General features: G+C 37.6%; 6 protein-coding genes, 1 long non-coding RNA gene and 2 pseudogenes across 22 annotated transcripts; 4 read left to right on the top strand and 5 right to left on the bottom strand.

Annotated features, from left to right (window-relative positions):
* Positions 1–19,656: 19,656 nt before the first annotated feature.
* On the top strand, positions 19,657–39,186 carry LOC117037399 (glycophorin-A-like). 2 transcript variants are annotated; one of them, XM_033133339.1, is made up of 7 exons: positions 19,666–19,870; positions 23,250–23,339; positions 29,717–29,806; positions 31,749–31,778; positions 33,269–33,354; positions 34,709–34,778; positions 38,029–39,183. In XM_033133339.1, exons 1-6 carry the CDS (start codon positions 19,834–19,836, stop codon positions 34,751–34,753), a joined length of 378 nt encoding a protein of 125 aa, XP_032989230.1. In that variant the 5' UTR covers positions 19,666–19,833; the 3' UTR covers positions 34,754–34,778; positions 38,029–39,183. The 2 variants fall into 2 exon arrangements, with proteins under 2 accessions (XP_032989231.1, XP_032989230.1); XM_033133340.1 differs by lacking the exon at positions 31,749–31,778 and having other exon boundaries at positions 19,657–19,870; positions 38,029–39,186.
* A 6,632-nt stretch (positions 39,187–45,818) lies between these two features.
* SMARCA5 (SWI/SNF related, matrix associated, actin dependent regulator of chromatin, subfamily a, member 5) lies at positions 45,819–80,101 on the bottom strand. The gene is made up of 24 exons (XM_033134612.1): positions 79,524–80,101; positions 75,936–76,010; positions 70,682–70,848; positions 68,366–68,466; positions 67,323–67,423; positions 66,372–66,551; positions 65,108–65,263; positions 64,881–65,012; positions 63,414–63,482; positions 61,809–61,918; positions 59,750–59,976; positions 58,011–58,132; positions 57,775–57,927; positions 56,231–56,363; positions 53,095–53,243; positions 52,775–52,894; positions 51,848–51,958; positions 51,407–51,520; positions 51,094–51,216; positions 50,181–50,313; positions 49,468–49,586; positions 48,837–49,049; positions 47,840–47,947; positions 45,819–47,072 (listed from the first exon to the last, which is right to left on the bottom strand). The coding sequence occupies exons 1-24, from the start codon at positions 79,692–79,694 to the stop codon at positions 47,007–47,009; spliced, it is 3,153 nt and encodes a 1,050-aa protein (XP_032990503.1). The 5' UTR covers positions 79,695–80,101; the 3' UTR covers positions 45,819–47,006.
* Positions 80,102–95,978: 15,877 nt separating this feature from the next.
* GAB1 (GRB2 associated binding protein 1) lies at positions 95,979–211,181 on the bottom strand. 7 transcript variants are annotated; one of them, XM_033134080.1, is made up of 12 exons: positions 183,477–183,524; positions 132,342–132,636; positions 120,817–121,042; positions 120,369–120,449; positions 117,080–117,681; positions 115,505–115,590; positions 115,014–115,317; positions 106,520–106,609; positions 104,718–104,811; positions 103,727–103,850; positions 101,543–101,665; positions 95,979–99,325 (listed from the first exon to the last, which is right to left on the bottom strand). In XM_033134080.1, the coding sequence occupies exons 1-12, from the start codon at positions 183,507–183,509 to the stop codon at positions 99,167–99,169; spliced, it is 2,217 nt and encodes a 738-aa protein (XP_032989971.1). In that variant the 5' UTR covers positions 183,510–183,524; the 3' UTR covers positions 95,979–99,166. The 7 variants fall into 7 exon arrangements, with proteins under 7 accessions (XP_032989971.1, XP_032989970.1, XP_032989969.1 ...); XM_033134079.1 differs by lacking the exon at positions 183,477–183,524 and adding an exon at positions 136,459–136,530; XM_033134078.1 differs by lacking the exon at positions 183,477–183,524 and adding an exon at positions 210,293–211,181 and having other exon boundaries at positions 95,980–99,325.
* LOC117037726 (glycine cleavage system H protein, mitochondrial-like) lies at positions 124,703–125,380 on the bottom strand (annotated as a pseudogene).
* Positions 211,182–289,545: 78,364 nt separating the features above from the next.
* On the bottom strand, positions 289,546–316,372 carry USP38 (ubiquitin specific peptidase 38). Its single transcript, XM_033134491.1, has 10 exons — positions 315,104–316,372; positions 313,383–313,518; positions 308,487–308,616; positions 306,674–306,775; positions 303,483–303,641; positions 301,334–301,527; positions 298,687–298,780; positions 296,287–296,393; positions 293,769–295,131; positions 289,546–290,754 (listed from the first exon to the last, which is right to left on the bottom strand). Exons 1-10 carry the CDS (start codon positions 315,783–315,785, stop codon positions 290,593–290,595), a joined length of 3,129 nt encoding a protein of 1,042 aa, XP_032990382.1. The 5' UTR covers positions 315,786–316,372; the 3' UTR covers positions 289,546–290,592.
* Positions 316,373–425,943: 109,571 nt separating this feature from the next.
* On the top strand, positions 425,944–1,039,120 carry INPP4B (inositol polyphosphate-4-phosphatase type II B). 9 transcript variants are annotated; one of them, XM_033135154.1, is made up of 26 exons: positions 425,944–425,968; positions 562,933–562,995; positions 733,073–733,138; positions 750,362–750,572; positions 752,458–752,502; positions 770,535–770,653; positions 772,741–772,857; positions 842,890–842,940; positions 850,082–850,161; positions 874,414–874,525; positions 879,794–879,866; positions 891,034–891,181; positions 911,107–911,237; positions 911,632–911,736; positions 920,513–920,621; positions 938,812–938,989; positions 950,801–951,004; positions 963,650–963,809; positions 979,529–979,701; positions 980,869–980,992; positions 982,029–982,146; positions 986,513–986,653; positions 989,260–989,357; positions 994,175–994,287; positions 997,794–997,948; positions 1,037,515–1,038,912. In XM_033135154.1, exons 4-26 carry the CDS (start codon positions 750,482–750,484, stop codon positions 1,037,687–1,037,689), a joined length of 2,820 nt encoding a protein of 939 aa, XP_032991045.1. In that variant the 5' UTR covers positions 425,944–425,968; positions 562,933–562,995; positions 733,073–733,138; positions 750,362–750,481; the 3' UTR covers positions 1,037,690–1,038,912. The 9 variants fall into 9 exon arrangements, with proteins under 9 accessions (XP_032991045.1, XP_032991043.1, XP_032991044.1 ...); XM_033135152.1 differs by lacking the exon at positions 425,944–425,968 and adding an exon at positions 467,810–468,003; XM_033135153.1 differs by lacking the exon at positions 425,944–425,968 and adding an exon at positions 467,810–468,030.
* On the top strand, positions 931,269–931,572 carry LOC117038289 (28S ribosomal protein S36, mitochondrial-like; annotated as a pseudogene).
* A 41,680-nt stretch (positions 1,039,121–1,080,800) lies between the features above and the next one.
* Positions 1,080,801–1,081,576, top strand: LOC117038413 (OTU domain-containing protein 7B-like). The gene is made up of 2 exons (XM_033135402.1): positions 1,080,801–1,081,047; positions 1,081,356–1,081,576. Exons 1-2 carry the CDS (start codon positions 1,080,801–1,080,803, stop codon positions 1,081,574–1,081,576), a joined length of 468 nt encoding a protein of 155 aa, XP_032991293.1.
* Positions 1,081,577–1,128,452: 46,876 nt separating this feature from the next.
* Positions 1,128,453–1,138,787, bottom strand: LOC117038220 (uncharacterized). Its single transcript, XR_004425645.1, has 6 exons — positions 1,138,669–1,138,787; positions 1,137,787–1,137,896; positions 1,132,400–1,132,523; positions 1,132,091–1,132,212; positions 1,129,114–1,129,166; positions 1,128,453–1,128,840 (listed from the first exon to the last, which is right to left on the bottom strand). It is a non-coding gene; the product is annotated as an uncharacterized LOC117038220 (long non-coding RNA).
* Positions 1,138,788–1,153,433: the final 14,646 nt, after the last annotated feature.

Raw genomic sequence — 1,153,433 nt, 5'->3', positions numbered from 1 at the left:
GCATACATTGGAACATTTTAGTGCTCAAAGGAAGAAATGTGGTAATTGTTACAAATAATACAGTTAACTCTTTGTTAATTATTATAAAATTTTTATTGGGGAAAAAAATGGATGCTTTCTTAAATTTGGCTTTGGATTATTTTGTAGAATCCCCATATCAATTCTGGGTGATCTACTTTTTTGGCTGAAGCTACCAAAAAGAACTAAATGTAGACCAAATATAAGTTTGAATGTATATTATGGATATTTACTGGAATGTAGCATTTTTAATGTAGCTCCTCTAGCTGACTAGTGTATAATAAAATAAAATATATTTTTACATAATGCCATGTCTGGGGCATCTGGATGGCTCAGTTGGTTAGAGCTCGAGCTCTTAACAACAAGGTTGCCAGTTCGATTCCCACATGGGCCAGTGAGCTGAGCCCTCCACAACTAGATTGAAAAAAACATTGACTTGACTTAGAGCTGAGCTGTGCCTTCCACAACTAGGTTGAAAAACAACGACTTGACATGGAGCTGATGGGCCCTGGAAAAACACACTGTTCCCCAATATTCCCATATTTAAAAAAAAATGATGCCGTCTGCAGATCTAAAAACAAATAGGATGTTTCAAGGTCTATGGGCAAAAAGACATTTCTACAGTTTAAGAGGTGCATCTCCTAGGTTCAGGCTGTTTTTACTTAGTCTAATGTAACTATTATATGAAAAGACATTCAAAGAATATATTAAAATAAGAATTCGCATTTTGTTTGGTCCTTGTTATCTCAGGAGTCATTTTTCACTTTCAGTTAAAATTAACACAGAACATTCTTCAGGACAGCCCCTGCATTCCTCACATATTTCCACAAAGGACCCGTGGTTAGAGGCCCCTATCCTCCTGATAGAGTATTTTTGTATTTTATTAATAATATTATTCATAGTCCTAGCTATTTGTTGGGTACAGCGTGAAAACCCTTATATACATTTTCTCATTTGATCCACACACCAAAGCTGCAAAGTATTTGTTATGATCTCCATCTTCTAAATGAAGAAAGTGAAGCTCAGAGTTTGAGCAAGTTGACCACAGGCACAAAGTCAGGGGAAGTAACAGGCGGGTTTAATTGCAAAGCAAGTTCTCTCAGTCTTGACGCCATTTCTTCTCTTGTGGCTCGGTGCCTAGTAATTCCATATCAGATTGACCTAAGACCTTGATTCTTCTAAGATATCTTTTAAGGCTTTGAAAAGTCACTGTGCATTAGGACCCTGATTTATGAAGAAACATCCCCGCAGAGTATTAACTTGGATTTAACGAATTCCAATTGCTTCTTGCTCACAGGAAAGGCTTGTATATATTCTGTGTTCTTGTGACTTACACACTCAGTTTCTATTTTTAGTGCCTCCTCAGGGGCACACAGTATTTCTCCCAGGGCACTAAATTCTGAGGGTCTAACCCTCAAGTGGCATCAGCTTTTGCCAGAATGTACTTATGACAGTCCACGTGATTTAAACTTTTCCCACACACACACACACACACACACACACACACACACACACACACACACACACACGGGAACTTCAGAAATCGCCTCCTTCTCCTCAAAAGTGCGTCTTTAGACCAAAACGATCAGCCTTTTCCAGACCTATTCAATGATGTTTATCTAATTGTAGGTGTCAAAAAATGTGTCTTTCAAAATAAACAACATTTTTAAATGCTTTTCCATTCCTTTAGGTAATTAGGATCACATCCAATATTCAATCAATTCAATCATCCAAAGGGTAGGATGTTAACACTGCCCCTGTTTTCTCCTTTCCTTTCTTTCCCTTGCCCTTCCCACCCCCAACCTATGTATTTTCATACCTACTCTTGGAGCATTTTGGTGTTCAGAAGAAGAAAGATGGTAGCTATTCCAAATAATAAAGTTAGTTCTTTGTTAATTATTATATGATTCTTTTAGGGAGGAAATGATACTCTCTTAAATTTGGCTTTGGATTATCTGGTAGGATTGTCATATCAGGTCTAGGTCATCTATTTTGTTGCCTGAAGTTCCCAAAAAGAACTACATGCATATCAAATACAGATTAAAAATAGCATTAATAATGACTGATATTTAATTTGCAGTTTGTAGTTTACAAAACACTTTGACAAATAGTAAGTCATTTAATCCAACAACAATTTTCTGTGGAAGGAAAAAAACTTGTATTAAACCTTTATTACGAACTAGACATTATGTTAGTGCTTTATATTTAGACTTTCCCTTAATCTTTACAACAGTTCTTCAAGGCATGTATTATCTCCATTTTACCAATGAGGAAATTAAGGTTCAAAGAGGTTAATTATCTTGTCTGGTATGCCTCCGCTTTAAGATTCTAGCTGAGAGTTTTGAGACCCCAAATCTAGTGCCTGCCCTTGTAACTGCTTCTGACATCCCCGTCTACCATGGTGGTTCCCAGTGTCATCACGAAGGATGCTGTCAAAGGCTCGGAGCCTTATCATCTGCCTTATCTCTCATTCCATAGTAACAACGTTCACCTAGGAGAATAAGTAGAGAGAGGCTTCCACATTTTTATCCACATCACTATTACATCTCTAACTTCTCTTCTTTAAAGATTCTTCCCTCACTTCTCAATTGTAGACAAGTGAATAAATTCCTTTCTGGTTTTCCTCCAGATGTTCATGGGAAAGTAAAACCCTGGTGCCGCAATGGGACCTCTTGTCTCCAGGTATATGAAGAGTTTTCATTCCACTCTAAAACATTTCTCCAGCCCTTTGGCAACCCAAGTATACCAAGTTCTTCTGTGCTCACTGTCCAGATTATTCGTCCAAAAACTGTATTGGTTTTGTACTTTGACAGGATCAGACTTACGCAAAAGAGAATTTTGTCCTTCAAGATGACCTGAAAGGTAACGTATACTTTTTTCTACTTTCTGGAATAGGATTGAAATAATAACATGAACTGTCCCTGGGACATTCTGCTAATGACCTGGCATAACATAAATTTGCTGTTTTCTTTCATAGAAGGAAGTTCCACTTGGCAGATTTAGACAAAGGAGGATGACTAGGTAAGTGAGGTATCACAGAAGAGATAAATGGTACCTGGGTGAGCTGAACTTTAAATCTCTCAAAAAACTTTTTCTCTCTTAATACTCTGTAAGACAAGTTTTACAAACAATACATAACTGATTCTATTTTTGTGCCAAATGATAATTTAATATACAAACACATACATACGCATGTATATGTGTACAGTGGTGTCTATGTACTTTATCATTAAACAAAATTCCCTTTATGATAATAATAGTCCCATAAATCCAAAGCCTAATAAGAGTGAAGTAAAATTAACGAGCGTTTAAGATATGGGTCTGAATCACTTTATAAATACAAATGCAAACTCAAATTTTTATCAGACTTTGCAGTACATAGTCTGTGAAATTCCATAAAAGAGCTAACTTTTAGATATAAGGTCTCCAATATTAGAATTCTTGTATAAATATTTCCTTTAGGTTAACAGCTATTTCGTGGTCATTATTTTTAGGACATCATTAACAACAATCTGAAGCTTTGCATTTAACTGAACTTTTCACACGAACCACACAACAGGTTCCCAACAACATGTTTTCCCCTGTATCTTAGGAGACACAGTGGAAAATGTGACTTTTATTTACAACTTAATAAATAACTCAATGATGTGAAGTGTTTTAAGTACAGTGATGTGCTACTTTAAACAAAGTAGTGAAAATATATAACTGACTGTGTCTAGTTGTTTTCACTTCTTTTAAGGTTTAGATTTCCTTTGACTGCCTGTCTAATTTAACTTTAAAAAAAAAACAACACAAAAAACAAAAAAACAAATTATGGAAAGTGGGAATGTTGGATACTTCAAAGCTAACCAAGATCAAAGTCAAACAAAGTCCACTGAGTAAGAAGCAAGCCTGAATGCAAAATGTGTCACGTTCGTAATGGCATGAAGTATGAAGTCTCTTCATTTATGGCTTATACCAAATCCTTGACCTTGGATTTATCAGGTATAGAAGCACTGGGAGTTCCTATTGAAAAGAACAATTTGCTTAGTTTCTCTGGAAGACATATTCAAACACAGACTCATCTACATGACCAGGTAATTCATTTATCTATTGGTAACTGAAACACTGAAAATATGAGTCTTCTCACCAATCGCACCTTTCTTTGTCCACTGTATGAGTATTTAACTCCTGACAAACATACACCTTCTATATGCTGCATCTTGTTTAATTCCAGAAACCTCATCTTTTCATTTGAATGACACCTCCCTGAAACATGAGCACACTGAGAACAGTGAAGTTAGTTATTACGTCTTTCTTCCTTTGCTTGACGAACCTTTTGCAGTGAGACAGTTTCTTGGAATGTCTGCAGGATTCTAGCCTAGTTTTTGAATCTTCCCTGCCTCTCCATAATTTTAATGTCTGGGGATTTGGGCATATGTTGAATTTAAAAAATGCAGAATTATCAACATACTAAAAGGTAGTGTGGTCTGTTTTTCAAAAGATGCGATGGCTGTTCTTGAATGTTCTGCTTCATTGAAGCCCTTCTATACCACACATGTTACCAGTAAAGGCACAACGTTTTTTCCTTGAAATGGTCCATGCTGTTTCACTTGAAACGGTGTGTGCTGCTGCTGGGTGTTCTGTGGTTCTGTCTCAACAACATTGCTCAGAACTCACATTCAGCAGGTATCTGCCAACAGGCCTTTTGGTATCAGAGGAGGAAATAAATCACATTCTCCAGAAACACCCATCCGTTTTGAATAGTCCCATAGATAGATGGCTGTCTGTTGCAGGAAATATTTAATGTTAGAAAAAAATAGTCCAAACAGTTTACTCCCCTTAAGACTGAGCAGCAAGAAGTCTTCCAGTAAATGCTTCAAAACTGCGTAACAGAAGAGGCCAGAAACGTCCCTCTGTGACCAAAAGAAAAAAAGATAGAAAACAATTAATAATCTTTATGACTTTGGTGACCTCTAGTGATCAAAACTGAGAACAAACTCACCAGGTTTTTTTTTTTTTTCTTTTCCTTCTAGAAGAGAGGAATCTTCCAAAGTCAGAAATTATGCATTTGTTTTGGTAATTTTTCTACCCAGTCTTTAAACAAAATAACTGTAGCTAATTTTTCTTATTGGTAAACAGCAATGTATTCTCATGGTAGACTATTTAATAAGCAAAAGGAGGAGAAAAAAATCGTGATTTGAAAATGTATATTCTTTTCGATCTCATTTCCATGCATTCACATACAGGTTCCCAACAAGACACAAAGGTAGGTAATCCTTCACAAAAGGATCATACATGACCTTTGCTTTGCAACTTCTATTTAAAACAGTTAATAGACTGTTAATATACTATTAATATATCAAACTGTTAGCATACTATTTTGTAACTTGTATTTTTTTTTTCTTTTAGGCCTTCATAGCATTTAAAACATTTAATCATTCAGATCTTGCACATTTAAAAAAGTGTATTTCTATTGTAAAATGGCTAGCTTTCTTTTTTTAATTAAATTTATTGAGGTGACAACAGTTAGTAAAATTACATAGGTTTCAAGTGTACAATTCTGTAACACATCATTGTAACTTGTAACTGTTTTACAGTATATGTGAATATCTTTTCATGTCTTTCTACTACATTATTTTTGCTGGCCACTTACTATTTCATTATAGTTTATTTAAACATTTCTCTATTATTGGCTAGTTAGGTTTGTTTTGTTTTTTTAATTTTTTCTGTTACCCTTGGAGCTAAGTCTTTAAGCTCTTCCGGCATTATGGCTTTAAGATAAAGTCTTAGAAATAAAATTTCTGGTTCAAAAAATGTGCAAAACAGAATGGCTGTCAATCCATAGTATCAAATTTCCAGATAATCCTAAGAGAGAAATGGTCACCTAGACGTATTGATTGTGTCATCCAAAGGGAGCATGTGGTGAGCTGGAAACTCTGGCTGAAGAAGGAACCAAGAATAACCAAAAATCAAGAATGATCAAACTATATGAGGTCTGGCAATTAAGTTCACGAACTTGTTGCAACGATGTTGCTAACGCTTTTTTATATCAGAGGGATTATTTATTATACATTTGTACCAACTGGACAAACAGTTAAACAAGTTTACTACTTGGAAGTGCTGAAAAGGCTACATGAAAAAGTTAGACTACCTGAACTTTTCACCAACAATTTATGGCTCTTGCCTCACGACAATGCACCAGCTCACACGGCACTGTCTGTGAGCAAGTTTTTAGCCAGTAAACAAATAACTATATTGGAAACACCTCCCTACTCACCTGATCTGGCCTCCAGTGACTTCTTTCTTTCCCTGAAGATACAGGAAATATTGAAAAGAAGATATTTTGATGACACTCAGGACATCAAAGGTAATACGACGACAGCTCTGATGGCCATTCCAGAAAAAGAGTTCCAAAATTGCTTTGAAGGGTGGACTAGGCACTGGCGTCGGTGCATAGCTTCCCAAGGGGAGGACTTGGAAGGTGACCGTAGTGATATTCAGCAATGAGGTACGTAGCACTTTTTCTAGGATGAGTTCGTGAACTTAATTGTCCCACTTAATATAAGCTGCATAATAGCTCTTGCCCACTAATTCAAGGTTACATCGCTTGAAAAAATGAACTTGTACAGAGTTATCAGGGTCCAAGGAACTGTGCTTTGTAAACACACCTGGGAATAGGGTCCCCACATCAGCAATACCGTTAACCTTCCATGAAGTCTATATTCACTAGCTTGCCGCGGAAGGTTCTATGTGGAGAGTGTTTGCTGAAGACGTAATTTTATTTTCATGGTTTTTGCATTCACAACGGAAATACACAGTTCTTTTTTTTTTTCCCTTCTTTTTATAAGATAAATCATGCCCAGGTAGTTTGCAATATAGGGGTGAGCAGGGAGAAGAGAATTTCTGGACATCTGTTTCCACAATTATCAAAGGAAGGGAAGCACATTCTAAAATGCTTTCTGAGTGTATACAGTAAGTTTCCTGGCTCACTGCTTTCTGAGTTTACTGACAAAGAGATGTACTGTGTTCGTCAACCGCTCTGCATACACCCCCTCTCTCCCAAGAGGATGTGTTAGAATATCATGGAACTGTGTCACTTTTAAAAAACATGTCCATATATCCTTTGTTTCTCAATACAAATACAGAAAGTGAAAAATCAGTCGTCTTCTGGGTTGATTAAAACTGAGGAAGGGTGGAACGAATGGATGGCAGGAGCTAAAAAGATTGAGAGACACTGCCTCAGAGCAGCGTAAGCATGCCAAGTCCTTGCGGATGGAGTATCGTGTGGTGAAGCTGAAACATGTGTTATGAGGACAAGTCACTTGCCCTTGCTCTCAAGCCACAATCTCAAGGTGCAGCTGACCTTCCCGTAGCTCCTAATAGTCACTGTGCCTCTCCCCCAAGATTAGATAACAAAAGTAGAAACATGCCCTCCAGGGAGAGAGGGGCTTTCGAGGCTGGCTCCTCAGCCTTCTTCCAGCACAAAGATTGATGCTTGGATTAGGGGATCCAGGCAGAATCTGTGCATCCTGCCCCTCAGGTGTGGCGTCGACTGGGAATGTGAATTTCGGGCTATTTCTCTCTACTTATGTGTGCTTTCTACTGTATGAGTTAGGATTATATGATTGCAAGCAAAATAAATCAATGCTGGAGAATGGGAGCAAAAAAAGTGATTAAAAAAAATAGGCGAGTGAATGAATGAATGAATGAATGAATGAATGAATGAATGAGTAGCTCAGGGAATCCAGGAAAAAGACATTAAAGGGCAGTCTCTCCAGGGCCTGATTAGAAAGAACCAGCCCAACGCATGTCCTGTGCTTGAGTCCCTCCAGTCAAAGTACCCTGTGGGTCAGATATACACAGGCATCTCTTCAACGCTGCTCACCCAAGGCAAAGACTCTCTACAAAACCAAAGTCATCGTTTTTTACTGAAGGACACATATGATCAAAGTGAGACTTATATTTTATACTTCAATATTCTCGCCAGGTAAGTAATGATGACAATTAGGTGTCTCATGGACAGTCTCATTGTGTCTTTTTAAGGAATAACTTTTAGGTTATTTCTAGGTTCTAATTTTTTACTAGCTATGGTATTTTGCAGAATCATTCTAATCTATAAAATTTATACAGATATGAGTATTACACCACAGAAACCTGGCTTTCTTTCTTAAGACATAGTATTTTCTTGTATATTCTTTTAAACTATATCTCACATCAGTCACAATTTTTGTACTGAAGACAGTGCATGAAAAACATCACAATACGACTCGTTTATTAAATCATACCAGCCAACAGAATGTGAGTCTAGTAACAGCAATTAACTGAGCATTTGAAATTGCCTTCTTCCATGATTTCTTATTCTGAGCCCTTCTGTCCTATAAAGATAGACAGCAGAATTTTCCAGTAATTTCTTCTCCTTCTCCACCCTGTACCTCAGATCCGAGTGGAATGCCCAAATAAAAAGGATGCCGGCCTTCTGTACTGTCACATTCTATGAGGGAAAAAACCAACCCTGGCGATTTGGCTGAACCACACAAATGAGAAACAGATTTGTGCAATATAAGTTTGTTCCAAGCCACAGAAGGCCAGCACTATCCTTTGGCATATTTTTAAGGCTAAAGGGTAATTGAATCCCTTCTCTGCTAGACAGATAGTAAAAAAAAAAAAAAAAAACCCAGCAGGGTTTGTCTGGAAGAGACAGTGCAGTCTCACATCTCACTTATGGGAGTGTTGTTGCAGGACTAAGGGGCATATTGGCTTGAGCTAAACATCCCCACATAATTAGCCATGCACAAAAGGACCTGTTAGTCATTTGAAGCCAAATGATCTGCATTGACTTCAGAGAGTACAGTCACCACACTCTTCACTCCTGTCAGAGACTTGTAAAACTGCCTATCTTGGTCCCTGGCCAGTTCAGCTCAGCCTCAGCCTTTGCTTCATTCTGTTGATGATCCTCTAATTAGACACATCAAGGCCTGTCCTAATTAAGACCCTTTTTGTTACAAGTATCCCGAACCCACTTCAAAATAGTTTCATAGAACGAGAGAATTTAATAGAAGGGCACTGGGCTACCTCATAGACCCCAGGCGTCAGAAAGGGTGGGAACTCAGGCAAGTTCATCGGAGCTCAGGAAATTTTTGCACCCAAGAACTCCATCATTAATAGAGCTTGACTTCTCACTCCCAATTGTCTGTATTTCTCAATAAAATATTCTCCAGAGGGGAATAAGATGGGCTCAAGTTGTATCAGGTATCCATCTATGAGCTAATCAGCCATGGTCAAAATTAATGGTTACATAATATAATATATGCTTACTGTGAGCTCCCTTCTGAAGGGGAGCGAGGTACTTTAAGAAAAGAGGTAAATTCTGGGCACAAGGCATTTCTTCTATAAGACTGCAGCTGGGTGCTACAGGACCTGGAACATATTTGACACAATATGGTCCAGGTACCTCCATGTCTTCAGCTCCCCAGGCTAGGTTTAGAGACTCTCTGGGGCTGATCCATCTAGCCTGCAGACACTACAAACTTTCGCTTGTCTCCTGTCCATCACTACCTCCATTCTCTCTATGTACACGCTCTCGACTGCCACGTCCCTACTTACAGCCCAGATTTTTCTTCTGAGTGCCAAATTCAATCATCCATCTTTCTACTTGACTTCTCCACTCAGGTCTTCCAGACAAATCTAAAATTCAACACATCCAAATGAAACTCACCATCTCCCCTCACAACCCTCCTTTGTCTCCAGAATTCCTATCTCCATAAACAGGACCGCACTTTCCCCAGTCCTGTAAGCTGGAAAGTTTGGACCAATCTTTAGGCTGTCTCTGTCTTACTCAGTTAAACTCAAGACCATTCAATACTAAGTTCCAAGTAGTTGTTGAATCAGGTAAACTAACTCCACAACAGGAACCTTGTCCAACATCTGGTTTCACTCTCACCTCAGTGTCTGCTGGGCCTCTGACTATTGTCTTGTCAGCAGTGTTACCGCCCTACTGTCCGTTCTCTGACCTGTGGACGGTATGGCATGGCACTGCGGCACAGCCTCCAGAGGCTTACCCACTGTCAATGGGAGGAAACTCCAGTTCCTCCCAGTTTGTGAGCTCAGTGACCACAGTCTTTAGCCACGTCTCTTGCCATACTCTCACCTCTCACTCTCTATTCCCTGGCTATAATGAGTCAAGTTCACTCCTCTGAATAATATATACTTGTCTCGGGGACACAGCAGTCCTTATATGAAGCCTCTACCTACTCCTGCATGCAGCTGAGGAACAATATCCTAATTTAAGTACCTATCCCTGCCCTCCAGACAGTGCTGACTTTTCATTAGATGGTCTAACATAGCAGGAGGGGGTATAGTTTACAGAATATAAACCTGGGCCGTGGTGACAGACGTGTTTGGATTCAAATCTTGTCCACCACACACGAGGGGAATGGTACTTACTTAGCAGAATCATGATGAGGATTAATACATTACCCACAAAGAGTAATTAGTGCAATTCCTGGTTAGTATTGATAAGTATTCAATAATTTTTCATGTATATCATGGATTTGTCAGAAGCAAGAATAACAGAGCCAACAGAGTAACAATGTAATAGCGATCCCATGGTATTACAACCTGAAAATAAATGTATTATTTTGAGTTCAGCTGGCTCTCAGGGCCTGTAGAAGCTCACTTATATTTGTTACTATAGCAAGCTACCCAGATTCTATCCTCTAACCCCAAGAGTGCAGCCAAGAAGGGAAAATAGAAGGATTATTGATCTATAATGCCAGAATTTTATTAAAATACCACCAGTTCCTTTGGGTCAGTTTTTAAGAAATTGGAAAACTGTCACTAAAAATGACACTTGACTGCGCATTGATATTTAAAACATGATACAAATTTTGCATATTGGGGAAAAGGGTGGGACTAACATCAAGAAAATCCTGTTATTAGCATCATAATTATGTGCAGATAAGAGGTCTTAGGGACATAATCACTTAGAGGGAATCTTCTCTTTCCCTGGGGGAATTTGCATATCTGTTGGTTTCTTCCATGGCGACATTAATTGGGTGTAAGCAGAAGGGCACTTTAGGAGAAAAAACAACTGTCTGAGCGGTTTTTTTTGTTTTTTTGTTGTTTTTTTCCTTGGTGATTAATCAGGGCTGGCGTGACAAATTAGGAACTGGAGGAGCCCCAACCACGAAGCCCATTTTTCTCCCACAGGACACTTACTGAGTTCTAGAATGGCACAGTAGCCTGGGAAGTTAAATTGGAAAAATGGAATAAAATCCTTCAGAGAGATGGGGACTGCGAAAAACCATGGTGAATCTTCCTCAAGAAATCTCCATTAATGCTGCCTGGATGGGAAGCTAAAAGGCTCAGGTCAATGTGAGACAGGTTAGTTAGCATGTTGCTAGGTAGACAGGGAGGTCCCTGGTGGAATAAACAAAAGGCAGCCATATCCTGAAACTCCAGGTTCTGGAATGGCTCCTTCACTCCAGGACAAACATATAAGAACGCATCTTGGGGCCCACCCGTGGCTCAGGCAGGGTTGGAGCGCTGTGCTCCTAATACCTAGGTCGCCAGTTCAATTCCCACATGGGCCAGTGGGCTTGCCCTCTACAGCTAAGATCGTGAACGATGGCTCTCCGTGAACAACAGCTTTCCTAGGAGCTGGGCCTACTGGCTGGGGGTCAGTGAGCCCAATGCTCATAATACCACCAGCGGGGGCCAGGGAGCTGCGTCCTACATAACTAGACTGAGAAACAAGGCTTGAATCTGAGTGGCGGGGGTCGGGGGGAGAATGCACCTTAAGGTTAGTAAATTATCTCATAAATCCCTTTTGGCCAGACAAACAGAACAAATCTGATACATAGGAATGGGTTCGTTAATCCCTTTAGGATGGACAAACAGAGCAAACCTGAGAGACGAACTCCATCAGAAGGCGCCAGCTCCCTTCCCCAAGCAGACAAGGGAAGATATAAAAGTAAGAGCTTTTGCCTCAGTCAGGGGGCATCCCATTCGGGACCCCCTCCCGCTGGGGAGCTATAACCCTTTGCTTTTAATAAACTATCCTCTTTTACAACTCCTTGCCTCTCCTTGGTCCGTGCTTCCATTCTTCGGTTTCACAAGACATGATCCCGGCACTCACAGAAATATTCCTTCATTAAATGTTCTGCAAAAAAGAAAGAAACACTATTAGGCATGCAAAGGAGGGAAATACAGCAAATATTCACTATTTTCAAAAATAAAAGCTGCTGCTTGTACATCAACGTGAATGCATTTATTATGCCATTCAAATGTAAAATTAAAAATTATGAAAAGGGTAAATTTTATGTTATGCATATTTTACCGTCATCAAAATAAATAAGTAAAATAAAAACTGAACTACAGATATCCAGATATTGGCGTCAGCAGACAAGGTCATTACAATAACTATGATTAGTATGTTCGAGAAAAATGTACATAGATCAAATGAAAATAAGTAGAATTTCAACTGTAAATTGAAGCCTATAAAATGAATCAAATGTTCATTCTGAATGAAAAATGCAGTATCAGAATAAAAAAACTCATGATATAATTTTAACAGAAGACTAGACACAGCAGATGACAGGATTATTAGAGCACATTAGATAGTATACAGACACAGCAGGACAAAGAGATGGAAAAAGACCCATACATGTGAGTAAAGTTTAAAAGTATAATATATGCATAATTAAAATCAGAGGAGAGAAGGGAAATACTTGAAAATATTTGAAAGGATAATGGTTAAGATTTTCCAAAACTGCTAAACATATCAATGCATAAATTTAAGAAGCTCAGATCCCAAAGAAAATTACATGCAGATATATCATAATCAAACTCTTGAAAATCTAAGCCAAAGAGAAAATCTTTAAAACAACCAGAGGACAAAAACACACAAGTACCTTCAGTGAAGGAACAATATATTGGGAAATGACAGGTCTTTTCTTTTTTTTTTTTTTTTTAAGACAGGTCTTTCAATAAAAGTTTCTGAATTAGTCGAATAATCACAGTAATGATACAGGCCAAGCAAGTAGCTGTCGGCCCCCCACCCCCACCACCACTGAAAAACTAAGTTTTCTTTCCTATAGAGATTTTAATTTTAAGTTTCCTTTTCCTTAAAGTTTCCTTTTTCCCAGTTTTTTTTAGCTCCTATGCCCCTGCTTCTTAATTATTTTGTAAATCAGTTCCTTTATTATAAACAATAGATTGTTTTTAACCTGAATCACAGAAATCTCCTACCCATGCTTTAGATAATTACCCTAAAACTTGTGATTTATACTTGTTGATTGTAATCATTGAAGCCTAATGTTCTTTCTAACCTGTTCTGGGCCCTGAACAACTGACGCTACCTGAGTGACCAGATGAATGGCCACAGGCTCCATAAGAGCTGATGGATTTTCCATCATGTGTAGCTTTGAGCTCTGCTCTTTACGAAATTTATTAATTAAAATCTATGTTTCCTCATTCAAGGGCTCTGGGGATACAGATGATACCCCAGCAGGATTAGCAGTCCCAACCAAAGAAGCCTGCACGGTCTTCCAGGCGGATCTCGAGACCCCTTCCTCTCGTCTGAGATCAGATAGGGCCAGAGTTCCGTGAATCCCCCAGTAGGTAGGGACAGCTCTATACCCCGGCCCAGCAGGAAGCAGATACAGAAAAAAAGACCACCTGTCCCTCAACTTCCCATAGAGATTTTATGGGGATCACATCTCTCAAGGGGAAAACAAGACAGGCAGTTAGAGACAGGCTTTGGGTCTCTGCATTCCTGCACGTCCAACACAACCCACAGAATGTGACTGCCAAAAAGACCTCCCCTCTCCGCCTAAAACTTCCCCTTTTCATTGTAATTATCTACCCCTATGAGGAAACAAATGGGTACAAAATACTCAATTAGATTAGACCAGTCACTCACACCTGCGCAGTAAAGGCTACAAAGAATCTTTATATCATACATATGCCCGGAAGTTCATTAATAAGACTGAATTCTGGGAAGGAACATGTACAGTCTAAAGAGATGAGGTAACAGCCTGTTGTCAGGTGTCAATCAAGTGGTCCCACACCCAGAGAGGAACAGCCCATTCTAGAGAAAAAAGGGGATAAAAACTCCAAGTCCTCGCCAGTCAAAGCCCTGGCCCTTGGCCCTTTGGGCCTTTGAGCCCTTTGGGCTCGTGGCCCTTGCCTTTGGTTCTTTAGGCCTATGGGGACAGAGTCCCAGAGAGCAATTTCCAGGCTCTCGGCCTCACGTGGAAAAATGCTGGCTTGGGTAGTAGGTGGCCATCAGCTATGACTAGTTGGCCATCAGCTGTTACCGGTTAGCCATTAGCCACTGATATAACTGCCATGGCTACGTTGGTTGTTGGTTGGCAGAGAACCGTGGATTGCAGCTAGCAGGTGGGTTGGTTGGTTGGCAGAGAGGCGGACAATGGATTGCACATCATGTGGATCCTGCTTCCTGTGTCTCCAACCCAGCCACCAGCAAGAATTGTGGTATGAACCCCCATCCATGGCTCCGATGGTGTTCCTTTTTGGCCTCACCATATACTGCGTTCTTGTGCAGGGAGCAGGACTAGAGTCCCTGCATTACAAGGCCTTTGAGCCTTTGAGCCACGGCCCGCTCCTAACCCTTTGGAGCGTACTTTCTCTTCTAACAATGGCCCTTGAGCCACTGCTTTCTGCTCGGACCTGCTTCTATTTCTTTGAAGTGTGCTTTTTCTAATAAACTGCTCTTTCACTACTTCACTTCTGTATTTCGTTCACTTCTTTGCTCCAGATGTCAAGAATCTGGACACTGCACCGAGGAGGGCCCATCCTCTGGCAGCCAGAGCAGTTAAGATTCCCAGTTTTTCATGAGGCCCGGGTTTGACCCCCGGTCTGGGAATCTAGCTGGGATACCGCCGGATTCAACCCCCGATGTGGAAACCAAGCCTGGACACCATTCTGAGAAGGGCCTGCTCTCCAGTGACAGTAATGTGCAAGAAAAATCTACTTAACCATGAAACACCAACCTGAATGAGTCTCTCAGACTTTATGTTAAGAGGGGGATATCTAAACACAAAATTGTTCATAACATATCATTCAATTTCTGTGAAGTTCAAAAACAGACAAAACTAATCAACAGTGTTAGAAGTCAGAGTAGTGGTTACCTCAGTGAAGGATAGGTATTGACTGGAAAGGAAGAAGACAGAAGTTACTGGGAGTGTTTAAAATGTTCTGTATCTTGACTTGAGGGGTGGTCACACACCCATACGTGTGTGTGTGTGTGTGTGTGTATGTGTATCCTCCATCAAACTGATCCATCAAATTGCCCACTTAAAGTCTGTGTATGTGACATCTCAATAAAAAATAAATGTAAGAAATTATTATATGTCCTTTATCTTTCACTGATATATATTTAAATTGAATTTGCAAACCCAATGCAAAAAGAAACTAGGTAGGGAGTAGACATGAATGTGGCTGATTGTATTATTGTTCTTAGTTATTCACTGCCCTTCCTGTAGTGGTTTATATGTTCTCACGACTTTTGGAAGTATACTTCCTTTCCCCATTGTTGTCAGCTGGACGTGTGATTTGCTCTGGCCAATAGAATATGAGCAAAAATGACATATAGCACATCTGAGCAGAAGTGTTAGAAGCTATTGCCCCTGTAGCCATTTTCCTTTTCCCTCTGCTGCAGGAATAGCATATTCCAAATGGAGCCTGACTTTCAGCCTGGACCCTGGAACCCGTAGCCACCACAGGCAATGCCATTTGAGCAGGAAACGAACCAATGTTGTTGTAAGACACTGAAGTTTAGAGGTTTTATCAGAGTATAATGTACTCTGAGCTGACTGCTGCAAACATCAGCTGGAGGACTTGTTTTACTCAAGAAAGCCTACCTGTGCCAAGGGACAGCCAATCTTCAGATCCAGTGGATTGTCACTAGGTGGGAATGCAAGCTCACTCTTGACAGGTCTTCGTGTTAGGAGGGACCAGATTTTTAATTAAATCCCCTCATGATTTTTAGTTAATATATATTTCCTTTTTAATGTTGGCAGCTAAATCAATGTTTTTTTAAAAAACACTTAGGGCAAAATTATGGTGATCCTGAACATGTGTTTCAGTAAGAATATAAAGATTGGGGAAATGCCTGAAAGGGAAGTGTGTCGTCTGTTGTTTTTTGTTTTTTTCTGTTGCATTTTCAGGGTTCACAGTTTTCCTCCCATTATGCAGATGCGCCACTAGAGGTCACTGTAGAGTTTTGGTTCCACACACCCTGTGTTTAATGCTTCGTCCCACCTCCATCCGTTCTACCCTGAGAACCTCACAGGTTTTGAGTAAATTAAGCCTGAAACATCCCTGGAGGCAGAAATGACAAAACTGAAGCTGTCCTAGTTTGGGTACATCACGAGAAGGAAGGGTTCTTTGGAAAAGACAATAATGCTGGGAAAAAACAGAAGGCAGCAGGAAAAGAGGAAGACCAGGTATGAGATAGATTGACTCCATAAAAGAAGCCACAGACGTGAATCTCCATTTGCTGAGCAGGGCTGTTGTGGACATTATAAATGTCACTCCTCATAGTGTTGCCAAGAGTTAGAGCCAACTCAACGGCACATAACCACCGGAACAGTCAGGCCTGGCAGTGTCAACATGTCTGCCTGAAGGAAGCTCCAAAATACTTGACCCAAGGTCAGTACCTGCTACCCATGTTATTAAGACCTGACTAGTCCTTCCACATGACAAGAGCGAGGCACCCATTCCTTTCCTGTGGCCTATGTTCATGTAGGTGGCTACCTATGTTATCTGGTCACCAACACGGATGACAACTTACTGACTGCCCCTCAGCCTCTGCAGGGTATTCTGCCTGACGCTGAAAGTAGAACAAGAGAGACAGGACTTATAAATACAAGGAAAAGGATCATGCACGACAACAAAAGAACTAGTGTGTGTAAGTGCTGTAAGAGTTCCAAGAACGATTAATGAAGTGATTCTCCAGGAAAACAAGAGGTCACATGAAGAAAAGTGTTCTCAGAGGCCAATGAGCCCAAGCTGAAGAAGAGATGAGCGCTGGATTTTAGGCTAATTTTCCTTTTCTCCTTCCTGCCTTAGCGAGGGACGCCATACTGGGGTATCCTGAGGCTAAGAAATGATATATATATATAGATATATATATAAAGATCAGCCTCCACTCCCCTCCCCAAGACTGCCTAAGAGAAGTTGCTTTCTTCTACATTGAAATATTCATTTGTCATTTATTGACTTGACAACTATCTCTTGTCAACTGTGCCCCAAGCGCTCAGTGATAAATGTGATAGCCACAGGTGGGGTATGTCCACTTAGAACTTATAGTCCAGTGAGGAGACACAAAGCTGATTGCAGTGCCGTGTGACAAGTCTTATAATAAGGGAAGGACAGGGTACAACATGAGTACAGGGCAGGTGCCCCTGACGAAGACTTAGGAAGTCAGAGAAGGCTTCCTGGAGAAAGCGCTGTTTAATTGAGACCCTAAGCAGAATGGAAGTAGGCCATGTTATATGAGAGTAAGCGTGTTTCAGGCAGAGATAACAAAGCCCACAAGGGGAAAAAAGTCAAAAAAGAATCAAATAGGGTTCTATTTTTGTATGTGCAGTTTTGGATCTTGTCGCTTTCCATTTACTTGTTTTATCCTGAGTCACTGTATCATTAACTATTCTTGAAAGTATGATTTTTACAGCTGCCTAAAATAGTCCAGTGGGAGGATAGTGATTAATTTATTTACCCATTTCAAAGGGAAACAGCACTTTTAAGGCTCATGTTAATAATTGCTCTCTCCTTATCAATATAAAATCATGCGAAATCATTCTTTATTAATCATATTAATATGCGCAAAATCTCCTACATTTGGGTATCTGTTGGGAACAATTCTGCAACCCAACGTGATATCCACCCAAAGCAATGACCGGATTTAAGCAATATTGGTTTACAAAATCTTGGTTAAATTTAACTCTAAATTTTGCTGCAATTGTCTTGAATGAATTCTTAGGGCCTTAAGAGGCATTCCAGGAGCCTAAGGCTTTATGAGTCTTGCACCATCCCTCAGAGTCTTCTCCCCCTTGCCCCCCCCCCCGCCCCCATGTCCCTCAGTCTTAATCTCCCTCAAGTCTGTGTCTCTGCTCCCCATCTCCCCTCCATCTCAGGCTCCCCACTCTCAGGGATGTTAGCTAATATTTATCTCCATCTTTCCCCCAGGAAATGATATTTTTGTTTTTCCTTTGTGCCTCAATTTCCTGAAGTTGCAAGCATCACTTCATAAACTTTTCTTTTAAAACATATTTTGGGGTAAAAATTTAAATATGATATGTTTGACAAATTGCTAACTTAGCAAATTGTTTTTTCTGGGTCAAGCAGGAAGGACTTTCACGAACAACTCTTGCAGGAAGTAGCACAATTTAGGTGGAGCATCCAATCACCTTTTGATCTGTTTCACATCTAATTCACGTTGTTTTTTGTTCTTTCTCCCTTTAAAATGGATCTTCCTCAGATTGCCATGGCCCTCATTTTATCCCACTTCACAGCAAGGGTTTTGGTGTGTCTGTTTTTGTTTTTGAGCATTCGTATTTGTTGTCTTGGCATTAATTTAGGTTAATTTAGGTTTGTTCCGTGAGGCATGTTTTAGAGAGAAACAGCTCACCAGTTCTACAGCTGTGTGGGCAGCTGTTCAGTTCGAACTCTAGTTTGACTTAGAGATTTCTTGCGTCCCGTGTATTCTTACATGGCCATATGACTTGTCATGAGTTTGAGAGATGTTTTTCAAACCTCAGAACCCTCAAATAGTCATTACATTTCTCAAATACATTTATTTCACATGTGAAGAAGTCACTTGCAGCTCGCACCCACGAATCTCCACATGAAAAATGAAAGGTTTCTAACTGCGGAACAGCCACTACAGCCTGGCTCGCATCCTGGCCTCAGGCCTTCCTAATCTGATTCTTGTTTGTCCAATTGGGTGGCTCCTGACTGATGCTGTCGTGATGCTCACAGGGATGTCCAAGAGAGGACTCAACCCAGAGCAGCCGTGACCAGGTCTTGTCTCCGCACAAGAAAGAATTCAAGAGCGAGACAGATGCAAGAAAGCACAGGAAGTTTACTGAAATGAAAGTACATACGTAAAAGGGAAGTGTGGGCACACTCAGAGATGGAGTCGCACCCAGCAAGTCCTGACCAAGGCTATTTATACCTCCCAGGGGCAGGTTTGCTAACAAGCCACTGACAAGGCCAGTAGGTGAGATCCTCAGTTTCCTGCTCTCTCCTCCTTATTTGGCTCCTCTGGAACTGTCATGGCGTCAGATGCATGCTGAGAGTCCTAGTAACCAAAATGTGAATGAGATTATAATGGCATTATAATTAGTTAAAGGTCAGGTCTGGTCAAGGCGATAAGTTCTGCTGGATGAAACTAGTTCTTGTTCTTCTCCAGTTTCAGGTGCCGGATACAATCACTTGTTACTTGTGTCCTCAGTGAGGAGCCTCATGTTGTAGTCTGGAAGGGGGTTGTCAATGTCCTAGGCTACCTATGATTGCCCACTCAATTTATGCAAAGTAAATTTAACATAGCAGCCAGTTCCTTGAAGTGAAGATTTTACTTCACACTTTAATCTCAGTTAGGCAGACATCCATATATTTTTATTGACAGGCGTTGTTGAACAACTTTGCATAATTTCAAATGCCACCCAGGCCTATCAACAGATGACGGCCTCCGGAAGGTGGGCCTGAAAGATAACAGTGTGCGGGCTGGGGCTGCCGACTGCCGCTCTCCGTCATCCCTGGTGCTTTTCTTGCACTGACTGTTGTGAACCAGCTCACGATCTCAGGATGTACAGAAATATAATAATTGGATTACTATTGTCAGGTAAGTGGAGTTCGTTTTTAGCCCGATGCTGTTATATTGCCTATGAGATTATAGATTAAAATATAAAGTACCCCACTTTAATTCTGTCTTACTTAAATGAATACATACATCTGATCCCGGTCTGCTACATGGATTTTATTGGGACTCAGCTGACAAGGTGAAGGAAATGGCAGCAGAAAGTCAGTCGTTGTGGCCGGATCACAGTTTTCCAGTATGAGGAGCATGTTTAATTCTAAGCCTAGCTAGAATGAAAAGAATTTTATCAAATAGTATGAGAACTATTTCGGTGTGAATTAATTTGTGGCTTTTTGTGTTTTAATGAGGTTAACTTCTAAATTAAAGAATCGTTAATCAGGGTGATGGTGAATATAAAGTCCTCAGGTTTTAAAAAGTTTTCCAAAAAATTATAATTTCCTCCTTCTCCCGTTGGAAAGGTACAAACCACAAGCATGAACTCTGAAACCATAGGGGACATGTTCATCTCTCTGTGGGTCCATTCCTGAGGTGTGAGGCAGGAAAAAGAAAAAAACAACTCTGTTGGCTTAGGTGTTATGTGGTTTGGGGATCTGAATCTAATTCATTAAAGTAAAGAAATAATGTGGGGGTATTCTTAGGTTGTATTAAATTACCATTATTTTTGGCCTCTTCCTGGTAAATGTCTTCTCAAAATTCAGTGTTTATGTGTTAGAAATACTAGTGCCCAGCGCGTAAATAAGGAGAAGCGGTCCTTTGAAATATTTTTAGCCCATCACACATTGCTCTACCTCAAGTCAGAACAAGTATCAGGTATCTCTTGGGCATTCTGTATAGGACAGGAAAGAGATCCAGCATTTGCTAAAGTACATTTGGGCATAAAACCGTGTAATAAATAGTTAATAGCGCTGGCATGAGAGACAGAGAAAACTGGGTTCAAATCGGTTCCACATCTGAAAACCTGGGGAACAACCAAGTCAAATGACTTACCTCTGTTTGCCTCACCATCTTCATCTATGAGGAGCGTGCTTCAGCCAGTACTTGCCTCACAGTAATTGCATGAGGACTAAACAAAATAATTAATGTAACGTGCTGACTCCGGTGCCCAGCATACAGTAAAGAACTAAATCAGTATTTAGCTATGATAATAATCATAGACTAGGGAACAAACCTGGGTACTGCAATGGTGATTTCTGAATGGCAGAGAAAGGGAAATTACAGGAAAACAGAACACTAACAAAGCTACGCTAAATGTTTTAAAGTAGCGAAGTATGAAGACAGCTTGAAGAAAAGAAAAAAATGAGTGTATGGTGTAATATTTAAATATATTCAAATATTGGTAGAGTTTTACACAGGAGAAGAGGTATTCTTTGTGTTTTCTCAGAGGGCAAAGTGGGATTACTCAATCAAAGTAGACACCTTACCCTTTGGAGGGGGGCATAAATAGATGGAGATACTTTGTGCGTCTTCGAGCTGCCCAAAATTTGGAAAGGATTTCTGGGAAAGAAAGAAATTCTATCTGCTGGAGCAGCGTCTACAACTGGGTTAGGGCCTGAAGTGACACCTCATGGCTAGGTTATTAAGGCTGTATGACGCCGAAGGCTTCCCTGGCCTTTCAGGGCCAGTGCTGTTCTCATCTTTGCATCTTCTGAAGAAACTCTCTTGATGTGACTACTTTATAGGATCATAGAAAGGTATGGGAGCAGGGTTTCCCACCTTTGCTTCTACATGTAAGAGGGGAACCTGGAAAGTGTGAGGAAGGTTAAACATGATTGGCTCTAGCAAAAGAAATGATTGTTTTGCTTTCTCCAGTAATCTTACGGCTAAATAAAGCAGTATTTCCAATGTGACATGTCATCTGCCACATGAAGAGTAAGTTTTTTGTAAACAATTTGATTCCCAGTCATTCACTCATTTGTTCGTTTAGTAATTCTGTCAGGTGCTAAACAGCAAGGCCAGAGCAGAAAGACCAGTGAGCTCCCATGGAGGGTACATGCAGTGTGCGTGGGCGCACGGAGGGAGGGAACGCAGACATTAAACAGAACAAGTAAATTATGAAAATAACCAACAGTGAAAAACAAAACAGAATCAAACCTGGTAAGGTGATAAACATATCGCAGAAGCTGTTTTAGAAAAGGGTGGCAGGAAATTTTTCTCTAGTGACATTTATGCTGAGAACTAAACAATGAGAAGAAGCCGACCTTACAAAATCTGGGGAAAGGGGACTGAAGGTGAATGGAAGAAAGGAACAAAAGCTCTGAGACAGGAGAGAATGTAGTGTGTTCAAGGAATAATGAAAGCTTTTATCTGAAAACAAGATTCCGATGCTAAGAATTGGAGAATCCAGTATTATATCACTTCAACTAGGAAATTATGTCATAAACCAGGACCCTCTAAAGTTTCCTGATTTTACTTTTAAAAATCATGCAAAATTTGCATTCTAGGTCATAATATATTGATTTAATTGGAATATCCAAAGGGACAGGTATTCTCATGCCTGTTTTATTCCTAGAATCTAGCACAACTCTTGATACATAGTAGGATATTGGTTGAATCAGCAATTGAGGAAGAGAGGAATGGAGGGAGGAAGGAAGGGAAGAGAAGGAAAAGAAAAGAATATTGTTTTCATTTGTTCAGGCAAAATGAGAGCTCGGTGTAGGTAGGCCATAATTTCGTTTGCATCTTAACTGCGTAACCCTGCAGGTACACCAGTTTGAAAAGCACGTGCCTAGAATGACCTAACGAAGCAAGGTATTTCCTTCTTCTTCAGTGACCCAAGAAGAGAGCCTCTCTGTCCATTTAATTGTTACAGGAAAGGACTCTGAGTTGAGTTTCAGGGACCACAAGACTGTATATTTCTTAAAAGCATAACTGGTCTTCATTTCTGTATCTCACACATTACTAGGCAGATAGTGGGCAGTCAATACATATTTAATAGTTGCAGAAATGACAAATAACCAGAGTTTTGCTGCCGACTAGTTTAACTGTGCAAAATCAATTAGCCCCTGTGGGCCTCAGTTTCCTTGTGCCTATTAAATAAAGCACAGAATAGACGGTATCTAAAATCCCTTTCATCTCTAAACTTCAATGAGGCCTCAAAGGTCAGCCTGAGATGAGCTTGAGCCTAGTTCTTAAACCTATAAATCTCTTCAGTTGGGTGTGAAATTGGGTTTTTAGAAAGAAATAGACACTCCACTATGAATTCCTTTGAAGAAAGAGTCCTAAGAGAGGGAAATGAGTGGACAACATCTCAACATTAGTTTGTACTGATTCTAAATTGCAAAATTGAATTTGACATCCTTTTGATAAATTTATTTTTACTTTGGTTTCTAGAGGATTGTTGAAAACATCTATGAGCCAATTTGGGAAGCACATTTTAAATAATTTCCCCAACTTGTCCTTATAGGTTATATTTCTACATCATCTGCCGATGACAGCGGTGCTGAGGAAAATGTCGTCACTCCTAAATCAACAAGTAATGCACTAACAGAAACAAGTGAGTAATAGATTTCCAGCCATTATTATCATATCCATATATTTAATAAGTACCTATCTGTGTGGCTTTCTTTGATAAATGAACTAAATTAAAACTAAAGCAAAAATACTGAAAAGAAACGTCCCAGTGTTATCTCTGGGTGTGGGGAGTGTGGGTAATTCTTTTTCCTGCTTTTTAATACTTTCTACATTTTCTGCAAAGAGAATCATAACTTGTAATCAGCAACAGATTAAATATGTTTTACAAGTAAACTGAACAAACACAATCTCTGTTTTCTAAGAAGTCTGTATCATGATAAAGACCTCTTAATTAAGACCTCATGAAGAGGTTTTCAATGTTTAACAAACATTAACAGAGGAAAACCAAGCTACCAGCATTCATTTCATCGGGGTTTATTACTACTTGAACAAACTTGGTTATGAGATATACTGAAAGTGATTTCAGAGATCTGGTAGAGACAAAAGCAACAATTGACAGTGAACGTATGAAATAACCCATCATGAATAATGATTTCATTTTCTGTTTTTTATATGGCTTGTGTCCGTTATGATACCCCAAACCCCCAACAACCTTGCTCCAGTAGCTAAGGGTATCAGAAAAGTGGCCCCATACAGAACCTGAGGACAGTTCATTCACAGAGAGACTTCTCTCACACCGTAGGAGTCAGTCAGCATTTTGGCTCATCCCTGTCTCAGGAAACGAAATGATTCCAAAAACTGTAAGCCCCAAATCATAAAAGATGGTTGTTCTTCTCTCAGTTCCCTAGTACCATACCACACCCCAGTGCAAAGTGCAGGCGAGTTCTGATCCTCACCGCTTCAAGAGCCTGGTCCTCTTTGATGATTTAGATCAGACTCCATTTCAGCAACACGCTTTGAAGGTCCAATGCAAAGAGCCTTTCTCTTCGAAGTGTGAAAATAAGCCTAGAGAGGTGTTCTGAAGTTGAATTAATTAATGAAGTAGAACAAGAGAAACAAACTCACTTGACTCAGGGAAGAGAAACTGAGTTTCCTGGTAGTAAATGGAGAAGCAGTCAAGTTAGAGGTTTTCTGTTGAGGTATGTTTCTTCCAATCCAATTTGAAAACGAGACCTCCTAAGTTACATTAGGCCTTTGTGCTCTTAACCTCCTGTGACCTTCACTTGTTAATATTCCTCGAAAGCGTCCACACAGGTGGTAGTTAGAGATCTTCCACTTTACTTTTGTACCACCTTTGGCCTTAGGTACTGTCGATCCAGTGATACAGAAAACTTATCCAGTGAGAGAGAAAATGAGTTCTTTACTTTGCATAAATCATATGTAAAGAGAGGAGAATGGTGGACTTCTATTGTATCTGTTTAATGGGGTCATGGAGTATATTTTAAGTTTTCACAAATTCATTAAAGAAAAATGAAAAGTTGATGATATTAATACCTCCCATGCTAAGCCCTTTACCTAGATTATTTCATTTCATCCTTACTATAACAATATGGAGTAGGTATTATCCCCATTGCACAAATGAAAAAACAGAGGTTCAGAAAGTTTTAAAAACTTTCATGTCTAAAGTCATACGGTCAGTGAACAGTGAAGCTGGAGACAAACCCAGGAGGCTTGACTGGAGAGCCTTCATCCTCAACCAACACACTGCTTTTCCTCCCCCAAGAGAGGACAGTTTCTTTCCCACTCTGCTCTCCAGAAATCAGCACTGGACATTTTGGTGCAAATCTTCCATATATTTTTCTAGATATGTTTATAAATATATACTTAAGAAATTACTCTATGCAGTATTCTGAAATTTGCTTCCTCCTCAAAGTGCATTTTTTTTCCATATTAGTAAACACACTTGTAAAACATTTTAATGGCTTCATAATATTATATCGAATGCATAAACCATGGTTTTCTTAACCTAGGCTATGCTTTTGAATATGTAGGTTGTTTCTACTTTATATTCTTTCAAACAATGCTATTACAGACATCTTTGTAACTCATCATTCCATGTTAGAGTATGCACATTTTAAAAGTTTTGATGAATATTGCCAAATTTCCTTCCCCCAAAGGTATACCAAGGTATACACCCATCATTAAATTTTGAGAGTATCTGCTTCAGTCCCCTCTTGCCAAATTGTGTGCCAGAAGTCTTTTTATCTTTGCCAATAAAATAAGTGAACGATACAGTGTATTTATGTTTCAATTTTTATTTACTTGATTACTAGTGAAAATTAACCATTTCTCTATGTTATTGTTTTTGTGTTTTTTTTCTTTAATTGTTATTGGGGAATATTGGGGAACAGTGTGTTTTTCTAGGACTCATCAGCTCCAAGTCAAGTCGTTTTACTCAATCTAGTTGTGCAGGGTACAGCTCACTGGTCCATGTGGGACTCGAACCAGTGACCTTAGTGTTATGAGCACCACACTCTAACTCAGGGGTGTCCAAACTTTTTTCAACATTTTTCACCAAGGGCCACATGCGGTAAAATACACAAACAGCTGGGCCACTCACTTGAGGTGAAGTACGTATTGCCTCAGCTGGTTTATTTAAGTAAACTAAATATATTTTTGGAATTTGCTGCGGGCCAATTGACAATGGATTGCGGGCCGCAGTTGGCCCGCGGGCCGCAGTTTGGACACCCCTGCTCTAACTATTGAGCCAACCAGACACCCCCAAGAATAGTAATATTTTGTGACATGTGAATATTACGTGAGATTAAAAATGTCATGTCTGTAAATAATTATTGGAACACAGCAATACTGATTCATTTAGGCTTTGGTTTACCTATTGCTCATGGTTGCTTTTGCACTGTCACAACAGAGTTAAAGAGTTGTAACAGACAGCGACCACATGGCCCACAAAGCCAAAAATATGTCTTCTTTATCCCTTTATAGAAAAAGCTTACCAACTCTTGCACTCAGGGGTCCCATCCTGCTGCTTGAAAACTCATTTGTAGGCTGAGGGTTTCCAAGCTCAGTTCCTGTGGAGGTCCTTAAAGCTGCTCCCAGGTGGCTGTGGACTCGGGGTTCGAGGCTCCAGGGCTGTCACCCTGGCTTCCACCAGAGCCGTTCCACTGTTTCACCACTGGGGAGCTGCTCCTTGGAAAGTGCATAGAGTGAAATCCATTGTGAGGGAGAGAAGGTTTTCGAAGTCAAAAACCACAAGATTGAATATGGCTAATTGTGAATGTTATTATTTTGCAAGCCAATCAGGCTCATATCGAATTGTTTTCTGCAACTGTTCTAGTTCTAGATAAAGGTGACATAAGAACATAGCATTGGACACCTGGCCCACTAACTGCACACATTAACAGGCTGTAGCTTTGTGTTCACAGCTATTGACTGGAGACTTCAAACAAAATATTCAAAACACGAGCTCAAACGTTATCACTCCAGGCACTTAACCCATTAGAAAGTTCAATTGTCCTGAATTTTAATTGGCTACTTTGGCTTAATGAAACCCTTCTAAAAGTGAAAAATGAATGACAATAGACAAGTGGACATCTGGTTATATTATTACAACTTGACTCAGATCGAGTTTGTCAAGTCTTTGGTTCAAAAGCAAAATTGAATATTTCCTTTAAAATATTGCTTCACGGCAATAGCCTTCTCCAAACACCATTTGGAACAGGCAAGATCCCCATTTATAAGTTCATCGCATATTAAACAGGAAGGTTCAGTAGAAAAGGCATTGGATGGGAGTTTTTGTTCCTGTTTTACCATAAATTAGCTGGGGAGACCTTCCACAAATAAATTTATCGATCAGTTTTCACAGTCATCGCAATGCCAAGAAACGGTAACATTTAGAAAATGTAGTTTTCTGACTTGGAAACTATTGAAGGTATTTTGTATGCAGGCTGTCGCCTTGTAAGAGTTTGTTTTTGCAAGATAAGACTTCTATCAGCTGCAAGACAGGAGGGAATCGGAACCAAGCCAGCAGCTGTCTGAGCTCACTATCAATTCGTGACAGGAGTTCTGCTACTGGACGTTATGGCCTAAAGCAAAAAGCCAGGGTATTTTGTCCACAATTGCATTTTACTGTTGTTCTTTCTAAAAACATTCTATGTGAGAAATGTCAACTGTTGGGGAAAGCCGTGTGGTTTCATGGATTGAGCAGAATATTAGGAGGCTGGAGCTCTATTCCCAACTGTATCCCTACTGTGTTCTGAGCTCACAGGTCACCCTGCCTCCTCCTTGGTATGATGGGAGCTGTGGCAGGGGCCCTCTCAGGCTCCCTTCCCCCCACACAGACATCTCAGGCTGGTAGAGTTTTCCTGAGCAACTGAGGACAGGGCAGTGAGGGTAAGAGACAAAAGAGGTGAATGTTCTGGAACAATTCAGATATTATGTAAGTGTAAATTGTGAGATGATACAACTATGCAAATTTGGACTATTTCTGATTTGGAAACTATTTAAGGCATTTTGTACACAGGGTGTATCTTTGTAAGAGTTTGCTTTTGCAAGATGAGACTTCTATCAGCTGCAAGTCAAGAGGGAACAAAAACCAAGCAAATTTGGAATATTTCTGACTTGGGATATTTAATATTGGAATATTCATTCATTCATTCCACCTTCCCAAACCTAAAAGTATGGGATTCAGTTCAGGTCACAAATGTGTACTGTGTACAAAGCACCATAGCAAATGCCATTTTAGTGTCTGGGGACTGAAAAAAATTTTCTAAACTAGGAGCTTGAGGCCTTGCTAAACCTACCCTGCTATTTTATTTTGCACTCATTTGCCACTTGATCATTAAACCCTTGTTAATCTGAAATTTGCCTACCTTTGCCTGTTAGCGGCCCCCCTAACCTCTGCTTGAACTCACACGTCCTCTCCTTTCTCTGTATTTTAGCCCATGCTCTTTCTGTACCTTAATTCTCTTTCCTCCACATTTCCACCTAAAATTCTACCCATCTTTCATGGTTCAGCCAGTGCTTCATTGCAAGTAGGCCTGGGGTAAGGACTTCCAAGTAAGTTTTCCAGAACCTGGGGTGGCTATGGAACTGTGCCGCGCCAAACCCATCTGCTGCTGGGTAGCCAGATGCTGGGCACACCTTCCATAATACCCCACGGTCAATATGCTTCTCTTGGAGACAGAAGAGGCGTTTTCCAGGAATAATCTGGATGTGCTCCTGTTAGAAGAGGTGAAAAGAGTAAGAAAATGACCCTCGTGTCAATATTGCTAAGAGCAGAAAACAGTTTCTCCTGGTGGCCATAGCAAGGGGACATTGAGGGCTAAGAAATTTCAGTAGTGCAATAAATTGGTGTGAAACAGTCATCAAAATGAAGACACCATGATTATTATTCAAATTCTAGACCGTAGGATGTCTGGGAATGTCAAGAATTTTGTCTTTTTTGTGTTCAGTGCATTCCACGTGTTCACCAATTACTAAGTTAACACATCAAAGAAATCTTGCTGACAAGAGCTCAACAAGGCAGAGATCTGGGAGAGGGAATGGCATTGGAAGTCAGCAGAAGGAGGTCTCGCTTTCTGTCCATATTACCAGCTGTGTTAATCTGAGCTAATTATTTAATTTTTATGATACCAAGTATATTACCTGTAAAGTAAGGAGGTTGGATTAGATGTTCCAAGTGACCTTGTGATATAAATGTAAAAGTACATTCTGAATTAAATAGGATGATATTTAAATTGATCTGTAATCTGAAAACAGCGCAAGCAGACTTATTCAAAGCTGATTTAGCTACAGAAAGCTAGGGGCTCAGAGCACAACAGCACAAGAGCAAGTAAAAAAAGAAAAAGCAGGTGAGACTCTTCAGTAATCCAGTCCCTGAGAGCTTCAGACAAACCACGTCTGTTGTTTAATGGTTACAGATTTACTTGGTTGCTTTCTACCTAGTTGACCCAACTCAAGAGTCTATTGTAAAAAGCCCTGTTTATATTAAATCCGCTTCACAGAAATTTTGCAACTTTGCATAACTGAGTATGTCCACAGATGTCTATTAGCTGATTAGGGCCTGAGAAACCTGGGAGACCCAGATAGATGTGTGGGCTGTTGCTGTGAAATACAGCGTTAGAACATTCTTGGTGGTTGTTATGGGTTGTCGGATTTTGGTTTCCTTACCTTGAAATTTGAGAGTAGCTTAAGCACGTGAGGATGTATAAAGAAGAAAGTGTAGGTGAGGAAGCTTAGAATAGATTCACCTTCTATCAGGGTAGGAGAAAATTGAATTTAAGAGTGTCTTTATTTTAATTTTTACTGAGGAAGTAGGTTTATGTCTAGGAGATGGAGTGAAGGAGTAATGAGACAGAGATTATTTCTCCAAGTTATGTAAAATGTTCTGCAAATGCAGCTTCTGGAGATGCCCCTGCGGGAGACGTGGGATGAATTTGTCTTTTGTGATATGCTCTATGGTGGATTCTTGATCCCTGTCTTAACTTCTGGTTTATACAGGTTTGCTTACCACGACGTGGACCTTAGCATCCACTACTGCTGCTATAACGTCACAAGCTAGAGAAACACCCACCCCAGGAAGGAAAACAGGTTTGTCCACATTTTACAATAGTTGCTCTGGAGTTATTGTCATGATGCAACTCCATTTAACGGGACCTGTCTCTGTGAGGAAACTGACTAAGACTGAGAAATGGAAGCTAAGAAGACAGTCCCTACTCCACAGGAGTTCTCACTCTGGAATATCTCACAGAAACAATATTGTGGGTTAAACAAATTAAAGCAATCTAGCAAAGCACATGCAGGGTGAATGTGACCCTGAAATGGTGGGCCAGAAAAAGGCAGCCAAGCGTGCATTGGTGTGGAGGGCCCGGGGTGAACGTGAGTGGGACTCGACTGTCCCAGGCACTGACACTGAGTGAATCTCCCCAACGGGCCTCTGTCCTCTCCATTTGCCAATGTAGCCCATAATACTTACCTCACAGTGTTTCTCTAAAGATGAACTAAGAAGATGTATATAAAATTGCTTAGCTCAAAGCCTGACACATCATAAGTATCTAATAAATGAGAACCATACGGTCAGTTGGGTGCTGAGATAAGGGTGGTCCGGTGGCATTCACTCTCTGGTTATTTCTCTAGGGATGAGCTGACTTAACAAGAGACAGTTGAAAGTAGAAAGAAAGACGGTCCTTTGTAGGTTGGGTGTAAGCAGGATACTCCAGATTTAAAATAAAGCCCCGAAGAAAACTTAGAGTGGCTATGAAATCATTAGCTAATAGAAACATTAAGAAAACGTACTGGGATAAATGGAAGGAATAAATTTTAACAGAAACCAAGGGAGGAAAACTAGGTGATTGTTAGGCTTCTGAAAACTAGGTGATTGTTAGGCTTCTAATTTTCAAAGTGATTTCCATGTGAAGCCAACATGATGGTGTCAAGCCAGAAAGCATTTAAGGGCCAACTACAGACACACAGATTGCTACATGCCATGAATCCTAGAAATGGTGGCTAGCGTGGAGGGGTGCTGTGCTAGGAGTTTTCATGCCTTATCTAATTTGATCCACATAGGAATCCAAAGAGATAGGGATTCTAATCTCCATGTGCCCAAGAGAATACTAAAGCACAGAGATATTAAGCTGAGTAAGTTAAGTAAAGCACAGAGATATTAAGTAACTTGTGTAAGGCCACCCAACTAGGACAAAGCTGAAGCCCCATCTGTTCTATTCCAGAGCTCATACACCAACCACAACAATCACTGTCACAAAGGGAAGCTCAGCTCTAATTAACCTTTATAAACAACTGCTACCGAATGACCATAGGCCTTGACTATGTGATGCAGTATAGTGTAATATCTTATTTGTAGTAATTAAATTCAAGAAAATTGTGTGGTGTCGTAGTAAGACAGCTTCAGGGCAGAAAATGGCATTTGGAGACCACCGACAAAAGAAATGTGAAGTGTGGACTGCTCCGGGGGAGGTTCACTCTGGCAGAGCATTAGGAAACTACTAGAGACTTCAGATAGGAAATTTAGTGGGACAGTTGAGAAAAGCTCCTGTAGGACGCAGTAAGCGTTGGGACTTAGCTGGTGGCTGTAGCATAAATCTGGAAAGTTGATAGCAACACTGCTTCTTTGGGGGTTGGACTGAAGTTCATGTGGGGTGATGGCTGCACGTGTCTCCTTTCCGCTCACCATTTCTACATTGAAAAAAATGTACTGCTTCTTGTAGAAGTCACAGGGGCTTCTTCCAATATTCTCTCGTATCCTTCCCTTCAATTAATGAGATGGTTTGCTAATTTCTGACCCATGTAAATACATTCGTTGGGTGGTTGAAAGTAGGTATCGGGATTACTAGTGTTAATATTGACACATTATCTTATGAATTTGACTAGCTAACTGTTGAAAGTTGAACAATAGCTCCCTAACCACAGTTATGTAAGAAAAAGAAACCCACTATATAATCTAATTCAAAATGGTATTTATTTTTTTAGACATGCCCCATGTATTCTGACCTACTTTGAAATTTTGTCTTTTTAGAACGAATTGTCCACGATTTCTCAGAACCAGGTATGGTAATATTTGACATGAAATGACAATCATTACATTATAAATTATGCCTAAGAAAATAAGTGTAAATTTTAAAAATAAAAGAGTATATGTTAATAACTTCCTTTTCATACAAAATTCATAAAGGCAAACAAAATATGCTTTTTAAAATTAAAATAGGCATTCCTCATTGTCTTAAATGTTTTGGAAATAGCAATACATAACTTGATAATAATATTACTTTTAATTTAGATGTTTTTTAACTTTTTCACCAACCATGGTTCCTTGAAAAGTCTAAGGGCTTATAAAATGATTGAACTTCTCTTACCTGTACTTTAAAGAACGCAAGGAGCTTAACATCTTCTTATTAATTGGCGTCATATCAAGAATAAATATAGACCATTCATGTCTCAATCCTGATTCTTTTCTTGGCCCTACGCTACCACTTAGGGGCAACCTTCCCGACCTGTTATAACCGGAGACTGTAGCTTTCCCCTGTAAATGCTGCTGTAGACCTGGCTTTGTTCATTTATGTGCTTATTCACTGTTCTGCCTCCCTTCTAAGCCTCCCTTCACATTTGGCCTGTGTCCATACTCCACAAGAACAAAAATGGATTGTAGAACTGAATTGCTATCTCATAAATTAAAGCTAAGTGGACAGGAAGGCTGGGCAATACCAGTGGGAGAAAAAGTTACTTTTAGTTTTTATCAATAATGCAACTTTTAAATAGAAATAAGCCAAATAAATAAGCCATTTTACCTTTATGTCCTGTCTTCAGTTCTATTTACTTCATTTAGAAGCACTACAAATATACTATGCCTACGCGAGATAGGCAAATATACCTCTAACTTAAAGTTTGTTTCATTCCCAACACGTGAAAGATTTGAAAAACATTTTTAGTTATTATATTATAGAGTATGCATAAGGATACTGTGGAAGGAACGGAAGCTTAGAATATAGGTGACCTGAATTACAGTTACAATTACTTCTAACTAGTTGTCTTGTCTAGGATAAGTAACTTAAATTCATCAGACTTCTTTTCTTCATTTGTAAACTGTTTATACCAGTTTCATTCTGTTATCCATCCAGTACCCTTTTCTACATCCAGGCATTATTTTCTGTCATCACTTTGAAACTCTGAAAGACTTTGTGGCTTTTCTCATATTGGGGTAACATGTCCACAGAACTGTCATCCAACATTATGTCTGTGAGGGCGTGGAAAGAACACTTGACTTGGAGTTGGAACCCTTGGGTGTTAGTTCTGTCCGTTGTGTCATCGTGGACCAAAAACTTTACTACTCAAAGGTTCAGTTTCTGCATGGTTACTGCAAAATACCTAATATTTGAAAAGATAAAATATACTGAAGTATATTAATATAATACAAGTATATTAATTTCTTTCTATAAAAAGGCAAAGTTATATTACCTTGATTTTAACTGTTATTTATCAATTGATACGTGGTCATTTATTTTACACTTTTGTAATTTTCTGCTCTCTTTTCTCCTAAAGTTATAATAGGCATTATTTTTGGGGTGATGACTGGTGTCATTGGAACTATACTCCTTCTTGCTTACTGTATTCGTCGCCTGACTCAGGTGAGAATTCAGTTTTTAATTTTCCTATAAATACTGGTGTGAACATCACTTGGAGAGTTTATTCCTCTGGGTTCAATTACACTCACAGAGAAACAAAACTGCATGAAACTCCATCTTTTTCAACTGGACACAGGGAAGTTACTGAGAAACGCTAGTAGAATTTTTTTATGTTTTTGCATTTTCTCCATAAAGGAAGCCCCAAATATAGATCTATCCCCACTTTCCAATGAAAGATCCTCCAAAGTTTTCATCTAACTAGATTTAATATATTTTGATGGCTACAGATGACATAGTTAAGTTTGTAATTATAGCATTTAGTTTATTTCAGTATGAAAAATATTTAAAATAACATATGTTTACATATGTTTATAAAACATTTACTTTTTTTCATTCTCGTATTTCCTGAAACAAATTTTTCAAACTTCACCCATGAATTTTCCAGCACGAGTGATTTTTTTATCACTAAATCTAATTTCAAGTCCAAACGAAACCGCATTCCAAAGCACATAACCTTTCCTATAACCATCATTTGTTTCAGACATAACATTTGCACATGTATTTATGATGCTGTACTTGGAACTGTAATCCTAGATCACTAAGTATCCAGTCACAAAAGAACCGTATAGTTGAGTTAGATTGGTAATCGACAATAAATTCTTTTTCCCTTTTCTTTTTTTAACTCTTTAACTTTTACTTCCATTAGGTGACTTATATAATCATCTAAACCTAAATTGATTATCATGACTCTATAAATGAATGTTTTCTAAATAATAGTTTCTTAATAAAAGTAAAGTAATGGAGAGTATTTGCTCTAATATGAGAGATTCTATAAGGACTTAAATATAAGATAACTCTTATATTTAACTCTTGTCTGCAGTGTAAATACTGAGGAGAAAATATCTCCTTTTGTTTTGTGTATATGTGACAAACTAAGTTGTCCTCTCTTGGTCTGAAAAAGTCAACGAAATACTTAGTTGACAAAATTCAGAGAAAATCTACATGGATGTAGAAGAATTGGGTCGTGGTCAGTGTGACTAAGAGATCTTACCTCTTTTTAAAAAATTTCCATTTTAGCTTTTTACTATAGTCGGGAAATATGACAGAGTCCATGTTTGGGGTAATAATTCACCTATGGAAATGACAAATACTATTTAGAAATACAATTTTAGATCAAGTTTTTAAATATCTATGAAGTAATGACTTCTCTCAAAAAAGAACTCTACAAAGTAAATTTTAACCAAAAGAGAACAAACTTTAGTCAAAAAAAAATATTTTTAATCTGAGCCATTTTTCTTTATAGTGTCCTAAGTTTAGAAAATAGTGACACTAATATTTTTCTGGTTTTTATTTATAGAAAACTTCACAACCTCCACTCTCAGATGTCACAGATGGTCCTTGAAGTTCTATAGAAACAGGAAATCCAGGTTGGTGTGAATATTCTTATTGTCTTTTGCTTTTTGGGAAGGGAAACCAATCAATGAGTTACTTCTTTCTGAGTTGGGAGGGGTGTGTCCAATTAAGATACCGTTATATTATATATCATCAGTGCTCTCTAAGATTTTTTTAAAAAATTTTTATGTCTGCAGCATAATGAAATTCTCCTTTTTAAAATATCTTTTAAAAAAAAAGTATGACAAATACTGTAAGTAAGACAAAAACTAAGTTCTGTTGTGTACTTATTTTCCAAACTGCAAAGCTGGGTAAAGGAGACCTTGCAATGGGAATAGTTGAATAGTCCCAGACCTGGAGCCACACCTGGATTTGAATCTACACTCTTAACACTTGGAACCTTGGGCAAGCTACTCAGATGGGGATAATGATAGTTAACATGGAAGTAATTTAATATGGCCATAATGATGGTGTCAACCTCATAGAGTTCCATGAGGATTAAAAATCTACAAATAAAGCATCTGAAACAGTTCTTGGTCATAGTGAGTGAGTGTTCGTGTCTGTGAACTAGTGTCTATACTACAGGCTCCCCTCCCAAATGACCTCCTCCGAACAACTGGCCAGTCACTTGGCCCCTTGTTTTCATTTCCACTCCCAGCTGCTAAGTAAATACACAACATCTTGGAGGACTGTAGGTATATTTTTTTCATCCAGAACAGTATTGACCCATGCAGTATTTTTTAAAAAGAGCATTCATTTCCAGCCTTAAAACGTAGCAGATTTTTACGTTAGAAAACACCCACATATTTGTAGTTCCTTACAGAAAAAAATGTAAACTTGAATGATGCTGGAGCCTCCATACCAGAATCTGAGCAATTCATAAGAGCTGATTAGTGGTTGCTACCTTGAATATTTGTTTAAGTATCTATTCAGTTTCGTTTATCTCATTCATTATGGCCTCTTGTATAACTTTACTAATTGAGTATCTAGTTCCTATTAAACTTTGTCTGAAGCATAAACTCAAGTGACATCTATTTTGGGAGATGTCCACCAAGAACAAGGCCTCTGTGGCTTTAAGCTCCAGCAAAAGAGATCTGACTCCGCCTTCTACAACATCCATGGAAGGTTTCCCCGTAATTATCATAAATGATGACAGAAATGAGGTCCTGTAAGTTTCCAGATTCCAGTTTTTATCCTGGTCGAAGCTTTTATCTTCAAAGGACTTGCTAGGTTTTCTAGATTTGGGGGATCATAAAAAAAATAGAGATTTTTAAAGATCCTCCAAAACGCCATAACCCGTATGCAGGACTTGCCTCATCACATGATCCTGTGGGTCCTTAAGGCTGAAGAATGATTGTTGCATAATTACTTAACCCTAGGAAGTTCAAGGTCTATAGAGTGAATGGCATATACATAATTCTCGGCTAAAAGGATTAATGAAATCCTATCTGCAGATATTTAAAACAACAAAGTTTTGAGTCATGTACCAGATTCACTTCATTTACTAAGGTTACCTTGTTATAGGACTTGCTGCTGGAACAAATAGCTGTAACGTACTTATTTATAGCCTGCATTGTTCCAAAAAAAAACGTTTTGATGTTGTTTTTAAAATGGAGCCATTACCACTCAAAGCCTAATGTTTTGTTACTTAAATTCCTACATATCCTTTTAGCTACTTATTTATTTTGGTGATGATGTTAGTGTTTAGCATTTCCTCTGCTATTTTTTTTTTTTTAAATACAAACTTGAGCCCCTCTGTGGACTAGCCCATAAAGGTTTGGGACAATTTAATCCACCAAAATGCATTAAAATATCCTTGTTAAGTTGAAGTGCAACAAACATTTATCAAATGCTTATTGTGGACTGGGCACCACACTCACATTAAATATACCAGTATGACTCTCTGTCCTTTAGAATCTGAGAGTCTAGTGGGGCAGACAGATAGAATGTGGCCATTGCAGTCAACACGCTAGAAAGTAGCAGAGGTGATAGCATCTGAAGGAGACGGGGCAGGCAGCAAAGGCTTCTGGAGACAGGCTCACCTGGGGCCAGCCTTAAAGGAGAAATAGATGTTCTCAGGGCAAGGCATTTGGTCAGCGTGAGCCAAGGCCTGGAAGAAAACAGCATATGGTGTACCAAGAAATGTACCATTTCCACATTAGCAAGGTTAATGCTCTGGTTTTCTGTTCCTGTCTCAAATATGTGTAAAGACAGTGGAAAGTCAGATGAACCAAATTTTAGGCTCATTTCATTTCCCTGTATTTGCGCAAATGAAGTTTTTAAATGTGTCTTAGTAAATTAGTGCAATGGATTATAAAATCTGATCCCACCTCACAGGAAATGTTAGAAAACAAGTAAGATGATTTAAAAGTGCTTCAGTCCTGTCCTTATAGAATACCACTCTAAAGTAATTTATAAACCAAAAGCAGTAAGAGATTTAGAGTGATCGTGCCACCTCACCAAGAACTAGAGATGTGAGGGGATAAAGGATGAACTGCTTTAACCTCCTTGAACTTGCACATGATTTATGCTTGGTGGGAAACGGTAAGAAGTGAATCTGAGTTGGCTGCCCATGGTAGTGGTCAGGTGCGACTCCACCAGTCCATTTCTCAGGGGATAAAGCTTGGGGTGCACAGTTCCTATGATAACCCAAATAGAAGAAAACTGGGAAAAACTCACTTCGACAAGAGCAAAGGCTCTTCGCATCCCTTTCACGCACTCTCCTGGAGTAACATCAATCCAACTTGCCAACCAAGAAAGATGGAGCATTAGATTTGATGGAGGAGACCCAGTTCTGTGCCCTTCCTCCATATGCGAGAATCAGAGGAGAATTTAGCAGTGAGTTTCCGTACAGACTTTTCCTTTTTTATGCCCAAGGAAAAAGGTTATTCCCAAGAGAGATTACAGACTAGGAAGCTTGCCTTAACCTCAAAACACGCATATGTAATTCAACTCACTTATCATTTCCTGCCTTCCCACTATATTCTGCCCCTACAAAAGTTCTTTGTTAGTTTCTCATGTCTGTAGATACTAAAAGCACAGCAATTATGTTTGTTTCTTATCCAAAGCGTTTAGAATAGATTTTCTAGTAATTCTGTATCTTTACACATAACTCTAATAGAGATAGTCTAAAAGGAAATTCCTTTCATTTCCTCACGATTACATGCAAGGACAACTCTGTAAGAATGTAAAATTCTAAAATGTATTTTATGAATTAATTTCCTGCTGTATTTAAATATAACTATGGCTCATATTATTTATTTTCTCTCTCTAATCCTTCTACAGAAAAGTAATCAATGAGAATCTGCTCACCAAACCAAATTTTGGAAGAACTGAAAGACACAAAACTTCTGTCAAGTGAAAATTAACATGTAAATTGGACACACAAATAAATTGTATACCTTCCTAAATTGTACAATTTCAGGATGAAAATTTCGTCATCAAGTCCAGCGACTCAATGATGGAAAATATCACTACTCATTAATATTTCAAAAAGAAGAACAAATATTTCTTTTTATGCTTGCTTTCGTGTGTTAGCATAATTTTTACAGTTATTTGATTCGGAATTCTGATCCAAAACTTCAGTAGGCATCATCCGCAGTTTTTAAAGACTAACTGATTTTATTCTATTGTATTTTAATGATTGTAAAATGAAAGGCTTGTCACATCATACATGAAATCTAAGTTCTTCTCATCCTAAACTTCTGAGTCTATTTTTATTGTTTGAAATAAATTAAGGGGACACTGAAATCCTATCATTTCCTTCACTGATGAACCAGCAAGATATGGTATTACATTGATAATGATGATATTTTAGTTACACTAATGAAGTTTGTACTTGGAAATGCCGTGCATATACACATACATACACATATGTACATATACACAGAATAGGCATTTAAAATGACACTCACGTTCATCATTTAATGCGTAAATCAATACAAAAAAATTTCCCATTAAAAAGTGAGAAGTTACATATGTATAAATGGCTCATTGAAAATAATCTGTCTTACAGTACAGCATTACCTTCTTCAGGCCACTGGAAGAGTTATTTACGGAAATGGTCAAGAGTAACCTGAGGAAGAAAAACATTAATGACTTTCCCTTCCAAGAGAAACGTAACAACTTTGTAAATGAAACAAGATGTGCAAATTTAACATGCAGGTGAATATTTAATAGGTCACCATTACATTCTTTTTAGAGTTCTCAATTAAATTCTTTAATCCACCCAGTCCCAGCTTCTCTTATTAATAAAGCTTTGGAAATTGGTTTAAATAATCTAAAAGAAATTTCTAGAAATGAGATTAGGCTTTGTGACAATACAAATGTCACTCATTTACAGTGAAACTTAAGAATCAGTATAAAAACAAAGAAGCACCTTCCTGTGATAGTCTATTTCCACATTAATAAAAATCCATATGGCTTCCCATTGCTGTGTGATAATTAAGTGAATAATATTATGTGCATGTTTTGGCCTGGCAACTTATTTCTTAATAAATTAAAAAATGTAAATCTTAACCTACTTGTATATTCAGAGAATGTTCTTATACTACTAAATTGACTATATAAAATAAATAATACAAATGGTATATTTCTGTTGGTATGTATTTTTTAAAGTAGTTTAAACAGTATTATTGGGTTAATTTAATCAAACAAATGATCCAAGCACCAAGGCAATTTTAAATGTACTTTTTTCAATAAAAATAAAATCTTGAACCAAGCGATAATATGAGACTAAATAAACTTGTCTCTAAAATAATTTATAAGTCGAAGACAATAAGAGAGTGATTGTGCGATCTAGACCAGGGTAAGTGAATTAAGAGAATAACTAAAGTAACAGTTGCTCTAACTTCCTTGAACTTTTTCGGTTAATTTCTCTGTAGTTCTATCTATGGACTTTTCACATTTAAATTTAATGTTTGTAGGAAAAATAATGACCTTTATTCTCTTCATATTTCTATAATTAAACTGGCATAAGATTACAGTAAAGAAATCCTACCTATGAAGCCAACATGATCCATGCATGGCTCCTGCTGGATTTCTTAAAATTTGGGACTGGAGGTGTGGATGGGAGTGAAGCTGATTAGACAATTTTATCCTTCAAGCCTGGGTGTTTGCTGGTGTGGAGGTGTGAGCAAAGGGTCTTAGAAACTAGGGAGGAAATGAAGGAAGAATGGGTAGAGGCATTGTGAAGAGAGAATTTGGGGAGCCATGAAAAGGCGTGGTGGAAAGGGTATTTTAGTGAGATTAATGTATAGCAATTGAGTAAGAGCCTTCTGGTTTATTCTAAACATTTATTTTATCAAATGTAGCAAATTTCTCACAAAAAAAACTCCTAAGAGCCAAATGTCATTTAAGCAAAAATCAACAGAAAATTCTACCCAGAATCATGCATAGGTCTGTATCCTTTTTATTACCTAACAGTGACCAGAATAGTAATGGGGTCTACCCAGCTTTTGACACAAGGTAGACCAGGAAGAACCAGTTCCACTGGATACATTTTAAATGACACAGGAGACATAACTAATTTTTGTTTGTACGCTCTGAGTCTTGCTCACTCAATATCACCATTATACTGACAGAACAATTAATGGAGCAGAAAACCTCTTAATGAAAATAGACAAGTCATCCCCAAAGTGCAGAGCAGGCTCTAGGGAGGCACAAACGAACACACTAAGACTGCTGCAGCCTCACACCCCTCTTTCTCGTCCAGCCCTGTGTGAGCCTGGGTGTTTGTCGCAATTGTCAGACTTGACAGTGCCCACAGGCTCGAGGAGACAAAAACAAAACACAAAACATTATGTCAGAGTCACATGTCATGACTTTTACAGTAGGAAGGGCGATGAGATAAAATCAGTTGGAATTCTATTCATTTTTCTGTTTTTGGAAGACCCTTGCGCAGGTCAAAGCCAAGTACAGAGTACAAGGGAGCCTTCTGCATCCTCGGCAGGAGTCATCTCAGTTCTTGCCCAGCAGATTCTCTCATTTCTATGGACCAAAGACTAATGTTTCTGTCGAATCCCCCAAATCCGTACGCCAAGTGGTTACCACTAGTCCTCAGAATTGTCATGGGAGATGAAACCCAGTACTACCTGTGATTTAAAACACAACAGAAGTAGCATCTATGAGTTTGCCTCCATTGGCCATGTGACCTTCTATTTTTATTTATTGGTAAAAGAAAATTTAGGTCAGTATGAATTATACACCAGAGTATCTATAAGTGCTAGACTTTGAAAGTCCCTCATTTCTGCAGGATAAGTAATTAACAAAATAAAACCTTGAGAGAGCGATGCCATAGTCTATATTTCAATGACGAGTACAGTATTTCATAATTTTATTAGGAAATTCTAGGAAAACCCTGTATTTGGCATCTATTGGCTGCTTTGGGTAAAAATCTGGAAAATGTCTCCTTTAAGTCTATGATTTTTTCAATCTTCTGAAAGATTTGCAATCACTAATTACTAGCTTTGCATCGAAAAAACGAAAGCACAGATGCCAAACTCCTGAGCACACTTTGGCACACAACTCTCATCTGATCTGACTTTTGCCTTATGGTCAACATGACATCAGACTTACACACTTTCTTTTAGGTTCAATGATCTATTGTCATGTAATAGTGGTCCCAGTTCAAAATTTAGATGTTTCTCTTGCAACATTGAGAAGGAGTTCTTATGTACAGGAGCAGATGGATGCACTCCCAAATATAACCCAGAACATAAGGAATGTGGCTCTGTCTCATTCACCTTCCCTATTCTACAGGTTCAAAATCTTAGTATGTGATTCTTGTTCTTTCTTAACTATCTGCAGTAGTATACTACCTTAGGGAGAAAGAGGGGATGACAAACAAGTAATAGTATCGCTCCCAGGGGACTTTTCTGTCTGGTCGATGAGATATGTAGAGGCCAATTTCATGAAACTTATTTAATGGTAATTCTTGAAATCAAAGCTTTATGCTTTAGTCGGGAACAAACTAATGGGCCATTCACTTTTTAATAACAGTAAGGTTTAAAAGTTAATACCAGGGCCAGCCCGGTGGCTCAGGCGGTTGGAGCTCCATGCTCCTAACTCTGAAGGCTGCCGGTTCGATTCCCACATGGGCCAGTGGGCTCTCAACTACAAGGTTGCCAGTTCAGTTCCTCGAGTCCCACAAGGTATGGTGGGCAGCGCCCCCTGCAACTAAGATTGAACACAGCACCTTGAGCTGAACTGCCGCTGAGCTCCCGGATGGCTCAGTTGGTTGGAGCATGTCCTCTCAACCACAAGACTCCTGGAAGGGATGGTGGGCTGTGCCCCCTACAACTAGCAACGGCAACTGGATCTGGATCTGAGCTGCGCCCTCCACAACTAAGACTGAAAGGACAACTTGAAGCTGAACGGCACCCTCCACGACTAAGACTGAAAGGACAACAACTTGACTTGGAAAAGAAAAAAAAAAGTCCTGGAAGTACACACTGTTCCCCAATAAAGTCCTGTTCCCCTTCCCTAATAAAAATCTTAAAAAAAAAAAAAAGTTAATACCAAATATCTCATGTCATTCTAGGATAGAGTACAGAACAGGACTCAAAAAAATGTGTCAGTATGAGCCACAAGCCACAAGGAAGCACTCAGTTAGTGAAACAGCCAGGATTTGAGGGCTTCAGCCTGTCCTCTGCTGCCCTCTCTCAAGTGTATGCCCCCAACTCCCATTTTAATAACCCCTAACTTACCCGCCGCACACCACTCACTTCTCGTACTTTGTAAACGTCCTCAAAATAGATTTTCCTCCTAATGTGGCAAGTGGAAGAGAGTGGTATAGCCATACAATTTGTATCAAGAGAGAAAGCAATGTTTGAAAAAGGAGCCTGGAATATCATCAGTCCACACTGCTTTGCTGGGTCCAAACCTTGAAATACACAAGAGCCAATCCTGAATTTGACTCTATCTCAAGATACAGGTGCCGATAAAAACAGGGGCACTAACAGTCAACGTTATCACCCTGAAACCTTTTGAAAAAGCCACCTTCACTCCAGACTTGCTCCCAGGTGGCAAGTCTCATGAGCAAACAGGACTAGAATGGATAGGTATGGATGCTCAAAGTGGCACCACGTCCCTCTTGGGCAGTGCATGTGGTCTCATTCCTGAGCGGCATCACATTACTGACTTCCCTTCTACCCAGAGTTAAGGTCTGTGCCTCAGATGAGAACACTGACCCGCCTGTAAGCAACGTTAACACAGCCAGGCAGTGACTCCGCTATACAGTACCGCACAAGTCTAAACGACCTGCTGAAGTGTGAAGGGCCTTCTCTACCAAGCGGAACTTGACGAAACCTAGAAGCAGATATTGTCATCTGTGCATCAACATGGACACAAGTGTCTGACCTGTTTCCAGATCAGCGGTGTCCTAAAAGTGAGAATATACAGCAGGATAAATGAGCTGAGAATTACTTTCACATGTTTTAATGTTAAAAACTCTTTCCTGTGAAAGAGGTGACACAATCATCCGAAACCATTGTCACCAAGTCTAGTTCTTTAACCATTTATACATCACACCTATAAATGCTACCACAGTAGATCCTTGAATAATGTTTCGTTAGTTGTAATGATGGGATGCCATAGAAACTTAACTCGTTTTTACCAACTAGCCTGTGGTAAAATTGGTTTCGGTATAAACCTCAGAACTTACCAATGACATTCAGTGAGGACTTACTGTATATTAAAACTCACTAGGGAAACCCCTGGCAGACTATCTGCATAACTAAAATTCCAGATGAACACATTTTCTCTGAAATACAATTGATCATCTTCACCTAAACTAAAAAAAGAAAAATCCAAGTTACCCTGAAGTTATGTTAACCTGAAGATACCTGCTAAATAGCCATTTTATTTTATTTGGCAAAATAAGGTTTCCTTTTTTTACTTTGCTTTGGCAAAATGTTTTTAAAACAGTGCTTTTTTACAATTTTGTGTGCATATGAATCACCGTTGAGGATATTATTAAAATATTCTAATTCAGCAGGTCTGGCATGAGGCCTTAAATTCTGCACATAACAAGCTCCCAGGTGAAGGTTTTAGAGCAGATCGTGAAGGCCCAGCGATACAGTGACCTCAATTTTCAAAATACATCAGGCTCGGGGTGACACGTTTTTCAAGTGAAACTTGCAGAGCTGAGTGATGCCTGAGACATACCCAGAGAACAGTGGTTTCAGGAGAGTAAGGTGTACATGGTGAGGACATGAGAATGCTTCTGGCTGTCCAATTTCACCAGTGATCAGTGGCTGCCGTATCTTGAGCAGGTTCTGAACCTAAGCTGCACAAATCTGAATGCAGGGCTTATGAACTAGTTTTGGATATAGATACACTGAAATAGGGTATACCACTGTTATTTTTAAAAGAGCTGCTCCTTCCTTTAAAATGGCAATAGGAATCGGGACAACTGTGTTCTATATCTGAAGCAAGTGCAGTATTTTGCACTTGATTCAACTTCTTCATGCTTTTTCAGCTTGAGACTACCCACTGAATACCCCCACAGAAATACTAACAGGAAATTGGTGTCAAGTGTTAAGGACTGCAGGGCTTCTCAGAAATGTTACTACACCTGAATCTATCACTCTAAGGAGTGCAGTTCTGTCAAAAGAAACAAAAACCAAAAACCCTAAGTATAATTCTGAGAAAAATATTTGAAACCTACCAACAAATTGACAGGCTAATTGGTTCAAGTGTTAAATACTAAAATATCAACCAGTTTATTATTTTTGCTATCATCTATCACACTTAACAAGATACTGAATATCCTGTAAGACCAACATTTAGAGGTCCTTATAAATGCAACTATCCTAAATTAGGACTTTCATTCAGATTTTCTAATTAATACAATTTTAATACATTATAATGAGCATATGTAAGCACTGCTATGAAATTAAGAACACTTTAAGTGTATTATACAAATGTGAAGTGTCCTAAATTAAAAAGTTAGCTGTTGGAAACCTCTCCAAGGTTTTAATGTTAATATTTAAAACAATATTGAAGTTCAAAGAAATGATTTTTTTACCTGGACCTCCTCTCAACAGAATATAATCTTCCTAACAAATATATAAAGCTTCACTCAATTATTACATGAAATATTCTGGGTAACAGACTACTATAACCTGCACCTGGTAAACATACAGCCTCTGCTAGGTCAGCTTCAGACACCATTCTACGATTAAGGCTTCCTCTTCCTCAACTGGAAATTCAGGAAATCAATCAGAAATTCAGTTACAATTTTCAGTCTATCTTCTCCAATGTAATTCCTTTGTAAAAGTTGGTTTGAGTCATTTTTCCTTTCTTTGATTAACAGTGTAATACTTACACTGTTAATCAAAGAAAGGAAAAATGGCTTTATTCTTGACAAACTTGCAGTGATAGCCTAATTGACCTGTAAAACACACGTATCTTATATTGGCAAAACTGCAATGCTACATTTGGATGTTTCTTTCATGCTTTTTTCAAGTGCTTCCCTTTCTTTCTTTTATATTTGTGTCTTGCTGGGCTCTCAAGGGCTGGCATTCTACTTGATTCATTTTGCGTTCTCTACCTCCTCCCAGCCCCCCCACCCCTTACACATCAAGCTGCTCCTCTTCCTCTTGATGATATCACTTTTTGTGACTTCTGCAACGTTTTCTTCAGCCTTACATTTTTCCAATTGTTTCTTCCAAAATGAGGTCACCATTCTTAATGATAGCTACTTTCATAAAAATAGCAACTGCTCCTCAAATTTTGTGTACATTAGACCCACAACTGTTATTTCAATAATCCAAGGTAGTATAGAAATCAAGTCGGGGAAGTACAAAATAAATTCAAATTACTCTACAACTTGCCATAAACACTGATTTGCATGCCACTGATAGCAGTCCCACATTTGATAGCAGCAGTCCCCAAAAATAAGCAGTATTAGTATTACTATAAAAATCAGCATTATAAATAACAACCTCAGTTATGTGTGGGCAGATGAACAGGATAACTTATAGAAAGGGGAAAAGATAATGCCTTAAGGAAAAAGTGAATAAAAATCAAATGAGAAAAGAAAATTAAAGGAATGCAAAGAAAAGACCACTTAAGGATTATAAAAGTTATATTTATTCACGATGCTACATTTATTGCATTCCCTTAGAAAAATGGAGAACTGTTTATGTACCCAATTTCCACATATAAAACTTTATACAAATTATGTGTAGCACACAAAGGCCTCTGGTACAGCTAAAATCCTGACACTACAATTTGGGTAATCCTGCTTCAGGGTCTCCAGTTTATCAAGTCTGTCCATAGAAAATAAAAACTGGAATAACTGTCAGTCTTGCTGCTCACATTTAGAAATTATTTGAAAATATAGTAAAATTTTCAGTTACTCTAAAACTCAAGGTAAACTGCAAGGGGATACATTTTGTTACCAATTTCAATTTAACAGTATAATAAATTCACATCTTATCTTGGCTGGATCTTTTAAAATAACAACAACAAAAACCACCTTAGTTTTGACATTATCTTTCTAAATTGTGGCTGTTTCAGAAGGTAATTTGTCAAAATTTTTTTTACCAAATAATTAAAAAAAATAATATTCCTCTTACAAAACGGTACGTTAACACCTTAAAGAACCAGAAAATACTAAATGTCTTTGGCTATACAACTAAAAGGCCATTCTTCCAACAGAATAGGGCATATTCATCTCAGAACCAACTATAGAAACAGAAAGCATAACAGAAATATGCACAAATTTAAAAATTTTTCTTGCCTTTTCCCCCCATTCTACCGACATATAATAAGGAGAATGCAATTTACATAATCTTTCCAGATGAGACTCAATAGCACTACAAAGATGATACCCAAATTTCTGCAAAGGCAAAGTGAATTAAAACAATTACAGAACTAACTGAAAACTGAAGGGACAAATGTCATTTGCAGTTTTTTTTCTCATTGGCATTTTTAAACCTATGGGTATAGAAATTATAGCTAACAAAAAAAAAATCACACTCTTCACATATGGAACTAGAATAGAAAAATAAATCAAATGAAACATTTATTAATATATGACGCCTATTTTATTTCAAGTGTTAATGATAAAAAAAATTTCAGCACAGCTGTTGCATTTTAAAAAGTGAAACTACATACTATGTTTCTAGCTCAGTAAACAGATGAACCTGATGTCTTTGAATGACATAACAATTGAGCATTGTACAGTACATCTTATGAAGACCCGTAAATTAAAGAACTACTGGTTTAAAGTTAGTGATTATGAAACAAATTTAGATTCATAATTTCAGCTTCTTTTTTCTTCCTCGACCATCAGGTGCTCCATCCATTTTACGTTTCTGTGTCTGTAAACAAACACAAAGATTACTTTTCATCACAGCACTAGCATTAATGTGAAATACAGTGACAGACGCATGATAACACCTTACTTAGTAACTGCTACATTGTAACAGGTATTAAGTTTTCTTACCCAGAACAATCTTATCTACTCATATTACTAAGACAACATTTTAATGCTAATAATGAAATAAACTAATAACTCACAATTAGCAGTAGTAAATCAATACACTAAACAAATGTATAAAACGCCCTCTTACCAAAAGAAAGCAGTAGTATAAGAAGTAATTTGTGAGGTTACACAAATAATAGGTATTATCCAGAAATATTCATTTATTCGTGAATTTATAAATTAACTATTATTAAATAACAAGATGGCTTTTTTATCTTAACATTTTTGCTTTTACATTACCAAGATATCACAAGGACAGTAGATCAAAGCTAGAAGCTAATAGCAAAGTTGTAAAGCCACTGCTTTCCTAATATTTCTTTATATATTCTACAATTATAACTTGTATTCCCCAAGGTAAAGTGTAGGCCCTTGGCATTCACAAGACATACCTTCCCAGATTTTCACCAATCCCCACCATCATATCGTGATTTTTCCCCACACAATGCAATCAAGTGGCACAAAGCTATATTATTTACAAAAACAAAGAACAAAAACGAAAAACAAAAACCCTAGCATATCTATGATAGCCAAGTAATGTTCAAATTCTTAAAAAGATGAACACAATCTATCTAGGAAAATATTTACATATTTGTGACTACTTACTGAAGGCTTTGGTCCTCTTTTCTTTTTTTCTGCCTTCTCCTTTTCTTCTAGTTCCATGTTTTCTCTTTCAATCAAGGTAATCAAGGTGTTACACCTTCTTTGGAGCTCCTGAGTTGAAAACATAAATTTACATGGTGAACTTGTATTTTCCATCTTAAAGTATGTTTTAATAGGGTAATATAAAATCACTTACACATCCCCCAAAATATTTTAAAAAGGAACTGATTTTTATACACAGTCTATGCTACAAGGTTAAAAAATATATTTGTATTTTTATTTCATTATTTAAAACCAAATTATTGCGTATTTTTCACAAATCCTTCTTTCACTTAAGAATTAAAACAGTGAAAATATCTCATAATACTGGGGTGCCACAAAGAAAAAAAAATGTATACAAGTGGACACTTTGGTCAACATTGCTCAAGCAGTAGTTGACCGTAATCAGAAGTGATTGGACACTGATGGTAACCACTTTGAGCATCTCTTGTAATTGCATTAGTCAAATGTGACTTGTATTCATCTTTTGTTATTGGTATATATTGAGTATTGTAATTTTAATAGTTTTCCTTTGTTATAATGTGTATACTTTTTTTTGGCATCCTCTGTATATGCAATACTGCTACTTAGTGTCCGTGCCTGAGAACTGTCATTTACACCCAAACTTTAGAAACATAACAGCATGCATATTTAAGGGTCAAAATCAACCAGAACTAACTTTAGTAAGAGGTGTACATAATCTTTCCCATTAAAAGCATTATCAGTAGAATTATGGTAACCAATGTACACACCACATGTCATCTTTCCCAATTCTGAAAAAAGTCACGAAGTCTACAATGAGTCTACCTCATCTCTCTAGTAATCTAACAGTCTCCAGAAAAGAGGTCACGAAGTCTACAATGAGTCTACCTCATCTCTCTAGTAATCTAACAGTCTCCAGAAAAGAGGTCACTTACTCTGAACTGTTTGCTACATTACACAAAAAGGCCCAAGCACTCACCATTGCAGTTCTGGATTTAAGAAACCAGTCAAATCTGAATTGAGGAGAGTTGCGAATACACTGTCGCAATTCATCATAAACATTTTCTTTGTCAAATCCAAGTTTGTGAAGCATACAGATCAGAAAACGATCCTCTTCTTCAGTGTAGTTTTTTCCTTTGTTAGTACCATATGATATTCTCAGCTGATGAAAAGGTGCTTTGTACCGTCCAATCTATCAAAGTCAGATTTTATATTATATAAAACATAAAGCCTATATTATGTGTATTTCAAACTCAATTTTAATAAAATTATCTAAAATGTTGTATTTCAAATCAGAATTTCTTATCCATAGCATCTCGATTGCATTATATCCCCTTTGTCCTGAAACAACTTTATAATCTTTATTATTCTAAAGGGAATCACAGACTCAGACTTTCTGATACTGTGTAGGAAAGAACTAATCCTAGTGACTCTGACCCAGATATATCAACTGAAATACGAGGGTAAATTCTGTTAATACCTGCGTTTTCTTTGAAGAAGTTTTTAATTTTAAACCATAATTCTTTTCCTTTTTAAAAGTTACTTTAACTTTCACATTCACAGGTAGGAGTTATTTTATTTACTACCATATTTATTAATATGCAAAGTACCTTTGTGTCAAGTGCTTTTTTGATACTAATTCTTCTTTGAATTCTTGCCTCTCCCCTTTCAATCTGAGCCATAATCTTCTCTATGTCCTGGAGCTCATTGCATCTTTCCCAGAACACAGCTGTGAAAGAGTAAAAGTGGGGACAGATGAGATGGGCGGAGGAAAGGAGAGAAATATAAATAACTTATCATAAATGTTCTTATTTTATTTTGCTAAGGATTAAGAAATATTTCCAGTTCTCCCACATCCAATACTAGAAAATAAATAGGTCACTTATAATTTCTTAGTTTCCTTAACTGTAAAAAAATGAGATGAACTGGATGATTTAAATATTTTCTAACTCTTCAGTTTCTGAAATTCTAAGCAGACTCATCAAAGTACAACTATACTAGTCACTTGAAAATTGGCACATAACACTTGAGAAGTTAGAGAGATAAAATAAAAATGAAAGCAGTTATTCAATAACCTATTCTTATTTTCTTGGCTATAGCTACTTAGCTAGGTTAAGAAAATTAAACAATTATGCCATTTTAAAGAAGGGGACATTTTCTAACTCAGTTTTTAAGAAACAGAACAAAACAAGACACTAAGTTGTGACAAAATTAAGTTATCAAAACATAGTAATTCAGAGTAAGAAAACCTGAAATTTCTAACAGCTCTCCAAAAACCTGAGAATGTTCTTATATCTATCTATTAATGTAATGAAAGAATTACCTGAGTATTCAATAACTTCTTCTGGAGTTTTCCCTTCTACTTCTCTTGCTATATTTTCAATATCATCACGACCCCACTTCTCATTAGCTTTGATAAACTGGTTAAAATCTCTCTTATTCCAATTGGTAAATCCCTTCAAATCAACAGAAATAATATTTAATCACAGTACAATGAAGGTGACAGAGATGCTATTACACTTTACCAATGCTTCTATTACAGAAACTAATTTTTGGTTGCTCTTAGTTATCTTTTTAAAATTAAGTTCCTTAATTGAAAATGAAGGACAATTAAGTTCCTTAATTGTACATGAAAAGTGGTAACTTTTCACGTGCATAGTTACCACTTTTCATGTACATAGATGTACACTTTTAGCATTACATCATATGTTGCTTAGCCAATAAACTGAGTGGAAGAGAGTAAGGAAGGCTGCATGAAAAGGTGACACTTTTGCTGAGCTTTGAAGGATTAGTAGGAGTTTGCTAGGAAGAATAAACATAGGTTGAAGAGTGGGAAAATGAAGCTTTAATGGTAGGTCGAGGCCAGATTCTGACAGGTCTTTATTGAATTCTAAAGGATATTAAAAAAGTACCAAGCAGAGATATCTAACTGAGAATCATGACTTAGCAGCAATGTGGAAGATTCATAGGAAGGAAAGGGAACACTTTAGAAAACAGATCAAAAAAGGATACCCACTCAACCAATCAAGGCTGGTGTAAATCTATAATCTTCTCAACTACCTTAAAAAGTAGTGACAATCAAATATAGCATGTAGCCATATAGTTCATGCTTTATCATCTCCAATCATTCCACTTTGAAAGCTAAAACTTGTACTTCTTTGTATACCCAAACACAACCTAAAACAGTACCTTACAAAACAATAGTTAATGAATTTTGTGTTGATTGAAGGCTATACCTGTGTTAGAAGCTTCTCTTTTTCTTCTAACTCTTCATCATTAAGAGGTTCAGCTTCATCAATTTTAAGCTGTTCTTCTTTCTGTGCTTGTGCTGCATTTGGTAGGTCAGGATTTCGAGGTACCTAAAAAAATATTTTTCTATGTCATTAAATCAGTAAATTGTAGAAAATATGTGATGGACTAAATTCTTAGCCAACTAAATGGTATTTCACAAATTTTAATCCAACCATGAAAGAAAACATACCAATATCTTGCATTTATTAAGTTAAAAACAAACCAGACTAGGTATAAACAAAGTGTTATTTCTATTACCTTGTACCCGATAGTTTTTCTGTAATATAGAATTTCTTTTTCCAATAATTCAAATAAACGTGGGGGAAAGAACTGGAAATCCTGAACGTTAGGTTGTTTCGGAGGTCGAGGAGCCTAAAGAAAAATGAAAATAATATTATCCACAAATAAACTATTTTGCTTTAAATCTATCTCTAATCATCTTTATTCCATAAACTGTGATGGCCAATTAGTTCTCTAAGCAACTGAATGAATGCATCTTTCAATAAAAGTGAAATAACAATAAAATTTTAAATGCATATATAAAATTAATTTAGAAAACATTCAACAATTAAAAACTGAATAGTTACACTGTAAAAAAAAATCACAAAATGTAATTCTCAACCTGTTTTTATTGTAAGAATATAAGAAAAACAATTTACATTTACAGTATCTTTCAAAATTTTTGTGCTGTCAACTCACCTTAGGTGCTTTAGGTTCACTGACACGAAGCGCTTCCCTAAAATAGGCATCAACAGCATAGTTGGCTTTTCTTTCTCGTTTAGGCGGTTCAATCCACTCTGTGAATGCAATCTAGCATATGGGAAACAATTCCAATCACCAACTTTTATTTTATATAGTTGCAAATCTTACATGAACGCAATTCGTACTGTTTATGTCATTATGACTGTTTGTAAATGGAAAGATATTCATAAAATCCTGGACTATAAGCTCTACGAGGACAGGGACTACACTTTGTTCAATACTGTAATTACAATTAACACATAGGACAGTGTCTATGAATAGTATATGAATAGACCAAGTTAATAATACTCTTGGGTAAAAAAAAATGCTATAGAATGCATGTTATAACCCAAGTTAGGACAAATATGTAGATATCTATTTACTCTAGAAAAAATCCAGAGGATATACATGTCTAAATGTTAACAAGGCAAATACTAAGGTAGAATTATTTTTTTACACTGGAAGTATTTTCTAATTTCTCTCTATATAAATTTCAAGTACTGCTATGAAGTTAGGAAATTTTTCTTTATTACCAGCCAATTCTGCAGTTAAAAAAAAAAATCCTAATAAGGTTGTGACAATTTTTTTGCCAATAATTTAAATTTTGAATATCTTAAAATTACTATATTTGCCCCACACAAAATACTTCACTATCATATATTTCACAATATTATACTGAATAGGATACAGTAAGCTTCATTACATAAACCTTTACATTTCAGAGCTTACGAACGAAAATTTGGCATCAAATTTAACATAAAAATGAAAATAATTTAGATGTGAATACACAGAAATGACTACTATTGTGACACCAATACACCTAACATTTAAAATACCAAGTTTCAAGTAAAATAAAGCCTCAAGTAACCAAAACCTCGAAATTACCTTTTGTTTTTCTCTATAATCTTCTCCTTCGAAGTTATAAACACTTGACTCTGTATCCATTGTAAAGTTTCTAAGTGAGCTTTCACCCATCTTGGAGAGCTTTTCATTCATCTCTGCAGTCTAGAGAACAAAAGAAACACCTATTAGGTTAAGAATTCAAAAAGTATGAGAACTACAGTCAAAATTGATTTAAGCTTTACAATACACAAAAGCGTCTTTTTATGGAAATCATGCTATCTGTAATTCACATAACAAACACTTCCTTGATTTTGGTTTAAGATATTTTATATACTAAAAACATCATTTAATCTACATCTCACCTTCTTTGCACCTCTTTCCAAAATACCATCAATATCCTCATCAGTAATCTCACTTTCCTTTGAAGCAAAAACATGTGTCGCCCCATGTCTAATCATTTGAAGCATTTCATCTTTGCCAATTTTGTTCAGATTCTGATCCACAAGTCTTCCTGAAAAAAGATTACATTGTATAATGTTAACTGAACAAATTTAATTTTACTAGAAAGTTCGAATTTTAAATGTTAGATGTAATACCATGTCATTTGGCCTCAAACATCAATCATTTGTTTATTTACATCTGATTAATTTTCATTTTTACATAAAATTTAAAGACAAATGGTAAGCTCTGAGATGTTTCTAAACCTTATTACGTATTAGGTAATAAAGTCTGTTGTACACTATCTCAAAAATATATATATATATAGGGTGAATAATATTAATTTCAGATACGTGAAAATCAAAATTAGCAAGATTTAAAAAAAATATTAACAGATGAGAGAGCATGAGAAACACAAGAAGTTTCTGATAAGCAGAAAGATGTTAACACTAATACTCCCAAATCAGCTTTTTCGACTTAGAAAAGTGAAGTAGGAAAAAAAAACATTCATATTGCCAATTTTATGGAAGGACTGAAATATACAACATCAATTTCTGAAACTTCCTAATCTTAAGGACTGAAATTGTTGAAAGCTTAATTTGATCATAGAAAAAGTAATTAAGATCTTCAAGTGGCAGGAATTTCGCCAACTCTGTAATTTGTGTTATCAAAAATAAAAGGCATCAAAACAAAACAAAAAAATATACTGCATAGAATTGTTTTCACCCTCAAAGGCCATTCACATATACTAACATAAAGCTTTAATTTTTGTATTCCAACCAATTTCTAATGAGTTGATAGAGACCTAAGTTGTTTTCTACAACTTCATTAACTACTAATATCATGGTTTTCAAACCCTAATAGAATGCGCAACCAAACTTCTGTGACTTTTAAAATCAAGATATACAGGAGTCGCTCCTTATCCAGGGAGGATACTTTCCAAGACCCTCAGTGGATGCGTGAAACCAGATAGTATCAACCCTATATACACTATGCTTTTTCCATTACATATATACCTATGATAAAGTTTAATTTATAAATAAGGCACAGTAAGAGATTAAGTACAATAACTAATACTAAAACAGAACAATTGTAACAATAAACTGTAATAAAAGTTATGTGAATGTGGTCTCTCTCTGACAATTACGACAGCTATTAAGTGACTTAATGGCTATCATATACAACGTGGATACACTGGACAAAGGGACAGTTCATGTTCCAGGTGAGACAGAGCGCGATGCCACATGATTTCATCATGCTGTGTCATACACAGCATGCAATTTAGAAGTTATAAATTGTTTATTTCTAGAATTTTCCATTAATATTTTCAGACCATGGTTGACCGTGGGTAGCTGAAACCACAGAAAGCAAAAACATGGAAGAGGGGCTACTGTATCCACAGAACATTTTTCTTTGGATTGAAATCTATCTCATTGCTATCAAAATATTCTTAGGTTTATGGAAACTACTTTCCTGTTGGACAGGGAGGGTGCTTTTCAGACATAAAATGCTCCTTTGTGTTGTCACCTTTTTAGTTATGTGTCTCAGTCCACAAGACAGTAACACACAGGTAAGCACCTGAGGCTTGCTGTTTGACTAATACTACAAATGGGATTAACAAAGCAACTAGCACAAAATTTGCCCCAGTAAATACATTACAAAATTAAATAGAAAAACTCAAATGTATTTCTAAGTGACTATAAAGAAATTAATACTTTTGTAATCTTTAAAAAACATTGTATTCTCATTTATAGATGAGAATAACTGAGAACAAGAACCACATGGCAGGTGTTTTGTAAATACACGGATGAACGTGAGGGGAAAAAAACCTAGTCATTACATCACCCATGAGAAACCTCACTGTAAGTCCCCAGGGACTTTCCTAACGGAACACCTCACCCTAATAGTTTATACAGCTCCTGATCCCGTCTGAGTTACCTCCCAGCTGTATGAATGGTGCACAAGTGACTTGCTTCTACCGCTGATGTCAACCTCCGACTGGTATGAGGAATAAAGGAGATAATGGAGGTAAAGCATTTAGCATGCTACTTAGCACGAAGCAAGCACTCAATGTCAAGCTATTATTAACAAAAACCAACTAACAATAAGCATCATTTATTGTCTTCAGGTATTGAGGCATGTGGCTAACACTATGGTTGGCATTACAGGATACCAAAGACATGTAACATGCCCTTACTTATATGGAAACTAGAGATGGCAAAACCAAGACACATACATCAAATAATTAGGGAACAATGTTAACAGTATACTTCTCAGCTCTGTAGACAGAAAGTATATGCTCATGATGAAATATGAGAAGGAAAGAAACCAATATGGTCCTGAAGTTATTGAGGATTTTTTTTTCCATTTTGGCATTTTACATATCCCATCACCAACTTTACTGGAAGCTTCATGAAAACATATATGTCTTCCTTAAAAACTGATCTGGAGTGAGACCCTGAAGTTCCCTTCAACTAATCCAAAATAAAATTCCACTTTCACCTTGTAGTCCTAGTTACATAAATGTTTATTCTATGTCTCCTTCTCACTAACTTATAAACTCATTTAAAGTCAGAACACTTCTTAGTTCCATTCACCACTGTTATCTCAGAACTAAGAACAATGCCTGGCATCTGCTCGGTGTTCAATAAACAGTTGCAGACTAGAAAAAGACTTATAATCTGTTACTTTGAGTTGCCTTTTTGTTTGTTTAGTATCCCTCAGAGTAATCAACAGTGCTTATTTAGCACAAGTAAATCATAATCACCACAGCTCTAATGAATATGTACCACATTAAATGCTAATTATTTAATAGGTAAAAAAACAGGCTCAGATAAGTGTAATAGAATTGCTAAATGGCAGTCAATATTCAAGTGTCAACCTTTCTGAGCCCAAATCCATCCTCTTAACCAAACCAAAGCTCACTAATCTCTGGAATACAAATATTGTTGGCTGCTACCTTGATTAAATAGATGCTTAATAGTAAGAATCTCCTTAAAAATTCAGGAAAAAAACATGCATCAATCCAACTTGATACGTTTTTAAGGTTCTAAGGCTCACCTTGTTGAATGACGATTGAATCCAGTCTGAGTTTCATTTCAGCACGTTCCACTATTCTTTCTTCTACAGTGTTATCAGTTATAAAGCGGAACACTCTGACTGTCTTGGTTTGTCCAATTCTATGTGCTCGGTCCTAGGCAAATTACCATGAAGTTAAAAAGTTACATAAATAACATTTGAATGTGCATACTGAGAAACAAAGCCTAAATATTCTCAAGTACAAAACTTTTAAAAAATATGTAACAAAACAAATACATTATGTTTTAAAACAGATTCATAGTATGTTAATATTTCTTAAATTCTCAAAGTTTCCCAGTTTCAATTAATTGGTTATGTCACAAGGAAAACTTTTAGGAGGCATGGAATACATCATAGCTGCTGAATCTGTGAGAAACTATCACATGAATTTTACTAGATTATACAGAGATAAAATATACATAACATCTCCAGACATGAAAAAATTACAGTTCTTAAATCTGATAAAAGTTTTTTTAAAACAATCTTTTTTCTTAGGTTTAAATTCAAAATGTTTTTCTACTTAAATCTAAATTTCCACTGCTATTAGGGAAAGAAGTAATATAAATAAATGAACTTCACAAACAATATAAAAATCTCAGCCTTTAAATATTACCCAAGTAACTAAATACAAGTAGTCAAATTAACTTGAATTCCATTTTCTGTTTAACTTCTGGTAAGTTCACAAAGCACATTCCTACAAAGCATCCCTACTTCTAATTGATCCATTTTCCCCAGTCACCCTTATAAAGAACACAGAATGAAAGTGACCTATGCCAGAGACTCAACTGTAAGTTCTCGTATTCATCTACACATAATAAATTTTCTCAAAAAAGAATGATCTTCCTGATCTGGTCAAGGTACTTCCACACATGGGCATAAATCTGAATCATCTAATGTGGCAGGTATGTTAGTAGCTCACCATACCATTTAACTTTCCTCCCAGGACACAACTCTACTATCCTTTACCAGTTCCCTCACAGTCAGTTATGCTATACGATCAGTTCTGGCCAATGAATGGAGGCACTTTCAGGTCTAACCCATAAAGAATTTCCTGGGCAATCCTCAGCTCTCTCTCATCCCCCTGCTGTCACCAGAATGCAGAGGATATAGCAGGATTCCAGATCCTAAGATAAGGAAAAGTTGTAAGATGGAAATACAGATGATCCCAGATTTCATGATGGTTTGACTTAAGATTTTTTTTTTCTTTATGATATTGCAAAAGCGATATTCATTCAGTAGAAATGGGCTAAACTATAATATTGGGTAAACGCATTTTTGACTTAACGATATTTTAAACTTATGATGGGGTTACATTTCACGAACGCAACCGCACTGTAAGTCCAAGAGCACCCAGCCATATACTGATTTACACGAAAGATCACCTGCAAAATACCACCACTGAACTATTAGATCAGAGAAAAATAAAATTCTACTGGGTTAAGTCACCGACATTTGTAGACTCTTATTAGCTTGCTCTAACTAAAAAAATCCATAAGCACAGAATATATTTATTTGTTATCTCTTACCATAGCCTGGAGATCTACTTGAGGATTCCAATCTGAATCATATAAAATTACGACATCGGCAGTAGCAAGATTGATACCAAGACCACCAGCACGTGTGCTTAACATGAACACAAACTTCGTGCTGTTTGGTTCATTATATGCATTGATGGACTCCTATAGACATAAAACAAAGCATAAACGTTAGACAATCATTTTATCTGATATATTTTTATCTATCCTCCTTGGATTTTACTCACTTGTCTCTCATCATGGGGTGTCTGCCCATCCAATCTGCAGTACTCATAATTTCTCCACATGCAGTAATCTTCCAAAATGTCCAATACCCTTGTCATCTGACTGAAGATTAGTACTCGTGAACCTGTCGGTGAATATTAACAGCACGTTATCAGAAGGATCAAAAGCAAAACAATTTCTTAAAAAATTTGAGGCTAACCAAAACTAACACTAACCAATTATTCCTTAATTCCAAGTTACCTAGTTGGACACAAGAAAAAACTATACATTATTTATTATCCAACTCAGTCACTCCTGACATTTTCCCCATGATGGCACAAGTATAAGAGTAGGTACTATCTATAGAACACACTAAAGCAAATAGAAAAGGGTGATTTGTATCTGGCCTGGGAGGTCTTGCCATCCCAAAGGCTGAGAGAATCATTATTTTTTTTTATTGCACATACATTTAAAAGTAACCTCCTACTACCACAACTCTTCCATGTGCATGGCCCTACAGATCTCCCAACACATATCCAATACCCCAGTCTTAACCTAGTTCTGAAGACCCACTCCACATTGAAGAACTGTAAATGTGGGCCTCACATCTCCACTGGTTATCCCTGAACTTATCTGACATGATTCAAATTATTCAACTGCCTTCCATTTCTTCAGCCAGCAGCACAATGCCTTCAGCAAAATGAAAACAAAGGGATCATTTAAAAAAAAAATAATTATGAAATTATCTTGTCTTGGAAGCTAGGCTGAGAATTTGCTGCTGTCCCACCTTCCGTAACCCCAAATGCATAAGGATGTTCAATAGTTTCCATTTTCCTTGCAGAATTTATCATAGCTTTCATTATTATCTGAGTATTTCTACCAAGTTCTTCACTCACTCCTCCCTACCAATTAATTGCTTTAATTACTTAGCGTTCAAAGAAAGCATGCTAGAAAACATATTTCTACTAAAAGTTATAAAAAGAAAAAAGAAAACCAATTCACTAACAACTTTTACAATGTTTTTGATAGTCATTATAGAAGATTCATCTACTGGTACAATTATCATTATTAAAATATAGAAATGGAGAAATTGTGAATCTGACTGTATACTTCATATTACAGAATGAATAATTTATGCCTTGATGTCTGGGATTTGCTTCAAAATAATCTGGGAGGAGGCAAGCAGGTACAACATAGCTAACAAGTTTTACCATGAACTTATAGCGGTTGAAGCTGGCTTCATGGTAAGTTTGTTCTAAGTACGTTCATTCATGCATCTTAAGTACACCTGTACACATACGTCACACATACTCATTTTCATATAAAAAATTAGCATGTTGTAAGTAAAACTGCTTTGGATCCATGCACATAACATTTAATTAAATAACTGAAAAACACCACCACGAACACACCACTGTTTATCAAAGGAGCTGGTAACTGTGTGTGGCTGGGAGGAGCATTCTTGGCATTTTCTAAGAAAAAGTTGGTATTTCTGGGAAAGCATATATAAAATGAGAACTCTCCTCCTAAATCCAGGGAGTACGGTTGCCCTAACTACCGGTTACTTTCTAATAAAGACTTAAGGCCTAAAACTGAGAGAGGATGTGGAACTCAGACAGTGGACAGAAGTTAAATATCCCACACTTTATAATTTTAGGAAATGCCAGAGTCATCTTTTCAAAGTGTAGTGTTCCTTGTTTTAACATTAGAATTTTTAACAAGTTTTCATTACTTCTTAATTTGATACCAGTAACACAGATACCTTGTTCCTTTAATTTAGGAAGTAGCTTATCTAACACCACCATTTTGCCACTGTTGGTAACTAGATGCATATCTGTTGTGTAAGGTGGACCAGGTTCAGCTCCATCAAAGAGATATGGATGATTACAGCATTTCCTCAACTGCATCAGGATGTTCAGTAACCTCATTTTGTCCATCTTCCCTGCAGAGTTTAGTATATCTATATCCTTCATTAATATCCTAGTATACCTGTTGAGAAGAAAAATATTTCAAGAGGGTTCAAATGTTTCCTGTCTAGTCCCTGCCACTTTATGCACTCAATCCCCTTCGCCATCTCAATCCAAAAACACCTGTTCAACCCATCAACTCGTAAGGTGTGGTCAGGAATCTACCACAGTAACCTCTTTCTCCTTCTGTTTTTCTTTATTGCCCCCAGATATACAACAGTGTTCTAATGTTATGCTCAAAGTTCATCTCCTAGGGATGAATTAAAACAAAATAGTGTGATATCACATTTTTAATAAATTAAACACAACTTAAAACATAAGTTTTAAACATAATTTAAATTTGCAGTCTTTTCTAAAAGAACAGTGTCACTATTTACTTACCATTCAATGTAGCTAACAGTATAGCATTTGGGTAAGAACACTAACCTGAGGAGGAAGAATTATGAGAGGTAGGGCATGATGATGGGAATAAGATGAATACAATGCGACTTCAATTAAGTAAAAATACATGGGAGAAAGAGGGAGAAATGAGAGTAATGAAGCTACAGCCATAGGCTAGGTTGTAGAAATCTTTGAATGCACACTAAGAATTTCGACACTGCCCTCTAAGAAAGAGCAATCTATCTAAATACCGAAGTCTCAGGACCTTGAATCCTCTGAACAAAATAATATAAATAACCTAAGCGCTCTAGCTTAACAAGTCCAATTATGGGGCACAAAATATTATTCAAGGCAGACCAGATCTTTCCATCGTAATTCTGATACGAAGTTCACCAATATGTTTAACTAAAAAAGATTTGTCTTCCCTTAGCACTGACTCATGTCTTAGTTCTATATTTTAGAGCTATACAAGACGAGCCCAGTATCACTGGTACCCTCTAAAGCCTTTCAAAAGTTTTGAGGACGTTTAGGATGGTCTACCTTCTATGGTGATTCTCTTTCCCAGAAAACACACCCATTTCCTTATCTGACATTCTTTCAGTATGTTTCCCAACATCTCCAGCCCCTTGCAAATACTTATCAATATTAAGTACGAAACTGAATAAACTTGAGATGTGGTATAACCAGAAAAGAGTAGGATGGCTGTTTATTTCCTACCTGTAAACACTACATTCAAATTAATAATATGTGCTACAGTTACAGTATCTTTTTCTGCACCTACTTCACACTATTGATTCGTGCTGAGCTTTCTATGGCTAACGAACGAACAAAAAACTAAGTCAGAGGTTTCTAGCTATTTGGATTTCATATCTCCATTAAAAAAGAAAATAAAAAGACAGAAAAAACTTACAAGGCTTTCAAGATTTTTTTGTCCTATTATATAGTGTGTTTAAAAATAGCTACTATGCATCACCACCGTCATTTCCCTAAAGGACATTTTATCTGCCTAAAATAAAAAAAAAAAACATCAACAAGGAATGGAACAAGAAATTTTAATTAAATTTCAATTTGTGGGGTAAAAGAAAGTATGGAATTTTTCTCTTATCTGTACAAACAGTCTCTCCCTTCATCACAGACTAGCTGTGATCCATGACCCAGTCTTTATGACCTACCAAATAACCCTGTCTCTCGTCTGTGCAACCAAAGCTTCCTTCTAAAAAAGGCTCAAGTAGGCTTTATATTTTATTTGTTTAATTAAATCCCAAATTAAATTTTGGATTCACAAACCTCCCATCCAATTCTATCATTTAACAGTTGCAAAACTGTCATAAATTTGATTGGCAAGCCCTGTATTATACCAGAAAACTCTTCATGCTGAGTTCAATCCAGCAAACAGGGAACCCTGGAGGACACAAATTAGCAAAACAAAATACAAAAAAAAGTTAGTGAAGAATCAACAGTGGTATCACATACCATTCCCTTTGCATTTTGCTGAGACCCACATAGATTTTCACTTCCTTTTTTGGAGGCAAACTCTTTTCAACATCAGCCTTAATTCGACGAAGAAGGAATGGACGCAAAACCTTAACAGAGAAGTAAACAAACAAAAAAAGATGACCTTATCTGTAATACAGTATTTAATTTCAGGCTCTCATAATTATCTATTAAATACATGGAAAATAAATTTATCTGCTTGAGTATCAAGTGATTTTTAGGACTTCTCCCTTCCAAATGCATAATAATTTGTTAGTGAGTTCCTGAAAGGTAATACCAGGTCTCTACTTATTCAATATAATGAGTGTATCTTGCTATACCGTCATAACAGACTAAAAACAATGGTAAATTTTAAAGATGTTTTCAACATTCGCTACCTTTCAGGTTTAACATTAATTACTTGCATGCAGATTGTCTAACAGAAGAAATGGCAAGGTCCACATTAAGGTGTCTTTACAGTTACTGGTTTTAAATTTACCATCCTTTTTTCATAGAAGTAGACCTTTTGTAAAGTATACAAATCATAAGCATGCAGTTCAGTAAGTTTTAATCTGGGAAACATACCCATGTAAGCATTACCTAGATAGAAAGAGCACCCCTGAAATCCTTCTTGCTTTCCAGCCACTCTCCTCCCCGCTTCTGTCCCAAAGGGTAAGCAATATTCTTACTTTCCAGCACTGTAGATCAGTTTTGCCTGTTACTTTTAACTTTATATACAAAGACCCATTTTATACCTGGTTTGTTTTATTCAATATTATGTTTATAGACATATCCATGTTGCATGTAGTAATTCATTTTCACAAAATAAACTGTAAAATATAAAACTAAAGATACCCTATACTATCTTCCTTCGTTCTATTTTTATAAGCTCACAGAAACACTATTATCACAACAAATTAAAAATTGGTGAGAAAAATAATAAGCAAGACTTCTCTAATATCATGGAAGGAAGCTAGCATAACCCTAGCGGACAGACAGCACCAACTGCCAAACATGAGTGACTTCAGCCCCACTGGCCCTCCTCCAGGATTGCCCAGGTAAAATGCAGCTGGATGAATCCAGAAAAAAACAGCAAAAAACCACTCAGCCAACCCATAAATTCTGGAGTTATTAATCTTCATAGGAAGGAACAAATCTATATATATGACACCAAAAATGTACCAATTCTGCTCACAATGTACTATTAACAGCTGATTATACATGGATTTAGGAATGGATGGCATGTTAGCCTTTCACAATGGAACCGGTTAGATTCTTCTACGCAATGTAAATGGAACTAAGCTTTGAAAACTTGTCTATGTTAATCTTTAGGCAACTCTTCTTTCCCCAACTGTACTTCTTTGTAACCCTAAGGGATTACTTGTTCCCATCATTAATTCAGAATTGCATTCTGGCTTCTAACACTAAAACCGCCATACATCATCACTCCCTCCCCGCATTATAAGATCAGTTATGTGGCAGGATTCAAAAACATCTGATTCTAAAGCCCCTATGCTTTTCTTTAAAAGAAAAGTAATCCACAAATTTACTCTCTATCATTATCTGCATTAGAAATATGCTTTAATCCTACTCCAAAATACTTACCATATGAAGTCTCTCAACTAGCTTTTGATCCCCAAGGCAATTGTTTGTATCAAACCAGGAATCAAAGTCCTAGATTAACAAACAAAAAAATATATTGAGATCAGAGATAATATTAACTACAAATGCTCTATTATGCTAGGTAGATAGAACGATGATCTCTAGAATTCTTTAAAATCTGGGACGTGAACCACAAAAGTCATTTAGTTAATCCCCTATTTTGCACACGTGCATTACTGTTAGCAATTAATTTTGTAATTAGATTCAGAATCCTATTACTTCCTAACATTTTTCTCAAAAACGTCAAGATAATTTTCACAGTGATAATAGTTGAAAAGCAAGTTTTAAAGAAGTAACCAGAAAATTAATAAATTAAAATCACTTTACAGTTTGTTCTCTAAGACCATTCCGAGTACTCAAATACAAGGGTTTCCAAAGCAGTGTCAATTTCACTTAAACCTACTAAAGTGAAATTGAGATTACTAGCATTTGGGTAGGATTTAAACAAGGATAGTTTTCCTTGTGCCTTGAGTATATTTATTATATACTATTTTGCTTTGTTAGTATACAATTTTAGACTTCATTCTGTTAGCTAAAACAAAGATTATTGAACAAATCAAAGTGTTAATACAGGAAGAAAAAATCTGAAAAACAAAAACATGAAAATACATAAATGCAGTACTATAACTTTCTGAGACTGATTAAATGTCTTGAGGACACACATTTCTCTCTTCTTATAAAATGATCTTTCTTATACCAAATTAAAATGAACACCTAAGAACTTATTTAAATAAACGTACTAATGTAGAGCTCTTCAAAGACACACACAGACTCTCCCTCTCTCTCTCCCTGCAGGCATGGGAACAAAGGTTCAAAATGAACTCTGGTTCAGCAAAAATCTACAAATTATTAATAAAATAGATTCTTGACATACATGTTATGTTCCTAGATACAATCAACAGTTCAAAGAGCTAACCAACCATTTCTGTCACTGCAAATAATCTATAAAGATTGTTAGACTATACAAAAAAAAAAAAAAGTGGCTAGATTTAATCAAATTTGAAGGCCATCTTTGGGACCTAAAATAGACAATCTGAGGTAAGCAAATTCACTTCGGGAATAATCCCCTGAGCAGCACCCTAAGAGCATAAGCAGTCCACCTAGAGCCACTGAAACGAAGTCAGGCCAACATGATTACCAAACAGGAATGTCAATCTATGACATTACAAAGAGAGGAATCAATAATCAATGATTTACAAAATGAGATTTAAATTATACAGCACAAAAGCAAACTCTCAGGATGCATAAAAATCTTAGTAGGTTACACCAGGCTAACCATGTAAAAGCATGAAAATTTAGTAGCTACCTCAAGCAGTGCTGAAAAGCAGGCCAATTCTATTATAAAAATGTATAGCATTAAACAAAAAACATTATTATTAGTCCACCCAGAGAACAATTAGAAATACTTACATCAGCTGAATTAAAGACATCTGGCAACAAAAAATTAAGAAGTGACCAGAGCTCATGCAAGTTGTTCTGAAGGGGTGTTCCAGTTAATAAGAGTCGATTTGTAGTCTTGAATTCCCTTACTATTTCTGACAACTGAAAAGAACCAAATTCATCATTAGTATAGTCTGCATGTTGACCAAATTTTAAATAAAGGTACAAATAATGTGCACATCTAAATATCAAATTACCTTAGATTTTTCATTTTTGATCCTGTGAGCTTCATCTATAACTAAGTACCTCCAATTAAATTTTTTGAAAACAGACTTCTCTTTAATAAGCATTTCGTAAGATGTTACACATACATCCCATTCTCCTGGTAATAAAACATCTCTGACAAAAGCAGCCTGTGTAGCAAGAGAAAAAAAAAAAAACATCATGCAGAAATAAACTGTACATTAAATTTGTTGGTGACAAGTAATCTAATACATAAAAAGGGTGGGAATGTTAAAAAGGGCTAGTTATCTGTATTATTTGAAACATCTAGAACCAGCTTTCCTACCACTAAAGTAACTTCATTAATCATTTGTCAGAGCCATTCAGTAAAAAATAATTGACAAAATTAATCACTGCAAAATTCAACAAACTAACTCATAAAATGTTTTCCTTTGACTACACTAGGTCCTGAAATCCTTTGGAGACAGGTTTAGGCAAAGGAGAGGGGGCTTCTGATGGAAAGAAGAGAACTGAAGGATAGTTTGCAGTAAGCATTTTCATTCCTTTCATGTTTATGGATATAGAGATATCGCTATTATTATTTTCATTTTTTTGGGTGAGGAAAGTGAAGCAAACAGTGGTTAAAAAATTGGACTCCAAAACATAAAAAGCAATTTGGTAACTTAAAGTATCAATAAAGAGAGAAAAAACAATCTAGAATCACTGATAGCTGAATGAAGGGAAAACAAAATTAAGTACATAATCTTCAATATAGTTTGAATTAATTTTTAAATCTGAGTTTTATATTCTTAATAGTATTTCCATTTCTTCTTCTAAAAGGATGTGTTAATTGATCACATTTTAACTTATTTAGATAGCTATCATACCAAGTTACCAAATTACTATAACAGGCTCAGTCCATCTTTACAAACTGTTTGTGACTATTACTAGTATATACACCAAGCTAAAAAATCAGGCTCCTTAAATTTCCAACCACCTCACACACTTGATTTCTTTTAAAACCAAGAAAATGCTTCTAAAGTGAGAACACAGCCTTTGATTTTATACAACCACTTCCCAAAGCAGGAGAAACAAACTATATTCTTATAGCTCTCCATAGTCTACGACTCCTTTTCTCAGTATGATTCTTAACCACCAAGATAATATCGTATTTCTAAACTACTATTTGTAAAGACCAACTTTATTATTGGACCTCCACTCTTTTATCCATTCTCTAGCTATCCCTTCCTACCAAACTTAAGTTCAAATTCTTTTATACCAAAAATATTAGAAACTTACTCTTTGTTCTTTATCGCCTATCAAACAAACAGATCTAAGTGTTGGTACCCATCTCTTGAATTCACTCATCCAGTTGTGTAATGTAGACTTAGGAACCAAAACCATATGGGGACCAGGAATGTTTCTATAGTGTTTCATGTACCCAAGAAGAGAAATTGTTTGAAGAGTCTTTCCCAGGCCCTGAAAGATTTCAGAATAACCACAAGCAATGAAAAACAAAACCAAAGCAGACTTCCATATTTATACTTCCCCACATATATAGGAACATTTAAAAGAAAAGCTAGGTAATTTTAATAGCTAACAAATGGCAACAACTTACTATGTGTCAAGTTTATGAGTACTGTGTCATTTAATTTTCATAAGTCTATGAAGGAGGTACTATCTTACCATCTCCCCATAAGGCTCAGAAGTTTAAGTGACTTTTCCAAGGTCACTAGCAGAGCTAGAATTGAAATCCCTTTCTCTTGACTTCATACTCTAAGCAAGTAAATGTTTTAGCTCTATATGTAATGGAAACATTTTAAACATTCACTACCTAACTAGCAAGTAGAAAACAAGAGAAAATGCTTTATGAGACAAAACTATATGAACTGCCACCCTGGAAAAAATATTTATTGATGATAAATTAAAGATTCAATGACCCCATCTGTTTCTTACAGAAGTGGGGGGAAATGGTCAAATCATTATGAGTCAACCAAAAGCACGTTTCTCAAAATGTATTTTTTAAACGTATTACTTTCACAGATGATAATTCCTCACAACTGAAATATAGATCCCACTTATACAACTAAAGCATAGCTCCTTATATTAGTTTGACAGAGAATTAGTTTGCTAACAGTTCTAGATTGAAATCAACAAAACTGTTATATTGTCTTAACTTTTATAAATATAATGGTATAAAATATTTTAGAAAACAAAATATGACGTTCTAAGCAACTACCAAACACATACCATTTCATCTGCAAGGATACCATTGATGCCATTCTCATACAAAGAAATGAGCCAATTTAATCCTCGAACCTGATAGTCTCTCAGTTTACCCCATTTTACATCTAAGAAGAAAAACACAATAGATATTTTAAAAGATAATAATATAGGCAGGTAGTACCCTTTATCTGATACTCAAAAGTTTAACTTGGGCCTACATGTGTTTACTCTGACTTGACTTTCTTTACTAGGTTTAAGAATGGGAATTTTGCAAGTGTTAGTTTGCAAGTCACCAGAGATAGTTGATGTGGTCTCAGGTGGAGGAGGAGTGGATGGGTATGGAAATAACCAAGGGCAGGAAACATGGCTCTAGACATCAGAACACCCACCTCAATCCCTCAGTTCCTGTTACCCAAGTACTGGTCCTAGAGACTCTTTGGACTTTCTTTTTTTTTAACATTATCACAAATGTTTCTAACCAGTGTTTTCTCCTTCCATGATGACCCAAATAGAGGTTCTCTGGGGATTTTATTTTCCTAACTAAGGGGAAATAGGAAATAGAGGTTGTTTCTCCTTTACCCTTCAGAAGTTACTTTTCCAATAGCTCCTATAAAGAGACATAATATCTCTTTCAGGGTTTACGATATATTCCCCACCTCCACCCCCGAATTACCAAGTATATACACCACAATCACCTGATTTTTTTTTTTTTTTTAAATATGTACATCTATACCCCATCCCCTTTTGAAAACCACTGCCAGGCTTCAGTAAAGACCAATGGAAGTTTCTGTGCCACCAGACAATGAAGATTATATATAATAAAACTTAAACCTGGTTGTTATTTTTTGGAAAACCATTCATAAACAATGGCATTTTATACCCCTTTGAAATACAGCACCACTACCACTAATATATTATCAAAAAATCTGCAGTTTATTTTACAATCAATACGAAAGATTACTAAAACTTCCCTTTATAAATTACAGCCAAGATAAATCCAATACATTAACCAAAGGGTGTCTCAAAAGGGGATTTTTCTAAAAATCAAGTAAGTATGTACAACATACATGAAGGAGAGTCTTCAAATCGAGTGCAAACATTGGTTGCTTTGGAGCTTTCTGTTAATAATTCTTCATCCTCTTCTTGCTCTGTTCTACGGTGTCTGTAGCTGTCAAGTTTAAAATAAAATCAAGTGGTATGAGTTTTGGCTTTAATTTTAACTACGTGCTACTATTTCAACGTAATAGTCACGTTGGCTGACCAAGACCCTACAATAGTCATTTTTTAACAGGCATCTAAATTAAGACTAAAAAAAGTGAACAGTAGGTATTATTAGTATATTTAAATCTGAAATATTTTACATGGTTTTCTAAAATATGTAATTGTTAGAGTAGTAATACCTTAAGTTAACCAAAACCTGATAAACTTAAATATGGTAATTTATTTTCAGGGAAATACGAAGCCAGAAAAATCTTTCAAAGTCACCTTTTTAAGTTTTTTTGCCAGAAAAAACAGTTCCGAAAGTCACATTTCTAAAATGACAACTTTCACCAAAAGCTGCGGAATATGCATAATAGATACTTAGGAGCTTAAACAATGATTCTTACTTAGCCAGAGTCATTAGAATTACTCAAAGCTTTTTAAATACGCAAGACCAGATTTTGTATCCCAAGAGCGTCAGATACATCCTCCTAAAAACTAATTTTCTGAAGTTATAATATTGCCAGATTTTGTAATCTGGCTCCAGTTAGTAAAACTACTTACTCCCCAATTCGGAAGCATCCAATTTTATATCTTTATACTTTCAACAAACGTTTTCATTTAAATTAAATCACAGCAGATTATGTCACTATTGTGATCTCTAAAACTAATTTCTAGCTTAATTTCTAGCAACGGTAGAGAAGAAATCTATTAACTCAGACTCTTTTTCCGCAATAACACTAATAAGTAGATCAAGTTGAACAATTCATTATTTACTTTATTGCATAGAATCTTAATAGAAATGTTTTTCATGACATCACACTGATTACTGCATTACAATATCCACTACAGTAATTCACTTTTCCAGAGCATGGGACTGATGCCATTTAAATAGCTGCAAATTTAAGTCTGAAACAATATAAATACACCTGAAGTGCAAAGTTCTCTCTTAGGATGCTTTTTAATTATTAAAACAACAGCATTCTGGTTATATGCAATGGATAAGGAGTAAGATATACTGGATGAGTGGAATACTCAAATAAAATTAGGTATTATTGCTTATGTTTTTGATGATAATCCCTTTGCGACAGAGATCATACTTCGCAATTACCTTTAAACAGTGTAGTAAATTTAACATTGTTGATAACAATTTCCTTTTTAGATAACTATTGAGTATTTCGTTACTGATCACATTTCATTCGTCGCATGGCCCTTCCAGGGAGCTGATTGTCCAAAATCTATTAACTATTGTTAATTAAACCCAACTAGCACAAAAATTCTAAAGAAGAATTTATAAACTTAACATGCAAGAGTTATTTTACTTTTAATGAAATAACTTTATGCTTCTAATAAAGATTATCAAAAATAAATTTGGTTAAACTATAAAGTATAAACTATTACTCACTCGCCAACTAATAGCAAGTTCTGTTTCTCATCCCCTTGAACAACGACCTAAGAATGGCACACAACTTGACACTTTAATTTATACTGTGGATGCCAAAAAATGTATACAAGTGGACATGTTGGTCAGCATTGCTCAAGCAATAGTTTGCCATAATCAGAAGTGTCTGGATGGGAACCACTTTGAGCACCTCTTACAATTGCAGAAGTCAAACGTGACTTGTATTCATCTTTTGTCATTGGTATACATTGAGTATTACAGTTTTAATAGTTCTTTTCCTTTCTTAGAATATGTATACATTTTTTTTTGGTTCCCTCTGTATAAATATAACTAAGTATGTGTAACAAAAATTTTAAACAAATTTCTGCATCATAAATCATCCCAGCATGCCACACACCAGCATGGACTTAAGATAAAAGTGATACCCTCAATGCAAGTATGTCATTTGGGAGACTAGAGCATAGAGCAAATCCCAATTCAAACTTGGATTATTCTAATTAATTCTATGTGATGTTAAACAGGCCACTTAACCTCTGCATTTGTTTCCTCTCCAAGGAATGGCATGACATCTGTATTTCCTATTCAATATGGTTGTTGCAATCCACAAACTGTAAGTGCTATAAAAAAAATAAGGTATTACACATATTTTTATTTATTTATACATGTATGGCTACATCCTGCCCAAACCAACTGGGGCCAAATAATGAAATAATTTTATGCTTCTAATAAAGATTATCAAACATTAATTTGGTTCAACTATAAAGTATAAACTATTACTCACTCGCCAACTGATAGCAAGTTCTGTTTCTCATCCTTTTTTATTCGTGGGCGCCCTGGTTTCATCTTCAAAGGTGAGGTTGGAGTCTTCTGAGCAGCAGGCTGAATGAAATGTGCAAACAGCTCTGTCTGCTTTAATAAATACTCAAATCTATTTGCTCGATCAGTTTGCTGCAAAACATTTTAAGACCCATTTTATCAGAATATTAACATTACTTCAGAAATCAAAGTTTCCACATGCCTGCACACAATGAACACAGCAACGTAAAGGAACTACTGACACACGCAACATCTTAGATGAGCTTCAGAAGTATTCTGCTACATAATGTTAGCCAACCACAAAAGACTACATACTGTATGATTCCACGTTATGAAATTCTAACTGTGACAGAAAGCAGAACATAACCATGGTGATGGTTAAATGACTGACTCGTATGTGCCAAGACTCACTGAATTACAAACTTAAAATTGGTGTGCATAAATTGTACTTCAACAGAATTGACTAAAAAATATCAAATACAAAATCAAAAGACATTGTGTAATAAAAATAAATTTATCCAGAAGTGGGGAAAAATCCATTGGCTATTCATCAGCTAGGCTGTGCAAATTTAAAAAAAGTAACAGACTAGGAAAACATCTATTAAAGTTTACGGATTCTTCATTAACCCAATGCCGTTCTTAATATAATTTCTTACTTTCATATCTAACACCTGCCAAGTTCAATGTTCCCTATTATCCCACCAAGAGAATTGAAGAATTTGAACAAAAAAATGTAAGTTCCTTGAAATCAAGTTGTCACAAAAATGAACAATGAAACCTAGAGCCTTTAGGCAACAGACTTTTCAGATACACTAGTAGTTTGGTTTAAAAAAGGAAAAACAATACAAGAGCTCCCTAAACAGAGAAACCACTATTCAATATCTCTGCCGATTAATTTTTAAAATGTCAATTTTAGAATTATAAACATTTTACCCAGCGAAGCAAACACGAGAGGTATCCAAACATCACAATGCTATAAAAGCTATGTATTTTTTTAAAGGAAAACATAATTTTTAAATGTTACACCAATATAAAAACTGAAGACCAATTTGCTATCAGGAAGGCACATGGTGACACTGTTTTGTTAGGTCAAAAACGAGTCATCAGAGCAGCTCAACAAGCACCATTAACAGGCTAAACATAGTTATCCCCAGTAATGTGCTACATACATAGATGACAGCTTCAGTTGTTTGTTTTTGTATATTATAAACTGTTTTAACAAACTGAACTAAAACACGTAAATGTGTACGTATGTGTGTATTTTGCAGTTCTACTTCTTAATTCATATATGGAAGAAAAACCAAGAATACGCAACTAGAAGATGTTACATAGGCTGAAAAAAAGACTTGATTATTGTTAATTATTCGAAATCAAGATAAATACCCTCTGGAAATAAATTCAGATAGCTCAGAGCCTAGACATTTTAAGGTAAAAGCTATTCTACATTATTCAAATCAGTGAACAAGTATTCTTCACTTCTTTCACAATATTATCTTCTTAAATAGCTGTTCAATGTAATGCTTTTGTGTGTCTATCAGAAAAGGCACTTTGTCTCATTATAAAATTTTCATTATAGTCCAATATTAAAAACAGACATAATAGGTAAGTTATGTAAGATGTCAGAAGGTAATAAATGCTCAGAGGTAGAATAAGGCAAAGTAAGGGGAGATGGGAAGTGAGAGTGGCACTGAAATTTTAACCAGGATAACCAAGAAAATTCTAACAGAGGTGATGTTTCAGTAGAGAAAGGAAAGGGGTGGGGTCACCCCCTCTTAGATCTTAGCACACGTCTCTAATGCTCAAAAATCTTTCATGACTCTATAGATGTCTTAAGATGATATTTTTTAAAGAGTGATTGGTGATCCACCAGATAAAAAAATATGCAAGGATCCTTACTATCTTCTTCATGGTCAAGTATGGAATTAACTGCCGTAAGGAATTAAGTATAATTACGTATAAGGGATTCTACACAAGAGGGGCAGTAGATTGGGGGAGGGGGTTATCACTTTGTGAGGGGCATAAATGTGTAACTATTACATTGTTTTATACATCTGAAACTAATAATAATAATAAAAAATAGTGTATGATTTCAAAAATATCTCCTACTACTCATTCTTTCAAGTACTGGTGGGGTTCCAAACTAGTTGCGAAGAACAAAGGAATTCAAAACATGTACAGAATAAGCTTTCAGTAAAACTGTGGCAAAGGTTAAGGGGAAAAACAGGCAAAGACCTTGTTGCTTGAAAGAATGAGATGGTTAAAATAAAAATGACTTGGGGTATTAAAGGAAAAGAGGTGAAGGGAGAAAAACTAACAGATCCTAAAAGCAGAAAAAATAGAATAGTAGATTTATTTCAGGAATCTGAAAAAAATGAATTATAAAACCAAATGAAAGATTAAAATAAATAACCTTGGACAAGCTTCTTTCTCTGAGACAAAAGGAAGCAACAGGACAGCAGAGACCATATATGTTTGGAAATTGAGAGGAAATAGAGTGAAGCTAGACTTGCAATTCTTTGTGGAGGAAGACTGAAATGGAGGGTTGGCAAAAATGGAGGAGAAAGCTTAGAGTTGTAAAGTTTTAGAATGGCTAAGTGGGATTGTTGAGTAATAAATACTGAAAGCCCAAGGGAGTAAAAAACCACAAATTTATTCTGGTGCAATCCACACTAATATTTTGTTTTCTCAAATAGTACTTAGCATCTGGGTTGAAGAATGAGGAGTGATGGATATCCTATCCTACAGTTAGGAACTACTAGCAGATGATATGAGAGCTTGTTAAGGGAAGATCATGCTGTTGAAAAAGGAAATAAAACTAGGAGATTGAAAAACTTGGAAGAAAGGAGAAAAGATCTGTAATAAGGCCACCATGAAGATGAAAAGCACTGTAAAAAAAGAACAACAACCCCGAAAATCCCCAATGTATAATCAGATTTGTGTCATAAATAACACTTCACAAAAATATGGAGAGATTTGGAGAAGGCCAGATCATAAGAAAGAAGGTAAATAAAGAAACCAACAAAATAATCCATGCAATAGAAGAATACTGAAGTAGGGTGATGGGGAGAAGATAAGAGAAATATTTATGAGGTTAAACTTGCAAGACTACTAAAGTTATGAGGTATTGTCATGGACAGCATGAGTATTTATAAGAGGAACTTGAGAAGACACTAAGTAGATGTGTAGGAGATAATAAATTCAGTTTTCAATATTACTAAGAGGTACAAAAGGATGTACATGTCCAATAAGCAAATACAATAGTTGGAGGCATCTGAGCTACAAATGTCTAAGAAGAAATGTTCAGAAAATAATGGTGAGGACAAAGGAATAGTCAAGTAAATAGGACATCATCAAGGAAAAAAAGGGTCCCTCAAGGCAAGCAAAAATTTTTGAGTGGTCAACGATGTCAAACTCAAGTGGGATCAAGGAGAATGAAACTAATATTAAGCCACACTATTGGCAATTAGACTCACTAGCACAGTGTTAATAGAATCTAAATAGTGAAGGGTTAAAGGGATCGATGGAAAAAAAGTAGAACTGGCAAATATATCTTTTTCTTTAAGTCTGACAGCAAATAAAGGAGATGGGGCAGTTACAGATACACGTATATAAAATATACTAGAAATCATGTACAATAAATCATTTAATTTACATATCGTTACTATATATATATTATACATATTATATACGGGGGTGCCAAAAAACTGTATACACATTTTAAGAGACGTTATCTACATACTACTTTTCGAAGTTGGACTAAATTATGGTGGCCATATGTAGTATGACCTTCACTCGAAAGATGGCATTAAATGAATGCTAGCATCACCATGTGACAGGCAGGACAGTCAAAGAAAATGGTGGAAGCACAGTTGTCTTTTGAGGCGCGCAAGACCATTTTGAAGTGGTATCTGAAATTAGACAATATTGTGGAAGTACAACGTCAATGGAAGCATGAGTATGCAACAGAACCTCCAACACGTCTAACAAGTGCATGCACTCATGGTAAGTCTGAGACACACGGTGCTGTGTGTGATGGGCACCAGGGAAGATCCCAGAGGCCTCGCACAGCAACACGTCCTGCTGCTTCTGCTGTGGTGTTGGAACAGTTTACATGCTCCCCACAGAAGTCTACCCAACGATATTCGCCATAATCAGAAGGGTCTGGGCGGCGATGGTAACCACTTTGAGCACCTCTTGTAATTGCAGAAGTCAACTGTGACTTGTATTCATCTTTTGTTATCAGTACATACTGAGTATCACAATTTTAATACCGTTTTTTCCTTTCTTAAAAAGTGTATACATTTTTTGAGCACCTCTGTATGTGTACATAAAATACATATTGTGTATATTTAGGATTTTGAAGCTATTTAATAAGAGATTCAAAAATATTTAATGATTCTGAAGAGAATGTTGAAGACAAGGAAAAAGTAAGTTTCAAAAAAAAAATATCTGTTAAAATCTACTAGGTGCCAAATATTGTTCTGGGTGCTGAACACAGGAAGATTAAGACAGTGTTCCTATCCTTAAGGAACATACTGTGTTGTGGTGTGTAGTGGTGTTATTATTTAACACATATTATTTCAACGTTTTAAGATTTTTTTAACAATTAAATGAGTTTACTCCACATAACGAACTTACAACAGGGCCTGGTACACAGTAAGCATTCACTGTTAGCCACTATTATTACTGACTCTGAATTTAACTTAAAAACACTTTGTAAGTACTGGTTAAGTCTTGGTACAGAAAAGTTTCCTAGAAAATATGAAATGTGAGCTGTGTGTTTAAGGATTCAAGTATAATATCATGTTCTCTTTTGTAAAGCTGCCATGCGTACTGCAAGCATGCTATAGGCAAGGGGAACATATTATTCTCTTTGTAACTAGTGGAGTACATGTTGGACAGATGCAGAATAAACACACCATGAGGAATGAACTCTTCTCTGGTCTTTCACTCTTCTCACTTATGCCAAATCTTAAATAAAGGGAACGTTAATATAATCCACATAATTATATAATATTAGATGACTTATGTGAATTCAGTATTTCCATATTTGCTTTACATACACAAATAACATATAAAAGTTATAGTAGCCCATGTTACACATATTTTAATTAGATATCTGTGCCTCAACTATAAAAATTAAACATAGAAATTTGGTACATTTAATCACCTAATAAACAGTTACCACTATAGACTCTATTCATACACTTAGAACATACCATTTTTTCTTCATAGGTAGGATCTGGTTCTTGGATTTCTTTTTGTTTTCCAGGAGACGCATCATCAAATACTTCCTGGTAGGAGGGAAAAATTGTGGATTGTTCTTCAAAAACAGTCAACACACCATTATTAGACTGATTTTTGCCCAAAACACTTTTTTAAGTATTAGGTAGGTGCAAAAGTAATTGCGATTTCAAAGGTTAAAAATAATTGCAAAAACCGCAATTACTTTTGTACCCACCTAATAATATATTCCTATCCCAAACTTCCTACCTACTTAAAAGGCAATCACCTAATCTGATAGAAAACCTTGATAAAATGAAATAAAATGACAGAACCAATTTAATCCTTATAAATAAATGAACTGCATGGCTGTTGCCAAGATTAAAACAAAGATTATTATCTATGTCATCCTAAAACAAAATTACTTTCAGTAAATGTTTCCTTTTCTAATCAATAAAAATTATGGAATCAAATTAAATAATATAAAATGTGAAGAAAACATGTTCCCTTTTAATCATAAAACTGCAGTATCTACTGTGCTACAACACAAATGTATACCTGGAAAGTAGTATTACTAATCACCCTGAGTTCCATCTTTTGGGATGTTACAAAAAATTTATCACGTAGCCTAAGTTGAACACAGCATGAGTCCTAAATTGTTAATAAATGTGCTATTCTTGCAAATTTATTCATCTGGACATTAAAAATGCCACAAACCGCGCGCTTGCACGCGCGTGCACGCGCGCGCACACACACACCAGCAATAACTTCTACTCTGCAAAGTTCCAATCATCCATTAAAAAAAAAATGTTGGTAAAAGTATAATTTTCATTAATGACATACAAATCTGTGATTGGTAATACATACTATGTAATAAAGCTACCCATGATTAAAATGGTGGGGGGAGGGGCTGGTACAGTACTAGAATTAAAGGGTCAAATTATCTAAATTCAAGTCTAAGTTCATTGCTAAGACTTTTAAGCACCCGTGTAACCTTAAAACTCATCACAAATCTCTGGTATCCACAAGTAAAACAGACAAAGCTACCTACCTGGCCTACTTCACAAAATGTTAGTAGAATACCATGAGAGGTCAAGTACATCTTAAAAAAAACAAAATGTGCTTTCCAAAAGTAGTCATTATTTCTTTCATAGTTAATAAAAAAAGAGAAAGATTTGGACCAGGACTTGAGCTCATACAATTATTGGCATATAGTCAGTCTAGTTTATTGGCATATACTTCTCTACCAGTCTAGTCAGTAGTGAGGGATGAGGATGATGGAAGATAGGCTTCATCACATTACCAAAAAGATCATAGTAATCAACAAAAAGATTGCTCGCTGACCTATCAGTACCAAGCAAAAAGGAAAAATTAACTGAATACATAGGAAAGCTAGCTAATATTTCTGGGAAGGTCAGCTTTGCCAGAAAAAATCATGAATGCATGATTTCATTTATTTTCTGATTTTGGAAAAAACCTACTTTAAATTCTACTTTCAAACAAGAAAATGGCATTAAAATTTTTTTTCCAACTGCGAAACAGATTGCTAGATGTATTACGCATGTATGCGCAAACCTAGTTTTTACCAGTAAACCTCAATGATTTCTGAATTCAGTTAAGAGACAAACAAAAATAACAGACTGAAGGTACATTTATTTTAAAGATCACCCCCCCAATCACACTATGTGAAAAGAAAACACAAAAAAATCAAAACTAAAATTAGTGAAGAGATTGATAAAAGACAAAATTACTGATATTGCTATATTAAGGTAAAAAAACTTATTAGTCATTCTTCAATAAATGAAATTGCTAACCACCTTTTTTCTAAGAATCTGACAGGACAAAATATGTTGGAAAAGAGTCAGTCTTAGAGCCTGACACAGGTTCTACCACAGGTTCTACTTAGCAGCAGCCTCAATTTCATCATCTAGCAAATAAACATACCACTGACTTCATACGGTACTTATCACGTCAATATTCATACTTAAACTTTAATTCAACTTTAATTTAAAAATAGCAAAATATTTAGGTTTTAAATTACTCTGCTTTTGATATTTAAATAAGATCTCTAGGGAGACATTGGTTATTCCAAAATTTTAATGGCAGACCCTTTTGAAAAGCCAGTGAAAACTATGAATGAACATCATTTTGCAAAGAATTGTGTGCATTTAGACACAATTTCAGTGTCACAGGTTTTCAAATCCCCTTAAGCCATGCATAGAGCAGGAATCCAAGTTAAACCTCCCTGGTAATCTAAAAGAACCATATAGAGCCTTAGAGGAAAAAAATAGGCAACGGTAGATAGGAATATTAAACAAATCTCAAACCACTGAAAACTACAGAATATCACATGTCCTAGTCCACTAAAACCTACCTCACCACTAAAAGTTCTTTCAAAAATATTACAACATGTTACTTCACCCTCAATTAGACCTTCGGTGACCAAACAAAACTATTGCGCCAAATACTTCAATGGTAAACTGCACTAACAATTCCTTATTGGGTTAATTCTGCATCAAGGCTCATTTTCAAAGCAGTATTACCTTCATTCTGTCTATCCAAGGATGGAAAAATCCCAGAAATCTTTGGGCTGCGACTATAAAATATCTCAAAACAGATCGAAGGCCAAGAATAAAATTTGGAAGAAGCAAGCAATCACTTTATTCAGACATCACAAAACCTTGGAACACACCCAAGAGACCCACCTGACAGCTCCCCAATCTTTCCACCTCCCCAGTACTGTCACCATCCTCTGGTCAACCCGTCCAGAAGGCAGGCTGGGCGGCGAGCAGTACCGATTTTCAAAGAAAGTCCAAGGCCCCCAAAGAGGAACTGCGTTGGACTGAATGCCAACCAACCAACTGTCCCTGACTTACTAATTCATTCACCCATTCATCCATCCCCCTCCCTCAAAATCAGATGGGGGTCCAAGACAGCTGCTGCAGCCTTGGTCGCCTCCCTCCCAACGGAACAGTGCCTGGGAGGGGCCTCCATTCCCTTCACTGGAGCAGCTGCGCCCAGCTTATCCCCACTGCGCACTCGGCCATCCAGCTCTCGCCATTGTTTTCTGCCAAGAACAGACACCGCCCCCGCAAGGACCAGGATGAGGAAAAGGAGGCCCAAGTCCTAGGATGCGCTGATTTTAAATCCCTTTCCCACCCCGCCCGTCTATCCCTCACTCCTCAGGGGCAGCTCCCTCGCCCGTCCCCGAAGTTTACTAGAAACTAAAACCTTGCTTCAGAGATGGAAGAGGGAATTATGGGAGTCTAGGAGGGAAAAAAACAACGGGTAGGTCGTTCTCGGCCTCAGTAATCAAGAACATCTGTTTAATAAGAGCATTCGAAGATTTGGCAAGATTCGCTAAAAATGTTAAGTGCCAGAAACCCATAGTCAGTTTGGGCAGGTTAAGCACCGGACGCAAGGGAGGAGCATCATTGCAGGTCCAAAGGGCCTGAGGCGGATCTGGGGTAGAGAGGACCCCAAAGTACGAAGTACGGCCCTGCGTCTGATCACTAAAATGCAGACAAGTGAACTAGCTCCTTCTCCCCACTGCACCCTCTCCCTGTGCCCAAAGCCACCCTTACCTCCATCTCCGAGTCAGCGGGACCAGCGCCGACCTTTGAGGGAGCTGCCTGGGCCGCGATGCCCTCGGGGCCGCCTTTGTTGTTGCTGCTTCCACTGCTGGCGGCCGAGACTGCGGGCTTGGAAGGCGCGCTCTCGGGAGGCGGGGGTGGCGGAGGTTCGGCCGCGGACATGATGTTCCGTCTGCGTCACCCGCTGCTGCCGGAGGCCGGGCGCGGCAGGGATCAGGAGGCCTAGGCCGGGGTGGCTACGTCTCAATGAACTGATGGAGGAACGAACCAATGCCTTCTGCGCAGCGGCTCCGGGTCGAGCCTGAACCGGGACCAGCAACCTCCTCGTCTCGTCGTCGTCCTCTTCCGCGGGGATCGGGTTCGACCGGCGCTTACCTCACGGCGGGAATCACGTTGACGAGAGTGGGCGGAGCCACCCGGGTCACTGAGGTCAGGAAAGGCGGGCTGATTAACAGGAGGGCGGAGGGTTGCGGGAAGGGGAAAAGGAAGCGAAGAAAAGACCGAGGCGAAGAAATAGCTTCGCGGTCCCGTCTTCCTCCGGTCAATATCATCTACCTCTCCAGCATCCAGGACAACTGCCTACGCCACCGACTTTCAACCCTCGCGAGATTGATAGTTGGCTAATAGACTGGGTTGCGAATGCGCATGCGCATCCTCTTCTCCTTCCCCTTGCCACGCCCCCTTCGGCCCCTCTCGAGGCCTGTACGAGAGTGGGCGGGGCCTCGACCGAGAGCTCTGAGACAGGTTTGTGCCTCGGCTCAGTGGCTTGACGCGAGCGCACTCTTAACGCGCTTCTATAACGGCTCAGTGTCTGCGGCCGCGGTGTCTTCTTGGCGTGGCCTGGGTTGGTGTCGCTCGCTGAAAACTTGCCCAGGTTTTGCATCACCTACTGAAACTTGGAGGACTGTGCTGGCTTTAACACTTCTAGTACCATGCTTTATTACAGGCGTGACGCCACAGCGTTGGTGACGTTATCGTTATCCCAAGTGATGTCTCAGTTTTTTGTCTAAGGAGGAATGCCCATTAGTTTGATTTATTTTCCTCTTAATTTTCACATTTTAGCCATAACAATTTCTCAATACCTTCTACTTCGATACAAAGAAGATATTTCCTCTGAATTTATATGCTGAAAGTAAACAAATTGTGTGTATTCTACCATGTAAAGTGAGAAACATGAGTAATCAATAAATAAGGAAGCGAGGCCCTGGGTTGTGTCTTTTCCTTAACCACCAAGCAGTAAATGAAAATGTACATTCTCCAGGCAGCTGGTTGGCTCAGTTGGTTAGAGTACAGTGCTCATAACACCCAGGTTGCGGGTTGGATACCCACATGGGCCACTGAGCTGCGCCTTCCACAACTAGATGAAACCAATGACTCCACAATGAGATGGAAAACGAAGGCTTAACTTGGAGCTGATGGGTCCTGGAAAAACACACCGTTCCCCAATATTCCCCAAGAAAAAAGAAAAAAAAAAGTGCAGTCTCCTTAAGTGTGAAGAGATAATCAGTACTAATTATTTGCACAGTCTGAGGCTCTCTGAAACCCAGCTTTCTGTATCCAACTGCTATAGAATTTAAGTCCATTGTATGCAATTTGATTACAGATGTGCATATTACAGTAAATCATCTGCCCTACACAGGTATTTATTCATCTTTGTATCCCCTTGTCCAGTATTTTATCAGTGTTTATTAAAAAATGGGACACATTTTTGAGACTTAAGGTTTAAGCTAACTGGTTGTTTAACTAGAATTTCAAACAGAAGGGATCTCCTTTTGAATATATAGCTTACAAATTTTTAAAATAATCTAATGATAATTCTTTAATTGAGGTGTGGATAAATGTCTTCCAGCCCACTAGAAATGCTATTTCTGAGATTATAAGGAATATGAAAAGATAAATACAGTGGTATCTCAGTTTTTTAACGTAATCCATTCCAGAAGACCGTTTGAGTTCTGAAATGTTGGGAATCAGCTGACAGGTAGGCCTCAGGATCTTGCACTCAATGGAAGCTGCATGACATGTTCAACTTCCGAGGCATGGTGGTAATTCAAAGCATTTTCTTCCGGGTTGACGGCGTTCGTAAACCGAAATGTTCGTCCACGGAGACGTTCAAAAACCGAGGAACTACTGTACCTGCAATCACGTTCATAATAGTTTTCACATTGTAATTGCAAAAATCTAATAACAGTCTGAATCCAACATTGAAAATATGATTTTAAAACTATTGCACACCGGAGTGGCCAGATGTTTCAGTTGGTTAGAGTGTGAGCTCTCAACAATAAGGTTGCTGGTTCAATTCCTGCATGGGATGGTGGGCTGCATCCCCTACAACTAAAGACTGAAAACAGCAACTGGACTTGGAACTGAGCTGCACCCTCCTCAACTATACTGAAGGACAATGACTTGACTTGGAGCTGATGGGCCCTGAAAAAACACACTGTTCCTCAATATTCCCCAATAAAAATAATTAAAATACCCCCAAAACTATTGTACACCCACAAAATGAACAATTATTAATGTAGAAGAATGTTCATTATATAATGTTTACTGAAAGAAGTTTAATAGTTCAAAAATATAGATGAAAATTTGGGAGGATATTCATAAAAAGTATTGAAAGTGATTGTTACTGATGTGTGATTTTTGCTTGTTTATATATTTTTTTCTAAGATAAATTTGTGTATCATGTTGAGAAAATTTATTTTTAATATTAAAAAATGTACTTTCACCAAAAAAAGATGGTGTGGAAAGGGTGGAAGGGTAAAAAGGTAGTGTCTAGGGTGGTATCTGATGTATAGACATTCAATAAATAGTTGTTGAATAAATATTTAATATTCACATTGTTAAGTAGAAAGACTATAACACTTATTTGATATTCAGAATGTTTCTTCACTCTTTATAGTGGTAGGTGCTGGTTTAGAATCCCTAAAATTATACTGAAGTATATAAATGGAAGTTTCTTAAATATGACAGGTATTTAAGGAAAGCAATAAATAGCAAGAAAAGCAATAAATAAAATTGTCTCCAAAATGGCAATTGTCTTTTAACGTGTGTATTTACACCATAGGTTTCTCATATGAAAGCTGTATAGGAATCTTAATGGGGAAAATTATACAGGAGACATACTTAGAACAAAGGAGGAAGCGGAGACAGTATGTTGGAATCCACTAATCTAACTAACATCAAGAACAGAGAAATAAATTTTGAGGATGATCTAGAAGCAGGAAGTGGAAAGAAGAGCTACAGAAAAGACCAGACACCTGGAAACTGAGCTACAGGGACATTAGCTGAGTTAGGCAGATGTAGTACTTACAGGGTGGTCAAATCACAACGGCCTATTTTTCTTCAACGACTAATAGGCTAAAACTAACAGGTAGTTCTGGAATTGATAGCATAATATAGGATTAATGTGGTAAGAGAGTAGGCTGGGGAGTTGGGCGAGCCTACGTTCCAGTGCAGGCTCCAGAATTTAGTAGCTGTATGAAGTCAGGTAAGTTATATAACTGATTTGAAATCATCTCATCTTTTTGTTATTACAGGCATACCTTGGAGATGCTGTGGGTTCAGTTCCAGATGACCACAATAAAGCAAATACCACAATCAAGTGAGTCAGATTGGTTTCCCAGTGCCTGTAAAAGTTAAGTTTTTTTACACTATACTGTAGTCTATTAAGTGTGCAATAAGTAGCACACTTTTTTATGTCTAAAAAAATAATGTACAGAACTTAAATTTTTTTATTGCTAAAAAATGCTAACCATCATCTGAGCCTTTAGCAAGTCAGAAATTTTTGCTGGTGGAAGGTCTTTACCTCAATGTTGATGGCTGCTGACTGATCAGAGAGTGGTGGTTGCTGAAGGTTTGTGTGGTTCTGGCAATTTCTCAAAATAAAAGAACAATGAAGTTTGCCTTATCAATTGACTCTTCCTTTCATGAACAATTTCTCTGTAGTATGTGATGCTGTCTGATAGCATTTTACCCAATTTTGAACTTCTCTCATAATTGGAGTCAATCCTCTAAAATCCTGCTGCTGCTTTGTCAACTAAGTGTATGTAATATTCACCATCACAAATATAACAATGAAAAAGTTTGAGATATTGTGAGAATTACCAAAATGTGACACACAGGCATGATGTAAGTAAATGCTGTTGGGAAAATGGCACCAATAGGCTTGCTTGACACTCAATTTGTAAAAAATGCAGTATCTGTAAAGTGTGATAAAGTGAATTGCAATAAAACAAGGTATACCTGTATATTATCCCAACTTTATATAATATTCTTACAATGATGTCATAAGAATTACATGAGATTGTGCACGTAGGGTGTTTAATACGGTGCCTGACATAGACTGAGCTCTTGGTTCAAGTGTTAGATATTCTTATCCTGAAAAATCATAAGCCTAAGTAAAAGTCAGAGTCTAGTTGGAGGAAAGGGAACCTAGTGGTTTTTTAATAAGGAGAAGGGTAAGGGGAATAGTGTCAAGAAAACACTAGAAGGAATTAGTGCTATAAGTATGTTCCCAGAAATAGAATGCTAATGTGAAACCATGTTAGTGTTTTATCTCAAATACACAAATATATATTGTTTATACCTAAAATTCCTACTTAGTGTACTAGAACAGCGTGTGCTATACTGAATAGAGTGGGGCAAAGAGATATTGCTGGAGGACAAAAGATGCTAAAGAGCCAGGACTATCTCAGCATTTTGGCCTTGAATGGTAACAGAAAGAAGTTAAGTTAATCGAGGACAAAGTAGGAATGCTGGGCCTTTCTTCCTGCATACTTATTTTATTTTGCAAAAGCCTAAGAATATAAAGTCTAGTTACTATATTGCAACAATAAAACAGTATTGAGTTTGAATCTAAGAATGAGAATTTCCAACACTAGATGCCCGTGATCACATCTTCTAGGTATATTTTTCAGGATCCTCCTACATAGTTATTTGCCATACAAGGGGATTTCAATTAAAGAAAAACATTATGCTCTTATAAATAAATAAGGTTTAAATATATTCCCCTAATAATTGATCACCAGCTCACATCAGTGGGTGAGTTTGCATCTGTTGCGTGTATATATACATGTATTTATATAGTCAATTAAAGTTGCCTTTTCCTTATTTTTTACAACTTAAAAGTTCAAGTTCTCTGTGCATTTCCTTTCTGCTTTTGAAAACTATTTTCTTCTTTTTTTGAATTGATTCTAGGTTAAGTACTCCTAGGAACCCAAATATTATGAACCAAAGTTAAATATTAACTACTACCACCCCTGAAATATTTTCAAAGGAATTAATGTTCGCCAAAGCTATGGCTAAGAAATTTTGTGGTGCCTTTGCTCAAATGATTGAAATTAAGAAGGTAGAAAAGATATACCTCAAACATTATTTAAAAGAAAGCAAGAGTGGTTATATCATTATCACATAAAGTAGACTTCAGAGCAAAGAAAATTACAAAGAGAACCATTATATAATGATGAAAGAGTCATTCCACCAAGAAAATATAATTCAAAATGTGTATGCAACAAACAACAGAGCTACGAAATATATGAAGCAAAAACTGACAGACTGAAATGAGAAATAACAAATCCACAATTATAGGTGAAAACTACAGCCTCTCAGTAATTGACAGAACAACTAGGCAGAAAATCAGCAAGGATATAGAGGAACTCCCCACCACCACCACCAACCAAGAGATCCTGATTGGCGTTTATAGAACACTGCACAAAGCCATAAAAGGGTATACATACTTTTCAAGAATCCACCAAAAATATACCAATACAGACCATAAAACAAACCTCAACAAATTTAAAAGAATTGAAATTGTACAGTGGGTCTGTCCTTCAGCTACAGTGGAATCGAACTAGAAATTAATAGCCAAAAGTTGCAAAGAATGTCTCCAAATTAAATGACAAACTTCTAAATAATCCATGAGTCAAAGAGGAGGTTTCAAGACAAAAGTACATTGACCTCAATGAAAGTACAGTATATCAAAATGTATGCAGCATAGCTAAAGCAGTGCTGAGAGTGCTTACACTAAGTGCTTACATTTATAAAGGGGTGGGGGAAGAGTCTCCAATCTAAGCGTCCATCTCAGAAACCTAGAAAAAGAACAAAATAAACCCAAAGTAACCAAAAGGAAGGAAATATTAAAGGTAAGAGCAGAGATCAATGAAATTGAAAACAGAAAAACATAGAAAAAGATAAAATGAAACAGAACTGGCTCTTTGAAAAGGTAAAATTGACAGACTTCTGGGAAAACTGACAAAGAAAGAAAGAAAAGACACAAATCATCAATATTATGAATAAAACAAGACCTATCACTACAGACCCTGAAAACATCAAAAGGATAAGGGGCTACTATAAACAAAACTTTGACAAATGAAATAGACCGTTTCCTTGAAAAATACAAGCTAACATAACTCAGACGACATGAAATAATTTGAATAGCACTATTAACTACTTAGGAAATTAAATTAATACCTTAAAAACTCCCAGTGGAGAAGAGGATAAGATGGTGAGCCACGGGGGAGTGAGAGGGAGTCACCACTGAACGAGAAGGGGAGGGCCAGGCGTCACCAGATTACAGCGACAAGAGAGGTGGTGTCTGAAGCTCCCAAATTGCTAGAGTTTGGGAAGGAAGAAGAACTTGTAGGAGAGGAAGGTCACTCCCTTCCTGCTACTAGGGCCTGGGATAGGACAGGAAATAATTCCTCTTGAAAGAGTTGAGGAAGTGGTGTCTTCAGAGGAAGCCACATTCCATCAAGGCACATTGGGCATAAAGTCAAGATACAGTTTTTCAGAGAACCAGAGCAAAGGTTTGGGAAAGGAAAAGGGGTGGAAGACTGGCAGCTAATTGGATGATCATTTTGGGTTTGAAGAAATGAAGATGATAGATGGCAGGACTTCAGGTAAAGGTTGGGGTGACTGTGGATGTGAGATGCCCTTAGTGCAGCGGCTGCCAATGTGGTTGGAGTGATGTTGGCAACGGGCAAAGTGAAGTCCTGAGGACACTTCCTTTCTCCTATTGTAAGCCTTGGGGTTATCATTTCAGCTCAGAAGGCTTCCAACTGTGCATTTGTAAAAGGAATACAACTGAATGTTTGTAGCAGTGTTATTCATAATAACCAGAGTGGAAATGATCTAAATGTCCATCACCTGGCAAATTAAAATGTGGTGCATTCCTACAATGGAATATTATTCAACTATAAAAAGGAACGAAATGCTGATAAATGTTTACAACACGGGTGAACCTTGTACACATTAAGCTAAATAAAGAAGAAAGTCACAAAAGACCACACCGCATATTGTATGATTCCATTTATATTAAATGTCTAGCGAAGGGAAATCTATAGAGACAGAAGTAGACTAGAGGTTGCCTAGGGCTGGGAGTAGGGTGGGGGAAATGGGTGCAGAGTTTTTTTGGGGGATGATGAAAATATTCTAAAATACATTGTGATGATGGTTGCACACCACGGAATATACTAAAAATCACTGAGCTGTACACTTTAAGTGGGTAAATTGTATGGTATATGAAAAAATATATCAAGGGAAAAGAAAGACAATAACTCCTGTTTTAATCAAACAAAATATGGATGTAAGAATTCTTTGGAGACCAAAAAGCACCAAACATGTATGAGATCACTAACACAAGTATGGGGACACCTTGTTTGAGGACTTTAAGAAAAGGGCTAATATTTTGGGGCTAGTCATAATTGAGTAATTGAAGGTGTGGTGACAGACTACATGACTTCAAGGAACTTTTACACTCGTAATTCCGTGAAAGAATACTCATAATTTTATTCCACTTTTTGTGAGGACTTGCCTTGCAGATTCTGTTTATACACAAGAGGGCGCTGTCCACCAAATAAACTTGTTCATAGGTGCTGGAAATATGCAAATATAATCTCAGGAAAAAAGTATCCTCAAAAACAACTGAAATTTACAAGTACCACTAATATGTATATAAATTAATATATATGAATTTGCTTATGAATGCACAATATCTGGAAGGACAAACATGGACGTGTATGAGAGGGATACTTTTTGTTGTATAATATTTTATGCTTTTTATGTTTTGATCTATGTGATTGCGTTGTTTATTCAAAATATTATATTGAAAAAATACCTTGTAACGAAAATTATTTTGTGTTATTTAGACTAATATATAAATTTGATTAAAAGGATGTGGAGAATATATGTAAAATATAAAGAGATTATTTTTAAATGTTTTTTAAAATGATCATTCATTCATACTATTAGCTTTAAAAAAAAAAACGTTCTGATGAACTCAAGGTTTTTCTCATTATTTATTTTTACCATTCTAAGTAAGTTCCCTCTCTTACTCTCTCCTTCCTTCCCTCCCTCTGCTCTTTCCTTCCTTCCTTTTTTCTTTCTTCTAGGTAAAGATCATTTAAATATTTCAGCATGCATCTATTATATTTGATGAAAGATATTCAACTACATTGCCATAATAATGTTATTACACTTGAGAAATTAAGAATGATAATTCTTTAATGTAATTTATTATCTAGTCCATTTAAAAATTTCTATTTGTGCCTAAAATGTCTGATGTAACTCTTTTCCCCCATCAAAGTTTGCACATAGTATTGTGGTTATGTCTCTAGTCTCTTTTGTTCTAGAGCACATCCTCATTTTTTTTTTTTTTTTTTTTAATGATTGATTCTTTGTAGAGACCAGGCAAATGGTCTTATATGGAATGTTTTGTATTTTCTCTGATTGCTTCCTAGTGCTACCATTTAAATTGTTCCTCTGTCCTCTGGAAGTTAGATTCAGGTTCAAAATTTTTGACAATAGTTTATTTTTAACATTTTTATTGTGAAGCAAAACATATAGCCGTGCACAAGACCAAAATATGCAGCACAATGAATTATTACAAAAGAAACAAGGCTATATAAATACTATTCAGGCCAGCACTCCAGAAATCCCCCATATGCCCCTTCACATCTGTCTACCCCTCCCTCTCCATCCTACATGATCACTATTCTTCTTTTCATAGAAATTGATTTCTTTCTTTATAGTTTTACCACTTAAACATGCATTAAATGCTATAATTTTGTTTTCTTTGTTTTTGAACTTTATGAGTAAAACCATATATTAAGCATTCTTTTGTGTCTTGCTTCTTTTATTTAACATTGCATTTGTGAGATGATTTGTGAGCAGGTCACTTAGCTGTAGTTCATCATTTACATAGATTAATTGTAAGAATATAACATAATTTATCTTTCCCATTGTAAGAGGCATCTGGGTTATTTGGCACGTTTGGTTTTTATGAATAATGCTACCATGAACATTCTTGCGTATGTCTCTTTGTACACATGAGCATGCCTGTCAGTGGGACCTATCTTAGGAATATAAACATGGAGCCATAGAGTATGCATATGTGCACCTTCCATAAAGACATGACAGTCTTTCAAAGTAGTTGTTTGAACTCCCACTAGCACTGTATGAGAATAACTGTTGCTACACATCCTTGCCAACAAACATATGGTATTGGCAGTCTTTTTAATTTTAATCATTCTGGTGGATTTTCCCTAATATGATATTGTGGTTTTAATTTGCATTTCCTCATTACTAGGAAATTCGTTTTTGTGAAAACTACATTCATTTCAATCTTCATTTCTATCTTCCTCCTCCTCTTTCGGATTCCTGAATTTTTCTAATTGATCTGTAGGAGTTCTAAATATATTTAGGTTATAAAGCCTTTGTCAATTATATGGGTTGCAGATATAACCCACCGTGTTATTTTGCCTTTGACTCTTAGTAGTGTCTATTGATGAACAGATATTCCTAATCTTGATGTAATTCTATCTATCAATCATTTCTTTTTTGACGAATTCCTGTTTTGAATTGTCCTAAGAAATCTTTTTACTCCAATCATGATAAAATTCTCCTAGATTAACTTTGTTATTGTTTTGCCTTTCACAATGTCTACAGGTTACTGGGAATTGGTATTTGTTTATGATGTGAATTAGAAGTCAATGTTCTTTATATATGTGGTGGTTTGTCCACCACAATTTATTAAAAAATATTACTTTACCACTGCTTTGCAAAGCTACCTTGTCATAAATCAAGTGCGCATATGCGTGTTGTTCTGTTTTTGTTCTTTCTTGAGTTCCATTGGTGTATTTTTCATTCCTTGTACCAAATATTACACTGCATTAATTGCTATATCTTTATAATAAATCACTTTTGTATAGTACATGTTCCATCCTTGTTTTTCTCAAGCGTGTTTGGTTATTCTTGGTCCTTTGCACTTCTACATCTATTTAAGAATCAACTTTTAGCGTGCATTAAAAACAAATGAAAATCTCCTGAGATTTTAAATAACGTTGCATTGAATTTAACAATTACTTTGGGGAAAACGCGGTATCTTTACTGCTTTACTCAGTCCAGGCACATTGTATATTCCTCCCTTCATTTTTGTTTTATTTATTGTTTCTTAACAATATTTTACAGCAGAGGTTTTGTACATCTTATCTTAAATATATTCCTAAATATTTAATATTTTTGATGCTATCTCAATTTCCATCTTTTAAAAACATTTCATATTCAAATTGTTGTGGGTACATAAATCTACAATTAATTTTTGCATATTGACTGTCTCTAGCAATCTTTAACCTGTAAATTTGTTTGGATTTTCTATGCACATAATCATATCTGTGAGTAATTACAGTTTTATTATGTGCAAATATTATACTTCTCACTGGCTGGGTCCCTCAGTACAATAATGAAGTGGTAATCCTGGACATACTAGTTTTGTTTTAGGTTTCAAAGAGAAAGTTGCCATATTTCACCACTAAGTGTCAGGTTTGCTGATAGATTTTTGAAATAGATATTCTTTTTTTTTGTGACAAATCTCACTTTTTACTTCATATTGTTGAGTTTTGTTTTTTGAATCATGCAAAGATGTTGACATTTATCACCAATATTCTGCATCAGTTGAGATGATCATGCAATTTTTTTTCTTCTTTTTTATTGATTCGGCGTATTACCTTGCATTCCTACTTGTGTAAGATTGGCATTATGTATTTCTTAAGTGTTTGCTAGAATTCCTTGATTTTATCTGAGCTGTTTTCTTTGTGAAAAGGTGTTTAATTATAAAATTCATTTTATTTGATATTAGAACTATTCAAATTGTTTTCAGTTGTCTTTTTCTACCAATTTGTTCATTTTATGTAATTTTCAAATTTATTGGCCTGTTGTCCATACCTTTTTTTTTATAATTTTAATCTCTGTAATATCTGTAGTAATTCCTGCCATGTTAATCCTGTTAGTTACATGCAAACATAGGATTATACTATATTTAGTTGTATAGCCTGAATTTTCACATGCTTTTAAAAAAGCTTGACATCACATATTCTTTTATTGCAACACTTACAACTGTTTCATGTAGTGAAACCTAATTTTTCAAATAAAATCTTACAATTATCTTCCAGTGTGGAAAAAGTGGAGGTTCCCTAATTAAAGTAAGCTGAAAGGGGTTTGGATCTCCCAAATACTTGGCTTCCCTTTTGTTTCAGAGGTCTCTCCTGTTGGAGAACCGCACTTGAAGATTATTGTTCTATATTATAAATGGCTACATACACATGTACGTAAAATTTAAGCACCCTCCATTGTTGGATACGCTTCTAGCTCCTTGGTGATAAATTTTTGTACATATCTTTGATTAATGCTTTAGGATTAATTCCTTGAAATACAATTGCTGTGTTAAAGGTTAAGTAGTATCAAGACTTCAAGATTATATTGATCAAGTGCTGTTAAAAACGTCGTACCAATGTAAGCTCCCAGTGGTAGCCTGATAGTGTTCTACTCCCCACACCAGTATCAGCGTTGGATATTATCACTGAGTATTTTTAAATACTTGACGGAATATTATGCAGCTTTTAAAGATGACAATTCAGATCCTTAACACCTGGGAGAATATTTGACAGAGGTCAGTGCGAAAAACAGAATACAACTGCATATTCAGTCAACATAGGGAAGTAACACAGTTTGTGGGCATTTTTCTTCTTTCTCCCCAAATTTTCTTTAATTACAGTTTTATGAGAGTAAGAAAATAAAATATTCCAGAATGCAGAAGGGTTGGCCTGTGTCAATTTTTATCAGACTTAAGCCACTCCAATAATTTTAAACACAAAGGAATTTAATATAAAAATTATGAGTTTTACAATCTCTGATGGGTGTGAAGGGCCTTTAGAAATGATTCTCAGAACACTGCCACAGACTGCCAGACACAGGAACAATCAGGAATCTGGGTTCAGGAAAGACACCAATGACTGAAGCCAGGATCACGGGCTCATAGCACCATGAGGGTGCAGAATATATAGCACCTCATGTCTTAACACTCAACTCTGCCTTTGGGATAGCTGGCCTGTAGGACGCTCCCTGTGAGCCTTCCCGGTCATTCATAGCCTCATAATTCTGCTTCCACAATGAATCAGGAGTGGACCGTATGACCGCTAGAGTACAGTAGTGATGCCAGTGTGTGGCACTGAAGCTTCTGGCTGGTCTCTGGGATCACGAGCTTTGGGGGAAGCCGGCCACCATGCCAGGAGCATATTCAAGCAGCTCTGTGAAGTAACCCACATGAAGAGGCACACAGGGCTCCTGCCCATTTGCCTGCCACAGGCTAAATTGCAGTGGAAACAGATCCTGCAGCCCCTAAGATGAGTAGTATCAGCTGATTTGACTGTCATTTCATTAGAATTCTGGGCCAGAGCTGCCCTGCCAAGACACTCCTACATTTCCAACCATGGAAACTATGAGTATACATGACTTCTTTTTCTCTAAGCCGTTACATTTTGGTTTGTTATATAGTATTAGACAGTATTTATAACTGTCTACCCAATATACAGCTCTCCGTATTCTGCCTCTTTTCTCCTGTTTTGTACTTTTCCATACAACTAATAGCAAACTAATAAATAATTCATGTTATTTTTCCTTTTTCTTTCTTGCCAATCCTCCAAAGTCCAGCTCAGTCTCCACCGCTATGAAGCTTTCCTTAACTACAATACTTTGACACTCTTTCCTTCAGTACCTCATCACTGGTACCTCAGAAGTAATTATTTACTGTCCCATATTGTTTGTTATTATTTCACATACTAATTTGTAAAGATGTAGGTTTCTTCATTGTTTCCCACAGCACCTAGGATATTGTCACACATGTAGCAGCTACTCTAGTCAAATGAGTTAATTTTAAATAGACCATCATCCACTAGAATAAAACCCTGAGAAAACAGTACTCACTTCTTAGTCTGAATTCCAGAATTATTGCTTTGTTTCAGGATTGGAATAAACAACCTCCAGACTCATTGTTTTTACAAAGTTGATTAAAAAATACTTTCAGAGGTACCGTGTTTACCCGAAAATAAGACCTAGCCAGACAATCAGCTCTAATGCATCTTTTGGAGCAAAAATTAATATAAGACTCGGTCTTATTTTCTATAAGACTGGGTCTTTATAATAATATAATACTATACTATAATACTGGGTCTTCTATTAATTTTTGCTCCAAACGATGCATTAGAGCTGATTGTCTGGCTAGGTCTTATTTTCTGGGAAACACGGTATACAAGATATGTGTTTTACACACCAAGGGGAAATTTAAAGCAGGGATAATTAGATAACAACCCCAGGGACAGCTGATGAAATTCTGTTCTTAATAGGATATTGTCCCCACCTAGCAAGAATACAATAATCTTTCTGTTCCTCTTTAGCATATCGTTTCCTCCATCGGAGAGGCCAATTTAATGGTTCCTGAAAGACAAAAAAGTTATGGCCACCAGAAGTGGAAACACGTTTCATTATTTGTATATGGCTTCAGAGATTCATCAACACTTTTAGGAGAGAAAAAATTTTTGGCGTAGAGACTGCCAATGTATTTCAAATTAAACCTCAAAACCATTGCTTCGTATATGTGTAAGAGGCACTCAGATTAATGAATACCTGTATCAGTCAGGGTTCTCCAGAGAAATAGACCAATAGGATTGATTCATCCTATTATATCCATCCATCCATCCATTGGTGAGATTTACTTTAAAGAACTGGCTCCCACAATTGTGGGGGCTGGCAAATTTGAAATTTGTAGGGCAGGCCAGCAGGCTGGAAATTCAGGCAGGATTCTACATTACATTCTTGAGGCAGAGTTCTTTCTTCTGTGAGAAACCTCAGTTTTTGCTCTTAAGGCCTTCAACCTTGATTGGAAGATGCCTGTCCACATTACAGGGTGATCTGCCTCACTTAAAGTCAACTAATAATTGTAAATGTTAGTCACATCTACAGAATACCGTCACCGTAGCATGTAGACCAGTGTCTGAACACACACACGGGTACTGTCACACAGGCATGACGGCCTAGCCAAGTTGACACCTCATCCATCACAATACCATCTTTGAGGAGGTAGGCTATTTTGAGGGATTGGACTTTATTTCTTTTCTGTACCACTATACATCCCACACATTGAGTATTCAAAATATTTTGGGTATCATTTAGGACAAAATCAGAGCAACATTATGCTGAGAGTTAATCACCAACATAACCACTAGTAACAGTAATAAAATCCTGTCTAATGAAGTATAGAAACACATCTTAGAAACTTCATTCTATAGGTGTTCATTTCTTTTATTAAGGAAATAATTTTCTGTAACCTTAAAACGGAATCTAAGGAACGTTACCCATCAGAAAAATTACTATAGTAAGACGCCTCCCATCACTGACTCAGCTTTTAAATATGCAAAAACACATTCACAAAATTGCCAAGTTATTCTCCATAAAACGTTCAAAGCTATAATTCAAAAAGTGTTTCTCTATCAGAGAAAGAAGATTCTTTTCCCAAAGAAGTTATGTGTGTCTAAAAGATTCATTATTTACAAGGTGACAGAAAGACAGATGATTTCAAAGATAACTTCCCCCTCCCCAAACTTCTCAAATATGATTTAATGCGAGTCAGAGCTTCAAAGCACTGGGCTGAGTAGGCCAAAGGACTGACTGAGAGTAATTCTTGGGTTTTATGAAGTGCTGGAGACGTTTGAAAACTCTCATGAAGTGAAAAAGCCCAGCCACCTACCATTTTCCAAGTCATGTTTTATGTATAAAACTTATTTTCTGATGGTAAAGCTTGCACGCAGACCCTTATTTATTGGCCTTTTACTCAACAAAGGCTGGTAGCACTGACTAGATGGAGGAAAAACAAGGGCATATGGGTGTGGCAACAGTTTCAGGAGCTTTTCCTATTTAGTTAGAGTGTGACTACTGTATTTTAGCATGATTTAGTGAGATCTTTGCTGCAGAAAATAAGTGACCCTATAGGACTGGAAAGTATAGTTAATGGCAGAGTTGGATTTTTGATTTAGAAAGACTCTAAGACAGGGTTGAAAATATATATGTCCTATATGATTCACAATTTCAGTATCCAAATTGACTAGTTAGGTCTTGAAACCAAATTGTTTGAAAAGTTTATTTGGTAACAGAAAATATCTATATTTGGATCTTTACAAAAGATGTGCAAGAGGGGAGAAATAAAATTTACACGTAAGATTTTCCTGTTAAAATTTGGGATGATTATCAACTATTGATTTAGGTTACAAGAACTCATGTAAAGCCATGTGTTTTTATGTAAAGGAAGCAGAAGCTAAATAGTTTGTTGAAATTCATAACAGATACTATATTAAACCTAAAGAAAGATAAGTCTATGGAAGAAAAGACAAACTCAATTATTTCAAGCTGCACTATATATTTAGTCAGACTAAAATCAATTATTTCCACAACCTGACAATTGATTTTTCATTACATCAAGTCCATGATGTCTATAATATTCATTTATACCATGGCTTTTCATCTCAGTTTTCAGTATTTTAAGTTTTATACAGATTTACACATACCAGACGTTTTGAACAATCACTCTTATCCTGGGATATGTCTTTCTCTTCTTTCTCTGTGTATCCACTTGATTTGGTCAGATGTACAATCCCTGTCACGGACCTGCTGCTTATCTGTCAACGGAGGAGAAGGCCTAGCAGAATGACCCAAAGAGAGTAACATGAAGAATGGGCCTGTTTCATTGTTTCTAAAATTCTAAAGACTTTGTACTGATTCAAAATACTAATATCGATACTTTTAATGGTCCAAATAAAGAGGCACTCTTAGTGTTTGGGGACGTTTTCACAAAATATAAAAAATACAGATTTCACTAAAGGGGTAAAGTAGACAACTTCCCACTAGTAGAAAAAGAAACACACTGGGGTTCAATTCCAGTTTAAATTAATTTATGAAGATTGTGACCCTCATTAATTAAAGAGTACAGAAGAAATTATTACTTAAGACCTTGATGTATAAGTATAGCAGTTTCCTATATCAAATTAAATTTAGTCTATGATCAAATATAATGATATATATATATATACACACACACTCATAGTACCTTTATCGAATTCTCTAGAACACTCACAGTAGCTTATGTAGTACTGATAGAAATAAAGATGGAAATGTACAAACTAGAGTGCAGATAAAACTATCATTTATAGCTTACTAAGTGATACCCTCTGTGGGTTAAATAGCTTATATTATTCAAGTTTGAATTTTGATTTTTGAAAACAGAACTGTGCTTTGGTATTCAAACCTTCATAAAATTTTAATTTTTCAAAATAAGGACTAAAAGGTAGAGAACATCAAACAAGTGGGAGAAAAAGACTTCTGATGTATAACATAACTGTTACATCGATAACCAGTGGTTTTCAACCCAGGCCTGGCCAAAACTCAGCTTCTTGGACGTCATTAGGGGTATTAAAAGGGTTTGATTCAAATTTTGTTATAAGTACATATTTAAAAAAACTTAATAAAAATGCACATTCTAATTTGTTACATGCCTTGGTTTTACCATACTGGAGACTGCTTATGTATTAACTTCCACAACCAGGATAAGTTATTTTTGTATAAACCTTGGAATACAACTTTGGCTATCTCTAATTAGTAAAAAGCTCCTGAGATGTGTGTTTAAAATCTGTTATTGTTTGCACTTACTTATGTTTGTGTGAATCAAAATTTTCTTAATAATATACAAATGAAACAAGGTATAAAAATAAATTGGCTGCTGAAGTTTTTCACCAACTATCAACAACCCCAATTTTATATTTGTGTTATTCAGAGATCTTATTCTTAGTAATGGACTAAAATAAATAAATATAAATGTGAACTGAAAATAGATTTATACTGATAAAATGAACTTTTCAGGCTTTATGTATTGGAGTTACACAAAATTTTATTTAAAAAAGATCCTAGTGCTAAAAAATGTTTGGAAAATACTGGTCTATAAGAAACTGTCTTTTATTTTAATTTGTTAATACAACATTAAAGGTGATTTCATTGTGTGAAACAAGCTACTTAGTATTAGGTTGGTGCAAAAGTAATTGCAGTTTTTGCCTTTATTTTTAACCTTTTAAACCACAATTACTTTTGCACCTAATGCATTTCAATTCTCAAATTACTTTGTACAACGGGAACATTTCTACAAATTACAGTGCTGCGGAACTTAAAAAAATGGTGAGTAACTTGTAGTAAAGAAGAAATTACACTTAAAGTTTCACTCTTCTGATAGTCAGCTTTAAACAAGATTTCCATTTTTGAATTAATAAAACATTCAGTGTTGTGTTCTAAATCTCAAAATATGTTCATCCTCCACATAACACAATTTAGTATTGTCACACATCAACTGTGTTGTGTGTTTTAAATGTTTAGGCACAGTTCAATGATTTTAGATTTTATTTTGTGGTTTCATTATAAAACAGCTTGCGCACGCCAAACTCAAACAATCTTTTTTATTTAAAAATTCACCTCAAAATTCACGTCTGGGTTTTAGTTTTTGTTTAAAAAGAAGCAAACATTTAAAAGCATCAACTGTTACTAATCTACAATTCGTCTTGTTATGAACATTTTTAGTTTGTGGACTGGGGAAATATACCCATTACATTGATTAGGCACAGTACTGTAGGCAGGAGGCCAGAAATCGGCACATCTGTGTAACTCAGGCAACAGAGGTCTGAATAGAAGGAGTTATGCCTCAGCTATGGGCATTCCTATCTCTATGCCCCCCTCCAAAAACTGTTAGTAGGTCTCAATTCAATACATAGAAGATTGCATGTCACTTAGTTAAAAACAAACAAACAAACAAACAAACTATATCTGTTTTCTAAATTACGTAGCAAAGCCAAGACAGATCAGTATAATTGTAGCCTCAGTATAATTTGTCGTCTTGATATCCGTGTCACAGGACCATGTTATAAGTGAAGCAGAATGATACGATTCCTCTGGTGGTTTCAGAAATTTGGTTGGAAGAGGCCCGTGACTATAACATTTCACATTATATCGAGGCTCCAATATTTCTTGAATTGGGGCAGTGAGTATAAATCACAGTACAAAATCCTTAATTCTTTTACTGGAAAAGCCAACAGGTGCTACACGTGAGAATCCCTTATATAACATCTATGTGTTTTTTAAAAAAATGCAGATATAAAATGTTAATTGCATAGGGATTTAAATATAAGGCCAAGAAGAATATTAAGTAAAGTCTAAAAAAATCATAGAAAGGGCACTATGGCGTCAAAGGACAGAATTGTTCTCAGAGCAATAAATCTGAGTTACAGTCTAATGAAAAATCACAGTATGTTGCTGTAACTAACAGTGAATGTCAACTGTGTCATTAATTCCACATTGGAAACCAAATATTAGGACTAGCAAGAACACAACTAAAGCTCAGTCTAAACCTGATCAGTGTATTAGCACATCAGTGCCTGGTACGTACCTGATTAGTTATATAAACTACGTTTTACAAATAATGTAAAGTGTAATACATGTTAACAAGTCTGAGAGCACATCATCACCTCATGCCATCTGTGATTTGCAGGCTTACTTGATAGTATAATTATTCAGTCTTTCCAAGGTGCAAGATCCTACCCTGCAGAATCTTTACTCAATGAACCAAGAACACTGTAATTAACAAAATACAATAAAGTTCCACCACTGAGAACTCACTGTGCACGAGTCAGAGAACTATGTCCTAATACCTAGAATATTATCCTTAGCATCCTGGAAGGCAATGAATGATTGATTCCAACTGTACTCTGTGGTTTTAAACGATTACCACCTGAAGTTTCACATCGAAAGGTAAATTGTGAATCTACTTTTCATCTTAACATCAGACTGCAGTTTAAAGAGTAATTTCCAAATCTAAAAGTAGCTTAGTTAACTTAGTATTGTTATAGAGAGTAGTGTGAGGAGAAACAAGAACTCCCAAAGGAATTGTGTTAAGGTACATTTGGGAATACCCCAATGTTTTAAATGAAAAAGTGCATAAATACAGTAATACTACAAGTGTGTTAACTACAGAACAAATGTTTCTCTGGGAGCTAAACAACAGCATTTCCCCACATTATTTACACGTTATGAATTGTTCAGATACCACAAAGCACCGTTGACAGTCTAAACTGCTTGACTATGTCTGAAAGGTCCTTTGACTTCAACTCTACTCAGTTAAGGATCTACCCTAGAGTAGAAGTGTCAAGTCATCTTCAGTCAAACAGGACTTATCTTTACAATTCAGTTCTCTTTTGTTCAGACACAGCAGAGCGTTATTTTCATTTCACACTCTTGGTTGGTGTTTCGGATTCTGTGGACTGTCTCCCATCTGTCCAGGCTTCTCGGGTACTCTTTAGAGCCAGGGTCTTCTGTTGGTCAACCACAACATAATCCACTCTCTCATCTGCTACACTGCTTCCTGAGCCACTGCTCTTTTGCTGAAAAAAAGCAAATAAAAAAACCGCCCATAAAGTTCCACATATAAAGGAATGCTTCTGAGTGAAATTCAGTCTTAAAACACAGACACATTCGCACTATGAATAACTCTTGAAATTCGTTTGGGTCACAAAAAAATAACATTACCTCAATTTAACAATGTCGTCTCCTAACTGCACACTGTTTTTTCTTAAATGTAAAATTATTATATATCAGAGTTCAAACTAATGCTCCCCATCACAGAGGAAATTATTACAAAGTAGTGAGAGCGGACACCTGGTTCATTTTAAGATACACAACTTGCTTCTCCCTTTAGCCTTTAGCTTAAATTAAGCTTAATCTTTTCAAGTCCTGAGAACACATATCAGTGCTTACTTTCAGAGTTAAGAAATGTTTCTTGAAAAGTACTATTTCAATAATGGCAAGTCACAAAGGCTGACGGCCCCTCTTACTCCTGAACTACCACTAGATACTATCTAACTTAAAACAAATATAATTATTAATGCATTGCTGGGCTCACTAAAAAGTAGGGGAAATCCCCAAGGAAAGGGAAACAGAGGGAACAGAGAGCTGCTAAATGGTCAAGGCAGTGCTGTGTTTAACGTGAATGTCAATCTCAGCAATGCACTCAGGAGGCCCTGGTGGGAGGACATGCTGAACCCGACCCTGTCCTGTTATGCTAGGGGCCCCAGAAGGGAACTGAGGTGGTTCTCGGGTGGTAGCACCACCTGCTTTCTAGCAGAAGCAAATGCAAATGCTGCCTGAAGAAAATTTAGGTCTGCAAGATTCCCATAGATAGCCTCAGCAAAATGAATTCTCAATAAAAGTGCATAAACCACACAAGAAAGCAAGCCATCAAGAGTGTGAGTTAGCAAAACAATAAGCCCAGATTCAGACCTCTAAGGACTTCAGATATTGAAATCATTACATAAACTGTATAAAATATATATGCAAAAATATATGTATATGTTTAAAGGAATCAAAAAATAAAACTAAAAGGAACAAAATAAGGAATAAGAAGCTATTCAAATCAGCTAAGCATATTTGAAAACACAAACAAAAAAACCCCAGGCAGAAATTCATTTTAGAAATAAAAAATAATGAAATTAAAAATTATACAAATGGGTTAAACAGAAGAGTTGAGAATTAGTGAATTTGGTGATAAAGCTGAAGAAATTATCCAAATAAGCACAAAGAGACAGTTAAGAGAAAACATGAAAGAGTGGTAAGAGGTACGAAAAATAGAATGAGAAATTCTAACTAATGTTTAATCAGAAACCTCAAAGGAGAGAATAAAAAGAATAGTGGAAAAGTAATATTTAGAGAGATAATGACACTTTTCCAAAATTGATAAAAAATTCGAATCCAGAAATAAAAATAGTACAACTTCCACCAAGCAAGATAAAAAAAAGGAAATCTATAGATATCTAGACACATTGTAGTAAACCTGCAGAATACCAAAGATACAGAAAAGATGATACCACCAGCCAGACAGAAAAGCCAGATTACCTACAAAGGAATTGTAATTAGATTGACAGCATACTTTTCAACAGGAACAATGGAAGCCAGATAGCGAGTAGTATCATCTTATCAATCAAGAATTATGAACTCAAACTCTTCTTTCAAGAATGATGGTAAAATAAAGACATGTCAGTTAAACAAAATTCCAAGAATTTACCACTAACATACCTCCACCAAGGAACTTCTAAAGGATATATTTCGGGAGGAAGAAAAATGCTTAGAGAAAGGTCTAAGATACAAGGAGGAATAATAAAAAAAAATTGGCAATCATGCAGGGAAGTGTAAATAAATATTGTCTATATAATAAGAATACTACTGCTAATAATGTCTAATTTGTGGATTTAACTAGAGGAAAGAAACTAAAATTTTGGACAAAAATAGCACAAAAGACAGAAGGGGAGTAATTTGAGCTAACATTGGAAAGACAGTAAAGATGATAATCAACTTTAGAATTTGTTAAGTAAGCATTGCAATGTAACCACTAAAACAGCACAAACTATATGACTTTGAAAGTATTAGAAAGGAAAAAAAATTAATTTCTTGGTCTCCATAACTTTGTTACTTGTGATTTATGAAATAGCATCAGGCAACAGACTTTAATGAACGTAAACAGACTAATAAAATTCCCCCAAAAGAGATATGATTTTTCAGGGTTAAAATGTGATCTAATGGTATTTATTGAATGAAGTTTCACTTACCTTACGTGGTGGTGTGGATTTCCCAGAATCTAAATCTAGATCGAGGTATTCCACTTGTTTGTCTCCTTTGGGCTTGATCATAGGGCTGCTTCCTCCATCAAGACTGTTACTGCCAAAAAGATTCTGAAAGTATAATACAACAAAATCAACTGCCAAATTATTCACGAGACATATTGCTTATCTCACTTGCCATCTACTAAAGCCTAAATATTTATTGAAAGAGGACATAGCTTGAAGAAATGTCTGCTCAGAAAATTAAATAACCTTTTAGGATTAGGAGAAAATAAGTAATGTTTAAAAAATTGATTAAAACTGCGTTTAGAGCAATCTAAAAGTAGTTTCAAACGTCAAACTAAGTTCAAACTAAGTTCAGAAGTTCAAACTAAGACTGGGACATCAAGCTCCAGTTAGTTGCGATAGCTCAACTTGAACATTATTAAAATGGTATCTGTACTCAATGACATTTTTTAACTACAAGATCCTTATACTCGATGCTTTTAAATTAAATTTTCAAAAAAACTTTTATATTTTACTTAAAGACTCTCCCACTGAAATTAGTTGAGAGTAAGTATGCTAACCAAAGGCCATGAATGACGACTCGATTGACAAATCTATTTTGTTTCAAACATCTGGAATTTTTACCACTTAATTTCCTGTCTTCCCTTCTGTCCTAATAGGAATTGTACAATAGAAGGACTACTCTCTAAAAAAAGGGTAAAGGAAAAAGGAAGAAAGTGAACAGCAATTTTTGTTCAGGTTAAATGGAGTAAGCTGTGATTCAGGGAAAAGACAATTGCTAGAAAAACAGAGTTTATTTATTCCCTCATATGTAAGCAGGGCTGCTGATAGCCCGGTTTTTTGTGAATTAGAAAAAAGGTGCTCCTCCCTCTGGGGTGACACAGCTCTGTGCCAGGGCCCACCTGCTGGTGAGCGGGACATGGTCTGGATTACAAGTACTCACAAATGCAGGATGTGTGCAGTCTACTATACATACATACCACATACTGTATGCAATATGTTTATGCAGTAAACAAACTGCATGACTGAATGTGATGGGCTTATTTATAGGAACAGATTTTTAAACTCAATGTATCAACTACTGCTAATAAAACATTAAAAACTATTGACAATAACATGTGGGGCACAAAAAACGTAAGCAAGTTTTGGTGTTTAATTAATACAAATAGCCATTCCCCTGCTGCCTTTTTTTCTAATTCATGGAAAGACTGATTTTTTTTCTCTGAATGACTCCAAATTTCATTCTCACATAAAAAATCAAGCAGGAGTACATGTATGTGAAAATTTTTTGTATTCAAATGTGACCAATGCAAGAACCCATACCCAGAATTTCCCTAACTGGAAACACCTAGAATTGTTCAAAGTATTGCAAGGCTATTAAAGGAATCCATGAGTTCATATGATATATACATTTCATCTCAATAAGTTGTTCCTAAAGAGAATTTCTCAGAATTGCTAGTTAAACCATTTTCTGTCTAATTATTGCTAGAACTGGAAATTTTTCGTCTTTAAGTACTGGTAAAATTTTTGTCCCTACATGGAAGTCTATTTGTTTTTTATCTAATTGCCACTGGGAACAGCCTGTCTCACTGTTCTAGCCTTTCACCCAGTACTTTCCCAAAACAGTTTAGAAAAACCGTAAGATTCTAGGAGTTATTATGAGTGTTCTGCAAATTAAAAAATAAAATGAAATAAAATAAAAGCAACAGCAGTGACTTTTCTAAAATTCTTTAAAAATCATGTAAAATTATCGAACATATTTTTTGTTGCTGTTATATAACAACATTTGTCTTGCGTAATGGACCATCATTCGCATTTCCAGGAGTCGCATTAAGGTTCACTTTATGAATGCTTGACTTCGGATCTTTGTATAAATGAACAGGAAGTGTTCAGTATAAGGTATTTTCTTGGATTGTTTCAAAAATCAAGTATCTCTTAAAAGAAATAAAACTGGAAAATTTTATCACGTGTAACTAATTTATACCTACTTTATAGATATTGATATTACACTTTGACCCTTTATTAGACTTGTAGACTTTAAGATGCTATTTTTACAAAGCACTTAAAAAAGTTTTCTTTTATCTTTTTCCCTTAAGTATATAAAGAAAGATGTAAAAGTAAATTTTATAGACTGGAAGAGAGAGGAAAGATAAAGACTTTACATACTGAGTCTTCACTGGACAGGTTTGGGTTCATGGGGACATAATTCTCTTCACTGTCGTGAGAGTCACTGCTTGATGTTGTGCTGTGCACAGAGTCCGGTCGGGGTGACATGGGGAACCTAGAGGAGCTAATGACAGAAATAATCGTTCCAAACATAAACCTTGACAAATTCTTCTAAATTCACTTCCAAAATAAAAATGAGAGTTTACATTCTTTCAGGAATAGTCACATAAGTTTACAATCACTTATTATACATATTTACTCTAATACAATTTATTGTACACATTCAAATGCACAACCAATATTTATAGCTATATTGCAAAAGTATATTTTAGGGCATCAAATTGCCTGTATAGAACAAGAAAACAGTATTGCTAGTGATTTGAGGGTTAAGTAGAAAGTCACAGATAGATATAAAAAGAAAGATTTAAGAATTCTTATTAAAAAATTAGCTGTATCTATACATGAAGCATATTCCACATGAAGCATATTATACATGAAGCATAGTATACATATTCCACACAGGTTTGTAACTTCATATATTCATTTCCCTATCACATTTAAATAAATCTTGATTAAATAAGTACCATGTTTTCCAGATCAGTTCTTAGAAATTTCTAGCCTCATGAGCCCTTTACACTTTAAAAAATTATTAGGAACCCCAAGGAACTTTTGTTTACATGGGTTTATCTATTGATATTTGCCATATTATGAATAGTAGAAAAAAATTTTAAACATAGGAGCACACAAATATATTGTATTATCTGTCTCAATGTATCATCAAATATCATGTAGACTCTGAAAAACTCCAGTGTACATTCATGAGAGAAGAAGAGTGGAAAAAGCAAATGGCATTAGTATCTTCATGAAAATAGTTTTGACTTCATGGAACCCCCAACATTGGGGCTCCCCACACCATCCTTTGGGAACCACTGTGATAAATATTTTCCATTATAAAGAACAATCAAGCCACATAGTTTAAACAAAGACTTACTCTCGAGCAAAACTCCTAGTGATGGGAGATCTAACTGGGGCTTGTAGTTCTTCCCATTCTGGTAAAGGTTTTATTTCTAAAGGTGCTGGTTTGGCTGAAATAAAAGAGAGAAAAACAGATTTTAGCATACAGAAATTTGGAAAGCAAAACAAGGTCCTTTCTCCATATCTCTATTGATTAGTTATAGCCCGAGTATACCTAAGACCAGCTCGTTTCACAGAGGAAACGAGGTTCATGGATGTGATGTGATTTGCCCAAGGTTACACAGCTAAAAAATTAGTGGTAGAAGCTAAATCAGATGCTTCATGATTGCTGACTCAAAGTCTTAAAGCTCTATTACAATATGTTGCTTGCTAATTTAAGTAAATATTTTATGAATATAAACTAAGTGAGAATAAAAAAGAGTGATGTGACCCGATTCCTTTACAGTTACTTGATATAGATACTCTTTATTATTTCCTTATTTCATTTTTTACTAATTTTATCTTCAAATACGCAGGTTTAATCTTCTATGTAAAAAATGTTCTGATTCTTTAATATTGAAATATCAGTTATATAACTATACATATAAAATAATATAAAGTATTAAATACAAACTTTACTAAAACCAAAAACCAAAACAAGAATTAATGGTTAAGTCTTCTAAATTAATTCATGCCTAGTCTGGAAACAAATAAAACAAAGCATTAATTATATCTTTCGACTCAAACTCAGATGTGAGAAAAGGCCAGAATTAAACAATTGCCTCAAAGTTTTAGCCTAATTTAACCAACAATATCCTTTTCCAAATTAAATTAAAATAAATACTAATAAGAATATTAGCATTTATTTATAGGTGGTCTTTGCTTATTTACCTCCTTATTGCGGGAGACAACTACTATGCTAGTACATACCACAGAGCTCTCAGCCCTTTTCTTAACTGAAACATTTTTTCAGAAATTAATAAAAATGAGCAAAGAACTAACTATTCTTCAATATTAATTATATTTTAGGAGACTATTTACACATATAGGTGAATGTTTTAGTTACATTTCATTCTGCCACTCTAAAATTACTTTTTCATTTTTCCAGGTTTCCTTCTTCTAGTCTTTGTCCATCGTGTGTACTTTTAATGAATTATGTTGCAATTACCATTGAACTATACAACAGGTGGTCATTTTAAAGGACTATGCAGATTCACTGGGGCTTATTAACGCAGTATTTTTGTCAACTCAAATACAAAACACTCAATGTGAGTTTCTGAAGATTACAGTTCAAGTTAAAGTAATTTTGCTCATCTATACACTTAAAATGGGCATGTACAGAATACTGTGCTTACGGGTAGGATTTCTTTAACTCTTATGTTTCCCTGTTTTGAAACACAACGGCTAATAGCAGTTTAGCTGTCAAATTCTAAGTCATGGCATAAAATAATTAATCTATGGAAATGAGTCCGCATTTCCCCACGACATAACACATACCTTATACTATATAAAAGTAGGAGACAACTGGAATTCACAAGCAGCTTACAAGCTTAAAGAAAACAATGCATTGATGTCTAAAGAGTTAAAGGAATAATGCAGAAGAACACCACATATCACATATCAAATACCACATATCAAATATTTAACATGCTGTTGTTAATGGTATAGCAAGTAGACTTATTGTGGAGTATGGGAAGCATTCACTTTAGAAATAACATGCTGGGAAGCTTTTTTTTTACAATAGTAGTAGTACTTAAGGCTCTTCTTTATTTAAAAAAAAAAAGCATCACAAAATAAATTCCCAAAGTCCCATCCAGCATGCGATGCTAAAGTACATACCCTTTCTTCTTGTAGCAAAGTCACCTATGGTTTGTGAATCAGTTCGCTCTAAACCATGGGGTTTGGGTCTTAAAATTTTAGGACTTTGACCTAATTGGTAAAAAGAAGACTTTCTTAATATAATGTTATTTTTTAATGGAATAATGGATTCTGTAAAATAAAAGAAAAAAAAAAAAGGCAACAGAACCCTGAGCAGAAATGTTACATCTCAAAAGCATAAACAGTTTCTTTGTGGAAACTATTTGAATCTTGCTACATATCATACATGCTCAGTACATTGGAAAGGAGGAAGCTGCATGCAACGTATAATAAGCAAAGTGTTATAAAAAACGGTAGGGTATTAGTGGGATAACCGGCCTTGTTAGTTCTTATCTTTATTTGGAGGATGGAGGAAAAACACGTGCCATGTTAGTTGTTCTTCTAACATGCCTTAGAAAACTGGGTCAAATAAAAAATTTTTTAATCCCTCATTCAGATCTCAAGTACATCTTTTCTTTGAAGTCTGGTGTCTCATAAGAAAGTACCAAGGCGCACCTCCTTCCTTAATATTACTTTCTTAATTTGGTGGAGGTATTTTAACAACCTTAATCTGACTATTCCTTCACTTTCTGACCAAAACACTTCTAGAGAAGAAGGTGGACGCTACAGTGTTCACTCATCCAAGAGCAAAACCAAGACCAACATTTGTTTCCCCTGGATACTCAGGGCTGTCCGGTGACATCATTTTGCAAGGATGAGATGTCTAGATTTTGGAACTACTGATTGCCTAGCTTCCATGTAAATACTGAAAAGCATAAATTCATTTGTCATCATTGTCTTCTCATTTAATCTCTGGCACATACAAATACTGCTGAAAAACCTTACGAAAAATACCGGGTGAACACCCAGAAGTTGGCCTCAGACTTTTTCCTACAGGAAGCCAGCGTACCAACATCATTTGAATTAAGGAATTTCAGCTACTCTATTCTCAGTGGCACCAAATTTTCTTTGTTCTTGCATTTACAAAACTGAGCTGACATCTAGTATTAGATGGCAAAATAAGAATCTGCTGATATCTAGCACTTTATCTCTTGGAATCTAAGTTTCTTAAAATGGGATTATCTCGATTATAAAACATGAAAATTCTCGAATTAATTTTCCAAGTTAGGCAATTAGTACACTGAGTTAATTCAGAAACGAGGAAGGCCTACTTACACACATGAGTGCTAAAATTTGGGGCCATGACCAAACCCTGCATATTGACCTACACGGGGGTCAGTCACCCTGAAGGGCACTCTTCTAAAACAAAGGAGGATGTCAGCTTTTTAAAACTCCCTCAGATAGTGTACTTCCCTTCAAAAAAAGAAGAGGCACAGGGTAGTAAGCTTTACCATAGAAAAGTACATTTATTTTAGAGATGAAAGCACCTCACTGACCAAATCCATCTTTTCATTTTATGAGTGAAATATCCCTGGAGAACGAAAGAAGTGAAGTGACTTGCTCAGGTAATAACATTAATCAGAGACGAAATTAAGGCTTCCTCTAACATTCTACTTGCTGGCGCCATGGGGGATTCTCTACCCCACTGTGCTGTACCTCTCTATCCGTCTGGTAAATTGAGCATCTTAGGAAATCAGTGTTGAGAGTTCAGTTTTGAACTCCTCAGTTTAAGATCTTACATCTACCTTAATGAGTGATGTAATGTTTCATAATTAAAAATTGCTTTTAGAACTACTTTTGGTTTGTTGATGCTGATTCAGTCTGCCCTCTGTCCTCTTCCTTTTCTAAAAGACCCACTTTCATTAGCTCTCAGCTTCTGCCTGCTTTTTCACTGTAGTTACCTACCAGTGGTCACTCTACATTTCTCAACTTTTCATCCTTGGTATCGTTTCTATATTTATGGTTAAATAACCAAGGTCATGTGACTGCTAAACCTACCTCGTTATAATCTAGTTCCATACTTCAGTTGTCTGACAGGTTACTTCCAATTGTCCTTCTAGCCCTGGACCCTGAACTCATCATCCACCTCTCCCCCCAACCAATGTCATCTCTCAAGTACTTTCAAGGATACTCCTTGGTTTTCTTAATAGAAGAATACGGTATCGAGTGAGATTTTTTAAAGAACATTATAAAATTTACATGTATTTTTCTACTCCATCCAAAACCTAAGGTTGATTTTAGGATAAAAGTCGGAATGAGGAGATGTTGCACTGAATTGTACTGAGTCACTTAGGCATTTTGTTATCTTTATTTTTTCATATCCTTCCAAACTCAATTCAACATTTATGTTCTAGACAGAAATAAAAATCACACCCAAATGATAGCTGAATATTGCAGAAGAGGTGAGAAAGAAAAAAAAAGAAGTCCAAGGTGTAAGTAGCTCGTCTTAGCCTTATCTTCTCTACTGACTGTAGGCAAACACTTGAATGTTTTTCAGATTGTTGAGGAAAAGTGTGAAAATAAAGAGTAAGAAATAAGAATACTAGCGTAAGGGCCAAAATGAACCAACTCTAGAGATACACAAATTCTCATATTCTGAGAGCAAACAGAAGAACTCATTTGAGCCTCAATTTTTAAATCCAAGGAAGTTACAACTTGGCTTTAGCTAGACTAGTTTTCAACAAAGAAAGCAACTTTTTCTTTTTTTCACTTAGCAAACAACACTGAGCCCTGGTGAAATTCCTACCATGCTTTTACCTTTATGGGTTAAAACTATCTCACACAGGACTGTCAGTCTCTGGATCATGTGATCTGTTCTCTAATTTGGAGTACAGTTTGGTACATCTTAATCTCTGGTTCAGATCTTTCCCCAGAGATCCTGATCTACACATCTACAAAACCACCCACATGGGTGTTCTACAGGCGTTCGTTCACACTACATGTTCAAAACGGAATTTATCCTCTTTGACTCACCACAAATCTGCTTTGTTTCCTATATTACAAGTTCCCATAGCAGATCTCTTAGGAGTCATTCTGGATTGCACTTTCTCTCTAATCTCCCTATATCAATTTTACTTTATATTTATAATGACAACATAGTAGCTTGTTTTCATTTGCTCAAGATAATAAAAAAATCTGCAAGTCTCAATGGTCCTTCCTTCTTTCATTAATGTACACTCACCTGGTTTTTCTGGAAGTGATAAACTCACATCGCAGTGGCTAAAGGATCTCCACCCACGCTCCAAGTGCCCTCAAAAGTCCTAAAATCACTGTAAGTCCCCCCATCGAGGGAGTAACTGAGAGCCAGGGAAAGAACTGCGGTCATGCCTAAACCAAGGCTTCAAGAACCCAGGATTTGGAAAACAGGGCAAAGCGCTCTCTGAGGAAAGTGCTGATTTTGTAACATTTTACATTTAAAAATACAATTGTTTTCTACCACATCTTTACATCTTAGAATGAGCTTTTTAGGGGCCAACCTGATTCTATTAATTGCCTGCATAAAAACCATTTAAGGGTGTTCTCAAAATAAAGCCCAGACTCATTAGTGTGGATCATAACGCCCTCAGGGTCAGGTACCTGCAAGGCCCTTGGCACTGGTTCCTCCATTCAGACTTCCCTGCCTCCTTCCCCGTCTCATTCTCTCCCTTCCACCCACGACTCTCAGACGCCCCTTCGCCCCTCTTTCTAAAGGATCTGGGGATATTGTTTATTCTGACTAGAAGATCCTCTGCCATCTTCCCCTTCTCTACCATCATTTAATTGCTATTCACCCACTCAGACTTTCCGCAGGGGAGCTTAGCTAACAGTGCCAAGAGCTCACCTCAACCACAGCCCCTCCCAGGTTAATTATGATAATAATGTGTTTACTTTTCTACCTCCTCCACTAAACGGTGGTGTAGCCACCTTTTCTTCCTTGCGTTTGGAGACCCAAGACCTACCAGAGAGTGTATGCTGTAATTGGTAGGACTGAAATCTGTGCTGATGAACTGCGGTTCTCTTAAAGCTGGTGGTGTTTAATCTGATCAATGGCATAATTTTTTGTTTGTCCTTTAAGAAGAAAAAAAGAGCAACTAAATGTTGTTTCAAAAGTTGGTCATCCCAAATATGGTCAAGGCAGTCACACGAGGTTATTTCCAATAAGCAGATGCAATCTGTTGTTTGAAAAGTCCATATACTATGAAGTATTTTAATAGGTACTGTCTACACACATTCAACTCAAAGTAGAAAACTTATTTTTCATATACGGGTTTAACTTAGCCTAAATTATTTAGTCTTATGATGTTTTACAGATTATGCTACTATTTCCACTAGGCATCTCAGAATTCAAGAAGGAAGGAAAATAATTCACAACATTATTATCCTCTGCTAATTTCAAAAACTCATCAAGGTAGCATACTGAAAAACTTTCACACTTGTTTTAATGGTCTCACTGTATAAATCATATTGGAAGGTCAAGATTATTTAGGAAAAAAAAAACTCGCATGCAAAGGTTATGCTGTAAAAATGCATTCCGTACTGACTTGCTTTAAACTGTTAACACCAAACCAAAAATCTGATTTGAGGTTCAAACTTTAATATTCATTTATTAAAATCTAATTATATTTCCTGGTATCAATCATCCATCTTCCAAACATTATAGTATAAAAGCCATTTTAAGAAAACATGTTCACTTTTAATCACATTCAAAAACTTTAGAAGATCTCTGAAAAATGTTTAGAACAAATATATCCCTGTGCCCAAAAAAGACCCACCGAAGGAAGCGCCTCCCGACTCGTCTTCTGGATGCTTCCTACACCGAAATAAAGACACAGAACTGAAGATACTTTCAACAAACTAATGTACAAAATACCAGAAGAAACCTCGCTCTGCTTTTTAAAAATCAATACAATAACTAAGGGTCAGAACTGCTGCAGAAATCTGTGAATGGATAAAGCCAAACAAAACAAAATGGAAAGACAGCATTTGAGGCTCAAACAGCTACTACATCACGTTAGAAGGAGACTGGATGGGGGTAGGGGGCCCTAGATAAGTCTGGTGGTTAAAGATGGTAGATTTATGTAGTGACTGACGTTAAGAGAAGGTACGATATGTGTCTTATAGAAATATGCCAAACTTTACAAAATTGCTTTTCCATTACAATATGAAAGCTTCAGTGAAAGCAAATCAAAACATAACTTGTACTGTATTTCTAATGACTCATCTGCTTTCCGAATATTTAATACAACACATGTATATTATGTTTTTCTGTCCTATTAATAATATACATAAAACTTGGTTCAAAACAAATACTATCATGACAGAAATAGTACGCATGAAAACATAGCTACCGCAAGCTGGGTGATGGGAAAAGGATACGTGAAAACACATTAAATGTAAGTGTTTAGAATATCTATGTATTTCTGCAGCTTCAATTACTCATAAGTATTCAAAAAACTCATCTACTAACTACAACAGCTGACATCTATAATTGGGGGTATGAACAAGACTAGAATGTCACTCATTTGTTGTAGACCCTTCCAAAGAAGACACTCCAGAAACTGGCTATATTGGATGCTGAACTAGTTACACTGGGCTCTGAAACTAATCAAGCCATATTTGATAGAATTAGGTTTGCTTATAATAAAGTTTAGTTAATAAGAGATACCAGAATATTAGACTGAGTCATGTATCTGATGTCACAAAATTAGAAATTTAAAAGACTCATCTGATGATACGCATAATGAGAGAATTTCATGACCAAATAAGACACTTGTTTTACAGTTTAAGTTTTTAAGGATAAAAACTCTGATCTAAGATTTAAATTTGGGTTTTAAAATGTGTTTTTCTTGAATGGTTATAACTTTCTAAAGTGGTTGACGAAGTTTGTCTTGCCATATTAAATATTCTTTCATGCCTTCTCTCTTATATCATATTTATTAAAAAAGTAAACTAGTACAAAGAAAAGCAAAAACCTTTTTTTCTTATTACTATGATTTTAGTAAACTCTTTACTGTTTTGCTAAACTCATTCTCCTTGATTTTGCCAAAAACTATGTGGGTATTTTATTTATTCTGGGTGCTTTCTCCGTTCATTTTGTATCTAAGAAAAGATACCAAACAAATAATCCAGACAATGACTCAGGACTCTCTCTCAACAGTTCAGTTAATTTTTAAAAGACTGAATATAATCTCCAGAAGCCAAGAAACTCTGTTGTTCTGTTTCATTGTAAAGTCACTTTCAGGTGGTTAGAGAACTAGGGCTATTAATCTCTCATCTACTAGAATATATAGACCTTCACTACACACAGGGAGGCATGATTATATATAATACATATGATATATAATGTATATATCATATATAGTGTATGTCATATTATTATGATATACACATATCATCATATGGGGTCAGACCTAGATGGCACCAGAAGCGTATCATCATGATCTTCAAACTTTTATAACATAAATAGGGAATCTTTTCTGAGTCTGCTTTCTACATAGAATCATTAACTGAAAAATACTGGGGATTTTCAAACAGCCTGAGAGGAGGAAGGAATGGGGAGGAGAGCAGAGCAGCTGGGACTCGGAGCCTGTACGCTTACCCAAAATACACGACCTCCATGTTTATGGGAGACCTCAAGATATAAAACTGCTACATGTAGGGTTAAAAACTGGAGATCTGATGCTAAGTGCACTAATTACAGGGAAATAAAAAAAGAACCAATTTAGCATTAAAATGAATATTTCAATATTTCAAAGGCTTCATGACACTTGCATCTTAATCCTTCAGCAATGCGTGAACTCAGTTATAAATCTATCCATGCCCAAACATACGTTCGCATATTGTATGTAAAGAAGAAAATGACTAATAATGTCTAAATAGATTTAAAGACTAATGAGGACAAAGAGTAACAGACGGAAAAGGTACCAAATGAAAAGCTGGTGATGCTCACAGCCTTTCTGGGATGACCATCCTGATTATGGCCCTGCTGCTGGGGCCGTCTGGTGGCCGGGGATGTCACACATGACTCTCTTTCCAGTTGTTGCACCAAAGGTGGGCACTTGACCCAACAGCAGCCAATCTATGGGCTGGCCAACGATCTATCATGTGGCCTGGTGTGAAAAGACCAATGAGACCAATCAAATTCTCTCTGAGCAACTGAAGTGAGTAAAGAGTGAACAAGGCAATTAATTAACAGATGTGGAGGCTGCACGGGCACGTCAAAGGAGCCACGTAAAAAAGGCCACAGAGGGTCCTGTAGGCCAAAGCTCTGGGAAAGTGGAAGCCATGTGAAGGAGACGATGCAGAGTAGAAGGAAACAAAAAGAATGTGAGAGAGAACAAAGCAGACACAGACTTCCTAGAGGACAGACATGCCGAAAGCAGGACAAAATGACAGTTCCCTAGGAGTGCTTCAGTTCCCAATCGCTTTCTCGTATCCTTACTTAAAAGCAAAATGAAACAAAACTCATTTTCTTAAGATACTCTGAGTGAATCTGTCACTGTTTCCCACAACTGGAACTTAATTAGAATTAATATTAATGATCTAAGCTCAGGTTAATGAGAAATATACACAAACATTACATGCTCTTAAAAAGCTACATACCGCACATGAGACTTTTTCAAACGCACATGAGACTTTTTCAAACGTGCTGAGTACCCTAGAAATTGTGCGACTCATCACATAGCTGATATATTAACTTATTTGGTTGTCAAGATTAAATCACACTGACAGCATGCTGCAAGACACTGGGTTTTAACCACTCAAACCCAGATTTTGTAAAACTTGCATACATATGATCAATTTGGCTGAGAAATTTCTTTTACACCGAGTTCTTAACAAATCATGCCACCTTAGAATTTAACATTACTTATGCAGGCCAGTATGAAAGAACAGACAAGAAGCATTTATTTACACCCCAGCAAAGGAAGAATAATTTTAAAGAATTTGTTACATGGACAGAATTGAAAAATTATACAAGCAACCTCACTGTTCTTAAAGAATTATGTCAGGTGCAGTAAATATCTCAAATCTGCCTCGGTAGTACACACTCTGGAGAAGAGGTTACAACATAGCAGCCAAAGACCATATTTAGGTTGTAGAAGTGTTTGGTTTGGTCTGCAATGTTTGTTTTTTAAAATAATTAAATTAGCTGATGGAACTTAAAAATCAAAAGACAATACCCATAAAACCTGAAATTTCTGGCATTTCTTGGTACATCAGAAGCTTTGCCTGTCGGGTTCACAGTATTTTCACAAATCAGCCCTGGCAGGGAGCAGGTAGTTAGCCCATCTAGACAGGGCAACGGCATTCCCGTTTCTCCTCATTCTCTTCTGTTCTGTGCCAATCCCTGTGAGTATTTTAGTTTGTAACCTCTGCTCTAGAGATAGGAGACTTAAAACTCTCAGCTGGGCATCAACACACGATATAGTAATTATTAATTTATCAACAGCAATACCACTTAAACAAGTTAACTAACACAATATGAAATACTTCAGAAATCTAAAACAGTCCCCATTCTGTTTTGGATTTCATGACAGTTGAAAGGCAGGTCCAAAGTGGAGACCCTGACCCTCTTCCTGTGCTGGGCTCTCCTTACCTTTTCTGTCCGGCTTGAGGTTCCTGTCCACGGGGGGTGGTTCACAGTCTGCAACAGGAACTGGTCTTCTGGGAGGGGTTTTGGGGCTGGACCTGAAGCCCATATGAGCAGGAGGAGGAACTTGCATTCCAAATGAAGAGAAATCAAATGTCCCTGGAGTCATCGGCACATAATTGGCTTCCTGAATTGGTTCCGTAAAACTGCTGGAATGTTTTCGAGGCGGAGAGTTGGGATTCATTGGGACGTAATTTTCATCCAGTTCTTCACTTGATACACTTCCTACTGTCAATACATTTTTGATTTTCTAAAACACACATACATTTCTTTTAATAAACAAAAACTACTGTCAAACAGGAAAACATAATTGTAAGTCACACCTATTCATATGGATCTGAGGGGGCTTTTATTTCATGATCTCATTTAGTCTCAGGGAACTAAGTGTGAGATTTTGACAATGAAATACACTCAATGCCAAGGTCAATTATACTTACAAAGTGGTTATGGAAGCCTTCAAGTGAACTAGATCTATCACTTGGAAATGTTCGTGGAATATCATAGCAGTCTTGAGAACTAGCATCTAAAATAAAGAACAAACTATCAACATTTCTTCCCATCTTTGCCATTTCTCAGGGTAATCAGGAAGGACCTATTCTCTCTGCCTCTCTTTAAACACACACACATGCAGTTACGTACGCACACACAGATTTTAAAAAGGATGCTCACAGAATAATATCCTGAACTGGCACATTACACCACTAGAAAATGCAGATACTCGCTCCTAGACTAACCAGTATCAATATATGATTACGACAATGAATGAATGTCTAAGCCTGAGATGAGACAGGGTATCTGAAAATGGAGGAAAGATATACGTCTATTTTCTTGTTTTTTGCACCACCTTGGGCCACCTTGGGCCTAACTTATAATTCACTAACTCATTACCAGATTATATAAACACTGCAAGAAAGGAGTTACAAATTGATATTGAATGGCTAATTAATTAATGCTATCAGGATATCCATAATGCACTAAGTCTTTATGTTCTTTAAGACAGCTGGAAAATCCTACCACAATACACAGAAAAGCTAGGGTATGTGCATTTTACACTTTGGTTTTCTATTTTTAGGACTTTCAGAATCTCAGAGTATAACCCAGACGCAATTTTTCTCCTCTCAAGGTCTGTAACTTTTGTCAGGCTCTAGGAGATGGTGTAGGAATAAGTGAAGTGGCTAGGAACAAGGGGAGAGAAGATACAGAGCTTTAAAAGTAAATAACACCAAACAAACCAAAAGAATGGCTTGATTGGAAGTGACTGTCACCCGTTAGACACAACATACAAGTTGTTTATCTAGGAAGGAAGGAAATGGAGCCCAATAGATGTGACAAAGAAGCTGCCATAATGGCACACAAATACAGGAAAGGGTATGACTCGGAGAGGCTTTGTGGCTGGCCCCTTTCCTGCTTCTCTGACCCATCAGAGTCTACCCACCCAGGATACATAGAAAATGGGAGAGAGGGGTGCACACCTCCTGAGGCAGCACAGGATTACTAAGGCCATATCGTGTTTCCCAGAAAATAAGACCTAGCTGGACCATCAGCTCTAATGTGTCTTTGGAGCAAAAATTAATATAAGGCCCGGTCTTATTTTACTATAAGACCGGGTCTTCAACATAACATAACACAACACAACACAACACAACATAACACCAGGTCTTACATAAGACCGGGACTTATATTAATTTTTGCTCCAAAAGACGCTTTAGAGCTGATGGTCCGGCTAGGTGTTATTTTTGGGGAAACACGGTACTTCCTCAGGGATGAAAACCTCCAATTCTTTCTCCCTTCCAGCAGAACACGCATATAGGCACACAGATATCGCATGCACAAACACCCTGCCAGGAATCTACTGAGACTATGACATCTTTGCTACATGAGTGGGTAACTGCAGGGCTGAAGAAACAAAGGACAATCATTTAACATCATCCTCTGCTTAAAAGAACAAATATTCAGAAAGAGAGATTTTCTATCATGAACCTCTAATAGAGTAGAAGCCAACTAGAGCTGACCTTTCCGCAGTTTGTTTAAATCCACAGTGGAAATGGTATTGCTGCGTGACGGCGGCATTCCTGCGGTGGGGATACAGTAACTGCTGTCAGTGTCTGAGGCCGTGCGTGTGATGTTACATGTTTCCACAGGAGATCGGTCATGAGGCGGGTGTGGTTTCGGTGGCCGTGGTGGCGGAATATCTGGAATAGTGTCTAGCTTTGATGTCTGTCCCAAGGTTCCTTCTGGAAATGTTCGTGGAATCTGGTAAGTATTACCAGGTGCTGGAGGAATGTCATAACTAACAGATACATGCCTCATCTGAGTCTCTACACTCGATGTCCCAGACGGGGTATTAAAAACATAGAGTTCTCCATCTGCTTCGGTGCTTGATGGAGACGCCTTTGGTAAAACATCGTGGGAATAACTCCTGGGTAGGTTGTAAAGGCTGGAGTCGACAGAAACAGACGCAGCACGAGACGGTGGAGAGTCATACATCATTTGCTGCTGGAAGAAGCCATTTACTCCGTGTTTGCTCTGGGAGGAAGCAGGATTTTTATGAGAAGGGACATTATCATTGCAGTCTGTGTCCGAAGAGGTGGATTTTGTAGAATCCGCATGTGTTCTAAATAAAAATTGTTAATGACAGAAAATAAAAATAGTGAAGACATAAAACTACATTTTAATACACGTATCTATAGTTTAGCAATAAAAATCCATCGTTTTTTCACGAGATTTTTTTTTTTTTTGTGATCCATAAGATTTAAAGCACCAACATTCCTCATTTTTATGATTATACGCCAGACAAGAAAACCGCCACCACAAAACCACCAAAAGCACTCTCCATAATTCCTGTCCTGGACCTACCCACACCCCCAACTCCACCTATTAAATCCACACATAAAACCACAAGCCCTGAAGTACTGGAATTAGAAAGGAACAAAACTTGGAGAAAGGTAAATGATTAAGGCATAGAAGAAACAAGGAAAAGCATTTCCTCTGAAGAGCATGCAAAAACTTCGTGCCAATATGGTTTATCAAGGTGATACACTGTTCTTTAGCTTATCTGGGACAGATTTGTTTTCCGGTAAAACTAAAAGTCTAATGATTACCTGGTATTGAATAAATTCAATGTGATCTACGAGGAAGTGACAACTTGAAAGGTTTTGTGTATCTTCCTTTCTATTATTTTTCTTTAACAAGCATTTAGCCAATATGGTAAAGAGAATCAAAATACAAGCCAGAGAGTTAGCCAATTCTAAACAATACTTAACCTTGAGGAATCTCATTAGAGTATATTTTATGCTTTGGGTACACTCTGTAGTTGGTGGTATCACAAAATTTGGGTGCAAGCCAAAAGGAAGCTAACACTAACAAGCACCCTCACACTTCCTTAATGTTAAACAAGACGCCTTAAATACCTCTTTGTCCAAAGTCCTATAGGAACTTAATAATGAAAAAAATAACTTGTGATAGTTTTTTTAAGGGCTTAACTTCGCTGATTTCTTAGTAACAGCCACAGTACATTGAATTTATTCATTGGAACTCTCCCTCTCTAGAATCAGAGAGCCTATATAGCGATATCCCGATTTTCCTTCTGCAAAAAGGAAAATCGTTGACTGGCTCCTTCACTCTCATTCTCACTGATCCTTTCCCTCAAGGTACTGTTATGCAAATTACTAAAGATAGTCGACTTTTCTCTTACCAACTAGGTGTAATTCAAATCCTACTCTTCCCCCCAGTGGAGCAATTTCCAACACATCTACACATATTCTAAAATGTTCACGCCATTTAATTCAAACATGTAAGTTATAGGATACTAGAAATACAATGAGGAAAAAACTCTCTGCTCTTGACTAGCTTACATTTTAGTGGACAATGAATAAAAATATCAATGTATTTCTGATTAGGTGATAAAACAAATATGGAGGCACAACCCCAATGCTATTAAAATCCACAGAGGCATTTAATCCAGCCTGGGAGTTTGGGGGAATGTTTCCTAGAGAAGCACATGGTGGAGCCTGGGCTTGCAGAATGAACAAGAGAGTGCAAGGCAAATCTCGTTTCTTGCCTCCATCTAGAAACACTTAATGCTTGCATGTTTTGACTTCTTCACAAACTTTACCTGTAAACTCAGAAGGTAACTGTATCTGAGGGGGCTATAACTTATGTAATTAGTTTGTACCTCTGTAGCACCTAGCAAAATAGTGGGCACATCATAAATATTTGTTATTTGTCACTTTTGCAAAAAAATAGATACAAAATATATCTAAGCATAATTTCTACTACAACACGAAAATTGTGATACTAGTGAGGTCCATGAAAGACACTATATAAAAAGAAAATGTGCTGAAAACTGTCACTGAGCTGTTGGCTTTTAAAAAGTTGATACTAAAAAATAATTGTGAATCTCCATAAAATAAAATCTCAGTTAGTAGCATAGGTAACAATGTTGCGAGTGTATAATTTTAAATACTCACAGCAAACAAGCAAAATCAAGTTAGAATTTGGTATTATTAACTAGTGTTGATTTACAAAAATTTTTTTTGCTCCTACAGGTAAAATCCCATTATAACAAATACATAGAGATTTATCTTTGGAATGTTTGTGAGCTCTTTCTATTATCTCTGGGAATGGTTCTCAGAAACTAATCTGTGGATCTTAACAAATTCTATATAAATTTTTTTAACAAGTGCTTTGTATGTTCCTAGTGCAGTAACAGCCACTTTCTAGATGAAAATATATTTCTGTTATAAAAATAATATTTAATAGCTAATAACCCTGTTTGAAAAATATCTTTCATATCTATTTATGCAATTCACCCCCACACATTTATACAGCAAGTCAAGATAATAAATATGCCAAGTATCACTAGTTGTCACAGCTGTGACAGGCAGAGACAGGCCTTCAGATAAGTTTCTGATTTCAATTCTCACCATTACCTCAAACCTTCCAATTACTCAGTATCAAATTAAAACATCTTACAGCTTAGAAGAAGAGAGGGGTCTTCGAGCAGGGATGGAGATGACAGTAAAACCAAGGATTTGGGAAAGGCTTTCTGATACCTCTGGTCAAGCACTGAAATCCACATACTTCTTTCTACTTAAAAATTTATAAAGTCAAGGCTTGGTATAAACTCTGCTTAATTGGTAGATGTGAAAATTCGAAAGTTTCATAGCTTTGAGCAATATATTTGATTTCATCAAATTTCACTAAAGCCCAATTTGTATTTTCCATAGAATTTGCTATATTGGGATTTCACCTGTATGATTAATTTCTCACACAGATCCAAAGCAACCACAACACACTCACTGCAATGGAATCGTTTTGCTTTCAAAATCTTCTAGTAGTAGGTATTCCTCTCCTTCTTCAGAAACAAAAGATGACCCTTGGCTGGTTTACAATCACATAAGAAATGGAGCAAGATCACCATTTATAAATCAGTGAAATCTGTTAAGCAAGTAATACTGTGAGTCTGTAACAAAGACTATGCAACAGGACAGAGGTTTCCAAAAGAGCCTTTTAGTACAAATGTTCTTTGCCAAAGACGCTAGAGAATGTGTTTCTTCAATCAAATCTCCTGAATATCAGAAATCAGGAGTGGAGAAATATAAAGCTGAAATATAAGCCTATATAGCTGATTTCTTTTAAGCCTTCAAATGCAGATTTAAAAAGTTTCAAGGTAAGATTTCTAAATGTACACACATACACACACACGCACACGCACACGCACACGCACACATGCGCATATGTGGTTTACCTGGTAGGTTCAGGCTTCTTGCTTTGACAGTTGATTAGCAAGAGGTAGTCTTGAGGATCCTCCTGGATGCCAAGAGTTTCCAGATGTGGTGGAAGGTTAATTAGCTGGTATGGAGGAGGTGGAGCCACAGAGGACGACTCCACCTGGGTGGATGGTGGTACTGTATTTACAGCTAACGGTAAATCTGCTGGTGCTTGTAAGGAGTTGCCAGGGGGCTTCACAGGATCTGCAACACCAAAGTACAACGATCATTCTCTGTCCTATTTTAAGAATTTTTTCTTAAACAAAGCGGGTTTGGAAATTTGGAAATAAGTTGTTTAAACACAGGAAAACAGGATAAATCATGACCATGGCAGTTAAAACAAATACAACCTAAATGGCAACATTTGTACAGGAAATAATTAGTTCTTGTCAGACAGATCTGAAGAGTAGGGCCCTTTCTTCCAGAGGCTTTAAAAACGCCATGGTTAACCTTGCCTTGAACAGTCTTCAGTTTTGAGGTTCCTGGGAAGGAAGTTGTTCTACAAATCTTAGCACAAGAGGCAGATTTTTTTCCATGATAATACAGTACCTTCTAAGCCAAGCCAACCTTCCCAGGAGACCCATGTTCTTACGTAGCCCTACAGGCCGTGATGCTAATAACCAGGGTCAGCTCTTCACCCCATCTTTAGTCTGCTGTTCATTCTTTCTACTCCTCAGCAGACTAGGGTACAATATTTCTAATTCCAGGATTCAAATTCAGGGAAAGAGCGTTACTTTAAGACATCACCTCTTCCCCCAGCTCATAGTCTAGTTTCATTTACCATTAATTAGATTTCTGGAGTATTTTCATGCAAAAGGGGTCAGCAAGTAAAGTAGTTTATTAAGCATTGAACTATGTTCTGAGAAGACATGAAAATAGCTAAAATGTATAGAATGAAGTAATTTGAAATGAGTTGAAAACCTTAAAATGAAATCCCACTGTAATTATTGACACAACCAAGTCATTTTTTTTTTTTTTTAAGATTTTATTGGGGAAGGGAACAGGTCTCTATTGGGGAACAGTGTGCACTTCCAGGACTTCTTTCCAAGTCAAGTTGTTGTCCCTTCACTCCCAGCCGTGGAGGGCGCAGCCCAGCTCCAGGTCCAGTTGCCACTGCTAGTTGCAGGGGGCGCAGCCCACCATCCCTTGCGGGAGTCGAACCTGCAACCTTGTGGTTGAGAGGACGCGCTCCAACCAACTGAGCCATCCAGGAGGCAGCTCAGCTCAAGGTGCCGTGTTCAATCTTAGTTGCAGGGGGCAGAGCCCACCATCCCTTGCGGGACTCGAGGAATTGAACTGGCAACCTTGTGATTGAGAGCCCACTGGCCCATGTGGAATCGAACCGGCAGCCTTCGGAGTTAGGAGCACAGAGCTCTAACCGTCTGAGCCACCGGGCCGGCCCCCCCCAAGTACATTTTTAACGAAAGAAAAATTCTGTCAGTCTGGTTAGGAACACAAGGTTATAAACCCAGAAAAGGGTAAATTCTCATATATGAATAAACAAATTTGTTTATTGTCCATTTATATTAGAACATATTAATTCTATTATAACATATTCATTTTCTATTCATTATATTAATATGTTTTACCAAGTAAAACAAAATGCAGGACATTTGGCCTATTAATTCACCAGGAAATACGGTCAGCTCTGTCTCCTCTAGATACTATAGAATAAGTCAGCATGCTTTTGATCATATATTTATGCATTCAACTTCAATATTCATCTATGTACCAGAGCAAACTTTACGTAGCTCATGTTATAACGTTTTCCTAGACACAGAAACTCATATCCTAACTGTAAAGCTTGAATGGCACATAGTATGGGTAAACATAACAGTTTATCTTTAATTGTGGATCTCTAAAACGAACAAAAAGGATCGGAACGATGCTTCAAAGTGCCTTACATATGGTAGAGCTCAAAAGTGTTTCATTCACTCAGCAGAAACTCACTTAGTACTCTACCTACTCAAGTTGAGATTAAAGCAAGGGGCACTCCCAAATCCCCAAGACCCATTCACCGGCTTGTGCAGTTTGAAATTTTCTCCTCAAGAAATTTGTGAGCCCTAACAGATGTTAATTAAGTTTGAAAACTTTCGGTTGGGGAATTTGGCCTGAGTAAACAGAAGCTGAGCTAATTTCTAACATTTATCTTGGTTATGCTGCATGCAATGTCAAGTCTTCATACAGGCTCATCTAACAAAATCTAACACTTTATGCCAGGAGTTAATTAATTCTTTCTTATTTACGAAAAGCAAGAATAGAAAATGGTTGGAATACAAAAATAAAATTTTGGACATTTATACAACATAATGACATAATTTCAGTGGGAACCCATAAATACTTCATCATGTCTAATAGACGTTGATTATCAATAGCGTATATAACAAACCCTATAAAAAGTTTTACTGTTTTGATTCAGTTGCAAATATAGAGATTTATTTAAGGGGATTTAAAATGCCACAGATTCATCAGTGACTCAGAGTAAATCCTAAATGATTTGTTCAACTTAAGAGAACTATGAAAACTATTTACCATTAAAGAAGAGCTTAAGAAAAATATATACAACACTGAGAAGAAATAAAAAGAGTAGAGGGGTTAGAACACAGTTACTCTATCCTATAGGCCCTATTCATAAGCATATTTTACATACTTCTCCTTTCCTCTACCATAGAGGCATGGTAAAATTGTATAATATAATCCAGTTCAATTTTCAGTTCTGACCAAAACAAAATGAAACTAAACACTGGAAACACACTGGTATATAAAATAGCATAAATTCTAGTTTTCCACTGTAACTCCTAGAATAACTTTTGCAGTTGGATATTTTTATAGGTACTCTTTTCCTTTTAATATTTTTTTTCTAAATTTGATGGCTATACACTAAGTGAACTGAGTGATTCATCTTACGTGGGGGAAAAAAGTCACCCAGCCAGGCAATCACATTTGTCTGACTTTGTTTTATTAACACAATGGGACAATCTCATTTTAAACCTTCCATTTATTCCACCTGTGAATGACGGGAAGTTTTTACCCTCCTTATGGCTGCAAGATTGAATCAGTTTTCTGAAAATAGGACCGGAATTAAAAGGCTCCTTTTTTTATTTTTCTTAAATATCTTGTTCACAATAGGGGAAGACTTACATATATAGTTGATCCTTGAACAACACAGGTTTGAACTGCAGGGGTCCACTTATACGTGGATTATTTTCAATAAATATAGTCGGCCCTCTGTATCCCTGAGTTTTGCATCGGGGATTAAAATAAACACATCGGAAAACAGTATTTTCTTTCTTTGTTTCAATGAAGAAATTGAATGTTTTATTATGAAACTTTGTCCTCCTGAAAGGTTGTTGCTTCTTCACTGTATAAAAATAGCACCAGCAAATGCAATATATTGAAAAATTAAGATAATATTGTTCATCATCTGACACTGTTAATAACTAACAAAAACTTTTCTCCACTGCCAGTTACTTCCAACGGAAAGATCATTAAGTATTTTGACCCAAATCCAGAGATGGGTGCATGCAAGTTATAATATTATATAGGCTGAAGGTAATCACATTATTTGTTGAATTACATAATTTTTAAAACTAGATTTTACCATAGATAATTTCAGGAATTCTGAATACTATAACTGTAGCCTGGCCTAAAAAAATCATAGGGTGTAATAAAGAAGATACATATTGTGTTTATCTGCAATTATTAGAAAGTTAAGGAGTGTTTTCTTTCAGAAGCATTGTTGTAGTTTCTTGTCCCATTGGTGTTACTAAAGGTTGCTATTTTAAATCTCCTGTCCATCACTAACTGAAGACAACGATGCTAGATTAAGTCATTCCACACCGCTGGATGCAGCCAGTTCCATTCTCACTCCTCAATAGATCTTATGTACGTCTAGGCTTCTTCACTCATCAGCTCCTCTAGCTCTGAGGGGTTGGTTCCTCACTGTCATCTTGAGTAGCCAAACAAGATTTGTTGACAAGTCCTGGGTTTTCTGCGAGAGCCTCATTAATTTCAGTTAGTTCTCCTGATAGAAGAGAAGAGAGTTCTAGCAGCTTTAACACTTTCCAAAGCACCGAACTCATCTTGTTTGTTCCATTTTGTATCAACTTCCGGCAAACTACAGTAAACATCTCCCAAAGCTTCCTGTGCAAAATTGCTGATCCCTCTGTTCCAATACCATTTTCTGTTGTTATCCATTCATGTTTCTCTGTGAACTTACACACCGAGCGCAGATGGGGGTGTGTGCGCAGCGTGGGGACGGCGCCCACCGCCACGGCCCAGGGCTGCAGCAGGCAGGGCCTGATGGGAGCCCAGGCTGCAGGCTGCCGCTCTCACACTCCGTGCCCCTCCAAGAGCCATGTTCGCAGGAGTCGGAAAACAGTCTTTTCCATCTGTGGTTGGGAATCCGTGGATGCAAAGGGTCGACTGCATGCATTTTTCTACACCGTTTTAAATGAGGGACTTTTACATAAGGTCCTGGAACCAATCCTCTGCAGGTACCAAGGGACTACTGAGTTTTGAGGAGTGAAAAATTATACTAGAATTTTCGACTGCGCAGGGGTCGGCATCTCTAACAGCCCCCCACCCCACCCGTGTTGTTCAAGGGTCAATTGTACTTCTAGGAAGCAAGAACCAGAGACAAACTTCCATTATGTTCACTAGCAAGCTCATGAAAGAAAAGACCTTTAAACATCCATGAAAAGCAAGCCCAGTCATTCCAAACATGATGTACAAAGGTCTTTAAAAGAAAAGAGACGTTGCTCTATCACTTTGGCTTAGATAATGCAGTATTTTCAAAGTTTTAGTCTTCGGGATTATTTAACTCATGTTAATTTGACTATATGCTCAGCTTGCATATTTTAACACAAGCATTGTATTTGTGTCTCAATATTCTCTAACATAAAATTTCTGGCCAAAGTTAGGCAACTGGTCTGGGAACAAACAAACAAAACAAAACACTTCTGTCCCACCATATAAAGACATGTGATTTGTCCCTATTCCCCACTACAAATAATTGAGGGGTCCGTGTTTGTTGCTTTCTGCCTCACCTGGGTTTCTAACTTACTGTTCTTTCTAAGTAATGCTGGTACCAAGTTTCTGAGAATGGAAACATCAGTTTAGGGGTTGCTTATGTAAAATTATTTCCTGTCTCTTAATTCAGAAGGCAAAACGAGTATAATTAGCACTCACTGAAGGGCTAATACGCTGCTGGAGAAACTCCTAATGGAATGTTCCTCAGAAAACTACTAAATACTGCTAAAGAAAGCCTTAACCAGCTTCCAGTGGAGGGAAGTGGATCATGATGTGAGGAGAACCACAAATGAGAAATTGGTCCACATGATCCCTAGTTTAATGCCGTTTGATCCTACTTGGAACCATATTGCCCTCGAGTTAGCGTCCCTCACAGAAGTTGGGGTGTGCAGATAATGCCTTTAAGCATTGAAAATAATATATATTTTTTCTATCCAAGTGGCGTAAGAACTTAAGTCCAGGGAAGCGACTGTATTCGTTCTTATTGGTAAAGTAGGATGTTTCAAAGCTCAGGTGATAGGTCCTCCGATGTTGTAGCTACTAACAGACTGTATCTGAGCCTGTGGTGATAACACTGCGGTGTGTGTTGCTCCTGAGTCAGGAGACCAGATGGGATCCTAGTCTCTGAGATGGGCTACATTTGCTGGTGAGAATATTCTTTTGGTTTCTATTAGAAAAGTTTTACCTTTATGTTCACAATTAAAGGTAAATAGGTCAAGGTTACTCTGTTTTTATTGATTATGAATTTACCTGTTGTGTTATAGAATTTCTTTTTCTGTAAAGAGAAGCATTTTTTTTTTAAGAGAAGCATTTTGAATACATCTGTCTAATTAACTTAGCAAATAAGAATCCACAAAGAGGGTGCGTTATCATTAATGCTATAATAACCATCTTCTCACTTCTGACCACACCATTGTTTATGAAAGAACATTTCATAAAGGTAAATCTAACAAATGGATACAAACGAGAAACAGCAGTAGTTGCAATTTTCAGTGAAGCAACCTACAGTTGTCTTCAACTTATTTAATCAGGTATTGAAGACCTTTAATTATAGCCCAATCTATTTATTTAATGTGTTTTGAAGGAGAAAAAATTTTAAATCGTATTTGTCATGCCTATGTCTTTAAGAGATTGTGAAAACTTTCTTGAAGACTTTGAAAATAAATCCTTAGGAAGAGCTGACAAGTGCCTTAGTTCTTATCCAGAGGTGTCATGGCATCAGTATCACTTACGGGGCATTTTAGAAATCTAGGTGCCTGGGGCCCCACCTTAGGAGACTCAATAAATCAAGATCTCAGGGGCAGTAGTTTGAGAATGTATAATAAAACAAAACAAATCAAACTCTCGGGTTTGAATTGGTCCTCAGGAAAATGCAAATTAAAATCATGATGATGAGACACCACTACCTAGAGACAGCACTCCCTAGAATGGTGAAAATTAATGACCAACAGTACCAAATGTTGGTGAGACGGTAGAGTAGTTGGAAATCTCATAGACTGCTGGGAGGAGTGCAGCTAGTATAACAACTTTGGAAAACTTAAGCTACTAAATCTAAGAAAGCTAGATACACACGCACACATACACACACCCAAAAGAACTAAGTATTCACGTCCATCAAAAGGCACATACAAGGATGTTCAAACAGCTTTACTAGTAGTAACTAAAAACATTTGAAAACAACCTAATTGCCAATCAACATTCAAATGGATCAGTAATTTGTGATATATTCACACAATGGAATGTTACACAGGATGAAAAACTTAGGTTACACGCTACATAGATGAATCCTACAAACTTAATATTGGGAGAAAGAAGCCTGACTCAATAGTTGCATTTATTTGAAGTTCAAGTATAGACAGAACTACTATAGTGATAGAAGCATAATAATGGTTACATTTGGGCTTTTTTCTTCTGGGTTTTTACTGGGAAGAAGCATGAGAAAACCTTCTAGACTAGAAAGGTTCCATTTCTTGATCTGAGTGGTGGATACACAGATTTCTATTTCTGTGTATAGATGGAAGGACATATAAAACTATACATAAGATCTGTGCCTTTCACAGTAGTAGGTTATACCTGAATTGAAACAAATAAAAAATAAAAAGATATTTAAAAGTTCCCTAATTAAGAAGCACTGCTTTGCAGGAAAAGGTGCATAGGTATATTCTTACACCTTAGTTTACCTCCCTTTTTCTAAAGGGAAGAAAAATCAGAGAATCACACTATTTTTTTTTTTTTTAAGCTGCTATTATCTGGGCATTTTGAGAAAAGCAATTCAACTGATAAGAGGCAACTTTCTAATCTTGCATCCTGAAATTAGGTCAGGAGCCTCTGCTCCAAGTTAGTCAGCGGCATCCAACCCTTAGGCTGTGCTTCCCGGCACTTGTTTAGCAGATTTAACAGCTTCCAAGTTGATGTAGAAACAAAAATAAATCTGCACATTTCCAAGAAAAACAAAAGAAATTAGTTTCTACCCTTGACTCTACTAAATAAAAGCATTCATAGGAACCACACACAGGTCAATGAGCTAGAATTGAAAAACAGATTCAGCCTGCCAGCATTCTGAGTATTCAGTAATAGCAGTAGTCACCTGGGGCAGCGGAAATAACATGGTAACGATATTTTGAGAGGTTCCTGGAATCATAACATGGGTCAGATTTTTCCCCTTTCCTTTTGTTTTCAGGAGAAAGTTAGTTATTCTCATAGGGATTTGAGATACTAGTTATTTTCTCAGACTGTAATACCTAAGCATAGTCTGTTTCTTCCCACGTCTAGCCTGAAACGAGTCTAATGAAATATCATTTCGTGTTATTAGTTTTAAACCAAGAGTGGGAGCAAATTCAGCTCTCTGAAATGGGGAGAGCGCAGGGCCCAGGGGACAGATCCAGGTAAAAACAAAAACACCCATTTAGTGATTGGCGGTAAGATCTATTTGGAAGCAAAAGACTATAAAGCAGGTAGTAAAGTCAATGAAAGAACAAAGGCATTTTTATATTTACCTTTTTGTATTAAACTGTATGAATGTGATCACAAAGGATAATAGCAGTTCTAGGTGGTTTAGAATTTAATAGAAATCTTTAAATGGATTTATTATAAAAAGGCATTTAGCAAAGTCAGCTACTACAAATAAATAAGGAAATAGAGTGGTTGGCTTTAAAGTCTTTTTACAGTTTTGTTTCTATGCATCAAAAACCAAAATTATAGAGTGAAACAAAGTATTTTTGTGGTTCCTTCATACTCCACAACAAGGATTGCTCAACTTTTACTGATTTATTTGAAGAAACTCAAGTCTGCAACATAGCAAAGTAAGACATTTCTAACTGGTGGCTATTGGGCGATGGCCAGGATGAACTTGTAAAAAAATCTAAACTGTAGAATATTAAAAAATAAACGCACTTGCATTTAGATATAGCTCATGAACCAAACACAGAAAGCATTGGTAAACTGAAGTCCTTAGGGGCTTGTTTTAGTGAACAAATAAAAGTCTGTGATTAGCTTAGCTGTTCTTGGAAACTGACTTAGGTTATATATATCAAATTTGATTAACCATACTATCAATTTTCTTACAACCTCTCCGTTCATGGATATTGTGAAGATAAAAAGCTCTTAAATTGAGAGTTTCACTCAAGGCAAATATACTTCTGTTTTATAAGGATTTGGGGGTTTTGCCACTGAGAACGTCACTGTAGCTTTCAAGTTTCGGAACTTCCCCCTCTTCCTATACTAGTAAGTTTATAAAGTGAAAAAAATAGGTATTGTGATGAATTCTGACTACTAATATCAAAGAAAATGATCTGCTAAGTACAAAAATAAAGTTCTCAGGACATCATCAATTATAGTCACAGAGCCTTTGAAAACTGCCTTGGTTTTTTCCTGCCGCTCTTAAGACTAAACCAACTGCCATCTATGCTTATTTCCTTTTTCTCTAGCAGAACACTTATCAACTGGTCTATAATTCTAATTATTTGCCTGTCTACTACTAGACTAACTATGAGCTCTAAAGAGGGTAAGAACTGCATTTATACACTCCCATAGTAGCATACTTTAATTAATATATAGTATATAAATTAAACATATAAAGTATAATTTTACATATATGTAATAAATATATATATACATATATGTATATATATATCTATTACATGCATATATATATTTATCAATGATATATATATATATATATATATCACTCCTGCACTCATCAACAACTGTAATGAATTATTTTGGGTACGAATCCTCTCCCATTAGATGCTCCATTCCATTTATGTAATGTATGCCACTTGTCTCCTTAACTAGTCACCTAATATATATTGGTTAAGTAAATGCCCAAAGCCTAGTAGAATGCTGGCAAACTCACCTAATCTGGTAAATTATTGAATTAACTTTCTAAAGCAGACAAAACTTTTCTTTTTCGCAGAGCTGACTGGGTATTCATCAAGCTCCCAGATGATAACAATCATTCTAAGGTGGACAAATGGACCAGACTCGGTACCTGAAAACTTGCAAAGCTAATCTGGGGTACTTGAGCATTAGAAATTCTCAAGTTTACTCACCCTTGAATGGGATTCCAAAAATTAGAAAGTCACATTTTTTTGACTGCAGAGTGTTCCTCCTCTAAGAGGGCATCTCATTTCTTTTGTTAAATATTTAGGAGAATTATAAAAAAAAACAACAAAGAGAGGCAGAAGAACACCTACTTAGTCCTTCCGATCAGTTGAATCTATACAGGCAACCAATGGGGAGAGATGTCTGCCTTTATGTCCCCAAAGCAAATTCTAAATCGAAAAGGTAGCAGGCAAAAGAACAACATCAACAAAAATATTATACAAAGGCTTAACTTATTTTAACTGAAAATCCATCACATAACAAAACTAATGTGGTGTCTAAATCCAATAATTATCATTACTGAGTAGTTATTAAGTAACCATTAACTAGAAAGCTATCTCATTTGTGACTTTAACTTTCAAATCCTCCGCTGCACTCAAATCTAGACTGTATGTGCAAACAAGAAAAGAAAGGAGTTTAACTGGAGTTAGAAATAATACTCCATACCTACTTAAAATGTGGACACATTTAGTAACTTCACAAAAACAACTGAAGCCTTCATTCCCCACATGAAACAATTTCTTGAGGCTTTTAATCATAGAGCTCTGTTAAAGAGCTCTAGTTCGTTAGGCGCCTCCTGTCTAACCTGGATGCCTCCTTCCCTCTCTCAGTGCTGCTGGCATTCTGGATTCCTCACCAAGGGATTTTCCCCAGCCCAAGAATCCAATCCCAGCCCTGGAAGTACCTTCCCCTGGGCTGTTGACCGCCCAGAGAGGAAGCACCATGCTGACCTGAGCTAATTAGAGATGATTACTGTTTCACTTCAATCCAAAACTTGATGTTGATGGTTAATACAATTTTCCCACTCCTTGCTGAATCTCCAGCACTTCTAAATATAGATATTTGGAAATGCAGACTTGCAAATGTGAGTACAACCATGAAGACAATAAGGTCAAAGACCTTATTCCTGATTCTTGGCTCTCCAAACCTAAACTCGTACTGGAGTCCCCTACATAAGTTCTTCGTGTTTGCTTACAAAGGAAGAGAGTAGAGAAGCGGACAGGGGAGAACTGTCCCTGTCAGCACAGCTATGTAAAAGCACCTGGAGAGGAACTCCACCTGTAAAATTCTTCCTGAGAGCCAGAATCACTCAGCTCTTCCCAGGATAGAAACCCCAAATCTTGGATCCTCAAGCAACTCTTCCCTTGCTTTTATCACTCATAGCCCTCTATTCCAGTCAAGCAGAATTCTATTCCACCTCAACTTGGCACCTAAGCCTGAAGAGTTCTGCATTCCTCGTAGAAATACTTCCTTCAAAAGTCCACAATTTACCATCTGTCTTCCTCTGAGAAGCTTTCTTTACTATGTCTTATTCAAACCGTGAGCCCCCCTCTTCCTCCATGCTCTTTTTAGGACCTCTGTATTTAATAAGTGCATTTGTTTGCTTACTTTTTCAGGCTTTGTGACCGAATCCCATTTGTTTTTCATAGGTATTGATAATCACTGTGGCTGTTTCATAACTTCATAATCCAACATATTTTTAAAAATAACACCTAAAGAACTAAGTTGAGCCACATGAAAATGCTGTTTTTAATAGGTCAAAAATAGTAAAATAGTGTTATAAGGGTCAACTTAATATTTACATAGGAACTCAAGAAATGCTCTTAAGCAGAATGTCTTATTGTCACCTTCTTCTTTAGGACGTTTATTTAGACACTGCCCCACAATGGTTAAGTTTCTTTCCCTAAAACCTTAAAAAGTTTCTCCTCAAACTGATTAAAGGGTATAGTTGGTTTCTTCAAATGTTGTCACAGGTATGAAAAATCCAAAATATAGCACTGTGTAACCAGACTAACAAAGCCTTTTACATAATAGTTCTGAAAGTGTAGTAATAAAGGAGAAACGTTGAATAACAAAATCTTGAACTTACCTTCTTCTGTAGGATTAAACCCACAGATGTCACAAATACAACGAACCCACTTATTCATCTCTTCCTCACTGTCTGCTACCAAGTAGAAAATTCGGTCAATGGTGTTGATATCAAAAATGTAGCTGTTTTCAAACTCTTTTTTGTTAAATGTCAATCCAGCATCAACTTGCTGACATAAATTTAAATCAATAATACGGATAGGCTTCTTGGCATGATCATTTTTGTAATATTCCAAGACATCTGGATCCCCAGTTAAACGACCACTGCGTAGCACAAACCATCTCCTCTTCCATGCCTAGAAACAAACAAAAATATTCATCTAGTATTCATCTGAGAAATTTTTCAAGAAGATGCACATTTATCAAATCAATTTTACAAATGCATTATCTAGAGTCGCATGTAATATTTTGTTTCCAAAGATTTATCTACCACTCCAGCAAAGTTTACTGATGCCCCAATTCACTTAATAATGTGGGTATATGTACATATTTATTATTTTCTATATATTGATTGATATTGAAGATATTGCACTGATATGAAATATCAAGTTAACAAAAGAAGGGAGATTTAGTTTTTTACCAACTATAAAAAAGCAGTGGTTTCAACAAATGGTGCTAGGAAAAGTAGATATCTCCATACAGCATAATGAAGCTAGATTCTTGCCTTACATCATACGTCACACAAAAATTAACTCAAAATAGATCAAAGACCTAAATGCAGGAGTTAACATTATAAAACTTAGGAGAAAACATAAAGACAAGCTTCATGACATTATATTCTGCAATGATTTCTTGGATATGACAAGAGCGCAGGAAACAAAAGAAAAAATAGGTAAGCTGAATTATGTCAAAATTTATAACTTTTATACATTGAAGGAATTGATCAACAGAGTGAAAAACCAACTCACAGAATGGGGGGGACATATTTGCAAATCATATATCTTACAAGAAATTAATGTCCAGAATACATAATCCTATAAGTCAACAACAACAAAAATAAACCACCCAATTAAAAAATGGGCAAAGGACCTGAATAGACTCTCCAAAGAAGATATACAATTGGCCAATAAGCACACGAAAAGATGTTCAATATCAACTATCATGAGAGAAACGCAAATCAAAACCACAATGATGAGATAGCACTTCATACACATTAGAATGGTTATTATGAAAAAAGCAGAAAATAGCAAGTGTTGGCCAGGATATGGAGAAATTGGAACCTTTGTACATTGCTGGTAGAAATATAAAATGGTGTAACTGCTGTGGAAAATGGTATGGCAGTTCTTCAAAAAAATTCCAGTTGTGGGTATATATCCGAAAGAATTGAAAGCAAAGTCTCAAAAGGGTATTTGTACACCCATATTCATAGAAGCATTATTCACAACAGTCAAAAGGTGGAAGCAATCTATCCATTGATGAACGCAGTGATAAGCAAAATGTGGTGTATACATATCATGGAATATTATTCAGCCTTAAAAGGGAAGAAAATTCTAACACATGCTACAACGTGGATGAATCTTGAGATGTTATGCTAAGTGAAATAAGCCAGTCACAAAAAGACAAAAACTGTATGATTCCACTTATATGAGGGACCTTTAGTAATCAAATTCATAAAGACAGAAAGCCAGGGTTCGGGGAGGGAGGAATAGAGAGTTAGTGTTCAACGGGTACAGTTTCAGTTTGGGAAGATGAGAAAGTTCTGGAGATGGATGGTGGTGATGGTTGCACAACAATGTGAGCTACATAATGCCACTGAACTGCACACATAAAAATGGTTAAACTGGCAAACTTTGTTATGTATATCTTATCACAATTTTCTTTAAAAAAAGCAATGTTTTTTCATGTCTTTATACTATGCCATAAAGAATAAACATAAAGGTGCTTCTTCAAAAGGTTCCTTCATATTTTAAGTTATAGGGTTTCTTTCTCTCTCTCTCTCTCTCTCTCTCTCTCTCTCTCTCTCTCTTTCTCTCTCTCTCTTTTTGGTGTGGGGGCAAAGAGTAGGGAGGGTAAAAATGGTATAGGAGCTTTCCTGGTTTCTCACCTGGAAAGTAAGCAAAGAAATGGACTCACTGTATCTTTCTTTTGGCTAGAACGCTGTTCAGACTACATGGATATGAGCTATATAATTGAGTATAGGATATAACTTTTTTTTCAGTCTTTCTCCTTCTCTTCCCAATGAACATATATTAGCAATCTGGACATACACTCATCATGTACTCCCCTCCGTAACAGTATCCTCCCTAAAATCTACATTGATCAAATAATAGAAGCAGAACCAAATGACTGAAACAGTCGACTTCAGCAGTCTTTAAACCTAACACCTACCCCCAGAAACAAAATTACGCCTCACTTCTCTTCAACGGTCTTCCTCAGCTGGCAGTTGGCTAGATCACAAAGAGGCCTGTTTTAGGAAACCTCAACCACCTACTAAGAGACATTCTCTACTCCAGACTGAACATGCGAATATGACGGCCCAAAGAAGAGACTCTAGGAAGTGGAAGAACCGAGAAACATGATAATTTGTGAACCCCAATGAAATCAAACATTCTTAATGGCTACTGTATAACTATGCTCATGTGGAGATCATGACGGAGCACCAGTCACAACACCTCCATCCTTTATTTCTGGAAAAGCATGACCAGACAAAGTGTGTCTCTTCTAGTGATAACATAGGGTAATGACAGCCATGTTATGCTTATGGCATTTTCAGAAATTGCATTCATGATAGTAAATAAGTTGAGCGCTCACTCTACATTCAGTCTAGTTAGACAAAGAACGCTCACAAAGTTGGTACCATCACGTAGACCAGTTTCTACAATATTACTTCTATTTCTTCATTAACACCTGTATCAGTCTACTTCTAAAAATCTGTTCAATTATAATCACCAAAAGCAATGCTAGTATGACACAAGAGGGTCTCTATATGTTTTATGTTTTACAAAATTTGGCATATATATAACACAAAAGGCATCAACTGAAAAAAACAAAAAACAAAAAAGAAAACTGCTTCATTTTATCCTGAAAAACCCATGTGGCCAGAGAGAAAAGAGGATTAACTAAAAGCCACATATACTTCTCAATAGATGTTTGGTCTGAGTCTTCATCTTCACTAAATTTTACAATAAATTCTGACATGAATCAATTTGAGTTGTAGTTCATAGAAGGAGGTGCTAGTAAGACATGACAATGGTCTGAGGCAAAGACAGAGGACATGAAAAATAAGGGGCCTGAATGGTCCATGAACCAGCTCATTTGGTGTTTAGTAACTTGGACTATTGTATCAAAACCTGAAGTAACTTGGGTGATAGCTTTAGGTTGAACATTATAATAGATTCTTTAAATTGTACCCATGCAATAAAAGTTGTATACATGAAGAAGTAAATTAATGAGTTTCCCAGTCAATAAGTTATTGATTATATTGTAAATACCATGCTAGGTGCATGTAGGAAGGCATCTCAAGGAGTTTACTAATTATGAAGAAAATACCTACCATAAAAGAAAATATATGAGACTATAGCAACCTTGGCAAAATATCTGCAGAACTATTGCTAAGTGGACAGGCATTCCTTCATGGAAACATGTATGCAATCCTTTAACAAGAAGATTAGCAGAAAAGTCTCAAAGGTCTAAAAATATTACATAGTTCTTTAACATCATCAAGATTTTAATTTAATTTCCAATCTGACTGCAGGTCAAAAGAAAAAATAAATGATTGGTGTTCAGAAGGAGACGGCAGTGTGGAGTTCTATAGATGCTTTAGATAATCCTGAAGTCACAGTGTTCAATTCACATGAATTTAGCACTGGTTTCTGGATTATAACAATCCATTCACTTAACATGTAAGACATCTGTTTACTTCAAAATAAATGAATATCATCTCGTAGTAAAATTACGCCTTCATGGATACCTCCCTACCGAGCAGTAAGCTTAAAAAAGAGAGAAGTAAACAGAAAAGATAATATAGTATTATGTCATTTATCCAGGGCCATCAAGAGCCGTATTTTTTAGGCAGTGGATTCTCGAGATAGTGGAGGGTCTGTCTTTCAAAACAGACATGACTTTTTAAAACTTCAAAGTCCCACATGGAAATCTTTCCAAAATGCCTGACTACATACCTGTGTTGAACATATTTCATTCACTCCCCAGTGACTCAGACTAGGTATTGAAGGCATCGGCTTCCACGCTGCACTTCAGTGAAGCTCTCTGAGTGTTGGACTGTTTGGGTCTGGCCCCCGCTCAAGAGTGTCACACTGCTGTGCTTGCATAGTTCCTCTATGATCGTTTCATCAGCGCTCACTTCTCCCTCCTAATAATATGGTGTATAGGATGCCAAACAGTTTCCTGCCTCAGGGACTTTGCACGTGCTATTTCCTCAGTCCAGTATGTTCCTTCCCCCAGGGCTGACCAGGCTGACTTGGACCTTCAGGCCCTCCCTTCCCTAACCACCCTCAACCCAACCACCCCCGGTGTAAAGCAGGACATAGTTTTAGGGATTCTATGACTTACCTGTGTCGTGATTTCTGTTATTGTACAACTCAATTTTTCTTTGTATTTATGTATTTAGTATCTAACTCCCTCAGCAGATAAAGTCCAAGGAAACAGTGGCCATGTCTACTTTATTTGCCATTACATACTCAATGAATAGCACAGTGTCTGGTACCTAGAAATATGTGTACAATAAACAAATTCCCCTATGACTATAAAGTTGTACATTTTTCGAGAATATTAGATTAGCTACAGGGGCCACACTGAAGAGGAAGGCATGCTTTCAAAACTTCTTCTACTTGAGAAAAAGAGCTCCGATATTGAACATATACATAATCAAATAAACACTACTAGGACAGCTTTACCAAAGCACCTGCACAAAGCTTGGGAAAAAGACGAAAAAAGAATGTAATGTGTCCTTTTGCTACAGCTTATTGTGTCACTCTGCCTTCTGGTTAACTGTGGCTCCCCCATCCATTTCATCGCTCCCCTGTTGAAATGATATTGTTAAAATTTAAAAGGCCCTTGGAAACTAAAATAAATAGCCAAGAAATGAGTAGCAATGAATTGAGGTGCCCCAGATAGACTGGGCTCGTGATTACAGAGGCTGGATAGACATTATATAACAGACGAACGAACCCTTTACAGCAGGAAATTACAGCATTAAAACACAGAATTTAGCCAAGCAGCACCTGCCACTTATTTAGTTATTTTTAACATGGTCCAAATGTGAATGTTTGTGTCAGTCACAAAATGAGTCACTCTCATTGAATCTGGCACAGATTAAACTGGAAAACAAAAGCAATTACATAAACTACACACTTTAATAAGGCAGATACAAAGGTTCTCTGGATTATGGTACAAAGCACAATTTAGCCACAGAATAAAGCTTGATGCTTGACAAGAGAACTGACATCAGCACCCTTGCTAATCACAGCACAAAAGCTTCTCTATGTTTTGTCAGAGCACAAAATGGGCTCACATCAATCAGTCTTTGTTATCTGAAAATATCTGGGATTCTTCAAGTTTGCCCTATTTTTATCCTTGCTGCCTTGGTAGCCCCAAAGAAAGCTGTACATTGCCTCACTGATCCTGCAGAGCAGTCAGAGACAAAAAAAAAAAAAAAAAAAAAAGACAAGCTTTCTTAGAAACCTTCTAAACCAAGCACTCAAAGCAATTTTCAACAAAATTCATGTGAAAATCATTTTAACTACTGAACTCCCATTACTAGCATGTCTGCTTGAGAGGAGCGCTGCGAAAATTTGTGTATTTGTGCTGTTGTCATTTCTTATAACGTAATGGCCACTGTAATTGTAAGTTTAATAAATGATGCAGAAATAAGACTTCATCAGCAGGTCTGCATTTTGAACTACGGTAGCTAAAAGCACTATAGTCTGATACCAGTGTCTCATTTCAGGGTTTCAAGATTAACTTTAGCTACTACATTAACATCAAAACAGAACTGTATACATGAGTAGTCCATGGATTCCACTGGAAATATATTTAGATCAGACGGCCAAACTCAATATCCATAAGGCTTGGAGTATCTGCACTGCCCTTTACCAAGCCCTACGTTCAGCTCCCTGCCTGCAGGATAAAGCCCAAACTCTCTGGCAGGGCTCACGGGGCCCTCCAAGCCTCCCTATCTCTCTGCCTCCCTTCTTGTCTCTGCCTTCCAGCCACCTTAGAAATGCCTGCAGTGCCCCTAATACTTTGCTTCTGTCCTACCTCTGGCCTTGACACATGCTGGCCCTTGGCACATCGTCCACCTCGTGGGTTCGGCTCCCACCTCTTTGGGGAACCATCCCTGAGTGGGACCCTCTAAGCTCTCCCTCCCTTTCTGGCTCATTCCTAGTTATCTAGTGTTTGACATCCCTTCAAGTCTGTTCCTTAAAGACTGGAGTCATCTTTTCACTGTTTATTTTTCTTTCCCCATTGTCTAGTCCCAAGGAGGTGCTCAATGTTTGCTGAACATGCCAGCCAAAGAGACAAGGATAAAAATATGGACGTTCCCGCACTATCTATGCTTCATGGGGATACTGACATGAACGCAACCTGCCCAGACTATTTGCAATTTGGCTGACAAGAACTGTCAGGCAAGGTAGCAGAGTATAAACCACAAATTAAGAACAAAAATAATAATAAACCTGTACAGCTATGAAGGCTATTTTTAAACTTCATTTTAAAGGAAATGTTCTTTTAAATAGTCTCTGTATTTAAGCAAATTGCATACATTAAACTGAAGACACACTTGCCACATTGAAGGAAGGTCTTATCACACACTCTTCCAGAATATGGGTATGTTCGTATGTATGCGTACGTATTGGCCAGAAAGTATGGATGGAGTCCCATCCTCCCTATCTAGATCTTCCCTAGTAGGAAGGAAATTTTCAATCTGGATTAGCCCCAAACCATTACTTGCAATAATATTAACAAATGCACAAAATATGCCTTATTTGACTAAATGTCAAATGGGCTCAGTTATAAAGAAAAACGTGGTAACTGCTGCACACTTGTCTCTGAGTTCTGGTAACTGACAGACCACATGTCTGGAGTAATGCTTGCCAAGATTTCACAATCCCTTCCCTGCACCTTTACTGGAAGAGCTAATTGAGGGAATAGCCAAGGTATGGTTGGGCAAAAGAGAAGAGGTGGCCCAGTGATTCTCAACTCTAGTTGGACATAACAAATGTCTGGAGAACTTTTTTGAAAAACAGAAACCTGGGGCCTCAACTGAGATCCATTATATTATTCTGGAGGTTTAGCCCTGGCCCAGACACATGTAGTTTTAAATGCTCAACAGGTGATTCTACTGTGCCACCAAGACTAAGAACCACCATCCAATCAACAGAAGAATTAAGTGGCTCCTTAAAACAGAATTAAAAAAACAAAACAAAAGAGGTCCTTTCCAGCGTATGTCTAATTCCTTATCTTCTCATGCCTCCTGCTCTTTCCAATATCCCTTCTTGTTTTTGTTCACAGTATTTATCCCACTGGAGTTCAACTCCTTTCTACTATTGGAAACCTCATCCATTCTTCAAGATTCTGTCCAAACCTTCCCCTTTCCTCACCACACCTTCCCTCTGGACTCTTGGCAACCCATCAGTTATTGCCCTGACATGTCTCTTGCATTGCTATGGGACAGTTGGAACCATCTGTTATTTTACCACGCACATCTCCAAATGTTCCAAATGCTTATGAATTGTTTTCCCAGCAAGACATCAAGTTCCTTGAAAGCCGAGACCATTCCTTAAAATCGTTTTGTATCTGTGACAGCACTTCAAACATTGTGAAGCCCTCAAAGCCTGGATGGGATGCTTTTCAAGTTTTCTGTTCATCAGAATGATCCTGGAGAGCCAGTGGGTTTGAATGAAAGGATCTCAGGGACAGAAAAGAGACGCCTAAAGTTGTTATTGGGGTAAAGTTCAAAGTCCTTACACAGGATGGCATACGAGTTTCTTCAAAACCACACTTACCCGCCTCCCCTCTCCAATCTCTCCCCTCCACAGACGACTGCAGTGACCACCCACATGGTTCCCTCCCTATTCTAGGGCTTCACATTCTGTTGTTTTGGTTTTAGTCTAATATACCGTCTCTCTCACCCAATTAGCTCCTACTCCCTCCTATAAGACCCTGTCAAGATCTCTTCTCTGACGTTTTCCTCAACATCTGTCCCCCACCCCGAGTCAGGACGTCTACCTGCTCCTGCTCCTCTGAGGTGTCAGCACACAGGTCCCTAGGTAGCCACGCAACAAGCCTATTCTCTTATAAACTTCAGAAAGAACTCTGACGACTACTGCACCAAGGTCTCTCTAGTGGCTGAACTTTAAAGTTGACCTTTATCTGATAACCTGAAGAAGAAGAACACTTTCTACATTTTTGAGCCAACAGCCCCTCCATCATGAACATCACCCCTGTAATTTGACTAACCCTATATTATCCTAGGGAATTGGGAAAGAAAGCACAGTGGAACTTTCTTATTTTGAAATCTCTTAAAAGGTATTTTACAACTGATATTTAAGGAAAGAGGATCATTACAGTGAGTTCCTCAGAATTCAAAACTTATGTATAATCTCAGAAATTTGTAAAATGTTAGGATTGAATATATGTGTTTCACAAGATGAAAATGCTAGTTTTAGTAAGGTAGGTTTTAATCTAAATTTCATCAGCAGCGTGAGATTAAATTTAAATAAATTACAAGGCATCTATACAATAGTAAGTCGATGTAAAACCTTTAAAAAGCAAAATTGATCTATATATGAAAAATGCCCACAATTGTTAAATGAAAAAAAGCAAACTGCAGAATTGTACGTATGATATATGATTCCACTTGTCTGAAATGATTGTGTTTTTGTACACACACAATACACACAAACTATGTTTAGAGAAACATGTCTGGAAGGAGATATACTGGAAGTGTTAAAGGTGGTAATTCCAGGAATAGGACTAGGAGGGTCTGACAAGTTTCATATTTTTATTTCATATACTTTTTTATAGTCTGAATTTTCCAAGGAGCTTCTATGTATTATTCTTGTAATTTAAAAAAAATTACTTGTTTAAAAAGCTTACTTGTTTAAAAAGCTTATGTCTAAAAATGCTCTTTAAAAAGTCTTTTAATATTTTTAAATCTAGGAATGATGTACCCCCCAAAATTTTATGTATGTATGGAAATGCATATTCTTCTTCTTATTCTGCAACTAATGAATGAATTTAACCTTTTAAAAAAATATATAGAATTCCAGGATACATCTGGAAGGAGTCTTAGTCAGGAAATAGTTTAGACAAATAAAGTATAACTACTTTGTTTTAAAGACTGGAATTCTGGGGTTAAAGAAAAAAAAGGAAAGTTGGGAGCACTTAAAATAGAAGAAAAATTTTTCTTCTTCTTCCCATAAAGTCCAGTGGTTATAATACTCACACTATTTTAATTTTCTTTACAAACCATGTCAGTAAACAGTAATATACTTAGATATTTAAATATCTAAAATAAGCACTTTGGAAAATTACCTATCAAAAATATTAAATTTCCATAATAATCCTACCAGGGCAAATAATATAAAGAAAAACAAATTACCATGAAGTAGGGACAAAAGAAAACACTTTGCTTTAAAATACTTGAGTTGTTTTCCAGGAAGCACCATCTTTTCTCATAGAGCAAAATAAGGAAAAAACAGGCTTGGTGGAAGTTTCCACTCCGCTGGCTCTATCATTATGATCATCTGTTCCAAACACACACAAGCCTAAAATTTCCTGTTTTCAAACCATTGTCACCATTTTCTAGCCTAGTGCTATCTGTGCTAACTTTAGCTGAGTAATATAAACAAACGAATACACCAAAAATAATGCAAAACAAAGCCTAGATGTAGGCTAACATCTGATCCACAAACCTTTTAAATAGTTTACATACATGGCCTGGACAAAAACAAATTAGCTGCACTTGAAACAATTTCATAATAGCAAAACTAATCAAAAAAAAAAAAAGAAGCAGTCAAATTTAATTTAGAAATACTATAGTAGCTGTGGGGAAAAAAAATTCTGGGAATGTTAAACGATTACTTAATAGTGCATATATAATTTATTAGGTTGGTGCAAAAGCAATTGCGGTTTTTGTTATTATGTTTAAACTTTTAAACTGCACTTACTTTTGCACCAACCTATCACTTGTTGAAATCATTGCTAAACTGATGCCCATCTCAAAGCCCTGCCTAAGTCCGACAGAAAACAAATAAATAAAAAAAGCCACAACGAATGCTCCTTAGTATTTAACATACACAAAGTACATAGTTCTTGCACCTTTTTCTGGTCGACTGCTTTGAGAATTTGGTAAATGCAACAAAACCTTTTCTTAGAAAAAGGCACATAAATAATATTGTACGTAGTTTCAGGGGTTCATAGGACTCCTGTGGCACACCTTAGAACACTTGACATAGGACTACATTTTAATACTTCTTACTGCACAGTAAAGTTTAGTTTGAGACCTTAGACCCCCAACCAGGGAAATTTCATTACCCAAGTTTCACAGGAAAGTAGGTTACCTCGGAGCATTAACTCTTACTACAGCACTGTGGAGCAGGTCAAGTATATTTTTACTTGTAAATATTTATAAATACCAGTTCACATCTCATCAAAATTCCCAGTCGTCAGGGCTGTGGGGACACAGTCTAACTCTGGGGTTTCAGGCTTCCTTTCCCTGACCAGGAGGCTGCAGGGAGGCAGGAGCCTGGTTTACAGTGTCCTGTGACTGGGGATGGAGACCTAGGGTGATGTACAGCTGAACCTGTACTGGGAAGGAAGCCCACCTGCCTTGGGTTTCGTCTAATAGCACCCTTTCTTTACTACCATGTGCAATAAGAGTCTGTGAACTCACATCAGTTTGTGGTCAGAAGAAAACGGGGTCAGGGAGTCCACTCCATCTTTTGGAATCGGCTTTGGCTTGCCTCTGGCCCAGGCGAAAGGTCACTGGAGTCACATGCAATCTGGCCAGTTAGAGATTTAGAATGGGAGTTGCAGCTAGTGATAGAGCAAGTAAGTACCTGGCCCTGCCTTCTGCATCTCTGTCTCCCTAAGAAGCTGTGGAGGCAGAGGTAGCATAAATATCCAGGCAGACTCCGCCAATCTAGATGAAAACAGCACAAGTTGCAGGTAAGGGCTGTGAGCTTCATCATGAACTCCAAACGAGCCCAGAGTCACTGAGCCCAGCCATTAATTCCATTTCTAGGAATCTCACCTAAGGAAATGCAAAATGCAGTTAAATATGTAGGTGTCAAAATACTCAACTCGGTGTTGTTTATGTTAGTAAATATTTGGTGCAGTCTAAACATTCAACAGTAGGTAGGGTGACCCCCCATTCCAATTTTCCCAGGACTGTCCTGGTTTTAGCACTGGAAGTTCCGCCTCCTGGGAAACCCGTCAGTCCCCAGCAAACCAGGATGCTGGGTGACAGAGCAGGGGACTGAGTAAACACATTATGATACATCTCCATAGGGGAGTCTTATACAGTCATTAAAACGACACTCCTCTCTCCCCTCCAGCCCCACGGTTTGCAAAAGTTCCAAAATACTGAGAGATCTCGGCAAAGAACTAATCTTTTCCATCTGGAGTAAGTGGAATGTGGCAGGGAGGGACTCCAGTCACACCCTGCTCCCTACCCTTTCTGGCTCCCCTTCACCTGTGGGTATCCACAGCATTTGCGCAAACCTCCATCAGAGTCCTCTGCTCTTGTATGACGGTCAACCCCTCGTACAATTGCTTTCCTCCCCCAAGACCCTGTCTTATCATCCCTCTTTCAGTGCTTAGCCTAGCGCAGAGCAAGGACCTGGTGGCTTGGAAAGCACGTGTGTCACCTGAACAGATGAACACATGAGTGCCTGTTGGTGACCCTGTGACGCTGTCTCTATTCTTCACTAACTTAGTCTTCCCATGAGCAGATGACATGCCAAACCAACACTGGGCCTTCTATTGCTGTGTGAGGTCTGCCATAAAACATTGCAAACCTTCACCTCCACACGGCTCAGTCAACAAAAAGGGAAACTGAATCAAGGGACAAGTCAATATGAAACCAGGCCAATCTGCTAATATCAGGAACCTACAGCTTCAGACCTACAGTGCCTCCAGCATTATGAGAATGACTCCATAGTTTAGTTATAAAACATTATTGATGTTTATAATGTTATAAGACATCAATTTACATATACGTAGTTACATATTCTATATAACCAGATTCTGACACAGATATACAGAGGGGGCCAAAAAAATGTATACACATTTTAAGAAACGAAAAAAACTGTATTAATATATACCGATAACAAAAGAGAAATATTAGATAGGTGCAAAAGTCATTGCCGTTTAAAAGGTTAAAAATAATTGCAAAAACCGCAATGACTTTTGCACCAACCTAACACAAGCCAGATTTGACTTCTTCAATTACAAGAGGTGCTCAAAATGGTTACCATCAGCGTCCAGACACTTCTGATGATGTGACGGTGATGACACGAACTACTGCTTGAGCAACATTGTATCCATTGTATCCATTTTTTTGTCACCCGGGTATATATTCAAATAAATATTTTATATATATATGTAATATAATATATATGTATATATATAATATAATATATATATGTGTATATATATATTTTTTCACATTGGTTTGTGTGTGTGTGTGTGTGTGTGTGTAAAATGATATTCCAGGCTCTGAGGCTAGAACGTGATGTGTTTAGAAAGAATAAGGGCAAAATGCCATGTGCTATGAAGTATGGTATTAAGGTATATGTTTAATTGAAGAAGAAGATGTGAGATCTTGACTTAAATATTTTTGTTTAAGTGCTAGGAAATTGATATCACCTCTCAAATTAAAGTCACAAAATTTTCCAGCACAGCTGCAAATTCTCGTAGCAGCTTTAGAGCAGTGGTGTCCAACGGGGCTTTCTGCAATGATGGAAACGGCTGTGCTAGGCATCGCAGTAGCCACGAGCTACCTGTGGCTACAGAGAACTTGAAAAGTGGCTGGAATTGATTTTCTAATTTATTTAATTTAATTTAGTCACATGTGGCTAGAGCTATCATATGGACAATGCGGTTTTAAAGGCCATTTCTGCGACTTGAGGGAGGAGCAATACCAATCACTAAAGAACGGCAGCTCCAAACGGTAATAAAATATAAAATAAAATTAATGTTTAAATAGTGTAGTACTACTACTATAAGCTGTTGTACTTTACTACTATAAGCCTGAGATGCTAACAATTGTGTGGACCTGATTTTATTGGGTTTCACGAATTTACTTTGCCCACAAATGCATGTCACTTATATTGCTGTGATTATTATATTTTGGAAAACAAAATGCTTGCTGACAGAGATTACAAAAATTATAACACTAGTAATCTGGAATTTTTAAAATAAAAATTTATCTTTCATGTAAGCAATAAATTTCTAAACTATACTTTTTCAGCTACCCAATCTAAAATAATTCTAGGGTAGAGCTAGTGTTTTGAGTTTGCAGCAAAACATACAAAGGCATTTTCATTTTCTCCTCTGAATTTCTTCTTGAACATTCACCATTTACAATAAAGTGAAACACTGATACATTGAGATTTGGATCACAGTTCAAAAACAACACATACACAATAAAAACTAAAGGAAAAGTACTTAAGAGTTACAAAAACAAATTTCAAATTTCCATAATTAAATTTATATGCAATAAGCCAAAATAATGCTTAGTATGATTTTCTTCTGAACATAAGACTCAGTCTAAAGCTTTCAGAACAAAAGATACATGGCAATGAAAGGTTTCCTTAGAAAGACATACTTGCAAAGAGATAAATTATGCATTCTGCTGTCATTGAGTATAAAACACATTAAGTTCAAGATGCAAGGAAGAATAACCTCATCCAAAGAGAACTGAGTACAAAGTTGAACTCGATACAAAAATGACTCCACAGATAATTCAATCACGAAGATCTTTGATAAGAATGTGGAAGACTCAGCCCAAAGGCTGCTGCGGTCCTCCCCCGCCCCCTCCATGACTGAGGGGAGTGCCACCCTTTAGTAAACATGATTCTTTGGGGGAAAATGCTTTTTCATTCATGTAACATACAGATAATAACTTCATCCTACAAGAAAAGCTGTTGGCCATTTACCTCTTTTTGTTTTCAACACATCCAGTGCTGTTTTGCCCATTCTATGGTGTGCTGGTCCTAAAATGAGGCCAGCTTTCTTTTTCCTGTCAGCTTTCCATCTCCCTCTACACCTCCCAAGCCTTATAACCTTTGACCAACAGGAAGTAGCTACAATGGACTGAAAATAACAGCGACTGTAAGGATTTGTGCATGCATGATTTAATGCTTGAGGACTAGGAGAGAAGGGTTGGGGGAAAGAGAAGATGACTAGCTAGCTATCACTGCCAGAGGAGTAACAGTGCCATTTGGCAGGACCCAACTCATCTTGAACTCCAAGCAAAACTGTTGCCCACATTACACAGTTCATAAAAGCTAAACGAGAAATATGTACAGTATATGTAATGATATACAGACACAACACATGCAGTTGACACAACGTAACATACACTTATCTGCGTTAAACATGTCAGAAACTCTGTGAGACAATCAGTCATTCACAAAGTGCTGGCATCTGAGGTAACAGACAACAACTGACTGTCTGACTTGCCAACTTGGAAGTTCACTAAAGTCTGTAAAAGCTAAAAATAATCATGCAAACATGTTTACAGCATTTTAAAAATACAGGATCCACACTGTCTTCTAAATATAAACCTTGAGTTGGGAGTACAGGGATTGGCTTTGGGTTTTCAGAGACGTCATCAAGACATCCCACACTTCACCACAGAAATTCACATTTTCAGTATTTTACTTTAAATGCACAATTGGTGGCATTTAACTAGAGTGAAGAAGGGATGGATTTGGAATGGGGAAGGCAGGCAAAAAAGGAAAAGATGGTACTTCTTCCCCCGTTTAATAAGAGGGCTTTCAGAATACCACAACCCCCCAGCTCTGTGGTGGGACAGGGCCTTCTTGAAATTCTGAAAGGGGATATCCTGCCTCTGTTTTCCACTCCACATGTCTACTCCCCAATGCAGCAGTCCCTTTCCCCTTCCTCATTCCTAATTCTGTAGATGCTGTCACAATAGATAAATGTGGACAGGAAGTCAAGTGGAATACGTACATATATGCAAAGTCCGCACATCCCAACTGCTACACGAGTGTATGCATTTTGAAGACAACAATTCTAATTCTTATCCTGTTCCTGACAAGTGAGATCATTCTAAATCAAACACAGGGAAAATTTTCCAACTAAAATCCATAATGCTCACATCAATTAGGACTGCCTGGGGCGGTTGTACTAAGACTATTAAGGATTCAAGGAGTATTTTATTAATTTTGAAAAAATGTCTATTTGGTTGCTATAAGTTATGTAAAATAATCTGTTATGTTAATTTTTGCATGGGATTGGTTTCCATTTTCTCCTCTGCCTTTAATTCTAAGAAATCTTAAAAATTTAGCAACATATTAAAAACATAAGAGAAAGAAAAACCTGCAGCAACAGACTTAGCCCTACACTTGTATGTTATAAACATCAAACGTCTGTGCCTCTTAATTTAAAATACTGTGGTGGAATCTATATTTCTGGAAGTTATCCAATATCCAAGTGAAGTACTTTCCAGAATAAAATCATGTAAGTCGTATGAGCATTTTCTTTACAAATTTATTTTTAATAAACTACTAAGAACAACAAATTCAACTGAAAACTTAAGGAAAAATTATTTATAATGCCACCACCACCAGAAACTATAGTTTTCCATATTTTCATCTAATTTTTATTCATATATATACAATTTTTTAAGTTGTTAATTTTTCAAATAAAGATGAATATACCTTTGGTTTTATGACTCACACTTTTAACTTCCTGAGGTTTCAAGTTCTCAGGTTTAAAATTTTAATTCATTAATATTTCACTTTGTGACTCTTTCCAGGTCTCGCTCACTGTGCTAGAATTACACAAATAAAGGTGAAGTCCTCATTTTTATGCTTTCTGAAACCTAATTAAGAAAATACACTGGTGATTTTAAAACCATAAAACATTTATTTACCATGGGCTTTCTTACTTAGCACAGCATCCCAGATACATTCTAGCAATTAAAATATTTAATTAGCTCAAAGCATGTCCTGTTAGGCCTCGCCCAATTTGGTACAGTATGCAGTTGATGCTCTAAGCAAATAATGACTGAAACAAATACAGTAGTCCTCCCTTATCCATGGTTTTGTTTGCCGTGGTTTCAGTTACCTGTAGTCAACTACGGTCTGAAAAATATTAAATGGAAAATTCCAGAAGCAAACAATTCATAAGTTTTAAATTGCCTGCCTTTCCGAGTAGTGTGATGAAATCTAGCACTATCCCACTCCATCCCACCTGGGACGTGAATCATCCCTTTGTACAGAGTCTCCACACTGAATACACTCCCGCCTGTTAGTCACTGACGAGTAGTAGCTGTCTTGGTTATCAGATGGACTGCCATGGTATAGCAGTGATTAGTGTTCAAATAACCCCTATTTTACTTAATAATGTACCCTTAACGCAAAAGTATTAATGCTGGCAATTCAGATATGCCGAAGAGAAGCCATAAAGTGCTTCCTTTAAGTGAAAAGGTATGTATGTATAGGAAAAAAAAAAGTATATATAGGGTTCGCTTCTGTCTATGTCTGTACATATGTATATAGTATACACGTATATGGTTCAGACATCTACTGGGGATCTTGGAACATATCCTCTAAGGATATGGGAGAACTACTTGTGTGTATAACCCTCTCAACAGAAATGCTATCACTTGTTTACCAATAATTGCAATCTTACACTGTATAGATGACTTATTAAATCAAATAAAGAATTTATTCCAGAAAAACAAATCTTTTGATGTTTTAACTTACATTAGGCATTGTAACCTGAAGACATTCTTAGAATAAATATTTCTACTTCTTGGGCATTTAAGTATTTATACTTTAAAAATTAAAAGATTAGGCAATCTATTTATAGATTATCCGCTGAACAAAGGACAGTTTGTTCCAAAATTAGAGGGAAAGTTGATAAGAAACAAAGCATCTCTAGTTAAAATTTGAGTATGCTTTAAAAAATAAATAAAAACAAAAACACTACTCTGTATTTTGTTGAATAATTTACCATGAAAAGACAAAACAATGAGATTTTCATTTAGAGATTAATAAGATTATATAACCCTAGGTTGGCAATTAGATCCCTAGGTTGGCAATTAGGTGACTTTTTGGTAGTTAGATCCAATTCTTGGTGGAGCAAAGGTAAAGGAACAATTAAAAAACACATCTTTAGAGACTTCCGGTCAAGATGGAGAAGTACTTAAAAGCTGTACTCGCCTCCTCCCATGATGACATCAAAATTACAACTAAATTAGAGAACCACTGCCATTGAGAACTACCTGAAGGCTAGCTGAACATAACTCTTATAACTAAAGATATAACGAAGAAACCACGTGGAGACTAACAGGAGGGACAGAAACATAAAACAGGCAGGTTCCACACCCATATATGGCGGTTAAGAATAAGGAGGGACATTGTGGCTGCAAAGGTCCCCACTGAGGAGTGAGGACTCCCAGCCCCATACCTGACTCCCCAGGCCAGAGTACCAATGCCGCGCAGAGGAGCCCCCATGGCTTCTGGTTGTGAAATCCAGCAGGGATTCCATCTGGGTGAAAAGAAGGGCTGCTGGAGTCCCAGGTGCTCCTCTTAAAGGGCCCGTGCGTGGACTGACTCACTGACGTGCTGAAGGACACACTCACTCTGAGCTCTAGTGCTGGGCAACAGCTTGAAAAGTGCGAGGGAGGTAAGGTAGAGGAACCTAACTGTCTTATCTGGCTGCAGATATGGGGGAGGAACCGAACTGTCTTATCTGGCTTCAGGACAAGCAGTTCTCTCTGCCATTTTGTTCCTTTGTTGAGCCCTGCCCCCAGAGCCCGAAGGCACAGGCGGGTGCCAAATCTGAGTCTCAATCAAACTCGCTCCAACCTGGTGATTCCCTGAGAACCTGCCCCGCCCAACTCATGTATAGGCCCTAACTTCTTTCAGCAGCTGTTACTCAACAAGACGCTGGCCTCCGCCCACTGTCAACTTCCCTAAAATCTCTGAAATGTCCACAAATTGCAAACAAACAGCGGCTGGCCTCAGTGTGCCCTGTACCTCCTGCTAAGCGGCCCCGAACCTGCAACTAGTGGTAGCTGCCTCGGTTCGCAGCATAGCCTTTCCCACGTGACTCAAAGCCCAGCACAGGCAGCTACCAACCACAGATCACTTTGTAGCTCCTACCAGGTGGCAGCTACCCTGGGCCTGCACCAGAACCCCTTGCAAGAGGCCCCAGAAGCAACATACCTGATGATCGGCTTCACACCACACCAGAGCAGCACCCAATTAGCTCCACAAATGACATACACAAAAGGTGGACTTAGCAGGCACCAGAGCCCCACTATAGTGAATCCCATTCTATGGGGCCAGCCCACAAACAATAGCTCGTCCACTGTAGTCACAGCCAGTCCTCACAGCCAGTCAGAGCAGGGGTCAATTCCACCCTCTGATGTGCCAACAGCAATCAAGGCTCAACTGGAGGGCGCACACAACACACATAAGGAACACCCCTGGAGCATCCAGCCAGGTGACCAGGGAGACTGCACCACTGGGCCTCTAATATATAAGGCCCATCTGCCAAGACTGAGTGATGTAACAGATCTATCTAATAGGTAGAAACAAACACTGGAAGGCAGCCAAAAAAAAAAGAAAAAGAAAAAGAAGGAAGGAGGGAGGGAGGGAGGGAGGGAAGGGGAGGGAGAGAGAGAGAGAGAGAGAGAGAGAGAGAGAGAGAGAGAGAGAGAGAGAGAGAGAGAAAGAGAGGAAAGAGAGGAAAGAGAGGAAAGAGAGGAAGGAAGGAAGGAAGGAAGGAAGGAAGGAAGGAAGGAAGGAAGGAAGGAAAGAAAGAAAGAAAGAAAGAAAGAAAGAAAGAAAGAAAGAAAGAAAGAAAGAAAGAAAGAAAGATGCTCCAAATGAAAGAACAGGACAAAAACCCAGAAAAAGAACTAAACAAAATGGAGACAAGCAATCTACCAGATACGGAGTTCAAAACACTGGTTATAAGGATGCTTATTAAAGTCAGGGGTAAAATAGATGAACTTAGTGAGAATGTCAACAGAGTTAGGAAACATAAAAATGGAGATAGAAAACATACAAAAGAACCAGTCAGAAATGAAGATTACAGTAACTGAAATGAAGACTATGTTAGATGCAAACAACAGATTATATGAAGTAGAGGATCAAATCAGCAATTTGGAGGACAAGAAAGTGGAAAACACCCAAGCAGAACAGCGAAAAGGAAAAACAGCCCCCCAAAATGAAGATAGTTTAAGAGGACTCTGGGACAACATCAAACATACCAACATTTGCATTATAGGGGTACCAGAGGGAAAAGAGACAGAGCAAGGGATTGAGAATCTATTTGAAGAAATAATGACTGAAAACTTTCCCAAAGTGGTGAAGGAAATAGACATACAAGCCCAGGAAGTGCAGAGTCCCAAACAAGATGAACCCAAAGGGGCTCACACCAAGACACATTATAATTAGAATGTCAAATATTAAACACAGAGAATCTTAGAAGCAGCAAGAGAAATGCAATTCGTTATCTACCAGGGAGCTCCCATAAGGCTGTCAGTTGATTTCTCAACAGAAACTTTGTAGGCCAGAAGGGAATGGCACAAAATATTCAAAGTAATGAAAATCAAAGATCTATAACTAAGATTACTCTACCCAGCAAGTCTATCATTTAGAATTGAAGGAAAGATAAAGAGCTTCCCAGACAAGAAAAAATTAAAGGAGTTTATTACCCCCAAACTTAGTATTACAAAAAATGTTAAAGGGAGAATGAGAGGAGGAGGGGGATGAAAAAGGAAGAATAAAGAAGTAGAAGAAGAAAAGTATTAATAAAAAAATGGCAATGATTACTTTAAATGTAAATGGATTAAATGCTTCATATAAAAGACATAGGGTGGCTAAATGCATAAGAAAACAAGACTCAAGTGTCCATTGACAGACGACTGGATAAAGAAGATATGGTATACATATACAATGGAACATTACTCAACCATAAAAAAAAGAATGAAATTTTACCATTTGCAACAACATGGGATGGACCTAGAGGGTCTTATGCTAAGTGAAATCAGTCAAAGACAAATACCATGTGATTTCACTTATATGTGTAATCTAAAAAACAAAATAAACAAAACAGAAAGAAACTCATAGGCCCAAAGAACAAACTGATGGTTGCCAGGTGGAAGGGGGGTTGGGGAGCTGGGTGAAAAGGGTGAAGGAATTAAGAAGTACACATTGGCAGTTATAAAATAGTCACCAGGATGTGAAGTACATCATAGGGAGGGGCTAATTTTCTCACTTCCTATTGAAGTCCCCACACCAACATACGGCATTCTAATCTTTATGAGCAGTTTGAAAAGAATAATCAGAAATAAAAATTATCCAGCATTGTAGCCATCAAGAACCCCTTCTGGTTCCTCTCAGCCTAGTCCTCTCACTAAATGACTTAGAGGACACCATAAATAAGCATTTGTTTATACTCATTGTCTAGGCTCTTTCTTTTCACTGTTCTATTCTCAAAACTTACCATACACAATCCCTGATAAAAAGTAGGGACCCAGTAAGTGGTGACTGAATAAGTGAATGAATGAATGAATGAATGAATGAGAGTCTTTGATGCACAGTGTTAGGTAAATCTTATAGGAATCAACATTACAGTCACCCATAAACAACTATTAAGTGTTCAATATTAAGTGGTTTGATGGTGGAAACATTTCAGAAAAGCCAAAGAAATATTATGACAATGAATTAATTGAAAAAATAACCATTAAATCTGTATAACTATGTTTACCCTTAAAATGTAGAAACAAGCATACTAAAAACCACTTTAGATTCTATTATGTGGAATACAACTAAACAGAAAAGCTTTCCCCGAAGGTATGTAGAAGGAGCAGCAAACATAGGGCATAAAGTTACAGTGAACGCAATTGGTTTCTTTTCTTCTCCATTTTTTTGTCTGCCCCCTAGTGGAGTCCTTATGAGTGAAGAAAATATAAAAAAGGCAGGCACTATAAATATCAGGAAAAACAAAAACAGAACAGAGCGTAACAAAACACAAAGCACAAAGAGCTTACTTTGGACTCCTACAAATCAGTCACTCAAGAAAAGAAGAGTTAATTCATGAATTCCTACTAAAAGCTTTTGTCCCACAGACAAAACTTTTGTATCAACTGAGGTAGGTTCACCATTCCCCTGCGCACCTTTGGACTTTTGATCATAGCCTTTTAAGGAAGTCTGCATCTCTAGATTGCATCTCGGTAGCATATGGCTTTCTCAATATTTAAGAAGACAAATAATTTACTGACTACTAGTTTCTAAGTTGACATGATATGGCCACTTTAGTTTTGGTTTTCAGGTGTTTTAGGCATGAAGAGCAAAAAAAAAAAAAAATCATTTCCATAAAGAACATTCTGGAAATATATAGATTCATTTCCGAGTCAAGGAACAGGTAAAGTGAAACGGAGACAGTGGTTCAGTCATGGCAGGCGTGTCTGAGTGACTCCTCTCAGAAAGCATGCTTATCTCCATGGGGATCTTTCTGTCGAGAAAGGGGTGTGGGTTTTGTCTATGATCTCATCAGCAACAGCCGACTCTCCTCTAAATCGGCTGCCCATTTTATACTAGCATTTTGCACCAACATGTACAGTTCTTTAAATATGAAGATGACAGACACTGCTACTGACTTACGTAAACAACCAATCACGTGACACCTCCTCCCCTTGTGACTGGTGACACACATTTGCAAGGCTGTCAGCCAGGATTATACAAACTACACTCACTGAACAAAACATTAGAAAATGATCCCTTAAGAGGAAATACAAGTATTGGATGCAGTGTCTGGGCTTCAGCAATCCAGTGGTTCCATTTCTTAACTTCTAGCACAAAGATAATGCCTAATAAATCATTATTATAAACAAAATGATTTCTAGAGAGGCGACTGTAGACTGTCTCCCATGTTTAAGTACTTGAACAGATAAAACTCCTCTTGTATCGGCAGGAATTCTGCCTCCCAGAGCTGTATAAAAGTCACATGAGAGAACTCATACAAAAAACATTGAGATGAATAAAGGGACTAAGATAAACAGAGTTTACTTAATTGCTATTTTTAACATCTTTTGTAGAAGCGCGGTAGTATGATCATTCTGGCAGGTTCTGAAAGCAGTTAGCTTCCAGTGATTTATGACTACATCTTACATGTGTGCGGTATCTGCTTAAAACACCCTTACCAGCTTTTTCATGGAGGAAACAGAACAGCCCAAATGGAGATGAAGTGTACAAAGGTTTATTTTAATAAGCAAATGCTCAGGACATAGGAACACAGGACTTCACATTTTCTGTTCTCAGACCATTGTGAACGCTATGAAAAGTGGGAGGGATGAGGAGACAGTTGATATCCATCTTCCTCTGTACCTTTATCTTTTCCCTTTGGACAAAACTGTCAGCCACAGAAAGTATCAAGGAAGACAGAATAAAACTATGCTCATACTATTTCCCCTAATTCCTCTGTCCTTGCTCAGACCTCGACTAGAAAAGCAAGGAAAGGCAAATTTCAACCAAGGACTTCAAAAGATTTATTCCAATCATCAAGGTTCACATGTCAGGAAGGAGGAAAGTGGGGGAAATTTCCCCCTCTCTATACTTAGACACGAATCCCTGGGTTAATTTTTATATCATCTGTGGTACTGCCAAACTATTTATAGAGGGTAAAGCAGCTCAAATAATTGACTTTCTTAAACTTGACTATATTTAGATAATGATATCACTAAGTTTTAAATACACTAATATCATAATTCTTAAAGCATGCTTATATATCCAATTTAATGTTTTGGAGTCTGTTCAAATTATTCATCAAATTGAGTGACAAAGGAACAAAACAATGAAGAGGCAGCTGTTGCATTTGTGTATCTGATTTGGAACATGTAGTGTATTTATAGTTAAATAGAGCAAAGTAGGCTACTCAAAGAATTGTTTCCACTCCCAAATACCAATATTTTAAAAATTAGTGTCATGTCATTTGTAAAGACTTAAGTTTATACAAGCAACATTAACTTTTTGGTGTGCCATGAAATTAAACTTAGAGTATTAATCACAATTTGTAATCACATTTATGTTTTTTGGTTTGTTTGTTTTTCTGGTTTGTTTATAGCATTTTCTCTCCAAGTAGTGCAGACTATAAACATTTTCAGGACGGAGATTCTTTCTGAGTCACGCCTATCACCAAACACCTAGCACATTAGGTGAAATAATAGTTGCCAAATAAAAATAAGTATATTACAAAGCTCTATTAAATTAACACCTGCAGGAGGTGTGGATTGTACAGAAAAGCTTATAGGCAACACAGTAATCCCACCCCGGGCATCTTCACCCCAGTTCTACTCTAGAGAGAAGCATGTCCTGGTTTTGGCTCATCTTGGTGGTTACCCTCTGCTGGTTATTCTTGGTTTACTCCCCCACCCCATCTCTTTTCCCCACCCCTCCCACTGTCTGTCTTTTCCTGTGTTTAGGGAGAGGTGAATGTATTCCCTCCCTTCTGGCTTTAGCTTAACTCCAGGTTTCCAGCCGTGGTTGCGATTTCCTGACCACAGCGCCCCTGGTGGTCACTCCTCCATTGTTCCAGGGCTCACTGGTCTTTCTTGCTTACAGTTTTTTAAACTCACATTTACAATGTCTTCCTCTGTCCCTCCAGCCTAAGGGTGGAAGGACCCTCATCTAAAACCAGCCCACAGCACCATAAGTAGTCCCTTCATTAAAAGTCTGTATTTCTTATCAGGACACTAAAAGAGACGCCTCGTCCTTTCACATTCTATGCTCATCACTTTTACACATTAACTACTGATGTCCAGCCTTAATACTCGCCTCATTCCCCCCGCTGCCTCCTCCCTCCTTCCTCCAGTGTAATGATACCCTCGATTCCAGTCCTTCAACCACAGAGACTTCAAGCCACATATTTAAGCCACTGTTTTAGTTCATCAGTCACAGCCTGTAATTGTTTTGGAAACAGTCAGTTCTCATCTCCCTCCATTTCCCCTCAAGCCCTTCCTCGGCCTAATTTTCATCTGCTGTGCATATATTTTACATTGTGAAGGCTTGTAACATTTTCATTCTGTTCTGAAACCACCTCAATTCTGTTTTTTTGTGTTTTTCCCCCAACTCTAAAGGTTGAGTGGAAGAGCTTAAAAAAAATAAAGGGCATTTATACTATCCTGACCATGACTGTGCTGTTTCCTGCTGTCCCAAGTAAGGGCTGGATTACATTCGCTTCTCTACTTGTCTCGTGTCAATACCCCCAGGTCCCACAACGGAGAATGCTCCTAGGGTCGAGGTCTAAGGGATTCCGTTTTCCACCTTGCCAATTACCTGGATCACATCTTCAACTTTTCCCAAGCCTCCCATTATAATTCCCATTTTGTCAGTCACCTCCCTTTGACTAGGTGCACTCTGCAGGAACCCTCCCCTGCTTCGCCCTTGGCCTTCACCAGGAATGAGTGCTGACGGGTTTGTCTCTGGCTTTCAATCATTCACCTTCCACACTGCTTTCTCAGGGCAGGTCCCACCAACCCCTGTAAGCCATGCCTTCCTCTGTCTTAGCTTACTTCTCATTTTGTTACATCTGCATCCTAAAAAAGAGTACACGGAAGGTATGCTTTAAAGGAGGTGGCATAGCATAGTGGTTAATAATGTTTTATAATTCACTTCTATTTGAGAGAATAGTTTAAAAAAATTAGTATTTATTATACTATTCTCTTAAAATAAAGGGAACAATACTTTAAAAACCCTCTCAAACACTTTTGGGGGGTCGAGAGTTGCAAGTAAAGGACTTAACTGTCTGAGTCACGTGCATCTAACAATCTTGTTGTTCACTATTTATGTTACGGCAATATTAATCCATGAAAATATGGATTTCACGTTCAATTTCCCTTTTATGTACTCAACAATAGTTTTATTAAACAGAATTCATCCATTAAAATATTGTTCTCAGCATAAAGATACCTAAGATGATACCCACTGGCAACCTATATGCATCTGGGAAGGATATTTCTGTGGAAATAACGAGTAGCTATATTTAACTTATTCATCCACCTACTCCTCCAAAAGTATTTATTGAACACCTACATCTGCCACTGTTCTAGCTGCTGGCGGAATAGTAAGTAGTTCAAGAAACAAAAATTTGCCAACCTCAGTGAATGTAAACTCTAGTGGAGTCAAGAAGCAGGACTGATTTTAGAACTCTGTAATTGCTATGAAGAAAAACTTGAGTTGATCTGAAAGTCCGAACCTTACAGAAACCATCCGAAGGATGTGGGGAATTGTAACACTCTCATAAAATGTATTTTAGTCCACGAAGCCACCGCTATTCTCAATACAGTCCCACTGGGCAGTGACAGTTATCAAGCTCTTAGGATCAGACTGAGGGAGCAGCAGGCCTGAAAGGTCTGCAGACTTGTCCTCACAAAAGGTCTCCATCAGCTCAGAACAAGAGGTAGGCAGTCAGCGGGCGCCTTCCCGGGCCATCGCCAAGTGAGGCCACTACTTCAGGCCCCAGACATCATCAAATGCCAATCCCGGGACGCTCATCTCTCTAGTCCAATACCGTGTTACCCCTAAAATAAGACGTAACCGGAAAATAAGCCCGAGCATGCTTTTTCAGGATGACATCCCCTGAACATAAACCCTAATGCGTCTTTTGGAGCAATACTTAACACAAGACCCGGTCTTATTTTCGGGGAAACACAGTATCCATAAACGGAACAAACAACTCGGTAAAAAAGAAGAAAAAAGAGAGAATAATTATACTTCATTATTTCATTAAGTTTTTTCTCTCTCTTTTTAAACGTTTTCTGCATTTTGTAAAACAGCTAAGTTTATTCTTCCCCTATTTAAATGAGCCAACTGCAGCAAATAAAGAAGCATTAAAGAAGATGAAGAAAGGTATTTAAGAATCCAACAAATGTTTTATAATGGTAACGATGAGGATTAAGGCAGGTGGCTAAAGGTAATAAAATTACTTGGCCCCAAACTTAAAGATACAAACTACGATGATTTTGTACATGTACTATGTGACAGGTTTTCTGAAGAAACACACCTTACATACAGAGTGTGTTCAATAAACGTTACTTAACTTGATGCTGGAAATTTCTGTAGCAGAAAATAAGCAAACAAAAGGAGACACACTTTCTTTCAAATGGGAGCAATTATTCTGTGCCCAATGGACACAGAATAACTGAGGCAGGCTCCCAAGGGACGGAGGGAAGGATGTTAACACTGGACATCCTGAAGAATCCGCCAGCCTCCCTTTTGATCTAAAGCTTTCTCCTGTTCTGCTGACTACCTTTCTTATTCTTGATTCCTCTTCTTTCTCTATTATCTTTTTTCCCTACCTCTCATTTCCACTTTATTTCTTTTTACACGGTATTATAAAGTACACCCAAGAATTTGGGTTTGCTTCTTTTCAGTGTCACATTTAATGTTCTTTTCTTAATTTAAAAGGTACATATCTTTATCATTTCCTTTTATGCTTTTAAGCATTTTTTTTTACATTTGAGTATGGGTCTGTCTTGACTTTTCTTTTTTTCAATAAAGCAGGCACTATTAAAAAGAAAATGTGCCTTCCTTCTTGATGTGGAATACGGAAAATGGTCGTGGATAATTTGGACATTCACCAGTTGAAAGCCAGGACTAGTTCAGATTTTCTCTAAAATTTTTTAACAACAACAACAATAATTGTTAAATAATGATAATAATAATGGTACTCACTAAGTACCAGGCATTGTTCTAAGCACTTTATACATTAACATAGTTCTCACCACAACCCTATGAGGTAGGCACTGCAATAATTTGTATTTATAGATGAGAATTTGGGTCAGAGATTAAGCAACTTGCCCAAGGTCAGACTAGAAGTGGTAAAGACAGCATTTGAACCAACGCAATCTGGCACCAAAGCTCAGTGCCCTTAACCACTTAACTGTCTATGACAGGGGGTGGCAAACTTTTCTGTAAAGGACCAGGTAAGAAATATTTTAGGACTTAAGGACTACACATGGTCTCGTTTCATAGTCTTTTTCTTTCTTTCTTTTCCTCTCTCTGTCTCTCTCTCTGTCTCTCTGTCTCTCTGTCTCTCTGTCTCTCTCTCTCTCTCTCTCTCTCTCTCTCTCTAACAGTCTTCTACACATGTAAAGAACCTTCTCAGACATAATCAGCCCCACAGGCTATGAGCCAGTCCACTATTTTTCACTTAGATAAACTGAGAAAGCAAAAGTGAAAGATCCACATGGGTGGGTTTATAATCCAGAGTCCATGAATGGCCAAGAGCTCTCAATTGTGGGTTGCCATGAACACAGTGAAGGTAAAGAAAATGCAAACATCAAACTAAAGAATTGTAGGTGGTTTATGGACACACAGTGGGACATATAACTTATAGACAGAAACCAGGAGCAATGATCACAAATGGGAATTAATAAAAAACAAAAATCTAAGTGAGTTTCAACAACCCAGTATTTCACAAGTGGAAAACTCTGGATATTCATACACCTTCCTTACTTCTTAGAATTACTATTGTAATCTGCTCACTAACGTCTAAAAACAGTACCTGCATAGTAAAGAAATGCTTTATTTTTCATCTGCCCTCATAAATTAGAATTCGTTTTGCGTTATCAAAATATCCATTATCTTCAACATCAGACACCGAAGAAGAGTAGCTAATTAGTACGTCGCTCAAGATTCCTGCTGAATTTGGAAATCGTAAGAATATGAACTTCATCTGCCTGTGTTCTTCCGGGTCCTCTGGCAATATTCTACTCACACAAATATTAACATGTCATAACCACTTACCACCTGAATTTTTGAAATAAGCTTTTGTTATTCTATATATTTTACCACAACTTAATTTTCTTTTAAAAATCAAAAGCTCTATTTCAACAATGCCGCAAATCATTTCGATAAACCCAATCAGAAAGTAGGAAGTGAAGCCCTTTCTTTTGGCTTTTGACTCCTCAAAGTCAAAAGCTCAATCTACAAATCCCACCTCTTAGACAATTTATTCCTTAGAAGTAAACATTTCAGCAAAATCTGGTTTAGAGTATATATTGTTAATTATGTTGGCTCTTTTGTTGGCGGAAAAATAGAAATCTAGAAACAGACTTACTTCTACTTTCTTTCCTATCAACTTTGGACCATCTGTTTAAAATAACTAGAGCTATTTTCAGCAGTTAGGCAATTGGTTACATATAAAAACAAAAACAGATGCCTGCTCTTTTAGATCACTCCGTTATCAAATATATGAGCATGACTTGCGCACAAAGAGTCCAGTGTATGTTACTCGCCAAGCCTGAAACTGTAGATTCTTAAAAACACTATGGAGCAACTCAGGACATCATTTCATTCCTTCTTATTATTTCTTAGCAATTGCTAAATACACAAGAATAAAATAACGTGAGGAGGAAATTTTTTTACAAGCAGTTAAAAATATTTCCTGTAACACTAGATTTTTACCCCCAACTTGGATGCCCTTAAGAATTTGTGCATTTCTTCTGTTGAGAAAAGTTGCTTACCTAGTTAATTTTTACCTGAAGTACTTCTAAATGCAGAAAAGTCCTGTAGTTAGCCTTTGTTGTTTTTCTTTGCCAACAGTGACAAGTCAGAGATAATCTCAATGAATACTTAAATACTTTTCTCCTTTACATAGTACAAAGTATATCCTTTAAAGAGGAAAATCAAGGTGAATGTTTTCCCTGTGAAATTCCCCTCTTCTCTGTTCTCTTTTTGGTGCTGGGAAACTACCTTTCTCCTATAGGAAAAGTTTCTTTAGAAGCCAGTGTACTTTGTCCTTGCCAGGTCAGAGAGGGGTTAAGTTTAATTTACAGAGCACACCTTCCTTGTTGGTGGTAGGCTAAGAGGAAGGAAGACCATAGCTAATCCAGCGGTTCACTCCTTTTATCACATCCCTCTCCACCCCCCACAGCTCTTTATCTGCCCTTTCTGTTCTGTCTCAAGGCTCACCTGGATTTGCAGTTCAACACTTAAAGGACTACTCCCCCCCACACACAAAAAAACCTCCTAACATATTATGGGAGATACAAATTGTGCTGCAGCAGCTCTTTAATTCCTCTTCCCCTAGGACAATATTTAAACCTTTACTTGAAATATTATCTGTTAATAAATAATTTGATAAATATTATCTTTTGGTAAAATTAATGAAGCACTGTGCTGTGGACCCTTAGTTGCTCACTGAAGTCTGTTCTTCCATTCTTCCACAGTGAATGCACTGTGACTGGGTACATGGCCATCAAACTAGAAATCACACTTCCTAGCCTCCAGATGCAGCCAAGTGACATAGTGACAGTGAGTGGCAGGGATGGGTACCTTTTCTGGATTTAGGCCTAAAGACCCTCCCCTCAAGCTGGGACACAGAAGTGCCCATGACCTTGCTTTGCACGTAGACGGACTTTGCCATGTAGGGAAGGTAGAAAAACAAGGTAGAAGGAACCTGGGTCCCTGAAGTTCTGCAAGGAACATGACTGCCTTGCAAGCCTGGCATGCTCGCCGTGCTATATGAGCAATTAATAAAGTTGTATCTCCTATAATTCGCTGAATCTTGGGGTCTCTTTGTTGCAGCAGCTTTACCTTTATTGTAGGCTTTATCATAATTCGTACAAGCACTATATGTAGCACTGTTCTGAGTGCTTTACATTGAATTACCTCATTAATGAGCTTCTGAGGAAAATACTGTTATTATTCCCATTTTTCAGATGAAGAAAATGGGGCTTGGAGGGTCGAGTGATTTTCCCCGGGACAGTGCAATGATCAACAGCATATCTGGATGATGCAAAGTTCAAACGCCTAACTACTAAAGTACAGGATTTCTTAAAAGGAAACCTATTAATCACCTGGCAACTGTGCCATCTCACCCTTATTCAGATTTTTCTTGTGTGTCATCTCCTATGTATCTAGAGCAGAAATACTATGAGTTCAAAAGTAAGGGATATAAATTATACTTGGCTTGTCCAGAAGCAACCATAATCTACCGTTTGTTGAAGATCTAAAATTGTATAAAGCCCCCAAACTTCAACAGAATCAGACAGCAGACCAAGCTGAAGCAGCCTTCTGGTTGAAACTTCTCACTTCCTTTCTAAAATCCTATTATGTCACACACAAAGCCTAGGTCTGTATGTCAACCGAGTGCTGTAAGACACAGGATTAATCCAAAACCAACTCATTTTGGCTGAGTTTCATATTATGTTTATGAAAGGGCGGATGAAACACTTACATAACCTTGGGGTTTTCCTTTCAGTAACACGAGGCCACACACCTTTACTCCTCCCCAACTTTTAGAAGTCAAACCAGGAGAGTTGCCAGGATATATGTACTAGAGGGGTTTGGCTAAGTGAAGGGAGGAAGGGGATTGAAAAGGTGAGCTTTTTAAAATTTTTACATTTGATCCCTTAAAAAACTCATTTTGCTTAAGAATCCACTCACTCTTCCAGAAAGCTCTTATAATGAAGTGCCAGAGTCCATTGATTTGTTCACTCAACAAATACATATTGAACACTTACTGGCTGTTGAGTACTGTTGCAGACACAGAGAACAGTAAGTACAACTAGAGTTAGGAGATGGGACTAAAGCAGTAACTTCCACATAACAGCCATGGTTTTTTAATCCTAACTGCAGCTCGGGTAAAATTTCCAGAATAAATTGTCTCATTCTTTAACAATTGCAAAATACGTAGACCGTAAAAAAAGAAAACCCTTCCCTTTCTGTCCTTACCTGTCGGACAACCCTCTGTCAAAGGGGGGTGGGGGTTAGAAACACTGTTTGTGTCTATGCGTTCAGCATCACCTGTGCAGTCACAGGTGAAGCCTTACCACTGTCTCCACAGAGCGTCTCCCGTTCCAATCCTTTCAGAAGGGCTGACTGTACATTTAAAATTCATATGCATCCATCTGCTTCCCTACATCATCGCCAACCGCACTAGGTAGTAATTAACAGGAGATGAGCAAACAACATGAATTCTTTGCCAGCATAAGCAGGTATTTCATTATTTAGCTCGGTCTCCTCATTCCGTGCTTGGTTAAAAGACAGAGGAAGAAAAAAGGAGTTGGCACTCCATAGGGCAAATCATTTCTATAAAAAGAAAAGCTCTTCTTACATTTGATTACCAACTGTGGGAAGAGGAAGCTGTGAAAATACCACCCGTGAGTATTACGTGAGTGATTTTAGGTGGCTCTTCTAGGTAGTCGGGTATGTCTCCGGCAGCAGCGTTTAGAAAATGCTTCAGTCCTTCGCTGGGAGTGGACGACGTGGCTTTTCTGCGGTGGCCCATCGCCTGCACTTGGGGTTCTGCCCACATGCCCCTCCTTATGCCTCACTAAAGTGCTATCTGCTTCTGGCTCAGCCTGGGCTTTTCAAGGAACTGTTCAAAACTTCCAAATGTGACTACATTCAAATACTGCTTCAGGTCGTAATAAAACACTTTTCAAATGTAGCATTCTGTCACTAAAAACTAGTAAACATTGCTCTGGGTTAAGACCTTAAGTGGCACTCATTTTCAACGCAATTATTAGAGCTCTGTGTTCATGTGCAAACGATGAAAGTGAAGACTGCGCAGCTCAGGCAGATCTCCACCCGGCCTCAGAGACCTTACAGTCTCTGCATGACTAGAAGTATACACAGAATAACTCTAACAACACAGAAAGCAGCAAGTTCCACAAACGGATAAACACAGCCCTATAAGCAGTCAAGGAGGGAGAGCTTACCCTGGGGTTGGGAGAAGGGACCCAGCTGGAAAAGGAAGTATTACAGAACGTGGGCGGTACCAAAAGGAAATCAGCACCCCATGTGCCCAGCTGTGAAGGTGCCACCCTGTGCCAGCTGCCATCCTCGGTCTCCAAAGCCTTTCCACAGAGTAAGGCTAAGGAGGCAACAGTGGCAAATGCATGGAGATGACAAAGTGCCGAGGGGACATGAGGGGTTTCTGTAAGGCAGGAGCCCAGCGTGTGTGTCAGACTGTGAAGGAAACAGGATAGGACATCACGATTAGGGCCAAGAGGGCTAGACCTGGAATGGCAAACCAAGGATCTGGGCCTTTCTGGAGTACATAATAGGGACCCACAGGAAGTCCTTTAGAGGGGAGTAACGTAAGGGCCACACCTACAGGAGGTTATCCTAGAAGGTCTGGGAGACCAGCGGGAGGGCAGTGGGCAAAGAGCCTCTGACCACAGTTGTAGCAGTGGGGCTGCAGCAAGTGTCAAAGCAAGACAGAGGAGCGGGCGGCAGAGAGAGGGGAAGTACTTATGTTATGATGCTCCACTTTAAAGGTGGAAGCTCACTTCAGTAAGCAACCTTCTGTACCCTCACCCTTCACCCCCACCAGGCTCCTCAAATCTTTCCTTCAACACTGCTTCTCCAACAGTCACATGCATACCAACTCACTCTCCCATGGGTCATTAGTCTTCCTAAGAACTCCTAACTCTGCATTTCCAAGGCAGTGACTCACCTGCTTACCAAATCCCTTACTGTAGCAGAGACTACCAGTTGCTCCCTTAATATTCATTTCCCCTTTTTCTATGGTAGAGGTCAGCAAACTTCTGTAAAGGGCTGGGGAGTAACTACTTTAGGCTTCGCAGGCAATATGGTCTCTGTCACAACTACTCAACTCTTCCACTGTAACGTGAAAGCAGCCACAGACAATTCATCAACGAAGGGGTGTGGCTGTGTTCCAATACAATTTTATTTACAATGACAGGTAGCCGGCTGATTGGTGCTCAGATCATTGTTTGCCAACTCCTGTTCTAGAGTAACAGAAGCTTTTACAGGTGTCTAGTCGACTAAAGATGACGTTTTCCAGCCTCCCATACAGCTCATTGCGGTCATGTGACGCTGTTCTGGCCAAGAGGATGTGAGTGAAAATGACCTGTAGAAGTTCTAGATCACCCCCCTCCTCTTGGCTGAAAAGACACTGTGGTGAGTCATCTTTGACTGTGAACACGGGGCAACACCCTCAGGATGTCAGAGAAACAAAATGGAAGGAATTTATCTATTGAGATCCCAATACTAGTTCTGGGCCAGTAATGCTCCATCTGGAATTTTGTTAGAAAGAGAAACGAAAAGCCCCCCAACTTTTAACTTAGGTCAGTACATTTGGGGGCACCTTTTTATAATAAAGCTCTGCATTTTCAAGTGTAGCTCAGTGCCCAAGGCTGGATTCAGAAGGGGAAAGACTTTGTCACAGGGCTATCGAATGATCGACGAGCAGTCACAAACCCACAGTGGTCAGATGACAATGCACGAATCTATCATCATCACGGGAACGGATATCTAGTGAAAGCTTACTCTGTGTCATGTACTTATAAAATACAACCTCTTCCTTACCTTGAAAGCAATTATCGTCACAATCATTTTCTACCAATGAGGTTCAGAGAGATTAATATGCCCAAAGCCATACTGCTCCTAAGTAGCTGCACAAATATATAAACTCAGGGACACATGACACTCAAGCACATTCTTTCCCCCCAATCAACTCCCTCGAGTCAAGGACAAGCCACAGGAGCCAATTCTACGGTGATATTTAGAGATGGCTCTGTGACTCCAGGTTTCAATTTTCAAACTGAAAAGCACCACTAAGATCCACTGATTGATGGCTCCATTTGGTTTAATTACTACTCCCCTCTAAAAGCCAAGTAAACCAAACGACACAAGGTTACATGACTTGCCCAGATTCCTTTGAAAGGCTTTAAGAATGCCAGAATGTGGATTTCATGAGACAGCCACAGGGGCTGCCAACTGGGCCCCAGCTTTGCCACCACCGCCTCCTCCACGGCCCATTACAAGTTTACAGCCTGGACACCTGCTACCCCAGGCTGAACAGAGCCTGCAAAGCAGTTTCAAAATACTCCAGCAGAGGGGAAGGGCCTCTTTTCTCTCCAGGAAAGGCTGAGCAAGGCCACCGACATCTGCCATTGACCCGAGGCTGTCAGGTGTAGCATCCGTCTCTGCTGGGGGCGTTGGCACCTACCATGGGGACCATCTGGCTCCATTTCCCTGACTGCCTGGCCTCTCCTGTCCTGTTCAGCCTGGAGGCCAAGGAAAGTCAAGTTCACCCTGAAATTACGGCACAGTCAATGGCACCCACGGAATGGTAGATGAACCCAAAATTCACTTGTGAAAAATTTAACCTACTTCAGATTTAAAGGAAAGAGCTACTTCAAAAATAGTGTGATTTTTTTTTTAATAGCGTAAGTCGATCTTTGAAAACTTCACTTGTATAATCAGCTATGAATACCTAATTAAAAATTATATATTATATTTAGTTGTTTCTATACCACAGATTATAGTGTATTTAAAAAATGTTTTGGGAAGGACAGGTGGCTCAGTTGTTTTAGAGTGTGAGCTCTAGGCAACAGGGTTGCCAGTTCGATTCCCACATGGGCCAGCGAGCTGCACCCTCCTCAACTAGAATGAAGACAACGAGTTGCCGCTGAGCTCCCAGGCGCCCGGATGGCTCAGTTGGTTGGAGCACCTCCTCTCAACCACAAGGTTGCCGGTTCAACTCCCACAACGGATGGTGGGATGCGCCTCCTGCAACTAAGATTGAACAACCGCAAATGGAGTTGGAGCTGAGCTGCGACCTCCACAGCTAAAATTGAAAGGACAACAACTTGACTTGGAGTTGACGGGTCCTGAGAAAAACACACTGTTCCCCCAATAAAGTCCTGGAAATACACACTGCTCCCCAAATAAAACAAATGTTTTGTTACAGAAATGTAGCAAAGAATAAATAAGTCTATCTTGAGTGGAGCACAAAATTAACCTGTTCTCAATTACTTTTTAAAACCAATTATTTTTAAATTTAAGAAGGAAGACCTCACCACCAAAATGAATATCTCTAAAGACTTCCAGAGCCAAACTATAATGGATGCTGAACTACGCAGACATTTAAAATCCTATTTTCAAAGAATGTTTTGAGATATGGAAGATGTTCTCACACATATTGTTATGTTAAAAAAAAGCAGGTTTCAAAAAAGGCTTATAGACATTCTTACTATTAAAAAAATGACTATGTATCTATATAAATATGCACCGAGAATTAGTCTGGAAGTAAATACCTCAACATTTTAACAGCAGTTTTCATCCGAGTGGTAAAGTTACAGGTGATTTTTATTTTCCTCTCAGCATTTTCAAAATCTTCTATAAAAGTACATATTTTTAAGGGAACTAGACTGTATAAAGAACATCATGACACTAAAGGCACCTTTTACTGTGTTCTGCAAGAGGATGCAGAATGTGGTTTGGGGAATAGTGCAAGCCATTTTACATCCAAATCACGTACACAAATCTCAGAAACTCACACATTAAATGGCACAGCAAGTCTCAGTGCTCTGACAGGGCACATTTCAGAACGATCAGAGATGTCCCACAGCCTACGGAGAAACGGAGCCACTGGGGGCAGGGTTCAGGCTCATTACAACACACAGCTATTAGCTACGTTTTATCTTTACTAAATTGACATTAAAAACGGAGCGGGGCGTGTGTGGAGCACTCAGACATCTGTGACATATCATTATGATATCATTATGGAAGAATATTTCCAGGAATCCTAATTCACAATTACTGCTTTCAAATTGAGAAAAGAGAAAAAACCCCAAAAATCCTGTTAAATTAAAAAGGAAATGCGTTCACGTCACAATTTAGCAGTAGCTCAAATCAACTAGAAATCAGTTTCTATTTCACAACAGGAGTTACTAAAACTACAGAAAATTCTCACAATTAGGGAATAAAGGTCAGAATAAAGTCTAAAACCAGAGCAAGTATCTCCTACCCCCAGTCCCAAGGCACAATAGAGTCCAAGGCTATGTATTTATTTGCAGATATTGAAAAAAAAGTCATAATGGCTCAAGCTAAGAAATTTTTGCCCCAAGTTTCACACTAATGGTCACATGAACCTCCAAGTGCTATTTCTCAGACAAACAGCCTCTTCTTTTAGAAAGTCAACAGATTATCGAAAACGCCTAAACTAATCAAGCTCCTTTACTTTTTAAATGATGGAACTGAACCTCTTAACAGAAGAAAACAGGACTTTGAAAGAAACATTTCAGGAAAAGGTGAAGGTAGGGAGTTTCAGGAAAATGTCTGATAAAATTCCATTGCTTTTCCAAAACAACAAAAACTAGTTTCCCAAGCCCCAAAGACAAAAGCAGAGCTGAAAACAAAAGTGTGTTCTCCAATTACACTATTCCTAAGGGAAACACACTTTCACTTGCTATTTTTCACCAAATATTTTCTCTACAGGGTTATTTTATTTAGAGACAAAAAGACAACATAGACTGAATAATGTATGTGTGTGTGTCTGTGAATGTGTGAGTGTGAGTGTGTGTGTGTGTGTGTGTGCGTGCACACACATCCTACAGAAATATATAGCTTTATGGAGAAAATGTACCTGCCCTAAATAAATATTTAACTGAAGAGAACATTTTCAATAATGAAACAACAATGGAGAAAGACACGTAACAAAACAGCATTAGTCTAACTAAAGAGCAAGTTCAAAGAGATGAAGATAGTATGGTAAGAGAACAAAACATCACTATGATAATAAATAAGACTCTGATCTCTGAGCATGAACGTGAAGAGGACGGCACACACACCTTTCACGCAGGCTGCCTACAAGGACAGCTTCCCCGTACCTCTGACTTCCATCCTCCTGCTCATGACCAGTCTAGGAAAGTAATATGTGACCACAGAAACGCCTGCCTGGCCTGTGCCCAACTCGGTGACTTCAACTGCTCCACATTAATAACAAAAGCTGCACAGAGGGGACATGCGGGGAGAGAGGAAGAAATGAAAGACGGGTGCAGACTTCTAAGAGCAAAATCTATCTCCTGGTAAAGCAGCTCACCAAGCACGGTCAGAAACAGCAGCCTCCTCAATGGAAAGTATCAGTTCTCTTTATAGAGCCTTCCATGCCATGCTTTTCAAGTTTGCATGAAACTTGAACGACGAAGAAAAGGTTTTCATTGTGACAGACTGTAGTAAACACAGAGACTTCTGTGCCAGGGGCTGTTCTGAGCACTTTACGCAAACTGACACAGGGGCTCTCCAACGATCCAATGAGGTAAGTGCTATCAGCCTCAGTTTACAGATCAGGAAACTGAGGCACGAACAGATATAAGACTTTTCGAAAATGACGTAACTAGTCGTGTTGAACACAGGCCGTCTGGATCTGGAGGCCAAGGGCTTCATCATGACACCGGGCTACCCCCCACGGAGGCCTCGCTAGTGCAGACAGCCCTGTGTGCCTAACCTTTGGGGACGACATGGTCACTGCCACTCCCAGGGCTACCACTTTGTTGCTGCTTTCTGGCTGTTCCCTGGATTGGAGGGGAAGGGCAGGAAGCTACCTTTCATTGCGTGCTTGCTTTCTGTCAGCCCCTTCAAAAAAGAGCAATGCTCTCATCCATCATGTGGTATCAGCATTATTATTATTATTATTAGTCCCAATTTACAGATGAAAAACTGAGATTCTGATGGGTGAAGTACCTTGCTGAATACTAGTGAGAGGCAGTGCTGGCATTTGAATCTCCGTCTGTTTGTACAGAGTCTGTGTTCCTGCCTTTACACAAAGCATCCTACCTCCCAGTCACAGGTTCATGCCCTAAGTGTGCGACTCATCCAACAGCCAGAGATGATCTCCCATATTTGAGCTAATTGTTTTACAAATGAATGGAACAAACATGGAGAGTGAGGGAAGAAAGGTCAGTGAAATTCTCATACAACAGCAAAACACAAACAAACAAAACAAAACCCACAGAAATTCCCACTTAGGTAACAGAAAGCGCATTTGGGGGGCACAAGCTCAGCACTGCTGCAGAGAACCATGAGGTATAAATATAACCAACTGTGTATTTCTGATGCACATAAACTAAGCCTCTGCAAACCATGTTACATTTTACATGTCCTACAGGGACTCACTCTGGAAAAGAATTCTGTGGTCAAATCCCTTTGTAAAGTCAAAAGCTCTTTTACAATAATCATCCTCTAATTTACTTTTAAGTCTTTGAATATCCAAAAGCAGGTATATACTATTTTACAAACCTAATGAGGTGTATAATAATCCAAGTTATCTTACACAGATTTGGGATCTAGTTCTGCCTTAAAATTGAAAAAAAATGGACCGTTACGCATTTCCAGACTCTTCTTTATGAGCCTGTGATTCAATAAATTGCTAAGTTGTCTATCACAGCAGCAAAGAAATTATTTAGTGTTTACATCTTGGCTAAGAATTTCTTGAAATAAAAATGATAACAGGGATCAAATGCCTGACGATTAAAATGAAAAAGTATCATGAAATGTGACTCACAAAATGTACAGATACAGGTCTTAAGAATTCAATGTCCTCATTTTATGGCTAAGAAAACTAAGGCCAAAGAACTGAATGATCTTTTCTTAGTCTTAACTAGAACGAGTGGAAGAAACAACTAGAACCCAGTGCACTAATATCCAGTCCAGTGGGTGCGTCACGGTCCAGAACTGGCTCCCTGGAATGATGTAAGATAATACAGCACCGTAAGTTCCAAAAGAGCAGGAACTGTGTCCTATGCTTGTTTCCACAGCTCCTACAAATTGCCTTTCTTAATCAATATTACTAACTCCCCCCCTGTTGGGAGGAGGGAATCAGAGGTGGTGAGGCAGGCTACCTCCTACTTCTTTTCTGGTCTTTAGTGGCTTGTTAGGCAGATCCTAGAATCTCAGCACAGAGCTGTGCAACATCAGGGCAACCTTTACACAGAGAAAGAGGGGGTGGCAAGACCCAGATGTCCTGTCATAAGGATCTGCTATGACAGGACTCAGGATTGGATGGCACGAGACCCTTGCAGATCAGCCCACCTCTCCAGGTTAAGATTCCTCTGCTACAAAATGAATACTTTGCACTTCCTGATCTCTAAGGGCCCTTCCAATATTAAATGTTATTCTGTTTAGTCCTTAAATGTATAACTTTGACACCAAATACAATATTTTAGTAAGCCTCTTTCTATCTGCCTCTTTGTTTGGTGGGTTACTGTCAATCTTACATGTACACAAGTAGTCCCCACCCCCACCTGCCACAAAGAATGAGGCAGGGAGTTGGAAAGCTCTCCTCTGTGATGGCCCCCGAGTCCTCATTTCCTTTCCTAACACTACTTCTATCGGAAAAGCTCCTTGGGTTTTGGGGGATTAGGCCCATCACACTTCTAGTTTTGTTCCTGGATCAGGGCCCAAGGCTAGTCCTGTCACATCAAAAACACTGTTGCAAGGCTGTGCTTCCCCCAGACAGGTCCCCCCAGACAGGCTGCCTCTGTTTGGTGTCTGGTAAGACCTTGCGCAGAAGGGGGCTCCTAGTAGGAGCTCGTCAACTGCAGGGTCTGCCGGGAGCATGGAGCTGGTCTGAGGCCAGAGGCACAGGTCAGAGACAGGCCACGGCCACAGGGAGGCCGGCCTGCAGTGAGCCCTGATGTGCAACCTAAAACTTGAGAAGGTGGTTAAGAAAGAAATACTGAGATAAGGAAAGAACAGGAGAGATTTGGAGACAAGAAAAATGAGAGCGTGAGAGCGGGAGAGAGGGAGAGAGGGAGAAGGAGGGAGGGAGGGAGGGAGAGAGAAAGGGAGATTACTTTGGAAATTCCAACAAACTGTCTCAATAAAGCAAATGTTACTATCTTCCAACTCAGTTAGGATAACATTTATTGTATCTATGAGCTAAGTGGGACCTTATTAATTATTGTTAAGCATAAAGAGTTTTGCTACTAATGCATGTTTGTCAAGAAAAAGAAAAGCCAGGTCATAGGATTTTCATTACTAAGGGAAGAATCAGAACTTACACTGTGTATCTGTATAGAACTTTAGATTACAAATCCCCTTCACATGCACTTTCTGCTCTGATCCTCATGACAACTTCATGACATGTGAAGAAACTGAGGCTTGAGAGGTTGAGATAATTGGCCAAGACACTCAAACTGCTAAGCAGCACATCATCAGGCCCACCTGGGTTCTTCCACCCCCCCCAACCAAGTCTCTACAACAACTTTCCCTCGAAACCCACCTTTTAAGACAAATAAAATTGTTTATTTGTTTTTAACCAATTGTTCAATTTTACTTAATATCTAGCATTGAAACAGGTTACAGGCTGAATGTCATTAGTGTTTTGATAAGCTACATATCATTGTCCCTTGTACTGCAAAGCAGGTTAGCATACGATATGTTAAGTAAGTTTGAGGGCTGGCTTGCCTGGAAACTTACACATATGCTACACTATTGTTTCTATGGGGAGCTCGGTTCCAAGTTCCAATCAACTGACTTAAAAGAGATCTTTTGAAACACATGAACATGGCCTAAAAATAATCACTACTGCAAACTGAAGGAATTTCTTGGATTTCACTTTTCTTTCTCATTTCATTTAAATATATACAGACACACACAGAGCCTGTTTTCACTGAGCTGCACGTATGGTATGAAAAGCTAAGCATTTCAGTATAACAGAAGAAATTTCACAAAACTCCCACATATTATGATTGTGGATTACATAAAGAAGTGGGAAAGTCCCCTTCTGCCCCTAAACTGTGCCAAGACATCTGACATGCTCACATCTGCCAAGATTCTACAGTTACTCAAGTCAGAATCCACTCTTTAGAGAAATCAGCATAATATTGTAATGATTCAAAAAGCTCAGAAAGGATGTCTTGCCAGAATAATTAACTTCTTGAGGTTCTCCAAAAGAATTGTTCTGAGAAAAACATCTCGCAGCCAAGGGATTTCAAATACTTTTAAAAGCAGGATGGCAGGTTTTCAGTTATGAATTTTCAACACATCATCAACATACATGGTTGAAAGTTTTTTCATTAAGGATCGAGGTGCCAGGTTTAAGAAGATTAAAATTTAAAAAATTCCAGCTGATGTATAAAAGCTCAGTCGGAGCATGCTTGGGACCACTGTGGCTATTAAAGCACAGAGGTGACCAGAACATTAGGACAAATTCAATTCAGTTCTCCTAATGCTTTTTGACTCATTACAAATAGATTTGTCCACAATTTTTCAGGAACATTCCTGTTGTGTAAGTTCAGAGGTGACTGTATTATGCTTAAACCAAACCAAACCAAACGACAGGAAGGAATAATCAGATGGAATCTCAGTAAGACACTCCCCACCTACAGCTCTGACAGAGAAGCCTGCCAGTCGGATTTTACTCTACCTCGAAGAGCAGGTATTGTGTGGACCTGGTGGCTCAGTATCCTGCCATTTTCTCTTGTGTCCTCGCTCAGGACAGTCCTTCCAGCAGAATCTTGAGAAAGACAGACTAAAACAAAAGGATCAAAACAAAAGGCAGCTTACATGCATGAGCAGCCCTGAATTGCCTCATTTCAATCCCAAAGCGTCTCAGTCTGCGGATCCTCTATAATTTATGTAGTACAACAAGAACCTGTTTAAAGCTGTTTGTCATCAAAAGGTACAAAGTGTGAGAAACCAAATTCTCTTCGTTATTGAGATGAGTCTTAAAATAACCACAAGCAGCTAATATTTAATTTAGTGCTCTTACCTCTCTGTGAGAATTCTTACTAGTAAGATACAAAATGTCCTTATAAAACATAACCTACAGTAGAGATATCTCATCAAGTAGGCCATTATCTTGATGATCTAGATATAAAAAGCAAGTCATTTTTTGAAAAAGGCAAACTATTTGTACTTTAAATACTCTTCTTCTTTTTCTTCTTTTTTTTTTTTAGATACAAGACTTAAAAAGGTCTATCTAATAGGAAGCCTATACAGCTCCACAGGGGTGTGCCAGAAATCCAGCCATATTCTAATGAGTTTGCACTATTTTTTTAAATCTGAAAAACAGTCAGTATACGTGTTAAATTCTTGTTTTAGTGGTGCTTGCCTTTAGTTTTTCTGTGACAGGAATTCTTAGCCCCTCCTTCTCTATTTCCATAAACTTGTGTTTTCTTATTTTGAGTTGCCTGAAAGTGGACAGAGTTTTATGATCTGTAAACAAACTTAAAACAAAGAAACCTACAGTCCAAAATCAGTATTACCTCAAGTACATGTATTTTTTTTCTTTTTTATATCCACTAATTGCCCTGGGTCATAGTTTCTTCTGGTACAAAATGGTGGTGTGTGTTGGAGTGGGCGTGGGGTGGGGAGCACCAAGAGAAACAACATGCTACATGATTTCTAACTTTCCTTCTAACTCCAAATGCCTATCATTTGCTGGTTTCTTTGGTCTGCATTTATCCCAGACTTGAAGGCTGTGAAGCAGTGGTTCTCAAGGGGTAAGAGGTGGGGAGTGCTGTTGTGCCCCCAAACCTTCAGCAATGTCTGGATACATTTCTGGTTGTCACAGCTGGGGGTGGAGTGTGCTCCTGGCATCTAATGGGTGGAAACCAAGGAAGCTGCTAACTAAACATCCTTCGACGCACCGGCAGCCCTGGAACTAGGCTCACCCAGGCCAGCACTGTCAACAATGCGGAGGTTGAGATGTCCCACTGTAGAGGAACAAACTTGGGAAACGCAATGACTTGTCATCTTCCGAAAATTGTGAAGGCCATTTCCTAAGTATTGACTACCTTTCATTTTCCTAGACAGGCAGCTCAGGGGCTTCAACTCCTAAAAGGGAAGCAGAAAGCAATAGGGCTTCTCCATAGCTCCCTTTCTTCCCCTTTCTCCCTCTTCCTCTCCTCCACACCTCCTGAATGATCAATCAGATGGGATACAAGATGAATAAGCCATGGCCCCTGCCTTCCAGGTGCTACCATCTAGTGAAGGAGACAGAAAAAGTGACAAAATGGTCAGGGCTTGGATACTACAAGATGCACTGCATCTGGCAAAAGCCCACAAGTTCTTGAAAAGACCCATTAGGTATCAAAACTTCATTTAATCAGCAGACAGTACGAAGAAGACTTCATTGGCAAGTTTTTACATAGATCAATTCTGCTAGAAAAGTTCACTTACATTAGGAAAATGTTTTCAATCTACCAAAATGATGAGAGTTGTTCTTCAGCCATCGATATCATCTCTATCCTTCTGAGGGAATGTGTAATCAAATGTCCCTCCAAGAAGACTAACAGTATTCCAAGGATCATTGGGTTTTCTGGTCTTACAAGTGATTCTGGATTCTTTTGTGCAGAGAAAGATGAGTAAAGAAGGACCAGAGGTCCAGGCAATGACTGCATAGTGGGCACCACCTGCTTTCTAGGATATTCTGGGGTGTATCCAAGGGAACCGTATAATTTTGCTTCCAAACCAAGACACTTTCGAGAGTGAGTTATACCAGAATAATAATAAAAAGCAGGGCAGGTGTTTGCTGAAGCCGTGGGTGCTATAACAGCACTTCTGAAACAATGTCAGGTGGACAATGATACATGAACCTTGGAATAGCCACAGGTACTAGGCATACGTAGACTTCTATACGTATAACTGAAAAATCAGTTATCGTCAAAAGGAAAGAAATCTGATACTCAGTATAAAATCAACACAGAACATATCCAAGCAAATGACAAATCTGGAAGGCCTGAACATACTCTGTTTATGAACCTAAAGGATAAGATTGTCACAACAGTGAGCACCAGACGGAATTTAGTCTTTTCTCTGCGGCACATGAAAAGCAAGGGAAACTGTTAAACAGCTTCTGGTCTTTAAGCTTCGCCAATGTACTGATCCTCCTAATATACAGCTCCTCCAACTGGCACGAGCACATTTCTGGAACCTGCAGTCAATGCAAACCCTCAGTTAAAAGTCATTTGACTTTATAGGTCTGGCATGTTCAACCACATTCTGCTGCATGGACAGTTCTGGATGAGACAAGAGACGGCTTCAGGAACTCTCCCCTTTCAAGTTCTACTACCAGAAAAGTATATGGCTTCACGGGCATTTGAGGGGAGCCAAGATGTTATGCATTTAATCTAGAGAATCTTAGAAAACGGGATACCAAACTCTTTGGAAAACAAAAACATTCCCAGGAAGAATGAGGTCAGTGCTCTTTTTTCTAACCCATAAATAAAGAGGTCTCTAAAGAAAACACTGTACTCTTACAGGGAGCTCGCAAATGAAAAAGCAAACTAAAAACACAGACTAATACTTTGGGTACACAGGGAAGGCGGAATGTGAGAGTCCCGCTGCCTGCAGGCGCATCTGGAGGCGAGAGAGCCAGAAGACCTCAGGTACAGCCGGCAGCCGCAACCAAGGCCGCCCTGCCATTCTCTCTCTTTTAAGCTTATGAGAAGCAAGCTAAAAGTCCTGGGGAAGATGATACGACCTTCACAAAAGTCAAAGAGCCAAGTTATTCAACTTCTACTTTACCTCAGTGTTCCAGATTTGATCAAGAGACTTAAAATTAGAAATGGTAGCTCATCCAGAAAAGAGCGAATAAAGGCCATTTTTAAATTTTAGTCTCACCTCATGCTCAGGAACCAAGGGAGTGACTACTGGCTTCTCTACACATGAAGGTAGAGGTTCCAGAAAAAGATGAAGAGGGTCCAGAAAAAGGGTAAACCATAGACAGGTAAGCTTGTATAGATTCAAACACAATTCTACCTTGGGTTTTCAAGTCCATAGATTAGAAAACCATGGGGGTAGGAGGGAACAGCAATGGCTTATTGTATTTCCTGTCATGTCAATTATCCTAATACGGTTTTTGATAAGCCTGGTATCAGAAAGAAATGCCATAAACAGAATATATCTTTATTTCTCAAATATGACGTAGTTAAGGTATTTCCACTTTTTTTGAAATGCCATCCCAAAAGAGTATTAATTATTGCACGGCTGTAACCTGAAGGAAAGGTCTGGTGTCATTATTCTTTTTTAATTGAACAATTACATTAACCACATAGATGAGGTTCGAGAATATGCTTATTAATTTTGACACAAAGAAAGACAATATTCAAGAGAATCTTAATGTAGAATACTGCAGGGACAGCAGTGAGATGACATTTTAATAGAGATAGATATTGAGTCTCATATTCAAGTGTAAACATAAATTGTACAAACAGAAATGCTGCGGACCTGGCTTACCAGTATTCTGAGAGTCAGAAGTAACACAGCTGTTTAAAAAAAAAAAAAAAAAAGGAAATCCAATCCTCAGCTGCATTATTAAAATAACCAGATCAAGGAAAGAAACAGTCTACTAGGCATTACAAGTTGAAACCACATTTAGAGAACCGAGTTAAACTCTGAGAGCAGCATTTTAAGAGGAAATTAATAATGTGAGAAAGACCAGGATGATTAGGAGTAGATATCATACCTTGTGATAAACTGTTGACAAAACTGGGAAGGTTTGGCCTAAAAAACACTCTGTGGGGATATGATGGCTTTCTTCAACCATTTCAAAGCCTACACTGGGGTCATCCCCTGGACAAGTTTCCATTTGTCAATGTCCTTCTAGAATGTAGATGCAATACTCCAGATCCAGCCGGACAATAAGAAAGCAGAGGGAACATAGCCTCCCTAGTGCTGGGCATTCTACTTCCACAGCCTAAGATGGAATTAGGCTTTTTGGCAACTGCCTTATACAGATGACTCATAATGAATTTAGACTCAACTTAAACCATAGGTTTCTCTTCTGAAGATGGTTAACAGCTGATAGTGTCAGCAGTTATCAGCCCGGCACATCACATTACATATTTGTTTGCTCAGTGTCTGTCTCTACCCACTAGAATAGAAGCTTCATTAAACCAGGAGTTTTGCCTTGTTCACAGATGAATATCCAGTACCTAGAAGAAGTCCTGGTCCATAGTATACATTCAATAAATACATGTTGAGTAAACGAATGACCATTAAGTAACAACAAAAAGGCTTCATGGAGAAAAGAAAATAAAGGGCAAGAGTGTAGTCTCGTTCTGTGTGGCTCCGAAAGAAAGAACTGGCAGCCACTACAAGTTACTGCCAGTAGGCAGATTTCAATACATGAAAACCTTCCTAATAATTAGAGCTGATCAATAACAGAACCTGCTTCTTCAAGTAAGATTTTGTTCTCTATAACTGAAAATATGAAATTAGATGTTGGATAAATAGGAAATCCGCATTTTCTGGGTACTTGAACAAGGTGACCTCAAGTATTTTTGAGACTCAGTGATTCTCCTTAGAAACGAGTTCCATAGTATCCGTGGGAATGATCGGGGGGTCCCATTCAATACAGGAATCTCTTTTACCACGTCTGTGCTGGACAGTTTCCATTGACCCCCTCCAGATCCACTTTCTTCCTAGCTCTAGCCCCCTCTGAGCTGGCAGAGGCTGACTGTTAAGGACTGCGTCAAACTCTTGTGCTTTGGTTTTTGCCTGGGTTTGGCCCAATGGGGGTAACAGGGAAAGGAGATTGACGTCAGGGACTGATTTCCTGGTTGCATCCCTATGGGATCTCAATAGACGGCAACGTCCTTGGAATGAAGACCTCAGCTTCTGCAAAGCAGCCATTTCTACACAGCCATCTCTCTTGGCGTTTAGTAACGTTCCCATCTCTTTCCTCTTCAGGTATAGGTACTAGTCTGCGCCCGCCCCTCTTACTTGCCCCTATATGCTAGCTATACTCTGTATTTTGGTAAACAGTCTTATTACATGTTCCTCAAATTATCCAGCTTGAGTATTGCCATCTGTTCCCCATCGGAACCCTGACCAATGCACCATCTAAGTGGGCACTCATCCAGTTTCTGTTTGAATGTTTCCAGGGACACACTAGGAGGGAGCACACTAGGTTTTGGAGAGCTCTGTGGCACAGCTCTAATTGTCAGACGTGTCTCCTTTATATTTGGCCAACTCTATAATTCTTATTCATTAGTTTTAGTGCAATTATGATTAACACTAGGCCTTTCACTTATTTGAAGCCAGTTTTCAAAACCAGCCATGCCAGGGGAAGACATGTAGGCTAAATAGTTTACAGTTAGTCTTCTGTCTCAGCACCCTGTCTTAAGCAGCTTGATTTCCTGTATATTCCGTAAGAGCAGTTTCCCGGTTTAGCAAGCAATTTGGCTTCACATCCAATCATTCCTTCAGAAACAGGAAGCAATGTGAAGTTATCATGCAACAATATCAGATTTTGGACACCAATGGCAGTTATCAGGAAATCGTGTCTATATTATGTTCTTTCTCCAGATAGGAGTTTGGAAAGAGCAACTACCATCAAAGTTCTCTTTTTCATCTTTTATTATTGAGGCTGATCTTTCGTGGAAATTACTAGAGCAACAGGATATTTTTGCCCCGCATTGATTTTTATCTTATAAAGAATGTATCAAGTGGGAAAATACTGTCTTTTCTCATTGCCGACAGAGTGGTATAAAATGAATGAAAATATTTGGTAATGGTGGTATTTCTTTATATGGCCTAGCAGCATGGAAAGCATTAAGCAAACAAGAGATCGTGTGCGAAAAGTACATATAAAACCAGATGAATTTAGACAAAGGACAATAAAGAGAACTTTATAAATTTTTACCTAAAGAGAAAGAACTGCACAAAATGTGAAGAAAACTTCCATAGGAATCTACTGCTAAGAACTTACTAAGATTAAAATGTTTTTAATTATATATTTATAGAAATTTGGCATATCTGTAACTTAGAGAGGTGGGAATGGAGAATATCAAAATGAAAGCCACAAAACTTTTACAATTCCTAATGCAACAAGTTTTTAAACTGTTTAAGCATCCAAGTCTTAGACAATCACGTGACGGAGTAGCATCACCTACCCCAAAAACAGCACAGTCCTGTTTTGGGGACAAGTCTTATGAGAAAAACAGCAACTAAGAGAACCGCAAGTCTCTGGTGCTGACCTCTTCCAACCCCGGGCTGCTGTCCTGTCCCTTCTCTGATCTTTGACCACATAAAGTAATTAGCACTAGTATATAATAAATTCTTTGCTATGCTAGCAGAACTCCTGTATACTTTTTCCCCCAAAAAAAATAGGACTTACCAATAACATCTTTCTTTCTTTTCAAAGCCCTGCAGATGTGGCTGAAAACACTAGCCCAGGATCAGAGCACACACTGCACCCAAGAGAAGCACTTAGAGAATGGCCCATCATCAGAACTTAAAGAACCTCAAGTGAATTTGCAATTCTACCTCTGACTTAGAGCTGGCTAACTACACCTGAAGCTGAATAATAATGAATGTCAACTATAATTTAATATATAGATATATATATATAGTGACTATATATATATATATATAGTCACTATATATATAGTCACAATATATATATAGTGACTATATATATATATAGTCACAGGATGTGGAGTACAGCATAAGGAATAGAGTCAGTGGAACTGTAACAGCTATATACGATGTCCGAGGGGTAGCAGATTGGGGGAGGGGGTTATCACTCTGTGAGGGGTATAAAAGTCTAGTACATTGTTTTGTACACCTGAAACTAATTTTTTTTTAAAAAAAGCAGTTTATCAAAGGAAAAAAAGCCCTTGCTCTGAAAGAACTTATTACATTCTGTTTTATCAAGGCTTCAATGGTAACTGGAATTTATTCTTCTGGAAGGGAAAAGAAAAAAAGCAAACATTTACTGACATATCCAAATATGACGCATACAATATAAAGGTGAAAAGCAACTGCTCTGGGGATCTTACAGAGAGACACTCTCCAGACACTTTTCCTCATTTGACTAACATATGTTCTCACTCTCTTTCTTTTAAACTTGGGGCTTCTAAGTATATTTATAAATAAATACTATAGAATTTCCTTTCTAGAAACATTGAAAATTTCCCCAGTCCTGCTACTGGATACTGGGTCCAATTCAACAAATATTGATTGAGTTTCAACTACGTGCCAGACACCAACCACATCACTGCACTGATAACAAGAAGACAAGTTTTTCCAAAAATGTAGTTATCTTCCTTAATTCCTGACAGTTTTTTGGCATCCCCATGACATAAGAATTACAGCCTTAGTCTTAATAACACCCAGGTGATCTCCAATGATCTCACTCATTACTTTAAAAACTATTTATTGATTTTCAGTTATTTGCAAGGCTAGTTCTGATAGCAACAGAAATACCCATCTCGTGCATTCAAATCTGAAATGAGAAATAAGTATATAATTAACCAAAAGCACAAGTTGAAACTGTGGTAAAGACAAACCATGAGAATTTGAAGGAAGAGGCATGACTTATTACTCAAGGATTCAAGGGAAAGAATTCATAAAGGAAGTTGCATGTGAGATAGTCCACAAACAAGGAAATAGTGAAGGCCCAACCATGAAAGCTGTGGGACGGGGACAGAGGTAAGAGTAAGAAGCCTGGGAAAATTACAGAGGGTCTTGAAGATCATAAAATTTTCAATTCAGAAATAAATTTCCTCCATTTTGGATAAATACAAATTGTGATATATCCATACAAAGGAATATTACTTGACAATAACAAGGAATGAAGTTCTAATATAAGCCACAACATGGATGAACTTTAAAAACGTTATGCCAAGGGAAAGAAGCCGACACAAAAAGCTACATATTAATGTTCCATTATATGAAATATCCAAAATAGGTAAATCCATATAGACAGAAAGATTAGTGACTGCCTAAGGCTGGTGGGGGGATGTGCTCGGGGGTATGAGGTGTGACTGCTAAGACATATGGGGTTTCTTCTGGGGAGTGATAACAACGTTCTGGAATTAGAGAGTAGTGATAAATGTACAACTCTGTGAATATACTGAAAAAACCCACTGACTTGTACAGTATAAAAGGGTGTACTTTATAGTATGTGATTTATATCTCAAAAAAGCTATTATAAAAATAAAATTAATACATTTTAATATTTATGTTTATGTAGAATTTGAATACCTAGCCTAGTGTCCTATACATATTTTTTACTTAGACATACGTATTAACTGTGCACAGAGAATACCACATATGTACAGAACAGAGGACATAACAGCAGGCTGAAATGTTTTTAATAGTTCAAGATGCATGGCCTTAGAACTTTCCTAGAAGAAATGAATCTGCTATCTTCTTAACCCCCCCCAAAATCAGGTTCACTTTAGAAATTAAAAATAAATGATAAATAAGCACAAGTTATATGAAGCTCAATATTTGAACACAAAGAAAAATGGTTAGTATAAGCAATTCGTTAGTGTCCTTTATATGGCATTAAGTTTAATTTTCAAGTGGCCTTTTTTTTTTTGGAAATCTGGGGCTGCATTCCATTGTATGTTTTCCAAAACCATATAAAAAAGTAGTCACACATTTTCAGATACCGGCTTTTGTTTTGTGTTGGTGATTCATTTATCTGTTCTTAATTATACAAAGTGGGCCTAACATTAGTATTTAATTTATTCTGTCTTCCTCCAAGAAACAGTCAAAGTCGTTAGAAAGCTAACAGTGTCCTCTTTCGGTTCCTATTTACCATAAATTTCTGATTTTGTACTTTGCTATACACAATGAACTTAGAAAAAAACTCAAGCATAAGCACAACTTGGCTCACTACAAGCAAAAATACAGCTTAATTAAATGTTCATTTTCAGAGTGAAAGCAAATGAAAGTGAAGAGGTAATACAACTGTACATAAAATGGTCAAAAGCTTACATTCTGCCCCACGTGCACACACTTAAAGCACAAAGAGAAGGAAACACTTGCCTCACAATGTGAAGCACTGTGCAATGTGAGGTATCCTTAGCTTCTAAATCTAAACATTTACGTTCTTCGTCATAAATGAAATTTGTATGTATTATGTACCCGTTATCAAAAAAAAGCATTTCCCTCATTTTAAATTTAACTCATTACTTTGCAATAATGTGGTTTTCTCCTAAAATGGAAACTTCAGTTAAAAACAGTCTCAATAAACTTGCAAAAGTGCCTCTACTTTTAATTTGTATAAGGTGAAACAATAATAAGCATTGACTAAACCAAGTTAATGAGTCCAGTTTGTTTTAATAATTCAAGATTCTTGCCAACTCTAAATCATGAGCCCTTTTTGCCAGCAGAAAACTGTGAGGTGTACCAGCATGAGTTATCATTCTGTATTAAACAAAACAGCAAAAAATACTTACAGGATCACAGAAGCAAATTACCAAATAATTCATGAATTGTTCTTTCACTACAACTGAACTACTCCTCAAATGTGGGTCTTCAATTTCCCATAATTACAGGGAATAGATTCCACCTAAAGAGTGATTATTACATTAAAAGAAACTGCTAAAATGATGAATAAGAAACCAACAAAGCAAAAGAATATGCAGTTTATTAGTAGTTACTGTATGGAAGAAAATTGGACTCTAAATTGTATCTACAAATTCAAGTTTAAGTACTAATTCAGAGATTATCTTGTTACCCCGATCACTAAATGAAATTTTAGAAGCTAGATATAATACCTACTTCTGTCCAAGTCCTGGGTGGTAAGAGTCATTAATTCACTTGCCAGAAACCATTAATATATTACTTGAATTAGACTAATAAAAATAAGAGATCCATCAATAAATAAATTTGTGGTTCAAAACAGATTTGAACTTAACTACCAGGTAACTTTTCCAAGTTTCAGGACAGAATAAGATTATTTCCACACAACCCAAGCCACAAGTCAGAAAGTTCCAGAAACTTTTTTTTATTTTATTTCAGGGAATTCTAAACGTATTTCATAAACGTCTGTAGAATTTTTTACATAAACATCCAGATTTCCCACATTCCAGCTCCCATAAACTACGTTCTGTTCATCAAATATTTAGTCAGACACATGGATAAATGATTTGAGGAAAGAAGCATACCTCACTGAAATGTTTTTACTTATCTGAAGAAATATTGTGCATGTGTGTATGTGTATGTGTGGCAGTGGGGCAGTAACACAAAAAGTTGGAAAAAGCAGTGAAAAACTGGAAAATTACAGAAACGCATTCAGAAAAACAAACAAAAATATTTGTTAATCCAACTCCCATATATATTATCTTTGCGGAACACTTTTACTGTCAAAGTAAAGCCCCTATCATTATATTTTTATGTGAATTACATGCTGTGTCTGGCTTCATTCTTTTTATGATAAAAAGCTAGAAGAAAAATAAATCGTTTGTTCCTGGGTTTTGCATTCTTAATAATAAAGACAGAAACCAAATTTAGAATTACTTAAAAGCTGTAAAGGTGGGGTTGTTACTATTAATTGTTACCCATGATGAATATAAATATGCTTCCTCCATTATTATCTAAAAATACATCTCAGAACCACATATGACAAGGAAAATGGGTGAATGCATAGAGAAATTCAGAACCACAGAAGTACAGAATTTCAGAGCTGGAAGTGACCTTGTGTGCTATGAGTCCAATTCCTATGTAGCTAGAAACCTGACTGTGAGCTTACCAAGACAGAGACCCTATTTTATTCATGTGTGAATCCTTCGTACAAAGCCCAGCACGTGCCAGGTACTCTATAAATACATTTGAAATATACTATCATGTTTGTTGGATGAACAAAATTAATTTTAATGTAACAGTTTATCATCTCAAAAGGAAAGACTTCTAGCTCTGCTCCTTCTACAAAGAAATGGCTTACTGTTCATTTATATATTAGTAATGAATAAAAGCCTGAATGGAAGATCATGTAATGGCAGTCCCTAAATAATATAAAGGTTGTAATCCAAAATTTTGTACGTAAGTAGATTCATGTGAACTCAAAATCCGTTTTCCCATAGAAACAATGTTGTACATAATGGTTCACTTCTCTGGCCAGCCCACAAAAACTTAAGTACGCATATAGAGTTCCAACAGACTAACCACCATGCAGAAAATTACGCCACGGGGTGATGTGTCTAGCACCTATTGTGGGAACTATCTTCTTGCTGCTAAAAGGGGGGCAGTCTCCTTCAAAGTTAGAGACTGAGGGGGATGACTAAGAAATCAGACTAGGGTAAAGGTGTCAAGAATGACATAGAACGAACGGCTCACTCGCCTGACTCACTTTCCATGCTTCACTCATTCACCAAGCAAGAATATTTTGAGGTCCTCTACACATGAGGCCCTCTACGCCGAGCATTGAAAGCACAGCAGAGACCAAAATCAATACGGTTTTCCTCCTCTGGAGCTCATAGTCCAACAGAAAAGGTAGAAATTGAAGGGTTAAAAAGGAGAATAGGGTTGCGGGTGAGAGGGAAGGGGTGAGGAGAGGTTTGATGAGCAGAAAAGGAAAAGAATATTAGAAATATGAGGCATCGTTTCCCCCTCGGGCTTCCTCCATCTGCATTGGAGTGAGGAGATAAGTGGAAGAAAGAAAAAACTAAAAAGCAGATGCAGGGGGAGCTTTTACTTCATCTCCCCTACTTCCACTCCTTGTTACAGACCCCAGTGCCCACTAGTGTAGCACAGAGATGACTGGCGTTGATGTGGGCTGCGGAGAGTGGACCAGCAAACACTGGGGCTGCAGCAGTGATGAGAAAGGACCGAGAGCAGGGAGATCCCATCATCCCAGAACAGAGGAGAAAATTATGCTGTGATCAGGACTAGACAAGACAAGGCTAAATCTAAGCCAGGAAAAGGCCGTCCTGTTCAGGGCCCATCCAGGACAGACTGCTCTGTACATACAACCTTGTAGATATTAAAAACTATTCCAACACCTCTCCAGTTTTCCCCATAAAATAATCCATTCACAGATACTTTTGCTTCTATGCCTCTGTACTTTAAAGAGGAATTAAACTGTAAATCGCTAAAAGTTAATCACTCATCCTTTCTGAAGTTTAACCAGAAGGAGGCTTTACGGTGATATTAGGCTCTTTGATTTGCAAAAAAACAAACCAATAGTATAAGCGGTAGGAAGATTTCACAAGGCCACCTCGGTAAGTGCGAAGGAAAGCGGCAGACTGGCTTCTGTGTGGGCAGACAAAAACAACAGCCTGAGTGGGAATCCACCTCAGTCATTCTTGAGGAACGATGGTGTCTAAATCAACAAACGTGACTCTAGAATGGGAGGTGGGAAATACTCTAGTCCATCTAGATTGTTCACAATATGGGTGTGGCCCCAAAGATGACCCAAACTGAAGCATCATTAAAGAAAGTAATTAAAAATTTAAACAGAAAATTGTATGTCTCCACTGAGTATATAAACTTAAAATACAGGGCAGTGCTTCTACCACTGTCCTTCATGGCAGATTTACACAGAAGGGTAAGATTCAGAGAATATTATTTCAAATTACAAAAGGGCTGCCATAGCATCTTCCTCGGCCAATCCACTCCAGTGGCCATTTTCCACCTCATCTAGTTTTTCCCAAAGCACTTGGCTCCCAACTACACCCTCTGTCTCACACTATGGGCTTTGGTTCCCTACACAGGTCCCTACTCTGGATCTCCTCCTCCCAAGTAAAAACCACTGTCTTTTGCTGGTTCCTCTCCTTCTGCTCCATCCCCAAAACTAGTATTCCGTAAGGTCTCACCATCTCTTCTCTTACTCTACAAACTCCTCCTGGAAGACTGCACAGATGCCCGAAGCACTCAGGGACACAGTCTCACGATTCCTGAACTTGTAACTCTAGCCCCAGTCATTCTCCTGAGGAGTGTCTCCAACTCATGATCAAAGTCATGGCTGATTAAGGGAAATGATGCAGAAGCACCCACAACATTTTCTGGTTTAAACCACAGAGGTCATCTGTGCTCTTTTCCAAAATCTCCGTGAGGAGGACACCTGGCACAATAGAAAGAACAGAGGTTTTGAAACAGACACAAATGGGTCTGCATCTCAGCCACTCCATATGCCAGCTGTGTAATTGTGGGAAGGTGCTCTGAGCATCAATTTCTTTACTGGTAAAAATGAGGGCAATAATGTCTACTTTTCAAGGCTGCTGTGTGGATTAGAGGTTAAAAAAATAAAAACAAACAGACAAACGAAACAGAAAAAACCCACCACACCCAGAACGTAACAGCTGTTCAATAAACAGTGCTTACTGTTTCTTACATCTGTGGAGGTTGCTGTTATGAGAACACTGAGGAATTACGGGTTTTGTTGTAACATTTTTCCTCATACCTATTATTAGCAGACATTGTTTTAAGTACTGTTGTAGGAAGGTAGCTGTGGTCCTTATGTTTTCGTCCTTCCACCTCTACCTCCAACATGCCACGGAGAGTAGGCTCATGATTCTTTTCAGTTGTCCAGCATCCAAAGTCCCCTTCCTATGTTTTATAGTAAGCCTAATACTACAAAAGCCGAAAATTCCAGATCATTGTTTTCATGATTAGTTACACTGCTCCATGATTAGTTGAACTGATGGGTCCAAGATTTTCAATCTTGAGCAGTTATAAGACACAAGAACTATACAGACACCTGGGTCAGTGGTTGGCAGGGGATGCAGGCTCCAGAGGCAGCAGTGGGAGTGTTCAGTGTCACTGGTGCTAGGAGCGTGACATGCAGGGCCCATGGTCACGGCCCATGAGGCAGTTGACATGTTCCTGGGACCAGTTCATGGCTCTAGTTCCAAGCTAGGTTCTCGGCTTTCCCAGAAAGACTGTGAGCTACCCAATATCCTTAATAAAACTCCTTTTCTGATGAAATTAGCCAGAGGTTTCTATAGCTTACAATTGAGAACCCAGACTGGTATACCAAGTCTGGTAACATTTTATTACTTTTGGTCAAAGGCCACTGTAAGATTTACAGAGCAAACAAATACAGTGAGATCCTCCCAGTAAGTCAGGGAATCAGAGTGAGCTGCCCAACAAGACATTATAACATTTCTGAAATTATTTCTTAACAAGAATGATAGGATGAATACATCACCATGCTGTTTTAATAGTAGTATTTAAAATGATTTATTTTTTTTCCCATCAGACTGAGAGATGCAGAACACTGGCTATCCTCTAAAAAACATTGTTACTTTCTTGCATGCTCCAAGGTATCCTATTGCTCAAGAAATCCAATTGCTCCCTTCAAAAGACTTGAATTTTTATCTCGTTGCTTAATTATTCCTAAAAAACTGTGTTGCCATTCCATTAAGCTGGCTTTTGTCAGTAGTATCACCTTACGTTAGTCTGATAGAGAAATCTTAAAAATATGCATCCTTGGGGAAAAGACCAGGTAGGAACTGAAAAATGTAATTTTTTTTAAACCAGAAATAAGCACCCATACTTCCCTCAACTAAAATTAGTATTTCTCTTACAATAATCTAACTTCATTCATCTTAGATAATGCATTTGATTTCCCCTAGTCATTACAACTAAATTGTATAGAAGTTTGTATTAAATTTTCCTTTTGGCTTGTTATCATTAACTTTTATCACTATACTTAAAAAAATATTTTCAGTAAGACCCAAACTACTGCAGAAATTACATGAAAAACAAAACTTTGGCACATGAAAAAATCCTTACTAACAGTAAGCAGCAGGATTCTGAAAAAAATCAACTCACAAGAACACTTTTTTTTTTAGTATGATGGCAATGGTTTGGGAAAAAGGAACTTACAGGAAAAAGAGTTTGTGTTGCCAGCTATTCATTCACTTAAAAAAAATTTTTTTTTGCTATTTTTGCAATATCCAAGTAGAATTCCTTGTCCTAAACCAAATTTCATTTTCCATTTTGTCCTCTAAAGCTATCACAATCTTCTGGTTATAAACTCCAATAGTTAACCACTTGAAAAGATGATAATTCTATGGATGTAGGTTTTTAACTTTCAGTTCAAAACTAAAAAGTTAGAATAGAAATATGTATTTTTTGATTTCAAACAATGAAAGCAAACGTGAAACAGCTAAGAAGTTTAAGAAAATCAGAATCAAAAGAATGTGAACTGTTTGAAAATTGTCCCAACTCTGAATTGTGATTTTTAAAAAAATGTATGTGATATATGGGGTTATTCTCTCCCTCGTTATTTCAGACTAGGATACAGAGTGGTGAATCTATTTACACAAATGAAGCTTCTGTCTATAAGCCAGGATTCATATGAAGTTAGATCATTTGCACAAGGTCATATAGTTTTATGCAACAGTCATAAAAGCCATTTCCTCTTCTACTCTCTAAAATCATTATTAACCTGAGATACTGAAAAAAAAAAAAAATCAAGCAGGCTGCAACCTGCCTGACCTACAGAAATGAGAACCTCTTTTACAATATTTTGAATTAAGAGTGATTCATGGGGGTAAAGTAGGTTGCTGTTAAACTGAAATCCCCAGTCTTTTTGCTCAAAGAGAAGCCCTGAGGATTGGAGCAGGTGAGAGTAAGAGACTGCAGAGCATACCATGGCAGTAGGAGGTCATCACCATCATTCTAGGTTTAACAAACAGCCTTTGGCACGGAGAGCCCTACAAATCTCACAGAGGCTCTGTAAGGTGGGAGACAGGCATTCCTGGAAAGACTTCCTCCTCCACATCAGACCCCAATTTCCAGCGTGGAGCCTGAGGAAATGTGAAGATGAGAAGGACATACTCAACACTGAAGGGGGCCCATAGCCCTACAGAGAGGTTAGCACACGCTAAAGTTAAACAGGTAAGGACAGAGGATGCTTTAGGAAACCCAATAACCCTACAACTGGGCAGGAGTTAAGAGCCATGTGTCTGCTTAACCAGTAGTGTGCAGCAAACAGAGATGATCAGCACAAAGCACATGGAAACACTCTCTTGTTATACACTGAGGTCGGAGGGGAACAGGACTCATTTAGTTACCTTGGTCCTTCACTGTTTTCATATTGAGCACACATAGATGAAAATGGTTCTACTGGTTTTGTTTGTTGGTTTCTGCCTGTGTACAAAACTCATCAACGGACAGTTGACATCTGCTTTCAATATCAGATATTTTGAGTATCCGACATGGCATGCATGCTAGATATCATCTGGATAAAGGAGTGGTCTTCTGGCCAGGCATTACTTTGGTTTCATGTTTATTTCCTGTTACTCAGAAAAAAACGGAAATGGCCCCAAAGCAGGCCGACCCTGGGGCACCTGACAGCTGGGGCCTTCTGCTACACCACTCCTCAAGTACTGTTTAACTTCTAATGCCATTTAAAATGTTATCACACATTTACTTAACTCTGCAGTTTATAACAAACCTACCAGACAGGACAAGCCAGTCTGCATTGTATAATATGTAAATAAGCCGGGGAGCCAGGGAGTGAGCTAATAGGACAAACTGGAACAATGGTTAAATGAATTAAACCTCCCTATACCTGAAGGCAGTCTCTTCATTCATTTTTCTCTCCTCAGAGTTTTGTTAAGTAAAATATGGAGCAATACCAATAATAAAGTTTACTACCCTGTTTCCCTGAAAATAAGACCGAACTGGAAAATAAGCCCTCGCATGATTTTTCAGGATGACATTCCCTGCACATAAGCCCTAATGCATCTTTTGGAGCAAAAAATAATATAAGACCCGGTCTTATTTTGGGAGAAACACGTATATGTATTTTCATAAATATCAACTAGTAAGCCACTACAATTAATTAAAGGGACACAAAACTCAATATTTATATTTCATTTAGTTTTCAAAATCTGGCATACCTACTAAATAATTCATATTCAGACCTACAAATATTAACGCATTGTAAAGAATATCAGTAATTAGTATCTTCTTCCCACACAATGCTATCAGCTGAAATGTGGGCCTAGTGACAGAATTCAAGTTTCATTAGTGTTGTTGTATGACTTGAATAAATTGTTTTAGTTTCATGCATGTACTTGTTTGAGAAACAGATTTTATATTTACCACCCTCAGAGATAGTGACGAGGTACTAAATAGGGAAACTGGGAAACAATCCATAAATATTCTTATAATACGATAAGCTGACACAAGAGAAACTCCACAAATACAATATTTAACATTTTATAATAAAAACTGAAAATGCTAAAATGGTAATCAGAGGTATTCATTAACCCCATATTGCTTCATGAATCGCATGACTACAATCACCTATAAATTTTTCTTGCATATAGGCTGTTAGGAATCAACTGGGGGGAAAAGTTAGGAAGAATCAGTTGTAGTTATCTAATTAGTTAAGAGTAGATGGTGATTGAGTAAACATAAGAATCACACACAGCGCTGACAAAATTACAACTTAATCAGTGAAGTTCAATAAAAGCTAGCTGAAATTTAATAACTTCTGTCTAGAAATTTAAAAGCTATTTTATATTTATAAACACATGTGATTGGCATATAAAATATAAATACATATGCTGACTGCAATACCTGTTAAAAATTTAGGGCTTGGTTTAAGACCTGAGTTCTTTCTTAGGTTCTCATTTTTTAAAGTTATTTTTTAAAACAGATATGATCAAATTTGTTTTTTCCTGTTTTTACTACTCCACATTGGTGCTTTTAAAGTCAGTCTTAAGAAGCACCTTTGAAGAGATAGAGACAAAAACAAAGCTCCAATGGGGGGAAAAAACAAAATCCTTTTGGTGATCCTATTACATGCACATTTAACGTATCATTTCAAAATCTGTGATGGGAGGAGCGAGTGTCAGTATCATCAGGCTGTATCTTTCCATCCCAAAGAGTAAGCACGAGGCAGGGTGGCAAACAGGCCTAAACTACGGAAACTACTAAATGGAGGCACGAACCCTGGGCTTCCACAGATTCTAGATTCAAATGCCACCTAATGACATTGTCATCCCTGCAATAGGAAAACAGAAAAAAAAAAAAATCAAGGTGGTTTCTAAAAAGCTCCCCGGTGATTCTGATAGTCCCATGACTTGCCCCCAAAATGAGAACTAGAGAACCAAGCATATGCCATGCCTCATCTTCTCACCCTTAAAACCTGATACAGGGGTTCTCAAAATATGTGAGAACCCCTGGGTTCAACTAGTTTATGCCCTGGACTACTTTTAGAGCCCAAAGTTGTGGTATCAGCCAGACCGGTGTCAATGCAAAGTCAAAAGAGTATTTCTGACAGACACGGATACAGGCCACGAAACTAAAACCTCACAAAGACTATTTCTTCTGCTCTTCAGAGTTGAGCCAAGCTGGCTTTAGGATCTGAGCGTCCACTGGGTAGGTAGGAGTTGACTCTACAGGCACCCTAATTTATCCTGTCTGGCCAGTTCCAACCATTTGTGTCACACCATAAGCCTGCAGAAGAGGTTCCCCAGCTAGGCTCACAGAAAGAGCTTCAGGTCTAATTCTGCAAAGACAAAAAAACAGGCTGAGTGGGAACTCACACTCATCAGGGGCGATTACCAAAATTATTTTTGAGATAAGTCCTATGGTAAATGTTCTAAAAAAATACAAAAACGTGGTGAAAAGATAAAATCCGAAATTTCTGCGGAATTAAAAAGAAAAAGTTCTGCTGGGAGAGGACGAAAAATATCAATAGGATCTTCTAAAAAGTGCTCCCTCCAAGAAGGAAATGTAAGCATTTCACAGGCTCAGATCTCTCCACTCCTCTCAGAAATTCCCAGTGCTCACTGGCAGGCCTCCAAATTGCCTAGCTTGGTTGGCAAATATTCAAATACAGTTATTCAAAATATGTTAATGAAGCTAACACGGTGCTCCCATCACGTAACCCACCCTGTCTTTCTTTGTGGGAACTGAACCTGTGCAGGTTAAAACAGGCGTGCCAAACACTTGCTAAGTGAGATTACTGACTGTTGGCTCAATGACTGCCAATTTAAAGTAAGCACTGAAGAAGAATGGCTTTGCTCAAAAGTAGGCTGTCTTAAAAATTAATGTTTTGATGTTTCAGTCACTCCTGCCCCCATATCCCTCTATCGCTATAAAAACATTAGCATTGGTGATTTACATTTTTTTAAGTGACCATATTCAAAGTACCTTAAAGATTCCAAGATAGTTTACAAGTATACTTTTTAAAATCCCCAGTGAAACATTTTTCAGTCTACAAATGAAGAAATGGAAGCAGTGGTTACACACTGTGTAGATAATGGCAATAGAATCAAAAGCAGAACGCGGTTATTTTATTAGTTAATATACCTATTCAACAATATTTCTTTAGCCCAATATCAGGTATTTCTTTTGTTTACACAAAGAAATCACAAAGCAGCTGGTTACTCATCTGTGGTCTGTACGTATTCTAAAGATCTCCGTATTTTCCCCACAAAATCAGACTATCTGATTAAAATTAGCCTTCCTCTTTCTCCCTGCCTCCCAAAAAAGCATGAACTTGTTTCTTCCTCCACACAGACATTCCACACATAGTCTGCATCTTAAAACTTAGGCCATGCAGTGTCATTTTCAGCGGAACAGAAAGTGCTGGTTCCAAAAAAATCTCAACATCTCCTACTTCCTAAATTAGTCCCCAGAACACCAGCCCTTATGAAGGAAATCAAAATTAAAGGGAGGTTGGAAGGGAGGTATAAATGGGATTATATACTTACTCAGGGTGACTCATTCTCATACGCTCAAGATTAAACTGAGCACTGATCTAGGATCAGGAAAGAATTTTTCCTCAGGGGCAGAAAGGGGTGTGGGGTTTGCAAATGTGCACTAAAGTAGGATCTTCTGTGTGGATCAGGTAAGCAAATCCCACATAATTAACTTCCTACTATAGGGAAGGAGCAAATACAGGTGAGGTGCACGCCTTCCCAAGAGGTGTTGGTAAATTTTATGTTATGTGTTTTTTTACCCACAATTAAAAATTTTAAAAAGAGAGAGACTGGGATGAACTTACCATATTGTCATTGCTTTGAGGAGCAGCTAAAATGCTGTTACAATGTCAAAGTGTTTGAATTTTAGAAACTATACCAACTGAAGGAGGTGGAGGTGGCAGCCCGGGAATGACACCAGGCTGGGCGTCAGGAAGCTTGTGTTCGTTCATGTCTACCTCTGCCTGCTGAAACCAACTGGACCTGGACGTGGGGTATTTCCCAGGCCTCAATTTCCTAGGGCCTCATTTTTCTCATTCAGAATAGGAACAAGAATAAAAGTTCTTCTCCTTTAATTACTTTAAGAAAAATTGGTCTTTATCTTCCTTGAGTCATTTTCTTCTCCTTAAGTGTTTCAATAAAAATCTCAAAGTTATGAAAACTTATTCTGGTTTGGAAATATATGGTTTAGAAACACAACAGATTCTACCTGAAAACAGACATGACTGTTTTCAAGGCTAAAACTTTATTTGAAAGATTAAAGATATTTCAATATCCATGTTCCAAGTTCTCTTAGTAAGAACATGGGTTTCTTAACATACAACTATTTCTACAGCTTGGGAATCAAAACCAAAATTGCTGAAAAATTTAGTGTGCATAAAACCTACCATAAAAAAGTATCTTTTTGTTGTTTAAGAATCACTGAAATAAGTAGGAAGATATTAAGCATTTAAATATTCCGAGTATTAAAAATTACAACTTAAAACATAGAAATAATCAAAGTACCAACATACCATGAATTTTAAGTCAATCAATGTATATTTCATACTCAAATATAAGTAAATATAAAATTCTAGGGCTAAATATATACATTAACTTGAATGATAAATCTTATATAATTATTAAAGAAACATTTCACTTTAGTGACTTAGCAAAAGGCAATAAATCTGCTTAACTAATATTATATAACTTATTTTCTGTATGTTAGACCAAAATCAGAATAGGTTACATTAAAACACTCCCACTGAAAATTGATAAACTATATATTCTTTTGTGCTGCACTTGGATGCCTACTTAATGTTATGGTTCTCCCCAAGAGCATTTAATACTTGTTTTCAGCCAATTTAATAAAAATGCATGGGAAACACCTACCACCATGTTAAACACCATATGGATTAGAATAAATTATGGGGGAAAAAAATCTGAAAAAATAATTAGAACCATTAAGAGAGTCAGGAAAGGTTTACCAAGTGTATGGTTTAAAAACATAAGAAAGCAAAGGAGTAAGGTCACCTGAAATGAAGAGAGCAAGTTGTGAGCCCAGCCTTCATTCTTTGTGCAGATAGGAGTCCCAGGAATCTAGCCTTTCTTAGTTGCCAGAGTAAGTGGTAGAAGTTGGTTCTGGGTCCCCACCGCCATCCAGCAACAGCCCTTCTATTATTCAATTCAAGAGCGAAGTGATCTACTAACCAAACGTACTTGGACTGTCAGTGCAATGAGAGGGTGTGGTAGAGACTTCATATAATCACAATAATGATACTCAACACTTACAGAGCAGATATGAAGGTTCTATAAGATCTTGTGGGCAGATGGGCATAGTATTAAGAGAATGAATTATTCCTGAGTAAACATACGGAGTTGAAGGAAGACAGCATGGAGGATGGTGAAAAGGAGGGGAAGGAGGAAAGATTAGCAAGCTAGTGGCGAAGTTCTACAGTATAATCTGGGTTCTGTATATTAAAACCATGGAAAAATGAACCCTTTGCCACAGAGATGGTTAGAGTAGAGGAAATGGAAACATGAACACTTGGATGAAGAGAGAGAGCAGCGTAAAGAACAATTTAACACTAATGATAGCAATTTTTAAAAGTAACTCCCCAAATTCCTCTTACTTTAGGAGAGGGAGTGTCAAGATCTTTCAGTAAGGTAATTGAATAGAATCATAAAGTTCCCCTAAGAAAATACTATGTCAAAAAATTATAGCTTTCTAGAAACACAGTAAGTTCAGTAGGTAGTTGGAAGTAAAATCTTGTACTTCAGTCCTTTGCTAGGATTAAACTACCATTCCCACCTGGTCCCCCTCTTTACCAATTTTCTAAAATAGAGTCTGTCTTACCTGTCTCTCTCTTTTGCTCTCTTTCTCTAAAATGGATTTTAAAATCAAGGTTTGCATTAAAAGAGATGGATTAGAATACATATATTAAGACACACACACACACACACACACACACACACACACACACACACACACAGGTGTGTGGGACAAGAGAACTTCTTTAGTCAACAACTCTGGTGCTCTTTCACAAATCAAAAACATCTCAACTAACCAAAAATTAGGGCAAACCAGACACGTATTATAAAGACAGTGGGAAAGAATGTTTGAAATCAGAACTAGTCCAGGAAATCTGGGCTCTATTTCAACAACATGCTTTCACATTCAATAACCAGAATAACCAGAACTTCTGGTGAAGAGCTAATCCTCTTCCATTTTTCCTGTTCCATCTTTAAGTCATTCATAAACTCTTGATTCAGGAACACACACTCTTTTTTAAATCAATACCTACATAATACTTCCCTTGATTTAATAACGTCTTTTGAGCTTTTTGGCAATGGTTAGGACTTTCTCATAGACTAACCTTTCTAAAAATTCCCTTTCACTTTTGTTATCCTCTAAATATGTCTTGAGGGGACAGTTTGATCTAAATCACTGCTAGAAACCACCAGGCATCGATCTTTTTAAGCATCGTGGCATATTTCTCTTATCTCACAGAAGACAGGCTAAACTACTTTCTGAGTTTTGGTTCTTGCCTTTCTATCCCACTCTTTGTAGGTATTTACTTCCATTGGATTTTCTTCCTTCTCTCTTTTTTCCTCCACACCCAACTTAGGATCTCTCTAAGTTTAATTTAAGGGCCACCTACATCAGAATTAGCAGGGGTTTGGGTTAGAAAATACAGTTTTCTGGACCTCTACCTAGATTTACTAAAAATATCAGAAGGTGAGTAAGGCTCAAGGATCTTCATCTTATGTACAGCATAGGAAATATAGCCAATAGTATTGTAATAACTTTGCAGAGTGACATATGATTACTAGCTGTATCGTGGTGATCACAAAAGGTATATAAATGTTGCGTATGATGTACACCTGAAACTCATATAATATTGCATGTCAACTATCCTCAATTTTTAAAAAGTGAATGGAAAGAACTGGTAAAAAACAACAACACAAAAACCCTTCATTTTAGAAGTTATCCAGGTGATTGTTATATTGAAGTTTAAACTGAAATTTGAGGACCCACCACCCCAAACCCTTGATTCTTCCCAAACCAAAGGATACAGGGACTCTACCAAGCTATAAATAAGTACCATCAGAGCCTCTGAGAAGACAGAGTATGGTGGTGGTTCTCTCTTCACTTTCCTTTTAAAACACAGATGGAAGAGGCAAGAAAGCAAGGAGAGTGGAACCTGAAATGAATCTGAGACATCAGCATAAATGCAGACCCGTCAGCCTTGCTCTGTGGCTACTGTAAATTACAGGAGCCAGACCTACAAGAGGAGTGATTACACGTCATTTATAAAAAGCAAACAAGCTGGGCGGCTCCTGAACAATGAATGGTGATATTCAAGCCACGAGATAATAAAAACCATGAAGAAATGACTCTGCACCACCCCCCCCCCACCCAGGCAACAACTGGTTGTACTCTAGCTACAATTAGTAAGAGCAAAGTGAGCATTTGGATAATGGCTTAAATGACAACAGACCGTTTGAGAGAGACTGTCTATCACATAAACCCTTGTGAAGTGTTACACAGCACCAACCTCTGGTGTTCAAAAGCTCAGCCATCTCCATGACTGCTTATTTCAACCTTATTGAAGTCAAAAAAAAATAAATGTTTGGTTCCAGTGCTATATGAATTATGGCTTTTAATGGAAACATAGGGAAATAAACTACGTAAATAACGCAGATGTAAGAACCAAGCTTTATGAAGGATCTCTCTGCATGAGGGTTCTACAGCTTCACCACTATCGATATTTTGGCCCGACAGTTCTTTGTTGGAGGGGCCGTCCTGTGCACCGTAGGATGTTCAGTAGCATCCCTGACGTCTGCCTACTAATAGTGAGTAGCACCCCTAGTGTGACAATCAAAAATGTCTCCACACATTGCCCAATGTCCCCTGGGGGGGCAAAATCACCTCCCTTCTCCCACTAAAACCCACTGCTCTACACAGAAACATCATGAAGAAATATCCATATTAGTGAAGCAGCTCATAGAATATATTTTCAACATCATAAAAATCTCTTCTATGACATATACCTTTTAAGTATAGCATCCTATTTTTCTATAAATTTTTCCATTACCAGGGACTGAAACACAAAATCTTAACATTGTTTTGGTAAGCTAGCCAAGGCATTACCAAAGTAAGAAGGAACAAAATAATTAAGTGGGCTCCTCACCTTTCCTGGTCACAGGCTATCAGTTGAAGTCAACTTTATCTCCAAAGTATTTACGTCCATTTCACAGAGCAACGTACCCATCTGGCACAGGTGGCACAGAGCTAGGGCCCATGAGACTTTTAGGAGCCCATGAAAAGTGTCCTAATATTAATTTCTTTTAAAATTAGAATTAAAAAAATGAATACAGACAGTCTCCAATTTCAGAGGGTCCAACATATGATGTTTTGACTTTATTACGGTGCAAAAGCAATCCACATTCGGTAGAAACCGTACTTTGAATTTTGATCATTTCCCGGGCTAGCAATAAGCGGTACGATGTTCACTCGTGATGCTGGACAGCGGCAGTAAGCGCAGCTCCCAGCCAGCCAGGCCATCAGCCAGGTAAACACCCCAGACTGTAGTGGGCTGCGTTGCCAGTGTTTTTTGGGTATTGTGTTCTGAGCACGTTTCAGGTAGGCTAGGCTACGCTACGATGTCCAGTAGGTTAGGTATATTAAACGTATTTTTGACTTAACGATATTTTCAAATTATGGATTTACTGGCACGGAATCTCATCCTAAATCCCCATCCTATAATAATGAATATATACTAATAAAACCAGTTTGGAATATGTTCATCTTTATACTGACGCAGTTGCAAAATATCATTTTCATCCCTCTTTTGTAGGGAGGGGGTGCTCATGAAGGCAAAGTACCTGAGGTCCACAAAAGTGGCCCCGCGATCTAAAGGGGAGAGAAACAGCAATTAAAGTGGGCAAGAATACTCAGGGGTGGCACGGCAGGTGTCGAAGGAGGACACAACAGATGCTGTCGGCCCACTGTGTCTACATGTGTGAGTGACGGTGGCGGTGGGAGCTCAGGGGAGGCTTCTAGGGAGCAGAGAAGCAGCAGAAGTTAGCCTGGTTGTGCAAGCAGAGAAGGAAGGGCCACGAATTCCTGGAGGAGGAAAGAGCACACGCAAAGGCCAGAGTGAGAGGTCACAGGGCCGATCTGGGACATGCAAGTTCAGTGCAGCTGAAGTGAAGAGCATGAGTGAAAGGCAGCGACAGACGTGGCCACGGGTGGCAATGTACACAGGTGCACATCACAGAGCCTTCCCTGCAAGCCATTAGAGCGTTGGGCATTCCCAAGAGCAAGGGAATGCTGCAGAACAATGTCAAACCAGGCAACAACGGCATTATCAGATTTGTGTTTCAGAAAGGCCCCTCTGGCTGCCTTGATAAGGACAGTTTGTAGGGGCCAAGAATGGAAGGAGGGAGACAAACTGACTATTGCAACAATCCCGAAGAAAGGGAAAGGTAGCTTAGGCAACAGAAGGGTCAATAAGTGAAGAGATATTTGGGAGCTAAAACTGACAGGATTTGGTCACTGAATGCAGAGAACGGGGGAGGGACAACAAACAAAACTTAAGCCACGGGACAAGGGATGGCGGTGCGATTGACCGTGAGGGACCAGGTTTAGGGAGAGGGTGGTAAGACCTACTGTTGGCATGCTGAATTGCTCTTGAGTATATAAGCAATTAGGGATCGAAGCAGTTAAGACACACAGATGTGGAGTGAGAAACGGATCGAGATAAGTCTTTGAATCACCAACACATAATTCCGGGGCATTTAAGATCCATAGACGGTCTTTAAAGGTGAGAAAACATGCTAGATTATAATAACATTCGTGTGCTAGTTTGTAAGGATTCCGTGGAAACTGAGTGCCCAGAGCTTTTATCAAATGTTCAAAGGAGTCCATGAACTCACAATAGATGAAGAAGCACTAACTATGAGATGGGAAGACACCGTCCAGGGCTAGCACTAGAACCCATAGAACTTCAGCCCTTACGGAAACCAGAGCCTGGTATCAGGAAGGCACAGAAAGAACATATTTTGAGAGGAGGGGTTGGTCATTTCCATCAATGCAGTCAGGCGTTCCATGAAAAATAATAACTAAAAAGTTCAAATCTACTTCTACTAGATTTGGCAATCAGGAGGTCACGGGGGACCTTGGAGTTTACATACATGTGGTGGAAAAAGATCCAGGCTGTATTCTGTTACGAAATGAGTGGCAGGTGACGAAGAGGGGACAGCCACGTGTACAAAACCCACTCAAGAATCTGGCTGGGAAACGGAGCAACAGAAAGAGTCTCACTCCAGCCCGATCTTTGAAAAGTAAAGCCACCTAGTAAGGTCCTGGTGAAATCTCTCTCACCACCTTCATTCAGCCTTCAGAGTCCCTGACTCTACCTCCCTCTGCTGAATTCTTCTAGAGCCTTGTCTTACACATTACTGATCACGATATAGTTGGCAGTACTGAGTGCATCCTATGTCCCTACTAGCATTAAACTGCTAAATGGTGGAGACAGTGCCTTTTTGGCCCTCTTCTGAACTCTTCGCAGTGCGTTGTTCACAGAGGGCATTCCCGTAGTGACCGAAGGATCTGACCTGAGAGGTGAGAGATGTGGCCCGGCCAGAACAGCTGGATAACTTGTATGACCTTGGACAAATCAATTAGTCTCCCAGAGGCTAATTTTTATTCCCTGTAAAACCAAGAGGTTGGACTCTTGACTAGGGGAGGAGGAGATATGTGTAACCGGAAAAGATATTCAATATAGCTGGTTTGGTAAAGCAAATCATAGAAAGTAAAACTGGATTACAAGTCAAAGGACATTCAAACAACACCTAAGAGACAAATGGGTTAAAAAAGACTGAGAAACATTGGATTAGATGATTTATAATTTTAGGTTTAAAATTCTACAATTATTTTGTCATGCTGTTCAAGAGATTGTGCAAGGTACCACACTGTATATTTTCGATATAGAAAACAAATGCCGTCTTTGTCCTCTGGAAATTAATATCCTATAACAAACACCAAAAGAGAAATGAAGCCATAATTTTCTTTGTAAACAGATCATGTGTATACACCTTCTACTGTGTATACTGCGAGTCATTATAAAAATCATCTAGAAAAATATATTAAATATAAAAACATATTAGACTTGCTTTTCCTATTTAGACTATTTGCTTAAATGAAGAGATAGGAAAAAAGAACACTATTCAATAGCACAGGTTTAATTTTGTGCCCCTTTCTTTGGAAATAAATGACGCATACACCCAGTGAAGGTTACTCAGAAAGCTTCGATTTATATGTAACAGCATCACTAGAAACTAATCACCTCCCCAGATATTTTGCCTTCTTACTAGTTCAGTATTTCCTTTTAACTTTTCTTCACACTTCAAACATTTAAACCTGAAATTGTCAGGGAGCACTTGTAAAATCCAACACTCCTACACAGCTTTAGGGTCAACTGTAACTTTTGCCAGAGGGAAGGAGGTTCAAATAATACCTCCCTAACTGAAATGAGGTGATCGTTCCTCATCAAGCTCTATGTAACACCACTGGAATTCAAAACACAGGAGGCAGCCTTTTACCAAGTGTTTCTCTTCCCAGAGTCAAAGATTAAAGTGCTTCTCTCCTGCTAATCAAATGGTCATCCCTCCAAGCAGAAGCACTTTCATCTTGGCTCCCAGGACTCCGGCCAAGGCACTGATGGGAACGTGTGATGGACTGGAGCTCAGAAAGCACACCAGGTACTTAATTCTTTAATCAGCTAGTCATCTTAGGGAGGAGTTCTGCGAGTCAGAAAGTGGCCTAACCACATTTTCCAACACAGTAGTAACTGAAAACTGCATTTCAGGAGAGAAAAACAATCTACATGCTGGGTGGAACATTATTATTCTCAGTCTCAATGACCATATTCCAGAGATATAAATAACTCCCCCTTTTTAGAGGAAAGGTGAAAGAATGTGTGTGTGAAGATTCTGACACAACTACTTTGTGGTATTGGTGGCTAGGCTTATGTTACAGAGGAAGAAGTGGAAACAAAGGGGAAAAGAGCAGGAGGGTAGGGATCCATGGACAAAGAGTGCTTTTACCTTTCTCCCACTGAAAAAAAGCTAGCAAATAAAATGTTATAGCAATTGGCTAACTGATGTATTAAATAAATAATACAACTGACAACAAAAATAGATTGCGTTCTTAACCTTTTCCTGATGTCCTGCATTTGCTTTTCACGAAAGTAAGTCTCTTAACTAAATTTATATTCACCTGCTCATTTCATGCATTAATATAATAGCTAAGTAGCTCTAGGCAATAATGACAAATATTCAAGGCAACCAAGCAACATGAAAGTATTTACAAAGCCTTGGTGTTAACGGACATTTTTTCCCCTCTTTAGACCAGATGATATCCTCCTGTCACTTTTCTCTTGAAATGTAAAACGGAATTTTGATGTTTTCTTTTTCCATGTATGATATTGTTAAAGAAGAATGTATAAAATTGTTTTCAAAAACTTTTAAACTACATGAGTCAAAACAAAGGAAAAGAAGTTAAAAAGGGAAAAGAAAAACAATGACAAGGATAGTTAAAGCAAAGTTTAGTATTTTTCTTCCTTAAAAAAAAAAATGACCTAAGATTTTTTTTACATCTAAAAGAAATTTTTGGACTCTTGATATATTGTTTTTAATTCATGGAACAATGTAGACATGTTGTTTTCCTTTTAGGACATTGTTTTTTTTGAACACATAGGGAATTACCTAGGCCAAGTATGAATTCAAAGTAAAAAGCTGGGAGAGAAAAACATACACCACCATAAGAAAAACTCATGGTAAATTTGGCATTCTTTCCAGCATATAAAAATAAAACCTAGTTTAAAAATATGATAAAAATGTCTGCAACATACACGAAGGAAAGAACAATTACATGGTAGAAAAAAATTAAGATAACTCACATTTCCCCTTCTAGAAGCTCTTTTCTTTGCAACTTAGGTCTTCATGTGAAGTTTGCATATAGTAGCTCTGCTAAAAACAACCACATGGAAAATTTTTGTTCCAGATAATACTGCAGAACGGGGCTTGGCAGCAACAAGTTGTAATCAGAATTCTTCAAGAGCTAATGTAACAGAGATAACGACCTAACATGCATTTCAGTGCACAGTCTTTACTGAAGACTTTTTATAAAGCAGGCTGTGAGAAGGTCAAAAGTTACTAGGCTCTACTTCATATGCATTCAGCAATGAGAGTTTTTCTCTCCGGTTAGGGAGAATTTTGGTCCTATGAATAAAAGAATTGCTTAAAATATAAAAGATTCTTTTTTTCCAGGTAAGGCATTCTTGTATTATTTAAGGTGCTCACACATACAAGCCTGGAATGGCCAAAAAGCCTTCCAATTCCTAAAATGCCTTTTCCCAGTAATTACACAAGCCTGTATTCCATCTACAATTCATTAAGGCTCCTCCAGCCATCGAGCTGGCACCTGAAGGGGCTACTTATTCAATGGATGTGGAAATCCACGGTACAACAAGCCACCTTCCCCCAGGAGTAATCTAAAGAGAATGCTAATTTTATTTGTGCTTGTAGCCCAAGAGGGACGGAAAAACGGACCTGGACGTGGTAAGTTTCCTTTATTTAGTCCACAGGCTGATTATGTAAAAGGAGTCACAGAAATGCTGTGACTTCAGTCCAAGTTCAAATGGCAAATTCAGACTGAGCTCTAACTTCGTGAAAATTAGCCACCATGTAAATGCAAGGAATGTGAAATGAGAGAAACCCCTCCATCAACAGTCAGAAGGGGTTTAATGTGATCCAATGGTGTTATTCTCCTTCCTCCAGCACTAGCTGGCACTCACACAGCTGGGCTAAGATGGCTTCCAAAGTCCAAAATAAGAGGCTAGCCCAAGGCAGCGCTGGCCCTCCTGCTGGAACTCAGAAGCAAGTGAATCAAAGACTCTTTTATTCTCCCTCCCACCAGAACATGCTCCCTCTCTGTTGTAAACTACATGCTTGCCAGAATGAATTATTTAGCTCAAAACAGACATAAAGAAATCTTAAATAACACATGTCCCTTGGAATTTTAATAAGTTCAGGTGACCAAACAAGTTGCTTTGTTTGTTTCTAGTCTGATACATAAAACTCACTTGTAGCCAGGACCTCATCAGGAACATTATTGAGTCATGGCAGAAAGAGAAACTTCTGCAACCAGAAGTACAGCTACATCCAAACTCCATGCATGAAACTGACGTGTTTGGAAGCTGTTCTTTTCACTGGGCTATCTAAACTCAACACAAAGTCTTCGTTCTTCTGTGAAAAATCAGACTTCCCTTATGATATTGCTAGTTCTGCCAGCAGTTCCTCCATTCTTTCAAGGCCTGAGCCTGAAATTCATTTCTGACCTCTTCCCTGGCAGCCCCCTTCCCCCTCCCCTCTCAGTCTGAACTCTTAAGCAATTACTGTCTGCATCATTCATTGGGTGATTAATCATACAGGGCTTTATGATATGTCTTGTAAAACTATTTAGATGTCTGTGCATTTACAGTTTGTCTTCACAATTAGATTAGAAACTCCTTAAGGACAGGGAGTGGGCCTTTCCCTCCATCCTGTTCCACATATGACACATTACACAAGCTCCAGAAATAGCAGTCTGTTTATTTATTCAGTCAACAGGGATTTCTTGAACTTCTGCTCGGAGCCTGGCACTGACTGGGTGCTGAAGGCACGGCACCCAGCACAGAAACTCCACAGCCTGTGCTCAGTGAGCTTGCATTCTGCTAGGCTAAACACCAGAAGATCCCCAAAGAACTCTGCTTCAGTAGTTCCTAATAGAGTCACTCAACTATTTAAGATGAACAATAAATTAAGATTTACTTCCCCAAAAGGAGGCCTACTGAGAAGCTCCCCAGTCTGCCTCCTCCCCCCAAGGAAATGTCTGAGAAGAGGAATGTAAAACTGCAAGAGTTGAGAATGTAGATCTATGGCCCACCCCATCCCCATTTTCTAGATAAGAAACCTGAGGATCAGACTTGGTAAAAAGATCAGGTGGGTAGGTCACCTGGGTAGTGGCCAAGTCAAGTCAAATCCTGGGTCCTGACACTCAGTCCGAGGTTCCTAACACAATTTACCCAAAACCATTCCAAAATAAAGTAATAATCTACCTGCTACGATGTTCCTTCTCCTATGTTAGTCCCTATATGAAAATTAGGAGTGCTGGTACTTGAATGTTTTGAATCTACCACATCTTAAAATTCCTTAATCTGCAAATTATCAGGACCTTATCTAACTTTTTTCATGTTGATTCCAAAATATGGAATTTTACTTAGTCTTCAAAAGTGCTTTGTCATTATATTTCTTTCATATTTTTAAAGCAGACATAATGACAAAACACATTGAAATAGCCAAGTCAGCTGTCAACCAGATTATCCAAGTATGACTCTTGCCATATTATATTTTGTTGAAAGATGATCTTTTAAAAAAATTTAAAAACAAATTTTTAAAACAGAACTCCAAAATTACCCTCCAAACTGAGATATCTTCCTAATGGTAATTTTTAATCTCCAAAGACAACAAGCAGATTTAGGAATTCGGCAAGTTTTACATGGAGAGTTTTATACCCATCATTAAGTTCAGGCACGACGAAAGTATTAGCTATCATTAACTATCATAAAGGTTTAATGTAATTGGCAGTTGATGATCTTTGTTAATAGAAGCAATGTTCCTGCCTCACTGGAAAAGGTGAAAAGAAAACATTAGGAATTTGAATGGGATGTTTACTAATATGAGGATTACAAGAAAATATGAGGATTACAAGGAAAAAATATGTTTTTCAACAGGATAATTATGCTACTTGAGTCACTGTAAGCAGTAGCTTCAGAATCCATCGATTGCTTCTGCAAAGGGAAGAGCTTCCAGACATCTCAGGGCCCTTTGTTGTAGTGACACTGTTGAGCAGAGACATAATGCTCAGCACAGATCCCCACGCTGTCCTTGAACCAAGGAGATGCTGCTACTCTGGCTGCCCGTGCCCCTCTCCATGTAAGACGTCAGGTGCTCACGCAGAGGAAGAGGCTATTTCTGTTTATAGGCCCATTTCCAGAACTGGGGGTGTGTTCTGAAAGTCCAGACAAGAACCATGCTCTTAACTGACAGCTGATGAGCAGATCCCAAGCTGGGTGCAGATTACACACCCGAGAACTGGCTGAGGTCTTGCTCCCAGGCCGGCTGGCAGCTAACAGACCACCTTGCTTTGGCCTCAGAAGCAGGTTCTCCTGCTGAGATTGCACACCTGCCCAATGCTGACAGCTGGGCCATGGAGGAGCCCAAACTTGGTGTCCACGCTTGAGGCAGGCCAGAGGGGAAGTTCCTCCTGCAGAGACGTGGTGACAGCCTGCTGGCTTGAATCAATCCTTTGTTTTCAGACTTGCGTTTTATCTCAGCTAAAATTTCAAGTCCTGATGAAAAATCCACCACTATTTCCAATGGCTAGCTTGTCTTTAAATAATGCTTTAAAAACCTGAGCACAACTGTTGTGTGCACACTACCAAGAGTTTACTTGTTTCCTGTATCCTTACTGGTGGTGATCTGTATATCATTCCACTCAGATCCTCAAAAGTGAAAAAGCAGCTGTTTGAGATACAACACAGGATAAAACCAGCAACACCGTAGGAGCAAAATGCAAAGAAAGCATGAAAGTGTTCACCTCCATTTTAGGTAAACTTTAAAAAATTCAGAGGAGGAAACACATAAAAGAAGTGGTAGATGACGCATAAAAGAAGGGTAAAGGGGATCAAATATATGGTGATGGAAGGAGAACTGACTCTGGGTGGTGAACACACAATGGGATTTATAGATGAGGTATACAGAATTGTACACCTGAAATCTATGTTACTTTACTAACAATTGTCACCCCAATAAACTTTAATTAAAAAAAAAGTACTTTCTTACCCTTTTGCAAGTAAATATAGAAAAAGTGAAGAAGAGACATAAAGCCTAGGGAATCCGCTAACCATTGCCGTCTTTCTCTCACTTTCTTTTATGCCACTTTCACTCTATTTAGGAAATTCAAGGAAAGCTTCCATATCAGATGAACACACTAGTATGCAAAAACAACACTGCCTGAGTAGACTATCAAACAGTAAATATAAAATGGAGTTGTAAATGGAACACACTGGGGCCATAACTTGAGATGACTTTAAAGATAAAACTAAAACATTTTTTTTGTCACTTAAAAGCCCTTATGGATCATCTTAATGAATGTTTGGACTACCCTATAAATACTGTAAACAGCAAGACAACTGTCAAAGTCCCATGGACCAAATGTTTCCCAACAGAATCAATGCTCAAATTCTCTGAAGTCTCAATTAACAATTATAGTACCATGAATCCAAGTATCTTTTCACAGCAAATCCATTCATTAAAAACCATTATCAAGCAACATTTTGCCTGTTGGGTGGCTAACAATGTTTCCTTCTATCCAGAAAATCAAGATTTTACATGAAAAGAAACTCAAGCACAGGAAATGCATAAATTCATTGACTATATCTTTGAGGGTTGAAATTGGCTTAGCAAAAGCAACCTAAACTGTATACCAAAGCCACAAGATCAATAATCTGGGAATTTCGAAATCTTCTGGGCAACCAACTTGACAGCGAAACTATACGATCAGCCTCATTTTAACTTGTAATCCCCCAGTCGCCTTCTTGGACCCCTCAATCCTGAGAGCCACGCTGCCCACTATCTTCCTGGGCTATCCCCATGCACTTCATTAATGTGTAAAGAAAACACGAATACTTGGCTGGGCAAGAAAAACTCAGCCTCCCTCCAGCTGTTAGGCAGATTCTTCTCCCTGTTGAAAACACAACTTAGGGAGACTAATGTCTCTCTCAAGTATTATATTTTCCGACTACACTAAGCTTATTCCTCAAAACAACTATTAAAAAACAAACATAAAACCACAGCATTCAGCGTGGGCACACAATCAGAAACCACTTTACATTGTACTTGTCTCATCTTCTTGAAGACTCAGAAAGCTGCCTGAAGGGTCTCATGTGTCATTAGCAGTGCACGTCTGATCCGCACCTGACCTTCTCCTTGTATTCTGAATATTCATAGACTCCTAGAAAGTTATAATCTAAGAGGACCTTTAGAGATGATCTAGTCTGAGCTCCACTTGAAATGAACTGGATGAGACTCGTTAACCTCTTACAGCCCAGTCAGTCAGGCAGATATGGGTTCAAATCCTGCCTCTGGCACATTCTGGTAATGCAGACTGTTTTCTTATCTGAAAAACAGAGATAATACCTACCTCATAAAACTTTGGGATGATTAAATGAAATAATATTTTTTTTTAATTTAGACTTTCCTTTTTTCTTTTGTCCCTTTTAAGATAATTTTTTGGCCGATTTTCTTTCTGGTTTATATTACATTAAATTGCAAGTCCAAGAGATGGGGCTTTTCTCCTACTGTATTTCCTAATCTTATGATTCGTAGCCCAGTACACAGCATCTTTTGAGAGAACCATAGACCAACTATGTGAAAGAATACATTAAACCTCTATCGCCACTACCTATTTCGGCAAATGTATTGTACTTTAGTTCCCCGAAGAACCCAACCATTTAGGTTTACATCTTTCCCAAACTGTGCCTTCTCAAAACAAATACCTCTTTCTAACTCCCTGCTCTCTCTTCTTACACACATACATCCTTCTGTTTAAAACTAAGAGCTGAAAAAAACCACTGCCTCTCCCAAATGTTTGAAATAAAATTAGCATTTTTACCAGGATAGTAATGCAAACTGTGATAGGTGGAGAGACAGGATTTGGAAGGATTCAAAACTTCTGGCAAACTTTCTTAGGATGTGTGGCATCAAGTCCTTAAATGAGAATTGTTATAACAATTATGGCAGAAAGTAAACCAGAAATTCACTGGTCAATTCTCAGTGAAGCTAAATACTGCACTTCACTCCATTCTTTGGCAAACAGTGACTAACAGGATTAACCCCAGTCTAATATTGGGTTAAATATCCTTCAACAAGAAACAGGTTCCATTAGCGGTGTCGGTCCCTTGGTAGTCAATTTATATTTAATATATATTTAATATATATTTATATATTAAATTTTGCTTTTGAAACACATTTGACTAAAAAAAATTTGCTCCATATGCCAGGGCAATAGTGTCATTTCTTTCCTTAGCAGGGGGGCAGCAACAAAAGGACCCACGGGGGAAAACAGGATAAAATCCCAGTCCCCGGAAGAGGACACAGATTTCCACCAAAGTAAGGTTGGTTCTTTCAAGGAATGTTTTCCATAACACCTAAAACGGTTTAACACATAATCGTCATCTTGTACCACTTACACAAATACCATTTAAGCAACTCTGGTGGCCTGGAAAAGGACCACAGAAATCCTTCCTGGCCTCAGCTGTCCCCTCCTGCGGGGCTTGACAGCGTGTCCAAGGCACCCAAACACCAGCCACCAGGCTCCCCCCAGCGCCCTCCTCTCGCAGCAAGCTGCTAAGGCTCTAGGGCCAAACTCCAATGTTGCTGGATTCAAAACCGCGAAAATGTGAACCCTGCAAAGCAAACGGTAGAGCGCGTAATAACTTCTCATTCTTCTTCTTTTCGCGGATTGGAGATGCTTGCGTCTAACTCTAAACCAACTATCCAGGTCCACAGCCCGCTTCTCGCAATCTACCTCCAGGGGAAGGCAAGAGGGTGTACGGACCAAAGAGAGGGCTGGTGAGTTCTACATTCTCAGCGAATTTCCTAGTGCGAGAAATGTAGTACACAGCAGCCCCATAATGATTAGATGCAGATATAAAGGAAGGAGAATGCTCTTCTCCCCACCGCTGCTAAAAGGAATAATAAAAACATGCAGCGGGCGTTTAGCTGGAAATGCCGGGCCCTCCTCTGGGCTGAAGAGGCCCGCAAAGCAGGCGTCTGGAGTCTGAAGAAAGTTGCCCGTCAAAGTGGAGGCCAGAACATGAGTGTACAGACTCGGTCCCAAAGGGGCCGAGGGGAAAGAGATGGGGTCCAACCAGCCCCGCGCGCGGCCAGCTGCAGCTGCCAGAGAGAGGTGTGGGCACCGAGGCCCGTGGAGCACCCGCCGAAACTGTACTTACATAACGCTTCAACTTTTTCTCCGGGGGGGACTTGCGAAGCCATCCCGAGCAGACCACTTCGCCGCCGCTCATGGTGCGCGCCTCTCGGGCTCCGGCCCGGGCAGCAGAGGGGCGGGCGGGCGCGATCCCGATACAGTCGACGCCTGCCGGTAGCGCAGACGCTGGGACCTCGCTCTCCGGTCGCGCAGCTCGGGCCGACGGAGCGGGCGGGCTACTAGGAGTGCCGGCTCTCCGCGTCCGAGGCTCTCTCTCGCAGATCCGCGAACTTGAACAGAAACGGGCTGCGCCGCGGAGGCCGACACCTCGGAGCAGGGGCAGTCCCCGGACCGAGGGCGCCCCGGCCTCCCTTCACGGCGTCCGCCTTCCAGCCAGGCGCCCCGTCCCGCGGCCTCCTCAGCAGCGATCGGGATCCGTGGGACTCTGCCCCGGCCCGGAGCAGGAGCCTCGGTCCCCTGCGCTCCGCCCCCTAGGGACAGGACCTCCCCAGAGTGCTTTCCGAAAGACACTATGCTGCACGCGCACACACACACTCACACACACAATGCCCCGCGCAGCGTCCACTCCAGCTTGCCCGCTCTCGGTTTCGGTGCGCCCGGGACAATCCTCCCCTTCGCCCTCGTCGGAGGATGGCGGGTCACTGCCCCGCACGCCCGGGAAGCGGGGAGGAAAGGGAAAACTGCGAGGGTCCGGTGGGCAGTGGGCGCAGGGTAGGTCCTGAGTCGGCCGCCAAGCGCTGGGCAGCGCAGGGCGGCAGGCGCTAGGGACCCAGCAGGTTTCGCCGGAGGGTGGGTTCACGCTCGCGGCCGCCGAAGAGGGCGGGGAGCGGGGAGGAACCAGGCGCTCGGCTTCTCGGCTCTGGGGATGGATCCCACTGTCCCGTCCCCTTGCGCTCCTTCGGCGCCGCCTCCCCCACCCGGGGCCAGCGGCAGATTCTGAGCCGCCCGGCCCACGGCCCCGATCCCTCCCGCTCCCGACTCCCTCTTCCTCCCTTTTCTCCTCCCCTTCCCACGTTGGGGCCGGCTCCGGTTTCTGCCCAGACTTTCTCTGAAACTCCGCCCGAGGGCTTCCAGCCAAAACAACAAGGGCCAGGGGGGAGGGGAAAAAAGGAGGAGGGAGCGAGAGAGGGAGGGAACGGGAGTCCGAGAGGCACCCTGGGATCTGTAGTTCTGGAAGCTGGAGCGGGGTCCTCCGCCTCCCAGTGGCGGTGGCGGCCGGAGCCCCCAGCCCGCTCTGTGCTGGGGACGGGAGGAGTAGCCTCGGCAAGGCCATCGCTGTTGAGACTTGGGCGCGGGGAGAGTGAGGAACGTTCGAGTGTTTACCATCTTGGCTCACCCGGGTGTCAGTTCGGAGTTTGTACTACTGCATGAGATCTGGAGTTCGGGAAGTTTTCTCTATTTGACAGCCTGCAAAGTAAAAGAGCCGGTAGGGCGACCGCAGAGCCTTGGGGAGGCAGCGACCCCGCCGATTCCTGCCTGGGAAACCGAAGGGCCGAGGGCGGAGGGCGCGTGGGAGCGCGCCATAGATACCTGCCTGAAGGGGAGGACAGAAGGACCCACCCGGGCTAGCGTGGTCTGGTCCCCCGAGCAGCCCTGCCAGAGTGGTGGGATCTCTTAGAGGGGCCAAAGGATTCGATTGAGTCAATCTCTGGGACACTGTAAAGCCTCACACTCCCTCCATTTGTTGCCAGTTTTTTCCACTTGACTTTGTATTTGTTTAAAGTCTCCCTTTGGGATGTTGGACGAGAAAAGGGCAAGTTACTGGATGTCCTAGTTCTATTTGCCTACTTGTGTGTGTTTTACAATTATGATACCTGGTCCTGAGATTAACATGATCCTGTAATAGAAATATCTTTTCCAACTTATTTATGAAAAACTAAGCCCCAACACAAATTTTAGAAGGTAACATAAATAATCAGATAAAAATACTAAAATATTAGGAGATAAGTGAACATTTCTGGAAACAACCTCAGGCGTTTTCTTATTTACACACGTTCATATTCAGGACTTCCTCTGAGTTTGAAAATGTAAAATTATAGTAGGAAATTAAGTGCTGGGGTGGCGATATACACAAGTTCCTACACTCATGGAGGTGACACTCCCGTGGTGGCATAGGAGAGTAAAAAAGTGAAAGGTCTATGGAGTACAGATTGTGATAAATGTTGTGCCGTGAGGGAAATAAACCCGATAAGGTGAAAGAACAATGGGATGGAACTAGGTTAGATAGGATAAGAGATAAGTATTCCTTGAGGAGGCATTTAGCCCGATATTTGAAAGACGTTGTAAAGAGAGAACTAGACTCGTTTTGTGGAAGAATAAAAGGCATAACCGTAAGGAGGACTGAGAGAGAAAGAACAAGCAAGATGTTTGTTGTAAGGGTTTTTTAAGAACACAAGTGAGTAATTTTTATGGCAGCTAATGAACCAAAATAATTTCTTTTTACGTACCGTGTTTCCCGGAAAATAAGACCTAGCTGGACAATCAGCTCTAATGTATCTTTTGGAGCAAAAATTAATATAAGATCTGGTCTTATTTTACTATAAGACTGGGTCTGCTAGGTCTTATTTTCAGGGAAATGGTATGTGAACACAAATTTTGCCACAGGCCAAAATAAATCATCGAATTTGTTTTCACTTCTCCCATAGGCAGTGTGTCTACACCAAGTCAAAAGCATTTATAATTAACTTTGGTAAGACGGGTCCACCCTTGCTTAGTTAACTGTTGGCTTTTATTTACCACTGTCTCCACTCCTGTTCTAAAGTTGTTTTGAAAGAAAAATCGTAATGTATCTTGTACTATTTAGCTTTTGGAAGCTCCAATAATTAAATATATATATATATATATATATATATATATATATATTTCAAAGAAGGGATTCAGTTATCTCATTTCTATATAAGAAATCTTTAAATATTTTTCCATATCATTGACTCTGATTTAGATGAGAATTTCTAGAGACCAAATAAGGGTTGAGGAGAGGTTGACAATAGATACGTCTCCATGTATGTATTTTAGACAAGACAGTTGCATTATTTTACATCATATGCCATTTTTCGATTATCTGTTACCTTTTATATCTAAAAGATATGCTGGAAAAAGCTATTATACATAAGTATTTTAAATTTCATTCCTACAACAAACATTTATGGAATATCCTAGTATGTATAAGTCCCTGAGGACCACAGATACGATAGGGAGGAAAGCCAGACATGTTCCCGTAGTCCTCTATCCTGGAAAAAAAAGGTTTTAAGATAATTAACCCCATAACTTCTATAATACAATTAATAAATGTTATGAAAGAAAAAAAAATAGAGTGTGTTATTTGGGTGTATAACCGGGTCTACCCTCCATGGAAGGAGAGTGAGCAGGTTAGGAAAGACTTCCTTTGGAAAAGACTTTAAACTGAGGTTCTCAGGATGAGTACAAGTTGGCCTGGCCACGTTGTGGAGAAGAGTGTTCTAGACAAAAGAGAAACTACTAGGTTACAAGTCAGGCTGGAGGGAGCTCCTGAGTACCTAAAAGACAGCAGCAGTGGGGCGAGTGAGAGGGGACACTGGGTGAGAGGGTGAGGTTCCAGAGGCAGGCAAGGGAAGGATTGTGCAGACCCCTGGAGATCTCAGAGTTTGGACTTTTCCTTAGAGCAAATGACCACGTCATTTCCTGTGACCTTCAAATCACCTCCAACAATTGCCTCTATGGGCTTTATTATTCACCTCCAGCATCCCACTTTAACCAGATATCTTCAACTTGATCTTTCAAGTTTTTCCAATATAATCTTTCTTCTCAACAGCTTTTGCAGCCTGTTGATACCTCTGCTTTCTCATGATCCATCAGACCTCTCCTTTCTTCACCCCTTATCCAGTTTAAATTTTATGGTCCATATTTTTAATAACATACACCAAACTCACAAAACCCCAACTCTGAATGAACCCCAGTCTGCTTTCTCCTGCATCAAGTGATGCTGGAGCAAGTTACGCATGAGTGACACCACTAAAAAATTCACATTTAATGACCTCCAATAGCTCCTCAGCTATCAGCACAGGCAGATCTTGGTCTTCTGGGACCTGAAGCTTATACGGTTTGGGAAGTTCTTTTAAAGGAAAAGAATATACAATTACAAATATAAAATTAGGATGAAAGTGTATTTAGAATGAGAAAATAAATAACAAATGATTGGAGCCTAGGACTACAGATGCATTTCTTTTGAGATCTCTGTGATGATTTACCAGAATCCTCCCATGGATATGTTTCCTGAGTGCATCCTGGCTTCCCCTCCCAAGCAGCACACTGCACCTTTCCCATCAGCTCCCTATTCTCCTGGGGGCCTGTGCAATGAGTGGCTCCGAGCTGAAGATTCATTAGCTTCATGGATGTCTCTGCTAGTCAGCAATCCTACTTCATTTATTTGGACAGTACACTCACTAGTCTACCCTCTGAAATAACTTTTCTTTTTAAATAACAGCTTTATTGAGGTATAATTCATAGGCCATAAAATTCACATTTTTTCAAGTGTACAATTCAATGGTTTTTAGTATGTTCATAAAATTCTTCAACCACACCACTAATTTCAGAATATTTCATTGCCCCAAATAAAAACTCCATTCTCATTCCCCCTTCCCTCTCAGCCCCTGAGAACCACTAATCTTTCTGCTTCTATGGATTTGCCTCTTTTGAACATTTCACATAAGTGGCAACATACAATTTGTGACATTTTGTGACTAGCTTCTTTCAGTTAGCATAAGTTTTAAAGGTTTGTGCAGGTTGTAGCATGTATCAGTACTTCATTTTCTATTGTTAAACAATATTCGATTGTATGGATACAACACATTTTATTTACCCATTTATCAGTTGATGGGCATTTGGCTTGTTTCTAATTTTTGGCTATAATGAATAATGCTTACAATAACTCTTAAACTTTCTTCAGATTTCTCAAATTTTCAAACCCTCTACTTTTCCCATCAACTGACTATCTTTCTTATAGCTTCCCCAGAAAACCAAAGTGCTCAAATGGAAACTCCTTTGACTTCTAGCCATCAAACATCAAACATGCAAACCTACATACTATCTTCACTCCTCTTACTCTTCCGCTTCCTATGGCAAATAAGGACATTGCTTTTCGCCTGTGAAAGGCCAATCTCTCCACTTATACTTTGAATTTCATCCCATTGCACTGTCTCAAGAACCTCACCCTGTAAATGATCTTTTTATATCTAAATACTCCATTCTCAATGTAATTCTTTCCATCACTATGTGCATGTGTGTGTTCAAATAAAACTTTATTTACAAAAACAAGTGGCAAGACAGATTTGGCCAAGGGCCATAGTTTGCCAATTTTTGCTTTATACCACCATGATATGATTGGGTGTGCATACACACAGACTCATACATACACACACACAAACACATGTTTTTTAAAATGGAAGTGTACTATAATGCCCTTTAAAGTAGCTATTGTGAGAGAGAATCTTATGTGAAGTTGCTGATAACATGTAGTTGCAGATTATTTAACTCTTCCCTAATATTAGCATTATCCTGCATAAACAATTGAAAAATTAAAATGAAAGTTGGTTCCACTGTATTTGACAAAATTATTGTAGGCAATAATAGATTACAGTTCTCTAAAACTGAGTTAAATTATACATTTTCAACATACATTTCTTCTGTCAAAGTATCATTTTAAACATACCTCTTTTCTGTTAAAACAAAACAATGTGAAAAAACGTCTACATCTTATATTCCTTTTTAGCTACCAGCTTTTCTCTCTTCTTTCACAGCCAGATTTCTATTAAGTGTTGCTATAGTTTCTGTTCCTAGTTCTCATCTTCCTTCACTCCTCAGACTGCTTCTTTCTGGCTATCATCCCAATTTCTCTTATACTTGAAAAGGTCACTCTGACCCCCACATCACTAAATCAAACAATAATTTTCAGTCTTTATATTTCTCAGTCACTCCTTCCTAAAACTCTCAGTACCCTTGATCTTAGAGATATTGCAGTTTTGAACCTTCCTGTTTCCTTGCTCCATCTTAGATTTCTTTGCAGGCTCTTCTTTTACTGGCCCTTGGCATTCTGAAATCTAGCCCGCCTCTCTTCTCATTCTCTACTTTTTCATGTATGGTGGTATCTGTGTGTTTATCTGTACCTAGACATTTCACAAATTTCCATCCCCAGTTCAGTTCTCTCTTCTGAACAACCAACCTGTAAATCCAACTGTCTTCGGGATATGGCACTTGGCTCCACAGAATTAACAAGATCAGAATCATGATCTTCTCCCCAGCTCTCAGATCAGAACTCTGGAGATTCCCATTCAAGTGGACCCCTTGAGTCTTCAGCTGAATACTGATCAGCAGATGCAGGTAAAGAAATCACTTGACATTAAGGAAAGAGCCACTGAAAAGGATTACAGGGAAAACTCACCAGGAGGTGGCACGGGGTAGAAATAGTTCCTATTCTCCCAGCCGGAGTGAAAAACATAATTCACAGGGCACTGTAGAGTACCCTGAAGGATACCCTCAATCGTGGGGCAAAACTAGCCCTAGACTAACCGCTGCTGTGGTCCTTCCTAAGAAGTCTTAACAGCAAGATCCCCCAGGATCAAACTGTTTCCAAGTAATTTAATCATGTCCCAAACAAGAGCTCACATATATTTGTAGGAAAACAAAAATATCCAACACCTAACAAGATAAAATGTATAATATTTGACATCCAACAAGAAATTTTAAAAAGCAAGTAAGTATGGCACAAAATGAGGAGATAAATCAATTGAAGCCAACCTGGAAATGACATTAAAATTAGTTAACAAAAACAGAACAGTTGTTATAACTATACCCCATGTTCAAGAAGCTAGAGGAATGACTTAACATATAAAGCAGAGACATGGAAGATATTACAAAGGCCTAAATAAAACTTCTCGAGAAGAAAATACAGTGACTAACATGAAAAATATACTGCATGCAATTAACAGCAAATTAGATGTTGCAAAAGAATAGATAGTGAGTTTGAACATACAGCAACATGAAACAGAGATAACAAAAGATTGAAAATAATGAACAAAGCATCAGTGAAATGTGATTACTTCTAGTGACCTAATATTCACGTAATCGCAGTCTCCAGGAGGGGCACAGAAAACTATTTGAAGATACAATGGCCAAAAATTATCCACATTTGTTGCAACTGTAAACCCATAGATTCAAGACACAACATTGCTGGGAGAAATTAAAGACCAAATAAGATGCACTGAGTTTATGAATCACAAGACAATATAATTAAGTTGTCAGTTTTCCCCCAGTTCGATCTATAAATTCAACACAATCCCAATCAGTACTCAGGAAACTTTTTTTTTCCAAAAAAAAAAAAAATTAGCTAATTCTAAAGTTCATATGGAAATACATGCAAAAACCTAGACTAGCTAAAACAACTGAAAAAGAAGATAGTTAGAGAACTTATATACTACCTGACTTCAAGACATATAAAGCCACAATAATAAAGACGGTGTAGTATTGGCATCAAGATAGACAAATGGATTAATGGAACAGAATGGAGAGTCCAGAAATAGACTCAAACACGTACGGTCAATTGATTTTTTGACAAAGGTGTATAGGCAATTCAAAGAAGAAAGGATAATCTTTTCAAAAATTCATGCCGAAACAGTTGGATATCAAAACGCAAAAAACAAAAACAACAAACAACTTGCACACCCTGCAGCATGTGCTCTAATGCACTCACAATACATCATCGACCTAAATGTAAAACCTGATAGAAATAAAACTTCTGGAAGAAAACAGGAGAAAATCTGTGTGACTTTGACATAGGTAAAGATCTCTTAAATATAATACCTAAAGTATGACCCATGAAAGAAAAAAATGACAAATTGGACTTCATCAAAATTAGGAATCTCTGCTCTTAAACACTGTTGAAGGAATGAAAAGACAAGCCACAGACTGGGAGAAAATATTTGCAAATCAAATATTTGATAAAGGACACATATCCAGATACTACAAAGAACTATCAGAACTCAATAAAAAGAAAACAAACAACCTAACTAAATCATGAGCAGAATTGTACAAACAAACAAAAAAGACACACAGATAACAAATAAGCGTATCTAAAGATCTGTGCAAAATCATTAATCATTAGGGAAATGCAAATTAAAGTCAATGAGATACCATTGTACACCTATGGTAATGTCTAAAATTAAAAAGACTGATCATGCAAAATGTTAGTGAAAGATTGAGCAACTGAAACTCATACATTGTTTGTGAGAGTGTAAAATGGAAGGCATTTTAACAGTTTCTTATGACATAAACATACACACAACATATGACGCTGACATTCCACTCCTAAATATCTATCCAAAATAAATGAAAGCATGTGTCCATTCAAAGACGTGTGCACAGATGTTCTTATCAGCTATATTTTAAATAGCCCTAAGTTGGAAACAACTCAAATGCCCATCAACAGGTTAATGGATAAACAAAGTGTAGCAGATCCATACTATACTATGGGATACCACTCAGAAATAAAAAGGAATGAGCTAGGAAAGATACATGTAAGATGTGGATGAATCTTAAAATAACTATGCTGAGTGAAAGAAGGTAGGCAAAAATAAGGACATGCAGTATGATACTATTTATATAAAATTCTAGAAATTACAAAACAATCTATAAGACAGAAAGTGTATCACTGTTTGGTTGGGGTTGGGGAGATGGATATGTTCACACTCTTGATTGTGGAGATGGTTTCATGGTGTGCACATATGCCAAAATTTATCAAATTGTGCACTTTAAATATGTGCACTTTATTGCATATCAATTATACCTCAATAAAGTGCTTTAAAAAAAATCAACAAGATAGCCAACCCAATAGAAAAAAAGGCACCAAAGATTTACATCTAGGTAAATCTATCCTGTGGAAAACAGGAGAATGGTTACCTTTGATGTGTCGGGGGGAAGAGAGATTGCCTCTACGAGGCCGGTAATATTGATTTCTTGATCTGGGTGTTAGTTACATGGATGGGTTTACTTTTGAAAATTCATCTAGCTGAACACTTATGATTTGTGCATATTTCTGTATGTTATACTTCAATTTTTAAAAACATTTAAAAAAAGCAGTATAAAAACAATTATATATACATCTGTCATTGTGGTGCAGAATTTTGCGACATGTGTTACAGCTCTGTTTTCAGAATAAAGTCTCTGCCACTTTTATTCTGGGAGATGAATCCTCTCACTGTGCTTTTCCAGGTGGTAAAAAAATTTTCTCAGAAGTTTCTCAGAAAGCTGTTTATTATTTTTATAAGTGAGGGATGTGCCTATTTTAGCTTCAAAGAAATCAGCAACCTCTTCCAGACAGGAAATTGCTGGGGAAATGAAATTAGATTGTTCAGAATGTTAATGCAGTTAGATTCCAGTGGGGTGGTGCCTTGGTGTGCTAGCCAATTTGTCTATTCAGCTCATGTGCTTCTCTGAGAACTGCCTCCTCTCCAAGCCCACCAGTCATGGTTGCACTCTTCAATGATGATGTGTCTGGTGACAGCTGATGGCACCATTTGACAAATGGGAAACCAATTCATAAGCTGTACCAAACAAATCAGATTCCCTCATGAAAAATGTGGATTTGAGACAGAAAGTCTAAGTGGTTAGTGATGGACCTTGGAGCTCGGAGCTCTTGCAGCTCTCCAGTAAGGAGAAATGAGATGTCAGCTGAGGGAAAGATGAATGTTCATGAAATACCAGAAAGGCAGAGACACAATCCTGGTTTCAGGGTCTCAAAGGGCCATCCTGGAGTTCTTGCCCTTGGAATCCATGAGATCCCATGTCTTAAATTAAAACTTCCTTTTTTATTTAATGTAACCTGAGTGGTTTCTACTCCTTGCATCCCAATCCTTCCTATTTAAGAAATTTGGCAAGTAATAAATCTAAGTGGGTAGAAATCTGGGTTATGGTAGCAGAAGGGAAGAGTCCTACCAGGTAGAATCTCAGATTTACAATGAAACTTTGAAGCTGTCCAAGCCAAACTTCTCCCCCATTTCAGAAAGTCCTTCTATGAGAGAGCCACTCCGTCTTGCTTGACCACTTCAAGTTTTTTCCCCTCCCTCTTTCCTTTTCTTTCTCCCTTCTTCCAACAGATATCTATTACTTGTCCACTATTAGCCAGGCACTGTTCTAGGTGCTTAGGATTAGGTAAACCAGACCAAAAATTATAAACAAAGACAAAATCCTCTGCCTTCACGGAGCTTGCATTTAAGTAAGGAGAAACAGATGGTTAAAAAAGAAAAAAAAAAACACAAAGAGTACAAATAATTTACGTAGTATGTTAGAAGGTGATAAGTCCTGTGAGAAAAGAGAGTAGAGTAAGGGGCATGGAAAGTAACAGTGGTACTGGGGTGGGGAAATGCAATTTACAACAGGGTGGGCCTCACTGAGAACATACCATCTGCAGAGACTTAAGGAGGTGACGGAATTGAAGGAGCGGAGGAATCAGACTGAGCTGGAGGGACAGGTGTAGGAAATGAGGTGGGAGGCAAGAGGGACCAGGCCCAACGGAGCCTTATAAATAAAGGCAAGGACTGTGGCTATTTCTCAGTAAGGTAGGGAGCCATTGCGAAGTCCTGGGCAGAGAGACATACTGTGACTTATGCTTTAACACAAATGGCTTCTGTTTTGAGGATAGATTATAAAAGGGAAGGATAGATTCAGGGATGCTGTGATTATTCCCAAGGCAACCACCACCATCCAGTCAAAAATCTGTGTTCTTGTCAATTTCATCCACTATTCTAAACTCAATCTGAAGCGTTTGAAAATGTAATTACTTTTTTAAAAAAATGCTTTATCTGATTATAAAACTAACCATATGTATTCGTGGTAGGATAATTGGGAAACACATAAAAAAGTAAGAATCATTGATTATACTAGCTCCAAAGAGAACGACATTTTCAATTTTATATAGCATTCTGATCTTTTTACTATGCATACATTTACATATTTTAATCTCCTTCTCTAACAATTCTTCAGCTATCCAAAGGCAGATATTCATATGTACTCCCCTAACTATTTCATTTTCTAGGTCAGGGTTTCTTATTTGGGAATCTATGGATACATTCCAAGGTCCTAGGAATCTCTTGAAAGCATAAACAAAATGCATCTTAAAAGCATAAACAAAATGTGTTTTTATGTAAAGGAAAGCATAAGTTTCTCCAACTTTCCAAAGGCGCCTGTGTCATCAAAGAAAGTTAAGAAACTGATAGAAAACTTTTTGGGTATTTGCCTGTCACAGAATGATTCATTCATCATTCCCATCTCAATTTTTAAGAGTGGGTTTCTAGTAGCCATACTTGTCTAATGTAGTCCATCCACTTGGTCACAACTGACAGGAACAGGGGAAGGGACTCAACCCGTACTACATCAAGCAGAATTCCTTCTATGGGGACTTGGAGCTGGGATCAAGAGAAAGCCAGTTTCTGGCAAGTGGACTAGGGATTGGAGAAAGCTGTCTCACATGGAGAAAGAATAATGAAGTAGAGGGAGGAGCAGAGAGCCAACCTTGCCAGCTTTTCCCAGTGACATTCCATTTCCTGGCTCCAGCCCTTCCTAAAGCTAGGCTGTGTTCCTCCCCTTGGATTCTAAGGCACTCCTGTTTCCAGGGGTGATATTCAAAATATTTAAAGCCGGTACTCTATGGGAACCAGTGAATCAGAGCAGATGCCAGAGACAAACAAGTAGTTTAGCCATAGCTATGCATCTCATCTGAATGGCGCCCTGTCTGTATCACTAGGATTCATGGCCCCCTCTTTGCCTAAACCAGCTGAGTTTTCTATTGAACCAAAAGAGTTTTAACTGATACAGAGCCACTGTTCTGGCTAAACAGTTGTCCAAACGACTCCCTGTGCAACGGAGAGCCAAGACCTCTCCGTCCTGGTGGGCTTGTCTGTGATTGTTCGTGACCCTCTTATAGAATGGCAGTCACAACTGAATAGTCAGCTGTTGTCTGACCCGTTGAAGGTGAGTCTACTGAAATTATTGCCCTGCGTGGTCCTGTTAATGCAGCCCACAAGAGGATTAGCTCTTAGAGCAGCTAAGTCACATCACACTGAACTTTGATCTACAAAAACACCCCAGTCTTTTCGCACAAAATACTCAAGCCATTCTTCCCATCACCTATATTTATGAGATGGTATTTGGAACCCAAACTCAGGGCTGTGAAATCTCTTTCTGTTACTTTTGAATCAAACTTCCAACCTCTCAAGAGCTTTTAAAAGTCTCCATCATATTAACCATCTCTCCTAGCTTTGTGTCATCCACAAATGTCAAAACTTGACTCTGTCATACTCTAGCATGATTAGGCTTGTCTGAAACCTAGTCTGGGGGCATATTCAGTCAGTGACTGGAGTCTCAATTGGATATCGTGTGTTGCCCAATATTTAGAAGGCCGGACTGTGGTCAGACAGCTGAGTTGGCAACAGGTATTCCTGTGGCGCAATGAGATGGGTTTGGGGAGGTGTGAGGAAGCTGCAGCCAGGGCCAACCTGAACTGCAAACCAAGTGGAATAATGGATGTTAGAGACAATTGCAGATATAAATTTCAATAACCCAGGAGGGAAGGATGGGGAACCCGTGATACCGATAGAGGGCTCAGCCCAGAACTGTTCTTGTCTTTGTGAGTGATCGACCTTCGGTGCCTCATTGGCCTTACTGACCTGGTCACCGGGAGCCTTCCTTTACGTTGTTTGATAGAAACACTGATCAGGATAGCATCAAAGACAAAGCCACTGAAGACGTGGATATTGCTAGGCCTCGAAATCTACAAAGAGCTGAGGCTAGGAAGCATGAGAGAAAAGGAGGTGCTGACTCTAAATAGGAATGAGAATCCAAGGTTCAAGTCTGAGAAATGTACACAGGAGAGAGACCCTGACAGCGTTTTGCTGCCGTGGGGAGGCTTGCGAGTGCCAGCTCTTTCACGTCAGACTTTCAACAGCCGCCCACCCTCAAAGTCCTGATTTAAAAAGTAAGGTTTCCTGAACCCAGTGTCTCACTGTGTTCATTATAAAAGTTATTTTGCACAAATTATAGCTAATGGTTTAGTCACGTGTTTCATTGTAGGTTTTCTTTGCATGAAATGTTAAGTCCAGAGATTTAAGTCCTCATTAAAAAACATTGATGTATTTATCTGGAAATAGTTACATCTTTGAATTCCTGAATAAGTGATTAATTATTTTCAGATTGGTAGTTGCATGACAAAAAGTTGAAACTGGCCACAGGCAAAGAATAAGACAAAAACCATAGTTATTATCTTATTATAATTGTGAGCTATTTGGGGTCAATAAAAAGGAAATTAACATGTTCAAAATATGTACACTACTTGTGATTTTCAAAAATGGCATTGTTTTCCAGTCCTGCTTTTATTATTCTATTATTTCCAAAGATTTTTCATGCAATTATTAAACAAATATATGCTATTTTTTGTGGAGTATAAAACTATTATAACCTGTTCATACTTTCTCAGGATTTCTTTTTAAAATTTTTTCTAAGGTCATTTAGACCTAAGGACTAATGTATGCCAAAAAAAGATCCTTCTTTTTCTCCTTTTATTTTATCCCTGCACTTAGATACCTAAATAAAAATTTTCAGTAAATTGATGGAAATTCACACATTATCAAGAGGAGAGAAAGACAGAGAACATTCAGTAAAGACACTTGGTCTACTTCCTCTGATGCCTGGGACAGAAGTAGCATCTCCAAGGCCTACTTGAGATGGCCATTACTGCAAAGAACTTCATGGCCTACGATCTGTTATTAAAATTTATAACAAAGACCTTGATCTGGACAGAAATTGGAAGAGCCTATGGGAGGAGCTCTGCCAGTCTCCGTCCTCATCAGAGCTCTACAGGAAGCATTCTATGTTAACAGTTTGGCTCTATGGTTGTTACAGCTCCTCCCCTTGACTTCTTCTTCCCCTCTGTAAAGTACTTCCTCCATCTTTGTCTGGTTCAGTTCATGCACGTGGCTTGCCATCTCTGCACATAACAGATTGCAGTCCTCTCCTTTTCCTGAATAAAAATCCTTTCTGGTGATGGAATGCCTAGTTGACTTTTGTTTTATGGTTGACACCATAATGAAGGCACAATCATGATGAAGTGAGATGTGATCCCCAGAAACCCATTCACCAGCCTTGGTTCATAGAGCAAACAATGGGCCTTCTCAGTGCTAGCATATCCTTTTTCTTCATAGTGGAATGAAGTAGATTTTTTTTCCTGAGTTCCCATATTCTTTGTGTAGTAACTTAAGAGTTCAGGGCATTACCAGGTGGGCTTAGAGGAATATATTTTTCTTGCAGACTCCAGTCTGAGAAGTAGAATTTCCTTCTAGGGAACATGATTTATTCAGTTGCCCATTCACCTTTCTTATAAAAGACACCACTGTGTGAGGAGATACTAAAAGGAAATTTTGTGAAATCTCCGCCATCAAGAAACATAGTCTAGGAGGGTTCATCTCCAGGTTGTCTAAGTTCTCGATTGTGTAAGTAGTGCCAAGATGTTGGGAAAAGGTCCATCTGTCCCTTGAACCGTTTGTCCACGAGGCATCTACTGTTCTAGTTGTATTACATGGGAAAAAATATTACATGGAAAATCCCAAAACTAAATAATTCATACGTTTTAAATTGCATGCCGTTCTGAGTAGCATGAGGAAATCTCACGAAGTCCGCTCCTCACGCATAGATTACCACTAAGATGTCCTTCATTCCTAAAGGGTCTGCCTGGACACTTTAGATCCTGCAACACGAAGAATGGAAAGATGGCCAGAAATGTGTGTGTGGGGACGGGGGTGGGTGAATGGTGAATCTGACAGTTTCTTATATGGGTAACGGGATGGAAGATAAGATGCCATTTACTAAAACAGGGAATAATTTAAATCATGCTAGATTAAACTAAGTTATTCACTACAGGATTTTATGCATTGAGAGTATCAAAGAAGTAGATACACTGCACACTATTTTCTAAGGCAGATGACCATTAAACCATCTTCTTGTTTTCTCAAGAGAATGAATAATGGCATAAGGCATTGTCACTGTGTCGTTATCATCATCAACAACATCAACTAAAATGGTGCCTGAGACAAGACCTACCAGAAAATAAAAGAGAGGCGGCTGCACAAAACTGATAGAGAAAAGATTCCAGGGTCTTCGCCAAGTTAGTTGATCGTCTGGTTCTTTCTGGTTCATTCATTCTCATTTTTGCATCACCAGGGACAGCTGAAGAGGATGGAAGCTGGCCCATGGCAGCAGGTAAGAGCTGAGGCTACAGACTAAGACAGAACTTGGCTCCAGTCTTGGCTCTACCATTTCCTAACTGAATGACCCTGGGTAAGTTACCTAACTTCTCTGATCCTTAGTTTATTCATCTGTACCATAAATTAAGAATATCTACCTTACCACTGTTAGGATAGATTTATATAAAGTATATAAAGCATCCTTAAAATAGGCACTTTGTAAATGTTCCTTCCTTTTCCTGACTTCCTTCAGGAGGAGAGGGACTAATTCAAAGCCTCACACTGAGTGAGCACTACAGCCAGTTCTCAGACCAAGGTTTCCTTGTCCAGGCTTTATTTTTCAATATCTGCCTTACAAGCATTAAAAAAAGCACCAACTCATAATGGGAAGTGATATTGAGACTTGTTCAAGTTTTATTCTCTAAAATGACGAGAACCCCTGCCAAATCAGGCTCTTCATTTCGTCCTGGTGCTCTCCCTCTTCTGTCTCTAGAAATAACCTGTGTTGTTAGACCAAAGAGTTCCTGGCTGGTCTCCTAGGTACAGCACTCTTTTTGGCCTTTTAGGGTGACCCTTCTTTCTGTTTGAACCTCAGATGCCCAAGTCTTTTACAGCTCCAAGCTTATGTGAAGATTAAGTGAGAAATGAATAAAGGCTCTTGTTCCAGAGAACGGAGCTGCCTGTCAAAATCCATTTCCCTCGTCTTCCTCAGGAAGAGAACTCCACAGCAATGCCCCCCCCACCGCCCGCGGTTTTGCTTTCAGGGTTTCGGTTACCTGCAGTTAACCATGGTCCAAAAATATTACATGGAAAATTCCAAAACTAAATAATTCATACGTTTTAAATTGCATGCCGTTCTGAGTAGCATGAGGAAATCTCGCGAAGTCCGCTGCTCACGCTGGTGCATGACTCGAGCGTCTCCCTGCTGTGGATGCTCCGGACCTTAGTGAGTTAGCAGCCGGCTTGGAGTTTCATGGTATCGCAGTGCTTGTGTTTAAGGCACCCTTATTTTACTTAATAATGGCCCCAAAGCACAAAAACAGTGGTGCTACCAATTCGGATATGCCAGAGAAGCTATAAAGTGCTTGCTTTAAGTGAAAAGGTGAGTACAGTACAATAAGATATTTTGAGAGACTACATTCACATTACTTTTATTACAGGATATGGTTATAATTGTTCTAGTTCACTATTAGTTATTGTTGTTAACCTCCTACTATGCCTAATTTATAAAATAAACTTTATCATAGGGTATGTATGCATAGGAAAAATACATAGTATATATAATATATATAGGATTCAGGACTATCCACAGTTTGAGGCATCCACGGGGGGTCTTGGAACGTATCCCCCTTGAATAAGGGGGGACTGCTGTAATTTTATCTGGAAAAGCAAAGCGCGTAGCTAAGAAACTACCTTTTCCATTATGTTCTGGCTAATGACATGTAGACAGAAATTAGTAGTTGAGACTCTGGGAAGGCTTCTTAAAGGAGAAAGACAGGTGTCTGTGATGTAGATGTAATGGTGGAAGCTCCATCTTGTATTAGGAAGTGACTGAGGAAGGAAGCAACACGAAAAGGAGGCCTGAGCAAAGAAGAGTAAGGATCTTGGGACATTCATGACTGTGAGTCATAATACTTGTCCTGACTGCCCATTGCTCCTTTGAAAGAGAGGGAGAGAGAGAGAATATTCTGCTTTGTTTAAAACCTATTATTTCAAGTCTTTGTTATCAGCAACCATAGTTCCTGCTAACAGCTGGTAGCCCCCATACCCTTTCCCACCGTTACCCACCCCAACCACTTGACCTAGAGAGCTGATGTGTGTGTTTTTTAATTTACCATCTTAAACTTTTTTTTTTTTTTGTAGATTTTATTGGGGAAGGGGAACAGGATTTTATTGGGGAACAGTGTGTATTTTTCCAGGATTTTTTCCAAGTTGTCCTTTCGATCTTAGTTGTGGAGGGTGCCGTTCAGATTCAAGTTGTCCTTTCAGTTAGTTGTGGAGGGCGCAGCTCAGCTCCAGGTCCAGTTGCCCTTGCTAGTTGCAGGGGGCACAGCTCACCATCCCTTGCGGGAGTCGAACAGGCAACCTTGTGGTTGAAAGGACTCGCTCCAACCAACTGAGCCGTCCGGAAGCTCAGCGGCAGCTCAGCTCAAGGTGCCGTGTTCACTCTTAGTTGCAGGGGGTGCTGCCCACCATCCCTTGCAGGAAATCGAACCGGAACCTTGTAGTTGAGAGCCCACTAGCCCTGCGGGGAATTGAACCGGCAGCCTTCGGAGTTAGGAGCACCAACCGCCTGAGCCACCAGGCCGGCCCTGAGAGCTGACGTTTTCATACGGGTAATAGATAATCTATGGAAGGATTAGGAAGGCCTCTGTTAAGCACTTGACATATACCAACTCATGTAATTCTTATAATCATCCCATGAGTTAAGCATTATTATTTTCATTTTATAGATGAAGAAACCGAGGCTATGGAGCTTGTCCAAGGTTATAGAGCCAATGAGCGGTGATTCAAACCCAGTTCTGTTTGCCTCGAAAGCTCATGCTGTTGATCTCATACCAGGGTATGCTAGCTGTAATTATCCTGATTTGATCTTTATCAGTAATCAAGATCGTAACAAGGTTCACCTTGTCTCAATACACTTTAGAGAAGGAAAAACCCCCACCTTTTTAGAAGAGAGGACCTGAGTATATCAGTGTGTTTGACAATTACATTTCATATTACAAATTAATTGGGCCCCTTGGCTTCGCCATTTGGTTTCAAAATTATGCCTACCTGATCATGCTGAGTATTAATTGTAGGGAAAGCTGAGGACCAGCCGCGGGATCTGTGGTTGGCAAGCCAATGCACCATGTATTAGAGGTCCCGAGTTAAAGAAAAGGCCCCAGCCTTACCTCTCTTTCCACCTGTAACTGTAACACCCAGATCTTCTTGCTGCTCTTTTGTGGTGAGAACGGACAAAGGCCTAAGGGTGCAAATCTAAGCAGTAACCGGAATCCCAGCATTAAGCATTATGACAGTAAAATGAAATGGAGAAGTTTTCTTTTCTAGAACCAGGAGTGTTTGAGACAGCATGTGGGTCTGGTTAGGGGCCCAGCCTGCACCTCCCAGGAAGCTTTGTGTAGTGAGAGGTGTCCCTGAAGGTGGAGTGTGGGGGAGCGGCCGCGGAAAGGCAGAGGCTGTGTTGGGACATTGTGCAGTCCCTGCTCTGGGGAACCCTAAACGGTCAGCTCAGGACAGGCCTGATGTGAGCAGGTTCATCGGTGTTCCCTGGGCTGGGGCAGAGCTTTGAGCGTAGGCCTGTGGAGCAAGCATAATCATTTCCTAGGGCTGCTTTAACAAAATACCACAAACTAGACGGCTTAGAACAACAGACGTATGTTGTCTCACAGTTATAGAGCCCGGAGTTGGCAATTAAGGTGTTTCTAGGGAAGGCTCTCTCCTAGCTTCTGGTCGCCTTCAGTGTTCTTTATCTTTAAACGGTTGCCTTCTCCTCAGTTCTCTCCACTTCATCTTTTCTCTGGGTGTGTCTTTCACTGTTACCAAACTTCCCCTTTTTAGGACACGAGTCACATGGATTAGGGCCCATCCTTACAACTTCATCTTAACTTGACTACATCTGCAAAGACCCTTTATCCAAATAAGATTTGAGGTTCTGGGGCTTAGAACTTGAACATATCTTTCTTGGGAGATGTAATTCAACCCATAACAGGATGAAACCCAGATTACTGAAACACATACAAGAGGCTCAAAGGCCAGACATTCTTGGGAAAATGTTAGTATGCCCTGAACTCCTACAATCTGTCACTCTGATAGTTCAAAGCAAGTTTACCTCAATCTCCAAGGGTGAGGGAGGCTGTCCCATGAGATCTGGGCTGCAGAAGAACAGGAAGAGCCAAGGACACTGCTTCCCGGAAAGGAACACCCTCTTTAATGGAGCTGTAAGAATCCTCACAGTGTGGGGTGTATTCACTGTCTCCAGGAAGCCCATCTTACAATACAATTTACAAGTATTTTTAATGTTGATGTTAAGATGCCTTTCCAGCTGTCCAGGAAACATTAACCTAAAATATAATCTTGCATCGCGTTACAACAACATCATTAAAGTACAGAGTGGAGAAGGGGGATATAGTTGATGTCTTTGTACTCAAACAAATAGAAGGGAATCTTGAAAAAAGATTGGAAAATAAATTTTTTTTTTTTTTTTTTTTTTAGTGCTATCTAATGTAAAGGGTGGTGATTCTAGATCAACAGTCTCCAGGAATTATCCCCAATGGAAATAGGTTTTTTTTCAGCTGCCCAGTGTCCCTACGTGTACTGTCTTCAGTGACTCACAGATGAGCTGCTGATCTCGCCCCACATGGCTCAGTTCTGGTCACTTCCCAAAACAATTCTGACTCGAAGCAGGAATCATTCTAATAGCCCCAGGCTCTGTAAAACCAGTGAGACATTGCTATGTAGCTCACCTGCAGGTTTATCGCAAATACAATATCCAAGCTTCAGCGCTGTGCTACAAGTCTGTGCTGACCACCAAATGTCCCGATTTGGAGTTCGCTCATCAATGGGGCTCTCACCCCAAGTATGGGGCTGTTGCCTTCAAATTTTTGAATTTACATACACACACACACACACACACACACACACACACACACGTGCACACACACACACAACCTTTCTCACTCCCTGGTTCATAAGTCCATTTGAAAGAATCATGCATCTATTTTCGCTTTCATTTTGAATTCCTATCCAAGTCATTCATTTAATCCTCTGGTCCTGCAGTGAGTCCTGGGAACAGGCCTTGTCCTGGCTGTTTCATTTTTCCCAGTGGCCATGGACATGCAAGTTCCATGTGCCTATGATCTTGTGCCTAGATTTTAGGGCACTTAGCTTAGATTCCCTACTGCTATGCTAGCCCATCTTTTGGGTTCCCTGTTAATTTTTCTGGGACCCTCCCCTGACCTCAGAACAGACAGTGTCATATTTGTTCATTTATTACCTTGTTTTGGCGAGTTGGTTCAGCTCAGGCGTCAGCAAACTTCTCCATAAAGGGCTACATAGTAAAGGTTTAGGCTTGGCAGGTCTGATGGTCTCTTGTATTTATTCAACTCTGCTTTGGTCATACACAAGCAACCAGAGGCAATGTGTAAACCAAAGGGCATGACTGTGTACCAATAAATCTTTATAAAATAGGTAGCAGGCTGGATTTGGGCCAAGGGGCACCGTTGGCTAATCCATGGTCTAGTCTATAACTTGTGTCTTTATTCCTTCATCTTCTACTCTCTTACTCCCATCTCCTCCACCTTCATCTGCTTCCCTTATTTTGCTGAGAGTAAAGTATCATGCCTCAATGTCAAATCTTAAGATAGGGCACAACTATCACTGGTTATACCAGTAAAAATTAGTCTGTATACCCGAGTAACAAGTCTTAAGTTTCACTGCCCGCAGAAGCTTCTTAGAGGAGGCAAATAGATAGGCTCCCAGATGGTTAATACTTTAACTAGTTGCCATTTAGGTCATTTGTGCTGTTCCTGCCCTAGTAACCAGGACCCTGCCTTGACTCTCTGATACAATCTGGGTGGTGATAGTCACCATTAGTTGCCTTATAGCCAACACTATTCATTCCTTATTCTTTGTATAAGAACCTTGACATTTTTGTTCAGCTATGACAGCACTGTGCTCAGGGCTGATATATCCCTCCCAAGTGTCGGAATGAATTTTTTGCCTGGAATTTATATTAGATTATGTCTTGGGCAATGGTATCTGGGGAAAGTCTCCTTGGGGCTTCTAGAAAAATTTTTTCTCCATGATAATAAAGAGAGACATGAGGAGAAACCCATGTCCCTCTCTTCCTATTCTTGATTGTCATTGCATGAGAACAATATTCTTGTAGTTGTTGTACCCATCTTTTAACCATGAGGAGAGACATGATCGAGATTTTAATGTTGGAAGAAGATAAAAAGTCAAAATCGGTTTGATTATGGGGTGCTGCTCCATCTTCTCTGAGGAGGAGCAGAGGGTACAGGCCATATTAACCTTTTAAAACTCTGCAAGATTCCAAATTCTGAAACACGTCTAGCCTCAGAGGTTTTGAATAATGGATCCTGGAACTGATGTATAATTTGTATTCTTCCTGGGGTACTAAAATCCTGTTCCTCTGGTGAAGAGTGTCCCCATGCTCCAGGAAAGCCTGTGTTCCATATGCTAACAAAGCAGCAGCCTTTCTGTATCCAGCACCTCCCTAGTGTCTTCACCTCACTGAATTCAAGTCCACAAATGAAAAGAAATTACTGGCTACTACCTGGGAGAATTCATTGGTAGCTTCTCCCTTGGCACAACTGGCTGAAAGCCTTTATGAGAAAACTCTGTACAAGGGCACAACTAACTGAAAGGCTCCTTCCTTCTTCAGGATACTGAGCTGGAAAGCAGCGAAGCAGTTGGACTCAGATCGCTGCCACCCGCCCGACCCTATGTGCAAATCAGCCTGAAATATGCAGTGATAATCCATGACTTATTCTCACTGAAGCTTCTCATTTCAACAAACTTCCCCATTTTATCATAAAAATTACTAGATGTGCTTGGCTGATAAAATCTGTTTTAATAAGGCCAATGTACTTTGGGTAGCCTACAACAAACCTCTATGGGTAGTAAATTGCATCTTGGAAATGCAGGCTTTTTGGAAATGTGTCTGCATCAGGACTCTGGGGGATTTAAATGCAGAGGGATTTGCAAGGTTTGCATTTTTCATTCATTAAGGCTGTGTTGCTGCCAAACTTCTCTTCCTGTTAGTCATCCAGGGAGGAGGGCTCAACACAGAGGGCTGGTCATAAATTATTGTGCGGCTCAAAGCAGCCCAAATGTAATACCAAGGGGGCCATCGATCTTGGCCCAGGTTTTGTGAACGATTTCTGAGAAATCCAAATGTATTGAAAAATCACATGTTTACAGAGGAATGAAAGACTCAAGACTATCCTTAACGTCAGCAGGCCAAAAAGTAAGCTTGTCCTTTATCTAAACCAGTGTGAGAAACCCAGAATTAGTGACTGGCTAGTCTATTTTTGTGGCATTCCATAGAAAAATCATTACAATTAAATGATTCTTTCGTCTCGATTTGTGCTTCTTAAGCCCCTCCCCCTTAAAAAAAGTCCCTTTGAGGACATGAATTAAGCACTGGACCTACTGACCAGAAATTGCTCACAAATATACACACAATTGTATATGCAATTTCAGGAGGTTCATGGGTCCTCTGAAGCTCATTCAGGATTGAGAATCCCTGCTCTTGATACTAGAAGCTCCTTGGTGATAATGATTATGTCTGATGATAATGCCTAAACATCTAATCTGCATAACATCCCTCTTGGTGGTGCTTAATACTCCATTACACATCAGACATTCTAGTTAGTGTTTCTTGATGTAAACTTACAGAAAAATTAATAAAAAAGAGTTAACTCCTCTCTAGCTCCAGAATTGCCCTGAACCAAATTTCCATTAGGCAAAATTGAAAATGCAATTGCTGCTGGAAATTGCTGGCTAGCTGTCTAACTTCTGCTTCATGTAAATTTTTAAAGGTCCTCCTTTTTGCTTACATCTTCCCAGAGCTCCAGGGTAACATGTCCTTGCAGGCATCACAGAGCAATTCCAGGAAGCACGCTTCACATTTTACCAAGTGGACCTGAATCCTCACTCCACACTGGTAATACTGTCATTGTGGAGTCCTTGCTGTGCTAAGGACATGTGGTATCTATATAGCACCTGGCAAGTTCAATGCTGTCTTCGTTATTCACTTGAGGAAACAAAGGCTGGGAAAGCCAAAGAAATCGGCTCAAAACCAGGAAACGCACGAATTGCAGTCACAATTTGAACCCAGTCTTTTTTGACGTCAAGACCCTGCACTTACCCTCCTCCTTTGGACTTGCAAATTTGCCGAAGAAAGTCAGGTTAGAGTCATGGCCAGGGAAGAGATCTATTACCCTTCCTCCTCCCCCAGGAAAAAATTCCCAGGAGATGTGTGTGAGGAGCTTCAAAGCATTAACACCTCCGCATACTAGTCAGTGTTGCCACTGCTGTGTGACGGGATGTGCCTGGGATGGCACGTCCGTGAACAGCCTTTATTACTGGAGAAGAGTTGAAGATAAATTGTTGAGGATTATGTAGGGGAGCCCCAGAAAAAACTGTTAAACAGGTAGACACTGTCTGGGGTCCCCTCAGTTCTCTTTCATCCTTCTAGCACTTGGGTATCATCACTCTTTTCATAGGTGAAAGTGCACCGATGTGGGGAGTTGGGTGTCTTCTCACTGACCTGTAGATAACCGGCAGCTGTTTGCTGTATAGGCTTTCGTTGCTAGGTAACAAACGTGGGGACACGTGGGAACAGGGAGTCACAGAGTACGAGTGGAAAGTTCAGAGCCTGATACAGGTGTGTGTTCAGGAAGGGAAGGTGGGGCTGCACGTGTGCAGCAAAGGCTCATGTGCAAGCTAGCTAAAAATAAACCTGTTTCTCTTTTCTCAGCTCTGATTCCACTAGAAGGTGCCCCTGGGGACACCTGGTTGGAGAAGGACTCACCCTCTAGTCTGAGAGTGTTAGTCATATCATCTACGTCGCCCAGCTCTGCTCCCGGAGCCTCTACTTGACCTCTTCCCTAGGAAAACCAAGAGGTTGAAGGCGATAACAAACTCTGGACTAGTTAGTGAAGAAGCTGAAGAAGAAGCAGGTACTATTCAGTTTTATACTTCCAGGCTATATCTTGCATAATGGAAATCCATTACCCTGGAGTTTATGCCTTAACAAAGGGGGACGAGAAGAGAGTTACCTGGCTGGAGCCAAGGTTGGCAGAGTGCACAGGATGGAGGGGAAGGAAGAGGAGGGAGGCTGTGTTGGCACACACTACACAGAAATGTCCAGGATAGAAGCATGGGAGCCAAGGACAAGCCTCTCCTTAACCTCATGTCACCCCTGGACAGGGGCCAAAGGCTCCTGGAGACGATGTACTCTGCCCCAAATGGATTTCTTCTTCTCGTCACTAGTCCATGCCATTCGGGAGCACTGTCCCTTTATAGAGAAGGCTGGGCCCCTGACCCCTGGTGGGCAGTGGTGTTGTGGGGAAAAAAGGCCTGATCATCAGAACACGGGTGAAACTGCACAGTGAGGAAATCCACCCTTGCTGTAACTCCAACTACTGAGTTACTTAGAATTAAAATGCACCAGGAGTAATCAGGCAACATTAAAAAAACTTATCACGGAGAATCTTTCCTGATTGCTACCTAAACCAACTGTTTGAATGGGGTTAAAAAATTAGGTCTATACCATTGCTTGGAAAGGACTAAAAAACCACAGGCTATTAGTCTGTTGGATGTAAAAAAAGTCCCTGGATGTAAAAAAAGTCACAAGCTAGAATTTTTTGGACTAACATAAAGCATTAATATAGACCTTGACCTGCTAGGCCACCAAGCAAGTCAGAACGGGAGATGAACAAACAATTCTGGTTTTCCAGAAGTGGGTCTCCTATTACTTCTTTTTCTGAATGGTGAGCACGGGCCTATGCCAACTCTTCTCCCTCCAGATGAGTATTCTCGTCTCTGGGCTGGATCCCAACCACCTGAAGGAAAAATGCAAGAACAATAAACTGAATTCCATGTTCAAAGCAAGGCAGGGCAAGAGTCCTAGACGATGGAGTTTTAAAAGTAGCCTTTCCTTTTGCCAAGGGATAAACAGGGGAATACTAGGATTATTTATCTTCTTTACCAGTTCTATGGTTTTCTTCTCACTTCCATTAAAACGCATGTTAACTGAATATTCCTGTGCTCAAGACATTGTGCCAAGCATCACTGAAAGTAAGTACAAGGATGGACAAGCCCTGTCTTGTGGGGGTTCTAGTAGAGCGAATATGACAAGTCTTAAACACAAGTAACTGTAATCCAAGGCCCTTTTAGTAAATACTCAGTGCTGAAGAAGCTCAAAGAGGGAGTAACAATCTGCAATAATCTGCTCTTCTGACATCTAACACAAGCTAACCCCACAGCAGCTGCCTTAAGGGCCAGTGTTACATTGAATATAGATTAAGTGATAAAGAGCAGATGGCAGGCTTTTCTACAGTCTTACCTACGTTTCCTCTTCCCACTACATATTTATATTTCCCCTTCTATTTTCAACTATTATAGGAAGCAAGCTTGGCCTTCCACACCAGTAAAGGAGTCTAGCCATTCTGCTTCAGAAAATATAGCATTGGATTTTTAACTACATGAGCCATGTTTCCTTAATAATAAGTAAATGACAACTTTATGTAACTTATGCTTTGGAAGTAAATATCAAGTTTAACATTTCAGTTTCTCAAAATTGATGTGGCAGTGGCTGTATATGCTCTGATGCCAAGTGAGACAGGACTTACCAGCTATTCAACAATCCCAAGCAAGTAGCATGTCCGAACAAAGAATATTGTGACTACTTTACATAAAAATGTTTAAAGTTTTATGATATATAGTATTTAATGAAATATTTTTTTGGGGAGTGGGGAAACTACACCATTCAGTTCTGGAATTTGGGGAAGTCCCATGGCTGCCTTGACTCCAGTGGGTTTTCTTGGCATTATTCCATTCCTAGGTAGAAGATTGTTCATGGAAAGATGAAATCTCTATTTGGAGGAAAGGCTCACCAGGTCAAAACCTGGTAATGTTCTATCAGACTTTGGCAAGCTTCCACATGGGGGATGCCTGTGTAAACAGTCCCCTTGGTTCTCAGGGAATGCGAGTGCAAAGTAATCGAGTCAGGAAGGAATACAGCCAGAAACACCCGAGCTCACAAGTCTCCCCACAGGGCATATGAAATTCATTGAAAGATCTCAAATACAGGTGTCTCTAAAGAGTTGAACCCATTTGTCCTTCAGCTGGTACAAATTATTTTACTCAGATACACTTGACTCTCCTTTCACAAGTTGGGCCCAGATATATGAAGCATGGGAAGCTTTGGTAAGAGGTTGATGGTGGGAAAGGAAAGGTTCATTTTTAAGCAAGGGATGTTTGCCTCCGTGCTATTATTTGATGGGTTTCTTCTTCTACAGAGCAGTAGACACTAGTACAATTACATTGTCTTTATGACATTAAATGAGAGACCTCATCAGGGTTCTGGAAAACATTAGCTGGAGGAGACTCTGATAGGATTAAAGCGGATCCTGGATGGTAGAAGAGGGAGATTGGGAGGTGAGAAGGTTGTAAACACAACCTACTCACCTACTTCGAAATGTTGCCCAAAGACCTGGTGGTGGGAATCCCTCCTTAACGTTGATAAAAACCTGCAAACAACTTGTTTCCCACTCAATGTCTGAATGGCTTAAAGTAAATATTGTAGAGCTGTTTTGCATTGTTCCCCTTTCTGTAGTTAATTAGAAGGATCTGGTACACAGGATGGTTACTTTGGAGTGAAACAGGCTCTGGTCCTTATCCTAGTTTTGTCACTAATGTGTTGTGTGATGCCGGGTGTCTTAGTTAATCTCCCTGAGCACCCCTTTTGCTCCCATGTATGATAGAAGAGGCAATAATTTCTCTCTTTCAGAGTTAATGTGAGAGCTAAATAAAATAATACACGTTAAAAAAAAAAAAAAGCTCAGCAGGATAATTTCAGTAAATACTACACTTCTTTCCCATAATGCTTCAATCCTCTTTGGAATTCTGGAAGGGCAGTCTCCCAGTGGAGAGCAGGCAGGCATTGGGGTTATTCTTGATAGGGTCCTCCAGGTCTCCTCAGCTGCAGCCCACACCTCCAGGGCCCTGGAGCTGACTCATTCTCTTAGGGGACCTGGAAGCAGTAGAAGAAATGGTCTTTGGTTCACTGCCAACTAGAGCAGAGCCTTTCCAGAGCTGTCCCAAGCCCAAGGCGTGTCCCTGGAACTGGACCAGCTCGGAATGGAAGAGGCCTCGCTTCACTGTGCTTACTTGGCTTGCGCTGGAGTTTCCAACAAGCCCTGCCAGGGTCTTGTCAGATGTGAGATGCTATTCCCTTTCTCCTCAAAGCTGTTTATGTTAATTAATCCAGGCATTTTGGAGCAGGAATTCTTCATGTAGGGGATATTTCCCACAAACAGTCCAGCCTGTAACATATCTTCCAAGCTAAAAATATTTTGTGTGTCCTAACTCCTAAAATTTTATAAATGACCATTCAAGCTGGAAGCAGTGATGATTTATTTGTACATGTTCCTTAATTGAATGTCATTTGAGGTGAAAAAAAAAATCAATAGTTATCCCAGCAGCCACTTAATATGTTATAGAATTATCTCCGGCCTCTCTAATCTGCATAGTTAAGAGCACTTTCAGAAACCATAGGTCTAAAGAGAAAAAATAATTGGGGAGTTACCATGTGTTGATGTGTTGATTCATTTTAGTGTGTGTTTCTCTGCGATGGTCGAATAAAATTTCTGAAAGGAAATTTTTAGTAGATGTTTCAATTCCTTTATTTTATGGTAAACATCTTTGCAAAATGTAGTTCATCTGATATAGCCTGAGACTGTAAACCTTGTTAGTGGCACACCTAAGCTTAATCGGGCTACCCCACAAAAAGAAAGATCAATTATTGGGTCATGGTGATAAGAAGCGGAATTTCTGGGAGAGGAGCGGGGTTAACATTTTTTCCAACTCTTTTGGGAGGTGAGGGGGACTTATTTTGCTCTTCAGATTATTCTATTAATTTCTTCTTTTTTTTCCTCAAAGAGACGTAGGACTGAGGTAGCCTGTCAATTGGAAGGGCCCCTTGGGTGGAAGGGCTCTGAGAAAGGGGGGCATTAGCTAGCTGTTCTTGCCCTGGTGTGGGAGTGCACTTTCCTTGAATTTGTCTTGTCTCCTCTTGCTTTTGAAGATGTAGTACCCTGGTCACACAGTCTGAATGTGTGTCTGTAATAGTGATTCTCAAAACATGGTCCCCAGACCGGCTGTATCAGCATCACCAGAGAACTTGGATGCAAATTCTCAGGTCCCACCTCAGAAATGCAAGATTCTCAGGCTCCCACCCCAGAAATGCAAATTTGCAGGCTCCCACCCCAGATCTACTGAATCAGAACCTCTGTGGGTGGAGCCCAGTAATCAATCCACGTTGAAAACAATCCCTCAAGGTTTTGCTAGTGCAAGTTTAAGTTGTAGAATCATTGGCCTTTGAAAATTCAGCTTACTTCTAAGCTAAGGCTTAATTAAGCTAGCGGGGCTGTGCCTACCCAGCTCAACAGAGGAGAGATTTGGGGTAACAAAGTATGTGGACATGGGATGACTCTGTATGTGCCCTTTTGGTACCTGCAGCAACAGTGTCTGGCAAGGAATCAGGATTTTGACTCAATTTGCTTTGTGAAGACACAATTTAGATGCTCGGCCAGTCTTCCAAATATATCTTCTGTGCTAGCAGTTGAATACTCTGCGCCCTTATTGGTTTAACCATTGGTTTGTTAAAAGATCTTTTATAAGCCATTCTCCATGCATTATGTGGGATAATATATCTAGCCAGATATATGTCTAGCCAGAGCAAACATAGGTCCAACAGTTGGGATGATATTTGTGGTAAGGCCATTTTCTACTTCTCCTGGGTTTCAGTGCCCTCAAGTTGCCACCGATATACTGAGAGCTCTTTTGGCTGAGTATCTCTCAGGGCTTTTTTCCCAGGTTAATTGGTTATTATACTATCCAACCTAGTTTGCTCTTAAAATTAACTAGTTCTAGTCAGCTGACCGCAAGTTCGAGACTTAAGTCAGTGCAGTGGTGAAGGTTCCTAGCATTGGACCCATTCAGATTTCTTGGTCTTGTGACTTTCTACCACCTAATGTTTATGAGGAATTGAGAGGTCATCATATGAAGAGTTGTTCAGCCTACTTCTAGGCTAAGCCTTAAGCTGTATATATAAACAGCTCTTTGTTACAGATGTTATGCAGTAGGAAGAATATAGGCTTATAAGCAAGAAAGTTCTAGATTTGAATCCAGGTTCTAGCACTCACTAGGCCAGTGGTCTTGAGCAAGTTGCTTAGCTTTAGTTTGGTCAACTTTATATAGGGATAATATTTTCTGCTTTCTAAATTAGCGTGAACATAATGCTTAATGGTAATTTTTATTGTTGGTATTAATAAAGTGATCGATCTAAGCTTTTTGAAGCTGGAAAGTCTTTTCTGTTTGACTTGGAATGAATCATATATCTTGATGTTGTTTTCCTCCTTTGCTTTTAGTTTTGCAATGCCATGTTTTGGTACTAATATTAATATTACTCTTCAGTTAATGAGTGCGTACATTAAGACGGCCTGAAAGTTACTGAATATATGGAAAAGGCCAGAATAAAAAGGAACATTCACCGTGCGTAGCTGACAAGGTGTAAGGCTGGATAATTGAGCCAAAGGTTTAACTGTTTTTAATCATGCTTTTAAAGAGAAGGAGTGTTTCCCCTCATTTCACTCTGCTGTTTGTTTTATTGGGAGCGGAGTGTCTTACCAAAGGTAAGTGAGGTTAAAATGCTCAGTGCTGGCACCTCCCAGCTGTCAGGCCTGGGGCAAGTTGCTCAACCTCTGATACTTACTTTCATCATCTATAAAAATAGACTAATACCTAGTTTTCAGCAGTGATGTAAGGTTAGAGGTTCCAGGTAACCCCAGTTATCTGCCCTAATGGAGGAGAGCAATAGATGATCCAAAGAGAATGAATTTCTGTTTGGCTTTGGAGGCCTCATATGATTTCTTTTTTACGCACAGATTTACCTCCCTAATTCTTTGCTTAGGTCAAGATGAAAATTCCCTTATATTGTGGGAATTACTCCCTTGTATTGTGAGAATACACCTCTGTGGCAGGAGTTTTCCAAAGAGATGGGCAAGCCATTTTCAGATAATTGAGCGTTGGCTGTCAAACGTTGGTCAGTTCAAAGGTCACCAGCTACCGGAAATACTGTCAGTGCTGCTCTCGGTACCAGCTGGCGTTCCCTTTGTGTACCTGATGGAGGGTGAGCAGAGTGATGCAAAGCAAGCAAGTGGGAAGTGTGTCTTGTCTGCGTTCAGGGAACAAGTGCGGCCCAGGTAGGGCCAGAGAGGACCCCCTTCCGTTGAAGGTGGTCAGTTTTCATAAAACAACATGAACGACTACTCCAGGGACACCTTGGGAAAGTACAAAGGTCATTGCACCTCAATTTTATAATCTGAAAAATAGGATTATTTTGTAGGTTAAAGAAAATATACTAAGGGACATTCCACAAAGTAAGTAATAAACAAAGTATAGCTATGATTATACCCTAACATTAGAAATTGTATATTTGTCTGAAAGTTTAACAAAGTTATACTCTTCACCATTACCCTTTGAGGTGCTATTGTTCTCTTTTTGTAGACAAAGGAATGGAGGCTCAGAGAAGTAGCATGCACATCTAGAGATCGAAAGAACAGTGATTCAGCCCAGACTTTTTAACCCTAAACTTAGGGCTCCCTTTACTCCATGCCAGCTTTCCTCTCATGATGAAAACTTAATTCTTTGTGATGTCATGGGACCAAAAATTGTGAATGCCGGAAACACACACTTTGCCCATTCCTCTTTAAAGCACTGATTACCTTCCTCCTCACTGCATATGAGTAATTCCTTATGCATATGCATATATAATAGTTTTTCTGTTAGCCTATGCAAAAAGATAAAAGAAAGAAACAATCGAGGCTGATCCTGACTCTGGGCATTCTTATATTGGCCGTAGCATCCGTACAGGACCTTGGAGCCAGTGGGTACTCAGCATGTCCATTAAATAAGTATAGAGCTGAGTGGTACAGGTTTATAGCCAGCTTTGTGTAATAGTTACACCAGCCTGCCATCCTACTTCTCTTTTGTGTCTCCCAGAGTTCAGGTTTTAAAAATAATGTTTTACACCTGTCTCTATTCTCAAAATGCTTGAGGTGGTTCATTGCTGAATTTTATCTGTGCCTAACTTTGCTGACTCACTTGGAGAGATCAACAAGTTCATCTACTGATGTGAACAAAAAAGAGGGAGGGGACAGGCATTTTCTAATTTATCAAGAGACAAGCACTGACATATAGGAAAAATTTGTATGCAAATGAAATGTTCCATTTAAATAAATCAATTAACAAAAGTACATGTTGCAATCATTTCCAAGCAATGCTCTGAAAAAGAATTAATTAAAAGACTTACTAGATCACGAAATCTTAAAGCATTCATTTGCTTGGCTAAATCATCCTGTGGCCTTCTAATCCCACCCCCTTCTGCCCGTGAACAGCTCTACTCTTAGTAGCTTTAAGCTATGAATGATTCTGCACGTACAGTTAGTTATAGGGTTGCTTCGGGTCCATTTCAGCTTTGAGAGAGGAGTTAGTCTCAGGATCTACTTAGTGACTCCCAGGAGAGTAACGCCAATCAGACATATTCAACCCAGCCAAAATTATACTGACAACTAAGATTTAGTGGATCTATTTTCAGAAACAACGAAGCCGAGGAATAAATTAGGAACTCAGGGATGCCGATGAGTTTCCACTGAGGTAGGGAGCAGTGGCAGTAAGAGTCACGTGCTTGGGACTCAGGAGCCATCATTTTTTTTTTTAAATTTTTATTGGGGAATATTGGGGAACAGTGTGTTTTTCCAGGGCCCATCAACTCCAAGTCAAAGCGTTGTCCTTCAATCTAGTTGTGGAGGGCGCAGCTCAGCTCCAAGTCCAGTCACAGGGAGCGCAGCCCACCATACCATGTGGGAATCGAACTGGCAACCTTGTTAAGAGCTTGCATCCTAACCAACTGAGCCATCCGGCCACCCCACTGGCAGCTCGTTGTCTTCAATCTAGTTGTGGAGGGCACAGCTAACTGGCCCATGTGGGAATCGAACCAGGGACCCTGTTGTTCAGAACTCGTGCGCTAACCAACTGAGCCATCCGGCCGCCCCAGAGCTATGATTTTCTTCTTCTAGTTTAGTGAGTGCTTTTCAGCTGGGCACTATTGTGTAAGTTTATTGACTGCTCTGTGCCTTGGTTTTAGAACAGTGGTTCTCAGCCGGGGGCCATGGTGTCTGCTAAAGGACATATGGCAATATCTGGAGACATTTTTGGTTGTCACAACCCAGGGAAGGGAAGGTGGTGCTACTGGCATCTAGTCAGTAGAGGTCAGGGATGCTGCTAAACATCTATGTTGCACAGGACAGCCCCACAACAAAAAATCATCCAGCTCAAGAAGTCAGTAGTGTCCTGATTTAGAGAAACAATGGTAATATCCTGAACCTACCCCCCCGATGGAATGTGAGACAATTTTACTTCTGTCGACTACTTCAGGATCCTTGGATAAAAATTGCTGTATAAGTCTTTTTTTTTTTTTTTTTTTTTTAAATCATGTTGCTACAAGTTCCCAGGCCTTAGTGAAGCTTGTTGACAGGGTCTGACTCAGCTCCTTCCCATATTTTAAAGGGTTACCTTTGTTCTCATTGGGGTTTGTCTTTTTTTTTTTTTTTAAATGACTGTCTTCCTTCCTAAAGGACTTTACATTTTAAAGGTTTGGTCCTGCACCACCTAGTTCTCTAAGTCATTTCTGGCACAATTATCAAGATTCTTAAAGAGATCCTTTCAAACTGGTCTCGCTTCTAGACTAAAGGATACGTATTTTCCTGAGGTCAAGGGACCAGGTGAGCCCTTAACAATGATCCCATTGCTGGGTGACTTGACAGCTCACCCACGAGTGAAAAAGAGTTAAGTTAATAAGAGCAAACAGTTTTTCACTGGCTTTCCTCCTCCTTTTGCTCCCGGAAAATTCTCTTCAGCGGCCCCTGGGGAGTCACACAGAGAATGACAAAGGGAAAAAACAACTTCCAAAGTCGACACAAGGATTGTATTTATTTTTTCTGGAACCATCTAGGAAAAGAGAAAACAACCACACAGACAAGACAATTTTACGCCAAGCCTGCTTCTGATTTAAGTCATTTCCCTTCTGCTCACCTGTCAAAATTCAACTGCATCATATCTGGTCTGAAAACCAGATTGGTACATGAGGCATTTTTGGAAGTACTTTGACTTTGGCAGACTCTAGAAAATATCAAATGTGTCAGAAAATGGGAGGCCAGGGGAACGGAGAAATGGAGTTTATTTTCATGGAAAGTTGGTTGTGTACTTAGGTTGCTGGGAATATTTTCCCTATGAAAAGATGAGTTAAACTAAGGCCAAAGATTAGGGGAGGGCAGAAGTTAAAACACTGAAGATTAGGCAAAGAAATAAAATTCTACTTAACAAAACAGATTTTGGCATAGAAACCTCTACCTCATTATCCAAGGAAGAGTATTCTACCAGCCCTGTGAAGGAATATTTCATATTCATTCAATGAATGACTCTAGGGGATGGCAAGAGTCATAAACAACATTGTGAGCTGCAGGGCACCACTGGAAAGCACTGAAGGAAGATCCAGGGAGACTGCTGTGAGAGTCGGAAGCAAGAGTCAGAGAAACAGGTTACCCACAGTTGTTGTGAACTGCTCTATTGCTCTCAGTCTTTGCTTTGAGGTCCCTGGGATAGACATTTCTCAGTTTTCTTCCTTCCATTGTTTGAAGGGCATTCTGGGAATACAGTTGGCTCATGGTGATGACATTAGCATTATGAATGATGCTTGGGGACGAGACCTAGGGTGCTGAGAACTGCCTGTTGGATTCCCAGAACATTTTGCACAGTGATGTCTGGGATGCCAGGTCAGCAGAATGACTGTCAGAGGAAATGCAGGCAGCAGAAATCCATTGGAAACAGACGTTTAAAGCTAGAGATTTAAACAGAGAATTTTGCAATAGCTTCTTCATTTTGTTTGCATTGTGGTGTGGTGGTGTTTACCTTGCCATGGTTTTGTTATTCTTTGTCCATAGAATTACATAGCTTGAAAAAATATTCTTTTGCTGCAACTTAAGTGTGATCTCTCTTGGCTTCATATGATTTCTATAATCAGTCATGGGTTTGGCAGAAATTCAAGGCTGATCAAGAAATCAGCAGTCACATCGACATGCTTGTTTAGATTTTTCTCTTCCATTTAGACTAATTTAGGTAAAGAACAAAGTAGTTTGATCTGATTGGTATAACGTTGATAGGAATGAGATTTCCCTTGCAGGCTGGGGGTAAAAGCAGGGAGATGTAGCTTTTGTAGGAGAAGAGCAAATAGGAATATTGGTTATATCTATAGTGAGGAAGGAAAGGTTGCTACCTGTGGGATTTTTAAAAAATTTGCTACTACCAAATTAGAATGCAAGATGGTAAAGAGCAGGGCTTGGCAAACATTATCTTCAGGGGCTTAATAGTAAATATTTTAGGCTGTAGACTATATGGTCTCTGAAGCAACTACTCAACTTTGCCATTGTAGTGTGAATGCAGCACAGAAAATAAGAAAATGAATGGGTGTGGTTGTGTTCCAATAAAACTTTGTTTATGGACACTGAAATTTGAATTTCACGTAATTTTCATGTGCCACAAATCGCATTCTTCTTTGGATTTTTTCCAGCCATTTAAAGATGTGAAAAACCATTCTTAGTTTGCAGACCATGAGGTGTGGCACAGCAGAGTTGTTGCATGGTCAGTAATCTTGTTTAGAGGAAAAGCAGTGTGATTTTAGAATTACACTCAGGTGAACTATCTAGCCTCACGTGTGACTAACACACTGCTCAATTCGGCTGGGGGGAAATCACTTTCCTAACTTTCAGTTTCCTCTATGGGAAATGGGGGTTGTCAAGTCTCCCATTCATGGTTAGTATGAGTATTAAAAGAGGTACCATAAGTAAAATGTCTAATCCTCCATCTTCTCTCCCTTAACAAATGGTAACAAGATGATTAAAAAAATTATTTTTAACAACATGTACCAACTTTTAGAGTCACCCACACTTGCAATATGAACGTATCATTGTGCGTTTGTTCAAAAGGTAACCTAAGATCAAATTTTTTCGAGTTGGTCACTTTAGTTTTATTCCACAAGGATTTTCTCCAACCAAATGCTTTTCTGTAGTCCCTGCAGGGGTTTCCAAATCCAGATGTAATATATGTAAACCATGAACTATATATCCTTTCCCACACAAAGAGATAATGTAACAGTCAAAGCATCGTTTTCCGGGACCTTCTTACATCGCTCTAGGGAGAGGCTTGTCAGGTTCACATAGCAATTTAAACCTGGACATTGCTGTGCTCCTGGTTTGACCTTCACAACAGACTTGGCAGGACAAGAGTCTTTGGTTTCACTTTTAGGTCCTTATGTCTGTGACAGAGCAGGAGATAACCATAAGAATATTACTTACATGTCTTTGGTGAGATGATGTAAATGAGAACTTGGAAGAAACTTTATTCAGAATAAGTCTTCACATCTATTCCTCAAGGTACAAACATTTCTCCAATCCCATACTTTGTGAAAATAGCTTCCCAAGAGAGCTTCCAGCTGCAAAATCAACATTCAGCTGAACCCAGACACTTAATTAGACTTTCTGTTAGAAAGAAATATCTTTTTCTCCATCCCTTATTCTGACAGTACCAAATCAAATTTTGAAGAACAGTATAATCTATGGGGTCAGGACTAGGGTGAGGCAAGTGAGACACTCGCCTTGGGTAAGAAATTTAAGGGGTGCCAAAAACCTCACTAATCAAGATAAATGATATTTTAATGCAGTATTTTTTTAAAAATTAAAATTCATAATGAGCAAAATTTCAAAATTTTGAATAAAGACAGGACCAGTAACAGTGCTGGCCAAGCCCTATTGGAGCTAAAGGCAAAAGGGACAATCAGTAATACTGATCTTGAAGTGGCACAGATAGACTCTGTTTCTAGATCTTATTTAGACTCTTTCATAACTATTTCTCCCTCAGAGGCTGTGCCTAAAATTATTACTGTAATTAAAAACATTGACTTCAAAACTGAGTGGGTTGTTTTGCGGCTTTCCTCTCTTTACTCTTTTCACATTCTATTCTTTGACTATTCTTTTCTCCTTTTTAATCTGTTATCACTCACTGTTTTTTTTTCTTCCTACTTTCTTTCTGCACATCAGCTTTGACCCATTTCCTCAGATTTTGAAAGGAAAATGGTCAAAGAGCTCTTTCATTTATAGTAATGGGGTGGTTTCCTATAAGTCAATACTAATTCTAAGGCTAAGATGCCTTTCACTGATAGTGTCTTGTGTCCTCTTGGCTTGAGGTCGACATGGTGACCTCGTTAACAATTCTCACGATTCCCTGGAGGATGGAAGTCTCCAATCTGGGGAACATTGCACTACATGAAAGCTGATAAACCACTGTACGGCCTAGGGATTTCCCTTTCTTCTACCAGTGGCAATCTTGGAGTAAGTGTGCATGAATGTAGTGGGCTACTCCTGACAGTTTCCAGCACATTCTTTAGAGAGGAGGGTTTGAAAACCAAATATTTGAAGTAAGTACCATTGGGATGTGTGGAACCATTAATGTGGCAGCATCTGGCATTTATAATCTGAACAAAAGCTCCCTCCCTCTTTCTTAATCTTTATCCCAGATGGGAGCATGGCTCAGTACCAAAAACGTTTTCAGTTTTTCTTCCCAGGGAAAGCTAAGCCAGAAGCACTAAATGCCACAGGGAAGTGACCATGGGAATAGGGTCAGAGCTTTCATATGTTCCATGCAGTAGCCAGAGCACCATGGGGATGTAACCTTTGAGGAACAACTTAATAGGCAAACAATTACATTAAATCCAGCCCTTTGGTTCTATAGCAGAAAATCGAGCAGAATCATGATTTGGGGGTAGTTTTACTGTTATCCAGTGTGTAAAAATGTATTTACTCCCCTGATGTCCAACAGTATATGCATATTATAATTCCCTTAGTCCAGAAGTTTAAGCTCTCAAACAGTCAAACAAACATGTCACATGTTTAATCACATATTGTCCAAACACACACCAAGTGCTTTTTATGGTTGGTTTGAAGTTTTGATTCTGGTTTTCTGTATTTATTTTTCTTTCAAGAAACAATGTGAACATCCTGTGCTAGGATAGGGTGGGAGTTGGGGGAGGTGGCTCTTTCCAGATGATGGGAGAAACCAAATTTAGTTCCTTTACACTTGGAAAGCTTCCTGCGTTAAGTAGAATTAAAGATGAGCTTGAGCAAAACCATGAAAAAGGGAGTTCTCTGAGGACTTGTGGGGCAGCCTTTTTCTGCCAGATGAGAACTAGTGGCTTTCTGAGTTAAACCCAAGGGAAAGTGTAGAGCAGTGTTCTCAAACCTTCACGTGCATCAGAATTACTTGGAGGGCTTATTAAAACACGCATCACAGGGCCCTACCTTCAGATTCCGCAGGTCTGCGTGAAGTTTAAGTACTTGCAGTTTTAATGTGATCACAGATGCTGCTGCTGGTGATGGTCCACTAGTATTGAGCAAAAGTTTGAGCAAAAACTTTTGAGCAAAAGTTTCTGAGAACTACTAGTATTGAGCAAAATTTCCTTATCTTGACTGGATTATAGACTTCCTTTGGGAATCCTCAGAAAGTTGTTAAAGCCCACCCCCCCCCACCTGTCCCCACCCCCACTCCCAGGAAAACTGCACAAACGAAAACGTGAAATTTTGCATCTAGTTTCAGGATTCCAGTGAACCATATTAAGGACACCACTTTAGTACTGCTCGGTTTGAGATGGCCCACTCCATACCCAACTGCACAATTCTTCAGTTAGGGACTTCATTCAATCATCCCATCAAACCTTGTGAGATGATCTGTGATGCTGTCTTCAGGGATTGCTTCATTAAGGCACCTGGATTTTATTAACATTCTTGAAGATGGAAAAGGTTTTGCAGGAAAAGAAATCATTTTTTTTTTTTAAAGCCAAATATTTAAAACTCTTGGAAATGATTTTTTCCCCCCAGATGAACAGTTATCTGTCAAATTTTTCCTCCTTGGACTACTTTTAAAATCCTCTCTGATTTTAGTCTTCTGTGGTTTTACTATGAAATATCTGGTTATAGTTTCTTTTGATTTATCCTGCTTGGATTTGTAAGATTTCTTGAATCTGTAAGTGCTGTATTTTAAGAAATTTTTAACTGTTCTGTCATCATGTATTTTCTCTGCCAAATTTTCTCTCTCATCTCTTTTGGGAACTCTAATTAGATTTATGTTACTCCTTACTCTGTTCTTTTAATTTCTCTTTCATAATTATCCTTTGTTTCTGTATGATAACTCCTGAATAATTTTTCTAATCTATTCCTGTTTGCTAATTTTCTTCTTGATTTGTGTATACGTTAAAATCTATTCATTTTGTTTTTTAAAAAGGTTATATTTTTACTTTGTAGAAGGCCTATTTGATTCATTTTCAAATATGTTTGCTCCTTTTTAAAGATTCTTTTTCCATGCAAACATTTTCATAGTTGTCTTACATTTCTTTGTATTCAAAGGAAGTAGACAGCCTATAGTTCGATCTTGCCTCTTATTCAGTCTCTCAATCTCTGACATTTATTTGTGTTATTTAGAATATTTATATTTAATGTAATTATTGATGTGATTAAAGTAAAATCTACCATCCTGCTAGTTGTTTTTTCCATCTGATCTTTGTTCCTTTTCCTTCTCATTTATCATCTTCTTTTGGATTGAGTCACATAATTCTGATTTCATTTTATGATTACTATTTGCTTTATTAGTTGCATTCTTTTTAAATTTTTTAAGGGTTACTCTGGGGTTTACAATATTCACAATTATCACAGTTTACCTTCAACTGATATTATCTTACTTCCTATATAGTAAGAATCTTATGATGCTATATTTCAAATTCTTTCCTCCCATGTTTTGTACTATTTTGGTCATGTGTTTTACTTCTATAAAAACCCACAACACATTGTTATCATCTCAACTTTAGATAGCTGATTTTTAAAAAAGAGTTTACAAATAAGATCAAATGTCTCTTTATATTTACATTTTAATTTTTTTTGTACTTGTGATTGATTTGTGTAGGTGCAAAAAATTAGCACCTCAAAATGTTCTTTAACATTTCTAGTAGTTCAGGTCTGCTGGCAATGAATTCTCTCAGCTTTTGTTTGTCTGAAAGGAGTCTCTGTTTTTCTTTCATTTTTGAAACATATATTCACTGGGTATATAATCCTGGGTTGACATATTTTTTTTTTTTAGTGCTTTAAAGATATCCTCTGCATTGTGTAGTTTCTGATGAGAAGTCTGCTGTATCTTCTTATCTTTGTTCCTCTATATATAAAGTTTTCTTTTCCTCTTCTTGCCTTCAATGTTTTCATGTTATATTTGGTTTTCTGCAGCTTGCCTATGATGTGCTTTGTGTGTGTGTGTGTGGTGTTGGTATTTATCCTGTTTGGGATTCTCTGAGGTTGGCCATCATCGTCATCATCATCATCATCGCTCTTATTTCTTTCTTCAGAGACTCCAGTTACATATATGTTAGACTGATATTGTCCCACAGGTCTTGGATGCTCTGTTATAGTTTTTCACTCTTTTTTTGTGTGTGTATTTTGTTTCAGTTTGTATAATTTCTACTGACCTACTTTCATTTTTGCTGGATCTTTCTTCAGTTATGTTCATTCTGCTAATAAGCCAATCAAAAGATTTCTTCATATCTATTTTACAATTTTTAGCACTTTCATTGGACTCTTTTGAATGTTTTCTAATTCTCTGCAGAAATGTCCCCATATGTTCATCCACCTTTTCCACTATATCCTTTAACATATTAATTCTTGTTGTCTTGAAATCCCTGATTGATAGTTCCAACATCTGGGTCATCTCTGAGTCTGCTTCTATTGGTTCCTTAATCTCTTAAAAATGAGTGGTTTTTCTCTTGCCTTTCTGTGTGACTTGAATATTTGATTGAATATCAAATATTGTGTGTTGAAGAACAGTGGTCACTGAGACAAATAGTCTTTATGCCTGGAAATTGGCATGCTGCTTCTTTTGTCAGACTATTAGTGTGGTGTATTGAGTCAATCTAGTCATAGGTTGAACTAGATTTGGGTTTTGTTGTTGTTGTTACCTTCAGCATACCACAAGACTTAAATTCATTCATCAGTGGCTTGCAATAGCCTTGTGCTTAGTGTGTAACCTGGTAGTGTTCCTGTTCTATCCATAGATTTCAGTAGTCCCTTTACATTTGCACCAAAGAGGTAGTCTCTTTCTTTTCAGTGGTAGACTATTATTGATTGTTACCCATTATAGGCTCCTGGTGATTGTGATGAGGACAAAAGTGGTTGTCAGTTTTCCTGGTCTAGCCTTAGTCTTAGGCTCACCTATGACCCTGGAACTTGGAAGATGGAGGTTTCTCATATTTCTGCCCATATTCCCTCATGGTAACTAAACTCTGTATTGTTTTTATGATGGTCTTACCTCTTCTCTAGTGGCAGCAGACCTCTAATTTAGATCAGTAAAAAAATCTGAGCCCAAGAGGTATTTCTGTGCTTTCCCCAGGAAGAGAAGGTTTTTATTTCTGCCTTTCCTTTAAGCAGTGAATCTTTGCACAAGGGATTGCTGTCTTTATCCAAGTGACACAAAGCCTTTCTTCATATGAAAGAAGGGTCTAGGGAAGCAGGGAGTGTTTCTTGTTTCTTCCTCCATCATCAGTCAATTACCGTTGCATACCTGTTCCATCAATAGGGACATTCTAGAGTCTTCTGCCCTATGCTTAGTCTTTCCTGTGAAGACCTAATGGAAGACTGCTGAAAGTAACTTGCAAGTGAGTACAGATTCTCTTTGTGTTGGAGGCTCACAGTTATTCTAAACTGATACACTGACCTGTATTCAGCCTTTAAAAATTTGTTAAGTAATCTTAGCTGATTTCTTCTTATCCACCTTTATGGCTGTCCTCTTTTCTACTCATGCCCTCTCAAAGGCAAAACTGTCCTGCTTCTCTTTGGAATTCAGTTTGCTTTGTTGCCTTGTGACCTCACCTCTCTGATGAGTTCAAGAAAAGTTATTGTGTTGATTATCCAGTTTTTTCTTGTTGTTAGAATGGGAACAACCTCCTCTAGCAGTTTTTTACTGCTAAGCACAAGCAGAACACCCTCACATTTCTTTAAACATATTAAACATAGTCATTTTATAATTTGTGTATGATAATATATGAGTCAAGTTTCAAAAAACAAATGTAAGTCCCTTGCTGGGAAATATCACACCCACACAAACACACGTACAGATTGATTACAGGGAATTGGCTCATGCAATTTGAGTTGCTGATTAAGCACTGTCTGTTAGGCTGCTGTCTTTGCTTCTGAATCTGGAGCTTTAAGTCTACAGGGCAGGAAGATCATAAGCAGACTGGAACTTACTAGCATGAGCTGGACTCCCGCGAGGGTGCACTGAAACACATATCCATTCTTGCTTCTGTCATTGGTGTATTTTACAGAAGCTGGGGTCCTTTGTCACAGAACTATATACATGTACTTTGCCCAGGAATCAGAAAAGATAAAGGATGAAGGGGTAGGTAGAACAATTGTAGGCCCAACCGATGCTTCACATCAAAGTGTGTCAGCAAAGCAGCATCATGTGTGCACTACAAAATGGCTGCTGCTTCCCTCCTGCCTTCAAAATCTCAAGGACCTCCTTTGTAGTCTACCCACTGAGAAAGATTCAAGGAAGGGAATTCTGGGAAAATCTCTTCAGCCTAGCCAAGTTGACAGATTATAAAGCCACCGGAGACAACTCCACAATCTGAATTTATTATAGGACTATTTTTAAAACCATATTGTTCCATTAGCTCTCTTTCTTGGTAACTTTTTCCTTATGTATTTTATTTTTGACTGTGGGCTGTTCATTTTTTCATTTTTTAACTTTTTAGAATTTTGTTTGTGGGAATTCTTGGAAGCTTAGTTCGAAGTTGGATTTTCACAGAGTGTGTTTTTATTTGCATCTTCCAGAAACCTGGCATATTATCAGTAAGGGATTACACTACACTGAATTCTTGGCTTGAGATTTTTATACTACACATGTTATGTGATTTCAGGTGCAAACCCACAGTGAGGACCAAACTGTGCATCCAAATTCTTAGCATCATTTTTTTCCCTTCTTTTTTGAGAGCCACTTTTGAGAGAATTGATTTATCAGGCAATTCTTTGGAGTTGAGTACGTATTTACTTCTAGTTTAGTTTTAAACTAAGACTATAGCTCTCTAGGTCCCAGAGTCATGTTGGGGAGGGGAGGAAATATGTTTTGTTAGCTTTGTTAGATTGTTTGTCCTTGGCTTTTATTGCAGTCCCCCATTCTGGTATTAACAGAAAGAAAAGTCTTGAAGGAAATATTTTTTAAAGCATGATTGTGAGTAAAAATATAATATATCTTAGTTATACGGATCTCAGGAAATGAATAACTTGATACAATCTTCTTCCTGAATATTTAACTGTTAACTTAGAATTTAAAAATTAAATTTTGAGCTGTTTTAAGTAAAAATATTTCTACAGTATTTCCCTGTAATCTTTAATAGAGAATACCAAGAATAATTTAACTTTTTTTGCTTACTTCAAATAATCTTTGTGAGTATTCTTGGACTTCCAATTATAACAGTAATCCTACAAAACAGGTATTATTAAGATTACTCATTTTTAAAAACCACAAAACACTAAAATGAATTTCTGAGAGCACCAGGGAGTAAGACATGATGAAAATATTCCCAGATGATAATGTTGATTATGCGTGAGATTCACAATTATTACATTTTAGAAGATCTGTTCTCTCACTGGTATCTTTTGAGAGTATTCAGTCTTGACTTTAGTGACCCCTGAAATGAAATGCTAACTAACATCTTGTATTTATGGAGTGCTTACTATTTGCCAGCATAATTTAAATGCTTTCATCCTCACAAAAACTTTATGTGGTTGGTGTTATTTTTACTTTCATTTTATAGTTAGGAAACTGAGGTACAAGAAAGGGAGGTAACTTCCCCAAGGCCACACAGTTAATATGTAAAACAGTTGAAATATGAGCCCAAGCAGTTTGGCTGCAGAGCATATGCCTACAACCCCACACTATGCTGCCTCTTACAGTGCTGTTGAACACGGCGGTGGAGAGAACTCCTTGTCCTTTCTGGAGGCAGAGTCCTTGTATTAGTTTCATTTCATCCCCTTTCTATTTGGAAAGGTTTCAATTCTACAGAAAATTTGCAAGATGAGGATAATGAACAACTTATATATTCATCGTCTAGATTTACTAATTTTTAATCTTTTGCTTCTTTATTTCTCTGTCTTTGAGCCATTTGCAGATGTCATAAATCATTCATCCCTTAGTAGATACAGATGATATCTCCTAAGAACAAAGATATTCCCTTATCTGATATATGGCCCATTATCACATTTCTGTAATTATCTGAATGGTAGCCTTTATAGCTTTATTTTTTAAACCAAGAATCCAATACAAAATAACTAATTACACTTACTTGTTACACTTCTTTAGTCCCTAATATAGAGCAGTTCCCTATCCCTTTTTTCTTTCATGACATTGACTTTTTTTTTTTTTTTTCAGTCCAGGCCAGTTAGTTTTGCAGATTGTCCCTTAATTTGAGTTTGTTGGATTGCTTCTTCATGATTAGATGCAGGTAAAATATTTTTGAAAGGAGTACATTTTTGAAAGGTGATGTGGTTCCTTGTTGGTGAATCACATCCTGGGCTCACAATTTCAGTTTGTCCCATTACTGGTAATGTTGAATTTGATCATTTGTTTAAGGTATTTTTTGCTAGAGTTCTCTATAACAAACACACCTTTTCTCTTTCAAATTAATAATTAATATTGGGATAATACCTTATGACTGTGTAAATATTTTTCTCAAATAATTTATCCATTAGGTGTGGCACCCATTTTTGGTTCTTCCTGAATTGGTTATTACAGTAGTGATTGTAAAAATGGGGATTTTCTACTTTTATTGTAACTTTGCATTTATTAGTTGGCATTTTTTTCTGTAAAGAGTAACTCCTCCTCCAGTGGGACTTCCTAAAATAAATTTTATCAGTGTCAATATCAACTTCATGGATGATTTTCCTTCAATGTGTAATATCCATCCCAGTCAGTATTCATTCTAGTGAATGCGCTGTCTAGAATATTGCCAGTTATTGCCCCTTTATGCTGACCCCTACAGTTTTTTGATATGCCTTCATTTGTTTTAAGCACTATCTTACTTTCTGTACTTCCTTGCTTTTCTACAACAAGATGTCCCAGGCTCATGAAGCCTATTTAGGATCTTCTATCTCTGTTCGTTACACACTGCCCATTCATAGGTTCAGATCTCTCCTAATTTCTTCCCTGATCTTCTCTTACTTTTTCTAGTTTTCCTTGATCCTCTCATTTACTTCAGTGATTGTGCTGACGACATAGTGGTCTTTTATACGTATGAGTTTTGACAATTAAGTTCACAAACTTGTTGCAATGATGTTGCTAACCTTTTTTTGACATCAGATGGATTATTCATATGAATTTGTACCAACTGGACAAACAGTTAACCAAGTTTACTATTTGGAAGTGCAGAAAAGGCTGTGTGAAAAAGTTAGACGACCTAAACTTTTCGTCAACAATTTATGGTTCTTGCATCATGACAATGTACCAGCTCACATGACACTGTCTGTGAGGGAATTTTTAGCCAGTAAACAAATAACTGTATTGGAATACCCTCTCTACTCACCTGATCTGGCCCCCAATGACTTCTTTCTTTACCCAAAGAGAAAGGAAATATTGAAAGGAAGACATTTTGATGACATTCAGTACATCAAGGATGATAAAACGACAGCTCTGATGGCCATTCCAGAAAAAGAATTCCAAAATTGCTTTGAAGGGTGGACTACATGCTGGCATCGGTGCATAGCTTCCCAAGGGGAGTACTTCGAAGGTGACCGTAGTGATATTCAGCAAAGAGGTATGTAGCACTTTTTGTAGGGTGAGTTCGCGAACTTAATTGTCTGATCTCTTATTGCAGGCAATCAAAATACATCATTTATGCCATTAAAGCTTGGTCCAAGCTGTACTCTGAAATAGCCTCCTAACTTGTGCCCTGCTTCTAACTTTCCTCCTATAGTCCATTCTTCTGAAAGCAGCCAATCTTTTAAAAACATAAATAAAATATTACTTTTCTGCTTAAAATCCTCCAGTGGCATCCCACTGCGCATAGAATAAAACCAAAACTTCTTCTTATGACTATGAAGCACTTCTCTAATCATACCTCCTATCACTTTCTTTCTTGCTCCCACACTGTAGTCTTTGTGTATCAACACACTAAGCATATTTTTACCTCCGAGATCTTGCTCTTGGATTTTCTCTCTTTGGGATGTTTGTCCTTGGATCTTTGCATGAGGGCATCCTCTCATCACTGCAGGTCTTAGCTTGAAGGCCTTTGGTATTCACATCCAAATAAGCCCACTCACTCTCTATAATACCTTTCTATCTTAGTTTTATTTATTGCATTGTCATCAGTCTTCCCCACCACCACTAGAACATAGACTCCATAAGAGTAGAAGCCTTATCTGTCTTATTTACTGCCATCTCCTTATCCCCTTGAATAGAACTCATCATAGATGGTAAGCATTTGTTGAATGAATCAATAGTGAGTGAAGGAATAAATCATATACAGCACATCAGAATATCAGGTGTGACAGGTGTGACATGTATAGATTGAGGGAGTTTGGGGGGTTTCATTTGTTTTGCTAGATGCTTAGGTACTCTCACGATTATTGTTTTATTATTATTTGTGTGTGTGTGAGAATAAGTCAGAGTTACTTCCAGATTCAAATTCATTTTGAAAACCTTAGGATACTGGAAGGCTGACTTTCAATAGCTAAAGTTTTACTGTTTTTGTAGACGAAATTAATTACATGTATGGGGAGTCTGGCTGTGTGGATCTGTAAACAAGATGAGCGCGCACTCTGAAAGCACCTGGTGGGAGCTTATTCTAATGTCAGGCCATTGGTTTCGAAAGAGATGTCGAATGGAAGAGATAGTAATAGAAGGAGGCCTTGCCTTGTGGGGCTCATGACTCAAAGGCTACTCTCTCTACTTAAGAGACCAGTTTTGAAGAGAGGAACGTGTTACTTAATGATACTACTCATACCTCTGTAAAGTTCAGATATTAAACCAGAATATGTTTTAGTTATAATTACGTCTTGAAACAGGCTCATAGCAGAGTGTTCTCCAAAAATAACACAATAAGAGACCCAAGAAAAATATTCTATGAGTTATTCATGTATAACTTAATTCAAATAATATTAAAGAGAATTAAGAGCACTGCATTTTTTCAGATAAAAAATACATATGATAAAGCCTAGTATCCATATGATGGTGCATACATACGACAGCTAAAGAAATGGGATTCAGTCACTTTTTCTGCCTTTGTCTACATATTTGGTCATTTCCTGTCATGCGGACAAATATCTGAGTTTTTAAGTTTGCTTTGGATGTTTAGCCTTCCTCTAGAGTTTTGTTTGGCAAATCATTTTTCTTCTTAGCCCTCCAGGTTCTTAGCTAAAGATAAGTCTAGAGATAATGCTGAAAACTTTTATTTGCTTCTTCAAACTGCAATGATGGTTAAGTAGAAGAAGCTAATTAAAATTTTTCTGAATTAAAAAAAATAGCTGCTAGGCAAAATGTCATCACTAAACAGTATGACTATTTCTGATTCTTTTCCCATTACTGAAATAATTAAGAATGAACTAGTTACCTAAAAATAAAAAAAATTAAAAAACAATAAAATAATTGTCACATAAAGCTAGCAAAGGCAAAATATAACATATGTGTATATATACATGTGTATCTACATATATATACACACATGTGTATTTATATATCTCTATATCTATATGTATATATGTGTATATATATATATATATATATATATATATATATATATATATATATATATAAAACAAATCTTTGATTCCTGGGTTTATGACAAAACGCTGTTAATTTGGTGATAAATTGCTCATGGGTATTATTGTGAGAGCCATCTTCCTACTCTATTTCCCTGAGTAAGTGTGTGAAAAGCCAAAACGGTTGACTCAGCTAGGACTGGATGCAACCATTACCTCATCATATTCTCTAATAAAAGGGCATTTAAAATAGTCTGGACAAGTTAATACTTTTGGCCTAAGTACTAATGAGCTAGATCATCCTCTGCTTATACCACTCCCTTGGTGTTAAGCTAGACATTTATAGTAGTTGTCAGAAATCGCAATGTGCTACCTCTGTGATGACAGCCCTAGTGGCCCACCCTTTGTTGAGGCCTGAGCCGTGGGTGTCTTTCTAGCAGTGAAGAGGGTTTCTCTTAAGTTTCTCACATTCTTAAGTCAACTCCCTTGGGGATAAATGCATATGTGTGTGTGAGACATAGCCAGTGACCAAGAAGAAATTTTTTTCCCTTGTAAGCCTAACTGGCTTAATGTTGAGTACACAGAAATGGGAATTTAAGTAAATAAACTTAGAGACCTAAATCAATGTGGATTTCTTTCTACTCGGAGAATCTAACATGATGAAATACAATTGTCAACACAAGATCTGCAGCTTCACTGCTTTATTCCCTTCCTCCAGCTTTCTATTAAAAAAATTTTCAATCCCACAGAAAAGTTGAAACAATAGGACAGTGAACACCTTGCATACCCTCTTTCTAGATTAAAAAATTCTCACTTCCTGAAAATTAAGGACATTCTTCTAACATATCATTATCATGCCTAAGGCAATTAACAGTCACTCCATATTATAATTTAATATGTAGTTCATATTCAGATTTCCGCAGTTGCCACCAAAAACACCCAAAATGTCTTTTATAGCTGTTTTTAAAAACTAGGATCCAACAAGTTTTATGAATTGAAATTGGTGGTTAATTTTCTGTCTTTTAAAATCTAGAACAGTAGCCTTCCCCAGTCCTTTTTCACTCCTAACATCTATTTTTATAGTGGTCAAAAAACGTATCTTGCTGGCAAAAAGATCTATAGTACCCCTGTTATTTTTAAAAGAAATTTATATTTACTCAAGTATATATTTACTATAGCCTTTTAAATCCTGGTATTTATCTTTGTTTATATTGTCATTTTATATAAAAATAGCTTTATAATAGCTCCCATTGTTTTACGCTTGTGTGTTCTTTCACTAGATAGATTCTGAATTCTGTATAGGGAGTTGGTTTTTGGTATCTTTTTATAGAGAAACTATTTTATGACTCAGTTTTAAAACCTTATTTTTCAGGCATTCTCATACATGGTTGCTGGTAGTATATAATAAAGTTATCTTTTTGGAGGACAATTTTGGAAGTATCAAAATTTAAAATACATATACTGTTTGATTAAGAATTCTTTTTTAAAAAAATTAAAGTTTATTGAGGTGACAATTGTTAGTATGATTAACAATTCTGTACTTAGGAATTTTTCTAACAGAAATATTTGTATAAATGAATAGCGATATATGTAAAAAAGATAGTAATTAAAACATTATGTGTAATAGTTCCACATTATCAACAATATAAAGGTACATTCACAGGTGGTGATTAAATTTTGGTAAATCCACAAAATGAAAAACTCCGCAGTTGAGTAAAATGAGGTAGCTCTCAAAATACCCATGAGAAAAGCTATTCATGAAATATTAAGTACGTATTGCCTAATCCTGTGTTGTTTACAATGTTTTACATATGCATGCATATTTTATATTTTAATGGATGCATAGATATACTTTTTTAGGCATTATATACATTTGTATATGAATAGGAAAATGTTTTGAATGTGAAAGTTATAGTAAAACTAATTGTGTGTGCTTAAGAGTTTTCTCAACTTAAGAAACTTAAAATTTGGTTTTTTTAGCTGTGGATTTTGATAGATGAAGAAAAGAGGATTCTTCCCTTTTTACTTTGTAAACTTCTTTATGTGTTATATTTCACAATAAGAACATATTGATTTTATAACTAAAAAAAACCTAAGATTTTAAACCTTTATCATAAATAAATTATGTCATATATCAAAATTGTTTCCAGAGAATTTAGAGATAAATGTTAAAGTCCAATATTTTAAACAAAGTAGAAATAAGTATCTATCAATTTTAAGGAAAAAATAAAGAAGATACTTTTACAAATTTTATACTTCCATATGTAAACCAATAGCCACCCAAATGAAAAACTCTGTGCTTATTTAAATGTAATTTTCAATGTTAGGTTAAGAAGTTTTACTAAGGCAAATTAAGCAATAGTTAGCTTTTAAAAGAGTTTCAAAAACAAGATGAAAAAGTTCTGGTGACCTGTTGCATCATAAGAACATCTTTGCTTATGTTTTAAACAGTCAGAAAGAAGGAAAGGAGGTTCCTGGCAGACTGTTCTCCAACTAGAACGTTGTAAAACAGAAAAGGTTTAGAAGAGGGCCACTGTCAGAAGAGGGCCACTGTTGACCCACAAGGGAGGAAAATCCAGAAAGAAATGTCCAGAATGCAGATTACTGTACTGCCAAGTGGACTCTTCCTTTTTCTGCCTGGTTAAGAGCAGAAGCCTCAGGGAAGACAGGAACAGAGCAGCCATTAGTAAAGGGACCTCTGGTAGACCAGGAACCTTCTCAGGCCCACCAACCTGCACCACTGGGTAAAGGATGGAGGCCGTGGTATGGAGGAAAACACAGTGGCTTTGGGCACCAACGTGATATGAAAAGCCCTGGGTGGGCCTACCATGGAAAGAAGACTCAGGATCAGTGAGGGAGAAACCAAGCCTGTAGAGAGTGATTACATTTCAGCCAAGTAGTCATTGTTATCAGAGAAGGAAAACTGAGAAAAGCACTTAGTTGCTCATATTTCTTTAACAGTTGTGCTAATTTTGCTTTTGATATAAACCGCATTTACCAGAAATACCAGTTAATCTTTATGCATAGATTTCTCCCCGCCAAAACAGGTAGTTGTCTCAGGTTCATTGCTTCCATTCTGTTGTCCTCACTCCACTCTTGAACCTATCCAGTGAGTTTTTATTTCTATTATTGTATTTTTTTTTCAGTTCTATAATTTTTATTTGGTTCTTTTTTTAATAACTTCTGTTTCTTGGCGGAGATTTCCTATTTTTTGTTTGTTTCAAGAGAATTTGTTATTGAAGCATGTTTTTATGGTGTCTGCTTTAAAATTCTTGTCAGATAATTCCCACCTTTGTTTTGGTGTTGGCAATGGTTGATAGTTTTTTCTTATTCACATTGTGATTTTCTCAGTTCTTGGGATGGTGGTGATTTTCAATTGTATCCTGGAATTTTGTCAAATATGTTCAGGTACTCTGGGTTCCATTGAAATATTTTATGTTAGCATGCATTCACCCTGCTTAGGTTTAGCCTGCAGGTTTGGCCGACTTTTGTGGGCTGTGGTTCCAATGGCCGTTTAATTCCTAAAACCTTTGCAGTGCTATTTTAGTTGGCTTGGTTTATCAGTCCACAGGGATTCCCATGCTCCCTGCTGGTGCTGGCTGAGGGGATGAAAGGGTAATCCCCAGGCCTGGATGCTGGGTGACTTGGTGAGGAGGGGTGTCATAAGATGTCCCTGTCAGTACGCCCTGGCTGCTTCAGAGTTTCTGGGCAAAGGACAGTGTTGGGCCCATGGACATAAAGAAGCCTCTTGGACCTGGCTACTTGCTGTAGTCATGTCTCTCCTGTCACTTCTGCCCACCAGCCTCAGTTTCTTGTGACAGAAAAGGGGAGTCTCAGGCCCTGCAGGGAGGGAAACTCTCTCCCCTAGTTCAGGGCTCCCAATTCTCAGTTGATCCCTTCCTGATATTGTCAGAGGGAACTCCTGTTCAATATGGGGGAGGAATGAGCCTAGGCACGCTGCCTTCCATTGCGAGGTCAGCAGTTGGAAACCATGTCTGGACGGCTTCCTTCTGTTGGGTGGGTGGGGGATGGAAGATGTCCTGTGCTGTTCCTCTCTTCCGGGGTCCCAAACCCACTTGCCTTCTTCTTTTCAGAGTTCTGCATTGGTTCTCCCGTGCCATTTCCAGAGTGTATAATTGAGCAGGAAAAAAGTGACTCTATGCCAACTTGTCCAGACTGGAAGTCTGTGTGTGTACTTTATGTCTTCTAATGTCTTCCTTCAAAATGTTGGGCTGGGATGTAGAGAAACAAAACTGTTTGATGCAGCAGGGTTATATTAGTTAAAGCAAGGGAAGAGTTACTTCTTATTGGCTTAGAATTTGTAAGTTACTTCTTGTAAGTTTATTTCCTGCAAATTGCTCTTCATTTGCCTCAAAACATTCTTTTTCCCAAACAACCTTTCTTGCCCTTGCACAGATTTGTGTATTCCTTCATCTCACAATACATTGGAAGATCACAGGATGGGCTGAGCAATGAGAATTAGCTTTTCTATCTTGTCCCACTTCACCTTTACCTGCACTTATCCAAGTGGCAGGCAAAGTTTCTAGGAAGCAACGGTAACCTCAGTACTTATCAGATTCAACAATCCCCAAACTCTAAAGTAATTACAGAGCTCATCATTGTAAAACAACATACATATAATAGGTCATCAATAATTATCCATTGAATGAATGAGTCATAATTTCAATTTACATTTTTTTTCTTACTATTTCTGAATCCTCCTTTTTCTCAAGTTTAGATAATCATTGAATCATAATTCAATTGACTGTATGTTGCAACTAGGTTGTGTCCTTTGGCTGTGTGTTTCCACAGTTTACTTTCCTTCGTGCAAAAACATCTAGCAGTCTAGTTTACTGACCTTCTCGTGCATGATGAGGCTCACGTACATATTAGCATAACCCAACAATTGGCTTTAGGAATATACAGGAAGATATTCAGTAAAGGAAAAAAAACCTCAAAGCTGCGGAGTTGGAGGAGGTAGAACTCCCTTTCCACCTTAAGGCCTCAGGATGCCTTCAGGGACCCTTTTCAATTGAGTGCATATACGGTCTCGGGTGAGGCTCACATGTTTCTTATCAAAAACTCAAAGACTAGCAACTGACATCTGAACTTATGCAGCTTTCCAAGAATTCATATTCAACTTCAAATGGAATGCTACCAAACAAACCCACTACGCTTCCTTTTACCTGGGGAACAGTGTCCTTGAAGTATTCATAATGCGGACATGAAATCAAAATGAACCCTCACTCAACACCTCACCTCCTAACATAGGATGCAGAGCATGTTGTTATGATTGCTTATTCAATTGTAACTCTTATCCGTTTTAGACTTTAAGCAAGGGGTGAAGAGAACTGTACTAATTTGAGAACTGTGCTAATTTTGCTTTCCATTTTCTCTGTAGTAGCTAACACAGTGCCAGACATAGAGTAGGAGTTATTATTTTATAATTAACTATTCCAGACACTGGTGAGGATGAGGAGGAGTAAAAAATGTGAAAGAACTGGTTGTTTCCCCAAGAACTTACAACTTTGGGGAGGAAGATTAATGGGGGCATAACTAAGAGTAGTGTAAGTCAGTAAAATAAATGCTAGGGAGAGATTAAAATGATGAGCCCCAGTAGTCCACAGCACAGGGAAAGTTAGTTGCTAATTTGTGGAATCAAGGAAGGCTTTACAAAGGAAGTGGTTTTCAACTGCCTCTGGAAATAATGCATCTAGTTTATGATAGATTCCTTCTCTAGAGTTCATCCTTCCTTTTCTGACTACCATTCTTTTTCCTGAAAGGAGAAATTTTTACAAAGTCTTCCTGTTACTAAAGGTCTGCTTCCTGCAGAAAGTTCTTAATAACAGCCGATGATTTAAAAACAAACACCTCTATGTGATAATAATGGATGGATCCAGATCTGGGTGCTTAAGTCTGGAAGGAAAATATTAACCAAATTTTCAACCCCAGTACTATTTCAGGGCCTATGGGAATCACTCTGTTTTGGTTTAAGCAATTTGTTTTTGGCTCATAAGTAATCTCAGATGGTAGCAGCATTTCTAATGAGATCTTAGTCCTGCTGATTGTAATTCATTTAAGTGTGTGAACATTTTTTTCTTAAGTGGATTCATAGTGTTTCTGAATTCTCTGATGACCAAGAGAAATTATATAGACTTCAGTAATTGGATTTTCCAACTGAAGGGCTATTAACTCTGTCAAGAAGAGAGAATACATAACAAATCCATTTGAACTCTGTTATTGTCTTATAAAAGAACTGAACATTTTCATAAAATATTTTGCTAAAATACGACCAAATTTTTGAGGGCCATTTCACTGATTTTCACTGGGAACCTGGTTAAAAAGATGATAAAGATACAAATCATATTACTTTTTTAAAAATGAGGTTTTTTTCCAGCACAGAAAGGTTAAGTGACTTGCTATTTATTGCACAGCAGACCAGGAACAGAATCATTAACTGTGCTTGTTTTGTGGCTATAAGAGATTTAAAAAACCTTTGCCCCTAATAACAGAGTTTTCACTAACCACTCAGAAAATGAAGGGGTGGGGATGAAGAAGTTAAAATGAATGTCCTGAAAAAGGCAAGAAAAGGTGGGGAAGATGAAGGCTGACTGCGGGAAGCAGGATTTCTTGAGGCAATCTCTCAGGCCACACACACCAATGACTCATGCCACCAAAATGGGCCAAAATATAACATCAGAAGAGGCTGTGACCCTCGGGTGAGAGGTGACCAAGAAAGAGCTGTGGCATAGCTGACTACATGAGGGATGGTTGACTGAATTAAACATTTCCAGGCTTTTCCTCCTCCACCTGAATTAGCTCATGTCCCATTATCTTCAACAAAGCTTGTTAAGGTCAATGCATGTATTTTCTACTGTACCTTATGATTAGCTCTCATCTACTCCTAGTAGGACTACTTATTCCAGCTTCTCTGCAAATAAACTGTAGTCTCTTCAGGGGCAAGGACCAAAGCTCATACATTGCATCTCCACAGGATCGGGCACAATTCCTTCTATAAGTTAGGAAGTCAGTAAACACCTTTCGATGGCATTTCATTTAACTTAGCTGCCAGGCATGTCCATTGTGTTTATCTCTGGCTCAAGAGAATTCCCATTTTTTTGAGGACGGATAACTCTCCTGTTTCCCACCTGTGACTCATCAGAGGAGGCACCAGAAGCCCTGCCTTCACTTTGAGGCTCTCCCTGATAGGCCAAATGGAGCCAATAAGATTTTTTCTCGTCGGCCTTTGGAGTGTGATCTAAGGGGAAAAAAAGACATTGTGTTTCTTGCTAATGGACACCCATTAATAGGAGAAAGAAAGGTCCACAAAGTCCCTGGTTTCCACATGTGGCACACGCTCTGGCCATCTTCCATACAAGCATAGCTTCCATTCTTATCCCCTCTCAAACACCACGGTTTCCCTATAGTGTCAACTGAGGATTCCTTGATCTCATGGAAAATGGGCCCAACTTCTAGTCCAGGGATGGTCATAAACCTATAACCCAGTTCTATCTAATGAGACATAATAGGAAGTCTGCTGAGGCTCTTCTGAGGAATATTTATTGTTCCTTGAGAAAAAGAGAAAGGATGATAAGTTCCTCTCTGCCATAGCTTTTCTCTTGCTTCCTGCCTTTGAATGGAGTGCCTGGTGAAGGCAGCCATCTTGTAACCAGGAGGCAACCAAGCCCAAGAATGGCTGTCACACTGAAGCTGGTGAGATGACAGGATGGAGAGAGTCTGGCTCCTTGATGGCATTGCTCAGTGGCAGAACTACCCTCGAATATCTGAAATGTCATTTTGCCAGATTATTAAATCTCTTTGTTTCTAAAGTTACTCTTAGTCAGATTTTTGGTTATTTGCAATAAAATACACCTGGAAGGATAGACCATATGACCCAGATCTTCCTTATATTCTATTAGATTTGCTATTTTACTTCCTATAGATTCTTTTCCTCCTTGGGTAATGACAGTAAATCTCTATTTTGTGCAGCCAAAGAAACATTAACTTATTAGATTATATAGGCGTATTAATTTATTATATAGGCTTTTCACAAAATATTTGTGTTATTCTATTGTATTCTCTTTATATCACAGGAGGAAGTCAGGAAAACATTCATCCAAATGCAAAGAGTAAATGATACTTCCTGACTTCCTTGAGTGTTTTCCTCTGCAATTTGACTTAACTCTGGATGAAAGCAACAAAAAGCTTATAAACTGCTGTTGCTGTTACACTCTCTGATTTGAGAAAGAATTGCAAAAGGGAAATGAGAGAATTTGAGCATAACTTATTAAAGATAGGCGCTTTTGCTAGTAATTAAAGAAATATAATTCAGTTACCATTTTATGTCACCTGAGGTGACAGAGAGTTTAGATACAAATATGTAGCAAAGAGCATTTCATATCAGCATATTTCCTTTTTTAAAGGGATAAGATAACATTCAGTAGAAGATACAAAGACATTCATGTCCTTTGGGCAAGTAACCCTACACTAGAGAATTGTCCTAAGAAAATATTTTGACAGATGTAGGACAGATGTTTCTATCTGTAATAATAATAATAAAAAAAAAAACTGAAAAAGAAAATCATTAACTATTCAACAGTAAGAGAATAGTAGAGTTAATTATAGTATATCAACAAAAGGGACAATAATACAACCATTAAATATAATAATTATGTCAGCAAGGTAAGAATGCAGAAAACATTTGTGATATGGTTTTTCTAAGCACAATACATAATGATATGTAAACTAAGATTACAATGATAGATAGATCTGGAAGGTATATGAAAAACTTAAAATTTTTGTGTGTGTGTGTGTGTTATTTGAATGTTTTATTGTTCATGCCCAAGCATCGTGTCTTGCCAAGATCATCACCTGTACAGAGAAAGAAAAGTTTTCCCTCTCTCCAAACATCATGTGGACTTAAGAATTGGCTTGTTTTATGTTCTTATGTTGAATAATGTCAATAATGGAAAACTCCTGAAGGGTATAGAGCTGAGAACTGACAGGACCACCATCACAAGGGACACAATTATTCAAAACAAAGCTCTTCAAGGCCTTAGCAGGTTGATGAGATAGGAGCTGACGTGGTATCAGAATGGCCTCATTATTTCTAATCCATGATTTCTCCCTGTTGTCTACCGGGAGGCTATTTATCTCTTATCCTTGGAAAGGTTTCTGAGCCTAAAAAGGCTTCTTCTAGGTCTTCTGAAGTTCACTCATGTGGCTGAGGTTGAGTTCAAGGACATACTATGTATGTTGCCAGGAAGAGATCTCAATGAATAAAAGTAGCTCCTCCTACTAGAATTGATAGTTATTTTCTCGAAAAGAATATAATTGGTACAATAGCAACATCTAGAAAATGCTTTCATTTGTCCTTTCAGATGAGAAAATAGAGAAATATGATGAATGCGTGCTGGGAGTGAGTAAACCCCTAGGTGAAGCAAACACTAAATTCTACTTCCATATTTGTTAATGACTTTGAACAGAAAACACTAATTAACAATGGTCGTGCTCAGTGGCCAGAATGGATCCATGTTCAGAAGGAACCATGCCTTCAGCAGAGATGAATATCCCCCTGGAGAGAAAGCTCTGCATTGTGAGTAAGAATCTAGTATCCCAGCCACAAGAAGTGCAAATTGCCTTTGGGGGCTGTGAGAAATAGCAGTTGTCTATACTTTTGAGGTGTAGTGGTTCTTAACCACATGAGTAACACCTTCATGAGGCATTTGGAAATGTGGGGGAGAATCTGTGATGTCAGAATGACTAAGAGATATTATTCAATTTAGAGAACAAGAGCTAGGCATACTAATCTCCTATTATGTTGTGCACTGTTCTGAACAGTGAAGAATCATCCTCCATTAAATTCCAACCATGCTTCTGTAGGAAAATACTAGAAAATCAATGCTGGGCATGATCATGAAAGTATCATCAAGAATGGCAGGAGTAGGGGGATTACAGAAGAAAAACACTTCTCTGAATACTGGGTTTTGTTCTGATGGTAGTGATTCAGCATTTCAGGAATACATCTAGTATGTTAGAAAAGGCTTTTATTGGATACCCTTATACAAAACTGTCCCACGAAAATCCAGCTACTTTGGAATCCTCCAGTTAGATGCATTCTGAAAGTGGTGACATTATTTTAGAGAGGAGCATACAAAAATCAGGTTTCAAAAACATACCTGTATTTTTTTATCCACCTTTATAATTTTTCTAGGCTTTGTATTATAATTTCATCTAGGCTTCTGGGATGGTAAATCTGATGATAGAGAGTACCAATCAGTTAAAGAGGTATAGAAATAATACTTTCCATTTACATTTTTCATTTCGAGGCTAATTCTTACTCAAAACAATCCAATAGTTTTTTGTGTACACATACACACACACACACACACACACAGTGTACATCTATTCCAACTTGGGGATAGTTAGGTTTATGCTAATATGTTTATCCATGCAGCATGATAGACTCTTATTAGTACCACGCTCTAACCCACTGAGCTAACCAGCCAAGCTGACACTTTTAATTAAAACCATTGCATGATGAACTTATTGAGCATAGAAAGTTTGTATAACACATATTTCATTATCTGTTAGTTTCATGCAAAGCTATTTATGTAATCACAGAACTGCAATTATGTTTACTCAACCTGACTATAAACTTTAAATTTTAATCTCCCTTTTCCCTAGGATTTATAGAAGATTAATACGAGGGAAGGATTAGTCTATTGATGATCCTTCTGTAATTGCATTCTACACCATATAATAGGGAAAAGCTTAAGATGAAGCACATCACCCATCAGGCTGAGGGCAAGTGAACACATTAGAAAGAGAAATATTATCAACTTATTTTCAGTCGTTTCTATATACTATTAATGTATGTGAAAGTTTTTGCAACCCTAATTCCAGCCTTCTTCATCTTAGAGATTTGATTTCCCTTAAAGAAAAATTAAAATCCCCTCCATCTTCCTTTCCTGTCTTGTAAAAAGCATCCTAGTGCTTTGGCCGGTTCTCAGTGTATTTTTATTCTCCAAGTATTTTATCTTTACCCGTCCTGAATAATGGAACCCAGTGTAGAAGTAACTTTAAAACCTTAATACACTTCCTCACCCCTTCCCGGTTCCCCTTGCACAGCTTCTGCCATGTTGCTTTTGGCTAAGTCTCCTGTGCTAAGTCTACTGGAGAGAAGGGGTGTGGATCTTGACTGGCCGTGGCTCATCTTCCTAGGTGGCTTTTTGGAGCCTGAACTTCCACTGCACTTATAGGAGAAAAACTCTCTGGAGGCTGGAGGGGAAAAGATAAAAGAGTGTTTTTCTTAGTTTACAGATCAAAATAGGAACCTGATACTTGGCCATTTTCAGCACTCAGTGTTTTTCAGCACTCCCTAACCCAAGGAAACAGATCAGAAGTGGGAGGGCAGGGCGCTTCTCTCCGTTTGGGAGGCTGTGATCGCATTCCCAGAGGCGTTCTTTTCTGAGAGAACATTGCTCACAGCCTGGGTGGCCTGGGAAGCTGTCTCCTGGAGGGATGGCACTGAGAGTAAGGGAGCGGCCGAGCCAGAGGGCAGGTGAGCGGTCTGAACTTACTCTTCCTTACCCTGCCCAAGGGGGCCGCCATGGGGAGCTCAAGTTGGGAGGGCTAATAGAAACAATGTCTTTGTTCTGTGTTGTTTTAAACCAGAGGGATATGATTACAGTATTCCACTCTTTATTTTCTCTTCAGCCTGACCTCTAGCGTAGGCCATTTTTTTCCCAACAGATATCACTAACCTAAAGAGGGTTTGTAATGAAAGTCTCCTGAGTGGATATGAGAAAACACGCCAGGTAGTCAGGAGAGACACATTTCCCCTTTCTGTTAAATTCTAGTAGAGGCTTATCACATGCTATTTCTGTTGACTTGAATGTCCAGTGCTTTCTTGTCTGTTCCGAGGACTGACACTAACATTTCAACCCTCCTTTGCAAAAACATTTCCTGAGAGCTTCCACCCTTGACTCCCCAGGTTGTTATGCCCTCCCAGTAAATCAAATTACACACGCTGCTGGAAATAAAGCTTTGTTAAAGCATCATTCTCTAAGCAGTCCTAGGCAAGCTGCTGACCAGGTTTTGTTCCTTCTGGGGCAACTGAAATAGTCTATAGAATCTGCCCAGTCCATGCAGTTTTCTGTGGTGGTGCCTACAGGGATTCTTGAACCTGAGATTGTTTTAGGAAGACAGTAACAACAACAACAGCAAAAACAAAACAAAACAAACAAAAAAACTACAAAGGGAGAATGACAACATCTAACGATTAGTGCAAACCCTTTATGTTTGATCATAGACTTAAATTTTTTTTTTTATTAATTTATTTTTAATTTATTGGGGTGACAATTGTTAGTAAAATTACATAGATTTCAGGTGTGCAATTCTGTATCACGTCATCCATAAATCACACTGTGTGTTCACCACCCAGAGTCAGCTCCCCTTCCATCACCATACATTAGACTTAAATTTTTGTGCTGTATTTCCTGTTGGGATCTTGGCAACATTCCAACTTACCTCTATCACCCCTTATTGTAGTGTCTGGAAGCCTGGAAACTACATTTTCCAAAATGCTTTGTCATCAGATTTATAGTTTAGGTCCCATGAATGGGAGACATTCCTTGAGATTTAGAATAGAATGGAAGGAAAAAGAAAAAGAGAAAACATTATTGACTCAGCAGCTATGCACAAGCATGTAAGCTTTGGAAAAGTATAGACGTGAGGCTATGCCAGAAGTCTCTAGGTATTCTTCCGGAAATCACCTATTTTAGTGCTGCAGGAAGCTGAGTCCATTGGCAGAGGTGAACTTCTGGTTTCCTGAATGCTCTGAGGAGCTTCCCTGACATTTAGTCTCCTCATCCTTACAGTGGTTTTGTATATGGGTTCTGATTCTTTGTATTAAATTCCTTCCTGCTTGAAATACCTAGAGTGTTTTCTGTTTTCTTGACCAATCTCTGGCTGACACAATCTATATAACCAAGTAGAAGAGATATTAAGGGCTAAAGGGGAGATTTTGACATGAGCTTTTAGTTACTACTCATCAACACTCAGATGATTAAAACAAGAGTCATTTTTTTTTTCATGCTATCCAAACTGCTGATCCTCTCTTGTGTGTTCCACTCATGTTTTGTCTTATACGTGTATTGTGACTTGCTTTTCATATAAGAGCTCTTATCCTTATATATTACAATGGTTTGCACACAGTATGTCCATGATACTTATTTGATATGACTTCACTTATATGTGGGATATAAAAGTGAAAGCAACAAATGAACAAGACAACCAAAGAAACAAAAACTCATAGACACAGACAACAGTTTAATGGTTACCAGAGAGTAAGCAAGGAATGGGGGTGGTAGAAGAGGGAAAAGGGGGTCAAATATGTGGAAATGGAAGGAGAACTGACTCTGAGTGGTGAACACACAATGCAATATATAGATGATATATTATAGAAATATACACTTGAAACCTATATAATTTTACTAACCAATGTCACCCCAATAAATTTAAATAAAACTATAAAAATGAACTATGCTTATGCCCTTGCTTTAAAATCATTTTAGATGTAATATTTGGTAGCTAAATATCAAACAAACCCACTATTACACTTCCAAAACATTTTATAAAAACACCTGATGTTTATGTATACCAAGGAATGGTTCATCCTTCAATATGAATAATGTTGAATCATTGCCTATTCATTTATGTGTATAATCATTCATTCAGTAAATATTTATTGGTCACCTACTATGTGTCAGAAATTGTTAAGTAGTTGGGACACATCAGGGAACAAAGTAGGCAGAAATCCCCACCCTATGCACCTCACTGCTTTGATTTGATCTTGAAACCTAAGATTGTCTGTTCTTTCTTCCTTTGTGTGAAGTGCCTCACTGTGACTAAGACAGTTGTTTTTGGTGGGATAATAGGTGCCTTGACTGCAGATCCAAATGGAAAACTGATCCCTTATATTAGGAAGAAGCATAGAGGTCAAGGCCCTGTCTGTGAACCTCATCTTCCTGGAATCCTTATATATAGGGACGACGCTCTCTGTCTTTCTTGCTACTTGATGTCATATGTCTATATGGATAAAATTTCTTCCTGTGTGAAAATCCAAACTCCCTCGTCTTGATTAGTAACAGTAGAGGTTAGGTACATTTTCTCCCCAAGCCTTGACAAGTTGTTGTTCTGCCGGGATGGATAACAGTTAGTAGCACTCTCATTTGAGTTTTCTCTTGCCTATGGTTTATAATATTGTTCTTATTGTATTGTTTATATTTAGATATAAAATAGTCTGGAGTGTTTTCTTATTCTGTACATTGTTTTTAGCCTATTGCCATGATGAAGAAGTCTTCACTATCTTTGCTCATATGCCTGCTCTGAGTGATTTCTGGGGTGAGACTGACTCATTGCTTATGACTAAGTTTGGTAGGTTTCCTTTGAAAAGGATAACTCTACAGTTCATCCTAATCCCTAATCATTCTGAAATACTAAGTAATATAATTGTGGGTAAATGACAGAAATGTATTGACTTCATCTATATGTTTTGTCCTTCTTAGTGAATTTAATATAGGGGGAGAAAAATGTATCAAGTGTCATCAAGGGTAATTTTATTTCTAGTCATGAATAAAGGAGACTGAAGCAGTCACTGACCTCTTGGTGGTCCCAGAGAGTGGCCATAAGGAAACCAGGGACCATTAAAGGTTTTAGTTGATGAATCGTCTCAGGCACCTTTGCCTTTATTTCCTTATTCAGACTATGCTTCCTGCCTTACATGGAAGGGGTGATACTCTGACCAACACTGCTAAAGGCAGAGCTGGGAGTGGATGTGGTTAGATCTGCTGATCTGGCCAGAAGAGCAATAGGATCCAGGCAATAGCACTGCCTATTTCCAGCCCAAAAGACGTTTGGGCAGCTGGGATTTGGCTCTGTTCAAAAGAACCTGTGATTCAAGTCATAACATAGGCCAAGTCAAATTGAATTTTAAAAATTTAAGCCAATCAGTACAGCATGAATTATTTTTTCAGAAGAATGGCAAACATACTCTTCTAGATTCTTATTCTCTATGTCCCAACAGGAAGATAGAAAACAGCAAATTAGGCCAAATGACTTTTACAGTGTGTATTCTGTTGGCTGATTGCATATAGAAGCAGACTGAGTGAAACAAAAGAAAACCCTAAAATTATAGAGGGAGTGGGCAGAGAAAAAAGAAACGCAGTGGGAAAGGCTTTTGAGTCAGTTATAAAAAAATACAAGGAAAGGAAATACTAGAGGCCTACTTTTAAATAATGCCTATGAATTGTCTTAAATCAACAAAAAATTAGGAAATTAAAAACCAATTTTAATATATTTTCCATCCAAGTCTATTTAAATGTTTAAAAAAACAACAAACCAAGACCAAACCTCATAGGACAACATACCAATAGAAAAATTAATTTTACTGTATGTCAAATAATAATAATAATAATAATAAACAAGTTTTTAAAACCTTGGGGGGAAAATGGTGTACCACGCCTGAAGAAGAGCTGGGAAGAAACAGAAAGATCAGGCTTAATGATTCTTCTCTATTTTGTAGTGTATTTCCACTTTAATCCAGTCTATTAACATTCTGCATGTTATTTATTTAAATAGAGGAAGGTATGTAAATACACTAAATATAGGAAGGCATAGCTGGAGATATTCCAGCTTTGAAAATGTGGTACAGTGCCCCTGGCCAGCACATTCCAATTCTGTTGGCTAACCAAGGAGCGGTACTGCAAAGAAATCCTAAGCAAACATTTTTTTCAGTTAATGGGCGCAATTACTGAAATTTCACACACTACTTCAATCTTGCTGTGCAGTTCAATTTCCCTTCCACATTCAATATCCAACCTTTTAAAAGGCACATTTATAGACCAAAATTTATTTTAGCAAGTTTTGAACAGTGCTACCAAATGGGTGGAAACATGCTTTGGCCTGATTCAGGCTGTCCATTTCTCCTCTTTTCCATTTCTTTTTCTCCAGAAGTTCCCTGTTCTGGTTTAGGGAATGGGTTGAGGGCAGGAGGGCAGGATCTGGAGGCAGGAATCTGGGAGGGGGGTTCATACATATTATCTGGAGTATCTTTTCTTTGGATGAACTCTCAGGGAGCAGCCACAACTTTTTACAAACCAGTTCACATATCTTTAACATCTTATTCTCCCCTTTATTTCTACTAAGATTATTTCCACCAAACTTATTCTTACCAAGAAAGATTTGAGATGATAATTAAAACCATATACAGTGAATGGGACAACAACATTAGGAAGTAAATTTAAAAGCCAAGTACAGGCAAAGAAAATATGATGGACCGTGAATTATATTCAGATCTTTATAGTAACCAAAACAAGACAAAAAAAGAAATATACGCATGTGTTTATTGAGTGAGTTCTTGCAATGTGCCCCGCTCTGCATTTGAACAAAGAAAAACACTCATATTGATGTATAACAATGCCCAGTTATAGCATCTTTGGTGTCTTTACCCTGGAGAAAATTTAGTGGTAATTAGCTTTATTATGGCTGTAGTTAACTGTGGTATTCAAAATATGCCTTAAGCAACAGTCATGTCGAGGGAGTTATAGACTATTTGTAAACATATCTAGGGACATGAAAAGGTGCTGTAATCCAGGAGTCTGGCTCCAGGCCAAAATGGGATCTTTCAAGCCTGACCATAGGCAATTATAAAGCTTTATCTGGCAGACCTTTTGAGGGAAAGCTGCCCTTCTACACTGGTGCACCGTCTGGAGGGAGTTACAGTCAAAGACTCAGCCCCACACAGGCTGGCCATGCTCTTACACATCCCTACATTCCTAGGCCAAATGCCTCCATTCAGAGGCCTCCCGATCAAGGGCCTTCAAGATACTTCTGCACTCCGACTCAATGTTCAGTACCTTTCTACTCCTTGCACCCCGCCCCCCGCCTCATGGCTTCCTCAGCAGTGAGACAATCCCCCAGTCTGTACCCACACATCTGACGCTTGCCTAAAAGCTGATCTGGGGAGGAGGGAATGGAATACTAACGCAGCCAGTGCTTCTTCCTCTTCTGCCTCTTGACTATCGTGGTAGGTGAATAAAGGCTTAGTTGTTATTTTCCGTTTGGCTTGCCTTGATGGACTACCTCAATACCTGAGAGCTCAGCCTTCTCCAGTTCAGCTCTTGATGGTAATTAGATAGTAAACTTTGGGATAGAGACACAATTTGCAGTACTTACTCAGGGTTGAATGGATAGTTACCCATAACAATCCGGCAGCTCCCCTGAATTCCAGAGTCCCCCCACTCATTGTGGGGAACTGAAAAGCACCATGGTTTTATGGATAGGACAGAGAACAAAATGTAGGAAGTCTTGGGTTCCAATATATCTTGCTGTGTAGTTTAGGCATAAAACCTCACACACATTTTCTCAGTTTCAATTTTCTCAGCTTTCCAATGAGGAACTTCGAACGACTGGATGTCTAAGATGCCTCTTACTCGAGTTTTATAAAGAGAGTGCTCGCCTGAGTCATCACCTCTTCATTCCTGGATATAGGTCAAAATATCTATCACTCACCTTTACTGGGCTGTGGGCATGGTGGAGAGGAGGTTGGGGCAGAGGGCAGGGTCCTCAGTGCCTTCAGGAACAACTGCCCGGTCCTCGATCATCTAATGGGGGGAGCTCTAGGACTTAGATAAGCGTTTGAGTTTTCTCTGAAAGCAAGAGTAATTTGGCCTGAGAATTTTACCACTATATACGTACACTTTTTCCAGAGCAGACAACTTCATGCTTTAGTCTTAGGGCATCATCAGGTTAGTGTCTAGACACTTGGTAAATGATACTTTCTCTATTTATGACCATAGTGGAATACCTATTCTAGTATTTACTAGATGGGTAGATTTCGAACAAATATGGATGTTACGGACGGATTTGTCCTTCCAAAACTCATGTTGAAGCCCTAATTTATGATTATATTTGGAAATGCGGTCTTTAGGGTGAAACGAGATCATAAAAGTGGGGCCTCAATTCCATAGGACTTGTATCCTTCTAAGAGGAGGAAGATCTCACTAGAGATCTTTCTCTCTTCCCCGTGCACAGAGGAAAGGCCATGTGAGGACACAGTGAGAAAGCGGCCATGTACAAGCCAGGAAGAGCAGTCTCACCAGAAATCAACTCTGCTGACACCTTGATCTTGGACTTCTAGCGTTCAGAACTGTGAGAAAATAAATGTCTGCCATTTAAGCCACCCAGTCTGTGGTATTTTGTTATGGAAGCCCAAGCAGACTAATCGTCTGTATAAAACTCATTGTCGAAATACGAAGCAAACAAAAAATGTGTCATGATATTGAGTGATTGATAGAATGTAAGGAAAGAATACCCATTTGACCCTGACATTGGAAAAGGTTCCTTGAAGCAGTACAGGTTTATTGATATAGGATTATGTTTCACTTTCTGTGAATCTAATTACTCTGTTTGTTCTGCTGAGAATAGCATTTCCTTAATCTATTGTAAGTATTCATAATTGTTTTTCAGTTTTCATAATTCAACCAGTTTAGAACATTTAATTATAATAATTGCATGTATGTAAATCTACATGAAATAAGATTATTGTAAACTTTAGTAGTCTAAAAGTTGAAAGTAGAGCCGATAAGCTTGAAGATGGTATAGAAGGAGAGTTGGAGCAAAAAGTCTTTATTTTCTAACTTGGAGAGTTAAGAAATAACTATCTGAGGTAAATGGATTAGGAAATAAAAGATTCAATTCTTTAAAGTTACAAAGATTACCTGTAGTAGAGCTAAAAATCAAATATGTTAAGTTCTTGGAGGAAAAGGAGCTAGTTAGTGAACTAGATCCTGCATTATTTACAATGATCAAAAAGCTACTTCAAAAGCTGACACATCAAGCCATAGAAATGTAAGTATATTGTTTTTAACTAAAATCCCAAACAGTCATAAGTAGATGGAATTAGAGTACCAAGCAATAGAGCCCCTCTTTGCCATCCAGTTTCTGAACAAATTGGGGAATAACACAAGGAGTAAGGTTGATGGCAAATTTAATTCAATTTTATTATTAATTTAGACTAAGTTGGAGTACATGGCTTACTGTGAGAGCTAAAAGGCTTGTTTAATGCACTCTAGGAAGAGGAAATTTGTCCATGAAGTTATAAAAATGCTGGACTGGGGCAGCCCTTCCCATATTGCTGAAAGAATCCACACCTGGGAAAGCTGCAGAAAAATGCCTTCCCCCTAAGACTCTAGTTCCCAGGAGCAAGAAAGTAAAAAGAAAGGAATCAAGGCCAGCTCGATACCATGTCATTTCTCCTGAGTATCTTCCACCCATATCATGTCTAACATGGAAGCCCCACGTCAATCTACTTCTGTAGAGTGGTTATTTTGTTCACTAAAACATGGACTTGAGATGTCATCTCAGCCACCCTCTCCTGTTTTTTTGGATGTTCAATAGCCTTGTTTTCTTTCATGTGAATCAATTTTTACAAGTGAGAATTCAGGGTGAATGGACCTTCAGGCCCTTTGAACAGACGGAAGTAGGCTCCTTCCAACAATACTTGTCTGACCATTGCCTGTCACTGTTCCTTCCATTTACTTCTCTCACTCTATTGCACTAAGGATATATATTTCTCTAACCTTCAGAACTAAACATCCTTTCTTCCTCCATTTGCCAGGTGATCAAGAACTTGGCATTTCCTTGTTGATCTGGGCGATAGTTACACAGGAAATCTTTGTATGTGAAAATTTATTGTGCTGTATCCTTAAGATGAGCGCACTTTATTCAATTTACAATGTTCAATATGTGTGTTATATGCCAGTTAGAAAAACCCTAGCTTTTAATTTCTTGACAGTTTCTGTCCCTGCCCAAAACTGGCACAAGAATGATGTGACCCACTAGACTTTAATTATGGCAACACTTTGAAGGTCGGTCTTTCTGAACTCTCCAAAATCTGCCAGTGTTTCTCAGTCTTCTAAATATTTCTTCTCCTCATGACTTACTGAATCTTTTCATTCAGAATTGAATTTCTTCTTCAATAGATCTTTTTGACAGAGACACAAAATGTACAAGCCATTACAAAATATTGTTACATTTTGCTGCGTTAAAAAAGAACAACTTCTGCTTGACAAAAACACAGGAGTAAAGTAAAAATATGGATGAAAAGATTAAAATGGGAAAAAATACTCACAACTCAAATCACAATCAGAGGATTTCATGTCCGTAATATAGAGTTCTGACCAGTTTATAAAGGACTCAATATAAAAACGAACAAAGGATCTGAACAAAAATTTCCATAATATATAAAACCCTATACACATGAACAGATGCATACTTACAATAGAATACTAGAAATAAAAAATGAGAAAGTTCTTTTTGTCTTAATGTGGAAAAAAACCCTGAGTTACTGTTGAGTGAAAAAACCAATGAGTAGTACAATGTGCAGGGTATGCTAATACTTGTGTAGAAAAGGAATAAATGTATGAATGAATGAGGGGGCAGGACCAGATAGGCCTAGCATATGTGTTTAGGGGACCAGAGAGGTCAAGGTTAATAGGGAGAGACTCTGAAGTACTCATAGCTTGTTTTGTGTAGCCTCCTCTCCCATCCCAACCCTTCTCTTGCCTTTTACCTTCTTGTTTCCTTCCTTAACCCCGCCTCTTCAAACACAATCGTATTTCAGTGTCAGTGAATTGTTTTACAACTCTTCCCAGTTGTCAAGTAAATTTTAAAGAAAGACCCATAGGATGTAGATATATACCATCTTTTCCATAGTTTCATGGTCCATAATCTTTGAGACATTGTGGTGCATTTGGTACCTGTTGGGCAGCGGTGACTAGCAATGTTTGAAATGAGAATGCTTTATGACTTATGTTCTCAGGAACGACGAAGTGCTGGAAATTAGGATTTTATTTTGTGAGATTTTCTCCTTGATGCCTGCCTGAAAGTCCATTTATTTTATCAAAATAATAAGGTTCTCAAGGAAAATAAAGAACTCCTTCAACCTTCTGCCAAGAGAGAAAGGAGAAAACATGAGGTCCTTGAAGAGATGGCAGAGTACAGCATGCCCTCCACACAGAGTGAAGTGAAGATGACGCAGGAGAACAGGAAAGAGTAGGAGAAAAGAGAGGAAGTAAAAGCCTCCCAAAAACAGAGAAAGGAGAAAGCGGAGCAATGGAGGGCATATATAAGAAGGAATGACAAAAGTCAAAGGAACTGCCAGTACATCTGGTCTTTGTGCTAAGGCAGTAGAGCCCCGAACCCTAAGCAATGCATAAAAACAACCACAGTTAGCACTTCCAAAGGGGGTAGCCGGCAAACAACTTAGTGCCCATCCGCGAGGACGAGTCTAATGAACCATGTCTATCCACTCAACCGGATGATTCTCCCTCCATAAGGGAGGGAGGACTAGCTGTTTGTGCTACTATAGAGCGATCTCCAGGTTTACTTTTTAAAAAGTAAGATGGATAAAATCCTGTATAGTGTGCTACCATTTATTAGATATAAATATAAATAAAAAAATATGTGGGTATACAGAGGGTGCCAAAAAAATGTATACACATTTTATGAAAGGAAAAACTACTAAAATCGTATTACTTAATATATATCGATAACAACACATGAATACAAGTCATGTGTATACATTTTTTGGCACCCCCCGGTGTGTGTGTGTGTGTGTGTGTGTGTGTGTATAAATATATGTATATATATATTTATATAGGTATATATATTTATATATGTATATATAAATATATATACATATATTTATATATATATGTGTGTGTGTATATATTTTTTTAACTATAAAATTAAACACAATGTTTACTAATGGGGGAGGGTGTGAGATGGGGAAAGAGATAGAGGCTGATTTTCTTTAAATATACTTTGTTTTGTAGTTTTGATTTTTGAAACCATGTATATATTTTACACATTTATAAAATAAAAATTAAAAAGACAATTCCTAAAAATCAAAAGTAAGAAAAAGACAAATGAATCTAACTTGATATCAAGTTAGAGGTGTAATCATAGAGTAAGCAGCTAAAGTGACTTTAAAACAGTAATTTGATTGTAATCTCTTGAGGGATATTCTCTATTGGAAACTGTAGAACAAAGAAAGTGGTTTGTTCAACAATGACAACACATTTGCAAGGAAAATAAAAGAGGGAGAGATGGCGAGGGAAACCCATAAACTTAAAAAGTCTCGGAGGTATATCTAAATCAATTGCAATGTATGGAATTTATTTGGATTCTGATTCAAACAAAAACATTCTAAGACAAAACTTTCTAAGACAATTAGGGAAATCAGGATATTGACTGGAAATTTCCTGATGTTAAGAAACTATTGTAAATTTTAGGTGTGAACATTTTTTATGGTTACATTTTATTTTAAAAATAATTCTTAGGACTTACTGTTACACATGGAAATATTTAAAGACAAAATGCCTGGGATTGCTTCAAAATAATCCCAGGGGCAGGAAAAGTGGATGATAGGTACATGGAGGTTCATGATCCATTTTATCTTTTTGAATCTTTGAAATTTTCCCATCTAAAAAGTAAGTTATATACAGGCCAGCAGGTGAGATAAAATTCTCTTTGAATGGTACATGAGCAAGTTATATGAGTAAGGTCTTCGCACAATTGAGTTCTAACCCAATTTAGACTTGGGTATCTGTGTTCTCTCCCAAGAGATTCAAATCGGTAGAGATAGTGTACTCTTTCAGGCCACAAGAGAATGATAAAGCCTTTGAGGAGATCAGAATTCAGAGGTTCAGAATCCACTTCCATTTGCACCTAGTATTAAGTACGTATGCCAAGACACTGGGCTAAAGGTGAAGAAGGCATTCCTTCAGAGGGAATTCAATCTAGTTGCAGACAGCCATGCTCACAAATACACAGAATTAGCAGTTGACTGGCCCTTGTACTCAACCCTTTAATGAAGGTTGTGTTAAATATACTTTTTTCTGGAACATGTAATGGCAAAAAAAAAAATCACATTAATCAATTTATTTAAAGCATGTACATTTAAAACAAACTTTCCACTTAGAAATGGTTTTTCAGAGGAGAATGTTTACAAATAACTCAGTACCTTAATGACTAATGTTTAAAGTTATTTGACAGCCATTAAAACAACTCCTCTACTTGTTACAGATTTTCCTAGTGATGAGGAAACCAACTCACTCTTCCATGTGCCTGATTATTGGATCAATCGATGATTTGGGATCCTTAATTTTTCCATTTTTCTGTTGCCTACTTCTGGGTCACTTAATTTTTAAATTAAAATCCCTCTTAAAGACGAATGGGAGGGAGCAGGAAATGAAGGCTAGAGCAACGCTCAAGTATACTCAAGTTAGTCACGTGGCTCCTTCTTAGCAGCTCGGTTGAATCTCTATGGAGAGTAAGTCACTGACTAATGTGAGCCTTTGAGGTTGTCACTGAAGTCTTGCCAACTGTAATCATACATGTTTTTTATGAAGATCCTCTTCACAAAAAAACAATACTACTCTTTGTTTTCCCTCAACACCAAGCCTACAGTGGACTAGGCGTTGTAAATTGACATTGGCTTGCCCAGCAAATGAAGATATGGATTGTTTAATTTAAGGCACTTACTCTGAGTCAGTGGTAGATTTGGGGAGATAACTTATTTGCCAGATAGCAGCCAATCTGTCCTTTTACCTCTTGTATGTAACACAAACTTAGCCCTTTATAAGTGTCTAACTATGATGAATAGTGGAAGACTCAATCATTGTTCCAGACAATCACTGACCCATTTATATTGGCAGCCAGTGTCCTTGCTGAAGACACACAACAGAACATTCTGGGCAATCACTTCCCAAAGCAAGACTCTTAGGTTAGCTTGGAATGTTTTCTCTGTTACCATTTTGTTGGGATTTAGGGAAAGGCAGTGAAGATTGAGGAGCAAGTTTTGTATTATTATCATTATTATTTTATTTTAGTTTTGTGTTCATCCTAGCCAAGGGTGAGGAAAGTAGCAAACTTATCTCTAACCCTTGGCTAATTTGACTATGCAATTGCCTCTGCTATTACGGGAAGCCACGAGGGTGAAAATTATCCAAGGCAAGAAATTATTCAGCAGACATACAGAGTGTACCATCAATTACAACAGCAAATTACTTTTCCATGTTTTTTAACCTAGTTTTCAGTATTTTCCTCATTAACTCTGGACCATGTCTAAGAACAAACTGCTCCAGAAAGAATCAAACTAAGGTCAAGCCTACCCTTCCCACCTGCAAATGACAACGTTCTCTGGAAAGAGAACCCGTCAAAAACACAGCTTGAATAGTATTTATAAACATGTGCTTTGGACTCAGCCAAGTACAGATCGTGGAGCAACTGAATGGCTGCAGTACTCTCTACTGGAACGTGTGATTTTGGTATCAGGATCACATACCACAAGGCAGATTTCCTGCAAAACATTGACCTCTGTTATTGTCTGTTTAAAGACACTAGGGTCAGTGCTAGGAAGTGGAGGACACAGTATAACCCAAAACCCAAGAACTGAACTTAAAAAGAAGACAAGATATTCTACTAGGGCAGGTAAACATTATGAGGGTTTATTTATTTCTTTATTTTTTTGATAGCCATGGACAGACTGGTTAATAAGTGGTCGATAGCATTAAAATGAGTCTATTGCTCTGTTGCCTTGATAATGCAGAAGTCATTACTATTATTCAGAAGTTCCTCTTTCAGAAGTCGTATATGGTCCATTCTCTAAATAGAATTGAGCCTGAAATTTCCAGGAAGATGAGTACCCAGGATTTTGTTTTCTTAAACATTTGCACTTATTTCATAATTAGAGAATAGGTATGTATTATCTGGGTAACCAGGATGGGAAGGAGGCATGAAATTACAAACGTATTTTACCTCCACAGTGGTTCATCACCATTGTTTAGAGTTGTCTTGTTCATTATGGCAGCCATGAGCCACATGAGGCCAGTGACCACTTAAAATCTGGCTAGGGCACCTGGGGAACTGACCTTTTAATTTAATTTAAAATTAAAAAATACTCAATTTAGATATATGCAAACAATTCATTTTTATCCTCCCCTGCAATTTTCTGCAACTCTCTTAGTTTAAGTGCTTTCTTGCCTCTGGTCTTACACTCTGCCAGGCCATTCTCTAAAGAACTGCCAGTTTTATAATGAACTTTTAAAACTGTTTTTGAAGTATAATAGACATACAGAACAGTAAAAAATTATAAGTATACACTTTGGTATGTTACCATTAAGTGAACACAACTGGTAAATGAACAACCAGGTAAAAAGTAGAACATTAATTAATCACACTGCAGAAGTCCCCCATTTAAGATCCTTTCTGATCACTTCCCCCTTTTCTCCAAAGGTAACATCCTTACTTCTCACATCCACAAAGTGCCTCTTTTATATAAATGGAATCATGAGCATGCATTTCTTGTGTCTGCTTTGTTTTCCTCAATATTATGCTTGTGGAATTCATCCATATTGTGATGCATATCTGGAGTTTATTTATTTTCCTTGCTGTGTAGGAATTTAGTATATGAATAAAGCACAATTTATTTATCTATTCATCTCTTCATAGACACTTTGGTTATTTCAAGTTTTAGGCTATTATGAATAATACTTTGAACATGATAAAGTGTTTTGTGCACACATTTTTGTAGGATCCATTCCTAGCAATGAGTTGCTGGGTGATAGAGTATGAAAATGTCTGGTGTTAGAAGACACTTTGCCAGTTTTGAAAAGTAGTTTTATCAATCCACACTCCTGTAAGTATTGTATGAGTTTATGTCGTCTACCTTCATCAATATTTGGTATTGTCAATCTTTTAAAGCTTATTCATTTTATGAGCATTTAATGGTGTACCATTATGGTTTTATTTACATTTCTTGATTAATGAAGTGTAGCATCTTTTTGTATGTTTATTAGAAATTTGTGCCTGTTCTTTTCCCCATTTTTCTATGGATTGTCTTTTTTATTGACTTGCAGCGGTTCTTTATGTATTCATTTATGAGTTTCAAATATCTTCCACTGGCTGTCGTTTTCATTCTGAATGGTGTCTTTGATGAACAGTTTTCCATTTTATGTTACCATTTTTTCCTTGATGACAAAGGCTTTTTTGGTCCTATTTAAGAAAACTTTCCATATTCCTAGGTTTGAAGATATACTCCAGGGTAATCTTTTTGAGGTGTTATTTTGCTTTTTAGATTTACAATTGACCTGAAGTGCATTTTTGTATGTAGTGTGAGGTTAAGGGCTAAGTTTCTTTCATTTTACATGATTATTCAATTGCTCGACTATAATTTCTTGAAAAGATCATTCTTTCCTCACTGTCATAAAGTGCCTCCTTTGTTTAGGGTGACCAACTCATCCTAATTTTCCTGGAATTCTCCTGGTTGTAGCTCACAAAGTTCTGTCTCCTGGGAACAGCTTCAGTCTCAGGCAAATCAGGATGGATGGTCATCTTATTTTTGTCATAAATCATGTGTGCATGTAAGTATGGGTCTATTTCTGGATTCTCTTGAACAGAAAAAATAAACCCACTCTGTCTTAATTATTTTATCTTTATAATGTGGCTTGTTATCCTGTAAGGAAAGTCATTCTATCTTGTTCTTCATTTCAGTCTTGACTATTTTTAGAATTTTTCCACTTTCATTTTAGAATCAGCATCTCTATTAATACAAATAAGAATTTCAAGATTAGGGGAAGGCATTGGTTCTATAGGTCAGTTGGAAGAAAATAAGATATTTATAATATTGAGCTTTCTAAGCCATGATTTAGGTTTTCAATTTCCTTAAATAATGTTTTGTAGTATTCTGTGTGGAGGTCTTGTACACCTATTGTTAGGTTTCTAAAAAACTGATTTTTCATATTATTGTATATGATATTATTAAATTTTATATTCTAATTCTTGCTTCTGGTGTATAGATATATACTTGAATTTGTACATTGGCTTTATATTCAGAGAACTTGCTAAACTCGACTCTACAAGTTCATGTGTAAGTTAAACATTTTTATGTTACTTTGGATTTTCTACATAAACAGGTGGCTGGCTCATAAGCTGTAGTTTGCCAAACCCTGCTGTAGTCCGTATTTATACTTCTTTTCCTGGGAGTCTCTGGTCTGTCTGCACAGTGTGCTGGATGCATGGTGGATGCAGCAGGAGGTCCAAATTGCTGCCCATGGGCACAGTGTGTCTTGAGCTTCCCAAAGGCGTCCCTCCTTTCCTGGATTTTCTGTAAATTGAGTCAAGGATGCCAAGTCCATTTCCAGCACTCCATTTCTTTGTGTAGATCCAAGTTTCCATCTGGCATCATTTTTCTTTGGCCTGGAGAATTTTCTTTAACATTTCATGTAGTACAAGTACTCAAGAAAAAAATTCTCTCAGCTTTTGTCTAAAAATGCCTATTTCATCTTCATTTTGAATGACATTTTCTGTTATAATACAGTGAATATTCATTTACTAGGTTGACAGATTACTTTTCATGCACTTTTTAGATGTTATTCCATTGCCTTCTAGCTTGCATATTTTCTAATAAGACTGCTTTCTTGTTTCTCCATATTGGAGGTCAATCACAAACTTTTTGTGTAAAGCACTCTAGTAAATATTTTTGGCTTTGCAGGCCATATAGTCTCTGTCATAATTACTCAACTGCCATTGCAGTGACAATAGCCATAGGCAATAGGTAAACAAATAGGGTGGCAGTGTTTCAATAAATATTTAAAAAAAAAAAAAAAAAAAAGGATATGGCTTGAGGGCTGTATGTAGTTTGCTGACCTCTGTTCTACATGAATGTGTTCTTTTTTTCTGGTTGCTTTTAAGTTCCTCTTTATCACTGTTTTTGACTAATTTATGATGTGCCTTGGTGTGGTTTCCTTTATGTTTATTCTGCTGGGGGGTTTGTTGAGTTTCTTGGATTTACCATTTCTTTATTTATTGCGTTCATGTTTATCTTTACATTTTTTAAGATGCTAGCTTGTCAATTCCTCCCATTCCATAATTTCTGAATCTGTTTCTATTGGTTGGATTTTCTCCGGAGTATGAGTTATATTTTCCTCCTTTGAATGCCTAATCATTTTTGATCAGATGCTGGATATATCATGAGTTTCTTAAATGCTGAGTTTATTGTATTCCTTTAATGTTGGACTTTATTCTGCATGTGGTTAAATTACTTACAAATGAGTTTGGTCCTTTCAAGGCCTGCTTTTAATCTTTGTTAGGTGTAAAGGATTAGCCTTTACTCTAGGGCTAATTTAGCTTCACTATTAAGCAACGGCCTTTTCAAGAAGCGTAAGACACAACCCAGGATAAAAGGGGAGACCAATCAGTTTGGGAGGTTAGTATAAAACTTTTGAGCATAGTGAAAGGTAAGCAAGAATTAGTCAATTGAAAGCAGAGTGGAAAAAGTGGGGTCAAGGGAATGCTACACTGAGACTTGCATGTGTAAAAGCCTAGAGATGGTAAGTGCATGTTTGAATAAGAACTATGCAAGGTCCAATATGACTGCGAGAGTACAGAAAGGGAAGAATGGAAGAGAGAAACTAGTAAAGTAAGCAGATATTAAACAAGCATAGCCAATAAATTTGCTAAGACTATGTTTCTCAACCATTTAGAACAATACCTATAAATTTCAACTAAGCAGAATTAAAATTTTTTTTTTTTAGGAATTATGTTTGGAGTGCAAAGTATAAGTGAAACAGATTGTAGAAATTTTGTTTCATAAAATTTATTGCAAGCCTTTATTAATATGTAATTTGTGTCTCTTGTCACATTTTTATCCTACTTGTTACTGTCCCTCCATTAAAGCACTGACTTTGGAATTCCGAAGATGTGTGTTAAAATATCAATTCTGATTTTTAAAAATCTCAATTCCTGATTTTTTAGCTGCATGATTTTGAGTTGAGTTCCTTAATCTGAGTCTTTCTTTTCTTTATCCATAAATGAATAAGAGGGCAAAGATTAAGAATCCACTTACAGGATTGAAATAAGTTAAAAAGACATATAAATATCTACCAGTGTCCAGCTCATGGTAGACATTCAACACGTTCGTCTCCTTGGATAAGAGCCCTAGGAAAAATACCTCTCCTAGCTTCGAAGTTCTCAACCTAGGCTGCACATTAAAATCACATGAGAAACTTTCAAAAATATTGATGCCTAGTACCCACATAATTTAATTGGTCTGGGGTAGGGCCTGAGTACGGTATCATTTTTTAAAAGCCTTCGAAGTGATTTTAACATGAATGCAAGGCCTAAAACCTCTTATCTAGCCAAGGAAGGCAAATCTTTTCATTCCTCTGAAATCAAGGTCTCTGTGTCTCTGTGTCTAGCACAGAAAACATGAAAACATAAGCTCTATTAAGAGAAAAACAACTGCAGGCCATAACTGACACGAATGAGAGCTGGCAACACACTTGGCTGACTTTTTAGATTCTATTTTTAATGTTAAATCCACACTGGTTATGTAACATTGGAGCTAAAGGTTTTACATAACAAATCTCTTTTCATTTGTAAAAGCCAGATTGTTAATTTTATAAAAATCTTTACTTCATTTCTTTAAAAGTTATTTGTATAGCAAAATTTATTTTTATACAGGAAAGAAAGATGTAGTTTCTTTACAAGCTAACTTGTTTTAAAGCACTGTTTACTCTAAGTCGTTTTTTTAAATTCCCCACTTATTTTGAGGTTCATTCACTTCCAGAGGACTCTGTAAGAAAATTCACTTAGTAAAACAAAATAATGCTACCACTATGATGGTATATGGCAATTTAGTAAATGCTTTTAAATATATATGGAACAGCTTATATTTTGAACTTCTTTTTTACACTTCATTGGGATAATTTTTTAAATTCAAATTTCCTTGCTATTGCACTTTAACCTCTTAGTTACAGGATCATGTTATCCAATGTTTAGCCTTACTCTTCTAGATAATGTTACTGAGTTATTAATAAGTTAACATTTCCTACTAAGTTTTCATAAAATGTGAATGACTTATTCTTCTCTACTTCAGGAATATTTAGTTTTAGAAATCTAAACTCTTTAGGAAAAAAACAGGATGAAAGGATATACAAAGTACCGGATTCTTATGAGAAAAGATACCGTATGTAAATGTACAATATTATTTACTCTGAAATATTCATTTAAAAATCTCTCTGTATAGAGTATATTATATGAAGTACACAATTACAGGAAAAGATATACTAAGGATTAAGAACTGGGAAAAAATACACATCAAAATGGTGATTTCCATTAAGCTCTGCGTAATGGACAGACTATACCAATTATGTTTTCCTTAAACTCTGCAGGGCACACAAGCATTCAACCCAGTCTTATAAGAGGATAGGAAAAGGTTTCTAAAAATAGCATATGAAAAGACAACAACTTTTGCAAATAACATCATAAAAAGGACTCAATGAGATAGAGCATTGGATTTGAGCTCAAGACTTACTTTTGAAATATTTTTCTTTCTAAATGAGAGTTAAAAATATAATAGGCTTTTTGAACCTGTCACAAAGTCCCTCAATTCCTCTAGACATTATGAGGGATCTTTAGTTCTACATCCAAAGAATTCTTCTAGAATCTTATGGTATTGAGATGAAAGTCAGGGATCTCTAGCCCAGTGCTGCCCTGTTTCTGATTGTTCAGCTGGAGGAGAGGTGGTGGGAAGATACATGGAGAATGAGCTGGATTCTTTTCTCCAATGTGAGCTAGGGAAAAAGATAAACCCCAAATCACCAAAGAACATTCTTTCCTTAAAATGTTTTCAAAATAAATGAGACCAATCTTCAGAACAGTGTACAGCCATGGATAAGTTAAAACCTTTAGGAAGGGGGACAATCGGGATAACTGTTGAATGCTGTATGATGAGTCATGAGTCAGAGTTGCACAGGAACCAGCTTTGTGAATGGGTTACAAAGGCTTGCATGACTGACCACCTCACATTTATTGTCTTCTTTGCATATCTCTCTGAAGAAAAAAATCTACTTTTATCAATGTGTCAATACAGATCTTTGAAAAGAACAGACTTAGATTTCCAGTTTTTCATCCGTCAGTAGTGAGGCCTGATGTGCTCTTTTTAGCTGCAAGGAGCCGCTTCATTTAAACTGATTACCTTGGACTGAACTAAAGAGAAATACCAATAGTAATCTAGTCAGCCTCCAGAGTCAGACCTTACAACATTTGCAAGAGGCAGAGGAAAGTACAAAGGTTAGGAGTATGGGAGATAGAAAAGACCTAACATAACAAATAAAACTGCGAGGAAGTAACAGGAATGCTAATCACTGAGGAATAAAATCATCAGAGCAGTCCTAAGTATTAGCTTATTAAAAAAGTTCACTTGGATGGGTTTTTGAATGAAGCTTCTGATTTTTCTGGTTCCACGTCTTCCATAGGTATACTTTAAATTCAACAATTAATTAATGTTACTATATTTTTAATCTTAAAAAGAAATCTTTGGTATTGGAATAAAGTAATCTTAATACTCTCAGTATTATTATATAACTAGAATTTCACCTTTTTGTTATTTTGAAAATTTGATACATATTACCTTAACATATAAAATCCTTGAATGACTTGATATTCATAGATAAAACTGTGTGTAGGTCTAATTGTCTTTATGGAATTTTCTAGAAGTAGCTGAGCCCACTATCAATTCACCAAGTACAGAATGACTACCAATTTCAGAAAACGCTAAGACTGATATAATCTGATTATAAATCATTACCTGACCTGTGGATAACTGAGTACATTAGGTAGCTCAGAAATTCACCACTAGAATAAGTGGAAATCCACAGGAAAGAAAGTATGATAAAAATCCTTCTGGTTCATTTATTTATAGAGAAGAGAAATCTTGATTAATTCTGCAAAGAATAGCCAGTTTTTAACTAATCCAGTTTTCCTAATCTTGGTGAGTGAAAACAGGTTAAAAGTGGGAAGTAGTGGAATGAAGATGAGAAGTATTGTTTTCAACCACTGCCATTAAAAGCTTGGGAAAAAGATAAACCCCAAATCACCAAAGAACATTCTTTCCTTAAAATGTTTTCAAAATAAATGAGACCAATCTTCAGAACAATGTACAGCCATGGATAAGTTAAAACCTTTAGGAAGGGGGACAACTGGGATAACTCTTGAGTGCTGTATAATCAAGACCCAGGAGAAATGACTTGTTTCAGTTTTCTGGCAAAGAAAATGTGGGATGGTAGTGTCTGACATTTCAACATTTTATCTGAAGCTATGAAATGGTATAAAATGTATCACTCAAATGAAAAAACAACAACAAACAAACGCAAATGTACAACTCTAAAAATATGTGATCAATGTTTAATATTCTGAGGATTAAGTAACAAAATCAATAAAGATTTTCTACTTGACTAGGTTCATTTACTCTGAATTCTCTAAGAGTTAAAAATGAACTATCACATCTATTGATTTAGAACCATCATATTTTACTTCAGGAAAATCTAATACCTTTCAAAAAGTTATAATTTTAATGTTAGCACAAAAAATTACTTCCTAACATTTCATTTTAAAAAAGCTTTTCCGCAGCCAAAGAATCCTATTTTTTAGTTACAGTACTGCAAGGCACATACAGAACTCACCTCCTTCAAAACACAGAAGATAGACTCCCTGAAATAGAATTTTAAAATCCTTAAGCAATTAGAAATACTACAAAGTTAGCAATTTTTAGGTAAAAATGTTGCTCCTACAGGATCATGCACCTTTCTTAAAATCAATTCAACACATTTATGTATAAATAATCCTTTTTAAAACATTTGTACTTGAAATGCAGATACAGTGATGCTGAAGACAGCACTAAACCTGAAAAGTACTACACTTGATAAAGTCTATGTTATTGCCTTCATTAGAGACTGTATCATCTCCAGTATTTTCAAAGACTCAAATTTAATAATGGGGTAACTACACAGGAAATAAAGGATTTTGTTTTTTTAAAAACAATATTCCCTTCACCTCTAACATCAATTCTTCTACAAAGGATGCTAAATGAGTATTTTTTGTTCAGTAAAACTGAGAATAGAATCATTTAAATGCCTCTACTAAATTTAATGCAGCTTAATTAGGGACCAGGTACATATTTTCCTCTGAAAATTTTTGGTCAAGCATGTCTAACCATAAAAGCAAATGGAATTTTAAGAGGTAGATTTTTTTTTCCCATGATGCATTTTGTTAATAAATGTATTGTCAAGAAAATAAAAACAAGCACTGAGTGTGTTTTCTTAAAGTATAAGGGTCTAATGAAAAGAAAAAATACTTGTGACAGTCGGACATTTTAACAGTCATAGCATTGGATGTTTTGTGACCAGTGCATTACTCTCTCTGGATTAAAATACGAGTCTGCCAACTGTATTAAATCCTCCACCCCCGCCGCCACCAGTTGGTCCACAGCTTCCTGGTGGATCATTGTCATCAAATCCATTTGGCCGAAATGAACAGGAGGCAGATGCAGCTTGTAGCGCCCGGGCTCGAGCATTCAACTCTTGTTCCTACAATTCAAAATAATTTTTATGAAATTAAAATCCTAAATACAATGGATAGATATATCACCTATATAAATATTTTAAAACTGCCTTAGTCCTTAATAAGCATCCTTCAAATCTCAGTAACTTTAAAAATACTGACAACACTAATCCTTTCCAAATCTTACTAAAGTGTGTATCACTGATGGAGCAAACAACCGTTGCTTCCCTGAAAATAAGACCTAGCCAGATAATCAGCTCTAATGCATCTTTTGGAGCAAAAATTCATATAAGACCTGGTATTATATTATATTATACCCAGTATTATGTTATATTACATTATGTTATACCCAGTCTTATAGTAAAATAAGACCAGGTCTTATATGAATTTTTGCTCCAAATGACGCATTAGAGCTGATTGTCCGGCTAGGTCTTATTTTCGGGGAAACAGGGAAAATAGAGAACAAAATCTTGGTGTAACTCTATAGAATGATGGATCCTAAGGCTGTTCTGTTTCATTACTTCAATTTACAGAAGAAAACAGAAGCCTCTCAATCCCAAAATTTCTCCACAGAAACATTATAGTTCTTATAACACTCGTCAACATACGTTAAGAATGGATTTCTTTTCTAATATAAAGGATGCAGAATTCAAAGGTTATAATGGATTATCTACTCTCTATCAACAGGCTATTTTGGAAGTGGGTGATTATAGTAAAATGAATAAATAATGAAAGAAGGCTGATTTTTCTACTCTTTCTTTAGAATAATTCTCAGGGAATAAAACATCTCAAAAACACTGCTAAGGAAAATGGAGCCTATTTTCTTACTGTATCACCTAAAACTTTACCAAATTATTAAAAACTTTATTAGGAACCGTATTCATCTATGTGCCAAACATATATTAGGTGCTCAGTAAATGTTAATGATCTCTGATTAGAACACTATTAGGCACTGAGCCACGAAAGGAGAAAAAGTGAATAAACAATGGCAAATTCATTTGGCAAGGTATAAAGTGGATTCTAAAAACTGGCACAAAGTCCTTGGAAGAATATGTAAACTATTCTGGCATGCGCCCACTTTTCAGGAAAGGGAGTATAACTTTCCAATGAGGTTCATGTCAACAAGGTCTAAAAGCCACTGTTGGGAGCATAATACTTGTTCGGCATAATCATCCTGAGGAACTTTCAAAATACCTGTTAACATTAATAACAAAAACTGTACTATTGCCGAATTTTAAATTAAAACCCCAGTTACTCTGCTCCATCTGGCAAAGTAATATTATTATATAAGTTCTAGCTAGATTTTTTAAGTTAGAAATTAAATACTTAACTAGAATTAGTGATCAGACTGTAAAGTATAAAAATGTCACATCACTTTATTGTACACCTGAAACGAATAACCAATATAAGATTGTATACCAACTATACTTAAAAAATAAATTTAAAAAATTAGGTAACTTTTAAATGAAATTTTAATTTAGCAGTATCTTTTTTGCTTTAAACAACTTGCCAAGCTGAGACTTAAGATGGAATTTAGAACAACTGCACAACACTGAAAAACAAATAAAGGACATTAACACTTTTCCTTTATAGTGACATTAAAACAATAAAAAGAATGGTTCATCATACTCAAATACTATATTATCGGGATATAATGGGGTAAATGGCAAGACAGACTAAATCATTTAAAGCTAGGCTGCAATACAATTATTCGTTACGGCTTTTAGCATTCTAGTCACAGAAATCAGAGTAGTTTCTCTTCTTTTCAAAACCCATGTCTCTCCTTTGAAAACTATTTCACCCAATCACTGATATATAAATAACCTGCATATTTCTAAAAATCAAGATTGCACTTGGCCTTATTTTCTATATTTTATATTACAGAGTTTCTATATCAACCAAACCTTCTTAACCTCACTCCACTTCTTTAAAGAACTGTGATGCTTAGTATCTCGTGCTTATCTGATATTTAGCTTTATCTGATATGGTTCTATTCTCTGGGTCATAAGACTTCTGACTACATATGAGAATCCTTGGTAGTGAGTGAATCAGTTCTAACAAATATTCTGAGTTTCTATTTTTTTTCTGTAAAATGTAGTGTTTTTGTGTCATTTTAGAACATTGCTATACTTCTATAAAAATGTATCAGTTTATTTTATAATACAGTAAATTTGAAACCTTTTGAAAAAACTTCCCTCTGAAAATCAGTACTACAGTGACCCATTTTTTCCTCTTTTCTATATCTTTTAGGAGTTGTGACTGAAAGACAAAATTTTTAGAAACTTACTTAAACTCATAAAATCACTTGGACTACCCAATTTATACACCGACAATTTCACCTATAATTTACTGTTGGTCCTTTATGCTAATAGCAAGTTGGCAGGTTTCCAAGAAAAATATTTTGAGCAAGGTCTTTATTAACTTTAAAGTAATAAAAACACTAACTCCTTGCAACAAGTATATTTATAATTCAGCTTACCTTTATTCCATGACTTTTATTTACTAATTGTTCTATTATGTCTTTGGTTTTATTGCTCAGATCCTTAAAGAATACAAATATCCTTTCTTTACATATTCTACCTTTTAGTGTCCTTTTATCTTATCTACCTGAATGTCAACAAACAGCCCTTAAAATATTTATACAAGGGTTTAGAAGGAATAAACACCAAGCTCAGCAGTTGTTTCCCCTGGTAGGTAAGACTAAAGGGAAGAGGGAAAACACATTTTATTAAATTTCCTGTATTTCTATATGTAGTGATTTTATAATAATTACATCTTTTGTAATAAAAACCAAGTAAGGTCTTCTATACTGCATCTAACTTTGACTTTTCATGATTAATTCATAACATTAGAAAGTAAGACAATTTAGTTATATAGATTGAACCCATTTCATATAAACCCAGACTCCAATTTCAGAATTACCACTCTGTAAATTCTGTGAAAATGTAGAAGTTGGATTTCATTTCACTGAAATGGGTGCTCATTTCACCACCTGTTTAAATATTTTCCACAAATGATGATTCTTCTATTTCCAACTTACCTGTAAATATAGTTTATTGTCTTTTGTTATAGCATCCATAAGTTCTTTCTGTAGAGGTGGGTCTCCATTTACCCAGAGTCCACTGCTTGACTTGTTACCACTTAGACCATTAGTGCTGTTCTGTTTTTTATACAAAAGCACATAAGCTGTGTCCTTTGGAAACCTACTCGTAATTTTTTGGACTGACTGAAATGAAGTAAATGTCACTCTGCTGTCATTAAATAAAAACCATTCTTTTGACATTTCCTTATTTTCCAAATCCTGTTCAATAATGGCACTGGGACTATCTCTTGCTAGTACATGACTCTGGGAGGAAGCTAATGCCAAGGTTTCAGACTGGTGGCACATCTGGTACGAGGAGTCTGTACCGGTAATGTTTCTGGCATAAGAGTAGTAATGCCCACTTTCAGAGGATATACCAGAGTGAACGACAACAGAACTTAATAGATAGGGCACCAGTTTTGGGCAGCAAGCTTCTTCAGTTCCAGAAGACTTTAATTTTTTAGCTAGGTTTTCACTAATATCAGTGAAGTCAACATCTATAGGCCAACTTTCTGACAACGAAGAGAAAGAAGTAGTTCTTTTAACTGGCAACTCCAAAACCAGTGGCAGTGACACATTGTCTAAAATTTTTCTTCTCACATGATACTTCTGATCATATGAAAATCTCAGGAGAGTAAGAATAAGGTATTCAGGTTCCTCTGTGATTTGCATAGTTTTCTCGGCATTCTGCAGAGAGGCACAGTTTTCACAATAATACTGGTTGTCACCAGTAAGAATCTCTGGAGCCAAAAAATAATTTAGTAAGTCAGTTACTGAAGGGGTGGTTTCACCTCCTGGTTTCTGAGGTACATCTTTATTAACAAAAATCTTGCTAGATTCATTAGGGACAGAAGTGTTTTCAGTACAGCAAAACTCATCAGGACCACTGCCTACCATTCTGTCATTCACAGCTGAGTCACAGATGAAGGCAGCTGTTGCTGAATTATAAACGCCTAGTTCTTCTGAAGGACCAGGTACACTGGCTTGCATTACACCATCATCCTGTGTGTTGGGTGATGATGTTGGATCTTGAAAGGGCAAGTTTTCCATAGAAGAGGAAGGACAAAAGGCAAGTGAAAGATCTGTAAAGGCTTCCACTTTCTGTGAGGTACTCCTGCAGTTCAAACAACATATGTGAGTTCGTAGCTTTCCTCCAAACATTTTTTCTATTAAAGTCTTCTCACCATCACTTGTGTAAGGTGTCTCTGTTAGTATAGCTGCCTTACTGGCTACTTCCTGTAAAGAAGTTTCAACGCACCCCAGACTTTCAGAAGGCCTGTGAGAGGACTGAACTTTCAAGATCTTTTCTTCTTCATGGAGCCTGTGGGAGAGTATATCATTATATAGCTATTTCACTTCAGTTTAAATGTCATTTCTATTTAAAAATATTGGTGGCTTATATAAATAATGCTTAATTTAAAAAAATCAAGTTTTCCCCCTTTTAATCAAGAGGAATATGGAACACTTTGAGAATGCAGATTAGAACAGAAGTTACGGGTTATTACTACCTATGTTCTATTACATTTTCTTCACACTATTTTATAGCATTTATTATGATATAGTTACATAGCTCTTATATATCTTCGTCTGTCTGGCATCTTATGGAAAGCCTGGCACAAAGAAAACACTTAACATATCCTTAGTTGAACGGGGCGGAGGTTGCACACGTTGAGCTCAATTGACTTTACCAGTCACTCATGTAACAGGAGGGAGGCAAACACAGGGAGATGAAAGAAGAGAATAGGTTTTATTAACTAAGTGCTAAGGAGACAATAAAATATACCGAATTCACCCAAGTATGAACTGGTCTACAGGAGCAGCTATTACATTTTTTGGTCTCAGGACCCCTTTATATTCTTAAAAATAATTGAAGCACTCAAGAGCTTTCATTTATGTGATTATATCTATCAAATATTTGCCACATTTTAAAACTGATACTGAAAGTAATAAAATATTTAAAAACAATAATAAACCCATTACTTGTTAATATAAATAACTTTTCAAATGAAAAATAGTTATATTTTCAAAAGCCAAAAAAATTTAGTGAGAAGAATGGCATTGCTTTGCATTTTGCAAATATTTCAAGTATTGGCTTAACAGAAGAAGACAGCTGGATGTTCATATCTGCTCTGCATTCAATCTAATATGATATATTGTTTTGGATGAAGTATATAAAGAAAATCTGGCCTCAACCACACATACACATATATGCGGCTGGAAAAGAAAGACCCCTGAAAGTGTTTTGGTAACCCCTAGGGGTCCTTGTACCACACATTGAGAACAGCTGGCCTCAAGTAAGACAAAAAAAAAAAAAAAAAGAAACCAAATTAAAAACAAAAGAACACTTAAAAAATAAACGCAAGGTATTTTAAAGACAAACACTTGAAATACGTTTTTAAAGCTAAACAAAATTATGTGGAAATAATCTGTTATGAAAGAACACAATTCAAATTGTAACTTTAGAAATACTTTTTACCTGTCTAGCAGAAACCTGAGGTATTCAGAACAGTCTTGCTGTGATCTGGGGGTAAACCATGGAGGTCTGGAAGCCTCGAAGAATATCCGAGGTGCATATGCTTCTCTCTTTTGGTATCAGTAGAGAAAATACAAGGAAATGATTCTCACACAATGAACTAAATAACTGAATCTGAATGTATAATGTTTAATAAAGATTACTTAAAATTACATTGCACTTAACCTTTACTACAAAGTGTCAAACATGGGGGCAGATAAAATTAGTTAGAAATAGATTTGGATAACCTTCAGTCATAACTTTTCATTCTGCAAATGACAATTAAGATCTAGAGAAACTATGTGACTCGCCCAAGGTCATACAGCTAAATACAGAGGGGATTACATCAGAACCCAGGTCTCTCTAACTCTTACTATAATGCTCCTGGTATTATCCCTCTGTGACAGTAATGTGTTTGAATCCACAATTTTTGAAACCAAATCTGAAAAAGACATGTTAATGAATCTACACTTTAGATAAAATAATAAGAGACTACATTACAGGGCCATACGTACATAGCATAACTACGTTAGGTGAACATTTCCTTGAAGGAGGACACATGTCGTAAATGTACAGAAAGGTGAGCACAATTGTTAGGGACCTTGCTAATTTTATTTTTAGTACAGAGGCAGCTTAGTGATGTGGTTGCTCATGGACTTGGGAGCAAAGTACGTTCAAATCCTAATTTTGCAATGATGAAAAATGAACTGAAAAGGCATCTGAAAAGGTGTGATTATAACCTGAAAATTTTCAATTCTCCTGACATTTTGAATATTTGTGGTATATAATAGAGTTCTTAGTTAAGGGAAATGTTAGCAAAATAGGGGTGTTCATAGCATTTCGAAGGAAAGAAGTTTCGTGTACTGGTCAAGCATGGGTACCGGAGTCATTTGGTTCTTATCCCAATCTTGCTACTTGTTTGCATGACCCTGAAAGCAGGTAACATGAGCCTAGTTTCTTCATCTGTAAGATGAGGACATTACCTTACTACCTCATAGATTGGGTCTGAGGAGTAAGAAGATAATACATGTAAACCACTTAGCACAGGAGCTAGACAAACTTACCTGCTCAATAAATGTTACCTTTATTAACTGTAAGAAAAACAAGCCTTTCAATTATAGAGGGAAATCTTCCTACCTAAAACAATCCTCGTTGGCCTGCTACCAGACAGTGTCTCAACTGTGACAGAACTTCAGTTAGGTTCTCTTGTTAATTCTTTTCTTGGAAGCATGGAAACCTCCTAAAGTTTTTTCTCCAATAGCTCTGATTTAGTAAGTTAATATAACATATATAATGTATTTTTACATATATATATGTTATGTATATAACACATATGTTATATATATATATATTTTATACAGTAAATATAGACTAGTGATAAGCCACGTGCAGAAGTCAAACTAGGAAAAAATGTTTGGGAGTTGGAGGGAGATTTCATCTCCCTGGGTCCTAAGATGTTACATTTAATTTGTGAATGTGTTTTCCGCAGGTAGAGAATAATAAAATTATCTCTTTGAGTTTATTAAGCCATCACTATCATCTCATATGTATATTAAGCCATCACTACTCATAAGCCATCACTGTCATATCCTGTCTCGATTCTTCCATTTAAGAAGTTACACTTGAGGTATTTCTCTGCTTGTAGATAGGAACATGACATTCCTGTCATCTCAATCCTACCAATTCTGAGTCTACTCTTCTGGCTCTGACTACATACTCCTCTAGACCTCTCTGACTAAGACAATCAGAATAAAACCAGAAAATAATATTACATTATTATGAATGATACATATTATTCATATGTATTGCTCAAAAGTTGAACTCTAAGTTCCTTGAACATAGGAATCCTCTTTGAATGCTGATCCGACTGCATATTATGTCTGTCAATATATGTCTGTTGAATAAATATTTACTATGTGTTACTTTTTTGCCATTAGCATAAATTCATTTCCTTGGATTAATTTATGGACATAAAAGATGATCAAAAATTTTTAAGCTGTAGAATTTAATTACTGTGAAAAATCTATCAATTAGTATCTATAAAACATTAAAAATATGAAGGAGCTTATTTATTGGATAGAAAAATCAGATGTTGTCTAGAATTAGAACATGGGGTCAGCATAACATTCATCTACCTGAATAGAAAGGAGGAGGAAGAAATAAAAACTTAGGGTATATTCTGATTTTAGACAGTATCTCTTTAGCATTTCTAAGTGGATTTATTATGTTGGGTGAGATATATATTATCTCATCGGTTAAAAAGGTCTACCAAGTTTGATATAATGTGAAGTTTAAAGAATATTATCGCACTAACATGCATGTTATGTATATTAACATATACATAGCACACACACTCACACTCACCTGTGTGTGAGCCAAAAAGGCAAAAAGATGCTGTAATTTTTTCATTAATGAATTGCACCCATTTAGATTTAAAGATAACACTCGTCTCCTGAAACTAAAAGAGAATATAGTGATTATTTTATACTTGTGTACACACACATGCATTTTTAAAAAGCTCCAAAGAAGTTAGTTCCAGCATTTCTTATCTTCGAAGTAAAACTTCACTTACCCGGTGGCCCTTTACCTAGCAGCAAAGTTACTACTCACAATGTAGTGACGGAGGAAGGGGGGATGCCGCTAAGTACTATGTGTCCTGGCCATACATACCGTCAGATGTCAGCACTACTTTCTGGCTTAGCATGTAGAACTAGATTAAGCTATTCACTGATAACGTAAATAAGCAATTTTTAAATTCTTTCAAATCTGTGTGAAGTAAAAAAATACCATTATCAAAACATACTGTAAAGTTAGAGTGATTTAAAGATTGTGGTGTGAGTACAGGATGAAAAAAAGATAACTATTTAAAAAATAGTATAGGAACAATTGAGTATCCATTTAGAAAAAGATGGAGTTAGATAAAATTTTACATCATCACAAATGCCACTTGGAATAATGAGCTACATGTAAAACACAAAACTACAGATATAGTTAAAAAAAAAAGGGGGGGGAATTTAGAGGGGGAAGGTTTCCTAAAATTCAGACACTATAAATGAAAAATAGCAGATCTGACTATATAAAATTAAAAAGACTGCAAATGAAACACTCTACAAATTTGAACTGCACTGACTAGAAGGGAATATCATCCAGAGTATATATAAATCATCCCGAGTATATATAAATCAACATGAAAAAGAAAAAAAACAGCACAGAAAGTTGCACAAAGGAAAAAATAAGTTATTCAGAAAAGAAAGACAAATGAACAAAGAATGGACAGGAAAAACTCTGTAATGGTCAGCAATAAGCAAATTAAAACAAAAAGACATTTCCCTGCATAGTGGAAAAAGTTTTTAAGACTGATTGTACCAAGTACTGCTGAAGGTATAGGGTCATAGGTGAATCATGTATTAATTAGTATGTAAGTGCAAACGTTATAGCCTTTCTGGGGAGCATACGGCATGTTCTCTCTGTCTGCATCCCGGCAGAGCGGTGCGAATTATGAGCAAACAACCTAATATTCACCAGTCGGAGGATGGCTAAATAAATTGCGGTACACTCATTTAGTCAGTTCTGGCACTGCCCTAACATGCGGATATTTCCAAAATACGTCATTAAAAGATAAAAACAAAAGCAAGTGGCTGGAAAATAATATATAAATAAGACTCTCTGTAAATATTTTTTTAGAAAACAACACATTTGTTTTTATAGTAGATAAAATTTATAATTACAGAAAAGGTCTGGAACAATGCAAACAAAACTTCAATTTTCTTTGGTAATGGGAATGTCTGTGTGTTTTTTTTAATTAAAAAAATTTTTTATGTCTGATTTTTATATTACATACTTCTAGATTTTTTTAAACCATGAAGAATTCACATATTACCAAAGAAATAAAATATGTTGTCTGCCTGTTCTGAGATAGTATTGTTGGCCACTGTACAGTAAGATGTGCTCTTTGAATTGCTGTTGTCAGTTGTAACTGCTTTGGGTCTCTGTTTTCTCTCTCATCAGTTAGACAGCTGGACTAGGTGACCTCTGGTGGTGAGACATGGATTCTTTCAGGTTTATGCCTAGTATCACTTGTGTGTAAGAATACACATTTTCTTAAAAACACAAACAAAAAAATCCCAAATACAAAACAATCAAAAAACAAAAGAAAACACTAAACCAAACAAAAAACACCTTAGAGTTGATAGTATATTTTGAGGCCAGGAAATAAAACAGAGCAACTCTTCATCTTTTCATTTACGATTCCTCTGGGTAGGCATAAAAACTTACAAAGACTTGGAACTCAGTTGTAAACATCCTTGGTCAAGTTCTGTGAATACTCTATTGGTATTGAAGACAAAAATTCAACTACACTTTTGCCTTTAAGAAAAGTTTATCATTTTTTTTACTGTTACAGGTGGCATTCATATAGTTAACTTCCTTTAATTTCCTATTCCCTTGGCTGCAAGAAGAACGACCTTGAAAGTAAATCTGTAATAATGCAAAGGAACACGTCTGTTTACACATATGCTCAATTGACTTGGGGTGGGAAGTAGAGCTTAAACTTCTTTACCAGCAAGAAAGAAGTTATTGATCTGATAAACAGCAAAATATCTGCAAGTAGAAAAAAACTAAACAGGTCCCCTCAAAAGATATACAGGCTAAAAAAAATACACTGTCTTATAGGATAATAACAAATTAGTACTTGAGGACACTTCAACTCTTTGGCATATGCTCAATCAATCCCTCTTGTTAAACTTATATCAAGTTAGGGTTAATATAAAAGATTCTAAGTACAACACATAATATAAATATAAAGTAGAATTTATGTAAGTTAACATTTTATTAGTTCCTGAGCACTAAAAGCAATTTCATTTCTGAATAAGGTAATAACATGAAAATATTCATATTTTCTGCAATTTATAATAATGTGAAGACAGTCCCACCATCTTACAATTCATCAGACTGCATCAATTTCTACAGTTAAAATGGAAAATAAAAAAGGGGGGTTCAAATTTAAACTTACTCTGTGGCCATAAACAATGCTTGTATAACACTGTTCATATAACATGTATTTCCTAGATTAATAAGACCAGTTTTCCCAGTTTCAGATTTTCCAGAAAGTCTAGACAAGCAAGATGCCAAAGAATTGGACTGAGAAGTCCAGGCACTTTGATTGAGAATCAATTTAATCTTCTCTTCACTGGGCTTAGGAAAATCCTGTAGATCATAAAGAAGAAAAATCGTTAAAAAATATAAACAATTTTTGTTACTAAATTAACATCATAAAGAAAATCCTTCCACTGACATTTAACCATTTAACCTTTTTCCCCCTCCCACTTAGTTTTGAAATCATTGAGTACTTGACCAGTCATCAAAAAAATCAAATTACACTATATGCAAAAATAATTGTCTCCTAAAACAAATAAGTATCTCCTAAAGATAGAGTTTATCAAGTTGAGGAGTACTTGTGAACCAGGAATTCAAGTCACATTTGAACTATTTATGCTTCCTATTTGCCAGCAAAATGTTTTAAAAATAAAACTCTGAGATCAGAGTATACCCTAGTGCTTGAATAGCACTTATTCAAAGGAAGTAGAATGAGGATTTAAATATGCACACACAATTTAATAAGCTAAACAAACAATTTGCTTTTAAATTTTGTGATGAAAATAAGAAATATCTTTTCATTCACTAAAATATCTTTTCATTCAGTATTAACCTATAGAAATAAAAGCTCAAAGTAATCAGGAAATGAAAAATGAAAGCATCTAAGCACAGAGACCTCTGACTTTGAAAAATAAAACTCAATTTCATGTTTAACCATATTGAAAATTATTACAAGATATAGATGCCTCTGAGCCGCTTTGTGACATACGAGATAAAAATTTAAGTGTGATTTCAAGCATGAGTAGAGCACTGGAGAATAAGGAAAGTTGGTAAAATCATTAAGGCTTTTTCGACTGTTATTGCCATCTGGTACTTGTACTTTAGAATACAAACATTTTCTGAATGAATTTTAATCTGATTTTGGTGTTGTTGACAGCTATTGGGTTAAGAGGGAGACCCTTGCTTCTTCTGAGCCTATTTTAGTTATTAGAATTTTCAATGTGGAAAATACTGAAGAATGACAATCAATGAACAACAGTACCAACTTTCATCTATGGACACAGTGACAGTATAGAGATTAACATTACTATCAAATCCATGACAAAAAGCTTCTTTACATAAGACATTTACTTCTGAAGTGTCCAAGTGTCATCATAGTGGTATGCTGACCAGTGCTGTGTTCTGGCCTCAATCCAAATCAGCTTGATTTAGCTAACTATGTAGCAAGAAGAAAATGTTTTGTATTCATTTCCAAAGAAGTTAAGATAATGAGACCTTATATTGTATTTCAGACCTCAAAAAGAAATACTGTTAATAGAACTGGTTTCTAATAACTTCTGATGAAGTCCGGTTGAGGCAAGTTCTCCAATTCTTTTGCTACATGCTGATTATGCAGGAAGTTTACGAAGGGAAGTGTACTTATTGTGACCCATTCAGGGAAGTATGCTTATTGTGACCCATTCTTCAAGAAAAACAGAATCAGTGCTTTTTAGATCCAACATGTATACAAAGTTGAAAAACAGGTAAATTCACAAATAATTCAAGTAAAGAGTTTATGAAATATGGGTATTTCATAAAAGAGTTTGTGAAATATGGGCATTCATGAAAAGTCCATAGGAAAAATGGAACAAAAAACAGGAAAGAAACCAAAGTCAAATATTTTATTAAATTGCTTTTTCTTGGTTCTAAGATGCATCTTATGTATTTTGTACTTTTGATACTGGGATGCAACTCCGATGTTTGTAGTCACTTAATGTACCATTCCTTTTTTTTTTTTTTTTTTTTTTTACCAAAGTTCCCCATAAGCTGTTGTAAATTTAAAGATATGCCTTGTAATTGATGGCACTGTAGAACTAAAGCAATATGGTTATTAACTTAGATTAGTTACAGCAAATAAGAGATTACCCCCTAAATATTAATGAATTCTGATTTTAAATGCATTTTTCAAACAAAAAGCATATTACCACAAAGCAGTAAACTGAATAGCTAGTTATAGGAATGTTTCACAATGATCTATCACATCGTGGGCTGAAGTACCACAAACACTGGTGTAACTATCATCATACCTTTATTGCTTCCAGAATAGGTTCATAAAGATCCGGAAATCCAGAATAATGATACATCATACAGTGTATCAGTTCTGTTAATTGCACTAAGAAGGTTGTACTGGAAGGCAGACCATTGCTTTTGAAAGAGTGAACCAAATGAACTACATGAGGAACAATCTGAAGAGAAAAAAAGATAAACATTCCTCAATTTATGCAAACTGGCAACAAATTCTCTAGCCCACAAACGGAATGTAATTATTTATTACACAATCAGCAAATACTTTATGCTCAGTCACAGACATTTTCTAAAAAAAATATGAAGTTAAAAATTTATAGAATATTAAGGTAAATCTAGTTTTCAAAGTCACATATGATTGCAATTCCATGTAAGACCCCTATTTTCATCCTTATACTCCATCTAAAACATAAATAAGACTTAGTCACTGCTGCCATTCTCAAAAACGCCTTAAGTTGAAAAATGTTAGGGCTGTTGTATGTACCAGATTGTTTAATAGGAACACACTTTAAAAAGATAAACCTAGAATTAGCTTAAGAGCTCCATCTAGTGTGAATTTTAAATCTTTCACTTGAAAGAATATGGTCTTATGGTCAAACAGCAATAACAGTAATTACAGTAATCTCCTAATCAACTCCCTTTCCTTCCCCCTAAAAAGAACCACCTATTCTTACATTAACTCCGCTATTCCCATTCTGCTGTCTGGCTTACACTGATGCTTGAGGTATTAAATCACATTTTAGCTTTTGCACTACCTTCTTTGATCTGACCTCCATCAAAAAGAGCATTACTGACCATGAAACTACCAGTTCCTAATGAGTTCACTTTGTGGCTATCACTTCTTCATTTCTACGTACGTCTCAATTATAATTTTACTGCATATCTATTCGATATTCTCTTGTTGAAATAGTCAGATACCTAAATTTCTTTTGTTTCCTCAGAGGTGAAGGGGGAGAGAGAGATGAAAGAGACAAAGAGGAAAGAATTTTAAAAATGATTATTTACTTTATTATACAATTCTGTATCTTCCCAAAGCTTTCCTAGTGTAGATTTGGTCTTTGCAATCAGGTAATATAGTTGTCTATTATTACATCCTATGTGGTCAATATTATCACTGACACAGAGACCAAGTTCTTCACGGGACTATAGATATACATCTAAGTAAGCATTTATACTTCTACATCCTTGAAAGTTGACTTTTTTTTTTTTTGGAATGAGCAAATCTGAATATTTGTAGATATACCCATTAAACTTAAGTTACTACTTGAGAAAATGTATATAACTTATTTAATTAGAAGCTTTTATACTTTTACTTCTGTTTAAATACTTTTCCACTTATATGATAGAAAGCACATGAAAAGCAACTTGGTCCATAATAACACACTGTAACATTAATTTTGGTTTGCTCAAAAATGCTTTTAAATGTATAATATAATGAACAATGATGCTTGTGATTCCAGATTATTGCTCATACTTAGTAACTCCTAACCCGAGTTCTTTGCTGAGTTATTTAGTTATAGGTGATTTAACTGCCACATGACCCACTACTAGATGCCCAAGTTAATTTTCGTTGAGTAGCAGGTCAGGCTATACACAGTATGCAGACAGTAATTAGGTCTTTGTTTTTAGGCTCTACTAGGCCAGACCACCATTTTCAATTTCAGATTTAACTGTTTCTTAAGTGAATGATTTAATATTTACTTATTTCAATAAGCCAAATAATTCAAAGTCAATTATTTGTTATCTCAACTACTTTTTTTCAGGAAAAAAGTAATAAAAGTAAGATATCTTCCATCTTTCAAAAAATTGTGAGCAAAGAAATAGGTTGAGAGAATAGTGTAAGTGACTAATTGGAGATTAAGGAATGTGCTCCATGCTAACAGTCATAAACCTTAGAACGGATGACTAAATGATGTTAGAGAATCTCCTTCCTAGAAATTCTGAAAATAAACCTTTTCTCAAATGGCATACACATGACTATGCCTGAAGACAGGGACATATAATTGATGTTTTTTTTTCCCTTGGAAGATTTTGCTAGTACACCTGCTGTATTAGCTCAAGTTTGAGTTTTGTTTGTGTAACATACAGACATAGGGTTACTTACTACATTACTTACTACAAAGCCTGCAAATGTTTCTTCAGTGGAAATGAGGCACGGAGCAGTCTATGTGAGTATGTAGTTCTCCGAGGCTAGTTATATAGCTAAACAATCAACAGCTGGAATTCTGCACTTCTTTATCAGTCTCTTTTGAATGTGTTTGTGGCGAGTCAGTATTCCTAAGATTTTTACATTGTGGGTGCACTGATGATGAATTTCTAGTCCTGTAAAACTAAGCATCAGATCCTGGAGGAAGGGAATAACCAGGTAAAGCACTGTTTTCCTGTGACGCCTGAGACAAATGGACAGGTTCCCCAAATAAATTTTTTCATTTCTCACCGGCAATAATTAATAACTGATAATCAAATTACTGAAATCCAATCAAATCAGATCAAAACCAGTGATGTAGCTGGTTAAAAGTGTTAGGATTCTGGGGGTGGCTTGTTGGCTCAGTTGGTTAGAGCGCAGTGCTCATAACACCAAGGTTGCTGGTTTGATTCCCACATAGGCCAGTGAGCTGCGCCCTCCACAACTAGATTGTACAACAACAACTTGACTTGCAGCTGATGGCTCTGGAAAAATACACTGTTCCCCAATAAAATAAAATAAAATAAAAATTTAAAAAGGGGGGGGTTAAGATTCTGGATATATTTTAAAGGTGGAGTCAATAGAATTTGAAGGATATGGATTGAGAGAGAATGAAAATTCCTAATTCTGGGGCTGATGTTTTCGTGCTTTCGGAATTCTAAAGTATTCAGTAGTTTCAACCATTTTTTTCCTTCTATACTGTTCATATGTGCAACAGATAATCATCAGTGACACTGACATGTGACATCTCTCATGTAGAATAGTAATTTTCAATTGCTGATTGTGGTTACAAGTGCAGCAGTTTGGTGAGACCCAAAACATCCTGAAAATATATTCTTTGGAGAGAAATCCACAATCTCGTATTTCTAAGAAATCACAAAATTACGTGGAAATAGTTAGATTTAGTACTAACCTACAATCTTTCCACTATATACAAATGTGACTCAATATTAAACTAAAATTTTAAGACAAGGTTTTTCAATGTAGAAAGCTGGTGTCATAACTTACCAAATGGAACGCCTCTGGGGAGTGCTGAAAGCTAAGCAGCATGTGGGAAAGAACTGCAAGAGCACCAGGTCTCACAAGAGGAAACCAAAGTCGATTAAAAACCTTCCAAAGAGACAAGACATCCATCTTAAGATTTGTAAGGAAGCCTTTGACCCAGTCAGTGGTTATTTTCTTAGAGCCCCAAATTTTTATGTGAATACATGTATGCCCCTCTTCCTGGAAAGTTCTACCATAACATATGTCATGAAACTTTGGGAGAAGGAGACAGTTGGGAGATAACATGACAGAGATTGAGGGAATATAATGGCCTAATCAACTCTTAAATACCACTGATCAAATACAAATCTGTCAAATCATGTTTATACAGTGATAGCTCTCGGGTCCATTATTCATTCAGTTCATTCACCAAATATTTATTGAGCACCTACTAATGCTCAGCACTGTTTTAGGACTGGTGATACATGAGTGTATCAAAGAAAAATCTCTGATCTTACAAGGCTTACCTTCTAGAGGGTGGGTAGAGACAATAAAAAGTACCATGGAGATAAGAGCTTTGAAAGTTGGGTGATGAACAGGACTGCTGAGTGACAAAGGGGTCTGCTATTTTATTATATAAGGTATTTAAAAAACGTCTCAGGAAAAAGGTGACATCTGCCTATGAAAAACTGAAGGGAATGTGAGTAAGCCTGGCAGATACCTTGGAGAAGAGCAGAATAGCAGGACAAAGCTAGCACTGCAAAGCCCTGAGGCCTTGAGCCTGGAGTACTAGAGATGTAGCAAGGAGGGCAGTGTAAAGCAGAAACTGAGGCAACGACCCTGGGAGATTGGATGAGGGAAGCAGCCTGGGCCAGATCATGCAGGACCTTGTATGAGACCTGGAGGGGACCAATGGCAGGAGCAGGGAGGCTGCTGAAATCATTACAGCAAGGGGTGACGGTGACTTTGGACCAGGGTAGTAGTGATGTGGCTGGTTAACAGTGGTAGCATTCTGCACACATTTTAAAGGGGGAATCAACAGGATTTGTAGGATGCAAGCTGAGAAAGACTGAAAAGAGACAAAAATAGCTTCAAGGTTTTTGGCCTGAACAAGGGGCAGTAAGGAGCAGCTGTCTGAGATAGGGAAGACCTGGTCTGGGAGGGAAAAATCAGGGGTTAGACAGTGGAGAAGTTGAATTTGAGATCCAAGTTCAGACAGTTGGATACATGAATATGGAGTTCATGGGAGAATAATGGACTAGACATATAAATAAAGCTGGCAGTCATTAACTTAGATGTTATTTAAAGCCATGGGACACATGCGTGATTATGGCCAGAGAAGAAAGTGGACCAAACACGAAGCTCTACGGCACTTTGAAGTTAGAAAGAGCCACTACAGGAGCCTGAGGTGCCAGTGAACTAGCAGAGTATAATGTTCTGGAAACTAAGTGAGGAAAATGTTTCAAGAGGGAGTGATCAACTGGTCAAATAAGAGGAGGCTTGAAAAATAACTCCTGGGTTTAGCAACATTGGAAAGCACTGGTGCCAAAGGCAGTTTTGTTGAATAATCCTAATAAAAGTTTGATTAGTTGGATTCAAGAGATAATGGGAAAAATATGTTTTCATATTAGATTTTTGAAAATAGCAAAATTATTTTAGTTACCCATACTTAAATAGCATTTTGAATTTCTAAAACCTTCTCAAAATTATTATTTAAAACAAAACCAAACAAGAACATCTTCAAAATTACATGCTTTAAAGGGGACAACCCAAAGATAAAAATAAGATAGATTATATAAGTCCATGCATTCTAATATTTTTATGTACTCCCACTTACCAGTTCTATTTTCAGTAAAGTAACATCTATCAAAATAGTAAACTTTTGCACAGCTGCCAGTCCTTTCAAGAGTGCAATCACCCATGTATCCACATGCTGAGCCAAAGGCCAGGACAGCCAGTCAATCATTCTGAAAATTGAAGAAAAACAAAGCTATCAGTATTGAAAATATTGTCAACACTGTTTCGCTAGGAATAACAAGTTGCAGTAGATAAACACTCACTTCGGGACTCAATATTTACTGTGCTTGCTTGTGAAAAGCACCGATCAAGAGGTACAAATGAGTATAATGGGTGCTCGTATGCCAGAAGTTTCCCATTTGCATTGTAAGCTGAGTTTCTTGTATGACACATTTCCATAAAAATAACTTCTGACAAACTATCATTTTGCATAGTTTTAAATTTATTCTATATAGTGATATCAAGAATTCATTAGACAAATTTACTCTAAGAAGAGCAGTTCAAATATAACTACCTGAATTAAGACATACGGATATAAATCAAAATTTTTCCTCTGGTGGTTACAGTATAAATATGAAATGCACTGTTAAAAAAGACTGTATCTTGAATTGTAAAACAGGTTTTCTTCATCCCTTTTCAAAAGTCTACTAAACAAGGACAACAAAAGGAAACTTTAAATAGATAACAGGGCACTGAATGTGTAACTATCCTAAATGGCCTCATTTTGCATTAATGATTGTTTTTCTTCTTGAGTAACAACCCAGTTTAATGGGAATAAAGACAAAGTAATATGGGGTCTGATGGAGACTGTCCCTGATGTTAGATATCAACCACAGGAAGACTGGTACGACTCTTAGAAAGCAATTGGCCCAAAGGTTCATATCATTTGATCCAGTAATCCAATTTGGGGGATTACATAATAAGAAAATAGTAGTGAAAAAACAGGTTTTTGAAGTCAGAGTGATGTGGTTTAAAATTTTCAATTCACCATTTATTAACTGGGCGACCCTAAATACTTATGTAAATTATTTAACCTCTTTATGTCTCAGTTTCTTCATTTGTAGATTACAGAAAAACATGCTTATTTTACAGGGCTGATATGAAGAGTAAATGAGTTAATATATGACATTGGAAACACTCATTGTGAATGTCTCTTCCACCAAATATTAATATATGTGGCAATAAATAAATAAATACCGATTATACAAAATATAAAATATAAATACTAAGTACGTTAACTCATGACCAAAAGAGCTACTCATATATTAAAAAGACTGACTTATAAATTGATATGGTTATTTTCACAACAGCTATGTTATATCTACAGTAACAATGGAGTATTATCTTTATTAAGGTTTTTGCTCATAAGATTTTTATGTTCCATTAGAAATTAAGATGGGCCTCAAAGTCCAAATGCATGTTAACTACAAGTTATCTATATGTTCCCTCTGTTTCCTACACACATCGTATTTCACTTCTTGTTTTTCTGGCCATCTTCTTCCAACAATAATGGTCTTAAGTCATTAAAGCAGTCACTGACAGCTGTTCTACATCTTCCAACTGTAGTTAGACTGAAGTTCATAAAACTCTGTGGCCACGCTACATACATGGAGTAGAAAGCAGAGACACATGCAACTGTGTACATAGAGCATATTCAGTGTAGCACGGTTTATGATATGGAAAAAATACAAATGCTCTAAATGTCCATCGATAAGGAAATGGCTAAAAATACTATGGAACATCTAGAGTTTTACAGAATGAGAAAGATCTACATGAATCTACCATGGGGCTCTAGCATGGAAAGAGCTGAGATATTGTTGAATTACAAAAGAAAAAATACCAAGAATACCAGTAAGTCTTTTTAAAAGAAAAAGCTGTTTTTGTTTAAAAGAAAATCATGTGAGTATACAGTATATATATTTTTTAGTATAAATACACACACACACACACACACACACACACACACACACACACAAAAGGTGGAGTTTAGAGGAGGAATTGTGTGAGCACATGTCCTTGGCTCTGTGGTCTCTGTGCCATGGGGAGGGGCACTGACAGAGTGGGAACAGACGGAGCTCCGTGGAACACAGGGCCTACGGCCAGAGCTCCCTGTAGCTCAGGTCTAAGGGGAGTCCTGGTAAAGGGTGAGAGTGGGCAGACTGGAAAATTCTACTTGGCCATGTCCCTTCATTATCCCTAATCACTCAAACAGACTTGTCCTCTATTCTCCCCATTTCTAGCATCCCATTTCAAAATCTTATAAACCATTGCTTTCTATAGCTAAAAAGACCCTCCTCCCCCCAAAAATGCAACTTATAAAACTGAACATTAAAATTGGAAATATTATGAAAAGCCACAAAATAGATTAATCCTAATTTGTGGAGAATAAAACCAGTTTTCACTTTTAGAAGGCAGCCTAAGGGCTAGCTCCAGCCTTCAGTTTTATGTATTGTTCCAAATTGGGAAAATTTCATATAAAAAACTGAATTTCAGTATTTACCTTATCGCATGTGTACCCAACCTCCTGATTACCCTAAAGAAACTTCAATCAGAAGTAGCACAAATTAGAAGCCACAAATATTGGCGTGTCTATTATGTAACAGGTACTGTGTTAGGTGCTGGTACTGGGTTAAGTGCTGAAAATATAATAGTAAGATATGGTTTCTGCCCTTAAATTAGTAAGACAAGTTAGAAAATTTATCAATGGTCACGCAATTAATAAGTAACAGTACTGGTATCTGAACTCAGCTCTGCTGGCGTGTGATACAATGTTTTTGGCTACATTTTAATTATATTCCAGCTCTGCGTCAGTTTGATTGAACTTGCATATGTCCAGATCCTCTCAGGCACAGGCACTGCAGGCCGAGTTATTTTTATGGTTAACTACAGTAATCTTATCCACCAGGTATTGGTTACTATTTGACTCTGAGGACACTTAACCCTGATATACCGATTTAATTTCTTAATATTTAAAGAATTTAAAGAACATTTAACTGCAGCTGTAATTTATGTACTTTGAAGTCTTGTTTCCTCCATTAGACCATGCGCTTGAGAGCAGTGATCTTGCTTTTTGTTGTTGTTGTTGTTTAATCTTTAACCTTTGGATTCCCAGTACTTAGCATAGTGTGTGGTACTGAGAAGGGGCTCAAATTTATTGAAACCATTTTTTTCTATAGCTAAAAAAATACATGCAACTTGAAGACGTTAACGTTAAAATTGGCAACATTATGAAAGACCACAAAATTGATATAATCTTAATTTGTGGAGAATGAAATCAATTTTCACTTTTAGATGGCAGCTTCAGGGCTAGATCCAGCCTTCAGTTTTATTTGTTCCAATGTTTTAAAAATTGGGAAATTTCACATAAAAAAACTGAATTTCAGGTTTCTTTTGAAAAATCAGATCAGTAACACGGAACTCAAATTTCCTTGCAGCAACAAGACAGCTGGAATTGAAGATCAGCTTTCTTTTTTAGAAGGTGCTTGTATGCCTCATTCCCTATTATTTCAAGTGCACCTGGCCTATTTCATACTTTAATGTTACTTATCTGGTCCTAGTATGGCATTTGCATTTACATTTCTTTGGATTAGAGAAAATGAACAGTAAAACATAATAAGTGTGGGGAAGTATAAGGTAGGAGTATGGTAAAAATAAACATTGCTATCCTTTTCAGTTACATTTGTAATATAATAAGAATAATTACTCCAGGTAGATTATGGGTTAAATATGATCATGAAGCTAAACTGGAAATGAAATATTAAAACTGGATCACAATTTTTCTCATAGACATGAATAGGTAAAAATTAATTTCCAAATATATTATAAAAACAACTACAAAAAAATTCTAATTGGATACCATGGTTGTTTTGAAAAGACTGAAAAATTAAGACCAGCAGTGCTAAATGCCAAGAAGTAGAACTTGCACTTGATTTAGTAAGTGGTAGAAATCACTGTAGTTTCTTGATCAGAAGGGAAAAATGAGTAGGTCAGGATGACTGAGAGAAGAGAGTGAAGTCACTCCCGGCCAAAAGACCAACTGGAAGACTCTGGTGGTCTTAAGGCATGTAATGAAAATGTTAGCTATTAATACTTAGGCAATGGACCAACTGATTTCTAATTTCACTTTCACTTCTAAAATCTGTAATTCTCTGAATCTCATTCTATTTTATGCATAGGACAACATAATTTATGATATAGTCATCTCAAAAAGAAAAATTTTAGTGCTGTTACAATCACACTGACATAAGAGTTGCTGCTAAACAAGGACATAGGAGTCTCATTATAGAGAGATGGGGGCGATAAGAGCGTTTCTTGAAAGCACTTGAATACTGAGGACTTTACATAAGGACTTGGAAATCAACCACATATGAGTATAAATGAGAATTGATCAAGTGCTAAGAATAAAGGGAAAAGGAAATAAAAACAGATACTATGAAGAAGACCCTAACAGCATGGTGCCACAGGAATAGCTATTGTTGAATAATGAGAAAGAAAGAATAATAAGGAAGAAAAAGACATTTCAAACAGACAAATGCAAACTATTACCCAGAGATCCTGAATGAAAGTAAATTAGCTAGGAAAAAAAAAAGATCCCAGAGGGAAGAAATACGTTGCAAGAAACAATAATGAGCAAAGAAGTTAGAAAAATATATTGACAATCCAACCAACTCCTGACTGTATAATGAGAGTATATGCGTGTATGTTTCTGGAATAAAAAAAAAACAAACTCCTGAATTGAAAATGGATTTGTGAATTACTGGGATGCCTGTCAAGCATACAGTAAGATAAACAATTAATTTGGAGAATCTTTCTCTGTTTGATTCCATGATTTCAGTTTTGAATACTTCTCTTCAGTCTTTCATTATTGACAAAATGCAACAAACTATTTCCGCCTCCCAAATCTACAGTTACCATCTAGATTGTCATGAAGAAGTACCTGCAAAGAGCTTGGGTCATACTTGCATCTTTTACATTTGGATCCGTAGTAAGGCTCCTGATGAGAACTGTAATCATCTGAAGCGGAATGTGCTGCACAAGGCTTGCCAATGCTACAGAAGGTTCAAAGGACGCATCTATTTTTTTTAATTAAAAAGAAAAAGGAATATGGCAAGAAGGTTCAAGTGAAGTATTGAGAGAACAATTAACCAAAAAAAAAAAAAATGTAATTGTAGCAAAGGTGTTAATCAGGAAGCTGTTGTTACGCTCCACCTCTGGGTAGAGTCTAACATAAAAGGGATGTTAAATTATAGAAGTTAGAGATTAAGAGTGAGTAGCAATGATTACTCATTCTATAGACAGAACTATTCCAATACAAAAACTATTGTTCACTATTGCCATATTTAGTCACGTTACTTTATTTTCTTGCATCCTTTAACATTAACATTGTGCTAAAAATATTCATTTGTAAAGTAGTCAGAAAAGAAATGCAAGGTATCATTTAAATTCCCACTTTAGACCCTCCAAATTAACTTACAAGTATTAATTACAGTAGTCGTTACATTGCTCTAAGGAAGATTTTTAAAAATTTATTAAAAACGTAGAAATTAAAGTGAATTTTGGAGAGAGACTTCACTTAAACTATATAAAAATTAAGCAAATCTAAGGTGAGCACCTTTATGGCTACAGCTGAAAAATCTTTGGGGAAATCTAACAGTTCTAGCAACACAGGCAATACAAGAATTACAATTAAAAAAATAAATCAACCCAGATACTGCAAATAAACAGTTGGTAATTCTTTCATAAATGTATTTACATTTAATTCATCCGAACGCATGGAGCTTATTAAAACTGTACTCTTATTTCTGGTTCTCAAGATTAAGGAGGACAGACACCTCCTTCACAAGTTCAATTTCCAACAACAGCCAGGGAGAATGGTTGTACCAAGTACAGAGGAAGTGAACAGTTTTGGATCTATTGTTTCACAATGTACAGAGCTGGAAGCTCCATGTCAGAACAAGGAATGTAAAGGCACAGGTAAAATTCCGGGGTGACAAAGCATTTTTTTGCCAAGTATCACTTGACCCCTCACTGCTTTGTAAGGATGCAGTTGGTGGGTTGTATCCCTAACAGAAAAACAGCTATTTAAGTCCTTATACATATTCCTTCCCTTCCCTCATTCTATCTGTGTCCTTCTCACAAACACTACTGTACACAGAAAATGTCAATATTCAAAAACTACATAGTTAACTAGCATAATCCAGTAATAAAAATGCAAAGTCCATGAATAAAAAAAAATGGGAAAATTAGAAAACAGGGTAAAAATTCATTACAACAAAATGATAGGGTCACAGTACAATAATAATATGGTAAATCTTATTACGCTACCATTAGTCACTAATAAATAGAAGCTTTATGTAGTAGCTGTCATCCTCAAAGCATTCCATAAGTGGAGCAGAGGCTGGGTGATTAACTTGTTTAGTGCCAAAAGTCTTAGACCTTGACGTTCCCAACCTTTAAAATAAAAACACGGTCTGTTTTTCAAGGTACAAAGTGACAGCCTAAATAGGGTAGTGGATGGGAATAAAATTTTGGATGCGGGTACTAAGATTTGCTTTCCATTAACAATATTTTCAGGGTAGGGAGGCAAACATGGTGTGTGTATGGGAGAGACATACTGAATTTCCAAGAGAGATTTTCTTGGAATATAAGGACCCTTACCTGTGGAAGAAATGCTTGCAAAAACTTCTTGCAGGGAAGGCAGCAGTGTGGAGGGCTCCACCTTCCAGATGTTTTGCAGCAAGTTACTCACTTTTGTCACCTGAGAGACATATTCTCGCAGCTCTTTCTCCTGAGTGGACACGCACTGGAAGTGGCCTATCGTTCGAACCAGCTGTTGACAGAAGGTGATCGACAATTTCCCCTTAGGGATGCATTGCACGAAGTCGGTCAGAAGGTCGCTCAGTCGGGCACACAGCTGCGGCTCCGGCCTCTCACACACCATCCGTAGCACCTCCACCTGCAGCAGGCTGAAGAGTTCCAGCACCGACGGGCAGCTCATGATCAGCTTCAGGCCGTTGTGAATGTAGTCCAGGATGGCTACGTCCTTCCTGTCCAGTGAATGGTAGCCTTGCTGAAGGAGGCCCAACACGAACGTCTTGCTGAAGAAGGACTCGAACTCGGGCCTGTGGTATCGTGCGTAGGCCTCCAGCACTTGGTGCCCCACTTGTCGCTGAAAGGGGTCCTGGCCCTCCAGGATGAGCCGGGTGGTCAGGTCAAACATGGCCTCGCACTGCGCCTCGTCTAGCCAATGCTCCGCCGATTCCACCACTTTCCGCACAATCAGCCGCTTTAGCGGCAGCGGGTGCGAAGAACTCACCAGGCCCTCCAGGATCTTGTCCATGGTCGCCACGCTGCAACGCCAGGGGATAGGGAGCGGGCGGCGACAGCCCCGAGTTGGGGCAGGAGAGCCCCGGGGCGGAGGTGAACTTGGAGCGCAGCAGCAGCGGGACCGACCACCGCCACGGCCGCCTCAACAGCCACATTTATCGGGCAGGGGGGTCCATCCAAGTCCGGGCAGCAGACGGTAAGCTTGGGGCGCGTAAGAACCGGCACCGCCCGCAGCAGGCCTAATGAGCCAGAGGCCCGCACTTGGCCGCCGCGCCGGGCCCGCGGTCCTTCTCAGCATCAGCACGGAGGGGCCAGCAGGACGCCCCCCCGCCGGCGGCAGCGGGCGCTCAGGGCCCGGGACTGCGAGCCTGTAGGTGGAGGAAGCGCGCCTCCGCGTCCCGGGGCAGGTGTGGGCGTCAGGGCTCCAGCAGATCGTGAGATGAAACGGGCCCTGGGCTGAGTCTGGAGCCGCTGTCACCCAGGGTGCCGGATCAGCCGGGGAGAAGGGGATATGAACACCCTTGACCCGGATCCAGAAGGTTCCGCAAACAGGAAGTGAAGGGCGTAGAAAAGGCCCGCCCGTCCGCCCGTCCGCCCCTCAACACGCCTTTCCTCCCTCTCCTCCCTCTGTCCTGCGCCCCAACTCTCCGGCTTCCTGGGGCTGGGCTCGGTTTCCTGCCCCCCCCACGCCCCTTTGCTGCTGCGCAGGCGCGGCCGCCTCTGGCGGAGTCCAAGGCGACGCTCGCGTCATGGGGGATCGTGTGTCTAGTCACAGGCGACTTGCCGAGAGGAGCGGCTTGAAGCGTGCTTTAAGGAAGTGGCCTCGACTCTAGGATTCCCACCCGCCGTTCTCTGTAGGGTCTGTCTGGGTCAGGTTACTCGTGAAATCCAGAGAAAGGGCTATTTATGTAAAATGTTGTGAAGGCGAAAGTTTTGGAAACCCTAGCACTTGGGGAGAAAGTAAGGAAGAAGCCCTCAAAACTGGCATTGAGGAGAACTTCAGGGTCTTGGCTTATTCATCAAGAAACGAGCTACGGTTCTTAGGGTGTCTTTGTCCTCCATTGCGGTTAATACAGTAAGGACTATGTTGGCTGCGGCTGCATACATTTAGTGATGGCTCAGTCTCAGTAGAGATTTGTTTCATCAAGCCTCTAGCAAATACCTTTTTTAGTGAGCTTTTGTGGTATATGGAAAGTTTATAAGCTGTCCAAAAAATGGGGGGAGAGTTACTGGAAAATGACAGGTGAGCAAATGAAAGTCGGATATCGATAGATAGATAGATATAGATATGTATGTATGTGTGTGTGTGTGTGTCATATTAAAGAGTATTTTGAAAATAGGAAATAGAAAACTAGGTGAAAATTTCAGTGTTTAATATATATGTAAGCTGACATTGAAGATAGTTTACAATAAAGAAGAACAGATGTAGTCATCATACTTGTACTCTTTCAAGTTAAATTCCAAAGATTCACAATAAGAATTTCGGTTTTAACCAGAGGCCTTTATATTGCCTAATTATAACCCTGTACAGGCTTGGCTAGTAATAGTTGTGAAATCAGACATTAATGGCCTGTAATACAGACAAAACTTTAAAGAAATGGTTTCTTTGAAAAGTCCAATATAAAAATGAACAAAACTGTAAGTTGTTTACTTTGCTTAATAGTGTTGTTTTTTTTTAATCACTTTACAAAATGAGTACACCGATATACTTAACACATCAATTAGGGTAATCTTGAAAAGAATGGCAAGCTAGACCAGATAGGAGCTAGGTAAAGGAAACTTGAGACTGAGTTTGTAGGAAGAGATTGAAAATAAAAGAAATGAGGTACCGGTAGTTGGTGGATCTAAACGACAGCCATGTTAGATCATAGGAATAGCTTCGGAACTTTTCAAATAGATGGAAAGTAAAACTACAGAGAAAAGTTTGACTTTATTGGGAACGGTGCCACATTGGAAGAAAGAAATAACATAGAAAGTAAAGCATTAAGAGGAATGAGTATGTGGAAGCGATTTGGAATTAGCTTTTGTGGAGGATTTGATAGGGCGCCAATTGAGAATGAATGAAGATTGGAGAACAACAGTAGTGAAGTGATTACTCCAAAGCAAACAGGAAAAAGATATTGGTTGGTCAAAAACTTGACAAATTACTTTGAATCATCAATAACGTTTCCCCCTTTCTACTAATATGATGTCTTCAGAAATTGAATGTTATAAAATATATCTGAGGACACATAGTGCAATTTGTTTTCAGTCTATATAATGGTCTATATAATAACATGATTTCATACTATCAGACTTCCAAAAGCACCATGACTCAGAACTTTTAAAGTAGTTCTTGAGTGATAAATGCATGAAATAAAATATTTAGTCAGTGTTTATGCCAAAATATTCAAAGCAGGTTTCCTTCTTTGCCATCAGTTAAAAAAAATGTACATACTCTGTTCTGTTGTGGTTATAAGATTTCAATTGGAAGTGGTCAACTTTAAATTATTTTACATAGTAAAAATATATGTATAACAGTACCATGTTTGTGTTCAATATTTTAAACTATTTCCAGAAGTCTGTGGAAAGGTTTTATTGTAGTATGCCTTGCCATTAATCACTGGATTAGTAGGTACTATTGCTGCAGGCTTTAAGATTTTTGTGTAAAGATTTATTCTAAGGCCCCAGTTGGTAATTAAATGGTTTTGTAAATATCATAGACCTGGGAATCAGAGTTAAGTGATGGGGTTGAAAGAGAAGAAGTTCAGGATATGGAATTATTGTTTATTAAACACCCTCTAGTTGCCTAAAATTCAATACATTATACTTTATCCTTAGTTCTCAAAGTAGACTTTTGGAGATAGATGTTAATGGCTTTATTTTATAGATAAGGTAATGAAGCCATGAGAGGTTAAATAAATAGCTATTAGGTGAAAATTGTGCGTGTGTGTGTAGTTATGATGAGTAAAGAGAAAAGGCATTTCTAAAGGCAATGGTTAGAGATGGCCAACTGCAACAGTTCTACTAGGTTAACTTTCCCGTAGATATTTATGTTACCCTGTAGCATCCAAAGCAAATTTACTGTGTAGATTAGAAAGAGCTGTGGCTAATAAACTATCATGTAAAGTATTTAGAAATAACCCCTTACTATAAAATACGTAATTTATGTTCATGTACTTTTTTTAATTGTAAGAAAAAAACTGGAAAGAAATATACCAACCACTTTGATACAGTAGGTTAATATTTTTTATGACTTATAAGGTGCACCAAGCTAATCTCACTATCCTATTTTAAATCATCAAGCGTTTCCCATTTTTTTTAGAATAAAATTCAAGTGCCTACCATTGACAACAAGGCCTTACCTGAAGCAGCTCTTGAGTCTTTTCCTACCATGTTCCTCTTTACTGTGTGAGCCACACGGCCTTCTTATGGTTCTTCCTCAGGTCAAACTCAAGTTTTTGGGCTTTTGTACTTACTGAAACTTTATTCGCTGGCTTCTGTAATTTAAGTCTCTACTTAGAAGTCATCTCCTCATGGAGTCAGTTCTAGATTATCTACCACTTTATTTTGTTACTCTTGTTTGTTTCTTTTTTTAAATTAAAGTAGAGTTGACATACAGTATTATATTAGCTTCAGATGTACAATGTAGTGATTCAGCATTTATATACCTTATGAAGTTATTACCATGATAAGTCTACTCTAGTGACCATCTGTCACTGTACAAAGTTCTTACGATATTATTGACTATATTCCCTGTGCTATACATTACATCTCTGTGACTTATTTCATAACTGGAAATTTGTACCTCTTAATCCCCTTACCTATCCCTCACCCCCTGTTTATTTTTTTAATAATACTTTACCATCATGTGAAATTAACTTGCTATTTATTTAATTGCTTGTAGTCCTTTTCTGTCCTCTAGAATCCATGCTCCATGAGATCAGGAAACTCTAATTGTCTTAGCAACCTCCGTATCTAGTAGTTAGAACAGTACCTGGCACAAAGTAAACAATCCAACAATATAACAAATGAATGAACATTTTATTTGTTTTAATGAAATGAAATACATGTTTAAAAAATTCCAAGAAATCTACAGAATAACTTCTAGAACTAATTCAGCAAGGTCTCAGGATACAGGATACTAGACAAAAATTAATTGTACTTTTATATACTAGCAGTAAACATATGGAGAGCAAAATAAAAAATATAATACCATTCACAATCACTCAAAAACAAAATGACTTAAGCATAAGTCTAACAAAAGGTACGGGACTCATATACTGAAATCAACAAAACACTGATAGAATAAATCAAAGAAGAACTAAATAAAGATACATATTGTAATGGATTGGAGGACAATATAGTAAAGATGTTATCCTCCAATTAGTAAAGATGTTATCTTCCAATTAATGTACAAATTTAACAAAATCCTAGTAAGATATTTATTTTTGGAGATACAAGATTATTCTAAAATTAATATGATGGTAGAGAAACAATTTGGAAAAGAAGAATTAAGTAGGAGGAACCACTCTACCCAAATTCTTATTATATACTACAATAATCAAGAGAGTGTGTTATTGGCAGAGGGATAGACACATAGATCAATGAAACAGATTAGAGTACCCAGAAATAAAAGCACAGAAATGCTCAACTGAATTTTGACAAAGGTGCAAAAGCTATTCAATAGAGAAAGAATAGTCTTTTCAATAAATGATGATGGAACAATTGGCTATCCATAGGCAAAAAACAAACCTTGACCTCAACCTCACACCTTATACAAAAATTGACTCAAAATGGATCATAAATTTAAATGTAAAACATGAAACCATAACTCTTTTAGAAGAAAACAGGAAAAAATGTTTGTAACCCAGGGCTTGGTATGAGTACTTAAGCCACCAAAAGCAAATAAATTGGACTTCATCAAAATTAAAACTTTTCCTTAGTGAAAGAATCTGTTAAGGGTGAATGAAAAACAAGTTACAGACTGGGAGAAACTATTTGTAAACCAGATCTCTGACAAAATACTTGTGTCTAGAATAAAGAACTCTCAAAACAACAGTAAAAGACTTGTATATCAACGGACACCATCAAGAGAGTGAAAGACAATGTACAGAATGGGAGAAAATTTTTACAAAGCCTGTATCTGATAAGTGATTACTATCCAGAATATAAAAAAACTACAGCTCAACAATAACAAAACAACCCAATTCAAGAATGGGTAAAGGACTTGAATAGATATTTCTCCAAAGAAGATACATGGATATATAAATGGCTAATAAGCACATCAAAATATGCTTAACTGTATTAACCATTAGGAAGATGCAAATCAAAACCACAATGAGATACCACTTCATATATATTAGGATGACTATTATATTTTTTCTAAAGGTGAAAAATAACAAGTGTTGGTGAGGCTGTGGAGAAATTATGCATTGCTGATGGGAATGCAAATGGCACAGCTGATGGGAAACAATTTGGTAGTTCCTCAAAAAGTTAACCATAGAATTACCATATGATCCAATCCAGCAATTCTAGGTATATACTGCAAAGAATTGAAAGCAGGGACTCAAATAAATACTTGTACACAAATGTGCATAGCAGCATTATTCACAATATCCAAAAGGTGGAAACCACTCAAATGTTCATCAACAGATGAATAGATAAACAAAATACAGGAGATACAATTTTATACATGTATAAAAAAAATTGTTCAGCCGTAAAAAGGAATGAAATACATGCTACAACATGGATGGACGTTGAAAACTATGCAAAGTGAAATAAGCCAGACACAAAAGGACAAATATTTTATGATTCGACTTATATGAGGTCAAGTTCATACAAGCAGGAAGTTGAATAGAGGTTACCAGAGACTTCGGAAAGCAGGAAATGGGGAGTTATTGTTTAATAGAGTTTCTCTTTGGGAGGATAGAACATTTTGGATATGGAGAGTGGTAGTGATTGAACAGCATTATGAATGTACTTCATGTCATTGAACTGTACACTTAAACAAGGTTAAAATGGTGTTATATGTATATTTTATCAATAATTTTTTATAGAAAATCAATAAAAACCAATATGTATAAAATGAGTAAAAGACATGAAGATATAGTTCACTGAAGAGGATATACACGTGACAAATAAGCTCAGGAGATGATGTTCAACATCACTAACCACTAGCAAATAGAAATCGAGACCGCCAGATATCATTACACACCTATTAGAACAGCTAAAATAAAAAATAGTGACAAACCAATGCTGGCAAGGATGCAGAGAAACTGGATCGCATACATTGCTGGTAGGAATGCAAAATGGTTCAGTTACTCTGGGAAATTATTTGGCAGTTTCTTAAAAATTAAATGTGCATTATTTTATGGTTGAACAATTGAACTAGGTTTCTATTCCAGAGAAATGAGAATTTATGTTCATACAAAAATGTACACCAATGTTCATAGCAGCTTTATTTGTGATAGCCAATAACAAGAGTCAACCAAAATGTTTATCAATAGGTAAATGACTAAACAATCTAGTACATCCATGCCAACTAATACTACTCGAAATAAAAAGGAACAAACTCTTGATAGACATGACAAGTTGGATGGATCTCAAAAACATGTAAAGCAGAAAAAGCCAATCTCAAAGATCACATAATGTGGGATTCCACTTATATAACATGCTCAAAATAAGAAAATTTTAGAAATGAGGAACATATTAGTGGTTGCCAAGGGTTTGGGAAGGTAGGGGGAAAGAGAATGATGGCTATGACTAGAAAGGGATAGCATGAGGGTGATCTTTGTGATGGAATAGTTTTGTATGGTTATCAGTTGGGTTCTCAAGAGAAATAGAACAAATAGAAACAGAACCATGTGAGCTTTTTTATAAGGATTTGGCTCACACAGTTATGGAGGCTGAGAAGTACCAGGATGTGCAGTTAGCAAGCTGGAGTCCCAAGAGAGTTATAGTATAGTTCTCATCCAAGCATGGATTCTCTCTTACTGTCTTTTTGTTCTATTCAGTCCTTTAATGGGTTGGATGAGGCCCACCCACATTGGGTAGGGCAGTCTGCTTTCCGCAGTCTACTTAGTCAAATGCTAATCTCATACAGAAACATTCTTATAGACACTCCAGAAAATAATATTCAAGCAAATATCTGACCTTAAATATTATGACTCGGTGACCCAGTCAAGGTGACATAAAATTAACCATTACATGTCCACCCCTTGTCAACTTGGCACCTATACATATCTCCTTAAACCATATTTAGTATCCAAATAAAGGCAATAACGATCATAATTCCACCTAACTATCCTGCATACAACCAGAAACACTAACCTCTTCCCCAAAAAAGGAGGTAAAGCCTTTGTGTGATGTTTACTCTTCTTCTTGATATCCTATAACTTAAATACTATGATGTAAAATTTACTTAAATACATGTTATGTTACATGGTAAGGGAAAAAGAGAGGAAAGAACACAAAAGTATTTGATATATATACATATATATACACACACATAAATATATTTAATATACCTATATACTAAGCAAATATTTTTGTTATGTAAACTAAGCAAATATATTACACATATAAACATAACAAAAGGAAGAAATATTTCATTACAGTCTTCATTTTTGTAACTGGTCATGTGGTTATAGACGGTATTTATAACAACCCTTTGCCACTATTCTGTATTCCCTTTGCCTTCAACAAGCATCCCAACTGGTTGTGGTTCTCTGCCTTGCAGAATGACGCAGACCTTCATTCATGAAGAACTTGGACCATTAGTAGTCCTGCCTAGACTGGATTGTTGTAGATTTACATTGACATTAATCACAGGGCGTGGTAATACTAAGAGATGCCCTAAAGGATCTCTTGTAATCCAGACAGTACATTCCTTACCTCCATTTGGAGTAGCAGTCCAGTTTCCCCTTGATAGGATCAGTCACCCCAGCCAGCACGGTGACGCCCTTTGTTGCTTGTTGATTCATAGGTATGAGTTCAAAGTGGCCTAGTGGCATTCTTAACTCCCAGTTCAATGGAATCCTTGTGTTTCCTGACGGAAGCATTCCTTCCTTTGCAACTAAGACTTCTAAGCCAGCAGAATATAAGGTCACGGGAATAGGGAACAAAAATTTTGCTAACAGGTCACTAGGGGTAGTAGTGAGTGATGTCACTCCCATTTCTACTCCTTGGTGTCTGGACCTGTGAAACGTGGCTGTGAGAGAAACAGCACCATATATCAGATGCTGATTGAGAGCATACGGAGTTCTGGAGAACTTTGCTCCAAGACCATCTGTAAACCAGGCTAGAGTCTTCTCTCCCTCAGTCAACTGATTGTAGGCCAACTCCCCATGAAGCCATCGGTGCAGGCTGGGAGGTTGAAGGCAGTGTGGCAGGAGTGAGGATCGTGGGCATTTGAGCCACTTCTATAGGCAACTTACTTGTGCCTTCAGGGCCCTCTTAGGCCAATCACATACTCGTATAAACCATTTCCATTTGATGATGGAGTGATGCTGTGCACACCACATTTTAGGCCTGGTGGATCAGATCACATCCAGTTAAGCAACTGGGTAAGCAACTCAGGTCACATGGTATCTTGGTGGCTCATGGTTATGTATTCAGTCTCTACTAAGGTCCAAGAGATATTTTACACAAGGAGAAAAGTATCTCTGCCTGTGAGTGTCTTACCAAAGAGTCTAGAGTAGTGGACACCTTTTGCTCACCGGGTCCACTGTCATCATCAATGTAATGGACCAGTGTGCTATCTTGTGGAAGAAAACATGATCAAGACACCCGAGAATAAAATAATGTCCAAGTTAGGGCTGGAGACATATAGTCCCTTGATGTAGGAGAGTGAAGGTGTCTTACTGGCCTTGCTAGCTGGAAACAAACTGCTTCTGGTGGTCTTTACTAATAGGTATCAAGAAAGAAAGCATTTGCCGGACCAATAGCTGCATGCTCGGTACCAGAGGATGTGTTAATTTGCTCAGGGAATGAAACCGCATCTGGTAGAGCCACTACCAGATCGGATGGCTCTCCGATGGTGGAGCCATCGGAGTCTCCACCTAGTTAAGCTTATGATAATGTACCGTCATTCTCCAACCTTCATCTCTCTTCTGTACAGGTTAAATAGTTGAGTTGAATGGGGATGTAGTGGGCATCACCTCTTCTGCATCTTTCAAGTCCTGAATTATGCCGCTCATCTCTGCAATCCTCCTGGGAATACGGCATTTCTTTTTGTTTACTATTTTCCATGATTGAGGTGGTTTTAATGGATTCCACTTGGTCTTTCCCACTTTAATAGCCCACACTTCACATGTCAGGGAACCAATGTTGGGATTCTGCTAGTTGATGAGTAAATCTGTTCTGATATAACTACAGAATAGGTTAGGGGACACACTTTGGCCGACTGAGAGACAGAGTTGAGCTACAATTCCATTGATCATTTGGCCTCCATAATCTGACTGGTGGATCGCAAGATGTTTTGGATCTCCTGGAATTAGTGTCAGTTCTGATCAGTATTCAGTAGTCCGTGGGGGCACTGATAATTTTTCTGCCCAGTGCATAGTCACCCTGGCAGAAGATTGTAGGTCACTTTGGCGGAGGCTGGGAGACCGATGAACAGTATAAGTTTTGGGCAGTATACTGGGATCCTTCCTCAAGAGTACCCAGCCTCCTCCATTCAAGGAGTTCTGAGTCTATAAACTGGGTCAAGCCTGGGAGTTGAGTGAGGGGCTATGACTCTCTCTTTTTTATGATGAGCATTAGATTTGGTTCATTTAACCTAGAACTTTTCTGCTTATATAGATCAAGTACTTATTTAGTAGGCTTCCTATGTATTTCACTCCTAGGAACAACATGATCAACTAGCCAACTCCATAGATTTCTGCAAGTCAGACTATTTTGATTGCTGCTTTGACGGATGTCAATTATGGTAACAACACCGACCTTGCCTTCGCAGCAGAGGACTGCCTCTTGATCCCTTATATCCCAAGATCCAATTACTCCCTTTGCATTTAGGTTTTCAAGTTCAGTGACTTCAGTCCCTGCCGAAAGTTCTGGCCTATAGAGAAGAACAATCACTGAGTTCTTCAAAGATGTTGGGGCTCCCCTCACAGATTGATTTCTCACACTATTGTGAAAATTATGTTTTCTGGACCCTCCTAATGTGGGTATAAATGACAAATCCTCTCTAACAATTCAGTCTCTGTAAGCCTTTAAATCCCTTCCTCTAAATTAAACCAAGACAGGTCTAGCATTTCTAATTTGCTCCCTGTGGGTTGATGGGTATTATTAAGTGCAGATAGGAAAAGAGAAATAGCTCTAAGCTGAGCACGTCAACATTAAGATATTTGGAAGACTAGAAGGAAAGAAGAAAAGAGGCTGTGAAGAAGCTATTAGTGTAGAAAGAAGAAAACCAAGAAAGTATGGAATCCTGGAAGCCACATGAAGAAAACACTTAGCTGTATCATCTATGACTAAGTTGTCTAATCAGATGAGGATTGAGAACTGACTACTTGATTAAACAGCATAAAGCTAAGCAGTTAGATAGAATGATGAATATTGAATCCTGATAGACTCAAAAGAAAATGGGAAATAAATTGGTGATAGTAAGTATAAACAACTCCTTCAAGGAGATTTGCTAATGAAAAGGGAAAAAAATTGGGGTCGTAGCTATAAAGCAAAGCAAGACCAAGCAAAACTTTTGGTTTAAGAGAAAAAGCATGTTTGTTGGCTAATGGAAAAAAAAGTCTAAGAAAGGGGGGAAATTATTGATTCTGGAGAGAGAAAGAAGAACTGTTGAGACAATGCCATTGAGTAGATAGAAAAAGATCAAGTACAGAAATGGAGGGATTTCCTTTTGCTGAGTTCACTCAGTAATGGGAGACAACAGCTGCAGATAGCTGGGTGAGTGTGGTTGTGAGAGTCTGCAGACATTCTCATCTGATTGCTTCTTTTTATCAGTAAAATAGAAAGCAAGGTCGTCACTTGAGAGGGAGACTAAAAGAACAGCTGGAGATTTCAGGAGAGAGGTGGAGCTATATAATAGTTGTTTATGAAAATGGAAATACAGTGTGATTCCTAGGCAGCATTAAAGGACCATTTGAAGTTAGAGATCATGAATGTAATTGAGAACAATTTGTTTATTTATTTGTTTCCTGCAGTCATATTTACATAAATATTTACATGCACTGGTGCAAGCAGAATAGGCAAGAGAGTTGGACATAACCAAGTTTGTGGTTGAGCCAAGTACAAGGAGACAAAAGAAGGGCAAGAGTTGAGTGTATGTAAAGGAGTGATTATAATTGACCATACAATTTAGATAAGGATAAAATTTAAGATAGTAGAGGTGAGAGACAAAAGATTTTAGAATCAATGAATTGCAGGTTCTGGTGGGGTCAGAGGGTTGGAATTTTCCAGTTTCCCCATAGAGGTAGTGAGCTATAGAGGTGATGGTGGTCAGAAAGTGAAATGCGTCAAATTGAGATGACTGAGAGGCAATAGTTATTGCGAGTCGTAGGGCCATGTGAGTAAGTAGCTGGAGCAGGGTGGAAGATAAATCGTGGAGGAGAGGAGGTCAAGGCACGAAGTGACAATGTATTAGATGAGTCAACTGAGAATTACGACAGGGATAGGGATAGGGTTTAGTCCCGGGAGTTAGGGACTAAAATATCTGAGGAATGGGGGTGCAGTGGTATGGAGACTGGCCTGGGGATCCTTTTGGCACTGCAGCAGGAAAAAAGGGGGTAATTCTATAGTTTGATGTCATAAAATATAAATGGGCATGTTTATGGAGGAGAGAGTAAGATGGTTTGGAAGGAGCAAAATGGAGCGAGAATGTCATCTTCTCCATCTGTGGCCTGGTAGTCGTAGAATTTGGGCTACTACTCAGGCAAATGTGAGGGCTGCAGGGTTGATCAGGTTTTAAAGCAAGAAGTGAAGGGAATGTTCAGAGAAGGCAATTGTGCTGATGATTGAGTCTCAGAGGGCACATCGGAAAGATTCCAGGTGTTGAAGAGGCTGTGAAAAGGGTCAGAAAAGGGGATGTTCAGAGCTTTATGGGAATTAGACTCCCGAAGATGAGAGTTGACTGGATTTTTGTGCCAACTAAAATCAACAGGCATAAAGGGCATCGTGTGATTAATCTTGATGAAAACCTTTGATAAAAGCTTTCAGAATTGAAGCTATAATGAAACAAATGTGCATCCTCAGTGCCTATTCAAGGACAAGCTTGGGTTTTCAGATTAGTCATGAGTGAAATGCCTGTTGGCAAAATGTCTGCCTTGTAAAGGGCACAGAGTGGTATATGAATTTATGAAGGAATCTGAAAATGCTGAAGATAATTCCAGTTTATTATTCATTACCTTTAATTTACATCATACAGCAACTATTGTTGCTAAGTCAAAGACTTTCGTTATCGTAAGAGGGACCTTTCTCTAAAGTTCGGTAGTAAGTTTCTGCCCTCTTGCCAGAGAGGAGTTTAGATAGCAGTAGCATCTTGTTGATTTATAGACACTTTACCTATTATTACATTCAAATAAAATTGGAAACTTGAAATTTAAAACATCCCAAAGATAAAAGGAGTTGTAACTGGCTAACATGAATTCAAAATAAAAAAATGGCGGAGAACTCCCAACCTAAATAATGGACATAAATAGGCACATAAAAAACTTGAATGGTTTCTCCCTATGTTGCGCCAAATCACTGGCGCATGCTGCAGGAAAGAACAGTGGGTGGGAAGATTAGTATTGGACAACCCACTTATCCTCTCCCTAAGTCTAGATCTGTGTGTCTCCTCTTCACTCACTTATAACAGGAACTCAGAACTATCACTGCTCCTTCTGAATATAGAGAGGTGAAAAATTTTCTGGTTGGGGACAACCAAGACTTTGGCAGGCTTGGAGAGAGGGGGCATGTAGCCACAAGATGGAGTAAGTAGGAATGAGGTGTACAGCAGGAAAGCAGGTGGCTGTGGCATGGTTGCAGTTTTACTTGTTATATGATTGGGGTGTTTGTACAGTCTGAAAATTCATGTTTGTTAAGATTGCAGAGAGCGTTGGAATGCATAATGATGCAATATTTGTGTACAGGTTTTAGAGACTTAGGTGGAAGGCAGGAAAGAGAACTTGATCATTTCTAGAAATTATCCTGTTAATTTTGGAATGTTTTTACAGAAATAAAATAATGACTTGTGTTGCGACAAACCTCTCTATTTATTTAGATAAGGTCTTTAATGTTGTTTAGATAAGGTCTTTAAATATATATATATATGTAAATTGTTGTAGGTCTTCCCTCTCGTGGTCCCTTTTCTCAAGTCTCACTAGCTCATTCTTTCAGATCTCAAATAAAATGTCCCATCTTCAGGGGAAGTCTTACCTAACTTCACAAAATAGGTCAAACATTTTGTAAAACATCCTCACAGTATCGTGTCTTTCTTCTAGCACTTATCACAATTATAATGATTTTTTTTCTGTAATTTTTGCATGTCTTTCTTCTACCCTAGGAGGTAAGTTCTGTAAGGACAGGGATCATGTTTGTCTTCCTTCCTGCTCCTTCCCCAGCACCCAGCACAGTATCTTCCAGTACTCAGCACTCAATAATTATTAAATAATGAATTTTGATTTTAGTAAAAATCCTTTTGGGAGATATGCTTGTTTGGCATATATCAATATTTTAAAAGAGATTTGACAAGAAATAAGTTCTTTAGTGGAATTATAAATCTTTAGCAATTATACATGTTAGCTTCCTTTACTGTAACTGGAATATATATATATATAATATACATATATATTATATATATAATATACATATATATATGTGTGTTTATACACACACACACACACACACACACACACACACATATATACATATAGAGAGAGAGCTGATGAAGAATTTTCTTAAGATGATGTGGATATTACCGATGTGTCGGTCATTAAATATTTCAAATAATATTTTATTGCCTTATTTCTAAGGCTTTGTACATACTCCTTCTCAAGCGTGTATCGATGGGATTTTATTTCTTAGAACAAGCTGTGATAGTCTGTTATAGGCTTCAACGTAGTAGAAAGTATTTGTAGTTTAGGAAGATGGTGCTTGAGTCGGCTTTAGTTATAAAGTACTCTCATGAAAAGAGCAAGCCACAATGTTTATTTGAATGTCCGTTCTAGCTCTAAAAAGTAGACAGTAGTGGTGGTAAATAAAGAAGCAAAGTATTAGGAACAAAGCAGGCCAAGTTACCTTTCTGTTTTTTAGTATCGCGTATACCTTTTTACTTTTAGCTGCAGATTAATGAAGAAGAAATATTACTGTTTTTCAAAACAGACCAAACTGATTGCCTCTACTCCCTCTTTCATGTTGTGACCTTAGGTAAGTTACATATGCATACTTGGACCTCAGCTTCCTCATCTGCAAAATGAGGAACATCCCTTATTTTCAGGGATGTTTGTGTGGTTTAAATAACCTAGTGTACACCAAGTATCTGACATATAATGGCACACAGGAAATATCTTTCCTCTCTTTTATCATTCAGTGGTTGGGGGGAAGGGAGGGTTGAATAGGTAGAGCATAGGGGATTTTTATGGCAGTGAAACTATTCTGTGTGATACTGTTCTGTATGAAACTATTCTGTATGATAATGATGGACACATACTGCATTTGTTATACCTGTAGAATAAACAATACAAAAAGTAACCTCTAATGTTAAACTATGGACTTTATAATGCATCAGTATTGGTTCATCAATTGCAACAAATGTACCACACAAATACAAGTTGTTAACAATAGGGAAAAATTGGGGGAGAGGGAGTATGAAAAAACTTTCTGGGGAATTTTTGTGTAGCCTAAAACGGCTCAAAAAACCCTATTAAGAAAAACCAAACACATTATGAAAGATGTTGTTTACCTCATTCATCTATCCTTGGCCCTGAAACCTTTATTATAGCACCATGGAGGGTCTGTTGATTCTGCGACTTAATTTTACCACGCTCGCGGACGAGTAAGTTCACCTGTTATTGTTTCATTGACGCATGAGCTTCGAGTGTGCTTGCATCAGTTCTGTTGGCCCTCAGTCACGTGTGGGCACACACAGGGCCTAATTGGGAGCCTGCACACGCAGTCCATGTATTATAAAACAGGAACACTGAACTTGGGAATCCACCGTTTTTATAGCAAGCAGTAAGGAAGCCTGCTCTTTGTGTGCGTTGGGTGCATTACCCTATCTCTCAAAATTATTCCCTGCAAACACGGCTTTCAGAAATGGCCTGGGCAAAGGGTAGTGGTCAGGGCTTTGCATTCTTGGCTCACCTTGCAAGAATGTTCAGGATGCTAACTGCTCACGGCAGATTGAGTCTCTGAATAGGTCCTTTCAGTGCTGGTATGTCTTTCTAACAATACTTAGGGCAAGACATTCTTCACATCAGGCTTTCTACAAAGCAAATATGTATTTTCATGCACAGTTGGCTACAAAATTAAATATCAATTCTTTACAAATGGGATACTGCTGTGAATTTCCATTTCCTCCTTAATAAGTATTCTTCTCTATTTTGGTCCAATCTAGATTTATTTTCTTCCAAATCCACCTAACCTTCTTTTGGATGGTTCCGTGCAAATCTGGAATGGTGGCATTTTTTTGTATTGAAGACCTTATTACTATTTGCAGAAATTTCTTTTATCTTTTTCTTAATTAAAGTTCATTGGGGTGACAATTATTAGCAAAGTTACATAGGTTTCAGGTGTACAATTCTGTAATACATCATCTATATATCACATTGTGTGTTCACCACCCAGAGCCAGTTCTCCTTCCGTCACCATATATTTGATCCCTTTTACCCTCATCTACCACCCCTTTTCTCCCTTACCCTCTGGTAACCATTAAACTATTGTCTGTGTCTATGAGTTTTTGTTTCTTCATTTCTTTGTCTTGTTCCTTTGTTGTTTTCAGTTTTTTTTTTAAATTAAAGTTTATTGGGGTGACAATTGTTAGTAAAGTTACATAGATTTCAGGTGTACGGAATTGCAGAAATTTCTTTACCTGTGTATCTGCAGTTCCTAGAGCTTACTTCAAATACTGTCTTTTTCTCATATGATTGCTGTGAACCTTGTTTTCTTTGCCATGCCGTGTTTTCTGCGATGACAAAGGCTATGATCTACTCCCTTTGACTGGAAAACTTGCTTTCGGTTTAATATTCATACTAAAAACAGAACCACAATGGGCAGAAACATGGCCTCCTTAATCCTTCATGGGTGACATTATTAGATAATCTTCCACTTACCTGCATCAGTACCAGGGACATTGTTATTTAATAATTTATTCTCAGTATTGTGTAGGTTGTGAAAATGCATGGAAATAGGATTTGATATCCAATCTACAGATACTTTATAAAAATGAATGTCCTTACTAAATAAAATGGGATAAAACTAAATTGAGTGTCCATAGTTTATAACTATCATTTATATAATAAAGGCTGTGGAATGCTTATATAATTTCAAATCAAATCAATGCTCTTTTGTCCTCCAAAATAATATTTTAGTCATATATGTTGATTTAATTATTGCTATTAGCAAAGTTGATAGAATTGACTTATATCTCTTCCTTTTCTTTGCTTATTCCTATTGTTTATTAGAAAGCAATGAGGACATACAATAGCTTGCATTATCTGTGAGCACAGAGAGAAATTAAGAAACTCACCAAACCTCATGGTAATTTTTCTAAAACTCCAGTTTTATTTTGCTGATTCAGAATTGACCAGGTATGTCCCTTTTGGGGGGTTATGCCCAGTGGAATATCAAAGGGTCATTACATTTTAAGAAGTGGAGTAAATTTTTACTTCTCTATTTTTACTTCTCCTATCATAAGTAACTCCCTGGATAGAAGTTACATATATCCAGAAACTGCATTAACATTTTAAGGCCATTTTTGTGCTAGCTAATACATTATACTTTCATCATACTAAAATAGCATCTGGATGGACATCCCAATGGGCTTTCAGAGGCAGAGCAGTATAGCAAGGCAGTGTTATTTAGAATTAGAAACACGAGCTCAGCTGGGGAGTTAGACTACCTGGGATTACGACCCAGTGCCACAATTTACAAGCTATTTGACCTTGGGAAAATTAATCTCTAGGCTTCAGGCTTCTCATATGATGGTAACAAACATAGAATATGGGGGTTTGGGGATGATTAAATGAGATAACCCAGGGAAAACACTTAGCTTAAGTGCCTGTCACCTAATATTCATTCTATAAATGAGAACTCTTATAATGTTTTGGGATTACAATAATATAATATATTAATAATAGTGATACTTAATGAGTGCTTGCGATGAACTTGGCACTGCATTTTCACAAGCATTGATTTGTTTAATTCTCACCACAATCCTCTGAGGTGGTGATCTTAACACAGAGGACAGTATTCTCAAGTCAGACCCACAACAATCACAAATCTTACCCTGCATCAAGCTTTACTAGTATTCATTATAGGTAATCGTGGCCCAGGGTTAGCAGGGAGAGCTCTGAGACCACCATCACAGATCTCCAAGTCCTTTCTTGCTGCATCAAGATTCACTCTGGCACAGATTAATGTATGACGTTTCTAAATAAGTAATGCAAGTTGCAATATTACTTACACAAAAGGGAGCTTTTTCAGTAATGACACATTTCTATTTTATACTCAGACAGTTACTACTTTACACGGCATTTTCCAGTACCATGGTCCATAAAGCCTTAGGTTCAAGATTTGACTACTCTAAGCAATCAAAACAGACCATGTATATCCCGCTAAAGTCTTTCCATAGATAGGGCCTGTATTACTCTGCTAGGACTGTCTTGACAAGACACCACAAACTAGGAGGCTTAAACAACATAAATTTATTTTCTCAGTTCTTGAGGCTGGAAGTCCCAAGATTAAGTGCAGTCAAGGTTGGTTTCTGATGAGGTCATTCCTTCTGTCTTGCAGATGCAGTCTTCTTCCTGTGTCCTCACATGGCCTTTCCTTTGTGCCTATGCAGAGAAATAGAGCAATTTTGCTTGTATCTCTTCTTCTTCTTATAAGGACAATAGTCCCATCAGATTTAGATCCCACCCTGATGACTTCACTTAACTTTTATATCCTCCTTATGGGCCGCATTTCAAAACATAGTCACATGGGGGGTTAGGTCTTCAACATATGAATTTTAGGGGGACCCAGTTCAGTCCATAACGAGGACTCTTTCAATAGCATCATTTGGTGAAAGGATGATTTGGCATAATTAACTTTGTTCCAAGTTTCCCAGGAGGTTTGCCATTGTCATTTTCATAAGGAGATTTAACTAGGTCAACTTCCTTCTTTCCTGGGGGGCCTCCCTTTAGTAAAAGGAGTGAATGGATTGCAGGAATACTGCTCGCTAGTTTCTTTCCAGTCAGGCATAGTATTATTCCTATTTTAAGGTTGAAGAAATTGAGGCACAGAGATGTTAAGTTGTTAGTGTATAAAGTCAACCAGCTAGTAAATGATGAAGCCTGCATCAAAAAGATTATGGTTTACTGACTCCCCTTCTACTTGAGGCACTAAATTGGGTAAATATCCTCCAACAAATTCAGATTTAATTTCTTAATAACTTAAAATTTGAAAGAAGATATTCCAGTCAATATATAAAATATACAAATACATAGCAATTGAAAGAGAATATTGTTCAAACCTGGTTTTCTAGTTTTCCATTTATGGGAATGGCATCACCATGTAGTTATATAAAACGGAAGTCTTGGACTTGCCTGAGAACACTTTACTTTTCTTCAGCCCCATATCCAACACCTGATAACAAATTCTGTTGTTCCTACCTCCTAAAGAACTCTGTAAGTAATTTCCTTCACTCCACTTTCACTTTCTCCCAACCCCTCGTCTAGGTACTGTCTTCTATTAAAATGATACATTTTCAGGTAAGAAAACAACCTATACCAGCATAATCTTAAAATATGGTCTCCATACCACTTGCAAAGTGATCTTTAAAATTCAAATCTGATCATGTCATTCCTCTCTTAAAATAAGAGCAGAAGTCTGTATTCTGGTCTGTGAGACACAGCATGGTCCAGCTCTAGGTCATGCTGTTACCCCCTCCGCCCCCCCATATTCTCTGTACTCCAGCCACAGTGTCTATTTTGCAAACTCTTGTAATTTGGTGCCTCCTCCTTCCAAATAGTTTTTGCATATGCTGTTCCCTTAGTTTCCTCTCCCTTTTGCTTAGTGGTTTTTAAAATTTATCCTTCTGATCTCAGTTCAGTTATATTTTCTCCTCAATGAAGCCTTCTCTCACCGGTCTGACAAGGCCCAATTCCCCAGTCCCACAGCATGAACGCTAGGTAATTTCACTGAGAAACAGTTAATTTAGAATCAATTCCATAAATGACCACTTGACTAAAAATAAATTTGGTGAAAGTCAATTTGCTGAAGACTAGTTCAGCACTCTGATCTAGGATAGTTCTTTGCAGCTATCTTTCTGGAAGGAGCAGAGACAAGTATAGGCGTAGTCAAAGAGAGTAAACTGCATTTAAGAGGAAGCCCACCATTTACTTACATCGGAGAACTGGGACATTGGGCATCAGGGAAGGGTTTGGCATCTGAAACATGAAAACATAAAATTGACATTCAGCCCAAACAGACGGTCAAATTTGGGGTTAAAGAACTGTCATGAAAGGATTATATCACAACTTCCGTGAAATGAAGACTTCAGAAAATCCTCAATAACTCAGTGAATTGGTCATTTGGTGAAATGATGATTTGGCAGACTACCCTTCGTCAAATTGATTTTCTAGAAATTGGCTTTTGGCAAACTAGCTTTCAGTGAATTGTCTGTTAGGGAATTCAGAGAATCAGTCATTGGGAAAATTGACTTTTGGCAAATTGGCTTTGTGCAAATTGATTTTTGGCAAACTGGCCTTCTTACAGCATCATGTATCTCACCTTGTAGCATTTTTCATAGTTAATGTTTTCCATTTGTTTTATGATTATTGGATTTGTGGTGCGCTCCCCCACTGCTCAGAAGCTTCACCAGAGGAGAGGCAGTATCTATTTTTATTCGCCATTATATTCTCAGCTCCCAGCGTAGTGTCTGGCACATAGTGAGTACGCAATAAATAGTATATGTAGAATGTATGAAAAAAATAACACTTTGCTACAGAGAAAAATGGAATAAAAATGGATTTTGGGCACCAGTCAGTGGGGCTAATTACCATATATCTAGAGGAGCTGATATCTGAAGCTGTTGCTTTTAGATAAGTACCTATATGAATGCTGTATATATGAGGTCTAACAATTAAGTTCGCGAACTCATCCTAGAAAAAAATGCTACATACCTCATATCGATACGGTCACCTTTGAAGTACTCCCCTTGGGAAGCTATGCACCAACGCCAGTGCCTAGTCCACCCTTCAAAGCAATTTTGGAACTGTTTTTCTGGAATGGCCATCACAGCTGTCATCGTATTACCCTTGATGTCCTGAATGTCATCAAAATGTTTCCCTTTCAATATCTCCTTTCTCTTTGGGTAAAGAAAGAAGTCATTGGGGCCAGATCAGGTGAGTAGGGAGGCTTATTTGTTTACTGACTAAAAGCTCCCTCACAGACAGTGCCGTGTGAGCTGGTGCATTGTTGTGATGCAAGAGCCATGAATTGTTGGCAAAAAGTTCAGATCGTCTAACTTTTTCACGCAGCCTTTTCAGCATTTCCAAATAGTAAACTTGTTTAACTGTTAGTCCAGTTGGTACAAATTCATAATGAATAATTCCTCTGATAGCAAAAATGTTTAGCAACATCGGTGCAACAAGTTCGCGAACTTAATTGTCAGACCTCATATGTGAGATGGTACCATTTTAACTTAGTAATAATAGCTAAACTTTATGTATCACTAACGTTATGCCAAACTTTACAGTTATTCACTCATTTACTCCTTGCACCAATCCTATGGGCTACATTACTTCTGTTACCCCCATTTTATAGATGAGGAAACTGAGAGGCACAGAAAGCATAAGGAACTTGTCCAAGGTCACACACTTGCCTGAATGCAGGTAGTCTGGTGCCAGCATTAGCCAGTATATTGCCGCTCTCTTGATTCAAGAAAACTGAAATTTTGGTCAAAATCAGATGATGGGGAATGAGTGGTTTATAACTTCTAATACCTCTTACAGTAGGCATGGGAGAATAAATAGGTTAAGAAGGAAAGAGTGTTCCGGGTATGGATACTAATGTGACTGAAGAATGCAATTTTGAAAAGATTACGGAGGATAATGTATGATGATGATCGCAATGATGTCTGGACACGATGGGAAAAGGGGATTTTTAAGGTTCTTTGTATCTCCATCAGCCTCCTGAATAGCTGCTCCAAAACATACAGCATAAATAAAAACACGGTGCTTGCTTTGCCAGCACAGCTTCAACACAAAATCCCTCTATTTACATTGGAACTAAAACCGTGTCCTTACTGTGCAGTTCAGTTTTAAGACAATTTTTCTAATGTCTCATTCTTACCAGATTGTTGCTCCAAGTTCCTTCTATGTAGAAATTCTGGAGCTGATTCAAGTTCTCATAGGGTCACCTGGGTGGGAATGAAAGCAACAGAGGTGATAAATGGATCAATGGTAACTATGGAGAGAAGGGAGTGAGACTAAATAGTTCATGGAAACTTGTTAGCATTATTAAAATAGTAACACGAAGCATTACCTTGCTGTGCAGAAAGATAGAGATCCAAAAGAGAGGAAGAGAACTTCCTGCTTTAAGGTAAGCCTTTTTATTTATCATTTGGTGAGTAGGGGAGTACATCTATATGTACTACATCTAATTTTCACAACAAATCTGCAAATGAAGCATTATTCTTCCTACTTTACAGATAATGAGACAGGTAGAGGGTCAGGTAATTTTCCCAAGGTGAGATACGTAGTAAGTGATCCAGGGATTCTAACCAAGATCTTCCTTACTTCAAAACCCACGTAATTTCCACTACACCACACTGCCCTTGTACGATATTGTAAGGTAGGGACAATAATGATGGTGCTGAAAATTGGATGTTTGTTCTCAAGCACACACTGTGCAGAATGTGAAGGAAAGCAACGTTTCTGCTAAGACATGAATGTCAGTGAAGGATACAAAGGAAAGAGTTAGAGGCCCATGGTGAGTAGAGCCTGTTTAACTCAAGGGAGTAATATGTTACCTTAGCCATTTTCAGGACAGCAGTATATCAGCAGCACAGTCATCTTTGGTTTGAAAATAGGACTGACTGAGAGGCTGTTCCTGAGAACATGCCTTTGAATTTACCTCCAGAGATTGGGCATACACTTGAAAGAGACTCACTTTGTACATCAAATGAAAGATGAAACCACTGCTTCTTATAAAAATTCTTTTCTCAGTAAGATGAAAATGGTTGATTGTTGCTAAAGACTTTATGAAGAATGTTAATAGCTATAGACCCAAACTGGAAGGTTCAAAATGATTCCTGCAATGTTTCATAAAGTTTCATCAGCAGTTTTAATTGGCCTTGTAGGGAATTGTTAATTTCATCAAAATCTATAGAGGCAACAGGAATGGATTCATGTATATCTCTTTCAACACATTCTGCTTGCTATTTTTCTCTTGTTACCACCTAAGGGGACTGCTGCTGTTAGGATAAAAAGTTAAATATATTGTTAGTCATATTCACTGTTAAAATTTACTTTGCATTAAATACAAGCTTTTCTCCCTGTATGTACGAAAAGCCTGACTACCACAAAAAATAAACATATATACATCTTAAGATCTGTGCACTTTTTGTTGTAGACACAGTTGGAGGAGATATAAATTTGGGCCCCAAATACTTAGAAAGAATCCTTGCTGTGCATTGTTTACTAACAAATTTTTTTTTTGAAATAAAACTTTTGTATTTTGGATGGAGGCAGCATTTGAAAACTGCCTTTCTTTTTAGAATTGTCTCTAGCCTTTAGCCACTAAAATAAATAAATAAATAAATAAAATAAAATAAAATTCACTGAACTAGTTCTTTTCCTAACTCTCCAGATGCATGCACACACAATGACATAAATTTGTGACCAGGATTTGTTGTCTGATGATACAGAACTGTGCCTTTTAACATATTTTTTGGTAGAATAGCAGTAAAAGCTGTACATTTCCTTTTGTCTCTGTATGAATAATGCTGCCTCATTAATGTGGTTTCATCTGTGAAGGAACTAGTCTGGATCTTCATATCAATCTTTTATAACTTTTTAATAACATAGCTCAAGGTGGGATTATATGACAGAGGAAATTACTTCCAAAGAAAGCAGTAATGAAGACATTAGTTACTGCATAAGGTTTGCTATGCTGCAGAAGCTTTTCAAAGCAGAGCTGATTCAACATAAAAAATGACGTGTTCTGAATATTTCTTTCCTCTGGCTCTTTTGAGTTGATAAGCAAAAGAATAACATTACCTTGTTTGCTTAAAGAGTGAACAATTCTAATTTTGTGTGTGTGTTTGACTAAAAATGTGGAACTAATAGATCAATAATAATAGATAAATAATAGAGAAAATGCTGTTTCATGCATTTTTTTTTTAAGGACATGGTGTAAAGGTTGATTAATTTTTTACTAGTTATTTGCACATTTTCAGGTTCTTTTGCTTTGCTAAATTAAGCAATACCTTTCTTGGGAAGTATTTTTCCAGTTTGAGTGATACAAATAGGGGGAGGTTGATTCAATCAAGACAAGATAAAATGTTACTGGCAGTATGCAATCAGAGATAGGCTAGCATCTAATAGGTCAGTATTTATGGATACAAATGATATTAGCCTGCTCCAGCCTATCAGATTAAGAGGAATTCTCTCAACTCCTGCTGTAAGGTTTCTCCCACTTTAGAATAGGGACACAAGATTCAATGGCTAATTTTGTTCTTTAACAAGTTTTCCATACTCATCAAATGACAACTATTTTACCCATGATTTAACATGGCCCAGATTTTTTATGGCTGAATTCTTAGGTTAAAACAATGAATTTCAACTAAATCTTTTCATGCTGCATCCCTTTCAGCCCCAAATTTCTTTGGTTTGTTGACAATTCATAGTTTTTAAAACGCTTATAAAAATTCAGCTTTTGGGGACAGAGTCCCAGAGAGCAGTTTCCAGGCTCTCGGCCTCATTTAGAATGGTGCTGGCTCGGGTACTAGATGGCCCTCAGCTGTGACTAGTGGCCGTCAGCTGTAACCAGTTAGCCATTAGCCACTGATCTAACTGCCGTGGCTGCGCTGGTGAGTCGAGTTGAGAGTCCAGTCGGTCGGTTGGGAGGCAGAGAAGCAGACGGCAGGTTGCCGGTCGTGTGACTCCAGCCTCCAGTGAGACTATAGAGGTATGACTCCCCTACCTATGGCTCCGTGGGTGTTCCTTTTTGGCCTCACCATATCCTGTGTTCTTATGTAGGGAGCGGGAGCTGAGACCCCGCAGGCCGCCCCACACGACAAATGGCGGAGCGAACAGGGTCTCCTGCATGACACAGCTCTAGCTAGCTCTTCTTCCAAGTGGACTTCCCTTGGTTTTGAAGATAGTTGTACACGTTCATCTCCATTATATTTTGGCCAATCAACAAAACAATCAGGAACTACAGTCTTGTAATATGATGACCTCAACCACTTGCTTTGGTTAGGCTAAGCTTAACGGGTACAAATAGAATTTACCATGGAGGAAATTTGCCAGTAGTTTGCAAATGTGATTTGTGTCTGAAAGTTGGTTTCAAGCCTCTGTCTTTGCCACTAACCTGCTACTAATTCTCAGGTAAATCCAATTTGGGAAGGCCTTTCCCCTCCATATGTGATTAACTAAGAGGCTATGAACCGTTCACTTCCTAGTTCACTGCATTTCTATTTTATGCAAATGTGTTTTAGATCAGATTCGTGGGCAGGGGTATGGAGATGGGCTGAGAAGGGACAAAATGAGGCGTAAGGAGACCAGCTGGGATGCTACTGCTGTCCAGTTAGGACATTAGCCAAGAAAGGACAGACGCTTGAACTAATACAGTGTCCATAGAGATGAGGTTCATGAAATGATTGGCATTTATTGAATACTTCCTATGTCCTAGCCACAGTGCTGTGTAACTGTATATGGATTGTTTCATTTAATACCATGTTACTGTGAAGAAGGTTCCATCCTCATTTTACCAATGAGAAAAATAAACTCTAGAACCTATGATTTGACTCCAGAGCCTGGACACACAATCACCATACAGACAGAAATATCTAAGATGTGGAATTTAGTAACTGACTAGAAGCAGGGAGGGTAAGATGGGGAGCTCAGATGTGACTCTTAGGGTTCCGGTTTGGGCTCTGGTGAATGCTAGTGCTTGTCTCGGGGTTAGGGAATACAGACTGAGGAACGTGTTTGGAGGATTAGAAAGTAATATGTTTACTTTCTGGACACTTGAATTTGAGACGCCTTTGAGATAGAGAAGTCAAGTTGGTTATGTGGAACTGGAGCTCTGGTAGGAACCTGGGCCAGAGTGCTTGGCTTGAGGCCTGGCATGGAATAACTGTCAATGAATATTTGTTGGATGAAATGACAGATAGATGTGTGTGTGTGTGTGTGTGTGTGAGAGAGAGAGAGAGAGAGAGAGAGAGAGAGAGAGAGAGAGAGAGAGAGAGAGAGAGAGAGAAGAGAAAGGGAGGGGAGGAGAAGGGAAGGGAAAGGAGAGGAGAGGAGAGGTAATTATAAGAGTAAGTTGGCCCCGGGGGCTATAGGAGGGAATAAAATTGCCCAAGGACAGTGTGTCAGATGGAAAGAGAACTCAGGAGAACAACTCTGGGGCTCATCAGTACTTAAGAGTCGGATAGAAGAGGAACTTGAAAAGATGACAGAGAAGGACAAAATCTTCAAGAGAATGACATCACAGAAGCCAAGAAGATTGAGAATTTCAAGAAAGATATCGTTACCAATACTAAATGCCATAAAAAGAGGCTTTATAAAATACTGATGACAGATAACAGTGTATGGCACTTACCATAGGTCAGGCAATGCTTTAAGTAGTTTATATGTATTAGCTCTTCAAGTCAAATCTGTTATTATCATGCTTATGGATAAGAAAACAGAGCGATGAAATAACTTACCTAAGGTAAAAATGGCAGAGCCAATACTGTGAACCCTGCAAAGATGATGTTCTTAAACCACTGTGCTATTCTTGCTCACGAAAGCAGGGGCCGACATGTACCTGCTGGATACAACAGTTAGGAGGTCATTTATGACTCAGAAAGTGCAGTTTCAGTGGGTGGGTATGTAAGCTGAAGCAGAATTTTTAAGGATTGTCAAAGGGCAAAATTAATGTTTGATTTATTTGCAGTTGTTTAAATGCTGAATGAAGTCTTCATCTTCAGCCAAATTCTTCATCGTAGACTGTTCACCTTATTCACAACATTTTCCCAATTAAATTGATGACTTATGTACTATAGGCATTCTCTAGTGTTTCACACTTAAATGACTAGCTTATCAAGAATATTAATAGAATCTGAATCTAGGAAATGTGGTATTCACCCAGATCATCAGTATGCAATTATCATTTGTTGACTGCCATTCCCCATAAATACATTTCCATGATTTTGTAGAGTTTTACAGCTCTTGTATTCTTTTGCTGCCGATAACTTTTCACATGTTGTGAATTTTTCCTACACTTTATTATTGTCAATAAATAATAGAACAGTAATAAAGGAAAATAGGCTAGCGGAATGAATAGCAAAGTAGAAATATGCTACTAAGAGGTGTTTTAGTGAACAACTTTTCCAGTTTCACTTTGAACATGATTAAATTTCAAGAAAAGACATTCATATTAGACACTTGAAAAAATTCTTTGACTACTAGAATTTTGTTTTTGATATTCAAGAGAAACTGAATGTCTTCTTTGATGCTATGTAGGAGCTACACACACAATTTCTTCATACTATCAGTGTGCTCTTGAGTGAGATATTTAATCTGTTTTCCTTATTTGTAAAATGGGATAAAAATACTTAACTCTGCCATTGTAGCAGAAAAGAAGCCTAATGCAATAAGTTACCCCCTACACATGGCTTTTTCCAATACAGCTTTACAAAAACAGAAGCCTAGATGGATTTGACCCAAATGCTGTAGTTTGCCAATGCCTGCCCTAGGGGGAACTGGCTGGCTGAGAAGCTTCCATCCCTCTTTCCACCTTGTTAGTTGAAGGAGATAATTTGATTTATTTGGGATAATCTGGTAATTCTGTTTAGTCTGATGGTTCTTGCTTAGTGGATGGGAGAATAGGGAACTAGGATGCACCCTGAGCTAAGTTACCTTAGGCTCTTATTCTCTTTCCTTTCCTTCTATTCCTGACTATGTGATAGAATTGAAAGAGACTAGGCAGTGTTTTCCTCTGTACAAAGAGGAGCTTGCAACTCTCTGCAAGGCCTTTTCTTATGCCTTGGCTGTTACCCGCTGCATAATGGTATATGTGACTGGAGCCCCCTGGAGTTGTACCACCTGGCAGCTCTGGCAAGTGGCTTTAGAATCTACTCTATGATTCTGCTTCTCTCCATGAGTGGCTCTTAAGACCAGACTCAGTGTGTTAGGAGGGTGCCCACTTAGGTCTCAAGTCCAATCCATGTTCTGAAATCCAGCTGTTAATAGAAAGACCTGAACTTTAAAGTGATTGGGCATTTGTCTAGCTTGAATAAAATGGATTCTATGGATACAAGTTCTTCATAAGAGTACTTTATAAGTTAGAACACAGAGAGGTGAGTTTAAGTTCTCTGAACTTCCAAAATTAAGAATCAGGTATTCAAATTATATTTCAAAACCAAAAAAAAAAAAAAAAACCAAAAAAAAATTAGATTTTTTACTGTCTCTCTCCAGAATAACACATGTCTGTCAAACTTTTCTCACTCCAGCTAACCTGAGAAATATGACACTCTAAAGTGATTCCGATTGGCAGTGAGGCAGAGTTGTGGAAGGATGGAATATATTGATAATTACTGCTTGAGAAGAGTGTGGCAGACTCTTTTATGATCCCCTCCATTTTTCGTCTTCTGTTAGAGTGGTTGAAAATCTTAAAGATTCGTTCTTTAGACTCGCTTGAAGGTTGGATGAGCCATGTGACACAGATACGGTAAATGAAATAGAAGTGTGTCTTTTCCCTTTGGTTTCTGGATGAGATGGTTCCTAGCAGGTGCCTGGAGGTGCAGCAGCTATCTTACATGTATGGACAAGAAAACTCCCTGTGGAGGCTGCTGGCACAGGCGATGGAAAGAGTCTGTTCGCTTGATGACATTACTGGGCCTTTTGACTGCCTACCCCTCAGACTTCTTGTTTCATGAGATAAACATATTTATCTCATGGTTCCTATGGTTCGAACAACTGTGAGTCCAGCTTTTGGTGTTTTTGGAGATGAACATAATCCTAACTGACACCAAAAGAAGCTCAGCTTGTTAGATGGAAATTGTTATTATTAAATGATGTTAGGAGAGCATGCCCTAGGTAATGAAAGGGACAAAAAGCATTGGTTTGTAATTTAATACTTTGAATGAATAAATTTTAAGTTATTTATAATGCTAACCCTTTATTTCTTTAACTACAAGAAGTCGTACTGGGGCTTTCAGAACTTTATAATGGTAGTTGTTTCCAAACTAGAGAAAATTTAACATCTTTTCATCCACAATGTCCATCAAATACCTAGTATATATTAGGTATGACCAATAAGTGCATGCTGAATGAATAATTGAAAATGCCATTGAAGGAATAAATGAATGTGAAAGATATTTCCTGGAGGAAGTTTCATATGTGACCACATCAAGAATATATGAAAATGCAAATCAGGAAAGGTGTAGAGTTTCTTACACCCATTTTCGTTGATGTCAATAACTCTGAGAGATGTAAAACCTAAATCAAAATTTTTAATGTTGCAGAAAGATATGATCATGCCTAATATGAGAGTGGGAAGGATGATTTTTTTAAAATCTGGGAGTATGTGAACAAAATAAACAAATGGAAACATAACTTTTGATTTTGTTATGAAAGTTGAAATTAATTTCTAAAATGTTCATATGGTGTTTGTGCCAGATTATAATCTGGAACTGAAAGGGAAAGATAATGTAACAGAATATTAGGAAGCACAATGACATTTTAGAACATAAATTGATGAGTGTGGAGTATTTTGGACTCTCTATTTTATAAATTTGTGAGGCGTCTGAGTTGTATCTGTTATTATAATGCTAGAATAGTAAGTATAGTGTTTTCCCAAGTTCTGTGAGTTGTACTAGTGAATTACAGAACCTCAGGGGGACATGACAACCCTTGGATTTGCAACCATTTTGTCAGAAGTGTGGGTGTTCTGGAGACCCCCTGAACTTGCAGCTGGCATCTGAAGTGAGGGCAGTCTTGTGGATGACAGCTGTTATGTGGGACCTGATCTAAGTCCAGGTGGTTAGGGCCAGGATTGAATTGAAGTACACCCAGTTTGGGTTGAAATGGTATATTGTCTATAAGAAATGACTGGTGTTTGCAGCTCCGTAGCTTTCTCAGGTTGTGTCCTAGCTGCCATTAGGTTGACTTTCTTAGGAAACACATTCCTTGATGGAGATTAGTGTACAGGAGATTTATTGGGCAGTGGTCTTGGGATCAGCACTTATTTAAGGAAGGGAAGGGAGTAAGATTGGGCAAGGAGATTATTCAAGCAGTGACGCTGTCTCAACGGAAGCCTCCACTCTCCCTGAAGAGTATTCTAAAGGTAGGATGACTCCTCAAAGCTTCCCAGAGTTGCAGTAAGAAGACTGGGCCTTTAAACCATTGTTGTCAGTCATTATAAGTAGGCCATCCCAGAAGGGGGGATGCCTATGAATGAGGAGGTTCTCTGTAGGTGAAGTGATCCTAGAAGGGTGCTGATAGCTGAGAACTTGCAATCAGTAGCTCTCCCAGAGGCTGGGATAATGAATTCTTCATCCCTGAAGGGGAATCTGAGTGGTGAAACAGAACCCACAGCAGTACTCCTTGTGATGCTCAGATCTACTTCTTCCTAAAAATTTTGGAAGTAGCTCCACCAAGATTCTGGTGGGTAAAATTTCAGAGAAAGTGAAGATTACTCGGATGAACTATAACTCCTACTACTGTAGCTGGTCTTCAGTTGAGTCTCATTCTCTACCTCTGTTATTATCCATATTGTATTGTCCTCACCCTCAGCTGGAACTTGTGGTCTAGTTGGCTTACTTGGTGCCATGGCTCAAATCCTCATCCCTGAGATGTTTGAGCCCCTGATCAACAGAGTTAATGCATTTGTCTACCTACCATCAAAATTGGGGAAAGAGTACAACAACATGCCCAAATGTATCAAGTGTCAAACATATTATTCCTTGCCCCTATTATATAACAGCAGTCCTACTTCTCCTTGATAACTATCCCTGCAAGATGGTAATTTCTTGCCTGCTGATCTCTTAATACAAATTGCCTGAAATACCCAATGGCCATGTCTTGTAGTTCAGTGAGACTCTTGCTGTAAACTCTAGTGTAAACATTCTCCGAATTGTAAATAGGACCTCTCCACAGAGCCTGGAATTGAAGGTATGGAATGTATATATTCCCTACTGGGTCACTGGGAGTATGAGAATCAGGAACCCCTTGGTCTCCAGTCAAAAATATTCTTACTACTGGGGAACGTGGAACTGTATAAAATTTGTTGATTTGAAGAATACACTGCATTCTGGAGCCTCATGTTCAAAAATTATCACATTCAAACATGCTTCAGTTGTGCCTTCAACAGGCTATTCCATTGCTTTATGAGGACAGTAAATTTAGGATGGTATGGTACGTGTGATATGACCAGTGGACCCCTTGGTCCTTATGTAAATATAGGTAAGTATATACCTGTACGTACACCATCTTTGCTGTAAACTGGGTCCTTCAGTATGATGAGATGTTATATGTGATCCTACACTGATGGATCACTCCATGAATCCTCTGAGAAAGTAAGCACGAAAGGTAGAAAAGGCAAACCAATACCCATCACTTGACTTTTCTCTCATTAAAATGAATTGCTGTCCCTTCCTGGGTAAAAGTGATTCATTGCAGCTAATTTGCCACCAACATGTGGCTGGTTGGTCTCTTCAAGGAATGATACCATATGAAGGACTTTGTTGGTCTTTGTTGTTGGCAGGTTGCATATTAAGTAGTGATAGTTAAATAAGCCTTGGTAAGTGGGAGCGTATGATACTGCACTCATGCATTGCCTCTATCCCTGACACCAAATGTACTGTATTCATGTGCCCATTGCACCAGTACTGGGATGGTAGATGATAGAAAATGGTTGACATTACCTGACTGAATAATTTTGTTTACCTGGTTGTTAATGACCCTTGTATGGTGGTTGTTTTCTGGTGGGAATTAACATGTAGAACAAAGATTTTCACATTTCATGTCCACTCTTATATGTATGTCCATTGACATATCTCTACTTTGTCTTTCTCTATTCCTGGTACCAATATTTGCAGGTTGGGTTTTCCAGGAAGTAGAATCCTAGATGGAATTAGTGAGTGGGTGGTTTATTAGGAAGGCTTGTGAGATTAATGGTTGTCTAGGCATGAGGATGGAAGAAAGTAGGCTGGGGCAGAAGGAAATGCTGAGTTGCTGTAATGAAGTCTGACTGGAGGCCTCAACTGACCATATGGAGAGTTGTGAAAATGCAATGAGTTGGGGAGAAAGGCCCGGGCTTTTATACACACACACTTATTGGATACAGGACTCTAAGACAGAGACAGGACTTTGGCCAAGGTGGCTTTCTTTAGGTATAGCAATCCCAAAAGGGCGATGCATCCTAGGGTGACTAAAAATTGGATAATAAATCCTGCCTTTCCGAGGGAGAATTGGGGGCACAATGCAGTGCCCATCACTGTAGAAAGTTGGAGGCCTGTTTTCAATTTGAACAAGATAGCACCTCACTTCAAATTACAAATTTCTGTATCAGTTATTTATTGCTGCAAAACAAAGCACCCCCAAACTTAGAGACTTAATACAACAACCCATTTACTTACTCATGATTTTGCAATTTGACTAGGTTCAGCTGGGTGGTTCTTCTGCTGGTCTTTCTTGGGGTCACTGGTATGGCTGCTCCACTGGGAATATGTCTGGCTCTTAACTTGGGCTGTTGACTGGGGGCTTTTAAAAAATTGCAGGTCTTCTTTTGTAGGATAATTTGAGTTTCTTATACAGTTACTGCACACATTCAAGAGAGTTAGAATAGAGCTCTAAAGTTTGAGTTCAATGCTTCGAAGTCACTAGCATTACCTTGCCACATTCTATTGTTCAAAGCAAGTCCCAGGCCTGCCCTGATGCAAGGGTTTGGAAAACAAACTCCACTTCATGATAAATTGTAAAAGATTTTGTGGTCAAATTAAATCTTTGAATTTTAAAATAGTCTTAGCTCCCTTTGGATATTGTCCCCAGGCAATGTTTCTCATATTCATCCATTCCTCCATTCTCTTCTTTATTCATGTATTCAATATAAATATAGTACATATTTATGGGACATCTAATATGTATCAGGCATTGCGATGAGCATTGGAGATTCAAAAATCTATACTTTGGAAACTGATAAATTTATAATGTTCTTTTAAAGTTGTAAAATTCTGAGAGCTTTATTATGTGTTTTGCTCTTGAGTTTTGTGAAAAGCTCATAACTTATGGTTCAGTTGCACTCCTCAGTTGCAAACAAAAGTTATAAAAGCTGAATGAAATGTCAAGATGAACAATGCCTTTCTGTGAATGAATTTTCCTAACTTCATTTGCAGAATAGTTTGGTTTCAGACCACATAAATTAATAAAGAACAAGCAAGGATTTATTTTTCTGAAAAACAAAACAAAAACAAAAGATGGGGCTTTTTGTTTGTTTTGTTTTAAAGGATAAATTTTGTTTGGTATTGTTTTGTTTTTTAAGTGATTCAGAGAGGCCCCTTGGGTATCCAGGCATCTGTAAATGCTATATAACCATCCCTGATGGACCATAAATAGAAGTTATCTCTCTGGATGGGGAATTCTGACAAAGTCATTTCAGGTAGAGCGCTAGACATCCATGGTACAGGAATGAATAAGAGACCCTCTTTGTCATCAAATAGACCACATCCAGTAGGCAAGGTAGACATTTAAACAAATATAGTGCAGTGTGATTCATGCTGGGAACATAGAGGAAGTAATGAATGATTTTGGGGAAGTGGTAGCAGGGAAGCCCTCACTGAGAAACTGAAGTGTGAACTAATCCTGAAGATTGACTAGGAATTCACCATTTAAAAAAAACCCAAAAAACAAAAACAAATTATGAAGATAACATTTTCACTCTAAGAAATACCCTTAGGACCTAGGAATAAGGGCAACATCAAGAAAAGGTCACTTGGGGGCCGGCCATTTAGCTCAGTGGTTACAGCGTGGTGCTCATAACACCAAGGTCACCGGTTTGATTCCCGCATGGACCAGTGAGAAACAAAGACTTGACTTGGAGCTGAGCTGCGCCCCCCACAACTAGATTGAAAACAATGACGTGACATGGAGCTGATGGGTCCTGGAAAAACACTGTTCCCCAATATTCTCCAATAAAAATTAGAAAAAAAAAAAAGGAAAGAAAAGGTCACTAAGATACGATTGAAATGTGCAGCCAAGGAGACTTAGTGGTAAGCTGCTTATGACCTAATTAACTGTTTTTGTAGTTTAAAATTCTACCGCAAACAGAATGAGGAAACAAATAGCTATGTGCTAACATAATATGCTATGCAATCAGGAGTTATAATACTTCAGAAAAAGAAAAGAGTAGTGTGGTATGGAAGGTTCTGAAAGTCTTGACAAGAAATGAAGCTTGAAACTCAGCCTTGAAGATGAGGAAGAGTTGGGTAAATGGGGAAAGAGGTAGGAGGTTGATCACAGTAGTGCCAGGAATGAAGGGACGGTGGATAGACTCAGATACCTTGGAGCCCAAACAGGATAAAGACTGAAAGGAGACCAAGCAGCAGGAGCTCATTGGTGATCTTCCAAGAAGAGGTTTAGGTCCGGGGATAGGTTCTCAGGATAAGTGTATTTTCACAGCATTAGGGAATGAATGGGAAAAGAATACAGTAAGCAAATATATGAAGAGATACAGTGTGTCCTGCCTTTGATGCCTTAGATTTTTAGTAGGGAGGCAGTGGTTTTAAGTCCTAGATTAAGGAATTATTTATGGCTGAAGAATTAAAGAAAACATAGCCCCCCCCCCCCCGCAAGTAGTATTTTATAAATTGAAATGAGACTTCATGGTATTCCAATGCCTTTCAGAAGCCAATAGAGAGTTTGGCAGGGAATTTGAGCTATTTGGAGGGACTGGTGTATCTTTATCAGTGACTTTCAAAGTTTTCTGACTACTATAGTCAGTAAAAAATAGATTTTGTATTGTGAGTAACACATACATATTCACAAACACACACATTACAGAAACAGAAGTGTCAAAAACAGTACTACTTTCCATTTTAATAATAGAGGATCATGGCTTCTGTTATGCCAAGCCCTTCAGCTTTGGACTCTATCGATTTGAGCTCTGGCTGTCCAAGATTGGTTTTTGACCGTGGAAAGGATTACATATTTTAAAAATATTTACATTTACTATATTTTAAAAATATTTTAAATATTTCTAAAACTTTTCTTGTTTATTTTACTTGCACTTTTAAAAATTTCTCAATCTAATATTTTTATGTAAAATAGAATAACCATCTTTTAGAGGATTTGATTTATAGTCATTTTATCCAGCTCACTAGATTAAACTTGCTTGAACGATAAATCTCATTTACAAATTTAATTACATTTTTTGAAACATTTTAAATCACATTTAATAAATTCTATATATTTGATTTTTCCTTTAAGTACTTCAAATGCCTGACTCGACATGCTATTACTTTCTTAAGCCACACTCCCTGGATTACTTAACGCTTGTAAATGCAATAAATTAAACTTAGAAATAGAGCAAATCTCAGGTTCTAAAAATGTTCATGATGAGAAGGGATCACTCCCAAACTTAGTCTGGAGCAAAGTAGTCCACTAAGCTTTCTGGAAAGTAGAGAACATTTTTGGTTAAACGTTCAAACAATTTTACTGATAGATTTGAAATCCTCTTCTGGGACACCCATCCTGATTATGAATCTTGGAAGCCCCCTAACAACTTTTAACCAGTCTTGCAAGGAATTTAATTATCTTTAATCAGGTATTCTTCTATATCTGGTCTCACAATAATTATGGAAGTGTAATCCATAATCTTGTTTTGTTTTTAAATCCTATAACATATCACTAACCAGACACAAATCTTTGAATTAGTTCTTTTAGAAAGCTCTCTCTCTTATAGAAAGTTTGAAATAAAATTTAAAAGAAAAGAATTTGTAACATGCTTATGCTAAATAATAATTTTTAAAAAAGAGGCAACGTCATGACTCTTCTACAAATATAAAATGAACATGTGTCAGACATTTTATTTAATTAATAAAGAAGCCAGTAATATGTAAAACATAAATGAGTGGCGATACAGAATTCTGAAATAAATTTGCTAATAAATGCAAACAGATTCTTCCTTGGAATGGGGGTGATGGTGGCAGTGAAATCAATTGTACTTCTGTGGGAGAAAATTCATCTCTATGGGAAAGAATAATTTACATGCTTTCGTTTTTTTTTTTTTAATTGGCAGAGTTGTATAATAGCTCAGTTAGAGATAAGGAAAAGGGTAGACTCCCATACAATCAGATAACCCGGAGTCATGCACTAGACAATGCCAAGTGTTCTGCTGAAAAGACACTCATTACCTTCTTTTGCCCATTTCAATATCTTTCACTATTTTTCCGCACAATTCCCCCACATGACGATCACAATAATCTCAAAGATTCTTCTTAATCTCTCACAGGCATGTACAAAGGGCTGGTCTCGTTGGGTTTATCCTAATTTTTTACAGAGGTGCAGCAGAGTGTTAATATATGCCTCCTTGGGTTGGCTTTGCAAATCTAGAGTCACACCTCATATGTCCAGAGGATGGAACATTATCACAAGACACTATTCCAAACAAATAACTACAATAAAAATTCCTACATCATTTTATTCCATTCTGTGTAGTTCTTGTTCCACCAGGTCTTAAAGTTAGAAATCTGCTTTCATGAAGTCTTCTGCTTCGTGAAAAAAAGTCCTGGAAATCAATCCACTGGTAGTTTTATAAACAATGTCAGCTCAGAAACCTGTACCCAAAAGTCAATCATTTGAAGTGTTAACAGTTTAATGTACCTGCTAGAGTTTGTTTCTGTGAGGCTCTGAGACACTCCTTTGTCAAAGACAGCCTGCAGCTTTGTTCTTTGAGTTTTCCCCGTTAACTAAAGCCAACGCAAAGCACTGAAAATCATGCTAATAGGACACAGAAGTCGAGCACATTGAAAATATTAAGAGTACAACTTCTTTATTTTCTCAGAATTTTAGAAATGTTAGATTTATGTAAATCTAACATTTAAAGAGCTATGATTGTGAGTGGCTATAGATAAGTGTGTGTGTGTGTGTGTGTGTGTGTGTGTGTATGTGGAGGGAGAGATAGAGAGGGAGGGAGAGAGAGAGAGAGAGAGAGAGAGAGAGAGAGAGAGAGAGAGAGAGAGAGAGAGAGAAACTGTTTACCAATAGGGAACTTATATAGGAAGCTATTCAAAAAAATATTATACTTGCTATACTCTGAGAATGGGTGATTTAGATGGGAGCCAGATACACTTAGGTTTCTGTGGGTTCTATAGGTTAAATAAAATCTGTAATACTTTCTCATAGAATGGCAGACTGGAAATTAATATTTAACCCAAGTTCTAATGATACATGATTTCTTTACAAAAGAGTTATTCCTGGAAATGGAGATATACCAGTTTCGTTCTGAGTTTTGGGGACACTTCACTATGGTATAATAACTTAAGTTTATTCTTTTGTATAGTAGCACTTAACTATCCTACTGTAATTATCTCTGTACAAAAGTCTCTTTCTTCTTTAGATTTATCTGAATTCAGAGCAAGAAACTTGTTTTTTCTTACATTTTCTATCACTGCATCCCCAGCAGTCAGCATAACACGAGGCACCCCAGTAAGTGCTCAAAAGTTATTTGTTGAATAAATGACACCATTTAAATCTATGGTTAACACATATGTTTTACTTTAAAAGTAGCAATATTATAAAAGGCCACAAGATGGGATCATTACACTGTGAAAGTTGGTGAAACATTCCTGAATCATGAAATTAACATTTTTTCCTGCAAAAATGAGGACGATTTCATATGTTTCTGAATGTTAAAAAGGAATTAAGTTGCTTTTAGTGACAAATCCTGGCAACATTGAGTCACTTCTTTATTCATCTAAAGAATTGTATTTAAAAAAATGGCACAGTGTTATTTAATTATTCCCTCTTGTGGCTCGAAAAATGCATCAAGGTTTTATTTTTATCACTCTTCCCATATATTTCTTACTATAAAATTGAAATACATGTCTTGCTATTTATGGAATAATAAATTATATTTCTTCTTAGACTATAAAATGGTATCTGTCACTTTTTTTTTCATTCAAAAGATTAATCTTATGAAGTTGAATAGCCCTTTTTTTAAAAAAAAACCAATGCTTCTTGAAAGTTAACTCTATGCCAGGCCAGTCTACGTTGCTATCTCACTTGGTACTTATTGACCAGATGAGGAAACCAAACCAAGGCTCTGAGAGTCTGAGGCTTGCCAAAGTCACCTAGCTGATAACTAGAGCAACGGTTTAGTGGGAGGATAGATACAACCCAAATCAAACAACCCAAAAGCAAAAACAAAGAAGCAAGAGAATATGAGCCAGTGATAAAACATGGTGATGCGGTAAAGAGTGACTGAGGTCCGACTTTAGATCGAATGGCCTCTCTGAGGAGGTGACATTGAAGCTAATCAGGAATGATAAGAAAGCCAGGTTTGTGAAGTTTTGGGAAAGAGTTTTCCAAGTAGGAAGAACAGCTGGTACAAAGGCCCAAGGTGGAGCAGTTTATTAGAAGCAGTTATTAGAAGACCGAAGCTGTGTGGCACTTATAGAGTCACCCAGTAACACTACCTACCGTGTCTGTGACACAGTTGACATTAGACATTACTATCCCCGCTTCCCTTGGAGATAAGTGGACACTGGTGTGTGTCTGTATAATGATAACCACAGGGTCGTTACTCATTTTAAGTGTCTGGCACGTACTACCAGGCAGGAGGAAGAGCTGTGCTTTAGCTAACCAGGGTCAGGATTGTATTCTATCATGATGGCTCCAAGCTCCACAGGACTTCCTGGCACCTGCTGAAGCCATGACGAGATTGGAATGAACGCTCTTCATCTAGTCAATATGTATATATCATGTACGTACTGCCAGGCATTGAATATAAAGCATTGAACACAACAGTCCTTGCCCTCAAGGAACTTACGTTTTCATGACATCACGGTCAGGGGTTACAGAATGGCTCATGTGATTTACATGGTTTACTTCCATTCCTTTAGTCCCCCCACAATTGGACTAAATTTAGAACTCTCACTTATTGGGTATTCAAATAAAGGAGGAAGTGGCACCAATTGTCAGGATTTCTATTCTCCTACCACAGCCCCACTTGGGTTCTTTTAATAGTGGGAATTCTCCTGGGGATGGTGTGGTCCCAATTATTCCTGCCTACAAAGATCCAGAGCATTCCTGACACTAGAAACCTGACAGGTGCAAAGGCTTAACTTCTATAGTCCTGGTCTGTAACACAGGTGTTTGCAATGCTCCTTCACCCCCTACCAAGCTTCTGTCCATCAGGTCAGGGGCCTTTCTTCATGGTTTCTGTCCCCTTACGTCTGTTATAGGAGAAGCAGAAACTTATCACTCAGGGACTGAAAACTACCACCCAGTGGGAGTCTCATTATATATAGGCTCAAGTTCCTTTTCTGAAAATATTCCGTAATTTGAGGCTAGCTGGAAGGAAAAGTCAAGAGAAAAAAACACACACGACATTGTACATTCATACGCTGACTGATCTTTTGACACAAGGGACTGCATCACTTGAGAACATGGTGTAATTTATGCCTTCACCTCTCACTAATTCATAGGAAAATCCTCTAAATAGAACTTGAAAAACACTCCCCCCCCCAAGCACAGCTCCTTTAGAATTTTTCTGTCATTGGAAGCAAATTATATTAACAGACTATGTATGTGTAGGGACTACTGTTTAGCTTCATACCGCCTTATATTAGGTTTCATACCACCTTTTATTAGGTTTTCTTACTGCAATAGCACATTACCACAATCTTAGTGGTGTAAAACGACACATGTTTATTATCTTACAATTCTGGAGGCCGGAAGTCTGACAATGGGTCTCTTTGGGCTAAAGTCAAGGTGTCGTTGGCAGGTTCGGGTCCTTTCTAGAGGTTCTGGAGGAGAATGTTTCCTTGCCTTTTCTAGCTTCTAGAAACCACCAGCACTGCCTAGCTCCTGATCCCCTTTCTTCGTCGTCAAAGCCAACAACTTCACATATCTCTTACTTTTCCTCCATCATCATTCTCCTCTCTAACCACAGCTGGAAAAAGGTTCTCTGCTTCTAAGTGCTAATGTAGTGACATTGGGCCCGCCTGTATAAGCCAGGAAATCTCCCCATCTCAAATTCATACCCATAACCACATTGTCAAAGCCCCTTTTACCATGTAACTTAATGTATTCATAGGTTCCAAGGATGAAGATGTAGGCATCTTTGGGGCCATTATTTTGCTTGCCATATACCCTTTTCTTAAAAAATAGGATGCACTGAGAAATGTATACATGTAACTCCTGTAAATTCCCTGTATAGAAATCCTGCTGTTTTCAGTAAAAACTCTTCTCCTTTTCCCTCCCCTCCCCTCTCCTCCAGTTTTCTTCTCTGGGGGATACATAAGGAAAGAAAGTGAGATGAGCACTGTGCTTTTGTCTACTCAGCTTCTTTTCTCCTTGTATGATAATAAAAACATCCCATTCTTAGCCGTTTGTGGGGAAAGTGAGGCCTCTTTTTCCCCACTCTAATTCTGATATTCTGTTATAGGGTTATCAATCCTAATACGCCTCTACCTCCTTGCCTCAGGGCTGGGCCCATTACCCAGCCCCCTGTCTAATTAGATGGTCATTTTTACATGTACGTTGTGATTGACTATTTAACCCAAGCTGGGCCCATCAGAATACTTATCTGGTATTTTTTTTCTAAGTGGCTCCATGGGAGGAAGATTTGTCTTTCTTTCTTTGTTGCAAGAAAGCTGAAAGTATATGATTCAGAGTTGCTGGTTCTATCTCTCTCACCACTTTGAGAAACTGAGAGACTGATGAGAGGCAAAAAGAGATGACCCAGGTGAGTTACTCTTTGATTTTATTGCTTGAGGTCTTGTTTTCTCTTTGAGTCTATAAGTTATCCAAGTTTGTTTCCAATAAATCTCTCTTTTGCTTAATTTAGTTTATATTGAGGTTTGTTTCTTGTAGTTAAAAGAGTCCCAATTAATATAGAGGCTGTTTTTCCTCTCCTAATGCTTATGTCCCCTACCTTTATTATGTAGCCTGTTAGTCCATTGGGTTTAAAAGCCAGAGATGTAAGGTCAGGGATATTTCACATGGGAAAAAAAATAATCAGAAGAGATTCTGAAATGAGTCCATTTAGTATTGCTTATGTTAATTCTTAGATTACACTCTCTGAAAAAATTCACTCTGCTTCACACTCTATCTTAGATTATGCAACTCAGCTAATTAGAGAGGATTATGTACAGATGCCAGTAATAGGAAAAGCTTGAAATCGCAATACTTTGTTTCTACGATCAAGTTTCCACAATTAAATTAAACTCCTTAAAATGAAATCTCCCTTCTTATTTTTCTTCTGGAACTTATATTTTTCCAACAAAACCTTCAAAGGCAAGTTATTCTAAACCCAGATCTCTCATGCCTTCCATTTTCCCAAAGTTCAGTAAGTTGCAGAAGAACATTTTCACTGCAACACCATACCTGGAAACTTCTGATCCAAATACAAGAAGTGCCAATTTTGCTTTATAATTTGGATGTTCTCAACCACATAGTTCTGAGACTCAGAAGGAGTTGTCTTTTTGTGCATGTTGCTACCACACAGGCTGAGGCCCAGAATGTATTTCCCAGTGCACTGCAAAGTACAGTTCCAGAAGGGAATGGGCGAGTAGTCAAATGTCCAGCCGGTGTATGAGGCCAAGCTATTCACTTTATGTTAACTCACAGACACCTGCTACCTGGAGGCGATGAACTACATTTTCTGAAGAGGATACTTCTGTGTCCTGTTTAAGTATGGAAACAATTCCTCGTCTCTAGCCAGTGGAGACCACCGTCACAAAACAAGTTTAGCTTGTTGCTCAGAAGGATGCAGTAGCACTTTTATCAGCTGCTAAACGGGATTTGTCTCAGTTTTCCTGGATACGAGTCACATTTCATGCAGTGAATCAGATCCAGAACTGCTTAGGCCCTCTGGTTAGTGGGGATAGTACATCTCAGCTTAGGTGTTTTAATTAATTTATTTACTCAGTTGTTCATCATGTACTTGTTGAGCATAAGCTAGGTACTTGATATTATATAACGGTGAACAAAACAGACCTGACACCAGCTCTCACTGAGCTTGTTGTCTAGTGGGAGACATAGACACCAAATAAGTAACAGAATTATACTTAAAAAAGTGCTATAAAGAAAATAGGGCACATTGCTATGAGAGAATAATGGGAGGGACATACTTTAGGTTGGGTAGTTAGGAAGATTTCTAGAAGGATACCTCTAGAAAGGTATTAAATGATATTAAATGTATCTAGAAGGATACATTTAATCTGAGATCAGAATATGATGGATACAGAGGAACTAGTTCGGGTGACACCATCAGGCAGAGGATCCAAGCAGTAGGAGGAACTTCCAGTGTTAAGTCTCATTTTTCTACCAGTTTGAATACTTTTGTTCAGATCCCCCCAATTTAGATTTGTTTTACCGCCCCTGCCCCATATACTCTTAGAACTGGCAAAGCTGAACTTTTGCTAATGAAGCTGTCTATGTGTCCTGAGTTTCAAACTGCTTTAAAAAAAAAAATCTCAACCTAAGCTTTTTTCTTCCTCAGTTAAAGGAGACTCTGTCCTCTCTGGGTTTTCCTTCAATTGCACTATTGCCTCTCAAACCAGAGCCCATAGTCTTCCTTCCTTGGGAAGGTAGAGAAGTATCTAATTTATCATTATCATGTATGATTTAATACTTCTGTGACAACTGCTCAGATTCTGAGCATGTGTCAAAGTCTTATGTCAAACTTGCCATAGGGAGAAGGCACCTGATGAAGCCAACCCAAAGATTTCCTCTTGGTAGAGACATCTTTTGGGGGAAATAAATGATTAAGTAATCAAATTAATTTTAAAAAGCATGTCTACTTAAAGATCATTAGGCTTATTGCAACATGGCTGTAAGCTGAATGACGTTACTCTAATTTCTCAGGAGTTGGAATCTCGTTATTATCTATCTGAAAATTGCTCCAGCATTTTATCACGCATACTAGATAATTCCCAGAAGGTGCTGCGAATTACATCAGACCCAGAGTTCTGCCCCACATCAAGGATGGGGCACTTTTCTTTTCAGTTCTTTTTCTTAAACTGATAATTTCTTTTTGAAAGAACCATCTTGGTCAAGAAAAAGGTTTGTCTCATTGCATTTTTATCCTTGTAATAATTGAGTTTGTTGCTTAGTCACTTTTTACATTTTTACAAATGGAAGAAATTAAATATACGTTTAACTTGCACCATCATCACCATGATAATATTTGTTAATACTCCATTAAACCATCTTTTTAGTTAGTATTTCTGAAATCGGGATATGTCTTACAACTGAACACACACATACACACCCCCCCAATAAAGCCATTGTTGAAATGAGGGTGTGACATTATAAAATTCATATGACATTATACAAATTAGCACATGTAGCTTTAGATTGTTAGTTTCCTGAGAGCAGGTTTCTTTCTTTCTTTCTTTCTTTCTTTCTTTCTTTCTTTCTTTCTTTCTTTCTTTCTTTCTTTCTTTCTTTCTTTCTCTCTCTCTCTCTCTCTCTCTCTCTCTCTCTCTCTCTCTCTCTCTCTCTTTCTCTCTCTCTGTGTCTTTCTCTCTCCCCCCCCTTCCCACCCTCCCCCCCTTCTCTTTCTTTTTTTCTTTCTTTTTCCTTCATCTGTTTAAACCCTTTAATGTGTCGTAAACATCAGAAAGGTGGGTAGTACAGTCTGGTCCCATTTTGTGAGAAGCAAAGAGCTTACTGTTCATTGATTCTAGTGAGAAAGTCGGGGGAGAGAAGTTTTACCTGCCTTGGTGGGGAGAAGCAGGGTGACTGTGCAGTCAGATCCAGGTGGTACCCCTTTCCTCAAATTGGTGATTTTCTGGTTGCTTGGGAGCTTCTTCTCATTATGGAGTCTTCCCCATCCTTGTCTTGGGTAGTTAATAATTCGATTCAATCTTTTTTTGGGTGAGGCTGCCTGAGTGTTGCTTTTAATCTATGAATGTGCAGGGAGGGAAATTGCCCTCATTAGTCCAGCCTTGTGGTAAAAATAATAAAAATCAAGTTTTACCCTGCCTCGGTTCTTAGTCGTGCTTTTAGCCACTACCGCTATTCTCCTTATCTCTTTTATCCTACTTGAACTATATTACAACAGGTCCCGTTTAGCACAGACAGGGTCATTGAAGGAAGGCAATGCAGGCTGGTTGAAAGCCCTGCAGTGCCCCACATTGTACACCCCACAGAACTCTGTGTGGTACTTGGCACATACTGAGTCCAGGCTCCATTTTGCCGATGGTGGGACCCTGTGGCAGTGCTGGCTGCCGACAGACAAGGTCTCTCAGCAGTGCCTCTACGTCAGGGACCATTCCTCAGCCTCACAGCTCTAGAAATGGGAACTTCGCAGTATCCACAGGTCATCAGCTGCTCTATTGCTGCCTCAGCTGACTAAACCCTCACGATCTTGATAGATACACCAGAAGGCCATCTTTTTAACTTATGATGGGGTGTACGTGTTTGTAGCAACTGGGATGCTCACTGTGCTTTCTCAGGCCACCTTCCTTCCTGGCACCGAGGAATCTGAAAAACCGATCTCTTAATCAGAGTGTAGCTTGTGTACCTGGAATCAGAAGAAATCAGTATGTACTCAGGGGGAGTATTTTATCTGGGCTTTAGGAAATAAAAGCAAAATACCACTAGCCCACAACACAGAACATTTCTTTACTGATTGCAATTGACCCAGGTAATTAGTGTCAATGAGAGAATTGGAAGTTAGCTTTACAACTCTGAGAAAAATCATTTACGTGACAAGTTTTATTAGTGATTGAAATCTGGATATCCAAGACTTTACCAGGAGCCCAAAGCAAAAGAATTATCTGATAGTAATAGACTCTGACATAGCCTGCCTGGGCCTCAGATTTAAAACATGAAAAAACACTTATTCAAAGAAGTCAGTCATGAATAGAAATAAAATGTGACAAGACACTGCCGTTAAATATTGGAAATGTGAATTTTAAAACATGTTATGACTGAAAAAATATGACAGAAATAAAACTTATTAAAAAAACAAAAATAGGGATGATTGCAAATGAAGCTGTTCCAATTTTTTTAAAAAACACCTGCTTAAACAAGCAGGAATATCACAGTGTCTGTAATTACTGTCTCTGAATTTCCTGTGGAGTCTATATTGCAAAAGCTTGGAAGTCTTTTACTCCAGTTTGCAGAGAGATGAGGGGGGAAAAAGTAAATAGATTTTATTAAAACAGAAAAATTTTAAATGTGAAAATAAGAGACCTGAGTTGCACAAACATCCATGTTCATTAACGTACAGAAAATGTGCCATAGAAGTTAGTTCTATCTGACTAGATCAACAATTAATCTGTTTTGTTTTTTTTTTTGGTCTGAGCATGCAATCATCATTGAGTTTAATAAATGACAGACAGTTGGATGAGCTGTATGGATGAAAACAGAGGGAGGAAAAGTAAACCAAGGACCTTAAGGGGAAAAAAAATAAAAATAGGCATCATAATCTTGGGAAAGAGGAATTATATATTCATTAAGAAATTTGGACTGCTATTATATTGGATCTTTTAGATATTAGGGATATTGATGAAACCTTTAGTTATCTTTGGTTCTTTGTCTATAAAAATGAGAATAAGCATCGTGTTTTTTTCAGTGGATACTGGAATGTACGTAAATGCAGGATTTATGGACAAAGATCTAAATGCTTTAGAAAGTAGCTTAGAAGAATATGGTATAAGTACATTTTTCCCCCCAAATAGAATGAACTCCTTGGACATATTTATTTCATTAATTATAGTACTCCTAGCACTTTTACTAGTGTCCATTGTATTTTTTAAATAAATTGACTTTATCGAGATATAATATGCACATAATAAAATGTGTCCATTTAAAGTACAGTCCGTTGTGTTTCGATAAATGTGGGTACTCACCACCGCTGCAGTCAAGACATGGGACATTTCCATCACCCCCCAAGCTACTTCCTGCCCTTTTGCAGTTATCAACACCAGTATTGCCAAGGTTTTAAATTTTAGTCACTCTAATGGAGATGTGGTGGTATCTTATTGTGGTTCTAATTTGCATTTTACTGATAATTAATAATATTGAACAATTTTTCAAGTGATTCTTTGCCATTCAGATATTTTCTTTGGTGAAGTGGTAGTTAACATATTTATGGTGGGTTGTTTGCTTTCTTCTTATTCAGTTGTGTGATTTCTGTATATATTCTGGATGCAAGTCTTTTATTAGATAAATGTTTTGTAAATATTTTCCCCAATTTGTGGTTTGCCTTTCTATTTTCCTCACAGTATCTTTTGAAGAGCAAAAGTTTTAAATTTCAATGAAGTTTAATTTGTCAATTATTTTCTTTTCTGATTTGTTTATTTTTTGGAACTATCTAAGAAATCTTTGCCAACTGCAAGGTCGTAGTGATTTACTCCCATGTTTTCTTCTAGAAGTTTTATATTTTTTGCTATTACTGTTAAGTTTGTGAAGCATTTTTCAGTTAATATTTGTGTGGTGTGAGGCAAGGGATGAGGCTGATTTTTGTCCATAAATATGGATAGTTAATAGTTCTAGCACTATTGATTTAAAAGAGTGTTTTATACCCCTTGAATTAGATTTAGATGGCTGTAAGAAATCACTTGACTACATATGTTTGTGTGTTTCTGGATTCTTTTCTCTTTTGATAATGTATCTGGTTAGTTTTCTGCTAGTACCACCTGCTTATTATAGCTTTACATTATGGCCTAAAATCAGATTGTGTAAGCCCTCCAAATTTGTCCTTTTTTCCCCCAAAATTGTTTTGGCTTTCTAGGTTTTTACTGTATGATATAAAGTTTAGAATCAGCTCATCAAAAATGTCGCCTGAGATGATTTGTATGGTAATACACAGAATCTATAGATAATTTTGTACAAAATTGACATCTTAATAATACTGAGCCTTCTGATCCATAAATATGGAGTCTTTCTCCATTTGTTATAATATTCTTTAATTTCTCTCAGCAATGTTTTATAGTTTCCTGTATAGAGCTGTGTTTCCCCGAAAATAAGACCTGGCCAGACAATCAGCTCTAATGCATCTTTTGGAGCAAAAATTAATATAAGACTCGGTCTTATTTTACTATAATATAAGACCGGGTCTTATATAATATAATATAATGTAATATAATATAATACCTGGTCTTATATGAATTTTTGCTCCAAAAGATGTATTAGAGCTGATTGTCTGGCTCGGTCTTATTTTCAGGAAAACATGGAAGTCTTGCATGTATTTTTCAAATTTATATCTTAAGTATTTTATGTTTTTGGATGTTACTGTGAATTGAATTGTTCTTAAATTTTATTTCCTAATTGTTTGTTCCCAGCATATGGAAATTAAATTAAGTTTTCATAGTGATTGGTTATTCTTCTACCTGGTTAAATATACTTAGTACGTAGTTCTAACAGTTTTCTTTTAGATTCCTTGGAATTTTCTATACAGACCACCAGGTCACCTATAGATAAAGACAGTTTTACTGTTTCTTTTTGTCATTATCCCTGTAGTTATTTATTTTCATCTTATTGTACTATGTAGGACCTCTAGTACAATGCTGGAGGATGTGATAGTGCAAATTCTTTTATTTATTTATTTATTTATTATTTAATTTTTTATTATAGTTATATTGAGATATAATTGACATGTAGCACTAAATAAGTTTAAGATATACAGAATAATGACTTCACTTACATGTATTGTGATGTGATTACCACAATAAGTTCACATCCATCATCTCATAGATTAAAGAAAAAATGTTTTTTTCCTTTAGCTCTACCTCTTAGCAACTTTCAAATAGACAATACAGCAGTGTTAACTATAGTCATTATGTTGTGGATAGTGCACATTCTTGATTTATCCCCAAATTAGAGGGAAAGCATTCAGTTGTTACTGTTAAGTGTCCTTTTAGTTACACATTTTTCACTGATGTCCGTCACCAAATTGAGGAAGTTTCCTTTAATTCTTAATTTGTTGAGCGCTCTTATCACAAATGGGTAGTGATTTTTTTGTCAAATGTTTTTTCTGCATCTATGGAGAGGATTATATGGCTTTTCTCTTTTATTATGTTAATGTGGAGAAGTACATGAATTGATTTACAAATATTAAATCGATCTTGTATTCCTAGAATAAAACCCACATCTTCATGGTGTATTACCATTTTTCTCTATTGCCGGATTCTTTTTGTTAATATTTTAAATGAAATTTTACATCTACGGTATATTCATGAGAAATATTGGTCTATAATTTTCTTCTGATACATTCGCTTTTGGTATGTAGATAATACTGCCCTCAGAGTATTATGTGAGTTGGGAAGTGTGTTGGGGATCCCTAAGACCACCTTCAGGTTTGATACTTCACTAGGACTCACAGGAAAAGGACACAGAAAACTATTGTATATTATACTCTTGATTACAGTTTATTATAGTGAATGGATACAGATTAAAATCAACAAAGGAAAGGTATGTGGATTGAAGCCCAGGAGAAACTAAGCTCAATTTTTCAGCTATGCTCTCCTAGTGGAGTTACATGGTATATTTAATTCTCCCAGCAATGATGTCCGCATATGTCACCAGCCAGGAAAGCCCAGCTAAGCATTGGTGTTCAGCATTTTTATTGGGGTCAAGCGCATAAGCACGCAGTGACCAGAAGCTGAAAGAAGCAAGGAGGGGATTTTCCCCTAGAGCCTCTGGAGAGGATACAGCCCTGCTGACACCTTGATTTCAGACTTCTTGCCTGGGAGATAAAAATGTGAGATAATTCATTTCTGTTGTTTTAAGCTACAACATTCGTAGCAGTTTGTTTCAGCAGTTTCAGGAAACTAAAACGTTTTATGGTCTGTAGTATCTGTAATGGTATTGAAATTGATAATTTGTGTCCTCTACTTTTTTTCCCCTGAACATTTTGGGTAGAAGTTTATCAGTTTTCTTGATCTTTAGGTTATATTGGTTTATCTCTTGCTTGTCTAATTTATATTTTATTTATGAGTATTACTGCTCTTATCTTTGTTATTTTATTGCTTATGCTTAATTTGAGTTTAATTTTCTCTTTTTTTCGTAGCTTCTTAAGGTGGAATCTTAAATCATTGAGTTTGCTCTCTCTCTTTTTAAAATATCGGTATTTAAATTTGTAAATTTCCCTCTAAGTACTGCTTTAGAACCATCCCACAACTTTTGATATGTTATATTCTTATCATTCAGTTAAAATATATTTTCTAACTTCTCTTGGTACCAATGGGTTCTTTAGAAGTTTTCTGGAAACTGAAGACCAACCTTAGACAAAAAAGCCACAACTTTGATCTTTATTCTTCAAAGTAATATCTCCATTGGTTTCTGTGGGCTTTTAGTGTTCAGTATCTATGGTTGTTTTAAAAACATTCTGTCTAGTTTTTATAATTATTATATATATGAGGGTTTGCTCAACTACTTCATGCCGTGAAGACAATAAAGGAAGGCCACTTATTGGACATCTTAGCCACTGGATTTTCGTTGCCTCTTTTCATGCCTTTTGCCCCTTTATTTCATTATAAGCTCTTGGAATGTGGAGATGATGTCATATTCCATGTTGCACCCTCAACACCTAGAACAATACATGGCCCCAAGCAGGCCCTCGATAAACACATATTTGTTAACTAACTGAATAAAATTCTAGCAATGTATCTCACCTGACATCTTCAGAAGCATGCAGGATCATTATGCTACATATGCCCAGAAGGATGCACAATTATCAGAATTACGTCAAGGAATTTCAAATATGCAAACAACATGTAAATGAGGAGTCTCTTAGAGATGAAGACACAGTTCAGTGGGAAGGGAAGTGTGGTGATAGTGCAGGGGGAGACTGAAGAGATTAGCAGCCGAATATGATAAACGCATCCAGGTGGACAGGTCATTGGGAGACTCCTCATAAACAAATTCTAGGAGGACTAAATGTGGGTTCACCGTGAATATAAGAACAGTAAAGTGATTTTTGTTTCTCTGGGAATGGAAACAGAGGCTAGCAATGACTATTTAAAAAAGCAAATAAGCAACACCTCTGCATTCATGGTTGTCAAAGAGAAACTTACATGTATTAAAATATTCATGCTATTTTCACTACTATAAAACTGACAAACCTTATCACTTGTTCTGGTTTTGAAATAGCAATTAAAGCAAGAGCAAAGTAATTTTATTTATTTTTGGACATATGCTAAGGATACTTTTATCCTTAGTCCAAGACTAGTTGAAAAACTTATTATTTGGTATGGGGATGGTATGAAATAAAGAGAAAACTGAAAATTTCTATTTGTTCAGCTAAACATTAAGAATCGGCAAAAATAAATAACGTATGTACTATAGTTACAGCTTAGGGAAATTTAAGAAGAAGAAAAAATATCTAGGGAAAAGAAAGGAAGACATTCCACACACACAAAAAAAAAAAAAAAGAAAAGGAAGAGGAATGCTTGCGGGGGTGCAAACTTCTATCCTGAATGCTTGACAGAGAACATTACTGGGAAATCTGGCTGGATGGGGACGGAGGGGATGCAGAATGTCCCCTGTCCAGAAGGGCTGAAGCTACCCTGTACCGGCTCTTTGTTCTTAGGAACCAGGGCTTATGTTGCCAGATCTTCAGTTTCTTTTTAAGTTGCATCTGAAATATAGAATATTGTCTTCCATATTTTTAAATGATGACATCTATTTCAGATCTTTATGAAACTTAGAGAGATTCATACACAATACATCTTTGGGGTTGAATCCTTTAAGGGAAAGAGAGAATGATAGAGAAATGCATTGGAATTTTAAGGTCAAAGGGGGAAACTAAGTGATCAGTAAAGGTCTTTATCTCTTGCTCACCCTGTCTAGTGTCCCTCTCAAACCACCCACTCTAAGCCCGATGGAATCAGCTTTTCCCATGATCTTTGCTCCTCAAATCCTCTCTAGCTCCTACGTCTGTCTCCCTGTCCCCGCCCTCTCTATGCTTGTGGGTGAAAATGTACACCAGGGCTTTTAAGTGGTCACACCGACTCCATAGGTAGCAGCCACAAATTCTGCTGATGCTTTTGGACATTCTTCAAAAGTTCCACACAATTCTTTTTTGATCTGCCTAATTTCAGGCTTGTACCTGACCTGGCATCCTTCTCGAATTTCCCTGCTCTCTTTAGCTGAGCCAGCTTTCTAGTCTTTGAAAGATTCATTTCTCTCCTCTTCTCTCTCTCCCTTTCTTTCTCTTCCCAATTTTCCTTCCCTCCCACTTCCTTTCCTGCCATCCTTCCTTTAAATAATTCTCAAGTAACTGTTTTAAACGGAAAAATCTGCTCCCACAGTTCTTTATCCTTTATCTGGGTGTGGACACACACACACACACACACACACACACACACACACACAGCATTTTAAAATTTGACGTACGTTTATCTTGGGTTTTCAATGGAGTGTTCATGAATGCTTTGTAGGTTCCTGTGGGTTACTGAATTTTTAAATGCTATTATTCAATTTCTCCCTAACTAATCTCTATAGATTTTTTTTCAGATTCTTTTTCTAAAATTAAATAACTAGGATAGATTTTTGTTTCATTTTGCTTTCTCTCTCCCACTGGTATGTTTGATTTAATTGGTTTCATCACAAATGTTTATGTAGGGCCCACACTGCAAAGCACTATGCAAGGGGATAGGGACCCAAACAAAATATGGCATGGCTCTTGTTCTCAAGTTGCTCATATGATGAGGTGCGATCAAAAATTATGGTGAATGTTTAAATAAAAAAAAAAATTTTTCCATTTGATCACAAAATACGGGGAATGCTGCTGCCAAGTGTCATCTAACAGAAAGGCAAGGATCTTCAATACAGGAAGTGGCGCATCGAACCTTAGTAACAGTGTGTGAGAAGTTTCAACTTGTTCGGTGCAGTCAGTCAGATGTGACCTACGGCTGAGAGAAGGTGTATTTTAAAGTGTGCCATAAATCATCCTCCATCATGACAATGCTCTGTGTCACACCTGTATCGCCTCTGGTATATGGCAATTTCTGTCAAATAAAAGCGTTACAGTGTGTCCTCATCCACCTTATTCACTGGATTTGACACCATGCGACTTTTGGCTCTTCCCCAAAGTCAAAATGATTCAGGACATCGAGGCAGCCATGAAAGCGCAACTAAAGACACTCATGAAAGAGGACTTCCAGAACTGCTTCAGAAAGTGGCAAAAAAGATGGGATAAGTGTGTTCGACATGAGGGGGATTAATGGCAATGTGTCTTTCATGATAATAATTTTTTTTATTAAACATTCACCACATTGTTTGATTACACCTCATAATCAAGATGGAGAGAGAAGATACTACATGAAAAGGTAAACAACGATACAAGGTCATATATGCTAGGTGACAGAAAAGTAATATAAATGGATACCATAAGAATTCAGTGATCATAACTATTACGGCCTGGGATAATCGGAGAAAGAAGGGTAGAAGAAAACAGTCATAGAGTGTTTATTATGATTTAGCATTATCCACGTGCCATTTTTCATTATTTATTTCAAGAAACTGTTGAGGTTTACATTCCCTCTTTTTCATAATGATGCCCACTCAGGGTGGTCAAAGTGACATCCCCAAGAACACAGAGCTGGTAAATTGCAGATCCAGGATTTGAAATGAATAGTTAAGAAATGTTTGGAAAGTAAAGAGTCTAGGAGAAGTGGAGGGTTCTCCTGGGGTATAATGGAGAGAAAAGTTTTCATGATAAAAACCCTGTTGGGCGATACTTTGAATTCCAGCTTTTTAGTGTCCACTTAGTGCACGCTAGAAGACTGTTTTAATTCAATTAAATACTATGTGTTACTTTAGAAGGATAACATGTGTACTAAAATATTCTTATTTTAAACAGGAATTTGGAAAACACTTTCAATGTATCTTTTGCCTAGAAATTCCTGGTCTATACATCTATTCTATAGAAATACTGGCATAAGTGGGCCAAGATGTATCTAGAAGGTGTTTATTATAGCATTGCTTTTAATAGTAAAAAAAAAAAAAAATGGAATTAACCAATGTGGCAGAGACTGGCTACATGCTCATTAAGCTTTCATTCACTTCCTGGGCACAAACTCAACAAATTTTCTAGCCTTATTGGTGGGTTATATGACTTGTTTTTGCCAGTAGAACATGAGTAGGAGAAATAAATCACTTCTAGTCCGAGGCAGTGAAGAATGGTGTGTCTTTCCACTTTCTGTCTCTTCCTCTTATGTGCTGAGTGACCTTGAAGAAGGAACGGGTAGAGTTCTCTTTCCTTTGAGAGTAGCAGAGAAACCTTTTCCCAATTAAATAAAAAGATTCATAAATGGTGTAAAGAAGTCCACATGGTAGTAATTTTCCACTCTGCTTTGGGAAGAGAGGTAGCAAGTAATGAGGATGCACTAAGGTCAGAAGGAGCACCAAATAAAGACACCTGAAGGCAAACTGAGGTTGTCTCTTTAATTAGCTTGAATTAGTTCAAAGGCATCGTTTTTGGCTTTGTTTCCATGGGTCTATAATAGCCCCCACATTATGGCTAGATATGCCCAACTATTAAGTTGGCCTCTCTGAGGTCACATGGGAAAACAGTTGACATGATATTGAATGCTTTGAAAGTTGTGGGAGATCTATGGATGGTCAGAATACTAGCATTATGTGATCTCTGGAATTTCCATTCAGCTTACAAACCCACCAGGTCTTGCAGAATTTCACCCTCTGAATGCGCAACTAAAATTCAAGAGAACTTATATGCAGATATATGTATTTCCTACTTTGCATAGCTCCTTCCCCTCTGGCCCTTAGTTTAGCAAATTTCTACTGTCTTTGCAACCCCAATTCCAATATTTATATTCTATACCTACTGAGAGTGATTTAGCCTCTAATTCTCTGTGAGGCAGTTTAAAGCCTGCCCACCACAAAAGCCAGGGTGAGAGTTGAACTTGCCTTACGTGTTTCCGTTCTCTCTAAGATCATGGTCCCATGCTTTATTTTGTTCAGTGCTTGACAACTTATATTTCACATATTTGTTCTGTTTTTTGTTATTTACTGTAGGAGGGTAAATCTGATAGCTATGACACCATTTTGGCTGAACTTCCAGAGAACAACTGGAAGCAAACCATTATTTTTCCTTGTGCAATCATCATTTGTGAATCTAACACAAGGAACTTTTGCATCTTGTTACTCGCATGGAGATGAATCTAAAACCTGGGAGAGGTCAAGGCCAAAAGAAATGACCCCAAAATGCTGGATCAAGCTCACCTTAAAGAATGCCCTCTCCATGGTTTTTTAGTTGTGTGAAGGTATAAACGTCTTCATTTTTAAACTAAATCTGAATTACATTTCTATTATTTGCAGGCAAGTTGTTTTAACTGATATAAGCCCACACATGTATTTTTTAAATTAAAATTTAAATCATGTTATAACACACTGTGAAAGAATATTATTTCTGTACTGACTTTTATTGTCAAACGTTATATTAAAGAAATGCTTTATTAGCAGGCGCTAAATACAATGGAGATTTTTCATAAAATCACCTGTTTTACTAATTAATCCCTCAGTACTTTTAACGTTCCACGAATATTTCTTTAATACTGTGAAGCATTAGGGATACAATGGTGAAAAACCAAAAGAATGCATGAACTTGTGTAAGCACTTATATATATGTATGCCTAGAGGAAGGTCTAAAAAGAGTGATAGGAAATGTCAAAAGGAGTTAATATGGGTTGTAGGATTATAGATTACTTTCACTTTCTTTTATGATTTTTCTCTAAAGATTGACTTTATAAAAACACTGATACTTGTAATACAATAGTATGTATCTGGCACTGCCATAAATAACTTGTATGTTAATTTTTTCTCTTAATTTTTACAACAAAAGATAGTAATTATATTATCCTCGTTTTACTTATGAGGAAATTAAAGATTTGATTTTAAGTAAGTTGTCCAAGACTAAGCAGTTAATAAGCAATGGAGGATATATTACATTTATAATTAGAAAATAACAAGAAAGTTAATTCTCCTTAAGAAAAATAATGATGTTGAAATGTATTTAATGACATGGAAAGATGTCTATAATATGTTAAGTGACAAAAAAAAAAACAGTTACAATACAACTGTCTCAGAAAATCCTCATACTATCCATTATAGTCTGGGGAGATTATATTTGTCCTGGGAAGGGTCCAGACGGTTTGCATATTTGAAAGAGAAAGTCTCTTCAGCAGGTGGTTGAGAAGCAGTTTAGGTAAATGTAACCCAAATATCTGACTCATATCTAATATGGCCTTGGGTACAAAATAGATGAATAAATCTCTAATTGAGCTCTGTCTCTTAGTGTCCTGAAACCTCTATCCCATTGTTTGGAAAAGATTTTATTTTGGCAAGAACCGTGTTATCTCAGTTTTACTCATATGTATTTATAATTATGTATTATTTCTTCTGTAATAAGAAAATGTAGTATTTTAGAATTTTAGGATTGTAGTGTGTCTAGATATTATCTAGTTCAAACTCCTTTTTTCCTTTTTTAGGTGAGTACATTGAGGTCTACTGAGGGTAAATGTCTCTGTTGGAATTGAAGAATAGTACTGATTTAGTAGTACTTTGCTAAAGAGTTTTGCTTGCATACTCTCTAAAAATTTATTTATTACATTGTACTTTTTGCTTCCTGATTGGACAGTTTCTTCAGATTATTTTAATAAAGGAGGAATTGGAATAATTCTCAAGTGAGTGAGAAATCTTTAGGTCCTATAAAGCATTTTCTTCTTCTGAAAAGAAAAAAAAAAACAAACTCTAAGGTGATTTCACTGTCAGATATTTATCATGGGTATTTTGTATCATTTTCTTCTTGTCACTGAAAAACATTGCTGCTGTCATCTCTAGCTCATCCAGAGACACACCCTGTGGCTTTTCCCTTCTCAGAGACTGCAGTGAAGTACTCTTTCTATTCCCTTTCGTGAATGAGCTCTTCCCAGATAAGGGCTGTTTCCTTTAAAAGGGAATTTATCTGAGTGGTTTACAAACTCTTAAGAGCTTTGCAGATGATGGCTCCTGAAGGTCAAGTACTCTTCGTAAAAATGGCTTTTCACTGACTGAGATCTTCATTAATTTTTTTCCTTTTTGCCTTCGATTCCTGTTGGCATCTTCATCACGCCAGGTAGCAGAGGGGACATACACAGGGTCATGATTCACAAATTCACTTGTAGCCTTTTTTCTTCAAGATTTTTCTAAATTTAAAAAGTCTTTGTTTCAATATTCAATTTTTCACCTTTTCTGGCTGTATTATTTAGGATTTCTTGCAGGAAACAAAAAACCTGGCCAAGAGTTGCTTAAAATATAGGTTTATTTTAGTCATATAACAAGAAAACCATAGGCAATTGTCTATATAGGTTCAATTATTCAGGGATGTCATCAAATACAGTGGTACCTCGGTTTTCGAACGTAATCTATGAATTCTCAAATGTTCAAAAACAGCTGGCAGCTAGACCTCAGGATCTTGCACTCAGTCGAAGCCATGTGACATGTTCGACTTCTGAGTCGTGTTTGAAAAACGAAGCATTTACTTCTGAATTTATGGCATTCATAAACCAAAATGTTCGTCAATGGAGACGTTCGAAAACCGAGGTACCAGTGTACTGTGACTCTTCTTATATTTTCACTTCACCAATATTAATCGGTTGGCTTTTTTCTCATGCTTGCAGGAAAATTGCTGAATTAATTCTGTTAAAAACTGAGTGAAGTTTTGGATTTATTCTTCCTTTAAGAAAACAACGAACAACCAGTAAAGTGGTCGGTAGATTTCAGAGAAGCCTGTTTAAAAGAGTGTTTGAGGGACTGAACAGATTGGTGATTCCGTCCATCCTTTCATACCTCGTTTCAATCTAAGCCCAACCTTTGGGTCTTAGAGCCCTGCCTGAAAATAGGATGCTAACCTCTGGAATATCGATGTCCACTGAAAGATTAGAAACAGAAGTTTGGATCTGAATCAAGTCACCAAATGGGGCATTTTGGGTCCAGATTGGGTAATCATGGTAGTAAATATGTCTTACAAAATCCTATAACACAGATGTTATCTGGACCCCTCCCCCCCCTTTAGAGATCTGGCTGAACATGTCCTGAACCCCCAGTTTTATAGCATTAGAGAATTTTCCTCTGATTTCTGTGGATTCCTGTGACTTCTTTTTTTTTAAGTTTAGGCTGTACGTGATTTCTAAGTGGTACACAAATGTAATGATTTAATGTATGTATATATTGTCAGATTATTACCACAATCAAGTTAATTAACACATACGTCACCTCACATAGTTACCGTTTTTTTATGGTGATGAAAACTCTTAAATTTCAGAAGTATACAGTACAGTATTACTAACTGTAGTCACCATGCTGTGCGTTCGATTTCTAGAACTTAAATTCATCCTATAACTGAAAGTTTGTACCCTTTGACCAACATTCTTTAGGCCTCTCTCTGCTTCTTTGCTCTTGAGTTCATGCTTGCTTCTCTTTTTTCTTTTAAACATAAAATTTAAAGATGAAGCCAAATTTTTCTCAGTTCTTCAGACAACTCCAATTTAATGTCATATGACTTCGATATCTTTGCCAAAGGTTTTAGGGACCCTAGAGCCAAGGATGCAGCCTTCTAACGTCTTGCTCGCCTCATGTTTAATATTCCTTTTACAAGTCCTTATCTCAGCGCGGAAATGAGTTCAGTCTCCTATTTCAGCTGCTCTCGTGGGGAACGGCCTCATCAGTCCAGACCTTTTCCCAGCTTCCCCCAAATTTAGGGGAATAAAGCTTTCTGTAAATGGATAAGTCCTTCTTATCAGAGATCTTTCAGTTGATTTTGACAGAAGCCAAACTCAACGTCACTAGAAAAAAATGGGAATTTATTGACTTAGAACACTGTAGACATTGCAGTGTAACATTGATCTAGTTGGAGTTAGATCCAAGAACCTCGTGATCTTATCAAGACTAGGTTTTGCTCTTATTTGTTCTTACTTTTTCTATTATTATTGCCTCATTTACATGTAGGCTCCGTTTTGGTTTGTTAGTTTTTATTTGTTTTGTATGGTTTTATTTTTAAAATTTTGTTTCTCTAGGTTATTTTTATTGTATTTTGAAAGCATTAATGTGTGACATTTGTGAATTTTACAAAGTTGGCCTTTTGCCACAGATTCTTTGGCTCTTAGATCTGCTGCTGACCAACTGTGTGACCTGGCAAGTCTCTTATCCTGTTAAATGTTAAGTCTGTGAAGTGGGAATAGTGTTACTTGCCTTAGGAGATTTTTATGAGATTAAATGAGTTGATTTGTATCTTGTTATTTTTATTGTGGTAAAATGTACCTAACAAAATTTACCATTTTAACCATTTTTAATTGTGCAATTCATTGGCATTAAGTACATTTACCATGTTGTACAACCATCACCATTATTACTTTCCAGAACTTTTTAATCATCCCAAACAAAACCGTGGACCCATTAAACAACCCTGGTTTGTCCCCCCAACCCTGGTAACCTCTAATATACTTACTTTCTCTACACAGGTTCTTGTTTTATAATGCCCTGCCTCTTGCTACAGTGCCAGACTTATGTTCTTTAAGTTCAGTGACTTTAGCAGACAGAAAGTTTCTTCTACATCGCAATGATTTTTGCAAAAGTCCCAGGTTTGATTGCAGTTGGATCAAGTTGTGTTACATGCCCGTTCTTGAACCAATCTTTGTGACCACTGGGTTGGTCAGAACTATGACATGTGCACATTTTTGGTGGTGGAGCCATTCCTACCGTTTCATCTAAACTATAGGGACTGAAGATGGTGGACTATAGTTTCCAAAGAAGAATCAAGAAGCTGTTGGAGGTGAGCTGGGGTGGAGGAAGCAGAACCACGGTTGCTGAGCAGATAGACTGCAAGGCAGTGTCTGGTCTGCACACACATGTCCGTATAGTTCCAGTAATCTCTAATCTGTGGTCTTCCAAAAGGAAGTAGAATGCTTTGTATTTGTTTTTCTCCTCATGGTGAATTGATCTGCTAAATATAATAATTTGTCGCATACAATTAAAAACACAACTTTAATTTTGATTGGAAATTTTTGTGGTTGGGAGAAGATACCATATAAAAGTTCACTATGTCAAATTTTTAGAAAAAAGAAAAAAATTACTCCATTAAATAAATCCATAATTCTATTTTGTGGAAGAGAAAAGGAAGAATTAGGAAATCAAGGAGGACAGGGAGAAACACATAACAGGAAACACTGATAGAGATTGGACAGTTCTTTTATTAGGGAGAGATAGATACAGATTGGTTGAAGTAAACTAATCTTATCAAGTGTTAGATTTTACTTGAGCTTCTGAGCTAGGTATTTCAACTATTTTCCGCCTGAAATTTTTAGATTAGGATCAGTAAATATGGGCATTTAAGTTGCTGTTTCCTCCTTTCTCAATCTGTGGCAGACATTGTTAATCTAGCTTGGCATTCTGTTCCTCTGAGCCTGCATGTGGCCTTAGAATGTTCTGAAGAAGTTGCTCTAGGCAGCTACCACCAGATAAACAGAGTGCACATGCAGAATGAAATCTTTTTGCTAATCTGGTCTTAGAAGGCCATTCTGACTGAGATAGACAGGACTGTGGCCTGGGAAACACTGGCAGTACCCAGTGCGTTAATAGTATTTTGAGAAAAGTGGACTTGAGTTGCATGCAGCCCATAAGCGGGTGATTCTTCTTTCATGAGATATGAGCTTGTGACATGGACCCTGAGCTACTGTGGATCAGCTAGACTATTTCATTCCAGGATGAAGTTAGGAGGCCGATGGGATAGTCAGCATTTCTTGACCTTTCTTATTACAACTGAATAGCATTCAACTGCCTGATTCTGGAAACAGTACAGTGGTTATTGGTATTTCCTGACTATGAACTAAATGAACACTGTTAAAACTGATTAATTTGAAATCAGAAGAATGAGGATGTTACCCAAATTTCTATTTTATTTTGTAAAGAGATTGATTAAACTTTGTAAAAAGAGTTATCGTTTGGAATTACAAAAGCAGCTGTAAAAGTAAGAGGCTGAATGTATTTTTAATCAATATTTATTTAGTTGAGGAACAGATAAAAAGGATGACCAAAGAAAACAAGAATTACTTAAATGATAAAAAAAAATGAAACTACAAAATTACTTGAAGTACATAAGGAGTCTTTGTTTTATTATCTTACTATTCTTACTTAAGTTTTAATTTCAGGCAAAATCTTTTGTCTCAAGATTTTCACCTTGGGTCATGAGTACTCTATTTCATCTAAATTACACTTATTAAATAATATATCAAAGACATTCATCTGATTCTTCACTTACATAAAAATCTATTTACTTTAGAGAAATTATCATGGAAAATAGAATATGCCAGTGTTCTATTAAAGGTATATGATAAGCAGCAGATAGTATAAGAAACGGTCATCACATTTTGCTTAGTATCTCAAAGAATATTTTTTAAAAGCCAAAAAATTATTTTCTCTAAATACTTAATGGTTTTTCCATTTCTCAGTTGAATCTGAAATTAAAATTGTCAAATAGCTTTCAGGATTATAGCCTCTGTCATTTTCAATGGTAAAAATACTAAGTATGTGACAAAACACAAAAATAGCTTAATGTTTACACCAGTGCTCAAAGAATAAGCTCACACTAAATAATGAAGCTGGAAGGAGAAATCATCTCCCTGCAGCCTACTTTTTATAACTGAGTGTGTGTATAAAAACTCCTATTCAGAAATCAAAGATGACTTATAACATTAGAAAACTGGATCTTATAATTGTCCCTATTTTGTGTATGTACTTGATTCTTTTTTTTTTTTTCTGTAGGTAGGTTCTTTGAACATCGTTATATTGTTTGTTTGATGTTCATGGAAGTCTCCCATAGCCAGTGTCTGGAGAAAGCTCATTCTCACACTGCCTTTAGCTGGGGCTAATCCATCCACACACCATGGACAAATATACAACAAAAGTCCTTGAACTCTGCTCCTTTTCTATATTCTGGTTGTTCCGTTCATCTGATTCCTGAAATTTTGGCTTCACGTTCTGTTTTTTTTTGCACTTAACCTCGGACATGAGATATAATTTTCTTCTTTGTGTGTTTCTCAGCACTGTGCTTGGACATTTGTTTAAATTATTATTTTTTAAGTTAGTCTTGGGTCTCTTAACTTCCAATCGTATGGAAGCCCAGAAGATCCAACTGAGTTACCAATAGGCTTAGCTTTTATCCGGATGGGCCTCAATAAACCCCAGCAGGGTGTAAGCAAAGAGATTGTAGTTCCAAGTTCTGATGGTTCATCACCCTCATTCCCTAAGCACAAGCTTGATGGAAAGATGAATGAGGCTTTCCCAGATACCTGAGGACACAAGTTTCAGAATAATCACTAAGACATATGTTCCAGATGCCATTGTCAGATAGATAACCAATATTGCCACATGTTGTAATTCCCTTGGAATATGAGATTATACAAATATTGTAATTTGGGAACCCCTTGCTTAGAAAGGACTAAGAAGATGGAGCAATCTGCAACATTAACCAACAATGGAGAATAAGTTAGGCATGGCCAGAATGAGACTAAAATGTTTTTAAAGGATTGGTGATAAATGTAGAGGACAGACGAAGAACAAAGAATTTTGAGCCAAAGCTCAAGAATCAAGAGCACTGAGCACAGGCATGGAATAGTCTGTGATATTCTAGAAGCTAGGCTGGCAACATGAATTGTAGTTTATGGAGCTGAGAACAATCATCCAAGCAAGGTCTTGGGGAGAAATTGAAATAACAGTCAGGCAACTTGTGCAACCGAATCTTAAATACAGAGAGGAGGGATTCTAATAAGGTAGAACAGGACAACTATTTGGGAAATGAGATGGGAATGAAAGGATTTAATGTGCTGGATGGGTCTTTGATATTGCTGTAGCATATTGGTGGCTACTGAATATGAATTTATACACCAAAATGTTATAAATACACAAAAGAGCAAATTACCTGCAACCGACACTTGCTGTACAACTAAAGAGAGAGTTATAAAATTTCTTAAATACTTGTATATATGTAAATAAACACCTAAAAACACTTCACCTTGTTTTGTAGCATGCACTTCTTTGTAGAAAGTTGGGTGGATACAGTGGAGGTCATGAAGAAAAGTGGATGGGATTCAGGAGCCAGATGGGAGATGCAACAGATAAAATTATCCTCAGAAAAATGAAGTCCCATACTGAACAGAAAAAGACCAAAAACAGGCTTGTAGTCTGGTATGTAAGAGCATTGGCTCTTGGAAAATTGAAAGACAAAGGCTTTTAAGTGTGCTGGATATGAGATAACAGTTTTTGGAAGATACCATGTCTGGGTTAGAAAGGAGAAGACGAAGCTCGGGGTCGGGGGGAACCTCTTGGAGATCGGATGGTCAAGAGAAAGCAGGAAAAAAGAGTAGGAAATTAAAGATACTGAACAAATGAAAAGGAATCTCAAAGTCAGAAGACAAACCAACTTTTCTTCCTCCCTCAAAAAGGGCCTTTGATTAAAGATATTGAACATCACAATATCATCAGAAGTGGGGCATTCATGAACAAGTAACCTAGTTTGTCAACGAAAATCATCTTTCCTGTCTGTTCATACTGTTATTGTTGACTAAAGGGAAAGATTACTAAAACATAAACAGGAAATAGCAGGTAGCTATTATAACAAGAAAAGATAAAATGAAAACAAAATAGTTTAGCTGATGAAAATCTCTACCTACAAATAACCACAAAGCAGAAGAAAACTGTAACCCAACACCTCAAACTTATTGAATATCCTTAAATAAGTATTTTCAGATATTAAAAAAATTCTCAAATTAGAAATTTCAAAAATCAGAATAGAAATGGGCAAAAACAAGCCTCAAGCCTCGAGAAAACAGGAAGGTGTGACAGGGGTAAAATTTACCCAACACAGGAAAGACATTGAAGAAAAAGAAAAGAATCATCTTAGAAATGAAGACTAAACAAATTACTCAAGAGTGAATAAATTCAGCTGAAAATTAAGCAAGAGTGAATGAAGAAAGGCACATAAACAGGCAAGAGAACAAGTACAAAATAAAAAAGGAAAAGAATCAGGAAGAAAAAGGAGATAAAAGATAGACAACGACAATCATTATCTATCTATCTGTTTATGTATTGATCGATCGATTGATAGATAATGCAGGAATCCAGAGAACACTGACTCAAACACTTCCTAAAGAATCTTCTAGAGTAGGAGTTGGAAAATTTTTCTGTAAGGGGCCAGATAGTGAAATTTGTGGGGTTTTGTGGGCCACATACAGCCTTCATCTCCTTCTCTTTTTCTTACTGCTCTTCCTCTACCTACTTTTTTCCTCCTTTTCTTTTTAATGTAAGTATACCTCTATCTCTTTATCTCTTTATCTATCTCTATATCTATCTCTATACCTATGAGTATATAAACTTTATTTTTTTTTTGATTACAAACCTTTAAAAATGTAAAAGCCATTCTGGGAGCGAAGGAGGGATCTTCAGTAGAAAGATTTTCCTATTTTCCCATTTCCAGTCCTTAAATTTGTTGGTGAAATTAATCCAACCTGTATAATTTCTGATAGTAGGAAAAAAAAAGACATTGCAGTGCCTGTCCTTATTCATTAAAATTAGCTTTTGTTTTCTTTTAAGACATTTTGGAATATATCCAAGATCTCTTTCCTTTCTTTTTTTAACTAAGGGATCGTAACCAAATATTCTAAACTTGATACATCTGAACACTATTTTGCATTGAGCAGGAGAGTGTCTCTCTTCCTAATTTTTTTAAGCACACAAAGTTTTATGGAAGGAGAATTGAAATATAATGACTATTAGCCTCAACTGTCATTCTGATGGCAAACGATTGGTAATTGTAAAATCTGGCTCTCAGTTTTGTGCTGCGCAAACTGAGTCACTTTTGCCACGAATGTCTTGATTTTACAGATGATAGTGTTTCTATCTTCCTTAGAGGTTGTCACTAAAGTTAATGAATAATGCCAGCAAAATCCTCGATGAAACTCAGAAGCTAGCATTCTATAGAAATCAAAATTTTATTTATTATAAAATTGCTCATTGTTTATCTTCATACTCAAATTAAGTGATAGTAATATAATAATATATAATGTTTTAGAATTTAAAATACATCCCTGTGATATATCCTTCAATCAATGTGTGTGTGTGTGTGTATATTTATAGCAATTTCTTCCTTTCTGGAAACACAAAATACTACATGCTTACTGTGTATATTTTCTGTACCAGCCCTAGACTCAGCCATTTCTCTACAGAGACCTGATTCCCTTTTTTGAAGAATAGTATTAGAAACTAAGATCTGGCACCAGGCATGCTCATTGGTACTGAGGTGATATCGATTCTTGGCCCTCTCAGCTGACAAAGCAAGAGAATATATGGGTGTATACTAACCTGTGTATATACACACACCTCTACAAATATCTACAGATTTATAGACATATAAATACCTAGAAATAGAAATATTCCTGTGTAACCGTCTGTGCCATGTTAAGCTACACATGAGTTCATACTGATGTCTCCAACCCTGATTGTTTACCATGTGGATCCTTCTAACCTCCTCCCCTTGCTTATTTGTAACCTGGTGCTTTAACAGCGAGGAATCTGGCTTCCACCATCTGCCATCTGTTTACTTAATCACTTTAGTATACATGTGTAGTAATATTGGAATGATTCATCTGGGTTCTGTGGCAAACAGCATTATCAGCTAGAGCACAGTGCTTCTGTATAGTTTATGTTGCCTTTGTTGTACAGCCTCCAGAGTTACTTAGGTCAACACCTTTGTCACCCCCATCCCTTAAGTGAGGTCATTCCATACATTTGTAATACAGTTAGATTGTTTTGTCACATTCTTTGTTCCATTATGAGATTCTCCTAACCTTCTAAATGATTTTTTAAAGATTTGCACATATTAAGGTTCACTGTGTTGTACATTTTTATGGGATTGACAAATACATAATATCATGTATTCACCACTATAATATCATATGGAATAGTTTCAATGCCCTAAAAAATCTCCTGTATTTCACCTGTTTAACACATCTCTTTTGTCCCCAAACACTTGGCAACCACTGATATATATATTTTTTATCTGTATAGTTTTACCTTTTCCAAAATGTCATACAGTTTTCCATTATTTATTCTTTTCACCTTTACAATCCATCCTGTCTTTGGTAGCTCAGTAGCTCATTTATTTAGTTAAAATTTATCGGGGTGACAATGGTTAGTAAAATTATATAGGTTTCAAGTGTACAATTCTGTAATACATCATCTCTATATCACATTGTGTGTTCACCACCCAGAGTCAGTTCTCCTTCCATCACCATATATTTGATCCCTTTTACCCTCATCTACCACCCCCATACCCCCTTGCCCTCTGGTAACCACTAAACTATTGTCCATGAGTTTTGTCCATGAGTTTTTGTTTCTTTATTTGTTTGTCTTGTTCCTTTGTTGCTTTCAGTTTTATATCCCACATGTCAGTGGAATCATATGGTTCTCGACTTTTTCTGTCTGACTTATTTTGCCTAGCATAATAATCTCAAGATCTAACCTGTCTTATCTCTAATTTCACTGAGTCCATGTTTTCTTATATTTCATTGAAATAAAAAAAAACCCACACAGAAACAATATAAACATTTATTTCTTGGATAGATATCATTTAGAGATAGACAGCTGTATGTATTTTTAAGGTAAGAGCGAAAGTCTATCTTATATATTATAGAGGGTTTTATTTTAAAGGTCCCCTTTTACCACTTTCTTTCTGAGTTTTCAAACTTGAATGAGGTATTAATTCTCTGGGCCTGGTATTTGTAAAGTAATGTAATAGTTTCTTACCCTTTGTGTTTATATATTATTCACACCTTTATTGCTAGAATTCCCCTATCAGCTCTTAATCTGACAACCAACTTCATGAGTATAACCTCCAGCACATTTCTGGGGCGTAGCAGACGTTCATTTAGGATGGTTTTGTTAGAGTGAGAAATTTCTTCTGCTCTCAGTTTTTCTTTTTATTTTTCTTAAAGTGTGATGAAGTAAATTTATTTTTGTAATTTTTTTCCAAAATATATTTTGAAATTTGGATAATTTGTTATAGATATATGACCAGATGGTATACAACCAGTATAACCTCTAGAGGTTATGCTTCATTCTGATCGAAGTGACCTTAATTTACCATCAAAAAGCAAGCACCACCACCTATCCTCTACTAAATATTGAGCACTAGAAGTTGTTGCTTCCTGAATGGAAGAGAAATAAAGGTGAGGATGGAAAATCTGCAGTAGTAAGTAGTTAACTGGTAAGTTATCCAATTCATTTCTGTAAAACTTAATAGCTGTATGAGAGGTCTTGTCAATGGTTATTTTATAACCTACATAAACTATAATTAGGGGTATACAATTCATCAATAATTGATTTTTGCATGTTTCTATTGCTCTTTACAACTCTCATCACTTTTTTCTTTTTCTTTTTATGGGAAGATAAGGAAGTATGTATCAATTTCAGTTAGTCAGCATTATCATGACCTAAATGTTTCAATATTTCACCTCAATTTTGTTTTAAGCCTCTTTATGCTTTGGGGAGAATAGTTCTTTTGATCTAAACAAAAAATGAATAGATGTGAACTTGAAGCTCAAAATCATGCAGAACTGTCATTGGCATTCCCCATGGTGCTTAATTGCCTGTGGAAAGACTTGTTTTGTCTGAAAATCATCCGAATGTTCATGAAAATTCATAGAAGTCAATATTGCATCTCACTCTGGGTATTGGAGACTGTTTCTTAGGCCACCCAGAAGTACATAACGTGTAGAAATGGTCACTTAGAGTGACTTCAAACAAATTTCTAAGGCGTTGTGAAAAATAGAAGCTTGTGAAAAATACACACGTTTCTAGTAGCTTAATGATAATGCATATTCATTCTCTACCTCAAACTTTAAAATGCTTTTTGCACAAAAGCTCTCAAGGTATAACCTCTCACAGGATTTGCAGAAGATTTCCAGGAACTGAGAGGGTATATTCTCCCTGGCTTTGGAAGTCACATACAGGCATACCTCATTTTATTGCACTTCACTTTATTGTGCTTTGCAGATCATTGCGTTTTTTACAAATTAAAGGTTTGTGGCAACCCTACATTGAACAAGTCTGTTGGAGCCATTTTTCCAAGGCTCAGATAGTGGTTAGCATTTTTAAGCAATAAAGTATTTTTAAATTAAGGTACGTACATTGTTTTTTTAGACCTAATGTTACGGTCACTTAATAGACTATAGTATAGTGTAAACATATCTTTTATATGCGCTGGGAAATCAAAAAATTCATATGACTTGCCTCATTGCAATCTTTACTTCATTCTAGTGGTGTGGAACCAAACCCACGATGTGTCCGAGGTGTGCCTGAATTCATATTCTTCATCTAATCAGATTAATCCACTTAGCATTTTTCAGATGTGAATTCTTCTGTATTTAGGCCCTGTACTAACAGAGTGTAGAGCTGGCTTTTATTCTAGAAGGAAGTAGCAGGTGTTTCCTCCTTGGTCTGGTACTAGTTCTCCCCTCCTCACCTTGCTCTTTCACATTCTCACAGGTTCTGGTTCTCAATATGATGACTTGTTTTAATCTTTGGCAACTGCATTCTCTCTAATCTTTGACTGTGTGTATAGTTTTGATCTCTAGCTTCCAAATTGGTTATCAGTTACTAACATTTTCCAGTTCCTGACCTCTAACTTTTCTCCAAGTTGTACCTTCGGTTATCTGAATTTGGTCACATTCTTAATTCTGTGGTTTCAACTGCTGAAAGTTTTGGAATAACAAAACCATGGGTAAATTCATATTTAATGTGTATTAGTGTTTAGGTGTGTGTATGTGATTGTACTTCAATTTAACAAAATGTAGATATTATAAAACTCCCTAAATTGTGTCCAAATAATAACTACCATTTAAATTAAAAAAAAAATACAGGAGTACTTTTCCGCCATGCTCTCCTCTCTGTCACTTCCAAAAACTCAGTAAATTCTTTAAAGGTATCTATATTACAGAAATAGAAGATTCTGCATTTCCTGCTGCCTGAGTGGTCACAGGATCTAACTCAAGACCACACAGGTATGCATCTCCTTCTTTAAGTTGGAGATTATTAAAGAATATTTTATCTTTGTTATATTATACTTCCACTGCCTGAAAAGTAATAAAACTACCAAATTACAAGTATCATTAGGTAGAGGGAGAGAGGGTAAGAAAGAAGCAGATTGGAAGGTATTATATTTGTGTTGGGGAAACTGATGTATTGAAGAAATTACATTCTCACCTGGATAAGCCTATTTCCCCCTTTGAAATAAGGGGGTTAGGTCAGTTTAGATGGTCTCCAGGGACTAATGACAGTTCTTTTTTTAGACAACTTACTAATATTTTCTATCATCATAAAATTTTTCACCCCCATAAAATATATATGAGGACAAGATAATTTTATATATTTCCTTTTTGGAATGTTGATAATATATTCTAGTGAGCAAATGAGTAATGACGGTGCAGGTAGAGGACATTTAATAATGGGTGAATATTGTACTATAATTATGTAACGTGATAAATATTGTTATATTGGTAATTATATTACAATATATAAATATATCAAAGAAACACGTACACTTTAAACTTATACAATGTTTCACATCTAGTTTATTCAATTAAAAAAGAAAGAAAAAGAAGAAAAATTGGTGACCTTTATCTTGTACAGTCAATGTTTATTACAAATGTATAAGGGGAGAAGCCAGAGTAGAGAGACTTAACATCGGGAAAAGGATAGTGACTGTTATGAAATGTAACTATCATTGTGAGTTTAATTTAAATACATATATATGATCATTTTTAAACTGTTCTTCTGTATTTTGCTTTAAGTAAAATTCAAAATCTTCCTCTCTTTGTATATGTTTAAAAACTTCTAATTGGTGTAGAAATGTTGTTCTTCCTGGTCTCATGTTTGGACCTCCTTGGTGTTGTATTTTGATAAGTTAGTTACTTTCTGTTCGATCAACTTTGAGTTATTTACATCACAAAATTACCATTTTTGCTTTAGGATGTTTTTCATTTTGTTCTTGCTTAGTTTGTCCTTTTATTTTTCAGTACTCCTTCTTTTCTCAGTTACTGTGATTTTCTTCATTTCAATTGATTTATCAGTGATCTCCCAACTTTATTTCTGTCATTCACTATTAATGTAGCACAAGAGATGAACCTTGTATTTTATATACATGCTCTCATATACGTGGTTGTTAAATACCAATAAGACGAATAACTGCTTGGGGTAGGGCTTTCTACCTTAGAATACGACATTTTCATAGTACTCGTGATACCTGATTAGCTATGACAGTCCTTAACTAATGGAGGTAAAAGCCTTTCATGGAAGATTGCTAGTATGACAGGGTCACAAAGTACCCACCTCATGCCATAGTGATAAGAATGCCACATTGAATATTTACTTATTATAGAGAAGAAGTGATGTACCTTTTAATCCTTTAAGATGATGTGTCAGTATGCACTGATAGGCATAGGAAAATACATTTATAATCTCATATATTTCCTTACCAAATAATAAGGTAATAGAAAAAAAAATCATTATAGCTCAAAACCCTAGGGGCAGCTAGTAAGAGAAACATAATGTTCGATTTACAGAAAGCCTCCAAGCTTCCTTCTGTGTACAGTAAAATTTTTTTACAGAGCAAACTAAATCAATAAGGAGAAGGAAACATAACATGAGATAGAACATATATACTTAAAATTCTAAAGATAGAAAAAGACTATAGAGACGTCATCAAAATGGAAGCATGAGGTGAGCCTCTGTAAAGCTCCCCTAGAATTTACAACTAATTGAACAACAATAACTCCACAAAGGACTCCCTGCACAGCAGACAGGCAAGACGAAGAGGCCCACTACTGAATTCACCGAAAGGTGGGCGAATCGCGCGAGCGGGGGAGGAGGGAAGGGAGAAGTGCGGAGACGGAGCCACGCGGGCGGGCGCAGGCTCGCTGCATCCCGGTGCTCCAAGCTCGCAGCATCCCGGAACCACCGCAGCTGTGGGAGGGGGAAGAACTCGGACTGCTAGGGCTCCGCTTATGGCCCACGGGCTGAGGGGACAGCATATAACACAGCTGGACCCAACGCTCACGGCAGAGACCTCGGAGCAAAGACTGGGGGAAGAAGGCTGAAAACAGTGGTTTGGGCCCTCATTGCCGAGCAGAGAACGGAAGCCTTAGGCACTGAGACTAGCCGCCACCTCCCTACCCTCCCAGAGCTCGCCCCGCCCCCACCTGCCCGGTTCTAGAAGCGGAACAGTAGCGGTGTCAGATCAAAAGAACAGAGTGTTTGCTGTTCTGAGAACTGTGGACCGCAGATACAGATTCGTGGCCCAACTAGTTCCAGCAGAGGGGAGGGAGCTGTGGAAGCAGGACCGGCTGTGGTGGTGGTCGCTGCCATTGCTCTGGGCCACCTCTCCCAACTCACCCCGCCCCTGGCCCCACCTATCTGGGCAGATCCCTGCAGGAGTAAACAGAACTGCTGAAACATACAGGCTCTGAATCTGGTGCAGGAAGAGCTTTGGAACTTCAAGAGCTCTCCCCATACCCACACGGACACTGTGCCCTGTGACCAAGACGAACTGTTAACAGAGGAGAAGCCCATCTCCCAGGGAATCCTCCCATTGTGTGAGAAGCTGGAATAGTACAGAGAAAACATAGCACTACAGGGTGAGAGAGAAAAAAAGGCTGCAGTCAGGGAGAAAATAAAACATTCTACCAACAAGTACTGGAAACAAAAGAAAGAACTCTTCCTATCAACCTGTTGCAGAAGGCACTCCTATAGATGTCTAGGAAGAGAAATAATAAATCAGTAATTGCCATGAATAACCAAGGCAACAAGACAGCTCAGAAAGAAAGTGAAAAGTCTCCAGAAAAGGAACTTAAAGATATGGAAATATGTGACTTAAATGACAGAGAATTCAAGATTGCAGCTACGAAAAAACTCAACGAGATGCAAGAAAACACAGAAAGGCAGTTTAATGAACTCAGAAACACAATCAAAGAACAACATGAGCATTTTACGAAAGAGATTGAAATTTTAAAAAAGAACCAAATAGAATTTCTGGATATTAAGAACTCAATAGAAGAAATTAAGAATGAAATAGCCAGCTTAGGTAGTAGAGTTGACCAGATGGAGGAAAGAATCAGTGACATCAAAGATAGAAACCTGGAAATGACACGGATGGAAGAAGAAAGAGACTTGAGACTTAAAAGAAATGAAAGAACTCTACAAGAACTTTCTGACTCCATCAGATAGATCAATATAAGAATAATGGGCATACCAGAAGGAGAAGAAAGAGAGATGGGAATAGAGAATATATTCAAACAAATCGTCGATGAGAACTTCCCAAACTTGTGGACAGAACTGGATCCTTGAATCCAAGAAGCAAATAGAACACCTAATTACCTCAGTCCCAACAAGCCTTTTCCAAGGCACATTGTATTAAAGCTGTCTAAAATCAACGACAAAGAAAGAATCCTCAAGGCAGCCAGGGAAAAGAAGACGGTAACCTACAAAGGAAAGCCCATTAGATTATCATCAGATTTTTCAGCAGAAACTCTACAAGCCAGGAGGGAGTGGAACCAAATATTCAAACATTGAAAGAGAGAAATTATGAGCCAAGAATAATATATCCAGCAAAGATATCCTTTAGATATGAAGGAGGAATAAAGACCTTTCCAGACATACAGAAGCTGAGGGAATTTTCTAATACACCACCTGTACTACAAGAAATACAAAAGGAGGCTATTCGGCCACTATCAACAGGGGCAATTTGTGGCAACCAAAACCTAAAAAGGGGGAAAGTAAAGGCCTGAACCAGAATATGGGAATGGAGAAAGTAAGCATGCTGAAGAAAATGGACTACTCTAAATATCAAACTTTGTTTTACATAAACTTAAGGGTAACCACTCAAAAAAAATCCATAACTGAAATATGTACTGTAATAAAAGAAGAAACAGAGGGAAACATCATAGAATACCACCACACAGAAATAATAGACAACAACAAAAAGGCAAAGAAACAATGGAGACAAAGCCTTACCAGAAAACTAAAGATAGAATGACAGGAAATCCTCACATATCAATAATCACCCTAAATGTAAATGGACTGAACTCACCAATAAAAAGTCACAGAGTCAGCAGATTGGATCAAAAAACTAAAGCCAACCATATGCTGTCTCCAAGAGACACATCTCAGCTACAAGGACAAGTATAGACTTAAAGTGAAAGGGTAGAAATTGACACTCCAAGCAAATGGTATCCAGAGAAAACCAGGTGTAGTCATACTGATATCAGATGAAACAGACTTTAGGGTAAAAAAGGTAACAAGAGACAAAGATGGACATTTCATAATGGTAAAGGGGACTATACAACAAGAAGACATAACAGTCATCAATATTTATGCCCCCAATCAGGGAGCACCAAAATATACCAAGCAACTACTAACAGAACTAAAGGGAGAAATTGACCAAAACATACTAGGGGACTTAAATACATCATTGACAGCTATGGATAGATCATCCAAACAGAAAATAAATAACGAAATAGCAGCCCTAAATGACACATTAGATGAAATGGACATAATTGACATATATAGAGCACTTCATCCTAAAACATCAGACTAGACTATACATTTTTTTCTAGTGTACACGGAACATTCTCAAGGATAGACCATATATTGGGACACAAAATCAGCCTCAGCAAATTTAAGAAGATTGAAATCATACCAAGCATATTCTCTGATCACAAGGCTTTGAAATTGGATATCAAATTGGATATGAAATTGGATAACTGCAAAAAGAAAGCAGGAAACACCACAAATACTTGGAGATTAAACAACATACTTTTAAAGAACGACTGGGTCAAAGAAGAAATCAGAGGAGAAATCAAAAGACACATAGAAACAAATGACAATGAAAATACATTCTACCAAACTTTTTGGGATGCAGCGAAAGCAGTTTTAAGAGGGAAATTTATATCATTACAGGCCTATCTCAAGAAACAAGAAAAATCCCAAATAAATAACCTCATGTTACACCTTAAAGAACTAGAAAAAGAAGAACAAATGAAACCCAAAGTCAGCAGAAGAAAGGAAATAACAAAAATCAGAGCAGAACTAAATGAAATAGAGAACAAAAAGACAATAGAAAAAATTAATGTGACAAAGAGCTGGTTCTTTGAAAAGATTAACAAAATTGACAAACCCTTGGCTAGACTCACTAAGATAAAAAGAGAGAAGACACTAATTAACAAAATCAGAAATGAAAAAGGGGAAGTTATCACGGACACCACAGAAATACAAAGTTATCATCCAAGAATACTATGAAGGACTATATGCCACCAAATTCAATAACCGAGAAGAAATGGACAAGTTTTTAGAAACATATAGCCTTCCTAGGCTGAACCATGAAGAACTGGAAAATCTAAACCGACCGATCACCAGTAATGAAATTGAACCAGTCATCCAAAACCTTCCCAAGAGCAAAAGTCCGGGACCAGATGGCTTCACTAGTGAATTCTACCAAACCTTCACAGAGGATCTAATACCAATCCTGCTCAAACTCTTCCAAAAAACTGAAGAAGAGTCAATACTCCCTAACTCATTTTATGAGGCCAACATTACCCTGATACCAAAACCTGGTAAGGACAACACAAAAAAAGAAAACTACAGACCAACATCTCTGATGAATACAGATGCAAAAATCCTAAAAAAAAATTCTAGCAAATAGAATACAACAATGCATTAAAAAGATTATTCATCACGACCAAGTGGGGTTCATCCCCGGGGCACAAGGATGGTTCAACATCTGCAAATCCATCAATGTGATACATCACATAAACAAAATAAAGGACAAAAATAATATGATTATATCAATTGATGCAGAAAAAGCATTTGACAAGATACAACATCCATTTATGAATAAAACACTTAATAAATAGGTATAGAAGGAAAATACCTTAACATAATAAAGGCCATATATGACAAGCCCTCAGCTAATCTCATAATTAATGGTGAAAAACTGAAGCCCTTTGCTCTATGTTCAGGAACACGACAGGACTGTCCCCTATCACCTCTGCTTTTCAACATAGTGTTGGAAGTCCTTGCCAGAGCAATCATACAAGAGAAAGAAATAAAAGGCATCCACATTGGGAATGAAGAAGTTAAATTATCACTCTTTGCAGATGACACAATGCTATATATAGAAAACCCTAAAGACTCCACCAAAAAGCTTTTAGAAACAATCAACGAATACAGTAAAGTTGCTGGCTGCAAAATCAACGTACAAGAGTCCATTGCATTCCTATATACTAACAATGAAATCTCAGAAAAAGAAATACAAAAAACAATTCCTTTTGCAATTGCAGCAAAAAGAATAAAATACCCAGGAATAAACTTAACCAAGGATGTGAAGTACCTGTATGCTGAAAACTATAAGGCATTTTTGAAAGAAATTGAAGAAGACACAAAGAAATGGAAAGACATTCCATGCTCATGGATTGGAAGAATCAACATAGTTAAAATGGCCATATTACCCAAAGCATTTAATGCAATCCCCATCAAAATCCCAATAGCATTTTTTAAAGAAGTAGAACAAAAAATCATCAGATTTGTTTGGAACCACAAAAGACCCCGAATAGCCAAAGCGATCTTAAGAAAAAAGAACAATACTGGAGGTATCACACTCCCTGACTTTACCTTCTACTACAGGGCTACAATAATCAAAACAGCATGGTATTGGCAGAAAAACAGACACATAGACCAATGGAATAGAATTGAGAACCCAGAAATAAAACCACATAAATATGGACAGATAATTTTTGACAAAGAAGCTAAAAACATACAATGGAGGAAAGACAGCCTCTTCAATAAATGGTGCTGGGAGAATTGGATAGCCACGTGCAAAAGAATGAAACTGGGCTGCTATCTGTCACCATGTACCAAAATTAATTCAAAATGGATCAAAGACTTAAGCATAAGACCTGACACAATAAACTGCATAGAAGAAAACATAGGTACTAAACTTATGGATCTTGGGTTCAAAGAGCATTTTATGAATTTGACTCCAAAGGCAATGGAAGTAAAAGCTAAAATAAACGAATGGGACTATATGAAACTTAAAAGCTTCTGCACAGCAAAAGAAACCATCGACAAAATAAAGAGGCAACAAACTGAATGGGAGAAGGTTTTTGCAAACAGTGCTTCCGATAAGGGGCTAATATCCAAAATATACAAGGAACTCATGAGACTCAACAACAACAAAAAAAACAATTGAAAAATGGACAGAGGACCTGAAGAGACATGTCTCCAAAAAGGACATACAAATGGCAAATAGACATATGAAAAAATGCTCAACATTACTAATCATCAGAGAAATGCAAATAAAAACCACAATGAGATATCACTTCATCCCAGTCAGAATGGCTATCATCAACAAGACAAATAGTAACAAGTGTTGGAGAGGCTGTGGAGAAAAAGGAACCCGCATACACTGTTGGTGGGAATGCAGACTGGTGCAGCCATTATGGAAGGCAGTGTGGAGGTTCCTCAAAAAATTACGAATAGAATTACCATATGACCCAGCAATCCCTCTCCTGGGTATCTACCCAAAAAATCTGAAAACATTTATACATAAAGACACGTGTGCTCCAATGTTCATTGAAGCTTTGTTTACGGTGGCCAAGACATGGAAACAACCAAAATGTCCTTCGATAGATGAATGGATAAAGAATTGTGGTATATATACACAATGGAATACTATTCGGTGTTAAGAAAAGATGATATAGGAACATTTGTGACAACATGGATGGATCTTGAGAATATAATGGTAAGTGAAATAAGTCAGACAGAAAAAGCAGAAAACCATATGATTTCACTGATATGTGGTATATAAACCAAAAACAAAAAAGAACAAGACAAACAAATGAGAAACAAAAACTCATAGACACAGACAATAGTTTAGTGGTTACCAGAGGGTAAGGGGGGTGGGGGTGGGAGATGAGGGTAAGGGGGATAAAATATATGGTGATGGAAGGAGAACTGACTCTAGGTGGTGAACACACAATGGGATTTATAGATGATGTAATACAGAATTGTACACCTGAAGTCTATGTAATTTTACTAACAATTGTTACCCCAATAAACTTTGAAAACAACAGCAACAACAAAAAACAAAGACTATAGCAAGAAAGAAAAAAGAAATTCTAAAGATATTCTTCAACATACAACAGGGTGGACAAAACCAAAAAGATCTAAATTTGCATTACTCTCCATAATTTGTTTGGAAAAAATTAATTCAATTTTCAGTGCCAGAATTGACTTAAGGTATTTATACATGGCTGCAGTCACAATATTCTCCTGAGAGAGCAAATAAAGTCACAAAATAAAGCCACTACTTGTAAACATACAGCAAAGCTGTCGCCAAGCACTTTGGCTGTGATCTTTACCTTTTGTAAGCAGCTGAAGCCCTGTGATTTTACATCCAAGATTTAGAAAAATGTTTTGGAGTTCTTCCTACTGTGTGGACTTTCTGGATTCTTTCCTATTATCTTTGCCCAGAAACCCCTATAGAGTTTGTTACTGTGCCCTTGGGCAGGTGGAGCATGGAAGCCATTAAATGAAGGTGTAATCCTTGCTTTGTAATGGAGGCTGGTCCAGCAATCAGATTATGTCTGAAAGATCACCACATTAGCATACTAACTAATGATTTTTTTGTTCTGTTCCCAACATAATAGTTTTAAATTTAATATATTCAACTCGTAGTCTCATTAGGGGCTGTGAGTATACCACTGCAGAGCATAAATTAAACTCTGGTTTAATCATAACATACTGTAATACACGGAGTAAGAGGTTGGCATGTTAAGTGGCTTCAAGGAGCAAGAAGAGAGATGCATTGAACTCTTAATTCTATTAATTTGCGAAGTGTTTTTCTTTTGGTAAAGTTTTGAACTAATGCATTAATTTCCTAAATTCTAAGTGAACTCTGTTTAGCAATGCAGAGTTACAGCAAGTTTAATTTAACATGCGATTCATAGCCTGCATTTTTAATCCCTTGTTAAAATTAGTGTTTAAACAGAATGCTTACCAAGTTCCTGTAGACCTTGTTTTCATAAAATTTCCAAGTTCTCATAGTTTTCTAGCATGAAAACTTGGCAGGGATTCTGCAAAGGTCCACAGTCCCATCTAAAGAAAACAGCTCAGACTCTGCTGACAGGGAGCCCTGGGCAGCCTGCCTTTGTAGCAGCTCTCTGTTCTTCCTCCATTCCCACCTGGGCTTTTTCCACGTGGCGTTTAGAACCAAAATGGTTGGAACTGATGGACATCTAACCCAAAGGCAGTTAAACAATAGGCTGGCAGATGACTAGAAGATGGTTCCTTGTGGAAAGCTTGGCCCATGCAAAGTCTACCTACCCTGTTTCCCTGAAAATAAGACCTAGCCGGACAATCAGCTCTAATGCGTCTTTTGGAGCAAAAATTAATATAAGATCCAGTATTGTATTATATTATGTTATATTATGTTTTGTTATGTTATGTTATATTATGTTATATTATGTTATGTTATGTTATGTTATATTATGTTATATTATGTTATATTATGTTATATTATGTTATATTATGTTATATTATGTTATATTATATTATAGACCCAAGTCTTATAGTAAAATAAGACCTGGTCTTATATTACGTAAGACCTGATCTTATATTACATAAGACTGGTCTTATATTAATTTTTGCTCCAAAAGACTCATTAGAGCTGATTGTCCGGCTAGGTCTTATATTCGGGGAAACATGGTAAGTCAATTATTTGTGGGTCACGTCAGTTAGGAAGTTCAGAGGCAGAAGAGGGAGCCAAAGCTAAATGGCTATGGGCACAATGGAGCCAAAGTCACAGTAAACAGAAGCCATGAGAAGGAAACAAAGATATACGGAGGGTGAAGAGGTTGGCTGGTAGCAGGATGAGAAAGAGGTATTGAGGGAGGAGCTGTTGCATTACTGATGGGGCACCGGGGTGAGAGCCATATTCCTGCGGCCACTTCCCAACAGCCTTATATTTTGAGCCACCTTCCAGGTCCAGGCTCAAAGAGGCCAGCTCTCCAGTCCTGCTCTTCCTGAGGCCCGACTAGCTGGTTTGTCTTTTCCTGGGTGTCCCCAAGGTTGGCCATGGGCACAGTTCTTCTTTCTTATGTTACTTGTATGGCCTCCTTCACCACCTTGGAGTACAATGGAGTTCATATTTATTTTATTTTTCAAATTAATACTGGTTTGAGCATTCATGTGCCCAAGTTGCTAGAAAGTCCAATACCTTATTCATGAGGTTTTCAGCTCTTCCATCAAATTAAACATCATTCATAAGCTTTGGGGGCTTACTTAGTCAAGGGATAGTCAGACTTCCAACCTCTCATGAAGAAGGAGGCGGTCTTTTTCTTCTGATGACTTTGTTTCTGTCACTGCCACGTGCTGTTGCGAAAAAGGGAAGGTTTGCAATTTCCTATGTTGTTCAAATCGTTGTAATGACACTACTGCAGATGTCCTAGTAGCTTTTCCGTAGAGGGAGAGGACGTTCTAGAGGTCGCCCCCCCATAGTGTTAAGCCTATCTCTGCTCACACTGGTATTGTGACCAATAACACGGGGTGAGGGCACATGCCAAGAGGCGGCAGACGTACTTCTAGGGGATGATCTTACTCCCTCAGTGGGATGGTGGTAAAGGTGCTCCAGACTTGGGCTGCCAAGTTCAACTCTTTGGTTTACACTCACATTACATTCAAAACAGGGACAACTTTCAGGGAGCTAGCTCAGCGAGAGAGTCAAGTCACAGCTGCCTGCTCTACTGTATGTAATTAGCTCTCCCACCATGAACATTTGGTCCTGGCGCTGATCCCGCTCCCCAGTCCACATGCTTTCGCCCTAATGGTGAAGTTCCCCCGTGGAACTATTGCTAGTCATGCTAGTCATTCTCATTGGTGAGAATGGCTATATTGTTTTATTATAAAGTTTTTAATAACAATCATCTCAAAAGAGATGAGGTCAAGGTCTCAATATCTATGTCCCCAGGGGGTTCTTTAATCTTCAACTCTTATGCAGTTTTGCCCACACTTCTTCCATAGAACACAGCTCTCCACACCAGCGTATATTAATTGGTGGCTTTCATCTGGTCACACAAATGTAATACTGCACCCTTCTCCCAAGGCTTGGGGTACCCACTTGCTTTGCATATACATTACTAAGAAATCCACTCAATAAACAAGATATGCTCCAAGTTTATGTGTTTATTAAAAAGGAAGTACATGCCCTGGATTCAAAATTCAAGATGCTCAAAAAGGTTTATTTTGAAAAACAAATCTCTTTCTTATCCTGTCCTCTGATCAACTAGTTCTTCTTTCCAGAGATATGTATATTCTTTAATGATACTGTATACATGTATAAACATGTACATAAACACATACTACGATCATATATATATACATATGTATATATGTAGTTCTGTATTTTGCTTTGTTCATTTCATAAGATCATTTCCTTAATAGTATATATAAAAAATTGTCTTAACTATTTTTAAAGGTGACATATATTCTATCATATGCATGGAGTATAATCTATTTAGTCATACGTGTATTAATAAACATTTAAGTTATGGCCAATCTTCTGCTAGTGTAAACAATGTTGTAATATGTATACTTACATTATTTAGCACATGTGTAACATATATATAGGAAAAATTTCCAGATACGTAATAGGTGCATTGAACCATGATTTCCAGCAGCGATAAGTTGGCAGGCAGGCCAACATAGTGGGCAGGACTCAGAGCTCTGGGGATGCTTTTTTGAGCAAAGGTTTGAACTTAGACACTGAGGCTGAGACAGTCTCAAAGAGTAATAGCTCTGAGGCAGGGACAATATTTGTGGGTAAAATAGATGAAGGTTGGATTTGGCAAATATTAATCAAACATATTTAGAGTAGAGACAACAGCACTTCAAACACTTATGCACTTTTAATTTTTAAGGCCTCTTTCCATCATGTATTTCTGATTCATGTATTCAATAAATATTCATATGTATAAAATTTATGTACATTACTTTATTAACATCATGAAGTTTAAAGAATTAGATGCAATTGTCCTTGACATTTGACACTTACAAGTTCACACGAGAATTGATGAATCAAGGAAATATGTATGTGGAAAACCAAGCACATATTTGCAAGAGTAGGTATCAGCTAGATCATTACAAATAGTATTTATAAAGGTGTAGAAGTCAGTGAGCTTTTAAAAGTGCAAAGTAGATTAAAGAGAAAATATTACTCTTTTTACAAAAACCATTTGTCATTGTCAAAAATGTAGGAAACAGATAAGGAAAAAAGAAGGGGAGAAACATAACAGCACACTGGAGAGATCCATTTTGAGCATGTAGTTTTTCTTTCCCTCTTTCGCAGACTCAAACTATACATTATACATACTGTTCGATAACCTTTTTTCCACTTAACAGTAGAAGGGGGACATCTTTTCATGTCATTGCATATTCACCTAAAATATTTGTGGTGTTTCATTGTAGAGATATACTGTGCTTATTTAGCCAATTCCATATTGTTGAAATTTTGGGTGGTTTCTAAATGTTCAAGGTGATAAACAATGGTGCTAAATTATGTGTGTCTCTATGTTGTTAGGATACATTGAATAATTGGAATTGATTAATCAAGAGTCCTTTTAAGGGCTTTAGTATGTATGTATGTATGTATGTATGTATATATTTATTTAATCAATCTCTATGTAGAAATATTACTCCAATTTATACTCCCACCATGGCCTTGCTAACACTAAATATCATTATTTGTAAGCATCTATGTTAATTTGATGTCCAAAAATAGTGAGTCACTTTAATTTGAATTTTCTAAATTGCTGGTGAAATTAAACATCTTTTCATAAATACCTTTGCCTTGAATATTGCCCCTTCTAGGGGCATCTTTTTGAGGGAAACAGTTTTTGAGTTAAATGTTAGATAAAAAAAGGTAATTGTTTTGTGATCACTAAGCAAATTAAGAATTGTTTATTAGATTAGTATTTTAAAGCCTATTTTGATTTGCAGTTTTTAATCACATCCACTTTTCTTCATTGGCTAATCTCTACATATGGCAACATAATGAAAATACAAGAATGCCAAGAAGAAACATAGTTCCAGAAAATTGCAGCCAGAATTATATTTACAGGACATTGGTGACAAAAATATAACAGCTTGGGTTTCAAATATCAATCATGTTTACATCCCCTCCCCCAACACCATCTCATAAAGATGGATATAGCACATAGTACAATTCTGATCATTGATGTAGTCCCACTTGTTGATTTTTGCTTGTGTTGCTTATGCTTTTGATATTATATCCAAATATAATATTGCCAAGACCGATGCCAATTAGAGCTTTTCCCCTACGTTTTATTTTATGAGTTTTATGGTTTCAAGTCTTAAATTTAAGTCTTTGATATATTTTGAGTTAATTTTTGTGAGTGGTATAAGATAGGAGTCCAAATTCATTCCTTTGCATATGAATATCCACTTTTTCTCCAGTGCCATATATTGAAAAGACAATTGTTAGACCCTCTTGATGAATGAATGACTCCTTTGGTCATGTTTATTTTAGAATAACAATTGTACATCCAATCAAAATGTAAATATTCCATACTCACATATTGTTTACCCAATTATAGACATGCAGTAATGAAAGTAGGACATATGGGTTTGAAGTTCAGAGGAGAGGTCTTGGTAAAGAAGATATATTTGGCAGTTATGCACGTATAGATGATTTTTCAAATCATTAGACTGGATTTGAGCACCTTTGAAAGATTGTAGATATAAAAGGGAAGAGGTCTGAAGACTGAATCCTGGTCACTACAATATTTATAGGCTAGAGTAGAGGAGGAAAAAAATGAAAGAGATTACCAGTGAAGTAAGACAACCAAGACAAAATGGCATCCTGGAAGCCTTGTGAAGAAAATGTTTTAAAGGGGGAGTGATCAGTTGGTAAAACCTAATGATACGTAAGGTAAAGACTAATAATTTATCATTGCATATAACAGTGTTGTGGCAATTGGTGACCTGACATAAACAGTTTCTATTAAGTGGTGTAGGCAAAAGCCTGTGTGAAGTAGATGAAAGAGAGAATGAAGTTCAGGACATAAAATTAAGTTTCTGAACAGTCTGGAATAGAGAAATGAGGCAATAACTAAAGAAGAGTATGTAAATAAGGCAGGTTTTTCTTTTTTTTACAGACATTATAATATGTTTGTATGCTAATGGTAATAATCTAGGAGAGAGGAAGAATGATAATGGAAAAGAGGAAGGATAAATATTAGAGTGACGTCTTTGCATAGGTATGAAGTGGTCAAACTGAGAGACAAGAAGAGGAAGGATTAGACTTCAAGAAGAGCATGGGCTGTGCATTTCTAGCATGAAGAAGAGAGGCTGATATAAAAGCAGATATGATAATGGGAGTTTGAGACATTTTTCTTGTGATCTCATCTGTCTTCAGAGAAATAGGGAACGAGATCATCAGCTGAGGGGACATGATGTTGGAGACTTGAGGATAGAGAAGGCATGGACTAATTATCTGAGTGGGAGAGTGAATAGGAAAGGAAGTCAGAATGATTGCTGGGCAAGGGACCTCCTGAGGTTAGGGATTATGGAGTATACGGAAGAAGGGGGATCATGGCTTTTGTGTTTTTCTTCATCTCCATTCATTCATCCAGGTGCAAGGGTGGGAAGTTGGGCTTAATGACCACTGGGATTTAGCCAGGTGAGTAGAATGGAAGGAGAAAGGAGTGATTATAATTATAAACTATGTTATTTAATTTGTGTCGGCAGGGAAGTGAGGATATGATAGAGATGAGGGACAATTGAAAGGCTATTGGGATCAATGGATTGTAAGCAAAGCATTGATGGAATAGCTTCTTGAGGGTGGGAGAATAAAATATTGGAGGTTTTGGTTGAAGAGTTTATGAAAGGAACGCAGCTCTAAGTGCAAGTGTGTTTCATCTAATCCACTTTGAATTCTGTGTCCTGATCATTTATATACATAACCCAGTCTGGGCACTCAGTTGCCTCATGTTCAAATTCTTTTTATTGTCTTCTCTGTTCTCTAAACTATCCTGCTCACAGCAGTGAAAAGTATTTTTCTGAAGAGTCATTTTGATTTTGCTTCTCCAATCCTTAGAAGACTATGATGATTTCAGTCCATTTTCAAATCAGGTTTTTATAACTTCTTACTATGGCCCTTTCTACTTCATTACATATTTTTTTTCACTTTGTACATATAAACATAGCATATTTCCCAGGCGTTCTCTAAATAAAAAAGGAATAGTTTTCTCCCTTTATCTCCTACCAGTTTCATTGTTTCAAGAAAAGGGAGAAGCTTAGGTCTAAAGTTTTTCTTTTGCTGTTCTACGGCTCTTTGTAGTGTCTTTTCATTACCTCTCTAGAGTCTTTGCACCACAATCTGAGACATTGATCTCCAAATTTTGATTTAGTTCCTCCTGTGATATCAGATAGGCTCAATGCATAGAGAGTCAGGTTGTTTTTTATCCAAACATGTCGTAAAGATTCAGCAGTCTTTAAACGAGTGGGCCTTTCTCCTTTCTGCTCCCTCTGGCAGTTCAGGCACGTGTGATTCCTTCTGATGTGTTTCTTATCAAGGAGTTTCAGGTGGGACCCTAACACTTTGCTTTCATCCCTGTACATTGCTCCAGGCTCAGTGTTCTAATTGGGTGTCTTTCCTTTTAAAGGGACGTGTATTATGGCCTTAGGCTATTGTTTTTTCTCTACCAGTTGATTATTCTGAGTGATTAGTTCTCATTCTCATTTGACTGACCTCTATTGTAGAACCTTGGGACTAATAGTGCTTGTGTAATTTTTAATATAATGAATCTTAACATGTGTTTTGCTTATGTCTATTTCCCTTCATTTTTTTCTGGGCTTTCAGGTAAGATACACTCTGTTTATAATGACAATTTAAGAAATATTTTCGTGCTGTTTCTGAAGAGGCTTAACGAAGCTAAGTTCTGGTAGAAAATGGTTCTTTTGATTTTTGAGTGATCCTCATGAAGCCTAATATAGGAAGCATCCATTGGTCACAGGGCATAACTTCCTTTCTTCTTTTTGGTAGGTAAGTTTCCTAGGGCTGCGACAACAAACACTGCGAAGTAGATGGCTCAAACAACAGAAATGTATTCCCTAAATTCTGGAGGCCAGAAGTACAAAATCAGTATGTGGACGGGGCTCCCACCCCTGTAGAGGAAGATCCTTTCCTGTGTCTTCCAGTTTCTGAGAGCCCAGGCATTCCTCGGCTTGTGGTAACATGACTTCGTTATCTGCCTCTGTCCTCATGTCTTCCTTCCATGTATATGTCTGTGTCCAAATTTCTCTCTTCTGATAAGGACACCGGTCACATTGGATCAGGGTGGACTCTAATCCAGTGTGACCCATGTTAACTAAACTTACCTGCAAAGATCTCAACAAGGTCAAATACTGAAGTTCTGAGTAGATACCAATTTTTAGGGACTGTCACTCCACCCAGTACAGTGGATATAGGAAAGAGATCTATCAAAATTGCATTGTAATCATTCTATAGGAAGGTGAATGTTTCAGAATGGTGCTGTGTCATTTGGTACCCCTCCCACCACTACCACCATTTAATCCTTTTATACATAGAGTTGATATAAAAGAGTGGAAATGACTAGGAGTGACTCATTTCAGTGATTCAAGATCCTTTTCCCTAAAAAATTTCTCTAAATATTATAAAAATGAATACTTTGAGAAGAAATGTGGATTTGATAAAATATTAAAGTGGAAACATTAAGAAAGAATGCCCTTTACTAGATAAATGCCATTTACCTGTGAAAGAAAAAATAAACCGTGGCCATCCCTTCAGATCTTTAATTTTATCCATTTCACTTTCCCTCAGTAGAAGCCTTAACCTATTACTTTACTAAAAAGCCAGCTTAAAGGAGCTCTCTTGTGATGCAGAGTTGCCTTCCATATCTTCCTTTCCTCATCCCCCCTCCTTTCTCTCATTTTCTCTATGAGGAAAGTGCATCTCTATTCCTGGCAGAGGCTGATCTTTCCACCTGTGCTCTTGATTTAACATCTTTTTCTTCCTCTGAAATTGTGTTCCTTCAATTTTTCTTTTTGCTTTGTAAATTTAATCTTTACCAACTCTTTCCCATATGTTGATAAACACATTTAGGACCCCATCTTCCGAAAAACTCCATTTTCTTGACTTTGCCATTAAAATCATTACTGTTTTTCTCAGATCTCAACTCTTTTTGTTCTCTAAACAGCATGACCATCCTCTCTTTGACTTTTCTTTCCCCCCATCTTTCATTTATTCTTACCTCATTAGTATTTCCCCATCTCCTTCAGTGGCTCCTGTTTCTCCTACTGTGTATTAAAATGAAGGTATTTCCCAAGGTTCTCACCTGAAAACTTTCTCTTTTCTTTGATTATTTCATCAACTCTCACATCATCAACCTATACATAAATATAGATATAGAAATCTATCTATCTATCTGTCTATCTATCTATCTATCTATCTATCTATCTATCTATCTATCTATCTATCTAACTATCATCTATCATCTATGAGCCTACAGTGTGCTATACAGTGCTAGGTGCTTTTCTTGCTTTGAAAAAGTACTATTTTATTTAATCCTCAAGTAAAGTCTATGGGTTGGATATTATTCCTATTTTTTCAGAGAAGAAAACAGGCTAAGAAATATTAAGCCAATTTGGCAACATCACATAATAAGTCATGTTGCTGCGAAAGCAAAGGCTCTCTGCATGGACTTCATCAACACCTTGCTAAGTTCAATGCACTTCGTTACCTCCTATTTTTGTTCATAACAACATCTCAGTCTTTATTTTGTGATTTCAGTGCTTAGGTTCTAAACTTTAGGGTTATCCTCCCACTTTCTTATTCATGGGACTCTTCACACAGTCACGTAATTACTTGCCAAATTCTTTTCTAGTCTCAGTTCTGCCATGTGTTGTCTTATCTCTGGCAACCAAAATGTTCTCATTGCTCCCTTTTGCATTTGCACTGTACACTCCTACATGGTGATTAGCTGTCCCGAAGCCCAGTTGGAGGGTGTCATTCACTTCTCATAGTTCTTCAGAATTTCTGTTTCCTATTGAATTAGGTACACACTAGAGGGGATACATAAAAAAATTAGAGTTCATGCTAAGGATAAATTGAGAAAGTATACATAAAGCATTTAGCACAATGTTTGCATAGAGAGAGCGCTCAATACATACTTTATAATTATAATAATTCAGTGTTATTCACAATGTGGTAAACTTCCCGTTCCAGCTTACATATTGAACCCTGCCCTCTATTCTAACAGGATGCATGAACACATATGCACTGTCCTGCTGTAGTGCTTTTATTCATACTGTTTTCCTTTCCCGTCATTGTGTACTTGTATCTCTGCTTTTGAAATCCTTTCAATTGCAGGTTTTTCTCAAAGGCCATCGTCATGAAGATTTTTCCTGCTTCAAGATTTATTGGTATATGTTGATAGAATTTCTTACTATAACCCTGTGGCACCGTGTTTATAACTCTCAGATAAAAACAATGTAGACTACATGGTAATGTAATTGTCTGGGTACTTAGCTCATCTTTTCTGGATTATAAAGTCTCTGAGGGCAGAACTTGCATCTAATTAATTCAGCATCTTAATAGAGCCTAACATAGTAACTTGCACTATACTTGCACTCAATATACACTTGAATTTAATTTCTATTATCTTTCTCTAAATTTATTAAGATAAAAGTCGGCTACAGCAAAAAGACCCCAAATTGCTATGTTCTAATAAGACAGAAGTTAATACAGAGGCATGGGGTCTGAGAAAGGTAGGGCCCTCTACTTCCTGCACAAGTTGACCTGGAGACCCAGGTTCCTCTGTCTTTTTCTTCAGCCATTTTCCTGGTTGCACCTTCATCTGCATGGAAGAAGCTCCCTTCACTGCTTCATGTTCTCAGCACAGCTTGTTAGGAGAGGAAGAGGGAGCAGAAGGCAAGTAATTTTCTTGTAAGGAAGCACCACATAAGTTACACAACAGATGCCATTCACATTATAGTGATGAGAATGTAGTCATAAGGCCACGCTGAGCTGCAAGGGCGGGGGGACGAGGACATACAGTCTCCAGGCAAGTGGGTAGTCATAGCCCCCTATACTCAAGACATTTCTATTTCTGAAAAATAGACTTGGAGAATGAAAGATAGGGCACAATTAGTAGCCTTTGCCACACCTCCTCATGAGATAATTTGCTACGTCATATTTTGTTTTTACTTTCCGTATCTCCTTATAACAAGATCCACTGAGAGATAGAATCTTTGTGAATAACTGATTGCTTTGGAGAGCTGAGTATGTATTAAGGCACTGAAATGTTTATTTGGCTTTTTTGAACAGAAATATTTCAAAATTATTGTATCTTCAATTATTGAGCCTATTTAAATCATTTCTTGGATGCTTGGGGTCATCTTAATAAACATTAACTATTTTACTGAGCTGAAATAGATGTCCTGGGACATCATGGTTCAAGTTCCTCTTTATAAACTCTCACTACAATGTTGTGATGTAATAGAGTGATAACCTTGGATACTCACTAGAGTTTTATTGCCATACTCAATGTCCCCAGTTCTTATGTCTATTTTTAGACAATAACCCCACTACCTCCCCTTACATTTGCACTTGCTGATATCAGTGCAAATGCCTACAGAAGCTCTTATTCCTCTTCTTTCTTGCCATTTATAATAATTTATTGACAAAGAAATAAAAAGAAAAACAAAACTATGTGCCTGGCACAGTTCTAGATGTTTTACATATTTTAATTAATTTCATTGTATAACAACTCTACACAAAATATTATTTTTGTCCTCTTAAGGTGATTCAACAGATCACTGAGTTTAAGTAACTTGCCCAAGGTCACAGAGCTAGTAAATAGCATAGCCAGGATTCAACTCAGACAGTCTAACTCCGTCGTCTGTTCTCTTAGTAATTACACTGTACTGCCTTCAGGCTTCTTTGAATTCTATTCAAACAAAGAATAAATAGATTCTGAAAGAGAGAGAGGCACTCTTATATAAATAGCATTTTTGGTCTTCAGAGCATTCTCTCCTCGCTCTGTTACATGCAGATTGAATCAAAAGATAGACAAGTTCCACATAGGTGAGGTAATATGGCAGCTTTAAGTTGGGCAGTTATGTCAGAAAGCAGTGAGGGAGCTTATTCCACACCATGCAAAGTAGGTCAGTTCTAAAGCAGGGGTTCAGAGGTGAAATCAAGTGTTTCTTCTCTTCTACATTTGACGTCACTGTAATTAGAAGCCCACTTATTCTCTTTTTCACAGTGGCCAAACTATTGAATGGTTCTTGATTTGGAATACATGTGAGACAGCTCTTCTACATATTGACAGTTCATGTTACCAGGATGTCAGAGGGAAAGTGTCAAAGGAAGAAAGAAAAAGTCTAGAGAATGTCACCTATGTTTTTCTTTGGTGCTAAATATAGCACATACAATCATGCTTATAAACGTGACATTTTTACGTGATTGATTTTTTTTTAAAAAAAGATTATTTCTTGGTCAAGGACAATGGTATCTACCTTATGTGGAAAGTCGGTACTTTGGAAGAAAATATGTATTTGAAAAATGCAATGTAAATTATCTGGGCATTGTTTTTAGCTTAATGTGAAACTGTGGCAGAGAGTGTCCTAAAGTGAGAAGATCTGAGCTAGGAACAATGCCAATCACCAAGAAAAGAAGTAAAGTGAAAAAATGTTTTATAAATGCTGATGGTCCAGGTGGCACGATCTGAGATTGTTATAACCTCCACAAGATTGATATTTTCAAATGACTTTGAGGCTTTGCTGATTTATTTCGATGACTAACACCAGGTTTTGGAGTGTTTCTTGGGTATTTACTCATTTTTGTGTTTCAAAAACAACCCAGAGCCTTTTTTTTTTTTTTATAGCAGAGGTGGCTATCACTGATTGAAAAGTAAGAGGTCTTTTCTCTTAGCTATTGCTGTGGATGGTATTGTAAGACAGCAGCATAGTTCAGAGGTCCACAATTTGGTTTATTACAAAACAAGCATGATAATAGGATTTTTCTATAAAAATCACATACTTCTAGCATTTTGCTCTCCTGTACCTCATTAGCCTGTCAAAATGAGTAGTTTCATTCATTTTTTATATAACAACACATATAATTACAAATTCTAAAACTTGGACTGAAGCATAAAAAGGAAGTCAAAACGACTATGAAGGGTGTAGTGACCTAGTGATAAGAAATTTTTTACTTCTAGAACCTGATATTGGCAGCTATAAATATTTCTACTTCAAACTACTAGACATTCCTAGCTGCTTCTTCAGCTCCTTTCTCACTCAGCTATGAGAACAAAGTATACCTTGATGAACACACAGCCCCTGGGGGGAGGAGAATGGTGCAGTGTAGTGAAGATAATTGTTGGCCGACCGCCAAAGTATCTCTTACCTTACACAGATTTCCTTAAATTCAAGCATTCTGGGCCAGTTCCTATTTTCAAGGCTGTGCTAGCTTCGATTTCTTGAGTTCCTATTAGAATTCCAAGCTGAATTAGCCTCATCTCTTTGAATTTGGAATAAAACAATGTCTTGTACATCTTGAGCACTTGATTTTGTCATTTTGGTTAGATCTTTTGGATAGGATCATTTGTCCATTTGATCTGATCATCTGTATCAAATTCCCTGGCAGAGACTGTGGTCATGCGTCAGCTGTCAGATTCCTTCATGGCAAGGCTAAGTACTTTCACTAGAACGTGTGACTGTGACTGTAAACCCGGATCTGGCCTGATTCTGTGTTCTCTGGCTTTTGTGTCCATGAGTTTTGTATCATTTTTTTTTACCCCCATGTAAACCTAGATTCTAAATTCCATTGCTTCACTGCATTGCAAGAATGAAAATATCCACTCATGCCAACCTTTTATTGAATTTCCTAGAAATGATTGAAGATTTGTAAGTCATAGGGGTGAGTGTATAGTCGTGGACCTGTTTGCCTCATTTTCTCTCTCTTTCTGTGCCTCACTCTTTTCCTCTTATTTTGCCTTGACATTTTTCAAACTTGCTCTCTTTATTATGTAGGGTATTCCCTCCAAGTTTTCAATGGTTGATATGTAGGCCCTGAGGGGCTTAATTTTTACTCTCAGGATGTCTTATAATATTGTTCCACCAAGAAGAGCTCTCTTCCTTAGAAGAATTATAGTGTCAACAGTCAGCTCTTACAAACTTATCCTATTATGGGTAATATAATAGCCCAGTAATTTTATTAATTGCTTTCTTCCTTACCTCTTTTCCCCTTTCTTTCTTCCCATTTTTCTTTTATTATTCCTTTCTTCTCTTCCTCCTTTCCTGTCTTCTTTCCTTTTTTCCTTCCTGTCTTGTACACTTGATACTCTTCTAGGCACTGGAATAAGGAGCATGAATAATATATATTCTTACTTTCAAGAAGCATTAGTGTAGAAAAGGGAGACATCCCAAAATATCTACAATGTGGGAGACAGAGAGGAAGAGGGAACAGCTAAAGGTCATTTCATAGTTCCTAACTTGGAGGATTGCTTTGATAGAAATGCCATTAATAGAAAATAGTAGAAAAGGAGAAGGTTTTAGGCAGAAATAATAGGTTTCATTTTCCACATGGTAAAGTTTTATGCACCTGCAAGACACCTGTAAAGAGAAAATTTCAGTTTGGAGCTTTGGGAAGAGATTAAAGTTGGAATATAATTTTAAGAATCACTAGTATGTGTGGATGAGATTACTCAGGAAGGAGAAAGAGAATAAAAAGAAAAAGGAGACTGTTATTTTCAATAACATCCACCTTTTGCAGGTAGTCAGAAGCAGAGCCACTAAAAGTAAATGCAAAAGTAAATAGTAAAAGTAAAAAATTATGTGGAGACCAACCTAGTCCATTTCCAAACTCCTGCCTTCCTTTTATGACATTGAAACCATGGAGATCATGGATACAAAAAGAGTGCTTAGCAAGGTAGGATAAGGAAAGAAAGTAGTTCTTTAGGAAAGAGAAGAGATTCTTCATAAAGGAGGGAGTAACTGAAAGTGTGCAATGTCTCACAAACATTAAGTTGACTGAAGACTGAAAAGGGACCATTGAGTGAGTCTTCTATCTTCCTTAACCTATTGTAGATTGTTCCATCTTGTTCTTTTTCAATGATGATGGAGAACAGAAGGTAACCATCTTTCTCACTTTTCTTGCCTACTATATTTTTTCACTGTTTTCCATTAAATTCCATTCTTTTATGGATTATTTTGTGAGCCTTCTTAGCAATACAGTCTAGCTTTTTATTTCTCTAAAGTCCTTATCGAACCTTTATCTTGATAGAGTCCCACTAATTGAATTGAGCTAATGTAATGCTTCATTTGACCTCACTGTGCTTTTATTAATTCATTCTTATATCACACTTGTTTATTTAGAGCATACTGAATTCCTGGATCACATTCCATTTCTGGTGCCCTGTGATCTCTGGTTTGCTTTTGTTTACAGTTCTGCACAGGCCAAAGTTAGTAGATCTTACTATATCATCATAGCAGATGGTTTCAAAGGATATGGTTACAGGAAACATGTGTATTTTGCTTTGTTTTGTTCTTTTGGCTTTAGGTAGAGGGATAGAGTCTGAGTGAACGTGATGGAAAAAGCAAGACGAAGACAACTATTATTTTTTAAGTTAAATTTTTTGAGGTAAGATTGGCTTAATAACATTATATAATTTTCAGGTGTACAACATTGTAATTCAATATCTGTATACTCTATTGCTTGCTCACCCCCCAAAGTCAAGTATCCTTCTGTTACCATGTATTTAACCCTTTTTACCTACTTCTCCCTGCCCCCACCCATTTCCCCTTCCAATAACCACCATTCTGTTGTCTGTATCTATGAGTTTCAAAGACAATTATTGAAAAAAAATTTTTTTTTTTGATTAACTGAATTCACACTGAAAGTTTCGACAAGCATGGCCAATGATCAGTGGAATCTTTTAAAATCGATGGTAATAAAAAGGCTTTCCAGTCTTGCAAGGGCACAACCAATTGAACAGATTAGATTAGATTAGCTCAACAATAGCAGAAAGTTGTCTTAAGTGATAAATTTCTTTGGATTTGACATCTCACAAAAAAGTGATTTTATTCTGTTATTTTCTATAAAACATGTGATTGGTTTTATTATCATTCTACATTATTTTATTACTTTTATAGGATGCTTGCAATAAATTTCAGTGCATTTTCTACAGGGAGAACAAAAACATAAATTGCAGTGGGCTGAAATAATTCTTTTATCTAAACATTCATGTATATGAGTTTATGTAAAACTTTGATCAATGAGTCTAAAGATTTATTTATATTTCATTCTTTTTTTGGGTAAAGTATATTTCTGTTCTTGTCTAAGTTGCCAAGATGCCAGGATACCTATGACCTAAACTCCAGTCCAACCCTAAAATAAGTCATCAGAGATAGACCAGAAGCTGCTGAGCTTCCTGGCCACAGCCTTCAATGGCCATAAGGTATTTCTTCATGCTCATTCATCCGCAGAAGATGCAACTGATTGCAAGAGTCTTTAGTCCAGAGGGGTTTATCCTATCATGTGAAGTAGGGGTGAAGATGCTGAGTTTTAAAACATTTTATTATGATATTTTTCAAACATACAGTAAAGTTTAAAGGACTTTACAGTGAAAAAACACACTATATATAACCACAACCCAAATTCTATTATATTGTGGTATATGTGCTTTGTCACATATTTATATATCCCTTTATCCATCCTTTAATCCATTTTATCTTTTTGATGCATTTCAAAGTAAATTACAGATTACTTCTCCCTAAATATTTCAGCATGCATATCATTAACTAGAATTTAGTGTTGGATTACTGTTTTTCTTTTGATATAAAATTTGCATGCAATGAAGTGCAAAAACATTACCCGCACATTCTGTGAGTGTTGACCAATGAATACATTTGTTTAAATCAAACCAATTTCAAGATGCAGAACATCACCACCACTCCAAAAAACTTCCTCACAAGCTTCCCTAGTAGAAACCCTACCTCTATCCCCAGAGGAAAATAGTCTTTTGATTTCTTCCACAACAGATTTGTTCTTCCTATTCTAGAATGTCATACAAATGAGGTAGTGAAATATGTAGTCTTTTGTTTGTGGCTTTTTAGAATTTTTCACTTAACATACTTCTTTTGAGATCCATCCAAGTTGTTGCATGTATCAGAAGTTCAATCCTTTTTGTTGCAGAGTAGTATTTCATTATATAGATATACCAAAGATTGTTTATTCATTTTCTTGATGGACCCTGGACTTTTCTAGTTTGGGGTCATTATGCATAAGAATGCCATGAATATTGTACAAGTGCTTTTCATGAACGTGTTTTCATTTATCTTAGGTAATTATCTCAAAGTGGAATTGCTAGGTCATGGGATATGAGGAGTTTTAGTTTTATAAGAAACTGTCAAACCTCTTTCCAATGTGTTTGTGTTATTTTACATTGCTGTCAACAATGTATGAGAGTTCCAGTTGCTCCACATCTTTGGCAACACATAGTTTTGTTAGTGTTTTTAATTTTTACCATTATGGTGGGCGTGAGAACTGTAGGACTCAGGAGCAAATCCTCCTCCCAGTGCCCTCCCCACCACCTTTGTTTTGCCTCAGGAAGCTCTTACAGTCCTTATTGACTGATTGCTAAGAGCATCCAATCTCGAGAGGTTTGCTAACTTAGATCTTTGATCCAGAGGGTCTCTGTTTTATCAGCTTCTTGACTTTGCATACTTCTTCCATTTTTCTTTAGCCCATTACCAGATTATATAGGAACTAATTCAATCTGCTCCCAAACTCTTGCCTCCTTTTTATGACCATGAAAACATGGACACTGTAATTACCAGCTAGCTAATCTAGACATACAAGCAGGGAATGGGTGGGGAAGAACTGCTGCCTTTTCTATGAGAGTTTTATGCAAGACAAAATATTTCTACATTAACCTTAAAATGTGCCAGGTCACTTAAGAGAAAATACAGAGGGTATTGTTGGAATATTGTGTACTCCTGGTAGTTTCACCTGCATGTTCTATTTCTGTATGCTCCCTTGAAACAGTAGGAAGACCTCCTTTTCAAAACACTTTAATTTCGGTTTTCTCAAAAGACTAGAAGGGCGTGAGTTTGCGTGTTGAGGGGTGGTAATACTTTAGTTCTGAGGCATACTTTAGTTCACCCTTTTGCAGGCAGCTATTTTTTTTTTGCCCCTTAGCTCATCCAGGTGTAAAGAATGGTCAGTTTGCTTATACATCACAGGATATTTGGTTGTGTTCACCAAACATTTCTCCAAGAAGTCTTGATTTTTGAAGAATTCTCTCATATAGAAACTTTAAGAAATCTGACATCCGCCCCACGTAATGCTCTGGGTCTTTGGCTATGTACGTTATCTCTTAAGTTACCTGCTTTTTCAGTTTATACTCTGAGACTTTGTTTAACCTGTGGTTTACTATTCTTATTGTTTGTATTGATTTTGGTGTTTTACAGTTACCTGTGGCCATTGGTTGTAGTGTCATAAGATACTAAGATGTCTTCATTTTTTCTTTGTTGGGTCTTTTTCCTTGCCTGCTCTCTGGGTTTTCCTTAAATTTGGATCATGATGTTCATGGAAGAAAGAAGATTCAAGTTCTGCAACTCTCTATAATGTACAGGCTTGTACCGCATATCAACGTTTCAGTTAAAGATGGACCACTTATACGATGCTGGTCCCACAAAATTATAATGGAGCTGAATAATTCCTATCACGTAACGATACTGTAGCCATCATGACATCATAGTTCAACATACGACTCTCAGTTGGGAATAAACTGAAGGGGAGCAAGAGTGTAAGTGGGTAGATCATTTGAGTAGGAGTAGAACTTCTTTATGGCTGGAAAGCATAAGAGTTTTGGGTGTAGTACAAGTGGAAGCTACAGTTGAAAAAAGGACCCAGAATTTCTTTGTGGAGAGACTATAATATGTTTGTGTCTGCCTTGGTTGTTGGTGAGAGTTTGCTTACTTTATAAACTTTTTGTTGGTTTATGGTACGTAAATCTCCAATTGTGAATTTATCTTTACTCCTTAAAATTCTATTCTTTGAAGTTCTGTCTGTACTTGAAAAGTATTTTTTTTCTTCAGTTATATCTGGTATCTTATCTTAGTGAATATTTACGCAAGTGTCTCTGAAGAAATATTGTAACTGCTCAAGGACAAAAGCTTCCCAAAAAACAAATAATAATGAACCTGGAAAGGTATTATGTTAGTGGCTCCTCCAGGAGTAATAGACTAGACAATCTCAGGAGAGAAATATTTAGAAGAGCATGAGTCAATAGACATTAACTAAATGTTTAAAATAGTAAATATTTTATGTCTAAGACAAATTGGATTTTAAAAGTCATCAAACTATGGGATTGAAGGGCATAATAAGAGTTCATTATTTTCTATGAGAGTATGAGAAGAATATAAAAATTTCAGGAAAAATGAAATAGAAAGATTACTCATCAGAGTTAGCTATTCCTGAATTGTAGTATATGAATAATTGAGATGATCAAACCAATAGGAATGAAAGCTTAAAGTAATTATATAGGTATTAATTTAGTTGCCCACAAGTTTAGGAGTTCAAAAATATGATTTTATTTTTATACAACAGAATTTAATTTCTGTTTCGTCCCATTTTGCCTACTGACACAAGTTTAACCATTGTCACATAAGTCAGTTCAAGAATTTCTCAGTCCATGCAGAATCTCCTCCTTTCCATTCTCCCTGAGCGTGCATATGTCTTCTGAGAGGCTTTCTTCAGTGCCCAGCAATAGAAGAGCTGGGCATCAATTCCTCAGCCATTGATTGATTATCCTGTTGACATCTGTTTCCACCTTCCAGTGGCTGATCCTCTGTTGTTGATATCCATTCTTACACTAAAGCTAAAGTTTGATTTTTTTGTACTTTGTATGTTTTGTAATTCCTCTTCTCCTACTTTCTTAATGTAAAGAATGTCTTGGACTATGGTAGCATATGCTAAGATGGCTGGCATCACATCTTTACCTGTACGTCCACGCTCCTTTCTCATTATGTATTTGTCTGTTTCACCTTCTTCCTCTTGCATGTAGACTGGCCCAGCTGACTTGCTTCACTAATAGAATGAGATGATATTAATGTTCTGAAACTTTCAAAGCTAGGCCATAGGAAGTCTTGAGCTTCTGCCTGGACCTCCTAGACTGCTCACGTCGGGAACACTGCTTCTACATGACGTCCAACTACTCGGAGACTGCCAATCTGGAAAAGGCAAATGTGAGCATTTTGCTGAACACTTTTAGCTGAGCGCAGGCAGCCTTCCAGCCATCCCAGTCAAGGCATTAGACATGTAAGTAAAGCTGTCTTGGACCATTTAGTGAGCCCATTCACAAGCTGTCACCACCAGGTGACATTTATCGACACCACATGGAGCATAAGAAATGCTCAGCTGAGACTGCCCGAATTTCTGACCTACATAATCACGAGAGGTAATAAATTACATGTTTTAAGCCACTAAAATTTAGAGTAGTTTGTTATGCAGCAAAAGATAGCCACAACAGGAGTGGAGCAATGAATTCTTCTCGTATCTCAAATTTTTATCCCACTACCTATCAATATAATCAAGTTGATAATATAGCATTGATTTCACGTTATTTTGAGCATTGTGACCTATTGTCAGGGAAACAGCCTTTTCCCCAGAGAACAGGGCTGCTCCATGACTCTACTTATCGCTGTTGCTTTCATGTGTCATCACCTGCAAACTTTCTTCTGTTAACTGTTTTACATAGTACTTTCACTACCTCTTTTTTCTATTTCTTTGGGCTCTGAAAATTTCCAAGTCATAAATCATCAGCATAGATCAAGTAACCCTAAAACTGTGCTTCTGATGTTGGACTCTATTCTGTTCCATTGTTCTGTTTGTCCATCCTGGTGTCCAAATCACGCAACCCCTTCAGTCCTCTTTCGCTATGTGTCTTCCTCATTGGTCCTTTTATTTTTATTTTCTTTGTCAATTTTTATTAAACACGAGCATACCTAGAGAGAAGCACATCAAACTTGTGTGCTCTATGAATATTCACAAAATAAACACCTATGTAATTTCCACCAAGATCAAGAAATAGAACATTTAGTAGTACCCAGAAGCCCTCCTCTTGCCAGGCCTTCACTCATTACCCCAAAGTAACCAGCATTTTGACGTTTATAATCATAGATTAGTTGTGACTGTTTTGAACTTTTTATAAATGGATTCATACAGTATTATCCTTTTGTTTGGATGCTTTCATTCAACTTTTTGTTTGTGATGTTTGTCTATGATGTATATGTAGCATTTGTGTATTCATTGTAGTTGTGGTATAGATTCCCACTCTATGGATATATCACAATTTATTCATCCATTCAATTATTAACCATTTGAAATGTCTATAGGTTTTGACTAAGTAGAGTCAAATATTAATATTCAAGGATATGAATATTCTAGTACCCATGTACACATTTTTGTTTGGCTTATACCCTGAAGTGGAATTAAAGAATCATGGAATATGTTTATGTTATGCTTTGGTAGATACTTCCAAGCCAATTTCAGAAGTAATTGTGCTAATGTATGCATTTACTAGCAGCATATGAGAGTTCCAGCTGTAACACATGCGGATCACGATTTGGTTTAGGTTTTTTGTTTGTTTGTTTAAACTGTTAGCTATTCTGGTAGATGTGTAGTGCCTTTTTATTATGGTATTAATATTCATTATCATGAAAGAATGATGATATTAAACATGTATTCATATGTTTGTAGCCATTTGATATCCTTTCTGTGAAGTGCCTGTTTAAATTTTTTTTCCATTAAAAAATTGAGTTGTCTATATGTTTCTTACTGATTTATAGGAGTATTATGGAATTGAGTCCTTTCTTTGAAAACATGGTTGCAAATATATTCTCACGCTTTATAGCTTGCCTTTTTGCTCTCTTACTGGTGATTTTGGTGAATACACTAGAGCTCTTAATTATAATGAAGTCTGATGTGTCAATCTCTTCCTTTATAGTTAGTGCCTTTCTGCACCCTTTTAAAGAAATATTTGCCCACCTCACAGTCATTGTATTAGTTTTCTATTGCTGCTGAACAAATTACAATAACCTTGGCAGCTTAAATAACATGATTTCATAGTGTCTATGGGTCAGAAGTCTGAGCGTGGCTTTACTTGGTCCTCTGATTAGGGTCTCAGAAGGTTGAAATCAAGGTATTGATTGACTGGGCTGTTATCTTTTGGAGACTCAACTGGGAAGAATCACTTCTAAGAATATTCAGGTTTTTGGCAGAATTAGTTTCTCTGTATCTGTCTGACTGAGGACCTGGGATTTTTGCTGGCTGGTGGCTGGTGGCTACCCTCTGGTTGGAGAGGCCGCTCGTAGTTCCTGGAGGCTGCCTGCAGTTCGTCATGTGGGCTCCTTCAACAGGGTGTCTTACTTAGTCAGGCCTACAAGGAGAGTCCCTTTTAATGGCTTTCACTTGATTAGTTCAAATCCATATTGAATGATCTCTCTTTTGATAATACAGCTGACCCTTGAACAACGTGGGAGTTAGGGACAGCCACCCCATGCAGTCAAAAATCTTCACATAACTTTTGACTCCCCCAAAACTTAACTAGAGCAGATTGTTGGTATCTGTGGGGGTTTGGTTCCAGCACCCCCCCCATGGATACCAAAATTCGAGGGTGCTCAACTCCTATATACAGAACGGCATGGAACAGCCAGCCCTCTGCATCTGTGGATTCCCAACCACAGATGGAAAATACTCTTCAATCTGCTCTTGGTTGAATTCTCAGAGGCGAAACCCAGGGATTTGGAAGGCTGATGATATTTATTGAAAACAACCCACCTATAAGTGGACTGGCGCAGTTCACACCCCTGTTGTTCAAGGGTCAACTGTACCTCTAGATCAACTAACTAGACACTTAAGTTGTTACATTTGAAATCCTTTCACCTTTGTCATAGTTTGTTGGTTAGAAGCAAATCACAGGCCCCATCCAACTCAGAGGGGATGTGAGCACTAAGATCAGAAATCATGAGCCACCCTAAGGTCTGTCCCACAATCTGGAAGACGTTTTTAGTGTTAACTTCTAGAATTTTCACTATTTTACATTGCACATTTACTCTCATAATTTACTTGGAATTGATTTTTATGTGAGGTAGAGGTTAAGATTCATTTTTATTTTATGTGAATTAACAAATGACCCAGTACAATTTATTTGGCATACATCAAATGAATGTATGTGTTTGTTTATTTTTCTGGATTCTGGTTTCTGTTAATTGACCTATTTATCTCTAGCGTGTCAAAATCACACTTTTTATTACTTAAGTTTATAATACATCCTGGTATCTGGGAAGAATAAATCCTCCAAATTTGTTCTTTAAGTTTGTCTTAGCTATTCTTTGTTTTTTGTGTTCCTATGTAAATCATAGAATCAGCTTGTCAGTTTCTACAAAAATCTCTAGTGGGATTTTTAGTGATAGTTCATTAAATTTTTAGATCAGTCTGAAGGGAATTGGTAACTTTAAAAATTGAGCGTTTTCAATTCATGGAAGTGCCGTCTTCTTTTCCTTCTCCTCCTCTTCCTCTTCCTCCTCCTCTTCCTCCTCCTCTTCCTCCTCCTCTTCCTCCTTTTTCCTTTCTCTCTCTCTCTCTCTCTCTCTCTCTCTCTCTCTCTGTCTTCGAAAATTTATCTCAGTACTATTTTATAGATTTCTGTGTAGAAGTGTTGCATATCATTCATTAGGTTTGTTTTGCTAGGAAGTGAACCAGTAGTTTTCTATGTAGCTGAAACATTTTTTTAAAAAATTAATCTTTAACTTGGAGATTAATAACCAGGAGGCAGGATTAAGAAGACATAGCATTTCTAAATTCCTCAGTCAGAGATTTAAAACATATTTTCATTCATAAAAATTGTGAATTAAAAAAAAATTGTGAATGCTCAGAAAATTAGAGATTTCAGTATTCAAATATATGGACAAACTTAATTCCAAAACCAAATTTAATAGCTATTACACTGATAACAAGAGAATTGACCTGTTTAGAAGTCTATACCAGGGGTTGGTAAACTTAGGAGTATTTTTTAAAGAGCCAGATAGTAAATATTTTAGGCTTTGTTGGTTGTAAAGGAAATTTTGTAGCAAGTGCTCTATTCTGCTTTCGTGGCATGAAAAAAAATTGGACAATATTTAAATACATGGGATGCAATCAGCATTCCAATAAAATTTTACTGACAAATCAGATGGTGGCTGGATTTGGTCCAACGGCTATAGTTTGCTGGCCTTTTGTTTTAGGGCACAGCTTAGAAATGATTGCAATTTCTATGTAGTCCATTTAATTATGAGTATGGAATGGTTAAATGGTGAGCCTCTGCATCATTGCAACAAGGAAGGATGTTTAATGTTATTTAAAAAGTATAAAAACATCTACATCTCTACCCAAAGGGATAATTTGGATCCAGACTCATAGTGTTTGCAGGCTGTTCTAAAGGAGAAAGAAATCCCAGCAAGAACAGACTATTTCTTGACCATATTGCATTAAGGATTTTTACTAATTTTTTTTCGATGAAGTGGGGAAGGAAAACAAGATCTCTAATGTATATGCATATTCATATGTAAATATATATGTATATTTGTTCTTGCATTAATATACAATAGAAATTCTCTTACATATCACATACACTTTTGTTTGCATAAATGCTTTGAGAGCTAATTCTTCTCTTCTTTTTGAATATAACTCCATAATGCACTTATTATATTTGACTTATTTGGGAACGTAGACACTATTAATCAGTACAAATAATTTGAATTACGGGAATCTTGCTACACATTCTTTTGAGTGCAGTGTTTTAGGATAATTACATCTCGAAGATACAAAGTTCTGAACTCAAAAGCTATTGATTTGAAGCTTTTAAACATAAGAAGGACAACTTTGTCAATCATTTAAAACTTTGCATATGTTTTAATTACAAATAATGCAAGAGGATTAATAGGGATGGGGAAAGTACTAAGCCCAGATACAGCTGTGGTAAATAGAATATGAATTCAAATATCTGGAGGATGAATAGAGATAGGCTATTATTTTCCAGAATATTATTTTCTGCTGCCATTTTAGTCTAAGGAAACACACAGCGCAGTCTACCTGTGGTCTAGAATTATTTGGTTAGCTATGGAATCTGGAAGAACTTGTAATTTCTATTTTTGGAACTAATTATTTTAAATTTAGTAACTTACTTGACGAATTGATAAACATTTTGCACACCATGAGCCGTTAATAGCTATCGTGGGACAAAGGACTTGTGATCAAGTCAGTGTGGGGTATCTTGGTCACCAGCTCCCTCTGTTAGTGATTCACCCCGTACATGAACGTATGTGCAGGCCTTCAAGAAGTCTGGAAGTTAAGACATCTGTTCATGCTTAGCCTAGATTTCTTCCAGACTTTTCGGATGATGAAGCAGGTTTGTTTCCCTTTTAGAACATTTGTATTCTGAAGTGCTAGTGTTCTAAGAGAAAAAGTTTGGGAAACAACTATTTTAACCTATAATTTATTTTCCCATTGTGTTTGAGAGCCGCTTCTTGTTTCTGACATGTTAAATCAAGATAGTTGTATTTACTTCTATCATTTTGTGTAGACCTCTAGAGCTGGCTAACTTGAGGAAAACTTAGGGAAAGGAATTTATTCTTCTTAGTATCTTGGTTCTTGTTTAGTTCAAGATATGAGAGGCAAGTTAAATTTTGTACTTTTATCAACAGTTTTAAAGAGTGTGTTGACAGAGAAATTTATCAATCCAGCAAATACATTGATTATTAATAGCTTAGCCATTAACTGTATAGTACTTTTCATTTTTATCATTTTAAAATTTATATAAATATTCTATGAAAATATGCTCATTATTAAAAAAATGAATAATTCAGGAATTTTTAGAATAAAAAAATAAAAATTTACCCCTCACTAAAGATCATCTTTGTTAATAGTTTGCATTCTTTGGGGGCCTTTAAAAAATGTATTTCAAAATATTTACTTTTTGGCTGTGGAGTTTTCTTACATATGTATAAAGACCTCTCTTGATTTTAAATAATCATGTCCTGTGATTTTAAATAAAATAATCATATACTTTATCCTTAAACAGGGTGACCAGAAGTTCTGAAAGCCTAAGCAAATAGCCATAATAAGTGGTTTATAGATTTTGTGTTACAATAAATGTGTTCACTGGCATTCGTGATAGGTTCAGTGCACTGTCCCTCATTAGTGCCCCGTAGTTCAATGCACTACAAAGTTGCAACAAATGTGACACATTGACATGGAATTTCCACAAGTCCCTTTCTATCCATCTGTGATACATTGATTTATGTCTCTGATTTTCACTAGATAAATCTGTGCCTTTAGTACATCTCAGATGATTTCATCAGAGGTTCAATTTGTAAATATATTTACATTACGTTATAAATATATATTTACTATATTATATAAATCTTTATTTAATATTTATATTTAATATAGTAAATGTTAATATATTAAATATAAATAGAATGACCAGCTTTATGACCAGCCTGTACTTCTGTAGAAAAACTTTTTTTTTTAATGTTTATCTATTTAATCCATCTAGATTTGAATTTTGTATATGGTGTGAAGGTAGAATCCGTATTTTCTTTTTCAACTGGATCATCAGTTATTCCAATATTATTTATGGAACAATCCATATGGGATCTATGTATGCCCATCTTAAGGTAGAAAATAAAGATTTTTGAGTCATAGACAAAGAGATGAAAGTTGAAATGTGAAGGCGGGTGATATATTGGGGGAAGAGAGTAGATACAGGGAAGGAGAAAGCATGTGCTCCTATAGAGGGAGAGAGGAAGAAAAGCAGTTACCCAGGAGGTAGGTAGAATGGTGTCATGGAAGTTATGGATTAAGAAAGTTTCAAGATGAGAGGGCAGTTGTAATCAGTGGGGAAGCAAGAGTCAATGGTGAAATGGGAAAAGAGAATATTTGATACATGCAGTGCATTGAATTCTGTGGTACAATTGTGGCTTTTGGATTCCTTTAGATTTTCTACAATTTATTCCATTGTTTCCATCCATCCATATGGATAATTATGAGTTAACTCTAGGCATTGTCTGTTTCTGGGTAGTAAAGGGAAATTTTCTAAACACATTTTCAAAATGTCATTTCATTAAAATTTTATTTCTATGGTATATTTGAAAAATATTTTCTATAAAAACCCAGTTAACAGACAATGATGTAATGTATATAAAAGAGCTTTTGATCTAAACAAACCATAGAAATAAAAGATGTGGTTTGTGTATGTGACATGTGGTAGCTATTTTTCATTCATTTGAAAAAATAGGGAGGAAACTTGGCCAGGACTCTTAGCGTCACCACGTTGGTCAGCTCCCACAATAGTACTATACAAGATATTTTAAGCTTGCTAATTCTTTGTTTTTATAAACTAGTCATTTCTATGGCCTATTTGTGGCTCACTTTCCCCCGTTTTCATCTTCAATAAGAGGTTGAGAGAGGTGATGAATTTGTCCTGGTTTAGTTCGGACATACTGTTTGATCAGCCTGTAGCCCTGCCGTAAGGGTGATAATCACTATATAAATACATAGCCACACAGCGTCACCCTGGCCTTTCCCAGCTGCCCTGGAAAGCAGCCAGTCTGCCAATGACGAAGCTGTGTGCATGCAGCTCTCTGCTCGGCTGAGCACTGGCTGAGGACGGATGGCAGCAGGACCCAGCGCAGCTGCTCTGTAACAAGACACGCGAAGAAACCTTCATCAGGCATTCACTGAGGAGCCCATCAGAAGTGTTGATGTGACAGCCAGGAGCTGCCTTCGGTGATGAATGAGGGGTATTGTCTGTGGGCAGACATGGCACATGGCAGTGTGACAGAGGCGGCTCATTTTTGATTCCAGGTATTGAGCAGCCTGTGAAGCTAAGAAGATCAGCAAACAGTGACAGGCCCTCCCTCCACTGGTGCCTGCAGGCAGAGGCAGGGCTTGACCGGCTAAGCTCTCTGTTTGGAGCAGCTTGCAGTTTTTTTCAAAAGCCATAGCCATAACTATGGAAAGTAATATTGCCATCATCATTATGATCATATATGAAGGAAGATGCACATCCATAAATCATACTAATGAATGCCAGCTAATGGCAACGCACTGAGTGCTGTGTTCCATAAAAGTCTTGCTCTATCTGCTTATCCTGATTTATTTTCTTCACAGCCTCTCTTTGCCAGATATTTTATTATATTTATTTATTTTGTTATAGATTGTTTCCTTCCTAGGCTCTACTAAACAGAGGGTACAGGGGGTAGGATGTTTCAATGGTCTTGTTTCCTGCTGTATCCCCAGTGTTAAGAACCGTGCCTGCACAGAATAAACCCTCAATATGTGTGTTTGTTGAAAGAAAAATGTAAAAATCCAGTCTGGTGTATTTCTAGCGATTTCCTCTAATATTAGAGAGATTCCAAACATCAATTTAGAATAAGAAATGTTCTCATTAATTGGACAGTACTTTTCTTCAAAGCAATTTCTCAATAGCTGAGTTTTACAGTATTCAACATATATAATATATATAATGCCCCATTTCTGATGGATTTATCAGTTAGCATTAACGATTTAGCCAGTCAACTAATTGTTTTGTGTGTGTGTGCTGCCAAAGAAAGGTTTTGACTAAATTTCCCTCCTCTGCTTTCCTTCCCTCCCATCTTGCCCTGGAGAGGATGTTGTCCCAGCACAAAATCTTACCTGCTACTCACTATCAATCTATTGATAACAGAAATCAAATGGTCTATTTCCTTTCATAGATTGGGTGTGTATGTTTGTAAAGGGAAGTGGAAAAAATACGAATTTTCCTAGGTAGAGAAAGCAAAATGTTTGTAATTACTTTAGGTGGACGTGGTTTGGGCTCTTGGCTTGGAGGTATTCGAGCAGCAAGAGGATAAAATCTATAAGGGCCATCAAAGCTGGCAGCTATTCCTAAACCAGCCTAGGCATCAGCATCATCTGGGGACATTGATAAACAAGCAAACAACCATTCCAAAAAGTCCCTGAGAACAAAGAACAGGCCACAAGACTCCATTCTGGAGGTCTAGCAGTGGAAACACTGGACTCCATATTGAAAACCAAACAGCTCCCCATGTGATTCTTATGTTCATAAAGTATTAGGAACCACATAACGCTGGGATTCAAATTTCAGATAGAAAGTTGGACCAGATCAGCCTTTCTCAGATATCACGCGAGAGTACCTGTAACTATTTAGTCAGGGCTTTTCCTACTGGGAATTCTAATTCATTTTTGCTGGGGTGAGGCCCAATAATCTTTTTCCACTTTTTATTTTATTTTTTTTTTAACTTCATAAGATTCCAGGCGATTCTTGTTTTTGGGTGTGTTTGGGAAACATCAATCTAGAAGACCTTGAGATCTGGTCCAGTCCTTAGATTTTATGGTTATTCAAATAATTTAATTCTCTACTTTGTGTGTAAATGCAGTCTTTAAATGATTTTGTTTTTATTTCATTTTATTTTTTGGTATTAGAAGTCATATAACTAAAATCATAGACAGTGGTTTATTATTCGGCAGTTTATGCCTGGCTTAAAAACACATGGACAAATAAAGAGGCCTCATTTCATGCAACTCTCACTGTGGAATGCCATGCCCTGTGGATCACTGGCCCCAGGAACACTTCTCATTTGTTGTGAGCACACTCTCTGGTCCAACAGCCTGTGGAGTACAAAGGTTAAATGCACCAGCTAGAAAAAGGATGACGGTAACAAAGCTTAAATAACAAAACAGCGTGCTGTGTGAAAATCCATCTTCAAACCCTGTAAAACTACCAGTGCCAGTTCCTCATTATATATTTTTAGCTGCACCATGATCATACAACTTGAACTATCCTACAAGTTGAAAACCAAATAGCCAGGACTTAGAGCAGTCTTTCCCAGAGATGGTTCTGCTTTTCAATTTTCTTTTTATTTATTTTGACTATATATTTCAAGTGGATTAAATAGAGAATTTTAATCAAGAAAACAGCTTTCAGAGCCGTGTTTGCTTCTCAGATGTTGTACTCTATGGTCTAGTAAGTACTTTAATGAGTTGTAATGCTGCAAGATGTTTCTAGTTCCTTTTACATCCTTGACTCTGTCAGCATATATTTCTGTCAGACTTTCAAAATGACTTCTATTTCCCAAAATGGATAATTTTTAACAAGGAGCTTAGTGAAAGATTTTATTCCTATTCTACTTTTGTAAGGTACCTAATTTAAAGTATAAGCTATTCTTAACCCCAAGTAGGATTGAACTAATTTTTTTTCCCTAGCCATCTTACATAGCTATTCACACTGCAGAAGTCTTTGGATAATTATTTTATCTTAACAGACAATAATTACAGAAATATGGAATTTTATGATTTGAAAGAACATTCAAGAGAGCTTATTATAACTATCTTGTTATAATATTCTCCATTTTAGGGCATGAGGAATGAGACTCCAAAGGACTAAAGCCATTCAATTCAAGGAAAGCCAATGCTGGGCATTCAGAAGCCAGATTCTAAGTGTTTTCCAACCCATATATTGACTTCAAGTACCCTCACCTTCACAAGTCCCGTTGGTTCTAAATTATTTTTTTAAGCTATTCGAAAAGATCATTATAGGTTATTTTTAAAACAAGGTATTTCCGCTGATATGCAATGTGCAAATATATTTTCAGGGACACACATGGTGATAACATCCATCATAATACACATGCGCATGTAGTCATAAGATGTTTCTCCAGACTCAGACTCAGAAATGATTTCTTCAAGCAAAGTGTAGCTTTTGTGTTCCCTCTTTTTCTTCTTTCCTCCTCTTCTATCCAACCTTTCTATCTCAGTTCAAGCATCACTTCCTTAGAGAACCTTTCTCTGAATGCCCAGATCAGGTCAGGAACAATTGTTATAAGCTCTTTCAGCACCTTTTAACCCTCCATCACAGCACTTCTAACAACTCTAATGTTGTATTTCTTTGTGTGATTACTCAGTTAATGTCGGCCTCTCCCCCACTCTAGACTGACTCTTGCCATGTGAGGACGGGGGTGCCTTCTGTTGCTAACAATTGTCCCCCAGGGCCTGGCTCAGTGTCTGGAACACAGTACATTCGTAGGAAGCATTTGTGGAAGGAATGAAGAAATGAGTGAAATATCCCTTATCCTCAAATGCGTCTCTATTTGAAGTGATTGTTTTATTTCCTTCCTCCCTTCCAGTATCACTTTTATGAAAATTAGTTTTAACTTGTGGTTTCTGCTCCTGACGGTCCAATCCGCTGCTTATAGAATGTGCTCACACAGTCGGCTTTATTGCAAGCACTTCCACCTGGCCCATGTTTGGGGCTCTCTCTAGGGGGTGTTCCAGGACAGGCTCATCTGCAGGCACACCAAAGCCATCTTCCTGATGTCCTGGAGCTAAAGACAAGGAGGGAGGAGACCTTCCTTGAGAGCAGGAGTGAGAAGCTCCACAAGACTCCTAGCAGAGCTTCAGCCAGTGATTATAGCTGCTCAGGATGGACCCTCAATGTTTATCCCTGTCTGGAGTGGCAGTGCTCAACACCTAAAGACAAGAGCTTCTAAGGTTCTTCCTAGGAAAGGAAAATATCCACCATTTTTGTCTTGGTCATAGGGAGGTGGCCATTTTCTAAGAGAGTGTGGGAAACTCTGTGGGGACTATTGAGATCAGTCACAGTGACCCTCAAGCTGATCCAAGTGGATGAGTCCCTGGAAAGGGGATGAAGAAGCCACCATGAACTAGGTGATTGAGGAAGGGATGAGGAAGGGCTAGCTGTGCCTACACCACTTAAATGAGGGTTGGCAGAGGATGCCATTCTATACATCCTGGTTTCAATCCAAGGGCCAGAGGAAGGTCAGTGAAGAGAGTCCCCAGAGAAGCAGGGGCTGAGAGACTTCTGCCTGCCCAGATCCATATGCATACTCCCTGGAATGCCAGGAATAAATGCCACCCATACTCTTCCGTGCCTGTGAAATACCATCTTTTGTTCTTCTGCCTTGAGTGCACATGTGCTTTGGATAAAAGACTAGGTCGCTACATTCTAGGAAAAGATTACTGGAGAAGGACAGCCATCTTTGCAAGGGATTTTACTGAGAAGGTGAAGCATGGACTGGATGGCAAGTATAACTCTTCCTTATTCTGGGACTGTGAAAGGTGGTCCTGGATTCCACAGCCTAGAGACATAAGGTGCTCCTGCCACGTAGAGACATGGAGAAATTTTGATATCCTGAAAACAAGGTGGCCTTGTGTTCCTCAGGGGGAGCTACATCAGGGGAAGTTAAGTTATACATTTAGCTCTGTGTTGGACTCTCAGTGATCTCCACGCTGTCTGGGAAGCCTTGTGAAGGCTTGCAGCCTGATCTGAACTGTGCTGTGGAGAAGGAACAGAAGTTCTCCTCTCTTGACCGAGTGTCCCAGGGGGTGGGTAGCCCTGCCCGTCCCCAGGGTGGTGGTGGCGCCCTCCAGCACACACATAAGAGGCCCTATCGTAGTTCAGTCACTTCCCACTATGTGAGTTGCCCAATGACCTTAAGCACAGCCTAGCACAGGGCAACAGAGCTGGTCTCATAGCCACCCGCATGGGCATGGCAGGCAGGCACACAACCCTTCCACTCTGTCTTTTCAGCACCGTAAAGAGCCTTCTTATTCATCCTGTGTCCTTGTCTTTGTTTTTCTCAGCCATTTCTTTCCCTAACGGCACCATTTTCTCTTGGTGTTCCCTATAAAACTCTGAATACTTTTCCTCAGTTTGTTTTATGGACTTTCTGCCTCCCTCCTCTTCCTGTCTTTCCAATGTTGGTGTCTCCGGTTCTATCCTGTATTTGTCTACACTATCTCTGGGGCCTCTCAATCAGGCCTATGGCTTCAGCTACCACCAGGATGCCCACAAATCCCAGTTTTCTCTTTTATCCTGCTCTGGGGTTTATTGAGATTTCACTAAAAAAGGTGTATGAGATGTGGTCTTTTCCCTGAAAGATATTTAACGTTAGCTCCCATGAATTGTGTATTTTAATAGGAAACAAATATTGTCCATAGATCTGTTTATTCAAACTATTTTGATTTTTATTTGAATTTAGAATATCATAATAAACATTTTATAGTTTATTTAAATCATAATTATGTTAGATATTTAATGTGTACATTTTTTATTGGTAATAAAAATCGTAATACTGAAGTAAGGATTAAAAGCCACTTAGGGGAATATGGAAATATTAATTAATAACACCTTAGTACTTATATGTATTTATAGAATTATTCTTTGAAATTACCTTGTCTCAAAAATTAAAGCATAAAATGAATTTATAGATATTCAGTTTTTAAAGCACTTTTATACATAGAAAAACTTGGCCATTTGTATTGGCACAAACTTAGCTTTTCAGGGAAACAAATGTTTCTTCAGTAGCCATCCATAAGAAGAGTTATCAGTAGAAAATGGAGAACTGCACCTTCCTTAGTCTCTACATACATGGGTTTTTGTTTTTTCTTTCTTTTTTAGTATAAACTGAGTTAATGCCCCTCAGAATTTTCTGTCAATAGTTAGTCCCTCTGAAGGTAGATCTCAGGAAAAGCGACTTGAATTACTTAGATAATCCAGGAATATTTTTCATTTCCATATAAAATATTTAGAGCATCCAAGTTTGGGCTTCACTTTTTCTCAAAGGTTATGACCTTAAATTGTTTTATCTTTATTGTTTCAGTTACCTACAGATGATCTGTGCATAGCACACAAGTCAAGGACCAGGCCAGGACTCGGCATCACCACCTGCTGAAACTGTAAAATGATCTGTACTGAAACATTCCAGTCACAGTCTATGGTGTCTCTACAAGTTATAATAAATAAAGCACACTAACTGTCGTGCAGATATGCAAAATAGCACTGTTCTGGTTCCTCAGAATCCATGAGGCAAGTCTGTTTTAGCTCCAGGTGCCCACTTGATCACCACGATGGCCTTGAAAACAAACTGTAGTGGCCAGAGCCATCTGGGCAGCACTGCAGAGACCTGCATGGAGTCCACTGAAAGGGAGGAGCTCGAGCAAATCCCCAGGCCGCCCCTGAACTTCAGGATCAAGTTACATCTATCTGCACCTCTGGATTTGTTTATGAGTCATCCCCATGGGGATATGTGGCTGGCTCAGCTGTTTGGGGCAGCTGTGTACTCAGTGTACTCAACTGTAACCAAAGAAGTCTCAGAGCGCATGCCTTTTTAATTCTGAAAAGACCCAGACCCGACAATTAATATAGATGGAATTTAATTGGTTCATTTACTCAAAGAAGCGATGTCCTCATTGGCTGGCAGTGCTGCTGGCACAGCAAGGTTAGGAAAAAGGTAGAGGAAGAAGAGGGTAGAAAGAAGCAGCCTTCTCGATGAGGAAGGGAAAACTTCATAGACAGGAGCTAAGATGACACAAAGTGAAGAGAAGAAACATTTCCGGAGCAGAATGTGAAGTGGATATGAGGTGGGTGAATTAAGCCAGACTGCTCGGTTTCAAATCCCAGCTCTCATGACCTTGGGGAAGTTATTTACCCCCACTTGCCTCAATTTCCTCATCTGTAAAATGGTAATCATAATGGTCTTCACTGAGGAGGGTTTTGGTGAGATTATATGAGTTAATAAGGTGGAGCATTTAGAACATCAGGAAGCACATAGTAAAGTTGCTCAGTAAGTTTGAGACTTTGTTAGTCCTAGTGATAAATGTTCTTACACAGTGCCTGAATACATCACGGCCTCACCTTGAACACCAGCCACACTGCACACAAGCCATGGCCTGCAGAGTGTGCAGACCTGCAACAGTCCTTGAGTGCATCTCTGTATTTGAAGAATCGCCAGACTGAAAGCAGATCACCTTCAAGAGATCATGAAGGTATTAGAGGCCTTAGTGCCAGGCTACATAAATCCTGCACAGTTCGAAAATATTTTAGGGCATTTTTGTGGGAAATGCACAGACACACACACACACACACACACACACACACACACACACACTAACATTAGCTCTTACTGCGTGACACACATTCTGTCAAGCCCTTTACATGTAGAATTTCACTTAGAACAATCCTGGTCGGCAAGCCCAGTTATTATCTTCAATTTGAACATGAAGAATCTAAGGTTTGGGTGAATTAAGGTCACTCAGGATCAAACAGCTGGTAAGTGGTATAGCCAGAGTTTGGACCCAAATCCGCCTGGCTCCAAAACCAATGCCCTTAGCCACTGTGCCAGAGAGAGTACAGGACAGCCAGTGGTCAAAGAGAGAGGCCGGCAGCCAAGCACTGCCCGTCATGGTCTGAGGAGGTGACCACATTTTCTGTAGCATGTAAGCTGAAAATTATTAACCCATGCTCTTTATGTCACAGGGTTGAAATTGAACAGTCACAAATAAGACTGTGCAAACAATGGAACTTTGTTTCCTGTATCTGAGCCCAACCTCTCTCCAGCCCTCATTCCTGTTCATGGTGGGTAATGGCAGACATCTTGCCTCTGCCAACTGAAGTCCCACCCAGTGTCTTCTACTTTACAACAGCCTCTTTTGGGTGAATATTCATTTAATTTAAAGTTCAAACTCCCTGTAAAAAGCTGCTTCCATCCTGTCAAAAGTATTTTTTCCCCTTTGCTTCCCGAAGTCATAAGTTTGGGTATCCTCAGGGCGGTGAGGCAGCAGACTGACCCCTCTGCTGCAGGTCTCTGGCTGGGGCACCTAGGTTGGCCTCATTACTCCTCCCTCGCTGACTGAGCCTCTTCACTTGTCCCCCATGGTGGCTGACCCTCTGGGTCAGCATGGCCAGGGATGCTGTTTACCGTGGGCATCTGCTCTAGGGGGACTTATTCTTTAAAAAAGGGACCACTCTCTCCTCCCCCTGCAACAAGCATGCCAGTTAGCATCCTCAGTGACTTTCCCTCTTCCTCAGGGTGTGGAAACTACTGCATCCACTTCTCACCACTTAGAACTACGGGGGCTCTGCTGGCACTTCCCTCAATCATTACTACGCTTTGGCACCATGTTGGGAGCTGCACTGTGTAGATACAGGTTTCTTTGAGAGTCTTGGACAGCAGGGAATGCAGAGATGCCTCCTGCTCTGAGAGGTCCTACAAAGAGCCTGCATATTTCAGGCACTCCCCCCAACCTTCACCCCCCCGCTTTACCTACCACATTTCCCTGAAAATAAGACCTAACTGGAAAATAAGCTCTAGCATGATTTTTCAGGATGTTCGTAATATAAGCCCTACCTCAAAAATAAGCCCCAGTTAAGATCATCAGCCAGATGGACACGTTTAGTATGTCCGTTGCAACACATGATGGGTATATTGAATTATAAAATAATAATATCAATATAATTAAATATAAATAAATAATATTGACTTTAATACTTAAAATAAATTATAATATAAATTATAATTAAGTATTTCTAGATACCCAACCGGGCGCCTTTGGACAAGAGGTAAATGCCTATGTAAACAGATGAATTCGAGACTTATTGCCGAATGACCAATTGGAGTACAGACACAACGCACGAATAACGTGTGCACTTAATAACGAATGGACGTGGTTGTGTCTAATATGAACCTTCATAATTCAATACGTCGTGTGTTGTAATGGACATGCTTAATGTACACGTGTGGAATAAAGAAATGTTTTCTGAATTTTGGTGCCTGCAATTTTTTGTTACTTTTGTGTGGACCATCATTCTTAACTGTCATCATTTTTGTTGCCACTCCTGTCTCGTAAGTCTTCAATTAACACTTAATTTAATGGTAGGTTTAAAGGGAATAATATTTTGACCCCCACACAAGATTAGTGCATAAAGAAAGAGCTACTCCATCGAGTACAAGAAAGGAATTGTGGAGGACTCCTGGGGCAAGAATCTTATGGCTTTCTGCAATGAGAAGAAGTTGGATCTCCGAATGGTCCGAAAATGGCGAGCAGAGTATGATAACCTCAGTGAACAGGTGGATGAGGAAAATGCTAAGAAGCGTAAGTGTGGATCAGATTGGCAACCATTATTTCCTGAGCTGGCAGACATCATCTGTGAATGGCTTGCTAACAGGAGAGCAAAGGTTTTGGTTGTGCGCCGGGCTGATACTCAAGCATTTGCCCTTGCAATGGCACCACAGTTAGAAATATCCTCAGAAGAATTCAAAGCATCCCAACACTGGCTGGATGGCTTCCTTCAGCGATATGAACTGTCTCTAAGATCAGCAACACTGTTCAAGCTGGAAGATACTGAAGTTTTTAAATGTGCACTTTCATTCAAGTCCTTTGTTGATGGCATCGACTTTTCTGAATACCAACTCTCCAACATGATTGCTGTGGATGAAACTGCAGTGCTTATGGGCCAAGGATCTCAAACGACAATTGATCAGAGGGGTGCCTCGTCAATCTACATTTCTTCCACTGGCTATGGAAGTGCACGTGTTACCTGTGTTTTGGCAACTTGGATGGAAACAAAGCCCCTCTAATTATCACTAAGGGTAAGAAAGATAAGGTTGAACGCACGCGTTTCAGACATTTATGTTCTTGAAACCAAAAAAGCCTGGTGCACACAAGCTGTTATAAAGAAGTGGGTCAATTTAATGCTGTCACTTGTTTTGTGAGGTGGCCAAAGAGGTCTGCTAGTCTGGGATTCAGCCAGCACTCACCGTGTGCGCTAAAGACATGAAGAACTTCCTTGCAGAGAGAAGAATAGATCAAATAATGATTCCCACAGGAATGACTGCCTATCTCCAGACTCTTGATATTGCAATAAACAAGCCATTCAAGGACCATTTGCACATGGAAATCAATGACTACACTGAAAACAGAATGGAGAGAAATCAGCATGGAAACTTTATGAAGCCTAGCCTGCAAGAGGTTGTGACTTGGGTGAAGAATTCATGGGATAAAATCACTGACAGCTGTGTTGCCAAAGCACTATGAACAGGCTACATGGACAAGAAGTTCTCATTTTTGCTGGACATGAGAGATTAGGGCCCATTGTTCTACAGGAAATGGAGTCGCAAGAAATTCAAGCCAGAATTCGGAGTTTGGAGAGTTATCACGATGTTCCAGAAGAAGATGACATGGCTGTATTTGAATAAATGTAGATTTTTGTACATAAATGTAGATTGTTGTACATGAAAAAATAAGATATCCCCTGAAAATAAGCGTTAATGTGTGTTTTGGAGCAAAAATTAATATAAAACCGTCTTATTTTCGGGGAAATATGGTAAGGACTTGTCTGCAGGGATGAATTTTGTCCTAGTGGTAGGGGGAAGACAGGAAACCCCTTTGGAATTATTGATCCTGCATTACTCTCTCTTTCTCTCTTCTCTTTACTCAAAAATAGACTTAGTTATTGGGTGGGAGTTTTCCTTAGTACATATGTTGATTTCTCTGCTTGATTATTTACTATGTAGAAAATCCTCTAAATTTCATTTCTTGATATTTAAAAAGAAGCTTTTAGAAATTACAATGTGTGTGTGCTCCTGCTCAGGGAAACCAGGCTTTCAGGGCTATTTTCTTACTCTGAATTTAACGAATCTGATTTAATACTCAAATCTGAGCAATTCCTTTTTTTCTAGGTATTACAGGCTCTTCCCTTAAAGCAATCAATGCCTGAGAGAGCCATAGGGAATTAAAAATGCATGGTTATATTATTTTCAAAATATTATAGTCATTGCATATATATCTAGGTTAATATTGCTTTTTTGAGTAGATTTCCCTTTTGTGATCCTCAACTTTCATGAAATTTTTATTTAACTGTTCTAGTGCAATTTGAGTTGTGGTTTGGACAAGAGCATTAAATGGGGAACAACAATATTCTCTACCCCAGCACAGGATAGCGGTGGCATTGGAATTTAAAACAAAAAAAAAAAAAAAAGAGAGAGAGAAGGTGACTCCAGGGAGAAGAGAGGTGGGACCTGATGTCTAGCTGCCCATCCTTATGTGAGTAGCCTTCTTCCAATCCTTGTGTTGGAGGCGTGGGGATTAATTTTGATAATAAATGAGGTTATTCATTTCCAGAAAAATTTAGTGTTTGGCAATGTTTTTCCTATTTTTCTGACTTCCGATGCTATTTTTGGTTCTACCTGTGTGTTACGCTGTCTGTGAAGTGCAAAATATACACTATTATACAGAATATTGTTATAGAAGAGATTTCATATAGAGCTTAATCCATCATGTGGACATTCTGTAGGATTTTAAATCTTATTATGTTGTTAAAGATGGCATTTCATTGTGGTTTATACCTGGCATTCTGTTGGAAGTCAAACATTAACGAGAGCTTGGAGAAAACTGTGGCCTGTTATGTTTGCAGAAGTGTGTTTTGCTGATGATGAAAGGAAATTTGGAGACCTTTGTGTCAACTGTCTCCAAAATGCTAGCATCTATTTTTGTAATGTTTAATAATACTCTTCCTTTACCCATATCCTCACTTCCCTCGTTCCCATTTGCCACAGCTCCTGACCTAGTCCGGAGGGAGTTTTATTTTCTCTGTTACACTTGACTCAACCTGTGACTTTCAACACTGTCCACATCACCTCCATTTTTCTAAGGAAATGAGAAAGGGCACAAGGAAAGTACAGGGCAAGCGGTGCTGACTCTCTGGAGATGACCTGTACGCTGCAGATATCATTTCTGCTCCTATCTCATCGGTCAGCGTGTCACTAGCCACACATCCGTTCAAGAAGGCTGGGAATGTAGCTACCCTCTGGGTGGTCACGTGCCAGGCAGAAATGTTGTAGATGTTATTACTAAGAGGAAGAAAGAGAGATATACTGGGTGATAATTTGTTGTTACTGCCTCAAATAAGGTATTGAAGGTAGACATCCCACAGACAATAATTATAAGGACACATGGAAGTATGAGGTGATGGCCCTGGACTCATAAATCCTGTATGCTTGGGGGAGTTAGTTTTGGGATGAATTTGTAAGTTAGTTCATGGATTCATTTGGTGTAGGATTTTGATGTGAATATTTGATAACCTGAAGTACATTTATTGATCAGCAAGCAATTATACAGTAAGTGTTGTTTGTTGTTGTTGTTGTTATCGAAGCTCATTGAAGCACACATAATTCATTTTTCTTAATATGTGATCTTGTCTAGTCATCATTTATTTTAGTGAGCTTATCTCTTATTTCGGTCAGCCTTTTCAATTAAGATCTGCACTGATGAAAGGACACAAAGTCCAGAAGTATGATTGGTATTAGACAAGTGTATTTTACTTCATGCCACATGGGTAATATTGTTAAGCTCTGAAAAGAACTTTATTATGTCCTTATAATAGGTCTCAAGGTCTCATATTTTGCCTTTAATCAAATAGTGGGGCAATGTATTTACTCCTATTCATGCAAATGCTGTTGGTAATTCACAATAATTTGATAAGAGTTTGAAATGAAGGCAATATTAAAAGTACAGCGTGCACCACGATAAAAAGTGCAATGGTGGTTTTGACATTATCATTTCTGGCTGATGTTAGGAATGGAGCCAAAGGAGATGAATTCTGACACTTGAAATATTATAAGAATGATGCATTGAATCTACTTGACATTATCATCTGATGATGCGGATCTTCCTTAATTTTAATTCTGGAGGGTAAGATAAAAGGTTAGTCTTTTCAGAAGATTAAAAACATATTTTAAATCTTATTTCTCTAGGCTGAGTAGAGTGAAGACTTGAGAAATTATGTGGAAAAGTCAGCAGTATTTTAAGATGACTTTGCCATGTACATACTGCTACCTTATTTACTTTTCATGTGGTATCATGAGGATATTACTGTTTCCATTTCACAGAGGAGTGAAATGATATGATTATAAGTTACAATATTTAAATTAATATTTTCTTTAGTACTCTTAGGCTTCAATAAACTAACTCTATATTTTCTGCTCTTGTGGCTTAGCAACTTGGCATTAGGCAATAGTTCAGAAGCAATTATATGATAAAGTACAATAGAAACAATAAAAACCCAATAATAACAAATGCAAGTAATAAGCACACAAATGCTAACAAGATGTTAGTTGAGCTAAATTACAGCCTGTTAACTAGATATTAATTATGGTGACTAATCAGTGTAATCTGTATAGTGTTTATGCACACTTAGTGGTGTAGTGATTGGTAAGAACTTAAAACAATTGCCTTGGAATTTATAGGTAATATTGCATTTAATCTCTGTGAAATGTATACAAATGCAAATGATTTTTCCTCTGAAATCACCATATCAACTGTAGATCATTTGGTAAGCCATAGGGGCATTTTGAAAACCACAGTTGAGAAACCTTGGATTGGAAGAGTGGTTTCCATACTTTTAAAACCATATTCCTTTTGCAGTAAAATCTTGACTATAAATGTTTATCTATTAATGATACATTATATACATTCACTTCTCTTCCAGAATTTTATGTGCACTTAAAGCCTACACAAAAGTACAAAATAGAAAAGACAAAGTAAATTATTATCTTTTTAAATAACTACATTAATGACATAAAACATATTTTTTAATATTGATACCTAGGTTACTATTTAAGTGTGCTTTGTATTGTTAAATATACTTTCTTATTTTTGAAAACCATGATCAATATTTTGTGATACAATGATTAAAAAGGATTGGTCTAATTTCAGTTTATTTTGATACTTGCTTTTAATGGATTGTTCTAACTTTATAGAAATGATTCTGCACAAAGATATACAGATCTCAAAAGAGGAAGTGCATCTTTGGCCGTATTTAAAAATTTTGATAAAAAATTTTCAGGTCTACTGGCCAATTACACCAGTGTTGTATAAAAAAAACCCTGCTTTCTTGATGTTTGTTTATGCTTTCTATATTAATATTGCATTTAATCTATGGTTTCTGTGTAAGAGTCTTTTCAAGGCACTTATTTTGTGAAGGTTAGCTTTGTTAGCATGATATAATCTGTGAATTCACCTAATAGTCACTCATGAATTGCAGTACATGGTGGTATGTCCGATACATGGAAAGTATGAGTGAAAGTACCATGGACATTCCGACTCCTCCTAGGAGGTCATGTGATTCGGAATCAGTGTTAAGCCACATGTTAACTATCAGTGAAGCTTAGTTCCTTTTTCTTCTTAAATTAAATAAATAAAAGTGATTCTAATGTTTTCTTCCCATGCTATTATGTATCATTTTGCACACCTCCTGGAATGTCTACATTCTGATTTTGGAGGCCCTTCTTTTATCTATACTGCTGCATTCTGGGAATCATTTAGACCTGGGAAGTAGCTGTCCTTAGTAGCCAACCCATAAGCAGATTGTAGGAGAGAAAGGTGATTGTCATTTGCCAATCTCCCCTTCTTTTATTAATAGAACTTAGCATGATTTTTATCTGGGCATGTGGTCCATGAGCTAAAAACTGCGTTTTTCCACCCGTCTTGCCACAAGGTATGGGCCTCGTCAGTATGGTCTGGCCAGTGGGGTGTGAGTGGAAGTGATGTTTGCAACTTCCAGGTAATGGACTTAGAAAGGAGGCTTTTTTGCACTCCACCTCTTCTTTCTTCTTCGTGCCGAGTTGTAAACAGCAACACCAGAGCATCCAAACTTCAGCCTCTGATAGAATTTTCCTTGTTGAAAATGGTAGAGCCATCTTTTCATGGACTGTTATGTAAAAGGGAATCAAATTTCTATTTTATTTGAGTCATTGTATTTTGTGTTTTCTTGTTAGAGCAGGTTGGCCTGTTTAACCTAATGTAGCTCCACATTTGTTTGGATGACAGAAGCATTTCTAAGGGACATTTGCTGGTAGCTTCCTCACTAGCACCCAGAACCAAATGCAGGTAGATTCTGACTCACCTGTTGTATCTTGGACCATAGATGATAGAAGCAGAGCAAAAGGGAAGAATATGTTTAGATGATTTCAAAGATAGTAATAGCTACTACCATTTACCATGCACTTAGCTGGTAAGAACTTTCGATATGTTCTCTTATTTTTAGTCTTCAAACAATATTATGAATTTGGAATTATTATCCCTACTTTACAGATAAAATATGTTTTTCCGGAGAGTTTGAAGGCTACACAATTACTAAGAGATAAAATCTAAGAATCCAAGATCTCTGGTCTCATTCCATTTTGACTGTCATTTTAGGTGTAATTTATTTGTTTGTTTGTTTGTTTATTTAGAATTGAATTATTTATGATGTGAGTTTTCCAATCCATAAACATGCTATGTCTCTCCATTTGTTTATGTCTCCAATAATGCTTTATAGTTTACTATGTAAAGATCTTATACATATTTTTTTAGATTTATTTCTAGGAATATTATTATTTTTTTTTTAATTTATTTTTTTCCTTTTTAAAATCTTTATTAAATTTATTGATGTGACATTAATTAGTTAAATTATATAGGTTTCAAGTGTACATTTCTATAATACATCATCTATATATCACATTGTGTGTTCACCACCCAGAGTCAGTTCTTCTCTCATCACCATATATTTGACCCTTTTTACCCTCTTCTACTTCTCCCTTCCCCCTAGAAACCACAGTTTCATGGTTTCTAGATCTATTTAAAAAATAAACAAAGCCAAAGCTTTGTGGGTGGAGAACACTAAAGCTTTGCCAATTTTTTTAACAATGGAGATGTCTGACTTTTTTTTTTTAAATACTGAAGCTATGGTTGTGACTCTACCCTATAAAGAAACAGAAAGTCAGAACAGTTTGGCACATTCAGGTCACTTATTCCATCAAGATGCATCATGCTTGACCTGAATACTTGGTCAACACGATCTACCGTTGAGATCATCATCACAAATAAGTAGGTCGGGAGGAGAAACACAAAAGGAAACTAATTTATGTCAAATGCATCAGTTGTCACGGGGAAGGATAACTAAAAGGACATATGAGATTCTCCATAGTATAATTACTTAAGCTTAAATAAAAGTAAAGGAGATGGTACAGCAGGAGAAAAATAAAAAAGCACAAATATCAGAGAGAACAAGACTTGCTGGAATAGCTCCCAGGTTCCTTTCTTAGTCACTCACGATGGGCCTTGTGTTTGGATTATGAGTGACCGATATATATGCATGCTGTCTTGATTTCAGGGAAACCAGAGTCCTGTGTGAGGAGGTGTCTTTTATTCCCCTCTGGCCATGTAGCTCAAACCAGGCTATATGACAAGGCTCAGTGATAGACACCAAGAGAACACACAGAAACCAGGTACAAGTCATCCATCTGTACGTTTTCTATAAAGGATGCTGATAAGCTGGCACAGGTTGTCCCCGGCCTTTCTTGGACTATAGCTGAGGACAACATTCATCACTAGTGAGTACATTTCATTCAGATTTGGCCAAGGGTCAGCACATGACTCCAAGCATGTCTGGAAATAAACATAGGGTTGCAACAGATCGGCTGAAAGTAACCCTGTTCTTACACTTTCCACTCCCCTGACTCTTGGTCAAGCTTTCGTAATTACAAATAGGTCATCATCATTCTTTATGTTTTTCAATGATATTTATAGAACCAAATAAACAGAAATTTTACCACCAAACTATTATACTAATCATTTGCAGCATTCAGTGAAGTGTAGGTATTGCTTTAAAGAAACATTTCAGCTTCTCAAATATTCCAGCAGAAAATTGTTCGTAATCACATACAAGCTGACAACTCCTTTTATTTTGTCTTCACTACCTAAAAAGGACCATTAGAAGAGTAGTAGACCATGCTGAGTGGAGCAGCAGAGAGAAGGTCCAGGTTAGGAATGTGCATTGTGTCATGGAGTCTGAAAGAGGCAATAGGAGAAAAATCAAGATTTGTTTAGCACAGAGGAGATAAAGGAGAAGATGGGGGAGGAACTCAACCACAGGACCATAGGTCAGGAGCTCTCACTCCCGGGACCATTGCAGAGCAAGGCAAGAGCTCAGGAATAGCAGGCAATACATCAGATTCACTAACTCCAATTCAGTTACAAGAAGGGCTTGGTGCCTATAGCTCACCTAGGACACCAGAGAATCCATTAGTTCATTCATTTACTTGTTCATCCATTTTTACTCGTTCAATACATATTTACTGAGCACCTACTATGTGCCAAAAGTTAGGTGCAGAATACTCAGGGCTGAACAAGACTGACAAAATCCCTGTTCTCAAAATACATACTTGTAGTCTAATGAGAGACTAAGGAAAGCTTCCTTTGATTTTAGGCTGGTTATCTACTAATACAGAGAAGCTTTCATTCTTGCCAAATAAGAATAACATTGGTTCTTGAGTCTAGGGGAGGAAGACACCGAAGGTAAGGGCTTACCATCCTTCGATTGGGCTTTGGAGACATGTGCCAGCTGAAAATCAAGCAGATCATTTCACTGCCTATATCCTCAGAATGGATGGCTAAGAAATTACATAATTTTTATTGAAAATCTAAATTCTGGTAGAAAATGCAGGCTCCCAAAACTCATTGTCGTGATAGAATTGTGACTTGATGTAATTAGTTATTTCAACATTCCACCTGACTTTGTTATTATAGATCTAAACTAAAATGAAATTGAGACTGAGGAAATGTATACGATTTTATTCCATTAATGGCTGGTTTTCAAAGTAGATGTTTAACAAAGGCTCTGCTCAAGCATTGCAGATCTGTTATAATAGTCAAACCTTAATATCGTCTTTCTGCCTCATCACTCAATATGATAAGTACTTACTGTATTCAAGCTCTATGGGTTAAAAGATTCAAACGTAAAGATAAATATCTTCTCTCAACTACAGGAATATAGCTTTCATGTTATCTCACTTTCTGGAGCTTTCACAAGCTGACTTATTTATTTCATTTTACCTTATTTTATATGCTGAAATAGTGAGCACCAATTCCTGCAGTTACACTTGGTAACAGTAAAATCAGAAAATTCACTAGCCAATCAAACTGCTTGTTGCTCAGTGGTGAGGGAAAGAGCCTTTATTTCCATTTCATTAAAACGTTGACTGCTACTTTACTCTCTTAAAGAAATAAAATAAATTCTCATGGAATTAGCTGGCAGTTTTTAAGGCTCTTATGCAAATTGGTAGCAGAGTTTAAGCGGTTATAAAAGAAGCTGACAACTATGGAAAATATGAAAAACTCGAGTGCTTTGACTTATATACATATATGTGGCCACAATTAAAGGTCAAACGTGAACCAATGGCTTTGTTAGCAAACAGTGAGGTTTCTGAAGAATGTGCAAGAGAGCAGAATGAAACCAGTATCTTTGAAAATATAATTTAAGTGAAAGAAAGGTAAAAGAAATATTGGGGTCTTAGAAAATATAGTGGAACAACAATAGATAATTTTTTAAGAATCAGAATATAAAGGGTAAAAAACTGAAGACACCAAGAGAGGGACAGTGTACCGATGACAACTTGGGTAGTTGTTGTTTTCCTTTGGTAAACACAGTGGCTCTCACCACCACGTTCAAATCTGTAATAAGAGCTCCTTGTCATAAGAAAGTCATCCTGGATTTGTATGTGATTTATGTGCCATTTGTCTGTTTTTTGACGAATGACATTATCTATACTTCAGAAACATAGATCTTATTTTCAAAAGCTCTTCTTACACAGAATTTTGAAAAAGAATGGTATATTTTCAGGAAAAAAAGCACACACAAATCACAGCTTTGCTGACTCTAGAATTCTGGGCTTATTTTTTATTTGTTTCAATTATAGGATCTAATTAAACAATAATCTCTGTGCATTTCATTGTAAGAAAGATTATGTAGCAGATGCCAAGGTTAATTATTGAACAACTGAGTCTACCAATGAACGGGGAAGTTTGTAATTAGATTCTTATAAAGAAAAAAAGTGTGAAATGCACTTTTTGGATGTGTAAAGCCTTATCAGAAATGCATATGGCTACAAATAAGCAACGGGGAATAGAACGCTCTATGAGTACGTCCAGTATCATTAGCTGGGCTTGTCATGCAGCGGGTGGTTCACAGGAATATGAATTGGACTGAGGGCTGGATTGAGGTCTGTGTTTAGGTGTGGACTCTCATTCCTGGGAGACTAGTATCCAGACAGTGAACAAGAACCTGCAATATAAATCACAGCTTTATTGTAGAGAACAGGAAGAAGTCTGGCTTTAGAATCAAGTGAAACTGGCTTAGTTGTATAACTTTAGATGTCCTGTACAAATATTCTGGACCTTGGTTTCTATAAAATGGAAAAGTTGGATTCAGTTATCTTAAATTTTGTTTCTTAACTCTCAATTCTGCAACTTGTTTTTAAATTCTACGCTTGATACCCTTCCTGGTCAACTCCATTTTATTATGAAAGCAAAATCAGGATTAACTTTGGGCCACTGGAGCAAAGATGGATTTGTTAATCATGGGTACCAGGACAACTGTGTAGCTATCTGGAAAAAGATGTAGTTTAATCTATATGTCCCACTAGGAAAAACTCCAAATGGATGGGAGATCTAAGTGTAAAAAAATGAAACCATGTAAGTACCAAAAGGAACATGGGTAACTTTCTCCATTTTCTAGGAAAGGCTTTCTAACTATGCCTCAAAATCTAGTGCAATAGAAAAAAGACTGATACATTTGATTACATAAAAAATAGATAACTTTGGCATGGCCAAAACCACCATTAACTTAAAATACATAATAGATTGGGAGATAACAAAACATATTTAGAAAAACAACTAATATTTCTAAATATGTAAATAACTTTTAAAAAATTGAAACACTTCAAATTTACTAGGATGCCAGTAATCAAAAAGAGAGATAATAACAAGTATTGGTGAGGTTGTGGAGAAACTGGAATCCTCCTCCATTGCTGGTGTGAATATAAAATGTTGTAGTGTTTTGGAAAATAGTTTGGCAGTTCTTCAAAACGTTCAAGGTAGAGTTAGCATATGACTCAGCAATTCCAGTCTTAGTTATATATCCAAGAGAATTGAAAACATGTCCACCCCAAAACTTGTACACTAATGCTCACAGCAAGATTATTCATAATAGCCAGAGTGGAAACAGCTTAAATATTCACTCACTGATAAATGTATAAACAAAATCTGATATATCCAAATAATGGAATGTTACTCTGATACATGTCACAACATGGATGAACCTCAAAAACTTCATGCTGTGTGAAGTAAGACAAACACAAAGGCCACATATTGTATGATTACATTTGTTACATGTCCACAATAGGCAAATCCATAGAGATAAAAGTAAGCCAGTGGTTGCCAGGAGCCAGGAATACTGGGCAATGGGGAATGACTACTAATGTATAGGATTTCTTTTTGGAAGTCATAAAAATTTGGAATTATATATCTATCTGGAATTAGATGTTATGATTGTTGCACAATTTTGTAAATATACTAAAACCCACTGAAGTGGACACTAAAAAGGTGAATTTTATGTGAATTATATCTTAATTTTTGAAATAAAGAGTAACTTTCCAAAAACCAGATTACAAAATCTGCAAATGATGTGAAGAGACAATTCATTTAAAAAGGTGTATTTTTAAAAGGCCATGAACAATAAGTTTATCCAAGGTAATAATCTATTTATATTTATCTTTTTTTTTTTAAATCCTTTTTGGTTCCTTATGTGTTTCCTAGAAAAACAGCTATTATATTCAGGTTTTCGTACTGTGATATATTCTGAAATATCGGTGTTATTTTTCCCCTTGACTGAGGGTTATTGAAGACTTTGTTACTCAGAGTTAGTCCTTCAATGAGTAGCACTGCGCTATTCTGGAGTCAGGATAGTGATGCGGACTCTCCGACCCCACTCCCCATCTCCCTAACCCAGATCTTCATTTTAACACGCAGTCTGCAGGCGTGCTTTCTCTCTGTGGTTCAGTACATGTGCAGTTCTAGGAATTTCCTTGGGCATTTGAGAAGAGAGTGTGAACTTCTCAAATACTGTTGAGTAATTTATTAGAGCTATCTTATTTATTGATATTTAGATTCTTCATATTTTTACTTTTTGTGTCTCCTTGATTTCTCATGGTATGGGAAAGTTAAAATCCATCTACATTGTTTATATTTTCCTTGTATTTCCTATAGTGTTTCCTTTTTTGGTTTTGGTGCCTGTGTGTGTGTGTGTGTGCCCACACACAGAGGGTGCCAAAAATGTGTACGCATTTTAAGAAAGGAAAAACTGTATTAAAATTGTAATATTCAATATATACTGACAACAAAAGATGAATACAAATCATGTTTGACTTCGACAATTACAAGAGGTGCTCAAAGTGGTTAGAATCATATATATATATATATATATGTGTGTGTGTGTGTGTGTGTGTATATATAATCATATATATATGTGTATATATATATGATGCACAAATTCATGACAGTTCATTTTGTATTGTACCTTTTATATTACAAACTGCCTACCATGCCTTGTTTAACGCTATGTAATTCCATGAATTCACTGTCCCTATCCAGGCCTTTTTCATTGGCTTCTCCATCCATTACTGGTTTGGTTGGATTTTATCATCAAGTAGTATTTTCAGAAATAGCTCATGGGTGCTGTATTCCTCAAATTCTTTATATTTGAAATTGTTTGCCTTTATAAAGTTCTTCGTGTTATACACTATTTCTATGGCAACTTTGTTAAACACTTGCCTATGTTCTGGAACTGACGTTGCTATGAATAATTTTAAGGCCAGCCTAATTGTCTCCCTTAAAAGTAAATTGACTATTTTGCTTTTATGCCTTCACGTTTGCCATAGAAGAGTGTCTTCTGCCCTGGAATCTCTCATTTTGCATTTGCTCCAGATTTTCCATATTTTAAAAAGCAAGTATTTTATATGTAGTTGCATTATAATAAATGCAACTTGATAAATCTTGATAAATCTTCACTCTGTACCTCCAGCCTCCACCCTGAAACCTGCTAGTTCTGTATGTACAGTGAGCAGAGTTTAACAGGCGGTGAAATCTGAAAGTTGACCAGCAATGACCTGTCTCTTTTATCTTAACCTTTTCCAGACACAACCCAATAACACCTCTCTTTCAAGTTCATTATGCAGAGCATGTGCTGTTGGAGCACATGCAAACGTGAAGAGTTGGAATAACCAAGTCCACTGGGTGTCAGGTGGTGGTGGGTGAAATGCTCTTTGCTGCTGCCTCTGCTGGCCACTTGGTGTGCCTGTCAGCTGTGCTGGGGCCTATGCCACTGCCTTTGAGGCACACACAGCAGCTTCAGGGAGAGACCTTCCTGTGCTAGTAGCTCCGAGCAAGGGCACAGGCTCTGCTGGATGTCTAGAGATCACCGACTGCATCAAGTGGGAACTCAGAGAAGCCTAAGTGTCCCAGCTCTTTCACATCCTGATATGGCATTTCCTCTCTTTCAGCAGACCTGGGTCAGCAGCTACATTCCTGATTGTCAGCTTTTTTCTCTCTTCCATCCTACTGCACCTGCTTCCTGCAAAGGTGGCCTGTCTCTCTGGCCCCTTGCTTCTCTGTGCCTCTTCTGCCGCTCTGGGCTGTGGAATTGGGTACAGGGATGCTCACCTAGTCTTCCCATATTTCCAGCTCCCTACAGGGGTCATTGGCTAGCGTCTTCTTGGTTTGCCCCTTTTGGAGAGCTCCTTGGGTGCCTGAGATCTTCACTCTCAAAATCCTTTCCTGACTTGGTCTTAGATTTGGTGGCCATTTTAAATAGATGCTCGGTTGAGGCTGTGGTGTTTTCTAGTATTACCAAATATATGTTTTTCTTTCTGTTTTTAATCTCTGTTGTTTTCTATGGGTTTTAGTGAGTAGAATGGTTTTAGCTCTGTCTTGGCCCCCCAGTTGGCCTTTTGGTGGCTGACTGTTGCTCCTGTACAATCACTAGTCTAGCCTACCACCTTATTTTCCTCTGGATTCATTTTTTTTCTCTCTCTGTCTCTTTATTTCTGTCTGTAAGATATATAAAAGCAGACATATACACTCATTCTAGTCTGAGATCAGAGTAGAAAATAAGATTCTTATTTAGTATGAGGTAATTAATAAATAAGTTAGCAATGAAGAACTCTGTGATTTGGTCATGAAACAATAAGAGGAAATAAATAGCACGCAAAAATTTTTGCTGAGATTGACTTAAGTAATGCTTTTTGAACTCTATCAGCTGAAGTAGGCTTTTTCCCTTTCTTTAAATCTCTGTTCCAGCTGATTACCTTGCAACTCTGATGTTGCCTAAATAAGGAACAGATTCTGGAAGTCTATATAAATGGACTCGCAGTATCCTTTAAAGGACAATGAACTAGGATTTCTCAAGGTATTTCTAAAAGAGAATAAATCGATTTCCATTCAATTGCTCTGATACTGCCATTCAGAAACTGTAAGTAAAAAAGAAGATATCCTGGATTTTTGCTGATTAGTTGTCTTTTTTCCTTTCAATTTTTAAAATTAGTTTCAGGTGAACAAGCAACGTAATAGATATTTATACACCTCACCAAGTGATAACCCCCTCCCAAGCTACTACCCCTCTGACATCTTATATAGCTGTTCCAATACCATTGACTATTTTCCTTATGCTATACTCCACATCCCGAGACTATATATATAAAATTATAGTTGACATTTAATATTATTCTATCTCAGCTTCAGGTGTACAGCGCATTGGTCAGGCATCTACACAGTCCAAGAAGTGACACCCCTGATAAGTCCAGTGCCCACCTGGCATCCTACATAATCTTTACAAATTGTTGATTAGATTCCCCACACTGTATTTCAAATCCCCATGACTATATTGTGTCTACTAATTTGCACTTTCTAATCCCTTCACCTTCTCTCCCATCCTTTCCCTCCCCTCTAGCAACCAACATTTTTTTCTGTATCTCTGAGTCTGTTTCTGTTTTGCTTGCTCATTTATCCTGTTCTTTAGATTCCACATATAAGTAAGATCATATGGTATTTGTCTTTCTCAGCATTAGCGTAATAATCTCAAGGTCCATCCACGTTGTTGCAAATGTTAAGATTTCTTTCTTTTGATTAGTTGTCTTTTGATTTCTGTTTTGGATGTGAGATAAAATTTAGAAAAGTACTTTAAATACCAAAATCATAGGATGCTTTTCGTGGGAAAATGGGGACACACCCCATTTCACCCAAATCATTTGGAGGACTATGGAGCGTCAGAAGGACTTTGTGTTTAGGAAGTCCGGTGTGAAATAGGAAGAAGCTATAGGGTTTTGAGGAGTGGCACGGTCTGACCTAACAAGGTCACTATGGTTGCTGTGTGGAAAAAAATAGTGAGTGCAAAAACTGGGAGAGCAGTAGGCTGCTGCTGAAATCCTGCAGGTACAAACGATGCTGGCTGGGGCCAAGGTGGTGGCAGGAGGCGTGGTAAGAAGCACTAAAATTAGCAATATATGGAGGGTGCCAAAAAAATGTGTACACATTTTAAGAAAGCCAAAAAAAAAAAACTGTATTAAAATTGTAATACTCAATAGATACCGATAACAAGATGAATACAAGTCATGTGTATACATTTTTTTGGCACCCTCGGTATTTTGAAGGTAAGATTTGCTGATGGACAAGACGTGAACAAAAGGAATGAGCTTGTGGTTTCAAAGCGCTGCACTGGGGAATAATAATGTCTAGGCTTATAAATGTCTCCTACCATTTTTTTTTCCTCTGAAGTCCTACTCCTCGATGATATTTTTGCTCCTAAAGTGATTCTATATGATCTGTTGAAAGAATGGAAGCATTCTGGACGTGAATATTTTCCTGCTTACAGCTGTGTGGCCTTCACTCGAGAGCTCACCTGTATACTTCTCCGTGTGGGCCACAGACTGGCAGCCTCAGTGTCAGCTGGGAGCTTGTTAGAAATAGAATTCCAGACCCCACTCCAGACATACTGGATGAGAATCTGCATTTTAACAAGATCCCATGTGATTTGTAAGCACATTAAAATTTGAGAAGCTCTGTTCTACAACCCTTACTCAGGGTGCCAGAAAGAGCTGATATGCCGCCCTGTTCACATGACTGAGAGTTATGGCCTAAGAGTGCAGCCACCTTACAGTTGGTTCTGGTCGGCTTTGTTCATCATGGTTGATTTATTACTGAAGAAAAGAATGTGCTTCAAATTGATTCGATGTTAGCAAGAATATGTTTAGTATTGGGGGATTTAGAAATGCTTTGTTCAGGAAGTGAAGGGGTTTGCCAGTTAATTTAACGTGTGTTAATTGATATTATTATTTCTTTGTCACTGAACATGAAAAGCATAGCTGAGAGAATGGATGTGGGAAATGATGGGAGTAACAGGTGGCTTTTGCCAGATGGTTTTATGACATGTAAAGTCGAGCTGTTTCCTTTGTTAATGAGCTGATCTTAATATTATAGAGGACTTGGTACAGGGCTGTGCTACTTGAGAAAGACCAGACAGCTGGGCTTCATGTGTGTCCCTACAGTGGGCAGTGATCTATATCTTAGATAAAGACCTTAAACACGTTTTTAAAAAGGACTCACAAAGTGTATTCCCTGCTATAACCATCTTTCTTGTGAACAATGGGGAGTGAGGCTTCATATGTGCAGTGATTCAGGGCAGAGCAGGGGCACGCCACAGCTGGTTCACACATGACTGAGGAACCTGAGGGAAACCACTAAAATCTAGCCCAGGACTGACTGGTGCTGCTTAAAAGTTTCTATTTCAGGAACCATCAGATGACAAATTTTACGGAAAGTCCTATTTTATTACCTGCCTTGAAGCTCCACGCAGAAGGAAATCTCCCATCATCCCTCATAATGAGTAATACTGTTCAGCATTGTAAATGTTAGTGCAGGGTTGTATGAGGAATTTCCTTTCCACGTGAAAAATAGCCAAGAAATTTCCCACAACTTCAGGATGCTTTGTGTTAATGGAGCTGGTGCAGGATACTGATATGATTGTGTATAAATGTGGTCGATAGGTTTTTGTTTTTGTTTTTGTTTTTTCTTTTTTAAGGAGGGCACAGCTCATAGTGTCCCATGCAGGGATCGAACCGCCAACCTTGTTGTTGCACCAAGCTCCAACCAATTGAGCTAACTGGCTACCCCTTGATAGGTTTGTAAAAGCAGACTCTGCCCAGAAATCATCAGGCCAGATTTGATTCTAGAAATTCCTATCTTGTTCTTAGTAGCTGTATATTTCTGGCCTGCTGAGATTGCTACGTTCATTTGGTTTTTCTGACACATAAAAAAGTCATTAACGATTTATTGGATAGTATATTCATAAATAAGTGGTAAACATTTGATATTATTGATCACATGAAGAAACACATGCCGATTTTTATTATAATTGTGTTCCCTTCTTAGCATATTTCCTTAAAAAATGTTTCAAACATAAAAGAAACACATTTACCAAGAGATACTGCTGCATCTTTTCAGCAGTCATAACAGTTTGCAAAGCTATGTTAACTTGTTTTGATGGATTAATTGGTACTTATGACAAAGATTTCTTGCATAGTTGATTATTTTGTAATGTTATCTTCAACAACATGTGGAAAACATCTTAATGCTATGAGAAAGATCAGGAATGAACAACAGCAAAGTAACTGAAATGGGATATTTCTGCCCTAACATTTCATATTCACGTGTTTACCAGAAATGTTTCTACACTCTTTTCTCAATGATGTGGTACTAGTATATATGACTTTTTAAAAATAAAATCAAATGTTTCATGCTCACATATGAGGTCTGACAATTAAGTTCGTGAACTTGTTGTAGCAATGTTGCTAACCTTTTTTGATATCAGAGGGATTATTCATTATGAATTTGTACCAACTGGACAAACAGTTAACCAAATTTATTATTTGGAAGTGTTGAAAAGGCTGTGTGAAAACGTTAGATGACCTGAACTTTTTGCCAACAATTCATGGCTCTTGTATCACGACAATGCACCAGCTCACATGGCCCTGTCTGTGAGGGAGTTTTCAGCCAGCAAACAAATAACTCTATTGGAACACCCTCCCTACTCACCTGATCTGGCCCCCAATGACTTCTTTCTTTACCCAAAGAGAAAGGAAATATTGAAAGGAAGACATTTTGATGACATTCAGGACATCAAGGGTAGTACAATGACAGCTCTGATGGCCATTCCAGAAAAAGAGTTCCAAAATTGCTAGGGTAGACTAGTGGCTGGTGTCGGTACATAGTTTCTCAAGGGGAGTACTTCGAAGGTGAGCGTAGTGATATTCAGCAATGAGGTATGTAGCACTTTTTCTAGGATGAGTTCTCGAACCTCATTGTCAGATCTTGTAATCCATGTTAAAAAAATTGCAGGCAAATGTTCATAGCATCATTATTTATAATAGCCAAAAAGTGGAAACAGCGCAAATGTCTTTCAAGTGGTGAATAAAGAAAATGTGGTATATTCATATGATGGAATACTATTTAGCAATAAAAAGAAATGAAATACTGATACATGATACAACATGGATAAATCTCATAAACATTATGCTAAGTGAAAGAAATCATACTTCCAAATATGTGATTGTATTTATATAAAATAATCCAGCAAGAAGAAATATATGAAGATACAAAGTAGATTACTGGCTGCTTGGGTGATGAGATGTGGGGTGGAGACAGGAATTAACAGCTAAATTGTCATGAGGGATATTATTGGTGTGATGAAAATATTCTCAAATTGGATTATAACGATGGTTGCACAATGCAATAAATTTACTAAAATCATTATACAATTAAAGTGGGTGAATTTTATAGTAAGTAAATCATACCTCCATAAATGTATTGAAAAAGATATGTGAACGATTAAAACAAGTAAAATCTAGATGTGTATGTCATCTTAATATCCACTTGGATTTATCATTGTTAGAACTTTTATGTGATCTTGATGGTCCCCAACTCCTGATGGTCCCCAGCCTCCATCAGAACACATTTCTACTCACCAACAAACTAGCTCATTCGTTTCAGGATACAGCTGTGGGCTCAGGGCAGATTATACCCTTGTCAGCTAGAAGCTGAATAGAACCTTCCTAAAACATAGCTAATTACCATGTTCCAAATGAACTGTAACCCTCTCCTAATTTTCTCACACTCATATTTCAGATATCAGGTCAAACCATACCTCCTCAAGGATTTCTACCTTCTGGAATAGGCCTGCCTTCAGTTTCATAAGCCACTTCTTTTGTTTCACTGACCTCCTGTTGTCTAGATCTTTGCTTTGTTCTGGCCAGTGACGCCATTTGCTACGTTACTTTTAGCATAGTAATTCTCTGATAGAGTCTGATTAAGAATTGATTAAATACTAATAATATGGGAACTTGCTGAAAATGTAAATTTCTATGTCTTACCTATAAGACTCCGAATGGGTGGCTTAATAATAAGTGATTTTGAAAAACTCCAATGATGGGTCTGTGTATGAGGTATGATCAAAACATTCGGTGAATGTTTAAATAAAAAAAACAATTATTGCAGTAAAAGACATATTGCCATTAATCCCCCTCAAATTACTCCCCTCACTTTGAACTTACTTATCCCATCGTCCTCTTTCACGAGTGTCTATTGTTGCGCTGTCATGGCTGCCTCCATGTCCTGAATCATTTTGACTTTGGGGAAGAGCCAGGAGTCTCACGGTGCCAGATCCAGTGAATAAGGGGGATGAGGAAACATCATAATGTTTTTACTTGACAGAAGTTGCCGTACCAGAAGTGATGTGTGACATGGAGTGTTGTCATGATGGAAGATGAAGTAAAGACACTTCCAAAAGAAGTCTTTCAGAACTGTTTCAGAAAGTGGCAAAAATGGTGGGATAAGTGTGTTCAAAGCTAGGGGGAGTATTTTGAGGGGGATTAATGACAATGTGTCTTTTAGTGTAATAAAGTTTTTTTATTTAAACATTCCCTGTATTTATCGATCACAGCTCATGTGTAGTATGTAGACCACATAGTGTTTTCGATACACAGAAATACACTGCTGAAGATGGAATCCATCAGAGTATTTTTTAACATACTTTATGGAGGCATATTTGACCAATCATGTAATTCACCTATTTAGAGCATACAACCCAGTGATTTTTTTAAATTAAATTTACCAAGTTGCACCCATCAACATCCATCAGTTTTAGAACATTTCCATCATCCTGATAATATCTCTCATGTCCATTTACTGCCAGTGTTTATGTGCTGCTTAATCTCCATTTCCATCCCACACACTGTGCCCTAGGTAACCACTAATCTACTTTCTATTTCTATAGATTTGACTTTTCTGAACATTACAAAATGGAATTATACAATATGTGGTCTCTTTGGTCTGGCTTCCCTCACTTATTAGAATATTTGACAGTTGGTTGTTTAAGAGCTGAATGTCAATTATAAGTGAATGAAGACCCAGAATAGCCATGCCATGCCATGTATCAGTGGCTCGTTTCTTTTTATTGCTAAATGGCACTCTACGGAATGGGTAAGTATTATATTTTATCTATCCATTTGTCAGTTGATATTCATGTGCACTTATGTATATATGCAAATATGTATCTATATCTATAGATATATAGATATAGATAGATATATCTTTTTCTTTTTTCTTGGGTAGATACCTAAGAGTGGAATTGCTGGGCCTTACAGTACATTTTTATTTAACATTATTAGAAACTGCCAAAATGTTTTCAATTTGGCTATGCACCATTGTACGTTCCCCACACAGTGTAGGAGGCGTGTGGGGAATGTAACATTCTAGCCAACACCTGTTATTGTCTGTTTTTTTGATTATAATTTTTCTAGTGGGTATAATATGGTACCTCATTGTGGTTTTAATTTGCATTTTCCTACTGATTAATAACATGAAACATTTTCTCATGGGCTCATCAGCCATTTATATATAATTTTTGGTGAAATGCCTGTTCAAATCTTTTGTCCATGTTTTGATTGGGTTGTATGTTTTGTGGTTGAATTGTAAGGGTTCTTTGTGTATTCTGGATGCACATTATTTCTCACATATGTGTTTTGCAAATGTTTTCTTTCTGTCTGTGGCTTGTTTTTTCATTTTGTTGACGGTGTATGTTGAAGTGCAAAAATTTGGAATTTTGAGAAAGTCTAATTTATTAAATCTTTTATGGATCATAATATTCTGTGACACATTTTGTGTTAAGTTTTGTGTATGAAGTGAAATCAGGTACTAAGCTCTTTTTTTTTTCCATGTGGATTTCCACTTGTCCATGACTCATTTGTTAAAAACACAAATGACTTTTCTCTCTGTAAAAAATGTTTCTGTCCTTATGCCAATCTGACACTGTCTTGATAACTGCAGTTTAATATTACGTTTTGAAATTTGGAAGTCAAAATCTTCCCACTTTACTCTTCTTTTCAAAATTATGTCTTCCAATTCCATATACATTTTAGGAACATCTTATCAATATTTGCCAGTTTCAAAAAAAGACGTACAGAAATTATGATAGGTATTGTGTTGAATCTATAGATCCATTTGTGGAGAATTGCCATCTAAACATTCCTGAGTGTTCCCATATGTGCACAGGGCATGTCTTTCTAATCATTTAGAAATTAATTTTCCTGAACAATGTTTGTAATTTTTAGTTTACAATTCTTCCACTACTGTTTAAAAATTTATTCCTATGTATTATATATATTTTAAATCTCACCCAAGTATTTGGGGTCTATCATGATCAGAGATCGTTTTAAAACTGCAAACCCAGATATCTACAGTGATTATGCCTGATAATGTAATAATAAGTGTACTTTTATATTAACTTTTGTCTATATTTCCCAGCTTTTCCAGAAGGTTCATGAATCTGCTTTTAAGTTGGTGATGGCCCTGAACATAATAAAATCACCAATATAAAAAAAGAAAAAAATGAAAAAGAAAACCTTAATAATAATTAATGCTATTATATATTAGATTCTTACCATGTACCAGGAATTTTTACATGTATCACCTCATTTAAACTTCTCAATGACTTCATGAATTAAGTCTATTATCACGCCCATTTTATTGATATGGAAACTGAGTCACAAACAGTTAAGGTACTGACATAAAGTCTCAATGCACGTAGATGACAGTAGTAATTTGAACTAGCTCTAGATACCATGCTCTTGACCTCTTGATTTTGGAATAAATTCCATCAAAATATTAATAGTAAATATCTCTGGATAGGTTATTATAGATATTTTTATAAAAAGTGCTTTTATGAGTTTTCTAAATGAGTGTTTATACTTTTATAATTAGAAAAAAAAATGTTTGAAAGTACCACAAAATAATTCAGTGTGGACTGTACTACACGGGATACTTTTGTTCACCTAATAGTTCATCCCGAAATTCACTGTCACCAGTGGTGACCCAATGAGTAAAAACATTTTATCTTTCTTCTTCTAGGAAATACCTATTCTATTACTGTAACCAAAGTTTCACACAGACCTAATATTACTTTATCAAAACCACAGGTTGTTCTAGTGGTAATTTCAGTTCTGTAAAAAGAAAAAGTACACATTCACATGTTTAGATGAAAAGAATATAAATAAGGAGTATAAAAGCAATTCAGATATTTGTAAGTAATTTTCTTCTTGCAAAAGACATACAACTTATTTTTCTTTCATTCATATACCATTAAATGAAGTCCTCTGTAACCTTTAAATTGACATTTTCACTCAGGTTTCTTCTGTTTCTGTGTCTTGTTAGTGGTGAACAGGCTTTTTTCCCCTTTTATCCTTGAACAGGCTTTTTAATGTCCCAAAGTCACAAGGTTGTTAGAAAAGCCTTATATCCTATAATTAAAAATTGCCATCCTTTTAGTTGTTTTGCTCAGCAAGGCACAGGGCACGGTATCTTTTAGAGACATTGCTTCTGAGATGGGAATAAAAGATTTTGACCTTTTATTGCAGCATTCATGAGTCAGAAGAATTTCATTTATTTTAGGTAAAGAGCAAATGGAGCATTGCCTATTTTCAGTAATTCAAGAACTACTGGAGTCACCTACAACTTGCCAGTCAATAGTCTTTTATAACGTTTTCCATTTAGAAAGCTATTGTGCTTGTCTTTAAAACATCAGTGGCTTTTAGTGAGCAATTTGAATGCACAACACACACACACACACACACACACACACACACACACACACACACACACCTACACACCTACATGACGACAGCACAGGCACTGGTGAACTAGTCATAAAGAACAGGACCCTCAGGTGTGAAAATCTTCCTCCTCCTCCAATGGAAAGTACATAGTCTTCAAAACTGAGCAGTCATTCAAAAATTGACTCTAAATGTACAATACTTAGAGCTTTGGGGATTCATCTAATTCAATGTTTAAATGTGAAAAAAAATGGCTTAAGGTCTATTTGATATTAAATCAACTCTGTAAGCACAATGATACCAGCTGACCCACCTTGCTCATATATAAAATTAAGTGAATGGATAATCTCTGCATTTTTATTTTAAAAGGAAAAATGAATAGGATTATAATTGAAAATTGATAAGAAAAGATTTTGTTACTTCCATCTCAGTCTCTAAGTCACATTTTAAAGCCTTATGTAAGTGCTTAGACAGCTAAGTCGCTTCTCTGGTTTGTTTAGACCACATGGGATTATAGACCACTAAAAATTACGTAAATTCACGAGGTGTTTGAATTATCTTGAGTTTGTACAATCCAAGAAGTTGCAAATCTTGTAGTGGCAAGTGTAGTCCCTAGGATTCACCGCTGCCGCTCTAAACAATCGATATAAATCGCTGCATAATTAGCCCAGCTGCAATAATCCATCGATCACGAAGACAAGCTGCAGAGAACGGAAGCCATCGACTGTGCCTGCTGTGGCATGCTTTGTTAACTGTGTGTAGACCCGGATGTAAATATTGGGGTCTGCCACGTTGTTTGCTTCTTCATCGAAAGAGTGTGGCAACAATTAAAAAGGGAATTCAGAAAAAAATAGAAATGTCTGTTTTTAAAGGTTTGAAAGTACATGGGGCAGGTTTGGGAGTCAAGCTTGTGAGGGGCCCAAATTTTCTATTACTGCGGGTCAGAAAGAGTCAGTTCACACCTCTCCTCATTAGGACCCCCTTAAAAGAAAAAAATAATAATTTAGGGATGGTGGCGATAGTGGGGGAGGCAATGTGTTGATTTTAAAAACAGCATGGAAAGAGAAATTCTGAGTGATATTAATAACTTGCGAAAATTAATGTAATTTCAGAAGGCCAACCTGGGAGCAATCCAAAATTTATTTTTAGAATCAGATGTGTCAGATACATTTACACAAAACCAATTTCCTAACTCATCAAAGATAGAAACCTTGGAACTATATGCCGGATACCTAATCTCCAAAATGTATATAAGGGTTGTTTTAGAACAAAACGTCTATTTATTGGTGGAACGAGTTAACAAGGCTACAAAAATCTCAACTAAAAATAAAACAGAACTCCATCCCCATACTCTAGTCAACCAGATGTAAAATGTGTACAAGATCAGGAATAAAATGCTGTAATAGAGGAGTTATTAGGAAGATTCAACACAGGTGGACAAAGCTACCATTATCTATGAGCTGCTTTTACATTCTGCTGTGACCAGTATAGAAAGGTCATGGGGTAGTGAGGGAAATGTGATCCTTATGTGATTCACTGATAGAAAAAAAAAAAAAATCTTTTTGAATTCTAATTATGTGCAGATAGAAGCTACATAATTTATTTTGTACTAGATTCTTCAGAAAAATGTTAAGTTCAAACATAAAGCCTCCAGAGTCAAGGAGTTTGAAAGAAAAGCGATGAGCTAATTAGAGTAAATCTGGTTAACAGAGTATGACTGATTGGATAATTAACATTCTCTTGAGAATGAGAGGAAATATTTGAATCAGAAAAGTTATACTGTCTTATGTGTGTACCTGAGTTAGAAGGAAGACTCGCGATATTTAGTTCCTACACGTGAGCTTGATTAATTATTAGTAAGTTTGTAAGAGATGATACGGATCTCTGAGAATTTGGAATAGAAGTCTATTTAGATTGATGCCATTAAATTTTTTTTATCAATATACATTGATATTTGATGCAACGTGTCCAAGTACACTGCATTGGTGTTGGATATGTTGGCAGAGTTGTAGAGCCTTCTGTGGAGTAGGCGCTACAAAGAAGACAGCAGCCGTGGTAGGAAAAGGTCAACCTAATAAGCAAAAAAACAGCATGTAAAGAGCATGACAAGGTAACAATACTCCAGGAAAGTAGTTCATAGTGAGGAGGAGTTTTAATACCAAATAATGGGGGGTGTGATATTTGTCTAAGAGATGGAGATGGACAGTCTAGGCACACAGTGGTGGCAGGACAGGTAGGTCGGCATCCGGAAGTCCTGTCAGCAGGTAGCAGAGTTCCATTACAGGAAGACACGTGGAGGAGGACTGGGATGGATATTGCAGACTGGCTTGCTTAAAATTCAATCCCACCTCTTTCTGGTGTGGCTTCCTATACTGCAGAGGCTGGCTGGTGACCTAAAATCTCCTTTTCACACATTTCTGGACGTGACTTTTGTTCTATCAACTAGATGCCTTTACATAAGAACTGACATGAGTGGAGGGAAACATGGCACGAGGCTCTGATTTTTGCTGGTGCAGATTAAAGTGGAAGTGCTTTGATCTAGCAGCTGTCATCATGACTTCTTGATTCATCAGGCAGCTTCCTGACTTATGGCAACGGCAACAGCAGTTGTGCATCGTGACTTAAGGTTTTTTGTTTTTTTCTGGAAAATCAGGCTAACATCTCTTCAGTTTATAAACAATTTTAGGAGTCATTTACTATCCCATAATCATCGCCTAGGGCTGTTTAGAGTAAGGAGGTTGTCACTGACAAGGTTTTGGTGGCTCCCATGATGTGGGTCATCGTGGGAAGAATCAGGAATGCAAGGACTGTTGTGGGGATGTGGGGTGGAGTTTTTTCTGCCCGCTCCAGGGAACTTAAAGGACCCATGATAGAGTGAGATTTACAGTGTCCTGCTTAAGGTATGGTCAGAGAATCAGGGAACGTCCGTGACTGCCTGCAGGACTTCTGTCTCGTAGTCGTTGAACTGACCAAGTCAAAGCATAGAACCCAGGGCCTGATCCTTCAAGGTTCTGAACTGCAGCGCAGTGTGGGTGTGTGGACTTCACGTCTCTTCTGTGGACACTCGGGCATGTATAGGAAAGAATGAGACCAGGGAAACAGAAATAGGGAATTTGGTAGATTCCTCTGTCTCTCAGTGCCTCAAAAGCCCAAATTCCACCAATCATTCCTTGAAAGCAGAAGCAAGCTTGTTTTCCTGTTTTGTGCGGCTGTTCCTTTCTTGCCAGAAGGCTCTGTGATGACTTCGCCTGAGGGAGGTAAGTCAGCAGGAGATGCCTCCCGCCACAGGCCCCACACCCCAGTGTTGTCTTCAGAGCCGTAACTAGAATCAATTCCCAGCATGCCGGGCGGTGGCAAACACAGAGTCGAAGCTGGAGGGAAAAGGCTTACGCAACAAAAAGAATCACACAATTTTGCTCATTTGTGATGGCAAAAACTTGCAGGATGTGTGGGAATGGACTCCCAGGGTTTCAGATTAAGAAGAGAGTAGTATAATTTTGGATCAGGTTGATTATTTTGCATTGGGTGCATTTGCCAGAGATCCTGGGTTCAATATGCTCACTTGAGCATATTGACTCTTGGATAGAAACGTGGGTATGGTGGTAGCCAATATTTAAATCCCTGCCTCTTTCACTAATAAGCTATTTTGATTGGGGGTATTGTATGACATTGAGATAGATGCAAGTCAAAATTTGACTTTTAATTTTGTTCCTCATATTTCAAGAAAAAAAATCCATCTATAGGTAATATAAAAATAGCTATGTTCCAAGGTAATTTCAAAGAAAGAAACATTCAGAGATTGCTGAAAACCATGTAATTGTGTAATTGAGCAAGCAGAGATGACTTTTCTTCTTTATTCATTTTAAGAACAATTTAAATTGCTTTGTGCATAATAAAAATTTAGCCTTTCATCAATACTTGAATAAATAAACTGTGGCCTCCCTGGAATATAGATTATCAAGGGACAGCCAGGCGGTGGTGGTTTACTATTTCATATGGTATGCCTTCTCTTTTGGAGCTAATAAAAGCCACAACTGCATGCTTTATTATAACAAGCAGAACAAAAACGGGGCAGTGTTTTCCTTGTTTTAGAAAGACAAAGCTCAACAATGAATAACATATTAGGAATTTGACCTGAATAGTAAGAGATTTGACTTTCTTGTTGCTATGTTGGCTTAACCTCATCGGTAAGTGTGGTCTGTAGTAGTGACAAATACTTGGACCTCTTTCTTTGATTTCATGACCTTTAGCAGAAACGTATTTCACTGGATGTGTGTGTGTTTTTACCAGATGCTGTTCTCTTACATATCTGAACTGCATTTGTTTCATTAAGGACTTTTATTAGCCCGGTGCCCAATATCTCTTTCAAGCTAAACCCCCCAGCTCCCTCTCGGTTCCCTGCTCTCAGAAACAGTGCTAGGCTGCCCTTCATACTCTGTAGAGAAGCATAATCCCCTGGTCTAAGGCTCGCCTACCCATGCACGAGATAACTTGCTGCAAGAGGCTGTCTTAATGGGAGAGAGATTCATTGCCTCCATCAATCTCATGCTCTGCTTTGCAATTTGGACTGAGGACCATGGCGAGGAGAAAGGGAACCTCCAGAAAGAAGTACAGACAATGAAACTTGCTGAGAAGTGTTAATGATCAGAGGGAAGGATTCAGAAGAGAGCCAAACTGTGGTTCTCAATGGCATTGTCCCCCAAGTTTCCTTCATCCCTCCACTCATAGGTGTCCAGGATAAGGTGAGTAGGACCCCAGGAGCAGCAATGCCAGCGACTTCTCTGCAGAAGAAATGAGAGCTACAGAGAGAGGGGACCCAGTAGATAAGCCAACACAGAGATTTCTAGATTTCTAGTACTTCATGTCTGCCCAGTGTGTCTCCCTCTGGTTGTAACTATCCACCAAATGTGTGTGGTGTCTCCAGCCTTCAGGGATGACACTTTCCTGTGATAAACAATTAAAAATTGTTGGAGCTGGCATCACTTTTGATTTTTGGAAGACTAGTACTTTTTTTTTTTTTTTAATCCAAATAATGCTTATGTGTTGTACCAGTTTGTTCCGATTTAGAGAGTGCTCTCAATCAATCATCTTCTGGTTCCAACTCTAGGCAGGTTTCTCCAAACTGTTGCTGCCCTCCTGACCACCTGGGTGGGAACAGAGTCCCCAGGGCTCAGCTACGAGCCTGATATTGCATTTAACGGCACTTCAGAAATAAATGGTGGGCACAGAAAGGAATGGCAATGAGGAAGAACAAGCAAAGAACAAGCAAAGAACAAGGTAGAATGTCCATGCCCTTCTATGAAGGTAGCTAGGAGTGGGGGACAGGGGCACAATGGGGGTAGAGAAGGGACGGTACCTGGTCTGCAAACATGATGCAGGGAGCATTTTGCATCCTTAAAAGAGACTTGTCTTTGACATAGGCTCCCTGACTGGAGTTGAGTTGCCCTAGATCTTTTGAGGTTTAAGCCGAGCCAGACCCAGTTTCTCTCTCATTCACCTCTCTGAACCCCCAAGTCAAAACCTGCTTCAAGGAAACAATCGCCTTCAGAGACGTCTAGAGGGTCTAGACAGAAGACAACCTTTCCATTATTATGTGGCGGTGTTTGCTCATCACTATTTTGAACATCTCGTTGTAAAAACCATTCTTTTTGGCTTTACCACTGCAAAAACCCACCAAAGTATGTATCTCTCCCCCCCCAAATTAAACACACTCTGATCACATGGTTCAAGTTAATCCTACATTTGGAGAACTTGATAAAAATGTTCACAGTTTTAAAATAGTGGTGTTCACCTGTTCCCTCTCCCACTCAGCTGAGCCCCCTGTCTGTCAATGTTGTTTTCTGAAAAAACACTTGAGTCTGCTCTCAGAGCTCTTTTGCTTACAAAACTAGAAAAGGCTAACTTAGGGAGGTTTTTGTTTTCATATTACAGAAAGCATAAAACAAATCATTCGTTTTCATTATAACTTTTGTGAAACTGAATTTCAGTCCTAGAAAATGTTACTTCATTTTAGACCAAATAAAATGGTTGTCTTTTCACATTGATAAATTTCCTCAGCCTTTTCCTAAGGTTTCAAATGATCCTATTTGCCCATAAGTGTTCTGTTTCAAAGGAAGAACATTTTTGAGCTATCTATAACGATTTCTCAGCTTTTACCTTGGAGAACATTGCAATGTGTTCTGTGTGAGAAGCTTACATTCTGTTTACAAAGAAAAATATCTGTAACTTTATATTTTTCTGGATATGTTGAAGAAATCAATACACTAGTGTATATTTAAAAAAAGTTACTCTGGAACTTCAAAAGTCTTCAAAAAAGTTAATGATCACACACACAAACACACATGCATGCTTGCACATACTCATTCATCTATTTGTGTAACATGGGATATTTTGGAAATAACCTAGATGAATTTTCTCCCTGTGGTAACTGAAAATCTTTCTCTGTATCTTCTCTGGCATTATTGCTCCAAGAAAGGGAAGCACAATTGCCACCAGAGAAAGAACAAGATATGATATAGGAGCTTTGGTAGGGAAGTAGAAAACGGAGGGGAGAAAGGGCAGGAAATGAGTAAAGGGCAAGAATATGGATGTGATTTTTTTTCCTTCCCCCTTAGAGGTTTTTCTTCAAGGGAGAGAGAGTAGATACAGAAGATGCCTCAGGACAGAGTCAACCCCCATCCAAGCAGAAGGTCCAAAAGAGGTAAAAGAGGACCCCAGGAACAGACTGATAGATTTTTCAGCAAGTGTGGTGAGAGGTTCACATTGGACATAATTTCATTTAAAAATGAATAAGTGCAAAATCCCCTAGGCTCCAAGTTCTCAGAGTTTTCTGGAACCTTTGCATCTGTTACATAAAGCTAAATAAAATATGGTTTCTATTCTCAAGAGGAGCTTGGACTCAGTGAGATATACAAATGGGTAAACAAATCCAATGCAGAAGGTGATGCAACTGAGCCAACTTCACAGTGCCAGGGAAGCGTGGAAAGGGATTAAATGGATTGTCTGCTCAGCGTAGGTGATGTTGGAATCAGACCCTGAAGGATGAGTAGACTTCACCTGTCCCTGTACTGAAATGCCTCCCCGTGGAATTCATGCCAATTATGTCCCCTGAAATCCCTCACATATCAAACACCACTTCCTTCATGAAGGTTTTTCTGACCCTTCCCACTAGGTTTGATTTCTCCTTGTCTTCTAATTTTCATGGCTCTTTTGCTTAATATCTCTCCTTGTTTTGTACCTGTTCATACACTTGCCATCTTCCCTCAACTAAATTATGTGCTTATCCCTGTGTCGCCATGTCCCTATACCTTGTATGTTCCAGACACTCAATAAGTACAACGTGAAAGTAAACTGCGTACTAAATAAGTACATTTAGGAAAAATCAACTCTAAACCTACTAAACGATGTGCTCGCTGAAGACAAAGTTTATGCCTTCTTCACCTTTTTATTCCCAGATTTTAGCACAACTCCTGGCAAACAGTAGGTACTCAGTGAATACTTGTTAGAATTGACTAGGAAAGAGTTGTGAAGATAAACTGGGAGTTAGAGGAAGTGGGTCTGTGAGCGTTTCCATTCCAAACTCCCTGGAAAAATTTCCTGTCAGATGGCACAGACCTTAGCCAGATTCTTCAGAGCTGTGTTAGTTTTCATAGGTGCTGACCAATATCTCTGTGACAGATGTTTGGAGTCATAGGTAGTGGTGAAATAGGTAGCCTAGAACACATAAATCAGAAAGTTTCATGAAAGAAACTGATTTTGCCTCTTCCATGCCCATCTTCAGCCTTAACAAGGGGGATATTGAATAGCTAAGTTGTGCAAGATGGAGGTCTGTGCATGTCGTGTTCTTACAGGGAGGGTCTCAGAGGATTCTCACAGCCACTCTGTCAGGTAGGTACCATTATCCCCATTTTACAAGTCAGAAAATAGACTCAGACATATTAAGGCACTTGTCAAAGGTCACAGAGCTGGTGAAGGGAAGGGCCATGATTGGTGCCCTAATCTGCCTGATTCCAAAGCACAAATCTTGTTTTAGTGAACAGATGAAGTCTTGATAGAGAGGGGTCTCCAGAGATACAGGTTCAACTGGGAGACAGAGTCAGGCCCAATTCTTCTGACTTCCTCTGGTGATGAGAATTGACCTATTGCGCCTAAATCAAATCACCAGGTGATGGTAGAGCTTGATCATACCACAGAAAAAGAGACCCAGGAGGGTAAGTTGACAGGGGGATTAGATGTAGAGGAAGTTTTGAAACTAGGGTGAGAAGGATATATTTGTGTGTTTAAGTGTGGAATGCAAGACAGAGACATTGATGAACAAAATATAACAAAATATTCAGAGACAGCGGGCATCCCTCTGGAAAGACATGGTTGCTCCAATCAGTGCTACTGATGACCACAGACATTTTCCACAAATGTGCCTGATACATAAGTTTCTCCTTCATTTTATGCCATTTAGTGATATAATCAGGTAATAAAAAAGTTTTTGGTTGCAAATGGGGACAGGAAGAAAAACAACTCTGATGTTTTCGCTTTTGATGATTTCTGTTAAAAAAAGCTTTCTATTACTTGAAGGGAAGCAGCATAATACTGTCACCTTCAAGCCCTCTATTCCTTGAAAATAGCTCTCTTTACCCAGTGATTGTCTATAATTTTTCCATTTATGATTCTATTTTTCTGGCATTTACTAAACATCATGTGAGCTATTGTGTTGTAACTTATAGATACTACGCTCTTGAAGAAAATAGAATTTCAAATAATACATTAGCAGAAAATTATATACATTAGTAGGCATTTTTTAGTTAAAAAGATTCTTCACACAACCATATATAAAAGTATCAGATCCCCTAAGGCAAATATTCCGAATCTGGATTCATAGATAGTATTCCGGGGATCTATGTATGTCTTGAAAATGCATTAAAAATGTGAAGTGTAATATATAATATATATCTATTTCAGATTTTTATTAAAAATATAGCTAACATATACAATATTATGTTAGTTTCAGGGGTACACCATAGTTATTCAATATTTACATACCTAAAGAAGGATCACTGTAAGTCCAGCAACCATCTGACACTGTACCATGCTATCACAATATTATTGACTATATTCCCCATGCTATACATTATATCCCTGTGACTTATTTGCTTTATACTTGGAAATTTGGACCTCCCCTTCACCTTTTCCCCCTTTTTAAAATTTTCAATTACAGTTGACATTCAATATTTAATATTAATTTCAGGTGTATAGCATAGTTGTTAGAAATTTATATAATTTAAGAAGTGATTCCCCTGACTCACTTAGTACACACCTGGCACTATACAGTTATGTATAATGATACAGTTATGTCTGTATCATTGACTATATTCCCTACACTTTACTTTACATCCCCATGACTTTTTTTGTAACTACCAGTTTGTGCTTCTTAATCCCTTCACCTTTTTCACTCTGCCCCCCAACCCCCCCATCTACCACCTCAACAAATCTAGCGTCCGACACCATACATAGTTATTACAACATTATTGACTATATTCCTTATGCTATACCCTACATCCCCATGACTACTTTGTAACAACCAATTTGTACTTCTTTGTCCCTTCCCGTTTCACCCACCTGCTCAAACCCCCTCCGATCTGGCAACCATCAAAATGCTCTCTGTATCCATGAATGTGTTTCTGTATTGTTTGTTTATTTTGTTCTTTAGATTCCACATATAAGTGAAATCACATTGCATCTGTCTTTCTCTGTCTGACATACTCCACTCAGGCACAATACCCTCCAGGTCCATCCATGCTGCCACCGCAGATGGCAAGAACCCATTCCCTTCCCTGGCCCAGCAATATTCCATTGTATATATGTGCCCCCCTCCTGTTTATCCCTTCTTCCATCGACAGACATCCAGGCTGCCTCCCACATCTTGGCCGTTGTAAGCAAAGCTGCAATGAACATTCGGATGCACACATCCCCTCAAAGTAGCATTTTGGGTTTCTTCAGGTAACTACCCAGAAGTGGGTTTACTGGCTCCTTCTTTGTCTCTTGTTATACGCATAGCTTTTGTTTTAAAGTCTATCTTGTCTGTTACCAGTATTGCTAAGCCAGCTTTTTTCCCATTTCCATTTTCATGAAATAATTTTTTCCATGTCTTTATTTTCAGTCTGTGTGTGTCTTTCAATATGAAGCGAGTCTCTTGTAGGCAGCATATGTAAGGATCTTGTTTTCTTATCCATTCAGTCACCCTATGGTTTTGATTGGAGTATTTAATCCATTTACATTGAAAGTAATTGTTGATAGATATGTAGTTATTTCCATTTTATTATTCATATTTTTTACCCCCCACCCCCCCGCCACCCGCCGCCATCTTAAAGAAGTCCCTTTGATATTCCTTGTAAGACTGGTTTGGTGGTGATGAACTTCTTTAGCTTTCTCCTTTAGCTTTCTTTCTGGGAAGCTCTTTATCTGTCCTTTGATTTTAAATGATAGCCTTGCTGGGTAGTCTTGGTTGTATGTCCTTGCTCCTCATCACTTTGAATATTTCTTGCCAATCCCTTCTGACCTGCAAAGTTTCTGTTGAGAAATCAGCTGACAGTCTTAGGGGAGCCCCCTTATAAGTTACTAGTTGTCTTTCTCTTGCTGCTTTTAGAATTCTCTCTTTTTAACCTTTGCCATTTTAATTATAAAGTGTCTTGGTGTGGGCCTGTTTGGGTTTATCTTGTTTGGGACTCTCTGCGCTTCCTGGGCTTATATGTCTGTTTCCTTCACCAGGTGAGGAAAGTTTCCAGTCATTATTTCTTCAAATAGGTTCTCGATCTCTTGCTTTCTGTTTTCTCCTTTTGGTACCCTTATGAAGAGAATGTTGTTACACTTGATACTGTCCCAGAGGTCTCTTAAAATATCCTAATTGTTAAAAGTCAGCAGGGGATGGCTGGTTAGCTCAGTTGATTAGAGTGTGGTGCTGATAACACCAAGGTTACCGGTTCAATCCCCGCATTGCGCCCTCCTTAAAAAGGGGGGAAGAAAAAAGGCAGCAGAGTCTCTAAATTTCAGGTACAAAAAGTGAAACATACTTTTTGTATAATAAAGTTAACTTATAAGTGCCCATTTGTACTCAGCAGCAGAAAACTTAGTTTCTTAGTCCTATCCAGTAATCGAAGCCAAGCCTATCCTGGTTTAAAACCTCTCTTCGCCTTCACCCTCACCTCTGGGGTAGCTTTTTGGTCCAGGTGAGACTTACGAAGCATCACGACATTGGGGACATGTCTGGATGTTGCTGACCTCTCATTTTCTAGAAAGGTGACTTGACCTCTGTTATCTGTGTGTGTGAAGCATCACGTTGCTCTAATGCACAGCCACTGACTGTTCTGAAGTTGGCCTAATGCCTGGTAGGTACAGTGCCTGCCACATCTCTGCATAATGGTCCACAGGCCACCCCGTTCCTTCGTCTTTCATCAGCTTGCCCTCTCAGGTAACTTCTTTCATGTCCCCCGGCTCTCTTTCCTGACTCATTTCCAGGCCCCCTGCAGCTCACAGGGACCCTTTCCTCACCACTTAGACACCACAGGAAAGCCCAGGGGCTGGACAGGCCATCGTCTTCAGCCCCTTAGGATCTATATAAGGCATGCTACCATTTGTATTTCCACTTCACACCCTCGTGTTCTGGGTACTTTTAGTAAGCCTGAGTTTTTCAAAATACTCCATTGGGAAAACTGGATACAAATTTCTTTATGCTGGGGTCCTCTGAACATAAGTGGGGAATCTATATCCCACTTCCAACCCAGACTCTTTCTGGAGTTTCATGCAGTGCATATATGTCAGGGGCTGAGTTGTGTCCCCCAAATTTATATGATGAAGTCCCCAACCCCAGTACTTCAGAATGTGACTGTATTTGGAGGTAGGGTCTCTAAAGGGGTGATTAGGTTAAAATGAGGCTGTTAAGGGGGACCCCAACCCAATCTAACTGCTATTCTTATAAGAAGGGGAAATTTAGACACCAGCGGTGTGTGTACACAAGAGGAAAGGCCATGTGAGGACACAGAGAAAGGGGGTCATCTCCAGGCGAAGGAGAGGGGCCTCAGGAGAAGCCAATCCTGCCAGCACCCTGAGCTTGGACTTCCAATCTCTAGAACTGTGAGGAATAAATTTCTGTTGTTTATGCCATCCAGTCTGTGGTACTTCGTTACGGTAGTCTTGGCAAATAAACACAACATCTTTCTCCCATCCTTCTAAGAGCTCTGCCTTCTTTTTCTACCTACTGCTCATTTCATTCAGGGCAGCTGTGGGTGGGAGGGGAAGTCGCTCCCCAGGTTCACATATGCTCCAGCATCTCTGTCCCCAACCAATTTTTTGGCTTTAACCTACTTGGCATTTTGAATCTTTTGTTCAAGAATCTGTAGTCTTTTGTTTCACTTGTTCAAATGGGAGTGATTGGAGGAAGATGAAAGAAACATGATGTTTGAAGTTCCAGATCTCAAGTAAATATGTCACATAATGTCCCACCCTACGTGTGGGTGCATCTGTTCCTATTTTTTTTCTGGGGAGAGTCTGTAGCTTTCTTCCAATTCTCATAGGGGTTTATGACCACAGAAATGTTAAGATTTACCACCCTATTATTTTTGAAACATGATTCATTCTCAAACACATAATTTATATATACCTTAGAAATGTAACTATTATGTAAATGAGAACAGAATGTTTATCTTCAATACATGTAAATGGTATCACACTCATTTCCTTCATTAAAAAAAAAATCTTAGTTAATTTGCCATGAAAAAAGAAGCTAAAGCAAACTGTCTGTGAAATACAGTTTGATGTGCATGAGTCCTTCCTCATGCGCATCCAGTCCCATGTCGAGAGATCATAAAGTCACGTTGATACTTCTGCTGGGACAAGCCATCTTACAGCACCATCCACAAGGGGCATTCTGCCTCACCCAGCATTTAAACATGCACACGCATCACACACACACACACACACACACACACACACACACACACACATCATCGCTCCTTCTGTTTCTCCGCCCTGCCTCCTTCTGCCTTTGGTGCTAATGTTCACAGAACAAGGATAAGAGATCATAGTGGTCGAGAGCGACCTATAACGCCCCACATTCTGGGAATTTTAAATCTTTCCCTCCTGTTCCAGTCTACCGCCACTGTCCACCTGGTTACCAGAGTAGCTGCTACGGCTTGACCTTCACCCCCAGGCCATTGTGTTTGATTAAGCATTTGAAAGCTCATGGTACTTTTTAGAATTTGGAACGGGCCCATAGGTTATGAAGTTCAAGTAACGATGCAATTTAGTGCACACCCGAGAAGCAGAGGAAGTTTGTATGGGAGCCGGGGTTGGGGGCGGGGAGAGAAGGATGCAGCAGCTCCTGTAATAGGGAAAAGGGAGAGAGCAAGTCCCAGTGGCATGTCCCTGTTTCCAGTTGTCACTGATGCCCAACTGCTTTCCTGTTCTTAGGTTCTAGGAACAGCCAGCTACTTGACAATAGTTCCCCCCTTTAGTTACGTTGGGTGAAATTTGCATTTCTAAGAACATGCCCCATTAATTTAGAAACACACATACACACACGTGCATATGCAAGAGATGATCTTAATGTATCATTGTCAAAGCTTAACTCTTCCAATGTCAGGGTTTTAAAAACTGGAATGAAAACAATGACTTGATCTACAAAGGTATCATTAATATAAATGTGGTGAAAAAAAAAAAGCCTATGTCATGCGTGATGCTGTATTTTAGAAGAGATGGTTAATAGTGAAGGATCACGAAAGTGAAGAGTCCTCCTTTTGCCATACCAGTCTCACCTGAAATAAAAGTCTCCGGGAACAATGAATTTATACAATGAAAAAGTAGGAGCTACTTCACTAAAAAGGAGGGTGGGACGCCAGCCCTCTGGATCCTGGCTTGATTTTATCGCTTCAGACAGCAAGGTAACTAGTGGGAATCACCTTTGACCTTTGGTCCTGCAAAGATATTTCAAAAGGAAATGAAAAGTATTTTGTCCTTCACTGGCAAATGGAGTTATGTTTTGGTGGCACAAGTGGCTAAGCGTTCAGGGTTTATAAAAATGGATGCTGAATGAGTTTAATAAACCATAGAAGCATGTGAATCCTCTAGGCTTATTCAAGGAAAACTCTGTCAAATAACTGAAAATGGTAAATGCCAGGCTGATTGGTGGATTTTCAAAATGCTAATGTTACGGTAAACGCATTTGATCCCCCCCACCCCTTCTGCTCCCCATCCTGCCTCCCTCCCCAGAATTTAAACTTCCTAGATGATGTATACAGGTACATCACATTTTCCTCAGCAGCCCAGTAAAAGGTCTTGGTCAGCATGATGTCTGGATTTTCATTTTAAGAGGGTTTTCTGGGTATTTCACTTTGAGTGTTCATTTCCATAAAGACAGCTGTATCTATTTTACAACTTCTATTTTTTAGAAGACATGGTTTAGTATTTCCAGCACTGTCGCAATCTTCACACACACACACACGCGCGCACACACACACACACAGCTCCATTTAAAGTTAGAGGACAGATATGTCTTTTCAATTTAGTGGCAAAAGTCTGGCACTCTGATGTTCTATTACTCTTTCAATCTTACTGTACTTTAAGAAAAGGCTGAAACTGTTGTCCAATGAGAAAGTTGCATCATCTTGTCAGTAGATCTCTACAAACAGGACTTATCCATTGCTTCAAGTCCCAAGTACGACACGGGTGTTTTTTCCAAAACGGGTGTGTCAGCATTGCCCCATGGAGGAGAAATCTGTCAAATGGGTTCCTCAAGTGGGATCCCATCCCCACAGCCCTTCATGGACTCTTGGCCACTCACCCTCCTTCTCACGATCCAGCTCTCCTGTGATGGTGGCTGAGCGTAGCAGAAAAAGCTTGAAGAGAAGGAAAGGGAAGGGCTTCAGGGAGTAAGAGATAAAATGGGACAAGCACAGTTTTTGGCCCATAGTGTTTGTTAATTCATTCTATAAACATTGATTGCAACTACAGCAGGTTAGGCATTATTTCAATCTCTGAGGAAGACTGATGGAAAAACAAAACACCAAAGTCTGTGTTGATAAAGCTTATAACCTAGTGGCAGTTAAATGTTTGTGGAGTGAATGGATGTCTAGATACAGGAAGTGACAACAGGGGTGACAGCTGGGGGCAGCTACAGCTTTCCACTTTGTGTAACTGTAAATACTGACTTAACCCAAATCAAAGTCATCATCCTAATGTTGGGATTCCAGTCTCTCTGCCGTCAAATGTAACCCGTGTGTACTAGCAAATCCACTCTATTTTATTTAAAATCTGAATTTCAAGCACCCTTGGGGAGAGAAAAGACTGAGGGCGCCTGTGTGGCCGGACTGGCGCTCAGCATTACCAGCACAACCATTACCTTTAAGCAGCTCAGTTAAAGCCTCTCCAAGAGAACCGCCAGGTGGCACCTGTAAGGCGCAGATGGGGAGAGTCATTTGCCCCACACCCCACAGCCAGGAATAAGCAGGCTGCGAGCCTTCCCCGTGGGCATGGTGGCGAGGAAGTGGCGGAGTTTTAGCCTGCGTTCAGACTGTGTGATTACGTACCCCGTTTTCCTGATACTCCAAACACGCAGAGCGCAGATATGTCCTTACACACTCGGGCTGCTAAAGGCACACACGCTTGTTGAGAGTAGCTCGGCCTCAGTCATCAGCCGCGACGTGGGGGCTGGTGGTGGGTGGCCGTGTGCTGCTTTGAGCCGGTGCCCAGGTTTACCCCGCGAGACCTCAACCCGGACCACTGCGGAGGGGAGTGGCAAGAGAGACGGGACCCAAGGTGGTGGCAGGCAACAGTCTGGGAAACGGGGGACACTGCCTCCTATTCCCACCCGCTCCCGGGTCTGGGCCGACGCTGCCAGTGGTGGCCTCCAGAGAATTAACGAACCCTGTGGTTTCTCTGGTCCCGGCTTCACCGTGGCGGCCCCGGGTCACCCCTCACCACCGCTCCGCAGCAGTGCTCCCACAGCCCAGGCTGGGCGACCGCCCCCGCTCGCCGAGGGGCTCAGAAGACGTTTGGGGCAGGGGGTGTGAGCTCACGGAGCAAGCGTGTTTTGGTCATTTCAGGCTGGGCTGCTGGGGCATCAACTCCATTCCATCAGTAGCGGGGAGCGAGCTGCGCCAGTTGCGCGACTGTCGCCGCCGCCGCTGCCTCTATTCGGCCGCTGGTGACATTGGGAGGAGACCGCTTGAAACGTGCAGAGGAGGAGGAAGAGTGCAGGGAGGGTGGGGGTGGGGGGAGAAAGTAGCAATTGTGCTAGGGGGCGTGTGAGCAGCGGGAGAGGCAGCCGCGCTGGTGACAACTTCGCTGGGCGCGCGCGGCAGGGCGGGCGAGCCGGGCGCCAGCGGGAAGCGCGGCGGGAGCCGAGCGGAGCCGCGGCCGCTGCCCCGCGCCGCCAACGCAGCCGCTCGCCGCCTCGGGGTGCGCAGCCCCCGGCGCCCAGGCTCTGGTCTATAAATAGCTCGTCCCGGCTCTGCTCGGCGCTCACAAGCTCCACGCGAACGCCGGAAAGTCAGGCTCAAAGTGTCTGCTGCTGCCGCCGCTGCCCGCCATCCACCTCCGGGAGAGGTAATTACCCGCCCGGGCTTTCTGCAGGTGGGTGGGGTGGGTGACAGTGGGTGGTTTGCTAGGCGTCGGAGCGGGGCTGCGAGCGCGGGGGTCCGTCCTGGCGGGGGCAGCCTGTGTGTTTTGGCTTAAGTTTCCCGGTCTTGTAGCCCAGATAGCCCCTCCAGCCCTGTGCCTAAGGGGTGGGTGCGCTGTGTCTCCTTGGGGGCTGGGAACCTCTGCAGCCCCACGTACCCTCTCGCCCAGAGCCCCCCTCGGCCCGGCCAGCGCGGCCGGTCACCCTCTCCCACTCCCACTGTCTGGGCCCGGCTAACTCTGAGCTCCGGCCTCACTGACCTTCCAAGGCTGCGCCCACCTGTGTGGCTTCTTCGGAGCAGCGGCGTTGGCCCTGGGGCTCGCTCGCACCCCTATCCCGGCTGCAAAACTGCCGCCGCCCTCCGCCCGCGCACCCCCTCCCCCACCCCGCCTCGGAGGTGGGGGGTCGGAAGTCGTCGTTAAGGCTAGGAGTGGGGGTGAGTGGGAATGAGGGTGACCCTGGGGTCTCAGTTGCCCCAAGTCCTGGCTTTTACTAAAGCGCCCCTCTCCGTGACCACCTCCACCTCATTCCTGTAAAGAAGCCCCACACGTCTCCTCTTAGCCACCAAAGCGTCTCCTGTCCTACCTCCAAGAGGTCCCTCACTAAGGGGTTAGAAAGCGAGGGCCTCTGACTAGGGGTAGATCGCTGTTTGGCGTCTGAAAACTGCTCTGCCAGCTCGCCCGCACCTCTGGCAGGGAGGGCCCAGGCCCGAGGAGATCTAGGAGCCAGGGGCTGGTGCCTGCGCGGACTTTCCGGCTGGTAGCTCAAAAGAAGGAGGATGCTGGAGCCACACAGCTGTATTTGCCCCTCCCCACTCCTCTGACATCGCCTCCCTTTCTGTCCTCCTCGGACAAGGTTGAGAGGGATCTACAGTTTCTGTTTGGGGACAAGAGGTTTCGAAGGGTGAGGGTGTGCATATTGATTAGGTTGTTTCTGCTGCTGCTGCTGCTGCTGCAAAAACTTACTGGAAAAACCCGGGAGGGTTTTCTATTACTCTTCGTTTAATGATGCAGACTCGCTCCTTTGCCTCTGGTTTTTCTTCCCGGGAGCAGCTTTCCTCCCTCTTTTTGAGATGTTATTTGAGGTCATTACATTTTAAGACTCCAGGTGTTACATTTTGCATGTCTCCTTTCTCCCAGTATGATGGAACTTGTTTAGAAATGTGTGGCTCTAGAAAATAAGTAAAAGCCTAGAAGACAGAGAATAATTTTATCTTCTTCCCTTCAAAATGGGCACTAGACAACCCTTTTATAAGTGTACAACTACATTTCAAAGACCTTGCTTGTAACAGGAATTTTCTTAATGGGTTCTGGACCAGAAATGGTGGTGATCTGACTTAATGCTAAAACAGCATATAAGATGCAAGGAATCACCAACAGGGCAGCTGGCTGACGGTGTGCAAGAAGTTGAGTAGCAAGAGGAATTGGCAAGTGGGCATTGTCTCACTTAGTAGACAAAGAAATGCATTATCTTGTGTTCCTTTGCCATATACTCCAGTAAAGTACTGATATGAAATGAGAGTACATGTGATAAGTACACGGGCCTTAAAAATTAAACCACTTGGATTTGTAGTAATACAAAATGCTGCTGCAATGCAATGCCTTTTCAGCGTATTTCTTTAAAATGTGATTTAGAGGATTGTCCTTGAAAGGTTATGAAATGTGCATGTAAGAGAGTCTAGATGTCCAGTGTCATTAGAAAACGTGGTGATTTAAGAACTGCACTTGTTTTAGAAGAACATGCTCTTTGATTAGGCAAATCAATATTTATATTTGTGACAAACTAATGACCAGTTAGAATGTACATATTTATAACTGCGTCTTGCTTGTGATCCTTTGATAAAGTATAAGAAAAACCAGATAGACCAAGTTTAGTCTTGTTCCTCCAGCTGTTTAAAGAAGCACACAAAGTCATAGGCAGAAAATACTTTGAAACTGTTGGGTTTGAACTTCATTTTGGGGATGCAAATTGACTGAATAACTTCATTTCTCATAAGACTTCTGTCAAAATACTCATAACATAGACTCATCTATTAAATTTGATTATACAATAATGCTATTATATTTCAGTTGAGTGAAATGGAAAATCATTAAGATTATGGAAAAGCCAGATATTTGTTCTAAATCGGACAAATTGAAAGTAATTCATTTCTTTTCTGAGACCTGGGAATTTCTTCTAGTACAAGTAACATCAATGTCCACATGGGTAAGAGAGTTAACTTTCACTACTTTAAGGCAAAACCCAAGAGGGCGATTCTCTAAAAGACAGAGAAAAACAGTGCAAACTGATTTCATATCTCTTAGCAACCAAATGGATGTCAGTTTCCAGGTAAGTACCTGACATCTGAGAATACAAAGTTAAAAAAAATACAAAATCATAATTAGTCAGTGAAATGCTTGCTGAATATCTATTACGTTTTCTTATTTCACAGTACATAATCTCTAGTCAGTATTAATATCAGGTATATAAATATCATAATTTTTGTAATCTGTATGAAATAAATTCTTGTCTTTCATAACCATGGGGATTTTAATAGATAGAAACATGCTGTTTTAAACAAGCTCAAGTTAAATGTTAATGTTCAGTTGAAAGCTGTGTCTGTCCCTTCAGTATGTTGTACCTTAAGTTTTCAATGACTTGTCTTTCTGAAACCCCGGGGATTTTGCTTTATAGGCCATTTTGTTACTACTTTTTTATGTTGAATTAGAAATCCTTGATTATAAAGCTCCTTAGGATATACTCATAAGCACACATGCTTTCATATTCAGGCCTAAGAAATAAGGTTATTAGACAAATAATTTCCATTTAAACATTTATTTTAAAATGAATCCAATGATGTGATTGCATTTTTGTGTGTCAGATGCACACAGCCTTTGTTTTTCAAAACTTTAAATGCAGTACGGACCTAGAAAACACATTAAGATATGTGAGACTATTTTAAGGAATCTTCAGAGTCTCAGGCACGATTGTCATTTGAATCAACACTTGTTTGTTCACTTGTGTTATATATTTTTACTACCTTGCAGATTAATGGGAGCATTTTAAAAATGCTTATGAAATTTTATTATAACTCTCTCTCTATATAAAATATAACATAATATGATATGATATAATATAATGTAATGTAATATGTATATGGTGCCAAAGAAATATATACACATTTTAAGAAAGAAAAACTATATTAAAATTGTAATACTCAATATATACTGATCACAAAAGATGAATACAAGTTAATTTGACTTCTGCAATTACAAGAGGTGTTCAAAGTGGTTACCATCAGCGTCCAGACACTTGTGATTATGGTGAGCTACTGCTTGAGCAACGTTGACCAAAGTGTCCACTTATATACATTTTTTGGCACCCCTGGTAGATATATAACTACAGTGGGATTTTTTTTTTCTTATATATAGTGGAGTTGTAGCCACTCTCTTATTTCCTAGAAGTATCTTGTTATAGTTGGTATACCATAAGGCCAATTAAATATCTAGGAGTTGCAACTGTAGACTTTTTTATAATTGACTTTGTAATTTTACCAAACGTCCAGCTATCCTGAGAGATGTAATCCCAACATAGGGTGAAGAGTTGGATTTCAATATAATATGTGTTTCTAAATCATATTTTCCAAACTGAGTGTCTTCAATTGCAACATTGTGAGTAAATTCTGTCTTCTGCATTGGGTAGCCATACCAACTTAGTGTCCTAATTGTGTGAAGGAGGCCTCAAAATAGCCCTTAGCAGAACTAAGTGAAATAGATTTGTCAGTAGTCATTTGGTTAAGCTGATTAAAGGAAATCTTGAGAAGTTTTCCAGATCATGTGGCTTTGGTTTGTGATTCCTTTGGGAATTATCTTAATTAATGAATCTAAGAGGATGGAGGCAACACTTCCCTTAAAGGAGAAACAAACCCTACCTCCCTTCCTTTCATCCATTTGTCTATCATCTGTCTATTTTTACCTGCCCTTCTAATTATCCAAATGAAGCAATGCAACAGGCCTAATGTTGAAATTACTGAACAATGTCCTGCCTTTTCCACAGAAAATATGTTTTTAATATCGTTTACTTATAAATTTTAAGTACTTTAAAAGGAGAACCTGAAATTTTTGTTTCTCAACAAAAGAATGTGATTTTTAAAAAGTTATGCAATAGTGGTTTAAAGAGAATCCTTTTAGTACTTTTTACTGAAAAACCTAATGAACAGAAATAATGTCTTTCACCTCTCACCTTAGTTCTTAAAATAGGTAGTTACAGTGCATCAAGTAGACCAAGCTGGGAACTTCCATTGTAGAAGACAATGAAGCAGATAAAATATACTCCCCGACAAGAGCAAAGTCATCTACAGCAATCCTTTCCTTAATCTACTCTTTTACATGGTTCTCATTTCATTATCATGGGGATTTACTTTTCTCAAAGCCTAAAGATCAGAGATGAGCTGTAGCGATTAGCACAACCAAAACACAAAAAATTATTCACTGCTGGGTAAATAAACTAAAAACCAGTGGCATCTTAAATTGAAATTATAAGCTGTAGATGAGGGGACAGTACAGCTAAATTCTTAAGAAAGCTTGAAATTATCGTTAGTGATTATTTAATATCCTATTTAACATCTTCATGTGCCAAACTTGGTGGAAAACCACACATTGCACGATAGCATCAGCATACATCACATTCATCATAGAATATGTGACATACTTGATGCCCAGTATTAAAAAAAACACCATTTAAAAAATTTCATTTATTTCTAATAGTTTTTTTTTTTATCTTGAAGCAATTATCAATAAATATAATTCAGGCCTGTCTTTCTGAATGAATTTGCTTTAAAATAGAGCATTTCTACTTTCCGGAAGACGTGCATTGTGCCTTTGGAACTAAAGAGGCATTGAGCACTAGATGGCAGTGTGCAATGCTTAGTAGCCCTGGGTCATTTTAATTGCAATAGATTTATTATTAAAACTTTTATTTTAAACCCAATTTATTTATATCATGAATGAGTTAATGAAATTAAAATCAACGGGCAGCTAAATCCTTAGCAGTATTTAGAAGATCTATTGTTTGTAATACTTGAAAGATTTGATTGTAATATTTAACATATTCTGCTTTAGAGCAGGGTCTGCTTATGTGAGGAATTGTTAGGAATTAATTGAATTAAATGTGCCAAAATTCTGCTTATGACTAGGGAAGAGAAAGCAAAAGGGAAAATTAAGTGAATGTGGTAGAAAAAAAATATGGCCATTCTAAAAATAGACATTGTATTTACCATTTGCATTTAAAGCCTAATCCTGTCATCACACAGGCTAAAACAATTCTTTCTCGGACTTGAAGCCTGTAATTGTTCATTTTTCTTGATCTATTACCCTTGAGACAATGTGGGGGAAAAAAGAAAGTGCAGACTGTCTCACTGACACTTCAGCAGATCCCTTAATGTCCTCTGTAATAGTTATGGCTTGGCCACCACAGTGACCAAATTGGATTAGCCACGTAGCACTATAATTTACTGATAATTGTGACAGCGGAAATTTGTCTAAACCATTTTTTCTTGGTTAATCTGGAATCCCTGTCTTCGGCTGAATGATTAAATTATGGGTCATGGGAGAGTTAATCAATGTATTCCATCATCTGTGCATGGGAACAGGACCTCTGCATTGTCTACCCACCTGATTGGAATCTCTTCAAGATCAATATGGCAGGCGTTTCCACTGTGTTCACTAAGTGTGGCTGCTGTGGGAGGGGAGCCAAATGAAAAGTTAATGAACATAAATTGGCGTAATTCAGAAACACACTGCTTTTAACAAAGAACTTTTTACTATGTAACATTTCAAACATAATAATAAAAAAATAGTATAGTACGATGAACTCCCACGTACCCATCAGCCAGTTTCAGTAATTGTCAAATCATGGCCATTTTTGTTTCATCCACAATCCCACTCACTTTCCCTTCTCTGGAGTTTTTGGAAGCACATTCTAGAAATTATACCAAAGGAAATATATTTATGAAGCAGTTATTTACAAAAATAGGGTAATGACTACAGTAAAAACACTAAATATTTAAAAAATCAGAAATCCTAGCATTAGGTAAATTAAGCACTTGAATTTGTTCCTGGAAAATATGGCAGACTTGATATAATTAAGGAATGCATTTCCGTTTAAGTTCTATGACGCGTATGTCCTGTTTCTTAATCATCAGAAGTATGCAGCTGTGCCTTTTGAACATGTTAGGTAGTTAGTACCTACTTGATAAACCAATGACTACATTAAATTTCTTAGATTAAAAAAGAAACTCTCATTTGTTAACTGTCTTGCATACCTTATCACCACAGTTCTCTTATATAACCTTTTCCTTCTACAGAGATACACATAGAGACAGCAGACCCTTTGCAGGAAAGAATTTAGTTGGCATGAATCCAAGATTTCACCATCTGTCTTAAAGGTACATGACATGTAGTAATCTGAAATTTTACTGAGGTGTAAACTTAAATCTCACAGTCCTGGAAACTGGCCTTTCAGTTCGTGAGGCCAGCCAGTGGCCAGCAGTCATACTTCCAGGTGATTTTAAGCTCTAGATGACATGACATTTCACTTCCTAGGGCTAATTATCCCTGGTGAATGTGTTTGAGAATTTGGGAATCTGAGAAATTGTTTGGTTCTCCCCTTTGAGAATGTCATGGATCTCCTAAAGTAGACCTTATAGATTTTGTGTAGAGTTGAAATTGTGAATGAGTAATAGTTTTTCAGATTTCAAAAATTTGACAGTAACTACTACGTATAAATCTTTGTGACAGTGTGTCTAAGAGTAAATATAATTCCACTATAGAGAAAATAAGTAATTTGTATCTGAAGGGTTTATGCCGTCCTATATTTTTATATGTATAAATTATATAGGGAGCAAAACCCATGTATAATTTTCTTAATATTAGACACACAGTTTTTTGACTTTCTTGAAATTTACCATAATGTTTTCTTCCCTAGGCTGTGTTTTAAAGACTGCCTCCCAATTTATTCATGTTATTCATATTCTCATTTCCCATTTTATATTTTGGGTGGGAGTGAAGACTGGTACATACTCAGAATAGTGTAATGAGAAATAATCAAGCCAGTTGGCTTCTAGTTGATTTCTTTCATTCTGACTTATTTTTTCCTAATTATAAATGTAATAAATCTTCATTGAAGAAAATTTGGCAAGTGGAGAAAAGCCTAAAGAGGAATAAAAAAATCACCCAAATACAAGATTGTTAGTATTTTATCATATTTCTTTCTAGGATTTCTTGTGAGTCTTTTTTAAAAGTTAAGATTGTGTGTGTGTGTGTGTGTGTGTGTGTGTGTGTGTGTGTGTGAAATGAGAGTTCTCATTTTTTTTTCACTTTCAATTCAGTTGTTCAATTAAGTGTAGATGCTGATTGAGCCCCTACTATGTGTCAAGTACAATGCTAACCTTTGTTCTGGGTTACAGCAATGAATACAAAAGAAAATCACTTTTTCCATGTATGGAAACATTTCTCTAACTTTTTGTTTTTATTGCTCTCTGGTAGTCAAGCATGTGGGTCATTGTCATTTGTTTAGCCATCCTCTCAACTGACACTTTTACATTATTGGCATTTTTTTTTCCTGTTATCATACTGTGATAAATATTTTCTGTATGACCCCATTTTCTGTTATTCCTTGCCTATATTTTCCACTGTTGGTTTTTTTTTTTTTTTTTTTTGCAGCAATTCCTAGAATTAGTGTACTGAATAAAGGGTATGACCTTTTAAAAAACGCCTTATCCATACGGCCAGATTTCTTTCCAGAAAGACTGCACCTATTTTCATTCTCCCTGGAAGTACATAAATCCTATCTCTATCCTCATCAGAATTGAGAGATATTATTTTTTAAGAATGTTTGTTAATTGGAAAGGTGAAGATGATCGTAACGACAGCAGTAACGACAGTAACATCATTATCAATCACGACAACAGTACTTATTGATCGCCTCTTATAGGCCATTCATCATGCAAATCTTTATATTATCTCATTTAATCTTTACAACAGCTGGAAGAGGAGGACGATATTATCATCCATTTTAAAAGTTAGAAAACATTTTTTGAGAGGGTGAGTTACTTCCCCAAGGTAACACAACTGATAAATTACAGAATTGGGTCTTGGACCAAGATTGATTTTTTACTTTAAAGTCTTAGGCTTTAAAGTACTACATTCTTCTACTGTTGTTTGATTAGGTGAGGCTGAACATTTTTGAAATGCTTATTTTCATTTGTGCTTCATTTTTAAATATTCATTCCTGTTTAGCCTGTTTGTGTATATTGGGGCTTTGGTTTTCCCCCCATCGATTTTAGTGTATTCGGGATACAGTCCCTTTTGCCATTTATGTTATATATTGATTCCTTTCTTATCTTTTTTTCACATATGAAAGTTGACAATGTGTGTGTAGGTAAGTTGAATGTCATATTTCTTTCATTACTCTTTTTGCTTAAGCAATGCTTTCTCATTCACAGAAAAGACTAAAATTTACCTAAATTATTCTTCCTTGAAAGCAATTTACATCTAATTCTTTAATGATTTCCCCCGCTCCGTAGTCTGTCTGTCGTTGTTTTGGTGTATGGTGTGAGATAAATGAAATAGATTTTTTCCGAAAAATAGTTAAGCATTTTCCAGCAGAAGTTTTTGAATCATCCATCCATTTGTCACTTATTTGTGATTCTATCACATCATATATCTTATTCTAGAAGTAAACTGTCTCTCTCTCTCTCTCTCTCTCTCTGTCTCTCTCTCTACTCTCCCTCTCCCTCCCTCCCTCCAGCCACCCCACCCCGTCCCCATAGGGTAAGTTTCTGGTTCTGGTATACTTACTTTATTCTGTGTTCTTTCATTAATATCACAGGTTTCAATGTTGTTATTTGCTTAATCTCTGAGAGGATTGATAATGTTGATTTTTCTCTGTGTTTGTGGGTAACTTTTAAGATACTCTCACTGATATTTCTTCCAGACTCATTTTAGAATAATTTGGTAAAGCTACCACAAATATTTTTCATTGAGTATGTAAAGAACTTTGAGGCGAATTGGCAAATTTACTAGATTTACTCTTATCCAGGAACCTGGTGTGTCTCTCAGTAAGGTTTGATTTGGGGAATTTTTCATGCTATCTCTAAGGACCTATGTAGGACATCAGTCATTTTGTGTAAATATTTCCCCTTTTTCGTGATTCACTCTTGAAGCTGACCAAAAAATTATATAGCATGCCCTATGCACATGGGCCCACGTTAGCTTTGCTCATTCATGTCGATGGTTTGGCCTAATGACATCCGTTATCTATGAGAGGGAGGGGCCCGTGAGGCCCGAAAGCTTCTCTTCTCATTGCTGGCTCTCAACATATATTTGTATTAAATCATTTCCTTTACATTCAGTAAGAAGATACATTCAGTATAAATATTTAAAACATCAGTATGAACAATAGTTCAACTTCAACAGCTCACTAATGAGATGTCATAAAATTATCCAAATACACATATATGTGTTACTTTGTATATGAACAAAATACAAAGAAGCAAACATTGCTCAGCTTGATACTTAGTTTCCAATTGTCAACTCCGATGAAATTACCTCTAAGATCATGGATTTCGGCCTTTTATAATGGAGTGGCAGGGCTGGGTAACGAGCCTGATGCTATACCTTATTTGGGTCTATATTCCAGTTACAGAGATTTTTAAAGTGAAAATCCAGAAATATTTTCATACACAATTTGTGTCTTTTTTAAATGCTACACAGCGATATATTCTCTCTCTCTTCCATTGACCTTGGTATATAAAAAAGTTTGCTTATTGAAATCACACAGCAGAAAAAGCTTTCTTTTTTTTTATTGTTAGTTTCAGGTGTACAAAGCAATGTAATAGTTAGACATTTACACCCCTCACAAAGTGATAACCCCCCCAGTCTACTACCCCTTTGACATCATATATAGCTGTTACAATTCCATTGACTATATTCTCTATGCTGTACTTTATATCTCATAACCATATATAATTATAATTGGCATTCAATACTATTCTACTTCAGCCTCAGGTGTATAGCACAGTGGTCAGGCATCTACACAGTCCATGAAGTGGTCCCCCTGATAAATCCAGTGCCCATTTGGCACCTTACATAATCTTTACAACATTATTGATTGTATTCCCATACTATATTTCATATCCCTGTGACTATATTGTGACTACTAATTTGTACTTTCTAATCCCTTTACCTTTTCCCTCACCCCCAATCCCCTCCCATCTAGCAACCATTTTTTTTCTCTGTATCTCTGAGTCTGTTCCTGTTTTGTTTGCTCGTTTATTCTGTTTACATTCTACATATAAGTGAGATCATATGGTCTTTTTCTTTTGCAGCCTGACTTATTTCACTTAGTATAATATTCTCTAGGAAAAAAAAAGAACGAAAGCTTTGCTTTTAATAACATGAGTCCTCCATGTTTTCTAGAAGCTGAGACTTGCTTATTTAAAGCTAGTGAACCCTCCCTCTGCTGGTGCCCTGTCTCAGGAAGCTGCAAACGCTCAAGTAGGAGAAGTATTGTGTGGGAGGGTCTTCAGGCCTAGTCACCTGTATCTCCAATTCCACTTATATTATTTTCAAGGGCAACTCTTCTGTGTAGTACATGTTAGTCATCTATGAGTTATAGGTATTGTGGTGTGATAAGAACCACGTTCATCTCCCTGTCTGCGACAGTCAGGGCTTCCCCATGGATGGGACAGCTGTCAGATTCTACCAACATTCACTTTCCATTTCATCTGCTAGATAACTGAGCTCAACAATGCATGAAAATAAGTGAAATGCTTCTAATTTGCTTCTGTTAAGAGTTTCTAATTTTCATGCTTAGGTTTATATATTTCTCTTCAGTTGAATGCTTGAAGCCACAATGCACTAGCAGTGATGAAAATTCTCTCGAAGCCTTGAGAATTTTTCTCCTACTTGTTGAAATTTCCCTGTCAAAATCTCTTGGGTGATATGATGCTGAGAAAGAGCATGAGAGAGAGAAAAATATAGACTAGTGTAGACAGTGCACAGCAAGGAAATTGCACCGGGATTATAAATCACACATTTAATTTGGCGTTCTAACTCATATACACTTATATTTCTATGTTTTCTGATTCTAGCACATAAACATTAATTACAATAAAAAATGATAAAAATTCACTGAAAAAGTCTTAGTTTGAGAAGGCGTTCTTCAAAGACCTCTAGTTTAATTTTTTTCCATGCTCTGTTTTAGGATGACCAATGTCTTGATTTGCTCAGGACAGGGTAGTTTCAGTGCTAAAACCAGGAAAGACTTGGTTGATCACCTTGTGTCCAAAAACACGTTTGAAAAGCATAGGGAGAGTAATAGGTAAAAGTTTTCAGATAATCTATTGTACTCAGTAGAAAAAAGAGACAGTTTTTGGTTATGAAAGTGTTACGTGAACATCCTACAAATAATAATAACCTCAGAGATGTTACAAAATATGGAATCAGGTCCTTTGCTGCCAGAAACTGGATACTTTTTGTTTATGTACTTATTTATTTATAATTTATACCTTGCATACTTCTAAAAATGATTTGAGATAGCTTACAGTAAAACATACCTATAAAGTACTGTGTCTATAGCAATTCAATAATAATGTAAAAGATATGTTCTGGAGCTTGACTCAAAGTAGTATGTCTTAAAAATTAAATTTGTTGATATGAATACTACCCAGTGCAAGACTGAAGGTCTTCTAGGTAGAAAAATATATTGGGATATTTAAAATCACTACCTAAATCCCATCATTTTGGATAAAAATGTAGAAATTATTTGAGCAATTGTTTGATGTTACAAGGTTCCCATCAGACAGTCTGGGCGAGCTATTGAAGTGGGATACGACATAGAGACGCTCTGGCCCATCCAAACATGAATGGCAGCTTTCTTTCACTAGCATATTTTTGATTCTGGGTCCACAAAGTCTATCTTTAGATACAATTGTATTGCTGTGAAAAGACTGTTCCAATTTTTTTTTTTTTTAACAACTACTGTAAACCTTTGTTCTTTCAATTCTAGACTATTGTGGTTTGGAGAAAGTTATTGTAATTGACCAGAGACTGTTTTCTCATCTATTAACTAGAGATAGTAATAATTAGCTCAGATTTGTAGTGAAAATTAGGTGTGGTTGTATATAAAAAATGACTTATGCAATAAAAATAGAGTATTAAGATTATGGACAGCCATTAATATTATGGTTCTGTTTTATCCTATACTCGGAATACTCACTTAGGACTCCGTTACAGTTTTAAATTATAACCAAGAAAACTAGGTAGATTCATCTTGGATGGGGGTGGGTGGCCAAAGTATATTTAATAGAGAGATGTATACTGATTATAATTTACCCAAGTTAGTTAAAATTTTGAATTACAAATGCAATCAGTTGACTTCCTGGGTAACAAATGAAATTGCTACATTTCGTATAATATCCACCTAAAGTTTCTAGAAGAGGTGACAAAAACATAAGTATGTTTTAAAAACTAAATTTAAACTGCCTTAGGGCAAGAAAACACATTAAAAAAAATATTGAGTTTAACTGTCTTTAGACAGGGTATGTCTATTCAGAAGGTCACAGCGTATCCTCCCTCCCACCTGACCTTCTTCACTTATATTACTTACCTGGTCCTTGCAAACATTTGAGCTTATATCTTGTAAACTAGCAAAACTCAGCACATTACATATTTCTCAAACTATCCTTCATGTATATTATCACACAAAACAAGGCTCTAGTAAAAGGCGAGCAACACATACTTCAATGCTATGTTTTCTGGCAATGTTTTTGTTTGAATATACTCTATAGCTTCTTAGGGTTTCAACCTTGAGTTAAAACATGATGGTAAACTTGGCATTTTGTGTGTGAAATATAAGAACCTAATATAGAATCTCATCCAAATATGTAGTCATTTCCTAATGCCAGATGGAAGAGGGCCAAGGGGTTATCTGGGAGCAAAGCTAAGAAATGTTTTAGGAAACAATTCAAGTCCACTCTGATGAATTTTAGGCCATAGCCTCCTTATCTGTAACCTGGTTCATTAACACCCATCTTTCAAAGATGTTATGACGAGGAAATACAATAAGGGACGTAAAGTATATGGTGTCAGACCATAATAATTCTTCAGTGACTAGTAACTCAACCTATTTTGTTGTTACGGTTAATACTTTTTATTATGCTATGAATGAATGGAATTGAGATAATCATAGTATTTTCTAAACTTTAACAGTAGAATTTTAAATGATATCTCAGTTTATAAAGTATATATAAAGACAATATGAGTATAAGTGCATTTTGTAAATCCACATTTAAAAAATATACTTAGTGATAAGGTCAGTCAATGAAAACAAGGAGGTTCCTTTTGTTCTGAACACAAATATGTAAAGTTTGGGCTAATAAATATTAGCCCAATTATATCACCTGTATCATACAATTTACTTCTTGTTTTATTTGGTTTCTTCATTTTTTTAATTTGGTGTCTTTATTTGATTTTGCTTTATTTGGCGCTTTTATTTTGTGTCTTCATTTGGTTTACAGGGTTTGCTCCTCTAGATTGCAAATTTCTCAAGGATGGGGAGCGTGTCCAAATCATCTTTTGGACCCAGTGTCCAGCAGAACGCATGCGTGTGGTAGGCCTAAAAATGTTTCCTTTTCGCCTGAGTAAAATCAGTGTTTCTTAAGGTCAGTTGGTCTGTAAAGGCATTAGAGCTTGGAAAGGACAGAAAATGATATAATAAAATAATTAATGAAGATCTAGAAGAACTTTTATCTATTAGTTAAGCTCATGGTAAACCAGGGAAGAGTCTGGTCTTTGAAAAGTTCGCGTGCGTTCGTGCGTGCATGCACGTATCTGCGTACTCTTTCGTGCACGTGGGTTTACGAGGATTCATATGGGACAGAGTGAAGGAAATAGGGTGGGTAAAGAACATTTGTGGAGGGCCTGCCATGTGTCAGGCACTTGCTAAGCTCATTGCCTTGGATATGGCCTACCCTTCTTGAGAATTTTTGCAGCATTGGAGCCTGGTAATATACGCCCGTTGAAATGTTTAACACCCTTTGACAGGTTGACTATGGAAAATAATTAAAAACTATCTATAGAACTGTGGGGTCGACTTCTGTCTTCTTGAGGCTGACTAATTTGCTGTGTTCATTCTCACCCGTCTTATCCATGAGAACTAGCAATAAAAGATTGAAGTAAATGGATGAAAACTGTATACTCATGGGAACTCACCCACTCTATTCTGATGAACATAACAGTAGCTCCGTAGCATTTATTGAACACAATAAACACTTTACTCCCATCAACTTTTACTCCTCACAATTGAATGAGGTATGCCCTGATGTTACCCCATTTTACAGGGGAAGAAATTGAGGAAAAGAGAGGAGATGTAATGTGCTCTAGTTGCATATTTAGGAAGTGGCAGATCCAGGATTCAGAGCAAATTCCTTAATTAAGCACCCACCACTCAGGACCTACGCTTACAATCTGACTGAATATCAGCAGCTGAAGTAAGAGGAAGCTTTATATTCTTGCCAGTTCCATGTTGAGGGTTTTTCATTTGAGCTTCAATTGATGGGAAAGGAAAAGATTGCTCCCTTGTGCGTGGTTTGTAGCCGTGGTCCCAGGGGCCAGATGTGCTGTCTCCCTGTTGTGGTCCGGAAGGGGGTAGGTGATTATTCCAATCCAGGAGGGAGGCTGGATAAAAACAATGTAGGTATCTGTAGGGTCCTTTCCTTTGCCATTTGTTTCTTCAAGTTGGGAAAACTGATTATTGAGCTCTGGTTGGATCAATGGGTTGAAAAAGTATATCCTGAAAAAAAAATGTGTGTATGTAACATCTGGAGACCCTGTGATAATTATGAGCATCAAGTTGCTGAGCAACTGGAAACCTTTAATCGTGCACTTTGAACATTCTAGCCAAATTTTTTATGGCCTGAAAACATCATAGGTGGAAGGAAACATCTGCTGTGCTTTTCATGAGAGCTGTGGAGTCTGATACGCTTTGTTTACATGGTCATTTTACATGCATTGGGCACACTTAACATTTTTACCTGTCACTAAATGCTCTACTTAGTACTTTCCACATGAGTATATGAAATAAATGTTAACCTCTGTAAAATCCCCGGGTTAAAGCTGTCTATAGAAGTTGGAAGCTAAATGTAGAAAAACCACTGTACAGGCTGGATTGTTTTTCCCTCCTGCTGTCGTCGAAGATAAATCGTGGGCACAAAATGTATTTTGTCTTTAGGAAAGATTTGTTTACACCGTATGGTGCCAATGATGCTAAGGTTTATTTGTGCCATGGCTACAGATACTGTGGGACTTTATCCACTCTGTTAAGACCAATATATTTGCGGAAAGTGAACACACCTTGGGTGACAACTCTTCATTAAGATAAGCATGCATTAAATCTCATTCTAGAAAGAGTCCTCTGTCTCTTAGTGGAAGGCAGTGTTGCAATCTAGCATTGCGTGAGCATTGCAGATTTGTTTGCTGGTCTCTGTGGGGAGGTTCAGTTGCAGATCACCCAACACAGAGGCTTAATCTTGGGAAGAGGGAAAATGCTTTTTGGAAAACACTAGAGGAATTGGTGTATTCAGCCTGATCATAATTCAATGAAAGCACAGGGGGATCTGTATGAACCATGTTCTTTAAATTAATGGGCAGTGAGAAGTCTTTCTTCACCCTGGTGAATCCTTGTAGAAGACATTTGCAGAGAAATTACTGGAGCTGCTCCCCTATGGGGAGATTCATGTTTTAATATGCAAAAGCAGACGACTCACAATTCCTTTGCTCAGGCACTCCGCTGCACAGTCTTACTGCTTTGTGTTCCCCTTATAGCTTGTCTTCCTGAAAACTTTTGTGGGTCTTGAGATTATCATCCTAAGCGAAATAAGGCTGACAGAAAAAGTAGAGAACCATATAATTTCACTCATATGTGGTATATAATACTGAAAGCAACAAATGAACAACACAAACAAACAAAAATTCATAGGCACAGATAATATTTTAGTGGTTACCAGAGGGTAAGGGGGAGAGGGAGTAGTAGAAGAAGGAAAAGGGGGCCCAATATATGGTGATGGAAGGAGAACTGGCTCTGGGTGGTGAACCCACAATGCAATATATAGAAGATGTATTATAGAACTGTACTTGTGCACTTGAAATCTATATAATTTTACTAACCAATGTCACAACCATGAATTTAATAATAAAATATGAAAAACAAAACAACGTTTGTGGAATGAAATACAGCCACTAATACCAAGGACTCTGCTACATGGAACCACCAAGCAATTTGTGACCTAGATCCGGTAGAATAAATATCTTTGTGAAGGTATGGAGATTTTCCTGCTCATCTATTTGAGTTTACTGCTTGATTTACTGGCATCAGAGTTAGGCACTGGGAGATGGTGAAGGTGGAGGTCGTATCCTTAGACCCTCTTACCTCTAATTTCCAGTGAAAGTAGAGGCTGACGAAAGCATTACCTTTAATGACACGCCACCAGTATATGGCACTCGTGCGTCTTATCGTCATCCTCTCTTCTTTCCTGCGTGGCCTCCTGAAATCTCAGGGATCGCTACGTGGCCATCCTTCCTTATTTCCTGTATCTCCACTTCTCCTCTGCCTCCTTCCAACGAGCAGTGAACATACTCAAGATTTTCACATGTTAAAAAGAATAAACCATCCTCTCTACTGCATGTTCCACTCCAGCTACCTTCATTTCTCTTCCATGCGAGAGCCAATCTCTTGGAAGAGATTTGCATTTCCTATGCTATCTTGTTGTAGCCTGCACTCTACCCCCACAGCTCCCATGAAACTGCTTCTGCCAAGGTCACTAAGATTCTTTGTGGTATGTTACACAGCCAGTTCTCTGTCTTACTTGACTGCTTGGCAATATCAGATCGTGTTAACTATTTTGTTAAAAAATTCTCTGTTTTTCTTGATACTGAATTCTTTTCTTAAATTTAACTTCTGAATATAAAATATCTTGGATAAAAAATATATATATAATGGTTGTATATTACAAGAAAAAAATCATCAAACATGCTTTCGCCCCTCTCTTTGATTGGGATTACGCTGAACCTTTAGATTAATTTGGGTAGATTTGATCCCTTACAATGTTGATTATAATCTTTGTATCCATGAACAATGTATTTCTGTCTTATTAACTTTCAGTACAGTTTAAACATTTGTTCTACAAAGGTCCTCTGCATCCTGTGTTAATTTTATTCTTTGGCACCTCATTTTTATTGTAGTAATTTAAAATAGTATCTATTTTAAAATTACATTTTCTTACTATTTGTTAATATCATATAGAAATATTATTGATTTTAGTATATTGATCTTATAATCCACCACTTTACTAAATTCTCTTATTCTGGCATTTTCTTTCTTTCATTTTTTTTTTTACCTTTGCTGTTTTCTAAGTGTATGTATTATGAGAGTTTTTTGTTAGTAAACACTCTTGGTTCTATTTATCTTAAACTGCCTTTGTTTTGGGCTCCTATTGAATAATACTGTTATACAATTCCAAGTTGACAGCTTTTCTCTCAGCATTTTGAAGATATTGTTCCACAGTTTTCTGGCTTCTACTGTTACTATTGAGAATTTAGCTGTCAGTCTAATAGCCATTTCTTTGTAGTGATTTGTCTTTTCTTTCTCATTGAGATAAAGGGGAGCCACAAGGAAGAGTGCGGAAATTCAGGAATAATAGCAACAGTACTGCCAGAGAGGGAGAGGTTACTGGAAACTGGAAGGGATGGCTGTGTAGAGCGGGAGCAGTGAGTGACCTTCTGTCAAGGGACACATCTGCCCTGGGGACCTCACAGAGAAGGAGCCCAGGTTAGAGACACTTGGACTCACTCTCCTCCTCCCCTCTCTTTTCTCATGCCTGGGCTTCTCCTTGTGCAAACCCAATCAGAAGTCAGGGGCCATGATATGATTGATATGATGATAGACGGCAGACATAAATAGAGGGTGGAGAGCATGGTGCAAAAGGGTGGAAAGAGTAGATCTGGAGGGTTCGACATCATATATTTAGCCCATTCTACCTAATTTTCTTTTCAATTTTATTTTGATCATTCTTAGCCTTTTCTCAAACTTATATCCCCTCTTTTACTTCATTGGGCATCTCATGCATAGAGATTTATATTGTACCCGTTAGGTCTGCTATCTTAAGTCTAGAGGTTTTAACTTTTTGGTGTTTCTGCTGACTCTTGCCATGATGGCTTGTTTTCTTGAGTTTATGTTCATTTGTTAATGTGAGCACGTTTTTGGCTAAAATTAATCTGTGCAATTCTGAGTTGAGGATCCTTTTCTCCAAAGAGGATTTGCAGTTATTTCGGCAACATACCATGGACCTCCACATCCTTCTGTGTATGAGCAGTGTCATTTAAACCTAAGACTCCTGTGAAAGAATAACTATATATACAGGTTTTCAGAAAAGGCTTTCATTGTTTTCCCAGCTCAGAGCTATGATAGAGGCAGGCGGATTTCCTCATCTGTTCCCTTTGTTGATGGAAGTTGTACAGCCTCACCATTTATAAATAGTACTGACCTTCAGTGGGGGACAGGGTCACCCTCCCCTCAGGACACAGGCCCAAAGCCTTCACACCTATTCTCTTATACTGGAACTCCTCAAGGTCTAGTGTCCTAGTTTTAACGTTTGTCCTGCCCTGTCTTGATTTATTGTTCATTTTAATTTGCCATTGAGGGATTTCCTTTAATTTCTTGTGGACTCAGCATTGTATGTGTTATTGCAACTTATTGGCAATCTAGGACATTGGTGTGAAAGCAGATCATCAGTTCTTCTGTGTTTTACTCTTGTCTTGCGCTGTCATCCTTCTCAGTGTCATTCCCTGCCTGTCCTTTAAATTTGAAGTACTTCAGAGTTCTGTCTACTTCCCTTTTCCTGTATCACCTTATACTTACAAATCAATCATTACATTAATTCACCACCTGTTGTAATCTCCATGTGGACAGGGATTGGGTTGATGTTTTCCACCAATATCTCCCTAAGGTTTAGCACACGGTAAGTGTCCAGTTCGTATTTGTTGAGTGAATGGAAGAACTGTTAATGTGTCTCAATAGAGAATGGTTAGTTGTTGTATTGTAGGTGGGGGGATGGAACAGTGATGGTACCTTGATGGATAAATACTTTGTTTACTTCACTTCTCTTCAGGAAATATGTCTGTGCCTTTGGATTTGTCGCCACTTCATGCTACAGGCAGTGTTAAATATTTTTTTTTACCCTTCCCTTAAGAATATATATACCGTGTTTCCCCGAAAATAAGACCTAGCTGGACCATCAGCTCTAATGCATCTTTTGGAGCAAAAATTAATATAAGACCCAGTCTTATTTTACTCTAATGTAAGACCAGGTCTTATATAATATAATAAAATATAATATAAGACTGGGTCTTATGTAATATAATGTAATATAATACCGGGTCTTATATTAATTTTTTGCTCCAAAAGACACATTAGAGCTGATTGTCTGGCTAGGTCTTATTTTCGGGGAAGCACGGTATATATACCTGTAATGCATGTGAACATGTAGAATTCTAAACAGCTTCAGTTGGTAATGGGGTTTTTCTGTCTGCTGAGGGGGATGTTATTGCATCTCTCCTGGTGAATAGTAACAAATTATTATTGGCATTTTTTCCAGTTAATATGAGGACCTTCTAGTTCGCGTGTGACTTTATTAAATTTGATGGTTGGGCTGGAAGACTTAGCTTCAAGTGGAACAGGTAAAATGAAATTAACTGCTACTAATATTCAGAGCATGCAACACCTGAGTACATATGGGAAAGCACTTTCAGTGCATAGGGGTGGAAGACTAGCGTGAAATCGGTCTTTATTAATATTGCACAGGTCTTATGCCAACAACATGGGACTGGCTCATGTCTGTAAGGTTCTTTTCTCAAAGAAGAGCATGGAGAACGAGCTACTGCTGTGTAGAGGAAAGCCAGAGACTGACTCTCAAAATAAAGAACTCCTGGCTTTTCCAAACAACAGGTGACTGACCTTGAAAGCAGGTGGCTACTAGGAGCGGTAAGGCAAGGCCAGATTTGTGATCTTCAGTAAGCCTTGAAAACAATGATGGGGGAGATGACTTCAGGAATAATAGATACTGCAGAATGTCACCAGTAGGCCTATGGACAAAGAAACGCTGCTGCACATTTCAGTAGCTACAAAGCAAAGCGATTTCTACCACAGTGACAAGCTTCCAAGAACTTTTAAAGATGAAAATGGGCTTTGTGCTTTATCTTGGCTATTTTGGAGAGCTTGCTGGGTTATTCATTTTCCTGATACGTCAGAAGCTGGCGAGCTGAGGTAGTGAAGACCATACTGGAGAGAGATCTTGTCAAAGTGAATAGGGACACGGGCCTCACGGTCTGAGTTTCCCCAGAGAAACAGTGGTTGAAAAGAACGGTATTAAGATGCAAACAAAATATCAGAGAGGCAGAGCCTGTGCAGGGGGAGAGAGAGTGTGCAGTTTTAAGAGACGCGTGGGAAAAATTTTCAGTTTGTTTGTGTGTTTGAGGTTAAGGAGACAATTCAGCTTTAGGAGAAAGAAAAAGGGGATAGGGCAGTGCCTACTAGGACCGGAAATTTGGGGACAGCAGGCAAAATCTCCAAGAGCAAACCTAAACGACAGCAGCTACTCAGGTAAAATGCTGGAATGAATCCTACTAATTCTTCTGTGGCATTGTCTTGAAATATAGGAATATTGAAAATGAAGGACTTGTTCCATGAAATTTAAGGGATATGAACCTCTTCGCCCCCATAGCCAAATCCATGTATGGAACTTGAACTAAACCAACTAAAGCTTAGGGGAAGGTATCTTCAAATTTTGGCTGTTAGACCTGAAGAAGAAAGATACGGTAGTTGTTGCTCATGTGTATTTCACAGATTAATTTGTTAACTTTCAAACTAGTTGCATTGAAATTACATTTAAGGTGGTCAATGGAAAATAGGTGACGGCATTAAATTGACAAGAAGTTAAGTGTCTAGAACAGGGTATATAAACAACGAAACTTATGAAACGGGGGCTTTTATTTTCCACATCTGTAAAAATAAGAGATTGGACAAAAGGTCACTGAGCTCCCTTCTAGCTTGAGCATGATATGATTCTGAGAATCTACAGTTTGTATTTTTTCCCCCTATTTTTCTTTGCTGTGCTCTACACTATAGCCAAACAAGACTACTTGATTTTTGCCAAATGCGCTCGCTGCTTGTTCAAATTCTCACCTTTAAGAGTACACTTCTTTCCCAATTTTGTCTCTCAAAATTCTACCCATGCTTCAAGGTCTAATCCAGGTTAAATGCCACAAAGCTGTCCACAAGTTCCCTAGCTGAAAGCGACCTCCAGGTGCTGTGCACCAAAACGCATGTGGTTACATACTGTCCACAGGCTTCTCTGTGTGATGCGCGTTTACACGCCCATTCTTAACTCTACATTCCTAACTCTAGATTGTGAACTTCCTGCAGTCACGGTTTGGATTGACAGATTCCCAGGAATGTGTAGCACCGTGCTTTGCACATGACAGGTGCTTTCTCTTTATACATTGAATTGAAAGTTAAGTAAAGAAAATAATTTGCTGGTAGAGTAAAGCCAGCCAGATAAAGGGACAGTAAAATCTTAAATTTCTGTAATACATTGATTGAGTGAAAATAAGCAAATTTTATAAGCTAGAGTCTAAAACAAGTGAATGGGAACATTTTTGACATCTCAATTAGCAGAAGTTAGATTATCAGCACTCACACTAAAGTCATTCTAGTAACCACATCCCCTCTTGAAAAAGTACTAAGGCTTCTAGAAGTACACAAAAAAAAAAAAAAAGAAAGAAAAAAAAAGAAAAAAGAAAATCTATTCTGTTCACAAAAGGCAAATAATGCGCCCTTTAAAATATGTCAAAAGGAGCATGGTTACTAGAAAAGTCTGACATATACTTTATTTAGCTCATCAAAGAGATTAGCATACAAATCCAAGGTTATAGTTATTATACAGAATTGCCATTGTTTCCCCCTCCAGTATATTTCCCAGCTTTAAGTTCTCTGCTGCTAAAATGGAAATGACTTTAAAGAAGTCCTCAGTATTTTGTCAGGAAGTGTATCTCTAAACCCAAAGACAAAGATTTCCATTTTGAACAATTGCTAATTTATATCATTAACATGAAGGTGTATTTTTTTGTGGGTTTTTTTTTGAAAGGATACTCTTTATTTTAAAAATTCATTTATATAAAGTGGAATAATATTAAGGTAATCAAACTATCTTTTTGAGAGGGAGTCATTGAGACCCTGTATCTGAATAAAGGACAGGGGAAAATAAATAAGTGTGATGCTGCTATGACAGCTCACAACCAAAGAAATTCACTCTTCTGATATTGTGGAGGGAAGAAAGCTTTTGAATTGTGCCATAGGAGGTGGTAATTCATACCAGAAAAGCCATAGCTTTTGGAGTTTGAGTTATGTCCAATTTTAAATTTCAAAGGAATCACTGATTTGTGTTCAAGATGGGTATTCTTAGACTCTTCTAAGAATGTTAAAGCCAGGAGGGTTTAGAGGAAAGAAGGCGTGGTTTAGGAAAAGAGCCTAGAGGACTGACTGCTCCTACATAGTACAGCCTTTGCCTTCTCGTTGGATAGACTTCAGGATAGGGGAACAGCTTGTATCCTAGCGCCCTGTCAGCCCAACTGGAACAACCAGCAGCCCATCCAGTCTTGGTGAATTAGTGTTGAAAGTGAAGGTCATTTGAGAGAGAAGATATTTAGTGATTTAATTGATCTATTAACAACAATAAAGCACTTTAATGAAAAATATACGTCATTTAAAATGATAATGATAGAAGTTCAGACTATGTTTTTATAAAGCCTACATATTAAAATTGTGTCATTCTGTTTACTCCAGTGATTGTTTGGGGAGTAAATAGATATTGTCACATTCTTGTGGAGTTTCACCTCTTAATTAATTTTTATTTATTCATGTTAGAAGAAACCCTACACTTTGGGGAGAGAGATAAATGCTGTGAAAGAGAAACAAAGGGGCAGTAGCATCCCTATATTGTGCTACCACAGAAAGTTTCCTCCCTCTCATTAATTACTTGGGAAAAAACATTTTGAGAAGACATTAGCAGCTCTTGAGTGAGAGAATGCTTGGAAACTTTGTAGTGAAAATGTGGTTGTTGTTTGTTCTGTTGACCAAACACTTCTGGCTCTCTGCCTTCTGAGCTGTCACGAGATGGCACAGACTGCTCCTTTGTGTTTGGATGGACAGTTGACAAGTTCTGAGCAGTGACTTGGGAGTCAACATGGCATCTGTGTCACTTCTTTACCTGAGCATTTAACTGCCAGTGTGGCACCCTTCCGAGCTCTCTTTTCTCCCTTTGCTATGCTCACTGACATCCTTTCAGATGGCGGCTGTTCCATCAACCCAAATCCAGTATTGGGAGACGGGGAGCTGGCTGCCAAACCAATCCGTGATGACGGTGTGAGGGAATGAGAAAGAAACCTTTGTAAGAGCAAAGGAAGATTTAGGGGTTGTCTGCGTATTTTGACTGGTACAGAAGGCATTCTAAACTGTAGGACCAAGTTAGGAGACTGTAACCGAAGAAAACATAGGATGTCCAACTGCACTGGTGTGTATTACCGAGGGGACCCGAGTCAGCTTTAGCACGTCCCGGAAGGCAGCATAACCTAACAGCTTGGGGCTGCCACGTCCTCTAGACAAACAGTCTAGGCCCTGTTTCCCCGTCTCTGAAATGGGAGTGATCACCTAGTACTTAACCTCCTGGAGTTGTGGTGGTGATTAAATGAGACAATGCACTTAAAGTGCCTCACATACTGTCACGCAGTGAACATGCAGTGAGCTTTAGTTTTTATTGTTTTTCATTATTACAGTTAGGAATCTTGAATTCTTCTGGCAAACCTTGCAGCCAGTTGAGGAGTCACTTTTACAATGTCTCTAATAGGTTGTTACCCTGCTTTGACTTGGAGTCTCCAGTGACAGGGCATTCACGACCTTCTGGGACAGGCAGAGCTTCTTCCATCTGTGGAAACAAAGGCTTTGTCCCTATTGGTAGCTCCCACCTATCCGTTCTCCTTCTTTATGAGCACCAGCAACAAAACCTAATCTTCCGTGCACAGAGCAGTACCAGTTCCTTCAGCCAGTCTTTAGGTGATGACACTCGTAGATGCCTGCACTTCTTCATGTGTCAGTGACCCATGGATACGGTGTGTCGAGACCGAAACAAACACAGGACTGTGTGCAAAACAGTCCAGCTGGCATTTAGTGGTTGCTCACTGCCCGCCAGGCTGTGTCCTCGCCAGAATTCTATGAGGCAAGTTTTATTATCTCCATTTTGTATTTAAGAAACTGAGAAAAGTGAAAAATGTATCATTCTGCCTGTTTATTAATAAGATCATTGGATATATAGGAAGATATTTGTATATATAGTTATAACTTGAAATTTACAGAGTAATCTGTAAAGTAAAAAAATATGTTAAATAAGATATAGAGTTGAGGGCAATTTGAAAAAATATGATAATAACAATATATTAATCAGATAAACTAATTGTATAATGCGGGAAATGTGTGTTTTTATCAGCCTTATTAGTAACTTTTTGGATTACTCTAAGCAACAAAGAAAGAACATTATCCTCCAAAAAAATCTATAGCCACCTTGTGGTGTCCTTTTAATTAAGGCAGTATGTATTTTTAACATAATGTGTGAAAATAGAAAACTGACTGAATTATAAATCTCACTGTTCCATGAGAAAATAGCATATAAATCAAATAAATAAATCTACTCAAGAGAATTTAGGTTTGAGAGAATGTAATAAATACTGTATCTTCACTGAAGTTTTTTTATGATGTTATTACTGAAAAACGTGAACTAAAAATAAAAAGGCCATTGACCAACTTCTCAAGAGGCATTATATTTCCTAAGAGAAATAACTGACCAGACGGGAGCATATTGTGAAGATAATTCACACAGTTTGCTAATAAAATGCAGGAGACAGATTATATTCTTAACCGACTATAACCAATATAAAGTTGTAATAGAAACCACGAGGTAGAGTCCTCTTAAAATCCAGCAAATACACAAGCCCAACTTCATAAAACAACAAATTTAAATTAAAAAAGGGACTCGAGTTGGCTAAATAAATTCTTTAGGCTCCAGAGTCAACTTTTCTACATTAAAACATTAGAAACAAATACTGAAAACTGAACCTACCAACTATACATACAGAAAAGGAACAAAAGACAAAGGTTAGTTATAGTATATTGCGACATTCTTTTGAATTGAGCGTTCTCCTCCCTAATACTGTCTTAGCAGGGATGGGCAATGAACTTGTCAACTGAAATAGGAAACGTTCTTCCTCTGCGTTCAATATTTTCCTAGCTCTGTGAACTTCGAATCCGTTACATTCAAGTGGCCTTAAACTGAGGTAGGATTTATTCCAATTTAATCGAATTGGAGCCATCCTAACTTGGGGGTTTAAGTCAATAGCCAAACCTGGACGTACACTGTTTCATGTTGGCTTTTCAGAAGCAGAGTCTGAGATGGGTTCAGGTGCCGTCAGTTGTGGTGGGGATACTCTTCGGAAGAGGCTATCAGGGAAGACGTGATGCAGGCTAGGGAAGGCAGAAGTGAGCAAGGATGTGGTTTTAGGTAAATTGTAGTCTTGGCTAGAAGTGGAGTAAATTCCAGCCTTGGCTCGATGTACATTCACTGCGAGGGTTAAAGGAAGGGACTGTGGAAGTATAAACCATACCTTGTCCCCCAAGGATGTCAGTCAGTCATAGGCTGGGGGCTGTGTGTCCACACGCACGTGTGTGTATGTACACATGTGTACCTGTGGGGTATGCATGAAGGAGCTAAGGGGCCTGTGGTGAGTACAGGCAATTCTGAACAGGGCATCAACACAGCCTCTACCAATGTACCTTCGAGCTTTGCTTTCACCAACTTGAAGGCCTTCAGAATTACCGTTTTTAAATATCTTGCTGGAGGGAGGAGGAATGCAGATGGAATTTGTAGCCTAAAAATTAGACTGGTGTTTTACCCAGATTGGAAGATAGCTGTTGATTTAGATGAAGAGGGTAAACGTCTTCGTTTAGGATTCCGCTTTCATAATTCCCTAAGAATCTCTTTGAATTTTCTCGTTGCCATTCTAAGACCTCCCACTTTGTGTGCTTTGTTTCTTTCCCTGTTGCTTGGAGAGTGACTCAAATGCTAACCAGACCCTGTGTTCAGCTGTCAGTGGGGTACAAGCCTTTACAAGTTGGTTTGAAAGAAATGAATCAAACATCTCAGCACATTTTCCCCAGGCCATGTGATAAGATGTAGGAGAGCCCTGGATTCAGCCCCTGTGGCCTCTTAAAGTTTGAAAATGAAGTTGTTTATTGTTGAATCTGCTTTCTTTCATCACTATGTACTCCTTCCTCAATTCTTGATCGTTCTTCTCCTCCAAAACACTTGAATCCAGGAAGGCTGGGCACACGAATGTCTGACTCACTCCTTTCTTCTAGAGTAAACACAGCAAGGTGATCCCAGGGCACAGCGCCAGGCTGAGAGTCATCATACCTCATGGAAACTCATGGTGAGCCTGCGACAGCCAGGTGCTGCTCTGGGTGCCGGTATGTGGCACTGAGCCCAGCTGGCCAAGTCCCTTTTCTCATGGCAGTCACTGGCGGGTAGACCGAAACCTCACGAGCAAGTATAATAGTGTATCAGCAGGAGCGATACACATGGAGAGAAATAAAATAGGATGAGGCGTTCAGGAACGTTGGGTGGTCGATATTTTAGACAAGTGTGTGAGAGGGGTCTCTCTGATAGAGGAACAATTGAGCAGTGACCACTAGAGCCATGGAGCAGGGGGAGAGAAGAGAGCTTGTGGGGACAGAGCCCCAGAGGGCAGTTTTCAGACTCTCGGCCTCACGTGGAAAGGTGCTGGCTCGGGTAGTAGATGGCCATCAGCTGTGGCTAGTTGGCCGTCAGCTGTAACCATTGAGCCGTTGGCCACTAGTATAACTGCTGTGGCTGCGCTGGGGAGGAGAGTCGAGTCGGTCGGTTGGCAGAAAACCGGACAGCAGGTTGCACGTCGTGCGAATCCAGCCTCCAGTGAGACTATAGTGGTGTGACTCCCTGACCTATGGCTCCGTGGGTGTTCCTTTTTGGCCTCACCATATCGTGCATTCTTATGTGGGGAGCAGGACCAGAGACCCCGCAGGCCGCCCTGCATGACAGAGCTGGTGTCAGGCAGGCACTGCTGAGTGTGGCGAGGCATGCCTCCATGGGGGCCAGCCTGATTCCCAGGAGTTTACTTAAGACACAGTCCTTTTACTGTTAATGTTACACTGATTTTTTAATGTTTTTATACATTTTTAATATATTTTTATATTGCCAATGCCATTTTTACAATAAAGACTGAAACATACAACTGACATTCAAAATTTTGGTTCCTACAGAAATTGTAAGTCTACTGAACTATAGATATAATTGGAGACGCATTGTGGGGACAGAGCCAGGAGTGCAGTTTCCAGGCTCTCGGCCTCACGTGGAAAGGTGCTGGCTCAGGTAGTAAATGGCCATCAACTGTGATCAGATGGCCATCAGCTGTGGCTAGTTGGCTGTCAGCTGTAACCAGTGAGCCACTGGCCACTAATTAAGTGCTGTGGCTATGCTAGCAGCAAAATGGGGCCTACCAAGAAGATGGTGGCTGAGCTAGCAAGAGCAGATTGCAGCTGGCATGGCAGATTGCAGCTAGCAAGTGAGGTGGGTAGGCAGAGAGAAGTGGACGGCAGGTTGCGGGTGGTGTGGCTCCTGCTTCCTGTGTCTCCAACCCAGCCGCCAGCGAGAATATGGTAGTATCACTCCCCTATTTATGGCTCCATGGGTGTTCCTTTTTGGCCTCACCATGTCCTGCGTTCTTATGCGGGGAGCAGGACTAGAGACCCCAGAAGAGACCCCGCCTGTCACCCTGCATGACATGCACACACACACACATTTATGTATATTTCAATTGCCTTCTTTTTTTCATGGAAAAACCAAGCCTACGCACACCCTCTGATAAGAAAAAGGCACGGAAATTGTACTTTGATACAAATGACAACAGTGGAATCAAAAGTTGGTCTCATGTTGTTTGTGGGAAAACAGGCTTTACTCAGTGAAGTGATAGTCTGGAAATTTGGCTGATAGCAGAGAGGAAATGAAATGCTGGCAAGGAAATGGACGGTGGACTTGGGGGTTCCATGTAGTTCAGGGTGCTTCTCTCACATTTTTCCATAAAAAGCCAGGAGGAGCTCGTTTCTAACCATCTTTTCATTCTTTAACATCACTGAAGTTCTGTTTTCTTACTATTTTTGACTCCTGTTGCTTTCTTGTCATTTAAGCCCTCTCTCTCACTATTTTTTTTTCCTTTCTCCCCCTTTCCTTCTCCCTTCTTAGAAAGCTGGCTGTTTATTTTTCTAATTCTAGTGAAAGGAAACCAAAAAACCACCCAGAGAAGTTTATCTGAGAAGTTCTAATTTCCTGGAGTCTTTTGTTGTTATTTTGGTTTCCTTTGTATGTCAATATATAGCAGTCATAAAGTAGGTTTAGAGGTTTTTGTGTTTTTACTTCAACTACATCCGGAATATAGAAGAGACCCAAGAAATGTTAATGTTATTTAAAATGGATTTACTTCTACTTCAAGGCTGATTTCCTGGCTGATGTGCTACGAGGGATGGAGCTTAATCCCTGGCTCCATGCCTTATGTGGTTGGCATGCTAAACGTTTAATGAGTTAGTCACCAGCCACCCTTCCAAGGGCCTGCTGTGGCCCAGGCGTTAATAGTTGGCCTGTCACCTCCCTGAACATGCCCCTTGGAACGGAGATGAATGGGAGGCATGAAAAATGTAAAAGGGCTGGGGAAAGTCTGAAGCAGCTGTTCAAAGATTAAAGCATTTCATCTGTCGTTTGACTTTGAAAAGACTGAATATTCAAGAGGAAAGCAGGGGAACGAAGGGGCTTGTAGTAGGCAGCTCGCGTGTGTTTTGGAAACCTAGCAGGTCTGTGACCGATAATTTCATTTCATGCATCTTCAGTTTTATGTTGCTTGTTAGCCATGGCTGGAGACCTCCCTCTGACACTTGAATCCTACAATCAGAAGGATCAGCCACCTTGCTGAATGAATGAGTGTAATGCAAGGTATAGCAACAGGCCCATAAGCAACCGAGAAAATAATTAAATCCCGTTTCTTCCCTGATTCCCCATCTCAGTTGTTTGTACTTTATAATTTTACATTTAGAACAACCGTTTTGATATGGAAAGCCTGGTGTGTATTTTCAAGGGTTCTATTTAAACTGAATCCATTCTTACAGAAATCCTTGTTTGTATGTATAGCTGACTCACCCCCTGGATTAGTTTCCTAGGGCTGCTGTAACAAAGTACCACAAACTTGGAGATATAGAAGAACAGAAATTGATTCTCTCACAGTTCTGGAGGCCAGAAGTTTGAAATCAAGGTTTTGGGCAAGGAATTCTAAGACCACCAGCTCTCTCTAAAGTCTCTAGAGGAGGGGCCTCCTTTGCCTCCCTCCTTACTTCTGGTAATGCTGGTAGTCTTGGCATTCCTTGACTTATAGATGCATCACTACCTCCATTATCACTTGACATGTGTGTCTCTGTTTTCTCTTTTTATAAGGACAGCAGTCATGGATTAGGGCCCACCTAATCCAGTATGACCTCATCTTAAGGTCACTGATTAAATCTGCAAAGACCCTATTTCCAACTAAGTTTCACATTGAGAAGTCCAGGTCGACATGAATTTTCAGGGATATACTATTGAACTCAATACATCCCCCTCCCACTAGATTGTAGACTTTTTTGAAAGACACGACTATGCCTTATTTGTTTATACACATCTATAGTGGCACTCGGGACACAGTAGATGCTTAATAAATGGTTGTTAAATAAAATGAAGGTTTTACTTTGAACATTCAAATGTACTATAAGGAAAAAATAACCAGAGATGCAAATGGTATCTAAGAACCTTTCTCTATATATAATACACACATATGTATGCATGTATCTTTTTATATATGATTTTCTAAAGATGTTAGGCACCATGGGGTATTGTTACTATTTGTCTTTTCAAGATAGAACGTAGTTTAAGTCTGAAGGAAATGACTAAGTAGACTGTTTTTTCTCCCCCTAGCTCTTAGCTTTTCGTGTGATGGCATATTTGACATACAAGTATGGAAAGTATAAACAGACACTCAATTAAATGTTTAAAGAGTATCATTGCCATGTTCTTGATGAAATAATTTCTTACAAAATAAAGATTGGGAACTTGGAGTTAAATCTGCTTTAATCTATGCTGAGAATTATCTCTTTCTCTGCAAATTACCCTAAGAATGGAGAGTGGCAACATATTCCTTCAATAAGGTACCTTTGGTTAAAGACTCAATCATGGGTACAAAGATGGAGGTATTTCCCGAAGAGGGCTTACCCAGAGGGGAAGCAGAAGACATGCTCTGGCCTGGAGTGGTCCTGATCACTTTTCTGACATCAGTCTGTTGCCACGGAATCAAAGATGGTGACACAAATTTAGCATTATGACTTCTCAATGGAAAGTAGAACTTTCCTCCTTTACACGGGAGGTGGACAAGATCGACTGTGAAGGGAAAAAAGCATTGTGTTTGGAAAGCCAGCAATTTACAAAAGTGAAGAGAAAATTAGTACCTACCTATGGAAGAAAAATGGGGTATTCTGCTGTAGATTTTCACCTATGCTTTATAGCGGGACATCTAAATTATATCTGCAAACAATACACCTAATTTGTAATAATACAATACATAGAGAATGAAGATAATGCATATAAATATATAAATATATATACAATTAAGTTAATGTTTTGTCCAGTTTACTTACCTAATTTGTCTTCATAAGGTTAAGAATCTAATGACAACTAAATGCCTGCACAAAAATGTCAGATTTGTTTTTCTCACGACAGCTTACATTTAATAGAATGAGTAGCGTGAAAGGTAATTGTTTTCTTAAACTGCAAATTATGAGTGGCACAATAGATTTATATTTGCATAGCTTTTGTTAAACGTTCTATTTTAGAACAATTTTGGATTTACAGAAAAATTACAAGGTAACACAGAATTCCCATGGACCCCATACCCAGTTTCCCTTATTAATATCTTATTATTGTACATTTGCTAAGATTAATGAACCAATCTTGATTCATTATTATTAACTAAGTCCATACTTGATTTAGATTTCGTTCGTTTTTATCTACTGTTCTTTTTCTGTTCCAAGATCCCCTCCAGGAGTACGTTTTAGTTGTAATGTCTCCTGAGGCTCCTCTTGGCTGTGACAGTTTTCTCAGACTTGTTTTTGATGACCTTGACAGCTTTCAGGAACAGTAGTTGGGTATATTGTAAGATACTGTTCTGTTGGAATTTGATCTTTTCTCATGATTTGACCAGGTTTATGGGATCTTGGGAGGAAGACCACAGAAGTAAAATGCCATTTCATGTCATCGTCTCAGGAGTACATTCTATCTACATATGTTATCGCTGTTGAGGTTAATCTTGATCACTTGGTGAGGTAGCGTTTGTCAGATTTCTCCACTGTACTTTCTCCACTTGTACAGATTTCTCCACTGTTACTCCTGCTTCTATACTATACTCCTGGGAATGGAGTGACTGTGCACAGCACACAAGTAAGGAGTCCCTGGGGGGCGGGGTTATGCTCCATCTCCTTGAGGGTGGAATCCTTCTACACAAGAGAAGGGTCTCTTCTCTATGTACTGATCTATTCAATTATTAATTTATATCAGTGTGAATTTATGGATATTCATTTATGCTTTGGATTTTAATCCTCTACTACTTTAAGAATGTTATTGCTGAAATGGTTCCAGCTTTGGCCACTGAGAACTCTCTCAGTTGATTCCTGTTTACTGTGTACAGTTTTTACGTTGGACAAATTGAGTTTTACTAGTCCATGACATCTTTTTCCCTCTTCATACAATAACCATATAAAATAATTGTGGAGAAGAGGACAGATTATTTGGTCATAGTAGTGCCATGTTTCCCCAAAAATAAGACCTAGCCAGACCATCAGCTCTAATGTGTCTTTTGGAGCAAAACTTAATATAAGATCTGGTCTTACTTTAATATAATATATAACTATATTATATTATAATTATATTGTAATTACAATGTAATATAATACCGGGTCTTATAATATAAGGCCAGGTTTTATATTAATTTTTCCTCCAAAAGATGCATTAAAGCTGATGGTCCGGCTAGGTCTTATTTTCGGGGAAACACGGTTAGTAGGTTGCTTGACCAGAGAGCATAATATATTTTATATCTTTGTTTTCATTTTTGTCTTAGCATTTTGTTAATTTATACTGTCTCAGGAAAAATAGACTTATGTTTTGCAGTTTGTTAATATATGTTTGCCAGTTCACGTTCTAAGTAGTTTATTTTTTAAATCTTGGGTGTTGGGAAAAAACTGGGGACGTGGGTGGTGAAGGAGCCCCATTTCCCCAGCACAATTCCCTTGTCTCCCACTGACATTTTACTTTTGCTTGAAGATATTGTACTTAAAATACAATCATTTCTGTAGAGAAAGAAGATGTGTGGTTCTTACTTATTCCACTTACCTGCTTTCTTACCATTCCTCCCCTTTTGCTTTTTGCACAATGATGGGGAAGCAGTCTACAAGGCAAGGATTATGTCCCATTCTCCTGCCACTGCACAAGGACAGCGCCTGTTCGGTCTGTAGCTGAAAGCGCTTTCCAATCTCGTTACACCTGGGGAAAGGTTCAGATTTTGTTTTGGTGATTTTTTTCCTCCTCTCAGGGACGACACTAAATTGGGAGCGGTTGGATGGTTTGGAGTGGAGTGGTTTTAGGTTTTATAGACAAATTGGCATCATGATTTTTAAAGTAGTTGCTACTGTGTTTTATTTGGTACTACAATTTCAGTTCAGAATATAAATGCTGCCCAAAGACACAAAATACAGCATAATAAAAGGAAGTGAGAGATATGAGATGGAGGCCCTCAGTCACTTTGTGGTTTTATACTATATAGGACACCAATATATTGTAAATTATTGATTTAATATTCATTTATTTTGTTGTTGGCACTATGAGCTTTTTTTAATTAAAGTTTATTGGGGGTAACAATTGTTAGTAAAGTTACATAGATTTCAGGTGTATAATTCTATATTACATCATCTATAAATCCCATTGTGTGTTGGCACTATGATCTTTTAAAATGAAACTTTATTAGGTTGACTTTATAATCTGTTAACTAGAAAACATTGCCAACTTCTTTTACATGTTATTGTTTATTTCTTTATCTTTTTCTTGCCAGTGACAAGGCATAGAGCAAAGCTCCACTGAAGAACACAAAACACCATTGCACAGCTTAGGAGGTGAAAAGAAGACGTGAAGAAATAGATACTAGAGAAACACTGTGTTATACTTAACTGCATTAACCCAACCGAAGTAAACTCTGGGCTCTATTCATCCAGAGATTTTTTTAGCTCTATGTGATGATGTATGTGGAGAGGTTTTTCCTAAAAGACCCATTGGCATTTCTTTATCGTTTATCATATGAATGGCGAGGAATGACAGAACAGGTTGCTATCAAAATGTTCAGAAAAAGATGTTAATTTCCGTTCTGGAATGACATAATGTTTATGAAAGGTTTATAAGTTTGCAAGGTAGTATTATTTTTTCTTATTATTGTCTTGGGATATGAATAGTGCACATATTAATTCTCTTTGCTAGGCTTAAGTGGCACCAGAGTGGAGTGGAAGAAACTCCTTCTACAGTGAGACTGTTTTTAAGTTTCACTTTCCACAATTTTAGGAGTTAGATCACAATTTGAGGAGAAACTGGGTCCGGGCATATAGCATTAGATACTTGAATGTGCCTTATAAATTTGACGTTGGTCATAGTAAAATCTTTTATTTTTTGGCATCTAAAGCATAGATGAAAGTCCTCCATCTGTGACTCGTGGGATGTTCCAGAAGGGTGTTCTAATAATTATAAAGGATTGTCATGCTTTTATAGATGCAGCCTGTCAAATCCATATAGCTGAAGAAGTTGGAAATAGTCTATGGATTCTAGAACCATTTTTGGCCCAAAGTATTTCATTAAAATCATGTGTTCTGATGTCTCTTTTAAACCTTATTTTGTTATAAATAATATATATACCAGTGAGGTAATATAATTGTTTCTATTTTTCCTCCGTGGTAGGTTATTGTTTAGACCCTTTAAGCATCCATGCTGGTTGCTTCTCAAAATGAACAAATATGTACATTCATTACCACACATTAGGCAAGAAGACCAACGTGTTTGCAAGGATGAGACTGAATAGAATTTAGTGGAATTAATAAAACATCTGCATTTGCTTAAAAAGCATACTATCATTTTCTAACTTTAAAGGGGGAAGAAAAGAGGAACAACAGCAAAGTTGATGTTAAAGGAGCAGTCATGGCCTATAGAGCACGACCATGAGGGAAGCAGTACTTCCGGGGCAATGTGGGGCAGGCACCATCCTGAAAGCCCAAATCCTTTAGCCACTGCCAAGGCTAAAATGCCACAGGTGCATGGCCACGGGCTTGCTGTCAGGTATATCGTTTCCTGAAGAGCCTGCTGTCGTCACCGTGTTGCCCCGAAAATAAGACCGGGTCTTACATTAATTTTTGCTCCAAAAGACCCATTAGGGCTTATGTTCAGGGGATGTCATCCTGAGAAATCATGCTAGGGCTTATTTTCTGGTTAGGTCTTATTTTCTGGGAAACACAGTGGTAGAGATTTTAATTTTTATCAAGAAGCTCTCTTTTTTTCATTAGATTTTAAGTTGTTTGAGAGCAGGGACAGAGTTCATCTTCATACCCTCCACAGAATTCCCATGGTGTCTTACACAGTAGGTTCTCAAGAATATTTTTGTGAAATTAAATTGTTGATATTGGGTTGAAGGGGGATTGGGAAATGAAAACCGCTGGTTGAGTATGTATTTATTCAATGATTTAATCATTCATTGGATAATATTTTGAGGCCTGTTATGTGGCAGCACCATGTTTCTCTTTGGGGAGATATTGATAAAGGTAGACATAGGCCCTCATCTTCATGCAGTGGGAGTGATGAGAGTAAAAGGAAATCAAACCAGATGATCAGATGAATTGATACATGAATCAATGCACAAGAAAAGTTAGAAAAAAATTATTTTGTAACTTAATTGACACGTATTATAAGAAAGCTTACCAAGTGTTTGAAGCTATACTTAAAGTCCTTTGAATTTATCAAATAGTCCAACAATTTCTGAATCATTGGTTGAGTTTTAAATAGTGTCAGTGTGATCTTTTGTTTGAGGAGGTGGTTAATAGCTACGACGCCCCTTTCGCAGTCATGACGTGGTGAATGACATCACCCTTTCCCAAGGAGCCTCTCCTCAGGCCTCCTGTCATCAGCGCTGACTGTGTAGTAGGAGGGCAGCTGGCACCGAAGTCTTTGGCTCAGGGCAGGATACACATGTGGACCAAGGACACTCGGGATTGGCCCTCTGTCAGCACCTGCACAGTGTTGCCTGGCCTGTCACCCACACCCTGCCCGTCATCCACACCCTACCCACCCTGCCTGTGTTGTACTGCTCTGAGGCAGTGACAGCCATTGCCCCTCTCTCCGCTGCCATTTTCATCTACCTAGTACACCAAGGGTCATCTACCTAGTTCACTCTTGGTGTCCTGGGTAGATGTGCAGGCAAAGGTAGGGGCCACATACTCACCAGCGCTGCACCCCGCCCCATTCCCAGGCTCTGCTGCCCCTGCGCCCCACAGCAATCTAGGGGAACTCCAGACAAGGCCGTAAGTGTAGATTTCAACAGTTGGATTCAAAGTAGATTAGCATTTTAACAACCAGTGCAGAAATATGGCAGCGTTGTCTAGCGCCATTTAATTTCTTTAATTTTTAAATTGCTGGGAGAGAGCCTTCTGTCTGGACATGTAAAATTAGTAAAATCCGGAAGAAATACTGTTCACTAATGTATGTATTTTTGTTGAATATCAATTTGTATGCAAGGCATTTTTTTTTTTCTTTTTGTGCCAAGACGATTAGGGGTCAGATATACATATAGGATACACATGATAACAAAATTTGGTCTTAGAAAATTTCCATAATAATCACAATGTGGGGTTAATAACAGCCTTCCATACGTAGTGTGAGTGTAAAGTTTACGAGCTTGTCGACTATATGCTGAGATGACAATAAAAGTGTCAAGGAGAGTCCTGTGTGCTCTATAGGAATGCAGGAAATATTAGTTGAGCTGAGTCTGTGAAACCACAGTACTGAAAATGTGATTGTATATGTTAGCTGGTGCCCCATAACTGAAATGTTAATCTCAGTCGATTACTGCTTACATTGATGGCAGTGAAGTATTTATATTCTGTATCAATGAATAAATAGTTCTGATAGATCAAGATATAGTTCACGATTACAAATAAAAGAAGCTAGTAAATAGGAACACGACTTTATATGTGGATACATAGTGAACAAATGTGGAATATGTTATTTTATAATTTAATGATAAATGACAGCATTATTAATACATGTTTTGATGATAAATTATTTTTTTTAAATTTGTGGTAAAATATGCATAACACCATTTACCATTTTAACCATTTTTAAATGTGGCATTAAGTACTTTCACATTGTTGTGCAACTTGATGAGAAATTCTGATTAAGACCAAAGTCATGTAATAGCCTGTAGGTATTTATTTATTTATTTTTAAACATGCGAGAACCAAATCTTTTTTTAAGAGTTGCTTACTGCTATTTAACCGAGTCTTGTTGACCCAAGAATATCAATCATAAGGGGGATACGGGAGGGAAGAAAATGGATAACTTGGTGCAACCTTCATTAGTTTGAAATATTTACAAATATTCTAGGATATTTATACATTTTTTTCTTTGCATTTTTTCTTTTCTTTGGGTCATTACTTTCTTAACGACAACAGAATATTATTAATAGTTTCTAAATGGAAATTCAATCCATGAGTCCATCCACAGTAATCTGTATTTACCCCAAACAGGCACTGCTTGGTATCTAGTACTTTAGAGATACATAGAGCTGGCTAAGAAATGTATTAATGGATCAAACATTTGCCCTGAATATAATGTTGAAGGTGTCAGAGACTAATGGAGTTCTGGAGTGCTTCTTGGAACAGCTGGATTTTTAGAAGACCTTGATTTTTTCAAAGAGTGGAATGACTACTAGGTATTCAGGCAATATTCAAAGTCATGATAAAAATTTAGTACCGCTATTAAGTCCTATTAAACATCTTTTCTTACATTACACGAATGGAAGGAAATTAAATGTGAAGGAATATGATTATGTTTTGAAATCTTAAAAGTTTTACGTCTTTTTCTTAAAATGCAATTGTTGACCATTTTCCTTTTTATGCTTTTTTTTTTAACATTAAAATTTCTTCAACATGCACTGGATTCCAGAACACATTTCAGTGATAAAAAAATCTATTTACTGATAGGATTAAACTTTCTTTAGTAATAAGATTTTAATCTAGGACAACTGGTGAAATCACTTCACATGCAAATGTTTCTGAAAAATAAAAAAACAAAATTCCTTGTGTCCTCTTCACTAACCAGTCTGAATCTTTGGTTCTTAATTTTCGAATACTGTATTATAATATTAACAAATTTATGAATATTTAGGGTAACAATATTGATTTTCATACTGCAATTTTCTGGCTTTTCAAAATTTTCACTATTTTAAATAGTTGTATAAATAAATATTGTGACAACATCAAAAAATAAAGCATTCTGAAAAAAATATTTCTTATGTAGCAATTTCTGTTAGTGTTCTGAACATGAATTAGTTGGATAAACATAGAGAATAGGGGGATTTATCTTTGCATTGTCAAAGGCTGTTTCCAAGTAAAACATCTCTAAGTTCTAGCTTCTATGGCATTACTATCTCCTAATGTATTCCATTTATATTCTTATTAATTATGCATATTCATCTAAAGTGGAATAGTCTTGTTGCACTGAAAAAAAATGGGTACAGTTGGGATTAGGTTATATTTCTAATTAAAGGCTATATATTGTTTTCCTTCTGACTGCATGATTCTGTGAGTCTTCAATTCCCTGAGAGACTTTATGTCATTTTCTTTTACATATCTTTATTTAACTTACAATTGGAGAAGCCTTGTGAATTTTCTGCATTTTTACTTTCCATTTAAAAACCTTCAAGCAAGAGTCCTAGAAAGTTTCACCTGCTATGAAACCCTATTTGGTAATTCTTTTCAACATTGGTTATTTGGTAAAATAAAACAAGGTAAAGAAAAACTACTCCACCCTGAAGGAAGAATCTGGTTGGTAGGTGGATGGCTCGTTTTTCTGTTTTTTGTTTTGGGGTGTGTGTGTGAGTGTGTGTATGTGTGTATGTGTGTGTCTCACGAGGGTTAGCAACAGGACTCCTTTCCTGGGTAAATTGGAGGACCCCAGTGAAGTCTTTTCTTTTAAGTCATAATGAGAGATAATGAAACTTGGCAACATAAGTATTTATACTTATAAAGTTGAAAAATCAAAACACCATCTCTGGTTCCTATAGAATCCAAACATAGTCAAATGAATTTTGAATAACATGTAAGATGAATCTTGGTTTTCGCATAATTTTAGTATAAATGTTAACATATTTAGATAAAATAAATGTTGTTCCAAAATTCTATAGCAGCCCAAGGTATATTCTTTTTACTGAAGAATGGTATTCGAAACTGAGATATGGGTGCTAGGTGTGTTTGTTTCACGTAGGCCCTCTCTGTTGACATAGCAAATAAATGTATGCATACTAACCCGTGTACACACATTTCCATACATAAGTGCTTTTATCTATATTAAGCTAAACATAATTTCTTATCAATGACTCCAACTCTAATCCATTGCACTGTGAATGATTCTAGCCTCTTCCTCTTGCTTGTCTGTAAATTCCCACTCTAACAGTGAGAAACCTGGCTCCCATCGTCTGCCACCATCAACTTAATTATTGAGTTCTGGTATGTGTGTACATTGTCAGAACTGTTAACTTGTCCCCTTATGAGAAATAACTACCAGTTAGAGTACAGTGTTTATGTGCACTTCCTTTTGCTTTAGTCTTACAGATGCCACTCATTTTCAGAGTCATTGGGTCAGCATCATTCCTCCACATTCAGTGAATGTTTCATACGTTTCTAATACATTTTTATTCTTTTGTCACAGTGCGTGTTACTTCCTTGGATCTTTCTTGATCTCAAAAATAATTTATTTAAAAATTTTGTGTACGTCTTTGTGCTATATGTTATATAGGTTTTGAGAAAGGTATGTCATAAATCCACTGTCATAGTATTATGCAGAATAGTTTAATCACCCTAAAAATCCTATGTACTTCATCTCTTTATCCCTCGCTGTCCCCTTCTGGACCCCTGACAACTACTGATTTATATTTCATTTTTATTTCTAAATTTAATTTTATTTTTGTGCTCATGTTCCAGTAATTATTGCTGAATAATAAACTACTCCATAACAGAGGCTTAGGGAAAAAAAGTCATATTACTTTGCTTGTGAACTGGGCTTGCGTTGACGGGGCTTGGCCAGGTGAACTTGCCGCAACCACTGATATTTTTAAAAAGTATTTTACTGGGGAATATTGGGGAACAGTGCACTTCTCCAGGGCGCATCAGCTCCAAGTCCGGTCGCCGTTTTCAATCTTAGTTGCAGGGGGCACAGCGATGATGCGGGAATTGAACCGGCAACCTTGTTGTTGAGAGCTCGCGCTCTAACCAGCTGAGCCATCCGGCCGCCCTTATTTTATTTTATTTTGTTTTATTTTTGCCTTTTGCAGAATATCGCATAATTAGAATTATATAGTATGTTACCTTTTCAGGCTGGATTGTTTTATTTAGCAGGATGCACTTACGGTGTTTCTAGCAATTTATGACTCCAGCAGTTTTTGCTCCAGGTAAGCTGTTTTTTATTTGATTCTCTGTATTTGCCTGTCTTTACAGATTGTGGGGTAGTGGTTTGCCCTGAGACCTCAATTCTGATTGGTCTGAGAATAGTTATTGATTTTTAGTTTGTTAAGCTTTTTTTCTTGCTATAAGCATAGAAATCATGGCTTCTAAGCTCTTTTGATACAGAAACTGAAACCGCAAATTTTTGTCATTTTTTTAGCCTTAAAATCTTGGAATCTCTTCTTCTTAGAAAGCAACCTATCTTTTATTCTTTATAGTCCAATGATGTGCCTTTACCAGCTCTCAACCATTCTTCTATTTCTCTCACCCCACTCTACACTATTTGCCGCTCAGACCCTAGTACTTTAGGCGCTGAGCCCACCTCAGTAACTGGTAAGAAAGAGATGGAGAGACAGCAGGTAACGTGCAACATGAAGCATTAGTACACTCTCTATTTCTACCGCCTATTTTCTGTCATTTTAATGTTTCTCAGAATATACAGAGAGGTCTGTATTTCTGTTTATCACAATCTCAGTGTAGCAAAATGTGGGGTTAAAAAAAATTCATCTTCGACAACAGATGCCTGAAAATGAAACTGGGAACTAAAAACTGAGAAGAGGAGGAAGGAAGCCAAGTCAGAAAAAATTGTCTATGCATGGTGCTTGAGTCCGCCCTCCAACGCAAATATTACTAATGTGGAAGATACCCAACTTAATTTAAAATAACATTGCTTTAAAAAAGGTTAACAAGACAAAAAGAAGGAATGCGTCATTCCAGCTGACTAGCAAGTAAAGGATGACCTTTTTGTAGTAATTCTTTAAAGAAAAATAATTCTTATTATTAATGCTTATTTTCTCATGGAAAATCCACTTTCATGAGGTTTTCTTTTATTTTACTGTTATAGTCCATATTTAGGATTGTAATGCCAATGGTACACACCTGAAATGAAGACTAACATCCTAATTTACAGAGATTCATTCTCATTGACTCTATGGATTATTTTCTCCCTTGCAAAATCTTCTATCCAATATGATTTTTCATCTTTGATTTTCTTTACACTTCTCAAATTTCATTAAATCATAGATGAGAAATGCTCATCGGAGCCAACCCCAACCGTCCACTTCATATTTGCATCTTATCTATGCCAGTGTGTGGCCGGGGCGTTTCTGGTGGCATGAAAAGCACCATTCCGCATGGAACAATGCTGCCTATTAGGAGGTTCCTTCATAGGAGGACTGAGAGGTGTTGCCTGCTGTTTCGATCCATACAGAGTGAGGGTTTGTTCACAGCAGGACAACCAGTGGGGAGGGGCTGAGCCCTGCCTATAGCAATAGGATCAGCAGTAGGAAGATGACTCATCAAAGGAGAACTCCCGAGGGGCAGGCAGCATGGACTTCTCCTCCTCCTCCTCTTCCTCCTCCTCCTCCTTCGTGATTTGGAGGGAGAAGTGCCCACCTAGTTGTCCCTGTAGAATCAATCTAAATGAACAACTTCACCCCACTCCTGCTTTCCTAACAACCGCTCTTACACCAGTACACAACCCACCACTGTCTTGTTGAAAATCTACCAAGTTTTAAGACTGTCTCGTATGCAGATAAAGAACCACAGCAATGATACCCTACATATTTTAAAAGCACTTTTTAGCTCACAAATTCAGTGAGTATTATGAGATTGATTTCTCTAAAGCCTCTAAGGTCTTGAGATAAATGAGCTTAGAGGCACTCTCTATAGTCTCATTAATTTTATATTCGCAACCAAAAAAGAAACCATCACATCGCTTCTGACACCTTTATGAGAAGTACATTAAGATCAGGTTCAGTCTAGACAGAATCGAATTTTGGGTTAAATTGAAAATTGTTTTTCTAGAATTTATTAATGCCTAATTCCTTAGTGCTAAATATATATGTCCTCAGCATGTATCAAGTCAAACATAACAACTTTGCTTTTCTGTCCTATTCCCCTCACCACTTTGGATTTTGAATATGTCCGTATTGATTCTTTCCTCTGAAAATTCCTTTGAATCCACCCCCTCTGTCTGTTCCCTCTGATATTTGACCTTAGCTGAAACTCTGATTACCACTCTTTTGGAGTTTTGTTGAAGGTCAGAGACGAGAAACCCTACTGGATTTTATCGTATGTGAGATGCCAGTACTTAGCTTCATGGGATTGACTTTAATAAACTGTGAAAATAATGTTCACTTTAAAGAAAAGATCTAATTCTCTCTCTGAATTGAACCTGAGCTTATTTAAGCTGTCATTGAGGTGCCAGAAGTTACCCTATTCTTTCATTTTCTGCTGTGAATATAAAAGTACTGAGATTTATTTAATGAATATGAGCTCATTTCTCTAAGGGGCACTGTGAGTTGTGGACACCTCTCCTCAGACCTGCTGCAGGCTTAGTTTCTGGCTCAACTCCCCCATGTCTAGTCTCTTCTTTTGTTTTACTCCCTTTTGGGCTGTCTGCACTGGGACCCGATGTCACCACATGGTTTTAATGATGTTCTAGCTTTCTTTCTATCCTTCCTGCTTTCCTTCTTTTGTATGTTCATTTTTATCTCATTGTAGTCAAAGTCTTTTGTGTTCTTTAAAAGCTGAGTATAGCCTCCTGATCTCTTAGATGGACCATGGACCAACCTCTCATGGTTTCAGCCACTACTTTTTATTCTATGAACATGAAATATAGGTAAAAAGGGAGGGATGACACACCCATATTGACCTCATGTGCCCTATTGGTACAAAAATTAATAATAATAATAGCTGGGAATCATAGATTCATAGGAAGAATAGAAAGAAAAAAATTCTGATAGGATAGTAAACATATCACTAATGCATCATTGTCTTTTTTCAAAACCTTCTTTGATCTGCACTATTGATGGTTTTTAATGTTATAGATTCCTGTGGACTCCAAATTGTGTGGCATTTGTATTCCAAAAGTTTGTTTTGAAAATGAATTGCTTGGGACTTCATATAATGAAAACACTGTTACCAATGTTTAGGGTGCTAGGTTAGCCCACAAAATACCATCCAATCCATTATAATGAATTTAAGTTATAATTTTAATAATTACAATTCTTATAACTGGCATTTAAAAAATTGTTTCAAAAAAAAATCTGAATTTCATCCTAAGATGTGAGGGACATTTTTGGCTGTGATTCTGTTAGTGACTGAGTTGGGTTGGGCAGTTTCAGTGGCCACTTGAAAATCAAGGGCATATTAACTCTACTTATGCATTTGGAAAGTTACCTTTCCTGTTTGCATAAAATAAGTTGGTGATTCAGATTTACTCTGTAGCTGCATTGGTCCTTACCCTCAGAGGGGTGGACAAGTATAAATTCTCTGAATTTAGACCTTCAGTGGTCGTCTTCTTTATATGAACAGATGTTTCATCCGATATTAAAAGCCATATATTGCCTGAAGGAAAATTTACATGATGGAGAGGTTATGGAGTTGTGATTTGTAAAAAGCTGTAGACTCAGAAAATAATTATATTGAAAACAAACATATCCCTGTTCATCCCTAGAAGGTCAACCATATGGAAATCTTTTCTAAAATAATGGTTCTGAACAAAGTAATGGTGATGAGTTGTATACTTGCCTTGTCAGAATAACCAGAGTCTTTTCCAATTTACCTACCTGCTTGGATTCTTATAGCTCCTCCTTCCAACACTTATCCAGCGGAGACTTTCCATTGTGGCATCTCTGGTATTGGGCGGAGTGCGCCATGTTGCTCAGGAATACTGGCTGAGAGGTAGCTCTCTAACTAGTGGCTTTTAAGAGTAGGGTAATAAGATGCCAGATATGTTGAAAAATCTTGAGCTATTTCTGAATCTGTGCTGTAAATCTTTATGCAACTTGCCAATTTTTTAAAAAAAACCAATAAAGCAGGAAGAAGGATCTGAAAACAAGTAACAAGTCTCAAAAAAATCATCACCTTTTGGTTTTACCTGTGATCAGTGTGTCTCCGGACAACTAAAGTTACTGTGTTATCTGTGTTTGGAGAAAAAGAAGAATAAGAAAGGATGTGTGTGTGTTTGAGGCTGATGGTTTAATAGTAAGCAGACCAAAAGGCGGATAAAAAAGTGAACATTTCTTGAACACCTAAACCAGCCCAGGAACTGCCACATACATACGTTTCACACTGTTGGGTGCTGCCAGTTACTGCGCGCCTTTTTCTGTGGATGAGTACACTGAGACCCAGTTTAAATCACTTGCTCAAGGCCAGCTTCATGAGCAGTTGCGCAGGGCCCTGATCTTAGAAGGGCCCCACGTTTGGTTTAATGCTCTGCTGTCACCATCCTGAAATTCTTAAAAACATTTTGAACAGGGGGCTTCACTTTTTCATTTTGCACTGGGTCTAAAAAATTACATAGGCAGTCTTTCTGGTAGGCTGTGCCAGCGTCTTCCATGGAGGTCCCTAAAGACATCCATTGGAAACTCCTCAGCCTTGTAAGGCAGACAAGAGAAGGAGGGGTAGCTTCAGGGGCCTGGACAGCAAGAGCTTTGTGTTCTGGAATCAGGCTATTGGGCATGGTGGTCATACCTCCCTCCAAAGAAGAATCGTTGCCTCGGATGATAGGATAAGTGGTTTCTGGGTGTCAGTGTGGCTTGGTGCTTTATATTAATTTCCTGCTGCTGTGTAACAAATTACTACAAGCTTAGTGACTTAAGTTAACACATAATTATTTGCGCACAGTTTCTGTGGGTGAGAGTCTGGGCATGACTTAGGTGGGTCCTCTGCTCAGTGTCGCCAAAGTGCAATTAAGGTGTTGGCCAGGATGCGTTCCTATCTGGACCTCAGGGTCCTCATCCAAGCTCACATGCTTGTTGGCAGAATTCAGTTGTCTCAAATTGTAGGACTGAGGCCCTAGAGACTAGACTAGAATCGACTAGGCCTCCCAGCGGCCACCCGCTGTTCTTTGACATGTGGCTCTGTCTATAGGCAGTGCACACATGACTGCTTTTGCAAGGCTAATGGGAGAGTCTGTGTGGCTGACTGACTGACTAACTGACGGTCTCTGCCCAGTCTGCTGTAATGTAATCATGAGCGTGACTTCTATTACCTCTGCCTATTCTATTGATTAGAAGCAAGTCACAGGGGAGGAGTTTACACAAAGAACTTAACACTAGGAGCTGAGGAATACTGGGAGTCTTCTGAGGATCTGTCCACTACGTATGAAATTCCACAGTTGTAGAAATTCCACTTTGTCTAGGTGGGCCTCTCCATTCACATGGATTGCTAAGACCACCAGACTTTGGACATATATCTATGAGATATAAGAAAAGCAATGTAGATATTTATACTTGTATAATATCTATACTTGTATTTTGTATACTTTTTTTTCATAGCTTTTTGTGACGTCAAGAATAAGTCAGATTAAAAGCAACTTTAACTGAGTTTTGGTCAGTATTCGTGATCATCCTCAAACCCAAGCTGACTCTGTGCCTGCCCAAACTCGCTATTAACGGGCAGGTCTGGGTTTGTGTGGCTCTGAATTTCATGCCCTTCATTGGGATATATTCAGACCTTCTGGGGTCTGAAATTTATACATTTTGAGGGGCCCATTTTGAGTAAGAGAATACAAAATAATTTACAAGATTAGATGCAAATTGAGTATTTAGAATGAGAGAATAATCACAACAAATTACTCAAATCTTGGAGATTTAGGTCTTCTTTTTTCCTGAGATCTCTAAGTACTTTGCCAGAAATGCTTACATAGAAACACACTCTAATTGCAGCCTGCTTTCCTCCCATTAATCTAGAATATTCTGTAGCTCCTGGCAACTTCCAAAACCCAAGGGAGGCAGTGCAAGTGATGGTCCTTGAAGTTTCATTAGCTTCCCAGGAAATGTGCCTCTGCTTCTCACTGTAGTCTTGCTTCTCAACAAGTGGTTCTTGGATCAACAGCCTCACCACATCTGGGAGCTTGTTAAAATGCAGCATCTCAGGCCCCATCCATACCTTCTGAAGAAAATCCTGCATTTTAGCAAGATACTGGGTAATTTACGTGCACATTAGTGTTTGAGAAGCACCACAATCTACCACATACTGAGCAGCACTGCTTCCTCTTGGGGTTCCACCCAACCTGTTTTGCTTGGCTAGAGCAAGTGGGTAATAACCCTTAGCCCGCAGTTGGTAACAGTCCTGACAAGAAATAGTAAGAACGCTCGTCAAACTGCTTTAAATTAATACAAGTCACCAGGGTCGGACAAATTATATCCTTGGGGTGCAGAAAAAAATTTATAGCTGTGATTAGAGAAGCACTGCCAGTAATCTCTGAAGAATCACAGGGAGCCAGAGAGGTGCCATTCTTTTCAAAGAAACAAAAAGATAAATTCTGAAAATTACCAGTTAGTGAATCTGACAGCAATTTCCTACAAGATTCTGGAAGGAATTGTTAAACAGGTAACTTGTCAGCTCTTAGAAATAAAGTGATGATTACTAGGAATCATACCAAATTAACTTCATTTGTTTTTTTCTTGTGTTTCTCGATGGGGAGGCCCAGGCAAAGCTATAGGGATGATGGTTTTGATTTTCGATAGGTATTTACAAATCTTCTAATAATATTCTTATAGATCATATGCAGAAATGTGGTGCTGATAATACGCACAGCCAAATGAATTCATTGTTGGTTGATCGATTATCTTCTCTAAGTTGAATCACAAATAGTATGAGGAAAGGAACTGATGATAGTGGGTCCCCATATCAATCAGGATTCGGTTACAGAAGTGGAACCCCTAGGGTTGATATGAAATAAGGCATTGGTTACAGGGATTTGACCTTATGTAATTGTGGGAACTGGTTGAAATGTTAATGGAAGGCTGCTGCTTTTGCTGGGCCTGAAGTCAGTATGGCAGAAAGTCGGGAAGAAAAGATGGATGTGAAGAGGGCATGGCAAAGACAAACTGGAACGTGTGAGGAGGATGGTTTGGATCTTGCTTTAGCCTTTGAGTTTCCAGTTCCGATGATGCAGGTATCTGGCAGGAGAAGCTGGGGCCCAAACATGCACGTGACCCAGGAGTTGGAGAAGCTGAGGGAGTATGTCCCTGGCAGAGCTGCTGCATGCCAGTGAGGTCAGCCAGCAGATTCACAACTGATCTGTAGGAGATTCAAGAACGCATGGCCCAGTGTCAACCTTCCAAGTTTAAATATGGCTGCTCTTCATGATTACTTTCCAGTCTCACCTAGATTTCTCTTGTGGCCAAGCTAGCTCAGAACCATGAGGGAAAGGAATTCTGGGAAAAGTAGTTCCTTCTTAGTTGAGTTGACACAGTTCAAAGCTAATATAGCCACAAAGCTCTCTTTTTAGTCTTGTTCTGTTGATTGTTTTTAACAATGCAGAGCTGTGAATGACAACACATGCTGGATGGCAGGATTCAAAGGAAAATCTCAATAAACTGATTTCTCATCCTTCAAATATCATGTTAAATGTGAGTGACCCTTCTTGACAATGCTCCGTGACCTAGCATCTCAGCCTCCCATATCCGTATAGATTCAGAGACCTTGCTCTATTTTTCCATGGTGCTTATTAGGATTCGTTGTATGTTGTTATTGGTTTATTTATGTTTTGTCATCTCCACCAGAATGCATGCTCCATGAGAGCAAGGGCATTGCCTGTTTTGTTCAATGCTCAGTCCCCAGCACCTAGACTAGAATGGCACATACAAAGTACTCAATAGATATTTGTTGAATGAATCTATAGTGAAATTTAATAATAAATGTAGCATCATATGTTGAGGAATAAAACCTAGCTGCATAAGAAGAGAATGGAAGATATCTAAATTAAAAATAATTCATGAGAGGAAACAAGCTTGGGGCTTTTGTTGATAGCAAGCACAAATTTCCAGTCAAATTGGAAAATGAATACATGTTTTATTTATAAAGAAACAAACAAGGAAATATTCACACTGTACTCTATATGGAGGGGCAAGAGGTACCATAGTTCTAAAAGACAAAGAGCCATCACATCAACAGGCTGAAGAAAAAGTGTAGGATCATATCAATTGATGTAAAAAAATGCATTTGACAAAATCCAATACTCATTTATGATAAAAAAAACTCTCACCAAACTGTGAATAGAGGGGAACCTCCTCAACTTGATAAAGAACAGCTACAAAAAACCTACAATTAATGTCATTCATAATGGTGAGAAACTGGATTATTTCCTCCTAAGATTTGGAACAAGGTAAGGATGTCTACTCTTACCACTCCTATTCAACCATCTACCAGAAGACTAACTACTGGAGTAAGACAGTGAAAGGAAATGACAGGTATACAGATTATTTGCAGATGGCATGATTGTGTATGTACAAATCCCAAAGAATTGACAAAAGTCCCAGAAGAAATAACCAAGTACCAAGTATAGCAATTTACCAGCATACACGGTTAATATATGGTAGTCAGTTTTTTTCCTTACATTCCAGCAATTAACAATTTGAATTTGAAATTTTTTAAAAAGCACAACAGATTTACACCAGCACCAAAAATTAAAGTACTTAGATACACATCTAGCAAAATATGTACAGGGTCTATATGTCGATAACCACAACACTCTGATGAAATGCATCAAAGAACGTCTAAAGGAATGCGTTGGTGGATTGGAATACTCAATATTTTTAAGGTGTCACCTCTTTCCTATTTGATCTATACATTCACTGGAATCCCAACAAAAATCCCAGTTATCTATTTTTAGATACTAGCTGATTAAATAGCGGACAGAGACAAATATTCCACACAAATTAATTCCAAATAATGTATGTTGGTACTCTACCCTCAAGGAGATGCAATGTAACTACCCACTCTTTAAATATGGGCTCTGCATAGTGACATTGTTCCAAAGAATACAGTATGGAAGGAAAGAGGAGTGAGGGGAGAGTAACTTCACAGAGACAAGCACTACCTCCCCAGGTGATGATCAAGGTCAGCATCAACAGAGATGTCACGTTCACCGTCCACACTTGTATTACGATGTGTTGAAAATGTCTCTTTACCTCTGTGCTCTCCCTCCCTAAGCTTATAACCCCAGTCTAATCATGAGAAAAACATCAGACAATCCTGACCAAAGGACATTCTACAAAACACTTGACCAGTATTCCTCAAAAGTATCAAGGTCATTAAAAACAAGGAAAGCCTGAGAAACTGTCACAGTCAAGAGGAACTTAATGTAATGTTATATCTATTTAGATAGGGTCCTGGACATTAGGTGAAAACTAAGGAAATCTGAATAAAGTATGGACTTTAGTTATATATATTGTATATAATGTATCAATGTACATATAATAATACATATGTGTGTGTATATATATATATATAAAATGTATCAGTGTAGGCTCATTTATTGTGACAAATGTCCCATATTAATGTAAGATAACGGGAAACTGGGTATGCGTACCATATGGAAATTCTCCTGTCTTAGCAATTTTTCAGTAAGTCTAAATTACTTAAGATAAAGAATTTATTTTAAAAAGACAAACAGAAAGAGCAGAACACAAAATCAATGAGTGACTCTGGCAACCAGGTTATAGATGGAATGATTAATTAAAAAAAACAGAGAGTATTTATGAGGTACTTAGACTTGAGTAAATGTTTATGAAGTAGTTACAATTGGAGTACTTATAATTTTTGCCTTCACATATTTCAGATGTTGAATGTAAAGGCGTCATGCTCAGGGTATTTTCCACTGACTGAACTAAAACAAATTAATCCAGGTTACATGGCAGCAGATTTCAATTCAGATTGGAAGAAGAATTTTGATGTTTATTAGAGCCATACAGATAGGACTAGTCTGCGTTTGGAGGGAGGCAGAGCACTTCCTTACTGACGTTCAAGCCAAGGCTGCAGGAATGTCACCATGAAGAACAGTTGGATGGGAATGAGCCCGAAGGTGTCTTCATCTCAGATGCAGTGGTTGCGTGCATCTTATTCAACTCCACTGCCGTTCCATTGGGGCAGGTGGCTGCAGGCAGGCCTCAGAAACTAGCTATTTTCTTACGATGTCCAGATGGCAAGTTTTTGTCTGAGCGTCTTGAAATGACACACTCCAGATAGGAAGGGAGAAATAATTGTTGAGCACTGTGAGGGGTTTAAGAAAAGCCTCTGAGATTATATTTATGCACATGCACGCTTCTTTTCTCTTAAAAAGAAAACAAAGTTAAGGAAAACGGAATGACGATGTGGAACAAAACCCCACAGAGGTTTCCTACTGGATATTACCACCTCAGTTTTAAATACTGTCTGGTCTAATGATGCTTGAGGCCAAAACTCCAGTGGATAGGATTGACTTTTGGAGAGTAGGCATCCATGACTGTTAGCCATAGGACCAGATGTCTCTTATCCTCTGGAAATCCACATCAATTTCATTTTCTGGGGAAACAGCACCAGCAGAAATTTTGGTCACTGCCATTCTGCTACTACTGGCAAAAGAATATTGTTTGGCTTACGAGTTTCCATGCTTATACATTTCCTTTTCATGTATCTCTATTTTGCGATTCATGCTCTAAACGTTACGGAACTTCAGGAATACTGAAATGAATACGAAATGGAGGTATCTTCTATTACGTCTGTTGTCTAGCAAGTGTATATCCATCAAAGCTCAGGCAAATTTTAGCTGTTCCAGTAAGAGAGAGTTTAGTCAGTCGATCACAGATCAAGAAATATCTCAGTACATTTAATATAGCAAGAGTAACAACTACATGTGTACATTTGTGTGCATGCATGTGTGTAGCTCATGTAATTTTTAATCATAAAAAATGTGTATTCAGTTAGTTCGGCCACCTCGTACTTACCATGTACTTATGAGTAGAAAATCTGTCGTTTGTAGGCTCCATATTCCTCGGCAATAGTTTGCATGCAATAGTAAATGTAAATAAGGTAATTTTTCAGTTGGGTGATCAGGAGATCCTGACCTTTGAACTTTATGTTTACTGCCATACCACATTAGTGTTCTAATTTTTTGCTGATCTTAATTATAGTCAAATTAATGCTATGGTGCATGACAAAGTGCAAGAGACAGCACAAGCCTGATTTTTATTGACGATTTGTAGGCATAACAGCCTAGTCTCTCTGGCCCGTCTCTTTCTTGTCTCCAGTTTAGGAGGAGGCTCTTCATTTTTACTCTCTAGCATCCATTTCTTTCTTTCTTTTTTTTAAATTAAAGTTTATTGGGGTGACAATTGTTAGTAAAGTTACATAGATTTCAGGTGTACAATTCTGTATTACATCATCTATAAATCCCCTTGTGTGTTCATCACCCAGAGTCAGTTCTCCTTCCATCACCATATATTTTATCCCCCTTACCTTAATCTCCCACACCCCACCCCCCTTACCCTCTGGTAACCACTAAATTATTGTCTGTGTCTATGAGTTTTTTTTCCTCATTTGTTTGTCTTGTTCTTTTGTTGTTTTTGGTTTATATACCACATATCAATAATAAGTCTAGCATCCATTTCTAAGGGTATCCATTTTCTGCATTCAGATCCTGAGAGCAATTGTACTGCTGGGCTAGGTCTCTAAGGCATCAGATTTCATGGTATCAGTTTGCTCTCCTACTTCATCCACACTCTTCTCTGACCCCCTAGGATAGCCACTGTCCTTATTTGTGTACATGTCGGTCTCTTTCTGTAGACTTTATGCTCCTTTCCTGTTTGGGACTATGTTGTTTATCTGTTCACTCCTTCCTGCTCCACGATGTATTTTGTATTCGCTTTTACACCTCCTGCTATTGCTCACACTGGACCTTCAGCCCTTTCCCTCTTCATCCACTACTAAGATCAACACGTTATTTAAGGGTCCCCGGAAATGTCATAGCTTCTGAGAAACAGACCGTTTAGTTGGAATTAATCACAGCGTTCACTGTATTCCTACTCCACTTTGCTTTGGTCTCTTTTATAGCTATTTCCTTCGGCTCTGCATTTTACTTATTTATGTCTTATGCCCTCCCCAGAGACCTACACATGCACACACTCTGCTGTAAGCTCCTTAAAGACAGCCATCCTGTTTATCCCAACAAAAGGACTAGTTAGTACCTGCTTCACACGTTGCAGGTGCTGCCTAAATGTGAGCTGAATAACGCATTTCAGGGTCTTGTTATAGATTCAGAACCACCTATTCTCTGATGGCTCCCATTTCTGTACCCAGCTTGGACCTCCCCTTACCTCTCTTATACTCCTATATCCAGGTATCTCCTTATCTCCAGTTGGTTTTCTAATTAAAATCTCAAATTTAGCATCGCCAGAAAAGTCTTGTTTCTTTTTTTTCTCCCCTCACTATTTCAGTAAAAGTGAGTACCATTTATAGTGCTGCTCAGGCCACACCTGAAAGTAAGCCTTGATTTCCCTTTTCTTCATATTCCATATCAAGTTCATTAATAGATCTTGTCTGTTCATTACCAAAATACATCCTGAATCTTATTCATTTTCCCCATCTTCATATCCATAGCTCTGATCCAAGCCATCATCATATCTCCCCTGGGTTGGTACCATCATCATTTTACCTGAACTACAGCCACCGCCCCCTAATCAGTCTTCTGGCCTCCATTATTACTCCCTAAAATCAGTACTCCACACAGTTGCCAGAGGAAACTCTGTATGACCCACATCACAGCATAGCAGTCCCACTTTAAAGCTCCCCTATGGCCTCTGCTTACAATTAAATGTAAATTTCTGACCACATCATCCAAAGGCCCACATATGCGTAATCTGACCCGAGTAACCTATGACGTTCCTTCTTTCCCCTTCCCCTTTATTCACTGTGCTCCAGTGACATTGGCCCCCTTCCTGTCCCCAAAACATGGCAAGCTACTTTGTTCCTAGCTAGGAATTTTGTTCTTGCTGTAGTTCCAGCTTAGAGCTTCCCGGGACCAACTCCTTCCCCTAGTCCTGAAAGAAGGATCACCTTGGCAGATGAGCACCCTCCGTCATCCTCTTCCATGATTTCATCTTCTTTCTAGCCTTTATAGGTGCAAGGTGCATTTGTTCTCCCACTTCCCAGCTAGAATGTGATCTCTAGCATCTAAAATCACACCTGCCTTAATAGGTGTTTATGGGCTGACTGGCTGATAGACTAAATGCCATCTCATTGGCAGCCCCTCTTGCTTCTCTAGGTAGTTGGTTCCTTTTTCTGGGGTTGAGGATTTTTGCCCTGTCTTGTAGCTTCTATGCACCTCACAGCTGTTTCTTGTTTCCCGGTGAGCCCCTTAGAAGTAGACACCATGCTTATGTCCCCACCGCTTCTCGGAGGACTTGGCATACAGGAATACTGAATAGATGAGCATGTGTTTTCCCTGTAATTCTGTACTCTTTCTTCCCTCCTTTTTTCCCTAATGGAATTGCTTGTTAGTTATAGGAAACTTAAATTCCTATTAGAGTCTTTTAAAATTGAGATTGGGGAATTGATGAGGCCTATAATTGGTAAAAGAAACTGACCTAAGGTACTTGCCTAATGAAAGAATGTGGTAAGAGGGCAGTGGGAATAGTTTCACTTAATAGAGGAGATGAAGATTTGATGTTCATGGTACCAGTTTATTAGGCAGGAAAACCAATGCTATTAATTCACTGAAAAAATGATCTGTCAGAAAAGTTCATCTGCTCTACAGGCTAAGAAACCGGCGTAGGCCTTCTCGCAAATTACAGCCCTTTTACTTAGGTTAAGATGATTAAATAAAGATTCATCTTTATTATAAAATTTTAGTTTATATAACTTAATATTCTAAACTGATTGCTGGTATTGGACCTTGTTTGCTAGCTTCACTCCCAAGCAACAAGGTCCCTTAGAAAATTCTCATGATCAAGAAACAGTCTGATTTTATAAAAACAAACAAGCAAACAAACAAACAACAAGCACCCAAGCTGCTATCAGAATTGTGCAAGCGTGACTCAGTCTGTTTTCTAGGTTTCCACTCTAGTTTTCTTACACCACACACTGTACCAGATTTTGAAGTTGAGCACAAATTGCTAAAATAATGAAGTTGGCCTTTAATTATTTTCCACTACCTATGAACCCCTCCGCAACCCAAGTCCACTTTCCCTCCAGACAGGGACTGGGTTCCTTGATGATCCCAAAGAAAAATTAGTCTCTTTCCATCCTGTCTTCCCCATCTGTGCTTCAAATGATCCCATTTCTCTATCCCCACATCAAAGCTCCCATTCCCTCAGTGCCTTGTTTCCAACTAGATTAATGAAGACAAACAGATTTATCATGAGTAATAACACCTCAACGTGTGGATCCAAAGGTATTTGCTCTTTTAAAAATAATTCCTGGAATTGAACAATATATTAAGAGTAATAACTCATCAGTAGTGGAATTTCAGACACAACATTAATCCACATTATATCCCATCATGTACCTAATGTCTATTCTAATGATGATCTAGTAATTCTTGGAGTTAAAGATGGTTGTATATAGCTTCTAGTTTACTAAAAAATCACAGCTTTGCTTATTAAGGTGTAGTTTCAGTCTGGGGCCCAGAATAGTATTTCAGAGTGCCTCACAGATCATCATGGGGACCTCTCTGTGCCTTTCTCACTTCAGCTGGTCCCTCTGGCCGACTTTACCATGGAAACAAGCATGAGCTTGGCAGATCCCTCAGAGTCAACATATCCAATATGAACTCATTATTTTCTTCCTTTCTCTGAGATGTAGTCTCTTCTCTATTTCCTGTCTTGGTTGAAAACATTACTAAGCAATCAATTACTTATGCCAGAACCTGGAGGTCATCTTAGAAACATTATTCTTCCTCAACTTCCATATTTATCCAGTCACTGAAACTTATCTATCTCTTATCCTCACTGCCACTCTTCTAGATTAGTTTTGGCCTTCATCATATTTACCTCAGATAAATCACAGGCAATAGCCTGTGATTTATCTGATTCTTTCGATATCCAGTGGTGTTCTCCGCCAATCCATCTTCTATATTTCTAACAAGTTCCTAAAACATGAATTCTTCCATCATTCCCCATTGCTTGTGGAATGAATTCATAACTAAGGCAAATGCATTATCCTTCATGATAGTGCTTTGCCTCTTCATGATACAACTTTGTTTCCTGACATTCACCCATGGAATTCTATGTTCCAGCCAGCCCCTTGAGCCCCTTGCTACTCTTTAAGAGCTCCATGTTTTCTTGCCCCTGTGACATGCTTTTGTATATGCTGCTGTCACTACTGAACTGTTTCCCCAACCTGAGGCTATTCCTATTTACCTGTCAGGGTTTTGTGCAGATACAACATCTTCTATGAGACCTTTCTGATCGCTGTGATCTCTAGGCAGAGTGTGTTTCTCCCTACTTTATGTAGCAATTAGACCTAAGGTATGGCTTTATCATGAAATTTGCTGCTTTGGTTGGCAAATGCTTGAGTCTTTGCTGTCTCTAGTAGACTGTGACAAGATTGAGAGTAGAGTCTGTGTTATTTGTTTGTTATTATTACTTTTGTATCACCTGGTACAATGTGCTTGGCACCTGGTAGACACTCAATAAATATGAAAAGAATAATAATCACAGCTAATATGAATTGATCCCTTATCACATGCCAGGTTGGTTCTAACCATTTTCACTTGAATTACTTTATTAAATACCCACAATAATGATTTGAAGTAAAATATATAGCTAATGCTTTCAGTGCCTTGTGCCACTGCCCTTTAATTCAACTCTGATCTCAGTCATCTCTGTGGACGATAGTTTTGTGCAAGCTCAGACTCATGCTGAGTGTCTCACCTCAAACACACTGTGTCAACCTGTTTTCTGTCTCAGGCCTTCTACAAAGCTGTAGGAAGTTACTAGAATCTGTCTGTAAGCCTGGCACAAAAGTGAAGCTTTAACATTCTCAGAGCAACCCTCAACCGAAGATGCACAAGAGGTGGTGGGTTGATGCTTCCACCTGTCTCGCTTTGAATCTACAGTTCTAAGAGGTATTCTGTACTCTCAGTGGTCCCAGATGAATCAGGCTGTCATTGCTTGTAGAAGCACTTTCGATAATTTATACCTATATAGCTCTGTCACACTCGTATCAGTCCTTGTTCTTTCTGGAGGCATCTTCCAAGTGAACTATATACACAACAAGATCCCATCAGATTCTGTTTTGTGGAAACCCAAATTAAGACAAGTACTACTATTATCTCTATTGTATCAGAAACAGAAGCACAGGAGCTCTAACTATGTCCCCTAAGTTCTTACAGCTGGAAAGTAAGGGACACTGGGTTTGAACTCAGTTTGGCTGCAGAGCCCATTTTCTTGACTGCCACTCCATACTGAATAAATACTATAACAGATGTAGGGGTCTCAAATTGCATGATATAAGCTACCTACCCTAATTGTATTTAAAACTTGTATTTGCCAGATTACAATCCATATTTCTCTCCTAGGTTTAGAATACAAAGGTATATTGCTTCTTTGAATTTTTTCCCCTCCAAATAAATTCTCAATTTTAATTTCCAAAGTGTTTATTCCAGAGGAGGAAGAGTTTAGAAGAGTGACGGGGAGGTGTAAGGGGTTGTAACTTCCATTCTTAAAAGCTCTAACTTAAGATTTCACAGTGGAGGCACCTGAGTTGTGTCAGTGTGGGAAGAAGAATGAGCATTTAGGTCATGATCTGGGAGACCAGTGTCATCTGAACCACTAACTGGCCCATGTCTTTGGGTAACTCTCTTCCCCAACTTAGGTCTCGGTTTCCTAATGTGTAGAATAAAGAGTTAATTGTACATGTGTAGAATGTAGAGACTAAATCTAATGTGTAGATAAAGAGAAAGTAGATATTCTTACTTTCTTTTAGAGTCATTGAATCACTTAAGAATCTGCTGAAATCTATGTATATCAAACCCACTGTCTCTTCCCGACCCCAAATGCACATGCACAAATGATTTCCTGTGTAATTTTAGGGGCTGGTGTCATCTGTGGACCTTCTAGGTTTAAGAACCCATGAACTTGATCTCTAAATTCCATTCCAACTCTAGCTTTCTGTGGCCTTAGGAAAGGAAGCACTCACTGAATTCATTCTGCTTAAGATTTTCCTATGAGAACAGAATTTATGCCTTTTGCTAACTACTGACTCACCATAAATGAATTATTTAATAACAGACAGGTGACTTTTAAATAGACATTAGTGAAAAGAAACATGTATATTTTACTTGAATCTTACTCTGTTATTATCCTATGTTTGAATATCTTTTTAAACCATGTCAGTGGATTATGTAAATGACTGACTGATACTATACCCTATAAATGTTTGCTGCACAATATAAATAAGATGAAAAGTATTAAGGACATGGGTTAATTAAATGGATAGGTATTACCAGATATTCCTATTACTGATTCCAGTGTCTATAATTAGGATGTTTATGCAGATGTTAGACTACTCTGTACTTTTCTACAGGAGGCTATATTGATTTAATGTCTCCGTTTTTTTGTTTTGTTTTTAGAGAAAAATGTTTTATTAAGTGAGAATGTAATGGGCTGGAAAAAACTGACAGACCAACTTCAATGAACTAATATATTTATTGAAAAGCATACAGTCCCTTGTTAGCTGGAAAATAATGGTAGCTTTGATTGACACCATATTTGTACTGTATTATCATAAAGCCAGTACCTTTTGCTGACAGTTTTCAGTACACTTTTTATGAGTTGAAATCCTAGCTTATAAAAGAGAGATAATGATGATCAAAAAAACAATGCTCAATCTTAATCTAGGTTACATACATAAAAGAAAGATGTTTGCATACTATGCTATTGTACTGGTTTAGTTAATGTTTCTCTTGGGAATTATAGGAATTATGGTGACATTAGTAATTAAAATCCGGTACAGTTTTCTAAATCTAATCAAAACTAATTTGATTTTGTTAATTTTGTTTTGAATCACACTGGCACTCACGTACTTGATTGGAAGAAGGTGAGGATATCCATCTACACCAACCAAAAGGATCACCTGCCATCGTTCTACTGATGCTCTTTCTCTAAATACAACCAAAGTGATGGGTCAGGTCTGACTTTCTGTGCTGTATTTGGAGAGAGTGTTTTGGTGCAGTCTAGTCACTCAGTGTGCCTTAGGACTCAGGACATATTAGGTGACTGTTGTATTTCACAGCATTACAGATGCAGCCCTACAGCCTGCTCCCTCCTATAGCATCTTGGCTCATGAGCACCTTATAGATTTCGCTTGTCTTGCTTGGCCCTCTGGCCGATGGTTAGTCATTTCAACCACACTGTCATCACCTTGCTAATCTCTAATGTTGGATCACCCCCTGATCAGCTTCCTTCACTACCCAGCAACCAAGCTCTGCTGTAGAATGTCATGACAATTTTTCGACTGAGGTCTGTGTAGTATCATGCTCTCTCCTCTCTGCTATGTCCTCAATGTGGCTTAATCGTCTGTTTATCTCTTACAGACTTTCTAGAATAATACTGCAAGTCATTGCATCGAGTCTTTTTCACTATTTTCAAATACTTGATTAGTCAACCACCCCCAGAGTAGATGATTTACTCTATTGAGAACGCATACTTCCCTTGCTTTAATGAGTTCGTGGTCCCCTATGACCTTTCTACCAAGTCTAACTTCTTAGCTTCATGTTCAAGATCCTCCGTGCATGGGCCCCAGCCTCCATGCTCCTGGGTGTGTATCTGAAGGTCTCCAGTTTCTTAAGTTTCCTGAGAAACTCTTGTTCTCGGGTAGATTCTCATTATCATTGATGGCAAGAGGCAGAAGCCTGTAGGAATAGAGAGGATGGGTATGACTCTGGGTTTTGCATACAAAAAAAAAAAAAAACCCTGAGAGATCTAGGGTGTCTCTTAAGAACCTTTCTTGAAGAATAATGGCTCTCTGGATTCCATTATGATCTTAGGAGAACAGCTGGTTCCTCTGTGTTGTTGTCAACATAAGATGGTTATGTTTACAAGGTGGGATCCCAGTATTATGAGAGCCCCAACTACGTTATTATTTTTTTGTTTGAAAGTAACTATAACATCAACAGCTTCTTTGATGTCAGCCCAGTATGGTGCTGTGCCAGCTATTTTCTGACAGTTACCTTGAATTTTTCATCACTATATAAAGCAAGAAATGACCTTTGAGGATTTCAGTATCTGTTTGATGTATGTGTTCATTCATTCACCTTTTCAACAACCATTTTAAAAGGGTCAAGAAATAAACATAATGGTTTTAGTCAGAAAGGAGCTTTTATTGTTGTTTTTGGTTTGTTTGTAAGTTTTGACTTACAAAGTACAGATTAAATGCAGTTTCTATTTTGGATGTAAATTATGTATACATATATTTTTATTGCATACACATAAGTAATTTTGTGTGACACATTCAAAAGGGAGAGAAAATATCTTGAGAAATGTAATAAAACTTTTTTAAGGACAAATTTATGCTCTCATAAATTAAGTAATAAAATTAGCATTTTTGTCATAACTTTTTGAACTTGAAATAAAACATCTTAAAACTGAATAAGCTCAAAGAATATCAAGTAGGAGATTAGAGCTTTTAGGAAGCTGTCAATGAATGTGTTTAATCATTAATTTCCTACATAATTTTCTGTTTTCTTCTTGTAAGAGCTGGAATCTTGAATATTTACATTGCTTTCTTGCTGATTTTTTTTTCCCATTTAAAATGCCCCTTTACTAAGCTAAGCAAAATTTGTTATTGTCTTGGGAAAATTTCCTAGCTGCAGAGAGGTATAAGCATAACAATTGAACCTTAGTTAAAATTGGTCTGGCATCACTTTTACTCTGGTGGTATAGCTATTACACTGATTTGTGGTTACTGGTTTCTTATTTCATGGTATTTTTTATTCTTCCTTTAGAAAAGCAACAGGTCCAAGTTGAATAATGTATGTTTTTTGAGTTCTTTCTTAAGATACGACATTATATTGTATTGTAATTCTTAAGCTCAGTTTCCCTTCTCAATCGTGTGGATTTCTGTGGTCCATCTGTGTTTGTAAGGGAAATACCTTGATGTTTTATAATGTATTCTGGTGTTTGTTTCTTGGTATTACATCTTGCTGTTTGGGATTAAATCCAAGGAAGGGGGGAATTAATGTATATTGAGGTCTATTTTTCTTGAAGCTATCATTTTTACTTCATAAGTGAAATGTGTTAAAGAGTTTTAAAAAATTATGAAAGGCTTCCATGAGTGCTGACAAGTTCATTTATTTGGAAAAAGACTTATAATATATTTAATTATAAGCTTTTAACCAAAATTCCCAGTATTTACTTAAAGTTCAAGTAAGAATATAGTTACAAGCAGGTAGAAATTTATGCTTAGCGAATTTGAATGACTTTTCCAAGAGGATGAAGCTAGAGTCTAAGGTATTCTCACTCTGACATTCTTTCCTCTAGCTCACTCCTCTTCAAGTGTATGGTGCTCCACCCCCACCCCCATCCTGCGTATACATTGCATTCTACTGGAATCATTAAAGATAACATCTTGTTTTCCTTATCTCTTAGAACCAAAAATATGGTACAGTGGATTAGCTCTAGGCAAACCAAGCAAGGAAAATCATGGAAAAATTTGGGCTGGCTTACTGCAAAGTGCTTCTGTAGAATTGCTTTGCTATTGGCAGTGTGCCATGAGCCAGCTTTAACCAGAGAAGGGTTAGCTCAGGGCAGCTATTTTTAACTCTTGAGGAAACTCACCTCACAGGATTATGGTATCTCTCAGAGTTAAAATCTCCCTGAGATTATAAATCATTAGATGGTCAACCTTCCCAAGATTCTTCTTCTAAACTTTAACAAACTCTGTGTGTGCGTGCGTGCGTGTGTGTGTGTGTGTGTGTGTGTGTGTAGAAGTTAGTTGGAGAACTGACTTAAGTGTGGTCATGGATTTCTATTGCGTGGTTCTAAGATCAATCAGAGTGTTTCTAGGAGCCCCTCAGGCTCTAGAGTGCTTCCAGAATGCCAGGGGAATGCACAATGAGGGTCAGAGTAGTAACACAGAAATACAGAGTGCATCAGAGCAGATAAAGGAAAATAAGGGTGGGCGTGCATGTGTGCACTTGGCGTATGGTTACGGACAAATCTTTCTATATGAGACAATTAACGGCATTACCCCTAAGCCATGGGCTCAAGTTATGTTACACATTTTTGTTTTAAATTCAGTTGTGTCAGGATTTCATGTTGAATCTAGAAGATCAGAAATGGTCATTGTTGGTTAGCAAGCTGAATTTGGCCACATTTACACAGTTGGCCTTGTGTTCTCAAAGATTTTAAAGTGGCTTATGCTCCACCCTTGGCTAAGACTGTTACCATGTCTTAACTGTCCCTACGTGTGACTAATTCATATTCGAATGGACAACAAGTCAGAGCTACCCCAATGTTCAGTTGTAAGAGAGAGTCCACTTAATAGATGACAAAATAGGCTGTGCATCTTTCTACTTCTGTCAATGTGTGAGAAACAGAAAATAACAAATATCACACGTGTTTGATCAGCTTGACAATGACTTTCAAGTGAATTTTCCTAACAGAATAGCCTTCAAAAATCACTCACAACAGTGATTATAGTGAGATCCACTGTGGGCATATACTTTTTTTTTAAATTTATTGGGGTGACAATTGTTAGTAAAATTACATAGATTTCAGTGTATAATTCTGTATTACATCATCTATAAATCCCATTGTGTGTTCACCACCCAGAGTCAGTTCTCCTTCCATCACCATATATTTTATCCCCCTTACCCTCATCTCCCACCCCCACCCCCCTTACCCTCTGGTAACCACTAAACTATTGTCTGTGTCTATGAGTTTTTGTTTCTCATTTGTTTGTCTTGTTCTTTTGTTGTTTTTGGTTTATATACCACATATCAGTGAAATCGTATGGTTCTCTGCTTTTTCTGTCTGATTTATTTCGCTTAGCATCATACTCTCAAGATCCATCCATGTTGTCACAAATGTTCCTATAGCATCTTTTCTTACCGCTGAATAGTATTCCATTGTGTATATATACCACAACTTCTTTATCCATTCATCTATCGAAGGACATTTTGGTTGTTTCCATGTCTTGGCCATCGTAAAACAAAGCAATATACAGATTTAATGGAATCCCCATCAAAATCCCAATGGTATTTTTTAAAGAAATAGAACAAAAAAATCATCAGATTTGTTTGGACCAAAAAATCCCGAATAGCCAAAGCAATCTTAAGAAAAAAGAACAATTCTGGAGGTATCACACTCCCTGACTTTACCTTGTACTACAGGGCTACAATAATCAAAACAGCATGGTATAGACAGAAAAACACACACATAGACCAATGGAATAGAATTAAGAACCCAGAAATAAAACCACATAAATATGGACAGATAATTTTTGACAAAGAAGCTAAAAACATACAATGGAGGAAAGACAGCCTCTTCAATAAATGGTGCTGGGAGAATTGGATAGCCACGTGCAAAAGAATGAAACTGGACTGCTATTTGTCACCATGTACCAAAATTAATTCAAAATGGATCAAAGACTTAAGCATAAGACCTGACACAATAAACTGCATAGAAGAAAGCATAGGTACTAAACTTATGGACTTTGGGTTCAAAGAGCATTTTATGAATTTGACTCCAAAGGCAATGGAAATAAAAGCTAAAATAAACAAATGGGACTATATGAAACTTAAAAACTTCTGCACAGCAAAAGAAACCATCGACAAAATAAAGAGGCAACCAACTGAATGGGAGAAGATTTTTGCAAACAGTGCCTCCGATAAGGGACTAATATCCAAAATATACAAGGAACTCATGCAACTCAACAACAAAAAAAACAAACAACCCAACTGAAAAATGGGCAGAGGACCTGAAGAGACATTTCTCCAAAGAGGACATACAAATGGCAAATAGACATATGAAAAAATGCTCAACATCACTAATCATCACAGAAATGCAAAAAAAACCACAATGAGATATCACCTCACCCCAGTCAGAATGGCTAGCATCAAGACAAATAGTAACAAGTGTTGGAGAGGCTGTGGAGAAAAAGGAACCCTCATATACTGTTGGTGGGAATGCAGACTGGTGCAGCCGTTATGGAAGGCAGTGTGGAGGATCCTCAAAAAATTATGAATAGAAATTACCATATGACCCAGCGATCCCTCTCCTGGGTATCTACCAAAAAAATCTGAAAATATTTATACATAAAGACACGTGTGCTCCAATGTTCAGAGCATATTCTTTTAAATGCAAAATTAATTGAAAAAAGGTGACCCCGTCACCTGAGTATATTTTTATGAAAGCTAAAATGGGTACATTTCTCAATCTTGACCACATGCTATTGTGATTTTTTTTGTGTGTGTGTAGACAGGCTTTATGGGAATGATTTTAAATAAATTGTATGATATTATACATTTTCTCTGTTTTCAAAGTGGGAAATCAGTATGCAAAACTATCAAAAGTGATCCATGGACAAAACTTCAACCATTTTTCCAACTTGTGGCAGGACTGAGGACTCCTGCTACCATGGCCAGGAGATAAAATGGGGAATGTTGCAGAATACAATAAAAAATGTCTGTGAAGACTTGGATGTTTTTTAGCCAATGGCAAAAAAAATTACTTCTTTTTATGACAGTGCATTCATTTCATGAAAAATTATGTTAAGTAAATACTCTGCTCTTGGAAAGAAACTAGATGCTGTGTCCCAGCTTAGAAGGAACTTCCAGTCCGTGTGTGTATGTGAACGCCTGTGTGCACGTGCACATACTGCAAGATGGGGGCAGTACAAATGCATAAGAAGTGACAAGATGTGCTTTCTGCTATATAAGGGGTCTGCACAGGGTGCTAAGGCTAGTGTTCGTTTTGGGGGGACATTCAACCCAGCTTTGGGGAGGATGTTCAGGGAAGAATTCAAGAAGGAATAATGTCACCTGAACCCTAAAGAATGAGTGCAGTTTACGCAGAGGAGAGGAATTGGAAGTGGAAAGGGGTGATGGGCAGTGGTGGTCCTCGATGTGGTTACACCATTGCTTGGCTGGAGGCAAAGGGAGTGCACATGGTGATCAGGGGACGTTTTCCCTCATAAAAACTTATTTTCAGTGGTTGTTCTACCAAATTTATGACAAGAACAGTTGGAATAATTAAAATAGGATTCTCCTTTAGGTTTTACAATTAACAGTTCTAATATACGAGCTTCTTTATAGTGTGACTATCCCATTTTTTTGAGTCAATCGTTGAAAAAACTTCCAGCATAATTTATTGCTCCTTAAGAGTACCTTTGCTCTTCAGCATAATGGATTTCCTCTCTGGAACTGGCTGTGAAAGCTTTTTATAAATGTTGACATTAACTTCAAGTACACTGCTGGTCATTCACGTAAATTGCCACTTTATATAAAACAATAACCTTTCATTTTATATGTGTATCGATGGTGTGAGTGTGTGTGTGTGTGTGTGTATGTGTGTGTATGTGTGTGTGTGTATAGATACACCATGTTTCCCCCAAAATAAGACCTAACCGGAAAATAAGCTCTAGCATGGTTTTTCAGGAATGTCGCCCCCTGTATATAAGCCCTAATGTGTCTTTTGGAGCAAAAATTAATATAAGACCTGGTCTTATTTTTGGGGAAACACAGTATACATATACATATATATACATATATACATATACACACACACACACACACACACACACACACACACACACATATATATATATAGAGAGAGAGAGAGCTGAATTTTTCTACCAAGTTCTCTGATTTCACATTTTTATCCATGTATCTCTTTTGTGAGTTGAAAGACATTGTCTTTTCCACGTGTGACATGCAGAGAGGCTGTTGAAGTGATTTATTGCTGTTTCTTAATATGATGGCATAAGAACAGCATTTTTCAGATTTATTTGTTCGGGGAATGTATTCTCAACTCTACAGTACTATGTACTTAATTAGAAAGGTAGGTTTCTGGATATTTGTGAACTTTGGCAGTTGAATATTTAGTGACTGCCCTGACAGATCTCAGTTTCAAATACTTGAATTTGGCTTTAATTATTTAAGGTAGAATATCATTCAAAAATATGACAACAAATAGATTTTCTGGTTTTCTTTTCCCAGAGAAGAAAACAGAAGTCTTTTCCTAAAAATTTTTGCCTGCTTTTTTTTTTCTTCCACTTGGAAAGTTGAATGAAAAGTCCACATATTCTTTTCTTTTTTCTAGTTGTATAAGTTTGTAGCAGAATCACTTTATGATATGGTTAAATAATAATAATAATATAATAAAGCAGCTCTACAGAAGATGTAGGCTCAGGTTCTGATAGAGATAGAAATTACTTTGGTGATCCTGGGCAAATCACTTAAATTCTTTGTGGCTTAAGTTTTTTCATTCATTTATGAATGAAAGAATTCATTTATGAATGAAAAAAATACCTTTCGATATTTAATCGAAAGGTGTTGACTATATACCGTGTGCATGGTGGTACATTCCATTTTGGAGGTGAGTCGGTGGGGAGTTTTAGAAATTAGAAGAAATTTGACACATACAAAAATAGTTATAATGCAAATCATATACACACATAACATAACACACACAAAATGCAAAGCAGAAAATGTTAATACTTCCAGGAGAGCTGGTATAGAATGCAGTGGGGCTTCTCAGGATGGAAAACTTACTTTGGCTTGAGGAAGAGGGAATATTTGAGGGAGGGAATATTTGAACTGGTCTTTGAGTAAAATTTGAGTTTCAAGGGGTAAGGAGAATAGAAGAAATGGTATTGGAAGGAACAACTTTAACATGAGGCTTATTGTAGTCAGGAGACCTTGGGCTCAGAAGGAAGCAAGTAGTTCAATTTAATTGGATCATAAGTTGAATTCAGGGTAATAATGAAAGAAAGATAGATTGGTGAAAGATCATAGAAGTTCTTGAATACGAAACAGAGTGAGTTTGTTTTGTAGACCTTGAGGAGACATTGGGGATTGTCATTAAACAAAAATGAGGGTGTTGTCAAGATTTGGTTTTAAGTTTCATCTCTTCTACTTACTATTTAAATGCTTCAGGAAAGTTAGAGAGCTTCTCAGAAAATTGGTTTCTTCAACTTTAAAATAAAACTAACAATGTGATCTTTCTGGGTTGCTGTAAGAATTAGAGATAAAGTGTCTGAAGTGTCTGACATGTAGTAGTTGTTCACTAAGTGTTAACAATTGTTATTGGTAGAATGAAGGACCGTTAACTGGCAAGTTCCAAGATTGCTTTTTGTGCTGTTTCTGTGACTTTAATGTAACATATTTGCTCAGAGTATTAGAGTCATAGGTACCCTCGAAGGTGTTCTAGTCCACTCCTAATTGAGGGCAGGTGTCCCCATTGCAGCCTTCCTGATTGTGTTCTAGAATGTCAGTTATCTGGCTTCTTGGGGGAACTTGCATTTATGAGAAAATTGCTATGTTTTCAAAGCAGTCCTTTCCTTTGTTGAACCCTGTAATGGCATGAAAAGTTTTCTTTATATTGATCTAAAAATCTGTCATCTTCTAACTTCACAAATTACTCCTCTAATCCATTATATCAGAACTTTCAAACAGTAGTACCTCCTTCACATGTCAAATCTTAACCATCTAACAGGCGTCTATAGTTTCCTTTTATGGATTCTTTCTGAGTTCTTTCATTTCTAGACCAAATATCCTTGGGTCTTTCATCTACTCATCATATGACATAATTACAAGACTCCTCACCCTCTTGGTTGGCTTTCTATGTATGCATTCCAACTTTTAAATGTCTTTTGAACCTGTGGTTCCCAGAAGTAACTAAAGTCGCACCAATGACACCAATCGGAGACAAGTTCAGCAGATCTTGCTTGATCTCGAGTTTTGACCAGTTCATCGGCTGTAGCCTGTGGAATTTTACAAAATGCACAAAGTCAGGTCTAACTCCAAAGTATTATGCTTCACTGGCTCTGGAGTTGAGCCCAGATGTTTGCATTCTTAAAGGGACATAGATGATTCTGATATCTTGTTGGGGCTGAAAATCACCTATCTAGACACTATACTCAATTAATGAAGGAAAATATCATAAGGTGTATGGTGGCCACAAAACACTGTTTGTAGGGGCGGCCAGATAGCTCAGTTGGTTAGAACGTGAGCTCTGAGCAACAGAGTTGCCAGTTCAATTCCCACATAGGATGGTGGGCTCCTTCCCCAGGATGGTGGGCTCCTCCCCCTGCAACTAAGACAGAAAATGGTGACTGGACTTGGAGCTGAGCTGCGCCCTCCACAACTAGATTGAAGGGCAACGACTTGGAGCTGATGGGCCCTGGAGAAACACACTGTTCCCCAATATTTCCCAATAAAACAAACAAACAACACTATTTATATGTGCCAAATTTAGGAACAATTAAAACCACTAGGGCTTCCTTTTAGCTCTTTCCTAAATTTATACACTTGCATTTTCTAGGACCTAGGTCTAAGATTTTACATTTATTCCTATTACATTTCATCTTGGCTATTTCTGGCCCTCACTCTGTTTGGTAGAATCCCATATTGTTTTCAGTTTCATGTGTCTTATTTAGATAACCTTTAAGGATTCATGTGTTTAGGGTACGCATTCCGGATAAATGTAACGAAGCTTCAGGTTCAGGGCTGTCCTTTATATTTATCACTACTCTTCTCTGGTGAGTGTTATATATTGCTTTCACTTTTTCATACTTGACATATTTGTTATTTTGCCTAATGCTTTGAGTCACCTTACCTTTCTGAGTTAAAATAACACATGCCTGTAGAATTGGAAGTGGAGAGAGACTAGGTCTTAGAATGCTATAAAATAAGGACAGAGCATCCCCACCTAGCACTAAAGCAATGGACATCTTTTAGCCCTTTGCAAGCATCTCATAAAATACAATAATGCTGTAGCTTAGTTAGGCTGATTTTGGCTGCAAGTATCAAGAACCCCAACTCAAAATGTCTTAAATAATGAGGGGATTCGTTATCTTACATAGCAAAGACTCTAGACGTAGGACAGTCCTAAAGTTACTTAATTCAACAATTTTCTAATGTCACAATCCTACTTTACATTCATCTTTCTGCTCTGCCATCCTCAGCATCTCCTTGCAGGCTAACGTTCTTCAAGGTCCCAAGATGGGTGCTGCAGTTTTGTGACAACACGCAGACATGACAATATCCAAGAGCAGATGAAGAGCCCTCTTCTTCTTCATCTCTCCTTAGAATCCTCTGCTTAGATGTCCTTTCCTGCTTCCTTTACCTGAGCTGTGTCACCTGTCCCAGCATAGACCAGTCACTGGTGAAGGGAACAAGACAAATTATGATTCACCCCTGATCTAGTTTTGGGATTCGATCAAGAAGTGGGGCCACCTCCCCTGAAGCTGATGGAAGGTTTGATACCTGGTAAAAATTGGGGTTTAATGAGCAAGACCTGAACAAAAGTGGGATTCTGTCAGTGAGGAAAAAGGTGGGTGTGGGGAAATAACTTCTGGGTGGGCGACTACCAGTGTTCGTTATACGACGAAAGCTCAATAACGTTTTCTTTCTTCAGAGGTAGATTTTGTTATTATGCCACTGAAAGTGTTATCAAAATTGCGAGATGCTGGCAGTGGCTGGTTGCTGAAGATCAAGCAACCATCTTACAGGAAAAAGGCAACAGGATAAACTATTCTGCTGACCACAGGGTGACATTTATTTTCTCTCTAAAGTAAATTAATTAAAGCCTAACTTTTAAACATAATTTCTGTGTGGCTGCAGATTACTTTTCTGGTTGTGTTTGTTGGCCCTGTGTACAAATGCTCCATCCTTGCTGAGAAGAAAGGAACTTCAGCTCTTAGAAGCAACAGCTCCTTTATTTTTAATCTTTTCCCATCTGTCTGACAGTCTTACAACTCTTTTAAAAGGAGTTAAATTATAGCTTTTCAATTGGGAAGTGATGAGAAAAAAGGACTAATTGAGATCACTGACCGAGGAGTAAGTATCTGGGAGAGAAATTTTCGAAGAGCTGGATAATTAAACACAAATTAAAAATTTGCTTGAAAAAGTTCATAAAAAGTCACTGTAGTATTATTTCTAGTTGCTCCCAGGGAAGTCTAGTTAGGAGACTGAGAGAAATGGGTATAGACATAGAACAGAGTCTGAAGAATTCATGCACTGTGAATTACTCAATGCTCTGTTAGAAAGAAAACTCGAGGTAAATGAAAGTCTGTGGCTATTACTTGATTTCAATGCTAATGTGCAGAAAAGACTAACAGATTTATGAGAACATATAGAGTAGAAATGTGTGTCATCCACAGAAGAAAATTAAGTCAGTAACAGGAACAAGAGTTGCCATTTACTGTGACCTGTGTATGTGTCAAGAATGTCCCTGCATTATTTCATTTAATCCTTCCAGCCCGTTGAGGCAGTTGCAATATGAGGCAGGTGTAATCATGAAGAATTATGTAGTTTTTAACTTGTAATGTGCCATGCAAATATAAGGTACTTTTTTAGTCCATGTTTTTCTGCATGCATGTCAGGCTTTGGTTGGGCATACTGGCTCATCTCCGTTCTAAGGTGAATGGTTAGCAGTATGAGAATTATTAAGCAATTTTACCTGATACCTACTCTCAGAGCCTCATTGTATTTTGGAAATTCAGTAAAGCACGAAAGAGTTACAAAATCAAATTCACCAGCGATTCACCTTGAGACTGAATTCTTTCATATTGCAGATGTACATATATTTTTAGGTTGGCAAAATGTATGTATATGTATATCTTCAATATGTAGTCAAAAACCCCCTCTGGATATGTATATCTATATGTGCGCTGTGTAGTAGAAACCCCCTCCTGGATTACTTCAATAACTTTGAAGTTTAAAAAAAAATTCTTTTGGTTTTGGTAAAAGATACGTCTTGCTGCTTAGCATAGATTTGCATTTAAAAAATACTGCCCCAATAATTTTTAAGCTTGGATATGGCATAACTGTGGAAAAAAATACAACCTGATGATAAATATTGGTGTGGACAAGAACGGGATGTAGAAAGAGAGAAAAAGCAAGTTTGTACCTGAAAGTACACTCGGCTTATTCACATACAAAAGCTCTGTTTGGGTTCCAAGCAATTATTTTCACTGCTTGTCAGCAGTCAGGGTCACCATTGTTTCAACCCAAATAAAGAAGCTCATTAGTAAAAGATGTCCTAGAGAACAGCATGATTCATTTACTTGAGAAATCGAAGGCAAAAGAAACCCCTAGCTAATAATACTTTGGAGTTATTTTTGAGAAGGGAAGAGTTGCAGGGAAATTATTAGAAGTATAAAGGGGAATTCTGAATGAAAAATTCACACTCTTCTTCATTCCACATCAGCTAGTTTGGAAATGAGCCCAATTTCCACATATGCCATTAAATATGACCTTACTTGGAATCGTACCGTTGCTGTTCTTATTTTTGTTGTTGAAGGTGCAAATCAGTCACCAAGGTAATACCTTGTAGTGTTTTCTTAGGAATGAGTAAAATCTGGACTGGACATTTGTGAATAAAAGGAATAAAGGAAAGGAAGGAGAATTATACTTGGGATTTCAGGCAGGAGGTAACAAGCCATCTTCAGAGTTTTTCAGTTAACATGACACATAATAAGCACCTTAGATTGTTTTGGTAGCAGTTTGCACAAACAGAAAACTATTCTGAGAAAGTTCTTACATGTTTTCTTTGTCTTAGAGGGCTGACATAAAACTGGTCTCTTTAATTTTTATGGGAGGGGGGGCAATTTATTGAAAAATGTTTCATTTCCTCTTGGAGAAGAATATTCTACTATAGATGAGCTTTCAACAGTAACATTAACCCTGAAAACAAATTTGTGAGAGATGTGAGGTTTCCTCTCTTTGGAGAGACATAAACTCCCAAGTGTCCCTAGATGACAGCCAACCTCAAATATAGTCAAAAAGGGATAGAGAGAGATGGGAATCAATATGCAAATTTGCTTTGAGAGGGTCTCCTGGGCTGACCTGGTCTTTGTCACACCAGCTGGAGTGCTTGATGTCAGGATGATAATTAGTGGATTGACAAATCAATTTAGGATTCGCTCTGACGTGGGTGCCAAAGCCTATGGGATACGTCATCCAACGGCCTCAAGCCAGCTACCAAGTAACCTTGGCTATGTTTAAATATTTTATGACAGCGAGAATGATGAAGCCATAACTGCATCATGCTGGTGGCCCCCCAATGTACATTTAAAAGTTGAACCTCGAAAAACGTAAGGATTTGAAATAAAAATTGACGTCACTGTTTTCAAGCAAGATATAAACAGCTGATGTGAGGCCAAACCTGACAGTTGTAAGCACGGTTGCTGTGATGTTTTGGAACCATTACATCTCAGTAAAACGTTTATTCTAAAACGTCCTGACTTAGACATTCCTAGGTCTGTCAGAGTTAAGGCTGGGTCATCAGTCCTGAGGGTTAGAGCTGTCCTCCACATAGAGCTATGTCCTCCAGGGAAGAACGTGGCGGGAATTATTTAGTCTTCTGAACTTCTAAGATCTGTAGAACTTAGCTCAGTGCCTGGCTGGAAGGAGATACTCAGAAAGCGCTTCCTGAGTCACTGGATTCTGGGAACTTATCTATTCATACATGTGGTTCCTTCCTCTTTTATATTGAAAAAAAGGGAAATTTGCTTTTATTCAAAGACTTCTCAGGATGTGCAGGTGCATGTGGCCAATAAAGAAGACACACCTGGTCCTCCTTTGTTGGGGACTGTATAGGTGGTAGAGTCTCAGCTGCCAGGCCGTGGGTAACTGATAACGTAAAATATGATGTTATCTGAAGGATTACAGAGGATCTGTGAGACTCCTGTGCAACTCTTGCTGCCAGACAGCTGCATTCTGTGACTCTTCCAAGGGCAAGAAAAGGGCTCATTAAGTCCAGAATTTTCCCAGCTAGTTGCTTAGAATCAAACAGTAAAACTGCAGAAGGGCAAAGCCTCCTTCTCCTCCAGCAACCAGCAGGGTGTTCACTTCTGACACATGAAAGACGGATAGTTCCCAGCCTCAGGGACAGGGCCTTGGGCAGAAATTCTGCCTGTGATTCTTGAATCTAGGCAAGTTACAGCTGGAAAAGACCTAGAGAGAGGGGAACTGAGGAAAATGTGTGGGCGTTGGACTCTCTGAACATGAGATTTAGCGCTGATCTTTAGGAGAAGATGACCAGGACAGCCTCCTCCTGGATTAGAATGTCATTTCCCAGGCCGACGTCCCCCTGGCTACAGAGCAACTTGGGCTTCCTAAACCTCTGCTCTCCACATGGAGCAATTTAGTTTTCTTTTTCAGCCATATAGGATGTGATTCTCTGATCTTTATCGTACGTGGCCCATTTCCATTCTACAGCTCTGAAAAGTGTCTATTTCTTTAAGTATGTCTTAGAAGAAACCTCAGCTTTGATGTCTAAGGCTTGCAGTACTTGTGTTTTCCTCTTATATATCATGAGGCAGGCTCCCAGCTAGGAAGGAAGAAGAATCCCACATCCTAAAACATTAGGTTGTTGAAAATGGGATTTTCTTTTTTTTTTTTTTTTTTTTGGTAAAGCAGAGGTGTCTTAGTTTGAGATGCTATAACAAAGATTGGTAGCTTATACACAGTGGAAATTTCTATCACACAGCTCTGGAGGCTGGAAGTCTGAGATTGCGGTGCCAGCACGGTTGGGTTCTGGCGAGGGCCGTCGTCCCAGTTGGAGACTGGCACCTTGTTGTATCTTCACATGGCAGACAGAAAGTGAGCTACGTAGCTCTCTGGCTCCTTTTTATAAAGTGCTAATCCCATTCATGAGAATTCCACTACCATGATCTAATCACCTTCCAAAGGCCCTACATCCAGATGCCGTCACATGGGGGTTAGATTTCAACATGGGAATTTTGGAGGGACACAAGCATTCAGTCCATAACAGGATACGATATGCCCTGTGGAGAATGAAGTAAATAACTCCTGAAGTACATGGAAACAAGGAAAATAGATGTGCAGAGTGAATCAGCATCTAGATCAGGCATGAGGCAACCTGAGTTTCCAACTAACTCTCTTTTGGACAGTGCGCCTAACCCTCTAGATCTAGGGGACAATTTCGTAGCAGGTTATCTGTTTGAGGTGATATGTTTCAGTGATATTGTTTAATGATTTGAAAAACTCAGAGTCAAATACGGAATGAGTGATGAGACTAATAATACCTATCACCCTTAATCGCTCATCACTGGTTCGTACATTCCAGCTGACTTCCAGAGAGTTCTCTTTCTTCCCAGCTGGAAGCCATGGGCTTAAAAGAGAAACTGACTAGAAGGGCAGGAGGGAGAATCACAGACTCAGGGAATTGGAAGTGTCTTGGGGAGGCCTTTGAGGAATGTGCCTCGAATTTATAAAGTACTTATAGTATTATTGCATCTTGAAGATTTTCATGGAATAGGGGTGAAAGAGAGAGAGGGGACGGAAAGTGTGTGTTGGGAGATGCTTTATTGCTTCCAGGGGAAATATATCTTGGTTTCATATTTAAGCCTGTTTTGTCTTGCACTGTCCACAGATTTATTGCCGAGTTCAGCTTTTCAGCATCTTCCTCTGTTGCGCCCTCTCTGTTCTTGAGGGTCATTCTCGTTATTGGGCTTAGTTTTTGACTCTGTTAGCCCCCATTACGTTGGCATTTTTGAAACACAAGAACAACAACAAAACACTTACTGTGTTTCCCCGAAAATAAGACCTAGCCAGACAATCAGCTCTAATGCGTCTTTTGGAGCAAAATTTAATATAAGCAAAAATAAAATAAGGTCTTATTTTACTATAATATAAGATAGGATATAATATATTACAATATGATATAATGTAATATAATATAATACCGGGTCTTATATTAATTTTTGCTCCAAAAGGCGCATTAGAGCTGATTGTCCGGCGGGGTCTTAGTTTCAGGGAAACATAGTATATCTTTGCCCTTTTATTTACTTATAATATTCCTGTGTCTCACTTTTAGCACTGATGAATGAAACTACCCCACAAAGTTCTGATTATATAGCATATACTGGCCCTTTCTGGTTATATTCCTTTTCGATATTTCTCAACATTGTGTTATTTTAACAGTTGTACTCCATACATGGCATGTCTATAGAGTCTGTAGGTCTTTCTGCAATATTTATACTTAGTTCTTTTGCATACTCTATTAATTCCTAACTCCTCTATTTTAAAAAAAAAGACAAAACACCCAAATTTTCCTCATTAAGTTCTCTCCTCTGATACTTTGCATTCTTTCTTTCTGTTTCTAGACTCTCCCACATGTTTCACATGAAATGATCTAAAGGACAGATGATCTAAAGGATGTATAAGTCAGAACCCTTCCCTTCCCTCTCCAGAAACTTCCGAAGCTTTCCATGACTTATAAAGATTCTGTTTAAATTCCTTAACTTGGCATCCATGCTCATCGTCTGACCTAATCGTTACTCCTCATTCACTAGTTCCCCTAAAGGAACCCAGCAGTCTGCTCAGACCCATCTCCCCAGGGCGCCTCATGAACGGGTGCCTCAGCCTGTCCCGTGTCTCTTACCACCTGCTCTCAGACCTCTTCCCATTGCTTCCCAGGGAAGTGAAGCCCAGCTACGTTTTGGCATAGCTTGTGTACCCTCCTTGGGGAAACCTCCTCTGGCTGCCCTCCTGGGCTTCATCCTACCCTGTCACCTAGTGTGTGAGACCCCTGCCTCCCTAGCTCTGCATCTGCCCTAGCGAACCATGCCCATTTGGTAAATGTCATAAATTGGGGCAGAGTAGGATTTTTGTCGTTTCCCCCCCCCCCTTTTCCTATTGAACTGTATCCTTTTTTTTTTTAATAGGAATCTTATTTTGTTTTTGTCAAGATCATTTTAAAATGAGTTTCAGTTTCCTTAGTGGTACAATCATGAGTGACTTTTTTCTCTACATACTTTTGTATTTTCCAAATATTCTTTACTAAAAAATATTGCAGTTAATATTTGTAATAGTAACAACAAGTCCTTAGTTATTTGCCAACAACCATATAGAGTAGGTACTACCCTCATTATACATGTCAGGTAATTAATTTTAACCTTACCCAAGTCTGTCTGACTCCAAAGCCAAAACTCTTAACCATGATTCTCCTTTTAATTATCGGCCGGGGGGGGGGCGGGGGCAAGATTTAATTATTATTTTTTTAGATTTTTGAAAGCATTAATAATACCTTACATATATAAATTAAAAGATTATGTATTTGCCATTCCTTTATTCAGGGTTCATGGCGGATTGTATTTTAGCCACATATGTATATTGCTGCAACTAGTAGACCATGTGTGACGAAAGTGATATTCTGTGGCTGCTTTAGCTGGGTCATAAGGCCTGGCTGTGTCTCTCTCTCTCTCTCTCTCTCTCTCTCTCTCTCTCTCTCTCTCTCTCTCTCTCTCCCTCCGCCTCTCCCTCTATCTCTCTCCCTGTCTCCTCGCCCTCCCTCCCCCCTTGGAACCCAGTCACAATGAATAAACACTAGTAATGAAGAGGGAGATGATTCAATCTAGGAATAAAGCAGAGTAGACAAGATTTTAAGAAAAAAGTAAATTGTAGAATTTCGTATAAAGAAAATACATTTATTTTGAGAAAACAAAGGGAAAGAAAGTTTTTAAGAAGCAGGAATGAGGAAAATTTGGAGAAAGGAAGATGGGGGTACTTTGTAAGACATGTTTATTTAGGCAGCATACAAATACACTTTGGTTGCAACACGTCACAGACGATAAGCATGAGAATTAATGGTGGGTATAAGAGCTAAGGAGAAAGATGAATTATTCCTGACACTTGTCATTTAAAAAAATGATATATTCCATCAATTTGATAAATGATAACATTCTTAATCATTCCCTTCTTTGGGCAGTGGATTATTTCTGAATACTTTTAATTATGGTGGTGGTGTACACATAATTTACAAGCTGGGAGGTAATTTCTGTTTTGTATTTTTCAGTTTTTATAGTATTGTTTATCTGCTTTGTCATTTATCTGGAGAAGTTTGGCCATCGATCACTTACAAATTCCTAAATATTTTGAAAATTAACTTTTTCCACATATGTATTGGCATTCTATTATAGTTTTATATTCATTTTACTACAGTTTATGCAATTTTAAAATGTATTTAATTAATCTCTCTCGTGTCTAATGACTTTCCTTCATATCTTTAATAGTCAAAAGTTTTTATCTCATTAAGATGGGAAGAAAAACTGTCTTTTACATTAAAATTATTTCAAATTATTGATCTCTTTGTAATGTAGAGCCATGAAGTTGTGAATTATAGATTTATATAATTCTTTTCCACACTGACATCTTCATTAGTAGTTAATAACATATAGCAATTCTTTCATCCATTTTTGTGTTACTGTAATTTGGCATTTCTTAAAATCTTATAATAATTTGATTCCTTTTTTTGACTATCTTTTCTATTCTATTGTTTTTCTGTGCTAATTTCTATGTGGTTTCAGGAATTTTCACTTTATAACATAGGTTAACATCTCATAAGGTAAGAGCATCAGGGTGTTACTACTATTCTTATATAATTTAATCTTGCTTCTTCTTCCAAATGAATTATATCACCACTTTGTAGTACTGTCATTGTGGGATTGTCTGAAGTCTGCTGTTAAATACTTGCTTAGGGATCAATCTACATTTTACTTAATAATTCTAACCAGGGAAAGTACAAGTCTTTACATTTATTTCTCTCTTCCTATATTTTTTGGTTATGATTATTTCATGTGTTTCAATAACTCTTTTGTGTTATAGTTGGGATTAACACCATACGCTGAATATATTGGGGTTGTAAGTGGAATAATTCTCTTATTGTATATTTCTAGCTGTGTGTCACTACTGTATGGTAATGGCAGCTGCCATGTATTGTGTTTAATTTAGGTTAATAGGTAGGCCCATTATCCCCATTTTATAGATGAAGCCACTAAAACTCAGAGATTAAGGAAGTTACTCAAGGCTAGGTGAATGGTCAACAATACATCCCATATTCAAGTCCATACTTGTCTGCCTCCAAAGTTAAATTTTTGACACTGTCTCTCTTAGAAGTACTGTTGGTAGTTCTGATGTAGCTTATATAGTACAACTTTTCTGAACTCAGTTATAATTAGAGGGTAATATTCAGGTTTTCTATGTGTAAAATTTATGAATTCAAATTTCTCCTGTTTTTTTTTTTATCACAAACTCCTTTTATAATTGAATATGTCACTCACATTTCTTGTAATGTGTTAAGTGGACGTGGTGGTGAAGAAAGCTACTTTCTATTGTTCTTTCTCTTTAAAAACATTTTATTTTGAAATAATTTCAAATTTATAGAAAAGTTGACCAAAAAAGTAAAAAAACACGCCTACCACTATTCTCCTGTACTTAGATTATTTTTTTAAACATTTCATTTTTAATTCAGTTTTTAAAACATTTTGTTTCATTTGCTTTATTATTACACACACACTTTTGTGCACATGTGTGTACATGCACATGTTTTATTGAGATACGTTGCATATATCACGGCCCTTAACTTCATAATGCTTCAATGGGTATTTACGAAGAATAAGAATATTCTGTTATATATTTATAGTGCAATTATCAAATTCAGGAAATTTAGTATTGAAATTTTTCTTTAATCTCAATCCTTATTTCAGTTCCATTAACAGTCCCAATAAAGTTCTTTAAAGAATTTTTCCCCCTCCTCAAACAAGAGCCAGTTCAGAATCACATTCTAGGTTTAATTTTCTTGTCTTCTCAACCTCTTCCTGTCTTCTCATTCTTCACTTCTGGGTCATCCTTTTATCATTAATATTTGTAGTGTATGCAGAGAGCTTAATATGACGTCAAGAAGAAATCAATATTAAACCACAAGGTCAAAGGATTTTTTTAAAGATGATACACAAGTCAAATTCTGTTTTAGAGTCTTTCCTTAATTGTTTGGATATCTTTATGATTGATCTTAATTCCTTTTTATTATGATTAGAACAATTTTCTAAAAAGAACATAATATTTAGTCAGTTTGGGTAAATATTTCACATATACTTGAGAAGAATATGTTTTTTGTTGGATAGAGGGTCCTATCATTTTTATCATTTATATGTAATTAAATATATATTATATACTTCTATCATTTATGTTCAAATATTTGGCATATTTATTAATTTTTGTTTCCTTGTTATATTAAACAGTCAAATAAATTCTTAAAATACGTTAAGTATACTAAAATCTCCTATTAAGATGGTGTGATAGGAAATATTTCATTTTGTCCTTGTAATTCTATCAATTTCTGTTTTATATAGCAATGCTAACATAATTTTAGAATTGTTCATTGTTATATTTTCAGGTGAATTGAATGTTTTATTATTAGGTAGAGACTTCTTTATCCCCAATTTTTTTTCTTTTTGACATAAAATGCATTTTGTCTCTTATCAGGTAGCAATATGGCTATTCCATTTTCTTTTACTTCATTTAACAGCTTTTACTCTTTTGATCCATTCTTTTATATCTAGTATCCCATTGTAAGTTTGTAACTTTTAAAGACCATATTGTTAGATTCATTTGGTTATTTTTATCCAGTTGGACACTTGTTTTTTAATTGAGACAGTCTATTTTTTATGTATTGCTTTTCCTAATATATTTGAATCCTAATTGCTTTTATTTTGTGCTTCCAATTTGCTTTTTTTTCCTCTTCTATTTATTTTTCTCCTCTTTGTTTGCCTTCTTTCTCTGTGAGAAAGTTCCTGATTATGAATTCCAATTCTTTAACAGAGGGAAGGATACTATTCAATTTTTTATTTCTCCTTGACTCAGTTTTGGTAAGTTGAGTTGCTCAGGGAATATGTCATTTTCATCTAAGTTATTGAATTAATTGGCATATAGTTCATAATATTTACTTTTTTCCTTTAATGCTTATAGGATCTCTAGCAATATCTATTATTTCATTACTAATGTTCTTAATTTGTTTTTCCCCTCCTTTTCTCCTGACTAGTTTCCTAGGGTTTTATCAATTTCATTAAACTTTTGAAGAACCGACTTGTGGTTTTTAAATTTTTAATTTGTCTGTTTAATGTTTTCTTTGTTTCTGTTCTGATTTTTAATATTTGTTTCCTTTTTCTTTGAGTTTAATTTGCTCTCCCTTTTTCAGGTTGGTAAGTCAAAAACTTAGATCTTATTTTCTAATATAGGCATTTAAAGCTATAAATCTCTTTCTAATCACTGCTTTAGTTATGTCCCATAAATATTATATTATATTCCTATTGTCATACAGTTTGAAATGTTCTTATGTTTCTTACATTTTATTAGATACATACATTTTAAATATTGTTATGTTTTAGCAATCTTATTATGAAATATCTATTTTTATCTCTTGGAATATATTTTGTCTTGAAGTCTACTTAGACTCGTATTAATATAACCACACCAGCTCTCTTATGCTTCCTGTTTACGTTGTATAAATTTTTTCATCCTTTTACTTTCAACTTGTTTCTTTAAATTTAAATTGAATCTTTTGTTGCATATAGTTGGATCTGGCTTTTTAATTCCGTCTTGTAAAATCTATATAATTGGAGTTTAGTTCAAGGGTTGGCAAACATTTTTCTGTTAAGGGCCAGATAGTAAACATTTTAGGCTTTGAGAGTCGTCTGGTCTCTGTCACAAGTACTGAACTCTACCATTGTTGCACAAAAGCAGCCGCAGACAATAAATGTTTACAAAATAAATGGGCAAGATTTGTTTTGTAAGTCATAGTTTCTCAACCCCTTGTTTAATCTGTTTGCTCTTCTTACTTTATTTAATTATATAATTAAATAATTTACTATATTTAATTATGTAATTATTGACATTGTGTTTAAGTCTGTCTTCGTTTTATTTGTTTTTCATTATTCTCTTTTTTGTTTGTTTTTTGTTGCTCCTTTCCTGACTATTGAGGGCTACTTGAATATTAATATTCTGTTTTATTTCATTTCTTGACTTCTTTACTCTTTCTTTTTAATTTACGTAGAGTTTACTGTAGCATTAATATTATCCTATCCTTAATACTTAAAGTCTATTTTGAATCAATATTATTATTATTCTATTTAACACCTGATCCTTCATAGTTCCACATTATTACTTCACATTTTATGCTTCCCACTCCCACTTTCCATTTCCAAAGTGTTATAGCCATTCAACAATAGGAGTCCATTAACTTACTTTTATTGTGTTGTTCACACATCCTCTATTTGTTCATATACTATAAACACTACCTTACAATTTTCATTGCTTTAAAAAAAACAGTTTTTAAAGAAATAAGGAGGAAAATATAATGTCTTATATTCTACACTATTTATTTTTCTCAGAGTTTGTCTGCCATTTCATGTGATATGGTTTCCCTTCTAGTAAAACATTTCTTATAGTAGATGTTTGCTCCAAATAATTTTCACTTTTGTTTATAATAAAATGCCTTCATTTTACCTTATTTTTGAAGCATATTTTTACTAAATATAAAGTTCTTGAATAATATATTTTTTTCTTTTAGCATGTTAAAGTTGATGTTCCATTCTTATCTGGACTACATTGTTCAGATAAGAAGTCAGCAGTTATTTTTGTCATTGTTTCCTGTAGTAATGTGCCTTTTTCTCTGACTGCTCTATCTTTTGTTTTCAGCAGTTTGACTATAATGTACTTTGGTGTATTTTTCTTTAATTTTATCTTTTGAGGGGTTTCCTCAAATTCTTGTCTATAAGTTTATTTTTTTCGTATCAAATTGAACATATTTTTAGCCATTATTTCTTTAAATGCTCTCATGTCCTATTCTCTTTTCTTTCTGAGACTCCTAGTATACATATACTTTATTATTTGATATTGCCATACAGATCTCTAGAACTCTATTCATTTTTCTTCAAACATTTTGTCTCTCTGTTCTCACACTGCATAATTTCTATTGATTTCTTTTCAATTTCACTGACTATTTTATCATCTCCAACTAGCTATAAGCCCATCCAGTGAATTTTAAATTTTATTTATTATTCTTTTCAGTTTTAGAATTTCATTTGCGTTTTTAAATAGCTTTCATTTCTCTTTGGATATTCACTATAAGTTTTCTCATTAAGATCATATTTTCTTTTAATTCACTGAACACATTTTCTTGGATCTTTCAATATATATGTGTGTGTATATATATATAATATATATGTTGTATATATATTATCTATAATATATAATATATTAAACACACACACACACACACATAATTAGTCATAATTGCCAAAATATGGAAGCAACACAAATGTCCTTCAGTAGGTGAATGCATTAAGAATAAAGTGGTGGTACATTCAGACAAGAGAACATTATCGATAAAATAGCTGCTTTAAAGTCATTATCTGCTAAATGCAAGACCTGTGTCATCTCTGGATCAGTTTATTTTGATGCATTTTCTTTACTATGTGTCACGTTTCCCCACTTTCTTTGTATACCTAGTGATTAATGTATACTGACATTGTAAAAAAAGTTACAATATTAGGACGTGTTAATGAGCTATCTCCATTCTGGCTGGCATGGACTCCAATGTCCACTGTCACTACTTGACCTCTGATGTGTCTAATATCTCTGTTTCATTCTCAACTAGTAGCAGTGACTCTTTAAAATGGCTCCTATATCCTTGCCCTGCATGTGTATAGCTCAGTTCTTGCCTGACAACTTATAGGGAACAATACTCAGATAGTTGAGACCTGCCTTCTGCACAGCCCCTGCCTTTCTGACTCCTAGCCTTGCATATTCCATCTACTAAACTTCCTTGAACCCTAATCTCTGCCTTCTAAGTGCAGCAGGACCATGTGCTTTCCTTGGATCCCAGCTTGCTTTACTGAGGAAAATTGTTTCTAAGGAGAGAGTTGGGGAAGTTATGGAACTTTCCCTTTACTCATAAAGTGCAGTTTTGTGCTGCATGTTGTATAATGCCCCAAAATATTTGCGCTATATATTTTGCCCAACTTTATGGTTGTTTACCATAAAGTGAGTAGACTAATCCAGACCCAGTTACTCCATTGTAGCCAGAAACAGAAGTTTTTCAAGCCTTCTTTCGATTGAAGTTTTCTATTTTTTCATCCCTTCTTTGCTGGTTTGAAGTTCATATATCTGATTTCGATTTCTTAGAAATTGACCTTAAAATCTTTGCTTGCATACTTAAAGTCTAAATTTAACCTTTATTATCTTCTCCTCAACAATGCAAGATATTACAATTTAAATTCAATCACCTTCCTGCTTTTTCTGTAAAATGACTTAGTTCAACCTGATTTTGTTGAACTAAGCTCACTGAATTGAGCATTTTTATTAATATTATTTTAAATACAGTTATTGTTGATTTAAGTTTACCCACATGGTCACTGATTACTCTCCCTACCCCCACTCTCCCATCCCCAGTTTCTCTTGGGTCTCAGATTTCCCTTCTGGGATGGTTTTCTTTCTGCCCAAAATTCTTTCTTTAATTTTTAATTTTTAAATTATTTATTTATTTACTTACTTACTTACTTTTGGTGTGGGTTGGTGATGAATTCTGTTTTGATACATCTGACTAGATATTTTACTTCTGTCTCAAATTATAATTTGGGAATAGGGATCTTAACAGACAGTTACTTTTCTCAGTGCTTAGAATGTATTATTCAACAGTCTTCTGGCATCCGTTGTTGTTTTGAGAATCTGCTGCTGATCTATTTGTCATTTACTTATTGGTAACTGTACTTCCTAGAGTCAAACCCAAGATGGAGATTCTCAGCTTTCTTTGTTGAAATCAGGAAAAGAAAATTAGGAAAGCAGTATAGGATAGCAAAAGCAACTAGTCAAAGATGTGGATTTAGTGGAAGATCAGCCTGATTCCACAAGAAGCTCTGCGTCCTGAGGGTACCACAGAAGAGTCCCATGCCGATGCAAGGGGACTGGCTGTTGGTATCCTTTTATAAGTCATTCTTTGGCAGTGGGCTGCCTACAGAAGGGATATGGGAATTCAGAGACATTTCCAATAAGCTGAAGACGATTATCAAGAGAAGAGTAGGTATGGGTGCTCTGGTAAAGAGGATATGGCAGCGTGTCAAAAGTAGTCAACTTAAGTAGTCAACCATTTATTTCTGGATACTTTTAAGACCTCTTTATCTTTGATATTCCATAGTTTTACTATTGTCTCCAGGCGTAAATTTCTTTTTGTTTATTCTGCTTGGAAAATACTGAGTTCCTGGATCTCAAGTGTTAATTCTTGAAAACATTTAGCCAATTGCTTCTTCCAGGTCACATAATTTAAGGAAGATTAAATCTCCTTAATTTTTTTGCCCTAGCTGAGTCACTTGCTTCATCTGAGGCCTGGCCCTGGTCTCTCCTCCATTCTTTCTTGTTTCTCCTTCAGGAAATCTGGTCACATGTTAGAACTTTCGATTCTATCATCCATCTTACTTATGTTTCATCACCTTTTCTTTCTTTGTTGTATTTTTCCTGTATTTCAAGTGTATCGTTCAGTTTATTAACTCTTTCTGAAGTTGTACTTAATTTTCTATTCAGTACATCTACTGAAATTGTAATTTTATTTATTTTTTTTTCTAGAAGTTACCTTTGATCTTTTAAAATTCCAATTGGTTTTTAAATCCTATTGTTCCTTATGTTGTTTTAGTTCCCTCTTTTGTGTGGTTAGAGATTTTTAGCATATTTATTTTATGTTGTGTGTGACAGTTACAAAGTCTGAAGTCCTTGGCAGTCTAATTCTGCTTTTTTGCTTCTTTGCACTCTCCTTTAGGCAGGCCGGTTTTCTTGTACATTGTGTAGTTTTGGATTGTGAGCTCATCTGTGGCTTTTTGAACATTCTAGGGATACTGAGAGGTCTGAGATGAGGTTATATTACTTTGGAGTGGTTTTAATTGGCTTCAAGTTAAATTCTTTGCTTGAAGTTTTTCAGGATTTATAATCAGTGTATAAAATGAAAAGACATGAGGAAAAAACTATGGTTTATGAATTTTTAGAAGATAGATTTTCTCTATTCCTAGCAAAAGATATCACATACAATTTTTCCATTGTTACTTCCCCTTGGTAGAAGGCATTGTTAAAAAACTGCACATCTTTTGGACTTTTGGATGTTCGTATTTGCAACTACCCATCTTTCTCAAACCTAAATTCTCATCCACTGTTTCCTGGCAAGCTATTAAAATTCAAGACTTCAAGATCTTAATATTAGTAAACTTCACCTAGTATTAGTAAATGTTCAACAATGCATTTAAATTTTTTAAAATTAAATTTATTGGGGTGACAATGGTTAGTAAAGCTACATAGATTTCAGGTGTACAATTCTGTAATACATCATCTATATATCACATTGTGCGTTCACCACCCAGAGTCAGTTCTCTTTCTATCACCGTATATTTGATCTCCTTTACCCTCTTCTACCACCCCCTCTCCCCGCTTACCCTCTAATAACCACTAAACTGTTGTCTGTGTCTGTGAGTTTTGTTTCTTTGTTTGTTTGTCTTGTTCCTTTGTTGCTTTCAGTTTTATATCTCACAGATGAGTGAAGTCATATGTTTCTTGACCTTTTCTGCCTGACTTATTTCGCTTAGCGTAATAATCCCAATATCCATCCATGTTGTCACAATGGCAGTATTTCATCTGTTCTGATGGCAGCGTAGTATTCCACCGTGTATATATACAACATCTTCTTTATTCAATCATCTATCGAAGGACACTTTGGTTATTTCCATGTCTTGGCCACTGTAAATAATGCTGCAATGAACATCGGAGTACATATATCTTTATGGATAAATGTTTTCAGATATTTTGGGGGGTAGATACCCAGTAGGGGGATTGCTGGGTCATAGGTAATTGTATTCTTAATTTTTTGAGGAATCTCCACACTGCCTTCCATAGAGGCTGCGCCAATCTACATTGCCACCAATAGTGTATGAGGGTTCCTTTTTCTCTATAGCTTCTCCAACAATGCATTTTAAAGTATGTCTGTTGTGTTTTATTAAGCATTTCTAGATATATTGAAGCAGAGAACTATTTAAACTTACTAGTGTCTATATTATCAAAAGCAGAAATTCCCTGACTGAATGTTTTTGTCCCCATTTTGTCATACTTTGATAGTGAACTCATTCAACTATAATTCCATTTTCTTAGATTGTTTATATTTCTTGCATTTAGATATTATGTGTTTTTCTGTGCATGTATAGCTCTAGCATTACAAAAACATTTTTTTGCTATGTTAGTTTTGTGGTTTATATCCGCCACCAAAATTGTTGGTTCCTAGAATGGGGATGGAAAGTAAGAGTTAATTTACTTAAAAAAGCATTTTAAGTTAGTTAGTTTCCAGGTATTTGGATTAAGTTTTACACTTGCAAAATGCATTTAGGCATAGAAGGTGCCTACTAATAAAACATGGCTATCTGACTAATCAAATTATGTTTTCTCATTCTATAGGGTAGAGTAAGTATAAGATAGAATAGAAAGTCTATAAAGGGAACAAAACTTCTCTCCTTCGTGGGCTTAGCCAAAAAAGTCGTGAAAGCGGGCAGTTCTTTATGTCTCTTTTAAATACTATTTTTAAAGATTACAAGCAATTACACACACACACACACACTCACACACACACACACACGGTGCCAAAAAAAATGTATGCACATTTTAAGAAAGGTAGATGAGGGTAAACGGGAGCAAATATATGGTGATGGAAGGAGAACTGACTCTGGGTGGTGAACACACAATGTGATATATAGATGATGTAAATGATGTATTACAAAATTGTACACTTGAAACCTATGTATTTTATTATCCATTGTCACCCCAATAAACTTTAATTAAAAAAACTATTACAATTGTAATATTCAATAGATACCAATAGCAAAAGATGAAAACAAGTCATGTGTATACATTTTTTGCACATTACTATAGCTCATACATATATGTTATATATGTTATATATGTATGAGTTATCACATATATGAGTTATCACATGTTATCAAAGTAATTAGTGAACAAGCAGTCCATAAAATGTTCCATATCATTTTTCAAATATAATGTGTTAGTTCAATGACATTATGAATATTAAAAAATAAAAAAACTACTTTTTCTTTCATCACTTTTAATCTGATAAACTAATATCTTACTTAAGCCTCCTGCATTGATATTAAAATTTCTCTATTAATTGGTGTATTTTCTGGATTGCTAATATCTGTCTTTTTCTCTGTTATTGTTAGTGGTATTTTTATTTCATTTTTAGTGGTGGTGGTGTGTACCAGTATATCCTATTGGCAAATGTTTTGACATTTCAGCTCAATTTACTTAAGTGCACATTTCTAAAAGGATGTTCATTTTACATAATCACAATATTGTTATCACACCTATCACAGAATTAATTCCCTTTTACTATCTAATACCCAGACCATACTCAAATATTCTTTATTTTCCTATTGGCAAAATTTTAAAGAATGATCTTCCTTGCTCAAGTAAATCAGTCTTCTTTCCCTGTTAATATGTTGTAAATCTATTCAGGAGCCAATGCAAAGAGTTAAGGTGGACAATAAATTGGATACAATTTTTTTCGAGATCTGAGTATTGGTGCTTCATTAAAATGGTAAAAAGCACTTACCAGCACAGAATTTTCTCTTATATTTTAAGATTGATTTTCTTTTATATTTACTTACTGTTTTTGAAGCTTATTTTGATGGTTTTCAATATGGATATTTGTCTTTGAGGATTTTATTAGTTATTGTTTGGTTTTGGTCGTTGTTGATAGTGGTTGTTTTAGCCAGAAGCAAAACCCAGTATTACTACTAAGATATCTTACTGGAACCTTTTCAGGTCAACTAATATAAAAAGCCGGAACACCCTGGGGCAACTTATAAGTGAATACCTGGAAACTAAGAAACCTGCGAAGAATTCACAAAGGAGTTGAGATCAGCACTGGGCTATAATATAGCATAAAGTCTCCCAGGATTTTGAGAAAACAGTAGCTACTCGATTATTGATCTTTTAACTTAGGAACACTCAGACATTTACAAGGCTACACACCAGAGCTAAAGCATGTCGGCTCTGCCTTTTTCCAATTGATGGCATTTGTAGTTGCTTGTGGAGGATACAGCACTTGCAAACAAATAGCTTTTCAGATAGGGAAGCTTTTGTTTTGAGTCCTCAATACTTAATTTAGTAAAATTTACTAACACTGCAGGCCATGAAGCTGATAGAGATAGTGAAACACTCAATAATAATTTTAACAGACTAAAACAGTTAGTGGTAAAATTGATAAGAATATCTTTCATGGCACCTACGGAAATAAATTAGCTGAAGCTAGGATTAAGAAAGGCTTTAGAGGAATATATCATTAAAACAGGTTTCTTAAACTTTAATATGCCTACAGATCACCTGAGGTTCTTGTTCAAATGAAGACTGACTCTTGTTGGTCTAGGGTGGTGCCTGGAACTCCGTCTTTCTAACGAGCTCCCAGGTAATGGCCATGCTGCTGGTTTATGGACCAGCCTTTGAGAATAAAGGGTCTCGACTCTGACTTTGGCAACAGCATGAGATAGAAGGTGAGAAAATATACAATAAACCGTATGAAAATCAATTCAGAAAACAGTGCTGGATGAGTATGTGTGCTTAAATATAAATGGCATGATGTATGTAAATTGTTTTAAACTCTTAGGAGCTAGTTCCTGCTCTGAATTCAAAGTGTAGTGTGTTTACAATTCTAATGAATACATGAAAAATGTAGAAAATAGCAAAGACATAACACAGAATAGAATTTTTAAATAAAACATACATTTAAAGTAAAATGGGAGACTTTGCAGTAAGAATTAAGGGATATATTTAAATTATAAGATGTAAGGATAGAATATGTGCTACAGTAACAGGTGCTTACATGGAAATAGCAGAGGCACATTAGCTCTGGAGTCAAGGGAACGGGATTGGTGACAGTTACCTGCTTTCTAATCCTGCCTTTACTTACTGGCTCTGTGGCTCAGGTAACTTTGGTAACCAAACTGTGTGCTTCAGTTTCCTCATCTATAAAATGGGATAATAGTGTACCCAGCTGTTAAGGTTGTTATGAGTATTTATAAGATAGCAGCTCAGAACAATGTCTGGTTTATATTTGGCAATACTAGATACTTATTTTTATTATTACAATAATAACAATAAAGTACTTCTAAAATGATTCAGATTACGAGATTTAAAAAATAATTTCAGAAAGTAGAAATTTCCTTGAGTCCATTTTATTGCTAAATTACCTATGGAAAAATATTTTGATTATCTGAATAAACAACAGAGACTGAAAACTTATGATTAAGTGAATAAAGTTATCAGTGAAATTAGAGTTTATCATTTAGAGAAGAATGTTTTTGTCAATTAAATAAAAGGTCTGATTAGTAAAAATAAAAGGGTAGGAAATAATGATTCTAGTATTCAGTTTTTTGTATGCTTTAAACATGGGATATGGCTTTTTTGTTGTTATTTTATATCTGCCTTTCCTCTGTCTTAGATTAAGCATACATTTCAAAATGCCTGAGCCTTCATTTTTACCTTCGTGATTTGTCATTATTGATGCTTAATCTAGGTATAATTATAATTTAGAGAAGAAAAGTTTTTTTCTATTTTATTGCTTGCAGACAGAGATAAATAGGTGTTTATTGTATTGCTTTTTTCTATCTGTATTTTCTTTCCAAAGTTTAAATGCAGACATTTGTAAAAACCTACAATTCTAAACCTTTGTTTTGTTTGTGTTTTTCCTTTCTGAAATAATTGCTTCATAAAATAATAAACGGGGAAAATTAGAAAAGAATTCAATTGGGGGTAATTTTAGTATTTGCAAAAGGAAATAATTTCAAAGGTCAGGTACGTTGCGTAACATCTGATTCTAAGTGTTTTCTGGCTAATGTAGCCTAAATCTTAAAAATTTGTCAAATATATGTACTGTGAAACATACAAATATGCTTTAAAATGGAATATACATGCATTTTATGCTAGATTTCCTTTTATTAAACAAAGCCAACATGAATAAGTAATCTGAGGAGAAATATTATATGTTGTAAATATGGAAAGTGGCTGTGTCCGAGGGAAAACACTAATGTTCTGTCTCCAGGTGTTGTTTTGAATTATCACTGAACCTGTAGATGTGTGGACGAGCATCTGCTGATTAAAACCTCCTCTTTTATTTCTTCTTGATTATCTTTAAAACTAGGGATCATCTTTAAAAATATCTCTGTATCTGTTTTTGAAGTGGTACAGACAGAGGGGTGGGCATTGCTCTAAACTATTAGAGTATAACATGCATATGGAAAAGTAAGCAAATCTGAAGTGTACAGCTTGATAATATTTTGCAAAGTGAAGATCCAAGACCCAGATCAAGAAATAATATTAGTAACTCAAAAGCTCCCCTTTATGTACTCTCCCCTGTCACTTATACCCAGCAAGGGGTCTCTTCCCGCCCCATATTTTTAGATACATGCTGCCATGTAGTGTGTAACTTTTCTGCATATGAGTTCTTACCCTAAACATTGTTTGTGATACTCATCCATGTTGTTTATGTAGCTCTGGTTGGTTCATTCTCATTAATGTATGGCATTTCATTGATTGACTAGATCTTAATTTGTTAATCAGTTCTACTGTTAATGGATATCTGGGCTGTTTCTAGTTTGTCCCTACTGTGAAGAGTGCTGCAAAGAATCTTCTTGCACATACCTTCTGGCAACCATTGTATGCCTTTATAGTGGTTATAAACCTAGGAATGGAATTTGCACAGCTATAATCTACCTTTAGTAGATACTACCGAACTGTTTTCTAAAATTACACCAATTTCCCCCATTTGTCATCCTCAAGCAGGATATGACGGTATCCTTTGCTCTTTATCCCTTTCTTTTTTAAAAAAATTTATTGGGGTGACAATTGTTAGTAAAATTACATAGATTTCAGGTGTACAATTCTGTATCACATCATCCATAAATCCCATTGTGTGCTCACCACCTAGAGTCAGTTCTCCTTCCATCACCATTTTTTGATCCCCCTTACCCTCATCTCCCACCCCCCACCCTCTTTATCCCTTTCAACTCTTGATATTATCTGTTTTTGTTTTAGCCACATTTGTATGCATGTAGTGGTATCTTATTGTGATTTTAATTTGCATTTCCAAAGGACTAATGAAGTTGAGGACACTTTAATGTTTGTTGAAAATTGGAATGCCCTCTGTGAAATTTCTATTTATGTCTTTTGACCATTTTTCTATTGAGCTGTGTGCCTTGTTCTTATTGATTTGTAGGTGTTTATTTGAATATTCTGAATAAGAGTCATTATATGATATACGTATTGCAAGTTTCTTCTTATACTCTGTGGCTTTTCATTCTCTGCTTGACGTCTGTTGATGAACAGAAATTCTTAATTTAAATGTAGACAAACTTATCATTTTTCCCTTTGTGGTTACCTTTTCTACTTCTATGCTGTTTAAGGAATTATTTCCTACCCCAAAGGGAAGATATTCTCTTCTAAAAACTTTAATGTTTTCCACCACCCACATTTAGATATATAACCCTCTGAAACAGATTTTTGTATGTGTTGGAGTTAAGACTCACTTTTTATCTCAAATGCACGTATAATTCATTCAGTATTATGTAGTGGAGAGATTGCTCTTTCCCCACTCCTCTATACCATCAAACTTGCCATCATTTACTTGTATAATTAGTTGTCCTAATTTGTGTGCGTTTGTGTCTGGACTCTCTGTTTCATTCCATGTATCTTTTTGTTTTTGTACTGCTCTGTGTTAATTACAAAAGCATTCTAATAAATTCGATATCTGATAATTGAAGACTTCCGGCTCTCTTCTCTTTTAATATCACCTTGGCTAATCTTGGCCCTTTGCATTTCTGTATAAATGTTAGCTGTTAACTTAAAATTAAAAAGCAAACTGTTGGGATTTTCATTGTGATTACACTGAATACATGAGATCAATTTGAGAATTGACATCTTTATAATATTGAGTCTTCCAATCTATGAGCATGTATATATCTCTTTCCATTTATTTGTCTGCTTTGTTTTCTCTAAAGAGTGTTTTGTAGGTTTTGGTGTAGCGGTCATGAACATCTCATGAACATCTTTTGTTAGATTTATTGCAGAGTGTTTGATATTTTTAATTATATTTTTAATTTATAATTTCTATTTTTTAATTTGTTGTTATATAGTTGCACAATTGATTTTTGTACGACCCTAAATTCAGTACCCTTGCTAAATTTACTAATTAAATAAAGCTAATGGTTTTTCTGTAAAATCATTATTTATTATTTTAATTTTAAATGTATTTCATTATTTATTGAAATAAATGAATTTAAAATTATTGTCTCTTATTTTATTTAAAAATAAAATTGGAGTTTTTACTTTTAAATATTAAATAGCATTAATAAATATTTATAATATAAAGGAAAGCTGGACTCTAGATGAGAATGTAGGACAGTGTGTTAGCATTTTAGTAAGTGCTAGAAAAATTGGAATTATTACTTCTCTATGCTCACTTGCATAATAGTCTTAAGTAAATGAGTCTGCCACTCTGGTCTTTAGTTTTCACATCTATAAAATGATGATATTGGACTAGATAAATTTTAGTTCCTTGGAATTGGGGTGAATGACTCAGATACCTTTTGGGTAAGTTGTTGTGCTTTTGGATTCTTTTTTCCTTTCTTCTGCTCTTCCCCTTTGGCTTTGCAAATATGGGGACAGTGGGCCTCCTGTGATATCATTTTGGGGGAGAGTAATAGGTGGTATCATGTCCACTTGACCCTCTTCTGTTTCCTGCTCAGGACACTTGGGAACTTCTGTCTCCCATGGACACTACACACTGGCTCTGGGAGTAAGTGGATTCTAAGTTCATGTCTTTGGACACTTCCCTCTGTCCCTAATGCCCCCTAACTGCTCCTATGTCATGTTAAATAGTGAATCCCGGTTTTCTCAGAGAATCTTGAGTTCTCTCCAGTCTATGCCCTGAAAGTAGTCGGCTAGCCCTGATACTCCTATTCCCATGTTCACATGGGGATTTAATTAGAGAAGGGAAATGAGGACTTCCTGTTTGACCTCTTCCCCCTGTCTTTCTTTTTATCCATACAACTCTTACGCCTGTGGTCGTTTTAATCTTTTTCATCATAAACTATGTTTTCTCCACTCTTGGAATCACAACACTCCATGACCTCATTCTCTAGGTCTGTCTTCTAATAGTATGTTAACGGAAGCTAAGATTGTGTTTTTAAAAAGCCTTTTCTCTCTAAGGAAAGCCCAATATTCAAGACCATTGTCTTGCTATGGATCCACAATTCTTGCTGGATGTCAAACTCTAGACTTCTCCTTTCTTATTTATCTTGTAACAACCCTAATGCACCTTGAGGCAAGTGCTACCCCTGGCAGAAAGGCAAGGTCAAACACAGAAATGCAAAAGCATTGCATGTAGATATAGTTCCAACTTTTTGTGTCCTTGTTATATGACGGCTTGTCACTTCTCTCCTATTCCTTTGTCTTCTGACTCTTTTCTACCTGACATATTAGTTTGTTCAAATGTTCTTTAAATTTTATGTGGTAAAAGGACATGTTATGCAATTCCTATCATAGGTAAGACATTTATGCCACATAAGTTAGCTCTGTCTTGTCTTCGTTAATAGACATTTAATACATGGCAAGGGGGTGTGTACTTATTTGGAACCATTCTCTGTGCTCAACATTGAATTGAATTAAGTACTGAAGGGGATAGGTGAGAGGCACAAAATACAGTAACTCTCCTGGAGGAACTTAAAATATAGTTAGGGAGACATAACAGCATAAGACAACCCAAGCAGGCAATATAAATTATTGGCATTAACTATAATTGCTATACAAGGTCAGAGAATGATAAATCAACAGAGTCCAAAGTACCTGGGGATCAGTTTGTAGAGAAGTTGGCATTAAACCTTTGATGGGGTGGTAAATTTGGAAGGTGCTGAAAAGTAAGAGTTGAACCACAGCCAAGGGGAAGCGACATGGAGAATGGAACTGGGAGAGAACAACAAGGGAGCCATTAGGCACTCTGCCTGACTCAACAGGAGAAATTATATTGAAGAACGATGTAAAATTCATGGAATGCTCAGGAAACTTAAAAAAAATATTAGTGGATCCAGTAGAAACAGTGTGCATTTTCTTTAAGCTGTTTCCTCAGGGGTCTCTTAAAGCTCAAATTGTAAAAACTAATATCACAGGATGTAAAATTGGGAAATTTTGACCTCTTAAGGCAGTAAACTATCAGGTATCAAAGAGATTTACGAAATAGACCACCTTGTCGAAATTCCTCAGTAGGAACATGAGCTTTTAGATAACGTTTACATTCCTACTGCAAAAGAGGTGGACTATCTGGTGATTAAAGGCAGATTTCTTTGGGGTGAACGGAGGGTCCACTAGGAATGTCCACAAAGCAGTTGGTCGTGGGGTGTGTCCCTGTGTCCCCTCTCATTGCTAGAAAGTCGTGCTTCAGGGAGACTCGATGAGAATGTGATCTGTGTCCTTGAAGTTTTGGGGTGATCATAGAAACACTGGGCTGGTTTCTGACTAAAGGCCAAGATATGAGCCAGGGAGCAATCTGTGATGGGCCAAATAGGAGATGGTGTATTGGGGAAACTCAGTGGAAGCTGCCAGCCACTCTGAGGCAAAATAAAGGCAGCCACTGCGTGGGAACGGGTGGCTGCTTACTCATCTTCCTGGAATGCTGGTCAATCTTTTTCCCTCATCTGCCCAAAGACCTAAAATGACTCTTTATTTCCTTTGTTATCACAGAATCAGATTATTAAATAGGCAAATTAGATAACGTCCAGTATGAAACGTGGCTGACTACGGCAGTGATTTTCAATGAGGTAGCAAGATTTTTTTTTTTTAAAGGAGAATGATGATAAAAAGGAATAAAAATTATGTTGTAACTATATTAGCTGGCATTCATTAGTTCTATGTCCTTTATATGTATTTATCTCCTTTATTTATCCCTTCGGCTCTGTGGAGTAAAAAGAATTATTGTTCTGATATTACAGATAAAAAAATGAAGGCTTACAGAGTTTAATTTACTTGCCCAAGTTTACACAGCAAGTAAGATATTGTGGTGATTGCATTTATATGACTATTCTTATAATGAATGTTATAGCCAATTACTCAGTGTTGCTTTTAACTGTTAACAGTTCTTCAAATAGTTTTCTTAAGGGGTGAATTTAAAATTCTTACCTATCTATGTGACAGTCCGTTCTGGAAAGCTATTGCTCAGACTTGAATTTTTTATCCTCCAATCTGAACATTAAGATAATGATGCAATAAAATATTTTATGGGACACTCCTCAAGATTGTTATATGCGAAGGGAGGGAATAAGATATATTTTCATAAATTTTGACTTCTACAAAGTACTCTCCTCCTTGTTGCACATGGAAAAGCTCTAAAATTGAATCTCAAGAGGAGGGTAATTTGCAATTATTTACAGAGTCATCTCACAATATCTCATTTTATCACTTTTGTGGAAAGACAGAATAGAAAACCCCCCGAACTTTCATGAATACTTTAAAACCCACACTCACTGGGGGAGGGAGGAAAGTAAGTTTAGATAATTGCAAATTCCGTTTCTGTCACTTGTATTCCAAGTAAATGTTCTGTCTCAACGTGGCTTACATCGTATCCTTTCAAGATGATGGAAGCTAATCCTTTTCCTTGCTCGAGCGCTAGTCTTGTTCCCATATGAGCAAAGAGAGAAAAGCAAAGAAAACGGCTGAGTGTCGCCACAGTTACCCGTATTCTCAGCTGCAGGGCAGAAAGGACCTTTGGGGAAGTTATTTGGCATTTAAGCAAGTGATTCCCAAGGCAGCTGCTGAATATTTTGTTAAATGATTTTCTTCTCTGACCTTTCTTACTAATGAATCTTCTTTAAGAAGTCCTTAAAGAGTAAAAAGAAAGGTTGTTTTTATTAATCTTTTTTCTCTTTGCCCACAGAACCCAAAGAAATGGTGTTACCTGGCACGAGATCTGCTCTCTTTTATGAAAAATCAGACCAAGGTAATACTTATTTTGAAGCGATATATTTTTAGTCTCTTCAACTCTGATACATTAAGCTAGTTGGCTTTTCTTGATTGCTGGTTTTAGCTATTGAAGAACCCATCAACAAAATAAATCATTATCTGAAAAATAGAGGCAATGGTTTATGATGATCACCATATTTATGAAGTGAACAGTAACATTTAAAATATATTTTAGCTTATCAAAACATTGTGGATAATGGTTAATTTTCTGACACTACTCTTTCATTTATGTTAATATGTGAATAGGATTTTGACTAGAAGATTCTATTCTCTTTGTTTGGAAAATAACTCCAATAAGTGTACCATAGTTACAATGATAGACAGACAATAAGAGAATTAGATTCCTGTAAGGGTAGAATGGCAAGATATTTCTTTTTATTTAAGCATTAGTCAGAGGTTTTTCATATTTTTTGGTATGCAAAGATTTCACTGCAAATTCCTCTAAAGCTTCATTGAGTTTTATGAAGATACCCTCATACAAAACATATGTTTTCTTTGGAAAGATTGAATTATATCATACAGTTGTTGAATAACATGCCTGATTATGCTTAACAGTTGCATATTTAGTTGCTAAATTTCCAAATTGCTATGTGATTTATTTACATATGTTGGCTTAAGAATGCAAATCTTCTAATGATATATACATGTAAACAAAGTGTGAATAAGATAGAGATATACAGTGTGTATATTTTATGAATAAAGCTACTATCTAAAAGAGTTTTTTCGGAAAAGTTTCTGCAAGGTTAGAACTGTGATGGGAACTGGACCCATCTATTCAATAGTATCTGTTTATATAGCTATCAAGATATGATGTCACTGTATGTATATGCATAATCGATTTATTGAAATGTAGATTAGACTGCATACTAACTAGAACTGATTGGGTTTTACTTTTGACAAATTGTTGAATTCCTAAAAAACGAGTGCTGAAACAAAGGGGGCATTTAAATTTAATGGACACCAGCAGAAAACTTTTCTCTGAATTTGAATTTACAGTTGAACAAAAGTAAATTGTTAGGTTGAATTACAAATTGGGGTTTTCTGCTTATTTCTGGATTTCCGTTGACTCTTCAAAGGAGGTGTAAACCTCTTAAGGAAGCACCTTCTCTTCTTAAAGGGGATTTGGAATTGTAGGTCCTCAAGTCAGGTTTTCAATATCCTAACATGTTAGCGGGAACTAGAAAATATTTTTAAATGGTTAATTACATCAATGGAGGACTGCCTTTTGCATAGAACTATCAACTGTGACTCCCTAAAGAGAGACATTATAATAAGAACTAGTACCTAGACAATATGTGGAAGAGGTTGAAGCTGAGCTATGTGCCATAGGCATGGGAAATAAGGGGTAGAAAAGTCACTGTTGAAAGGAGAATTGATGGAAGATGTCACTGGAAAGAGAGAGAAACACACCGAAGAAGATCAAACCAATGAGGAGGGTCAAGGATCCATGCCCTTTAGAATAACAGGATAAAGAATAACGGGAGCACAGACTATCCAGAATGCATTCATGTGAAATTGTATTTTTCAGAGGTATGTACATACTAATATGTTCAATTTTATTAGGTTTATTGTTTAAGATGTGGATAAACTTACTTCGAACTGATGTAGGAAAAGGAGAGTTGAGGTGGAAGGAGGGAAATTTCCATTAACATGGTAGAATTTCCAGCCTGTGTACCAGAGTACAAACTTTGTTTCCTCCCAACATGAGAACAAAGGAACAGTTCTGTATCTTGCTAGAATCCAAGTGCTTTTGCTTTGTTCTGATAAAACTCCCAAAGAGATGATGTGCCAGGGTGTGTGCGTTTGTGTGGGTGATGGGACTGGGGTGTGTGTAGGAGTGACGTAGGATGGGGAAAATGGTGTTTATGACATCATCTCTCTAGACTGGTCCTTCGGATTCTGTGCAATACCGTAGGGGTGTGTGCAATCTGATAAACAGTTCCTGTGAAATAAGATAAAGAGTTCTAATACACGGATGCTCTGTCTCTATCCCAGATGCTATATGTACATTTAAATTTCAATGTTGAAGTAGTAGATTTTCAAGACATACTAGAGAAGGTGCTATTTTTAGACAAATGGGACTGTTCAGCTTTTCTCAATTGCACATGATGACTAACCTCATTTTATGTAGGATTAACTCCAGCAGTGGAGCTCAGAGAGCAATCTATTGGATTAACAGGTACTTCTGTGTGTGCAGATACCTGAAAGTTCTACATCTGCCTCTTTTAAAAGGGGCATTTAAATAGCTCTTTGTGTAGTGTTTTATTATGTGAAGTTATGTCTATTAGTCACAATATTCTTAATTCTGTCATCCAAAGAGAGAGGCAACTTTAACCAATCAGGTCAAAATATCCTTCTATAAACGTGTAAGATTATGCAGAAAAATAGCGACTGTTAATTCGGTTACATTTTTATATAGGTTTATATATCCTGGAAATAGATTGAACTTCAATTAAGAAAATGTCATGTCTGTAATTTATTTTTATTATGTAGGAATATTAAGTTTTATTCAAACAGATATCCAACTTTTTATGTAGGGAATTATAATGCCATATTAAGGATTCAGCAATTTTTTGATGTACTGTAGGTTGAAATCTAGGCTTAGTATAAACACAGTTTTGAGAATTGAAAATAAATTGTCATAAAGCTAGTGTATAGTATTTTTTTGTTAAAGACCAGTAAGAAATAGGTTATAAATATATTGTTTAGAGGTTTGTTTCATTGAGTTTTGTTACTACTGATTGTAGAAAATGTTGTGGATGTAATAGTTGTTGAGATTTAAAAGGATGAAAGTCTTCTGATATTTTAAGAGCTTACTACAAATTATATTTTATATTATTTGTTACATACCTACTATAACATAACAATGGAAAGTAAAGCATTGAAACTTGTAGGTTGATTAGTAAGTTTATGGCCATGAATTTAAATGAGAGTTAGAAATACTGCTACAGCTCATGATAAAAGGTGTGACGTAATTGTCACATGGTCTGTATTAGAGTCCATATATGATATATGCAATGCTTTACAGAAATATGGCTATAATGTCAGGTAAAACATGTTCCCAAAGAGAGCTAAAACTGAAAGAGAATAAATCGTTGAACATTTTTATGGAGCTGTGGTTAAAAAGTAATTTTTAAACAGGAATTTACCCGAGAAAGAGTTATTATGATAATTTTTATGAATTTGCCCTTTCGGTTTTTATGATTTTTGTTATTTGCAAAAGTTCTTGGTATTTTTACTCTTCTCAGTATTAGATTCTGTGGGATACTTCTTCTTTTTTCAAACTTACAGAGAAACCTCCAAAACTATAAGCCATAATATCGTCTGCAGTCAGCTTCTGCTAATATTCAAGTTCTTCCATCAGTTGCCCACCTATGTTTCTTACCTTATTTGTTTCTCTCCCGCTCCATTATTTACCCTAAACATTCCATCTTTCCTTATGCTGAAAACTCCATGCTGAATGCCCAATCTTCTTTCTCCCTTCTTCCAAAGTCTGCATAACCTTAAACCTTCTCTTCACAGAGCCTTCTAAATTCCTCCGTATTCTACTGTTTCTCTCCCTTAACCCATATTTGCTCAGTATCTAGATATTGCCACACTGTCTGTCATGGATTGGCTATGCAGTAGTTCTCATGTGTGCATGTATGTATGTTATATTTTATTATGTATGTATATATATTTATTATATATAAAGGTATACATGCAGACATAGGATTTCCTTTCCTTCAATATGACTGTAAAGAATATCCTTGTCATCCACTTTTACTCTCATTTGTGAGTAAAATAGACAAATTTAAATGGATGAGCTCCTTCCATCTCCAGGATTTCTATTGAAGGAATATTTAAAAGGCTAAAAGATTCCTTTGTACTATGAGAGTTTAACTATGTTTTGTATTAATTAGGTCCACCTTGAGAACCTAATTTCCCTTTATCATATCTCTTCAATGAGAATAAAATCTAAACTCAAATATACTAATTTATACAGCAAATAATTTTCAACGATTGAAACACACTCCCTTTGCCAAAGGGAGATTGCCTAATTCTATCACCCATTGGCTTTGTGCCACTTTGTACATGTCATTGGAGAAAAATCTAACCTGAGCTACTCAACAAAGTCACTTTTGCCTAAGAGCAAAACACTGCCTTATGAGGACACTGCCTATTGCATAACTTAACCTTAGAAGCAACAGTGAAAATGTTATATTGCACTTTGCCACCTTATTCTTTTGTTGATTCATTCATCAATTTAGTATTTACCTAGTATATTCACAGGTGCCCAAGCTGGAGTGGAATTACATGCAGAATTGGAGAGTCTCTGTTATTGTACACACACACACACACACACACACACACACACACACCTTACACACACACGCGCGTGTGTGCACGCACACACACCATACATACAGACATACATACATACATACATACACACATACAGAGGCTACAAAATAAATCCTTTTACATGCTTGTAAACTTATCTCCATGCTTCTTATCATTTGTCACGCCAGAGAACGTCTTCGTGTTCTTCTGTACATCATCATGCATGTGATGGTTAGAAATCATTAAAACAGTCCCTGATAGCTATCATACTTTTGAGTTTTCCATAATTGTCGAATATCATGCCTAGGAAAGTTGTGGCCATTTTGAATGTGCATATAGGTTTGTGGATATGCAGAATTAACATATTCCCAGTTCTCCAGAAAAGTCTTTTAGGCTAAGACCCTAAAACTACCTACATACTAGGTGTGGATGCTGGGGAAAGGCTACAGTTATTTGGGAAGTTGAGATGAAATTAGGACTCTTGGAGTTGGGGCAGGGCCTTTGGGAATTGGGGCTCCCAGGGAACTGGCAACTCCCAGTAGAGGAGTAAGGACGTGGAGAGAATTGGTTCCTTTAAGACTTTAGCAGATTATTTAGTTTTCATTTCTTCAGTTTTGCAGTATTAGCATTACTTTGGAAGGGATGCAAGTCACTGGAGGCCGAGTGGTGAGGGCAGAGGCAAATAATTTGTAACATTAGATGGCCAGTAGACTTTCCAAATGCATATATGCATACGTGTGTTTGTTCCTTCTCTCTTTAGATGTATTTTTAATGCATTTGGCATTTAAAAAATATGCCACTAGATGTCAGTAGCAACCTCCTAGGGTTTCTGTGGCCTTAATTTGTAAAAACAATAAAAAAAGGATACTTTATTAGAACACCTTATCTAAAAATAATAAATACTTATTTTGAAAGTATAAGAAGTATTTTTGAGATATAAGGAGGAGGATTACAAACATCTTAAAATATTTGGAAATTATTTTTTAAACCGGGATTTCTGTTCACATATAATAAGTTGCTTTTACTTCCAGTATTCTGTCTACCAATGGCATGAAGAACTATGTGTGAGACCGAGAAATTTGTCACAAATTGTATCTGACACCAGAGCTCGAAACTTCCGTTTCAGTACTTTATGATTCATTTATGCCACCACTGCATGAGTATTTATGCTTGGGGTTTGTTTCATTCTGTTTTTGTAAAAGGAGCATTTTTGGTGCTACAGCCCATCAGAAGATTGTGTGGGATTAATTTTTCAGCATTTGCATCTGTGCACTGTTTACTTAGAAATGTCTAAACTTTCCTGGATCTGTGCTCTGTTGTCTCAAGATACTCAGAACATTTTGATAGATGCCAAAAAGTATTATGGGTGTTTGCTCACAGGTTGACAAAGAAAATAATCTAGGAATAGGAAAAAAAAATTCCCTGAATTATAGTACATATAATTGTTTAGTCCTTAAAACATCAGGTAAAAGTATCTCAATTTTTTCCCCCAGAAATTAATAAGAAAATTGTAGTATTGGCCAATGTTCAATAGGGACTAGTAATATTATGGAACTAGTAATATTATTTTATAAATAATACACTGATCTGGTCAAATCAGATTTACATTAGCAGGAAGATTCAGACTTGTATGTTAGATTTTAGTCATCAGCTAGAATTCAGTAGTAGGTGATTGGGTATGAATTGACCAAATACCATACAGATTTTTAAATGATTATTACAAAGGTAGAGTTGGTCCTATTTGTCTTCCATGGAAAAATTCTGCTTTCAATGCATTTAAAAAATATCTCTGGAAAACAGAATATAAAAACTTTTTTTTTTCTGAAACCAGTTCAAAGAAAATGCTAATGTTATATAACCTTATAACTATTAAGATTCTTAAAAATTGTTTTTGTTGCTGCAGTGGAGTGGGGGCTAACTCAACTAGTACATGAGCTCACGCAATATTTCCCTTCACACCGAAGTTGTTATATTTGAGAATTATTGGTTTCCCTTCTGAAAATTATCAAGTTTCTATTTTGTGCCTTTCTATTTTAAAACTACCAGTAAAAAGGACTTTTCAACATTTTCCCCCGGGCTGCGGTTGTTCTTTAGTTGTGTTTGTAGGTGGTGAGGCAAACATGTGAAGTCATGCTGCCGTTACATGACCCATGGAATCCCCTCATGTGGAGCAGGTGCAGCGAGTCAGGGCCGCTCATAAATGGAAGGACGTTATCAGCCAGATGTTCAGTTAGGGTACCCCCACATTGAAGCTGGTGTGGGATCCTACAGCTTGCTTGATCTCAGACAGTCCATCCTGTGCTTCTGGTACTTAACCCCTAGGAGGGGTCTGGGCTGGAATGTGACCGGAGCATCCGTCTTCAGTCTGTCACTGTTCTGTATCATTTACAAATAGTTAAATGACACAGATGTTCGTAAAGTATTTTGAATTAGAGATGCCAATTTTAAGCAAACTGTTAGAGCTCCACATTGAGAAACTAACTCCCACTTCCATATGCTCCAGTGCATGTCTCTTCAACATATTTGTCTATGGGTTGACATGGATTTAGTTAAAATAGAGAGAGGGTCAGGTTACCTTTGGGCTGTTCCAGAAATTCCGACACCCCAGCCTCACATGTAAAGACCGCTTTTCCGCTGCTGCAGCCCAAGGCTTCCCAAACTCATTTTCAACCTGATCCCTCATCCGGAAGCTACTTTGTAGCCCATACAACCTGGTTGACCCCCCCACCCTCATTTTTGATTTATTTGTTTCTACCTTGATGACTTTGAGGGTACTATTACTTTTATCTTTCCTCCTCAACTTCTTACTCTTCTTTCGAAGACGGCAGAATGTAGTAGGGACACTTCCTGGGAGCCGGACGGTCTGAATTCAAATTCCTGACTGATGATGGTTTATTAGCTTATTGCTGCCTGATCTAATGTAAGCTATTTAACCTATGGGGTCTCATATTGGTTTCTTCTACACAATTGTGCGAGAAAAATACTTACATTATTAAGTTAATATTAACAGGATATTAATATTAACTGACAATAGTTACTGGAACATAGTCTTACTATATCAACTCCTATTAATTCTGTCAAGTCAGTCTCAAAATTCACTTCCATAAAATTGAACCTCAGACTTATCCTTCATAGAGTCTTTATTAATCTCCTCGGTGTGTGTTTGTAGCTCTCCCTGCAACCCCACTTTTCTATGTGGTTACATCTCAACCTCTTGGTATATTATTTTCCTCGTCAATAAAATAGGATGATAATATTTGCCATGGAAAATTAGAAAATAAGAGTGATAACAGGATTGGTGAATGATTACCATTTATCCTGCTTTTGTTATGTGTGAGGAACTGAACTAGAAGCTTCACTTACAGTGAGTTATCACTTTATACCATACACGTGTTTGGCGGGTGATGGACAGGGAGGCAACACTCCCACATTGAGACCTATTGAGGACTCGGAGCTGGCAGAACATCCAAGTACAAAATCCAACAGAATGGAAATACAGAGTTGGGTTCAAACGAGAAGTTATAATCTGAGATGGACTTTGTAAACTCTCATAGAATTTGAAGTTGAATAAGTGGATGAATGACGTATCTGAGCAAGAGTACAAACAGAGGAGAGTGGCCATGAGAGACAACCCCACCACACACACACAGACACACACACACACACACACACAAGTGTGAGGCTCAGAGACATGTATGTCTCCAGTTTTTGTAAAGGTAAAGTATAATAATGTTTTCTTGGAGCTAATGCATTTATCCTGTTAAAGTCCAAAGTCTAAAATAGGATCAGTCATAAAATTATTATGTCTGAAAAATAGTAGGACAGATAAAATGACTCATGTCCTGATTTTTTTGACCTAATATAAATGTCATTAACAACAGCAATTATTTATGTAACAAAAATGTTACTGTCCATTTTGCAAGGAAGAAGTTTGGTATTTGATCTAATTGGTGATATGAAAGCTAGGTATAGATCAGATATTAGATATTTATACAGGATATGTGAAGGGCTTTGGAGATTGTCTCTTTTTACTGCACTGAAAATACATAAGTTGCTTCCCATTATGAAAATATGCTTACTTTTTCTTATGAATTTATTAAAATTGCTAAAAATTTAATAGATCAGTATTCTGTCTTTATTAGACTCACGAAACTTGTGGTAGGTATCTCATTTTTAATTTTGTTTGTTTATGGAGTTTAGTTTGGGAAACTTTTTTTCTTTAGGAAGCTACTCACATTCTGTGTGGTATTGACAAGTAATGGATAAAAATAACAGCGAATATTTATTGATTACTTATGCGATGCCAGGCATTATTCTAAACACAGTACTAAGAATTAGAGCCCATTGTCATCTCTGTTTCAATTTTGTCATAATAATAGTGTGCAACAGACACCCAAAGAGAAACACTCAATTGGCACAAATTTGCAGACTGTGTGGATGGTTCACATGGGCCTTAGCTGGGTTTGCTCACGTATCTGCAGTCAGCTGTAGGTTGGTGCTGCTGCTCTTCGCTAAACCCTCTCATGTGTCTGTGACTCTGGCTGGGACAAATGGGCTGACTTGGCTTTACTTTACACGTTCTCTCTTTCCCAACAGTCCAAACTGAGCTTGTTCTCATGGTGGTATCCAAGTTCCGAGAGGAAAAAGAACAGAAATGCTGAAGGGTTCTTGAGTCCTAGGCTTAGAACTGGTGTAAAGCCACTTCTACTACATGCTGTTGGCCAAAGCAAATCTCAGGGCTAGCCTGGAATCACAGGATCAGAGAGTAGGCTCCACCACTGCGTGGAAGGAGCTGCAAAATCACGTTGCAATTGGTTGGCTATAGGATAGGGGAGAATTGGAGTCATGTTTGCAGTCCATTGACCAGAATCTCCATTCCATTCGTGACAAAACGGAAATGCAGAGAGTAAAGGACTTCCCACTAGGGTGGACTCGCCAACTTTACCTGCACTCAGTGGGGCTTCACTTCTCAGGACCTACATCCTTTTCTAGCCCCTGGACACGTGGACAATGGTTTATTTTCTTGGCTACATTAGTTTCCTTTCTTCAATCTTGCTTGACTGTTGTAACAATTCATTTCACAGAAGTTATCCTACTAACAAAAGATATCCCGGTGGAAATACATTGGGGCCCTGTTCTTCCAGCAGACAGTTCTCACGAGCACACAGAGCTTTGTTGACTTGAAAGTGAACTCTGGCTGTGGATTGGATATTACTCCCTGAAAAAAGAAAGAGAATAACTTCAGGGCATAAGGGCCTTTTTTCTCCCTGGGTATAAGTTTCCTTGAAAGCTTGTTTATCGATTTTCCTTGTAACAACTGAGCTTGCAAGAGATAAAGAAAAGAAAAAAAAAAAAAAGAAAAAAAAAACTAAAACAAAACACAAATGGAAGCAAGGAAATAATATCAGTGATCAAGTTTATTCATCGGTTTTATCTCATGTGTAGTCAATTACACAGGGCTGTGCACTAAAAAGCACCATATGCCCCATTCCAGTTTTTATTATGGAGTTCATAGAATTTAGTTGATGAAAAGAGAAAGCAAACACTTGAACTTTCAAGCAAGGGTCCATTCCCATTAAAAGTGATTGTGCCCAAATTAATGTCATTGTGTGAGGAGAGTATGGAAAGTGGGGTGAAATGAAGAAAATGTGCCTCCTCCTTGGGATAAAAGCTGGTACAATTAAAATGGTACTGATTTTGATCTTGAATCAGTCTGTCACATCGCCCCAAATAACCTTCGTTAACATTGTTCCCATAGGAAGTCATCTCTCTAAATGTCTGACCCAGGTGATGGCACTTTCAAAAAGTCCTAGAATCAGGTAATTTTGGAAAATGCTGAATTTTATATCCTTCTTCTGTAGTTTTATGATGCACATTAGAACATTAGCCTCTGAAAATCCTGCTGTAAAGAAATCTGTTTAACTTTGTTTAACCCAGCATTTCCTAAAATTAGTGGGCCATAAAACCTTTTATACTTCAGTATATATTTTTATGTAATACTCATTGCACCTAGTAGTACTAGTTTTCAGTGAAGCATACGTTGTGAAATGCTGCTTTAGAATAAAACTTGGAATCCCAAGAGGGCTTGTTTTACAACACAACATTTACCTGGTTAGAGTCATACTTTAGCCTTTAGTTTCCAGACATAGAGGTTCATTTTCCTAAACGAGCAGAAACCTAAGACTCTGACGGCATGGGAGAGGCCATGCCGTGGAGTGTTTCCTGAAGAGGTCTGTTTTCAGGAGGATTCCTAGGAAGTCGGAGGATGGCCAGCCATCTCCAGCAAGGTCTTTCCCTGGACTTGATTCTGTCAGAGCTGTGTTTCTAGGAAGGTTGATTGTAGAAGGCATCAAAAGGGACATGATTAGCTGAAGAAAATTTTAATGGCTCCTGTGACTTCCAGATAGTGTTCAATCACTTCCTTCCCTTTCAAAAATATTAGTTATTTCTCCAAAGAGTAGATTACTCTCACTGTTTCTGCTTCCTCACCCACCTTTCACTTTTTGACTTACGATAATCTTTCATTCACTCTCTCATGCTAGTAAAACTCCTTTATCTCAGATGACCAGCTAGTTTCTATTTGCTGAATGCAGTGAACTCTTCCTGGGTGAACTGATTTGATTCTGTGATTTTGGACTGTACCTAAATGCTTTTGAGTTCCACATTTGTATCTGCAGCCCAGGACATAATTCTGAGCTTCCAAATTGTGTTCCCACAGGAACCTTGAACTTACATCCAAAATGGATTTGATAAGCTTGTATGCTAAACCTCTTCCTTCTACAGATTATTGCAAGCACCATCATTCACTGTCACCCAAGCCAGAAACCTGGGAGTCATCCTTCTTTCCTGTTTTTGCTCTTAGCTCCCTCACAATCAATCATATGTCTCAAGATAGCTCCTCTGTTCCATAATCCCCATCTCTCTTCATTCCATCTCTTTTTTGTCTCCCTGTGGAGGGAAAAAAGTACCTGTTTGTTATTAAGGGGAAAATCTTAATGGATTAGTTAGTGTTTTTACAGGAGCAAATATCTTTTAAAATGCTATAGTAGTGCATAAAAAAATAAGGTTGTGATCTGGTTATAATGCTTGGAGAAAATAATGTATTAATATGTTTTTCTCCTTTTATTACACAATTATGGACTACTGAAAAGAAAATAAAGGAAACTGAACCATCTTGACCACGCTTTTGGCCAACAAAAGTGATTGTGTGTATGTTGAAGTAGATATAAAAAAGGAAGGAGCCAAAAGCAGCAACCCTCAGACATTGGTATCATCTGTTCAAGGAGGCAGTATTCCAGTATCTGCATCTTAGACAGTTGGCCAGCAGGACCCCTGCTAACATAGGATTAAGACCTGGCTGTGAGTTTCAGACAGTTTCCTGTACCTATCTCTTATTACTTGCTTAATAGCTAAAAGCCGCCTTTAAAATCACATTACATACGTGAACTGCATAGAATAGTGTGGGAGTTACATAGCCACGTGTACTCAGGCTTACCATCATCATAAAACTATGTGATTGATGATAGTCATTCATTCTTTGAATAACATTGCTGGCCTCCTAGTATGGACCACCCATTTTGGAGGCTGGGCATATAGTAGTCTGAACATGAGAAATCCTTGTCCTTCTGGATCTTATGTCCCAGTAAGAGGACATAGATAGTAAACAAAATGCATACTTGTATAGTATTTTAGACAAGGGCTAGGGTGAAAAATAAAGCGGGAAAGGGAGACAGGGCATCTTGCAGTGGCAGTACAATTTTGTGATTAAAGAGAGAGGCCTGGAGGTCCTCTCTAAGAAGATGTTATTTGAATAAAGACACGAAGGAGATCACAGGGCCAGTGAGTGGTTCTGTTCAAAGGAATGAGGTGATCTGACTTTCCCTTTATCAGGGTCACCCTGGCCACCCTTTGAGAAGAGACAGAAGGGGAGACCAGTCACTAGGCTGTTGCAATAATTCAGGCAAGAGATGGTAGCAAATGGGGCCGGGGAGGTAGTATTGGAGGTGATAAGTGGCAGAGATAAAGTTCAGTCTTAATTTATGTGGCATGTCTGAGGCCCATGCTCTATTTTGCAGAAATGCCAGGATTTCAGGGGAAGACTGAGGAAGAGGAACCAGAGATCAAAACCTAGAGAGAAACACCAGGGAGATGGCAGGAGAATCATTAGAAAGTGATGTCACAGAAACCAAAGGCAAAGCAAGTTTTAAGAAGGAGGTGTGATCAATGTTTAGCACTACAGAGAATTCAACTATTAATGTATCTGAAGGGAGGTACGTCAAATCCGACAAATAAAAGGCCATTGGTGACATTTTCCAGAGCAATTTTAGTGGGTTTGCTGAAGCAGAAACATCAGATAGAGATTGGGAAGTGTAAAGGCAGACACAGAGAATCTAGATTACTCATTTGTGAAGCTTGATAAACACAGGCCAGTGTTGTGTGTGTGTGTGTGTGTGTGTGTGTGTGTGTGTGTGGGTACACATGAGGTCTGACAATTAAGTTTGCAAACTTGTTGCAACGATGCTGCTAACCTGTTTTGATATCAGAGGGATTATATATTATGGATTTGTACCAACTGGACAAACAGTTAATCAAGTTTACTAGTTGGAAGTGCTGAAAAGGCTGCATGATAAAGTTGGTAAAGTTTTCACCAACAATTCATGGCTCTTGCATCATGACAATGCACCAGCTCACACGGCACTGTCTGTGAGGGATTTTTTAGCCAGTAAACAAATAACTGTATTGGAACACCCTCCCTACTCACCTGATCTGGCCCCCAGTGACTTCTTTCTCTATCTGAAGATAAAGGAAATATTAAAAGGAAGATATTTTGATGATGTTCAGGACATCAAGGGTAATACGATGACAGCTCTGATAGGCCATTTCAGAAAAAGAGTTCCAAAATTGCTTCGAAGAGTGGGCTAGGCACTGGCATTGGTGCATAGCTTCCCAAGGGGAGTACTTTGAAGGTGACTGTAGTGATATTCAGCAATGAGGCATGTAGCGCTTTTTCTAGGATCAGTTCGCGAACTTAATTGTCAGACCTTGTATATCCACAACCCACAGAAAGAAATACATTTTATCCTGTGATCCACAACACACACACACACACACACACACACACACACACACACACACCAGTATCTATCATTTTTCGTGACATAATTACTACTTTTTATATATGCCACACCCTCTATTTTCTAGTCTCTTCCATAGAACTTCCTTTAAAAAACGTTTGCCACAACCCACGAAGTTGATTTTATAACCCACTCTAGGGTCTTGACTCATGATTTGGAAAGCATGGTCACGGGCAGCAATCAAGGTAAAAGATTTCCCCTCACAACCCCTGCCCACAATCCCTGAATGCCATCAGTCTCCTATCTTGGCACTTGGGTTGAAACTTTCAGAAACATAATCTCTCCCTTAATATGGAGTTTTTACCCTTCCATCTGTAGTCACAAACAGTAAATCAATAGAATGGCTAATCCAAACTGATTTAAATATCGTTAAGACTCAGTGTGCAGTAAAGACATTGGCTGTGCTCACAGATAAGTGTTTCTTGCCAACTAAACAATATAGGCTCGATTCCCACTTTGATTTTGTTCTGTCTCTCTGACATGAGAGCTAGAGACCCATGATCCATGGCAGAGTGGGTGAACTGTGCCGAGGAACTTGGACGTCACCTGGGATTTAGGAAGAACCATTCTTGAGCAGTACCTTGAATATACGAGGCTAGTAAGTACTTGTCAAATAAGCAAATGGCATTAAGTAAAATATATTTTGGAAAGTCAGAACACTTAGAGTAGGTCAGTAAAAATGATTTATGCCTGTTCTGTAAATCCATCCTAATATAAGAGTAAAGCTTATAGGACACTGAAAATTATGCTTTATTTTAAAGGAAATTTAAAGGAGAGGACAGTAGGCAGTAGGTCCCCTGCCTTCCAGAAATGGGAACGTTACTAAGTTGAACGGAAGGATGAAGTTGAAGGTCTTAGAGAGAAGAGGATAATTAAGGTAGGAATGCATTAGGGGAAATGGTTGGAGGATTCCCTTTCAAGAGGAGGAAGGTTTGCTCTCCTTTGATGTTGGAGGTTCCGCTATGGTTAAGTTTGTAGACTGAGAGGAGGAAGTTGAAGAGGTTCTTTACTCATGTATGTGGGTTTTCTTTATGAATTAGGAAGCAAGATCTTCTACTGAGAGTGCAAGGGCGTATGTTAGGAGGGTGTTTGAGGACAGCATTGAAGTCTGGGGTTGCCACGGGGTAGAAGGAGTTGACCAAGGTAAGGACATCGACGGGCGTGATGGATTAGTACTTAACCTTTGCGCAGTCTCAAATTCTGTTTCTTTCTCGTTGGCTTAAGCCAAGGTTATGAATTGATCACACACAACAGCTGGATCGGGCCCACAGATTTGTTTTGTTTGTTTTCCATTATTTTAATAAGCCAGATTTAAAACATAAGTAGCTTCACATGCACATTTTAGATTTCCAGGTTGAACAATAAAGCAGCCCAAAGATCTGGGAGTAATTCGCTGCTGCTGGATAATGTCTGTCCCTTTAGAAAAGGCCTGCATTCTTCTTTCAGCCCAGCCCCCATCGGTCCGCAATACGCACTTACCCATGAGCCTCACTTATGATGCTTCTCTGGTCGCTGTGGAATCCCCACTTTAAACCTCAGCCTATGGGATTTGTCTTTGAAATAAGTAGTAAAGGTAGGCTTACTTACTTAGCCTCAGCCTAGGGTGTATGCAGCTCAGTGAATTAATGGGTTTTAAGCTCTGCTCACCAGCTCTGATGACTGAGCTCTGGCTATTGATTCATGTCAGTAACACATAGGAGACAGATTTGTAAACAACCGCATACTCCTGACCAGACTAGATGATGAGCAGGGCACCCCTTTCCTGGGTGGAAGCCCATTTAATAGCCTAAAGTATTTATTCATTTACTAATACAGTCTTTCAGAATTGTTGTTAAGTACCTACCCCGAGTCAAGGAGTATGCTAGTTTCTGGATTTACAAAGGCAAACAAAATATATATGGCTACATATGTTCCCTTCCTCATAGAGCTTAAAACCCAGATGGGGAGACAGACCATTTCGCAATTACAGCAGTGCCCTGCTCTGGGTATCCAAGGTGCTGTGGGTATTCATTGCCAGGCGAAGAGGAGTGGGCAGGGATGTTCAAAGGAGGGGAATTACATTTGCAAAGTTTGGAGATGTGAAAGCATGAGATTGGGGGTGTGAGGGCGGAGGCTGAAGGAAATTACCTGTGACTATAACATAGAGGGCAGAATAAAGGTTGAGAGGTGAGACAGAGAGTACCAGAGGCCAGGTCATGAACAAGCTGGGAAACCGTCTTAAGGGATTCAGATTTTGGGCCACGTGCAACAGGAGCTACCATATGTTTTTTCTTTGAGAAGTGACTTCATTAGATTTCTAGTTAGGAAGATCTCTCAGATTGCATTGTGGAGAATACACAGCAAGGAGTAAGCCAGGCAGCCTGGAAACACTTGTAGTACATACTGAGTAGCTAACTATTTGCCAACACCGTGACAAAATCTTGGGCATTATCTCTCTCGATTCTTACAATAATTCTGTGAGGCTGGCCATTATAATTGCTCCCGTTGTAAAGATGAAGAAATAAAAGCCTAGAGAGATTAAGTGCATTGTTGAAAGTAGCGCAATAAATAAGTTGCAAAGTTAGGATTCAATCCCTGCCAAGAAAATTTAGGCTACATCACCTCCAAGTGCAGCTACCCAGGTGTGATATATTGTCTAGGGCAGGGCAACGGGCTGAAGAGAAGCAGACTGCTGTTGGAAGTGAGGAGAATATGATTGACTTGTTTTTGTGTGTGGGTGCAGAGGGGGTGTTTGGTGAGGGTTAAAAGGAGACAAGGATAATATCTAAGCTTTTGACTACATCAATTAAGTTAATGAGGAGCCAGTTTGTGGGAGATGATGATAAATTCATTTGAATATGTTAGATTTAAGGTGCTGTGGGCGCACCTGTAGGAGCTTTCCAGCACAGGAGCGAGACTTGGATTAGCAAGAGAAAACTCATCGTCCTAAACACCAAAGTAGCCACCAAATTCAGGGGAATGTGGGATACTGCCCAGGAACTATATGTAGATGGGGAATATGAGATGACCTAGGAGAGGCAGGAATAGGACTCGTCTCAGGAACCGTCAGAGGAAGAAAGAACAGTAAAGGACATTGAGAGCAAGAATCGGAGAGAAACCCAGGAGAGGATGGTGACTTTGAAGAAGTAAATGATGGACAGGAATAGTAATGATTTCCGAAATGCTAAATAATATAAGAACAACAACAACAAAAAATAGATTTAGTGATTAGTCAAGTCACAAAGTGACAGTGACGAAGACACTTTTTTGGGGAAAGTAGGGAGAGAAGCCAGATTACTATGGATTGAAGAACAACTGGGGCGTGAATCGTATATAGAGCATGGGCATTTATTTATTTAAAGAGGTTTGTGAGTGGAAGGAATGAGGGCAGTGACTGTGAGGAATAGAGATTTGAAAGAGAGAGGTGTTCTTGCTTGTTAAAAAAAAACAATCATCAGCATGTTTACCTGCTGATAGAACCAAGTAAATAGAAAAGGAGGAGGTAGCTGATGCAGGAAAGGGTATTGAAGCCATTGAACTATTTAGCAAGGAGGAAGGGCTAATGCCCAGGGAACTGATGGAGAATGACTTTTACATTTACTTCTCCCATAGCAATTGTCTTAGTCTGCTTGGGCTGTTGTGACAAAAATGCCACAGACTTAAACAACAACAATTTCCTTCTCTCAGTTCTGGAGGCTGGGAAGTCCAAGATCATTGTGCCACTGATTTGGTTTCTGGTAGGAGCCCTCTTCCTGGCATGTGGATGGCGGCCTTCTACTCCTTACATGGAAGAGAGAGAGAAAGGGACAGAGAGAGAGAGAGAGAAAGAGAGAGAGAGAGAGAGAGAGAGAGAGAGAGGACACTCTGGTGTCTCTTCTCATAAGGGCACTAATTCCATTTTGAGGGCTCTACCTTCATGACCTCGTTACCTCCCAGAGACCCCACCTCCTGATACCAGGGGGATTAAGGTTTTAACATATGAATTTTGGGGGACACAAACATTCAGTCCATGCAGTATTACGAGGAAAGAGTATAAGTATGTAGCAGTCTATACATGTGTGCGTTTTGTGGCAAGAAGTTAGGCTTCCATTGTTCTGTGACGTCATGGAGGTCACAAATGCCTTGGTTACACGGGATTTAAATAAAGTTGATGTCCCCAGGGATAGTTTTACCAAACTGTCTGTAATTCATGTATCATTGTGCTCACCATCATATAACTAAATGCAATTCTTTTTTCTTTTAACCACAACATTCTTATGGCAGAGATGTCTTCCCCTGATTTATTGGCATGTGGATGGTGGCCTTCTACTCCTTACATGGGGGAGAGAGAGACAGAGAGAGAGCCGTCTCAAACTATGTTCACTATGCATCACCCACCCCCATAGTTATCCCCTCCCCCATCTTGCCAGTCCCTTCTGTCGCTACTTTAAGTTTGCTTCTGTGTGTTCTGGAATGGCCCCCTGTGGTCCGTCCATTCTGGCCTCCTTATCTTGCTGTCCCGTTGCATCCTGGGCTGCTGATGAATGAGGACTTGTGTCCTCTGCATTGTGAAGCACAGCTCCCTCTGTTAGTTAATCCTTCTGATGCACCCTCATTGGCTGTGGGCAGGGGCACTACCCTCCCTTTGTTCCAAGCACTGTTGTTGCTGGTTGACTGCTAGATTTCAGATTCACCACCTCCTTCTACACCCTAAAGAAAATGTTCTCATATTGGGCTGCTCTGAATGGTCGAACTGCAGAAATTGGCCACTCTTCTGCATTGCTACTTTGGTGCTGCTGGACTAAAGCAGAGACTGTGTTTGTCCATTCATTTGTAGCTAAGGGTATCTCCCTTTCACCGCTAGAACTTCTGCAGTTTCCTGGTGTTTGGCACCAATGCCTTCTGTCCTCAAAGAGAGGAGCCACTTACTACTTCAGGACTAATTCTGAGCAATACTGACGATTGCAACATTTCTTTCTTTCAGGGATAATGGGACATGTTGTAGGGAATTAAACTGCCCCAGAGAATACACGCTATATATCTAATATTCCCATGCACACCAACCCCTGTGCACCAAACCCGGTACTAGTTTGTTTAATGCAACTCACTGGACTCCTGGCTGCATTTGGGAGCATGTTTTACTTTTTTTTCTCCTGAAGCTCTTGTTCTCCCTAACCTTCTTAACAAGCTGTTTAATCCTGTCATCTTTGCCCCTCATGATGTCCCCTTAACAGTAAATCTGGCTACCATAGTATTGTGGCCTGATTATTGAATGTAACTAACTGTAAAATTCATTGTTGTTATTGTGAGGTGTTTACTCATCTTTTTAAAAAGGGAAAACCGTTTATTAATTTAAAACCTGAGATTTCAAATACAGATTTGTTGTGTGTGAGAGTGACTTTGTTTGGAAGGACCAGTGTCGCAGGGATTCATGAAACATTGTGGGTTTAAACGCATTATCTCAGGATATCTCAGAAGCTGATAGAGTCCCTTCTGTCACCACTTGTTGGCAGTTGAGGACATAAAGCCTATCCATGTATGTGAATTAGAGAATGGGAAAGCCTTTGAAAGGCTCACAAAGAAATCAGGAGAGAGAACAATAGGTACTGTATCAAGCTTTTTCACAAGTTCTACCTTTTAATCATTATATATTATTATCTGCCTTTTGCAGGTAAGGGGGTCCATGCTGAAAGAGTTAAATAACTTTTCCAAACTAATACTGCTAACACGTTTCTGAACAAACCTTAAGCCCACATCGTTATGATTCCAAAGCAAGTGCCCTAGAGAAAGATATTAGTTTTTCTCCAGTATGTCTAGATATAAACACTTCTCTAGAAAAAGACCTTCTTCAGCGTCATGGAACTTTATATGGAGCCCACATCAAGATCAGTAATTGTGTGGAACCAAATTAGGGAAAAAAATTATTTAAAATATCAATCTTTATCCAAAAAGTCTTATATTTTATCAATCCAAAGTAAATCCAAACATCATGTTTTTAAGTAATCATCTATTGAAAAAAAAGGTCTATTTTTATATAGTTTGGAATAAGTAACTTAGCTTTCTGGATTAAGACAAAGATTGATATAAAGAAAAAAAGATCGTTTTAAAGATGGCACCATCCATAAGAATTCTGTGAGGCACATACCTGAAATAAATTCTACCAGTGCCAGTTTGAAGTCTCTCATGTCTAATGGTAATAATTTGAATTTAAAGGGTACTTCTATTAAGAAACTAAAGCTTTTCCTGTCTGACTTATTTCACTTAGCCTAACAATCTCAAGATCCATCCATGTTGTTGCAAATGGCAGTTATTTCATCTTTTCTCATGGCCGAGTAGTATTCCATTGTGTATATATACCACATCTTCTTTATCCAGTCATCTATGGAAGGACACGGAAAAAGTTGAGAACCATATGACTTCACTCATCTGTGGGATATAAAACTGAAAGCAACAAAGGAACAAGACAAACTAATAAAGAAACAACAATTCATAGACACAGACAAGAGTTTAGTGGTTACCAGAGGGTAAGGGGAGAGAGGGGATGGTAGATGAGGGCAAAGGGGGTCACATATACGTTGATGGAAGGAGAATTGACTCTGGGTGGTGAGCATACAATGTCATGTATAGATGATGTATTACAGAATTGTGCGCTTGAAACCTATGTAATTTTACTAACCATTGTTACCCCAATAAATTTAATTAAAAAAATAAAATAACCTAGAGCTTAAAAAGGCTGAAGCTATGAAAACAGAGAAAAGATGACAGGGGATGTGTAAAGTTACAAGTTAGGGAAATCAAGAACAGGCCGGGCTGCTCACAGGTCTCTCAAACTCTGAACTGAACCATGACTTAGGTGGGCTTTCAGTGTGAGTAGAAGCCTCTTTCCAATTACCTGATTTGGTGTAGTTCATTTTATGCTGAATTCTCATAAGCTCTAACTATTCCTTGTGTTTACTCATGTTTGAAAATCTCGACCTACCCAGGTGTTGATTACGACATTTGGAAAGATCTATCTTTCACAGTGCCAGACTTTCAGGCTCGCCATCGGTGACTCTGTTCTCTGCACATCAGATGGAGGTACCAGCCCCTGACATTTGGGAGCTTTGAATATATGCAATAATTCCTGAAAGCATCTGATGGAGAAATGGTAGCTTTCCAGCTGCTGTTTATAACAGGATCCACAATTTCACATATATCGATATGTTTGGTGAACTTGAAGGCAGATCTCTTTTCCTTTCCTTGGAACCTCACCATTTTCCTGGTTATTTAATGCATTTTGTTACCATTTGTCATTCTGGGGGTATTTCTGATGACAGCTTCAGCTTAATTGCACCTGTTGGGGTATGGCTGACCTTGATGTGATTAGATCTGTGTGGTGTTCCTTCAAGGATGGCCTGGAGGTGACCTTTGTGATTGTCTTGGCCATACCATACCCCTTTAGGGCACCCCCTTCTGTGCAGACACTGGGTGTGAGGGCGTGTCCACTAACCACTATGGCAATGAATGGGTGTGATTTCCTCTTCCCTTGTCTTACAGCCATCAGGGAAAAGGGGTAATCGTGACATAGCTTGACTATCATCTGCACATTTCTCACACTTTCATGCAGAAGCTGTACTAACAATAGCACGCAGAGCAGATTGTTCTAGCTCTGTGACTTTTTCTGAGTTTCCGGCTGTCTTCTTGGGGCTCCCTTATTCCCACCGGTTCTCCAAGACTGGCTCTCTAGCTTCTTATCAGCCCTGAAATCTTCCCAATAAATTCTTTTATGGTTTAAGGGTGCCAGAGCTAATCTGTGTTCTCAGCCTGTAATTCTGATATATGATCTTAACATTTTCTGAGATAAAAAATGTTTAACTCACCTGAGTTTCAATATTTTGTATTTTATGTGCAATAAAAATTAAGTATTCTTTGCCCAGATGGTTTTTATATTGAAATTTGTCATGAAAATATGAATTCAAGACATTTGACTGATGCTTAAACACAAATCCAGACATTTCAGAGAAAGGTCATGTGACTTCATTCTAAGAAAACATTATAAACTGAGGTAGGTAAAAACATCTGCTGCCACAACTAAAGATATTAGTTCCATGGGAATGACCTAGGGCAAAAATAAAGGATTAGTAAATTAGACAAATATGCAATGTCTAGTTTTTTTCTTAATGGGAATATTCTTAATTTTTTAAAATAAATAAGGCAGGGGTTAATAGAATTTGGAACAGGTATTTAGAAGAAAAGAAAGTCTCTATCCTACAGTGGGAAGGGATACAGAAATAAAGTGCTATAGGAATCTGGCTGACTGGTCCCACCTTTGAAGATGATTCCCTGCGGGTTGAGTTGAGGGAATACCGGATACACCACAGAGAAGAATTATTAAAATCATATTCAACTCAGTATTGTGTTTTTATGGGAAATCTCTCCATCTAGTGCATTTTTTAAGTTAAAAATGGCAGCTCATAATTAAATGTCTTCATTTTAAACGATAGATTTCATTTAAAATAATAAAAGGTTTATACAAATACACATGACTGAAGCCAGATTCCTCATTTATTGAGCTTAATCTCCCACCCTCTGCCCCACCCTTTGTGGCTTTAGAAGTTACTACTTGGCATCTCCATGACCGTGGACTAAAGACAACCTCAGACCCTTGCATCCTATCTTAACAAGAGAGGCAAATCACTATTCCATTGCTGGAAAGTTTGCTGATAGTTTAGCTTTAGATCATGGCTACCTGATAATTGGTTATGCAACACGGATGTCATTGGTGATATGACAACAGAAGTTTTAATAGAATAACGAGAGCAAAAGTTTGATTGGAACAGTTTCAAGGAAGGATGGGAAAGCTAATTTAAGGATCAAGAGTACAGGCAAATCTGTTAAGATACTTTACTGTAGGGAGGGGGAGAAAGAGGGTGGTTGCTGAATAAAGTATTTTTTGTTTTGTTTTCTTAAGGTAGGATGGGTAACAACATGTTTTTATACTGATGAAAAGACCCAGTTGAGAGGGAATAACTGTGTAGAAAAGAAAAGGAAGAAATGCTAAAGTGATGTCCTTGAGTAGTCAAGAGGGGTTGAGATCTAGTATGCAGTAGAAGTGTTGATTTTAGTCAACCTAATAGAGTTCACTCTAATGATGAGGAAAAATGCAGAATATAGAGGCACAGATGAAGTTGATGGTGGATATGATGTGGGAGCTTGCATACCTTCTAATTGCTTATATTTTCTTATTGAAATATGAAGCAGGTGCATCAGAGAAGCACGCTGATGGAGGAGGTTTCAGACCTTTAATAGGAACAATGGTATTTAATAATCTATGAGGCATGTGGAAGAATGAACGGACCAGGGATGTGTATAGTATGGTTGCCAGGCTGTGGTAAGAGCCCACTGAGCTTAGAGATCATGGAAATTAGCTGACACCAGTCATCATAGTTGTGGGGTTTTTTTTCAGACACATTCAACTGCACAGGAAGAATTAGGGAGTGTGTGGGGAGATTTTTTTTTTTTTTACCAAGTGTGTGGATTTCCCAAGGGAGATACTGAAGTGCAAGGACATGAAGGTAGTTTGGGGTGTAAAACAAGAGGCTGAATGTAAGAACCATCCATGACACTTCAGCTGGGTAACAATGGAAATGAGGACATGAGGAGACAGGTGGTATAATGGATTGTAGATATCAGGGACCAAGCTGAGATGGAGAGAACTGAACTGCACAGCCAGATGTCAGACCAGCTAATTAAGACAATAAGCCAAAATAAAAACGAGCAGTCAAGACTTTCATCACTTACTGTGATAGTATAATCCAGAAGCTAACCCAGAGAAAGCAGTGACAGTCCCTGAACCATTTTTTTCCTATGGAGCAGTGCCTGCTGAGAGTCCAGTGGGTCCGCATGGATGTGAGGACTTGCTTTACTGCTGAGGGAGCCCTGTACAAAAGGTTCCTGCAGTTTCCCTGATGATTAGTGATGTTTACCTCTATAATGCTATGGCAAACAAGGGACTGCTGGTATCTCCCCGACATACTGATTTCATTTCCTTCAGCTACATACCTAGGAGTGGGCTTGCTAGAGCATATGGTAGTTCTATTTGAAATCTTTTGAGGGACTGCCATACTGTTTTCCACAATGACTACCAATTTGCATTCCCACCAACAGTGTATAAGGTTCTTTTTTCTCCATATCCTGGCCAACATTTGTTATCTCTCCTTTATTTTTTTTTATAATAGCATTCCTAAGGTGTGAGGTGATAGCTCATTGTGGTTTTGATTTGCATTTCCCTGATGATTAGCAATGTTGAGAACCTTTTCATGTACCCGTTGACCATTTGTATGTCTTCTTTGGAAAACGTCAATTTCAGGTCCTTTGCCCATTTTTAAATTGCATTATTTGCTATTTTGCTATTGAGTTGTATGAGTTCTTTATACATTTTGGATATTAACCCTCTACTAGATAATATAGTTTGCTAATATTTTCACCCATTCTGTAGGTTAGCCTGCTAGTGTTTTATGAACAGACCAGAATTTTAACAGAATAGAAATTTTCAACTAGCACTGCCCTCTTTGTAAATGAAGCAGGTGTCACATTCTGAGAACCTAGTCTTAAATTACATAGCCCTTAATTTTGTTCAATGTTCAGTACTCTGGGAATTTGAAATTCCTAAATAGAATCTTTATAAGTTTATTTGGTAAGGATGTTTTGTTGTTAATATTATTATTTATATATGAATGCAGGAGAAAAAAGGGATTTAAGGAAGTCAGTGCCTAGAACGTTATTGTAATGTCTTCCCTACGTAAGAACAACAAGTTCCCCTACGTAATAACTTTCACCCGTGCTCAGTGATCTGAGATTTATACTTAGTTGCAGTTTGGGGATCTGAATAAGTTTAACTCATGATCCTGGGAAATTCTGCTGGCTGAATTTCCTTCTATTCCTTGCACATCTCTCACCTTTGTCTTCTGTTTTTCTCATAGGTTCCCAGTATATGCTCTGGTCACAAAAAGTAATGAAAAGCATTTAATCATATAGAAAGCACATTTACATTTAATCATATAGTAAAGCTCACTAAGATTATGTTGTCCAAACCTTTTTCAGCTGAGACTGACAATTTTATATAATTGGATAGGATTTTTAAGAGAAGATGAACAGAACATTACCATGTGATTAAAACCTACTGCCAGAAACAGTAAACTTGGCTTCCATATGTTGTGAGCGTCTTGTTTTGATTTATATGCTAATATAAACAGAAATAATATAATAGTTCACTTTTACAGTTGATACCAGATTCTTCCTTTTTTATTAATGGCAACTCCATAAATTTAGGCAGCTGATCCAGGAGTGAGGTAGATGGCAGCGGTGTGGGTTAAGGAAAGCTTAAGAATATCAGAGGACGGGGTGATATTAGGGTTACTTGCCCTATGTTTAGGGACAGGTATCTTTTCATGGGAAGTCTATTATTCAGATATCTCCTTTCCCTGGAAATTATGAAGCGCTGTACAACAAATAATTTCACAATATAACTTAGGCGGCTTACCACTGACATCAACATATATAAGATGTGATTCCAAGAAGGTTTTTTTTAATTCATTATTGGTATAATAAACTATAATTGATATACTTTTAAACTAAAAGAAAGTAAAAGCTTGCCAACGTCCGTATTGCGTTTGACTCCCTCTGACTTACCACGTTAAGAATAAATGCACACAATGGAGTGTGCTGGGCTGCACACTGAGGTTTTATCGACTTCCTTGCTGGAGGAAAGTACTTTTATAAAAACAAGTAAAACATGCAAAGGAAAGTAATATAATAAGTAATTTAACAAAAAAAGAGTAGAACTGTAAGCCTCCTTCTACTTAGTCATCCTTGGTGTTATCCAATTTACCTCCTCACTAGGCCTCTCAGCTGTCTGGCTGGCAACAAGGTTGGGGAATTGGGAAGCGTGGAAGTGGATGGCTGTGTAGTGCCTAGTCTTGGAACATTCAGAGATGTTCAGAGAGCTATGTAAGTAGTAGCTGATGGGAAGGCAGGAATACAGGGGTTGAGCGGGCACTGCAGACGCCAGTGTAAGCTGGATTAACTGGGTTTAAACAGCTAAATGAGTGACAACGTTGGGGAAACACTGATGGTGTAGTTTGTGCAGCAGGCAGATGTTAGGACAAGGTGGGGATAGGGAGTATTTGTGCCACAAAATTAAGCACTGGGTCAGTTATTGCCTTGCACTGATAATGTGTGTACAGTGTGTCCTCGAATAATGTCGTTTTGTTCAACGTCTTCTTGTTATGTTGATGAGATGCTGTGGGAACGTAACTCTTATTTATATTAATTTGCCTATGTAAAATTGCTTTCATTATATGTCATTTTGCTTGAAGTCGCAGAACCTATTGACAACCAATTGTTAAGTGGTCCTGTAAATTGTGTCCCCTTGGCTAGATTTTATGCTTTTTGAGGGTGGCAGCCACGTTTTATGTCTCCTCAAGCTCCCGGGCACAGTTATGGAATGAGGCTGGTTGTTGCATGAGGCTCTCTTGTGAAGTTTTCTTGTGACTTTCCAATCTCTTCAGGTCTGCAGTAAGAGCTAGGAGGCCCAGGGACTCTCTCTGTCTTATTAGCAAACAAGAGAACATAGCACAGGGCAGAGAGGAAATGACTGATTTTAAGATCAGAATGAACTTCAGTTTATCCATTAAGCCAGTGTCACCATCCGACTTCCTGGACCCTAAACACTGTCTTTCTAGACCCCTAATATCTTTGTAACCTTCTCATCCTCTGAGGGCTCCTTTGACACTCAACATTTTCTGACTTGACCTGGGGCGTCTGTCTAATTCTCACAGCCCCAGCCTGCTCTCCTGGAACTCGACCTCTGGCCTGATGAAAAGTATCTAGGTTTTGGTTGTTTTTGGCCCATCCTATCCCTTGCAATCCAATGTCCTGATAAGAAACATTGCCTTCGTTTGAGTGAATGACATGTATATGACCACGCAAGACCTATGCCTGACAGTTAAGATTTGGTTACAATTGGCCCTATGGATGGATATCTTAGGGTTCTGCTGGAAAGACTACTGCTGCTGTCTGAGTGAGCATTATATAACTGATTTAAATTCTATTGCACAGTTTATTAAATCTTATGTGTTGGACAGGTTCCTGCCTTTGAGGCATGCTGCTAACAACACTATACAACATCTTATTTTTCCTTCAACTAGTTATTTTCAATCATAGACTGGTGCTCACTATTTTAAAAATACACTAGTAATTTACAGATAATTGCATGAGGAAAGTGACGGCCGCATTATACTTGATTCTCGGCTTAAAAAATACATTCAGCTCTTTGGCATGGGAAAGAAGGTTTTCAGCATCATTAAAACTCATTTCAATGTATTAATTTTTTTAAAATTTATTTTTAGGGAAACAAAATAGCTCTTCAGTTGAGCAGAATCATTTGTTTTGGGCTTTCTGGCTAACAGAACACATGCTTCAACTTTGGCAGGGCTGTTTGAGAATTAGCTCCATGTTTGGACTCTTCTGTTTCCTGGTTCACTGTAGGACCTCCATTTCAGAACTTCATATCTTTGTGCAATCCCGAAATACGGTCAGTGATTTTGATGTCTTCATAATGGAGATTATTCTCTCCAGTAATGTTTTGTACAATTTGTGGATGATCTTCTTATTTTTACCCCACCGGCATAGGTGTTGACACTCAAAAATAGTAGATGATTAAGGTGTTCTAGGCACAATAAATTGCATTGCAATTTCTGCAAATTACTCCTCCCCTTCCAACTTACAAAGATCGTTCTGTTATGACTGGACCAATGGTGAAGGGTAGTTTTTAATTAATAAGTTGGTTGCTTCTTAGGTTTTTGCTCCTAGTAGAGAAAAAGATTTCCATAAGGGACTGTAACTGACATCCCTGTACATATAATAAAAGCAAATGTATTTTCAAGAATGTTAAGTAATTTAATCAGAAAACATTTTGGTAAATTTAAGCTGAGGACATTTTTAGGTTCGCTGTAAATTTTGTTGGCAAATAGAAGGAAGTGAATTATGAAATGGTGGGAGGGATACTTACTGCCTATTAATACCATGTAGTTTTTGCCTTTAATATTTATCTCTCTTCTAGTATTTTTTTATTTGTTTGTTACTAGTAATGTCTTTAAAGTAATGATATTGCAGGTGAGAAGCTGGCCTGATTTGTTCTATATGTGGCTTCTGAATAGAAGTCTTTAATGGGACAGAGAAATCATTTCACATGGCCCATAAGCTTTCTTTTCTATATGAAGACTCAGTGTTAATCTGTTTTGCAAACACTGGGTAGTTCTTCATTGATTTTACGTCTCAAGGTTATCTAATCCATCCCCTTCATTTCAGAAGACATAATGACACCCCCAAAATTGAAGGGTCTGCTTGATTCTGGTGAGTGACAGAGTCATAAATAGAACTCAGGCCTTCTGGTTCTCCCCTACATTTTTTAATGTGGAGCTTCCACATAGCTCCTGGGGAGGAGGCATGAACAAAGGGGTCTTAGTAATCCAAGGTCAATAGCTTAGGGACTTTGTAGTTGAGAAGTATCCACCTGTTTTCTGGGTAATTAGCCTGAGGAAGGATAGAGAAGAGAGAACACACGAAGATGACTCAGGAGTCATAAGATAAGTTCAGACTATCTGTGTCATTTAACTAGAATGCTGAGATGGTGCTGTTTTTAAATCTGGGTTGTCGATGGCTAAGTAGGTACAATCTTATTAATGATTTTGAGACACAGGGTATCTGTCCTGACATTTTACTCAATGGTCTTCCTACCCCTGCCTGATTCTAATAAATGTATATCATGATTCAACCTTAAAAGGTACAACCTGAATAATTACAGCATTAATCAGGGGACATTTTTCTAGTAGCATCTGGGTTCCAAATATGGACTTTGTGACATATGTTGTATTATGTGGATCCTAAGAAACTAAAATTAACAACAAAAAAGGCTGCCCTTGTGGACATTTTGGGCTCACTGCTTATTTTTTTTTTTCTTTCTTCCAAAATGCTTAAAAATCACATTCAGGTCTTGGTGTCAGAAGGCTATCATTCCCCTCTGAGTTTTTTCAGTGGAGTTTTAGAGTTTGTCAGAAAAGGTGATGACGGTTATAGCTAAAGATAGTGTTAAGATGAGAAGGAAACAGACCAGTTGGAGGGCTGAGGTGTGCTTAGAGCTTCATAGTCTCATGGTGATGGACTTAAATAGATGGTTCCCACTGAGTTCTTAGTTCTGTCAAGTCCTGCAGGTCAGGTGGTCATTCCAGACTGGATCGTATACTTCATGATAACTGAGGATTACATTCAGAACTTGAAACAGCAGGGTAAAAAAGAGACCCGTTGCTGGCCATAAACAGCTTTTGGATATGCTTTTCTAAAAATAGATTCCAGCAAAAAGGTCCTGGACCCGTGGCTCCTGGTGTCTGGCGGTGGGTCAGGAGAGAGGTGCTGGGGGCCTCTAGTTTCTAACCTCTTGCTGTGCTTTACAGAGAGGTCAATATCTCTATTCACTGGAATAGAAAAGTCAGTATTGGGAGCCATTTTAAAAGTCTAAATTGGCTTTTCTAATGAAGTTGAAGGCACCAGGGGAGGCTCTCTTGGAGGAACGGGAGGCGGCCATTTACAATTCCTTTTCTGGTCTTTTTTGCCAATTCTCCAGCAGTTCCCTGCAGGAGAGCCAGTTTCCTTTCAAGATTGTTTCAATGTTAAATCGACACTACATCAAGGGCACAGTAAGCCCCCAACCTTGTCTTTTTAAGTGAAGACAATTTTGAAGGTAGCCGGGTCTCCTGTGGGGATCTGATGCAGAAGTGGGGAGATTGCAGATAAAACCACTGACGGAGTTGGGGATTAGCAGGTCAAAGTTAATAGGTGTTCATATTTAATTAAATATATGTCTTTCTCTCCTTGTATGTCTTTCCCTCACTGCATCTTCTTGTCTTATGTGTTTTACCTGGTGAATATTTTTCTTTAGTTTAAAAGAACAAAAATTACCTTTAAGCATTTGTCTCGTGTTGTATTTAGGCCACGACACCACTCATTATCCTTTATCTACCTGCATGACACCTTGCTGGCTCAAGCTCTTAGACAGTGCCTTTGTGCTTTGCAACACACCTGAGTCAGATATTAATGGATCAATAAAAGATGACCTACTGTGTCTTAAAAGGATATTAAGAACCAGATGGTGTTGATGGTGACGAGATCTCTTATCAGCAAAATATAGCTAAGCATGTCACTCACTTTCTTAATAAAACACCAAAGCAATATATAGGATAGTGCATCATGGAAAAGATTATTAAATATATAAATGTCAATTCATTTTGTTATGCAGATGGTGACTGCCATCTATCTATCTATCTATCTATCTATCTATCTATCTATCTTCTATCTATCATCTATCTATCTTTATAGCTATCTGTTTTACAAGATAAAAATTTGTTTGACTTTTAAAATTGCATGACACCAAAACTGAGTATTTACTTGTGAACTTAGCTCTATAGCAAAGGAGGAAGATGAATATTATTTTCCAAAGAATTAGTCAGCTGTGTATGAACACATGCATTTATGTAATGCAGAGTTTGTTTATTCACAAATGTTCATCTGTAACAACTGTGAGGCTTTTTCATGCTTTAATGTGAACTGTACTGTGGCCCATTCTATATCATCAGCTTGGGCTATTTCTTTAAGAAGGATACAGATCTGGAGAATTAACACCACTGAGTAGAGAAATGTCACCAGCTCTTCAAACATTCTGTGGCCTTTTTGTTCCCAAATGACCTTGAAACAAAGAGTCTGTGTAACTCTGTTGAAAGAATCATTATCCTTTTGGTTTAAACCTAACCAAATAGATTATTATGAACAGCTTGGCCTGCTTATTGAAAGCACCCTGAACATATTTTTTTTTTTTTTTTGAGTAAGAGATTGTAATTTCAGAAAATTTCATTTTTTTCACAAATATTTATTGTCTGCCAGTGTGCTGGGACCTTCATTGGGTCCTGGGTTCTAGTTCTCTTTCTAAGGAGTCATATTGAACACACATGTATGTGACATAATTGCTGTGAGCGATTCCTTTGTATTAGTGTATACACACACTACAGCAGTGACACGAAAGTGGACCATTGGCTGACGGAGATGGCTCAGGACATGTACAGAAGTGAGGGAACTCTTGGAGGAGGAATATTTTCCAGATAAAAATGTGATGGGAAGGCATTCTAGAAAAAAAATTAATAATAACGTGTAGAGTTGTGGAGGCAAGAAATAGCTCAGCGAATTTAGGGTAGTCCTGCAGTGTTTCCTGTCAGAATCTTGCTTTCATTTTAGTATTCATAAAGAAAACAAATTGGATTTTCTGCAGCAGATGTGAGATATGTAAGACAAGGAAATGGGCTTCAGTTAGCTACTAAAGCGGATGACTTAGTATTGATCACACGGTTCGTTCTGGTGATAGAATGAATCAGGAAAATGTTCTGAAGACAAAATTTTCTAAAATATTGTGCTACAAGATAAGCAAAAATGATGATCTGGAAGCTACGGGTGTCGGTAGGAGAAAGCTGAGCACAGCTTTGGTGTCTGTGGACTGTAGCGCATGAGAGAATGAGGAAGGCAGATGGTGCCGTCAGGCAAGAGTTGTGTTTCTTTGAGGCAAAAAAGCACAAAATGAAGTTTAGTCAAGTCTGTCACAGTGGGCTAGGCGTTCCACAGGGCAGGGTAGAAAGGACTTGGGTGGAGAGGGAAACCGATAAGGACGAGAGAGGGACAAGGCAGGCATTGGGTGGGGACAAGGACGTTGTCATACTGGCAGCAGAGGTGTTGCCTGAGCATGACAGGATGAGAGTGTGGGACCTGGGGTGTACATGTGGTGGTTGCGAGTCCCACAACATCCCACTGTGTTTGGAGTGTCTCAGCAAATATCATCCATAGCGTTCCTAGTCACCAACTGTGTCTTCTATTCCTGGCTATTTAAATGTGGCCGTCACCAGGCCCTGGTGTTCTCCAGGCCTCCCACTAGCTTGCTATTTCTGCCTGTCATCTCCCTGCCTGGCCTCACCACTCAGACCTGGACTAGCCCAAGGCTTTTGTTTTTCCTTCAAGGGTTTTCCTGAGGAAGGATGATTGCATAAGAGAAGAATTGGCAAACTCACTGTCCCTGTATCCCTTTTTACTTTGAATCCTGGAAAAATTAAAGCCGAATTTGTTTCCCAGCTCCAGGAACTCTGGAAGACCTTATGCTGTGTATTTCTGTGTACAAATCCCAATCAGAGCTTTACTGGATTTTCAGTCATTATTTTCTCTCTCAGTTTTTTTTTTTTCATTGACTAATTTTGTGCTCTGGGATTGTAGCTATTTTAGAAAGACCTTTGAAGCCCTTGTGAAATGAATTGAAAAATAATAGTAAAAATAATCAAATACTTTCTCATCTCATACATCCTTTGATATAATTCCAGTTCTTCTCTGCCTTGGAGCATATTCTTGATTTCTTGTCAGTGGATCAATTTCACATGTTCTTCTAGCTGATGTTCTTTCTTAGTAACTCTCAGAACTCATAGCTTCCAATAATAGTAATAATAATAATAATAATAATAATAATAATAATAATAATAATAATGGCTTCCATCTTACTAGTGTCGAAACTTTGTTTATTCCCAGTTTTCTCAAGAATCCTGACATTTCTCCCCCCTTCCTCCAAAAATCATCACTATTTCCTGCAAACAGGAAAGAAAACCTTTCCATACAACTTTTTTTTTCTTCGCTAAATGACTTCATTCTTAATAACAAGTCTTGGTCATTATCCCTCTCTCCTATAGAATGGATATTTTCTGCTCTTTGATTTTTCTTGGGTTGGATGGTTTGCTTTCTAATTTCTAGAGAGTGGAGATAAACGGACACATAATCTCTCTGTTGGAGTTATTTTCTCCTAACAAAGATTTATTCTTTCCAAATTTTAAATCACATATGGAACCCAGGAATAAATGAAGATTTTCGTTTATAATTGAAGTTGTTGTTGGATCATGTAACACAATCTTTGAAACACATTTTATACTACGGCAAAGTTCAGAATGGCTGATAAGAATTGTCAAAGATGAGCAATATTTTGAGGATCACTGATCCTCCCTTTGCATGAAAATGGTGTGGTGAGGTTGTTGCCCTGTGTTTTATTGCTACTTTGACCTCTTCCGTCCTCCAGCCTTTATTATGAATCCTGACCATTGAATGTCAGGGCAGAAGGGCCATCTAGACTCTTGGGTCTGGTTCTCAACTTGGACTTTATTTCTTAGCTTTGATTCAAGATACAACTACATATTGCTTATTCAAATTGGTCACCAAAGTTATTAGAATCAGACTTCTACCTACACAGGGTTTACCTACAGTTGGTGACTGTCATTTCCTCCCTAAGCTTGTCTTAACTTTCACTCTCTGTTAATTAAGAACTGGAATAGTAGCTTACATTATTTAAGCATTTAAACTGTAGCATTCTGGAGAATTTAATAAATCCTTATAGGCAATCTAGGGAGTAAAAACCATAGTCTTAGTGTCTTGAAATCATTTCCAGTCTCAATTCCAACCTGATTCTACTTTAGAAAATATGATCAACAGCCTAGGGGTTCACTTGTATCCAATGCTGAAAATAAGCCTCCTAAGATTTGTAAACCTGTGCTATGTAGTAAACTTCAGTAATCTAGTTTTTCAAGTCAAATATCTATCTGTGGCTCATATATTCTACGCAGCTAATCTTTTGTTATTGTACAGCACTGGATAATTTTTATAGTCTTTCCTATTTAACTCAGTTGTCTTAATAAGTATTTTTAAATGCTATAAATTTGCATGTAGAAACCTATTTGATTTTAGAGAAAGTATAGTTGGTGTGGAAATTTAAACATGACTAGTTTGGTAGGGAAACTCTTGACGATTTGTATTTTCAGAAATGATTGCAGATAGTAGAGTTTCAGCATAATGACAGTACACCATATCAAAAACCATACTATGAAATTTTCACCATGGAAATCACTAAAATATTTATTGTTTAGAAAACATTTTTTTCCAAACTTGAACAGTCTTTGAAATATCACTCACTAAAAATGTCTCCCCAATGAAGGATTATTCTCGAGTGCAATTGTTTTTTTTTTTTCTTCTTCTTCTTCTTCTTCTTCTTCTTCTTCTTCTTCTTCTTCTTCTTCTTCTTCTTCTTCTTCTTCTTCTTCTTCCTCCTCCTCCTCCTCCTCCTCCTCCTCCTCCTCCTCCTCCTCCTCCTCCTCCTCCTCCTCCTCCTCCTCCTTCTTCTTCTTCTTCTTCTTCTTTTCTTCTTCTTCTTCTTCTTCTTCTTCTTCTCTGAAGCCAGGGAGGATCTATAAAATGGTAAATATTCAGATGTTCTTTTTGTAAAGTACTATATATTTCTCTGTCTCAGGCAAGTAGAGGAGTGTGTTGGCAGAAGTCAGCTTCTGCTCATTAAGTAATATTGCTATGGCTCGTAAGATTTGGAAGCACCGTATCTGAAGCTGCAGCATTCTTTAGATAAATCACTGACTGTTATGCCTTTCAGAATTATGGAAGACACACTTAAGTTTGAATCAGAAAATAATGTCAGAGAAAATAAATATCCACTTTTTTGGCAGCAGTTTAAAATAAATTTTAGAAGTGTTCAAAGTCACACATATGTTCATTGATTTATTCCCTTTTATTAATATATAATCAGTGTGCGATGTTCAAACTGACATTTGGGGTTTGGATTATCACTCTGGCTAATTTTTTTTAGTCTTATGCCAATTTAGTCCAATTATAATTTTGCCAAATGATTAGTAATGTAGACGTGTCTTTTGTTTCGAAGGAATCATGTGACCAAGATATATATAATGAAGTATATTTCAAGCCAAACTGGTTGTTGCTGAATATCACGACTATACGTTTTCAAAAATAATGTCTCTGAACACTTAGGAAAATGCAATGAAATGATAAAGACATATACAAAGTCATAATTAAATGATAAGCTTTTTTATTTTTAAGATATCAAACTCCCTTTCTACCACTCTTCTGAATTCTGAGGCCTGTCTCAGTTTTGTGGCTGTTGAACTATGGGATGTACTGGTAGTTGAGCTTTTCTGCCTAAATAGGAGTGAGGGTAGAGAGGAAGACGTTTTTAGGTGGACTTCACATTGTTTTAACTTAGACTGATCTCCAGTCTGAGAATATGGCCATACTGATAGCTTGGCAAACAACCAACCACATGCTCTTGGACAAGTTATAGGAAACTTTTGGTCTTAATATTTTCAGTCTTCACAAAGGGATCACAGGTGCAATCCTTTTGGTAGAGTCATTCATAAAGGTCCAGCTCACCTTCTAAGAATGTTCCATTTTGTATTGTTTCCCAAAACCCACCTGAAATCTTGGCAAACCTCTCTGCTGGGCAGCCATGTTGGCTGTCAGCAACACCCCCGCTTGCAAGCATGCTAACCACAAAGATCCCAAAGAAAGCTTTATAAAGCCTACAATCTGAAGGGGTTTTGCAAGGGTAAAATCCAAGTTATGCCTTTTCAGAATTATTTGTGGTCATTTTACCTCCATATATACGACATGCTGTAGGCTCCCCAAATCACGGCTGGTCCTGTAACACACTGTACTCCTTTTGCCTCTTTGTGTTTGCCTACAATGCCCATAGCCTGTTGCTGTCTGGTAAATGTATACTTAGTTTTCCTGACTTGATTTAAACATCAGTTACTCTGTGAAGCCTTCCCAAATTTTCCTCCCTTTCCTCAGCACAGATTGGCTTTGGGCCACCTTTTTTCAATCACGCTATACTTACACCTGTTGTATACTTAATAGATTGTTTTAAGATTTGCTAGTTTGCTTATATGTGTTATTTATATATCCTCAGGTCTTCCCAACCTGGAGAGTAAAACATAGGGTCACAATAACTTGACAAAAAGGCATGTGGCTGGCTTATTTCCCCAAAGTTGGTATTCATGGGATTGTTTTGTATGAATCTGTTATAATTCTCTTAGTTTCCAAGTGGTAGGTAGCATTTTTCTCTTTTATACAGTGTTCCACTGATGTCCCTTGGAAGTCACCAGAGCCCAATATACGTTGCTTTATCTTTTCTCCTGCACCTGGAGGCTGGTCTGGTGTTCCGTTTAGATCACCATGCTCATTCTGTGCACCAGTGTCCTTCAAAAGCCTCCCTGATGGGGAGAGTCCTTTCATTTCCTCTGGTCCTGTGGCCTGTCCCACAGTCACCAAGAAGTCCTGTTTTGTGCTCTCAGTGCTTTATGGAGTTCTGATAAAATAATTCTTCTTATACCCCTCTTCCTCTACTATAGACACACAAGCAAAACACACTGAGAAAAGATGTCCCTTTTTACCAGCGCTGTGGCATTTAAGCATAGGGGGCTATTTGTGTATGTAATATGCATGTACTCTATTAAAAGTGACTTAGGAGTTCAAGAGCAGTATTGCTAGAGAACCCAAATATGAATAAGAAAAAACTTAAATGAATTAACCTTGACTTACCTAGAAAAATTCTGTCTCAAGTTTTAAGAGATAAACTCTTTGGAGAGGCTTTCCATTTATCACATATGTATGTGTACATATATACATAATATATAATCATTGAAATACCGATATTTCAGAATACGCTATTTGTTGCCATTCGAAAAAGCTAAAATACTCTTGTTTTTGGCTTTTTTCCCCCAACCCTACTGATCGATACCTTATAGGTATCAACGTTATGTTCTATGAAGTATTTTTATAACGTCGAACTTCAAAAACAGAACTCACATAACTCAGTTCCTTTTGATGATGAAATGTCAGATATCAGTCTCTCGTCAGTCTTTTAGAATCTTATGGTCAGAGTCTCTGGGAGGAAGATCTTTTTAACTTCATTCACCAATACTCTGTGAGGATATTTTGTAGTCCTCAATAGGGAAAGAGACTCGTTGTTTAGAAATTGGCTGTTATAATCACCAAGAAAGCAAATCAAGAGTTTTGTAAACTGGTAAAATATGAATGTAAAAGTAAAGAGAATTGGTCTTTTTATAAATTAACCAAATTAATTAAAATTATTTTGAATCTTTTGAAAAGTTCATAATGGCTGCCAAAACTAGTGTGGGAAGACAATTTCAATAGATAAAGAAAAATTTTTTTAAAACCTAGATTTATTCCGTATCACATAATTTTACAAGTATCTTTAAATTCTCGTTTTTGTGTTGGGGATCCTGAAGACCATCCTTAGGTTCAACGGTTCTCTAAAAGGGCTCACAGAACTCAGAAAAACTGTTATACTCATAGTTACAGTTTATTGAAAAGGAGACCGATTCAAATTAGTAAAGGTGAAAGGTACATAAGGCAGTGTCCAGGAGAGACCAGGTATGAGTTTCAGTTTTCCTCTCATAGTAGAGTCGTGTGGACAGCACTTAATTCTCCCAGCAATTATATGTGACACATATAAAGTAGTACCAACCAGGGAAGCTCACTTCCACCTTCTGTCCAGGGTTTCTTTTAGGGGTCATTCCCGTAGGGCTGGAGGGACCATGTGGCTGACCATAACTACTCAGTCTCCAGCTCTCGCAAATGTCAAACTGATATGGTGATCCAGGGCCCCAGGTGATAAACACAACAAAACCCCAAACAAGCATTCACCATATGACATTGTTAGCATAAACTATTTCCTATGGCCCAAGCCCCCAGGTATACAAACACAGTCTTATCAGGCAAGGTATTCTAAGGGTTTAGAGATTATTCCTCGGGAGCTAGTCAAGAACTAGCTCTTTCTTGGAATGTGCAGGTTTCTTTGACCACCTTGAGTCTGTTCAGTAAACTCTGTATTGCAAACTTGTCTTTGGAGACACCCAAGCTGAAATGAGGCACTATAGTTGCATTTTATTTAACAAAGACAGTCTCGTTCGCCAATCAGAGTAGCTGTACTCGGAGAGAAGGCCTTGTTTGAACTTCAGGAGATTGGCAAATATGTGTCTGTAGTTTTAGTTAAGGTAAATCTTTAAAGCAGCATATAATATTGTTTTTATTCCTCCCTTAAATTGGCTTTTTAATTTCCTAACTGCCTATCCCAATCTCATCTGCTAAAGCCACTTTTTATGAGCTTAAAAGCATCTTCAAATTTTCATACCCATGAAATGGTGCACAACCTAAGGACAGCATGAAAAAAAAAAAAAGTAGCCAAGCTATTCTCAGCAATTACAAATACAAATGCTGCAGAAATACATATCAGCACCTGGTGCTTTTGATCACAGATGTGGTTCCAGGTTTCAATATCAAACAAAAGATAAGTGAAGTAGGTAGACATGTAAGGAAACAAATAATAGCGTTTTAAGGTGGGGATGTAGAGAGTCCTCTTTTTGTCTTACCTTGTGCTTCAAAGCATGCTGCAATGCAACTGACCTGTCCCCACTCCACTCCCACGCTGACCCTGATGCAGAAGGAGGGTCTGGCTGCATCTAGCAACTCAGTGGGATCAGGTATTGTCATTGCTGCACATGTTTTGCTTTACCCAGCAGCATGGCAGCTGTGCCCTAAAGAACCTCTCTCCTGCACATAGGAAGGGGCGTTGCCAGCTTTCTTAAAACAGGAGGAAAGCATCAGCATGGCTTCCGGAAAGAGGTTCAACAATGCAATGTCTGTTAGAATTACAGTATTGGCAAAATGTTAGATATGGGTCCACGGCCTACAGGGGAACCGAAGACTGTCAGTGAGTGAGTTATCACTATTTTTGCAGAAGTTGCCCGTGTTTCAGTAAATCAGATATAGAGCAGTACTAACGAATTAGGAAGAAATTATGCATCTGGATTGCGCTTGTGCTGAACTTCAAGACATCCAGACCTCCAAAGCTCAGGATTCAAGCTCATAGAAAAGTTATTCTTATGCGTAATTTACAAATTTATGATTAATTACCTGGTGTTTTCATTAGAGACCTTTGCAAATATGTTCAGAAATGATGATAAAAATATAAAATTAACATTTTAAAATGCTAAATTGGATTCAAAGTAATTTTAAGAGAAATGGAAGGACAAACAGAAAAAATATGAATAGTCACTGCTTTTCATCCCCAAGACAAGTGCTCTTCGTGATTAATGAGTTATTGATTCAGTGCTGAGGAACCTGAGCTTATTTTGAAACTTCTGAGTTAGATTAGGCGACAGCTGGAGTTTAACCTCCCTTTGCTGATGATGAACCTAGGAGTTTGGAGCAGCTCTCGGAAATACAGGTTATTGGCATTTTCTTCACAAAGATGTCTGTGCATACAATTTAATTGATCTAACAACTATTTATTGCCATTTCTGTGCATGGCAAATGCTAGGTGCTTTTGGGAGGAAAAAATCAATATTGTATTGGATAAATATATACAAAATAATGGTGTGTATGAAGGTAGCTTTCATACTGCAGCAAGGCAATGCATTTTGTTCCAAAACAAATATCAAATATTTAAAATGTTCACAAAATTATGAGGCTATCTTTTATGCATGTCTGATTATTTCCTCTCCAATTAATAATTACCATAACATAAAATTATCATCAACTTGTTTTTCCTTATTTTTCATTCATTGCATGAAAACAGTATTTTAGTCTGCATTGACATATTTCTATATGTTAAGAAATTATTCCATCTTCCAAATCTTGTTTTTTGTCTGCATAACTAAAGTGATGATGCTAGTTGTTTATTTAGTCTGAATAAAATTGTGACAGAGTAAATGAAAGTAATTTGTGTACATTTGTACATTAAGATAATTAAAAATACTGAACTTGTCATACTGATTCGACCTTCTTTCCTAGTGTAAAATTAGTATTCATTTTCTTAAGCTGCATTATTTATCCTGGTTAATAACTTTATATTATTCAATAAAGTAAGTCACTGAATTTGTCCTATCAATCATTTCACAGTTTGATTTTCATCTATCATTGAATCCTGGTTAGTTAGATGAGGAAGTTATTCCACAACAGTGATATGTATGAGAGTGTCAGTGTAACAACCCGATAATCTAGGTGCCCAAATTCTTCCTATAAGGCTTGTTCTGCAAATCATCTCAGTCGTTTCCTTATATGAAAGTGACACTGTTTTAGGTAGGATTATTATGGAGTTAGTGATGCTATTTTAATGAAAAATAGAATATTGTAATTATATTATCAGTGACATAATGACTCTTAAGGATTGTTATTTTTGCTACATATTGTAGGAATATTACTCCCTTTCCATTTTTAATTTTTTATTGACATTAATGTCAGTCTTCAAAAAAGGATATGATGACACTTCAGATTTAAGATGTCATTTTTTTACAACCTTGTTCAAGGTTAAATTAGGTAGATATTGTTTTATGAATGAGGGAGAAAGAGAGAGAGAAAGAGAGAGGGAGAGAGAGAGAGATTTTGCTAAGTAATTACGTTAAATATTCTCTCGGGGAAAAAAGTGTCAAAAAACTAGAGAAGTTGTGGAAATTGATAGAGTAAATTAACTTCTTGTAAAATCATTTTCCACATCATTAAAACATTTGTTTTCAAATGTCAGAAACAGATGAAATCATTTTACTACGGATATTGCTTCAAAGATGAGGCTAAAACTCACAGAGCACTAGAACAATGGAGGATACAAAATCTTCTGAAGGTGTGCACTCAGATTAAATTGCACACTGAGCAGAAGAAAATGACTGCACTTGATCTTAGCCAAAAGGCCGAGAAGCGATAGAAGAAAATGACTGAACTTTTGAGTTGTTTCTGCATGGATTTGGGATAATTATACATGATGAAATATTGTAAAGGATAGACAGTGATATCTGCCAATCATATTTATTAAGATCGAAAGCACATGGAGCATTAAAATGACATACAATGCTATTTGTTATGTTGAATTTTAAGACATTTTAAATCAGATTTAAAAAAAGACATTAGAACAAATCGTCTGTCTTTGCCTTCTGCTATAAATCTTTCCATTATTGTTTTTCTCTTTTCATTAACAACCTTCATTTCTTTGGCATTTGCAGACATCCACCTTCTTGAAAATCTCACTCTCTCTCTCTCTCTCTCATCTCTATCTCTCTCTCTCTCCCTCCCTCTTTCTTTCCCTCCCTGCTTTCTCTCCCCCTGCCTTCTATTATCCACATGTTTGCTTTTGTGCCAAAATTAATGATACTTTTAAATTTGTTCTTTTTAGTTTAAGCTTTAGACATCTGACCTTTCTTGCCTATTTAATCTCTTTTTCCTTCAGCTGTACCCCATAGTCAAGGGCAGATAATTAATTAGCAACCATAGCAGAGGAGAAAAGAGTTGCACTAGCCTGAAATTCCTTTTATCTCACTATTGAATTGCATTTAGAATTTCCAAAGGTCTGGTTTGCTTCTGTGGGCTCTTTGATGTTGGTTAAGACATGGCATCCCCAGGTTAAGTGGAATCTTGCTCTGAAGAGGATGTTTCCCTTATTTACATGATAATAAGGATATAATGCCTGTGTTGGGAAAGGATATTGACTTCAGATCCATGGCTTATTAAAAGACTGTAAAGAGTTTAGAAAAAATGATGCAAACATAAATATGTGTTCTAGACTGTTTAAAGAACCATGTAATTACACTTAATATGTGTATATACTAAGCACAATTTCAGGAAAGTGGGATATATGAAAGCAACCTGATACAGTGTAATTTCATGCATTGTGTATAGACTTGAATGAAAACTCAATCAACCCAACAGCCTTTCCATATAAATGTGTATTTGAGACTGGATAAGATTATTCCCCTTGGCTCCTGAGAAGGGATGTTCAAGAGAAAATTACCAAAGAGTAAATGACACTTGGATTTTCTGACTCTCATGAATGACTGCGAAGAGCGTCTGGCTAACCTTTGGATTGTAGGTATATCCTGGTAGTATGACACACCTGGTAGTATGACAGCCACTGGAGCACTCGGGTAGACCATGAGTGAGAAGAGAATCATGGCACCTTGGTCAGCTCTAGTTCGCCTGCTAGTTCAAACACCTCTCCCGAGTCCTAAGCCTAAAACCCAAATGAGATGCCGGGGAAATGGAAAGAGGAAGACGGTTGAGCAGATATTGGCAGCCCAATTCTAGCACTGTGTGTGGTGAACTGGCACATCACTAGTAAAAATAATTAGTACAAAAGGTACTTTTCTTTCTAGTGACTTCAATTCCTAAATAGCTTGCTGGTAACATGTTTAAATAAAGAGGCTTGAATGATGTACTTGTTGGAAACTGATTCTTGTCAAGCACGAGTCTTTGATTCTATGATTTTCCATCTTTTTATTTCTCATGGTTATATAGGGATGGATAGTCTGCTATAAAAAAAAGACTCAGGTTGTTTAGCAATAGGTACTTTACAAGAGGAGCTAAATACATTTCTAATTTGGAAACACACCTAAAATAAATGATCATGTGAGCTGAAGTGCTTCCCTTGGGGATATGTGATAGGTGAGAGGGGCAATAGGATTTGGCAGGGAATAGGTAATTTTGGAATGCATTGTAGCTAAGAAATATTTTGATTTACTTTCCTGTTGCTTTCTTGGCTGGGGTATCTGGCACAAAGTGAGGAAATCAAATTAATAGGAATATGTGAAGTTTTAATATTTTATGTTAAAATGCCATTTTAAAATTAGTCTGAAAATAATCAAGTCTAGTTTGAATTCACCCACTAAGACCTGTAATTAGATTTATGCAGTGTGATGTTTTAGCTCCAAACCAGAGCTCAAAGTGAATGAAGAGTAAGGCTCCCTGAAACCAGACAGCTTGTCCAGTGCTGAAAAGAAAGTGGAAGAGACACAAGACAAGCTACATCTTCACTAAGAGTCGGCATCCATTTCTTTTTTTAAATTATTTTATCAGGGTGATATTAGTTAATAACATTGTATAAGTTTCAAGTGTACGTTCTAAAATATATCACCTATATATTGCATTGTATGCTCCCACCCAAAGTTTAGTCTCCCTCTGTCACTGTCACAAAATATTTGACCCCCTTTACCCTCTTCATCCTCCCCCGCCTGCCATCTAGTTCTAAATCCAATTGGTCGAGTCTCTAATGTCTAGATAAGCCTATAGTGTATCTATTTTTTTAAATGTATTTTTACGGGGAATACTGTCGAAGGGTTTACAGCTCTTATTTACCACTTAACTGACTAAGGAGAATGTTCTTTTGGTGCATTGAGGGTGATCATTAGTATTTTCTGGATAAGAATTGAATCCTATGTAGATAGCCTGAAGGGTTCTTTCATAGAATAGGTTTTCTGCTAGAGGAGGGCTTGTCCACTCTTCATCTTCTTGAACTCTTCTCAAACCTGTGTATGGGGTTGAGCACTGATGATGCCAGAGAAGAGACTGACTATGCTTAAACACATGCCAACTACACATGACCCCTCTAATGGTAGTTATTTTATTCATCCTTCTCAACCTTTCTATGACAGCTATTTGGGTATACCTGCATTACTACCTTGAAGTAAAATTTAGAAATAATACAACTTACCTATATACATAATTTAAAAAATCAATCAATCTAATGCCATAATGGGAGAAATAAAAAGAAAAATAAGTTATTATAAAATCATGTCTCACAATAGGTAAATACTCAGGTCAGATTTTACCAGAGGACAAAAGGTAGCTCCGCAGTTTCTAATGCCATTCCCTTTCCAAGAAACTGTTAGAGGGCAGGGCTGATCCTTTTAGGATCTCTGCTTTAAAGAAAGTATTTTAAGTGTCTTGTCAAGCCTTTGGATTCCAGATAGATGCTTTTCTGACTTGCTAAAGCAGCAGGACTCTATCTCCTTAAGAAATCAAATGCAGAGGTATAATATATAAGCAGTACATACTGCAGATAAAAGCTCTTCCCACTTCTGTCCACCACAGTGGTTGTCTCTGAAGCACCACAGGTCAGTGAGTCTGGATATCTGATCGTGTCAGTGACACCTTGAGAGCTAAAAATAAGTTGAAGTAGATGAAAGGAAATCTGTTTGGAAATGACTTCTTCCTTAAACTTCCCCCCCCCCTTTTTTTTTTTTTAATTAGAACAATAGACCAATTCCCTCAGCCTGACTGTTGAAAGGGATTTTTCAGGATTAGAGCAATTAAATGAATATCTCTTGGGAAGATGTCTCAGGGATGGTTTATATTAGGTTGGTGCAAAAGTAATTGTGGTTTTCACAATTGTTTTTAACCTTTTAAACCACAATTACTTTTGCACCAACCTAATACAATTTGTCATTGCACAGCTAAAGGAAATAACAAATGTTTGAGTGGATGAGGTATTCGCTCTAACATTGTTTCAAGTGGAAACTATGGATTAAAATTTTTTCTCATGAATGGATATGCGACATGTACGATTTTCCTTTCATGGCCCCTTTTTTGTATCTTCTTATGTTAGTGTCAGATCTCTTATACTTAGTCTTCTTTTTTGGAGTAGTACATCATAGAATCAATATCTTTTAGAGTTCAAAGAAACTTAAAGAACACCTATTGCAACATCTAAAATTTGAAAATATGGAAATAGAGCCTAGAGATGTAAAGTGATTTGCGCACGGTCAAACACAAAATCAGTTGTCTACTGAGAAACACATACAACCGCAGAGTCAATACCATCTAAAAAAATCTTCTTCCAAGAGGAACTTAAATCTTTGTGTCCATTTTGAAAATTATCAGATACTTAGAACGAAATATTTCTTCTAGCAAAACAAGATTGGGTTTACTAACCGGCAGGAACCAGAGTGTTGTCGGACTAGAGGAGGTCTGATAGGGGTCAGCCCCTGGGTGACTCACTTCCTATTATATTCCCAATATTATAGGGAAGTCTTGCCGGGTTAATTCAGGAGCCCGTCACTATAGTCTTCTATGAAATATATTACAATGGTCTGCCTTCATACCTATATTTCTCCTGAAAAGGTAAATTCACATTGTCACCATTAACTGATCTCAACGTGACAAGAGTCTTTCCTTCTACACACCACACCTTTAACAGACTGTTCGTTCCTGAATTCTATTGCTCTGAACAATGATCTCTATCTAATTACCTACTCTGAGACTTCCTTGTTGGATAGAAGGGCCTGTGGGCTCTTGTTAGTCATTCTTTTTGCTCTTGCTCCACAGATAGCTTGTTCCTAAATCCACATACCAAGTGGATTGGCCATATGCCTGCTCCTAAAATGGAATTGCATTTAATTCCTCAGTAATCCCTTGGAAATACTGTCTCAGGAGACACAGGCTTAAAGAAGTTAAGTGACTCATTTTTGTTCACGCAGTTGGTAAGCAACTGAGACAGGACTGTAACCCAGTAACCTGACTCCAGAACATACTCCTAAACCTCTAATGTCCAGGTGGAGGCCATAGTCAAACAGCCCTATAGGGGACATTATAGTTACTGGGCTTGGTGATCTGCATTTTGTGGAACTAGATTCTGTCAGCATCACGATCAGTACCTGTCCTCCAAAATGTGGACATCCAGGTCCTAGCCACGTGGATCAGGACTCTTAGGAAACAAACTGGAAGACAGTTCAAGAAACAACAAAAAGCAAAACACAAAGACTGGACAAGCATAGCAGAGACCGAGAAAAAGGGCTATCGTCAGGCAGGCACACAGGTTCGGAAAACTATCTTTTGTGATACCATTTAGGCCACAAGTCTCACTGATGACACCATTTGGCTGTGGTTCTTGAGCCCATTATGCTGTCATTATGATCTGAGTTGCTCTGGAATTTAGACTTTCAAGTGCCAGACTGAAATGATTGGTCCAGGTTCAGGAAGATATGTGTTGACAAACATGCCAGATTCAGTGATTTCCTTTATTTATAAAATCAATCCACACTTTAAAATGTGGGAGGACATTCTGTGTGTGTATTTATAGCAACTGAACCCCAGCAGCCATTAAAATCTGACAGAATAGCACAAAAGTAGCCTCAGGCCGTGTGATCATCCATTCATATAAAGTGGCCCGTTTATCAAGCATATGAATATTAAGGGTTATTAGTCCTCATGAAGGGATTTTAGCAAATTGAAAGGTTGATAGATAGCACTTGTCTTTACCCTTTTGTGCCCAAGGCTGATGATATCATTGGATATTAATAAATTTTGGGTGTTCAGCAGCAAGGAAAGTAAGTGCACATGTGTACTTGTACACACACACACAGTCAATCTCATGTTAACATTTTTTATTTCCAAGAGCTGAATCTTGGATCAAGCTGAATCAATCTCAAAAATGTAGAAAAAGAAATTCATGTGATTGATGTTAAAAATATTAACATCATGTTAAAAATATAATCTTTCTCTGTGTTTCTAGATTCTGAGCAATGACACTAATGAATTCGTTTTAAAGAAACAGAAGAAAAGCTTAATTTTTATTACCTTTTTATTATTTCCCTCTTCCAGTCTTATGTCTTTGGATACTACTTAAAATGACCAGTTTCAATAACTGATGCATTTTTTTTATATTTTAAAGTTTTTTTTCTGATTATAAAAACAATACAATTGTATATAAATATGAAGGTATACTATGAATGTTTTAAATTAATTATTTAAAATGAATCACCTAGGGAAGTTACTATGAATGTTTTCTTTATTTCTTCCAGTTTTTTCACTTAGTGCATTTGCCATAATGATGTGTTTTATATATAATATAGTCATATATAACTTTGTTATATATGCATTTAACATATTAATTTAGTGTAATATATCATGTCTGTTGCATATTTTATTAATTGAGCTTGTAATATACACACTGGTGTCTTATTTTTCTTATTTAATATTGTATCATAAGATATTCATTAATATAATGAAATATTGAGTGAAAACCTGATTTTAATGGCTGTATAATACTGTTAAATGTTTCTTAACTCATTTAATTTTTCTGTGTGTGTGTGAAAGTGATGATTTTATCTCTGATTACTTTTTGTTTTAATTTAAACTTCTAAATTCTTCCTCATCTTTTTATTTTTAAACTTTAAAAAAATGATTTTGTTTAGGTGTGTCTCTTGTAAATAGGTTTCTAAAATTTTCATAAACCTAATCTGAGATTATGTAGGCATTTTTCTTTTATTATAGAAGTAAAGGTGTGTTTCTTGCTGAATAATTAGGGACTATTGGTTAGTTATATATAAATCAGTAATTTCATCCCATTAACTGTTAATATTTTAATGTATATGTTTTAATTTTTCATATATGCACACACATATATTTATTAAGCAAAATAAATATTCCGAAGATGTGGGAATTTTTATAGAGTTCTTTATCAATTAATATAATATTCTAAAATTTTCACATCATTTCATATAGTTTACAGAAATATTTTTCATGGCAGATAGTATCCCACTGTATCATATTTTAAAAATCAGTTCCTTTGACCATTTACATTATTTTCATTTTTTTGCATTAACAAACAAAACTAGAATAACCTTGTAGCTAAGTCTTTGACACATCAATTATTATTTCTTTAGAATGCAATTCTAGAAGCAAAATTTGTGAGCCAAAAGTATATGAAATGGAGGGATTTTGGTTCAAAAAATAAGATTTAATTTTTTTACTTCAAATACCTTGGTTTTTTACTTCAGTTATCTTCAGTTTTCCTTCCTTTTTTGTATATATTTTTGCTCTTAACCTTCTATTTTTTGTTTTCTCTTAGTGAATTGAAATGCTTATATCCCATTTCTATTAGTATTTTCCTTTACAGTAATTCTTAAAACTTATTTTTTCTAGTTCTAAACATCAAGTGTGAAACTAATTATTATTAATTTAATGTTATTTCTTGTCTTTGTTCATGTTTCTTTATGAAAGAGGATTAAGTTGATTTGGGCAATGTGAAATGTCAAAAACTGTCTGATTTCCCACCTTGGACCTTTGCAGTTTGTATATGTTATGGCACCAGTTATGATGGTTACAATGTGGTCCAGGCCCAGAAAGAATCTTTGCCAGGATTGGGTAAACTTTGGTTGATATTAGACACAAAGCTGAAAAGGGACATAGCTGACACGGTCTCAGTGGGCAGAGAGATCCAGGAGCCAAGCCAGTCAAGCAAATAGCTTGGTGCAGAAGTAGGGAGACCTGGGTAAGACTAAGCAGCAGGATGCACCTCAGGCACAGTGGAATTCAGTAGATCAGTCTCAAATTAGGCTCCAAGAGCCTTGATGAAAATATTTTTATAGGGCATGGCTTAGCCTGCTATCATCAAAGTCCTGGCATGGATGGTAGTGGATAGTGAAAGTCAGGATGCTGAGTTAATGTCTGCAGGCAGGGCCTTCTCATGCCTTCCTATTCAGGCCAAACTGGAAGCTGCTAATGGAGCCAGGTGATCTCTCAGGTAGACAGTGAGAGTCATCAGACCAGAGAGTGAGGTACCCAACATTCCTCCTATTCATAATTACCTCCACGAACACATATAACTAAGCCATTTCTCTGATACATCTTAGTCCTTGTTCATGTTTTTGGAATATCTGGAACTATTTTCTCAAGGTAATTAATTCACTTAAGCAAACTTTTTAAAAAATACATCTTTCTTCACTTTCTTCTCATATTCCATACTTTTTAATTTTATCAGAGTGAAAATTTTCATTGACTGAATGGTTTCTATTTTTTTAAAATAACTTTATCTAAAAATCTAAAAATCTGGGGACAGTTGCTATAGAAATTCTTAGAAGCAGATCAAAGCAATCAAAATAGTATTTTAACTTGTAAACAAATACAAATCTCAAATCTGTTAGTTTTTGTTTGTGGAATAATAGTCTGTTTTAAAATATTAACTATAATCTTTTCAGCAAATTGGATAGATCTTTTTAAAATACACAATTAAGTGGCTATGTTTTAAAATAACCTCACTCACTGTCCTGAAAAAAAATCTAAATATTCTTATTTTCTTAAAAATATATTCTTAGCATTAAAATGCCAACTTAGTTCATTCTTAAATATATTACCCATTAATTCTCACTCTCATTTTATTTCTAGACTTCTATTTCTTACATTAAAATGTATGATTCCAAATATCCTTGAACTTGCAAATCTAATCAGAAAGATAAATGAAATTAATGTAATTTCATTATCCTTTTTATCCACAGAGCTGTTCTGATTAATTTATTAGCAATGATATTTCTTTACCTTTTTAAATACTTAACGGTTTTTAAATTGCTGTCACATCTTTTATCTGACTTGATATTTTAACAAAAAAAGTAAGATAGATACCATGTCAAGGAAGATAAACTTGAGATAGAATATATTGTTCAACTACTTCTAGACTAGAAAAACACCAATTGTCCTTTGTACCCATGTCACATTCCCACTCCCATCTATGTTTTTAATCTTTTTCAATTTCTCAGTTACTAAAATCAATGTCTCCTTCATTTTGGTAATTTATCTCAACTAGAGGCCCCAATATATTCTAATAACTTTTCAATTCTTACTAAAAAAGTGACTGCTAATACTTATTACATGTTCTAGAGTAGTGAAATGCCTTTCACCTTTTACAACTTTTCAATGTTGAGACTAACCTATCTCTTTTAAGATTGTAATTATTTATGAGATTTCTATAGCAGGAATTAAGAAAAATTATATATCTATATTTTTATTTTACTTAATTTTAGAATTTGAAGTTGTAGAGTTGCTCTAGCTGCTCCAATTAACAAACACCATTAATTTTTTTTTTTCTCATGTCTCTAAGAGTCCAGTATGGATATTCCTGATTAGTAGGGCAGTTTTCTTTCATGGGGTTGTTCATGGAACTCAGACTCTTTCCACTTTTTGATTCCACCATCCGTTGAGTTTGGTACCTCAGGTCCACCTGCTTCTTAAAAGCTTCAGGATGGAGGTGACATAATCCCTTCTTCTCGCATTCCTTTGGTGGGAAGTCGTCACATGGGCAAACTTGAAATGTATCTCTGATTATGCAGTTGCCACCCAGCATAAACACCATGATATAAAATAGAGAGGGCCAATTTTTGGTGGACAGTTAGCCATAAATGCCACAGAAGATTAAAACTATGAATACCTCAAAGATCACATGTGATCCTATTTATTAACGAGGCAATAATGAGGGGGCTTTAGGATTGATCAGAGATTTAGAATTCTGTTCACCTCAATCCCCATCTGATCATCAAGAAGACTTGAGTTCAAGGCAGCACTTCCTGTGTCCCATATGCATCTACTAATAGCTTCAGTTGGACTGCCTCCTGCTTTGAGGGAAAAACTTCTGTCATCTGTTAATTCAGATGGAGAAGATTTAGACCCACTAATCAGTAGCTGGTGCATTACTGGTGTATGGAGTTAAAAGATTCCTGTTTTAAATAACCATCCTTAAGATCTGACAGAACATGAAAGAGCTAGTTGTGTTTTTAAAGGATTTTTTAATCCGAAAATAATTCATAAATGAAGAAGCCCCCATGGTTTAACTATCACAAAAGTTGTAATATTGCAAGTGGAAAGACTCTCAAGCATTACCTGGTATTGTGATTGTAACCCATTTTTCAAATTCTACCACACCTTGTGGATACCTGTTTTAAGGACTGAATATCAGGAATCCATACAGTGTCTGATTAAATTCTTCATGGTGTACTTACGCTCATTTCCTCATGTGGTAATGTCTCACTGAAAAGACACAATTGTTGGTTATGACATTCGGCATATTGGATTTAATTTTATCATTACCCATATGTTTTTATTCTTTTATGGATAATTTTTAAATCTTCTCCAGGATTATTAGTTAATTTTGCCCTCCATCTTCAGTGTTGAATCTACCTGTATTTTGCATTTCAGAATTAATCAGATGTGCTGTCTATGATGTCACTGTCAATATTTACGGACTAATATTAGCTTTCCAATTGACAGTAAGTCTTGCATTTATAAACCAAGAAAAACACAGGAAGCTAGCAAAAGGACAAGTGAGCATAGCAATAGATCAGCCTTTTGGGAAGGTCCCCATGCCCTTCATGTGGACTTTCAAAAAAATAATATACGTAAATGAGGAAAACCAAATTAAATTAAGTTTATAACTACAGATTCAAAGTTTTATACTCGTATAATTAACTGTGCTACTCATTAACTTTACAGAATCCTTTTAAGTCTTTTTACTTAACTATAGCCTCACGCTAGCTAATTGTGGAAAATGTAAGGCAAAATACTTTTTTTAAAAGAAATATGATTTCATTCAGGTGACTTAAAGCACTTAACATATAGGGTAGACAAAATTAGCTGCACTTGTCAGATAATTTTCATACTAGATATTAAAAATGAGCATGTAGAAAATCCCATTGCTTAGACGTGGGCCAAGCCTGAGAGTGCAGTTCATTGAAATCATGGGGTGTTCCATAACTAAATGGGAGTTCACTGAGGACAGAAATTGTTAATCTACTACTCCTTGTAAATGAAGTTTAGAAAATAAAATGACAGGAACTGTACGGCTATGGAGATAATGGAGCTCACCTACTGAGCTGGACCACCAGGCAAGATGAGGTTCATAAATATCATTTTAACCAGGAAAATTGATGCCACGTAGCAATGATGAATTGATTCAAAGGAAGGAAGGAAGGTTTTTTTTTTTTTTTTTTTTTTTTTAATTGGTGTTGTTTTGTAATGAGCATTAATGCCTGAAACCATGCTGAGATGCAGTGGATTAGAAGATAGAAAACCTGAATTCTAGACCACCGTTGCAACGTTTTATCCTACACACAGTTGCTGTGAGAATTGAACCAGACAGCCGATCTGAAAGTGACCGATGCGGCACTAAATTCAGGAACTCTTTCAATTATGTTATCTCAATTTGGAAGTTATGAGGGTGATATTCTCTGATGGTAGCACTGGGATTGATTTGCTGTGAATTGTGCTTCGTTGGATATTTGTATCACTGTGCTTTGAACATGGTTTTGAGGACAGGGTCTCTTCCTTACTCACTATTTTATCCAGTTGGTGATTGACCACAGTTCTTGTAAGATGCCCTCAAACACATGTTTATTTACTTTAATTGCTCAATCGAATTTCATATGAAAACGAAACCGTAGCTCTGACTATGTCTTCTCCTTTGTAATATTAGGTAGGAAAGGTTATTCAGGGAAAGAGGGGAGTCTGACTTTGAAAATAAGAACTTTAGAAAATTCAGAAGGATGTGCAATAGGAAACAAGGAAAATTTAATCAAGCTAATACTTTGACATTCCCTTGAAATGGTACGATTCTATAATAGTTTTGAATTTGTGCATCCCCTTAAATTTTTTTCATCTTCACTGTATTTGCAAGGAACTGTGTGGAGCAGAGAGCTAAGAAAACAGTGCCCTTTCTGGTCTCCATCCACTAACTTATTTTATGTATTTTGCTTCTAATCTGAGCCAATTCAGTTTCATAGCCTTGCAGTAAAGGTAAGTGTTCCAGTTTAGCAGTGCGGTCATTAGGCAAACTAATTGAGAAAACACCTTTTTGTAGAGGGGATGATATAGAGAAGTAGTGAGTTCCTTTATAAGAAATGGGCTCTATCTTGTTTCAAATTTTGAGACATTTGTAAGTTCAGAGTTGAACTTAACTTGGATGAGAGAGAGAAGAGGGAGAGAGAGAAAATTTTCATGCACAATCAACAGATATTTATTTAGGATTTACTGATCAACAAATCACTTGCTACAAATGATAGAAAACAATATAACAATGAAGAACAAGATGAACATTTATCAGGACCTGCTTTGGGCAAGGCTCTTAGGTTAATGCTGTTATTCACTCTCTCATTTGATGCTCACATCAGTCCAGCATGGGAGATATTATCACCTCCACAACCCAAGAGGAAACTGAAGCTTGGTGAAGTAACTTGCTTAAGGTGACTTTGGTGATAAGGGGAAGAGAGAGGATTAGAATTCAGAACTATTCTCTTCAGTCCTTGCTTTTTCAATTCCACTGTGCTGGAAGGGATTTACTGACATCATGCACAGTTATCAGCAGGATTTCACTTGAGCTACACACACCAGAGGCCAGAAAAGAGATAAACCATCTCTGATGGCAGCTTCTTTTTCTCTACACACAATTGGGCAGGCTTTAGACAGAATTGTGATGTAAATGAATATTGTCTCGTATCCTATCATGGTTGACCTTTCCACTTCTTTTCTTGGCATCTCTTCCTTCAGATCCTCTGTCTGTCTTCCCTGTACCAATAAAAACAGGAAAGTGTTTTTATATGTATAGAATTTCAGTTCCTGCATTCATTGCATTTTGTTCCTAAACTGTTTTTATTTGAAGAAATAATACATGCACATAGCCAAAATGTGTATCAAGTTCAACAACAAAAACAGCAGGCTTCTGCCCATCCCTCCTGGCTCCTGAATCCTACTTCTGAGAGGAAAATACCTTTAACCATTTCTTGTTCTCTCTTTTTTTTCTTAATAACAGACCCACATAACTACATCTTTATTTACACATTTAATTTTAAGCGTTTTCTATTAATTGCTCTCTCCAGAGAAGTTGAGGATTTAGTTCTCAAATCTTTACCTACACAATCCCTTCTTCCTATCCACCAATAAAAGTGATAATCGCAATCTTTGGTGAAATCAACATGCTGTGTTTACAGTTCTCCATGTTGCTCACAGCTGAGCCGCCTAGTGTACTACAATTTCATTTCTTCTAAATCTTTCCATTTTCCTTAGAGTTAATGTTTGCAGTGTTAATTAGGACAGGTTTCACTGCTGAAGAAAAGACCAAAGTGGCACTGGGTTGAAAGACAGACTATATTTTTGGCTTATGCAACAGTCTGAGCAAGCAGTCCAGAGCTAATATGGCAGGTTGGTGGCAGGGACACAGACTCCTTTTATCTTATTGTTTTACCAGCCTTAACACCTGGCTTCCACTTCATGGTCTAAAAATGGTTTTCTACCTTGACTGTCACGTCTGCTTTTCTAAAAGTGGGAGAGGGAGGAGAGCACAGAGAGAGCACAGAAGTTGCAAAATCACATCCCATTGGCCAAAATTTAGACTCATGGTCACACGTGTAACTGTAAGGAAGGGTGAGAAATATAGTTTTACTATGATAGCTGCATAGTCAGCTAAATTTGGGTGTTTTATACTAAAGGAAGAAGGGATATTTGGAAATGAATAACTATCTCAACTGCCTTGATTCCCATTCAGTTTTTTTTTCCTGAGTTGTGTTTCTACTACTATATATAAATTGTCCATCCCAAGATCACCTCTACATCCTGTTTGACAGACGAATCCAATGATCTCTTTTCAGTCAAAAACAGTACAAGAAAACTACAGACCAGTATCTCTCATGAATATGGATGTAAAATCCTTGACAAAGTATTAGTAAATTAAATCCAACAATATATAAAAAGAATTATACACTATGGCCAAGCAGATGGATTCTAGGTATGCAAGCCTGGTTAAACATTAAAAAATCAGTTAATGTAATCAATCACATCTACAAGCTAAACAGGAAAAAAAAACTGTCATCATACTAATAGATGTAAAAAATCATTTGACAAATGCAGTTTCCATCATGACAGAAACTCTCAGCAAATTAGGAATAGAGGGGAACTTCTTCAACTTGATAAAGAACGTCTATAAAAAACCCGATAGCTAACATCATACTTAATGTAAAGAAAATAGAAGCTCTATACCACTATGATCAGGAACAAGGCAAGGATGGCTTTTTAACGTTGTGTAGGAACTTTTAGTTAATCTAATAAGACAAGAAAAGGATCTAAATGGTATACAGATTGAGGAAGAAGAAATAAAACTGTCTTTCTTCACAGAAGACATGATCACCTATGTAGAAAATACTAAAGAACCAGAAAAAAAAAATACTCCTGGCATGGTGGCAGGATACAAAATCAATCACTTTCCTATATACCAGCAATGAACAAGTGTAATTTGAAATTAAAAACATACATTACCAATCAAACAATGAAATTCTTAGGTATAGATGTCACACAATATGTACAAGCTCTCTATGTGGAAAACTACAAAACTTTGAGGAAAGAAGTTAAACAACTAAATAAATGGAGAGATATTTTATGTTCATGGATAGAAAGACTCAATATTGTCAAGATGTTAGTTCCTCTGAACTTGACCTATAGATTTAAGGCAATTGCAATTAAAACTCCAGCAACATATTTTGTGGAAAAACTGATTCTAAATTTATATGAATCGTGATGGATATTAACTAGACGTTGTGGTGACCATTTTGCAATATATACAAAAATTGAATCATTATATTGTACACCTGAAACTAATATAAAGTTATATGTCAGTTACATCTGAATAAAAAAATAAAGCTTATATAGAGAGGCAAAAGACCTAAATGATCCTAGAATTACCAACTTAATATTGAAGGAGAGGAACCAAGTAGAGAACTGACACTACGTTACTTCAAGAGTTACTAGAAAGCCACAGCAATCAAAGCAGTGTCATACAGGCAAAAGAAAAAATAGTTAGCTCAGTGGAACAGAATAGAGAAAAATAAATAGAGATAAATAAATATACCCACATAAGTATATGGTAAATCTTTAACAAAGGAGCTAAGACAATACAATGTAGCAAAGGTAGTCTTTTCAACAAATTGTACCAGAATGACTGGACACTCACATGCAAGGAAACAATCTAGGCACTGAGTTAATTTTGATCCATTAACTCAAAATGGATCATAGACCTAAATGTAGAACACAAAACTATGAAACTCCTAAAAGACAACATAGGAGAAAACTTAGATGGCCTTGGGTATAGCAATGACTGTTTAGAGACAACACTAAAGGTGTGATCCATCAAAAAATGATTGATAAGCTGCACTTCATCAAATTTAAAACTTCTGTGCTGTGAAAGACAATGTCAAGAAAATGAGAAGACAAGTCACAGACTGGGAGAAAATATTTGCAAAAGACAAATCTCATAAATGACTATTATGCAAAATATACAAAGAACTCTTAAAACTCAGTAATAAGAAAACAAACAGCCTGATTAAAAAATGGGTCCAAGACCTGAACAGACACCTCCCCAAAGAAGATATGCAGATGGAAAATAAACTGAAAAGATGCACCAGACATATGTCATCAGGAAAGTGCAAACTAAAGCATTAATGAGATAACACAATACACCTATTAGAATGATAACAATTCAGAACACTGACCACACCAAATGTTGGTGAGGATGTGGAGCAACAGGAACTTTCATACATTGTTGGTAGAAATGCAAAATGCTACAGCCATTTTGGAAAACAGTTTGTCAGTTTCTCACACAACTGTATATGTACTTACTGTATGCTCTAGCAATTGTGCCCCGTGGAATTTATCCAACATTCATGGAAAACTTATGTCTACACAAATACCTGCACATGCATGTTTACAACAGCTTCATTCACAATTGCTAAAATATGGAGGCAACCAAGACGTCCTTTAGGAGGTGATTGGATAAACTCTGGTACATTCAGACAATGGAATATTATTCGCTAATAAGAAGAGATCTATCAAGTCACAAAAAGACATGGGAGAACCTTAAATGCATATTACTAAGTGGAAGAAGTCAATCTGAAAAGACTACATACTGGATGTTTATAACTATATGACACACAAATAAAGGTAAAACTATGGAGGCAGAGAAAGGATCGGTTGTTGCCAGAGCTTAAGTGGGGAGGGGTGATGGTTAGGCAGAGCACAGGAGATTCTGAGGGCAGTGCCACTGTTATGTGTGATAAGAGAATGGTACATACTTGGCATTTTATATACGTCAAAACCAAGGGAGTCTACAACACCAAGAGTGACCCTAATGTAAACTGTGGACTCTGGGTGCTACTGGTGTGCCAATGTAGGTTTATTTCCCGTCAGGAACTCTGATGAGAGATACTGATAGTGAGGAAGGTTGCGTGTGGGAGGATGGGTGGGGTGGGGGAAGGTATTAACCCGTCTGCCATTACACAGAAGTAGAAGCCTTGGTCGTTTATTTACTTCACCATTAGAAAACTGAACACTGTCTCTTCCCCAAAAAAGAGCATAAAATATCACTAATGCTTTTTAAATTTAAAAATAAAGTTCCTAAATTTTTTCAACATTTAATTTGGCAAAAAAGTAAAAGATACAAAATAAACTCATTGGTTTAATTGTAAGTAACAAAAATATAATTTTAATTAGCTTGGTTATGAAAGTGTTGGCTTATTAAATCAAATTATTGAAAGGGGTACGCTAGAGCTTCCTTCAGGAATGACTAGTAAAGTGCAACACACTGTGAGAATGATACTGCCATTGGCACTTGTGTCTCTCCTGTTCTTTAAGCGTTGACTTGACCCTACTGCAGACAAGCTTTATCATCGTGGCAGGGACCACAACTCGTGATAATGTTGAGTTTGCATCCTTAAATCTTGCCCCCAAAAGGGGAAAGGGGGATCTTCCTCTCCACCTTTCTTTCCTCCCACCAATATCTAATAAGAAGAATCCTAGGAAATGCCTAGAAAATTCTGGTTTAGGTCCTATGCCAGTCTTTGGATCATTATAGTCAGTTTCTAAAGCTTGGCTTAGATCCTGTGCCAGTCCTTAGAGCCATCACTGTGGTCAGTTTCTCTAGAAGAGGTTATTCTGATTGGCCACAGCAGTTGTTTGTTAGTCATGGGATTGAGGTCTGCGTATGGGAGAGAAGGACAACTGGACAGAGGAAAACAATTACTCCTGTATTGTTCCACATAAAACCTTTCTGAAAGAAGTCGAATCCTGCTTCTAACATCATATTTTACTATCGTTTAGATCATATCTTTATTTTTGTCACAGTCGACTTTTTCACTCTTTCCTCCAAATGTGCCATGTCTATTCATGACTCCATGTTGCCATGTTTGCCTAGAAATACCTTGTTACACAACTTGTCATTGCCTAAACATTTTTAAAGACACAGCTGAAGGATAACCTCTGCATGTTCTCATGTTCTCTCTCACAAACCCCCTCACTCACTCAAACACACACACACACACACACACACGCGCGCGCGCGCACATGCCCACACATTCACCCACTCTGGAGTTTCCTTCAACTCATCTCTGAATAAATAATCTCTCCTTCCTGAAGCAGCCCCACCCTCTGCATTCCTCCTGTTGAAACCAATCTTGTTATGTATATTCTGTTGCACCATGCTCTGATCAACTCCACTTCAGTTGCCATTTCTTTCTTATACTTATATACTATTACACTGTCACATCAGAAACAACCCATAAACATTTGTTCAATGAGTAATTGAAATTCAATGTCCTCCAAGGTTAAGAGCTCACCCCAATAATCATTCAATACTGATTGATTGTCTATGTTCCCAGGAAGCAGATCTAATAGATGCCTAAGAATCTCCTCCCTTTCTGGCGGACTAGGGGTGAGAGAAGAACCACTGGGCGTGCTCTGTAGCCATTAATGACCTTTGTTTACTTCCTTAGCTCTGGAAGACAACAGGGTACTACTCTCATCTGTGTAGTAGTATGTTCTGTTTGCTGGTCTATCAATTACAGGAAAATGGCTTAGATCGTGCTTCCATAAAAAGGGGTATGTGTGAAAAGAGAGATGAATAAATGCCATGTGAGAAAGGTAGATTTCCTTTTGCCTCTTATGGACATACTGTGACTGTGCAGTAATGGATTATTTCTTAGGAAGGAATTGTCGTGTAGTCTCTCTGATGTTCCATTTGCACTCCTCCAAAGCCTGTCTTTCCTGCTCTGCAGCCGAGGCACTTATTTGTGTTGATCATTTTTAGGGAACTCCTTGGGAAGAATCCACCTGTTGTAGAGAATGAATATATTTTCTCTGCAAAGAAATGAAACATTAGGAACTCCAAAATATAGTGGGTCTCTAGCTTATGAAATGCCCGTCATTAAGATGAATCAGGAAAACAAACAAAAATAGTGCTATAGGAACTGACACATTCAAAAAACACATCTTGAGAGAGGCGCCATTGGCTGAAGTGCACTGACATTCCACGGAGGTTCCAAGGAGAAGAGTGTCATTTAAGTGATGCTGTACTGTCCCCGTGAAGGGCTCTTGTACGGGGGTGCTGTATATTAAAACTTTGGCAGCATACATAGCCACTTGCAAAAGTTGCCTAAGCAGAATCCTTTAAAAATACCTTAGCTGTGTGGGGCTTTCATTTGGAAGAAACACGCATCAAGGAAACATAGCTTTATGAGTGATTTTGGATGGAAATATGTACCACAGAATGGAAGACATATTTATCTTATAACATCAAATAATATTTGAGGAAATTTCATTAAGTGTTAAAAACAATTAACTTTATTCTGCCATATTGGGAAGATAGTTATGGTTTTCAAATGAAAAAAGACAGTGTGGGTGTATTGGGTGTTTTTTTATTGTTGTGTAACAAGTTTTTCCAAACTCAGTGACTTAAAAAAAAAATGTTACTTTATTCGTTCCAGTTCTGTAGGCTGGAAGTCTGGGCATGGTGTAACTACGTTCTCTGTTCACGGTCTCACAAGACTGAAATCAAAGTGTGAGCTGAGCTGAATTTCTACCTAGAGCTCAGAGTCTTCTTCCAAGCTCACAAGGTTGTTGGCAGAATCCAGTTAGTTGAGGTTGTAGAGCTGTGATTCCTGCTTTCTTCCTGGCTGTCGGCTGGGGGATGTTCTCAGCTCTTTGGGACTGCTCTCAGTCCTTGCCACATGACTTTCTCCATCTTCAAAGCCAGCACTGGAGACTCTCACATCAATTCTCTGACTTTAGGAAGGATCCTATCCCTTTAAAGGATTTACCTGATAAGGACACTTTTCAATAATTCAAAGCCAACTGATTGTTAACTTAATCATGGGGATGATAGTCCATCATATTCACAGTTCTAGCCACATTCAAAAGGAGGGAACTATATAAGGCATGTGTACCAGGGGTGGGGGTATTGGAGGCCGTCTGTGAATTCTGCCACCACAGTGGATCTCTGTTTTATGAGGGTGACTCTGATGAGGTATAAAGGATAGATTAGAAAGGTATGAATATATAGCCTGTAAGTGTCACCTTGTGTACCAACTCCAGTCACACGGTGGGGCTTTCTAGGGCATGGTGCTGAGGACTCACCAAGATGGGAACATCCTCATGACTGAGCAAAGAAGAGGGGAGAGGCAGTGAGTGTACAGTGCAAGTACCTCCCTTGACTTTTAGGGGGTATCCCGGTCATCCTGGAAATAGACAATGTCAGCCTGAAGCAGAGCAGGTACAGTAGGAGTGTAGACTACGCAGAAGATATTCACACCATGAGGCTGTGAGAGACCTCAGACAAGGAAATCACAGGGAGAAATGAAGATGGTTCTGGAACATCGTATTCAGGCAACTTCCACAGGTTGCCTTAGGAAGTCAAAAGTGTTCAAGAGTCTAGGGCATGAGGATATATTTAGGAAACCATAGAGGAGTCTCATAGGTCAAAGCATCCCTTTTGGCAGAAATTAATTTCCATGGGCTTAATACAAAATGTTTTAATGAAATGAAGGGTTTTGAGGTGTTGCCCATATCTCATAGTAGCCTGTGTTTCTACAGAGGCATGACCTGCTGTGCCAGTCTTGTTCTCTGGCATCACCATTGCTCTTCATGGATGTTTCCCTTCTCTGTGCCCTTACCTATCTTCTCTTGGTCCAGGGAGTTTTCCCAATCAGTTCCTTTCTCCTTCTCCATTCAGGCAGTCTCTTGTTCTCTCTTCTCAAAGTAAAGCAATTCATTTGCCAGGACTGAAGTGCAGACACATCCATTATTTTCTCCATTTCATGTCCCATCTCTTTCTCTACCCCCCGTTTCCTATTGTTCGAACCATGGTGAACAGGTATGACATGTATATATACATGGCGATGCTTGAGAGTAGTTGGGCATCTGGGTCCAGAGGTGAAGGGGCTGGGGACCGTTTTATTTTAAAAATGGAAGCCTTCACTTTTGATTAACATCAGCATTTAAAAGAAATCTCTGACTTTAATGCATTGGTAAGGGAAAATGCAATGAAAAGTCTCACAGTGTTAGCGAAAGGGTTTTATTTACATCATTAACGTTTGTAGCCCTTTCCCACTTTGAGCTTCTGGGAGTCCAGTGAGATTAGTTTGCAATAAAAATAAAAAGCTGCAGTTACAGCAGCAACTATTAATTAAGCATCTACTCTGTGCCAAGTCGTTTATACAGGAGGCGATAATGGTGAAGTTGTTTCAGCAAAGGGGCTCTGGAAGCAGAATGTTTGGGTCCAAATCTCAGTTTTCAGCTTACTAACTGTAAGAGCGTCAGTAACTTGCTTGACCTTCTGTGCCTCAGTTTTCCTATCTATAAGATGTGGATAATAGCCCTTGTCCCTAGACTTTTTCTGCAGACAGGTGAATTATACTATTCAAAGCACTTTTAATAGTATCTTGTGCATGACCAACACAACATAAATGTCAACTGTTATTATTTATATGCATCATAGTATTTAACCCACACAATTATCCAGCAAGGTAGGGGAGATTTTTCTATTGATCTGTGAGAAAATTGAGACTCAGAGATGTTAAAAAAATCAAACAAACAAGCAAACAAACAAACTTATCAAATATCTCAGAGTGAGAAAGAGCGAAGTTTCAGTTTGAATCCCATTGAGTGATTCTGGCAACCATATCCTTTCCACTCGACCATGATCTTCTGGATTTATCCTCTATGTTTGCCTTAAATACAGATGATTGACATAAATGTATTTCTTTTTCTCCTGAAGTATTGTTATGGACTATATATAATTGACACCCATTTACTGCAGTGTCTAATGCACAGGGACTCCATAAATGGTGGGTAGTTGTAATTATTTTCTCTTTCATCATGAGCTATTTATTTAGGTCTAATCTAAATGGATATAATTTTCCAAATTTTTAATAGATCCACATAGCCTATCTCTCCACTGGTTAGTTTTTTGCACACACAAAAAGTTCTCTCTCTCTCTCTCTCTCTCTCTCTCTCTCTCTCTCTCTCTCTCCATCTCTCTCTCTCTCACGCTCCCTCTCTCTCTCTCCAGATTTGGAGAAGGATTTACACTTCATTCTTATTTCCTTATTTTACATTTATATTTAATAAGAGAGAAATTGCATATGGCAAAATAGTATACCACCAAATACAACAAAATCAATGAATAATAGACAAAGGAGTTAAAATGTCCTGCATTTTATTCTTGGTTCTATTGGAAATAAATAAGAAATTGTACTATGAAAAATTCAGATACACTAGAGAAAAAAAAGTCATCTCCTTCAATAACACTGAAGGTATTTTGTAAATGTTCTTTTTGTGGTGTACAGTTCCATAAATTTTAACATATGCATTGACTTGTGTAAATACCTGTATACTCAGGATATAGAGCAATTCCATCATCCCACAAAGCTCCCTCAAAGGTTATATTTCAAATGAGTCTTTGGGGGGAAAAAAAAGGAAATAAAAAGGTTAAACTTAGAGATAGACAAACAAATGAAGAAAAAATGAAGAAAAAAAAAGATTAAACACGTGAACAAAATCTGAAGACCTGAATTCTTCTCCGGACTTTGCTGTTAATTATCTGTGTAATTTTGTGGACCTCCTTAACTTTTTTAAGCCCCCGTTTCTTCATCTTTAAAATAAGTTAGGCTAAATGAATCCTGCTATCCTTACTGGTTTCAAATTCTAGAATTAGGATTCTGTGTTACCAAAGTGAACCCAAAAATTTCAGAAAGAATCCTTACTTTATTTGCTAAATAAATACTGGGGATGCCAAAAAAATGTATCCACATTTTAAGAGATGTTAACGCTTTGGTTAGCATTCCTCAAGCAGTAGCTCACCATAATCAGAAGTGTCTGGACACTGATGGGAACCACTTTGAGCACTTGTTGTAATTGCAGAAGTCAAACGTGACTTGTATTCATCTTTTGTTGTCAGTGTATGTTTGAGTATTACAATTTTAATACAGTTTTCCTTTCTTAAAATGTGTATACTTTTTTTGGCACCCTCTGTATATTTCCTCCATTCCTTTCTATGACTTTTCCTGAGACATAGCCTTTAATCTCACGTTTATCTATTTCTTAATTTACCCATTGGAAAGATTACTACAGCACATAAAGTATATAAGATCACATTTTCTTTAATTCCCTCTAAAATGTATGATTTGAATTGTGGGTCCATCATTGTAATGACATTTTGCCGTATGACATTTGCCATATGATACTTCGGTTGATAAATTATAGCCCATCTTGAACAAAAGAAGATGAAACCTGAGGCATGACAGGTGACATCAGAAATGCCAACTTTCGAGCTGTTCTCTCTACTGTATTTCGTGGAAGTTGTGTTAATTTGATCTACCTTGGCAAGGCAAGGTGCAGGCAAATAAGAGTTCTCCACCCCGGGTTTTCTGTAGGATTGATGTGGGGCTGACCCTTAACAGATGCTTTAATGAGGGCCGTTTCCCCTTTCATCTGTGTTGTTTCCTCTGACCTCCAGGAGACACTGTGCTTGGAAAGTAGACACTCAGAGCCTGGACTAGTGCCAGTGTTTTGTTTATTGCTTCACAGGCTAAACTTTATGAGATTAGTGCCAGCGCCTTCCCTCATTATGTCACTAGAACTCATTTCCCCTGATGGCCATTTAGCATCCCCTTTGGGTGTGAAGATCTGGCTGGAAGGCGGCTCCCTGCTGTGGACTGGCCCTTGATGCTGGGCCTGTCTTGCTGCAGGGAGGGGAGAGCACACTCTGGTCAGTGAGCAGTGGTCCACGTCTGCAGGCATCCTCCGCTCCCCACAGCTGCCATCACGGAGAGGTGTGACCCCTCGGGAAGGTGAGGCAGATACTGTAAACGTGTGCAAGCTGGAGTGAATGCATATAGCTATGTTCATGTCTCCACAGCCAGGAAATGGTGGGATCTACCTGTTTTTAGTGTCAGTTTGTTAGTAGAAAAATGGCTGTAGGTATAGAGCCTTCTGGTAGGCTAGAAGCTCCTGGTACTGAGTATGAGAGGAATGGATGATTATGAGTTGGGAGTGTCAGGGCCCTCGCCTTGAGCATGCTTAGGCCAATTGAGGGTCTGTGTTGACCATCACTACCGAGTTTAAGCATGAGCTTCTCGTAACCAAGAATCTTTCAATAGCGTGGCGGATGCGGTAGGAGACTGACTATTTAATACAACAAACCTTTGGTATTTGTGGATTCAGCTTTGGAGGCTTCAAGCACTTGCAGTCAACCCTAAAGATCATATGATTGTTTTAAAGTAATATGAGGTATGGATTTGAATAATTCGTACTGTGAGACTGATGCGTGAGAGTAAGACATTCACTGATGAGTGAATCTAGCCAATCATTAATATCTAGTGATACTTTTTTCCAAAGTTGCTGATCACATATTCTGAACTTTTAAGGTCTCCAGAAATAAAGCAATTTTCCCAGTGCCACATGATTAGTTAAAAATATAGCTGCAAACACACATCTTCCAATTCCTGGGAAATATTCTTTCCAATTATTATTATTTTTTTATTTACCCAGAGATGTCATCTGCAAGTATAAGAAGCATTTACTTTTAAAATAAATGGCATTTTATCCTGAATATTGTTTACTTGTTCCCTGTAATTTTAGTACATGCATAATCTTAACAGTATTGATTACGAGTATACTAGAATTACTCTGTCTAATAATTGTAGTCATTAGCTACATGTGGCTGTGCAAATTAACTGAAATGAGAAGTTCAGTTTCTCACATTCACGAGCCATACTTCAAATGCTCAATAGCCAAATATGGCTAGTAGTTACTCTATCTGACAGTGAAAATTATATAGCATTTCCATCACTATGGAACATTCTACCGGACAATGCTGTGCTAGAAGGCTATCATATTCAGTACTTATTGATGAACTATGGTTCCATTCTTATTTCAGCTAGTGCATGGGGTTGGCAGAAACAGTGAACAAACTAGCAATATCAAAAGGGCTTAGAAAATAAGTTGGCTCTCCAAGAAACATTTTTCCTATTCAAGAGAGAAATGAGTGTCTGTGAAATGAGGATAATAAGTACAACTGAGCGGATAAATGGTTTTCAGGAAGTCATGAGCACAGTGGGTGTTTACAGATGGTACCCTAGATAAACTTTTTGTGGGGAAACATTTTGGATCGTAGTTTTCATCAGTGATAAAGCATTTTGGGGGCAGTGTTCATTTCAGGTGCCCATCAGTGAAGTTTTAAACCCTAAAGTTTTAAACACTTTGAATTGATATGAAGTACCCATAGAAGAATAGGAGAAATAGTTGGGTTCTATCTTTTAGGATAAAAGCATACATTTAACTTACTCACACACAATCATATACTCATAGGCCTTTGTTCTGATCGAGTTGAAACATTAAGATTCATTTTTATGACTTTTACATGGAAATATTATGCATTGGACAGGACCTGGATATTGAATTAAATTAGCCTCTCACCAATTATTCGGCAGCCTCGAGGATCTCTGACCCTTCCATAGACAGCTTCACAGCCTTACTGTTCATTACATTAAGACACTACTGGGAAGTTGTTGGGATCTTTGAGGAGGGGGTCTACTTGGAGAAAAACAATAAAGGAAAGAAATGGAGAGTAAATAAGAATTCAAAGACAGGAAGTCTTGGTACAGAGTGAGGGGAGAAAAGACATTTCACAAAGCAATATTTGAACTTCCTTTGAAGCATAAATGGGATTTTGAGAGGGGGAAAGAAAGGTAGGCTCTCCTGAGTCAATGATGATCCATCCTGAAGATGAGAATGTGCCCACATTTGGGCAAGGGTGACAGCTGGGAACAGGCCGTGAGAAGGCCTGGCAGGAACAGGAAGTGCATGTTTGAAGTTGGTGATAGCATTGGCTAGTGAAGTGGGATTTAACAAGGAGACAAAGGAGCTTCAAATCAGGGGTGTTGGCTACGGATGCTGTTGTCCAAGGTGGCTTCTGTTGGTTCTTGGTGGGAGAAGGCTGCTACCCAACTGGTCTTTAAGACAGCCAGGCCTAGAGGGTGTTGTTCGAGGACGATAGGACAGATGGAGAGCATCAGTCAGATCAGAGGGTATTGCTGTGACCTAGGAGGTGCACCGATATTTACTGAGAGCCTACTGTCTGCCAGGCATTGTTCTATGCACTGGGGGTACGACTGAGACAAGCTAAAGCCTGAGTGCGAGAGCAATGGGTGGAAGATTACAGGGATTAGGAAAGGAGACAGTAGTTAGAAGAGGCTTATTAATCCCTCATATTCCAGAATATTGGCATCAAAAAAGAGAGATTTTTTTAAGACCATTTATATTATCGTGCATGTTTGTAATTCCCATTTTCTCCAGACTCATTATAATGTTGAAGGTGCCATATTTCCACGGAGGTAAGAGAGGAGTAACCACTTTTATTGGCTTTTGCCTTGTGCTAGGAGATCAGTGAGGGGAGGTCCTGGTAATTCTGGTAGAAAACCACAAAAGGAAATATCTGCGTTTATTTTTAGGAAATCTAATGGGCAGGTGTTGTAGTTAACTGGACACTAATGGCAGGTGTAGCAGCCACTGCAGCTGTATATAATTAGAAGGTAACAGACCCTCAATGATTTATTCATTCATCCAACAAAACAAAACAACCCCCGCCCCCCAACTTCTTAAATGCTTCCCTTGTGCCCTGAGGACACAGTGGTAAATAGATATGGGAAGTATTTGGTGGAGTGTGTTTGGGGGGCGTAGAACCAAGTCTGATCTGATGCCCCCCGCTTCCCCCCACCCCCTGCATGTTCTATGGTGTCCTTGTCTGTAGAGGGTACTGCTGCCATATGCATTCTAGAGCAGCATCAACCATCTAGGTTTTCAAACACATTATCAAACGACCGAGGGCAATAGTGGACGGATCTTTTCTTCCTTCCATTCCTAGCAAGGTAGATGGCTTGAACCCTCCTGATTCTGAAAGCTAATATGTTCTTTTTTTAAAAAAGTAAAGTATATCTTCTCTATAAATTTGTGTATCTTCTCTATAATTATTCTATAGAACAAATTTAATGTCATGTACAGAAATAAAAAGGAAAGTAAATATGTACACAGAGTGTGTGGACAGAGCCCCAAAAAGCAGTTTCCAGGCTCTTGGCCTCAAATAGAAAGGTGCTGGCTCAGGTAGTAAATGGCCATCGACTGTGATCAAATGGCCATCAGCTGTGGCTAGTTGGCCGTCAGCTGTAACCAGTGAGCCACTGGCCACTAATATAACTGCTGTGGCTACGCTAGCAAAAAATGGGGGAGCTAGCAGGAAGATGGTGGCTGAGCCTGCAAGTGGCGCAGTGAGGGTTGAGAATTCTGTTGCTCCTGGTTCCTGTGTCTCCAACCCAGCCGCCAGTGAGAGTATAGAGATATGATTCCCCTACTTATGGCTCCGTGGGTGTTCCTTTTTGGCCTCACCATGTCCTGCGTTCTTATGTGGGGAGTGGGACCAGAGACCCTGCCTGACACCCCACATGACACATGGCGTAGTCGGCAGGATACCCCGCAGACCCCGCAGGCCTCCTTGCACGACAAATGGCGCAGCGAGCAGGGTCCCCCGCATGACACAGAGGCTTAATACATTATAGTTTTAAGCTTGTTTTATACATAGACATCTGAAAAAACAACTTTAGTGTTTTCTGAGTTTTTATTTTGGATCAGATTGACAGACCAGAATCCAACGCACATTCTCCAGAGATCAAGGGATTTGAATGCTGGCCCAATGTTGGTGTCAAGATTGGGGTCAGCCATCAATTCAAAAACATGTGAAGCTACATCACACACATATAAACACATACATAACAATTTATAAATGCTGTGTATGAACCAAGTAGAGAGTACTCAGTGTGTAGTAGTAAGCTACCACTATAACCTTTAGTAGAGTTTATTTATGTTCATATAGGATCAATTTTGTAGTCAGTTTTGTATTTAAATAAAATACTTACCTGCTTTCTATATTATTTCCACAACATCCAACAAAAACTGAATGATAAGGTGAAATTTGTATAGCATTAAAATTTGTGTTTTTTCCCTTTTTTAAAAAAAAAAAATATTGAAGGGTCTGGGGACATACTCATGCTAAAATGCTGAGTAAAAAAATCAAGTTATTATATTTTCTTTATTACGTTATATATGTAAAAGTGAAAAGAATATAAAAAAAGTGTTAATAATCTTGTTACTATAATATTTTGTAGCTTTATTTATATTTTAGATGTATTTATTTGTTTATATTTTTAGATTTTGCAGTTCTCTCTACTGGGTATACAATCTCATAATAAGAAAAAAGCAAAACTAGAATTTAAAAATATTTTTTATCACTTTTATATGTGTTTTAAAGAATTTCCCTCTGATTTTCACTTAAAAGAGTTATATATATGCCACAGATAGTTGAAATTGTCATTTTCAGTACTCCTCATTTTATAATTTGATCTGGGTTCAGAGTAAATTGATTTCAGTACTCTTTTCTCTAGTGAAACAGAAACATTGCCAGCAGCTTCCTCATGGAATTTTAGCACTTTCAAGGCCAGAAAGAATGTTGCATGTGAAAAGACTGAAAAATTCCTTTAGGCAAATAGTCTTATGATCCAAAATATTTGAAAACATGTATTTGAACAGCTGTGTTTTAATCTGACATTTTAAAATTGTTTAGGTCTTTTTGATGAAGGAAAGTTGTCTTGGTCTTTTTTTTTTATTAGACCAGTAGTTATTTCCAGAACAAGTTTACTGTGGCGTTAGGGGCAGTTGTTTATCAAACTGTAGATTCTTTCTCTTTTATTATTTTTTAAATCTTTATTAAATTTATTGGGGTAACATTGGTTAGTAAAATTATATAGGTTTCAAGTGTATAATTCTATTATATCATCAATATATTGCACTGTGTGTTCACCACCCAGAGTCCTCCTTCCATCATTATATATTTGACCCCCTTCTTCTTCTTCTACCACTTACCCTCCCTTCTTACGCTCTGGTAACCATTAAACTGTTCTCTGTGTTTATGTGTTTTTGTTTGTTTGTTGCTTTCAGTTTTATATCCCACATATGACTGAAGTCATATTGTTCTCAACTTTTTCTGTCTTATTTCGCTAGCATGACAATCTCAAGATTCATCCACGTTGTCTCAAATGGCTGTATTTCATCTTTTCTTATGGAATATTGCTTGGCCATAGGAAAAGATGTGGATTCTTGTTTATAAAAGGGAGTTAGCTCTCAGCTTGGTGGTACTTTAGTTACCGTTGCCTGTTACAACTCTTGGTGTTCCAGAAAAAGTCACAGTAACCTTAGAGAGAGAGAGTAGATATTTTGCCAAGGTGAATACAGATTGTTAATGAGTTACCACTGATTCTTAAATAACACTTATCATGTTATTGATTCAATTTCTCCAAAGGATAGATGCCTACAGATAAAGGGATTTTTATGGCAGCCAGTCTGCTTTTAAAACCTCCTGACAGTTACCTTCTAGAATATAATCCTATCTCAGAGGGGATTTTCTAGGGTAAAGGAGACTTCTGAGTGGTTCAAAGAGTCATTCAAGTGAAAAATTATCTAGGTCTAAGTCATCTGAATCTGCGCATTTATTTCAATTATCATTTCATCTGAAAAGCTTATAAATTTTATTGTGAAATGTTTAAGAACTGACATTATCCTCATCTAAGACCTAGCTCCAGTAAATGGTGGCACCATCGATTTACAAAGTTTTCCATATGTGGAATCATGGAATCTGCATATTGGAACGGCCCTGTCAAGAAATCAGACCCCTCTTAATTTGGACATTAAAGTAGATACAAGTAAACAGGAAGTGCCACAAGTCCTGGTATTAGATAGTCCTTGAATTGGAGGCCTGACCTTCTCACTTACTGTTTGGGGAAACAGGAGCAAGGAAGTGATTCTCTCTCCAGTGGCACCTACACGGTGAGGTTATAAGGGTTGAATGACATGATATAATTCCTCCCACTCAATACTTGGCCCATCATAATAGGAGATTTTTGTGAATGAACAGTGGCCCTGGAGCGCAGGCAGGAAAAGATGTGGCTTATTTAAGGATAACTGAGATGACATTAATTGGGGAGGCCAGACAAAAAGCAGGAAATAATGCGCTTTAACTTGCACAGTTGTGAAGACTGTAGGGGCAGGAATGTGAGTGATCCCTGACTTGGTACAAACTAAGCCCCCACTTCATTGGTTTCCACTTTATACCAGAATGCTGATGGGGGCAAGCTTCCTGCTTTAGCTGGTATCAGAGACGCCAATGTACAAAGGTTGTGGTGTTTTAAAGCACACACAATATTTAAAACTTGGTGCCTTGGAGGAATCCCAAATAGCTTTATTGTAGTTTGTAGTTATTAAACTACACATGTCTACAAACTATGGAGGGGAAATATTTATTTTAAGTATTTGTTATAGTTACCCTCTATTGTATAACATACCAACCCAAAATGTCCTGGCTTAAAACAATATGTGACACATTATTTCTCACAATCTGTGGGCTCCTGGATAGTATTCTGCTGGTCTTTGCGGGACTCAGTCAGGGGTAGGTCAGAGATGGCTGGCCTCTGCCGGGGTGGATTTGCCTGGCTCCTGAAGCTTTGACTCTGAGCTTCTTCACATGAAGGTGGTTGGTCTCAGGGCACAGTTCCAAGAGGGCAAAAGGGCAGCTGAGGCTGAGGCCTCAGACAGCACATAACATCACTTCCTCCATATGTTATTGATCAAGGCAAGTGAGCAGACCACTCCAAACTCAAGAGAGGGGAAAAGGAAAAATAAACTCTACCTCTTAATGGAGTAAATGGAAGAATGACATGGCCAACAAACATGAGAGTAATTGTGGTGGCCATTAAAAAAAAAAAGAAGAAGAAAGTAAAGTGTACTTCAGCATTTCATAGGGAGAAATAAGGTAGATTTACAAGGAAAGTAATGCTAGGTGATCAATATAGAACCAAAATAGGAAAGTACAGAGCTTCCTCAAATGGCTGTCTAGTCACTAGTACATTGTCAAGTTGATTGTTTTCCATAATTGGGATGATTATATGTCCATGTTTGTTTAGGACAGTGTTTTTTTAGTTTATTTACTTTTATTTTTATGTCTGCTGGCACAGAGTAAAAATAAAAATAGCTCTCCCTCTCCCTTGCAACATATCCAACTTTGGTTAATATGTTTAACCAAACATATTGTTTGTTTTATATTCACATTAAATGTAGTTCAACTGTACATTTTGTACTTTGAGATTCCATCATGCTACGATAAAAATCACTTTGACTAACCTCTGAACTTTCTGCATAGTGGACACTTTGGAGGGGGGACATATCCGGAGAAGGGAAATTAGAAAAAGCTCTCCATGTCAGAGACTTCTCTTACTGACATACTGGTTTATAGCTGTGGAAACTGTTAGCAGGAAGGTGCCTGTTGAGTGAGACTTTTTGTTAGAGCTGCCCAAGGACTGACTTCATCTGAGTGCAAGAATCAGAAAGAAATAGGCAGAGAGGAGATACCACCAAGAGAGCAAAGACTCAATATTTATCTCCTTACCACCAGAAATCAGATAACGTGCCAAATCTTACATATTCTAACTTCAAATAGTCATTTCAACTAATTGTTGCAAAACTATGTCTAAATAGGCATTTCACTTAAAGGAAAATATAAATGAAGCAAAATAATGATAACAGCAAAAACATGGGAAAGTCATCATAGCTAAACGTCAAAGAAATAAAAATAAAGCCATCTTGACATAATATTGTATGTTATTGGTGCTCCCCCTTTTTGCCTGTCAAAATTATAATATCTAAATGTCTGAAATAACGTATGTAATTGATCAATGAGAGGCAAAAATCAAGTGCCCTAATTCTGAAACCAGACTCTGGAAGAAATACGTCTGAAACAAGTGTAGAATATGGGTTAGAAGGGACAGAGTGGCACGTCTTGTCGTTATTTTAGGCATAAAGAACAGAAGCAAAGAAAAGAGCTGAGGCAACAGCTGGGGTTGGGGGATGAAGGGAAGCTTTAAACTGACCAAGAGAGTAAAGTTTTAATTTTGATTGGAATAGAATTGTTTAATATCTAATAATGTAATTGTTAATACATGGAAACAACCAGAAAAGGCTATGAGACCTTTCTGAGATATTATTCATGGGAAGAAAGTGTTATCTGAAAGAGTGGATTTGAAAGCTACTATATGACACAAATAATATTTCTTGACTTCTCTCTATAAATCCAGCTAATTCAATAAACTTGTTAAGTTAAATATTTCCTGGATAAATGAATGCATCCACACACAAACAGGCATTTCAACTGTTTGAGCTGTGTCACATGCTGTGTGTATATCCCACCCACTTTACAATCATCACTAGCATTTGTTTTACATTCATGTGTTTGCTCAGGGCTCTATGTCTGGAAACTGGAAAACCTTTGCAGAGGTTTTGTATGAGGTGAGGGGTAGTAACAGATGGTTGGAAGGAAGGAGAAGGCATCTCTTCTCTCTTTAGTTCCCAGGACTGGGCGATACCCTGTGGAAGGAGAGGGAAGTTTCCAAATAAAGACTCTCTTCGGGAGAATGAGATTCTAGGAGAGAGGTGAGGCTTTCTAGCTCTTGGGGCTGTTCAGGGCCCAGGGGTAACATGCATCACAGATTGGGGAAAAGGACCATGTTTCCAGGCTCTGCAAGGAATCAAACAATCAAACATTGCTTCCGCAAGTTGAGAACTAGCAGCTTTACAAGCATGCGTAGACAGCTGACTTGGCACAGAACCAAGGTGTTCTCACAACCGCCCAGTCTGCAATGGTGGTGGTTAGGTTCCCTTCCCTGAGTAGGATTTTGGCCGAAGGAGTGCTAAATGGAGTAGGAGAGGAGAGGGAGAATGACTGCAGTTGACAAGTCCCTTTTCTTGACTCTCAGAAGGGATTAAGAAGTATAAATTGGTACAGTAGTTACAAAATAGTCATGGGGATGTAAAGTACAGCATAAGGAGTATAGTCAGTGATATGATAATATCTACAACGTCTGACAATTAAGTTTGTGAACTCATCCTAGAAAAAGTGCTGCATACCTCATTGCTGAATATCACTAGGGTCACCTTCCAAGTACTCCCCTTGGGAAGCCATGCACCGATGCCAGTGCCTAGTTTACCCTTCAAAGCAATTTTGGAACTCTTTTTTTGGAATGGCCATCGGAGCTGTCGTCGTATTACCCTTGATGTCCTGAATGTCATCAAAATGTCTTCCTTTCAATATTGCTTTATCTTTGGGTAAGTAAAGAAGTCATTGGGGGCCAGATCAGGTGAGTGGGGGAGGTGTTCCAATACAGTTATTTGTTTACTGGCTAAAAACATCTTGTGCATTGTCTTGATGCAAGAGCCATGAATTGTTGGAGAAAAGTTCAGGTCATCTAACTTTTTCATGCAGCCTGTTCAGCACTTCCAAATAGTAAACTTGGTTAACTGTTTGTCCAGTTGGTACAAATTCATAATGAATAATCCCTCTGATATAAAAAAAAATTAGCAAAATCGTTGCAACAAGTTCGCAAATGTAATTGTCAGAACTTGTATGTATGATGTCAGGTAGGAGTAGAATTATTGGGGGAATGACTTCATAAAGTATATAAATGTCTAACCACTATACTATACAACTAGTATAAAATAATATTGAAAATCAACTGTAATTGAAAAATTAAAAAAATGAAATAATTGATAGCATTTTTGACAGGGCCTGATTTCTTCCTCAGGGAAATAGGGTCTCAGAATCATTGTAATTTGGGCCTAGAAGTAAATATAACCTTATTCAGAGTAAAAAGTCAGCATGGCTAACTAGAGATACACATATACTTAATTTGATCCTTAGAGGTAAGAGTTACCAATATTATTCTTATATCCATTTTTCAGGTGAGAAAATGATGAGTTCAGAGTAGGACACACAGATAATAAACTAGTAAAAGTGTGACTCAATCTTAGTAATTTATTTTCTGCATCATGTATGTATAACCCAATATAAATGGCAATTCATCTCTTATCAGGAGAAATTGTACATCAACTGAACATCAATAGCAAAATGTGCAGTAAACAACCACTAAGTTCTTAGTGTCTTATGACATGATCATGCAGGCTGTACATATCATTCATTTTGGTTTTATAGGAAAGTTACGGGACAAGTTGATTTTTCCCTGATTTTCACTTAGCAATCACAGATCAACAGGGGTAAAGGATGCTGGGTAGGGAAGCTGTGCCATTCCTCCCACAGGTGAGCTGGCCCATGCCCATTTTATAAAGAGTCTTATTTCACACTCACCATACTTGCTATGAAAAAAGCTTCTTCCAAAAGAACACCTTTTCTCTTTGGCAGATCATCTTCTTGGCTTTTCTCTACAAATCGAGCTAATTCAGTAAGCTTGTTAAGTTAAATATTTCCTGGATAAATGAATGCATCCACACATAAACAGTCATTTACTGCTATTAATAGCTAGCAAATTGATTGTGCTGCTATTAATAACTAGCACTATCCCTTTTATGAGTCATTTAATTCTTTCTGGAACATCTCTAGTACCAGGTGACATAAGTTTCAATTTGCATCTTTTCTGCCCAGCTTCTCCCACACATACTGCAAAAATATTATTTATGCATAAAGTTTCATACACTTCTGGCTACCTGGGTTTCTTTCCACCCACTTGAACAGACACAGGTAAAGCAAATGAAAGTTCACGTGCTCCTTTTCCTTCTCATATATTTTTTTGTGGCTGTCCCTGGACAGCTTTAATAAAGGGAGGGTACAAATCCGAGGTCCAGTCTTGGGTCTTTCCCAGTGAATTTATAATTTTGTGACATCTGTTTTGCACAACGTGTAGCCATCCGTGAGTATATTCAGTTTCTTAGCCATTGGAAGATTCTGTTTTCAGGAGACGAGGGAGGTGGGTGGAGAAGGTATTCGAGACCACCAGGGCCTCTACAGCAAGAACAAACTGGCAGCGGCAGCTTAACGTGTTGGGGAAAAGAAGCGGCATGTACTGCACGTACGTGCCAAATTGCTGGATAATACAGTGGTTGCTGGCTCCCACAATGCACAGCGGTGGCATATCTTTCTATATTTTTGAAGTAGGCTTTTTCCTTGGCATAAGTAATATCCTTTCATTTTCACACAATTGCAAGAGGCGGTGAGGTTTTCTCATGCCAGCCATTACCTGTAGTAATTTCTGAGTAGCATTCACTGCACTGCCAAGCTCAACCCTTGTAGATTCAAGACCAGCTGGTGCAGGAGTTACCGTATATTGCCGTGTATAATGCGCACCCACATTTTTGGCCCAAACTTTCAGGGGAAAAAATCTTTTGTTTCAATTTTTTAATTCAAATTTTTATTTGTTTACATTTAGGTACTTTCTTTTGTATTATAAATGAATTTTAGCATTTATTTTTTAACATATTATGGTACAAAAAATTTATGAAACAAATAATTGCAAAACATAAGAACACAGACACAGGTGCAAGAAATTTTATGTACCAGTAACAAATTTACAATATTTATGCATCATAGAAGGGCAAGAACTCCTTGTTGTTGCACGTTCGTTGTTGTAAGTTCAACAAAACCGATTATCGTATTCTGGGGTATTATTGTGCATATGGATATTGTTATTGATTTTCTAGAGTTATACTTTTAACTCATAAGCATAAATAAAATAATTAAAAACATTTTTATAGATACAGAATTAGTACTATCCATGTATAATGCACATCCTTATTTTTCTCTCACACATTCGGGCAAAAAAGTGCACTTTATACACAGCAAAATACAGGTACATTGTTGCAGGACTCTGGGATAGTCAGACAAAGAACAATATGCCTACACCGATGCCCAATTTAGAATAATTATAATGGTCTCTTTTCCCATCAGGTAAGCTGCAGGAAGATGAATTATTGGAAATAATTGTGGAAAGAACAACTATTTTCTTGTAACCCAAAATTGTGGAGAATTGTTTTCTGCTGACCTCAGTTGTTTGAAAGATAGCATATTGATCAATAACTTGTTAATCTTACAGGAAATTGGTTAATCAGTTTGTTTGCTTGCCCTTGATTTCCAATAGGACTTGGAAAGCTGGATCTGAGAGGTAAGTGCTCTGTAGAACTACTTGAGGGCTTCTCTTTTGTAGTACAAAACTTGGAGAAAAAGACCCTAAAGCTCTTTGAGGAACAAAAATATGTCCTTATTTTTGTCCTTCCAGATTTCCTATTCTTTTTCCAAAGAGTAAACAAAAGTATATTTTTCTAAACCTGATAGATTTTTCTCAGCTCTCTTTTCTTTGGTCTCGTTCTTTATATCCCAAATAATTACAAGACATGCCACTATCTGCCCTTTCAAGCCCATATTCTACACTTATTCCAGACATATTTTTTCCAGAAATCTCATCGTGGTGAAGTGAAAGAAAAGAGTCCTGAACTCCTCTTTGATCTAAGAATGAATCCTATACATATTGCACAATTAGGAAATATCCTGAAGCTGGGCCAGATGCCATATAATAACATAAAATCCCATATAATAACGAATGTATCAGGCTGCTAAATTATGAAACAGCACCTTCTAATCTGCCTCAGAAGTTGAAATTGTGTGAAAGTTGGATTAAATGATTTTGACCCAATTTATGTAATGTATCTCTCTCTATGGTTTAACTTTATCCCATAAAATGGAATAGATTCTGCCTTTTCTAAACACACCAAAATATTTCAGCCATTTTTGGAGGGTGGGGGGAAACAAAAGGGAGAAAATTGAGTATTCAATACATGTTTTTGTCTTTTAATATTTTAACACAAAAATGGACTACCCAAGCACATTCTTTGTAACTTGCACTGGGATATTTTATCTTGGGAGAATTAACATCTGTATTTTAACCACAGCTATCACATGAAGTCTTTAAGTCTCAGTTTTCCCAAATTAACTACATCTCTAAATTAGAGGTCCTTAATAAAGAAAAAGAAAAACAAAAACAAAACCCAGTAACTATTAGAAGTATCTTCAGATACACGTTTAATACAGGAAGTAACATAAAGAGAGAAAGTAGCATGTTGGGCTTATTTCATGTGAAGATAGCTAATATTTGTGAACACAGACTATGTGCCGGACACTGTTTTACATTGTTTAACTCATGTAGTCTTTGCAGTGACCTGCACATGCTACCACCCCTTGCTGCTTTTGAAGTTGGCAAGTTGAAAGTTAACACAGCCAGTAAGTGGCAGAAAGGGGCCCCACGCATCTCATCTACACCCACACTCTTTGCTTTCTTGACCACAGTGCTTGTATGTGTGTGAGCTACTAGACAGCATAAGCAAGAGCTGGATTCTTCATTCTTGTCCCCCTTGCTTTCTGTATTCTCCTTAGGGCTTACACACCCTAAAGTCTGTCTTGCTTTGAGGGTTTTGTATAATATTTGCTAGTGCCTGGTGGGAACCACTCTTCCCTCGCCCTTTATGTGGTTGGCTTGTTCTTATCCTTACGGCCTCACATAGGTGTCTCCACCTCTGAGAGGCCATCCTTCTCCTCCCAACATAAAGTAGGTTTCTCCTCCCCATCCCACCAGCCTCCACATCTCACCAGCATTCCATTTGCCGCCCCTTCCTAGCATTCATCACTTTTCCCGCTCACATGACAAATGTGACACGTGCTTATCTGCTTGCTTATAATTATCATTGGCTTTCTCCTGTCCTACATCCCCCAGTGTTTCCCACTCAAATATTGGCTCCACGAATGCAGAGACCCCTGTAGCTTTGTTTCAGGGACTCAATAAGCTGTGCTGGGTGAATTAAGGCAGATGTTCAATACGATACCTAACACATTGGATTTAGCAAAATTACCGTTGCTTGTGTACGTTTGTCTTTTTGGTAGGGATAGATCAAAAAACTAAGGCAGGTTTACTTTGCAGTTACAGGAGTCTGCAGTCACAAATTCCCTGGGAACTTAAGAGGAACATGTTTCTTTCTGAGAGTTAAAGTTTCACATAAAAACTTAATAGATCACAGTCAAGATGGGTAAATCACTTTAAAGAGGTTATAGGCGAGTGAGATCTGATGGTAAGCTGATTGCTGTTGCAACATCTCTAAAAGACAGTGTGTGCATAGAGGAAAGACTATGTGAGGAGGCTGGGAGAAGGCGACCAAGGTCAAAGGCTACAAGAGAAACCAGACCTGCCAATCCTTTGGGATTGGCCTTCTAGCCTCCAGAACTGTGGAAAAATAAGCTTCTGTTGTTTAACTTCCCCAGTCTGTGATATTTTGTTAAATAGCCTTAGCAAACGAATGCACCATCTAAGAATCAGGGGAAAGTTGGACATCCAATGATGGAGATAAGATAGTCATAAAGGCAAACCTTTGCTGTTTAAGTATCACTCAAGGAAGAAGAGCCCCCAGATGGTAGGTATTCTCATCTCGTTGGTAAGACTTTCTGTGATAGAGATGAGACAGATGGATTCATCAGTCTGTCTTGGTCTGATGCCATCATGTATTCGATTCTTGTATCATTCACAAAGCAAACATTATTCTGTGGTATAGCAAACAGACTTTTAAGGTGGCCCTCGCGATTCTCAACCACTGGCATTCATACCCTTGTGAAATCTCCTACCCTACAGTTTGGATGGGACCTGTCTTGCTTCTAACCAATGGAACATGGCAGAGGTGACTGGATATACACAATTACATGTATATAACATGCTATGTAACATTATGTGTTTATTTTACATAAGATTGCATCCATCTTGTCTGCTAGCTTTGAGAAAGTAGGCAGCCATGTTGGAGAACCCCATATGACTAGAAATGCAGGTGAAGGTAGGAGCGAAGAGCAGCCCCTAGCCAACTGCCAATAAGGCAGTAAAGCCCCTACCCTCAACTGAAGTGCTTAATTTCAGAAAAAACAACCCGAGTGAGCTTGGAAGGGGATCCTTCCCTAATTGAGCCTCAGAAGAGACCACAGCGTGGGCCAACACGTTGGTTGCAGCCTTGTGACACCCTCAACAGAGGACCCAAATGAGATGTGCCTGGATTCCTGGCCCATAGGAACTGTGAAATAATAAATGAGTGTTTTTAAAAATCAACTAAGTTAGTGGTAGTGTTGTTAGACAGTAGTAAATAACTAACATACTTCATTCCCAGACAGGTTCCTCTATAGGAAAAGAATTCACTGGTTAAACCAATGATAAGGATTTTCGTCCATATGATAATGATTTCTCATTATAAGTAAATACATGAGCATTCTAACTGTTATTTAGCATGCATAGATGTTTATTTACTGGAAAAAAATTGGGTTAGTCATGTTTTCATTATTCTTCCAGTTCATGTATCCACTATAGTTCTCATTGCAGATTAATTGATTGTCATTTTGGTTTACACCAGTCTCATAAGCTTAGAGATTACAGGTCAGCTCCTAAGTGGTAGATCTAACCTTCATGAAATAACAGAACATGGTTTCATCCAGACAACAAATACTACTTTGAGGGTCTTTTTTTGGAGACCTCCACTGCCTTCTAAATGGACCTCCTTTCTGTACCACCAACTACCAAGAGCCTTTTCATATTGTTATTTCCCTATTTATATTTACATGTTCAGCATCTTTAAATCAAAATGCTTGTATATTCCTGATGTTCCAACCTGCAGGAGGAAAACAAAACAAACAAAACACAAGTCTTTATCGGAATATTAATATTAGCTATCCTTGACTGTAATTTTGGTAATTAAACTAAAATGACCCAAAGCAGGACAATTAGGTGAGCCAGTTATTCCTGTAATGAGGTAAACTAGTTATTGTTTAATTTCAGTGGATTGTGTAGTTTATAGATAAAATAATTCATATGATCACTTTGTAAAGTTACTGCTTAGACCCTCAAAATCTAGCATGACTTTCTAGTTAATGATAAACAGCACTAAGAAATATCCATAATAGTTTCCCTATGTACTTTTTATTTTCAGTGACAAATTGAAATAGTGTAAGAAAATAGAAAAACTAAGTATTAAATGAGATTTTTATTATTGGGTTTTACTATTACTTGACCAAGTGTTACTGAATATGTGCTATTGAATTCCTGAAGTATTTGTTGAATATCTGTAATGTATAAGGCACTGTGTTATGTACTGTGGGATGTACTAGATAAGTGACAGGTGGCCCCTAGTTCCAATGAAGAGAAATAAAAAGGGACACGATTCTTATTATGCCACATATAATGCTCCTCTAGAGGTATTCTGAATGACTCTTAGTTTTTCATAGTGCCACACATTCTCTTATGTCATCTGTGTCTTTGCATTCCTCCCCCCCACTCCCGCCTACCAACATTTCCTTGGCTGGCTTCTGTCCATTCATCAAAACTAGCTCAGGTGAGAGTAAATGGGATCAAATATATGGTGATGGAAGGAGAACTGACTCTGGATGGTGAACACACAATGTGATACATAGATGGTGTATTACAGAATTGTACACCTGAAACCCATGTAACTTTACTAATCATTGTCACCCCAATAAACTTTTAAAAAATAAATAAAAAGAGAAAAACAACAACAGCAACAAAAACTAGCTCAGGTGGTGCTTTTTCTGGGATGTCTTCCCTGACCGTTCTTTTGTCTAAGGCTGGATTAGGTATCCCATTTATGCCCTTTATCTTCAAGGGATGGCAAACCCTTGCCATACCACTCAGTATGCTCCATTGCAGTTTCCCCTTTCTTCCCGCTCCTTGTTACTGCACTGGAATCCTCTATTCGAAACAGCAGTGTCTGATAAAGGTTAACTAACGGCTGTTCACCCTCTCGCACACTTATGTGAAGGTATGTCTAGTATATATTGTGTACACACACGTGTGCATGAATAGAGGTAAAGGTGGCAGACAATTTACAAATAATAAAATATGCCATGCTCTATTAAATTCTGTACAGTCACTGATTTACAAATTAAAGATGTTATGTTTGAATTAGTCTCTGTATTTAATAATTCTAGATTTGGATTTGATATTTCTGTTGTAGCAGGTGTGGAGGGAGATGGTGCTATTTTGCAGTGCAAACCCTTGAGTGTGATTCCAAACTACATAAGTGGTGCTTTTGGCTTAAAAGTCACACCGGAGTCAGAGAAGAAAATGGAGATGTTAGAGATTAGATAGATGGGCCCTCAAAGTAGTTTTTGTGCCTTTCTTTCCCTAGGTGACATGATTTATACATTCCTTTTAAAGCTTTGGTATTTCTGCTTTATCTGTAATTATTATCCTCGTCACTGATACTTTTTCTCATAGTATATCTCTTGATATATTATTTTCATTTGGTATTCCTTGTGCAAATGAGGAAGTTAAAGGCAAATCAGGTAAAACAATGGGTCATAATGTAGAAGCCATATCTGAGATCTTACCCAACAGATTGCACAATGCCAAGGTGAAAGAAAAATTTTTATTAAAAAATCCCTTTGTTTTAAATGTAAGGACAGCTTATCTTTGGGCTTAGTAGATGGCATTTCCAAAAGACTAAACACTTTTATTTCTGCCCTTTATTATTCTGGGTAAATTTTCCACTAGAATGTACTAGTTCTAATAAGTCAGGGAGGTTTTTTGCCTGCTTTGTTCTCTGCTGTATCCCAGCACCAAGTAAATGCCTGCTGCATATTAGAAGCTCAAACAAGATTTGTTAACTAAACAAATTAGCCCCAGCTGGATACTGAGTGGAACTGGAGCTGTGTGACATGTGGACCATTAGGAAATCGTATCACTGGTATCCAGGCTAGCTGAAAAGCGTTTGAGCTCCCACCCCATAACTTCGTGGATTTATAACAGCTGTGCGAGGGCAGTCAGGGATTCAATTCCTTAAATGTAATCTGGGTGCACATAATATGTAATTTTGCACACAGCACCTGGAATCATTGGAGCATCCAGGCAGCTGATACACACAGGAGTAACCGCAAGGACAGGGTGTAGTGGTAGAGCAATTGTCATAAGCTTCATTTTTACGAGACGGCATCCAATATGTCGTGTGTCCTAGCTCTGTTTTCATGCCATCTTTTCCAGGAAGCTCTACACTGCAACAGGCATGAGTTTGAGGCAGATGATAGTTGCTGGTAATAGGAATATATATGGAGTGTTTCCGCTCTGCCATCTCTGTCCTAAGCACTTTATACTCATTATCTCATTTAATATTGACCAAGCTTCTGTGAATTAGCTATTCCAATCATTCCAGCTTATTGATGAGGAAATAGGGATTGAAAGGTGTTTATATTGTTATGTTTATGTTGTTCTGTTTTACTGTAGGACGTTTAAATTCATAATACAGCAGTAAGAGAAATGTATTAGAAAGGCAGTGAGGGGTGGTGGAGAAAGTAGATGGTTGGTAGGAAACGTTAATTCACTTAATTAATCTTGGTCACCCCACAACCCCCGCTGGGCCTCAGTTGTCTCATCTGTTACATTAGTGAAGGTCTTCGAAATCCTCTGCAGTGTTTTTTAAAAAGTTGCTGTAATTCTTGTTTTGATTTGTTCTTTGAGTGAACCCACCTATTGCTTCTGTTCAGTGGAAATTCTTCTTGTTTTGTCTTTTCTCCTTTTCTTTCTATATTTTTTTCTCTTTTGTTTGGTGTCTCACCATGATTCTGCTATTTTACGGGTCAAATGGGATTTGGGGTTGAACTGAAAGCCAAAATAACAAGGCTAACACTTCCTAAGGGAAGTCATAGTTCACAGTAAATTTATCTTCTTTTGACCCTTATCAGAGTTGAAAGTTATTTCAGCCAAATTAAGGATTAACAAACAAGGCTTTTGTTGGATAGCTTGAGGCTCTCATTGCTAGCCGGATGCCATTGGCCGAAACTGTTCTGGTTTCACTAAATCTACATTTCTACGTAGCTTTTCATTCACTCATTTATTCATTCATTCATCCAGCTACATATCATTTAATGAATGCTGCCTATCTGGAGCCAATGACATAGTGGGTCACAGTGAGTGTCACTTTCCTTATGTCCAGGCAGCTATGCAACTGGAGGCAGGGGACTGCTCTATAAATTAACGAACAAAAAAGTTACCAGCGTGTTGTACTAAGTGCTATGTGAGAAGCGTGTGATAGGTGTTATGAGGATATGAGAAAGCTTGCTAAATTCCAACTAAAAGAGGGAAGGCCTTAGGAGGAGAGGATATTTAAGTTGTATTCTGACAGTTTTGAAAAGTGCTGTGTTGATAAATTGGTGATTTTCTGTGTCCAGTGACAGCATAACAGACGGTGACATGAGAACATGACATCTCAGGGATACTCTAATTCTCTGTGCTTTCAGTACCTTTCTTCAGCCAGGGTGAGAGTCACTGTCAGAACAGCATTTAATGCCAGGAGGGCTTGTTCAGAATGTCCATGTAGAGAGACAGAAAAGAATTGCACAGGATTTTGAAGTAGGAGAGAACATGCTGGGCTGTTGCAATGTGGGAAAGCTTGGAGGAGGGGTGGGATTTGAACTAGACTGTAAGCAGAGATTCCTGGTCAAATACTCGGAGAATAAGGAGGCCTAAGTGTCTTCCACGTTGGGAGATATAGACTACAAGGGAGGGAACCAGCTCTCCAAATGAAGTTGGGCGAGAGTGAGAAGACTAGCTTTGCTGGAGTAGAAAGGTTAGCTGTAAACATCTAGTTATAATGTTGAAGTGGTTGGGTTCAGATTTTGTAATATCATCAGTGTCATATTAAGGTATTTGGCATTAATGAAAGTAGCTGTCTAAGAGCTAAATGGTTTAGTTTAGAATTTTAGCTGCGACGCTTTTCAGTTATGTTGTCTCAGTCATGTCTCCTAATTTCTCTAAACTTTATAAGATGTAGATAATACCAGTTTCCCTTTCCATTTGTTTAAAATAATCAACTAAAAGAATATATATATATATATAAATATTATATATATATATAAATTTATATATAAATTGCAGTATTCTAGTCAAATAAATAGGTACATGTATAGCCAAGAACTTATAAGTAGAGCAACATAAGAAAATTGGAGAATGTAAATAGTGGAATTCAAGAGAGATTTGATAATGAGTAGGTTAAAGTAATTAAAAAAAAATAGGTGGTGATGGTAGTGGTCCACTAGGAATGCCTGCCTGTATCAGTTGTGGCCATTTTCAAGCTAAACTTGGTCAACCTGTGATGTAGCACAAGGCGTCTATAATGGTGCAATGACACCCCCACCGCACACGCACATCTTTTTCACCAACCTAGTATGGCCCAAGACAAAGGTGAGGGGTGGAGGTTTTTAAAAATGGAAACTGAGAGTGAGACGGTAACAGATATTCTTTTTAGTGCGGTAAGGTTTAGAAACAGGCTGATGGAGATAAGCCTCCTCGAGCCAGGTGTATGATTGGTTTTTAGAATTTTCATGCTCAGGCCCGAGTACCAGGATGGCTTGCCTCAGGAACAATGTGCTCCATGTCCTCCTATACTATCTTAAGGAACAAAAAATGGCTTTCCACCCATGCCAGAGGTAAGCCATAAATGGACGGGAGGCCTTGGGTGTGGAACAGAGGGAAGGGCTTGTTAAAAGGACAAAAGAACTGGGTAGCACAGGATTCAGGCAAGAACATACAAGAGGAATGCTTTCCGTCCATAAAGGTGGTGGCCTTGTGGTGTGTCCTGAGAGCTCAGGCCGTGCTGAAAGCGCTCAGAATACACCAGACAGACTGAAGAAGCCATTTTTGAATTCTCATCCCCTTGATGGCTGTCTGTGGTTGGCTTATACCACTTTCCCCTGATATAAGAATTAATTAGTCTTCAGGTTTCCACGTATGTGCTTGGCTGGCCATCCCACAGAGCCATCTCCCCACTTCTAGTCACTAGCACATAAATATGTAGTTCTCCACTGTGGGTTGCAAGAGGATACAGAGAGCAGCAGAAGGGGCAAGTGATCCAGCAAATGATCCATCGCTCTCTGTGGGTTAGCTTTATTTACCTTCATTTCTGTGATAAGGACCTTGGCTCTGAGGTTGGTATTTCTATTTCCTTTCTTCCTGCAGGAACCAGAGTATTTGGGCTTTAAGAATGGTGATAGGTGGAGACAGTGGTTGGTGGAGGAGGGCCACGTCTTGTGCAACCCCCTCAAACCAATCTGCCCTCCCTCCCACTGTAGTTCTTTAAAATACAGTTGACCCTTGAACAACACAAGCTTCAACTGTGTGGGTCCACTTAAACATGGATTTATTTCAATAAACATTGTAAATGTATTTTCTCTTACGATTTTCTTAATGACATTTTCTTTTCTCTAGCTTACTGTATTGTATAATACATATAACATATAAAATATGTGTTAATTGACTGTTTATGTTATAGGTAAGGCTTCCTGACAACAATAGGGGTGGTCAAAAGTTATACATGGATTTTTGACTGTGAGGGGTGTCAGCACCCCTAACCACTGTATTGTTTCAAGAGTCAACTGTACATATAAGTATATACAGGTATATAAATGTGTATTACATATAATATAAATGTATAATATATAATACAAACATGTAATATATCATATTATATAATGTATAATATAATATATATAATTATATAAAATTATGTAAATGTGTATATATGTATACATATATATTTGCATTTATTGAGTACCTGTTTAATGCTTGCCAGTCGTTCATTGAATATTTACTAAGTCCCAACCATGGCACTCACAATGTAAGCATTAGTCTCTCACATTTTACAATAGAGAAAAGAGAGGTGCAGGTGCAGGGAGTATAAGAATCTCATCTTAGATCAAAGAGTTAACGTGAGAAGGAGTTGAACATTCTCATCCAGATAAAAAAATTCATACTAAAAAAACCTTAAGTCACTAAATTCCTGCTTATTTCTCTGAATCCATTCTAATACCACAAGCAAAGGAGCAGAGACAGTCCTTTTGTGTAAATTTCTCACTGCCTTGTGCTTTTGCTGGAGTATGGTGTAGTTATGAGAAGCAACGTTGTATTTTGATGTCTTTCCAACTTCCCACCAACTCCTCATCTAGCGAAATGACCGAGTGGCCCACCGCACCAGCATAGTTTCTCCCTTGTTACTGGAGAACAGGTCAGGGGTGGAGATACCTCAGAGCTCGTCTGCTAGGTCCATCTTGCTCTCAGGCCTTCCCTGGGGCATATACGTGCCAGTGCCCATCACCTCTTAGGCGATGAGGCAGCATCATTCCCTTGCAACTCCAGCTGTCGAGCAGAATTTCATAGTTTTATGTGCCAGTGACACAGAGCTTTTTAGATCTAATTGAATACAACAACAACAACAGGGCAGTGTGACAGGCAATCTTCAGAGACAGAAAGGGCTTTGGAAAGAGAAGATAAAATTAATGGGATCTATTACTGACAATCCAAGAAAACTAAATCTTTAGCGTTCACTGACTGTGAAGCAGTAATATATAACTGAAGAATGTAGAAAACAGCTAAATATTTTCAAATTTATTTTAACAGCTTGGTATAAACCAGAAAAGCAATTCATTCATTCACTCACTCATTTATTCAATTAGTTAATATGTGCTGCATGCTTTCTATATATCAGGCACTATTAAGCACTATTAATCAGCATAGCCTTTAAAAATTCCACTTGGCTAAAGTATAGGTCCACGTGTTCTTTAACTAACTGGTATTCTTTTTACTTTTGGAGTAATCTGATTTGAATTAGCTCTTTGCCATCCTTTTGCCCAAACCCTCAAAGTATCATTTTATTTAATTCCATGGCTGTTAATAAAACTTTTCCACTTGTCAGGCTAATGTTTTCAGTTTCTAGAAAAGTGTGAAATAATACTTCTTTGATTTTTTTTTTTTGCAAGGAGATAATTATGCTACTTATGTAAGAATTTATAAAGACTTAGCACATGTGATAAGAATGGAGTTTTGTTATTAAATAAAACTCACAAAAAATTCTTATGCATTTTCTGGTTACACAAATAGTTATTGGACTACTTTAAATATAAATGTTAGTGTATGTGAAAAATGGTTAGCTATCTACTTTAACATAACCAAATCAAACATTGCTCAGGTTACCCAGGTGGTGGGGTGAGAACTCAAGGTGTAGGGTTAAAATGAAAAATGAGAGGGAGGAAGAGAAGGAAAAAGAAAGTGAGGCAGATGGGAGTTGGGTGGATTTGAAGCTTTTCTGAATGCATAAATGTTTCCAGCTGGGGGTGCCAGGCCCCCTCCACCTCCTGCCCCACTTCGTACTCTTCCGTTTCTGGAAGACAGCAAAGGACTGGCTGAGGACTCCTAGAAATCTTTGGATAAGTGGGGCAGGGCTGGTGAACAGAAATATTTTATTTAATGGGAGCCAGGTAGAAAAACAGGAGGGTGATTACAAGGAGCAACTTTAGCATAAGAGAGAGCTGATGAGGAACTGGGCTTTACAGATTGGAAGAGGGTGTGTCTTTCTTCAGGGGTGGGGGTGTGTACAATGAGATAAGAAAAATGAGGCCTGAAATGGAAGGAGAAGGAAATACAATTCATAAACAATTCGGTTGTGTGTGCTGCATATATGCTGCAGGTGGTGAAATCTATGATTAACAAGAGTTCATCTGAGGTCTGTAAAAGCGTTTATTTATATGCAGAAATGTTGGAATGACATACTGTTTAAAAGGTGCTAGTACGTTTCTTTTCTTTTTTTAAATAGAATTTAAAATGGCTTAATTGTAGATTATCTTCTGGGTGTCAGTTCAGAATCAATGCACAGCCTGCCTTCAGGGAGCTTATAGTCAATTGTACGGTACTCAGTCTTCTCCCCACTCAAATTAGCTCAAAATTGTTTTTATCAAACTGTAAGTTTGTATTTTATCCCTCCCCTAAATTATGACACCTTGATAAATGTTAGTGCTATAACTTCATAATGAAAAAATGCAGTAAAATATTACTTAATTAATTTTCATAATGTGTTGAAAAATTTCAGTGGATAAAGAAGCAAATATAATGAGGGCTCTAACTTAATTTTCAAATGAGTATTCAGGGATTTAAAAAAAGAAGAGGAGAAGAAAAAGTGCTGGGCTCCTGGGACGTGGTTGTTTAACAAAGGAACACATTAATGTCATTGAAAATTGCTTCATTACTTGGTGTGAAACAAAATACATAAAGAAGCAATTTTGGTTTCTTTCTGTTCTTTCACAGCACTGAAAATCAATGTGACTTCTGTAGTAGTATACATTCTTTATGGGAGACACAAACTAATTTTTTCTGAGTTTTATTGATTTCCTACATTTTCCTACTTTTTTGGGGGGAGGGTTGGGAGGGTCTTATTGAATCTTATAACTAGCTACTCACCCAAAACAATAAATTATAGTTTGGAGGGGTAGGGAAGAAAAATAATGTTTTTATTTTCTTATTTATGTATTTCTTATATGAGAGGTGGCATTCATTTTATATATATATATATATATACACATTATGTATATAAATATATATATACACACATATACATATATATGTGTGTATATAAAATATACACACATATATATGTATAAAACGGGGGAGCCAAAAATGTGTACACATGACTTACATTCATCTTTTGTTATCGGTATACGAGTATATTGAGTATTACAATTTTAATATAGTTTTGTCCTTTCTTAAAATATGTTTACTTTTTTTGGCACCCGTGTGTGTATGTGTGTGTGTGTGTGTTTATTTATTTATTTTGGTGGTTGGATCACTACTCATCAGTGGTGAGATGAAAGCATCTTTCATCTTTTATGTCGACCTATATTTTCTAGGAAAGCTTTTCAAGAGAGAAAACACATATTCCATGAACTACAGAATACCAGAATGTGAATTTGGTTCTTAGTGCTAACTTGGAAATTAATCTTAGAATATCACCTTTGGTTTTTAAGTATTCCCTATATTTTAGAGAACTTTTTATGACTCTAACAGAGCAAGGAAGTAGTCAACAGCACAATGAAGTCGTTAAGAGTAGAGATCTAGCTACTGATGGACGGACTGAGTTTCAGTCCTGGCGCTTTTGCTGGGTTTCTCCCATCTGTAAAATGGGCATGATAACAGTGCTCACCTTTTAAAGTTGATTGTTATGCATGCTGACTGACTTAATGTTTATTAGTCACTTAGAACAGATTTGGCACACAGCACAACGCTGTTGTTAATAAACAAAGTAAGTAGATCACTCCTTGATAAGTTGGAAATGTATTACAGCATCCAGAGGATTACGTAGAAAGCAATAAAAATCCATGCCTATTTGCAGTGCTGGGTATTTTTGCATGTTCCTATGCTGTAAATTTTTGTGTATTTTTCCCTAATAATGTGATCTATTGGTAGCTTTTAGATGCTGATATTATCCCAGAAACTTCTGTTTCTACTTTTTTCTCTTTGAGTTTGCTACATATTATACAACCAGAATATGGCAGATGGTTTACAATGCCACATGAGAAGGACTTTTTTTCCAATTATGTTTTCATCAGGCAAGCGGCCCTGCTGTGATGGGAATAAATGGTTATGACATTGCTATGAAATTGATATTGTCTGTTCTAGAAGGCTATAGAATTGAAGAAACACTGGCCAGAATTATCCTTCACCTTTTCTAAATATAAAGGTCAAAATTGAGATAAATAAAGGAAGAGTAGGTAGTTTTCCCTTTTCTTCTTGCCATCCAGTTGCTATCTAGAATTTACAAAGCAGAGGGACAGAATTTGTATGTGTGTGCAGCCCCTTGCAATGGAAAAAATACTCTTTCTCATTCATGCCCAAATACAGACTAAAAATGTGGATGGCATATTTAAATAATTCCTTAATTTGCTATCTCATGCTCTTAAAATTATTTTTAGGTAAATATCACAACAATTTAGTTTATTTTTAAGTTCTAGTCTCAGTAAAACAGTTACATTTGAAAAGGTCAAGATTATTGACCTATAAGTATTAATAATCCTTTTGCAATTACCATAATAATTTGTTCCATGTGCCTATAAAATGTTTCTCAGAGTTACTGGATTATCACCTACTGAGAAATTCAAAAATATCTATTTGATATTTTTTCCAACTGAGAGGCACTTTTGCTTCCATCCTGAGTAGTGCTGAATTGTGTATTGAAGTGTGTCCTATGAAATATCATCATCTTCAGTAGCTGTTAAGTGTATCCTATGATTATCTAACGCGATTATCAATGCATTCCTTCTGCTCTTAATATATCAATGATGAGAAAGAGACCATTGTTCTTTGAGAGTTTTTTTGAGAGTCACTTTTGAGTATTTTTGGAAAAATGCATTAAGTGCCCGATTTTCATTGGGACACTGGGGAGTTTACATGATATTGAGGAGAGAGAGAGGGGACATAATGGAAGCAATGAAGTCCCATGTCCAAGCCCTTTCTTTATTTCTTCATCTAGTTATTGCTTCCACATTTCTAAGTCCCCTGTTTATATGAGGGGAAAACTGGAAGAGTTCCCATTAGCAAGCCGATTCCTGGATGATTCAAGCATTCAGGTAGTGCTGGGGCGGACTTTGGACCTTGGTGAGTCACCAGAAGTGAGGAAGTCCAGATCACACCAAGTAAGGTTGGGCTGGGAACCAACTTGAAAATGAAAAGGAGGACTTGAGAAAAACAACTGTCTTGGTAAGATCAGACTGCTCTTTCTCCCTATGATTTATAATTCTATCCAACAGCAGACAGAAGAGGAGAAAAGGAAAGGGAAAAGAATAATCAAAACCAAACTAAAATCCAAGGCACTGAATGCAGAGGAGGAAGGTTCGGTCCTGAGCTTGTAGGTTCTCCCATTTTAGCTCCGGAACTGTAATCTTTTAATTGAAGCTTTGCTCATTTCCTAAGCATTTAACTGTTACTGACAAATTTCATGGAGTGTCTATTTTGAAAACACGGTAGTTTTAGGCAAGCAATGTCTTAAGTAAATTTGTGTTTAATTGCAAGAAGGTAGAGTATGATTTGAGACTACCCGAATTAGAAATGTTTTTTTATTCCTTTTCAGGAGTGTAAACAAATAAACGGCCATAATGGAAAAAAAAAATTTTTGTTCTTTAGAGTATGTAATGAACTATGTAGAGGAGGATTTCAAAATGTGATTACTTTGGCTGTGGTAATTTAAGACAAGCACTGTGTTTCTGTAAGGGATGTGCTTTTTTTCTGCACTTTTCCCAATGTGTATTTCACTGTTATTACAGGTATCAGAAACAAGACACATATGTAATGAAAATACATTGACTTATTTCAGCACATACTCATTCAACCTTAATGTAGTAGGTAAAATGAAGAGGTTTTTCTCATTCATTCTATGCTTTCTGCAGAGAAGATGAGCACGCTGTTTCTTTTAGCCTCATTTTCTCCCTCTAACGGAAGGCTAGAGGGGTCACCTCTCCCTACCAGGAGTGAACTACTGGAAGAATGACTACGTATAGGTAGTTATAGGTAGTGATCAGTGTCTTCTGCCCAGCCCTCATTTCCTCATTTCCAGGCAAGGTACACCCTAGACCCCAGTGGGCTGAGTGATGTTTCTTGCCCATCCTTAGAGCCGAACTCAGTTATGTTGCTGTTTGTGGATTCAAATGTATTCAAAGGATGATACTCTTCTTCAGGGTAGTTATTCAGATTGCAACACTTTATATAAGGAATGGGGCCCTAAAACTCGAACTCCTGTCTGCCCTTGAAATAGGCTGAGTAGACCTAGGGCGAATTAAACGACTTACACCAGCGTCCTTCCTTGTAACCTGTATGTAAATAAGGAATGTACAGGATCAGATACCTGATCTGTAAAATGATGGCACTGGAGTGAGTGATCTCTGAGGCCGACTAGGCTCTGGGAACCAGTCAGAGGACGGTTGAAAGCCCCAGGAGGCGGTCCACATGGTCCTTACTTCTCTACAAAGCCCAATGGAACTCACCGATAAAAAAAGAATGTCACTTACTCTTTTACATTATTTTATGAGTTACTTATAACTTTGCATATAAGTCTGATTGCACGCTTAGAAACTGACAGTTGCAGAAGTTTGCAGTTCTTTTTAATCCCTTAGAGAATCTCAATATACGCAGAACTTCATGTAGCGCGTAGAAATTTCTGAACTTAGAAGATTTGGGTTTCAGTACTGGTTCTGCCCTTTCCTGGCGCTGCAGCTCTGCACAAGTTACATGTTCTCTTCAAACTCAGTTTCTTAATGGAAAATGCAATCGTTCCTATGAGTTTCATTCCTTTACCAATAGCAGACTGACTGTTCCTGCTGCCACTTCAGTCTGATAAATAAGGACCATCCTTTCACTCCTTTTCCAGTTTCTTCACCTTCAATGAGTGGAAAATTTCATTTTGATTCTTCATCATATTATTTCTAGGCTAACTCTCCTCTCTTCCATTTCTATGGCCATTACCCTAGTTGAGATTATTATGACAGTGTGCCTGAAATAATGTAACAGATCCCTAATAAGCATGGATGCCTTCTGCAGCTTTCATTTTTACCCCCTTCATATTGTATCTCATCCTCGCTGCCAGTTTAATCTTCTTGAGGCCCGGCTCTCATCCAATAATTTTTCTTCTTAAAAGTCTTTAAATGGATCTCTCTGTGAACTGAATAAAGACCAACCTGAAAGTGCATCTAACACATGGCGTACCCTAGTGTGTCTGTCACTAGGTCAGCGAGGCTCTGGCAATCAATGCATTTTCTCTGATGTTTCCTCATATTTAAATTCAGGTTTTGCATTTTTGGCAAAGATACCAGAAAGTGAGGTTGTGACCTTCTCAATACATCATATGCGAAGGCATTTGATGTTGATTTATTCCCTTACTGAAAATGGTTAACTTTGACCACTTGGTGAAGGTGATGAATGCTGGATTTCTGCACTGCAAAGTTACTGTATTTCTTTGTGTACAATAAGGCTCTTATGGAGGAAAAAAACAGAGTATTGAAGCATCTTGTTATTTATCACAACTTTACCACTAATTTTAGCATCCATGGATGAGTTCTACCTGAAACAATACTGTGGTAGTTGCCAAATGATGGGTTTTTTCTCTTTTTAATTTTTTAATCATTCCTTAATCTGCAGATACTAGTTGGAAATTTGTGGTAAAGGAAAGTTTACTCTATTTATTTATTCATCCATTCATTTGTTCATTCATTGTTTATATTAGTATGGACAAATGAATTCTTGTTTTATTCTATGGGTTACAATCTATCACAATCATTCTTTATTTTGTTATTCGGTTTTCCCAGATTTGGCCTTTGGACTCCCCTTCAAGTTGGCTTCTATATCTTTTTAGAATATGCACCCCCCTTTTTAAGCCCTTCCATATTTTCTGGCACCACAAGATATTTCAGATTCATCTTGTACTTTCCTTGCCCCAGTCCTGCAACCATTTCTTCAAGGACTCAGTTGTCTTTTATCAGAACATGGTATTTAGAAACCAAGATTTGGGCAGTAGGTTGGTTCATTGGTGCTGGGGTATCACAATCCCTGACTAGTACTCCTGAAAATTGTCAAAGTCATGTAAAACAAAAAAAGATGAAGACCTGCTCCATATTACAGGAGACTAACTAGGTACACTCGATGCAAAGTGTGGTTTTTGGCTTGGATGCTGGACCAAAAAGAACATTAATGGGACAGTTAGAGAAATCTGAGCAAATTCTGTTGGTTAAATAGTATTGTATGTTGCATTATAATTTTATATATTTATCTTCCTGTCATGGTCAAGTCAAAATAACATGACCATCTGCATTATAATTGATTTTGAAAAAAGAATTCACATCTCTGCACCTGAAGAAACTGATCTGAGCTAGGGGCCAGATGCTTCAGAAAAGAAATGAAAATGTACTCAGTGCTCTACTTTTACCACTTAGGAATTTTGAAATGAATTATTCCGTACTCTCAAAATTACCTAATTAATCTCCTTCTGATGAAAATTTACAGTGTTTATATTTTTCCATGACAATATGTAGGCTCTATTAAACATATTTGTACATACATTTTCAAACATTTGAAAATCTCTTTGGGGTATGTTTCTTGAAGTGAAGTTGGTTAAATAATTTATGGTACAGCCACAAGCAGTATGAAATCATTTAAAAAATTATGACATAGATCAGCATTTGGCAAACTGCAGCCTGTGGGCCAGATCACGAATGCCCATTCATTGACATGTTGTCTGAGGCTGCTTGCACACTGCAGTGCCTAGACAGAGCTGAGTGGTTGCAACAGGGACCCGATGGCTCACAAAGCCTAAAATATTTACTATCTGGCCAGTTACAGAAAAAAGTTTTCCAGTCCTGGTATAGATTATTAACATACAGGATGACAGTATTTTTGAGTTTAAGAGACACGTTTTATTACATGTACTATAATATATATGGGTATATATAATTCAAAGATGCTATTTATTTTAAATGATATATGGACAGAGAAGCTCTGCAAGATTGTTCACCAAAGTGCTTAAGTAGATACATATTTTTTATAATTTTATTCATAATTTTATGCACCGCTTACATTTTCTTAAAAGGTTGTATAAATTCTGTTTTCATATTTTTACCTCAAGCTAAGTACTCAAACCAGTCTATTCTGCCTTCTGCACTCCAAACTCTAGTGGAAAGAGACTGGCAATAATCACAGGAGACATTGAGAGACATGTTTTAATTTTTTTTTTAATTAAATTTATTGGGGTGACAATGGTTAGTAAAATTACATAGGTTTCAAGTGTACAATTCTATAATATGTCATCTATACATTACATTATGTGCTCAACACACAGACTCAGTTCTCTTTCACTCACCGTATATTTGATCCCCTTTACCCTTATCTACCATCCCCCTTCCCCCGTCACCTTCTAGTAACCACTAAACAGTCGTCTGTGTCTATGAGTTTTTGTTTTTCTATTTGTTTGTCTTGTTCCTTTGTTGCTTTCAGTTTTATATTCCACATATGAGTGAAGTGATATGATTCTCAACTTTTTCTGTCTGACTTATTTCGTTTAGCATAATAATCTCAAGATCCACCTATGTTGTTGCAAATAGCAGTATTTCATCTGTTCTGATGGCAGGATAGTATTCTATTGTGTATATATACCACATCTTCTTTATCCAATCATCTATGGAAAGACACTAGTTGTTTCCATGCCTTGGCCACTGTAAATAAAGCTACAATAAACATTGGAGTACATATCTTTATGGATAAATATTTTCAGATTTGTTTTGTATATACCCAGGAAAGGGATTGCTGGGTCATATGTAATTCTATTCTTAATTTTTTGAGGAACCTCCACACACTGCCTTCCATAGTGGCTGCAACAATCTGCATTCCTACCAACAGTGTATGAGGGTTCCTTTTTCTCCACAGTTTGACTTGTTGATAACGGCCATTCTAAAGGTGTGAGGTGATATCTCATTGTGTTTTTGATTTGCATTTCCCTAATAGCTAGTGAAGTTGAACATTTTTTCATATATCTATTAGCTGTTTGTATGTCCTCTTGGGAGAAGTTTTTGTTCATGTCCTCTGCCTGTTTTTTAATGATTGTTTGTCTTTTTGTTGTTGAGTTGTATGAGTTCCTTATATATTTTGGATATTAGCTCCTTATCAGAGGTGTTGTTTGCAAATATCTTCTCACATTCAGTTGGTTGTCTCTTTATTTTGTTGATGGTTTCTTTTGCTGTGCAGAAGCTTTTTAGTTTGATATCATCCCATTCATTTATTTTAGCTTTTACTTCCCTTGCCTTTGAGCAATTCATAAAATTCATAAAATCCTCTTTGAACCCAAGGTCCCTAAGTTTAATACCTATGCTTTCTTTTATGCAGTTTAGTTTTTCAGGTCTTATGTTTAGGTCTTTGATCCATTTTGAGTTAATGTTGGTACATGGTGACAGATAGCAGTCTAGTTGTATTTGTTTGCAAGTGGCTTGTCAATTCTCCCAGCATTATTTATAGAAGAGACTTTCTTTTCTCTATTGTCTGTTTTTGGCTGCTTTGTCAAAAATTTTCTGTCCATATTTATGTGGGTTTATTTCTGGGTTTTCAATTCTATTCCATTGGTCTGTGTGTCTGTTTTTCTGCCAATAGGGTGACCGTATATCACAGTTGGTCTGAACAGTGCTGGTTTATGTCTATTGGGATATAATGTCACTATAGCCATGTTTTTCTCTTAACTCTATGGCAGTTCTTCTCAGCTTCCTAAGCTGCTATTCATCTTTTAGATATCCTTTAAGTGTTGCTGTACCTCTGGGTTCTGTCATTGGCCTTGCCCTTCTCTGTTCACTCTCCTGGGAAATCTCCCCAACTCCCCATGGTTTAGTTTACACCAGTATACTGATGACTCCTAAATCGGTACCTCTAACTTCCAAACCCAGTGCTTTCTGGACACTTTTAAAGTATCTAAAAATCTAACATCATCTGAGGGCCATCCTTGACACTTCCCCTTCCACCCCCTCCATCCTTCTAATCATCAAAACTCCATGGCAATTTAACCTCTAAATTATTTCACACATTGGTCCCTATCCTTGTGTGAAATAATTTAGACTCCAATTAACTATAAACTATAGACTCCAAACTATAGACTATAGACTCCAAGTATGAGAATGGACATGCTGCCAGTAAGAAAACATATCATTCTCATGCCCTTGAATTTTACCTTTCATTTTCAGCTTTACTGCCTTAGAAAAATTGACAGTATCCAGGTTTCATGTAGCACGGTCCTAATTCAGATTCTCTCGTTCTTGCCTCTTTTCCTGGGTGCATTCAATTTACCTACCAGACCGCAACTAGAAAAAGTCAGCCTTGAATGCCAACCTGAAACTAATACAGAGATTGCCCGAGTCACCCTCTTATTATAATCACTTCAGGAGATCTCACCTTGCCTAGTGATGTTTTTCAAAGTGTGGTCCGTGAACAATCTGCACAGACCCTTTTGGCTTACATATGAAACATGTAACATTTAAAAATTTGAAGCCCCAAGTCCGGTCTCCATTACAGAATTCCTGGATTAGAATTTACGGATAGAGCTCTAGAAATTTCTGTCCTTACCACCACTGGATTGTTTTTATGTGCCCTAATGTCTGAGAACTATGGTCCTAGGTCTCTATTGATATACATACCCTGTTCCGAGGAATTTATGAGAACATCTGAAGTCTTCCATGGTCTGGTTCTTACTGACTTCTCTAGTCTCATTTCTGGCCGTTTCCTGACTAAAACTTTACATCCTGCTCCTATAATATAAATTCCTGCAACTTCCTGCTTATACCTTGCTGTCTCACTTCTATTTACCTTTACCATTTTCTCTGCCTGAAATACCTCTCCCACTCATAAATCTATTTCAAGTTCTCAGAATACTCAGGTATCTGCCTCTGCAAGCCTTCCTGGCATCCCCAGGATGGATGGTGCACTAGAAGGCTCTGTCTCCCCAGGGTACTACAACTGAGCTTTGTCAGCGTGCCTGGCACATAGTTACCAGTCAAGAAAGGTTTGACAAATTGAGTTAATAATAGACATATGAAGCTTTTTAGAATATATGAACTCCATCCATTATCTTGCTGCACAACAAATCGCCACAAAACTTTGTGGCTGAAAATAACAACTTCTTATTTAGCTCATAATTCTGTGGGTTGGCAATTTGGTCTGGGATGAGCCAGACAGTTCTTCTGCTGATACAACAGGGGTTCCTCATGGGTCTGTGGTCAGCTGCTGGTTGGGTAGGTGGTTCTGCTTCTGGGATTGGTGGATTGTTGGCTGGGGCATTGGCAATAGCTATGCAGTGACTCCCTCATTATGCAGAAGGCTAGACCCACCAGGCTAGGGGTTTGTTCAAATGGAGGTGATAGATTCTGAGAGAAAGAGAGACGGAGAAAGGGGTGGGAGGAAAGCTTGAAAGTTCTTTTGAGGCTTATTCTCAGAGCTGGCACAGTATCATTTCTGCGCCTTTTTATTAGCCAAAGCAAGTTACAGCACTATCTCTAATTTGAGGATGAGCAAATAGACTCCAGTTTTTTATCAGAGGCACTACAGAGTATTATGGCCATTTTTGCAATCTACTCTCTGGGTCTAATGTATATGAATTCATAATTGTCATTTGTAATGTAACTATAAACTGGATTCTGATTTTTTTTAAATCACTATCACTGCTCTTGCCTTATGAATAGCGTTATTTCATTTTATCTTCAAACCATCCCATTGCCAAATGTTGCTGTTTCTTTTCCAGCTCTGTCACCTAACTCCTCTTCAATGAGCCGATTCTGGAGTACCCTTTGCATGTATTCATGAGCAGTATAAATAAACATGCACCATTTAGTTAATGACTTGGAGTTGGTTACATCGTAAAACAAAGCGAACATTCCTGGGCACGGCAAACTATAGACTCCAAGTATGAGAATGGACATGTTGCCAGTAAGAAAACATATCGTTCTCATGCCCTTGAATTTTACCTTTCATTTTCAGCTTTACTGCCTTAGAAAAATTGACAGTATCCAGGTTTCATTCTGTCATGTTAGTTGACCTATTTTCCATTTTGAAAGCAATATTCATCTTCCTGCCTACTTGAACAGCTCTTCACTGCGAAAAAACAGCTTTCTTTAAAGGCCATAGCTGTCTAAGGTCAAGGCCCTTGGCCTCTAGACTGGTGAGGTGAGTCATGCTTTGACTTCGTGCTCTGCCCTGACCCCTAGCGTTCATTATTAGAGTCTGCACCTTCCTGTCCTGATTGCCATGGTTAGTCTGGGAACTTGAACCTCATTGTGCTTTAATTTCATTTTCTCACCAGACCTTAGAAGGAAATATAGCGATATCTAATATTTGCAAATAACATGAAAAGAGAGAATGACTGGGAAATTATTACGTAGGCTTTTGAGTTTTCTATCCCAGGACTGTCTTTTTTTGGGGGGAGGGGTTAGGTAGGGGGCTTATTGGCTTTCTAATTTCCCTCCTTAGGGATTCTCAATTAAACTCTCAGCAAGTTTTCTTTAAGACAAAGATGGATTTTATGCAAACACTTGGGAACTGGACAATTTGTTTATAAACAGCTGCAGAATTTCTTCCTTATCTTCGAGGGCACCTTGGTCACCAGTGTTTCTCTGCTTCCGGTCTCGTTGAAGTTTAGCATCCAAGCCTGTCATTAACTGAGGGAAAAATGTCCTAGAATTTGCTCTGTGACCTGGGATATGGGATATAAGTGTGTGTTACAAAACTTAATGCATAAAGCGGCTACTTTTGATACAGTCTGGCTCATGGAGAGATGGGATTTAGCTGCTTGTAATGAGAATTTGATGTGACTGGAAATTGAACAGAAGCATCTTTTTATTGAAGGTGCTGAGCCTTATAACAATCATTCAGTGGCAGAAGTGATTGTTTTTCGCATTACTTTTCAACTGTAAAACCTTTCAGAGCCTCATAAGAAAATCTCTGTCCTTGTTCAAGCAACACAAAACTTGGTAACTTTTTCTTTACATCCATATAAAGCAAAATAATGTAGTAATATCTCCCTACGCCCCGCTTTAAAGACCTGTCTCAGATTTTCTCTGTGTTAAGGGTCTTCTTTTCCTCTTTCTAGCTCAGAACTGTCCTCTGATTAAATCTCATTTTCTCTCTTTTTTTGCCCCATGGGAGAGTCTCAAGGAAAAAAAAAGAAGAGAAAGAAAAGAATCTAGACATGATGCTGGAAACTTGAAATGTACATAGAAACTTTTTTGTTTAAAGATGTTTTTTTAAACTTTAGTTAGAATCTTTCTTACAATGTGTGTAAACATTTCAGTCTACAGATCTTTAGAAGTACCAAAAAACCTCAAATCAGATATTTGAATTAAAATTAGGAGGAAAACATTCTATTTCTTGCTCGATTTATAAATCACCTTTAGAAACTTGAGCAAGTCATAGAATCTTTTTCCCTTCAGTTTTTCCATTTCGAATAGATATATGAAATGTATTATCTATTCAAGTGAAATAATTTTGTGAATTGATTTTTACTTCAAAAAGTATTTTCATCTCGTCTTTTTTAAGCAGTAGTATATTTTATTCTTCCCCAACAGAGAGTATATCTGATAATATATCTAGGAAAGTCAGTGAGTAGAGAATTTTTTTTTTTAATTAAAGTTTATTGGGGTGACAATTGTTAGTAAAATTACATAGGTTTCAAGTGTACAATTCTGTATTACATCAGCTATATATTCACATTGTGTGTTCACCACCCAGAGTCAGTTCTCCTTCCATCACCATATATTTGATCCCCCTTACCCTCATCTCCCACCCCCGCCCCCCTTACCCTCTGGTAACCACTAAACTATTGTCTGTGTCTATGAGTTTTTGTTTCTTTATTTGCATGTCTTGTTCCTTTGCTGTTTTCAGTTTTATATACAACATATCAGTGAAATCATATGGTTCTCGACTTTTTCTGTCTGACTTAATTTTTATTTTTTGGTCTTCCAGCAGATCAGATAAAAAAAATATTTTAGTTCTAATATGTTGCAAATTTGTGAGTTATGTTATTAGTGAGTTTAGCTCTAACATATACATTCTGTTAAATTTAAGTATGGTCTTGTTAAATATTTTTTCTCAGGGATTTATAATGCTGGTTTAGCAACTATTTCCTGCAGAAACACAACAATAAAAGGGTTACTTCAGTTTTGACCAACATGACAGTAAAGGTTTTATCAACCTGTGTGAGACTGATTTTTTTCTTTTTTCTTTTTTTAAATCAATACTCGCATTTATGAGCTTTCAGGATTAAGAAGTATCTTAAATTCCACAGACAGGGCTGGTTTGTGCTTTGTGGCTGTACACCCTCACGGCTGCAGAAAGAGAGGACCAGGTCAAATTCATCTCTCTCCCGGGGGCCTAGGTGTGCACAAAAGAGGCCTGTGGCTGTGGCAGAGGAGGCTTGCAGAAATGCCTTACAAATGGTTGGCTTCTGGTGTTGAGGATTAGATCTTGCCAAAACATGTCACTTCTGTGGTCGTCTCAGTAGAGGAAACATTGCTTGATAAACCCCATTTTGTGAAACGAGAGGAGAAATATTTGTTTCTTCATATTTCCTGCTGCTTATCGGATGGGATGTCGTGAGATGTGATGAGGCCCTAGAGTCCAGTCTTTGCCCACCTCTCACATGGCTCCAGGCGAATCGGATGGACAGATTTACAGCCACCCTAATCCTACTGTACAGTTTTAAAGCGTATAGAAGCCATGTCCATGGGTTCAATGTAAATACATAACTCAAAACTTTTTCAACAGATAAGGAAGAAGAACAAGCAATAATAGAGGTTAATTCAACAGATTTCTTTTCTCATTATTTTTTGCCTACTGTTGGCAAAATGTTCACTTTAGACACTGAGAATTTAAACTGTTTTAATGCCAAGTCTAGGTAAACTGTGCCATGGTTAATACATGTATTGAATTATCCTGGTTTCATCTGTTAAAGGCTATCATTACAAGTTGAAGTATGTGTAGAAGTGCAGGTGACACTCTAGAGTTAAATCATAATATTGTTAACTGGGGTATATGATTTTACTATTTGCAAGCTAGCTGTCATTAAAACACTAAAAGTTGCTTTTAACAAGACATGTTTGCTATTTTATACTTTTGAATACATATATGATTACCCATAGAAAAATGAGAGGTAAATGTTCCATTTTAAATTTCGGTTCGTTAAAAAAAAGGTACACATTAAAAACCAACATGAAAAAAAAACTGTTCAAGCCACAAAATTAAAACAAATAAAAAAACAAGAGTGAAATAAAAATATAGCAGCATAATCATTTTCTGATACCTTAGGTTTTTTTTCAGCTTTTAGCACATGCACTATCATTTCCTTTTTATCAAACTTAAACTACTTTGTTTATTGTCAACTAAAAATAAGAAGTATCACAACTGCCAGAGCATTAGCCCTTTTGCTAGTGCAACAATGGCAAGAATTTTAGGATTTCAGCTGCTTCCGCTGGAATCACTGTGCCTCCACGCTACTAGCATTCCCAGCCTGCAGTTCCCCTATCCTTTGGCCCACACGGAGAAGTGGGGCTCTCAACCTCCTTGCAGGTGGACAGAACCCTGCATGCACCTCTATTTGATGGGCTGTGAGAGGAAGTGATATGTGTTACTTCCAGGCTGAGGCTGTGAAAACCCCCCTGTGATCCATCGGTCTCTCTTCACTTGCCAGGCACTCAAGAAAGAGATTTGTTCCTGATGAAGAAGCTTCGAGAAGTTCAGACACCTTTAGTCTAGTTCCTACGTAGAGCGAATTCTTCCCCACCTCCTGACACCCACTGAATATATTCCAAGATGGAAAAATAAATCTTTTTCATGTTAATCCACTGAGATTTCCAAGTAAATTTGTTAACAGCAGCAAAACCTAGCCTACTCTGAATAATTCCTATGGATTGTACGATTCCCTTACCTTTAAGCTTCATATTTAGGTGTATTAGGAATGATTGTTTCTAAAAAAAAAAAAAGCCCTAGTTCCTTCTTAACTTTTAACTTTCATTTCTCTTCTTTCCTTATTTTCTGCTGCCAAAATCAAGTTGTGGCCAGTGTCTCCTTTGGGCCAGGATGATGACATTTGGAAGAGTGAGGATGTAAGGAAGGGTACAGCACAAATCAATGCTGTGAACCCAGAGGGCAGAGAAGAGTCAGTCTGGATATCAAGGCACAACAGACCTTGATAAAATGGGTAACAAGTGACCTGGGTACACAGGCTGGGCACGGCACTTGGGGTCGAGTTTGAGAAGAAGGCTCAGATAGAGCAGTGCTGCCTCGATTCGCGCCTTGGGCTTTTCCAGAGGTTTGAGATGCCAGCTGGGGAATAGAATTCAGAAGGAGAGACTGAGGCCTGCGTTTTAGGATTGAAAAGAGTGGTTGCCTTGGTTGGTACCAGGGCTGTTAGGGCAAGAGCCTGCCAAGGAAGAAGAGCCTTGGATGCAGAGGAACTAGTGGGAGGTCAGACCTAGCCCAAAGCAACCATGCTTCAAACACAGAGTTTAAAAACAGGACTGACTTTGTCACTGAAATGCTTGTTTGGGGGTCCGTGTCGCTCTGGGGGAGGACCAGAACCTGGAAGGGGAAGCAGAGGACTGAGCTCGCAGAGGAAGCCAGAAGCTCTGCAAGGACAGATGTTAGAGACCGTTGTCCGGGGCAGCCCTGCCATTTCCGATGGACCTATTTTTGGGATCTCAATTCCATTTTATATTTTATATGGAATATAAGCGATCTCAACTCCATCTTCTGTTTCATCACAGATAGTCCCTGTTACTTACGACCTCTCTCATTTATTCTACTACCTACTGCATGCCGATCATGACGCCCCATGATTTGGGGGTGTATGTTTACCCTGACCACATCTTCGGCAGGGTGTGTGATGTAGGGTAGAATGAACAGGAAGGAGGACGCCTGGAGCTCATGTGTCTGCAGTCCCGAGTCTACAACCGGATTCTGCCACTGACAGCTGCCTGTGTGACCGCCAGCAGGTCATGTAATTTATCGGGCTCGGTTTCCTCCTGGGTGGAGGCCGTGTGTCTGTGTGTTTGTGGGAGGTGGGGGCTGGCGGACTCCATGAACTTCACGGCCTTTGTATCTCTTCAGTTCTCTGAAGTAATTCTCTGCGGTAAGTCTGACTTTCACAGAAGGTGCATTTCTGGGAACTAAAAGAGTGTTACATACTCTTCCTCTTCGCCTCTCACCCATGTTTATCTTAACGTTTGACCATCAGTTCAGGTTCAACTTTGATCCATTCTTTATTTTCTCCTCTCCGCAACCCTTTCCCCCAATTTCCTGTCGGTAGCCTAACCTTGGCAAATGGCCAGCCTTCCAGCAACCCTCTCCAGACAGCCTCTTTGAAAGTGTCTCTGAGGCTGAGCAGCTGTGTGAAAACCTGACTTTGGGTATGATGTCAGGGGCCGGCTGCTGGCCCCAGTGGTCACAGCAGGGCAGTTTTGAGGAGCAGCTTTGTGATGTGTCAGTGTTGAGGCATCAGAAAAAGACACGAAAGAGCTCCTGTCAGACCCTTGTCTTTTATTCTCTTGTCTGAATATATGGGGAGATAGTGCAGGTTTCCCAGGTCTCCACTTATGTGACCAAACTGCCGGGGATACTTTCCCCTGCCATCTGCGCACCTCTTTAGGCCCCATCCTTCTTGCTAGAACAGCCAAGTTCATCTTTCTGACTCAAAGTGGAAATACAACTGTCTTAAGTGATAAAAAACATTTTCCCCAGATAACACATCAGCAGGAAATCTCCACATGCATATCCTGCCCGCTTGTCAAAGTTAACTTACCCCAGACTGAGCTCTTCCTGTGACCTGAGATGCCTCTCCTTCCCAAGTGACCCGTTCCGGGCAGTGGCACCAGCTTTCCTTCCAGCCTCCAAGGCTTAGCTTCATCCTTAGTACTTCTTTCCTCTTTATCCCTTATACCTAGTCAGACATGAAGTTCTTTCACCTTTTCCCCAAACTGTCTCTAGTATTTAGCCCTTTATATTTAGCCCTTTTATTCTATTTCAGTTACCATAACCTTCGTCCACATCCTCGTTTCAAAACCAATAGCGATTTCTCCACTTATATATATATTAAACTCCTGTCTGGGGTCAGGGACCCTAGCAATGACCTGCCTTAGTGAGGCAGGGGTGCCGTATATGGTGCTGTCCACCCCTCCCCAACCCCCGCCCGGCACCCTCAGTTGCTGGCAAGGAGAACAGAGCTTTTCTGGGTCAGAGACATGTCTTGGTCTTGCTGGTGTGGGCCATGGAGGCTCTTGGGGTTCCTGTCCATTGAGTCACCATGACCCCGTGTGGCATCATGGACAGAGCCTGCCTGTGGCTCACTGAGGTCCTGGGTCCTGATTGCAGCTGTGATCTTAGCTTGTAAGACAATGAAACGCCGAGCCTGTGTCTTTACCTACCAATTAAGAGGTTTAAATTCATGCCATCTCCACAGTCCTGCCTCTGTGTTCCCTTAGGTCTCTCCTCTCTCGATGAATAGGAAAAACATAAATCTATGTACTTTCTGCTAGTAGGCAGAAGCATGGAAATGCTTTTTAACCTGTTTTTTTCAACCAGCCTTAGGGTCCTCACCCGATTAAAGTTGGCTCTGGAGACTATAAACCAATGGTAAAACGCGCATTTACAATTATTTGGTGTTTAATAAATACATGCTATCGGCTGCCTTGTAACTAAGTCAGGCGGATTCCCCCTCCTTATCTTTCAGCCTTGCCCCTTTTCTCCACCGACAGCTGCTGTCTTTATAAATATGCTTACCGGCTCTCCCCCGGGCTGCTGAACTAGCATTCTAAATAAGATATCTCGGCCATATTTTGTCAACCTCAGATTCGTCCTTCACAGTGTGTCAGAATCCTGTAAAAGTCCCCATGACTACCCCCTGATGGCCTGAGGAACTCCAGCGGGCTCCACTTCCCACCCTCTCTCCCAGCAGGCATCTTTTAGATGACTTGATATGGTTGGGAGCCATTCTAATATTTGGACTCTTCCTGGCTTTTACTTGTAATCTTCTCCAATTGGAAGTGTTGCATTCTCCTCAGCTCCATGTGGTTCTGCCTGGAGGACAGCCTTTCAGACCCTGGTCTAACTGGTCCCCCACACCCGCTCCAGGTCTTTGGGACCCCAATGTGAGTACAGTTGACATCAGGAGCGTGTATAGGAACTCTTAGGCAAAGAGGTTGGGGCAGAGCTTTCCAGGCTGAGGGAAGGGCACCTGCTCAGGCTCCCTGGCAGGAGAGAATATGGTATATTTAAAGCATCATTTTTCAAACCCCTTTTGACTGTGATATTTGTTTATAAATAGGTTTTTCATCACAATGCCGTACACATGTAATTGAAAACAAAAAGTTATGACAAATAGCACTCTGACGTGTTTCTCTTCTCCCATTTTATTGAAATAAAATGCTGATCTCGACTAACTAAATTGTTTTCACACTTCACTAAAATCCATTATTGGGGTTGAAAGTACAAAAATGCTGGTTTACAGTCCAGACTCGGTGGAGCCCAGGGTGTGAGGGATAGTTTGATGCAAGATGAAGCTGGAAAGAAAAGCAAAACAAATCTGGTAGTGCCTTGTCTGCTGGATAAGCTTGTCCATTGATAGCCTAAAAGTCATAGAAAGTGTTTAAGTTGGGGGTCCTTGGGGAGTGTGACATGAAAAGATTTGTATAATATTCTTACTACCAACTGATTTGAGGGAGTCAAGAGTGGGTGTGGGAGACCAGTTAGAGATATTTTTACTATTCCAGGTGAGAAATGATAGTGATTGGACTAGAGGTGGTAGAGAAAATGAGAAATAAACACTGTAAAGCTAATGAGTGGAGAAAAGTTGTAGGGCTTGCTGATAGTGAGTCTGGAGTGGAAGGGAGCAGAGGAGGTGAAGGATGACACGGGGTGGCTAGCCCGTGGGAGTAGGCTGACAGTGCACCCATTCTGAGTGCACTGAGAAGCAAAGACTCAAATAAAATTATGTGGAGGGTTCATCTTGGTGTAGGCTTCTCCAGAGGCAGACCCTAAGACAGGTTTAAAGACAGGTGGTGTATTTGGGAGTTGATCCCAGGAAACACTGACGGGGAAGTGAGCAAGTGGGACAGAGAAGGGAACGTAGGCCATAAAAGGTGCATTTTCGAGGGCTGACTGCTGTGCAGTACAGGAGCTTACACCTGCTGGGGAACTCCAGAAGGCAGTATGGAGCATGTGCCTCAGCGTTACCCCACCGGAAGGTACTTGTGCCCAGCTCCTCTTCTGTCAGTCACTCGTTGGCTAGTGGGCATCTATTCCCAGCACTTCCTGCTTACCATGTAGGTAAGCTTACCATGTAGGCAGAGAGGACAGACTCCAGGCCAGGGAATACCTGCAGACAAGAAATACAAGTACTAGAGGTTGGAAGTTAGGGGTATGAACTAAAGTAGGAAAGCCAAGGGGATATGGAGAGGGCACAGACAGCAGCTTCTGCTACAAGGTATGTGGAGAGGGCAGGGGGTGGCAGCAGTCTTGTAACTAGCTGTAGGTCTGCTGCATTTGATCTAGCTTTCAGACACACCAATAGAGATGTCAACGTGGATATTTGAGCCTGGACTTCAGCAGAGAGTGGAGACCTGGAGTCATCTGACTAGAGTTGATATTGAAAGAAGGGATTGATATTGTCTATTGGAAAAAACTGCAGAGTGGGCAAACATGGGAGACTCTGCCTCAGCCCTGAGGAATTCCAGTGTTTAAATGTCAGATAAGCAAGAAGGATACTGAAAAGAAAACTGAGAGGGATTTTGAAAAATAGAACAGAAACCAGGAGAGTCTATGCCCTGAACACTAGGGGAAGATAATACTCAGAGAAGGAAGGCGAGGTCTGCAGCCTCTACTGTTGCTTAGAGGACCGAAAGTGTGCGTTGCATCTTGCATTATGGCTGTGATTGGTCTCCAAAAACTATTTGGGTGGAGCCACAGAGATAGAAGATGGAGAGAGCATAGTGGTTATGAGTATGGACTGTAGAGCAGGACTACCTGTGTTCAAACACCTGTCCTGCTAACTAGTAGCTGTGTGACCTTGGGCAAGTAACTCCCCCTCTCTGAGTCTTCATTTCCTCATCTCTAGAGATAACAATTGTCCCTACTTCCTAGAATTAGTACAATATTAAGAATTCAGTGATAAAATATTTAAAACAGTGCCTGACAGATGATAAACATTAAACAAGAAGTAGCAATGGTTAGTTCTAGTCTTTATATTCTGTTTATTTCTCTGAGAGTCAGTGTGGCCTCTTCTCTGAATTCTCTCTAGTCCTAGAAGACCCCTCATTTTTGGTAATACGTGAGGACTACCAAAGGCTCAAAAGCCGGTCTAATCTCCACCTACTGTTGGAATCCAGTTTCTCTGAACCCTGCTCTGATAGTTGGTGCAGGGTTCCAGTAAGTACCTTCTTTTTTCTCCCCCAGAGACTCCTACTAGCAAGGCATTCTATCTCTGATGAAGTTAACTGATTTAGTAAGTGCCAGCCTCCTCTATTGTTCGTTATTTCTTGAGGGAAGTTAGCCTTAGCTGCTCCCTGGTGTGGAGCAACAGCCCTACACTCATGTCAGAGCTGGTTGAAATGCAGAGTCCCAGGTTCTACCCTCTACCTACTAGTCAGACTCTACATTTTAACAAAATTTTGGGGTGGTTCACATACCCATCAGAACTTAAGCAGCATGCATGTTCTTTAGAGCCCATTGTACAAGCTTGTTTTTTTGCCACAGACATTCAACCCCCAATAGCTTCCTTACTTACATTCTGCAAGAGTGATTTCAGGTCCTTTCCACAAGTTCCCTTTGACTTTGTGGTAGAAATCCCGTGACCTAATTGGTTCATCTGTGTCAATTGCTCCTCCCCTGGAAATAGGCACCCCACAGTGTTATCATCTGCTCCTGGTTTAGAACCAGGGCAAGGATTTAAATAAGGGACGCAAACTGTCTATTACATCAGAATTCAAATGAACCTGAGCGGGAGTTAAAATAAAACCCCAGCCTCAGCTAGGGCGTCCCTTCCTTCAAAAATAGATAAAATTGGCTCACATCACTATTCTGCCCTAGGAAAGTCTTGTGCCCTTTGGCCGTGCATTTGGTTGAAGTTTACTACCTGAAATTGACCTTCTCTTGGCCACATGTCACTCTGAGCTTCTGCTTCACCTGAGCTGGTTTAGTTTGCAGATCAGCACGCCAGTCCTTGCATGCTACGCTTCTACTTTGTGCCAACACCTATACAGATCTTAACACTTGTCTTCCTTTTCAGAAAAGCACCGAAACAGAAACACTCACATGACACCTTTGTATGTGGGACACATTATAACAGGTTTGACAGGATAGAAAGGACTTACATCACTTATGTGCCAATAATTGAATGGTAGACTATTAGCCAATCCATGCTGTAAAATGCCCCTTGGTCATTTTTACAGCTTGGGATCCAGCTTTCTGCCTTGTCTTTCCATCCTCTCCTCTTTCCTCCCTCTCACTTCTGTGCAATCTCAGTAAGGAAAACACAAAAGGAAAAAGCCCCACTAATTTTTTCCATTTTGTAAGGCACTATAATTTAGTATTTAGGCTCTCTTTGTAGCACAGACTCTGTTGAAGTTTTGAAAAGGCTACTTGCCCGGCCATGGAACTGAAAATGGAGTAAACAGCCCCAGAAACACACAGCTGAGCAGGGGGATGGGGACTTAGCCAAGGAAATTGACTGGGCAGCCAGAAAGCAACAAATGTCCACTTGTGGGGTGAGTAGCCTCCGCTTTCCTTTGTGTTTCCTAGTCTGCATTCCCTGATTGGAACACTTGCCAGTTTATGTTGTCACTTACCAATTGTTATGAAGTACTGAATAAATGCCAAGCATATACTCAGTGATTTCTACACATTGACATCTTTCAAACTCATAACACCATTGGCAAAATAAGTGTTGTTATCACTTTACACTTGAAGAGACCGGGATTATGGAATTTAAGTGTTTTCGCCATAGTGACAGAGCCAGGTAAGTACCGTGTAATTTATTTACATCTCTGTCTCTTCACCTAGACTGTGGGCTTTTGTGAAAACAAGAACCACATTGTCTTAACATGTGGCTTTGATGCTTGATCCTCTGGTATATTGTAGAGCCCCAATAATTGCATTGAATGAACACTTCAAAGCACAGCGGATGAGAGGAAAACCTAGTTTCTTGGCAGTGAAATAAAAGATTCATATATATGTGTATACTTTTTTTTTTTTCATGATAGAAGTGAGAGATCAAGAGGCAGGGAAGAAAAAACTTGAAAAGAACTGTTCTGGGTAAGTTCCCTTATCTCAGAGAATTTTAACTCTCCTACCTCAAAGGCATTGAAAAAAAAAAAAGAGGTATGGCTGCCCTCTTAAGCCACACCTCTACCAAGATTACTAACATCCTGGTTTGCTCATTTGGAGTTCACAGATCTTAATTATGTCCCACAGAGCACGAGTCATCCTGTCTGCTCCTACAGAGAATACTAATCTGTCTTCCAGACTATGCAGCAAAGCAAATCTTCCGTCTGCCATGGCAGAAAAGAGTGAGGGAGAAAGCACAGCAGATTCTCCTCTGGCCGCAGTGGAGGGAAGGGTTTCCTCTCTGAGCTAAGAAGAGCCTGGCCTATAACCCCTGCTTGGAGCACGGGCTGTATTATTGGATCGTTTTAATCAGAGGCAATAGCCTTGTCATTGTGTTACCCTGGACGTCATTTACCCCCTTGGGAGCCTCGATCACGTCATTTGAGAGAAGAGGGCAATTCTTTCAGAAAGGGAGAATTCCCCACGCTGCGAGGACAGGGGCATATACAGCTCTTTTCCTCTCTTCCTGCTGCATTGGGTCATTGCCTTATCTGTTTATTGACATGGAAACCAGTGGTGACACCTCACCTACCTGGAATTTAATTGTTCTGAAACCTCAGCAGCTCTGGGACAAAGCCAGAAAAAACTGTTACCGGGAGACAAACAAACAAGACTTCTGAAGCAGCCCAGGCCCCAGGCTTTATAACCAGTGTCTAGTATCCCTGGTTAAGTCCAGCAGGTTACCCGCTCAGATCTCTGTAACCCCTACATCTAACCATACAGGGGATGAGTTCTTTTCTAACCCACTTTCAAATTAAGATTGCTTGACGGGCTATGAAAAGAAGCAGGCACCCTGTCTCCCTCCCAAAATACATATTTTGTATGTATTTTCAAAATATAATCACCCTGGAAGGGGGATAAAAGAAGGCATCTTTGTCATGGGAATGCACATAAACTACCTCCCACGGCTTGCTTCTTTTTGTGCCTCCTCCTTGGCTTTTTTGGTTCCTGATCCCTCTCCGCACTTTGGCTCTGTATCTTCCCCTCCAACATTTGTAGGCTGTTGGAAAACGGGTTCTTGGTATTCGTTGCAGGAAAGAATTCAAAGACACACCAAGTAAGCCAAGCAAGCAGTAGATTTGTTAGAGAAGAATAGTATGCTTTTGAAATGGTGACAGTAGGCAGGCTCGGAGAAGAGCAGCTGCCCCAAAGGGAAGTGGGGTTTCGGAATTTATTACACTTAAAATGAAAGGGTGGAATATGTAGGACAAAAGGGTGGCATTATAGGCGTTCTTAGGCGGGTCTGTCGGGAGGGGCCATCTTTGTCCTTATTTGGCTCTCTTGGAACTGTCATGGTGACACTAGGTGGAGATTTTTCCTGGCTGCCATGCTAATAGAATTCTAATCCATTATAATCAACTAAAGTTCATCTTAAGGGGCAAGATGGCATCCTGATTCTCTCCCCGGCTGCCGAAATCCAGTACTCGCCGGATTGTAGTAGGCTTTTTTCTTAACTGCTGGCTTACCTTCTGCTTCCTTTTATACCCTGTCCCCCGTGACCCTATTCTTCCTGCTTGTGGTATCAGTTAGATCTGTTAATTGAGATCCAAGTTTAGTTTATTCTCTAAATTTTAGTTCGCTCTCCTACATTTTACCTGGCACTCCCCAGAACCTGACTTCTAGCCATCGCCTTCTGGTGAGCTTGGGCCCTCTCACGGGGCCAGAATGACACACTTCATCATCAGATGCATTGAAAACATGCATTGTGGGGTGGGGGAGTTTGAATCACCAGCAACAGTGAGGAGGATGAGCAAAGAATACAACAAAGAGGAGAGAGAAGAATTATTTAAAAAAAAAAAGTAAAAGGCAGAAGATCTAATGAAAAGCATAGACTGTGATGTGCAATGTGAGGTAATTGAAAGGACTCTGAATAAGGTATTGGGAGACCTGGGGTAGGTCACTTTTTATGTCCCCTTAATTAAATCACCTGACTCTTCTCTTGGCATTACTTTCTTCATCTGTAATTGAGAAAGGTGGACAAGTCCTTATGTCCTGTTTAATTCTGTCATTCTGTAGTTCTAAGGGCAATACAGAGAATACATTTCTGAGGGCTTCACAGACATAATTTAATTATAACACAATATAATAATTAATATTTACAATGATGGGTCATCACAGAAAATTACATTATGCCCAATGTACTTTTAAGGGAGGTCTCATAAAGTTTAATACATTTTAGAATGATTTTCTGTCGGAATGTTAAATGAAAAAAGCATATACTGTATTTTGAAGTTAGAAAGATAACCCCTCTGTTATGTGGAAAATATGCAATCTAGAATGACTAAAATTTCAAGGATTCTGTAGAGTGAAGCATTAGTATATCTATAAAGCATTTGATCAAAATAGCTACTTCATACTAAAGTGTTTGCCAATACCATAAAAATATTCCAAGTTAAACAATTTAGATGGATTGTTATGGAGGCAGTTAGGTTTCCTTCCCCATTAATATGCATTTTAAATTGTAATATGTTCACCTCACGTCATATTGTTTTTCCTCTATAAGACAGCACCATCCATCCGAGTTAGCCTCTTCTACTGATTTATATATTGATCTTATCAATTATATTCCAGAAAGTAGACTTTTTCTTTGATGACAGTTTTTGGTTCTGCTTGGATATTTATATTCTTTGGAATGTTTTGGCTATTGTTTTATTACTGATAGAAAAGCTTAAAATGCTCAGATCACTGCTTACAGTTTCCACTCATTTGCCATCAAGCTCATGACTTTCTCAGTTTTCATCCTTGCTGGAAACATTGCTCTGTAGTGACAGGTACTTGGCGACTTGGCTCTCCATCATTTAAACATTGCAAGGAGATATCTTCACAGCCATTGGAGAGGACTTTGAGAGATGTGTTTACCGTCCAAAGCTGTTCCTTTGGGCCTCTCTCCAATTCAACATTGACCAGTGTCAGATCCTGTCCCGTTCCACCCCCACCCCAAATGTGATTTATGTTGATAACTATCCTTAGCTTACATCTCTCTCTAAGAACACTGAAGGAGGATTTTAGCCTTTTTGTCAATCTGGAAACATTCAGGCTCTCAAATAGTGTTGGTTAATGCATGAATTGGGCTGTTGTTACCTAAATATTGCAGAACCAATGATTTCTTACGGGGTCTCGTAAAACTTTTGTCTCAAGAAAAGACCAAATATAACATATCGTATTCTAAACTGGTCCCCAAATCTGTCTTCCGCAGATAAGGAAATATAACAAACTTCAAAGTAAGGAGTCATTATTTCAACGTGAATAATTAGAGATGGTGCTTTCCTTTCAGGAAAGGCAAAAGCAGTCTTTTCTGTCGTCCACAGTTTCAGACTGGCCCAGCACACTGTCACTTCAGCCAATTGACTTAACCTTTATGCTCTTTAATTTTCCTGAGATATAAAATGGGGTGTAAACTCGGTGACATCCGATGGCCCAGTTGGCTCTTTTGCTCTCTTATTTGCCAGTGATCCACAAGGTGAAGGTCATTTTTCTTTTGCCAAATGTTGCTAATTGGGTTGCAGAAAATGAGTGCACAGTGCTGGAGCCACTTGTAAGTAGTTAATGTTTAACTAGTTGCCCAGGCAATCTTGCAAGGCTCTGGAGGTTCAGAAGCTGAAGAAGGGTCTTCCTATACATCTGAGAGAGCCCCAGAGCTTGGTGGGAGGGTTAGAGCATACTCACTATTTTCTCAGATGGTTTTTATTAAAAAGGTTCTGGCTAGTATTCTCAGAGTTCTGAGACTCCAGAAATACTATTTGCAAAATATTGATTTGGGGGTAAGCTCTTGATTTTGCAGGAAGTAACTGCTCAGCTTTTTGATGTAGTATTTTAATATTATTCACAAAGTCTTAAAATGCTTCTATAAACTGGAAAATCAAAGGTATTGGCAATTCAGCATCCCATTGAACTGCTTCTTCTGTGTCCTCAAGGGAGTATGTTGTCCAAGGTGCATTGCTGCTGAGTGGTGTGGCCTTTTTTTGTTTGTTTTGTCTTTTTGAATTAACAAAGGATATAAAAACTTTAAATCATTGTTTGGGAATGCCTATATTTCTAATTAACAATAATAGCTTACAAATTGTTACTGAACAGCTTTTAACAACGTCCACTTTCACTATCTATTTTGACTCTTCAGATATCTCTGTAGTAACATAACAATACAGTCCTCCTAACTCACTAATGGCATATTATCTGATGATATCTGTCCCTGTGTCACCTGAGACCCCTAGGCTTCTCAGTTTGGGACATATACTGTATTTTGACGTGTATGATGCGCTCCGGCATATAATGCGCCCCTACGTTTTTGGTCCAAATTTTCATGGAAAAACATCGTTCGTTTTAATTTTTAATTCAAATTTTTATATGTTTGCATTTAGGTGCTTGTTTTTTGTATTATCAAGGAATTTTAGCATTTATTTTTTTAACATAGTATGGCACAAGAAATTTTATGTAACAAATAATTGCAAAATACAAGAACAGAAACAAGGTACAAGAAATTTTATGTACCAGTAACAAATTTACGATATTTACCCATCATAGAAGGCCAAGAACTCTTCCTCATTGCAAGTTCGTTGTAGTAAGTTCAACAAAACCGATTATCGTATTCCAGGGTATTATTTTGCATACGGATATCATTATTGATTTCTAGAGTTACACTTTGAACTCATAAGCATAAATAAAATAATTAAAAACATTTATATAGACATGGAATTAGTACTCCCCCATGTGTAATGCACATCCTTATTTTTCCCTCACAAATTTGGGCAAAAATGTGACAAAATACGGTACTTTGGTCAAGAGGACTCATTGGTGGTATTTTACACTATCAAATAATCATTAGCTATAATGAAGAAAACTGATTCTGAAAGATGAATATCTTGGTCATTTTTTTCTGAAATTTACATCCCAAATTATTTGAACTACAAGCCATTAATGTATCTGTGTTTGATCTAATATCTCCTGATCTTTGCTCAGGCAAGATAAAATAGTCTGTGAAAATGGATGTCATTGAGGGTAAAGGAGGCTTTCTGAGAGTTAAAGAATGTATAGTGGTTGTCTGCATAGGAGCTTGTCTTTCAGGCAAGGGGTTCTGCAGTACACTCCCAGGGTCTTCTTTGCCTCTGTTTCTCTGGTTATCATAGAGATTGGTTAAGGGTCTCATCTCTGATCCTTCTCTGTCACTTAGTATTTACTCAGTGACACTGAGTGAGTTACTCAGTTACCTTTGTGTGTCAGTTTCCTTCTCTTTACAGTGAGAGTAATAGAATTACCTGCCTCCTAGGACTGATGAGAGTGTCATACATGTTCCCACTGTCAAGCTCTCAGGATAGTGTTTGGCCCAAAATAAGTGCTTCACACATATTAGCCATTATCATTATCATTATCATTATTATCATTAAGTATAAAACCACTGCACTGCAACTACATTGAATCTTTACCTCACTGTGTCTAGAATTAGTATACGTGCTGTCTCCTTGATATGTTAGATTCTAATATAGCAGTACCCATAACACTTTGGATATTAATACAGACACATTCTGGGTTTTTTTTTCTATACACACCTATAATCTGGGTCCCGGAGATTCAAACTACAGATTTGTATAAATAATATATGTAACTGAAAAAATACAAATCCCGGCATGCAACCGTAAAATCCATTTGATTCTGTTTTCCAGTGTCCATGTAAAATCTATTCAGTAGGAGAAGTTTTTCCTGTATTATTGGATGGAAACTTCAACAAGTTCATTACTCTTGAGTAACAGAAAGTCCTAAGGTCACTTTATACACAAAATACAGTCTCGATTCAGAAAACAGGCTGTCTAGTCCAGTATATTAGTCGACACTCAGTCTTCCTTCGGTCCCCTCCTCCAGCTGAGGCACAGTTTCAGGGACCACCCACCTGCAGGAATCAAGTCTGATCGGCCACTTCTGTCTTCACAGTGGTCTTTCCCTCCCTCATTCCCTCTCTGGAGCTGTTGCTTCCAACCCTACCGGAGTCAAAGCACGGTGGGAGGGAGGAATATAAGGGCATAAAAATCATTCTTGAATGATAATTTCATAATCTGTTTTGTTCTTTCTCATCCTAGGAGGGGTGTTTAAAAAATATATATATATATATATTTTTTTTTTTCTTTTTCTCCCATGTATGCTTCCAGAGGTTCTTTGGAAGGTCTCCTCTGATGGCAATCTGTGTGACTTGGGAAAAAGGCTTGTAAGCTGTTCCATTCAACTGTGGCAATCGACTCCACCTGTGGTTTTGTGGGGGGCCCTTCCACGTGACCTCTTTCCATTGTCTTTCCTAAGTCTGTTTCCCCTCGAGAAGTCAAAGCACCTCTAGGCCAGCTTGATGTCCCATGGGTTCCCACGTCTGATCTACAGAAAACACAGATTTGTTCTGGTGAACTTTGAGAGCTAGGTTGACTCCAACACATTAGCAATGCTCTGGTTATGCTGCCAGATCAGTTAGTCATTCCATCTCTCACTCTGTAGACTTTAGAGGAAGAAATCAGCCCTCAGTGCACTGTGTTCACATACACACACACACACAGGCACACACACACTCCCTGCAGTAGTCACACATACACTTTCTGAGTAGGCTCCTCACTAGCTTTCAGTGACGGGGTACAAGTTTCTCAAGACAAGTTCGCTCAGACTTTTCTTCACAACGTCCCACTACTGCCTTGTTTTAGACTGTCAAGCTGAGAAGGCGCTACATTAGCCGTGCTGCGGGCTCCTGGTGGACATGCCCACACTTTACTTTGATGCCTATTATCTTTAGCATCTTGGCATCTCATTTGCAACATCAGACTTAAAATCCTTTTATATGGAACAGATCGGACTTTTTCATATAATTTAAAAATATTTCGGAAACGTTTTGATAATTTTATACAACATATAATCTGTCAAGATTTCAAGTTAAAAATAACTAGGGTCCCCTAAAAGCTTATGCAATTTAAACTTTGTGGAGGAAAAAAAATGCACTGCAATAAAGGAGAACAAACAATACTGAGCATCATAGAGAGGGCTTTTTTTTTTTTCCTTAATGCTGACTCTACAATTGAATTCTAAGATTAAGAACAAAAAGAACACTTATGTTACGATGAAGTAAAATGACCTTTTAGCTACATCGTTTCAAGTTTCACTAATGGATTTAGCTCCATCAGAAAGAAAAGTTCCATTTCATTTTCTGCCTATCATCCACAAATCTAACAGATTATAATGCTAAAGGGGAATTAATTGTGTGACAGTGGAAATGAGTTTGCATAAAATTCATTTACTTGAAAATAGAATCACTCATATGTACCAAATTTGCAGTTAGCTAAGAAGTGGTACAGTAACAATGGAGTTAAACCATCGAACAAAGTGCGCCACTAAACTTAATTGAAAACAGCATTTATGTAGCGAATGAAAATGTGAACAACAGTAATGTAAGGTTTTCTGTTGAGATTAATACATTTAAATGTAAGAATATTATACTTTAATTTGTAAGTGTAAACAAGATGCATTTTGAATTATGCCCATGCATAAAACTTTGAGAAACGGGCTTCCACTTTCTATTAATGAGATTTTTAGACCCAAGAAGTATGATGTTTCTGGAGGGTTTTTTCCCCCCATGATAATGAGAAAGATACTGTTTTGAGCATGTAAATATGCATTTTTTTCTTTTCTCTGAACATCTGCTACCTTTTTTTATTACACAATCAAACCTAATTGATGCTCATTTTGAACAAGGAAGATTTACAGTGTTTACACTGTGTAAAAGACGAATTTATTCAGTGAGTTTTCATTGGTGTACATAGCATCTTAGTTCAGAGTTATGTATTAGAAGAAAACAATCTAAGTATTATTGATCTGAAGAAAACGGCTTTATTGGTTTACAGTATTCCTAATTGGAGAGGGAAATGAGCTTCATATGAAATTGGTTATTCAAAAAACCAAGTATCATAGAGCTGTGGCCCTGGAAGCCAAGATTAATTTGCAACCCAAGAAGGGAAAATCATTTCATAAAATTTAATTCTTTAATATTTGACCCCATAGTCCTGAATTAAGTTCAGATACCATCCTAAGCAATTGCTTCATGTGTATTAATTAAGTAACGGTAAGAAAACATATTTAAGGATTAGCAGAAATTTAAATATTGTATCAGAGATGAGATTCCAAATCACCTGCTAGTTTTTCTTGTTAGACAGTTTCCGTAAATGAAAAATGACACAACTTATTCACTTTCTGATAAAGAACACTCTCTTTTCCTATGATGGGGAAGAAAGATTTTGATTGTTCTTTCAGTCAAGGCCTAATCAGGAGATGGGAACCACACTTTAACTTGGAGAAAGTTTATATAAAGAAGTGTCAACTAAAACAGAAGATTAGAGTAACTAATATAGAACTAGCAGCTGTACGGAGCAGTCACTTTCTCTAGGCCTGAGGTATAGCACTCAAGGAGGGCTTCCTCCCTCTTGCCTCCAAGCCTGAAATCCAGAACTTGTTGGAACAGGCAAAGCCCTGGTCACAGGGTGGCAGAGAGGTTGCTGTGGTGCCACTCTGGCAGAGCTTCCTGGAAATGTGCCTTCTGGAGCTTGGGGGAAATTCACATTCTGTTTCCAGGGTGATAAATCCCCAGAGGCACTCTGCCCCCAAACCACCTGAGAGGTATGCCAGAGAAAGCTACTAGGTGGTGAGTGCTGTTGGCTGTCGTGTTCTCTGGTGCTGGACACTGGAGAAGCCACATGCACTGCAGAAACTAGAGGCTGGGGACACATAGTTGAGTGACTGCAAAGCCTGTCGTGCTACAGGAGCCAGCTGGGCAAGCACACAGGAACCAGGAGGAAACCCTTTTCTCCAGCAGTGTCCCTGCAGGGCTCTCTACTCACTAAACGTCTTCCCCACTGACAAAGCAAAAAACAACAAAAAAGATATATGTAAAGAGCTCACCTCCATTTTCCTAGAGCAGGCATTATTCAAGGGTGGATTTGGGGCTGTGAGGCAGTATGTTGATAGCTGGCACAGATAAAATTAAAAGAAAAAAGTGCCTGTAGTCTTATGGTCCTGAGTTAGACCGGCTCTGCTGGTCTATAAGGGTGTGTGTCTTCTCTGGCCTCCAGCCTACAAACCTGTACTCAATTCAAAGTAAATTGGGGGAGTTAGCCAGGTTTGATAGCCAACCAGAACCCCCGTAGACAATCGGGACTACCTAACATCCTCATTTGGGGAGATATTTCTTTGTTCTTTCTCAACAACTTTCTGGGCTTAAATCTGACGTATAGTTATGTGATGATTCCTCTGTACTTCAGTTTCCTTCTTCAGCAATGGCAGTGACATTGATACCCATCTCATTGTTTTCACTGTTCTAAGGATTGCATGAACTAATTAATTCAAGCTAAGGTTGTCACCATGGAATTTGCCATGTGCTCTGTAAATATTAGCTATTAATATAAATATTAGTTATTAATATTAGTAAGCATTGTTGTCGCTCTTGGCCTAAACATATGCTGGCCTTACGAAGTTTCTAGAGCTTTATAGACTGTGGACTGTTAGCATCACTACCATGTCTTATTGCCTAGTCTAGTGGTAAATCATCCTTCTTCATTTAAACAAAATATTAGAGAAATGGAAAAGAAAAAGAACACTCCTTAATGGAAAAATAATGACTTTGTGCTAGAACACCCATCTTCCAAATTGGGCTCCTTCAATTATTATTGTTATTATAGCTGTATGATTGATTGATCTTTGTCAAATTACTTAACCTCAATTTTTTCCTCCACAAAGTGAATTCCTATATGTAAAATGAAATATATAAATAAATTATACATAATGTAAATAAATTATGTGTAATTTATATATATAATATAATAATGTAATATATTAAATATATATATATGAACTGGGGGTTCCAAAAAAAATGTGTCACATTTTAAGAGATGTTATCTTAAAATGTGTGTACAGTTTTTTGGCCCCTTCTGTATATTTACACACGCACAAAGGAGGAACATGCTTTGTGTGTGTATTTGTGTATATACACGCTCATAAATCTTATGGTGCTTTAAACAAAATGGTGTATATAAAGTATTAAACATAACTCCCAGCAAAACAAAGATATTCAACACAATTTACTTAACTTTGGTATAAAGTAAAACTTCCTGTAGCCAGGCAGATTGCCTCAGGCTTTTCCTGGACGGCAGAGTTTTCTGTGCCCAGGTTGCTGTTGAACTCTAGGGAAAGGCAGTGGGAAAGGCAGACAAAAGAGCAGCAGCCCTAGTTTGGAGAATAGAAAGTCGAGAAGCAGGATTTCTGGGCTTTTTAACTCCAGTTCAGAATCTTCCCCGCTGTGCTGCTGTAGCCACTGAGAGATTTTGTTCTTCTCGGTACCACCTGTGCAAGGCTCTACTGGGAACTTTCGCTGAGTCAGAAACAAAACATGTTACTCCTTTTCTCACAAATTTGACCCCACTCTTTGGAAATTACATAGGTTGAGCTCAGTAAATGAAAGGAGTGTTCTTTTTCTTTTTCATGGTCTCCACTTTTATCTCTGCCTGAGACAAAAAGGTGATGTATTCACATAGTGGGGTTTTTTTGTTTGTTTGTTTTTATCCTGAACTGATAAAATGGTGTCATGGAGTTCTTTCATTTCATCCCACTTATATTAAAATAATAACTGAAGCTTGTCTGGTAATAGGGGGATTCTGTGAAACAGTTTTTCTTCCTAAAATAAGGGGTTTGAAATTAAGAAGGACAGAGGACAAGGAACCCAAAGTTGAAATGTTGAAAGGAAAATGTGATAAAAATGTTAACAATTCTATTGATGGTTGCAATTTTATATTGCATGTGCCAGGTTACAAGTTACTTGTTATATATTAAAGAAAATGCCTGGGTATATTGTAGAAAAGGTTGAAACCCACCTAGATGTGCTCTGATGCTAAGCTTATCCAGAATTCTGTTCTTAGCTAGTAAATGGATATAAGTGCAAGGGACCAATTGAAAGTAAGGGGCAGAGAGAGCTCTCCTTGCTGTCAAGTGGAGGGTCTAAGTTTTATAGGTCACAAAATTTAGGGGTACAAACTGTGACTTTATCTTTCTATACTAATCTATTTCGAGCCCCTTGAATCTGTTCCGCCTTATGGAAGTAAACATTATCACTGTCAGTTCTGCATGAACTCTTATTTTAATTTGAACTCAATCAGTTCAGAGTCACTCCCTTTTCCCCCACTCTCGGTGACACTTAAGTCCTGAAGGGCTTCTATCACATTCTAGAATAAAGAGTGGGGGAAAAGGGGACTTGCTCCTCATATAGCCTTTGACCTGACCATGAACAAAATCCTTGGGCTCCAGGTTCTAAACTTATTTATAGCATCTCCTGATTATTTTTCTGCCAGGTGAGGGCCATATGGCCAGTGTCACTTTCTGCTTTAGCATCAGTTGTCATGGTCCAACCCCCCCTTTGGGGTTCATAATCTCTCTCTCTCTCTCTTTCTCTTTCTCTCTCCATCCTTCCTTATCTCCCTCCCTCCTCTTCTTTCCTTCAGTCTCTCCTTCCCTCCCTCTCTCCGTCCCTCTTCCCTAAGATCTACATAATTCATGGTGCACAGAAATATTTGGATATTCTCCCACACCATTTTTTGCTGCAGGAAGCTTTTGGGTTTAGGCAACTGCAGACAACTTTGTTCCTGATATTCCTCAGAATCTCCTCCACCTTGTAATGCCTATGCCAGTGTAAGGTGGGTGTCCTCATGTACCTATTACCCCCAAGGATGCCAGGTAAGATGCTGGGTACTGATCTCCTCTATTTTCAGTTTCCCCAGTATATCTGGACTTAACGATTGAACAGGGTCAAGAACTTAAGAACAAAAACAAAAACAAACAACAACAACAAAAACCAACTTTCTCTTATTTATTTTCCCAACTCTTTGTTTTTTAATCCTTGGGGCAGTAATTTTCTTAAAAACATAAATTCAAGCATTTTATGGCGTTTCCTTTGGTTGTATCATGGCAACTCCTTTTTGAGGCAAGATAAGTCTCTAAGCCAACCTATTAAATATAATTCCTATATCCCTCTCGCTCTTAATCATTCTCCTTGATCACAAATTCTAATTTTTTAGCATTCCTCTAAAACCTGCTGTACTGAAGCAAATCAAATACTCCAGATCTAGTAGGGGAGAATCAAATGAGACTAATAGCCCATGATTTGAAGAATACATGTTTATTAATATAGCCTAATGCTGCATTAATATAAGCAGCTGCCTCAAATATTGGCTCGTTAAAATTTTGGAGAACTTACATCTATACATTTCCCTTATAAATTGCTTCCCTACTCATACATATGCTATTGAATATTAGAACCAATGCATGGATCCGAATATTAATTGTTAAATAACCCACCGTAATACCTTTTAAAACCTTTGGAATATGTAGCTCAGTCCTTTAATTCATTTTCTGTTTCACGTAACTTGATGTTTTCTGTCAATATAAGAGACTTATTATCTATGTTTGTGTTCAAATCATTTAAATAGGCCCAGGCCAGATGTTGCATAACTTGAACTATAGACAGAATCAGGTATTGTTGAGTGAGACATTTTAATTCAGTCTAACTATTAAGAATAAGCTGTATTAGCAAGAGCTATTATCAAGAGAGATAATAAAGTGAGAAAAATGCTAACTTTTTTGTTCATTGTTTATATTAAAATAATGTTAATCTTGTCTAACAGCGGTTCTCAACTGAGGATGATTCTGCACTCCTACCCCATTACCCCCTGGGGACATTTAGCAAAGTCTGCAGGTGTTTGGGATTGCCACAACTTGTGGAGGGTATAACTGGCATCGAGTGGGTAGAGGCTAGTCACACTGCTAAATATTCTTTAATGCACAGGACAGTGCCCACAACCAAAAACTATCCAGCCCAAAATACCAATAGTGCCAACATATCACTAGGTTTTCTGTTGAGAAAACCTGTTGTCTAAGAATATCTACATTACTCTTATGTTCATTAGTTTTAAAGAAGTGTTTCCCCCTAAGTGGACAGATTATGGTTTTAGTCTTTCCTTCAACTCCAATGACAAGAGAACCCTAATGCTAAAAGCTCATTATTTCCCCCAAAGTTTTCTAATTCAAAAGGTACTATTCATTGCTCTGAGAAGTAAGAATTTCAAGATAATCTGCTTTATTTAGACTCAAATAACATATTAGCATTTTAAAATATGAGGCATCTAGTAGATAATTTTTTTTTTTTTGCATTTTTCTCTATGAAGAAAACAAGCTTATGGATGGTGAGAACTCTGTTCCACAGAGTCATTCAGGATTCCTGCCATCTTCAGTCTCGAATGCATTCATCGTCAACCCATGGCCTTCAAGGTCATTTCAGAAATAAACAGAGGAGGCTCACAAGTACATAACCACCTTTGCCCACAGATCACTGCATCTTACATCCCATTGACCAAAACTTGTTATAAGGCTGATAAAAGAGAACCAGGAAAGGTCACCCCTGTCTGAGCACTATTTCCCTTCAACAACTCCATGCTATAAAAAGAAAGAATAAATCTTGGATAGTCAGTTAGTCATTTCCACTATAATGAAGAAAAGGATTTTTTGTTGTTGCTGTTGTTTTTGTAGCAGAGCTCTGGCTCGGAAGAGAATTATACTTACTTGAAAGAAAAAAAATGGAAAAGCTATTTGAGGCAAAGAGTAAGATATCAGGAAAATGCTAATAAAAACAAACAAACAGAAACACCTTAAAAGTTCTAAGGATGCCCTTTCTGCTACTGATTATTGAGATGAATCTGCTTACTCAAGTTGGGGGTAGAAGCTAGCTCCGCCAAATTATTCTGAATGAGAAAGAAGAGAGAAAAACCGAAATTCCTAGATCTTTAGGTATGACTGTAGGAAGCCTTTGGAAATTAGAAAAATCTAAGAGGAATACCCAAAGAGTGGGCTGTGAGAGAGAGACAGAGAGAGAGAGAGAGAGAGAGAGAGAGAGAGAGAGAGAGAGAGAGAGAGATTATCTGTTTTAGAATTTGAAGTAATGTTTAGCTCTGTGTTTGGCGCGAGATAAAAGTAGAGTTGATACAGGACAAAAGCAAGGGAAGAGAGGCATTAACATGAGGGTTACACTCTGTAAACATTTCAGTATCATCAAAAATGCTTGCGTAGTATTTACACTGTTTTTCCTATATAATGGCTTTTTTTTTTTTTAATTAGGATTCGGTGCAAGAAACAGAAACAGATCTAGGTACTTTAGGCAAAAATGGATTAAATCAAAGGTTTAAGTACTTACAAAATCTTCAACAAGCCGGAGGAGTGGCAGTCAGGATGCCACCACATGACTTTGGGCATCAAAGCTTTTACACCCCCCCCAAGAGGTTAGGAACTGCTGTTGCCAAAGCCACAGCCTGCCCATACACACTGAGCAAGTGGAAAACATGGAGTCCAGCTGCTGCTGACACCTACATCTGTTGGAGCCCATCTGTGCCTCTCAGTGTCACCATGTCCCTTGCACTTCCTAGACCTCAGAAGGAGGCATCACCTTGGCAGTAACTAAACTGCATCCACAACTTCACAGCAAGGGAATTGAGAAAGTTTCGTGTTTGCCCTGTATGTTCGGCAATTCTGACAAGGAGCAGAACAGAAGGGATGGATGTGATTCCATCATCTATCATAGACATTTCATCTTCATAATCCATGCTTTTCCCCCCCTGAAATTGCGCATTTTATGAAAAGCTTAGTAAATTTTTTTTCTACTACCTATTATGTTAGTAGTTCTAAAAGTCATCTAAAACGTACTCATTCATTTTGTCATAAATATATAGCCCACCTCTCCCTGTCAGTTACCTTTTCCCCAAAGAATGCTTTAATCAGATATCCTAAACAGAAGCACAAAATATAAAACAGATTCAAAAGGGAAATTTTAACACCGGAGCTGGGGAATGAAGTGGGAGTTGATTTAATCTGGCCTGTCTCCTATTCACCGGGCTGTCACAGGCAACCTTACAGGGCAAGCCAGGAAAGAAACTTGGAGACTCACTGGTCTATATAAAATAATATAAGTTTTGTTCTCACGTCAGCAAGACCCTGTTTCAGAGATGATAAATTAAAGCAAGGGGAAGGAGGCAGCAGTAATTTAAATTGTGTTCTTCACCAGGCTACTGATCAAATATTTTGACTGAACTGGCTGGTCAGTTCCATCACTCAATGCAGATGAGCTCAGCTACTGTGCCTTCTATTGAACCGGTCACCTACATATTAGAATTAACCTCATTGATAGACTGGTTGACTTAATACAGATAAATCTTTAAAAAGCAGCATCATTCTGCCTGGTAAAATGCTTCATTCAAATAATATACTTTCACACATGTTCTGCTTCAGTAGATACGTTTTTTTGTTGTTGTTATTGTTATATTGTCATGTAGATATGCAAAATAAGTGTTGTCTGGCTGTTTTATAACTTCCCCAGACATTCAGGTAGCTGGGTGACAAGTATAGCAAACATCTAGCAGGTGGTGTGAGCAGCCTGACGTGGTTCTTGTGTTCTCAACCTGGAGATCATCCAAACTTGCTGGTTTGAGAATGAAGGAACAGTTGTGGTCCACATCTGCTATCTTAGAGCTGTGATTAATAAATGAATGTCTACGTGTGTGTGTGTGTGTGTGTGTGTGTGTGAGATGGGATAGTTGTAACATTTTGTGAGTGTGTGTGTGTGCAAAAAGAGGCCTGAACAGGGCCAGGATCAAGTTCATATAATTTCTAACCTCAGCGCTTTGTCTCTCAGTCTCCCCCCGCCTTTTTTTAACTGATACTCTTTTTATGTTCATTGGTAGAAGAATGTGTGGTTCATCATAAAAAGGTTTTTCTGAAGGAAGTTGAAGGAAGTCTTATTTCAATAGGGAAATTATTTTGCTAAAACGATTCTGGGGAAAGTACTGTTTTTACTTCCCTTAACCTCCAGGCCTATGCCTGCAATATGGACATGTAAATAGACACTCATCTTGGACATATTATAATTTCAAAGTGGCTTGTTCACCAAGGTGGAATTTATATGCTTCTCAATGTTTATAACAAGAGAACCCTTCAAATTCTTTAGGGTTATACTTAATGTGAGTCATATTTTCTTCAGCTGGCATAGTCATTCAAGGTTTCTTTTTATGAGGTCACAAAGAATTATGATACCCTGTGTAATTAAGATATTCAGGCAAAATAAATGTGAGTTTGCTTGAAAGATTATAGCTCAAGTATTTAACTTCATGGTTATGTAAATTCCTGTTATATCTGTGTTTGATATGTATGTAGACTCTCATGCATCCAATCCTGATGAGTTTACTAGAACACTGGAACATAATTAGAATGTCGACGTTATTTTTATAAATTTCTGCCCTATCACAGAATTTGCAAGAAATTATTTTCAATGTATTACCATTTTAACACACACTAGATTGTGGGCTGCCCTTCTTGCCATGTGGAGCTAACCAACTTAGCAGTTGGTGTTGAATATGTTCGTGTGCAATAACTAATGCTTACACAGAAGGAGTATGGGAAGCCACTTACATTAGGATTTAGGTAGATGATTGGCAGTCAAAACTAAGTGGTGCTTTTTGGTGCCTCTTCTATAAATGTCATTCGTGATGATCATTTTCCAGAATCTTCAAGTTTAGATAAAGGTGTTGTTGTTGTTTTTAAAGTTACAACAAGTTTTCAAGAAAGTATAGGAAATGATCTTTTCTTTTCGATGAGAACTTAGACATCTTGAACTCTAGCTTATTTCAGTGTTCCGTTGTGTTTCCTTTGTAACTAAGATCTGAAAAATGCAGATAAATTTTGGAATAATTATTAAATATTTCTAGGCTTCGTGTGGTTAGGTGGTTTTCATTACTTCTCTGTCTCTGTCTCTATAGGTGTGCGTGTGGGGGTGCGCATAACCTCTTCTCTCTGAAACTGCTTATGCTTCTGTTTTGTTCATTTAGGCAACATCTTAGACATATGTACTTAGCCTCCATCTAAGGTATATACCTTCATATCCCTTTAAGAACCTTATCCACACACTCTCCCACCCTACCTAGGTTCTATTTCTCCGACTCTTCATTTCCTAGGAATCTAGAAATCTACACCTATTTATCACAGCTTTCAGTTTGAATATACACCACTGTGCTTAGTTTAAAAGTTTTCCCTTACTACCTATAAGTCACATTTATTGTCCTGTTAATTAAGCATAATTACCATAATCATCCCCTATTTACTGGGACTTGTGACTAGTAAACCCCTGGAAAATTACTTGGGATTGTTTGGGATGGTTTCAGAGAGAGAGTGGGAAGCAGAAGTGGAATGTCACTTTAAGAGAGGACCACATTTCTATAGGCAGACGGCAGCTGTGTGGGAAAACAGGCTGTTTCATTTCCTCTCCTCTCTCTGGAGTTCAGCATAACCAAGTTCAAGGAGCGATAGAGGAATTCCAATGTAGTTTTTTAAAGATTAATTTCAGTGTTGAGGAAGTGGCTCATGGCCTTTACCTTAAATCTTACATTAAAGCAGGGTGCTTGGTTTTAAAAAGAATGTATCTTTAGCTAGCTGATGACATTTACAACCTGGTAGTATTCACCAAGCCTCCAAAATTAATCACTTAAAAAAACACATTATACTTTCTAGATGGTGAATTTTTTTACCTCCAACTTTATCTGTAAAATGTATCTTATAGATGTTACTTATTGACTACTATGATCTATAAGAGTACACACTATAAATAGAAACATCAGATTCAATTCTAAGTTACATTTGGGTACCAGAATTTGTTTTTTGACATCAACAGAAGATTCAAGGGAAGATGCAAGTTTTGTGTAAAATGTCAAGTGTGGCTAGACCTTATCCTGGGTACTTGGGCCAACACAGAAAACACATTAGATAAAACTGAACCTATTGATTTCAAATACATTAAATAGCAGTAATACCCGGCCATTTACTTTTTGTGGCAGCACACAGTTTTTAGATCATAATGACATGTAGAGCACAAGTGAGATAAAAAGTTAACCTTTAGAAATTTCATGGAAGAGCAATGACATGTCAAAGTATTAGAAAAAAACAAAAACAGGTTTTAAAAATATTTTCACTAAGAGTAATTATATATTATTTATTACATTGCGTTAAGTTCTGTCTTTATGCTCAACACTGTGTTCTGGAAATATAGAGATTCTTGCAGTCTAGCAGGATAGACAGGTATATAAATAATTACCAAAACAATCATACATATACTTAATCTTTCCAGGGAGTGGTCAGGGTGGGCTCGTAGAAGGAGGTGAACTGCGTCTTCAAATAGGTATAAGAATGTTTCAGACAAATGGGGCAACTCTGAGGAAAGAAAGAGAATATTTGGAAAATCGTAGATGAGAAAGAACATGAGGTGCCCTGGAAAGTGCCCTCTGATCAGCTGAAATGCAGACTTTTACAGACAGTAATTGGAGACGACCAAGGCCTGGTATGCCGTGTCACCTGCTGCCTCGGTGAGGTTTTATAAGCAGTGGATCAGTTCCCCCACCCCCGTGTCATTTCATCACTCAAGTGATTTTACTTGGTTAGCTGCTGTTTTTGTTTCTGTCTGTCTTTATCATGTTTCCCCAAATCAGGTGAACTCATGAATCATAACACACATGCAAATGAAAAGAAGTATATCAAGCACTTCTTTCTAAAAATGCAATTCGGAGCGTGTTTCAAGTTCCCACAAAGTGAGAACTCACTTATATAGGAGCAGAGTTTTAGATGTGAGAGGTCTATGCATTTGCGAGATAAGGAAAGTGAAGTCTAAAATAGTTCAAGTGACCTGCCCAATTAACTTGACAGATCCTTGCCAGAGGCATAGAAATTAATTAATTAATTAATTAATTAATTAATTAATTTAAAAAAAAGAAAAAAGAAAAAAAGAAGTGCCAGCTTCCCCCAGTTATTTCACCTGCTTAGAGTCAAGCCCGTTGATAATAAAAGGAAAGTTCCCAGCTTTCAGGTTCGGCCACAACCCCTTCCCCTCATGCTCCGTGTTGTCTAGATTCACTTAGTTCTGATAGGAGCTGTTTGGTGAAGTGTAGAAAGAGGCAACTTCAGCTCGAGAGATGCCAGGGCACACTACTCTGTGTGCAGCTGCCACTTCTTTCGATTTGAGGAAACATTTTTTCCACTTAGACGGAAATAAAATCCTCAGTTGTAGAAAGGCAGAAAATGATGATGAGATAGTCTTTTGTTGATTTTCAGGTGGGTAATTATCAGTTGAATTAATGGTCATTTATCTTTTCCCTGCGTAGAAATAGTTCAGTTCCAGATTTTAGAAGTTAAAGCAGAAATGCTTTCTGAAGTAGAAAATGGAGAGGAGGGGGCAGCTAATTATCGAGGCACACACAGAAACGAGATTTAGCAAATCAGCTCGCGTTGTTTATAGAAATATTAAATTTGAGACTTTGTTAGATTTCATGAATCAAGTAGTGAATGTTTATTTTAATTCTTATACCGATAGTTGGGAAATTTAGTTTTAATGCAATTGATCTGTCAGTAATTTTACTTGCCCTTGCAAAAACAGGACGATTATAGCATAACTATATAGTGATGAGACCTTTTGGTTCTGCAGATCCTTGCTCTGTGGGGAGGGGTACAGTCAGAGAAGCGCCAGAGAAAACTCCCAACAAAGTCAGGCCCTAAAACAGGGGCCATCCTCACCCAAGTATAACACCAGTACTGGAGTGGGGATATGGTACATGATGAAGACATAAGGAGTTTGAGAAAACAACGGGACAAACCGTTGAAAATGTTCTAGATGAAATCGGAAATATCAGCCTGGAAATCTGGGGTGAATATGGAAATTCAGGAATCTTAGTTTAGAGTTGATAATGGGCCATAAATTAAATGAGATTTCCATGGGAAAAAAGAGTGTGGAATAGGAAAAAAAGGATGATTGAGAATTGAACTTGGGAAATACACACACACATGTAATTTATTGATTTAGATAATAATAATAATAACTTTGAAAATTATTATTACCATAATAATTATAATTTATGGAGCCACTACTATATGCCAGGCAATTTATATGGATTAACACGTTATCCTCATAATCCCTTGAAGTAAGTGATATTTTTAGCTCTATGGTACAGATGACAGAACGGCTATAGCTCAGTTACTTTTCTTGTATTTCTTCTTAACAAATCAAGAATAGTGGCTATGGCAAAGCACACTGCTCACTTTTGCTTCACTGCCACATAGCTATTCTCTTTTATGTACAGGTCCTCCCAAGAAAAGTCTAGAGATTTACCATGGGCACAGAAATAGGTAATAGATTGCCTGAAGTACCTGAAATCCCTGCTTGGAGCTTTGTTTTTGTTGAAATGACATAACAATTGTTGACATTATCTGGAAGTAAGAAAAACACATTTGCCCCACTCTGTGTAGGTGGATGAACTAAACTCTCCCTTAGTTTCTCTCTATCTCTGAGTTCTTATTTAACTCAAAGGACATCATCAGACAGCAGATAAAATTTGCATTTCTAGGAGCTTGGGGACTTTTGTTGAATCATCAACTGACTCATGATGTCCCTGATATTTGGCATTGCTAAACAAATTGTGCATGAATATAGTCATTTGTACAATCCCTCAAGATGATATATACTCCTTTTGATAATGTATGAAAACTGATATTTTAGATATTTTAATATGAACATTAGGTTAGAAAACATGAGAGGATGAACCCTTACTTCCCCAGGGAATGTATTTTAAGAACAAATGGTACTGTTTTGATAGCAAATAAATTGTGCTGTAGCTGTGAAAAAGAGTACAACAAATGCTACACTCGATCAATAAAATGCATCATAGTATAAAATTTAAAATTATTTTTGATAACTTGTGTATGGAAACATATATCCTTCAGGATGGGCTAGGTTATGCTAGAGAAACGAACAACTTCAACTTTTAAAAGCTTAAAAGAGCAAAGCCGTGTATTTCTCACTCAAGATGCACGTCCACAGTGGGTTGACTGCGGCTCGAATCCACATCTTTACAATGAGAGGCCCAGGATGAAGGAATCTGTACCATCTGCAGCAATGCCAGTGCAGTGGCATTGGGAAAGGAGCCTTGCAAATGTACACTAGCTGTTATAGCTTCTACCCCAAGTGATACCCATAACTTCTAACATTTCATTGGCCGAAGCCAGTTCATGGCCATCCCATCCTAATTAAATGCAAAGCTACTCTGCGCACAGAAAGGAAAACAAAAAGGAAATATTTGGCGACTGGCCCTGTGACTACCGCACTAGCCTGTTTCTCTGTGTGTTCAAAAAGGCAAATGGGGGATTTGAATGTTCATCAGTTGTCTTCACAGCTTTTAAAAGTGGAAGGACAATATTCCTTCCACTTCTTATGAACACATTATTTCCTTTGGTCAGGCATTTACTAATGGAGTCATGGTGAAATTTGCTCCCGGAAGTCAAACTGTTTTTCTAGGTCTGGTCTTTTAAAAAGTGTAATATGGGAATAGGGGTGAGTGGTTGAAAATGGATTTATGCCTTCTTAAAAATGTCAACAACAATTCTTATAATATTCATAGGGAGTTGTTGGGTCAACTTGGACTTTAAAGCTCAACGTTATTTTCATTATTTGATTTTTTTTCAGAACTACTTTTGGACATTTTAGACTCCAGGGCAACGTTGGTTTCTACCTGTTAAAAATCAAGACAAATGGTTGAGAGCTTATTGTTTTGAATCTTGAATCCAGATAAAGATGAGATGAAGAGCCACTGTACTGTCCCCCTAGAATCCTGCACAAATCTGTCCTATACTCTTTTGTAAGCGGGCTGTCTAAGGAGAGCCTGGGGTGGAGCAGTGAGAACATTTGTGTCATATAGTACATGTTCATGCCACTGAAACTGAGCTCATCCCCATTGTGAGTTCGATGATATATTTACAATACATTTTGAACATTGATCTCCAAAAATTACAAAGGGGAATGGCACAATGACTTTCTAGATCTGTAATTTGGTGCATCATAGCACTGAGATGATTTTCTGATCTCACATATTTCTTGAGGCTCTGTTTTTGACATGTGTTTCATTTGTAAGTGCGTTAATTAGTGGCATCTGAATCTCTTTCTTAGCATTTATGTGTGTGTGTGTGTGTGTGTGTATATATATATATATATATATATATAAAACTAATACCATATGATTTACAATTACTAACATATAGCAAAACAAAATTGTAAGGTGTTTTGAAAGCCCACAAGGCAGCAGGTCAACAGATGAATGACCTCTGAGTAAAATCGAAAGATCTGAGTTTCCCAAGCCTCTTTTCCTCCAATTATCCATTGCATAATTACAGTGGATTATTTAAATTTCTAGTTGTTCAAGTATATCTTACTCAAATATTTTGACATATTCTACTTTCACTCTTATTCTTCTGTGTTATTCAATGTTTCCTAGATTTTGTCTTGTGAAGAATTTATATATGCATTTACTATCCACCAAATACTTACCGAGTGACTCTCTTATTCTGGGGCAGGTTGGTGAGCTTCCACTAAATGGGCCTTTCCCTCTTGAGGCTTGCCTTCTGGTGAGGGAGACAGCCCTTCATCAAATAATTGCAGTTCAAAGTTGCTACCTTCGTAAGTGCTATGAGCTAGAAGACCTTGGGGGTGATCAGATCATATAACGGGGCGATCTGACTTCATTGGGGTGGAGTGGGATGGTCAGGGAAATGTTCCCTGGTAAGGTAAAGCGCACTGGCTAGAGACCTGAGATTGAAGATGAACTGAGAAAGGATGGGATAGAAGAGGGTTCTGCCAGGGGGTCCAGAGCTAGTCTTGGAAAAGGCAGAGCCAAGAGCAGTAAGGGCATGAGGGTCCTTGTGCTGCAGAGGATGGAGAGGCTGAGCACAGTCATGTACAGGTCCTCAGGAGTTCTGCACTTTCCTGAGAACCATTCCGAAGCCTTTGAAAGTTCTTCAGCCAAGGGAAGATAGTATGCAATTGAAGTTTTGAAGAAGATTATTCTGAGTGCTCTGCAGAGAAAGGATGGGAGCTAAGCAAGACTGACACACAGAGATCAGGTGTGAGATGTTACTTCTAGGCTACAGAAGACTCGAGCTTGGATCAGGATGGAGGTTGTAGTGAGCACGGGTGGATATATCTCGACAATAACCAGAAAATAAAAGTAACATGGCGATACATTGAAAATAGAAATTGGTGTCGATAACAAGATTATCTTTTCTTTGAGGGAAACTTTGTCAATTTTATTTTTAAAAATCTACAAAAATCCTACAACTAACGTCATACTCAATAGTGAGAGACAATGTTTTCCCCCTAAGATCTGGAACAAGGGCATAACAAGATTTTCTGATGTCTGTTCTCAGTGTAGCCTGACTCAGGATGTAATGTCTGGCTATGAAAACAACAGTAAAGTAAAACAAAAATGGTATTTATTTCAAATGTTCTCATGTGTTAAACAGTGGGTGAATAATGTATATGTGTATTAGTTCTATTCAGCTCAATCAATGCTTTAGTATTTTGAAAAGGCACTGAGAACTGGCCTTTGTAGATGGCACTAGCAAATTCTGGCTCCTTTGTGGATAAACAGTCCACCTCTGCCTAATATCTTGGTTTATTTGGTTTATCTTGCCCTTAGCCTGAGATGGGGGAATTGACAGCAAATGTGACCTCCATACAGGCTTGTTAAAAAAAAATCTGCTGAAGATAAATTTTATTCTGTTCAGAGAAGGACAGTGCCATTTTACTCAGGTGTGGATTAGATAATAGTAAATCATGTTGTAATAACGTCGAAAGCTACATCATCAGCTTGGACTCATAAAAGAGAAATTACTTGTCCTAGACTACAGATGTGACAAGCAGCTACATGTGGCAGATTGGCCTCGTGCCATTTCAGGTTTTTGATGCTAAATAAGCATGTTTTGCTTATATAAGATTCATCATCCTTTTGAGTGATATTCAAGGACTTCCCTAAGTCACAGAATTAATTTTCCAGGAAAACCTATTCATCCTCATGCAAAAAATATTTCAACTGGGAAGGCTGGGTGGAGACTTCTTCCTGATGGCTGTTTCCTTCTTTCCCTCCATAAAGTGATAATGAAAGATGCATTTTATTGGTCTACTTTACATGTTCATACATATGATGTACAAATTACAAATCAAAAGGAAAAACACAATAAGAAACACACCAGAATTATTTTGTATTTATAAATAATAGGAGTGCCATGTTTCATGTCTCAGGAGATTGCTTTTGCTTTATTAAACGTGGATTCCCAGATGTTACAAGGCAGGCAGCACCAGTGTAAAATGCAGGTGGTGCTCCCATATGCACCCTGCTCCAGAGCATGTCATGGTAGACTTACTGATCTCAGAGGTCTATACTATTGGTCCTTGTTTCCATGGAGGAGCTGATCCTGGAATTGCAGCTGGAATTGACCCGTTATGGCCAAAATTAATACACTGCTCAGGTCTCTGGCAGGTGATTATAATGAGATCTCTCATTATTTCTCCATCTCCGTTTCTACCAAAAGAATCAATAAAACTCCCCCTAAAACACAATGGAGAAATCTGAAGATAGGTAAACGTTTTCTGTGGCTGGTTACTGCTTATCTCTTTTTTTATACTTATGCCTCTTGGAGTTAAGATGAAATTGGTTTTTGAAATGGAAATGCTCTTCAATAGTACAGATAAGAGTGTGTTCTTCGCAGGCTTCTATGTTTTGGGGACCAGGGAAGGGACATTAGATATACATATACTGTTGCTGTTTTATATTTAATGGCTAGTGCTTCCTACTATTAAAAACTGGGTTCTAGGCTATTCCTACCTTCATTTATTATTTATAAACCTCTGTAAAAGTACATAGCATTTAATGTTCGATGAAATTGTGCCAGACAAATTGCTTTCCCTGTGGAGCCTCCGAGCTGAAAGCAGGAGGAGAACAGTGCAGGAGGGAGGTTGTGGGAAGGATGGAGGGTGATTAAGGGTTGCAAACTTGGCATTGCTTTGCAGAGTAGATGGGCTGCAGGGAGAACTGGAAAGCTGAGAAATGACTCTGAAATTAGGAAGCCATTCAGTAAAATAAAACCAATAACCGGAAGCAAGTAAAGACTTCAGAAAAGGAGAATTTCAGTCCTTTAAATGAGACATCTACGTCTTTAGCTCTGACCTGTCCTCGTACACCTTGTTCACCTGATTTCTCATCATCACCTCGTAACTCATCATGTTCCAAACCAGTAGGCAGCAAACTTGAACATGCATCATAATTACGTTGGGGTGGTGGGTGTAGGCATTGTTGAAACAGATTACTGAGCCAGTGGCCAGTCAGAGTGTCTGAATCAGGAGGTCCTGATTTTGCGTATCAAACAATTCTACTTCTAATCATATACTTTAGAATCTCTCTTCAACAGACATACAAGGATGTATGTACAAGGTTGTTCCGCACAACATTGTTTGTAACAGAAATACACTGGGAACAAGCCCCATGTCCTTAATAGGTTATCGGATAATTAATTTTTGTGGTCTATTTATACAAAGAACACAATTCCTCCATTAAAACAGATGAACTAAATCTATATGCATTATCATGGATCTAGCTCATAAACATGATGATGGACAAAATTAGTAAATCACAATGTGTACAAAAATGATACTATTTTTGTAAATGTAAAACCCACAAATCCTACATATTACCCGTGGATACAAACATAGAGTCAAAGTAAATATATGAACAGAAAGAATATATACCAATCTTAGGATGATAGTAACAGCTGGGGAAGAAGAGAAGAAAAGGGGATGGGGGTCTGGGGGTGGCCTTAATTGTATAAGTAATCTTCTATTATTATTTAGATTAAAAAAATCTGAACCAAGTATGGAAAAATGCTAATACTTGTTAAAATAATGAGTCAAATACTTGTGTTAGTTTTCTCTTCATTTATTAAATTTTAATGATCAAAAAAAGAACTAAATTTTAAGGCTTCCCCGGTTAAAGAAATTTAGAATATTCTGGATTAATTGAAGTACAGCCATTTTCTTTGCTGAAAAACTTTTCAGTCATTAATATGTTACTGGACATTGTGAATTGCCAAGAGGATAATGTCTTAAGAACTATTTCCCAAATTTATTTGACCACGGAAGACTTTTTTTTTTTAATAAAACATCTATTAATATCTCATGGATCTTTTGGGAAATGCTGCTATACATCAGAGCACTTAATTCTCCCTAATCGTTTCATATAATTTAACTTGATTTCTCTGGTTATATTTTCTATCTCCTTGATGTCAGGAACTAAGTCTCGCTCCTTTTAGCTAGTTATATAGTAGATGTGCAAGTATCACTTTGAGTTTTCTGAGAAATTCGTGTGCAGATTATACTCAATGTAGGTTTTAAGGGGTGGAAGTAGTAAATGTGGTCCTTGCAAACAATGTTATATGTAAGTAAAAAACAAAAGTCAACAACACAAAGATCAACATAAGGAAAACAGTAGTTTTCAAACAAATGGATTACATTGATGTCAAAACATCGCCAGAACTAATTGCTAAACTCTTCTTCATTTGTTCATTTATCTCATTCAATAGATAGTATGAGGTACCTAATGATAAATAATAGCTTTATAATATATCAGAAGTGGATACAATCCAATGCATAAAATTCTCAGAATTAAATCATTGATGATTTCTCAGAGTTAAAATAACCCTTTTAAAATTATCCTAAGCATAAATCCATTCACAATTTTATTGAAAGTATTAATCATTTAAAGATCTAGGTATATCTTAAATTCCTTGGTTCACAAGAGTATAATTGTGATACAACAATACATAAAGTTAATTTAAAACATTTGTCGACTTACACTTTATGTATTTTTCCATTGCCCCACACATAAGGCTCTCTCAGTCAACTTAATAAACAGAAGTGAATGTTCCTTGTTTTCACACTTTGATAATTTATAAATGTATTAAATACAGGTATTAAGTGGAAATATGAAATAAAATTTTAGAATTAGGTATGCAAGTTCTAGAACCAAGAGTTAATGAGTTAGCCTTTGATCATTTGACTTTTTCAGAAAAGCAATTCTCATTCCATAACCATTACCCTTCATTCCATTTTTTTTATTTCGTAAGATTCTGCTGCTATTTGTTTAAAGGTAAAACATTTGAACATTCTTTTTTAATGTTTTAATTTTTCTCTTAATTCTTACAGCTCTAAAAAAAAGTGTTTTATAGACTTGCATAAAAGAAGATTCTTGTCCTTTGAAGAAGCTAAGTTTGTATAGAATAAATTCTCATTTGAAGTACAATTCAATACTTTTAATATTTAGGTAAATTTAGAATCCTGAGTTTTCTAAGAGAAATTCACATCAACATTAAGAATGTAATCTGTGTTTCAAGACCTCTTAGTATGTTGGAATCACATGCTGAAAACAGTTTTTAAGTGGTTTTACTAAAAAATTCTACAGGTGTCTAGATGTATTTGGAAATGTGACTTTTCATCTCTCTCATTATTTTAGTCTTAGAAATATTGTGATATAAAACAGCAAATGTATTCTTTTTTAATTAAAGTTTATTGGGGTGACAATTGTTAGTAAAATTACATAGGCTTCAGGTGTACAATTGTGTAATACACCATCACATTGTGTGGTCACCACCCAGGGGGAGGGAGGTGTTAGATGAGGGTTAAAGGGATCAGATATATGGTGATGGTAATAAATGTATTTTTCTCTAATTTTATTACATTTTAATATTGATCTGAAATGTTAATGAAAATTGATTTTATACAGAATAGCAGACAGGAGGGGAAGAATGATGTATTTATCTGCTTTGGGTTCTTCTGGTATTGTTAGTATTTTAACACTCTGTATAATGTTATCATGTAACGTTACAATGAATAATTGTTGAATAATTGTTTGAAATTTTACTGCAGCTGAAGAAACTCATACTTGGTTTAAATGTACTATCAGACCTCTGCAGTTTTTCAGCCAGATACCCCTCTTAATCGTCTAACTTACTTGTTTCAGTATCAATGAGATAATATGACTCAATTCCCGCAGTTAGCAGAAATTAATGGCAGGAGAGTAACTCACTACTTATAACTGTCTGGGTAATAAAATGCTGTTACCAGTGTTCCATTTATGCTACCACAAGACAATAGAATAATCTACTTTGTTGCAAATAAATTAGGGTTATATACATTATGAAAATCAAACGTAGTATTTATTTTTGTAAATAATTTCTTGGATGAAGACATTTTTCAGATAAGTCTTCATTGTTTGTACTATGAACTATGCAGCTATGCACATGGATGTCTTAGAGCATTAATTCTGTAGTATTGTGTCATTATCAAAGTGTGTGTGACCTCCTGTTCCTCCTAGACATTTTGCTCTACTCCTGTATAGAGGGCTTCCTTGGAATATGGGTGTGTGTGTGTGTGTGTGTGTGTGTGTGTGTGTGTGTGTGTGTGTTAGGGTCAGGGAAAGGATATACATACAAGATAAACCTTGTATAGAGTAGAAAATCAGCAAGAAGAGTATTTTAGTTACCTATTGCTATGTAGGTAAACTTTGTGAAGTATGCCAGCAAACAGTTATTATCTCATATAGTTTCTGTGGATCCAGAATTTAGGAGTAGCATACAGTGATTGTGGCTTGGGATCTCTCATGAGATTACAGTCAAGATGTCAGCTGGAGTTACATTCATCTTAAGGCTTGACTGGGAGGTGAAGATGTGCTTCAGAGATGGCTTACTCATGGACTGGCAGTTGGTGCTGGCTCTCGGTAGGAGGCCTCAGTTCCTCATCATGTGGGCTATTCCACTGATGTACTTGAGCGTCCTCTTCACATTGCACCTGGTTTCTCCCGGAGTGAGTCATACAAGAACAAGGCTGACGCTAAATGACTTTTACGAACTGATGTTAGAACACATGCCCTGCCATTTATGAAATATCTTTTTGGATACACAGTTTATGCCTAATCAATGTGGGAGAGACCTATGTGAATGTGTGACTACCAGAAGGCAGTGGTCACTGGAGGAGACCATTAGAAGCTGGCTACTCTAGGCGAGGAGTAAAATAAATAGCGTATAATTGGAAAGAAACACTGTATCTTGGCTTTGTCTTGGTACAGTGAGGATCTCAATCACTTAAATTAATTTCTGACTGATTTCTGCAAGGTAAAATAGCACGAGGTTTTTTGATATCACTGTTTTGTACATATAAATCACTTTTGTTCATGCCGATGATTCTAAAAGATAGTTGTGATTTTAGAGTGTGGGATCTCAGTTGTTACACACCAACCTGGCAGCAGAGCTAGAATTTGAGAAGTAAGATCCAGGATTCCTGTCTTTTAACCTTTGGTCATGGACATTGCTTCCTTCTAGTCCAGAAGTACCCCCAAGAGATTCCCCAAATAATTATTGCTCTCATCAGTCAATGTATTATGCATCATCTCCAGCCATTGTTCTATGAAACTATAACTTAGAGGTATGTCAATTGGTTGTATTTATCCCACTGGTCAAAGATGAACAAGTGGGTCCTAAAGCAAATTAAGCCTGAGACATCACTGGTGGCACAAATGACAAAACTGAAGCTGCCACGGCTGTTGAGGGCAGGACATTGTGGACATCACTCATATATATAGTCACCAGAAGTCAGAGCTGACTCTGTGGCACATGATACACACATCCCACTGGTAATTTTACATGCTCAATAAGTTTTAAGACCTTTGTGACACAGTCAGATGATGAAACAATGAGGTCTGTAAGCAAAGACAGTAATTTACCTCCACACACATTTAACTTTGCAAACATCAAGTCATGGTAAAAGGAAATGTGTCTTTCTAATCAAGCCCACTGAATTGGGGCTATAAGGCCAGACTTTCAACATGAGAACCAGGAGTGAAGCAGAAAGAGTCATCAGCACTATTAAGGTAGATTAGAGAAGAGGAGTGGGTGGGTAACCATGTTTTTTGGGATTCCAGCGCAGGGTATATTCTTACATCCTTTTCAGTGAAAACGACCTCCATTCTCATCACAGGGTGGGCTGGTAAAGTAAATGCCAAGATCAACTTGAGATGTTTTGAAGAAGAGATGTGAAGGCAGTTCTGATGCTCACTGTCTTTGAGATATGCTCATAAGAACGCATTGTTTCTGATGAATGGCTAATTGGATTGAAGGGAAAACAAGGATACACCTGGTGTCTTTCTATACCATGGGATGACATTTCCTGGAGATATTTTAATACCTGGATCCAGGAAGCCAACTGTCTAGTATTATCAGATGCAGAACATCAGATATTTTTGTATTTAATTAGGCCAAGTGTCTGATTTATGATATGTACTTGAGTCAAGACTTCAGTAAGGTCATTCACCCAGGGTGGATCAGTCTGGCAGTGCCCGGATGCTGGACACTCATGCTTAACAGACCCTTGTGTGACTATTATTAGAATAAAGATGTTGTTCTATTTGTAGACCTCAATTCCTGGCTTCTTACGAAAACTAAAAAGGAAAAATACTTTTCATTTTTCACATAGGCTTTTAGTAGCAGTCACGGAGCTCTTTTTGGACAGTTGTTGAATTTATTTCCTGGGCCTGTTGTGAAGAGGCTGGAGAGTGGGAATAGAGAGGGTTATGCTGTTTTTGTTGTTGTTGTTGTCCAGTCCTAAGTCATTACACTAGGTACAGAAAAGCATTCTCTGCTCAGATTCTTGGAATGGTGATTTGAGGAAAGTGTCATAAAGGGACTATTTACAAAGATATAGGCAGGGTTTAGGGAAAATAACAAATACAGTTCAGTGCCCCAGCAATTGTAACAATAGAGAGCTATTGTTATCTCTGGGTTCCTAGGGGCAGAGGAAGGGAAAGGCAGAGAATCTAGAGTGAAGTGAGTCATTTGACAGGAGCTAACCAATAGAGGCCTGTCTGAGGGAACCAGGAAAACAAATACCCTGACCTTACTCTCCCTTTGACCGCGAATCTCCAGCTAATGCCAAACCCAACTGGAAGCCCATTGGATGCTATCCATATAGGCCAGAGGCCAGCACACAGAGCAAGGTAGAAAAGTGTGGGGTGTGGATTAGAAGGGGCAAAAGAAAGATATCAAGCACACAGGCACACTTATAATTGGCAGAAGTCGGATAAAAATATGTAGGCTTTTTCCTAACTTCATCATAACTAAAAGCTAAAACATTGTATGGTGATCGCTGGAGCCTGATTGCCTCGGTTAGAATCTTAGCTTCAACCCTGACCTTGGGCAGGCGACTTACTCTCTCTGGGCATCGTCGGTCAAAGAAGATGATAATCATGGTGCTGAGCCCATAAGGTTGTTGTGAAGAATGAAGGAACTGATGGATGCACATAAAACACTGAGACCGGCTCCTGGCACGTGGTCAGCATTATACATCTTAGCTCTTATAATTTATCTGAGAGCGGTACAGTATCCTGCAGTTCTGTTGCTCTTTTTTAGGGCAAAGAATGTACACTGAGTTAAGTTGGATTCCGATTGTTATTATTTTTTTCAATATTCCTTTAGTGTTTCGCTGTAACAGGCATTAAATATCCAGGGTGCAATAATTGAGTTGAGATTCTTAGGGCTCTCAGTTCCAACCAAAGAAGGCAGGACCTATTTCCCCGGATACCCTCATCACAATCAGGAAGTGCTGGGAGTTTCTTGACTGCAGATGATGGGTGTCTGAGTTCACCCTGTGTGAATTAAATTTGTGATGGAAAAGTTTACTCCACTGATCCTGCTTTCTCCACTGCATGCATCCCTTTAGGAATTCCTTTCGGAAGCATTTTAAATGTGCTTATTGCACAGAATGGTAGAAACAAAACTGAACCTTTGACTTGGAACAGTGCCTTCTCTTGAGATTTAGTATCTAATTAAGCAATTTCCCAATGAAACAAGCTTTTAAATTTTCACAGGAACCAAGAAACAGCAGTGATAATACTACAAACTAGCATTTGTAAATCACACTGCAGTTTACAAAGGGCCACAGTTACCGGCTCTGGTTTTTAAATTTTTGTTTTAGCCATGAAACCCTTTGAACATCATGTTCTTAGGTACATGTAGGTCACATGAGAATGGACTTTCTGGCTGAAGCCCACCTGGTCAGCCCTGCTCTGACATAACTATGGCGGAAGGGTTCTTTCTGAGGAAGACAATGTGAAAGTTACTTTGTTGCTTTCTGAATTCCCTCCCTTCCTTCGGTGAGGACTCAGTCACCCGCCTCCTTTTGGCATTCTATTCCAAATGCAGAGTGCTGGGCCACAAGCCAGCCTCCTCTGAAAATATCTGTGTGAGTGTGGAGGAAGTCACCTAATAAGGACTTTTAGAACGGAAGGAAACACAGGAAAACCGAGAAGACCCTTTGCATCGCTTTTCCATGCCCCACCAAGATTGTGTTTGAAATTTGATGTGATGTCTGCCACGAATGGTTAGTGGAGTTTGGGATTTTAGGTACCTCATTTTCCACAGTAAATAATTCATCCAAGTGAAAATTGGTAGACGGCCCTTCTTAGTCAGCAGGCTACGTGCAGTCTTCTAAGCAATAGAGTTTCAAGAGGACATTCACAGAGCAATATAGCATCACTAAATTAAGTCTTACTTCTACTAAGATCTTTACACATGCAATATTTGAAATAATCTCAAGGGGTGTGTGTTTGTGTGTGTGCATGTATGCATTATACATCTTCGCTATCTCTGTCTCTCTTTCTACCTACCTATTCACTAAAGGCTTGTGTGTGTCAGGCTCTAAGCTGAATTCTCTCTACCTTTTCTTTTAAAACTCACAGTATTGTTATTGTGATAAGGAAGTTGTGGCTGGCCTAAGTAGCTTAGGTCAGGTGTTACCATTAGAATCTGTCCGTCGCTCATGCTCTTAACTGCAATACTGAATCACTTGTATAAGCCTGAAACATTTCACTCCTTAAATTGACAAGAACAGTAACAGCAATACAAATTTGAAATATCAAGAATCAGGGTAAATTTATGGTAAAAATAAAGGACAGCACAAATTTTAATCAGATTAAATTATAAATGTTCACTGTGTCTTTGGTTAGAAGTTTAAGGAGGCATTTGGTCATATCAGTTCTCTTGTGATTGTTGAGTGATGTAACAAAGGAATTGGTCTCTAAGTGGCTTCCCAGGAAAGGATAAATGAAGATTGAGAGCTGACTCAAAAGAAAGCATGTGAGGACGGGCAAGGAATGGACCTTTTTATGGCTTGTTTACTCTTTGTATCTTCATGAAGAACTATTCCAGGTAATTAAGGATTTCCAGGAAGGTGGCATTATTCTACTCTTCTTACATTTGCATCTGCCTTAACAGTTTCACCTGACTGAGTCCTGCTTATTCCAAACTCAGATCAAACACTGTCTATTTGGAGAGGGATCTTCCTGAGCACCTCCCCTCTCTAATCGGTCTGCTCCCCAGAGTCAGAATCTCACCACTATTACAACAAGATTCACTATCTGAAATTCTCTTTTCGATTTGTTTATTTTTCAGTCTCTGTTTTTCCCCACTCAAATTTGAATTCCACAGAGAAGGAATCTTGTCTTTGTTCCCTCTGTGTCCTCAGAACTAGGAGACAGTGTGTCAATATTTGCTCATTAAATTAATATTCTGAAGCTCTTGGAAGTGCCCTGTAATATTAAGAATTTCAGCCATATACCATTTCAAGTGAGGTTTAAAGAGAGTTCTTAATGAGATTTAAAAATTCTTAAAATATAATGTGAAGAAATTTTAAAAGCTTCATTCAGAATTTTAAATTCGGTATGACTTTAACTGTAAAAGCTTGATAGAGAAAGGCTTGTAAAGATGTCAAATGTTAAATATGCTTCCTGTGGTGGTGGGTTAGGGAATAATTTTTTTCTTGTACTTATATAACAGTATAATGAGCACAAATTACTTTGATAAGGAACATGTAAAATAATTGAGAACTGAAAAAATTCTAAGTAGATCAACAATAATTTTTCAATGCCATAGTTTTTGCTTTCAGAAATATTTTTAAATTATATATTAGAGATTCTGCCTAGAGAGTTGTGACAACAACATTGATGGTGATGATGATGAAAATGAGAGACAGTAAAACAGCAAGGAAGGAACAGAAAACTTGGGGGAAGTGGAGTTACAAGAATTGCTGACTTTCTTTTTTTTTGCATAAACCTGTACAAGCTCTATTACCAATGTTTGGATCATCAGTCTTTTCTTGATCTTTTAGAAGATGGGGTATAGGGACTCAATAGACTATCAATGAAGATGATCTGAAAATGTTGTGCTATATCGACAAATGACAATTCATTTAGAACTTGACATATTACTGATGTTTAATGATATCTTGGCTTTATGGTGGGTGAATAACAGGAGTCAGTTTCTTTGACCTGATTTACATGTCAACCAGCTCGGCTGTAGACAGTGAGGGCAGGAGCTGTGTCTTTTCAGATACCTTATATCCCCAGAGCCAGGTGTGGCGCCATGCTCCTAAAAGGTGCTCACCTATTTTTTAAATAAGTTAATATATTTGTCATGGTATTTTTTAAACAAGATTTAATATATGGTTATTTCTTGTTATGTTATGATACTCTTATGCTAAATGCCATATGACTATTCTGCTTTTGAGGAAAAATGTTGCCTAACCAACTGACGGAATTTTCTGTTTTACTGAGAGTCACTTGAAAGGGTTGGTAATATTTAGCTTCATATTTTAGAGTCTTATAAATAGCTATGTCAAATCAAACTGCATGTGGGGACAGATTCCCAGAGAGCAGTTTCCAGGCTCTCAGCCTAACATGGAAAGGTGCTGCCTCGGGTAGTAGATGGCCATCATCTGTAACTAGTTGACCATCAGCTGTAACAAGTTAGCCTTTGGCCACTGATATGACTGCCGTGGCTGAGCTAGCAGGAGGGGATTGCAGTTAGCAAGGGGTTGGTTGGCAGAGAGGCGGGTGGCGGATTGCAGCTAGCAAATGGGGTTAGCAAGCGTGGATGGCAGATTGCTCATAGTGTGGATCCTACTTCCTGTGTCTCTCCTGGCCACCCGCGAGACTGGGGTGCAGGAAGACCGCTCGTTGGGGTACTGGAGGATGTCTGCTTCCTGTGTCTCCAACCCAGCCGCCATTGAGAATATAGTGGTGTGACTCCCCTATCTATGGCTCCGTTGGTGTTCCTTTTTGGCCTGACCATATCCTGCGTTCTGGTGTGGGGAGCAGGACCAGAGTCCTTGCATGACACTGCATAAACTGAAATATTCGTGTACATGTAGGAATGATCTCAGTGTTTTGCTGGAGTATTGTCAGAAAAAGTACAAACATTTACAAACCTATTTCAGTAGTGGCTTTAAACCTCATTCTCAATGTTATTTGAGAGGCTGGAGAGGTAATTCTTATTCTCTAACCAATTATATTTTCAATTATGGAAACATATCCAAATATTCCTTTTAACTCTATGCTATCATGGCAATTGTTATGAAACCTTTCATTTCTTTAAAGCATTGATTCTCAACTTGGGCTGCTTATTGAAATCTCCTGGGAGGCATTAGAAAATGCTGAGGCCTGTTTCCCAGCCTAGATAGTCTGATCTAATTGATCTGGGGGCCGTCTGGGCACCCTAGAATTTAAAAGTTCCAGAGGTGATTCTAAGGTGCAAGCAACGCAGAGAACCCCGGATTAAACTGTTAAGAACTTACCTCCTTATACGATGACATTGCTTTCCAAACAAACATGCTGACTTTTGTTAGCTCAGGATCTATAACTGGTACTAACTGACTTAAAGAAAACATCTTTCCAAACAATATCTGTAGAAGATTTCTAGCTGAGAATAAGTTTTCTGTTTCAGAAGGAATGTCCACCAGCTCATTTGCCTTTACGTTAGGGTTATTGTAAAGGGTAATGCTGCAGCTTTGCCTCCCTTCATAATTCTTTTTTCTTTAATTCTTAGCCTCGTGTTCTGATCTGTACCTCATTCGGGTTACACTTAATGTTTCCCTTTTTCAAAAGTACATTAAAGAGGACGAACACTGGGAAGATTTTATTCTTTGACTCAAAATTTTAGGATAAAATTGAAAAATGAGAAAGTTACAGTAGGAATAGCATATCGAACTCACCAAAATATACTCTCTGGAACTCGTAAAGAGGAAAGAAATTAGAAAATTTTAATACAACTCTGTTTTAAATAGAATAGAAAATGAAGCGAGATATTATTCTTCATTTCCCAGGATCTCACACGTGCAAGTCATGTTCAATTTGGAGCTGACAAGTCTAGCTGAAGAAAAAAATTTGTTTTGAAAATTGTGGGGAAAGATAGCCATTGTTTTTGAACTTTGTTTCCTTTAGTTTGGTGGATTAAAAACACTCTGTATATTGATTTTGTAGTGAATTATTGAGTGGAGATTTAAGGGATTTCATGTTTTTTACTTCTCATATACTAATGCAATTTTCAATTTAAAATATAACTCTTGACAGATAATCTTTAGCGTATTGCCAAGAAGGCATGAGACAAATACACATTATAGAAACTCTAAATGTGGGCCAAGTAAAAATAAGACAGTATCTAAGGTCTATTACTCAGTGTGTAGTTGAGAACGCACCAGAGCCTAACATTACAAAACAAGCCAAGTTCATTTACTCGTATAGAGAACTACATAGAACCCTTTTAAATCAATTTGCCCTGATACGGGCTTTCTAGCTGTGTGCAAAAGGGTAAGAGGAAAGGTGTTTAATTTTTTTATTGTGTGCTTGCCAAATAAAATGAGATCAATGTGTGAATTAAACCTATGCTTGTTCTTTATTATTGCTACAATAACCGCTTTTTGAGTAAGTGAAAAGGAAATCTGGTGACCTGTTTCAGTTACCTCACCAGCTACTGAGAGAGTATCTGAAAATTTAGTAGTTTTTCTAAAGGGGCTGTGGGCTAACTGAAGAGCCACTCTTGTCAGTGTGATAGATGGTGGCAATCTATACTGGATTAATCATAGTTATTATTGTGTACACAAATTCACTGAGATGAGCCTCCAAAGGAGATATTGCAGAGTGGCAGCTCATTAGCCTATACAGACTAATTAAACATCTAATTAGATTCTTACTAGGAAATACCTTTATGTGACTGTGAGTCCGAAGTGACTCAGTGAGCCCACAAATTGAATTATCTGGATCTTAAATTCTCATAAAAGTAATGATATTTGAAGAGTTCGCTCGGTCTCAAAATATTAAATGATAAACTTAGGGCTTAATTAGGTGTCGTTTATTTCCTCATTTATTAATTAAGTAGTCAATTCTGGGATCCCCATTTTCCTTTCTTATTGCTGGTTTAAAATGCTCATCACCTACTGAGAGCTTACTGTAAGTCAGACACCAGAGTAAGCAGAGAACATGCATCATCCTGGTGAATCCTTACCGTGGCACCAAGGGGCAGGGGCTGTTATTCTTCTTTTATACCGATGAGAAAACGGAGCCTGAGAACTAAGTAACTGGTCCCTGTTGCCACAGTTAGGAAGTGGTAGAACCGGCACAGCGTCAGCAAGCGAACCATGTTCTATAGCAATGAAAAATATGGACTCATTTGGTGTTAAAGTCATAATTCAGTATTCTAGAAATGCTGTTGCTTCTACTCGTTTTTCCCAATGATGTGCTCTCTGAGAGCTAGTTATAGTTATTTTTCAGTTGCCTCGTCTTGTTGTTTTAGGAACTATAATCTAACTTATTCTGGCCCAGGCTCTTTGACATAACCTAATTTCCTTGGCCAGACTGAGACATAGGGCAGAGTGCTCTTAGGATCCTAATTGTTTATAGCAGGGTTTCCCAATCATGCATTAATAACATTTGCACTGCATTATCCTTTGTTTAGGTGTTTCCCTGTGCATAATAAATGTTGAGCAGCACCCTGACCTCTACTCATTAGATACCAAAAGCAAACTTCCCCTTTTCTTCCTCCCTAATTGCAACAACCAAGAATGTCTCTAGACTACCAGATGTCCCCTGCCGTGCAAAATTTTCCTTGGTCGAGAACTGCTGCTTTATAGGGTCAAGAAATTTTATTGAATATTTTACTAACCATAACTATTACCACCACTATGTTATGCTTGAAGTGCTATACCATGGTTGTCAAAGAAAAGGCGACTGGACAAAGTTAAACAGGCAAGGCAGACTTTAGTGAGGACTGTTGCAATGGGGGAGAGATTGAACTCACCTTGACTGAATCAAAAGGCAGAAGAGTTTCTAAGCACTCTGGTGAGCTAGTGGAAAAGTCCTAGAAGGCGTTACTAGGGAGGTTGATCCATGTGCAATGGATTTAGGCCATCCGTTTGCTAATTGATGCTTTTAGAAGTTAGGCTCCTACCTTCCCACAGAGACTGGGAGATACGGGCGCTGTCTTTCTTAATGGTTATGTGTCCAAAGGATGGCATGCCTGGGTTGTAAACGTGGGCGGAGACTGGGGGAAGATTTATATTTTAAAGAAGTAGAGAATGAATTTGCAGCTGCAAGAATTTACAATTGCAATTGCTTCTTAAAAAACCTACTCAGTTCTCCAGTCTCTCTGTAATCTTCCGACCTCAAGAGTAGGAAGATTCACCCTCGTGATGTACTTTCTCTACCCCATAGTACCCAGGAGAAACAAGAGTTCATTAAGTCATTCTTATCAGGAGTATGTAGGTTTGTAAGTTCCAAGTTTGTCTGCAAAGTACAGTTGATGGTGTTGTGCCCTTGGGCTTCAACAAGTTCTTCACAATCTTGCCAAGCCCTGGTCTTGAGGGAGGAAAGCTCATGCATCTTCTTCCATGCTTGGCCTCCCTAGTTTCTAGAGAGCTAGCTATTGATTTGACTCAGAACTGACAGAAATCTTAGAACTTATTATGAGGGAAAGGATGCTCCTGAGTTTGGTTTGCTCTGTTTCCAGAATCCAATCTGCTTCCCAAAGAGGATAACATGTTCTAAGTCTACAGAGTTTGGGACTCCTGGGACCAGGCCAGGGATTTGGGCTTCAGACTCTTATAAGTGACCTCAGTGAAAGTCACATTATGGAGCAATCGGGTTTTGGTCAGAAGTAAAGGTAGGGAGTGTATAGATTACTCATTCAAAATATGGTAAGATTTAAATAATTTCTTAACAGCCGCAGGTGTGATCTGTTTTTATTGGTTACAGGGAAGAATGCCTGGAGGACTCTTGAATTGGTAAGTGGTACATTTCAGTTATAGTGACCCTTGTGGGGTGATGGATAAAACATTCTCAGGATAACTAATTCCATGACATGGCTCAACAGTCATGTATTCAGTTTCCTGGTAACAGCAATTCAAATTCCTATGCATTATATCTTAGGCAAAAGATAGCTAAAAGCCAAATTATCTCATAACCCGAGTAATATAATGAAATATTAGTTGGCCTCCATGAGTCTGTCCAACATAGCAGACTATTGGTTATATATATGTTTAGATCAATACAGTTAAAGCTTATTCTAAATTTTATTTTGTATTAATTTAAATCATCGTGTTTCCTGATTAAACTACCTTTTAATCAGGTGTCATATGCTTAAAATAACTCTTTCTCAAGTATTTGGTTCTTGTGATTTTTTCATGGTTGAGGTCTCTATTGAATGTTTCTCTCTCTCAGAATGCTGGGTTGTCTGTTTCTTGATAAGTAAATAACCAGAGCTTTTCTGAGTGGTATTAAACCTCAGTTACAGCCCCCTAGAAAGGTTGAATGTTTTTTATGGAACAGATATTTTTATTTATCCTTGAAGATCCAAGGCAGATCATGGGAATAAAGGAACAGCTTTTGCATTATCCAACTACAAAGATGCTGATAACCAGTCTTTACAGGGAGAGACGTCTTTCCAAATTACTTTTCAAAGTGCTCTGTAGGCTTTGGAAAATTGCTTCCCTGTCTTAAAATCTGAGACTAGATATTTACAAAGACACACAAGTTTGCCTTTGGGTCAGTCTGTCTGTATTTGTCAATTCTAACTCACAGTTTTATGTTCTAGTATTCCAATAATACATTGTAAAGATTATCTTCTAATCTAAACCAGATCATTTCAAGTTAACTCCTCCTTAAATAGGACTTTTTAAACAGGTAGATTCTTTGTAATGACAGTTGGCTTTCTCACAAAATCACAGTCATCTTCAATTTTTAAGGTAGCTATAAGTCTCTCAGTTTATTTCTGTGTCACATTACTTTGTGGGAAGTGATTTTTACCCATTAGAAGAATGATGTGATTGGTAAAGGCTGGTTGATCTGAGTTGAGGTCTTATGTTGCTTCGCTTGACATTTTTGGACACCGACTTTTTCCCCTGATGAAATCACCCAAGAAAGGTCAATATAAAGATACAAAAAAACGTTGTAAGATAGAAATAAGCTGGTTATGTCATGATTTCAAGTACTTTTAAAGGCTCATAAAATAATATATTATTTGACTGTAATTTTGTCTTTTCATTTGTAAACATTTTTCTTATTTTCTGTGCCAAATAAGGGTCAGATCATGTAACTACAAGTAGTTATCTACTTAAGCTTATTTTGAAGTGTTTTTTTTTTTTCTTTTCATTTTCTCTACATGTTTCAGGTGTGTAGTGGGTGGCACATAGAGATAAAGCTTGGCATCCTTCTATTCGGCAACACACCAAAAAATGCTATAGGCTTCAATGCAGTGACTGAGGCCAGTGATAACACACTGGCAGGGGAAGATGAAGTCTACGACTACTGAAAAATATTATTGTTTCAGGGTAATGCTGAAAAAGTCAATGACATTGAAAGCAAACCAAAAATTTAGATACGGTTTTGCTTCTGTAAGTGCTGTTTGTGGATATAATTATTTACAGCTTTGATCTTTGGTTTATTTATCCTGTGTTTAGCCAGTAAAGCATTTCCTTAAAATATAGTTTAGGTGAGGCAGAGATTAAACACTATGACACCTTTTGTGGATTTAAAAGCCTCTTTGGAAGTCTTGGAGCTTATGACTCTCCTCTGTATTAATTTGAGGTTTTCCTCATTAACAGCTGTCACCTTGATTCTCTATTGTACTTTTTTGAAATTATCCAGAAAACTGTTACAAAAACATATTAGGCTGGAAATTGGTTTTACTAAATGTCAAGATAAACATAATTTGGGTATATTGTATTGCTTGTTGGTTTGGCGTCAGTTATATAGTTAGGCTAGGAAAGCTGGGATAAAAAATTGTTTATTCATCATCTGGTATCATTTACAACTAGAGTAACGGATGTGACATGGCTAATAAAATATCAGTTAAAAAGACCTGTTTTAGATGTGCATGCTAGAGAAACACGGTGGACGTAAACATTCATATATGATATTTTATGGAAGGCGAAACAACAAAAAAGAAAGAAACAAACAAAATGTCTCACCTTATTAATTATAGGTTTTACTCCAACTATATACCTATAAACTTTTTTTTTCTTTTTAAATACAGACATCCCTTGTTCTTCTTTTTTGTTTTTTTTTTTTTTTGTTTTGGGATTTGTTTTGTTTGTTTGTTTATTTTGCTATTTACCAGTTTATACTTCTGTCTCCCTAAAGAATAGCAGTGAATCTACATAATTCCAATCCATGTTTTAAATGTCAGTCTTAAAATTGTATTTCACATCATTATATTGAATAGTGTCAGGGAAATCTGTTGATAAGGAATTCATTGTAGTGATAAAGTTAAGGCTTAATTATTTACTCTAATGGACTGAAGTAGATGTGTGAATAATTCAAAGTATGATCCACCTAAACATATTTACACATTATGTTTGGTCAATCATGCTTTGCAAATAATGACCATAGAGTAAGGGGCACATCCTAGGTCTAAACAAAACCAAAGTAAATCTTTCCTAACAAAGAACAAACAAACAAACAAACAACAAAAACCAAGCCTGGTGGGATCGAGCAGGTCCTATTTATCTGCCTGTGAAAACTGAACTCAATATTATTTAAAGTAAAACACCATACCCAGGACTCCTTTCAATGTACGATTTATAATGTCTAGCATAAAACAAGACAATATAAAAATTACTGTTCATGTGCAGAAGGAAGGAAATGTGTTCCAAAACCAAAAGAAAAAATAGGCAGCAGAAACAAAAACCTAGATGACTAAGATGTTGAAAATAAAATACTAAAATCAGCTCTTATAACAGGTTATTTATAGTAACTATTTAAAATAGTTGTCATAAATATGTTCAAGAGTTTAAAGCAACTGTGAAAAATGAGTGAACAGGTAGAGATTCTCAGCAGAGAAATGGAAGCTATTAAAAAACTCATTGAAATTCCAGAATTGAAAAGTACAAAATCTGAACTTTAAGTACATTACTGGGTGTAATTAAAAGTGGGATGAAACTGCAGAAGAAAGGGTGAGTGAACATGATCAGATCAACAGAAATTGCCCAATTTGAAGAACAAAGGAAAAAATTATTTTAAATAAACACAGTCTCAGTTACATTGTAAGTAATGTCAAAAGGTCTAGTATGTAAAATAGAGTTCCAGAAACATAGGAAGAATGGATGGGGCAATAAAATGTCTAAATAAGTAATGGCCAAAAACTTACCAATTTTTTAAAAAATAACACAAGTAACCTACAACATCTAGAAACTCAAAAGACCACAAGTGGGGTGGATACAAAAGAAATCACTCTTAGTCATATCATAGTAAAGTGCTGAAAAACAAAGATAAAGCAAAAACATTGAGAGCATCCAGAGAATAAGTGCATATTACATAGAGGAAAACCATGATACAAATTATGGATGATTTTTTTTGTCAGACATAATGGCAGCTAGAAAACAACAAAACACTACCTTAAAGGTTTTAAAAAGGAAACAAAAACTCAAATCCAATGAATATATGCAACAAAACTGACGTTGAAATAACATTTTCAATTTAAGAGAATTCTTTGCAGAATTGTATTACAAGTTAAAGTAGGTCCTGACAGCAAAAGGAAAGTGATACCAGACAAGGACTTGTATCGACAGGAAAGAATGAAGAGCACTAGAATTTACAAATATAAATATATTGTAAATATGAAAGCCTATATTTAGTATGGAGTAGCAATATTTATACCAGACAAAATAAACTTTAAAATAAAGGCTATAACAAAGACGAAGAGGGACCCAGTAATCCCACTTCTGGGTATGTATCGAAGAAACCCGGAACACTACTTCGAGGGGATATGTGCATCCATATGTTCATTGCAGCATTGTTTTCAGTAGCCGAGATATGGAGGCAGCCTGGGTGTCAATGAATGAATGAATAAAGAAGAAGTGGTACATATACACCGTGGACTATTAATTACTCAGTCATACAAAAGAATGAAATCCTGCCATCTAGAACAACATGGATGGACCTAGAGGGTATTGTGCTTGCTAAGTCAGACAAAGGCAAATGCCATATGATTTCATTTATATGTTGAATCTAAAAGAACAAATTAAATGAATAAACAAAACAGAAACAAGCTTATAGATACAGAGAACATTTTGATGGTTGCCAGATGTTGGAATGGGTGAAAAAGATGAGGGGATTAAGAAGTACAAATTGGTAGTTACAAATAGTCATGGAGATGTAAAGTATAGCATAAGGAATATAGTCAATAATATTGTAATAACTGTGTATGGGGTCAGATGGATAGTAGATTTATTGGGGTGATCACTTTGTAAATTATACAAATGTCTAGTCATTATGTTACACACCTGAAACTAATATAATATTGTATGTCAAGTGTAATTGAAAAAAAAAACCTATATATACATATGTATATGTTTATATATATATATATTATATATATATAACATATATGTATATAAAACTGTCTTTATTCATGGAAGATATATGTATGTAGGAAATCTTGCCAAATCTAAAATGCAACTACTAGAAATAAGTGAATATAGAACAGTCATAGGACACAAGGCCAATTTTACACAAATCTATTTCTATATACATGCAGAAACAATTAGAAAATTCATTTTAGATATATTATTTATAAAAACATCCCCCAAATATATAATACTCCCAGAGGTTTAATAAAATACATGCAAGACTTCTACAATGAAAATTATAAAATTTTGCTTTGAGAATTTAAAGATCGTTAATCCATATTTATGGCTTCAGTAACTTAATTTTATTAAGATGTGAGTTCTCCCAAAATTGATCTATACATTTAATGCAATCCAAATCAAAACCCCAGCAGACTTTATTTAAGGGTGGTCGTAGAAATTGACAAGCTAATACTAAAATTATATGGAAATGCACAGAAGTTACTGTAATGCTATTCTAATTCAGACAGTGTGGTGTAGTGGCATAAGTAAAGACCAATAGGTCAATGGATGAAAATAGTGTCCAGAAATAGACCTACATTTAATGGTCAATTGATTTTTGATGTAGGCACCAAGGGCAATCGTTGAGGAAATTATTTGCCATAAATGTTGCTTGGATTGGATAAATCTGTGTAACAAAATGAATACCAGCTCTTACTCTCATTAGATGAACTATATTCCAAATTGCAAGTGCTAAAATATACACCTGCTAAACGCAAACAGAGTAGACTGTTCTCTTGAACTTGTGCAGGAAATGATGTCTAATATAGAGTGAAAAAAAGTACAAACCATAAAAAGAAAAAAATGATAATTGGCCTTTATAAATATGTAAAACTTCTCTCTGAAAGACACCATTAGCAAAATGAAATGGCAAACCACAGATAGGAAGGAAAAATTCCTAACAAAATGTATTCCAGCAAAAATATATTTGACAAAAGATTGTATCCACAATATAAACACTGCTATCACACAATAAGAGAAAGATTAACTTCGCAATTAAGAATGGGAAAAAGATTGGAATAGTCTCAAATGAACATGTAACAAATGATAAACACATGGAAAGTGCTTAAAATTGTCATCAAGAAAAGAAATTAAAGCCACAATTGTCACTACATCTGGACTAAATATCTAATACTAATGAGATTAACACCACCACCAAATGTTGGTAAGAACGTGGAGCAACTGGAATTCTCATACTTGGCTGTGGAGAATATGAAACAGTATTTTTTCTGTGTGGTCATATAGCGAACCAGTATCCTTCCTCTGGTGGCTTTGCACTCCTTGGTGTCTTCCTCATTCAGCTAGTGGGGAGGGAAGGAGAGCACATGGACGATAGTGAAGGAAGGTATTATAGTCTAAGTCTGGAGTAAGTGCACAAGGCATTTATCTGCGTGCTGTCAACCAGATCTCAGTCATATGGCCGAACCTACCGTGTTTCCCCGAAAATAAGACCTAGCCCGGACAATCAGCTCTAATGCGTCTTTTGAAGCAAAAATTAATATAAGACCTGGTCTTAATTTACTATAATATAAGACTGGGTCTAATATAATATAATATGACATGATATAATATACTGGGTATGATATAATATAATATAATATAACATAATACTTATATTAATTTTTACTCCAAAAGACACATTAGAGCTCATTGACTAGGTCTTATTTTTGGGGAAACACGGTAATTGCACAGAAGAATTGGGATTTCTGTGTAGTCTAGGTACGTGCATAAGAGCAAAGAGCAAAGGGTTTGGTGAACGTGTGGCCTTTTTCACACTGCTGTTAAGTTGTGGATGGATATGGGAGGCAATTGGTATAAGGAGAATCTGGGAGTTTAATGTTTAGTTCTAGTAGTAAAAGCTTGTTACTTTGGACAAGAAATTTATAATTAAGTGAAGAGCATGGGTTTAGAATTAGACTGATTTATTCAAATCCCAATTTCTTAACCTAGCTGAGCTCCTAATTAAACCATTTCATGCAGTGGGCATTATAAAATAAGCAGCTGTTGATACATTTACTGGTTCTTAGAGACTGAGTTTTTACTTTTGTAAAATAGAAATCATAATACCCACTCTTGTACACTCTACCATTGTCCTGAAGATCAAATGAGATAGTGTCTCTGAAGTATGTTATGAAATATAAATTATTTTCCTTCTTAGCTGGCAAAGGAGTATTGATCTCTATGATGTTTACATAAAACATAAAACAGCGTTCCTTTCTGAATGAGTGTCACTATTTACTGTGTTTTTTTGGGTTCTTTGTTTTTTTGTGGTTTTTTTTTGTCGCTCAGAGATAGACTATCAATCTAAAACTTAAATACAGAAGTTTTTTTTTCTTTTTTTTTTAATGAGAAAATTTCCACTCCAGTGAGGTGTTCGTAAAAACACTTAAGTGAAGATTGAGACTGCGCCTCCATTCTGATTGCTTTGTTCTCGTCTCTCAGGTTTTTGGCCTAAGATCAAAGTCTCCTCTATCAAAGTAACTTTATATCTCCCTTAGTGTCAAGTTAAAAAATGTATCTGTGCATGCCTTCCCTGAAAGCTATTTCCATTCCCCAGAAAGAAGCGACTAATCTCCTAAAATCCCACACAGAGCAAGGATTCTCTGATGAGTAGTCAGTACTCTAATGCCCCAAACGACAAATTTAGGTTCTGATAATGTCAGTTCCCCTTGATTGCAGAGATATTTTAAAAATAGAAATCGTTATTAATCAAAAATTAAATACAAGATTCCTAACTGCAATTATTTTCATAATATCTGAACAAAGAGACCCTTCCTTTTTTCCTGAGTAATTCCTTAATTTACAGATGTTTTCTTTCAGAAACTTAGGCATCAGCTGTTGTTTAAACAGCTTTTTTTTTTTCCTAAATATTCTGGAACTTAATTGACGATATACTCATACCCTTCTAATTCTAGTGTTTGATTGCCATTGGATGACTTCAGGTACGGTTATTGGAAGTTGTGGTTTTCAACCCTAAATATAGGCCACATTCAAGGTTTCCTTTAATGACAGTTTATGGATTAGTTTTCAATAAATTTGACAGATTCTGGTCAGATACATGTATACTTCCAGAATGTATTTCTAATTGGTGTTAATAAAATATTGATGACCTTGTTTCCTTAAGGCATACTCCTTTGCCCTAATGAATTAAAATTTGTTGAACAAATCTTTATTAAATGTGTAATTATATTGATTTTTAAGCTGCTCGTTTTTATGTTGATGCTATTCCTCCACGTCTGTTTTCAAGCTAGCCAAGTTTTCTATTTTAATCTGATTGTATATGGCAGCCTTCGTACTTCATTCACCTGATGGTTTTAGGTGCTGTTTCCTGGATCTCCTTAAGTTTTAAATACTCATCTGAAGTTACAGTGATAAGAACTATACATGATGTTCCAGGGCAGGAAACATTTTCTGATATTTTTTTTCGTAACCCTCTCATGATGTACCACCTATTTTTTTTTTAAGTTCTTATCAACTGTTCCATCACTAAGATCCATGCTCCGAAGCAGCAGACTAAAGATTTTCAGACCCCATCCCTACCCTTCCTAATTAGTTTAGAGGCATGGATTCTTTGGGTAGGTCACCTTTTCAGTACCACATTTTCCTTTAAAGCCCAACTAGCAATAATTTTAACTCTTCCCTCTCTACAATGGCAAGAAATCTAGGTCTCTCCCCAAGAATTTCTGAGAATCTCTGCTGAGTGTTCTTGAATTCCACAGATCTATTCTGGCTGCTGCTTACCAGCTGTCTTCCCACGGCCTGTAATCGTACAGCTGCACCAATCCTGTCTTAGCTCCTGGCTTTCCAGTTTGACTCAAAATACACACACCACCTCTACATTATTAGTCCACAAAACACAAGATTTCAAGTTTACAAACTTGATTAAGGCCTTGGGAAACTGTGATGCAAAAGTGAAAACCTAGAAGTATCAGCTATCACCGTTTCTTAGGCACCGTAGTAATATCCACTCACAGAGAGTTCCCTTTGGCCTTTGCTCTATGAACCTAAAGAATGCCATGAGATGAGAAGGAGGTATTCTGGCAGTGCGGTAAAGGAAAAAAGAAAAAAAAAACACTGGCTCACAAAGCTGTTCTTATTCTGACTCTATCACATTTTCGCAAGTGCTCAGCAGTGTCTGGACATAATGACACTCAACAAATGGAAACTGTTTTTGCGGACTGAGCACCATGATTATGTACTTTGAATTATCAAGATAACTCTGTGGTCAAACCCTTGACATCGATCTGTGGAATGGAAGCAGAAGCATGGCATGAATTCAGGCATTATTATTGGTTTCTATCATTATGACCATTATTAGTTTTGTATTCCTGGAGACTATTGCATTCCTCCAGATAAGAGTTGTCCTTTCACAGGACCCTTATTTCTGGACACAATGTATAAAAGAAGCCGAAAATTAAATTTCCATCATAATCTCTGCTCATACTAAAGATAATCTTTTATGTCATTAAATAAAATATTGCATTTTTCATTTATTGAGCATATCATCCTTGTGCCAGTGATCATTCCAAGGGCTGGAAATAAAATGATCAAAAGATTCACATAATCTCTTCCTTTATGAAGATATACAGTTTACAATCTAATGGGAATTGTACACCATTCATGAATGAATAGCACAGATTAAGATATGAGGTGTCACAAAGGAGAAGTAATAATAGATGCTATGAAAGTAAATAATGCGGAATTGGACCAACTCAAGGAGGTCAGGAAAGGCTTTGATCTCAGTACAGGGCACTTTCCCACGATTTGCTCCTCTGGCTTATGTCTGCCTTAATACAAGCTAGTATAATACCTACGTAGCTTGTATATATGCCTAAAAGAATCATTCACATTGTCTCTCTCAGAACTCCCTCTCTTAGAACTCTCTCAGAACAGTTCACCCCAAAGACAAATCCTACCTTTTACTTTTGAAGCCATTAAGTGATCAGAAATATTGAGTGTGGAAGTTCTGAGGAAGGGGAGGGCCCTGGTCAATAAATTATTCTTCTTTCCCCTCCATGCTTTGGAAGGAATTGATTGGCAGGCACAGAAATGGACAAATGGAGCTCTAAATAACAGCTTTATTACTGCTAAAAGCTTGATTGGATGCTATGATATACTCGATGCCAGACAGAACTTCCACTTTTCACTATGGCATTAAGTTTAGCCACCCAATCAGGTAGATCTGGACAAATGCAGGGTACCTGCAAGGGACAGAGCCCACTATTACAGGCTTACCACAAGGTAGGAAGCAGAAAAGACGGCACAGTTTCTTCTCATTTAAAATGGAGTGAGAAGCTCAAGTGAGTGAGGACGGAGGAGAAAGATTCTATTAGAAATCAGAGTCCTGAGGGATGGAAGCCCCCCCACCCATGTTCTTTTTGTACCCTTAACACATTTAGCTTTAGCAATGAGTCCCACAGTTCCCCAGAGTTAGTCTGGCTACTAGACATTGTTGGGTCCCAGGAAATCCTGCTCCTTACTTACAACGCTAAGTAGGACCCTACTCCTTTGTGTATCTGGTGGGAAGCTTAATTTTTACTTTTAAAGCTGCATTCTCCAATACAGTATCCATTAGCTACATATGACTATTTAAGTTCAAATGAACTATTATTAAATTAATAAAACTCAGTTCCTTAATAACACTAGGCACCCTTCAAGTGCTCATAGCCACATGTGTCTAGTGGATACCCCAGGACAGAAGAGAGGGGAATGAATTTGCATCATCATAAAACCAGCTATTGGACATTACTCTAGAGGGTATTGAAATGGATTAGGATGAACCTTGCAGTACCCTGAACCAAAAATCCACTCAGATTTTGGTTTTTCATCCCCAATTACACCTAGTCACATGTCCAATATGTTTCATCAGAAGTTATGCAATTATAACATGTGACAATTATAAGATGCTCCAACAATAATACATCAATAAATTATTTTTAATGTTATAAAACCACTAACAAAGGAGAAATTGTATATAAAGACAAACCAAAGAAATTAAACTTCCAAATTTCCCTTCCCTGGATATCTGACTCTGTTCGATCTCAGCTAGGGGGCGGTCCACTCAGAAGCTTGGGTAGAGTTGGGTTCCTTCGCGGTTGTAATAGTCTGTCTAATGAGGATTGTATGCTCTGCCTGACAAGTTTTTTTCTGGTCTCCTCTTTCACATTTTTCAGGCTTTAAGTGCCTTTCATCTCTTTAGGGACAGTGGAAATATTTTCTTCTTCCTCATGTTTTCTAAAAGAGAATGGTCTGCTTTTAGTGATAAAAAAAAGGAAACCTGCTGTTTCCTCACACTTTGGAAGAAGGCTCAGGAGAAGATTAAATCCTTTAAATGCTTCTTACATTGGCCCCTTTTGTTCTCTACTTCATGTAGCTCAGGTACGATTTGCTGCTACCTGAGTATCTTTCTTTTTTTATTTTAGTTCAGGCATTTGACTCTCAAACATACTCTCTGACTTTTTTTTTATTATTATTATTAGAGGGGCTTCTATAGTGAGAAATATAAAATCATCCATTTCTGGATATGCCAAAAGCATCTAACAGTCATAGGAATTTTACTTATCTTCACCTCCCTGAATGGGATAATATTATCTCAGAGATATTTTGTCATCTGGTTCAACAACTCTAACCCAGGCCTGGAGCTGTACCATTATCCTCCTTGGATTTTCTTTAGTACATTCCTCTGTATTGTTCCTTCTTTTGGAGTCGTAGTTCACACATGTCTTGACATGTTCCTTCAGGGCAGTGCTGTGCTGCCAAACTGGCTCTGTAGAAAACAAACAAAACAAAACAAAACAAAGTTCTGAGTTGTCGTGTTTGCCCATTTTCTGGGTATAAATACTTCCACCATGGCTCATTTCATTTTACTAATGGGATGTCACTGGGTGCAGATTTTGGGGAGAGGCGAGTCTCCTGGACTGGATCAGCTGCTACAGCACAGCAGTGATCAGAGCACTCCCTGTCATTTGCCATTATTGAGCCACACTGAGACGGACCTACCGTAATAGCATTCTGAGTTTTTGACACCAATCTTTGTGTCTTGATTGCTCAAATATAACCCTAGTTTCAGAAATCCCTTTCTAGAGCCTTCTAGATTTTCAAGTTGTGGTCTCCCTATTGCACACATTATGAACTCTGCAAAACCATCTGTTTCAGTAGCGTCCTAGATCTCATCTTCCTGAAAAGCCATTCTGGTCTGTTCTTAGCTCTTGATCTTCTTTTTGTTTTGGCTTCAATGTTTTTGGGCCTTAATCAGCCTTTCTAATGTAGAAACATCTAAAGCAAGGATGATTATGAGATAGTAGTTTTAGGCACAGGCCTTGAATATAGTAAATCCTCAAATATGCTAACTTTTATGGTTGGATTTTTGTGTAATTATTTTATTCTGCACTTCTTCCATTTTAGGGGACAATATGTAGTGTCTCCTAAAATCTTTCCTTTCAAAGAAAGCAGCCCGTCAGCCCATCAGATTTAGTCTTTTTTATTTCAGGACCCTAAATCCTAAGTGTTCTCTTTGGAGGACCATAACCATCAGTTCAGCCAGTCTCCAGTTGCCTCCTTTCCTTTGATAAATTGAAAAAAAATGTGTTTTTATTTGTTTGGACATTCCTTGAAAGATAATCTTACAAGTGTTTTTGGGGAAAACATTTTATTTTTAGATAGCACTTGATCTATAGGCTATTTTGAAGGTTTCCCTGTCATCTTCACTTTGCCTGTCTTTCCATATTTTGAAAGATGATTTTTAACAGGTGACAGATTATGGCATTTGACTGGTACTATTTACTGCTTGTGCACGAAATTACTCAAAAGAGCAAGATTTCAAAGCTGTATTATCTCAAAGTGATAGAGCTGGTTGAACTTTAAACGGGTAAAAATAGGTACTTTTCCCGTACGATAATATCATTGTATCCCATTATGTAGCCATGACTGGATTTGATCCACAGCATGCATTTTTCCTGGGCTGATAGTACGGGATTTGGTAAGCAATTGCTAGAATTCTTGTAGGCTGTTGACTTTCTCTATTTTAATTTAAAATGGTTTCTCAACTAATATCCACATATTGCTGCCATATGTCTTCTTCTCTAATATTTAACTATTTCTTTTGTTTCCTCACTCTCATGAGGCTACTAAAGGTAATATTATTGCGACGGTTATGATTATGGCTCACTCGCAGTCATTTCTTTTACTACTTCCTATGCACTAAACCACACGAAATGGAATGGATGTGCCCTTCTTGAGCTGCTTTAACTACTTGTTCTAAGAAATGGATCCCAGTTCTCTCTGAACTTTCCAGTGCTATATCATAGGCCTACGTCTGGGTAATTAAAACCACTGAGCTCATTGTGTTTTTGTCTGAGAAGAGGTTTTACCTCAGATTCAGCAGAATTAGTCTTCTGTTTTCCCCAAAGCTAATGAAATCAAATCATCAGGAGCTTTTTAGAAATGTAGAATACCCCGATTATACTGACTGAGATTCTTTGAGTCTCCAAGGAATTCTGGTATGCAAAATGTTTAAAAACACTAATGTGTAAATCTGTTTACATTTTCAATCACTCAATAACATTTTAATCTCTTAATATATAAAATGAGATATGATAGTGTCAAGAATCAAAAAGCAGATTCACGTGACAACATAACAGTAAATAATCATACAACAAGCCACCAAAACATAAATAATGTGGGAATTCCAAGGGGGAACAATATTCTTCATGGTGTATATATGAGAAGGCTTTAGGGTTGGTAGAGTTCCAGCGGTAGCAACCTGATGAAAGGTGTCTCCAGACAGAGGAAATTTGCAGAGGCCACAAAACGAGTCAGTTTGGAAATGGCTGAGACAAATCCATGTAGAGAACTAGTATAGAAGATTGGAAAGAGGCAGCCATAAAATATTCTGAATGTCAGCCTGAGGAGTATTTTTTATCTTTTATTATATGTCTATGAAAATCACACCCCTACAAACTCTCCTTTTTAATATGAATTTTGCCCTGAAAGTATTTCTGATACTCGCATCCAGAACTACATTTTTTTCTGGACCCCGGTTGTCTATCTTCCCCAAAATGCTTATAGCTTATAATTAACACATTCTTCTGATTATCTTTTTGTCTTCATATATTTCTGATGCCAGTTTTACCAAAGCTTTTATTACCAAATCATCTATTTTACCTACTTTATTATTTAGGCATCTAGCATTGGCATAGACAAATGTATGCAACCTGCCTTGGACTAATTGAGCCTCACAAAATCTCTAACTGTAGGCGACTGTGATGGAGTTGGCCAACTGTCCATCAGAGATCCTGGCTCCTGAATAACTTCATAAAACAGAACTCCTCAGCCAAAAATTGTGTCAGTGGGTTAATAACTTAAACAAGTGACTGCAACTTCATGCTTAGCATAAAGCGTAGTATTACCATAACTTATACAAGAACCTAGTATTTTTTGAGCAAGTGAATCATGAGAAAGGACATTCAGTTAATATAGACGCAGATATCATCTTCATTTATGTCCATATAACTATACTGTATTTTTTTAGGTGAGGGAAACTTATCTGTGATCATGTAGCATATAGATCTGTTGGTTTCCAAGAGCAGAAAAAAGGCAGATCTATTGGCGATCGGAAGGATAACTACTGATAGTGTACTTTTAATTTCAATCCCACTTAATACTTCTCTTGTTCACTGGTTAAAGGAAACTCTTGAATACAAATTAAATGACATTGCTCAATCGTTTTATTTTAATTTTACTTCTTCATATAGTGGTTGACTTAGGGATGTAATTCTTTATTAGAAATCAAGTCATCAAATATTGAATCTATATTAAAGAGATAGAGTGCTCTGGATTTTAGAGGTTACATAGGATTTAGTAGCAGAACTGGGACTTAGAATACGTAGAATCCATATTCCCAGATTGCCAATTTTGTAAAGTTTTCACTATTCCATGTTGGCGAGCTGCTTCAAGGAAAGCACAGAAGTAGAAGCGCTTTCCTTTCCAAAACACTAATGCCTACATTTTGTACTGGATTCCAAATTTCTTTTAAAACTATGGCCCAGTGCAATTTTGTTTTCCTCTGATGGGAGTCAAAGAAAAGATGAGTTTGTGATCTGAAGAGAAAGAAGAGACAGTGCCTTTGATTTAGCAATTGACATCTCTGCTTTGGAGCAACAGGTTATCCTGGGAGATGATAGACTGAAGCAGAATCAAAGTAACAATTGTGTGGAGTTGATATAAAGGCCGTTTGAATTGGGCTGCTGTGCAATGATTCCAAGGCACTGATATTGGGTGTCTAAAATGGGAGCATAAAGAATACTCAGATGTTGGAGATGCATTCAGGGAACAAATATTGTTTCAGAAACAGCTATTTTGACTTAGCATAAAAGAAGAGCTTTCTAGCAGTCAAAGCTATCAAGAGATAGACTGTCTGATTTTTCTGCCCGAGACAGTGAACTACTGAGTTCTGTATCACGGACCAAAACAACTTGGTAAGGGTATGAGGTAGATGTGATTCAATGACATGTTTTCCTCTATGATCTTTGCAGTCCCCTTCTAGCTTGAAATTGTGAGATATGAGGTCTGATCAAACAATACGGTGAATGTTTAAATTAAAAAAATACAGTAAAAGACACATTGCCATTAATTCCCACCAAAATACTCCCCCTCACTTCGAACACACTTATCCCATCATTCTCACCACTTTCTGAAGCAGCTCTGGAAGTCCTCTTTCATGAGTCTTTAGTTGCATTGTTGTGGCTGCCTCAATGACCTGAATCGATTCAAAACGTTTACCTTTCATGGTCATTTGACTTTGGGGACGAGCCAGAAGTCACTTGGTACCAGAGTCGGTGAATAAGATAGATGAGGACACACCATAATGTTTTTATTTGACAGAAATTGACGTACCGGAAGCAATGTGTGACACAGAGCCTTTCCGTTGTGATCACAAAATACAGTGAATGCTGCTGCTGAGTGTCATCCAATGGAAAGGCAGGGATCTTCAATATGGGAAGCGGTGCATCAAACCTTAGTCACAGTGTTTGACAAGTTTCAACTTGTTTTGTGCAGTCAGTCGGGTGTGAGCTATGGTTGAGAGAAGGTGTGTTTTAAAGTGTGCCATAAATCATCCTCCATCATGACAACACTCCATGTCACACATTGCTTCTGGTATGGCCATTTCTATCAAATAAAAACATTATTGTGTGTCGTCATCCACCTTATTCACTGGATCTGGCACTGTGCAACTTCTGGTTCTTCCCCAAAGTCAAAATAACCATGAAAGGTAGATGTTTTGAATTGATTCAGGACATCGAGGCAGCCATGACAGCACAACTAAAAACACTCATCAAAGAGAACTTCCAGAACTGCTTCAGAAAGGGGCAAGAGCGATAGGATAAGTGTGTTTGAAGTGTGTGTGTGTGGGGGGGTATTTTTAAGGGAATTAATGGCAATGTTTCTTTTACTGTAATAAATTTTTTAAAATTTAAACATTCACCATATTGTTTGATCACACCTCATACATATATTGGTGTGTGTGTGTGTGTTTGATGGAGAAAGGGGCTGATGAAGGCAAAAATCCATAGGATCCATTAAAGTCTTAATGAACAGAGGCTCAGGCTTGGAGGCTGCCTGCTCAGAAGCTAAGCTTAACCAAATATGAGCCCTGCTCTAGGACAAACCCCCAGCTACTGCCGCTGGCACAGCCTCCACAGCCCACATTGCTGACAAGGGCCTGAAGATATTCTGCCTCGAATGTGTCTGATGTCAGCTTTCAGAATGGATTGTCAGATGGATTCTGTGAAGCATGTGTTTCTGAATTGAAGTCTTGTACAACAGAATCCTACTAGCAAATCCTAGGTCACGTGGTTTCACCCTAGCATTCTCACCATATGTCCCGTTAGGGATAATTTAGACTCTTAACATGTAATGAAGACTGAGAAGTAGATTTTTAGCATCCATCCTGGTGATGTGTAAAATTGTCAGGTAGAATATTTCCCAAACATAGGGGAGACGTTCCAAAGGTTTTGAGCAGCAAAAAATCTACTGCCCGTGCATTGATATATTAGCACCGATACTGTCTGGTATGCATAGGTTTTGTTTTTGTTTAACAGTTCACATGTAAGCTACGATTCCTGAATACTTATTATATCATAGGTTCCGTTAACACTATTTGAATTATCTAACTTGATTTTTAATTAAAAATAGCATTTTGAGATAGGTGATATTGTTACTGTACTTTTTTATTTTATAATTGAGGAAACTGAGGTTTAAGGAGGCTAAGTAACTTGTTCATGGAGATATAAAATATTAGTGAAGATGGGATTTTATGCTGAGTCTTCCGTGCTTTTACTATACCTGTTATATATGAGATATACAACTTTAAATCCTACTTTATACATTTAACATTTCAGGATAAGCCTTTTCAAATCTGAACTTTAAACTCTTCTTTTTAACGGTGACACAATTATATAACAATATCTTCAAATATTCCTCTATTGTATTTAAGCTGTTTCTACATGTTTCCTATTTTAAGTCCTATTTTAGTAATTCTTTGTGCATAGAAATTTTTCTGTATTTAGTATTATTCCCCTAGGATAGCATCTCAGAATTAGCATTACTAGATCAAGGGTATGAAAACATATTTTTTGAGAAGCCAGCACCACACTTTTATTTACTCTGATGATGAAGAAGTAAGCTCCTTAATTCATCTATACATCGAACACGTTTATTGCATTTCTCCTACATACTAGGTTTGGTATCGGTAATGCCATGATGAATGTTTGACAGTCATTTGCCTAAAGGATACTATGGCTTAGTGGGTGTTAAAATAGGGTATGCCTGCAATGTGCATTTTGTGTGAATTATATATGGGGAGAATGCTTCCCAGGTTTTCTGCGACAGGGTAGGAATACTTTTAGAGCTCTTAGGGGTTATAGGAAAGCGACACTCAAAGCATTATCAAAATGGCATCAAGCACGGACCTTTTTTCTTGTTTGTCAATCTGTTAGATGAAATATTGTTGATCATTGTTTTAGTGGTTATTTCCTTGAGTACTAATGAGCTTGAACATTTTTAACTTGTGTTCATTCATGAGTTGTTTCTTCATTGTGAAGTATCCTTTGATATTTTGGTACTTAATATTTATATAATATAGATTTTAATGTACTGCACATGTTGCAAATAATTTCATATCTCTTTTGTTTAAATTTTATTTTTAACTGAGAGAAGTTTTTATTTTCTCTTTTTATAGCCCAATCGGCCAGGCCTTTTCTTCCTAATCTTTCAGAACTTACAAGCTTCAGAAGTATACTTGACCTCTCCGAAAACCAGAAATAATCAATTATATTTTTCTTCATTTTTTGTTGTATTTTATTTATATTTAATTCTGTAGTACATCTGGAATTTATACCTATGACTTATGGGCCATATTTGATTTTACTCCAAAAAGCTAGGCAATTATCTCAACATTATTTATCAAACAATTCCTTTCATTCCAGTTAATTTGTGGTACTCATTGTATCATACACTGAATTTAAGTTCCCTTTTTATACGTATCCATAAAGGCCTATGCCCATTTGTATCAATTTATATCAGAATTAAAAGAGCTATTAATTTTTTTCCCATCACACTTTCTGAGGGCAGGAATTGTGTTATCCCTTTAATAACTAGCATAGTATTTAGCATACGACAGGCGTTAAATACTTGTTGAGTGAATGCGTAAAGTGGGATGTTTCTGAGATACCTATATTTCCCACTGATCTGTACATCAGTTTCTAAGTCAGTTCTTCACTGTTAAATGTCGTGTCACGACAATACGCGTGTATTTTAACATCAGATAGAGAAAAACCTCTTGCTAATACACATTCAGAATTTTCTTTGTGATTCTCGATTCATTCTTCAAATGCAGTTTAGAAAGTCTTAACAGGCTTTAAAATTACTTACATTAGAATTTTGTTTGGGATTATGCTGAAAATATAAATTAGTCTGGGAAGAAATGATTTTTATATTGTAAATATTTTCTCAATCATGTATGTGTTATAGTTTCTTATTTCTCTTTATAGCTTTTTATAATTTTCTATACAGAGTTACTCATAAGTAGTTTATTGATTTTGTTATTACATCTGTAGTTGTTCGGGTTGTTATTGAGGCTATTGAGAGTTACATTCATTTATTTTGAAAATTGTACTTCCTCTTTATTTATATTATATAGTAAAGATATTGTTATAAATTTACTTTGCACCCTGAGCCTTTTCTTGAATTATTTTATTAATTCTAATAGAATTTTTAATAGGTTTTTAATTGACGTGAAGTTCATGTTGAGAATACTCTGACTATCAGCTATAAATTCACTTTGCCTTTACAGTAAGGGATGGGAATTAGGGAACAAAAATATTTTTAAAACCTGCTTTTGGAGATAGGATTGGATTTTCACATCTATTTTAGAGACAGTTGATTGTACTAGATTCTAATAACTATATGTATGTTATCTGTGATGGAGGCTTTAACTGCTGAATCTTTTAGAGGACAGATGGGTTAGTTTTTCAGAATCCATGAGGACCTCCATACCACAGAATTTCCTGACACGCATAGCATGCTCTCTCCCTGACCTTTTCTAAACACCACCCCACTCAGCTCCTGCCTTTGATGTAATACCTCCAAACCGCTCACTGATGGGAGCTCTTGACCTGAAATCACCTAGGCTGTCGGGGATCAACAGTAAGGAATCTCAAGCCCAGCTTTCTTACATGGGCAACATGGGAAAGGTAAACAGCCAGCTTTGACTTTAGCAATATCTTCATCAGACCAGGACTCTGGGGTAGAAGGAGAGACAGAATGTGAGTGATGGGGCCCCAGTCAGGGTCCCAAAGGGAATGGGTATAGGACCCAAAGAAAGAAGGCATCAATCTCTATAGCGTAAGTTATGTTCAGTAGAGCCTATACCAATTTTTTAATATTCCATATTTTAACCCTAATCAATAATGTTCAATTCAATTTAATGTTTAGAAGTTGTTTGAGATGGAATTTTGTATTTTCTATTTAAAGAAAACATTTATATCCTAAATAAGGCAAACATTCCAGTTGATCATTTATTGTGAAAGAAATGGTAATGATACGAGTTAAATAAGATTTTTTGTTTGCATGAACTCTGGAATATTTATTTAAGGTGACCATGCACTTTGGTGGGTTTGGGTCAATATTGGTTCTTTCTATATGTTGGGAGCTGACAAAACAATGGAGACAAAACAAGTGTGAAAGACTCAGGCTCGCATAATACAGCTGATCCTTCTGCGTTATAAACTTTTGTTCTTTGGACTTGCACAATTATCCAGTTTACATTCAACATATTTCATTACCACTGTGTGAAGTATTCTTCCTCCACATGATTTAGATGTATTTTTGAAAGTTATTTCAAGGACTTGTTTGAACACAATGGACCATATAAGACTACACTGATCTCTGTACATCCACACTGAAAGGTAGATTTAATTACCTTTGCAGATATAATGACACTTCAGAATATCAAAGAGATGTGCAGTCTGTTTGGGTGATGAGAACAAAACACTGTCGTCCATTGTATGTACAACAGAGTACAATCCTTGGTTCACGGTGGATTAAAAAAATCATAAGAGAATGAATTACGGTTTTGTTCAAGTGTTAGAATAAAGCTACTACCTCACACACCTAATGACAATGACTAATTAGACCAAAATATTTTTTGCAAAGTCTACCTGAATAAAAGCTTGTCATAGCAAACATGACTTCTATATGTAACTAGTATATTCTTTTTCTCTTTTGTGTTTAGAAATCAATAAATGGTTTGTATTTTCTTTAGTAGCTCCGAGTGATTAGTTTCATGCTTTCTCCTATTATGAAACTATTTTTTCTAACACTTATCTTAAAAGTAACTCTGGATTTATCAGACTCAAAAATTAGAAATCTTAAGAAAAATCATGGTACAGTGTTTTATTTCCCCCAAATCAAATAAGACCTTGTGTGATTTAAAGGTGACTCTGGAGTTTTCATCCTCCTAGATAAAAAAATCACATAGAATGGGGAGAGATATATGAGAATGTGGATGAGAAAAACCTTATGTCACATTTGCACTGGAGGAAAGTTTGTTTTGAATAAAGTACAGTATTTAAAGAGCCAGTTTAATTCAATAAGTGTTGTTCTCTTTTTGACAGATAAAATGAAATCTTGGTAATTGATAGTAAATCTATAGTTTGAAAATTATCATTCTGATTATAAAATAGGAAAAATAACCAGATGGCATTTTTTGATACATTTATTGAATAACATATATTAAGATATTTTGATAAACCACATAGCATATTGGTAAAATGCCCAAACTCTAGAACCAGATTTAAATGGATTCAAATTTAAATGCTAACACTCAAACTAGCCAAGGGACTTTGAGTTACCTTACCTTTCTTTGCTGATTTCTGTCTATAAAACATGGATAATAATAGTACTTCCCTCATAGGGTGGTTGTGTTGGGATCCCTAAGATCACCCTCAGGCTCGATGATTTTCTAGAAAGGCTACCAAGACTCAGAAAAGCTATTATGCTTACAGTCACAGTTTACTATAGTGAAAGGATATAGATGAAAATCAGCAAAAGGAAATGGCTCACGAGGCAAGTCCAGCTGCCAACATCTAGGTGTCCCAGTGGAGTCACATGGGGATGTGCTTAATTCTCCCAGCAGCAATGTCTGACAACGTGTGTGAAGTGTGTTCAGCCAGCGAAGCTCGGCCGAGCTTAGTTAGGTCTCTAGTTTTATTGGGGGTCAGTCATGCAGTTTCATTAGGACTCAATCACATAAGAATGCAGCACCAGATGGCTGACCTCAGCTATTCAGACTTCAGATTCCTCTGCTCCCCGAGAAAAATTGGTGTTCACCATAACCGTATCTGTTCATGTGGAAAGGCCTCAGGCCTAGGCAAACTCTACCTGGCAGACTATTCCAGAGGTTATCTTCTAGGAGCAGGCCCAGGCCAGTCCTGAAGACAGACCTTTCTTTGGAACGTGCAGGGTTTGCCTGACTCAGGCCTGCTGAGCTAACCCTTGCCTGCTCAGTAGTTACGAGGAATAAATGAAGTGAATCCATGTCGCTTAGAATAGTACCTGGCTCATGTAAGCAAATTAATAAGGGTCAGCTATAGTTCCTTCTGGTGGAGCTCTGTGAGCTAATGAAGCAGACGGGTTTGGAATACAAAGGAGAAATAGCTATGTTCTGTGCATTTTACGATGATGACATAAGTCCTGAAGTTTGAAATAAGGGGCATTACAAGCATATTAAACCTTTTTGCCAGGAGTGCTTTAGTCAGAGAAGTTCCCAGTGAAACACTAAATGCTAACATTTTGTCCTTTTTTTCTTTACAGAGCTCTGAAATCTGCAAAGCAAAAATCAAAGAGGAGAGCTGTTTGAGGAATACAACAAGAAAGCAGGTACAAGAGTGATTCTCAGTAATTAACACATAAATTCATTTAAATCAATGATTAATTCAAACTTATGGCCCCTGTTGTTAAAAAATATTTTACAAAATACCAGTTTGTTGTCTGAGAATATGTGTGACTGCATGCTATCATGGCTGACCATATCCGAAAGAGGAATTGATTTCTATATCTACATTAAATCAATTTTGAGAGTTTCAGTTAGGCCAGGTCTATCATAAATGTGAAGAATTAACTAAGTAATTAGTATTTTTTATTATTAAATCAACACACATTTATTAAAGGCCTATTATATGGCAAACAGTCAGCTATGAGGTATTTGGTGATTTTACAGAATTGAACAAAGCTGGCATAATCCATTCCTGTCCTCATGGTGCTCAGAGTCCAGTGGAGATGACACAAAATAAATAAGCAAGTATCAATATATGAATAAAAGCTATGATAAATGTTATGGAGAGAAATAGCAGAGTGCTTTGGGAGAACATTTTGAGAAGCAAGGGAGGAAATCTACTGTGGACGGACTAAACAGAGGGTATTTCTCTGGAAGATGACAGTTGAACTAAGAGCTGAACTGTGAGGAAGAGAGGCCCAGAGAGCAGTGAGTAAAGAAAATGACTGATGAAAGGGTAAGGTGTCTGTAGCAAAGCCACAGACGTCTACACGTGTGACATAAGATGAAGCTGGATTGAAAATAGGATGACAATGAATATGGAAACTGGTCCAGTCCCATGGGGCCACAATGGCCATGGTAAGGTGGTCTTAGGACCAGCTTTGCCTGGCACTCTCTGTCCTTGGCATTTCTGTGCAATGTCATATGGTCTTCTCTCCTGGTACCCTGGATATATACCATGTTTCCCCGAAAATAAGATCTAGCCAGACCATCAGCTCTAATGCGTCTTTTGGAGCAAAAATTAACATAAGGCCCAGTCTTATTTTAATATAAGACCAGGTATAATATAATATAATATAATATAATATAATATAATATAATATAATGTAATGTAATACTGGGCCTTATAGTAATTTTTGCTCCAAAAGACGCATTAGAGCTGATGGTCCGGCTAGGTCTTATTTTCGGAGAAAAACCGTAATAGATGCTTTCAAATCTATCACCCAACCCCACCCTCCACACCGGCTTTATAACTGTGCAAAGAAGTTCTCACTATGTTCATTCCTGTGACTACTACTTCCATGATATGTTCTGCAGAAAATGGTTTGGGGGTCAAGAAAGTTTGAAAATGTCTGAATACTGTAACATTCTCAGGAGCTTTAAATTCACATTAACATGTTACAGGTTTCAGGAATTCTATAGTAAATACATATATGTGTATATGTCTACATATGTGTGTATGTATGAACCATAAGTTAACTTGGTATTTCCCAGAGCTATTTCCAGGTTAACGGGAAATATTTCAAAAATTTCTTTCTTGGAAGTGTGCATTTTAAGAGGTTCCACATATTCCTGAGGCAGGCTTTCCTTTAGGTAACTTCGCTTAGTTTATAGCTCTGCACATTGAATTATAATAGGTAATTTTTTTGGAATCTCTAGATTTTAAATGCAGTTCAATCCAGAAAAAACAACCTGTTTGTGTCAATAGTTTCACTTTTTCAGGCAGAGATTTTTCTTGACCTGAATTATATGGTTAATTGCTTCAAATTCTGATGAAACTTTACATGTGAAAATATGACCTTCAGTACCAATAAAGAGCACTGGAGTAAGAGCTTACTAAGTAATTTTCAATATCAATATTAGTAATTTTTTTTAAATCAAAGGGAAACCACAAAAAATACTGTTAACATCTCAGCTGCTCTGAATCATTCCTTTCCACTGAAAATGCTTATTCTCCTTAATTTGTAAAAGTCCTGTAATTGAAAAAAAGTCTTAAAGTGAGAAAAATGACTTGGGGTAATATCTACTTTAGCACCTAAAGACTGATTTAATTTTATATAAAATTTGGAGTTTTGTATTTGCAGCAGTAAATGTTTCAAGAACCCAAAGTATCAGAATTAGCCTATGCTTATTTCAGAAGAGAGGTTCTCAGCATCTGTGATGGAAGAAAGGCCATTGACATTTTAAGATCAATTCAGTGTCTTTCAATTCAGTTAGCGATTATTAAGAAAAAGAAAAACATCACAAAAAATTCCCTAGGATGTGAAACAAAAAGCCTTGTTTCATCCCCAGAAAGACAAGAGACAGCTGTCCCTAAATTACTACCCTTGCCATTTGCTTTCTACTAGAGCTGTGTCTTAAATTTGGAATCTAATTAGAAATCTTAATTGAAAATGGCTGAAAAAAAACCAGGAGAACCAGGAAAATACATCAACATGGAAACATAGAAGGAAGATGAAAAATAGAAATGGTAATATTCCAGTCAGATTGAATAATCACTTATCTTAAAATGAGTTGGCCTCTGGGGAACATGTTATCCTGCATGAAATTTAACTTGACTGTTTCCTCTTCCAGGAGAAATTTTCTCAACCAAATGAGAAGTCTTTTCATCTCTATACATTGTAATTTTCAGGGTTTAGCTTTAGATTTTGCTTAGTGTAGAAACAATGGTTTTAAGATTTTGAGACCTGGGTTAAGTCCCGCAACCCCCATCACTTGTCCCCTGTCTAACCCAGAGCAAACTTTCTAACTATTCTCAATCTCAATTTACCCATCTCTAAAATAGAATTTCTAAATCCTATTTTGCATTGCTGTTTCTTATTTGCGTCTTGACTTACACACTAAGTTCTAGAAAGGAAGGAAGGGAGAGAAGAAAGTAAAAAGGAAGCAAAGCTAATTTTGAGACTATATATCATACTATCTAGCACAAAATATCGCAAATTCTAAACATTCAGAAAGTGCTTATTGATTCTGTACCCTGGAGGCAAAAACTCAAAGATAGATTCATTCATCCTTTTACTCAAGCTCTTTTTTTCTTGTAGACATTTTGGACTCTACTCTGCAGGTTGTAAATTGCACTTAAAGGCATAATAGTGACATGGTATTTCGGAATCACCGTACTTTCCATGCTGTTAGGCATGATCGTTACTCAGTTAACACTTTTTTGACTGAGTGAAACTGTGAACTAGTAGCGCCAAGAAGTTGGATAACCCAAATTGTTCTATTTCCCGGTTTACAAACACCCTATCCAACATCCAAAGCAGGCATGGTTATGCCTCCTGTGAATGATCTCATTCAGTGATCACGCACCCACTTCCTGCTACTTCTCTTTGCGCTCTGCTCCCATCGGGTTAGTTAATTTCCTGTTATTAATATTTATGCCTATTCCACATTGTGGCTTTCTGTCTTTGCTTGCATTGCCTCTATTTTCAGTATTTGCCCTGTTGTTTTTCATTCTTTCTTTTTTCCCCTCTCTCCTCTTCTCCCTTCCTTTTATCTATCCCCACATTTTTGATGTACAAATCTCCTCATGCCCAATCCAATATCCTGTCTTCCATGAAGCAGTCTCATGTATCTCCTGAGATTATCTTACCCCCATTGACTTTTGCTGCTGTTGTTGTTTCAGCCACTGTCCCTATTCCCATCTGTGGAAAGTGACGCTGAGCCAGAGCCAGTGAAAGGTCAGCCACATATGTCAATGGCTCTTTCCTTCTAACCTCTACTCCATCCATCCTGTTGCCTTTTACCAAAAATCTCACCAAGGGAGTGAACATCTGATGGTTTGCTACTTGCTCCCACACTGGTGTCTGGGTTACTGGTGCGATGAATTTAGGCCATGAGCAGCAGGCTGCTGTTACATTAGTTGCCTGAACCCATTGGCCTTCTGAATGCATCCTGAGTTTTGGCTGCCATGTCCCCTGAAGTCAGGAGCTTGGCTCTGAACCAATAATCTAGGTGCCCTGGTTCTCAGCACACCTGCCTGCATCCCTTTCTCTGCGGCCTTACCTTACTTTGGGTACCCTCCCTGATTTGTGATGTGGGTGCACTCATGATCCTGGGAACTATTCCTTCACAGAAGTTCATTCGACTGCTTCTGTGTCCCCAACGCCAAGCTCAAAGGAGGCCTTATTTATTGATGCCCATTTGGATCAAACTCGAGTTTATCAATTAAATCTTAGTAATTTGGACTCCTTTGTAAATAAATATTTATTTCTCAACTTATTCTTCCTACTCCTTCGTGGAACAGATTTCTTTTTGCTTCCTTTTATGTCTCTGTATTCTTGATTGATTCACACTAGTTATTATCAAAGCATTCCAATGATACCTCTCTTGGGCCTTTTTCCCTGTGTCTAGCCATGTCTAATAATAGCAAATGTTATTAAAAGTAATAATGCGAGTAATATTTATTGACAACTTGCTATAACTTCTAGTATCTTTTCTGTTTTATACTCATTGTTTAAAATTATACAGTAAAATTCATACTTTTTGGATGTGCAGTTTTAAAATTTTTGACAATTGTCAAGTCATATATTGACTTTGCAATCAAGATTCAGTACACATATATCACCCCAAAATCTTCCTCTCTTCTACTCCTTTACGTTCAGCCTCTCTTGCCTAACTCCAACCATTAGAAACCACTAGTCAGTTTTCTGTTTCTATAATTTGCCCTTCACAGAATACCATGTAAATTGAATCATACAGTATGTAGCCCTTTGAGTTTCACTTCTTTTACTTACCATAATGTGCTTCAGATTCACCATTATGTTCTGAAAACACACATATAATTTTAATTCTTTTAAATTTGTCAGTTTTATGGCCCATGTCAAAAGAATGGGGCTGCCTTCAGATCAAAACCATGAGAAAAATCAGAGGGGAAAATGAAAAATGCACCCTCATGTTATTTAAAATTTCTCCACGTTTTATCTCCTTCTCACAATTTTCCTGCTTTTGTTCATTTTTCAACATCGTCCAGCAGCTTGCCTTTTGAGTTTACTTCTAATTGATGGAGATATAGGTTTAGTTGCCTTGGTGCATCTCTGCTAGAAATGGAACACATAAAACCTTTTCGTACATTAATTTATTTCTCTCCACGATTAACTAGATAGGTATTAGCATATTCTCCGTTTCTGATGAGGAAACTAAGGCATAGTATAGTTAAATGAATTGCTCAAGTTTCCAGAGTAAGAGGCAGAGGCTAGGTAGTGAAGATTCATAATAAGTCTCATAACCACATTGCTGTATCACCTCTCTCATGATAAATTACTGTAATAGTAAGTGCATGTGAAAGGGACTTAGATATTCATACTAGACTAACAGAGTTAGATTATAAAAGAAAGACCCCCAAACAACAACAAGAAATGTCAAACAAAGACACATTTATTAACTTGCCAGACAAGGGAACAAAAACTGATGAAGAAATTCTCAAAGTAGTTCACTAAAGGAAACAGAACCTGGTAGTGTTATGTGCTAAAATGTATGTATTGGGGGGAAAGAGGGTGGCAAGGGGGGAGGCAGGAGAGAGAGAAAGGTGTGGAGTGGGTGTTAACATTCACTGTGCTGTTTAAGGATTGAAAACTAGTATTCTGACAATGACAGTATAAAAGGAAACTTTTTCATTTACAACAGTGTATTCCATATAGTAGATACTCAGTTCTGTGTCACATGAATGAATGATTATGCTATTTCCTTTTCTTGTGTCTCCATCCATGTGGGATCAAAGCAATCCTAAAAGTTGGAGAGCTTCAGCCTGAGATGGAGAAGATAGGCAAGAAAGTCCACACATGTGGTTTTATTCAGTATTCAGGCATAAATCAATGGCATTCTTTTCACATAAAACCTGAGCTTGAATCTCATACTGTCTCAGTGGCAATCCTTCATATACTCCAGATGATCACAAAAGATCAACCCACATTATAGTGGAGATTTGTTAAATCCAAGCTTTTCTTTAGTTCCATGAGAGGCAGCCGAGAAATGCGAGATGGATTTGCAGATGGAACAAAGGCTTGGAACTTCGCTGCTCAGCCTCATTCTTTTTGTAGACATTCTGCCCAATTCAAATTTATCAAATGAATTTTCTTTCTTTCTTTTTTTCATTACACATTGTTTGCTCTGACTTACATTGTAATGTGATTTTATTGAGTAAACATTTTAAGGTAGAATGTGTGATTGTGTGCATATTGGAGTGGAAGGAAACTGCTTGTAGTGAAAGAATTAAAATTCATTATCTGTATGCAGTAGGCAGTATGAATGAGAAAACTCAGTTACGCCATATTATGTTCTTTATAGATAACCTCAGGCACTCAGTGAACTTCTCTGGAAAGCTAAAGTGAAATAATAATCACATCTATACATTTATTCTTGCCTGTCATAATGAAAAGCAGGCGATAAAATTTTAATTAAATTCATTATCTGTCTTACTTTGAAATTTCAAATTTCAGAAGAAAATGAGCAATTAATCATCAGAAACTATAGATAATTTAGTTAATACTAATTTGAACCTGAAATGTATCATCATAAGGAATTCAATCAGCTCTGTGAATTAATAGCTTCTGATGTCTGTATTAGAAATGCCCTAAGGATATAATCAAAGCTTCAGTTTTAGTTTTGCTTGAGCACATGGTATTTAACGGGCCTTGGATATATGTGTGTGACAGTATTCATAAGGATTTTGAGACGTTTGACGTTACTGAGGCAGCATTTCCTCAGTCTTTAGTACATGTGAAAAAAAAAAATCACCCTTCAGCCAAATTAATATTCTCTCTATACATCTCTGTTTCCTGAGATAGGCTTGAAAATGGGCTGCTAGGTGGCATTATATTTGGAATATGCAATTGTTAAATAAAAGTATCGGGGGGGGGGGAAAAAGCAAAAATCCGGTGATCTTAAGTGTGGACAGTAAACTCCTGCCCTTTATTTCATTTTTCAGATGACAGACAAGGCCATTAAAAAATACCCAAGCACCTACTGCAGTGCTATCTAACCCTTTGTACTGTTTTTTTTTTTTTTTTTTTAAAAAAAACAACCCTTTGCTGTGTGAGAGCAACTTTTCTTTTTTAAAGTAGATTTGGGGCTCAAGACCAGATTTTTTGTTAAGTATGCAAAACCCAATGTATCACATGAAGTATTTATAGAAGAAAAAAGTTTCCATGAGATTTCAGTCTTTTCCGGAACATCCAATTTTCGTTATCCTTTACATGACATGTGAAAAACAATGATAGTATCACACTCTGGAGAGAAGGATAAAAAGTTCACCTCAGAACACAAGATCTTCTTTCCAATCCCAGTGTGGCTATTAGCCAGCTGGGTACATGAGGCTCTTCTGTCCCATTTCTGGGCCTCAGTGTTCTCATCTCTTAAACGGGATGACACCTAGTTCATTTAAGTCTCTTCAATTCTATATTATTTTAAAATATTTTTATCCCAGTAGTATAAAGAGTGATGATAGTCAAACATATGTAACCAACCCGTTGCAGAGAGATGATCGAGATTAAATGAAGCATGTTTCACATCCTCACAATATCCCGTAATTCTTCAGGTTGCTTTCCTCTTTATGACTAACAGAACAATTCCTAACACATCGGATGGCTGACTAGCTATATTCCCAGTGTGGGTCCAAGTGTTCACCCTGACAACATCAGGTCACTGTGGGAGACTATGTAAATTCTGGCTCCGACTGATGTGCTGCTGAGGCAAAGCCCTCTGAGTTCTCAGGATGAAGGGGGACTTGTCACAGGGATCAGCAGAGCCTTGCTTTTTGACCTTGTATACAGTGGAGACCAGCATTGTTCTCATCCTAATTTGAAATAGCTGGGCAACAGACTGACCTCTGATTTATAATGAACCTCTGCTTGCTGAATGGCGGTCTCTGCATTGGTGCTTTGTGTTCTGTCCTTTTGAACATCAAGATTTTGCTAGTTTCAATGATCATCTAATACTAATTGTGATTTGAGATTATTTCTTTACTGGGTTGTGATCTCCAAAAGGGAGCCCTGGGTTTCAAAGAAGCAAAGGAAGAAAATCTTTCTCCTCCGTTAAGTAACCAGAATGCTGGATCTGGAGAATTGCATGTGTTCAATGGTCAGGTTCTATTTTCAAACGTCAATGATTTAGAATTTTCATTCTGAATTTTTTTTTCAATGCTGGCGTGTCTACTGAATATATATTCACACCAGGACCAAGTAAAAGAACCAGAGATGAGTATGTCTCAATCAGACAGGGTTTTACAAATAGAATTATAAAAATATGTATCATCACCTGGTTTTCTCTTTCCTGGGGATTTTGACCCCAAGGCATTAAATGCTATTTTGATAAGCTATAGGTTTTCCAGAGATTTTTATTTTTAAAAAAGAAAATGATGTAAATAAAAGCATAAATGTCTCTTAGACCTCCCTTCTTTATCTCGACACATTGCCCTAGTTTCTTTCTTAAGGGAAAATAGAAGCTTGTAAATCTTTGTATGGTAAAATTAAAAGATACGGTAAGTAGAATAGACATAAGCCTCTGAAATCAGACACTCAAATTCACATCTTTGTTTCTGCAATTACTACATAGGTCCTAGAATACATTATTACATCTTAAATTTGTTATAAAGATTAATGCATATATAGTGATGACACAGAGCATGGCACATACTATGAATTCAGAAAAGGCACATAGATAGAAAACTTGGCTAAAATGAATTTTAGAAGCAGTGGTAAAGATACGCTGTTTCCCGGAAAATAAGACCTAGCCAGACAATCAGCTCTATTGCATCTTTTGGAGCAAAAATTAATATAAGATCCAGTATTATATGATATGATATATATGATATGATGTGATGTAAGACCCGGTCTTATTTTACTATATTAATTTTTGCTCCAAAAGATGCATTAGAGCTGATTGTCTAGCTAGGTCTTATTTTCAGGGAAACACGGTAGAACTTTGTGAACACTGTGGGAGGATATTAGTAGAGCCTCCTTTGATTCAGGATTTGCACGGATGAAAGGGAAGTGTATCATTCTGGTCAGTTATATTTTATTGGATTGCTTCTCTTCTCTACCCTATCTCCTCCTCCCTTTTTCATTGTGGCACAATTCTTTGAACCTCTATGGGCCCTAAAACCTATAGTCTAGACATTTTCATTGCTCGACTCTAGACGGTCTTCCATGGATGGCATTAAGACAGTAGTACTTATTGTGAGCTGTCATATAAGTGTCCTCGCCAACCTCCAACACTTTTCACAGTGTGGCATGCCATGACCTGGCTGTGTTCAGCCCCAGAGACACCTTGGTCTGACCCTGCCAAGAGCCGTGTGGACTGCCAAGAGTCAGGGAGCAGAGCTGAGGCTGGAGAGAGCAAAGATGAAGGAAAATAAGGCTGGGAATAGAATCGAGGCTGGGTTAAGACAGATCACTAGGAAGAGTCCATCACAAAGAGGTCAAGTCATAGGTGAGTGTGAGGATAGGTAGGGCCCGGGGCAGGTAACCAAGATTAGGAGATCCTGGGAGGAAGGGAAGCACTGGAGGTAGGACATGAGCCAATGGCTGAAGGGACTGAAGTCCAGGCCAGGACTTATCATAGCACCTGGCTTAAGTGGCACGGGCCTTTAGCCCATATTGACTTTCTGTCTGCTGAGACTCCCTATTCACCTCTCCCAGTTTAGAGCCTGGAATGTGCACGGTCTTCTGTGCCATAAGGTGGTGCTTCTCAAGCTTAAATGGGCAGAGGAATCACCTAGGCTACACTGCAGATTCTAACTTAGCAGACTGGGTCTGGCTCAAGGGACTGCATTTCTAACAAGCTTGCAGATTATGCAGGCACGGCTGGTCCAGAGACCACCACATTTTAAGTGTCAAAGCCCTAAAAGACTGCTGCTCTTTGATCTTGCTACATCCACGGGTCTTCTGTCCTGTCTCATGTCAGTGCTGCTTCCTCAGGGGAAAGATGAGAAGAACATCGCTGGCTCGTTCAATACTGAGCCCTAGCAGCTGGACTTTTTGATCAAACTGGAGCCCTGACAACTCTCATCTTTTTTCTTCTGTGACAAAGGAGGTCTTCATTGAATTTAATATTGGCAGCAAAACCATCCTGAAGGCCTGGAGAATTCAATTGTCTCTGACACAATTGGTTTTCCTGGGCAGACACGTTGCCCCTGAATGCTAATCCATTGCTCTGATGGAAGTTCTTCTCTTCCTGGTCAGGGGCCTCGTGAGAAGGCAGGAGGGCCTTGACCTTAAAAAGTGCCTGATTGTTGTTTCAAGTAAAATATCACATTTGCCAATGTACGCCATTTTTCTCAAAGGGAACCTTTTTCTGAAATCCTTTTTTTTTTTTTTTAATTTTGCTATTTTGAATGGTATAAAATAAGAATAAACCTGTTACTGAGAGTAGGAGCCTATCGTGCTTCCCGCAAAATAAGACCGGGTATTATATTAATTTTTTGCTCCAAAAGACGCGTTAGGGCTTATGTTTAGGGGATGTCATCCTGAAAACTCATGCTAGGGCTTATTTTCCAGTTAGGTCTTACTTATTTTGGGGGAAACACGGTAGTTGCAAAACTTTGAATATAATTATCAAACACAGTAGTTGCAAAACTTTGAATATAATGATGGTAGGCTTTGAAGTACCCTGAGGGACAAAGAGCAGAGAAGGCAGAGGTAAACCCCCATCGGGATCATATTCCTGGTTTGAGCTCTTCTTGGCATTATGTAGCATTCAACTAATTCTCAGAAGCCCTGCCCATCCACACACCATCTTCTACGTTTCAGGTGTGTAGGAGGTTTTCGAGTCATTGGGCATCGTGACTTACATCTGGTTTATCAGAATGTCTTGGCTTCAGACATCTTGGGACCTTGATGTGCATTGAGCAAGGTTAGTGTCTAGTGACTGAAAGGCTACACCATCAACATAACACCGACTGGCTGTCTGTTTCTTTTAGAGGTGGATGGGCGATAATAACTGATTCAGCACTTCCTGTCAAAGCTCTATTTGGAAACCTAAACAAAAGCCATAGGTACATAGCGTTGTCACGCCTCCCACACTCCCTGCCTGGACCTCAGCCTACAGGGGCCAGGAAACATCCTTAACCAGAGGTTCACTTAGACCCCACGACAGCCCAGCCTGTGATGCATCACTTCCCTGTCATCCTGGCTGACCACCTAAACCACAAGCTCCTCCTCTCATTTATCCTTGCCCACCATGTCATCCCATTTTGCTCTGGGCTTACTTGGCCGTGACTCAATCTCACCTTGATCTTCTCACTTTTAAAATATTATAGAATGTCCATGGGGTGACAAAAAAGTTTCACCTTCTATCTCTTAAGAAATGTTTCCTTTGTTTCCTTATCTTAGCAGAAACCTTGTTTTCTGATTTTCTTGCTGCCCACTCTAGTATAGATTGGCCCCGTATCGCAGAGCCTGGAGACAGGGTTGCAGTTTTCCTCGTGCCACAAGGGGCCACCTAAACTGTCATGACCTCGTTTAAGATTGCAGATGTCTGGCTCTAGCATATCACTACCCCAATTTATCATGCTCCTTGGCCAAACTCCTGCTCCCTTCAGACTTTTCTAGCAGGCACTTCGTCTGCAGGTATCCAGGTCCTGCCTGCTACGTATCCTGTTGGAAGGTTTCAATTTCCACAGGACTAAGCCATCATCTAACATCCTTGATGCACAGCTTCTTTGTCTTACTGGCTCTAGTGACCCTTAATACCACTCCATTTCACCACCCATTCACCCCAGTTCCTGGACTTCTCATTACAATCCTTCCCTTACCTCCCAATATGCTCTCTCTTTCCCCTTAATGACTGTCCAATCCAGCCTAGAAGCTGTTACGTCACATTTGTAGTATTACATTCTCGGCTTCACTCTTCTGTCACTGCATCAGCAGATGAAACCCCAACTAAACTGTCAGCTAAACTATCCTCCACCAAGCTGCTGAGCACTGCTGGAGAGAACCACACAGCTCGCCAGACTGAGAGTCCACAAATCGGTGGTCTCCAGGTCCAGCCGTACCCACACAACTGCTGCTGCTTGTTCTGTCATCCAGTGCTCTTCAATGTCAGCTCAAAACTCCATCCTTTGTCTAAAAGCTCCTGTCGTCTTCTTCCCTGTTTCCTCTCAACTCATGCCTTTGCTTCTTTCTAGTTCATTAAATTCACAATGAATATTTAGGGCATAGGTATAAAGAGAAATATAGTAACTATTTTGTACCTATTACGCAGTTTAATAAATCACTTTCCCAATACAGTTGAAGATCCCTGTGTCCCCCTCCCTGATCACATCTCCCCAAACTCTCCTCCCTGACATTATAACGGCTCTGATTTTAATGTTTATCATGCATTTCTCTGTGATTGTATCTCTTGTGTATGTACCCCTATGTAATACAAAATTAGAGTGTTACTTTACATGTTTTCAAATTTTCTAATATTGCCATCCTATCTTTCCCTCTCTTTCTGTCCCTCTGCCCATCCTCACTCTTTCTCCTTTTTTCTCTATACTTGGTTTGTGAAGTTAATCAATATTGATATGTGAAATGAAGATCCACTATATAGAATGAATAGACAAAAATATATTTAACTACTTTCTTATTGATGGACATTTAGCTGTTTTCAATATTTTCTTATTAGAAGTTGATTTGCTATGAACATTCTTATGTCTTTTGGTATGCATTGCAAGAATTTCTCTAGAATATAGCTTAGAAGTAGAATTGCTTTTCAACGTTACTAAACATTACCAAATTATTTTCCATTATGGTTAGAACATCACCAGTGCATAGAAGTTTATATTGCTCTAAATTCTCATCAATATTTGAGGTTTTGAGACTTGAAATGTTTACTTATTGGTGGTTATACACGTTCATTTCATTTGGTTTTAATTTTCATTTCCATGATAACTAGTGAAGTTGAGAATCTCTGAATATACACACACATATTTAAATCAGAATGAAATCACTATACTACAATGCTTATACTGGGAAATAAGGTCTCAGATCAAGAAATGTTTCTTGGCAATTTGTGTTTGATATTTTTGAATTACCTGTATACATATTTTGATAGTTTTTTCCATTGGGCTTTTTTTGCTAACATTTTTAATATATTCTGGAAACTAAGTCTTCATCAGTTATGTTTATTACACACATTATTTCCTTTTTCTACTTCTTTTAGGTTTAATTCGGTCTTTCTTTAGTTATAAGGTAAAAGTTTAGATCACTGATGTAAGAACTTATTTCTGAATATAAGCATTGTAGTGTAGTGATTTTATTCTGATTCAAGTATGTGTGTGTGTGTGTATCCTATAAATAACCTCCATATCACAAGAGTATATATATATGTATAAATATATAAAATCATTCTGAATGGTGTTTAATTTTCAAATATTTAACGATTTTGCAGTTGTTTAATTTCATTGTGGTCAGAAAATATACTTGTTTTTATTTCAATTCTTTTAAATTTGTTAAGGTTTGTTTTAGAGCTAGGATATAATGTTAGTAAATGTTCCATGTGTATTTTGACAAAAGTTCAGTATTCTGTTGTTGTTGGATGAATTGTGTTATAAATGTCAATTAGGTCAAGTAGTTGGTAGCGTTGTTCAGTCTTCTACATCCTCAGTGATTTTCTGTCTACTCGTTTTAGCCATTACTGAGAGCAAATGTTGATGTCTCCAGATAGAGCATTGCAGATTTGTCTGTTTCTCCTTTCAGTTCTTTAAGTTTTTGCTTCATGTATTATGAAGCTCTGTTATAGGTGCTTTCACATTTAGGATTTTGGTGAATTAACCGTTTTACTATCACATAATATCCTTCTGATATTCTTTGATGTGAAATATATTTTGTCTGATATTAATATAGCCACTTCAGTTTTCTTTTGATTTATATTTACATCATATATATTTTCCATCCTTTTACTTTTAACCTATCTATGTCATTATATTTAAATATAACTATGGTGCAGATAGTCAGGTCTTGTTTTTTCAATCCAAGCTGATAATATCTGTTTTTTACTTGGTGCATATGTGTGTGTGTGTGCCTGCATGTAGACTGGTAGCATTTAATATAATTATTGATGTGGTTGGATAAAAAACATTTTGCTAGCTTTCTATTTATTTCATGTGTTTTTGTTTTTTCCCCTGCTTTTATTATTTACATATTTTGTTACTTCATTTTATCTCCACTATTGACTTATTATTTATAGTTTTTTAAAATTATTAGTGCTTATGCTAGGAATTACTATATACATTTAATTAATCACAGTCTACCTTCCAATACTTTAGTGATATAACTCTATACTATACTTTTGGTGTAAGCACTACACAACAGTAACTCTCATTCCTCCTTCCCTTCCTTTTTACTATTGATGTTACATATTATTCTTTTATGTATGCTATAAGCATACAATACATCACTACTATTTGTGCTCTAGACTAGTCGTTTGTATACTGTGGCCTGTAGAACAAATCTTAAATACCAATTAGTTTTACAAAAAAAGTATTATTGTAACTTGGCCATGCCTTTTTGTTTATATATTGTCAATAGTACTTTCCTACTCCAGCAGCAGAACTCAGTGTTTGTAGCAAAGCTGGATAGCCCAAAAAGCCTACAATAATTACTGTCTGCCCTTAACAGAAAAAAAGTGTGCCAATCACAGCCTTTTATAGTCACTATAAGCAAGAAAAGATGAAATTAACATTTACTTTCCCTTATGCCATTTAGATTGGTCTTCGTTTCTTTCGTAGATCCAAGTATCTGTCTGTTAGGTAACGCTTGAAGAACTTCCTTTAATATTTTTTACGGTTGCAGGTCTGCTGATAATGAGTTTGCTATTTTTTATTTGTCTGGATAAAGGTCTTTATTTCTCTTATTTTTCACAAGTTATTTTTTACTTTGTATGGAAATCCTGAGTGGACAGTTTTTCTTCTTTCAGAAATGTAAAGATGTCACTCAGAAATAACACGATTAAAACTAAACTCATCATCCTTGACTACAGTTCCTCTTTCTTTAGTCTCTGAATACACGTAGTTCATTGGTCCATAATTTACCATGTTTCACCTGAATTCCTATTTTTCTCAATTTTAATATCACATGTATTGCCATCACCAAGGCCAGGTAATTCTATGTAATAATTTCCTTTGGAATCCAGATTCTCTTCTCTAGTCATCTGCTTTTATTTTGGTTTCAACCCTCATTTTTATTTTATCTCCCTAGAATATTAAAATAACCTCCAAAGAATTTGTAGCCTTATCAAGTGGCCACCTTGCACTACATTCTCTATGTTGACACCAGTAAACTTTCTAAAAATCTAATATGATCATGTCAGTCTCCTTCTTAAAGTATATGTAATGTGGCTTCTTTATGCTCTAAAAATTAACTTTAGTCTCTCTAGCTGTCTGTTTTAAATATGTTGTGGGTATGCAAAAACCTCAGTCTATTCCTGTGCATGGTTTTCAAACCAAAAAAATTCCCATAGAGACACAGAAAAGGAAGTATTGTACCTAACTTTAACCGCAGGGAAATGTTGTATTTACCAACTAGAAATGCAGTAGTATTCTAGAAATTTACTAATAATGCAACTGATTCTTTCTGAGGTGTGTGCCTTGGTAGCAAGTATCAAATCTGAAAATTGTCTTCAAATGCAACAAAAGTAGAGTGAAAATGAGTAGAATTATAAAAGGTTGTCATATGATCCTTGTTTTGTATATGTGGCTCTATTCTCTCCAAAAGTGGTTATTTCTGTCAGTGAACAAGTTTTGAATGGATTACAGTATGCTTAAAATGCATTGTGAATGAGTCCTTTTGCTTTAGTCCTCTCCATTCACCTCCAAATCACACAAGTGCATGCACACCCACACATAGAGTTGGCATTTATTATATTAATTATTCATCATTAGTGTGCAGAGTTTTGATTTTGTTAGGATTCATTCATATTGCCTTATTTAGGTCTCCTTTTCAGTTTTTAAGGTGACTGATCAGGATTAGGGGTTGAGTTTTTGGTCAAGAAATATAGTGAGGTTAACCAAATCCTGTATCCAAGTCCTACGTCTGTGGCAGTCTTCCACAGATAGTACCCCACTAATGCTAGTGCATTTGTCATAGATTCTTGAAAGAATGTGATGCAATGAATATGTCTGTTTTTATCAGAAAAAACTTCCAAATTTAAGTAGTCAAAAAAGGAATTAGAAAGCATTATCTTAATTCAAAATACAATTTTTGAAATGACAGATATTGTCTAATATATGATGCAATGGCCCTTTACCCCAGTAAGTATTCCTGGTTGTATCCTTAGAAGCCAATTTTGTTTGCATTTATTGGCAAATTTATTATACTATTTTCTAAAGATTCAAGATGCTTTCTATTTAATTTTTGCCTGATGATCTTTAAAAGCTAGAGCTGAATTATAAATGAAACTGCTTTGTTAAGAACAACAAAGAGTAAGGCTGTAGATTTGTGAAGTTGGAGACCAAATCAGTATTCCAAACCCAAACTCTATTGCTGCTATCTCATTAAACAGCATTGGGTAGACATTTAAAGATTTTTATACATTTTAATTCAGCTGATCACTTGATTTAAAACTACATTGATTTTTTTCCCCCTAATTCATTCTTGGGCATGTACATCGCGCTAAATATCAAAATGAATTTTGAAACTATTTAAGGCTGTCTGTATAACAGGGTATTACATTTTTGGAGAGCCTTCCTTTCTCCATGTTAATTTTCATCATTTTGCTGTTGCTTTCATTCCCCCTTGAGCTTTTAAGAATTATTATTCATTCTTTTCACCATCTACCCCAATCGTTAAACAATTAAACCTTCCTCAGGCAGAGCAGCAAGAGATTCTGCGGATAATGATGAGGTTGGAAACTCCCCTGCACAACCTGTTGGTTCATCTTGGAAGGAGAATGTCATGCCAAGTTATCTTTCTATGCTCATGAATAATGTCCTAACAAGGGTGGATGGAGAGATGAGTGTAAAGGAAGGAATGATGGTAATAGTCATCTTGGCAAAGCATGCTAATGCCTTGACGAGATGCTATCTGCTCTCGCTGCTAAATGAGGTGCATATGTTAGCAGCCCCTATAGCTATGTGCTATTTTACAGAATCAACTAGAAGAGACAGTATATATATTTCAGGACTTAGAAGGCCCTCATAGGACCATAAAATTACTGTGGAGAGAATATCCATTTAATCCTGAGTTTGTGATACATTAACTGCATGGATTGGTCCTGAAAGTAGAAGTGGGTTAGGTAGGCGGCAAGTTCATATGAAGGTACCTAGAGTCTCTACCCACCTTTAATTCGGAGCTTTATACTGAACTGTGAAGTAACCGAGGTTTTTCGTTGTTGATGTTTCCTAAATGCAGAATTTCAGAGTGAGATATCTGGTCTTCAGAGTGGAGACACATCTATTTAAAACCAGGAATCATTGGCAGTGACGTTTGGGCACGAAAACTTGGAAGATTGAACCACTGTGAAAGTTGATCATGGAAATCAAAGAGGAAGGCACATCAGAAGAAGGCCAGCACTTCCTTCCCACACCCCAGACACATGACACTGGGGATTTCCAGTTGACAAGTAAGTACGGCGTGCCTCTCCTGGAACTTGGACAATGTAGACTGGGTTAACTAAACCCACACATGCGTGTGTATTCACAGAAATGTGCATTCTAACAAATGGCATGAGATTAACTAAATGTTTCTCCTTTGCACTACTTATTTTGGTGTTGTGAGTCTATGATGTTGTGATCTTTTCTCTTGGGTGAAATAGATGATAGTCCATGAAACCATTAAATATATCTAATGGTAGAATCTGAGTTCTTGAATGTGTATTAAGATACTAACAAATACTTTTTAAGTATGCTTTCTATTTAGCATTTGTATAATCTCCTGCGGAGGTATTTTTTAGAACATAGACATTTTCTCTTTAAAACTTAAGACATTTAAATGGAAAGCATTAGGGCAAAATGGCTGCACTGCCTGCCTAGACTGTCACTGCCATACCTGAGAGCACTAGCTACATAAATAGAGCAAGCTTGGAGATTTGGCCAAGATTTACATTTGAATGGTACAATTGGGTTTTGTGCTACTCACATAATTAAAATCATTGGAAGAATTGTATGTTTTCTCTCGTGTTTAAAATTCTAGAGTTTGGGTTTTATTGTTTAGTATGAATTGTGTCATTTTCTTTTTTTTTTCCAGAAGATTCCTGTTGCCCAATTATTAACACTGGCAAACATATGCCTGACCTCTTATTTAATTTACATTATAAAAATAATCTTTAGAAAATGGTATTTGTTGGATGAGTGTTTTGAGAAATTTGGTCGTCAGTACTTACAGCAGAGTTAATTGTTAATAACCTTTAAAAAAATCCACACAATTTAAAATGCTCAAAGACCTACGTAGTGACTGTTATTCTAATCTCTTCTGGAAAGTCTAAAATTGTTAACCATAGCATTGTTAAATATCAGCAGGAGAAAAAAATAAATGGTTACTATACAAAAACTGTGAACTCCGTAAATAAAAGAACAGGTGATTTTTATACAAAGAGGTCGTTCTAACAATATATTAGTGACCAGATGCTAGTAAATTTAAATGGTACCTGATGAATGCACCAATAAAACTAAACAAGGAAAGGATTTGTATAATATTCTTACATGTATTGCCAGCTGGTTTACTTTTCCGTAAGTTTAGTTTTGCTTCTTTGGCCACCCATGAGAGGTAACAAATGGCATCCGGGTCCCCATACACACTCTTGCTTAGGAAGCCCCTGCACTGTATGTGGTCTTCAGGCATCTACCACATTATCACTTACCACAGCCTGCTCTTTTTACCTTTTAACCTTTAAATGTTCCCATCTCCTTACCTTTGCTCAGACTCACTTTCCTTTCCACTTCATCTTAAATCATTTAGATATGTTATTAAATTTAAACAAAAATCTCAAAACAAAAGAAATAGAAACATTTAATAGAACGTTGAGCTATCTTTAAGTTGGCAGTATAACCACCAGCATAATGTCCTTTATACCCTAACTAGAGATATCCTTTAATTAATAATTTACTATTTATAGCAGGTTGGAGTGGTTTGAAAGCAAAATCCATTTAGGAGTGTACTCTACTGAGGTCACCCTTTTTAAAAGTTCCACCTCTGTCTACATGCATCCAAAAGAAACAGACACAGTTGAAAAATGTTTGTATTTGACATGACTTAACAATATTTCTGAGATTCTTTATGGCGAAGGAGCTAAATAGATCAATCAAATCTTTAGTCATCTCTAGTTCTGCTGTAAATATTATGTCCTACCCTGAGAACCCCACTGCTTATAAGTCTGATTAACTGAGTTTATTCATTCTGCTAAATAATGTATTAATACATTCTGGGCAAGGGGAAGCATAATATTCATTGATGAATTTTTGATAATGGGTTAAATATCTTTCATCTGAATTCTTACCTATCATTTATAGGTATTCAGAAGACTCCAAATGAACCACAGTTGGAATTCATCCTTGGTAAGAAATTCCATCTTACTTATATGGATAAATATAATAATATTTTGTATATAAAGATTACAAGTTGTGTGTACACTACTTGTATCATTATATAGCTTACTAACTTTTATGGATATTGTTCTAGAAAACAATTTCATTCTATAAGGTAAGTGTTATTTTCCCAAATTTGTAAGTCAGGGAGTAGGTCAGTGCACCAGCCAAAGACCTAAAGTTCAGTGGTGACAGTGTCATGCCTCTCAACCTGGTCTGCTGACCACAAATCCAGTGTCCAGCACTCATCTCACACAATGACTGGATGTTGTTGCTAATCAACAGTTTTGGAAATCCATGTGCCTAATTATTCACTCCTGGGGCTGAAGATTGACCTCACGTGGAGTTTTTTTTTGTTGTTGTTGTTTGTTTGTTTATTTTCCTTTATGGCACTTACAAGGTCCATGCCCCTTTTAGTTTCACTCACTTAAAAATATCTTCTTATTCTTCCATCTTGGAGATGGAAGTATGCTTTCATTTTGAGACATAATTTAGTAAGAAAATAATTAAATATTAAATATATATATATATTATTTTTTGTTTTCTATTTCTAGTAGACTTTACTTTTAGAGCAGTTTTAGGTTCACTGAAAAAAGTGAGTAGAAGAACGCCTAGAGATTTCCTATCTACCTTCTACACCTACAAACATATCCTCCCTTATTTTCAACATCCCTTGCGAGAGTGGTACATTTGTTACAATTGATCAACCTACACTGACACATCATTATCACCCAAAATCCATAGGATTCTCTCTTTGTATTACGCATTCTATGTGCTTGGACAATGTATACTGACATGTATCTATCATTATCGTATCACACAGAGTATTTTCACTGCCCTAAATATCTTTTGTGCCCCATCTATTCATCCCTCTCCCCTAACCCCTGGCAACGAGTGATCTTTTTACTGTCTCCATAATTTTGCCTTTTCCAGAATGTCAGATGTCAGATAGGTAGAATCATAAAGTATGTAGCCTTTTACGATTGGCCTCTTTCACTTTGTTATATGCATTTAAGTTTCCTCTCTATATTTTCATGGCTTGATAGCTCATTTCTTTTTTGCACTGAATAATATTTCATTATCTGGATGTGCCATAGTTTATTTATCCATTTTCCCATTGAAGGACATCTTGGTTTCTTCCAAGTTTTGACAATTTTGAATAAAGCTCCTATAAACATCTGTGTGCAAGTTTTTGTGTAGACATAAGTTTTCAACACATTGGGTAAATACCAAGGAGCACAATTGCTGGATCATAGGCAAAGAGTATATTTAGTTTTGTAAGAAATTACCAAACTGTCATCCAAAGCAGCTGTACCATTTTGCATTCCTACCAGCAATGTATGAGGGTTCCTGTTGCTCCATAGCCTCACTAGTTTTCAGTGTTGTCAGTGTTTCTGATTTGGGTATAATTTTTTCTTAATATTTCATTTTTGTTGCAAATATAGCTAAAAGGTGCTATAAATTAAGGATTCCAGATTTTTCATTTTCCCAGATATTGGGAAACAGGCAGAAATGTCAAAACTCAAGAAAATTCTATGGTAACACCTGAAGTTATACTTTTTTTTTTCTTTTCTAGAAGATTCTCAGATATAGAAAGAACTTGTTTTCAGAAAAGGGAGCTGAGGAGCAAAAGAGGCCTAGCACCTCTTGACTCACTGACTCCAAGGCTTTCCACTTGACCCTTCATCTAGCCATCTTTCATTTTTAAGGGGAAAACAAAAACTCTTTTATTTATTTATTTTTTACCTTTTTGACAGAACTTCTGAAAAATGAAAGTTTGTTTGAGTGGTTTGTGTATTTCAAAATACAGATAAAGTCTTCCTATTTGCATCCTGAACAACAGGGGGTATCTGAAGGAGGCAGAAGCAATAGAGTAGAGGATGTTAGGCAAACATGGTGGCCAACTGTCAAAAGACAGACTGTCTGGGCTAAACACCTGTCTTCTATTTCAATTAAAGTGATCAGTCTTGGTTAAAGATCTGACTGTACTATTTGTTTTGAAAGCCCAGTCAAGTTCAGTAATAATGCTGTCATCACTTATATTTCTGGCTTTGAATCATAGATATAAGAGATGAGCAGCTGCAAGAATTGATTCATAATAATAGTCCTCCCATTAAAAAACAAAACAAAGAACAAACAAAAAAACTTCAAATATCTTTTTTCGTATTCATTCAAAAAATGCACTAGAATTCTTAATAATAGATAACTTTATGTTATCAAAGGGCAAGAAATCCCTGACAATTAAACAAAAGAAAGTTATTTAGAGTCTTCAGGGGATTGAGTTGTTGACCTCCTTGTTAGTACTTTAAGATCCTCAACTGTATTATTTCTTGAAAAAAAAATTTTTTTGAATTACTCTTCAAGGACACTATTGGTTTTACTGTATATTTTTTATTTTTGTTACTTTTTTTCTTTCAGTTTTTAATCCCACAAATTCTTCAACATTCCACCTGTTATGTAGTTAACTTCATTTCATAATGAATAATGAGAGAATAATAATTTCTTAAGTATTTTTATCGTTGCTAAAGAATGTGCATATTTAATTAATTAGAAAAAAAGCAAAACCTCTTAACACAAAAATAAAAAAATTAGCAAAAAATAGAATAAATAAGGTAGGGTGCTTTTTCCATTTAATTTTCCAACTAAATTTTTAATATTTAATTCTTGAGTCTTTGCCACAGTATTCAAATAAACTGAGAATTTCAATGGCTTTTCTTTTTACATTGGGAAAACAGCCTCACTAATTTTGCTGGGTGTCATATTGCTTTGAATAAGCTCTTTTCCATCAAGGAATTTGTTTCTGCCTTGTCTGTATGCCACTATAAAATCACCATATTTTGCTGAAGTTCCCCTGCTACATCTTTATTCAAGCAAATGGGGAAAGAGAGTCATTTGAGCAAACTAATTAGCTAAAAATATCTCGCTAGCAAAAGATAGGCATGTACTAGAAAAATGAGTATCTCATGTCCATTGTCAACTATATTTCCAATGGTTGACTGCATTTAAATTATATAATTTCTCCCTTAACAACTGCAACTCTGCTTCCACATTTCTTTCATTGTTTCATATGAGTGTATTGAAACTCTTTTTATTTTGACAAAGAGAAATAATCAAAACCCTCAGAGAATGCTTATTTTGTTTACAGCTTAATAAAATTGTTTTCATTTCAACAAAGCTGGCATTTAAGAAAAGGGATTGTTTCTTAAAAATCTGGGTGCATTTCTTTCTTGAAACCATTATTGAAAATGAATAGAGAAGACTAATATTGACAGTGATACAAAATAAATTTCTATGAATATTTCTTAAGTTCATCCCCCTGAATATGCTTATAATGTTTATTGTCGTGTACCTTCATTTACTATGTCCAGAGTCAGTAAAATGCTTTTAAGGATATATTTTCATATTTTTATAATGACGCCACATGCATCATAGATTCAAAACAAGAAGCACTAATGTTATATGTACTATCCCAGAGTTCAATGATTAAAATTCAGTTTTATCACACTGTGTCATGGCACAATGACAGGATGTCCTTAGGTTACTACAAATATTAGAGGGGCTTTAAATAGGAGAGGTTATCCTCTTTGGTTGTTAAGGCTTTGTCTAGGAGAGTGCTGATTCTAAATACTTTATTCTTCTCTGGGATCACATATTAGATTATGTGTTTTGAGTTTGGATTTTGTAGATAGAGCTTCTTTATTTCTAATAGCCTGGTTAGAAGAAAAGAAGTCATGTAAATCATGTGCCCAGTTTTCTGTGTTCAGAATTTGAGAATGTATGTAAAACTGTGCCCAAATTGCTGAGCTGCACAAACAGTCTCATCTATTTATAGACACAGCCTTTATAGCTTTCTAGGGCCTTCATTAACCTGCATGTCAGGTCCATTTAGACTTTATGAATTGCTATAAATCAGCCATTGTTTTATGTGTCTCTCTGAAAGAACAAAGTCTTAGGAGGCCAAACTAACCAATTCTCCCGTTCACACTTCTACCCTTCTGCCGGCCTGTGTTCTATAAAGGATGATAAAGTTCCGACTTGTGTAGAACTCCAGTGGGAGAATGGAAGATTTTAGTATATCTTCTTGAGTATTTTTACCCTCTAATGGTATGCAAGGCCAGGTACAGGGAATATCAAGAACAGAGGTATATTTTTATACTTCATCTATTGATAAAAATATTCTTCATATGAGCTGCCAGATCATCTTTAAGCAATAAGAGAAGCAACAGCTAAGAATTAGACAAGGCCTGTGCTGACCCTGTCTTGATGCCTCATTATAAATTTGTTGCCGTGCTCTGGATTCTTACAGTATACATTTCACTGAACAGTAATTTGAGGCGGGGGGGTCTTCTAAAGACAAGATGTTGTACAAAGTACTGGGAGAGCAGTAATAGGTACCATTTTCTTTTTCTTTTAACATCTTCTACATACTTACCTCTTTACAAATAGAAAGCTATGTTTTCCTCACCACAACTCTACAGGATAGTCACATTAAAAATAACTAACATTTATTGAGAGGTTATTTGTTCTAAATAATTTACATAAATTAATTACTTTAATTTTCACTATGAGATAATTGCTCTATCATCCTTGTTTGATAGGAAAAGCAACTTAGACATGAATTGATAAAGTAATGAGCCCAAAATTTGAACCAGGGAGTCCAAGTACGGAGCATGCTTGCCCATATTATATTTACTCAAGGTATGACAAATCTAAGATTCCCGATGGTTAACTTGCCAAAAGTCTGATGGAAGTTGAATGGCAGTCAGGATCCAAGTTGAGTTGTGATTGATTCTGAAGCTCCTGCTTGTAACCATCAGGCTGAACCCCTTCCTTATTGATTCCCTCTTCCCCAGCATTTCCAGGAGGTGGTGGAGACAAATAGCTCGAAAGCCAGGCAGATTGTGATCAGGGCAAAATAAAGGCATAAGCCAAGAACTATGGAAGTACTGAGCAAGCAGTGATTAAATATAACGGTGGCGTCAGAAACAACATCTCAGAGGAAGTAGCATTTGGATCAGGTCGGAAAGGATGAGCAGGATTTCAGTCGGATTAGGAGGTGTACAAGAGACAATTCAGGCCCCCAAAAAGAAAATACTGTTTTCTACCTGCAGTTGATTGAATCTGCAGATGTGAAAACTGCTGATATGGAGGACCAACTACTTTTGAGGAGACATTTTTTAGAACCATTTATTAACAGCACAACAAAAATAATAGTCAACTAATAGAAATGGATTTGCATTTCAGGCTCAGATTTCAGTCTATAATCGGAGTAGGAAGGCAATATAGCTAGCCAGCTAAAGACGGGAGTGGGAAGCTTACTGCTATGTAGCATTTGAATCCCGTCTTTGTTTCTACCCAGACACGTGGCCTTAGAAAAATTATACAATGTCTCCAAATCTCTGTTTTCTTATCTATAAAATGGGAAGGGCATCAGTATCTACCTTATAAGGTTCTTGTTAAGATTAAATGAGTTAATATACATAAGGCACTTAAACTAGTATCTGACATACGCTTAATGATTGGTTAACCTTCATCATTTTGAATATAACCTTGGGTGAATCACTTCATCACACTCAGGGAGTACTTCCTTGAGCAGGGGTTCTCGACACTGTATTTTTGTTCATAATAATTGCATTCACTTATTGAACTCCTCTGACGGCCAGGTATTAGGCTGTACCCATTTCACTTTTTATCTCTGCTCCTACAACAGACTTCCCACTATTCATATTTCACAGAGCAATTCAGTCACTTGCCCAAGGGCATAAGGCTAGGAAGTAGAGAAATATAGATTTTTAACTCCAAAGACCATGTCCTTTGTGGTTGGTTATTAAAAGTACAGGAATGGAAAAGGGAAGACAACAAAAAGTTATCTAAGACCAGCATAATGTTTTTGTACTGCTGAAATAAATAGAAATTTAATTGAAAGATGAGAAAATGAACGAATTAGAGCTTCTTAATAGGTCTGTCATGTGGATAGTGGTTTCTGGGCACTCACAATGTAATGTGTGCTGCTGTTGGAAGGTAGTCTATCCTTATTGTCACTGGTCTAAATTTTAGCTTGGCACTCTTTGAAGAGGTTGAGATACCTGACATCAGCTAATAAATGAGATGTATATAAGATCTCAAACTTCTCTTCCTCCCACTTCCTTTTTGTCATGACGGTATCATTTTGTCATGACGGTATCATTTAACTGAATTTTGCTGCGGTAAATTATATCTATTCTTCTTGTCACATTTTTTTCTGAATAATATATCATAGGAACTTTTCATTAAAGTAGGTCAGTGACCAGGTTTAACTTCATAGACTAAATTGATTGTTCCACATAGGTTTAGGAAATTATTTGTTTTTTGAGTTTTGGGTTTTTTTTAACGTTCACTTTCTAACTTCTTAATTTGTGTCTTTTATCTATAATCAACATGCCCCATCCAGTTTCCTTCTCTTTCTGTGTGATTCACCTAATTACTTTCTTCCCTCCGTTGTCTAATTACTGAGAACGGCTGGTCACTGGATCTACCTTTCTAGCATCTGTTGCTATGGGTGGGTAACTGAGGAGTCGGGACTACCTAGGGGCTTTGTTCGTTAGGTGGCTTTGCCTGTGTAAAGTCAAAAGCCACCAAGGTTATGATGCTGCTGTCTGTGTCAGCCAGCCTTCTTTTTGAGCAGATGGCATCTGAATGTATCCTAGGCTACCTGGAAACCATGCCATGGGCAAGAGAAGAGACCTAGGAGGAGCACAGGATTTAAAAAAAAAAAAAAAAAAGAAAAGAAAAGAAAAAAAAAGTCCCTTGTCATGTCCATCGTCCACAACAGTCTTTTCCAAAATGCTTTTTTACTTGGGTTTTGACCTTTTGTAGCTGGCAAAGGTGGTGCTCTCCCTATGTCACAACAGAAGAAACCGACTCTCAGAGGGGTTAAGTGACTTGCCTGTGGTCATGTGTCTGGTACTAGAAAGCCCAAAGCTTTTCAAGTCCTCTGCCCCTCACTCCTGCATCACCTCTGCTTTACTCAAGACAGAGATTGCTCTCGGCTATTACTTTTAGTGGTTAGGTGGCAGAAGTAAGTCGGAGCAAAAAGGCATTCCCAGGTCAAAACTTGTCCAAATTCAGAACTATCCCAGTACTCATGAAGCTTAAATACCCTCTCGCTCTAAGCAATTTCAAAGTCTGTGGCTTTAAATAACGTTTATGAGCCTGTTTCCAAAATTTGTAACTCTTGCCCTCCTGTTTCCATGGAGCTCCCTACTCCCATTTTCAACTGGCTAATAGATATCTCCAGTTGCTCATCTCGGAGGTATTTCAAACTGATGGTAGTTAAACCTGATTTTTTTATTCCCATTCCTGCCCCTCAAAGCATTGTGTTTCCTCTTGATGCCCAGCTCCGTAAAATACATTGCCATTCACTCAGTTATGCAGATCCCCAAACTATGATTTTCTTGACTCATCTTTTCTCCAAACCTCACATCAAATCCATCAAGTCCTATCACTTCTATGTTGTAAAAAGTATTCTGAATTTGACCACTTGTCTCCATTGCCACTGCTGTCATTCAATTCTAAATTGCTCTCAGCTCTCACCCAGGCCAGTTAGGGATGTCCTCCTGGGTCTCCTTGCCTCGGCTCTTGCTCCAGCATAGTCCCCTCCTGACAGAAGAGCCACAACGGTCTCTTAAAAATATAACTGCGATTTCTTCACTTCCCTCGTTAAAATCCTCCAATGGCTTCCATTCACTCAGAATAAAATCAAAATGCCTCATCATATTCCACAAAGACTTTGCTCAGGCTATTATCCCTTACCTGTGTGCTAAACGGCTAGCTCACTCTCCATCGACTTCCTTGGTCATCTTTTTGCTTCTCAAACAGGCCAGAGGTTTGAGTCTTTGCATTTGTTGCCCGCCCCCACCCGCCACCCCATGCTGGCTCCTTGGTATGTTTTAGCTCACAGCTCAAAGTCACCTCATCAGAGAAGATTTTTCTGATTCATGCATGCTCCCCCCAAACCTCTTAATTTAATCACCCTGTTTAAAATTCTCACTAAACTATTTTTTTAAACTTCATGTCCCATTAGACCACTAGACTATATAAGATCCATAAAATAGGAAGTTTGTCATCTCATTCACTGCTATGAAACTGTCACCTAGAATCACGTTGGGCATATTAGACAGTCAGTAAATATCCATGAATTGAACATATGCATGGGTGCCATTGCTTTTTCCCTCTCACATTTCTTCATAAAATAAATTTATATATTTATCTATTCCTTTGCAATGTTCTGTAATTATTACTAATACGTTGTTTGTAAAAAGCAATTCATTTAAAAATTTCCAATGAATACAATTATTTAACCATCGATATTTTGTTGTTAGTAAATTCTATTAGGAAAGATAGAGCCTTACTGCCCTTGAGGTTCTTCTAGAAGGAACTGAGAGGAAGCATTCGTCATAGGCTGAACTGAACAAATGAGTTCTGTAACTAGACTGTATAGCTGACGATTGCTTACCTGTGTCGAATTTTATGCCCCAAATTCTTCACAAAGGAACTTCAAGATTTCTACATTATGACAGCATCAGAAAGCAAGCCATTTTCTTACAGAGGTGATCTTAAGAACATGCATATACAGATAGCAAGAATTATAGCAGGTAACTAAAACAGTAGGCATGGGCTGGGGTCCAGAGATTTGAGCTCACGTTTCAGCCTCCACCACGTATCCCTGAGAGAAGGCAATAGTACAAGGGCATGGGCTGTACTGTTCCCAGTCAGGACTGAAACCTATCACCCTGATCCTTTGGTTGTTTACACAGAGCAAGGAAGAAGTGCAACAGAGACCTTCAAATAGAAGACGTCTCATATTCTTACCTCACCTAGTCGACCACGTGTCCTGGGAGAGCTGAGAAGGTGGTTCTTCTTTAATTGAATGTGGGTAGTGTAAACCACTCCTTTGCCCTGACACTACTTCCTGTATAGCTAGGGCTGTGAAGCAGTTCTCCACCTAGCAGGCACTTTGCTGAGCTTTAGGTTTAAACTGCTCTTTTTGGAAACCCCAGCTGTTCTGAAACATATGCTCTTTGTTCTCTTCAAACTCTGGTTTCTCCTAGAACCACTTTCAACTCGTCTGATCTACATTGTTTCAACGTAGTGTTAAACTTGTGGCTTTTGCTCTGAATAATTAGACCCTCTCTGCCCTCCAGCTAGCCCATATCTGTTTTCCCACCTACAGACTCACTCATCCTCCTCCTCTTGTTTCATGTCTCCTGGGTCACTAGTCATTTCTAGCTTTAGCTTATCGGTACCAACTTTGTTTTATTTCCTGTGAGTCAACCATCTTATGATGGAAGAAATGACACCCTTAAAGCCCTACACTAAACATGAAAATTGAGATTTTCTTTTGTCTACGGGAGAATCAGACATATGACGACTCAAGAGACTCAAGAAAAATGGGAGTTATCTCTTTCAAGCTCTTCAAAACTTGTCCTCCCCCAAACATGTTCTAGATGGAGACAATAAAATGAGATGCTAATTATCCCCCCAAACCATCTATTACTCCCATTCTTCCCTTTCCCCACTGTTTCCTACTCTATCTATGGCTTTGATTTAATACTTTCAATTGACTTCTAAAATACTTGGCATCAGCCGGGCAGTAATTTCATTTAAAAAAATGCTATTAATGCCACAGTTAATTACTAAGCTCAATACATTTATAGGGAAAAATGTTTCTGAAATTAAAAAGAAAAACAACCTTAATTTAAGCACCACCTTCTAAAATGCAAGTGTTTAGGTGCAATGTATACAACACAATTCTTTTAAAACATTTTGGTTGGGGAAAACATGTCTAAAAAATGCCTCAGTCAGGGTTTGGTGAAACCCAGACCATGAGTCAATGTGTTGTACATGAAATCATCTGGATTGAAACTGCTTTCTAGATTGTTTGCTACTTCGCCCTGACAAATGGACCTCAGATTCCCTCGGAAGACTGTCAACCCCTGAAGGCAAGCTTCCAGATCCCTATTTCCTTTACTCTTCCTCAAACTTCCAAATACCTCCTAGACAACATCTTGTGTCCTCAGTTGGAGTTCAACAACTCTGGGCGCGCTTCTCTTAGCCACCCACCTTTGGTGACTCAGGCCCTGACTTTCCTGCTGCCCCTCCTGTAATTGCCCCCATCAGCCACAATGGCCTCATTTTTAGGTTCCGAAGTAAATCAAGGAATCAGCCCCATCCCACTAACCCACACGCACTGCTGGATCCACTGATGGGCTCTATGCTTGTCCTGAATGGGGATACTGTTGCCTCTCATGTCAAACTGGTAGTTCTGGAAAAAATGTCGTCATCTTGGCTTCTGGGCAGGTAATAGCCTTCAGGTTGTTCCTGTGTTTCTTCCTCCTCCTTCTGCGATCCTGGTTCTGACACTACAGATTTCCATTAACTGACTCACGATATTTCTTTCAGTATTCAGAAAGACCTGCTCCCATTATTGGAATGACATTTTCATTCTTTCTTAAGCAGCACATATGTTCCTGCTGAAAAGAACAGCCGAGTGCTGCGAGCACTTGTTATTTGTGAAGTGGAACGTGGCTTTGGAGGCTGCACACAGAGAGCCAAGTCTGCATGCAGTGTTAGGAGATGCTGCCAGGCCAGTTTGGGGTGTACGGCATCTAGTGTGGGATATCAAACCAGAAGAGACACAAGCACAGATTTGATTTTAATTCAGTGGCTTGAGGATGAATTCTCAGCTGCGTAGACAATATTCATGAAAATAAGACAAATTAGAATTTTCTGAGGCTTGACATGAGAGAAACAGAGGGAATGGGACATGCTGGAGAATGGGAGTCTTCTCGTACTGACAATAGTGATTTAAACCAAATTTGTTCTTTTCATATGTAAATATGCTGTCTTCTGTACAGCTGGCATCTCGGGAACAGGGATAATCAAAGAGCATTTCCCAGAGCGCCATTGTTCCAGGCAGAGGTGCCGCCTTTCTCTCTCTCTAGATTCTTCAACGATACTTAAATTGACAAACGGTACTGAGTGGGTAGTTTATTTTCATACATATAATGTTCCCAACTAAAGAAGTGAATGTAATCTTCTGAGCCACTTCTTTTTTCTTGTAAAAGGCCAGCATATTTTTATTTAACATATACAGATACCTATAAAATATGGCGGCATGTTTTTATATTGTTCTGTTATTTGGGGGAAAAAGTGACACATTTTCTTTCAGAACCTATTTCCCAACAATCTGAATCTAGCTTTTTATATCAAAGACATCAGTTTAATTTATACGTGAATCCATTGTAATGAAATTTAGGAGCAGTAGTGCTCAGCTCTCAGTGTAGCAAGAATTCTGAGGCAATATTGCTGTAACAAAATCTCTTAAATTTCCTCTGGCAAATTATTACCTATATTCCTCAATAACTCTGTCATCTGCTTCCTCCCTATGGTATTAGTCTCATCCTTTCCTGAAATTTTATTTGAATTCTATTATCAGAGTGTTGAGAGTCTTAAAATTCTTGTTACAAAGCTAAATCACCGCTGATCATGCAGAAGACCAGAGGGAGCGGAATGGTGTTATTGATGAAATCTTCACTCAGGCTGCCAAATACTGAGCTATTGGTAAAAGATAAATACATGAAAAATAGTCTTCATCATTGAACCATATGTTGTGACCTACAAATTTAACTGATTAGTTTTAAACATGGGGATAGAACTAATGGAGCCATGAGGCAGCAATAGATACATGGTAGCTCTGGACGTGAGCTCACACGAGGGTAAATAGAATTCCACCTGGCACGTGGCAAGTACGCAGTACACCGTGCTTCCTGCTCCCACCCCCATCTTCTTGGCCAGCTTCATGTATAATCCTAAATGAGAACAACCTAAACATCTGTACGAAATTAGCATTTTATTGTTGTAGTATATAGGACCAAAAAAATCTAGCATCATTTTAGTATGTCTAAGGAATTCTTTCATTTAGGATGGCTTTATTTATTTGTTTGTTTATTTCGTGTGTGTGTGTGTGTGTGTGTGTGTGTGTGTGTGTGTGTGTGTTGATTCCTTGGGTTGATTTCTTATCTTTCAGTGTTAACCACTGAATTACTTTTTATCCCCTGACTTTCTGGAAACTTAAAATGAATGCTGTTTGTTCAAGTTATGTGGATATACGTATTCTCCTTGAAAGACCCTAATTTTGAATTTGGAACATTAATATTTCGAACTCAGTGACTTAAAAAAAAAAAAACAGAAGAAAAATTAACAAAGAAAAAAATAACAATTCCAAGGTTTTTAATCATGTTTTCCACAGCAATCTTTTTCATTTTCCCAAAAAAGAAAGCATCGCTTATGTTGGCAGCTATGCATCGTTCACGTATTCTTTAGAGGAATGTGTGTTAATAAAAATCTCCCACATAACAATTAAAGGGAAAATAACACATTTTTATTTTATTTATATAAAGACTTTAAAAATGGTTACTTAACCGAAGGGAGAAGCTGTGGTTTGTTAAGAGGGTTGTATTCCTGACCCATAGTCCAAAGTCTCATGAATATACAAATGATGACTCCAACAACCTCACCTTTCAGAGTGATGAGAGAATCATGTGAGGATGTTTGAGACAGCAGAGAAGAGAACACAAAAGAACGATACCAAGTGAGAAAAATTACAGAAAATAGGCTTGATCCATTGAAAATAAGCTAAAATGAACAGGGGCAAGGTGTGACACTAGAGTCAATCAGAGACACTTTTTTTCAATTCAGCAAACATTTATTGAGTACTTCCTCTTTACTAATGCAAGGGTTAGACTAGTGAATAAGAGAAAGGCCCCACCTGCAAGGGGTGACAATCTGGTAAAATAAAAAAAGAATCGTCCCAAAGAGCCAAACTGAATGCTGCTAGCTCTTTAGGTATTTGGGGAACATAGATCCTAAAACGTATTTTTTTTTTTTTGAGGCCGGTAAAGAAGGTATTTTGGGGGCATACCTAACTAGCAGTTGTCATGTGCTAAGTGACAGCTAGAAACTAATTTTAATATTAGGTTAATAGGTTTAAAAGAAAACCATGGAATGTATATCCTGGCCAACAATTTAAATCTACATAATAGACATCAATCGCAGACATCACTCTTCTCAAGGTCCCTCAGCTATTCTCACTTCCAGAATATTCTTGGTCATCTTCTTCTCCACTCTGCCATACTGTTGGGCCCCCTCATTCTCCTCCTGAGGCCCACTCATTCGAAACTCTCATAATAATGATCATTAACTCAAGTGAAGAGCTGTTAGAAACCATTAAAGATTCCACAGAGAATACAGAATGAACATCAAAGGACATATATTTAATGGCCATAAATCAGCTCAGCATGATATGCAGTCACATGTTTCTAACAAATAGCCTTAAGAAAATATTCAAAAGTCAATAACATTCCGAACGATTTATGAAATTCTCGTGTGGAGGTTAGTATGAGGTGGGCACAGTGTGTTTTCTGTCCTTTCGTAACACGCAGTTCTCATGGAATGCAGTGCCCTGGGGATGGGACAGTGTTGTCTGAATCCGCTCAGGACTCTGAAGGCCCTAGTCTTCACAAGACTGCTGTCCTAAAATTCCTGATAAAAAGCAAGAATAAAGAACAAAAAGGCAGAAGGAACTAAAAATAGGAAAGTGTTGTATAATGGCAAAGTTAGTAGAGAGGAAGGGGCTATTAGGCTTCTTAAGTGCTACATACACCTTTTAATGTATGATGTAAATTGATTTAATCTAGATGTAATCCTTGGTATAGAATAGTAACTGTAAAACTACATAATGAAGTCCAGTAATTTACTGGGCTGGACGTATAACCCAAATTAACATATCAGTTGATTAGTGGCATCTAATTTTCTGAAGTATAGGGAGCAGGATATGTATGTGACATTTCTGAGAAACCTGACCAAACATTTAGAATTTGAAAAGTAAATACAGCGCTGTTCTGGGTTGCAAGAGTCTTACCCATCGCTTTAGGGAAGTGGCTGAATGAAACAAAAATTGACCTTTTATAAAAACTGTATTTTGGGGTAGACAGAACATTAACTCAACAAGAACCCACGAGACTCCTGCCCCTTAACTTCTGGACTCTCAAATATTAGACTGGCAGGAACAAAGGATGATCTGCGCTCTCTTCCGAAGGATCCAAGTAGTATTTTTAAGCATCGAGACCAGAGGTTGGCAATTTCCAGTTCTTTGGCCTGGAATGTAGTTGCAGGTGTACTTTCTGTGGCTCTTCTAGCTTCTCCCTACACACTGACTGTGATTTCAAGCTTTGAACAAATCCTCACATCAAGCCAGTGGGCTTTCATTCCTTCAGGCAATGGATTTGAATAGAGGGCCCCTCTTTTGAGGCAGCCTACGCTTTCCCATGTGCTCAGTGCCTAGCCTGCCCCCAGCCTCCCCTGAGATGTGGAAGCTCCATTTATTTTAATCATTGCTCTTCTACTGAGGGTTCGCTTCTAGGAGAGTGAGAGTCCCTGGGCTCCCATACAAATCTGAGTTAGAGACACCCGTGGGCATCTCACTCATAACCACTAACAACAGAAAGCGAACCCTCGCATTTCTAATTACCATAGCAAAGTTAACAGGAAAAAGAGACACTCCTAGCTCTCACTTTTTCTAAAGAAAAGTTTCAAATTGTAGGGCTTTTTATTTATTTATTATTATTACTGTTCTACATTGTTATTTTTCCTCTTCTCAGTATATTAAACAAAATTTAAAAAAAAAAAAACTGAACTGTCAATTTAGTGGACACAAGCACATTTGAATCCCAACCTATCAATATCTTGTATACTTAAACTCTTCTGGGCTCTGAGAATACTTTTAAATAGTTCAGTCCAAAACAAAGCCAGTAAAAAGGCAGACATAAAAGTAAAAATCTACTAATGAATGAATGATTGCCAAGAGGCATTAATTTATTACTACCCATATGAGTCAAGAATTCTTAAATAAACAAAACAAAACAGCAGAAGCAAAACCCCAAAGCATTCTTTCAGTCTTATGAGTTGAGGAAGGCCACGCAGGCCACTCTGAGAGCAGAGCTTTGTTTGGTGAATGGGCAGTGGTGAACAGAGTTTTCAGTCTTCTTTATTGTCTACTGAGTAATTCCTATGTTAGACTTTACAGTGACCAGACGAGTAATTACCCCATGAAGCACTGCAATCGCTCATCATTTATCACCCCTCCAGTGGGGCAGTTTCAGTACGTGTAGCTCAGTGGTGTGTATGGGTTTCACTTTATGAAATGCAATGACTCATGTACTGGGTTTGGTGTTTACAAAGAAATATGAGACCTGGTTGACAGCTTTTAAGGAGCCGTCTGAATATGACTGAGTCAATTTAAAAAAATCGTACAGATTAACACAACAATAAATGTTGGTAAATGTTGGTATTCATATTGGTAAATATTAGTATCATGATATTAGTAAATTTCATTTTGCATAGCAAACAAAATGCATTCATAAAAAGGGTATAATTTCTTCCTCACCTCCATCCTGAGAAATAGGTAGAGAGACGAGGAAACTGAGTGTCTTAGGGTTTGTGACTTAATGTCACATAATTAGGAAAGGCAACCTGGGAGTACAGCTCAGGGATCCTGACTGACTGGGGGCCTTTGCATGACATCTTGCTGCATAAGCTTTGGGGAACAGCAAATTCTCTGGGCTGTTGAGAAGAAAAGAGGTACATGCAGCCAAGGTATGACTTCAGGTGTTATTGTTTCCTATGCCTGTTTTTAGATACAGAACATAAATAAATACAGTGTCATTGTTACTGTTTTTACTTCATCAGTATTGGGGGATCTGCAAATTGGTTTGGACAGGACATTTCAATGTAATGGAGCTTTTCTCTGTTTTTATCAGGAGTGAGGCTGAGAATTTCTCTGGTAAAATGGAGAACAGATGCTCACTTCTGGGAAATAACCACAGCCCACAATGGAACCTGATAAGAAATCAGAAAAGAAGTAACTTTTTTCGAGCAAATGTATCATAAGCTTGTAAGGTAGCGATGAGGCTGGAAGCAGAAAGTGGTCAAGATGCATGTGTTTGAAATAAATTGATTCCAGCTTTAAAAATCTAAGGACAGATACCTGTGACTATCGGAGGACAGAGAGAGCTATATGTACACTGTGAGCACAAAGCCAAGAGAAGGATAAAATGACACTCATAAGGCAAGTAGAGGAAATGATCAAGACAACCACCAAAGAACAGTAATGTCTACATCTAACTTTTTTTTTCCTTCCTGTGCTATGTTGACATTATTGAAACCCCACATGAGAATTTTATAAAACTGTCGATTTCTCGGGTTGAGAAGAGTCTTGGTACTGGGTCTTCCAAAGAGAAGTGTCAGAGATTTGGGGTGCCAGGACAGAGATTTGGGGTACCAGGAAAAGAAATGGAGCTCAGGGTGTGTGATGTAAGCAAACTACCAGAGAGTGCTCGTCGTGTAAATGTTAGTACTTAATATTTCTAAGCTAATAGTTCTTCATATGTAAAACTGAAATGATTCAAAGCACAGTTTTGAGAAATAAAGAGATAAATAGCACAATGCCTCAAAAATAGTGAAGGCTAAATAAACTGTAGCTGTTATTTTTTCCACACATGCTTTCCTAAGCTAGAGCATGTGGTTTAAATAAAGAAAACTTAGGACAGGATACCCTCCAGGAGTAAAAGGATCTCAAAGTCTGGCAAGAAGGAGTTAAGTTAAATCATTTGCCCTGCATTGCTTAGCCGGTATAACTTGAGGAAAACCAGGCCTGTTTTGTTCCTGTTTTTTCCTGTATCCCATCCTGCTTCTATAAAATGAGATGACCTGTAAGCGACTGAAAGGTGATAATTACATTTATGATTTTCTTTGCTTTCAAGTTTCAGATTTAAGTCGTGGCTCCTCTGTCCCAGTAGTTCAAATGCACCTGTCCTTCCTTCCTTTTCTGCACTGGCTGCTCAGAGGCATGGGGTAGGGACGTGCAGAGCCCAGCACACGGTCACTTTGAATCTAGGACCAGGGCTGCTTCTCAGTCCCCCACCGCAGCTCCAGCCTCACCACCTGAGCCTAATTTGAGCCCCCTCTGGTGAGGACCCTTGTCATCATACTTAAGGATCCAACTGTAGGTAGCAAAATTACTATTTCAACCCCAGGGTGGAAACACAGTGAGAAGTTGGACTTGCTGCAAAGGAACATATATATATATATATATATATATATATATATATATGTTGTTCTTTGTTTGTTTGTTTGTTTGTTTTTTCTTTCCCAAATCGTGGCAATGATATGTGGGAGGAGAAAATATTCAAGTAAATATGGTATGGTGATGAGATTCTGTAATATGAGCCTGGTGTCTCAAGGGAAAGTTCTTACTTTTGTGGCCCCTGGGCAAGAATTTAACCCATCCGTATTCCACATTTCTCTCTCCCAGACTTGGCTGGAATCCCAGACAGAGGTCGTTTTTAACCCCTCCTCTGCCGCCTCTGCCTTTCTCGGTAGCTTGTGAGCTGCTGTGGTAGGGAGGTCCTCTCTCTTTCAGTATGTGTCCCTGTGTGTGACTGTAGGAGGCCAGCTCTAGTGAATAGCTAGGTAAGGAGCAAGTATGCATTGGAATGCTTGAACTAATCCAGCCAGTGTCAATGTGAAACAGCGTGGTTTCCGGACTTGCCCCGACTCAGTTTACTTAGTGTGATTTAAAGCCCAGGGCTTAATGACTCTTTAAAGCCACTGAAGTCCCTGAACTGTGTGTGCCAAGTCACACATTAGATCTGGGATCCCAGGACAGTCGAGACTTGCAAGAGCTGCAAATGTGGTCAGTGGAAATGAACTCTCAATTCAGCTCTTTAGCACGTGACTTCCTATTTCTGTAAGGTACTTCCAAGGGACTTCCTCTGTAAAATCAGCCCCAGTCTCCGGAGATTTCATTCAGCGTGATAGCTCAGCTTACTTCCAGCCCGGGACCGAAGTTTTCCCTGAGATATGGTATCAATTTCTTTTCTTTCTCTTTGCTCTGCCATTGCCAGCGTGCAAGGATCTGGTGGCTCCTGTCCGAGATAGGAAGCTGAATACTCTGGTGCAGATCTCAGTAATCCACCCCGCCGAGCAGGGGCTGACAAGATACTCCAGCACGGAAATTGTGGAGGTGAGCATGCTGTGTGTCTGCATGTCTGTTTCTCTGTCTCTCTCTCTCTCTGTCTCTCTCTCTCTCTCTCTCTCTCTCTCTCTCTCTGTCTCTCTCTTTCTCTCAATTTGAGCAAGCAGCTGAAATAAGTTAGCTCATGGCCTGTGGCTATGCTGTGTTACTGTCCTCTGTCATTTGGGAAAGCATACCTGATGGATTATTAAATATGCATTGGTAATTTCCCAGAATAAACAAATGGGGGAAGAACTTGCCTTTTTCATAAAAGACCTTATTTTTCTTTAGTAAATACAAAGGAAAATTCCCATTTTGAATCTTTGAATAGAGTACCAAATACAGAAAAAAATATATATACAAATTTTAAATGAAACAGAATGAATATTGCTTTGGGGGAGAAAAAGAAAGTCATAACATACCCAGCGAAATTTTAAACGTGGTCCATGTGTTTGTCCTTTTCATTTGCTCCTGTATTCTTCAGCCTGTCTGTGGAAACTGTATTCTCAGTCGTGGGTGTCTGTCTTTTATCAAAGAAAGTTAGGTGATTAATTGGAGAAACTGTGATGTTTCAAGGCCAAAGGTGCAAACATTACTCTTCAGATGAGAGATTTCCTAGTTACACTTATTGTTACTAATATAACGTTCAGTATATGTTGAGAGGAAACTTGTTATTCTGTTGGATCAGATTCAAAAGAGGAAATGTTCCCCTTTTGATTATTTTGTTCTTATCACACATATTTCACAACCTTAGGTGATGGGAGATACTTATTTGAACATCCGGGACTAATGAAAGTACACTCTAAATAAACTCCCTGGGTTGTGCCTGCTTTTCTTAGACTTGTGAGCCCTGTTTTGAATGATGAGATTCTCTGTAACAACCTACCCCAGACCCTGCGGGCTCAGTGCTGCCCTGGGTCTTGATGCAGTTGATGGAAGAAATGATTCAGACTGAACTCCACTCATTTCTCTAATGGGAGTGACCCAGATCTTGCACACATCCCTGAGTCTGCCCTATGGAAAATCTGGGTTCCAATGTTGGTATAATTTGTAGTTCAGGCTGTAGTTGAACAAACAAAAATTGTCTTATTCATATCAAGAAAACTTGACTGAAATTGTAAAATGGTTCCTTTATATGAAAAAAAATTTTTTTCAGGTATTATTCCAACTTAATTCTTTTAAAAATATTGCCAAAACGTAAAAGAAATGACACATTTTGACACGCTTCAAATTTTATATTTGAACATATACAGTTGTTTTTGGCTGTCTTATTCACTTCCTGTTCCAAAGTGTAATACAGTGATGAACAAACAGTAGTATTTGCTGAATAAATGAATAACTTGAGCTTTCAGAAATTTCCACAGACAACTGGTTTACAGAGCTCTAGCAAAAATTTTAATTCTGTTCAGCAATATAGGTATTTAAATATAGATATAAAATTAAATGTTGGCTGTCAACTCTCTGAAAATGAATTCTGAGACATTGAAATATACTGTGTCCTGTATTCTGAGCTAGTAATCTCATAGCCCCAAATCTATCATATTTAGTTTATTTTATTAGCTTTCTAATTGATCTGAGAAAAAACACAGCTAAACATCTAAACAGCTAAACAAATGGGCACTATCAGAGCATGGCTTTCAATTGAATCATTACAGAAAGGAAACAAATGGACAGCATACGCTTACCAAATGGTTCTTTATGAGAAAATTGCTTCATTTTAATTTGATCAGTCAATAATTTTAGTTTATATGCATAAATTAAAGGTTATGTTTATTAAATGTATTCTAAATCGACTGACAACTGACCCTAAAGAAGGCTTCTACATATAATGAAAATAGTTTTTCAAGACTATTTAGCAGCTCTGACAATGATGCAGAGCCATTTACTATCAATAGCTATATCAGACTTGTGGGCCCTGGGCCATGTTGGTTTCTACGAGCATCATTTGGTAACTCAGATCTTTCTTCTAATAGAAGTATTTCCTAGAAAAAACAAACAGACCCAGACACACTTTCTGCTTTCTCACATGTCACTGCACGCTGCCCGCTGCATTTGCTGCCTTATTGAATCAAAGTTTTCTGCTTGTGCTATTGCAGGGAACAAGGGACCCACTGTTTTTGACCGGCGTCACGTTCCCATCTGAGTACCCCATCTATGAGGAGACCAAAATAAAACTCACAGTCTACGATGTCAAGGATAAGTCTCATGACACCGTAAGTCCTTGTACTTCTTCTTTCCTTTGGGAAAAGGAGTTATGCTTTTCCCAACCAGTGGGTTTTAGGTGACACTGGCATTTTTCCAAGAGGGTATTCATATTGTGTTTATGCTTGTCTTATGTTTATAGTTTGCTAGGATTTTTTTTTCTTTTTTCCCTCAAATTCATTTGGCTTAGTGCCAAATTGGCAACTGGGTAGGAGCAACAGCTCCCAGAACAGATCTTTTTCTTTTTCTGGAAGGCTAGCCTGATCTCTTGGCATGTATTTTTGTTGTTGTTGTTTTCAGAAGTTACTGAAGGAATACTAATACTGTAGGTAGAAAGCAAATGGAAGAGATTAAATGATGGTTCAAAACTTTCTAGATATTGCAATTACTCTAAAATCCAGGACTGACACTGTGCTCTAATTTCACAATTTGTTCCTTTACGTACTAACTAGACAGGAATCCCCTCTATTTTTCCTGAAGTTGTCTCCTGGCACCAAAGCAAACAGAGGAGGTAACTGGAAGCACTAGGCAAAAGCTTTAGTTGGCCTCTTTCAATGAAAGTCATGTCAAGTTCCAGTGGTCTTTTGTCCTGAATTCTTCAGTCTTCCTACCTGATCTGACTTTTCCTCCACTTGAACCAGACCTCCTGGTTAGACAATTAAGTACGCAGGCAATATCTCTCACAGCCATTCTTAACATTTCTGGAGTAGAGAGAACGCTATAGGATAGGCATCGAGAAAGGGAAGATTTAAAAGGAGCCCTCTCCTTTAACGTTCTCCCTTTAGCATGCATTTTTGTGTTTTCAAGGCAGGGGAGCTATGGGAGTCTTGGTGGTCAGCAGTGAAGGACAAACCAGGAGACACGTTAAAGGCAGGTCGGCCAGTATGTCTCAAGAGAATTCAGGATGAAGTTCTGGGATGCCACTGCACCTGGAGAACCCCACAGTGCCTCGTCTAGGGAAAACTGAACTTGAAACCATGCTTCACGGAGGCATTTCAGTTTTGCTCATGCCACTTTCCTTTCCATTCTTTACCACAAAATATATAACATAGATGGATGGTGGGGGTATTTCATAGAGAAAAAAATATATTGTATTGAAGAGATTTCCACTCATCATGGTCCCAGAAAAGCTAATTTCTTTAGAATTGCAGAAGAAATGCCCAGTGAAATGCAGAGCACACATGTGGAATGGTAATATTTAGGGTGTTCTGGCAGGTTGGCAAAGAAGGCAGACTGTTGGTTCCTGTTATGTTTACTGGCTTTGTGACCCTGGGAGAGTTAATGCTCAGTGCCTCTGTTTCTTCATTTATAATATTTACCTCGTTGGGATTGTTGTGAGGATTCAATAAGTTAATATGTGTAAAATATTTAGAAGACTGTTAGAGATTAATTAATACGTATAAGTTGCTGCATGTTTTTATGGTTATTGTTTTGGCTGGTGCCTCACAGTCCTGCCTAAGTAGTAAAATTCAAATAAGGGATTATTAACTAAAGTGTTTTTCTTTCTTGACTTTTTTTTTTTTCCTTGCGTGGTACGAAATTTGTTATTTCTGACTTCTTCAAAGAAAAGGAGAAGTAAAATGAAAAACTATTTTACAACAAAAAATTGGGGTTAAAACTGGGCACTGAGAAGTATTTGCTTGGGAGTTTGGTTTCTGCCTTTCCATTTCCCTTGATTTTTGAGGTACCATGTGGAAAAGACGTGGAGTGTGAACTGGAGATCTGGACCAGGTTTGATAGACTGCACACAAGGCCTCAAAGCCTGGCTTTTTATTATTTATTTATTTATTTATTTATTTATTTATTTATTTATTTATTTATTTATTTTTGCCTTCTGCCAGAAGAGAGAGAGAAATGACAGAAAACAGGAGAAATCAAAAAGTCGGGGAGGAGGGAGAGATGGTTCAAATGGATGGTGGGAGTTGCTGATACAACCGTGGAGAGGCGTAATAAGCAGAGAAACAATCAGAATGACAGTGAAGCAAAGCCGTGACTACCGGGTCTCATGTTCTTCCAAGTTCATGATCAAACGCAAATCCTCCCTCCAAACCCAAGGCGTAGACAGGACAGAGACTACGGGAGAGGCAGTTATAGAAACATTGTGCCACCGCACTGAAAATGTTGCCCCTAAACTCTTGGGTTTGTTAAGTCCTTAGAAATATTAGCATTAGAAATATTACCCACCAAAGGTGTTTCTATATTCCTCTCAATTTCCCTCATTTGAAATGTGTATGTATGTTAATGCTTTAGGGATAAATAATTAGCTTATTCATTAATTATGCTCTTCATTGGCTTCTATTTCTGGAGACTATTTAGGGTCTGTTAAAGACTTTCTTCCTTCATCAGAGGTGTTATTAAATAAAAGTGTTGGATGAACTGGAATCCCTGCTGTGAAATAAGACTTGTGAAATTTGAACATAACTTAAGAAATGCCACCAGCTTTCATTCACCAAGTGCTGTTAATTAAGGAATAACCTCTTCCTAAAAATACCTAACAATTAGCTCTGGTGATGGAAGTGTACATAGAAACACAGTTTATTAATATGCTAATAGTCCCCATGGACAAAAGTCTTTTTCTTGGCACTTTTTCTCTCATTTCTTAAGTTTTTTCTTTGGGGTCAGGGGTGGTGGTGAAGGGGGAGGCAGGAGGTAGTTTTAAAATACAGTTTATAATTATGAACACTTAATATTTTAAGATCCTAATATTTTTAAGGCTTAAGAAATGAGACTGTGAACATTTATGTGATTTAGAAAATTAGTTGTAATATTTGATCCTATTAACCATTGATCATCTTAGGCTGACACAGGATAATTAGCTCTTTCTTGATTACTGGCTGAATAGGAGTTAGTTGACTGTCAGATGACTAAGTTGTTTGTTTTTTCCTATTGAGTTTATCATTACTTGAGGTTAACCAGTCAAATGAATCTGTTACATTTCCATTTCGTGTTCGTTTATGTACATATTAGATATTTTTAAAGAGAAATGATAACTTTTCATCTGTGCCCTTGATGCAGCTATTTTCTAACTAGTTGTTGTTCTTGTATTCCTCTGAACAACTGGACCTAAGATTGATTCTTACTTAGTAACGTTAGCAGAAATGCAATTAATCATTATAACAAATGCGGACTCTAACTGTTGATTCAGAATGACTGCTGTTTCCTCCTACTCCGTCCTTCATCCTTCCCATTCATTGCAGTGGGTCTGCCTCTCTGACAGATGGGGAGGTGGGGTATGAGAGGGAGAGGATCATTATGAGAAGTAGAGTGATGTTTTTGTTATTTTCCTCACCGTGAGGAAATTATTTTCTGAGAATGGGCCACTCTAATATCCAGCTGTTTGATGGGGGCCTTCAAAGCTTCAGATTGAAGCCCAATGTTAGGGTTCGAGAGCCCAGTTCTAAGTGAAGTTGGTATCTTCTGGATATATATTGGTTGTGTGCTCCACTTAAAAACTCCTGGAAACTGAAACAGCATGGATAGAACTGTTTTTAGCATATCATTTACACTGTTCAGCCCTAGGGAAACGACCTGAGTCTTATAAGTTACAGAAAAAACTCAGAGGAAGGAGAAATTTATGAAGGAAAAGAACATCATCAAACGTTGTCTTTCTTTCCCACGCAACTGGCGTTTTGGAAAGTACTGAACAAGTGCTCTTGCAACACCCAGCTTGGGAAAACCATCGATCTGCAAACATGATTAGGTCACAAAATCGTTTTGCCTGAGGTAGAAATTTGAATTTCTAATGTATTTTGCGGGAGTGCACATTGCTCGATTTCATTTGCTCTTGGAGTAAATCTATCCCCGACTTGTCAGGTGTTCAGCTTGTAGGGCAGAGTACCATGTCCAGTAGACACTGGACATTTCTCAGGTGAGGATACATGTTCTAGGACATTTTTTTACTACTAGTTACTAGCAATCCTCCCATTTGTACCTTTCAGAAAAAGTGACCTTATGAAGATTGGATGTAAATTTATTGCGCTGTGTGTGCTATTTGCCCAGGGCAGTTTAGTTCTAGAATAATTTCCTACAGAGATGTGGCCAGTTCAGTTTTTATGTTTTTCTATGGAAAAGAAAATGACTTCCATTTAGTATACTTTGACGTCTTGGAAGTTGAAGTCTAACTATACCTGTTGAGGTACAGATTCTGTGAGCTGGCCTTCCTCTCTGTCTAGAAGATAGGGTGCAGTGGGTAAGGAAAAAAACACGAGATCACTAAGTACACACACACTGTGTTTCATATGTTATGTGTAGTTTCTTTTTTAAGCTTCATAAAACTTCTCTGAGGGAGGAACTGTGATGCCCATTTTAAAGATGAATAAATTGGGATTCTGAAAACGTAAATAGGCCAAGTCAAAGGTCCTTTATTTTTTCCAGGCTACGCTATGATACATACATGATTTAAAGGATTTTCCTTATTTTCACTCCCATAATATGATCTTTTTACTTCAACTAATAGTTTAAAAGCATTCTTCATTTGGAACTTAAAAATTATTCATTGAGAAAAATGTCGGTATTCAAATATAGGAAAAAACTCATATCTAAAACTTTAAGCACTTAAATTAACCATGTATAACTAATTGCAAATGTCTGACTAAATTTTATAATGAAGTGGCCAACTGCTAGCTATTCATGAAGAAACAGCTGTTGTCTCCTGTTATGAAATGGTTAAGTTTATGGTTCACACTTTTGTTGTCGTCCCCTGGACTCTTTTTTCCCTGTTTTTTTTTTTGTTTGTTTGTTTTCCTTTTGTGTTATACATGTCCTCTCAGCCTTTGCGTACCCTCGGTCTCGGCCTTCTGAAATGCTCCTGTCTCTGGTGACAGAGTTTGCAAGGGGAGTCTCTGATTTCATTTAGAAGTAGTACAGAGTTCCAGAACGTCACCACCCTTTGTGAATAACTTCACTTTCTTTGTACCTGTTGATAAATGGTATATATTTACAACAAACATATTTATATTTTGATGATGTGTAATTTACATGCAATAACACAAACTGATCTTAAGTGTTCAATCCCAAGAGTTGACAATTGCCTAAGACCACTTAAACTCTCCAAAGGCAAGATACAGAACATTGCCACCATTCCAGGAAATTTCCTTGTACCCCCTGCTAGTCAAGGGCTACCCCACACACCTGGAGGCAACCACTTTCTCATATATACCAACATAGATTTGTTTTGTTTGTTGAAACGTACATGAATGGAATCATATAATATGTGCTCTCTTGTATCTGGTATCTTTTACTTAACAATGTTTTTGGCATTCATTTTGTTGCTGAGTGACTCAATAGTTAACTCTTTTTTTTTAATTTTTGAATGGTATTCCCTTATAGTGATATTCGTTTTCTCATTAATGGATATTTCATGGCTCCCAACTTTTGACAACAATGAATAAAGTTTCTGTGAACAGTTGAGTACAACTATTTGCATGGATATTTGGTTTTATTTTAGGGGGTAAGCGCTGAGGAGTTATTAGTTCATAGGGCAGATGCATAAAAAGTTAAGCAGATGCTTAACTTTTCTAGAAACTGTCAAATTGTGCTTCAAAGTTTTTGTGTGACTTTATTCTCCTTCTCTTAGTTCTGTATGAGAGTTCCAGTCACTCTAACAGCAATGATATTGACAATCTTTTTCATTTAGCATTCTAGTGGGTATGACGTGGTATCTCATTGTGGTCTTAATTTGCATTTTCCTGATGATTAGTTGTTGAGCACCTTTCCCGGTGCTTATTGATCATTTGCCTATCTTTTTTTTTTTTCCTAATGTAGTGTCTGTTCAAGTCTTTTGCCTATTTTAAAAAAATGGTTTTCTTTTTGTTGATTTCTAAGATTCTTCATACATGTGGATATGAGCGCTCTTGTTGAATATACTTATTATGTTTGTTAGCCCTCAGCTTGCCTTATAATTCCCTTAATGATGTATTTTATTGATTAGAAATTTTTAATTCTGATTAAGTCCAGTTTATCAATTTTTCATTCATAGTTAATGCTTTTTGTGCCCTAACAAATCTTCCTACCTCAGGCCATTAGAATATTCTTCATTGTTTTCCTTCAAAAAACTTTGTAATTCTAACCTTTACATTTAGGTCTAAGATCCATTTCAAATTAATTGTTGTGATAGAAGTAAGATAGGCATCAAAGTTATTTTTCCCTATGTAGATACCTAGTTATTACAGCTCCATTTGTTAAAAATACTTTTTTTCTCCACTGAATTAGTTGGTCCCTTGATTATAAAATCAATTGTCTACTGATACTTGTGGGTCTATTTCTAGATGCTCTGTTCTGTCCCATTGATTTGTTTGTTTAGTTTTGTGACAACAACATGATTATTGTAGCTTTATAGTAAGTCCTGAAATCACGTAATTGAAATCCTTTGTCTTTGCCAGCTCTTTCTTTTTATTGAGGTTTCTGTTTTTATTTTGTCTATTCTAGAGCCTTTATCTTCACACATAAATTTTAGAACAGCTTGCCGATTTCTTCAAAAAGTCTGTTGGGATTTTGATTGCAGTTGTTTTGAATCTATAGATCAATTTGGAGAGAATGAACATCTTAACAATATTGAGTCTATTGATCTATAAATATGGTAGTTATATGATTCCACTTATTTAGATCTTTAAATTTTATCAGCAAAGCATTTGTGTTCAGATCATTTGTGTGTGGTCATAATAGACTTATTTCTAGGTTTGTTTTATTTTTTTATGCTAACATGCACAGTATTTTAAAAAATACAGCTTTCAACTCTTGTTTGCTAATAGGTAGAAATGCATTTGTTTTGTATATTGATTGTGTATCCTGCAGTCTTAAATTCACATCTTAGTTCTAAAGGAATTTTTGGTTTTTAGATTCCATAGGGTTTTGTAAATACACAATCATGTTATCTGTGAGTAATGAAAGATTTATGCTTCCCTTTCCAGCCATTGTGCATTTTATTTTTCCTTATTGAACTGGCTCGGTGTACTAGAACTTCAGTTTAATACTGATGGAAGTGGGAACGGTGGAAATCCTGGTTTTGTTCCCAAACTTAGGGGAAAAGTGTATAATATTTCACCATTTACTATCATCTTAACTATAGGTTTTTCAAAAGGCCTTGTATCAGATTGAGGAATTACTCTCTATCCCTAATTTACTGTGAGTTTTTACTGTGAAGGGTGTTCAATTTAGTCAAGTGATTTTTTTGGTATGTATTGAGATGCTTAAATGTTTTTCTTATTTATTTTGTTAATGTAGTGAATTCGTTAATTCATTTTTGTATGTTAAACCAACCTTAGATTCCTAGAGCAGTTTTTTTTCAATTTGCAGCTCTCCCCCTTCTGTCTCCCAAGCTTCAGCCTACTGCATGAGCAAATCAACCCCTCCTCCTCTGCCAGCGGCATTGGAGAAAGCCTTGTGCAGCTGAGTGGTGCATCTCAGCCCTGCTGCACATCAAAGATCCCTTGTTCATGATGCAAAGTCCTGTGGGAATGGGTGAAACTCATGCTGTGGTTGGGGCTACTCAGGATCTGGACCTCTAGTGCCAGGTCACATGTGCTCATTAAAGGGTCATTACAAGTCCGCTGGTTTCGGGGGAGGACCCTGGTCTTCCTGCTGCGCAGCCAGGAAAACCAGCCATGGGTGTTTCTTCCTCTAGGAAGGGTCTGTCACTCCCTGGACTTCATTTCATTTTGGTTTATTGACACCCTCAATTTTCTGGTGGGTTTAACAAAAGCTGTGATTTGGTATTGTATCTGACTTCTTCTCAGTGTTACAGTAGGGGTGACACCCCTTTGTAATATTTTGCATCTTAACCAGAAGCCGAAGTGCTACATATTTAAATTCTTCCCTTTAGCATTTATGCTACTCCCTATATATTTGCATTTCCATCTCTGTCTTTATTTCTCCTTGTCTGTCGTTTGCTTATCCAGTGCATTACACTCTATGCTGCTCTTTACATTGTTTATCCTTTTCTCATATTCCTGTCCTCCCTTTGTGCTCCTGCCATTGGCACAGTGCTTGTTCTGTATCACCTGTTCAGGGCTTTTGTTAATTTTTTGTTTTTGTTTTTGTTTGGGCTCCATGGAAGAAGAAAGGGGAGTCATCAATATCTCCTGACTTCCCACAAGAAAATAATGCTGTTTACATGAGAAAGACTGGCTCTTTGACAGTGAAATACAAAAATGAATTTACTCATGAAGCTAAATATGTTTCCTACAAAACTCTTTGGCCATAGCAGAGCAGCTGCTAGACTCTGAGGCAGCTGCATTCTTAATTCATTGAGATCAGCCGAACTGTGGTTTCAATATAGTCACCCTTCACTGTCTACAAATGTGTAAGCTATAGAAACATTGTTTAATCCAGCTTAAAGAAAAAAATAATACCTGATTTAATTTGCTTTTTCCCCATGAAAATGGAAATGACTAGGTAAGGCCATTTCCCATTCAAACCTGGGAAACTTTATTAATTGTTATTCACAAACATTAGAAAAGCCTAAGCCACTTTGTGTTTCCTAACAGAAAGCCAGACTCTTCTTCCTCAGCCCTACCTCCATGGAACATTCAAGAATGGCTTTTAATTTTTTACTCTCGTAAGTTTTTGAGCAGTGAGCACTTTTATTTTGAAGCATCATGAGATATTATTGAGAAGACTGAGTGGTTGGGATTGTTGCAGGATGATTCTAGTTTGAGCCTTTTGGCCACAGATTAGAATTTAGTCATGTCTACGTAAATCTAGTTTGATGGATGTCTGCTGAGAAATTTTAGGACACTCTCTGATCCCTTACTATAAGGGAGCAGAAATTTAGGCAGTTAAGTTTAACACAGGAACACGGCCTAGGTAGGGAGCAGTTACTCCTTCAGGCGCCCTTTGTGGCTATAATATTAGAAATCTCTGTGAATCATTGGTACCTGAACAATATACTCTGACCATAATGATGAAAAAATCGAAATAAACTACATTAGAGCCAGATAAATTCAATACTAAAAATCTTTTGAATGTTTTTTTTTTAAAAAAGCTATAACCAAATTTCAATGAAAAACATAGGTACAGAAATTATAAATGAAATAGTATTCAAGAGAAAGTACCTATGTGGAAGAAGGAAAATATGCTCTGCCCAAGTAGAGTTCATTTCAGGAAAGCAAGAATGGCTCAATATCAGTACATTTATCAACATAATCCATTTTATTAATGGAGAAAACTCATTTGATTATGTCATTGGATGCCAGAGAGACATTTAATAAATCTAGCTGCCACATGTACTATAAAATAGATAATATTATAGGAACAAAATAAAAGTCTAATAAGATAATATAAATGTTCTAAACAATGAAATTATAAAATCATTTCAACTAGACACCAAATTAACCACTAACATTATTATTCAGCATTTTCTCAGAGGCTATAGAAAATACAATGAAAAAACTATATTGTATAAAATTTGGAAGGCAAGAAACAAAACAATTTATCTATTGATGTGATTAAAATATATAGAAAGCCTAAGAGACTTTAGTAAATAAAGACCAAATATGATAATTTGGTAAGTTGGTTGGTTACAAGATAAATATATTTAAAAATCAATGGCTTCTATTTTTTATTATAGCGTAAATTACATAGAAAAGTATAAAATCTTATTGAAAAATATAAAATAAGACCTTTACAGATGGGAAAACATACTTGTGTTGGAAGAAAAGTCTATTATAAAATAGAAATTGTCCCAAATTCAATTTATAAATTTAATATAATTCCAAATAAAATATCAAAAGTATTTGTTTTTTATGAAGAGGGATGTTGGGGATTGGATAAAATGATTTTAAAGTTTATTTTAAAAAATCGGCATCTGAGAATAGCCCAGGACCTTTTTAAAAATAATGAGTAAGACTTGCAGGCATCAAAACAGCATAAAGCCAACTACAGCAAGATCTGTGTGGTTTGTTCATAAGAATGGACAGATAGAAAAGTGTGGCAGAATATCACATCCTGAAGCAAATTCCAGGATATGATAATTAGCTCTATGGCTTAGATGGTTTTACCTCAGCGGGTAAAGAATGGGCTACTTATATATAAAAAAGTGCTGGTTAAATGACTATCCATCTGAAAGAAAATAATATTACAGTCTTATCATTGTCCATATATAAAAATGTATGTCTCAGATGGATGAATTAAATGCATAGAATAAATTACATTAAAGCGCCTGTAAGATCATCGAGGAAGCTGTAAAATCTAGAGGCAGAGGGCAGGGAAAGTTTTCTTAAGAAAACTGAAGAAAAGGCTGGCATTTGACTATATGGAAATCTATGCATTTTACATGAGAAAATATGGTATAAACAAGAAAGGAAAAGTAGATACAGAAAGTTATATGCAAGTCAGTGATTGTGGATTAATTTCTATAATATTTAAAGAATTCTTCCAAGTTGAGAAGAAAGTCAAAAAGTTGAGCAGAGTAGCTGGAGTATTTGAATCGAAGTATTTGAACCATAGTATTGATTGAATGCAGGAGGGCTGTCAGTAGGCCCGGAAGGGAGGGAACTGCTAGGAGCAAGTGACAGCCTGGAGGAATGCCAGTGGGTGTGGGGCAGGGGCTTCAGTGAGGGACCTACTGTCACGGGTCGTCTGTAGGGAATGAGGGCAGCAGATAAAAACATCACCGAGCTGTTCAGAGCAGCAGAAGAAGAAAACGTCAGCCATGTGCAATATTTGGTGAAGCCCCTGGGAACTCCTTGAAATAACCAGGGTGGACACATGCGGGACTCTAGGATCTCTTATCACAAATGGGAGCATCTTCTTGTGCTGGTACAATCAGTAAACTGGGTAATGAATTCATGCTTCAAGGTAGACCTTGGAGCATTTATCTTTTTACCTCCTAACACCAGTGAAATGATGTAAGAACTGAGATTTGTGAGTCTAACTTGGAACCTACCTGTATTGAGAGTTATTTCTGCTTTAACTTACTTCCATTGAGTCTGGGATATTTACCTCATTCTTGCTATTTTTAAGTATTCCGCAATTTTTGACCATTTGTCCAGTGGCTTAGTCCTTTGGCACCTGGCTGGCCAGCTTTGTCTCGTTTCTTCAGCAGCTTTGTTGGCCCAGCAGGTGGAAGCTTAGTAAACACTGTCTGACGGGGTGATCCCTGAAACAGACCGACGTGGGCAGTGAGGACACGTGCCTTGCGTTGGCTTCCCATTCCTGCTTGGTTTTGCAAAGCTGAAATGTGATGTGTTGCCAAAACATGTCTTCTGTGTAGAAAGGAGCAGAAACTAGTGATTTAAAAGGTTAGTCTGCTTCAGCTAGGAATAGCTTTTAATTACCATAAGTTTATATACTCTGCACAGAAAGAACAAAAGGAAATTCTCAGAAACATAGGCTTTTCTTAGAGTCATTTGAATGAATGGTAATTACAACTAGGTTCGGGTTGGTATTTAAATTCATGTGAGAATTATTTTTAAACTTAACTGAGAAAAGTTGTGTATACCAAGGAAGAGGTGATGTCATAGTCTGAAGAATGTTAAGGGACATCTGTTTCCACATCACAGAGATTTTCTTTTCATGTTGCTCTGAGCCAGGTTACTTAAGTTTCATGGCATTAAGTCAAGCTGCTTTAAGATGTGCTCATTGAGGGTGGAGCTAAATGCTGCGGTGGCAGCTGTTCCTCACATCATGTCCTAAGGAATTCAGTGCGTGAATTCAAAAGATATTGGTCTTTCACACAAACTTGGGTAATAGTTTTTAGTTATGATAGAGAAAGCAGTTTTTGATAAGCACTATAGAGATTCGTTTAATCAGCCAAGGGGCCCATAGTGATATTTAAAACTTTTAAAGAATATACTACTAGTTTTTAAACTTCTCTTTTGTTTTCTGTTTTGTTGTGGGGTTTTTTTTTGTTGTTTTTGAAAAGGGCACTGATAGTCATAATCAGTGTTTTTGGAATGTGTGAGAGCAGTTCCCCAAGAAAATATTAATTGTATAGGGGTTAAATATAAACAAGAGTTCGTCCACCTCAAACCCCAGCCTACCCCAGCCCACTCAGGGGACTTGACGCATATGTCATAGCTCTGCATCAGCTTTCCATTCCTGAATTTAAGATGAGGCATAACGAAGCTCGGAGCAACCAAATCATGTATTCACACATACATAAATACACAGTTTTAAATATGAAGATGTACACTGAGTGATATTCACAAACTTGTCTATATGTGTACATTTGGGAAGGCTTTAAACTTTAAATTCCAGGATCCAGTTCATTTGTTGCCCCCCAAAAGCCAAAAATATCCTTAGGGCCATGTTAATCTTCGGAGAAATTTTCTTCTCTCTGAAAAGAGAACCTTTTCTGTTCGTGTAGGCTTAAAGGCAGAAACACGTTTTTCAGAATCTGTTTTCTTGCCTTCCGTATTCTGCTTGCCCCAGCACACACGTGGAATAAATAGCTGCTTGCCCTTGGTTTTAGTTTCTTTGACTTTGAACTTGCCACCTGAACATGTATCTGAGAAAAGATAATACTGAACGGGAGGCGAATGATTGCCATAGACCATATGAGGCATTTGAAATCCCCACCAGTGATGTTAGACCATGGTTTCTGAATGCCACTGTGGGAAAATCAGGTATGTAAAGTGCTGGAAATAACTGTAGCAAGGACGTTTTCAAACTTGGGATCAAGGATACAACTCTGTGTCCCCTCAAGAATTCCTTCTTAAGTGTGAAGCTGCATTGAGGGCAAAGAACGTACAGTTTAGAGCCAGAAGCTCTAATCTCAGATCTGCGACTTACTTGTGCAACTTTGGATAAGTTATATTTTTTGGGTCTCAATTTCCCCAGCTCTCAATGGAGACCATACTATCTGCTCTGTCTACTACTGGAAGAAGGAAAATAGGCTAACACCTATACACGTGTTTTGGAAACTAAAAATGCCATAGAAATACAGGTATCATCATCATTTACTGTAGATATTAGTCTTGGATTCAGGACATTCTTCCCTGAGTGATACTTGTATATTTCCCAGAGAAGGAATAGTGGTTTCATGATATCAGACTTCTCAAGGTTGGCCATATATCTCATCTATGTTTTTGTCAGGTGATTTGTGGCTGGGTGCAGAGCCTGTGTTGGTATACCAGAGATGTTTCCCTTTGCAACATGTGAACAGTCATGAATAAGGACCTGTCTTCTCTGTTTTTGTTTGTTTTGTATTTCATTAATCTGATACTCTGCATTCTGATCTTCCAGCATTCATTTCCTGAGTGAGTATTTCTTTCCAGAAGGGGAGAAAAACTGAAAAAGATGATGACTGCAAATCCTGCCCACATTTTCCTTTGTAAAGTCATTTTGATACCTGATTCTCATTTTCTTCCTTGGGTTACAAACAACAGTCTGTCGATGGCCCTGTCTTCTGAAGCCACACAGGAAAAAGAATAAGAGAGGAAAAGAGCCCTCTTTCTTCAGATTCCTTTTCAGATCATACTAATACCTGACAGACTGACCAGCGAATCACCCTGTCTCTCCTTTTCGCTCTTCCAATTTTGAGTCATCGTCCAGTTTGATTTTTAAGACATCATTTAAAATGCCCAAAATGAAAGGCTTTTATAGGATTCTTTGCACTTGGTTATGGCAGAACCTTAAAGTGGTGAATGAAGAATTCTTTTCTACCTTCCTTACAATTGTACGTCACTTTATTTCTTTATTTGTTTCAGGTGTATAGCATAGTGGTTAGACAGTTATATAATTTATACAACGATCCCTAATTAGTCTGGTATCCCCCTGGCACTATACATAGTTGTTGCAACATTATTGACTATATTTTCTATGTTGTACCTCTGTTGTATTAGAAAGCTGGAAAGTTTATTTAAATAATTTGCTCAAGTTCATATTGAAACATTGACCAGAATCTAGGTCTGCTGCTGATGAATCCACTGGACTGTAGGAAGTTTCTCAGGAACAGTATGAATGTCTCTAACTTTATTAATAAGTTTACTTTTATCATGACTTTCAATCAGTCCACTAAAGAGGATAACCACACTTGTAAATGTGGTCAAGAACTTCCTCTTTAAGTTGACCTTCAGTAATGGAAAGAGAGGGCGTTCACTTTTTGGAGGCTCTGTGGCTATCTAGAGTAACTGCCTTAAACAATGCACCTTGCCTATGGGATCAGTGTATCTGCGTGTAGGTGTTAAAACGCCTTGGTGGCCTTTGTATTGTTCATTTTAATTTGGATGAGCCTCCCTGAGCTTGCTGTATAATAGCTATGATAATTATATGTTAGCATTTTTTGGTACCTGTCTCAGGTTAGCTGAGTTACAGCATTTGAGAGACTTCAGTGTTGATGAACTGACATCCAGGAGGAGCGAAGCCATGTTGTCAAGTCATCATAAGATCCTATCCCTGAATGCTGATAATGATAATGTCGAGATAAAAATAGTCAAGTGAGGAGAAGGTATATATATATATATATATATATATATATATACACACACACACACACACACATACTATTTTCTCTAATGGAGTTCTTAGAGATTATTTCCTATACCATGTTTAATCACAACACAATTTATTAATTCTCTTAAATATTTTATACTTATTCTGTAAAATATTGCATGTATTAAGAAAGCATAACGAGATGACAAATATACGGTCTTCTTTATATCACTTTGATTTTTGTTATGATAAATTTGACATGCAGATAGGCTACCCATGTGGAAAAATCTAAGCAGCCATTCGGAAATAAGTGCATGGAATTTGGGGCAAGTGACAGGACTTACGTTGCCTAGAAACCTGTGTCTAACAGTAGCTTGAATAATTATTTCTTATTTTCTCTCACTCAGCAGAGGGGAAAGGAGTAGTATCATCTAATTCTGTCCTTTGTACTCAGGAAAGTAAACTCTTCCTGGACACTTTTTTGCATCTCATTGACTACAATTGTATCACATGGTCACCAATAATAGCAAGGGAAGCTGATAAATCAAGTATGTTTTTTCTTCCAAACTTTCTGTATTGGAATGTGTAAAAAGGAAGCAAGTTGGAAATGACTTTTGAATTGGACCAGTAATCACAATATTTGGAATAAAGATTTGAAAACATCCTTACAGGAGCTATCTTTCAAAATGAGAGACTCAGGAAAGAAAAATTGGAGAAAATTACCAAAGTCAAATCTTGGGAAGTACTTGACATATGGGGAATGAGAGCTAATCAGGTTTCAGTAAAATGATAAAGAGCAACTTCACACCCGTTAAGATGGCTTCTGTGAAGACAACAGAAAATAACAAATGTTATTGTTTCTTCATGACGAGGATGTGAGGAAATTATGACCCTTGTGTACTGCTGGTAGAAATGCAAAATGGTACAATTGCTATTGAAAACAGTATGGAGGTTCCTCAAGAAATTAAAAATAAAATCATGATATGACCCAGCAATCTCAATTCTGAGCATCCATCCAAAAAGTTGAAATCAGAATCTCAAAGAGATATCAGGATCCATGTTCAAAGCAACACTATTCAAAAATAACCAAGAGGTGAAAGCAACACAAAAGTCTATCAGTGGATGAGCAGATAAACAAAATGTGGTGTGTACATGTGACAGAATATTATTCAGCCTTAAAAAGGGAGGAAATGCTGTCACATGCTACAACTGGATGAACCTCGAGGGCATTATGCTACGTGAAACAAGCCAGTCATACAAAAAGACAAATACTGCATGATCTCACATAATGAGTTATCTAAAATATTCAAATTCATAGAAACAGAAACTGGAACAGTGGTTACCAGGGGCTGGAGAGAGTGGGAAAAGGGAAGTTGTTGTTTCATGGGTATCGAGTTTCAGTTTTGCAACATGAAAAAGTTGTGGAGATCTGTTTCACAACAATATGAATATGCTTAACACTACTGAACTGTACACTTCAAGTGGTTAAGAAGTTAAATTTCATGTTGCATTACCACAATTAAACAATAAAAAGAAGCTACCTCAGCTTTTTGTTTTGCTAGGTTTGGGCTGGAGCCCACAAAGTTGAACTTCTAACAAGTTCCCAGGTGATGCTCCTACGGCTTGGCCATTCATCATACTTTGGGAATCACTGCTCTAACGTGAGACATATCACTCGAGACCATAACGCTCTGTTTACACGTCTAGCTCTCCTTCAGACTGAACTCCTGGAACAGGGACCTTCTTGTTTATCTTTATGTCCCCAGGTTCTAACCCACTCTTTGTGTTGAATAAATTAAAAAGAAGTGGGGAGATAAAAAGCACTAAGGAAAAATAAATAACAGGGAACCAGATAATGCAGTGTCCTAGAAACCAAATTAGAGGAGAGTTTGAAGATAGAGAGAGAAGTAGTGCTGCCAAGACCCAGAGAGATATCAGGGAAGATAAGAAAAGATTACTGGATTTCATGGCTACGAGGTCACTAGCCTTTCAAAAAATAAGTGCTTACAGAAAGCTAGAATCCAAGGAGTTAAGGAGTACATGAATGCTGAGATACTGGGTAGCAAAAAGAAGGAAGAGTGTGGGTGAATATACAGAGAGGTGTTTCAGTTTAGGGTAAGTTTGAACATGTTTGTAGGGAAGATCTAGGCCACCAGAGTCCCCAGAAACTCTGGCGTAGTGGGTGGTATAGGTTCCAGAACAGAGAGCTGGAGAATTCTTGGTAACTGGTCTTGCCTTTTCTAGAAATTCCTGATTTATTACTTTTTTAACTATAAAATTTCTTCTGCAACAATACTTATGTTACAGTCTCTTCCATGGATCAGTTTACCAAATGAGAAATCAAATCTTGGCTTGAACCTCTCTGACTTGGGTAGCAAGTGGAATCGATAATTATTTTTATGTGTTTGGAGCTTGTGATGGGAAAGAAATTCTGTTATGTGAAGCTCACCAGGAATATGACTTCCTTAAAGAACATGAGTGTTGTCTAATCATTTCTTAATATTTATTACTATATCAATAAAATATTATTTTAGCTAGTTTGACAAGACCCAGGAATCCAAGATAAAATAAAAAACAAATAAATTAATAAGATAAAAGGAAATCATGTGGAAGAATGAGAGCAAGAATATATATGAAATTATATTCAGTTATGGCTTATGCTTTCCTCATACCATCTCAAAAATAATGCAAGACGGAAAGCACTGCAACCCCCCGCCCTTTTTTTTGAGGGGGAGAAAGGGGTCTTCTCTATTCTACATCTTCCAAAATACTTACTCAAATGATTTTTACTAAGAAATCCAGATTATTCAAAAAAGTTATAAGGAAAAATATTAGAATGAAAAACACATCTTTGTTTAGAACAATAGTCTCTGAAATTATGGTTAAGATTGTGAGCTGTGGCCATCAGAACCAGGGTTTTTTTCCAGGTTCCAACACTTACTAATTCTGTAAGCGTGGGCTGATGACTTAATCTTTCTGGGCCTCAGTTCATTCAGCCGTAAAATAGTGATAAAAAAGAAAATATTACATACGGCGGTTTTAAGGATGAAATTAGGTGATTGTTGTAAATCTTCTAGTATAAGCCTGATGGATAACAGCTGCTCAGTGATGCTAGCTGCAATGGATGCTGGTCTTACTATTACTGTGACGATGATAATATTTATATTTTTATACCATAATGAACTTCAGAAAAGTTTTGTTTTATTTTTTGTTTTAATAATGACTGCAGAAAGACTCCCAACTGGCAATATGATAAAAGATGGTGTTTCCTAAATGACTCTTTACCTTACATATTTATGTTTAAATATGTTTTATTTATATTTTGAATATGATAACCATCAGCATCCTTATCATAATAACAGCAATTCCTTAATAGCACTACTCTCCATCACACACTATTTGCTAGGCTTTACACATTTGCTCATTTAGTCTTCACAAAAGACTAAGAGATAGATGCTATCAGTACCACCTCCATTTTCCAGATGAGAAAACTGAGGCACAGGGAGGTAAAAACCCTCAAGTGGAAGTGCTTAGGTACGAACCAGGCGTCTATGAGTCTGTGCTCTTCTTAATCAGTACATTTTAAATGATCATAAATAACACATTGCCTATTATACTTTACCACAAGGGTGCTTTTACTTTGTATATTTTAGGCCGCAAAAGGAGCAATTCTAACAATTTCACTAAGATACATTTTTCTCTAAGTATTTGAGATTTATGATCTTGGGTTTTCAGACCCTTCAAAGGTCAAATGTTGTTACTGTATTCATCTTTTCAAACACTTTCTGCTTTATGAAAGGGCACCAATTTATTCAATATAGATGCAAAAATGAAATTTATGACACATACAGGTCTTGGCTCTTCAATCAGAGCTCTTTCCACTATGCTGCATAACACAGAGTCCGATTTTCAAAATAGTAATTGTTAGAGCCGGCAGCTATTTGAGACTGATCCCTGTGTTGGCAAAGAAAAGAAATGATTCAGTTTAAAACCGTCTATATTTCAAGTCCAGAAGAGAAGTGCACTGCATGCCCTTGTATGTATTTATTTATTTGTAGGCAGATACAGAGGATAAGTCCTTGGTTCAGGGCCCAGACTGAAGTAAAATCTACCTACGCCGTCATGTGAGACATTATTTGTGGTGACATCAAGGAAGCAGGAGTCAGTGTAGTAAAGATACTTGGGTATTCACTTCCAGTACCCAAAGACTGTGCTAATACTCCTTCTGGGAGAGGAAACACTCTTGCTGATGATAGAAATGGAAAGCATGTCATCAACCTTATTTTTTGTCCTGATGAATGTATCAGGTGGTTCAGTCAGAGGCACATATTCTTACCAACTGTCAGAAGTCAGACTGGAAACAAAATAAAGACATGGGATGGGAAATCTGCCCACCACAGAAATACCTTCCAAACCTCTCTACACTTTTTCATTGCAGAACCAAGTCTAGGTGATGTTTCCTGCCTTCATTATATTATTTAAACTTTCCTTTTTCTTAATGCATGGTATCATATTATGTAGATATTAGACTTGGGGAATCTATTTGGTCTGAACTACTTTTACCGGGGTGTTTTACTTTTAAGAACATCTAAATGAATTTCTAACTCTAGACAAAATCCATGGAGACTCATTGTGTAGTGGTTAGTGTGCTTCATAAGAGTGGGTGATTTGTCAAAGCATGCTGCTGGACATTGACCCAAGCTGATAATTGACTATAATGAAAGCACTTTTTTTTTTTTTTTACTATCTGGAACATGGACATCGGGGATGAACAGATTTGGGTTTGAATATTGGCTGTAAGAGACCTTGAGCATTTAACCCTGTATATCAAGTTTTCTCATTTGTAAAGGGAGATATAAATGACAGCATGAATATAAACTCCAATATTGTCTGAGTAATCAGGATGTCTGTTACTAGTAGCGCATCAACATGTTCTACCATAAGTGTCCTACATGCGCCTAAGCCAGGCCAAGGAGACATTATGTGATTCACCAGGATTTTGTTTTTCCTGGAAACATTGGAGGAAGAAGGCCTCCTTCTTAGGATATAAGGTGAGGTTCTCAGCAGTTTTTCTAGCTCTTGGGGAGAATCAGAATGTGGACAACGAGGGGTAAAAATCAGAACCCCAAGAGTTCATCTGTTATTTTAGCAGCAGGTGTAGGTGCTCCCTGAACAAAAGTAACTCTGCGATATTGTAGGTGAGCTGACAAACTCTGACATCCCCACTTGTTCTTCCTCTTTTTCTTTTTTCCTTCTTTCCTTCCTTCATTCCTTCCTTTGGAATCTTCCTCCTCCATTTCCTTCTCCTCCTTTCTCACCTATGTAGAAAAGTCCATACTCCTTAGCTTGGCATGTAAGTCTCTTTTTGACATGACCAAGACTTATTATCTCAGCAAATGTCACCTTTCAATCCCTATACTCAGCTGGAGTCCTATAATTTCCTCAATGAGCTTCCCCCCTACCCCTTGGCTTATCAGACATCTGACATGTCTCTGTTCCTCTGCAGTTACTCTTTTCCCTTTCACCAATTCTCTTCCTACACTTATCTTCCCATTGTGTCCTATGCGTCTCCTTTGGGAAGCATTCCGTGATGTTCTTTTCCATTAATTTAGGTCATCATTTTCTCTGATCCCACAAGAGTTTGTACAAACATACATTCCAGCAATTACTTAAATAGTTTGAATAGTTTAAATAGTCTACATGTCTTCCTAACTAGATTGTATGAGGTGTGATAAAAAAAATAGGGTGAATGTTTAAATTAAAAAAAAAAATTGTTACAGTAAAAGACACATTAATCCTCTTCAAAATATTCTCCCTTGCTTCGAACATGCTTATCCCATTGTTTTTGCCACTTTTTGAAGCAATTCTGGAAGTCCTCTTTTGTGAGTGTCTTTAGTTGTGCTGTCATGGCTGCTTTGATGTGCTGAATCATTTTGACTTTGGGGAAGAGCCAGAAGTCACATGGTGCCAGATCCGGTGAATAGGATGGATGAAGACACACCATAATGTTTTTATGTGACAGAAATGGCCATACCAGAAATGATGTGTGACATGGAGCATTGTCCTGAAGGAGGATGATTTATGGCACAGTTTAAAACACACCTTCCCTCAACCATAGCTGACATCCAATTAACTGCACCGAACAAGTTGTAACTTGTCACACACAGTTACTAAGGTTCGATGCACCACTTCCCATATTGAAGATGCCTGCCTTTCCACTGGTTGGCACCTGGCAGCAGCATTCACTGTATTTTCTGATCATAACAGGAAGGGCTCCCCAAAGTCAAAATAACCATGAAAGGAAAATGTTATGAATTAACTCAGGACCTCGAGGTAGCCACGATAGCGCAACTAAAGACACTCACGAAATAGGACTTACAGAACTGCTTCAGAAAGTGGCAAGAATGAAGGGATAAGTGTGTTCAAAGCAATGGGGAATATTCTGAGGGGGATTAATGGCAATGTGTATTTTACTGTAATAATTTTTTTTTAAGTTGAACATTCACTGTATATTTTGATCATACCTATGCTTTTGAATTATAGGTAGTATCTTTTCCCACTCTGTAGCCTTAATTTCTCTTAGATTATGTGGTTTTGGAATGAACAAATAAATGAATATGCACGACTTTGTTTTGGTAAATGGTTACATGCTATATAGGCATCAGTTATACAGAACATGAAAGAAAAAGGCATTAATTATTAATATTTCATGACTGGAGGAATAGGGATGTCATTATCTAAAGTGTTAGATATTAGGAAAGAAAGAAATTTGGGGGATTTGAAGACATTGAATTTAAGTCGATAATGATACTGTTGAAAATACTAGAATTTAACTCAGTGTTTGGAATTAGAGATACAGAGGAGAATCATCACTTGATATCAAATAATTTGTTATTATAATTATGACTTTACAATGTTAGTTGGAAGATGTATGAGAAACGAATCAGCTGTTTTAATTCCAGAAACAAGGGCAGTTGTCTTTGTTTTAATGGGGCATTTTTTATTTGTACTTGACTTTGGTTTTGGAGAGCTTGTGTGGTTGCAAAGGCAGCATGGCTAAGTAGAAGGGTTACTTCAGACAGTGGTGATCTTTTCTATGTTTGGGTATTTTGATAGAGGGACAGGAGATATACTGGGTGGGTGTTAGGCTTCTCCTTTATTCATTTGACAGGACTAACATACAGTATTTCAATCTCTCTGTTTCCCATTGCTCTGGTTTACTGTCATTAACCCAAGATTAAATCCACAAGGGATACCCCGCCCCTGCCGGGAGAACACACTGGGATGTAGCCAAATGCATAAACTGTATACAATTGCATTACAAGAGTAAATCTCTAATCCTATTGTACTGACAGAGCCATGAACCTGGCACAAGTTCTCAAACTTTCAGTCGAGCATCTCTAGTGTGACTAAGTGACGTTTGTTATTTATGCATTCATAGGGGAGTGTAGAGCATAAGATTGAGAACACAAACCCTGGTGACAAGCAGATCTGAGTTTGCATTCTGGCACTGCTACTTACTAACCATGTGACCTTTAGCAAGGTCATTAACATCACTAAAGCTTCAGTTTCTTCTTCTGTGACATGGAGACAGGAGTAGAATCCTCCTCATAGGTTAGGTGTATTCAATTAGTCCTACTGAGCCCATAGCAGAGTTTCTGGCATACAGGCTTCCACCCATGTAATTGTTTTTGTTACTGCTAATCAACATTTCACAATTTCTGTACATAAAGGATGAGTTAGAGAAATAGGGGAAGTTCCAGGAAGTTGTGTGCTAAAGAAAATGCACTCTTTCATCTTTAACGTACTTGAATTAGGTAGGAAAAGGCATGTAGTTATTAACTATCTAAGAGCTATTGAGCTCTGAGTTATAGATGGAGATGGAAATAACTACTGGGAGAAAAGGATGTAATGAAGTCAAATTAGACGTCCCCTAATAACTGCATATGTGCATATTGTATATACGTATAGATAAACTATTCTGAAATGTTAATCAATAAACAGATATAGGATATTCATCCTAGAGAATCAAGTTAGAAGCATTCCAAATGTAGATACTTCTGTTTTATGACCTGAAACATCATGTCACCTCTTCGGTTCTGGTGATACAAGAAGAAATTAATAGCATTTATTGAAGCCAAAACCAGGGACCTTGGCAAAAGCATGGTTCAAACAGAATTTCCGCACAGGTATTCAGAAGAAAAGGCTGCTTGAGTAAGGTTATTTGTTGTTCAATCTGTATTCCCTGAGAGAAAACATAAATATATGAATCCTTGTGTTAACAAGTATATTGCTGGTTTAATTAACGAGTATAGTGCTGGTTTAAGGATTGTTCCAAAGTTTTTGTTTGTTGGTTTGTTTAGTTTAATTCACATTTGCTGCATCCATACCCTGTATCTCTCTGAATTAGGAACTCAAGGTAGTTACCCACCACTACTTTTCAGATAACATGGTTTTAAATGACAGCCGCCTACGGCACTGGGAGGCTGCAATGGTTGAGGACAGTATTTATGTGACAAATCCACAAAAGAGATCTTTTTTATTTCCAACCTTCTAAATGGTCCCTGTGAACATTCTTTTTGTTTCTACATGTGTTTCTATAGTATCTATTGCCAGTGCAAATTGTTGGCTTATTCATAGCGCTTTATGAAATTGTGCCGAACTGATTAGTAGGCCTTGTTAGGTATGAAGACCTCCATCCAACATAACTGTCCAGTTAATATTTGAATTTCGTGTTTCTAGAATGGTTTCTGTTTGGATTGAATCACCTAAAAGATAGACATTTGTCTTATTTTCATATACCCAGATTACAATTAAGAGCTAATAATTGTAACCAATACTAAGGTATCAGAGTAATTCTTTTTCTGCCTCTTTTGTTATATTCTGCGGCATATACGCATTATCCCCAGAGAATCAAGCCTCATGAAATAAATTGATGCAGTGAAGCAGCCAGCATGACAGGATCGTCACAAGAATCCTGGGGGGATCGCTTTTGTTCCTTGTTTCTGTGAGATAGAGATGCATTTAGTTTACTCAGAGGGGAGCCCTGTATTTAGCCTTTATTATCACGGCTCATTCATGAGAGGAACCACCGTCTTGCTCATTCCCCATTAGCAAAAGCCTTCACAACTTTCCCTTTACAATTAAAAATGCAAACCCTCTCTTGAATGGAGTCATGAGAAACGAGAAGAGCAAGAAGCTGAGTAGTGAAGGGAACTATGGATATCAGCTCCCGGAATTCAGTGATATCACAAAAGCCAAGAGTTATTGAGAAAGATCTGTTCGTGGGCAAGTGTTAATAATCAAGAAATTCTTCCAGGTCTTCAACTAAACAGCTCTTAACATTTCATCCTCTCCACCAACTCTTCCTGGAACAGCGCTATGGGATGTACATGTTGGAAGTGAATCCCTCCGTGCCTCAAAGGTGCAGCTCTCAAGAGTCACTCTCATTTGCCTAATCCTAGGTACACTTCACCATCACTTGTCCTTAACAAAAATATTTCATTTAATCAGAATTATACACTACATTTTCTAGCTCTCTAAATTTCCTTCTATGTTTCCGGAATTGACCACAAGTATGTAAAATGATTTGACAGTTAAATGTGACAACATGCCTGTTGTATCAAAGAAGTTTAGATCTATGTATCCTGTTCCAAGCAGCAGAAAAAGGAAGCTTATGTTGTCGGGCGTTTATTTTTTAATTTATGATTTGTGATGTGGACTTTCAGTGTCGGGATGTCAGATATTTGGAGGACTGCAGTGTTTGAAATCTCTCAGTTTTCCATATTGTACCTCATTTCATTGTCAAAGCAGCTTTTTGAAACCTCAAACTGTCGACTAAGAATGGTCTCGTTTACTATGTGTTAAATTCCATGTTGACAAATAAGCTGGTTCCTTGGTTTGTCCCGCCTCTGCCTTCCCCACCCCACAGCCATTCTTCTCCCCCCTCCTCTTTCCTGCATTGGCCTGTTTTCAGGTTTCCACAGTGTCTAGCCAGTTTGAGGTCCTGCCAGAGATCAGAGCACGGGAGGAGAGAGAAATCTGACATTTGCAGCCCCCATTCCCACTTGTCACACTTGCTTAGGTCCTGGAATTGCTTGTTTTCTCTCTTGCCACAGTTCCCCTTGAGCCCTGCAGCCACTACTTCTGGCTCCATCTCTTAGCAGGTCCCCAGTAAATGTGGACCCTTATCCCTTCCCACTAGTGCCAGGGAGGAGCAGAGGCTGTAGCTACATACCCGGATGCTTCCGGGGGCCCTTCTGGTGTCTCTTGAACCTCCTACACCTCTGTAAGTGGTCCATTTCTTTAATCCTCTTCAGGTAAGTCATTCTGAGGGTGCCATCTGTTTCTTATTAGGCCCTGACTGATACAGCAAATACGACTTGCTTTAGTCAGGAAGAATATGGTTCATTACCTAGCATTTTGCTGTTGGTGATCCCTTCGAATTTTAGGACATTTATATCTGTTCCACTCTTTTCTCCTCCTTGACTATGTCTCATTTGTCTTTGCGTTTCTCTGTCTACATCAACCCTCGCCAACATTATGTCCCTCACAGGATGCATTAAGAAAATCTTTGTTCAGTTGTGAATTGAATTCACACAAAATCATCTTATTTGTATTGCATCAGACACCATAAAAATGCTGAGCTGCACATAGGTTGAGGGGCAGTTTTCCTACATAACTTGAAAACAGTCATTTATATAATCATGTTGCATTTTATTTCTCCTTTTTCATGTGATTGACCTAATTGCCATGCAGAAACGTAATGAGCCTTTTACATTAAAAAATAGCTGTCTCTAATAATATTTTATTAGAGCCAGTTATTCTTTAATATTTTATGGCAAAATTATGGTTGTTGTTTTATAATGTGGGAAAACACTTTTTAAAATGATGATTGAATTAAGGTGATTATAGAATCAATTTCTATAATCAGGATGCAAGTTCAAATGGAGGTGACCCTGAGTAAGTGGGAAAATAATTGATTATTTTGACCAGTATTAGTAATTTGGAGAAGAAAACCACTGTAAAAAATTAATATTTTTTAAAAATTGCATGCTTTGTGGTTTTATGCCTCAGTGAATCTTGCCTCCTTTTGCAAGGCAACTGCAATATAATGAGCTGTTGTGTGAAATGAGTAATGTTGTGAATACTCATCACATTTAATTGATGTAGCCACATGTCTGAAATAAATGTTCCTTGTAGTGTAAACCTTTTTAGATTCTTCGCTGTGCACCGCTCATGTCTGACTGTAAAAGTAGGAATCGGAAAACTGCAGGTTCTGCTAAGAGAGTGGGTTGTGCAGGTTCCCTTCTTTGTACTTCCCCTTCCGCCTGTTACTTAAGGAGTGTTTTTATTCTAGTAAATCATCTCTGTAGAGAAGCATAAAGAATGTTCTTCTTTCATTGCTAAAGCCTCCATGGTCTCAGTTGAGTTTTGCGTCTGCGTGTGTCGAGTTTATTGAGAAGGCTGAGCTCAGTGGAGAACGAACATGAAATGGTTTTGTTTCTCACCAGTCTTTGGTCCCCTATTTTGTTATGTCACATTCCTCTGCCCAGATGGGTAGCAGATCCCTAAGGACATCCCGGGCGAATACCACAGCTCTCGAGTCATTTCCCATTCCTCGGATTCCGGCCAGTAGAGAATCCTAATCTCATTTCTTTTACAAAACTTCCCCTTCCAACATCAGGGACAGGGTAGGGTGTTCTAATCATCCTGGGGTCCTAGTCTAATCTCTTACCACGTCTTCAACTGGGAGCCCAGAGGATTGGTTGGCCGGCCTTTGGACATTTTTTCTCCCTTTTCCTTCTGTGCTGAGATAAGAAGAAAAAGGCAAAAGAACAGTTGTCTCTTCCCTGACTGGACCTGCTGGAATTTCCTTTTGGTTGATTACTGCTGCTCCCCAGGCTATGGCAGCGCGGGCGCTCTCGTGGGTGCATGGCATGCATGAATTCATCAGAGGGTTCCCTGCTACACAATCTCCTGGACCTGATCCTCGCCAGGTATCCTGCAGCCTCTTGCCACTTGAGGCCCCTCTCCCGGCTAGCAGTTCTTTGAATGGGGTGCTGGTAAGGTGGTTCCAGTCCAGCTGTCTTTCAAGATGCTCACTTGATGATGGCAACCAAATACTGGAAGTACAAGCTGCAAAACTGTCATCGCCTCCCTCTGCCTTCTGTTGTTTGTCAGTTCCCTTTACTTAGATAGATGCAGGGAAGATGAGGAATATTCTGCCCTAAGGGAAACCCGTGGGGCACTGGAATCCCAATTTCTGTTAAGGGTTCTCTCGCATCCCTTTATTTAGCTTGTTTCACAGGGGGAGATTTTACTTCCCATTAGGCCAAGAATCTTTGGCTCTCAATGACTTCTTTCCTCTCTCTTTTCCCATTATTTTTAATAGACAGGTTAGAGAAGCCAAGAGACTAATGTTTGGGGGTACTAGGGCTATTTCAGCTACCTTAGGAAGCTCTGAAGATGAGGAACCCTTATTGTTTGCAGTTCTCTTTAGAATATGGGGCACTTACATTCTTTCCATTCTTTGCATTAATCATCAATTTGGAACAACAGAAAAAGTGTCATTTAAGATCCTGGTACCAGTCCTTCCATATTTCAGGTGAGCAGAAGCACAAGACAGGGATATTGGGAAGAAGAACAGTGACATAACAGAACGATATCCCTGCTTTGGAATCTCCCTAACCTCACACTCCCCCATGCCCTTCCACTCAGGGGATTCTGTTACCCAGATCCGTAGACAGAGGCCGGGAGGGAAACAGCCACTGGGATTCCAGTCTGATTGCTGCAGAGCTCAGCAGTTCACTGTGATTTCACCCTTCCCTCCCTCAGATAATCCATCTTGGAGAATGCAGATGAACCCACCTGCCCCTACTTATCTTTCAGTGCTGCTGGAAGACAAATGAGATAATATCTGAAAAGCCTTTGGAAGAAATGTGATGTATAAATCTAGGGCGGCATTATATATGAGACACGACCTTAATCATTCTTCCACCCTCTACAAGACAACATGTCGTCGTGCTTTTCTGAATGTAATAGGAAGAACCCCAGACTCAATACGTTTTGAAATCCTGGTTCTGCTTCGCTTTGAGCACTAACGGACTCTATTTCTTTAGGCAAGTTATGTCATCTCTTTACATTTACCTCCATATCTATAAAATCTGCAGCAGAATAATGATATTATTTATCCCTCAGAGGCACTGTGAGGGTCAAATACACAAGAGTAGTCTCTGAGACATATAATGCATTTTGAAATGTATGAGTGTCTGTGTATGAATATATACATATAAAATAATATAGCTCCATGTAATTATATATAATATACCCTTAGATCTTTCCATATATACACATGCATGTCATATCAATTCCTTCTATGTATGTTAATTACATGAAAAAATTAGAGGAGCAACCATTGAAGTTTCTTAAATTGTTACATACACATGAAGTAGACAATTCACTGCAAAATATTTTTGTAATGATTTGAAAATTGTCACGAATGCACGTGTGTGCGTGTCTTTATGTGTATAATGTCAGACTCTCACAGGTAACTGAAATTGATCCTAAAGCTATACTTTCTTCATTTTTCTTCTTTTACCTGTTAAATGTAAATTTAACTCAGATGTTAAATGTCTGATCATCTGTGTTCTTATCCTTATAACTGATTTCTTTCTTCTCTGTCTTTTCTGATTCCCAATTTGGACATGTATGATTTTTGTGTTAGCTCCTCCAACCTCTCACATAACCCCAATTCCCACTGAAGATTTTGATAGAATTGGCGCAGGGCACTGTATCCTGTTTCCTGCATCTCTCTCTTTTCCACCTCTAGGGTGTGTTTCCTTCAATCAGCCTTATTCAAGCACAGTTTCTCTTATTCCTAAGACCAAACTGGGTCCTCACCAGATGCTGCCTCAAGTAAAGTGTTATACGAAGCAGACAAATAGGAATGGCATGTTTGCTTTGCATCTTTTGTTTGATCGTTTGTGTGTTGGTTTTTTGGTGGGCTAATCTTTGTTCCTCTTATCAACCTGCACTTTTTGGAAGTGCCTTTGAGCTGCTTTTGTTCCCATCCACTCACCCTCATCTCCTATCTTTATTGAAATAATACTCAACTTTGGGGTCAACTTAGTCTCCGAGGATACCTTCCCAACACTCTAGTCTTTAGGGATTTCTCTCACCCCGGAAATCCCATAGCATCCGTTCCATGTTTATATTCCCTGCTACCCTCTATGGGTATCTGTATGCATGTTTTTCTTTTGCACTAGTCTGTGCATGTCTTACGGGCATGTTGTGTTTACTGTTATAGTTCCCACATCACCAAGCACGATACTTTAAACAAAATAAAATGAGACAAATGTCTGTTGACATAATGGATTTATAGTACAGTTTATAATGTAGATAAATACTTGCAAATGAAATTTATTATTTTATTAATTCTCTTGTCCACTAATATTTATCTTGTCCACTGATATTTGCTTATTGCTGTGAAAGGGGACAGTATACAGCTGTAAATCCATTACTCTCACAGAACTTGCAGAGGAGTCAAAGAGACACAAACCAACCAACACATTCATAATATAATTCCAAATTGCAGCCAGTGCTCTGAAGAAATGGGGTTTTGAGACAGAAATTAACAGGAGAGAATTTAATTTTATAAAGGGTAATTAGGGAAAGCGTCTTTGAGTAGGTGATAGTCAGTTGGACGCTTGAAGAAAGTCCGTCAGCATATACATCCACTTACATCTTATTGACTGAAATCTGGTGACCAACTCTACAAGGAAAACTGGGGAAATTGCCAATCCTAACAAAATTGGGGTTCTGGTAGTAAGAAAGAAGTGGCAAATTGACAAATGTTGGATAAATAGCAATGCCTCTCCCACCTACTAACACTATTCATGACCTTTGTTAGAGATTAGTCTGGTGGTATAGGTAGGGTCAGCTTATGTGGGGTCTTGAAGATATTTTAATTTAATTTTATCTGACAGAATCATTTAATTTTATCTGACTTAGGAAACCACTGAATATCTTTAAGTAGCAAAGAGGCATACTCCTATTTGTATTTTTAAATGATCACTCTGACTACTCTGTAGATATGGAATAAAGTGGTTGGGGTAAGTAAGTAGAACAGATGATGGTTGCTGGACCAGCATACTGGCAGTGGAATGGATAGAAGTGGTTGGATTTTACATGTACTCAGGAGTAAAAAACATCAACTAGACTTGGTATGCAAAAGGATAAAGTCATTGTAATTGAGGTAAACAGAAAGCATCAAGGATGATACCCAAAGAATATACACAAAAATTAGCATATGAACAAAAACTATATAAAATAACAATTACATAGATGTGTATATATAACTATTTACCCCTGGTGCAAACTTAGCTCCTACAAGGAAAGTACTGATACAGATTTTGAATCACTTTGGTAGATTTTTTCAAACTGTTTCCATAGCCATTGATTCTACTTTTTCCACCTAACATTTTACAAATGATAATCACTTTTTTGTGAATTAACATAATTAAAAGACATTCCATCATTGTAGTTACCACAATCATCATCTTCAACTATTAGTTAAAATTATAGTTTTCTTCCCCGCAGTAGATAAATCTCTGACCAGGACCCTGTGGGATTTGCTGAATTAACATAGACATTATCCCATCCCCGAAATGACCTAAATTCTTCACAGCCTATGGAGGGAATTTCTCATTAATTATTCTCGATATATCAGTAACTACACTTGGCTTTGTAATATGAAGTAGTCATTTGAAAATAAAAATGCTTGAGATATATTTTCAGGATATCTTTCTGTCAATTTCCTGGATCTCAAATATGTTTGCTTCTGCAGTGATGACTTTGAAACACCTTGACGTCTTTCTATCCAGCACAAAAGAGCAGATGGTTTCAGATGACCAGCTGCTTCTCAGGGACAAGACAAAGCACTGAATATTGTTAAAAATCACAAATGAGCAAATTTTATAATTTGACAATGTTTTTATATCTGCATATTGGCTGTTCGTTCACCCTTCTAGACAGTGACTTTTGAAATTATCTTAATTACTGGTATGTGTGTAATATGTTTATATTAACATTAGGGTCAGAATTCATATACATGTTACCAGAATCCTGACCGAAGGGTCTATGATAGGGGCCATTTTATGGTTAAAATTACCTCAAATAACATTTCCTTTAGTATTTCTTTAAGAGTTCCTCTTATATATGAAATTTAACTCAAAAGGAAACATATTGTGATATTCTAGTATAATGTTTTAAAGATTTGAAGCTCTTTTTACAATAAATACTGAGTAATAATTGTGATCACAAGTCCCATTTTTTTAAATGGGCACAAAAGCCAAACCTAGAGAAAATGGGCTTAAAAGTTCAGCATGACCAAATAAACTTTGACATGACAAAGAATGTCCTGCCCAAAAGAGTTATTTTAACTCTATAACAAGTTATTAAAGTGGGTTATAAGATACCAAGACCTAGAGATCCTTGAAAAAATTGAATCAGAATAACACAAAGAATTAAACTACAGTAGATACAATCAAGGTATAATTTTAAAATTAATATCTCTCACCATTATTTATTGATAATGGTGGCAAAAAAGGAGAGAGTGGTACTTAATATATTTTGGGAAACATGCATAATCTGTTATCTGGTAAAAGGTTTAATACTTTGGTATTTTTACCGCTCTATTTTTCCTTTGCTATAATCTATGTGAATAAAGGAATTTGGGCAGGAAGATGGGAAGAAATCTAGATGACAAACTTGCAAGAATACCTGAATGAAAGGATGACTGGGAAATGTAAACTGGTAATAGTAATAATTTTAAAACATCTTTTTCAAATACATAAATTGTAGACATTTGTAATTACTTATCTAGTTAATCATCATCACAACATGAAGGCAGGAACTATTTTTACAAATGAAGGAACCAAGGTGTGGTTAGATTAAGTGTGTGGCCCCAGGTTGCATATGCTGTTGCTAGTGAAGCTAGGGTTTACCCGAGCAGTCTGGTTCCAGCACCTGTTCTCTGCACCAGTGTTCCACAAAGGTAAGAAAGAGTTCTGTGGCTGGAATCTCAAAGGGCTTTTTCTAGCACAATGGATGATATGAGACATGCACGTGGTGTGGCGTGACAAACACCACAATAGCTACTGTGCGAAGCCCTTCAGAAGGCTACTGAGACATCCCCCCCCCCCCCCCAACCCATAGGAGCCTTTTCGGAAGGATCTGAACTGATTTTTCCAATTCCAGCCTGTCCGACCACTGCAGTAAATAGGTCAGAATGGCCACTCAGACATGGGTGTTATGTGGAAAGACAACATTCATTGCTTGGATTGATTGCTCCAAAGAATAGGGGCTTCCAAGTGGCGCTGGAGTAGAGCCACCACTTCCCACCACTGTTCAGCAGAGACAGAGCAATTCGCTTCTACGTGTATACAGCTTCCCAGGCCAGCCACTAAAACATTTGGGGCCTGGGGAAATGCATTAGTCACAAGCGCTTCCTGTGATTCTCAGAATCGGGGGAGTTTGGGAGATACTAATCAACATGATTCTCAGCCTGAGCTGCATGTTGAAGTCATCTGGGATATTTAAAAAGCACTGCTGCGATCTTACTGCTGGATATTCTAGTCTAATTGATTTGGGGTACCGCCTGGGCATAGCCATATTTTTTAAAGTTCCCCAGTAGATTCTAATGTGCAGCCAAATTTGAGAATCCCGGCTCCAGAACAGAACTAACCTAGCCAGTGTTACCTGCATTTCGTCGTGCTGCAAATTGGGAAATGCTTTCATTCTGTTGAGATTCGATTCTGCTTAGCCCTTGGGGTGTCTGGGTGTGCTTGGAAAGGCAGAAGTGACTTGTTTCCTTTGATTATCTATGAGTAACCTTTTCTCTTTACTCCAATGCACCTTATAAATATTATCATCTTGGAGGTCTGTAACGATGTAAAACAGAAAGGCATGCATCGCCCTAGAATAGGGCATCTGGATTTTTTAAAAATCTCTCTAGACAGTTGTAATGTTCAGGCAAAGTTGCCACCCAGTCTCCTAAAATTTCTTCACAACACTTTTTTTTGTATTAGTATAAAATTGCAAGAGATCTAAGTGCTCGTTAATATGGCGTAAAATGAATAAATTATATATTCATACATTTAGAGCTGTTAAAATGAATGAACTCTTTATATAGAGTACAAAAAATAAGACATTTTAAAATAATAAGCTATGGATGCATACAGGTTTATTGAAGATGTGAAACAGGCACGGGAACAATAAAAACTAAATTCAGGACAGTTACTGTTTTTTAGAATTAGAGGAAAAGGATGGGATCGAGAAAGGACCCACAAAAGGCTTACTATATTTCTTTATATGTTTCTTTAAAAGTAGAACTAAAGAGATTATGACAAAATATTATGATTAGATTAATGGTAGGCATATGGATATTTGTTACATTATGTTTTGTTATTCTCTGTAGTTGTTCATCTGTTTGAAATTAATTACAAATTAGTAAGCGGTCAGGAAATGAGAATTATTATAGACCAAGGTACAAAATCATAAAATGCTAATGCAAAATGCACAGATCATCTCATTCAGTGCCCAAAAAGTTCATGAATATGGGGGCCTTCCTAGTGGTAGGTGAGGTCTTCTCCTCGTTATCCAGAGATCACATTGTTTTTGAGGTTTGTCCGAAGAGAATGAGGAGGCTGGGGTGCCGCCTGCCCCCTCAGGAGAGGCAATGCATTGCCATGGAACTCTAGTAGCTCCACAGCCACCTTCATCCTGCCAGCTCCCCATCCCCTGGTCTTTGTTTCCTGTCCAGGCCCCAGAGTACTTCCACCCCACTGCCGTTGTCCATCCACCCCTCCCAGTTTGGCTTCCCTTGTCGCCTTTCTCGGCCAGAACCGCAGAACGAGAATTTTTAGAAATGGACTCAGCAAAAACCTAGATCCCCTCACCTCCTTCACGCGATTCATCCTGGATAATTTCCATTGGCCAATTACTTTCACCTTCCAAGAGGACTGCGTTTGGCTGGAGAAATCTGCAACATCCTGCAGACTAGATCCTCCCACAAAGTTGTGTGTCTTATCTCAGATGCTGTCTTCCTGCTGTTCGCATTTTGCCTCCTTCCTTGTTGTGGTCCCAGGGCACCGATCAGGGTGAAGCCCCAGACTCTCCAGGTGCTCCATCAAAGTAGAGCATCATTCTCTAGGAGCTAGAGTCTTGATACCTGAAAATAGTGAGGCTATCCATGTTTTCCTCACATTTTCTCCTACTCGTATCCAACATTTACGTAAGGTTTATATTTCTTACTTACTTGACTCCTTTCTCTGAGGAAAGTGCACCACACAGGTCCTTACCAATGTAGACTGTGCTCTTGACTTTTCCCCCCACGGTTCTGGCCAGGGCTCTCATGTAGTTCATTGCAGGGGATTTCTAACCTCTCTCCTAACCACTCATCTCCTCTGTGATCAACCATGTTCATTGCTGCCAGGAGAATCTCCCTAAAAATATCACTCTGGTTATTTCATGTCACTAGCTCCTCGTTACCTTCTAAAGCAAGGTCAGTTCTGTCTAATCAGGCTCTGAGCTACATTTATACTCTTGTTTCTTATGAACTTTCTCTTTTTAGATCCTACATTCTCACAAACCTGGATCAATTTTTGTTGGCTGAGTACTCACTGGTCTTCCCTCTCCCTTCTATCTGGGATGCCTTCCTCTACATCTGTCCTGGAAAAATCTTACCCTCCATGTAAAGGTAGAGGGCAAATATCACCCCTTTGTACACTTTTTAGATCCCCTAATTTAATATCTTCCTCCTTTGAACTTGGATTGTAATTTGTACCTCCTTTCCAGCACTTTCTCATTTTATACATCGTAAATTAATTGCTCGACTAGTCATATTTTTTGTCCCTTTACCAATCTTAAAAATTCTGGAAGGATAAAATGACATAGTTCTCATTTTTGCAGCCCTGTAGCATCTATCAGAATATGTGGCCTTAAAAAATATGTGGCATTTTATTGAATAATAGTATTCATTTCCACTGAGATTAAGAAAGAATTCAGTAGGGGGAGGAGTGATCAAGACTATCCTTATGTAAAAAAGAGGTGTTTCCCTCCCTGAAATTAATTGGCCTATCTAAGGATCAAAACTCTGACTTCATTAGCTCCATGTTCTGATAAGCTGAATTGCTTCACAAAGTTTTCATAATTAGACACTACCAGCCTCGGATGCCTTAGTCTTGCCAGAAAGCGGTAACTTTTGGTTTCCTTTGTGTTCTTATATGATGATTCTCTGTGCAAAAGAGTACATGCAAGGAATGAAGCTACCATGGGAGTTAGTGGATCCAACTTTTTTTTTTTTTTAAAGGAATTGCTTTCCTCAGCTGAGAAGGTCATGACGTTTTATAGTAGTTAAGAATATGCACTTAGCACATAAACTGACCAAATCTAATTTAGTTCCTGTGAAACATGCCTGTGCCTACTTCTGTTCCCGTTATTATGGTTATGGGTTTAGTGAGTGCCAGTTATGATATAGACATTGTACAGAAACATAGCGTAGGTGAGATTTCTATTTGTTAGGATTGAAAATCATGAATTATCTGAAAGCATAAATCAGTGACCTCGAGTGGCAGACACCTTTGTCCATAAGGATATATTCTGTTGAAAACAAAAGAAATCCGACTTGCCTCTCATTTAACCTGCTGACTTCTCTCTTTTGTCTGGGTATGGTAGATTATTTATGCCCACAGACGCTTGGCAACAACTCCTGTGAAGGAGTGAAGTCTTCTTCCCTGCCATTTGGATTGGGCCAGTCCTTGGACTTACTTTGACCTGCAGAAAGCAGCAGAAGTGACATAACAGAAGACTTCTGAGCCTCTGTTTCTAGAGACCTTATAACTTCTACTTTGTCCTCTTGGCATACTTCCAGCTTCGTGTTAAAAGCCCAGATGAAAGACTGCATGGCGAGAGAGTCCTAGATGTCAGAGCTGCTCCAGCCATCCTGGCTGAAGCCCCACGCCTGGGAGTGAGGCCGTTTTTGAGCATCTGGCCCCAGCCAAGCCAGAAGCTGACTGCGCCCCCAGAGTAGGCTCAGATGAAATGAGCAGAACTGCCCAGTTAACTCACAGGATTATGAAGAATAATACATTATTACTGTTTTAAGCCACTAAATATCCAGATTTCGTTATGCAGTAATAGACCGCCACTACCCTTAGGCTTCTCTTAGTTGGGTATATTTCACTTGATTATCTAAATTCTGAAAGGTGCACAAGCAGAATTTCCCACTTGCCTAATAGCATCTAAGTTAAACCCAAAATGAAAATTATTCCAATAAAGTCTCGGTCCTCTTTGAGTTAGTTTTCTAATGTGTAAAGTGAGGCTATTGGATAGAATGCATTTAAGATTTTTCTTTGGTCTATCTGTCTTCCATAATGCCAGTTCAATTTGATACTTGGGTTCTCTGGAAAAACAGGAATTCGTGATTCTAATTTTTATTGCCTTTGTCCTCTACCTGAACTGTTCTGGCCACCTTATTCCTTGAGTGTCCAGATAGATAAAATACACAAAATAAAAATGGGTGAGAGCCACTTGTTCCTCTTACATTTATGGGTTGTGCTCGTCCAAACCTGTTCTGAATTGCCACATAGTGAAAGGGGGAAAAGTTGCTGGCACAGTCAGGAAGATGATGTATGCAAAGTGTCTGTGCATGCCACTGAAGTTTTCGGGGTAAGAGTCAGCGTGCACATTTGCTGAGCCCATGTCCCAGGACTCGCAGACGCTTGCCACACACGTTCCCCAATATGCTGGATTAAAGGCAGATTGCAACTTTGCTGTTGAGGTTCGTCTGTGTAGGTTGGTTATGGCTGCTGTGTTCCAAGTGTCTGTAGCCAACTGGTCATGTGCATTTGACTTGAGTTCTTATGTGTTTTGCTGGATGTTTTGGGTTTTGCTGCACGACCTTGAGTGGCATTATGTCAATGAAATCACCCAGTGGGGAAATTACTTAGACTGCCAAGAGTTGTTGAACAAAATTTCACTTAGCATTGGAAAGAAACTGATGGAGATAAAATGCATAGAATTTTGGAGCCAGAAAACACTTTAAAAACCATTTATGTTTCTAAACTCACAGAGCAAGATATGCCCAAAGTCACAAAACTAGTTAATGGTATTCTGTGCAGTTTAAAAATAAGCACTGTATACTATTCCTGAATACTATTAGAAATCAGAGAAAGATGTAGGGTGCTGTGATATTATGGCCAGTGCATCAGGAATGCCAGATATTCTTTGCACAGTATTTGCTCTGAAGAACATGGGCATGGATGGCTGAACAAAGGCACCAATCAGAAAATCTTGGGTACATTTAAAAATGCGTATGTGTGTGTGTGTGCGCATGTGTGTGTGTTTGCGTATGTGTATACATATATACACACGCACACACATATATATCCATATATGTATATAGCTATAGACATAGTTAAATATATATATAGTTAAATACAGATATTGATATAGATATAGATATAAATACATGTAGATATACAGAGAGAGGAGTTTGCCAGGACAGTGATTCAGCCAGCCAGCCATATGGAAGGAATAGAGAACATGAAGAGAAACGAAATCACTTATGCTGATTTTTAAACCCTTTGAATGCTCCAGCCATACAAAACGTGGTCCAGTCAACGTCCTGGAATCTGCCCACCAGATCATTCATTCCCTCTTAGGGGAACAGGGATTTCCTCACAGACTTTAGGAATATTAAGGCGAACAGCCTGGAGTTCCCCCTACTGGCTGATATTTATACACACAACAGAAAAACCACTGCCCTACGAGGATCGTAGTGTTTTCAACATCTTGACAATTCCCTAACGAATATATTAGCATGATTTCTATGCAGTACCTTTACAAATTTTCACAGAATGGAAAGAGAATATTCAGAGTTGTATCTCCTTAGTTAAAAGCTGAAGACATAAATAGTGCCTCTTTTATGATGGATGTGTTACCACAGGATATAAGTATTGTTCAGGATATATGTGTTGTTTAAATAAACAATACATTTAGTGACTTTTCACCTTTTAACTTATATCCTGTGGTAACACATTTGGGTTCTGTGATCCAAAGTCACAGATGACCTCCAAAATCAAGTGCATAGGGGTTTAATTTTCTGAATTGTGAGTTGGGATGACACCAGCCTATATTTCTAAGTTACTCTATTCATAACTGGATAGTCCACTTGTCATCAGCTAAAGCTTCCATGGATAATTTGACACGTTGCTGTTGTAGAATATTGCCTCTAACAGCAGGCTATATTCAGCAACAAAGAGAGAGAATTCAAATGATGTCATTTAACATTGTTCTCAATGGCAAATCTGGATAATGTTGTGGCTATAAAAGTGGGGGTTGCTCTTTCGTAGGTGTTTAATTAATAGACAATGATTATTAGAGGTGGGAGGGTTTCTTTTATTTGTTTTCTGGTTTCTTACTTTGTTCTCTGTTAGTGATTTACTTTAAGCCTCCAAAAGGGAATTGAAGTTGGATCCAGTTAAATTAGTAGGTGAATTTGTTTAATTCCTGGTGAGACATCGGATATAGTTTGGGAATATTGTCTAGTGTAGAAAAATAATCTCTCTCTCTCTCTCTATATATATATATATATATACACACACACACACACACACACACACACACACATATCTTAAGAGTAAACTTGTTCCTTCTGTGTCATACAGGATATGTATAATATGTTTATATAGCATAGGTACTACATATGTGACTGGCCCTTTAGTCTGTTTTTCCTGTGTTTCAGTCCTGAGGATCTAGAAAGAAGAAATGAGGGGAGAAGAATAAGAGTTGATGTATTTGCTTTTGTAGTTTCTGTTTTCACTTTTTTGTTGTAGTCTTCATGCTGCCAGTTGTGGATGAAGGCCATTGGGGAAGTATTTGCAGCTTTCTTCAACTTGATTAGGCTTTGCTGCCAGGTCCTCCAGTTGTACTGTAAAGGAATTCCTGTGATTTACAGGAACACAAAGCAGCCTTTAGAAACACATTCACTGAGCAGACAGGAGGAAAAAACATACTACTTTGCCAACAAGAGTAAGGAAGCCCATGTCTGGAAAATCTTTCTGAACACCCCATCCGGAAATACTCATTACTTTCATTTTAAACAGCAGCTCCCAAGATCTGTTTTCATATTTATAGAATATCGGGCAGCAAGCAAATATACTGAGAGCTACGTTTTATTTGATATTTTCCTTTTGCTTTTTAAATTCCACTTTAAAACTGTGCAGGAAATAATGAGCCCATGAGTATGGTTTTGACATTCTCCAGTGGGCTCAAATTTAATAGACCATGACTATTTATTATACTACAGGAATAAGAATATGTCTTAACCCAAACCCTTAAAACTATTAGGATGGATTGAAATTAAAGCACTTTTACGTAAAAATTAAGCTTTGTACAAAAATCTGACTTTAAACAGCCATGCTTATCGGGGCTGCCTTATATATATGTTTCTTGAAGGGTGTTTGATTGCACATGTAGAATATCTATGAGAAGTGCTTCATTCAGGTTAAACATGGAAGCGCTTTCCAAGAAAGAATGCTAGGATTGGGCTTTGAAGACTGAGTTCAAGTCCCCGGATTTCCTTTTCCAGGGTTAGAATATCACTTTGTGAGCATTCGTGAAATGGGGACAGTGATGCTTGCCCCAACTGTCCCTTAATAGTTATTAACTCTATCAGGGCCCAGTGAGGAGACAGAAACCATCTCAGTTATTTGACCTTGGATATTGAATATAAGTAATTAAGTAGGCATAACGGTTTTAACCAAGTAAAATTATCACAAAGATGGCAACTATAAAACATGGCTATCACCTCTAGAGCTGGAGGAACAAAGGGAAGAGTTTGGAATTAAGAAAATTTAGCACCTTGGAGGAAAGGACCAGTCAAGCTCCAATTTAGCTCTCTGTTGATGGGCTTGGACCAAAAGTCCCGTAGTCCTGAGACCCACTCTGCAGAAGGAACACAAGCAGGCTAGTGCCTGTGTCTCTGAGAGGGGTGCAACAGGGCTGCATGTGTTGGAACTATTGCAAACTGGTTTGGGCTTGTGCTACAGAGAGAAACAGCTGCTCCTGGAGTAAAGAACTATAGCAAAGGTGACGATCTTAGGAACAGCAAGAAGACTGGCAGTTAGCCCCCAGGAAGGGATGTGTTTCTTCTTCCTCTTCCAGCCTTTTCAGTCTTTATCTGGCAGCCCTGTTAGTAGAGCCTAACATAGAGCCAGCTGGGAAAGCAGAAGTGTGGTTTCGAGAGTCTCACCCCCAGTATCACAAGGCAGAGTGTAGACAATGGATCTGGAGCTGTGAGCTAATCATTGGCACCATTATATGTAAAACTGCTTTGAAAATTGAGATGCAAGTATGATTATGAGTATGATTTTGCAATGTAAAGGTAGAATTTTATAATCATTAACATTTTTCCTCTAGTAAATCTTGAAAAATAATAGTGGCTTAGATATTCTTAAATGACTTCCGTATGGTCGTGTGTCTTACCAATACGTAGCAGGATACTTAATATTTACACCATATGAGGTCCTCTTATGGTTGAGACTCAAAGGCTTGTGAGTAATATGTTTATTCTGCTATAATAAGGAATGAGAACATGGACGCCGACTGAGGTACATCTAGGATAAGTGGGGTGAGAATTTGAGTTATCTTAGAATTGGTGACGTGTAAGAGAAACTAACTTACGTTTTAGGGTTTCGTTTCTTTTGCTAAGAAAAACACTTGGAAGAATAGTAACCAAGAAAGGTGATGTTGAATGTTACGCATCATGTGCTCTGGTTTGCATTTAAATTATCTTAGACAAATGGCAGTTGAAACATGGACACCAATCGTGGACTAGAGAATGTGACCACAATGATTCCACTTTTATTATTTTGCTTAATTAAATAAAACAAGGGAGTACTGTATGTTCTTGATGTGACACATCCCTGAACGCTCTGAGAAAGGGTACTAGAGTGGGCTGTTCTTAACAGTGAAAAGCAACATCCAACCCAAGTTCTTCAGCCTCACATCTCATGGTAATTTGCTTTCTATGGCTTATTGTTTCTAAGAGCATAAGAAGTGGCTTTGATTGCCGTGATCATCTTCTGCGTCCTAGAGCAGATTATTTTTAGAGTGCACTGAGTAGCTTAAAACAAAACAAAAATTATTTCTGTCTTACATTGAAGAGAATAAACAGATACTCTGGTCAGATTGTGATGATGATAGCTTTGCTTTTACAACTCCTTTGACAATATTGATTTCAGAAAGATCTGGAATTATCTGAGTGTAAAATTCTCAGTTTGACTATTTTTAACTATAGAAAAATAAAGAAGTGATGTGTGATTCCTTGAATCTTGGTAGGAGGGGTGGGAGAGGGGATCAAATGATGGGATTTTAATAGAGGACAATTCTTGATATTATATGCAGATAGAGTGGTTACTATTTTTTTCTTTTACCCCCCTCACAAAATTTTGTACTTCAAAGAGTATTGTGTTGATATAGAATATATCTTTATAAAATATTTTATTTTCATAAATTTTTGATGTTGAAAAAAAGCCTGTATTTTGTATTTTCAAAGAAATATATATTCTTACACCTCTGCCAGAAAATGGAAAAGCTGATCCGTGAAATTTTCCTTGTGTCTAAATCACTCTCTGGTTTTAAGCTATTTGCTAAGGGAGTAGTTTGACTTTCATTCTCTTAGAGGACCATTTAGTGCTAAGCTACTATAAGAAAGTAGATCTTTCTTCCCAAGATTCTAACTTACAGAGAGCCCAACAGACAATGCAAAATATAGCTTCCCTTTTATGTCATCTTTCTTTTTTAACCCTCATGTAGAAAGTGATTTACAGATGTCTCTTTTATCTCTTGTATATTTGTTGCTTTTATTTTCTGAGGGGAAATCAAAAGAGGTATGTTGAGAACGGACTATCTTCTGTGACGTCAGAGTTTATGTCTAATTCAGGGTGTGTTCCTGAAAATGGACCCAAGTTAATTTATTTTTACTCGGATTGTAAATAAAAGGCTATCGCCATAGCGGCCTTGGCTACTAGACAGAGTATGCAGCAATAGCTAATAAAGAGCCAAATATGGTAGGCATTTGGAAGAGAAAGAGGAATCTTTCTTTCCAAAGGAGTGTGAAAACACAAGGAAAATAGCATCTGCTCTGTGGTCCTCCCTGGTGCTGGCAAGGCTGAGCTGTAAACACCAGCTTCCCAGAGCTGCCGCCTCCAGCTCCCTGCACTGAGCTGGCTGTGAAGTGCAGGAAATCACTCTTCCCTCCAGCAGAACCGCTCTTGGGAGTAGGTGCTCACTGAAGTGGACACGGGGGATTCTTACTCAGATAAGACTTTGCTGTGCTAATCTTCTGTGGCTGTAGACGAAGGATTCTGACTTCAAATTGTTCGCTAGGGATATTTCAGTCATGGCCCTGGGTTGAGCCCATTCTAGTTTGCAGCCCTGGAGCTATGTTACTTTAGATTAGTGTATGACCAGGCTCATATCGAGGAAAATGTTCTTTCACTTCCCTTTATCCCTTTTTTGCACTTGTCAATTGTGAGGATGGACAGAAGAGAATAGAAAGGGCTTCCCACATGCTAGTGATTGCCAGCGTCTCCTTAATCATCTATGTTGAGGAAAAATTAGGAGGCGGGGTAGCTGGCTGGTCCTGAGACTCCAGAATTCACCTGATTTGGGTTCATAATTGGCTGGCTAATGATTCTTCCTCTAAGGTAAAATATCCCAGAAATAAAAGATTTTCCTTAACCAAGACCAAACACTGAAGTGACTGGATGCTGGATGCCTTAACTTCATTAAAAAGTCAATCTATTTCTTATTCTCTGCCAAGAGATTTAATATTGGAGCAATTCACTTAGGAGCTAGTGGAAACAAAGGCTCTTCCTTGGGGTGACCTCTCTTCGGTAGCAGGGTTGGGACAGGTCTCTTTACACTGTCCCCTCCTCAGATTAATTCCCTGGCCCCACCTCCATGGTATCGCATAAGCAAAGGCTTCAAGATGGAAGAGTATTATTCACACGATGGCGCTCATATTTTATTTTTGTTATTGATGTGTATTTTGTCAAAACGTGTGGATGTATGCAGTCACCTAATGCAGCTATGATTTTGTCTTATATAGCAGAGATTTTAGATTATCATGTTTAGATATTTCTGACAATTACAGTTCCCTGACTTCTCCTCTCTTTCCCTCCGGTTATCATGACATTGTTGTGACATAGGGTGGCAATATTTAACCTTGAGGGTTGAGGAGCTGTGACCCTCTCTACTCTTTATGGGAGATTGTCCCCCTTTTCTGAAGCATCTCTGCTGTCATACATGCACCTAAATCTAGAAAACAAATACTCACCTAGTGGACTCTTTCCCTATCTCGTAGATACTTTCCTATATCATTTTCAGTCTTCTATATTATGGTATCAGAAAGACCTTAGGAGAAAAGTTCACACGGAAAGTATTTGCTCTGCTGTTTTAATTAATGGATTATTTATAATAATGTTTTTATTAAATGTTAATATTTTTATTGGGATTTTCCCAATTTGAAAATTAAAGGAACATAGTAACATAATAGCTAATTCAGCTACAGGTGACTACATTAACTTTATTGTGGATTTTTTGAGCCCTGAGGCAGGTGCTCACAGCAATATTGATTTGGCTTACTCCATCCTTCACTTGGTGTCGGCCGTGGTGCAACACTTCAAGTGTCTCCTAATGACAAGAGTCCCTCAGAGCACTAGACAAATAATAATCAGATAATTGGAATGTATGCAGCACTTTCAATTGAAACACTAATGCCTACCAGTGCTGACTCTTTAAGACTCTATGTTATCCCTATTAAGCAGTTAGGTGAAGAATTTTGGTCCTAGTGGCTGACACACAGTAGACATTTATTGAATATATTTTCAAGTTGAAATTAAAGTGATATCAATCTTTTGTCGAAGCCCTCATTTGGTTAATTTGGCGACTTTATTATTTACCATATGAGCATACAAGGGAATGACATTAAATGTGATGAAATCAAATATCCTAACTCAGTCTTTCACATTTTAAAGACATGGTGGCCTACCTAGGCATTTCAAGAGTACACGTTTGTTACCAGGTTGCTTCAGCGTTCTTCTAAGGGAGGAACAGACTCTACCTACACAAAGTGAAATGAAAAATTAAAACAGTTGTAGAATTTAATTAAGCCTGGTGTCTTTACCTGTTGCGTCTGGGTCAGTCGTGAAACTAAACCCGGTCAATGCTGTGGTAAGCACGACCAGGCCCTACCTTTTATGTCCCTTCAAGAGGGGAAACCTCCATTTGGGGAACTTGCTCTGCCTGTCATTATTTATTTTATGCTACTGCTACTCAGTGTTGCACCTTTATATAAAAATGTTAAAAGATTCCAATTTAAACCCACTATTTCAATTATTTATATAGTATAGGCTCGAATTACTTAATATTTGTCTTCATTTGGTCTTTTTTTGCTGAGTTGCTAGAGCCATGATTCCATTTAGGAAAATTTATTTTGCTAAACAGCTCCCAAGCCCTCTCTTTTAGTTTATTTTTAAAATATTTGTTATTCCTCTTCTGTCCTTGGCTTTAATTTACACTTTTTGATTACTATCATTCATCCAGATAATCGCTCTTACCTCCTTTTTGTTTATCAGGGTGCTAGTTTGGTTTATGAAAGAGACTTTCATCCTTTTCCACATCATCAATATGTCACTTTTTTCTAGTCTCATTTTGGCTTCTTCTATTCATGTTATTTAATGTTTGAGGATATTTGCCTTTCGGATTCCTTCTATAAGCCTTCTTGTTCCCAAAGTCTCCTTAAATTATGGAACGATAGAGAGCAAGAGTCAAAAAAGGAGAAAAGTGAAATAGAATAAAGCTAATGACCAGTTTATTTTAGTGCCCTAATGCTTGGATTTAATTAGGAAGTCCACAGGGCAGGTCTCTGTTTTCTTCCTCTTGGAAAGGAACAAGAGTGTGGTATTTATGTTTTAGTTCATAAATCCCTAGGCTTCAGAGACTGTGTCTATTTAAATTAAGTGCCCAGCTCAGCACCCTGTAAGATGATAATGTTGTCTGATAAATTAGAGCTGTTTCTACTGTCGTTTGTTTCTTTCTACAATTCCATTTCTTTGTTGTTGTGACTACAAATGCATGACTTAATGAGTTGCAACTGTATGTTTGCCTCAGCAAACTGAGGTGGACAGTGGAGATGAAAAACAGCTTGCCCTAATTGCCATAATCAAGTGGCAGGAAGATAAGATCTAGAGGCCATTTACCCAAAGATTCACTCCCTAGGCTAGGTATACACTGAAGAAGGTGAAGTATTAGCAATTATAGGGAAAATGGACAATTGTAAGCCCTAAATTTAGTAAGCATACGCTTTCTATTTTATTTGGTTTTTCTGCTTCTTTTGATCATCGTTAGACTAAATCAAATATGGATTACTGTGACTCTGTTTTCTTATGAAGACCACTGAGATTTATTGGAACTGGGCTATTCAAGTGTGACTTGAGTTAAATGAATTATTTACCTCTGCTAAGATTCTACACTTTCTAATTAATGTGGCTGTCATTCATGTTTTGATGTCCCATCAAGTCTGTGTTTGCATGCATGTGCATTATTTCTAGTCCAAAAGGCCATGTGCATTGAATAATGTAACTTTATCCCTTTATTCATACCTGGCCTTCGTCACACCTCTATGAATGTATGGTATACATTTTTCTCTAGATGTTTTTGTCACTATTTTTCAAAGTTTTTTTTTTTTTTTTTTTTTTTTAAAACAATGTTTTCCCCCACTCTGGCTTTTTCTTAAATTAGGAAATAGTTAGCAGATAGTGAATACAGATCCTTCTCATCAAGAAATGCCTTCTTTTTCTAGAGATTTGTCACCTTTAGTGTGTCTTGTAATAGAACCTAATTAGTTATGAGTACGTCTGTGGCTATATAATGTCTCTTTTTCTACTAAAGAATAATATTATGACTCTGCAATGCATAGATGCCTCCATAAAGAATTTATTATTGTGCATATTTCCCCAAATATAAGTGATTTAGGTGCACTTTGGTGGTATTAAGTTGTGAATTTAAGACTGCATAGAAATAAGCAGAACCAAGCAAACTTAGCTTAGAATAATTTAAGGAGAGCTTATAAAGCACTTTTATACAAATCAAGTGAGGTGATAGACACCAAGAGAACAATGTTTTATTTTAAAGTATTCCACCTAGAGAAAATAGTGTCGTGTACTAACTGAATGACTCAAAAATTATAAAAATGTGGAAATTAAGGATTATTGTACATCTTTATGTTTTAAAGAAAAACTATCAACATCTTAAGTGATGTGAGTATTTGTCATCTTGTCCAAGAAAGTTATGTCCTTGTTTCTTGGATGACGGATGAATGTATTGCTGGGAAAAGAGTTGATTTTCTCGCTCTATCTGATACCATTTTCCATTCAAGTAAATATACACCTTGTAGAATCCATTGATTCTGAACTCTATGATTGTGCTGAGCTCCTTGGAAATGGGCATGAAGGAAACAGGAAAACTTGCCACATTTACTTTCCCATTATGGTACCATCCTTTTTGCTAAATCTTGCAGTTTGGGGACAGGCCTAAAACACTTCATATAAAAAAATACAGTATATAAAAATTTATATATATATATATATATATATATATATATATATATCTGTATATGGCGATTATTAGAAAGATAAGGTATGTTCAATATTAAAAACAGCTAAATGATGACATCTTGAAAGCACAGGAAATCTCCTTGTTAATAAATGTTATTAAGTTGCAGCTTATTACTTAGGAAAAGTGATACTCGATGAGCTATCGATGGGCCAGAAATATAATATTAATGTTTATAGTAATTTTATGTTAAATTTGTGTAGTGCTTTGCTGTTTTCAATGTGTTTTCACATGTATTATGCTTTCTGAGCCCCTGAACAAAGGAAAAGGGTAAAGGAAATGGTTCCTCTCTTTTCCTACAGAGAAACAAAGGGTCATAGAGATGAAGTGGTTTCACCAAATTTACAGTTAATCAGTGGCTGAGCTATCATTAATAACTAACTATCTGATCTTGAGGAGGAGATAAATAAATCAGAATAGGGTAAACAAAAGTAGGCATAAATGATATTTGGAGTGGTTTGGAGATATTAGTCATTATTCTATCTGATTAGCTAGGAATTCTGATTATGAACTCATATTAAAAAACCAAAAAAAACAAACAAACCAAAAAAAAAAAAGAAGGCAGAACTCTAATTTCCCAGTTTAGTGAAAGGCCAATTTATATTAGTTTGATTTATTATAAACTTACAGGTGTTGTTCAAGCCTTCACAATTACAGGGATTTACGTGAACTCAGAAGCAAAGGATATTCTTACATACATTAAATAAATGTCCTATATCTGTCTATCCCTTCATCTCTAGAATATCAATATCTCTGTCACTACAAAATATGAAATATAACTCCTTTCGAATGGGCTATGTAGTCTACTCAGTTCTTGAGATCCTTGGTTAATTGACCTGTTAGGATATCAAGTTCGGCGGTTCCTGTTTGAGTGGTTGTATTATTGGAAAACATCTTGTTTGCTCTATAGGAATAAACTGAGACCACAGAATTGTTTCACACCAGCTACTATGCTATTCATATTCAGATTTCTTCTAATTTAGATATTTGAACTGACAGGATAGAAATGAAATCCTTCATCTTCTCACTGATGATTTTTCTTCTAATAAAAATGAGGAGTAGATTAAATTTTATACTTTTAAGTTAACGACGTTGATTTGTACTCGACACTCTTAAAGTACTAGTGATTCTTTGCTTTGCGTTTCTCCACTAATAAAAGGTTTTCTATCCAAAATTTTTTATGATACCATTCACTTATCGAAATCGTTTATAGGACCTTGGGAATGAGGCCACTATCTATTTTAGCTTTAAAAGCATCCCCACAAGTAATAACCTATTCAGTGTTGGTACTTGCTTTTTATTGGTAATTAAAATGATCTGAAATCAGAATGAGAATAATAAATAAAGCTCGGTTTCAGGAATCAAGACAGTAGTAAGCAAAATAGGTCAGCCTGCTATTAAGGAACATGACTGCTTTCTCGGCAAAATTTCTTTATACAAAATGCATGAAGTCTGTTTTGAAATTGTTGTATATTATAAAAATATTCATATTCTTATAAACATTTTAATTGAACTCCTTGTGCAAATATGCAACAATTTTAATATTCGGGCAGAAGAGGCAATTGTGTTTCTGGTGCGGTTCAAGCTATTATAAAATTCCCCACCTTAAAACAGATTCCCTGATCTTCAACATAACACACCTGCTAACAGAAACTGAGTAACTGAGAGCGGAGTGTGGAAAGAAGGTGGGGAGGGCTGGAAAGAAAAGGGGAGGGCGCTCAAGACCAATTTCTTCCATTTCTCAATTTTGCTTGGTACTGTTCCAAAAATCAGATGTAATAAAACTAAATTTGTCAAGTTCTTGGTTAACTAGTACTCTATTTGATTGCATTTTCACTGTTAACATGAGTCGAACTCCCTCTTCCTAAGGCCTTATCTTATATCCACTCTTCTGAGATTTACCTTTCTAGTATACTACCATGTTACTACCAATCATTGAGAACTTTCTGTGAGCACGGGATGTGTGCATTGTAAACAGTGTTGCATTTATCATTTGCAAGAACTCTGGGGGGTTCTATGGTTTCTAGTTTCCATGTCAGGAATCTGAGGAGTAGAGAAATGTATAACAAATCATCACACATTTACCGTGTTTCACTAAAAATAAGACCAGGTCTTATATTAATTTTTGCTCCAAAAGCTGCGTTAGGGCTTCTGTTCAGGGGATGTCATCCTGAAAAATCATGCTAGGACTTATTTTCCAGTTAGGTCTTATTTTTGGAGAAACACGGTAGCACCTTACCACAATACATAATTCTCTGGGTCAGTACTTGGGCTTCGCTGAGTCCTTTGAAATTTAGGTCGCCATCTCACCTGGAGGCTCAAGTAGGGCAGAATCTGTTTCCCTGTTTATTCTAGTTCCTGGCAAAACTCAAATCCTTGAGGCTGTATGCCTGTGGGCCTTCGATTTTTGCCAGCTCTCAACTTGAGGCTGCCACATGTCCTGGAGGCTGCCAGCAGATTCTTGCCCTGTAGGCTTCCCCAATGTGACCTTTACTTCATCATCAAGTATACAAGGAGGTTCCCTGGCTCCTGTCTGCCCAAAAAGTCTTATGTGCATAATATGATCACAGGCTGGCATCTTGTCACCTTCGCCATGTAGTATAGCAATCACAAGAATAGCATTCTATTGCCTGTGTCATATTCTAGATTAGAAGCAAGTCACAGGTCTTGTCCATACTCAAGGCAAGAGGCAGACACAGGTCAGGAACAGGAGGTGGGGGAAACAGGGAGCATGAGGTCCATGCTGAGGTCTGTCTGCACATAAAGTAGGTTCACCAAGCTCACACAGCTCCTAGGACTCACAGCTGGATTTACTGACTTCAATGCTGATGTGTTAACTACTGTGTTTTTCGTCTACATGGGATACAAATGAAATGAAATACAATTATGTAAGAGTACTGTCTGCATGTACTTTGGTAATGTTCTTCAAGTACAACTAAGCGACGCAATTTCATTTGGGGGCTTTCTTAATCCCAATTTACCCCTTCGAATAAAATACGTGTATGTGTTTTCACATCTGTTTAGAAAAATAGTAAGTGTTGAATTAGGCACCAAGTCACATTGCCATAAAAAGACTTTCTTTTGCTTTCAAAAAGGTAATGGGTGGGGTCAGGGGGCAGAGGAAAGCAATCAAATTAGTATATTTATACTAGTAAGCTCAGTGAAACCTGTGTAGTAGTTTTCTGTTTAAAAGTATACCTTAATTTTTATTGTAAGGGTCTCTGGTAAAATAATGGCAAGCACACCATGAATTACGCTAAGTTTCTGAGAATGATTTCAGTTGGCGAAGTCCTTTCTTCGCCTCTAAGACTGGAGGTGAAAACACCGAACATCAACAGTTCTCTTTTTCTCCAGATGGTATTTAAATGCCTAGTAGAAAAAGCTCCTCCATGATTTGATGCCTCCTTTCGGGGCCTTCAGATCACTTCCTGATTCGTCATAGCATTGATGGCTAACGAGGGGAAGCAGAAAGCCAGAGGCTCCTTGGAAATGGCCGTTAAAGAGAAGGACCCTGCATGGGGTCATGTTTTTAAGGAAGGAAGATCCTCACTCAGAGAGGAGACAGGGGCTGGCTCTGGTATGCACTGTTGCTCCTTGTAAGTTGGGGAGCAAGAGATCCTCAAACTAAGTCTTCCTGTCTTTTTCCTATAGAAATTAGGCTGCCTTCCCTGTAGGTGAACAGGTGGGGTGAGGTCCCCTCTGCATTTTCTCCATCAGATATATCTTATGTAGTTCCAGGTAGTAATTTCAGTTAATAAAATCTCTCCTTTTGATGTGCTTTTTGTGGTAATAAACATACCCTAGTTTGGAGGGATATTCATTTCTCTAGTATACCAATAATAAGGCTTTTCCTTAAGAAGACAGTCTTGGAGCCGAGAAATAAATATATATCTTTGTAGCATCCTGAGGTATTTATTTATGTAGCTAATTATACTTTGTTTCTTTTTTCCAGTTTAGTAATTGCTTTTTAGCTTTGCATGAACTACAAATAAAAAGAGAAAAATTGTTATTTAATATTATATCAAAGCATGGGAAAATAAGAGATCTACACAATGGGGGATAGATAAATAAGTATCAACTGAACGGCCTTTTTTTCTTTAGGGAAAGAGAAATAAAAACAGCAAGGGAAAAACTGAATGACATTCAGAGCCAGGATTCATGGGGTCGCTTGAAACATAATTCACTTTCCTGCACTCTGACGTCCGCTTTCAGTTTCAAAATGTGGTAGTGAAAATGAATAAGTCAAGCCAGAGGGTGCAAAGTATTGTTGTGTGAGGGAAGTGCTTTTCACCAACCCGCAGAATGCCATCCAGCTGGCACATCGTGATTGGGGTCTACAACTTAGCCCTGGTAAAAGGAACCCATCCTTCCAAGGGGAAGGATAATTTTGTTCTTCATTGTTTATTATGTTCCCAGGGCCCAGCATAATTTTTGTGCTCCCTGGTTATTCTTTTAGCTCCATAGAAAAGAGTACTTGTGCTTCTGTGTGCTTTATATATGAGTCCAGAAAAACAGCCATTACAGGAATCTACCTTAATGTTTTGTTTTGCTTCTCTTTTTGCGCACAAACATGGTTATTAAGCCTGTATCAGTCACAGTCCCAATAGGAAACAGATGGCACTCGCAAATTAGGATAATTCCAGGAGGGTTTATTTACAAAGGGACTATTTGCAAAGTAGAACCACAAAGGGTAACTGCAATAACCTGGTTTAATAATGGTAGAGCTATTATCACTGTTGGCCTGAAAGAGAGAATAGGGGAAAGTTTCCAGAAAACAGACTTGAGTAGAAAAGACCAGTTTGGTGAAGAGAGATGCCTCGCCAGAAGCTGCCTGGCAGGAAGAGAACCAAGGGCATGTCTGTCCGCACCTCCCTCTCTCCTCTGGGCCCTGCAACCTGCTGCTAGGGCCCCTGCTGTCAGAACCCAGGTGAAAGCCAGAGGACAAGAAAGCCCCTGGATGTGGTCCATGGAGCTCCGCCTCCAGGAGCAGCAGGCAAGGTGGAAAAGGGTGGGGTGGGGTGTGGCATCTGGAGGAGTAAGTAGGATTTGGTGTATTTGGCACAAATTCCAAGTATGGAAATTAGAATGTTCGAAATGCAAGTTTTTTATGGCTTGTGATAATCAGAATAAATTAATAGCATATATTTAGCACTCGTAAAGGCCTTGAGAGCCTTACTTTGTTGAATTTGAAAGGCAGGAAAAACAAACAAACAAACAAAACCAAATTTACTTATTACCTAATTGGGCCTATATTAGGGCAAATGAGCGGATTTCTACATCCAAGATATGCGATTTTCTTTCTAAGTTGCCTTTGATTATAAACTACCAGGACAGTTGGATGGCCAGTTGTAGCCATCTTAATGTGACACTTAACCATGTGGCACTTAATCAATTGTTTTGTTTTTTCATTTATTTTTCTTAGTGAATTATTTGTTAGACATAGGTCAGTATCTAGGTGTTAGGTTTCTATGGAAGGAAAGGTTTCAGACACATATGGAGAGTCTTGCAAGCATTTGCAAAATAACACATAGGCAATTTTAAGATGATATAGTTGAAAGCAGGAATGTAAATGCCGATGGATGACTTCTAGAATGCAAAATTGGGGATGCTATTGGATACAGTCTTGAGATGCACTCTTTTAAAAAGTGCATGATTAGATACACCTTTTCCCTCACCTTGTCATATGCTTTCAACTATGGACATTAAGAGAGTCAGGTGACAAAGACACCATAAAAAGAGTAAAAAGACAAGTTAAAAAGTGGCGGAAGATATTTGCAATATATCTAAATTACAAAGGACTAACATTCATTGTATATATAAGATGTATATAGCACCCATACAAATAAACAAAAATAAGATAAATAACTATAGAATAAAAGGACAGACTATTTAAACCAACACTTCACCAAAAACATAATTCAAGTGACCAATAAACTTGAGAGTCGACCTCATTAGTACTCAGGGAAATGTTAATTAAAACTAGGATGAGATACACTTACATCCCAACAGTTAACAAAAGTTAAAAAGTCAAATAATTTCAAGTATCGATAAATATGTGTGATTGTGATATGGTTGGAGGTAAATAATATAACCATTTTGAGAAACAATTTTGCATTCTAATCCAGTTGGAAACATGATGTCTAATTCTTCTCCTGGGTAATTACCCTAGAAAGCAATTTGCATGTGTGCTTCAGAATGCATGTGCAAGAATTTCAGAGCAGCAGTTCATTCTAGTTCATTCCAGCCTGTGCATGGAAATAGTCCAACTAGCCATCACAAGTAATAGGGATAAATAAATTGCGGTATAGTCGGGCAATAAATTACTATCTGGCAATGAAAATAATTAAACCTTAGCTATATGCAAAAACTTGGATAAATCTCAGAAAAATATTGAGTAAACAAAGCATGACAAAGGAATACATACAATATTTCTGTATTTTATGTTGAGTTAAAGGTAGGCAAAGAGAAACCCCACAGTCTTTTGTTTTGGGGTGCATTCTGTGGTGGTAATACTCAAAAGAAAGGAAATCATTACAAAAAGATAATGGTTATCCCTGGTGGAGAAGGCTGAGGTCATATGGGGGAAAGAACACAAAAAGGAGGATTTCTAGGTTGCTGGCTAAGTTTCACTTCTTCCACAGATGGTGGTTATACTGGTGTTAATTTGTACTTACTAAACTGTACCCATATGATTATGCAGTTTTCTTTCTGATAAAAGCAGATTAACCACTTTTAAAAGTCAATTGACTCTCATTTCTTCATGTTCTGCCATTTTATGATTGATTCTGCATGTCTCCCAATGGTGTTGAAAGCGACTATTTTTAAATTTCAGATTGCATTTTAGTGGTTGAGAATTTAAACATGAATACCATAATAGGAAATGTGAATATACAATAAATATCCGTTAGATTTGCACCCATATTTCTTTCCTTCTGGCATATGGAAAGCGAAGACATCTGTAAGGCATACATGGGAAGCTTGGGGTTGGGAGGAAGAAAAGCAATGCTGTTGTCAATGGCCAAATTCTAAAGGGTAAGACAGCTGAGGGGGTATGCGGAGAAGTTAACACAATGTAGTTTGGACTAGAAAAATGACAAGACTGGAGCTGAAGCTAGGGATGAGAATCATTCCGGACCGCAAGCAAGCGTTAGAACCCAGTTCATGAGAGTTGTTTTTTGTTGTTGTTGAAAGGTTTAATCTGAGTTACTATTAATAAAGAAAATGGGAGCAGTGAAGAAGCTTTCATGGAAATGGACACATGCCTTTCTTTTTATAACTCCTCCAGCTTCTTTGGGACATTTGGATCTTTACAGAGACTTTTCCATTGTTTTTTTTTTTTTTTCCCCCTGTATTTTTCCCAGGAAGTAGCAGACAGAACTTGAGTTGTAAGCATTATTCTTGGGAGATCTTAGGTGGCCAAAATTCTAGAGGAATTTCAGGGGAGCGTTTGCCACAAGTGTGGTTGCTTCCTAAACAATATATACATTTAGTATTTAAGGGCAGTTCACCTACTGCCTAAATGTGGTATGTATTAAAAAACAAACAAACAAAAATAAGCCAAACAAAAACAGGTGAATTTAGTACCTATAATAATGACAAGATCATGCAGTGAAGTTAGCTGTTGAATTATATGGCATTTAGGTACAAATCCTCCTTCCTTTTTTCATATGAGAACCCTATTTGATGTAACATCATAAAACATTATCTTTATATATTTGTACTAGATGTACTAAATGTGCTATTATTTCCTGGTCTTCCTGATTTTTACAACACAGAATTTGAAAAAATAAAGGATAGAAAGGAAAGATTTGGTCCGTTAGCAAACTCGTGTTCATTTTGAAAGAATGCATCCTTTGCATCGGACCTCTCAAACTTTCATGTATTTAGGCACCAGCTGAGGATTTTGTGAAATGCAGATTAGAATTCAGCAATCTAGGGCAGGACCTAAGATTCTGCATTTCTAACAAGTTCCCAAGAGATCCCAATGCTGCTGTCTAAGGACCTGACTTTGAGGAGACAGAGGACGGAATGCAAACCTGTGGTCCCAGCTAATTCAGACAGACCCACGTGCCCTCCTCACCCCTGGGCACGATGTGCCCGAAGTGTGTTCTTCCCTGTGCTCTGTCTCTTGTTTCAAGGTTTTCTTGTGGGTGCCTGTCTGTGGTCTTGTATGTTTTTAAAGGAAAAATGAAACATCGAGTCTAGGCCTAATTCTGCTTTGAGCTAATTGTGAGTGAGACCAGGGAGAGGTTGGTCACAAGATGCCCATGGACAGCTATAAGAGGAAGAAGTGCCGGGGGCCTCACACATAGCATGATGACCGTAATTCACAGCACAGTATTGTGTGCTTGAATGACGCTGTGAGAGTAGATGTTACCTGCTCTCACCACACTCCAAAAGGTAGCTACTGTACGAGTGGATGTGTTAGTGATATTGATTGTGGTAACCATTTCACATGGTATACATACACGTATATCATCACACTGTACACCTTAAATATATGCAAATCTTGTTTTGATCTTTTTAATTAAACCTCAGTGAAACTGGAAAAACATAGAATATTTATTTTACAATTTTTTTAAGGTGTTAGATTAAATCAGTTCTAATGTCTCTGCTAGCCATAATACTCCTCAGCTCATAAATGGTAGAACATTCTGACATGGGTTTTCATGATGCTGAAGGTGGTCCTGTCTTTCTTTCTTTTTTTTTTTTCACTTTTTTATGATATGTGTTTTTTCTTTTTCTCCCCCTTCAAAAAGTTTACCTATATGTTTCCCAAAGTCATTGATAAATATTTCTTTTTTGCTTTAAGAATAGCATTTAACACTTTTCCATTGCTCTTTTAATGAATATTGATGTGTCTATGAAGCCTAGTAATTTATTATTAGAAAACCTACACCAAACATCTAGCTATGTCTACTCCTCTTATGTTTTATTTGAAGGAAAGGGGAAAAAAAAGCCAAGAACAAAGTCTCATTATAGTGTCATAATTTTCTTTTTTTTAAGTATAAAATTGTTTGAAGTCCCTGAAATGTGATACTATAAGCATAAACTATCATATTACATAAGTTTGGAACAAGCTGTGAGATAAAACTTGTACAAGACAGCTATTCTAAAAATTAGCTTTTCTTAATCAGGCAAAATTATCGGCATGGTTAATTCCCTTTGAAGATTTTTGTTTGCTTAATTTGGAACATTTTTTCAAAATTCCTTAATAGACAGCTTCCTAAGAATTTAGAATCCAATCTAGAAGTCTTGGTTGTAAATAAGTTTATTTATGGACCAGGGGATATACTGACAACCTCGGATTTTTTCCAGCTTTATGGTACATTCCGTGAAAATACGTCTCTAAACATTGATGCATTACATGGTTGGTTGCCTGTAAAGACTGCAATCGAAGGCTCTGAAGATAGAGAAAACTTTGAAGCATCCCACACTAGCTGCCAGGGCACTTAAACCTGACCCTAGAGCTCAGATATGTCATGAGACCGATTCTGGTGACCCAGATTGTTTGTGTGCTTCTGCATCTTTCCCATGGCCAAAGTTTCCATTGGTTTGAAAAGAATTTCTCAGCGGTTACCGGGAATCCGATTGAATAGATAGTGCTGGACAGATACCTGAATTCCACTGCATTTAAAATTAATTAAAAGCATCGATTTTTGAGAGATGGTCTTATCCCCCGAGATGTGAGACTAAAGATGGTTTTATTTTCAAATTACCGTTGGGAATAGAGTTATGTTATATTAAGTCCTTGCTGAAGCAGTTGCCTGAGCTAGCCACAGCCAGGCTCACAATACATGGGGTCCCAGGAGGCCTGGATCCCAAGCCCCTCTACTGTGTGACTTCTCCACGTGACCCAGTGGTGACATGCTGGAGTCGCCTCTACCAGCCCTGGAGAGCTGATCTGACACATGTCTTCCCACCTCCACAGTGGGCAGTCTCCAGTCTGTAGGTTTAAAGGAGCTGGGGTGGGAGTATTTACACCACATAAATTGTCCCACACTGCAGTCATACCTCCCCCTGACATGACCTCTCTGTGCTTAAACATTCATCTGCACACCACTGTCCTTAAAGGTAGAATCCCATCAACATGATGAGATTAAAGCCCCTGAATTTCCTTACTGGTAGCTCATCCAGTCTGTGCAAGAATGAGCACCTTTATTGGAGAGCAGTTGAAAGTTTCTTCCTGACAGCATCAAAGAAAAATTCAGTGTCAATGGAAACGGTGAAAATATAGCATTTCATAAGAAGAGCTTATGAAAATGCCCCTTGTTTCTCTTATCCCTGTGCGTGGACTCTGCTCAGTGCTCATGGTTTTAAATAGTTTCCTTGCAAACGTCTGAACCCATTAGCTCCAATTTTACCTGCATGTTTAGGACTGAGACAGCAAGAACACCAAGTCTGAACTCTTAAGTACAAAACATGCATCATAAATGACAGAGATAGTCCCACTATTAAGAATTTTAAAAGGACCTGAATTCTGCCAACAACCTAAGTAAGTTTGGAAGTGTATTCTTCCCCAGAACCTCTATTAAGGACCACAGCTTTGTCAACACTTTGAATTTAACCCAACAAGACCCACATCAGAATTCTAACTTACACAATTGTGAGATAATAAATGGGTAGTGTTTTAAGTCAAACAAAAAAAAAAAAAAGAATTTTAAGTGTGAAGGTTCTAGGTTTCAGATGGTTTCTTCAGACAGGAAAGTTCTTAGACATCCGAGAAGATATAATTTAAAAGTTTCAAATGGTTTGAGGGACTGGGAATATTTTGGCATTTGTTGAATGGTTATAGTTTGAAGGAATTGAATCACTTTACTGAATACTTAAGTGTGTGTACGTGCACACGTGTGTGTCTGCGTGTGTGTGTGTGTGCGCACTTAGTTCTGACTGACCGTTTACTTTGTAAAACAGACAGAAAAGACTTTGATTAGAAAATAAAAGAGCCATCTCCCAGGCAGCTACTGCTCCAATGCAGATGTAGAATGTTCCACAACCTTGACTTAAAGAACCCAGACGTGGATTTCCAAGGTGGATTTTATTCAGGCCCAATGATGTGCAAAATTGTGCCCATGTGGAAAGATGCTTTTCAGAAATCCTGCTAATAGGTCTCTTGTGCTAGAAAGAGGGAATTTGGTTGAAAATTTAAAGGTGCTCTTCTTTCCTTTTATATTCTTTAATGCGTGCATCATTATTTGCTATTCATGGGTTTTCAAATCATTGCTTGCTGATATGGCTCCAATGAAAACATGTAACAATGAAGGTATTTTCTAAATACTACTGTCACAGGTACCTGACAGGAGTGCTGAATCCATCTATAAACAGTCTTATTCATAGGGCTTTCTCTAGTAATTATAATTCTGTTATCATCACTCAGTTTGTTTATACATTTTTTTTTCAGGCAGTTGAGGTCCCTCATGCTTTAAGGTACCACGCTTCTTCTGAATATTCTTGTGTTTCAAAAGCTGTGCTATTTTTTAATTTCTGGAATGTAAATAGGATACAAATAATATAGCATTTCTTATTTATCACTAAATGGACGTAATAATTATTCATCCACACATATTATTGTGACGAATGGAGCATTATTATCCTATTACATAGATTAATGTAATTATACGTATAGGAAATTTATGGACTAACTTTATTTCTCTGTCACTATCGAAGTGCTTCCTATAAATATTCGGGAACAAATTAAATGACTCAAGGCTATCCAACAATTATCTCTATCAAACCTAAATACCTAGCTTGATCTTAAATCTAGAAAAAGTAGAGCGTAATGATAATAAAACTCTAATTTGCAAATGTCTCCTCATTGTTCATCCTTTCCACTCTTGACCTTCTGCAGTCTGTTCTTCACATAGAATCAGAGTACTATTTTTAAAGCATGAAAACGATCGTATCACTTCTTGGTCCGTAACCCTGCTAGAGCTTTCCATTATAATTAGAATATAGGTCCTATATTACTAGAATCCTGCATGTCTTTGACTCTACCTCCCACTTCTGCCTCTTGAAGTCAACCACTTTTATCAGCCCACTCTGGCCTCAGGGCTTTAGCGCTTGATGTTGTCTTGGCCTGGAATACAATTCCCTCTTATTTTTTCCTGGGCTGTCTCTTTTTCTTGATGAACATCTTATTCAAAGTCACCTGCTCCGAGAAACCCACTCTCGCCACTATAGGTAGAGTGCACCCATCCAGTTAACACTTTATGCCATTACCCTATTTTGCTTCCATGTTGATATTTACCATCTCTTCCTGATGCTAGAATGGAAGTCCGTGAAGTGATTATTCCTTGTTCACTACTGTATCCCTCACACTTATAATGACAAAAGATCAACATATGCAAAGGCATGAAGGGACATAACAGCAAGGCAAGTTTAGGGAACCACAGTGATTCAGAGTGGCTGGATGAGTGGGTGCATACAGTAAACATTTCATCCATCTCTGAAAGAGACTATGCAATGAAAATCTTAAAAATGGGAAGACTGACCTAGAAAATATGAAAGATAAATACCAAGTGTTGAGAATCACCCAAAGCGGTGTTTTTTAAATTTTTGGTCTCAGGACTCTTCTACATTCTTAAAAATCATCAAGAATCCTAAACAGCTTTTGTCTGTGTGGGTTTTAATAACTATGGTGTTTACCACATTAGAAATTAAAACTCAGAAAATTTTAAAATATTTGTTATAAAGTAGCAAATAATAAATCCATTACATGTCAACAGAAATAACACGTTTTAAAAATTATTGCTTTTTAGAAAACTAAAAATAATATACTGAGAGAGTGGCATTGTTTTACATTTTTGCAGATCGCTTTACTGTCCACTTCATAGGAGAAACCTGCATTGTCATGTCAGCTTCTGTATACAAAATGATGAAATCACATTTGCTGTAGACTCTGGAGAACTCCACTGTGCACTTGTGAAAGAATAAAAGTGATAAAGGAAAACACCATCTTAAAATTATTATGAAAGTAGTTTTGACCTTGCAGTTACTCTGACTGAACCACACGAGAAAACTGTTCATCTATGGTTTTAATAAGCTATAAGTTACAGGCATTTTGTGTCCCAGGTGCTACTCATGTGTTACAGGATTCAGTATTGTCATTACTGTCCTGGTAAGAGTTCAGTCCTGGAATTGAATTGAACACCTTTGGTCTTTTAGGACAACACTGAGTGAGCCCTGCAGTAGACCCTGGCCACTTCATAACAGTGTTCCTTTGAGAAGGGTCATCCCTTATTCCTGTTTGAGATGGCACGATCACATTTCCTTCTTCTGCAGGGGAACTGGCTACTTGGCCTCAGTGCCCCCCCCCCCATTGTCTTGGTGGAGTGGAACGTACTATTATTTCAGCCCAAGCTGCAGGCAACACAACACAGGGGTTGAGAGAGTTGGTTATAGAATAAAGCAGATTCAAGCTGAACCATTAGCTGCTGTACTGAGTCACATAACCTGGGGAGAAAGTTACTTAGTTTGTCTTCTTGCAGGTTGAAAGTAACTTAAAGTTTGAGCCTCAGTTTCTTCTTAAGGTGGTTTTGAAAATTCAATGGGAAGCGAAAGCAGTGAGACAAAATTCTGAGTGATTCTAAACAGGTCAATTAAAGGAACATAAACCAGTAGGGCCCTGGCATCAGGCAATTTTTAAAGCATCTCCAGGTGATTCTAATGTGCAGCCAATATTGAAACCCATTGATCACATTATTAGAAACTTTGGTAGGATTCCATAGGGAAAGAAACGAGTATGATAATAGAATAGAGCTTCTGTGGTTGTCCCATTTTTGCCTGGAGACATATTAGGTGTGATCATAAAATATGGTGAATGTTTAAATTAAAAAAAATTATTATGTAAAAGACACATTGCCATTAATACCCCTTAAAATACTCCCCCTTGCTTTGAACACACTTATCCCTTCGTTCTTGCCGCTTTCTGAAGCAGTTCTGGAAGTCCTCTTTTGTGAGTGTCTTTAGATATGCTGTCATGGCTGCCTCCATGTCCTGAGTAGATTCAAAACGTTTACCTTTCATGGTCATTTTGACTTTGGGGAAGAGCCAGAAGTCACATGATGCCAGACCCGGTGAATAAGGTGGATAAGGACACACCATAATGTTTTTATTTGACAGAAATTGCTGTACCACAAGCAATGTGTGACACAGAGCATTGTGATGATGGAGGAAGAGGTAAAGACACTCACAAAAGAGGTCTTCCAGGACTGCTTCAGAAAGTGGCAAGAATGATGGGATAAGAGTGTTCGAAGCAAGGAGGAGTATTTTGAGGGAGATCGATGGCAATGTGTCTTTTACTGTAATAAATTGTTTTTTTTTATTTAAACATTCACCATATTGTTTGAATACACCTTTTACATAATACTTCATTGGATAGATACATGGAAAGGCATAGCCCTCTATGCCTGTATACACCATTTTCCCCGCCAATTTATCAAAAAATATACATTGTGGATTGATTATATAAGTCAGTTGATCTTTACCCAGAGCTTGGTGATCTTCTTTTGACTGGGGTTACAAAAGCCTGGGTTGTCAGTGATTTAAAATACTTCATAATTTCACAATGATTTTGTTTTGTTTTAAAGCTACCTAGAAATCATTCAGCTTTATAGTGTTGGGACTAATGACTTTCAGGAAATGACAGATTAAGAGACGTGTGCATGTTGATATTACTGTTCTCTGTCTAATAGCTTGTTCATTAACTCATGACTGTGGTCTTAATTGTTAATACAGAAGGATGGTGTTTTTGAGTCTAGCAATGTGATCAAGGGTGTCTGTTTCTATTCCCTGAGGCTAATAGATTGTTGGTTTTTGAAACTCTCATTAAGCAGCCCTAAGGAAGAGATTAAAGTCACCATCATTGTGGGCTCAGAAGGGGCACACTGCCCGGGACAGGGCACAGACTTAAAAAGTCGCCCAGTTAATGTCAGATCTGCAGCTTGCTATTGAAGTGATGCTGGACAAATAACTCCAGTTTTCTGCAACTGAGTTTTCTCATCTGTAAAATGGGTAGAGCAATAACAACACAATTCAGAACTATAGGAATTAGATAAAATAATACAAGTGAAAAAATCAGTACACATGCCTCTGAAATAATTAACCCATCCATAGATCAAGGAAGTAGAGGTATTTCCTTTGACGCCATTATCCTTAGTTACCAATTATAAGCTTTATATTATTTCTGTCTGGAGTACTACATACTTAATCCAGGTCAGGTATTAGGATCAAAGGATCAGCCCCAATGACTTTATTTCTACTTTTCTGAGTGATGGCACAATTATGATTGTATATCAGAGGAGAGGGAGGGAGATGGAAGCAGTAATGGAGGTTTGAGGTTTGACCTGACAAAAAACTTTTAACACAGGTACGGTATTTGATTTGAGCCCTGCATATACTTCATATGTTAATAATTTCCTCATGCGGGGCTTTGGAAGTCAGCAGGAATGGAATTCTTAACTTATAATTTGTTTAGCAAATTATCAGCTGATGTCTTTAGTGTCTATAAAACACATTTTAACATTGTTCTTTTGCAGTGCAAAGAGCTCCTTTCTTCTCTATTTCCAATTTTTAAAACACCTAAACATCTCCTAACACTTAGAAAAAAGTCTACGGTCTTAAATTATACAGCTTTTCCAAAGTTTGTCCTTTTTGCTTTAGGTAAGTACCCAGGACAGGCTTTGGCCCACAAACGCAGTGGGGAAACTTGAGGGGTCTGAACAACACTACCTTCCCCACCTCGTGTCGCATCTGGGAAGATGCAGGAGTCAAGAGTTTGAAAGGCAGAGGGTTTACCCTCGGAACAGCAATAGAGACCTCGTTGACTTCCATGAAAAACAGACTTTGGTGTCAGCACCTTTTATTTTCAGCAGAGCCTGTTCCTTTCAGAGACACTCTGACAATGGAAGGGAATGTCTAAAGATATTTTTGCTGTGCAGTAATTTTTCACCTGCCTGTAATGATCTCTGTAATAGTTGCAAAGGGAAATAGAATAAAATGTGCCTAATGGCAGGGATCCTTAGAGTTATGCGACTCTGGGGCCACATTTGCAGTCACCATTAACCTAAAGAACCACATGACTCCTGTATGATTGGTAGAATCGAGTATAATGATGCATTCGTGTAGTGAAATTAGAAGTGTTAAAGAGCCACTAATTAAACATAAAGGGACCCGTGTGACTCAAGGGCTGTGCTGTGAACCTCACTGCCTTAGAGAAATAGAAAACCTCTAAGTTTAGATGCATTCAAACTTAAATGAGGGCTTCTATTTGTCTTTCTGTTATCTCTTTTTGGCTTGGAAGGCTATAGAATGTTCTTCTGTGCATAATTTTGCATAATGTTTTGACATATGAGAGATAATCATATTTACCTAGTAAAGACCAAAACAGTATGTCGTACTCAATAGTACTGGATTAGTTTTTGATAGAGCCCAGGCTTCAGAGTGTTCTGCTTTTACTGAGAACTACTTGTAGTTCATATGTTTGTAACTGGTTTATCGAAGACTTCATTGACAGACTAACAGACAGTTTTCCCTCTCTCCAATCATATTTAGCCACATTCCGATAAACATTATGTTTCATCTCATAACCACATTTGGAAGATTCCTGAACTTTCCAATAACTTCCATATATTACAAGGTTCAGTTTGGGTAGAATGTGGTAGTTGGGGCAATCAGTGCACCCTCGGACGACACCCAGTAACAAGTTAGACATGTTTAAACAATCACGTTTGAAAACATCATCAAGCCGTGAAAATCATAATGATGAGATAAAGTAAACTTCCAGAGAAAGGAAGCCCTTTGGGAGTCGAGTGAACAGGAGCCTGTGATTTTTTCCTCTTCGGGCATTTGCTCGTTTTGAGAGTGGGCTGCAATACAGGCCTTCGCCTGGACTCAGGGCTGTTGCTACTCAGAGAAAGAGAATCAGAAAAGCTTTCAAGCAGTTTTGTTGAATGAAGTGAGAAATGGAGACTTCAGGGGCCTCAAGTCAATGGCCATTTTTTTTTTTCTCAGAAGAGACTTGCTGAATTCTGAGCTTTGCAGGATGCTAAAGAACCAGGGCAAAGGCTTATAACACTGGAATCTCCCACTGTTTCACAGTGCTTAGGAAACCAGGGAGAGGGATGGAGAAAACAAGCAAGAGGCAAAACCCTAGGAAGGGCTGCTGAATCGACACTGGGGATGAAAAGCCATTGTTCACCTGAGGGCATTTACAGATTCTCCCTTTAGCAGAAGTCTGGGTATCAAGGCTCTGCTAAACCCAAGGTGGCAGCTGGCAGACAGAGAGCCCAGCAAGATTTTGGTTTTCATATGTAGCTAAAATGACAGGTTTGGAGACTAAAGGGGACTCCAATTCAGCTGGTCTGCCTATAAAGACATTTGCCAGATTTTGCAGCTGTGTGGGGAACAGTGCAAAATGCTCTGAGACATCTGAAAGTCTCGGGCATCCTTTCTGGGTTGAGGAGGAAAGGACAGTTGGGCTCTCAGTTGGAAGTCCCAGGGGTCACACACTACCACACTGACAGCCTGCCTGTCTCAGTCTGCTAGGGCTGCTGTAGCAAAGGGCCACAGACTGGGTGGTCTAAGTAACAGGAATTTATTTTCTCACGGGTCTGGAGTCTGGAAGTCCAAGATCAAAGTATTGGCAGGAATGAGTTCTTTGGAGGCCCCTTTCTTTCACTTTCAAATGGCCAACCTCTCACTGACTCTTCACCTGGTCATCCCTTTGTGTTTGCTCCCCTGTGTCTCTTCCTCTTTTTATCAGGACACTAGTGCTATTATTGCTTTAGGGTCCCGCTCTAATAGCCTCATTTTAATGTAATCACCCTGTCTATCTCCAAATGCAGTCCCATTCTGAGGTACTAGTAGCAGTTAGGCTTCAGCATGTAAATTTGGAATTGGGTGAGTGGGGAGGTGGAGAGGTTGGGGAGGTGGAGATTTAGCCCTCAACACTGAGTCTCACCAAATTTCTAGACCAGCTCTGACCCAAATCAATCTCTCACTTGACAACTGGAGCAATCCCCCCATTTGCATAAAGGAAATGGCAACTCTGAAAATATTATCTGGTGCTTTATAGATACCTCACATTGAAAAAAAACTTGCTAAATACTTTCATAATCAGAAGAATAAATCCCATTCCTTATCTCCATCCTGTTTATATGCAATTGACTCTACTATTCTCACCTGTGACCTATTTCACTCATAAGTACTGTTCAAGGTCAAACCTTGGCAAACTTGAACCTGCACAGGAATTATTTGGGAACCTTGTTAAAATGAAGACTCTTATTTAGTCAGTCTGGAGTGAGCCTGAGATTTGCCTTTCTAGAACAAGCTTCTAGGGGATAGTCCTCACACCATCCTCCTGACCAGCTGCAGACGAGTAGGTGACGAGTATGCACACTGATGTTTAAGAAACATCACCCAATAATGTCTAAGACTTCTTCCAGCTCTGAGATTCTGTTAACCGTATTTTTTGTTTTGTTTTGTTATTTGTTTTGTTTTAAAAAGAACAAAACATTTTGGCTATCTCTCAATACAAGGCATCCTAGAAAATACAATGCTGACTGAGCAGCTTCCTTCCAGAAAATCCACACTGTAAAGGGGACCAAACATTTCTATCCCAGTCAGGTTTTCATATGTTTGAATAGTCAGTTCTGTGTTTCATTCCAAGTTAATATGATGATATTATATATTCTAATTTGAGATACACAGAGAATTAGAGTAACATTTTAATTAGGAAAAAAAAAAGGGAGGATGAATTTCAATGACACATTGATTGTCAAAGACCTTACCGGAGGTGACACTCGTTGAAGGAGGGGATCTGGGCTCTCTCCGTGTCCCGGGGGTGCTCCTCCACTATTGCCAGCACCGACCCCTCTGCCTTCCAGCTGAGTGTCCAGGGGAAGGTTGCTCCTTCCTCACTGACAGTTGAGGAGATGCCTTTGCACAAGGCCCAGGCACGGACATCCTGGTGGGCAGAGTCACCTTCTCTGGATCTGGACAGCCACTGATGTCCTGGCCTTTGAGGTTATGCTAGCACCTCATTTTTAGTTACTCACCTGTGAAAAACGCAGCACTTCTCTCCCTGCTCCCACCCTCAGGGGTATGTGCTCATGGTTTGTAAGTAGGTTGACTAGTTGAAGGAGTTCTCCATGGATTTGAGGATCGGACTGCTAGCTTCAGTGGTGGCAGTGGTACCCCAAGCGGCCTTTTGCTGGGGAACAATTCAAGTGTATGAACCAGTCTGTAGGGATTCGTTGAAGCAGTGAGTATAACTCGCTATACGAGTATGCTACCTGGTTTCCTTTCATTTTTGTTTTTGTTTTCTTTCAAAGTAAATTAAGTATTTAGAATTTTGAACTCATGAAGTTGACAGAGAAGGAAATTAATTTGTTTTATGTGAACCTGAAGAACTATTCAAGATAGAATATATCATCTTCTACACAGTCACTCTTGTGAATTGATCCGTCTTGCTTTATTTGATATCATAAAAGTCTAGACGAAAGGAAGTTATAAGAACTTTAAATGTGTAGTCAGACAGACATTCTTATGTTCCAGAAAAGGACAGGGAGTGGTATGGTGAAGCAAAACAGGGAGAAGAACTGCTAGTAAGACCAAAAAAGGGAAAATGAATTCCCGAGGAAGGCCAGTAATCCTCAGGAGGCATGACGTTGCCAATGAACTGGAATATTCCAAACGCCACAGTGACAGCCATTGCTTCATCCCTTCCTCATCAAGAGGTCTCATCTAAATCTGTCCAGGGCTTTGTGTGTGATATTCCTCCGTCCTTCTTTATGTCCCTGTCTCTCGTCTTCCTCCCTTCTTTCCTCTGTCTTCTGTTCTCTCTTCCTTTCTCCTTTCTTTTCCTCCCTTCCTTTCTCATTTCCTCTCTTCCTCCTTCTCTTTCTTTCTCTCTCACTTTCTTCCATCCTTCCTGTCTCTGTCAGGTGTTGTTCTAAGTCATGAAAAGGTTTAATGCAACAACCTGTGGGGTCTAGTATTAACCCCATGTTAAAGATAACTGCCATCAAGGCAAAAGGCAACTGGCATAAAGAGGTTAAATAATTCTCCCAACGTAACAGCAGAGTTGGGGTCATTGAAAGGGCTCTAGTCATGTCGCTCGTCTACCCAAATGCACTCCATGATTTCTTCTTGCCTATAAATTGCATAAAACTCCAAGTCCATAACGTGATAGATGGCTCTCCACAGCAAACTGTCCCAACCTCTCCCCTCAAATATGTTTACCTCTTGCCACTTCCCTGAATGTCCCCATGTTATAGTGTCATCACAATACTCTGTCGCAAACACAAATGGACTTTTATAACTCTATGATGCATGCCTGTTATATAAACAACTTGCTTGCTTTGTTATATCCTTCCTTGCCTAAAGCTCCTACTCATCCTTCAGAACCCATACCACTTTTTCTGTGAAGCCTCTTCCGACACTCAGTAGTAACTGAATTAGTCACTACTCACTCTGAATGCCCATAGAAAAATGCTTACATTTCCGTTATAGCATTTATCACATTGTACTGGATTGTTCATACGTTTGTCCAACCCACTGGACTCTGAAGTCCCAAACAGAAGGAATGGGACCTTATTCACTTGCAAACCCAGTGCTTGCCACCACGTTTGTGTTCACTATGAGGGATATATATTACATAAGAGACGCATCATTGATGTATAACCTGTATACCATAATATCAGTAGTGTTGACCTTAAATATAAAAGTTGTAGAAGTATACATATATACTAATTTAAAAAAATGTTTCAAATGAAAATCTTACTTTATAAAATTTAAAATTGGTTTCCAGAAGTTTTGTCTTTTAATTCCTCTAAATCAGGAGCTCTGCTAGTGATTTGAAAATGCCTCGATTTAGGAAAATATGACATGTGAACTTTCCAAAAATACTTCTATCATGTAACATAAAGCACATTTTCTCTCTCTCTCTCTTCTTCACACACACATACACATGTTGGATATAGCAAACTTGTATGTGATTATCTTTAGATTTTGCTCATAGTATATAATTTTGGGTGAAGAATCTTTATTTTCTTTGTAGTTTATTCATGTTTATAAGGAATAGTGTTCCGCTGATAAAATACAATATAAATTTAGGGGGTTAATGACCATGTTGCAGTAGTTACCAGTATTAATTCTAATTTTGTCAAACATTATGTTACAATTTATACTTACACACACACACACACACACACACTTTATATGGTATCCTATATGTGTTTACACACCAATTTCTGACTTTTCACTTTATTTCTATATTCAAGCATATCCCTTTGGATAATATTATTTGAATGTGAAATGTTTTCTTAAAATGATGTATAAATACACATATATGTATGTGTTGCATGTGTGTGAATATTTATTCACTGTATATATAGGCCATATATATATATATATGTATGTGTGTGTGTGTGTGTGTATATATATATATATATACAGCTACATAGATGTACATGCACACTATGTAGTCCATATATATGTGTGTGTGTGTGTGTGTGTGTGTGTGTGTGTATACACACACACACATATTATGTATACCGGGGTGCCAAAAATATATACACATGACTTGTATACATCTTTTGTTATCAGGATATATTGAGTATTACAATTTTAATACAGTTTTTTCCTTTCTTAATATGTGCATACATTTTTTGGCACCCTCTGTGTGTGTGTGTATATATATATATATATATATAAAGAGAGAGAGAGAGAGAAATACACACACACACACACACACACGATATGGTCCATTACATCCCACTATTAATATATACTTTCCTTTGAGGCCAGCTAATGATTTCCAGATAATGAGACTGGATGATACCGCTGAATATTCTGCACTCAAGAACATTGATGCAGCTACCAAACTGCAAATGCTCTGTCTGAGCCAGTGAGCGCTGTGTCATGAAATCCTGAGTTGAATGAGTTCTGCAAATTGTGTTGTTTACTCTGCTGCATCTCTCTCGTCATTTATTTTGTGCTCTGGTGAACAATTTTGTGCCATAATTACTGAGAAATTGTGCAAGTGATAGTGCTAGATCTGTTATAAAGAAAGAAAGAGTGTTAAGCTGGAAGTTAAAATGCACTGTTTTACTAGGGCTTGAGGGTTTTTTTTCGAGGAAATGTTAATGATTAGCTGGATATTAGGAGCTGGTTCACATCTTTCGACATTTATGAGGGTTCTTTTAAGCCTCCCTTCAACCTGAGAGAATTGACCTGGTGGGGTCAGGTATGTCAGGATTTAAAGGATTTGAAGCAAAATGTGATTGGCAGTGCTGCACCTCCAAAGGGGTTTTGTTAAACTGACCCTTACAATGTCTGTCCATGTGTGTTTCTGGATCCCTTTCTCTCATCCATCCCCCAAGGCTTTTGCTCTCCAGTTAAACAGAATGTGCTTGTATATTGATCTGTATTCACTTAATTTGTTTATCTCATCCTTACTTCAAATTAAGATGTACTAGATTTCGGCTCTATGTTTTTCTTGCTTTTACTAGCTTTTTCTTAAGTGAGAAAGATAATCGTGATTTCATTTGAAACATTTTTTTTTCCTGAAATAGATGTGGACAAAAAAATGGGGCTATACCTGACAGCTCAGGGGAGGTCTCCATGGTGGGCCTTACAAGCCCAGAGACCGACTAACCACACAGCGTGGTGTGACCATAAAAAGTCGTAACTAAAAGTAGGTCATGGTGCGTAGTCCCTTCCTAAGCCTGTAACTTCCTTGACAAAGGTCAGTCTTTAACTTTGAAGTTTTCTATTGTCTTTGTGCATCTAAGGTAACATACCTTTGAAATGTCAGAGTAATTTTCTTTTCTAGTCCCATCGAAGGTAGAACGACCAGCACCAGAGCACGAGACCACAGTGTTATCTTGTTGCCCACATGCCATTTCTGTGCTGTAAATGTTAACTGTCCCGTACCCACCAGTGTAAAAGAAGTATGTGTCTCTCCGGTTTGCTTTTTATCCAGTCCCAGAGATTTCTCCACTTTGCTATCTCCCTCCCTCTTAATCTACCACCAATGGATTTCATGCAACCCTCCTTACGTCTCCTCCTTTGATTCTAATGTATAAAATAAGTTGCAAAACTGCCATTCTCTGGAGCATTTTCTCAATCCATTGAGCTTTTGCTTCCTGGCAATTGTCATCAGTTTGGCTCAAACTCGTGTAAGATTTTTCTTAGGCTGGATGTTCTTACGTCAGCAGAGAGAACTATAGGCGCATTACAATCAACATCTGGGGGTGGGAGAAAACATCAAAAGCTTGCAGAGGTCCCCAGGTAATTCAGTGCAGCCAGGATTGAGGTGCACTGCTCCGTAGGTCTACATCTACTTTTTATCTCAGGTGCTGATATTTCACTTGGAACGCTTTTCAAACATACGAAAAGCCTCCTCAGATGACTGATTATTTTACACTGTTTCCCGCTCCCCAACCTGAGAATTCATTGTCAAGTGAATCTAGATAATGGTATCTGAAAATTTGGCCGAGAATTCTCAAGGGGGAGGAATAACTTATGAGGACAGTGAGTTTGGGGGCGCATTCAGAGAATAAATGATTGTTGGGCATACGTGGAATAACTTCCTCTACACCAATTCTGCCCTTACTCTTGAATGTTGAAGGAGGGTGGCTTCTTGAGGAAATGAAAGGTGATTCCACCTGAAGGCTAGATAGCGCTGTATTTGACAGGTGGTGACAGAGTGAGGATCCAGGCAGTTCTGTGTACTTAGGAAAATCAGGAAGTGTAGGAACCACAGCTTTCTTGCCCTGCAGTGACTGCTGCACGCAGATGCTTCAGTAATGATTAACCAGAGTTTGCCTTGACACCAGATGAAGCAAAATAAAAGCCAGCACCTGTGTGGAGCTTCAGCACTGGTTTCTACTCCAGAGTCCACAGAAAATGTTTCTTTTTCTCCCTAGGTTCGAACCAGTGTCCTACCTGAACATAAGGATCCTCTGCCAGAGATTGGGGTAAGTGTTTCTTATATTTCCAAAAGGCACACACATCTCTTCTAAGTTAATCATTTCCTGGATAGCTGACACATGACGTTAAGTTAACAGGGTGTAACGATGTGAGGAGGCGCTGTCACGTATTTGCTGAATTGTACGGAATTCATTTCTTGTCTCCAGAAAATCATCCTCAAATGAATCCTTGTTTCATTCAGCTGGTCAGAGAGGAGTCTAGAAATTGTCCTGCAGGTAGCTGAGATGCGATTCAGTGCCAGCGTTCCTGGACCAACAGGAGGCTAGGGAAATTGCACATCTGAGCTCTACCTCCTTGGGAAGGAGGCGGAGAACCAAGTAGCCGTAGAACTGGATATGTTTCTGTTTCCTGCGGCTTAAACATGTCAAAACAGTGAGGCAGGTCAAAACAGAAGCTGCCACCTACGTGCAGTCCAGTGTCGGAAAACCCTGCTGAGGTTTGCCTGCAGCATTTGAATCATTGCATCTTCAGCTTGTAGAACTTGGAAGAGCAAGGTGGTCATAGGTGACTTTTGCATAGGTGATGAGGCTACAGTAGGCAGTGGCTGCTCCTGCAAAGACAGCCCAGCCGGCTGAGAGGGATCTGTGCCTTCAGAGAAGGAGAAAAGTCCAGAAACAAGTTGGATCTAAGAGGCCCTGGGGCTGAGCCAACTGAAGGCCTGTTTGAAATTTCCTGAAATCCCACAGGCAGTTGACAGCCTTCTCCAGGCTGAGTGTGGAGTGCTGTATTAGGTACCCTTCCTTACCTCATTGGTACCCACCACCATCCGAACCTGCCAATGGCACCCTTCAAAAATATGCACCAACATTTAAGTTGAGTTGGCGGAGAAGAATGTCAGCCATCTCTGCATCTGATAGTGTAGAAGGACAACATCACTTGGTGCTCTCTCATGTCTAGCGCACGCTTCTGGTTTCTTCCTAGGGAAGGTCAAATACCTCTCTTTGACTCACGTGAATCTCCATGCTTTGTTTTCTGCCTTCCCTTTAACCTCTTGTGTTACCTCCAGTCTCTCACTGCTACCTCCAATCTCTATGCCCAGACTACGTGGGCTTCGTTTAGTTTCTCCAGAGAGACTAGCAAGTTGCTCCCAGCCCCAGGCTTTCATCGCCCAGGCCACAGGACCCTCTCCCTGCCTGGGCCACTGCTCCCTGCTACCCCGCTCCCTACCCAGAGCTCAGGTCCAACACCTTTTGCCTGTGACCATCCCAGGCACCTTCTGCCAAACCAGGCCCTCCATGGCATGCTCTCATGATACTCTTTACACTGCCTTCAGAAAATGGAAGACCTTTTGAAATTTGTAACTATTGATAAGTTACTACATTATTTATAAGGAATTCCATTTAATATTTGAGGTTCAAGAAAGATGAGGTGGTTTAATTTTTTTCTTCTCTAACTGCTTGCACCCCTCCCCCAGTTGCTCTATGTTAATTAAATCCCCCTTGTCCGAAGATTTAATGACGTGACATCTTGACCTACTTGTGTAAAATGCCCCCCGCCTTTTCTTTTCTTTTCTCTTCTCATTCAGGTGCTTGGAATATATCTTATTCATTTTAAAACTTGAATTTCTTCTCTAATTTTACATTTTTTCTTCCATCCTCTTCTCCCGCCACTTTTTAATGCAGGCTGGACCTCTCTGTGCCCCTAGCGATTTGTGGTGGAGGCGGAGCACAGTTTGATTGTCATGTCCTACCCTTTCCTCCCCCTACTGTTCAGTGCTGTGGTGAGGAGAAAGGAGAGGGTAGAGGTTCCTTCTGTGCTTGCCCAGTGAGGGTGAGGTTCCCTTTCTGCTGGCTTTGATGCTTCTCAGGCTAACACTGCCCACCAGAATCCTCTGTGTGGGAGATGCGGAAATGCTGGCTCTCCTGGGAGCACAAATATAAGCATGATGTCCTTTTTCAGTATGAATAGTTCATATATCCACGTTCCCTTCCTATGGGGTAGGAAAACCATAATTGTTCGTTTTGACAGTAAAAAAAAAGGACCCGGGCTGTGAAAAAGGTCCTGTCCTGTAGGTTATGTGAGGGACACGCTGTGTATCAGCCTCATACTGGCAATTTCCACTCTTTCAAGACCTTTGAAAACTTACACCACAAGTCCTGTATACAGTTTTATAAGACGAGGTCAAAATATTATTAATATAATGGTTTACCCTCTAAAACAGAAATATAATGTATGCCATGAAGGTGTGCCACATATATAATTTTAAATTTTCTAGTAGTCTAGGCTTTTAAAAAAGTAAAAAGAACAGGTGAGATGAATTAAATTTCATTTAACCCAGTACGATATGCATGATACAGTCATTTCAGAATGTAACCAATGCAATTATTAGTAACTAATAAATAATGACTCCCACTCCTTTTTTTCATACCACATCTTATAAATTTGATGTGTACTTAGGATGTGTAAGAGAGTGCTTCTCAATTTAGAGTAGGCACAAGCTCTAGGACTCCAGCGTGTCTTCCCACTGGGCAGCACAGCTCTGGACAGTACTTGGGGAAACTTAGGAGGTCCATGAAAATTGCAGTATAAAGGAAGCCTGTACTTTGAATGAAGACTTTGTGCGATGAACGTACGTGATCGGGGATTTGCTCAGCTCATGGCAGTGTGTCTGTGGTTATATGCCCTGGCTCCTTATGTAGTGCTGCTCGAGCAGGGGACCACTGACAACCTGCTACTGGGAGGTGTACAACCCCGGTGAACCTTCTGGATATCTGTGACTTGCCTCAGAGTTCCTGCAAGGGCTGGGAAGATAAACTGTTTATGTGTACACTCCCCGTAGCGAGCAGCCAGGGATTGAGACAGGTGCCTTATTTTTTCCACCCTGCTTGATATCACTCTCCAGCCACGTGAGTGATTGAAATCGTGCATCAGGCAATTTAATGATCATCTGCTTTGGGTGCTTGGACCGGAATGATAATTATGAGTGTTGCACTGTCATGAGCAGGTAAGAAAGAGGGACAGAGCCACATGTTGTGCAGGCAGAGAACCTGTAGAAGTAAAGGGAATTGCCAGCTGTCCTGGAAATGAGGCACAGCGTGATGGGGATGAAAGAATGCTGGACCAAATGGCAAGAAACCTGGATTTGAACTTGACCTCTGCATACTGTAGTAACTAGTTCTGTGACCAGGTGTGAACCAGTTAATCCCTTTGGGACCCAGTTTCTTCATCTACAGACTGGCAGTGCCTTAACAAGCCTTAACACTCTGGGAGTCCAGGTAGACATTTCTTGGGCCCTGATAAACATTCCACATGTTCTGATAAAAACTTAAGGTATAAGGACTTATAGGTAACGTGCTCAACAATAACTTCCTAGGTATAACCTCTGTATCTTTTTTGTTACTTTTTACCTAGAATTTCTTCTAATTTATATTTTTCCTGAATCTAATTTTTTAAATAAGGAAATATATATATATATATATATATATATATATATATATATATATACACACACACACACACACACAGAGAAAGAAATTTTGTGTGTGTGTGTGTGTTTTATTATAGGAGTTTCTCATAGGTTATATTTTTAAATACTCTGCCTTTTCTAAAAATTATTTAAGGTAGACTTATAATACTTTTAAGTCACCTGACTTCTGGGTGTATTACATTAATCACTGTGCAAACTAATATTCATGGAATACTTCCTGTTTTCCCAGCGATGTGCTAAGTGCCTTTCCTGCATAATTTTGACTGTAATAACAATAACTACTGCAACTTTTTCATATAGACTCCAAAGCCTAGCGTTGTGGAGAAACTTGTCCAAGACCACAGATTTGTAAGAGAGAAGACAGAGAAACAAGCCTGGCAGTGCCCATCAATGTAGAGCCATCCTGGGAGCTGGGAGGAGGGATTTAATTGCCCAGATTCCTTTTTTAAAATAGAATAACTCATTTAGGATTACACTTGAGACCTCTGAGCTCCACCTCTAGTGAGACTTTATATGTTTTGTTTGTCTTTCTTATTTTCCCCTGATCTTGGAGCTCTCAGTTTAAAATCTTTCAGATGAGAATTTTAGAAACAGCAACAAAGGAGAGATGGAAAATATTTTTCCTTGAGTTGTATTTGAAATAACAAAAACATTTTTTAAACAATTCTCTTAAATTCTATAATTATGATTACAGTTAGAGCAAAGATGAAATCGCTTAATATTACATTATTCTTTCACATTCTCTGGAACAGAGTTCTTCATTTTACATTCTTGTGTGCTCTTTTCCCTCCATGGGAATTCAGGTTTTAGAAATCGATAAGATTGTTTCCCTCTGATTCATTCTTTTACAGGAATCCAGTGAATATTCATGTAAATGAATGATATGTTTCCAACTTTAGGGGTGTGAAGCGTCCTACTTTTGTTTATATTGAGGTGAAGCAAATACATAAATACCTGCTAGATAGTAAATATATAGGTGATTTCATTGTTAGTGTCATAGTGTGAAACAATTATACATTGTCTTGAAATCTGGGCATTTTATTAATGCATTTTATACAACATGTAGTCCCCATGTCCAGTAATTTTTAGAATAAGTGCAATAATATTGATACCTAAATAATACCTCCTCTGGTTTGTCTGGCTTGATGCATTTTCCTAATGTAATGCTATCATGCCATTTCCCAAATTGATTTTTAACCTGCTGTATGATTTCTGTAAGCTCCCCTATTATCCTTTGAGATTAAGCACGTGGCTGACAGTTGTGATGGAAAAGATTGACTCATGGGCAGTGTTCTTGGCACATGGCAAGGACTCATGGTGTGGCCGTCGGGGCAGCATGCTCTGGGCGTGGCTTAAGGAGGGACAAGCCATGATGCTGCTTCCCCAGGAGCTCCGGGCTGGTGGACACGAGAAATATTCAATGGCTTATAGTCACAAATGCTACTTGCAGCTGTGACTTATGGTGTGTCTGTAGCCCATGTCTGCAAATAGCTACTCCACCTGTCTCTCCAGTCTGGGGCATTTGCTGCTGCTTTTCTTGCTGAATATGCCACAATAACATTCGTGACGTGTATATTAATTCTAAAACCATTCATGCCTTCCAAACCTCCAAAGGAAAAGAAAAACGATTGTGAAATTTTGAGGCCTCATGAAACTTCTGATCAGTTAAGAGTTTTCTTTGAATGAGGATAATGAGGGGTGTGAATGTACATTGAAAACCCTGATTATCAGTGGAAGAGGAAGTGAGAGAGACATCTCCGTAAAATACAAAATGCGACAATGAAATTCACTACAACAGTATACAATCTGCACGCTAAAAATTGTTTTGATTTACTGTATTTCAGTGAATTACAGCAGTTTATAAATATCTGGGGAAAGAGCATTTTTCCTATATCTAATACAATAACTTACTTGAAGCTTGTGCCTGCCATTTATTCACTCATTCATTCATCGTCAGGAAATATTTATCATATGCCTATGGCACGCTAGGCAGTGGGGATTTATCAGAAAACAAAATAAAGGTCATTGTGGAGCTTCAGATCTCAATTGTTTTTTTTTGGGGGGGGTACAAAATAAGTGTGTGTGTGTGTGTGTGTGTGTGTGTGTGTGTGTGTGTGTTGGTGATATGTGCCAACAGAGAAAAATCCAACATGACAAGGAATTATGAATAGCAGAGTGTATATGTGGGGAAAGGGTATTCTTTTATATAAATATGTTCTAGTAGATATCTCTGAGGTCACATCAATGCTTTTGTTCAGGTGAATCTCTCCTAGGCTCGCTCTCTGCCCCATGCTGAAAAGTCACCCTAAATTTCTGCAAGTTTTATTCACACAGCTCTTGGACTTTCTTTTCTGCCTTGATTTACTTTCATTTCATCACTCATTGACCTATCATCAGAGCTTGTTTCCAGAAATCCTCTATTTTCACCTAATGTTCTTCACCTAATAATTTAGTTTCCTATTCTTCTGGCTTTGATGAGTAGTGTCTAAATAGCTCTTTGAGTTTCAAGTTAATGAATTGGGTTTAACATTTCCAACATAGAGATATCTCCAACTTTAGAACTGAGTTGCATTTCAAAGGTTTGCCTTTAAGCCTTTGGGGACAGTTCTTCTAAGTTAGAACTTTGAAAAGAGAGAGGAATATTCTGACCAGAAGCCTTTCTTTCTGATTCTTAACAATTGCTCTGTGTAGATGCAGCCTTTTATGTGTAGGATAAGTACAAACTTTCCTCTGAAAAGACCCAATTGGCCTTCAGTCTCTCATTCTCGTACAGCCTGGCAACACACCTATGAAGAAAGAATGTTCTGGAAAACGTAGTGCTGACTTCTTGTAGCTTATTACAGTGTGTTAGGCAGCAATGGTATCGGTAATAATATGGGTTTGGTATTTCCATGTTTACTTCTTGATCTTGGGGAAATCCTATTTATGGTATTCCCATAATATTGTGACTTTAAAATCAGAAGTAGCCAGGAATATTAAAAAGAGATGAAAGTTTCTTATCCTAGAAAAGAAAAACCAATTTAAAGTTTGATTCTTTATATTATGAGTCAAAAGGTATAGATAGCAAATATTCATAGATAGGCAATACCCAGTATGATAGGTTAAAAACACAATTTTAGAAAATGTAACTGAATAAGTACCATCCTTTCTTGTGTGTCAAAATGAAATTGTCCCATGCTAGTATAGAAATAACAAAGGAAACAAATGCTTTTAAACAGTGCTGTGATGGGGGAGAAATACAGCATTTCTATTTATAACTTGCACAGAGCCCCACATAAAAATAGCTCAAACCAGCAGATTTGCTCATATCTGGAACACAAAGTTGTTGCTGCCAGTGACTTGAGAAATTCTAATAACGACAACGGCATTGGTAAATATTGAAAGTGTGTCATCTTTCTTGTACCCCAGCTTTCCTATGAGGAGAAAATAGTTAGTGGGAAAGTACTGCCTTCGGTATTATACATTTTGATCTTTTCCAGGCCATTTGTCTGTTTTTTAATGAAAAGGATGCATTTGCACCCCCGACTTCACTACCATGAGGTAGATACATTAGTGAGGATTCTATCTGTCAGTGCAATATTTGTCAGGCTGATAGATTTAACATTTCATACTTCTAAAGGCTAATTTTGTGTGATTGGTGTGACAGCCAAAATATTAGGAACCTCGAAGTTAATGAAAACCATTTCTTCTCTCGTTTGCAGCGAAGCTTCCTGGGCTATGCCAGTTTTAAAGTGGGGGAACTACTGAAGTCAAAGGAGCAACCGCTAGCTCTGAGCCTGAGGTGGGTCTGTCTGCAGCAATGCTGTTAAAGTTAATTGCCCGAGGTATTTACTAAAGGCTGGTTGGGTGTGAAAGTCACAATTCTTGTAGATGTTTAGATGTCAACTCTCAAATGCCTTACATTCTCCATTGCAACAAGTTACTCGTATACTCACATAGCAATGATTCAAGTTCACATTTAAGTTCATGTTTCAGATTGTCAAAGTTTACCAGCCCTTGTAGGAACAAAAATAGGACATTTTCATTGAGGCGATGACATTCTTTGAAAGTAAGAAAGTAAATAGAAATGATGAGTGTATGATTAAATAATGTTTGTTGCTTAACAGAATGGTACTTTTTAAATCAAGTGCATTTCTAGGATTGAAATATGTTGTTTGGAGGCAACATTGCTGGTCTGTGATACTAGAGGATAAGTTGATTATTCTCTTTTTTAAAGCTTATTTTGTTGCTATACAATTAAATATAAAATGTAAGTTAAAATAGACTTCATATTGAAACAAACAATAGATAAGCTCTAATTTTGAGTATGTATACAATTTGTTTTGATATGGAAGATGAGACAACAATCTTTAGGAAGTTGTATAGTGTTTTAATACTAATAAGAGTATTACACAGAATAAATATTTCTTTTTTAACTTGATTATAAATTTGAAACAATAGTATGTTGTTTTCTAACTGTATAATAAATTTTATAGTTATGTAAACATGGAAAAATACTACCTGGAAATATTTGTATAGTATTAATGAATATAAAAATGGTATAGAACCTTATTTGCAATCCTAAGATGTTCTTCTTTTGATGAAACAGAAAGGTGACTCTCAGAGAAGAGACAATATCTTAAGCTTGGTTGCCATCTGACCCAGCCCCCAAGGATCTACTTGTAACCAACAATTTATTTTACTAAAGATCCTGTGCCTTATGCTGTAATCTGTAGTGTTGCCTGTCATCCTTTCTGATTTGTCTGATCCTTACAATTTTACCTTTCAACTTGAGATAGTACAAAATAATTTTAAGTAATCTATATTCATGTAGCAAAGTAAGTGTGGGTAGGTTCTAATGAGGCCACAGTCTTCTCTCTCGCTTCCTTTGGGCTACGTCTCTTAACCATCTCTTATTTTGTTGTTGTAGTTTCCTTGGGAATACATTTAAATATCTTCATAGTTCTGTAATGTTATTCCCCACAAAATTTCGTTGCAGCTGTTTTCAGTTTTAAGTGTGTAAGGGTGAGCTAAAAAGTCTAGCTTTCAATGTCACTGAGATCCTAGAAAATACCGATTACGAACCTAGCATGGTGGATAGATCTGAGCCAAGTGAGGCTGGATTCATATGAGATGACAAACATCGAGCTAACTTAGAACTACTAGCCGGCCGTGTGTTTTCTAGATGAGATGCATAGCACTTTATTTCTCCTTGTGCTCACTCACAAGCCGCAGTATTGTTTTTATCATAACTGTCATGAACAGCAGCACACTACACAACATTTAGACACTGCCTTTGAAACAGAAATCAGGGGCCCAGAAATTCTTAGTGAAATAAAAATTAGTGAACTCATACAATGTCTTAGAGGGAGAATAGGAAGATAAGGGTCAAACTTAGAGGACGGCTGTTGGAAGAAAATAGGCAGATAATAAAGGATATCAAGACAAATTTCCACTTTTGATTTTAATACCCCTGATTCCTACTCATTTGATTTTGATTGTGTTTAAGAAAAACAAATTTAACAACAAAGAATTGCATTTGCTACAAAAAATAATTTTAAAAACCGTTTTTGAAATGGCTAGGTTATTATTTTTTTCCCTTTTGTGGTTTGCCAAATTTGTGGATTTCTCTCCCTATGAAGCAGACACTAAGAGAGACTTATCATAGCCTTTGATTTCTGGTGCTTCTTGTTTTTTACTTCTGATATAATTTATCTTCCTCTACTGACTTCGTAGTCTGAGGTACTGAGTCGGAAGAACATTAGGTCAGGAATAAGAAGCGTTTCTTTGGTTATTTGTCTTGTTTAGTTTTGTTTTAAATATTCCTTTGCACTGATAATATCTGATTTTTATTCCTTTTACAATCCAGTCATTTTTAAAGCAGTAGAATTCTCTGAGTGTTATGTTTTGTAATATACAGATGTATGAGAGAGGCCATTAAAGAAAGAAACATTAGACTTCTGTGTAAATTTTTTCCTACTTTATGTAATTTATATGTGTACATATTCATGCATATACACATATATCATAGATTGTGTTACTGGATATGTGTGTGTTTGTTCATCTATATGATTTTAAGACTATTTTGCTTTCTCACAAAACATGAATACTTATTTTCTATTGTCAAATATTTGTGTTTGGAGAAGGAAAGATTCAAATTATGAGGTCTTTAACTTTTTATTTTTTTGGTGTTTTATCAGTTTAACCTCCTTAAACACACACACACACACACACACACACACACACACACACACTTCAATTTTTTGTTTCTAAAACTAAAAGAATAGCATAAAAACCCACATAGTTTTAAACTTAATCTCCCAGAGGCATGGTCTTATGTAACTTGAGAGCTGGAAGTGTAATGATAAGGAAAGGCTCCTTAAGCTGTGTCATAGTTTTCTCCACAAGAGTGTTCAGAGTGATAAAGAGATGAAATTGTCACTAGCATCTCCCATGTTGGGGGCCCAGGCATGTTCTGTAGGCCACAGGGCAATGGATCAGAATAAGTTTGTTCCTAGAAACCTGTGAAGAAGTCTGAACCCCTACAGTAGCCTGAAACCAACCTTGGCCATAGACTGATGATAGAGCTCTAAATAATAGTATTTTTCTATTCAAATGAAATTAAACTTGCCTACAGTTTTAATTTCCTACCACTAGTCTTTTCCTGCACACACAAAAAAAGGTTATGCAAGTCTTCTTACTTTAAACAGCAGACATATTCTTTAAATTGTATGTATGATTAAACACCTCGGTGACAACACCTTTTCTTATCAATAGCTACTTGAACTTCAGAGATGACTTAAAAAATCACATCCACGCATCTTAATAGTCATGTATATTTTGAGTACATTTCATTCTCTTTTAAAAGCCTTTCAGTTAGCTTTTTTAGGTACCAGGAAGTAGGATTGCAGCGGAAAATTCTGATGGTTTCACAACACTAATTCTTATGTTATGTCTAAAACATTTTCTATTCTAAATAAGGGCAGTAGATGTTGACTGGTGGCCAACAGCCCCTCTTTGAGAGAGAATAGAATATTCATGATTAACTATAAAACGGAATAGTATTATACTTTATGGAACGCACCAATGGAAAAGTTAGGGAATGTGCATGGCATATAATAAGCTAACTTAATTGATGCTTTTGCATAGGAATAATTAAAAATACACATCATAAACCCTGAAAGCAATGCATAAGAACACTGTGTTTTTTACTTTGGGAGTGAACAAGCAGGAAAATACTCAAGTCCATAGCAAATGCATGCTCATGATGGATCCAGACACACATATAAGGGGAGACCCTCTCATCCTGGAGTGTTTCCTTCCCTGTGCTTTTGGTGTGATTCAAGTGAAGATGACAGGAAGCTCTCTAGCATACTTCCTCTGACACAGACTCACACCTCAGACATATAGGAAGAGGTAACTAACACTATTTGAGCTTTATGATGGGTAAGCATTTCAACTGTCCTGTCATATTGATCTTCTAATAACCTTGCCTGGAAGCGGATGCTATTCTTATTTTACAAATATGTAAATTGAGGAAGAGCAGTTGGACTTCCTAAGGTCACACAGCTGGGACAAGATGGAAAAATGGAGACTGGGAGAGAAGGGGGTCTTGATATCCAGGATTTCCTAGAGAATATATATTTTGTTTAGACTCTTAGAATTAAATAATTTGAGAGACCAGAAAAGACCTTGGCTCTTTAGCTTCGGCCTGGACCCCTGTAGTGGCAGGGACTCAAACTCAGGGGGACATTCATTTTTCCATTTTCAAGCAGGTCACTCTTAGGAAAGTATTCCCTGTTTTATCCCAAGTTTTATCATCTTGCCTTGGTCCCAGGGGTCCCTCGTGGAGTTGCATAGAATATGTCTCATTCCGTTTCTCTGTGGTCACATTTGAAAGCAGCTACTTTGTCCAACTATAAGTCTTCTATCCCCTTCCCCTTCCCACAGGAAGGAATGTAAGGTAATAGAAAGAACACCAGACTTTTCATACCAGACTTGGGTTCAAGTCCTAGCTCTGTCATGAACTATGTCACTCCATTAACATCTGTTAATGGAAGTAGTACTAACCTCCCTCCCAGGGTGATTCTGGGCAATTAATAAATGTAGTGACATTCCATGCACTCCTTTGCATTAGAGAAAAATGTTCTAATAAATATTGTTTTCCTTCTCCTTAGTTTTCTTGCTTAGTTTATTGAGGTTCTATCTTAAAATGTGACATCCACATTTCTCCAAATTGGTTAATGGCAGAGAAGTTGATTTAACCTTTGATCTGGACATACCATTTCTATTTTCTGAGGAATGGATACTCACCTGAAACCTACACTTTGGCTTTAATCATTCTAACATCAGATTTTACTTTGTACCGTGTGCAGGTACCAACAAGAGCACATGGAGAGCAGTTTGGTTGAAACAGGCAGCATCCCAGTAGAGTTGGGGGGGGGAAAAATTGTTTTGACTTAAAAACTTTAGCAATATAGCATTGAAATCAGGACAGAAATTCATAAATGCAACACAAAGTGTCAGTTGCTTTTAGAGTTTACTGACGCATTTTACTGCTGAATATATCAACAACTGTCTACAGAAGTAAATTCAAGTAACGTCTCTCAGGGTTGGACGGTGAGAATGAAGGGAGACATCAAGCACAGAAGTAGGGGCATTTGCTGCTGAAACAGATTTTATGTCCTTTTCTGTAACTGTGTTCATGTCCTTTAGGGACACAATTGCCTAAAATTGTCAAAAGGCTCTAACATGAGCCATTTTGTCACAACTGTTCAAGTTACATCAATTTATTATAAAATCAGAGAATGTAAAGTATATAGACATTATCGGACTAAGACAGTAGAAAAATAGACACTGCAGGTTATTTAGAGACATAGCTGAGCCCAAATCCTGGCTCTCCTGTTGCTTAGTAGGATGGCTGATGGCTCTGAGACCATTTTCTTACCTGTGAAATGTGGACACCAGCGGTGCCCACCTCACTGGGCTGTTCTGGTGCCCACATGAGTTATTGATGTGAAATGTTTAAAACAGTGTCCAACACGTAGTAAGTGCTCAGTAAGCGCTAGCTGTACTTTTGTCTTCTTTTATTGACTTCTTTTTAGCCTTAAGGGTGTGTGTGTGTGTGTGTGTGTGTGTGTGTGTGTGTGTGTGTGTTTTCAGGTGAGGACTATACACATAGTACACAACCTATCTGAAATGGTATCTGATGCAAAACAGGGGCTTATCATATTCATTATCTGTTATCAAAATTATTATCATCAGTATTATTTTCCATTTCATTCAACTAGACTGTCATTTATAATATAAATGGCTCTGCAGTTATATAGTCTGCATTTTTCTTTATGTTCCTGATCCATTTTTATGAGGCTGTAGGTATGACCATGGAAACCAATTAACACTGTCTTAGCTTGCATTATTCAAAAGATGTAGCCTTTGTCAGATTGCAAAGTAGAATTTTCAGTCACTGAAGGGACAGCTCTACCTAGAGTCCACTTCAATAGCTCCTCCCTTTGTATAGAAAAGCCTGAAATCTTTCCTCTTTTAAAATGCAAATCATGCAGAGTTAATAGCTGTACACAAAGGCCTACCTACCTAAGAAGCTTGAGAGCTCATTTAGCTTTGAAGATAATTTTCAGGAGTGATTAGGCCTGCAAGGAATTATATTTGACCTGAAAATTTTGTATTGGATTTGGTCATATTTACCAAAATCACTTTCATCATTATCACCCTGTGTTTCTGCTACTCTGGACACATTTATGTCAGCTTTTTCTAAAACAATATTTTTTGAAACACTGGTATCCCTTCAGTTATTATGTATATGTTCTCTGAATGAAGAAATTTATGACCAAATAAGTTTGAAAATGCTCTGTAAAAGAAGTGAAGTGGGTTTCCTTACTGTAAGACTTCTCAGAACCTTCATTAGCCTTCAAGGGACTCTCAGAGGACAGTTGTCGCCTACAGCTTTTCCCAAATTAATTTGAACACAAGAAGCTTTCTTCATGGAACACCTATTCACAGCTTAGCAGGCACTGTGTCCCAAGAATCACAGCTGCATAGTTTCAGAAAGCACTGATTTAAAACAAGAACAACTTGTTTTCCAGGGAAATACTTGAGCGACTGTGTGTATCTATCCACTTTTTCCCCCCCGTCAGCATATTTTTTAACATGCCCATCTGTAGGCAGGCATGTGGTCTTCATCCAAATGAACACTGGCTCCTACAAACACACCTTCCTCACCCCCACGTCATGCCCACTCCACCTGCGTCTCCCAGGCCCATCACAGGTCCACAGGCAGGTAGCGATTTACACTCAGGCCAGGTCCTGTACAGACACCAATTTGTGAAATTGCTACAAAATGCATGGGAAAGGAGTGATAAAATACATGCTGTATTTTTGACCTTCATTGACAGACCTTTTTCAAGCTTGCAGAAGTGGACACGCACTAATTTTCACAATGAGCTAGTATCATAACTACCCCCAACTTAAATTAGGTCAACCCTCTGAAGACTCTGCCTTTTGGTGCGTTTCCTTTTTTGGTTAAACTAAGAACCATCGTTTTCAACTCATCTTTTCCAAAATTCTTACCTGATTATGCTCTTTTCCTATTTCATACTTTATATTCCTCTCAATGAACATGGACAAACTCCAGCACCTTGGCTGACACACACAAGACAGCAAGTCTGCTTTGCAGCCTCATCTATAGCCACACACATTACTCTGGACACGAATCACCACTTCTTCCTCCATTTGTAGCGACTTCTGTGCGCTGTACACTTTCTAAAAGTGGAGTCAGAGCCCTGGGTTTCTCTAGAAACCCTCTCTCCAGGGTATTTGAGCTCACTTTCAACTTCGGCCAGCAGGACAGCACCACAGTGTCTGTATATGTAGATGATGCAACTTAGATTCTTCCCCAAACTGTCTTCCAAAGATTTGTCCTCCATGTGTAGTATCCCTTCCCCGAAGAATAAGTATATCCAGAAGACCCTGGTATTCTCCCAGTTTACTTTCACCCAAAACGGAGAGGCAGCCATCTCCAGGTGTATCAGTGAAAAGGTCTGGTCGCCATACCCCACCACAGCTTACCATTAGCTCCTCAATCTCCTAAGACAAAAGGACCACGTTTCTATCATCAGGCTTTCCAGTGGGGGCCCAAAGAAGCAGGGCAGAGCCCATCATTCCTGCACCAGCTAACAGAGGCTAATCATCCCTAGAAGGTCACCATTTTTCAACTGTGTTTCCAGTGAGGTTTGACTTTGCTTTTCCATTTACACATTGTCACTTCTACTTAATAAATGAGTGAGTTGTGTTGGAGGTATCATGCCTGAGAAAAAATAGAGAGTTACCTTCTACTTGACGATGTGTTTCCTCTGATAGCAGGCTCTAGCCTAGGATTTTCTACCCTAACCCGTTAAGTGAAATTCACTGATGTCTCTTGTTCTGTGGCATAGCATGACTATGTTATAGTAACAGTGTGGTTGAAAGAGATTGTTTGCAATAAGACTTCAGTAAGATAAAGAATTAAGTCAGGAAAAAGATGAAGAATACTATTTTATGTAGGAAAGATACAGAAACAAAATACACAAAAAGTCATGTTATAAACTATTTTATGAAGGCAGAAGGGAAAGATGGGATCAAAGATAAGATGAGAAGAGATAAGAAAGACGAGAATAGGCAAGTTTATTTTGCCTTATTTAATTTCATTTTGCACTAATATAAGCGAAGTGTTTATCCCTAGGCTGTGCTGCAATGGAGGGTGGTGGCTTCTAGCAATGGGCCCCGCCTGTATTCTGGGTGATCCATTGGGTCTGTTGATCAATGTACTGAAGCTTATTAGAATTCAATAGAAACTATTAGGTAATTAAGGATTCTTCTTTATAACACTGTGTGGCACGGATGAGTTTGTTATATTATGGGACAATTTTGCCGTCTTACGTAGAATGTTTTTAAAATGCACTGAAATAATTGAAGGCAGGCTTAATTGGACCTGACCTAAGTGCTGCTGGGGCCAAAGTACATTATTACGATATCAAGTGAAATCACCAAATACGCTTGTAAATACATGCTGAATGTTACTGCCTTCTGATGTCTGTATATGTAAACTGGAAAGTAAACAAATGCATTCTTTTAAAACTTAATATAAAAATTGATTGATAAAATCAAACTGAAGGTGCCATAATAAATGGTCTAATCCTCATCCATCCATTGAAAACTTGAGCAGATAAACTTAATTTATTTTTATCTTCTCCAACATTGATGCATTCTCTCTAATTCAAAGCAGGATTAAAAGTTTCAATCCTCAACTTTGAAATGGTATGTACTGGGGATTATTTTTCTCTTATCTAGAATCAAATTGAAGGTTTTCCAAGGATTTACACAGTAACTAGAACAGACATTTTCTAAAGATTCTTGGATTTGCTTGTTTGTTGGGCAAACTGCCAACTAACTCTAAATTTCTCAGCTATTGACTCTTATTTCTAGTGCTAACAGAAATGAATTCTTTCTGTGACCAAGTGACAGAGCCTTTAAAGCACTTTAAGGATAAGCCTGTGAATGTAACATCGGAGGAAACTGGTTTCATTACTGTCACCAGGAGTTAATTACTTAAATTTCCCCATCTGTCTACTAATGAAAACAATACCACTGAGATGAGCTTAAAGTATGGGTTCAAAAACCAGATTTTAAGTAAAGGTTCCCTTTATTCTTGAATGGTAACAAAAAGTTTACTACCTACTCTTTTTTTTTTTTTAATGCCACCTCTTCTTCCCTCAACCCCCCACTAGTCCTTGAAAGAAGTACTATTTGAGTGATGTTATCTTTCCTGCCAAGTTCATTTGAAAAGTATATTGAGATAATAAAAGACATACGAAGGCTCCAGCGAGGGGAAAATGGTGAAAATACATATAACTGGGTTCATAATATGTGTTGGGAAATCATATTTTTTTCCTCAGAGATTGTTTTTATAAATTCTTTGAATTCAAAAATGCTAGCCTTGGACATAAAATGAAGCAGCATAATTTTCTTTGAGTTTTAGAGCTAAGATGAATAAATAACAGGGATATATATAGATATTTCCTGGAGAGTGTTATTCCTTTTTTACACCCTACAGGTTCATTCCTCAATGAAATCTTTACAAGCGTTCTACCTAATGCCTTCCCTACAGAGAGACGCAGTCAGAGAGGCAGGGTAATGAATTTCCAAGTGATAATGAGAGTTTCCTTCTGGAACTAATTTTAAGAATAGATTCCTGGGCAACTCTGAAGCTAGAGGAGAGGCTCAGGATGGAGAACAAGTAAAATTTTACACCTGCACATGGTTATTCCCTCTGGGAAAGAGTTTCTCCTTCTATTTTGAATCATGCATATTAATAATCAGTGCATAAAGCTCATTCATGAAGTTTCAGTGCAGGCTGTAGGATGGCCGTGTAGATTACCTGCTACGTTAGCTGGGACTGGAAACCAAGTCACATCACTCCTAAGAACTGTGGTCCAAATTCTACATTAACTAGACATATGATTCCAGGAAGTGGATTGTTTTGTACTTCAATTTTGGTCAATAAGTTTATTATCCTTATCTGAAAAATCTTCATAGAATGGTGATGGTTTCATTCAGCTCCCAACAGCCTGCTCCAAAGCTCTGAGGAAACTTGCTTTCTGAGCTACCTGATCTTCTGAGCAAGAGACATTTGGGCTCCTGGATGGGAGCTGGTCACCAGAAAGACCAAGGCATGTTTAGAACCTTGGAACTTCCAGCTGTACACTCTATCTTCCGTGAAGGGGAGAGGGGCTGGAAATTCAGTGAATGATCGATTGATCATGTCTATGTGATGAACCCTCCGTAAAAATCTCAGAAGTGTGGGTTTCAGACAGCTTCTGGTTGGGGCACACATTCATGTAGTGGGAGGGCCACTATACCATCTCTACAGGACAGAAGCTCTTGCACTGAGGACCCTTCCAGAGCTCACCTTGTATATCTTTTCACCTAGGTGTCCATCTGTATCCCTTATGATACCCTTTGTAATGTAATAAACTGGTGAACATGAGTGCTTCCCTGAGTTCTGTAGCTGTTCTAGCAAATGATCAAATCCAAGAAGAGGGTCATGGGAATCTCTGATTTGTGGCAAAGTCAGACAGAAGTTGGATAGCCTTACTACTTATTGACCAGGCAGTCAATCAGTCCACCAATCATACAGTAAATTACCACTATTTCATCTTTTGGTTTTCAGAAGTAAGTTTTTTTTTTAAATTAGATGGACCTTGTGATTATTACTGTTCTTGGACAAATCCCAGCACTGCTGATGACTCGTGAGGTGGCCTTGAGCCTTTCACCTAACCTCTCTGGGCCTCAGTTTCTACACGATGAATTGGACGAATTAAGGTTACTTTCTGCTTAAGCATTCTCCAATTTTATTCAATCCTAATACTGAGGTCAGAGGAGTTAATCTTAGAATAAAAGAAAAGATAGCTGCATCCAAGTTTATTTTAAAGCTAGTAAAACTTTTATTTGGAACACAAACTTCAGCTTAGTTCTCAAAAATTTACAGAACGATAAAATTTACAAGAGTGACAGCAATCACTCTTGAACTGAATATTTTAATCCTGTGACTTTTAATTTTTACTGTTTCTACTTCCTGTGAGACCCTCAGCCTGCCGAATACCAAAATCCATTATTTTTCCTATATGGATTCTTTGTTAGAGATGTGATAAAGATCATTTAATTACTAATAGATATGCTCTCTTATAATCAGAAATTTTAAAACAGTGCTTCAAGGGGAGATACTTGGATAAAAAATATGGCTTTCTCATGCACTTTGTGTTGAAAAACTGGTGCAGGACATTTGACTTATTCCTGTTGATATTCAGATTCTATTTAGCATGAATAAAAGCAGTATACTATTTCCATGTAGCAGAGTGTCTTGAATTTCTCTTTAATTGCTTTTCTTCCTTTTAACAAAAATTTCTGTAGGAATCTTTATTGTTCTATCTAGACTGCTTTAGCTGTGAATCAGTCACATTTGACCTCTAAAATAATTACTGGGTGCTTTAGTAATGCAGTGTCACGACTGTGTAGCCAAACGAGTTAAAATCAGAAAATGGAAAATTTTAGGTTTCATAGTATTTTCAAATCTGTACTTCCTGTCTGCCCGTGCGTACATTGCTTAGCTGAACTGAGTTTCCTTATTGTGGCAATAACCAGTACTCATTCTTGGGTGATTGGTCACCACGCAGAAATACTTCATCTACATGGCTGCCCATCATTTTCCTTGTTTGTCCACTCCCTACTCTGGCCCTAGTGCCTTCTGCTCCCCAGACTCTCTCCTGATAGCCGAGGTCCCTCCTCAGACCCATCCCCTATCCTCAATCATTTCCCTTTATTTAACTGGAATCTGGCTGTCTCTCCTGCAGCCCTGCCAAGTGGCTGCCTGTTCTACCTGCTGTACAATCAGCAGCCTCTCAAAACTCCCTGGATTAGGCTCATAGCTTCAGACATTCCATTGTATTTCCGCATTATTGTGTTGACCAAAAGATGTCACCTTCTATCATTTTATGAGGATTTTAACTTGCAATTCATTGTGTTTCTCTTCAGCACTACTTTGTGATTCCATAGCCACATAGATGATCTTTGCACTTCATTGGCCTTTCAGGCTTTTCTCTAACTTACTTTGCAACCCACTCCCGTGGTCACTCCCTAGATTATGCCATTAATGCCACCTCTCCAGAGTCTTAATTTTAAGTATTCTATTTTCTTATTTCCATCTCCTATCTTTCCATGTTCCTTATTGTTGCTCCTTGATTATACCACGTCCTCAATCCTAAAATCATGTCTTTACCCTTCACAGCCCTCTGCCCCATATCTACTCTTTGCTTCTTATCCAGTTGAGGTTGCATGGTCCCTCACTGGGAAATCATAAAACAATCTCCTTGCATACATCCTCAACTCCCGTGTCCCTCTTTTTTACTATAATCCCTGAGCAAAGACGGGTGGATAGAAGGATGGATAAATAGATAAAATACAAATAAAAGCTACAACTACAAAAACTGTGGTTAAATCCATCGTTTTGTCCATCTGCTTCATATTTGTATCCTTGCAGCTGCGTGGGCTAGGATAACCTGATTTCCATGCTTATAGGTTTCATTAGGGTTCATGACCCCTAACTTCATGGGTACCCTCACTAACACTCTATTGTCAAACTAGATTTCCCTGGTCCATTTGCCCTCCCACTCTCCTGGACCATTATTTGGTTCCCAGAACTTCCAAAATATCTCCCCTCTTCCTCATTCTCAGCTGATTTATCTAGTTTCTGTTTCACTGAGAAGAGGAATTTGATCATTTCCCATGCCTTATTTACCACCCTACCAGCATCTTGTCTGCCTTCCTTCCTGTTATTATAGATGAATTCTGCTTCATGTGTAAAGTCAATCCCTCTCCTCATCTTTTGGATTCCATCTTTTCTCACCTGTCCAAGACATTACTCCAGCAATTATCCCCCTTTACTCCTGTGTCATAAAGTATTTCCTCATCACCAGATCATGTCTATTAGCACAAAAAGTGCCGCCAAATCTCCCAAATCTCCTTCTACCTTCTGCTCCTTTTCTCTGCTCTTCCTGATAGAAGAACCATTTTAGGAGCTGTCTCCACTTTACTTCTTATGATTGTCTTTTGAACCCGTTCTCATCAGGTTTCCTCCCTGTCATGTCGCCTGAATAGCTCTTGTCATGATCAGGAGTGAATGGCCTCCATGTTGTTAAATCCAATGGACAATTCTCGATGCTCCTCTTCCTTGGCTTCTCAGCACAGTGGATCCCTCCCTCCTTAAAACACATTCTTCACTGGGTAGCTGATGAAACAGACTAACACTATCTTTGTACAATGGAGAAGGAAATTTTCCTTCTGGCCTTGAAAAAGCACACTGCCATTTTGTGAACTGCCTATGGAGAGGGCCACATGGTGAGAACCTGAGGGTGGCTTCTAAGAGCTGAGTGACATCCCAGCTGATAACTAACAAAGAAGAGGGTGACCTCAGTCCTACAGCCATGAGGAAATACATTCTACCAACAATTTCAACGATCTAGGAAATAAGGGGATTCTTTCCTGGAGCCTATATATGAGAATACAGCTCGCCTATATCTCAATTTCACACTTGCGAGACCCTGAGTAGAGGAACCAGCCCAGACATTTGATCTATAGAAACTGTGAGAAAATAAATGGTATAATTTTAAGTCACTGAATTTATGGTCACTTGTTATGCAGCAATATAAAGCTAATGCATACATCTCTGACTTAGTCATCTAGTACTCTCTTTCCCACCTACCCAGCTTTAGCCACATTGGTATCTTTCTCTTGAATATAAGGACCATGTTTCCCTACAAGGCCTTTGGACAATCTGCTTCAGCTGTCAGAAAAGATCACCTCCCCCCAAAAAAGATGTATAGTTCACTTCCTTATCTTCTTTATGTTATTATTCAAATAGTCTCTTATCAGAGAGGTCTTTCAAAACCACTGGATATAAAGTAGCAACGCCAAAGCAGCACTCACCCACACTCTTACCCTGCTTAATTTTTCTGCATGGCATTTACCATGTTCTGATGTATCATTTATTTGTCTCTAGAATTCCAGCTCCATGAATGTACGCATTTTTGCGCTCTCTGTTGTATTCTTGTGTATGGAATAGTGCTTGACAACATAGTAGGTGCTTACTAAATGTTTATTATTGAATTAATGTATTAAATAAAGTTATTTTGATTTTATTTTTGTGTTTCTATGGAAGATTATGATTTGAAAACTCCTTTTTTGGTTAAAAATGTTGTCATATTAAAGGAAAATAAAGAAAAACATATTTTGAAAACCACAAGGTTTTCTAACTGAATAACAAATCCAAATGTAATTAGGCATAAAAATATAGGCACTGAGAATTGCTCAGTTTAATAGTGCATGCCTCATTGTGCAATTTAAAGCATAGTGACTTTCTTACTATACCGGTTTGAAATACATCATGCTCTAAAATTATGTTCATACACTGTATAACTTTGACCTTTTAATGCTAGCTTTTTAAACAAAACCTCTGCACTATTTCCTATTATTAAAAATCTGACATAAACTCAAAAACATAAAGCTCTGATAAAAATATACGTAATTCAAAATTTAAATATTAAATATTGACCCATCACTGGTATTTAATGCTAATTATTTAATAGTTGAATCTTTTAAATCTCCATGCCTGTTATTTAAACATCTAAGAGCATGTTGATTGGTTTCGTGACATTTGCAAACTATTCGCATAAAGAGTTTCTGCTGTAGTATCATGTCCCTATTTAGTAAGAAACAAAGTTTTGCTGAACTGTCTACTAAGATTGTTTGCACCTGGTCTTAAAAGGCTTTTTTTTTCTTTTTGCTTTTAAAAAAATGTCTGCATTGAGCCAGACAAATCTATGTATGAACTCTTATAATTTCTTTCTTTCTACTATTCACTTTCTCTCTGAAGGGGTTCTGCTTTGTGTGTATAATGCTCTTTTCCTCTTACTCTTTTTAATTCTCTTACTCAAAATAAAAATTCAAGCGAATAAATATAATAAAATAAATTAACCCAATAAAAAGCCTTAACAGCAAATTTCTCTTTGTATGTCTAAACGTGAGTGATCTAGGAGTAGGTGGTCAGTGGGTTTATCTCATGAACAGGTGTCATTGGCTTATGAAATTCATCACACCTGCTGCATGAGCACTTTCTTCTCTAATCTCTGATGAAATGCTCCCCATTGTTCAGGTGGAACATTTTTCTCTCATAAATGGCATTTCTATGTTGACAGGTGTTTTGAAAGCGTAGGGCATGGAATAAATTGACATTGTCTTTGCTATTGCAAATAAATGTTGCCAGAAATTAGAAGATTTGATTCACATGGAAGAAGATACCCTTTTAATAATTTGATTTCTGTATTCCCAGACTAAATGGCTGTTTTTGTTTGCTGTTAATTCATTATCAGGGAAAATGCCTGTGTCCTTTTTCATTTGCTCTGTTTTGTAAATTAACATAAGTAAAATGGAATTTTTTATTGTAGCACATGCTTATGAATTTTAATACATGTATAGATTCTTAAACCCACCACCATAATTAGGATACAGAACTGTCTCATCACTACAAAGAAATGCTCCTCTGCTACCCCTTTGATTCATGCCTCCTCCACCCATGCCAACCCCTGGCAACCAACATCTGTTCTCCATCACCATAGCTTTTTCTCTTTTGAGAAAGTCAGATGAAGTGAATCATACAGTATATATTCTTTTGAGACCGGCTTCGTTCACGCAGTCTAATGCCCTTGAAATTCACCCATGTTGTGGTGTATATCAACAGTTTTCTTACATTGCTGAGTAGTATTCCACGGCCTGGATGTACCACCATTTTTTAACCATTCACGTTATATGATGTTTCGATTGTTTCCAGTTTGCAGTGATTATGAATGTTGCTGCTAAAATACTCATTGTACATTTTTATGAGACCACACGTTTTCATTTCTCTACGGTAAATACCTAGGATGGGAATCTCTGGGTCATATGAGATGTGTGTTCTAAAAGAAACCACGGTTCGGTTTTCCCCACCAGCAGCGACCAAGTTTCAGTGACTCTATGTTGTCATCAGCCATTCTAAGGTATGTTGTGGCATCTCACAGTGCTTTCAATTTTCATTTCCCTAATGACCAGTGATGTTGAACAGTTTTCCATGGGCTATTTGCTATCTGTATATCCTCTTCTGAGACATGTCTGTTCAACTTTGTTTGTCCATTTATTAATCACAGTGTGATTAATAAATCATCTTCTTGCTTTTGAGTTTTAAAGACTCTTTTTATATGTTGGGTGCAAGTTCTTTGTCAGATACATGATTTGCAAACATTGTCTTCTAGTCAGTAGCTGGTTTTCATTCATGTGGAGGTATCTTTGACAGAGCAAATATCAATTTTGATGAAGTTCAACTTACCATTATTTGTTCAGTTCATGCTTTTGGTGTCATATTTAAGAACACTTTGACCAGGCGCAGTTCATGTAGACTTTCCACCTCTATCTTCTCTTTAAAGTTTTATACTTTGATGTTTTACATTCAGGTCTTTGAACCAACTTTTGTTTCAGTTGTGAAGTTTAAGCAAAGTTTCAGTCTTTTCCCTAATGGATGTTTAATTGTTTCAATACAATTTATTGAAAGAACTAATCTTTTTCCATTAAACTGACTGTAACTTTGTGAAAAGACAATCGGTCATATTGCCTCTCTCTTCTGTCTCAATCAATATATCTTTCATTTCACCAATACCACGTACTTTTGATTACTGTAGATTTATAGTAAGCCTTAAAATCAGTAGATACAATTCCTCTATTTTTGTTCTTCTCAAAATGGTTTTGGCTATTCTATTTCCTTTGCCATTCCTTCCAACTTTTTGAATCATCTTGTCAATATCTACAAAAATAATCTTGTTGGTATTTGGATTAATATTGCGTTAAGTCTATAGATCAATTTGGGAAGAATTGACACCTTTATAAAGTTGAGTCTTCTAATATAGGAAGGTCTCCATTTGTTTAGACCTTTATTGATTTCTTCCATCAGCATTTATAGTTTTCAGGATATAGATCTTGTAGTTTTTCTTAGATTTACACCTAATAAGTGTATTTGTTTGGGACCTAATAAATTATGTATAATTTCAGTTTCCAGTTATTCAATACTAGATATTTGTGTGTTGATCTTGTGTCCTATGAAACCTTGTAGTTTCAATATCACTTCTGTTTTCAAAACTTTTATAGTGTTGTTCAGACCTGTCCCTCACGTTTGTCACCCAGGTGCAGTCTGGGACCTGGGGAGTAGTCTAGTCTGTAGATTATTTCCCAAAGTCTCTGATATGCTGTTTAGATCCACACATTCACAGCTTGGGGTGAGCCAAGGAGTTCATGAACACCATTAAGAAGTCCGTTTCCTGAGCTCCTTCCTCTCCACACGCTCTCAGCACATTCAATTTCCTGTGGCTTCCCTTTTTGATCCTCCATCTGGAAAGCTGGGATTTTATTTTTCCCTCTGTTGTGCAGCTGCACCCTCTTCTGGGGTCAAGAGGCAGGAGAACAGAGAAAAAATAAGGACATTCAGTCCACATCCTTGGGAACACAGCTCAGAGAGGAAATTCCTCCTTCATAGTTTTAGGCTCGTGCAGGCCCTTGTTTCTACCCACCCTCCACCCCACCCTCCATCCCCCCGAGATTACTTGGGGCCTAGGGCATGTGAGACTGGAGAAAAAAAAATGGACTTCTTCATTCTTCTTAATGTTAGAAGACCTCTTTCCTCGTCTTTGAGCCAGAACTAAAGGACTTCTCCTGGAGCTGTCTGTCTATCCCGGTCCCAACTCTGGGCTTGGGGCTGTGCTCAGCAGATCAGGAGGGGAAATGGTAAACTCACTGCTCTTTCAGTGCTATTTAAGTAAAATTCTGATTTTCTTCCTCAATGTGCCCAGTGCTAATTACTTTGAGTCCTCAAACAGCAGCTGTGAGCGTTCTGTCAAGATTTTATAGCTGCCTTCAGCGGGCAGGGCAGGGTGAAGTGTGTTACCTGTTACCTGCAACATCTTACCTGCCGATGGACTCGTCATGGTGTCCTGTTCACCTTAATATGATTTTGGTCACCTCTGAATCCTGACAAAAACATTTACAAGATGCCAATCTCGTTTTCTCTCCTTGCCGAGTGGATATTTCTTACATTCACGGAGATGGTAATTTTACATTTAACTCTGAAACAAGAAGTTTCCAAATATAACTTACTATGTATGTATTTTTAATAGAGTCACCATGAATGGAAAGATTGGCTTTAGCTAATTTTATTGGGGGAATTACTCCTATTTGGATAGTACTGTATTTAGCACTTAAAAGAAATCTATCCACAAGCCAGTTAGTGGAAAATGGATAGTCAACATATATCTATGACGTGCCCTTGAAACTTTGTGGCCCAGACTATCGAACTGTAGTACTCATTACCACACACTAAAGCAGTTTTATATTTAAACTTAAGGTATTTTCTTTTTGGTCACATAAATCTTGTGAGATAAGTACAATAGTTAACAATCTTCACATTTTATAGCTGGGGAACTTTTATAGAGGCTGAGTTGTCTGCTCATGGTCACATAGCTGTTTACTATAAAGAGCTAACACCATAAACCAAGAACTTTATTAAAGTCCACTGCATTTTCCACTAAAGCATACTCCATTATTTAATGGTCTGTGATGATACGGATCAGTTTGAACCAAAGATACCGAGCTGTCCATAACTCACGACAAGTCCTGATAGAAAGCCTCAAAAGACAGGCTCTACTTCAGACTCTCTGAGTAGACATTCGGCAACATCTAAGGACTTTTAACATAGGAAAGCAAATAAAATAATGACAACAGGGCTTTACGAAGAAAACCTGATGTGGATGGAATGGAAGAGAAAGATACTGGAAAATGGGAAGTCGATTTTTCAAGTGCCACATAACAGGTGATGAAACTAATTGGGATGTTGTCATGGAGAAGAACACATGTTAAATTAAAAATGACAAAGGAAGAATCAGTAGGATGTGGAGACTTACTGGAAGGTAGGGGCAAGGCAAAAGTAGAGCTGGAATATGCTCTTCTGTGGTTTTGACCTTTGGAAAATGGCATGATGTTGATGTGAGTGAGCTGGTTTGCGGAAAGCAAAACTTAGGATTCAAGCTGATAGAATGTGAATTGCTGATTTCAGGACAAAAGGAAATGGGATTTCTACATCAGGAAATCAGGACAGAGCAGGGCATATAGAACTGTGACAGATTCTCAGAGAAGAGGTAGTTGAATCCCATAATAATGGATAGAATTTCTGAAGGCCAGCGTATAATAAGAAAAGAGGAGAAAATCAAGGCCTGAGCCTTAGACTGTGTAAGTTCTAACATTAAAAACTACTGAAAAGTTTTATTCAAGTTCTAGCTTGAAAGTATTACACGGCTTCTTACATTTATGTTTAGTCATACATGCTTAAATAGAACTCTCACTCTTATGAGCCCTGTGTAACTCTAGCATTGCCAGGTAAATGTATTCACCAGAAAGACCATCCGGGCGCACTCACTCACTGACTCTGTGTTTACTTATGGCCTTGGTTTTCCTGTCCAGGTGAGGTTTTTGTTTCCCTGTAAACCTGTCTAGACAGTTTAAATGCGAGGCATATCTCACAGCTGAAGATTCCTGATGGCAACAGACATGCTTTATATTCACAGAGACCGACAGTGCTAATGATGGATTTCCCTGGATGTTTACAGTCATTTGTTGGTTTGTATGTCTGTGGCATTTCCAAAGTAGAGGAGTTATTTACATGTTTAACATTTCTAGTGGTGATTTTATTGTTTTTTTTTCCCTTTTCTTTGACTAAGAATGGTACAGTAGGTGGTGATGAAGTTTAGAGGAAGAGTGTCATTAAATTGTCCTTTGTTGGAAGACTGCCTTATGACCCCTTTCCTTCAGTCTTCTAGAAATGTTTGTATGTTTCAACATGTAAGATTGAATATTTCATTAGGAAGCAGCAGGGGACTTATTTTAAAGGCAGATTTTAAACAATTTTAATCACAAATGTGTGATACATGCTGAAAACCTAAATGAGAAGGGAGCATCGATTTGTGTTGCTGAAATTTTATTCTTCTTTGTCTTCTATCTTGTTGGCATGGTTAAATATTTAAGTGTATCTGCTGAAGGAAATAGGAACTTGATGTTGGCATTGAAATACTAAAGCGGCTATGAACTATCCATCTTTTACTTCTCTTACGGCTGTCTGCATTAACTGGTGGTAATGACCTGGCAATAGACTGTTTGAAATGGCTTTGTTGTTTTATTCTTCATATAGAGATAGTTTTTTATTACTACAACCTGTTCTTATTGCCATATAAATTTTTAGAAAAGTGTTTCTTGGTTCAGTCAAATTTGTATCCTTATAAAAATACCAAGGTACGTTGCCATAATGCCAGTAAAATATATATGTATACATTGGATATACTAAGAAAAACTAGCTCTTTTATTGGACTATACGTTTTAAGTTTCTTCCCACGTCGAGCATGCACTTTGTTTGTTTGGTTTAGTTTTGGGGAAGGTTACACAGGAAGGTGGGGAGTGAGGACAAGAGGCTAGAATGTGTCTGAGATTTTTCCCAAGGATGTAGCTGCCTCTGATGGCCTATGGTACCTCTGATGGAATTCCAGCCTATGATACCATCATCTGATGGAATCATAGGGGTGAGTAGAGGATACTGTTGCTGTAGGAGCTGTGAAAGACTGACCCTTTGTTTTGCAGTAAACGAGACTGAAATCCAGAGAACTGAAGTCCTTGGTCACACAGCTAACGAGCAGCTGACCTGGAAGTGATATTTGGATTTCTTGATTCCAGAACTCTCTTCAAAATATCTTATACAGATGTAATGAATTTTCATTACATAAAATTCAGTAGAATTTGGGTGATGAATAATGGCTAAGCTATTATTACTAGCCTCCCTAACCTGTTGGGTTGAAAGCACTGTTAAGCATTTAAGAATGATTTTTTTTTTTTTCCCTAAATTGCTATGAAGTGATCTTTGAAACAGCCTTTGGGGCCATGGAATAAATATTTCAATCATGACTATCCTGATTGGAGAGAAGTGTCAATTATCCATTCTCTGTGTGTGGTAAATTGATACAAAATAAATGAGAAACTGCTCTACAGTTTAAGTACCAGTTCATTGACAGGGTGAAGCACGCTTCTGGGTGTCTTGGGTTCAAGTCTTTAGTTTATAACCTGGATTCCCCATTCTGTCTCCCACAAATCTAAGATGAAGAGGCATGCTTTAGGGGGTTCAGAGTGTCCTTTCCAAAATGGTTTATGGGGGAAAAAAGTGATCCTAGAATCCCTCTAGTGTCACTAGATTAACCAAATTCTGCTTTGATTCTGCTCCGGGACTAACTGGAAGCTTATAGGAGATAAAAAGAAGTAGAAATCCAAATGGCATAAAAATTATTGAAAAAGTAGCCAGATACTTCTTTTTTTTAAATTTATTGGGGTGACAATTGTTAGTAAAATTACATAGATTTCAGGTGTACAAATCTGTATTACGTCATCTATAAATCCCATTGTGTGTTCACCACCCAGAGTCAGTTCTCCTTCCATCACCATATATTTGGCCAGATACTTTTTAAAAAGGGGATAGATAGAACTATGGTTCAGAAGCTTACCCCTACAGTGCATTGGTCAGTCATCTACTTTGGCACTTTTGAAATGATCGCTGTCAATGTAATTATTTCTACACTTGTGTTCTTTGCATTATTTGGAATGTAAGCTTTGTAACATCATCTGTGATTACTAAGGATTTGTATGTCTAATGAGCACTTAATCATTGTTGAAATACGTATGCCATGAGGTCCTATAATCCTGTTCTATAATCTTTGATGCCTATTTTAGTGAAATATTTCTGGAGAGACTCAAATTAAATATAATATAGTGCATTAAGGACAACAGCAATTCTGTTGCTGCTGCTGCTATTGCTACTGCTACTAGGATGAAGAAGAGGGAGAGCAGGAAGAAGCACTTATCTTCTAGAAGGCATTGTGCCAAGCACTTTGCATAAATCATGGCACTTAATGTAATCCTTACAACAAAGTTATTGTCATCTCCATTTTACGAAGGAAGTTTCACGTGACTAAGTTCCTTGCCCAAGGTCATGCACCTGGCAGATAGCTCAAACTCCTGTGTTCATACTTCTAACCATTATGGCATATATTAGTTTATCACTCAGTCCTGGGAGAGGCTGTGGAATGCCTATCTTCTGTTTCAGATCACTTGCTTTATTTGGTGTAGTTCAAGGAAAAAATTAAGACTGTTGTAGGTAGGCTTTGCATTAAGCTAGCTCAGTTTGCTTAAGCACAATTTTTTACACAATTCTTATAAGAAGAAACAGGTATCTTCAATTGTTATCAATGATGGGGGAAAAGAAGTCTACAAATCTCTTAGAAAAAATTATGAGTAGTGCCAAGGAGGGTTCTTATTGGGAAAGTCTTTATTTAACTATCAGGTACTGAAGAATTGTACAGAGGTATGTCACATCATAACTTATGACAAGTTATTATGTCATTTTCAACTGGTAAATGGTACGATGAATTATCTGAAACCATCCCAGAATTGGAGCTAATACAGTTTTTCACAAAATCACAGATCATACTGTCATCCATATACATATCTTCTTTGTGATGAATGATTAAGTTTTCTATATTAATTTCAGATAATTGAGTCACTAGTATGATTTATACTGATTTAAAAATTGCCAAGAAGCATTTTGTTTTATATTTTAGTAAGAAATCTTAATATGCTATTTAATAAGTAAATCACTTTTTATGTATATAATCTTATTACATTATGACATTAGCTATGTATATCAATTTTCTGTTTCAGTTTTCTTAAAAGCATAATTCATGATCTGGTAATATAATTGTTACTTAACTTATTCATTATTTTAACTAGCATTTTGATAAACGACTCATATTAATTTTCCCATTCTTTTTTCTGACACCTCTAATAAAAAACAGTGACATTTAGAAGGCATTCGTTGAAAGGAAGACAGTTTTGGTATTCAGTTAAAATTAAAAACAAATTTCAGAAAAGAACATAGCTAAATAAAGAAAACTAAGTGTCATGTGACTATTATTAGTCAATTAGATTTAGACAGAAGTTACAGCAACACATCATAACTATGGGTGACTTTGCTACCTATTTTCAAAAGAAGGCTCAGGGAAAAATATTATGTGTGACAGTGTTTGTTGGCATCATTTATTCTGTGTATTTTGTTGTCAAGAGGAAGAACTTAGAGAATCTCAAAGGGTGGTGGTTGTTAATTTTATTCTTAGCTTTCATTATTATTGTCCACCATAAAATTTATATGCTAAAGGCAATAATGATGATAAAAATCTTAATAATAAAATTATCATCATGGGTTGTACTAAGTGAACCCTATGATTAATTTCTTCTCTTCATGTACCTTAACTTTCTCAAGTTTGCTGGGAGAGAATCTTCTTGACCTAGTCTCTTAGAAAGAAAAATGATGTTAGGGAAAAGGTACAAAATCAGAATTTGTAGCCAATGACCCAATCATAGAGGAACATAGGGATGTTTATACTCTTTTTCTGTTTTACTCTGCTGTAGTTTCTGTAATAGAGGTGCACAATATCCCATGCAATTGGCTTAGAGGGGCCATGGTCTATGCTGTTGTAGAAATGTGGAGGTTGCAGACAGGGCACTGATCCACAATATCTGAGGCCACTCAGAATAGCCACGAGGAGCTTTCACCTTCATGAAGTCGTTTTTGACAGTTCGTGCACTTATGTTGCAAATGCATGGCTAATTTTCTTTTGAAATTAAAAACGACACCAACATGAATATGTTTTGATGTGTTTAAAGCAGATTTGTTTAATTAAAACCAATGAAATAAACAGCAGTGTGAGTGGTTTTCAGAAACAAACATGTTTGGACATACAGTAGTCCACCTGTATCTGTGAGAGATACTTTTCAAGAACCCGAATGGATGCCTGAGACTTCCGATAGTACCGAAACCTATGTACATACTATACTATGTTTTTTCCTATACATATATACCTATCATAAGACTAAATAATAAATCAGGCACAGTAAGAGATTAACAACACTAATAATAAAATAGGACAGTTATAACAATATACTGTAGTAAAAGTCATGTGAGTGTGGCCTGTCTCCCTCTTTCTCTTTCAAAATATCTTACTGTATTTTACATACAGCATAGATTTGCTGGACAAAGGGATGATTCAAGTTCCAGGCACGATGGAGCAGGACTGGGTGAGATTTCATTACGCCACTCAGAACGGCGCACATTTTTAAAACTTAAGAGTTGTTTGTTTCTGGGATTTCCCATTTAATATTTTTGGACTGCAGTTGCTCGCGGGTAACTGAAACCACAGAATGCGAAACCGCGGGTGATGGGAGGACTGCTGTAATTTAAGGAGAGGGAAGATTCTTACCTTTGCGTTTCATTTATTTTTGGTTGCAGAACTTCAGATGGTGGCAAGGTTGTTGGCACCATAGAGGTCAGTGTCGTGAAGATGGGGGAGATTGAGGATGGAGAAGCCGACCACATCACGACAGATGTACAGGCACAAAAGGTAGGGGCTCAGCCAGCTCGTCACACAAATTAAATTAGAAATGATCAGTTTTGACAGATGCCCGAATCACCAACACCTCTGTAGGGTATGACATCTCATTATTCACGAGCCAAATGAGAAATCAGCTCTGGATTTTGAGTATCATAGTGTTTCATCCTCTGAACCAGAGGACCTATTTGCGTGGAACTCCGCAAAGCCATGTGCCATTCAGAAACACATTCCTCTCCACTGTTGGCTCCTGCGTTGACTTTGCCTCTTCTCAGCTGGAACAAAAGTGTTGATCACTGTTGCATTCTGCCATAATTAACCCTATGTGAGATGCACAGAAGATTCTGGGAGGGCTATTGCCAAAAGTAATCACTCTCCTACTCTCAGAGCTGTCTTTGGAAAAAGATGCAGTTTGAATTTAGATTTCATTTTTATGTGAAGGAGGGTGGATTTAATAACGTTTTGCCTTATGAAACTGCAGAGAGAGAAGCAGGAACTAGTATACAGCAGAGAGCTCTGGAACAAGGGCAAAGTCACTTGGAGGCAAAGCAGCTTTCCTCGTGCCCAGGATAAAGGCCTCCATGCATATCAATATGTGTCCAGGAGTGATACTTTCTTTCCACTTTCTTTTCTCCAGGAAAGAGAAACTTGATATAAGTATTAGCCTAAATGCCTGTCTTAGGAAACCAATTGCCTATTTTATTGAGGCACAAAGGACAGACATAAAATGGCTAACAGTTTTTTTTGTTTTGTTCTGTTTTGTTTTCAGGAAAATGAGTTTGTATGTACACTATAATTCCTGCCTTTTCAGAAATGAACATTTTTTTTTTTTAATGATAAGGCCTACTGTGACTTATTTTCTGGCTTAGTGTCTCTTCTCTGGGAACATTTGAATTTTTGGTAGTAAGGAAATGTCTGCATGGAAGATGTTTACGTAACACTTAAGAAATCATTAACTTTACAAAATATGTCTAACATTGCTTTTCAAAAATACGTTGTCCTTTCCCAGCATAGGCTAAGATCTTACCTGAATCCTCAAGGCTTGTTCCTCTCCGAGCCCTTCCTTTCCCTGAGAACATATCCCAGATCATGAAAATATTCCGAGAAGGCCCAGAGTTTGAGTCCGGTTGTTTGCAAATATTGGTGCCGTGGTAAAGACGTGCAGCAAATCCTCTTAGGATTTGCATAATCAAGACCCTTGTCTTGGGGCTTCATTCAGTCCTTGTGTCCTTTGGAGTTTGATATTATACCCATCTTAGTCACCACCGTGTGGATGCTTGTGTCAAAAATAAGGGAAGAATAAGAGGCTAAGTGGGGACTGAGTGGGAATAGGCAGATCGTCGTGCCTGAATCTGTGGCAGTGTACCCGGAGACCAGGAGCAGAAACACTTCCCAATTCTAAGTAGGGCTACTTTCCCGGCCTCTGAAGCTATTAGTTGGTGCAAAAGTAATTGCGGTTTAAAAGGTTAAAAATAATTGCACCAACCTAATATGACTGGCCACCTCCCTATTCTCCTCAGAGCTCGTCCACCCCGGACTCTTTCACTGTGTTGCTATTATGAGGTAGTGCAAAATGAGTCACACTCTTTTCATAAATGGAGAACTCGATACGCAGGAATATGCCCCACCCAAGTCATACTTTATGTTTCTGACTTAGTAATGTGAACTTAAAAAAAGACTTAACTGAGCTGTCCTAGAAATAGGAGGTGGCAGTGTCAGCGCAAACTCTGTACGAGTCACAAGTATGTTGGCATTACCTTCGTCCTGTCTGAATTCTTCTTAGTGAACCTTGACCTTTTGCAAAGTTTTTTATAAAGTTGCTATAAACTCTGATGGCAGTCCCTAGGAATATGCATGATTGAAGGAAGAACACATGGTAGGTCCACTATGCATGATATTTAGAAGAGTTACCTGGAAATAACTTTATCTCAGTGTTTTCCAAAGTGTGGTCAGAATCACCCAGAGTGTTTGTTAGAAACTCAAATACAAGGAACCTTTTGCATATCTGCTAAATCAAAATCCCTGTGAAGTACATTAACACAGTTTATTACTAATGGCGATTTAAGTCCTGAAGTTAGTGAATGACTGGACCATATGAGAAGACAAAGTCACTGAAATAGAGGTTATCCCTAAAATCACATCCCTCTCACTGGTTTGCATGAATGCGGGAGAAAGAAATGGAACTACTCTTAGCACCATAGTCATGTGGGTTAATGACGTACGAGTATTTATGTGGATTTCATCCACCGATATGTACTGTATTAGAGACTTTGCTTATGTGGCTTACATCTATAGAAACTGATCATATCAGATTCAAACAAGAAATATTTAAAACAGAAGAGTACACAGGCACACGTACCATTAGCTGTTACATGATTATGCCCTGTGGTCTCTAGAAAATTCCACTATAGGCTTGTAAGAGAGAGAGAGGCAAACAGATGTTTCAGTATTACTATGAAAATAATTTTGTCTTCGCCCCCTGCTAGAGACTACAGACGATGCAAAGACAAAAGTTATCAGGGACTTCCAGGAGACTCCAGACCCAACTTAGAAAACCATGATTTAAGGAATACAATAACAGATGTGAAAGAGCTTTGCCAAGAAGTGTTTGTCTTGGATGAATTCATACTGAGCTTTATGATCATTGTTCTTACAATTTGTCCAATTTTCTAGCCCAATGCATGGAAAATTGATATATTAGTTGATATTCAAAATCATTAAGCTAGCTTCAAGAATTTTACATATCTTATGTTTCTTCTCCTTGGCCACAATTTCCATCACATGACATTTTTTAAAGTATTCATTAAAATCGATAGGCAGAGGGTGCTCCGTGTGGCATAAAAAGTGTGTGATGTTTGTTATTCCTGCTCAGAATCACAAATGGGAAGTCATTACGCTGAGAGCACCCACCATGTAAGTGTGTAACGCGGCAGCTATCCTTCATAGTGATAGCCGTGAACAGTATATGTAGCTTAAGTCTCCTTAAGTACAGAGTCCACGTGTCTTTTAATCTTTGCATTCTCCATAGCATCTAGCAAGTATAAAAATGATTCTAGGGTCAATTGTAAATAAATAAATTAAATAAGCCAACAAAATAAGAAATGTGCTTCTTTGCTAGATAAAGACAGAAGGTACACTTAGGAAACAATTGAAAAAAAGAATTACCAAACACAAATATGAAAATATCAAGTAATTTAGTAAATATTTAAATATGTATTGGGTGTTTTCTGTTGGTTTCATGCATTTAAATCAGGAGAGAATTTTGAATAGTAAACCTTTAAAGACAATACAAACATTGCAAAATAAGAATGTTAAAATTGTCCTAAGTACCTGTGTGGACATTCCCAGTGTGGATGGGAATTACGACAGTTTGAAAGTTCTATTTCTGTATCTATTTGTTAAATGATAAAGGTCTTCTTTTAGGAAACAGGAAGTTGTCTTTAATGACACAGAGGCAGGGTGGCCTCCATGTAGGGAAGCAGTTTCTTAGGATAATAGCCGGATCCCTATGAATAACGGACGTCTTCACTGAAAAGGTTTAATCTAAACCATTCCTATAAGTGATATTGTAGATGGAAAGGAGGATGGGCCATAGCTATATACCTAGTTATTAGGTGGAAGGATATCAGGGGCAAATCAGGAAAGGATTTGAAGGCCAGTCTGAGAACACAGGATTTGATTGGGCAGCAAATAACCATTATCCATTCTAGAACAGAACATGGATGTGATGAATGTAATGTTTACAAAAGACTATTTGATCAGCCCATATCGGCTGACAGGAGTAGAGGTAATACTGGAAATAGGAGAAATAAAGAATTTTAAGTATGGCCAAGCATCCCTGCACATTGCTCTGGTGATTTAGGAAGGGCGTTTCTAAAATAGCTGTGGATTAAAAGAAGGGATCCCCTCTGACTTCCAGTTGGTCAGGACAAAGATTTAGAGAACATCAAAGTTTAAGAGCTGTTTGCAGTTATTCATTCTTTCATTCTACTAGGACCTCAAATATAAGCCCTGAAAAAGTTATAAAGCACATTTTTCCCCATCAAAAAAGATTCAGAGTAATGTGATGAATGTGATGATAGAGGAATAAGTAGAGGACCGTAAGAATACAGACCGTAATATTCTCAAAGGGGGCCAGCGCCTGGAGGAGTCGGGGTGGAGGGAGACAGACAGAGAGTGCAGTTCTGATGCACTCGCCTAGGGAGGGTGGTCTGGGCCCTGGTGCCTCCTGAGCAGAGCCATCCATGCTGCTCAAGGATAGCTGTTTCTCTCAGACTCATCACCAAAAGAACTTTCTGGGACTTTGTTTGTTTTGTTTTTATGTGTGTTTATTAGTTTATGTCTGATATAGTTCCTCTAAAAAATTCACTCTCCTTCCCCAGCCTTCCTCCTTCCTCTCCCCCTCCCCCCATTTCTTCAAATGAGAAAGGAACTCATTTGAAGAAACAATCACTGGCTGTGTGAAAATAGGTCTCTTGTCAACCTCCTGGGGCCAGAAGAGGTTTGCTTCCTCTGTTAGTTACAGTTTCATGGGAAGCTGAAGGAGAGTCCCACGCGTAGTGACAGATTATCCGGGATATGGTCTCCCACTCGTGGTTCACTTACTTAGAACCTGACGATGTGCTCTTCTGTGTTTCTTCTGTCTTTCTGGCTGGAGAAGGGTCAGTTCTGTAAAGGCTCATGAACGTGTGATCTCTGGATCAGCATCTTTATACATTGCCCTCATACTTTATGAGCAAGTGTTTGCATTGTTTTTCTGGAGACAAACTCTCCTTTTTTCTTATGTAATTAGATGCTACAGTATAATTTTTTTATTTACAGTTGCCTTTACTTAAAAATAATTTTATTTGTATTGATTCAGAATAATTTCTAGAAAATAATTTGCTTTTTATTGATTGAAAATCATCCCAGCTGTCAGAAATATAAAACTCTTCATTCAGCTTGTCAGATGGGATTTGCTGTGCTAGGAACATATCTCTCTAGCATGTGGGAACAATTCCTTCCCACTTTTCATTTTCTTTCCTACGTAGTCTTTAATTAGAACTGAAATGCAGTCTATAATTATATAATACAATCGTATTATACATAAATATAAGTAAATAATCACAAGTTAAACAAGCTTCCTAGTAAAGATAAAGCTGCAAATAGTTGTACAAAAATGTCTTGCTCAAAATTTTTTGAAATCATGTGCGTTGCCTCCTATTTTGTAAACAAAATAAAAGAATTTTCATATTTTGATTTCTTTCAAATATGTTTTCTTTTCCTTTTGTGCTTTCCTAGTGTGCACTGGTATGTGAATGTACAGCCTCAGAAAGTGTGAGCGGAAAAGACAACTTACCTTTTTTGAATGCAGGTATGTACCTCAGTTCTAGAAACTTACATGCGACACATTTTGATTTCCTCCAAACTCAAACACTGGATCTCAACAGCATTCTCACAGAATCATGTGTGAACACTTAATAACTGGTAATGATGAGGAGCCAATAAAGTGGGGGTAGATTTGACAATTCCATGAGAAAGATAAGTAAATTCTTTGGCTGTATGGCAAAACAAATTCCTGTTAGCTGTTGGATTTTATATGATTTGAAACAAGACCCACTGGAAGACCGAGTAAGTATTAGACATGTGAAACTTTTATTTAGTTTGACTTTCTAATTATAGAACTCAAAATAAAGTTGTTAAAACAGTCGAGTTATGAGTCCAGTAGGAAAAATTCGCATATATATTTGTACATTTCTGGATCAGTATGTATATACTGTGTTACTTATAGTAATATATTTGCATTTCAACAAGGCATTAAACAGTGTGTTAGATGATGACCTTGTGAATAAAATTGGGATATATGGTACAGTTAAAAATGTGTGATAATATGTATATATAAATTATGGAGCTAACATTTGAATAATGTAAATTATGGTCCCAATAATAATATTGTGAATGATAACTGTTATAGTGACAGGTGACATGCTTAATGCCTTACATCCCTTGTCTTACCTTGCTTTCTGAGATCTGATGAGTGCTGTGAAGGCACTGTCATTACCCCTGGGTGACAGATGAAGCAATTGGTCAAGGTCATCCACCTAGCACGTAACAGGTTCAGAATTTAAATCCAGTTTTTATCTCGAGGCCTTTGCTTTTAATTACTAAGCTGTGCTATTCCTAAAAAGCCATTAATTAATAAGCTAATGTACCAACAGAAGAAGCTTTAAAATTTTTTTTAGCCCTGCCACGTTGTGCATTTAAACAAAGAACTAGATAGCATAATAATCAGCTTAATGAATGATACCAAATTTTAAAGGCTTACTAACACATAACCCCTCAACTATTAACCATTTTTTCCTGAAGGAAGCCACTGATAATAGGAAAAGGGAATTGAAAACGGAAGGCAGCTCTTTGTGTTAATACCTACAGGAACGGAAAATAAAATTGAACAACACAACAAAACATTAGCTATACTTGTGTAGAATGAGGGATTATACCAATGAAGAGCAGCTTCTTCTCAACTTATGACCAAATAATAATGTTTTTAAAAACATTTATTAAGGACGTAATATTGGAAAAATGTGCATTAAACAGTGAAGGGTCGACCTAGACAGTTGGACCAGCCACGTACCATAAAAGGACTTGATAAGGTATCAGTGTGGTTAAAATATCTACGGTATCCTCTAAGTGTCCTCCTCACATTTATTTTTCCACGTGAAAGTTGACCAAACCTTTAGTCATTTATTTTAATACATCTAAATAATCTATTTAATTTACTAAATGTCAGTTTTGAGAAATAATTTTGAGTGTAGGAGATGTTAAATTCATTTTAAAATGCAGTTTGAATGAATCAGATTATCACCAAAATCACTTATGAGATAATTTTGTAATGATTCACTCATATGAACCTTGTAATTTTTTATGTACACAAAAAGAAGTACCATTTTTAAAATTCTGATTGGCTTAATATAAATTTCAAAGACAAAGAGAGAAATGGCTCTGTAAGTATGAGAATATATTACCTAAGGAAGCAGAGACAGAGGGAATATAGTGAAAAATAAATCTGCAGCTCCTAACACTTGTGCCATAAAACCTGTAACACATGAGTCTTGGAAGTGTACCAACTCTTCCAGCTTACTAGGGTACTATTCTTAATGGGTAAATTGGAATATGACGAAAACAACTGACATGGAATTGTACTCTGCAATTAAAATAGACTTACGTAGTGTGGTGAGAGATGATTGCTTACTGCTTTCCTCCTTTCATGGAGGTGCCAGTTGTTTTGGCGGTGATACTCCACTTAGCTCCAATGACACTTTTCCACTCTCCTTAGTCTGGGCACCAAGGAGGGGCACTCGGAACCTAGGATATTTGCCACAAATATATCTTTGAATCTTCTTCTATTCGGGAAAGAAAAGACTAAGTAACAGTCAAATGTTATAAAAGCTAGACTTAAAAAAAAAGTGCAGCTAAAGTACTACTTACGAAATGTTTCTGTTCAAAACATAAAAGTGTATTGTGTAGACAGAGAATACGTATGACATTGGCTTATGTGTACCTTTTTCTTTTGTTCTATTTATTTATCTGTCTAAACTCAGCAACTTCGGAATTAATCCATTATATTCCCAGGTGGCTTTTTTTTTAATCTGTAGGCAAAAGAAGCTATTGACATTCTTCCCAAGTCTTTGAATTAATGTATTATATGGAACTTGCCAGCCTCAAGTGAGTTATGAAGTACTTATTGAGTGAGTGTAAGAGAATGCCATATCTCATAGCAGCTCTTCCCTATTCTATTTATATCTCTAGAGGTTTAATTTATAATTCAGGAAATTCACTTATCTGTTGTAAGACTAAAAAAGAAAAAGCTCTTCCCCCTAAGGTCTCCCTTTTTCCATGCCCTGTTTTGCCTTGCAAATCTAATGTGTATGTTGGGAGTTTGGGGAATTGAGAGCAGAAGGCGAGAAAGAACTAGAAGGGTGTGGAGGGGATGGGAGTCGGGGGCGGGGAGCAGAATTTACAATTCCAGAAGAAAGATAACCGAATTCCTTTTCACTGTTGGGTTTTATATTCTCTGAAACAGACACACTAGAAGACACAGTAAGTATTAGACATGCGAAGCTCTTCCTTAGTTTACTTCCGAATGATATAATTATATAACTCATACGATAAAGTTAAAATAGTAGATGTACCTCTTTGACTCTTTGCTTATTGATTTAAACAAAATGGAGGTAAGAACACTTTTGCTTGTTGTTGGGGTGGGGGCATAGGGGAAGTTAATTTTGATCTTAGAGAGGTGCAGACAGTTAGGTCTCTCCTGTGTCCTGCTAAATCACGTCACGAGGCACCTTGTCGGTAGCAGAACAATAACGAGTGGGTTCTTGCGGCATTAACATAAGAGCACTAACAACTGGCAGATCTGGTGTCAAAACCTCGATGTGCCAACCAGCTGTGTGACCCTGAAAGACAGTTTAGCCAATGTGGACATCGGTTCTTATAAATGAGCAAATTAACCTGAACAGTCTCTGACTTCTTTTTGGCTCTCAAATGTTTGAAGGTGATATAGCTTAGTTCAGCTTTGGCTATCTTTTCCTTCACTTTAGAAATATTTCATAAAAGTTTTCGTTCTAATCCGTTTCACGTGGAGTCACATATCACTTCTTTGTCGTTTGCAGTGGTCTTAGGAGTTATTTCTGTGTAATTAGCCTGACCACAGATACACCTTTTAAAATTTTTGTCAGGAAGACAATTCTCGCTCTATTTCTTTACTCTCCCAATTTTCCTTGTAAAAGTATACTGCCAGAGTATTTCACCGGACCCTTAGATACTATGCCAAATCTGTGGCACTCGTGGGCCCCGTCACTAAGCTTTCCGTTATCTTCACATTTTGAGTGAGTTTCCCCCTGTCAGCAAGCATTGGCTCTAGTGCAGCATCTTCCTTGATTGAATTCATACTTCTTGATTCACGAAATTATCCTCTATATTCTTTAATGACCACTTTCATGCTGTATATCAACATGTATACTGCCTTTCATGTTTGCAAAGTGTGTATCTGACAGCGGTGATTTCCATGACCCTGCCAGCTGGAGTCTGAGCAGGGACTGTCCTGCTGTCAGTCCTAAAGGCATACAGTTTGCCCTGTTTGGAGAATTTATTAGTGTCTGTATTTCTTGCTTCATGGATCAATCACACCTTTTCTCAAAATAGGCCACTGTATTTTTCATTCTTTTTCTCTCCAAATAGCCATCTACTACTGTTGCTTTGCAGAAGACGCTAGGTTATAAGCTATTTAAGAAGAAGGAGCATTGCTTATTTATTTCTATATCTCCAGGACCAGAATACAATAGAAACTCAATACATTTTTTGCCAAATGGCTGATAACAGGTATATCTTATCATTTGAATTTATGGCTCAGGTAACAGAAAACCACGTTGTTATTCTCTCCATGAGAAAAAATGTTCAACTTTAATTATTTAAGTTTGAAATAAAATAATTTATTACTTTCCTTAAAAATTATTACCAAATTACAATTTTTAAATGTATTCTTCCTTATAGGGTACTGTAGATTTTAAGTGCCTTTTATAATGTCACATAACTGAACTAAATATTGGGGTCACATTCTCCTCACCACCACCAACATCCAAAGCAACGCATGACTCAGAATATTTTAAGAGACTGTCAAAAATGTTCCCTTCTATACTTATTTGAGTCCTGATGAATTCTAGACAAAAAGCACATCTCAGTTCCCCCCCTTTTTTAAATTTTCATTCACATGATACTAAATCTACTATCTTGTCAAATTTTAGATGATATCATTTTATATTAACAACGACATGTCTGTTGTATTTTCTCCATACTAGTTCATATAGATTTTACCCTTGTATTTTTAACTCTCTGATATATACAGTTTGGAGTCATTTTGGCTTATAACATTGGCGCTTGATCCTATGCTTGTATACTTGTCGCCAGATATCTTTGTCCTTTGCTGTTTTAACAAATGCGGTGGAGTCCATTAACCTTGCTCTTTGGAATTTCCATATAGTCTCATTACTGTGCGCTAATATATTTAGGATGTTAAGTAGTTTCAATGGAAGAATGAAATTCACTAATAATCAAGGCAATCATCTCTTAGACACCTTTAAATGCTTCCACTCTCTTTCTGTTGTACGTACATTTCCTCCTCCACTGCCCACTTTAGGTAAACTAGAAGAAAAATTCAGACAAGATGATATAGTCAACAAGTTAATATTTTGTGGATGAACGTGAGGAGACCTTTCTCTCACGTATAGTTTTTCCTTCCTTCATTCTGATGTCTGTGCTCTCCCTTGAAGTGCGGTTTTGTAGTTGCGTCCTTGCCTCCTGTATTTCCCCTTCTCAATGTACACACTTTTGGGTACTCTAGCTGTTCTCCTCTTGGGGAAAGGAGTGGTGGGAAATATCTGACTTGCAAGGTTTAAGCTCATTTCTGTGGGATGTTTGCATTTAGTGGTCACTGTGCTAGGTACAGGAGATAAAATGAGAATGAGGAAAGCAGAACAGTCCTGGCCTTCACAAAGTTGTCATTCTCATGGGAGCCACTAAACAGTAAACAGAGGATTGTAGCACAGCTGGCAAGAACCATGCTAGGGATGGGGATGGGAAATACAAAGGAGAGACACCGTTGGGGAGATGGGGTGGAAGTCAAGGAGGGGTTCCTGGAGGAGGTGCCAACAGAGCTGAGTTTATAGAATGATGACCTATACAGGAAAGAGGGATGCTCCTTTAGTTCTAGGGAATGCCTTGATCAGAGGCAAACTGGCAAGAAACAACTTGAATTCAGTGAACTACAGGTTGCTCAGCATGAAATATGAGCCAGCTTCTGCTTCCTCTAGTTTTGTCCTTTACTTTAATGACTGAACTGGAATAAACAGGGCAAATCAAACTAGAATAAGTGAAGCAAATCAGTTTTTTGACCACCCCAAATCTAAAATCCAAATTCTACACATTAAATTCACCAATTATCACCAATTAGAGACTACAGGCCCACAAATATTATTTTTCTGTTTTATTCTGATATCTGTTATAGGTTTTCTTACTGTTGGCCTTGAATTGAAGATGGAGGGTCAGGTCAAGAGTTTGTGGGTTTGGCTAGACTAGCACTTTGTCCAACTCAACTTATATCCTATTTCTATTCTTTTTTTATTATTTTGCAACACCACACAAACAGTAACACAATTTAGATTTTATAACAAACCTAAAGAATAGTAACTAAAAATTTCTTGGAGGTTTGTTTTTCTTTGTATTTTTAACAGTTAATTTCATCTTCATTACTTTTAAAGAGATACTTCTTTACTGTATTTTTGGAGTTCCTCTCATGTTTTCTTACCCTCTCTTTTCTATTAGCCATGCTTAGTATAGTGTTTTAGTGATTTCATTTCTCACCCAGTCTTAAAAAGAGCCAACATACATTTAAAATGTATATAAATCTCAGATATTTTCAAGTACAAATAAGGGTCTGTCGGTATCTAATTGGATTACACAGACTTATCTATGGTAAGTATAATGTAGCATTTGGAGAATAGGCAATGTATGTACATTCATCTGAATAATTAAACTGTTGAACAACTGCAAAATTAAAAGCTACAGAATGAATAGATTCTCTACAAGAATCTGCAGTACATTAAAGTCAGATTCCATTTAAATATGCAACTCCTACCACCTCCCAAAAGCAAGAATGTACATGAAGACAATCACAAATGAGCTTCCACTGGAGAAATACATTAAACACTACCTGATAGAATAAAGCTTTTTGATGATTCCCTCTACCCAGAATCCAGATTTCCAAATTTTTTTGTCCAATCCACTGACATCCCTAACAGAGACACAGAAAAGAGAAAATCACCTTTGTGATATCTCTCTGGTTTATTTTTTCTGCCCTGGATTGCTTGAGCAGTCATCTTTCTGTGTGTGTTGTCTGTGTGTTGGCTTCGTTGACCATTTCCTTGGGGTCTTTACTTTGATCATTCAAAATTGGAGCAGCTTGGCTTTCACAATTGCTGAATCCCACAAAATAGCAGGCGGCATACTATCTTGTTAAAGAGATCCTGTTACAGTGTCTGGCAGAGACAATATAGAAATTTGAGTTGTGCTGCAGTTTGGGAGGGAAATCTGTTATTTCCTTTCTATCCATATGTTCACCTATGGGGTAGGCCTAAGGGAATGTATCAACAGGTGGACCACCTTAGAACTTTACCCTTGTTAAGTCATCACAAGACCATGATGTGGTCCAAAGTCATCACAAGACCATGATGTGGCTCCACTACTTTTCTCTTGGTAGAATCTGTTACATGGTATTTTTAATAATTGTTTTGGCAAAAGCAGGGAAAACAAAAATGAAGAGAATAAACACAAGTCTGTCCTTAAAAGGAACTTGTCATAGATGTTAGATAGTTATGGTTGCTGGGTTGAAACTATTGTGTGGTCAGAAATGCATCTCTTATATGAAGAAAAATTTGGCATCAGTGGAGAGGCAGAGCTTAAAGTGACAGATTCATTTGCACAGCTGAAGTGTATGTGCAGAACTGTCAAAATTTTATCTCTGCTATAAGGGAGAAGCATTAAAAAATTGACAAAAATATTCATCATTTATGGTCCATTGTTCAATATTTGATGCATGAGTACCATGCATTTCTTTTATGTGAGGTTGACAAAAATCTCCCCACTATCAACCCGGCAAGAATTTTGAGTTGAGAACATCTTATCTGGTCATTTTTATAAACAGTGCAACAAATTTACATGGTAGGTAAAAGTCAGACCATATTTATTTTTCATTTTTTAAATTATACTCCATTATATGGTACTTTAGGGTACAGAGTAAGAATCCTGCTGGATCAAATAGGGTTGTAAAGTGGATCTTTCTGTATCTACGTTGAGATGCTGGTAAATACACTCATACATGATTTAGTACTAATGTTTGGAGACCTATGAGTTTCAAAAGATCAGAATTGTATCATGAAAGTTAGATAGGAAACATTATTAGGAATTTTTTTTTTCTTTTTGATGATCAAGTTGTCTGATTTTTAAAGTTATTTGTCCCAATTGTTTCCCTTAAAAACAGCAGTATTCTCATAGAATCCTTGGATGTTGTGTATGGTGGCGTGGTCAGAGGAAAGTTCTGGAGCTCAATAATCAAACCGCCCTTGATTTCTGCTAAAAAAAAAAAAAAAAGTTTATATTTAGAATGCATTGAAAAACATTAAAATGAAAACAATAAAACTAAAAGTTGAAGGACTAGTTCTGTGATAACAGAAAATTAAGAATTTTGTAATTTATAACTTAATTCAAAAATGCAGATTTTCTAAAATATTATTATTGTTTTAAAAAAGACAAGAAAAATCCAAGGATTTAAACCATGGTTTGAAAGATACAAAGATTCTATGTATTTAAAAAAAAAAAAAAAGTTTAAAAAGCAGCGCATATATACTGAGTAGAGATAAACCAAGTAATTGAATATTTATTTAAGTTACTAAGGACGTTTTGGAGATTTTTTTGTCTTACTACACAAGGATACATTTATATTCCTGATCATATTAACTATATTAGAATTCATAAGAGTTTATGAATAGTTTAACCTGACTGACACTATATTGAATTCAACACATACTTTTTTTTTCTTCTCTGACTCTAGATTTATGACAATAGAGGGTATAGAAAAATTCTTTATATCTTTCAAACATTGTCACATTAAAAATGAATGAAATACTGTTGTTTCTTTCACTGGCTATCTGTAAATTCTTATATTACAGATGAAAGAAAATACATCTGATAAGGTCTACTATCCAAAATGTATAAAGAACTCATATAAGTCAATAGCAAAAGAAATAAACAATCCAGTTTAAAAAAAATTGGTAGAGGCTCTGAATAGACATTTTTTTCCAAAGAAAACACAGATGGCCAACAGGTACATGCAAATATGCTCAACATGACTAATAATCAGGGAGATGCAAATCAAAACCACAGTGAGATATCTCCTCACACCTAATAGCATGGCTATTAGCAAAAGGACAAGAAATAACAAGTCTTGGCCAGGATATGGAGGAAAGGAACCCTTGTGCACTGTTGTGGGAAATGTAAATTGGTATAGCTGCTATGGAAAACAGTATGAAAGTTCCTCAAAATAATTAAAAATAGAACTACCATGTAAATCAGCAATTTCACTTCTGGGTAGTTATGCAAAGAAAATGAAAACACCACTGCACAAATATATATACACCTGCATGTTCATTGCAGCATTATTTTCAATGGCCAAGACATGGAAACAACTTAAGTGCCCATCAATGGATGAATGGATAAAGACGATGTGATATATATAAATATATATTTTATATACATAATATATATAGTATTATATTTATAATATATATGGAATATTATTCAGTTATTAAAAAAATGAAATCTTACCATTTGTAACAACATGGACAGACCTTGAGGGCATTACGCTAAGTGAAATATGTTAGACAGAGAAAGACACCATGTGGACTGACTTATATGTGAAAAGAAAGGAAGGAAGGAAGAAAAGAAAGAAAGAAAGACCAAATTCATAGATACAGAGAGCAGATTGGTGGTTGCCAGAGGCAGGGGTAGGGGGGTGAGATGGGTGAAGGGAGTCAAAAAGTACAAATATACAATTATAAAATAAATAAGTCCTGTGGGTATAATGTATAACATGGTGACTCCAATTAATAATACTGTCTTGCATATCTGAAAGTTACTAAAAGAGTGGATCTCGAAAGTTCTCATCACAAGAAAAATAATGTGCAACTATGTATGGTGATAGATGAGGCCTATTATATTATATATAATATACATAAATAATATATAAATATATCATATATTTATTAAATATATTATTTATATACATTATTTATATAATATATATTATATAATTATATATAATATATAATTTTATATATATATATATATATATACCACTTACTGTGGTAATCATTTAATAATATATAAAATGTCGAGTCATCACATTATCTGCCTGAAATATAATGTTATATGACTATTATACCTCAATAAAAAAGAAACTACACATAATTAATTTTATATATGGATCTGTGATATAATCTAACTGATAAATTGATAAAACTTAAAGATCATATTTATGTTAATAATATAATCTCGTTGGACACACAACTCTAGATTTTAAATACTGTCTCTCAGTATATTCTACTGTTTTCTGGTTTCTTTTGGTGCTTTTGAAAAGTGAACACTCTGGCTAATTCTTCGTATGGGGTAGGTAAGTGTACTGGAAGCTTTGAATCTGGTTGTTGAAGAGTGGAATCTTTGAAATCAAGCTTTCCAATGTAATATCCATTCTGATAATAATTTATAAACTGTACCTCTAAGAATGAATGGTTACAGAGGAATGGGTAAATGGATCCTCATTTTAACATTCAGAAAAATATTATGTGTTTACCCACGTAGTGAATGAGATACAGTCTTATGAAACCGTAACATTTTGAAAGGCATTTTACCTTATACATTGGAGAGACATGACCCACACCCACGCTCAGTATTATTTAAAGCTTACATCCACTTCCATAGCAAATTCTGTTTTTATTCATCTTTCTTGGTAAACTGGAGCCAAATAGTCTTAGATACTTGATTGGTGATTGACCTGATATATTTTGCCCATTAAGCTTTGGTGTATGAGAGCCTAATAACAATGGAAATAAAATTCTACCCTGAAATACACGGCTTGGGAATCAGGTAAAAGTGTTTTCCTCACAAAAAAAGGTATCAAGTATTATTTTAATATCTGGCCCTATACTTTCTCTTTAACTCTTTAAAGCCCTTCACGGTGTGGCCTTATTGCTTCTCCCCTAATCACTGTCCACCCACCCTAAAGGCACAGTTTGTTTATAGTCTCCCTGTCTTTCTGCTGATAATATGTGGTTTCAAGAAAATGTGTTATTGGCTCATTGGCACCACTGTATGTATGATATTGAATTGTAATAGATCATAAGCCAAGGAATAAACTTTTCTGACATTTAAGAAATAAATAACTTTTAGTCGTAGGACCATTTAAAACCTCTGAAATAATTTATCACTTGTCACCTACTATAAGTTAACTAAGAGTGATGAGGAGAAATTCAGAAATATAATTTTTCAAAGTGTGTATTATGTATCAATGCCTATATTTTCATCTATATTTATAAATATATATGCTTTAAGAAAATCTTTAGAAGAGAAAGGAATTAATAGGTGGTAAGTTAAAGAACCACAGTAGCCAGCCACATTTATGAATTAGAATTTGATGTGTCATTTTTAATTTAATAAAGACTATATGTCCCAGAAGCTACTGACAAAATAAGATGAAAGAACAAAATTTTTAGAAATTCAAATACACTAGTAGCTTATGATAAAAAACAAATTTTGATTAAATAAATAATTAGAATGGTACCCTGATTAATGATTTTGTCAATTGACCTTCATCTAATGTGCATTTCTTGATCATTTAACCATTAAGCTTTTATTTTTCCCTTTTTCCTCAGTGTTAAAGAACCCAGTGTGTAAATTATATAGATTTCCCACATCTGACAATAAGTGGATGCGAATCCGGGAGCAGATGTCAGAGAGCATACTTTCTTTTCATATTCCTAAGGAATTGATCTCTCTTCACATAAAAGAAGATTTGTGTAGGTAAGAGAACGTAATTTATGATTGTCTCTCACAGCATTTATTTTCTTCTATAAAACATCTTTTTTTCCTTAAAGTATGATGATAGCATAAAATTCTAGACCTGCACTGTCCAGTATGGAGGCCATTAGCTCTGTGTGGCTATTAATCACTTAAAATATAACTAGTCTAATTGGAGATGTTCTGTAAATGTAAAATACACATCAGATTTTGAATTCTTAGTACATAAACAACAATGATAAAAAAAGACTGATTTTATAGTTGGGATTAAGTAAAAAATATTATTAATTTCTGCTGCTTTTTTTTTTCTCTTTAAATATGACTACTAGAAAAATTTTAATTGCACATGTGACTCTCCTTTGTGGCTTGCTTTATATTTCTATTGAAAAGCTTGGCGTATAGTCAATTACCTGAGATTTGACCTTGCGTCTCTGTGTCTTTACATCATCTGATTTTGGTTGTCGTTTCTGTAAGAAATTCCTACTTGGCTCTTCTTTGGACCACTCATCTGTAACAAGACTCTCAGACAGTTAACTTGTTGGTCTCAAAACTCTTTGAGATGATTTATAAAGTATGCTATGTGAATGGACAATATTGTCATACATCAAAATTAAATCCATTTTTATAGCAAAGCAGAAGCATGTGAGAACTGGTTGTTGATGAGAATTTCTCTGAGCCGTAACTAATCGAACGATTTGTTTCTCTGCCTTATACACCTCCAATGACTTTAAAAGTGCTGGATTCTACATTACGCTACACGCTGTTAAGGCCCTAAATCTCAGACAATTAACAAATCTTGTTAATAGTTAACATTTTGTAATTACTGAAATATACAGCAGAGTGTGAAATGTCCAAAATTTGGATTTCTGCCTTAGACTCACATTAGTACGCTAAAGTACTTTCTTGTATTGTGCCCCTTTGGTAGACTCTGCTGTCCCCAGGAATGCCATATTGACCCAAACCAGTGAGCCCACCATGGACAGGGCAGGGCAAACTGGCAGCATGGACCATACAATTGTAAGCCTCATAACGACACTTTGGTCAATGACAGACTGCAGATGCAATTGTGGTCCCATAAAATTATAATGGAGCTGAAAATTTTCTATTGCCTAGTGATGTCATAGCCACCAGGAAGTCTTAGCCACACAAAGCATTGCTCATGTGTTTGTGGTGACACTGGTGTAAATAAAACTACTGTGCTGCCAGTCCTATAAAAGTGCAGCACTTACAATCACGTACAGTCCTTAATACTTGGTAATGATAATAAACAAATACGTTACTAATTTGTGTATTTACTATACTATACTTTTATTGTTATTTTAGAGTGCACCTCCTTTTTAAAAAAGTTTGCTGTAAAACAGCAGTCGTGCTTTGCCAACAGCAGCCCATATTTCTTGTGTTTACCGCACCTATTGATTGCATCATTTTCTCTTGTGCTTGATTTAATCTCATGTTGTTTTGTGCAGTAACGTGCTGTACAGGCTTGCAGTCTAGGAAATAGTCCAGGCCATATGGCCGGGTGTGTAGTAGGCTGTACCATCTAGGTCTGTGTACGTGCACTCTATGAGGTTCACTCAATGACAAAATCACCTAATGACATTTCTCAGAATGTGTTCCTGTAGTTAAGTGGTGCATGACCGTATTTGTTAGGTAGGAATGCCTGCAAAAATACTACATATCCAAATGAGGAGAAAAGAAAAAGAAAACAGAAGCTGGATTTTAGGGAAAATCAGACAGAAAACTGGATTATAATAAAACAACCTGGATCTAGGGAACTAACGTGTGAAAGAGGGACAAGAAAGTGGATATTTGAGAGTAGCAGATTGAGGAAAATCAGGCCACAGAAAGCAGACAACAGGTATTGACTCAGGCCAAGAAAAGCTATAAGCTGCACAGGAACCTAAGCAGACCACTTACAAGAGCCTGCTGCAAGAAGGAATTAATGTAAGCCAAATTATTCAGTACTGTCCCCACCTAGAGCTAGTACAAAGAGTAGGTGATAAGCAAAACAAATTCCCAGGGAGGGTAAGCAGGCTCATGCGTTAGACTAGAGGAGCATGGAGTTTGGATGTCCTAAGTCATAAAAGAATGATCATCTTCACCATTGTTGTATTCTGACGATTGGACACTAAGAACCACTCCTACTAGAGTCCCGTAAAGGTTGGAGTTTCATACGGAAATGTGAACATACGGAAATTCATATGGGAAGAACAATTGTTCCCCACAGCAGTTACAGGACAAGGAAGGGCTCCCAGTAGACAAGCCTACGTTAGAGGTGTCAGGCAGAACCTCGCCCCTTTTATTCAGCTGAGAACCACGGAAGAAGAGTTGCAGATGTAAGAAGTTCAGCCTTACCCTATAAAATGACACCTGAAAGCTACATCTAATTTAGCCAGTCCTAAATTCCCCACTAAAATATCTTTCAAGACCCAGAAAATGGAAAATGATGTTTCCTATTATCTGAGCTCGATTAACATAATACTGTAGTATGCTACAGAACCCAATGACTAATCATTAGGCTATTGTTTTGGGATTGAAAAGCTTAGTTACTGGACCACTAATGCTATTTCACCTAAAAATACAGCAAGCTAGTGAGAAAGAAAGTGAAGAGAAAGACCCCTATTGCTGCCCCAATTTGTCTTTTGTCATCAGTTTATGAACCCCCTAAAGGCAAGGCAGCTGCCTTCCTGCCTTCCGCATGTCTACCACTTCTGAGGCTTCCTGTGCTCTCCTGCACCCCTACCTCCGCTCCCACTGCCATTCACATCTCTCCTCGCTCCATTCTCTGACAGTAAATACCAGGGGGAAATGATGAGGAGGAAATAAGGACAAAGCAGCCATTAAACCATTGCATTTTTGTACGTATATCCTCTGTAATTACTGTGTTACTATTTTTTTTAACACCCATCTTGTGTTGATAGTGGCGTCCACCCATCCTGTTCTCTTGCCTTTCTCTTCTCTGTGTCTCTATTTTCCTATGTATTCACAGCAAAAAAAAAAAAAAAAAAAAAGCAAACACACACGGAAGGGGCAGTTTTGATGGAGACAAAGGAACAGTGCCTTCAAATGGAAAGTTCCCTTGCAAGGGACAAAACTAGAAACTGTCATCTGTATGCACTGAGAATTGTTCAGGGGAGAAAGTCCTATTTCAATCTTCTGTAACTAAGCTATATAAAAACCTGATAGATTCTGAAAATTGGCTAGACTCTGTAATGACCATCCTCTTACATATACCTTTTGGTTTCTCCAACTCCTTTGCTGTGTAAATGTCCCATTAGTAGAATGTTTTTTTAAAAAATTTAACAATGAATCCTTAAAATGTTAGGAAGAAAAGGAGAAAAAAATCACACTGAAGACCCAAAAGGGAAATAGAAAAATATTATAGGAGAATTGACTAGCCATCTCAGTAGAGCATATGAAGGTGTGGTTGTTACGAAACAGAATCAGAAAGTCAAAGAAAAGAACCATCATCCTTTAGGGAAAATGCCAAGAAGAAAAGGATAACGGAGGGAATAATGAAACTTTAAATTGCAGCAGCCAAATTAAATCCACAGAGGCAGCAGAAAAGAACAGATATGGCACCGAAAATAGTACCAGTAGTGTGGAACATAAAACATGATGAGCTCGTCTCAAATGCTAAACAGGTGAAAAAAGTTTAAAATGGTGAGAGATGTTAGATATGCAGGACACAGAGTGAGAAACTACCAAATGATTTTAAGCGTTCTTGGGGAAGAACAATTAGTGCAAAAGTTTGCAGAAGAAAACAAACAAACAAACATAGTAAAAACTTATGCAGCTTTTTTTTTCTTTTATATGCTAAAATCAGGCTAATCATTCACTTCTCTGCAGAAGCCCATTGAATAACATCTGCTGATTTTTGAGAGGTAAAGGCTGTGACCCTACTTTATTATATAGGGTCAGGTTATGAATTTTTTATGAATGAAGGCAATGGAAACTACATACTTAAATATGCAGGAGTTCAGAAAATGTCACCCACAAAACTTTCTTAGAAAATCTACTTGAAGATATATATGCCATCCAACTGAGAAAATAATTTAAGAATTATTTTTATAATGTAATATAAATTATTATCATATAAAACTAAATTATAATATAAAATTCACATGATATAACATATTGTGTTTCCCCGAAAATAAGACCTAGCTGGACAATCAGCTCTAATGCGTCTTTTGGAGCAAAAATTAATATAAGACCCAGTATTATATTATATTATATTATATTATATTATATTACATTACATTATATTATATGAGACTTGGTCCTATATTATATTAAAATAAGACCGGGTCTTATATTAATTTTTGCTCCAAAAGATGCTTTAGAACTGATTGTCTGGCTAGGTCTTATTTTCGGTGAAACACGGTAATATAAGTTAAGAATATAAGAACAGGACATTGTCCTGCAAAAGGACTTGAAATGGTTTTTTCTTGGTTGGGTGGAAAGCTTGGACAGATCTGTACTCTAAAGTTCTTTATTTCAGCATCTTTTAACCCTAGTCTTATTCAGATCCCAGAAAGTATTTAACTTCCCTCAGCCTCCTTCCCAACCCCACACTTTCTCTGGAACTCATTTGTTTTTCACATTTTCATTCCATCTACTCTAATCCCGACCACCATTATTTCTGGCCTGTGACACAACAGTCTACTGATGACTTTTCTGCTATGGCCTTACTTCCTCAAAATCCAGGGCTCACTTACAGATTACCACAATTTGATTGAAAATGTTATAAAATGCAGATTTCCAGTAGGAGCTTTCTGGAGACAGTCTTGTTATTTAACCTCTTGAGAATTATACTAGAATTATGTGTTGGGAAGGGAAGAGGGAGAGGTTTGGCTTACAACGTCCTCAGTATAGCACCTTGCTTCTGAAAATTTTACTGAATTACTCCACAATCATCATGCATAGGGGATTTAGCATTGGAAAGCAGACCAATTATTTGATCTAGCATACTTGAAGGATGGTGAAATGGGGACTGGTTTATTATGGAGTTATTATAATGGAAGGAAAGGGAGAATGACACGTTGAGGACAGCTCAGAGTTTCTAAATACATAGAAGGGGTGTGTGTGTGAGTGTGTGTGTGTGTGTGAGTGTGTGTGTGTGTGTGTGTGTGTGTGTGTGTGTGTGTATGTGTCTTTGCCTGTGTTTATAATACTTCAGGCTTTGCAATTCTTCAACTTGGGTTGCATGCAGACAAGTTATGTAGGTCTTGCCAAACTACAACCTATAAAATTTTTATAGTTTGTTTTAGTGTTGCCACATATTTTGTTTATGTTGAGAATTTTCTTCAGCTTTTGTACTACTACAAAGTTCTGCTATGCTCAGTTTACATTGAAATATGTTAGTTATTAGATAAAATGATTATACCCGTAGCCTTGAAGCTCCATGACAACTACAAACACGGTATTAAATCACGGTGTGCACACATATATGCTTAGATGGGAGGCTCTGGTGGCCGTATAATGTTTGGCTTTATCAAAAAGGTATACATGTCTACACTATAAAATGTTTGAAAATCTAAAATGGTACAAAAAAGTTTTAAAGAAATGAAATATTTCAGGGAAAATGAACCTCATGGTCAATAAAACTCCCCAGGAAAACATTAGTTTGATTTATATCATGTATTTTTATCTTTTTTCCTTTCTTCATTTCTTTCCTATACATATTTTTCTTCAGTGAACCCAGGGTTGGGGAAAGAGAGAAACTCTGTGGCATAGTATTGGTAGTTTAGAAGAAAAGATAAGAATATTTTATAACAATTAACTTGAAGATTTTCTTAGGTTTTATTATATATATATATATATATATATATATATATATATATATATATTTGTGTTTATCATGCAGAGAAACAATCTTGTAAATAAAATATAAAAAAATATAAAAAATATAAAAAAAATCTGAACCAAAATACTTTAGTAGGGAAAATGTGATAGAGTTTGGGACATACAAACTTTAAATAAAAGTTTTATTACCACTTCTTTGATAGAATGTACACACTTTGTCTTAGATATTCGTATTTGTAAATGTGGTGCATATACTAAATTTGTGGTGATAAAATACTTGATATTAATGAAGACAGACATTTTTGTTGAGCACTATATAGTTCAAATATTCTGTTTTCTATATTTTAGAACTGTATTATAGAACTATGATAACCGTGTCTATATATCAATCTATTTCTTGAACATAGTGTATTCTTATCTAAGAAAAAGACGGTCAGTAAGATATTTTGAAATCCCAGGTTGAAAGTCTAGTTGCTGCCCGGAGATCTATGTCTCAGAAACATCTTCTACATGTTCGCTTTAATAGTATCATATACTGTTAACTTGCTTTTCTAACCACTATATCTACTTTGAGAAAAATGCAGAAGATACTTAATTTTCTGACCTTGTACTTTAAAGCATTTCATGACTTTCATTAAAAAATGGGTTCATTTTATTTCAAACTGATAATGCCACAAGAGTGCCTTTTTAAAAATGTTAAAAGTATATATTAAGAATTATAAACTAAAAGAGTAGAATACATTCAGGTAAATTCTATTTCAAAAACATCCTCATTATACAAAAAAATATATATACAGTAGGATTTTACAATATTGTGACCCAGCCGGTCCATTTAATATGTTTTGACATTCTGAAATATAATTTATGTTCTGTTTTCAAATTATTTATTACCAGACAAGATTTCCCTGTCCCATGGGCTAGAAGGCAAGTAGAATCTTTCCCTGTCTCATGGGCTACAAGGCAAGTAGAATCTTTCCCTGTCTCATGGGCTACAAGGCAAGTAGACCTACTTCTCCAGCCTCATCTTCTGCCTTGTTTATTTTGGCATGGCTGAAACACATGCTTTTTGAGATCTTTATCAGCATTCCCATACTTAGATAAAATAAAGGCTCACTGAAAATCTTTACTGACCTTAAAAAAAACCTTGATTAGTGGGGAAAAGTAATAGGGAGCCAGCTATTATATTTAGCTATTCTATATATCAAATAAACCTCAAACTGATGAATCTCATAGATGTTTTTATAATGTATCTCTTCCACTTAATTTCTCTTTGTGTTTCTTTCTCTATCTCTCTTGCTTGCTCTATCTGAGAAAAATCTTAAGTCCCAGAGATCCAAAAAGGATACACAAAAAGATCACATCAGGACTCCACTGTTGATTCATACCTGATTGGTGTTATTTCTTCTGTTCATTTTTCTTCATACAATGTTGGTGCACAGTTGGAGGACTGCACAACATGCTATTTATCATGGAAAGCGCATTTGCCCTACCAACGCCTAGTACTGAGGGCAGATGCTGTGTGCCATTAAGTCCATCATTATGGATTCTTGGTCTCATTTAATGAGAGGTCCTGTCGAGCGCTTAGTATCACCAAGCTGGTGATAGAAATATGTGTTTGATTTTGCTGTTTGGGTATTACAATAGCCCCACAGGAACAAATAAGGCAAAACTCATCCAGAAGCACATTTTTTTTTCCTATTGTGCCAAGATTCTTGTTTAAAATGAATTGACTAAGGGAGAGTGTGTTGTAATGCTAAAATCACAGGACTGGAATAATAATTGACCTGTGTTCAGAAACTGTATCTGCCACTTGATATATACTGATAATTTTTTTTAAATTACGTAATCTCTCAATTTCCATATATATGTATATATATATATATATATATTTACTTTTTTAGGTAATAACGTTATCATTTGTCCTGCAGGGCTATTATAGTATTTAAATGAACAATCAGGAGACTCTAACATGACTATAGGGTTTTGTCTTGAGGGGTAAGTGTGTGTGTGTGTGTGTGTGTGTGTGTTTGTGTATAAGTGCAACTCTGGGTTTGAAACCTGGCTCCCCCAACTCCACTTAATACCTATGTGACATGGCCCAATTTAAGTGTTTTAATCTTCAGTTTCCTCAGCTGTAAAGAAGGGATTAAATAATACGTGCATATGGTTATTGTGAGCTAATGATGAAAACACCTGGTGCATACATGGTGTTTTATAAGTGGAAACCTCTCTTACCATTTATGTAAAGAATCATGTAAACAGGAGACACTCAACATTATCACAGCTGTTGTTGTTGTTATTCCTCTTAGCTGAATGTTGACAGTGTTTCAGACAAAAAGGTCTATAATTCATTTTAACCTCCTTTAGCTTACTAACCTAGCACACCTCGTAAGTATACAATCCTACTATATGGTCCCACAAATTCTAGGCAGCCAGAAAAGCAGACTAGGCATGTCTTCTCCTACAAAGTGTTTGGAGCTGAGAGTGATTTTGGAATGATAGGCTTCAGATTAGTTTGGGCCTTCCGAGCCAAACTTGTCAGTTATCTTTTGCTGTTGTTGTACTCTTCCTAGACTCTCGCATTATACGTGGCATGTAATAAGCACTCAGTAATATAATCCTTTTCCTAAGAACAACTGGAATTGTGAGTAGAGAATGGCATGATTACATTTAGAAAAAGGGAGGCAAGTGTGGAGAGGTAAAGCAATTTAGGAGATACTGTGATTGCCCAGGCAAATGATGATGGTGGCTTAGACCAGCATGGTGGTGGTGGTGGGAAATAGAGAAATGTACACACATTTGAGATTTTTTAAGGAGTTAAAATCAACAGGACTTGGGGATGGATTACATCTGGAAGTAAAGTGCTCAGGAGCTCAAGCATTCTGACGTACATAACTGAGTAGATAAGTTTCATTGACTGATACATGAAATAGTGGGAAAGTCGCAGGTTTGGAAGACAAAGGAGCCCTCTTTGACTTTTAGTGGCACCATCTAGGTCTGTGTTATGCAGTACATTAGCTACTTGCCCCATGTGACTATTTAGACTTAGGTTAAAATTTGTTCAAATTCAATGAAATTAAAAATTTAGTTCCTCAGTCACCTTAGTCACATTTTAAGTGCTCTATAGCCATATATGGCTAGTAGCCATCATATTAAATAGCACGACTCCAGAACATTTCCATCAGTCCAGAGAGCTCTTTGGACAGCACTGATCTAGGATAACCATCAGTGACATCTATAAATTGAAAAAAAGAGAGAGATAGTAACATACAACTGTCCTTTCTCCCTGCCCATTGGAATTGAATATGGAGAATGAGAAGGCTGACATCCAACTTTCTAGTTTACCCGTATAGGCAAAGGATAGAAGAGTTTTTGTGTTTTTTCTTCCCAAGTGGATAGTATCAACATATATGTTCTGTGCTGTGATTTCTAGTGGGAGTGAGATTGTTGTATTTCTAATGGCGAGTCCATCTAGTGTAGTAGTTTAAAGCATGACACCAAAGACAAACCCCTTAGGCTTAATCCCAACTCTGTTACTCACTATCTGGGTGCTCTTGGATAAATTACTATCTTCTCTGAGTTTCAGTTTCATCATTTGTAAAATAAGGACGATAATAATAATGATAGCTACTTCCGTGGGCTATTGTACGTAGTGAATGACTGAATGTTTTCAAAGTTCTTACTACAGTGCCGGGCATAAGTCAGCATGATACGCCTGCATTCACATTCGTTAAGTGACTAGATAATAAATAAGAATTTTGTTTTGTTGTTTGACATTCTAGCAGTTATGATAGCCAAGACTGTCTGGTAAGGGTGTACTTGAGCCAAATGTTTGAACCAGCTCTCTGTTGACCTCAGTGGAAGGTACATTCAGATGACTCCGTCAGGTCAGATTCTAGTCTTGTCCTAATTCAAGCATACTACCTTATCTTTGAAGAAACTATACTCATCAGGAATTAAAATAAAAAAGAGAGTAAGATTTGTGGTCACATCACCTGAATGTGAGTCTAGATTTTGCTACTTACTAGCTAGCAATATAGCATTTAACAAGTCACCCTACTTCTCCATTGTATTCTTCTCACTTGTCCAGAGCAATGTTATCCAATAGAACGTTCCATAATGATGGAAATCTTCTAAACTGCACTATCTAGTATGAGAGCTTTGTGGCTATTGTGCACTTGAAATGTGCCTGGTGCAATGGAATTTTTAATTTTGCTTGGTCCAGCTCTGAACAATTATCTCTGAGGATAGTTTTGCAAATAAAAAAGACATACATTCTATACAAAAGTAACCTTGATCACCTGGAAAGTCTTGTGCTGACCACCAGAGAGCCCTACGGCCAAGCTTTTGGGGTGCCTCCTGAATTCCATCTACTTATGAAGTATAACTCAGTGACATTCTCACTACAGGTCCAGGAGTGGGAATTGGAAGAGAAACTGCCCAGAAATGTTTGCAATTTCTAAAAGTATGGACAGGAATAATGAAAAGGAATGAGTGTGTTCGCACACTTTCTTGCTTCACCAGCCTTTCGTCAGTGGTTAGTAATCATGGCGACCTAGAAAGAAAAGGCAGGTGATCAATATATGTGGACTTAGGAGAAACTTCATGTAACATGCCACCATTTTAAACATAAGTGGAACACTGAGCTTTACGATTTAAAAAGATAGATGTTGTCCATATTTGATAACTTTAAGACAAACCCCGAAGGATAAATAAGACATTATTTAGAAATAAATAAACACCAAATCACCTTTATCAGGAAAAGCAAATAGACTCTTAGGATGGAATAAGACCTGCTTATGATTCCTCATTGTTTTTCTAATGCAGTTACCTAAAATTAAATTATAGAATTTGGCTGTTTGTCAGATGCAAACAGATTCTGTGATTGCAACTAAATCCTGTACATACTGTTCTCTAATTCTTAGTCTTAGCATAGAACTTGAAACCTCCTTAAGTGTATTGTACTACAAAATTCACTTATTTTAATGTCAAGTGAAAATCAGAGTGAATTACTACTCAGAATATCCAGTCATTTTTCAGTGAAATTGTGGCTCGAGGATTGCAACATTAAGCACATCGTCATTTTCAAAAATGCATTTTTTTAATAAAAAAAAGGCTGTGATTTATGGATGTCATTTTTATCCCTGTAATGGGTTAAAGCACTGACAGTTTGAATGGTGGGTTGAAAATACTACGAGATCTGACAGCAAGTTGAACTTTGTTCCGTTTTATGGTGTCACCCAATCACTTTACGAAATTGAAGCCACCCACAAGTCATTTATGTAGTCTATTCTTCATTGACTATTTAGTATTGAATTTTCTTTTCCCTAATGGGTACTTTTTTATGACTTCTTTTGGGTTTGACTTAAGGTCTAATTTTGCATAATGAATGAAAGCAGCTTGGCTATTAAACTTTCCATCCATGTATACCCATGTGAAATTTTAGATTGTGATAGCTACCAAAAGGTTCTATTTAAATTGTATAGTTATTTTTATTCTACAAAATGGTATTGTACAGCTTATTGGGGGAAAATATTTCTATTTAGTTAGATAATAACAATTTCAAATAACATTTTAATGTCTTTATTACTCTTATCATATCCTTTGGTATCTAAGCTTTCATCAGACTAGTTGGTCTTACAAAATTCTTGTGAAAGAGTTAACTATTATTCTCAGGCATTCTTTATTACAATAATTTTAATAATTTCAGGAATTCTTGAATTTACATACCCAAGTTTTTAAAGTTTACCATTCTGGGCTCAGACTTATATTAAAATAGTGGAACTTTTGGGCTTAGACCTAGAGAAATTTCTTGTTCATGTCCCTTAGACAAGCTAAGCATCTCTATAGTCATTTTTCTTTTGAAAAAAGTCTATGGAGTATTTGTAAAATGTGGTGAGAGGGATAAAAAGCCATGAAAGCACCTACATGATCTTCTAGATGTTTTTGTCTCAATCCACCTCCAAAATTCTTTTGCACCAAGCAGAGAGAAATTTTTGTGATGGAATTGCTGCCTATAGTTGCATATTAGTCAGGGTTCCCCAGAGAAACAGAACCAGTAAGATGTGATTTTGTGTGTGTGTGTGTGTGTGTGTGTGTGTGTGTGCGCAGAGAGAGAGAGACAGAGACAGAGAGAGAGAGAGTCAGAGAGAGAGAGAGAGAGAGAGAGAGAGAGAGAGAGAGAGAGAGAGAGAGAAATTATGATGGCTGACAAGTTCTAAGATCTTCAAGGTGAGCTGGCAAGCTGGAGACCCGTGAGAGCTGATGCTATAGTCCTAGTCCAAAGGCAAGCAGATTTGAGACCCAGGAAAAGCCAATGTTTCAGTTCGAGTCCGAAGGCAGGAAAAAATCTAATGTTGAGTTCAAAGTCAGTATGGCAGGTTGACAGGCGGAATTCTCTTTACTCGAGAGAGGGTCAGCCTTTTTGCTCTATTCAGGCTTTCCACTGATTGGATGAGGCCCACCCAAAGAAAGGAGGTCAATCTGCTTTACTCAGCCTACCAGTTCAAATGTTGATCTTACCTAGAAACACCCTCATAGAAATCTACAATAACATTTGACCAAATGTCTGAACACCCTGTGGTCAAGTTGACACAAAATCACCCATCACAGTAAGAAATTTCAAGTGAAGATATATTTTCAAATCTTTCTCTATCCCTAAAAAATATTGAGCAATCCAGGGTTACATACCTACATCATACAAGATTAGAGGACTCAACAATGGCTCCTTTATCTATTGTATCTATCCATTTTAACTAGGGCAGAGCTCAGCATTCTACTTTGGGTTTAGCTTATATTCTGACTCTATGTTAAATTTCGGGAAAATCTCCACATAATAATCTCCAAGAAAATCTTTCATTCATTCAGTCAGCAGCCTATATGGAACATTTCCCATCAACTAAGGATGGTGGTAGGACAAAAATGTGAATAACACAAGTCTCTGCCTTTCACAGGCTCAGAGCAAAGTTTTCCCATGTTGGAATTCCCCCCTTGAATACATCATCAGTAGACTTTAAAACTATGTTTTAAATAGAAGCTTTAAACAGAAGCTAAACTTTCTCTTCTTTTTTGCTATGTTCTATTTTGGTAGTTTTAAGCCTAGTTTTATTTCTTTTCAGCAGAAACTTTCTTTTCTTTTTTTAATGAACAGAACTGTAATGGAATTCCAATATTAATCAAAGAGATTCAGTTGGAGCTGGTGGGTCTGGTGGGTGTCTAATGTAAGGAAACATGTCCAATGCCTATCCATTACTAGACTTCCCTTTGGTACAACACCCTCCCCTGTTCCTCTAGCCACAACACCCCCAAGGGTGAAAGCAATACAGTTATAAAACCATGTATCTATTTAATATTCTTGCTCATGTCTTATGTAATATATGTAAACATTTTAAAGCAGGTTTGGCTATTTATTTTCCAGTTTCCCTATGACCCGTTTTGTGTTCAATTATTTCTCTTCATTCTTCACACATCATTTTTTGTTTCTTGTTTTTTTTTTTTTAAAATCTCATTTTCTTTTTATGTTATTCCATAGTCTGTGTTTCCAACTTGTCATATACTTAGTAGTGTGTTTTGTGTTATGGAAGGTTCAGAGGATCGTAATGACCTCCAATAACTTGTAATTTTACTGAAGAGAAAAACATCTAGTTTTGAAATAGTTAAACAAGGTAAGACAAAACAAATTATATAGACTAAAAATATGCCTTAAGATTACTTCATAAAGTAGTAGTAAGAATGTCCTACTTAACGGGTGGAATGCCAAGATCCATAGAGCATTAGCTATTTCTCAAATAGGCCTTAGTAATTTGTCTCCTCTGTGATTTATTTTATATAATTTGCCTTTTATTTTTGTAGGTAGCAGAGCAACAGGGGATAGGTGGCAGTAAGTGCCAAAAAATGTTTAACGTGTAAGAGGCCTAACTCAATAATTTGAATATTCAGTCTGTTCTTCCCAACTTCCTATGTCTGTCTGTTGGACTCTTAGAAAATTAGAAGGAGTTGGAGACAGGATAGAAGATTTGTTTTAGAGATAGAACTCCTGTGAGAGTAAAGCAATGAATTCATAAGAGATTTATGTGTTTAGCAGGGCAGTGAATTTTTCAGAAAGAAATTTTTGTTTTTACTGTTACCAGGTAGCGATTGCAGGAAACATCTTTTGAAAGCAGAAGGTGTTGTTACTGTGAATAAAATGAGAATATTTATAGATAGAGAAGGACTATTTTAAAATTATTGTTCTGTGGATTAAAAATGCATTTCTCCACCTCATCTACTTGGCCATTCACACCAAAGTCTTAGTAAAAATGTGGAACTATTTAATTATAACTCTGATGCCAGATTTCTGTTAAGATAAATGCAGTGACACACAGACTGGACCACAGGAGCCATATCTATGAGTCTCGTAATACTGGACACCGCTATGCACTTGAACATATTTTAGAGAATATCGTTTACCAGGCACTGCATACTTAGTAACTGTGTCATTCAAACTGAGAGATTCAGAAGTAAAAATCCTAAATTGTAATTTATCCTTTGTTCAGGTTTGATGTTAACAGTACATGAAAGTTCACAAATGTTAATTCTAAAAGTCAATAGGCTATGGTGCTAAATCCCACCCACTCAACATAGGAGTATGTTCATTAAGTACCTTCAACAAACAAGGCACTCTGTTGTTTGTTATTTTGTTTTGTGTTTCTTTGTTTTTAGAGTGGAGAATCATATGGGGTGAGGAAAGAGGGGACATGGCGATTATAGTCAGAAAGCTAGATGGTATTCTAGTGACTCTGAGACTAACAGTTTCATTTACATTCTTCCATCTGTGAAAGAGGAGGTTTCAAATTATTCTCCGAACTTCCTTCCAACTGTAATATTCTGTGAGTTCATAGTTGTCATTTTCCTTATCTATATCAAAAAGGATATATTAATTCTGGTGTCTTGTAATGTGGACAAGCTAATAGGATATTCTGAGAATGGAGGAGATATTAATAATTACAGTGGAATAAGGTGTAAAATGGCACCTAGGGTTACTCTACCTCTAACATACGTTGGTACAATGACAAATAGTAGGGAAAAATCAGTAAAATAACACACACAAAAAAAAGACCTTTTTCATCTATGTACATAAGTATTGTTTTTAAAGTACATTTATGATGCACAAATCATTAAGACTTTTTCTCTAGTGCTTAACCAGCCACTAGCCATCTGATAGATAGATGATTGATAGAGAAATAGGTAGATGGATAATGGTAGATAGATATAGGCTAAGCCATTAGTGGAGAAGCAGAATGAGTGTGTCAAATGGAGTACAAGCAAGAGGGACACTTCAAAATATCCTGACTGTGTCGCAAACCCTTGGGTACATGACCAAAGAGATCCAGTAAGGCTGAAAATATCCATGGTGAGAAACAACGCTGCCATGTGGAATCTTTGAAAAATCCAAATAGGAACGTTTCCGTGCAGAGCTTTCGGGTTCTGAAATGTACTGGTGCCTCCTGCCACCGTCAGGAAACTACTTTTTATTTAAAAAAATAATAATAGTAGATGCTAGTAAGGTACTGGATCCTAATAGAAACTGGACCCCTGATGACGGGACACAAAGTGACTCTGGGACTGGAACTGCCCATTATGAACTGCGTATTGACTTGATCACATTGTATAGTGTAGGAGTAATGTCCTATTAGATTGGAGTGCTACATTTGGAATTGGGCTCCAGAAGATCAGGAAGGGACGTGTGTGTGTGTGTGTGTGTGTGTGTGTGTGTGTGTGTGTGTGTGTGTGATGGTGAGATGTCCCAGAGTCTCAGGTCATGGACTTTGTGCCAATACTTCTACCGCGTGGTGCTTCTCTCTCATCTCCCACCTATAACCACATTGGAATTTTCATTTGACTAACTTGTGGAAAGACGGAAGAACTCAAACTGGTGTAAAGGTAGGTCAGCCTGAGGTGTTCGGTGGAACTGAAGGTCAATAGTGAAGGAAATCCACCCAGTGGGCAGATCTGCAGAACAGTATAATTGTTACTCATTTAGAGGGAGAAATGACCTGAGGCACAGAGGTACATGGAGTAGTGACACAGTGAATGGCTTCAATGGCCTGGAAGAAATAAGACTGAAGATTGGATACAAGGGAAACGTGGGCAAGGGCTATGTGGATGAGCTTACAGAAGTGAGCACAAAGCACCTTTATACCTCAGAGCCATGCCCATCAGAAAGCAAATACTCGAGGAGGCTCTCTGGACCAGATAGACATTATCACCTGTCTGGGGATACTGGCCGGTCTTCTTTCTTGAATACCCCAGAGTTTGTACAATACACCCACAAAGAGAAAGGCCTTGGTGGCAGACTTGGGGACTATGCGTGGGCCAAAGAACACGGCCTTCCTTTTCAAGGCTGATATAGCTACTGGCACTGCTAAATGCTAAATGCCAGAAATAGACTGGCAGGGGACACTAATAAGGTACCATTCCTTGGGGGAGTGATAGCTAGTTGGTGGCAGGTCTATTAAGTTGGGTCCTGTGACCTTGGAGAGGGCAGCGATTCATCCTGAGTAGGTGAAACAGTCCAAATGTGTGTTTGCCTTTTCTGCTCCCAGTGCCACGGTGGCACCCACATCCGAAGGCTTACAGAATTCCTGATCCAGTGATATGGCATCGCACATGACATTGCTGCAACCAAAGGGCATTTGATACGTCAAAGAATGTGCACCAATGAGCTTGTGGTCACTGATGCCCCAGCCCACCTGGTAGCCACAGACCTGATAGAAGACCTGACTGTGGAATATTAATCATGAGAGGCCCAGCTAAGGCACCAGCTTGGGGAAACCTTAGGATTGGGGCACCATCTTCAAGGGTGAAGTTTATATGCTAATCCAACACTTGATAGAGGACGTTGTGCTTCACCACAGCTAGAACACACAGCTCTGGGAATAGGGGTGGACCTTTGTTACACTCATAATGCCATGCTTATGGATTTGTGCTTCCTTTTCCTACAACCTTAGACTTTGCCAGTTAGAATCCTGGTTCTTGGAGTATGGGTATTGGCAGTTCCGTCAGGGGACCCAGTAATAATCCCATTTAACTAGAAGCTATGATCGATTTCATCTGTGATCTGGTTACCATGCATTCCTCACTACAGTGAACCAACACAGAGAGTAGGAGACACCACACACACCACCATGAGAAAACAGGGCTGCTGTTTCACAATCTGAACAAAAAGAAGTATGCCCGGGACTCAAAGGTGTCCATACACAGATAGGAGCAAGGAAACTAAGGGCCTAATCCCTTTGGATCAAGGCCTGGGTGACCTCACAAGGCAGTAACCCAGACCGGCTGAAGTGCCCGTGGAATCTGAAGAAAATCTAGATTGAGTGGTAGAGATTGGTGATGAATATCAATTTAGGCCCCAAGGATCAGATAGAGTATTACATACTGTAGGTTTGTTCACTAACTGGCTTTAAGTCTTCGGGGAATTGCAACTGGTCACCTCTTTGAAAGATTACACTTGAACTTCCCTCTTGGGGAAGATATTGCCACCATTGTCATATTATCTTTTAATACCATCAGCTATATCAGCCTCCCTCAAGATGCAGACCAGGTATTAGCATGCCCCAATAGCATCTACCATGGAAAGATCCAGAATGGCTTTGGCACCTGTGTCTTATCAGACTAGACCTAGGAAAGTTCTGGCTCCACTGGGATATTGCTTCCCCAGTGGCTACCCAAAGGAGACAGATTATACAACTGGAAGTTGTGTAAGTATGAAGAAGTTAATATCCCATCAGATGAATCCTAACCAGTAAAATATAGATGATGATAAGGAACGGGCATCTCTTCTTCCATGTAACAAACTGTTCCAAGGTGCTAAGATTCCATTTGACGTCACTAGAGTTGTTCCACATGACTTGGTAACCAGCCATGTTTTCTTGTGACATTCTGCCCAGCTCAGTAGCATACCACCTATGTCTGCTTCTGTTTTTTCCTGCAGCATTTCTCTTTTTAGCTCCCTCATGCTTACCTGGGATTGCAGGATTTCAGGCCCTGCATTCTAGAGAACTTATTGACATACAAAGCAAGACTCTTAAACTGCAAACTTTTTGTTCACTAACAAACTAAAATATAGTATAAACAGAGCCCTAACCATCCCAGTGGAAAAGTTTACTAATTTTGGTGCATCCGATTGTCCTCTCTTCATCTACTTTCATGTATTAATGTAAGGAAAGTCTTTCATTTTTTCTTAAACTTATACTTTCTTACTCTGCCCCACTTTGTTTTACAACTTTTTCATTATTTTAGTTTATTACATCTTTATTATGTAGTTCTCCTATATTTTAATGTTTTTAATGCATAAATACCTTATATTGCTTATTAGTCTCTTTCAGAACGTGGGTCTTTTCAATGCCATCCCTTAGAAAAAACAAGCAGTGAACACCAGGTTTCATCTACTTATCCCTGTATATAAATTTTGACATACTGGAGGAGTGTAGTAAATTTTAAACAATAGTTTATGGACTAATCCCAATCACTCCCTACTGAACGCGAAACGTTTCTGACCACACGTTGCCAGGCTTCTCTTAGGCAGGAGATGTACACCACCCCAGGATCCCACACCAGTCAGGGGTTTTACTCTCACCATCCTTTACTTCCTCACCATCTCCCTTTTAAGTATTATTTCTGATAAGGATCAAAGACAATATAAATTGTAAACCTATTTGCATTACACATCTATCAGTGCATCTATAAGTATTAAGCAGGAATATTTAACTAAGAGTTCTATTATAAGTGTATATTGGAAGTACAGGCTAAAACTTTACATTGTTGATATACCACACCTGCTATCCATCTTAGATTTGACCTACTTGCCCAGGTCCTTCTAGACTTAAATATCTCAAGTTTTTGGAATTACTTGTTTGTTTTGCTTGTTGTTGTGTTGTCCTGAATTTAAATTCCCTGCCATTTGAGTGTACACGAGGAACTGGACTCCCCATTTTTTCAACCTCCCCTCCTACTCCCACTTTGATCATGAACTTTCTTTACTCTCATTCCCTTTTTATTAATTACTTCTCCCATGAATGTTGTGTGATGAAAGTTCATCTGTGGAAAAGTTGAGAGTGAGACTACTATTCACAAAAATTGTAAAGACCTCAGATGAAAGATGTAGCGATACAACACTGCCTTCCCATTGAAACAAAACCAAGGCAACTACAAACATTTGAAACCAAGTCACATTTTTGCCCACCATCCATTACTCTTGCATTTAACAGGATGTTAAATATTCCACATCTTCTGAATTTATTAGCTTGGTATTTAGCATGTTTCACAGCCAAAATAGAAAAGAAGGTTCATTATTGCTGGTTAAATTAGCCTCATGAAAATATTGTTGGTAAAAGGTTACAGAAATGAATAAGAGATCTAACCAAGCAGCATATTAAACCATTTATCATTATAATTTAAATAGGAATACTGATGATTTAAATTAACTTGGCTAAAGGGTAGAGAATTAGATAAAAGTTAATAATTAAAACCTAAATGGCATGATTATCTCTTCCTTTGATAATGAAGAGACAAAACATATGCAGTATTTCCTTAAATTGTCTTCTTGGGAGAAACTGAAGCCAATAAAATCATACCTGATCACACCATTTATGGACTTAAAAACTATATATAGTTTTATTGTACGTAAACTAGATTACTCGAATATTTCGTGTTACCTTCGGACATAGATAACTCTTCCCACATTATTTCATTTTGGATGGTTAGAGCCTAGAACTTATCCATTTTTCTGGTGAGGTTTAAGTGTTTGTTTTTTAACTGAATGTCCTTTACGTACGTTAAGAATACTAAGTCTTTGCCATCTTTGTGAAATTTTTACTAATGAATTTAACCTGTATTTTTTTCTCTTTAACACACAGAATGTTTAATGTTTGTGTAGCCTAGCATATTCATATCTTTCTTTGTGCTAAAATGATTTTTCCCATTAAAACACACATAGAACTTTTCTGAAAGGGATGGTGAATCGATTTCTCATTAGTTTGGCATCCCTGATCAAGCACTCTGTGTCTGTGGATTTAAGATCAAAATACTAATACTAATACTAACAATAATAAATACTTTCTCCTCTTTTCCATTCTTAACAGAAATCAGGAGCTAAAAGAACTTGGTGAACTTTCTCCACACTGGGACAATCTACGGAAAAATGTCCTTACTCACTGTGATCAAATGGTGAATATGTACCAAGACATTCTGACAGAACTTAGCAAGGAAACAGGTGGGAAAACAATAACTTTACATATTCAAACTGAACTGCACTTCATGTACGTTATGTGAAAACAATAGTAAACATTGTTATTAACACAGGAAAGCCATGATTTTAAAAAAACAACACACACACACATTTCATTTCTAATTCTATCACCTTGGCATGAAAAATAACAAAGGAAAAATGGGACTGTTTGATCTCATGGTATTATTATAAGTATAACTGGGAATTTTTTCAAAAATTAAATTTCTGAGAAGAAAATCAACCCATAGTTATATTTTTCTTTCTGAAATTTTTGTAACTTTTTTTATGTCAAAGATACTTTTCATCATACATGTGTTCACACACACAAACACACACACATTATTTATTTACTAATAATATTCCATTTTTTTCCACCTAGGGTCCTCTTTCAAATCCAGCAGCAACAAAGGAGAGAAAACATTAGAATTTGTTCCAATAAATTTACATCTGCAGAGAATGCATGTTCACACCCCTCAATTGAAAGGTAGTATATAGTATTCTTTTTTTTAATGGGCAAATTATGTTTACGTGTATTTCTTTAAAAATCTTGCCTATAGGCAGAAGTTACAATTTTTGCAGTTATATAAAGGTAAAGATGAAACAGTTGAAGCAGATAATAACCAAATACTACAAAAGGGACTATTATATTTTTGTTGCTGTGTTTCTGGGCAATACTTTGTAAACATGGCACCTGAATTGAGTTACAGGTGGATATGCAAAATTGACTATTAGCTACCTTACATACTTTCAGTGATAGCTAATAGCTAGCAGTTAATGCTGTTTGAATTAGAAGAAGAGGAATACAAGACTTGTTCACTGTGAACCTATCTTGAGAAACCAAAGCCCGAAATCGTACTGTTCCTCTGACTTAGTGGTGACTATCAACAAAATCATCCCCTTCCCTGTGAGAAGGTTTATCAAATAGAAGGTGATAAGAGTATTTTGAAGTACTCAGGTATAGGAAACCAGGAAAAATGTACAGGTGTTCATATACCTGAATAGGGTCCCGAATGAACAATATAGTGTTTCATTTATTGCCTTTTTACATAATTCCTTGCAATTCTTTAATAACATACATTTTGCAATATTCTTCTCATCTTACTTTTTCTACAATATCAATTTGTATGCATATTTAGGGTAACTAAGTACTCGTATTTATCAGCAGAGTGCCATATTATGCATGTTGTCCCAGCATTTTTGAATAATGCCCTCTACCTCCTTCCCTCCCAGAATTCTCCCTGGTTGAATGATAAATGATCCGGTCGTCCTACTAGGACCCATCTTCCTAGGGAGCCAAGATACTTTAGATCACCAAATTCTGCCAACATACACAGATACATCCAAAGATGTGTTCTAACACCCTATTGTGTAGCCATTGTCACAATATGTAGGTTTTAACATTTAAAACGAAATTTCTGTTCTGCTTTAGAATCACCTGAAGTTTTATAAATAGAAAAGTTAAACAGGTTTTTAAGCTTGTTCATACTGATAGTGCCTGCACAACCAGCTGGTGTGCAAGTTTCAGTAGAGTTGTAATCATTCTGATGTGTAATTTTATCTTTGGGAACTTTTATCAGTTATCTGAAATTTTAGCTTAGATTCTTTTAATCAAAAATTATGTCAAATGAAAGAACTGAAATAAAAATTAGATAGATTGGCCCAAGACATTTAGGAACTCTTTGTATACTGAGTGTCTTTTAGTGGTTTGAACAAAACATGTAATGGTTTTAGAAATCATCAAATCTTTATTACTTGTTGATACCAGAGTATCAACAAGAAATAAAGAAGCTAAAATACTTAAAAGCTATCTGACAACCAACATAATTTTTCTCTAATGTCCAATATGAAGAAACTTTTATGATACAGTAAAAACTTTATATGTTTTGAAGTAGAATGGAACAGAATTGCAGCTTTACTACTTTTTATCTGACTTTAAGCCTGTTATTTAATTTTTCTAAGCAGTGTTCTTTTCCTGATTAAGTGAATTAGAGTATGTAAAACACCTAGACTGAACAGTAAGAGTTTCTGTGATACATATGGCTTTTGCCATCATTATAAAAAAAATGAATGTCAGTTTCATCAGGGCTGTTAGAATTGAGAAAAGTGATCAGTTAAGAGCCTATTAAGAAACAAAGAAATCTTGAACTAAGGAAGGGGCCAGATTTAGAGGAAAGATGATTTAGAGAGGCATTATGGAGAAATCATCACATGCGAGTACTTAATGACTGATAGAATGAGGAAACGGGAGAAAAGGATGACCTGGGTTTACAGCCATGGATAAATAGCAGTATAATAAAACCACAGATAGTTTGTTGGGGCTAAATTGATAAGAATTTATGTTTAAGTATGCATTCAAATATTTGGTGGTGATCCTTAAAATATTTCTACTAAACAAAGATGAATTATTATCTAAGTGGCCTTTTAGTTCATATTAATTTCTTGAAATAACAGAACCATTTACAATTTGCTGAGTTTTTTGTTTTGTTTTGTTTTGTTTTCATTTGTTTGTTTTTTTCCAAGGTACTATCTGAAAAATAGACTAGAGTGAGCTGAGATGAAAACAATGCATTTAGCTTCCGTTTCTCCAATTTGAAAGGAAGAAACTGTCAGCTAAAAGAAAGAAATTTAGAAAGCAAACAAAATTTCTCCTAATTGGTTTGGTTTGGGATATTGATCAATTTCCAGGGCTGCCGTAACAAAGCATCACAAACTGGGTGGCTTAAACAACGGAAGCTTATTGTCTTACAGTCTCAAAGCCAGAACTGCGAAATCAAAGTGTTGGCAGAGCCAAGCACCCTCTGGAACCTATAGGGAAATCCTTCCTTGCTTCCTCCTAGCCTCTGATAGTTTGCTGGCAATCTTTGGTTTACTTTGGTAAACCACACCGATCATCACACCGATCCTTCGTCTTCACAGGATCTTCCCCTGTGTGTCTTTACATCATCTTCCCTGTGTGTGTGTCTGTCTGTGTCCAAAGGACACCAATCATATTGGATTAGGACCCATCCGAATGGTCTGATTTCAACTTGATTACATCTGTAAAGAGCCTATGTCCAAATAAGGTCAGATTCTCAGATGTCTTTCTCTGGGAGACACAGTTCAACATATAATAGGATATATGAAGGAATTTTTTTTTTTAATTTGTGATAACAAATATCAAGGAGAAGAGAGAAAAACAAGATTTTGATGTCATAGAACTAAGGTACAACTCATAAACTAGAGGATTTTTTGACATAGTAGTTTTCAGAAAGACGGGTTCCTCTCTTTGAAGGAAATATGAGAAAGGACTAGATATCTTAACAGCCAAGAATTAATGTGAAGGTACTGAATTCTATTGCATACTGATTTTTCCCCCCAAGGCCACTCATGTAGATCATATATACAGATCATATTCACAATACGAAATAGCGATTTATATATTTTTAAAATATTTATGTTTTTATAATAAGTTTGAAAGTTATTACCTGAATTCAGAATTCAGATAACGTAGGTATTTATAGACTAGATCACCAACTAAATGTTATAATAGAAATTGGAAACTTGACCGAATTTTTAGGGCTTACCACCAATTTCTTTGACTTTGACCAAGGTAACCTCTCAGAGCGTTGGTTTACTTATTTGCAAAATAAAAGTTAAAAGTTGTAGATGGTCATTAATCAAATTTTCTACTTGCTTATATAACATGTATTTAGCACATTTTGAATTGCAGTTACATTTATTTAAGATCCATGGTTACTGATTTAAACGTTTAGCTGAATTACAAACAACATTTTGCAAGGTAATGATGCAAGTAAGATTGGCCAAGCCTTGGTATTTCACTGGTGAGTTATTTGTATATAGTCTACATTTATTTTAATCCGTACTATTAGTAAAATTGCATCTATTCACATTTGATTAATATGCCTGCTATATTTGGAGAGGCAGCTCTGCAAACAATGGCAGGCAGATTTACCAAATACAAGGCTAATGTCTAGCTCTTGAAACAAGTAACTGAGCAGAACTAATGTTGTCATGTCTCATACTGACAAATGAAATTACCTCCATTTAACTTCGGGTGCCCCCAGACCCATTAAGTTAATTCTTCATCCTTATTCATTACTTAAAGCAAATGCAACAAATAGAATGTCCACCACAATACACATCTTATACAGCTGCGACAATAACAAAAACAAACCCTGAAATTAAGAGCAAAATTTCCCACGTCAATGTATCTCAGTAAATTTTATTTTCTTGGAAAAGCAGTGTGTGTAGTATAAAATAGGGATTTTTGTGATATTATAGTATTCTGTTTAAGTTATTTTATCAATTATAGATACATAATAGCATATTATAGTACATAGAAAAAAAAGAGAGAAACAGGGAGAGAGGGGGAGGAAGGAAGGAAAGAAAAAAAGTGAAAGAAAGAACCTATTATATGATATCATAAAACTGTAGTTGGAAAATCAGGTATATCAGCCAGAATTTTCTGTGTGACTATGGATGAATCAGCTGACCTCTCTGCCTCTTCGTCTTCTAATCCCTGCACTGAAGGAAGGAGCAAACAAGAGGAGCTATTCAGAGCTCCCTAATTTCTGTATCTCAAGAGTGTGGGTCTATCACATCATCAATGAAGCATAATTATCTTTAGAGATGTTTAATGATGATGCCAAATTGCGTGGACTATTTTGAAGCAGATTTCCCTTAAAAATCCTTTTGGTCTCGTGATTCACGTCAAAGTCATATTGTGGCCCATTTTGAAGTCAGGGATTAGGCTTAAATTGTTCCTTGAAATGAGATCAGCATGTCTACATTGTTTTTATTAACACTATTTTTATAGTTGTAGGAATTTTAAAGAGATCTTCTGGGAAAAATAGACTTATTATCTCATTTCTATTATTAAATGGCTTTTAAAAGGCTATGAGGCAGCCCTGTTATTAAATTTCAAACCAATCTAGTATCTTTAGCTTGATGAGACTCAACTTGAATTCCACTTCCCTTTTATATCGTATACTATGCCATTTTCACAAAGCCAAGGACACGTTCTGATGTATAAAACATCAAAGAAAGAAGACACACATATTATATTTTTTAAGAAAGAAAAAAAGGCCTTTTAGCTTTTCTTGCTGAATTTTCTATAAAATAAAATGCCCATCTAGATTTTTACAATTGTTCCTTACTACCAAAAATCTGAAAGCTTTTAATATGTACCGTTAAGGGCTATTCATATCACAAATATACCTAATTTAAAGAGCAGGGTAAAATGGGAAAAAATCTTTAAATGAGACAAACATTACTGATCAGATTATTATCTTAGAATTTTAATATTTTTGTTGAAAAAAAATTTTTGTATACCTCCTCTCTCCTGGAGGAAAACAATCAATTGCAGTTAATTCTAACTAAATTTAAAGGAATACAACCGCTCCAGCCAAGAACGGACAAGGTACTTTAAATACATGCATATCATTCTTCATTAACTAAACTAAGAAACAGGAAATAAATCCCGTGGTGTGCATAGATCTATCTACTATTTTTGTAGGTGTTAATTGCAAGTGAAATTCAAAGCTGAAAGGGCTAAAGAGATAGCTGTTGTAATATAGTAATATTGATAACTAATAATTATAAAATAAAAATTGCAAAATATTAAAACTCCATGGAGTATTCTATTGAGTTGTAGGAGTTCATTCCATATTTTGGAGATTAACCCCTCATTAGACATATGGTTTGCAAATGTTTTCTCCTATTCTGTAGGTTGCCTTTCCTTAGCTATGCAGAAACTTTTTCGTGTAATGTAGTCACAGTTGTTTATTTTTGTTTTTGTTGCTTGTGCTTTTAGTGTAATATCTATGAAATCACTATTAAGACCAATATTATGAAAACATTTTCCCTATGTTTTTTCCTGAGTGTTTTACAGTTTTAGGTCTTTTGTTTAAGTCTTTAATGCATTTTGAATTGACTTTTGTGCATGCTGTAAGAGAAGGGTCTACTTTCATTCTTTTCATATATATAATCAAAAGTTCTCTATTCTTTTCTTGAATATGATTCATAGATGAGTATATAGTTATCTTCATCCCCTGGATATGTATATTCTAGATTCCAATATGGTTTTTTTTTATTTTCTGCATAGTGTATCTAAACTTATTCTTCAATGAAGAATAGTAATTTCCTACATAATCTAAAGACAAATAAGAAAAACTGAATTCAGACTCAAAATATTTGTTTATTAACATTTATGGAGCACCTACAACCTGCATGACATTGAGACAGTTGAGTGTTCTTTATTCCCGTTTGAACTATTTGAGGAGAAATGTAAATATTGAAGCGTCTGTTTTGTGCAGAGTGACTGCCTGGCCACCCACGTAGGAGAAACAATCTCCTGCCCTGTAGATGCAGGGAGGCTAAAATGGAGGCAGAAATCCTCCTGACAGGCAAAGAGGAGGGTCAGTATTAGCGTAAAGATAGTTCACGGTGATAAGAAAGAATGACATTTTCGTAGCAGAGTTGTTAGAACTGATCAGATAAAATGTTGAGGGAAAGAGAGGAATTGAAAACGATCTTGAGAATTTTTGTCTGGAAGATTTTAAGGAATGTGATGGAAGAGCAGTTTAAAAGAGAACAAGTTAAGCATAACAGCTGGTTGACATTCAGTTAGGAATTGGGTTATTTAGTGTGGAAGAGGTCAGAACTAGCCAGAGATGGGTATTTTATAGGCTTCAGTAAAAATGGAGTGTCAAAACCCTAAAAGGGATGAGTTCGTAAATAGAAAGGAGAATGGAAATAAGTAAAAGTCCCAACTTTGGATATGTAAGAGCTTGTTCATAACTTTGGAAGTTTTTTACATAGATAGAGTCAAGGATCACAAACTCCTACATTTAGATTTAAAAATAAATAATCAGCTCTTTATTATGAGAAGTGGAGAGTAGTTGAGCAACCTGCTTCTCTTCCTTTACCTGCCACTTCAGAGTTTCTTGTTTCCTTCATAGATGACTAGAATTCCCAACAGCAGTGACGTGAAAAAAGAAAGAGAAAGTTTCTGTGCCTAGAAAATGCTGAAACTTTAGATAGATTCACCATGAATCTGACAAAGTTTAAGCTCAGCGCCCTTCATGTGCATGGGCCTCTTAAAACACCCTGCGAAGGGCTCTAGCCCCATGTTCATGGTCAGATAGTTTTGCAGGTTTTGCAAAAGTGTGATATTTGAACCTCCATCAATTAATAATGCTTTCTCTTTCCACTCAGATTTCCCCTTCCTTCCTTCTTCTCTCTTGCTGGGTAGGGTTGGAGAGACCACAAACTTTTTTGGATTCAGCGAATCTAAGACTTTTTTCTTTTTTTAATTGAGTTAGGAATGCATTTAGTTTGGGCTTAGTGGGACATATGTATACTTTTTAGTCACTTTGGTATATTGTTGGTATTACTGGTCACCCAGGTTTTAGCAGAAAAGCAGTGTATTTCCCTGCAGTGTCATGATGATTTACCTTTTTGCATTTAGTTTAAATTAACATAGGAATTGATTGGTTCAGAAAATTGGTTTAAATTTAGGATCACTTTCCTATTCAGACTGAAAAGTTTACTTTTGCTTCGCAAAAATTAAAATACCGCCTTTCTTTGCTTAGTTGATGGGATTGCTTCTTATAGAAAAATAATCATAAATAATACTTTCTGAATGCTTATCACTTTTAAATACTTTCAACTTCATTTTATAGCTGAGGAAACTAAGGTATAGAGAGGTTAAGTGATTTGCCCAATGCCACACAATTTCTAGGTGGCCATGGACTAAAGTTCCATGTAAATCACCTAAGCCACTAAGCCATTGCTATCCATCCTTAGAGTAGATTTCTGAAGACCTTGGGTGTAACGTCTTTGGACTTTAAACAAAGTAGGTTATTTCTCAAGGTCTTCAGGTTTCTCGTCAGATAAATGAAGATGGACTAGAAGTTAGTGTTGTTGACCTTTGGGTGATCTCATGAGCAGTTGAGAAAGCTGTGACCCCTTTCCGTGAAGTGGGACAGATGCACTCATACAATTTGTATAGCTTCATGGATACCCTGAAACCTTTTTCTTAGCCCTAGGTTAAAATCCCCTGCACAAAAAAAATCTTTAAATGTCGTACAAGTCCAACATTCTGCTATTTTAAGAAAAGCTGACTGCAAGTTTATTAGTGACTTTTTAAAAGTGCAAGAGATTACTACTCCAGCAATATATTGGGTGATTGTTCAGTATCTGCCTCATTGATGGGTATTTTGGGTTGTATTCTGCTTTTTTGTGACCTTGAGTTCTCTGAATGCTACTGAGGTCTTTCACTTGTAGACTTTTTGTATTGAGAAAAATAGTACAGGCACATTTACATTGAACCACTATGGCAAAGTTATGGTGTTTACCTGAAGCTAATAAAATAATTTATTTTCCCTATAAATCAGATCTTAAAAACAGCCAGTGTGTCAATACCAAAATCAATTTGAAAAGGATCTACTACAAAATTAGGTTTCTCAAATAAAATGTAGTTTAACAAGAGGGTATTCACTCTGCCTTCCTTTTTGTGGGGATACTTTTTATTAGAATGTAAAAATGATAGCTTGTTTTGAAGGGGTAAACTTAATATGTAGGAAACTTGATGACTTTCAAGCTCAAAGGATTGAATTTCAATTTAAATGTATGGATTTTTTGTTAAAAAACAAAGTATCTTGCTGGAAAATAGATCAAGAGACATTTTGTGTATTCTTTTTTATGTCACCTAAGGAAATTGCAAAAGCATGAATTAAAATTGTGTAAGATTTAGTATACATAGGCAGGAAACTGTTCTATGTAGATTTTTTTTTTTTAAATGCACTAGTACTTTTCTGCCCTTGAACCAAAATGCATTAATATGTTGGTTCTTTTCTCTGTAAATTTCAGTAAAAGATTGTTCATTATTGTGAATTTCAATCTGATTGCAAATTAAATGATGCAAAACGCAATAAAGTAAAATACACAAAAGACCAATTAACATGTTATCTCAGTAAGTATACAGAAGAATGAGAGAACATCCTGTTCTACACAGTAGCATATAATTAAGATGGAGTCATAAATCAAGGAACTATTATAACTTGTTTAGGTGCACAGGTGGCTTTTAAGATGACTGATTAGCTCCTCTTGCCCCCTTGAGATGTGAGTTCGTAGTTATTCCTGAAATATTACACAGAATAATGCCTCCAACTTCAGACACTGTGGATGCTCCAGTGCAAACAGTGTGCTAGAGAGAAATGTTTGCAAAGTGTTCAACTCCTTGTCCGTTTCTATTCCAGATGCTCTCTACGATGTCATCACTGTGGGAGCCCCAGCTGCCCATTTTCAGGGATTTAAAAACGGTGGTCTTCGGAAACTACTCCACAGATTTGAAACGGAAAGAAGAAAGTAAGTGATGACAGGACCTATTAATGATATGATCTTCCCTTCGGGGAGTTTGTAGGCACGATTAGAAGAAAGAAGCTTGGTCTGTCACAATGAATAGTCCTTGCATCTCAACCCACATAGTAACTTCAAGTTGTTGAATTTCCCAGAAGTACGTGAGCCGGAATTAAATTAGAATAGATGAGATGCCTGAATATGCTGCTTATAGAGGAGCACTGTGCTGGCAAAAAATATTTTCTGGAAACCAAGCTACTAAAAAATAGGTAGTGTTTTAGTATCACCTATTGCTAATTCAGAGGGATGGTGTTCAGATAGAGATTTAGCAGCAGACATACTGTAACTGTAAAGCCAAAGACACTTAATGGATATCATGAGTTCTAATATATGACTCTGACCCTCCTTGTGATTCCTACAGTGGTCTGAGGCAAGGCTCATCACTGGCCTGTCACTTAATCGTGCCATTTGAAAAAGAGACATCAGTACAGAATTCTATGAGTTAAGTGACGAGATTAAAAGAGAAAATGTTCTATTCCTTAGGGAATAGGCATGACACAAAACCCCAAGTACTATGACTGTTATTTATAATTTTGATATACTCTCTCAATTTTTTGTTTGTTTGTTTCTGCCTACTTTAAAATATTGCATCAGCAGTTTCTCCCCCATGTACCAACCAATTATGTTTATCCTGTAATATCCTCTGGCTATGACTACACTCGTCTGAACCATAGAGTCTTATCCAGGTATGAAGGGTAACTTTACTTTTCTTTTTTTTTCCAAGTAGTTACTCTTCTTAGATCAAGAACCCACATTTTGAAAGTTAGGGGTAAATCACTATTCTGTAGTCATAGTGGGTTCAGTAGTAGTCTTAGAAAATCTGAATAACAAAACTAGAACTTTTTTTTAATGTTTTATCACACTATCACATAAAGCATTTGTTATTAGATGTCCAGATGTTCAAGACCAAATCATTAAAAGGAAGTTAAAATTGAATAACTGATACACTGCTATATAAATATATAAGCTAACAGTGCATATTTATTTTTCTGTCTTGTTTTAAAGAAATTGAGTTTGGTACAATACCATTAACTCAGCTACAGTCCCTATTCAGATTTTTCCAGATGTTTAGGCGGTTGTGGTTTTTATTTATTTTCTTTTTTGTGATTTGAGAAGATATATCATTATACGAAATGGTATCAAAGGGGTAGTAGATTAGAGTAACCATGACCGTAATCATCAGAAAGAATTGATCCATTACCACAAAGAAAGTCCTTCAGGTCATTCTCAGTAGTCACATCCTTCCTGCAAACCCTTCTGCTGCAGAGAGCTGTTGTGTTGCCTTATTGTTGCCACAGGGAGTAGAAGTCAGAATTCCAACCAGGGGCTCTGAGGGGAGAGGCACCTCCTATTGAATTTATGGGGTTTGGAAATCAGCTCAGTCACAAACCTCAGGGGAAAAAGATGCCATCTTCTTTCCTGAAATGGAATGGGTGTATAATATAGGTTTCTGCACATGAGCTCTACTAGGGGTGGTGTCCCCACTGACCCCCTGATGCACCCTCCTTTGAGTGGGAGAGGGACACTGCTGTTTTTGTGATATTCACTCCCAGAATAACCAGATATGATTAAAAGTTTTCTGTTCTGTTAGGGCACCCTTTTACTATCCCTTTGCCTTTTCTGGGGTACTATTGTTAACCAGCATTTTGCTGCATTAAGGACTTCTCTAGCAGTCAAGTTGGGATATATATAGGTGACAAGAAAAAAAAAATGGAACTCATTGTCATTAAGGACTGAGACTCCTAGCCAATCTGCCTTCCTTTCTCTACTTCTTAGAGTCTTCTGATAAATGACTTACATGTTCTGTCTAGAATGTGTGTGGGGTGTGTGTGTGTGTGTGTGTGTGTGTGGTGTGTGATTAGCAGAAGTAAAATAGATTGTGTTTACTCCATTTTGTCTGAACTGGAAGTCTCTATGTTCAGAATTCACTTAATCTATTTGTTTGCTCAATTAAATTTTAAAGGTCATAATACAATTAGAAGACTGAAAACTATTCACAGGGCATATAGACTCTAGCTGAGCATATAACACATCAGTATGTGAAACATGGATCCTAATCCTGTAATTTCATAAGATATCAGTATATGCTACTGGCAAAGCCAAATGTTAAGTTGTGTGGTTAGACTCTGAGTAAAATTCCTTGAGTTTTAAGTATCTGCATGAATATCTGAATTCTTCAGTGTTTTCTACTTGGATATTTATATACACACAGAGAAACACACAGCTCTAGGTTCAAATTTACAATAGAGAGAAAAGTGTGTCTGATACTTGTAAACATTGATTTGCTTCAGGTTTTCATATGTTATATATCCTATTGCTTTATTGATAACTTTATTGATAAAATGCAATACTTTTTTTAATTAGAAAAATAAGTTGGTGTGGATGTTAAAAGAACTCTCCATAGGGCAATGGTATGGGACAAACATGGCTTGCTGAAGCAATTCACAGATAAGCATGGTATCAGCCTGTCTATCAAGTTAACAGATGATCTAAGCAAAGATTTCATGCCTGAAGTGATATCACACTATGCAAATCATTTTTATGCAAGCTTTTTGAGCCATAAGTATCTCATGTGCTGTTCAAGAGCAGTCATATAGAAGTAATATGACTGTATGAAATGAGTAACTTACACCTACACATTTACATTTGGCAGTGCAGAAAATCACGTCAGTGAAGGAAATTTTCTTTTCCTCTGTTTTCGTTTGCAGCCCCCCCAAAAGATAGCCAAATTTCTTAGGCCTGTTTTTTGGGGAGACTACCACAGCCATTGTACTTCTTCAGCTTAATTTATTTTCTTCTCAGCTAAGCCAGTGAAATTCTGTTATCTGAGAACGGATGTAATTTATGTGTCTGTTCCTTAGTAATCTATTGTTTGATGAATGCACTGACCACATAATGAAAAGGATTTTAACATAAGAAAGTCTTGCTTAGAGGATTCACAAAGTGTAATTCAGATCACAACAAAACTTATTTTAGAAGCTACAAGATAATTAATACGGAAGATGGATTTTTTAAAGCCCAAATATCTGAGTACATTACTCCCCTGTTCAGAAACCATCAAGGAGTCCATGCTCATCCACTGGACATTCAAAGCTTCTGTGATCTCACCCCATCAGCTGTCTCTTTTTATCACCTCCTTCTCCTGTAGGTGCTCACTGGATCCTTGTAAAACTGTTTCTTGAAAGGACTTCACACTTTTCCATCTCTTCTCCTTTCCACACTCTGTTCCCTTTCACAGGAAATTCTTCTGTTGTCATCTCCCCACTATTTTCATTTCTTTCTGTCAAAACCATATACATAATCCTATTCAAAAATTTTCCCATGGTCCATCCTAAGATCCCACCCTCTCCATTATGTCTTCCTGATTTCTCAAGTTGATTTGACTCTCTGTCCTAATATTTTATTTTTATTTCTCTTAAAGCCTTATTAGGTCACAATTGTGGTGTTTTAGGTTTGTTCTTGTTCGATACTTCCATAACAATTTGTGATATCCATGAGTAAAAGATGACGTTCTCTTGAACTGTGGATCTTCTGGAGTGTTCCACAGAATACTTAGCATACAAGCATTCCATAGATCAAATTCACCAGGCATTGGAATTCACAGATGAATCAGATATAGTCTCTGATTTAAAGTACTGAAAACTCCCATGAGTGATAAAGTTTCACAAGTTCTCATAATATAATAAGATCAATATATAGAACAGGGATTCTCAACCTTGGCTGCAGATTAGAATCACCTTTGAAGCTTTAAAACATTTTATCTGTGCCAGGATATCACCTGAGACAAATTAAGTGAAAGTCCTGGGAATGGAGCCCAGGACTTGGTACGTTTTAAAAGCTTCCTGGGTGAGACTAATGTATAGATCGCTAGGGTTGAGAACCACTGACATAGATGTAAGTGAATAGTTCTAGGAGCAGATAGATGAATGTGTGGAGAACAGAAACAGGAATAGTGACACAGATGCGTTGAATTTGAAAAATGTATAGAACATCAATTGGTATGTATCAGGAGAAAAGAAAAATCTCTGTAAAAGGATATTTACTGAAATGAAGAAAAGTGTTACAACTCGCCTACTGGAAATTTTTGTTTAAAGAATCTCAAATTCATTAAACAGTTGCAAAATGAAACGAAAGATGAGAGTAAAGCTATAAGAAGTTTGATCTGGGAAAATTGGGACCTGAGTAACATCTAAACAAATAAAATTGAGCATATCATAGAGGCTTTTATGCTGTAAACATGAGCCTTTTCTAGGAGAATCCAACCCCTAATTATGTGTATATTTTATTTAAAGACCAGGACGTTTATAACCATGTATTCATCTGTTACATTGAACATCTGGAGTCAGTGATTTACCTATGACAGTATTTGAAAGTTTCTGAATTTCTTCCTCAAAATATGAATCCATTCTTTTACTTTTGGTATTATTTAAAAGGAAGTGGAAAATTACCACAACACTTGTTTTACCTGCTTTTGTCATTTTCAAATTTCAGCAGGGACTTCAATTCATCCAGACCTTTCACTGAGTAGGATCATGACCTCAAAGCATAGCCCTTACATTAAGATAAAAAGGCACCTCATGAAAGCCAAGAATCTTCGCAAAGGAAAAAAAATAGCCAATGAGAGACAGTGTTAACTCCTCCTTGGGAATATTAATTCCCTGTGATCTGCCTATTCATTTGGAACAAACTCAGAACTGACTCCCTGCAAAGGATCCTAAGATCACATGCCTGCCTTCAATATCCACCCTGTTTTTTCCACCTCCCCCCACCCCATTCTGTTCCAGATGACAATCATCAACATTTACTACCCCACAATTTCAAATGAAATCAGAAAGAAAAACCATTTGGAAAAGACGTAAGGAAAATGAACTAAAATTTTACTAATAGAAATATTTTAGGCTGTACTTGAACCTGTAAGAACTTGAGTCTATACTAGAACTTAGGGGAATTTTCTGAAGGTAAGTAAACCAATCATACAGAGTTGAACAGACCAGTCTTACCTTTTATGAGATCAGTGGTTACACAATCACAGGGCGAAAACTCCAAGGAATGTTTTCTTTACTGTTGTAAGGAGAAATACAAGTTTACATTTCCTTATTCTCTATTATAAATATGAAGCTTCTTAGATAAAAGGGAAAAATATTGCATCAGGGAGCACTCTGTAGCCTGCAGTGTAGCAGGCAGCCAGTAAACCACAAACGGAAGAACCAGATGCAAAACCTTTGAAATATATTCTTCTGATAGAATCACTAACCACTGCTCAAGCTGGAGGAGATGAAACATAAATTAACATTTGTATTTAGTAACATAGCACTAACGTATCTAAGCAAAACCGTCAGAGATTTTCAATATTTCCCTTTATATACTCTGTCTAGTCACATGTGAGCAGACCAAGAAGTAGTTACAAAAATATTTGTTTCAAAATCTTCACTTTCGTGCTTAAAAATAAAGAGTTTTTTTAATTTGTTTTTTGTTTTGTTTTTTTATGAAAGAGAATGAGTGATTCAAATACATTTAGCGAAAGCAACGAGACTGCATCTATAATTTGATTGAGGGAGCCAATTTTTTTTTTTTTTCCTACTTGGAGGGCTTTCTCTGTCTCCAGCCTGATCTCTAGCTGATCTCTAGATTTCTCTCAGAAACTTGGCAGAGCAGTTTAGTCTGAGATCATGGCATATATCTTTTTAGTAGAAATATGTTTGATCTTTCAGTGGTATATATTTTTAATAAATACTCTATGGATTATTTTCCAATTTTGCAAATATGTTTATAAGGTAATGTAGAAAAGTCAAAGAAAGAGACTAAAATTACTCCTGACCCCCCTCGTCAACAAGACCGTTATTGGTGGAGTCCTGGTTCAGTCTCTCCTACTTTGTTTTTCCACTTAGAATCTACACTTTTATTATTTTTTCTTATAAATTCAAAAATTTTAAATAGCTTAACACAACTAATTATTCAAAGTATATAAATCGAGTGTGTTCCATTAAAAAATATCTGTGTTCGTGGTCCCTTGGAAGTCCCAATACATACACCCAAACTCGTGTATAAAAACATCAGTCTTATAGCTAAAAATTTACATTCCACTCACATTCAGATACATTCTCTTTCCTTTTGAAAAACACTTTATATCACACATAAAAAAAGTATCCCTCAGACTGATGGATATAAGCATAAGTATAAATAAAAGCCCTGTCCATTCTGGGGTTTTTTTTTTCTCTCTTTTAAATTAGGTTCAGTAGCTAACAATATGTCATTTTCAGGGAAATAGAAATTTAAATCTTTGTGTAGATTATAATTTGATTCCCTGGAGGTACATTTTTTTCTTCCTTTGAGTCATTTTCTCCTCGGAGCCTCTTAGCCCTCAGCTCAGTTCATATTTGAGCAAATACACAGCTAGGTCTGCCAGTCTGTGTACCCGACTGCCAGTCTCTGTGTGAGCACGACACTGCATGCAGCTCCAAGTACACAACAGCAAATCTTCGAGAATAAGTGGGTTTTATCTCATACATCTATAGCTCAGAGTAGGGAGAGAGGAAAACAGTCGTGTTGAGACTCAGGTATACTGTTTAAATGGTGTTCAGGCTTTCAAACCACTGAACTGAATGTGATACAAAGGAATGGAAGGGTTTTGGCTAAGTTACATATGATCCTTAAGGATTTTGTAATGCAGCTTTTCTCCTTCTTCATTCCCTTTTAAACTACGCAAATAAAATGTGCTTGTAGCATACAAATTGAAGGAATAAAAGCAGATCAAGTGAAAAGCCTGCCTTTCCATTCTCCTCCCCAGAATAAACCAGTTGGAATAGCTGTATATATTTCCCTGAGCAATTTTTTTCTAGATATTCAACCATTTGAGTTTTCAGTGGTTATGACTATTAATCCACAAACTAAGGTCATGGGAATGTAATATTCTTGACTTTCCTATAGCTCAGTTTAATTTTTCTGGCCCCCATTTTGGGGCAAGGCAGAAACTTTTATCTCAGACAATTCATAGACTGTACTCCCTGTGTGGATTAAATCCTGGCTTGGCCACTTACTGGCTTTGTGACCTTAGTCAAATTACCTCCCCTCTCTGTACCTTAGTTTCCTCATTTGTAGCATGGAAATAATATTATTTACCTCATAGGGTTGTTCTGAAGATTTAACAACTTCATATACACCAAAAATTTTCTAAAGCTACCTGAAACATAATGAAAGCTTAATAGATGTTAGCTATCATTTATGCAAACTATGGAAACAAGTATATTTTCACTCAAAAATGTTTTGACAACTTTTAATTTCAATATATGTAGACCTAATTTTTTTCCAAAAGCTAAGCAGGATTTTATTGGTTGAATAATTATCTGATCAGTACAGCATTAATGATCATTTAGATTGTTTCTAATTTTTTGTTACAACCACCTATGTTTGCAAGGCACACCCTTATTCTTATGTCCCTGAAAATTGGTGTTTCTTTCTGATAAATTCTTAAACACGGAATTTCTTAGTTGAGGTTGTTCCATTTTAGAGATGCTGCCATATTATCCGTTAAAAAAGTGGTACCAATTGTGCGTAAGATGCCTAATTGCCCCCATATTCTTGAGCACAGTGCTTTAGATACCACTCTGTGTTAAGCCCAGGTATGGCTCTTGGGGTCCAGACACATATTTACAACCATCTAGCAAAAAACTCCCCATTAATGGTATCATCCAAACACTTCAGAGTCAACATTTTATGTCATCGTTCATTCCCTTACCCTCACACTTCTCTTTAGGATTCTTTTTCTTAACAAAAGTCGCAGCCATTCACCCAGATGTTCAATTTAGACACTAGAAAATTTTGATAACTTTTCTCTCCTTGCTTCCACTTCCAAAAAAAAAAAAAATCAGTTGTGTCAGTTCTACCTCCCTATTTCTTAAGAAATCGTTTGTTTCAATAATGAATTATGGCTGAGGATAACCCTAACCCATAGCAGCACCAGCTTTTAAATGTCTACACTAAATCTTTTAATCATTCTCTCCAGGCTGGCTCTCATCCAAACCATTTTTCTCACCTTGGTTGGAATAATATTTCTAAAAGGCATATCCAATCTAGTGATTTCATAATTTCAAACACTTTCAGCTGCCTCTTCCCTGGAGTATAAAGTCCAAGGTACATAATATATTCATATGTTCTCTGACCCTGATTTCTTCTCCAGCTTCGTTTCACAACTCACACCATCATGTCTTCCTCTCACACCACCCACCATAGTGAACCAAACTGAACTTCCTCAGTTTTAATTCTGCCTACAGCCCTTCTCGGAGTCCACATCTGCTTTTTGCCTCCAGAGTACACACATCCCTACGGGTCTGTCTTCCCCTCTAGACTGTGTGCAGTGTGAGGTATGGGCTGGGTCTACCTGGTTTACCACAGTAGCCCCAGGAAGTAACTGGATAAGTGTTTGTTGAGCTAATAAGTATATGAGGGAGAGAATGAAAGCAGTGAAAGGATTGCCTGTCATGGGAGTATCACCTCCCTGCCTGAGGAGATAGATCAATGTGACTGAATTAGGTAACAGAAACATAGGGAATGTTTGTGAAATTAGGAAATAGGCATTTGTTGAAAATGTCTTCTTATAGGCTTTAAAAACAGCCATTTATCAGGTACTAGAAGCTTAGTGTTTGTTTGCTACTCACATTAAGAAAAAAAAATTGTGTGTTCTGAAAGGAGCAAGTTGATATTTTTTATAAAAATAGCCAACCTAAAATCTGGTTCAATATTAGTAATGCAATGGTGACTTAAACATTGAAAAGCTGGGGATAGGCTTCCATTCACCTGCCCAAAAGCTTGTAAAGCAGAGTGTGGTATGAAGGTTAGTCAAGAAGCATTGTGCATACTGTGACAGTTCAGAACTCTTTAAATCTTTTATTTTAAAGAAATTAATTTTAATTATAAATGAAAATTAGTTTGCTAAATGACCTAGAATTTATAGTGACAGTGAAGAGAATAGTGTATGAAAATAAAACACATAATCAGTCTTAATTGTGGGGTTTTAGAAAGCCTCCAGTTTCCTTATTTGCACTATCAATGTGATTGATTTATCAAATGATTAGATTGTTAGAAAGAATGGTTAAAATCTTGAGATTTTTGAGGAAAGACTTATTAAGTATAACATCACTATTTCTTAGGAAGATAATTTGACTTTATAATTAAACGTTTTAATTTCACACAGTTATTAAGGTATAATCTCAGAAGAAAAAGTAAACCAACAGGAAGATTAGGATTTAAAAAATAAAGTGTTAAATGGAACAAGCAAATTGCAGAAAGAAACCTTTATTCTGCTTACTTCAACAGCTAAATATGAAAAGATAATATGATTTGACGACTTATTTTCTATAAAGCAGGAGTTCATTTCTCCTTCACCTTGAACTAAAAAAAAGTATTTTAAACCATGGCACAGTTATGTCTTTTCAACTAGTATGCATTTAATCCAAGGAAGAAGTTTGTACTCAGATTAAACAGCATATTTTTTAAAGCTCTCTATTAGCTTGCTGGATATTTAGTATCCATCATTCCAAAGGCAGCAAACAGCAGGAAAAAAAGTCATCTACAAACAAATATTCAGAACATTAAAACTACTCTATTTTCCAGACTTTAGAAGCTAACTAGAGAGTATCTCATTCTTTGCAAGATTACAGTAAAGGTACTAACTTAAAAAAATATGTATGTATAAAATCTGTGTCATGGAAAAATCTCACAATTGGCTTGTGTAATATGAAAAAAAAAAATGGTGTTATTGCAAAATCTTTATTAGATAGGAACTTGCCTGAACAATTCCACTGTCCTCTTCCCGCTCATGAGGCTCTTGTGAAAATCAGTAGTTATTGCAATGAGCTTGTAAGGAGACAGATAGCTTGGCCCGAGATGGTATCAACACAGGTGGAGAGAAAAAGATTGGTTAGGAGATATTTAGGAGGGCTTGGCAATTGTTTGGATTCTGTGTGTTTGTTTGGAGTGGGAGGTAAAAATCCAGAGTTATCAAGACTCCCAGGTTCTGTGCAGAACACCTGGGTATAGTGAGTGGTGCCATTCACTGCACCTTGGCTCAGAAACTCTAGAAACATGGAGCAGCTGAGAGACGAGAGAGAGAGAGAGAGAGAGAGAGAGAGAGAGAGAGAGAGAGAGAGAATGAGAGAGAGAGAAGTAGATGGTCATCAGCTGTAATCAGATGGCCATCTGCTGTGGCTGGCTGGCCATCAGCTATTACTGGTTAGCCATTAGCCACTGATATAACTGCCGTGGCTATGCTCGGAGTTGGTTGGTTGGCAGAGAAGCGGATTGCAGATCGTGTTGATCCTACTTCCTGTGTCTGACCCGGCTGCCAGTGAGACTGGAGTGCAGAAAGACCTCTCATTGGGGTACTGGTGGATGTTTGCTTTTGTGTCTCGACCAGCCGCCATCGAGAATTTAGTGATATGACTCCCCTACCTATCGCTCCGTTGGTGTTCCTTTTCGGCCTTACCATATCCTATGTCCTATGTTCTTATGCGGGGAGCGGGACCAGAGACCATGCATGACAATCAGATTTGCATTGCATTTTGAGTGACAGTGTGGAGAGAACTTAAGAAGGGTAAACAGATGATGGGCAGCACGATGGCATCTGCCAGCAGTGTCGTTCAGGTAATCAAGCCACATACTCCATTAATAAGTTTCCCTGACAGAAGAGACAATCCTAAGCCCAATGTATCAGAAGTTTTGAGATCAACCATCTCACTCTTCTTCAATTTCACAGCATTCTAAGGGAAGTAAATCACCAGATTGGCTGATGCATCAGGGTCCACCAGACACTGCAGAAATAATAAAAGCATTACCTCAGAAATACAGAAGGAAACTTGTATCTCAAGAAGAAATCGAATTTATCCAACGTGGAGGTCCAGAATAAGCACTGACAATGTGGGTGGTGTTTGTCATCAGACGAAAGAATAGTCTTTACAATAAAGGACTTCGAAAATGAAAAAAAAAAAAGAAGGGTAAACAATTAGACTATTATAATAGTGATGGTATGAGCAAATGGTGACTATTGAGTTAAAGAAGTTTTTTAGGAAATATTTATAGGATTTAAATCCAGCTGGATGAAGGCTTGAGGGAGTCTGGGTAAGGCTGAAGGATTCTTAGGTTTCTGGTTTCTATAACTGGGTAAATGCCAAGGCCCCTGGGAAAGGCAGTCCAGGACATAAATCATTTGTTTTCATCGCTTATTAAAAGAGTCAGTTGTCTATATTCAATATGAAAAGAAGTTTGGGGAAATAAGAAAACTAGTTTGTTGAGTCTGTGCTTTTTTTCTCAGTAAAGAATCTTTTAACTATTAGAAGTAACAGGGAATCTGAGATCACAAATTCCCCTGTTTACCTGATCAATGAAAACGCTGAGGTCCAAACACTGAATCATCCATACTGACAATGATGGAGCCAGAGCTACAAAATAAAAGTTCTGTCCCCACTATCAAATTCGTCTTCCGTACTCATTTACCCTCCAGCAATCAGTAGATATTCAACACAAAACACATGCTCTTAATAAATGAACAATGTTGGTTGTAACTAATTAACTAATAATATTAGTTACAGATGACCTTTCTAGGAATTGATTTTGCTACTCACCAGATAGAAAATTTGGAAAGTTATTCCAACCAATTCCTTTCGGCTTTTATGAGAATATAATTTTAAAAGTAAATTAGTTTTTCTGTACTACTTAAAAAAAAAACACATGAATCGATGGGTGATTTGCACTCAGATCAGTTAGTATTTTAATCTGCCTAAAATTGCTCTGTACGGAGTCAGTAAAAATATTTCTAACATTTTTAGCCTTATTGGTTCTCTATAGCTCTATCAAATACACCCTAAGAAAACCACTTGAAACTGCTTCTCAGCCTTTTGGCTAATATCAAGTGAAGAAAACCATTTATTTAGGAATATACCTACAATAAAAATGATAAAAGAAAAATAATTTTTCAGAAATGTTTATAGATTCTATTCATAATAGTAAAATATTAGAAACATCCTGAATGATTAAGCAAACTATTCTGCATCACCAGAGTAGAACACCGTGTAGTCATTTCAATTAGTATGTGATGACCTATGAGGTATGTAGGGATGTATAAAAAAATGTCATGGGTACCTGAAAGTAAACATGAAATTATAAGTATACAGAAGACATCAATCTAAACATATCGGTGAATGTTTTCGGAAAGGTAATACGTTTACTTAGAGTGTGCAGATAGATACAGAGTTCTCGTTCTTTTAGGATAGTTTTGTTTTCTATCTCCTTTTTATCTAGTTGTAGAATAAGAGAAACGTCTTTGTAAAACCTTTCTGCTTCCAGCAAATATGGAAAACCAGGTAATATGAAAAAAAATCAACTATAAATACCTGGAAAAGTTGGATGCAAGGTGACACCTTTGTGCACTGCTTTTCAACGACTGTGAGCTCTCGGTAATGTAAGGAACTGTGGTACTGAGTGATTAGTAAGCAGCCTTGCAACTGTGGCGTCTCGAGGATATTTGCCCGCATCAAAAATATAGAGCCTTAGGCTTGCAAGGTCTTATGGGAAGAAGATGAGGCCAAAATTCTCTCCCCTTTTTCTTCTCTGCCACCAGCCCAGGCTGTGGCATTTAGAGGACAGGTACCATCACACTCAGCCACTGATTGTCTTGCTGGCTGCCTCTGGCCTCTTGCTTTCCTCAATGCATTGAAGAAGTAGCAGTCATTAAATAGTTGCTGGAAGCAATTTACTGCAAGATGATTTTCAAATTCTTTCTTTAGTCTAATCTGTGTTATAAAATAGAATCCTGCATCTTCTCTAATGAGCTTTGTTTTAATGAGAAGATGAGAACTTCTTTGTATTTTATTTCAATATTTATCGTCTGTATTTACCATTATGTTACTAAATAAAAGTTGTTGTCTGTGTTAGTTCTCATATCTTTTCCAAATTTAAAATGGGTCAATACCATGTTCATGAGGTTGTAAAACATAAGAGTTCAAACTGTGCCGTAATAAAGACCTGGGTTTGAACCCTGGTTCTACCATCCATACTAGGTGTGTGATCCAGGCCAAGTTACTTAACCTTTCCAGACTTCAATTTCCATATCTGTATAATGGAATAATATTTGTTCTTTAAGGAATTGTTATCAAGAGTAAATAAAATTGTCCCTGAAAAGAATTTAGCATAATGCTAGTCCTATAGCATAGACCAATAATTATTAGCTATTGAAATGAGAGAAAGGAGAAGAAGAGGGGGGTGGGATTTGGGTTATTAGAGTTAATTCTACAGTGTAAATTATTGGTTTTATTAGATACCCTCCACAAAAATATCATCAGATTTAACAGGGACAAAAATTTAAATGGCTCCTAAATATCCCTCTGCTTTCCCGTATCACAGAATCATAATCGCCAGCTCTATAATCTCATCCACTGGGAACATTTGTTTTTGTTTTTCCTCAGCCTTACTGAGGTATAACTGGCAAATAACATTTTTATATATTCAAGGTGTATAACTTGATGTTTTGATATATGTATACATTGTGAAATAATCACCACAATCAATAATTAGCCTGTCTATCATCTCACATAGTTACCATTTTCCTTTTTTTGTTTTTATTTGTTTTTGTGGTGAGAACACTTATGATCTACCCTTTAGCAAATTTCAAATGTACAACAATATGGTGTTGTTAACGATAGTCACCATGCTGTAGCTCCCCAGAACTTACACATCCTGCATAACTGAGACTGTGTACCCCTTGACCAACATCTCCTCATTTTTCCTCCCCCTAGCTCCTAGCAACCACCATTCAACTCTCTGCATCTGTAGTGTAATTTGCATACCATACAACTGACCTCTTCTAAGTGTACAATTCAGTGATTTTTAATACATTTATAGAGTTGTGCAGTCATCCTCACAATCCAACTTTAAGACATTTCCATCACCTGTAAATGTCCCTATGCCCGCCCATTTGCAGTCCAGGGAATATTTGCTTTTGTAGGATATTTGGGAATGGTTTCTATTGTTGTTCCTTATCTTCCTCTATACTTTGATTAGGCAAGGAGTGGGTAAAGTCCAGGATGGAGTTGAGAAATTCTTTAGATGGGAGGAATTGGAAGACGTGATTTGGGTGTTAACTCCATCACACCTTCGCAGAGGAGTGAGCATGAAAATACCAGAAGCCAAATTAGGAGAAATAGAACCAGCCAGTCCCTTGGAAGTTGGCGAAGGAAATCAGAGTACATGAATTCAGGGGTAAATAGGCCATGGCAGGAAGTGATACCACACTGGACTTGGTTTATGTAAAGGCCCTATAAAAGTGCTTGGGAAATCTTTATCAGAACAAGAATAGACCTAAGGTTATATAGAGATAAGTTTAATGGCCAAGAAATTGCAAGTAAGGGCTTCAAACTAAAAAGTGGAATTGTGGGAGCCACTGTGATCAGACTCAGTAGGTAAATTGCCTTTGAGAGCAAGTTGAACCACAATGAATTTGAGGTTTTATCCCTCTTAGTTGGCATTCCTGGTCACAGAGCTAATAAATGGCAGAATCAGCCTTGTTCGAAACACTGATTCTAGAATTAACATGAAACTAATATGTTTTTAAAAATAGAAGTTTCAAAGATAAAAAGACTATATAAGCATTGTTTTGATTGTATGTTAATTGTATTTAGCAATTTAGAGTACATGAATATGAATATTATTTAACTATGTGCTTTATTTCTTTTTTGTATCTCCTAAATATGACACGCCAGTGACAACATGCACACACACAGATATGAGCAGGTGTGTGTGTTTGTGTGTGTATTCTAATTAATTGATATTAAAGAATTTAAATAAATACAAATTAAATTAAAATGTGTATATGTGCGTATATACACTTTAATTGTTTCATCAATAGAAAACTATTATGAAACCAATTTCAATTTTTATTATCTATAATTTGCTCTATTGTATATATCCTATGAAATGTTTTTCCTCCAAGCAAATATTTTGTCCTTCTGCTGGTTTAGGCTGATTGATAGTTGACTCAAGTGTCTAAATTCAGTTTAAATTTTAGACCACTATTAAATAGAGTTTAGCTATATTCTTTTTATCTCGATAATTAAATTATACTCATAACCTTCCATTTAAGAAGCTATAACTGTTAAAATATATGACATGTTTAAAGAGTAAGGCCCTGAATAGGTAGATGGAATTTATGTATACTTAAAATTATTTTGTGGTGGCGATATTTTTTTTTTCCGTACCATGCTATTTCATCCTGGACACCAACAGTGGCTTTTAGTGTGGACAATGAATCTTTCAGCCTCACTAGGCAAGGTGCTCATCTTTAAAAGACTTCATAAGGAGAACCCATGCCTGTTCTATAACACCACTGCAACAGAGAGTGACTTAGGAGCAGGGGGCAGGAGTTATGCTTATGCCCCATGATGGTGATTGAAGAATGGACTGGGGAGGAGAGAAAGAGGGTAAGGAGTATACTGGGAGAGACAAGATGAAAGGATGATGGGAAAGGTTAGGGGAGGCACCGCTGGCAATGAGATGGGAACCGAAGCATCTTGTGCGACTATAATGATGGAGTACAAAAGGAGCCTTGTAAATCATTCACGAAAATTAGAATAAGTTGGGATAAGTTAGAATAAGAATAGTGAACTTTTTTCAGAGTCATTGTGCAGAATGAGCAAGGGTTTAGAGGGAATCTCAGTCGAAACAGTGACAACAGGCATTTCTGAAAGTGCTCTACTTTCCACCAGCATCAGGATTTCCTTACATGCTTGTTTCAGGTACCACAACCTACAGAAGCCGAATTTCCTGGTGTTGGCAGGGAATCTGCATTCTTAAAAAAATTAATACCTAGGTCCTGTCCCCATCCACAAGTGACTCTTATGGCTGTTAAAATTTGAGCACAGCTGAACTGGCTGGGAAAAAAAGAAAGAGCATGTGAGAAATAAATCTTGAAAATGTATGTGTTCAACTCAAATGGAGAAGAGACTGTAAGGGAATTTGAAGAATAAGAAACACGTAGAAAAAAAATAATGAAAGTAGATAATGTTCAGGAATAAAGTGACAGTGAACCACCAGGAAAGCATGATGTTACTAAAGAAGGATGACAGTGGTGACAGAAATCAAAGAATGCATGGGAGTAAGTGTGTGAGAGGCCAGGAATGACATACTCAGAGAGGACGGTCATGTGAAGAGAAAGATGAGAGACCACACATGGCCTTGAGAACGCTAGCTTTCCAAGAGCTGAGCCGTGGGAGGCCTGTCAGTACCCATAAAATGACACCAGAAAGCATTATAATGACAGCGGAACAGATCAGTGAAAAGGGATCGCAGAGCCGCTACTCCTCACTGCTTTCTGTGTCAGGTCTGTAGGAAGTCCTACTCTGCCCCAGAGCTGCTGGGCATCCAGCAGCGTCCCCACCCTGGCGATGCACCAATATCTTTAAATAATCATCTTCTTTGCAAGGTTGTTTGAGTTACTGAAGACTGTGGTGGATGAAACTTTGTACCAAGTCTGAGTACAGATGAGTAGGGGACATCCCAGTTCATGGTTTTTGTTAAAGGTCTTAACACACTCCCGCATAACAGCAGATGAATAAAGCGACAGATGAGTCAGAAGGAGACGTAGATCATTGGCAGGAGCTATTGTTTCCTTTCTCCTTCTCGCCATCATTATTCATCATGTACTTCAATTTTCATTAAAATATACAATAAGTAGTTAACGTGTGTTTTATTTTTCAGTGCCAGCTTCTGACATTTAAAAGTCTAGAGTACAAAATTGAGAGCAAATTCTAAGTGTTGCAGACAAACAATGTGTTTCTTCATAAACCTATCGTTGGCTTCTTGTCCTGTCTTATGAACAGCCCAAGCAACCAAGGACGTTTCTTTTAATCACTATGCATAAATAAATAAATACTAGGTAGCTAGATGAAATATACAGTATTTGTTTGTAAGAATATTGTCTTTCTGAGGAAACTGACACTTTCCCCTGAAAATCATTGATGTAAGGAGAGGGCTTCCTGTGTGTTAATTTTTCTGAGTGAATGCTACTGTTTGAAAATAAGAAATGGAATGATGGGAGTTTTAATAATTTAGCTGGTAAATATGGAGAAAATATTCAATAAATACTCAACACAGGTTGCAACATATTACGCAAAGTGCTTTGACAGTAGGATGTAAAGGGATGTAAGCAAGCTTTGCACCAACCATGTGAATGCACCACCCGTGGCTGCTCTTTTCTTTCACTTTGGTGTTTTGCGGTTTTATTCTTTCCATGCTAGAATGCCTCCTTGGTCTTTCCTAATGAAATTGGCCAAAGACTGTTTCCCTCTGTGGAATCCTTACCCTCATAACATGCTTGACCAATTCCTAGATGATGGTTCTGAAAGTCAGTAATTGTAACGAGTAATCAACTTTAGATTTTTTTAACAAGTTAAATGAAAAAACCACAAGGAACAAAAAGGGTGGTGGTAAAATAATATGATGACATTTTTTTCTGCTGAAAAAGTCCTTTTTCTATCCAATAAAATTCCCCATATGGCCACTTGGCATTGATTTCTCTTATCCCCTATTCTCAGCTATTAAAATTTACTCCTTTGCTCCAAGTATCATGGGAGAAAATATAGGTTGTAGTGATTGAATATTTGCTCTGTGTTAAGCACTCTTTTAGGCACCTCACATGAATGATCATCAGCCTTACCCACCTCTTAGAATTATTTGGATAATTAGTCCCACCTTCCTCATGAGGAAGCAGAAGTCTGCCCAAGCCACCTAGATAGTAAGTGCCAGAGCCAGGATTTATATTCGAATCCCCCCACGTATAAAGCTCCACACTGTGTGACCTCAAGTTCATTAGTAACTAATATTAATACTAATCTGCTTTGATGACTAACACTAGATGGATGTAATCATAAAGAATATTCCTAGTGGTTGAGGAAGGACTGCATTTATTTTACCAACTCTTAAAAGATATCTTGGTTATTTTACTCAAAAACCTCTTAGGACATCGTAAAAATCTCTTGGAACAGTTCCATAGGAAGTAGTGATATTTAGAGTTATGTTTATCATTTGCAATCTGATGTTAAGGGCTGCAAATTCTTTCTGCCTCATGTTTAACTCACCTGTATCTGTGTTGTTGCAGTACTGGATACCAGTTTATTTACTATTCACCTGAAAACACAGCCAAAGCAAAAGAAGTTCTCAGCAACATCAATCAACTACAACCTCTGATAGCAACCCATGCAGACCTACTGCTTAATTCTGCAAGCCAGCATTCTCCAGACAGCTTGAAGAATTCTTTAAAGATGCTTTCAGAAAAAGTAAGATCCAAATCATTCCTACAGTGGGGAAAACGAAACACCCCAATTCCCATTGGTGTTGCTTTCTGCACACACTGCCTTTCATAGCACCTGCAAGTGTAAAATTGACTAAGTTAAAAAGTAAGCTTCAAAGTATTGCCACAGGATCAAAATGAATTGACCTCAATTCTCTTTCCAAATCTTACTGAGCACTAATTTTTTTTTTCCTTAGTAGGAAATGAAACCTACTATTGGTTGGTATATATTTTTTCCTCTCCTGGACATCCTTCGTTTTCTTTGGTTCATGGTCTTATAAAATGAGTTAAATTAGATTTTGAAAATTACTTGATTTTCTTCTGGTGATCATCTAATTTTTATGCACGTAAAGCTATACATTTGAATAAGAATGTGACTTCATTTGAACGTAGGACTTTGATGTGGCTTCTTATCCAGGGCAGTGTAGGGTAATTCCTCTGCCTGAATTTCCTTTCAACATTATCTACTGGGAAAAGGTTCTAAAATTGTCCAAAAGTATTCATTATTATTTGAAATATAGTGGGACGTTAGCCTTAATTTTTCCAAAGGTGACTTGCACCTTATATACAGAGGGGGAAAGGTAGCCTGGTAGGTCATAGATATTCAACATCAACTTCCATAACTAATTAGAGCAGCCGAGAGAACCAAGATAGAACAAGACAAATTGCAGCTCGATTTTTATGTAAAACCAGATGTCCTGGAGTCAAGTTCCAATACACTCATCCATAGCCTCTGCGTTCTGAGGACACCTTGCCATTTATTATGAGATATTTCCAATAAATATGCCCTTGAAGAAACTGACCAAATAAAATTCTCGTGGTATTATTTTAGAATAAAATAGCAATATAGTTCTTCAGGCCCCTGAAGAACAGATTCATAGAAACCTGAATACTATATATGTATATATTTTTCATTCAGATATGCTAATGTGTAATAATACCTTGAACTTATTTAACATTTTAGTTTACAATGTACATTATCGCATATTTTTCTCATAGGCTATAACTTAATATCTGTTTTCATTAAAAATCAGCTATTATCTATTCAGAAAGGTCAAATGAATTGTCTAATAAACTAAAAAGTGAACAATTATAACCTAAGAGCTCCAGTTCAAAATGCAGCTTCCTCTCCATGTCAGAACAGGTGTCTCCATCATGACAAGAAAGGGAAAAATTGACCCAAATTTCATAAGTACCAATGTTGTCAAGTATTATGCTAGGAGCTTCATGACTGATGTTATTTCATATAATCTTCAAATGGCGAGTGCGTATTATCTGCATGTCACAAAGAAAAAGATTGAAGCTCAGAGAAGTTAAGAAATGTGCAAAAATCATGTAGCTAGAGTCAAACCCAGGATTCCGACAAAACCACGGTTAACATCTGGGTCTGATTGACTCTGGTGCAGAAACTTTCTGGTATCCTCAGTGTAGTATATGTGTTTTGACACTTCCTTTAAAAAAAAAAAAAATAGATCAACTCCTCAGCAACACTGAAGTATTCCAGTAGTCAATAAATATGTCTAATAATAAATATGTTGTGGCCAGGATAAAGGACAAAAAGAGGAGAGTTGCGCCCAGTAAAACAGTTTCATTTTGGTACATTTCTGTTTTGGATTTGTAGTGAGGGGAAGTTTCCTGGATTCACCTAAGTACTAAATATGAGCAAATACCATGTTTCCCCCAAAATAAGACCAGGTCTTATATTACTTTTTGCTCCAAAAGACGCATTAGGGCTTGTGTTCAGGGGATGTCATCCTGAAAAATCATGCTAGGGCTTATTTTCCGGTTAGGTCTTATTTTTGGGGAAACACAGTACCACATCACTGCAGCGATCACAGAGCAGGGCTTATTGGGCAGGGACTTCCTGTGTATTTGGCAGGGACTCGTCATTTCAAATGCATCATTTACAACTTGCTGTAGTGATTTGGGTAGGGGGACAGGGCATGTAGTTTCTCCTCCTTTAATTCAACAGTGCTCCAACTGTTCCCCTATATTTTTCTACTGCATATACTAATAAATCTGTCAGCCCTTGAAATCAGGAGGATCTTTTTAAAGTTAAGTTTGCAAGGTATGCCTGGAATTTCAAAGAATTATCTGAAGTAACAGAGTTTTGCGTAGTCTGTGAAGACTGTGCTCATGGTTTAAAATAAAACATGATCCAAAAATTTAGCATAAAGGGTAAATAGTTGTAGTGCTATCTTAAATTTTAGTATAATTTAATATTAGCAAAATCTAGCTTAAAACACTTTTAAGATCAGGGTCTTAACACACTGGATTATAGAATAAAAATCCTTTCTTCACTGGTAATCTCTTGTTTCTTTTATTGAATCTAAACTGGTATGTTTGGAAAATAAGTACTTGAGTTGTTTTCTTAAGGATTCATCTATGTAGGATATTCAGTATATAATAGCAATTTGTTATTCCTATTTATCAGAGAACTCTGAAGGTCGTATAGTCCTTGAGCAGCCGAATGTGGGAGAATCCACTGTGGTACACTGGGGAAGCTGGGGAAAGCTGAGGGAAGCCCATGGGTCGTAGGGAAGGAGCATTCAATTCTGTAATGAGATGGCATCTCTCCTCTTAGGTCAGCGATTGCTTCTAGAGATGATAGCAATGAATGCATCATCACTTAAATATATACTCAGAATCGGGGAAAAGGAAGAGGCAACAGAGAAATATAACTCACCAATAGGACATACTCAGAGTCTCAGACTGAACAATATTTGTAGATCCAAGGGAAATTCATGTTATCTCTGTTGCTGCTGATAACCAAGCCACAGGACTAAGACTCCCCAGGAAAATAATATCCTGCTAAATGTGTACTGATGGAAGAAACAAGCAAACAAAACCCCACAATTTATAAAAAAGTAAAACTATTTAGTGAATGCTTACTATTTGGGGGCACAAAACGCAATAAGACACAGGCTGGGTCTTCCCAAGAGAGTCAAGTTTCTTGATGATAATCGTTATAATGCTAATGATGCTAACAATAGCTAGTATTTATTGGAAGTTTACTAATTTTGAGATACTAATATAAGGTCTTAACTGTTCACAAGTTCATGAGGGGGTATCTCAAAATTTTCAACATTTAATCTTCCTAATTCTGTGAAGTAGGTATTTTTAATATTCTCACTTTATACGGTAAAGGAAACTGAGGTACAGAAATATATATAATGAGCCAAAAATCACCCACCTTGTGAGTCTAGCTCCATATTCTGTGAACTCAACCACTATAATATATGAGGTATGATACAAAAAAAAAAACACAGTGAATGTTTAAATAAAAAAAAATTATTACAGTAAAAGACACATTGCCAATAATCCCCCTCAAAATAGTCCCCCTCGTTTCGAACACACTTTCCCATCATTCTCTCCACTTTCTGAAGCAGTTCTCGAAGTCCTCTTTCGTGAGTGTCTTTACTTCATTCTCTATCATGACAACACTCTGTGTCACACATAGCTTCTTGTATATGGCAATTTCTGTCAAATAAAAATATTATGGTGTGCTCACATCCACCTTTTTCACCGATCTGGCACTGTGCAACTTCTGGCTCTTCCCCAAAGACAAAATAAGTATGAAAGGTAAATGTTTTGAATCAATTCAGGACATCAAGGCAGCCACAACAGTGCATCTAAAGACACTCACAAAAGAGGATTTCCAGACCAGCTTCAGAAAGTGGCAAGAATGATGGAATGCGTGAGTTTGAAGCGAGGGAGAGTATTTTGAGAGAAGTTAATGGAAATGTGTCTTTTACTATAAAACTGTTTTTTAATTAAACATTCGCAGTATTTTTTGACCACACCTCGTATTGTCAAATGTTCCAGGAGTGCTAAGATAGGCACTATATAGAAGTAAGGAAACAAGTGGAGAGGTGGGGTGGGGGTGGGAAGGACATAACTGAAATTTCATGAGAAAAAGTTGTCTATAAATGTTTCATTTCCTAAAGTGCATAAATTAAATGAAATTATTCTAATACTTTCATTCTTAGTATATCTCCTGATGGATTACTAGGCTTGTTTGCTACATGTTAGTTTATGACAATATTTCATTTTTTTTAATCTTATGATACAGGGTCGTTACAAAGGCATGCTCTGAGTTTATACGAATGGTTTCAACAGACAAAGCATAGGCCAACTTTCTAACATAAGATGTGAAATGTTAATAATAAAGTTAGATAAAAATGCATTTTCCTTTTCCCTAGACTAAATGTGTGCAAATCTGTGGGAAGGGGGAAGGGAAGGAAGGAGAGAGGGAGGGAGGGTGGAAAGGAGGGAGAGAGGAAAGAAGGGAGAGAAGGAAAGAAAGGGATAATGTAAAAAAATACAAACTGAAAAAATATATTGCATTCTTCATTCCACAGAGATTAATAGACCTTGTTGAGATAGTCATCATTATCTTGCTCATCAAAAAGCAATAGTGGGCACCTAATTGTGCGTGGTATTATACTCGATGCTATAGAATTAATGCTACGTAGACTAGGTCCTTAACTTTTACAACTTAAGTGTTTTTTAAAAGAATGGAGTGTTTTACCATATTACAATTGTGAAATGGTAAACAACAACGAAAAGGATTTTGTCACAATTCCTAGTTAAGTTCAACTTTAACATAGTATACCAAAGCCTTCTAATGTATTCAAATAAAAATAACAGCATTTCTAAAACTTAACTCAGGATTTTCTTAAATGCCCTATTTTCCTTAATAAAGATGCCAGGAAGTCAGTATGTTAAGTTGAAGATACTCCTACAGAGCTGAGAAAGAATTTCTATTTGTTTAGTCAGTTTAATCACTCTTAGTTTTATATATACGTATGGGTTCTAAGGAATTTGAAAAGAACTGGTATAAATGATGGTGTAACCTCAGAATAGAACTTCTTTTTCTTTTTTTTATTCAGACTCTCCCTCATATAGTAAATATTTAATTGATGAAATAAGTAATATTATCTAGAAAACAAAACTTGTGTTCATTAGAATCATAAATAATCGGAAAAGTAAAGATAAGAAAGAAAAATAATGTTAAAAATGGGACTTGTCCAAAAAATACATGGAATTAGAACATCTGTTTCTGGCCATGATGGAGTAACATGGATCCCCTCACCTGAAAAAACAGGAAAACTGAACAAAATGTTTCAAATAATTAATTTGTAGGCATTGGAAAATAGGCAGCATGGAAAGATAACAAAATGATGTGATTCTTATGATCATCTAGCTTACTCCCTGGTGGCAGTTTCCAGGCTATCACCCATGTGTGGGGAGCCACACAGTAACTTCTCAAGGTGAGGAGATAGAGATTGGAGTTTGGCAATGCCAAGATGGCTGGACTTCACAGAACGCAGTACCAGAAAGGAGGGAGCTTCACACACAAAGAGCTTTGGAGATCTATAAATGGGTACTTTTAAATCTTTAAGTACTGATATGTATATGCATAAGAGTAAACTACCCAAAAGCAGGGAAAGAAATACCAGAAATAAGCAGACAAAATCCCTGCTGGCCACACTGATCTGGGAATAGCTGATCTTCCCACCAGCAGAGGAAAAGACTTTGTAATACATACAGCCTATGTAGAGCCCTCAAAAGGATGTGGCCCCAGGAGTGGGAATAAATCAGTCCTCGATTAAAGGCTGCTCTGATTCCACTCTAACAAGGCTTAAAAATAAGTCTTGTAAAAGGACTTTACCAATTCCAAATAACATAACTTCACATCAGAACAAAATTCAACATTATTTAAAGGAATACAATAAAACCCAGCAACCAAGAATGGAAAATACAAAATAGCATTTAATAAGTGTATAGCAAGCATTCAGTGAAGAAGAAATTATGACCCATAACCTGAAGAAAAATTAAGCAATAGAAACAGACCCAAAAAGAGAAATGATACAGCTAGTAGATAAGGATGAATAGGATGAAGAGAAAAATGGAAGATTAACAAAATCACAAAGAACTCAGAAAAGTGTTAAATACAATTTCTGAAATAGTATGTACGGGGTGGAATTAGCAGGTTGGTCACTTTGTAGTGAACTTGCAAACACAGCATTCATTCAAAGGAAGCACAGAAAAAAAGACTGAAAACGATAAACCACAACATGAATGACATAGGAAAATACCAAGAAATCTGACATATGTGTAATAAAAGTCCCAGAAGAAAAGAAGAGGGGAATCAGAAAAATACTGCTGAAATGGTGACCAAAATTTTGTCAAACAATGAATCTACAGATTCAAGGAGCAAAATGTACTCCAGCAGAATAAACATTTAAAAAAATAAAGAAACATAAATACATAATTATCAAGGTGCTGAGAAACAGATAAAAAAGAAAATTGTGAAGCACCAGGAAAGAAGAAAAAAGACACGTTAGATGCAAAGGAACACAGAGGAGAATTATAACAGACTTCTTATTAGACACTATTCAAGCCAGAAGACAATGGAGTAATATCTTCAAAATACTGACATACATTAAAAGGTTATAATTCCAGATCTAAAAAGATGTCTGGAAAATAATGGTAAAGACTATTTTAGACAAGTAAAATCAGATTTCACAGCTGACTTATAACAAATTTTAAAGGAAAATCTTAGGCAAAAGGAAATGATACCATGGAAAATTTGGAGCTACTCAAAAGAATAGAGTGCCAGGAATGGTAAATATGTGGACAGAATAAAAAATCCAAATGTTTAATTTACTTAAACATATTTACTCTTTAAAAATTACCAGTTCATTACAATGTTTGTAATATACTAGTGTAAGTATAGACATGTAGATCAAATGAAATGGAATCTGGGAGATTCTAGAAAGTAGGGATTCTAAAGTATCTAGAAATAGATCCACACATACACATTTAAATAACTTCACACAGAAGTGCAAAGGAAATGTATTGGGGAAAGGATATCTTTTTAACATATAATGCAGAACAATTGGATATCCATAGGCAAAATAAATGAACTTTTCTTTATCTTCACCTTACATATATATAAAATTAATTAAAAATGGAATATGGACCTTAATACACAGGCTAAAAGCAAAAAAAAATCAAACAAACTTTTAGAATACAAGATAGGAGAAACATTTTTGCTGTCTTGGGTTACGCAAAGATTTCTTAGATAGGACACAAAAAGCATGACCCAAAACAAAGAAAACAAATGATATGTAAGACTCCATCAAAATTTAAAATTTCATTAAAGTTTTCAAAATACACTATGAAGAAAATGAAAAGGAAAGTCATGGGCCGGGAGAAAGTATTTCTAAAATATTTATCTGACAAAGGACTTGTATCAGAATATATAAAGTGTTCCTACAACTTAATAAGACAAACGACTCAATTAAAAATGGGCAAATATGTTGAAAAGACATTTCACCAAAGATGGTTGGCAAATAAGGACATGAAGAGATGTTCATCATCCTTTGTTATTTGGAAATGAAAATGTAAGCTAAAATGTGATACAACTAACGACCCACTAGAATAGCTGAGATCAAAATGAATGAGCTTATGAAGAGCTGGGGAGGATATGGGACAGCTAGAACTTTCATATATATCACTGATGGGGACACCATTATTTGCACATTTTGGAAAACTGTTCAACAGTATCTCAAGTTTTCAAAAATGTGATCTAGTCATTCCATTCCTAGTTATTTACCCAAGAGAATGTCTGTTTTGTAGGTACCAAGAAGTTTGTTTGTGTATGGAAGGACTGGAGGCAGGCTTTGTGAAATTCTCCTCGATAGCAATAGACAGGGTGAGCTAGGACAGAGGATTTGAATTATTGAGCATCGCAAAATGTCAGCATTGCTCCTTGGGGAGCTTGCTAAAATCCAGATTTTGATGCAGCAGTCCTAACCTGGGACTAGGAAACTCTAGATGTTAACACCGGTGGCCTTGGATAACACCCTGAAAAAAGAGAAATTAAAGTATATCAGCTGGTAAGGAAACTATGGAAATTATCTACATGGAATATGGAAAGGATCTTAACTGGGATTAACTGTGGGAACATAAAGTAAGGGTCACTCTTTGATATTGTTCAAAAGGTATAGTATAGCTAGTAGAAATTGATCACTAATTCAAAAGATAAGTGTTATTACATATGATCCAGACGTTTGGGTTCTGAGTTGCTGGATAGTAATGATATCACTTAGATGGAAAAGTAGGGAAAACACATTTATTACAAAAAATTTTTTTTTGAAATCAGGCTGAGACTTCTAAACTCAAAAGACTGTCAAGTGAAAACAGTTGACAGTGCTGGTCTAGGAGGTGGGTAGAAATGGATTTTAAAGACCGTGGCACATAAATGATACTAGGAGTTATGGAAGAAGAGGTTACATCACCAATGGAAAAAAGTACTTTAAAGAAAGTAGTTTAAGGTTCCTTAAGGTCCCCTGAGTGAGCAGGGGATTATGAATCAACAAAGGAAACTGAAAAGGTCAGTCAAAAAGGAGAAGCATAAATAGCAGAGTGCACTTTACAGTTTACAATGAACTCCCAGAAGGGTTTCACAGGTAGGCCTTATAATTTTGTACAAACTGGGGAAAAGTGGTTGTATGATTTATCCAAGGTCAAGAGAATAATTTATATGAGCTACCCAGATGTCAGATAACTCTTGGCTGAAAGTTCAATGTTCTTTCCTTCAGGGAATGTTATGTGTTATATAATATGGGATATGTAAATATACATCAGTACACCAAAGTCGGAGCATAGCATTATTGCCCTATGAAATAATTAAGCATATCAAATTTAATAATAAAGATTTTTTTTCTTGCCATCTATATGACTACTAAAATTATAATCACTTGTTTATGACATTGGCTATTTCTGTACTGTGCGTGGGATTAGGCATAGCTTTGAATTTTTTCAGTGACAATAAAGAGATTCTAGATAGAATGGGACTTTGCTTAATTTGCTGAGTTCTCTGCTTTGAAAGAGTGGTTTTCAGTGAACATAGCCTAACTATTCCTCTGCCATTAATATTCAGGAAACGGGGAAATTCATTCCCAGGAGAAGTACTTTTTAGTAGTTTAATACTTGTAGATAATTCTGTAAGTTACTTTGGAAAATACATGTATGAGAATATGGATTGGAGAGATGTCAGTAAGGCAAGAAAGCATTTCATTTTTCTGATAACATTTCTCTCTTTAATATCAAACAAATGAAATAGATCTGTCTTTGGTTCAATGTATGCTTTTTAGTATAGTATTAAATTGGTATTTTAAATGAATTGTGTTGCCTACCCATACAGTAACATTTAGACAACCTTGTTTTTTGCATTTTCTGTAGTGTGAGCTGAGTCAGAAAAGGGAAAAGGAAAAACGTTTTCAGAACTCTGAGTCAACAGGCAACTCAGAGACATGCTCGTATCCTTGCCATGACTTTTAACTTCCTGGTACCATCTCACTTGCAAGCACAGCAACATACAGATGAGTTAGGATTCACCAACTACATTAATCTCTTCAAGCTGATTTATTTTGACTATAAAACATCAGGTTCTACACTGGTCTACGTTTTACTAAGTAATGTGGTCAAGAAAATTAAGATTTTTCCAGATCACGTAGTGGAATTTTTTTAATTTTCTGAAAGAATGTGATTTCTATGCACAGGATCTAGGTGAATTGGAGAGTTTCCAAGGAGTCAGATAAATGTTTCAGTAAAGATCCAAAGTAAAAGATCAGCAATTGTTGCATTTAAGATGTTGTGTATTATATTCAGCTACCCCCCCAAAAAAAAAAACTTCGGGGTTGTAAAACTGTAATAATCTACTGTATTATCTCCCATATCTTGGTGATAAATCAACCCAAATGAGATTTGAATAAATGAAGTAGAATCTCTGTGTGTGCATGCTATGGGAAGCAAATGATCACAATTATAAGAACCGTAGAAGATTTCATTAGCTGTGATACTCAGCTACATAGTAATTATGTGAATGTTAGGGAGACTGGAGCTGTAGTCGCAGGAATTCAAAGAAGGCAAGCTGTTCTGCTTTAAAAATGAATCAAAAGATTTTATTGAAACTATCAACAGAGAAATAGTCCAGTTAAGCTGAATGGAAATAAATTCACATTTTTAACGCTTAAATTCACATCAATGGACATATGCATGTTATATGGAAAATTATGTCAACAACACACCCCATTTTGCTATAACGATACTGACTTGTCTGAATAGTGTCTAGCCAACTTTTCCATCAGTTGTGTTTTTTTTTTTAAATAAAAATGCTGTCTTTTGATTTCCTAATTTTTATCAAAATATTTTCCAACATTTTATTCTTATATATTTCTCATACTTCTTACTATTTACCTTTAACGTGACTTCAATATAACTAATAGATTAAAAGAGGGTTGTGTTTTTTTTGGATGTTTTCTCCAACAAAGTTTAGCAGTGAAGATAGTTACATGGGCAATTGTGGACACAATTAATTATGAGCGCTGGTAGCTATTCAAAACACTTGAGGAGTGGGGTTGGGAAGAAAGGGAAGAAAGACAAAAACAAGTAGGCTGACAGTGGCTGGTAGGTGGTATAGAGTAAGGGAAGAAGCTACTGGATTTGTTAGAAAACTTAGGATCTGTTCCATGTGTGCTGCCAATAAGCCGTCTGCCCTCGGAGAGGTTACCACACTTCTTTTTTGGTCTCCTTATCTACTTTAAGGTCCCTTCCTGTACTACAATTTTATGATCTATTGCAAAGAAGTAACTATGTAGATAGGACATTATTGTATGAGTCACTTGTTTCGCACATGGTTTAATTGCTTTTCTTTAATTGCATGATTTAGAGACAATTTAGTAACCACCAGTTTGGCATTGTACTGTTGACTGCATGTGGAGAGTACACCAATAAATGATTACTTTGAGTTACAGGTTTACCTCCAAGAGCGTCTCATTAAATGGTGATTCTATCAACTGCTATTGAAAATAATGCTATGAATTAAAGGGCCCCTTCCTAACAGATTACAAAATATGAATATGATAACAATATCGGTCAATGCTTGAGTTATTTCTCTACTCTTGGAACAGATTGTTAGGCCACGTGCCTGTTAAGTGTACTATAACACAGAAAATCAATTACTGAACCCTCCAGTATTACAGGGTGAAGCTACTAACCATTTCATCAGGAAATGGCGAAGGACAGCTGTAAAGTTCTTTATTGTTGGGAAGCCATCGTTACTCTAGTACTTACTAGGTATTTACCATCAGCTTGTAAAATCTACAGTGGCAAGTTTTACAGTAATCTCGTTAACACTGAGCATTACTGAAACCATTTGGTGGAGGAGACAGCTAGAGGGTGATAATAAGAATAAAAGCCAGATGTTTTCATGGGGAAGACGGCCTATGTCCTGTCTACTGTTGGCATCTGTCCAGGCTGCTGAAAAGAGAAAAAAGTCTCCTGCCTCTAGTTTCTTTTTAAAAGCATGTCTTTCTTTCTTTGGCCTTTACCTCTGTTTAAAATGGGGAATAGCCATAGTCCGATCACATCTTCTTTTAAGGTATATTTGGAATGACTTGAAAGGCAGATGGTATTCAGATGATTATCCCCAGTGAAGTCCATCTCCACAGACAGGATGTGGCACTGAAGGACAGGGGGCGAAGGACGCAGACGGTGCTGACAGTGTACTTAGAATCTCGCTGTTAACTTTAGAGCAGGAGGACTCGGCCTTGGCAGCGTCCCAGCACCGAACTGTGTTCCCCTGGTTGGTGTGCACCATTCCCTCTGTCTGTTTCCACCACCCGTGCCACTGAAGTACCAACACATCTGCAGCTGAGCTTTCCGTAGCGCTGTGCTGAGATGCCTACCATGGTGTTTCTAATCTTTGTCGATTTCTTTCCAGACAGAGCTTTTTGTACATGCCTTTAAGGATCAGCTGGTCAGAAGCGCTCTTTTAGCACTTTACACTGCCAGGCCGGGAGGCGTCCTGAACAAGCCACCCTCTCCTAAAAACAGCACGGAGGAGAGCTGTCCCCAGGACCCACCCCCGCCAATGAGGAGGCAGGACTCCATACCCCATCACTCAGACTACGATGAGGAAGAGTGGGTGAGTCTCTTCACATTGTTTGCCTCCCAATGTTCAGTCCTGAGAAGGAAAGCCAGAATGATAAGAATCTCTGCTTTTCATCAAAACAAGGTGGAAAGGAATCACAATACAAATTGTGGATATACAGGCCACATTTTTCCTTAGGGGCAAATTATAAATGGAAGTTTTTATTCCTGATCGCATTTTTTTGACATGAAAATTTATTTGCTGTCAAATAAATCGTATATACATAACCAAGAATATGCCATCAAAGCAAAGATGTCACAATTGCAAGACTCTAAAATGCTTCTTTTCTTATTTATTGCCAAGGTAATATAATCCATTAAAATTGTTTTTTAGAAAGAGTCAGAAATTATCCATAATGCACTACTTGAATGCAACAAGTATTTTCATTGCGGCAATCCAGTGTTTTATTTCTGGGCGTACTGTAGATATTATTAACATTTAAATGGCTGTGGACATGGAGATCTCTTAAATCCCTCTCATTCACGATTCTATGATTTAAAATATGTTGCTTCAGGTCCTCTAAAATTGGCAGAAGCATGGCCACATAAAAGCATCTGAAAAAAGAGCTAGTAAAGGCAGGTAAACAAAAGAAGCCAGGGTGGACTGGAACTCTACTGGATTGGAACTCTAGTCATAAGACGGAGAAATGTGAAAGTGAAGGGGAACAAGGTGTTTGTTATTCCTGAGTCAATACCTGTTAATAATCCAAGGTCTCTGTAAGTTCTATGCAGACACAGAAGGAAACTCTCTACAGTATCATGTTTAACTAAGAATATGTATGCTAGCTGTATTCGATGTTAAACAGTTAACAATTACTTTTCCTGCCACCCTAAAATCTAAAAATGCTCAGGGAGTAAATTATTTGAAAGGCCCAGATCTCTTAAGAAAAAATTGCTGTCTGAAGGACCATGAAGTGATGCCTGCTCTTTCTTCTGATAAAATTTCTATCACAGGAAAAACAGAGCCGGGTTCCAAGAGGTAAATGCTGAATAAGTATTTGTTGTTGCTGATTAAGATTGCATTTCTCTCACTGAAGCATTTTCAAAAGAGCAAATCTAATATTTCTCCCTTTTACCTCACCTTCTTCTTCAATTTATTCACAGCTCCAAGGCGTTCGCACCTCTTAACCTCTCTGAAGTTCAATTTTCTCAATTGTAGAGTGAAAATAACAGCAGCTGTTCTGCTTAGCTCTTAGGGTGGTCGTGAGATAAATGATGTACCTGTGTGATAATGCCCCGTTACCTGGAGAGGCCTGGGCAAATGCATTGGATTACCTTAGTATTATTGCTTTATGTTTTCCTTTTCAGGATATGTAGGTTATATAATCTTACTATGAGGATCAATACGATCCCATGAGGTAAATGGGAAAAATCAATTTATCATAAAATGAGTGTTGTGAATTTTAAGAACTTGGGTAAATGCAAAAAAGAATTTGTATTTCATTTCACCAAACATAAAGTGTTCAACTTTTGACAAACAATCACCGTTTCATATTAAATCAAGTGAGAATTTTCGAATTGGGTGTCTTCTGTTTTCATAATTTTTACCTTACTGTGTTATGCAAACCCTCCCCACACCTCACCTTCCTCCTCCTACACAAAATGTCCCTCTCCTTCCCTCCTTCCTTATTTCCTTTTCTTTAGGTAATTTTGAGACTTCTAAATCGTAGGTGTTCCAGATGCGAAGGTAAGAACACTAGGTCTTTTTAGGTCCTAGAGCTCAGCGTCTAGTTGTAGATAAAAACATGTGAAGAAATAGCTACAAAATGTTGTGACATTTTGTACAAAGGATGGAGATAGACAGATGGGAGAAGATAGGCTCTACTAACATGCCGTCAGCTCAGCATCTTATACACAGAACCCTCTAGTGATGGAAAACGATGGAGGAGTGTGGGAAACGTATCGTGAGTTGAGGAAGTTTACTGGGGACCCACAATGTTCACGTTCACGAGACGTTCTGATGTCCCACGCTATCTCCAAATGTCCACTTTTCATAAGGACACAGAGGTGAACCACCCTCTCCACAGCCTTGCAAGACAAACGGCAGTTGCACTGCACTGTGAGTTGTACAGAGAATAAAGTAGGAGACTGGTAGTCATGGTGGAATTTCCCGAAATAATTCTTAAGATTAAAATGTGAATAGAAGTTAACCATTCCAGAAAGAGTATAAGTTGGCCTTTTAGACTTACTAACTGGGGGGGGGGGGGGGGGGGGGGGGGGGGAAGAGAGGTGTTATTATTCTTTGTTTACTTGTTTTGTTTTAAAGGTGGTGAAAATCGGGCCTGTGTATACTCCAAAAGCCATTTGAGAGTCAGAGAAGAGAAGACTAACAGAGTAAGAAGAGAATTAATTCTAGTACGCAGGTAGCAGACAAGTCCGAGGCAGAAGGTTTTTTTTCCCTGCAACTGCAGGGAGGATGTAAAGATGGACTTTACTTTTGTGAGAGTGGTAGGGTTGGTGGGCTTATTTTTTGTTTGTTTAAAATATTTTTCCAGTTTGATTGACATATAATTGACATACACCGTTGTATTAGTTTTAGGTATATAACATAATGATTTTATATATTTTGGGAAATGGTCACCACAGTTAATTTAGTTAACATTCATCCCCTCACGTGGTTACACATTTTTTCTTGTGATGAGAACTTTTAAGATCTACTCTCTTAGCAACTTTAAATATACAATATAGTATTGTTAACTAGAATCACAGTGCTATATATTATATCCCAGAACTTAACTTATCTTATCACTGGAAGTTTGTACCTTTTGACCCCCTTTACTCATTTTTCCCACCCTCCCACTTCTAGTAAACACCAATCTGTTCTCTGTTTCTATGTTTTGTTTTATCAGATTCCAAGTGAAATCATATGGTATTTGTCTTATTTCACTTAGCATAATGCCCTCAAGCTCCATCCATGTTGTTGCAAATGGCAGGATTTTCTTTTTTTTTATGGCTGAATAATATCCATTGTGTGTGGTGTGTGTATATGTGTACATATACATATATGTGTGTGTATATATATGTATATATACACATATATGCATGTATACATACATATATATATATACATCACATTTTCTTTATCCGTTCACCTTCAATGGACACAGGTTTTTTGGGGTTTTTTCCCATATCTTGACTATTGTGAAAATGTTGTAATGAAATGGGGGTGCATGCATCTTTTTGAATTAGTATTTTTGTTTTCTTTGGATTAATACCCAGGATGGAATTGCTGGGTCGTAAGGTAGTTCTATTTTTAAATTTTTGAGGAACCTCTATACTGTTTTCCATAGTGGCTGCATCAGTTTATAATCCTATCAACAGTGTATGAGGGTTCTCTTTTTTCCACATCGTTGCCAACACCTGCTATCTCTTGTCTTTTTGAGGACAGCCATTCCAACAGGTGTGACATGATAGCTCATTGTGGTTTTGATTTGCATTTCCCTGGTGATTAGTGATGTTGAGCACCTTTTCACATACTGTTGACCATTTGTATGTCTTCTTTGCAAAAATGTTTATTCAGTTCCTCTACACATTTTTATTTTTTTCTATTGAGTTGTATGAGTTCTGCATATTAAATATTAACCTGGATGGTTTCTTTTATCCTTAGAGTAGAATCATGTACAAAGAGAAAGGAACAGGGAGAATGGGCAGAGGAGAGTGATTAAAGTTTCAAATAGGCATCAAAGAAAACGGGTGAAGGAGCTTATGCAAGATTTGAAAAAATCAGGAAGAATTTCAGTCCTTGTGAAGGGCCGGCCAGCCAGGTCGCAGTAGGAGTCTGCAAGGTTATTGGCTCACCCGCCATCATTCTCTTGGGACTACTTTGGTAGTCTTGACACTAGGACAAAGTCGTCCTGATTGTTTTCTTCTAGGTGATGCGGGACTGTCTTCTCAGTTTCTCAGCTTTTCTTGGTTTCCTTCAAAGGCAAACAGAAATGTAATAATGAAGATCTGCATTTCCCACTTCATCTCCTTTCATATAATTCCCGTATTTCCTCCAGAACCCACTGTTTCTAGAAAGCATACAAATGCCTTGTCTAAATTTACAATTATAAGAAAAATCTTTCCCAATCAGAAAAGTTACTTGTAACTCTCTCCTCCTAATATAATTTTACTCTATTTGCCAACAGTAACCAAGTTTGATTGTTACATAACATTCTTATTGATTTTCCTTAGTAACTACTTTCTATTCAAAAGATTTTTTTGTCAAGAGATGAAAATCCCTTTAAAATTACAGGAAAAAAAATTCGCCAAAGTTATGTAACCATTCAACATTATTTTCAAAGCTTTATCTAACTTTTAAAAGTTGAGTAAATTCAAAGAAAATGTAGGTAATTGAAAATGCCTTTAGAGATTGTGCTTCAAATGAATTGGAAACATAATTTTGTTACCACTTTTTCAGTTAATTAGGTGTTAGAAAAGTTTCAGCACTGATTACAAGTCTAGTCAACTTCCTGAAATAATTCAGTGTTTTAAATTAATTTAATTGGATTTCTGAGATATCATATGAAAATATTCTCTGATCATTTAGATTGGTTTAGGTTTGCACATGCGATTACAAGCTCCATTTAAAAATCTGTTTGTTTTATTTCATTTCCTACAATGACTATAGTTTTAACAATTGCCTAATGTTAATAGTTGCATGTAGCTTCTTATAATAAATATTGGGAAAGTAAATGTATGTTAGTAAATCAGTATCTACTCTACTGATACATGTAAAAATCTTTCATTTTGAGGTCACAAGAAAGAATATTAATTCTAAATCAGTATAAAGCGTTCCTCTTTTAAACTTGTTTTGGTGCAAAATTGATGACATGAATCTAGACAATAATTATCTAGTCAATATGGAAGAGATTGAAACTCAAATGATCACTGACAAAAAAAGTCTGTTATTTGCTGAATTTTACTTATTAAATGATGCAGTTATTTAAAGGTTGATTTTCCTGAAAAGTTAATAAACAATTAAATTCCAAAAGAATATTGGGATTTTATCATAATCTGAGCAAAGAAATAGGCTAATATAGTAGCATTTTTCATCTTTTAGCTGGTAAAGATTACATATTGCTTTTTTTCCTCTACATTTCTATAGCAGATGCTTCCAACAGCTGGGATTCCAAGATTAGTTTGTTCCCAACTATGAAAGCATGTTATCCAACCAAAGTATTAAGTTGACCCAGTTTTTGTGGCTCCCAGTAATTAAACTGTTCTCTAGAACAGTGGGATCGAATTTTAAATTGTATTTTCCATTCTTAAGGGAGGAGAACATGTGCTGCGCCTTATTAAGGTAAAATGCGTTTATGTCACGTAAAAAGTAGATGATCTCCAATAACCCATAATGATTTTTCCATAATTTTATAGATTATAGAAACAATAGCACAAATTCACAGCAATATGTATGTCAGGCATCCTGTTACTGAAGTCCACATATAATATGAACAAAATGAGGTTCCTCCATAACTCAGTATTCCCAAAGATTGCATTTTGGAATATGATTTACATGAACCCCTTTCTGATGTATTCTTTATCAACATCTCACCATTCTCTTGGCACTACACCTTTCTCTAATGATGTTTAGAACACATAGGACTGCTTAATATTGACAGGAGTATTGATAGAGCCATTTATGTCACCATAATTGGTAGCAGTGAGCAGAGACAGTTACAAAATATTACTAACTGTTGAGGATAAAAGATACGTTGCGAGATACCTCCACAGGCAATCTGCAGTGATCCGTATTCTCAACATCCTTGCCAGCTTCTGTCTCCATCTTAGACCTTACCTGTAGGGAAAATTGTTCAGGCCGTGCATAATGCAGAAGTAACTGTGCAAATTGACATTCAGTTCAGTTATGTGAAACCATTGACCTGATCTTAATAAGAAGGAAATAAATTATTCTCATTTTGGGGGGGTAATTGTCACAGACAACTCAATCCTAACCTACGATTTAACTTTTCTAAAGCAACACCTTATAGCTTAGTTACCTAAATGAGTAAAATGTCCACTAAACTATGGCCATTTACTTCCAAATTTTATATGATAGATAGATGGATAGATAGATAGATAGACAGATGATAGATAGATAGATAGATAGATAGATAGATAGATAGATAGATAATGTGATATATATATGCATTTAGCTCCAAAACATTTTGTGTATTAAAGCATTATTCTTGCATTCCATGATCACTCAGCCTCATGAACACTGAATTGCAATCAGTTGTTTATAGATCTGTTTCTTCCATGTGTTCATAAGCTTTATAATCTCCTAAAGGGCAAAGACAAGGCCATGTTTACTATTGTTTCTCCACAGTTAGCAGAGTACCTGCACATCAAAAGGTGCTCAATACTCGTTTGTAGAATATATTAATGACTTTGAAATTTGCCCTCAGATTATTGTTTGTACTTACCTTTCTGCTTGAAACATAGAGTATTTAAATTGAATATGTCTCTGTAGTAGGTGAGAGGTACCTTTTTCCCCACTAGAATTCATGAATTCTTTTGAGGACTTCATTTCTCTCTTCCAGTCAAAAGTACCATTATATCACTTCCTCCTTAGTGCATATGTACCAGTGTCATAATCCACTTTGTGGTGACTATTCAAGTCATCTTCAGAATCTCTCCATAGAAAGTGGTAAAAGTCAAGATGGACACAGAACTCAGAGATGACCAAAGTTAAGGACATGGTGAGTTGAGGCCTCCAGAAGCTTCCAGAAAACCAATGCTGGTAATTTTAGCTTCATTTGATTATTCATGTGCCAATTACAAAGGTCCTAGTTACAAAGAAATAATTTTAGTATTTTCTCATCAAATATGAGTTGTAAGCAACTATTTATCCCTTGTCCCAGCCTTTTCTTTTTTATCGCTAACTTGTGTGAATTTGTTAATCTTATAATGAAGAGAGGACATTGAAAGCACCCATTCTCCCCATCAGGAAGGGCAGGCAAAGACAGGGAGAATTAGGCCAGTTCCCTATATGGCAACTGACTGCGTTCTATCATCTGTTTTTTTTGATGGATGAGAACATTCCTGAACTTCTCCAGTCCATTTCACTGAAGAAAAATGTGCTTTGAATACTTATTTGATATTAAAGTCCACAAAAGGTGATTAAGCAAAGTTCATGGCTGCCCATTAAAATGCAGAAATGTTCTATTAAAGAAGAGAAACCTCAAATGAGATCTCTATGTGCATGCATATTCATGAGATCCTGCCAATTGCTAGATTTCCCCACATGCAGTTTATACATTCACCTTCAGTCCCGTTTTGTATAATAGTACCTAACGCAGTGTTTCATCTATATCAGTTCCAGGTATTTTTTTTCAGTGTGAATGTAGGACTAAGTGAATGGATAGATCTGCTGGATCAGTAGTTCATCCTTCAAATCAAACCAGTGTTTTTCACAGACATATTTTATTTTTATTAACGTGATGGTGATTTTCCTGTACTTTTAAATTGGATACCATCACCTCCTTGGATACTTTCCCGACTCTTACGATGCCTGTTTCAATGTCAGATATTTGGATGGGTCTGTATGTAATAAAAATGCAAACTTGCATACACACACTTTAGAAATCTATGATTACATTTAGATGAAGTGTCCTTAAACTTGAATACATTCTAATGTGAATAGTGAGACATTACTTTCTAGGCAGAAATTTTAAATCCCCCAAATTTAATTAATTGTTGAAAGAAATGTTGAGGTATATGCAGGCAGTCTATTGATATATCAGGGTATATTCAGTTTTTAAAAAATGTATCAATCCTGGAAATTGGTTGTAGGTAGCACTCTAATTAATAACATGATATAATTCACCCAGTTGTGCAACTATCTAATGGTGTACAGATAACATCCAATTAGCAATTACCAATTCAAATTCAAAATTGAAAGCCTTAGTTTGTCAGTGGAATTTTTTTACTTGTTATTAAACAAAATGCTTTATTTAACATTTTCACTGAATTGAAAGCTTTAGCATGATGTGGCATTTATTTAGGTGAACTCAGCCATTCAGAGTATGAGCTTAGTTCTCACCTTAATTCAAGAAGCATGTGGCAATCATTGTATCTTAATTTCTTTTTATTCTTAAGTATCAGGTTATTCAGTCCCTCCACAGATGTTAATTAAACGTTCATGTTGCACAGCAATGCTATAGGTACTTGGGGAAGAACACATTAAGGATATAATATGGAGCCTGACCTCAACAGCCATATCATTCAATTCAAGTGAATGGCCAGCACTCATAAAACAAGAAGAGGGAATGAGAGAGATTCCCAGAATGGACCTGGTTGTGTGATAGTCATTAAAAATGCCAAAAAGATTCAGATGGAAGTTATATGGAGGGTAGCAAAGATGAAAAAAAAGCCCTTCTTTTTCTAATTCATTCATTCTTTCTTTCTTTCTTTCTTTTATTTATTACCTGATGAGTATTAGGACCTGAGAATAAAAGGATTAATATGTATAATAGTCATTCCCCTCATAGAACCCACTTTAGAAAGGAAAAATGTGTTAGGCAGAGGGAAGTAGCATGAACTGTTTGTGGAGATGGTGAGAATTGAAGGGGTGAGGTTTTGGATTGTTGGAGGAGAAGGCAGAAGGCATTCTAAGCCTAAAGAGCAGCATGTGTCAAGATACAAATATTAGGAGATGGACCTGGGTGAAGTTTCATTTTGAAGACTAACGAGAAATAAGGAGAATTATCTAGGGCGACCCAAGCATAGACTTGCCTCTGGGCTGAGAGAAGAGTGAGTGCTTGCTGCAGTACTGGCCTGCTTTTGATCAGAGGACAGATAACATGAGCACATTGATCGATGAAGATAAATGTGGCCATCCTGTATAGACCTGTTTGTGTGATAGCTGATATATCAGTCTGGGCAAGATCCAAACCAGGGGAATATAGAGAGGTCAATTCTGGAGAAACGCTAGCTGCTTATCTGAATCTACTTGTGTGTCCAGGGACTGAATTTCAGGGTAAGGCCAGCAGTCTGGCTAAGGTCAGGGATTTTTACCTGAGTACATAGGTGAAGTTAAACAAGAAGATCGATAGGAAGCAAAGGTTGGGGAAACCTTACTTAATTCTGATGGATGTCGTAGTCTGGCTATTTTTAGTGGACATGATGTGTGTGTGTGCAGAGGTGTGTGTATTACGTAGCTTGGGCCATACATGTGCCAGTTTGTGCCACAGAGTATTTGAAGTACAACTTCTTTCATCTAACAGTCTAGGTCAAGTTAGGTTTGCAATATTGAACTAGGCCAGTATAGTGCAAATTGCGCTCAGTCAACTCAAGGATAAACTGAAGCCTCTTTATAAAGATGGCAGTTGGCCTTGTTAATTCAGCAGCTGGATCTAATCAAAAGTCCTCAGAAATTGGCAATGACAAGTGGGGAATTGTACATGGAGCTATAGATAATGACAGGGCTACTTTGGACCCCCCTCTCCGCCCGCCCATATCAGCTCTGGTTTAGTCTTCTCATTCTTGCTAATCAAAAATTGGCCCTAGAAAAATTGATCAGCTAAGCAATGCTGAACTTTTTTTTTTTTTTTTTAAAGTTAACTGCTGATTCAAAGGAGTTGGGATTTGACTTAATGCTACCAAGATCATAAATGTGGGGCGTGCTGAGTAAGCACCATGGCCCCTGCCCTCATGGATCACTCTGCCACGTGTAATTTCCTCTTGGCTACTCACTGCTCCATCCATCACATTTTTGCATCCATTGCTACTGAACTTGACCTGCATGTTAGCTTAGGTCCTAACCCAGAAATAAATATGGACCAAGATCAGCACCTGACTCAGAATGGAGTGAAGATTGCTGCTAGGTCCCCCTCATTGCCAGGAGTTTATAGCTACTTCACTTCTAAGAAGTTGGGTTGTCGGAAGGCTCCATTAAGGTCAAGAACACCAGTTAGGCTCCATTTAATAAAGGAGCCTACCTACCGATGTTCCATTATTTCCTTCATACAGCAGGCGACATAGTAGAATGGCTGCTATTTTAAGGGGAAAAGGCCTAGCAAGCTGTTATTCTGACAGGTTGTTGTCGTTTACTGTTGTATTTTGTTTCTAAACCTCTCCTGTGGCTGAGGAGCTGAACTGCGTCTGGAGGCTGTTCCCCGGGCTTGGAAGGGGAGGGGTTTGGAAGCCTCAGGTAGTGCTGTGGCATTCTTATGTTGCCATTCTCTTCTCCCTGCTAACCAGCCTTTCCTCTTGATGGGAAGAGTAAAATACATTGTGTGGTTTTAGTTAGGGAAGAAAGTGGAGTAGGCCCCAGCTGTGGAAGCAAATCTAAGCAAAAAGAATTTACCCCATGAACCAACCCAGTGAGTAATAATCATCAGAACAAGATTGTTTTTGCTGGTTGTTTTCCTTTGTGTATATGTTTCCACAGAGCTCAGACAGAAAGTGGCTAATTTAGGAGAGAAATCCGACATTCAAAACTCCTCTTCAAGAATCTTACCCACCCATTTTTAGCCTCCCAGTTCCAAAATAATTATCTTGCACCCCACTCTCCTAGGAATTGAATTATCATCTCTCCTCCCTGTTTCGTATCCCGGTCACATGAATGGATTTTGGGCCTTGATCCTGACACTGTCCTCTATTAATGTTGGCCACTAATGTCCCTTGACCCTTTAGCCAAGCCATTGCTCCATTCCTGATTATATGACATTCTTTCTTTCAGACTTAAGAGTACAGGTGACCACCCCATCCTTTGTGCAGAGTCGTCTCTTCATCCAGAGCCTGCCATTGGGCTCATTTTCAAGTCTTAGATAACTGAAACCGAATCTTGCTCCTGTGAGGTGATACACACCTCTCCCTGAACCCTCCTGGGCGTCCTCTCCTCACCTTCCTTTGTCTAGCTTGTCCCTGGAGTTCTGGTAATTTCACAAAGAGGAATTCAGTTTCATGGGAAATCGTAGGGGAAGAATCAAGTCTTTGCAGTCAAATGGAACTTCTAGTCTAGTTACGACGTTTTAATATCAAATGTTATTCACCATCTTTTACCTGATACCCCCTCATCTCTAAAACTGAATCAGGAACACTAAACATATTTGATGGTGTTTGAGGTGAAACTAGCTAGTGTTCGTATGCCAGGTGATATAAAAGCAGTCTTCATCTGTCTCTGCTTGGAGTCCTCTCTCTCCTCTTCCCTCCTTTGCTCCCTCCCCTCTCTCTGCCTTTCTTTCAGGCCATGCACGATATAGTGAGGACACGGCTCCCAAGTAACTCATAGTCTAGTATTAGAGACAGAAGTGCAAGCCAAATCGATAACTTTAATTTACTTTGTAGACGCCATAACAGAGAAGGAAGCATGACCAGAAAAGTTCAGCGCTCTCACCACCAGCCAGTCAGGATCGCCTCCCCAAAAGATAAAGAATAAGATGACTCTGCTCAGGGCCAGCTGTTGAGTGTGCCTTCAGTAAAACATTGGATTATGTATGCCTTGCATATTAATATTGCACAATAAACTGCTCAATTTCTAATCCCCATCAAACACCCTCCCAGCTCGTGTCCTCTAAGCGTTTAATGAATTAAATGTTGCTCTGCTGTTACCACATAACCTCTTACTGGATGGTGGTTGGTCTTCATCAATGAACGTGCTTTACTTATGCCGATAAAGGTCTCTCTACTGGCTGAAAAGGTTACTTTTTCTATCAGTGGAATCCTATAACTTGAGGTATATGTAAAGGAAGAAGTATAATATATAGGTATAGAATGTAAAATTATCCTTTTAAATAACCTTCTGTGCAGACTCTTCAGAGATATGATTGAGATCAGTGGATAGTTTCCTTATAGTCCTTCACCTATGAACGGCAACGTGCAATACTGTTTTTTTTCCTAATCAAAGTACAAAGTTTCTCTCAACATGAGCGACAGAGAGTTGAAACTTTACGTCGTATAAACCTCATCTGGAAAGTTAAGAGCAATCAATCCACTCCCGCCCCCACCCCACCCAAATAGCAGAGTTGATTCCCATTGGCTGGAGACCATGCTTTAAGACGAGTCAAATTCATAGACACAGAAAGTAGATTGATGGTTGCCAGGGGCTGAGGGAGGGAAGCATGGGGAGTTCACGTTTAGATGGTACACAGTTTCAGTTGGGGAAGATGAAAAAGTCCTGGAGATGGATGGTGCTGATGGTTACACAACAATGTGAATAGACTTAATGCCACTGAACTAACTGTACACTTAAAAACGGTTAAAATGGCTAAGCTTAGGTTATGCATATGTTATCTCAGCAAAAAGAAAAACAAAAATTTCTAGTGCAAGTGGTGGCCAGTCTTTAAAACTATTGGTGTGTCTTCGCTTTCTTACTACTGATAAGGAAAATAGATACATCCAGTTTCAAATTTCACACTTTGAGCTCAATTATGGATTCATAGTGTGTGGTAATTCATCATTGCTTTATGACAGAGAAAAATAATGAACTAAATAAAAAGATTCTGAACACTTAAATTTTGGTTTATTAAGAGAAAATGGATTTCTCGTATAGCCATCGTCTGGCCAGATTAATGGGAGTAATAGACCTAGTCACTCTGACTGCCTCCTTACTTACGATTGTTCCTCTCCCTGCTTCTCTGAAATGGGTTTATCAGCTTCTGCCTTATCCTGTTTGTACACTAAGAATGTGTAGTGATACTCATGCTCTTTGCAGGACAGAGTGTGGGCCAACGTGGGGAAGAGCCTGAACTGCGTCATTGCCATGGTGGACAAACTGATTGACAGGGATGGCGCCAGTGAAGGCAGCAGTGGCAGCAGGAGAGATGGAGAAAAGGAGCCTTCTGTGGTGGACTCCGTTATGTCTCATCCAAGGGGTAAGGAATCTTTTCTTCCCCCCAATCATTGATTTAGTAAACAAAATGAGAAAGTCATGATAAAATGAGATAGAAAAAGAGGAGTCAATAGTGCCTTTGATGAAAGTGCTGATAGCATGCTTTTCCACCGCTCTGGCTTGGATGATGGAAGGCTATTTATCAAATTGCATCTCAGTTGTGTTTTCAGAACTGCTTGCAATGCTCTTTTTTTTTTTTTTCTTTTGCTACATAACAACCTTCTTGAAAGAAGAACAGTGTTTTCTTTTAAAGAGTCTGACATAGTTTAATCTACTTTTACGCATTCCTCCAAAATTTTATTAGGAAGAAAAACAAGCATCTGCTCTTACAAAGTCTTATAAACTGAGGGATATCAGAACACAGTATCTTATAATGGTTCCTGAAAAGAATGCAATAAGATAAAATGCTTTTTGCCTTATTCTGAGGAATATTTTTGTGAATTATCTAAAAAACATATAAGATTTGATTTCATATAAGAAGAATATGTTTGTGCATTATTCCAAAGACATATTGGTAAGTCTAGATTTTCATGGATCCATGTATACACACACATATACACTTATGCGTATATGTGCATACACTTGTGGGTATATATATATATATATGTGTGTCCATAGATAGACAGATATATAATAGAGACTTTCAAATATATGGCTTATTACAAGATTGACTAGCAAATACAATCAATATTTTAACTATGGTTGTGTCCCTATAAATGGCTTTTTTTGTTGTTGTTAATTTGTTAAATCTCAACAACAAAAACCAAGATGGATATCTGTATTTTTTATGGTAGTAAGAACTGCTGTTAGAGTTTCCCCAACCCTTTTGCTAGATATCTTAAGTCTTCAGAGAAAATAAACAGTGTCGCTCTATCCTTTTCTGAAATCTGCTTTTCCTTTTACTTTAAGAAAATGAATCATAAGACAACATGAATGCTTATAAAATTGAATTTGTGTTTTTTCCAATTTATTTTCCTGAGTTTTTTCATTACTCACATTTTCATCAGGAATTTAATTATGTACAACATCAATCTTTCATCACTTAACAGTGGAACCTTTTCTAAATCATTTTGGAAACTATGGCTTTCTAAAGTTTGCTTACTGTAAGTGGGCCTCATCTTCGACAGCACATTCACATACGTGGAAAGTTTATACCAGTGTTTTTTATGTTCACACCTACTTGGTCTAAGTGTATGTGGAAATTTTCTTTTTTAGTAGTATCAGTTTTGTTAGTTAATGTATCTAGTCCAGTTCCATAACTTTACATGAATCAAAATGAAAGCTTGACATGACATATGTCATAAAGAAAATCATACAGTTCTATTTTCTTTAATTGAACATTGACTATCACGTATAAGCCAGACATTATTTGAGATGTTTTCAAATAATATTTTTTAGCAGAAGTTAGATAAGGGATACTAGATTTTGGAAATTAGATAAGGGATACTAGATTTTGGATACTACACTTTGTTTTGTTTTGATGTTCCCAAAACTTCTCTTTGATGAAAACAGAGGTCTAAAATATTTGAAATTATGTATTTTATCCATATCTTGTGTTTTACCTGAAGATTGTATCTGGGTGATCAAAATTACATTCTTAAAAATAGAAATATTTGGCAGATAAATAATCTAAGATTAGATGAATCACTTTTATTTGAATGTGAGGCAGTGTTTGAATAGAGTCTAAAACCAGATAGAAGTTGCTGCCAATGTAGAATTCACAACTAGATCGGCTTTGTAGATGGTTATAGTCAGATTAATTACAACATAAAGCCCTCTAATTGATTTTATAATTTTTATTTTATTATCCATGTCTATTTCACCCATTTGTGTGTGTGTGTAGTGTGTGTGTGTGTGTGTGTGTCTGTGTGTATGTGTGTTATAAACATTTTTTGGTGATAAGACACTATTTAAATAGGTAAAATAAAATATATACTTTGGTCACTAATTATTTAACATAATAAATATTGTCAAATAATATCAAAGTTTAAACATTTTATGTGTTCGACAATTGCATATTGAATGCATATTTTGAAGAGGATATTGGTACGTAAAAGAGATGCTTAACATATATAAGTAGATGTTTTACAAATGAATCTGTGCTCAAATATACGTAAATACCTATATATGGTATTATTACCTGTTACAGTATTACCTATTTAATAATATTACCTATTATATGGTATTAAATACCTATATATGGCTACTGCATCCATACACTTCAACATACTTATAAATACGTTGGAGTGAGATTGATTAACTGAATTATTGAATAAAAATTTATTATTATTTGATAAAAATAATAATACTTAATAGAATAACTATTTTTTCTTCCTCTTTAATTAGGAAAAAAAAACACTTTAAGTTTCTACCCTGACTTTTGTCAGATAAAGCAATGTGGTAGAGAAATAAATAGTGGCATTTTAAACTAATATAAAGTAAATGAGTTACCTAAAGTCATATATTTACTTACACTAATTTCCAAACTATTTCAGATAAAGGTATTTGGGATATACATTCACTGATGTGTGCCCCAATTTACCTATATTTTAAATTTTTTTAAGTTTATTGGGGTGACAATTGTTAGTAAAATCACATAGATTTCAGGTGTACAATTCTGTATTACATCATCTATAAATTACATTGTGTGTTCACCACCCAGAGTCAGTTCTCCTTCCATCACCATATATTTGATCCCCCTTACCCTTGTCTCCCACCCCCGTCCCCCCTTACCCTCTGGTAACCACTAAACTATTTTTATTAGAAAAATAATGATTTAGAAAATTTGCGAAGAAAAATAAGATTATGTATGATTTTTATTTTCTTATTTCAATCAGACATAATCATTTTGAACATTTCGTATGTTTATACACACACAAACCCACACATACAAAGTACCAACCTGGAGTACACATTGTAAATACAGATGTACTTCTTGCTATCCTGCACATCATTATATTCTGAATATTTCCTGATAAACAGTCTCTGCATATGAGATTATAGTGACTGTACACTAATTTATCAAAAGAGAAACCACTATTTTATTTATATTTAATTCAGTGGTGCAATTAACACATAAGCATCTTTGAACATCTAAATTTTTAACTATATCTCAGCTATTTTCCCCTAAGTTAGATTGCAGAAATAGAATTATTGTATAAGAAAGAGTTATCTCTTGTCTCCCGTGTATTTATTTATACAATTGTTTGTTTATATCAATGTGGTCTCATGAATACTTACTTTATTGTTTGGTTTATAATCTGATACTTTTATTTAATTATTTATTCCCTCCCTCCCGTCCTCCCTCCTTTCTTCCCTCCCTCTCTTCTTTTTCTCCTTCGCTTTCTCTTTCTCTCTTTTTGTCTTTCTATCTTTCTGTCTTTCTCCCTTACTTATTTTTTTACTTTTTTTACTCACTCCTTTATCCTCTGACACCATGAAATATTCTAGGCTCACCTGTATTTTCCCTGCCCCCGGCCCTAGGTCCAGCCCTTTTCAAGGAACCTGGTTTCTTCTATCACAGAATAGCATTTAAAAACTAACCTTTGAGTCGGTAGGAATATTTTGATGGTTCTTTTTGACAATAGGTACTCTTACCATCAGTACCTACAAGCACCCTTTTAACTACAGTCTTCCCAGCCATAAATATTTTCACTGATTTCATGCCACTTTTGATGAAAAATATCATATTGTAATTTCTGGTTATTTGTGAAGGTTGACATTCTATAACTTAATACTATATTTCAAAATATTATTTGTGATAATAAAATTCATTTCTCCAATAGCCCCAAATTTATCCCCAGACCATAGGTGCGGTGGGAGACATTTCATTCTTTTCTTTTTGTCATTAATAATGAATTGAGTCAGTGAATTCTTTGAGTCATCTAGAATTTATTGGAATGCATGGGTGGTAAATACTGATTGACATTTGTTACCATTTTTTATTAGTGATTCCTCTTCTTATGTTCTATCAGCTTTGTTTAATTTTGTTTTTTCTTTACATTTTAAGTCCTGCAAATATTTTCAGTCAATTTCTGGAATTTTGATTCTGTTCATTTGTATTGAGATACATTTTGAAATCTCATAAGGTAAATCAACCCTTGGACAGTCAGTTTTTCTTTCTTCATCACTATCGTTTACCTTTACATTTTAGCTGTGATCTGTGTTTGTTTTGCTGGTATATATCTAACATTGTTTAAATAGATGGTCTTCTGAATCGTCTCTACCTTAATCCATATTTTGTGTTCCTCTACAACCTGCAGATATTTTTTTCTTTTCAGGATGCAGATTTTCCTTTTACAGGGTATTTAATAATGTTTGAAGTCTGTAGTTTTGAAGGGTTTTTGTTTGTTTGTTTTAAGTCCAGGATTTTACAATATATCTTATTTCATACATTTATTTTCAGGATTACTACAATAATGCTGAGAGAGGTGAAACCTTCTCCACTGTACACAATAGAATACTGAACACAATAGAATAACTGTTCCAAATGTTCATGGCTTATACATACTTACATTTTCTTAATGAACAAGATTGTCTTTCTGTTTTCCATACACTTAAACATACAAGCACCTACTTTGTGTATAGTACGCATGCCTTCAACTTCAATAAACAGAGGACTCAAGGATAAAATCAGCAAATGTTAGAATCTTAGGTTTCGTTGTGCTCTTAAATATTATATAATTAAACCTCCTAAATTATGTTAAGAAGCTTACCTCCAGGATCTCTGCCACTTTTCTCCCAACCTGTGTTACACATCTCCACTGATAGAAAACCATTTTTATTTTCTAGAGTGGCATACTCCAGATTTGATCTCAATATGTTTCATTTAATTTCACCCACTGGCCAGATCCAGTCCTTTGGCACAAACAGAAAAATTTTACTTTCCTTTTTCCACATTATAGCCTAACATATCTGAAAGCAATCATCAGGCCCTTTATGAATTGCCACATTTTGGGTCATTTTTCAAAGAAGTAGCATCCAATGCAGAGTAACACAGGAGGACCACCTCCTTATCTTTAGATGCTATTCTTCTGTTAATGATATCTAAGTCCATAGTAGCTGCTTTGACAGACACATACTATTATGAACTCCACCGATAGCCATAATCCTTGCTAAATTTGACATATCCTTCAGTCTTCTCAAAATGTAAGTGATATTTAAGCACTGTGTGTTAGACATTGTGAAACATTAGGGGCACAAGGAGATTAAGACACAGTCTATCTCAATTCTACACAAAAGATTGATGTCTAAGCCCATGACTGCAGTATAATACACTTTCGAGTACACGCTAATAAATACCTGTTTCTTTCATCCATCATATCTACTGTGCTACCCAAGTTTATTTTATTCACATTTTATGAATATTTCCTCTCCATCCACAGAAGTAATGGATAAAAACGATGGGAATACAGAGATACATACAAATCCTTGAGGCACATCGCTAAAAAACTGTATGCATTGAAATACACTTGTTAATCACTACTCTTTGAGAATATGTGTTCAACCAGCTATATTTCACTCATTCATGTTATTACGTGCCCTGTATTTCTGTCTTTCACAAGAATAGCATGAAATGCCCTGTGGAAAGACCAAATACCTATTATCACTGAATACTTTTTTTTCTAATCTACCCAGCTGTAAGCCATGACAAGAAGTGCTTTGTTTTGTTTTGTTTTGTTTTTTAATTATAGTTGGCATACAATACTATGTTAATTTCAGGTGTATTACATAGTGATTCAACACTTATATACCTTATGATATGATCACCACAGTAAGTCTAATAACCATCTGTCACTGGGCAAAGTTATTACAATATTATTGACCATATTTGTTGTGCTGTGTACTGTATCTCCAGGGCTTATTTATTTCATTTTGGCAGGTTTTCTTGATATTAAGTGAATATCTTCAACATGTGTATATTTATGAATAATTGCATAAAAATCACTATATTCCAGAACTTATACTTACTACTAGATGATTATTTCAGTGATTTCATAATATGTAACAACTCTGTTTTATTTTATAAAGTGCAAAGATTCAAGCAAAAGACATCATTTCATCAAATGGCCTAACTATTAACATTTCTGAATTCCATGAATTTCTACACATGAATGTTCAGAATTTCATTGGAAAGAAACAGGCTTTTTAAAACTCATAGGTCATCAGGTGAAATAACGTGTAAAGTATACTTACAAGTTTAAAAACTTAGTAAAATATCATCAAAAGAGACCACAAATATCTTTATTATAAACTTAGAATTCTAATAATAATTATACACTATGACTGTTTTGAATGTCCGGTCTTATCGGAAAATTAATGTTTCCCTTAAAACTGTGCAATTAATTATGATGTAACAAAACACCCTTGACTCAGAGCCAAGATACTTGGCAAGTCCACAATTTCTTTATTTGGTACATGACCTTTGGCAGATCACTTAAATCATCTGCGAACTTCCACTCACTTTGTTGGTAAAACAAATATCACCTGCAAAATTTGAAAATCTCTTCCAGTTCTAAAGTTTTATGATAATAAAGATGCCACATTATTTGAAGTTATATTTTTCTTTTCCCTCAGTCTTTTAACGTATTTTAATTGAGCATCTACTATGTGTCCGGCACTATTGTAGACATTGGGGACACAACAATGCACAGAAGAGACAAAACACCTGCCCTCCTAAAGTTTGTATTCTTGTAGCAGAAAGACAGGAAAAAGTAACACAAGAAATAAGGGCATTGCATAACAAGTTAATGGTGACAAATACTGTGGGAAAAATACAGAGCAAACTAAGAGAGTTTGGGAATATTGTTGGAGGGCAGGCATTGAAGTTTAGTGGAGCAGTCAATGTAAGCTCCATTGAGAAGTTGATGTCTGAGCAAAGATACAGGAGGTAAGGAAGTGAGCCATGTGGATACTGAGGGAAGGATATACTGGGTATAGAAAACAGGAGGTGCAAAAGGCAGAAATGTGCCTGCCACGATCATGTAACATCAAGGAAGCTGCTTTGGTTTGAATAGAGAAACTGAAGGGGAGAAAGTAGACGATGAATTTAAAGAGGGAGCGTGGGGGAAGGATCATGTAGGATCTTTGTATTGACTTTGGCTTTTACCCTGAGAAAAATAAGAAGCAATTGTGGGGGGAGGAGGAGTGTGGTCCTGAGCAGAGGCTTAGCCTTATTTGACTTAGATTTTAACAGGCTGTTGTGTTGAGATTAGACTGCCAAACCGGGTATAGACCAGTTAGAAAGCTGATATAATTATCTAAGTGAGACCTAATGGTGGCTTGGACTAAGAAAGGTGGCAGTGGGGGTGATGAAATGGACCCTGTACTTATGTTGAAGGGAATGGCAACAGAGTTTTCTGAGAGTGGGAGAGTGAGAGAAAAGTAGGAGTTAAGAATGACTCAACCATTTTTGACCTGAGCAACGCTGCAGGGCCATGTGCTTATTCAGGAAGACTCTGGATAGGACAGGTTTTGTGTTCAGGAATGGCAGTTCATTTGGAATATGTTATGTTTGCATGGAAATATCAAGTATGCAGTTAGATGTAAGAATCTGGAATTCAAGAGAGAGGTTCAGGTTGAAGATACAAATTTGAAAATTGTCAACATAGAGATGGTACTTAAAGCCATGAAACTGAATAATGTCAACAAAGAACTGAGTGTTCAGAGAAAAGAGAAATGACCTACAGGTGATAACCAATGACATCCCAATGTTAGTAGCTCAAAAAGACACGGAGGAACCAGCAACAAAGTTGGATAAGGAATGGCCAGTGAAGTTGGAGGATACCGAGAGACTATGATAGCCTGATGTCCAGGGTTAGAAAGAATTCCCTGAGGAAATGACTGACGTGCCTGATGCTGCCAACAGGTCAAGTGAAATGAGGACTGAGAAGTAACTTTCCATTTGCCAGTGGGGAGGCCATTGGTGACATCGACAGAGTAGCTTTACTAGAGTGGATAGGAATTCATACCCAAGTGGAGTGGACTGAGGAAGAGGAAGGACAGGAACTGGAGAAAGCGTGTATAGACAAATCTGGATGAGTTTCATTGTGAAAGGAAGCAGAGAAATAGGGTGGAAACAGTAGAGGGACATAGAGTCAAGAGAGGGTTATTTTTTGAAGATGGGGAGATAACAGCATGTTTGTGTGGTAGTGGGAATGCTCCAGCAACAAAGGAAATATTGATAATGTGGGAGGAAGGGCAGAGAATTGCTTGAGTGATACTCAAATAGGTGAGAGATGAGAATCTGGTGTGCAGACAGAGGAGCTGGTCTTAGCTAGAGAAGTTTATGGGGCTTCTCTCAGAAATGGGAGAGAAGGAAGAGCATAAGAAAAAAAGGCTGAAAGGTGAGCAGACATCGGGTCACATGTAAATTACTTTATGATTGTTTCAGGTTTTTTAAGATAGGAGCTAACATTTTGGGGTGGCATAATGTGTGCTAAAAAGTTTTTAAAATATTACCTGGATCATTTAATTCTTGCAACACTTAGTGGAGTGATTCTATACATTTAGTGGACTTAGAAGCAGAGAGTTGAAGCTACCTGCGCCATATCAGGCCTAGACTAGTGGCAGAACCCAGATTCTGACCCTACTTGTCTGAGTTAAGAGTCTGCCATCTTAGCCATTTCACTGTGCTGCGTCTGTTCTTTCCAGAGAAAAGCATCTCTAATCTTATTCTGTACAGATAATGTTTAGCTATCACCTTTTTAGCAAAATGTTAAGTTTTATCAGACACAAATTAATCTAATGATGAGATAACTTCTTGAAAATCAATCCTGTAGGTATCTCTTAAAGGTTTTTTATGGAATTGTACCGTATGCATGGCAGAAGAATTGCCACATATTCATAATTACTCTTGAAACATTGCTTCACTTTCTCGTACATCTGCTGACGCTTGCACCCACAGAGAAACTAGGATAGACAGAGAACAGAGATTCCTATCTCCCATCTGGAAACTTTGGGGCATCTGATTGTGGAATGGAGCGGCCTGAGAAATGGTACCATTTACATTGTGTTTGGTTACTTGCCTACTCAGCACTTACAAGTTAAATCTACTTATATGAGGCTTTGTTGTATTTGTAGAAATTTTTTTTTTTTTTTTGAATGGTACACTTTATTCCACTGGCCTTGAACTCTACTAGAAAACAACTGAACTCGCCTAGTTCACTTTAGGGTAAAATATATCCCCTCTTCCCTCCTCTGGCTGCCTGTGCTCCAGTCAGGCTTCAGTCAGCTCAGGATCCACTACCTCTGTCTTCTCCATCTTAGTTACAGGACAAAGTTAAATGACAGGAGCTTTCTGATGTAGATGTCTTGGTGATTGTGGGTTGCTCAATGACCTATGCAGCTTATTCTTAAATGCTCAGCATATTTGTAGGATGCAGTTTTTTGGAAGGTCAAAAAGCAAACTAAGCCTAGTGAATTTTGAGTGGATGACTCCCGCTCCAGCAGCACCCCCATTTCAAAACTTTGTGCTACACCAAATACAGAGCTTGTTTGATTAATGGACTTAGTTCCTAAATACTGTCTTAGCAGGATTTACTTAAGGCTTCCAACTTTGTGTTACGAAATGAGAAGTTTAACCAGTCTGTCAGTGGATGCATTTCCTTTGCTATTTTTCTAAGAGCAACACTGGAAAGTTTTATGACACTGTTCGCAGGCTGGCAGGGTTTAAACAAACAAGGTTCCCTTGACATGAGAAAAGGTCGCCTTTGTTCTTCTTATAGCCGTGTGTCTCAAGTTGAGCAGTACACTCATTTTTTAATACATCTGGAAGGTGCCAAGATCAATCCCTTACTTACCTTGGATCCTAGCTCAGTGGACAACATGACGACGAGTACATTTGAAGATACATGTTTGTCCTTTGTGCGAATACTGTCGGTGCTTTTAAGACGGCCCCGAGGTAGAAGCCAAGGAAGGTGGAACATTCACGTGCAGCTTCCCTGCCTGGTCACCATAAAGCTTGTTCCATTTGCCCTACTTGATCCCTACAATTTCTAGACTTGGTCTTGCTTTAGCTTTTGGCTCTCTGCTCACCCTACTCTGCACCTCCTCTTTCTCCCCACCCGTACTTTCCCCATCCTCTATCCCTGCAGTGGTGCTTGCCCACCTAGCGTTCCGTTGTTTTTTTATTTTTGTTTTTTGTTTGTTTGTTCCCCCATAGCTTCAGGCTCAGTATTTGTTTCTATAATACTTTATTCAGCCTTTTCCAAGTCCTTGAGTCATCTCAACCCCTTCCTTCCTCCCTTCTAGCCCCCCTTATGGCCCCTCCAGTCAGTTTATGGCATCTGTTTATGGCATTTGGTATCATCACACCAGGCACCCTTCCAGACTGTTCCTACAAAGCCTCACTTCCAGGTAATTACTACCTGCAGGCTCTCAGCTCCTCTGTACTCCCTCTACACAGGAATCCTTCAGTGTCCAGTGAACAACACAACGAGGAAGGAATATGATCTGCTCATCAGACACTACTCTCTGGCCTCTGCACTCTTCACAATATAATGTGTCTTGTCCCTGTCCGAGCTTTTTTAGCACTAACCTTACACCCTGATATTGTAGGTGTTACTTTATACCTCTTACCTTCCCTTCTATATGTTATGCTACTTGAGGGCAGGGGCCATGAGTTATCAATATCAGTATCACGCCATAGGACCTCACAGCTAGGAGGCTCTGTCTGTCTATGGAAGGAGTATATTTCTCATGGTGGTAGTGATAAAAGATGGGGGAAGTGATATACGCAAGATAGGTTAGTATTTTTTTAAAGAAAGATAAATGCAGGTTGATTTTTAGATTTCTGGACTAAAGTCAGGAGATGGATGATAAAGATGGGCCCGGAGTTAGGAAGACTCAGGGCAGGACATTCAGAGTGGCCAGGGAAGGCATTCTAGGCAGCCCGGCTTCAGAAAGTGCTTCTCTTTCCCTGATTACTCGTCTGTTGTCTGCATCAGCCTGGTTTTGGTGCTCCATAATCCTGGGATAGCTCCAGACATTTGGAGGCGTCCTGTGGGCAGGTGTCTAGGGTCTATGACCAAAGTTGGCCACGCACATGACACTCATCCAAAGGAGTTTACTTGTAAGGCACCTGGAGAGGAAGACTTATCATTAATCAGTTGCGATGTTCATGATGTAACTGAAAGGTGGGGCCTTCACTCAGAGGGGCACGTAGACGGCCGTATCTCGGTTGCTGTGGGGCACAGGCCCTTCTCAAGCAACAAGCACTCTGTGGGCAGAAATAGCATTATCCCTCACCTCCAGCCCGGAACCGTGGACCCACTGCCAGTTGTTCTGTGCTACCTGAGGTTTGGGCATCCTATGAAAGTCCTGTTGGCCATGAGTTTGGCCTCTGTTCTTCTCAAAACCATGGCAATTTTATCATCCTCCTTAAAGGCCATTCTAATTGGTTGGCGTCACAGGCCGTCTTCTTAACTTAGGTGAATCCTCAACGCTGGGTTCACTTCTTCTCTTATCGCTTTGCATAGAGTTTAATGGGCATGCAATCTTATAGCTTCTCTTTTTCGCTCTGTCTAAACAGTTGTGAAAACCAAAGTACCAATGGCCACAAGCTCACGTGAAGGTAATCATTTTAACTGAGCAAAGAAGACCAAGCCCCTGAGAAGAAAATGGCTCAGAAATTGGAAAGCAAGCATTATGCTCTGCGATCGTTGGCTGGTATTTGGCTCCTTTATTTTTCTCCTGAGTCACATACGTGCCACTGAGCTCAGAGGACATGGATATCCTGTACAGGAAGTAGGTGGTGTGTGGAGGAGGTGCGTGGGGCACCCGGCAGTTGTCCTTGGAATCCTTCAGTGAGATTCACTTGAGTGTGTTCTGTTATAGAAATGAATAAATGGCCAGAAAACAGGCTCTGTTGGATGGCTTCCAACACACTTCACAAAGCTCAGGAAAAGCTCAGCTAAGCCACACACATTTTGTTTTCCTGAGGAAAGACTGCTTGTTGGTCTCAGGGCTAAGGCGTTTCAGCAAGGTTTTGTAAAGACACTGAAACATGTTTTCTGTGTTTTGCTCTGTCACTGGAAAGATCCCAGGGATAGAATCAGCAGTGTGGGAGTGCCGACTGGGCAGTCAGTTAGCTCCTGGACATGTGTTGGTGCAGGGACTGGACTGGGGAGCCCTTAGCTACGTGCTTCCCTGGATAGTGTGTGTGTGTGTGTGTGTGTGTGTGTGTGTGTGTGTGTGTGTGTGTAAAATCTTAACTGAAACGAAGAAACTGAACTCAGAAGAGTGGACGTGTGCGTTTCAGGATTTCTTACCCTGACTGAAGCATGCAGAAGGAATACCACCTCCGTCCCTATTAGGAAATGGCTCGATCCTGAGGACAGTATAAACACCATGTCAGTTGTGAGGTCTGGAGAGACAGAGACGCGAAGATGAGGGGGGAGTGACAATAGTCACAAGAGTGTCACGCGCTGCAGTAGCTTTGTTCTTTTCCCAAACATATTTTTCATGAGAAAACTAAAGCATTCACTCTTCCTTTAGAGAGAGTGATTTGGGCTGCTCATTGGAGCACAAAGACCATTTATGAACTGACTCCGTCCTTTCTTTGGCCTGTCATCCCACATTGTATTTATTTCAGAACCTGAGATTTACACCCAGTGAACATTAATGGAACAAAATGTGTCATCATTGCAATTTGCATTTGCCAGTGCAGTTTTCCTTTACCTGCTGGACTTAAATTATGTCTTTTCTAGACAAAAAAAATAAAAATGCATTTTTAACCCTCATGTATGCTTCTCCATAAGAAACTTACTACTGTCTTTAAGACATTCTACCTTGCTCAAAAACTTATAGTTTTCTCATTCTTTATTAATGTTTTCTTCTACTGTCATTTTCCTTAAATTTTAGCCATTAAAAAGTAGGTATAATGATAGAAATGGAGACTCTGGAATATTGTTAGTATCAGATAAGTATCTGTCAATGCTTGTAAGTTTAGAATAGCACTGTGTTTCTTTTTATCCCAGGTTTTTGCTTTTATTCTAGTAGGATTAGAAATCAGACTCTTTTTTGTTTGTTTGTTTTTCACTATCTGATGGTAATTTATGATTAACAATCAACTGGTTAAATAAGTGTAAGAGTAGGTTTAGAGGTGAGTAAAGAAATTATTCTGATGCTAATGAACAAACCTGTGATGATTTCTCTTTTAAATACCTTCAAGAAAAACCAACAGCTACATTTAATTTGAGCTGTCACTTTTTCTCAAGGGAAAAAAGTGGACACAAGTTAAATTTCCATTTTCTAACTAGAAAAACGGTATCACACTCAGCACCGAGTTGTTGGCCAACGGACACAGGATATCATGATGCCTATACAATATATAAATGCTGTTAGGGGACTGTGCACATGTATGAACAATTTTAAATCAGTTGCTTGAATGGAGTAAGTGACACAGTAGCTCTACTTCAGCCTGATAAAGCAGCGCCATCTACTGCACACAAGCTTTATTTTATGTTTGAGAATTCTTCAGGAGAAACTGATCTCTGCAGACCTAAGCACAAAAAATCGGTTTGTAGTCCGTTTTCTTTTAAGATCTACATCTGGATCAATTTGTTGAAATATTTGTTTTCTTCATATGTGAATGTGTCAGTTTATACATTAATATTGAGACCAATAACTAAATAAAAGAGTAGAAGAGAATGGGACATAAAAGAATATAAATATGAAAAAACTAGGAACGCAGAGTATTAGTTCTTTGTGTCTGTTGATAGGTCTTTATTCTGAAGCTAAGTCTGATGTACCTCTATTTGCCTTTTTACATGTAATAACGACATAGAACCAATAGTTAACCCAAGCTTGTTTAAACTGAACTATTATTCATTGTTCATCTTAAGTTACCTGCGCGAGAGTCCTTCATCAAATGATTACAGATTTAACAGGACTTCATTGAATCCCCCTATCTCTGGTGTTTTCTGTTCCTATCACAACACTTAACTCTACAATATTTTGAATAATAACTCCTAACGTTCCTAATGTATTTTTCATTATAACATCACGTCAACATTTACATAGAGTACTAACAATTTTGGTTGATTTCATCTGTTTATTATACCACAACATAAAATAAACAAGTGACAGTAGACATGGTACAGTAGTGATTATGATTCTTTTTATCGTTCCCTATAACTCTTCCAAGGTCTTAACTGGTGATTAACCACTCACATTACTCAGGATGAAGCTTACACTTTTATGCTGAAAAGTTCATATCATTTCACATCGTGATTCATAATGAATTTTTCTGCATATACTCATTTCTATTAAATCCTATCTGTCACACAATTTATTTATATTTTAATGGCATGTCACTCAGTCTGGAATTTATAATATTTCACATTTTTCAGGGCTTTGATTTTCAAATAAACTGAAATAGAATATACATTGTTTATATATCCTATGCCAAAGTCATAATTATGTAATTGAAACATGTTAGCAATCGAGACATACAAAAAGTACAGATGGTTTCAATTTTATATTTTGGTTTGAAGAGAGACCAATTCAAATTCTAAATACTGCCAAAAAAAACATGATTGATTTTCTCAGACTTGTCTGTATCTTAAAAGACTTTTGTTATATATATTGTAACTTTACTCATTCAATTAACACTGATTGTATACCTGCTATATATTAGACACTGTGCTGGGTACTGGAGAGTCAGTAACTAAAACATGTTTCTTGCCCTCAGTGAGCTACCATTCTTGCAGAGCAAACAGTGCGTAGATAGTCCTAGAACAGTAAGAGAAAGGAGCTGTGGGCAGGAAAGGAAGTGAAGTCAACCCAAACTTTAGTAAATGGGTTATATTACTTAGGTTAGTTAGGGGGGAAATCCTAGAAGAGAGAAAATCTGAACTGAGTCTGCAAATAAGATAAAGCGTCCTTCAGGAAACTAAGTAGAGGAAGGGTGTTCCAGGGGTTGGAGATAGGATTAGCAGAGACACTGAGATGAGAGAGCAGGTTAGGTTTTGGGAAACAGGTTTTGTTCAGTGCACTGGGACTCAACACTGAAAGTGAAGAAGTTCTGAGACATGAGATCAGACAAGTAGGCAGAGGTCGGATAATGGAGGATCTTTTATGCATTTTAACTTTATTCTGAACTCTTTAGTGTTTTTAAAAGGTTTTAAGCAAGAGAGTGAGTGATGGGATGGCATTCAAACTGATTAGAAAGCTGCCTCGAGCAACTCTTGAGAAGGATTTGAGTGGAGTATGGCTGGAAGAAGGTAGGTCAGTTAGGCAGTGGGATAGAAAGGATCCAAGAAGAGTGATAAGCGCTGGTTGGAGAGGGCAAGGAGAAGATGAATGTTTGATGGGTGTTACAGTAGTAGGAGCCATTTAATGACCCAGTAATTGTGAAGACTGTAGAAGTTCAGGAAAACTTCTGTTTTCGGCATGGGAAGACTTTGGGGGCACCGTCCACTAGTATAAGGGCAGTGCGCAGATCGGAGATGAGCAGAGAGGAGCGGGGTTCTAATGTAAATATCTTAACTACACCCAAGTGGAAAGGTCTGATGGGTGACTGATGACAGACATCTGGAGGTCAGCGGAGAGATGTGCATTGGAGATCTTCAAATCAAGTCTTTGTGAATCCTTAAAATATATATAACTTGACTGAAACGGTAATACATTGGTTTTCTATTCTCCAAGACCTTCCCTCATTCTTTTATCCTGCTATTCTTGCACCCCATTTTCCCCTCCCAGAGGACTGGTATGAACAGTTGTATCCCCTCATCCTTACGCTGAAGGATTGCATGGGAGAAGTGGTGAGCCGAGCGAAGCAGTCCCTGACCTTCGTGCTCCTTCAGGAACTTGCATACAGCTTGCCTCAGTGTTTGATGCTGACCTTGAGGAGAGACGTCGTCTTCAGCCAAGCCGTAGGTGCCCTTGTTGTTGCAAGCATAGCACTGCTGGGTTGTGCAATGCTCGCCTTCGTGAGGGTAGACGTCTTCCTTGAGCAGTTTTATTGTTAAAGGGATCCTTCCCTTACAGTTGGGACCCAGTTTTTCTTATTCATAATAAATATGAACCGATTATTACATGGAAAGAGTGTATAAGACATTATGTGTTTATTTCTGCCAAGAGCAGCCAAGTCTCTGAAATGTGCATTCTGTTTCACAGAGGGGAGCTTCTGTGAAGGAAAGGGTCACCCATCCTGTCATCGTGTTATGTCTTGAGGTCCCCGCACAGTGTACAGTGGAAGGAAAGGGACAGCTGCCTTGCACTGCAGGTGGCCTGCTGGGATTGGCAAAGGAGCCTGTTTGCAACTTCCTATTTATACAGCTCTCTCACAAATCCCAGGCCAGGCCTCATAATGATGCTTTCTTTTGTTGATAAAATGAATTTGCCAGCAGGAAGGCTTGAACGGGAGGTTTGACAGGACTCCCTCCTTTGCCTACACCCAGCCCAATTCCATGACACCACGACCAGCGTCTGTCAGAGACCGTGCTGGGGCCTTCCTTCTCCTCTCCTGCCTCACCCTGATGATTGAGTTTTGTAGACAGACATAGGGAGGGAAAGAGACAGAAGTCCTCTTTTTCCAAACTTTCCAGGCAAAGGGAATCTTTTAACCAAACTGTCCCCATGCCTCACTATTTCATGGATGGTCCAGTGACAGATGAAGCTAACTATGTGTCAGGCATTATGCTCTGCCTGATACACATTTCTTCAATGATTCTATGAAATGATTATTCTTGTCTCTAGTCTATGTGGGCAAAAATAATTTTTTAAATAATATTGGGAAGTGTTCAATAAGGTTTTATGGTTTCACTGCTAGAAATGGTAGGGACAGAATTTGCAGACATAGCAATGTGACTCAAGAGTCTGCTCTTTCTACTTCACCATGCTGCCTTCCGCAAGCCTTACTAGATCAAAAACTGTCAACTGGTTTCAAAATACATTTAACAATAGTTAGAGCTTCGTTACACATACTTGAAAATTTTTTATTAAATCTGATGCCTCAGAAGTCTTCAATATTCTTAAATTAAAGTTTGCTGACCCCCATCAATTTCTTCCGTGATTTATTTTATTTTCTATTTTTGTAGCTTGCTGGATTGGTTTGTGGTTTTATCATCAAATTACACACAAGTCTGCATGACCCTGGATTCCTACAGCAGCTTCACACGGTGGGGTTGCTAGTACAATATGAAGGACTGCTAAGTACCTACAGTGAGTATGGCTTTAATACACGTTAAAATCCTATCCCTCTTCATAAGGGTATTTGATCCATAGATTCTTCTGTTAAAAATGAGAAGTAAAACTTTATTTCATCCAGCTTTACAGGAACCATGTGACTTGTAGCTCTTTGCATTCACCTTGTAACTATACTTTCACTCCCATTATGTTATGAAAATGGAATTATAGATTAGTTCATAGTGGAGTCCTGAGAAGCCATCTGGCTTTTTTAATATAAAAGGCTCTTTGCCAACATAGTTTCAATGAGTGGATTTTTAAAGTCCCAACCTTGTAATGTCTAGAGCGGCACAGTTCAATACACAGCCTCATATGGCTATTGAACACGTGAAATGTATCAAGTCCACATCAATATGTACTGTACACATATACCAGATTTCAAACACTAGTAAACACAAGTATTATATTAATAATTATCTTACGTTGATTTATAATAGGCGAAATGATATTTTAGATATATTGAGTGAAAGTAAAATATATTATTGAACTTCAATTTACCTTTTATTTTACTCTCTTCAAAATATGACTGCCAGAAAATTGAAAATGATACATGTGGCTCGCATTATACTTCCGTTGCACAGTGCTGGACTAGAAAGCGTGCTTAATTCCCTCCGCCTTAGGCTTTAGTTGTCAGGGTAGTAAGAAATAAAAGTAGCATGAGCCTAGGTCAGTGATCTTCAATTCAGCTATCTCTATTATCTTTAAAATTGAATATCAGTCCTGCCAATGGAAAGAGATCAGCCCGACAGTTTCATAAAGGGGTTCAAATGTCTCTCTAGCCTCCCTACAAATGTATACTCTCTTCCCTCCCTGGAAGGGCACAGGAGCTGCTGGAGGCCATCGGAATGAATGGCTTTTACTTCACACTGAAAACCTTCAGCCTCTGAGGAAAAGCATTTAGAATGAATTCACTGCTTTCACATCCTCGTTGACTAAAATGCTCGGACAAGTTCCAGTGGTGACATTTTCTTCAAATAGTATGTTTGTAATGAGGCTCCTTTTCTTTGTTTAGGTGATGAAATCGGAATGCTAGAGGACATGGCTGTTGGCGTTTCAGATTTGAAGAACGTGGCATTTAAAATAATTGAAGCCAAATCCAATGATGTCTTGCCAGTTATAACAGGAAGGCGGTAAGTGGTGCCCGTTCCCTAAAGCTCGAACTTTCTGAGATCTTCGTATTGAATCCTGACCGAGAAACCAAGTAGAATTAAGGCTTGGTTTGGAAACTTTTTTATTGTTGTTGTTCTCTTTTCATTTTTGGTGAGAAATAAATGTAGGTGACATGCCAGGGGGAAATCCTGAAAAAACTCCTAGAGGTCTCATCATTGTTTGTAAATTATACTCTAGTCAGGTGACTATGGTAACGCTTCCCCTTGAAATATGAGGAATTCAAAGTAACAGCCTGCATGAGAAGAACATTTTTCTCTTTATTACTATCTACTCTAAAGCTCTGAATATTTTTACTTTTGCTGGAATCATTTGGTTAATAGCATCATAATTCTTGAAATGACTTTATATTAAATTCTCTTAAAAGCAGCAACATTTTAGAAAAGATGTATTTCTATGTCAGGGGTATATACCACCATTTTTCTTAATTATTTTTGACCATTCACTCCCAGACTGAGATTTCTGAGAATGGTTTTAAATAAGTAGCTTCAAAGGTCAGTGTACGATGGGCAGAATATTAGAAATAATTAAGAAAAATGATGGTGTGTTATATAGATCTCCAATCAAAGAATTACATCCTATGGTAAATCATTTCAATCAGAAATCCTCCAAATTTTAACCATCCTGGTGTTAGCACTTTTCAGTGCTGCCTGAGGATATTTGAAATTTGAAAAAGTCTCAGACCACAATGAATAAATATGAGTGTTATACTAAAAAGAGAACCCTGTTCATACTACAGAGAGAAAGAGAGAGAGACTTAGTATAAAAGTTCATACTAAACTTGTTTTCTTCACTATGGTAAACATATAATTATTTTAAATTTTGTGTGAAGGATACCCCAAGATACATGGTTGAATGAAAGGTGACTGCTTCTTATACATAAAGTAACACCACATCCTTATATTACTAAATATTTCTTCTTCAAACTAATGCTTAATTTGCCATTCATGGGAAGAAAAGAGGAGTCAAATTGCCCATACACACACCTGGAAATTTGTACCACTCTACATCACTATGTAGGTTATTATCAAAAGTGAGAAATGGATACTTTCATCACAATTTATCAGGGATGCTTATCAGGCAGGTGATTCGATATAGGCAAAGTACAGGATGCGGTTTCAGAGGGAGTTCAGTCTGTATCTACATTCAAAGGTTATCCCACTGGTGGGAGTGGGACGTGTAGGATAGCGAAGTGAGCAGTTTGGGCAAATCCTCTCCAGAAAACAGCATTACACTTGGACAGAAGTGTCTAAGACAGTCATGTGTTAGGGCTAAGGGAATAAGGCACACACTAATTTAGAAGTGCTTATTCGTGGAAAACCGGAGAGCGTTGGAGAAAACCATTTGGAGCCTGTGGCATTTTTGCCAAGGGTTGTCCCCACCAACCCCAGCTCTGTTAGCACAGTTTCATTAGGGCAAGAGAGGCCACGAAAACCAGCAGTTTCACGACTGGTGGAGACTGACTTGATTTGGATTGGAGAGCAGAAAAACAGCACATTCATGAAGTTGTCAGAAGCGGTGGTGATTTAGATCATTTCATTCACAACAGCATCGAAGAGAGTAATTACATTCTAAATTCAGCAAAGTGCTCTAATTTTGCATTGTATGGTAAGCTCCCTCTCACTTTTTTTGGAGTTCTCATTTCTTTTGTGTTCAAAGAAATGAACACAGGACACACAAAATATTGCTTAAAGAAATTAATAAGATCCAATAAATGGAAATACAATCCAATTTGTGAACAATACAATGTTCACAAATTGACATTCTCAATATTATTTACATGGCAATTTCTCCACAGATTGATCTATAGATTCAAAGTAATCACTATCTAACTCTGTTATACTTTTTTCAGAAATTCACAAGCTAAATCTGAAATTTACATGAAAATGCAAAGAACCCATGATGCCAAAAACAATTTAAAAAAAAAGGAACTAAGAGGGCTTATACTTTCTGATTTCAAAACTTACTATAAAACTACAATAATTAAGACCATATAGTACCAGCGTAAGTATATACATAGAGATCAGTGGAACAGAATTTAGAGTCCAGAAATAAACTCTTACCTTTAGGGTCAATCAGTATCAACAAAGGTGCCAAGATAATTCAATAAAGAATGGATGGTCTTTTCCAATAATGTTCCTGTGACTTTACATCTCTGTGACTCTTTTGTAACTTGCAATTTGTGTCTCTTCTACTTCACCTTTCTCACCCAGCTCCCCAACCCCCCTCCCATCTAGTGTCCATCAGTTTGTTCTCTCTATCTATGAGTCTGTTTCTGTTTTATTTGTTCATTTACTCTGTTCTTTAGACTCCATGTGTAATTGAGATCATATGGTATTTGTTTTTCTCTGTCTGACTTATTTCACTTAGCATAATATCCTCTAGGTCCATCCATGTTGTCACAAATAATAAGATTTCATTCTTTTTTATGGCAGTGTAATATTCCATTTTGTATATGTACTGCTTCTCTATCCAGTTGTCTATTGATGGACACTTAGGTTGCTTCCATATCTTGGCTATTGTAAATAAATAACACTGCAGTGAATATAGGGGTGCATATATCTTTCCAAATTAGTGTTTTGGATTTCTTTGGATAAATACCCAGGAGTGGAATTGCTGGATCATAAGGTAGTTCTATTTTTAATTTTTTGAGGAACCTTCATACTGTTTTCCACGGTGGATGCACAAATTTGCAATCCCACCAACAGTGTACAAGGGTTCTCTTTTCTCCACATTCTCATCAACACTTGTTTGTTGATAATTCTGACAGGTGCAAGGTGATATCTCGTTGTTTTTATTTGCATTTCTCTGGTGATTAGTGGCATTGAGCATTTTTTCATATGTCAATGGGCCATCTGTATGTCCTCTTTGGAGAAATGTCTATTCAGGTCCTCTGCCCATTTTTCAATTGGATTGTTTAGTTTTTTTTTGTTTTTTTTGGTGTTGCGTTGTATGAGTTTTTTTATAAATTTTGGATGTTAACCCCTGATTAGATGTGTCATTGGCAAATATCTTCTCCATTCAGTAAAATGTCTTTTCATTTTGTTGACGGTTTCCTTTGCTGTGGAAAAACTTCTTAGTTTGATACAGTACAGCATAGGGAGTATAGTCAATAATATTGTAATAACTGTGTTTAGTGTCAGGTGGGTAGTAGACTTATTGGAATTGTCACTTTGTGAGGTATATAAATGTCTAGTCACTATGTTGTTTGGCACACCTGAAACTAAAAAAAAAAGAAAGAAAGAAAGAAAAAAGGAAGTGAAAACTCAAAAAAAGAAAATGGGAGGTACTTACCATACAATTGTACTCCTGAGCATTTATCCCCTCCACAAATGAAAATTTACATCCACAAAGAAATTTGTTTGCTTTAAAAAAAAAAAAATGTTGCTCTGACAATTGGTTATCCATATGCATAGAGAAACTAAAAAGATTTTCACAAAGAAACTCTCTAATTGCCCTGTGCTTCTTTTCCCAATACATGTATTACAACCCCAGCGTTCTATAGTTCTGAAACTATGTAGTTCTGAAAACACTACATAGTTCTGAAGTTCTGTAGTTCTGAAAACACATGCATTTTCCTAAATCCTGGGTGAAACTCTCTGTATTTCTATACTCAATTCACACTGCATCAGAAGATGTCAAGCTTCAAATATACAAGCAACTCTTCTTGGTGATCATATTTTGTGAATCCTAATTTAAAATTTCAACATTTAACACTAGGGGTAATTTCTGACGGAAATTTCCAATTTCCAGAAAATATACCTGTGATATGCTAGTGTTGCCAAATGATCAGGAATTCCCCAAGGTTAACCTTCAGTAATGAAACCATTACCTTTTCATCAGGCCATTGCAAACAGGGAGGTTCACCAATGCTAACAACAGCAAAGGTCACGACTGTTAAAAAAGGTTGTAAATGATCAGGTGTATTAGTGTCTCTAGATTGAAAAATTTGTCATTAAACTACTTATTCTTGAGGCTAGTTGGGTTTTAAAAATAACAAAATCAAGAAAATAAATATTAAGGCTTTTATTATGCACATGGCCTTGGTATACAAAAATTAACTAAACATTCTTTCTTTCCTAAAGGAGCTGAGTAAATGGAGAGAAATCCAACGTGCAAACAATTCTTTATGCCGAGTAATTTAATAGTGAAGTGAATGAAATGATTATTGAATGAACTAATAACAGAAAATAAGCAGATAGCAGCCAAAAAAACCCAAATCAGTGCTCTATTCCAACTGCTTTACTGTTTATTTCCAGTGAATCTGAAAGAATATAAAAACGAATGAAACAAGTAATGCTTCTTCTCTTTGTCCCCCACTTTCTGCAGCGAACATTACGTGGTAGAGGTGAAGCTTCCAGCGAGAATGTTTGAGTCACTGCCTCTGCAGATCAAAGAAGGACAATTGCTTCATGTATATCCAGTCCTTTTTAACGTGGGAATCAATGAGCAGCAGACTCTGGCTGAGAGGTAACCCTCAGGTGTTAGACTGGCACTTCGGTTTTTTTCTTTCTAATTGTTACATATGTGCTGAGCAAGTCCACATGTTCTGACACAAAGAACTTACCGTGTTTCCCCAAAAATAAGACCTATCCGGACAATCAGCTCTCATGCGTCTTTTGGAGCAAAAATTAATATAAAACCCCGTCTTATTTTACTATAAGATCAGGTATAATATAATATGATATAATATAATACCCGGTCTTATATTAATATTTGCTCCAAAAGACACATTAGAGCTGATTGTCTGGCTAGGTCTTATTTTCAGGGAAACACGGTAGATTCATGACTGACATTTTTCTTTTTATCAGTACCGAGTTATTTGATGCAGCAAGGAGAAATACTCATATTTAAAGATTCCTGGCCCAACATCAAAATTAAATGTGGCAAAACACCGATCAAAATATTGTTACCAACACTAACGTAGTCACATAGATTAACTTTTTTTATATTTCCAAACACCTATGTGTACATCAAAGTTTAGAGTTTTTTATGCTCCTACGCACTTCAACATCATAAACGTAACTAATTGTATCAAAATTTTCTGGACCTAAATCACAGTCCATTTTTCCCTATTGTTTTATTTATTAAAATAGTTGTAATTGGGGGATGTTAACACATCTCTTCATAGTTACTTGCTCGGTCAGACAACAGGTGATTCTTTGTGATCCCACGAGTTACTGTCAGAAACGCTCTTTGGAGCAGAGAGAGGAAGTACTTTTGTAGCTACATGGTAGACATGTAGAGATTATCGAAAATGTGGATCAGAGCTAAGGTTCTTAGAACACATTTTTAAAAGATTTTAGAGGAAGTAGTTACCATATTACTGGAAAGCCTGGCTGGAGAAATACCCCCACAGGTAAAAACTTTTGAAGAGTTTGGCAGTTTTTGATATTTAAAATGCTTTCTTGTCTATAATTCCCTCTCTAAATGTCTCCTTCCCCCATGTTCTAGCATATTCTTTGCCATGACAAGGTAAATAAGTTTTCGGCCTTTACAGATGTTATTTACTAAGCTAAAAATACCACTACATTTTTTGTCCTCTTGAATTTCAAAGATGGTCAGCCCACCTGTTTTTATCTCATTTTCCAACGATTTCTCATTTTCTCTCTCTTATCCAAGAGATATTTCCTGGACAGTATATGTTTTGTAATTCTCACTTGTCAGTTACAAAATTAGACAGCTTTGTATTGCATGTTGAAATTCAAGCTATGTAGAAGCTATTACTCTCTTTTCTTACAGTATGCATAAATCAGAATATGATTTTATTCGTTGTTGTGTACAAGAAGTTTTCTTTGATAATTAAGCACTTTTGCAAATCAGTATAGAAGATCAGTTTATATTCCAGTCATCTTTACATATTTGTCTCACAACAAGTTCAGTGGTTGAGGTGGATGAAACTTTTTAACATAAATTATACAATTTTTTGGGGGAAAAGAACCAGCACGCTAATTATGTTTTCTTTGGTACGCTAGGGTACAGAGTGTTTGGGGTTTTCATTGATAAGTTGAGGCCTGTGAGTGTGGTCTTGAGAAAGATTTGAGACTCTCCATTTGCAGACTTTTCACAGAATAGTTAGCATGGTATTTTCAAGCCGTCTAGATTAGGTTATTTACATACATTATTCATGTCATTGTGACTATTTCAGTTGTTAGTCACTTTATTTTTAAAAAATGTCCCTTCCTTTCTCTCTCTTCTCTCAGATATCAACAAATGAATTATTTCATACTTGAAAGCTGTATAAGACACGTAAGGCTTGAAAAGGACGCAAAATGGCAAAGTAGAGAAAAACACGTAGAGAAGAGGGAAGGTTGGCTCTCTGATATCAGCCACTGATTTGAGCTAATCACTTGTTCTCTCTGTTCTCTGAGCCTCATTTTTCTGATTCTAAATTTTGAGCATTAGCAGGCAACATCTACCCGTTATGTATGCTGTGCAATTTAGGAGTAATATTTTACTAATATTAAAATATTAAAGAAAACACAAGGTTGGTAATAGACAGGTAGAAAGTTTTATCTTGAGAAAGGCAGAAGAGCACCGGTGCAGAGGCTGTAAGCCTTCCTCCTGTGGACAGAAAAAAATGTTGGCAGAACTACTCCCTGAGAGATTGCAGGGCTCTGCACGTGCCACAGCACTTGACAGTGTGTAGGAGATTGTTTCCAGCCTAGTGTTCAGTGCTGGTCTTCGGAACCTCCCCTCAGACAGCTTGGGTGAGCAGGAAGATTGCAGGGGGAAAAAGAGAAAGGGAAAGTTTTTTTATATCTCAGAGATACAGCCCAGCAAAGGTGGGGAGACTGACATTAACTGAATATCAGTTTTGTACACAGGGGCTGCTGTTTTAGACTTGTTATTTCATTCAAATTTACATTTGCTGATTGTGAGAATATTTTGGTGTGCCAAAAGCACTGGTGGAATCAGGGCCAGTGGGGACTGGAGCATTTTGAAATCACCATTGTGCCACGTTGCTTAAACTCTTTAAGGAAATTATTGCCCTCTATTTAAAAAGGAGAGATAAAATGCATTACTTTCAGGTGCTATTTTATAACCTATAACACTTTTCGTTTTTCTCTTTTTAGGTTTGGAGATGTCTCTTTGCAAGAAAGTATTAATCAGGAAAATTTTGAACTTCTGAAAGAATATTACACAACATTTATGGAAAAGATGCCCCCTGATTGTAAGTATGCGACTTACCGAAAACAACAATAATAATTTCTTGATTATAAATCTTCAGGAGAGGTCAGCCGTAGAGGTTGATGGAAGAAGGAAGCATGGCAGTGTGAGAGTGATTTTGAGATTATCTGAACCCCAAAGACTGATTGCCGAGGGGACATGGCCGACACCTGCCTCATTGCCCTGACTGCTCTCTTGAATGTGTCCTGCTGCTCGTGCTAGGACATTAATTTCAGTGCCTCTGGAAAATGCCAAAAGTTAAAATAAGGAGCTTGTCACTAGAAATCTCAATTGAGTTCAAAAGAAATTCTGTACAGTCTTAATCATATAAAAGACTTTAATAAAGGTTTAGGTTTCTGATTTATAAGCTCCATCAGCTGCATCACACATATACAGAGAGACAGATCACATACCAGTTCTATAGGGAATATAAAATGATATAGAGTAAGGAACCAATTTATCAAATATACATATTGCAATATTTATGTGAAAATGTTGATTCATCCAAGCCTATAGAAGTGTATTTTAAACTTTTGGATTTTTTTTTTTTGGACGTGGGTCGGGGGGGCGGCATTTTTCAGTTCTGTAGTTCTTTTTCCCACAAAATTAAGCACCTAAATTTGATCAGTCCAAAGTTAGAGAATCAAGACTGTGTTTGCAGTTTACCCATAAGTAGTATAAATATGTTGCAATAGTCACAATAATAAGAAACTAAGTTTTACTAAAGTACGAAATATTTTAGTATTTTCTTAACCAAAAGCTGTAATAAAAAATCTACCTGTCACCGAACCACTGGCAAGTGGTTCACTGGCTTATATTCTGATACTCAATTCGAGCTATCTAAGGTGGCGAAGTGTGTAGGTCTTTTCATAACGTAGTGGATCTTACCTCAAAATATTACAATGGCATATGCATGTCCATGTGTGTATAGTTAGAACATTTCAGCTATAATTTTATTATTTTATTTCCCCTAAAATATTTTTTAATGCTAAAATGAAATTAAGTGCAGGGAGATTCTTTGGCAGCCAGCATACTTATAGATTTCAAATTTGTTAATTACTTGAAAAGTTAATAATATAAACAAAGCTATTTTGCATTAGTAATTAATGACAGAAGGATTTATTGAGCCAAGTATGGAGATCCCAAGAATGGAAAATCCCTTTCCTGTAATTCTTTGCTGAATCTTCATCTGAATCAAGTAAATATCTGAAATTGGTCTCAGATAGAGCTGTTGATGATTGTGAAGTCCTTTTGCTCTGCTTTGGGTACTATGTGTTGTGGATTTCTCCCTCCACATTTTCTTTGTATAGCAATGAAACCCTCAGACAGTTGTTCTGTCTGCTTTGACTCTAAGGCACAATAAATCATCAAGATCTACTTCCCCTCAAACCATACCTGGCCTCTTTCATCAACTGGGGAAACTCCAGGGGGCCAAATACGAATGGTTCTCTCTCCTCTTGCTCTGATCTTCTCATTGGGTTTTATGATCTCAGAAACCTTTCAAAGCCCCTTTCATGTCCACGTAAAGCATTAAGACACTTAAATTCGGGGTTAGTAAAATAAAATAAAATAAAATAAAATGCACTTCTATAAATCACTAGCACAAAGTGTTCCGTGTTTTAGAGTCACCATCACATTTCATACATGATTTGGAGCTCTTGACTGTGATTGGAAGCAGATGAAATGCTTCGGTATATATCCTTTAAATGAGTGACCAAGTGTTAATTTATTGTCTCGGATATCTCTGTTCTTTCTTGATAATAATGTCCATCTCTTAGCCTTTTTTCAAAACAGAAGAGAAAGATATTATCACGTAGGTCTATTGGAGTACACCACTTACCGATTCCTGTGGTAGCACTATAAGAGTGAGCTGTCTAACACTGTGAGCTAAGAAGGAAAATCAGTAGGGACCATTGTGAGCTAACTATTATAAACTATCTTTGCAATATTTGATATCCCTGCCCTCTATATAGTTGGTGTAGTGGCTCAGCAATATTGAAAAGAACCCCCCTTCCCCCACACACACACCCCATTGCATCACTCAGCTACGCTTAGTGTTGACTTTATCCTACATCTAGTCTTCTCACGACTGAAGGATGGCTGGCGTGAACTATTCCCATGCTCAACCACAGAGACAAAAAGTTTTTCTTTTCCCTTCCATTTTTCAGGGCCCTGAGCTTCACAGAGCTGGAACAGCCTAGGGCACTTGCATACCCCTGAAACAATTGCTGGGGTAGAGTCAGGTTCTGATTGGCTTCGACTTAGATGCCCATCCTTGAACTAGTCCTGATTTCAAGGCTGACGGGATTGCACTAACTCCCAGTGAGAATGTGATTGATCCCATGTAAACATATTTATGCCTGCCACGCAGTGGGAACAGGTGGGATAGGTGCTGGGAAGGCAGCCATGCTTTCCATTTCATCTTGGAACACTCTCTTGGCAACCTAAAGTCATGGACCATGACCTGATGAGGCTATTGCTCGGCCTCATTTAGGGTCACTGTTCAATCAGCTGAGAGGTCGTAGTCCCCATCCTGTTCATTTGTCAGCACCCGGTCTTTGATTCATGTTAATGTCATATTCACGACTCTCGTTATTGAAGCAAGTCCATTTGACAAAACAAGGAGGAAGTGGGGACTAAAAAGTGACTCTGAATTTGGCTGTTCTGTTCCTTCGAGAAGTGGTGGGAATATAGTCAATGGGTTGCTGAATGTCTGTTGTGTGCGCCAGTGACTGTGTGAGAGAATGTTTTCACTTTTGGGTAAATTCTAACTTTTGCCTGAGAAAGTAGGCCTCCTATCTCAGGCTGTGAACAATCTTAACAGCAAGTAATGTCTTCCTCTGCTTTTCAGAGTTGACACAGAATTTAATAATGTAGCCTCTTCTGTCAAGACTTTTATTAATTGTTTTCCACTGCAAGTCGATGAAGCTTGACAAGGTTATTGTGCTCATTTTGCAGTTAAGAAAATAGGAACAGAGGGTTAAGCAAATCACCTAAGACCACGCGTCAAAGCGGGGGCAGATTTGGCATGAGAAATTGTTTTTCTGGAAGCTTGGCTCAGTGCTTTCTTTAACAAGAATTATGAAAGTTTTAAACAAACAGAAAAGAACAGATCATAAAACAACAAACGCTCAGGAACCCATCACTCAGCCTCACAAATTTTGTAAGAAAGAAGTATTTTCAAATAGAGGAGAAGCCCTGCTTGTAGCCTTCCCTCCTCGGATAAAAACAATACACCAAATTTGGTATTTTACATTCTCATACACATTTTTATTCCAAATGTATGTAACCATAGAAATGTGGTATAGTTTTGCACATTTAGCTTTATGTGATTGCTGTTATCTTGTATCAATTCTCCTATAACTTGCATTCTTTTGCTCAACATCATTTTTAGCGTTTGTCCATGTTGATACGTATAGCATTTGTTTATTCATCTTACATATTATAGAATAGTACATTCCATCAGTATATGAGTTTACTGTTCTCTTTATTACATTTAAGTTTTATTGCTGTTATTTAATATAAACAATAATACAGTGAACAGTCTTGTACTTCTCACCTTTTGATTACGTTCTTCAACCCCATATATAAAAAGAGTACCCCTATGGAGATAGACATAGAGTTTTAATAGCCCTGTCTAAATTTGATTTTAGAGTAATGAAGGATAAGTGGCAGAAACAAGAATTATTGGCTATATTTACATTTGAAGCAACTAATCCATGTTCTATATATATATCACGATTTTCAGTTGATATATCAGGATCTATCATTATATCTTGAAATCACACCTATTAATCCACAAACTAGTCATTATTAATGACACTTCTTTTCCAGAACCAGATCTGAATTTCTGTGGCCTGCAAGATTTTTGTCAGGGTTAAAAAAAAAGAAAAATGTCAGCAAGCAAAGTGTTGGATTGATAGGGACATGCTCTGAATAAAGCAAGTTTTATCATTACAGAAATAGAAATAGTGGCCTGAAATTTTTAAGCACATCAAAATGATTTCCTTCTGAAAAGCATGTCATGGGGAGAGGGAGTGAAATTGCTAAGGAACATCATGTCTGTCTATCCTACAGCACTATCTTTATGGGGTAGGAATGGTCAAAAGAAGGGTTGATTCATGTTTTAGAGGGTTATAGTTTGTTTTAAATGGCTGATTTAAAAAAACTTCCATGTCAACAATGAAATAAATTATTTTGAAAAATCATTATGCTTTATTCTGGAGTCTCAATCTTGTGAAGAAGCTGGTCCATTGTGTTAATACTGGAACTGCTTTTTAGTACCACCAGCTAATTGTGAGGACACTAGCGCAGATTTGGGGAAAACTATTGGCATAGGAATTGGGATATTAGGTTTTGAAATGACTATAACTCTGACTATGAACCTTGTGAAAAAGTCACCTAAGATTTTAGACAAGGGGTTGCCCTGCATGAGTTAACCCTGTGTATTCTCTTGATTCAAACTAGCTACTGAGTAGTAGAAAATGGGAGGTTATAGCTCATGTCTCACCTATGTCATGCTTTGGTTGAAGTGAGATAGCAGCCATCATCATTAAGAATGTTTCCCTTGTTAGTATAATAGTAATATTATATGACCAGTTGACATTATCACAATTACACAGAATAGGACATGGAGGAAACTGAGGTATATTTTGAAGTAAAGAATAAAACTGGAGGGATTAATAAGTATGATTGTCCTCAGATAGTCTGCTCCAAATAGCTTTCATTGTTATAGAAATTGTTTTTGCACATATATTAAGGAAAACTTCATGAGCAGCTTAATACTTGACAGCGTTTCCTTTTTTCTCTCCTTGTCTTCAGACATTTCACAATTTCAGGAACAAAATGATTTAAAAGGATTCCTAGAAAATCTCCATCAAAATATCCAAGCCAAAAAAAGGAAGAATGTAGAAATCATGTGGCTGGCTGCAACGGTAAGCACTGTCCTGTCAGATCTTACTCGTTATCACCTACCTTCAGGACCAGCAAGCATAATGGGTGTCACCTCGGTAAGGGCCACCCACTGCACTTTTAGTTACCAGATATCATCCTCCATTATCCAGGAAATTAGGTGTTTTCAGTGTTGTTGGTAGTTCTGTCAGTAGACTAGCACACAAATTGGAAGAAGATGACTCAATGAGGAAGAATTTTGGCTTTTCTCTTAAATCCTGAATGTGTTTGACACCTTGCGTTAAAATGAAGTCTCTCTCATTTTCCTGATATTGCATGTTGCAATGTCAACCACCCATATCCACCAGGAGTTTGAAGTTCTGTTCTACAGGTTTATGATTTCAACAGAATGTGGTAATCAGATCTCTGACTCACAGCCTCAGGGAGGCTCCTGGACATATTGGAATTAATGAGTTTGTAAATGTGTTTGTTAATGCTGCATTACATGAAGGTTGTTTTTAATATTGGATATTGGCATAGAATTTATTCCTGATGGGTTGCTCTTGTAGTAATGAGCTAAATTTTGTGTGGTTCTTTCTTATTTAATGGCAGCCTTAGGGTAGCAGATCTTCCTGCTTTCCCACCCAGGATTTCTACAAGAATGAGGGAGAGAATCTTGCCTGTGTTTTTTAATTCTTATCTGGCAACCATTCAGGCCTAACTCACATGAACTTAACAAATTTGTTATACATTAGACCCTAAGGAACAGATCTTTTCATCAGCAAAGGCACACATTGGAGATCTCTATGATGAATTCCATGTTTGTAGTTACTTCTCAGCATTGCTCATGTAATTTCGAGTTAGGTTAACCAATCTTCTAGCATACTCTTTCATTCTCTGTCAATAGCATTTAAAACAGAGCCTTTCGCCCTACTGACAGTGCTTCAATTATAACCCAATATTATTTTCTCTCTTCCGGGAAAAAAGGAATGGATAATTTATCATGAGTCTAGATATAAAATAATTGACGAAAAGCAAGGCAGAGGAAAGCTGCTTTAGTTCCCCTTCTTGCCCTCTTGGAACCCCAGGAAAGAACATCAAAGTAACAACATGGAATGTGTCTTTCAGGCAGTTCATTTACACTGGTCCCGTTTAGTGCCATATTGCATTACATGAAGGTGGTTTTTAATAGTTCTTTCCGCAGTGTGGCTGCTCTTTATATCTTCAAAGACTGCTAGGGTTGTTAATTCTCACAAAAATTTCGCCAAGGCAGGTTGTAAGTTATTGTTGTTATTTTACTGGTAATGTGGTAGCATGAAGGAAGTTTGATCATTTACCAAGGCTAACTTGGGAATGTATACATGTTGTTGTATACATATCATGCAGTTATGTAATAGGAAAAGGAAGGGTGTACACATGCAAACACAAACGCATATTTATTCTTAGTATGGGAACTTTTTTCACTTGAATATATTTTTTAAAAAATTTTCCCATACCTCCTATACATCTCTGAAACATTTTACTGAAATGTGTGTACCGACCAAATATGGCTTACAACTGCCCGTTGAATGGATGAGAGCCTGCCTTGATGAATACACAACACGCATAGGGAGCCAATGTTGCATTTCCTGGGAACTTGGACTTTATTTTTAGTAGCATTTCTGTAGGCTGATATCTCCTTTTCCATATCCTCTTTGTAAACCAAGGACCATAATAATACTCTTAAAATGAAGAAATGTAGCAATCCCTTTTGGCATTTTCCAAAAAGCATTTATTTCTCTCTCTATTTCGTTTGCCCCTCTTCTTTAAATCTATTAATGAAATACTGCTTTTGCTAAAGTTTTATTAATACATCCTAATTGACAAATATAAAGCTATTTAGTTTTATCTTAACTGAATTTAAAAAAATGAAATAAAAATAAGAATCTAGAGACCAAAAGCCAAACAAGTATATTAAATTAAGCTCATGTAGTTTAAAAAAGTGGTGGAAATGCAGAAAGCAAGATCTAGTCTATCTACTCTGATGGAATTGCCCCTGCCTCCTCCTGATTTTAAATTTAGAACCCTAAATATTCTTAGTAGGATATTGCTTATAATGGTAACAATATATTTTTAAATATTCATTCTTTTTAAAAAAATCATATCTTTTTTTTAAATCATATCTTTTAAAAAATAATGTCTTTTAAAAAATCTTTGAGGTCTATATTTTATTACTCTAAACATAGTCAAGCCTTTGTTATTTTATATTAAAAAAAATTGAGGTACTGTTTATTTGAAAGGATTAGACTTTTCTAGATTAAAAAAAAAACTATACAGTGAAATAACACTCTCTCATTTCTCTAGTCACTTATATGGGAAGTGGTGAGAAAGTACCAAAGGTCTAATAAGGACTTGGAAATCTTAGTCTAAGTATCAGAATCACAATTAAAAACATGGTAAAAAACCCGTCATAAATTTTATTGTTATATCCTCTCCTCAAAACAGACAACTGTTAAGACCTCCTTAATGGCAGCTATGAAGCAGACCTGCATTATGTCGTATTAGATTTATTTTAAGTGCATGTTGATTATCTTTGTTGATGCTGAATTTGATTATTGGTATCTCATATCAGAGCCCTACCATGGGATAGGGACGAGGAAGGAGTGGAAAGACTCACCTGCCAGCTATAGGCAATGAGAAAAGAGATGCTTGGTGCTGAGTCTTATCCTGATTTTTATCAGAAGAGCAAAAAGAAAGAATTCCAGAGAGAAACAGGATGGGACAGAAGTCAAAGAGTTGGGCAGACTTACGTTAGCATCCTGGCTTTGCTCTTTAACACACAAGCTACTTAATCTACACCTGAAAATCCTCACCTGTAAAATTAGAATAATTATACCTTCCTCCACGGTTCATGTGCAGTTAATGAAAAGAGCAAATCTACATGAAATTTATTAGCAAGATTTATTAGCAGGGTACCTGGTGCAGAGTAGGTATGCACTTAGCAGATATGCACTTAGGCGATCTTGGGGTTCCTTATTCTTATTAGTTGTGTTAATCAGTGGTTAGTGATTTGCTTATTTCCTGTGCTGGCACCATGTGGATGTTTGAAATCTCACAACATGAAATCAAGACCAGCAAAGGTGGCTTAAATGTAAAGTAAGAAGGTACTAGTTACGTAGAATTCAAATCAAGTGTCTGATCCAGGATATCCAGACGGTTTTCCCGTTCACAGTTAAGGCATTTCTTCCTGAGCTATGAGCGTTATCTCACCCACAGCCACTCAGGCCCCCTTGCAGGGAACTTGTCTGCCTCTGCTGGAGATTTATCATCTCACCTGGCTTCAACAGTCCCACGCCTCACACTGTCCACAGAACTAACTAAAGTAAATATATTCCACTAGCTTTCGAAATGAAAAGGTAATGTGTTTATATCCAACAGGGCAGATGGAACACATTGACTATCATAAATTCACGTAAATTTGGCGTGTTTAGAGAAGAAGAGTCTAGAGGAGTCCCACACCGGAGCGTAACCTACAAATGAACAATACACTGTGTATATGTCTGTGTTACAGATTTGTCGCAAACTAAATGGTATCCGTTTCACTTGCTGTAAAAGTGCCAAAGACAGGACGTCCATGTCCGTGACGCTTGAACAATGTTCCATCTTGAGAGACGAGCACCAGCTGCACAAGGATTTCTTTATCCGAGCACTGGACTGTATGAGAAGGTACCCCACTTGTCTTCACCTTTCTTTCTTTGAAGGTCATTGTAAGGTTTTCGTTGTTTTTACTTTGTTTGTTTTCCAAATGCACATTTTACTAGAGGACTAACCACTTAGTAACTTCACTGTATTTCCATGGCTTATAGCTCATGACATGAAAGATAAAATAATTGTAAATATTCCCCCTACTCATTTTAGATAGTAGAAGAGAATGTGGCTGGATTTTGATAATATGCATAGAGGATAGCTTTCATTAGCTCATCTCGACCCAAGTTAACGGGCTCTGGTTCTTTCATATATAACACTTGAAGAGCACTGTTTCTTTATATTAATATATGAGTAGTTATAAGTATGCACAAAATAAAACGAAGTCATTATCCAAACCAAACCTTTCCAAATTACAACTAACAGGTGATCTTCCCATGGCCTGCAGGGTCTCTGGGTCAGTAACCTCCTTCCTAAAATTATTTCCACATCACTCATCATAAAGATGGGATGACACTGATACTTTGCAATAGAGAATTAACATTGTCACTGTGCTGACATTTAAAACGCAATGCCTGAAGTCATGTTTCCTGATTCATTTCCACAGTAATTAAATCTAAAGTCTAAGCCAAAATGGGAAGGAAAAAGTGGCCCATTCACAATGTCTCTTAGCAAGGACACACGTTAATTAAAAAGTTAGCGCAATTGTCTGTTTGGTACAAAGACTGGTTCAGAAGCACACGGGAAGCACGGGACAGGCTCCTTGTTCCCAGAAAGGCACATCACGTGATGCTCTTGAGAGGGCTGCCTCTTATCTGCCATGTCATCAGCTTCCACTTTTCTTTTAACTGCTACGTCTTTGGAGACGTCGATGCTCGCCTGTGCGTGTTCTGTGCCTGTGTGTTTTCCCCACTAACGAGGGGTGTCTGAAGTCTTCTGTTTTACCCCATTTCATGTCTCTTGGCATCCCATTGTTCAGTGGAGTTCTATCATAATTTTTTGATAGATGTATGAGGATGTCTTAGGGACCTGACATGAACATCTCAGCCATATAAAACACGTTTGGTTGATAAAAAAAAAATCTTCTTTCAAAAAGTCTCTCTTTCAAAAATAATCTCAGCACTAATGGGGGAAATTCAGAATCTGAGTCTGAAATATTCTAACATGCATAAAAAGAGTAAAAGTGTCACTGTGGATGAACAAAGGGGCTGGGAGGAGAGAGCAGGAACACATGGCACTATTACAGGCCAGAGACACCAGAGCACTAAAACGATTCAACCAACATAAATTATCTGGAAGGCAAAATTGTTACTTGTTTGTTTAAGGTGGAGGTAATGGGGGTTTTTGACAATATTTTCCAGTGTCATAGTTTTCTGGGAAGGAAGAGGATTTGCAGAGCTTTTCACTCCACCACCTGGGGACACCCCCTCACCCCACCTCCCCCCACCTCCAGACAGTGGCTTTAAAATCCACATCAGAACCACTTCTAGGGCCCGTGAATCTACATATGTTTGGACCCCACATGGTTTATAATTGAGATCCAGGGATCTAAATATTTTAAGGACTTCACAAATATTCTGAGACACAACCCTCAATTAAAAAAAAAAAAATCAGTGTTTTAAAGGAGTTTGAGTTTTATGTTTTTGAACGTACTGAAGTGTTTAATTTTATTTAACATCAGTTGCAATTTATTTTACTTTTGAATTATTCTAACCACCTTTCAGGCTATTTACTCTGGATGATTGTAGAGTTCACCAAGGTTATAATATCATAGGTTTTCCTAGGTGTTTTTTTTTTTCCTGTATCTGTATTAAAACTTTCCATTTTAATTGCCCTTATCTCTGTAAGAGTTTCAAATTATTACATATAGATGAGCACAATGTTATTGATGTAAAGAAAGAAAGCTTCATCTAGCTGCTTATTCAGAAACATCCTCACCCACATAAGCTTCACGCGAGTAGGGATTTGTGTTTTCCTTTGTTCACTGCAGGATCACCAGTATCTAGAACAATGCCTCCTGAATAGTGGATTCTCAGCTATTATTCAATGAATGAATGCATGGATGGACGGATGGATGAATGAATGCATAACGTAGGTTTCTAAAATGTTCAGGTTCTATATTTTGGGAAGTTTTATACATATGTAGGCATTTGGAATTCAATATATCACATATTACTCAATTATAAGATATTTGTAAGCCCAAAGTTCCATAAGATGAAAGTGAAAGCTTTGGAGAAGTTATGAAACAAATTCAAATTACAAATTCAAAAAGAAACAGGCCACAAAGGGCCTGCCTAAACTCACAGTCTGAATCCACCCTTTGGACAATTTTCAAAATTTTATTCTCTCTTTTCCTACATACCCAATATTTATTTGCAGCTGCACACTCCCGACAAGCACCTATAGTTACAATCTGTTTGATCTAAACTGCAAAGACCCTCTTCAGATTAGAGAGTTAGCAAGGTGTCTGGTAGTTCTGACTCTGTAAGGAGCCCTTGGTAGTTGCCTATCTTGCAAGACCAAAACAATGATTCTCAACCCTCACTGCCCAGTTGATAGCCTGGGGGCCAGGGATGTGGGGGAACGGCAGGAGTCCCACCACTGATTAGCCTCTGGGAAGGAGTCCCATAGAAAACCACTTGACTAAAAGTCTGCCTCATTTAGCCAACCACCCATCAATAATGATTTTAATGACTTTGTGGTAAGACGCTAAGCCTGATCTATATTTCCTTTCTTTGAGTTTTGGTATGTATGTGTTTTGCCAAATTCTCCCTTCATCATCTATAACAGAAATTTGCAAAGTAGCATCTCCATAATTGACAGATTGTTTTTCAAAGAAAGGGAGAATGCAGTATCAGCACTCCGTTTTCAGTTATGGAATCTCCATTGAATGCTATGAGCCATCTCTTCCCAGTACATTTGCAGAAAGCATTTTTGGTTGGGACTTTCAAACTTCTATTTGATTAATAGATGACTAGGATTGTAATTTAACATTTTAAATTTGACTGGATTATAAAATGTCATGTTTTATCAAAAAATGATTGTGTTGGGAAACTTAATTGCCACTAAAAAGTGAATTAAAATGAACATGTCACTGCACTGTTACTTCCTTTACAGGAAGTCTGAGATAATGTGTGTATACAGTGTAACATTCTGCCTAGTTATCGGTCTAGCTTTTGTTTTCCTTATGTTATATTACTCTGAAATCTGTCCTTCCATAAGGCCTTTTTAAAATTAAGATAGTTGATAGGTTATTAGTAAAATTAATCCAGGTACATTTCAGACTGCAACCTATTTACCACACAATTCCATTTTAGTAAATATTTAATTCGTGAGAGAGAGACAAAAAGGTCCACCAGCCCTATTGAGTTTTACTATCTCGTTGAATGTCACAGTCCCAACATGTTGCACCGGAAATATATATGTCAGGGGAGCATAATTTAGGAAACGTTCTGCTTTATAAATCAGTGACCCTTAACTGATATCAGTAACGGTTTTATTTTTTTTATTTCTCATGGCGTACTCTTTTGTTGGTGTCACTTTTGAATGGTGTAGTACATTCCTGTTGAAATAGAAAAACTTCTTCCTTCTTTCTTCAGTCTTGTTTCCATTTTGGCTTATTTTTCTTTGCTTTTGTTTGGTTGTCCTCGTTGGGCAAGAGTTGCTGTTATTTTGTATTATCCCCTATTTCAAATATTAAAGTGTACAATAAGCATTGTAGAATAGGTAATTGAAGCTTTCCGTAATCTCTTGACTACTTGAAAAGGCTATGTTTGCATGAAGCAGCGTAAGCGGGAACAGTTTTCCCATTATCACTAAGCATCACCTCTTTCAGTGCTATGTTCGCTACATTACTTCAGTTCTTACCTGTGACAAATAACAATAATAGGCCCAGATGGAGTCACCATCATATTAGGGTTGCTAATAATGTGAAAACCAACCCCGTTTAGGAGGTTTTTTTGCTTCAGCTGATGGTAAGGTACAAGATACTGCAAAGAATATACTTCTTTAGAAATCATATTGGAACAAGTATCTCTTAACAAGATAGCCACAGATGAACCACTGACAGAGAAGCGATCATATTAGACAAATCAAAAAATAACCTGCAAAAACTTTCAACTTCCTGAACAAAATGTACGGGCTGATTTTCGGCAATCTTCTTCCTCCATTTCTGTGTGTTATACTATTTTATTACCATCAAAGTGATGATTTGGAGGTCGATTTCTTCTCCCTAAGTTGTTTAGTATGGGATATTTGTTTTCTGGTGGTAGACTTGACACCCTGTGAGTTTGGACCGTGTCATCCAGAACACCTGCCAACTTTACACACAGCTTTCCAAATAAGTAAGTCATTTCTGTCAATTCTTGAAATTATTAACTGAGGACCTAGACATATAAGTGTATGGAATATATGTTTTTATTTAATTTGCTGAAAACAAATATAAATATAAATGAATCTAGTTAAAATAAATAGATGTAACTTCTGCCACAAATACCGGTTTCTAACATCAGGAAGACCTGGGGTTAAATCCTTATTGTAACACTTATTTTCTGTGTGGCTTTGGACAAGTTAATTAATCTCCAGGCCCCAGTTTTCTAACCTGTAAACTAGGGATAACAATACCTTTCTGTCCTGTCGGTGTTGTTCAATGAGATCCTTATTTAAAGTCTCCGTGCTGGGGGTACTAGGTACTCTGCTTAACAAATGTTACCCTTACTCTCCCATGCTGTCCCCAGCGCTCTGTCCTAAGGATTCTTCCCTACCCCATGTTTCTTATAAGTGCCTCCCCTGAAACTCCTGAAATTGAGGAGATTCCCAGGTCTTCAAGCTCTTCCAAGTCCCAGGATTAATACTTGGTTCCAAAAAGGCTTAAACTGTCTCTCCATGATGATGGCATGAAAGGTTTGGGACTATAGGAGCAGCAGAGCCTGGAATGGGGGCTTAGCTGTGGTCTGCAGACAGCAGTGCCTTAGCACTCAGGTAGAAGAATTCTGGGTGTCCAACTCTTGAATGCCCACAGACTTCATTAGCAATTCAGGATATCCAATAAATAACGAGCCAGGAACCCATTCTCAGGGACAACCTGGGCAAATATATTATTAGCAGAAATACATCGTCGTCATATTCATAGTCAAAAGTAAACATTTATTGAGTATTTACTATGGCAGAATGCCATGCTGAACAAAGGGAGAAATAAATTATAATAGTGGCAGCTAACAGTCAGTGAGTGCTTTCTGTTCACTGAAATTCCATTAAGCATTCTGTGTGAGGAACCTCTATTAATCCTCACAATGCTCGTATGAAGTAGATGAGGCCACATACCTAGGAAGTATGAATTAGTAGAGTGGTTCAGAGGAGAAAAGGAATGAATCCCTGTGGCCTGGGGTAGTCCCGGGGGGGCGGGGAGAGAGGGCATGTAAACTGAGTATTATATTCGTAAGTAGAAAGGAGTTAGGAGTTCTTGAGTAGGAATATCCACCATGTTTCCCCGAAAATAAAACCTATCCGGACAATCAGCTCTAATGCATTTTTTGGAGCAAAAATTAATATAAGACCGGTCTTATTTTACTATAAGACCGGGTCTTAAAATATAATATAATACCCATATTAATTTTTGCTCCAAAAGATGCATTAGAGCTGATTATCTGGCTAGGTCTTATTTTCAGGGAAACAGGGTAAGTAGTTATAGCTAAGAGTAGTGTTTATTAATTCATCACATTTTTTAAGTGTTTTGTGTAATAAATGGTATCATAATGTGCGTCACATTCAACAACATGTTTTTTAGCTGATAGCATGTTTTTGAGACCTCTGTGCATACATGGGGTCTAGTCCTCTCCTTTTAACTGCTGTATAGCGTTCCCTTGTATGAATAGACCACAATTTATCTAGTCCTCTATTGACTTTTAGGTTGTCTGATACTATTATAAGCAATGGTGTAAGACATCCTCACATGCATTTCCATGAATACAAGTATGAGAGTTTCTTCAAGTGGAATGGGTGGTAGGGTATTTATATTTTCAATTTTACTACCAGATTGCTCTTCTAGATGCTACCAGATTGCTCTTCGAAATAGCTGTACTAATTTATATCCCAAAAGCCAGGCACATGTGGTCTCATTTTTCCACATGCCCAAATATTTGCACTGTATGAGTTTTTACCAATACGATGGGTAAAAAGTAAGATCTTAGTTAAATTCGCATTTTCCCCATGATAAGCAATGTTGAACATCTTTCTAAACATTGATTGGCCATCTAGGTTTCCACTTCCAGTACCTCATTTTTGTGCTTTATATTTTAGGAGTTTGCCCATAATTGCAAGTTAAGAAAGGATACTGGGTTATCGTGTTTAAGTGAAATTCTAGGAAAGAGAGTTTCAGGAGTGGTAGTTTTCTAAAAATGTTTTTTATTTGTTTTATTTTTTTTTTAAATGGAAGCATGATGGATTAGGACATAAGGGTCTCGGGTTTGGGTAGAAAAATGCCAGGTTTTAACAGGAGCCTGTGACAGGGTATGAGCTTTTTAGCAGAGATTGGGCCGAAGAACCTTCACAGAGGAGGGAAAGAAACTTCCTGCTGAGACATGAACAAAAGCCTGTAGGACATTAGGGACATGATTGATGCCTTTGCACGTGGAAAGTGAGGTGTGACAGGAACTAGTCTTTGAAAGGGCTTGTTCTCGCTCATTAAAGAAGCCTGAACACCTGAAATCTATGTAATTTCACTAGCAATTGTCACCCCAATAAATTTAAAAAAAAAAAAAAGAAAGAAAAGAAAAAGAAGCCTGAGATTCAGGCAGCGTGGTCCTAGGTGATCTGCGGAGAGCAGTTATGCCGAAACCCAGGATGTTTGTTGATGCTCGTGGAAGGCTGAGACGCAAGAATCAAGGTGAACCTGAATCCCATGTTCAAAGAGAAAAGCAACACAGAATTAAACATGTGGATGTGGAACAAATATCGAGGCTTTGCTTCAAATCTTGCTGACTTTGAAAGTTTGCAGTCTGTTAAGGCATTCCTTTCCCACATAAGAAAGCTTCCCAAATCTCAGTCATTCGTTTAACCCTCTAACAAGTGTCATGTGAATAATCATTTCTTTTAGCCAGCGTGGATTTATGCACTTGATGTCCCTGTTATGTTTATCCTCATGCACATGAGAATAAATCCCAAACTATTGAAATCACTGTACTCAGCGTACCATGTTAAAACTGACGTACACTCAGCGTAACACTTTGCCTTCATCCGAGTGCTACTCTCCTCTGATAAACACTGTCAAAGCCCCTGTCTAACCTGCATTTTGTTGTAGTGCTCCAGTCTCTAGCCCAGGAGAACAAACTAGATGTCTTCACAGGCCACTCTCTACTGAAAACTGGTCCAGGAGGCAATAGTATTTATGGAAAAAGAGCCAAAATATTTCAAACTTTTCTCCTGATCGGAAGATCACAGATGACAGAAAAGTTCAAATGCCAGGGGATAATACATTTATGCCCGAAAGACAATGGTCTCAAGTCCTCTGGGCAAAAATAGATTATGCACAGGTAGACTCCATCCTTTTCCATTCACTGAGCCTATCGAAACTCATATGAGTGTCAATGAGGTCATTATAGGGGCCAAGAGTTTCATTTGTAAAGCATATCGTTTGCAATATTAGCAATGTTAGCAGTCTATTAGTAGTAACAAATCATTTCTCAAGTATCCCAACATTGTTTTGGCAGAGCCACTGCTTTTAATCCTCTAAAATCTAACACCTGAGCCAGCTCAGCAGAGAGCAGATTGGTACAGTGCAATAGTGCAATGGTTAAGAGCACGGAGTTTGTCATTAGACCACCTGGTTCTCCACTTCCCACCAGTAGGATGAAATTCTAAGAGCTTAGGTTCTTTATCTGTACAGTGGAAAGCGCATATAAGGAAATTGATATCAAAATATAATACACAGTAAATACTTGATAAAGTAACTGTCACTGTGGTCATTTCACCAGCTTTGTCATCTCATGGTTTTGTGAGGATTAAACTAAACAGTGATCATCGAAGCCCTTAACCCAGTACTTGTAAGGATCAGTAGATATTAAATGCTGCCATGGCTATCATGGATGTTATTGTGGTGGCAATTGTCATTATTATTATTATTATTATTACAATTATCGATGCTACCTTCTTTGTCATAATGGCTTCCCATTGTGTTGTTTTTGCTGCACTGTGCCTTAGTGTGATATCCTCAAACGATATTGAAGAAAGTAAAAGGAACAGCCTTTTCAGCTATTCATAACATCTATGCACTAGTCCTCAAACAGTGTTCCCTCAGCCAGCAGCATCAGCTTCCCCTAAGAACTTGCTAGAAATGTAGCAATTCTCGGGCCTCACCGCACACCTACTGGATCAGAAACTCTAGTAGGAGCTCAGCAATCAGTGCTTCAATGAGCTCTCCAGACGATCATGATGCAAATGTAATTTTGATAACTACTGGTCGAGGGTAAGGATAGTGTTGTATTTCTAACAGTTTTATTAAGATATAACTAACTTACATACATATTCCATGCCATACAATTCACCCATTGAAAGTATGCACGGCAATAGTTTTTGGTGTATTCACAGAGTTGTGCAACCATCAACACAATCTAATGTTAGAACCTGTTAGAACCCTAAAAGAAACCCCGTATCCATTAGCGGTCTCTCTGTAACCTTCATCCCTCCTATTCTGGACATTCCATATAAATAGAATCATACAATGTGAGGTCTTTTGTGAGTGACTTCTTTCACTTAGCATAGTTTCAAGGTTCATCTATGTTGTCAGACAATTTTCATTACCTTGTAAAGTTCCCTCTTTGTGAACATTCTTTGCGTTCATTTCTATGGCTTTAATATGAGGCTTGCTTTTGATTCTCCAGAAAAACTCAGGTACAGGTATGCACAGGTTGAGGGGTTGGGGTTGGGGGTGAGAGAGGTGGGTGTGATTATGTATGTGCATGTTTTAATTTTTCACTTTCCCTTTTTTAGAGACTACTAAAAAGCTTAAGGCCAATTTTGTGATCCATCTACTTCAAATGTACAGCTTTCTGTAGTGTTTCTTTTTTAATACAGTGGGCTCATTCCGAGTTCCATTTTATGGCATAACCTTTGCCTTTACTCTTTCACTCTCACTTTCCATTTTTGATATCTTACTGAATTTTATGTATCCATTTAAACTGCCTTAAATTGTTTTTAAAACAAGGCAGGATTTAAATACTTAAAAATAAAATCACATGAAGCATTCTCTCTATCCTATGCTCAGAGCCCTTCCAAAATCTGCTCTCAGCCTGTGTCGAATCAAGTTGGATAATATTGACTTATAGTTTTTTTCAAAATGCAAAAAAAAAAAAAAAAAAAATTAGTGTCTTACATATGCATTTATGTTTTCAAATGATGCCCTCTTGTCAACTCTTTGAGGAAATAATGGCATTATATGTTCGTATGCTTCAGAGTTTGCAAATCACCGTTACTGCTCTTCTTCTCTAGAAAACAGGAATACAATAGAGATCATCTTTTGTTCAGTTTCTGTTTCATAATTTAATTTTATAACATAAATTCAAAGATGGAATTTTTATAACACAGATAGTTTTATTAGATTTTGTGGTAATGATTTATTTTTCTCTTGGAAAGAGTAGAACAAAAGTGAGAAAAAAGGATATTAGAGCTGTCAAGAGATATTCTTTTTGCCAGAAAAGGAGGGGGAAAATGCCTTCCTTTTCACAAGACTGCACTGATTTTACAGCAGCTGCTCTTGAAATAGATACATTGATTGAAAACTCCTACTACCTGTAGTCACTATAAAAAAATCATTTTTTCCTATACGATGAAAATCTCTCATGCATATATGCAAGGTACATATGATTAAATAATATATGGTCATAAAGTCAAAAAGCAACGGAGGCAGCTGTGAAGACCCTCCCTGGTTTCCGTGTGAGCACATAAGAAATGTGTGGTTGACAGCCTCTGAAAAGCCTGAACTCCAGTAAGCATTTGCCACATTTAATCTTTTCTTCATCTGTGATTTAACTACATGAATGGTTTTTTTGTGCATTTTAGTAACTTTAAAGTTGTTAATACATTGTGTACTTCCTGAACAGAGAGGTACATAATTAGAAATAATTCTAAATCATGGGGCTTTATTTAGGGGTTAAGTAGATACTTTTAGAAAACAGTACGATTTGACATTTATATTGTCAGTTGCAACCGCCTCAAAACGCAATCCTTAAAGTTCTTTTATAAGTTAGAATTTATATTCCTCCTCAGTCGTGGTTTCAGACCCTAATGGAAACTGCGTTGCATTTGTGAAAAGGTAAAAGACAGTCATGTTTCTCTGCAATCTGCTTTATATAAGTTTATGATAAACGTGTGCATGTTTATTTTGCCACCTTTGCCCACATCCATTGAACAAAAGTAGGGTACGTTGACAGTCTTGGCATTGGATGCTGGGAGAAAGCGAAAATGAAAAACATTCAGTATTTTGAAAATCCTTAAGAATGTTGGGATGTTAAAATATTTGCGTTAATGAAAATGAATTTATTAAATTCATTTGTGTGTGTGTTTTAAAATTTTAAGCTGACTTTGAAAGTTAGTAATTGTTCTTGAATATTCTTATCTCCAACTAAATGTAAAAATGGTATTAGCACATTTTGCCAGTATGTTATTGAACTCCACCAAGTTCCTCCTGGAGTTTGATTAGCAGTGGAAGCAAAATTTTCACATAACTAATTTTATCACAATCAAGAAAACAAAACTAAAACAATCTTGAAAGAATCTGGATCTACGTCTGGGGAGGGTGGGAGAGAAGAAAGCAGTTTTCTAATGAATATGGGGTTTGTCAAGGTAAAGGCACGTGTCAACTTTCATCTCTAAGTCACGTGGACCCCTTGGCCAGGGTGTATGGTGAGTGTCTTCCAGGCAGGCAGGGCTTGCTCTCCCCTATAGGGGCAAAAGCTTCTGCTTGCACAGATCACGTGGGCTGGATATTTCCCCCAGCAGCTAAAAGAGAGTTGCTACAAGGAAAGTAGTCTGCAGTCCCAATCGATGTTGATTTCTAAAGAAAATGCCTGGCTATCTTATATTCTTGCCACGCACCTGCAAAAAAAGGAAAAAAAAGTAAAATAACGTATAGGAGTGTTGACGCAGTGTTCTTAGTCACATATGAAAGACAACTTTTGCATCATTGTCATCATGTGGCCTTTTATCTCCATAGGTACCAAGATAACTTAAGGTAAAATGTAATACTCGTATTTCAACTTAGCCCAAAAATGTTATTGAAGAGTCTGAGCAAATGTAGTCAACATTGTTTTTCCCATTTCTGTCAAGATACATATACCCGAGGTCTATGAATATGTTTTCCTGTTGAATCAGTGCTGGAAAGGAAGCTAGATTTCTTCTGGTCCACCGCCTCACAGTAGCTTATGTTAATGAATACCATGTTTAATAAGGCAATGTTTTAAAAATCTACATAGTGTTCTTAAAGTTATACTAGCCCTTCAGTTAGGTCTTATGGAAGGTTTTCAGCTGAACGTTCTACCCCTTGGATCTAACGTGATAGTGGGCAAGAGCAGACATGCTGGGTGCAATCGAACAGTGTCTTCCTGAGTCAGAAATGATTCTGCTGTGAGCAGATATGCTTCTCTGAGCAACAGTGAAAATTTATATGGAATTACTTACTATAGCAAGGTTAGCTCTCTGTGTTTGAGAAAATAATCTAAAGCCACTTGAGAAAATGGTATAAAGCCACATTTTTTTTTTTCAACAAAATGACTTTGGCAGCCTTGTAAGACTTCTGATCCAAGTAAAGTAACTGAAAAGGAAAAGTGGATTGCAATGAGCCTTTTTAATATTACTCTTTGCCTTGCTTTGGAGGCCAAAGTTATAGGTACTATGGAAAATTTTATGTGTATATATGATATATATAATCATATATATATGATATATATACATACACACACATATATATGTATAATTTTAATGTTTTTTTATTAGACCTAATCTGATCTTGTTTGTAAATGGTCCTTTTATTCAGATGATCCAATTATTATGACTTGTGAGAGATGTGCTTATTTTTACACTTTTGTTTCAGCCACTAAGTTTAATATTAAGTAAACAGAAGAAATCCAACATTATGTTATCTCATTAAAATGAGACAAATTGAGAAAATAATTACTAAGTTGACAGATCAACTTCCCCCAAATATGCCAGACTGATAACCTAGCTCATTATTTTTATGGGTTGGTAAGGACCACAAGCTTTTGGTACAGAATAAGATGTGTTTCTCAAGATTTGATTGTTATTCTCCTAAAAGTCAGTTTTGAAACTATTTCCATTTCTTTGCACTTGTAACTTTTCATATTAATGGTATTTTAAAACTGCAACATTTGGAGAGGACCTTAGAGATTATCTGTGACCCTGCCAACTAAGGCAGGAATTCTTTATACAACGTCGCTGACAGATTGTCAGGTAACCTTTACTTGCATGTGTCCAACAGCAGCGATCTTGTGTATCAGCCCATTCCATGACTGGACAGCTATACGTTTTATAAAAGTTCCCTTCATGTGAAGCTGAAATCTGTCACCCTGTACCTTCTAGACATTAATCCACTCATCTGTCTAGAGCAACATAGAGAAAGTCAGCATCTCTTTCCTTATGTCAACCTGCAAGTATTTGAAGATGGTTGCTGTGTTCTATTTAATTGTTTAAAACGTAAAAGTAAATACAACTGTCGCCCTTCCTAAAAGCTATTTCTGCTTCCTCTCAAGGAATTCTTCATTTTCAATGCCCTTTATAAAGAATTGCAAGCAAAATTGGACATGACGATCTAAATGTAATACGAAAACACAAAGTAAAATATAGGACAAAGGTCTGTGTGTCTCTCCCACCCTTCTTTCCTCCCGCTTCCTTCTTCCCTTCCATTATATAATGCTTACTAGGCACCAGCTACTTTTCTAAGCACTTTACAAATATTATCTCCCCTACACTTTATTTTAACCCTAAAAATTAGGTCTTACAATGAGGAAACAGCCACAGAAGGTTTAAATGCCTTGCTCAAGGCCTTACAGCTAGGAAATGGTGTGAGGCCATCTTACTACTCCAAGTCCATGCTTCTAAGAGCCTAGGCTGCCGCTCTTGATCTATATTTATTTCTTTGTTCTTGGATCCATACATGGTATGACCTTTATGAAAGAACTTTGTTTTACTGCATAATAAATTGAAACATGTGGTCCTTTGTCATATATACTGCTATCTAACAAGGTTTCCCCTGAGCTATACTGGGATAATTGATATTTTGCAATGAAATATAAATGTATATATTTTTATTCTTGTCAACCTTATCGCTGACATAAGTATGGGTGACCTAAATAAATATGGTGGCCACATTATATATTTTCTGTGCTTTTAAGAAATGGGATGAGTTTTATAATAGAATGAACTTCTACGTAATGATATCACATTGACAGGTAATTTAAGGGATCTTGCACCAAACATTTTTATAGAGACGTAAGTAAATGAATATTTAAAGATAAATTTTATGGGTCAAGTTCTTTGAGCATGATGAAATACATTGAAACATCATGGGAGGTGCAAAACCAAAATTTAGTCATGTGTACATAGCATATAGCTACACTGGAACCAATTTGTGGTTGATTCTTAGGCTAGACTGGACCACAAAGTCTACCAAGTTTGAAAATTTGTGAAACAGACAATTTGGATTGGTTCAAGTTCACTTCGGTTCCCCCCTGAACAGTGCAATGATGTCAAAGAGAACAGGATATCAGTGAGGAGTTACAGTTACCTTAGACCTGATTTTTCCTCATGAAGACCCACACTAAGTACCAAGGTGGGAAAGTGAGGTGGGAAGTCAGACCCCTGAGCTAATTCTATTTTATACCATTGGTGGGGAGCCATGGCTCGTATAACCCTTGGAGCCATGTCTGCTTCAAGGGTCTACATCCCATCACAAAAGGTAGTTTGCAGCATGATGATGACCTACTTCTGTGTTCTGTTTCATAGGGTCTGCAGAGGCTGACCTGGGTTGATCACAGCCCTATTAATTGTTTCTACTAAAAGCACTTTGTTTTATTCTGGATCATTATTACATTATGGCAGAAACCATTTACCGTAAGGAATACATGGCTCTGAATACTCTCTTATGTCAAAGCAGTAAGCAATTTTTGAGTGCATACTATTTACGAAGAATCATGCTTCGTATGGAAGATACATACATGACTGTGATGTGTCCCTTGTCCCCACAAAGCTCAAAACCTATTGGGAGAGAATCACATACAAATAAATAATGATGGATTAGGTTTTTATGAATTATGTATAAACTGCTTTTAGAAACATAGGTAAGGGAACAACTAATTTTCCAGGGGTGGTAGGGTGAGTGTGGGGAACTGTCAGGGCTACAGAGAGAAGGTGACCTTTAATTTGGTATTATTATGTGACAGGTAAATTAAGAAAAGACATATTCCACTCACAAGAGGCTTTGATGCTTCTTATTTAAAAAAAAAAAAATCTGTTGATTACTCTAGAAATTTCAGCATCTTTTGTTAGAGGTCTAAGATTGGGACATATTGGCAATAAATATTAAAAGTAGATTATTTTATCAAGTTATTATTTCTGAGGAAGCCGTGACCTTAAGAAAGTTACTTTTATAAGTGTCCAGGTTTAGAAGCCCTTATCCTTCCACAAATATTGGTTTCCTAGGTGATTGCTAACCTACCTGCAATTTCCCCCTTTTTCACTGGCTTCATCAGGGTGAGGCAGGTAAGAGAGTATATTTGGGCTAGATATCTGTGATACAAACAAAAACCTAATCTCTCCCATTAGTTTCAATTTTAATTGACCTCCTCTCAATACTTGTAAGCACCATTACCCCTCAACCCATTGCACCTCCATTCTTCATTCCAAGAATAAGGGAAAGCTGTATTAGAGCCAGACATCTTGCAACAGGTCATCATAAAGTGATTTTGTCCAAGAACCCTCCCCATTTGTTTTAATACTGGATTAAAACTTTTCAGTTATATTAAAAATGTTACTTCTGCAAATAGAATTTCAATGTACGTGTTTTCCTTTGGTTTTTAAAAAATCTCAAACCCTCTTGTTTTTTAGTATCTTATTCATAATTATTAGGTGAGAATGGTATATAAATTCTATCCACAATGCTTTAAACGTAATCCTGAACTGGAGAGTATCTAACATCTTGTACTATTGTATGCTCGTGAAATGGAGAACAGATTGGACCTAAAATTGTTTTCTCAAAGATGAGCTAAGAAAAAGGAAAAAGAAGCACTATCTGAGAAGTAATAGCCCAGTGATAAGAGTGATGCTTATTTTTAAAACCATTTGTGAAAATGAGGGATTGTTTTTATTTGAGTGAATCCGAGAAATCAGAATTAGTCCTCATTTTCTATCCTTTTGGATAGTATGAACTAATTAAAATATAAAATCAGTATACAAATAACTATTAACTCTAAATCTCCATATTGTGCTAATGAGTTTCTGGTATTTATTAAGGCTAAGGCATACTCAATTGTAATCAAATACATTTATTTCATAACTAGCATGAACATGGCCGAAATGCAGTATACTTGTTAGCGAGAGCAATGCCTGGCTCTCTAGGGGGCCTTGACTCAAGTGGTATTTTTATATACTGTTCTTTAGTATAAGGCACGTTAGGTAGGTAAAGTATGTTCCTTATCCTAAAATAGCTCCAGTCTGGTAGGAGAAGCAAGACATACACAAATAAAGAAAATGCAGGGCTTCATGTGGTGAATGCCATCTGGCTGGATCCAGAAAGTACTGTAAGTGCACCCAGGAGAGTAAGAGTCTCTGATACTCACTTTGCCCGGAGCACTTGAGTTGAGGAATAGTGGACTGACAATATATATATGTATTTTATTTGTATTATATCTTTGGGAATAATGGACTCTAGAAATGTTCAATAAGAAGCAAAGAGAGCACTGCACAAAGACAGAGCAAATTTGCAGAAAGTTTTAGGGAATAAGAAAGCAAAGTTTGATATCATTTTAAGCATCGGTAGCTCAAGAAAAAAGAATGTTACCCATTCTGGATTTTATGCCTCCATCTTTTGCCTGTGGGTAGGTACGAATGTCCATAATCTTTATGTCCAGGCAGATTTCTTTCTGGAGTCTTTGTCCCTGTTCTTAATTTCAAGTTCAATACTGGGAGTGTATGTGTCAAAATGTCCATAACACACGGAGTAGCTACTGAGACTCCCTTTTTTAATCTTAAGTGGAAATAGATCAATGCAGCTACTTGGTTGAACGTAGCTTTGCTTTAGTTCTCACCTTCAATCACTAACCAACCCTGAAAAGGAAGAATTGTATTAGTGGAAGCCAATGAAGAATTTAATTATAGAATTAAGTTTCTGTAACTTCGGCATGAAATAAACAGATAAAAATAATGCAGATAGAAAAAGCTTATGACAGATTTTTTTTAATGTTCTCATATTAAAATGGAATATTTTTATCATTATAAACGTTCCTATGAAATGTGCTACATTTTCTAATTGTAGGTTTGTTATGTGATGATGTATTCATAGGTTCCCGTCAGTAATTAATGATTTCCATGGTGCCTGTCAGTTTGGAATATGGGTACCCTGACATCACAGAGTATAATAAAATGTGAGAGAAAAAATTGCCTCCTTAGCATTTTGCATCTCAGTCATTTGTGTGGTTGACAAGTAAGCGATGAGAAAATTCTCCTATCAGAGCTTTCAAGGTTCCCAAGTAACCAGGACAAGACCAAAGGTGTACTTGAGTTGCAAAATTCAGCACAGAATTGACATGTCTCCTTAATTTCCTCTTGTCAACTAGTGTTGTTGAGATTTCCAGAGGAGACTAGCAGACAGTAGACTTCCAATTTAATCAGTATCCTATTATAACCATGAGCATAAAATATTAATGTTACCAACCCTTTGCAGATTTAGATTTGCCAATTTAGCACTTGAGGCTTTTCATTACCTTGTAAAATATCTGTGTGTCTTTAGGCTAAGTGGCTTCCAGTCATCTTTGAAACTTTGTTAACCACCAAAACATCCAATAGCAGCTTCTTTCTGGGGCCTGGAGCTTAGGTTGTCCTGGGAATTAAAAGTCCTTCTAGCTGGCTTTCTTCATCTTCCTATCAGTTCCTTAGTGAAATTAGGTTTTTACAGATACCACATCATCTTGTTCTATTTATATAGTCTCGGTTCCATAAACCATTGTATCTAATTTACTAATCAAAGGTTTCCTTGAAAATTTAATATTTTGGAAAAGAGAGACACCATTTAACATTTTATCTTCTGTAGCTTGATTTTTTTTAATCAAATTTACTTACAGTAGCAATGTTTATAGTTTAAATCTCTCCCATTTAAAAGAAAGCATTTCCTTCTCATAAACTATTCATGTTCTAATTGTTATTCCTTTTGTTAAAGGAGTCATATTACCTTCCATAGAATAAAACTTTCTGTAAAAAAGAGACATTTTGTAGAAAATGAAATAAGATTTTTACAATGTTGAACAAATGCTATTTACAAAAATTTTGATTTAAAATGACGATTTTATGATCACAAATCCTAATGACGCAGGATATGATGCGTATACCAAAGTCTCTTGAGGGACACAAACACCAGTGCAATTCCCTGTTTGTACTATTTTTAAGAATTTAATGTCCATCATCTCTCTCATCTATCCTTAATGCATATGTGAGAATCAGAATAAGGATAGAAAATAACTTTGCAACTTGACAAAGACCTGCTACATTTTATGAATTTTGGTTCGATGGCTGTATATATCATGGCCTCTTCTGTAGGAAAGATCCAGAGTCCATCTGTACCTCAGGATCATGTGTATCACTATAAATGAAAAGAAGGCATGCCGAGTTAGAATCTCTTTAAGCGCTTCTTAGAAATCAGTGATTGTTAGTATTAACAGTGGTCTATTTAACCATCAAACCAACTTTAATTCACTATGTTATTGAAAAGGGATGCATAATAACACCATGGTTCCTGTGACTTTGGAATTATAAATACACAGAATAAGTTCACAAAAACTATCTATTGAATTAATGAGGCAAAGACAAGAATCTAGAAGATTCAAACTAGTGAATGGGGTCTTAACACACACACACACACACACGTACGTATTGGTCACTCTTACGTCATAAAATGCCTTAGTGGCCAATCTTCAGCTAATGATTATAGTTTAAATTAGCTAATTTTAAAGCATCTGTACCAGCTCAGTAGAACAGATTATTCTGAATAAGGTACCACAGTTATAGAGACCTTCATCTATTCCCTTTTACAGACAGTACATACTAAAGATTGTGTCCCGTATGTATATTATCTCCATCTCCTAAATTCTTGATGCCCAACCATGTCATTATCTGTCTGAGGATCTATTTAAGGATGTTTGAGGAATCCTTTGTGACTCTCCAGCTCCTATAATCACAGCACTAGTTTCGGTAATAGATCGGAAAATATTAAAATAAACGTTAAAGATCCATAATCTAAGCAATCTAAGCGATCACCCATGATTAAGTCAGTTCTCAATTAAAAAAAAGAAAAAGATTCTCTGGACTCTCTGTGGAATTATCTGATTTTTAGATTAGTGTGAGTAGGGATGTATGTTGTAAACTATTTCAAACTGTGTTTTCAGCCCCAGAGTCAATCACTCTCCCTATCACAATAGGGATAACAAAACCCATTTCATCTCAATTTAAGTTTAATTCCCAGCTGGAACTTGAAATGAGGCTGTAATGAACTTGAACTTGCAGGAGTGATTATCTCATACATACATGCATATAAAAGTGTTCAGGTGCAGTAGTGGGGTTTCCAGATGCTACTCTGAAATCATTCAGTTCCACAGACACAGATGAAAAACGGAATATTATGGCTTAGCATATTATTACCTTGCACAGGGAAGTCAGCCAGATTTTAATGTATTTTACCTTATGCATAGCAGAGGATGACAGAACAGCATATAGGACAATCAGAGAATTTTTTTTACATGACCTGTAGAACAACATTTCTATAAGACATTTCTCAATTCATAAAATGTCAGCAGCACTATTTAAAGGAATATAGGAAGGCAAAAGTTGATAATGTATGATAATATATAACTAAACATATTAAGTGATATATTGAGTAGACTTATAAAATATTGCTAAGAAAAAGAGCAGTTCTCCCAGTAGCCAAATAACTCCCTAAACCATTTAGGCTTTTAGGAAGACACGTTCATTCTTTGGGCTATCCTAGGCATCATTAGTATTTTATTACTAAAGTACTAAATTATATTCCATGGACATGAATGAATGATTGTGCCTACTTATTCATTTTATGGGCTAAAATTCAAGTAGGGATAAGTTAAGCCTCCAGAGGATCAGAAAATGGTGACTGGAGTCTATGCCACAGGTAAAAATCAACACAAGAAAGACCTAAATTTAGGTACTTTTTTTTAATTAAAGTTTATTGGGGTGACAATGGTTAGTAAAGTTGCGTAGGTTTCAGGTGTACAATTCTGCAATGCATTATCTATATATCACATTGTGTGTTCACCACCCAGAGTCAGTTCTCCTTCCATCACCACATATAGGATCCAGTTTACCCTCTCAGGGCATTGACCACTCCCTTTCCCCCTTACCCTCTGGTAACTATTCAAATATTGTCTGTGTCTGTGAGTTTTTCTTTGTTTATTTGTTTATCTTGTTCCTTTGTTGGTTTCAGTTTTATATCCCACATATCAGTGAAATCATATGGTTCTCAACTTTTTCTGTCGGACTTATTTTGTTCAGCATGCTAATCTCAAGATCCATCCATGTTGTCACGGATGACACTATGTCATCTTTTCTTATGAGAGAATAGTATTCCATTGTGTATATATACCACATCTTCTTTATCCGATCATCTATCAACGGACACTTTGGTTGTTTCCATGTCTTGGCCACCATAAATAAAGCTGCAATGAACATTGGAGCACATATATCTTTAAGGATAAATGTTTTCAGAATTTTTGGATATATACCCAGGAGAGGGATTGCCGGGTCATATAGTAATTCTATTCTTAATTTTTTTGAGGAAACTCCACACTGCCTTCCATAGCACCTGCACCAGTCTGCATTCCCACCAACAGTGTATGAGGGTTCCTTTTTCTCCACAGCCTCTCCAACACTTGTTATTATTTATCTTGTTGATGATAGCCATTCTAACAGGTGTGAGGTGATATCTCATTGTGGTTTTTATTTGCATTCCTCTGATGATTAGTGATGTTGAGCATCATTTCATATTTCTCTTGGCCATCTGTGTGTCCTCTCTGGAAAAATGTCCTCTCTGCCCATTTTTTAATCAGATTGTTTGTTTTTTTGTTGTTGAGTTTTATGAGTTCCTTATATATTTTGGATATTAGTCCTTTACTGGAGGCGTTGTTTGCAAAAATCTTCTTCCAACTGAAGAAGTTGCAACCAACTGAATTTACGTTCTTAACATTCTTGCTCTCTGGTAGAGAGATTGGCAATTACTCACTGTCCTCCAACAGTTTTCTAGGTCTAAATTTTTTCTTCCATGATTTCTTGGAAAATAATTGAAGGATTCAGGTAAATTCTGAATTAAATACTCAAGTATATCTAAAGTATGTTTTGAGAAGCTGGGCCATGACTACAGGTACAATTTTAATTTTTCTTAATGTAAAGATATGGTAGCCTGCCATGGGGACAAAGAATACGAGACAGGACCTTACAAAATACCAGCACTGGCACCAATATCACTAGTGTCTAGCCACATAGAGATTTCCTTTCTGTTAATCACATAGAATGTCAACATCCACATGTCTGCCTTGGATTAAGCTATACCATTTCTCACCAGATTCCCTCAGAATATCTCAGTGCATATTATACGACATAAAGTATTGATATTAATATTAAAGTGAATAAAACAGAACTGTACATTTCAACAAATAATTATAAAGTGAATACCTGAGAAATGATCACCCAAGTCCAAGAAATCACACGTTGCCAACTCCTAAAAGCGCCCAACACATTTATATATTAAAGTCTTAGGAAAAATTCCACAATAAAGAAACTGGACTTTTGTTAACTCAGCACTATAGATCCATCAATACTCATGGAACACAACATGGGAAATTGTGTCTTAGAAAGCTAGGTAATTTAAGCACTGTAAATTTTGGCCAATGGATAAAATAAAGGTATTGTATTCAAAAGAAGTGTTCTATATATTTTTTACTAGAATTTTTCAGAGAATTAATGTTATTTTATGAATATGTGCCTGCTTATCGAGGAGTAGAGGGAAGAAAAATAAACCTATGTAGTTTTTTAATTTATACCTATGTGCAATTGTTCTAGTTTATATTAATATAGAAGAACATGGGTTATACTTAAGTAATTAGGTAGCAATTTCTAGAGAATTAAATTTTAAATAAGTAATGCCTAGGGAATAAATAGCTAGTTTAGCAATAAAAGAGAAACATTATTTCTCTTTAGAAATCATTATGCATTTTAATAATTCAGTCTGTATCCAACCTCTCTAATTATCATTATCTATTATAAGAGATTAAATACTTATAATTGTTCAAGGTATAAATATTTGAACAAAAATTCCAATATAAATAATTTTTGATTGAAAATATTATAGCAAAACATTATCAAAGTTAAATGATTATTTCAGGTAGACTAAGATGAATTATAAGGTTGAATGAGTCAGTTCTTTTGTTATACATACGATTAATTTAGAAATGAAATAATAACATAAGAGAAATAAGTACCATAAAATGTGCAATTAAAAAGTAAGCAAGCAGTATTCTATAAGTAAAACATCTTTTTGGTTAGAAAGAATCAAACTCTGTTCAACATCCCATCAAATTTTGATTTGTAAAATTTAGGAAAATAGAGTAATATAACTATATTCATTGTGCCTTTACATAAATCATAAGAACAAAGCATTAGGAATCATAGCTAAAATCTCTTTTCTTGAAATCATTGCTGTGAACTGTGGCTTTTATGGAGATAATTCTGTGTTACATTGTATGTTTTTCAAAATTTATTAGCCATTGGTAGAGAATTCTTGTAGATTATTTCATTTATTGTCATTTATTTAATAAATAATTATCTATGTTTATAGTGAAACTAATAATTGTAGCTACCATGTATTGAGTACTGAATACATGCCAGGGATGCTAAACATACTATATACATTTATTATGTTGGTGCAAAAGTAATTGCGGTTTAAAAGGTTAAAAAAATTGCAAAAACCGCAATTACTTTTGCACCAACCCAATAACTTTCATGTCAACCTATGTATATCATCTCCATTTTAAAGATGACAAAATGAAAGTTTAGCAAAGTGATGTATCTTGTCCAACTAACACAGGTAGCAAGAGGCAAAGTCAAATTGAAATCTAGGGATGTCTGACTCTCTAGTACATAAGCGCCATGCTATATATAGATAGACATAGGATGTCTTTATATGATGCATGGTGTGATCTACTGGGGATTTTTAAAAAGACTGATAATTCATATAATTAATAGAAAAGTATAGTATATTTTGGTTTTTAATGAACTGTTGACTTTTTATTAATGTTTCTCCAATGGGAAGTATTTTAAGGTAATGTGAATGACAGCTAATTTTTCTTCTACTAGATTGGAACCATTGGAATACAATTCTCTCAAATGAAAGGATAAGCACCTAAACCCGATCCATTTAATTTAATGTATCTATATAAGAATGTCTTAGATCACTATTAGATTGGCTTTGGAATCATATTTCTACAAAGTCAGTTCTTCATGATCCCCTAACCAACTTCTTGACAGCTGGTTTTCAATGAATTACTTGTTTTTATTTAGAAAAGGAATTAAAGAGTAAAAGTAAGTATTTGAGCTATGTGGTTTTGAAGCTCAATAACATCATCTGACTTGAAGTCTAAAATCAGCTCCTTAAGTCAATGGATGTGACCCATGGACCATTTGTTAATTGATTTGTGGTTTTGGATAATTAAATATGACAACTGGATTGTTTTCAATGTTTCTCGATGCTTTGTCTTTTAATGCATCTTGAAAATTGTCATTTATTAATCTGGCCATCAAATAAATTCCTGCCTATCGATATATTCACCTTTCTGGCAGGAAATATATTTACTGGTCACCACATAACCACAAACTCACATTTTAACCAAGTGCAGCTATTCTCCTCAGTTTTGAGTATCAATCAAAGCCTATGTGATTGGTTTTATTATTTTTTCATTTTATGTTCTGCCCTTATAATTTGTAATGCACAATATATACTTCTTGATGTTGTCTCAACTGCTAAGGTTGAGGTTTTTTTTTGGTCTCATAGTTTCTTCCTATCCCTTTGTAGTTTGACTTCCAATCCATGGGTTCACTTAAACTGTTCAGTGGCAGATCACTAATAACTACCTCCTTGTCAAAGCCGGGGATGTGAAAAACAATCTTATTTGTATACGTTATTGTTTCTCAAACTTGAGTCACGTGTTGACCTCCTTAAGAAGAAATAATTATTGCATGCCTTCCTTTCTGACATAAACTATTTTTCAGTGTAATGTTTCATAGATATTCCCGAACATAAAACCAGGCATAAATTCCCTATGCTTTTAGCTCTTATACAAGTATAAAGACTATGCTTTTAGTTCTTATACAAGTATAAAGAGAAATGTACCAATTACTCAGAAGAAAAACAACAAAATGTGCGTTAGCATAATTCATTTACCATGGCATGGTACTGTTTTGCCGAAGTTAAATTGCATGTGACCACAGTTCAATTTACCTGTACTTTCTGTGGTATATGATGCAATTCTCCCGTCACTTTTTTTTTTTTTTTTGACAAGTATAAAAACATTTGGCTCCCATCACTTAGCTCCATGCGTGAATTCAGCCAACTTCTGTTGTTCTCTCACTGCCCATGGTGATACAATCTAAAAGTTGGGGCCAATGTAACCATAAACAATGATGCAAGTCTCAATTACTGGGCTGTTGATGGAAATTCTGCCATTTCTTCCCCTCACTGTGTCTTTTGGCTTTGACACGTTCTCACTGCCCTCCTGTGCCTAGGTCATTTGCCTAACACCTTGGTTATTTCAATGTGCTCCTCACTGATTTTTCTGCTTCCAGTCTCTCTACTCCAATCTACGCTGCAGAATATTTTCAAACTAGTTTTTCTAAAACCCAATTCTATCATGTAGAATCATATGGTCTTGTAGTAATCATTTCATCTCCTCCTCACTTCTTTGTCAGACCATACCCTCTCTGTTTCTCTCTCCCCCTCATCTCTTTCCAAAAATCCAGCCCTCACACACTCCTGCCGCAAACATGTAACAAACATAACAAACACCACAAATCCTCGCCTCTGTCTTCTTTCTTTTCATTTCCTTTTTCGTACTAAACCCTTTTACCTACATGCCCTTCCCCTTACTCCATCGACATCCTGCTGGAGCAATAGGCATAAACTGGGGTAAACCAGGTGTGCAGGCATTCTGAGCCTAAGCCCACACTGAGAACTCTTTAGATTGAAAACCTTCATTTCAGTTATGGTGATGCTACATGTTTTTCTCCACGTATTCTGAGTATGTGGAGCTGTCCTAGGGTAGAGTGTAAGGCCATCTATGCAGGCACTATAATCTGCATAGTTTCTTGCACAGTGAAGAATGCAGAAAAAAGAAAGTATCACACAATTGTTCAGAGCGCAGACTTAGGGGACAGAAGGAGCCAGATTCAAATGCCATCTCTGTCTCTTAGTACCAGTGTACGTGTGGATATTTTACCTCATCTCTCTGAGTTTTCCCATTTGCAAGATGGGCCTTTGTTCCTACCTCACAGTCGTGGTGTGAAAGTTCAAGATCACTGGGGTACAGTGAACGGCAATTGTGAAATAGTCAGTACTCAGTGAAAAGTAACTTTTATCAATTAACTTTCCGTAAGCTTAGTTGATGCTTTATGAACGAGTGCTGTATGAACCCAGCCATTAATTTTTTTCCTTCCTGGAATTCTCCGTGGTTTCTAAGTCAAAGCAGAGCAGCCAGAGCAGCAAGTTCAAAAAGGCTAATTTCACATCATAATTGTCTAGAAAAAGGAACCAAAAGCTATAGGGATTGCTGAGGAACAAAGAGATCATAATGAGTCATATATGCGTGGTCTCCAGCTTTGCTCCCTCTTAATCCCCAGGAGCATTTTCCCACAAGAATTATCCTCACAATATGTAAAACCTGAGGAGTGAGAAAGTGACTACTTCTCTGTTAGCGGTGGGGTGTGAGAGGAGGTTGTTTCATGTGTGGGAGCAGAAGAACATCATTAATTTAGTTGTTCTGCACACAATCCCAAGTCTACACCGCTGGGCTACTAATACGATCCTGGTTCTCTGGAGGCCTCGGCTTTCTCGTCTGAAAAATGAAGGGGTTGGATCTGATGATCTCTAAGGTTCCCTTCTAACTCCAACAATCAAGCTGAAGAAAAGCTTTAAGCAATTTAGAGGTAGCCAAAACAAGAGAAAAGTAGGGGGAATAATACCCTTTTTCTAAGTTCTGTGTCTTTATGTTTTACTCAATTGAACAGAGGAGAGTGGATGCAGAATAGGGTTTCTGACTGATGTGCAACAAAGCACAAACCGAATGGATAGTAAAAGAAACTGCAGTGCCCTCAGAATTCTTTTGGTTCTACTGGAATGAAACTACTGACACATTTTTTTTTTTTTTAATTTTAATCAAAAAAGTGAACTCTAAGCAATTACCTCAGTCGGCTCTTGAGTGCTATATTGTACTCTTGCTGATAGCCATCTATTTGGCAAACAACACAGACATTTTCAGAATTATTGCAGAAATTGTTAAAGTGTCAGAAATGATGATTCTGTTAGACTCAGTCTGATTGTCTGTATCAGTGTAGTTACAAAAGGGAAGAGAGAAGAAAAAAATGCATTTAAGAGAAAATGCCCTTCCCTGTGTCTTACAATTTATAATTGCTACCTCGGTCTATAATTCTTATAAGGCATTTTCTCCAAGATGTCAATTCACTCCACTCCCATCTTTAATTTATGATCTTTCATTCATTTCTCTTTCTTTTGCTTTATTCCAGACCTTTATTACTTGTCAGCTGGTCCACTGCTGTAACCTCTTAACTGTTTTCTTTTCTCTAGTCCCTTACCTTCCAATCTACTTTATAGCCTCCTCCCAGAGTTTTTCCCTGAAGTTCAACATTAACCATGTTACCCCCCATTGTATAGAGAGTAATGCTAATTCTTTAGCCTGGAATTTAGGGGCCTCCATTATTTTGGGATCAATCAACATTTCCTACATCATCACCCCCTCTTCTTTCTTATCATCTTAAACTGTAGTCAGTTTGGACTAGTGAAGGCACAAAGTAGGTAGTAAAAAACATATTCCTTGAATAAATAAGTAAATAAAAAAATTCCGTTTGAGTTCTTAACCCAGCATTTCCCCAATTACTTCATCACAGATGTCTTGGGAAATATTATTTTCATGGAGTTGTATTGTATATCCTTAGAGGGGCTGAGAGGTACAGATCAAAAAGAAAAATTAATCAAGATCCACGATCAGTTGATTATAACTTATCGGGACAGTACCAATTTAAAAAAATGGAAAGAAAATACTCAGCATTAAAAAGAAAAATAAGAAGAAGTATCCATCTGGTCTGTAGAAAACAGCTAGATGCTTTTAAGATCACTGATTCATCCCGAGTAGATACAGAAGTTCTGGGAAGCCAGATGTAAGGCTTTCCCAAGAACCATGACCAAGAATAGTATGTTGGACACAAAATCTAGTGCCAGATAATGAAATGTTAATAGCAGTATTAGAAATTAAAAAGGAAGCGGAACAAACGAATTTTAGAATAGTCATCTGTGTTGATAAAGAGATGCTAGCTAGTAGTGTTTAAATGATCATTGGAAGGCTTCCATCCAGATAATGATATGTCAAAGGAATCAGCTCAGGAGACGCGTACTGGTTTGAAATTTGTATGTGAATGTAAAGTGTAAACTCTTGGGATGTACTTGACATTGGACTTCAAAATGATATGCAAAGATGTTCCACCAACACACTAGCATCAGGACAGGTGTTCTAATTTACTGTGACATTAATGGTTAGGTGATCAGATAGTCTGTCTTGGCTCTATTTTCTTACTAAACCACTAAGACCATATTGCAAAAAGCTGTGATTATGTCCCAAAATATCAAGAGGTTAAGCTTCTAAGTAGGTTACTTTCCCACATTCCCTAAGACCTGTACCCAGACACCTTTATCTTCAGTTCCGTGTTCCATTAACTGAAGAGTCAGGTGATGCTTTGAGGTTCGTGGATTCCTATATAGTAAAGACTTTTTGATAAATAGGGAAAGCACCCTGCTTTATAGCTAATCCTCAACCCGTAAATATCTACTTTTCTCTGAAAAAGCATAAGATGCTTTTCTCTGAAAAAGCCAACTATCCCACAGCCTTGAATCTTCCCCCATTTCTTCTTTCCTCTGTGCCTGCAAACATGCATACCTCACGTATCCTAAAAGTGTTTCATCAGCCCGATTGACTCTTTGAGGCTCTGTACTGCCTTTCTTCTTCCTTTACTATGTCAAGGCTCTGGGCATCACAGTTGAAATAGAAGAGAATTCTACCTCCCGTGCTTCACCACTCATTCATCAGCTGCTTGAAAGCTAATTTCCATCCCTAAAACTCTACTGAAAGGCAATGGCTGCAAGTGACATAATCATCGCATAATCATCAAGTCCAGTGACATTTATTTACTTTGCCACCTCCTTGTTCGTGTTGCAGCATCTGTCACTGTGGTTTCTTTGAATCTGTGACTAGTTTCTATGTCACTCTCTGCTTTCTGCTTCCTTCCTCACTGGCCTTACCGATTCAGGCATCTCCCAGGACTTTTCCCCTCAGCCCTCGTCTCTGCTCACCATATATTTTCTACATGGGCGACCTCAACTACAGTAACTAGGCCATTTTTTTTTTCAGGAAACTTCCAAATTTAGGGTGTAGAACTATGGTATACAGTCTGTCTAGATCTTCCTTCTATTATACATATCTGACTAAAGTCTTACATCAAACATAGCATAGTTAAATAGAATGTATTTTCCCCTAAAATCTGAACATCATTGTTTTACTTTTTTCTCTTCCTGATCTCCCAATATTTAAATTCAGCATATACTTTATCATTCAAATTACTTCTATTTTAGAGTATGTAACTTTTTTGCCCTTGTCCTTCATTCCAAGTTCAAGACCTTAGCTTTTTTTTGCCTGACTATTATACTAGCCTCCTGATTAGTCTCTGTGTCTCTAGTTTATTCCATTCCTGCTGCAGTCCTAGCTCAAACCATCCTACCCATTGTGGCTAGGCACTGTGCTACAGCACATAGCCATTCACACTTTTGTGAGAGTTTTTTGGTATAGTTCTTGTGCCATCAACCACAAACATGTGCACTGTAACCCCACCTCATTTTAAAACAATGTGGTTGCATTTATTATTGCAAAATACGTTTATTTTAGAAACTGTCTAAAATATATAAGCAACTGAAAAGAAAATATCCTAACCTTTAATATTCCTGCCTCCATTTATTTCCTTGCTTCCTCATTTTTATAACCAAAGCAGACTGTGGGTCATTCCGAGTGCATCTGACATTTTCCCGTTTCCGTGTTATTTACGTGCCCCCAAACCCCCACCCAGTTTCTAGCCATTGAAATTCTATTCAGTCTTTACTGTCCATCACAAAACTCTATTTCTCTAAGACACCTTTCTTGTAGAAGAGATTAGGGATAAATATGTGTAAAGTACTATAAGTTACACTGTGGAGTCATTCCTCCTCAGTGTATTTCATATTTTATATTCTGCCTTTTTCATAGTTGTGTAACTAGTGTTATTTTTAGCCATGCACTTGTATCCAAATCTAAACTCTCATATTCTTGAATGTGTCTTTTTCCCTAAGATTTTCAGCCTTTATTTCCAGGCATTGGTAACATATTAATTGTAGCATCATGCTGTTTGCATGCAATGGCGGGAGTAAAAGAAAAATTAGGAAACAGAAATGGGAAAAGATTGGAAGATGGGAGAGAGGTTCTGTCCTTGTGGAGAAGAGGGTGAATACTCTAACATTTCCAGGGCCAAACTCTGAATTGATTCTTTTGGAGAGTCCTATTCAAAGAGTGGGCTGGAATGAATGTTTGAGAATATGCGACACTGAATGGTGCTGTCTGATGTGGAGCTGATTCACACTGAACTCCATCCATTTCAGATGCAACAAAAAGGCCAAAAGCAGGATATTATTTCCGCAAAGGTTGGCAGGATCATCTAGTTTACTGCGATACCATAGAAATGGCAGTGCTGGGAGAGGGTTGAAAGCCAGCGAGATTGTGGAGCAACAGGGCGTAGCTGCATTTCCTCCTTGAGATTCAGGAGCTTTGGTCTCAGTGATGAACAGTTGTACATATTTCCATCTCCCTGCAGATGGAGAGAAACTACATTTGGCTGTCTGTGGCCTCTCTGTGGGCAACTGGGATCAACTGGATTTTTATTCCATAAAACTCTTCAGGACATGGTTTTTGAATGCAACTAGAATTGTGCATTGATTGCTTTGTCATGTATCTAAATGGATACATTAGGATTTAGTGAAACTTAATAGAAACATAAGAGTGGTAAAGGCAGGATACCTCTTCTGTTAGTACAAGATCAAGGTGATAGTGGGTCGCAGTCAGGTGGTAGCAGTAGAGATGGTGGGAAGTGTCTGACTGGTTAACTGGTTAATGGATGGAGGTGCGGGTATAAAGAATGCAGAAGAATCCAGGAGAACTTGGCTGCTTCAGATGAATGTCTGAGCGTGGGTGAGTGTCATTTCTGTATGGGAAGGAAGGGAGGAGCAGATTTGGAAATATGGCAGAGGCGATAGACTGCAGTTAAGATTTGGCCTTGAAACTGTAGGGGAGGTCAAACTTGTCCTCAACCCTATTGGATAGATGGCTGGGCCTGAATGTTAAATTGGCATAAGACAAGATTAACAGGAAAAAAACATACAAATTTTACCTGTACATGGAAATCTCCACAAGAAAATGAAGACCCAACGAATCATCAACACCTAAATGCTTTCATACTAGGGTGAACAGAGAGAGGCAATTACGGAAAAGTAACTAAAATATATAGGGGAAGGGGAAGAGAGCTAAAGGAAGATAAGAGTTATTTTAACAAAGTCTGTGCGTGTAGAATTCTCTCAGCATTGACTTCCTGTCTCTGGTGATAAGATTGCTCCTTTCATCCAGGTACAGGGAGGACATTTTTACATGGGATTTTTATCTCTTGCTTTCCGGAAGGAAAGGGGAGATCAGAGCCCCTTCTGTACCTGCTGTTTTTCAAGTGTCTAGCTCAAAATAATGCATTTGCCAATGTGGCATAGTTTGCAGTAGCACGTCCTGCCACCTTCACTACCTTAAAATGTCTATTGGGCATTCGAGTGAAGATGCGGTATATGTGCCTGTCATTCAGAGAAGCGATCTGAACTAGATAGAGAAATGTAAGGTTCATCAGCATCAAATGATATGAAAGTCCTGGGGCTGGTTGCAATCACCTGGAGAGAGTACATCTAGTATAAGAAGGTAACATGTGTTGTCCTTACCTGGACACTTCAGTATTAGAGAGAATGAGAGGAGAAAGAGCTGGGCACCTCTGGGCAAGGAGTCTGCACAAGAACTGAGATGTAACAATGGGGGAAAGAGAAGGAGTTATTTATTTTGCGCATTTACTTATTTTTACTACTGAGAATGTGGTAGTTGCCTTTACATAATCTCACTATAATCCTGTAGGATAGATGTTAACATTCTCCCTTTTAAAGGGAAGACCTGACCCTTAACCGAACAGATAACGGGGAGCTGAGGTGATTTTCTCTCATGTTACACGTGTCCAAATATTTACTCGTTCTTACTGATCCCTGCTACGTTTCCCAGGCTACTTTCAGAATCACACAGGCTATAATCTCTCAGTATATGTGGACTTTTACTTTCATTTTAAAGCTTAAGACCTGTCCTCGGTGTCAGGCTCTGCGACAGGGGTGTGCAAACTGCGGCCCGCAGGCCAACTGCGGCCCATGATCCATTCATTGTTAATTGGCCCGCAGCAAATTCCAAAAATATATTTAGTTTACTTAAACAAACCAGGTGAGGCAATACGTACTTCACCTCGAGTGAGTGGCCCGGCTGTTTGTGTATCTTACCGCATATGGCCCTTGGTGAAAACCGTTGAAAAAAGTTTGGACACCCCTGTTCTGCGAGGTCCCCTGCTTCATTACTCTGTCTGGTGCTTATCGAGACTAGAATCAGAAGTCTTATGTTTTTGCATGCTAATTTCCTCTTAACTGGGGGATAAAAGTTATCCCCAACTCCAGGAGAGTGACAACTAGAGCAGTGAGACAATGGTTGTTTATATTTTTAAGTACTTCAGCAACAACCACACTTATAGAATGTTTTCACAGCTAGTCTCCTTTTTTCTCTCTGATTGTTACTTTGAAACAATGAAAACTGAATCATCTCCTTGATCTCGGTGGCGCTACTGTACAAAGAAAAGCTAATTGCATTGTATGGGAAATAGAAAATGAGTTACAGGTGTATATCTACATCTACATATGTACCCATTTCTTTGTAGAACTGCTCTATTTATCTGCCCACTAACTAAGCTGTGTAAGATGTAATGTGTTTTTGGTTTTTGTTTTGTTTCTTTTTTCAAAATTTCTTTAAACAGTCTTCATTTGATGTTTCAGCTCCTATACAGCCAGGCTGATGGAAAGCCAATCTTTACTGTTTTGAGCTCTCCTCCGGCCACAGGCCTTGTCTTACACTATAACTTCTAGAAAACTTGTCTATATCAGTCATCAGCCACTAATGTAGCCATTTCCTCCTTTCATTTAAGCCCCTTCATTTCTTTGTATCCAAGCCAAGCTCCAAGCAACTGAATCTTTGGTGAAGCTGACCCGTGACCCAGGGCCAGCCTCCCTGGGAGCATCTCACAGCACCCTCACCTCGGGTGGTCCTCCCTCACCAGGCACGGGCAGAGGACAATGCACAAGACTCCCTCACCCTCCCGGCATCAACCTTTGTCCATTTGTCCTCCTCACTCATTGCTTATACTTCAAGATTCTCTCTCTCTCTCTCTCTCTCTCTCTCTCTCTCTCTCTCTCTCTCTCTCTCTCTCTCTCCCCCCCCCCACGTTCCCCCTCTCCCTCTCCCTTTTCCTCTCTCTCTTTCCTTCCTTCTCTTTTCTCTCTCTCGAACCTCAAAGGTCATTTCCCCCTCAATGGACACCTCACATTTTCTCTATCATGAGATTAAAGAAGGGCAAATCTATTTCATTCAGGCACCTCTTGTTTTACACACTACTAAAATCATCGAGGCACAGGCTTTATACTGCAGCCAAAAATATAAGAGAGCAAAACACAAATTAATATCTCAAAAATTATTTTACCATTGTCTTGCATACATTTAAATATAGCAAGCACATTGCATATTAGCCTTCTTTAATCCAAACAAAATGAACCTTAAATACTTCCTCATAAGCTTTTTTCTTCAGTCCTTTAATCATTTATGATATTTCTTTCTGGACCTCATCCAAATATTCTCCTTTCTAAAATTCAAAGATCAAAACTGGAATCAGTTCTCTGATAATGATCTGATGGCAGCAATTATATTTTCAACTCATTATGTCTCTCTCCCTCTCCTTTCTTTTTTTCTTTAAAAAAAAAATTATAAAACACATTTAGATTTGATACCAGGCCACTTTTCTATCTTTCACTGAGTTGTTTTTTCTGGGCATATGTACTTATTTTCTCTTCAAAGCAGTGTTTAGATATTATCATAAAGTGTCACTGCTGGAACCTTGCTTCTTCTGACAAGAAGATATTTCTATTTTCCAGTCACTTTATAAAACTAAAAGAATGAAATGGGAAAAAGTGCGAAAAGTGATACTAGGGAGAAATTAAATTAAAACAGTAAAATAGGTCAGTTTTTTCTTTCTGTTTTTTTCTTTTAATTCTGAAACTAAAATATGAAAAAATAGATAAGAATGAGCAAGAACAACTTTAGACCAAATACAATGTCAACATGGTTTTGCAATCTCTGATTTTTGCACCCTACCCCAACTATCTCTTATTGAACTGCCACCTATTCCATTAGTAGAAAAAAAATTTAAAACAAAAACAAATTATATATATGTGTGTGTGTGTGTGTATATATATATATATATATATATATATATATATATGCATCTCTAGAGCACTGCAGTTATGTTTTAATTGAATCAAAGGCACAGGAAGGTAGAGATGAAAGTAATTTTAGAAGTCACTTAACCTACTCTAACAACTAGCAAGAAAGTATACCTGCCATTTTCTGATACATGGCAGGAAGCCTATGCTTAAAAGATCCCAATCATAAAGTGAAAGGAATATGTTTTTTCCATTAGACAGACAGGGATAAAAATCCCCTGTCTGCTAGTTGAGCAAATTTTGTAACCCTGTTGAGCCTGTGGAGATAATCACACCCAACCAGTTTGACCTTTTGTAAGGAACGAATGAGATAATATCCATAAAGCAGCCATCACTAGATAGGGCACGGTGCGTACATAGGAGACTTCCTTCTTTACTTCAAATTCTTACATTGATTTTTAAGGTAACCCAGACTTTGAAACTATAGAACCTTTGACAATTGAAATCGACAACCATGTAACCATAAATTTTTCCCCTCTCTAAGCAGGTGGAATTCTTCTCATTCTCACTGTCTTCTGTCTTTCCCGATGTGCCAGATACCCAAGCCTACCTACCGTCATCTTCCTGGTTTTCATGCTCTGGTACCCTCGAGTTCACCATAACCCTCCTTTTAGAATGGCATGTCCAGAAATGCATGCAGTGTCCCGTGGAGAGGACTCATCCTTCCTCTGAGTGCATATGTTGCTTAATACTGTTCTTTCTTATATAGCAAACTTGTACAGGATTATTAGAAACACTCTTTGACCTGGTCACTCAAAGAAGCAACATAGTCTTACATCTTTTAAGTCCTTTCTTCATTTTGGAGCTTTTCTGTGGTTGACATAATGTATTTTGACTTAGATTCTGAAATCCAATTAGAATAAAGAAGGCATTTTAAATGTGGCTAGTGATGCAGTGGCCAAAAAGTCTAATCTTAATTCTATGCCACTGGAAATTATCCCACACTTGATATGCTTTATTAAATTTTTCCCTATATTTAAATAGTTGTACAGGTTTTAAAAAGTCCTGGAAATCTACTTTTCTTGTTCTAATTATAAATTGAATTTTTGAAAAAATTTGGTAGGTGTTTTGTCGTCTAAAAGCCCAAAGTCCTTCTCCCTTTATCTTATCAGACTATGATACAAGCCGACCGTGAACCAATGAAACTACCTTCACGTCATCCTTTTCTTGTAACTTGCTGTTGCGAAAGCATAGGCAAGGCCTCTGAATTTATTTTCTCATCTATAAAATGTATAATTCAACTTGAAGATTTTTTTAAAGTCACTTTTACATCTGCGAAATCTATGATTCTGTGATTTCTGTACTACTCTCAAAGCTCTTATTGATACCATACTGACATTATATTCATTTTTCCACAGACCTGCCAGTTTAAAATCTGACACAGTCCAGCAGTCTATGGCCTGAAAAATGATGCTCTGTTAAGATCAATTCATCAGATGACTGTAGAGTCCAATAAAGCTCTGCAAGATATTAGCTATAAAACCTTGGCTCATAATTTCAAGATGGTATGCCCATAGCGCTGAAGTTAGATGTAATTAAATGTGAAATGGTCTCATTTTAGCATGGGAGGAAATCAGCTTTTTGATCAAAAGGAAAGATTTTTCTATTAAGTTTTGTTTAATTAGATTTATTGGGGTGACATTGGTTAATAAGATTATACAAGTTTCAAGTGTACAATTCTATAATATGTCATCTATACATTGCATTGTGTGTTCACCACCCAAAATTTACTCTCCTTCCATCACCATATATTTGACCCCTTTTCCCTCTTCAACCTCCCGCTACTCCCTTCCTCTCTGGTAACCACCTTTCTGTTGTCTGTGTCAATGAGGTTTGTTTGTTTTGTTTTGTTTGTTCATTTGTTGCTTTGTTTTATAGCCCACATATGAGTGAAATCTTGTGGTTCTTATCTTTTTCCGTCTGACTTATTTCACTTAGCATGATAATCTCAAGATCCATCCGTGTTGTTGCAAATGGCGTGTTTCATCTTTTCTTATGGCCGAGTAGTATTCCATTGTCTATTCACTTTTAGTTGGCAATTTCCCTTTGTGGGAGTTTGAAGAGCTATAGTGGTTAAAGGAATAAAATATTAAATGGCAATACCATTAATGAATACCACCCAGCAGAGAGAGATAGGAGGACTCTAACTTTTAGTTTTAGAGGCCTGAATGATTTGACAGGATACCTGCAGTGGGGGACTTGTGATCTAGGATACAGTAGTTTTCAGTGACAGAAAAGGGCGGGGTGGGAGGAATAAGCAAATATCAAGTCACGCACATTGGGTTTTATTTAAGGAAATGTCGCCTCATGTAGGCAGTGATGTGTTTAAAAGTGAGACATTTCCTTTACTTGTTTCTATTTTAAGTGATTGCTTTGACAGGTCTTTGAAGAAAAAATCGTTTTCCTTCCTGCAGATTCAGTAACTGCCCTTACGTGTCTGATTATGTCACGTTTTCAGTGGGGACAACAACATTGTGATTTGCTTCCGTGGTGATCTACCTGCCAGCGATGGCTGAAACCAGTAACGTTGAATTGTCAGGGGACCTTGCAAGGCAGCCACTGATTAATTATTTGTCATAGTCTCCCAGTGAGGAAATTGCTAATATTATTACTAAACACATCCTTTGCAGTTTGCACATGCAGGGTCCTTAAAAATTCATTTGTGGTCATGAAGAAATGACCATTTGTTCTATTCTTAGCAGGAAGCAAGTAAACAGCCCCAAGAGCACCTGTGTCCATCCACGCTCTGACGCAGTCAGGGGCCTCCCGCTCAAAGTTCTGTGGCAGCCTCATAGGCCATGCTGCTTTTAATTCCAGCTGAATCATAGAATGATTATGTGTGAAGCATTTTTTTAAAAAAACTTTTATTTATTTAAGTGTGTTTTTCCAGGACCCATCAGCTCCAAGTCAAATACTTGTTTCAATCTAGTTGTGGAGGGCGTAGTTCACAGTGGCCCATGTGGCGATCAAACCGGCAACCCTGATGTTATGAACACCATGCTCTAACCAACTGAGCTAACCGGCCACCCTATGTGTGAGGCATTTTTAATGTATTATTGTGATCTCCAGAGATTAAAGTTAGTATATAACAAATTAATTCAATTATAAAACTGACTCCCACTGCCCCCAAAAAAGACAATCTTTTAATGCAGTAATTTTTTGCTTGGAAAGCATATACAACAAGCAGACTGGGAAATGTTAAATGTACTGTGGTAATTGTAGGGGGAAAGGCATCCGGCATAAGTTAGTCTCCTGTACTTGGAGTAAGGACTGTTACAAGGTCCTTTCGGCCAGTGGTCTACTCCTCAGCCAGAACCAACCTATATGTGGCCTCTGGGAAAGAGAGTATCTCTATAGTATTATGTTGCTAGATTGTGGTTAATATTTAACCTAAATTTGTGATCAGAATGTAATATTTACACTGTGATAGATAAATAATTAGATGATAGATAGATAGACAGACAGACAGACAGACAGATAGATAGATATGGGACTCAGTACTTCCCTCCTAATGGGGAACATTGGAGAGGAACCAAGATTTCAACAAAGTTGCTAAGATTTGCTGCAGATAACCTTCACCTGAAAACTGGCCAGGAGGGAGTGTTGGTGAGGATGATATTGGTGATAACAGTAGTAACAATAGCTAACAGTGATCCAGGACTTGTTTATGACTTGCACTGTGCTAAGAGTTTTGCATGTATCATCTTACTTAATCCTTATAACAATCTCGTTGTTCTTGTTCATATGGAGAAATTGTAATGGGAAGAGATGGAGTATCTGCTAAAGTTTATGCAGCTAGTAGGGGCTGAAACTGGGGGGAGAAAAAAGGCTAGCATTACTTCAGAGCCTTTCTCTTTACTTAGCACATCTGAAAATCCAAGGGGACCTTATAGTCACCTATCCAGCCTCCCTCGGCCCTTTATCCCAGGGCCCCCCCAACACCCACACACACGTTGTATGACTGAACCCTCTCCACAGCTACCAGTGTCGGGAATGGACCTCTTCGGAAGTGTTTTTTCCTCATTCCCAGAATTATTCGATCATGAGCCAGACCAGTTATTTTCAACTATTCTTTTCAACCGCAGCATGGTTGATTAGGTGTTTTAAACTAATTCAGATTGCTATGTGGTCTCTTTGAAATAATTATGAGTGTTGTTTGTCCATATGTGGCCACTGGGGTGGTCCACAAAGACATTCTTTTGCAGAATTTCTTTTAACACCGACAAAAGCAAACTGCTCTGATCGGCCCTCTATGCCTCCAACACCACCCTCATGGCATGTCCACAGTTGACCAATCGGCTGGATCAGTGGTTGTAACCTTGTTTGATTATATATTATCCCTACTACTTAGAAAAGTTCAGACTACGCAACCAAGATGTGTCTATACCTTTATATACAAACGATTTAACCATCATAACATCATAATTATTAAATGTTTACTATAGGCCAGTCTCTGTTCTAAGAACTTTGTAAATGTTGACTTACAGCACTTCATAGCAGTTCTTTAAAGTAGGTATTATTATGATTAACACCATTTAGAGATAAGGAAACTGAGACATTAAATATTAAATAATTTTCCGTGGGCCACTGAAGTCGAATGCCTGAACCAAACTGGAAGCCGGGTGTTCTGACTCCAGAGCCCACACTTTGAGGCAGTTACTCGGACTCAGAGTCCGACTCAGAGTAACATGTGTTACTCTACTAATATAGACTTTATGGAATATATGAAAAATAGAAATTTTAAAAGAATGAGATACACATTGGTAATAATTGATGGAACAAACGAATACAATATTTCTCTTGGATGAGCAGTGTAGGGATTTCAAGCACTCTGACAAGCCAATAGAAGAAATAACATAGGACAAGGAGACTTTTCTTAGTCACATTAAGTTATCAATATCTTAAAATCTACTGTGTGTTTCCTACCTAATGTGCAGCACGAAGTTCAACAAGTAAACAAATTACTTGTACAATTGACAATAGAAATTATGTAAGGCTCCCTTTTGCTCAGTTAATCATTTGTCTTCCAGGTAAGCTTCTACTTCACTTTGTCACTGGCTTTACAGTCCTTTTAAGTCCTGTAGGTCTTACCAAACAATAGGAAACGCTCAAGCACACGCAGTGTGCTTGATTTGGTGTTTTAAACTAAGATTGTTGTGCGAAACAATTATGACTGTTGTTTGTCTGGATGTGGCCACTGATGTGGTCAATGCCTGGTCAACAATTTCAGTATAGGAGGTTTTCAGGGGCTGCAATTGGTTGAAAGGGGGCCCTGGAAGCTATGGAGCTTCTTTAGAACTGACGTGACCTTTACATGGCACTTTTCATAAGACTGTGAGCAATAACCAGTTTTCTGCCTTAAAACCCGGAGGAGCTGATAGAGATCAAACCACCCCTTGACAACTGAGTGTGATTAAAATTCTGAATACTGTGAATATTCATGAGATAGATCATAGAAAATAATTTTTCTTTCCAATGAATAGTAGTATGGCATATTTCAGATTTGCCATCATTGGAGCTGCTTTTAAGCCCAATTACCAATGCTTACCTTTAACCTACACAACCTGGAAATTTAGAATCTTTTATTGTCCAAAGTGTCATTCTGCAAATATGTTATCTCTTTTAAGATAAGGAGTCCATGTGACATAGATTCGGCCTCATTTAAGTAAGATGAGCAGGAGACAATGTAGTTTATGAGCTGAAGTAACAGAAGGATGCTGAGTCGGATTTTGTTAAACTAATCTTATGGCTGGCAAGGATGACATGTCAGATGTTTCATTCATTTTAAATACCAAACCATTTCCATAAATCATTTTTATAATGTTAAATACATTATACAGGTACAATACCAATGGAGGGTGTGCTTAAATGTGTCAGACATGTTCGTTTGCTTTGCTACATACTGTGTTTCTCATTTCATTTTCCAACGATGTACTTAACCGATTATTTTTTATGGTCTGATCCATATTTTAGTTTTATCCACGTAGTCTTGTTTGCTGGTGCTTTTACGCTTATTGGATCCTTTCTTGTACATACAGAGTCAACCCATGTGACTGTCCTCATAGTGTGTCTTTCTTCCTTCTTACACCAAAAGCAAAAGGAATTTCCTTTTTTAATACATCTGTCTATGAGAAATACGTTTGTCAGTGAGAGACAACAATAGATAGGATGCTTCGGGAGCTATGTAGCACACAACTTCCTCTGAAACAGCTCCACTGTATAAGATAATGTGTTCTAATTCAGAATATTTAAGGTTGAGTTTCTTTACTGTGTGAATGCTCTACTCTTTTCTTTTCTCCCCTAACTCCCCCACCCTGTTTAACAGCAGACAAACCCAGGGAGCACTGAATGAATCCGATGATCCTGAAACAGGCTGTCTATCTGATAATAAGCCAACTTCTCGACACTTCTATCCTGTCGCCTTGCTACTTGTCAGCTCACACCTGCTAGTTGTGTGGCTCATTTTAAGTCTCGCATTACTATTAGCCAAATACCAATAAGATTTACGTTGTGTTCCTTTCTTTTCTACAAATGACAATGGACTTTAAATTATGGGACAATGCTGTAATATTTCTACATTTTAAGAGTCACAGAATTTAAAACAAACAAATGTTCGAATTGTGTTTCCTTTGTTTTTCCTAAAATCTAAAAAAAAAGAAAAGAAAGAAAATGAAAAAGAAGTACTATGCATTCAGTGAATTATGTTGCTCTTTTGTTCATGGAAAAGTGTTTCCCTCTGTCAACTAGCTCAAGAAGAATTTTTCAATTAATGTCTTTGGCCTAAGACAAAGAACAGAATCCTGAAAGCTTGATGTTCTGCACCTCCTGTTCCTCTTCCCATTAAATTTATTAAAGAAATTAAGATGGAATTTGCACAACACCCTGAAGCCCTAAGACAAGTCCTAGAGATGTGAGAGGTTCCAGACTTTATTTCCACTGTGCTAATGTCATTGTTGCCATCTGCTGACAGAATCTGCTGTTTGATTTCTTAACCTGTTGGTTTTGTTATTTCTTTGCTGCAATTAACCCCTTTCTGTCAAGTAACTTTATGGAGAGAATGGCTATTTATGTTTTGTAATTAAATTAACCTGTTTGTAATATCGTTTGGGTTGATTTGGCTTTCAGAGTACTTTTCTATTCTTCTTAACAAGGTCTTGTTTGTGTCTTGATGCCCCTTTTTCAGCACCTGTGACTTCTGTACTGTCTGTGCACAAGCACTCTTCCTTTATAAAGTGGAGACTTGGACCAGGCTGTTCCGAAAGCCATTTTTCTCTTCATTGCACAGCTAACATAATGAAGTAAACTAGAAATTGAATTTTCCTTTAAAAATCTATAGGGCCAGACTTAATAAATTAAATGCCTTATTCCTAGAACCTGTATCCTTAGGGCTACGTATAGATTTTAATGTGTTTTAAAGAGACTAAGAAATTAATTTGTGGAAAAGTTATAAAAAGGCAGATATATTTATGAAATTAAAGTGAAGCTGTATTGTGGAGCAAATTATATTTAAAGAGTTTATTAAACCTTAAATGTCTGTTGAGAGCAAAGAGACTTGAATCATCTCTTTCCGAAGGCAATAATGGTATTGGGCCTGGCCTAGGATTTAATTTTGTAAGATGTATCATCATTTGTGGAAAAAAAAAAATGTAGAGTTGAATCTTTGTTATTTTTACTTGGACTGTTGCCACAACTCTGCATTGAACAAATAAAGCATATTTATTTATTCTGTGTTTCATGAAGTTGTACTTTTTCCCCTTTCACCAGAGAAGGATGCCGCATAGAGAATGTACTGAAGAATATCAAATGCAGAAAGTATGCTTTCAACATGCTACAGCTGATGGCTTTCCCCAAGTACTACAGACCTCCAGAGGGGACTTACGGAAAAGCTGACACCTAACTTTACCAACATGTAAATAAACAGGAACACAAATTCGCTTCAGTGGGATAATCTCTACCTTTTTTATTTTTATTTTTTATTGTTGTGAATTGGTGGAGCAAGATGATCAAGGATGTTTGCCCAAATCTAGGAATTACTTGAATCAGTTATGAGCATATTACTCTGAACGAAACCCATTAAAAAAACATATGTAATATTGCCCTTTCTAGTCCTAAATTTCTAAGTGTTGACTCTTGCTGGTTGAGATCAGCTCAAAAATTGTAACTTTCATCCATGGAGTATGTTAATGAAAAGACGTCCTGAGCAAACATCAGTGCCACAGAAGACTCAAGGTGAGTTACAGTGGCGCTCTCCCTCCATAAGGAAGATAGGAGTGTATAAAGGGGAGAGGGACCTTTTGATATTATTTCATAACCTTTCTCACAGGTAACCTCGGAGCCCCTTTTTGAGATTTACAAAACAATTTTTCTAGTGAATTGAAATTAGGTAACATTAACTCATGATCTCAATTAAAGAACAGTTTACAGGTATGCTCGTAAAGACTTTTGTCCTCCGGCTGAGATGTGACTACTCCTCCTAGACAGGTAGCTAAACAGTGTTAGTAAAGCCATAAAAATACTTTTCAAAAACATGGTATCTGTGAGGACAGAATCCCAGAGAGCAGTTTCCAGGCTCTCGGCTTCACATGGCGGGGTGCTGACTCGGGTAGTAGATGGCCATCCGCTGTGGCTAATTGGCCCTCAGCTGTTACCAGTGAGTCAGTTAGCCACTGATATAACTGCAGGGGCTGCTGCGCTGGTTGGTGAGAGAGTCGAGTCAGAGAGTTGAGAGTCGGTCGGTTGGCAGGCAGAGAAGTGGACAGCAGCTTGCAGGTTGTGTGACTTCAGCCTCCAGTGAGACTACAGTGCCACCAGTGAGACTATAGTGGTATGACTCCCATATCTATGGCTCCGTGGGTGTTCCTTTTTGGCCTCATCATATCCTGCGTTCTTTTGTGGGGAGCGGGACCGGAGACCCCTCAGGCTGCCCCGCACGACAAATGGTGCAGCGAGCAGGGTCTCCCACACGACAGTATCCCTTCAAAACTCTGACTTGGGTTGTATGGCTCAGTTGTAGAAGTAGCAACAGAGGAAGTTTAGTAGTGTAATAAGCAAAGCACTGTACGGAGTTGAACCTGCAAGGAAACTAAAGATAATCAGCCTGTTGATGTCCAAAATGAAATTGCCATCAGCCTGAACCTTATGTAGTCAAGCTCATGAAAGTCACTAAGATGTCCTTGAGATGTTTTCTAGCAGTCATGTTGGTATATAATGCAGATGGTGTAAGTATGCATTATCTGGCATAGATTAATATATGTGAATAAACATTTTAAAACATATGCAACCGTAACTAATGGTAAAGCAAAACAATTATTTCTGTCATCTGAATTTCAAATTTGTCCTTACGTAGTAAAATAACACCATAAATTTTCCTAAATCCCAAATTAGAAGTTGCCTTAGAGATTATCTTGTATAACACCATTATAAATGGGTGAAATAAAGCACAGGGAAGCTATGCCCCTGAACAGCCAGCTGGATAATTTTAAAGCCATGATTACAATCTCTCCTTACGTTCCTTGCCTTGTCTCTTCTCCAAATTCCTTTGCCAAGTAAACCTGAAAGTTAGGGGAAAATGCTAGTTAGTTAAATATAAATTGACATTTATTGCTGGGATTAAAGCTTAGATTACAACAGCCTGGACAAATGAAACCTATTTTCTCCAAATTTTAAGGACTTATTCTTTTTCCTTTCTCATTAGAGAAGCATGTCATCCAAAGCATAAATCTCCCTTGGAAATGCCAGAGGCTTTTATATAGACATCTCTCAGCTATGATCATATTCAATGGTGACATTATGAGGCTTTTTCCATAGCTAATGTGATACCTCCTTCACTAAGACGCCTGTTGAGATAAGGATTCCATACCGATCTCTAAGTTCGTGTTGGTTTTTTCAAATTTCTAGAAATTTTAGATAACCCTTTGGGACTTTTAATACTAGAATTATCAATCTATTATTTTAGCTAATGGCTGTAGGCATTATATTTGAGGCAGTTGCTTAACTATCTTTTTAATAAAAGGGGCTATTTAGTATGTCTATTCATGGATAAAGTTATGTTGGTGTTCTCCCTTATACCTCATTCTCCATTTCAGTGATTAAGTATAATCTTTGAATTGCTCAATTACATTTGAAAACGGTAAGATTTGTGGTTCTTTTCATTATCCCACTGGATTTAAGGTAAAGAGGTTGGGATGACAGAGGTTTCCTTGAATAACTGAAGCCTTGTTCAGTATATCAAATGGTAATCTGAGTTCCAAGAGACTTTAAGTGACTTATCATCCTGTAAATACTCTTATAAACAAGAATTTTTGTTTGCATTTGTAAAAATGAAACCTCTTGACTTACATGTGGAAAAATATGTATTAAATAGAAAGCCACCATTATGGTTTTTAATTTGGGGAATACATTTTAAAGATTTTTTTGTTCTTTTATAATAACTACTAAATAGATGTTTCAAAGTGTAGAACTTACTGTACTACAAATGCATAAACGTTTTCTGTTTATTATTAATATAGTTATCTGCATTTCCCTACAGGAAACCTATATTTATACATATATTTAAAAGTGGATTTTTATCAAGGAAATTCGTGTTTCATATCGACAATATTTCCCCTTTCCTGAGAGATATTCCATGTATCCTTGGAAAATCACTTCACTATTTCTGAAGTTATTAAGGCTTTCTAAATCAAAGAGCCAAAGTTAAACTCCTTTGTACAGACACAGCTTGTAATGCTTTTCTATCTATATTTTCATTTGAAAGATACATCAACAGGCCTATTTTAGGAGATCATGTCGAGCCAGAAAGTGAACCAAGAAAATGACATTTCCAAACAAGATAATTTTTTTTTTGCTCAAAAATGTTTCCCTCTAATGTCATCAAATGTAGATATCAACTCTGTATTCACTATTTACAGTCCTACAGAGAGCATATTTAAAAACAAGGGACGGTGGAATCCAGGTCATGTTTGGCCCAGTGACAAAAGATCCAGCACCTGGGAGTGCTCCCCAGAGCAGCTGAGCATAAACATTTGAAATATTTGATTGAAATAGCCCCACCCTTACAGGCAACCATTTGTTTATTTCTCATGTGGTTGTTTTTTTCTTGTAAATATTGCCTTGAGTTTGTCTACAGCCTGCCAAAACAGTCATTTGATGTAAATAGTTTGGTCAGTCCAATAAGCTGGTGAATCAGAGCAACCATTTGACCCAGCTGACAAATTGTACTAAAATGACCAACAGCTCAGTTAGAGCAGTATACCATGTACCTAACCTCCAGTCCTTACTTCGTAAGCTTAACACCTTTTCTTCTGAAAACTGTGAAGTCAGTTTTTAAAGACTCCCTCTTTAAAGACTCCGATTGGACTATAAGTAACATTGGATGTTCATATTTTATTCATAATTAAATAATTTAATGACAGAGATGCATTTAAAACCGCATCTCTCTATGATGTTTGGCAAGGGAAATCTTGGCAATGCAACTTCAGTGTAAGCAATAACAACTCCAGCTAGCATCTCATCTGCATGGAGGATACCTCCCTTTATTCCCTCAACTAAATAAGGCATTTGTCATACAGTAAGACTCGAGGTAGAAAAGAAAGCTATTTATTACAAAGTACTGGTTTTCTTCCCAAGTATATCAAACCCCTGCCTAGGTAACGTTTGATAGGTGCCAGGAAGAGGCAGTACCTGTGGTGTGCTGGAACTCACTGGAACTCCCTCCAGACAGCTGATCAGTAAATTATCAGCAATTTTATAAGCCACTTGCTAAACACAACCATCAATAAATATTCAAATACAATTGACCGCATTTTATTAAAAGCAAAGGTTATCATCAAAACTACACATCCTAATTATTTTACTACATTTTACAACGTACCTCCGCTCTTGAGGTCATTCACGTCCGTTGTATCTGTACACTGTGTTATACAGTATGTCCCTGCACACCCCCGCCGGCTCCATGTTCAGTAACAACACGTTGGCAGCTGGAAACTGACCACTGCTACCAACCAGGGCCTTTAATTCCTGGAAATCCCATTGTTCAGTATTTATTGGCATACAATTGAATGCCATCATCGCTTTTTCTCCAGAAGATCATTGGAAGCCGTATACGGTATTTAAAATGAAATTAAATGCAATCACTCATCTTCAGATGGCTGCAATTTTGTTCTAGTTTTTGCCCTCTTTAAAGACTCCGATTGGACTATAAGTAACATTGGATGTTCATATTTTATTCATAATTAAATAATTTAATCACAGAGATGCATTTAAAACCGCATCTCTCTATGATGTTTGGCAAGGGAAATCTTGGCAATGCAACTTCAGTGTAAGCAATAACGACTCCAGGCTAAATTCACGGAGACGTTAGCCTAATTAGAGTATCACTGAAAATGTGCTTCAGTACCAATTTTTTAGTTTATAATTTTAGCATTTGCTAAACGCAAGGAAAAAAACAAACAGTAACATATTACTGTACCCTGTTTCTAATAAATATAGCTCCATGGAAACCCAAACTGTTAGGTTAAACAAATTAAACTCTAGCAGTATGTTAAATCACTGCAGCTGTTTTAGGTGTTTGATTTCCAAACAGGACGGTGTATCAATTGTTTAGTTCAATATACAGGGCTCCTTTTGTAATTGTGGAGGAAATAAATTAACTTTTACCACACATTTAAGAAGCTGGTCTGAGAAAAACTGTGATCAGCAGTTACGGAGGGAAGCAAACATATTGAACACAAGTTGTTCTTAAGAGCTAGAGACTTTACAAATTAAGCACTACTGGAGAGAATGATGTGCTGGGAGTTGTATCATTGATTGACAATTTTAGTGTGAATTCACCTTCTTTTAGCCCAGCTGTAAACTGCAAAGGCTATGCTTTTTTTCCTCAAGTTTATGTTTCATTGCTTTATAAAGGAAGTCCCACTATGTTATATCTTTTATTTCTTTGGCAGTTTTAAATTAGAATTTTCTCACCAAACAGAAGCCGTCTTTCAGAACAGGAAAATAAAATTGGTTTAGATAAAATACTGCAAGCCTATTAGGTATAGAGTCAAGGTATGGAAATTTGGATTTTTACTTCTTGAGTCATAACGAACATTAGTCACTCTTTGAATTTTGTTTCTAAGAAAGTAAGAGAAAGCCTAAAGCATCTCTGATGTCAAAGAAACAAATCATATTTGGCTATTAGTAACAAAGAGGCAGAAAAAATTGTGAGGTAATATTAACACAAAACAATGTACATGCAATCATTCCTCCTGACCTTGAATTTTTATGGGTTGCATGAACATTTAGAATTTTAAATTAAAAAAGTAAAACAAGGCTCACAATTAAGTGTAGTACCCAGAGAGAGTGAATATCAAGGGAGAGACGACCTTATACAAGTGACACTCCCTGATAAACCATTTCTGGCTTATCTTTTAGTAAAAAGAGTTATTTAAGAAGATGTTGCATTTTCACACACAAAGCCTGAATACGTTCATAGTCTTCTTAAAAATCATCTAAATTATTCCAAAGGGCACACAATCCAACAGTACATTTTTAGTGATGTGGTTTTGTTAACTGGCAAGCAATATTGACTCAACTATTGGCAAGATTGCTATATTATCTATATAGATCTGTGATGCTTTTATATCACTATCATTAAAAAATATTTTCCATCAAAGAACTTCAAATTTTTAAAAGGTAGATTCCATGTATCTATGACACTGTATAGACACCCATTTCACTGTACTTGTGTACTCCTCTGCCCACATATACTTCTTATGTGACTATTTATTATTTTATTTAACCTAACATCTAATTTTCAGATTCTCGTGATCTGAAGTGTCACCACTTGTTTTCTTATCTGTTTCTTGTTTTCTTATCTGTTTACTTATCTGAAGTGTCGCCACTTGTTTTCTTTTTATATTAAATATATATTCTAGATGAACTAATGTGTATTCCTAGGAATTGAGGCACAAATAGGTTAGATCATTTTATGTTGGCATTGGAAGAAATATCATTTTGTTTTATTGTTCTGTGGTAACCATATTCATTGTACACTGTGTGTATATTTTTTGTTTAAATAAATGTGATTTTTATTTTTTATGTTTCTGTCTTTTTCTCCGTTATACATTTTTTTCCATTTTCATCAATGTAGTGATGTCCAAAAATTAATGAAAATATTAGAAGTTTAGCCCAAACAATATTTCATAGAGAACAGACTAATTTTATGCAGGACTACAATAACAGTACAAATTTTACATGAGTACAATTGTAGAAGTTCAAGAACCAGATACCAATGTTTCAACACTGGGCAAATTACTGATCTTTGTGGTGAAGAATATATGTCGAGTCAACTGAGCACAGGCAATAACTTTTCCGTATAACTATTTGGATCTGATCATTTATAACTCATTATAGCAGTTGATAGTAGAAAGCAAATCTCAGAGGGTTTTAATTAGATCTTGTTGCAAAGCCGTTAACCAAATGAAGCCTCTGCTTTTATGTAAAGAAAGAATAAAGTTTTGCCACCTGGAGAATTTCAAGAACATAGCTGATCCTGCAGCAAGAAACATTCCCCTTCTGTGATATCATCATCAATATTTGTTCGTGCTAATGTGTCTTTCTACATCTGAGCAGGAACAATGCTCAGATACTCCTGTGATGAAACAATGCACAGTGAATTGTAGCAAAATGCTGCCTGCCATCAAACCAGAAGAGCAGCCTGCAGGAAGTGGTAGGACTCTGTCATCTTACATATCAATGCAAAGGTTCTTCCGAGTGTTGTAAGGGGATAACACTCCCATTCAAAGTCATTTGCTCCAGGACTATATTTTGGTATCTCCAGGGAGTGGAAGCAGGAGGGTGGGTTGATGTAGTTGGAGCATGTCAAGCCCCACACCCATTCAAAGCCAAAGTAGCCCCGTGGACATGATTCTGTGGCTCCTTATAATCACAAGCACAAAGTTCTCTGTTCTCTCAACATTTCTGATGAACAAGGTTAACTCAGGAACAAGTTTTTAAATAAATGTTAAGTGAAAAGTGGAGGGGAGGGCAGAAGCATATTTGGGTAGAATACTAAGATTTGGTACTCAACTATTAAAAGCTACCTTCTATCTCCTAACTACGTATGACTTTGTCATGATAGCCCTAAATTTCAGAATTAAATAATAACAAAGATGACAATGATCTGCTTTTTGCTTAGTATCATGGCTTGTCAGTTTTTAAACCAATTGACCATAAATCTTCTTGGTGACGCTTCTCTTCCTTTGACTTTGATGGTGCTCCTTTCCGTGACCCTGATTCCTTTCTAAACATTCTTTAGTTTCAACCTACAACTTCTGCTTCCTCAGCCTACTTCTTACATTCAAGAATAGCCCAAAAGTCTAGACTCAGCATTCTTCCTTTCTCATTTGATATGCTCTCTTTCGAGGTATTTAACCATTGTTACTAAGTAGAAGACTCCAGTACGGGGCTAAGGAAGGTAGACTTCTGAGTCAAAATACCTAAATTCAAATCTTGGTTGCCCCACTTTATTACATGCAGTCATATGTCAAGTTACCCAATGTTTCAATGTCGTTACATTCTTATCTGTAAAAGGAGGATAGTAGTATGACTTAGTATTTCTTGATGAAAAAAATAAAAGAAAATTTGTGTGTATAGCCCTTTGTCCAATGCCCATGGTGCTGGACTTATTTGGTGGCACTCAGCATCCATTCCCACCATGGTTTAGTACCCTGAAGTCCTCCAACCTCTTGGAACTTAAGGGCTGAAGACTGAAAGTTATGTTTGCTTGGCACACATACCGTGAGAGTTCAGGATATTATATAGGTTCTGCCAATGAGACCCACCTATGCCATATTTAGAAGGGCGACAACAAGGGTTGGGAGGTGTGCACTCCTCTGCACCACTGTGGGCAGACAGGCATATTGCAGTAGCGTATAAGCAGCAGGTAGACTCCCATATCTATTGTCAATTCCTCAGCTTGCTAGGGGGTGGCTGTGACTTGAGCAGTAGTGGAAGCCACAGCAGCAGCATTTTCCTAACCTTTGGGCTGCAATAGTAGTTCCTGACAACTGAGTGAGACAGAGGTGCTTGAAGCCAGAGCCTGATAAGGGTCCACTTCTAACAGGAAGTTCCTCCAGTCTTTACAATGATTGTGTAACCATCTAATTCCCCCCTATTACTTGTGCTAAAGTGTTTTCTGCTAAAAATAATTTGACTGGATTCTGTTTCCTGCACATAATCCTGACTGATGCCCTCCGCTTATAGGACATCCTCGATAAATTTCTTTTTGGTAATCGTTGCTGGTTATCTTATTTATCTTTGATATTTCAGCTGGGTTTTAGCACCACCTTTCCAGGTATCTACTGGCTATTTATTAATATGTATGTTTTAGGATAGTCATACTTTCATTGCCTTCCTCCTTGTAGGTTTCCTGTCTCTATTAATGGAATACACGTTCTATTTACATAGGTTTACAAGTTTGAATCAGCTTTAACTCTTTCATCACTATTGACATATAATATTTCATGTGTCACCAGGTCTGTAAATTTTACTACCACTTCACCTCATAGCTGTTACTTCCCCCCTTTCATTGCCACAGCTGTTTCTTTCATATGCATCCTTTATTATCCCTGTAACTAAAGTTCCATCCAAACTAAATAAAGATTAGTATGCGATCAAATCCACAATTTGACCTTACCTTTTCTGTCAAGGTGTACTTCACATCTCCTGCAATTCTATCCTCCACACATACCCACATGAGGAATCTGCATACACAGAGCATGTCTCTTACACACACGCACACAAAACTCTCAAAGTTGAACTCATATGTTTCTTGTTCCAAAGAAATCTTTCCATCACTCTAAGTGGAATTAGTCTCCACTATTCTAATCCTTCCATATTATACCCTTTATAGTTCATTCATTCGTACATTCATTTTTTATTCTTTCATTTATTTGGCAGATACTTTTGAGTATGTTGCTGGCAGGCAGTTAGAAACAGGATGTTTAGAGTTAACAAGTGGCCTGCTTCTTCCATTCATGGAGTGCACAGTCCAGTCTAGCGATAGAGACAGACATAAAAAAAAAGTAATTATTAATACCATGTATGATATGAAGCAAAAGATCTAGGAATTTGGGCAGAGAATCATGGTATAGGATGGGAGGGGGTGTTTCTTGCTTTAGATGGGGTGCTCAGGGGTCATCTCTCTGAGGAGATGTCACTTAGATTAAGCTGTTAGGGAAAAGAATCATCCAGCCAAGGAAGGGAGGGGACAGACAGACAGTGTGTGTGGGGACAGTGGATGGGCCACAGAGTATGAAGCTGGGGGAGAGATGAGATTAGAGTTAGCAAAAGTCTTTTAGACCAGGAAAAGAAATTCAATTTTATTTTATGTGAAATTAGAAGCAATTGCAAGGTTCCAAGTAGGGGACTAAACTGACCTACTTTAAAATTAATTAAAATTTTAAAATAAAAAAAGAATAAAATGCAAATTAAAACCACAAAGAGATAGCACTACACACCCACTAGAATGGCCAAAATTGAAAAGACTTACTATACCAAGTGTTGACAAGAATGTGGATAAATCTCAACGTAATTGTTGAGTGAAAGAAGGCAGACAAAATAAGAGTACATACTGTATGATTATAGTTATGTAAATACTAGCTAATCTATAGTGATATAAGTAGAACAGTGCTTGTCTGGAGTTTGGGAATGGAGAAATGGATTATAAAAGGCCACAAGAAAACTTTTGGTGGCAATGAATTACCTTGATTATGCTCATGGCTTTGTGATAAAGCTAGGTAAATAGAGATGATGATAGATAGATAGATAGATAGATAGATAGATAGATAGATAGATAGATAGATAGATAATAAATAGATATGACTCATGATATATACCGTGTTTCCCTGAAAATAAGACCTAGCTGGACAATCAGCTCTAATGCATCTTTTGGAGCAAAAATTAATATAAGACCCGGTCTTATTTTACTATAATATAAGATCGGGTAATATATAATATAATATTCTATACTATAATATAATACCAGGTCTTATGTTAATTTTTGCTCCAAAAAACATGGTAGATAGATGATAGATAAATATCAATGACTGATAGATAGATGATAGGTAGATAGATGCATAGATAGATGATAGATAATAGATATAGATAGATGGATAATATATAGATTATAAATGCTACTCATCAAATTGTACACTTCAAGTGCCATTTATTGTATGAAATTTATATTCAATAATAATAATGTTTTTAAATGAAAGGAAAAACCACCAATCCTACAAAAATTTTTTCAAAGTAATATAAAAATGTAGAACACTTTCCAATGTATTTTATGATACCACCATAATTTTGATTAAAATACTTGATAAAAAATTACGAGGAAGGAAAAAGATCCCTGGTCAATTATCCTTATTAAGATAAATATAAACATCTACATAACATATTAGCAACTGAATCTATTAGATATAAAAAATTATGTATCACAAACAAGTTGAGTTTATTCCAGGAATTCATGGTTGGCATAACAGTCAGGTTTCAATCAGTATCATGTAGAGTAGTTCAATCAGAACTACATGTAGAGAACAAAAGACTAAAATCATATGATTTTTTCAAAAGATGCCCCCAAAAAAGTATAGGACAAAATTCCATAAACTAGAAGTAGAGGGGAACTACTTTTACCTGATAAAGAGAGATCTTGAAAACATACAGCATCCTGAAAGGTAAAATATTCATATCAGTCACTTGGAAATGTCCTAGTCAGTACCTTAAAAAAAGAAAAAAAACATATGTGTAAGAATCATGAATGGTGAAATAAAACTCATTATACATAGGCAACATGATTTTTAATGTGAAAATTTTAAATTAGAGGTAAAACATTAGAATTAAGAAATAAATTTAGTCATTAAATTTAAGCGAAGCTTAGAGAAAGCAATTCCATTTTCATGTACTAGTAGGTAAAAATTAGAAAATACCAACTTTTAAAGTACACAATTTTCAATTGTATAAAAATATCAAATGCAATAGAATCAATTTAATAAAAAATGCACTACATCAATGCCAAAAATTATAAAGCATTTTAGTGAAAGAAATTAAAGAATATTTAAATGGAGGACATATTATTATGGATAATAAGACACAGTATGGTAAAGATGCCAGTTCTTCCCAAATCGATCTATAGATTCAAAGCAATCCCAGACAAAATCCTAGAAGGTTATTTTGGTGAACATTGGCAAATTGGTTCTAAAATTTATATGGAATGCATAGAGTACCAAAAAAACAAGGCAAACTTGAATAAGGTGAACAATACAAGGAATCAAGATTATTTAGATAAATGCTTTATTCCAAGGTGAGGTTAGAGAAAATAAAAGATAAATTTAGATCAAATTGAGGTGTCAGAAAGTAAAGACAAAATAAATACAATACAAAAATAAAAAGGAAAAAATAAAGAAAGCAAGAAAAAATCAAAACAAAGTACAAAGGGAACATGTCAAAAGATTACAAGGGTCAACTTGAAAGAGCCTCCAATGTCCACAGCTAGAACAATTAGTGCCACAAAATAAATAACAATAGCATTGAATTGTTCACCAAAAAATAAAATTAGCACCTGTGATAAAAATAAATGATCATATAAATAAATAAATGAGATAAATGAGACGACTTACCTTTACATAGAATTCCAGTTAATGAATGTAGAAAGAATGAGAGTAGAAAATCACCCTTATTAAAATTACTCCAAAGATCACTAGTAATAAAATATATTGATATCATGTACCCTCTGTTATAATGTAATAAGATGAGCACATCACCTCTTTGGCATTCCTCCAAATCTACTATAAGCTCAGTCTAATAATGAAAAACCATCAGGCAGATCCAAATTGAGGAGTAATCACAAAATACCTAACCAGTACTTTTCAAAATTGCCAAGGTCATAAGTTATAAAGAAATACTGAGGAACTCTGATAGATTAGAGGAGACAAAGAAAACATGACAATTAAATGCAACGTGGGACCCCGGATTGGGTCTTGGAACAGAAAAAGAACACTAGTGAGGAAATCTGTGAAATCTAAATAAATTCTGTAGTTTAGTTAATGGTATTGTACCAATGGTTATGTAAGATGTTGATACTCGGAGAAGCCAGGCGAAGGTGTACAGAAGAGCTCCCTGTACTATCTTTACAACTCTTCTGTAAGTCTAAAATTGTCACAAAATAAAAATAAAAATGCTTATATCTTAATTTCTGGCATCCTTACTCCTTGTCCACCTCCTAATTTGTTCAGAACATAGAAAGGAAAAGGAGATACTATAGATGAATTCCCGAAAATCTCCCTTAAAAAATAACTTTTCTAGGATTTATTAGTTTTAAACTACGTAATGTAATGATGGATAATAGATTAAGGGATTTTTCTGGTCCAACCTTTACCACTCATCTTTTTAAAAACTGTCAGAACACCTAAGAAGATTGTTTATGGGGATTTTATTTGAATTGTTTCACTCTTTGGAAAATCTTTTTAGTAAATATCTTTTCTAAATCGACTGCTTTATGGAGTGGCTAGAGCAAAAGATAATATATACAGAGAAAACTAATAGTTCAAATATGATTTAAAAATTCTTAATGTATGAATATGGCTTATGAGAAATTTATATTTTAAGACATTTCTTGAAATTAATAGTTCCTAGAATATTCTTCTGAGGAAGAAAACTACAAGAATATTGAATGATTTTGTTCTATACCTGAGGGATAACAATAGAAATTACTTTTTAACTCTATATGTTTAACATAAACAAACACACATTTGTTTGTTCTGCCTTTACATTGTTTTTATATTAATATATTTTCTAGCCTGGATTTTTCTCCATTGAAAGAATGTGAGCATTTGACATTTAGAGCTGAGAGGATTGGAAAAAGCTTTCCTATATAAATTAATTCAAATTTCACAGATGTTGCATATACAATAGTTTTAAATCTTTAGATCAGCTTAGACCAAATGCAAAAAAATGTTCTGGATGGAGAGTAGGGAGCACTTAGACAAATGTAAGCAAGTGAACATATAATCTGACTCTATAATCTAACCCAAAACCAATAGGGTAGTAAAAATAAAAAGAAAGAAAGAAAAACGTTTTAAATATATTAAGAATACATAATGAATTTTCAAGAAGAGGAAAAAATAAATAACCTGCCTGGAATGTGCAATTGATTTTTCTCACAGATGCCGCACTAGAAAAACATTTGAAGGAGATGGAGTCAATCATCAAAGAAGCTAAAAGGCACCTGCTGCTGATCCATAGTCATTCTGCTTTCATTAAATCCAGAGGCAAGGAGATGAGCAAAGAGAGATTACTTCCTTACACAATACAATTTTAACTAGAAGGTTCAACCTGGATTTTGATGTAAATTTTAATACATTATTGGTATTCAAGAACTACTTAGTGAGTTGAATTGACCTTTGATCAGAGAAGGCTGTGTTAGTGTTATGGTAGAAGATAAAATATATCTCTTCTTTAGTGGCATAAAGGCAATAAATTAATTGTTAAAAAACAAAATTCAACTGAGTACATTTTGAAGATCTTATTGGCTTTATTCAATGATTCATGAATCGGGCAGCATCCAATCTAGCAGATAGAAAGGAGCTCTGAGGAGTGGTGCAAAATGAAAGACTTTTACAGGCAGAAGGGAGTGGGAATAAGGAAGTTATACTAGACAAAAAAGCAGGTTAGTTATTGCAAAGTCACATTCTGTTAGGACATGGCAGGGGTCTATCAGGCAGATTACCTAACTGCTGCTAATCAGGTGATTTTTGATTGACTGGTTTAAGATTCCATTTCTGGGAGCACTGAAACCTTAATTAAGTTAGTTAGGTCTTGGTTTGATAGTGTGGGGCTTAGCATAAGCGACTCCATGTTGGACCTGTAGTCTTGTTTTTACCACCACCACACCCTTTTCTGCTGAGTGATGATTATTGTACTGCAACTCTTTATAATGTTACTTTTAATTATAGGGGTTTGTGAAATATTTTTCCTAGTTTTTGTTTATCTTGCATTTGTTTATGTGTGTGTTTTTGTTTTATCTTGGACCGGCAGCCATCTGCCTAAAATGATGCAGGTATTACTTTATCTGAAAAAGATAATGTTCCACTAAAAATGGAACCCATTTTTGCTGGTTTTTATTCTGAGTGTAATTTTAAAATAAACATATTAGAAAAATGAAAACCAGAGATACAAGGAGTAAAAATGTGACGTGAGTTAATTCTATTGGCTTACTAGTGTTCCTATGTCAGAAAAGGTATTTTTTCTTTTGTTTAGTTTCCTCCATTTTTACAAGGAGTCAATACTATCTATCCAAGCATTACAGAAAACAGTGATTTGGGTTTTTTGTTTTTGTTTTTGTTTGTTTGTTTGTTTGTTTATGAATATAATATTTGAATAGATCTGGAGCCCTGGGATCTTGGGTATCATTTATGGATAAGATAGTATTAGTATTGTGAATTATTTTTTGCATGGTATTTTTGATAGATGAGATCTATATCAACTTGAGTAAAATTGTTTTCTGATTTTTCATTTTCCTAATAAAAGAATAAAAATGCATCTTATTCTAGCTCTACAAAATAACTAGAAATAATTGTCCTTAAGATTTCGGCTATCCTAAAAGAACAAAATCCTATTGAATCTTTGATGGACTTCTATTAACTAGGAATTATATTTTTACCTTTGCTGGCATTCTTCTCTCTCCTGTTAACCACCCTTTATACATTATTACCAAATCATAGTTCTTCAGATCATGTTACTTCAACCTTTATCTTGCAGATTTGCCAGATTGATAATTGGGACCATCAGGTAAGTGAAAGAACCCTCTCAGAGAGGATGGGCTGTGATCATTTAAGTAATCATCTTTTATTTATCTGATTGGGTATGGTCACTTCTGTGAGGAAGAACGAAGTAATCGTTGTTTTTATTTTGCAAAGCAGAAAACTAAAAACACAGAGTGTAGCTCATCCCATGTGTACAGAGCTCACACCCCGAACTCAACCCATTGCAAGTTGTGTGTTCCAACTTGCATGATATGAGTATATATCTCTCTCCCGGGTAAGAGAGTGCAAAGCTGAGCATTTGACATTTAGAGCTGAGAGGATTGGAAAAAGCTTTCCTATATAAATTAATTCAAATTCACTCCAACACAAACCTCCACTGCAACACAAACTAGAATTTGCTTTCATAATACTAGTACATATCAATGCCTCCATCAGGTAAGTTGTATGTGAAGAAGCATTCTTCTTCGGCTAGAGGAAATTTGGGGGTCACTTTGGAATAAACTTAGATACACAAAGGAGTCCATGAATAGATTCATGTCAGTTCAACAGATACCTATTGAGCATGTCCTGTGTTCTGGGTGCAGTGGTAGGGGATTGGATTCAAGAGTAAACAAGGCTTTCACAAGGCAGTGTGTGAGACCAACAAGAAAGCTACACTTTTAATATTATGCAGAGCGATTTAAGAGCACAGAGGAAGGATATTGTGCTAGTCCTGAATAGGAAGAAGGGATAAAGGAAAGCTTGTTGGAGGACACCGAAGTTCAATCCTGAAAGATATTCAGCGTAAGCTAGGAGAACAGCCTGAAACGTTTCACACCAAATCACCTAGCAAAGCCTTGCAGTGAAAAATTGGTGTGATTACTAGCAGCTCCATGCTTTCAGTCTAGTGGTGGTTGCAACAAAATGATGTACACGAAGGGTAAAAAACAAACACGTTTAATCAAGAAGATGAGACAAGAGATAAAGTCCTTCTTTTACCGGAAGACTATGGCAATCAAGAGCTGTCTTTTGGCATTCCCCAATTTACCAGGTTTTTTAAAGTCTGTTCATACACTAGTATATGCTCAGCTTTAAATGTCAAATAAAAAGCTGATCTTGAAAAACGAAAACAACCTATTTATATTTATTTATTCATGAGAATTCTAAATGGGCAACAGCAAGATGTGCTCATATGGTTAAAGGTGTGTGTGAGTGTGTGTGTGTGTGTGTGTGTGTGTGTGTGTACAACATAACACAACTCTACCAGCGTTAAGTCAAATCAGTTTTACAGGATGTGGGCTGAAGTATTGGCACTTTATCTCGCCTGATCTTCCACCTGGTCAATTGCATTTCCCATTGTGTTTTCCTGCAGTTTATTTTTAGCATTGTATTTCTTGTACATCATTAACAAAGAAAATAACATCCTGGAAATTGTAAGATGCAGAGGAGCCTTTCAGACGGTTCAGTGAGAAAACAATCAAATACATTCACATCCTCAGCTCTTTGGTGACACAGTCAAATGAAAGTGGAAATACGTTCTACTCATGATATCTGGGAATATTTGATTATTAAGTAGACACCAAGGGTGTGCAGATCAATGAGCTACAAGGGATAAGGAGAAATCCAAATCATACTTCCTATGCCCCAGAAATATATACTTTAGAAGGGGAGAATCACCTATTATTGATTGAACATTTGCTATATGCTGGCTCCGCGATAGGCATTTTGTTATACTTTACCTCATTTTTCAGAACACCACTGGAAGGTGAAAAAATAAGGCTCAGAAAGAGAAAACAGTCTGTTGTCAGTCACACCGCAAGAATTCAACCAGGGTTTCTGAGTCCGGCCCAGGGTGCTGTGTACACGGCTGCCTCACTGTCACTTTGAGCAATTACACCCCTGGGAAGGGTGAATGATGATAATATGCTTGAGCTGCTCCCACAAGAGAATAAAATTTGTGAAAACCCCAGTTTATGAGCTACAAAAATTAGAAGATATTTGTATTTTAAAGGAATTTGAATAGGAAGTCTGAATATTTGTTTTGTAAACAAGTTTAGACTGTTGACTGTGTGTCAGGCCTGTGCTAAATGCTTGATGCCAATTATCTCATTTAACCCTCAAGATAATTGTATGAGGTCAACTATTATACCAATGAGAGAAAAATATGAGATTTGCCCTGAGAGAGAGTCCGGAACCTGTTTTGCTTCCAACTAGCTATTTTGCAGCCTACGCCCAAACTTCCTTCCACTTGAAATCTTGCAATCGTGAGCAACCCTCTCAGAAAATATATGTGAATGGGAAACTAGAAGTCACAGATATTTTTCATTTGAACAACATTTTATAAACATTTTCTCTGCACATGAATTAGGATTCATGTCATATATTTTTATAGAATACCTGATCGTCAAAGAGTTGGAGGAGATTTTTTGTTTACTTAAAATTCCACATAACCTATTTAGTAAGCTCTTCCTAGTTATATTTCAAATACAGTCTAAAATATTCATTTATACAACTTCAAGAACTTAAAATTCAAAGGAAACAGTATTGACACTTTCTTAAGACTTAAAAGAGAGTAAAAGTCTAACCCATTTGTAAACTACACCTCATCTAGTTTTCTTAAGGAAATAAGACTGTGGTATAGACAAAAGAACAGAAACTTTGGAGTCAAATAGACCTGAAATCAAATCTCGGTTTTCCACTTCCTTAGTGTGAACTTGGACACCCTGTCAAAGTAAAATCTGTTTCGTTATCTGTGAAATGGAGATAATAATGTCTACCGTGTTTCCTCCAAAATAAGACCTAGCCGTACAATAAACTCTAATGTGTCTTTTAGAGCAAATATTAATATAAGACCGGGTCTTATTTTACTATACTATACTATACTATACTATACTATAATATAATATAATATAATATAATATAATACCCAGTCTTATTTTACTATAAGACCGGGTATAATATAATATAACATAACATAATATAATATAATACCAGGTCTTATATTAATTTTTGCTCCAGAGGATGCATTAGAGCTTATTGTCTGGCTAGGTCTTATTTTCGGGGAAACACGTATGTCATGGAGTGGTAGGATTAATTGTAATAACAAACAACATGTTCTTGGCACTTAAGAGATAGCTATAAAATAGGAATTATTTATTATCAGGATGATTTTAAAAATAAAAATAAAATAAGATGTTAGTATTTTTTATTCTAAATAAGGGGCAAAGTAAGACCTACAATTCAAAAGGCTTAACAGTCCAATACTGTTCTTTGTTCTGAATATAGAAATGAGTGTCCTGGGTTTGTAAAAGGAAGTAGGGCAGAAAAACTGTTCATTCTCTGACTGTAGACTATCCATGTTCTTGGTTTTTGTTTTCTTTTTTTAAATTTTCCCTGCCCTGAAAAAGTTTTAATTGTTTATTAGCATTTTACCCATCGGAACTGTGTTGTAATTATAGTTACAACAAAAAAGGAGAGATTACAATTAATGTAGAAAATAAGGGTTTTTGTCCTTGCGGTTGTGGTTTGTGGTTTCCTCTATCCTATTTTGTTCCTTTTTGCTGGATCAGAAAATGGAATATAGACCTTATATCCAAAGTTTTTAGGCCCTATTCTTCTCTTAATAAACAGATCAATAGCACACTCCTCTATTCTGTGGATATAAGAACCACCGCTCCAAGAGTCCTTTCTTGAGGACAGATCTTCAATACACTTGGAGTAAAAGACAGGGAATAAAATTGTTAGACTATTGATTTACCAGCCGGGCTTAAAGGGCCATGTCCAACAACAGTTTGCTTTAAAAGGCTGTAATAATCTCATGAGGAAACTCATGACCTAATCTGTGAAAACCATTTTTGTGTCTTCATGCAGAGCCCATCTTTGGCACTGATTCCCATTATCCTGATGAGGAATATGTTAACTTCGGTCCTTTGTTTGAACTCCATTTGGAAACGAGCTACCCAGCATGCTTTAGTACAAAAGAGTTATGAAGGTCATTGTAGAAGTGAATGCAATAATTACTAATATTTGTGTTGCAATTTACAGTTTGCAAAAAAAAAAAGGCTTTCACATAAGCAAGGTATGTAGCTGCCATGTTATAAATTAGATTGATTGCAGATATTTTTAATGAGATATTTATTTTTCTTCATAAAAGAAGTACAAATGAAGTGAGTACGTAATTGAATTTGACAGCAGAATGGAAATGCATTTTTCTATGTGAACATTATCTGAAGGTAATGAAAAATAAACAACAATCATGCTTTCTTTATCCATTCCTAGGGATCTAAAAAAAATATTCGCTATTTTATGTAATTGTCCATGGCGGTCAGACATTTCTTAAAATTACTCCCTGTGAAAAATTTACACTCAAAAACAAGAGTACAAATGAGGGTAGGATTTCTAAATTATTCAACTAAAACCTGCTAGATTAGCTGTAAGTTATTCATACAACCATGCACTCTAAGAGAAGACCTTAAAGAGGTTTGACTAGTCCAGGCTCAAGTGTGATATTTAATTCTCTGTGTACGTAGCAACATTTGCAAATTATCCTCCAGCTGTCTCTGCAGTATCTGTGAGGTCCTGCCACACCCTTGGAGAATAACATGAGGCCATGCAAAAGCTCTTAATTTAGGATCTGGAGTATAATACCGACTGGGCTTTACTGTCTTAGGTGGCCTTTTAACTTAACTTTCCTTGTCTGTAAAATGGAGTTGAGCTGTGTCGTGAAGAAACTCTTTACTTCAGCTTAAGTGGTTCTATAATGTCAATCTCTTCAAAACTTCACTTGTCTAAATTTTCAAAAAGCATAGCCGTGCTACATCCTGCCCAGTTTTACAATAAAGAATTTTCTCAGCTCTTTGTCTGGCTTCTTCCTCTATCGCCTGTAAGTCCTACAAATCAGAAATTAGAACTTCTTTTGGGTTGAGTATGCATAATAAGTAATGTTGAATACTACATTGTATAACATCAATGTTGAACAGCCATCGGTGTGTGAAGATTAAACATTAGGCTAAGGGGCTGACAAACCAGTTGTTTCATTGTAGAGTTATTTTTCCTCCTTTGCAAGCCAGAGATATTCAGAAAGGTGTTCCACTTCAGTTTTTCGTGTTCCCTATCAACCATTCACCTAATTGTTTTAGGTGATAATCCTTACCTGGATTAATAATATCATGAGGGGCTTCCAAAATGACAATGATGTAATCTTTTAATTTCTTCTACATTATTAACTGACCTTCTTCTGTATTCCTCCTTTACGAGCCTGGTAAATTTCCTGTGGGCTCTATCCCACTACATCCAGCCTATTATTTTGCTCGTTTTGAAGACAGCACCACACTACCACACTGCCTATGCACGTATTGACATTTGACCCGTGATGAACCCCAGATTTCTTCGTTATACTTACACCCAGCTAGCCATGCCTCGCTATTCAGTTGCTTCTTCTCATCTGCAGCCCACCTGGATCATTACACACAATATGACAGGTGTCATTCCAATTCGTTGATTGTTTTGATTAGTTAGCACTAGGGCTCATGCTATAGAGAACTCGGCCCTTTTCTTCAGCACCTTAAATGGGTTGCCATTCAGTTTGGGAGATAATTTATTACCTAAAATATAAACATGTATCTTGTTTATAATAATAGCCACCTTTAAAGTTGGAATTGTCTCCCACCTGGTAATCTCTCTGGATTTGCTGACTGTACATTCCACATTCTAGGCTACAGATTTTTGTTTTTGTTTATTTTTGTTTTTGTTTATCAGTCAAACAGCACCTATATTAAAGGGTAAGTTGCCTACTTGATATCTTTCTTTTAGATAGATGTATTTTACATCATAATGGATTTTTAAGAAAGACTTCAGGGCATATGTTAATGTAAAATTTTAAAGTCAATTTTATTATCTCTGTAATTCATTTAATTAGTCAACTAATAAAATAAAAATATGTTAAGTAGTTATACAATGCACAACTTATTCCATTAGTTTTCAGGCAAATTTTTGTTATGACAATGACTTTTTTATGCAGACCTAATTATTTTCAATTCTATAAAAGGTTTAGGCACTAATGCATTCAAAAGACCTTCTGTGTAGAACAAGTCTCATTTTTCTTGGCTTCATGAGAGCATAGGTTGTTTTTATTTTTATTGAAGTAGTTAATAGGGTTAACCAGAGTTAATAGAAATGTTTAAGCATGCTGAATGTTGACTTTTTGACAAATGTTCTCTAAATGTAAACTGCTAAGACTATGTAATCATACAAAAGCAACCTCAGCCTTTTTAGCAGCATAGATTATTTCTTTCCTTTCCAAATTATGTTTAATTATTTTCATGAAAGTTTTTCTAACAAAAATCATCTGCTACTCGTTCCAACATATTGCTAAGAAGGCAAAATATTAAATCACAGAGACAAATCTAGGATAAGAGACTGAATCTGCGTAGGAACCAAGGAACTACAGTCTTTTTTGACAGAGAACACTCTTTCCTTTAGGCCACACTACACAAATGTTAAGTTTTAATTGGTGTACCCATTTTTGTGGAATTTCAGAAACAAGATCACATGGTGTTACCTAATAAACTGGCTTCCTATTAAGAACATTTTAATTTTCCTACATGAGTTAGTGGACATTTAATCAAAAGAGTTGAGAAGTCAGCCTGTTACAATTTATGGATAATCGAAAAGGGAAGGGAAAGGAAGGAAAGGGAAGGGAAAGGAAGGGAAGGGAAGGGAAAAGAAGGGAAGGGAAGGGAAGGGATGGGAAAACAAATAATGATAATTTTGAAAATGTCTTCAGCACTGACATCGCCGTAACTTATTTTGAAGGCAAGGTGATTGGCTTCAGTAAAAACGATACCCTCTATACACAAGCGTTTCCAATTTCTGACTTAATGAAAGTTACAAAATGATGAATATGTAATTCATTCCTAACACGCTTTAAATACTTTTTTCCTCAGTGTTATGGCCATTCTCCATTTCAGTTGGCTAGAACAAATAGATACTGCGTTAAGTTTAACAGTAGATACTATGAGAGACTATCAGAACCATAAAATGTAATGGTAGGATAGATTGTACTCAGGAATTTTTAAATATTTGAATATTTGAATTTTAAAATATATTTAAATATATTTGTTTTTTAATAATCAGAGCTTAATAAATGAGACAAGTATCTTATTTAAAGTTAACACTCAAACAGTTCCATACTCTGCCCACCTCTGTTGTAGTAGGGTGACAGGGAACTCCTGTATAATCTTTTCTACCGAGTATGTCTAAGACTGACATCAGCAATTGTGATGGAGGTAGACTTATTGCCATACAATAGAAAGTGGATAGCTTTGGACTTAGGTAGATGTGGATTCGAATCCCGAAATTCCTGCCTACTATTTCAGGCAAGTTGCTTATCTCTGCCTAAACATGTGTCAATAGCCATTGTTATATCCACCTTACTCAATTATCTGAAAAGTAAAATTGATGTTTATATAAGAAATGAAGAAATAGGTACCTGTTGGCGTAAATCATTCAAATAGAGAAATACCATGACTTAGAATAAATTTCCGCCTTTGGAAGTAGAGAAAAATGGTAAAACTCTAAGAAAATTGGAAGAAAAACAAAAATATATAATTACCTTGAAATGAAAAGAAAGGTGAACAGTGCACAACTTTTTTGTTGTTGTTCCAATGAATTAGATGGAATTTTTCATTCCTGCCTTCTTTATGTTGTCTCTTGCTAACAACTGAGCAAATAAATTGAGTGGATTTGTTTTTGCAATAAAGGGCTGAATTGTGGCAGCAATAGAATATTTTTAGATCAATCTTACTAAAAGACGTGTACTCTGCCAAATTTAAAACATCTTCCAACATCACATCTAAAAACTATTGATGTTTGTAAAACAAAATAAACACAAAACATGTGCTATTAAAACATTTTCTTATAAACCTATACCCATTGGTTTATTTCTGTCAGAATTAATTGGATTAAAGTTCTCTTCTTTTACACTTTTGTATGCTTATGATTAAAATATTCTTAGGTTGTAAAAATTGTCAAGCTTAAATATCTTTGGTAATCAATGTCTGGAAAGAAAGAGTTGGACATTCTAATATATTATGAAGCTTTTGAAATTATTTTGGGAGGAGCCAATGAATATCAATATGCAAACACTTTAGACATTATGAATGTAAAAATCTTAATCTATTTTTTCCACTTTGGGAAGAAGTTTATTAAAGAAAATGTATATTCATTATTTCACATTTTATATGGTAAAGATAGTATTATCAAGATTCACAAATTAATTTTATTCTACTGTAAGATTTTTATTCCCAAAAAACAATTACAATGTATATCAATGGTAATTCCATCCACAAGTTTATCTGTTTATGGATTAGTAGAGATGTAGTAACTATAAATTCCTCTGAATCACTTTCTTTCTGTTTACTTAGCATCCCTTTAGAGTGGCCCATTGGTTTGTCTCATCTAACAAAGTCCTTTCTGCCCTCTTGTGAGGTGACTCTCAACAATTGCTGAGTGACAATAGAAACACCAAAAGCTTTCTTATGTTGTCTCTGATGTTTCCAGTACACTGAAAAACAGGAAGAGTTTTGTTTAAAAATGAGCTCTAGGGTCTTATTTATTGGTCTAGGTTCTGGTTGCTAATTCGTAAGTATACCTTACATTCTATTCTTTTAATATACTTTCTGTAGCAAAATTGACAATAGGAAATTTATAGTCACAGAAACATTCAGCAAATGTGTGTCCCTGGGAGTTTTTTGTTATATTTTCAGCAAACTTGAATTAAGCAACCCATCTGATCCTGACATTAAGAATACTGCAAATGAAGCTTATCTTATTTTTCTAGTAAGTACCATCTAAATATTATTTATTTTAATATTGTTTTATAGGGTTAAAAGTTTGATATCATATGGTCCCAGGGCCACATGGTTCCTCATTATTTAGCCGACATTGGATAATGAGAAATAGTAACTTGATTGTTAGGTTACTATTTTGATGAATTCTCCTGAATTTTCACAGATTCATCTTCCTTCCCTTTCTTCCTTCCTTCCTTCCTTCCTTCCTTCCTTCCTATCCCATGTAATTCCCCTGGTTAAGCACACTCGTTGATACCCTCCTTCAGGAAGCCTCAGACTGGGGCCTAGCAGGATAATGGCTGGATACAGATATGCATCAGAAGACGAAATATACTGACCAATTAACCTTTTAGCCCAGGCCTTGCTCCAACTCTTACTGCAAGTGTCTGGATCATTACCATTCCTGAATCAGTTACTTGGTTTCATAACTGTTACTTTGCTCCCAAGTTCCAAACCAGAATTTCATTTGTCGGCGGACATCTTCACATCCTCCTTTTCTACTCGTAGATTACTAAAGTGCTTCTTCCTCAGTGGTTTCAATAAAAAGTATTGGCTGGAGGAAACAAAATTTGAAGTGAACTCTGGTAGTTTCCTATGGCTGCTGTAACAAATTACCATAAACTTACTTAAAATGATACAAATTTTTTATCTTACAGTATTAGAGGTTAGAAGTCCAAAATGTGTATCACTGGGTTAAAATCAAGGTGTTGGTGGAGCTGCATTCCTTCTAGAGACTCTAGGGGAGTATAGTGTGTTGAATGGTGACCTCCAAACAGGTGTGTCCATACACTACAACTTGTCTATAATCTACACAATATAGCAGCTAGACACATGTGCCTGCCGAGTATTAGAAATATGGCTAATCCTAACTGAGATATGTCTTAAGGGCAAAATACGCATCAGATTTCAAAGACTTAGTGCAAAAAAAAATTGTAAACTATTTTATTAATAATCTTAGTATCAGTTACATGATGAAATGGTAATATTTTGAAAATATGATATGACAATATATTATTAAAATGAACTTCCTTTTTTTAACCTTTAAAATATTACTAGAAAATTTGAAATTACCCAAATGGTTTGTATTTTATTTCTATTGGACAGTGTGATTTATAGCCTTGACTTTAGTTCTTAGAAAAGGAGGGACTAATTCTAAATACACAGGAGCAGCAAGGAGCATTTACCTATTTCTGTTCTAATTTCCCATATAGTTCCTTATTTTTCCAAATGAATTAGGTAATGGAGATAAAACCGTTAGCATTGGGACAGTGACTTTCTTTTCATAGCTTCAACATTATTGCTTTGGAACTAAATAAATATATGATAAATAAATGAACACATGAGTTGAATGATCATTTGAATGAATTGATACATTGAGCAGCACCTAAATGACACATTTAAACATTTAATCTTTATCACTGATGATCAATTATTAGAGTATAGTTTGAGTACCTATACATCCCATAATCTTGTGAATATACAGTTAGAGAAGAAAATCTTTTTATTCAGTGAAGACACCCCTCAAGCCTAGTGAAAAGTATTCTAACCTTACAATATAAAAATGATATATATCCTAAACTGTCTTCTCGGTTTGAATTAGTCATTTGTAGCTTTCTTCTGACTTGCTCATAAGCAAGTCAACTGAGATAATACTGCTTGTGAACAACTTTGAATGTGAATGAAATTCTCCAGACCCTTTAACATTTAGTGGACATACGTACTATTTATCAAACAATTCTATGCATGAGAAATCTTATGGGAAGTCCATATGACAAACAACATAAACTAACATTGATTTAACAAAATTTTTTGAGTACATTCCATGTACCAGCCACTATGCTAGTTAAGTTATGTGCATAATTTCATCCAATGTTTAGACTATTCCAATAAATCTTAGCGTCATTTCCACATTTTACTAATGAAGAAACTTGCAGAGTTTAACTTATCCATAGTAACATACATAGCAGGTGGGGTAGAAACTGTCAAAAATAATTCAGAGCACTTTATTTGATAATGAGTTTTTTATTGAGCAAGAAGCAAACTGTTTACAAACAGGGAGACTTCAAAACCAAAAGTGCACCGTTCTCAGCAATTCCAGCTCTGGAAGGAGGAAGTACAGTAAGTACTTTGTTTTCTGTTGTGGTTGGTTACTAGAAACTTACATTCCAGTTGTGGGTATGGTGACATTCACATGAAGAAAGCTTGTTTGAGGTCAGAGGTAGCATTTTGGGGAAATCAGTTTAAGTTTTGGTTTCGTGGCTCTGGGTGGTTGGATTAACAGTACACTTCCACTATGGGCTTGTGGGGACAGAGCCCCAAAAAGCAGTTCCCAGGCTCTTAGCCTCACATAGAAAGGTGCTGGCTCAGGTAGTAAATGGCCGTCGACTGTGATCAAATGGCCATCAGCTGTGGCTAGTTGGCCGTCAGCTGAAACCAGTGAGCCATTGGGCACTAATATAACTGCCGTGGCTAGGCTAGCAGAAAAATGGGGCTAGCAAGAGGATGGTGGCTGAGCCTGCAAGCGGCACAGTGAGGGTTGCAGACAGTGTGGCTCCTGCTTCCTGTGTCTCCAACCCAGCTGCCAGTGAGAGTGTAGTGATATGACTCCCCTACCTATGGCTCCGTGGGTGTTCCTGTTTGGCCTCACCATGTCCTGCGTTCTTATGTGGGGAGCGGGACCAGAGACCCCACAGGCCGCCCCGCATGACAGGGCTCCACTGGGGTTTGCTTTAACACCACTATTTAGCCTTCATGCTTATTCTAAGACCCCTGTCCTACTACAAACATTTTCTATATGCATTTAAAACTTTACATAATTTAAACAATTTTTTGATAATCATTTCCAAGGAAGCAATATTATATTTAAATATTAAATATACGTAATGTCCACTGTGTATCTTAGCTAATGGCTCCATAAGCAGTTGCAGAAGGAGTCAGCATGATTGATGCAGAAAGGGAATTAAAATCCAATCCTCTGAAGGATGTCTTCAGTCTCTGCCATCTCAGTAGCCTTTCTCCATTCTTTGTTTGTTTGTTTGTTTGTTTGTTTGTTTTTATAACAGTCTCTAGAATTTCCTGAAACTGTACCCGTAATATTTGAACTAAGATGTGTGAATTTGTGCGTCAAGCCACTAAGTTGTGACAGAGTAGGGAATATTATGCAATGGAAAAGGAACCTAGCTAGAAAACAAGAATCTTTCAGTCTAATCCAGGCTCTGCCACTAACTGGCTATAAGACCTTGAAAATTTTACCTAAATTATCCAGGTGTCTCCACCTACACAATAAGGGTGTTGGTATCCATGTGACCGCTGGGAAGAGGAGTTCAGCTACTGGTTCTGTGACCTTGTCTAAGGGAATGTCTGAAAATTTGACGCTCAATAAACTGTTAATTTATTTCTATAGACACAGGTAATCATTCAAACCAAGCTCTTGCACCTTGTCATTGAAATCATTCATTGAATAACAAATAATCAGTATTGATCTGATTAACAGCAATTCATAAGGAGAAGGCGTAGAAAAGAGAAGGTTGTAAAATAAATGAATTCAAGAGAACTTGCTAGGTTTGAAGGACATGAGTTTCCAGATTGAAAGCAACTAAGTGCCAAATAAATGCATGAGAAAGTTCCATTCCTAGATAACTATTTGTATAATTTTAGAACCAAAGGAATAAAGACAAGGTTCTAACAGTTTCCAGAAAAAAAGAGTTAGTCATGCACAGAGGAATGATCAGATTGGTGCCAGCCGTTTTATCAATAATACTTACGTTAGTCTTGGAGCAAAGCTTTTGAGATCTGAAAGAAACAGATTTTGGACTAAAATTCTATGTCTAGCCAAATTTTCAGGCAAATGTTTGCAATAAACACAGTCTCAGACATAAAAGTGTTCAGAAACATCACTTGCCATGCATTTTTCACTTTAGCAAAATAAGATAGTAATTCACGAAAGACAACAACAAGTTCCAGGAAAGGACGTCTGCTACCCAAGAGGGAGTCCCACGATGACCACCTCCAAGCTCTCCTAAACAGTGACTTGTCCACATGAAAAATGAAGGTTCGAGTGTTCCAGGGGAAAGTCTGTAAAGGAAACAGACAAACACTCCATAGAATGTCTGATAAAATAAACAGATTAAATATAGTATTAGGATAAAAGGACATAGTGGGTAAAAAAAGAAAATCAGAAACTCTTAGTAAATGAAGAAGCTACGAAAGAATAAGCTATTTGACTTTCAAGTAAACTACACTTACATAGTTTATTGACTTAATTCAAAGCAATGATTTAACTAATCTAGGAAATTGGTGGATTGAGCCAAAGGAGTAACAAATAACTCCCAAAACTGAATCACTGAAAAATAGCAGTACATGATAGTATTTAGGGATTATGGAAAGAACAACAAAAAGAATTAGCTAAGAATCAGTTAAAAATCAAAAGGTATAAGCTCCCAGTTATAAAATAAATAAGTCCCGGGGATGTAATGTACAACATGCTGACTATAGTTAATACTGAATTGCATATTTGAAAATTGCTATGAGAGTAGATCTTGAAAGTTCTCATAAAAAAAAGAATGTATAACTATGTGGGGTGACGGATGTTTACTAGACTTGTTATTATGATCAATACAGACAAAAGTCGATTCATTATGTTGTATACCTGAAACTAATGTAATATGTCAATTATATTCCAATTTAATAAATAAAAATAAATGCAAGAATCAGCTAAAAAAATTAAAACTAGTTGCTTCTAGATAGTCAAACTGGGGGGCGGGGAGCTGAGGAGGAGCATGTACCTTTTCAAAGAGCTTTACTGTATTACTTGGTGTTTTCACCAGGTTCGTGGGGTAGTGTGATTAAAATTTTCTAATATTTTAAAATTTGTAATATTAGGATATATATTTAAATACGTTTGATATATGAACACAGAATACATATTCTCTGTATAGTATGATCTAAACTTAGTAAAATAAACACTTGGTATATGTTTTTCTTTTATATGTCAGGTATTTGTTTTACTTATTAAAATTTATCAAATTGAGTATGTATATGTATTATATATGTTTTATTAAATTTGATATATAATATGTATTTTACTAATTTGGAGATATATATAGATATATTTTTTAAGCCATATTTGATGACTGAGAATATTGAGAAAGGAGACAAGAAGAATTTGGAAAGCAAATTTCATGTGGAATGAACTTCTGAACAACCTTAGTATTTAGTGTCTAAGCAGGAAGCTTTGACATTGGTGGTCTGTAGAGTTTATAGGAGGCCAGGTAGATTTTTAACTTGCAAAGTTAGCTTTTAACTGCTGACATCTAGCTAAGAGTCCTTAAACATTAGCCTTAAGCATTAGTCTCATAAATATTTCTGACTTTCCCAGGTGGCTGTAACTTATTGTGGTTTTGACCTTAAAAGACTTTTTGTCTTTGAGATAGGGCCAAAGGCCTTTAGTCAACATGCCCCGGAGAGTGCCTTTTACTACAGAGTGACCTTGAACTTATAGTACAAAGCAAGGGCTTTTTAGCAAAGCAGCACCTTTGGCTGGTGCTAAGGCCTCAGGCAGCAAGCTGCTGTAGTTTATCATGATGCAGGCACAGCTTGGCCTGGTATCACTGGCTAGGCTAAAGTGGGACTGTTACCTCCATGTATGGCAAGTCAGCAAAGTTATACATGAGCCACAGAACAGGGCTCCTACCTTTAAACTGTTAGAATATCATGTGGCTCAGGCTTAAGGTTTTTTGCCTCAGGTGGCAGTAAGTGACCCTCCATTGTGCATTCAGGGCACAGGTTGAAATGGTGAAGCACTTGACCTTAAATTCATGTCTCATCCAAAGGCTCAATCATAGAAAATGAAAATAGCAGGAAAAAAGTGTTTGGGTGAGTTTCAAAATGATAATTATTGTAGCTGGGCACGTGGGTATCACAGTGCCCAAGGAAGTTATGGGATGGAAACGAAGAGGAAGGCGATTGTCTAGACCACATGGCTGAGCCACCAGCTGTCACTAGGACCTCAGGGGCACACGCCTCCAACAGTCTCAAAAGCAGCTTCAGTTCAGACATTCTGAAGGAGCTTTTTCAGCTAAAACACATGCATCTCTAAGGTGAAATCTTTTTCGGGAAGGCAGTGTTTCTTGAGGCTGAATTAATTCCATTCCGAGAATCGAAGGAAGTATGCTGTTATACACAGGTACACAGTACCTCATAGAATATCAAGGAGTCAGTACTACCAGTGGGGCTCATCCTCAGGAAGGAAGTGCTTAAAGAGAAATGGAAGTTAGGAGGTTTGGAACAGGTTCGGTGAGAAAGAAAGGATTCTCCGATAACACCTGGTTTGGGGGAGGGGCTGCTGCCACTGCACAGAAAGATGTCAATATCATTTAAATCCATCCCCCTGTGGAGACAGCAAGCTTCTGGATGCCCCTCACCAAGCCCACATATGGCAAACTTACAGTGACAGAATTGATCATTTGCTGGGAGGCTCCTACCAATTAAATTCACAAGATGTGGATACAGAAAAGCAGACTGGCTGGCAAACCAGTCAAGCAAAAGCCAAGATACTCATCATCTTCCATCTACCTTTATTTCTCAGACACCTGTGGATAGCCTTTGATAACACCACATACTGGGTGCAGGGCTGAGGATTGTTTCCGTGGCTCCTTGCTCTAGGAGTTAGAGTTTGGCTCATACTCTAAATTTGGCTTATATTCTAAATTTGGTTACGGTTATTTTCTGAGTCCTGTTGTAGAATCCAACTGGAGTGAGAAATGATTATATTGACATTGAACTAGGAATTTCTGAGACCTTAAAAGATCCTCACCCATCCCAGGCTGTGAAAAAAAGTCAACTCTACCCAGGAGTGGTAAACTCCTCTGACTGAACGGAACAGAATTAGAAATTGGGAAAGAAGACTTTTGGACTTTACTTTTGAAAGTCAAAGGTATTTGATTTTGGACTTTGTATCATTTAGATTTAACTTGCAAGAGTATTTATTCTTTGAAACTTTAATTTTTTTTTCCCCTGGAAATTTCATATGGGCAGAAGGTTAAAGATAAATTTAGGGCATCTTTATCGTTGGAATTTTATGAATAGAAGGTCTTCGTTGCGTTTTATGATTGAAGTAACATACTGTTGCCACCTAATCTCATTGCTAAACTTCTGATATCCTCTACAGAACAACCTGGCTAGATGTACTTTAGTTTGAAAATGGCAATAATAATAGTACTATGTTGAATCTCTACATCATTTGTAATTACATCTGTCACATATAGTATATGCAATGTTATTACGTATATAGTGCATAATTATTGCCTATATTTGTAGGTTTATAAAGACTAAACTTGGCTCACATTTTTCTCATCTTTGGGAAGCAGCCTACTTACAGAGAGCTTAGGTTCTGCTGTGCTCCTCCAGGGCCCAGCCATACCCTCGAGGAGCTTGGTCTCCCTGCATCCACAATTGCTTGTAGCGGGCGGTGGGCGGTGGGCGGGGAGTGGGGGGGCGGTGTAAGTGCATAATTTTGGACTTCAGTTAGCTGACCCTTTGGTTTCTCACACAGAGCTGTGCTCTTTAACATAGTCTTTATCAATAATACAGACATTTTAATAACCTTCATCTTCTACTTTTTATTTTTCAGTTGATTAAGAACCTGGGCAGTGAAGAGGAGTGTCATTATTTAGCTCTTCTTGATATCACAGTAGTGTATTTGCATGGGTAATACATGAATTTTTATGCACATATATAAATAAATAAGTATATATGTATATATAATACACAAGTGTGTGTTCAAATATACTATATTTGTGCACGTATATGTATATATACACATATATTAATATTTGATATGTATACCTATATATGATATATACACATGGTAGATAACAATACATATATCCACAAGTTCATAGACCTATAAATGCATATATATGAAATATATCTGTTTCATCTGGATCATGGGATTACAGGTAATATTTGATTTATCTTCTTTACACATTCTTGTATTTTCAATTTTTTTCTATGTAAATTCATTAACCAGAAAAAAGTTACGGTGTTAAAAAGACTAAGTTCACTTGTCACCATAACTTGTGTCCTGTCTCCTTCTCCTTTCCACATAAGTTACTCTCTTCTTTTTACAGAACGACTTCATGAAACTCACGAGAACTTGTTTCAGTGTATTTTATTTTGTTTTATTCGACGTATGTGTTTCACCCTTTGGTCTCCCCCATGACAGTGTAACCCACTTAAGAAGAAGAGTCATGTCATCGTAATTCAAGTTTTTACCACGTACACACATGCGTGCCTTGCAGACACTGAGCACTCATTAAAGATTTATTGATATCAAGAGTCTACCACATGGAAACTTTTTCTCGGCAACTGGATTGTATACCAATGAAATAATTCCCGAAAATAGGAGAAAAACAACACGCACCGATACAGGCAATGAGGTAATTTCATACTATGGTCATGTGGTGGGTCAGTAAGGCAGTTATGGACGACTTAAAAATAACACCATATTCCATAAAGAAGCAGATTTCGATGAGGCTCTGGCACACCACCCCTGATGGGAGTTAAAATAGTGGGAGCGTGTTTGGAGTCGAGCCTAGGCAAAGTGACTATGGAAACACAGTGAGATGTGCCTATTTCCTCAGAGGCCCTAACAACTCCTCTTGCCAAATCAACAAATCCTGTTATCTTGTCTCTTGAGAGATTAGATGATTAACAGGCTGCAAGATGTGAAATCTTTAAGCTTGTTTTCCCTTTGAGGAGCTTATCAGGCACCACGTAAGGTAATGGCTCCCCAATCTCTGAGACCTCAGAGCAGCCAACTACATCCAGCCTTGGGAACACACTGAAATCCCTTGGAAGCTGTCCAAACGACTGAGGCCTGGTTTCCACCCTTAACCACCCCCATCCCCATTCAACCCCCAGCTTCTGATTTAATTGACCTACTGTACAGCGTGAGTATCCACAGTTTTAAAAACTCCCTGAGTAATTCTAATATTCAGCCAAGAGAAATAATCACTCCTTGAGGGTCTCTTGGAAGTCTCAATGCATTTTTTTTTTTTTCCTGTTTATAGGTTGTCCCAAACAGACACACCTACTTTCTGCAGACTCAAGTGAAATCACACAGATCGGTCCTGGAATTGAGAACTTTTTTTTCCCCCTTAGGGCTTCATTTCCAGCTTAATGGTGCTCTCCTTCAGTCACCATTCTCTCTCAAGAAAAATATGCTTGTGTTGCATAGAGTGTTAACCTGTTCTGTGGATATAAAAGTGTTTGGGGTGAGCAGTGTACTAAAAGTCAGGAAGAAAAAAATATGGATACTTTTGAGTATGGAGACTCTTTTTCCTGCCTCACATTAAACAGTTCCACAGATTTTCGTTTGTAACAGCTAGATTTTAGGATTCCTTGATTGAGAAAAAGCATAATACTCGTGTAAAAGGTATTGTAAATTTTAAAAGATGTTAAAAAGCATAAATGTATTTATTAATCCAAGTAAGCTCTACGTTTTTTGGAATGTAAATGCATGTATGACTAATTCCAATTATTTAGGCATACAGACAACGTTTAGTACACATGCCAATCCATGGAGTCTTCACTGTAACTCTGTATCTCCTCCAGGATTCACTGCTTAAAGACGGTTAGTGTTATCTAGCGTCTACATATGGCGATAGTTTGATTTGTCCATCTCACCACTTCTAAGATATTTATTGTCATATTATCTGGTCCACAGTGGTCCCAAGGTCTCTAAGGTCATCCTCATCACTGTTCCCAGATCCCTATGCTATTCAGACATCACGGCTCAGTCCTTTTTCTTTCTCTCTCTCTCTCTCTCTCTCTCTCTCTCTCTCTCTCTCTCTCTCTTTCCTTCCTTCCTTCCTTCTTTCCTTCCTTCCTTCGTTCCTTCCTTCCTTCGTTCCTTCCTTCCTTCTTTCCTTCCTTCCTTCCTTCCTTCCTTCCTTCCTTCCTTCCTTCCTACCTTCCTTCCTTCCTTCCTTCATTCCCTTCTTTCCTTCTTTCCTTCCTTCCTTCCTTCCCCCCTCTCTCTCTCTCTCTCTCTCTCTCTCTCTCTCTCTCTCTCTCTCTCTCTCTCTTTCATTTCTTTCTTTTAAATACTCCTGAAGACGCTCTCACTGCTCAGTTTTTATACTTGGTCTGGGAGCAGTAAAACAATACTCAAGCTGTAAGTAGTTGGTCCTTAACTATCCTTTCTAACTACAAACCATGTCGGTAATGTTACATTTCCTGTTGGCCATGAGGGAGTAAGAGAACTATCAGAGCAGTCATTTATATGATGAAATATAAGTATATTGTTGAGTACAATACAGCTATGGGAAGTTAAATAAACCTACAGTGTGTTAAATAAAGCTACAGTTTGAAAGAGATTTGCTTGTTAAAGAACTGATCAAATTTGTAATACTGATGAAAATCAAGGGTGAAATAGCCATATGAAAGGTTCAAGAGCAAAGGCAGCACCTTTCCTTTAAGTGCATCTTAATCATGGGCATATGTAAAATGGAAATTGCCCTTTTCTATCTTCACAGGCTGTGTGGACAGTCAGAGTCCCAGAGAGCAGTTTCCAGGCTCTTAGCTTCACGTGGAAAGGTGCTGGCTCGGGTAGTAGATGGCCATCAGCTAGGACTAGTTGGCCATCAGCTGTAACCAGTTAGCCATGAGTCACTAATATAACTGCGGTGGCTACGCTACGGTGTTAGTTGGTTGGTTGGCAGAGAGGCATATGGCACATTGTGGTTCCTGATTCCTGTGTCTCCAATCCGGCCGCCAGCGAGAATCTAGTGGTATGACTCCACTATCTGTGGCTCCTCCGGTGTTCCTTTTTGGCCTCACCATGTCCTACGTTCTTGTGCGGGGTCCCTGCATGACACAGGTTACAGATGTCCTTGTAATACCTCTTATCATTCTTATCTTTCTTCCTCCACAAAGACAATGTGTACTTACTGTTAGGTAATGTATAATTTGCATTTGGATAAATGGTTAATGGGCACACACTTCTGATTTTCATATAATTTTTTTAAAACCTTACAACCTAAGGAATAACTATACCCCAAGTCTCAATTTCTTAAAATACTTAAGTAAATCATTTCTATTCGTGCAGTTCTAATGGCCACCTAGTTAAATTTTACATTCTCGGTAGCCCTAGGAAAACCTATTTTCCAAGCAAAATTGTTTTTATATCTTATTTTCCACTCACTTATGGCACCACAAAGGTACATTCTCTATTATAGCCTATATAGAACCTTAGATTCTCCCATTTTCCCCAGCCCCTTGAATTTCTTGAAAAGTTGTGTTTATGATATGGAGATTATGTGCACTGAAGTTATAAAACTGATCGAAGATGGCAAGAACCTTGGAATATTCACAAGCCTTTGTTGCTTATCGTTTATTTGCATTTTGTATACCCTGTTTGCACTTGGTAATGAGCAATGAAGAAATAAAAATTATGAGTCCCAGATCTTGGGTATGGCACTAGATAAAATTATAAATAAAACCATAGGCACACGTGTTAAAGGTAATTCATTAGAAAATTTAAGTGAAGAAATTGTCACAAGTGACTTTGAGAGTGCAAAGCACTGAAGTAGCCATTATGCTACTTAAGAAAATGGTGACAATGAGAAAATACTTACATCCTTTTATGTCAAAAATTTCAGTTACAGCGATTCTTATTCATGGCCAGTTTTTGTCAAATCTGTTTACTGTTAGAGAAACTTTTCCTCCCTCCTAGTTGCCCCTCCATATGGAAGGAGTGAATTGGATGAGGTTATTGACTTATCTGAATGGTGACTTGGGAAGTACAAATTGCTCTTCATTCCTCTTGAAAGCAAATCTTCCTACAGGTTCTCTTCTGTTTTCTGTGCCATGAAACATACTCAGGCAGTCCCCCCCAGGTGGAGATGGTTGCCTGTGACAAGGTAGATAATTCTGAGTATTTAGCTGTTAAGTATCATGAAATTCATCTGGCTCCCATGCAACTTCCACCTTTGCCTTTATTAATAATGATATACTGGACTCTATTTGCTGCTTTTTCCCCCTATTTATTCAGAATTCCTATAGAGACGGGGGAAAAAAAATCCCACCAACATTTGCTGAATAACAAAGAACTTGTCTATATTTGTAAGTTTCCTTTGGTATTTTAAAAAAATTGTTGGCCTGTTATCCACTTCTGTGTAACAAAAGACCTCAAAACTCAGTGGCTTGGGGGCGGCCGGATGGCTCAGTTGGTTAGAGCGTGAGCTCTGAACAACAGGGTTGCCGGTTCAATTCCCACATGGGCCAGTGAGCTGCACCCTCCACAGCTACATTGAAGACAATGAGCTGCCGCTGAGCTGCCAGAGGAGCAGCCCCGTGGCTCAGTTGGTTAGAGCGGGAGCTCTCCACAAGGTTGCCGGTTCACGCCCTGCAACTGAAGATTGAAAATGGCTACTGGACTCAAAGCTGAGCTGCACCCTCCACAACTAGATTGAAGAACAATGACTTGGAGTTGATGGGCCATGGAGAAACACACTGTTCCCCCAATAAAAATAAATTTTAATTTTAAAAAAAAGAAACTCAGTGGCTTAAAATGATTTATTATTATCTGTGACGATTCTTTGCATTGACTTGGCTCAGTGGGGCAGGTCTTGCCTAGCATTTCTCATATGGTTGTAGTTAGAGGGTGGCTAGGGCTGGACATGTAAAATGACTCAGAAGTCTGGTACCTCAGCAGAAATGGCAAGGTCACTTCTCTTTCTCCATGAGCTCCTTCTACACAGCCTGTGAGGGCTTCCTCACATAAGAGGAAGTGGGGGTTTCATGGTAGTTAGACTTCCCTTGGTGCTTGGCTTCTCCCAGTATATGTGTTCTGTTGACGAAAAACATCCAGCCTAAGAGAAAGTTTGTAAGAGTTCATTTGAGCCAAACTGACAATTGCCAGGAAGCAAAATCTCAAAGATTGAGAACATGCTCCGCGAAATGACAGTTTATACATAGAATCAAAGGAGGAAGATTACATGAAACCCACTGGTGACAGATTAAGGGAGTGGGAGAAAGCAAAGCAGAAGAAATCTCTGGGATTGGATAAAAGTAAATTGGAGAGACAGGTACTTCTTTCACATAGGTGGGTACAGGGTAGTTAATAATTCACATAGAGATGTTAATCAAGGGACAAGAATAATAATGAGGGATTCTGTAATTTCCTGCTCTGGTCCAGAAAAATGGATTACTGACATTCCATGGATGTTTAAGCAGAGATTAACTTTATGAAGGAAGCTTTTGGCTGAAGATATGACTTCCTGCCATGGCCCACTTACTTATAAAATATGCTCACGCCATTTTGTGTGGTTATTTTCAGTCTCCTGAGCTTGTCAGGTTTAATATGTGGCCCCTTTTCCATCCACAGTTTTAAGAAAGCCAGGCTGATACAGTAAGGCTTCTTCTGACATAGGTTTGGAAGTCATAAAGCATCATTTCTGCTGCATTCTACAGAGTATGTGGGGACAGTCTAGATTCAACATAGGAGAGACTGAAACCGGAGGGCAACTGAGTCCAGGGCTTGTGCTGCCTGCGCCGCTCAGCCAATAAACTGATACAGGAGTTGGGTTATAGAAGGAGCATTTATTATCAGAGCACCAGGGGTCTGAGAAGACCTTCAAACACTGCCTTAACATTTTCAGACAGGCTTGGGGTATTTAAGGGAAAATCTGGGCATTCCTCCACAGGCTATGATTGTTCAGGGGGTCTGCATGGAGCCTTTTCTCCAGTGGCATCAGTAACCCAGGAACAATGATAGGAGTAGCTATGGGGACAGAGCCAGGAGTGCAGTTTCCAGGCTCTCAGCCTCACATGGAAAGGTACTGGCTCAGGTAGTAAATGGCCATCAACTGAGATTGGATGGCCATCAGCTATAGCTAGTTGGCTGTCAGCTGTAACCAGTGGCCACTAATATAACTGCCGTGGCTACGCTAGCAGAAAATGGGGGCTAGCAAGAAGATGGTGGCTGAGCTATTAAGCGGCTGAGTGTGGATTGCGGATAGTGTGGCTCCTGCTTCCTGTTTTTCCAACCCAGCCACCAGCGAGAATAGAGTGGTGTGACTCCCCTTCCTATGGCTCCGTGGCTGTTCCTTTTTGGCCTAGCCACATCCTGCATTCTTATGTGGGGAGTGGGGCCAGAGACTCTGTATGACACCCTGTGTGACAGTAGCCTAGAAAGAATGCTAGACCAGAGAGATTGCGATTAATAAACCTAAATAGTTTCAGGGTAATTTTCTAAAAAAGGAAACCAAACTGGGTGGGACAGGGGACATTCCCAGCTCAAGCTGCAGGAGGATGATCTTTCCTTAAACTATAGGTCAAGGAAAGGTGAGGCTGGGGCTTTGCAAAGCCTCTATTGCAGGGTTCGTCCCAACCAGGCCCTGCTTCAGGACTAACAAGGACGCCCATTCCAGAGACCTGGGTACACTGAACGTGGGAGAGTTAGTCACAACCTGTAATGTGGAAAACAGGAATGTTTGTTATAGGAAATTTTATGAGGATGTTTATTAAAGAGAAATATATTTGTTTACCTGAATTTGTAATTGCTTGTCGTAGGAAGCGGAAATCTCCTGACCAATCTTATGATAATAACTGCTGATTCTGATTTCATCTCACATATCATAATTTATTCAATGAGTTTACAAGATTGTAATTCTTTTTCCATTTTTAAAACTATATGAGAAACTTTCTTCCTTGTATGTGTTATTTTTCAGTCTAACTAAATAATTCTGCCAATTTAATTTTAAAGCACAACATAGAATCCATTTCTTCCATAGCAGGAAAACCTTAAAAATGTAAAATGCTTATATGACCACAAAGAGATGGTAATAACGAGTTGGGGATGCTGTGACACTCTCTAGAGCCAGGCATGTGCTCAAAGGATTCCAGACTAGAACCCTGGAAGAGCAGATGGCGTTCCTGGACCTGTGTTCCAGTAAGAAGAGAGTGCTAGGCACTGCTGGAGGAATGAGTCATGGGAGACCAAAATCGGTCTATTAGAATTTATTTGGCATGTTTGAGCTGTGGGAGGTTAGGCTAGAAAAGACCATAACCTCCCCGGGCAAAGAGGGGTATGGAGTTTTATAGGAGAGGGTAAACGATGCTTCAGGGGGTTTTTGTTGGCAAAGGGTTTCAGGGCATGACCAAGCCCTCCAGCTCCACACTCTAGCCCCAGGTCGGCATCCGGAACGCCCAGGCCAAGTGATCACAGGTCCCTAGGAGATAAAGCAAGACAGGATCAAGACAAGATGGCTTTTAATATAAGGTTTCTGCTCCTGGCCTAACTATGACTTAACAGAGAGCGCCGAAGTCAGTCTGTTCCTCACTCTAGAAGGTCTATCCAATGCCTGTTACATGGATCTGGTTTCCAGAGCAGAGCTCGGTTTGGGGAAGGACTGAGAGAAAAGGCAGGGCCCTCCAGAGCAATTGAGATTTAGGGCCAGTAAACAGGGGCAAGGCAGCGACCAAGTTATTAGGGCTGGAATTTATTGCAGGAGTGTGTGTCTTGGTGTTAATAAGATAGCTATAGCCACTGTAATATATAAATCACCAAATATTAGTGGGGTTTTATCTATATCTATATCTATATACTTTATTTTCTACTTAAGTTTTAAAAGAATGTTTCTGATTAACGACTGTCTCTCCTTCAGGCCATCATTCAGAAAGCCATACGCTTTCTATCTGAAGACCATCAGTTTTATCATGAGGATTCCAAGATTGTCACACCCATCTGCACACAGCAGCCAGGAGAGGGGAAATGAATGAAGGGATCATGAGTAAGAGATTTTCGTGGACTAAGGATGGAAGTGACCACATACCTTCAATCACACGCCTCTGGCCAGAACTCAGTGGCATGGCCAAGGCTAAGTAGGAAATGGAACATCAGCCATGACACAAATAAAATGGAATGTGACCCAACTGTGTACCCAGGAGGAGGAAAACAGGGCTCCAGTGGGTGATTAGCCAGTACTTGCCACACTGAGGAACTAAAACTAGAAAAAGAATTAGAAAGGCTTGTATTGAATTGACTCTAAAGGCTCTTGACTTTGGTATTCTTATGTTACCTCTTTCTCTGCAGTCATGAAGAGTTCTAGAATCTTGGGAGTGGCTAGGAGGCTTGCTTAGTGACCCAGTCTTATAGTTTAAAAAGACAAAAGAATGCCAGAGAGGGATATTGTATAAAATTTAATTTTGATCAACACTAATTCTACTAATCAAAAGGATATGAATGGCAGCTGAACTAGACAGCCTAGAGAGGGTTCAAATAAGTATTGTTGAAGAAGTGTATAATAATAGCGAGTATAGGCCGAGAGATATGTCAGTAACAAAAGAAACAATAATAAAAGGAATTGCTGCTCACAGACACAATGCCGTTGTGGGGACAGAGTCCCAGAGAGCAGTTTCCAGGCTCTCGGCCTCATGTGGAAAGGTGCTGCCTCGGGTAGTAGATGGCCATCGACTGTGACTAGTTGGCCATCAGTTGTTACCAGTTAGCCATTAGCCACTGATATAACTCCTGTGGCTAAGCTAGCAAGCATGGATTGCAGGTAACATGTGGGGTTGGTTGATTGGCAGAGAAGCAGACGGCGGATTGCGCATCGTGTGGCTCCTGCTTCCTGTGTCTCCAACCCAGCCGCCAGCGAGACTATAGTGGTATCAACACCACATCCATGGCTCCTATTGGTATTCCTTTTTGGCCTCCCCATATTCTGCGTTCTTATGAGGGGAGCGGGAGCTGAGACCCTGCATAAGATATGAGAACTCACTTCTGCAACCCCCTTCACAAGGCCCACATAAATCTGTGAACCCCAGAATGAAGTAACAATAGAGAGAGGACACATTCCTTATAAGACATCTAAAAGGCCAGCTGTTTTTTATTTTTTATTATTAGTTTTTTATTATTCCTTATAAGATATCTAAAAGGCCAGCTGTTTTTTATTTTTTATTATTAGGTGTACAAAACAATAACAGTTAGACATTTATACCCCTCACAAAGTGATAACCCCCCTCAAAATAATCAGGGGGGTTGGGTAGGTGTGGGGGCTGACAGGGAAGTAGATCAAGGTCTAGGTGAACCAAATTGATCAAGTATCACTGTCGAGGCTTGGTGATGGATACATGACAGCTTAGTATAATAGTCTTTCTAGTTTTGAATATGTTTAAAATTTTGAAATTTTGTGTAATAGAAACTTAGAAACTATAAGCAATTCCAACTTTATTGTGCATAAGAATAATCTGGGAGGATTGTTTAAAGTGCAATTTCTGGACCTCCATCCTTGAGTTGGACTGAGGTAAGCCCCAGAAATCTGCGTTCATAGCAAGCATCCTGTGTTGAATAACATTGCTTTACAGGGAGCGGAAGGCCACTGGAGTGTATGCGAGTGACCGGAGCAAATTCGAGTATTTGAACATGCTGACAGCAGAATGGATGGGGAAGTGGAGGGAAGGAGACTAGAGGCAATTGTAGAGACTAGGAAAGAGAGGGCCGTGCGTGTGGACAACAGTGGTGGGTTGCAGATAAGCCGGGGGAAGCAGGACCAAGAGACCTAGGAGACGCCGAGACGGAACTGGCGAAGCCAGGCGATGAAGTGGAGTGAGAGAGAAAGAACAGTAAATGTTTCTCAACATTTCTGAGTAGACTACTAGGTAGATGGCAAGGGAACAGCAGAGGAGGACATTTTGTTTCTTTTGTTTTTGGAAGGCCAGGAGGAGTGTGACGTGTGGGTGGGTGTGGTGGGTGAAGGCAGCAGGGTGAGGTTACCCAGTTGTGTACTGATGCAGAGAACTGGGGAAGCTGGTTGAACAGGACGGGTGTTAAGAGATTCCTAACCCTCCAGATTCCTAACCCTGCCTTGACCCTAGAGCCTTCTGGTCTCTTTTCTTGGACTTCCCCAGCTCTGAAATGGAAGAAGAAACAGCCCTGGTAGCGTAAACTAATGAGCTATGTCCATGGCAGCCTTAGGATGAGAAAACCAGGGAAGGACATCCCTCTTTTTCCTCTTCGTAGAACTGGTCTTCAGGGGGTCTCTTGTTTTGTTTTCTTCCCTCTCCCTTCTACTCTTCTCGCCTCCTGCAACTCCAGGGTGGAGAGTTCAGAGGAGCCTGTCTATGAGAGTCTAGAAGAATTCCACGTCTTCGTCCTTGCCCACGTGCTCAGGAGGCCCATTGTGGTGGTGGCAGACACCATGCTGAGGGACTCGGGGGGAGAAGGTGAGTCAGTCCGCAGCCCGTGCCGAGTGCCCCGTTTGCGGAGCCGTGGGCTAAGAACTGGCAGGGGCACAGGAACCCCGGGATATGCGGACCCTCCGGGAGAACGGTGTAGATCAGGACAATACAGAATTGGCAGGAGATTTTCAGGAGTAAAGCAGTTGGGGTTCACTGATGAGGCTTCTTAGGAAAGAATTATTAAGCAGGACTTGGAATGAAAGGGGGGTTCAGTTGGCAGAGTGGGGTAGAGGGATTGCCCACTAGGCAAGAACAGAGCCTTAATAATCAATCATCTTTGTGGTTTCCCGCAGCGTTCGCCCCTATTCCCTTTGGCGGAATCTATCTGCCCTTGGAGGTCCCAGCCAGCCAGTGTCACCGCTCCCCTCTGGTGCTCGCTTACGATCAGGCCCACTTTTCTGCATTTGTGTCCATGGAACAGAAGGAGAATGCCAAGGAACAAGGTGCTGAATGCAGTGTCCGGGTCTCGGGTGTCTTCGGTCTGCGTTATTTGCACTTGGAAAAACTGAAATGAGAGAGAATATAGGAGGAAAGAATTCTGTGACATGCAAGCCGGGCCAGGGTTGATATGGTCTTACTGAGCTGCAAGATAAGCTCTCCCCCAATCTACTACCCCTTCTGTGGGGACAGAGTCCCAGAGAGCAGTTTCCAGGCTCTTGGCCTCACGTGGAAAGGGGCTGGCTCGGGTAGTAGTTGGCCGTCAGCTGTGACTAGTTGGCCATCAGCTGTAACCAGTTAGCCATTGGCCACTGATATAACTGCCGTGGCTGAGCTAGCAGGAAGGGACTGCGGTTAGGAGGGGTTGGTTTGTTGGCAGAGAGGGGGACAGCAGATTGCCGATTGTGTGGCTACTGCTTCCGGTGTCTCCAACCCAGCCACCAGCTATACATAAAAGGTACAACAATAATAAAAGGAATTGCTTTTCCTTTTACTATTGTTCTCGCCAGCGAGAACATAATGGTATGACTTCCCTATCTATGGCTCCGTTGCTGTCCCTTTTTGTACTCACCATATCCTGCATTCTTGTGCAGGTAGCAGGACCAGAGTCACTGCATGACACCCTCTGACATCGTATATAGCTGTATAGTTCCACTGACTCTATTCCTTATACTGTACTCTATATCCTGTGACTATATATATATATATTAAATTATAGTTGACATTATTATTCAGCTTTAGCTTCAGGTGTACACTGCAGTGGTCAGGCACCTATACTGTCCATCTTTTTCTTTTCTCGTGTTCATCTAATCCATTTCCTAAGTATTGTGGCTTTGCAGCAATTCATGAGGGAGGATATGTTTGCTTAATTGCCCAGGAGAATTTCCTAGAGATGCTTCAGGAGTAACAACTTGTTTTCCTCTGCCTGTGATCCATGAATAACAACACAATTGAAAGTGAAAGTCAGACTGGAAATATTACAGCGGCATCTCCAGTCAAAATAAAGCATCGCATTGAAATAATTATTTGAATGAATCATAACTCTCCCCTGTAAAACATACCCATGATTCCCATAGCTCAGTTTGAAGCTTTGTAGTACTTGAGAATAAGACATTTAATTATTTTCTTTTTTTTAATTAAAGTTTATTGGGGTGACAATTGTTAGTAAAGTTACATAAATTTCAGGTATACAATTCTGTCTTACGTCCTCTATAAATCCCATTGTGTGTTCACCACCCAGAGTCAGTTCTCCTTCCATCACCATATATTTGATCCCCCTTACTCTCATCTGTCACCTCCCACCCCCCTCACCCTCTGGTAACCACCAAACTATTGTCTGTGTCTATGAGTTTTTGTTTCTCATTTGCTTCTCTTGTTCTTTTGTTGTTTTTGGTTTACATACCACATACAGTGAAATCACATGGTTCTCTACTTTTTCTGTCTGACTTATTTCACTTGTCATTATAATCTCAAGATCCATCCATGTTGTCACAAAAATTATTTTCTTTATTTCATGTGTGAACACATTCAGCCAAAGGGATAAAACGTCAAGAAATATCCCACTTGCTCTGCTTGGTCATCTCCCAGCCCAGCCCAGCCTGTGTGTCATTTTCCTTAGAGGCAACTTCCTGCCATGAAAGGAGTTCTGGATTAAGCGTCACACTACTGTCCTTCTTCTGTTCCTAGCCACTCCATTTCTGTGGATCTCAGCTAGAAGGTGAGGAAGATGGGATGACCAGGACTTCCAACTGCTTCTACGATTCTGTAATTCTACTTTATCTTTTTAAGGAGAAAGCTTCTAACTGTAGGCTTCAATTAAGTATCCAGAATGTTTGTCTCTATTTCAAAACCTAAGTGGTTAACATTGAATTCCCTTAGGCTGAGTGATCAAAATCCATTTAAAAAATCTACTTTCTAAAACAAACAAACGAACAAAACCTACTTTCCTTTGAATTATTTTATAATAATGGTAGACTTTTCTAAAATCTGCCATCTGCCTTTGCATCCTCATAGAAAAAAAAAATTTCCTCTGCATAGAGCTAACTATTTGGGTAATGCAGACCAAACAAGCAAGTTTTACCATAATTCAGTTAATATTCATCCATATGTGGATGAATATTAACCGATTATATGGATAAATATTAACTGAATATATATGTGTGTATATATATATGTGTGTATATATATATACATATATATATATATATCTTTCTGATTCAGTAAGATTATTGACATGAGAACATTTTGCATGATTTAAAAAGTAACATATTATATTTGATTTTATTGAATTTGTTAGCATTCTGTGATGTTGACCAAGTCACCTGGTACTCAAGTATGACTAGAAAATATGCTTTCTTTTGCCATTATGTTTTCAAACTAAATCTTCAGTCTCTTTCCCTCCAGAGTCTGTCCCCACCATTTCTAGAAGTGTAAATTCACACTCTTCTTCCAGAGGAAATCGGAATTGGTCCCCTCAAAGATATTCTTAAAAATGGTGGCCCCAAGAAATCAGGCTTATATATCTAGACTGAAATGATTGAGGTATGACAGTGAATTGAAACAAAAGGAAATGAATTTTCAGAGTGCATAGAAATATTTTAATTTATTTCAGAATGAATTGTATTATTTCACTAAGGCATTATGTGCCTCTTAATAAAGATAACATCCCCAAAATGAATATATCACCTATCACTTTTCTTATGATCTATAATGAAGAAAGTGAGCTGCCTCAAGATAAAATGCATATTAACAATAAGTGACACCAGTATTATCTCTCTTATTGTATGCTAATGAGGTCACCTCTCAGATGTTTCACAACCAGGAGCTTCATTCCACCTATCTATGCGATATATTGGCTTCTTGGTGAAGAAAGTTAAGCTAAGAGAATTTTTCTGCAATTTCAAAGGTATAAAGTGACGATGTAATAGCAACTACATTTAATAGAAATTATGTTTCAAATACTGAAACTTCAGTTTCCTTAGGAAGTAATAGCTCCTGAGATCCCAGCCCTGTAGTAGACGTTTTATATATAGTATTTCTAATCTTCACAAAAATGGTAGAGCTATAAATTATTCCTGTTTTATAGTTGCTGGAACTGGCACTTGGAAAGTTTAAATTTCTTCAGTGTCTCTCAGTTAGTAAGTGATTGAACTGGGAAATATATCCAGAACTGTCTAACTCCAAAATCTTTCCATCTCTCGACCTGTGTAGTCCATGATGGTAGCCACCAGTCACAGATGGCTTTTGAGTACCTAACATTTGACTTAACGTGGGATTTTAAAGGCTTACAACTACAAAACGTAGGAGATCTCATTAATCGGGCTGTGGTCTGAATGTTTGTGTACCCCACACTTCATATGTTGAAACCCTAATGCCCAGTGGGATGGAATTGGAAGGTGGGGCCCTTAGGAGGTATTCACGTCATCAGTGTGGAGCTCTCATGAGTGGGATTAGTGTCCTTATGAAAGAGACTCCACCAAGCTTCCTCGCCCCCCGGCCATGCCATGTGCGGATCCAAGGAAAACTCTGCAACCTAGAAGAGGGCCTTCACCTGACCATGCTACCAATATGATCTCTGACTTCCAGCCTCCAGGACCGTGAGGAATAAACACATTTCTGTTGTCTAGAAGCCATATAAGTATATGGTATTTTGTTACAGCAGCCTGAACAGACTAAGACAAATTTTTTTTATATTGACTGCCTGATGAAAAAATAATATTTAGGGTATTTTTTTAAATACTAAAATTAATCTCATTGTTTTAATGTAGCGACAGGAAAATTTTAAATTCAACAATGGTATGTGTAGCTCACATTACAGTTCCTTGGGCAGCATTACTCTATATAACACTACCTTTTATAAAGATCCATAACGCAGACAATATCGTCATCGTTAACAATCTCACAGGTTTTGACCAAAACCAAAATTAGTACTTAGAAACATTTATTGAAATTAGAAATACCTTCCTGTTAATATCCGTTAATAACAGGCTTTCAATGAACTCAAAGAATTCAAATTAACTTAGTAAATCTAGTCATTACTTTTTAAATTATCTGAAGGCAAGTTTCTAGAACTACTACTCATTAAAGTTTATTTCTAAAAAACCTGAATCACATTCGTAAATTAGATACTGGTGTTTTGTTTTTTTTTTAAAAAAAAGACGATGTCTCTGTTCCTTAAGGACTACTTGTAAAAAAATTGTTTAAAGAAAAAATGTATACTGTCCATTGGAGAAATTGTCCAAATTCCGTGAGAGTTTCCAAGTCAATGCAGCTGTACCAAAAGTGCTGCATTGGTTTTGAGGCCAGTGTTATTCAACTCTTCTTAAAATAATATCCCTGAAAAAATTCAGCCCAAAATATAAGAAAAGTCATCTTGGCTGGAATAGGAATTAATTCGAAAAATTCTCACAATGGAAGCGATATCGTAAATATCCTTACTGACATTTCTTATCTTCCTACATACCCCTTAGACTGTGAAAGGAAGCACTCTCACAAGATGTGGTTCTTAATCAGACTCCTCGGTCCTAAATAATAAGTTTTATCTTTGCCAACCTGGGCAGTTGCTTTATCTGTGAGCTGGTCGACTCACCACGAATGTTAGGGGGTGGTTCCTCTGCCCACACTCTGCTATTTCTTCATTCAGATTTATGTTTTGAGAGTCTACACTGTGCCCGGTACTGCTGCAGGTGCTTCGGATGGATGAGTAAAAAATACGATAATCTCTCAACCCTCTTGGGATTTTAAGCGTTATATCGTGAGAATTTCCTGGTCTGGATTATAAATACCGTGGAAGACCCTTCTCATGGTTTCAGGACCATGAGAAGAAGAATCGGAATTCTAAAATAAATGCATATTATCATCACTCAGCTGGGTTTATATCTGTTCAAGAGGCACTATGTTAGCTCTTGTATATGTATTATCTCGTGGAATATTAGCTGTTAAAGGCTGTGTGCTGAGAAAAAGTCGCAGAAAGATTTGACTTCATTTGAAGTGGTTTTTTTCCTCCCAAATAATCTCATTCCATGGAATTACACAACAAACTTGGATAAGATACAAAACTGCAACCAGGATCAGAGGCTTCAAGTAACAGACGCCATAGCAAATCAGTGGACTCAGGACAGGGAAATGGGGGGAGTGGACAGAGGAGCAAATGTCCTGAAACACTGTGCTCTGCACTTTCAACCTCCCGTTTACTAACCTTAAAGTCACGTGTCCCATGTGCATCACTGCTGGGCAATCTGCAAACTTCAAGGAAAGACATTGTAGATACTCCTAGGCTAGTGATGCAAGGGAATGAGCTACAGTCACAAGCTCTGCTGAGATCTCTTGGCAGTGACGAGCTCTCTAACCTCCCAAATGTGGCTTGTGCTTCCTGAGCCTCTGAGCGCGCACCTGTAAAATAAAGGCATTGACGTGACCTCTAGCATTCTGCTAATCCCAAACATAAGAGCTTCTTAGAAAATATTTCTCACGTTTGAAAATAAAGTGTTTTTTAAAACTCGCTCTCCACTTCAGTAAAATCCTACACTGGAGAACCAAAGATTTTAATGTTTTCTAGAAAAATGTAGAACTAAAGAGAAAGAATATCTCTTTGTTTAGCTTAAAGGAATCCTGCTTTGGAATAAGAGTTCTCTCAGTCACATCTACAATGCAGATAAATGTACACTTCTTCTAATAGGTCCCTTTACTTAGCTTCATATAAGAAAAAAATTAGCTTCATAATTTTTAAAAAGTTGATCACATATATACACACACATACATATATATATATGTGTATGTGTGTGTATATATATATATATATATATATATATTCGTATATATATCAAGTTTCCTGGAGAAAGGTTAAAGGTATAAAGATACTAGTATTTTTCTGCCTCTGTTAGGTCTTTCTGAATTGTTTGTGTACGTGATAGTAACTTTGTACCAATTCCCTAGTGAAAAAACATGGAATTGAAGAAAGAAGGGACATCTAGTTGCTTTTCTAAGAAAGTCGGTCACCTGTCAGGGGAGACAATGATTTACTTAAACATTTGCCACCTTCATCTGGGATTTCATCTGTATTTTGATCCTTTTTCATGTCACTGTTACTGTTAGGTTCTTTTACAAAATTTGCCTCATGAGCTTTCATATGTGCAACACATTATTACATCTTTAAGGAAAGATTTTGTCTGCTACCATTCATTTACTTACTATGTTTAAATATTCTTAAAAAAAATGATTTTTATCATTCTTATTTCTAACTCAATGCATTGATTTGCTTTGTGTTTGACTGTGTACATATCTGAAAAAAATAAAAAGCATAGAATTTCAGTCAGAGGAGAAAAACGAGGGCTATTTAGCTCTTATTACAACATCCCTCTCTCTGGCTGCCTGTCATCGGTTACTGATGTAAATACCTAGTGGATGCTGCTAAGGACTCTGAAATTCCAGATGGAAGACACCAACCCCACTCAGGCAACTAGGGTCAATAATGACTGACGCCAGTGAAAGTTACTTAGCTTTGTTTAGACGCATATTTCTTTTCTTTTCTAATCACAAAAAAAAAATGACTGAAGGAGATGAAATGGAGAACACAAAATTATTTGTGATTTAATATGCTTATTGCTTCTGTTGAGAATTTCTTGATCAGCTTTTTTAGGGGTATTCTTATCATCAGTTGGTATGAGTTCTTTAAGGCTATATTTAATGGAGACAATATTCAGAAGCTAGTAAATCAAATTATTTTCATTCTCAGAGATCCCTACTTCCTTCATACTTCACAGCTTCCAGTTAGATACACCTGGAGGACGTGAAAGCACGTATTTGTTCCACGGTCTTTGGAGAGTTTTTCCACCTTCCCCTTCCATATGACAGCTAACCCAGGAGGCTTGTTGCTATAGCATAGGAGGATATAACAAAGAGAACGAAAGAACCTTCCCCTCCTGGACAAGACTGATGGGGAAAAGAAGGGATAGAGCAGTAAAGGAGGGAGAAGGCGGTCTATCCCTCACTCCAGAGCCTCAGTGAATCACTTTCTGGGAGAGTAATGCTTTCGTCTTTAGAAATATACCGATAAGCAACACATGTAATTAGGCCAGAAATTTGCTCATGTTACAGATAGAGGAAGAGACTGTAAGCCCCTAATTTTACCTACAAATTCTCTGATCTTCACAAGTCATTTTCCTTTTGTGCGCTCTACCATCTCCCCCTTCTATGACCTCACAGCCTCAGAGGGAACAGTCATCAGGTTGGCTCTGACTTCTCAGGGTCCTCCCCAGTCTGCACTGGGGAGTTGTTGGGCTGGTTATTTCTTGGACCAGTAACTGCTGAGTGTGATTAGCACTTTGAACTTTATGTGCCGGCACCCTTCATGGATGTCCCTGATTCTGTCCATTTGCTTCTGGTTTCTAAACCCTTGCCCACTGTGGCCTCTTCACCGGGATCCAAGTACTTCTCTGTTTCCTCAACAGGCACATGGGCACCTCTGTGTCCCTTGCTTGATACACACAAGCTGGTGGGAACCAGAAGCACTTCCTGAGTGGCTCTCTCACTGTCCAATGTCACCTCTGAGCCATCACTCCAGCATCATGATGGAAGTAGCCACATTTAATTCTTCTCCTAGTGTATTACAAGTCACTCTCCACCTGGTCTACTCCATAACTTTTTGGATGTTTTAAAACCAGCTCCCCAAGAAGTAGACTCAAGGGATGTGGGTATAGGGTGGCAGATAGTGGTCAATGATTCGCAAGTCTACCTTCCTTCTCCACTTATATCTTCTTTTCCATCTCCACAATTCCTCGGGCCAAAAGGCACGCACATATCCTTTCTCTACAAAAGAATATCTCCCTTTTGCCCTCTAGGACTTCATGATTCATGGCTGAGTATTTAGATGAACTGCCAGCAATCAGAAACAGGAATTAACTAGAGCAAAAATACCGTCTCCTTTACAACATTGAGGATAAAAACGATATCCATTGTGTTTATAACAAACACTGTCCTGGAAACATCTTTTCATCTACATCAATGTTACTATGAACAAAAATGTTTTATTTTTATGAAGAAAAATATAAGGATTTTCCTTTATAATTAAAAAACATGTAACTGGAATGTTTAGGAAGTTCTTCTCTAGTCAGAGATCAGAAGAATGTTCATATAAATTATGATTATATGTAGCATTTTATATTATTTTTGATATCAACTTTTCAGTATATCTGGAACTTACTTTGATATATGGTATGAACTAAATATCAAATGTTATAATTTTCTGAATAATCATCTATAGTCTGCAACCATTTTTTTAAATGGCCCTCCATTCTCTAAACAACATTGTTATGAATGATAGGGTTACCTATTTTGTCTTATTGAGCGATTGATTTTTTTACCAGTATTATACAGTTTTAATTTTAAATCTTTCCAATATTAATCTCTCTTTTTTCTTAGCCTTTCTTGTTTATTCTTTCAATTGGTTATTGTGTTAAAGTCTAAATAAATTTAGCTAAGATTTAATTATAATTACATTAAATCCAAACATTAATTTGGGATGAATTTACTTCTTTGAAATATTGTTTTGCCATCAAGAAATGCGGTATGTCACTCTCTGTGTATTCAGTAAAACTTTAGTGTTGTTTTTTTTTTCCTGGTGTGCCATATGGTTCTTATAATGGGTGATCCTATTTCATATTTTAGTCAACATTTTATCATGACTTGCTATTTGATTTTAATTGATTATAGCTGATATAAAGCTGTTAATATGTTTAAATATCAAGAAAGTCAAATTGTGATTGCCACATGTTGGTCACGGAAACTCCTAAGGACAAACAGTTGTTAAGAGCACTTTAAATCACATAAGCAAGGAAATGAACGCTTGTTAAACAAAGTCATTAAGGCAAATGCCCACTCAAAGCAGACACAGGAAGCCCTATAATAACTCCACTAAATGCTAGCTCTAAAGAAAGTGCATTCATTGTGCTTAATTTACCTCAAATGCTTTTAAGAATAAGCTCCCCGGTGCTGAGTTTATGGAATGTGGGAGGTAAATAGTCCTTGGGGAGCATATTGCAGGTTGTTATAAGACACACATATCATTTTAAACTAAACCTTCAGCATCTGTTTCAGGCTCTGATTACAAATGGTAAAACTGACAATAATTTACACTTACTTCTTAGAAAGGAAAGGTGGTGATTAAGGAGAATGTGTGATCTTTATTCAATGCAAACTACATCTGTTGTGTTTTCTTTTCTACCTGGCTATCTGGAAGAAAAGTCTCCCTGTTCCCACCACAAAGGGAAGGGAGCTGTCACGCCTTTGAGATATCTAACTCACTTCCAAGGGTTCCTTCTTGGCATCCTAAACCAGATCTTTTTTTTTTTTTTCAGCCTAAACCAGATAAACATTTTACCATTAATAGGGTTTAAAACTTTAGCTCCTGTCATAAGAGAGATTTCATCCTCTTGAGGATTGATATCAGAGCCATATTAATATGTTACCACCATATGCTTTTTTCACAAGTCCAAAGTTTTTTATTTAGGTCAGTTTCAATAATAGCAGTGGGGTGAAACCTTTGCTATACCTTGAAATCATCTGAGGAATTAAAAAAATAATGTGAAGGCTGAGTCCCTGAGATGCTGATATAATTTTCTAGGGTGCAGTCAGAACACCAGGTCTTTTCAAGATAGCAAAGCTTGAAAACCACTGCATGTACAGCAGCTCCCTGACAGAGTTCACTCATGTAGTTCATGTGAGATATTTCAAGATTTTAATCATCCAGCTAATGTACTACAACCTACTTTCTGCCCGCTATTCTTCTTTCCCCTTCTTCTTCACACTCACTGCCACTATCTAAGTTATAAATTTCGTTGCATCAGATACTTTTATTTACCTGCTCATTGGCTGCGCTAGACCTAGTCACCTGAATAACAGATGTATGGCAAGCCTATTGATCGTAAAGCATTTATGATTAAAATTTGTCAGAAAGTGTGTGTGTGTGTAAGTCTAGCAAGGAATCTAAAGATATCTAATATAATAAGTATAGCAGAATATGTTGAGAGTAATAATGCATAGAGGTTTAAAAAGCATATGTAATATTGTATTCCATTATCTTTGTAATTTTAAAAAATATCTATGTTTTAATAAGTTCAACAAAATCTTCACGGCATTGATAAGTTATCAATATGAAAAGGCCAAGAAATTTTCTTGTAATATGTTACAATCATTGATTTAATGGGATTAAAAGCAAGACAGAAATATGGAGTAGAAATAGAGTATATTCATTTGGGATATTCACAAAGGCTCCAACGAAGGTGATGTAACAAAAATCAAATGTTAGCCACTTTGGCCCCACAGTGAAGTTTGGTTATTTGGGTAAATATCTAGTAGACTTTGGCTGATTTAGGATAAGTAGGGCCTATAACTCCCCTCATCGTCTACCACCCTACCAGGTGGCACATTATGATGAAAACAGATCTCAGACTCAATTCTTTTGATTGTGGGAATATTTATTGACAAGTAGGACAAAACAATAATACAGCTTGTTCTTATGGCTCAGGCAAGTCCTTGGCATGTAAGAAAGTTTCACTCTGAAGGACGCTACAAATCTCTTCTGTTCTCGGGACTAGCCAGCCTCCAAAAGGTGGAGGGACGCGAGACCAAGTGGGCACCAATGATATTGGTCTGGTCTACAAGTGCGCCAAACTTTCTCTTCTACCTTCATGCAAGTGCACTGTGGCCTTTAGAAATTGTCCTCACTCACACCACCTATCTTGAGATGCACTGATTTTCATGAAAAAAATATATTTCTACTATCCTTTATGCTGCTTTATAAACTCTATGGTATAGATTCAAATAACTCCCGTATCTCTGAAGTGCTAAATACCTACCTCTATAGTGTCATTTATTTATTAGGGCACTTTAGAATGCTAACCACCCCTATGATATAGATTAGCGATATCCTAGACAAGCACAAGCATCTTACTTTTATATAAAGTATATTATCCCACAGTCAGTAAAGTCAATGTTGTATTTGAACTGAGACTTGGAGGGTGAGTTAGGAGCCTGCCCATTACACTAGAATAGGGAAAGCGTTCTCTGTAGAATAAATGGCAGGCTGAGGTACAGAGCAGAGAAAAAGCATGGCACAGGCGGCTTGATATCATGAGACTCAGGTAAAAGTGTAGGACTCACAGGGTAGGCAGTACTAGCTGAGCTATGACAGCCTCACATACTGTGTTAAAATTCTCCAGGCTTTTGGTTCTAGAGAGAGAAGTTGGTCATGGACTAGATGAATAAGCTCAATATGAACTTCTCGCATTAACGATCTACCTCGCATTAACGATCTACCATGGGACTCAGGGAGGGTCTTTTTGACAAGGAGTTAGTATAGAGTGGGGGTTAAAAAGATGGGCCTGGCAGTCAACTAGGTCTGCCTTTGTAGCCCAGTTTTGTCCCATAGGGATACAAAGCTGTCACATAGCTGAGTTACGTGTTCCTTCTCTTCAGTTTCATTTTGTTATCATGAAATGAGGATAACTATACTCTCCACAGAGATTTAAATTGTTCTGCTTTATAACTGCTCCAAGTCAATGACGGACAGGGTTGTTCATTAGGTCTCTGTGCTGGAAAGCGGGTACATTACTTCTTGAGAATAACCATTCCCGCTGCATTGGCCCACCTCGCAGCAGGGCTTTTCACGCAGCTGTCCTTGTTGTCAGGCTACTCGATTTTCACACAACAATGGCGACCCTGACCTAGACTCAAAGATGGTTAAATATGTTTACATGCACTTCCACAACATTGTACAAGGACTGTACTCCAGGCATTTTTCTGTGCACAACCTGAAATTTATTGCTGCCTAATACTTACCTAAAGCTCAATGGAGGGAGGTGATGTTTTACAGCTGCAAGATGAAAATTTAATATCTTATTTGCTCAACTCATACCCCACTCCTAGTAAATTTTGTGGATCTTTACTCTAGACACTTTAAAATGTTAGCCCTTGATCAAAACAGAGGTGTGAACACCCCATCTGTCCAAGGCATTTATAGACCCACGCTTTGTGTCAGGCATTAAAGACTGATCAACTTGTAAGAAAGTAAGAAACAACCCTAGGCAACCCACTGCTATAGTTATCATAAGGAGAGCATTCATTACATTGCAAGTTGTCCCTTTTCTCAGGCCTCACACAAACAAATTCTCTTTGGTCTCAATATCAAGACAACCCATAGTACTCCTCATTAACTAGATACATTTCCTACTTCTGGAAACTGTGGCTTATTTAGCCAATAATATATGTCTCTGCATTTTCTGCTAGACCATTTTGAACCAAATTTGGGGCTCACTCAAAGCAATTATACAGGGCCTCACTGGGTATATCTCATCTGGGCATTGCTCTCACTCTTGGCTTTATACTATTTTTCCCACTTGTATCTTTGTCTGTAAAGATTTCCACACCTGTCATCATTTTATTACAGCATCTATGCGTTTATAATTCACTTTAAATACTTTCTGGGAAAAGATCAGGCAAGCATTCACACATATACAAAGATAGGAACTATTGCTAGCTAGGGGTCTGGACATCATTCTTCAAGGCATTGGAACAATATGAATTTTTTTTTTTTGGAGGAGATTGACATGGTCAAGTTTGCACTATAGAATGAGTGCCCTGGCATCACAAGAAGAATAGATAGAGGTAGTAGAGTTAGTAATGTTTATCAAAATATGGTTTGGGATGCTATAGCCACATTTCCTCAGTATTTGTTAAAAATGCAATTTCTGGAGATATGATCCAGGAGTATGTTTTTCATTTTTTTTTTTTTTTTTTGTTTATTTATTTTTTAATTTATTGGGGTGACAATTGTTAGTAGAATTACATAGATTTCAGTTGTGCAATTCTGTATCACATCATCCATAAATCACACTGTGTGTTCACCACCCAGAGTCAGCTCCCCTTCCATCACCGTACATTTGATCCCCCTCACCCTCATCTCCCACCCCCCAACCCCCTTACGCTCTGGTAACCACCAAATTACGTTCCCCAGATTAATTTTCAAACCCCGTGGCCAGGAGTATGTTTTTCAAATGACATTCTGTCCATACTGGAGTTTGAGAACGACTGGAGGAGTCCATGGACAAAGAGAATTCTATTTGATTTCCCAAATTGATGACTTCCTAGGTAGAGAGGCCAGGTAACTTGCATTCCAGAATTTGGGAATACAGTTCTAGTGACTGGAATTCCTATCTCAGACCCTGTGTTTTTCCTCACAAGCATCCCTGGATTCTTGCAGTCTATATGATTGACACTGAAAAAAAATTAATTTATGAAACAATGGCTAACATTTTCCACCTTATTGTCTTACATCAGTGATTCCTAACCGAGGATGTGCAAAAGGAGACAGGGAAGATCTCTAGATGATTGTCAATGACAGTGTTACTACCTGACATTTTGGTGTACCTACCATGTGCCGTACAATATGTGTGGGGACAGAGCCCCAAAAAGCAATTTCCAGGCTCTCGGCCTCACATAGAAAGGTACTGGCTCAGGTAGTAAATGGCCATCGACTATGATCAAATGGCCATCAGCTGTGGCTAGTTGGCCGTCAGCTGTAACCAGTGAGCCATTAGCCATGAATATAACTGCTGTGGCTGGGCTAGCAGCAAATGGGGGCTAGCAAGAAGATGGTGGCTGAGCCTGCAAGCGGCGCAGTGAGGGTTGAGAATTGTGTGGCTCCTGCTTCCTGTGTCTCCAACCCAGCCGCCAGCGAGAGTATAGTGGTGTGACTCCCCTACGTATGGCTCCGTGGGTGTTCCTTTTTGGCCTCACCATGTCCTGCGTTCCTATGTGGGGAGCGGGTCCAGAGACCCCGCCTGACACCCTGCACGACAATATGTTTGTTGCTTTGTATACACTTTTCATTGATTCTAGTATAAACCCTAGAACTGTGATGGTTTGCCCTCTAATCCATGGGTTCTCAAATTTTCACATGGATCACAATTACCTGGAGAGCGTTTGAAAACAGAATTCAGAGTTTCTAACTCAGTAGGTTCTGTGGTGGGGTCTGAAAATGTGCATTTCGAGTAAGTTTCAGGTGATGCTGATAATGCTTATCTAGAGACCACAATTTGAGAACCTCTGTGTCCTTATGTGGAGTTCTCCAAATTACATACCTAGGACAAAGTCACACACATAACAACGGGAGGAGGTGGTTCTAACACAAGGTTGTTGTGGGGGCAGAGTCCCGGAGAGCAGTTTCCAGGCTCTCAGCCTCTCGTGGAAAGGTGCTGGCTCGGGTAGTAGATCGCCATCAACTGTGACGAGTTGGCCGTCAGCTGTTACCGGTTAAGCCCTTAGCTACTGATATACCTGCCATGGCTACGTTGGGAGGTTGCTTGGTTGGCAGAGAAGTGGACGGCGGGGCTGCGGATAGTGCGGCTCCTGCTTCTTGTGTCTCCAACTCAGCGAGACTATAGTGATATGACTCCCCTATCTATGGCTCCATTGTTCCTTTTTGGCCTCACCATATTCTGTGTTCTTGTGCAGGGAGCATGCTGAGACCCTGCATGACAGCTGTGTACTGCAAAGTTTAAAAATAATCCAAGAATTTTATATTAATTTATAACACAGGTGTGACAAGGTAAACCAGAATCCAGTGTTTATTTCCTTTTCATAGGGAAAAGAGAATGCTTACATCGATAACTGGTTAAGTGAGGTTAACCAAAGGCTCCTTGGTAAATTACATTAGAGAAGTGAGCTTTTATTTAATCTATGTCCAGAAAAAAATTTTTCAAACCTGAGGTCTATGAAAGGGAGAAAAAAAATTGAGAGAACTTAGTGACAATGTTAGAAACCTTTGTGCCTGGAGGCAGAGTGTGGGCCTGTTACCCTATGAAAGTCCCTTTCAGCTGAAAACTTGTATATTTCCCAAGCTGACATGTCAGGCAATAAATCATTTTTTAAGGATGTTAGCATTGCCTAGAGACACTCTAAGATACTGGATTAATCAAAATTTAATGTTGTCTTTCAGCTTTCTTGAGTTCTTGTTTTACTTTGTAGTTGACGAGAACCTGGGTTCAAATCGAAAACTCTAGTGATTTATAAACATCTCTTACTAGGAAGAGGTAAGCCAAAAAAGTATCTGCCTATCAAAGACAAAAGAATATTTTTGCAAGACACAAATCTGCCACTTCAAGGTACTTCCAACTCTCTATATGTGTGTCTGGACAAAGACAGAAAGTGAACGCAAAAATGGAAACAGACATGCTTGGCTGGCGGGGAGAGGTGTTATTTTTCCACTTGCTCCTCTTCTCAGTAGGAGGGAGGTGAGGCTTGAATTTCAAATTAGTTTGACTGTCTTGAGGCAAACATCAGCATACAGTGTGTCCAAGGGAAAAAGAAAGACCCAATCTTACTTGAGTGCCTAACTGTACCTGCCTTGAGTGCCTTACTGTACCTGCCTAAGAGGGCTGTGGTCTTAGCAATTTGTGAGATGGTTATTATGATTTCCTTTACACAGATAGGAAACTGAAGCTGTAGAGGCTAGTGACTGCCTGTTCTCACCTGCAAAGTAGTGGTAGAGGAGTCATTGGTGACCAGATCTATGTGGCGATAAATCCCATGCTCCTGCCTTTATACCCCACGGCCAGAATTTATCAAAAACTCCATCCACTTCCCGTCAAGAAGCAGGGTTGAAATGTGCAAGAAGTGTGTGCTGAACGACAGCTCACCGTGCTGTACCTTTTCACTTGGAGGCCTCTCCTTGACCTAGCTTGGTGTTCTGGTCAACACAGATTCTGCAAATTCTGCAGGAATCAAGTGCTTTTGATCTAACTCTTTATTGACTTCTCTGACTTCTCTGGCCTTTGCCTTTGCAAAAATGCAATAAAATATTTTGGTTTAAATATCACCAAAGTGAAGGGCAAAATATAAATGATTTAAATAGGGATGCTTAGATATGAGAAACTGCAAGAGAATTTAAAAAATAAGTCTGAGTAGAAAGCTAGCTCAGCAAAACTTTGAAATTAATGGATATTGGGCAGAAAAAGGAAAGTGGAGAGATAAAGTAGGAAAGGAAAGAGAAATAGAGATTGGGGAGGTTAAAGTATCCTATATGGAATTATTAGTTTTCTTCTTTTTATATAATACTAGAGACATGTGTATGGATATCAGAAAAGATACAAACTTTTATGGAATGGCAATGGAATATTACTTGGCCATAAAAAAAAAGAATGAAATCTTACCATTAGCAACAACATGGATGGACCCTAGAGGGTATTATGCTAAGTGAAATAAGTCAGACAGAGAAAGACAAATGCCATATGATCTCACATATATGTGGAATCTAAAGAACAAAATAAATGAACAAACAAAACAGAAAGACTCACAGATACAGAGAGCCAACTAATAGTTGCCAGATGGAAGGGGATTGGGGGACTGGGTGCAAAAGGTGAAGGGATTATTAAGTACAAATTGGTAGTTACATGGGGATGTAAAGTACAGTATAGGGAATATAGTCAATAATATTATAATAACTATGTATGGTGCCAGTTGTGAACTAGGGATCACTTTATAAATTATGTAAATCTTTAGCCACTATACTGTACTCATGAAACTAATATAAAATTATGTTGAATGTCAACTGTAACTGAAAAAAGATAATAATTTTTAAAAATTTGAACTGTAGTTGCAATCACTAAAAAAGGAGAAACAGCTATATTAACATGCAGAGAGGAGTTTAAAATTAAATTCACTTACTAGAATAGAGAGAGATAGTAAAAAGTAAAATTTATGAAAACAATCGTATATATGAATGAACCTTATACATATATAAAATAAACAACAATTTAGAAAGCAACGAGAACTTATTAGAAACAATAGATTTCAATATATTACTTTAGATCAGATTTTATAAATAAGAAATAAGTAATATTCAAATTTTCTAGTGATACATAGAACTTCAAATACCTTGAGTAAAAAGTATTTTGTGTATGTTGATTGAGTTTCTAAAAATCCTGTTTACCAACTCAAACACAATAAAACCTTAAATTAAAAAAAGTATAAAATTTACAGGCAAATTCTCTAATTCTAACTAGACATAAGGTTTAGGGGAAAACTTTTATTACATAAAAATTAGAAAATTAACTTTGAAATAGTGGTTGAATTGAAGAGAAATTTAAACTTTAAAAGGACAAACCATCACAAAACAATAAAAAGGAGAGATGGTTATACAAAACTCTATTGGATCTATCAAAAGTTCATCTCAGAGAAAAACACATAATGTTAGACTTAAATACTTACATTATTAAAGATGAAAGGTTAAATATTAAAATAAAAATAGTACTTGGTCAAGATTTTTAGTGAAAATCAAAAGGATTCACAGAACCTATTTCTAGTAAATAGAAAATGAATATATCAAAGAATGTGTGAGGATTAAGTTTATGTGTCAACTTGACTGGGCCATAGGGTCCAATATCTGGTTACACATTATTCTGGGTGTTTCGATGAAGGTTCACATTTAAATCAGTAGACTAAGCAAAGCACGGTGGTGGGTCTCCTCCAGTCAATTGAAGACCTGACTATAACAAAAGGCTGAACCTCCCCTAGTAGGAGAGAATCCCTTCTGCCTGACTGCCTTTGAACAGGGACATTGGCTTTTCCTGTTTTCAGGTTCTAACTGAAACATTGGCTCTTCCTGGGTCTCGAGCCTGCTGGCTTTTTGACTAGAACCTACAGCATTGACTGTCATGGTTCTCAGGCCTTTGGATTCAGATTGGAACTGAACCATTGGCTCTTCTGGGTCTCCAGCTTGCTGACTCACCCTGCGGGTCTTGGAACTTGCCAGCCTCCATATTGAATGAGCCATGCCTTATTATAAACCTCTTTATATATGTGGAGAACCCTGACTAACTTAACACAGGGTGTCTCTGAGAATCTCTAGGAGGGCCAGAGAATCAGGTTTAGGGGACACAATCTGACTCCAAAATTGCACTTTTGTCACTGCTGTGTTAGAAAGCTGATGTCTCTGGTAATATGATATTTCACAAGTGCTGTCATGACCCAGTATCAAAGTTGTGGCTAAAACTCTCAATTCCCCTTTGTGGGCAGTTTGCTAAGCCCCCACCCCAACCACTTCCTTTATCAGTCTCCTGTACTCAGGGGCTATGAGGCACACATCCTACTTGCTCCCTGGGCCAGGTGCCAAACAACTAGGGATAGCTTCTATACCCCAGAGATTGTGTGATTCTTCAAACTAGCCAACCGCCAGAAAGCCTAGGAAACCTAGCTTTCCTCTTCCCGTTTGCCTACTTCTACAGTTTCAGCTTGAGGTCATCTGTCCCCAGGTACAGCCCCATGGGTGATCCTGCTTGGGAGACTTCTCACAGAACATGCAATAATTCCACCTGTATTAGAAAGTTTCATTAAAATAAGGTGATAAGGTGGATCCACACAGGGGAAAGGAAGAGGATTTTAATATTAAATTAGGTCTGAATGTCTGATTAATATCTAGGAATAATTATATGTATCTAATTGAGTCTGCATTTGAGACTTAAAGTGACCTTAGTCTTCATCCCAGGGGCAAGGAAAGATTAAACACCCTAAGTAATTGATAAAGAAGAGTGAGAGACAAGAGACAGAAAGCAAAGTTTGTTTGATTGTGTCATTAATCATGCTTGTTCACTACGCTGATTTTATCTGAATAAAGGCATTAAAAAAAAAAGCTGGAGCCATGATCTGTACAATTTACCAATGTAATGATCAGAGGATGGTTGTAATTAAGTAAAAATAATTACACACAAAAAGACATCCCATATTTGCATCCCATATGATTGTACATACATGGTCGGACACAATTAAGTTTGCGCACTCATCCTAGAAAAAGTGCTACATATCTCATTGCTGAATATCACTATGGTCACCTTCGAAGTACTCCCCTTGGGAAGCTAGGTACTGATGCCAGCGCCTAGTCCACCCTTCAAAGCAATTTTGGAACTCTTTTACTGGAATGGCCATCAGAGCTGTCATCGTATTACCCTTAATGTCCTGAATGTTATTAAAATGTCTTCCTTTCAATATTTCCTTTATCTTTGGGTAAAGAAAGAAGTCATTGGGGGCCAGATCAGGTGAGTAAGAAGGGTGTTCCAGTACAGTTAATTGTTTACTGGCTAAAAACTCCCTCATAGACAGTGCCGTGTGAGCTGGTGCATTGTCGTGATGCAACAGCCATGAATTGTTGGCGAAAAGTTCAGGTTGGCTAACTTTTTCATGCAGCCTTTTCAGCACTTCCAAATAGTAAACTTGGTTAACTGTTTGTCTAATTGGTACAAATTCATAATGAATCATCCCTCTGATATCAAAAAAGGTTAGCAACACCGTTGCAACAAGTTCGAGAACTTAATTGTCCGAACTTCGTACATACAAACAAGCAGAAAGTTATGGAAAAAAGTTATTAGCATTGATTACTTGGTTTATTTGGGGAATAAAGAGAGAGGTTTTGTTTTGCCTTTATAAACCTTTATGTTATATTAGTATTTTACTTGTTATTACAAGCTTACATTATTTAAATTGGAAGCACAATAAATAAACCATTCGGCTGCAGAAGCTAAGTAATGTCACAAGCAGCCCAGCAACTGATCAAGACATCACCTATGTCAAGAAAGTGAGAGAACCTTAGCCATGTGGTCTCTCCTACAGAGCCACAAAGAAAAGTATCAGTAAATTGTGTATCTGTCACAGTTGCTATTAAAGTGTGCCTGAGGACGAATTAAAACCATAAGTAATTTTGTATTTTCTTACCTCCCTTCCTGCCTTTTGCAGCCACAAGTAGCAGCTGATTGGTGGGGGAAAGTGAAGGAGTGAAAAATAGAGAAGCCACGTGCAACTTTCTTGTCCATCCCACTCCCACTTGAGGTGAACCCATGCTGGGGGAGGAGAAAAGCTTTAAACTGGATGAGAATTTGGATTTCTGATTCACTCTCCCTTTCACCAAATATTGAGTGAGTGCCTACAATGTGCTTGCCACTGTTTTAGGTTCAAGGAATAAATCAAGTAACCGCATGACACAGACAGGGAAAAAAAAGTCTTTGACCTCAAGGACTTTTTAGACCTCAAGGACTTACTAGAGAAGGAAGACAGAAAATAAGTAATATCAGTAGATTATTTATTAGAAGGCAGAAAAAAACAGCTCAGAGGAGAATATGGAACACTGGGATGGAAGTGAGCTTTGAAATTGTAAAAAGATGGTCAAGGAAGATAACATCTGTGCAGACTTGATGGACGTGACAGTTAACCTGACTGGAAATTCTAGTAGCTGAGAGAGAGAGAGAGAGAGAGAGAGAGAGAGAGAGAGAGAGAGAGAGAGAGAGAGAGAGATTTTATCATCTGAGAGTGATTGGGAAAGCTCTGGAATTTACATGAATTTTAATCCAGGGGGAGGAAAAAAATGTTCCACAGTGAATTTAGTCAGGACTGGCAAGAAAGAATAAAGTATCCTATTGAGTTCAAACTGACTCACTTTAATAAAGTAGTTATATATAATTTAAGGACAAAAGCATGCAGAACCAGATTCAGCAACTACCAATGTCCTTGGTACTTAAAATGTGCCTGTTTTTGATGTTCCATTTGCACTCGGGAAAGAAATATCTCTACTTGCAGGGTGCAGTCTAAATGCTTGTGTAGCTTTTTCCTCCATAGTTCTTTGCACAATTAGACTCTTTTATATAGTCCAAGAATAGTTCCACAATTTTTAGGAGGGAGACATGGCTATTCTTTGAGTTAAGAAGGTACCTCTTCTCTGTGGTTCACAGATAAGACTGCACTTTTCAGGGTGGATGCCTGGAGGACTGGTTTTCTATAAATTCATTGTGTTCCTAAAGGTCAGAGCTTTTTCTCTTGCTTCCTTGAGATATAACATTAGTATCCTAAGACAAACCCCTCACTTCATATTCATAATTCATCAGCTCAGGGAAATGAATTAAAAAGGAAAACTGCTCTGGTTTACTTGGCATTTCGTTAGTACAAGATATTAACATGCTGAAAATTATCAATAGAGGATATTATGCTACATTTCCCAACCTCGTGACCTCGTCCAGATTATAGATAAATAACAGGGCTATTTCTGAACCTTATAGGTTGGTGGAGAGACCCCTAAGCACAATTTTCTTTTTTGGTCTATAATTTTATAAATAGATAAATGTGTCTTTTGGAATATAACGCATAAATTCTTTTCTCACAAGCTTAGCATTACGGAGGGGAGAGATACTTTTCAGAGCCAGAACCAGCTAACATGAAATAGTGATGCAAGAACAGTGGAGAAGGCAATAATTATTTATCATTATTCTTTCCAGGGTCTCATTTGCATTATTTTACCTACATATCACAACTATTTTATATATAGTAATACTATTATCCTAATTTTCCCAATGAGGAAACTGGGGGTGCTATGGTCAAGTCACTTGCCCAAAGTCCTGTAGCCAATTAATAATAGATATTCAAGCCCAGCTCTGTGTGGTCCCCAAACCCCAACTTTATAGGCGTTGTTGGGTTTTTACCAAAGTCTGAATTATTTTGACAAGAAGAGGCCATCTTCAATCTGCAGCTTTTCTTATTAAGATGTTTCAAATGCCAGGACTTTTTCTGGGAACATTTGCTTTGACAAAATTGGAACCCCCAAAATTCCACTTCCTGTGACTTGGACCGAAAGGGACCAAGTCTTGTGTTTTTAGAATGGTTTAGCAAAAAGGGATTCAAATGAAAAGTCGATCATTGAGAGATTATGTTGAGATACAGCATCAATCAAATAGAAATTGCTGAAGTCACTGTAGTAACACGGAAATTCTCTTTTTGTTTGTACAACTAGCACAAGTGGCTTGCCCGACTCTTTCACTAAATTGAAGTAGGGTGTGTCCTATAAATCTGGATGGTCCCGCACTACATATCAGATGGGATCCTCACAGCAATCCAGGCGATAACAAATGACGTTTTTAAGAGATTGGGAGTTTAAGATGGGCAAACGTATCTGAATAGATACTTCTCCAAAAAAAACAAATAATTAATAAACACATAAAAAGATGCTCACCATCATTACTCATCGGTGAAATGCAAATCAAAACCTCAATGAGCTATCACTTCAAACACATTAAGATGACTACAATTAAAAAACAGACAGTGAAGTGTTAGGGAGTATGTGGAAAATGGGAACCCTCATATATTGCAGGTGGGAAGGTAACATGGTATAATCATTTTATAAAATGGTAGTTCCTCAAAAAAGGCTAAACATAGAGTTGTCAATCCTAGATACATACTCAGAGAAATGAAAATGTATGTCCATGTAAAAACGGGTGCACACATGTTCACAGCAACGTTATCCATAATAGCCAAAAGAGTGGAAACAACCCAAATAGCAATCAACTGATAAATGGGTAAATAAAATGTGGTACATCGGTAAAGAAAATATTATTTGGCAATTAATAGGAATGAAATACTGATAAACGCTGCAACATGGATGAAACTTGAAAACATACATTAAGTGAAAGAAGCCACTCACAAAAAGGCCACGTATTATGTGATTTCATTTATGAAATTTCAATATTAAGCAAATACAGATAGAAAATAGATAGAACATAGATTAGTGGCTGCTTGGGCCTTGGGGGTGGGGGAGGAAATAGGGAGATGATGTTAAATGACACAAGGTTTTTTGGGAAGGTGATGAAAATATTCTAAAATTGATTGTGGTGATGGTTGCACAAGTCTGTGAATATATTACAAATCATTGAGTTATATACTTAAAATGTGTGAATTGTATGATATGTGAATTATATGTCAATAAAACTATTATTCCTTTAAATAAAAAAGGGGAGAGATTGGAGGGGACCATTATTTCCAACGGTGGGGGCAGAATTAAGGAACCTCAGAGGGGATGATTGAGCATACAGGGGCTGGCAGCATGGAGACTGGAAGGCATTGTTGCTGGGAAGTGGAGAGAATTGTAGTTCTGAGACAGCTGAGGGGACAGCTGCCCAGCAGATGTGACCTTTGGCAGAGGACTGCAGCCATTGTCAACTCATGACCTTGCAAGGAAGAAGCCACAGTGTGTGGAGGCTTACTACAGGGAGGAGAAGAATTGCAACAGTTTTCTAAATGATTTATCACATTAGGCAAGCAAAAGATTGCTACGTAAAATAATAATACTCATAGCTAACTATTGCAGGCTTCCTCTGTTCCGCGTCTCCTGCTAAGTATTTTTTAGGCATTAGTTTATTGGATTCTCTAAAAATCCCTTGAAGGTAGATGTTATTATTAATGTTATCTCCACAATTCAGCTTAGACTGGTTAAGGAATTGAGGTGTACGAAATGACTGTGGCAGATTAAGGAACGTCCCCGTCTTCTGTTGAGGTAATTGGTCAAGTCAGGTAAGTCATACAGAAAACAATTAAAACAACCCCAAAAGACTGTATGTGCATATGTTTTAAAATTGTTATTCCTTGGAACTAGGTAGAGGAATGTTTCCCAAATGTGTCCAATCATAAAGTCACCTTGGGGGCACACATTAAAAATACAGAAGCCTAGGCTGTCTCCTAGACATCTCACATTAGAAGTTCTAGAGAATGATTTGGGAATCTGTGTTTTTAAGTAGCACTTAGAGGACTCTTCGTGATGAGCAAGTTTGGGAAACACTGAGCCAGGACACGTTTCATCTTAAAAAACCCCAGACTGTCTGGAGATGGGAAGAATACGTCCTCCCTGTTTCCCTTAGTATGCACAAAGAACAACTAACTCTTGGTGCTCTAGTTATTCTTCCTAGGAAAGATTTCCTCATTTAATTTATGTCCATACACATATGCATATACACCTACACATACATATACACATATACACACACATACACACACATACATATACACACACATACACATACATACATACATATACACACATATAAACACACATACATACACACATACATATATATTCATACACATACACACATACATATACGTGAATATATACATGTACATTTCCCCCCCATTGCTCACAACAATGTGAGACTGTTTCAGACGTTTGGATCCGACACAGAACGGGACATTTATGAACAGCAGCACGAGTCAGCATCCACATTACCATAATCAGGGCGCCAGGGTAAAGTTGGCACTATTGAGCCATGTAATGTATTAATAGGGTGGAAAATAAGGAAGCCTGCCAGGGTTTATATTTAACACAACTTAGAGATATGGTCACGTAGGATAAACTTTTTCTTCAGTCGCTGCAAACAGAGGGAGTTTGAGAAGCTCGCTCAGTGATGAGATGAGACTACACTGCTGGCAAAAGCTGAAGGAAGATGGTACAGGTCATGACCGCCTTTGCGAGGCTGCCCAGCACCAGGCAGTGCCTAAACTTCTGAGTGCCTGCGTTTGATCACTTCTGATTCCCCAGATTTCCTTTTTCTCTGAAAAAAATGAGGCATTGTGTGGGCAAGTTAAACCCTCAGAGGGAGTAATTCCCACGGGGCCTGTGGGTCGCTGTGGGCAAGTGCCTCTCACCTCCCACAGTGGCCACTCTCTGTCACAAGTTGGTGCTCACCTTTCCTGTGGTAGCAGACCCTGCAGTTTAAAGCAGAGGAGAGAGCTGACAGTAGGGGAAGGGAGACATGGAATCCATCTTCCTAAGAGAAAGATTAAGAGAAAAGCTCAGTTTTTTAGATCATTGTTTCCTTTTGTTTGATATCCTTTCATTATAATCATGTTCTAGTGAAAATGGCAGCTTTGTTTTCGTAATTACAACTCTTGCTCTTTTTTTGTCCATTTTCTTTGGGTTGACTCCAGGATTTATTTTCTAAATTCTAAAAATAAATATTGGCACAATTGATGTCACATATTCTCTTCTAATATAAATATTGAAAGCAATGAATCTCTCTCAAAGGACCACTTTGACCACAGCTCATAGGTTTTGCTTTACAAGCTCTTCATTGCCTTCTATTATCATACAAGCCTAGGAATTATTTATTTCTCTTACTCTCATTTGTACATCATGGAGGATTTCGCTGTTGTCTAAAACAATTCAAATATACAGAACATTTTGTTCTTGTATCTTTTAAAAAATCACTTCTACCTTAATTGTACTGTCATCAGCTCTCATGGTCTTTATAGTATATGGTGTCTCTGAAATGTGTTTTCATTTCTTGTATGATAAAATGTCTTAATAAACCTTCCATACTACATATTTAGCAAGACCTTCCTTCATTACCTTGGTTAAAATTGTAATAGCACGTCTCCCACCCCCCCACACACAAACTTATACCCTTTCCAGGCCTTCTTTTACTCACAATATTTATCATCCTCTAACATACTATGTGTTTTACTTTTTTTTTTTATTCTTAGCCTCATCCTTTCACTAAAATGTAATATGCCTAAAGGCAACACTGTTTGGTTTCTTCACTGCTGTCTTTCCAGTATCTGGAGAAGTACTTGCCATAGAGAGGGGAGTCAATAAGTGTTTATTGGATTACCCAGTTAGTAAAAAGCAACCACATCGGACCAAACCACAATGAGCTTTGAAATAAATATATCTGTACTTTCCATGCTGATATGGTGACAGTTGGAAATAATGAGAAGCCAACAAAAATTATGACATTTGCATGTAGCGTTATGTTTAACTTAGACTGTATTTATTTGATTTATATTTTCTCCAGCTCACAAAGGATTTAAAAAAGGATTTAGTTGTTACAATTCAGATGCTGACACGTATTCGAATAAGTCTCAAATTGTAGATGGGACAGTCAGCCCATCCTTCAAACTCTCATTTGATCACCCAAGTCATCCACTCCAATTTCATATTATCTCTGCATAAAATTATCTCTACATTAGCACCGATTTTACTGTCATCAGTCTTCCAGAAATTTTTTTTTTTACAGATACTAAATTGAAACCTCCAATGGTTTGTTAATAATTATTGCCTCTTGTCCTGGGTTCATCGAGGAACAACAACTAATGATCATTCTAATCTTAAGATAGTTAATGACAATAAATGTATTACTACTTGTTTTTCCACTTAAATCAAATATATATGTATAGATACATACACACGTGTACATATATATGCATATATATGTATATTTTGTATCTAAACCTTCAAAATTACTACCTGCTCTGTAAACATTTTTCTCCTATAAGCATCAAATATTGTTCTTGCATTTAGAAAAGGCATCGACACAAAAAGAAAATGCTAAATGATACCTCAGAATATTAGACCCCATCTCTAGTGAATATAAGGATTGGTTTTCCTAATTATGACATTATCATTGTTTGAAAAATGACTCTGGTTACTATCACAGAAACATAAAATTTAATAAACTCTCTCTCCACATTACCTTCATTGGCTGAAATCATAAAACCCCAGAATTTGAAGACATCTTAAAGTTAGCTAATTCAATGTTTGAATGCTTGAATCGAATGGTTTAAGTGATTCTGTCAGCTTGTGCGGAGCTGACACAAAGAAAAGTGACAACTGGAAAGGGATGTCACACTAATAGCTCATCTTTGGAGAACAGCTATCATGTCCTGGAAAAAAGATGTCCTTTTAAGCTTTGTCCCTGTCTGAGAGCAGAGAGCGAAAATTCAAGCAAAAATTCCTATCGCCCTGCATTACTGTCAGAAGGATACTTCCGTCCCTTGATACCTTAACCCGACCTGAAGCTTATTTATATTGTACATGGTTTTCTCCTTCATCTCAGAAATAACAGGTCCCAAAGAAACAGCAGAAGGAAAACATGGTAGTGACTGTACAGAGGAACAGAGATCACAATGCCCACAGTTTTCCTCATGCCCGACAGGCTGAGGCACAGCCCTTGTCTGTGAAAGGTGCCTAACAGAAGCCTGAAGGGTGAGGGAAACCTTTGCTCAGTTTCAAAGACTACAGAGAAGATTGCACATGTAATAGTCACGTGTTCAAGTTTGCAGTCTATAATTTATTTGATGACAATGGTGATGATGAATTGTCTCTGCCAGACAATGTTCTAAGTACTCTTCTCCAGTATCAATTAGCCCATCAGTCCTCCTGACACTCATATGAGAGAAATGTTAGTATTTATTGCCATTTTACAGGTGAGGAAATTTAAACACAGGGAGAGAATGCCTTTGCAATTGCCACACAGTGTTTGGATTCTGTTTTGGTTTGGGTTTTGTGTGTGTGTGTGTGTGTGTGTGTGTGTGTGTTTCATTCTTTTTTCTCTTTGCATTTAGTTTAGGGAAGTTTCTATGGACCTATCTTCAAGCTCACTTAATCCTTCTTGGGCTGTGCCCAGCTTCCTGCTGAGCCCATCAAAGGTATTTTCATTGTTGTTAAAGTGTTTTTGATTTCTAGCATTTCCTTTGTATTTGTCTTAAAATTTCCATCTCTCTGCTTATAGTACCCATCTGTTCCTTCATGTTGCCTCTTTTCCAAAGTTCCCTGCTTTGGGCTTCTCTTCCTTTACTACACTCTTTCCCCGGGTGAACTCACCAACTCCAACAGTTTTATCACTGGCAGGCCAGTGAACCCAGATTTTATTTCTACCCTGTATACTTTTCCAAATTGCTACCCATGTATCTTATGAACTTTTATAGACTCTTACCTGAAGGATCCAACATTATCTTAAAATCAGCACATCTAAAACCTAATCTAATGTCACGGCTACGCCATTCTCCACCCTGAGAATTCCTCTTGTCCTACTTCTGTTACTGTCATCCTCATTAGGCAAGAAAAAAAGATCTCAAATTGATCCTTGACTCCTTTCTTATTCGTAATATACAATAATTTGACAAATATTAGATTCCTCTACTACTATTCCTCCTTCCCAATTTCACTGTCAAGTATCAAGTGCAGGCTTTCATTAGGTTTTACCTTGACTTTTACAATCGACTTCTCACCTTCCAGTGATCCCAATTCTAGATTAATCTTTCTAAATGCAACTCTGATCATGTTATTACATGTTGTTAGGTGTCTCAAAACCCACCAATAAATCCCTTTTGAATGCTAAAGTGAATGCAGCTTCCTCTACGTTGAACTCGGTGTCCTCCACTACGTGACTCAGCCCAACTTTCCACTCTTTCCTTCCTACAGTCTTCAAATCCCCGTGATTCATCCAAAGTGAATCCCATAGTTCCCAGTCTCCACGCTCATTCTAGGCCCTTTTGAAGCTTTCTTTTGGCTTTTCAAATCTGTTGTTCGCCCTGAACATCCATCTTACATTTTCCATAGACTATTACTTTACGTTTCATCTTTTGCCTTCATCCCCAGATTGATGAGAATTTCTGTTTCTTTGAACCCCTACAGAAATAGTTATAACTCTAAATGATCATTTTCCTTCTTGCTTTAGTTATATGTTTCATGTTATCTTTCCCTTCCTCAGCCATTATTTGCATGCTCTTGAGAGCAGAAACAGGGTTCATAGTCATCTTTATATTGCTTTAAGTTCTCACTATACTTTCTGGCATTTAATAGGTATTTATTATGAGTATATTTAAATTAAATAAATATACATTTCATCTCCCTTTTCTTGTACAGTTATATATAATATACATTTGGTGTGGTAAATGAAGGGACATGCTCTACACATAAAATATTTGTTCAAGTTTTACTTTAGAAAACCAGAGTTTGACAGCCTCACAAAGAGTTAAATAACAAGTCTGAACACGAGGGCCATCTGATAAAAGCAGGTGTGGCTGGGTATCAAAACCCCCAGTCTCAGCAGCTAGCAAATCCATATGTTTGGTTATGCCCAATGGAAGACCTTAATATCATAACTTCAAAATCGATAATTACATATAATGAGGCTGCTGAAAGTTTGTTGTTTGCTTCAAGACTAACACTGCCAGTTCTGACTCACATTCATTAAGAAACATTTTCTCATGGGTGTCTCATAATGAGAAAATGTCTCGGTGCCAATAAACTTCTCATGTGATTGATGCTGGAATGTAGAGCTCTGATGGCCTTAGGAACCATGATTGCCAAGCCCATACTTTAATATCGTGGAAAATCACTGGTGCCTAAAATGTAACTTCAGAGTAGAAAAATAAACAGGTGAAAGAGGTAGACAACACTAAGGTAATACTGTGGGGCCTACTTATGACCTTGAGGAAAGCAAAGCGTCTCCTAACGTTTTGCCAAACGTTAGCGTATGTGTCCACCTGGCTTTTGAACTTTTGAACTGAAATCCTGAGAACTATCTTCAGTTTGAAAGGTTTTGCTGTTAAAAAAATGTGAATGCCAGGATTTGGGTTATAGTTTTTTGTCGTTTTTTTTTTTTTTTTTTTTTTTGGTCTGTGTTCATGGTGTTACTTAGGCCCCTGAGCTGCAATTTTTCTATAAATACTTTAGTAAACAAAAATTTTGTATTTTGTTCTCTCTTTTAATTTTTCAAATCTTTTTGTAATCAGACATCTTTTTTTTTTTTAATTTATTGGGGTGACAATTGTTAGTAAAATTACATAGATTTCAGGTGTACAATTCTGTAATACATCATCTATAAATTACATTGTGTGTTCACCACCCAGAGTCACCATATATTTGATCCCCCTTTACCCTCATCTCCCACCCCCCACCCCCTTTACCCTCTGGTAACCACTAAACTATTGTCTGTGTCTATGAGTTCTTGTTTCTCATTTGTAATCAGACATCTTTAAACACTGGCCTGAAAGGAGAAACTTTTGTCCCCATAGCTTAAGGAAACCTAAGTGAGAATAACACCGCTTTTCTACCATTTTATTAAATTAATGAGATCTTTGGTATTCCTATTTCATTTCTCAGTTCCTTCCTTTCTTGTTGTGTTTGTTCATGCAAATTGTCATTAATCTGAAATACATTTTTGTGTCAGGCACACACAAAGATGAATTAGGTTCTTAGTCCACAAGAAGATTACAATCTACAGGAAGAAAAGAGCCACGTGAACAAATGCAAGAGTGTGTTACGGGTACTCTGATGTAAGTATTATTAGTACAGAGGAGATCCAAAGGAATAACTGATCAGTTTTACCTGGATTGGGGTCAGAAAGTTCCTAGAGAGAGTGAAGCATGAGTTGAGTCTTCAATGAGGAACACATGCCTGGTAAGCAGACCAATAGTAAAGATTATCCTGGGTTGAGGGAGTAATGTGATCAATAGCTTGGCAATGTCAACAGGGTACATCAAGGGCACCACACATCCTTCAGTATGGCAAAGGTACAGGAAGCCTATGACAGGTGATAGGTGTGGCTTACTGAGAGTCTGAAGAACTTCTTTGCAGCATTCTCAAAGCAAAGTTGCCTTTTCTCTTTGGTTTCACATCTCTCCAACTCTCTTCTTTCACATTCCCATGCTAGTGTTATGAAATGTTTTCTCTGACTTTCCATGAACTCCTCAGCTTGCCCACAACCCATTCCCTTCACTTCTTAACCCTTATTGCCCTACTTCTGTTCTCTAAGGCTTGCCTTGTTTTATAAATTTTCTACCTCCAAACATTTTTGTATGATGTGAAGTTTCCAAAGAAACGTTTAAATCCATACTCTGGACCAAATTGAGCTTGAGCACCAGTGACGTCAAGCAGATATTAGCACTGTCAGTATGTCTGATAGAGACAGGGGAAGAGGAAGCATCAGTGTCTGTCGTTATTATCTCCAATGAAAACTAAATGAAATTTACATCTACCTGTTTATCTGTTATTACATTCCCAGGAAATGATTGAATGAGTTTTCACCAAATTTGGCCTGACCTACAGTATGGAATATAAGGTGCCATGACATTACTTAGGGATGGGAGGAATCATGAAGAAGTAGGCTTTCGTCTTCTCATTAAGATAGGTTTAATAGAGGCCCACATGATTATTAATCAGGAGAAACATGCCATGGTATTAAAATCGTGTGTAGTAGAGAAATGGGCTTCCAACCTCAAGTCAAGAGAGGAACTCTTTGAGTTCCAAACTGTGATTTTTCAATCAAATTACTTCAAATCAAATTAATTGCTCTAGGGTAAGTGAGTAGAAATCTAGTTTATTTATGCTTCCTTCACCATCTCTTTGTCAAAGGTTATGGTTCTCCCCAACAACAAGAGATAAGCCAGAATTTCTACCATTTATTTAATGCCTCCCACTATGTTCCACGCACGTAGGTCCAGTACTTACATACTGGTCTTTCATCTGGCTATTCCTACAGCCCTGTGCATTAGGTGGTATCATTCTCATTTTATGGATTATAAAAACAAGACTTAAAAAATGTGACCTAAGTCCCCTCCTGTGGTTAGTAAGCAGATTTAGTATTTGGCTCCAAATTTCAAGCTTCTAAGCCCGTTGATTCTAGTAAATAATCTAGATAGAGTTCTGTTTAGAGGAGGGTTGAAGCATAATACTGCGTGCATATAGTAGAAACAATCCATCCTGACTCTAGAGGAGTCAGTTTTGTGGAAATAGGACTTTGGTTCTGGCACTATGAGTTAGCAAAATGCCCTAGGTTTGCATTTATTCATGTGGCCTTGGCCTCCAAGAGGTCCCTTGACATTCTTGTGCCCCTCAGTACAACACACCCACAAGTGGGAAAGAATTCGGTAGTGGACTATTGTTCGGAGAATTCTCATTTTCCCAGTTTTGCCCCACTTGCTGTGTAGCTAACTTAATCTAATATCCCCTCACCCGTTCTACTGAACTTAAATTTTATTAAAACTTTAAGTAATATCCATGGCCATCTGGAGAATTTATGAAGGATTTTGACATAACCTAATGTAACATTTAATATAACCACTTAAAACTATCATTCTTTGTATCAGACAACATAAAAAACATGTGTTACAGCTTCTGGTCTCTAATATATTTTCTCACACATAATATTTTTATTTCTATTTCTCAGAAAATTCAACCCCAACTTCTCCAGGGACACTAATTCATCAAAACCCCTATTCTTTTTAGTGTAGCACTCCAGGAACCAGTGATGTTACTGAGGAAATATTTTGTTTCGTAAGATAACTTTTTAAAAAATAAAAAGAACCACGATACCCAATTTGAGTAGAGTACAGCACACTGTTATGGAAATAACATATTTAAATATAGAATCAATAATTATGTCTTATTTTGAAGATTATAGCCTGTACTGAAGCTTTCTCAGAAATCACAATGCTGTGTTTGAGTTCTTTTAGAAGTTCTCTAAAGTGATAGCAAGTAATAAAAAAGATCGTAAGTCTTTAATTTTAAAAGTCTAGGTGAAAAATGGAGCGAGCATCCTTTTTATTGTACCTTGTGTGTTGATGGGTCCCCAAGACCACCCCCCAGATTTAATGGTTCATTAGAAGGACTCACAGGGCCCAGCAGATAATTGTACTCATGGCTGTGACCATACTGCAGTGAAAGGATACAAAGCAAAGGCTGAGGCACATGGGAGTGGAGGTCTGGAGGGAACCAGACACAAGCTCCCAAGAGTCCTCCCCCAGCGGATTCCTGTAGGATGCACTTAATTTCTCTAGCAACACATCTTAATTCCCTGGCCGTGTCTACCAGTGAAGCTCATTAGAGATTCGGTGCCCAAGGCTTTTACAGGGGGCTGGCCACATATGCACCCTCTGCCTAGCCAAAATTCTAGATACCTTGAAAGACAGTAGGTGTTCAACATAAACCACATTATTTACACAAACACTTTAGGCACAGTGAGTCAGTTTGATCAGTTCTCGGAATTGATGGGAACCCTCTCTAAATCCAAGATCCCAGACATCAGCCAAGGGCCAACCTCACAAGCGGTTCTAACTTGCTGTCCAAAGGGTAACGGGCTCAGACCTGCTATGTTAACTCGGCATACCTTGCTAGCTTGAAAGTAACACACTTCCAGCCCTTGTGACTGACATTAGCCCAAACAGAACCTAGGCAGAAAAAATGAAATGTGTAGGGAAAGAAAGAAGATGAGAGGCTCTTCCGTGAAACAACTAGAGGCAATGATTTCCCTCTGCACTATTTCCCCCAGGCCTTTGAGTCAACCTAATGTAGAGAGCTGAAAAGTGAGGGGTACTGACCTTTCTCAAAAACGTTGGCTCTCAGAAATAATAACAAATTATAAAAGATTCAGATCACAGGGTTAACGTTATTTGGCATGAAATGATTTCTCTTTCCAGGGATCCAAGTATAGTCATTTGTTTTGTCCTCCGATGGACACTAGGTAACTCTTGGTTCACTGCCTGGCTTCACTGTTCTCCAGCAGTTCCAGCTCTAAGACCAGCAAGGATAAATTCCAATCGGTGACCTCAGGGATAACAGGAGCTATTCAGTCCTTCGTGATGATGTGATAATTGTCTTTCCCCGGGGTCTGAAATGAAAGTCTGCTGCCATGCGAAATACCAAGAGGGAGGAAACCATGGAACCGGAAAATAAGTTGGTCTCTTTAGGACTAAATTTTGCTCCTCTTCTATAAGCCCTAAAACTGTATTTGCATGAGCCTTGGATTAGGAATCAGCAGGAAAAGGTAAAGAGAAAAGAATGCCTGTAATTACCACTGTGACAGTTCTCCATTTTTCCCTGGGGGCCAGTGCATATGAAGAGGAAAATGGATGACAATTTGCTAATTGTTCTGAAGTGTTGCAGACCAGTCTGATTTAACGCTAAGGAACACAGTTAAATTCTCTGAACTACCCTCTCCCACACAAGAACTTCTCCCTGGGGAGCATAGGAAGCCAGAAGAAAGGATTTAAGAATGAGGTTATGCAAATTGTTCTTATAATCTGCATTCCTGCATTACAGACTTCGAAAAAGCAGAAGATAATTTGGGGAAAACTTTAAACTTGCATCTGTAGTTACTTTCATTTTTTTTTTTTTTTTACTATTTTTTATTATTAGTTTCAGGTGTACAAAGCAACATACTGATTGAACATTTAATCCCAATGAGTCTATTACCCATCTGACACTGTATATACTTATTAAAATATTGACTCTATCCCCTATGCTGTATTTTATATCCCTGTGACTATTTTTTTATTATAATTGACACTCAATATTATTATTTTATATTAGTTTAAGGTGTACAGTGTAGTGATTAGACATTTATATAATTTATGAAGTGATTACTTCCAATAAGTCTAGTACCCATCTGACACCATACATACTTTCTCAAGTACTACAGAGATTTTAACTTTGCTGTTTTAAATAAGCTTGTGATTTATATTCAAAGTATCTTGCTTTCTTTGGTTCTCATCTCAAGCAATAAAAAAAAGAAACACATTTTCTATAGCTCTTCCACAATTTCTCATGCTTACATATTCATCCAAAGTCTAAAATATTAAATGAGTATTTGTTCATTAAACAATGTTAGAGGAATTTTGTGCTCACATGATTTTGTGATTTTAAAGAAGGAATTCCTGCAGAGGATCACGATGCGTGTGACTAAATAATCATATGGGTGCTTCTAATTTCATAGCTGCGGCTATGACACCTTCAGAACCTGACACCGTTGTTGGTGACATCTCTTAGACTGACTCCCAAGTTCTCGACAATTTCTTTCCTTCAAAACAAATGTTTCATTTATGGTTATTGCACTTGGTATCCTTCATGTGTGAAATCCTTCTACTGAAAAGTCTGAGAAAAATATTCATCCAGCTTAAATTTGACAAAGATATCATACACAGTATTTTCAATTTTATTAACGATTTGTATTTATTCTTTTTATAACTGCTTTTGTAAATAATCAAAGTAAAGCCTGGCCTGAGGAGGAATATGGATTCACATCACTTCATATTAACCTGTGGTGTTGGAACATGTGTGCAAAACTAAACAATTCAGACAGCCCTTGCCTCAGAAAAGCTAAACAGAGAATATTGAAAAACCCAGAGAGACAGCCGGCTGACAGTGCAAACTGAAGCAGGAGGTACAGACTTTGTCCATACATGCACAAAGCCTGGATCAGACTGCAGGTTTCCCTCACTCTCCAAAAGTGCAGTGTTCCTATGCAACCGTTCCGGAGCCAAAACGGCGTACGCCGAAGAAGGAATTAACTTAGGACACATCTTGCTAACAGATGCACAAAATAAATCGACCTAAAGCACAGATGCTCACAGACGCAGTTCAAGGCTCTGGTGGCCTGATGCTGAGTATGGTTCCCGGGGAAGGAACTTGGTGGGGCCACTCGTGCTGTGCAGGGTGCGTGCTGGCTTTATAATGGTTCGTGCAAAACAAATGGGGAACCCTCTTTTCGCTTTTTCCCTTTCCTTCCCCCTAAAAGCGAAAATCTTTGGATTTCTTTCAGTTGTCGAAAGCAAGTACTAATATAGGTCTTTCCTAAAAACTAAGTGGCGTAATGCGAACTTTCAAATGTGAGGGGAAACTTGCAAATCTATAGAAGCTAAAACTCCAAGTTCAAAATGTTTGCGTTCAAAATGTCAGGTATCTAGACATTTACTCAAAACATTCTTTTACCAACCATGCCTCCTATTGGGGAATCTGAAGATTAAATTTCATTTCATACTTTGTCCAAACTGAGGGCCCAATTCAGAATTCTCAAGCCTACTTTCTTATTCTACAGTTGCAGATTATTACATTTTTCTTCTCTTGGAAATGGATGTCAAGAGGACATACTGACAACTTAGGCTCAGTAGAAGAAGTGAGACGTTCTTGTTCTGGAGAGGGTATTTCAGACAATTTAATTATGTTCCTTAATTTAAAATGAAAAATGGTTCCTTTTGTACTGGTCAATACAACCTGGTGAGAAAATTGTTATTAGTTTTAATTATGTCATTTTTCTTATGAAAGATCAAAACAGTTATCCAATAGTAATTCAGTCAGTTCTTCTCCCAACCCCTGAGCAATTATCCTTTTTTTCTGACTGGGTTTTAGGAAGTAATAAGCCAGTAAAACTCAACTTCCAACCCTATCTCCACAGTATTTCCTGTAGGGGAGGAACCAGTTTAGATCTATTTCAAATAGATAGAAACGAGGGAAGAACTAGAAAAACAGTTGCTGTAAGAACTGACTTCATAATTTGTGGGGCTCAGTGTAACTGAAAATGCAGAGCCTCTTGTTCAAAAGTTGAAGACAGTGACAGCAGAGCACTAAATGAAGCGTGGGGGCTCTTCTGAGCCTGGGTCCCTATGTGACTACACCTAGATTGCATAGCCAGGAAGCTGGCCCTGGTTCCAGTATCAACCACACATATGTGAGACCAATCTTCCTACCCCAGCTCAGGGCTCGTGATAGAGGCTGGCTCTGCCTGTAAAACGTGTTCCCGTCATATAAAGCTCTCTTTTTCAAGGTCTTCTGCAGTCCCTTCTACAATTGGATAAGGATGTCACTAACCACACCTTAAAGGGATGTGTCTGTGTGTTTAAAGCTTCATCTAAAACAAAATCCAGATCTTTGTGTTATTCCAATCGTAGGAGCCTCTCTGCTCTCTGTGTAATCCATGAATGCACGTGAACATGAAGGGCACTGGGCAGACCACAGAAGAGAAGACCTAATGCAAAAGCGAGAGGTACTAACTTCTCTCAACATAACCACCCCCTACCCCTTGCCCTTTCCTAGACGTGCTGTACACTACAGGAAGCCTTGACACACATTTGGCATCTCTACAATAAATGTGGGACACAGCAATTCAGTCAGTTTAGATGCAATTTATCAAGCAAATATTGCATTGATTCTGTTTTTCTTGGTATTTTCATGTCAAGGACATGTGCTTCGGCCCACCAGTTTCTATCCCTCCTATCAATTTATATCATTTTCTACTCCCTTTTCTGCCTAATTACTTGGTCAGGAATTAATTTAGGACACATCTTGCTTAATTTGTTAAGAATTAAATACACATTCATATGCAAATTTTAAGTACCTCTAATTATGGTGACCATGGGCCAAATTCACTTCTCAGTCAACCCAATTGAAATTGGAGTTAAGCCCCGGACCTACTTGAACCACCACGATGTGTAGTTTCAGAATAACCCCCCACTGAGTCATAAATGAGTAATTCAATATTTCCAAATCCTCTTCCTTTCAAAAATCCTATCAAATCAGGACAAATAAATTCTGCTTGACACATTGATAAAGATTTTGGGGGGGAAATACTGAGAAGGACAATGGGTCTGTACTCAGCTCTGGTTAAACCAGCATCATCTCTTACAAGAATAGTGGCAATCAAATTTGTTCTCTCACCTTTCACAAAAGCGTAATTAGAATGCAGGGAGAAGCATATAAAAGGGGATAGGATTATTTATAAAACTTTTAGAATAAATCTTTCTGGGTCAGGAGATTTGCCCAGTGGCAAGAATTTAATACATAAGCATAACTCTTTAGAGAGCTCCTGCTCCAGAGTTCCCTCCCCGCCCCCCCGCAACCAAGGGGAACTTGAAATGAAAAATTTCAGAGATGTTAGAAGTAGATGGGCAAAACCCAATTTGATCTCCACTGTAATGGTATTATTGCATTTTTGCATTAAAGAATAATATCTGTAATGTGAAGATTATGCCAAGTACTCTATAAAAGGATACAAACCTTGAGGCAGTCATCTCTGACTTGCTTCCAACTGTGCTTAGAACGACACACACAAAGATACCCTTCTGTTGAGAAGTGCAGTGTCAGCAAAGTATTTGGGGGTGGCAGTTTGAAGAAATAGGTAGCTGAGTCCCACCTCCAAAAGTCAGAAACCAACACACACACACACACACACACACACACACACACAGTGCCAAAAAAAATGTAAACACATCTTCAGAAAGGAAAAAACTGTATTAATATATATCAATAACAAAAGATGAATACAAGTCACATTTGACTTCTGCAATTACAAGAGGTGTTCAAAGTGGTTACCATCACATCCAGACACTTCTGATTATGGTGAACTGCTGCTTGAGCAACGTTAACCAAAGTATTAACATCGCTTAAAATGTGTATACATTTTTTTGGCACCCCCTGTATATACACACTATTGCTGGAAGGTTGAAGAGTTTGTCTCCCAGATGGGTATGGGTAAACTGAAAGTATAAAATGATTACAAATTTGGCTTCCTTAATTGAAAAAATATATGTATCTTATACATATACAAAGAGATAGAAAGACAGAACTATATATATATATATACACACACGTATATATTTTTTAGCATAGTGTATGTATCTTTTGAGACGAGTCATGTTGAGCCACTGAAAATGTATTGCTGTCTAGCAGAGCATCCATACACAAAAGCCCAAATAGCACTGGATATTTTTTTCTTTTGGTTTCAGGTGCACAAAACAATGTAATAGTTAGACATTTATCATTTTATCCCTCACACAGTGACAAACCCCTCCCCTATCCACTACCCCTCTGACTTCGCACACAGCCATTATGTTTCCCCTGTCTCTAGTCCTATTCCTAATGCTGTACTCGCTTCTTGTAGCTGAACGTAGTTGCCATGCATTATTGTTCAGCTTCATATGTGTAATTCATATATATAATAATGAATGTAGTTGACATTCATTATTGTTCAGCTTCAGCTTCAGGTGTACAGTGCAGTGATCAGGCATCTACATCTTCCCTATCATGAATAAATCAACAAACAACAAGTGCTGGCGCAGATGTGGAGAAAAGGGAACCCTCATGCACTGTTGGCGGAATTGCAGATTGGTGCAGCCACTATGGAAAACAGTATGGAGGTATCTCAAAAATCTGAAAATGGAACTACCGTATGATCCAGCAATTCCACTCCTAGGTATCTATCCGGAGAAATCCAAAACTCTAATTCAAAAAACTTTATGCACCCCTATGTTTTTTGCAGCACTATACACAATAGCTAAGACATGGAAACAACCGAAATGCCCATCGGTAGGTGACTGGATTAAGAAACGGTGGTACATTTATACAATGGAGTATTGCGCAGCCATAAAGAAAAAAGAAATCTTACCATTTGCAACAACATGGATGGACCTAGAGAACATTATGTTAAGTGAAATAAGTCGGACAGAGAAAGACAAATATCATTTGATCTCACTTATATGTGGAATCTAAAGAAAAGAATAAATGAATGAACTAATCAGAAACAGTCTCAGAGACACAGAGGAAAAACTGAGGGTTGCTAGTTGAGGGGGGTGGGGATAAGGGGGAAGGTGAGGGGAGTAGAAAGCACAGTCAGTAACCACAAGATGGCCACGGGGTTATGAAAGTTAATTTGGGGAATGTAATCAATAATGTTGTAAAGATTTTGTAGGGTACCCGATGGACACTTGTCTCATTAGGGAGACCAAATACACTTTTCCATCATTTCATGCTGGCCAACATCTCTGCTCCTGTCCATAGAGAAAGCTCAGAGACATAAGCAGAAGTAGCAATTAGGTTTTGTCTCAGATCCCAAGTCTAGGAGAGTGACTTCCTGGAGAGCTATGTTGAGGAGAATCATGCATCTCTGTCTGAGATCAGCAGGAAAGACTACACTGATTGGTCAGTGATGTCTATCATGGCACACAAGGGAAAACTTTACTATGAGTTTTTCATTTCTGTTCTGGGCCAAGGTTTGGAAAATAGATGGAGGGGGTGGGTTTGTAATTCAGGGGAGATGGAAGTGGTGTGGCAGTCTGTGGGGACAGAGTCCCAGAGAGCAGTTTTCAGGCTTTTGGCCTCACGTGTAAAGGTGCTGGCTCGGGTAGTAGATGGCCATCAGCTGTGACTAGTTGGCCGTCAGCTGTTACCCGTTAGCCATTAGCCACTGACATACCTGCCATGACTAAGCTAGCAAGTGCGGATTGCAGTTAGCACGGCGGTTTGCTGTTCGCAAGGGGATTGGTTGGTTGGCAGAGAAGTGGAGGGCGGATTGAGGGTCATGTGGCTCCTGCTTCCTGTGTCTTCAGCCCAGCTGCCAGCGAGACTATAGTGATATGACTCCCCTATCTATGGCTCCGTGGGTGTTCCTTTTTGGCCTCACCGTATACTGTGTACTTGTGTGGAGAACGGGAGCTGAGACCCTGCATGACATATGGCACAGTGAGCAGGGTTTGGTGACGGCCAGAATAAACAGAGGGGTAATAGAGCAGTTTATACGTGTGAAGGCTCAGCTTCGGGAAGCCCATGAGGAGTATTGCTGGGAATGGGAGGCGAAGACTGCCTGGGAGACTCGAGCACACCACCCTCTTGACCATACAAGGCGTTGCCCTCGTTTTGGTAACCGGCTACTGCTGTAGGCGTCGAGGGTTGCAGACATCTTACACCGAGACCACCACCCACTCGGACACCTGGCACGGCGAGCAGGATTCCGGCCAGGTAGGAAAGGTGTCTGACCCTGGGCAGGAGGACATGTGGCCCCCACACAGTGTGTGGTACCCGGTAGGCACTGTTCTCAGGAGTTGGACCCCCAAGGAGGGGTGGGAGGACATGGACGGCTCTCCAGCCAGCGTGGAGAGGGCCCTAAAGGTGCTGGCTGAGCGGTTGCCGGAAGAGGCGAAGGGGACAGCCGGCCGTGTGGGCTGGATGTTCCTCACTGCGTTGTGTTGGAATAGGGAAAACACGCTTAAGGAAATATCTCAGGTGCGGGATCAGCAGCCCCAGGGGGAAGCGCTGGAAGCTCGGGACCACCGGTTGGAGGAGGTTCTCACCGTGGTGCATCATAACGTGGAGGAGGAAGTGCTTGCTGGAATAGCCCAGGTGCGGGACCAGGTGTCCCGGTGGGAGGTGTTAGAAAGTCGGGTCTGTCTGATAGAGGATGAGCCGCATAGTGGAGACTCTTGAGAATCCTGAATGAGAGACCATGGAAGGGAGGGCCCGCACCAGTAGAAGCTCTGCTACATCGAACGGCCGCTCCCATTCTGTTACAGGTGAGACTCTGTTAAAGCCAGGCTACGGCAGAAATGGAAACATTTTGCTGCCAGCACCTACATGCTTGAAAGCAGGGAATGGCAGCAGTGGTGGGTCAAAAGCCCCCACTGTCGGTGGTTGGGCCTGATAGCCCCATGGGGAGCTGGTTTGACCCATGATTTGCAAGTGACGCCAGGGGTAGTGGACGAGTAGCCATCACAAGATACTGGTATATGGAGGTCCCGATGCCAGGATGATTTTGCAGGGAACCTGTGTGCTTTTGCTGTGTCCTATTATGGGGTCCCCTGTTCTGTTACATGTTTAAACTATGCAAGGGACCCCAAGCACTGCCACAAACTGGGGAAGGTGCCGGTGGCAGTGACTCTTCTTTCCCAGTACAAAAAGCTAGCATGTATCCTCCCAGATGGAAGGGATTTGCCATTGTTAGTTCCTAAGACTACTATTTCTTTCCACCCGTAGGGACCTATAGGCTAATACGGCACAGGGCCCCTCGCGGAAGACGCTTGTTTCATAGATTGTGAGGTGAGACCCTGTAGGGCGGGAGTGTGGGGACAGAGTCCCAGAGAGCAGTTTCCATACTTTTTGCCTCATGTGTAAAGGTGCTGGCTGGGGAAGTAGACGGCCATCAGCTGTGACTAGTTGGCCATCAGCTGTTACTGGTTAGCCATTAGCCACTGATATAACTGCCATGGCTAAGCTAGCAAGCGCGGATTTCAGTTAGTACGACGGATTGCTGTTAGCAAGGGGGTTGGTTGGTTGGCAGAGAAGCGGATGGCGGATTGCGGATCGTGTGGCTCCTGCTTCTTCTGTCTCCAACTCAGCCGCCAGCGAGGCTATAGTGGTATGACTCCCCTACCTATGGCTCCGTGGGTGTTCCTTTTTGGCCTCACCATGTCCTGCGTTCTTATGCGGGGAGCGGGAGCTGAGACCACGCATGACACAGTCAGTCACGGAGGTACATGAACTCCCTTCAAGAGTGACCCAGCTGCCACATTTTTAGGATCCACTGCCGTGTTTACACTGCTCCCTGGCTGCTCACAGCTAACGAATGAGAATGGCTACAACCTAGGGCCAGCCAGGTCCTACTCGATGTGAGTCTCCTGTAAGGAGCAATCTTTGCCTGGGGGCTCCTCACTGGCCTGACTTAGACTTTCTCAGAGATGCACTGCAGGTAGAGACTCTTCTGACCCAGTCCTCCTTTCTTTCCTCTCTCCTTTGGCAAGCATCACACTTGAATGTCATCTCATGGCTTTCTCTGCCTACTTCTGTTTTCTTTCCCTCCTCTCTCTCCCCATAGCCTTCATAGGTGTTTTCCCAATCAGCATCTCAAACTTCTAATTCTGTCTCTAGCATCCTATTTCCAGAAATCAAGAATTGACACATGGGATAAAAATTAACCTTACATTTGGCAGAGTATCTCAATAAAATAGTTTATTCCCTCCCCCACTTCAATGGCATTTAAGTAATATCAATATTAATTGATACAGAGCTTAACACAGAAGCTCCTCTCTATAAAATTTTCATAGAAACAAAGCTATGTATACAACCAATAATGTACTGTTGGCGTCCCCCACGAATAGTCCAATTGTGTGGGATGACCGGGCTTCAGGGCCATCGGTTTGTGTACACCTTATCCAACCTGACTGTTTGTAAGTGGTGAAGGTTTTCCAGTGATTAGACTGAGTACAGAGAAAGGAAAGAAGATTTATCCTTCAAAATCATTTGGTTCCTGACATGAAGCTTTGAATTGTACCTACATTTACCGTGACAGAAATGATTTCTGTATCTCTTATCATTAACTCAGACAGCCTCAGTTTTGAAGCTGACAAGGAATCTTGCTTTTTTTTTTTTAGCATGGTTTATACCTGGATATATGTCAAATGAACCTAGTTCTTATAATCATTAAAAGTCAAGGCATTGCACCAAGTCAAATCAACCCCAAATGAACAACTGAACATGGACTGAGCGGATGGCACAGAAGCTATCAGTCCTCCTTTATTTCTTATGCCCAGTCCTGGCCTTGTATATCAGGCTGGCTAAAGATGGGAGGGCACTTCCCACTTGGATTACTTTTCTGGCTGCGATATGCCTTCTTGGGGGTGGACCTATAGTCAGCTTGATTCCCACCCTTCCTCCAGGCCTTGCTACCCATTCCCTCTAACAATATAAACCTATGTGATCTGTTCAAAATACATCAGCAGCTATATTTCTACATTTATAAGTATGCCTGTGAAGTGACAAAGTCAAACCCAGAGTGTTCAGTCAGTTCTGATAAATATGAGTGCAACGTATTGGAAAAGCTCTTTGCAGAGCACATGTATTTTCTAAAGGGACATTTGCTGTGTATCCACTTTAAATTGCAAAGACTTTTCATTGTATTTTGATATAGGATACATATCTTTATTTAAACGTTCATAAGCATTATGGATTCCTTTTCTTCAAACTTTGTTCCTTAATGTTTACCTGTACAATCTTATAAAAATCTCAAGTAAGTAAATTAAAGTAAAGGCACCTTGAGAAAGAAGCTAGCAAACAGCAGAGAAAGCTTAGTCTCTTCTAGACTTAAACAGAATTACATCAGGTCTGCTAAACAAAAAAAGAAAAGTCTACCTCAGGCTCATGTGTTCTAGAAAGACGAAGGAATAACATCCCCCAAGAGTGGGGCCCAGCTTAATGACCCATTTCTTAGGTAGCAGCAGGATATTTTCCTGTTAGGATTTTAAAAGCCTATTCTTTCTTTTTTCTGGTGAATGATTTATTTTTTTTCATTCCTCCCATATTATTTCAGTCCACTGCAGATGCTTCTAAAATCCTTTTTATAAGATTGAATTTCATTCTGTTTCGGCTGAATCCCTCTGAGAAATCAGAAAAAAGAAAACAAAAAAAAACTGAAAGTCTATAGGTTTGGTTTCAGATCATATTTTTGGACTCATCACTAATGTATGGAATACTGGTTAGAGATTAAACAGAATGAAACAGATTCTTGGGCAAGAGTTGACTCTGCTTTGTAACTAAAGTACAGATAATAGTTTCTATAGAAAAAAATCCTGGGTACTTTTGTTCTCTATCCATAATGCACTTCTGGAATTTTGATTTATCTATCCATAGCTACATGATGAGGCCCCCATTTAAAAATAGATATATCATTTTTTTGACCATATCATTCAACATTTTTGCTTAATTTTAACCATGGCACTTTAACATTTACACTGGTTGGGATCCATTGTTGAAATCTATAATTATTATTTAGTTCACCTTATGAGCAGAAGTTTAATAATTGAAGGAGCTACATCTTTAAGATATCTATGATTAAAAAGGACATCAGTGAATTAAGTGAGCCCAAGATGTAGTCCTTAAAGCTTTTGGTTTGACATACATAGTCATCCATTAAACCAATAATTAAATCTACCTTAATGGCTAATATGTCTATTTTAGCTGTTAATATTATTTTAGCTGTTAATATCACAATCTTGTCAGTTAAAAAGAATGAATGATAAAGTGAATGTTTTGATATTATTCTAGGGGCATACAGAGTCTATTAGATTCCTTATACAGAATAGAAAGGCACTGAGGTCAAAAGGCTGGTTTTCCCCTTTAAAGAGCATTGAAACGGCAGATCTCAACAGCAAACTCCACATCCACCTTCTTTACTGGGTTGCAATTTATACAAGGTTTTAGCTTCTCTACTCTGGTTCTCTACTCTGGGTTCCATACCCAATTTCATCCATCTGTCAGCTGTGTGGTCTTAAGTAAGCTAATTCACCTGTCTAAGTTTATGATTCTCTATCCAGAAATGGGGTTAAAATGCCAACCTCAGATATAGAGATAGAATTTAAAAAAAAAAAAAGTGCTTACAGTGTTTACCAGAACCACTAATAAGAATAAAAAAAAATAGCATTATGTTACACTGTTTAAACACAATAATCTGCATTTGAGATACTGCCCTAGAGAAATAACCTAACATATAGAAAAAGTCCTATGTACAAAGATATTCAGTGTTGATATTAACAGAAGTGAAAACCTGTAATGATGTGTAATGTTAGAGAACTGTTAAAGAGTGGTAAATGAAGGCAATTTTATGCAATAATGGAAAATGATGACCGTAAGTTAACACATAAAAAAGCAAATGACAAAGCTAAATTTACTGTATAATCAAAAATATATAAAAATATGAATGTCTGGAAAAAATATACCAAAATTATATCAGTGATTCTTAAGATAGTAAATTATGAATAAATCAGAGGTGTTGTTTTTTTTAGAATTTCTATGATGTAGTCATATTCCTTTTACAAATAAAAATTTTACCTAGAACCCTATCATCGTAATTTGAGATCTGAAAGCCTGGAGTGGTAACACAAGAAAGTTCTCTGAGCTGGCTTTAAAGCATTGGTGATTAGTGGATGGAGGCAGATTCAACATCAAGGTGGCTGGGGAGACAGCCTAAACTGAGGAGGCTGACGGGAAGGTCCCACTTTAATTCTGAAGCAGGCAAGCCAGGTCAGTTCCTTCATATTATTTCTACTTTTGGGGAACAAAAATTTGTTAAGCTTCCGTCATCTTGTCCCATCAAAATCACCATTACCGAAGCCCAAGAAATCTTAAGTACTAAGAAGTCAGCACCAGGATTGTACATCTTTGAGCAGCATTATTGCCAATGGGTACCTTGGGATGAGTTCATTTCACACATATATCTAAATAGTCTTCAACTCAGCAATCCTACCCTTTCAGCCTCCTCCCAGCTTCTAACCTCTAGCAATTCATGACCCACGATTATTAGCGCCAAGGAACTTCTTCTACACATCACTTTTGCTCTTGGTGGACTCATTCCTAACTCTCATCACTTTCTTATTTCCTCATCAATGTATTCCCTCCTACCTTAAATACACTCCATGGCCACTTGCTCTGAGCTCTCTGGAGTCAGTGGAACACACATTGACTCAAACAAGATTTGAGAAAATCACTTCTCCTTAACCTCTAAAGACATTTTGAAATGGACATTCTCCCCACCCCAATTCTTATGCATCAAAAACTGAAGAGGAGACAGCCTTATTCCCACCTGCCATTTCCAGTTGTTTACTCTGCTTCCAATGATTCACAACTTCTCTCTTCAACTTTAAGACATCCTTAGCATTATTACAGATTCTCTGTGTGCAACGGTCAGGACTAGCACAGTGAGTCCTTTTCAATATTTTTGGATTTATTTCATTCTTTTTCTGAGAATTTTCAGAATTTCTGTGCCCAAGGGATGCATTTATTTGGCCTGCATCGAAGTGCTGACAGGAACGGGACATCAGGTTGAGAGCTCCTGGGAACAAAGGCAAAGGTTTGGACTAACACACGCTCCCTCACTAGAGCCTTCCCCTGCTCCACCGGAGAAGAGTGGGAGAGAAAACCCAACTCCCAGCTTCTCCTTGGGTAGGAAAAGAGTTAGGACATGTGTCCAATGTTCCAACTTTTCACGGACTGCTGGGGGCAGTAATTTCTGTCTTTCCCAACCCAAGGAGCTGATGGGACCAGCGTACTCTAGAAGCCTGGGGACCACCAACAAGAGAGATCCAGAAAACTCTTCTTAAGAAGAGACCAAAGATCTCTCTCTCTCTCTCTCTCTCTCTCTCTCTCACTCTCTCACTCTCTCACTCTCTCACTCTCTCACTCTCTCACTCTCTCACTCTCTCACTCTCACCTATAAGCCAGGAAGAGAGACCTCACCAGAAACCCATGATGCTTCTTGCTCCAGATCTGAGACCTTCAGCCTCCACAACTATGGGAAAATCAGTGTCTGTTGTTTAAGCCATCCCGTCTAATGTAGTTTGTTATGGAAGCCTGAACTGACTAACACAAATAGGTGTTGAGTTGCAGTCATGCAAGATAAATAAGTTCTAGCAATCTGCTGTAAAAATGTGCATATAGTTAACAATACTATACTGTATACTTAAAAATTTGTGAAGAGAGTAGATCTCATCTTACAGGTATTTTACTCAGTTAAACACAACGTGGTATTTCTATGAAGCCTCATGTTGCTCCAACGCGTTCCTTTTCTTTAAGCCCATGTCCTATTCCAGCCCAGGTTTGTTCAACTTTCCCCTATATCTTGTCATTATTATCTGTATCTTATTTTATTGTTTCTGTATCACCATTATTTTCTTTTTACTCTTAAAATAATTTTATCTAGAAAAACAAAACAAGTGAACAAACAGAACAGAAACAGATTTATAGATACAGTGAACAAACTGGTGGTTGCCAGAAGGGAGGGAAGTGGGAGGTTGGGCGAAAAAGGTGAAGGGGATTAAGAGATACAAACTCCCAGTTATAAAAGAAATTAGTCACAAGGGTATAATGTAAGCATAGGGAATCTAGTCAATTTCATCATAATGATTTTGTACAGTGGTGGATGGTTACTAGACTCACGGTGGTGATCACTTCATAAGGTATATAAGTGTCAAATCGCTATGGTGTACACCTGAAACCAATATAATATTATATGTCAAGTACAAGTTTTAAAAATTAAAGAAGTAATAGAAACAGTATAAAATCCAAAAGATACAAGAGTGTACAGCAAAATGTAAGTCTCCTCTGTCTTGCAGCCACCAACTGTCTTCTCGAAGACAACCCCTACTTCTTGCATGGTCTTCCAGATGAAGTCTCTGCATAAGTATAAATGCATTGTTTTCATGCAAATGAGAGTATATTAAACACAGTGTTTTGCACCATCCTCTTTTAACTTAAAATTATGCCTTGGAGATCATTCCATGTAAGAACATATAGGTCTTCCTCATTCTTTTCAAGGCAAACAATAAAAGACCTCATTCCTTTGGAGAACACGGCATGTCTATACTGATGATTATAAGACTAAGCTCTGAGTTCAAATCCCAGATCTACCATTTTCTTAGCTATATTACCCTGGGCAAGTTACTTACCTCTTGGTGCCTCAATTTCCTCATCGATAAAAGGAGGGTAGTTGTCATTTGACCTAACAGGTTTATTGAGAGAAAATAAAATGGTCAATACAAATAAAACACTTAAAATGGCATCTGATACATACTAAGCACTCAACGCTTTTCTATTATTATTTATCCAGTTCCCTATTGAAAGGCATTAAGTGATTTCCAATATTTTGACATCACAAATAATTCTGTAATAAATATCCTCATATAAACTCATTCTGTACTAATGCAAGAATATCTGTAGGACAATTTCTGAAAGTAGAAATTTCTAGGTCAAATGGAACTTCCATTTTATATATTCAGACACATTGCCAAGCCCCTCTCCATTCAGTTTATAATCATTTATTCTCTACCAACAGTGATATGACAGTGCCTCTTTGCTCTCACCATTGCCAGTACGACAGTTAAAAATATTGTAGCATAATTCTAATTTCAATTACTTTTTTATGCTAAGCTTTTCCCCGTATGTTTAACAGCCTTTTGCATTTCTGTTTCTCTTTTTTTAGGATCAATTCATTTATATACTTGTCCCACTTTTTATTCCTTTCTTCCCTTTAACTCATATTTTTCGAAAGTGTAGGTGGCCAGGGCGGAACCTCTAACTCACTTCCCTTTCCGTTGAAATTACAACCTCTGCCTCACAAATGCTCAGAAGCTGCTCCCGGGAAGTCACCAGTGACCTCCTCATCACTCCATTTGATCGTGTCTGTCCAGTCAGAATTCCTGCTCTTTCTGCAGCATTGACCTTACTTGCCGAGTCTCACCCTGCAGCATTCAGGGACTTCTGGGTCTCATGCCTCTGCGTATTTTCAGAGCTCTCCACCTGTGTTTCAGTTCTCTGAGGGTAACCATTTGGGCCACCTGCTAGATAAGCTTAGGGGCACCATATAACTTATCATCTGAATCAGGATACTTCTTAGAGTAAAAGAGGTGCTTTAAGTAATCAATCCAGTGCAATAGTTATAAGCAGATTCTGTCCTAAGCAAATCAGGACCTATGCTCACTCTAATCAAGCTTCTTAGCCATCTTTTAAGAGGTTAAAGTTCCGTGTTTTCTTCCTTCTCAAGTATCCAGAGCTTTCCTTTATAGCTCTGATGAGATAGCTTTGCCATTTATTTCACGGAGGTGCGCTCTGCTAAGATGAGGCGAGGAGTAGAGTCTATTGATCTCAGTACTCTGCTTCCTGGCTGTACCTCAAATCAAGCATTAAATTACTTGGAATTCTAAGGATTGTTCTACTTAATAACTTTAGGGGTATCAGAGAGGGTATGTTACAAGAGGGAGGAAAGTATGTTCGTGTTGGAAGCAGTGATCCAGCAACCAAGGAGACAACTTAAGACAAAGCATGTGGTCAGGGATGATGAGCTGATCTCTTAAAGGACTATACTCAAGGAAGTTCTAGATGCTCAAAGTGGCTACCCCTTTGCAACAGATGACACCACGTAGTTTTATGCCATCTGAAGCCCGACAGGGTGACTGCTTATCTTTGAAAACCACCACAGTGGCTTTACATTTTCCTGATCCAAAACACAGGAAAGCATCCAGGCTTTGCCCAGCCAAGGAGACACGGCTGGAGCAGGGGGGAAGGTGGGCCCCTGACAGGCATGTGACACCGTGGACATTGGACTCCTCTCCCAGGGAGAAAGCCAGCCACCCCACTGACCTGCGAGCCACGCGGCTCCTTGTGTCATTTCATTCAGGCTGCACTTGGGCAGCACCAGTTAGTCTCTGCTTTATCTCTTCTTGCATCCATACATAAGCCCCACTTATGGGGATAACCTTGCATTCTTTGTGCAGCTGATAAAAGGCATTTTTGTGGCCAGAGGCTGAAATATATGATGTAAAGTCTATGCTCGCAGAACAGGAATCTGGAAGGTGGGAAGTGAATCACTCCTATAAATAAGTTTCGTGTGGGGGCCACATAGGGCCTCTGGCCACAAGTCAGTTTCCTCATCCTAATAAAGCCTCTGTAGAGACACACCTAAAGGCAGGCGAGTTCACCCGATGGGAACAGAGGAAACAAACAGCTTCAAATACAAAGTGGATTGTCTCAAGATTTAAGACTGTGCCCCGTATAGGTGGTATAAAACACATGGATTTGCCAGCAGTCCAAGGAAGAGGGGCCTGGAAATGAGAGAGCTGAGGCGTTTACCTGGGGAGGCATGCAGTGGACATATGAGGACAGTGGGAAAATATGGAACAATTGTTGAGAAGAGCCAGCACAGAAAAAATGCTGAAGATAAAGTCCAAATAGGAAGATGAGGATAAAAAGGGACAGAAAAAGCAGCAAGGTTGAAAGATAACAACACAGATTGGAAACAAAATACAATCAGATTAAAAGACTGAGTTTACTGTGTTTACCCAAAAATAAGACCTAGCTGGACCATCTAATGCATCTTTTGGAGCAAAAATTAATATAAGACCCGATATTACATTATACTATATTATATTATATCATATTATATCATGTCATGTCATATATCATATCATATAAGTCCCAGTCTTATATAAGATCTGGTATTATATCATATTATATTATTATATTCTATTGTACCCGGTCTTATTTTACTATAAGACCAGGTCTCATTTTAATTTTTGCTCCAAAAGATGCATTAGAGCTGATGGTCCGGCTAGGTCTTATTTTCGGGGAAACACGGTAGATGAATTGAATTGTTTAGGCTAAAGGGAAAAAAAGGTCAGCGGCGGGGGGAGCATGTTTCCTTTTACTTTGATTGAAGACCAATGTGTGTTTCCTTAAAAATGTCTAATAACTTAGATATGGAACTGAGTTTGGACCTTTGACTTCCGTTTGCAATTTCCTAAACTAGGGCTGCTAAAACGCTAACCTCATGATTTCACAGTGAAACTAGCCATCCTTTCCGGTTGCCTACCCAGAATCCATTCCTACCTTCTTCCTCGCTGGCACAATCTCACTGAGGATGGTACTGACCTAACAGTTTGGCTTATTCACTTTCTCCCACTTCCAATCCATTCCATACGTTACTCCATTCAAAGATCAGATTTAATCGCACCAGTGTCTGACTCAAAAATTTGCAAAGCTTCCTCCAGTTCCTAAGAAAAATATTTAAAGCATGCGTCATCATTTTTTTCTTACCAAAAGCACAGTGCCTTAAATGTAATATATGTTGAGCCTATTTTTATTTTTTTTTAATTTGCAACCATGATTAATTTTCAAACAAAGCCACAAAATTACACAACTAACCAGGGGAGAAAAAAGACAAGAACGCCAAGCCCTGACCTTGATGCTTGCAGCTTTCGCACAAGAGTGTGTTCCTTTCTTCTGCTGGGCTACTGAAACCAGCTCACCACCCCAGCTCTCCTGAGGCTATAGGTATGACACCTGGACCTTTCCCAGTGGTTCTCTGCAAAAAGATGGAGTTTTTTTGTAATTTCATTCCATTGCATACCAAAGCCATCCAGATGTTTCCTTAAGGCATGAAAATAGCATAATTCCAAGTTGCCCCCATCATATGTAGAAATAAGAGGTAGACCAGAGTGTCTGGTGAGGATGTAGCATAGATGAAGGAATAAATGCAGACCGATAAATCTATAGGACCATATCTTTGAAGTCAAGCGTTAACTCAACAGGGTTGGAGAGATCAAACCCTGTACATTCCAAATAAAGGACCGGTCATTACCAGCTCCTGGGAGATTACTTCAAAGCCCTAGGAATATCCTCCCTGATAAGATATCTTTGTAGGGGCTTTGAGCCTTGCTCCATGCCAGAGAGTTTATGCTAACAATCTCATACATGGCAGGGGCCTTGGGCCATACTGTACCAGTTTGACTTCTGCAGAAGCTGGAGAGTAGCTAAGGTCAGCCACATGAGTGCTCTGTGCCTCCGGGACTGATCCCCAATTAAACCTCTGAACACCAGGACTCAGAGAAGTTTCCCTGCGTGACAATACTTTGTACATCTTATTTCACATTGTTACTGGGGGAATTAAGTGCTATCCATACAACTCCACTGGGAGAGGACAACCAGAAGTTTGCGTCTGGTCTCTCCTGGATTCTGCCTTATGCACCTTCTACCTTTACTGACTTTAATCTGTATGCTTTCACTGTAATAAACCATAACTACGAGTATGGAAACTTATCTGAGTTCTGTGAGCCCTTCCAGCAAATCATTAAACGCGGGGGTTAATCTTGGAGACCTCGATACAATTCCTCTTGGTGGCTTATTCTGAATTAATAGCAAGTCTAAGAGCACTCAGGTTACCTGAGGAAATGGACTTGGGGAAAAAATCATAGTAATCAGAATTTGTATTGATATTTGATAGTTTACAACAGGCTCTTTAACCTCACTTTTTAGATGAGACTGTATTAGTTATTTATTACTATGTAAAAGAATTACCTCAGAATTCACTGGATTAACACACAAAAACAAGTGTTATCTCATGATTTATGAGTCAGGAACCCCAGAGTGGCTTAGCTAGATGATTTTGGCTCAGCGTCTCTCATGGGGTTTTAATCACCTGGGCTTGTATTACATTTTAACTGGAATTCCATGTTCTGCTTCTCAGAAGACTCACTCGGATGGCTATTCCCCGGAAACCTCAGCTTCTTGTATGCGGGCCTCTCCACAGGCTTGCCTGGGGAACCCCAAGACAAGGCAGGCCAACTTCCCCCAAAGCACATGTTGCCTAAGACAGAAGCCGCAGTTTTCAAAGGCGACCTAACATCTTGTCTGCCATACACCACTGGTCACACAGATGAAACCTTGTCCAGTGAGGGAGGGGATTACACAAGGGCTCACTGAGGGCCTCTGGGGGCTGACTACCACAGGAACTGAGAAGTTAGCTAACAAGTGCACGGTCACAGTGTGAAACTGGCTCTGATCCGGAATTCCTTGGGAGGTCAGACTGACCCACAGATATTCCTTGTGACTGCAGAGGAAGAGCTCTAAATGTGAACTCTTAAGTAAATATTATTCTCTCATTTTATATATCAGAATAGAGGTTCAGAAAAGTTACCTTGCCCTATTTACTATGTAATAAGGCTGAGGAGTAGAACCTAATCTATAATGATTGCAAATGATTCCATATTCTATTTTAAACTGCCTCTGTCTCATGCTATAGGAGCAAGATATAAACTAAATCACCCATCTTATTCATCCATTTGTCTACTTGTTATTATTGTTTACCTAATCTGAGATCTCAATAATTGTACCAGGAAATAATTCTACTGATTAAATTATGACTCAATGATTTAATGAATGTCCTGCACAATTCATGAATTACTCACATTGCCTTGAAATTTCTTTCATTTCTTCTGAGGAACTTGTCAATTTCCCCTGCCTTCAATTACATTGCTTGGAATATAATAGGTAATCCTTTTGCATATGTCCCATTAAGAAAACATAATACAGCTTCACAATTTGTCAGTATTTTCTTTCTCACTTCCTTGGTTGTTACTTTGCCAAAAAAAAACGAATGTATAATTTCAGTTTTTCTGCCAGCAATTAATATTTGTTTCACTAAGAACAAATGTATGTCCTGCTGCACAGTTTCTTTGCCTTTTTGCTTACATTTTCACTTTTCATTTGATGCCAGTTACATGTGACCTGCAGCAGGAATGTTGCACATCTTAGTAAGTTAATATAAGTGATGAAAATAAGAACAGTTATGGCCAAGTTGTACACATGCACCAGGCTGGGAGTGGTGGTAAAATGCCATTGGTTCTATGATGAATGTTGATTTCTAATATGTTAATATGAAAGCCTAACTGTCTCAGAATCGATCAAGTTCTGTTACTGGCCAAGTTTTACTCCAACAGTAGTTGTCTGGGACACAACCTGGTTCATTTCATGGTGCAACTTGATCTAACTAAAACCAAATCAGGCTCTTTCCCCTCACTTGTTATACCTTCATGCAACTTTTATGTTATATTACGTTTATCAAGAAATCAATTCAAAATACTAAGTCTGATGTCCAAAAAAGAGTTAGAGAGTCAGCCCTCAAAGCAGTTTACATCAACATGCAGTGGACCTTTACTGACTGAGCCTGATGAGCCTTATCTGGGTAAAATGGAGAAAAGAAAAAAAAAAAAAAAACACAAAAGCGTTGGCAAAGCTTGTGAATCTCCTTTAACCAGCAATAGCAGTAATTTGAGTACACTCTCAGGAAAAGGTCTGGAATGGTTTTTGAGATCTAATGGAGTGAGATGGATTGAGAGGCAAATGCCATTTGTAGTTACATCACCCTGATATAGTCACAACATTTAGGAGACATCTTTTGTTTATTTTACAAATATTTGTTTGCCATTCAGCTGTATACACTTTAGACACAATTTGTATTCGTTTCCTACTTGCTGTCATAACTAATTACCCCCAGCTAAGTGCCTGGAAACAACACAAATTTTTATCTTATAATTCTGGATGTCCGAAGTCTGAGCCAGAGCTCATGGGGCCGACACCAAGGTGTCAGCAGGGCTGTGCTCCTTTCTGGTACCTCTAGGGGAGAACTGATGTCCTTGCCTTTTCTAGGTCCTAGAAGTCACCCATGTTCCCTGGCTCATAGCTTTCTTTCTCCATCTCCAAAGCCAGCAATGTTGCATTTGCCTGTGCCTTTCTCCTGGAGTCACATCTCCCTCTGACTCTCTTCTTCCATTTCCCTCTGCCACTTCATGTTACAGGAGTTAAAGGCCTATAGGAAAATATTTCCTGCGTTTTCAAAAAATGAGCTATTGTAGAAGCACAGCACTTCCTTCATGAGTAAAATGTTTGTAGAGAGCTCTAGAACTCTTGGAATCTCCAGGGTGCCTCATCTTCAGAGGATCTGGTTTAAAATAGACCAACTGTATTACAGATGTAATAAGACCCAGCCGGACCATTAATATAAGACCCGGTCTTATATTAATTTTTGCTCCAAAAGATGCCTTAGAACTGATGGTCCAGCTAGGTCTTATTTTCGAGGAAATACGGTACATGGGATTCACCCATATAATCCAGGGCCTATTTTCAGGTCCTATTATTTTAAGATCAGCTGATTAGTAAGTTTAATTCCCCTTTGTGATGTAACCCTAACATATTCACAGGCTTGGGGATTAGCACATAGGTATCTTTGGGAGCCATTATTCTGCCTAACACAGTGCTTTTACTCTTAAGACTGTTTATTATTTAAATTACAAAATCACCTCAAGTTTTTCAAACTTATCTGAGAGTGCTAGAGATTTAGTGCTAGAGATTTTAGACTCACTTATTTCACAAAGTATGTTTTTTACTACTCACCACCAGTTTCATGAAATACCACCATACTGATTTTTAAAATGGAAATTGTAGTTCCTTTTCTACAATTGACTTTCTGGGACAAATCACCTCACTTCTCTGAATGGTAGTTTCCTGCTTATAACATGAGGATAATTGTACATTTTCTGCTCATCTCATGGAGTTATGAGATGGGCAAATAGATACTAAAATATTGTCATTGCTATACAAATACAAGACAATGTATCTATTGGCAATAATGTTGCTTATGATCATCTAAATGTTCCAATTTAACTACTAGTTACTTAGCTCAGAGCTTCAAGATACTAAATGTTACAAGAGATAAAGGCCTATAGGAAAATATTTCCTGCGTTTTCAAAACTGAGCTTTTTGTAGAAGCATAGCACTTGCTTCATGAGTAAAATGTTTTTAGAGAGCCCTAAAACTCCTGGCATCTCCAGGGTGCCTCATCTTCAGAGGATCTGGTTTAAAATAGCCCAACTGTATTGCAGATGTAAACTGTGGGACAGTGGCGATTGGCCACATCTTCCACCTTCTGCAGGTGGCACTTTTTTTCCCTTTCCATGCCTACAAGTATATCAAGAAAGGAGATAGTTGCTTCTTTAAGTGTGAGGTTGCACAAGGTGGGCCAGAGCCCATGTCACAGTTTAAGGGCACGCTTCCATTTTTGATGCAATTAGCTGTCTAATTGAGCATCCCAATTTAGCAGTGCATTTGCATGTGCAATTAATTATGATTTAAAAGCACACTACGTAAATGGCTTCTTTTCCATTATCTACAAATGTAATTACTGAAGAATGGATTGAGTTTGGAAATCATTTGGGAAAACGTTTTTTTTGCACCCCCGGCGCCTCATGCTGTAAGTGGTAGTAGTGAAATCAGCACGCCGTACCCAGAGGCATAAGGCTGAAAAGGGAGTAATATTGAAAGGATGTACTATAAAAGAGGGCCAGATTGCTGATCTGGTGTATAGTAATCTTTTCCTTGCTTCCTGGAATTAACTCATATTATAGTCACCCTATGATGTCACTCAGACAGAATAAAGATAAACGGTTTGCAAACGTAGATTTTAGAGGGGAAAAAAAAAATCACATTAAAAAAATTCTATAAGGAAATAATAGTCTCAGTAATCTTTCATAAATCACAAAATTAACATTTCGTTCAGCCTCGCAACATTTCTATTGTTTTCTTGTTTAAGAAAGTAAAAATATAACCTCAAAAAAACTGAGATAAAATACAAATTAGGAACCAGTGATAATTAATAGAGAACTGACTGAAAACACATTCATTGGAGAAAATACAAAAATTCTGAATAAGCAGACCGGGTTATTAACATTTGCTGAACAGCTGAAATACTCTACTAATGTTTCCTGAGGAAAAACATGAGGCATTTTGGTAACCTGAGATTTCTGTAAACGTGATACCCAGACATTTGCTGTGGAAGAAGGAAGTTCAAGATCCATCACAGACTTGGAGCTCTGCATCTCTGTCCCCGAGGAGCACAAAGACTCTGAAAGACACAGAGGTCTAGTTAGGAGGGAATCTGACCTCCCTTGCTGGGAGTTGCTCCGAGGAAAAGTGGTCAGTGAGAAACTGAGGGACCTTCAGAAAGTGGGGAGAAAAGAGAAAGATCAGGAAGATTGTGCGGAAGGAAAATTCTCACTTAATCTTTATTTTATTAGCTTTAATTGTTCAAAATAAATCGTTTTAAAATATGTATTTTAAACTGTGTTTTAAAATTAGCTAACATTTTTCATACACCAACTTAGAATTTCACATTCTTTCTGCCTAAATGTATTCTTGAGACCCAATCATTTGGAGTCCTGTTGTTTTGAATTATGAAACAGAACAATGAAGGAAAGAATAAGAATTTTCTATTTCATTAGAGCCCACTGGTTATATGACTACTGACACGAGAATAAACGATTTCTCAATACTTCAGAACTAGAACATAGTAAATAATACCATCAATATGATTTATGTCTAGACCTTCAATGATAGGGTATTTCTACTAGAAGCTTTCAAGTCTCATCTTGATTTTAGTGAGAAATGAAATTTTTAGGCCATAAAGTCAAAACTGTTTAAAAGTCTCAATGATTTGCCAACAGCATCAAGTAGCTGTAAGGACGCGTCAATGGTTTCTCAGGAAGGAAGGATAGACAAAAGTTCAGACAGAAGAAAAGAAAAAGGGAGGGAGGAAGGGAAGAAGAGATGACCCACGTGTACAAAGCAGCTCCACTCTCTAACCCACGGGTTTAATATTGAGCCCATGTTACACTCACGGAATTATCACCGAGGGTACGCTTCCGTAAATTTACATCTGGGAAGGCAAAAGTATTCTTTCTCTTCTCCGCATGTTTCCAAGTAGGAACAGCATAGCACATCACTCTGCTGCTCTATTCCAATTCCATGAAATATGATGCAACCATTTCAGTGGTCCCTAAGGCCCTCTGGAATTTTAGAATCATCCCAGTTTCAAAGAACTGTTCTTTGTTCTTGTGTTTCTGTCGTCATTCCAAGTACAAGTTACCCCAGTGACAAAGCCAAACAGCCTCACCCACATCAGGCTGACTCTTCAGGGCTCCAGGGGAAGATGAAATCCAGCATGTTCATTCTGGGTTTTTTGTGCGGTGAGAGGATGGCTCAAATTTGGGAGTAAACTGGGATTATATTCAGAGAAACAAAGTGTGTACTGAACATGATTAATAAAGTATTGTCTAGAGAAGCTCAATATTAAGCTGAGGAAGCTCACCTAGGCCTTTTGGACCCAATGAGGGATTGAGTTTATTGGAAATTTTGGGAAATGAATACCTCTCCTCCAAAATTCCATTATACTTGAAAGTTAGCATCCTAAAACTTGCACAGTTCAAGCTGTGTGCTGAGTCTGGAAGCTTTGTGATGCAGACTAATCCCGTGGCGACTACCTCCACCCCCATTGTTTTCTTTATTAGGAAGCAAAGGTTCCCATATGTTTCCTTGTAAGACAGAATGATTCAGGCGTTTTATATTTAATGCACCCTTGGATAGCTGCTTCATTTTTATATGCTGGTACAAGAGCACAGCAATTGACTGGGACACCGTCTGTTGATGAAATGTGAAGAATGGCCCTGGAGACAGAGTTTTATGTTCTGGTTGAAAATATGCAGAAAATCTGAATCTGTTCAATGCTATTATTTGCCAATATCTCTCAAATGGCCTCTTTGTTCCAGCATTAAATCTAATCAAGTAATAGAAGGGATGAGATTGCCTTGATCAATTTTGAGGTCAGATGCAAGATGCCTACCCTGTTTCCCCAAAAATAAGACCTAGCCAGACAATCAGCTCTACTGCGTCTTTTGCAGCAAAAATTAATATAAGACCTGGTATTATATCATATCATATTATATCATATCATATCATATTATATTATATAACCTTGTATATTATATTATATTGTTATGTCATGTCATGTCATATCATATCATGTTATATTATAAAGACCTGGTCTTATATTACAGTAAAATAAGACCGGGTCTTATATTAATTTTTGTTCCAAAAGATTCATTAGATCTGATTGTCCGGCACGGTCTAATTTTGGGGGAAACACAGTACCTATCCCCTAACAGTCCTGATGTATTTACAAGCCTCAATGTATTTACGAGAACTCACGGTGGGCACTGAAAGGGAGAACTATGTGAGAGAAATTCCATTTTCTCAGGATGAGGTCTGCCCTCATCACCGACTACCACATTGTTTTCTCTGTGGACTGTGCCTTCAATACACGTAGAACTTTGTCTGAGGTATATAGTTTGTACAGGCCTCCAAATACCAACCCAGGAAGGTGGAATGAGGAAAATGCACTTACTCATCGCCATTCTCATACATGAGATTTTATCCTCTTCATCAGTGAATCTTAGCTCCATTCACCCAGTCAAAAGTTTTGATTCTTGAAAATAAACAGCAACAACAAGCTGAGAACCATTCTCCATTCATATCTAAAAATCCATGCTCATCAAGTCCTATAGACTCTACTCTCTAAATGTTTCTTATTTCTGTCTCTTTCTCTGCTAATTTCTCATAGAATCTCAGTAGCTCTCCCAGCATTACAGCAATAGATTCATAATTAATCACCTGCACTTAATGCCCCCTCCCACTTATCTGTTATCTGTAAAACCATTGTCCAAACTGGTGTCAAAGTAAAAAAAAAGAAATGCACTGGATAAAATTAAACAGGGAAGAATGACTTTATTTCTATTACTTCTATTGACTTTAAGACTATTGCAAAAGTGAAGAGAGACTCAACTCAACTCTGCTAAAACAAAAGGCTTGAAATTTTTTAAGAGCCTGGGTGAGAAGGACTGTATGCCACCCAGGTTTGCCAAATGGCCTTACCCAAAGGAAAAGTAAATTTCCTACCATCTCCATGATAGCAGGTAGTTTTACAACTTGGAAAAGTAGCTCACGGTAATTAGATTCCTACCACCCACAGAGACTGAGAAATAGGGGAGCTATCTTCCTTGATGCTTACATTTCAAAGGTCCTTGACAAAAACATTCTCTGGGTTGTAAAACCAGCAATATGCTTTTAAGGAGATTTGCATACATTTCATAAGGACAGAGGAAAAATTTGCAAGGACAAGTTTTTTGAAGTAAATGCTCTAAGAAAAGGGAGGTCAGGGGCCCTGCTATTGACCCTCTGAAGGAGTGACATCCACAATGTCCTCAAGAGCCCTGCTCAGCTCCTGGAGACCCACGCCTACAGCCTGTGTTATGGAGTCAATCCATAGCACATTTGGTCTTCATCTTTTCCTGCTGCCTTCTGTTTTCCCCAGTATTATTGTCTTTTCCAAAGAACACTGCCTTCTCACAATGTGCCGGAAGTAGGACAGTTTCAGTTCTGTCATTTCTGCCTCCAGCCTTAATCTGCTCTAGGACCCACTTGTCCATCTGTCTGGAGCGCCAGAGTATTCGTAGAGCTCTCCTCCAACACCACGTGTCAAGACATCCATCTTTTAGTCAAGCTGCAGGAAACTTGAAGTCCTCGTCACTGGCAGCAAAGGAATCTTTCTGAAGTAGAGATACGAACATATCAGTTCCGTGCTCAAGAATCTTTGATTTCTGTACTTCTGTAGGACAAAGCCAAAACTTCTAACATGTCCTTTTAGGCCTTTTTCATCATGACGCCCTAGCTACTTTTCTGTGCTTTCAGAGTACTTGCAAATCTCTACATACAGCAGAGTATCTTTCTCAGCTCTGTGCCTTCTGCCCCCACACATGCTATTCTTTCTATCGGGGGATACATCCTCCTGCCTTGTTCGCCTATCAAACTCAGATTCCTTCTTTGTTACTGCCTCTCTGAAGCCTATCTCAGGTGAAGTTATTTACTCCTTCACTGCCCACATAGCAACTTTTACATAATTCTAGCACGGACTTATAAAACTACAGTATCATGAGGTGTTTCTGAGTCTCTTGAGGGTTGGAGCAGGAACAGGCTGAAGTTGCATATTTTTCATATTATTTTTCTAGCGCTCATCATGTGCCAATTACCTTGAAAGTACTCCTTCACTATTTTTCAGCTACATAAGAGGTAGTTCTTAGAAATAATACCAGGGCCTACACATGGGGCTCTTAAATGTTCGTAATGGTAGCACATCACCATTTTTTGAGGATAGAGTTTAAAAAAATAATAATCAACTGTAATTTGGAACTATATGTGAATAAAGAATTAATTAAATGATTTTAAGAAATCTGTAATGAATGTTTTTCCATTATTTTAAAAATTAGCTCTTAACATTTTAAGGAAAAAAAATCATTTAAATGAGGACCTAGACCCAAGGACTTTCAGGGACAACGCTGACTTAGATAAATGAGACTGCAATGCTTGTTAACAAATTAGTCTCAGTGCTCTACTGGTATTTGCAAAGCAGCTCTGGGTAAGACTGTGTCTCCTGTGAGTTCTTAGAAAATGTTTATTGACTAAGTGTTTCGGAATAGCCCATTGTTTAAGACATCACACAAAATAGGGATTAAGACCACTGACTTCAAAATTTTAACACATCTGGAACACTGTAAAATCATGCTCCGTGTGATAATGAATCCATTAGTCAGGCTGCTTGTAATGCTCAGACACTTCTCCACTGAGCAAGCTGCCTTACACATGCTCGCGAATGAACTTCACTCGCTGAGCTCAATGTAAGGTTGGGTTCATATCTGTGGACATGAATTATGTATATCCCCAAAGTCTTAGGAGGAAAAATACACTCTTTAAAAGTGTTTTAAAAGATAAAATCAAATCTGGCTACATTAACTCCACAACGGAGAAAATGTATAAGTCAGGTGCATTTGATAAAAAAATAAGATTGAAAAACTTAAAAAAAAAATTGTTGACTATAATTTACAGTGAATACAGAAGTCTTAAGTGCACATGTCAAGAGTTGTGACAAATACATACTCTCGTGTAATCCACACCTCCATCAAGGCAGAGAATGTTTTATCACCACAGAAAGTTTCCTTACGTCCTTTCCAGTTAAAACAGCACTTGAAGTAAATACCATAGATTTGTTTTGCCTTTTCTGGAATCTTACAATAAGTAGTATTCTGTTGGGTCTCTCTTAGTTAGCATAATGATATTGGTGAATTTTTTAATAGTGAATTTCAACATTCACCCATATTGTTGTATGTTTTAGGAATTTGTTCCTTTTTATTATTGAGTAGTATTTAATTGACTATACCACATTTTGTAAATCCATGCTCTTGTTGGTGTAAACCTGATCAGTTTCCAATTTGGGGCAATTATGAATAAAACAGCTATAAAAGTTTTTGTACCTATGAGTGCAATTGCTGAGTTATATAAGTACATGCTTTACTTCATAAAAAATTGCCAAACTGTTTTTCAAAGTTGTTCTACTATTTAAAACATCCAGCAGCAATGAACAAGAGTTCTAGTTGCTCCACAGGCTCTGCAACATTTTGTGTTGTCAGTCTTTTTCATTGTAACCATTCTAGTCCGTATATAGCAGATTCTCACTGGGGTTTTGAATTGCATTTCCCTGGTGACTCATGATGTTGAGAGCCTTTTCATTTGCTTATTGCTGTATCTTCTCTGGCTAGGTACCTGTCAAGTCATTCATTCATTGGGTTCTTTGTCTTTTTATTATTAAGTTGTAAGAGTTCTTTACATATTCTGGGGAAAGAAATCCTTTCTTAGATACTAGTGTTAAGAATACTTTTTTCCTAGTCTGAGGCTCACCTATTTTCTTAAATTTTCATGAGCACAAGTTTTAGTTTTGGTGACATGCAGTTTATCAATGCTTCTCTTTTATGGTTAATGCTTTCTGAGTCTGGTCTAAGAAAACTTTGCCTCAATTAGTGAAGGTTTTCCTATGTTATCTTCTAGAAGTTTTATAGTTTTAGTTTCAGGTCTAAGAAAAAAATCATTTCAAAGTAGTTTTCATTTATGCTGTAAGTTGTTCCTTTTTTCTTGATAGATATCCAGTTTTTCAAGTATTATTTGTTGAAAAGATTTTGATTTCTCTATTGAATTGCTTTGGTATCCTTGTTTGAAACCATTTCACTTTATATATGCAGGTCTTTTTCCAGACTCTTCAGGTGGTAGAAGACACTGATCTCCGGTATAAAACCTAGGGTGCTAGGGATTCCCCTCAGTTTTCCTTCTCAGCCGCAGTGCCTCTGCATCTGTGTGGAGGGTTTCTCTCAGCCCTGGGTCCTCCTCCAGTGACTGACTCCCATTACATAACACTCGGTGGAAGGCTGAGAGTTCCTGTGAAGTTTCTCTCATATCTCCTTCCTTCCATCATAATTAGGCAGGCGCCATGTGTGTGTGCCTCAGAAGAATTTCAGCTATCTTGCCCCATCCCCAGTCACAGACTGCTGCCATCTCATATTCAGTATAAGGCATGGAGGGTAGGAGGGTTTCTCTCAGTTCTTTTGCCCTGCCCTCAGACTACAAGGTAGGAGGGTTTCTCTCAGTTCTTTTGCCCTGCCCTCAGACTACAAGGTAGGAGGGTTTCTCTCAGTTCTTTTGCCCTGCCCTCAGACTACAGCAGGCTGGGACACTTGCACCTCAGAAGGGTCTCTCAGTTTTTCTGCCTTGCCACCAGTCTCTCTGGTGAGCACTCAGTGAAGTCCCGTGTTGAGGAGGAGGCAGGTCGTGTACACTCCCCCACGTATGGGACCTTCAGGATTTCTGAACTCTTACACCAGCCTATACTCAGTCTTTACAAATCCTTAGAGGTTCACCTGTTTTCTTCCTTCTAGGTCTATCATAGTTTCCTTTTCTCCTCTCTGCTTTGCTGAAGATGAACATATCCATGGGTTTCATCTCTCCTAAGAGAACTTGGCATTTCTCATATTTTAATTTATTATGTTACTATGGGCCCTCGGATCTTTGATGGGTTTCAAATAATATATATATATTTTTAAGATTACCTGGTTTGTTCTCATTTTGTGAGTGATCAATTTCATCAGAATTAAAGATATGGTAAAGGGATAGCCTTCACCATCAGTAATTTTTTAACACCAGAGGAAATGTCTTCTGCACTTGGCCTCTGAAAATATTTAATGTATACTGTTTAAAACTGTGGAAAGTATAGTAGTCTTGCAGCCACTAAACCAGCAAGTTCTTGTTCTAAAAGAAAGTATTTTATAGGATTTTCAGCAGTTTTGTAAAGTACTTAGTAGAATACTAAGGCTTTGTTTTAATTGTAAGATCACGTTGTTTTCCCCTGATGGCCTCAAAATATTAACATACTGTGACAAACATCATGTGAACCAAGATGACTTGAATTATACTGACATCATTTCCCTGTTACCAATGTTATTTGAGTTAATTCATCCTAAAACAAACAACAGCAAACATGCTCTTTAGCAGAATAGATTGCACAATTGGCTCATTAATGAACAATATTTACATAGTAATAACAATCAAACCCTGAGTATTAATTTAACCCTAAATTTTGGTATTGGATATTTTCATGAGGGAAAGTGTGTGGTGGGAACAGAGGTAAATGAAAGTGCAAAATCTCATCTGCCAAAGAAGAGAGTCAGTAGATTATATCTAAGACTAAAAAATGCATTCTATTTAAAAATAAAGTATAAACTCAGTATTTAGAAATATAAGGAGAAAGATGAATGTGTTAAAATTATTGATAGTGGATAATGTCTGGAGCAGGATTCAGGTGTGGGGTGCAGGGCTGCTTTTACTTCAATTATAAGATTCTGTGTGATGTTTGGCTTGTGAAAAAGTATGTATATAGATTATTATGATAAAAGGAAAAAACAAGAAACAAATGTAATAGAGCAACCGTCGTGTATAGACAAGTCTGTACAAAGTTACCTTTCCTCCCTGATTTCATGTCAAAACATAATTTTTCAATTATGAATAATAGTGAGATTTTAATACTTTAATTTTTAAGATAGGAGAGGACAACTATCTGTACAAAAACAAACAAAAAAAAAACAAATAAAAAAACCTCATGAACAAGTTGAAACATGCTTTACTTTGTAATACCAACACCCAAGTTTAAATAATCACAAGCAACATATAGCTCCAAATAAATGCTGTGTTTCCCTGAAAATAAGATCTAGTGGGACCATCAGCTCTAATGCGTCTTTTGGAGCAAAAATTAATATAAGACCCTGTATGATATCATATTATATCATGTCATATCATGTCATATTATATAAGAGCCGGTCTTATTTTACTATAAGATCGAGTCTTATATTAATTTTTGCTCCAAAAGACGCATTAGAGCTGATGGTCGACTAGGTCTTACTTTCGGGGAAACACGGTGATCCCCTCTTTCTATATTTTGTACAGGCAAAAACATCATTAATGGCAACACTAGAGGGAAAATAAGTCATCCTGTTAGTGGAAAAGACACACACTGAAGGAGGAGGACAGTCCAGTTCCCTTTGATTAAGTAAGGAAGGAAATTAAATGGGTTGGAGAGAATGAGAAAAGAAAGGAAGAGGTCGGATAGTTTATGATCTAGTTAGAGACCTTTTAGCATCTTCTGAAACTGCCAACTTGTTACCAAACACCATTCCCCTCCTCAAAGTTTAAAACCAAAAGAAATACACTGCATTTCTTTACCCTCATAAAAAATCTTTAAAAAACAATTTCCACCAGTTTTGGATCACAGAGAAATGAATGTGAGAGAAGGCAAGTACTTTTTGAGCAATCACTTCGAATTACATGGTTCTAAGAAGAAAAGAAACAGACTTGCAACGAAATTTCCTTTTTTTCTCATCTCGTCCTACTTGATAAACAGAACGGCTACCCAATGCCATCCACTTGTTTTTCGGGATTTGGAAAAACAAATGAGATAGGATTTGTCCACACATTGACTTCAACTTTTTTTGTGTGTCTTTGAGCAGTCCACAAACTTTTACTTAGACTTGAGGACCTCTTTGAGTTGGTGTAATACAAGTGGCCACTACCACGAGGGTTTCATTTTAAGAAGAGTTAACACATTTTTAACCTGACTATGCTTTCTTGGGGTAAATAATTAATATCTGTAAGTCTTTATCTTCAATCTTCCTTAAAATCATTTGACATTAAAATGGGAGTCCCAGAGGCCCTCTTTTCTCCCTATTTTAAATACAAAACAGTGAAAGTGAACACCAATTTATGGAAATACAGAAAGTATACTTTTAGGTATCTAAACTGTTTGGTTCAGTTGAAACCAAGGTTGAATACTATCGGTTACATAAGTCTGGTTGGTCTGCTCAGAGAAAAACTATTTTAGAGTCATTGTGCTGCTTCTACATGTGCTGACCCATCTCAGTGACTTCAATATACACAAACTCACAAGAGAATGGCAATTTCAAAATTAATAATGAGATGAATAACTGTCAAGGGACTAAACACATGCATCCTGCATCCGAAAGCCAGCACCTTCTCTCCCTGTCAGCAAGACAATGGGAAGCCAGCTTTTATTCAGAGATTAACTCAATGAGCAGCAAGTCAGAGCAAAGGGAGCAAGCGCAATTCAAACGTGGTTTAGTGAAGGTCAGGCTCTGAGAGGCTGGCACACGGGTCACTGTGAGAGGAGTATAGCTATCTCAGCAAGGAATAATTCAAATCTTGAGCTGAAACTCCCTTTTTCCAAGGAACATAAACCTTCCCCTACGTTTGTTTGCTTCCTTTACTTATGTTGACTTCCTTGACTCTCCTTTATCTATGTTCCATTAATAATCAAAGCTTATCACGGACACACTCCTTTTATAGTTATATTAACTCTATCTATACAGTCATATTCCACTCATTGCCTCTTTTAAAAGACTTTGCAAAACTTGAAATTCACCATTCTGTGCAGAGTAAAATTTTTCCCTTATATTTTGTTTCAAATCTAACCTTTAAGGTTATTTTTCCACGTAGTTCCTTGTTAATATCACAATACCAATGGAATGTTTTGGTCTGCTCAAATAACAAGATTAACAGGCAGGCAAAAATAATATAGAGAGTCTAGAAAGGGATTTAAGTGCATATATGTATGGAAGAATAATCATTTGATAAAATGCAATTGATTAACTTTTTTGGGGAAATAATGAACTGAAAGGGTCAAATTATTTCAAAAATAACTGTTCACAGTGATTATTTCTAAGTGGTAGTGCTATGCATGATTTTAATTTTAATTCTTTCTTTATTAAAATCTGAATTATCTAATCTTCCCGTAACAAAAATGTAGAGCTTACATAAATTAAAAAAAATATTGAAACAACAGTTGATTGAGTCAATTAAAATGAAAGGCATAGCTGTGTCAGGAATTGAGGAACAATATAAACATCTAGTGTACATAGAAACCGTGACTCAAAAAGCTTAATCTCGGCTTCCTTGAGGAATTGTTACCAGTCTCTCGCAGACGGGCTTCTTCTAAAGTACTAAATGTTACTTGATTTTACCTTTTCCTTTTTGACCTTACAGTATTCACTGCCACCAGTAAGTGGACTAATTTTGGAGATAAGCAGATTCACTCATCTGTCCATCTGGTCACATATGTTTATAAGGAGAATGAATGTATGATTTACTAATGTCCTGAGAATGCAATGAAGTAAAAGATTTCTCCTGAGAGAAACTTGCTGCAAACTTGATGCCGATTTTGAGAAATAAATAATTGTTTCTCAAAAAAAAATCAGCACTGTTTGAAAAATGACTTGAGTACAATATGACAATGTTACGTGAAGTGCAGATTTTTACCAAGGATTAGGAAGAGTGGGACAGCCGTGGATGTCCTAGGGCACCGTGGTGGTAAAAGATTCTTGGAGAAGGGGCAGCTTACCTAAGCCTTAAGAGTACATGGGAGGTAGACTTGCAGAACGGGAGGACCCAGTTATTACAGGATGGCACAGCTGATGAGGTTAGGGGAGGGGTAATTTTTAAGGAAAGAGAGAGATGAAGTTAGAAAAATAACATGGGCCCATTTTATGTAAAGTTTCAGAATCCAGACTGGAGAATTTTTATTTCACTTCAAAAATTAAGAACAATTTTTGAACTGGCCTCAACACTTCAAATCTCCATAATTCTCCTGCAACTTTTCTATGGAGCCCATGTTGAACACTCGCAGAGGGCTGAAGGCTGTTCCTTCTCCATTTTGCCATTCCCAGGCAGTATCACCCCCAACCAACAAGACCCCTCCAGGAACCTGTGCAAGATGAACCCTAAACACCTTTCTTCAGCCACACAGAAACACCCCGTAAAGTCCAAGACATAGTACGGTGAGGCTTAAAGATGTCCCATCAGACCACTGTGCTAAATAAGACTGGAAGGTTTATGTGATTGGGGAAAGGATTAAAGGTCTGAGTCAGTGTGTGTGTGTGTGTGTGGGGGGGGTTCTTTTTGACACTTTTTTTCTCTAGGGACTCTCCTCTTCTAGTGGAGTTGGCAATGTAAGCAACCATAAGGAATCTCGGGCTGTGCAGCCAGGCTAACTCTCCTCTCAGTATGAAGAAAATGTTCCATTCTTTGTTTTTCCTCACTTACTTTTCAAAAACTCTCTTGACCTTGGCACTGAGCACTGAGATTCAGGGAATGGGCTTACAGTGTCAAAGGCAAGAGGGACCGTTGTCCTGTCATCAAGCATAGCTGGCTTGGAGGTACCAAACCCAAGCTGTGATAGCTATTAATACAAGTTCCTGTCTGCCTTCTTTTGTTCATAGATTTTTCTCAGAAAACTCTCTGGATGAGATGGCAATGACAGCCTGGATTTGAAACTCTGAGTCTACTGTTTCTAAGATGACACCTAGATGGGAAACATGTGTCAAGGTCTTTCAGTAGTTTAACAATCCAATGGCCACAAGACCAGGGAGTTACACAGATATGCAAACAGGCAGGTATAGTGGGACCTGTGACTACAGAGTGCCTGTCCCATTGATACGAGACATTGGACTACGTGGAGTATTACATAGAACTATAAAGCGACCTCAAAAAGTCACCAGAATCTCAGAAATGCCACTACTCACAGAAGAATCTAAGTCAATCTCAAAGGTTACTAGAAAAGCCAGGGGTCATAAACTCTTGATAAGTGCCAGACTATCACAGCTTCCATGCGGGATGAGCCACCAGAATTCTCTGGCAGACGATGTAAACTCTGTGAGCCCTGCTTTCTTTTTCAAATACCAATCATAATTTCGGGCGATTAATTTTTCTGTGTGTGATGGCTGCGACATTAAAGCCAGACCCTCCAGAGTAACAATTTTGTTCTTAAATTATTTGGGGAAATAGCTATACAGTAAAGCTCAAATTATTAGTCCTTGGGGAAAGTGATGGTGGGTAGAAAATAAAATCTAGTTTTCTCCCCTATTCTAACAGAGAACAATCTGTGCAGCACTTACAGTCAAAAGACAGTAAAAACTTTCCTCGAGAGTGAGCCTGGAATGAGATGCATGCACTGAACAGGGCGCTTGCCTTCCTCCACTCTTCTGTAAGAGTGAGGGAGGTTGACATGGTCACAGTGGACAGGGGAGAGTGCCCGAGAGGTTACAATGACACGCAAAGTGGCAACAGCAGAAAACCCTGAGGTCATAGCAAAGATACTGGAATGGCCTTGTCCACCCACCCGCTTTGGTAAACTTCTCCTCATCCATTAAATTGTTGATCTTAGCTCCTTTGAGAGACATGCTTTAACCTCCACCAGACTCCCTTCAAGACTCAAGTTCCTATAACAGTCCCAAGAGTATCTCTAAAGCTAGTGTGCTTCCATTTCGTACTCTGTAAGTTAGACATACAAGTGTGACTCTGACTACTTTTCCCCCACTTGCCCTCCTCCAGGTCTGAGCAATGTAGCTCTGAAAGGCAGAAAACTCAGAGTCATGACCCAAAGTTCTGCAAAACACATCAAAGAGACTAAAGGGAATATTGTTGCGGTTTTGCATCTGCAAAGAATGTCCAATGGTAAGTTATCTATAAGACGGTGAAGTTGCTGTGGGAATTTTTGACCATGCAACAAATTCTATTAGCTATCCCAACAATGGTTTCCATAACTTCAATTACTTCTAGAATCAAAGAATATTCCGCTGCCCCAATTATGGCTAAGAACAATCATCAGGGTTGTTCTTGTCACCAAATGGCATGGCCATCAATTTATATCCCTGCTTTATCGATGTAATAATAGAGTTTCTGGGGGGGGGGGGCGGGGAAAGAACAGATGATATTTCTATAAGGAATTTTATTTTTAGAGCTGGGTTCTTCAAATTGTCTTTTTGAGGTTTGCTAATGAACTTCACTCTATTGTATTTTCTGGTCTCTAGCTGCCAATGACCAACCACATACACGGCCTCTCTATATATATTAGGACCAGTACAGTGTTAAAGAGACTAGTACAGATTTCTTCAATTACATCTGAGCAATCAAGCATTTGGGGAATTCCTCTCATGGGGTCACATTACTCACTGAAAATAGCCATCGGCCCTTGAGAACACTGACACACTCCAGATTCCAAAACTAACTTCCAGTAGTGCGGTGGGTAAGTCAAATCTTCCCTTTTTAGACAGAGATTCTAAAATTTAATAATAGTGTCAGAAACTACAAGTCTTTGTTTTTCCCTGGAGCAGTACCCAGAACCTCCTTCAGAAAGAGGGAGAAGAGCATTTGGACCTATGTGTCAGAAAAAAGGAAGTGACCTTTCGGGGGACGGTATCCATCAAGTTCATGGTTGTGGCTTGCAGGGACATCTCAGAGGCAACATGCATCGTCACTGATATACTTGCTAGTTCACGGGTCCCCGTGGAAAGGGTATTCATTTTGTAGCTAATGTAAATTACAGTCCCTGCCTTGGTATCACGGTGATTTGAAGTGACATTCTATTAAAGGTGTTCCTGACATAAACAGGATCAGGTGGTAATGGGAAAATTAAACAAGCATTATGCTTGGCTGGTAACCTTGAGCCTAATAGTTTTTCAGGAATAACACAAGAGTCATTCTTTCTCTCTGTTTCTTACATTGTGATCTCTTTCTCCAAGTGGTAACTTTAAAAATGGAAAAATTATACATTAGGACCTCTGTTTTCTACTACATTTGTTTTCTACTCCATTTGTTTACTACCATCTATTCAGAGAATTTACCAATGATGAGAATTTGATAGGTCAAATTAGTATAAGTTCCACATTAATCATGACCTTGATACCTTGCTAATAAAAAAGTAGTGAGCAAATTATCCTGCCTTTGTAGCTTAATAATGAGAGCATGAAATCATTCACTAGCAAAGGCCGTGATCTAAACTATCAGAAGAAATAACCATAACCTATTCCAAAACACATGCCCCAGCTTCACCTGACACTTGGGAGTTGGGATGCATGCAACCTAGCCATATTTGATTCTTGACAATCTGAGAAGGACAAGAAAATAAGAGAATGAGTAACCAAGGTCATACAATTAGTTTAAAGACAGCCTTCCCACGGCAACCAGGTGCTAAAGCCAAAAGGCCCAGCAAATAGACAATTGGTTTTGGCAGTTGACTGGTGAAAATTGATGTGTAGAAAGGCTAGAAATCTCATTCTGGTTGAGATCAGGAGGTATTAAAATAGAGAGAACTTTTTCAAGGAAATTCTGGGCATATGAAGTACTGTACTTGTTTCAACCTGAGGCGATCCTCAGTTTTGCTGGTTATAACTCCTAAGTAATCACCTCAATACAGTAAAAGGAAACAAAAAAGTGCACCGGGGAGGGTAATAGGGAACAAAGTTATTTAGTACCTACTCTGTACCGAGAATAGTAGTTGGCATCTAATTTAACTCACAACAATCCTGGTAATGAGATAACATCATAATTGCCTGTTTACAGACAAGAGAACCGGTTCAGAGTAGTTAGGCAGGTTGCCCAGGATCTGATGGCTGAGACCACATTTGGTTTCATGTCTCTGGGTGGTGTCTACTGGCTGTGGCCTCCTGGGAGAGCTCAGAGGCAAAAGCTCTCAAATGCCAATCTTTATGAGTTTTGCATTCTTGTGGCTCAAAGTGTGATTCATGGAGGGGCAGCAATACATTTCCTGGGAAGTTATGACTCAGAATCTGCATTTTAACAGGACCCTCAGATGTGCATTAAAGTATGATTCCAGTCTCAAAAGATACAACGCTGACTGACCCTTCAACTTAATAGGGAGAAAAGGGGATTCCTAGAGAGGCATAATTAAATCCTTTTGATTCACGCAACACCCTAAGAATCTGATGAAAACTGTGGACCCTCTTCTGAAATACATTATATGCACAATGACATTCACACTTATATTTATTTCCTGAGGGTTAGAGACCCCCTGAAACCTATGCATGGACAAACTATTTATCTGTAGACTCCAGGTTAAAAAGTTTTTGACAGGTGATTAAGGTAACAGAGAAATCAAAGAAGTATAAAGAGTTTGGAAAGTGAAAAACATGCTCTGTCCTGCATCACGAGAGAATATTGCACCACATATTGTTAGCCCAGCGAAGGATCAAAATTCAAAATTTGAAGTGTGGTTTCTACATGAATGTGTATCACTCTCATACCACAATAAAGTTAAAAAAAAAAATCATGGAAGTCGTATTTTACCACTGGCATTATTTAGAATGGCTGA

The sequence above is a fragment of the Rhinolophus ferrumequinum genome, chromosome 18 (assembly GCF_004115265.2).
Source record: "Rhinolophus ferrumequinum isolate MPI-CBG mRhiFer1 chromosome 18, mRhiFer1_v1.p, whole genome shotgun sequence".
Classification (NCBI taxonomy): Eukaryota; Metazoa; Chordata; class Mammalia; order Chiroptera; family Rhinolophidae; genus Rhinolophus; species Rhinolophus ferrumequinum.
Note: the sequence above shows the minus strand (reverse complement) of the source record. Positions and strands in the feature narration are given on the sequence as shown.

Excerpts from the sequence above, each read along its gene's own strand:
- LOC117037399 (XM_033133339.1), top strand. The coding sequence starts at position 19,834 with ATGTACAGAAATATAATAATTGGATTACTATTGTCAG. Across the intron at positions 29,807-31,748 it reads CACCCCAGGAAGGAAAACAG|AACGAATTGTCCACGATTTC; the intron begins GTTTGTCCACAT and ends TTGTCTTTTTAG. Across the intron at positions 33,355-34,708 it reads GTATTCGTCGCCTGACTCAG|AAAACTTCACAACCTCCACT; the intron begins GTGAGAATTCAG and ends TTTTATTTATAG.
- SMARCA5 (XM_033134612.1), bottom strand. The coding sequence starts at position 79,694 with ATGTCCGCGGCCGAACCTCCGCCACCCCCGCCTCCCGAGAGCGCGCCT. Across the intron at positions 57,928-58,010 it reads CACCCCATGATGAGAGACAA|GAGTCCATCAATGCATATAA; the intron begins GTGAGTAAAATC and ends TTATGTCTATAG. Across the intron at positions 47,948-48,836 it reads TTAAATCCAGAACTGCAATG|GAGCTCCAAAGAAGGTGTAA; the intron begins GTGAGTGCTTGG and ends TTTTCAACTCAG.
- GAB1 (XM_033134078.1), bottom strand. The coding sequence starts at position 210,364 with ATGAGCGGCGGCGAAGTGGTCTGCTCGGGATGGCTTCGCAAGTCCCCC. Across the intron at positions 106,610-115,013 it reads CCTCAAGCCGGACAGAAAAG|GTCAAAGTCCTAAAATTTTA; the intron begins GTAAGGAGAGCC and ends TTTACCAATTAG. Across the intron at positions 104,812-106,519 it reads CTTTGCTACAAGAAGAAAGG|CCAAACCAGCACCTTTAGAA; the intron begins GTATGTACTTTA and ends CTTTTATTTCAG.
- USP38 (XM_033134491.1), bottom strand. The coding sequence starts at position 315,785 with ATGGACAAGATCCTGGAGGGCCTGGTGAGTTCTTCGCACCCGCTGCCG. Across the intron at positions 306,776-308,486 it reads CTTTACTGAAAATAGAACTG|GTTTTTAATCGACTTTGGTT; the intron begins GTAAGTGGGAGT and ends TCTCTTTGGAAG. Across the intron at positions 298,781-301,333 it reads GCATTGTTTATGGCCACAGA|TTTCAGGAGACGAGTGTTAT; the intron begins GTAAGTTTAAAT and ends ATTCTCTTTTAG.
- INPP4B (XM_033135154.1), top strand. The coding sequence starts at position 750,482 with ATGGAAATCAAAGAGGAAGGCACATCAGAAGAAGGCCAGCACTTCCTT. Across the intron at positions 772,858-842,889 it reads AGGATAAGTCTCATGACACC|GTTCGAACCAGTGTCCTACC; the intron begins GTAAGTCCTTGT and ends TTTTCTCCCTAG. Across the intron at positions 911,238-911,631 it reads AGAACTTAGCAAGGAAACAG|GGTCCTCTTTCAAATCCAGC; the intron begins GTGGGAAAACAA and ends TTTTCCACCTAG.
- LOC117038413 (XM_033135402.1), top strand. The coding sequence starts at position 1,080,801 with ATGAGAAAACCAGGGAAGGACATCCCTCTTTTTCCTCTTCGTAGAACT. Across the intron at positions 1,081,048-1,081,355 it reads GAGGGACTCGGGGGGAGAAG|CGTTCGCCCCTATTCCCTTT; the intron begins GTGAGTCAGTCC and ends GGTTTCCCGCAG.